Source organism: Heterodontus francisci, chromosome 10 (genome assembly GCF_036365525.1).
Source record: "Heterodontus francisci isolate sHetFra1 chromosome 10, sHetFra1.hap1, whole genome shotgun sequence".
Lineage (NCBI taxonomy): Eukaryota > Metazoa > Chordata > Chondrichthyes > Heterodontiformes > Heterodontidae > Heterodontus > Heterodontus francisci.
Genome location: NC_090380.1, coordinates 115,769,795 through 116,923,227, shown reverse-complemented (window position 1 = coordinate 116,923,227; position 1,153,433 = coordinate 115,769,795). Strand labels below are relative to the sequence as shown.

General features: G+C 45.7%; 3 protein-coding genes, 1 non-coding gene and 1 pseudogene across 10 annotated transcripts in view; 3 read left to right on the top strand and 2 right to left on the bottom strand.

The window, feature by feature from the left end:
• The window catches only part of robo1 (roundabout, axon guidance receptor, homolog 1 (Drosophila)), a 1,072,119-nt gene extending 777,547 nt beyond the window's left edge, over nucleotides 1-294,572 (top strand). Inside the window, exons 5-31 of the mRNA XM_068041298.1 lie at nucleotides 131,435-131,592; nucleotides 149,676-149,796; nucleotides 153,033-153,171; nucleotides 154,954-155,081; nucleotides 165,384-165,508; nucleotides 166,415-166,586; nucleotides 170,111-170,316; nucleotides 175,520-175,601; nucleotides 179,088-179,256; nucleotides 180,472-180,638; nucleotides 181,438-181,559; nucleotides 182,212-182,446; nucleotides 183,479-183,600; nucleotides 187,779-187,950; nucleotides 188,971-189,174; nucleotides 219,519-219,545; nucleotides 221,071-221,113; nucleotides 224,185-224,336; nucleotides 225,678-226,013; nucleotides 238,225-238,335; nucleotides 241,525-241,672; nucleotides 247,078-247,329; nucleotides 251,084-251,496; nucleotides 262,989-263,141; nucleotides 285,545-285,865; nucleotides 290,979-291,202; nucleotides 293,844-294,572. Coding sequence (XP_067897399.1) covers nucleotides 131,435-131,592; nucleotides 149,676-149,796; nucleotides 153,033-153,171; nucleotides 154,954-155,081; nucleotides 165,384-165,508; nucleotides 166,415-166,586; nucleotides 170,111-170,316; nucleotides 175,520-175,601; nucleotides 179,088-179,256; nucleotides 180,472-180,638; nucleotides 181,438-181,559; nucleotides 182,212-182,446; nucleotides 183,479-183,600; nucleotides 187,779-187,950; nucleotides 188,971-189,174; nucleotides 219,519-219,545; nucleotides 221,071-221,113; nucleotides 224,185-224,336; nucleotides 225,678-226,013; nucleotides 238,225-238,335; nucleotides 241,525-241,672; nucleotides 247,078-247,329; nucleotides 251,084-251,496; nucleotides 262,989-263,141; nucleotides 285,545-285,865; nucleotides 290,979-291,202; nucleotides 293,844-293,858 — 4,517 coding nt within the window. The 3' untranslated portion in view covers nucleotides 293,859-294,572. The remainder of the gene's footprint in view (nucleotides 1-131,434; nucleotides 131,593-149,675; nucleotides 149,797-153,032; nucleotides 153,172-154,953; nucleotides 155,082-165,383; nucleotides 165,509-166,414; nucleotides 166,587-170,110; nucleotides 170,317-175,519; nucleotides 175,602-179,087; nucleotides 179,257-180,471; nucleotides 180,639-181,437; nucleotides 181,560-182,211; nucleotides 182,447-183,478; nucleotides 183,601-187,778; nucleotides 187,951-188,970; nucleotides 189,175-219,518; nucleotides 219,546-221,070; nucleotides 221,114-224,184; nucleotides 224,337-225,677; nucleotides 226,014-238,224; nucleotides 238,336-241,524; nucleotides 241,673-247,077; nucleotides 247,330-251,083; nucleotides 251,497-262,988; nucleotides 263,142-285,544; nucleotides 285,866-290,978; nucleotides 291,203-293,843) is intronic.
• An 18,285-nt stretch (nucleotides 294,573-312,857) lies between these two features.
• On the top strand, nucleotides 312,858-323,852 carry LOC137374240 (primary cilium assembly protein FAM149B1-like; annotated as a pseudogene).
• Nucleotides 323,853-447,392: 123,540 nt separating this feature from the next.
• Nucleotides 447,393-1,091,878, bottom strand: robo2 (roundabout, axon guidance receptor, homolog 2 (Drosophila)). Of its 7 annotated transcripts, none has more exons than XM_068041290.1 (30): nucleotides 1,090,734-1,091,878; nucleotides 1,019,049-1,019,375; nucleotides 656,702-656,859; nucleotides 655,599-655,719; nucleotides 654,376-654,514; nucleotides 636,337-636,464; nucleotides 629,341-629,352; nucleotides 617,324-617,448; nucleotides 612,234-612,405; nucleotides 600,048-600,253; nucleotides 572,142-572,223; nucleotides 570,982-571,150; nucleotides 565,222-565,388; nucleotides 553,634-553,755; nucleotides 550,582-550,813; nucleotides 534,432-534,556; nucleotides 529,655-529,826; nucleotides 528,511-528,702; nucleotides 518,273-518,315; nucleotides 513,134-513,279; nucleotides 510,280-510,543; nucleotides 508,515-508,634; nucleotides 500,877-501,033; nucleotides 485,462-485,722; nucleotides 480,403-480,611; nucleotides 470,298-470,480; nucleotides 465,467-465,643; nucleotides 453,423-453,644; nucleotides 450,033-450,257; nucleotides 447,393-448,741 (listed from the first exon to the last, which is right to left on the bottom strand). In XM_068041290.1, coding segments are annotated over exons 1-30 (4,710 nt in total). In that variant the 5' UTR covers nucleotides 1,090,786-1,091,878; the 3' UTR covers nucleotides 447,393-448,739. The 7 variants fall into 7 exon arrangements, with proteins under 7 accessions (XP_067897391.1, XP_067897393.1, XP_067897394.1 ...); XM_068041292.1 differs by having other exon boundaries at nucleotides 510,280-510,540; XM_068041293.1 differs by having other exon boundaries at nucleotides 513,134-513,276.
• On the top strand, nucleotides 652,339-652,721 carry LOC137374276 (large ribosomal subunit protein eL36). Its single transcript, XM_068040074.1, has one exon. It carries the CDS (start codon nucleotides 652,365-652,367, stop codon nucleotides 652,680-652,682), a length of 318 nt encoding a protein of 105 aa, XP_067896175.1. The 5' UTR covers nucleotides 652,339-652,364; the 3' UTR covers nucleotides 652,683-652,721.
• LOC137374764 (U6 spliceosomal RNA) lies at nucleotides 1,064,939-1,065,041 on the bottom strand. The gene has a single exon (XR_010975901.1). It is a non-coding gene; the product is annotated as a U6 spliceosomal RNA (small nuclear RNA).
• Nucleotides 1,091,879-1,153,433: the final 61,555 nt, after the last annotated feature.

Sequence of the window (1,153,433 nt, the reverse complement as noted above, 5' to 3'; positions counted from 1 at the left end):
ACAGATTGCCATGAGGATTGACATGTCAGGTGACCAATGGATAACAGCATTGAAGGGGTGGGGAGGTGGGGAAATGGGAGGTCATCTGATAAAGCCTTCCAGATTACAGTCCAACAAGAACTGGCTGTCGGCTTAAGCGTTGGTCTGCACTGATTCAGCTGCATAATACTCCAAGCTTGTGGATCCAGCACTGGATGAGCAGAACTTTCGTCAACTCAATATTGGGAAGACCGAAGCCATTGTCACCTGTCCCCACCACAAGCTCCACCCCCTAACACCTAATTCCATCCTTCTCCCTGGCAACAGTCTGAGGATGAACCAGACCCTTTGCAACCTTGGTGTCACATCTGATCCTGAAATGAGCCTCTGACCTCATATCCGCAACATCACTAAGACCGCCTATTTCCACCTTCTTAGCCTCATCCGTCTCAGCTCATCTGCTGCTGAAACCCTCATCCATGCCTTTGCGATTTCTAGACTTGTCTATTCCAACGCACTCCCGGCTGGCCTCCCACATTCTTGAGGTCATCCGAAACTCTGCTGCCCTCGTCCAAGTTCCATTCACCCATCACCTCCTGTGCTCGCTGACCGACATTTGCTTCCGATTAAGCAACACCTCGATTTAAAAATTTTTGTTTTCAAATCCCTCCATGGCCTCATTCCTCCCTATATCTGTTACCTATTCCAACCCTACAACCCTCCAAGATACCTGCGCTCCTTTAATTCTGGCCTCTTGAGCATCCCTGATTTTAATCGCTCCACCATTGGTGCCTTCAGCTGCCTGGGCCCTAAGTTCTGGAATTCCCTCCCAAAATCTCTCCACCTCTGTACCTCATTTTCCTCCTTTAAGATGCTCCTTGAAATTTTGTTAGTGCTCCTGTGAAGAGCCTTGGATCATTTTATTACGTTAAAGGTGTTATATAAACAAATAAAATCCCATGGGATCCAGGGAAATGCAGCAAGGTGGATACAAAATTTACACAGTGGCTGGAAACAAAGGGTAATTGTTGACGGGTGCTTTTGTGACTGGAGGGCTGTTTCCAGTGGCGTTCCGCGGGGCTCAGTACTGGGTCCCCAGTTTTTTGTGGTATATATTAATGATTTGGATGTAAATGTAGGGGTCATGATCAAGAAGTTTGCAGATGACACAAAGATTGGCCGTGTGGTAGATAGGGAGGAGGATAGCTGTAGGCTGCAGGAAGATATTGATGGTCTGGTCAGATGAGCAGAAAAGTGGCAAATGGAATTCAACCCGGAGAAGTGTGGGGTGATGTATTTGGGGAGGTCAACCAAGACAAAGGAATACACGATTAATGGGAAAATACTGATAAGTGTAGAGGAAGTGAGGGACCTTGGAGTAAATGTCCACAGATCCCTGAAAGTAGCAGGACAGGTGGTTAAGAAGACATATGGAATCCTTTCCTTTATTAGCCGAGAATATAAGAGCAGGGAGGTTATGCTGGAACTGTATAACTCATTGGTTAGGCCACAACTTGAGTACTGTGTGCAGTTCTGCTCACCTAATTACAGAAAGGATGTAATTGCACTAGAGAGAGAGTACAGAAGAAATTTATGAGGATTTTGCCAGGACTGGAAAAATGCAGCTATCAGGAAAGATTAGATAGGTTGGGGTTATTCTCCTTGGAACAGAGAAGGCTGAGAGGAGATTTGATGGAAATGTACAAAATTTTAAGGGGCCTCGATAGAGTGGAGGTGAAAGGACTATTTGCCTTAGCAGAGAGGTCAGTGAATAGGGGGCATAGATTTAAAGTGATTGGTAGAAACATTAGAAGGGAGATGAGGAAAAATTATTTCACCCAGAGGGTGGTGGGGGGCTGGAACTCACTGCCTGAAAGGGTAGTTGAGGCAGAAACCTTCAACTCATTCAAAAGGAGTCTGTATATGTACCTCAAGTGTCGTAATCTGCAGGGCTATGGACCAAATGCTGGAAGGTGGGATTAGACTGGGTGGATCGTTATTCGGCCGACATAGACACGATGGGCCAAGTGGCCTCTTTCTGTGCCATAAACCTTCTATGATAAATACAAGTTGATATTGATTAGGGAGGTGATAATGAGATAGGGCTTCTACTTCTGACTTTATCGAGATTGCTGCTGTAAATGTACTTCTGTGGATGTCAAAATTGTATATGGCTGTATTAGGCTTCCGTAACCAACTGACATTCACTCAGCAGGTTTCCATGTAGTCCAGCTGTAGCTTATTGGGTAGTATTCTCACCTACGAGTCAGATGGTTTTTAGTTTCAAATCCCCCTCCAAAGGCATGAGCACATAATCCAGGTTGACACTCCCAGCGCAGTACTGAGGGAGTGCTGCAGTGTCAGAGGTGCCGTCTTTCAGATGAAATGTTGAACTGAGGCCCCACCTGCCTTCTCAGGTAGGTGTGAAAATTCCAGGACACCATTTTGAATAAGAGCAGGAGAGTTCTTCCATTGAGCTAATATATTTCTGTCAACCAACATTCTCAAAACCCATCACATTGGTGTTTGTGGGATCTTCCTGTGTGTAAATTAGCTGCCAGGTTTCCTACATTACAGCAGTGCCTGTACTTCAGAAGGGCCGAGTCGAAGAGACTTAGCAGTTGGCAGGAAAAAAGACAGAAGCGCAAAGGGGAGAGCCAACTGTGTAACAGCCCCGACAACCAATTTTATCTGCAGCACCTGTGGAAGAATCTGTCACTCTAGAATTGGTCTTTATAATCACTCCAGGCACTGCTCCACAAACCACTGACCACCTCCAGGCGCTTACCCATTGTCTCCCGAGACAAGGAAGCCGAAGAAGAAGAAGATACTTCAGAAAGTACTTGATTGGCTGAAAAGAGCTTTGGGACATTATAAAAGGTGCTATCGAAATACAATGCTTTCTTTCACACGTGTAGAAAAGGGAGATAGAAGGGAGTGTGGAATAGTAACCCAGGCAGCAAAAGTGGCCTCAGGCCAGGAGAGAGGGGGTTGCACAGAGCTCTGTGTCTCTGTGTTCAGTATGGGCTCGGTATGTTCCCAAAAAAGCATTTAATTAAAGGGGAAAGATTAACAATGGATGAGAACAAAGGCTGGCTGCTGATAGACAGCGATATGAAAGGGATTTGGTGATCCTTTGAATTCCAGAATATACAGCTAAAAAGCTAAACATTCCTTTTATTTACGCTGTCTAATAAACTCTGTCTGCATACCTATTGCTGCAATCTGGCCCTTGTTTGCTGGTTTAAGCTGCTTTGATGGGATAATTGCATGAACAGAGGTGAGAGATAGGGACTGCCAAAAGTGAAATTCTCTTGTTCTCTGTGGTTGAAAGCTGCATTGCTCAAATATTTCCCTATTATTTTGTCTTCAGACCAACACCGAGCTCATTCTCAGGTTTCCTTACAATAGCAGCACCAGCGTAAAGTAAAAACCCTCTCTCTCGCTCGCTCTCTTTCTTGCTCTCTCTCCCCTTTTATTTCCTTGTGTTCAATAGACATTTCAACCCAGCAGAGCTCAGCATTAATTATAGTTAAGAAGTTGTAAGTAATTAGTGGCTGCAGGGGCTCACAAGCCTGTCGTGAACAGAGAAACTGTTTGAACGTTGGGACTAATTGAAGGGAGGTTTAATTGGATTACCTGCACGTTCCCTCTTTGGCGAATGTGCATTTATTTTTCAATTGGTCCAATTTCCCGCCCCCTCCCCCTCATCCCCTTGTTGCTCTTCCTGCCCACTGTTGACTCTGTCTGGTTGCATGCCATGCTTTGTGTGAGCCTAGGCTGTGAGAGTTGGTCATGTGGGAGGGAAACAGAGATGATTTGACAGCTGAGTCCAGGCACGTCTTCACTCAACATCCAAAGACATGATCCTCCTGTGAGGGCATCGCTGGATGGCAGTCAGCAGTGGAGTTTTGTTAATTCCCATCCCTGTCTCCTCCCCGCAACCCCTCCCCAGATTCCAAGGCATATTAGGGAAAGAAGAAAAGAAAGCAAGTGAAAAAAAGATTATTTCTATAACACTTTTTACGACCCCAGGGCATCCCAAAGCACTTTACAGACAATGATGTACCGTTAAAGTGCAGTCACTGTTGCGAGGTAGGAAATGCAGGAGTGAATTGACACAGTCTCTGAGAAGATGGTGGTGTGCCTTAATCTTGAAATGCTTTTGTTACAACTTTTTGGCCACCTGACTGCAGTTAAGAGCCAACCATGTTGGTGTGGGGACTGGAATCACAGAGGACTAGACCGGGAAAGGACAGCAGGTGTCCTTCCCTAATGGGGCAGTTGGATTTTTTACCAAAATATGACACCTTTGTAGTTGCTTTTGCTGATAGTGGCTTTTTATTTCCAGAACTGAATTCAAGTTCTCAAAATGCCATAGTGGGGCGTGACCTCGTGTTCCCTGGATTACTAACTGGATTACTGCAGCTCTACCTTACTCCTAAACTAGGGTGACCTTTCCTTCTTCTAACTTTTGTTAGAGAACAAGAACATTTCAACAGGATGAAAATCAGGGGGTTCTGCTCCGCCAGATAACCACCCAGGCAGCGGATAGAAATTTACCCCCAGCTTTAATCAAAAACTCACAGCGAGACTGGCCGGGGGTGGGGTGGGGTGCGGTGGGGGGGGGCGGCAGGGGGTAGGTGGTAGGGGGAGTGTTGATGGGGCAGGGATGCTAGGATAGAGGGTGGCAGACTGATGAGCTGTTGGTAATTTTGCATCTTCACAAATGCAAAATGCTGGAAGGATTCGCAGTCTGATAGGGTGGCCGCCTTATTGTTTTCATATCTTAACACGCTTCCCTTGATGAACAGTGTGAAGGGAGTGGAAGGATTCACAGGCAGATTAACAGTCTGACAGGCCATGACTGGAACCGTCTTTATCCCAGCTGACAAGGTGGACCAGTCCTCTATGAAAAGGATTTTACAAAGCGTACAATTATGAAGCCATTTGGCACATCATGGCTGTGTTTTACAGGCTTCCGCAACCAGTACAATGAGGGTTGGGGGTTGGGTCACTCACACTCACACCCGCACTCGCACCCACACTCACACTCACACCCACACACACACTCACACTCACACTCACACCCACACACATTCACACCCACCTCCACACTCGCACTCACACTCGCACCCACACTCACACTCACACTCACACCCGCACTCGCACCCACACTCACACCCACACTCACACTCACACTCACACTCACACCCACACACATTCGCACCCACCTCCACACTCGCACTCACACTCGCACCCACACTCACACTCACACTCACACCCACACACACACACTCACACTCACACCCACACACATTCACACCCACCTCCACACTCAAACTCGCACCCACGCTCACACTCACACTCACACCCCCACACACACTCACACTCACACTCACACCCACACACATTCACACCCACCTCCACACTCGCACTCACACTCGCACCCACACTCACACCCACACTCACACTCACACTCACACACATTCACACCCGCCTCCACACTCGCACTCACACTCGCACTCACACTCGCACTCACACCCGCACTCGCACTCACACTCGCACCCACACTCACACCCACACCCACACTCGCACTCGCACTCACACTCACACTCGCACTCACACCCACACCCACACCCACACTCGCACTCACACCCGCACTCGCACTCACACCCACACCCACACTCACACTCGCACTCGCACTCGCACCCACACTCACACCCACACTCACACCCACACTCACATTCACACCCACACCCACCTCCACACCCACCTCCACACTCGCACCCGCACTCACACTCACACCCACACCCACACTCACACCCACACTCACACCCACACTCACACCCACACTCACACCCACACTCACACCCGCACTCACACCCGCACCCGCACCCACACTCACACTCGCACCCACACTCACATCCACACCCACACTCACACCCACACTCACACCCACACCCACACCCACACCCACACCCGCACCCGCACTCACACCCACACACACACTCACACTCACACTCACACCCACACACATTCACACCCACCTCCACACACACTCACACCCGCACTCGCACTCGCACTCGCACCCACACTCGCACTCGCACCCACACTCACACTCACACCCACAGTCGCACCCACACTCACACCCACACCCACACTCGCACTCGCACTCACACTCACACTCGCACTCACACCCACACCCACACCCACACTCGCACTCACACCCGCACTCGCACTCACACCCACACCCACACTCACACTCGCACTCGCACTCACACTCGCACCCACACTCACACCCACACTCACACCCACACTCACATTCACACCCACACCCACCTCCACACCCACCTCCACACTCGCACCCACACTCGCACTCGCACCCACACTCACACTCACACCCACACTCGCACCCACACTCGCACTCACACTCGCACCCATACTCGCACCCACACTCACATTCACACCCACACCTACCTCCACACTCGCACTCGCACTCGCACTCACACTCGCACCCACAATCACACCCACACTCACACCCTCACCCACACTCACACCCACACCCACACCCACACTCACACCCACACCCACACCCACACACACCCACACCCACACTCACACTCACACCCACACCCACACCCACACTCACACTCACACTCACACTCACACTCACACTCACACCCACACCCACTGGCTGTGAGGATTCTGCTATTCAGAGGCGCAGCTCGGGATTTTGGTCCTCAAGACTGTCTGGAGTGGGGTTCCAACCCTGTGCCTTCTTTTGCCTGTTTATTTCTGGGATGTGTTCGTCACTGGCTAGGCCAGCATTTATTGTCCATCCCTAATTGCCCTTGAGAAGGTGGTGGTGAGCCACTTTCTTGAATCGCTGTGGTGTAGGTACACCCACACTGCTGTTAGGAAGGGAGTTCCAAATTTTTCACCCAGTGACAGTGAAGGAACGGCGATATAGTTCCAAGTCAGGATGGTGTGTGGCTTGGAGGGGAACTTGCAGGTGGTGGTGTTCCCGTGCTTCTGTTGCCCTTGTCCTTCTAGCTGGTAGAGGTCACGGGTTTGGAAGGTGCTGTCGAAGGAGGCTTGGTGAGTTGCTGCAGTACATCTTGTAGATGGTACACACTGCTGCCACTATGCATCAGTGGTGGAGGGAGTGAATGTTTAAGGTGGTTGCTGTCAATGACAGCAAATACTGAGGTCAAAGGCTCGTTCCTGGCTCTGGAACATACTACACTTACAACTGGCCACACAAACATTGCAGAATAATGCTACGTACAGTTATTTTTAACCAACCGTAGCCCCTTTTATTCTTAACTAGACAATTATTTCAGGCTGCCAGTTGCATGAACATGTTGTCTTGCAAATGAGGTCAAAGGTGATGCTGACGTGCATCAATAAGCAGGCAGACGCTTTAAATAATTGTGTGTTTGGGGAGAAAGCAGCACTCCCCTGGGCTTCTTGTCAGCACCGACTCCCAGGGACCCTTTGGAAATTTAAATTATTCACGCCATTCATTTGCATAACACCCAGCTCTCCAAAGATGTTCCTAGGCACCAGATAATTATCCCCACAAGTCAGGAATAATTCGCAATGCAAACTCTTGTTGCTGAGGGAGGGGGGTCTGTGGGGGTGAGACTCAGAGGGAATCCAATATTTATAGCCTCCCGGCTGGTGCCAATCAGACTAGAGCCAGGGTTCTGAGTGACTCTGCTGTGACTTCCGTTGATCCTCAAGATTAAATCACAACTCTATATCTCCCATGTGCAGCGAAAAATTCAAATCACGTTGGGCAAATCAGTCCTACAGGCAAATAAAATCTGCACTTTTCGCCCACCCTACGGTATGATTCACCCCCTCCCCTCTTTCCTGGAGATGTGTTTGCATTGCACAAGTTGTGCTCGGCTTGTATTGCTCTTTGTGCAAGACAATGCTAGTGGGCTATTGGACTGCAGGCAGCACTGCGGGTAATCCTGATATGCATCTGGGCCTTGCTTGTGGGGTGTTTGCAATGCTGACAGGTTGCATTTATTACCTATTCTTAACTGCTCTAAGCACACTGACTCAGACACTTCAGAGCACATTAAGAGTCACGAAATGTAATAAAAACGTAGGAAATAGGAGCTGGAGTAGGCCATTTGGCCCTTCGCGCCTGCTCTGCTATTCACTAAGATCATGGCTGATCCTTGATCTCAACTCCACTTACCTGTCTGATCCCCATATCTCTTGATTCCCTTAGTATTCCAAAATCTATCTATCTCACTCTTGAATATGCTCCACAACTGAGCATCCACAGCTCTCTGGCTAGAGAATTCCAAAGATTCACAACCCTATGAGTGAAGAAATTTCTCCTCATCTCAGTCTGAAAAGGCCAATCATTTATTCTGAGACTGTGATCCCCACCATGGACTGATAAGTGGCAAGTAACATTCGCACTACACACAAGTGCCAGGCAATGACCATCTTCAACAAGAGAGAATCTAACCATCTTCCCTTAATGGCATGACCATTGCTGAATCCCTCACTATCAACATCCTGGGGGTTACCATTGACCAGAAACTGAACTGGACCAGCCACATAAATACTGTGGCTACAAGAGCAGGTCAGAGGCTGGAAATGCTGCGGCGAGTAACTCACCTCCTGTCTCCCCAAAGCCTGTCCACCATCTACAAGGCATATCAGGAGTGTGGGTGCAGCTCCAACAACATTCAGGAAACTGAGCACCATCCAGGACAAAGCAGCCCGCTTGATTGGCACCCCATCCGCCACCTTCAACATTCACTCCCTCCACCACCGATGCACAGTGGCAGCAGTGTGTACCATCTACAAGATGCACTGCAGCAACTCACCAAGGCTCCTTCGACAGCACATTCCGAACCCACGACCTCTACCACCTAGAAGGACAAGGGCAGCAGATGCATGGGAACACCACCACCTGCAAGTTCTCCTCCAAGTCACACATCATCCTGAGTTGGAAATATATCACCGTTCCTTTGCTGTCACTGGGTTAAGAGTCTGGAACTCCCTTCCTAACAGCACTGTGGGTGTACCTAACCCACATAGTCTGTAGTGGTTCAAGAAGGCAGCTCACCACCACCTTCTCAAGGGCAATTAGGGATGGGCAATAAATGCTGGCCTGGCCAGTGACGCCCACATTCCACGGAATGAATTTTTAAAAGTTTCCAGACTCTGCAGCTAGGGGAAACTGCCTCTCAGCATCTACCCTATCAAGCTCTCTAAATATTATACATTTGAATGAGATCATCTCTCATTCTCCTAAACTCTAGAGAATTCCACATGTAAGGCCGAATGCATGGCAGATGCAGTATAACGTGGATAAATGTGAGTTATCCACTTTGGTTGTAAAAACAGAAAGGCAGATTATTATCTGAATGGTGATAGATTGGGAAAGGGGGAGGTGCAACGAGACCTGGGTGTCCTTGTACACCAGTCACTGAAAGCAAGCATTCAGGTGCAGGAAGCAGATAGAAAAGCGAATGGTATGTTGGCCTTCATTGCAAGAGGATTCGAGTACAGGAGCAAGGATGTCTTACTGCAGTTATACAAGGCTTTGGTGAGACAACATCTGGAGTATTGTGTGCAGTTTTGGTCTCTTTATCTGAGGAATGATGTTCTTACCATAGAGGGAGTGCAAAGAAGATCTACTGGGCTGATTTCTGGGATGGCAGGATTGGCGTATGAGGAGAGATTGGGTCAACTATACTCACTAGAGTTTAGAAGAATGAGAGGGGATCTCATAGAAACCTATAAAATTCGAACAGGACTAGACAGGCTAGATGCAGGGAGGATGTTCCCGATGGCTGGAGAGTCCAGAACCAGGGGTCACAGTCTCAGGATACAGGGAATGCCGTTTAGAACCGAGATGAGGAGAAATTTCTTTACTCAGAGGCTGGTGAACTGTAGAATTCTCTACCGCAGAAGGCAGTGGAGGCCAAGTCATTAAATATATTCAAGAAGAAGATAGATATATTTCTTAATGCCAAAGGATCAAGGGATATGGGGAGAAAGCAGGAACAGGGTACTGAATTAGACAATCAGCCATGATCTTTTTTGAATGGTGGAGCAGGCCCGAAGGGCTGAACGGCCTACTCCTGCTCCTATTTTCTATATTTATATGTCTCTATGTTTACAACAGTGACTACACTTCAAAATGTACTTTATTGGCTGTGAAGTGCGTTGGGATGTCGTAAGGTCGTGAAAGATGCTATATAAATGCAATTTCTTTTTCTTTGACATTCCTCTGAGCAATGCACTGCAATGTCACACCTTTAAAGTGCAGTCACTGTGGGCAAAGGCAGTAGCCAATCAGTGCACAGCAGGTTCCCGGAACTATAAGATAAATTGTTAATCATTCTGTTTTTGATTGTGTTGGCTGAGGGATAAATTTTGGTCAAGACACAGTTGGCGATCTCTTCCTCTTCCCCGCCCCCAGTCGTGCCATGGGATTTAAGGTTACCACCCCTCTCGGATTGCCCTGGAGTCTACAGGAATCAAAGATTAATCTCCAGGGCAGCTGCTGCGAGTGTAAAACCACAGGGATATTGAAATATACAGTCTGTTTGCTTCCATTTTAATTGAACACTTTCTAAAATTTGTTTCATAGGTTGTGGGCATCGCTGGCAAGGCCAGCATTTGTTGCCCATCCCTAATTACCCTTATTAGTTAGAAACTATTGGGGATGGGGCAACGAAACGTAAGATTTGCAGTTCTGTAGAACCACAGTGGACCCAAGCCCGACCCGACCATAGTGCACTCACTGTACTTAGTACTATTGGATGCTCACTCGCTGACTGCGCAGACTCAGACTCTGTGGAGTACTGTGTGTGTCCGACTCAGACCCGGCCCGACCTGACCTGAGCCCGAAAGCCGGACCCGGAAGAGCGACCCGACCCCGATCCGACCCAAATCCGACACATGTCGTTGGGTCTCGTCGGGTCCCTTCGGGTTTGGGTCGGGTAGCAGGCCTTTAGTTGGAAGCACCTGATTGAGCAATACATAGTGTTCTACTTTTTCCAATAGGAATTGGGGAAGAGAAATATCTGGGCAATAGGATTGAAGGAGGGAGAAGAGCAGAGGAGACTATCCGTGACTGTTGACCTCCCCAGTCGTGAAAACATTCAAACTAATTTGAGTAATTTGCACCATCATCCCTCGGCAAAGGACAGTAACACAGAGAAACATTTTTACTGCGAGTCACAGTGAAATGCATTGCCGTGTTCCTGTGACCTTTTCTCCCTCATTTTTTGAGAACCATTTATTGTGATGTGTGAACACTCATTCCACGCTTGTTGGTAAGATGCTGTGATCTCGGACTGATATGCTGCTGGAATCGGTTTCCTGCAGAGTTACTAATGTATTCCTTGTTTGTTAATGTTTGCGTAAACCTGAGTGCATGTCTCCCCCTCCCCCTCCCCACTCTATCATTCCACACTCCAGTCCTGGGCCTACTGGTCGGAGGCTGGAGGCCTGGTTTCTGCTTTCGGGCTCAGTCCAAGGGGTTTATTGAAGAGGCAGGGAAAGGAAAGTGGCTCACGTGATCCCTGCTTGCTGCGTGTCTGACGGATTGGTGGAGATTTAAAGTTCCTTCACTGCGAGGAGGGAATTGGGGACAAAGATTGCAACTTGCCTCTCCACCAACCGCAGTGACTAGAGGTTGCCAACACTCCAGGATAGTCCTGACTTCTCCAGAAATGAAAGATTAATCTCCTTCACACTGCTACGAGCAAAACCCAGGGGAAAAAAATCATACAGGCATTAAAAGGAAAGGGTTTCTTTCAACACTTCTGTTTTATCAGTTTGTAATGGGGAGGGAGAGTGGGCAAAGGCTGCTTACACAATAATCAACAATCATCCAATTGGGAGGATAACAGGCTGTGCACTGCGTGATGGAACTGTTGGGCACTGATGGTGGTGCACGGGAGTGGCGGAGGTTAGGGGATGGGGCATTAGGAGGTGGCAGGTCATGTGATGAATCCTCCTGGAAATAGACCAGCAAAATTTACAATCCTTACCCTCAACTGTCTCATAGAATCAAATAGATTTACAGCACAGAAAGAGGCTATTTAGCCCATTGTGTTTGTGCCAGCCACATAATATCCACCTAGCCCGCAGGTTACGGTACTTCAAGTACATATCCCAGCACTTTTTAAATGCGATGAGGGTTTCTGCCTCCACCACCCTTTCAGGCAGTGAGTTCCAGATCCCCACCACCCTCTGGGTGAAAAATGTCCCCTCAAGTCCCCTCTAATCTTCCAACAATTACTTTAAATCTGTGTCCCCTGGTTATTGACCTCTCTGCTAACAGCACTGTGGGTGTACCTACACCACATGGACTGCCGCGGTTCAAGAAGGCAGCTCACCACCACCTTCTCAAGGGCAATTAGGGATGGGCAATAAATGCTGGCCTGGCCAGCGATGCCCACATCCCACAAATGAATAATAATTTTTAAAAATGGAGCTAGGTCCTTTCTATCCACTCTATTGAGGCCCATCATAATCTTATGCACTTCAATTAAATCTCCCATCAGCCTCCTCTGTTCCAAAGAAAACTACCTGAACTGCTCCAACCTGTCCTCATAACTAAAATTCTCCAGTCCCGCTAACATCCGAGTGAATGTGCTCTGTACCCTCTCTAATGTGATTGCATCCTCCGTAATGTGGTGAGCAGACTGTACTCAGTACTCTAGCTGTGGCCTAACTAGTGTTTATACAGTTCCAGAGTAACCACCAGCTCTCATCAATAAAGCAGTGTATCTTGCATGCCACCTTAATCCCCTTATCTACCTGTCCTGCTACCTTCAGGAATCTGTGACCCTGCATTCCAAGGTCCCTCGGCTCTGCTGCACTTCTCAGTATTCAGCCATTTAGGCACAGGGAATTGATACACACCCCACCACCACCAACACCACCCCCCCCACCCCCAAACCACCACCACCACCAACACCCCCAAACCCCCACCACCAACACCCCCCCCCCCCAAACCACCACCAACACCCCCAAACCCCCACCACCAACACCACCACAAACACCCCTCCAAACCCCCACCATCACAACCCCCACATCATCCCCCACACCACCCTCACTTGAAGAATGCTGTCTTCAAAACAATTGCTAAATTGATGATTTGCAGATTTTTGATTTGTACACTGTGGATTACATTGAGTTCCATTGAGACTAAGTTTAGCAACAGGGCGGCACAGTGGCGCAGTGGTTAGCACCACAGCCTCACAGCTCCAGGGACCCGGGTTCGATTCTGGGTCCTGCCTGTGTGGAGTTTGCAAGTTCTCCCTGTGACCGCGTGGGTTTTCGCCGGGTGCTCCGGTTTCCTCCCACAGCCAAAGACTTGCAGGTGATAGGTAAATTGGCCGTTGTAAATTGCCCCTAGTGTAGGTAGATGGGTGGGGATGTGGCAGGAATATGGGATTAGTGTAGGGTTAGTATAAATGGGTGATTGTTGGTCGGCACAGACTCGGTGGGCCGTAGGGCCTGTTTCAGTGCTGTATCTCTAAATAAAATAATAAAAAACAGGCTTTTCGGTCCACACGAGCCTCCTTCCACCTGTCTTCATCTCACCCAATCACAAAATCCTTCTCTTCCTTTCACCCTCATGTGTTTGTCCAGCTTCCCCTTAAATCTATCTATACCATTAACGAGTTCCACATTCTCACCACTCTCTGGGTAAAGATGTTTCTCCTGAATTCCCGATTGGATTTATTATTGTTTATCTTTTATTGATGACTTCTAGTTCTGGTCTCTCCCACAAGTGAAAACATCTTCTCTACATCTGCCCTATCGAACACCTTCATAATTTTAAAGACCTCTATCAGGTCACCTCCTTAACCTTCTCATTTCTAGAAGGAAGAGCTCAGCCTGTTCAATCTTTTCCTGATAAATATATCCTCAGTTCTAATGTCATTCTTGCAAATCTATTTTTGTTGCTTCTATATCCTTTTTATAATATGGAGACAGTAATGGGCTGGAGATTGTCTGGCCTGTCTGGGAGAGAGGGGTCTGTCTGTGTACAGGTGGAGGGGCTCCATTGGTGATCCTTTAATTACAGACCAGCTCTGTCCTAATAGACTGTTCATACAGGAAGCATTTGCGTGGCGCCAGGGTTATATTAATGTCTGAAAGGTTATAAGGGTCAGGACTGAATTCTATGGGGAGGTTTCAATGGTTCGGTCATGGTGAGTTATCTTTCCCCAGAGTATAGGAGAGACACATTTAGGAAGCTGTGTTGAAAGCCAAACATACCAGCAATAGAGACAGAAATCATCAAAACTTGAAGGAGGCCATTTGGCCCACCGGGCAAGTGCCTTCTCTTGGAAAGAGGTACCAATTAGCTCCACTCCTCTCTGCTCTTTCGACAGAGCCCTGCCCGTCAAGTACAATTGATGTAAGAATCCAAATTTTGAACATACCATAACGAGGGGCCATAAATATGAGATAGTCATTCATAAATCCAACAAGGAGTTCAGGAGAAACTTCTTTACTCAGCACGTGGTTAGATTGCGGAGCTTGAGCTCATTCAAAACTGCCCGTATCCCAACTCATACCAAGTCCTGTTCACCCTTCACCCCCTATGATTGCTGACCTACATTGGCTCCTACTCTGGCAATGTCTTTTCATCCTTATGTTCAAATCCTCCATGGCCTCTTCCCTTCCTATCTCTGGAATCACCTCCAGCCCTACAACCCTCCAGGATCTCTGCACTCCTCTAATTCTGGTCTCTTGCACATCCCTAATTTTCGTCACCTCACCACTGGAGGCCTTGCCTTTGGCTGCCTGGGCGCTAAGCTCTGGCATTCTTTCCCTAAACCTCCCCGCTCTTCACCTCTCTTTTTTTCTTTGATAATGTCCTTAAACTTTGTTTCTTTGACCAAATCTTTGGTCACCTGCCCTAATATCTCCTTATCTGGTTCGATGCCAGGTTTTGTCTGATGTTCCTGTGAAGATGTTTTATTGTGTTAAAGACTCTATATAAATGCAAATGGTATCATTGTTGTTAGATGAAGTAGGGTGGAAGGAGATTTGTGTGGACCATAAACACCAGCATAGACCAGTTGGGCCGAATGGCCTGTTTCTCTGCTGTAAATTCTACATAAGGTAGCAATAGAAAAATACAACTGTTCTAAGCCATCCTGCATTGGTGGGAAAAGAGGAACAAACAGCGAGGGATTACATAAGAATACAAGAGGTAGGAGCAGGAGTAGGCCATATGACCCCTTGAGCCTGCTCCACTGTTCAATAAGATCGTGGCTGATCTGCTACCTCAACTTCACCTTCCCGCGCTATCCCCATATCCCATAATTCCCTCAGTGCCCAAAAATCTATCGATCTCAGTCTTGAATATACTCAACGACTGAGCATCCACAGCTCTCTGGGATAGAGAAGAAATTTTTCCTCATCCCAGTCCCAAATGGCCGACCCTTTATCCTGAGACTGGGACCCCTCATTCCAGATGCCCAGTTCTAGACTCTTCAGCCAGGGGAAACTATCTCGCTCCCAATCTAGATCCGCAGTATGTGCATGATTCTCGGGAAGATCAGTGTCGGCTGTGTCACCCTCTCCATGGTTGCATAGTGTGGGTTTGGTTGAGGGGACCAAAGAGTGGGGCCAGTACCTCAGCGAGAGGCAGTAGCTTCTGGAGAAGGGAGTAGGGGGAACGGTTGGTGTGAATACATAAGGTAGCAATATGGCAGCGAGAGAGTTAAAAAAGTAACTTGTGAGAGCAGGAGTTGTGGTGTGGGTTGCCTGAGACATTGAATGTTGTCATTTCATTCAGCCCCAGCCCAGTGCGTGTGGGAGAGTGAATAACTCCTTATTAATGGCTTGTCAACACAGGATATTGCTTGTTTATGGAATGCACACTATTGGAAAGAGAAGCACATATTGCTCGAACATCCTGTTGTACATTGTTCTGAGGTTGTCTGCAGTGCTTCAGTCTCTCCTCTTCCCCTGTCTTGAGCCTTATTTCCTAAATTGCTTTGTATTCCATTATATAATGTGCTTTTCTGCAACCATTGGGCCAAAGGAATCATTCATAAGGTTGAGCACAAAATCCAGGTTGATGCTCCCAGTGAAGTGCTGAGAACGTGCTACACTGTCAGAGGCGCATCTTTCAGATGAGATGGTAAGCTGCTCTCTCAAGGCTCCCATGGCACTATTTCGAAGACGAGCAGGGGGGTTATCCCTGGTATCCTGGCCAACATTTATCCCTCAACCTACGTCTGGTCATTATCACGTTGCTATTTGTGGGATCTTGCTGTGCACAAATTGCTGCCACATTTCCTATATTACAACAGTGAATACACTTCAAAAGCAATTCCATTGGATGTAAAGCACTATGGGACATCATGAGGTCAAGAAGGCGCGATAGAAATGCAAGTTCATTCTTAGGAGTTAGGTCGCAAAACAGCCGTGATCTCATTGAATGGTGGAACAAGCTTGAGGGACCGAATGGCCTCCTGTTCCTGTGCTCCTGCGTCTTAGCAATTCTGTTTTGGACTTTCCATCCGGCGATGACTGAGATGGGTAACTAGGGATCCATTGACTGTGGATAGGGGGTGCAGAGGTGATGGAAAAGAAGACAGTGCCTGACATGAGTGTGTCTCTTGCCTCTGAGCCTAAGGGTGGTGATGGGTTTTAACATGCTCCAGGGGTCAAGTTTATCCTCAATCCCTCTCCCGAACCTGTTTGCTGCAATGGAAAGACATGCTGATAGGGTGAGATGAAGAGGGGTGGGAGGAGGCTCATGTGGAGTATAATAACCAACCGAGGCCAGTTGGACCGAATGGCCTGTTTCTGTGCTGTGAATTCTATATAAAAAAATCTACCGATCTCTGAACTCCAAAGCTGAACGTAGTTGTGGCCTGACCAAAGTTTTGGCTTTGCTTTCTTGCTGGACAAACTGGTACAACATGCAGCAGGACCACTGACATCAAGACTGTCCATTGAATAACTGAATCACACAAACCACAGTAGCTACAGGTTCAAGATCCAGCTGCACTGAGTTAGTTCACCTCAGCTAGGGGTGGACTCTCCAGGCATTGAAAATCAATGTCCAGGACACTGCTGTGAGCAAAACCCGGGAGGAATAAAAATCAGAGAGGATATTAAACAAAATTGTGCAACATTTTTATTTCCTTTGAGCACTTTCCTTTATTGGTAATAAAAATATTGGAGATAGGGGAGAAAAAAGGTCTGTTTTGACTGAGAGTCACGAATAATCCAATTGGTTAACAAAGAGTGTGCTCTATTTCCAATTGGTGGATGGTGGACAGTGCACCTGGAGGATGGACCATTGATGCGAGAATGGGGCTGTAGTGATTGGAGGTGGGAGGTCATGTGATGAAAGCTCCAGGAATAACCCCAACCAGAGTTGGTAACCCTTACTTCAGTTGAGGGAAGGGTTGGATTGGTGTAACTGGCTTTGATGACCTGGAATTGGGTGAGGGTTTGGATGGGAGGGTGGAAGGGGATGAGACGGAGTTAATTGCAGCAAAGACTATGTGTATTTTTACAGCAGAGATAGTGGGCACAATTTTGTTTGAAATCATTGCTTAGTATGAGAGATGTGAGTAACCTCCGCACCAATGACTGGACAGTGTCAGGCTGTTTTCCCTGTCCCTCCCCAACTAACAGCCTTATTCAAGCAGAGGATCTAACATGCAGCAGCTGAGATTTCTTTTACACAGATTTACATGTACTGTGTCTGACCTTTGACTGGCAAACACTATAGCAGGTTCAGATGCAAGCCTACTCTGGCAGCTCCCAGCTGCAGACATGGGTGATGTGAGATCTGAAAGTGCGGTTTAAGAAACTGTGCTTCATCGATCCCGGATACGGCAGCAAACTGTGCAAACAAACTGCAGGAATTAACAGTGTCCGCTTGAGAGGGTCTCATTTTAACGTCTCATCTGACAGCTGTATTTTAAATGTGTGTGTGTGACTGTGGGTGTGTGTGCATGTGTGTGTGTGAAAGTGTGAGAATGAGTGTGAGTATGTGTGACTATGTGTCATAGTGTGAGTGAGAGTGTATGAGCATATGTGTGACTGTGTTGTAGTGTGTGTGTGAGTGTATGTGTGAGTATGTGTGTGTATGTGTGACTGTGTCGTAGTGTGTGTGTATGTGTGACTGTGTGTCGTAGTGTAAGTGTGTGTATACGTGTGAGTGTATGTGTGAGGATGTGTGTGAGTGTGTGTATGTGTGACTGTGTCGTAGTGTGTGTGTGTATGAGTGTGAGGTTTAGGTTGCAATGACCTATCTAGTTGAACAGTTCTGCTGGCAGTCACTGCCAGGACTTGCACAGTAAGAATGACCAATTGGATGAGGTACTGGGTGGGGGGAGAGGACCCATACGAGAGGTGGGGGAGATTGTGGAAGGGTAAAAGAATGTTGGTTTAAGTTATTCTGGAGACAGACAAAAGATGCCCCAAAAAATGGCGGCGAGCATTTGTTTTGAAGCCAGCCAATCAAATGGCCTCTTTTGACACTGATCTAACTCGGTAGCTTCAACTGTGCGACCCACAGGGCAAAACCCAGACGGCAGCTGATGAGTGTCAACGGTGCAAGCTATCATTGGCTGCCCTTGGGCTATCTACAACAGCAATGGAAAATGTAACGGGCTGGCCTGGGGGACTGAGACTGATTGATTAACCAATGGATTTGAACACATACAATCCTTGACAGTTAATGTCGCTATTTCACAGACACACAAGCCCAACAACTAACTCGCCAACTGGAAACCTATAATTCTATGTGTCATCATTTCGACCCTCTATTCAACAACAACTTGCATTTATATAGCGCCTTTAACATAGTAAAAGGCATCACCCGACTGTTATCACCAAGTCATATAAGGTGATATTAAGACAGGTCAAAAAGGTAGGTTTTACGGAGTGTCTTAAAGGAGGAGAGAGAGGTGGAGGGGTTTTTTTTTGAGGGGGGAGGGAAATTCCAGTACTTAGGGCTGAAGGCATGTCCACCAGAAGCTGAATGATGAAAATCAGGGATGCACAAGAAGCCAAGAATTGGAGGAGCGGAGAGTCCTGGGAGAGTTGTCAGGCTCAAGGAGGTTACTGAGATAGCTGAAGGTGGAAACTGTTGCTGCATTAAGCTAGCTAGGCTGTAAGCTCTGCAATTCCTGCCCTAAACCTCTCCACAACCCTGTCCTCCTTTGAGATAGAGAAGTCAAGGATGGAGTTTGTGAGGAGGCAGTAGCTATGACAGGAGATTTGAAAGGGAGGGGGACAGTACCTGAGGAGAAGGAACCAACTACAGTGTCTGGTAGCATGGGATCATGGAAAAGAACTTGGGTACTGAGCAGTTTAGTGGAACTGGGGTTGAAAATAATAAGGACTTGCATTTCTATAGCGCCTATCACAACATCTGTGTGCCCCAAACTGCTTTGCAGGCAATGAAGTAGTTTTATAATATAGTCACTGTTGTAGGAAATGCTGCAGCCAATTTATGCACAGCAAGCTCCCACAAACAACAAAGTGATAATGACCAGATAATCAGTTTTTAGTGATGTTGATTGAGGGGTAAATATTGGCCCAGGACACGCGGGAGAACTCCCCTGCTCTTCTTCAAAATAGTGGGCATAGTATTGTACAGCGGGGTGTGTTTCAGAGTACAAGGGGGCACAGCATGGAGACTACAGTTTACTGAAATCCCATTAACAAAGCGAGCATGCAATCATGTCTTAAGAGGCTGTTAAATGACTGGCGATGTGACATTGCTCCTTTTAATCGTGTAATATTAGTTACTTGTGGAGATGTGCACCCTGGGGTGATTGAATGTGGTAATATATCCATCAAAAGCTGTCAGCTACGTTGGACAAGACTCTGTGTCACCTCCCCTTCCCCCTCACGAGCATATTAACCATGCTGAATTGTTTGAGAGGGTCCTATGTCAGTGAGCAGCCTTGAGGCTTCAGTTACAGCAGACATCCCAGCGTCCTGAAAGCAAATCTATTACCACATACTTTTCAAATGGAGTCACAATTCAAAACTGCCAGTGGCTTAAAAAGAAAGAAGAGATTTGCATTTCTGTAGCGCCGTTCATCCAGCTCTTTACAGCCAATGAAGTACTTTTGAAGTGCGGTCACTGTTGTAATGTAGGAAGCGCGGCATCCAATTTGTGCACAGCAAGATCCCACAAACAGCAATGGGATAATGACCAGATCATGTGGTTATTAATGATGTTGGTTGAGGGATGGATATTGTCCAGGACACTCCCCTGCTCTCCTTCAAAATAGTGGCTGTGGGACCTTTTGCATCCGCCTGGGAGGACAGACGGGACCTCTAAATTCCACTCAAAAGGGCTGGGGTGTGTTGACAGAGGTTGCAACATGTTCAAGATTGCCATTTCACGACCTTCTAACTCAGAGGCGAGAGTGCTACCCACTGAGCCACGACTGTTACTGAAGCAGCTTGTCTTTATGAGCATGTACTGTCCTGCTGCACTCAAGAAAAGCACATTTGTGACCTCCAGGAATTTGTAGGAGAGGCCAGTGTCCACGCTTGGGCCTGTAGGGTAACTGCAAGAAGATCGTAGTCCACCTTCAGACCACATACTGGAGTTGGGAGGAAAGGCTGTTTGACTGGTTGGGGTAGTTAGTCAGAGTTATACAGCACAGAAACAGGCCCTTCGGCCCATCGTGTCTCTGCTGGCCATCAAGCATCTAACTATTCTAATCCCATTTTCCAGCACTTGGCCCGTAGCCTTGTATGCTATGGCGTTTCAAGTGCTCATCTAAATACTTCTTAAATGTTGTGAGGGTTCCTGCCACTACCACCACTTCAGGCAGTGCGTTCCAGATTCCAACCGCCCTCTGGGTGAAAATTTTTTTCCTCAATTCCCCTCGAAACCTCCTGCCCCTTACCTTAAATCTATGCCCCCTGAATATTGACCCCTCTGCTAATGGAAAAAGTCTCTTCCTATCTAACCTAGCAATGCCCCACATAATTTTGTATACCTCAGTCATGTCCCCCCTCATCCTTCTCTGTTCTAAGGAAAACAACCCTGGCCTTTTCAGTCTCTCTTCATAGCTGAAATGCTCCAGCCCAGGCAACATCCTGGTATAAAAACAAGAAATGCTGGAATCACTCAGCAGGTCTGGCATCCAGGGTTCCCTGGACTTGTTGGTCCTACCCTTCACCTTAACGGGTACATGTTGGCTCTGAACTCTCACTATTTCCTCTTTGAATGCCTCCCACTGGCCTGATGTAGACTTTCCTACAAGTAGCTGCTCCCAGTCCACTTTGGCCAGATCCTGTTTCATCATATTGAAATCAGCCTTCCCCCAATCCAGTACCTTTATTTCTGGCCCGTCTTTGTCCTTTTCCATAACTACCTTAAATCTTTGTTATGGTCACTATCCCCGAAATGCTCCCTCGCTGACACTTCTACCACTTGTCCAGCTTCATTCCCCAGGATTAGGTCCAGTACTGCCCCTTCTCTTGTAGGACTTTCTACGTACTGGCTCAAAAAGCTCTCCTGTATGCATTTTAAGAGTTCCGCCCCCTTTAAGCCTCTTGCACTAAGACTATCCCAGTTGATATTAGGTAAGTTAAAATCCCTTACTATTATTACCCTATTATTTTTACAACTCTCTGAGATTTGCCTGCATATCTGCTCCTCTATCTCTCCCTGACTGTTTGGAGACCTGTAGTACACTCCCAGCCAAGTGATTGCCCCCCTTTTGTTCTTAAGTTCTACCCATAGGGCCTCATTTGAGGAACCTCCTAAGATATCAACCTTCCTTGCTGCAGTAATTGACTCCTTGATCAACAGTGCAATACCACCTCCTCTTTTATCCCCTCCCCTGTCACGCCTGAAGATTCCATACCCTGGAATATTGAGTTGCCAGTCCTGTCCCTCCCTCGGCCATGTCTCTGTGATAGCAATAATATCATAATCCCATGTGCTAATCATCACCCTCAATTCATCTGCCTTATTAATAAGACTCCTTGCATTAAAGTATATGCAATCCAGCCTTGCAGTTTTCACTTGTGCCTTAACAGGTCTATATTTGCTCTGCCTTCCAGACTGGCTCAGTTTCTCTTCTATATTTGACTGTGCATCACCCCCTACTGTACCTCCACTCTGTATCCCATCCCCCTGCCAAATTAGTTTAAATCCCCCCCAACAGCACTAGCAACCCTCCTAGCAAGGATGTTGGTCCCGTTCCAGTTCAGGTGCAACCCGTCTTGTACAGGTCCCACCTTTGCCAGAAACAGACCCAGTGATCCAGGAACCTAAAGCTCTCCCTCCTACACCATCTCCTCAGCCACGCATTTATCTGCTCTATCCTCCAAGTCCTATACTCAACAGCACATGGCATCGGGAGTAATCCAGAGATTACAGCCTTTGAAGTTCTGCTTTTTAATCTGCTACCTAGCTCCCGAAATTATTGTTGCAGGACCTCATCCCTCTTTCTACCTATGTTGTTGGTACCAATGTGTATCACGACCTCTGACTGCTCACCCTTCCCCTTCAGAATGCCCTGCAGCTGTTCCATAACATCCTTGACCCGAGCACCAGGGAGGCAACATACCATCCTTGAGTCACGTTTCACAGAATCACAGAATAATACAGTGCAGAAGAGGCCCTTCGGCCCATCGCATCTGCACCGATGCATTAAAGACACCTGACCTGTCTACCTAATCCCATTTGCCAGCACGGACCATAGCCTTGAATGTTATGACGTGCCAAGTGCTCATCCAGGTACTTTTTAAAGGATGTGAGGCAACCCGCCTCTACCACCCTCCCAGGCAGGGCATTCCAGACCGTCACCACCCTCTGGGTAAAAAAGTTCTTCCTCAAAGCTCCACAAATCCCACAGTAGCGCAGTGGTTAGCACCGCAGCCTCACAGCTCCAGGGACCCGGGTTCAATTCTGGGTACTGCCTGTGTGGAGTTTGCAAGTTCTCCCTGTGACCATGTGGGTTTTCGCCGGGCGCTCCGGTTTCCTCCCACTGCCAAAGACTTGCAGTTGATAGGTAAATTGGCCATTGTAAATTGCCCCTAGTGTAGGTAGGTGGTAGGGAATATGGGATTACTGTAGGGTTAGTATAAATGGGTGGTTGTTGGTCGGCACAGACTCGGTGGGCCGAAGGGCCTGTTTCAGTGCTGTATCTCTAAATAAAATTAAATAAACCTCCTGCCCCTCACCTTAAACTTGTGTCCCCTCGTAACTGACCCTTCAACTAAGGGTAACAGCTGCTCCCTATCCACCCTGTCCATGCCCCTCATAATCTTGTACACCTTGATCAGGTCACCCCTTAGTCTTCTCTGCTCCAGCAAAAACAACCCAAGCCTATCCAACCTCTCTTCATAGCTTAAATGTTCTATCCCAGGCAACATCCTGGTGAATCGCCTCTGCACCCCCTCCAATGCAATCACATCCTTCCTATAATGTAGCGACCAGAATTGCACACAGTACTCCAGCTGTGGCCTTACCAAAGTTCCATACAACTCCAACATGACCTCCTTGCTATTGTAATCTATGCCTCGATTGATAAAGGCAAGTGTCCCATATGCCTTTTTCACCACCCTATTAACCTGCCCTTCTGCCTTCAGAGATCTATGGACAAACATGCCAAGGTCCCTTTGTTCCTCAGAACTTCCCAGTGTCAGGCCATTCATTGAATACTTCCGTGTCACATTACTCCTTCCAAAGTGTATCACCTCACACTTTTCAGCGTTAAATTCCATCTGCCACTTTTCTGCCCATTTGACCATCCCGTCGATAATCTTCCTGTAACCTAAGACACTCAACCTCACTGTTAACCACTCGGCCAATCTTTGTGTCATCCGCGAACTTACTGATCCTACCCCCCACATAGTCATCTATGTCGTTTATATAAATGACAAACAATAGGGGGCCCAGCACAGATCCCTGTGGTACGCCACTGGACACTGGCTTCCAGTCACTAAAACAGCCGTCTGTCATCACTCTGTCTCCTACAGCTAAGCCAATTTTGAATCCACCTTGTATCCCATGTGCATTTGCTTTCTTGATAAGTCTCCCATGTGGGACCTTGTCAAAGGCTTTGCTGAAATCCATGTAAACTACATCAACTGCACTACCCTCATCTACACACCTGGTCACATGCTCAAAAAATTCAATCAAATTTGTTAGGCATGACCTCCCTCTGACAAAGCCATGCTGACTATTCCTAATCAAATTTTGCCTTTCCAAGTGGTGATAGATCCTCTCCTTCAGAATTTTCCCCAATAGTTTCCCTCCCACTGCTGTGAGACTCACTGGTCTGTAGTTCCCTGGCTTATCTCCACAACCTTTCTTAAATAGTGGGACCACATTAGCTGTTCTCCAGTCGTCTGGCACCTCCCCCGTGGCCAGAGAGGAATTAAAAATTAGGGTCAGAGCCCCTGCAATCTCCACCCTCGCCTCCCACAGCATCCTGGGCCACAAATCGTCCGGACCTGGAGATTTGTCCACTTTTAAGCCTCCCAAAACTTCCAATACCTTGTCACTCCCTATGACAATTTGCTCAAGAACCTCACAGTCTCTCTCTCTGCATTCCATATCTACATCCTCATTCTCTTGGGTGAAGACAGATGTGAAGTATTTGTTCAACACCCTACCATTGTCGCCACAGAAACGCCTATCTGCACCCCTTACGAGACAATCCCCTATCAGTACAGCTCTTCCACCCCTTTTCCTCCCCTGCTGTGCAGAAGAGCCCTCCATGGTGCCACGAACTTGGCTGTTGCAGCTTTCCCCTGGGAGGTCATCCCCCCCCAACAGTATCAAAAGCGGTATATCTGTTTGAGAGGGGGATGGCCACAGGGGACTCCTGCATTACCTGCCTGTGCCTACTACTCCGTCTGGTGGTCACCCATCTCTTTTCTGCCTGTGCAGCCATTACCTGCGGTGTGACCACCTCACTAAACATGCTATCCACTCCGTCCTCAGCATCGCGGATGCTCCACAGTGAATCCACCCGCAGCTGCAACTCCATAATGCGGGTAGCAGTAGCTGCAGATGGACACACTTCCTGCACACATGGTCGTCAGGGACACTGGAAGTGTCCCTGATTTCCCACATAGCGCAAGAGGAGCATATCACAGGGCTGAGCTCTCCTGTCATGACTTACCCTTAGATTAATTAGTTACTCCCTTAATTAAAAAATACTAATTACACTAGGGGCCTTGTTCCTTCTACCCACTACAATCTACAATCTCAAGTCCTTAATAAGTTACACTGAATTAAAAGGTTGGAGGCAGGATTTCATGTGATGAAACCTCCAGGAATACATCCAATCAGAGTTGGCGACTCCAGCTTTACTCACATTTTTGATTGTTACTTCTATCTTCACAAACCATCCCAAAGCCCTCAAGAGACGCAACAACTTAGATTTATACAGCACCTTAATAAAACATCCCAAGATTCTTCACAGGAACTTTGATCAGTTTACTGCCCTTCCCCCACCACTGTTGTGATTGAGAGATTTCAATCTCCTGCTGAGCCTGTGACTGACCACTGGTTATACCAATTTTTTCTGCTAGAGCCTATTCCTGCCAGCTCCATGAGGGGTCCTGGGGAGCCCTTGTCACAGGAGCCCTTGGAGCAGGCATTCAGCTACCCCTTCAAGAACACTCTGGTGCAAATCCACACGGCCTGCATCCGGGCTTGCCTGCTGGACATGCTGGTCATGTGTCCCCGTTCGTGTAACGGAGCATGGTCTCCAATCGTCTTGGCCATCCCTGCCGTGGGACATAGACTTTGCTTCGCTCGGACAGTGTGGTAGTCGGTGTGCAACGCCCACCCCACCTCAAAAGAACCCATGCACAGGAATCTTCCATCCCCTCAAAAGACCCACAACCCCGGAGTGGAAGAAATTCATCCTCGTTCCCGAGGGACTGCCAAAGAAGAAGAAGAAGATCAAACAAAATTTGACACCGAGCCAAATAAGGAGAGATTGGGTCAGATGAGCAAAGGCTTTGCTGCAGAGGTAGATTTTAAGGAGCTAAAGGAGGAGAGAGAGGTAGAGAGGTTTAGGGAGGAAATTCCAAAGCTTAGGCCTAGGCAGCTGAAGGCATGGCCAGCATTTATTGCTCTTGAGAAGGTGTTGGTGATCCACCTTCTTGAAATGCTGCAGTCCATGTGGTGTAGGTACAGCCACAGTGCTTTCTGTAGCAGTTTGATATAACTGAGTGGTTTACTACACCATTGCAGAGGGAAGTTAAGAGTTAACCACATTGCTGTGGGTCTGGAGTCACATGCAAGCCAGACCAGGTAAGGACGGCAGATTTCCTTCCCTCAAGGACATTAATGAACTAGATGGATTTTTAAGACAATTTGGTAGTTTTATGATCATTATTAATCAGACTAGCATTTTATTCCAGATTTACCAATTAAAATTCCCACAGCTCCGTGGTGGGATTTGAACTCATGTTTTTGGAGCATTAGTCTAGGCCTCTGGATTAATATTATCACTATGCTACCTTCCCCTTCTCTGCTGTAGAAGCATTAAACAAGATCCTTCTTAAAGACTATGCAGTTACTGTCCACACAATATGATCATCATAATTCCAGAATAATGTAGGGTGACGAGCAAACGAGGAAATCGATAGAATACACAACTAGGAACCTATAGGACAGAGAGCCAGCCAGAAAACTATAGGATGCAGAGACAGTCAGCAATCTATAGGGTAAATAGCCAGGCTGGAATCTACAGGATACAGAGCCCTGTGATCAATGATACCACAGAGGGACTCATTGATGTGACACTTTGCAGAAACCTTGAATTTATTATGCCCATTTCAGCCAGTACTTGGGAATGCGTGGGACTAGAAGAGATGATTAACATCCATCAGGCTAATCCCAAATTCCTGCCAATATCATATAGCTCCCGTACCCTTCAATCACTTCCCTCACTAGATAGCCATCAGATCTTTTTTCCTGTGCCTCCTAAGAGTGACTCCTACACAACACAGTTGAAAGCTAGCCTGGAGAATGAGTCTGGAGCACATCCTTCATTCAGGTAGTGCACCAACACTACAGTGTGAAGCTTTATTCAGCAAAGTTGCAGAGACAGTCTTAGAGGATGAATATTCCAAACGTTTCTGTTGCAGCTGGAGAAGTAGAGAATCTGTTCTGTCTGGCCCTGGAGTGAGAGTAAGGTGGTATTTGCTGTTGAATGGTCTAACAACGCAGCAGGATATGATACCATACAGCTGACATGTCTGAAAAGCCTAGGGCTTATCCACAGCGCGAGAATCATTTGAAGGAATGTAACATTAAATGTTCAAATGAAAGAAAGACTTGTATTTACATAGCGCCTTTCACAACCTCAGGACTGTTGTAATATAGGAACCATGGCAACTAATCTGTGCACAGCAAGCTTCCACAAACAACTGTGAGAAAAATGACCGGATAACCTATTTTTAGTGATGTTGATTGATAGATAAATTTTAGGACACCAGCGATAACTCTCCCTCGAATATTGGCCATGGGATCATTTATGTCCACCTGCAAAAGCAGCTGGGGCATTGATTCAATATTTCATCCAAGTGATGTCACCTCTGACAGTGCAGCAGTCCCTCAGTATTGCAATGGGACTGTCAGCTTAAATTGGTGCTCAAGTCTCTGAAGTGGGGCTTGAACACACAACCTTCTGACATCTTACTTGTAATCTCTTATCTGGGATCCATAAAGTCCATTCCCTTACCATTGATTCCATCCCCTTCCATTGTCATTGCCTGAGGCTGAACCAGACCATACGCAACCTTGATGCCTTCTTTGACCCTGTGTAAGAAACAGTTATATTATCGAAATTTGTGGTTGAGACTTGTGAGACTATCCAACCCAGGGGCATCGATAGTTCCTGAGGTGATGATCTGACCCCATAATCCTCTTTATCACAAAGAACTCCTACTTCGATAAAAATTTGAAACAAAGGAAGATCCAGGGCGTCGAGGAGAGAACACAAGTGGACATTGGGAATAGTGTTGGATTTCCCTAGCAGATACAGTCATAAGATACAGTGGTCTGAATGATCTTTTCCTGTGCTGTGAATTGCTTTGGAGAGTGGAGACACATTGTCAACGATCTAGTTTGGAGGGACCAGGGCCGTGTGTTGAACATCTAGAGGCAGTTTTCATGAAGCAACTGTTAATCAGGAAAGAGAAAAGAAAGGTTTGCATTTCTATAGCGTCTTTCATGACCTCAGGACATCCCAAAGTGCTTTACAAAGTCTTTGTGTCCTAAGAGCCAATTTGTACACAGCAAGGTCCCACAAACAGTAATACAATAATGACCAGATAATCCATTTTTAGTCATGAGGGGTAAGGGCTAAATGTTGGCCAGGGTACTGGGAATAGCTCCTCTGCTCATCCTCCAATAGCGGCCTTGGGATCTTTTGCATTCACCTGAGAAGGCAGATGTAGTCTTGGTTTCATATCCCATCCAAAGGTCAGCTCCGTTGACAGTGCAGCATTCTCTCAGGAATGGTACTGGGAGTGTCAGCCTGCATTATGGGGTGTGGAGTGAGACTTAAATTCACAACAAGGACCACAACCAGGGTTACACTACAGCTTGGGTGAGTTTTGTCAAAAGCCTTTGATTATCTAGGCCCTTGTTCATCACACGCCACTCCCGTCCCTCCCATTTCTCGACTTGGCCTTAACTCACATTGAAGCACCCAAGAACCCTCCAGTGCAAGACTACTTGTCTATGTGACATCACAGCCAGATGTTCTATTTTGATGCCCTATGGAACCCTCATCCAAATGTTCCTCAAGTGCTGACCAAGGATGAGCCTCGTCTTAAGCTTGACACTGGGGGACATACTAGTTCAACCAGACCCTTTCCATTTGGCTTCTACCTCGCCTTGGCAATGCAAAAATTCATTTGAAAGGGTCTTCATGGGATGCCACCATGAAACCAGCAAAGGTTACCTCCTGTTCTGTGAACTTAACTCCCTCCATCCCTTCGGTGTAAATGCATCACTGTCTGCAGTATTCAGACATGTTAATCAGGAGGATCCTAGTTTTGGCCCCTTGTTTGTATCGAAGGATTAGCTGATTTCAAGACAGGGTACTTTAATTTACTTCAGTTGGCTTGGGTTAGGGAGGGGTACAGATCAGTCAATATTGGACCACTTCCTTTCAAATTATATGGATATTCCAACATGGAAAGAGGCAGTTTGGCCCAGCCTGTCTGTGTTGGTGTTTATCCTCCACAATGAGCAGTGATTCTAATCCCAGGTGCCTCTTCATTCCTGCCTTTCCTGTTGACAGGATTTCTTCTTCAATCATTAACTCTTGTTGTACATTCCAAAGTCACACAACCCTCTGTGAGGAAAGAAACTCTCTTGCCTTCTGTCCTAAATCCCTTTTATGGTTATATCTGTGGCCCCTCATTTTAGACCCATCAACTATTGGAAACCATCTACGAGCAAAGGAACAGGAGAAGGTTATTCAGCCCCTCAAGCCTGTTTCGCTATTCAGTGACATCATGACTGATCTGTGACCTAACCCCTATATCCGCCTTTGCCCCGTATCCCTTCATACCTTTAGCTAACAAAAATCTATCAATCCCAGATTTAAAATTAACTATTGATCTAGCATCCATTTGTAGATGAGAGTTCTAAACTTCTACCACCCTTTGTGTACAGATGTGTTTCTTAATTTCACTCCTGAAAGGTCTGGCTCGAGTTTTTAGACTAGACCCCCTCGTCCTAGACTGCCCAACCGTGGAAATAATTTCTCCCAATTTATCTTATCTGTTCCTCTTAACATCTTGAAAATCTTCACTCTACTATAGCCCCATCCCTTCAAAACTTTAAACACCTCAATCAAATTCAGCCTACGGTTGGAAGTTGCATGTTCAGGGTTGGGTCGTGGTGCTGCTGCAGCCAAATAGCTCAGTACTGGGGGGCTTCTGGTACCTGTGGAGCAAAATCCCAGCAAGGAAGGAAGAAAGAGCTTGCATTTATATAGCACCTTTCATGACCTCTGGATTTCCCAAAGTGCCTATCGGTCAATTAAGTACTTTTTGTCACTGTTGTAATGCAGAGCGTTTGCACACAGTAAGCTCCCACAAACAGCAATGAGATAATATGCCTTTCAGGACGGGAGGAATTCTGAGGGTTAAGTTCTGTTGAGGGAATGTCTTTCATGTACAAACATCTCATTGAAGGTAGAATTTTTTTTTTCTCCTTCCCTGGGTTTAAAGCAAATGATACTGTGGTTTTGAGAATTCTTTCCAGGCTAGCTGCAGTGGGCTTTGAACTGGTTTTTCAGATAATGGCCGGCTCCCTCCCCATTGCCGAAGACCCCAACAGATGGAGCCAGCCGAGGAGATGAAAGCAATGTGTTTTGTGGGATCTGGGGATGTGCCGCAGATGGTGCAGCTGGCCAGAGATTTAGACAGCAAACAGCCTCAATATTGAGAAAGCAGCATTAACCCCCTACCCTGTCTGCTGAATATTCACCAGAAGAAACCCTCAGCTTAACGGGCATGGGAAATTAATTTAACAGCCACTAAGGCCTTGGATCATAAAACAGTGAGGGGACTGTTGCAGAGTGAGAAAAGCATTTTAAAGGAGTAAACTGCCCTAGGGCTTGGTTCATTTATGGTACAGCTATGGCTGTCATTTCCGTCACTGTAACCTCCCCCAGCCTTGCAACCCTCCAAAATCTCTCTACACCTCCAGTTGGCCTCTTGCACCTTCCTGATGCTCATCGCTCCACCATTGGCGGCAATGCTTTCAGTTGCCTGGGCCCTAAGCTCTGGAATTCCCTCCTTGAAGGAAATAAAATTGCAGGGCTACCGGGATCGAGCAGGGGAATGGGAATGACTGGATTGATCCACAGAGAGCCAGCATGGACTCGATGGGCTGAATGGCTTCGCTCTTTGCTGTAAATGACTCTCTGATTCCCGAGGCTAGGATTGGAGGAGTGCAGAGATCTTGGAGGGTTGTGTGGGCTGGAGAAGTTTACGGAGATAAAGAAGGACAAGGTCATGGAAGGGTTTGAACACGAGCATGAGAATTTTTAAACGGGCGCCTTGCCGGACCAGGACCTAATGGAGGTCAGCAAGGGCTGAAAACAGTTCCTTTGGCTAGAAAGTCTCTGTGGCAAATGCAAGGTTTCAGTGTGATTTGGACTGATAAAAGCTTTAAAAGCTCACGCCCTTCACTTCCACACAGACCTCACTTTCTGAGTTGGCGCTCAATGCAACAGCTCAATATTGTGCCTTCTTGCCTTGGGGCTGGAGTGAGAGGTTGAGCAGATCAATTGTGATATGGTTCAATTTTCTGAAAAGAAAATAAGGTCAGTGATTTATCGAAAAGGAAAACTCCCAATCTGCTCAGAATGCATTTTCAGAAAATGAAAGCAGATATTCTGATCTGAGAATGTGAAAATTTGCAGGGTGTTGATTGAGAGCCGTGTAGGACCCCTGATCTACAGTCTATCAGCAGAATTATTAATACAGTGCCTCCCAGCAGCTGGGAGTGAGGAGAGAGTGGGAACATGGAGGTTGGGAGAGTGGGAATAGCAAGGGTTAGTGTTATGGAGGCATCATGGCACAGAAAGAGGCCATTTGGCCCATCAAGTTCATGCTGGCTCTCTATTGAGCAATCCGATCAGACCCATTTCCCCACTCAATCTCCGTAGTCCTGCAAGTTTATTTCCTTCAAGTGCCCATCCAATTTCCTTCTCAAATCATTGATTGTCTCTGCTTCCACCACCCTCGTCGGCAGCGTGTTCTGAGAGAGAATTCTTAGACCCTAGGGGTGTGGGAATTCTTAGAATCTAGTGGAGTGGGAACACGCAAATAGCAGGAAGAGGAATATGCCAGGCCAGATTGACTTTGAGAAATTGAAGTCCTGTTTCCCGAGTGACATTACTTTTAATGGAGTCATTTCCAACAGACTCACAGACATTGTCATCGGTCGATGCAGTGTACTAAATGTTGGGTGCAATGTTCTCAATACCATTGATTAACAGTCTGATTTTACGTATAAGTTTTTCAAAATTTATTCTTTGGCTGTGGATGCTGCTGACAAGGCTGGCATTTATTGCCCATCCCGAATTGTCCTTGAGAAGGAGGAATGGCGATATGGTTTCAAGTCAGGATGGTATATAGCTTGGAGGGGAACTTGCAGGTGGTGATGTTCCCCTGCATCTGCTGCCCTTGTCCTTCTAGGTGGTAGAGGTTTGGAAGGTGATGTCGAAGGAGCCTTGACAAGTTGCTGCAGTGCATCTTGTAGATGGTACACACGAAAGGCCTGCTACCTGATCCGAACGCGACGGGACCCGATGACATGTGTCGGGTTCGGGTCGGGTCAGGACCATCTTCTGGATCCGGCTGTCAGGCTCGGGTCAAGCCGAGTCCAGGTCGGGCCGGGCCGGGCCGGGTCGGGCCGGACACACAGGGTAAGTGCTCTGCTGGTAAGTATTGAAATTAAAAAACTTACCTGAGCTGGGAGTCCGGGACGAAACTGAGTCTGCGCAGTGAGCGAGTGAAATCACTGTGACGTCATCACGCATGCCCTGCAGCTTCCTGGAGGTTCCGCGTCCGAAGGTAAGTCAAAGGATGGTCGGGTCGGGCTCCGGTTGCGTCGGGGCGGGCTCGGGTCGGGCTCGAGGCAAAATCGGAGGGACGGGTCAGGCTCGGGTCCACTGTGGTTCGGTCGGGTTCTTTTTTCCCAAAGTTATGAGCGGCATGGACAGAGTGGATAGTCAGAAGCTTTTTCCCAGGGGGGAAGAGTCAGTTACTAGGGGACATAGGTTTAAGGTGCGAGGGGCAAAGTTTAGAGGGGATGTGCGAGGCAAGTTCTTTACACAGAGGGTGGTGAATGCCTGGAACTTGCTGCCGGGGGAGGTGGTGGAAGTAGGTACGATAGCGACGTTTAAGAGACATCTTGACAAATACATGAATCGGAAGGGAATAGAGGGATATGGGCCCAGAAGTGCAGAAGGTGTTAGTTTAGGCAGGCATCAAGATCAGCGCAGGCTTGGAGGGCTGAATGGCCTGTTCCTGTGCTGTACTGTTCTTTGTTCTTTGTTCTTGTTCTGAGCAGGCCTTTAGTACACACTGCTGCCATTGTGCACTGATGATCAAGGATGGTTTTCAGGTCAGTAGCAGGGTTACTGACCAAGTGAACTGCTTTATCCTGGATGGTGCCAGGCTCCTTGAATGTTGTTGCAGCTTCATCATTGAGGAAAGTGGTGATTGTTCCATTGAACTCCTGACTCGAGCCAGTGTAGATAGTGGAGGCTTTCAGGGCTCTGGAGGTGATTCACTTGTCACAGAGCATCCAGCCTCTACCCAGCTCTTGAACGTTTACTGTCAGGGCTGCACCCTATCTGAGAAAGGCAGGCGGAGGATGCAAAGAGGTCATACTGGGAGAAGAAAATGCATTTTCTCTTCCTCAGACTCCTCAATGTGTTCCTTGCCTCACTTGATGAGTTGTCAATCTTGAACAATTCTCCTGCGGAGGCAGTTCTCCTGGCAGATGGAGGGAGTGAGGAAAAGCCAAGGCCTCGATTGGTCGGCTAGCATCCAGTTTTCAGCTTTGAGAGGTGCAGGATCAGGGTTAACTTCTCCTGCATATTGCTCAAGGTTTTGTGACCTGATGAGTCTTTATCAAAAACGTAAGAACATGAATAGGAGCGGGAGTAGGCCATTTGGCCCCTCGAGCCTGCTGCAATCAAGGCTGATTGTAGCCTGAACTCCACTTTCCTGCCTGCCCCGCAACCACCCCCCCCCCAATAACCCTTGACTCCCTTGTAGATCAAAAATCTGTCTAACTCGCCCTTGAATTTATTCAATAACCCACTGCTCTACGGGGAAAAGAATTCCAAAGATTAACAACCCGTTGAGAGAAGAAATTCCTCGTCATCTCTGTCTTAAAGGGGGACCTCTTATTTTGAAACTGTGTCCCCTAATTCTAGATTCCCCCACGGAACACTGGGGAGTGGTGTGGAGGTGAGGAGGGGTGGTAGTGATAGGGGAAATGTGAACTCAAATCTGAGTGTGGGGTTTGAGGAGAGAGAAATTGTTCAGCTGTATTATCAAACTCTCTGAGAGACTCCTACCAAATGTTAGCAGAATAATGAGGAGCTGCCCAATGTGAACACATCCTTTGACATAGCCAATTGTCCATGACTGATAATATCCTGTCAGGGATACTGTGACTCATTTAACCAGGAACATTGAGAATGAATCACTTCAGCCTCAGGGCCTTGGCCTAGTCTGTTTGTGATGTTCATCAGGCAACCTGTGTCTTCCTGGCTAGGAGAATGGATGTGGCCTGTAGCCTGTAGTTTGAAGTAGTGCATAGGGAGAGCTTTGATGTTTCACTGCATCACACTGAAAATGTATTCTTTTGTCATTTGTGGCTTGAAATGCTACAACTGAAGATTGCAGAGGGTCTTACATTTTACACCTTGTGATTTCACTTTCCTCCCCTCAGTCTAAATGCTGCCTTGCTTACTCATGTAATCCCGTAAACCTATGTTGCTCGCTGACCCACATTGTCTCCCAGTCCAGCAACATCTTGGTATTAAAATTCCAACCCTTCAATTTTAAAATTCCTATCCTTGTTTTGAAGTCACTCCACAGCCTCGTGCCTCTCTATCTCTGCAACCTCCTCCTGCCCTAAACCCTCAGATTTCTACCCTCCTTTAACTGTCTTGCACATCCCTGATTTTAATTACTCCACTATTGGCAGCTGTGCCGTCACCTGCCTCGGCCCTAAGCTCTGGAATTCCCTCCCTGCACCTCTCCGCCTCACTTTCCTCCTTTAAGCCTCTCCTTAAAACCTACCTCTTTGACCAAGCTTTTGGTCAACTGTCCTAATATCTCCTTCTGTGGCTCGGTTTTGTTTGCTAATGCTCCTATGAATCACCTTGGGGACGTTTTATTACGTTGCAGGTGCTATATAAATTCAAGTTGTTGGAGTTGTTGGATAATGCTCCTGTGAAGTGTCTTGTTTTTACTCCTTTTAAAGGAGCTATATAAATGCGGTTTGTTGTTATTGTTTCTCATGATTAGGCAGCCAGAATTGGACCTAGAACTTCAGATGGGCTCTGACCAATGCCTTAGACAGAAACAATGAAACCTGTTTTTAACCTGATTACAAATTACAGAGTTACTAGATTGAACATACGAACCTTGCAGGACAGCTGAAGAATAAACATCACCTGTTGTAAAACAGCGGCAGATCGAATCAGGAGGGTTCCAGCGTCAGCTGCCGGCTGGGGTAAGGGTTGTGGGGCCAGAACTCAGTGCTGTGTGGACGAGTTGAGAAAAATCAGTCGAGGGATGGATGCTCCTCGATTGTTATCCATTGAGCATGAACCTTTGGCCTTTGCATGAGGACGCAGTTGGGTTTAAGATGTTTCTCCATATTTCTGTAGGCTGCTGATGCTCACTAGCAAGGCTCAGAGTTTTGCAGAATGACTACATAGGCCGCAACTGCGTCGCAGCTGAAATCAACAGCTTCAGTGGGCAGAGGGAGACGCTGAAGGGAAGCCTAACAGCTGTCAATCTCCCCTATCCAATTCGCTTCTCCCAAATACATGCTTACTTTTCCCAGGATTTAATCACATGGTTCAGTAATGCCATCAGATATTGGTGTTACGACTCCATTACTATCCTAATTCACAGATGCATCTGATTGGAGAAGCTGGCGTTGCTGTCCTCAGAGTAGGGAAGGTTAAAGGGAGATTTGATAAAGGTGTTCAAAATCATGAAGGGATTTCAGAATTGTTACAGCACAGAAGGAGGCCATTCGGCCGCTCATGTCTGTGCTGGCTCTCCAAAGGAGCAACGTTGATAGCGTAGATAGGGAGAAAATGCTTCCAGTGGGAGGAGGGTTGGTAACCAGAGGACACAGATTTACGGTAATTGGCAAAAGAACCAGAGGGAGAGGAGGAAAAAAAATAATACGAAATGATGTGATCTGGAATGCGCTGCCTGAAAGGGCGGTGGAAGCAGATTCAATCCTAACTTTCAAAAGGGAACTGGATAAATATTTGAAGAGGAAAAAATTTGCAGGGATATGGGAAAAGAGCAGGGGAGTGGGATTAATTGGATAGTTATTTCAAAGATGGGCTGGATGAATGTCTTGTATAATTGTTTGATGTAGGGGATGCTAGATAAACACAAGAGGGAGAAAGGAATAGAAGGAGATGCTGATAAAGTGAGATGAAGTAAGGTGGGTGGCGGCACATGTGGAACATAATCCAGATGGGCTGAATGGTCTGTTTCTGTCCTGTATTATAGAATCATAGAATGGTTACAGCACAGAAGGAGGTAATTCCGCCATTTGTGTCCATGCCAGCTCTCTGAAAGAGCAACTCACCTAGTCCCACTCCCCCACCTTTTCCCCATAGCCCAGCAACCGTTTTCTCTTCAGATAATTATCCAATTCTCTTTTGAATGCCTCGATTGAATCTGCCTCCACCACACTTTCAGTCAGTGCATTCCAGATCCTAACCATTCTAACTTCTAAGTGCTAAGAGCTCAGAGCTAAGTGATGCTGCTTTCCATACCTCTCAAGGGTCTTGACTTTCACTGGTCACAATTCAAGTTTTATACGCCACATGCTTTAGCCACATTGGAACCTGACCGCCACTGAAGATCTTGTATCATCTGTTCACCTTGGCTCTTTACGAGGAGCCCTGCATGGGCTCAAACAGTGGGGGGAGGGGCGTCATCAATTCTTTTAATGAACGACTAGGGATTACCCATCTTGGGGGTGAGGGAGGGGGTAGCTGGGATTATAATGGCAACCAGACATACCTGATGATTAAAGTGCACAAGCAGCAATGAATTGTCTGTCAGGGTGACACACCAGGTCACTTTAATTGAGTTCCGCTACCCGGTTACTGTCTCCGATTGGAGATATTCGATCTATTTATATGGTCTTTAATGCCTCTGCCAAGACGCTGACCCATTGATCTTCAAAAATGTTGATCATTAATTGAAGGCCTGTGTCTGATGAAAGAGTGTTGGTCACCCTCAGCCTGTCAGCATGACAATGCTAACGACTGATGTATTGTACAACAATTTGCTTTAATGACCTAACGTGTTGAAAAGAGGGAAGGTTCTTAAATTGCCAGTGGGACAGGTTAAGAGTTTAGCAAAGAGATTGACTGGGTGTGAATTCATTTCGGACGATTATTGGCCATTAGGGACGATGACCACACAAACCGATCGAGCGTGTCCAATCGATACTGGAGGCCATCGTGAAATCGTCCAATCGATAATTATTAACACAAACCTACGCACCTGGGCCAGACCAGCTCATCTTAAAATTAACTGCTGTCATGTTACAGTGGGATTCCAGTTGCCTCCTCTTGCTGCTAAAGCGCTGACTCTCACTGGGATACAGGGTCAATGCTTGACACTGTTCTTCATGCCTGAGCCAAAACAGGGAGCGTTGGCTAAAGGAATAACAAGTGTCGGGGAGAATTCCTGACTTGCACCTTTCAGCAGGAACCCCCACCCCAGGGAGGGACACTGAGGCAAATTGTATCACCAACCACATCCATTCTCTTCAGGTCATAACTAAGCTCAGACTGGCGGATCAAATCTGAGGCCTTCCTGATTAGTAACGGGGGAGTGGCACTAGCTAACTTGCTGTTGCAGAGAGCTGGACTGTAATCGATGGGCCAAATGGTCTCCTTCTGTGCTGTAGCCATTCTATGACTCTTCTATGTATGGCTCAGCACTCAGTATCATGCTGAGGGTCCGCTGTGGCTCAGTAGGTTAAAACTCTTGCCTTTAAGCCAGAAGTTTATAGGCTTAAGTCTCACTTCAGAGCCTCCAACCCATAACACATGTTGATGCATCCAGGCTCAGCACTGAGGGAGGGCTGACAGAGGTACCGTCCTTCAGATGAGACGTTAAGAGGCCTTGTCTGCCCTCTGAGGTGGTTGTAAAAGATCCCATAGCCGCTATTGGAAGAAGCACAGGGGAGAATTGTCCTTGCTGATAAACAACATCACTAAAGATATGTTATCTGTTATCTGACCATTATCACATTGCTGTATATGGGATCTTGCTGTCTGTAAGTTAACTGCCATGTTTCCCAAATTGCAGCAGTGACTACATTTCAGGAAAAGGTATCCTATTGGCTGCAAAACATATTGGCACATCCTGAATTCATAAAAGGCGCTATCGCAATGCAAAGTCTTACTGAGAGAAGCCTTTACAATAATGAACTGGTGTCACAGAGTAAATCTTCCTTCCCCAACCAAACAAATCATGAGTTCTTCCTTCATTTTAAATAACCCGTTAATATTTTGAATAAGTCCAGGTGCTGTAGCTGACAATGTAACGGACATGCTGAAGGGTTTTGATCTGACTTATGCCAGGATAAGTGGCTGCCTTGAATCTCATTGGGCACGAGACCAATTGACTTGATGTATTTGTGTTTGGGGAGGGGGTGTGAGGTGAAGGGTTGCAATGTACATCGAGACAGAAACAAGCCTCTGCAAAGACCCAGGCTAAACCTAGTCCTCCTTTGATTTAGTGAGGGAGATAACAGTGGGATGTCTGGCTGGAGGCTGATTAATTCCAAAAGAATTGTCTGGATTGAGGAAGCGATTTGTAATACAGTAATTACTGTGTCTGTTGGAGGGGCCATGGGATTCTGGTCACTGTTAAGTGTTTTGGGAAATGCAGCTAGTTAACGTCTCCCAGTGCAGTTCAGGACAGTGTGTCATCAAACAATTAAATTGTGACTCATCCTCTTTCCCAAAGAACTGTGAACAGCGGATTCACACATCACACTCATTGCACCATTAGACTCACTGGGACTGAGGTGTTGAAGGGTTTGTACACTGGGGCTTCTTGCAAAAAGGGTTTGCTATTCCCACCCATGTTCCCTATAAGGGCTCACATCTTTCGCTATACAACACTGGGGTACAGTACTGGTGAGGACAGGTCTGTCACTGTATAACACTGGAGTACAGTACTGGTGGGACAGATCTGTCACTGTATAACACTGGGGTACAATACTTGTGGGTTATGGTCTGTCACTGTATAATACTGGAGTACATTACTGGTGAGGACAGTCACTGTATAACACTGGGGTACAGTACTGGTGGGACAGGTCTGTCACTGTATAAAACTGAGGTACAGTACTGGTGGGGACAGGTCTGTCACTGTATAAAACTGAGGTACAGTACTGGTGGGGACAGGTCTGTCGCTGTATAAAACTGAGGTACAGTACTGGTGGGGACAGGTCTGTCACTGTATAACACTGGGGTACAGTACTGGTGGGGACAGGTCTGTCACTGTATAACACTGGGGTACAGTACTGGTGAGGACAGGTCTGTCACTGTATAACACTGGGGTACAGTACTGGTAGGACAGGTCTGTCACTGTATAAAACGGAGGTACAGTACTGGTGGGGACAGGTCTGTCACTGTATAACACTGGGGTACAGTACTGGTAGGGACAGGTCTGTCACTGTGTAACACTGGGGTACAGTATTGGTGGGGACAGGTCTGTCACTGTATAACAGTGGGGTACAGTACTGGTGGGGACAGGTCTGTCACTGTATAACACTGGGGTACAGTATTGGTGGGGACAGGTCTGTCACTGTATAACACTGGGGTACAGTATTGGTGGGGACAGGTCTGTCACCGTATAACAGTGGGGTACAGTATTGGTGAGGACAGGTCTGTATAACACTGTATAACACTGAGGTACAGTACTGGTGGGGACAGGTCTGTCACTGTATAAAACTGAGGTACAGTACTGGTGGGGACAGGTCTGTCACTGTATAAAACTGAGGTACAGTACTGGTGGGGACAGGTCTGTCGCTGTATAAAACTGAGGTACAGTACTGGTGGGGACAGGTCTGTCACTGTATAACACTGGGGTACAGTACTGGTGGGGACAGGTCTGTCACTGTATAACACTGGGGTACAGTACTGGTGAGGACAGGTCTGTCACTGTATAACACTGGGGTACAGTACTGGTAGGACAGGTCTGTCACTGTATAAAACGGAGGTACAGTACTGGTGGGGACAGGTCTGTCACTGTATAACACTGGGGTACAGTACTGGTAGGGACAGGTCTGTCACTGTGTAACACTGGGGTACAGTATTGGTGGGGACAGGTCTGTCACTGTATAACAGTGGGGTACAGTACTGGTGGGGACAGGTCTGTCACCGTATAACACTGGGGTACAGTATTGGTGGGGACAGGTCTGTCACTGTATAACACTGGGGTACAGTATTGGTGGGGACAGGTCTGTCACCGTATAACACTGGGGTACAGTACTGGTGGGGACAGGTCTGTCACTGTATAACAGTGGGGTACAGTATTGGTGAGGACAGGTCTGTATAACACTGTATAACACTGAGGTACAGTACTGGTGGGGACAGGTCTGTCACTGTATAACAGTTGGGTACAGTATTGGTGGGGACAGGTCTGTCACTGTATAACACTGGGGTACAGTATTGGTGGGGACAGGTCTGTCACCGTATAACACTGGGGTACAGTATTGGTGGGGACAGGTCTGTCACTGTATAACAGTGGGGTACAGTATTGGTGGGGACAGGTCTGTCACTGTATAACACTGGGGTACAGTATTGGTGGGGACAGGTCTGTCACCGTATAACACTGGGGTACAGTACTGGTGGGGACAGGTCTGTCACTGTATAACAGTGGGGTACAGTATTGGTGAGGACAGGTCTGTATAACACTGGGATATAATATAATATGGAATAATGCAAGGTTATCCACTTTGTTAGAAGGAATAGATGTGCAGAGCATTTCTTAAATGGCAAGAGATTAGAAAGTGTAGATTACAAAATGATCTGGGTGTCACTGAAAGCTAATATGCAGGTGCAACAAGCAATTAAGAAGGTGAATGGTAAGTTAGCCTTTATCGCAAGAGGATTTGAGTGCAGGAGTAGTGAAGTCTTGCTTCAATTGTATAGAACCTTGCTTAGACCTGGAGTACTGTGTGCATTTTGATTCCCTTACCTTAGGAGGGATATTATTGCCATAGAGAGAGTGCAATGAAGGTTCACCAGACTTGTTCCCGTGATGGCAGTACTGTCCTTTGAAGAGAGATTGGGGAAACTGGGTGTGTTTTCTTTAGAGTTTCGAAGAATGAGAGGTGATCTCATTTAAATCTACAAAATACTTAAAGGGATAGACAGGGTAGATGCAGCTAAGATGTTTCCCCTGGTTGGAGAGTCTAGAACCAGGGGACACAATTTCAAAATAAGGGGGAAGCCACTTAGGACGATGAGGAGAAATTTCTTTACTCAGAGGGTTGTCAATCTGGAATTCTCTACCTCAGAGGGCTGTGGAAGCTCAGTCATTGAGTATGTTTAAAGCAGAGATTGACAGATTTCTAAATACCAATGACATAAAGGGAGATGGGGATAGTGTGGGGAAAAGGCATTGAAATGGATGATCAGCCATGATCGTATTGAATGGTGGGGCAGGCTCGAGGGGCCGAATAGCCTATGTTCTGATGTTGAGGACAGGTCTGTCACTGTATAAAACTGGGGTATGGTATTGCTTGATTTTAACCAGCATTTATCACTCAATCAATGTCATTTAATGACAGATTATCTTGGCCATACAATACTTTTTGTGGGAGCTTGCTGTGCATAAATTAGCTGCTGCCTTTTCTACATTATAACAGTGACTCTCCTTCAGGAGTACCACATCGTAAATTACTTTGGGACATCGTCAGGTTGTGAAAGGTGCCACACAGCAGCAAGTTGCATTTATATAGCACCTTTAACATAGCACACCGTCCCAAGAAGCTTCACAGAAGCATTAGCAAACAAAATTTAACACCGAGCCGCATAAATAGATATTAAATTTAAGTGACCAAAAGCTTAGTCAAACAGGTAGGTTTTAAGGAGCATCTTAAAGGAGGAGAGAGGTGACGAGGTGTCAGGAGGGAGTTCCAGAGCTTCGGGCCCAGGCAGCTGATGGCAGGAACGGAGGTGGTCAAGGTCTTTCGAAGTACTTCTAAAAAGGACGATCATTGTCAATTCTGACACTGAACTTATCAAAGACATGAGCCTGAACTCAGGATGTTTTTGTGTATTTAATTGCGAGGAACTAAAAACATTGCTAGGATCTGACCTATATGTTTATTAGGATGTCTTCAAGACAACCTCTGACATTTGACCCTGGCATCTTCACCCCGCCCCAATCCCTCCCTTGCGCTGACTTTTTTGTCATTTGCTATTTGCTTTCCCATGGCTGATCACCTGCCTTCATACATCATCCCTGGCAGTTTCAAATATGTCGAGGAGTAATTAGGGATTAGAATTCCTTGACCTTTCAGAGGATTCTTAGAACACAGAGGTCAAACAGGTCAATATTCTGGATAATTTTTCAGTGTGTCTGTTGGCCTTCACTCACCGTTCCTGCCGTTCAGAACCGAGGGTTTGTCACAGCAGAGCCTCAAAGTGCAGGCTGATACGCTGCCAGTGCCAGTCCTGAAGGACACAGGTGAGCAGCACCTTCCATCCTTGTGTCCCAACTATTGCTGAGGGGCTAGTGCTCTCACCTCAGCCTCAGTGGGTAATGGGTTCAAACCCCATTCCAGAGACTTGCGCACATAGTCCAATCTGAGAGCAGTCTGAGGGAGTGCTGCTCTGTCGGAGGGTCCGTCTTTGAGATGAGACATCAATCTGGGGCCCCACTTGCCCTCTCAGGTTAGATGTAAAAAATCCCACTGCCGCTATTTCAAAGGGGAGCAGGGGACTTTAACCCTGCCTCTGGTATCAGTCTCCTTCACTGAACGACTTTGATCTTTTGGGGTGAGCAGAGACTCTACGTTGTCCCTCCAGCCAGCCATGGCAAGTATGTCTAGACAGCGCTGTGAACTGTTATGTCTTTGCTCTCCTACTGAGCCTCGGTCAAAACCACGGGCAGTTCTGTGCATTAGTTGCTGACTGCTTGGAGCGGAAGGCAAAAATATGTCCCAAAGTTTTGAAAGCTATAGGTGAAAGGATTAACAAGCCCTCCGTTTCTCTGTAAAGTGAGCTCTCGCAAATCAAGGGAAGGGTTCAAAGATTGAACACCTTGCATCAGTGCAAGCAGCTGGTTGTGTGGAATGACACTGCAATCTCCTACATCCATTACAGCTCTGTTTAGACACCTGGAGACGGAGATGGGGGGAAGGGGGAAGGGTAATGGTCCTGTTTGGACATGCCGATTGGGGCCTCTGTGTGAGAAAACAGGTCTCTGAGTGCCAGCTATCTGCAGCTGAGATCCTGACCACAAAGCTGTTTCTGTGGAACTGCTTCTGGATCCAAAGTAACTTCACCTTGTGAACGTCGCAAACCCCAGTTATGTTTTTTTTCCCACTACACTTAGGGCACATTTACAGAACAAGCCCCTGAGGAAATTCCCATCCAATTATATTTTACTTGTCATATTCCAACATATTGAACTGAATGCCCAACAACAGCTTTTATACTTTCTGCATCAATATTATAATAAAGAAACCAAGCTGCCTTACAGTCTGACACTGGCCTCTTGAGAATCCCCAGTTTTCATCACTCTACCATTGGTGATCGTGCCTTCAGCAGCCTGGGCCCTGACTCTAGAATTCTCCCCCCCCCCCAAACCCCTCTCTCTTCCTTTATGCTGCTCTTTCAACCCCACCACCGACCAAACATTTAATCACTTGCTCCTCCTTTAGCTCAGTGACCCATGTCTCTGTGGAGTGCCTGGAAATATATATGTTCTACATTAAAGTTGTTTATATACATAAATGGTAAAAGGTGTTTCCACCCAACAAGCTCATTTTTTCAAACATCAGCTCCACCTTCTCCCCCATATCCCTCAATCCCATTTACCTACCTCCCCATATTCCTCAATCCCACCAACCCACCTTCTCTCCATATCCCTCAATCCCATTTACCCACCTCCCCATATCCCTCAAACCCTCCTACCCACCTTCTCTCCATATCCCTCAATCCCATTTACCTACCTCCCCATATTCCTCAATCCCACCAACCCACCTTCTCCCCATATCCCTCAATCCCATTTACCTACCTCCCCATATTCCTCAATCCCACCAACCCACCTTCTCCCCATATTCCTCAATCCCACCAACCCACCTTCTCTCCATATCCCTCAATCCCATTTACCCACCTCCCCATATCCCTCAAACCCTCCTACCCACCTTCTCTCCATATCCCTCAATCCCATTTACCCACCTCCACATATCCCTCAAACCCTCCTACCCACCTTCTCCCCATATCCCTCAATCCCATTTACCTACCTCCCCATATTCCTCAATCCCACCAACCCACCTTCTCCCCATATCCCTCAATCCCATTTACCCACCTCCACATATCCCTCAAACCCTCCTACCCACCTTCTCTCCATATCCCTCAATCCCATCTACCACTTTGTCTCTCACACCCGCCTATTCATCTCCATCAATTCCACTTAACTACCATCCATAATAGTGCTCACCTCCATTTATGATCATATCCTGAAGCCCACACATCCACCTTCTCATCATCATATCCCTTCTTGCTCTTAGAAATCCCATTTGCAGTGCCCGCTCCAATATCCCTTTTTGGTTACATGGTTTTAATTAATTCATGGGATGTGGGTGTCACTGTCTAGGCCAGCATTTATAGTCCATCCCTAATTGCCCTGGAGAAAGTGGTAGTGAGCCGCCTTCTTGAAGCGCTGGACTCCTTGTGGTGATGGTTATATTTTTACATAGCAGTTTGATACAAGTGAATAGCTTGCTAGGCCATTTCAGAGTCAACCACATTGCTGTGGGGCTGGAGTAACATGGAGATCAGACCAGGTAAGAACAGCAGATTTCCTTCCCTAAAGGACGTTAGTGAACCAGATGGGTTTTTACGGTAGTTAACCAGTAGTTATTTAGTCACCATTACTGAGATTAGCTTTTTATTCCAGATTTTTTAAATTAGCTGAATTTAAGTTCCTTAGCTACTGTGGGGGATTTGAACTCATGTCTCAAGTACAGGCATAAAAATGCTGGAAATACTCAGCAGGTCTGACAGCATCTGTGGAGAGAGAAACAGAGTTAACGTTTCAGTTTGATAACTTTTCATCAGAATTTGGATTATCAATCCAGGAACATAACCACTATGTTAACATACCCCTATAGACCATAACTCGGTGACCATTTGGGTACAACATTTTCTCCACTGACTGCTCATCTTTAACTTGTGAAGTCTTTGCGGTAATGAACAGTTTGCCTAGATGAATCTTGTATGGGAATCTCAGGTCACTGCCCAATCTCCACTTTTCTGAAGAAAGACCAACCTTGACATTGATAAGTAACAGTGCTCCCTCGGGTAAACCAATAGAATCTGGAAACCCGACTTCAGCAGCATGAAGGTTTTCTTTGTCAAGTAATACATCATAACCCAGCCCCCACTGTAATATTAGGTCACCCACAACACCCACCATTTGCTACTGAAAACTTTAATCCCAGTTGAGCATACAATGTTATTAAACTATCTGGATTGTAAGCCCCAACTTCACATTGATTTTAAAGGTTTGACCTCAAGGTTACGTCTGACCCCAAGGGATCTGTCCTGTTCCCAGGACTGTTGAAACTTAATTCAATCTCAGTCCAAGCTACAATTACCTGAAGGGCAATGGTATTGATCCTGAGGGTTTGACCTGCTGACCCAAAAGACCATTTCCATTCCCATTCCCAGGGGTGTGGAAATATATTTGATAGTGAAAAGTGGATTCCTATCTCTCACTGGAACAGCAAAGCCAAAAGCTTGTGTTCAGCTTCTGAAAGGGTTTTGCTACCTTTAAGATGTGGAATTAAAAAGGGCTTAGCTTCTCTTCTGCTAATTTTCTTCCTTTAGTCACTCTGGGAAGAGGTGTTAAGAGGTACAGATCACCCTTGCCCAACTTGACCGACTGCCCTTTCTTCCTATGTCAGCTAGATCGTGAGTGTTGGCAAGGTGTTTGGTCGAGGGTGGGGCATCACATTCAAGGCAGATCCTGCTCTCGCTCAACACATACCCACTTTTCTAAAGTTTGGTCAATTTGATCAGACAAAATTTGACATTGAGCCACATAAGGAGATGTTAGGACGGATGACCAAACACGGTCAAAGAAATAGGTTTTATGGAGGAGAGAGAGGTAGAGAGGATGAGAGGTTTAGGGAGGGAATTCCAGAGCTTATAGGGCCCAGGCAGCTGAAGGCAAGGCTGCCATAGTGGAGCTGAAGGAAATGGCATAGGTACAAGAGGCTAGAATTGGATGAGTGCAGAGATTGTGAAGGGTTGCAGAGATAGAGAGCGGTGAGACCATTAAAGAATAATAAGCACTAAAATTCACCAACACAATAAAACCTGGCTCGAGTGTAAAATTACAACCCAACCCGATCACAGTCAACCCGAACCCGGCCCGAGCCCGAGCCCGAGCCCTTTAGTTTTTTTTTGCACCAGACCCGACCTGACCCGACACGAATCTCCTTCATCTGATCCAGCAGCAGGCTATTCCTGCGGCTGGAGTTGTGGGGAATCCTGATCCTGTGACTTCCCGGAAGCAGTGTCCAGCCCGACCCGAGCCCGAATGCTGGACTCGGAATTTCGACCCGACCCGACCCGAACTCGACACGTGTAGTCGGGTCTAGTCGGGATCGGGCCGGGTAGCCAGGCTTTACAACACAAGCACATAAAAGTGTAAAACGTTACAAAAAATGCTTTAGGTAAAGGATGAATATGGCAATCCCCACACACGCCAGGACCAGATCCAGCTTGACAGATTATAGAAGCAGTGCAATATAACAACATATACACCCCAACCCAGCAACAATTTACATTGTCTTTAATGGAATAAAATGTCTCGAGACGCTTCACAGCAGCATTATCAAACAAAATTTAACACCGAGCCACTTAAAGAGATGTTAAAGCTTGGTCAAAGAGGTGAGTTTAAGGAGTGTCTTAAAGGAGGAAAGCGAGGGGGAGAGTCAGAGAGGTTTAGGGAGGGAATCCTAGAGCTTAGGGCCCAGGCAGCTGAAGGCTCGGCCACCAATGGTGGATTGATTAACATCATGGATGCTCAAGAGGCCAGAATTAGAGGAGTGCTGATATCTCAGAGGGTTTTGGGGCTGGAGGAGGTTACAGAGATAGGAAGGGGCGAAGCCGTGGAGGGATTTGAAAACAAGGATGAGAATTTTAAAATCAATATAGGTCAGTGAGCACAGGAGTGATGGGCGAAAGACATTCGGTGCGAGTTAGGACACGGGCAGCAGTATTTTGGATGACCTCATGTTTACGGAGGGTTGAATGTGGGAGACCAGCCAAGAGTGCACTGGAGTAATCAAGTCTGGAGGTAACAAAGGCATGAATGAGAATTTCATCAGAGAAGAGTTGAGGCAGTGACTGGGACAGACGATGTTACCGAGATCAAAATAGACGGACATCGCGAATATGCGGATATATGGCTGAAGCTCACCTCGGGGTCAAATGTGACACCCAGGTTATGAACAGTTTGGTTCAGCACCAGACAGTTTCTAGGGAGAGGGATGGAGTTGGTAGCTTGGGGATGAAGTTTCTGGCATGAAGTGAAGTCAATGCCTTCAGTCTTTCCAACATTTAATTGGAAAAATTTCTGATTAGCCAATGCTGCATGTCGGATAAGCAGTCTGATAATTTACTAACAGTGGAGGAGTTGAGAGAGGTAGATTGTGAAGGAATACAAGTAACTGCAGTATCTCATGAGGGGTTTGAACACAAGGATTAGAATTTTAAAATCAAGGCTTATCTGGGTCAGGAGGAAATACAGTTCACCTAGAAAGCCTTGCTTACGGACCAGGGTTTAATTGTTGCAGATCTCCTGATGGAGATTAACCTAAATCAGCACAGACCAAGCATTAAATAGTGCAATCTTCCTACTCCGGACTGTTGACTATCCTCTCAGCAGCTAGCAGAGTTCTGCAGTTTTCAGAGAACAATGTCAGCAATGTTTTCTGGCACCTGATGTTCTCGATTCACCTGAGCAGGAACATCAAAGGCAGTGAAGTGGTCAAGTCCCAGGGAGCTAGCAAAAAAGAATGTCAGGGAAATTCTTTCACCCAATGGCTCATTGAATTGTGGAATCAGTTGTCAGGAACGATGTTGAAGTGGACAATGAAGTAGATGTTGAATAAAATTCAATGTGTTTCTGGACGAAGAAGAGATTGAGGGGCATAGTGAGAAAGTGGGTAGGTGAGATTGAGGGATGTGGGGGGAAGGTGAGTAGGTGGGATTGAGGGATGTGGGGGGAAGGTGAGTAGGTGGGATTGAGGGATATGGGGAGAAGGTGGGATTGAGTGATATGGGGAGAAGGTGGAAAGGTCGGATTGAGGGATATGGGGAGAAGGTGGGTAGATGGGATTGAGGGATATGGGGAGAAGGTGGAAAGGTCGGATTGAGGGATATGGGGAGAAGGTGGGTAGATGGGATTGAGGGATATGGTGAGAAGGTGGGTAGGTCGGATTGAGGGATCTGGGGAGAAGGTGGGTAGGTTGGATTGAGGGATGTGGGGAGGTGGGTGGATGGGATTCAGGGATGTGGGGAGGTGGGTAGGTGGAATTGAGGGAAATGGGGAGGTGGGTGGGTGGGATTGAGGAATATGGGGAGAAGGTGGGTGGGTGGGATTGAGGGATATGGGGAGAAGGTGGGTAGGTGGGATTGAGGGAAATGGGGAGGTGGGAGGGTGGGATTGAGGGATATGGGGAGGTGGGAGGGTGGGATTGAGGGATATGGGAGGTGGGTAGGTGGAATTGATGGAAATGGGGAGGTGAGTGGGTGGGATTGAGGAAAATGGGGAGGTGGGTGGGTGGAATTGAGGGAAATGGGGAGGTGGGAGGGTGGGATTGAGGGATATGGGGAGGTGGGTTGGTGGAATTGAGGGAAATGGGGAGGTGGGAGGGTGGGATTGAGGGATATGGGGAGGTGGGTTGGTGGAATTGAGGGAAATGGGGAGGTGGGTGGGTGGGATTGAGGAATATGGGGAGAAGGTGGGTGGGTGGGATTGAGGGAAATGGGGAGGTGGGTGGGTGGGATTGAGGAGTATGGGGAGAAGGTGGGTGGGTGGGATTGAGGGATATGGGGAGGTGGGTGGGTGGGATTGAGGGAAATGGGAAGTAGGTAGGTCGGTGGGATTGAGGGATATGGGGAGGTGGGTAGGTGAGATTGAGGGATATGGGTGGAAGGTGGGTGGGTGGGATTGAGGGAAATGGGGACAAGGTGGGTGGGTGGGATTGAGGAAAATGGGGAGAAGGTGGGAGGATAGGATTGAGGGATATGGAGAGAAGCATGTTAGTGTGCCAATTGTAGACAAGTACAGGAAAAAGACTTCCTTTCATGAAGCACCTTTCATGATTACAGGAGGTCCCATTGTGCTTCACAGTCAATGATGTGTTTTTGCAGTGTGGTGACTGTTGTAATATAGAAAACATGGCTGCCAATTTTTGCTCAGCAAGCTCCCACAAACAACAATGTGATAATGGCCCGACAATCTGTTCTTATCGATTTTAGTTGAGGGCTAATATTGGCCAGGACACTGGGGAGAACTCTCTGCTCGGAAGTATTGCCGTGGGATCTTTGTATCCATGTGACAGGGCAGTAATCTTATTTGAATGATCAGGGTCTCGAAATTCCCTTCAGATTCTCCCACCCGCAACTCCCTTTGAGGAACAATGAGAAGATTCTAATGAGGGAGCGAGCTGAGCTGATTGCCTCTAACCTTAATTAAAAAGGACTAATTTTAACTGCTGGGGATGTCATTCTGGAACATGTCAACCATGCAAGATTGCCACAGAATTCATCCTCATTGGAGATGGATGATTGATATTCCCCGGGAGCCCAGCTCAAACCTCAGGGTACTGGCTCCACCATCAGATGCTAAAACCTAATCACCTCCTGAAAGAACCAAGTCTGTAATCTGCTTAAAGCAGGGAAAACAATGTGTTTTATTTTCCATGTATCATTCTGACATCTCGCCCTCTGCAGGTGGGAAATACCAAACCCCGGTCAAGCAATGGAATCTTTGTTTCGTAAGTTGTTCTCAGATGCTTGAGACTCTGGCACAGCTAACAATTATTGGAATCCCTTATGAGGGTGATGATGGCCTGATCCATGGACCACACTGTCCGTGTTTGGAAGGTGCTCTCAGGGTCGGGGAGTCCTCCATGAGACTGTTAATTACTGTGATGTCCTTGTCAAGTAAAAGAAAAAGCTGTCCTCTTGGCTTTTTGTCCCAGTTTTCTCTCCTGTACAATTTCCAGGGCTGACAGCCTAAGCTATTCAACTTCAGAGCACTTTGCAGCCAAGCCCTGTGCCTGAGCATTGAGTAATGTTGTGGTTATGTTATGGGGATAGTAATCCAGGGCATGGGAGTTCTTGTCCCACTGTGGTAGTTTGAGAATCTGAATTCTGTTTCAATAAAAATTGTAGAAGTGATCATGAAGCTGTTGATTGTTGTAAAAATTGAGCTGGTTCCCTAAAGTCCCTTCGGGAAGGAGAATTACTCAGTCTGGACTTACATGTGACTCCAGTCCGTCTCCAGCCTCTGTGATTGGCAGTTATTTGCCCAGAAGTGGCCTTTGTTTTGTTAAATTTTCTTGCAGCTCTTGCTTTTGACTTGTTTTAATAGTCTACAGGGGTCTGTTTTAAACGTCTGTGCTTCAGGAACGCTTGCAATATATAAAGAAAATAAAGGTTCGTCATAAAATCGAGAATTAAATGAGGTGAAACTGTGGTGGTGGCTCCAATCTCCAGGTTGTTTTAGTTGTTCGTTGATCTCCCATCGTGCTGCCTGAGCACAAGTCAATACCAAGCGTAGTCGTGATGAAGCAGACTTAGAGGTCAGGAGAATAATTGAACAACTTGCATTTATATAGTGCCTATAATGCAACAAAATATACCAAGGCACTTCGCAGGAATGTAAGTCTAAGAAAACCTGGCACTGAGCCTCATAAGGGGAAATTAGGACCGGTGGTAAATAAGCTTTTAAGCAGATTTTAAGGAGCATCTTCAAGGAGGAGAGAGAGAGAGGTGGAGCAGTTTCGGGAGGGAATTCCAGAGCTTTGGATCTTGGCAGCTGGGGGCACAGCCACCAGTGGTGGAGCGATGGAAATCGAGGAGGTACAAGAGGCCAGAGCTGGAGGAATGCAGAGATCTCGGAGGGTTGTAAGGGCCAGTGGAGAAATAAGGAGGTGGACCCAGAGCTTTCCAATTTCATCAAAGATACACCATTAGAAATAGAAACATATCCACGTATCAGAGCAAAAGCAAAACCTTACAAGAACAGAAAAAAGGGAACTGACCCAATAAAAGAATTGGGGGAGAGCACCAGTAAATGGGGAAATGGGGAGGGCACTGGGAAATGGGGAAATGGGGGAGACACTGAGAAATGGGGGTGCGCCAGGAAATGGGGGAGTGCACTGAGAAATGGGGAAATGGGGGAGTGCACCGGGAAATGGAGAAATGGTGAAATGGGGGAGTGCACTGGGAAATGGGGGAGGTGCACTGGGAAATGGGGAAATGGGGGGGTGCACTGGGAAATGGGGGGGTGCACTGGGAAATGGGGGAGTGCACCGGGAAATGAGGAAATGAGGGACTGCACCGGGAAATGGGGGAGTGCACCGGGAAATGGGGGGGTGCACTGGGAAATGGGGGAATGCACCGGGAAATGGGGAAATGGGGGAATGCACCGGGAAATGAGGAAATGAGGGACTGCACCGGGAAATGGGGAAATAAGGGAATGCACCGGGAAATGGGGGAGGCACCAGGAAGTGAGTGAGTGCACCAGGAAATGGGGGAGTGCACTGAGAAATGGGGAAATGAGGGAGTGCACCCGGAAATGGGGGAGACACTGGGAAATGGGGGAGTGCTCCGGGAAATGGAGAAATGGGGAAATGGGGGGGTGCACTGGGAAATGGGGGAGACACTGGGAAATGGGGGAGTGCACCGGGAAATGGAGAAATGGGGAAATGGGGGGGGTGCACTGGGAAATGGGGGAGTGCACCGGGAAATGGGGAAATGGGGGAGTGCACCGGGAAATGAGGAAATGAGGGACTGCACCGGGATTTGGGGGAGGCACCGGGAAGTGAGTGAGTGCACCAGGAAATGGGGGAGGCACCGGGAAATGGGGGAGTGCACCGGGAAATGGGGGAGACACTGGGAAATGGGGGTGCACTGGGAAATGGGGGAGTGCACTGAGGAATGGGGAAATGGGGGAGTGCACCAGGAAATGGGGGAGACACTGGGAAATGGGGGTGCACTGAGAAATGGGGAAATGGGGGAGTGCACCAGGAAATGGGGGAGGTGCCAAGAAATGGAGGTAGAAAGAGTGGTGAGAATATGAAACTTGCTGTCACGTGGTTGAAGTTAATAGCATGGCTGCATTTGGGGGATTTTGGATAGTACATGTTGTGGGGTTGGATGGGGTAAATAGAGTGGGGGAGAAAGCTTGTGGAGCATAAATACCAGATCTGCTGTGCTGTGTTGTAATTTCTATGCCATTCTAGGAGGGTACAGAAATGGGGTCGGGGCGAGGCCAGGGAGGGATTTGAAAACCAAGATGAAAATTGTAAAATCGAGGCATTCCCAGACCGGGAGCCAGTGTAGTTCAGCGAACACAGCGGGTGATGGATGTATTAGGAAACTGGAGAGGCACTGGAGAAGGTGCAAAAAATATTTACAAGAACCAGAACTGAGAGGTTATAACTATCAGGAAAGATTGAACAGGCTGGGGCTGTTTTCACTAGAAAAGAGAAGGTTGAGGGGTGACCTTATAGAGATCTTTAAAATTATGCAAGGGTTCAGTAGGTTAGATGCGGAGAAGATATTTCCATGTGCTGAAACAAAAACTAGGAGCCATAAATATAAGATAATCACTAATAAATCCAATGGGAAATTCAGGAGAAACTTCTTTACCTAGAGAGTGGTGAGAATGTGGAACTCACTACCACAGGTGAATAGTATAGATGCACTTAAGGGTAAAGCTGGATAAAACTCATGAGGGAGAAAGGAATAGAAGTATATGCTGATAGGGTGAGATGGAGTAGGATGGGAGGAGGCTTGGGTGGAGCATAAACCAGAACAGACTAGTTTGGCCGAATGGCCTTATTTTGTGCTGTGAATGCTATGTAATGTGGAAATCGGGACCTGTGATGTGATTAGGGCCTGATTGCACTTGTAGGACAGATGGATCTGAGCTTGCAGTTTCCTCCGACCCAGTCCACAGACGTTGGAACCTTAGAGACCCAGCTAAAGGTAAATGCCATTATTATTTGAGGACTTCACTCTGAGGCTGATCTTGTCCCGGCAGTAATAAGAAGAACCTTGACCCAGAGGTACTGAGGCCAACAATAGCACCCCAACTTTGGCCAGGACTTAGATTGACCAACACGAGTGGGTTATGGACATGGGACCATCCTGTCTGTGTGGCACTGGGAGTGAGCAATCTCATTCACCCTCTGTGTACACTGGAACCTAGTGGGCATGCTTAAAACCAGATTCCTGATTACTAATGCTAAGTTGTGCCATATGGTGGTCTCAAGGATCTCAATTACACAAGGGAGGAGAGAGAACATACGCATATATGAAATAGGAGCAGAAGTAGGCCATTCGGCCCCTCGGGCCTGCTCCGCCATTCAATAAGATCATGGCTGATCTGTTTGTTTCGAATTCCACACTCCCATCTACCCTCGATAATCTTTGATTCCCTTGCCTAACAAGAATCTATCTACCTCCGCTTTTAAAATATTCAATGACTCCACCTCCACCAGCTTCTGAGGCAGAGAGTTCCAAAGTCGCACAACCCTCAGAGAGAAAAGTGTCTTTCAGTAAGGTTTATATATCACCTGAGCTTTGTGATGTTAGATGAGCCTCCTTCTATCACGTCACTTCCTTTGTAATCAATCCTGGAGCATTAGTAATTACCAACATAGAGATTGTAAATCTGAGTGGTTGTCTCTCTCTGTCTCTTGATCTATGTGTCTCTTTCTTTGTCTGTCTTTCTGTCTATCTCTGGCTGTCTCTCTCTCTGTAATTCTTTGTCTCTCTCTGGGTCTCATCTCTCTCTCTCTCTCTCTCTTTCTCTCGCTCTCTGTGTCTATCTATCTATCTATCTATCTATCTAGCTATCTATCTATCTCTCTATCTGTCTCTGTCTTAGTCACTCGTTCTGTTTCTCTGTCTGTCTTAGTTTCTCTCCATCTCTTTTTCCCTTTTTCTCTCTCTCTGCTCTAGCCCTATGCCCTTCTCTCTTCCTTGCTGTGAGATTTGCTGCTGCACAATCGGAGCTGCCAGGATAACTGCTTGTGAGAGGAGTTTCCAGTTGTTCCTCACTAGCTCGTCTATGACTGAATGTTTTACAGCTTGGTGAGTACAGGAAATTATTGGCAGTTCCTGTTCAGCATTAAACTTGACAAATCATCTCTTCATTTTCTTACTCAGGAAAGGAAGATAAAATAGAGCAATAACATGCTGAGAGAGCTTTATTTGCTTCTATTTAAAGCAATACTGACCCGTAATTGAACCTAAAATATCCTAGCTGTTACTAAAATTCGATTCCATGTAAACCCAGGCTCAAAGAATCCTGGTTTAGTAGAACTGGAACAAGGGTTGGGAGAATAAATATTTACCTCCTGCAGCAAAGCACAAATAAACTATTGTCAGTTAGTGACTGAAGAGGAGTAAACCTGAGGATTGGGAGGATTTTAGAATTCAGCAAAGCAGGACCAAGAAATTGATCAAGAGAAATGGGATATGAGAGTAAACTGGCAACTAAACTAAAAACAGATTGCAAAAGCTTCCATAGGTATGTAAAAATGAAAAGGTTAGTGAGAGAAATGTGGGTACCTTAGAGACAGAGACAGATGAAATTATATTGGGGAATAAGAAAACGACATAGACAATGGGCACGGTGTGCGGGCAAAACCCAACACCGGTCATTTTGGGGGAGGTGGGTTCGGAGTCCGGCAAGGCTACCCGCCCCCCTGAGGTGGGCAGCCAATTACCCTCATTAAAAGCCTTGTTAACAATAGTTAAACGAGCCTGACTGAGATTTTCCACTCGGCCTCCAGTTTCCCGACACGACAGGGCGGGTTGGGGGGGGGGGGGTGCGGGGAGATTGTTCACTCATCAGCAGGCTAGGTTGCCAGCACTCCATACCGGCCTACAAGCCCTCCCTAAAATAAAAGCAAAATACTGCAGATGCTGGAAATCTGAAATAAAACCAGAAAGTGCTGGAAATACTCAGCAGGCCAGGCAGCGTCTGTGGAAAGAGAAACAGAATTAACGTTTCAGCTCTGTTCTGATGAAGGGTCATCATACCGGTGGTCTGATTGATTTTGTTTTTTAATTACATTTTTAAAAAGTTGGTGAGAGGGTGCTTCCATATTGAAGCACCCTCTTAGTTACTTACCCTTTACTGCAGCCAGCTGCTCCTCTCAAGCTGGAAGGCCTCTGATTGGCCCTCCATCCTCGAGAGCCCACCTGCCGTCCTTAATTGGACAGGGAACCTGTCTCTATGCCAATTAAGGGGGTTCCCCGGTCAAAATTCCAACAAGTGGCCCTGCGGGAGGGCGGGTTGGGGACCCGGAAATAGTCCCACTTTCTGTTTTCCACCCCCGATGCAAAATTTCAGCCCTTTGTATCTATCTGTCTTCATCGTACAAGACACAAAAAACATTCCAAAAATAAGGGGGAGCCAAGGGTCGAGTGAAAATGAGGGACTCAAGGATATTAGTATCAGTAATGAAATAGTACTGGAGAAAATAAATGGGAGTAAAAGTTAACATATCCCCTGGACCTGATGGCCTACATCCTAGGATTTTTAAAGAGGTGACTGCAGCGATAGTGGATGCATTGGTTTTGATCGTCCAGAGTTCCCTAGATTCTGTGACGGTCCCATTGGATTAAAAGGAATCAAAGTTAACTCCGCTATTCAAGAAAGGAGGAAGAGAGAAAACAAGGAACTACAGGCCAGTTTGTCTGACATCAGCCGTGGGGAAAATGCTAGAATCTATTATTGGGGATTAGGAATTAACAGGGCACTTAGAAAATCATTATATAAGGCAGAGTCAACACGGTTTTATGAAAGGGAAATCATATTTGCCGAATCTATTAAAAGTTTTTTGAAGTTGTTAATAACAGGGTAGATAAGGTAGAACCTGTGGATATAGTGTATTTGAGTTTTCAAAGACCATTCAATAAGGTGCTACAAAAGAGGTTATAACGCGAAATTAGGGTTTATGGGATTGAGGGTATGATGTTCCCACAAAGACGAGGAATAGGGCTCACAAATCAGACCCCCTTGAACGTCAAAGAGCATAACAAGTAAGATAAGGCAAAAAAAAAGCAAGCTTACGACGGCTGCCAATAGCTCAATACTGCAGAAAGCCTAGAATAGTATAGAAAGTGCAGGGGTGGAATTAAAATGGAAATTAGGACAGCAAAGAGAGGGCGTGAAAGAAAGCAGCATAAAGGAAAACCCAAAGATGTTTTATAAATACAAAAAGAGCAAGAGGATAACTCAAGGGTAGGTCTTTTTAGAAACCACAAGCAAGATGTTGGCATGGATCTTAATGAATATTTTGTATCTATTTTCACAAAAGAGGGGGACAAAGCAGACATTGTAGTTAAGGAGAAGGACAGTGAAATATTGGATAAGATAAACATATTGAGGGAGGAAATATTAAGGGGCTTAGCATCCTTGAAAGTGGATAAATCACCAGGCTCTGATGGAAATTTATCCCAGTCTGCTAAGGGAAGCAAGGGAAGAAATGACAGAGGTTCTGCCTATCATTTTCCAATATATCTGGCTACGGGTCAGAAGATTGTACTGTTGTTTAAGAAGGGAGGATGGCATAGCCCAAGTAATCACAGTCCGATTTCGGTGGTGGGCAAATTTAGGAAAAATTCTGAGAAACGGTATAAATCATCATTTGGTGAGGCATGAATTAATTAAGGACAGTTGGCATAGATTTGTTAAGGGACGCTCGTGACTGACTAACTTGATTGAATTTTTTGAGGTAACAAAGAGGATTGATGAGGGTAGATTTGATGTAGTCCACATGGATATTACCAAGGCTTTTGACAAGGTCCCACATGGCAGACTGATTGGTAAATTAAAAGCTCTTAGAATCCAAGGGAAAGTGGCAAGTTGGATCCAAAATTGACTCAGAGGCAGGAAGTAAAGAGTAATTGTCAACGGGTGTTTTAGTGACTGGAAGGCTGTTTCCAGTGTGGTTCTGTACTCAGGGCTCAGTACTGGGCTCCCTTGCTGTTCATGGTATATATCAATGATTTAGACTTAAATGTAAGGGGCATGATTCAGAAATTTGCAGATGATAGGAAAATTGGCCATGTGGTTGGTAGTGAGGAAGAAAGCTGTAGACTGCAGGAAGATATCAATGGACTAGTCAGGTGGGCAGAAAAGTGGCAAATGGAGTTCAATTCAGAGAAGTGTGAGGTAATGCATTTGGGAAAGGCTAGCAAGGCAAGGGAATAGACAATAACTGGTAGAATACTGAGAAGTGTAGAGGAACAGAGGGACCTTGGGGTGCTTGTCCACAGATCCCTGAAGGTAGGAAAGGTAGATAAGATAGGCATACGGAATACTTTGCTTTATTGACCGAGTCCTAGCATATAAGACAAAGAAGTTATGCCAGAACTATATAAAACACTAGTTAAGACACAGCTAGGGTACTATGTACAGTTCTGGTCACCACATTACAGGAGGGATGTGATCACACTGCAGAGAATACAAAGGAGATTTACGAGAATGTTGCCAGGAATGAAGAATTTTAGTTATGAGAACAGATTGGATAGGCTGGCATTGCTTTCCTTGGAACAGTTGAAGCTTGAGTGGAGTTTTAATTGAGGTGTATAAAATTATAAGCAGCCTGGATATAGTCGATAGGAAGGATCTATTTCCCTTAGCAGAGAGGTCAATAACTGAAGCATAGATATAAAGTAATCAGTAGAAGGATTAGAGGGGTTTGAAGAGTAGTTTTTTTTCACCCAAACAGTTCTGGGAATCTGGAACTCTCTGCCTGAAAGGATGGTAGAGGCAGAAATTTAAAAAGTAGTTGGATATGCACTAGAAGAACATGATGGGCTATAAATTTCTAAGTTTCTATATTTCTAATCTATTAGCATGGATTGAGGATTGGTTAACAATTAGAAAACAGAGAGCAGGAATAAAAGGGTAATTTTCGGGTTGGCAGACTGTAACAAGTGGGATACTGTAAGGATCAGTACTGGGGCCTTAGCTATTTACAATCTATATTAATGACTTATATGAGGGAAATGATTGTAACATATCCGAAATGAAAACAGAAAATTCTGAAAATACTCAGCAGGTCTGGCAGCATCTGTGCGGAGAGAAACAGTTAGCATTTCAGGTCAGTGACCCTTCATCAGAAGTGGGAAAAGTTAGAAATGTGATAGGTTTTCAGCAAGTGCAAAGTGGGAGGGGGGAGGAAGAAGAACAAAAAGGAAGGTCTGTGATGGTGGGGAGGGCAGGAGAGATTAAATGACAGAGGTTTCATGGTGCAAGGCCAAAAGGGAGTGGTAATGGGACAGGGAAAGAAACAAAAGATATGTCTCGAGGAGGTGTGATAGTGCAGGAAGGTCGAGTTGAGGTAGATCAGCCATGATCTTATTGGAGGTGGAACTGGCTTCAAAGCAGAACTGTCCTACTCCTGCTCCTATTTCTGATGTTCTTATATATAAGAACATATAAGATGATCCTTTATTCAAACACCAAGCAGAATAATTTCCTTGCTGTATAACACAGACTGTATCCTTTTCTGAACTGTAACTCAGCAAGCTGCAGACTACATTTAATATGACCTGGAAAATGAGACTAACCATTCCCCAAGGAGTTTTCCACGTAAATAGCAACTCTTTCTTTGGGCGGTGTAAGATGCCTCCAGTTGGTTTCTGTTGTGGCTGAAACTGTCCCCTGGAAGCCCTAATTCTTCTGACAAGAAACAGCCTGTCTGCCTCACTCCCTGAGCAACTGCACAGTCAGTAGACGAGACAGTGTCTACCTGGGCACGTATAACTAAACTTCTGACATACTCATACTTGCACATACACTTATCTGCACATGCTCACGAATGCACAACACACAAACACTCACAGTCACAGCTCACACATGCTTACATACACTCACACATAACACGCACTCAAACCCACATGTACACGTTCACAAAGACTCATAACGCGAACACTCTCACACGTGCACACGCGCGCACGCTTAATATTCTCAAACACACTCATAATAACACACTGTAACTCACACATCTGTGCGTAGAGGGCTGGAATAAACACACTGCTCCATCCCCATCCTCCTGTCCTTGGTGGCATTGATCCCGGTGACATAGGGCTTGACATTAGAGCAGAAGCTATGGCTAATTCTCCCTATCCATTTCGCAGGCTCACCGAGCTGGCGAATTGCAGCCAATAACCTTGGAATTCCTATCGAATGGGGTGAGAGGGGCAGAAAATAAAATCAGCTCGGGGCTCCTGGTCCTGATTACTGCTCGGTGGGTGCTTTAGGAAGGTGCGTGGGTGGTTTGACCCTCTCCGGCAGTCTCCCCCGCCCCCCACATCTAATATTCTGCCAGCCACTATGTGAGGCTTACACAGCTCAATAGCACCTGACTCCAGTGAGGAAGAGTCAGCACCTTCGGGGCATTACTCTGAGTTTTGCTATCTTCTTTGCTAAGCTTTTTAATCGTATAAATAATTTATAATTTCAAAATCATGAAGGACTTCGGTAGAGTAATTAAGGAGAAACTGTTGCCAGTGGGAGGAGGGTGGGTAACCAGAGAACATAGATTTAAGGTGTCATGCAGGCCCCCCACCTACCAAGAATGAGGCATATTAATTTTGTCATATGAACATTGATTTTAAACTTGTTGGGAATAAGAGAAGGCCTGTCACAAGGGCTGCCAGACACTTAGCTGAAAAACATTTGCATACTAACAGACAGTGCTTGTGGAGACAAAAGGACCATTCCTTGACACATTCAACCCACAATGGATTTTGATCACCAGACATTGAATGTATAAGGAAGAGCATTCCAGAGACTGCTAAAGTGATACAATCCACAAAAGCCAGGACTGCTAGTCACATGACTAACTGGCTGGTCGAGGGTTGAACTAGCCACAGAGTTTTTGAACTCAGAAAGACTGTTTGCTCCTGGAGTGAGACGACTTTCCTGTCTGCTCCCATCTCTTTCTCACAAGCCTCTGGACCAACTGACGACACATGAACCGCAAGAGAGAAAAGTCTCCTACATGGAACAAGGTTTAAGAAGAATACTGGGCCCCAACGAAAAGCAAGACCTACCTACAATCAAGGACTCTACAGCGAGCTCGAAGAACAGTATCTAAAGCCATCTTCAGATATTGCCTCAAACTTTTCCACTTTATTTCTTCTGCTCTTTTCTGTCTCTATCTGCATGTGTGTATTGGGAATGCATGCTAACATGGGCGCGTTGCATTTCCGTAGGTGTTAACCGTGAATTAGAGTTTAAGTTTAATAAAGTTCAACCTTTTTCTTTAAACCTAAGAAAACCTGTTTGACTAGTTTCTTTGCCTTATAATTGGAATTTAGTGAACAAGGATTCACTAAGGGGGAGCTAAAAAAAAACAGTGTGTTTAAAAGTAAACCCTGTTACGGTAACACCAGGTGAAGGCTGAGAGGAAACCCTAGACCCCTTTCTCACCTGGCCGTAACAAAGGTAATTGACAAAACAGCCAGAGGGCCGATGAGGAGAATTTTTTTTTTCACTCAGTGAGTTGCTGTTATCTGGAATGCACTACCTGACAAGGTAATGGAAGCAGATTTAATAATAATTTTCAAAAGAGAATTGGATAAAATATGTGAGAAGGAGAGGTTTGCAGGGCTATGGGGAAAGAGCAGGGGAATTGGGACTAACTGGAAATCTCTTTCAAAGAGCTAGCACAGGCAGCAGGGCTGAATGGCCTTCTTCGGCGCTGTATCATTCTACGAAACCACTATTTAATAAGCAGGGATGTGTTCTTGTGGAGTGTCCAAGGCTTTGTTGCAAACACGTTCCCTTGATCCAAGCATATGGAATCATAGAATAGTTATGGCACAGAAGGAGGTCATTCGCCTGTCATGTTCATGCCAGCTCTCTGCAAGAATGACTCACCTAGTCCCACTTCCCTGCCTTTTCCCTGTAGCCCTGCAAATTTTTTCTCTTCAGAAAATTATCCAATTTCCTTTTAAAAGCCACAATTGAACCTGCCTCCACCATACTCTCAGGCAGTGCATTCCAGATCCTAACCACTTAGGATGCATAAAAACACTTTTCCTCATGTTGCCTCTTTTTTTTTGCCAATCACCTTAAATCAGTGTCCTCTGATTCTTGACCCTTCCACCAATGGGAACAGTTTCTCCTATCCACTCTGTTTAGACCCCTCTTGATTTTGACCACCTCTATCAAATCACTTCTCAACCATATCTTATCTCAACAACTTCACCTTCTTCAATCTGTCCACATAACTGAAGTCCCTCAACCCTGGAACTATTCTCGTAAATCTTTTCTGCACTCTCTTCAATGCCTTCACATCTTTCCTAAAGTGTGGTGCCCAGAACTGGACACAATACTTCAGCTGAGGCTGAACCAGTATTTTATAAAGGTTCATCATAACTTCCTTGCTTTTGTGCTCTATGCCTCTGTTTATGAAGCCCAGGATCCCAGATGATTTATTGACAGCTTTCTCAACCTGCCCTGGCACCTGCAATGACCTGTGCACAGAAATCCCCAGGTCCCTCTGATCCTGCGTCCTCTTTCGAATTGTGTTCTTTATGTTAGATTGTCTCTCCTCATTCTTCCTTTCAAAATGTATCACATCACACATTAAATTTCATCTCCCACGTGTCTGCCCATTCCACCAGCCTGTCTATATCCAGCCCAGGTAACATCCTGGTGAATCTCCTCTGTACCCTCTCCAGTGCAATCACATCCTTCCTATAGTGTGGTGCCCAGAACTGTACACAGTACTCCAGCTGTGGCCTAACTAGCGTTTTATACAGCTCCATCATAACCTCCCTGCTCTTATAGTCTATGCCTTGGCTGATAAAGGCAAGTATCCCATATGCCTCCTAACCACCGTACCTACTTGTGCTGCTGCCTTCAGTGATCTATGGACAAGTACACCAAGGTCCCTCTGACTCTCTGTACTTCCTAGGGTCCTACCCTCCGTTGTGTATTCCCTTGCCTTGTTAGTCCTCCCAAAATGCATCAACTGACACTTCTCAGGATTAAATTCCATTTGCCTCTGCTCCGCCCATCTTACCAGCCCATCTATATCGTCCTGTAATCTAAGACTTTCCTCCTCACTATTTGCGACACCAATTTTTGTGTCATCTGCAAAATTACTTATCATACCTCCTATATATTTAATAGACAGATTTTTGTTCTCAGGGAATAAAGGGATGTGGGGAGCGGACAGAAAAGTGGAGTTGAGGCAGAAGATCAGCCATGATCATATTGAATGGGGCCGCAGGTTTGAGGGGCTGAATGGTCTACTCCTGCTCCTAATTCTTATGTTCCTACATTTATTAGTTAACTATGAGGTGGGGGAGCTATGAAATAGAGGCTCCTTGTGTTTGGCCTTGATTTTCTGTGATAGGCTTGCTAGTGATCATTGATAATATGTACGGGCATCAATTCTAATTTACAGTCTTTAACCGGAAGCAGTGCAGCTCCAATGCAATCAGAATTAGAATTAGAATATTACAGCGCAGTACAGGCCCTTCGGCCCTCGATGTTGCGCCGAGCTGTGAAACCATCTGACCTACACTATCATAGCCATAAAGGTTTACTCTGGGAAAGTAGTGTATTACCCTGTTGCATGGGTGGAGGGGTAGTGGTGGATGTGGAGGTTAAAGCAGTCTACATACATCACTTGAGTTCTGTGATAGCATTCTCACCTCTGAGTCAGGAGATCATGCGTTCAAAGCCAGGATCAGGATCTCTGGTCCCACTCCAGAGAGTTAGCACATAATCCAGGCTGACAGTTCCAGTGCAGTATTGAGGGAGTGCTGCGCTGCCAGACCTGCCATCTTTTAGAAGAGATATTCAACTGAGACCCTCATCTGCCCCTCTCAGGTGGACGTAAAAGATCCCACAGCACTATTTCGAAGAAGAGCAGGGGAGATACCCCCAGTATCCTCGGCCATTATTTATCACTCAACCACATCACCAAGAGACCAGATTGACTTGACTTGTAATACCACTTTAAGAACAAGTCATTGTTTTTAATGGCTTTAATAAGCTCTGATAAATTCTGTTCTGTCGCTGCTTCCAGTGCCGTTTTACTGAAATGTTTAGAGTTTGGCTGTTACTCTTGTTGTTGGGAGAGGTTTGATTGGAGACAGCAGGACTTGGGGAAATGCCATTCAGAGAGAATAGAGGAATTGTTCAGCTGCTCTGTGAAACTATGGAACTTTGGAATATTTGTTGCAAAAAGGAAATTGCACTGAAACAAGACTTTTGGCTTCATGTTTCACAGAGCCGTGCTCAACTATGGCAAATCAAGAGAGAACTGGGCACTTTATTATAAAACCTGAGCATGATAATTGACTGAGAGCGAGAGAGAAAAACAAAGACACTATTGTACTGGCACTCAAAAATCACAATTAGTGGTAAAAGTTAGGGTTTGCTCTGTGCGTGTATATGTGTGAGTGAATGTGTGCCTATGTGTGTATATGGGCACATACCAGTGTCCATCCAAGTGTGTGTATGTTTATGTATATGTCTGTGTGAGCACGTGTATGTTTGTGCGTGCATGGGAATGTTCATGTGGGTCTGTGCATGCGTGTGTATGTGTGTGCATGTCTGTATGTACCTGGACATGTGTGTGCATCTGTGTGCGCATATGTGCATCTTTCAGTTAACATGTGTGTGATTTAATCAACCCATCACCAATCTCTGTGATGTACAGACATCATCACAATCGGCAAAAATTAAAAGTCTTTTAATTTGCTTGTGGGGTGTTGGTGTCACTGACATTTATTGCCCATCCCTAATTGCCCTTGAGAAGGTGGTGGTGAGCTGCCTTCTTGAACCGCTGCAGTCCATGTGGGGTAGGTATACCCACAGTGCTGTTAGGGAGGGAGTTCCAGGGTTTTGACACAACAACAGGGTGGCGCAGTGGTTAGCACCGCAGCCTCACAGCTCCAGTGACCCGGGTTTGGTTCTGGGTACTGCCTGTGTGGAGTTTGCAAGTTCTCTCTGTGACCTGCGTGGGATTCCTCCGGGTGCTCTGGTTTCCTCCCACATGCCAAAGACTTGTGGGTTGATAGGTAAATTGGCCCTTGTAAATTGCCCCTAGTGTAGGTAGGTGGAATGAGAATTGAGGGAAGGTGGGGATGTGAGAGGGAAAATGGGATTAATGTAGGATTAGTATAAATGGGTGGTTGATGGTCAGTGTGGACTTGAGTGGGCCAAAGGGCCTGTTTCTCTCTCTGACAGTGAAGGAACGGTGATATAGTTCCAAGTCAGGATGGTGTGTGGCTTGGAGGGGAACTTGCAGGTGGTGGTGTTCCCATGAATCTGCTGCCCTTGACTAGTTGGTCGAGGTCACAGGAGAGGGAGTTGCTGTTTGTGTAACATAAGTTAATGTTCAAAATGGCTGTTGGGCCCAGGAGAGCATTCCATCCTTCAGGTGGTACAATTCTGCTGTCACTTTGAGGAGGTAGTGGTCAGTGGGTACCACTCTTGTCTCCTTGAGTCAGTAGGTTGCGGACTCGAGCTGTACCCCAGAAAAGGACTGCTCCTCAGTCAGTGTCGAGTTCGATAAGTGCGCAGGGACCAGAGGCTTTAATGTGAGCACACTCTCTCGGCCCAGCATATGGTGTGGCTGGGACAGTCTTTGGTTAAAGACAAGTTGCTGAATTTTACTGTGGGGTTTTGGGACCCTGGCACCGGGACCTAAAGCAGGTCCCAGGCCCACACTTGCCGACGGCGGGACTGGCTCAATGATTTTACCAGAGGCAGCTTCCTTTTGGCAGCCTGTGGGCCCGCCGCTAGTTGAGGGCAGCACGCAGGCTCCTGATGCTACCAGCCTAATCAGAGGGCCCACAGGAGAGGTGGGCACTGCTGAGGCAGGTCAGAAACCGCGGGGGTGCCTCAAGATGGAAGCACGCTCAGACAGGGAAGTAAAAAATTATGAAACGAACACAGGAAATCCCAGTTGGGGCCGCACAGGCTGCCTTTCCTGTCCGCGGGCCCCTCTGTGGGGCATGGAGCCACCGACGGCCGCCCTCCCCGGACCGATGCAGGGAGTCTGCCTCCATGAGGCTTCTCCAAACAGCCGGGGGTGGGGGGCTGGGAGTGGGGGGTGTCTGCTACGCCATTGGCAAAATGCCAATGACCCCGAAAATAGCCCCTAATTGACCCGTAATTATGGGTCTCCGTGGAGTGGGCAGCTGGTCCGCCTCGCAGGCCGCCACTGGGAAACCTCCCCAGTGGAGGGACTGTATCGGGGAGATATTCTGACGTGGATCCCTGCTATTTAACTGGCGTCCCCCCCCCCCCCCCCCCCCACCCCACCCTGTCTCCCGGAGGCTAGTAAAATTCAGCCCGAGCTTCAAAAACAAAATATTCAACTACATCCTTCGACCTCTGTCCCTTCCCACAAATGCAGTTATCTCTCCACCTCCTGTACCCTCACCTGCCTCCTTCTATCCCCTCACCCTCCTCCTCATATTTCCTCATATCCCTCACACCCTCCTCCTTATATCCTTCGCACCCTCCTCCTCATATCCCCTCACTGTCCTATCCTTCTCACCCTCTTCCTCATATTCTCCTCACCCTCCTCCTCCTATCGGTTTCACCCCTCCTCATATTCCCCTTACCCTCTTCATATTCCCCTCAGCCTCCTCCTCCTCCTATCCCTCTTACCTTCCTCCTCATATTCCTCTCAAACTCCTTGTCATATTCCCCTCAGCTTCCTCCTCATATCCCTCTTACCCTCCTCCTCAAAGTTCCCTCACTCTCCTCCTCCTAGCCCTCTCACCCCCTCCTCTTATCCACCTCACCCTTATCAGAACCACCACACCTCCTTATACTCCCCTCACCCTTACCATATCCTCCACCCCCTCCTCATATCCTCGCATCCACCTCACCCCTTCTTAATATCCTCATATCCCTCCCAGCTTCCACATATTCCCCTCATCCTGCTCCTCATATCCCCTCACCCTTGTCTTCATATTCCTTTTAACCTCTTGCCCCTATCCCCAACCTCCTCCTCATATTCACCGCACCCTCCTCTTCATTTCCCCCACCCTCCTCCTCATATTCCCTCACCCTCTTCCTCATATGGGGTCACATAAGGTAGAAGGTCCGATGTCCGTCTTCCTAATCTATTCTCCCAGCTGGGTCAGTGAGACGGGTGATGTAGGTGTGGAGGGTGGAGGGCACTAGGATGGACAGTGCTGGCCAACAGCATGTCCTCGCAAACCAACCGTGTGCGCGTTTTTCCTCCTAAGCCTGACTTAGCAAATCGGAGCCACAAAGAAATATAAACAGAGTAAGAACGGTAGAATGGTACCAGGAATGTGGGACTTCAGTTACATGGAGAGAGTGGAGAAACTGGGATTGTTCTCCTTGGAGCAGAGAAGTTTAAGGGGAGAATTAATTGAGGTGTTCAAAATCATAAATTGTTTTGATAGCATTCTTCTTCTTCTTCTTCTTTGGCCTCCTTGTCTCGGGAGACAATGGGTAAGTGCCTGGAGGTGGTCAGTGGTGTGTGGAGCAGCGCCTGGAGTGGCTATAAAGGCCAATTCTAGAGTGACACTCTTCCACAGGTGCTGCAGAAAAATCTGTTTGTCGGGGCTGTTACACAGTTGGCTCTCCCCTTGCGCCTCTGTCTTTTTTCCTGCCAACTGCTAAGTCTCTTCGACTCGCAACACTTTAGCCCCGCCTTTATGGCTGCCCACCAGCTCTGGCGAACACTGGCAACTGACTCCCACGACTTGTGATCAATGTCACAGGATTTCATGCCACATTTGCAGACGTCTTTAAAGCAGAGACATGGACGGCCGGTGGGTCTGATACCAGTGGCGAGCTCGCTGTACAATGTGTCTTTGGGGATCCTGCCATCTTCTATGCGGCTCACATAGCCAAGCCATCTCAAGCGCCGCTTACTCAGTAGTGTGTATAAGCTGGGGATGTTGGCCGCCTCGAGGACTTCTGTGTTGGAGATACGGTCCTGCCACCTGATGCCAAGGATTCTCCGGAGGCAGCGAAGATGGAATGAATTGAGACGTCGCTCTTGGCTGACATACGTTGTCCAGGACTCGCTGCCGTAGAGCAAGGTACTGAGGACACAGGCTTGATACACTCGGACTTTTGTGTTCCGTGTCAGTGCACCATTTTCCCACACTCTCTTGGCGAGTCTGGACATAGCAGTGGAAGCCTTTCCCATGCACTTGTTTATTTCTGCATCGAGAGACAGGTTACTGGTGATAGTTGAGCCTAGGTAGGTGAACTCTTGAACCACTTCCAGAGCGTGGTCGCCGATATTGATGGATGGAGCATTTCTGACGTCCTGTCCCACGATGTTCGTTTTCTTGAGGCTGATGGTTAGGCCAAATTCATTGCAGGCAGCCGCAAACCCTTTCGATGAGACTCTGCAGACACTCTTCAGTGTGAGTTGTTAAAGCAGCATCGTCAGCAAAGAGGAGTTCCCTGATGAGGACTTTCCGTACTTTGGTCTTCGCTCTTAGACGGGCCAGGTTGAACAATCTGCCACCTGATCTTGCGTGGAGGAAAATTCCTTCTTCTGAAGACTTGAACGCGTGTGAGAGCAGCAGGGAGAAGAAAATCCCAAACAGTGTATGTGCGAGAACACAGCCCTGTTTCACGCCACTCAGTATAGGAAAGGGGTCTGATGAGGCACCGCTATGCTGAATTGTGCCTTTCATATTGTCATGGAATGAGGTGATGATACTTAATAGCTTTGGTGGACATCCGATCTTTGCTAGTAGTCTGAAGAGACCATGTCTACTGACGAGGTCAAAGGCTTTGGTGAGATCAATGAAAACAACGTAGAGGGGCATCTCCTGTAGCTGACGAAGGGAGAACAGTATGTCAATGGTCGATCTCTCTGCACGAAAGCCACACTGTGCCTCAGGGTAGACGCGCTCAGCCAGCTTCTGGAGCCTGTTTAAAACGACTCGAGCGAAGACTTTCCCCACTATGCTGAGCAAGGAGATTCCACGGTAGTTGTTTCAGTCACCTCGGTCACCTTTGTTTTTATAGAGGGTGATGATATTGGCATCGCGTATGTCCAGTGGTACTGCTCCCTCATCCCAGCACAGGCATAGCAGTTCGTAGAGTGCTGAAAGTATAGCAGGCTTGGCACTCTTGATGATTTCAGGGGTAATGCAGTCCTTCCCAGGGGCTTTTCCGCTGGCTAGAGAATCAATGGCATCACTGAGTTCCGATTTTGTTGGCTGTACATCCAGCTCATCCATGACTGGCAGAGACTGGGCTGCATTGAGGGCAGTCTCAGTGACAACATTTTCCCTGGAGTACAGTTCCAGGTAGTCTTCCACCCAGCGGTCTATTTGCTTGTGTTGGTCAGTGATCGTGTCCCCTGATTTAGATTTGAGGGGGGATGATCTTCTTGATGGTTGGCCCAAAAGCTGTCTTCATGCCATCATACATTCATCTGATGTTTCCGGTGTCTGAGGCCATCTGAATATGACTGCATAGGTCTTGCCAGTAGTTATTTGCGCAGCGCCTGGCTGTTCTTTGTGCAGCGCTTCTGGCTGCTTTAAGTGCTACCGATGTTAACTCGCTGGGGGCTTTCTTGGAGTTCAACAGTGCAATGCGCTTAGCGGCTATGACAGGTTCCAGCTCCTCAAAGTGAGATTGAAACCAGTCTGCATTCTGCTTCACACATTTGCCATAGGTGGTCATTGCTGAGTCATAGATGGCATCTCTGATGTGGGCCCACTTGGTCTCTGCATCCCCTGTGGGAGAGTTTTGAAGGGCTTTTTCAAGTGAATTTAGAAATTTTTGTAACAGCTGTGGATAAGAAATTCTGCTCGTGTTGATGCGCGGGTGGCCCTTCTGCTTGGAGTGATGCAGCTTCATTGGTTTGAGTCTAACTTTGCTGCACACCAGGGAGTGGTCGGTGTCGCAGTCTGCACTATGGAAGCTGCGTGTGATTTGAACTGTTTAAAGAGGCTCACCTTGTGACGATGAGGTCCAGCTGGTGCCAACGACGTGATCTTGGGTGTCACCAAGAAACCTAGTTTAGTGTGAAAGGACAAGTTGGTGATGCAAAGGTTGTGATAGGTACACAACACCAGCAGTTTCTGTCCATTCTCATTCATCCTTCCAATGCCATAGCGCCCAAGGCAGGAGGGCCATGAGTCATGGTCGGCCCCAACCCTGGCATTAAAGTCCCCCAGCAGGAGCAGATGTTCGGTATTGGGGATGCTACTAATAGAGTAAATAAAGAAAAACTGTTTCCAGTGGATGGAGGGTCAGTAACCAGGGGACACATATTTAAAATAATTGGCAAAAGAAGCAAAGGGGGAAAATGAGAATTTATTTTCCACGCCGAGTTGTTATGATCTGGAATGCGCTGCCTGAAAAAATGGTGGAAGCAGATTCATTAGTAACTTTGAAAAGGGAATTGGAGAAAAGGAAAGTTTGTAGGGCTGTGGGGTAAGAGCAGGGGTGTGGGGATACTTGGGTAGCTCTGACAAAGAGCCAGCACAGGCAAGATAGGCCGAATGGCCTCCTCTGTCGTGTAAGGTCCTACAATCTAATGTCGTAAGTCACAATGTTAAGAGATCACAACCGTGGGAGACTGGATGACCTGGAGATTCAAAGATTTAAGAAAAGCCCACACACTGTTTCAACCACATACACAACCCGTTCAGAATTCGGATTTCTCTTTAATATTAAAAACTATATTTCCCAGCTGAGGTGAAATCTTTGTGAGACCTTTACATGGACACTGGCATCAAAGAGTTCCCCATGTCAGTGTTGCTCGTCAATGGAGGCATTCAGAGAGGGATGAGGAACGGTGAAGAATGCCCGGTGCTTTCTGCAGATTAAATTTGCTGCAATTCAGCCTGGGTTACTGACAATACGCTGGAACAAAGCCTTTGTGCAGACTCCTAATGGGGTGGAGACCAGTAGGAGTCTCTCATTTCTGTCCCTTTGTTCTCCAAATCCATGCTTCCCAAAGACATCCATCGTTTTCTGGTGCCGTATTTGCCAGGAAGTGAGAAAATGAGAGAGGCTATTCAGCCTGTCAAATTTGCTTTCCCATTCACTCAGATCATGGCTGTTCTGTTTCTTGACCCCATTTACTCACCTTTGCTCCATATCTCTTGATACCCCTTACCCAACAAACTCCACCCCCACACCCCTAACAAAGAGGAGTTGAGGTCATCCCATTTCTCAAGCTGAGATCCACCAAGTCAGCACACAACAGAAAAATAGAAAGAAGGAAAGGAAGAACTTGCATTTCTATAGCGCCTTTCACAATCTCAGGATGTCTCAAAGTGCTTTACAACCAATGAAGTACATTTTGGGAATTTATTTGTAATTCAGGAAATGCAGCAGCCAACTTGCACACTGCAAGAATATTGCGTGCAATTCTGGTCGCCACACTACCAGAAGGACGTGGAGGCTTTGGAGAGGGTACAGAGGAGGTTTACCAGGATGTTGCCTGGTCTGGAGGGAATTAGCTATGAGGAGAAGTTGGAAAAACTTGGATTGTTTTCACTGGAACGACGGAGGTGGAAGGGCGACATGATAGAGGTTTACAAAGTTATGAGCGGCATGGACAGAGTGGATAGTCAGAAGCTTTTTCCCAGGGTGGAAGAGTCAGTTACTAGGGGACATAGGTTTAAGGTGCGAGGGGCAAAGTTTAGAGGGGATGTGTGAGGCAAGTTCTTTACACAGAGGGTGGTGAGTGTCTGGAATTTGCTACCAGGGGAGGTGGTGGAAGCAGGTACGATAGCGACATTTAAGAGACATCTTGACAAATATATGAATAGGATGGGAAAAGAGGGATATGGGCCCCGGAAGTGCAGAAGGTTTTAGTTTAGGCAGGCATCAAGAGCGGCGCAGGCTTGGAGGGCCGAATGGCCTGTTCCTGTACTGTTCTTTGTTCTTTGCAAGGCCCTACGAAAAGCAATGTGATAATGGCCGGACAATATAAAGTGATGTTGGGTGAGGGATAGTGCGGCACTCCCTCATTGCTGCACCGGGAGTGTATGCCTAGATTATGTGCTCAAGTCCCTAGAGTTGGAATTCCCAAAATCAAACCTGGAAAACTCTTCATCTTCGTTGGCTCAACGTTATTTTTGCCTTTACCCACGAGGCCGGCGAGTCGAGACTGTGGCTCCCAGGGTGCATGCTGTTCTTGTCGGTGGATAAATCCTAAAAGCAATGTCACAAAAGTTGTTCATCAGCAATTTTAAAAACTTTTTTTTATTGTTCTCAGAATGTGGGCATCGCTGGCCAGGCCAGCATTTATTGCCCATCCCTAATTACCTTGAGAAGGTGGTGGTGAGCTGCCTTCTTGAACCGCTGCAGTCCATTTGGGGTAAGTACACCCACAGTGCTGTTAGGAAGGGAATTCCAGGATTTTGACCCAGACAGTGAAGGAATGGCGATATAGTTCCAAGTCAGGATGGTGCGTGAGTTGGAGGGGAATTGGAGATATGACAAATTAAAGGGAACGTTAATTTTGACTCACTAGGGTAAGTTCTGATCCCAAGGCGCAGCCTTGTTAACGAGGGCGCGAGTTGCAGAATAAGCTGGTGATCTGTGCTACTATCTGACGACTGGGAATCACATCTTACAAAATGTACCCTTATCAATGGCAACTTGCAATTATATAGTGCCTTTAACATCGTAAAACATCTCAAGGTGTTCACAGGAATGGTTATCAAAAAAAATTTGACACCGAGTCACACCAGAGACAGGAGGATAGGCGACCAAAAGATTGGCCAAAGAAGTAGGTTTAAGGATGTGTTCTAAAGGAGGATGGAGAGGCAGAGAGGTTTTAGGGATTGAATTCTAGAGCTTAGGGCCCAGGCAGCTGAAAGCACGGCTGCCAATGGTGGAGCGATTAAAATCAGGGATGATCAAGAATTGTAGGAGCTAGGGAGGGGCAAGTCCATGGGAGGGATTTGAACACAAGGATAAGAAATCAAATTGGAGGCGTCACCAGACTAGGAGCCAGTGTAGGTCAGTGAGCACAGTGGGTGATGTGTGAACAGGATTTGCTGTGAGTCAGGATATGGGCAGCAGAGTTTTGAATTAACTTAAGCTTAATGAACCACTAAAAGAAAAACAGCTACACTCCTGCACTAAGGATACTTCTGTCCAACAGAAACATATGTTGAATAAGGGAGGAGCTCGATCTATGGAATGTTCAGCCCTCACAAGGGTGAGGTTTGGTGGTAGACAAGCTGTATTTAGTGGATAATTCTAAAAAATGTACTGTTCTGATTGCTCCCTGTTACCTTGCAATGTTGATCTTGACTTAGAAATCCCGCACACAGGAAGCAGATGCTTAAAGAAAGAACTTGCATTTATATAGTGCCTTTCATGACCTCAGGACATCACAAAGCACTTTATAGTTAAATAAGTACTTTTGAAGCCACTTTTATAATATAGGAGACAAGGCAGCCAATTTATACACAGCAAGCTCCCACAAACTGCAATGTGACAATGACCAGATAATTTGTTTAAGTGATGTTGGTTGAGTGATAAATATTGGCCCAGGACACTGGGGAGAACTCCCTTGCTCTTTAAAATAGTGGCCATGGGATCTTTTACATCCACCCTGGAGAGCAGACTGGACGCCAGTTTAATGTCTCCCTTGGTAAATTGCTCTTTCAGAGAGCCAGCACAGACACGAAGGGCCAAACGGTCTCCTTCTGTTCTGTAACAATTCTGTGATTCAGAAGATGGTACCTCCAACAATGCAGCAGTCCCTCAATACTGACACTGGGAGTGTCAACTGAGATTTTGTGCTTATGACTCTAAAGTGGGTCTTGAACCCACAGCCTGGTGATACAGAGGTGAGAGTGCACTATCCACTGAGTCACAGCAATCCAGTGGCATACTCTTTCTTGGAGTAAAGGCTGGCTTTCTTATCTAGAGTTCACTGTACCGGCGGTTACTAAAGGGCTCAGCGCTCATTTTGAAAAGCGGAGGTTGACAGGGTCAAAAAAGTTAATGTTGAGACTGGAGGCCGACCTCTAATATCAGCACAATCAGATCCCATTTCTGAAAGAGTATTAATGTTGATTGGAGCGAGGTTTGGTATTTATCTTTCGCTCTGCTTTCCCACTGACAGATTCTTAAAACTTTGTGAAGAGAACGGCATGTCAAGGAGCTGTCACCACTACATAAACAGGAAAGCAAAGTGGTCGCTTGCTTTGCAGGCCCGTCTTTGTAAACAAGACTGCGATCTCAGCTCTCCAGGGGCCCGTGCTTTAGTTTGTAGCTGACAACCATTGTTTAGAGTAGAAAATCTAAATATGCCAATGCAATTCCAAACAGATGGTGGAGACTCGACTATGACATTTTAGTCAGCCTGCCTTTAAATTGGGGCCTTTCTGAAGTCTACCAGCTTTCCCCCTCACTTCTTTCCAACCTCTGACCCCCAGCATTATTTTTAGCACTCTTACCAATTTACTCATCGCTCAGGTTGCAGCTACACCTCAAAGCGGATTATATAAAGAGTTTGTGACAACACAGAGCTTCTGAGGGCCGAGGTTAGGCCTGGAGTTTTGGCTGCACCTCACAAATCTTTGACATGTAGCATGAATCATCAGCCTCATAAAATATTGGCACCAGGGTTGGAACAGTGACTTATGTTAGGTTGAAATGATTATTTTTATAATTCTGCCGAAACAGAGGTTCGGGATTGCCAACTGTGGTTTCATATATGCCTGGAGATTTCATCACATGACCACCTGGCTCCCACTGCCCCCAAACCCCACCTCCCCCCCCCACCCCAACTGTAATTTGCTCCCGAAAACAATCCCTTTCTCATAGTGTACTTCTCCATGGCCAATTGTGGAGTGAATAGACTGGATGATTCTCAGGTTCAGGCAAATCTTCCCACCTCCAATATTTTCTTTTTATAAATAATAAGCAAAAGTATTCAAAGAAATTTAAAAGCACACACACAATTGTTTTTAACATCCGGTTGAATTTACTCTCAGCGTCTGCTTGCAGTAGATTCTGGAGATTAATCTTTAATTCCTGGAGACTCCAGGGCCAACCTGGAGGGTTGGTGACCACCCCCCCCCCCCCATCCCCCACCCCTACTAGGCAGAGGTGAGGACATGGTATCTGTTGTTTTAAGCGGAGATGGAAAGTTAAGTGGTTTTCACCTTGTGCGCTTGAACAAGAAGTAGTTTTATCTCCAAGGAACGGAGAGGCGAGGGGCCTCTCCCGAGACTGACCACCCACCGGGTTTTCAAAACCAGACAAGTCTCATTTTGGACATTTCGCTCTCAGCTAATTGTGAAGTTTGTGAGACTACGGTTACCAAAGATGAGGATGTGCAGCCTGGGAAATCCTCCAATCAAAGCAGGCTGACTATCCACTGATTACCCCCTTCTCTCCCTTCTCTCTTTCGTCTCCCCCTTCCCTCGTCTCTCTCTCCTCTCCTCCCTCCCCTTCCCACACCCCCTTTCCACCCCCCTTTCTCTGTCTCCTCTCCCTTTCCCTTCCCACTCCTCCCTTCACTCCCCTCTTTCTTCCTCTTCTCTCTCCTTGTCGGTCCCTATTTCTTCCCCTTCTTCCCCACCCCTTGTCTCTCCCCCTCGCTCTCCGTGTAGGTAAAGACATCTTTATAGGGCTTTGGTGAGACCACATCTGGAGTAGAGTGTGCAGCTTTGGTCTCTTTACCGAAGGAAGGACATACGTGCCCTGGAGGGAGTGCAACAAAGGTTCACTAGACTGTTTCCTGGGATGAGGGGATTGTTCTATGAGGAGAGATTAAGTAGACTAGGCATACATTCCCTGGCGTTTAGAAGAATGAGAGATGATCTCATAAAAATGTACAACTTCCTTTAGAGGCTTGATAGGATAGATGCTGTAAGGCTGTTTCCCCGCATTGGGGAATTGAGAACTAAGGGTCAGTCTCAGGATAAAGGGTTGGCCAATTAGGGCTGAGATGAGGAGAGATTTCTTCATGCAGATGGTTGGAAATCTTGGAATTCTTTACCCCAGAGAGCTGTGGATGCTCAGTCATTGAGTATATTCAAGAAAGAGGTTGATAGATTTTTGGATATTAAAGGAATGTAGGGATATGGGAACAGCTCAAGAAGGTATAACTGAGGAAGTAGATCAGCCATGATCTTATTGAATGGTGGTGCAGGCTGGAGGGACTGTTTGGCTTGTTCCTGCTCCTGTTTCTTACGTTCTCTCCCCCTCTTCTCCCTTATGTATCCTGGGCCAATATTTTTTCCTTAACCAACATCACAAAAAAAAGATTATCTGGTCATTGTCATGGTCCTGCTTGTGGGATCTTGCTGTGCGCAGATTGGCTGATGCATTTCCCATATTGCAACAGCGACTGCCCTTCAAAAAGTGTGTCATGGCTATGTAGTGCTCTGGGATGTCCTGAGGTGTGAAAAAGGTACTATATAAATGCAAGTCTTTTTTTTAGTACGTGGTGTGTGAAGAGGAAAAGCACAGAGTTGAGTGTGTTTATAGATTGCCCTGCGTTACACATCATCAATAAGCAACTGATGTTCACTCAGTCATCAAGAGCCCCACACCAGGCATATCTGGCTGCACGGTGATCAGTGAGTGAACTTGCATTGGTGTAAGTGCAGATCAACCATTTGAGTTGTGCTTCAGCACGGAGGGAATGTATAAGGGGGTGGGGTAGCAGGCGACGTTTACAGAGTTTGTCATTGGCAGTTAATTGCATGTTTATTTGTAGCCACATTGAGAGAGGATTGGGCCCTCTGCAATTAATTCATAGTCAAGGTTGTCTGTAATCAGTTCTTGAGTATGTACACAGTGGGATGAGATTACTGCTTGGATTTGGTTGTCAGATCTCCTGTAACCTGCCCTGAATCAATTCTTCTGCTCCACAGAGTGGAAGGCCTTTAACCCTTTCCTGCCAATTCTACTGTCATCATCTTCCTTTCCGGCATCTGCCCTCTGCACCTCTCACAGTTTCCCATTTGCTGTGCTCTGTCCCGCCATCACCCGAGACTTCCTTTCAATCACTCGCTCCTTACCCCCAATTGCCTGCCTCACCACTCACTCATATCGTCAGCCCAACCTTACCCTCGCCAGTCTCGAACCAACTTTACATGCGCTGCAGAAAGCCCGTACGTGAGGAGCTATATGTAGAAGAATATAATGGCATCAGCCATGTTCAGTGGGTAGCACTCTAATCTGTCAGTCAGAACGCTTTGGGTTCAACCTCCACTCCAGAGACTGGAGCCCCAGAATCTGTGCTGATCCTTCTGGTGCAGTGCTGAGGGAGAGCTGTACTGTCAGAGGTGCTGTCTTTCAGATGAGCCGTCAGACTGAGGTGGACATAAACGATCCCACGGCACCATTTTTGGCAGCCCTCCCAGGTGTCCTGGCCAATATTTATCCCTCAATCAAAGTCAGTAAAAAAAATTCTTGACGTTTGTTTCATTGCTTTTTGTGGGAGCTTGCTGCGCGCAAATTGGCTGCTGCCTTTCCTACAGCAGTGTCGACATTCAAAAGTGCACTTTGGAATGTCCTGAGGTCAGGAAAGGCGCCATATAAATGCAGGTTTTTGGTTCTTAAAAGTATGTTCCCTCTGCTCTGTAAACCTCGGGGACACTCACTGTACATGAGGAACTGCATATAGTAATGGAAGAACGTTAAGGGATTTTAGGGTCAAAACTGTGAGATTCGATTCCTGATGCTGCAATGTGAGTGTGATGAAGACTCTCACAGAATGGCTCTTATAGAAAAACATAAAGCAAGCCCCGAGGCTCCGACAACAAAGTGTGTACATTTCTCCTGATGCTGCCATTTAACTACGCAAAGTCAAGAGGTGGAAGTGAGTGGAAGGGGGGGGGGGAGGTGGGTGGTGGGGGTGGTGCTGCTTCTGATCCTGTGTGTATGTGTGTGTGAAGTCACATCTGTTACAGTTTAAAAAGCATCTGGTGAGGACTGTGATGAGGAGAGGGAAGAGAGAAAGCGCTCATTTCTTTGAAAGGATGTTTAATTGCAATTTCTCCTTTTGCAGCCGATCTGAATCTCTCGTACTAACTGAATTTTCTGGTTTAATTACTCGCCAAGGCAGAGAACTGTCGGAGTCAGTCCTGTCCAAAAGACTAACAGTCAGTCATCAGGCTGAAATATGAGGCTTGTGATTAAACCGTGGAATGTTCAGCAACTGATGGCGCTGCAGGATCCAGTAAAAAATGTAATTTTTTCTCTTCCTCCAGTTTTCCCCTCCTTTCCAAAAGGTGCTGACACTCACTGGGATACAGTTCCTGAAGGTGCTGACTCTCACTGGGATACAGTTCCTGAAGGTGCTGATTCTCACTGAGATACAGTTCCTGAAGGTGCTGACTCTCACTGGGATACAGTTCCTGAAGGTGCTGACTCTCACTGAGATACAGTTCCTGAAGGTGCTGACTCTCACTGGGATATAGTTCCTGAAGGTGCTGATTCTCACTGAGATACAGTTCCTGAAGGTGCTGACTCTCACTGGGATACAGTTCCTGAAGGTGCTGACTCTCACTGAGATACAGTTCCTGAAGATGCTGACTCTGACTGGGATACAGTTCCTGAAGGTGCTGACTCTCACTGGAATACAGTTCCTGAAGGTGCTGACTCTCACTGGGATACAGTTCCTGAAGGTGCTGACTCTCACTGAGATATAGTTCCTGAAGGTGCTGATTCTCACTGGGATACAGTTCCAGAAGGTGCTGACTCTCACTGGGATACAGTTCCTGAAGGTGCTGACTCTCACTGGGATACAGTTCCTGAAGGTGCTGACTCTCACTGAGATACAGTTCCTGAAGATGCTGACTCTCACTGGGATACAGTTCCTGAAGGTGCTGACTCTCACTGAGATATAGTTCCTGAAGGTGCTGATTCTCACTGGGACACAGTTCCTGAAGGTGCTGACTCTCACTGAGATACAGTTCCTGAAGGTGCTGACTCTCACTGAGATATAGTTCCTGAAGGTGCTGATTCTCACTGGGATACAGTTCCTGAAGGTGCTGACTCTCACTGGGATACAGTTCCTGAAGGTGCTGACTCTCACTGAGATACAGTTCCTGAAGGTGCTGACTCTCACTGGGATACAGTTCCTGAAGGTGCTGATTCTCATTGAGATATAGTTCCTGAAGGTGCTGATTCTCACTGAGATACAGTTCCTGAAGGTGCTGACTCTCACTGAGATACAGTTCCTGAAGGTGCTGACTCTCACTGGGATACAGTTCCTGAAGGTGCTGACTCTCACTGAGATATAGTTCCTGAAGGTGCTGATTCTCATTGAGATATAGTTCCTGAAGGCGCTGATTCTCACTGAGATATAGTTCCTGAAGGTGCTGACTCTCACTGGGATACAGTTCCTGAAGGTGCTGACTCTCACTGAGATACAGTTCCTGAAGGTGCTGATTCTCACTGAGATATAGTTCCTGAAGGTGCTGATTCTCACTGAGATATAGTTCCTGAAGGTGCTGACTCTCACTGGGATACAGTTCCTGAAGGTGCTGACTCTCACTGGGATACAGTTCCTGAAGGTGCTGATTCTCACTGAGACACAGTTCCTGAAGGTGCTGACTCTCACTGGGATACAGTTCCTGAAGGTGCTGACACTCACTGGGATACAGTTCCTGAAGGTGCTGATTCTCACTGAGATACAGTTCCTGAAGGGGCTGACACTCACTGGGATACAGTTCCTGAAGGTGCTGACTCTCACTGGGATACAGTTCCTGAAGGTGCTGACACTCACTGGGATACAGTTCCTGAAGGTGCTGATTCTCACTGAGATACAGTTCCTGAAGGTGCTGATTCTCACTGAGATACAGTTCCTGAAGGTGCTGATTCTCATTGAGATATAGTTCCTGAAGGTGCTGATTCTCATTGAGATATAGTTCCTGAAGGTGCTGACTCTCACTGAGATATAGTTCCTGAAGGTGCTGATTCTCACTGAGATACAGTTCCTGAAGGTGCTGATTCTCACTGGGATACAGTTCCTGAAGGTGCTGACTCTCACTGGGATACAGTTCCTGAAGGTGCTGACTCTCACTGGGATACAGTTCCTGAAGGTGCTGATTCTCACTGAGATACAGTTCCTGAAGGTGCTGATTCTCATTGAGATATAGTTCCTGAAGGTGCTGATTCTCACTGAGATATAGTTCCTGAAGGTGCTGATTCTCACTGGGATACAGTTCCTGAAGGTGCTGACTCTCACTGGGATACAGTTCCTGAAGGTGCTGATTCTCACTGAGATACAGTTCCTGAAGGTGCTGATTCTCACTGAGATACAGTTCCTGAAGGTGCTGACTCTCACTGGGATACAGTTCCTGATGTTGCTGATTCTCACTGAGATACAGTTCCTGAAGGTGCTGATTCTCACTGAGATACAGTTCCTGAAGGTGCTGATTCTCACTGGGATACAGTTCCTGAAGGTGCTGATTCTCACTGAGATACAGTTCCTGTAGGTGCTGACTCTCACAGGGATATAGTTCCTGAAGGTGCTGATTCTCACTGAGATATAGTTCCTGAAGGTGCTGATTCTCACTAGGGTACAGTTCCTGATGTTGCTGATTCTCACTGAGATACAGTTCCTGAAGGTGCTGATTCTCATTGAGATATAGTTCCTGAAGGTGCTGATTCTCACTGAAATATAGTTCCTGAAGGTGCTGACTCTCACTGGGATACAGTTCCTGATGTTGCTGATTCTCACTGAGATACAGTTCCTGAAGGTGCTGATTCTCACTGAGATATAGTTCCTGAAGGTGCTGATTCTCACTGAGATACAGTTCCTGAAGGTGCTGATTCTCACTGAGATACAGTTCCTGAAGGTGCTGACTCTCACTGGGATACAGTTCCTGATGTTGCTGATTCTCACTGAGATACAGTTCCTGAAGGTGCTGATTCTCACTGAGATACAGTTCCTGAAGGTGCTGATTCTCACTGAGATACAGTTCCTGTAGGTGCTGACTCTCACAGGGATACAGTTCCTGAAGGTGCTGATTCTCACTGAGATACAGTTCCTGAAGGTGCTGATTCTCACTGAGATACAGTTCCTGAAGGTGCTGATTCTCACTGAGATACAGTTCCTGAAGGTGCTGACTCTCACTGGGATACAGTTCCTGATGTTGCTGATTCTCACTGAGATACAGTTCCTGAAGGTGCTGATTCTCACTGAGATACAGTTCCTGAAGGTGCTGATTCTCACTGAGATATAGTTCCTGAAGGTGCTGATTCTCACTGAGATATAGTTCCTGAAGGTGCTGACTCTCACTGGGATACAGTTCCTGAAGGTGCTGACTCTCACTGGGATACAGTTCCTGAAGGTGCTGATTCTCACTGAGATACAGTTCCTGAAGGTGCTGATTCTCACTGAGATACAGTTCCTGAAGGTGCTGATTCTCACTGAGATACAGTTCCTGAAGGTGCTGACTCTCACTGGGATACAGTTCCTGAAGGTGCTGATTCTCACTGAGATACAGTTCCTGAAGGTGCTGATTCTCATTGAGATATAGTTCCTGAAGGTGCTGATTCTCACTGAGATATAGTTCCTGAAGGTGCTGATTCTCACTGGGATACAGTTCCTGATGTTGCTGATTCTCACTGAGATACAGTTCCTGAAGGTGCTGATTCTCATTGAGATATAGTTCCTGAAGGTGCTGATTCTCACTGAAATATAGTTCCTGAAGGTGCTGACTCTCACTGGGATACAGTTCCTGAAGGTGCTGATTCTCACTGAGATATAGTTCCTGAAGGTGCTGATTCTCACTGAGATACAGTTCCTGAAGGTGCTGATTCTCACTGAGATACAGTTCCTGAAGGTGCTGACTCTCACTGGGATACAGTTCCTGATGTTGCTGATTCTCACTGAGATACAGTTCCTGAAGGTGCTGATTCTCACTGAGATACAGTTCCTGAAGGTGCTGATTCTCACTGAGATACAGTTCCTGTAGGTGCTGACTCTCACAGGGATACAGTTCCTGAAGGTGCTGATTCTCACTGAGATACAGTTCCTGAAGGTGCTGATTCTCACTGAGATACAGTTCCTGAAGGTGCTGATTCTCACTAAGATACAGTTCCTGAAGGTGCTGACTCTCACTGGGATACAGTTCCTGATGTTGCTGATTCTCACTGAGATACAGTTCCTGAAGGTGCTGATTCTCACTGAGATACAGTTCCTGAAGGTGCTGATTCTCACTGAGATATAGTTCCTGAAGGTGCTGATTCTCACTGAGATATAGTTCCTGAAGGTGCTGACTCTCACTGGGATACAGTTCCAGAAGGTGCTGACTCTCACTGGGATACAGTTCCTGAAGGTGCTGATTCTCACTGAGATACAGTTCCTGAAGGTGCTGATTCTCACTGAGATACAGTTCCTGAAGGTGCTGATTCTCACTGAGATACAGTTCCTGAAGGTGCTGATTCTCACTGAGATACAGTTCCTGAAGGTGCTGATTCTCACTGAGATATAGTTCCTGAAGGTGCTGATTCTCACTGAGATATAGTTCCTGAAGGTGCTGACTCTCACTGGGATACAGTTCCTGAAGGTGCTGACTCTCACTGGGATACAGTTCCTGAAGGTGCTGATTCTCACTGAGATACAGTTCCTGAAGGTGCTGATTCTCACTGAGATACAGTTCCTGAAGGTGCTGACTCTCACTGGGATACAGTTCCTGATGTTGCTGATTCTCACTGAGATGCAGTTCCTGAAGGTGCTGATTCTCACTGAGATACAGTTCCTGAAGGTGCTGACTCTCACTGGGATACAGTTCCTGATGTTGCTGATTCTCACTGAGATACAGTTCCTGAAGGTGCTGATTCTCACTGAGATACAGTTCCTGAAGGTGCTGATTCTCACTGAGATACAGTTCCTGTAGGTGCTGACTCTCACTGAGATACAGTTCCTGATGTTGCTGATTCTCACTGAGATGCAGTTCCTGAAGGTGCTGATTCTCACTGAGATACAGTTCCTGAAGGTGCTGACTCTCACTGGGATACAGTTCCTGATGTTGCTGATTCTCACTGAGATACAGTTCCTGAAGGTGCTGACTCTCACTGGGATACAGTTCCTGAAGGTGCTGACACTCACTGGGATACAGTTCCTGAAGGTGCTGATTCTCACTGAGATACAGTTCCTGAAGGTGCTGATTCTCACTGAGATACAGTTCCTGAAGGTGCTGATTCTCATTGAGATATAGTTCCTGAAGGTGCTGATTCTCATTGAGATATAGTTCCTGAAGGTGCTGACTCTCACTGAGATATAGTTCCTGAAGGTGCTGATTCTCACTGAGATACAGTTCCTGAAGGTGCTGATTCTCACTGGGATACAGTTCCTGAAGGTGCTGACTCTCACTGGGATACAGTTCCTGAAGGTGCTGACTCTCACTGGGATACAGTTCCTGAAGGTGCTGATTCTCACTGAGATACAGTTCCTGAAGGTGCTGATTCTCATTGAGATATAGTTCCTGAAGGTGCTGATTCTCACTGAGATATAGTTCCTGAAGGTGCTGATTCTCACTGGGATACAGTTCCTGAAGGTGCTGACTCTCACTGGGATACAGTTCCTGAAGGTGCTGATTCTCACTGAGATACAGTTCCTGAAGGTGCTGATTCTCACTGAGATACAGTTCCTGAAGGTGCTGACTCTCACTGGGATACAGTTCCTGATGTTGCTGATTCTCACTGAGATACAGTTCCTGAAGGTGCTGATTCTCACTGAGATACAGTTCCTGAAGGTGCTGATTCTCACTGGGATACAGTTCCTGAAGGTGCTGATTCTCACTGAGATACAGTTCCTGTAGGTGCTGACTCTCACAGGGATATAGTTCCTGAAGGTGCTGATTCTCACTGAGATATAGTTCCTGAAGGTGCTGATTCTCACTAGGGTACAGTTCCTGATGTTGCTGATTCTCACTGAGATACAGTTCCTGAAGGTGCTGATTCTCATTGAGATATAGTTCCTGAAGGTGCTGATTCTCACTGAAATATAGTTCCTGAAGGTGCTGACTCTCACTGGGATACAGTTCCTGATGTTGCTGATTCTCACTGAGATACAGTTCCTGAAGGTGCTGATTCTCACTGAGATATAGTTCCTGAAGGTGCTGATTCTCACTGAGATACAGTTCCTGAAGGTGCTGATTCTCACTGAGATACAGTTCCTGAAGGTGCTGACTCTCACTGGGATACAGTTCCTGATGTTGCTGATTCTCACTGAGATACAGTTCCTGAAGGTGCTGATTCTCACTGAGATACAGTTCCTGAAGGTGCTGATTCTCACTGAGATACAGTTCCTGTAGGTGCTGACTCTCACAGGGATACAGTTCCTGAAGGTGCTGATTCTCACTGAGATACAGTTCCTGAAGGTGCTGATTCTCACTGAGATACAGTTCCTGAAGGTGCTGATTCTCACTGAGATACAGTTCCTGAAGGTGCTGACTCTCACTGGGATACAGTTCCTGATGTTGCTGATTCTCACTGAGATACAGTTCCTGAAGGTGCTGATTCTCACTGAGATACAGTTCCTGAAGGTGCTGATTCTCACTGAGATATAGTTCCTGAAGGTGCTGATTCTCACTGAGATATAGTTCCTGAAGGTGCTGACTCTCACTGGGATACAGTTCCTGAAGGTGCTGACTCTCACTGGGATACAGTTCCTGAAGGTGCTGATTCTCACTGAGATACAGTTCCTGAAGGTGCTGATTCTCACTGAGATACAGTTCCTGAAGGTGCTGATTCTCACTGAGATACAGTTCCTGAAGGTGCTGACTCTCACTGGGATACAGTTCCTGAAGGTGCTGATTCTCACTGAGATACAGTTCCTGAAGGTGCTGATTCTCATTGAGATATAGTTCCTGAAGGTGCTGATTCTCACTGAGATATAGTTCCTGAAGGTGCTGATTCTCACTGGGATACAGTTCCTGATGTTGCTGATTCTCACTGAGATACAGTTCCTGAAGGTGCTGATTCTCATTGAGATATAGTTCCTGAAGGTGCTGATTCTCACTGAAATATAGTTCCTGAAGGTGCTGACTCTCACTGGGATACAGTTCCTGAAGGTGCTGATTCTCACTGAGATATAGTTCCTGAAGGTGCTGATTCTCACTGAGATACAGTTCCTGAAGGTGCTGATTCTCACTGAGATACAGTTCCTGAAGGTGCTGACTCTCACTGGGATACAGTTCCTGATGTTGCTGATTCTCACTGAGATACAGTTCCTGAAGGTGCTGATTCTCACTGAGATACAGTTCCTGAAGGTGCTGATTCTCACTGAGATACAGTTCCTGTAGGTGCTGACTCTCACAGGGATACAGTTCCTGAAGGTGCTGATTCTCACTGAGATACAGTTCCTGAAGGTGCTGATTCTCACTGAGATACAGTTCCTGAAGGTGCTGATTCTCACTAAGATACAGTTCCTGAAGGTGCTGACTCTCACTGGGATACAGTTCCTGATGTTGCTGATTCTCACTGAGATACAGTTCCTGAAGGTGCTGATTCTCACTGAGATACAGTTCCTGAAGGTGCTGATTCTCACTGAGATATAGTTCCTGAAGGTGCTGATTCTCACTGAGATATAGTTCCTGAAGGTGCTGACTCTCACTGGGATACAGTTCCAGAAGGTGCTGACTCTCACTGGGATACAGTTCCTGAAGGTGCTGATTCTCACTGAGATACAGTTCCTGAAGGTGCTGATTCTCACTGAGATACAGTTCCTGAAGGTGCTGATTCTCACTGAGATACAGTTCCTGAAGGTGCTGATTCTCACTGAGATACAGTTCCTGAAGGTGCTGATTCTCACTGAGATATAGTTCCTGAAGGTGCTGATTCTCACTGAGATATAGTTCCTGAAGGTGCTGACTCTCACTGGGATACAGTTCCTGAAGGTGCTGACTCTCACTGGGATACAGTTCCTGAAGGTGCTGATTCTCACTGAGATACAGTTCCTGAAGGTGCTGATTCTCACTGAGATACAGTTCCTGAAGGTGCTGACTCTCACTGGGATACAGTTCCTGATGTTGCTGATTCTCACTGAGATGCAGTTCCTGAAGGTGCTGATTCTCACTGAGATACAGTTCCTGAAGGTGCTGACTCTCACTGGGATACAGTTCCTGATGTTGCTGATTCTCACTGAGATACAGTTCCTGAAGGTGCTGATTCTCACTGAGATACAGTTCCTGAAGGTGCTGATTCTCACTGAGATACAGTTCCTGTAGGTGCTGACTCTCACTGAGATACAGTTCCTGATGTTGCTGATTCTCACTGAGATGCAGTTCCTGAAGGTGCTGATTCTCACTGAGATACAGTTCCTGAAGGTGCTGACTCTCACTGGGATACAGTTCCTGATGTTGCTGATTCTCACTGAGATACAGTTCCTGAAGGTGCTGACTCTCACTGGGATACAGTTCCTGATGTTGCTGATTCTCACTGAGATACAGTTCCTGAAGGTGCTGATTCTCACTGAGATATAGTTCCTGAAGGTGCTGATTCTCACTGAGATACAGTTCCTGAAGGTGCTGATTCTCACTGAGATACAGTTCCTGAAGGTGCTGACTCTCACTGGGATACAGTTCCTGATGTTGCTGATTCTCACTGAGATACAGTTCCTGAAGGTGCTGATTCTCACTGAGATACAGTTCCTGAAGGTGCTGATTCTCACTGAGATACAGTTCCTGTAGGTGCTGACTCTCACAGGGATACAGTTCCTGAAGGTGCTGATTCTCACTGAGATACAGTTCCTGAAGGTGCTGATTCTCACTGAGATACAGTTCCTGAAGGTGCTGATTCTCACTGAGATACAGTTCCTGAAGGTGCTGACTCTCACTGGGATACAGTTCCTGATGTTGCTGATTCTCACTGAGATACAGTTCCTGAAGGTGCTGATTCTCACTGAGATACAGTTCCTGAAGGTGCTGATTCTCACTGAGATATAGTTCCTGAAGGTGCTGATTCTCACTGAGATATAGTTCCTGAAGGTGCTGACTCTCACTGGGATACAGTTCCTGAAGGTGCTGACTCTCACTGGGATACAGTTCCTGAAGGTGCTGATTCTCACTGAGATACAGTTCCTGAAGGTGCTGATTCTCACTGAGATACAGTTCCTGAAGGTGCTGATTCTCACTGAGATACAGTTCCTGAAGGTGCTGACTCTCACTGGGATACAGTTCCTGAAGGTGCTGATTCTCACTGAGATACAGTTCCTGAAGGTGCTGATTCTCATTGAGATATAGTTCCTGAAGGTGCTGATTCTCACTGAGATATAGTTCCTGAAGGTGCTGATTCTCACTGGGATACAGTTCCTGATGTTGCTGATTCTCACTGAGATACAGTTCCTGAAGGTGCTGATTCTCATTGAGATATAGTTCCTGAAGGTGCTGATTCTCACTGAAATATAGTTCCTGAAGGTGCTGACTCTCACTGGGATACAGTTCCTGAAGGTGCTGATTCTCACTGAGATATAGTTCCTGAAGGTGCTGATTCTCACTGAGATACAGTTCCTGAAGGTGCTGATTCTCACTGAGATACAGTTCCTGAAGGTGCTGACTCTCACTGGGATACAGTTCCTGATGTTGCTGATTCTCACTGAGATACAGTTCCTGAAGGTGCTGATTCTCACTGAGATACAGTTCCTGAAGGTGCTGATTCTCACTGAGATACAGTTCCTGTAGGTGCTGACTCTCACAGGGATACAGTTCCTGAAGGTGCTGATTCTCACTGAGATACAGTTCCTGAAGGTGCTGATTCTCACTGAGATACAGTTCCTGAAGGTGCTGATTCTCACTGAGATACAGTTCCTGAAGGTGCTGACTCTCACTGGGATACAGTTCCTGATGTTGCTGATTCTCACTGAGATACAGTTCCTGAAGGTGCTGATTCTCACTGAGATACAGTTCCTGAAGGTGCTGATTCTCACTGAGATATAGTTCCTGAAGGTGCTGATTCTCACTGAGATATAGTTCCTGAAGGTGCTGACTCTCACTGGGATACAGTTCCAGAAGGTGCTGACTCTCACTGGGATACAGTTCCTGAAGGTGCTGATTCTCACTGAGATACAGTTCCTGAAGGTGCTGATTCTCACTGAGATACAGTTCCTGAAGGTGCTGATTCTCACTGAGATACAGTTCCTGAAGGTGCTGATTCTCACTGAGATACAGTTCCTGAAGGTGCTGATTCTCACTGAGATATAGTTCCTGAAGGTGCTGATTCTCACTGAGATATAGTTCCTGAAGGTGCTGACTCTCACTGGGATACAGTTCCTGAAGGTGCTGACTCTCACTGGGATACAGTTCCTGAAGGTGCTGATTCTCACTGAGATACAGTTCCTGAAGGTGCTGATTCTCACTGAGATACAGTTCCTGAAGGTGCTGACTCTCACTGGGATACAGTTCCTGATGTTGCTGATTCTCACTGAGATGCAGTTCCTGAAGGTGCTGATTCTCACTGAGATACAGTTCCTGAAGGTGCTGACTCTCACTGGGATACAGTTCCTGATGTTGCTGATTCTCACTGAGATACAGTTCCTGAAGGTGCTGATTCTCACTGAGATACAGTTCCTGAAGGTGCTGATTCTCACTGAGATACAGTTCCTGTAGGTGCTGACTCTCACAGGGATACAGTTCCTGAAGGTGCTGACTCTCACTGGGATACAGTACCTGATGTTGCTGATTCTCATTGAGATACAGTTCCTGAAGGTGCTGATTCTCACTGAGATACAGTTCCTGAAGGTGCTGACTCTCACTGGGATACAGTTCCTGATGTTGCTGATTCTCACTGAGATACAGTTCCTGAAGGTGCTGATTCTCACTGAGATACAGTTCCTGAAGGTGCTGATTCTCACTGAGATACAGTTCCTGTAGGTGCTGACTCTCACACGGATACAGTTCCTGAAGGTGCTGAATCTCACTGGGATACAGTTCCTGAAGGTGCTGACTCTCACTGAGATGTAGTTCCTGAAGGTGCTGACTCTCACAGGGATACAGTTCCTGAAGGCGCTGACTCTCACTGGGATACAGTTCCTGAAGGTGCTGAATCTCACTGGGATACAGTTCCTGAAGGTGCTGACTCTCACTGAGATATAGTTCCTGAAGGTGCTGACTCTCACTGGGATGCAGTTCCTGAAGGTGCTGAATCTCACTGGGATACAGTTCCTGAAGGTGCTGACTCTCACTGGGATATAGTTCCTGAAGGTGCTGACTCTCATTGAGATATAGTTCCTGAAGGTGCTGACTCTCACTGGGATACAGTTCCTGAAGGTGCTGACTCTCACTGGGATACAGTTCCTGAAGTTGCTGAATCTCACTGGGATTCAGTTCCTGAAGGTGCTGATTCTTACTGGGATTCAGTTCCTAAAGGTGCTGACTCTCACTGGGATACAGTTCCTGAAGTTGCTGAAACTCACTGGGATTCAGTTCCTGAAGGTGCTGACTCTCACTGGGATACAGTTCCTGAAGGTGCTGACACTCACTGGGATACAGTTCCTGAAGGTGCTGACTCTCACTGGGATACAGTTCCTGAAGGTGCTGACACTCACTGGGATACAGTTCCTGAAGGTGCTGACTCTCACTGGGATTCAGTTCCTGAAGGTGCTGACTCTCACTGAGATATAGTTCCTGAAGGTGCTGACTCTCACTGGGATACAGTTCCTGAAGGTGCTGACTCTCACTGGGATACAGTTCCTGAAGGTGCTGATTCTCACTGAGATACAGTTCCTGAAGGTGCTGACACTCACTGGGATACAGTTCCTGAAGGTGCTGACTCTCACTGGGATACAGTTCCTGAAGGTGCTGATTCTCACTGAGATATAGCTCCTGAAGGTGCTGATTCTCACTGAGATATAGTTCCTGAAGGTGCTGACACTCACTGGGATACAGTTCCTGAAGGTGCTGACTCTCACGGGGATACAGTTCCTGAAGGTGCTGATTCTCACTGAGATACAGTTCCTGAAGGTGCTGACACTCACTGGGATACAGTTCCTGAGGGTGCTGACTCTCACTGGGATACAGTTCCTGAAGGTGCTGACTCTCACTGGGATACAGTTCCTGAAGGTGCTGATTCTCACTGAGATACAGTTCCTGAAGGTGCTGACTCTCACTGGGATACAGTTCCTGAAGGTGCTGATTCTCACTGAGATACAGTTCCTGAAGGTGCTGACTCTCACTGGGATACAGTTCCTGAAGGTGCTGACACTCACTGGGATACAGTTCCTGAAGGTGCTGATTCTCACTGAGATACAGTTCCTGAAGGTGCTGACACTCACTGGGATACAGTTCCTGAAGGTGCTGACTCTCACTGGGATACAGTTCCTGAAGGTGCTGACACTCACTGGGATATAGTTCCTGAAGGTGCTGATTCTCACTGAGATATAGTTCCTGAAGGTGCTGACTCTCACTGAGATATAGTTCCTGAAGGTGCTGATTCTCACTGAGATATAGTTCCTGAAGGTGCTGACTCTCACTGGGATACAATTCCTGAAGGTGCTGACTCTCACTGGGATACAGTTCCTGAAGGTGCTGACACACACTGGGATACAGTTCCTGAAGGTGCTGATTCTCACTGGGATACAGTTCCTGATGTTGCTGATTCTCACTGAGATACAGTTCCTGAAGGTGCTGATTCTCACTGAGATACAGTTCCTGAAGGTGCTGATTCTCACTGAGATACAGTTCCTGTAGGTGCTGACTCTCACTGGGATACAGTTCCTGAAGGTGCTGACTCTCACTGGGATACAGTTCCTGAAGGTGCTGACTCTCACTGGGATACAGTTCCTGAAGTTGCTGAATCTCACTGGGATTCAGTTCCTGAAGGTGCTGATTCTTACTGGGATTCAGTTCCTGAAGGTGCTGACTCTCACTGGGATACAGTTCCTGAAGTTGCTGAATCTCACTGGGATTCAGTTCCTGAAGGTGCTGACTCTCACTGGGATACAGTTCCTGAAGGTGCTGAATCTCACTGGGATTCAGTTCCTGAAGGTGCTGACTCTCACTGAGATATAGTTCCTGAAGGTGCTGACTCTCACTGGGATACAGTTCCTGAAGGTGCTGACTCTCACTGAGATATAGTTCCTGAAGGTGCTGATTCTCACTGAGATATAGTTCCTGAAGGTGCTGATTCTCACTGAGATATAGTTCCTGAAGGTGCTGATTCTCACTGGGATACAGTTCCTGAAGGTGCTGAAACTCACTGGGATTCAGTTCCTGAAGGTGCTGAAACTCACTGGGATTCAGTTCCTGAAGGTGCTGACTCTCACTGGGATACAGTTCCTGAAGGTGCTGACACTCACTGGGATACAGTTCCTGAAGGTGCTGACTCTCACTGGGATACAGTTCCTGAAGGTGCTGACACTCACTGGGATACAGTTCCTGAAGGTGCTGACACTCACTGGGATTCAGTTCCTGAAGGTGCTGACTCTCACTGAGATATAGTTCCTGAAGGTGCTGACTCTCACTGGGATACAGTTCCTGAAGGTGCTGACTCTCACTGGGATACAGTTCCTGAAGGTGCTGATTCTCACTGAGATACAGTTCCTGAAGGTGCTGACACTCACTGGGATACAGTTCCTGAAGGTGCTGACTCTCACTGGGATACAGTTCCTGAAGGTGCTGATTCTCACTGAGATATAGTTCCTGAAGGTGCTGATTCTCACTGAGATATAGTTCCTGAAGGTGCTGACTCTCACTGGGATACAGTTCCTGAAGGTGCTGACTCTCACTGGGATACAGTTCCTGAAGGTGCTGATTCTCACTGAGATACAGTTCCTGAAGGTGCTGACACTCACTGGGATACAGTTCCTGAGGGTGCTGACTCTCACTGGGATACATTTCCTGAAGGTGCTGACTCTCACTGGGATGCAGTTCCTGAAGGTGCTGATTCTCACTGAGATACAGTTCCTGAAGGTGCTGACTCTCACTGGGATACAGTTCCTGAAGGTGCTGATTCTCACTGGGATACAGTTCCTGAAGGTGCTGATTCTCACTGAGATACAGTTCCTGAAGGTGCTGACACTCACTGGGATACAGTTGCTGAAGGTGCTGACTCTCACTGGGATACAGTTCCTGAAGGTGCTGACACTCACTGGGATACAGTTCCTGAAGGTGCTGATTCTCACTGAGATATAGTTCCTGAAGGTGCTGACTCTCACTGAGATATAGTTCCTGAAGGTGCTGATTCTCACTGAGATATAGTTCCTGAAGGTGCTGACTCTCACTGGGATACAGTTCCTGAATGTGCTGACTCTCACTGGGATACAGTTCCTGAAGGTGCTGATTCTCACTGAGATACAGTTCCTGAAGGTGCTGATTCTCATTGAGATATAGTTCCTGAAGGTGCTGACTCTCACTGGGATACAGTTCCTGAAGGTGCTGATTCTCACTGAGATACAGTTCCTGATGTTGCTGATTCTCACTGAGATACAGTTCCTGAAGGTGCTGATTCTCATTGAGATATAGTTCCTGAAGGTGCTGATTCTCACTGAAATATAGTTCCTGAAGGTGCTGACTCTCACTGGGATACAGTTCCTGATGTTGCTGATTCTCACTGAGATACAGTTCCTGAAGGTGCTGATTCTCACTGAGATATAGTTCCTGAAGGTGCTGATTCTCACTGAGATACAGTTCCTGAAGGTGCTGACTCTCACTGGGATACAGTTCCTGATGTTGCTGATTCTCACTGAGATACAGTTCCTGAAGGTGCTGATTCTCACTGAGATACAGTTCCTGAAGGTGCTGATTCTCACTGAGATACAGTTCCTGAAGGTGCTGACTCTCACAGGGATACAGTTCCTGAAGGTGCTGAATCTCACTGGGATACAGTTCCTGAAGGTGCTGACTCTCACTGAGATATAGTTCCTGAAGGTGCTGACTCTCACAGGGATACAGTTCCTGAAGGCGCTGACTCTCACTGGGATACAGTTCCTGAAGGTGCTGAATCTCACTGGGATACAGTTCCTGAAGGTGCTGACTCTCACTGAGATATAGTTCCTGAAGGTGCTGACTCTCACTGGGATGCAGTTCCTGAAGGTGCTGAATCTCACTGGGATACAGTTCCTGAAGGTGCTGACTCTCACTGGGATATAGTTCCTGAAGGTGCTGACTCTCATTGAGATATAGTTCCTGAAGGTGCTGACTCTCACTGGGATACATTTCCTGAAGGTGCTGACTCTCACTGGGATACAGTTCCTGAAGTTGCTGAATCTCACTGGGATTCAGTTCCTGAAGGTGCTGATTCTTACTGGGATTCAGTTCCTGAAGGTGCTGACTCTCACTGGGATACAGTTCCTGAAGTTGCTGAATCTCACTGGGATTCAGTTCCTGAAGGTGCTGACTCTCACTGGGATACAGTTCCTGAAGGTGCTGAATCTCACTGGGATTCAGTTCCTGAAGGTGCTGACTCTCACTGGGATACAGTTCCTGAAGGTGCTGACTCTCACTGAGATACAGTTCCTGATGTTGCTGATTCTCACTGGGATACAGTTCCTGAAGGTGCTGACTCTCACTGGGATACAGTTCCTGAAGGTGCTGACTCTCACTGAGATACAGTTCCTGATGTTGCTGATTCTCACTGGGATACAGTTCCTGAAGGTGCTGACTCTCACTGGGATACAGTTCCTGAAGGTGCTGACTCTCACTGAGATACAGTTCCTGAAGGTGCTGGCTCTCACTGGGATACAGTTCCTGAAGGTGCTGACTCTCACTGAGATACAGTTCCTGAAGGTGCTGGCTCTCACTGGGATACAGTTCCTGAAGGTGCTGAATCTCACTGGGATAGTTCCTGAAGGTGCTGACTCTCACTGAGATATAGTTCCTGAAGGTGCTGACTCTCACTGGGATACAGTTCCTGAAGGTGCTGAATCTCACTGGGATACAGTTCCTGAAGGTGCTGACTCTCACTGGGATACAGTTCCTGAAGGTGCTGACTCTCACTGGGATACAGTTCCTGAAGGTGCTGACTCTCACTGGGATACAGTACCTGAAGGTGCTGACTCTCACTCGGGTACAGTTCCTGAAGGTGCTGACTCTCACTGGGTTTCAGTTCCTGAAGGTGCTGACTCTCACTAGGTTACAGTTCCTGAAGGTGCTGACTCTCACTGGGATACAGTTCCTGAAGGTGCTGACTCTCACTGGGATACAGTTCCTGAAGGTGCTGACTCTCACTGGGATACAGTTCCTGAAGGTGCTGACTCTCACTAGGTTACAGTTCCTGAAGGTGCTGACTCTCACTGGGATACAGTTCCTGAAGGTGCTGACTCTCACTAGGTTACAGTTCCTGAAGGTGCTGACTCTCACTGGAATACAGTTCCTGAAGCTGCTGACTCTCACTGGGTTTCAGTTCCTGAAGGTGCTGACTCTCACTAGGGTACAGTTCCTGAAGGTGCTGACTCTCACTAGGGTACAGTTCCTGAAGGTGCTGACTCTCACTGGGATACAGTTCCTGATGTTGCTGATTCTCACTGAGGTACGGGTATCTTTTTTCATGCTTTCCTGGGACGTGGGCATCACTGGCAAGACAAGCATTTATTGCCCATCCCTAATTGCTCTTGAGAAGGTGGTAGTGAGTCACCTTGCTGATCCACTGCAGTCCATCTGGTGTTGGTGCACCCATCGTGCTGTTAGTGAGGGAGTTCCAGAATTTTGACCCAGCGATGATAACCGAACAACTGATATATTTCAGGATGGTCTGAGGCTTGGAGGGGAACGTGCACGTGGTGGTGTTCCCATGTGCCTGCTGCCCTTGTCCTTCTGGATGGTAGAGGTTGCAGGTTTGGGTTCAGCTTTCACGTGTATACTAATAACTCTCAGCTGTACCCTCCCCCATCTTCTGCCCTCCACAATGTATTCAAAAATCTGCTGTACGTATTCTATCCCACAAGCAACTTGCAATTATCCATCACCCCTGTCCTCACTGTGCTGCACTGGCTCAAAGTTCCCAAATGCCTCAACTTACAAATCCCTCCATGGCCTCGCCCCTCCCTATCTCCCCAACCTGATCCGTACAACCCTCCAAGATCTTGGCACTCCTCTAATTATGGCCTCCTGTGTATCCCTGATCTTCATCACTCCACCATTAGCCACCATGCCTTTAGCCGCATGTTCCCTGAACTCTGGAATTCCCTCCCTAAGCCTCTCCACCTCTGACTCTCTGCTACTTTAAGATGCTCTTTAAAACCTACCTCTTTGACCAAGCTTTTGGTCACCTGATCAAATATCTTCTTACACGGTTTGACTTCCATTTTCATTGGTACATTTTTTCTTCGATGAAAGAAAGACTACATTTATATCGCTCCTTTCACAGCCTCAGGAGGTCCAAAAGGCCTTTACAGCCAATGACGTATTTCTGAAGTGTAGTCAGTGTTATAATGTGGGAAGTGTGGCAGTCAGTTTACGCACAGCAAGCTCCCACAAACGGTAATGTGATGGTGACCAGATAATCTGTTTTTAGTGATGTTGATTGAGGGGGTAAATGATGACCAGGACACCAGGAAAAAAATTCCCTGCTCTTCTTCAAAATAGTGGCTGTGGGATCTTTTACATTTATCTGAGAGAGCAAACAGGGCATCTGTTTAATGTCTCATCCAAAAGACAGCACCTCTGACAGTGTACCACTCCCTCAGTACTGCACTGAGAGCGTCAGCTTTGATTTTGTGCTCAAGTCTCTAGAGTGGGGCTTAAAACCACGACATTCGAGACAAGAGAAAGCTGTCCACTGAGGCACGGCCAAGTCTTGAGGGCATTGTATAAATCTGCATCGTCCCGGACCTTCACACACTCGCATTGTCCAGTGGGAGGCGCTGGGGCGGTGGAAGTGGTCACTTGACAGTGATCAGGATGATTATAATTTCTCTATCACTAACCCAGGGGCATTCTGTCTCAGTGCAGGACAGGGGCGGCTCAGTGTCACACTAGGCAGTGAACTATATAACGGCAACATAAGTTACTGAACCTCACTGACCCCAATCTGGCACATCCAATCCCATCAATATCTAAATGAAAAAATTCCAGCATCAAAGCTTTTCAATCCTTTTGGGGCTCTATGGTAGGTCAAAAATGAGGCAGTCGGAGCGAGTGTGAGCACTGAAATGAGAACACTGGTCACATGCTAGACTTGTCACCAAATTAAATATTTGTTCAGTTGAGTATTAGTTCAGAGTAGACAATGAGAGCAGTGCTAATGGTTCCCAGTGATGGTTCCAGGTTTTAGTGTTGGTGGGACCAGGCGGCCAGGTTCCAGCGCCCTGGCAGGGGAGCCAATGATACAGAGGAAGGTCCCAGCACTCTGGCAGGGGAGCCAATGATACAGAGGAAGGTCCCAGGGCTGTGGTAGGGGAGCCAGTGATACAGAGGAAGGTCCCAGGGCTGTGGTAGGGGAGCCAGTGATACAGAGGAAGGTCCCAGCGCTGTGGCAGGGGAGCCAGTGATACAGAGGAAGGTCCCAGCGCTGTGGCAGGGGAGCCAGTGATACAGAGGAAGGTCCCAGCGCTGTAGCAGGGGAGCCAGTGATACAGAGGAAGGTCCCAGCGCTGTGGCAGGGGAGCCAGTGATATAGAGGGTCCCAGCGTTGTGGCAGGGGAGCCAGTGATACAGAGGGAGGTCCCAGCGCTGTGGCAGGGGAGCCAATGAGACAGAGGAAGGTCCCAGTGTTCTGGCAGGGGAGGCAGTGATACAGAGGAAGTCCCAGCACTCTGGCAGGGGAGCCAGTGAGACAGAGGAAGGTTCCAGCGCTCTGGCAGGGGAGCCAGTGAGACAGAGGAAGGTTCCAGTGCTGGCAGGGGAGCCAGTGATACAGAAGAAGGTCCCAGCGCTGTGGCAGGGGAGCCAGTGATACAGAGGGTCCCAGCATTGTGGCAGGGGAGCCAGTGATACAGGGGGAGGTCCCAGCGCTCTGGAAGGGGAGCCAATGAGACAGTGGAAGGTTCCAGCGCTCTGGCAGGGGAGCCAGTGAGTCAGAGGAAGGTCCTAGTGCTCTGGCAGGGGAGCCAGTGATACAGAGGAAGGTTCCATGTTTCTGTGAAGGATCGAACTGCGCCGTAACGCCCAGTGTGGGAAATAAGCTGAGGTTCCATTGGTATCTCCACACTGACATGCACCCTGATACTCACACACATACCAACACTGACACACACGGCAGCACAGACAGACAAGCACACACACTGACACACACACACACACTGACACACACGGCAGCACACTGACAGACAAGAACACACACACTAACATATATATACACACATCAACACACTGATACACACAGTGACTCACCAACACACTGAAAGAAAAGCACACGCTGACAGGCACACATTGATACATGCAGCAACACACTGATATACACACCCTAACACACTGACACAAACACACACACACACCACAGAAAACTGACACAAACACACTAAGCAGAGGAGTGAAAGAGAGAGGAGGGTAAGGAAAGATGTAGGGAAGTGGAGGGGTAAGGGAAGGCCAGAGGAGGGCAGGGGAAAGCAACGGGAGATGAGGGGGAGGGGTAGGGAAGCTGTGGGGAGGGAGTGGAGGAGGAGAAGAGGGAATAGAGGAGGATGAAAGAGATACTCAGGTTGAAATTGTCCTTCCAAAGCAGGGATTGACCTGAGGTGGGAGATTGGGATTAAACAGTCTCACCCCGATTCTCTGATCCATGTTCTCACCTGGCCTGGGACAGAGAACAAGTAACTTGTCTGTGCAAGGGGAGAGTGGGAGAAGAGAAACATTTACAGGAAAATAAAGCGAAGGAGAATTTAAAAGATATTGAAAAAGATATCAGTGATGTTTGAAAAGATATTCCATGGGAATGAGCACTGACAAACTCTCAAAACAGAAATGTGGAAAATTGCTGAGATAATTTCTTACAGACTTCATTAGTCTGTTGTGAGGGTGATTGCGAGCAGGCTGCTGGTGTGTTGTGTGGTCGGCCTACACGTGACCTTCAGATGTTTGACTCTCCATCACATGATCAAAGAAGGAAGAGGTTTGTTTCCATTGAGAATTTATCTGTTTGAATGAAGGAGAGGGTGAAGCACTCAAGGAGCTCTTTCTATTAAAGGGGTTCCTCTGGTGATGGTGAGACTCCCTCTATAAAAGGGGTCCCTGATGGTGAGACTCTCTCTATAAAAGGGGTCCCTGATGGTGAGACTTTCTCTATAAAAGGGGTCACTGATGGTGAGACTCTCTCTATAAAAGGGGTCCCTGATGGTGAGACTCTCTCTATAAAAGGGGTCCCTGATGGTGAGACTCTCTCTATAAAAGGGGTCCCTGATGGTGAGACTTTCTCTATAAAAGGGGTCTCTGATGGTGAGACTCTCTCTACAAAAGGGGTCCCCGTTGGTGAGACTATCATGGTGATATTCTCTGTTAAAGGGGTCCTAATGGTCGTTCAGTACTTCCTGGGAAAGTGAGGAACTATGAACTAACTGTGACATTTTTCTTTATCTGGGATCTTGTGATAATGCTTGTGTAGCTATCTTGTGCACTGTGAGTGGTGTGATTACTCACACAAACACACAGTATTGCCTGAGTATAGCAAGGGCTTCCTGGAAGCCAGTAGCCTGGAGACAATTGCATTGATGAACAGGAAATAATTGATGATTCTCAGTTCCACAGCACTTCCTGTGTGGGTGGGAGTTGGGGTTGGGGGTTTGGGTGGAGGTTAGAAAAGGGTGATTTTTAAAATATTTTGTTTTTGAGCAATGTATTGGAACCTGTGCTTAATCTTATTCTCTTAATAGTTGCCACCTTGCAGCTTATTTCTTAAACTGAAGACTACACCAAGTAATTGCTGCCAGTGACATGATGACCAAGGGAGGCTGTCATGAGAAGGAACACAGGAAACCCTGGCAATCCTTAACATGGCCCTTCTTCCGTGAGACTCTTCCTCTATCAACTTGTACAGTGTTGGAGGCATTGGAGAAGACAAAAAAAAAGGAAAGACAGGCTGGGGCTCGTCTGTCTAGAAAAGAGAAGACGAAGGGGTGACCCGATTGAGGTTTTCAAAGTTATGAAGGAGTTCTCCGATAGAGTAGATGTACAGAGAGAGTTTCTGCTTCTGGAGACCAAAACCAGGGACCATTAATATAATATCTTCTTTTCTTTGGCCTCCTTGTCTCGAGACAATGGGTAAGCGCCTGGAAGTGGTCAGTGATGTGTGGAGCAGCGCCTGGAGTGGCTATAAAGGCCAATTCTAGAGTGACAGACTCTTCCACAGGTGCTGCAGATAAAATTGGTTGTCAGGGCTGTTAAACAGTTGCCTCTCTCCTTGCGCCTCTGTCTTTTTTCCTGCCAACTGCTAAGTCTCTTCGACTCGCCACTCCTTAGCCCCACCTTTATGTCTGTCCGCCAGCTCTGGCGAACGCTGGCAACTGACTCCCACGACTTGTGATCAATGTCACAGGACTTCATGTCGCGTTTGCAGACGTCTTTAAAGCGGAGACGTGGAAGGCCAGTGGGTCTGATACCAGTGACGAGCCCGCTATACCATGTGTCCTTGGGGATCCTGCCATCTTCCATGCGGCTCACATGGCCAAGCCATCTCAAGCGCCGCTGACTCAGTAGGTTGTATATTCTGGGGATGTTGGCCGCCTCGAGGACTTCTGAGTTGGAGATACGGTCCTGCCACCTGATGCCAAGGATTCACCGGAGGCAGCGAAGATGGAATGAATTGTGACGTCACTCTTGGCTGACATACGTTGTCCAGGCCTCACTGCCGTAGAGCAAGGTACTGAGGATGCAGGCTTGATACATTCGGACTTTTGTGTTCCGTGTCAGTGTGCCATTTTCCCACGCTTTCTTGGCCAGTCTGGACATAGCAGTGGAAGCCTTTCCCATGCACTTATTGATTTCTGCATCGAGAGACAGGTTACTGGTGATAGTTGAGCCTAGGTAGATGAACTCTTGAACCACTTCCAGAGCGTGGTCGCCAATATTGATGGATGGAGCATTTCTGACAACCTGTCCCATGATGTTCGTTTTCTTGAGGCTGATGATTAGGTCAAATTCATTGCAGGCAGCCGCAAACCTGTCGATGAGTCTCTGCAGACACTTTTCAGTGTGAGATGTTAATGCAGCATCGTCAGCAAAGAGGAGTTCCCTGATAAGGACCTTCCGTACTTTCGTCTTTGCTCTTCGATGGGCAAAGGTGAACAACCTGCCATCTGATCTTGTGTGGAGGAAAATTCCTTCTTCTGAAGACTTGAACGCATGTGAGAGCAGCAGTGAGAAGACGATCCCAAACAGTGTATGTGCGAGAACACAGCCCTGTTTCACGCCACTCAGGATAGGAAATGGGTCTGATGAGGCGCCGCTATGCTGAATTGTGCCTTTCATATTGTCATGGAATGAGGTGATGATACTTAGTAGCTTTGGTGGACATCCGATCTTTTCTAGTAGTTTGAAGAGACCAAATCTGCTGACGAGGTCAAAGGCTTTGGTGAGATCAATGAAAGCAACGTAGAGGGGCATCTGTTGTTCGCGGCATTTCTCCTGTAGCTGTTGAAGGGAGAACAGCATGTCAATGGTGGATCTCTCTGCTCCAAAGCCACACTGTGCCTCAGGGTAGACATGCTCAGCCAGCTTCTGGAGCCTGTTTAAAACAACTCAAGCAAAGACTTTCCCCACTATGCTGAGCAGGGAGATTCCACGGTAGTTGTTGCAGTCACCGCGGTCACCCTTGATCTTATAGAGGGTGATGATATTGGCATCGCGCATGTCCTGTGGTACTGCTCCCTCATCCCAGCACAGGCAAAGCAGTTCATGTAGTGCTGAGAGTATAGCAGGCTTGGCACTCTTGATTAAGTCAGGGGTATTGCCTTCCTTCCCAGGGGCTTTTCCACTGGCTAGAGAATCAATGGCATCACTGAGTTCCGATTTTGTTGGCTGTTCGCCCAGCTCATCCATGACTGGCAGAGACTGGGCTGCATTGAGGGCAGTCTCAGTGACAACATTTTCCCTGGAGTACAGTTCTAGGTCGTGCTCAACCCAGCGGTCCATTTGCTTGCGTTGGTCAGTGATCGTGTCCCCTGATTTAGACTTGAGGGAGGGTGATCTTAATATAATATAGTCGCTACTAAATCCAGTAGAAAATTCAGGAGAAACTTCTTTACCCAGAGAGTGGTGAGAATGTGGACTCACTACCATAGGAAGTGGTGTAGATGAATAGCATAAATTCATTTTTGGATGAGATTAAGTCTATGGACGATGCAGAATTGGAAGCCAGTCAGGAATGTGTTGGAATAGGAAAGTCTAGAGGTAACAAAGGCATGTGATGTGGGTTCCAGCAGCAGATGAGCTGTGGCAGGGGCAGGAGGTAATGTTGATAGGATTAGATAAAGAGGGGTGGGATCAGAAATACTGGCATAGGCCAGTTGGATGAAATGGCCTCTCTCCGTGCAGTAAATTCAATGTAAATCTATGGAACAATTCAATCGTGACAACCTTTCCTTTAAGAGGGTGCAGCTATTGATGTCAGTTCTTGGGGTGCAGACATTGTGGATCTGTTTTATTTCGCAGCTGGAAACTCCGCAGAACCAAGACAAGAAAACCAGCACCCTTAAATACCTTAAAATTCTTATTGTACATTAATTCATTCAGGAGTGATTTACAGGTATGGTCAGGATATTTTTTAAGTGATCGGCCATAATCTGATTGAATGTCAGAACAGAATTGAGGAGCTGAAGGGCCTCCTCCTGTCCCTAACGTTCTCTGGCTGCAAGTTGGCTCTTTGCACATAGTTTCCAGTATGTTCACCCTTCAATTCCCTGAGCTTCTTCAAGGTCGAAAGAAAATGAAGGATTCAGTACAGTGTGAAGGCAAATTAGATTGGAGCCTTTGACCCGCTATCCCGTTTTATCCTTGATCAAATGCGTTTTTTTTTAGCAGATACATCATCACCTGCATGCATTGCAAGTGAGCCAAAGCACAGCTTAGAGAGTTGGCCTTCTCGATGTTTGACAATGCAGCAGATTTAAATTTTACCTTCAGTCTTTTCTCAGCCAGTCCACCTCCATCTGCTTCTCAAAGGGAGCACAGGGCTGGTTATTTGCAAACATATCGGGAGGCCATTGATCCGCACTCGGGCCAAGTCTGTCTAAAGTATTTGCAGCTGTTTTCAAAGTTAAAATCAACTACTGAACCTCACATCAGCACAGAGAAGTGTGCAGAAATCTTCTCAGCTGCATGTCATCATCATAATTATAACTGGTGCAGAACAGATCTGTGAAGTTCTGACCCTTCTTTGCTGGAAATTGGGAAAGATCAGAGATTGTCTGATGTTGCAGCAGTGACTTCACTTCAAAAAAATACTTTGTTGGCTGTAAAGCGCTTTGGCGCATTCTGAAGCCACGACAGCCATTATATAAATGAAAGTTCTTTTCTCTCGATATCCCTGTCTCCTCCAGTAATACTGTTGTACATAGCCCCTTACTTCAGGTGTGGCTCAGATGAGATGGTTTAACCAGGCAGGTAGTGATTTGGAGTTTTCCAATTTTCCAAGGATTGCCCTTATCTCACTGGGTAGTGCTGTGATGCCCATAGCCCAGGTTGACATGCCCAGTGCAATCACTGAGGGAGTGCTGCACTGTCGGAGGTACTGTTGTTTGATGAGATTTTAAATCAAGGCCCCACCTTCCCTAACATAAAAACAGAAAAATGCTAGAAATACTCAGCAGGTCAGGCAACATCTGCAGAAAGAGAAACAGAGTTAAAGTTTCAGGTTCACAACTGTTCATCAGAACTGGAAGAAGTTAGAGATGTAACAAGTTTTAAGCAAGTACAGAGTCAAGGAAAGGAGGGAGGGGAGGAAGGAACTAAAGGGAAGGCAGGGGAGATTAAATGAGAAAAGGGATGATGGTGCAAGGCAAAAGGAAATGGTAATGGAATAAGTAAAAAATAAGTTTTGGTCGATACCTGATCAAGCACAAGAAGGAAAACAGAAAGAAATGAAGGTGAAAAGGTGGATGTAAAAGATCCCCCAACACTATTTTGAAGAAGAGCAGGGGAGTTCTCTGCTGCTGTCTTGAGCGAATATATCTTAACACAAATAGTCAGGTCATGATCCCATTTCCATTTGTGGGATCTTCTTGTGTGCAAATGGCTTCCGCTTTTCCTACATTGTAACAGTGACTACACGGCACAAGTTATTCAGTGGCTGTGACGCTGTTTAGAATGTTCTGAGGTGGTAAAAACCACTGTATAAATGCAAGTGTTAGCATTTCCTCATTTTATGCACAAGTCCCTGAAGTAATACTTGAATCCACAACTTTCGGACTCTGAGGCAGCACCACTGCCCTTTGGACTGTAGCTGACACCCAGGCCAAGTCCTGAACTGGGGATTTTTCCAGCCCAGACGGTTCAGCTAGACTTTGTGGCACATTTATCCAGGAGGACATCAGTGGATGTTGCCAGAAGCGATGAGGCTTTTCCACAGGATCCTCCTGTGAAGAGGTCAGGGCGATCGAGTGGCCATGTTCAGTTTCAGTAACTGTGGGAACAAAGGCACTTGCCCCTCAGGAGGAGCTCTGTCAGCCCATCGTCTGTCTTTGCTAGAAGCAATCTGAAACCAATCCCACTGCTCCATGCTTTCCCCTCCGTCCTGTACCTTCATCTGCTTCAAGTGTTTGTAAACTCTTTGCTTGAAGGATGTCGCTGCCACTCACTGTAACAAACTATTTCAGGCTCCAGCAAGTCTTTGGGCGGGATTTTCCCAGCCCCAGGGTGGTGAGCCGGGAGGTGGGGAGGGGGGCATTCGCGGAAATACAGAGGGGAGTTGTGTCAGGACGGCTCCCCAACAAATTCCCGCTGCCGGGGAAGTTTCCCAGCAGCGTGACTGGATGATGCGGAGTGGCTGCCTGCTGAATGGAGGTGGGCAGCTAATTTAAATATTTAACAACCCTATTAGAGTTATTTCTTCAGGCTCACTGGCATTTTGCTGGTGGCGGAGCACCCCTGCCCCGCCCCCACCCCTCGCTGCGTGGGGAGGCCGCCAACTTCATGGATGTGGCATCCGCCAGTGAAGCTGGAGGCTCCATCCCTCAAACGGGAGTGGGGTGCACACAGAGAGGACAGGCTGCTCCCACAGCCACAATGGGTCACCCCTCCAAGAGGTGCCCTTTCGGTCCCTGACCTGCCTCAGCAGCACCCACCTCTCCCGCTGTGGCTGCCAAGGTTCTAGAGCTGCCAGCCCTCTGATTGGGTCTGGCAGCATTGGGAGCCCACCCATCCACTGTCCTTAAAATATTGCTGAGTCTGTCCTACTGCCGGAAAGTGTGAGCTTGGGACCCCCATTTTGTCCTGACGTCGGGGTCACAAAGCCCACCGTAGAATCCTGCCCTTTGTGTCAAAAGATATATTGGTTTTAAGAATGGTGCAAAGTTCGTACCTTCACACTGTGTCATTAGCTGGAAAGAACTTTGGGGCCTCCTGAGGCCTTGAAAGAAGAAGAACAACAACAGCAACAGCTTATATTTATATAGCGCCTTTAACATAACAAAATGTCCCAAAACGCTTCATTGGAATATTATAAAACAAAGTATGACACCGAGCCACAAAAGGAGATATTAGGTCAGGTGACCAAAAGCTTGGCCAGAGGTGGATTTTAAAGAGTGTCTTAAAGGAGGAAAGTGAAGTGCAGAGGCGGAGAGGTGTAGAGAGGGAATTCCAGAGCTTGGGGCCTAGGCAACTGAAGGCAAGGCCACCAATGGTGGAGCAATGAAAATCAGGGATGCTCAAGAGGCCAGAATTAGAGGAGAGCAGAGATCTCAGGGGGTTGTGGGGCTGGAGGAGATTATAGCGATAGGGAGGGACGAGGCCATGGAGGGGTTTGAAAACAAGGATGAGAATTTTAAAATCAAAACGTTGCTTGACCGGGAGCCAATGCAGGTCACCAAGGGGAGATGGTGACGTAGTGGTAATGTCACTGAACTCGTAATCCAGAGGCCCAGGCAGCTGGTGGAATTTAAATTCATTTCATTAATACGTTTAATTAATTAATCAAAAAAATCTGGCATTGAAAGCTAGTCTAATGATGACCATGAAACTATCATCGGTTGTCTTAGAAACCCATCTGGTTCACTAATATCCTTGTAGAGAAGGAAATCTGCCATCCTTACCTGGCCTGGCCTACATGTGACTCCAAACCCACAGCAATGACTTCTAACTGCACTCTGAAATGACCTAGCAAGCCACTCAGTTGTCAAGGGCAATTAGGGATGGGCAATAAATGCTGGCCTTGCCAGTGATGCCCACGTCCCATGAAAGAATAAAAACATAGGGGTGATGGGGAATGGGACTTGATGTGAGTTAAGACACGAGCAGTAGAGAAAGGTGCTTAAGAAATGCGTATTTTCTTTCTTTAAGCTGCAGTGGGGACCCACAATGAAGGAGACGGGAAGAATGGAGGGTGGAGGGAACAAGAAGGATTGTGCATGTGTGGGGAATTGAAGAGTTAATTATGCCTGAAAACACAAGCTTCTGGTTAAATACAATTTACACTGCAGAGTCTCTTAAGATCTGTTGATTCAACTGAAAGATCAGTTACTGCCCGACACTTGGCATCTTGCCCCTCACCTTCTCTGCTACTCGAGTGGAAGGTTAATCAGTGGCAGGACTGAAGTAATCTCTTGGACCCTGCACGTTGTACCGAACACAAAGACTCGCAGCTCCACGAATACGGATAAGGAAATGTCCGAGCGTGCGATCCAGAGAAATTCATGACATCATCTGTTTTATATGGGATATATACATTTCCTGGAGCTAAAATTAACAGAACGCTCCTGGGATCTGTCTGTAAAAACCTTCATTCAGCTTCGTGTTTCTTTTTCTCTCCTAACCCTTCCAGGCTGATGGTTGCCCTAGCTCTTCGATGGAAAAAACCTCCCACCCCCGATTTCTGATTCCAACCATCCGACAGCAGTGTCGATTGCTGTGGTACAGTACCTCACTTACCTCAACTAGGTTGCCATTCTTCAAGCGTGAGTGTCAGGAGACTAATCAAAATTCCGTACACATGCAGACACACACACCTATGCACATACTCACATTCATGTATACATGTGCTCACGCACACTTAACATGCATGCAAGGATATGGTGTTAAGGAAGATGAATGGAGTTAAGGTACAGATCAGGCATGATCCCATTCAATGGCAGAACAGGTTCAAGGGGCTGAATGGCTTTTTCCTGTCACTGTGTGCTGTTTCCACCTCTAATTGTCCTGTCCCCACTCTCCTGCCATTGGTCACCCTACATGTCCGTCCTCACACCTCACTGCTTTCCCACGGGTAATCGGAAAGCATACAGACACTCCGTTACCCGAATGGATGAATCTCCAATATTTTTTAAAAAGTGAAACTGTTCAAAAAAAATAAATAAATTGAACAAAACATTCTTTCTGACGCCCGGGTGACTTGTCACCTGGGAATTTGCTCGCAGTAGTGTCTGGGAGATTAATCTTTAATTCGTGAACACTCCAGGGCAAACCTTGAAGGGTTGGCAACTTTATCAGGAACAGGAATCCTTACTGCTTTCCCCTCCCCTGAACATGGGGGTACTGAGGGGTAATGAGTATTCTCCATCACTTGTCCCTCCTTGACTAAGAGCAGCCAATAGAGAGTAGGCCGGGAATGCAACTTGTTACTTTCCTGATCCATATGGCCCAGCTGCACATGGGATAAACTCGTTGATCCATCGGGGAGATGGCCATGCCTTTCTCAATCAAAATCTTTCAATCTTGCTATGTAGTTTGTGTGAAATAACACAACGTTAAGGCTGGGCTTTGTGAAAGAGTCTTGGTAACACTCAACGGAACCAAAACAAATCTATAAATTAAAACAAAAATCTGAAACAAACACAGAGGAGAATATTCACCACAGGCTCCCCAGCAACTGAAATAGAAGGAAGCAGTTAAATCCTTTCTTGAAACCCACCTCTTGGTCAGCTCTTCCTACTGTCTCCTCAGCTTCAATTCTTCCCCAATCATACTTCTGTGAAGTCCCCGGTCGTGATTTTCCACATTAAAGTCACTGCATAAATGCAAGTAGATCCCGACATGGATCTACGTTTGGCTGATCTCATCTGGTGGAGAGCACCAGTTGGACTCAGCGCCATTGGGTGAGAGAGGGTAAAGCCAGCCAGGAGGCTCTCTGCCTGCCCTGTTATATTTCTGCTGTGTTGCTGGATATTTTTATATATATCTGATTTATCTCAGAGCAATGCAAATATCACACTTGTGTTAAATCACCAACTGGTTTATTTACAATACTTTAAAATATCTCAGCACTTACAAGATTTCAGTACAATGCCTTCCTCAGAACAGTCTCTGTTTCTTTTAGTTTCATTTTCAACTCTTAAGTTCCACCCATAGGCTAAAGCAATCAAGCACAGAGAACACTGATCAATGAACAGACTAATAAAATCAAACCCAGATCAATCAAACACTACATGCCCCAAGAGCAACTCCTTTTGGAAAATCTATGCGTACCCGTGTGTGAGATTGTGTTCATGTTTGTATGTGTGTGTATATATGCATGTTTATTTGTGTGCGCGTTTGGCCACTTATGTGTATTTGGGTAGGTATTTGTGTTCTTTTTTTATTTATTCATACATAGGGTGTGGGCATCACTGGCAAGGCCAGCATTTGTAGCCCATCCCTAATTGCCCTTGAGCAGGTGGTGGTGAGCAGTCTTCTTGAACCTCTGCAGTCCATGTGGGGTAGGTACACACACAGTGCTGTTAGGGAGGGAGTTCCAGGATTTTGACCAAGCGACGGTGAAGGAAAGGTGATATAGTTCCAAGTCAAGATGGTGTGTGAAGGGGAATTTGCAGTTGGTGGTGTTCCCATGTATCTGCTGCCCTTTTCCTTCCAGGTGGTAGAGGTTGTGGGTTTGGAAGTTGCTGTCGAAGGAGATTTGACGAGTTGCTGTAGTGCATCTTGTAGATGGTGTACACTGCTGCCGCTGGGCATCGGTGGTGGAGGGAGTGAATGTTGAAGGTGGTAGATGGGGTGCCAGTCAAGTGGGCTGCTTTGTCCTGGATGGTGTTGAGTGTTTCTTGTGCTTCTTGAGTGTTGTTGGAGCTGCACCCATCCAGGCAAGTGTGGAGTATTCCATCACACTCCTGACTTGTGCCTTGTAGATAGTGGACAGGCTTTCGGGAGTCAGGAGGTGAGTTACTCGCTGCAGGATTCCTAGCCTCTGACCTGCTCTTGTAGCCACAGTATTTATGTGGCTGGTTCAGTTCAGTTTCTGGTCAATGGTAACCCCCAGGATGTTGATAGTGGGGTATTCAGCGATGGTAATGCCTTTGAATTTCAAGGGGAGATGGTTAGATTCTCTCTTGTTGGAGATGGTCATTGCCTGGCACTTGTGTGGCACGAATGTCATTTGCCCCTTATCACCCCAAGCCTGGATATTGTCCAGGTCTTGCTGCATTTCTACACGGACTGCTTCAGTATCTGAGGAGTCACGAATGGTGCTGAACGTTGTGCAATCATCAGCGAACATCCCCACTTCTGACCTTATGATGGAGGGAAGGTCATTGATGAAGCAGCTGAAGATGGTTGGGCCCAGGACACTAGGCCTACCCTGAGGAACTCCTGCAGTGATGTCCTGGGGCTGAGGTGATTGACCTCCAACAACCACAACCATCTTCCTTTGTGCAAGGTATGACTCCAACCCAGCGGAGAGTTTTTCCTCTGATTCCCATTGACTTCAATTTTGCTGGAGCTCTTTGATGCCATACTCAGTCAAATGCTACCTTGATGTCAAGGGCAGTCACTCTCACCTCAAGGTATGTGTGTTTTTGTGTGCTTATGCTTGTGTAAGTGTGCGTCCATGTGTGTGTCTGTGTGAGTGTGTGTGAGCAACATGTGTGTAGATGTCGTGCTTCAGTCCAATGTCCCTTCTAAGGTCAAATACTTTGCTCTCCATACTCTGACATTTAGGATGATCATTTAGGCAAGGTTGTGGGGATCAGCCAAGGCTGTTACATGGTTCTCCCCCCCACCCCCCCCCCCCCCACCCCACATAAAAAAAGAGAAAAAAAAAACAGGAATGCTATACATTTTTATTTTAATAATTATATTTGTTGTACATCAGCCAACAGCGACTGCTCAAAGACACAACCGAGCCAGGAACAAATGCCTTGTTGCAGATGAATTCTACTGCAATCAGCCAAAGGAAAACTCAATATGTTAAGTGATCAAAATGTTACATTTTAAGTACTCCACATTAATTGGCTCAACGTTGTCAATCTTGCTTAGGATGGCTAGTCTCGGTGATATCGCGCCTTTTGTGACCTCAGGACTTCCCAGTGTGCTTTATCACCAATGAAGTATTTTTGAAGTGCAGTCACAGTTGTAATATAGAAAACAGGGCAGCCAATTTGCACACAGCAAGCTCCCACAAACGGCAATGTGATAAATGACTCAGTCCTTTGTTTGTCATTACTTTACTTAAATATTTACCAGGATTCTGGAGAGAACTACTCTACTTTTCTTTGAATAGTGGCCTTGCGATCTGTTGCATCCACCTGAGAGGACAGGTGGAGCCTCAGATTACCGTTTCATCTGAAATACGTCACCTCTGACAGGGCAGCACTCCCTCACCCTAGCACTGGAACTGTCAGCCTGGATTGTGGGCTCGAGTTCCTGGAGTGAGGCTTGAACCCACAACTAGTGACTCAGAGGTAAGAGTGCCACTCACTGTCAGGAACAGAGACCACTCCAGATCATTACACAAGCAAAATGCTGCAGATACAGTAAATCGGAAATATAAACAGAAAATGCTGGAAGTGCTCAGCCGGACAGGCAGCTGTAGGGAGAGAAACCAGTTAACATTGGAGGTCAATGACTTTTTGTCGGTTCTGATGCAAGGTCATTGACCTGAAGCGTTAACTCTATGTCTCTCCAATAAAAAAAACACAAGTTGAGAGCAGACAGAATTGTGTAATATTGAACTGATAATAATCCCGCATTAATGTTTAGTGTGGCTCAGAGATTGGTGTAGAGTGTGTGCTGATAATTCTGTTTTTAGGAATGTAAGCCCATTGATACAATACAGGGCAGCTTAATAAGCACACTAGTTAGTGAAGAATGGAACAGCGTTTGGCAGAAGTTTATCGGAATTGGCAAGCACTAGCTTGAAGACTTTGTTAAATTGCAGCAAAACAGGGATCAGGGTAATTTGGAACTGGCTTGAGCTCAGTGTTGGAAAATTGTTTTGGCTTCGATCCAGGTAGTTTGGTTCCTGAAACGATTTTTTAAAAGTAATTAATTTGTTATCCAGATAAAGGGACAATGCAAAAGAATCTCACGTATTCATTCTGGTTTTCATACACCTGTAAGGAATTTGTGCCCCTCATTTTGTTGTATTTATTCATTTACGGAATGTGGGCATCGCTGGCCAGGCCAGCATTTATTGCCCATCCCTAGTTGCCCTTGAGAAGGTGGTGGTGAGCTGCTTTCTTGAACCATTGCAGTCCGTGTGGTGCAGGTAAACCCACAGTGCTGTTAGGAAGGGAGTTCCAGGATTTTGACCCAGCGACAGTGAAGGAACAGCGATATAGTTCCAAGTCAGGATGGTGTGTGACTTGGAGGGGAACTTGCAGGTGGTGATGTTCCCATGTATTTGCTGCCCTTGTCCTTCCAGTTGGTAGCGGTCGCGGGTTTGGAAGGTGCTGTCGAAGGAACCTTGGTGAGTTGCTGCATTGCATCTTGTGGATGGTACACACTGCTGCCATTGTGCGCGGGTGGTGGAGGGAGTGAATGTTTAAGGTGTTTTTGGAGTGCTAATTAAGTGGGCTGCTTTGTCCTGGATGGTGTTGAGCTTCTTGAGTGTTGTTGGAGCCACACTCATCCAGGCAAGTGGAGAGTATTCCATCACACTCCAGACTTGTGCCTTGTAGATGGTGGACAGTCAGGAAGTGAGTCACCTCATTGAAGTGTTTGGGTGCTGGTGAGGGTACTGATTCTTGATCTGTTGATCAGTTTTGCCCTGCTAGGCTATTTTTCCCTTGCATTAATAAGCTGATGACGGCAGCATAGGTGGTAACGCAGTCGCCCCGGGAGTGTGCAAGACTTGGGCCTATAAATATAAGATAGTCACTACTAAATCCAATCAGGCATTCAGGAGGAATGTCTTTACCCAGCCAGTAGTTGGAATGTGGAACTTGCTACTACATGGAGTGCATGAGGTGAGTTGCAGAGATGCATTTAAGAGGAAACTAGATAAGGAATAGAAGGATAGGGTGAGATGAAGGAGAGTTGGGGGAGGCTCACGTAGAGAATAAATCATGGCATAGACTAGTAATGCTGAATGGCTTGTTTCGGGCTGCACATCATAGGTAATTCTATGTCACTGGGCATACAGTGATCAAGGTGAAGCCCTGTACAGTTTGATCATTACCTTATCTGACTCGTTCTGTATAGATGACAGTTTCTCCCCTTTCACATGTAGAATTGGCAGTTTCTCAGGGACTGTTTTGGTTAACCTATGCTTGTGTTTCTTTTTAATCTGTAACAGGATCCCAGCAGTCTCACTCTTCAGGAGATAACATCAACATGACTACCTATGTAAGGCTCACAGTCATGAGATGACTGACTGCAGGATTTGCCAGTGTTTTCACACATATTCTTATCCCGTGTGCAGCGGAACCCTCTGATTGCACTTCTGAAGGTCTTGACTCTTTCTGGACTTTATTTCCACAGGTGTCAGACTCCCTCTGGCAGCCTTGTCCTGTTGGCCTGTCCTCATGTGTGAGGGGTCAGCGGGTTACTCAGCTGCGGCTGGACTTGATCTTGTCCTCATGCAATGTTCACCCAAGTGCTCAATCCAGCAGGGACCGTTGGATGTAGATCAGTGGCAGGAACCCTGGCTGATTTTTTTTTGCCTCATTCCCTAACCCGGAACTGAGGCAAGCTGTTAAATCCCAAATGCCATCTTAGCTGGAATCAATTAACTGAACAGAGACCAGGATCGAGGCTGTAGCTTTACTGATCTATAAGGACCGGGCAGTGCCTTTATCTACCGAGGCATTATGCCATTTTTCGAGTTTGTGCATCAATTCACTTCCTGATCTCCTGGAGAGGAACAGCCTGGTGTGATCCCAGTGAAGGACAGCACACAAGTTTGCCTATGCTAGGTGGAGTAATCTAACTAAGACGTTTAATTTGAGAGCCCAGAACAAGGGGGCATAACCACAAAATTAGAGCTCGGCTGTTGAGCGGTGATGTCACAAAACATTTCTTCACACAAAGGGTAGTGGAAATCTGGAACTCTCTCCCATAAAAAGCTGCTGAGGCTGGAGGTCAATGGAAGATTTCAAAACTGAGATTGATAGTTTTTTGTTGGGCAAAGACTATTAAGGGTTACAGAACCAAAGCAGTAGATGGAATGCAGATACAGCCGTGATCTGATTGAATGACAGAACAGGCTCGAGCAGCTGAGTGACCTTTTCCAATTCAGAGGACTGGCTGGTGTGCTGTGAAGTCACAGGTTGAGTTTGGTTCAGGCAGTTTGGATGGAATTCTCCTCACCGCAAACTGTTGACACTCAAAGGGAAATATTTTGGGACATCTTTAACCCACTTCATAATGGGCAGGTCAGAGCTCATCATTGAGTTACCAACCTGACTCAGAGGCCATTGGGAGATTGTTGTTGGAAATCCGTCTGGATTGAGGCAGAGATGACAAACTTCTTCAGAAAGGAGCAGGATAAATCCCCAGTTTCAAATTTAGGAAGAGCTGTGGACTGAGATGATCAAGTACTTTGTGGAACACGATAGTTCCTGTGAGGTTACTTGGTTGGAAACTCTGCTGCTTGTACCCTAACTTGCACCAAGTCCAATTCACCCATCGCTCCGCACTGTGCTCGCTGACCTACACTTTTTTGTTGTTTGTTTGTGGGATGTGGGCATCGTTGGCTAGGCTAGCACTTATTGCCCATTCCTAATGGCCCTGAACTGAGTGACTTGCTAGGCCATTTCAGAGGGCATTTAAGAGTCAACCACATTGCTGTGGGTCTGGAGTCACATGTAGGGCAGACCAGATAAGACACAGATTTCCTTCCCTAAAAGACATTATTGAACCAGATGGGTTTTTACCACAATCGACATAGTTTCATGGTCACCATTAGACAAGCTTTTTAATTTCTGATTCATTAATTGAATTCAAAGTTCACCATCTGCCGTGGTGGGATTCGAATCCATGTCCCCAGAGCATTAGCATTAACTGTCTCCTCCTGGTCTAGCAAGACCTCAATTTTACAATTCTTTTCATCATTTTCAAATCCTCTCATGGCCTCACCCCTCTCTATCTCTGTAACCTCCTCCAGCCTGACAAACCAGTGAGATCGCTGCACTTCTCCAATTCTGGCCTCTTGAGCATCCCCAATTTTAATCGCTCCACCATTAATGGCCACGCCTTCAGCTACCTAGGCCCCAAGCTCTGGAATTCTCTCCCTAAACCTTCCCAACTCTCTGCTTCTTTAATATGCTCCTGTCTCAGAGGGCAGACAAACTAAACCTTTGGTCACCTGTCCTAATATCCCCTCACGAGGCTCAGTGTCAAATTATGCTTTACTACATTATAGGTGCTATATAAATGAAAGTTGTTGTTGTGGGCATGGGTGCAGAGGGCAAGGCAGCAGGATCTGAATGATGAAAATGGGAGAGGTAGTGGTGTAGTAGTAATGTCACTGGACTAGTAATCCAGAGCCCAGGCTAATGCTCTGGGATATGGGTTCGAATCCCACCATCACAGATGGTGAAATTTGAATTCAATTAAAAAAAAATCTGGTATTTAAAAAAAAGCTAGTCTAATTGTGACCATGAAATCATTGTTGTAAAAACCCATCTGGTTCACTAATTGCCTTTAGGGAAGGAAATCTGCTGTCCTTACCTGGTCTGGCCTACATGTGACTCCAGACCCACAGCAATGTGGTTGACTCTTAAAAATGCCCTCTGAAAAAGCCGAGCAGTTCAAGGGCAATTAGGGGTGGGCAATAAATGCTGGCCTAGTCAGCGATATCCACATCCCGCAGAAAAATGAGTAAGAAAAAGGTAAGATAGATGAATACTCTCGAGATTTGCTTCATCAGCTTTGGTTTTTACTAAAGATTTACACCAACAATGGTTCTATGAGAGGGTAGAGACAGGGTGTCAGTCTGCCCTGTGAGACAGGACGTCTGTCTGCCCTCTATGATAGGGCTTCTGTCTGCTCTCTAAGACAGGGTATCTGTCTGTCCCCTGAGGCTGATTGTCTGTCTGCTGTCTCAATGTCTGTCTGCCCTTTGATGGGTCATCTGTCTAACTCGATGACTCATCTATCTGGCCTCTGGGAAGGGGCACCTCTCCACCTTCTCTGATAGGTCAGCCTGACCATTTTCTGAGGCTAGATTCCACGTGTCTGGAATGGGGCTCGAACCCACAACCTTCTGCCTGAGGAGGGGAGAGCACTACACACTCAGCCAGGGCTGGCACAAGATTGGGGAAAATCCAGGGACCGATTTAGGACTGTAGACGCAGTTGATTGCCACAATAATGCCATTTCTCCCAACAGAGGCAAAATATGTTAGTAAACTGAGTAACGCGATAAGTGAATATGTGTGAAAAATGCCGGTGATTGCACTGAATTAGTGTTAAATGGAAAACACTGGTAATTCCAACAGTGGTTTAATCTCCTTCTCGCAGTCATTGTATAATATGGATTGCTTAAATGTTACATTGCAGTGGCTCATTAACAGATACAATCCGTCTGAACTGCTTTTGAAGCCAATACAATTATCCCAGACACACATCACAGACACCGTTTTTTGTGTCTAATCTCTCACGTTTTTTACAGTCTCCCCCATCTCATGCTGTCACACAAGATCGACGTACATTCCACCTGCACATAAAGAAGGCTCTAATCTGTATAAAAACAGAAGTCTGTAGAAACAGGAAAAAGCCATTTAGCCCATGGAGTCCTGAACTGATTGATCCCACCTACCCATCGTCTCCCCATATCCCTCGATCCCACCTACCCATCACCTCCCCATATCCCTCAATCCCACCTCCCCATCATCTCCCCATATTCCTCAATCCCACCTCCCCATCATCTCCCCATATTCCTCAATCCCACTTCCCCATCATCTCCCCATATTCCTCAATCTCACCTACCCACTTTCTCCCCATATACCTCAAACTCACCTACCCACCTTCTCCCTATAACCCTCAAACTCACCTACACACCTTCTCCCCATATGCCTCAATCTCACCTACACACCTTCTCCCCATATCCCTCAATCTCACCTACCCACTTTCTCCCCATATACCTCAAACTCACCTACCCAACTTCTCCTCATATACCTTAAACTCACCTACCCACCTTCTCCCTATAACCCTCAAACTCACCTACACACCTTCTCCCCATATGCCTCAATCTCACCTACACACCTTCTCCCCATATCCCTCAAACTCACCTACCCAACCTCCCCATATCCCTCAAACTCACCTACCCACCTTCTCCGCTCGTCCCTCAATTCAACCTACCCACCTCCCCATATCCCTCGAACTCACCTACCCACCTTCTCCCCATATGCCTCAATCTCACCTACCCACCTTCTCCCCATATGCCTCAATCTCACCTACCCACCTTCTCCCCATATGCCTCAATCTCACCTACCCACCTTCTCCGCTTGTCCCTCAATTCAACCTACCCACCTCCCCATATCCCTCGAACTCACCTACCCACCTTCTCCCCATATCCCTCAATCTCACCTACCCACCTTCTCCCCATATGCCTCAATCTCACCTACCCACCTTCTCCCCATATCCCTCAAACTCACCTACACACCTTCCCCCCATATCCCTCAATCCCACCTACCCATTGTTACGACCAAGTGAGAAGAGGTCTAGGGGTTCCCTCTCAGCCTTTGCCTAGTTTAACCGTAACAGGTTTTAATTTTTAAACACTTTTTAGCTCCCCTTTATTTATTTATTTTTATCTATTTAGAGATACAGCACTGAAACAGGCCCTTCAGCCCACTGAGTCTGTGCTGACCAACAACCTCACATTTATACTAACCCTGCAACAATCCCATATTCCCTATCACTTACCTGCACTAGGGACAATTTACAATGGCCAATTTACCTATTAACCTGCAAGTCTTTGGCTGTGGGAGGAAACCGGAGCACCCGGAGAAAACCCGGGTTCATTTAGGGAATCCTTGTCCACTGCTCCAATAGTAAGGCAAATAAATCAAACCGTTTTCCTTAGATTTAAACAAGAAAGGTAGAAGTTTATTAATCTAAAACTCTAATCAGGTTAATGTCTATGAATTTGCGACGCAACCACGCTAGCATATATACACGATAAACACACACATGCAGATAGAGACAGAAAAAGTAGAAGTAATAAAGTGGAACAGTTTGAGGCAATATCTGGTAGTTACAGTCCTTTAAGTTCAATATGGATTCTTTGGTTGCCGGTAAGTCTTGCAATTCATTGGGGCCCAGTTCACGCTTCAACTTGTTCCGATGTAGGAATCTTTTCCCTCTTGAGGTTTATGTGTCTTCCGTGGGTCCAGTGGCTTGGGAGAAAGTGAGAGAGAGACAGCCAGGCGAGTGCTTGTTTCAGCTTCAGTTGCAAAACAGACTTCTGAAATCAAACTATCCTGTGGCTAGTTCAAAATAACCTGGACTAGCCAGGTAGTCATGTGACCAGCTGGTTTAACCAGTCCTGCTTCTGTGGATTGTATCATCTTAGCAGGGCCTGGAATGTGCTTCCTTACGCCTTCAATGTCTGGTGATCAAAATCCATTTGGATTAATTGGAGTAGGGAATAGCCCTTTGTCTCCACAAGCACTGTCTCTTAGTATGTAAATGTTCTTCCAGCCAAATGGTGATCTTCAAACCAGTCATTTCTTCATTCCAGCCACAGTTTAAAATCAATGTGCGTATGACAAAATTAATGTACCTCATTCTTGGCAGGTGGGGGTCTGCATGACACCACCTTTTCCCCATATCCCTCAAATTCATCTACCTGCCTTCTCCCCATATCCCTCCCCTGGCATGTGGAGGATGAGGCAAATTTAAGGATGAAAATGTAATTTCTTTTGACAAACTATGACGCTGAGATTTAAGAGAGTTAAAGGAAATCTGGAAGGTTGCAGGAGGAAGTTACAGAGATACGGAGGGGTGAAGCCATGGAGGAATTTGAACATAGGATGAGGATTTTAAAATTGAATTGCTAGACAGTGTAGGTCAGCGAGTGCAGGGGAGATGGGCAAATGGGACGGGGTGAGTTTGGATACAAGCAGCAGAGTTTTAGTTGAGGTCAAATTTACGGAGGGTGGACGTTGGGAGGGGAGCCTGGAGAGTGTTGCAATATTCAAATCTGGACTGCGGCCCCACGCTGTGGATGTCCTTCCTAAATCCCTTCACCTACAGGGGAGGCGGTGGCATACTGGTATTGTCACTGGACTAGTAACCCAGAGACCCAGGTATTGCTCTGGGGACATGGGTTCGAATCCCACCACAGCAGAAGGTGGAATTTGAATTCAATTAATAAAAATCTGGAATTTAAAGCTAGTCTAATGATGACCAGGAAACCATTGTCGATTGTTGTAAAAACCCATCTGGTTCACTAATGTCCTTTAGGGAAGGAAATCTGCTGTCCTTACCTGGTCTGGCCTACATGTGACTCCAGACCCACAGCAATGTGGTTGACTCTTACATGCCCTCGAAATGACCTAGCAAGCCACTCAGTTCAAGGGCAATTAGGGATGGGCATTAAATGCTGGCCTGGCCTGTGACGCCCACATCCCATGAAAGAATAAAAAATGAATAAAACCTATCTCCTTGAGGGCCCTCCTTAAAAACCCGCTTCTATCACCAAGGTTTTGGTCACTACTGTTGTGAGCCTCTCCATCTTAGTCTTGGTGTTCAAATATTGGTGATACTTTGTGAATTACCATGGGAATTTTCTCTGCATTAAATGTGCTGTAGAGATGTCAGTTGCTTTTGCTGCTGTTTCCTGAATGGTGGAGTGATGATTTGCTCTTGATAGAAGGATTAGCTATGAACCTTGATGGGAGTTTTCTATAGGCCCCCCAATAGCAGCAGGGAGGTGGAAGAGCAGATTGGGAAACAGATTTTGGAAAGGAGCAGAAGTCACAGGGTAGTAATTATGGGGGATTTCAACTTCCCAAATATTGATTGGCAACTCTTTAGATCGAATAGTTTGGATGGGGTAGTGTTTGTGCAGTATGTCCAGGAAGCTTTTCTGACTCAGTATGTAGACTGCCCGACCAGAGGGGAGGCAATATTGGATTTGGTACTAGGTAATGAACCAGGGCAAGTGATAGAGCTGTTGGTGGGCGAGCACTTTGGAGATAGTGATCACAATTCTGTAGCATTCACTGTGGTAATGGAGAGGGATAGGTATGTGCAACAGGGCAAGGTTTACAATTGGGGGAAGGGTAGATATGATGCTGTCAGGCAGGAACTGAGGAGCATAAGTTGGGAGCATATGCTGGCAGGGAAGGGCACGGTCGAAATGTGGAACTTTTTCAAGGAGCAGATAGTAGGGGCCATTGATAAGCATGTCCCTGTCAGACAGGGAAGGGATGGTCATGTGAGGGAACCGTGGTTGACAAGAGAGGTTGAGAGTCTTGTTAGGAAGAAGAAGGATGCGTATATAAAGTTGAGGAAAAAGGGCACAGGCATAGCTCTGGAGGGATACAAGATGGCCAGGAAGGATCTGAAGAAAGGGATTAGGAGAGCTAAGAGAGGGCATGAAAAATGCTTGGCGGGTAGGATAAAAGAAAACCCCAAGGCCTTTTACGCGTATGTCAGAAATATGAGGATGACTAGGGGGACCGTAGGTCCGGTCAAGGACAATAGCGGGAGACTGTGTGTTGAGCCGGAAGAGATAAGTGAGGTTTTGAATGAGTACTTCTCTTCGGTATTTACGAATGAGAAGGGGTGTATTACTGAAGAGGACGGTGGGAAGCAGACTGGTAAGCTCGAGGAAGTGCTCGTTAGGAGGGAAGATGTGTTGGGGTTTTTGAATAACTTGAAGATAGACAAGTCTCCCGGGCCTGACGGGGTATATCCAAGGATGTTATGGGAAGCAAGGGATGAAATTGCAGAGCCGCTGGCAATGATCTTTTCATCTTCTCTGCTGACGGGGGTGGTACCAGGTGATTGGAGGGTGGCAAATGTTGTGCCCCTGTTCAAGAAAGGGAATAGGAACAACCCTGGGAATTACAGGCCAGTTAGTCTTACTTCAGTGGTAGGCAAGTTGATGGAAAAGGTGCTGAGGGATAGGATTTCTGAGCATCTGGAAAGACACTGCTTGATTCGGGACAGTCAGCACGGTTTTGTGAGGGGTAGGTCTTGCCTCACAAGCCTGATTGAATTCTTTGAGCAGGTGACCAAGCAAGTGGATGAGGGTAAACCAGTGGATGTGGTGTACATGGATTTTAGTAAGGCATTTGATAAGGTCCCCCATGGTAGACTTATGGAGAAAGTCAGGAGGCATGGGATAGTGGGGAATGTGGCCAATTGGATTAAGAATTGGCTAACTGATAGAAGGCAGAGAGTGGTCTTAGATGGTAAATACTCAGCCTGGAGCCCAGTTACCAGTGGCGTGCCGCAGGGATCAGTTCTGGGTCCTCTCCTGTTTGTGATTTTTATTAACGACTTGGATGAGGAAGTCGAAGGGTGGGTCAGTAAATTTGCAGATGATACAAAGGTTGGTGGAGTTGTGGATACCGAGGAGGGCTATTGTCGTCTGCAAAGGGACTTGGATAGGTTGCAGTGCTGGGCTGAAAAGTGGCAGATGGAGTTTAACCCTGAAAAGTGTGAGGTCGTCCATTTTGGAAGGACAAACATGAATGCAAAATACTGGGTTAACGGTAGGGTTCTTGGGCATGTGGAGGAGCAGAGAGACCTTGGGGTCTATGTGCATAGATCATTGAAAGTTGCAACTCAAGTGGATAGGGCTGTGAAGAAGGCATATGGGGTGTTAGCGTTCATTAGCAGAGGGATTGAATTTAAGAGCCGTGAGGTGATGATGCAGCTGTACAGGACCTTGGTAAGGCCTCATTTGGAGTACTGTGTGCAGTTCTGGTCGCCTCATTTTAGGAAGGATGTGGAAGCCTTGGAGAGGGTGCAGAGGAGATTTACCAGGATGTTGCCTGGAATGGAGAATAAGTCTTACGAGGAAAGGCTGAACATTCTAGGCCTCTTCTCATTAGAAAGGAGAAGGATGAGGGGTGACATGATAGAGGTTTATAAGATGATCAGGGGAATAGATAGGGTAGACAGTCAGAAACTTTTTCCCCGGGTGGAGCAAAGCGTTACAAGGGGTCATAAATTTAAGGTGAAGGGTGGGAGATATAAGGGGGATGTCAGGGGAAGGTTCTTTACCCAGAGAGTGGTCGAGGCATGGAATGCCTTGCCCGGGGAAGTTGTTGAGTCAGAAACTTTAGGGACTTTCAAAAGGCTTTTGGATAGGTATATGGATAAAGGAGAATGATGGGGTATAGATTAAATTGTCCTTGACAGAGGACAAAGGATCGGCACAACATCGTGGGCCGAAGGGCCTGTTCTGTGCTGTATTTTTCTATGTTCTAACCTGGAATGATGCCACTTTAGCCTAAATCCTTTGACAGTGTATGCGTGACATCACCTCTGAGAAACTCTCAAAAAGCACAATCTCATTCCAACCTGGTGACAGATTTAAAAGCAATGTCGAGATGGTACAACCCGCGTTCAGCTTCTGCCTGATCTTGCTCAGTTCAAGAACAATTAACCATGAAATAAGCATTCATCATCATTTTTAAATTACATTAGGGAATTTCCGAAAACCAATGCATTTACAGCGCTGTAGAACTAAATCAACTGTCTGCCTGGATTATAAAGAACACTTCCTTAATAATAAACTAATTTCCCCGAGATTTCAGAGTGTAATTGATCCTGCCCAGTGTGGCACCAACCAAAGAGGACACAGGGTTCCAACCCCTGAACTGTGCTGAATGAGCCCATCTCAGGCAGCACAGAACTTGGGATACTAGAATTCGCCCTAGGGGTTGGGGTGGGACACAGGAAAAGATCATGATTCAGGAACACGGGGTCATAAATATAAGATAGTCACTAATAAATCCAATAGGGAATTAAGGAGAAACTTCTTTCCCCAGAGAGTGGTGAGAATGTAGAACTCACTACCATGGGGAGCATTTGAGATGAGTAGCATAGATACATGTAAAGGGGAGCTAGATACATACAAGAAGGAGAAAGAAATAGCAGGATATGCTGATGGGGTTTGATAAAGAAGGGTAGGAGGAGGCTCATGTGGAGCATGAACACTGGCATGGACCAGATGGGCCGAATGGCCTGTTTCTGTGCAGTATAGACTATGTAGTTCTATGTAATACTCTGTACAGCAATTGTCTCCTCTGACTTGTGTTCTACTGTGGTTTAACATCCTATTGGCTTTGTTAACTGCTAATGTACATAGGCTTTGGCCCCAATGAATTGTTTCTGCAGTTTTGTATATTGCTATCAGTGAACCTTTCCCCTTTCTCTCAATGGGATTTGTCATGGCCACTTCTCTTTATAACAATTTTAACTTGCTAATTCATTTTAGGTCACATTTGTTTTCTCTGTGTTTGCTGGTTTTCAGTGTGTACTTCATCTCTGTGCTTAGGACTATACCTTTAAAGGTGTTCCTCTTATCCTCTACTGGAGTATTGTTGAACCAACTCTATCAATCTGTTGGCTTCAGTGGTTGCTTTGTTTCAGTTTGAGGTTGCCCTTTTTAGAGTTAGGTCCCTGACTCTTGGTTTTACATAGTTAGACTCTTAGGTTATGTAAAGCTTGTATATTCTGTAGTTGCTGTCCAAGAGGGGATTCTATCAATTCCACATCCTGTACATTGTCTAAATAATTTATAAATACAAGGCCACTGTTGATTCTGTGACTCACTGTCTCATAAAAGTTCTTACATTACTGTTCCCAACTCATTCTAAAACAAAAGCAAAATACTGCAGATGCTGGAAATCTGAAATAAAAACAGAAAGTGCTGGAAATACTCAGCAGGTCTGGCAGCATCTGTGGAAAGAGAAGCAGAGCTAACGTTTCAGGTCTGTGACCTTTCATCAGAACTGGCAAAGGTTAGAAATGTAACAGGTTTTGAGCAAGTGAAGGGGAGAAATAAAATAAAATAGAAACAGGCCATTCGGCCCAACTGCCCCGTGCTGGTGTTTATGCTCCACACGAGCCTCCTCCCACCCCTCTTTATCTCACCCTTTCACCATGTCCTTCTATTCCTTTCTCCCTCATGTGTTTATCCAGCTTCCCCTTAAATCCATCCATACTATTCACTTCAACCACTCCCTGTGGTGTTGAGTTCCACATTCTCACCACTCTCTGGGTAAAAAAGTTTCTCCTGAATTCCCAATTGGATTTATTAGTGACATCTTATTTTTATGGCCCTTTGTTTTGTTTCCCCGACATCTACCCTGTCAAACCCTTTCAGTATTTTAAAGCTCTTTTATCAGTTCTCTTTTCAAGAGAAGAAAGCTCCAGCTCATTCAGTCTTTCTGTTTTTCCTGATTATTAGGTTAAAGGCATTTTGACAGCTGATGTTATTTTCTTAGTATCTGATTGTTTCACAGTGTAGTATAATGAAACAGAATGGAGAACAGGCAATTTTTTTAAATCCCCTGGCATGTCATTGGTTGCTTTTGACAGTAGCAACTCTTAACCAATCAAACATTTTATTGGAATATTTAAATCAGATTGATTTTGATTGGTTAAGTGTTTGCACTGTCAAAAGCAACCAGCCTGCAGTGCACCAATTAGAAAGTTCAGTTGTGAACCAACAATCAGGCAGACATTTGAGACCCAAAACAGTTATTGTGTCGAAAGATTTTTGAAAAAAATAAAGGAAAGCCTTAAATCTTGAGTATGAGCTCTTTGTAAAGTGAACACGAGAATGCTCGTGGCTGCATAATTCATTCAGCAATGTTGGTGCAAATGGGATTTTAATGAGAGTTAGCCCATTTATTTTAAACAAGTTAACGGCTGTGTTGAAATATCTGATGAATGTCACAAGTTGTATTCTCCAGGTTTAACTTTTCTCTTGTTCGGGATTGTGACACAGAGACTAAAAAGGAAATCGCTGTGGAAATATACAGCACCTTAATGAGCACCTTCACAAAGTACTTCATTTAAAGGCGCTATAGAAATGCAAGTCTTTCTTCTGTGGAAAGGGAAGATTCTTATAAGCAGTTACAAAGATTACAGGTGAAGTAAAAAAAAACGTTGCATTTCTAGAGCACCTTTCACGACTTCATGATGTCCCAAAATGCTTTAAAAGTCGTTGGGAGTATTTTTAAAGTATTGTAAAATGGGAAACACATCAGCCAATATGCACACAGCAGGATCCCACAAGCATCAGTAAGATAATGACCTGATTCTTTGTTTTTAGTGACATGGTTAATGACATGTAGAATAGAACAACAACTGTAATTTTACATTCAGGAGATTAAGCCAGATAATTCAGGAGGGGCAGAGTTGTACCACTGTGAGGCTTCCTTCCTGCATTGAGTCGTCATATATTCCATGGTCTGTTCTGGGTGACCACAGCCACACTCTGGGGGAAATTATAATTTTCCATTTGTGTATCGAGTGTCTGCACCTGCCCCTGGTTTGTCTGAGTGCAGTTGAGGATTTCCCCTGAGCCTCGCAGGAGATCCAAGAGATCTTTTGTGTTGGATCTTTCACCAGGTGTTTTTGTGTCTTCTTGTGGACTCCATTCAGCTTTCCAAATTTCAACCGCCTGCATAAAATCCAACCGGGAGTGAGCACGTGTAATGGAGCGGCAGTGACAGGTAACTTCACGCGGGATGCTCCTCCTGAATTATCTGGCTTAACCTCCTGAATGTAAAATCACGGTTGTTGTTCTATTGAACATGTAATCAGCATGAAGGAAGAGAAGGTGACAGACCACATCCTACACTCACCCGAGTCCAGCTCCTCGGCAGTTGAGGGTCACGTGACCCAGTAGCTGAGCCAGCGGGAAGAGGGCATCTTTACATCACGGGAGACCTCATCAGAGGTCATTGTTTAAGAACATGTTGGCGGACAATTTACCTCCAGTCCATTTCTATCAGGAATGAAAATGGCTGCCTGAAAAAGCTGCCGAACGTCTGAAGTGTCTCAAAATGTTGAACAGTTACCTGGCATTTAAGGATTGAGCAATTAGTGTCAGGCAAATTCCAGCACCGTCAATCCAGCAGTATAATTAAACAGCTTAAAACAGGTCAAACACTCTACACATCAACAAGTAACGGAGGGGGAGGAGGGAGAGGCACAATTAGCCAGATCTGACTCAAGTTTCCCAGGGCTGCAAGGGGAGGGGCGAAGGGGCAAAATTGCTTCAGTGGGTGGTGGGACCCAGGCCCACATCTTGTTAGCGTAAGCCAATGAAGTGGCTGATGCTGGGCCTGCCTTCCCGATTCAGGAGAGAGGCCTGACCCCGAGAGCTGGCACCAATTCGAGGGCCGGGAGCTCAGCAGCACCACCGCTACCGGTGGTCACGGTTGGGACTGCACCTGGAGGAGGAGGGCACATCGATGGCCATGTGCCCTCACAACCAGATAAATGCGTCCTGGGGGTGTGGGGGCGAGTCAAGCAGATCCCGATGAGGGCGAGGCCCATGGTTGCTAGGGGAAGGTGGCACTGTTCCCACCAGGCAGCCCCTCCACAGACCAAAGAATGCCTGAAAAGGAGGGAACCCCCCCCCACTACCCCACCCCTCCCCGGTGTCTGTTGAGAGACTGCCAGGGATTACCTTGCAATCTCCCCATGTAGTGGAGGGATCCCCAACCGCTAGTAAAATGTCAGAGGAGGCAGGAAAAGACCCTTAATTGGCCACTTAAGAGGCTCAATAGGATTCCGGAAGGTGGGCCATTTGCTGCCTTTCCCGCCACTGAGAAAATGGCATGGCAGTGGAAAGACAACGGGCAAGCCACCCGCCAGCTTTCCCCACCATTTTGCTGGCCTTTGCGCCTCCGAGCCCGTCCAAAAAGGCTAGTAAAATATAGCCCCCTGTGTCTCTATCTCTCAATCACCCTGTGTGTCTCTGTCTCACACTCCATTTCTCCCTTCCTCAGTCTCTCTGTATCACACTCATTCTGTATTTCTATCACCCTGTCTGTCTCTCTCACTCAGTGCATTTGTCTCTCTCCCTCATTCCCTGAGTATTTTACTCTGTGTGTGTCTCTCACTCTCCGTTTGTCCCAGAGTCACAGAGAGATACAGCACTGAAACAGGCCCTTCGGCCCACTGTCATCAACCGCCCATTTATACTAATACTACATTAATCCCATATTCCCTACCACTCTCCTACCACCTATCTGCACTAGGGACAATTTACAATGGCTAATTTACCTATCAACCTGTAAGTCTAGTGGGAGGAAACCAGAGCACCCGGCAGAAACCCATGCAGTCACAGGGAGAACTTGCAAACTCCACACAGGCAATACCTAGAACCGAACCCAGGTTGCTGGAGCTGTGAGGCTGCGGTGCTAACCACTGTGCCGCTGTGTGTGTCTCATTCTGTGTGCCTCTCTGTGTGTGTCTCTCACTCTGTGTGTCTCTCACTCTGTGTGTGTCTCATTCTGTGTCTCCCTCACTCTGTGTGTCTCTCACTCTGTGTATGTCTCTTACTCTGTGTGTCTCTCACTCTGTGTGTGTCTCATTCTGTGTCTCTCTCATTCTGTGTGTCTCTCACTCTGGTGTAAAATTTGTCTCTGTACAATGATACAGAATAGTCGATATTAGCTCAATCCTGTTTAAATATCTCTCTTGATTTCCACTGTTGATATTATCACATTACTGTTTGTGGGATCTTGATCGGCACAAATTGGTTGCTGCATTACCTACATTCCAACAGTGACCACACTACAGAAGTTATTTTCCTGCACCTTGTTGTGGAATTGTCCGCGACTCAATTAGCAAAGGGGTGGGGCTGTTAAAATGTCCATACTTGGTGCTTTACAAAGTCAGTGTGACACTAGACTGGGCTGGGTGAAGCTATTGTTAAAGGTGTTGTGGAGATTTGACTGTTCTTAAACTTGGCTGTCTCACTATCACAATCTTTGTGCACTTTTTCCTGCTCTAGTTTTGTCCTGCATTCAGAATCAGAAGGTTGAATACAATTATCCTGTGCTTGGCAGTGGTTAGCACCGCAGCCTCACAGCTCCAGCGACCTGGGTTCAGTTCTGGGTACTGCCTGTGCAGAGCTTGCAAATTCTCCCTGTGACCGCTTGGGTTTCTTCCGGGTGCTCCGGTTTCCTCCCACAGCAAAGACCTGTGGGTTGATAGGTAAACTGACCATTTTAAAAATTGCCCCTAGTGTAGGTAGGTGGTAGGAGTATTGAGGGAAGGTGGGGATATGAGAGGGAAAAATGGGATTAATGGAGGATTAGTGTAAATGGGTGGTTGATTGTCGGCGTGGACTTGTTGGGCCGAAGGGCCTGTTTCGGTATTGCATCTCTCTATGACACACTCACAGTTCTGTGTTACTCTGTATGTGATAGACTCTTAACACTAGAATACAGTACAGGTCTGTCACTGTATAGCATGGGGGTACAGTACTGGTAGGTACAGGTCTACGAGTGTTTAACATTGGTGTAGAGTGCTGGTGGGGACAGGTCTGTCACTGTATAACACTGGTGTATATACATTACTGGTGGGTACAGGTCTGTCACTGTATAATACTGGGGTACAGTACTGGTGGGGACAGTTCTGTCACTGTATAACACTGGGGTACAGTACTGGTGGGGACAGTTCTGTCACTGTATAACAGGGGTACAGTACTGGTATGTACAGGTCTGTCACTGTATAACACTGGGGTACAGTACTGGTATGTACCGTTCTGTCACTGTATAACACTGGGGTACAATACTGGTGGGGACAGTTCTGTCACTGTATAACACTGGGGTACAGTACTGGTGTTTACAGGTCTGTCACTGTACAACACTGGGGTACAGTACTGGTATGTACAGTTCTGTCACTGGATAACACTGGGGTACAGTACTGGTATGTACAGGTCTGTCACTATAACACTGGGGTACAGTACTGGTAGGTACAGGTCTGTCACGGTATAACACTGGGTACAGTACTGGTGGGACAGTTCTGTCACTGTATAACACTGGGGTACAGTACTGGTATGTACAGGTCTGTCACTGTATAACACTGGGGTACAATACTGGTGGGGACAGTTCTGTCACTGTATAACACTGGGGTACAGTACTGGTATGTACAGGTCTGTCACTGTATAACATTGGGGTACAGTAGTGGTATTTACAGTTCTGTCACTGTATAACACTGGGGTACAGTACTGGTATGTACAGGTCTGTCACTGTATAACACTGGGGTACAATACTGGTGGGGACAGTTCTGTCACTGTATAACACTGGGGTACAGTACTGGTATGTACAGGTCTGTCACTGTATAACATTGGGGTACAGTAGTGGTATTTACAGTTCTGTCACTGTATAACACTGGGGTACAGTACTGGTATGTACAGGTCCAACACTGTATATCACTGGGGTACAGTACTGGTATGTACAGGTCTGTCACTGTATAACACTGGGGTACAGTAATGGTGGCGACAGGTCTGTCACTGTATAACACTGGGGTACAGTACTGGTATTTACAGTTCTGTCACTGTATAACACTGGGGTACAGTACTGGTATGTACAGGTCTGTCACTGTATAACACTGGGGTACAGTACTGGTGTGTACAGGTCTGTCACTGTATAACACTGGGGTACAATACTGGTGGGGACAGTTCTGTCACTGTATAACACTGGGGTACAGTACTGGTGTTTACAGGTCTGTCACTGTATAACACTGGGGTACAGTACTGGTAGATACAGGTCTGTCACTGTATAACACTGGGGTACAGTACTGGTAGGTACAGGTCTGTCACTTTATAACACTGGGGTACAGTACTGGTAGATACAGGTCTGTCACTGTATAACACTGGGTACAGTACTGGTAGGTACAGGTCTGTCACTTTATAACACTGGGTACAGTACTGGTAGGTACAGGTCTGTCACTTTATAACACTGGGGTACAGTACTGGTAGATACAGGTCTGTCACTGTATAACACTGGGTACAGTACTGGTAGGTACAGGTCTGTCACTTTATAACACTGGGTACAGTACTGGTAGGTACAGGTCTGTCACTGTATAACACTGGGGTACAGTACTGGTAGGTACAGGTCTGTCACTGTATAACACTGGGGTACAGTACTGGTAGGTACAGGTCTGTCACTTTATAACACTGGGGTACAGTACTGGTAGGTACAGGTCTGTCACTGTGTAACACTGGAGTACAGTACTGGTAGATACAGGTCTGTCACTGTGTAACACTGGAGTACAGTACTGGTAGGTACAGGTCTGTCACTATATTACACTGGGGTACAGTACTGGTAGGTACAGGTCTGTCACTGTATAACACTGGGGTACAGTACTGGTACTTGGCATCAGGTGGCAGGACTATATCTCCAACACAGAAGTCCTTGAAGCGGCCAACACCCCCAGCTTATACACACTACTGAGTCAGCGGCGCTTGAGATGGCTTGGCCATGTGAGCCGCATGGAAGATGGCAGGATCCCCAAAGACACATTGTACAGCGAGCTCGCCACTGGTATCAGACCCACCGGCCGTCCATGTCTCCGTTATAAAGACGTCTGCAAACGCGACATGAAATCGTGTGACATTGATCACAAGTCGTGGGAGTCAGTTGCCAGCATTCGCCAGAGCTGGCGGGCAGCCATAAAGACAGGGCTAAATTGTGGCGAGTCGAAGAGACTTAGTAGTTGGCAGGAAAAAAGACAGAGGCGCAAGGGGAGAGCCAACTGTGCAACAGCCCCAACAAACAAATTTCTCTGCAGCACCTGTGGAAGAGCCTGTCACTCCAGAATTGGCCTTTATAGCCACTCCAGGCGCTGCTTCACAAACCACTGACCACCTTTAGGCGCGTATCCATTGTCTCTCGAGATAAGGAGGCCCAAAAGGACAGTACTGGTAGGTACAGGTCTGTCACTTTATAACACTGGTGTACAGTACTGGTGGGTACAGGTCTGTCACTTTATAACACAGGTGTACAGTACTGGTATGTACAGGTCTGTCACTTTATAACACTGGGTACAGTACTGGTGGGTACCGGTCTGTCACTTTATAACACTGGCGTACAGTACTGGTAGGTACAGGTCTGTCACTTTATAACACTGGGGTACAGTTTTGGTATGTACAGGTCTGTCACTGTATAACACTGGGTACAGTACTGGTAGGTACAGGTCTGTCACTTTATAACACTGGCGTACAGTACTGGTAGGTACAGGTCTGTCACTGTATAACACTGGGGTACAGTTTTGGTAGGTACAGGTGTGCCACTGTATAACACTGGGGTGCAGTACTGGTAGGTACAGGTCTGTCACTGTATAACACTGGGTACAGTACTGGTGGGTACAGGTCTGTCACTTTATAACACTGGGTACAGTACTGGTGGGTACCGGTCTGTCACTTTATAACACTGGCGTACAGTACTGGTAGGTACAGGTCTGTCACTGTATAACACTGGGGTACAGTACTGGTGGGTACAGGTCTGTCACTGTATAACACTGGGGTACAGTACTGGTAGGTACAGGTCTGTCACTTTTTAACACTGGGGTACAGTACTGGTAGGTACAGGTCTGTCACTTTATAACACTGGGTACAGTACTGGTAGGTACTGGTCTGTCACTTTATAACACTGGGGTACAGTACTGGTAGGTACAGGTCTGTCACTTTATAACACTGGCGTACAGTACTGGTAGGTACAGGTCTGTCACTGTATAACACTGGAGTACAGTACTGGTAGGTACAGGTCTGTCACTGTATAACACTGGGGTACAGTACTGGTGGGTACCGGTCTGTCACTTTATAACACTGGCGTACAGTACTGGTAGGTACAGGTCTGTCACTTTATAACACTGGGGTACAGTACTGGTAGGTACAGGTCTGTCACTTTATAACACTGGGGTACAGTACTGGTAGGTACAGGTCTGTCACTGTATAACACTGGGTACAGTACTGGTAGGTACAGGTCTGTCACTTTATAACACTGGGGTACAGTACTGGTAGGTACAGGTCTGTCACTGTATAACACTGGGTACAGTACTGGTAGGTACAGGTCTGTCACTTTATCACACTGGGGTACAGTACTGGTAGGCACAGGTCTGTCACTGTATAACACTGGGTACAGTACTGGTAGGTACAGGTCTGTCACTTTATCACACTGGGTACAGTACTGGTAGGCACAGGTCTGTCACTGTATAACACTGGGTACAGTACTGGTAGGTACAGGTCTGTCACTGTATAACACTGGGTACAGTACTGGTAGGTACAGGTCTGTCACTTTATCACACTGGGGTACAGTACTGGTAGGCACAGGTCTGTCACTGTATAACACTGGGTACAGTACTGGTAGGTACTGGTCTGTCACTTTATAACACTGGGGTACAGTACTGGTGGGTACCGGTCTGTCACTTTATAACACTGGCGTACAGTACTGGTAGGTACAGGTCTGTCACTTTATAACACTGGGGTACAGTACTGGTAGGTACAGGTCTGTCACTGTATAACACTGGGTACAGTACTGGTAGGTACAGGTCTGTCACTTTATAACACTGGGGTACAGTACTGGTAGGTACAGGTCTGTCACTGTATAACACTGGGTACAGTACTGGTAGGTACAGGTCTGTCACTTTATCACACTGGGGTACAGTACTGGTAGGCACAGGTCTGTCACTGTATAACACTGGGTACAGTACTGGTAGGTACAGGTCTGTCACTTTATCACACTGGGGTACAGTACTGGTAGGCACAGGTCTGTCACTGTATAACACTGGCGTACAGTACTGGTAGGTACAGGTCTGTCACTTTATAACACTGGGTACAGTACTGGTGGGGACAGGTCTGTCAATGTATAACACTAGGGTACAGTACTGGTAGGTACAGGTCTGTCACTGTATAACACTAGGGTACAGTACTGGTAGGTACAGGTCTGTCACTGTATAACACTAGGGTACAGTACTGGTAGGTACAGGTCTGTCACTGTATAACACTGGGGTACAGTACTGGTAGGTACAGGTCTGTCACTGTATAACACTGGGGTACAGTACTGGTAGGTACAGGTCTATCACTGTATAACACTGGGGTACAGTACTGGTGGGTACAGGTCTGTCACTGTATAACACTAGGGTACAGTACTGGTGGGGACAGGTCTGTCACTGTATAACACTGGGGTACAGTACTGGTAGGTACAGGTCTGTCACTGTATAACACTGGGGTACAGTACTGGTAGGTACAGGTCTATCACTGTATAACACTGGGGTACAGTACTGGTGGGTACAGGTCTGTCACTGTATAACACTGGGGTACAGTACTGGTGGGTACAGGTCTGTCACTGTATAACACTAGGGTACAGTACTGGTGGGGACAGGTCTGTCACTGTATAACACTGGGGTACAGTACTGGTGGGGACAGGTCTGTCACTGTATAACACTAGGGTACAGTACTGGTAGGTACAGGTCTGTCACTGTATAACACTGGGGTACAGTACTGGTAGGTACAGGTCTGTCACTGTATAACACTGGGGTACAGTACTGGTAGGTACAGGTCTGTCACTGTATAACACTGGGGTACAGTACTGGTAGGTACAGGTCTGTCACTGTATAACACTGGGGTACAGTACTGGTAGGTACAGGTCTGTCACTGTATAACACTGGGGTACAGTACTGGTAGGTACAGGTCTATCACTGTATAACACTGGGGTACAGTACTGGTGGGTACAGGTCTGTCACTGTATAACACTAGGGTACAGTACTGGTGGGGACAGGTCTGTCACTGTATAACACTGGGGTACAGTACTGGTGGGGACAGGTCTGTCACTGTATAACACTAGGGTACAGTACTGGTGGGGACAGGTCTGTCACTGTATAACACTGGGGTACAGTACTGGTAGGTACAGGTCTGTCACTGTATAACACTAGGGTACAGTACTGGTAGATGCACTGAATTAGCCTTGTAACAAGATGCTTAGTTAATGGTTCTCTTCTGTGCCCTCTTTTCAGTTCTCCGGGATGATTTCAGACAGAACCCTGTGGATGTTTTGGTAGCAGCTGGTGAACCCTCCGTCATGGAATGCCAACCTCCGCGCGGGCATCCGGAGCCAACCATTTCCTGGAAAAAGGACAGCACTCGTTTGGATGATAAAGATGAAAGGATCACGGTAAATCAGTGTGTCATTTGTGCTTGTAGTTTACTTCAGCTGATGACCTGTCACCTGCTTGTTAACTCAGTTACGAATTGGAAAGATATAGGGTCCAAAAGAGCTGACGAGAGAAATTGGGGCCTTCGAGCATAGATTAGCCATGAGAAAAATGTTATTTCCATGGAGGAGGAGATGAATCGCTGAAAGCTGTTTAGTTCATTTGGCAGGAAACTCACCTTTGACCAGAAATACCTGGGCTTGTACCCATTCCTGAGGCACTGAGGGTTGCTGTATTGTTGGATGGTGAATCCTCGAGTTAAGAGGTGGAATCAAGGCCCTGCCCAGTGTATCAGGTAGCTGTGAGTGCTTTCATGAAGGATTCAGCTGTGGATCGGTGTGGTAGCACTCTTGCCTCTGCATCAAAAGGTTACTTCAGAAACATTGAGCATGGAATCTAGTCTGATGCTCCAGGTACGGATAACCTGTTCTCTTAGTGATGTTGGATGAGGGAGAAATATTGTTATGAGACACGAGGGACAACTCCCCTGGAATAGCGCCATCGGATATTTTTATGCCCACCTGAGATGGCAGACAGGCCCTCGGTTTAATGCCTCATCTGAAAAGCACCTAAGATTAAATGGATTGGTAGAGTTCATTTTACAGTAGAAGGTACATAGTCTGTGAGAGGAGATTAAATGGGTGGGTCGAGTCTATATTTGGGTATTATGAACTCTGTGAAAATGTTTCCAATGGCTGAAGGGTTGATGACCAGAGGGAAAAGGTAATCAGCAAAAACAACTGAGGCAACGTGAGGAAACACATTTTTATGCAACGTGTGGTTAGGATTTGGAATGTGCTTCCTGATTGGATGGTGCATACAGATTCAACAAGAGCCTTCAAAAAAGAAATGGATAAATACGTGAGGGAGAAGAAATTGCAGGGAGATGGGGAAAGAGTGAGCTGTGGGACTCTTTTCAAACAGCCAGCATCGGCAGTAACTTCGAAAGAGCTGCCACCGGCTTGATGGGCCAAATGGCCTCCTTCTGTGTTGTACTGTTCCATGATCTGTTTTCTCTTCACTTGCTTTGTGGCAGTTGTTTACATAACTCATTCTACTTCAGTGCAAATCATCGAATGCCGGACTATGTCCAGACATTTCTGAGTGACGTGATAAGGAATTTAATAAATTTGCGCCTATCTTTCTGCTGTAAGAACAGAAGTAAAGGCTACCAGACAATTTGCCTTGAAGATAGTGCTATTCTTAGATGAATAATTTTCCATAAGAGCCGATATTTATTCCACCCTGCCCCAGCCTTACAGGAATTGTGCAGGCTTTTGGGGAGGCTGTTTTGATTGGTTCCTGATCTCGCGCTCTCACCATTTTGACTTCCCTGATTTCAGGTAATTCCATTGGTTAAAGAAAGTCTTGCATTTCTGTAGCGCCTTTCACAACAGTTGTCCCAAAGTGCTTTGCAGCCAATGAAGTTCTTTTCAAAGTGTAGTCATTGTAATAATGTAGGAAACGCAGCAGCCAAAATGCACACAGCAAGCTCCCACAAACAGCAATGTGATAATGACCAGATCTGTTTTTAATGATGTTGATCGACGAGTCAGGACTCCTGAGGTAACTCTCCCACCCTCCTTCCCAATAGAATCATTTTCCATCTACCTGAGAGAACAGACAGGGCCTTAGTTTAATGTCTCATGCAAAAGATGACATCGCAGCGCCCCCTCAGTAGTGGTGGCCTAGATTATGAGCTCAAGTCTCTCGAGTGGGACTTGACCCCATCACCTTCTGATTCCGAGGCAAGAGAGAGGGATTACCACTGAAGCATAGCTGGCACCTCTCATGTCCTGGTGATCTCACTAGGCCTGTGCAGTTTTGAACCAGCCAGTGAAAGTTGACAACAGCAAGGACACAGGCCTTGAGCTACCAACTGAATCATATTTATTTTAACTTTGTACATGTTCCAGGTATGCCAAGAGGAATTGATTGTTCTCCTGGATCCCACACAGTTACCTCAGATCTCCCCCACTCCTGGGCTTCCCCCACTACCTCCCCAGATCACCCACCCATCTCACCACCTTCCAAATCCTTACTTTGTGGGGGACCATTTCTGGGGCCATTGATGACCCCTCTCACCTGCAATGATAAAATTTCCATGCAAATTGGATTCAGGGAATGTAAATGGGAAGCAGGGGTTAGGGGCACACATCAGTCTCCAGGTAGTGGGGCTGGACAGATCTCCATTTTGAAACCCTCGCCCCTGATTTCTGTCCAAGCTATGATGAGCTGTTTTGACGCTCTGTGAGGAGTTTTGAGAATATAAAATTGGGAAAATAGAGGAATACAGTGGCATGGTGGGAAGTAGCAATTAGAGTGGGATGAAGCTCATGAGGAGCATAAACCAGATGGGTCAAATGGCCTGTTTCGGTGCTATAGATTCACAGGGAGGGGCAGTGGCATAGTGGTAATGTCATTGAAGTAGTAATCCAGAGGCTGAGGCTAATGGCAGCTGGTGGAATTTAAATTTAATTAATTGCCCAGCTTTATTTGAAATTTAAATCGGGCAGCTTGACTCTGATTAATCAAGGCATTGCTCTGAGGAATGAACCAACGAATGGCTGTCACTTACTTTGTTTAGCTGAAACAGGCGCAATGTTTGTACATGTTCTTTCTGTCTGCAAAGAACAGGGCCCTGCGTATTAATATATGAGCTTCCAGAATGCGCAAATGCGCCACATTGCGAGCCCTACTGACAATCTTAAATTGGTTGTCAGCCTAATTCTTAGCACACTGAGGATCATTTAGCAAATATCTCCATGGCAATGCCTCTACCAGTTAGAGTTCACTTGCCAACCAATCAGCACTCTCTTCTCATACAGTATAAAGTTGTTGTTTTCCCCTTACATTGGTATTCTTGTGGATTGTCCTGATGAGTGCAAGATGAAAAGCTTCGACAACGTGTCTCTATTTTCAGCAATACTCAAGTTCTGTACCACCAAATGACTATTTAAACTTAATTAATACATTGAATTGAAAGCCACTCTTGGTAATGGTGCCATGAAACTATCGTCGATTGTCATAAAATTCTATCTGGTTCACTGATGCCCTTTAGTGAAGGAAATCTGCTGCCTTTGCCCGTCTGGCCTCCTCGTGGTTGACTCTTAACTGTCCTCTGAAATGGCCTAGCAAGCCACTCAGTTCAAGGGCAATTAGGGATGGGCAACAAATGCTGGCCTTGCCAGCGACACCCACATTGCATGAAAAACTATTTTTAAAGAAGAAATCTTGTATGGAGATATGTATGCAACAGCAACTTGCACTTATATAGTGCCTTTAACAGAGTAAAACATCCCAAGACACTTCACAGGAGCATTAACAAACAAAATTTGACACTGAGCCATGTAAGGAGATATTAGGCCAGGTAACAAAAAGCTTGATCCAACAGGTAGCTTTTAAGGAGTGTCTTTAAGGTGGCGAGATAAGTGGAGAGGTTTAGGGAGGGAATCCGAGGATGTTATTTGTTATCCATAATGTAGAAGCTTTGTTCGAAAGATTTTCAGTGAATCAGCAAAAACATAGCCGCAGATCAGAAGCCAGCCCTGCGCTTGATAATAAAAAAATAAAGTGTAATTCCATTTGCGACAAAGCTGACATTCCTGGCATGGTAAAACAGTTCACTGCGGTAACCTATGTATGAAGGCGGAGAGCGTGGGTATGGTTCTTAATCAATACTTTGCATCTATTTTCACAAAAGAAGGGGATGATATAGACATTGCATTCGGAGAGGAGGAGTGTGAAATATTAGATGAAACTAACAAAGTGAGAGAGGAAGTATTTAGGAGATTAACATCTTTGAAAGTAGATAAATCCTCAGGCCCAGATGAAATGTATCATAGGCTGTTAGGGGAAGCAAAAGAAGAAATAACGGAGGCTTTTCCCATCATTTTCCAATTCTCTTTGGTAACAGGTGTGGTGCCAGATGACTGGAGGACAGCTACTGCTTGTTTAAAAAGTAATTACAGGCTAGTCAGCCTAATCTTAATGGGACGAAAAGTATTGGATAAAATTCTGAGGGACAAGATATATATCTTCATTTAGAAAGAAACAGATGAATCAAAGACAGTCAGCATGGATTTGTTAAGGGAAGGTCAGGTCGAACTTGATTGAGGAGGTATCAAGGAGGATCGGTTGAGGGTATTGCATTTGATGTAGTCCATTTGGATATTAGCAAGGCTTTAGCAAGTCCCAGATGGCAGACTGGTCATAAAAGTAAAAGCTCATGGGTTCCAAGGCAAAGTGGCTAGTTGGATCCTAAATTGGCTCAGAGACAAGAAGCAACGGGTAATGGTCGATGGGTGTTTTTGCAACTGGAGGGCTGTTTCCAGTGGGGTTCCGCTGGGCTCAGTACTGGGTCCTTTGCTTTTTGGGGTATATGTCAATGATTTTGACTTGAATGTAGGGTGCCTGATTGAGAAATTTGCAGTTGATATAAAAAGTTGCCATGTGGTTGATAATGTAGAAGAAAGCTAGGAATGCAGAAAGATATCAATGGACTGGTCAGGTGGGCAGAACTGTGGCAAATGGACCTTAATCTGGAGAAGTGTGAGGTAATGCATTTGGGAGAGGTTAACAAGGCAAGGGAATACACGGTTAATGATAGGATACTGAGGAGTGTAGAGCAATAGAGGGACCTTGGAGTACATGTCCACAGGTCGATAAGGTAGTCAAGAAGTCGTCCAGGATACTTGCCTCCATTATCTGGGGCATAGAATATAAGAGTTGGGAGGTTATCCTGGAACTGTATGAAACACGAGTTGGGCCACAGCTGGAGTACTGCATGCAGTTCTAGTCACCACACTACTGGAAAGATGTGATTGCACTAGAGACAGTACAGAGGAGATTTACGAGGATGTTGCTGGGACTGGAGAATTTTAGTTATGAGGGAAGATTGGGCAGGTTAGGGCTGTTTTCTTTGGAATAGAAGAGGCTGAGGTGAGACTTCCTTAAAATGTACAAAATTATTAAGGTTTTAGATAGAATGGATAGGAAGGACCATCCCCCCTTGGTTGAGGGGTTCCATAACCGGGGGACATAGATTTAGGGTAAGAGGTTTAGAGGAAATGTTTTCACCCAGAGGGTGGTGGGGGTCTGGAACTCACTGCCTGAATGGGTGGTAGAGGCAGAAACCCTCATCACATTTAAAAAGTGTTTGGATTTGCTCTTGAAATACCGTAACCTGCAAGGCTACGGACCAAGAGCTGGATAGCGGGATTAGGCTGGATGGCTACTTGTCGGCCAGCATGGACACGATGGGTTGAATGGCTTCCTTTCATACTGTAGCTTTTTATGATTCTATGATTGCTAAAGGCAATGTCGTAAAACATGAGTTAATTACACTCTCTCCGCTATTGTTCCTTTTGCCTGCAGTTTTTTGATGTGACTTTATTGCCTTGAGCAACAGTATCAATTATAATAATTAAATTGTTACCTAAAATTCTGGCTGTCCTGACCGCAACAATTACACCCTCGCCCTGTTCAAAGAAGAACAGGGGAGCTCTTCTGAAGTCCTGGCCAACATTCCTCCCACAAACAACGGCACCAAAAAAAATCGGGATTAACTAGTCATTAACTGCTCAAAAATATACGAACTTGCATTTCTATAGTGACTTCCCAACCTCAGGAAATCCCAAAGCATATTACAGCCAGTGATTCTTTTTGTAATGTAGTCAGTGTTGTGATGTAGGAAAGGCAGCAGCTGTGCACTTTCAACAAAAGAACATAAGAACTAGGAGCAGGAGTAGGCCATTCAGCCGCTCGAGCCTGCCCCGCCATTCAATACGATCATGGCTGATCTCATCTCGGCCTCAACTCCACTTTCCTGCCCGTTCTCCATAACCCTTCAACCCATTCTTTTGGGCCTCCTTATCTCGAGAGACAATGGATACGCGCCTGGAGGTGGTCAGTGGTTTGTGAAGCAGCGCCTGGAGTGGCTATAAAGGCCAATTCTGGAGTGACAGGCTCTTCCACAGGTGCTGCAGAGAAATTTGTTTGTTGGGGCTGTTGCACAGTTGGCTCTCCCCTTGCGCCTCTGTCTTTTTTCCTGCCAACTACTAAGTCTCTTCGACTCGCCACAATTTAGCCCTGTCTTTATGGCTGCCCGCCAGCTCTGGCGAATGCTGGCAACTGACTCCCACGACTTGTGATCAATGTCACACGATTTCATGTCACGTTTGCAGACGTCTTTATAACGGAGACATGGACGGCCGGTGGGTCTGATACCAGTGGCGAGCTCGCTGTACAATGTGTCTTTGGGGATCCTGCCATCTTCCATGCGGCTCACATGGCCAAGCCATCTCAAGCGCCGCTGACTCAGTAGTGTGTATAAGCTGGGGGTGTTGGCCGCTTCAAGGACTTCTGTGTTGGAGATATAGTCCTGCCACCTGATGCCAAGTATTCTCCGAAGGCAGCGAAGATGGAATGAATTGAGACGTCGCTCTTGGCTGGCATACGTTGTCCAGGCCTCGCTGCCGTAGAGCAAGGTACTGAGGACACAGGCCTGATACACTCGGACTTTTGTGTTCCGTGTCAGTGCGCCATTTTCCCACACTCTCTTGGCCAGTCTGGACATAGCAGTGGAAGCCTTACCCATGCGCTTGTTGATTTCTGCATCTAGAGACAGGTTACTGGTGATAGTTGAGCCTAGGTAGGTGAACTCTTGAACCACTTCCAGAGCGTGGTCGCCAATATTGATGGATGGAGCATTTCTGACATCCTGCCCCATGATGTTCGTTTTCTTGAGGATGATGGTTAGGCCAAATTCATTGCAGGCAGACGCAAACCTGTCGATGAGACTCTGCAGGCATTCTTCAGTGTGAGATGTTAAAGCAGCATCGTCAGCAAAGAGGAGTTCTCTGATGAGGACTTTCCGTACTTTGGACTTCGCTCTTAGACGGGCAAGGTTGAACAACCTGCCCCCTGATCTTGTGTGGAGGAACATTCCTTCTTCAGAGGATTTGAACGCATGTGAAAGCAGCAGGGAGAAGAAAATCCCAAAAAGTGTGGGTGCGAGAACACAGCCCTGTTTCACACCACTCAGGATAGGAAAGGGCTCTGATGAGGAGCCACCATGTTGAATTGTGCCTTTCATATTGTCATGGAATGAGGTGATGATACTTAGTAGCTTTGGTGGACATCCGATCTTTTCTAGTAGTCTGAAGAGACCACGTCTGCTGACGAGGTCAAAGGCTTTGGTGAGATCAATGAAAGCAATGTAGAGGTGCATCTGTTGTTCACGGCATTTCTCCTGTATCTGACGAAGGGAGAACAGCATGTCAATAGTCGATCTCTCTGCACGAAAGCCACACTGTGCCTCAGGGTAGACGCGCTCGGCCAGCTTCTGGAGCCTGTTCAGAGCGACTCGAGCAAAGACTTTCCCCACTATGCTGAGCAGGGAGATTCCACGGTAGTTGTTGCAGTCACCGCGGTCACCTTTGTTTTTATAGAGGGTGATGATGTTGGCATCGCGCATGTCCTGGGGTACTGCTCCCTTACTAATTAAAAATCTGTCTATCTCCTCATTTGGGACATCCTGAGCTGGGACAAGGCGCTATAGAAATGCAAATTACTTCCCTGCTTCTTTCTTCCCTTTTTCCCTTCTGTCTTTCTGGGCAGGGAGGGGAGAAATCACGCAATTAAAGCTTTGCTAATGTGTTGCTAATGTCATTCCTGCGGCTTGTCCATCTGGGAGAACAAAGCAGCTCTGTGCGAAGGTAGGGTGTCCACACCTGTGGCTTTTGATGTTCTCCCAGCCGTCCCTCCCACTCTCCTAATCACCTATTTCTGACAAAGCGTCGGCTGCCAAGACCTCTGTTGGAAGGGTTCTCCCTGACACCTGAAAACATCTCCTGCCTAAACATTAATACAGCAGCGCTCACCTGTCTCAGGAATGCTGAAACCTTTCTGCACCTTTAAAGGAATGGATTAATTTGATTTAAAACTCCCCCTCCCTGCTACACAAGAAAAGATAGAATTAATTATGTTTTCAGACTCCGCTGACGCTTGTGGGTGAGGGAGTTGGTTCAGGTTTTAACTGCTTTTGTTGACAGGCACTCAAAGGCTGATTACACAGCACTTTCAACTGATACAACAACTATGATCAAATAAAGGTGTTTCGCTCGTTCTGTACTGACGGCTCAGTAGGGAAACGGCACTGACTGAGCTTTATAAGCCAGGATGCCCTCAGTAAACAAAGAGCTTGCATTTCTGTAGCACCTTTCACAACCTCAGGACATCCCAAAGCACTTTACAGCCAATGAAGTACTGTTGAAAATGCAGTTACTGATTTACCACAAGGAAATGCTGCAGCCAATTTATGCACTGCAGGCTCCCACAAACAGCAACGAGACCAATGATGAGATAACCTGTACCTTTAGTGGTGTTGGTTGGGGGACAAATATTGGCCAGAGCACTAGGAGAGCTCCCCTGCTCTACGTTGAAGTACTGCCGTGGGATCTTTTATGTCCACCTGAGAGGGCAGAAGGGACTTCAGTTTGACATCTCATCAGAAAGACAGCACCCCTGACAGTGCAGCACTCCCTCAACTCTGACTCCAGGAGTATCAGTCAGGACTTTTGTGCTCAAGACGCAACAGTGCAACTTGAATCTACAACCTTCTGACTCAGAGGCAAGAGTGCTATCAACTGAGCCCCAGCTGACATTCAATACAGAGCAGAGGGTGTGCTGTGTTTTCAGAGGTGCTCTCATTCACATTCAACATCATACAGAGGCCTTGTCTGCCTTTCAGTTGGATGTAAAAGGTCCCATCAAATTATTCGAAGTAGGTTAGAGAGCTCTCCCAGCTTCCTCGTCATTATTCCTCGATTAACAGACACCACCGAACCCGACTAACTAGTGAATCTTCTCGCTGATGTTTCTGAGGTCTTTACCTTGTGACTCAACTCCAAAAACAATATTGGTGTTGAGATTTTGGGATGTGTTTTAGAACTGTGATTAGGCCCAAAACAAATGCCTCTTCTTTCTCATTCATTCACAGGATGCGGTTGTCATGGTCACCATTATTGAGACTACCTTTTAATTCCAGATTTATTTATCAAATCATTTCTACATTGGCTTTTATGGGATTTGAACTTATGCCTCTGGATTATTAGTCCAATAACTACTCTGCTACCATACCTGATGTGTCCTGACAAGTTGGATGCCAAGGATTGTGCAAGAACACATTGGTACGTCATGTCCAGTGTGTTGAGAAGGAACCATCAGATGCTTAAGGGTTGGGCGAAACCTGGCATCAGTTACAATGTAACCCAATGAGAAAGACTTACTTTTATTTAACACTAGAATCACTTCTCTTAGAAATGTCCAAAAGCACTTTGACATACAATGAATTGCTTTGTCATGCGTTGAGGTGATTGTTGTTACTTTGCCGAATAAAATAGAGCAAAGTCCCGCAGACAGAGACAGGAGGAGCAGTTAATCTACTTCAAGTGATGTTAATTTGATGGATGTGTTCGTGGCTGTGGTACAGGATTGGGAATTATGAGATGAGCTCACGTCTTCACCCGATGAGAGGTCATCTGGCAGAGTAAATCGAGCAGCCAATCTGGAAGCAGCTCAACTTAGATTCCAGTGGCCTGAAAGGATATAAAAGAAACTTGGGTGGGTTCTCTAACGGTCTGGCAATTCCCCAGATCAACTCCAAGTGGATATCATGAAAAAAATAATGAAAACGTTTATTTTTAACATTAATGTGAATTCTGGGATCTCTTTAGATTCATAAAATCATTGAATGATTACAGCCCAGAAGGAGGCAATTTGGCTCGTTGTGTCCTTGCTAACTGTCTGCAAGACCAATTCACCTTGTCTCGCACCCTCACCCTTTCCCTGTATCCCTGCAATTTTTTTTTTCTCTTCAGGTAATTATCCAATTCCTTTTTCAAAGCGATGATTGAATCCACACTCTCAGACAGTGCATTCCAGATCCTCACCACTCACTGTAAAAAAAAAGTTTTTCCTCATGTCTCCTATTGTTCTTTTGCCTTTCACCTTAAATCAGTGTCCTCTGGTTCTCGACCCCTCCACCAATGGGAATAGTTTCTCTCTATCTACTCTGTCCAGACCCCTCATGATTTTGAACACCTCTATCAAATCTCCTCTCAACCTTCTCTAAGGAGAACAGCCCCAGCTTCTCCAATCTATCCACGTAACTGAAGTTCCTCATCCCCAGAACCATTCTGTAAATCTTTTCTGCATCCTGTCTAAAACCTTCACATTCCTCCTAAAGTGTGGTGCCCAAAATTGGACACAGTATTTCAATTGAGACCAAAATAGTGTTTTATAAAGATTCCGTACGACCATACGAATTAGGAGCAGAAGTAGGCCATTCAGCCCATCAAGCCTGCTCCGCCATTTAATAAGATCATGGCTGATCTGTTTGTGTCTCCAATTCCACACTCCCATCTACCCCCAAGAACCTTTGATTCCCTTGCCTAACAAGAATCTATCTACCTCCGCCTTAAAAATATTCAATGCCCCGCCTCCACCACCTTCTTAGGCAGAGAGTTCCAAAGTTGCACAACCCTCTGAGAGAAAAAAATTTCTCCTCATCTCTGTCCTAAAAAGGTGACCCCTAATTTTAAAACAATGCCCCCTAGTTCTGGACTCATCCACTAGAGGAAACATCCTTTCCACATTAACCTTGTCAAAACCGTTCAGGATCTTATATACTTCAATCAAGTCTCCCCTCACCCTTCTAAACTCCAGTCAAAACAAGCCCAGTCTGTCCAACCTTTCCTCATAAGACAACCCGCTCATTCCAGGTATCAATCTAGTAAACCTCCCTGAACCGCCTCCAACGCATTCACATCCTTCCTTAAATAGGAGACCAAAACCGCACACAGTGTTCGAGATGTGGTCTCATCAATGCCCTGTATAACTGAAGCATAACATCCTTACTTTTCTTTTCAATTCCTCTCGTAATAAAGGATAGCATTCCATTAGCCTTCTTTATTACTTGCTGTACCTGTATACTATCTTTTTGTAGCTCATGCACCAGAACACCTAGATCCCTCTGCACTTCGGAATTCTGCAGTCATTCTCCATTTAAGTAATACTCAGCTTTTTTATTCTTCCTGCCAAAGTGAACAACTTCACATTTTCCCACATTGTACTCCATCTGCCAGATTTTTGCCCACTCACTCAACCTTTTTATATCAGTCTGCAACCTCTTTATGTCCTCTTCACAACATACTTTCCTACCTATCTTTGTGTTATCTGCAACTTTAGCTACCATGCCATCGCTCCCCTCATCTAAGTCATTGATATAAATTGTTAAAAGTTGAGGCCCTATCACAGACCCCTGCGGGACTCCACTCTTCATATCCTACCAATCAGTAAAGGACCCATTTATGCATACTCTCTGTTTTCTGCCAGCCAGCCAATCTTCTATCCATGCTAATATGTTACCCCCTACACCATGAACTCCTACATTACGCAATAACCATTTATGCAGCACCTTGTCAAATGCCTTCTGAAAATCTAAGTACAGCACGTCAACGGGCTCCCCTTTATCCACAGTGCATGTTACTCCTTCAAAGAACTCCAATAAATTGGTTAAATATGATTTCCTTTTCACAAAACCATGCTGACTATTCCCGATTACCTCGAGTTTTTCTAAATGGCCAGCTATAGCCTCCTTAATAATCGATTCTAACACCTTCCCCACGACAGATGTCAAGTTAACTCGCCTATAGTTACCTGTTTTCTGCCTCCCCACTTCTTGAATAGAGGGGTTATATTTGCTACTTTCCAGTCTGATGGAACCTTTCCAGAATGTAGCGAATTTTGAAAAATTAACACCAACGCATCTTTTACCTCATTAGCCACCTCTTTTAAGACCCTAGGATGAACCCATCAGGACCTGGGGACTTGTCAGCTCGCAGCTCCATCAGTTTGGTCAGTACTGCTTCCCTGCTGATTGTAATTTCACCAAGTTCCTCTCTTCCTTCCACCTCCTGGTTTAAAGCTATTACTTCCCTGACTTTGTACTCTATGCCTTGATTTATAAAGCCCAGGATCCTGTATGCCTTTGGCCTTTATAAATTGCCCATAGTATAGGTAGATGGTAGGGAAATATAGGGACAGGTGGGGATGTGATAGGAATATGGAATTAGTGTAGGATTAGTATAAATGGGTGGTTGATGGTTGGCACAGACTTGATGGGCCGAAGGGCCTGTTTCAGTGCTGTATCTATAAATAAATAACCACTTTCTCAAACTGCCTTGCCACTTTCAGCTATACCCCCAAGTACCTCTGCTTCTGCACCCTTTCAGAATTGTACCCTTTATTTTATATTGCCTCTTCTCATTCGTCCTACCAAAATGAATCACTTCACATTTCTCTGCATTAAATTTCATTTGCCACGTGCCCTTCCGTTCCAGCAGCCTGTCGATGTCCTTTCGAAGTCTGTCACTATCTACCTCACAGTTCACAATACTTCCAAGTTTTGTGTCATCTGCAAATTTTGAAATTGTGCTCTGTACACCCAAGTCTAGGCCATTAATATATGTCAAGAAAAGCACCTAACATCGACCCCTGGGGAACACCACTATAAACCTTTCAGTCCGAAAAACAACCGTTCGCCACTAATCTCTGTTTCCTGCCACTCAGCCAATTTCATATCCATGCTGCTCCTTTATTCCATGGGCTTTAGCTTAGCTGACAAATCTGTTATGTATCATTTTATCAAATGCCTTTTTGGAAGTCCATGTACACCACATCATCCATATTGCCCCCAACCTTTCTATTAGGTTATCAAAAAACTCAAGCAAGTTAGTCAAACATAATTTTCCTATAACAAACCTGTGCTGGCTTCCCTTAATTAATTCACAATTGTCCAGTTGGTTCATTAAGCAGGAGCCTGTTCTGAGACAAGCACATATGAGGTGATAGTACCCTTCTACTTCTGGACAGTTTGTAACAAATTGCAAAAAACTGGTTGGACACTAGAGAAAAAGAAAAGGCTTATTCGCGCTGATTGGCTTGGACTGAAAGCAGCTAATAAGGCTTTATAATTCAGAGAAGAAACTTGGCCTTTCAGAGAAACCCCCGAAGTCAACAAACCTGACTGCTTTACATCTGCATGGTTTGGTTGGAAAGAGGTCCTCACTATCGGTGACACATAACATGAATTTGAGCAACTAGCTCATGAGTCTCGCTGTTATAGCTGAGCGAGAAGGGAACTAATCATCTATATTCATTGATCACAGAACAAGTGAGGAAATAATTGGTGCTTTCTGAGGCTAAGGGTGAGCTGAATGGCTTTAAAAAAAAAGAAATAGGGCTTCTTGGAGGAAGCAACCTTTGACCTGTGACTTGCTCCCGAGACCAGACAGCCAGATAATGGTCTGTAATCATCTTAGGTCAGCACGTTTCAAATTAGCGGGGAAGTTGGTCTCTGGTGTGACCAGTTGTATCGTTGTTTAATTGCTTTGGGAGATTTATCACCTCTTGATGTCTTCTCACGTTCCAAACTGCAGCCTAGTTTGGACGTTTCACTTTTTTGGTGATGTCCAGAGCTTTTTGTTGATTGACTCCCAGTATTTGAACAGTTTATTTAAGAGGAGGAAAAGGTAATTATCCACAACAAACACATCACTTAGATTTAGATCAATCCCACCTACCCTCCTTCTCCCCATATCCCTCAATCCCATCTTCTCACCTTTTGATGAGATGCTAAACTGAATCTCAAGTGGGCATAAGAGATTCCTCGATACTTCTGTCTTCACTATAGAGGATACAAAATACATTCCAGTAAAAGCTGTAAATCAGGAGGTGGAAGGAAGAGAGGAACTTGGTGAAATTACAATCAGTGGGGAAGCGGTACTGAGCAAACTGATGGAGCTGCAGACTGACAAGTCCCCGGGTCCTATGGTCTTCATCCTTGGGTCTTAAAAGAGGTATTAGATTCATTAGTGTTAATTTTTCAAAATTCGCTAGATTCTGGAAAGGTTACATCAGACTGGAAAGTAGCAAATATAACCCCTCTATTCAAGAAGTGGGGGAGGCAGAGAACAGGCAACTATAGGCCAGTTAGCTTGACGTCTGTCATGGGGCAGGTGTTAGAATTGATCATTAAGGAGGCTATAGCTAGGCACTTAGAAAAAACTCAAGGTAACCGGGAATAGTCAGCATGGTTTTGTGAAAGGGAAATCATATTTAACTAATTTATTGGAGTTCTTTGAAGGAGTAACATGCGCTGTGGATAAAGGGGAGCCAATTAACGTACTGTACTTCGATTTCCAGAAGGCATTTGACAAGGTGCCACATAAAAGGTTATTGCGCAAAGTAGGAGCTCATGGTGTCGGGGGTAACATATTATCATGGATGGAAGATTGGCTGGCTGGCAGAAAACAGAGAGTATGCATAAATGGGTCCTTTTCTGATTGGCAGGATGTGATGAGTGGAGTCCCGTAGGGGTCTGTGCTGGGGCCTCAATATTTTACAATTTATATCAATGACTTAAATGAGGGGAGCGATGGCTTGGTAGCTAAATTTGCAGATGACACAAAGATAGGTCGGAAGGTATGTTGTGAAGAGGACATAAGGAGGTTGCAGCCCGATACGGTTGAGTGAGTGGGCAAAAATCTGGCAGATGGAGTATAATGTGGGAAAATATGAAGTTGTTCACTTTGGCAGGAAGAATAAAAAAGCAGAGTATTTCTTAAATGGAGAACGACTGCAAAGTGATCTAGGTGTTCTAGTGTATGAGTCACAAAAAGATAGTATGCAGGTACAGCAAGTAATAAAGAAGGCTAATGGAATGTGATTCTTTATTACAAGGGGAATTGAAAATAAAAGTAAGGATGTTATGCTTCATTTATACAGGGCATTGGTGAGACCACATCTCGAATACTGTGTGCAGTTTTGTTCTCCTTATTTAAGGAAGGATGTAAATGCGTTGGAGGCGGTTCAGAGGAGGTTTACTAGATTGATACCTAGAATGAGTGGGTTGTCTTATGAGGAAAGGTTGGACAGACTGGGCTTGTTTTCACTATAGTTTATAAGAGTGAGGGAGACATGATTGAAGTATATAAGATTCTGAATGGTCTTGACAAGGTGGATGTGGAGAGGGTGTTTCCTCTTGTGGGTGAGTCCAGAACTATGGGGCACTGTTTTAAAATTCAATGTGACTCCCGACAATGCAGCAGCCCGCCAACGTCATCAGAGCGCTCCAAGCTACAGTCATGCGCAAACGGTTTCCTGCGCTCAGTGAGATGCAGCCTACGTCTTGCCAGGACTAATTGGTGCATGCGCAGGAAAATGTATTCAGTGACTCGCTTCCCCCAACTGTCTGCTCTCCCCCCTCGGCCACTCGCTCCAGGCCTCAACGCTTTCTCTTCCTCCCCGCTGGCTGCTTCCCCCCCCTCGCTCCTTGCTTCCTCCCACCACCACCACTACCCCGCTCCCCAGCCGCTTGCTCCCCTCACTTAGCTTCCCCCACCCTGCTCTCCAGCCGCTCGCTCCCTGCTCCATCCGCTCGCTCTGGGCTGCACCGCTTTCCCTCCTCTTAGCTACTCGCTCCTACGTCTCCCCGTCACCCCTCGCAGCCTGCCTTGCTTCTTCTGGTGGTGCAATGGGGAATGAGCGAATGTGGGAGCAAGTGGCTGAGAGGAGGGAAATTGCGTGGTCTGGACCTAGTGCCTGGAGGGGTGGGGAAGCGTGGAGCGAGCGGCCAGAGAGCGGGGGTGTGGTGGGGGGGTGGGTGGGGAAGTGGGGAGCAAGCAGCCGGAGAGCGGGTGGGGGGGGTTGCGGTGGGAAGCCAGGAGCGGGGAACAATCAGCTGATGGGAGAGGAAGTGGGGGGTTGTGGTGAGGTCTGAAGCGAGTGGCTGAGGGAGGGGGGAAACGGCGAGGCTGTATCAAGTGTGAATGTGTGGATTGGGAGAAAGGGAGATTGCGTAAAGGAGGCGGGGGTGGGGCAGAAATTCACAGTTATTTCCTCCATAAACTTCACAGTGTAAATGTTGATGTTACTATCCCATAGAAAGTTGCTTTACTTTCCAAATTTCAATGGTAGTATCATACCAGAATTCTGTCTTTGTCAAAAATATCAAAAGAGTTGAGCAGGAGACATGTAAGAAATGATATAAATGAAGCAATGGCAGGAGGGAGCGGGGGACTATTGGGGGTGGGATGAAGGCAGTGATGGCAACCTTTGAGGGGATTTTCAGCTTGAAGTTTTTCTGTGATCCTGGCAGCTGCCTGAACATCATAGATAGTGACGTTTCAGTGGAAGAGGCTGCATGTGCTGGTACTGTGCCATCTAGTGGTTGTGTTGTCAGGAAACGCAACCCTTCAAATTCGGGGTTGCCCTTTTAGGACAAAGATGAGGTGAAATGTTTTCTCTCAGATGGTTGTGAGACTTTGGAACTCTCTCCTCAGAAGGTGGTGGAGGCGGTGTCACTGAATAATTTTAAGGTGGAGGTAGATAGATTCTTGTTTGGCCAGGGAATCAAAGATTATCGGGGGTAGATGGAATTTGAGACAGAAACAGATCAGCCATGATCTTATTGAATAGCGGAGCAGGCTGGAGGGGCCGAATGGCCTACTCCTGCTCCTAATTCGTATGTTCATATGTTCGTATTTCAAAGAAGAGCAGGGGAGCTCTCCCCCTGTCTTGGGGCCAGTATTAATTGCTCGACTGAATCACTAAAGCAATTTATCTGGGTCATTATCACATTGCTGTTTGTGGGAGCTTGCTGTGCGCAAACTGGCTGCCGTGTTTCCCTACATTACAACAGTGACTACACTTCAAAAATGCTTCATTGGCTGCAAAACACCTTGGGATGTCTTGAGGCTGTGAGTAGTGCTATATAAATGCAAGTCTTTGCTTCCATGAGATTTGAGCATCCACTTGAACAGGAAAATAAGAAACTGATGAAATGCTAATGACTTGGGTCAAAGCCACACACTCGAAGGTCTATGCTCCATTATCGTATGTGAGCACATGGGAGAAGATTTAAACAGTCAATAAAGCCCAGCGTCCCTTCCCCCACTCCCCCAGCCATCCACTCATACATAATTACTGAAAATGGTTCATTGGGAATGGTCTAGGGCATGAGAGCACCAACAGTTTTCAGGAAAAGGAGACCAGATTCAGAGAATTCAATTTCTTTTGAAGCCCTGAGGCGAGTTTATCTATTTAATGAAGATCATGCCCCTTTAAATCGAGGTTTCCTGGACTCTCTCTAAGTGCTGTCTGTTCAATTAAGCTCTCTTTGCCAACCAATTTTACACGGCAGGACGGCACTGCTGCCGAGCAAGACAGATGTAGCTTTCTGATTACATTGTGAATCCTAATAGTTTCAGGACACAAGGTCTGAGTTTAATTTCTGCATTCACAAGGAACAACCTCGCTCTCTGCGGCTGGGGAAAAAAGCAAACTGAATAGGAGATTATTTTTTGTAAACTTCCCTCAGCTCAACAATAAGACAACAGCAGCAACAATTTGCATCCATTACAGGGAGAGTGTTGAAACGCCCCCATGATGCTTCTGGGTCTGGGGGCTTCCGGAAGCAAGCAGGCAGTAGGAGGGCGTGTTAGGAGAGGTAGGCTGAGAACAACAACAACAACGTACATTTATTTAGCAGCTTTGAGGTAATAAAACATCCCAAGGAGCTTCAGAGGAGCGTTAAAAAGCAAAATGAGATGCTGAGCAACATAAGGTGATATGAGGTCATATGGTCAATAGCTTGGTCAAAGGAATAGTTTTAAAGAGCGTGTAAAAGGAGAAAAGTGAGGTGGAGAGGTTTAGGGAGGGAATTCCAGAGCTTGGGGCCCAGGCAGCTGAAGGCACGGCCACCAATGATGGAGTAATTAAAATCAGGGATGCTCAAGAGGCCAGAATTGGAGGAGTGCAGACATCTTGGAGGGCTGTGAGGCTGGAGGAGGTTACAGAGTTAGGGAGGGGCGAGGCCATGGAGGGATTTGAAAATAAGGATGAGTATTTTAAAACAGGTGCTTCTTGACCGGGAGCCAATGTTGGTCAGCTTTTTCATGTCTGTGTTAAACCCTGGCAGATCCGGGGAGGAAAGCTGATGATCACCAACACACGAAAGAGCGACGCGGGCAAGTACGTTTGCGTGGGCACCAACATGGTGGGCCAACGGGAGAGTGAAGTGGCGGAGCTGACGGTTCTGGGTGAGTGTGAGCGTCGCAGTGCGTGGATTGTGACGGGTGATACTGTGCAACATGACCGATCGTGTGTGGTGAGCGGCCCAGTGTCTGTGGAATTGTATCCAAACCAGGAAACAACACTTCAGAAGAGATGGGGGAGAGGGCGAGAGAAAATAGTTGATGATCAAGTTCCTTTAAAATGTGTCGGAGAAAGATGTGCAAAGGGATGTGGTCTATCATCATTCTCCATCCCAATCACAGAATGATAAAATATAGAACGAGCTAGCTAACTAGGGCCACTCCCCTGCTCTTTCCTGTATTTGATCATTACATATATACTGACAATCCTGTTTCCTCTGAGGTAAACTCATCAATCTGAAATATTAACCCTCTCCTTTCACTCTCCACATAAGCTCCCTGGCCTGCTACGTGTTTGCAGCAGCTGTTTCGTAAACATTAATTCTTGGGTGTGGGCATCGCCAGCATTTATTGCCCATCCCTAATTGCCCTTGAGAAGGTGGTGGTGAGCTGCCTGCTTGAACCACTGCAGTCCATATGAGGTAGGTACACCCACAGTGCTGTTAGAGAGGGAGTTCCAGGATATTGACCCAGCGACAGTGAAGGAACGGTGATATAGTTCCAAGTCAGGATAGTGTGTGGCTTGGACGGGAACTTGCAGTCAGTGGTGTTCCCATGCATCTGCTGCCCTTGTCCTTCTAGGTGGTCGAGGTCATGGGTTTGCTAGCTGCAAAGTAGCATGATGAACTGAGAGCCTTTCATTATCAAGAAAGGTAGAAGAGGCTGGGGCTCTTTTGTCTCGAAAAAGAGTAGGTAAAGGGTGACCTGATGGAGGTCTTTAAAATTATCAAGGGCTTCGATAGGGTCAACATAAAGAAGACATTTCTGCTTCTGGGGAGACCAAAACCAGGGACCACAAATATCAGGTAGTCACTGATAAATCCAACAGTGTATTCAAAAGAAACATCTTTACCCAGAGAGTGGTGAGAATGTGGATCATGTTACCACAGGGAGTAGTTGATGTCCTTAGCCAAGCTGTTCCAGTGCAGCTGCAACACTGGCATCTACCTGACAATGTGGAAAATTGCCCAGGTATGTCCGGTCCAAAGAAGCAGAATAAATCCAATCCAGCCAATTACCACCCCATCAGTCTACTCTCGATCATCAGCATGGTGTTGGAAGGGGTCATTGACAGAGCTATCAAGCAACACACACAGCAATAACCTGCTCGCTGATGATCAGTTTGAGTTCCACCAGGGCCACTCAGCTCCTGACCTAATTGCAGCCTTGGTCCAAACATGGACAAAAGAGCTGAACTCCAGAGGTGAAAGTGAGTGCCCTTGACATCAAGGAAGCATTTGACTGAGAGTGGCATCAAGGAGCCCGAGCAAAGTTGAAATCAATGGAAATCAGGGCGAAAGATCTGTACTTTTTTTAATTCACTCATGGGATGTGAGCATCATTGGCTAGGCTAGTATTTATTGCACATTCCTAACTGCCCTTGAACTGAGTGGCTTGCTAGGCCATTTCAGAGGGCATTTAAGAGTCAACTACATTGCTGTGGGTCTGGAATCAAATGTAGGCCAGACCAGGTAAGGACAGCAGATTTCCTTCCCTACAGAACGTTACTGAACCAGATGGATTTTTACAACAATCGACAATGGTTTCATAGTCACCATTAGACTGGCTTTTAATTCCAAATTTATTAATTGAATTCAAATTTCACCATCTGCCATGGAGGGATTCAAACCCATGTCCCCAGAAGACTAGCCTGGACCTCTGGTTTAATAATCCAGTGACATTACAACTATGTCTCCGCCTCCCCTGATTGCAGTCGTACGTAGCACAAAGGAAGATGGTTGTGGTTGTTGGAGGTCAATCATCTCAGCTCCAGGACATCACTGCAGGAGTTCCTCAGGATACAGTCCCAGGCCCAACCATCTTCAGCTGCTTCATCAATGACCATCCTTCAATCGTAAGGTCAGAAGTGGGGATATTCGCTGATGATTGCACAATGTTCACGACTCCTCAAATACTGAAGCAGCCCATGTCCATATGCAGCAAGACCTGGACAATATCCAGGTTTGGGCTGATAAGTGGCAAAAAATGTTCGCACCACACAAGTGCCAGGCAATGACCATCTCCAACAAGAGAGAATCTAACCATTTCCCCTTGACATTCAATGCCATTAACATCGCTGATTCCCCCACTATCAACATCCTGGGATTACTGTTGACCAGAAACTGAACCATATAAATAACATGGCTCCAAGAGCAGGTCAGAGGCTGGGAATTCTGCAGCAAGAACTCACCTCCTGACTCCCCACCTGTCCACCATCTACAAGGCACAAGTCAGGAGTGTGATGGAATACTCTCCATTTGCCTGGATGGGTGTAGTTCCAACAACACTCAAGAAGCTCGACACCATCCAGGACAAAGCAGCCCGCTTGATCAGCACCCCATCCACATCAAACATTCGCTCCCTCCTCCACCAGCGACACACAGGGGCAGCAGTGTGTACCATCTACAAGACACACTGCAGCAACTCACCACACCTCCTTAGACATCACTTTCCAAACCTGCGACCTCTACCACATAGTGGAACAAGGGCAGCAGATGCGTGGGAACACCACCACCTGCAAGTTCCCCTCCAAGTCACACACCATCCTGACTTGGAACTCTATCGCCGTTCCTTCATTGTTACTGGGTCAAAATCCTGGAACTCCCTTCCTAACAGCACTGTGGGTGTACCTACCCTTCACGGACTGCAGCGGTTCAAGGGCAATTAGTGATGGGCAGTAAATGCTTGTCTAGCCAGCGATGCCCACATCCCATGAGCAATTAACAAAAAGGCTGAAATTCGTTTAAGGGGAAGCTAGATAAATACATGAGGGAGAGGAAAAGAGGAAATGCTAAATCAGGTGAGATGAAGTAGGGTGGAAGGAGGATGCTGTAGATCATAAAACGCCAACATAGACCAGTTGGGCCGAATGGCCTCCTTCTATGGTGTAAATTCTATATAAATACCTCCATTCTGTATTGATTATTAGCTGCAGATTTCTTTGTTTCAGTACTAATGTAAACTGATTGAGCTGAAACATTAACCCTCACTGTTCTCTCTCTACGGAAGCTGCCTGACCTGTTGAGCATTTACAGTATGTTTTTGTTTTAATTTCTGATTCCCAGCACCTGTAGTGGATTTGGGGTTTTCATTCCCAAGGTCTCTTTCTTCTGTCTTCCTAGAGCGGCCTTCCTTTGTGAAGAAGCCGAGCAGTCAGGTCCTGCTGGTGGATGAGACGGTGGAGTTTAAGTGCGAGGCTCGAGGGGACCCGACTCCAACTGTGCACTGGAAGAAGGAGGATGGTATGCTGCCAAAAAGCAGGTACAGAGGCTCTGCTCGCATGGGTTTTGAGCACGCTGGGACTGACTGTGCAGCACTGACCACCGTGAAAGGAAGCATTTCATTTCTATAACACCAGTCACGACCTCAGGATGTCCGAAAGTGCTTTACAGCCAATTAATTACCTTTTGAAGTGTAGTCACTGTTGTGATGTAGGAAATGCAGCAGCCAATGAGCACGCAGCAAACTCCCAAAAACAGCAATGACGTAACTGACCAAATAATTTGTTAATCAATGATGTTGATTGAGGGATAAATATTGGCCACAGGATTCCAGGGAGAACTCCCCTACTCCCCTTCGAAATAGCAGCTGCAGGATATTTCTCTGCTCTATCCGAGAGAGCAAATGGGGCCTTGGTTTAACGTCACATACAGAAAAAATGGCACATACAGAAAACGGCACCTCCGCCAGTGCAGCACTCCCTCAACACTGACCCTCCGAAAGTGCGGCACTCCCTCAGTACTGACCCTCCCGACTGTGCAGCACTCCCTCAGTACTGACCCTCCGACAGTGCAGCACTCCCTCAGCACTGACCCTCCGACAGTGCAGCACTCCCTCGGTACTGACCCACCGACAGTGCAGCACTCCCTCAGTACTGACCCTCCGACAGTGCAGCACTCCCTCGGTACTGACCCACCGACAGTGCAGCACTCCCTCAGTACTGGGACTGCTAGCCTGGATCATGTGCTCAAGATTCTAGAGTGGGACTTGAATGCAATATCTTCTCAGTCAGATAGATGTTTGAGGACTGCCCACTGAGTCACAGCTGACATGGAATTCTGAATCCTCAGAGGCTTTTATTCAAATCAAAATGTGGAAGTGTTTTTTCCTGCTTTATGCCTCCTTCAGGAGATCACTTGGCTTCTGCGAGGGTGAAGGGCCAGAGCTGGCGGGTGGGTAGAAGCAGGGGAGAACAGTCTGCTACGGCCATGGTGGGTGGGGCAGGCTTGATAATTCAGCTGGTCTTTTCCTGCCCACCACCTTCTGTAGGAACCATGGAGATTTCCAACACAAGGTGGTGATTCGGTTGCCCCTGCCTGTGTACCCCTTCTAGCAGAGCTCTCCTTTTCGCCCTTCTCCCTGTTTGCTCCTTGTCTCAGTGGGTAGCAGTCTCACTACTGCGCCCCAAAGCTGTGGGATTCAAGTCTCACACCAGAGACTTGAGCACAAAATCTAGGCTAACAGTCCCAGCGCAATACTGAGCAAGTGCTGCAGTGTCAGGCATGCTGTCTTTCTGATGAGATGTTAAACCCAGGCCTGCTCTGTCCTCTCAGGTGGACGTATAAGATCCCATGACACTACGTTGAAGAGCAGGGTTGTTCTTCCTGGTTTCCTGGCCAATATTTCCATCAACCAACTTCACAAAAACAGATGATTTGGTCAATGTCACACTGCTGTATATGAGATCTTGCTGTCTGTTAATTGGTTGCTGTTTTTTTTACATTACAACAATGACTAAACTTCAAAAGTACTTTATTGGCTGTAAAATTCTATGGGACATCCTGAGGTTGTGACAGGCTCTATAGAGATGCAAGTTCTTCCTTTTTCTTACCCAAGAGGGGTGAGTTAATTCCCCGCACCCCCCCCCCCCCCCCCCCCGCCGACTCCTGTGGCTGATCTCTCCCTCCTATTCGCCCCCCCACCAAGTAGTTTATTCTTCTACATGAGGGGTGCTGTTGGATTGCAATGTGATGCATTGAATCTGTATGTGTCGGGGTGTTCGCTGGAGCCAATCTCTAGAATCTGTGTCAATCTGCTCCACAGGTCCGAGATCCAGGGGGGCAACACCTTGGTCATTCGACACGTCACTGCGGCCGATGTGGGGACCTACACCTGCGTCGCTGAGAACATAGTGGGGAAAGCCGAGGCATCAGTCACACTGACGGTGCATGGTGAGTGCTACACAACTCCTCAACCAATCATACTGAGAGAGGGGTAGAGAGGTGGGGAGACAGGGGGAAGCAAGGGAAAGAGAGAGGGATAGAGATAGCGAGAACAAAGGAGAGGGAAAGAGAGACAGAGAGCAAGAGGGAGAGAGACAGAGAACAAGGGATAGGGAGAGAGGGAGAGCAAGGGGGAAAGGGAGAGAGAGAACATGGCAGAGGGACAGAGAGAGAGCAAGGGGGAGAGGGAGAGACAGAGAAAGCAATGAGGAAAGGGAGAGACACAGAAGGAGAGCTATATAGGGAGATAGAGTGATGAAGGGATAGGGAGTGAGGGAGCGACAGAGAGATACAGAGAGGGAGTGAGTGAGAGGAAAAAAGAAGGGATGAGAGAGAGGGAGAGACAAAGAGACAGAGAGGAAAGGGAAGAGAGTGATATGGCACAGAGAGACAGATAGATCAAGTCACAGAGAATACATGAGAGACAGAAAGTGAGAGACAGTAAAAGAAATAGACAGAGAGATGGAGAGAGAGAGAGAGAGACACACACACTCATAGAAAGAGAGGGGGCAGGGCTGCTCTCTAAACTGTTTTAACCTTGATCCCTGTTATAAATACTGACAGTCTGGAGATTCTTATCAGAGGCAGCGTGAGCCTGGCTACATCCTTCTCCTCCTGCTGTCTTGTAATCAACTCCCTACTTATCACGATGCTAATCAGCTCTGATTGTAGGTGTGATCTTATTCAATAGCCATGCAGGACTCGGGATACTCTGTTCTATTCTTTCTGCCTGGGTTTGTGCACGTGTCTGCTTGTACATGTGTTTGTGTGCGTTTTTGTGTGCAGTCATCTATAAAGAGAAAAGAAAGACTTGCATTTCTGTAGCGCCTTTCACAACCACCAGACATCCCAAAGCACTTTACAGCCAATGAGGTACTTTGAAGTGCAGTCACTATTGAAAGATAGGAAAGACAGCAGTCAATTTGCACACAGCAAGATCCCACAAACAGCAATGTGATAACGACCAGATCATCTGTTTTGTGACGTTGATTGAGGGATAAATATTTGCCCCAGGACCCTGGGGATAACTCCCCTGCTCTTCTTTGAAGTAGTAGTGCCATGGGATCTTTTACATCCACCTGAGAGGACAGACGGGGCCTTAGTTTAACATCTCACCTGAAAGGTGGCACCTCTGACAGTGTAGCACTGGACTGTCTGCCTCAATTTTGGTGCTCAGCTCCTGGAGTGGGATTAAACCCACAATCTTCTGACTCAGAGGTGAGAGTGCGACTAACTGAGCCAGTACGTGTGTGTCTGTACACGTTTGTCTGTGTATGTGTGAATGTGTCTGTGTGTTTGTGGGTACATGTGTGCGTAGCGGTGTGTGTGTACCTTGTGTGTATATGTACACCTGCGCCGATGTGGGATATGCCACTAACACGAGCCCTTGGGCTCAGTGCCATGTTTAGAGAAGTGACCGTTTGAGTTGAGCCGTGTGAGACAGACACTCCCGCTGATGCACTGAATGCCACCCTTAAATGTGCTAATCCATACCCCCCCCTCCCCCACCCCCACCTCCACCTCCCCTCAGAGAGATGGGTCAGCAGCCCTGGTCATAGTTCTGCCTGCAACATTGGCTTGGGGCAGCCATGTGTGGTTGGCTTGTTGTATTCTGGGTGCAGGTTTAAAATGTTCGAGGTTAGACTAGCAATCGCAGGTTGTGAGTTCAAATCCCAACATAGAGAGTAATGAAACTGAATTCAGTCAATCCATTATCTTGCTAGAAAACATCCAGATTGTTGGAAAAACCCAACTAGTTGACTAATGTCGCACAAGGAAGACAACCTTTCCTCCCCTACATGTGCATACGTGTGACCTTTCATGCCTTTGTTACCTCCAGACTTGACTATTGCAGCACACTCCTGGCTCTGTAAACTTGAGGTCATCCAAAACCGTGCTGCTCATGTCTTAACTCATACCAAGTCCCGTTCCCCTATAACCCCTGTGCTCACTCACCGACATTGGCTTTCAGTGAAGCAATGCCTTGATTTTGAAATTCTCAACCTTGTTTTCAAATCCCTCCATGGCCTCACCCCTCCCTATCTCTGTAATCTCCTCCAGTCCCACAACCCTCCGAGATATCTGCGCTCCTTTAATTCTGGCCTCTTGAGCATCCCTGATTTTAATCATTCCATGATTGGCAATGATGCCTTCAGTTTCCTGGGCTGTAAGCTCTGGAATTCCCTCCCTAAACCTCTCTACCTCTCTCCCCTCCTTTAAAACCTTTCTCTTTGACCAAGGTTTTGCCCATCTGCCCTAATATCACATTATGTGGTTTGGTGTCTAATTTTGTTTCTTAATGCTCCTACGAAGCACCTTGGGATGTTTTATTATGTTAAAGGCACTATATAAATACCAGCTATTGCTGTTGTTGACTCCAGTCCTACGCTATGTGCTTGGCCCTTTGAAGCAGCCTAGCAAGTCAGTCAAATTTCTAAAATTCATTCATGGGATGTGGGTGTCGCTGGCTAGGCCAGCATTTATTGCCCATTCCCAATTGCCCCTGAGAAGGTGGTGGTAAGCTGCCTCCTTGAGCTGCTGTGTGGTGTAGGTACACCCACAGTGCTGTTAGGGAGAGAGTTCCAGAATTTTGTCCCAGCGATGATGATTGAACAGCCGATATATGTCCAAGTCAGGATGGTATGAGTGACTTGGAGGTGATGGTGTTCCCATGCACCTACTACCCTTGACCTTCCAGGTTGCTATAGGTCATGGGTTTAGGAGCTGCTGCCAAATAATTGTACTGGTACAGCAATTACTACACGGACTGCAGCAGTTCTGCAGCTCAAGGAGAAGGCCGACTACCACCTTCTCAGGTTATCAAGGGGACAGCTGATAAATGCTGGTCTTGCCAATGTTGCCCACATCCAAAAAAAAAATAACAACTTGCATTTATATAGTGCCTTTAACATAGTAAAACATCCCAGCAACAGTAATATTATCAAACAAAAATTGCCACTGAACCACATATAGTCAGGTGACCAAAAGCTTGGTCAAAGAGGTAAGGTTTCAAAAGTGTCTTAAAGAAGGAGAGAGAGAAGTGGAGAGGTTTAGGGAGGGAATTCCAGAGCTTTGGGCCTGACTGCTGCTTTTGTTGTTAAACTAGGCCCCAGTTTGCATCTCAAGTACTGAAAATGAGCCATTTGATTATTAGTTAGGCTTCACGGCCTACTTCCCTCCTCGGTCAGAGGAAAGCTGTCATGTTACGTAAAAATGTTTAATTCCCTTGCTGTTCCAGAGATTTATTTGTATGATTATTTATAGCTTCCTCTATTCCTCTCAAAGGAAATGAGACATAACAAAGTTTGACTGACTGATAACTTTGACCCTTGAGAATACACAAGGCTTTAGATCAAACCCGATAGGACTGAGGCACAAATACATAAACAATTCATTCCATTCCTGGGAGCTGACTTGAAAATATTCGCAATTTACCTTCACCACACCTTCTGTGGTGTTAGGTTCACGGTATCATAGCGTACATGTTGCCTCACTGAGAACAAATGGGCCTTGACTTAGAGGTCACCAGCTTCTCCACAAGTACTGGGAACACTGGTGCGGTGATTATGTTACTGGACTCGTCATCCAGATGCCTGCACTCATGATCCATTGAGTGTGATTCGCAGTTCGAGAATTTGGAATTCATTTAAATTCATCTTCAGCTCTCGTTTCAAGTCAGGTAGCTCTCCCTGGTAAAGAAGCAATGTTTAACGACTAACCAGGGTTACTGGGGTCTGCAGGAGGGTGATGTCCATCAATTCCCTTTTAAATGTTCTACTTGTGGAGGGGGCATGACAGAGTCATTGGAGAATCACTCAGTGTTAGTTTGCCTTCTATCTGGTAGTTGCATGATATAACAATAATGGAACTGTTGAATAATCCTAGCAATTAATCTCTACCAATTAATCTACAACAGACCCAGACATGAGGTGAGGAAAACCCCCGGTGATGGAGAGACTTGGGAACCATAGGTTCAAAGTCACCTGTTCCTCCCAAGCATTCACCACATCATCTCTCAAATCACTAACATGCTACATCCTAAAATATTATTTTCCGTGCAAAATCTCTTTAATGATGGCCACTAATCCCATTTTAACCATTCAGTTTCTTTCAAATGACAACCAGTGTCACTCTCAATTTGCATTCTTAAACTGCCCAAATTTGGATAGTGACTAAGTGTAACTGTGCATTGTGTTGTTCATTGCTATGTATGACAATGATGTTGATGTTTTCTTCTCAATGCATGAGGTGCCTTTTCTTTCCCCACCATTCTTTTTTTTTAACATTTATCCTTGAGCTCCTCTGTTATCCCAGTTACCTGTGAGCCATGAAAGATCCTGATCTCAGTCAGGATGGTTGCTGGGAGGACTGCAGGTGGTCACAATGCACCTGGGTTAGGAGGGGGAAAATCCCTGGAGCTCCTGCTGCATGGGGAGGTCAACTAATTCTTGGCATCTAAACTGAAACCTGCCTGGTTTGTGTGAGTCTGTCCCACACCTCATGGTATATACAAGCAGAGCCCAGGTTTAAATGTTGCAACGCATTACGTCCATGAGCCATTTCTGATATCATTACATTCAGTGCACGGAATTTAAAACATTAAAACAAAATGTAGAAAGACAGTGCAAAGATCCGATGCTAAAACCAATCAGCAATCTCCTCTTGCTACCCAACGTGCACCGAGCAGCACCCTTAGAAACTGCGGCTTCACAGAAAAAATGCACTGATGCAAACACAAAACACATGCACGTGCAAAAACAAAACACACACCAATCACAAAAACACACATGCATACACAAAACAGAGACACAAACACAAATCACATGCAAACGCACGCAAACACAAAACATACATGCAAACACCAAATATGTATTCTAACACAAAACATGCGTGCAAACACAAAACACACACTCACAAATCATGCTTGCAAATGCAAAACACACAAAAGCAAAGCACATATATGCACAAATGCAGAATACGCACATATGCACTAAGACTCACAAAGGCACACACACACACAATCTTCATACACAAGGAACACGCATACAAAGATGCACATACACAAACACAGAGCACACAAATACATAAAGATATAGACACCACACGCACATACAAAAAACATAAAGAACGAAAAACTTCTAAATTCATCAAACTACAATCATTAGGCCTGATGAATACAGCCAATTTATGCCTATTCTTCAATAACAATAAGATTGCAAGCCTTAAAACCAGGTTACAGAAACGAGCTGCATGTTTATCAGATTGCTGCAACGTCAGAAAGATGCTTGTATCAACTGTAGCTTTGCAGGACATGTTGCAGCTAGCCCAAAAAGACATTGATCAAAAGGCATTGAGGGCTCGTTATTCTAAGTGCTACAAACGGTGCGTGGCCAGTGAAAGAAAGGGCACCTCTGTCTCACAACCATTAAAGTTACCCTTTTGATTTTTTGTTTGATGTGCTCGTGCCACTTCTTGTTTGCCTAATTATATGTGTCCAAGCTCTAGCCTGTGAAAGCACTAGGGCCTCCGCACCCCTGACACTCTCAGCCCTATGAGGGCCGGGCAACCCAGTCCTGTGTGTAACCTTACACTGCTCAACTTGTGTTTGACATGACACAAAATTGGCTTGACATCAGCAAATAACTTGCCAACTCAACGCTATAAACGAAACAGAATCTAACTCAGAAGGAGCGCAAGCTGGCTGGGCATTTGAAATGGGAAAAAGGAATGCTTGGTGCAAAAAAAATCAATCAGAAAACTTTTTCAGGAATGATTGCAAGTTCCAATTGTGTTTTATACTGTCTCTCCCTCTCCTTCCTCACCCCCATCACCTCCCCCACTGCTCGATGCTACACACCACTCATGCCTCAAGGGTGGTGAGTCCCTCTAGGGTTACAGATTGGGAACAGGCCATCCAACCTGGTTGTCCTTCCTATCTGAGCCTGAAGGTTGAATCTTAGCAGGATGTTTGAGTGCAGAGGAACAGGAGGAGGCAATTCAGCTCCTCAAACCTGTTCTGCCTAATTAGATTATGATTGATCTTAGCTTCATCTTCCTGCCTTGGTTCTTTAACCCTTAACACCCTGACCCAACAAAAATTTATTAGTTACAGTTTTGAAATTTTTAATTGATCCCCAGCTTCAACAGTTTTTTGGGGGAGAGAGTTCCAGATTTCCCCTATCCTTTGTCCTTTTCATCACTTATGAATGGCCTGGCTCGAGTTTTAAGGTTATGCCCTCTTTATCTGGGCTCCCTCACACCAGAGGAAATAGTTTCTCTCAATCGACCCTATCAATTCTCTTAATCGTCTTAAACACCTCAATTAGATCACCTCTTAATCTTTGATACTCTAGGAAATACAAACCTAGTCTGTGCAACCTGTCCTCATAATGTAACTCTTAATCCTGGTATCATTCTGGTGAATCTGCACTTCACCCCCTCCTATATCCTTCCTGAGGTACAATGGCCAGAACAGAATGTAGATCTCTCTTGTTAAGGCTGCACATAAACTGATAGATGTGAATGGACTGTCTAGGTAGACTGTCCAGGGTACAGTGGTATTGTGTTTATGTTAGTAAAATATTTATTTAGAGATACAGCACTGAAACAGGCCCTTCAGCTCACCGAGTCTGTGCTGACCATCAGCCACCCATTTATACTAATCCTACATTAATCCTACCACATCCCCACCTTCCCAACCACCTACCTATACTAGGGACAATTTATAATGGGCGATTTACCTATCAACCTGCAAGTCTTTGGCTGTGGGAGGAAACCGGAGCACCCGGCGAAAACCCACGCGGTCATAGGGAGAACTTGCAAACTCCACACAGGCAGTACCCAAAATCGAACCCAGGTTGCTGGAGCTGTGAAGTTGCGGTGCTAACCACTGCGCCACTGTGCCGCCCCAACCAGGAAATATGAGTTTGAATCCCACATTTGAGAACTTGGAATTCTTAAATCAGTAAAAATGACCACAAAGCTGTCGTTAAGAAAAAAACAACTGCTTCACTGATGTCCCTTTAGGGAAGGAAATTTGCCTTCATTGTCCCATCTGGCCCTATGTAATGACTCCAGTCTTACAACATTGTGATTGACTCTGAATCAGCCTGCCAAAGCCACTCAGTTGTGTCACGTGACTACTAGTTCAAAAAGAAGGTCCACCACCACCTTCTTGAGCGGTTAGGAGATGAGTGATAAATGCTGCCCTTCCTAGCAAGAATGAAGAATATAAAATATCCGTCACGTATAAAGGTCGCGTGAAGTGGCTGGGCTCAGTCTTTTTACATTGTTGTTGATGCTGTTGCAATTCATCCTATTGTTTCATTTATTTATTTTTGTCTTTTGTTTTGTTCTAGTTGGGTCAGTTGGTAAGTTGAAATCTCATCTGCCATTCTCTGCACTTCATGCTGACGGGGACTCCCAGTCACAGTGTCACACTCATCCAAACCTTCCATCCTTCATCAACCAACCAACCTGCTTACATGGTTCTGTTGCTGCTGGCAACAGTGGGAAGCAACATGAAGTGTTTATTTTAGAAAAGTTCTGAGAGGGGAGTATGAGTAATGTTGAACGGAGAGATAAGGTAACAAACATATCTTACGTCACTGCAAAAAAAAAACACATTTCTCCACAGGTTTCAACACGGAATGAGGTAATTGAAGGTTTTAAACAAGACTTTGTAATTTTGAGTGGGCATGAGGTTCAATCTACAGAGAAGGAAGTTAGATGCTTCTTGAGTGGGATAAATTGTTAACTGACTTCACCCCGAGACAAAAAGAAAGCAAGAGCTTGCATTTATATCGCACCTTTCATGGCGTTCCAATGAGCTTTACCGCCAGTGAAGTACTTTTGAAGTATAGTCACTATCGTAATGTAGGAAACGCGGTAGCGGGTTTGTGCACAGCAAGCTCCCACAAGTAGCAATGAGCAAAATGACTCACTCGGTCATTTGTTTTTACTGATAATGGTTAAGGGATAAATATCGGCCCAGGATGCCAGGGTAGAACTCCCCTGTTCTTCTTCGAAATAGTGCCAATGGGATATTTTGCATCCATCTGAAAGGGCAGACGGGGCCTCAGATTAATGTCTGATCTGGAAGGTGGCACCTCTGACAGTGCAGCACTCCCTCCGTATTGCACTGGGGAGTGCCAGCCTAGATCTTTGTGCTTACGTCACTGGTGTGGGACTTTAATCTACAATCTTCTGTCTTTAAGGTAAGGGTGCTACCAACTGAGCTACAGCTGACACCATTCCAGGATGTTGGGTGAGGAACAGATCAGAGCTTGCCTCTGCTCTGCTCCCTTCCTAGGGCAAACCACACACACTCCCACTTGCTCACACACTCTTGAGGCCAGACTGTCAGTTCTTGTAGAATGGTACACACCACCAGTGACAAAAATTGAAGCAAAGGACCCAGTCTGGAATTAGATAAGGGCAGGAAGGCAATTTCTGGGGCCTTTTGAATGTGGATTGAAGTGGGAATTACAAATTAATCTGGTTTATTTCTGATCTGGTAGCTAGTTTGTTGTGGGCCCTATTTTCAATCACACCAAGTTCAGCCTAGTTCTAAAGCAAAATGGCGCCTGATCCCTATATCTGAAGAGTTAATTAATGAACTTCTTTAAGCAATTGGCCAAAGAACAACATGAAGAAAAACGTTTTTATGCAGTGAGTTGTTGTGATCTGGAATGTGCTGCCTGAAAGGGCACTGGAAGCAGATTCAATAGTAACTTTCAAAAGGGAATTGGAGAAATACTTGAAAAGCAAATATTTGCAGGGCTATGGGGTAAGAACAATGGAGTGGGACTGATTGATAGCTCTTTCAAGGAGACACGATGGGCTGAATTGCCTCCTTCTGTGCTGTATGATTCTTATATGGATAGCAGTTGTAGAAATATCCGCTTCAGTTGTGCTGATCAGTTATGGAGTGTTCTGTCTAACTCCAACCTGTGTTCTGCTATTCTGGGACTTCCTGAGGGTAAATGTTTTATACACAGAAATTTACTCCAGAGCGGAAGAGAGAGAGAGAGTGTGTGTGTGTTATTCATAGAATCATAGAATAGTACCGTACAGGAGGCCATTCGGTCCATCAATACTGTACTAGCTCTTTTGAAGAGCAATTGTGGTAGTCCCACTCCCCTGCTCTTTCCCCACAGCCCTGCAATTCTTCATATTTCGCGGACTTATACAATTCCCTTTTGAAGGCTGCTATTGATTCTGTATCCACCATTCCAGATCCTAAATACTCTCTGTGTAAAAAAAAAAAATTGCTCATGTCGTCTCTGATTCTTTTGCCAGTCACTTTAAATCTGTGTGCTCTAGTTATCGGCCCTTCAGTCATTGGAAATGTTTTCTCTTTATTTTCTCTATCCAAACCCTTCTTGATTTTAAACACCTCCATCACATCACCTCAGCCTTCGCTACTCTAAGGAGAAGAACCTCCGTTTTTCCAGTCTATCCACGTAACTGAAGTCCCTCATCCCTGGAACCATTCTCATGAATTGCTTCTGAATCTTCTGTAAAGCCTTTACGTCCTTCCTAAAGTGTGGTGTCCAGAAATGGACACAATACTCCAGCTGTGGCCGAACTAGTGACAGTCTTCCAATAAACGCTCGTCTGTTCCTGGTTGAATTAACATCCTGTCCTGTTCACAATTGTTGGGACCACCTCTGTTGAACCCACAGGATTACCATGCTTCTGTATCTCCCTCCTCAAGTATTTAGGATTCTGTGGTTTTGGCTGGCGAATTAACTTCTTTGCAAAAACAAAATTTTAAAACACCGGAACTTAGCACTGATGGAAATTAAATTGAAGGAAAGAAACAATGGAATTAACTGCGTAGCTTCAACATAATGTCGAGTGCAGTCAAACCGGCAAGTTTTTATTTAAATAGATGAGAAGAATTTTTTTTTAATGTGGCGAGTTGTTGTGATCTGGAATGTGCTGCCTGAAAGGGCAGTGGAAGCAGATTCAGTCGTAACTTTCAAAAGGGAATTGGAGAAAGACTTGAATGGGGAAATTTTTCAGGGCTTTGGGGAAAGAGTAGGGGGAGAGGGGCTAATAGGGTAGCTCTTTCAAAGAGCTAGCACAGGCACGATGGGCCAAATAGCCTCCTTTGGTACAGTATGATTAATTCAAAGAGCTAGCACAGGCACGATTGGTTGAGTGCTCTGCTGTCCTGTATCATTCTGTGTTGTAACCTTCGATGGCTCCTGTGGTAATCTTTTTGTTTCTTTTTGACCTCACCAGCTCCGCCGCAGTTTGCGGTGAAACCGCGGGACCAGATGGTGGCGGTTGGGCGGACGGTCACGTTCACGTGCGAGGCGACTGGGAGCCCTCAGCCGGCCATTTTCTGGCAGAGGGAGGGCAGCCAGGTGGGTGTGTGGCGGAGGTTTCCACGTTCTGGGGCGCGGCACACACGACTTCGAGCAGGTGTTGTCTATGCCTGGAACCGTCCAGTGATGAGTTGTGGTGGGAGGATAGAACGTGCGATGTTGACTCCATTTCCCACAGCTTGTTGACGGGACTGCCAGTTTTGCAACAAGGTTAAGGGCATTGAGAACTGGGGCGAGACAGCACTCATCATCTCACATCTGGGCGGGTCCTTATTGCCAGTGAAAATACTCAGGAAATAAATCATCTTCACTGATGGATCAGTAGGAAAATGCACCATGCCATCAGTAACTGAGACCAAGGGAAAGGTCGCAGGCTGCATCCTCTGTCAGAGCTGAGTTAGGTGGGAGATGGGGAAGCTACAAGGGAGCACACTGGACTGAGGTTTCCAATGCTCCTGAGTGTGTGAGCCCGTGTGATTGTACGTCTACACGTGCATATGTGTGTGAGTGACTGCATGCATGTGTTGGTATGGGTGTCTGCTCTCTTATGCCCATATCTGTGTGAGCCTATGTGTATCAGCATGCATGCATATGTGTTCACTTATTGCAGGTGCTTGTGAGCATGTGTGTAAATGCATGAATAAGGGTGAGTGCATGGTTGTGTTCATGTTTGTGTGCATACATAATTTCTGCTGAGTGACCCCTGTGGTCTTCTGATGTTCACTGTCTAGGTACACACATAAATGATTGTACTTATCAGTAAACACCCAGCAGAACTTTGCCTTTATCAGGATCAGATCCTCAAGGAAAGAGTGAGGAGAATTCACCAGGATTGAGGTGGAATAAATCTGCTCTATCTTAACAAGCTGCTTGGAGGGATGTTTCTGGTTCCCACACCCTTAACCTCTTGGTTTAATTGTATTCCTTGTGTTTTTTCTGTTTCAGAATCTGCTTTTCTCCTACCAGCCTCCGGAACCTGCTAGCAGATTCTCAGTGTCGCAGGTAGGAGACCTCACCATCACCAATGCCCAGAGATCTGATGTTGGTTACTACAGCTGTCAAGCACTCAACGTGGCTGGGAGTGTCATCATCAAAGTCTTCCTGGAAGTGACTGATGGTAAGTCACTGAGGTTTTTCCAGGGGCTTTAGGTTAAGAAAGGATTAGACCCAACAATCCATTACTGAATACTCTGCCGACAACAAACTTCCCCGGCTCTCAGCTCAGAGAGGAAGAAGCCATGTAGGAAGAGGAAGAGGCCATTCAGCCCTTTGAGTCTGTTCCGCCTTTTAATCAGATCATGGTTGCTCTGTATCTCAACTCCATTTCCTCCATAACTCTTAATACCATGATCCAAAGGAATTTGGGTAGGGATTCAAAGGATATGCTGATAGGGTGAGATGAAGTAAGGGTGGGAGGAAGCTCCTGTGGAGCATAAACACCAGCATAGTCCAGATGGATTGAATGGCCTGTTTCTGTGCTGTTAATTCTAGGTAAAAGCCCACCTTAGTCCCCTCCTTACCTGCCTTTTCATCTTCAGTAAGACGCAGACTCAGCTCCTCACATCGTAGATGCCAGGTGTGGCTCAGTGTGTAGTGTTCTCACTATTGAGATGGAAGATTATGGGTTCAGAGACTTGAGCACATGATCCAGTACTGAGGGAGTGCTGCACTGTCACAGGTGCTGTCTTTCAGATGAGATGTTAAACTGAGGCCCTGCCTCCTTTGTTAGGTGACTATAAAAGGTCCCAAAGCACAATTTTTTAGAGGAGCTCTCCCCATTGTCCTGGGATAATAGTTATCCCTCAACCAGTAAAACTAAATAATCAGGTTATTATGTTTGTGGGAGCTTGCTATGCACAAATTGGCTGCTGCATTTCCTTACATTACCACATTTAAAAGTACTTTATTAGCTGGGAAAGTGCTTTGGGACTTTGTTAAAGGTGCTCTAAATGCAAGTTCTTGCTTTCTTTGAAGCTGAAAGTTGTGAGTTCAAGCTGAGATTTGGGTCTGAGGGAGTACTGCATTGCCGAAGGTGCTGTCCTGAGATCTTTCAGCCTGTTCAGGTCAATGTTAAACAACTCTAATAGGAAGATAGTCACCTCTCATTCTGGAAGGACAATGGTATTAGTGTTTTGATAGAAGCATAGGAGCAGGAGTAGGCCACTCAGCCCCTCAAGCATGTTCTGCCAATCAAGTAATAACAAGCCAGTGCTGATGCTCCACAGGAGCCTCCTTATCATCTCACCCGATCAGCATATCCATCTATTCCTTTCTCCCTGATGTGTTTATCCAGCTTCCCCTTAAATGCTTCTATACTATTCACCTCAACCACTCCCTGTGGTAGTGAGTTCCACATTCTCACCACTCTCTGGGTAAAGAAGTTTTTCCTGAATTCCCTATTGGATTTATTCGTGATTATCTATCTTTATTTCCCTAGTTCTGGTCTTGCCCACAAGTGGAAATATTTTCCTCAACATCTACTCTATCAAACCTTTTCACATTCTTAAAACCCCTTGATGAAACAAGCTCAAGCCTGTGTTTTTTCATTCGTTCATGGGATGTGGGCATCGCTGGCAATTATTGCCCATCCCTAACTGCCCTTCTTGAATATAAGTGAGCGGCTTACGAGCAGGCTGTTAAGAATCAACCACATTGCTGTGGGGTCTGGAGTCACATAGCGGCCAGACCAGGTAAGGACGGCAGATTTCCTCCACTAAAGAGGCAGAATGAATCAGATGGGTTTTTGCATCAATTCAGTAGCTTCAAGGAGATCTGCATTTAATTATCTGGATTTAAATTCCCCATTCCTTGGTGGGATTTCAACTCATGTCTTATGGATCATTATTCTAGGCCTCTAGATTACCAGTCCAGTAACCTAACCACTAAGCTACCATATGCCAAGTTCAATCTTTGGTGATAGGTATAACCTCTCAGTTCTGGTATTATCCTTGCACATCATTTTTGCACCTTCTCCAATGCCTCTAACCAAGGCCCTATACAAGTTTAATATAACTTCTGACCAATGAGATCATGGCTGATCTGCATCTTACCTCCATCTACCCTCCTTGGCATTGCCCCCTCTTGATCTGCACTCCCCGACCAGAGGAAATAGTTTTTCTTTATCGATCCTATCAAATACTTCAATCATCTTGAACGGCTCTTAACATTTTATACTGGAGGAAATACAAGAATAACCTGTGTAACCTGTCCTCATAATTTAACCCATTGAGCCCTGGTATCTTTCTGGTGAATCAATGCTGCACCCGCTCCAAGCACACCTCCCTGAGGTGTGGTTCCCAGAACTTCACAGAGTTTCAGCGCAATTCGACCTGGCGTGTGTCAGCAGTATCTTTACGAGACTAATCCAGAACCAATCTCACTTTCCTGCTCCCTTCTTTCTCAGGAAGAGAGCGTATATTAACATTACCATCTTGACACAATGCATCCTGAGTGCTGTTGCAATGAGGTGATGTTTTTGGAATCTTAACCGAGATGCTTCCTCAAGCATTTAGGGTGGAAAGCAGGTGAGTGCTTGTTCATAACAGTAGGCTGTCAAAACACCTCTATCCTCCCCATGACGTCTTGCATTGGTGAACCAATTTCAGAGAGACCCGCAAGCCTGAAGGGTGGGCACCTGCGTGGTGGAAGCCCAGAGCAAGAGGTGATTCTGACTGTCTCCCAGCACCAGGATGGGTTACCTCCTGGCCTCCTGATCAGGGACTGATGTGGAACAGACCTATAACTCAGGGAAGAGAATGAAGAACAAGCTCGGAGCAGAGGGTTAGTGCAGGATAATGCAGTAGTCATCTTGGTCTGATTATGGCTCTGTGAAGTGCTTTGGAATGTTTTATCGATGTTAAATGCAAGTTGTTGTTGCCCATGTTGAGCTGGTATATTCTGGAACATTCTGTCCAGTGATATGCCTTCCTCTGAGAAAGAGTTCACTGCATACTGTTGTACTGAAGGGGTAGGCCTGATTGATCCTGGTAGGCCTCATTGATCTTGATAGGCCTCACTGATCCTAGGAGGCCTGACTTCCTGGTAGGCCTCACTGATCCCCGGAGGCCTCACTGTTCCTGGTAGGCTTCACTGTCCTAATAGGCCTGACTGTTCCTGGTAGGCCTGACCGTTTCCTGATAGGCCTGACTGTTTCCTGGTAGGTCTGACTGTCCCTGGTAGGCCTCACTGAACCTAATAGGCTTCACTGAACCTAATAAGCTTCACTGAACCTAATAGGCCTCACTGATCCTGGTAAGCCTCACTGTTTCTGGTAGGCCTGACTGATCCTGATAGGCCTGACTGATCCTGATAGACCTGACTGTTCCTGGTAGGTCTGTCTGATCTTGGTAGGCCTCACTGTTAAGGTCCCACTGCATCGATGCTGGTCTGTCTGTCTTTATTGTTTCCAGGTGAAGTGCAGCTGTGGGGCTGTTCATTATTAGTTCACAGTGTGGGGAGATTCTTCACCATATGTTTACATTTTCTCCTCCATTGATGCACCAGTTACAATTAGTCCTGTAATTAGAGGCCTGTCTATGCAATAGACGTTTGGCATTGCTCTTTGGAAGGTTTGTGAAAATTAAAAATAAATTGCTTCCATTTGTTCAAACTTTAATTGCTTCTTTCTTGTTTCTGTTACAGTGATTTCGGACAGGCCTCCTCCTGTCATTCGCCAGGGCCCTATCAATCAGACAGTTGCCGTGGACAGCACTGTGGCCCTTGGGTGCCTGGCCAGTGGCTCCCCGCCACCCACCATCCTCTGGAGGAAGGATGGGGTCTTGGTGTCCAGCCACGACTCACGGATAAAGCAACAGGAGACAGGAACCTTACAGATCCGTTATGCCAAGGTACGGAGAGCGTTCATCCCTCACGATCTCATTACTCATTCTGCTCTTCTGAATATTTTCCAAGGACCAGTTCCCCGCTGCTTGTTTCGGGTGTGATTTACCAGCTACACACACAGGATGATATACCACATTAATTAAATTAAAAATCATTTCATTCACTGTTTTAAAGGCAGCCAGAGAGAGGTCATGAAAGGTGCTATAGAAATAGAATCTCCCTTGTCCTTTCTTGCAAAAAGGAATTATTACGAGTTCCCTTGGACACTCAGGACTCGAGACAGTGAGTACAAGCACACTCAGAAAACTCGGAGGCTTAACAGCGACTTCATATTGATCTTACAATATGGTTCATGCTGAATTGACTTGCCATACATCACCAGCCTGCTCCAAAAGTCTGTCTGGATCCTGGCAGCCGAAAGTGCATCTGCTAAATGGCTTAGTGTTGTATCCTTGTATTCCCTCATCATTCCCTATGTTTCTTTCCTGAAGTCAGGGGTTAGATACAGAGTAAAGCTCCCTCTACACTGTCCCCCATCAAACACTCCCAGGGCAGGTACAGCATGGGTTAGATACAGAGTAAAGCTCCCTCTACACTGTCCCCCATCAAACACTCCCAGGGCAGGTACAGCATGGGTTAGATACAGAGTAAAGCCCATTCTGCACTATCCAGAAGGAAAAAAAAAACTGGGATAGATACAGAGTAAAGCTCCCTCTGCACCGTTCCATCAGACACTCCCAGGGCAGATACAGCATGGGTTAGATACAGAGTAAAGCCCATTCTGCACTATCCAGAAGGAAAAAAAAAACTGGGATAGATACAGAGTAAAGCTCCCTCTACACTGTCCCCATCAAACACTCCCAGGACAGGTACAGCCCGGGGTTAGATACAGAGTAAAGCTCCCTCTACACTGTCCCCATCAAACACTCCCAGGACAGGTACAGTACAGGGGTTAGATACAGAGTAAAGCTCCCTCTACACTGTCCCCATCAAACACTCCCAGGACAGGTACAGCATGGGGTTAGATACAGAGTAAAGCTCCCTCTACACTGTCCCCATCAAACACTCCCAGGACAGGTACAGCCCGGGGAAAAAAAAAGAAAAAAAAAAAAAACGGGGTTGGAGCAATTTAAGGAGCACTTCCTGTATGCACTCAGCTGAAGCAGCTGCACCGGTATAGGATGGTGGGAGCAGCAGCTGGAAAGGCGAGAACTGAGAATTACAACACAAGTGTGGAACTGATTCTACGTTTTGGAGTAAAGGACCTGCGAGTTATTTTGGAAGGTGCATGTTGGAGCACTGGTGAACTGTTTTTCTTGGACTGTTCAGAGAGGGAGGGGCATCAGACTATCCAGTGGTGGGGCTCAAAGATTCGATATGGGGACCCTGTATTTGCTTTTGTGTTTTTCCCCATCTTGCACAAAGGGGGCTCCCTCCCCACCTCAACTGTGCAGCTCTGGACAGCTGGAGCCGCCCGGGTGAAGAAACTCTTTGTAACAACAGCAGAAAGTGGAAAGAACCAGACGTCTCCAGCCGAGCCGGGCGAAGAACCCTCCCCTGACCAGAAGACTGGACTTTGTATTCTCTGCAGTAAGGTGCTTCAATCACCAATTGAAGAGAAACATCCTCGCAGCCTTTCTCTCCCTTCCACCACTCAGCTACCTATCCTCTCCTCTTCTTTTCCTTCCCACCCCATCTTCCTCTACTCCCACCGCACCCCCCCCCACCCTCATCATATCAGTTTAATTGTTAAAAACGACACTGTTTGCTTTATTTGTTAGGGGTAGGCGTGGCTTTTTGACTCCATGGCAAGTCTCTCTTCGCCAGTGGCGGGGTCTTCTTGAACAGCTGCTGCGGCTGCTGCAGTTGCAAGCATGGAGTCAAGTGCTACATCCACCCCAATATGTCAACAGAGACATGCGTGGAAGCAATGGCTGAGGTTGCCGGCCCCTCACCCATTGTTGTTGCCTCTAAAATGTATGGGAAGTCAGCATTTTTCCTGAAGACCGAGTGGGCGATTTCCTTGGCCCTGAGCAAGGGGCTCACCATGGGCGGGACCTTTCTGCCAGTGGACATCCTGGAGGCCACTGTGCACCGTCATTTTATCTGATGTCCTGCCCTTCATTCCTGGTGAGCTCCTCCTTCCTCATCTGCACCATCTGGGGGAGGTAAAGACGGGGCTCACCCCATCCCGCTCGGTCTTCGGGAAAACAGCTTCCGGCACGTGTACTCCTTCTGTCGCCAGCTCTCTATGCAGCTGACACGGGAGGAGGTTACAGAGGGCCAGTTTAATGTGGAGTTCCAGGGGAAGGCCTACCGTGTGTTCTGGACCTCGAACGGGGTGCGGTGCCATGCCTGTCAGAGGGTGGGGCATATTCGTCAGTGGCAGGTGGACTCCCTACTGGAGGAATTAACACATTTTACATGGAGTACCATGCACCTCCTCTGTCTGGGAGTCCACCTTAGCCCTGCTGAGGAAGCCTGGCCGGCAAACTGGCAGGAATTGGAAGCGAAAGTCACCACTCGGCTGGGGCGCTAGACAGGACTGCTCTGAGTGCGTTCCTCCAGGGGCCGAGCGCTGGTCATAAACCAACTGGTGGCCTCGATGCTGTGGTACTGGTTGGTCACTTTGGCCCCGCCCACTGCATTCACCACCAAGATCCAGAAGAAACTCGTCGATTTCTTCTGGGGCAAGAGGAAACACTGGGTCTCTGCCATGGTCCTGAGTCTCCCAATAGAGGAGGGCGGCCAGTCACTGGTGTGCGTCCGCACCCAGGCTTCGACTCTCCGTCTTCGGACCCTGCAGAGATACCTGTACGTTGACCTTCCTCCTAGATGGTGTGCGCTGGCGACGTATTTGTTCCGCCAGGGGCACTGCCTTCAAGACGACATGCAGCTCCCGGCGGAATCCACTAGCCGTGCCTCTCTGAGGGAGTTGCCTGTCTTTTACCGGGATCTATTCAGAGTCTGGAACATGGTCGCCTCCAGTCAGCGTGCTCCCCCACTGGTGGAGGAGAGCGCCTCGGATGTCCAGGCGGCCAGCTCTGGGGACGGACCAACGGGCGGAGGAGCAGCTGAAGCCGCCAGGACACCCCTCACTGCGGGTGATTTTTTTTTTTAGAGATACAGCACTGAAACAGGCCCTTCGGCCCACCGAGTCTGTGCCGACCATCAACCACCCACTTATACTAATCCTACCCTAATTCCATATTCCTACCACATCCCCACCTGTTCCTATATTTCCCTACCACCTACCTATACTAGGGGCAATTTATAATGGCCAATTAACCTATCACCCTGCAAGTCTTTGGCATGTGGGAGGAAACCGGAGCACCCGGAGGAAACCCACGCAGACACAGGGAGAACTTGCAAACTCCACACAGGCAGTACCCAGATTTGAACCCGGGTCGCTGGAGCTGTGAGGCTACGGTGCTAACCACTGCGCCACTGTGCCGCCCTCAAGGGGGCTCGGGAGTGCGGAGTGATCCCGGCCGAGCTGACCCCCTCTCGGCTGGAACTGCTCATCGGACCCAGGCCCCGAAACCCTCCTCGGGAGCCGGTCCCGCACAACCTGAACCAGCTCTTGGAAATGCCCTCAATACGGCATGGAGGGGTTTCCTGTATGGGCTGCTCCTGCACGCACTCCATTTCCTAGCCCTTGTCTGCCGCCGGGATACGACTTGGCAGTCCGTGTTGCCATCTGGCGGCGAGGGGAAACTCCGGCGGAGGTCTCTCTACGTGGGAGTCTTCCCCCTTTACATCGGGGACCTGGGGTGGAGGGTGCTGCACAGGGTAGTCCTGTGCAATCGACTTTTAAGTAGGTTCACGGACTCCCAGGCCACCTGCGGCCTGGACGAGTCTGTGTTCCATGTTTATATGGAGTGTGCGAGGTTGCAGGCCCTCTTTAAGTATTTAAAGGGGCTGCTCCTCAGCCCCACGCTGCTGATCTTTGGGCACCCGGTATGGGTGGGCCGGGAGGAGAATCTCCTCGTCTGTCTGCTCCTGGGCCTGCTCAAGGCTGCGGGCCGTCAGGGGGTGGGTCCACCCTGATTGCCTGCCCCTCTTCCGCAGTTACGTTCGTGCCCGGGTGTCCCTGGAGAAGGAGCATGTGGTGTCCTCTGGTTCACTTGATGCCTTCCGCGACCGGTGGGCACCACAGGGACTGGAGTGCACCATCGATGCTGAGAATGGTATTGTAATTTGAGTTTTGTTTTATTTATTTGTTTTTAATAAAGTTATTTATTTAAAATGTATATAAAGGGGGCCTGGGGAATAAAGACCTCCTCAAGCAAAATAAAAGGCCACCTTATATTAAAAAAATGGGGTTAGATACAGAGTAAAGGTTCCTCTACAAAAAGAGAGAAAAAGGAAAAAAAAACAAAAAAGACATAGGTTAGATACGGAATGAAGCCCCCTCTACGAAAAAAATGAACGCCCCCCCCCCTGCCACCAAAAAAAAGGGTAGATACAGAGTAAAGCTCCCTCTACAAAAAAAAGAGAACCCCCCCTCCCCTCCAATAAACAGGTTAGATACAGAGTAAAACTCCCTCTACACTATTCTGTCACCACCCTTGCTGCAGTGGAGATCAGTTAACTCAGGGTACACCTTCTGGGCTCAATGTCACGCAGGGCAGTGTATTTATTGCTCAGAATCTCCTGCATCAACTTGGTCTGCTCATTACCCGGGACATTATATGACTAGTTATCACACAATTTCAATGAAGAATGAATTTAATCATGAAATCACACAGCATAGTCGGGTACTATTCAGCTTACCATGCCTGTGCAAGCTTTCTTGTAGAGTTATCCAATTTTTCCCACTCCCCTGCTCTTTCCCCATAGCCCTGCAAAACGTTTCGATTTCAAGTTTTCATCTAATTCCATTTTGAAAGTTCCTTCCGAATTTGCTTCCACCGCCCTTTTAGGCAGCAAAAGCTCACAGTGTCAAAAAAAAAACTGCCCTCATCTCCCCCTCTTGTTCTTTTGCCAATTTTCCTGAATCAGTCTCCTCTGGTTATTGATTCTCACACCACTGGAAACTCTTTGGCCCTGCCAACTCAATCAAAATCCTTCATCATGAAAATGGATTCTCACACTCGTGTTACACAGCCCTGTAACTGCTTTGAGCTTTCAGAACGTTCATTTTCTGGTACAAACTCTGCCCAGCAGTTTATTTTTCACTCTCTCTCTACCTTCTCTGTCCATCAGCTGGGTGACTCTGGTCTCTATACGTGTATAGCCTCAACACCAAGTGGTGAAGCATCATGGAGTGCACGCATTGAAGTTCAAGGTAAGAAGCTCTTTTTATTCTATAAGCCCCTTTCTTGCTGAAAATGGAGGTGAGGGGGACTAGGCTTGGGATAGAAAGCCCTCCCATTTCAGTCAAACACTGTCCCATCAAACACTGCCAGGGCAGGTACAGCATGGGGTTAGATACAGAGTAAAGCTCACTCTACACTGTCCCATCAAACACTCCCAGGACAGGTACAGCACGAGGTTAGATACAGAGCGAAGCTCCCTCTACACTGTCCCATCAAACACTCCCAGGGCAGGTACAGCACGGGGTTAGATACAGAGTGAAGCTCCCTCTACACTGTCCCATCAAACACTCCCAGGGCAGGTACAGCACGGGGTTAGATACAGAGCGAAGCTCCCTCTACACTGTCCCATCAAACACTCCCAGGGCAGGTACAGCACGGGGTTAGATACAGAGTGAAGCTCCCTCTACACTGTCCCATCAAACACTCCCAGGGCAGGTACAACACGGGGTTAGATACAGTGAAGCTCCCTCTACACAATGAAAATGTTTGAAAAGATTTGCCTACTGCTCTGTGCAGAATTATCACAATTCCGCACCAGGCATCCTGTTGTCTCAATGCAATTGCTAATCACTATAAGGCCAGTTTTGTGTGTGGTGCCTAGAAAATTGACACCAGATAGCCTGGACCTTTTTAGGTCGAACTCTTACAGCCAGAGCTAGTTGCAAACCCAGATCAAAGTTGTGAAGGATCTAACTAGCGATGATATTGCTCCAAGTTAAACCAAATGTGCAGTACTGAAACAGGCCATTCAGCCCAACCAGTATATACTATACTCCACACAATATATTATATATTATATGTTTATACTTCACACAAGCCTCCTCCCACCCTACATCACCTCATTCTATCAACATATCCTTCTATTCCTTTCTCCCTCATGTTTATCTAGTTTCCCCTTAAATGCATCTATGTTGTTCCCCTTAACCAGTCCCTGCAGTAGCGAGTTCCACATTCTCACCACTCTCTGGGTAAAGAGGTTTCTCCTGAATTCCCTAGTGGATTACTTAGTGACTATCATGTTTATGGCCCCTAGTTTTGGTCTCCCCCACACGTGGAAACATCTTTTCTGTGTCTACCCTGGAAAATCCTTTCATTCTCGTAAAGACCTCTATTAGGCAACCCCTCGTTGTGTTTTAAATTGAGGATGAGTTATCCTGAATGTCCTCCTCCTGGGATCTGCCAGGTTTGGAAGTTGGGTGAGAGTTTCAAGGCTTGAACCATTGTTGGCAGTTGTGTTTTAAATATCAGAGGTCCATTCCTGATCTCATTGTCCCAACTCTTGGTAGTTGGGAAGCATCTGACAGCTACCCACTGCACACTTAGTGACAGTCTAAATTAGCAAGACCAGAATCAGAGCGATCGAAGTGGCATTTTGTTTGCTGGGGTTGTTTTGGCACTTTACTGTCAGGCAGAATATAACCTTCCTTTCCAATCACTTTGCCTCCCCTCCTGTGGCAATGATTCTCACTGGGGTACAGGGTCCACAGGCACTGAACATGCCTCCCCTGACCAGCTCAGTCTCCATATCTGAGCCTGGAATGGGTGTGTACAGCTAAACTCAAGTCTCGTCCATGCCTCCAACTCACACTGTCATGTTTCAGGAAAGGGAGTTACTGGATGGTGCTCAGGCTTGGGAATCCTGGCTGCTTTTTGTTCCCCACCTCTATCCCAGTGACCCTCAGGCCAACTGTGAAGTGATTCATTTTGGTAGGAAGAACGAGGAAAGGCAATATAAACTAAAAGACACAATTCTAAAAGGGTTGCAGGTACAGAGAGACCTGGGGGTATATGTGCACAAATCATTAAATGTGATAGGGCAGGTTGAGAGAGTGGTTAAAAAGGAATATCGGACCCTGGGCTTTATAAATAGGGACATAGAGTACAAAAGCAAGGAAGTTATGACTAACCTTTATAAAACATCGGTTTGGCCTCAACTGGAGTATGGTTTCCAATTCTGGACACCATACGTTAGGAAGGATGTAAAGTCTTTAGAGAGGGTGCAGAAAAGGCTTACAAGAATGGTGCCAGGGATGAGGAACTTCAGCGACATGGATAGTTGAAGACGGGAAGGTTGAGAGGAGATTTGATAGAGGTGTTTAAAATCATGAGGGGTCTGGACAGAGTAGATAGCGAGAAACTGTTCCCATTGGCTGAAGGATCCAGAACCAGAGGGCACCGATTTAAGGTGATTGACAAAAGAAACAACAGCGACATGGGGAAAAACTTTTTTCGCACTGAGTGGTTAGGATCTGGAATGCTGTGTCTGAGAGTGTGGTGGAGGCAGATTCAATCATAACCTTCAAAAGAGGACTGGATAATTACCTGGACAGAAAATATTTACAGGGCTAAAGAGAAAGGGCAGGAGAGTGGGATCAGCTGAGTAGCTCTTGCAGAGAGCGAGCACAGACACGATAGGCCAAATAGCCTCATTCTGTGCTGTAACCATTCTAAGATTCTATTCTATGATGGGGGCATTGCAGAAAATCGGCCGTTTATTTTTAACACTTTTGTTTATTCATTTGATACATATTCAGAATGGAGAAAAAAAATGGCTGTTTGCCAAGGATCAGCCAATCGGGTAACGGAGTCTGTTCGCTTTCCGATTGGGAAGATAGGGAGGCATTCTGGGAGATTAATGGCAAGAGTTTTGCGGGAGGGGTTGGAGGGTATTGTGGGACAGTTGGATGCGGGAAGTTATATGTTGAAACCTCCAGGAATATGTTCAACCACAGTTGGAAACCCTATTAACCACTCAAGCTGAGTTCAGCTGACAGGCAGGGGATCTAATCCGGATCGTCCTACTCTGTATAGTTTAGTTCCACATCTCGGGAAGGGGGAAGTGGAGAGACTGTGTACTTAATCTACTGAGGAGCCTTTTTGGGATGAACTGTGACAGTCAAAAGGAGAAAATGTTGGAAGAGAAGTGCAATTCAACTGACGGGACACGAACGTACCACACAAATGATGTTTAAAAAGTCCTGATTGGCTCTTGGTTCAACAAGACCTCAATTTTAAAATTTGCATCCCTCCATGGCCTCACCCCTCCCTATCTCTACAATCTCCTCCAGCCCTATAACCCTCTGAGATCTCTCTGCTGCTCCAATTCTGGCCTTTTGCACATCCCCCAATTTTAATCCCTGCACCATTGGGCTCGTGCCTTCAGCTGCCTGGACCCCAAGCTCTGGAATTCCTTCCCTGAACCTCTCCAGCTCTCTACCTCTCTCTCCTCCTTTAAGACGTTCCTTAAGTCTGACCCTTTTGACCAAGCTTTTGGTCCTCCTAATATCTCCTTATATGACTTGGTGTCAAATTTTCTTTGTTAATGCTCTTGTGAAGCACCTTGCGGGTATTTTACTATATTAAGGGTGCTATATAAATGCAAATTGCTGTTGGTTTTGATTTCTTTTATGTCCTCTTTCTCTTCCCTTGTCTTCCTCTGGGTGTCGGGACTCTAGAATTCGGAGCTCCAGTCTTGCCTCCTCGAGTAACAGATCCCAACCTGATCCCTGGTGTGCCATCTAAGCCAGAAGTGACAAACGTCAGCAAAAATGGGGTCACATTGAAATGGAGACCAAACATGATCGTTGGGGCCACACCAACATCCTACATCATCGAGGCCTTCAGGTCAGTCACGCATCTAGAGAAGTTTTTGCCCGCTTTATGACCTCCTCTGAAGTTGCTGGTTTTCCTTGGTGAACAGCTGCACAGGCAATAGCCCAATGCATGAACTTGCCCCAGTCTTCATGTCTGAGCCAGTGGCTGAGGGCATGGGGACCTGATTTCACTTGATGTTCAGTCATGGACTTTCCTGAAGAGGGAGACAAAAAAATCATAGGAGTCATTGTCTCCCCTGCCTCGTTCCCCAATGGGCTCATGATGCAATGGGTCCTTGGCCCACACTTGCTCCCGTACGACCATTGATAAATAAAGTGGTTTCTGTAATGCGGAGGATTGTGGGTATTGTAGCCACCATTACTGCCTGGTTGATCTATCAGGTGACCAACAGCAGGAGAATTGGGATGGGGCAGTTGCCGGCATTAGTGATGAAACCTCCCGGAATCCAACCGAGAGAGCAAACCCTCACCCACACACATACACAGACACACAGGGTGAGCAATTCCTCACCCGCACAGATCCAGACACCACCCCCCCCCCCCCCCCCCCACCCCCCACAAGCACATTAAAAAAAATTCTTTCATGGGATGTGAACGTCATTGGCATTTGCTGCCTATCCTTAATTGCCCTTGGCAACTGAGTGTCTTGCTAGGTCATTTCAGAGGGCAGTTAAGAGTCAGTCACATTGTTGTGGGTCTGGACCAGGTAAGGACAGCAGATTTCCTTCCCTGAAAGACATTAGTGAACCAGATAAGTTTTTGCAACAATCGATGATAGTTTCATGGCACCATTACCAAGACTAGCTTTCAATTCCAGATTTTTATTAGTTAATTGAATATAAATTCCACCAGCAGCCATGGTAGGATTTGAACCCATGCCCCCAGGATATTATCCCGGGCCTCTGGATTACTAGTTCAGGGACATGACCACTATGCCACCATCTCCCGTCTACACTACTTGACTTCCTCTCCTAAACCCCTGGGCCACTGAAGGCAGTTCCCGAGCTTCCATTACATCTCCCAGTGAGATTGGCCAACACAGCATAGGCCACAGACGGCACATGGGAATGTTATGGTCTGTACAATAATGATCTTTATTTGATGAGAAATGGGAAAGCCAAAGGATTTTCCAAGGGAAACAGGATCAGGGTGTTTCCGAGTGTTTTGCTTTTGCCTTGTGTCTGTGTGATTTTCCTTCTATCAATTCTTGTGACATTATTTACAGCCATGCAGCTGGCAGCAGCTGGCAAACAGTAGCAGACCGGGTGAAGACGGAAACATACCCCATCAAAAACCTCAGATCGAACTCTGTCTACCTGTTCCTTATTCGAGCAGTCAATGCTTATGGTCTCAGTGACCCCAGTCCGATATCAGACCCAGTAAAAACCCAAGGTGAGCCTTCCTCAACAGTTAAACCTGACGTCAAAGGGCGGGATAAAGGAATAGTGTTTCAGTCCCAGTGAGTTGCACACTTTACTCTGTATCTAACCTGTGCTGTACCTGCCCTGGGAGTGTTTGATGGGGCAGTGTAGAGGGAGTTTTACTCTGTATCTAACCCCGTTTTTTTTTTGTTAGATGGGGACAGTGTAGAGGGAGCTTTACTCTGTATCTAACCCCGTTTTTTTTTTGTTTGATGGGGACAGTGTAGAGGGAGCTTTACTCTGTATCTAACCCCGTGCTGTACCTGTCCTGGGAGTGTTTGATAGGGACAGTGTAGAGGGAGCTTTACTCTGTTTCTAACCCGTGCTGTACCTGTCCTGGGAGTGTTTGATAGGGACAGTGTAGAGGGAGCTTTACTCTGTCTCTAACCCGTGCTGTACCTGTCCTGGGAGTGTTTGATAGGGACAGTGTAGAGGGAGCTTTACTCTGTCTCTAACCCGTGCTGTACCTGTCCTGGGAGTGTTTGATGGGACAGTGTAGAGGGAGCTTTACTCTGTATCTAACCCATGCTGTACCTGTCCTGGGAGTGTTTGATGGGACAGTGTAGAGGGAGCTTTACTCTGTATCTATCCCATGTGGTACCTGCCTTGGGAGTGTTTAAATCTGGCACTGGATACAGCAAATTTCTGGTATATTCCATAATTTAGCTATTTGATGAGTGAAAATTAAGATTAAAAATAGTGGAAGGTTTTTTATTGAGGTTTGATGTCTGTTAACTGGAAACTAATGCATGGCTATTTAATTCTTGCAGATGTCCCACCCACTGGTCAAGGAGTTGACCATAGACAAGTGCAGCGAGAACTTGGTGAAGTGGTTGTCCATCTTCACAATCCCATCATCCTTTCTTCATCTTCCATCCAGATCCAGTGGACAGTAAGCAATGATCCATCGATTTTGTGCAGCTTTTTTTTTGAAGAGATCAGAAATTCGACTGATATTGGGTCCAGTGCGGCAGAAAGGGACAACGCTAGACCCATGCTCAATTCTCTGTTTTGTGCTGAGTTAACAAATCTCTGCCTGCTGGGTTCCTGGAGTCTTATCTGGACTCAGTTTCCTTGAGTTAGGGAGGGATGCAAGAAGAAATTTAGCCAGGAATTCAGGGAAGTCACATGATGTCCCAAATGCAACCACCTCTGCCCCATGACCCTGACTTTGTTTGGCTAATATATCAATTGATCAGTAATGGTGGCTGTAGTACCCACAAACCACTGCACTCCAGAAACCTCTCTATCCATTGAGTAGGACTGCTGGAAGCTGGGTGATTGAGGGTGGCCTCACCTGACAACACTCAATGTCCAGGCACACATGGGTACATGGAAAACCAGCCAGTGGAACCTTAAACCAGCAAGACTCAATGTCTTCAAGGAAGGAGACAAAAGTTGAGAGGACTCAACATCCCACTCACCCAGTCCAGACGTTGGTTTGACCTGTAAATCGCTGTGTGTCTCAGGGTAGATGAAGACCTCCCTATTTGCTGCTCTGCTTCTCTTTCCTCTTTGACCGCTCTCCTATCTTTCCTCCCTAGGTGGATCAGCAGTCACAGTATATCCAGGGATACAGGATACTCTACAGACCATCATTGCCGGACAATGGGCCAGACTCTGACTGGTCAGTCTTTGATGTGAGGTCAGCTACAGATCGCAGCGCCGTGGTCCCTAAACTACGGAAAGGCATGGGCTATGACATCAAAGTGCGGCCATTCTTCAATGAATTTCAGGGTGCAGACAGTGACGTGAAATACGCCAAGACCTTGGAAGAAGGTAAAACACGAAGTATGGCAACCTTTTATATTTTGTGACTTCATCCTGTGATTGCCAGCCATATTCTATTCCTGCTATTTTATTTGGTGATTCCCTATTTGGGCTTTACACTGCAAAGTCTTTTGCACAGTGGAGGCTCTCCTGCTTCTGTCATAAGATGCAGAATTTGAATCCTGCTCCAACACACAAGTAGAGACCAGAAGACCCACATTCAGCTCACCCAGTCGAATGTTTATAGTACAACAGTCAGTTGTGGCACCTCAGGAAGGATATATTAGATCTTGGAGAGAGCGTAGTACAGAGTCCCCAGAATGATAGAGGGGCTAAAAGGGTTACATTATGAGGACAGGTTGCACAGACTAAGCTTGTATTCCCATGAGTGTAGAAGATTATGGGGTGATCTAATTGCAGTGTTTAAGTTGATTAAAGGGTTCGACAGGGTAGATAGAGCAAAACTATTTCCTCTCATGCAGGGGAGTCCAGGGCAAGGGGGCAGAATCTTAAAATTGGAGCTAAGCCATACAGGGGTGATGTCAGGAAGCACTTCTTCACACAAAGAGGAGTAGAACTCTCGCCCCCAAAAAGCTGGGGATCAATTGATTTTGACCTCCTTCTGCGGCTTAAACTTTCGTTGATGCTACGAAAACATTAAAGCTGAGATTGATAGATTTTTGTTCGGTAAGGGTAAGAATATTAAGGATTATGGAATCTAGGCGGCTAGATGGAGTTAAGAGACAGATCAGCCACTGAATGGCGGAAGAACCCCGAGCTGCTGAATGTCCTCTTCGTGTTCCTTTGTTACTATCTTTACTCAATCCCATTTTGACCAGATGATTTTGCAGCAAGGCGTTACTGGATAGTGTATGGGTGAGTTAAAAAGTGTTTTGAAATGTGGAATAATTTTGTTTGTAAAAAGATCTTAATTGTAAAACCCATTACAGATAGGACAAAGGCAGGGATTTGTCTTTAAATCTGTATGTTGTTATCACGCACTAACACTGCCACTGGTTATTTTACCCTCTGACTGAACAGCCCCCAGTTCTCCACCCCAAAGGGTCACGGTAACGCTGAATGATGGGAATGGAACTGGCATCGTGGTTGCTTGGCAGCCACCCCCTGAAGACTCTCTAAATGGTGATCTCCAGGAGTATAAGGTAAGGTATGGCCTCTTGAGCACCCCCCATTTCCATCGCTGCATCATTGATGGCCGTTCCCGTCAGCTGCCTGGTTCCTAAGCTGTGGAATTCTCTCCATAAACCTCTCAGCCTCTCTACATCTCTCTCCTCATTTAAGACGTGCCTTAAAATCCAAGCTCAAGAGTCAATAGCCTTGAAATGGCTGTTTGCAATATTATCAGGTGGAGGCTTAATCTGCACATTTCCTCGGCTAACTATTTTAACACAGACGGACCCCGTTCACTTATCTTAAGCAGATAGCGTGCCTGTTAAATACTCACAAAGAAATCTCATGAGAAGGTGGTTAGCGCTCGGCAATGCTGCTTCTAGGCTTGTGCCTTGATTCAGGTTGTCTTCCTGCTGCTCAGTTCAGCCTTGCCAATGTCCTGGGGACCTTGGCTGAGTCACTCGCCTTGGGTTGAGAAACACAGCGTCACAGTGTGAAGCTCGATCTGTTGTCAGTGGAGATCTGTCCCCACCTGCTGGACCAGGCGAGAGTTGTAAGTGTTTACTGATGGGCCTTTGTCCTTGCACTCAGCACCACTGATTCAGCAGACTTGGACTCAATTGTCCGAGGTGGCGACAAGATAAACTTTCACAAATTAAATAAAATGAGCGAGTGGCTGCTGCAGTTTCTTTAACCCCTCGCTGTTTAGTCATCACTTAGACTGAAATGTTTTCTGATCAGGTGAAGGGTTTTCTGGCAGCAGGACGATTAGCCTCAGGAACAGTAGCCTAGCTTAGTCCGGGAGAGGGGATGGGGACCGGTCCTGGATTCCTGCTGAAGAGGATATTTTATAGAGGTGTTCAAAATCACAAGGGGTTTTGATAGAGTAGATAGGGAGAAATTGTTTGAACTGGCAGAAAGGTCAGCAACCAGGTTCTTTACACAGAGAGTGGTGGGTGCGTGGAATGCACTGCCAGCGGTGGTAGTAGAAGCAGATACATTAGGGGCATTTAAGCGACTCTTGGATAGGTACATGGATGATAGTAGAATGAAGGGTAGGTAGTTAGTTTGATCTTAGAGTAGGTTAAAGGTTCGGCACAACATCGTGGGCCGAAGGGCCTGTACTCTGCTGTACTGTTCTATGTTCTATGTTCAGAGGATGCAGATTTAAGGTGATTGGCACCAGAGGCAACATGAGGAAAATAACTTTTATATAATGAGTGGTGCGGATTTGGAATGCACTGCCTGATAGAGTGGGTGGATTCAGGTTCAAGAGCAACTTTCAGAAGGAAATTTGATAAAACTTGAGAAGGAAAACTTTGCAGGCTATGGGTAAGAGCTGGGAGTGAGACTCTTTTCAAAGAGCTAGCACAGGCAGGATGAGCTGAATGGCCACTTTCTGTGCTGCATGATTCATTAATTCTATGATTCCTGTTGCTGACTGCTTACCTGTTCCTGAGTCTGTGGGTCGGGCTTGGCTGAAATTATCTAAAGATCTTTTACAACAGCCCCTGTCTGGACTGGTAGATGAAGAAATGACTGCTTGGAGGTTGTTCTGTATCAGTGCACCATCAGGAAAGGGCAGGGAAGGGGACATTTAAAGATTGTCCTCTCAGAGGGTCAGTACTGAGGGAGTGCTGCACTGTCGGAGGGTCATTAATGAGGGAGAGCTGCAATGTCGGAGGGTCAGCACTGAGAGAGTGCTGCACTGTCGGAGGTTCAGTACTGAGGGAGCGTTGCACTGTCGGAGGAGCAGTACTGAGGGAGTGCTGCTCTGTCAGAGGAGCAGTACTGAGGGAGTGCTGCACTGTCGGAGGAGCAGTACTGAGGGAGTGTTGCTCTGTCAGAGGGTCAGTACTGAGGGGGCGCTGCACTGTCGGAGGAGCAGTACTGAGGGAGTGCTGCACTGTCGGAAGGTCAGGACTGAGGGGGCGCTGCACTGTCGGAGGAGCAGTACTGAGGGAGTGCTGCTCTGTCAGAGGAGCAGTACTGAGGGAGTGCTGCACTGTCGGAGGAGCAGTACTGAGGGAGTGTTGCTCTGTCAGAGGGTCAGTACTGAGGGGGCGCTGCACTGTCGGAGGAGCAGTACTGAGGGAGTGCTGCTCTGTCAGAGGAGCAGTACTGAGGGAGTGCTGCTCTGTCAGAGGGTCAGTACTGAGGGGGCGCTGCACTGTCGGAGGAGCAGTACTGAGGGAGTGCTGCTCTGTCAGAGGAGCAGTACTGAGGGAGTGCTGCACTGTCAGAGGGTCAGTACTGAGGGGGCGCTGCACTGTCGGAGGAGCAGTACTGAGGGAGTGCTGCTCTGTCAGAGGAGCAGTACTGAGGGAGTGCTGCACTGTCGGAGGAGCAGTACTGAGGGAGTGCTGCACTCAGAGGAGCAGTACTGAGGGAGTGCTTCACTGTCAGAGGAGCAGTACTGAGGGAGTGCTGCACTGTCAGAGGAGCAGTACTGAGGGAGTGCTGCACTGTCGGAGGAGCAGTACTGAGGGAGTGCTGCACAGTCGGGAGGGGCAGTACTGAGGGAGTGCTGCACAGTCGGAGGAGCAGTACTGAGGGAACGCTGCACTGTCAGGAGGGCAGTACTGAGGGAGTGCTGCACTGTCGGAGGAGCAGTACTGAGGGAGTGCTTCACTGTCAGAGGAGCAGTACTGAGGGAGTGCTGCACTTTCAGAGGGGCAGTACTGAGGGAGTGCTGCACTGTCGGAGGAGCAGTACTGAGGGAGTGCTGCACAGTCGGAGGGGCAGTACTGAGGGAACGCTGCACTGTCAGGAGGGCAGTACTGAGGGAGTGCTGCACTGTCGGAGGAGCAGTACTGAGGGAGTGCTGCTCTGTCAGAGGAGCAGTACTGAGGGAGTGCTTCACTGTCAGAGGAGCAGTACTGAGGGGGCGCTGCACTGTCAGAGGGGCAGTACTGAGGGAGTGCTGCACTGTCAGAGGGTCAGTACTGAGGGGGCGCTGCACTGTCGGAGGAGCAGTACTGAGGGAGTGCTGCACTTTCAGAGGGGCAGTACTGAGGGAGTGCTGCACTGTCGGAGGAGCAGTACTGAGGGAGTGCTGCACTGTCGGAGGAGCAGTACTGAGGGAGTGCTGCACTGTCAGAGGAGCAGTACTGAGGGAGTGCTGCACTTTCAGAGGGGCAGTACTGAGGGAGTGCTGCATTTTCAGAGGGGCAGTACTGAGGGAGTGCTGCACTGTCGGAGGAGCAGTACTGAGGGAGTGCTGCACTGTCGGAGGAGCAGTACTGAGGGAGTGCTGCACTTTCAGAGGGGCAGTACTGAGGGAGTGCTGCACTGTCGGAGGTTCAGTACTGAGGGAGCGTTGCACTGTCGGAGGAGCAGTACTGAGGGGGCGCTGCACTGTCGGAAGGTCAGTACTGAGGGGGCGCTGCACTGTCAGAGGGGCAGTACGAAGGGAGTGCTGCACTGTCAGAGGGTCAGTACTGAGGGGGCGCTGCACTGTCGGAGGAGCAGTACTGAGGGAGTGCTGCTCTGTCAGAGGAGCAGTACTGAGAGAGTGCTGCACTTTCAGAGGGGCAGTACTGAGGGAGTGCTGCACTGTTGGAGGTGCCATCTTTCAGATCTCAGGCTGTCTCAAAGTGCTTTCTTGCCAATAAAATGTAGGCACTGTTGTAATGTAGAGAAACACAACAACCAATTTGCACACAGAAAACTCTTACAAAAAGCAATGTGATAATGAGCAGATAATTTTTTTTTAGTGATGTTGCTCGAAGGATAAATATTGACCAGGACACTGGGGAGAACTCCCCTTCTCTTCTTCAAAATAGTGGCAGAGAATCTTTCACATCCACCTTGGGGGCCTCAGTTTAACGTCTCAGCTGAAAGGCAGCACCTCTGACAGTGCAGCGCTCCCTCAGTACTGCACAGAGACTGTCGGCTTGGATTATGTGCTCAAGGCTCTGGAGTGGGACTTGAACCTACAATCTGTGTGTTTGAAGAGGTGATATTGAGAGCTGAGGCACAGCTGACACAAACCCTTATTCTCATCATTGCCACCAGTAATGCGAGGATAATGCTGGGAGCTGAGGAGGGAAATGAGCCAGGGTTTACCAGGATTCATCACTGTCCTGTAATCCTTGGGGGAGGCGTGGGAGAGATGCAGAGGATTTGTTGGAAATGGCCTTCATGGTCGAATAGCTGACGCGCATGGGACCTGAAGCTGCCCTGATGCCTTTTTCTGTTTCCGCTCTAGGTCTGGTGCCTGGGCAATGAGAGCCGCTACCATATCAACAAGACGGTGGTGGGCACGGCACTCTCTGTGGTCATCCCATCCCTCACCCCTGGGGTCAGATATCGTGTGGAGGTGGCAGCCAGCAACAGAGCAGGTCACGGCGTCAAGAGTGAGGCTCAGTACATCCAGCTCGGTGAGTGGCTGTCAGGCCCAGATCTGGCGATAATCAGGCTGGTACCCGGGCTGACTGCAACCAGTTTTTGGGCTGAAACACAATGGGTTTTGGGTGGGTAAATGTGTTGGGCCAAACTCTCTCAGCTGCCTGTCTCTGTCAGGAACTGTCAGCTCTTCACTCCTGCCTCTGACTGGGATGATGTCCAAACTTCTTGGTGTTGAGGTCGGTTTATCTTTCCTGCCCTGTCTCTCGCCAACTCTGGAGCTCAGCAGCAGCTTGTTATGGGATCAGCATTGAAAGGAGATGTCCTCAAGCTGACACACTGACTCAGAAAGGAGGCTTCCCACAAATCTCAGCCCCTCTCTCTCCCTCTGTGTCTCTCTGTCTCTCTCACTGTCTCTCTCTGTCTCTCTCTCGCTATTTCTGTCTCTCTCTCTCTCTTTTCCTGGCTCTCTGTCACTCTTGTTTGTGCCCTTCAGTCTCTATCTCTCTGTCTATCTGTCTCTCTCTTTCTTGATCTCTCAGAATCTCTGTCTATCTCAGTCTGTCACTGCATTTCTCGATCCATGCTTCTCTCTCTCACCTCTTTCTATCTCTCAGTCTCTCTCTCTCTCTCCAGTCCTCTCTGCCTCTCCTGATGAAAGGTCATTGACCTGAAATGCTAACTCTGGCCTGAATTTTACGCCCTCCCCGGGAGAGGGCTGGGACGCGGTGGGTGGGGGGTTGGAGGGGGGGGTGGGGGGGGAGGCGTGAAGGCGTGAAATCTGGCAGGATGGTGGTGGTGCTGTGACCATCGCCTACCCACCTCCACTGGAAGTGGTGGCAACCTGCCCGCTCTTGGACCAATTGAAGCCAATGATTCATGTTGGAAGAGAACCTGCAGAAACGTGCTGTAATGCACCACCTAGTGTCCAGTGCCTGCAACTGCATCGTGACTGTTGACATAGAAAAAAAATCAGTTGGTTAAAAAAAAACGCACACTCAGTAAGGGAAACAAAAGCTTTCTCTGAACTCACTGCCGTATCTTTCTTTCTGCAGATTCCTTCGGGAGGCTGAGCCCAGAGCGGTCGGAGGACCAGGTCAGCCTGTCACAGCAGATCTCAGACGTGGTGAAAGAGCCAGCTTTCATCGCAGGAATCGGTGCTGCTTGTTGGATCATCCTGATGGTCTTCAGTATATGGCTGTACCGGCACAGGAAGAAACGTAGCGGCTTAACCAGCAGCTACGCTGGGATGAGGAAAGGTGCTGTGTTTTCATTTTCTGTATTTAACTAGCTGTAGTTGGAGCTTTACTTTGTTCTAGGAGTGTTTGATGGGACAGTGTAGAGGAAGCTTTACCCTGTATTTAACCACTGTAGTCCTTGGGGTGGAGGTGCATCCACAGTGCTGTTAGGAAGGGACTTTCCGAATCTTGACCCACCAACAGTGAAGGAACATTGGTATAGTTCCAAGTCAGGATGGTGTGTGTCTTGGAAGGGAACTTGCAGGTGGTGGTGTTCTCATTTATCTGCCGCTCTTGTCCTTCTAGGTGGTAGAGGTTGCGTGTAGGAGCCTCGGTGCTTTGCTGCAGTGAATTTTGTAGATGGTACACACTGCTGCCACTGTGCGTCAGAGGTGGAGGGAGTGAATGTTTAAGTTTGTGAATGGGCTAATCAGCAAATTAATACCTCTCATTGCTTTCAAAAACAAGCGAAGCCGAACTTTCTTCAGGAAGAGAAGGCTAAACCTACAAGAAGACACATTTGGGGTGGGTGGGAGTATAACAGGAGACTTACCCTCTAGTGGTATTGAACCCCTCAGGATGGGAGCATCTTAGGGAGACTAAGGGTCGGATTGTCTCTGTCCCTCCTTAAATCCAATGGGATCGAAATTAGTATATGTTGAATCAGTTTTCTCAGACATAAAATTGGCTCATTTTCACAAGGGGACAGTTGTTGATCCCAGTGTTAAATTTCTGGAGCCTATTGATCAGGTGTCCCAGGTGGGTGCCTGAAATAAGAACAACAGCCTGTTTAATTTCTGCGTTCACAAGCAGCAATCTCGCTTTCTGTGACTGGGGGAAAAGCAAATTGACTCCACAGGAATAGTGATGTACCCCCTGCCAACCTCCTGGCTCCAGTTACTCCCCTCCTCACCACACCCTGCTCCCCCACCTCTGACTTACCAGAGGGGCACTGCCAGTGAGGTGGGCAGCCCAACATCAGTCTCATTCCCTCAGGCAAATTAATTGACTCCTCGAAGCGTCTTAAAGACCTTGATTAGATCACCCCTTAATCTTCTATGCTTGCAGGAATACAAGCCTAGTCTGTGCAACCTGTCTTTTAATTGAACCATTTTAACCCTGGTATCACTCTGATAGAGCTTTGTTGCAGCCACTCTAAGGGCAATGCATCCTTCCTGAGATGTAGTGCCCAGAACTGAACGTGGTTCTCCAGATGGGGTTGGCCCAGTGCTCCATAAAGCTGTAACATACCTTCCACCCATTGTATTCAAGCCTTCTTGAGATAGAGGCCAATGTTCCATTAGTTTTTTGAAACTCTTTTTCATACTTGTGCACTAGCTTTTAGTGAATTCTGTACTTGGATCCCCTAAATCTCCTAGCTTCTCGCCATTTAGAAAATATTCTGATCTATCTTCTTTAGTTCAAACCCCACACTGTCTCCACATTGAACTCCATCTGCTAGTGTTTTGCTCAATCTATCCGTGTCCCTGTTGATACCCTCTTCAACATGATTCACTCAGCCACGAACATGTTGTCACAGCAAACTTTGATGTACATTTCCAATTCCTTCATTGGAATTATTTAAACAGCACCAAGTGTGAGACTAGAAAACATGCCCAGGCAAACTTTCACCCCACTATGTTTATTCTCCAATCCTGTCTGATTTTTCAGCCAGGTTTCTGTTAGCACGATGTAATCTATATCTTCCTGTACAACATAACTGCTGCTACCTCCCACCCCAGATTATTTCCCAAACTCAGTGCGGTAATACATGCACTTTATCATTCTTTTATTATTTAAATCCAATCCTTTCTCTTGAATTATTTTTTAATTGTATATTTACTCCATTCTCTTCTTGCTTTTACTGCTTTTATTTATTGGTCCTCTTCTTCCTCCACATGCCGTCTTCATGATGTAAATGATTTTTGACTTCCCTATTCAGTTTTACTCATTCATGAAGCTCTCTTCCTCGTCAGGTCTCCAGCATCCCGAGGGATTACTAGAGCCAGAACTCCGCAGAATAAAATCTTCGCCCCAAAGCTACCCATTTAGACACACATTGACTTTCCTAATCTTCCTGTCCTTTCCTATTGTCACACACATGTGAGAGTGTGTAGACGTGTGAGAGTGTGTATACATGTGAATGTGTGCATGAGTGTGTAACTGTGGGCTGGATTTTATCCCAGTGATGGTGGTCCCCCGTTGCAATTTATCAGTGAGCAGCCAATTAACTGCCCGCTGTCAGGGACACCGTCACTTTAAGGGACGAGCTTCCGTTTCCAGAGCTGCTGGCCAGTCGGAGGGCTGCCAGCTCTGCATTACCAGCAGCACCGCCGGGAGCGGTGGCCACTCAGTGACCCCGGGGCAAGTAAGTGGGGTCAGGATCATCGGGGCCAGTCAGGCAGGCCCAGGCGACAGGGTTGGGGGGTAGGTTTGTGTGGGTCGGGGGATGGGGGGGGGGAGGAATATTGCTGGGGGAGGAGTCCTCTATGGGCCATGGATGCCCCCAAAGGGGATCATCCACCCCACAAGGCTGCTAGGAGGCCATCAGGTCTCACCTGACAGTGTCTCCATGCAGCGACGGACCCTTCCGATGTTCTCTTAAGGGCTTCAATTGGCCTGGGACAGGAAAGCCATCCTCGGCCTCCCCTGCCCCGGGCAAAATGACAGGGGGTTCAGACAACATCAGGAATGGCACCCCTTGTCATTTTGTTTGTCCCTCGGCCTCCGTTTCCGTCTCCCACAGCAAGATAAAATCCTGCTCTATGTGAATGTGCGTTTGTGTATATCTGCAATATACATATATTTGTGTGTCTAGATTCATATATATTTGTGTGTGTATATACATATATGTGTGTGTGTATACATGTGTGTATATTTGTGTATATATGTGTATATATGTGTACATATATGAGTGTGTATTTGTGTATGTATATATAAATATGTATGTGTGTGCATATATATATTATATATATATATATATGAGTCGGTTTATGTATGTAAGAGTGTGTGTATATGTGTGAATATGTATATGTGTGTGAGTGTGAGGACAGGCTTGGGCTTGATTGTGAATCTCCCTGCAGTTGAATGCCCTACTGCCCTCGCCCCCTCACCCCCTCCCTCATCCACTTCATATCTTGAGCTGAAGAATAGCTACTTTATGGGCACTCTGAGGGGGGTGAGGAAAGAACATCTCGTTGGTTTAGTTTGACCTGTATCCATGTGAGTAATCCAGCTACACCCATCCTCAGCATGTGGGAGAGCCAGCGTGGGTTTATCTTACTTTCAGATATGTGTTATTAATCTGTTTCCTCAGTAAACTTCCTAGTCCCCGACACCTGTCTTTAAAAAGCTCCTTTCACGTTCCCATCAAATCACCAGTCGTTTATACCGAGCTATAGCTTTAAACAAGTGCTGTCCTCGCACACGCAACCTTTTGTTTCCAACTCTGATCGGAACAGAATCTTCTCTCTCCCCCGCCAAACTTCAGTACAAAAATCCTGGGTTTTTTTTCCCTTTCTGACATATTGTAACTATGGTTACCTTTTGCGTTCCTTAGATTACTTGTCAATGCATCAAAACAGACTCAAACGAAAGGTAAAGAAGGGACCTGGTTAACGAGGAATGCAGTGTAGCAGCTCGGTTAGTGAGAAGGGAACTAGGCTTCTGGCCTTTGAAGACCATGGGGATTACTGGGGCATTGGAGAGCTGCAAATGGAGCCAATGGCACAGAGGGGACGGGTTGGATTCAAAGAGCAGTGCCATGCTACAACAGATGGCACAGGAGTGGGATCAATAGGTGGGTCCAGGTTGGAGGAGCTGGTACAAGGTCCACAGAAGGGTTAAATTTCAGGGACAGTAACATGACAGAGCAGGTGGCACAGACTGCGTGCAACGAGTGGGTTTAAGCTGCAGTGCCATGGTATAATTGATGGCAGAGGCTGTGTGGAACGAGTGGGTTTAAGCTGCAGTGCCATGGTATAACTGATGGCACAGGCTTTTTCGAACGAGTGGGTTTAAGCTGCAGTGCCATGGTATAATTGATGGCAGAGGCTGTGTGGAACGAGTGGGTTTAAGCTGCAGTGCCATGGTATAATTGATGGCAGAGGCTGTGTGGAACGAGTGGGTTGAATGGGCCAAGTGCCCCCATTCTCATTTGCACATTCTGCAGATATTGACAGCACACCGATCCTCACTGAGAGATGTCAGTGGCAACTTGTACTGCAGCAATAATATATTACATCCGATCAGAAAGGTCATTGTGCGAACTATCGGAAATCTGCATCCGTCTGTTGGGCCATGGAATGACCAAGTGGTATCAACAGATTCTCCTTCACTCCGATCTTTAACTTCACATCCTTCATTTCTGTATCCCTCTTTCTCTTTTGCTGCTCAGAATTTTCAAGTGTTTCCTCCTTGTTTTTGTTAGCGAGAGGGTAATAGAGTATTCAGTAAACACAGACACTGATTTAATAGAGTATTCAGTAAACCCAGACCCTGATTTAATAGAGTATTCAGTAAACCCAGACACTGATTTAATAAAGTATTCAGTAAACCCAGACACTGATTTAATAGAGTATTCAGTAAACCCAGACACTGATTTAATAGAGTATTCAGTAAACCCAGACACTGATTTAATAGAGTATTCAGTAAACCCAGACACTGATTTAATAGAGTATTCAGTAAACCCGGGCCCTGATTTAATAGAGTATTCAGTAAACCCAGACACTGATTTAATAGAGTATTCAGTAAACCCGGGCCCTGATTTAATAGAGTATTCAGTAAACCCAGACACTGATTTAACAGAGTATTCCGTAAATACAGACATTGATTTAAACAGAGTATTCAGTAAACCCAGACGGTGATTTAATAGAGTATTCAGTAAACCCGAGCCCTGATTTAATAGAGTATTCAGTAAACCCAGACACTGATTTAATAGAGTATTCAGTAATCCCAGAGACTGATTTAATAGAGTATTCAGTAAACCCAGACCCTGATTTAATAGAGTATTCAGTAAACACGAGCCCTGATTTAACAGAGTATTCAGTAAACCCAGACCTTGATTTAATAGAGTATTCAGTAAACCCAGACCCTGATTTAAAAGAGTATTCAGTAAACCCAGACACTGATTTAATAGAGTATTCAGTAATCCCAGAGACTGATTTAATAGAGTATTCAGTAAACCCAGACCCTGATTTAATAGAGTATTCAGTAAACCCAGACACTGATTTAATAGAGTATTCAGTAATCCCAGAGACTGATATAATAGAGTATTCAGTAAACCCAGACACTGATTTAATAGAATATTCAGTAAACACAGACCCTGATTTAATAGAATATTCAGTAAACACAGACCCTGATTTAATAGTGTATTCAATAAACGCAGACCCTGATTTAATAGAGTATTCAGTAAACCCAGACCCTGATTTAATAAAGTATTCAGTAAACCCAAACCCTGATTTAATAGTGCATTCAGTAAACACAGACCCTGATTTAATAGAGTATTCAGTCAACCCAGACCCTGATTTAATAAAGTATTCAGTAAACCGACACTGATTTAATAGAGTATTCAGTAAACCCAAACCCTGATTTAATAGAGTATTCAGTAAACCCAGACACTGATTTAATAGAGTATTCAGTAAACACAGACCCTGATTTAATAGAGTATTCAGAAAACCCAGACCCTGATTTAATAGAGTATTCAGTAAACCCAGACACTGATTTAATAGAGTATTCAGTAAACCCAGACACTGATTTAATAGAGTATTCAGTAAACCCAGACACTGATTTAATAGAGTATTCAGTAAACCCAGACACTGATTTAATAGAGTATTCAGTAAACCCAGACACTGATTTAATAGAGTATTCAGTAAACTCGGGCCCTGATTTAATAGAGTATTCAGTAAACCCAGACACTGATTTAACAGAGTATTCCGTAAATACAGACATTGATTTAAACAGAGTATTCAGTAAACCCAGACGGTGATTTAATAGAGTATTCAGTAAACCCGAGCCCTGATTTAATAGACTATTCAGTAAACACAGAGACTGATTTAATACAGTATTCAGTAATCCCAGAGACTGATTTAATAGAGTATTCAGTAAACCCAGACCCTGATTTAATAGAGTATTCAGTAAACCCAGACACTGATTTAATAGAGTATTCAGTAATCCCAGAGACTGATTTAATAGAGTATTCAGTAAACCCAGACCCTGATTTAATAGAGTATTCAGTAAACACAGACCCTGATTTAATAGAGTATTCAGAAAACCCAGACCCTGATTTAATAGAGTATTCAGTAAACCCAGACACTGATTTAATAGAGTATTCAGTAAACCCAGACACTGATTTAATAGAGTATTCAGTAATCCCAGAGACTGATTTAATAGAGTATTCAGTAAACCCAGACCCTGATTTAATAGAGTATTCAGTAAACACGAGCCCTGATTTAATAGAGTATTCAGTAAACCCAGACACTGATTTAATAGAGTATTCAGTAAACACGAGCCCTGATTTAATAGAGTATTCAGTAAACCCAGACACTGATTTAATAGAGTATTCAGTAAACACAGACACTGATTTAATAGAGTATTCAGAAAACACAGACACTGATTTAATAGAGTATACAGTAAAACCAGACACTGATTTAATATTGTATTCAGTAAACCCAGACACTGATTTAATAGAGTATTCAGTAAACACAGACACTGATTTAACAGAGTATTCCTTAAATACAGACATTGATTTAACAGAGTATTCAGTAAACCCAGGCGGTGATTTAATAGAGTATTCAGTAAACGCAGACCCTGATTTAATAGAGTATTCAGTAAACACAGACACTGATTTAATAGAGTATTCAGTAAACCCGGGCCCTGATTTAATAGAGAATTCAGTAAACACAGACCCTGATTTAATAGAGTATTCAATAAATCCAGACACTGATTTAATAGAGTATTCAGAAAACCCAGACACTGATTTAATAGAGTATACAGTAAAACTAGATACTGATTTAATAGAGTATTCAGTAAACCCAGACACTGATTTAGTAGAGTATTCAGTAAACCCAGACACTGATTTAACAGAGTATTCCGTAAATACAGACATTGATTTAACAGAGTATTCAGTAAACCCGAGCCCTGATTCAATAGATTATTCAGTAAACACAGAGACTGATTTAATAGAGTATTCAGTAAACCCAGACCCTGATTTAACAGAGTATTCAGTAAACCCAGACCTTGATTTAATAGAGTAGTCAGTAAACCCAGACCTTGATTTAATAGAGTATTCAGTAAACCCAGACCCTGATTTAATAGCACATTCAGTAAACCCGAGCCCTGATGTAATAGAGTATTCAGTAAACACAGACCCTGATTTAATAGAGTATTCAGTAAACACAGACACTGATTTCGTAGAGTATTCAATAAACACAGAGACCTGATTTAATAGAGTATTCAGTAAACCCAAGCCCTGATTTAATAGAGTATTCAGTAACTCATGAACCTGATTTCATGAAGTATTCAGTAAACACAGACACTCATTTAATAGCGTATTCAGTGAATGGAGACTCAGGTTTAAAAGTGTATTCTGTAAACCCAGACACTGATTTAGTACTGTATTCAAAAAACGCAGATCCTGATTTCATAGAGTATTCAGTAAACACAGATGTTGATTTTATAGAGTATTCAGTAAATCCCGGCCGGGATTTCATAAAGTAGTCAGTAAACACAGAAACTGATTTAATAGAGTATTCAGTAAACACAGACACTGATTTAATAGAGTATTCAGTAAACCCGAGCCCTGATTTAATGGAGTATTCAGTGAATCATGACGCTGATTTCATAAAGTATTCAGGAAACACTGACACTGATTTATTGAGTATTAAGTAAACCCAGACCCTGATTTAATAGATTATTCAGTAAACCCGAGCCCTGATTTAATGGAGTATTCAATGAATGGAGATCCTGATTTCATAGATTATTCGGTAAACCCGAGCCCTGATTTCATAAAGTATTCAGTAAACACAGACACTGATTTAATAGAGTATTCAGTGAACACAGACTCTGATTTTATAGAGTATTCAGTAAACCCAGACACTGATTCAATAGCGCATTCAGTAAACACAGACCCTGATTTAATAGAGTATTCAGGAAACCCGAGCCCACATTTAATAGTATTCAGTAAACCCAGACACTGATTTAATAGAATATTCCGTAAAGCCGACCCCTGATTTAATCGAGTTTTCAGTAATCCAGACACTGATTTATTAGAGTATTCAGTAAACCCAGACACTGATTCAATAGCGCATTCAGTAAACACAGACCCTGATTTAATAGAGTATTCAGTAAAGCCGACCCCCGATTAATAGAGTATTCAGTAATCCAGACCCTGATTTAATAAAGTATTCAGTAAACCCAGACCCTGATTTAATAGAATATTCAGTAAACACAGACCCTGATTTAATAGAGTATTCAGTAAACACAGACACTGATTTCTTCGAGTATTCAGTAAACACGGACCCTGATTTAATAGAATATTCAGTAAACACGAACCCTGATATAATAGAGTATTCAGTAAATCCGAACACTGATTTAATAGAGTATTCAGTAAACCCATACCTTGATTTAATAGAGTATTCAGTAAACCCAGACACTGATTTAATAGAGTATTCAGTAAACCCAGACACTGATTTAACAGAGTATTCCTTAAATACAGACATTGATTTAACAGAGTATTCAGTAAACCCAGGCGGTGATTTAATAGAGTATTCAGTAAACGCAGACCCTGATTTAATAGAGTATTCAGTAAACACAGACACTGATTTAATAGAGTATTCAGTAAACCCGGGCCCTGATTTAATAGAGAATTCAGTAAACACAGACCCTGATTTAATAGAGTATTCAATAAATCCAGACACTGATTTAATAGAGTATTCAGAAAACCCAGACACTGATTTAATAGAGTATACAGTAAAACTAGATACTGATTTAATAGAGTATTCAGTAAACCCAGACACTGATTTAGTAGAGTATTCAGTAAACCCAGACACTGATTTAACAGAGTATTCCGTAAATACAGACATTGATTTAACAGAGTATTCAGTAAACCCGAGCCCTGATTCAATAGATTATTCAGTAAACACAGAGACTGATTTAATAGAGTATTCAGTAAACCCAGACCCTGATTTAACAGAGTATTCAGTAAACCCAGACCTTGATTTAATAGAGTAGTCAGTAAACCCAGACCTTGATTTAATAGAGTATTCAGTAAACCCAGACCCTGATTTAATAGCACATTCAGTAAACCCGAGCCCTGATGTAATAGAGTATTCAGTAAACACAGACCCTGATTTAATAGAGTATTCAGTAAACACAGACACTGATTTCGTAGAGTATTCAATAAACACAGAGACCTGATTTAATAGAGTATTCAGTAAACCCAAGCCCTGATTTAATAGAGTATTCAGTAACTCATGAACCTGATTTCATGAAGTATTCAGTAAACACAGACACTCATTTAATAGCGTATTCAGTGAATGGAGACTCAGGTTTAAAAGTGTATTCTGTAAACCCAGACACTGATTTAGTACTGTATTCAAAAAACGCAGATCCTGATTTCATAGAGTATTCAGTAAACACAGATGTTGATTTTATAGAGTATTCAGTAAATCCCGGCCGGGATTTCATAAAGTAGTCAGTAAACACAGAAACTGATTTAATAGAGTATTCAGTAAACACAGACACTGATTTAATAGAGTATTCAGTAAACCCGAGCCCTGATTTAATGGAGTATTCAGTGAATCATGACGCTGATTTCATAAAGTATTCAGGAAACACTGACACTGATTTATTGAGTATTAAGTAAACCCAGACCCTGATTTAATAGATTATTCAGTAAACCCGAGCCCTGATTTAATGGAGTATTCAATGAATGGAGACCCTGATTTCATAGATTATTCGGTAAACCCGAGCCCTGATTTCATAAAGTATTCAGTAAACACAGACACTGATTTAATAGAGTATTCAGTGAACACAGACTCTGATTTTATAGAGTATTCAGTAAACCCAGACACTGATTCAATAGCGCATTCAGTAAACACAGACCCTGATTTAATAGAGTATTCAGGAAACCCGAGCCCACATTTAATAGTATTCAGTAAACCCAGACACTGATTTAATAGAATATTCCGTAAAGCCGACCCCTGATTTAATCGAGTTTTCAGTAATCCAGACACTGATTTATTAGAGTATTCAGTAAACCCAGACACTGATTCAATAGCGCATTCAGTAAACACAGACCCTGATTTAATAGAGTATTCAGTAAAGCCGACCCCCGATTAATAGAGTATTCAGTAATCCAGACCCTGATTTAATAAAGTATTCAGTAAACCCAGACCCTGATTTAATAGAATATTCAGTAAACACAGACCCTGATTTAATAGAGTATTCAGTAAACACAGACACTGATTTCTTCGAGTATTCAGTAAACACGGACCCTGATTTAATAGAATATTCAGTAAACACGAACCCTGATATAATAGAGTATTCAGTAAATCCGAACACTGATTTAATAGAGTATTCAGTAAACCCATACCTTGATTTAATAGAGTATTCAGTAAACCCAGACACTGATTTAATAGAGTATTCAGTAAACCCAGACACTGATTCAATAGCGCATTCAGTAAACACAGACCCTGATTTAATAGAGTATTCAGTAAAGCCGACCCCCGATTAATAGAGTATTCAGTAATCCAGACCCTGATTTAATAAAGTATTCAGTAAACCCAGACCCTGATTTAATAGAATATTCAGTAAACACAGACCCTGATTTAATAGAGTATTCAGTAAACACAGACACTGATTTCTTCGAGTATTCAGAAAACCCAGACACTGATTTAATAGAGTATACAGTAAAACTAGATACTGATTTAATAGAGTGTTCAGTAAACCCAGACACTGATTTAGTAGAGTATTCAGTAAACCCAGACACTGATTTAACAGAGTATTCCGTAAATACAGACATTGATTTAACAGAGTATTCAGTAAACCCGAGCCCTGATTCAATAGATTATTCAGTAAACACAGAGACTGATTTAATAGAATATTCAGTAAACCCAGACCCTGATTTAACAGAGTATTCAGTAAACCCAGACCTTGATTTAATAGAGTAGTCAGTAAACCCAGACCTTGATTTAATAGAGTATTCAGTAAACCCAGACCCTGATTTAATAGCACATTCAGTAAACCCGAGCCCTGATGTAATAGAGTATTCAGTAAACACAGACCCTGATTTAATAGAGTATTCAGTAAACACAGACACTGATTTCATAGAGTATTCAATAAACACAGAGACCTGATTTAATAGAGTATTCAGTAACTCATGAACCTGATTTCATGAAGTATTCAGTAAACACAGACACTCATTTAATAGCGTATTCAGTGAATGGAGACTCAGGTTTAAAAGTGTATTCTGTAAACCCAGACACTGATTTAGTACTGTATTCAAAAAACGCAGATCCTGATTTCATAGAGTATTCAGTAAACACAGATGTTGATTTTATAGAGTATTCAGTAAATCCCGGCCGGGATTTCATAAAGTAGTCAGTAAACACAGAAACTGATTTAATAGAGTATTCAGTAAACACAGACACTGATTTAATAGAGTATTCAGTAAACCCGAGCCCTGATTTAATGGAGTATTCAGTGAATCATGACGCTGATTTCATAAAGTATTCAGGAAACACTGACACTGATTTATTGAGTATTAAGTAAACCCAGACCCTGATTTAATAGATTATTCAGTAAACCCGAGCCCTGATTTAATGGAGTATTCAATGAATGGAGACCCTGATTTCATAGATTATTCGGTAAACCCGAGCCCTGATTTCATAAAGTATTCAGTAAACACAGACACTGATTTAATAGAGTATTCAGTGAACACAGACTCTGATTTTATAGAGTATTCAGTAAACCCAGACACTGATTCAATAGCGCATTCAGTAAACACAGACCCTGAATTAATAGAGTATTCAGGAAACCCGAGCCCACATTTAATAGTATTCAGTAAACCCAGACACTGATTTAATAGAATATTCCGTAAAGCCGACCCCTGATTTAATCGAGTATTCAGTAATCCAGACACTGATTTATTAGAGTATTCAGTAAACCCAGACACTGATTCAATAGCGCATTCAGTAAACACAGACCCTGATTTAATAGAGTATTCAGTAAAGCCGACCCCCGATTAATAGAGTATTCAGTAATCCAGACCCTGATTTAATAAAGTATTCAGTAAACCCAGACCCTGATTTAATAGAATATTCAGTAAACACAGACCCTGATTTAATAGAGTATTCAGTAAACACAGACACTGATTTCTTCGAGTATTCAGTAAACACGGACCCTGATTTAATAGAATATTCAGTAAACACGAACCCTGATATAATAGAGTATTCAGTAAATCCGAACACTGATTTAATAGAGTATTCAGTAAACCCATACCTTGATTTAATAGAGTATTCAGTAAACCCAGACACTGATTTAATAGAGTATTCGATAAACACAGACACTGATTTAATAGAGTATTCAGTAAACGAAGATACTGATTTCATACAGTATTCAGTGAACACAGACTCTGATTTGATAGAGTATTCAGTAAACCCAGACACTGATTCAATATCGCATTCAGTAAACACAGACCCTGATTTAATAGAGTATTCAGGAAACCCGAGCCATGATTTAATAGAGTATTCAGTAAACACAGACACTGATTTAATAGAATATTCCATAAAAACAGACACTGATTTAATAGAATATTCCGTAAAGCCGACCCCTGATTTAATAGAATATTCAGTAAACACAGACACTGATTTAATAGAATATTCAGTAAACACGAACCCTGATATAATAGAGTATTCAGTAAACACAGACACTGATTTAATAGAGTATTCAGTAAACACAGACACTGATTTAATAGAATATTCCGTAAACCCAGACCCTGATTTAATAGAGTATTCAGTAAACACAGACCCTGATTTAAAAGAGTATTCAGTAAACACAGACAATGATTTCATAGAGTATTCAATAAACACAGAGACCTGATATAATAGAGTATTCAGTAAACCCAAGCCCTGATGTAAAAAAGTATTCAGTAAACACAGACCCTGATTTAATAGAGTACACAGTAAACACAGACCCTGATTTAATAGAGTACACAGTAAACACAGACAATGATTTCATAGAGTATTCAATAAGCACAGAGACCTGATATAATAGAGTATTCAGTAAACCCAAGCCCTGATGTAAAAAAGTATTCTGTAAACCCAAGCCCTGATTTAATAGAGTATTCAGTAAACCCAGACCCTGATTTAATAGAGTATTCAGTAAACCCAGACCTTGATTTAATAGAATATTCCATAAACCCAGACCCTGATTTAATAGAGTATTCAGTAAATCCGAACCCTGATTTAATAGAGTATTCAGTAAACCCATACCTTGATTTAATAGAGTATTCAGTAAACCCAGACACTGATTTAATAGAGTATTCAGTAAACACAGAGACTGATTTAATAGTGTATTCAGTAAAAGCGAGCCCTGATTTGATAGAGTATTCATTAAATCCGAACCCTGATTTAATAGAGTATTCAGTAAACCCAGACCCTGATTTAATAGAGTATTCAGTAAACCCAGACCCTGATTTAATAGAGTATTCAGTAAACACAGTCACTGATTTCTTCAAGTATTCAGGAAACACGAGCCCTGATTTAATAGAGTATTCAGTAAACCCAGACCCTGATTTAAAGGAGTATTCAGTAAACACAGACAATGATTTAATAGAATATTCAGTAAACACAGACTCTGATTTAATAGAGTATTCAGTCAACACGAACCCTGATTTAATAGAGTATTCAGAAAACCCAGACACTGATTCAATATCGCATTCAGTAAACACAGACCCTGATTTAATAGAGTATTCAGTAAACCCGGGCCCTGATTTAATAGAGAATTCAGTAAACACAGACCCTGATTTAATAGAGTATTCAATAAATCCAGACACTTATTTAATAGAGTATTCAGAAAACCCAGACACTGATTTAATAGAGTATACAGTAAAACTAGATACTGATTTAATAGAGTATTCAGTAAACCCAGACACTGATTTAGTAGAGTATTCAGTAAACCCAGACACTGATTTAACAGAGTATTCCGTAAATACAGACATTGATTTAACAGAGTATTCAGTAAACCCGAGCCCTGATTCAATAGATTATTCAGTAAACACAGAGACTGATTTAATAGAGTATTCAGTAAACCCAGACCCTGATTTAACAGAGTATTCAGTAAACCCAGACCTTGATTTAATAGAGTAGTCAGTAAACCCAGACCTTGATTTAATAGAGTATTCAGTAAACCCAGACCCTGATTTAATAGCACATTCAGTAAACCCGAGCCCTGATGTAATAGAGTATTCAGTAAACACAGGCACTGATTTCATAGAGTATTCAATAAACACAGAGACCTGATTTAATAGAGTATTCAGTAAACCCAAGCCCTGATTTAATAGAGTATTCAGTAACTCATGAACCTGATTTCATGAAGTATTCAGTAAACACAGACACTCATTTAATAGCGTATTCAGTGAATGGAGACTCAGGTTTAAAAGTGTATTCTGTAAACCCAGACACTGATTTAGTACTGTATTCAAAAAATGCAGATCCTGATTTCATAGAGTATTCAGTAAACACAGATGTTGATTTTATAGAGTATTCAGTAAATCCCGGCCGGGATTTCATAAAGTAGTCAGTAAACACAGAAACTGATTTAATAGAGTATTCAGTAAACACAGACACTGATTTAATAGAGTATTCAGTAAACCCGAGCCCTGATTTAATGGAGTATTCAGTGAATCATGACGCTGATTTCATAAAGTATTCAGGAAACACTGACACTGATTTATTGAGTATTAAGTAAACCCAGACCCTGATTTAATAGATTATTCAGTAAACCCGAGCCCTGATTTAATGGAGTATTCAATGAATGGAGACCCTGATTTCATAGATTATTCGGTAAACCCGAGCCCTGATTTCATAAAGTATTCAGTAAACACAGACACTGATTTAATAGAGTATTCAGTGAACACAGACTCTGATTTTATAGAGTATTCAGTAAACCCAGACACTGATTCAATAGCGCATTCAGTAAACACAGACCCTGATTTAATAGAGTATTCAGGAAACCCGAGCCCACATTTAATAGTATTCAGTAAACCCAGACACTGATTTAATAGAATATTCCGTAAAGCCGACCCCTGATTTAATCGAGTTTTCAGTAATTCAGACACTGATTTATTAGAGTATTCAGTAAACCCAGACACTGATTCAATAGCGCATTCAGTAAACACAGACCCTGATTTAATAGAGTATTCAGTAAAGCCGACCCCCGATTAATAGAGTATTCAGTAATCCAGACCCTGATTTAATAAAGTATTCAGTAAACCCAGACCCTGATTTAATAGAATATTCAGTAAACACAGACCCTGATTTAATAGAGTATTCAGTAAACACAGACACTGATTTCTTCGAGTATTCAGTAAACACGGACCCTGATTTAATAGAATATTCAGTAAACACGAACCCTGATATAATAGAGTATTCAGTAAATCCGAACACTGATTTAATAGAGTATTCAGTAAACCCATACCTTGATTTAATAGAGTATTCAGTAAACCCAGACACTGATTTAATAGAGTATTCGATAAACACAGACACTGATTTAATAGAGTATTCAGTAAACGAAGATACTGATTTCATACAGTATTCAGTGAACACAGACTCTGATTTGATAGAGTATTCAGTAAACCCAGACACTGATTCAATATCGCATTCAGTAAACACAGACCCTGATTTAATAGAGTATTCAGGAAACCCGAGCCATGATTTAATAGAGTATTCAGTAAACACAGACACTGATTTAATAGAATATTCCGTAAAGCCGACCCCTGATTTAATAGAATATTCAGTAAACACAGACACTGATTTAATAGAATATTCAGTAAACACGAACCCTGATATAATAGAGTATTCAGTAAATCCGAACACTGATTTAATAGAGTATTCAGTAAACCCATACCTTGATTTAATAGAGTATTCAGTAAACCCAGACACTGATTTAATAGAGTATTCGATAAACACAGACACTGATTTAATAGAGTATTCAGTAAACGAAGATACTGATTTCATACAGTATTCAGTGAACACAGACTCTGATTTGATAGAGTATTCAGTAAACCCAGACACTGATTCAATATCGCATTCAGTAAACACAGACACTGATTTAATAGAATATTCCGTAAACCCAGACCCTGATTTAATAGAGTATTCAGTAAACACAGACCCTGATTTAAAAGAGTATTCAGTAAACACAGACAATGATTTCATAGAGTATTCAATAAACACAGAGACCTGATATAATAGAGTATTCAGTAAACCCAAGCCCTGATGTAAAAAAGTATTCAGTAAACACAGACCCTGATTTAATAGAGTACACAGTAAACACAGACCCTGATTTAATAGAGTACACAGTAAACACAGACAATGATTTCATAGAGTATTCAATAAGCACAGAGACCTGATATAATAGAGTATTCAGTAAACCCAAGCCCTGATGTAAAAAAGTATTCTGTAAACCCAAGCCCTGATTTAATAGAGTATTCAGTAAACCCAGACCCTGATTTAATAGAGTATTCAGTAAACCCAGACCTTGATTTAATAGAATATTCCATAAACCCAGACCCTGATTTAATAGAGTATTCAGTAAATCCGAACCCTGATTTAATAGAGTATTCAGTAAACCCATACCTTGATTTAATAGAGTATTCAGTAAACCCAGACACTGATTTAATTGAGTATTCAGTAAACACAGAGACTGATTTAATAGTGTATTCAGTAAAAGCGAGCCCTGATTTGATAGAGTATTCATTAAATCCGAACCCTGATTTAATAGAGTATTCAGTAAACCCAGACCCTGATTTAATAGAGTATTCAGTAAACCCAGACCCTGATTTAATAGAGTATTCAGTAAACACAGTCACTGATTTCTTCGAGTATTCAGGAAACACGAGCCCTGATTTAATAGAGTATTCAGTAAACCCAGACCCTGATTTAAAGGAGTATTCAGTAAACACAGACAATGATTTAATAGAATATTCAGTAAACACAGACTCTGATTTAATAGAGTATTCAGTCAACACGAACCCTGATTTAATAGAGTATTCAGAAAACCCAGACACTGATTCAATATCGCATTCAGTAAACACAGACCCTGATTTAATAGAGTATTCAGAAAACCCAGACACTGATTGAAAAGAGTATTCGATAAACACAGACACTGATTTAATAGAATATTCAGTAAACGAAGATACTGATTTCATAAAGTATTCAGTGAACACAGACTCTAATTTTATAGAGTATTCAGTAAACCCAGACACTGATTCAATAGCGCATTCAGTAAACACAGACCCTGATTTAATAGCGTATTCAGGAAACCCGAGCCCTGATTTAATAGAGTATTCAGTAAACACAGACACTGATTTAATAGAATATTCCGTAAACCCAGACACTGATTTAATAGAATATTCAGTAAAGCCGACCCCTGATTTAATAGAGTATTCAGTAATCCAGACACTGATTTAATAGAGTATTCAGTAAACACAGACAATGATGTAATAGAATATTCAGTAAACACAGACCCTGATTTAATAGAGTATTCAGTAAACCCAGACCCTGATTTAATAGAGTATTCAGTAAAGCCGACCCCCGATTAATAGAGTATTCAGTAAACACAGACCCTGATTTAATAGAGTGTTCAGTAAACCCAGACCCTGATTTAATAGTGTGTTCAGTAAACCCAGACCCTGATTTAATAGAGTATTCAGTAAACCCAGACCCTGATTTAATAGAGTGTTCAGTAAACCCAGACCCTGATTTAATAGAGTATTCAGTAAACCCAGACCCTGATTTAATAGAGTGTTCAGTAAACCCAGACCCTGATTTAATAGAGTATTCAGTAAACACAGACACTGATTTAATAGAGTATTCAGTAAACACAGACACTGATAGTATTCAATAAACACAGAGACCTGATATAATAGAGTATTCAGTAAATCCGAACCCTGATTTAATAGAGTATTCAGTAAACCCATACCTTGATTTAATAGAGTGTTCAGTAAACACAGACCCTGATTAAATAGAGTATTCAGTAAACACAGACACTGATTTCTTCGAGTATTCAGGAAACACGAGCCCTGATTTAATAGAATATTCAGTAAACACAGACCCTGATTTAATAGAGTATTCAGTAAACACAGACACTGATAGTATTCAATAAACACAGAGACCTGATATAATAGAGTATTCAGTAAATCCGAACCCTGATTTAATAGAGTATTCAGTAAACCCATACCTTGATTTAATAGAGTATTCAGTAAACCCAGACACTGATTTAATAGAATATTCAGTAAACACGAACCCTGATATAATGGAGTATTCAGTAAATCCGAACCCTGATTTAATAGAGTATTCAGTAAACCCATACCTTGATTTAATAGAGTATTCAGTAAACCCAGACACTGATTTAATAGAGTATTCGATAAACCCAGATACTGATTTAATAGAGTATTCAGTAAACCCATACCTTGATTTAATAGAGTATTCAGTAAACCCAGACCCTGATTTAATAGAATATTCAGTAAACACGAACCCTGATATAATAGAGTATTCAGTAAATCCGAACCCTGATTTAATAGAGTATTCAGTAAACCCATACCTTGATTTAATAGAGTATTCAGTAAACCCAGACACTGATTTAATAGAGTATTCGATAAACCCAGACACTGATTTAATAGAGTATTCAGTAAACCCATACCTTGATTTAATAGAGTATTCAGTAAACCCAGACACTGATTTAATAGAGTATTCAATAAACACAGAGACTGATTTAATAGAGTATTCAGTAAACGAAGATACTGATTTAATAGAGTATTCAGTGAACACAGACTCTGATTTGATAGAATATTCCGTAAAGCCGACCCCTGATTTAATAGAGTATTCAATAAGCACAGAGACCTGATATAATCGAGTATTCAGTAAACCCAAGCCCTGATGTAAAAAAGTATTCAGTAAACCCAAGCCCTGATTTAATAGAATATTCCGTAAACCCAGACCTTGATTTAATAGAATATTCCGTAAACCCAGACCCTGATTTAATAGAGTATTCAGTAAATCCGAACCCTGATTTAATAGAATATTCCGTAAACCCAGACCCTGATTTAATAGAGTATTCAGTAAACCCATACCTTGATTTAATAGAGTATTCCTTAAACCCAGACCTTGATTTAATAGAATATTCCGTAAACCCAGACCCTGATTTAATAGAGTATTCAGTAAATCCGAACCCTGATTTAATAGAATATTCCGTAAACCCAGACCCTGATTTAATAGAGTATTCAGTAAACCCGAACCCTGATTTAATAGAGTATTCAGTAAACCCATACCTTGATTTAATAGAGTATTCCGTAAACCCAGACCTTGATTTAATAGAATATTCCGTAAACCCAGACCCTGATTTAATAGAGTATTCAGTAAATCCGAACCCTGATTTAATAGAGTATTCAGTAAACCCATACCTTGATTTAATAGAGTATTCAGTAAACCCAGACCCTGATTTAATAGAGTATTCAGTAAACCCAGACCCTGATTTAATAGAGTGTTCAGTAAACCCAGACCCTGATTTAATAGAGTATTCAGTAAACACAGACCCTGATTAAATAGAGTATTCAGTAAACACAGACACTGATTTCTTCGAGTATTCAGGAAACACGAGCCCTGATTTAATAGAATATTCAGTAAACACAGACCCTGATTTAATAGAGTATTCAGTAAACACAGACACTGATAGTATTCAATAAACACAGAGACCTGATATAATAGAGTATTCAGTAAATCCGAACCCTGATTTAATAGAGTATTCAGTAAACCCATACCTTGATTTAATAGAGTATTCAGTAAACCCAGACACTGATTTAATAGAATATTCAGTAAACACGAACCCTGATATAATGGAGTATTCAGTAAATCCGAACCCTGATTTAATAGAGTATTCAGTAAACCCATACCTTGATTTAATAGAGTATTCAGTAAACCCAGACACTGATTTAATAGAGTATTCGATAAACCCAGATACTGATTTAATAGAGTATTCAGTAAACCCATACCTTGATTTAATAGAGTATTCAGTAAACCCAGACCCTGATTTAATAGAATATTCAGTAAACACGAACCCTGATATAATAGAGTATTCAGTAAATCCGAACCCTGATTTAATAGAGTATTCAGTAAACCCATACCTTGATTTAATAGAGTATTCAGTAAACCCAGACACTGATTTAATAGAGTATTCGATAAACCCAGACACTGATTTAATAGAGTATTCAGTAAACCCATACCTTGATTTAATAGAGTATTCAGTAAACCCAGACACTGATTTAATAGAGTATTCAATAAACACAGAGACTGATTTAATAGAGTATTCAGTAAACGAAGATACTGATTTAATAGAGTATTCAGTGAACACAGACTCTGATTTGATAGAATATTCCGTAAAGCCGACCCCTGATTTAATAGAGTATTCAATAAGCACAGAGACCTGATATAATCGAGTATTCAGTAAACCCAAGCCCTGATGTAAAAAAGTATTCAGTAAACCCAAGCCCTGATTTAATAGAATATTCCGTAAACCCAGACCTTGATTTAATAGAATATTCCGTAAACCCAGACCCTGATTTAATAGAGTATTCAGTAAATCCGAACCCTGATTTAATAGAATATTCCGTAAACCCAGACCCTGATTTAATAGAGTATTCAGTAAACCCGAACCCTGATTTAATAGAGTATTCAGTAAACCCATACCTTGATTTAATAGAGTATTCCGTAAACCCAGACCTTGATTTAATAGAATATTCCGTAAACCCAGACCCTGATTTAATAGAGTATTCAGTAAACCCAGACCTTGATTTAATAGAATATTCCGTAAACCCAGACCCTGATTTAATAGAGTATTCAGTAAATCCGAACCCTGATTTAATAGAATATTCCGTAAACCCAGACCCTGATTTAATAGAGTATTCAGTAAACCCGAACCCTGATTTAATAGAGTATTCAGTAAACCCATACCTTGATTTAATAGAGTATTCCGTAAACCCAGACCTTGATTTAATAGAATATTCCGTAAACCCAGACCCTGATTTAATAGAGTATTCAGTAAATCCGAACCCTGATTTAATAGAGTATTCAGTAAACCCATACCTTGATTTAATAGAGTATTCAGTAAACCCAGACCCTGATTTAATAGAGTATTCAGTAAACCCAGACCCTGATTTAATAGAGTGTTCAGTAAACCCAGACCCTGATTTAATAGAGTATTCAGTAAACACAGACCCTGATTAAATAGAGTATTCAGTAAACACAGACACTGATTTCTTCGAGTATTCAGGAAACACGAGCCCTGATTTAATAGAATATTCAGTAAACACAGACCCTGATTTAATAGAGTATTCAGTAAACACAGACACTGATAGTATTCAATAAACACAGAGACCTGATATAATAGAGTATTCAGTAAATCCGAACCCTGATTTAATAGAGTATTCAGTAAACCCATACCTTGATTTAATAGAGTATTCAGTAAACCCAGACACTGATTTAATAGAATATTCAGTAAACACGAACCCTGATATAATGGAGTATTCAGTAAATCCGAACCCTGATTTAATAGAGTATTCAGTAAACCCATACCTTGATTTAATAGAGTATTCAGTAAACCCAGACACTGATTTAATAGAGTATTCGATAAACCCAGACACTGATTTAATAGAGTATTCAGTAAACCCATACCTTGATTTAATAGAGTATTCAGTAAACCCAGACCCTGATTTAATAGAATATTCAGTAAACACGAACCCTGATATAATAGAGTATTCAGTAAATCCGAACCCTGATTTAATAGAGTATTCAGTAAACCCATACCTTGATTTAATAGAGTATTCAGTAAACCCAGACACTGATTTAATAGAGTATTCGATAAACCCAGACACTGATTTAATAGAGTATTCAGTAAACCCATACCTTGATTTAATAGAGTATTCAGTAAACCCAGACACTGATTTAATAGAGTATTCAATAAACACAGAGACTGATTTAATAGAGTATTCAGTAAACGAAGATACTGATTTAATAGAGTATTCAGTGAACACAGACTCTGATTTGATAGAATATTCCGTAAAGCCGACCCCTGATTTAATAGAGTATTCAATAAGCACAGAGACCTGATATAATCGAGTATTCAGTAAACCCAAGCCCTGATGTAAAAAAGTATTCAGTAAACCCAAGCCCTGATTTAATAGAATATTCCGTAAACCCAGACCTTGATTTAATAGAATATTCCGTAAACCCAGACCCTGATTTAATAGAGTATTCAGTAAATCCGAACCCTGATTTAATAGAATATTCCGTAAACCCAGACCCTGATTTAATAGAGTATTCAGTAAACCCATACCTTGATTTAATAGAGTATTCCGTAAACCCAGACCTTGATTTAATAGAATATTCCGTAAACCCAGACCCTGATTTAATAGAGTATTCAGTAAACCCAGACCTTGATTTAATAGAATATTCCGTAAACCCAGACCCTGATTTAATAGAGTATTCAGTAAATCCGAACCCTGATTTAATAGAATATTCCGTAAACCCAGACCCTGATTTAATAGAGTATTCAGTAAACCCGAACCCTGATTTAATAGAGTATTCAGTAAACCCATACCTTGATTTAATAGAGTATTCCGTAAACCCAGACCTTGATTTAATAGAATATTCCGTAAACCCAGACCCTGATTTAATAGAGTATTCAGTAAATCCGAACCCTGATTTAATAGAGTATTCAGTAAACCCATACCTTGATTTAATAGAGTATTCAGTAAACCCAGACACTGATTTAATAGTGCATTCAGTAAAACCGAGCCCCAATTTGATAGAATATTCAGTAAACCCAGACCCTGATTTAATAGAGTATTCAGTAAACACAGACAATGATGTAATAGAATATTCAGTAAACATAGACCCTGATTTAATAGAGTATTCAGTAAATCCAGACACTGATTTCATGGAGCATTCAGTCAACACAGACTCTGATTTAATAGAGTATTCAGTAAATCCAGACCCTGATTTAATGGAGCATTCAGTAAACACAGACACTGATTTAATAGAGTATTCAGTAAACCCAGACCCTGATTTAATCGAGTATTCAGTCAACACAGACTCTGATTTAATAGAGTATTCAGTCAACCCAGACCCTGATTTAATAGAGTATTCAGTAAACATGGACACTGATTTAATCGAGTATTCAGTGATCACAGACTTTGATTTAATAGAGTATTCAGGCAACCCAGACCCTGATTTAATCGAGTATTCAGTCAACACAGACCCTGATTTAATAGAGTATTCAGTAAACACAGACTCTGATTTAATAGAGTATTCAGGCAACCCAGACCCTGATTTAATAGATTATTCAGTAAACTCAGACCCTGATTTGATAGAGTATTCAGTAAATCCGAGCCCCGATTCAATAGAGTATTGTGTAAATCCGAGCCCTGATTTAATAGAGTATTCAGTAAACCCAGCAGTAATTTATTGTATATCTTTCGATAACTCTTCTGTGCAACGTATCTGACACATCTCACACAAGTATGGAAGGCAGTCAGCAGAGTTGAACACCTAAATGTCCCAAATAAAAACAAGAAATGCTGGAATCACTCAGCAGGTCTGGCAGCATCTGTGGAAAGAGAAGCAGAGTTAACGTTTCGGATCAGTGACCCTTCTTCGGAACTGACAAATATTAGAATATTCAGTAAATCAAGACCCTGATTTCATAAAGTATTCAGTAAACACAGACCCTGATTTAATAGAGTATTCGGTAAACCCAGACCCTGATTTAACAGAGTATTAAGTAAACCCAGACCCTGATTTAATAGTGTATTCAGTGAACGCAGACACTGATTTCATAGAGCATTCAGTAAACACACGCACTGATTTAATAGAGTATTCAGTGAACACAGATACTGATTTAATAGGGTATTCAGAGAACACAGACCCTCGTTTAATAGAGTATTCAGTCAATACAGACACTGATTTAATAGAGTATTCAGTAAACACAGACACTGATTTAATAGTGTATTCAGTAAACGCAGACACTGATTTCATTGAGTATTCAGTAAACGCAGACCCTGATTTCAGAGTGTATTCAGTACACCCGAGCCCTGATTTAATCGAGTAATCAGTAAATGCTGACCCTGATTTAATAGTCTATTCAGTCAACACAAACACTGATTTAATAGTGTATTCAGTAAACACGGACCCTGAATTAGTAGAGTATTTAGTAAATGCAGACCCTGATTTCAGAGTGTATTCAGTACACCGAGTAATCAGTAAATGCTGACCCTGATTTAATAGTTTATTCAGTCAACACAAACACTGATTTAATAGTGTATTCAGTAAACACAGACCCTGATTTAATAGAGTATTCAGCAAACGCCGTCCCTGATTTCTTCGAGTATTCAGTAAACGCAGACACTGATTTAATAGAGTATTCAGTAAACCCAGACCCTGATTTAATAGAGAATTCAGTAAACCCAGACCCTGATTTAATGGAGCATTCAGTAAACACAGACACTTATTTAATAGAGTATTCAGTAAACCCAGACCCTGATTTAATAGAGTATTCAGTAAACCCAGACCCTGATTTAATCGAGTATTCAGTCAACACAGACACTGATTTAATAGAGTATTCAGTAAACCCGAGCCCTGATTTAATAGAGTATTCAGTAAACACAGACACTGATTTAATAGAGTATTCAGTAAACCCAGACACTGATTTAATAGAGTATTCAGTAAACCCAGACCCTGATTTAATCGAGTATTCAGTCAACACAGACTCTGATTTAATAGAGTATTCAGTCAACACAGACTCTGATTTAATCGAGTATTCAGTGATCACAGACTTTGATTTAATAGAGTATTCAGGCAACCCAGACCCTGATTTAATGGAGTATTCAGTAAACCCGAGCCCTGATTTAATAGAGTATTCAGTAAACCCAGACCCTGATTTAATGGAGCATTCAGTAAACCCGAGCCCTGATTTAATAGAGTATTCAGTAAACCCAGACCCTGATTTAATCGAGTATTCAGTCAACACAGACTCTGATTTAATAGAGTATTCAGTAAACACAGACCCTGATTTACTAGTTTATTCAGTGAATGGAGACTCTGATTTAATAGATTTTGCAGTAAACCCAGACCCTGATTTAATAGAGTATTCAGTGAACCCGGACCCTGATTAATAGAGCATTCAGTAAACACACACTGATTTAATAGAGTATTCAGTGAACAGAGACGCTGATTTAATAGAGTTTTCAGAGAACACAGTCCCTGATTTCATGGAGTATTCCTTGAACACTGACACTGTTTTAATAGATTATTCAGTAAACACGGACCCTGATTTCTTCGAGTATACAGCAAACGCCGTCCCTGATTTCTTCGAGTATTCAGTAAATGCAGACTCTGATTTTATAGAGTATTCAGTGACCACAGACACTGATTTAATAGAGTATTCAGTAAAAACAGACACTGATTTAACAGAGTATTCAGTGAACACAGACTCTGATTTAATAGAGTAGTCAGTGAACACAGACTCTGATTGACTCGAGTCTTCAGTGAATGGAGACTCTGATTTAATAGAATATACCATAAACCCAGACCCTGATTTAATAGAGTATTCAGTAAACACGGACCCTGAATTAATAGAGCATTCAGTAAACGCACACACTGATTTAATAGAGTATTCAGTAAACCCAGACCCTGATTTCATGGAGTAATCCTTGAACACAGACACTGTTTTAATAGAGTATTCTGTAAACACAGACACTGATTTAATAGAGTATTCCGTAAACGTAGTCCCTGATTTCAGAGTGTATTCAGTACACCCGAGCCCTGATTTAATCGAGTAATCAGTAAATGCTGACCCTGATTTAATAGAGTATTCAGTAAACCCACACCCTGATTTCATAAGAGTATTCAATGAACACAGACCCTGATTTAATAGAGTATTCAGTAAATGCAGACACTGATTTGATAGAGTATTCAGTGAACACAGACACTGATTTTATAGAATATTCAGTAAATCAAGACCCTGATTTCATAAAGTATTCAGTAAACACAGACACTGATTTCATAGAATATTCAGTGAGCACAGACTCTGATTTAATAGTGTATTTAGTAAACACAGACACTGATTTAATAGAGTATTCAGTGAACACAGACTCTGATTTACCAGAGTATTCAGTAAACACAGACCCTGATTTACCAGTTTATTCAGTGAATGGAGACTCTGATTTAATAGATTTTGCAGTAAACCCAGACCCTGATTTAATAGAGTATTCAGTGAACCCGGACCCTGATTAATAGAGCATTCAGTAAACACACACACTGATTTAATAGAGTATTCAGTGAACAGAGACGCTGATTTAATAGAGTTTTCAGAGAACACAGTCCCTGATTTCATGGAGTATTCCTTGAACACTGACACTGTTTTAATAGATTATTCAGTAAACACGGACCCTGATTTCTTCGAGTATACAGCAAACGCCGTCCCTGATTTCTTCGAGTATTCAGTAAATGCAGACTCTGATTTTATAGAGTATTCAGTGAACACAGACACTGATTTAATAGAGTATTCAGTAAAAACAGACACTGATTTAACAGAGTATTCAGTGAACACAGACTCTGATTTAATAGAGTAGTCAGTGAACACAGACTCTGATTGACTCGAGTCTTCAGTGAATGGAGACTCTGATTTAATAGAATATACCATAAACCCAGATCCTGATTTAATAGAGTATTCAGTAAACACGGACCCTGAATTAATAGAGCATTCAGTAAACGCACACACTGATTTAATAGAGTATTCAGTAAACCCAGACCCTGATTTCATGGAGTAATCCTTGAACACAGACACTGTTTTAATAGAGTATTCTGTAAACACAGACACTGATTTAATAGAGTATTCCGTAAACGTAGTCCCTGATTTCAGAGTGTATTCAGTACACCCGAGCCCTGATTTAATCGAGTAATCAGTAAATGCTGACCCTGATTTAATAGAGTATTCAGTAAACCCACACCCTGATTTCATAAGAGTATTCAATGAACACAGACCCTGATTTAATAGAGTATTCAGTAAATGCAGACACTGATTTGATAGAGTATTCAGTGAACACAGACACTGATTTTATAGAATATTCAGTAAATCAAGACCCTGATTTCATAAAGTATTCAGTAAACACAGACACTGATTTCATAGAATATTCAGTGAGCACAGACTCTGATTTAATAGTGTATTTAGTAAACACAGACACTGATTTAATAGAGTATTCAGTGAATACAGACTCTGATTTACCAGAGTATTCAGTAAACACAGACCCTGATTTACCAGTTTATTCAGTGAATGGAGACTCTGATTTAATAGATTTTGCAGTAAACCCAGACCCTGATTTAATAGAGTATTCAGTGAACCCGGACCCTGATTAATAGAGCATTCAGTAAACACACACACTGATTTAATAGAGTATTCAGTGAACAGAGACGCTGATTTAATAGAGTTTTCAGAGAACACAGTCCCTGATTTCATGGAGTATTCCTTGAACACTGACACTGTTTTAATAGATTATTCAGTAAACACGGACCCTGATTTCTTCGAGTATACAGCAAACGCCGTCCCTGATTTCTTCGAGTATTCAGTAAATGCAGACACTGATTTGATAGAGTATTCAGTGAACACAGACTCTGATTTTATAGAGTATTCAATAAACACAGTCCCTGATTTCATGGAGTAATCCTTGAACACAGACACTGTTTTAATAGAGTATTCAGTGAACACGGACCCTGATTTAATAGAGTATTCTGTAAACGCAGTCCCTGATTTCAGAGTGTATTCAGTACACCCGAGCCCTGATTTAATCGAGTAATCAGTAAATGCTGACCCTGATTTAATAGAGTATTCAGTAAACCCACACCCTGATTTCATAAGAGTATTCAATGAACACAGACCCTGATTTAATAGAGTATTCAGTAAATGCAGATACTGATTTTATAGAATATTCAGTAAATCAAGACCCTGATTTCATAAAGTATTCAGTAAACACAGACACTGATTTCATAGAATATTCAGTGAGAACAGACTCTGATTTAATAGAGTATTTAGTAAACACAGACACTGATTTAATAGAGTATTCAGTGAACACAGACTCTGGCTTAATAGAGTATTCAGTAAAAACAGACACTGATTTAACAGAGTATTCGGTAAACGCAGACACTGATTTACTCGAGTATTCAGTGAACACAGACTCTGATTTAATAAACACAGACTCTGATTGACTAGAGTCTTCAGTGAATGGAGACTCTGATTTAATAGAATATACCATAAACCCAGACCCTGATTTAATAGAGTATTCAATAAACACAGTCCCTGATTTCATGGAGTAATCCTTGAACACAGACACTGTTTTAATAGAGTATTCAGTAAACCCAGACCCTGAATTAATAGAGCATTCAGTAAACACAGTCCCTGATTTCATGGAGTAATCCTTGAACACAGACACTGTTTTAATAGAGTATTCAGTAAACACGGACCCTGATTTAATAGAGTATTCTGTAAACACAGACACTGATTTAATAGAGTATTCTGTAAACGCAGTCCCTGATTTCAGAGTGTATTCAGTACACCCGAGCCCTGATTTAATCGAGTATTCAGTAAATGCAGACACTGATTTGAAAGAGTATTCAGTGAACACAGACTCTGATTTTATCGAGTATTCAGTAAACACAGACACTGATTTCATAGAATATTCAGTGAGCACAGACTCTGATTTAATAGAGTATTTAGTAAACACAGACACTGATTTAATAGAGTATTCAGTGAACACAGACTCTGATTTACCAGAGTATTCAGTAAACACAGACCCTGATTTACTAGTTTATTCAGTGAATGGAGACTCTGATTTAATCGATTTTGCAGTAAACCCAGACCCTGATTTAATAGAGTATTCAGTAAACCCGGACCCTGATTTAATAGAGCATTCAGTAAACACACACACTGATTTAATAGAGTATTCAGTGAACAGAGACACTGATTTAATAGAGTTTTCAGAGAACACAGACCCTGATTTAATCGAGTTTTCAGTGAACACAGTCCCTGATTTCATGGAGTATTCCTTGAACACTGACACTGTTTTAATAGATTATTCAGTAAACTCAGACCCTGATTTGATAGAGTATTCAGTAAATCCGAGCCCCGATTCAATAGAGTATTGTGTAAATCCGAGCCCTGATTTAATAGAGTATTCAGTAAACCCAGCAGTAATTTATTGTATATCTTTCGATAACTCTTCTGTGCAACGTATCTGACACATCTCACACAAGTATGGAAGGCAGTAAGCAGAGTTGAACACCTAAATGTCCCAAATAAAAACAAGAAATGCTGGAATCACTCAGCAGGTCTGGCAGCATCTGTGGAAAGAGAAGCTGAGTTAACGTTTCGGATCAGTGACCCTTCTTCGGAACTGACAAATATTAGAATATTTGTCAGTTCCAAAGAAGGGTCACTGATCCGAAACGTTAACTCTGCTTCTCTTTCCACAGATGCTGCCAGACCTGCTGAGTGATTCCAGCATTTCTTGTTTTTATTTCAGATTTCCAGCATCCGCAGTATTTTGCTTTTACCTAAATGTCCCACGTGTCTGTTGACAAGGCAGCATTGGTTCAAACTAGGGAAGGGATTATTTCAAGATGTTCATCCCTCAGAGATGCTGGACGGGACTCCTGGGTATGTTCGGGTAGTGAGGGAGTAAACCCTGGAATCAGTTATTTTATTCAGTTTTGGGGCCTTTGAACAGCCCACGAGTTTCCACTCTGAACTGACTCTCCCAATCCAACTGTAACTGAACTATAGACCCACGATAAACTTGGAACTGAGAGTCTGCAGTTAGGATTGCAGACTTGATCGTGCACTCCCTAAAGCAGAGCTGGCAAATAAACAGATTAAGAAACAATTCAGGGCTTGAATGCTTGGGGAAGAGTGTAGTGAATGGGGAGGTTCCTAGATGGTTGCGTTCAACTTTCCTTTTCCACATCTACTTTGTGACAGTAATTTATGACTCTGCTGTTCTAGCTTCCTGTATTCTGATAACCCTCTGTTTTGCTTCTTTCTTTCAGTCCCCTCTTTCACATTCACACCAACAGGTAAATATTCCTGTTCGTTTAATATCTTCCTGCATGCGTGTGCTTTTGAATTATAATTGTGATTTACCATCTTAAATTCCTCAGAGTCTGTGTGACTTTTTAAATGATCTAACACCACCATTGGAACCTCTTTTAGTTTGGCCTTCATAATACTTCTTTATTTTTGGTTATTTATAAAAATATCTGTGGGATTCTCAGTTTGTTGTCAAACCCAAAACCTGTCTTTCCCACCAATATGAGGCCAAGCTGGTCAATGGAGTTCAGGTACATATCAGACATGATCAGATTAAATGGCGGAACAGGCCCGAGGGGCTGAATGGCCAACTCATAGATCCATGGTGCAAATGGAGGCCATTCAGCCCTTCGTGCCTGTGCCGGCTCTATGAAAGAGCTATCCAATTAGTTTCACTCTCTGTTCTTTCTCCAGCCTTACTCCTGTTCCTAAGTTCTCTGCCTTGTTTGAAACTCTCTCTTCCAGTCCCTTTCTGTCAGCTCATTGCACCTCAGTACCACTGTGTGGTACTGAGCATTACAGACCAGGAGGATCCCAGGCTGTTTACGGTAATGAAGAGTTTTGATAGGGTTGGTCTTTGTCTTGCTCAAACAGGATCCTTGCCAACTCATTCCTAGAGGTTCCACCACATGATATGGATGAACTGATTGAGAGTGACGACTGTCCATGTGTTCATTTTGGTCAGACATGGTCACTGGCCCATATATGGACTGTTCGGATATTGGGGACACTGGTCCTGGTACTGACTTTTAAAAACTCCTTCTTGGGATTCTGGAGTTTGACCCAGCAACAGTAAAGGAACGGCGATATAGTTCCAAGTCAGGATGGTGTGTGGCTTGAAGGGGAACTTGCAGGTGGTGGTGTTCCCATGCATCTGCTGCTCTTTTCCTTCTAGGTGGTAGAGGTCATGGGTTTAGAAGGTGCTGTCAAAGGAGCCTTGGTGAGTTGTTGGTGCAACTTGTAGATGGAACATACTGCTGCCACTGTGCATTGGTGATGGAGAGAGTGAATGTGAGGATGGTGGATGGGGTGCCAGTCAAGCAAGCTGCTTTGTCCTGGATGGTGTCGAGCTTCTTCAATGTTGTTGGAGCTGCACCCATTCAGGCAAATGGAGAGTATTCCATCACACCCCTGACTTGTGCCTTGTCGATGGTGGACAGGCTTTGGGGAGTCAGGAGATGAGTTACTCGCCGCAGAATTCCCAGCCTCTGACCTGCACTAGGAACGTTTATGTGGCTGGTCCATTTGAATGTGTTGATATTCGGGGGCTGGGTTTAAGGAGTGACCCGGCCTTTCTCTGGATGGACTCAGGTACGGTGGGTTTCTGGGAAGCAGGAAACAATCTGTAACAGCATGGTGAGGAGAGAGTATGGAAGCATTTCCTGAAAGCTTTTCCATGGGATCATCCTGAAAGCTTGGAACTGTTGGGGTTTATGGGGATGCTGGGCTGCTGCCTGCATTCATCTATTGCATGACTTATAACGGGAAATGTTTGTTTGTTTTTGATTACAGTGGCCTATCAGAGAGGGGGAGAAAGTGTAAGCAGCGGAGCGAGGTAAGCTGATTGGTTGTTGTTCAGACAGGAAGGGAAGAGGGCCCTGTCCAAAGTGGGTTGGCTGCTCACAGTCAGGAGAGGGGGAAAATCAACTGGGGTCCCATTGTAGTCACAACCCAGTGACTCCTGCTGCAGAGTGTGTGTGTGTGAGTGTGTGTGTGTGAGAGAGTGTGTCTGTGAGTGTGTGTGTGAGTGTGTCTGTGAGTGAGTGTGTGTGTGAGTGTGTCTGTGAGTGTGCCTATGTCCTCACTCTCCTGGATCAATATTCATCCCTCAACCAAAATTAGGAACAGTTTATCTGGCCATTGTCACATTGCTGTTTGTGGGAGCTTGCTGTGCGCAAAATGGCTGCTGTGTCTCCCACATTACAACAGTGACTACACTTCAAGAAGAACTTCATTGTCTGTGAAGAGTTTGAGACATTGTGAGATTCTGAAAGTTGCTGTAGAAGGGAGAGCTTCTTCAATCCTTACAATTCCACAAACACAGCTTTTCCCCTGGCACACCCGGCTTACCCAATTTGCACTTGAGGGGCCGGATCTTATTCTGCTCCCGACAGCAGGATTCCTGGGGGGAGTGGAGAGTGGGAAGGCGGAGAATCAGAGCGACAGCGGTTGTCACGGATCCCGACGCCGGGATTGCCGGTTCCGATTCTCCTGGGGGCGGGTTAGGCCGATGCCAGCCTTCCTGCCCAGGCGCCAATTGAGGCCACTTAAGGACCTCTTCCTGCCTCCACTGGGATCTTACCAGGAGCGGGTGGGGACCCTCCGCCACGCTGGAGAGAACACCTTGAAATACGAGGCACCCTCCTTGTGGTGAGGTGGGGGGGGGGGTGGCGGCGGGGGAGGGGAACTCTCCTCCGTGGGCAATTTGTGACCCACAGAGGACTACCACTGGGAACCAATTCACCCTCAGGAACCTCCCTCCTCCTGGACCGAAGTCTGTTATGGGAAGGGGATCCCACCTCCTTAAACTTGCGCCCCAAAAGACTGGAGGATCGCTCCAGGGGGCTGGAAAATGCAGAAACAGGGTCCCCCCTGCATTTTCAGCCCAACGCCGGGAGCCACGCCTCCTGCACAAAATCCAGCCAATGAGCTTTGAGCAGGTGTGAGCAGCTATTCAACTCTAAAGGGCATCACAGGCCCGCCCCCCAATCCCAGTTCTTCACTTAATGTTCCGCAGGGGTTGCAGTAGCTCCTCGATTACTGATTGGAAGTAGGAACTCCAGCTGTTTTTTTTTAACCTTCCACTCTGAAATTGCATTTAAATAGCGCACTTAACATAGCAAAGTGTCCCAAGGTACTTCACAGGTGTGTTATCAATAAAGACATTTCTGACACCAAGCCACACTAGGCAGTATTGAAATAGGTGACCAAAAGCTTGGTCAAAGAGGTAACTTTTAAGCAGCATCCTAAAGAACAAGAGAGAGAGAGAGGCGGAGAGGTTTAGGGAGGGAATTCCAGAGCTTAGGGCCCAGGCAGCTCATGGCATGGCGACAAATTTTTTTTTTATTCATTTGTGGGATGTGGGCGTCACAGGCTAGGCCAGCCCATCCCGAGATGCCCTTGAGAAGGTGGCGCTGAGCTGCCTTCTTGAACCGCTGCAGTCTTGTGGTGCGGGTACACCCACAGTGCTGTTAAGAAGGGATCCAGGATTTTGACCCAGCGACAGTGAAGGGACGGCGATATAGTTCCAAGTCAGGGTGGTGTGTGGCTTGGAGGGAAACTTGCAGGTGGTGGTGTTCCCATGTATTTGCTGCCCTTCTCCTTCTAGGTGGTAGAGGTCACGGGTTTGGAAGGTGCTGTCTAAGGAGCCTTGGTGAATTGCTGCAGTGCACCTTGTAGATGGTGCACACTGCTGCCACTGTGCGTCGGTGGTGGAGGGAGTGAATGTTTGTGGATGGTGTGCCAATCGAGTGGGCTGCTTTGTCCTGAATGGTGTCAAACATCTTGAGTTTTGTTGGAGCTGCACCCATCCAAGCAATGGAGAATATTCCATCACACTCGTGTGTCTTGTAGATGGTGGACAGGCTTTGGGGAAACAGGAGGTGAGTTACTCGCTGCAGAATTCCCAGCCTCTGACCTACTCTTGTAGTCACAGCATTTATGTGGCTGATCCAGTTCAGTTTCTGGTCAATGGTAACCCCCAGGATGTTGATAGTGGGGGATTCAGCGATGGTAATGCCATTGAACTTCAAGAGCAGATGGTTAGACTCTCTCTTGTTTGAGATGGTCATTGCCTGGCATTTGTGTGGTGCGAATGTTACTCACCACTTATCAGCCCAAGCCTGGATATTGTCCAGGTCTTGCTGCATTTCTACATAGGCTGCTTCAGTATCTGAGGAGTCGTGAATGGTGCTGAACATTGTGCAATCATCAGTGAACTTCCCACTTCTGACCTTATGATGGAGGGAAGCTCATTGATGAAGCAGCCGAAGATGGTTCGGTCTAGGACACTACCCTGAGGAACTCCTGCAGTGATGTTCTGGGACTGAGATGATTGACCTCCAACATCCACAACCATCTTGCTTTGTGCTAGGTATGACTCCAACCAGCGGAGAGTTTTCCCCCTGACTCCCACTGACTTCAGTTTTACTAGGTCTCCTTGATGCCATTCTCGGTTAAATGCTGCTTTGATGTCAAGGGCAGTCACTTTCACCTCACCAGTTAAAATCGGGGATGTGCAAGAGGCCAGAATTAGAGGAACGCAGCTATCTCGGAGGATTGTAGGGTTGGAGGAGATTACAGAGATAGGGAGGGACGAGGCCATGGAGAAATGTGGAAACACAGATGAAGATTTTAGAATTGAGGATTTAAAAATTTTGAAATTAAGTAGCAAGATTGGGTTCCTGACAGAAAATGGTCACTCAGCGTAGGCTGGGGGATTGGTGGTTGTTGCAGGAAGTTAGGGGAAGGAAGGAGGCAGAAATCGAATCCGGAACCTTCCTGATATGTTTTTCGTATTGAGTTGTTAAATCTGTTGCGTGTGACTCAGTAACGCAGTGGGCAATTGAGGTTGTTCACTTGCTTTTAATTTTTAATGAGTTTTATTTCATTTCCCTTCTGCACCAGACCAGGTTTACTAAACATTGGAGATTCAAACCAGCCTTGGCTAGCCGACACCTGGCCCAACACAGGAACCAATCACAATGACTGTAGCATCAACTGCTGCACCTCAACCAATGCCAACAGCGATAGCAACCTTACGACCTACAGCAGGCCAGGTGGGGCTCTTTCATTGGTTAATTTCCTTCCTAAAGGCCATGGATGCGCCTGGGGCTCAAACTGTTCGGGGATATCTTCATGAGATGGATCAATGGGACAGAGCCTCCTGGATCAGGGATCTCGCCTGATCCATTAGATTTGTTCCTGGGGTGAGAGAGTTTTCTAGTGCGGAGAGATTACATAGAATAGGCCTGTATTCTCCAGAATTTAGATGAATAAGAGGTGATCTCATTGAAGTGCATAACATTATTAGAGGGCTTTTTCTTATTCTTTCATGGGAAGTGGGTGTCACTGGCAAGGCCAGCATTTGTTGCCCATCCCTAATTGCCCTTGACAACTGAGTGACTTGCCAGGCCATTTCAGAGGGCAGTTAAGAGTCAACCACATTGCTGTGGGTCTGGAGTCACATGTAGGCCAGACCAGGTAAGGACGGCAGATTTCCTCCCCTAAAGGATATGAGTGAACAAGATGGATTTTTACAACAATCAATGATAGTTTCATGGCACCATTGAGGAGCCGAATGGACGAATACAGCTCCTACCTCTTATGTTCTTTGGAGAATGCTCCATGAGTTAGACCTTTCCCACCCTCACCCTTCAGCTTGTAAAATTTTTTGTGGTAACTTGGAAGTGTGAGCTGATAATGGCACGCATGGCAAGGCCAACAAGACATCTGGGACCTCAGTGAGCAACAGTGTATCTCCTTAACCAGTGAGATTTATAGGGTTGAGAAGGAAACCGAGAAATGATAGAGAAAGAAGGAGGGTGACTAAGAGTCAAATCAGGTACAGAAAGAGAAATAAAGAGAGCAAAAAAAAGGATTGGATTAAGCGAGGGAAAAAAGAAAAGTAGGAGCAGAAATCATAAGAATGTGCTACCTGCAGGAATGAGATTAAAATCCTAAAATTGTTTCCTTTTCTGGGCCAGAGGTGATGATTGGCATTCCATTAACAATGATCACATTGTTAACACAATAGTTGCACTGTTAATGACCAGATTTAACTCTCTGCAGCAAGTTTAATGGGCAACTAATGTGCAAATCCAGCAGGTTCTTAAAAATAATGGAGAGGGGAACAAAGAGATCTTGCGCAAAGCCTTAAAAGCAGGAAGGTGGAGAGTTAAGAGTGCAGAGAGAGCAGTTAGCTCTGTGCAGTTCCTAGTGGAACATGATTAACAGATGTGTTGGCATGTCTTTGGGAGCGGTGGCTTGACTGGGAATGGTAGGTGGTGTATCGGAGCCAGGAGATAGAGAATGGTGGGAAATGAAACTGAAAGAACATCGCACGCATTGCAAAGACTGACGTTTTCCTCTCTTGCCTCCACACTGTCTCTCCCTCCCAGCTGACTGCATAGCCAACTATAACAACCAACTGGAGAACAAACAGACTAACTTGATGCTGCCGGAGTCAACGGTCTATGGGGACATGGACCTGAGCAACAAGATCAACGAGATGAAGACCTTCAACAGCCCCAACCTGAAGGAGGGTCGCTGCCTGAACCAGACAGCACAACCCACCCCCTACGCCACCACACAGCTCATCCAGACCACACTGGGGAACAACATGAACAGTGGTGGAATGGAACTGAATGACAAGCATTGGAAACCGTCGCTACAGGCCAAGCAGGAAATAACCCCCATGCAGTACAACATCATGGAGCAAAATAAACTCAACAAAGGTAAATAAGGAAGAACTTATTGCATTGCTATAACGCCCATCGCTGCCTCAGGCATCCCAAAGCCCTCCTTTGATATGTGGCACACATAAAACACTCCTTTGATATGTGGCCACTGTTGTAACATGAAAGCCAATTTAGGCACAGCAAGCTCCCATAAATAAATAATGTGATAATAGCCCAGTTGGAGGTTAGATATTGGCTCAGGACACTGGCAAGATCTCCCCCTGCTCTTCTTCAAACGAGTGGACATGGGATCATTTTACATCCAGCCAAAGGGGCCTCAGTTTAACATCGCATTGTAAAGACAGCCCCTCCAACAATGCAGCACTGCCTCAGTACTGTACTGGAGTGTCAGCCTAGACTTTATGGTCAAGTCTCAGACAAGGGACTTAAACCCACAACCTTCTGACTCAAAGCCAAGAGTGCTATCAACTAAGCCATGGCAGAGGAGGAACATATTTGCACCTTGCTGGCAGGAGGATATCACTATAGCATCACGGTGAGGTTGGGAGAATGTGGGATACAAGCCTTGATACTGAGGTTGGGTTAAGGGGGAGGCACCTGTCAGAAAAGTGGGATCTGGGCATCACTGGCAAGGTGGACATTCCTTTCCCATCTCTAGTAGCCCTGGGAAGGTGGTGGTGGACCTTAGTCATGAACCCCTTATAGCAGATTGGATACAACTGAGTGCCTTTGCTGGGCTATTTCAGAGGGACATTTGAGAGTTACAGTGGGACTGGAGTCACATATCAACCCACACTCGGTAAGAATGGCAGGTTTCCATCCCTAAAGTACACCAATGAAGCAGTTGGGTTTTTAGGAAATTCTAACAGTTTCATGGTCATTTTTACTGATACCAGCCTTTTGATTTCTATAACATCACAACTTGTATCTATATAGCTTCTTTAACAGAATAAAACATCCCAAAACAATTCACAGTAATGTTATAAAGCAAAACTTGACACTGATCACATAACACAACATTCAGACAGGTGACCAAAAGCTTGGTCAAAGAGGTAGGTTTTAAGGAGTGTCGTAAAGGAGGAAACAGAGGTAGAGAGGCGGAGAGGTTTAGGGATGGAATTCCAGAGCTTAGGGCCCAGGCAGCTGATGTCACAGCTACCAATGACGGGATGATTAAAATTGGCGATGTGCAAGAGGCCGGAATTACATGAGCGCAGATATCTCAGAGAGTTGTGGGTCTGGAGGAGATTACAGAGATAGGGAGGTGTGAGGCCAGGGAGGCATTTGGAAACAAGGATGAGAATTTTAAAATTGAGGCATTGCTTAACTAGGAGCCAGTGTAGGCCACCAAGCACAAACGTGTTGGGTGAACGGGACTTGGTGTGCATTCGGATGTGGGCAGCAGAGTTTTGGATGTCCTCTAGTGTACGCAGAGAAGAACATGGGAGGTCAGCCAGGAGTGTGTTTGAATAGTCAAGTCCAGAGGTAATAAAGGCATGAATGAGGGTCTCAGCAGCAGATGGGTTGAGGTGGGGTGGAGTCGGGCAATGTTACGGAGGTGGAAACAGGCAGTCTTGGTGATGGCGTGGATATGTGGTCGGTAGCTCATCTCGGGGTCAAATATGGCACAAAGATTGTGAACAGACTGGTTCAATCTCAAACAGCTGCCAGGGGGAAGGATGGAGTAGGTGGCTAAGGAATGGAGTTTGTAGCCGGGACTGAAGGCAATGGCTTTGTTCTTCCCAATGTTTAATAGGAGAAAACTTCTGCTTATCTGTACTTACCTGAAAATTTAGAGACAGTGGATGAGTCAAGAGAGGTGGTGGTGAGGTAGAGCTGGGTATCTTCAGCATGCATATGAAAACAATGTTTTCGGATGATGTTGCTGAGGGGCAGCATGTAGATGAGAAATAGGAAGAGGCCAAGGATAGATCCTTGGGGGACACCAGAGGTAACGGTACTGGAGCAGGAAGAGAAGCCATTGCAAGTGAGTCTCTGGCTATGATTAGATAGTTAAGAATGGAACCAGGTGAGAGCAGTCCCACCCAGCTGGACAACAGTGGAGAGCCAGTGGAGGAGGATGGTGTGGTAAACCATGTCAAAGGCTGCAGACAGATTGAGAAGAAGGATGAGAGGGAAAAGTTTATCTTAGTCACTGTCACATAGGATGTAATTTGAGACTTTGATAAGAGCCATTTCCGTACTGTGGAGTTCTGGGAAGGCTGGAAATGGATTTGGGAGGCAACAACATGTTCAAGGACTTTGGGGAGGAAAGGGAGGTTGGAGATGGGTCGATAGTGTGCAAGGATGGAGGAGTCAAGGGTTGGCTTTGAGGACAGCAGTGATGTCGGTTGTTTTGAAGGAGAGAGGGAGAACACCTGAAGAGAGAGAACCATTAACAACATCGGTTAACATGAGGACCAGCAGGGGAGGTTGGGTGGTCAGGCGTTTAGTGAGTACAGGAGGTGGGTCTCATGGACAAGATGAGCTTGGAGAGGGCTTGATGAGCGATAAGAGAGAAACTAGAGAAAGATGCGAGTTAGGGCAGGGAGGAACTTTAGAGGAGGTTTGGCCAGGTGGGCTTGTAGAAGAGAGGGACACGGCAGAGGCAGCTGATTGGATCTTCCAATGCTCACACTTATTGTTGAAGATAAGGGTGGAGGGGACAGAGGAGAGGGGTTTAAGAAGACGGTTTGCAGTAGAGAAAAGAAGCAGGGAGTTTTCTTTGCATTCAAGAATGACCCTGGAATAATCAGTTTTAGCAGATGAGAGCAGGAGCCGATGGATCTTTATATGGTCTAGTCAGAGCCAGCAATGGATGGCTAAACCAATTGTCCACTGTATCCATTCAAGTCTGCGTCCCTTGGACTGAAGGGCGTGGAGATGAGGGCCATACCTTTACTCTGTATCTAACCCCATGCTATACCTGCCCTGGGAGTGTTTGATGAGAGAGTGTAAGGGAGTTTACTCTGTATCTAACCCCACGCTATACCTGCCCTGGGAGTGTTTGATGGGACAGTGTAAGGGAGTTTACTCTGTATCTAACCCCATGCTATACCTGCCCTGGGAGTGTTTGATGAGAGAGTGTAAGGGAGTTTACTCTGTATCTAACCCCATGCTATACCTGCCCTGGGAGTGTTTGATGAGAGAGTGTAAGGGAGTTTACTCTGTATCTAACCCCATGCTATACCTGCCCTGGGAGTGTTTGATGAGAGAGTGTAAGGGAGTTTACTCTGTATCTAACCCCATGCTATACCTGCCCTGGGAGTGTTTGATGAGAGAGTGTAAGGGAGTTTACTCTGTATCTAACCCCATGCTATACCTGCCCTGGGAGTGTTTGATGAGAGAGTGTAAGGGAGTTTACTCTGTATCTAACCCCATGCTATACCTGCCCTGGGAGTGTTTGATGAGAGAGTGTAAGGGAGTTTACTCTGTATCTAACCCCATGCTATACCTGCCCTGGGAGTGTTTGATGAGAGAGTGTAAGGGAGTTTACTCTGTATCTAACCCCATGCTATACCTGCCCTGGGAGTGTTTGATGGGAGAGTATAAGGGAGTTTACTCTGTATCTAACAGAATTACAGTATCCCAGAATTGTTACAATGCAGGAGGAGGCTGTTTGGCCCATTGTGTGTGCACCAGCTCTCCAAATGAGCATTTCACCTAATGCCATTCCCTTGCCTTCTCCACGTAACCCTGCACATTCTTCCTTTTCAGATAACAGTCTAATTCCCTTTTGAATGCCTCGATTGAACCTGCCTCCACCACACTCTCAGGCAGTGCATTCCAGATCCTAACCACTCGTTGCGTGAAGAAGTTTTTCCTCATGACACTTTAGCTTCTTTTGCCAAACATTTTAGATCTCTGCCCTCTCATTCTCAATCCTTTCATGAGTGGGAACAATTTTTCCCTATCCACTCTGTCCAAACCCCTCATGATTTTGAACACCTCTATCAAATCTCCACTCAGCCTTCTGTTCTCTCAGGAAAACAATCCCAACTTTTCCAATCTGTCTTCAGACCTGAAGTTCCTCATCCCTGGAACCATTCTCGTGAATCTTTTCTGTACTCTCTCCAATGCCTTCACATCTTTCCTAAAGTGTGGCGCTCAGAACTGGACGCAATACTCCAGCTGAGGCTGAACATGTGTCTTATACAAGTCCTTGCTCTTGTAATCTATGCCACTATTAATAAAGCTTTATTAACTGCTCTCTCCATCTGTCCTGCCACCTTCAATGATTTATAGGAACATAGGAACAGGAGTAGGCCTTTCAGCCCATCGAGCCTGCTCTGCCATTCAATAAGATCATGGCTGATCATCCACTTCAATGCCTTTTTCCTACACTATCCCCATATCCCTTTGTATCATTGGTATTTAGAAATCTGTCAATCTCGACTTTAAACATACTCAATGGCTGAGCTTCCACAGCCCTCTGGGGTAGAGAATTCCAAAGATTCACAACCCTCTTTGTAAAGAAATTTCTCCTCATCTCTGTCCTAAGTAGCTTCCCCCTTATTTTGAAATTGTGTTCCCTGGTTCCAGACTCCCCAACCAGGGGAAACATCTTACCTGCATCTACCCTGTCTATCCCTTTAAGTATTTTGTAGGTTTCAATGAGATCACCTCTCATTCTTCGAAACTCTAGAGAATACAGGCCCAATTTCCCCAATCTCTCTTCATAGGACAGTCCTGCCATCCCGGAAACAAGTCTGGTGAACCTTCATTGCACTCCCTCTATGGCAATAATATCCTTCCTAAGGTAAGGGGATCAAAACTGCACACAGTACTCCAGATGCGGTCTAACCAAGGTTCTATACAATTGAAGCAAGTCTTCACTACTCCTGTACTCAAATCCTCTTGTGATAAAGGCTAACATACCATTAGCCTTCTTAATTGCTTGTTGCACCTGCATGTTAGCTTTCACTGACTTATTGACAAGGACATCCTGATCCCTTTGTACATCTACACTTTCTAATCTCTTACCATTTAAAAAATACTCTGCACATTTATTCCTCCTACCAAAGTGGATAACCTCACATTTTTCCACATTATATTCCATTTACCACATTCTTGCCCACACACTAAGTCTGTCCAAATCCCCTCATGTACATATACCCCAGGTCCCTCTGCTCCTGCACCCCCTTTAGAATTGTACCCTTTATTCTATATTGTCTCTCCATGTTCTTCCTACCAAAATGAATGACTTCACATTTCTCCACATTGAACTTCATCTGCCACCTGTCTTCCCATTCCACCAACTTGTGTCCTTTTAAAGTTCTAAACTATCCTCCTCACAGTTCACAATTGTTCCAAGTTTCATATCATCCATTAATTTTGAAATTGTGCCCTGTACACCCAGATCATTAATATATATCAGGAAAAGCAAGGGTCCCAACACTGACCCCTGGTGAACTCCACTGCAAACCTTCCTCCAGCCCAAAGGGCATCCATGAACCACTACTCTTTGTTTCCAATCACTCAGCCAATTTCCTATCCATGTTGCTACCATCCCTTTTTATTTCATGAGCTATAATTTTGCTCACAGTCTGTTGTGTGGCACTGCATCAAACGCCTTCTGGAAGTCCATGTACACCACATCAACAGCATTGCCCTCATCAACCCTCTCTGTTACCTGTTCAAAAAACACCAGCAAGTTAATTAAACATGATTTTCTCTTAACAAATCCATGCTGGCTTCCCTTAATTAACCTGCATTTGTCCATGTGACTATTCATTTTGTCCCAAATTATTGTTTCTAGAAGTTTCCCCACCACTGAAGTTAAATGACTGGCTTGTAGTTGCTGGGCTTATCCTTACATCCTTTTTTGAACAAGGGTGTAACATTTGCAATTCTCCAGTCCTCTGACACCACTCCTGAGTCTAAAGAAGACTGGAAAATTATGGCCAGTGCCTCTGCAATTTCCACTCTCACTTCCTTGGATGCATCTCATCTGTCCCTGGTGTTTTATCAACTTTAAGTATAGATAGCCTATCTAATACCTCCTACTTAACAATTTTAAATCCTTCTAGTGCATTAATTACCTCCTCTTTCACTCTGGCCTGGGTAGCATCTTCTTCCTTGGTAAAGTCGGATGTTACGGCCAAGGTGGGAGGAGTGCACTGTCTTTTCTAGTTTCACTTCTCCACAGGTCACAACTTATATTTGAAATGTTTACCCAGTTACCGATGCAGTCAATCATATACTCTACTCTTCATCCCAGAATAAACTACACCAACCAGATTTCTTGAATAAACAACAAAATTAGTAGTCTATTATAAAACCAGACTTAAGCAGTAATGAAGCAAAGCATTAACACAGATTGAAATATGGCAGTTCCCTTTTAAAATCCCCCACGCATAAACTCACACACACACTGAAAAAAATACAGAAATTCTCTCTGCTAAGGTCTGTTACAAGAAAACGACAAAAAAAGAGAATACTATGGCCAATTACTTGCTAATTCTTGAAGAAAAAAAGAGATGTGGTAGGAAAGGAAGTCACCTGTCCCTTTTGGCATCCGGGTATATGGAGACGGATCACTGGGATCTTTTCAGAAGCAATTCATTCTGGAAATGTCAAGAAATCGTCTGGTAGGCTTACCAGGAGACAGGTGGCAATGGGGGTTTCAGCCAGCACACACTGCATTCTCTGAGAGAAGTGCAGGAGCTATGGATGTCTTTTTCCTTGGCAGGCAAAACACCAACTGTCTTCAAAAAAGTTCACGCCCGAACTGAACTGAAAACAATCCAAACTCCAAACAGAAAGTCAACCTCCTGACCTGCATAAACCTTGACATGTGGCTTCTCTGTAAACACCTCCTCTAAGTTCAAGGTTCCTGTTATTTATTTATCTTAAGGCAGGTGATCTCCAGTAGAGGTTGTTTTTAGCACTCCTTGATTCTGCCAGTAAGTGTTTTCAGTCAAGTGTCCTTTCAGTGACCCCAGTGAAAAAAACAAAGTCCAGCATTTCTTCAGGCTTCCAAATGAATCCATTTCCACAATTTAAATATGAGTCCCTAAAAACATATTTTAAAAAAATAGAAACACTTTCATAAACACAGGTGCAAAGTGTTCATTTAATACCTCAGCTATTCCCCCTTCCTCCATGTGTAAATCCCCTTTTGGTCCCAAATTGGCCCTACTCCACCATTTACCACCCTTTTACTATTTATATGCCTATAGAAGACTTTGGGATTCCCTTTTATGTTAGCTGCCAGTCTATTTCCTGACCGACTGCAGAGCACCCTGAGGAGGGAGGGTGAACAGCCAGCAGTCGTGGTCCACATTGGTACCAGTGACATAGGTAGGAAGAGGGATGCGGTCATGCAGAAAGAGTTTACTGAGCTAGGTAAGAAATTAGCAAGCAGGACCTCAAAAGTAATAATCTACGGATTACTTCCAGTGCCACATGCAAGTGAGTATAGAAATAGGAGGATAGTGCAGATGAACACGTGGCTGGAAAGATAGTGAAGGAGGGAGAGGTTTAGATTCCTGGTACACTGGGACCAGTTCAGGAGAAAATGGGACCTTTACAGGCCGGATGGGTTGCACTTGAACAGAGCTGGGGTGATTTGTTACTGCTATTGGGGAGGGTTTAAACTAACTTGGCAGGGGTGTGGGAACCAGGAGAAAATATCAGAGAGGAATACCAAAGTGCACAGAATATTGGGAGAGACAGATAGCACTAGAGAAGGGAATAGTAAGTTATTAGGTGGGGTCAGAGTAAGGAAGAAAGTGCCTGACATCTGTCATTAGCACACTTTTTCTTCTTCATCTTCATCTCTATCTCTTTTGTCACCCAGGGAGCTTTGGATTTATTTGTTCTACCTTTCCCCTTCAAGGGAATATACCTTGACTGTACCCGAACTATCTCTTCTTTGAAGGTGGCCCATTGTTCAGCTAATGTTTTTCCTGCCAAACTTTGATACCCATTTACTCGGCCCAGATCCATTCTTATCCCATTGAAGTTGGCTTTACCCCAGTTAATTATTCTTACTCTAGATGTTCTTTGTCCTTTTCCATAACCAACCTAAAACTTATGATAAAATGCTCACTGTCCCCTAAATGTTCTCCTACTGATATTTGATCCACTTGGCTCACCTAATTCCCAAGAACCAGGTCTAGCAGTGCCTCTCCTCCCATTGGACTGGAAAACGACTGCTGTAGAAAATTTTCCTGAACACGCTCCAGGAACTCTTTCCCCTCTATGCCCTTTACACTATTACTATTCCAGTCTATATTGGGATAATTAAAGTCCCCCATTATAACATAAGAACATAAGAAATGGGAGCTCGAGTAGGCCATTCAGCCCCTCAAGCCTGCCCCACCATTCAATAAGATCATGGCTGATCTGTCCCAGTCCTCAACTTCTCTTTCGGGTCTGCTGTGCCTAACCCTCGACTCCCCGAGGTTTCAAAAATCTATCTACTTCCTCCTTAAATACATTTAGTGATCTAGCCTCCTCAACTCTCTGGGGTAGAGAATTCCAGAGATTCGCCACCCTCTGAGAGAAGAAATTCCTTCGCATCTCAGTTTTAAATGTGTGACCCCTTATTCTGTAACTATGTCCCCTAGTTCGAGATTCCCCCACTGGTGGAAACATCTCAACATTTACCCTGTCGAGCCCCTTTAAAATCTTGTATGTTTCTATAAGATCACCTCTCATTCTTCTAAACTCCAATGAATAAAGGCCTAATCTGTTTAGCCTCTCTTGATAAGACAACCCCTTCATCCCAGGAATCAGCCTAGTGAACCTTTTCTGAACTGCCTCCAATGCTAGTAAATCCTTCTTTAAATATGGGGACCAAAACTGTACGCAGTACTCCAGGTGTGGCCTCACCAACACCCTGTACACTTGTGACAAGACTTCCCTATTTTTAAACTCTCACTCCCTAGCAATAAAAGCCAAAATTCCATTTGTCTTCCTAATTACTTGCTGCACCTGCATGCTAACTTTTTGTGTTTCATGCACAAGAATACCCAGATCTCTCTGTTCTGCAGTATTTTGTGGTCTTTCTCCATCTAAATAATAATCTGCCTTTTTATTCTTCCTACCAAAGTGGATTACCTCACACTTTCCCACATTGAACACCATCTGCTACGTTTTTGCCCACTCACTTAACCTATCTTTATCCCTTTGCAGATTCTTTGTGTCCTCATCACAATATGCCTTCCCACCTATTTTTGTAACGTCAGAAAATTTGGATGCACTACACTCTGTCCCTTCCTCTAAGTCATTAATATAGATAGTAAATAGCTGAGGCCCTAGGACCGATCCTTGTGACACCCCACTAGTTACGGCTTTCCAACCTGAAAAAGACCCATTGATCCCGACTGTCTGCCTTCTGTGTGTTAGCCAATCCTCAATCCATGCCAACACATTACCCCCAATACCCTGAGCAACTATTTTGTGCAATAACCTTTTATGTGGCACCTTATCGAACGCCTTCTGAAAATCCAAATGCACAACATCTACTGGTTCCCGTTTATCCACTCTGCTTGTTATATCCTCAAAGAACTCTAATAAATTTGTCAAACATGATTTCCCTTTCATGAAACCATGTTGACTCTGTTTGATTGTATTATGTTTTTCTAAATGTCCTGCTATTTCTTCCTTAATAATCAACTCAAGCATTTTCCCAATGACTGATGTTAAGCTAACTGGTTTATAGTTTCCTGCTTTCTGCCTCCCTCCTTTCTTGAATCGGGCCTCACATTAGTGGTTTTCCAATCCACTGGTACCCTACCAGAATCCAGTGAGTTTTGGTATATTATGACCAATGCCTCTACTATCTCTGCAGCCACTTCTTTTAAAACCCTTGGGTGCAGGCCATCAGGTCCTGGCGACTTGTCTGCCTTTGGTCCCATCAGTTTGTCCAGCACCTTTTCCCTCATGATAGAAATTGGTACAAGTTCCTCCCTCCCATTTACACCTTGTTCATCTATTATTGTTGGGATGTTTATAGTGTCCTCCACCGTGAAGACTGATACAAAATATTGGTTTAAATTATCTGCCATTTCCCTGTTATTAATTCCCCATTCTCATCCTCTAAGGGCCCCACACTTACTTCAGCTACTCTCTTCCTTTTAATATACCCATAGAAGCTCTTACTGTTTGTTTCTATATTTCTTGCCAATTTACTCTCATTATCAGTTTTCTCCCTCTTTATTAGTTTTTTAGTCATCCGCTGCTGGTTTCTAAAAGCTTCCCAATCCTCTGGCCTACTACTCGTTTTCGGGGCATTGTATGCCTTTGTTTTTGATTTGATACTCTCCTTAACTTCCTTTGTTATCCGCGGGTGGTTCATCGTTCTCTTCAAGTCCTTCCTTCTGACTGGAATAAATGTTTGCTGAGTGTTATGAAATATCTGCTTAAAAGTCTGCCACTGCTCATCTACCAACTTTCCCTTTAGTCTATTTTCCAACCCGCTTTAGACAACTCTTTTTTCATACCTCTGTAATTGCCTTTGTTTAAGTTGAAGACACTGGTTTGAGCCCCCAGTAGCCCACCTTCAAACTGAATTTGAAATTCTACCATATTATGAACGCTTCCCCCTAAAGGATCCTTACTACGAGATCTCTTATTAATCCTACCTCATTACACAATACCAAATCTAAAATAGCCTGTTCCCTGGTAGGTTCTGCAACATATTGTTCTAAGTAACAATCCCTGATGCACTCTCCAAATTTGTCTTCCATGCTGCCCTTGCCAATTTGATTTGTCCAGTCTATATGCAGATTAAAATCACCCATGATAATTGCAGTGCCCTTCTTACACGCCTCCATTATTTCCTGATTAATATCTTGTCCTACAGAGAGGCAACTCTTCGGAGGTCTATTGACCACTCCCACATCACTTCTTTCCCTTGCTATTCCTTATTTCCACCCAAACTGATTCTACATCACGATCCATATATCGTTACTTACAACTGCACTGATCCCTTCCTTTAATAGCAAAGCTAGACCACCTCCTTTTCCTTTCTGCCTATTCTTCCGGAACGTTGAATATCCTTGAATGTTTAGAATCTGGTCCTGGTCATCCTGCAACCACGTCTCAGTGATAGCTATCAAATCATATTCATTTATTTCTATCTGTGCCGTCAGCTCATCTTTCTTGTTACAAATGCTACGTGCATTCAGATAAAGAGCCTTAAGCTTTGACTTTTTACCATTTTTACCTACTCTGGTTTTAATTTCTGCTGTACTCTTGTGCTTGTATTCTCTGTCCCTTCCTGTCGTTATAACTACTCTATAATTCTTGCATCTCTCTGTAATTTCCTTGCAAATTTGTTCCTCTTCAGCCTTCCCACTAGTTGGTGGCCCATAGACTACACTGAGCAGTGTAATTGCACCTTTTTTGTTCCTTAAATCTAGCCAAATAGATTCTGTCATTGACCCCTCAGGAATATCTTCTCTCTCCAGCACTGCAATGCTCTCCTTAATCAATATCGCCAGTCCTCCCCCATTCTTCCTTTCCTATCTTTCCAGAACAGCTTGTATCCAGGAATATTTAACACCCTTCTTTGAGCCAGGTCTCTGTTATAGCCACAACATCATATTTCCACATGTCAATCTCTGCCTGCAACTTACCAATCTTATGAACAACACTCACTGCTTTCACATACATGCACATTAACCTGTGCTATACCTGCCCTGGTGGATTTTGATGGGACAGTAAGGAGGGAGCTTTACTCTGTATCTAACCCCGATTTTCTTTCCTTTTTTTTTCTTTTTTTTCTCTCTCCCTCTCCAGCAGCACCTCATTGAGGCACTCAACACTCAGGTTTCCCAATCAGAGAGCAGCCAACCCTGTTTTTTTTTCCAGTTGCAGCAACACAGGTGCAGCTGCTCCCCCTGATTGCAGGCAGGAAGTGCTTCCCAAATTGCCCAGCCAATCCCAGTGCTGTACCTGTCCTGGGAATGTTTGATGGGACAGTGTAGAGTGAGTTTTACTCTGTATCTAACCCCGAGCTGTACCTGCCCTGGGAGTGTTTGATGGGACAGTGTAGAGGGAGCTTTACTCCGTATCTAACCCCGTGCTGTACCTGTCCTGGGAGTATTTGATGGGACAGTGTAGAGGGAGCTTTACTCCGTAGCTAACCCCATGCTGTACCTGTCCTGGGAGTGTTTGATGGGACAGTGTCGAGGGAGCTTTACTCAGTATCTAACCCCATGCTGTACCTGTCCTGGGAGTGTTTGTCTGGACTGTGGGATCTGATTAATGCTCTTCCATCTTTGTTTCCTTCCAGATTATCGGCTCGCAGAAACGAACAGCATTCCCACAATTCCGTACAACCAGACGAGTGAGCACGGGACAAGTGGATCTTACAACAGCTCAGATCGAGGCAGCAACACGTCGGGTTAGTAAATGGTGTTACTTACCATATGCGGATAAGCAAATTTTCCAGAGGTGGCCAGGATTAGTAGGCTCTGTAATTCAAGTGTTGGGTTAGAATGGGGAACTTGCTACCACATGGAGCGGTTAAGATGAGCATCCTTTAATGGGAATAAAAACAAAATACTGCAATGGCTGGAAATCTGAAACACAAACAAGAAATGCTGGAAAAACTCAGCAGGTCTGGCAGCATCTGTGGAGAGAGAAGCAGAGTTAACGTTTCAGGTCTGTAACCTTTGCCAGTTCTGATGAAGGGTCACTGACCTGAAACATTAACTCTGCTTCTCTCTCCACAGATGCTGCCAGACCTGCTGAGTATTTCCAGCATTTCTTGTTTGTGTTTCAGCCTTTAACAGGAACCTGGATAAGTACATGAAAGAGAAATGTTACAAGGTTATGTGAGTCGGGTGAGATGAAGTAACAAAAGTGGAGAAGGCTTGTATGGAGCGTAAACGCCAGCAAAGGCTTATTGGGCTGAATGGCCTGTTTCTTTTTGTAAATTCTATTTAACTTAACACAGTACTCTACATTCCAAAGCCACAAGGTAAATCTACATAGAATTACACAATATTTACAGCACAGAAGCAGGTCATTCGGCCCAACTGGTCTATGCTGGTGTTCATGCTCCACATGAACCTCTTCCCACCCCTTTCCATGTAACCCTATCAACACATCCTTTCCCTCTCATGTACTTATCCAGCTTCCCCTTAAATGCATCTATACCAGGATTGTTCAACAGACAGCCCGCGGGCTAGGATCTGGCCCGTCAAAGGTTTCCGTCCAGTCCATGGATGTGAACTGTACCTGGCTGTTCCTTAAAGAAAGAGGGGCAGAGAGAGAGAAAGAGGGACAGAGAGAGAGAAAGAGGGACAGAGAGAGAAAGAGAGAGAGAGACCTATCCTCACCAGGGGTCCATTTCACAGATGATTGTCCTCTTCTTCCAGACTGGCTTTTTTAAAAATAGTGCTCAGTTTCACTGCGATAGGTGCTGACATCGGAAACAACGGTTTCCCAACTTTGGACAGATTCGGGGTCGTCTGGCGGGCTTTTAAAAAGAAAATTGGAACCCACTGGAAAACACCGAACCCGTCCAAAGTTGGGAAACCACTGTTCCCAATGTCAGCACCTGTCAGCTGGGAAACTGACAGCGCAATTTTAAAAAACACAGGGAAACCATCTGCTGAGCATTCCTACTCTGCAACTGGCAGAGAGAGAGAGAAAGGGCAGTAGAGAGAAAGAAAGGGGGACAGAGAGAGAGAGAGAAAGGGGACAGAGAGAGAGAGAGAAAGGGGGGCAGACAGAGAGAGAGAAAGGGGGACAGACGAGAGAGAGAGAGAGAGAGAGAGAAAGGGTGGCAGGGAGAAAGAAAAGGGAACATAGAGAGAGAGAGAGAGAGAGAAAGGGGACAGAGAGAGAGAGAGAAAGGGGACAGAGAGAGAGAGAGAAAGGGGGGCATAGAGAGAGAATGGAGGGCAGAGAGAGAAAAAGAAAGGGAGCAGAAAGAGAGAAAGGGGGCAGAGAGAGAGTAAGAAAGGGGGGGACAGAGAGAGAGAGAAAGGGGACAGACAGAGAGAGAAGGGGGCATTGAGAGAAAGGGGGGCATTGAGAGAAAGGGGGGCATTGAGAGAGAGAGGGTTAGAGAGAGAGAGAAAGTGGGGGACAGAGAGAGAGAGAAAGTGGGGGACAGAGAGAGAGAGAAAGTGGGGGACAGAGAGAGAGAGAAAGTGGGGGACAGAGAGAGAGAAAGTGGGGGACAGAGAGAGAGAAAGTGGGGGACAGAGAGAGAGAGAAAGTGGGGGACAGAGAGAGGTGGACAGAGAGGTAGCGAGGGCAGGACAAAGCGAGGGGGAGACAGAGACAGAGCGAGGGGAGGACAGAGAGAGAAAGCGGTGGGACAGAGAGGGGGACACAAAGAGCGTGGATGACACCGAGAGTGGGGAACACAGAGACGGGGGTCACAGGGAGAGAGAGAGAGATCAAGATCATTCCTGACAGATGGACTCCCTATCACTAAACAAGTGTGCAACAGACATTGACTACTTGTGCAAGCAAAAAAAAGCCAGGTATCTCACTAAATCAGTGTCCAATATAGTGACAAAAAAGTAAGTCAATAAATTAATCTTCTCATTTAAATCTTCACAAAAATGAACATTTGTTATTTTAATTAATCGTAAGATAAATTTTCAATGCCTTATCTTTCTGAAATTATCTCACCAGCACCCCATGTAAGTCAGAAATTGTAATGTGGTTTTCCCCCCCACGCCCATGCGACAAGTTGGACACCCCGATCGATGTTATTCACCTCAACCATTCCCTGTGGTAGTGAGTTCCACATTCTCTGGGCAAAGAGGTTTCTCCTGAATTCCCTTAGTTTGTCTCGTGTTTTCGGCTGTGGTTCAGTTAGTAGCACACTTACCTTTGAGGCAGAAAGTTGTGTGTTCCTCCCACTCCAGGGATGAGCCCATAATCTATGCTGGGGCCAGTACTGTGGGAAGGGCCATCTTTTGATGAGGTGTTAAATCGAGGGCCCCACCTGCCCTGTCAGGTGGATGAAAAAGATCCCATGACACTTTTTGGAAGAGCAGTGGAGTTCACCCCAGTGTCCAGGCTAACACTTATCCCTTAATCAACAAGCACACAAACATTCTCCCAGTGTGGGAGCTTGCTGTGTGCTAATTGGCTGCTGTATTTCCAACAGCAGTGACTACACTTCAAAAGCACTTAATTGACTGTAAAGTACTTTGGGACATTCTGAAGTTGTGAGAGGTGCTATATAAATGCAAGGTTCCCTTTTCTCTGGGTAAAGAAGTTACTCATGAATTCCCTATTGGATTTATTAATAACTGTCTTACATTAATGGACCACTCAGAGAGTCCATAAACCTACCCTGTTAAATCTTCTGATAATTTTCAAAATCTCAATCACCCCTCATCTTTCTCATTTTTAGATTGAGATCTAAATGCCTGAGAAACCACCATGCTGCTAATCCAGCTCTCTACTTTGCTCTGTCTCACTTTCCTTTGGAGTGAGTTTATTTGTTGGAATGTTACCATGCTGTACATCCTCAGGCCCCTTCCGTATTGAAGGACGTTGAATATTTTCGGCCAAATCCTCCCGCTGAAGATCACAATCTTTCTTCCTGTTCTTTGTCCAGGGAGCCAGGGTCACAAGAAGAACGTTCGAACTCCAAAGTTGCCCAAACAGGGTGGCATGAATTGGGCAGATCTCTTGCCACCACCTCCAGCTCACCCACCTCCCACAACATGCAATCCTGAAGAATACAGTCTCACCACAGAGGAAAGGTATGTAGATCTTTCCTGCTTCTATTTAGCACCCGAGGCTTTACCCCTCCCGCCCTGCAGGCACTGGCTCTCGTTGAGGCATGGGCTCCATGGGCTCCGAATGCTCCCAAGTGACACTTATTCCAGGCATGTTGGCAGTTCGCCTGTGATTAGTGTTGTTTGGGAAAACCACCATAGGTTGCGATGGAAAGTTCAAACCCCACTTCAGGGACTTGAGAACGTAATCCGTGCTGACGCTCCCACTGCCAGTACTGAGGGAGGCTGCACTGTCAGAGGTGGCATCTTTCAGATGCGATGTTAAACCAAGGCTTCCCTTCAGGTGGGTGTAAAAGATCCAAAGGCACTATTTCGAAGAAAAGCAGGGTCGTTCTCCCCAGTGTCCTGGCCAATAATTATCCCTCAACCAGCATCACAAAAATACATTATCTGGTCATTATCAAATGTTGAGGAGTTTGCTGTGCATAAATTGGCTTCTGTGTTTCTGGCATTACAGCAATGATTGCACTTCATTGGCTGTGAAGCACTTTGGGACCTCCTTCCCTCCCCTTAACTTAGCTGGACTGGTTTGGCTCTGTAGTGGAGTCACTGGATATCCAGCATTGTCTGCTTTGCAAGCGACTCAAATTATAATGTAGCAGTTAAATTGATGGCCTAATAATCCCGAGAGTTCAAAACCCAGCCACAGCAGATTAGGAATTTGAATGCAGGTTAAAAGGTAGATTATAGGTAGATGGGCTGTGAATAAGGAGCAAGGGAAATGTAGAATGAGGAAGATAGAGATTTGGAGGTGAAGAGAAAATGCACATTGATTCATTTGGAGGGGGATTTTATCTTGGCGATGGGGTTCTCGGCCACCACCTAAAATGTCAGCGAGAGCCCCACATCACCACCACTGGGGAAGGGCTGCTGCATTACATGCCAATTAGGCACTTAAATGGATAGTGCTCAGCATTCCACGGGATTAAGGACCCCGGCGAAGGAAGACTCATCTGCTGAGAGTTGTTGGCAAATCAGAGGCCGGCGATTCTTTAACTGAGAAGTGCCACTGCGCCTGTACCGGACTCAACAGAGGCGAGGGACCCAGGCCACAGGTGAGTCAGGGTGGGAGGCGTTTCCCAGGCTGGGGGTTCTGGGGGAGGGGATATGTAGCGGGGTTGGCAGCAAGGGCAGGAGGTTGGCTGTCAATGGGCCCACATCCTTCCTGATGCTAGGTGCCTCAATCAGGCCTTTTAGTGAGGGACCATCACACCCCCATTCCCCACCGGAGCTGGCAAGCAACCCACATGGATTTTCTTGGCGTGCTCCCTGTGCAGCGACATGCCTGCCAACCGCTGAGCTCATACTGGCGGTGGCAGGATGAGGCCCTTAATTGGGCATTAATTGGCCACTTAAGGGCCTCAATTGGCAGTGGAGAGGGAAGGCCGTCCATGGACCGTCCACTGTAGGTATACCCACAGTGCCGTTAGGAAGGGAGTTCCAGGATTTTGACCCAGTGACAGTGAAGGAACGGCGATATAGTTCCAGGTCAGGATGGTGTGTGGCTTGGAGGGGAACTTGCAGGTGGTGGTGTTCCCATGCATCTGCTGTCGTTGTCCTTCTAGGTGGTAGAGACCGCCGGTTTGGAACATATGTACATACGAATTAGGAGCAGGAGTAGGCCACTCGGACTTTCGAGCCTGCTCCGCTATTCAACAGGATCTGATTGTAACCTCAACTCTACATTCCCGCCTACTCCCAATAACCTATCACCCCCTTGCTCATCTACCTCTGCCTTAAAAATGTTCAAAGACTCTGCCTCCACCACTTTTTGAGGATGAGAATTCCAAAGACTCACAACCCTCTGAGAGAAACAATTTCTCCTCATTTCTGTCTTAAATGGGCGACCCCTTATTTTTAAACAGTGACCCCTAGTTCTAGATTCTCCCACGAGAGGAACCATCCTTTCTACATCCACCCTGTCAAGACCCCTCAGGATCTTATATATTTCAATCAAGTCACATCTTACTCTTCTAAATTCCAGCGGATACAAGCCGAGCCTGTCCAACCTTTCCTCGTTAGACAACCCGCCCATTCCAGGTATTAGTCGAGTAAACCTTCTTTGAACTGCTTCCAACGCATTTACATCCTTCCTTAAATAAGGAAACCAATACTGTACACAGTACTCCAGGAGTGGTCTCACCAATGCCCTGTATAACGGAAGCATAACTTTCATACTTTTGTATTCAATTCCCCTTGCAATAAATGATAACATTCTATTAGCTTTCCTAATTACTGCATACCTGCATACTAACTGCAAGCAGTTGATGTAGTCTACATGGACTTCAGTAAAGCTTTTTATAATGTCCTGCATGCGATATTGGTTAAGAAGGTAAGAGCCCATGGGATCCAGGGCAATTTGGCAAATTGGATCCAAAATTGGCTTTGTGGTAGGAGGCAGAGGGAGATGGTTGAGGGTTGTTTTTGCGAGTGGAAGCCTGTGACCAGTGGTGTACCACAGAGATCGGTGCTGGGACCCTTGCTGTTTGTAATGTACATTAATGATTTAGATGTGAATATAGGAGGTATGATCAGTAAGTTCGCAGATGACACGAAAATTGGTGGTGTCGTAAATAGTGAGGAGGAAAACCTTAGATTACAGGAAGGTATAGATGGGCTGGTAAGATGGGTGGAGTAGTGGCAAATAGAATTTAATCCTGAGAAGTGTGAGGTGATGCATTTTGAGAGGACTAACAAGGCAAGGGAATATACAATGGATGGTAGGATCCTAGGAAGTACAGAGGGTCAGAAGGACCTTGATGTACTTGTCCATAGATCACTGAAGGCAGCAGCACAGGTAGATAAGTTGGTTAGGAAGGCGTATGGGATACTTGCCTTTTTTAGCCGAGGAATAGAATATAAGAGCAGGGAGGTTATGATGGAGCTGTATAAAATGCTAGTTAGGCCACAGCTGGGGCGGCACAGTTCTGGGCACCACATTATAGGAAGGATGTGATTGCACTGGAGCGGGTGCAGAGGAGATTCACCAGGGTGTTGCCTGGGCTGGAGCATTTCAGCTATGAAGAGAGACTGAAAAGGCTAGGGTTGTTTTCCTTAGAGCAGAGAAGGCTGAGGGGGGACCTGATTGACGTATACAAAATTATGAGGGGCATTGATAGGTTAGATAGGAAGAAACTTTTTCCTTTAGCGGAGGGGTCAATAACTAGGGGGCATAGATTTAAGGTAAGGGGAAAGAGGTTTAGAGGGGATTTGAGGAAAATTTTTTTCACCTAGAGGGTGGTCGCAATCTGGAACACACTGCCTGAAGGGGTGGTAGAGGCAGGAACAACTCACAATGTTTAAGAAGTATTTAGATGAGCACTTGAAATGCCATAGCATACAAGGCTACGGGCAAAGTGCTGGGGCGGCACAGTGGCGCAGTGGTTAGCTCCAGCGACCCAGGTTCAATTCTGGGTACTGCCTGTGTGGAGTTTGCAAGTTCTCCCTGTGTCTGCGTGGGTTTCCTCCCACATGCCAAAGACTTGCAGGTTGATAGGTAAATTGGCCATTATAAATTGCCCCTAGTATAGGTAGGTGGTAGGGAAAATATAGGGACAGGTGGGGATGTGGTAGGAATATGGAATTAGTGTAGGATTAGTATAAATGGGTGGTTGATGGTCGGCACAGACTTGGTGGGCCGAAGGACCTGTTTCAGTGCTGTATCTCTAAACTAAACTAAACTAAACTAAAAACTAAACTAAATGGGATTAGAATAGATGGGTGCTTGATGGCCGGCACAGACACGATGGGCTGAATGCCTGTTTTGACTCTATAACTTTTTGCAATTCATGCACTAGGACACCCAGATCCCTCTGCATCTTGGAGCTCTGCAGTCTATTACCATTTAGATATATGCTTTTTTATTCTTCCTGCCATAGTGGACAATTTCTCATTTTCCCACATTTTACTCCATTTGCCAGATCTTTGTCCACTCACTTAACCTATCTATACCCCTTTGTAGCCTCCTCATGTCCTCTTTGCAACTTATTTTCCTATCTATCTTTGTGTCATCAGCAAATTTAGCAACCATACCTTTGGTCCTTTCATTTAAGTCAATTTTATAAATTGTAAAAATTTGAGGCCCCTGCACTGATCTCTGTGGCACACCACTCTACATCTTACCAACCAGAAAATGACCCACTTATGCCTACTCTCTGTTTCCTGTTAGCTAGCCAATCTTCTATCCATACCAATATGTTACCCCCTACACCATGAGCTTTTATTTTCCTCAATAACCTTTGATGTTCCACCTTATCAATGCCTTCTGGAAATCTAAGTCCAGTCCATCCACCAGTTCCCCATTATCCACAGCACATGTTACTTCTTCAAAGAACTTCAATAAATTGGTTAAACATGATTTCCCTTTCACAAAACCATGTCGATTCTGTCTGATTACCATGAATTTTTCTAAGTGCCCTGCTATAACGTCTTTAATAATAGCTTCTAACATTATCCCAATGCAGATGTTAAGCTAACTGTCCTGTAGTTTCCTGCTTTCTGTTTCCCTCCCTTTTTGAATAAAGGGGTTGCATTCGCTGTTTTCCAATCTAATGGAACCTGGAAGGCGCTGTCAAAGGAGGTGTGGTGAGTTGCTGCAGTGCATCCTGTATGTTGTACAGTTGCCACTGTGTGGTGGAGGGAGTGAATGTTGAAGGTGGTGCATGGGGTGCTGATCAAGCGGGCTGCTTTGTCCTGGATAATGTCGAGCTTCCTGCATGTGTTGGAGTTGCACCCATCCAGGCAAGTGAAGAGTATTCCATCACACTCCTGACTTGTGCCTTGTAGATGGTGGACAGACAGTGGGGAGTCAGGAGGTGAGTTACTCGCCACAGAATGCGCAGCCTCTGACCTGTTCTTGTAGTCACAGTATTTATATGGCGACTCCAGTTAAGTTTCTGGTTAATGGTAACCCCCAGGATGTTGATAGTGGGGGATTCAGCGATCGTAATGCCATTGAATGTCAAGGGAAAATGGTTAGATTCTCTCTTGTTTGAGATAGTCATTGCTTGGTACTTGTGTGGCGCGAACGTTACTTGCCACTTATCAGCCCGAGTCTGAATGTTGTTCAGGACTTGCTGTATGTAGGCACGGACTGCTTCAGTATCTGATGAGTCATAAATGGTGCTGAATTCTACATTATTTACAAAGCATTGTGCATTTCAAGCCAACAATGGGCAGCAGTCAAACAAGGGATTGAAGTCACTATAGCGGGCATTTTTAAAAGCTGCAGTAATGCGTGCTGTGCCTGCTCGGGTGAGGTTGGTGATTCCATGTTAAACTCAGACCTGAAGGCAACTTATGAACTGGGCTGAGACCATGCAAACTCTTTTCAGACAGTCTTGATATCTTGTTTTTTTTTTCTATTATAGTTATGATCGAGATGGTCTGTGTCCAGTGCCTCCTACCAGGATGTACCTGCAGCAGGATGAGCTAGAAGAGGAGGAGGAGGATGAACGAGGACCCACGCCACCAATCCGAGGGGCTGCCTCATCCCCGGCAGCTGTGTCTTACAGCCACCAGTCCACTGCTACCCTGACCCCCTCGCCACAGGAGGAGCTGATGCCCATGCTACAGGACAATCAGGAGAACCTGGCCCTCATCCAGGCTGGGAGTGACCGCAGGTAACTGGAACTGGGTAGTGGGGCTACATCGAGAGAGGTGTTTTACACACACACTCATCAATACACACACACATCAATACACACACACACATCAATACACACACACACACACACACACACATATCAATACCCTCACACACACACGCACACACACATGTCAATATCCTGTTATGACCAGGTGAGAAAAGACTCTCGGGGTCCCTCTCAGCCTCTGCCTGGTTTAACCGTAACAGTTTAATCTTAAAAACACTGTGTTTTTAGCTCTCCCTCTGTGAATCCTTGTTCACTGCTTTCCAATTGTAAGACAAAGAAATCAATCAGACAGGTTTTCTTAGATTTAAACAAGAAAGGTGGAAGTTTATTAATCTTAAACTCTAATTTGGTTAATGACTACGAATACGCAGCGCAACCACTCTAGTATGCACACGCAATAAACGCACACGCAGATAGAGAGAGGAGTAGAAAGAATAAAGGGGAAAGGTTTGAGGCAATATCTGGGTTCTATTTATGGTCCCTTGAGTTCGATGTGGAGTCTTTGGTTGCCAGTAAGTCTTGCCGTTTTGTTGGGGCCCAGTGCACGCTTTAACTTGTTTTGATGTCAGAGTCTTTTCTCTCTTGAGGTTTAAGTGACTTCAGTGGATCCGGAGATTAGTGAGAGAGAGAGAGCTAGTCAGGAGAGAGGCTCCCTTCTTCCAAGTTCAGTTGCAATATGCAGTCTGACCCAAGCTGTCCTGTGAGCAGTTCAAAACCAGACCTGGCAGCAGGTTAGTCATGTGACTCTTTTTTTTCACTAACTCCTGCGTTTGTGGATTCCAAAGCTCTCATGGGGTGGGGGATGGGTGGTGTAGTGCTGTCTCTTACACTGACAAGATGTGGATCACCATTGCCCAGACCAGTCTCTGTTAATTGAATCAGTGAGCAGTTCCCATTGTCTTTTCCTAGGCGACTGTCTCTTAGAATGCAGATTTTTTGCCAGCCGCTGCTGATCTCTTTAAACAAGCCATCTCTCCACTCCAACAACAGTTTAAATTTAATGTTCATGTGACATAATTAATTTGCCTCATTCTTGGCAGGTGGGGGTCTTCATGACACCTCCACACCCAGCAGAATTAAATGCGATTTGTTAAATGAACATTTCATTAAAAGCGACTAGAAAGAAGAGTAGGTAAAAGAAAACACACATGCATCTTTCTCATTCATTCATGAATCCTAAAAATTGCTACAGCTTGTCTTTTCTTGGTAGCAGTGCTGCTTTAAAATGTTCATTTTGGCATCCCAATAAACATGTGGGTTTTGGGAAAGTTTTTCAGTTTCTATATTTCCATGACTACTTCGGGTGTCTTTGTTCCTGTTGAGGTCTGCAGGGGGAGGGTTAGATTTAATTAGTCCTAGGTTGGAGTTCTGCTCATGGGCGGCGGCAGTGGGTGGAACCATTTGGAACCCTCTTTCAGTGCTTTGATGAGTCATGCAAGGGCTTTTCACCTTAGGGGATGGTTGGTTCCCTTTTTTCCTGACTGTGCAGGGGGATTCTACTGCACTCCCCTGTGGTACTTCGACTAGGTGAGGCATGACCCTCACAGTTTCTTTGCCCTCTGGAGGACTTTCTTTGTCTCTGCAGGTTCCTGTCAATGCTGTGAGCAACTCTGGTGGTGTGTCTCTGGTGTCTGCATTTACATAGGAGGATGTGGGGTCTAACTTTTCAAACATTTCGGGGTTGGCTGACCGGACAATAGGGGTTTTCATTTGGGATTCCTCCTGGACTTCCTTTAACCTGGCCTCTTTGTCCCTTTTCCCCATTTTGTTCTTGGCAGGGGTCCCTTACATTTTAGCAGCCCTCTGCTGGAGGGTCTTCCAAACACCGATACAGGACTTAGGGGTGCAGATTTCACTGTGGGTTGGTGTTTCCCCTCAACCTGGTACATGTGGTAACTCCAACAGTGCTCCACCACATCTTTATGGAGTTTTGGCCAGTCAAACTGCTGTCTTATGTGGTCTTTGGTCTTTCGTATACCAGCATCTACAGCCACTGTAGTCTCATGGGCCATTCTTAATATTTCTCTCTGGTACCTCTGCGGCACCACTAACTGGTGAACCACTGTCTACTCCTTGCTCTCAGGTCTGTGAGGAGAACTCCATTTCCTCATCAGTACCTCATTCTTTAAATAGTAGCAATCAGGGACTCTCTCTGCTTCACCTTCAGACTGGGCAACCTGTGCTAACTCTCGCAACACTGGATAGGCTCGCTGAGCCTCAGCTAGGGAAGATCCATTCAACTCATTCCCTGGGTCTTCTGACTTTCCAAAGAAAGTCTCAGACACACAGACCTCATGGTCATCTGCCTGCAGTGCCAATGCAGTCTCCTCTGGGGGAGCTAGTTTGATCATGGCTTCATTTACTACACATTCAGGGAACCTGCAGGGGACCGTCTCCTGCCACTACCCTGACTCTCTTCCATTACTGGGGAAGCTATCACCTTCACCCCTGCCAGATCATTACCTAGGAGCAGGTCAACCCGGTCCACAGGCAAACTAACCAGGTGCATGGCTATGCGCTAAATCGCCACCGTGAAACTCCCCCACCTACCTCCACCCAAAAACTCAGTTGCTAACTGACCGACACAGACAGGTTTGATCCCTGGTCTGTGCTGACTTAGCTGCTCTGAGACCAGTTTCCTGGAGAAATACTAAGTTTGGACACACCCGGCTAGGTAGGGAGCAATTGACACAAGATTCCTTTTCTAGACCAGTGCCTACCTGCTATAGGTGGCAACTGAGAACTCCCCATGGCTGAATAGCCTATGAACACTCAATAGTGCCTTGGCACAAAGGATTGGAATTTGGAGCAGACATTTGTGGGGACCTGGTTCCTGTATACTATCCCCACACCTCGATGAGAGAAAATTAGAGACCCAAAATACATCAATGGATTGGTGCTCACAGTCTGTTTAATAAAGTTACATAGAATTTACAGCACAAAAATGGGCCATTCGGCCCAACTAGTCCATATCAGTGTTTATGCTCCACACAAGTCTCCTCCCACCTTACTTCATCTCAACCTATCAGCATATTCTTCTATTCCTTTCTCCCTCACGTATTTATCTAGATTCATCTTAAATGTATCAATACTATTCACCTCAACCACTTCCTGGGGTAGGGAGTTCCACATTCTTACCACTCTCCAGGGAAAGAAGTTTCTCCTGAATTCCCCATTGGATTTAGTGACTATCTTATATTTATGAGCCCTAGTTGTGGACTCGCACACAATCGGTGTTGCAGTTCCAATACTTTGATTTCTTCCTTTCAGCAGTGACTCAGTGGATAGAACTGTCTCGCCTCTGATTCCGAAGGTCAATGGTTCAAGTCCCATGACTTGAGAGCATAATCCAGACTGACACTTTCAGTGCTGGTACTGAGGGAGTGCAGCACTCTTGGAGGTGCCATCTTTCAGATGAGACATTAAACTGGAGATAAATGAACCAATAGCCACTATTTCGAAGACGAGCACGGGAATTCTCCCTAGCCAATATTTATCCCTCATCCGCCATTGCTAAAACATATGATCTGGTCATTATTACATTGCTGTCTGTCTGATCTTGCTGTGTGCAAATTAGCTACTGCACTTTCCAACATTACTACAGTGACGACACTTCAAAAAGTAATTCATTGGTTGAAAAATGTTTTGGATGACCTGAGGCTGTGAATGGCACTATATAAATGCAAGTCTTTTCAGTACTAAAATTGTTATCTCTTCTCAGGCGCCATCCAATCAGCCCTCCCCCACCACCGAGGCCTGTCTCCCCCTCTCACACATACGGCTACATCTCAGGGCCGCTGGTCTCTGACATGGACACAGACGCCCCTGAGGAGGAGGGGGAAGAGGAGGAGGTTGAAGTGGCCAAGATGCACAGCCGCCGACTCCTGCTGCATGGCCTGGAGCAGACCCCCGCCTCCAGCGTGGGAGACCTGGAAAGTTCTGTCACCGGTTCCATGATCAACGGCTGGGGCTCAGCCTCGGAGGAGGATGCCAACACCTCGAGTGGGCGCTCCAGTGCCGTCAGCTCCTCTGACGGTTCCTTCTTCACCGACGCTGATTTCGCACACGCTGTTGCAGCAGCTGCTGAGTACGCGGGGCTCAAGGTAGCTCGACATCAAATGCAGGAGGCAACAGGTGCGTACAGCTCCTGTACACTGTCCCATCAAACACTCCCAAGACAGGTATAGCATGAGTTAGATACAGAGTGAAACTCCCCCTACACTGTCACCATCAAACACTTCCAGGGCAGTTACAGCACAGGGTTTTATATGAAAAAAGAAGGGTTAGAAGAAAAAAAAAGGGGAGAAAGTAAAAAAAAAAGATTCGATATGGAGTAAAGGTCCCCCAACACTGTCTCATCAACACTCCCACGGCAGACACAGTATGGGTTAGATACAGAGTAAAGCTCCCTCTACACTGTTCCCATCAAACACTCCCAGGGCAGGTACAGCATGGGGGTTAGATACAGAGTAAAGCTCCCTCTACACTGTCCCCATCAAACACTCCCTGGACAGGTACAGCACGGGGGTTAGATACAGAGTAAAGCTCCCTCTACACTGTCCCCATCAAACACTCCCAGGGCAAGTAAAACATAAAAGCTTGCAAGATTTGATAAATGTGTTCAAAAATTATGAGGTGTTTTGATGGAGTAACTAAGGAGGAACTGTTTCCACTAGCAGGAGGGTCGGTAAGCAGAGGGACACAGATTTCAAATAATTGGTAATTGAAGCAGTGAGAAGATGAGGGGATTTTGTTTTTTTTACACAGTGACTTGTTGTGATCTGGAAAAAAAAAGAAAAAGAAAAAAAAAAAAATGGGGGTTAGATACAGAGTAAAGCTCCCTCTACATTGTCCCCCATCAAACACTCCACGGGCTGATGACTCACCTAAGCTACTAAGTACAAAGGTACTTTTATCCCCTGGGCACGTGTTCTTGTTCAAAAGAAAAAAAAACAGATATGAGTAAAGCTACCTCTACACTGTCACCATCAAACACTCCCAGGGCAGGTACAGCACAAGGTTGGATACAGAGTAAAGCTCCCTCTACACTGTCACCATCAAACACTCCCAGGGCAGGTACACAAATCGAATTGCTGACACTCCTCTCATGACTCCCCATATATTTATATTTGGAGGATTTAACTTTTAGTAACCAGAATCTACACTCAGCTTGAGGTAAGTGCTTAATGACGCTTCATTCTCTTGTTGTGTGCCCCAGCATTGGTTTAATTTAACCTCATTAGTTTCATGATTAGTATTAAATATGCAAGCCTTGAACTAGCCAATCAGAGTCAAGGAATTTAACCTGGTGGAACTTGATTAGATGTGAACTGTCTGCATCTAATTAGTGACCTGTGATGAGCAATTTCTGCTGCTCGTTCCGTAAAAATGCTTATTAGACAGGTGGAGGAGAATCAGTGAGAGGCGACCCTAGAATTAATATCCAGAACATTTCAAATTCCATTAAAAATTAATACAGTGATAAAAGAATTTCCTTGTAATCAGTTCCAGAATGTAAAATATTATTGTAGCGATAAATTCATATTGTACATTTCGGTTAATCATTTGTTCTGTATTTTATTAACGTTGGCAAGCTCTTCGCTCAGTGTTGAATCCTCTGCCAGTGTTGCTTTTAAATTCATTCTTGGATGTGGGTGTCTGTGGCAGTATTGACATTTATTGCCCCTTCCTCCAGTTGCTATGATAGACAGAGGGCCGTTAAGAGGCACCCTCGTTAGTGTGGGGCTGGAGTCACATATCATAGACTCATCGAATGGTTACAGCACAAAGAAGGAGGCCGTTTGGCCCATCATGTCTGTGCTGGCTCTCTGAAAGAGCTATTCACCAAGTGCCTCACCACCGCCTTCTCCCCATAGCCTTGCACCTAGTCCTTTTCAGATAATAATCCGATTCCCTCTTGAATGCCCTAATTGAATCTGCCTCCACCACACTCTCAGGCAATGCATTCCAGATCCTAACCACTCGCTGCGTCAAAAGATTTTTCCTCGTGTCGCCATTGCTTCTTTTGCCAATTACCTTAAAACGGTGTCCTCTGGTTCTCGATCCCTCCACCAATGGAAACAGTTTCTCCCTATCTACTCTGTCCAGAGACCTCTTTATTTGGAACATCTCAATCAAATCTCTCAACCTTCTCTAAGGAGAACAGTCCCAACCTCTCCAACCTGTCCATGTAACTGAAGTTCCTCATCCCTGGAACCATTTGCTTGAATTTTTCCTGCAGTTTGGGAGGACTTAAACAACAGCAAGGGGCAGAAAACATTGGTGGGAGTTGTTTATAGGCCACCAAATAGCAGTGGTAATGTAAATCACAGTATAAATCAGGAAATTCGAGGAGCATGTAGCAAGGGTAATATGGGACTCATGGGAGCTTTCAATCTACATAAAGACTGGGTAAACCTAATTAGTATTAATGTTGTGGAGAACGAATTCTTGGAATGTATGTGAGATGGTCTTTTAGAGCAGTATGTTGAGGAACCAACTAGGGAATGGGGTACTTTAGATCTGGTATTGTGCAATGAAAAAGGGCTAATTAATAATATTGATGTAAAGGAGCCTTTAGGAAAGAATGATCATAATATGATAGAATTTTACATTAAGTTTCAAAGTGATATAGTTCAATCAGAAACTGGGGTCTTGTATCTAAGCAAAGGAAACTATGAAAGTATGAGGGGCAAATTGGCTATGGTGGTTTGGGAAATTACATTAAAGGGTGTGATGATAGACTGTAAAAGCTTCTATAGGTATGTAAAAGCAAATGTGGGTCCATTACACACGGAGTCAGGAGAATTTATAATGGGGAATAAGGAAATGGCAGAGAAACTAATTAAATACTTTGTGTCTGTCTTCACTGAGGAAAATACTAAAAATCTCCCAGAAATAATGGAGAATCTCGGGACTAGTGTAAATAAGGAACTGCAATATATTAATATTAGTTAAAAGAAAGTACTATAAAATTTAATTGGACTTGAAGGAAATAAATCCCCTGGACCTGATGATCTGCATCCCAGCGTGTTGAAAGAGGTGGCTATAGAAATAATAGATGCATTGGTGGTCATCTTTCAAAATTCTGTAGACTCTGGAATGGTTTCTGCAGTTTGGAAGGTGGTAATTGTAACCCCACTATTTAAGAAAGGAGGGAGAGAGAAAACGGAGAACTACAGACCTGTTATTCCAATATCAGTCATAGGGAAAACCCTAGAATCTAGCGTAAAGGATGTGATAACAGAACACTTAGAAAATAATGGTAGGGTTGGGAAGAGTCAACACGGATTTATGAAAGAGAAGTCATGTTTCACAAACCTGTTGGAGTTTTTTGAGGAACTAGCAGAATAGATCAGGGAAAACAAGTGGATGCGATATATTTAGATTTTCAGAAAGTTTTTGAAAAGGTCCCACAAAAGAAATTAGTGAACAAAATTAGAGCACATGGGATTGGGGGGAATATACTGGCATGGATTGAGGACTATTTACGGACAGAAAACAGAGAGTAGGAATAAACGGGTCATTATCAGGTTGGCAGGCTGTAACCAGTGGGGTACCAAGTGGTGTCTTTCTGTGCTGTAAATTTTCTATGATTCTATAATTCTATGATCAGGGCTTGGGCCCCAGCTAGTCACAATCTATATCAATGATTTGAATGTGGGAATTAAATGTAATATTTCCTAGTTTGCAGATGACACAAAACTAGGTGGAAGTGTGAGTTGTGAGGAGGATGCAAATATACTTCAAGGGGATTTGGAGAGGCTAAGCAAGTGGGCGAAAATTTGGCAGATGGAATACAATGTGGAGAAATGTGAGGCTATCCACTTTGGTAGGAAAAACAGAAGGCTGGGAAGTGTTGAGCTTCAAAGGGACTTGGGTGTCCTTGTTCATGAATCACTGAAAGCTAACATGCAGGTACAGCAAGCAATTAAGAAGGCAAATGGTTTGTTGGACTTCATTACAAAAGGATTTGAATATAGGAGTAAATATATCTTACTACATTTATATTGAGCCTTGGTGAGACCACACCTGGAGTATTGTGCACAGTTTTGGTCTCCTTACCTAAGGAAAGATATATTTGCCATAGAGGAAGTGCAACGAATGTTCACCAAACTAATTCCTGGGATGGAGGGATTGACCTATGAGGAAAGATTAAATAGACTGGGCCTTTATTCTCTGGAGCTTAGAAGAATGAGAGGTGGTCTCATTCAAACATACAAAATTCTTACAGGGCTCAACAGGGTTGATGCAGGAAGGATATTTTCCCTGGCTGGGGAGTCCTAGAACTAGGGAACACAGTCTCAGACTGAGGGACAGGCCATTTAGGACTGAGATGAGGAGGAATTTCTTCACTCAGAGGGTTGTGAATCTTTAGAATTCTCTGTCCCAGAGGGCTGTGGAGGCTCAATCATTGAGTATGTTCAAGACTGAGATCGATGGATTTCTACATATTAAAAACATCAAGGGTTACAGGGATAGTGCAGGAAAATGGTGTTGAAGTAGAAGATCAGCCATGATCTCATTGAATGGCACTGGATTGGCTCGAAGGGCTGAATGGCCTCGTCCGCTCCTATTTATTATGTTCTTATGTTGACTCTCTCTAATGCCTTCACATTCTTCGTAAAGTGTGGCGGCCAGAACTGGATGCAATGCCTCCAGTTGAGGCCAAACCAGTGCCTTATACAAGTTTAACATAACTTCTTCGCTTTTGTACTCTATGCCCCTATTAATGAAGCCTAGGATACTGTATGCTTTATTAAATGCGCTCTCAATCTGTCCTGCCACCTTCAATGATTTATGCACATATACACCCAGGTCCCTCCGCTCCTGCACCCCCTTTAGAATTGTACCCTTTATTCTGTATTGTCACTCTGCGTTCTTTCTACCAAAATGAATCACTTCACATTTCTCTGCATTAAATTTCATCCGCTACTTGTCCACACATTCCATCAGCAATGTCCTTCTGAAGTTTTACACTATCTTCACAGTGCACAATATTTACAAGTTTTGTATCGCACACTAATTTTGAAATTGTGCTCTGTACACCAAGGGCTAGATCATTGTTATATACCAGGAAAAGCAAGGGTCCAACACTGATCCCTGGAGAACTCCACTACAAACCTTCCTCCAGCCCGAAAAACATCCATTAGCCACTACGCTCTGTTTCCTGTCACTCAGCCAATTTCATATCCATGTTGCTACTGTCCCTTTTATTGCATGAGCTATAACTTGGCGCACAAGCCTGTTGTGTGGCACTTTATCAAATGCCTTTTGGAAGGTCATGTACATGACATCAACAGCATTACCCTCATCAAATCTCTCTGTTACCTCTTCACAAAAGCTCAAGCAAGTGTGCTAAACACCATTTTCCCTTAATAAATCCATACTGGCTTTCCTTAATTAACCCACATTTGTCCAAGTGACTGCTAATTTTGACCTGAATTATCATTTCTAGAAGCTTCCGCACCACCGAGGTTAAACTTACCCAGATTGGGTAAGGACGGCAGGTTTCCTTCCACTTGGGTTTGTATGACAATGCAACAGCTTCATCATCCACAAATCATTTTACTGATTTTTTTTTTTCAAACTGCTACAGTGGGATTTGAATTCATGTTCTCTGGATCATTAATCCAGTAATTTGACCACTACTCATGGTCTTTTCTCCATCCCGCATAGCCCCACCTCCCAGGTTTCATTAAAGTGGATCCCGTGCGGAAGGAAGTGTCTAAGGATGATGGGCGGGGCTTGCTGTTGTGAAACACTGGCACGGAAGGCGTAACAAAATTTATGACGGTGAAATAACTATCACTGTGGAAAAGGACCATTTATGAACATAGGAACGGGTCTATCTGGTCCTCTGCCCCCATCCAGCCTGTCCCACACAATGGTGGTACCTTGTCCATCATCGTCTCCAACCGCCCAAAGCCTCATGATATCCTGGGAGAGGTGAAAACACAAATAAAAACCCCAGGCCAATTTGGGGGAGAAAAATGTGGCAAATTCCTCTTTGACCCACCTCGTTCAGGAGATCATTCTGGCCCTGAATTCCCTTTTTTAAGAGTTGATGTCTGCACCAAGCTCTGGCTTGAAGGAATCCATGTTATGGATGAATCCATCCATCAAGGTGTGGAAAATCCAAGAATACATTGACTGTATTTCAGATAATGTGGGAGGGGTGAAGAAGCAGCGTAGGATCATCCTGTCCACAGCAGAACCTGAAGGGAAAACCAAAGAAAAACTCGAGGAACTTATACTCGCAATCAAGGGAATTCGAAACAATGCCTGAAGTAAGCTAAAATTCACAGAACAAAGCATTAAAGAGGAAGATAATAAGAACCAAGGTTCAGTAGATCTGGGAATATGGAAAACTCAGCGTTCGACTCGGTCCTGAAAGTTTACAAACGGGATCACTGAGGGAGCACTGCACTGTTGGAAAATATATTAAACCAAAGCCCTGTCTGCTCTCTCAGGTGGATCTAAAAGATCTCATGGTCACTCTTTCGAAGAACAGGGGTGTCCTAGGCCAATATTTATCCCTCAATCAACATCCCAAATACAGATTATCTGCTCTTCATCACGTTTCTGTTTGTGGGAGCTTGCTGTGCGTGAATTGGCTGCTGTGTTTCCTACATTGCAATAGTGATTACACTTTAACAAGTGCTTCATTGGCTGTAAAGTGCTTTTGAGAGTTCCTGAGGTCAGGAAAGGCGCTATAGAAATGCAAGTCTTTCGTTTTCTTTTGACTGAATACAAGAAGATTTAGATAGTAGTTAGGGAGCGCAGCAAAGGACAAATTCATTGCAGCTTGAGATCGCTGGGAGGACTCACGATGAACTGAAAAGTTCAAAGATATTGGAAAGTTGCAACCAGTCTAGAGGGCAGGATTTTGCCTCCTGGATCGGGAATCTGCATCAGAACCATTTTTGCGTCCCAATCCCTCACCGGGGGAGGGGGAGGTAGTCACAGCCTGCAATTTTCCCCGATGTCAGCTGCTAATTGGCTGGAGGGTGGGTTTTGCGCAAATTAGTGGCAGTGGGTGTGGGATGGAGGTGGGAAATGTAAAATGGGGTCTCAATTTAGAGGCTTGAGGGCAGCCATTACCATGGCAGCCGTTTTGATTCAGCATGCATGCTGCAGCTTAGCAGGAGGAGAGGCAGAGACCTGGCACCCAGGGCAGGGTTGTCCATGGTTCACAGGTGTAGCCCTTGAGGTGCTGTTGGAGGCAGTGAGTGAGAGGCGAGAGGTCTTGTTTCCAGAGGGTGGCTGGAGGAGACCACCCAGCCAAACAAAACAGGACCGGCTACAGGTGGCAAGCACTGTCAGCAGTCAAAGTGTCATCCTGAGGAACTGGGTGCAGTGCTGCAAGAGGCTTAATGATCCTCTCCGCTCTGGCAAGGTGATTGCAACACTAGACCCAGATGATGGACCTCCCGCTCTCCAGCCTCCAGGGTACACACCAGCTGAGTAGCCTGACGTTACAAGGTGCTCCTGGACATGGGAAATCTGTGTGCCCAGGGTAATTAATGACCCAGCATCCATAGCCAGCGCCCTAGTACTGAGGACCTGGCAGTACTGATACATGTATCTGGTCATTTAAATGAGCCGCTGGCATTGGTGAGGGAGGGCAGCGTTGCCTTATCTCTTTTTTTTTGTCCTTGCAGGAGAAGAGGGCACAGAATTCCTGGGAGAGGGAGGAGTTCTCCAGCTCACCATCATCACACTCATGGAGGAGGCAGTGATGGTAATCACTAGGGTGGCCCTGTATGACCAGGTGGGCGATGGAGAGATGGAAGTGCCTGGAGGGGAAGTGAAAGATATTGAATTTTGTAGATGAAGAGGATGAAGTGAGCACCTCCCCATCTGATAGCATGCCAGCGACTCAGCTGCATTGGGAAGCCTCAGCTCAGCAGAGTTCTCATGACCTCCTCCTTCTGTCTCCCCCAGGGTCACGCATGGAGGGGGAGCATGAAAGTGCAGCAGCATCACCTCTCAAGAATCCAAACCAGCAGTTCCAGCACCTTCACATGATTCAAGCACATTCTCCATCAGCACAGATACACGCACCGGTGGGTTCTGACGCAGGATTAGAAAGGGTTGCACTGGGTGAAGAGCACGGCACTGGTGAGCAGGAGGAAGTGAAGGAGGCAGAGGCAGCTGTGAGCAGACCCCTTGGAGGATGGAGGACAGACATAGCCTGCTCAGCTGGGTGGAGATGCAGGGCCCCAGGAGTCACAAGCAAGGCGGCTCTGCTTTGCCCAGCAGTGAGAGATGTGTTCCCACATGTCAGAGTTCCCTGAGGCAGTGCGGGGTCATGGGCAAAGAATGGAGGAGCCCATTCAGCTCATGTACACCACCATGGCTCAGGGCTTTGAAATCTCCTCCATTGAAAGAGTGGCCACCTCACAGAGAGCCATTTGGGGCAGTACTTGGAGTGGATGCAGGAACAGCAGGAATGCATGTCACATTCTGTGGCATGGACCGGTCAGTGGCACTAATAGCACAGAGAGGCATGGAGTGGATGCCAGTTACAGCCCAGCTGGTAGTCTCCTCCAGCCATTCGGAGTTCCATCCGAGGGCTGAGGCTGTCACTGAAGAGAATAAGGGTGCCACCTGTCACGGGGCACCATCATCATCATCATCATTGGCCTCCTTCGCCCCTCTAACTCAGGAACCATCTATTCAGCAGGGCTCTTTGATGGAGGCTGCCCCTGTATTAACACTTACTGGCACCTCCACAATGGAACGACTGCCACGGACATCTCAGCCACAAACAGACACACGCAAGCAGGCGTGTGAGGCCACAAGGGGAGCACTGCGTAGAAATGACTGAGCATGGAGGTCACTGTGTTGGGAAGAGCACTGAGTGGTTCACGGGGGTTTATTTCACCTGTAAGTGTGCACTTTGTGATTTATTGTTAACACTGTAAATGTTGAGACATGATCCCAGACGTGTGAGCTTCCCTTCTTTAATGGAAAGACTGGAAAAGAGGGATGATGTGGTGAAGGGAAGCCATGGTCTTTGAACAGGGACAGTGGGACCAATGGACAGATGTGCACCATGCATTGGAGGTAAGAGTGGATTTATTCAAAGTTGTGTTTTCAATGGAAGTGTTCTCACAGGAAGAGCAAAGTGAGTTCAAGAGTGTTCAGTCCAGCTGGATGAGAAGTGATCAGGTGAAACTTGCCTGGATCAGATGTGCCCTTGGTATTCACACCATCCTGATGAGAGGTTAGACTCCTGAGTTGGCCCCGGCCATCTCCCTGCACAGCCTGGGCACTGATCTGTTCTGCATCTTGCTCCTCCTCCTCCGACGATGACGAATGTTGTTGGTCTAGTGCCTCACCCTCTTCAAGGTCCACTCCTCTCTGCAGGGCCATGTTATGGACTGCACAGTAGATCACTACAGTCTGTGAGACCCTTGAAGGAGTGTACTACAGAACCCCACCTGACTGATCTAGGCACTGGAACCATATCTTCAGAAGCCCAATGGCCTGTTCAATGGTGATCCTTGTGAGCAGATGGCACCCCTGTGTCTCCGTCTTGGGGTCATGTAAAGGGGTGAGCAGCCATCTCTTCAAGGGATATTCCTTGTCCCCTAAAATCCATTTACAGAGTTTGGGTGGTGACATGAAGAGCTGTGGCCCCCTGGACTGCCAGAGAATATGAAGGCATCATGGCGGCTGCCAGGATAGTGAGTGAACGCATGCAGGAAGCTCTTGTTAAGGTCATAGACCAGCTGAACATTGAGGGATTGGAAGCCGTTCCTGTTGATCAATATCACTGGCCACTCACTCAGCACCTTGATGATGTCATGTACCTGCTGGAATCCAGTGATCGAGGTGAACCGCACTGTCCTTGGCGCCTGAGAAGACCCATCTGTTTGAAATTGTATGTACTGCCCTGCTCTCGCCAATGGGGCATCAGTAAGCTGCGAGATGCAATGGTGTGCTGCTGCTGCTGGCGAGAAGCTGCCAAGGCCCACTGCTGATTTTTGGAAGGAGACAGAGGTGAAGAAGTTCAAAGCCACAGTGACTTTGATAGCTACTGGCAGGGCATGACGAGCGTCACTGTGAGATCTGAGGTCTTCCTCAACGAGGGCACAAATCTCAGATACCATCTGGCTAGATAGGCGCAGTCCCCATGCAGCGTTGATGGCCTTGATGGAGATCAGCTCTGATCACAATGTTTACTGGCCACCTCTCCTGACACTTATGGCCTCACAGCTCTTGGCGGTCACGACCCCCTCCAGTCCCCCAGCATACACAGACCATTTTCTGTCCTAGCTCTGATCACCTAATGGCACTTGTGTGTTAATGGATGAGTGCTCCTTTTAACTGTGCACCCTTTAATGGGCCCACCTAATTGCATTGCATGGCCATGACTGTTTTGCCACCTCCTTCCACTCTGGCTGTTCCTGATCCATCATGTAAACTGTGCCTCCCCACAAACATTCCAAAGTAGCCCTTAATGAGCTGTTAACAAGATCAGTTGGCTTATTATTGTCGGATCCCACCTCCCCCCCACCCCCCCCCCCCCCCCCACCCACCCCTTAGCAAAATTGCCGGCGGTCCGAACGGCGACAGCAACTGGTATGCCAGCCGACGGCACAAATTTTTACATCCACCCACCTCCGGACTTGCCGCCATTGGGGCCTAAACATCCTGCCCATAGAATGGTTACGGCACGGAAGGAGACTATTCAAGCCATTGTGTCTATGCCAGTTCTCTGTAAGAGCTGCTCAGCCAGTGCCACGCCCTTACAATTTCCCTGTAGTCCTGCAGACATTTTCTCTTCAGGTAATTGTCCAATTTCCCTTCGAAAGCCACAATTGAATTTGCCTCCGTTACACTCTCAGGCAGTGCATTCCAGATCCTAACCACTCACTGCGTAAAATGCTTTTCCTCATTTCGCTTTTGGTTCTTTTGCCAATCACCTTAAATCCACGTCCTCCAGTTCTTGACATATTTATCGTAGCAGACTACTGTACCTAATATACATTTAGTGTCTAATTTCAGTAAGGCTGTGTGTCAGCCTTGGTTCAGTGGGTAGCAGTCTCACCTCTGAGTCAGAAGGTTGTGGGTTCAAGTCCCACTCCAAAGAGTTGAGCATAAAAGTCTAGGCTGACACTCCCAGTGCAGTCCTGAAGGAGCACTGCACTGCAGGAGGTGCCACCTTTCAGGTGTGATGTTAAACAAAGGCTCCACCTGCCCTCTCAGATTTCAACCAAGAGGCAATGCTAAACTAGCTCAGCTGCTCTTTCTGAGTAAGAGGCTCAGGTGTCTTTAAGTGTATAGGACTTGAGTTATGACATGTTGCTGGACACAGAAACAGAATGGACCAAGCTAGGGTGTTGAAAACTTGTAGGAGGAAAAGGTGGCTGAGGGAGTGAAGCACCCACAATTATGAGGCTTAGATAGAGAAAAAGACAGTGTGTTAGGCCTTGATTTCAACACAGTGGGAGAGGATGGGAGATTTGGAGGCAAGAGAGGAGAATGTTAAGAGGACCACTGAGAATTGATGGAAGAGAGAGACAAGAAAGGGTGTGATGGAGGTTTACTTGCTCAGTTAATTAATTTATGCCCATTGTAAAACTCATTTTTCTTCTTTCCCCTCTTTACCACAGGCCGTCGGCATTTCCCCTCATCACACTGTCCTCGACCCACGAGCCCTTTCTCCACTGACAGCAATGCAAGTGCCGCAGTGATGCAGAAAACCCGCCCAATAAAGAAACAGAAACAACAGGCAGGGCACGTGCGTCGAGAGATATTCACTGACGGTATGTGCAATGCATAGTAAAACCTTTTAACCCTCTATCAGGGCAGCAACAGAGAAGCCTCTCGCTAAAGTAATACCCTTAGTGCTGACATTGAGCATGTGACCCATTCTGCCAGACATGGCTTAACTCAGAGTTCCCAACAGACCAAACCGTTCCTCAGCATGTGACTCAGGATGCCTCCACACTGACCTGCAAGTACACATGATTAGTGACTCTCCAAAACATTCAATCAGCTACTGTTCAACGATCAAAACCAGATAATGGGGGAGGAATTGACACATGGATTGAGATTGAATGCTTAAACCTAATGTTTAGATGAGGAATTCTATGCAATTAGAGGGAATGCAAAGGCATCTCAACATTGGAATTCGGTACAATGGGAGTGAATGGGAAGGGGTTTGGGTCCATTGGGTTTCTGTACAATGGGAGTCAATGGGAAGGGGTTTGGATCCATTGAGATTGTGTACAATGAGACTGAATGGGAGGGGTTTGGGTCCATTGGGATTCTGTACAATGGAAGTGAATGGGAAGGGGTTTGGTCCATTGGGATTCTGTACAATGGGAGTCAATGGGAAGGTGTTTGGGTCCATTGAGCTTGTGTATAATAGGACTGAATGGGAGGGGTTTGGGTCCGTTGGGATTGTGTACAATCGGAGTGAATGGGAAGGGGTTTGGTGCATTGGGATTCTGTACAATGGGAGTTAATGGGAAGGGGTTTGGGTCCATTGAATTTGTGTATAATGGGACTGAATGGGAGGGGTTTGGGTCCATTGGAATTGTGTATAATGGGACTGAATGGGAGGGGTTTGGGTCCTTTGGGATTGTGTATAATGGGAGTTAATGGGAAGGGGTTTGGGTCCATTGGGATTCTGTACAATAGGAGTGAATGGGAAGGGGTTTGGTTCCATTGGGATTGTGTATAATGGGACTGAATGGGAAGGGGTTTGGTTCCATTGGGATTGTGTATAATGGGACTGAATGGGAAGGGGTTTGGGTCCATTGGGATTCTGTACAATAGGAGTGAATGGGAAGGGGTTTGTGTTCATTGGGATTCTGTACAATGGGAGTCAATCGCAAGGAGTTTGGGTCCATTGAGTTTGTGTATAATGGGACTGAATGGGAGGGGTTTGGGTCCGTTGGGATTGTGTACAATAGGAGTGAATGGGAAGGGGTTTAGTTCCATTGGGATTGTGTATAATGGGACTGAATGGGAGGGGTTTGGGTCCATTGGGATTGTGTACAATAGGAGTGAATGGGAAGGGGTTTGGTTCCATTGGGATTGTGTACAATAGGAGTGAATGGGAAGAGGTTTGGTTCCATTTGGATTGTGTGTAATGGGACAGAATGGGAGGGGTTTGGATCCATTGGGATTGTGTACAATAGGAGTGAATGGGAAGGGGTTTGGTTCCATTGGGATTGTGTACAATAGGAGTGAATGGGAAGAGGTTTGGTTCCATTTGGATTGTGTGTAATGGGACAGAATGGGAGGGGTTTGGATCCATTGGGATTGTGTACAATAGGAGTGAATGGGAAGGGGTTTGTGTTCATTGGGATTCTGTACAATGGGAATCAATCGGAAGGGGTTTGGGTCCATTGAGTTTGTGTATAATGGGACTGAATGGGAGGGGTTTGGGTCCATTGGGATTGTGTACAATAGGAGTGAATGGGAAGGGGTTTGGTTCCATTGGGATTGTGTACAATAGGAGTGAATGGGAAGAGGTTTGGTTCCATTTGGATTGTGTGTAATGGGACAGAATGGGAGGGGTTTGGATCCATTGGGATTGTGTACAATAGGAGTGAATGGGAAGGGGTTTGTGTTCATTGGGATTCTGTACAATGGGAATCAATCGGAAGGGGTTTGGTTCCATTGGGATTGTGTACAATAGGAGTGAATGGGAAGGGGTTTGGTTCCATTGGGATTGTGTATAATGGGACTGAATGGGAGGGGTTTGGGTCCGTTGGGATTGTGTACAATAGGAGTGAATGGGAAGGGGTTTGGTTCCATTGGGATTGTGTATAATGGGACTGAATGGGAGGGGTTTGGGTCCGTTGGGATTGTGTACAATAGGAGTGAATGGGAAGGGCTTTGTGTACAATGGGATTGTGTACAATAGGAGTGAATGGGAAGGGGTTTGTGTACAATGGGAGTCAATCGGAAGGGGTTTGGGTCCATTGAGTTTGTGTATAATGGGACTGAATGGGAGGGGTTTGGGTCCATTGGGATTGTGTACAATAGGAGTGAATGGGAAGGGGTTTGGTTCCATTGGGATTGTGTATAATGGGACTGAATGGGAAGGGGTTTGGTTCCATTGGGATTGTGTACAATAGGAGTGAATGGGAAGGGGTTTGGGTCCGTTGGGATTGTGTACAATAGGAGTGAATGGGAAGGGCTTTGTGTACAATGGGATTGTGTACAATAGGAGTGAATGGGAAGGGGTTTAGTTCCATTGGGATTGTGTATAATGGGACTGAATGGGAGGGGTTTGGGTCCATTGGGATTGTGTACAATAGGAGTGAATGGGAAGGGGTATGTGTTCATTGGGATTCTGTACAATGGGAATCAATCGGAAGGGGTTTGGGTCCATTGAGTTTGCGTATAATGGGACTGAATGGGAGGGGTTTGGGTCCGTTGGGATTGTGTACAATAGGAGTGAATGGGAAGGGGTTTGGTTCCGTTGGGATTGTGTATAATGGGACTGAATGGGAAGGGGTTTGGTTCCATTGGGATTGTGTACAATAGGAGTGAATGGGAAGGGGTTTGGTTCCATTGGGATTGTGCATAATGGGACTGAATGGGAGGGGTTTGGGTCCGTTGGGATTGTGTACAATAGGAGTGAATGGGAAGGGGTTTGTGTACAATGGGAGTCAATTGGAAGGGGTTTGGGTCCATTGAGTTTGTGTATAATGGGACTGAATGGGAGGGGTTTGGGTCCATTGGGATTGTGTACAATAGGAGTGAATGGGAAGGGGTTTGGTTCCATTGGGATTGTGTACAATAGGAGTGAATGGGAAGGGGTTTGTGTACAATGGGAGTCAATTGGAAGGGGTTTGGGTCCATTGAGTTTGTGTATAATGGGACTGAATGGGAGGGGTTTGGGTCCATTGGGATTGTGTACAATAGGAGTGAATGGGAGGGGTTTGGGTCCATTGGGATTGTGTACAATAGGACTGAATGGGAAGGGGTTTGGGTCCATTGGGATTGTGTACAATAGGAGTGAATGGGAAGAGGTTTGGTTCCATTTGGATTGTGTGTAATGGGACTGAATGGGAGGGGTTTGGGTCCATTGGGATTGTGTACAATAGGACTGAATGGGAGGGGTTTGGGTCCATTGGGATTGTGTACAATAGGAGTGAATGGGAGGGGTTTGGGTCCGTTGGTATTGTATATAATGGGACTGAATGGGAGGGGTTTGGGTCCATTGGGATTGTGTACAATAGGAGTGAATGGGAAGGGGTTTGGTTCCATTGGGATTGTGTATAATGGGACTGAATGGGAGGGGTTTGGGTCCATTGGGATTGTGTACAATAAGAGTGAATGGGAAGGGGTTTGTGTTCATTGGGATTCTGCACAATGGGAGTCAATCGGAAGGGGTTTGGTTCCATTGAGTTTGTGTATAATGGGACTGAATGGGAGGGGTTTGAGTCCGTCGGGATTGTGTACAATAGGAGTGAATGGGAAGGGGTTTGTGTACAATGGGAGTCAATCGGAAGGGGTTTGGGTCCATTGAGTTTGTGTATAATGGGACTGAATGGGAGGGGTTTGGGTCCATTGGGATTGTGTACAATAGGACTGAATGGGAGGGGTTTGGTTCCATTTGGATTGTGTACAATAGGAGTGAATGGGAAGGGGTTTGGTTCCATTGGGATTGTGTATAATGGGACTGAATGGGAGGGGTTTGGGTCCGTTGGGATTGTGTACAATAGGAGTGAATGGGAAGGGGTTTGGTTCCATTTGGATTGTGTACAATAGGAGTGAATGGGAAGGGGTTTGGTTCCATTGGGATTGTGTATAATGGGACTGAATGGGAGGGGTTTGGGTCCATTGGGATTGTGTACAATAGGAGTGAATGGGAAGGGGTTTGTGTTCATTGGAATTCTGTACAATGGGAGTCAATCGGAAGGGGTTTGGTTCCATTGGGATTGTGTATAATGGGACTGAATGGGAGGGGTTTGGGTCCATTGGGATTGTGTACAATAGGAGTGAATGGGAAGGGGTTTGTGTTCATTGGAATTCTGTACAATGGGAGTCAATCGGAAGGGGTTTGGTTCCATTGGGATTGTGTATAATGGGACTGAATGGGAGGTGTTTGGGTCCATTGGGATTGTGTACAATAGGAGTGAATGGGAAGGGGTTTGTGTTCATTGGAATTCTGTACAATGGGAGTCAATCGGAAGGGGTTTGTTCCATTGGGATTGTGTATAATGGGACTGAATGGGAAGTGCTTTGGTTCCTTGAAGGTACTCAGATTTTATCATTGACAGGGACATAACTGTTTGTGTTGATCAGGAAGCAGTGAGATTGATTGATTGTATCTGGGACATCATCATTTAATTCAAATTCAGGTTTTGTAGGTAATGAACAGAATTGACAAGAGTTGTTTGCGGTTTTGGATTCAAATTCCAGCAACACAGTAAGTCCGGTGGGTGCATTCTATTCGATGGAGATGAAAAGCAGACAATAAAACTGGGGTCAAGAGACAATTATAAAGGAAAGAAAGAACTTGCATTTTTCTCGCGGTTTCATGACCCCAGAGCTCTTCACGGCTAGTGAAGTACTTTTTTGGACTGTCTTAATGTAAGGAAATGCGGCAGCCGAATTATGTGCAGCAATGTCCCACAAACAGTGATGTGATAATTGGAAGATAATCTGTTTACTGTGATGTTGATTGAACAATAAACTTCCCTCCTTTTTCATTTGCCAATGAGAACTGATCCCTTCCCCATCCCTCTATCAGTAGAGGAGAAACGGGCCCACAACACCGGGTCACCTGTTTGTCTGCCTCTCTCTCTTCATTTTTGTTTCTCTTTACCTGTTTCTCTTATTCTTCTCTTCTGTTTTGTCAGTTTTTCTTTTTCTCTATGTCTGTTATGTTGCTCTTCATCTCTTTCTTTCTATCTTTGTGTTTCTGTGGCTCCCTGTGTGCTCTTCTCTTTTCATTCTCTTATTCTCTCTCTTTCTCCGTTTCTTTTGTTCTTTTCTATCTGTGTTGCTTTCTCTGCCTGTTTTTTTCACTCAGTTCCTCTCTGTCTTTATTTCTTTCTCTATTTTCTCTATTATTTTCTTTCTCTATTGCTTTCTTTCTCTGTTTCTCTGTCTCTGTTCATCTCTCTATATTTTTTTTTCCCTGTGTCTCTTTCTCTCTGTTGCTGATTTTACTCTCTATTTCTTTTCCTCTTTCTCTCCCTCTCTATCCTGGGACTCTGAGAAGCCTGATTGAGAAAATGCACTGAAGCGATATTTTGATTGATCATTAAATGACCACACCATACTAATACAACTCAATAATAAGAGAAATAGGGAAAGGATCAGTTCTCAATGGCAAATGAAAAAGGAGGGAAGTTACATTAAACCTATCTGGCACCTTGGTTAGATCACATTTGGAGTACTATGCACATTTCTGGTCTCCGTTACTAAAAGGTTACAGAGGTACTGAAAAGGTGCAAAGGGATTTACAAGGATGATATCAGAATTGAGAGGTTACAACTATTAGGAATGAGTGAACAAGTTGGGGCACTTTCTCTTAAAAAAAAAGAGAAGGCTGAGGGATGACCTAATAGAGGTCTTTAAAATAATGAAGGGCAGATACAGAGATGTTTCCACTTTGGCACATAGAAACAGGAGAAGGCCATTTAGTCCCTCAAGCCTGTTCTGCCATTTAATGAGATCATGCTGATCTGTAATCTATCCCCATTTACCCACCTTTGCCCTATATCCCTTAATACCTTTGGTTTACAAAAATCTATCAAACTCATTTTTAAAATTAATCGTTGATCCAGTTTCAATTGCCGTTTGTGGAAGAGAGTTCCAAACTTCTACCACCCTTTACCTGCAGAAGTGTTTCCTAATTTCACTCCTGAAAGATCTGGCTCTAATTTTTCGACTATGCCCCTTAGTCCAAGACTCCCCAACCAGCAGAAATACTTTTCCCCAATCTACTCTATCTGATCTCCTTAATATCTTGAAAACTTGGAACAAATCATCTCTTAACCTTCTAAATGATCGGGAAGACCAAAACTACGGAGTCATCAATATAAAATAGCCACTAATAAATCTAATAGGGAATTCAGGCGAAACCACTTTACCTTGAGAATGGATAGAATGTGGAACGTGCTACCACAGGGAGTGGTTGAGGTGAACAGTATAAATTCATTTCAGAGGAAGCGAGATAAATACATGAGGGAGAGATGAATACAAGGATATGTTATAGGATTAGATAAAGTAGGGTAGGAGGAGGCTCGTGTGGAACATAAATGCTAGCATAAACCATCTGGGCCAAATAGTCTGCTTCTGTGCTGTAAATTCTATGTAAGTATGAAAATATCTCTAAAATGTTGCTCAAAGGAGGAGGTGGATAAGAAAGGGGCTGTCTCACCACTCGGAATGCCTTGTGTGAGCATTAGGTACATAACAGAGGCTGCTGTCTCTCTCCAGTGCACGCAGAAATATCTCAAAAGCCTTCTGGAGTCAGATTGAACTGCGATATCCCCATTGGTTCTTTGATTACTGGGTGAATGCCAACATGACCCAGGTGCACAGCAGTCTTGGCCGGGACCCGATACAGTACAATATCAGATAGTGTTGAGAAAAAAAGGCAACACTTCAAATTAAAGGGTGAAGATAAGAGTCCCAGGCAAATTACTTTTGTGTGCCAAACAAAAAAATGAGGTATTGAATTTATTTTTTTCCCTTAGTCAACTGATAAGAAATTCCAGAGAGAAATGGCAGAAATGCAGCTTTAATCCTGGATAAGCATCTTCAATATCAATGTTTGGTTCGGCAATACCAGATGATGCACTTTATCTTTCTTGCTATGTCTGCTTTAATGTCTCTATTCTTCCCTAATTCTGTCTCAGTCTCTGCACATGTGTTTGTTTGTCTGTGTCTCTTTTTCAGTTTCTCTCTCAGTCTGACTGACTCTGTTTCTTTGTGTTTATGTATGGGGGCTTTTCTCGGCCTTTTGCTGTCTCTCCTTCAATGAATATGTCTGTCTCTCTGTTCCTTTGTCTCTTTCTCTCTTTCAGTGACCATTACTCTCCTCTCTTACTCTTTGCATTTCCCTGTTTCTCTTTCTTCCTCTTTTTTTATTTCCCAACAACTCTTGTTCTCTATCTCTCTCCACATCTCACTATATTATTCTGTGTTTTTCTGTTTTTGAGTCTCTATATCTGTCTCTGTCTTTGTCTGTGTCTCTCTCTATGTAAGTATCTTTATCAATGTCTGTGTCTCTCTGTCTACCCCTCTTTTGCTCTGCCTCTCTGTGTCTGTCTTTCTGATTGAATTTTACCAGTCCCAAGATGGCAGGTTTGGAGGCTGGACTGGGAGCAAAATTAGAGAATCTCATGGCGGGGAGCTGCCCTGACACATTCCCGCCTCCGAGCACTCTTGCTGGAAGTGGGGTCTGACTGGCACTGGCTACTCATACAGCAGTAGTGGGGAACTAATTAAGTTTCCACATGGAGGTAAATTGATGATGCCACTGGGATCTACCCAATGGCGGACCCCCCTGCTGAGGCCAAAGCCTGGCCATTGCCTTGAGGAGGCCTCCCAGTGCCAGGCTGGGGGTCATCGAAGCCTCCTTTAAACCCACCCCAGAGCTGTGTGTGCCAGCGGCTCACAGCTACTGCCACAGGCCATTCTGTGGAAAGGTATTTTTTACAATTTTATAATATTTCAGTTGGCATCTCCATCATGAGGTGACCTCACTTTCCCCTATCTACATCAACAATACCCACCTCTCCAAGTGGGGCTGCCGGCTGGACATCATTGTGGGCCCTTTGATTGGACCTTGCAGTTCCATGGTCCGCCCACCGTCCGTAATTGGATGTGGCCCCACAGAGGTGGTGACCTAATTGGCTGCCTCCAAGAAGATCGCAAGAGACATCCTGCCCCGGCATCGGGGTCCCTGCATCTCGGCAAATTCCAGCCCCTATCTCTGTACGTATGTCTCCATCTTTCCTCATGCCTCTTTCTCCCTCCCTCTGTCTCTCTTTTTCTGTCTCTCGCTTTACAACCATTCCGATGTTCCTCTCTTTTTCCCTGTTACTCCCTCTCTGCCTCCATCGCAATGTCTACATCTCACTGACTCCATCTGTATCCCTCGATCTCTTGGCAAATTGCTGGTACAGCAATGAAATCTGAAATTGGGTGATTATCAGTGGCAAGGGAATAGATTCCAACCCTTCCTAGCTCAGTATCTGACACAATGGATGAAAGTCACGTGAAGTTACAGTCCAATTTTTTTTTTGAAAGCTGAGCCCTTGGAGACCTCGCTAAATGGATTTTGGAGGTTGATACAGCATAAAACTGTGACAGCTCAGGCATTTTAATTGTCGGCTTTTACTACATATTAGTGTAATGTTAGCATTATTGTACAAAACATACCAGAGTAAGAGTATGCAGTCATAGTTCAGATGGGAGGTTATTGTTACATTATATGGAGTACCAGAGATAAAGTTACATAAATACCATGCAATCCACAGTCTACTTATAATCTAAAATTGCTTAATTTGAAACTGTAATTTAAATTTTTTAATGCTAAGTTCCCTTTTTATTGTGGTATGCAAGTTGTTTCATTTGAGTTATTGGATGATTTACATATTTTTATATACTATATCATTTTCCTCACAACATTTAAGAAGTATTTAGATGATCACTTGAAATGCCATAGCATACAGGACTACAGGCTGGAAAATGGGATTAGAATAGAACAAAGAACAAAGAACAAAGAAAATTACAGCACAGGAACAGGCCCTTCGGCCCTCCAAGCCTACGCCGATCCAAATCCTCTATCTAAACCTGTCGCCTATTTTCTAAGGGTCTGTATCTCTTTACTTCCTGCCCATTCATGTATCTGTCTGGATACATCTTAAAAGACGCCATCGTGCCCGCATCTACCACCTCCGCTGGCAAAGCGTTCCATGCACCCACCACCCTCTGCGTAAAGAAATTTCCACGCATATCCCCCCTAAACTTTTCCCCTTTCACTTTGAACTCGTGTCCCCTTGTAATTGAATCCCCCACTCTGGGGAAAAAGCTTCTTGCTATCCACTCTGTCTATACCTCTCATGATTTTGTACACCTCAATCAGGTCCCCCCTCAACCTCCGTCTTTCTAATGAAAATAATCCTAATCTACTCAACCTCTCTTCATAGCTAGCGCCCTCCATACCAGGCAACATCCTGGTGAACCTCCTCTGCACCCTCTCCAAAGCATCCACATCCTTTTGGTAATGTGGCGACCAGAACTGCACGCAGTATTCCAAATGTGGCCGAACCAAAGTCCTATACAACTGTAACATGACCTGCCAACTCTTGTACTCAATACCCCGTCCGATGAAGGAAAGCATGCCGTATGCCTTCTTGACCACTCTATTGACCTGGGTTGCCACCTTCAGGGAACAATGGACCTGAACACCCAAATCTCTCTCTACATCAATTTTCCCCAGGACTTTTCCATTTACTGTGTAGTTCACTCTTGAATTGGATCTTCCAAAATGCATCACCTCGCATTTGCTCTGATTGAACTCCATCTGCCATTTTTCTGCCCAACTCTCCAGTCTATCTATATTCTGCTGTATTCTCTGACAGTCCCCTTCAGTATCTGCTACTCCACCAATCTTAGTGTCGTCTGCAAACTTGCTAATCAGACCACCTATACTTTCCTCCAAATCATTTATGTATATCACAAACAACAGTGGTCCCAGCACGGATCCCTGTGGAACACCACTGGTCACACGTCTCCATTTTGAGAAACTCCCTTCCACTGCTACTCTCTGTCTCCTGTTGCCCAGCCAGTTCTTTATCCATCTAGAATAGATAGGTGCTTGATGGCCGGCACAGACACGATGGGCCGAAGGGCCTGTTTCTGTGCTGTATAGCTCTGTGACTCTATTTTAGTGCAAAAAAGGCTTTCAATTATGAAGGGTCACTTGCATATTGTTACGACCAGATGAGAAAGAGGTCTAGGGTTCCCTTTCAGCCTTCACCTGGTCTTACTGTAACAGGGTTTAATTTTAAACAGCCCATGTTTTTAGCTCCCCCTTGGTGAATCTTTGTTCACCGCTTTCCAATTATAAGGCAAAGAAACCGCACAAACAGGCTTTCTTAGGCTTAAAGAAAAAAAGTTGAAATTTATTAAACTTAAACTCTAATTTGGTTAATGCCTACGGATACACGACACACCCATGCTAGCATACATACACGATACACATGCAAATAGAGACAGAAAAGAGCAGAAGAAAAATAAAGTGGAAATGTCTGAGGCAATATCAAGAGTTTTTGTTGCAGTTCTTCAAGCTCACTGTAGAGTCCTTGATTGTAGGTCGATCTTGCTTTCCGTTGGGACCCAGTATTCTTTTGAAAACTTGTTCGCTTTAGGAGACTTTTCTTTCTTGGGGTTCATGTGCCTTCAGTGGATTCAGAGGCTTGTGAGAAGGAGATGGGAGCAGACAGGAGAGATCTTCTCAGTCCAGGAGCAAACAGACACTCTCTCAGAGTTCAAACTGTTCGTACAATTCAGAAAAATCCAGGTTGACCAGCAGGTTAGTCATGTGACTAACTGGTCTGATCAAGTCTTGGATTGTATCTCCTTAGCAGTCTCTGGAAGGCTCCTCTTACACACAATACCTGGTGATCAAGATCAATTGTGGGTTGAATATGTCAGGGAATGGTTCTTTGTCCTTCCAATCACTGTTTGTTAATATGCAAATGTCTTTTCCAGCCACAGCTGATCTGTTTAACAAGTCCTTTCTTCATTCCAGTAACAGTTTAAAATCAATGTTCATGATAAAATTAATGTGCCTCATTCTTGGCAGGTGGGGGCCTAGCATGACAATATTCATAGAAATTTACTGCCCAGAAGGAGCCAAACGGCCCATTCGGACATCTGACCTTTCAAGGAGTCCACATTGAATAAAGTTTGTATTTTAAAAGTTAGGAATATGATGTGTCCTTACTGGGCACGACACTATCCACTCTATCTAGGTCCCTATAATTTTATCACAGTGACTACTAACAACACAGAGCATGTGCAGAGCGACCACAGACGTCTTCAGTGTGTACGAACATTTACCAGCTTGCCAGTATAAATGCGCGTGTGCACGTGCTGATGTCACCACGCAATGGCGTCCTCACCCCTCAATAGCCGCGATCCCTGGCTCCATTCCCACTAACAGTACCCTGCTCCCTCATGCTATCCCTGCTTCAATCCTCGCTTTCAATTTCCCTCTCCATCCTGCCTCGCCACTGCCTTCCCTCAGCCACTTGCTTCCCACCTCACCATTTCCCCCCTCAGCCAGTCGCTCCCACCCTCGCCCTTCCACCCCTTCCCCCCCAGCTGCTCACTCCCGCCCTCGCCCTTCGCCCTCACCAGCTGCTTGCTGCAGGCCTCACCACTTCCCTCCTCTCGGCCATTCACTCCCGTCTTCGCCCTTTCTCCCTCGGCCACTTGCTTCCGGCCTTGCTGCTTCCTCCCCTCAGCTGATCAATCCTCGCCGCACTGCCCGAAGCTGGGGCGGGTGGGGGTGAGGAATGACTGTCCAAAGTGGCAGGACAGGAAGCAAGTGTCCGAGGGGTGCTGCCGGAGCGACACAGGAGTGAATGGTCAAGAGGAGGGAAGTGGCGAGATCTGGAGCGAGCGGCCGGGGGTGTGGGGAAGTGACGAGGACGGGAGTGATTGGCTGAGGGAAGGCAGCAGCGAGGCAGGGAGCGGGTGGCAAGCAGATGAGTGCATGAGAGAACGTCGAAGAGAAGCGCCATGACAGAAGGGAATGGGATACTGTTGAGGGTGGCATAGAGGCTGCGATCGCAGCCATTGAGGAGTCTGGGTTTAATTTGTTTTTTGTGACATATTGAGCAGTGCCATTTTTATGACTGGCAGCTGCCTGAGACATCGCAGGCAGTGATGCTTCACTCGATGAGGCTGCATTTGCACATGTGCCAGTACTGCGCTCCCTAGTGGTTGTGTTGTTAGCAAGCGCAGCCTAATTTTATACACTTCAAATAAATCTCCCCTCAGCCTCCACTGTTCCAAAGAAAATAACCCGAGCCTATCCAACCTTTCCTCATAGCTAAAATTCTCCATTCCTGGGAACAATTTCAAAATCCCCTCTGTACCCCTGGAGGATGACAGGCAGTGGTGTTCCCCAAGGATCAGTTCTGGGGCCATGGCTTTTTTTGGTATATATAAATGACTTGGATCTTGGAATACAGAGTAGAATTTCAAAATTTGCCAAGATACCAAACTAGGAGATGCGGCAAACAGTGAGCATGATATGAACCACCTGCAACACAACATAGATAGCCTAGCAGAATGGGCAGACAGGTGGCAGATGAGGTGATAAATTTTAGCAACAAGAATAGGGAGAGGCAATATATACTTAATGGCACAGTTGTAAAGAGTTTGCAGGAAAGAGGGACTGGGGGTGCATGTGCATCAATCTTTGAAAGTGGCAGGACATATTGAGAAAGTGGTTAGTAAAGCATATGGAATCTTGGGCTTCATAAATAGAGGCATTGAGTACAAAAGCAGGGACATTATGCTGAACCTTTATAAAGCCCAACTGGAGTATTGCATCCAGTCACGGTCATCACACTTCAGGAAGAATGTGAGGGTCCCTGAGAGGGTGCAGAGGAGATTTACCAGAATGGTTCCAGGGATGGGGGATTTTAGTTACAGGGTTAGGTTGGAAAAGCTGGGTTTGTTCTCCTTAGAACAAAGGAGATTGAGGGGAGATTTAACAGGTGTACAAGATTATGACAGGCTTAGATAAGTTAGACAAGGAAAAAATGGTACAAGGACTGGGGAAAAAGATTGAAGGTTTTCGGCAAGAGATGCAGAGGGAATGTGAGGAAGCACTTTTTTTTACGCAGCGGGTGGTAATGACCTGAAACTCGTTGCTCACAAGGGTGGTGGAACGGAAAATGATCAATGGCTTGCTGTGCATTAATAGGCTGCACATTTCCTACATTACAACCGTGACTGCACTTCAGAAGAACTATATTGGCTGTTAAACAAGACATAATGAGGTCATGGAATGCACGATAGAAATGCAAACCACTTTCGATTGCTGCAGTGTTCCAGTGAACATCAACGCAAGCTCGAGGAACAGCATCTCATCTACCGATTAGGCACACTACAGCCTGCCGGACTGAACATTGAGTTCAATAATTTCAGAGCATGACAGCCCCCCATTTTACTTTCATTTTTAGTTATTTTTTCTTCCTTTTTTTTACATTCTTTTTTACATTTTTTACAATCTTTTTTTTGCATTTATTTCATTTCATCTTAGTTTGTTCAGTTTGCTGACCCACTGTTTTTTTTTCAGGTTTGCACTTGCTGCTGTTCAATATTCAGTGTATTAACACCTAATCTGTACTAATGCTTTGTCTTTCTACACACCATTAACATATTGTTTGCCTTTGGTCCGTGTCCTTTAGGTCAGCTATGTGGCCTGGTCCAATCTCGACCTCCTTTGTTATCTCTTGCTCCACCCCCACCTCACCTACTTATAACCTGTGACTTTTCTAATATTTGTCAGTTCCGAAGAAGGGTCACTGACCCGAAACGTTAACTCTGCTTCTCTTTTCACAAATGCTGCCAGACCTGCTGAGTGATTCCAGCATTTCTTGTTTTTATTTCAGATTTCCAGCATCCGCAGTATTTTGCTTTTATCCGAGTATCTGTTATTCTATACATAAACCCCATGAGCCCATCGATTAAATTCCAGTCTGTAACTCACTCCTGGGTATCTGTTATTCTATATATAAACCACCTGAACATTTTGATTATATTCCAGCCTGTAACTCGCTCCCATGTGTCAGTTCTCTCTCTTTGGCTTCCTTGTTTCGAGAGACAATGGGTAAGCGCCGAGAGGTGGTCAGTGGTTTGTGAAGCCGCGCCTGGAGTGGCTATAAAGGCCAATTCTAGAGTGACAGACTCTTCCACTGGCACTGCAGATAAAATTGGTTGTCGAGGCTGTTACACAGTTGGCTCTCTCCTTGCACTTCTGTCTTTTTTCCTGCCAACTGCTAAGTCTCTTCGACTCGCCACACTTTAGCCCCGCCTTTATGGCTGTCCGCCAGCTCTGGCGATAACTGGAAACTGACTCCCACAACTTGTGGTCAATGTCACAGGACTTCATGTCGCGTTTGCAGATCTCTTTAAAGTGGAGACATGGACGGCTGCCTGGTCTGATACCAGTGGCGAGCTCGCTGTACAATGCGTCCTTGGGGATCCTGCCATCTTCCATGCGGCTCACATGGCCAAGCCATCTCAAGCGCTGCTGGCTCAGTAGGATGTATATGCTGAAAATGTTGGCTGCCTCGAGGACTTCTGTGTTGGAGATACGGTCCTGCCACCTGATGCCAAGGATTCGTCGGAGGCAGCGAAGATGGAATGAGTTGAGACGTCGCTCTTGGCTGACATACGTTGTCCAGGCCTCGCTGCTGTAGAGCAAGGTACTGAGGACACAGGCTTGAAACACTCGGACCCTTGTGTTCCGTGTCAGTGCGCCATTTTCCCACACTCTCTTGGCCAGTCTGGACATAGCAGTGGAAGCTTTTCCCATGCACTTGTTGATTTCTGCATCGAGAGACAGGTTACTTGTGATAGTGGAGTCCAGGTAGGTGAACTCTTGAACCACTTCCAGAGCGTGGTCGCCGATATTTATGGATGGAGCATTTCTGATGTCCTGTCCCATGATGTTCGTTTCCTTGAGGCTGATGGTCAGGACAAATTCATTGCAGGCAGCCGCAAACCTGTCGATGAGTCTCTGCAGACACTCTTCTGTGTGGGATGTTAAAGCAGCATCGTCAGCAAAGAGGAGTTCCCTGATGAGGACTTTCCGTACTTTGGTCTTCGCTCTAAGACAGGCAAGGTTGAACAACCTGCCACTTGATCTTGTGTGGAGGAAAATTCCTTCTTCTGAAGACTTGAACGCGTGTGAGAGCAGCAGGCAGAAGACGATCCCAAACAGTGTCGGTGCGAGAACACAGCCCTGTTTCACGCCACTCAGGATAGGAAAGGGGTCTGATGAGGCACCGCTATGCTGAATTGCGCCTTTCATATTGTGATTCATATTGAATGAGTCACTTTGGTGGACATCCGATCTTTTCTAGTATTCTGAAGAGACCACGTCTGCTGACGAAATCAAAAGCTTTGGTGAGATCTATGAAAGCAACGTTGAGGGGCATCCATAGTTTGCAGCATTTCTCCTGTAGCTGGCGAAGGGAGAACAGCATGTCAATGGTGGATCTCTCTGCTCGAAAGCTGCACTAAGCCTCAGGGTAGACACTCTCAGCCAGCTTCTGGAGTTTTGATCTCACTTTGAAGAGCTGGAACCTGTCACAGCGGCTAAGCGCGCTGCACTGTTGAACTACATAAAGCCCCCTGCGAGTTAACATCTATTGCATTTAAAGTAGCCAGAAGCGCTGCACAAAGAACAGCCGGGCGCTGTGCAAATGACTACTGGTGACACCTATTCGTATTCAGCTGGCCTGCGACACTGGAAACATCAGAGGAATGTATGATGGCATTAAGAGAGCTTTTGGGCCAACCATCAAGAAGATCATCCCCCTCAAGTCTAAATCAGGGGAAACAATCACTGACCAACACAAGCAAATGGACCACTGGGTGGAGCACTACCTAGAACTGTACTGCAGGGAAAATGTTGTCACTGAGACCGCCCTCAATGCAGCCAGTCATGGATGAGCTGGACGAACAGCCAACAAAATCGGATCTCAGTGATGCCATTGGCTCTCTAGCCAGTGGAAAAGCCCCTGGAAAGGACAGCATTACCCCTGAAATAATCAAGTATGCCAAGCCTGCTATACTTTGAGCACTACATGAACTCCTTTGCCTGTGCTGGGATGAGGGAGCAGTACCACAGGACATGCGCGATGCCAATATCATCACCCTCTATAAGAGCAAGGGTGACCGCGGTGACTGCAACAACTACCGTGGAATCTCCCTGCTCAGCATAGTGTGGAAAGTCTTCGCTCATGTTATCAGTTATTCTATATATAAGCCACCAGCCTGTAACTCATTCCCGGCTATAGAATCATAGAAAGTTTAAGGCACAGAAAGAGGCCACGGCCCATCGTGTCTGTGCCTGTGCCTGCAGAAAAATGATCCACCCAACCTTCCAGCATTTGGTCCGTAGCCCTGCAGATTATGGCACTTGAGGTGCATATCCAGACTCCTTTTCGATGACCTGAAACGTTAACTCTGCTTCTCTCTCTACAGATGCTGTCAGACCTGCTGAGTATTTTCAGCTTCCCTCAATTAGATTCCAGCCTGTAACTCACTCCTGGGTATCTGTTATTCTATTGAATAACCTTTCCAGCCTGTAATGTCACTGTACCTGTGGCAGTTCTTGTGGAATTATTCCAGTACCCGGATCACCCAATGTTTGGAGAGGAAATGATAAAACTGAAGGAATGAGGATGCGGTGGGGCAGGCGGAGTTCTAAATAATGAAAGCAAAGATTGCAATGAAGGGCAGGGGGAGTTCGAACCAGGTCCGAGGAACTTTAATGCGATTAATTTCCAGATAAAATCGCAACAGCAGTGGCCCTTAGGGTTAGGATTGGGTTGAGAGAACAGCAATAATCAAACAGAAGATTAAAATAGATCGGGGGTTTGTCTGCCTAAATCCCTGATATTAGGAAGTCATTGCCAGGGGTGATTATATAATGAAAAAGCTGACTCCGTGGCCGGGGAATGCAATGTGGTTTTGTCTGAGGTAAATTAGATTGAAAAAGAACAGGGTATTTAATTAGAGGTCAATACACTGGGTCAGCCTGAAATCCAGGTGTTTTGAATTAAACAGGATACAGGCATGAAGGCATAAATCCATTGGCTTCTTTGATGAATATTAAACGCTTCCTGTGGGATCGCACAATTATTCCTGAGAACCTCCATTATTTTTAATATTCTTCATTCCGTTAATGTTGCCAGTGCTCCCAGCTTCTTGCCTCTCCCATATGCGATGGCTCAATGAGACAATGCAGTGTCCAGTATAGAACTGAGCTTACATTTCTATAGCGCCTTCCACTAGCTCAGGACTTCCAAAGCACTTTACAGCAAATGACGTGCTTTTGAAGTGTAGTCACTGTTGTAATTTAGGAAACACAGCTGCTAACTTGTACCCAGCCAGCTCCCACAAACAGCAATGTGATAACGACTGGATAATCAGATTTAGTGATGTTGATTGAGTGATAAATATTGTCCCAAGACACCTGTTCTTTTAATAGCTCCTTGGGATCTTTTACATTCATCGGAAAGGGCAAACGGGGCCTCAGTTTAACATCAGGAAGACAGTACATCAGACAGTGCAGCACTTCCTCAGTACTGGCAGTACTGAAGCAGTCCATGTAGAAATGCAGCAAGACCTGGACAATATCCAGGGTTGGGCTGATAAGTGGAAAGTAACATTTGTGCCAAACAAGTGCTAGGCAATGACCATCTCCAACAAGAGAGAATCTAACCATCTCCCCTTGACATTCAATGACATTACCATTGCTGAATCACCCACTATCAACATCCTAGGGGTTACCATTGACCAGAAACTAAACTGGAGTAGCCATATAAATACCGTGGCTACAAGAGCAGGTCAGAGGCTAGGAATCCTGCGGCGAGTAACTCGCCTCCTGACTCCCCAAAGCCTGTCCACCATCTACAAGGCACAAGTCAGGAGTGTGATGGAATACTCCCCACTTGCCTGGATGGGTGCAACTCCAACAACACTCAAGAAGCTTGACATCATCCAGAACAAAGCAGCCCACTTGATTGGCACACCATCCACAAACATTTACTCCCTCCACCACCGATGCACAGTGGCAGCAGTGTGGACCATCTACAAGATGCTCTGCAGCACCTTCCAAACCCGCGACCTCTACCACCTCGAAGGACACGAGCAGCAGATGCATGGGAACATCACCACCTGCAAGTTCCCGTCCAAGTCAAACTCCATCCTGACTTGGAACTATATCGGCGTTCCTTCACTGTCGCTGGGTCAAAATCCTGGAACTCCCTTCCTAACAGCACTGTGGGTGTACCTACCTCACATGGACTGTAGCGGTTCAAGAAGGCAGCTCACCACCACCTTCTCAAGGGCAATTAGGGATGGGTAATAAATGCTGGCATAGCCAGTGACGCCCATATCCCATGAATGAATTTTTAAAAACTGGCACTCGTGTGTCAGCTTGGATTATGTGTTCAGGTCTCTGGAGTGGGACTTGAACACACAACCTTCTGACAGAAGATCAAAGAAGGTCCTCAGTCTGTGCCGCGTTGACTGATTACGTCAATGCAAGTTCTGTTGTTCCTGGGTGATCTGTACTGGAAAGTGTGTTTGTGCGTCTGTTCCTTCGGAGTCCACAAATGAAAACTGGACTGCTGCCACAGGATCCCCCCACACTCTGTGATCACAACCCTCACCCTTCACTTACCTTTCTGGCAGCTGCCTCGACTCGATCCTATAGAATGATGCAGCACAGAAGGAGACCTTTTAGCCCATCGTGCCTGTACTGGCTCTTTGAACAATCTATCCAATTAGTCCCACTCCCCTGCTCTTTCTCCAAAGCCCTGCAATTTTTTTTTTCCTTTTGCAGTATTTATCCAATTCCCTTTTGAAAGTTACAATTGAATCTGCTTCCAGCGCCCTTTCAGGCAGCACATTCCAGATCACAACTTTCTGCATAAAAAAGATTATCTTCACATCTCTAGCTCTTTTCAAGTTATCTTAAATCTATGACCTTTGTTTACTGACCCAGTTGCCAATGGAAACAGTTTCTCCTTATTTACTCGCCGACATTTACAATTTTGAGCTCACCAATTAAACCATCCTTTAAACTTCTCTCCTGTTAAGAGAATAATTCCAATAATAATAACAGGATGAGCTGAATGGCCTCCTTCTGTGCTGTAAGCATCTCTGGTTCTATGATTGGGATAATGTCATTTAGGAAGTAGTGGCAAAGCTATGCGTTCTCCTTCAGCTACTAACAGCTGGATTACAGCGTGCGCTTCCATCCTTGTTTTCAAATCCTTCTATAGCCTTGCCCTTCCCTATCTCTGTGATCTCCGCCAGCCCTACCAAAGAGGGAGCAGTTTTAGACTTCCAACAAGAGAGGGAGCAGTTTTTGACTTAGTTTTAGGAAATGAAGATGGGCAGGTGGAAGGAGTGGCAGTGGGAGAGCATTTTGCTAGAAGTGATCATAATTCGGTCAGTTTTAACATAATTATGGAAAAGGACAGAGATAGAACAGGAGTTAGAGTTCTCAATTGGGGCAAGGCCAATTTCACCAAACTGAGGAGTGATTAAGCGAAAGTGGACTGGAAACAGCTACTTGCAGGTAATTCAGTGTCAGAGCATTGAAAGGGAGATTCAAGGGGTTCAGAGTAAACATGCTCCACAAAGAAAAAGGGTTAGATGGCCAAATCTAGAGCCCCATGCATGTCAAGGAACCTACAGGGTAAGATAAGGCAGAAGAGGAAAGCTTATGTCCAACACCGAGAACACAATATTACAGAAATCCGAGAGTATAGAAAGTGGAAGGGTGAAATCAAACAGGAAATTAGGAAAGCAAAGAGAGGGCAAGCAAATCAAGGTGAACCCAAAGATGTTTTAATCAATACATTAAGAATAAGAGGATAACTAAGGAGAGAGTAGGGCTCATAAAAGACCAAAAAGATAATCTATGTGTAGGGGCAGAAGATGTTGCTATTGTTCTTAATGCATACTTTGCATCTATCTTCATAAAATAAGGGGGCAATGCAGATATTGTAGTTAAGGAAGAGGGGTGTGAAGTATTGGATGTGATAAGCATAGGGAGAGAGGAAGTATTAATGGGATTAGCGTCCTTGAAAGTTGGTAAATCATCAGGGCAAGATGAACTGTACTCCAGGCTGTTAAAAGGGGTGGCACAGTGGCGCAGTGGTTAGCACCCCAGTCTCACAGCTCCAGTGACCTGGGTTTGGTTCCGGGTACTGCCTGTGTGAAGTTTGCAAGTTCTCCCTGTGACCTGCGTGGGTTTCTGCCGGGTCCTCCAGTTTCCTCCCACAGCCAAAGACTTGCAGGTTGATAGGTAAATTGGCCATTGTAAAAAAATTGCCCCTAGTGTAGGTAGGTGGTAGGAGAATTGAGAGAAGGTGGGGATGAGGTAGGGAATATGGGATTAATGTAGGATTAGTATAAATGGTTGATGGTCGGCACAGACTCGGTGGGCCAAAGGGCCTGTTTCAGTGCTGTATCTCTCTCTTGAAAAAAAAAGAAGCAAGAGAGGAAATAGCAGAAGGTCTGACCATCATTTTCCAGTCCTCACTGGATACAGGTGTGGTGCTGGAGGATTGGAGGACTGCTAATGTTGTACCTCTGTTTAAAAAGGGAGCGAGGGATAGACTGAATAATTACAGGCCAGTCAGTCTAATCTCATCTGTGGGCAAATTATTGGAATCTATTCTGAGAGACAGGATAAATTGTCACTTAGAAAGGCACAGGTTGATCAAGGATAGGCAGCATGGATTTGTTAAGGGAACATCTTGTTTGACCAACTTTATCGAATGTTTTGAAATAGTAACAAGGAAGATAGATGAGGTTAGTGCAGTTGATATGGTCTACATGGATTTTAGCAAGACTTTTGACAAGGTTCCACATGGCAGACTAGTTAAAAAAAAAATCCCATGGGATCCGGGGAAATGCAGCAAAGTGGATACAAAATTGGCTCAGTGGCAGGAAACAAAGGGTAATTGTTGATGGGTGTTTTAGCAACTGGAGGGCCATTTCCAGTGGCGTTCTGCAGGGCTCAGTACTGGGTTCCCTGCTTTTTGTGGTATTTGTTAACGAGTTAGACATAAATGTAGGGGGCATGATCAAGAAGTTTGCAGATGACACAAAGATTGGCCGTGTGGTAGATAGCGAGGAGGATAGATGTAGGCTGCAGGAAGATATTGATGGTCTGGTCAGATGGACAGAAAAGTGGCAAATGGAATTCAACCCAGAGAAGTGTGAGGTGATGTATTTGGGGAGGTCAAACAAGGCAAAGGAATACACGATTAATGGGAAAATACTGCGAAATGTAGAGGAAGTGAATGTCCACAGATCCCTGAAGGTAGCAGGACAGGTTGATAAGGTGGTTAAGAAGGCATATGGAATCCCTTCTTTTATTAGCCGAGGTACAGAATACAAGAGCAAGGAGTTTATGCTGGAACTGTATAACTCATTGGTTAGGCCACAACTTGAGTACTGTGTGCAATTCTGGTCACCTCATTACAGAAAGGATGTAATTGCACTTGAGAGGGTAACAGAGGAGATTTACGATGATGTTGCCAGGACTGGAAAAATGCAGCTATGAGGAAAGGTTGGATAGCTGGGGTTGTTCTCCTTGGAACAGAGAAGTCTAAGGGGAAATCTGATTGAAATGTACAAAATTTTGAGGGGCCTGGATAGAGTGGAGGTGAAGGGTCTAGGTCAGTGACTAGGGGGCATAGGTTTAAAGTGATTGGTAGAAAAACTAGAGAGGAGATGAGGAAAGATTTTTTCACCCAGAGGGTGGTGGGGGTCTGGAACTCACTGCCTGAAAGGGTAGTTGAGGCAGAAACACTCCATTCATTCAAAAGGAGTCTGGATATGCACCTCAAGTGTCGTAATCTGCAGGGCTACGGACCAAATGCTGGAAGGTGGGATTAGAATAGGTGGATCGTTTTTCTGTCTGGCACAGACACAATGGGCCAAGTGGTCTCTTTCTGTGCCTTAAACATTCTATGATTCTAAGCCTCCACGATATCTGTGTTCCTCCAATTCTGGTCTCTTGCCCATCACTCAATTTTAATCGCTCCATCATTGGCAGCCGTGCTTCAGCTGCCTGGGCCCTAAACTCTGGACTTCCCTCCCTAAACCTCTCCCCCTTGCCACCTCTCTCTCCTCCTTTAAGACGCTCATAAAAACCTACCTCTTTGACCAAGCTTTTGGGCACCTGTCCTAATATCTCGCTATGTGGCCGTGTCCAGTTCTGTTTGATAACACTACTGTGCAGCACCTTGGGATGTTTTTACTACATTAAAGGCGCTATATAAATACAAGATGCTGTTGTTATCCAGGGCCTGGGAGCGAAGTAGGTGTGGGAGGGATTTTGAAACGTGAAAACTTAATGAAAAAATAAATTATTTTTATGTTTTTGCAACCTCAGAGCTGCCTCCGCCACCGATTCCCCCTCCCACCATCAAATCACCCACCTTCCAGGCAAAGAGCCACCTGGAGGCCTGGCCATCCATGGTACCAAAATCGCATGCAGTGGAGCAGAAAGTGGAGCGAGCCGGAGACAGAAAGACCAGCGGCTTCCGAGGAAGGGAAGGCACGGACGCCCGGCATCTTCCAGAAGGCCGCACGATCCTGGCAGATTGTCGAGACCTTCCGGATCATTGGCAGAATGAGATCCACGGCGCCAAACAGCGCCTGAGCAAGGCCAGCAAGCGGGAAAACTCCCAGCCAAAGGCTCGTCTTCCCCCAGGTAAGACGCCATAAATGGCCACTCTCCATGCCTGGAGGGTTTTGGCAGAATTCATATCCGGAGAAGAACCTTAAGGGAACTTTAAGAAAATGAAGTACTTTTTTGAAGCGTAGTTACTGTTGTAATACAAGGAAAGGGATGAGAGGAATATGGGCGCAGGGTGGGATAAGGTAATTAGAATTGCGAGATGTGGTCAGTGTGGAGTATGGACACCAACACAGACCATAGAACTACATAGAATATACAGCATAGAAACCAGCCTGTCTACACAACTGATCTGTGCTAGTGTTCTGCTCCACAACAGTCTCCTCCCATCCTGCTTCATCTCACCCTATCAACATATCTATTTTTTTTATTTAGAGATACAGCACTGAAACAGGCCCTTCAGCCCACCAAGTCTGTGCCGACCAACAACCACCCATTTATACTAACCCTACAGTAATCCCATATTCCCTACCACCAACCTACACTCGGGGCAATTTACAATGGCCAATTTACCTATCACCTGCAAGTCTTTGGCATGTGGGAGGAAACCGGAGTACCCGGCCAAAACCCACGCTGTCACAGGGAGAACTTGCAAACTCCACACAGGCAGTACCCAGAATCGAACCTGGGTCCCTGGAGCTGTGAGGCTGCAGTGCTAACCACTGCGCCACTGTGCCACCCTATCCTTCTATTCCTTTCTCCTTCATGTACTTATCTCGCTTCCCCTTAAATGCATCTATGCTATTTGCCTCAACACATTCTCAGCAATCTCTGGGTAAAGAAGTTTCTCCTGAATTCCCTATTGAATTTATTACTGACTAATATATATTATCCATGGTGGACACTACAGTTTCTCTCAGTGCCCCTGGACTGGTGAGGGAAATACTGCCAGTATTGTCACTTCCTAATTTTCTCACATTATTCCTGGGTTGTGGCCAACACTGGTAAATCCTGTTTGTTTATTGCCCTTCTCAAAGAGACAGCCACATGGTGCGAGACTGAAATGGTAGATTCCCTTCCCTGAAGGACATTAATGAATCTATTGGGTTTTACAATAACCCAACAGGTACCACTCTGGAGATGTGAGCACAAAATCTAGGTTCACATTCCCGATGCCAGTAATCAGCGGCGCTGTCAGAGGTGCCGTCTTTCAGGTGTGACGCTCCCATGACATTATTTCAAAGAAGAACAGAAGATTTCTTCCAGTGTCCTGGCCAACATTTATCCCTGTACTAACATCACTAAAGAAACAGATTATTTTGGTCATTATCACATTGCTGTTCGTGGGAGCTTGTTGTGCGCAAATTGGCTGCCACGTTTCCTACATGACAACAGTGACTGCACTTCAAAAAGTTCTTCATTGGCTGTATCAATTTTGATGGTCACTTTCCTGGTGCCAGGCCACAAATGACCAGTTTTATTGACTTCAGTTTCAATTGTCCCAGTGGGATTTGAACTCCCAACCTCAAGGTTCCTCGTTCACTGGGTACCTATGACTTCGGGCAAGAAATGCGGATTGTATTAGGGCAGAAGCAGGAGTGCTGTTGTGCCCATTTCTGTAGTTGAATAGCCTCCTGGCACTCGGGTGGAAATTTTAACTACCCTACCCCATGCTCCCCCACCACCACAATTGGACAGCTAAGGGTGAGGCTGTTCGAATACTGTTGCCTGCTCAGACACATTTTAGCACACCTGGTTTTTGAGGCATATGAGATTGGGTTTACCAACCCTCCAAGATTGTCCTGGACTCTCCAGGAGTTAAAGATGATTCCCTCGGACACTGCTGCGAGCAAACACCCAGGAGAAAAGAAAACCTAGTGGCATTAAAAGAAAATGTTATTTCACACTTTGTCTCAAAACTTGCATTGGAAAAGATTGAGCATCAGTGGGGAAAGGGCTGTTTGACTAGAAGTCAAAAATCATCCAATCATTCAAGGACTCTGTTCATTTCCAATTTTTTTTTTATTCATACAGGGGATGTGGGCGTCATTGGCCAGGCCAGCATTTATTGCCCATCCCTAATTGCCCTTGAGAAGGTGGTGGTGAGCTGCCTTCTTGAACCGCTGCAGTCCATGTGGGGTAGGTACACCCACAGTGCTGTTAGGAAGGGAGTTCCAGGATTTTGGAGGGGAACTTGCAGGTGGTGGTGTTCCCATGCATTTGCTGCCCTTGTCCTTCTAGTTGGTAGAGGTCGCGGGTTTGGAAGGTGCTGTCTAAGGAGCCTTGGTGCGTTGCTGCAGTGCATCTTGTAGATGGTACATACTGTTGCCACTGTGCGTCGGTGGTGGAGGGAGTGAAGGTTGTAGATGGGGTGCCAATCAAGCGGGCTGCTTTGTCCTGGATGGAGTTGAGCTTCTTGAGTGTTTAGATTTTAGATTTATTTTAGATTTAGAGATACAGCACTGAAACAGGCCCTTCGGCCCACCGAGTCTGTGCCAACCATTAGCCACCCATTTATACTAATCCTACACTAATCCCATATTCCTACCACATCCTCACCTGTCCCTATATTTCCCTACCACCTACCTATACTAGGGGCAATTTATAATGGCCAATTTACCTATCAACCTGCAAGTCTTTGGCATGTGGGAGGAAACCGGAGCACCCGGAGGAAACCCACGCAGACACAGGGAGAACTTGCAAACTCCACACAGGCAGTACCCAGAATTGAACCCGGGTCGCTGGAGCTGTGAGGCTGCGGTGCTAACCACTGCGCCACTGTGCCGTAGTTAGAGCTGCACCCATCCAGGCAAGTGGAGAGTATTCCATCACACTCCTGACTTGTGCCTTGTAGATGGTGGACAGGCTTTGGGGAGTTAGGAGGTGAGTTACTCGCTGCAGGATTCCTAGCCTCTGACCTGCTCTTGTAGCCCCAGTATTTATGTGGCTACTCCAGTTCAGTTTCTGACCAATGGTAGCCTCTTGGATGTTGATAGTGGGGTATTCAGCGATGGTAATGCCATTGAATGTCAAGGGGAGATGGTTAGATTCTCTCTTGTTGGAGATGGTCATTGCCTGGCACTTGTGTAGCACGAATGTTACTTGCCATTTATCAGCACAAGCCTGGATATTGTCCAAGTCTTGCTGCATATCTACACGGACTGCTTCAGTATCTGAGGAGTCATGAATGGTGTTGAAGATTGTGCAATCATCAGCGAACATCCCCACTTCTGACCTTATGATTGAAGGAAGGTAATTGATGAAGTAGCTGAAGATGGTTGGGCCTAGGACACTACTCTGAGGAACTGCTGCAGTGATGTCCTGGAGCTCAGATGATTGACCTCCAACAACCACAACCATCTTCCTTTGTGCTAGGTATGACTCCAACCAGCGGAGGGTTTTCCCCCTGATTCCCAGTGGATTGGCCATGGATTGTACATGTCTGGCATCATGAAGGTGGTTCCATTATTACATTTTATTTGAGGACTCATATTTAAAAGACTGTGAAAATGGTTCATTTGAAAGACTGAGGAGATGCCTGGATTTTTTTTAAAGGTTACTGAAAGGATGCTGGATTTTTTTTTTTAAACACTGCAAGAGACAATGCAGTGCTAAAATAAACGTAAGGAGCCTTGCTGGCTATTGGGGTTATTTACAGAGAAGTCACATGTCTGAGTATAAGGTTGTCAGGAATTTTGTCTTTCTGATTTGGGCGTGGACTTTTTGAATGCTCAATTGATGTGTATCCTGCTAAGAGAGAAGGCACCCAATTCATCCTTTTCCACCGGCTTTGGAAAATTTTCTGAGAACGCAGTGTGATAGCTGAAACCACTGATGCAGAACTTCTCCCTTAAAGCATACAAGATTACTCCTCGACATCTCCTGAACAGAACTGCTCCAGAAAGATCCCAGCGACAGCGGTCTACATGTACCCAGATGCCAGACCAAAGGGCCATCTGGAACGTTCCATATCTTATCCTTTTTCTTCAAGAATTGACAATAACTTGGCCAAAGTTTTTTTTTCAAAGTTTATCGCTGCAGAGCCACTTTTTACATTTTCTTTATTTTTCCTTTAACCGGTGTGTGTGTTAGGATATTTTTGCTAGGTTATTTTAAAAGGTAGATATTTATAATTTCATATTTCAACCTGTTTGTTAATAAGCTTTGCATCTATATTGAATAATCTTGTTTTATAATAAATCAACAATTTTGTTGTTTATTAAAGAAATCTGGTTGGTGGATTTTTATTCTGAAACTAATATAAAGTATTAGTCATTGGTCATATTAGTAACTGAGTAAAACATTTAAATATATGTTGTGACCAGTGGAGAAGTGAAACTAGAGAAAGACAGTGAATTCCTCCAACCTGGGTCATAACCTTGGGACCAATAGGGCGAGGGTAGGTGGGACCAATAGGGCGAGGGTAGGTGGGACCAATAGGGCGAGGGTAGGTGGGACTGATAGGACGAGGGTAGGGACAAGGCAGCTGGAAGTGGGAAACCTCCGAGAGTTCAACGACCCGGAATTGGCAACCCTACAACTCACCTGCGTCAGGTGGGAGCCTCGTGCATCTATGCAAATCAGGGTCCAATTACATCAACAGGACTCCTACCCAATTTCACGCAAAAGTGAGTGTAGTTCTGGCACAGGCTGATCCAATGGCTTAAACCTGGGAAGTCAGTCAAAATGCCCTTTTTGTGGCCAGGAGGAGCAAGCTCCAGAAGAAGTGTGTAGGCCATACCTACACAGACCCCCCTCACCCAGCACCCCCCCACCCCCTCACCCCCTCAATACCCCGGCTGCTGGAATGCCCTTTTATCCCAGCTCCCTCCCAGTCCTCGCACTTACCTTGGGCTCACAGGATGCCCACTGTGCAGCCCAGGTTTCTGCCACATCCAGCCCGATTCACAGACAAATTGGTCGGGCATTTGGCCAGTTTCATGTCGCTGAATTCCAGCATCTCACCAGGATGGTTTCCCACCCCGAGAGTACGGCGGCGGATGGGGGGCGTTAAAATTCGCACCCAGGGTGACATATGAAGACCATCCACCAATGGACTTAATCTGTTCACCTGTCCATCTCGATTCAATGCCATCAAGAGCTGAGAGAAGAACAGTGGGAGAGGAAAATTGTTAAGAGTCACCCAGGTATCCTCATTCCAACTCTTACCTCCATATGTGTCGTACAGGTGCAGCAGAGGACGTCCTTCCATACAGCCGGCCAACCTTCCCCTCTGCGCAGAATCCCAGGGATCCCAGCTCTTCCAGTTCCATGTCATCAAGAGGGTCTGGAGGTCGGAGGAGAGCAGAACAGGTCATGCCGGGCAGCAGCACAGGCCAATCCCGCAGGAACCCGTCAGATGCTGGTCTGCAAGAAATGGGAACGTACGAGTGTGAAGAAGATGATTTTGAGGTGAATGTCCCAGAATTATTGGTGCATGGGAGCTAAGGGAAGGGAGGTTGGGGGTTTGTGGCTGGGAGGTGGTGTGGAAGTGAGAGGTTGTGGGACCTGCGAACGTAGGGACTTGACAATGTCTCATGATAGATGTGGGAGACCATTTATTTTCTGATCCATCCAGAAAGTCTCTATATAACCCCCTTGGTGCAGGAGAAGGGCATTCGGCCCATTGTCTGTACTGGTTCTTTACAACAGCTCTCCAATCAGTTCCACTTCCACTCCCGCTGTTTCCTCATAGTCCTACAAATATTTCCCCCTTCACATATTTATCCAATCCCCTTTTGAAATTTACTATTGAATCTGCTTTCAGACAGTACATTCCAGATCACAGCTTAAAAAAAATCTCCCCACTTCACTTCTAGTTCTTTTTCTAATCATCTTAAATCTGTATCCTCTGGTTACTGACCCACAGTTTCTCCTTATTTACTCTTATCAAAACCGCTCAAAATTTTGGACAACTCTATTGCATCTCCCCTTAACCTACTCTGCTCTAAGGAATAAGGGAAGTCCAGCATTTATTGTTCATCTCTAATTACCCTTGAGAAGGTGACGATGTTTTCCAATCCCTCCATGGCCTCACCCCTCCCTATCTCTGTAACTTCCTCCAGCCCCACAGCCCTCTGCGATATCTGCACTCCTCTCATTCTGGCCTCTTGTACATCCATGATTTTAATCATGTCACCATTACTGGCTGCGCCTTCGATTGCCGAGACCCCAATGTGTAAGGTAAGTAGCTCCATTACTGACACAAGCTTTTTATTTCAGATTTATTTAATTAAATTTAAATTTCCCATCTGCCTTGGTGTTATTTGAACTCATGTTTGTTGATCGTTAACCCAGCAGCATAGCCACTAAGACAATACACTACGCAGGACAGCATACGAACATCTGAATTAGGAGCAGGAGTAGACCACTCGGCCCCTCGGGCCTGCTCCGCCATTCAATAAGATCATGGCTGATCTGATTGTAACCTCAACTGCATATTCCCGCCTACCATTGATAAGCTTCCACCCCCTTGCTTATCAAGAATCTGTCTACCTCTGCCTTAAAAATATTCAAAGACTCTGCTTCCACCGCCTTTTGAGGAAGAGAGTTCCAAAGACTCACGACCAGTACTGTACACAGTACTCCAGATGTGGTCTCACCAATGCCCTGTAAAGCTGAAGCATAACCTCCCTACTTCTGTATTCAATTCCCCTCGCAATAAACGATAACATTCTATTAACTTTCCTAATTACTTGCTGTACCTGTATACTAAACTTTTGCGATTCATGCACTAGGACACTCAGATCTCTCTGCATCTCAGAGCTCTGCAATCTCTCACCATTTAGATAATATGCTTCTTTTTTATTCTTCCGGCCAAAATGGACAATTTCACATTTTCCCACATTATACAACATTTGCCAGATCTTTGCCCACTCACTTAAGCTGTCTATATCCCTTTGTACCTCCTCTCTCCTCACTATCCTAGGCCCCAAACACTCCTTTCAGGTGAAGCAGCGATTTATTTGTACTTCTTTCAATTTAGTATATTGTATTCGCTGCTCACAATGTGGTCTCCTCTACACTGGGGAGACCAAACGCAGACTGGGTGACCGCTTTATGGAACACCTCCGCTCAGTCTGCAAGCATGACCCCGAGCTTCCGGTTGCTTGCCATTTCAACACTCCCCCCTGCTCTCGTGCTCACATCTCTGTCCTGGGATTGCTGCAGTGTTCCAGTGAACATCAATACAAGCTCGAGGAACAGCATTTCATTTACCGATTAGGGACAATTAATATAAAATAGTCACTAATAAATCCAGTAGGGAGTTCAGGAGAAACTTCTTTACCCAGAGAGCGGTGAGAATGTGGAACTCGCTGCCTAATGGAGTACTTGAGGTGAATAATATACATGCATTTCAGGGAAGCTAGATAGGTTTATGAGGCAGAAAGGAATAGATAGTTATGTCGATAGGGTGAGATGAAGAGGGGTGGGAGGGGGCTCATGTGGTGCATGAACACTGATATAAACCTATTGGGCTGAATGGACGGTTTCTGTGCTATGAATTTTATAGAATTCTATGTAATACTGTTTGAATTTGGTTCCCTGAAGGACATTAGTGAATTAGTTGTGTTTTTGCATTTTTCATGGTCATTTTTATCACAAATCATGTTTAATTCATTCATGGGATGCGGGCATCGTTGGCTAGGCCAGCATTTATTGCCCATTCCTAATTGCCCTTGAGAAGGTGGTGGTGAGCTGCCTTCTTGAACCACTGCAGTCCATTTAGGGTAGGTACACCCACAGTGCTGTTAGGAAGGGAGTTCCAGGATTTTGATGAAGGAACAGTTGATATGTTTCCAATTTGGGATGGTGTGTGACTTGGAGGGAGACTTGGAGGTAGTCTGTTCCCATGTGTCTGGTGCCCTTGTGCTTATAGTTAGGATGTGAGTTCATAATCAGATAATTAACTTTATCATTCAATACTATAACCACTTGACTACCGTACCTGGAGTGACACTGAGTAGGGGAGGGAGACAAGTGGATGATTAAAAAAAATCATGAGTGCGGTTTAAATGTTTGACCCATTTCCCATTATCCTTTCCGTTTGCAGGAAATTGAAAGCTGAAGAATGAAGCTTATGTCAAATGATTAACTCCGATTGGACTTTGGAGAGATCTGTAACAGTTTTTGTAAAACTCCCGCCCATGGATGATATTTGATGCCAGATATAATGTTTGGTGCAATGATAGACCATGTAAATTATAATTGTTTGCAACATGTTGATTGACCACGTCAGGTTTTTTTTTTGTTTTTAAATTTGACTTAATTTTTTTTCTTTTTGAGTGGGGTGGGGGAGGGGCAATCTTGGCTTTTGATTGTAATTTATGCCTGGACTTACCGTCACTCGATTCCGGCCAATTTTGTTTGTTTAAAAGAATTAGTAAAGAATTAGTTCCTTCAACATGGAAAACTGAAATGGGGTGATTTAAATTGTAAATATGTACTGGATTTTTTTCACACCCCATTCGTCCTCCAGCTTCCCATCAGTCCTGTTGTAAATAAGTAGTGTGTTAAACACCATCCTCCAAAGAATGGCCAACTTGGCAAAAAGCTGAATTTTTTTTTAATAATATATATAATTTTTTTGTCATTGTAATGCACTGTTCTAATTTTGTTTTTTTCTTGGTTTCAAAAGCACAATCACTAAACTTTTAATTTTGAAAGGAAAACCATTTTAGTGGTACTTATTAACCTCCTACATCTTTCTGGAGAATTGAGTGTGATGGAGGAGAGGGATAATAGAAAAAGGAATGTTTGAATTTTAACCGTTTTTTTTGGTGGGGGGGAACGAGGGAGGAAATGGGAATATTTTGTGGGGGGGGAGGGGGTGTCAACCGGGGAGGGGTGGGGAAGTCTCAGTACTTGCACAGACTCGAGTGAAAGAAGCAATTCTTCTGTTTGGTCTCTCTTGTAAGAGAAGGTTTCTGTTCAGGAGAGGACTCCAGACAAAATTTGTGGCTGTTTACATACAAGCAGACCAAGACCTTGATGTCTGTGTAAACTTCAATGAGGGCTTTTACTGCTGTGAGCCCGCTTTTAAAAAAACTCTTATATTTTCTTTGTTGATGTGACTTGCAGACATGTCTCCTGACTGACTGCTGCCCAGGGTGGTGTGGGAGAAGATGAGGAGAGACAGAGAGAGACACAGTAGCTGGGTGCTGGTTGGAAATAAGTCACTTAACAATTTAATCAACAGGGTACAGCATTTTTCTTTTGAGGGAAGGATCAGGTTACACCTGACACACATTAAAAAAAAAATCAGTTTTCAATCTCACATGACATGCCATCAGATCAAGGTTTAATAGTGGACTTTTAAGGAACCTGTTAACATGATTACCAATTAACATGATTACCAAAAGTGGTGCTGTATCATGCAAAGGGAATCAGCAAACCTGTCCACATTGTTTTGGTATTTTTTATGTAAGAGTTCTTTTCCGTAGTCATAAATTTACATATTCAGGATCAAATAATCCTAAACTTGTAATTTTCTTGCCACATTATTTATTAAAAATTGTCCTCAAAATCACAAACATACTTGGTGTTGTAATGCCTTTTATTCCCCCCCAAGAGAAATATTTCTCAAGTCTGTCCTTATTCCTTCGAATAAAAACTCTCCACAAGTTATCATTTTTTATTCATTCACAGGATATGGGCATCACTGGCTGGCCCAGTGTTTACTGCTCATCCCTAATTGAACCCCTGCAGTGCATGTGAGGTAGGAACACCCACAGTGCTGTTAGGAAGGGAGTTCCAGGATTTTGACCCAGCGACAGTGAAGGAACGGCGATATAGTTCCAAGTCAGGATGGTGTGTGACTTGGAGGGCAACTTGCAGGTGGTGGTGTTCCCGTACATCTGCTGCCCTTGTCCTTCTAGGTGGTAGAGGTCGCGGGTTTGGAAGGTGCTGTCGAAGGAGCCTTGGGGCATTGCTGCAGTGTAGATGGTACACACTACTGCCACTGTGCGTCGGTGGTGGAGGGAGTGAATGTTTGTGGATGGGGTGCTAATCAAGCAGGCTGCTTGGATGGTGTCAAGCTTTTTGAGTGTTGTTACAGCTGCACCCATCCAGGCAAGTGGAGAGTATTCCATCACATTGATGTGAAAGGGTCTTACTGCTTCTGTGGAGGGAACATAGAAAAAGGCCATTCAGCCCATCAAGCCTGTTCATTCAGTTAGATTATGGCTGATCTGTATTTTAACTCCATCTACCTGCCTTGGTTCTGTAACCCTTGATACTCTTATCTAACAAAAGATCTATCAATACAATGGCAAAATACTGCAGATGCTGGAAATCTAAAATAAAACCAGAAAATGCTGGAAATAATCAGCAAGTTAGGCAGCATCTGTGAATGGGTGAGGTGGGGAAGATGGGGCGGAAGCGGGTGATGCTGACACTCCTACTTCAATCCCCGATCTCTCCAAAATTGTGTGCCAGCTGATTGATTTATGGCCAATGGGCTGTGGTGGGGGTTGGGGGGGGGGCCTGCAATAACTGAGGTGGCTGTCACTTCATCAGCTGATGCCGCCAAATGTGTTAGTACCATCTTAAAGGACTGCCAGTACAGGAACGCAGCCGAAGGCCTCCTTCAGCCAACAGTGCAGCCCTGCCAGTGGGAGAGGCCAAGAGGTCCAGCTGCGAGCACTGTCATCTGGAGGTAGGCCAGTCTCTGTCTGTACACCCTTGCATGTCGGTGCAGGCTTGTAGTCCTCTCTGTGGGCTTCTGCTGCTTCCTCATGCCAAGGTTGCCCCTGCAGGTGGCTGTGAGGTTGCTGCTGTTCAGGGTTGCACTTCTCTCCCTCTTAGTTTCTCCTCCTCGCTGGATGACCTGCCTCCTGAGTGGACGATGCCCATGGAAGGTGGGCACTGCCGGTCTGATGACCACGCTGCCAGATGCTTCCTCCAAACACCCCACCACGCACCCTCTCAATGCATCCACCTGCCAGTAACCAGATGGCACTAAGGAGATTCGACCCCAAAGCCCTGGCACCTGAACTCTCCCTCCGAGACGCAAATTGCTCTGGCCATGTTGCCCCAGCCTCCCTGTGAAGGCTCACTGGAGGCTCACTGCCTCACTGCATGGTTACCAAATGCAGCAATAACCTCAGCTGCTGCCCCGTTGCTGTCCTGTAATACCTGTCAGGGCTCTGACATCCCGTGGTCCCCGTGCACTTGCTGGAAATTCAAGCAAGCCTGTAAAATATCATTCAATTGCAACTTTAATTGTTTTAACTACCTCTTAATTGCTGTTTTTTCCAAAAGTGCATGCCATTCACACCTGACTTGCCATCCGCCGCTGGTAAAATCTGCACCTGGCGTGATGGCATTGGAAGTCCATGTCGCCATCACCCCATGCGATTTTTCGGCGCCCTCCTCCCTCACCGCCACCAAGGCCATTCTCAAAGGGGCTAGAAAATCCTCGCCAACATTTCAGGTTGATGACTTTTGGTTAGAACTAAAATCGACCAATCTCTGAAATTTTCAGCTGACCCCCCCTCCCCCACCTATCCCTCAGCCTCAACAGTTCCAGATTTCCACAACCCTTTGTTTGAGGAAGTGATATCGCTCCTGAACGGCCTGGCTCTAATTTTAAGGTTATGCCCCCTTGATCTGGACTCCCCCAGCCAGAGGAAATGGTTTCTCTCTATCTACCCTATCAACTCCTTCACTCAATTAGATCACCCCTTAATCTACTATCTTCAAGGGAACACAAGTCTGGTCTATGCAATCTGTCCTCATAATCACATAATTTTACAGCACAGGTAGAAGCCATTTGGCCCATCATGACTGTGCTGGCTCTTTGAAAGAGCTGTTCAATTAGTCCCACTCCCCTGCTCTTTCCCCGCAACCCTGAAATCTTTTCCTTTACAAGTATTTATCCAATTCCCTTTTGAAAGTTACTATTGAATCTGCTTCCACCGCCCTTTCAGGCAGCACGTTCCAGATGATTACAAGAAAAAAAGTGTCTTTCTAATCTCCTCTCTGGTTCTTTTGCCAATCGCCTTAAATCTGTGTCCTCTGGCTATTCATCCTCCTGCCAGTGGAAACAGTTTCTCTTTATTTACTCTATCAAAACACTTCATGATTCTTGAAGACGTCTATTAAATTTCTGCTTATCCCTCACTACTCTATGGAGAACAATCCCAGCTTCTCCTCGTAACTGCAGTTCTTCATCCCTGGTACCATTCCAGTAATTCTCCTTTGCACCCTCTCCAAGGCCTATGACGTCCTTCCCAAGGTATTCCAGTTGAGATCCAGCCAGTAATTTGTTAACCCTTTCAAGCTCACTGTTGACAATTGACCTTTGTTTGGGTTGCTTTCTCTCCTGAGAGTCAGTCATGTGGAGTTGTAATTCAGGATTTACAGACCTGCTCCATTCAATGTTAGCTGATCACAGCTGAATGGGAGAAGGCAGTACAGCAAATGGCCAGCTACAGATGGAAAAAGAAATATAAGCCAGACTTCCTGCTGTTCATCGCCCTCTAGCATCAACGTGTAGCAACATTGGGTCAGGTCAGGGTCTAAACTTGGCTGTGAGATGTCCTTGCATTCGGACAGTCCGCCAAGACTCACACTGAAGAATGGCGTCTCTTTGGCCAGATTACCAGCCTCTGTGGAACTGTACCTCAGCATGAGTCCAAGCTGTCAGAAAAAGAGGACAGAAAACTGGAAAAGCAAGAACAATTCAGTTTTCTAAGTGTTTTGGTCTGCTGGAATGTGATCATAAATCTTGGACTCCAGTCAGTCTGGCTGGCATGATGGAAGCTAAAGATTTAAGTACTCGAAGCCAGCACTGAAACCTCAATTTTCATTAGATTTCTTTCATTAATAAAAACTTTGTGTTCTCTGCCACATTGCTGCCAGTGCAGTTACATTAACCAACTAACCTTTCCCCATTAAGCAAATAAAAGCAAATTAAGCAAATGGTGGATTTAGAGAATGAACACTTAACATAAAACCCATTCTGAGGTACTGCTTGTTTCAAGGAATTGTAAAGCTGCTGTTGTTTTGTTTCTCGTGTGTGTCAATCTTGTCTCATCTTTCATCTTCCACTTTCCCACAGTAGGGTCGCCAAAATAGCCCACCTTTTACAGCTGGCCTTAGTGAAGAACGAAATATAGAACCAGTTTTGGTTCATGTGTAGCAAACAGAAACTTTGATACCTGTGTGGGAATTGGGAATGCTAGCCTCATACTTTCATTGTGTGTGTGTTGTGTCCAAAAAGGAGGCAAATGCCACCAGAGAATCATACAACACAGAGCAGGCCATTCAGCACATCGAGACCATGCCTGCTCCACATGGAGCTACTCAGTCAGTCCCACTCCCCTGCTCCATCCCCTGCAAGTTTTTTTCATTCAATGGCCATTCAATTTCCTTTTGAAGTCATTGATTGTCTCCGCTTCCACCACCCTTGTGAGCAACGAGTTCCAGGTCATTACCACCCGCTGCACAGGAAAGTGCTTCCTCACATCCCCCCTGCATCTTTTGCCCAAAACCTTCAATCTGTGCCCCCTAATCCTTGCACTATTAGTTAATGGGAACAGCTTTTCCTTGTCTAACTTATCCAAGCCTGTCATAATCTTGTACACTTCTATTAAATCTCCCCTCAATCTCCTTTGTTCGAAGGAGAACAACACCAGCTTTTCCAAACTAAACTTGTAACTAAAATCCCTCATCCCTGGAACCATTCTGGTAAATCTCCTCTGCACCCTCTCAAGGACCCTCACATACTTCCTACAGTGTGGTGATCAGAACTGGACGCAATACTCCAGTTGGGGCCTAACCAGAGCTTTATAAAGGTTCAGCATAACTTCCCTGTTTATGTGCTCAATGCCTCTATTTATGAAGCCCAGGATCCCATGTACTTTACTAAACACCCACATGTCCTGCCACCTTCAAAGATCAATGCACATGCAACCCAAGGTCCCTCTATTCCTGCACACTCTTTAGAACTATGTCATTAAGCATACATTGCCTCTCTCTATTCCTTCTGCCAAAATGCATCACCTCAAACTTGTCAGTATTAAATTCCATCTGCCACCTCTCTGCCTATTCTGCTACCCTATCTATGTCCTGTTGCTGATGATTCATATCATCCTCACTGTTTGCTGCACCTCCAAGTTTAGTGTCATCGGCAAATTTTGAGATTCTACTCTTTATTCCAAGATCCAAGTCAATTATATACAGCAAAAACAGCAGTGTTCCTTGTTAATTTTATATCAATTGTTTAGTTATATGCAGGTGGAGTGTCTTAACTGGGGTCTTAATTGTGAACTGATAAGGAGACTTTGAAACTGGTGGAGGGTTTGAGTGAGAAGCTACATGTTTGTAATCCTTTTACTCTGTACAATAAATGTGAAACTGTGTAAAGATAAGCTCCAGCATCATCCTTCCACAACAAGCTTTCAGCACTGACCCTTGGGGAACACCACTGTCTACCATCCTCCCATCTGAAAAACATTCAAATACCATGACTCGTCGTTTTCTGTCTTTCAGCTAATTTTTAATCCAATAGACACTGAGCCTTTTATACATGAGCCTCAGTTTTGTTAACCAGATTTTTATGTGGTACCATATCAAATGCTTTCTTAAAATCGATAAGAACAACATTCACCGCATTCCATTTATCCAACCTTCTCTGTTACTTTATCAAAAAATTCAATTAGATTAGTCAAGCATGATCTGCCTTTTACAAATTTATGCTGGCTATCCTTAATTAACTCAACCCTCTCCAAGTATCTGTTGATATTTTCTCTGATTATTGTTTCTAAAACCTTACTGATGTTAAACCAACTGGCCTGTAGTTGCTAGGACTGTCCTTACACCCTTTCTTGAATAAGGGTGTCACATTTGCCACTCTCCAATCCTCTGACACCTCCCCATATCCAGGCAGATTATGACAAGCCGTTCTGTTATTTCCACCCCGACGTCCTTTAGAAACCTGGGATACAAACCGTCTGGACCAGGTGACTTTAAGCTTAGCCAGCCTTTTTAGTACCTCCCCCTCTCAATTTTTATCCTATCCATTGCCTCTACTCTCTCTGCTTCTGCCGATATTTTGTCAGATTCCACTTCCTTAGAGAACACTGATTCAAAGTACTCATTAAGTATTGCCCTGTGCCTCGAAGCATATATTATCCTCTTTGTCCCAAATAGCCCCACTCCACCTCCTGCTACCTGCTTACTACTAACATGCCAGTAGAAGATTTTTGGCTTCCCTTCTATTCTCATATTCTTTCTTTTCCTGTCTTATTTCTCTGCACCTCGCCTCTCAACTCATTTTATAAGGCTGGTTCTCACTTGACATTCATGATATACCCTCTTTTTTTGTTTCATCATAATCTCCATCTCCCACCTCATCCAAGGAAGCCCTGTTTTTAGTTCCCTTACCTTTCACCCTTGTTGGAATGTACCTAGCCTGTACTGGAAGCATCTCATCCTTGGAGATAACCCATTGTTCTGATACAACTCCTCTTGTCAGTCTTTGAGATTTCCAATTAGTTCCACTCCTCTGCTCTTTCTCCATTGCCCAGCACATTTTTCCTTTTTTAGGTATTTATCTCATTCCCTTTTTAAAGTTAATTTACAATATGGAAGGAGGCCATTCGGCCCATCGTGCCCATGCTGGCTGACAAGTAGCCATCCAGCTTAATCCCATTTTCCAACTCTTGGTTCGTACCCTTGTAGGTTACAGCACTTCAATTGCATAACCAAGTACTTTTCAAATGTGATGAGAGTTTATGCCTCTCCCACCCTTTCAGGCAGTGAGTTCCAAATCCCCACCACCCTCTGGGTGAAAAAATCCCCCTTAACTCCCCTTTAGAACTCCTATATCTTTATTTCTTGCCTTTAATCTATATCCTCTGGTTATGGATCCCTCAACTAAGGGGAAGGGCATCATAATCACTTGATCTAGACCCCACATAATTTTATACATTTTAGTTAGCTCTCCCCTCAGCCTTCTCTGTTCCAAAGAAAATAAGTCTAGCCTGTACAATCTTCCCTCATAACTAAAATTCTCCAGTCCAGGCAACATCCTTGTGAATCTCTTCTGTACCCTCTGTAGTGCAATCACATCTTTCCTACAGAGTGGTGACCAGAAATGTACACAGTACCCCGTCTGTGGCCTATCCAGTGTTTTATACAGTTCCAGCAGAACTTCCCTTCTCTTATATTCTATGCCTAGGCTAATAAAGGTAAGTGTCCCATATACCTTTTTGACTACTCATCTGCCTGTCCAGCCACCTTCAGTGATCTGTGGAGATGCACTCCAAGGTCCCTCTGTTTCTCTACACTTCTCGATATCCTACCAGTTATTGTGTATTCCCTTGCCTTTTAGTCTGCCCCAAATGCATTAGGAACATAAGAACAGAGGAGCAGGAGTAGGCCCTTCAGCCCATCAAGCCTGCCCCGCCATTCAGTATGATCATTGCTGATCATCTGCTTCGATGTCTTTTTCCTACACTAACCCCATATCCCTTTATGCCATTTGTATTTAGAAATCTGTCAATCTCTGCTTTAAACATACTCAATGACGAAGCTTCCACAGCTCTCCAGCGTAGAGAATTCCAAAGATTCAGAACAGATAAGTCCCCGGGGCCAGACGGGATATACCCAAGGATATTACGGGAAGCGAGGGAAGAGATTGCTGCGCCTTTGGCGATGATCTTTGCGTCTTCACTGTCCACTGGAGTAGTACCGGATGATTGGAGGGTGGCAAATATTGTTCCCTTGTTCAAGAAAGGGAATAGGGATAACCCTGGGAATTATAGACAAGTCAGTCTTACGTCGGTAGTGGGTAAATTATTGGCGAGGATTCTGAGAGACAGGATTTATGATTATTTGGAAAAGCATGGTTTGATTAGAGACAGTCAGCATGGCTTTGTAAGGGGCAGGTCATGCCTCACAAGCCTTATTGAATTCTTTGAAGATGTGACAAAACATATTGATGAAGGAAGAGCAGTGGATGTGGTGTATATGGATTTTAGCAAGGCGTTTGATAAGGTTCCCCATGGTAGGCTGATTCAGAAAGTAAGGAGGCATGGGATTCAGGGAAAGTTGGCTGTCTGGATACAAAATTGGCTGGCCCATAGAAGTCAGAGGGTGGTAGTAGATGGAAAGTATTCAGCATGGAGCTCGGTGACCAGTGTGTGTTCCACAAGGATCTGTTCTGGGACCTCTGCTCTTTGTGATTTTTATAAATGACTTGGATGAGGAAGTGGAAGGCTGGGTTAGCAAGTTTGCCGATGACACGAAGGTTGCTGGAGTTGTGGATAGTGTGGAAGGCTGTTGTAGGTTGCAACGGGACATTGACAGGATGCAGAGCTGGGCTGAGAAGTGGCAGATGGAGTTCAACCTGGAAAAGTGTGAAGTGATTCATTTTGGAAGGTCGAATTTGAATGCGGAATACTGGCTTAAAGACAGGATTCTTGGTAGTGTGGAGGAACAGAGGGATCTTGGGGTCCATGTCCATAGATCGCTCAAAGTTGCCACCCAAGTTGATAGGGTTGTTAAGAAGGCGTATGGTGTGTTGGCTTTCATTAACAGGGGGATTGAGTTTAAGAGCCGCGAGGTTATACTGCAGCTCTATAAGGCCCTGGTTCGACCACACTTGGAATATTGTGTTCAGTTCTGGTCGCCTCATTATAGGGAGGATGTGGAAGCTTTAGAGAGGGTGCAGAGGAGATTTACCAGGATGCTGCCTGGACTGGAGGGCATGTCCTACAATTAAAGATTGAGGGAGCTAGGGCTTTTCTCATTGGAGCGAAGAAGGATGAGAGGTGACTTGATAGAGGGGTACAAGATGATGAGAGGCATAGATAGAGTGGATAGCCAGAGACTTTTTCCCAGGGTGGAAAGGGTTATCACCAGGGGGCATAATTTTAAGGTGATTGGAGGAAGGTTTCAGGGAGATGTCAGAGGTAGGTTCTTTACACAGAGAGTGGTGGGTGCAGAAGCAGATACATTAGGGGCATTTAAGCGACTCTTGGATAGGTACATGGATGATAGTAGAATGAAGGGTAGGTAGTTAGTTTGATCTTAGAGTAGGTTAAAGGTTCGGCACAACATCGTGGGCCGAAGGGCCTGTACTGTGCTGTATTGTTCTATGTTCTATGTTCTTTAAAGAAATTTCTCCTCATCTCGGTCCTAAGTGGCTTCCCCCTTATTTTGAGATTGTGTCTCCTGGTTCTAGACTCCCCACCCAGGGGAAACGTATTACCTGCATCTACCCTGTTTATCCCTTTAAGTATTTTGTAGGTTTCAATGCGATCACCTCTCATTCTTCGAAACTCTAGAGAATACAGGCCCAGTTTCCCCAATTTCTCTTCATCGGACAGTCCCGCCATCCCAGGAACAAGTCTGGTGAACCTTTGTTGCACTCCCTCTATGGCAATAATGTCCTTCCTAAGGTAAGGGGACCAAAACTGCACTCCAAGTGCAGTCTAACCAAAGTTCTATACAATTGAAGTAAGATTTCACTACTCCTGTATTCAAATCCTCTTGTGATAAAGGCTAACATACTATTAGCCTTCCTAATTGCTTGCTGCACCTGCATGTTAGCTTTCAGTGACTTATTGACAAGGACAGCCAGACCCCTTTGTACATCTGCACTTTCTAATCGCTTACCATTTCAGAAATACTCTGCACATCTGTTCATCCTACCAAGGTGGATAACGTCACAGTTTTCCACATTATATTCCATCTGCCACATTCTTGCCCATTTACAAAGTCTGTCCAAATCCCCATGAAGCCAGTTTGTATCTTCCTCATAACACACATTCCCACCTAGTTTTGTGTCATCTGCGAACATGGAAATACTACATTTGGTCCCCAGATCCAAATCTTTGATATATATTGTGAACGGCTGGGGCCCAAGCATTGATCCTTGCGGTACCTACTAGTCACAGCCTGCCAACGCGAGAATGACCTGTTTATTCCTACTCTCTGCTTTCTGCCTGTTAACCAATCCTTAATCCATGCCAGTATATTACCACCTATCACATGTGCTTTAATTTTGCTAACCAACCTCCTGTGGGAGACTTTATCAAAAGCCTTCTCAAAATCCAAGTATACCACGTCCACCAACTCCCCTTTATCAATTCTGTTGGGAACATCCTCAAAGAACTCCAACAGGTTTGTCAAACATGATTTCCCATTCATAAATCCATGTTGACAATGCCCAATCAGATCATTATTGTCCAAGTGTCTATTTATCACATCCTTTAGAATAGATTCTCGCACTTTCCCAATGACTGATGTAAGGCTAACAGGTCTTTAATTCCCTATTTTCTCTCTCCCTCCCTTCTTAAATAGTGGGATGACATTTGCTACCTTCCAATCTGCAGGAACCGCTCCAGAATCGATCGAATTTTGGAAGATGGTCACCAATGCATCCATTATCTCCATAGCTATCTCTTTCAACACTCTGGGATGTAGAATATCAGGTTCTGGGGACTTATCAACCTTCAGCCCATTAATGTCTCCAATATAACCTTCTTACTAATAAAAATTTCCTTCAATTCCTCAATGCCCCTAATCCCTTGGATCCCTAATTTTGGGAGATTTCTTGTAGCTTCCTCAGTGAAGACAGACACAAAGTAATCATTTAGCTTCTCTGTCATTTCTCTATTCCCCACAGTGGTGCAATGGTTAGCACCACCGTCTCACAGCTCCAGTGACCCGGGTTTAATTCTGGGTACTGCCTGTGTGGAGTTTGCAAGTTCTCCCTGTAAACGTGTGGGTTTTCACTGGGTGCTCCGGTTTCCTCCCACAGCCAACGACTTGCAGATTGATAGTTAAATTGGCCATTATAAATTGCCCCTAGTATAGGTAGGGGAATTGAGGGAAGGTGGGGATGGGGTAGGAATATGGGATTGATTTAGGATTAGTATAATGGGTGTTTGATGGTCGGCACAGACTCGGTGGGCCGAAGGGCCTGTTTCAGTGCTGTATCTCTAAATAAAAAATTATAAATTCTCCTGACTCTGCCTGTAATGGGCCCACATTTTTCTTAGCCAAACATTTCCTTTTTACATAATAGTAAAAGCAAAATACTGGAGAGAGGCTGCCAGACCTGCTGAGTATTTCCAGCATTTCTTGTTTTTATTTCCTTTTTACATACCTGTAGAAGCTTTTACAGTCCACTTTTATACTTTTTGTTAGCTTACATTCATATTATATTCTCCCTTTCTTTATCAGTTTCTTTGTCCTCCTTTGCTGTATTCTAAAATCCTCCCAACCCTCTGGTTTACTACAATTTCAGGCAAATTTATAGGCCTTTTCTTTTAATCTTATACAATCCTTAACTTCCTTTGTTATCCATGGTTGACTGACTTTCCTTATGGGGTTTTTGTGCTTTGAGGGAATGTATAGTTGCTGTAAACTATGCAATATTTCTTTACAGACTATCCTTTGCCAATGTACCGTCATACCTTTTAATGTATTTTCCCAATCCACCTCAGCCAATTTGCCCCTCATACCTTCATAATTTCCTTTGTTCAAATTTAACACCCTGGCTTCAGATTGAACTACTTCACTTTCAAACATAATGTAAAATTCTATCATATTATGGTCACTCATCCCTAAAGGTTCTTTTGCAACAAGATTATTAATTAGCCCTTTCTCATTACTTAATACTAGATCTAAAATAGCCTGTTCACTAGTCGGTTCCTCAACATACTGCTCTGGAAAACCATCCCTAACACACTCCAGAAACTCATCCACCACAGCATTAGTGCTCATTAAGTTTACCCAGTCTATATGCAGATTGAAATCACCCATGATTACTGTATTACCCATGCCACAAGCTTCTCTAATCTCCTGATTAATGCCATGCCCCACACTACCACTACTGTTTTGGTGGCCTATAAACAACTCCTACCAATGTTTCCTGCCCCTTGCTGTTTCTTAGCTCCACCCAAACAGATTCCACATTTTGTTCTTCTGAACTGAGATCCTCCCTTACGAATGTACTGATCCCATCCCTTATTTTCAGGGCAACACCACCTCTTTTTCCTTTTTGCCTGTCCTTCCTAAATTTCAAATATCCTTGAATATTCAGTTCCCAGTCTTGGCCACATTTCCATAATGGCAATTAGATAATACCCATTTACCTCTATTTGGGCCGTTAAATCATCTACCTTGTTGTGAATGCCGCCCTTAAACTTGTCTTCTTGACATTCTGCATTCTAAGCCTAGTTGATACTCGCCTTTGTTTCACCTGCCTTCCAATGTTACTTGCTACTTTTCTGCGTCCTGTTACCAGCTTTATTTCCTTCCAATTTGAGCTATGCCTCAGGTTCCCATCACCCTGACAAGCTAGTTTAAACCCTCCCCAACAGCACTAGCAAATCTCTCTGCGAGGATATCAGGTCCAGTCCTGGTAAGGATTCTTTCACAGGATGTGAGTCTAGCTGGCTAGGCCAGCATTTATTGCCCATCCCTAATTGCCTTTGAGAAAATGGTATTGAGCTGCCTTCTTGAACTGCTGCAGTCCACATGGTGTAGGTACACCTGCAGTGCTGTTAGGAAGAGAGTTCCAGGATTTTGACCCAGCGATAGTGAAGGAACGGTGGCGATATAGGTCCATTACTTCACATTCTGCCAGATTGAACTTCATTTGCCAATGCTCCTGACTAGTCCATTGATATGCTATTGCAGTCTACACTTTCTTCTTTATCAATTACACGACCAATTTTTGTATTGTCTGCAAACTTCTTAACCAGACTCTCTACATTCAAGTCCAAAACATTGATATATACCACAAAAAGCAAGAGAGCGAGTACTGAGCCCTGTGGAACTCCACTGGAGACAGCCTGTCAGTCATAAGAACACCCATCAACCATTACCCTTTGCTTCCTGCCTCTGAGCCAATTTTGGATCCAACTTGCCACTTTGCCTTGGATTCTATGGGCTTTTACTTTTGTGACTAGTCTGCTATTGTTCTTATTTTTTCACAGGATGTGAGTGTCGTTGGCCAGGCCAGTATTTATTGCCTATTCCGAATTGCCCTTGAGAAGGTGGTGGTGAGCTTGCCTTCTTGAACTGCTGCACTCTACATGGTGTAGGTACACCCACAGTGCTGTTAGGAAGAGAGTTCCAGGATTTTGACTCAGCAACATTGAAGGAACGGCGATATAGTTCCAAATTAGGATGATGTGTGGCTTGGAGTGGTACTTGCAGGTGCTGGTGTTTCCATGCATTTGCTACCCTTGTCCTTCTAGGTGGTAGAGGTCACGGGTTTGGAAGGTGCTGTTGAAGGAGTCTTGGTGAGTTGCTACAGTGCATTTTGTAGATTGTGCACACTGCTGCCACAGTGCACTGGTGGCGGAGGGAGTGAATGTTGAAGGTGGTGGATGGGGTGCCAATCAAGCAGGCTGCTTTGTCTGGATGATGTTTAGCTGCTTTAGTGTTGTTGGAACTGCACCATCCAGGCAAGTGGCGAGTATTCCATCACACTCCGGACTTGTGGTGGACAGGCTTTGGGGAGTCAGGTGGTCAGTTACTCGCTGCAGAATTCCCAGCCTCTGACCTGTTCTTGTAGCCACAGTACTTATATGGCTGGTTCAGTTCAGTTTCTGGTCGATGGTAACCCTCAGGATGTTGATAGTAGGGGAATTCAGTGATGGCAATGCCATTGAATGTCAAGGAGAGATGGCTAGATTCCCTTTTATTGGAGATGGTCATTGCCTGACACTTGACATATGGTGTGGTGTGAATGTAACTTGCTACTTATCAGCCCAAGCCTGAATGCTTTCTAGGTCTTGTTGCATATGGACATAGACTGTTTCAGTATCTGAGGAGTCATGAATGATGCTGAACATTGTGCAGTCATCAATGAACATCCCTACTCTGATCTTATAATGGAGGGACGGTTCACCCATTGATGAAGCAGCTGAAGATGGTTGGGCTTGGACACTACCCTGAGAAACTCCTACTGTGATGTCCTGGGACTGAGATGATTGACCTCCAACAACCACAACCATCTTTCTTTGTGCTGGGTATGACTCCAACCAGCGGAGAGGTTTTCCCCTGACTCCCCTTGACTCCAGTTTTGCTAGGGCTCCTTGATGCCATACTCGGTCAAATGCTGCATTGATGTCAGGGCAGTTACTCTCACCTCACCTGTTCCTCTACGATCGCCAGGTAAGTCACATGTTCAGACATAGAGACTCTCTTGTTATTAAAAGAGTTGCTATGAGGAGGTCAAACCCCTTGCTGGTTTCCTTGAAATGACAGGCTTTCCTGTCCTTGTTTATAAATTCAGATTTTTGTAGGTGTCTCAATGTCCACTGAAAATTCCTTTCTCAGTTTTTAAAAACACACAGAATTCTAAGTTTTTAATAGCAAACAAAGCCTTGTAACACTTTCTATAACTTTACTGATGATCGAGAATGGACAGATGGGGCGGTAATTGATCGGTTTCGATTTGTCCTGCTTTTTGTGTACAGGACATACCCTGAGCAATTTTCCACATTGGCGGGCAGATGCCAATGTTGTAGCTGTTACTGGAACAGCTTGGCCAGGGGCACGGCTAGTTCTGGAGCACGTCTTCAGTACTATTGCTGGAATGTTGTCTGGGCCAATGGCCTTTGCTGTATCCAGTGTCTTCAGCCATTTCATGATATCACGTGGAGTGAATTGGATTGGCTGAAGACTGGTATCTGGGGACCTCAGGAGGAGGCTGAGATGAATCATCCACTTATCAAAAGCCTTGCAAAAATCCATACAGACTTCATCAAATGCACTAACCTCATCAACCCTCCTTGGTATCTCCTCAAAAAAGTCAATCATGTTAGTCAAACGTGACCTTCACTAAACAAATCCGTGTTGACTGTCTTTGATTCATCTGCATCTTTCTAAATGAAGATTCATCCTTTCCCTCAGAATTTTTTCCAATAATTTTCCCACCACTGAGGTTAGGCTGACTGGGCTCTTAATTACTTGGTCTATCCCTTTTTCCCTTTTCAAACAACAGTGCAATATTAGCTGTCCTCCAGTCCCCTAGCACCACACCTGTCACCAGAGGATTGGAAAATAATAGTCAGAACCTTTGCTAATATTTCTCTTGCTGCCCTTAACAGCCCAGGATGCATTTCATCTGGGCCTGGGGATTTATCCACTTTCAAAGATGTTAAACCTCTATGCTTCCTCTCTCACTTTGTTAATTTAATCTAATATTTCATACTCCTCTTCCCTGATTGCAATGTCTGTATATCCCTCTCTTTTGTGAAAACAGATGCAAAGTATTCATTAAGAACCATAACCACACCCTTTGCCTCCACAAACAGGTTATCCTATGGTCCCTAATTGGCCCTATTCTTTCTTTAGTTATCCTCCTGCTCTTTATGTATTTATAAAAAATCTTTGGATTTTCTTTGATTTGGTTTGACAATATTTTTTCATGCCCTCTCTTTGTTATCCTAATTTTCTTTTTAATTTCACCCATACACTTTTTATACTCCTACGTTTTCTGCAGTATTGAGCCCTCAGTATTTGTCATAATCTTCCCTTTTTTCTTTACCCTCTCTTTTAAGCCGAGGGCTCTGGATTTGTTAGTCCCATCCTTTTTCTTTAAGGGAACATACTTGCTCTGAACTCTCACAATCTCTTCCTTGAATGCTTCCCACTGATCTGGCACTGATTTACCTTCAAGTCACTGTTTCCAGTCCACTTTAGCTAAATTACATCTCAGCTTAGTAAAATTAGCTTTTCCCCAATTAATTTTTTTTATTCTTGGTCTATCTTTGCCCTTTTCCATAACCACCCTAAATTTAACTGAATTATGATCACTTCCATCAAAGTGCACCCCAACTGACACCCCTTCCACCTATCCAGTCTCATTCACTAAAACTAAGTTCAGAACCACACCCTCTCTTGCTGGGCTTCCTACATACTGGCTAAAAAAGTTCTTCTGAATGCATTTTAAGGATTCTGCTCCCTCTGTGCCTTTCACAGTGCCTATCCCAGTTAATAATCAGGTAGTTGAAATCCCCTTGTATTATTGCCTTATTGTTGTTGAGTTTCTCAGAGATGTGCTGACATATTTGCCCTTCTATCTCCCTCTGACTGTTTGGGAGACTATTGGACCTCATTTGATGATCCTTCTTCCATAGCATCCCTCCTCACAGTTATAATTTTTTCTTTAAGCAATATTGCAACCCCTTCTCCTTTTGTATCCGCCCCTCTATCTCGTCTGAAAACCCTGTAACCAGGAATGTTGAGCAGACATTTTCCTGCCTTTCTTTCAGCCGTGTCTCAATAATAGCTATAATATCATACTCCCACATGTCAATCTCAGCTCATCTGCCTTATTCCCTAGACTTATTGTATTGATGTGTATACCATATAGAACTCCCTTGTTTATTTTCTAGCCTATGTTTCCTCTGTATTCAAACATGCTTACTAATTTTCTGCCTTCATTTCCAACTTTTCTCTCCCTTCTGAACCCACTCTCAGGTTCCCACCCACCCCCCCCCCCCAGTCAAGCTAGTTTAAACGCTCCCCAACAGTACTAGCAAACCCCCCCGTGAGGATATTGGTCCTGTTGAGGTGCAAACCTTCCAGCTTGTACAAGTCCCACCTCCCTCAGAACTGGTTCCTATGCCTCAGGAATTTAAAGCCCTCCCTCCAGCACCACCTGCCAGCCATGTACTCACCAGCTTGATTTTCCTGTTTCTGCACTCACGAGCACATGGCATCAGGATTAATCTGAATATTACTACCTTTGATTTCCTGCTTTTCAATCTCTCTCCTAGCTCCCTAAACTCTACTGTCAGGAGAGAATCCCTCTTTCATTGTCATTGGTGCCGACATGGACCACAACCTCTGGCTATTCATCCTTCCCCTGCTCTGTGACATTCTTGACCCTGGCACCAGGGAGGCAACATACCATCCTGGAGTCACATTTGCAGAAGCACCTGTCTGTTCCCCTCACTATTGAATCTATTACCATTTTTGCTCTTCCACGCTTCTTCCTACCCCACTCCACCACCCCCCCCAACCCCCCCACCTCCCCGTGAAGCTGAGACTTGGCTCTGGTTGTACACTCCAATGGAACCATCCTCTCACCAGCATTCAGAACTGAATATCGATTGGAGAGCAAGATGCATTCATGGACCCCTGCCCTGCCTGCCTGGTCCTCCTTGTCCTTCTGGCGGTCACCCATTCCCTCTCTGCCAGCACATTTTTCAGCTACAGGATGACCACATCCAGAAACGCATTATCCACAACACTCTCAGCCTCGCAAATGCCCTGTAGTGATACTAGCTGCCACTCAAGGTCTGACATCTGGAGCTCGAGGTGCTCTAGCAACACTGCCTGCACATGTGGTTATCCAGGCCACAAGAAGCGTCAAGGATTTCCCACATGGCACAGGATGTGCATTCCACGGGGCTGAGATGCCCTGCCATGCCTTACTTTCTAGACTATTATCTAGAAACACTTACTAGCTACTCATCAGTTCTTGCTGTTTCTTGCTCACTCACTCAAATTACTCCTTGCTTTATAAAAGACCAGAACAACAACTCTTCCCTCACCGCGCCAAATTCCCCAAGTTAAGTACTCTGTCGAAGCAGTACTCCATCAAGCTGTACTCAGAGTTACTATTGAATCTGCTTCCACCATCACTTGGACAGTGCATTCCAGATCATGACAAGTCAATTCCTCTTGTCGCATCTGATTCTTTTTGACAATCATCTTAAATCTGTATCCTCTGGTTACTGACCCTCCTGCCACTGGAACAGTTTCACGATATTTGCTCTATCAAATCCCTCATGATTTTAAACACTACTATTAAATATCCCCTTAACCTTTACTGCTCTAAGAAGAAGAATTCCAACTCTTCCAGTCCCCCAAATCTGGTACCATTCTCGTAAATCTCCTCTGTATCCTCTCCATGGTCTTTTTCAAATATTTTGTATTGATCTTTACCAAGGAAGAAGTTGCAACCCAGACAATGGTGAAAGAGGAGGTAATTCAGACACTAGAAGCGTTTAAAATTGATCAGGAGGCGGTGTTGGATAGGCTGTCTGTAGTTAAAGTGGATAAGGCACCAGGACCGAATGAGATGCATCCAAGGATACTGAGGGAAATGACAGTGGAAATTGCAGAGGCACTGGCCATAATTTTTCAGCGTTCCGTAGATTCAGGGGTAGTGCTAGAGGTCTGGAGAATTGCAAATGTTACGCCCTTGTTCAAAAAAAGATTTAAAGATAAGTCCAGCAACTACAATGCAAAGAAAGTGACTTTACGCAGAAGATTGCCACATTTCCTGGGGAAAAGGATGAACAGGCAGAGAACGGTGTGATTGTTGCAGAAGGCTTTGTGGAGGAGTACCTGGCACTTCATCACAGACACCTGGAAGATGACTCCCGTGAGATAAGGTGGGTCTTGCTTTGCAATCTGGAAACTGGCTGGGGCTGCCTCCAGCCTCTCCAAGGCAATGCAGGAGGAATACAATCGTGGCAGAACTCTTTGATGAGGTGTGGCTGGAAGTCCTGGGCTGTATGGAGGAACTGATCCCTAAACACTGGGAAGGGTATGTTTTAGATGAAGAGAAGAGTATTGCCTCAGACGAAAGTGTAGGAATCGAACCTATGAATTTGTTCTTGCCTCTTAAACCACAGTTGTCACAAGTTCAAGCGCCAGCTTTCAGCTCATATTTAACAAAATCTCAGGGGGCAGTTCAGAGTCAACCACGTTGGTGTGGAACTGGAGTCACATGTAGGACAGACGAGGTTCCACAAGCACACATTGGAACAGTACAGGCCAAATAGTTTGCAGATCCAAGGATTTCCCTTCCATCAGAGAAACCCCCCCACTGCCTGGGAAGATTCAGGATCCAGATGAGAGATCTGTTCTGCAAACAACTGTCAAGCACCATCTCTTCAAACCGTTTTCGTGCAAACCATCTGCTGGAGCTTAGTGTTTCCTCTCTGCCCCACTCTATCCATTCTGCACGAAAACGCAATCCTCCTCGGACATTCCACCCAATACATTCCAGTTTATCCCACTCTCGAACTCCAGTTGGATCCTTGGATAAAGTGGTGCAGGGAATACGGCTACAGACAGCAAGTGATCACCTCTCTGCCCCAACTCTGCCTCTCAGACACAACGCTCTCCTTCCACCTATCGGCAGCACTGATATCGATCATTCAGCTGCAAAGTTTACTGCTCGACTGCAGTCTGATATTTCTTACCACCGGTTCTTCACAGCTCTGGAATATGCTCATCAGCCACATACTGGCAAAGGATCTGCGGGGCCAGTTATCCGGCCTCGCTCACCCTTCCGCAGTCACAGCTGGGAGCCGGGAAAGAAGTTCCACCGTGAGCTGGATGGTGACCAGGTGCGCAGCGTCAGCCTGGAGGATGCCGACATCGAGGAGGCCGTGCAGGCTGTGGGCTGGCCCACTCGCCAGGGTCATGACCCCCGCCGGACGCCTCCCCCCTCCCCTCTCGCACCACCTTCCCCCTCCCCCTCCCCCTCCCCCCCGCACCCCCTTTTCCCTACAAACCCTTCCCCGCACCCCCTCCCCCTCGCATCCCCTTCCCCCCTCTCCCTCCCCCCTCGCACCCCCTTCCCAACCCCCTCACATGCCTCCGCACCCCCTTCCCTCACACCCCCTCCCCCTGCCTCCTCACAACCCCCGCTCCCCCTTCCTCCCGCACCCCCTGCCTCCACCCCTCCCCCTCACACCCCCTCCCTCCTCGCAGCCCCTCCCCCCTTCCCTCTCCCTCCATGAAAGCGCACAGTTTATTTGTTAGGGCCCCAGCTCAAGGATAGGAGCTAACAACCCCACTGCCTTGTGGGCATCTCGGGAGAGACCAAGGCTAAGGGAGTAAACCCTAACAGAAAATCCGGAGCAGGACCCCTAAGGTCACCTTTGGCATATTTTCGCCAGTTTCTGCAGCCATACCGGTGCCTAACATCGTGCTTTGCACTCTTTTGGATCCCACGAGGAAGGCCGAGAGGGGGGTTTTGACGCTTGGGCAACCCGCAACATCTATACATTCTGCCTAGGCATGCGCATGGAGCGGTCACTCCATAGTCGCCTCACAACAACCAAAACAACATGGAAGGCAGCAGTTACTGGTTATAACTCCAGCTCAATTGGCGTAGAGATTGGGTGCCACGGGTTGCTTTTGTCAGTGGGAGAGGTCATCGCATCTCACTGGACAGCTACCGCCCGCCTCAAACCGGGCAGCCCCCGATCAGAAAGGTTCTGTCCCGCCACAGTCCACCTGCTTCAATGGGTGCTTGGAGCTTAGGGTCATAGCCCGACAAGTGGACTGTAACACCGCAACAAACAGCACGACAATAAAAGGAAAGAAGGTATCAGCCCTTCGTTTTGCAAGCTGGTAGGTCAAAACTATGTGCCCTGGCCTGTCGGAAGATCTTACACAAATCAACGACTCTCGGAAGACCGCCATCATTAACAACGAGCTCAGTAGACTCAATGTAGACACTGCAGCACTTCAGGAGACACGCCTCCCTGCGAGTGGATCTCGAAGAAAGCAAGACGACACCTTCTACTGGCAGGGTAGGGATCCTGAAGAACCAAGACAGCATGGAGCGGGCTTCGCTATCAGAAACTCTTTGCTCAGCATGATAGAGCCACCTTCAAATGGCTCGGAACGCATACTGTCCATCTGACTGCTCACCACCTCTGGTCCAGTACACCTACTCAGCATCTATGCTCCAACACTCTGCTCCCCACCTGAAGTTAAAGACCAGTTCTAAGAGGAACTCCATAATATCATTAGTCGCATTCCTAATACCGAACATCTGTTCCTGCTGGGGGACTTTAATGCCAGGGTTGGGGCCGACCATGACTCATGGCCCTCCTGCCTTGGGCACTATGGCATTGGAAGGATGAATGAGAATGGACAGAGACTGCTGGAGTTGTGTACCTATCATAACCTCTGCATCACCAACTCATTCTTTCCTACTAAACCCTGTCACCAGGTTTCTTGGAGGCACCCAAGATCACGTCATTGGCACCAGCTGGACCTCATCGTCACAAGGCGAGCCTCTTTAAACAGCGTTCAAATCACACGCAGCTTCCACAGTGCGGACTGCGACAACGACCACTCCCTGGTGTGCAGCAAAGTTAGACTTAAACCAAAGAAGCTACATCACTCCAAGCAGAAGGGCCGCCTGTGCATCACCGTGAACAGAATTTCTTATCCACAGCTGTTACATAAGTTTCTAAATTCACTTGAAAAAGCTCTTCAAAACACTCCTACAGGGGATGCAGAGGCCAAGTGGGCCCACATCAGAGATGCCATCTATGACTCAGCAATGACCACCTATGGCAAAAGTGTGAAGCAGAATGCAGACTGGTTTCAATCTCACTTTGAAGAGCTGGAACCTGTCATAGCTGCTAAGTGCACTGCACTGTTGAACGACAAGAAAGCCCCCAGCGAGTTAACATCCGTAGCACTTAAAGTAGCCAGAAGCACTGCACAAAGAACAGCCAGGCGCTGTTCAAATGATTACTGGCAACACCTATGCAGTCATATTCAGCTGGCCTCCGACACCGGAAACATCAGAGGAATGTATGATGGCATTAAGAGAGCTTTTGGGCCAACCATCAAGAAGATCGCCCCCCTCAAATCTAAATCAGGGGACACGATCACTGACCAACGCAAGCAAATGGACCGCTGGGTGGAGCACGACCTACAACTCCAGGGAAAATGTTGTCACTGAGACCGCCCTCAATGCAGCCCAGTCTCTGCCAGTCATGGATGAACTGGACGAACAGCCAACAAAATCGGAGCTCAGTAATGACATCGATTCTCTAGCCAGTGGAAAAGCCCCTGGAAAGGACGACATTAGCCCTGAAATAATCAAGAGTGCCAAGCCTGCTATACTCTCAGCGCTCCAAGAACTGCTTTGCCTGTGCTGGGATGAGGGAGCAGTACCACAGGACATGCGCGATGCCAATATCATCACCCTCTATAAGATCAAGGGTGACCGCGGTGACTGCAACAACTACCGTGGAATCTCCCTGCTCAGCATAGTGGGGAAAGTCTTCGCTCAAGTCGTTTTAAACAGACTCCAGAAACTGGCTGAGCGTGTCTACCCTGAGGCACAGTGCGGCTCTCGAGCAGAGAGATCCACCATTGACATGCTGTTCTCCCTTTGCCAGCCACAGGAGAAATGCCGTGAACAACAGATGCCCCTCTGTGTTGCTTTCATTGATCTCACCAAAGCCTTTGACCTCATCAGTAGACATGGTCTCTTCAGACTACTAGCAAAGATCGGATGTCCACCAAAGCTACTAAGTATCATCACCTCATTCCATGACAATATGAAAGGTACAATTCACATAGTGGTGCCTCATCAGACCCCTTTCCTATCCTGAGTGATGTGAAACAGGGCTGTGTTCTCGCACCTACACTGTTTGGAATCGTCTTCTCACTGCTGCTCTCACATGCGTTCAAGTCTTCAGAAGAAGGAATTTTCCTCCACACAAGATCAGATGGCAGGTTGTTCAACCTTGCCTGTCTAAGAGCAAAGACCAAAGTACGGAAAGTCCTCATCAGGGAACTCCTCTTTGCTGACGATGCTGCGTTAATATCTCACACTGAAGAGTGCCTGCAGAGTCTCATCGACAGGTTTGCGGCTGCCTGCAATGAATTTGTCCTAACCATTCAGTCTCAAGAAAACGAACATCATGGGACAGGACTTCAGAAATGCTCCATCCATCAATATCGGCGACCACGCTCTGGAGGTGGTTCAAGAGTTCACCTACCTGGGCTCCACTATCACCAGTAACCTGTCTCTCGATGCAGAAATCAACAAGCGCATGGGAAAGGCTTCCATTGCTATGTCCAGACTGGCCAAGAGAGTGTGGGAAAATGGCGCACTGACACGGAACACAAAAGTCCAAGTGTTTCAAGCCTGTGTCCTCAGTGCCTTGCTTTACGGCAGCGAGGCCTGGACAACGTATGTCAGCCAAGTGTGACGTCTCAACTCATTCCATCTTCGCTGCCTCCGGAGAATACTTGGCATCAGGTGGCAGGACCGTATCTCCAACGCAGATGTCCTCGAGACGGCCAACATTCCCAGCTTATACATCCTAATAAGCCAGCAGCGCTTGAGATGGCTTGGCCATGTGAGCCGCATGGAAGATGGCAGGATCCCCAAGGACACATTGTACAGCGAGCTTGCCACTGGTATCAGACCCACCAGCCGTCCATGTCTCCACTTTAAAGACATCTGCAAACAGGACATGAAGTCCTGTGACATTGATCACAAGTCGTGGGAGTCAGTTGCCAGTGATCGCCAGAGCTGGCGGGCAGCCATAAACACGGGGCTAAAGTGTGGCGAGTCAAAGAGACTTCGCAGTTGGCAGGAAAAAAGACAGAAGTGCAAGGGGAGAGCCAACTGTGTAACAGCCCCGACAACCAATTTTATCTGCAGCACCTGTGGAAGAGTCTGTCACTCTAGAATTGGCCTTTATAACCACTCCAGGCACTGCTTCACAAACCACTGACCACCTCGAGGCACTTACCCATTGTCTCTCGAGTCAAGGCGGCCAAAGAAGATTTGATACAGTGCCACACAAAAAGCTTGTGATCAGCAAAGATATAGCTCATGAAGTAAATGGGACAGTAGCAACATAGATACGGAAATGGTTCAGTGACAGAAAACAAAGAATAGTGGTTAATGAATGTTTTTTCGGGCTGGAGGAAGGTTTGTAGTGAAGTACCCCATGGGTCGGTGTTGGGACTCTTGCTTTTCCTGATATATATGTTAATGACATAGACCTTGGAGTACAGGGCACAATTTCAAAGTTTGCAGATGATACGAAACTTGGAAGCATTGTGAATTGTGAGGAGGATAGTGTAGAACTTCAAAAGGACATAGACAAGTTGGTGGAATGGGCAGACAGGTGGCAGATGAAGTTCAATGCGAAGACATGTGAAGTGATACATTTGGGTAGGAAGGACATGGAGAGACAATATAAAATAAAGGGGACAATTCTAAAGGGGGTGCAGGAGCAGAGGGACCTGGGTATATATGTACATAAGTCATTGAAGGTGGCAGGACAGGTTGAGAGTGCGGTTAATAAAGCATACAGTATCCGGGGCTTTATTAATAGGACTATAGAGTACAAGAGCAAGGAAATTATGTTGAATTTGTATAAGACACTAATTCAGCCTCAGCTGGAGTATGTGTCCAGTTCTGGGTGCCGCACTTTAGGGAGGATGTGAAGGTATTAGAGAGGGTGCAGAAAAGATTCATGAGAATGGTACAAGGGATTAGGAACTTCAGTTATGAAGATAGAGTGGAGAAGTTGGGACTGTTTTCCTTGGAGAAGAGAAGGCTGAGAGGTAATTTGATAGAGGCATTCAAAATCATGAGGGGTCTGGACAGAGTAGATAGGGACAAACTGTTGCCACTTGTGAAATGATTGAGAATTAGAGAGCACAGATTTAAAGTCATTGATAAAAGAAGCAAATGAGACATGAAGAAAAACTTTTTCACACAGTGAGTGATTAAGGTCTGGAATGCACTGAAGGGAGTTCCAGGATTTTGACCCAGCGACAGTGAAGGAACGACGATATAGTTCCAGGTCAGGATGGTGTGTGGCTTCGAGGGGAACTTGCAGGTGGTGGTGTTCCCATGCATTTGTTGCTCTTTTCCTTCTAAGTGGTAGAAGTCATGGGTTTGAAAGGTGCTGTCGAAGGAGGTATGCTGAGTTGCTGCAGTGCATCTTGTAGATGGTACACACTGCACATCAGTGGTAGAGGGAGTGAATATTGTGGATGGGGTGCCAATCAAGTGGACTGCTTTGTCCTGGATGGTGCCGAGCTTCTTGAGTGTTTTTGGAGCTGCACCCATCCAGGCAAGTGGAGAGTATTCCATCACACTCCTGACTAGTGCCTTGTAGATGGTGGACAGGCTTTGGGGAGTCAGGAGGTGAGTTACTCGCCGTAGAATTGCAGAATTCCCACACACACACACACACACACACACACATCTTTTAGGTCTGATGGTTTAAAAATGTCCTCTGTTTAACTTGCATTTCCCTGTGGTGAAGACTCGAATTGGTGCAGGCCTGTATTATTTTCTCTTGTCCACTGAAGAAAGACTTGGGAGGTTTGGAAAGACAGATGCACTGCTGCAGACTGCTTTTATTATATTCCAGCCAAGGTCATCCTAGTACAATTTCTCAGGCATAGAATTCAAGACACCCATCTGGAGTTCCAGTCTCTGCCTACTTGTAGTTTAAAGATGATGTTCTTAGGCAGGGTCTTGGTGGAGGCAGGTTCAATTGAAGCATTCAAAAGGGAATTGGACTGATATATGAAAAGGAAGAATGTGCAGGGCTACAGGGAGACGGTGGGGAATGGCACTAGGTGAAATGCTCATTTGGAGGGCTGGTGTAGACATAGATGTAAGTCTCTCTTCTTCTCCTTCTGGTTTTGTCTGCACAGAATGTCTCTAATTAAAGCTCCAGGTCAGAAACCTGGTGTCTGTCATGTGACCAGAGTGTCTTTCTCTCTCTCTCTCATTGTTCTCATAAATGGTGTCTGATGGTGAGGCCATTGTTAGACAATGGTGTCTGAGTGTCACTCATCTTCATTCTAGCTTGATAAAGTGGAATTTCTCCACACACATTCTCTTGAGTTTGAATTTGAAGTCACCGAGTCTGCAATGCCATTGTTAACCCAATTCGTTGGAATGAAGCAGCCATTAACACAGAATGGGTCATTTACATTTTAATGCCTTCTCCAAGGTTTGTCCAGTTATGAAAATTGGATCAGGGTTCTTGCAGTGTCTATGAATATTAGCAATACAGGATAAGGTCACCTGACCTCTCAACTCCATTTTGCTTTGGAGGAAAAGTGTCCACTTTGGGTTTGTTTCGTAAGTTCATTCTATAGTTCACAATTACTCCTCGCGTAAGCATGACACTGACCTCACTCGACGTCCATACAAAGGCACTTTCCAGCAGGGTAGTGATTGGAGCTGGGAATCTTTTTCTTCTCTCTTGTCCATTTCTAGGTCCCTGGCACTACACTTGCTGAGACCAGCCAACTCAATGTAGGCCAAGGATCGAAACGTGAAAAAATGTCCTGTATGGCTCAGTACCAAACCAGACAGAGCACTGAGCAAATTTAGTTATGGCGGGGGCCATACTTTGGAAACTGAACTGAACCAGCCACGTAAAGACCGTGGCAACAAAATCAGGTCAGAGACTGGGAATTCTGCAATTCTACGGCGAGTAACTCACCTCCTGATTCCCCAAAGCCTGTCCACCATCTACAAGGCACTAGTCAGGAGTGTGATGGAATACTCTCCACTTGCCTGGATGGGTGCAGCTCCAAAAACACTCAAGAAGCTCGGCACCATCCAGGACAAAGCAGTCCACTTGATTGGCACCCCATCCACAATATTCACTCCCTCTACCACTGATGTGCAGTGTGTACCATCTACAAGATGCACTGCAGCAACTCAGCATACCTCCTTCGACAGCACCTTTCAAACCCATGACTTCTACCACTTAGAAGGACAAGAGCAACGAATGCATGGGAACACCACCACCTGCAAGTTCCCCTCTAAGCCACACACCATCCTGACCTGGAACTATATCGTCGTTCCTTCACTGTCGCTGGGTCAAAATCCTGGAACTCCCTTCCTAACAACACTGTGGGTGTACTTACACCACATGGACTCAAGGAATGAGTTGAGATGAGCAAGCAATGCTCGCCAGGCCACGAGTGAATTAAAAAAATGTACAGCACTGCATTAGAGCTGAAGGTTTTTATGGTGCTAAGGGTCTTTGAAGATTATAGAACTTCCTGATGGTCATCAGGAGCTGGATTTTATCGTTTTTGGAAATCTATGGGTTCAAGTCCTGCCCCAAAAGTTAAACGAGGCAGGAATAATTTTCATTAAACCCTGAAGTCATTGTTCGAATGATTGTCTCTCCAAAGTTAACTTGCTAGACTATATGTGCCATAATATCACCATCAGGCAAAGCTGCCGGAGGTCAGATTGGGATTTGAAGGGGACTGAGTGATTGTGTCTGACTGGAGACATGCATTCGTACTCCTGAATTGCATCAATGGTGTATGAACACACTCCTTAGATTCAGACCTGCTGAAGTCAGTTTGATCAATTGTCTGTTATCATGGTAACAGATCTCTTGAACAAGATAGATAATATGTTAATGTATTAAACAAACAAAGTTTGGAGGTTACAAATGTGTTGATGCTCTTGGTGAAATTTGCCCAAAATTGGCGTGACCCACCAAAAAACTGAAAAATTTTAAACGCAAATTTGCATGATCTTTTGCAGCAGGTTCAAAAACATTGTACTGGAATCTGGCCCCGCCCATAAAACTGGCCACTCCCCCAAGGTGAATTAATCATCATTGTGAATTTCCACTAATCATGCTCATTTGAGAAGATTCCAAAATCTTTTGGACGCAGGGAGATGAATAGAAATGCTTTCAAGGCTTTTAAAGGTATTTTTTTCTTTAACATGTTAAGAAACTGACCCTGTATCTCAATACAACGAGCAAATGGTTCTGTACATTTTTGAAAAGGCATTTTCAGTCATTTAAAATGGGATTACTCACAATTGATGCTATGATGCAGTGATTAAAAATGCTTATTTTTTTGTGATAAACCTATTTCCAGCTGTATTAATCAAGCTGCGTTGTTACCAGTCTTAAATTATCAAGGAATATTTTTTTAAAGCAAATTTCTTAATGGAAAAACAAATTATGATTTAAATCGTTGCCTGATTACACTGGGTCATGGCAGATTTTGCATTTGGTGATATGCTAATGAGTTTGAGCAGAAACTCGAGGAAAAAAAAACGTTCTCAAAATGGGTGCAAATTTGGGCACAATTTCCACCCTGATTGCCAATTGTGCTCAGAGGAGAAACTTTACCCCCATATATCCTTAGGTTCGGAAGGAAATGAGCGAGGACATTTTCACAGAATGGAATCATAGAATGTTTACAGCACAGAAGGAGGCCATTCAGCCATCATGTCTGTGCTGGCTCGCTGCAAGAGCAACTCAGCTGGTCTCACTCCCCGCCCTTTCCCCGTAGCCCTGCAAATATTTTCCCTTCAGTTTCTTATCCAATCCCCTTCTGAAGGCCCTGACGGAATCAGTTTCCGCCACACTCTCAGACAATGCATTCCAGGTCCTAACCACTCACTGTGTAAAAAAAGTTTTTCTTCATGTCGCCTATGATTCTTTTGTCAATCATGTTAAATTGGTGTCCTCTGGTTCTGGATCCTTTCGTCAATGGGAACAGTTTCTAACTGCCTACTCTGTCCAGACCCCTCATGATTTTGAACACCTCTATGAAATCTCTTAATCTTCTCTTGTCTAAGAAGAACAACCCCAGCTTCCACAATCTATCCACATAGCTGAAGTTCCTCATCACTGGAACCATTCCCATAAATCTTTTCTGCACCCTCTCTAATGCCTTCACATCCTTACTAAAGTGTGGTGCCCAGAATTTTACACAATGCTCTAGCTGAGGCTGAATCATGTTGGCCAGGGGCTGCAAGAAGTACAGTCTGTTACAAACTGTTGCATAGCTCATGAACTGAAGTAACCCGAGCTCAGACACTGTTGAGCAGCTCATGAACTGAAGTAACCCGAGCTCAGACACTGTTGAGCAGCTCATGAACTGAAGTAACCTGAGCTCAGACACTGTTGAGCAGCTCATGAACTGAAGTAACCCGAGCTCAGACACTGTTGAGCAGCTCATGAACTGAAGTAACCTGAGCTCAGACACTGGCCTGTGCTGGTAAGAACCAGTTTGAACTAATTAATTTCTGTGAAAGACAAGGGAGAGATCACAGGAATAGAGCCTTATTTGGACACGGAGTGATACCGGGGTCTTTGAGCCTGGGCCAATAAGGAGAAAATACGAATGAGGTGAGCAGGCCTAAACCAACAGGAAAGAGATAGCACAGTTCGAAGAGATAAGAAAGAGAATAAGTATGGAGAATCTCGGGCATAGAGCCAACGAGAAACTCCAGAGACCAACCATCGCGGAAGTGGAAGACCCTGCATGAGCAACGCGGCAACGACGTAAAAGAGAAAGAGAACGGAACGCCTGGCCAGCGTCAGCTCTCCCCTTTTTCGGGTATTATCCTTTGTTTTCTGTGACTAGGTCAAGGAAAGGTCAGAGGAACCTAGTGGGTGTGCTTATCGATTCTAGTTAGCTTTGTTATTAACTGTATAACCCAGTTTGAGTTGCATGCTTTTGTCTAACCAAGTGTATAAGCCTTATTCTTACATTGTACAACAACGTGAATAAAGTAAATTGATAGTTAGAGAAAGGACTGAGTTTCCTCCTCTTTGTACTAAGCCATTAACCGTAGCCGGTGGATTAGGTGGAGGGTGGCTCTCCTGTAACCCGATATCCCAAACACCCAGCCTGAGCCTGAATTAAGAGGACTTAGTCTCACGTGACGGCCAGGATCAAGTGGGTGAAGGGAATAAAGGGGCCAAGGGGGAGTTGACTCCGCGCCACGGTTTACAAATTTAACAATGGTTCATCATAACTTGCTTATTGTTGAGTATTGACCAATGTCATCAAGGAATTATTGGACACTGATGATCTCCAAAGGACTGAAAGCTAGCAAACAGGGTAACAATACTTCAAAATGGGTGATAGATCTGATGCAGGGAGCTATGGGTTCATTAACCTAACCAGAATGGGTAAAGTAGTGGAACCTATTCTAATGAGTAGGCTGGAGTGCCTGCACAGTAATAACAATCAGAAGAAGTCAGCATTGATTTAAGCTCTGCCTAAGAAACCTACTTAACTTCACAGAGAACAATAAATAGGAATCCATATGATATACTTTTCAAAACGTTCCACATGAAAGACTTCCAATTAAACTAAAAGCCACTGGAATCCATGGGAGAGTATGTGAGTTGTTAAGAGGTTGGGCAAGAAGACAGGGGATTGAGAGTACCTATCAGAATGTAATGCCAGACTGGGGCAGGTGCTGAGTGGAGTCTTCACAGGGGCAATCAGTATTTGGATCCCTGTCATTTCTAACTTGCATAAATGATAAACAGCAAGTCAAATAAGAGATCAGTAGTGACATTGGATGCAACCAGAGATTTGTATTCAACTGCCGAGATTAAAAAAAAATGAGAAATTTTTGAGCAATAGCAGGTGGAGTTAAATTATCAGAACTAGGGACACAGGAGTGGTAATGGAATCATCACGCTGTTTGGAAACATAGGAACAGAGGACAACATTCAAACCCCCAGTCCTGTTCTACTATTGAATTAGATTACGGCAGATCTATATCTTAACTCCATCGACCTGTATTAGTTCCAGAACCCGTAATATTCTTGCTTAACAAAATCCCGATTTTGAAGTTTTTTATTGACCCCTAGTCTCAACAGCTTTTTGGGGGACAGAGTGCCAAATCTTCACTACTCTTTGTGTGAACAAGTGCTTCCTGAATGGTCTGGCTCTGATTTTAAGGTTATCCTCCTTGTTCTGGACTCCCCCAGTAGCGGAAATAGTTTCTCTTGATCCACACAATCAATTCCTTTAATCATCTTAAACACTGCAATTAGATCACCCCTTAATCTTCTACATTTGATGGAATAAAAGAAAGAATTTACATTTCTATAACATCTTTCATGACCTCCGGATATCCCAAAGCATTTACAGCTGACGAAAGCCTTTTTGAAGTGTAGTCATGTAGGAATCGTGGTATCCAATTTGTTAACAGCGGGCTGCCATGCACCAGATAATGATCAGATAATCAGATGCTGATTGAAGGATAAATATTGGCGAGGACATTGGGGAGAACGCCACTGTTCTTCAAATTAGTGGCTGTGAAATCATTTACATATATCTGAGAGAGCAGATGGGGCTTTGGTTTAACATCTAAACCCAGATACAGCACTTCCTTAGTATTGCACTGGATTGGCCGCCTTGTCCAAGAAGAGGGCCGGCAGCTCAGTTGTATTGGCAGTGCCACTGGGAGCAGTGGCCAGTGCCAGTACTGCAGAGGCCTCAGACCCAGGCCCAGCACTGGAACTCCGGAACACAGGTAAGTGAAGTGGGGTCGCTGGGGTCGGTCCGGAAGGCGCCGGTTAGGTGGGGTGGACCTGTACCTGAAGTGGTGTAACCGGCAAGGCTATGGACCAGCTGCTGAAAGGTGGGATTAGATTGGGTGGCTAGTTTTTTCAGCCGGCACAGACATGACGGGCTGAATGGCCTCCTTCTGTGCTGTAATCTTTCTATGGTTCTACTGTTCTATGGGTGAGAGGGTAGTCATGCAGTCCAGGGGGGTGGGGGGTCCAAGGAGCTGGAGGTTTTGCTGGCAGGGATCCTCCCTGGGTCACAGATTGCCCTTGGAGGAGGACCCTCCCCCGCCCCCACAAGCCAGCAGGGAGGGTGACACATTTTACAAGGCACCCTCCCCATGTGGTAGAGGTACCCCATCACCCCGCCACTGGTTAGATGCCAGTGGAGGCGGCAAGAGGCCCTTAAGTGGCCATCAATAGGACACTTAGGGCCTCAATAGGCCTCTGGGCGGGAAGGCTGTCTTTGGCCTATCCCACCCCAGGGAAAATCACTCAGTGACAGGATGGTGACGGGCTCTCAGCTCCCTGCCTCCTGTCGCAATTCGATGGGACCCCCCTGCACCCCGTCTCTGATCCTGCCTCAGGGGACCCATAAAATCCAGCCCAAGTGACCTTAGGAGATACTCAGACAGATGACCAAAAGCTTGGAGACAGAAGTCAGTTTTAAGGAACATCTTAAAGGAGGAAAGAGAGGTAGAGAGGCAGAGAGATTTAGGGAGGGAATTCTAGAGCTTAAATTCGAGATGGTGGAAGGCCCCCCCAGTTCAAAGGCAGGCTGTGTCCTCTGGTTATATTCCTGCAGTGAGTTCTGGGTCCATGATGATTGGCTTTAGGGCTTTAGCTTTGACCTTTATTGACCTCAGCAGTGCTTCAAAGTCATTCAAATAAGTTAAGGTGCAAGAAGAAAAACTATGAAGAGACAGGTCTAAAATTTTCCTTGCTCAATCAAAGCAAGAACAATAAGAAAGTGAGGAATTTTCAAACTGCAAATGTTAATCAGCTTCTACTCAACCAAACACAATCTTGGTGGTTTATTTAAAAAATAAACTGTCTGTGAGTCAGCACTTGTAACTCCATTATGCTTTGGCACAATGTGATTAGTGGTACTTTTTCTCCGAAACCACAGCATTCACAAACCTTTTGAAATAGTTAATGTCCTGTCATAAGGATTGATGGGGAGATTTCAAAAGAGGCAGACTTCAAAAAAGCAAGCCTCAAACTGCTTGAAATCATTTTCGTCAGTGTTTTCAAACATTTCTCTCTTTCGCCTCCCCCTCACCTTTTAACATCTGTAGTGGAATGGGCACAGATCACATTTCCTGCCTGGCCACCACCAAGCTAACTGTAAAATTCACACCCAGCAAATATGTGAGCAAATCTCCCTCTACACTGTCCCATCAAACACTCCCAGGAGAGATACAGCACGGGGTTAGATACAGAGTAAATCTCCCTCTACACTGTCCCCATCAAACACTCCCAGGACAGGTACAGCACGGGGTTAGATACAGAGTAAAGCTCCCTCTACACTGTCCCATCAAACACTCCCAGGGAAGGTACAGCACGGGGTTAGATACAGAGTAAAGCTCCCTCTACACTGTCCCATCAAACACTCCCAGGGAAGGTACAGCACGGGGTTAGATACAGAGTAAAGCTCCCTCTACACTGTCCCATCAAACACTCCCAGGGAAGGTACAGCACGGGGGTTAGATACAGAGTAAAGCTCCCTCTACACTGTCCCATCAAACACTCCCAGGGAAGGTACAGCACGGGGTTAGATACAGAGTAAAGCTCCCTCTACACTGTCCCATCAAACACTCCCAGGGAAGGTACAGCACGGGGGTTAGATACAGAGTAAAGCTCCCTCTACACTGTCCCCATCAAACACTCCCAGGACAGGTACAGCACGGGGTTAGATACGACTGGAGTGCATCATCGACGCCAAGAATGGCATTTTAATTTAAATGTTTGTTTATTTCTGTTTTTAATAAAGTTATTAAAAAAAAATAAAGAAGGCCTGAGCAATAAAGTCCCCCTCGACATGAAAAATATAAAAGGGGCCTGGGGTATAAAGGCCACCTTGAAAAAATAACGGGATTAGATACAGAATTAAAAAAAAGTTACAGTTGTATTGAAGAAAGCAGCGCAGCCAATTTGCAATGGCAAGATCCCACATAGAGCAATGAGATAAATGACAGTTAATCATGTTGATTGAGGGATAAATATCGGTCAGGACACTCCTATACTTCTTCAAATAGTAGCTGTAGGATCTTTTACATCCAACAAACAAGGCAAATGCAGCCTGAGTTTACTGTCTCAAACACAGAACGGCACCTCTGGCAGTGCAGCAGGACTTGAACCCATGATCTTCTGACTTAGAGGCAAAGGGCTGCCCATTGAGCCATGGGTGACCCTTTAGTTGCCTTCTTTTCCTCATCACTTGCAGATGAAGGGTTGTAGGGTTGTGTGTAATAAATCAGTGTGGGGGAAAATATTCGTACTGCTGAAGGTTAGCTGGTTTGGCAGCAGTATTCCATTATAAAAAAATTAATCAGCAATAAAATGATTGTATAATGTACCCTACATGATATCTCAATCTTACCACCAGTAATAATACTCATCAAACTTGCATCATTGCATGTTTGTAGGTTTTTCCACCCAACTGACCCACCTTTACCAAGAATTAATAAGTCTTATTGCTGCCTAAAGCAAATTCCAGTGGAAGTTAAATATGGCGAAGTTTGTGTTGCTGTAGATTGAGCCACTGTTTGAGGGGAGCTGTCAACACTGAGAGTTGTCGGGTCAGAGAGATTTATAATGAAGAAGTGAGACAGATTTTTTTGCAAACCCATTTAAACACCACAGAGCTGTTTTTGTTTTTCAAGCAAAATAAGGTCAGGTTTTATAAGGCAAAATGAGAAAAATTCACTCCGAGCGATTGTGTATTGACAGGCATGTGAATGAGCTGCGTTTCATTGAACAAAGACATTGGGGTAGATGGTGCCAGATAGTGTAAAACGGGCATTAGTGAATCGCAACACGTTTTACATCTCTTCCCATTTTTATTTGCATTGAAGTCAAATGGGGAAAGATGTAGAACAGGCTATGGATTAATTATTACTCATTTTGCACTCGTCCTCACTTTCCTCATTTAAGACACTCCTTAAAACCTACCTCTTTGACCAAGCTTTTGGTCATCTGACCTAATATCTTCTTTTGTGGCTCGGTGTCATGCATCATTTTATAATGCTTCTGTGGAGCACCTTGGGACATTTTATTATGTTAAAGGCACTATATAAATATAAGTTGTTAATCTGGGCTGACACTACAAGCGCACTGAAGGAGTTCTGCACTGTTGGAGGTGCTACCTTTCGGATAAGGTTAAACTGAAGCCCTGCCTGCTCTCTCAGGTGGGTGTAAAAGATCCCATAGCACTCTTTCAAAGTAGTGCAGTGGTGCCCTCACCAATATTTTTCTCTTAATCAATCACAATCATTGCTGTTGATGGGATCTTGCTGTGTAAGAAGGACTGCCACATTTCCCTATGTTACAACAGTGACTATACTTCAATCCATAGATGAAGTAATGTGTGAGGAAGCTCGTATGAAGCATAAATGCCAGCATCAACCACTTCAGCCGAATAAAATGCACATTGTGGTCAGATGATGTAGATTAGCAGGCCATCCAATATAGTTTGACTTTTCCAAGAGTTGTAAGTGGAATATCAATGTTCCATTAAAAAGTGAACAGCTGGATCAATTTATTACACAACAATGATTCTTATTGTTAATACTGTCCTGGACATAAAGGCAACTTTCCGCTACTTTGGTACCAAGGAGCCTGAGTAATGCTGAGGTCAATGGGGGTCAAAGGGATAATCTACCTCTGGCTGGAGTCATATCAGACATGAGGTTGTGGTTGTTGGAAGCCGATCATCTCAACTACAGGATCCCATTGTACGAATTCCTCAGAGCAGCTTCCGAGGCTTCAGCTGTTTCATTAATGACCACCCCTCTGTCATAGGTCAGAGGTAAGGCTGTTCGCTGATGAGTCCACAGTGGTCTGTTCCATTCCCAATTCCTCTGTTAATGAAGCAGTCCATGTCAGTCTACACCAGAACCTAGATAACATCCAGACCTGGGCTGACAAGTGGCAAGTAAGAGCTGTGCCATGCAAGTGTCAGGAATTCACCTTCTTGAGGAAAGAAAGCCCAGCCATCTCCTGTTGACCATCATCACCGAATTCCCCACCACTAACATTCTTGGAAGGTTGTGCTAACCAAAAGCTAAACTGGACCAGTCATGTCAGCTCTGTGGCTACAAGAGCAAGACAGATGCTAGGCACTCTATGAGAAGCTCACCAATTAACCCCCGAAAAGCCTCACCAGCATCTACGAGGCAACTACCCTTTTCAAAGCTTCAGACCCATGAAATTTGAAGAGGACGGAATAATGAGAGAGACATATAAACATAGATAAGGAGTAAATAAGGAGAAACTGTAGCCAGTGGCAGAAAGGTTGGTAACCAGAGAACACGGATGTAAGTTGATTGGCAAAAGAGCCAGAAGTGATATGAGGGAAAAAAGTTATCAGTGAGTTGTTGTGATCTGGAATGTGCTGCGTGAAAGGGCGGTGGAAGCAGATTCAATAGTAACTTTCAATAGGGGAATTGGAGAAATACTTGAAGTGGAAAAATCTGCAGGGCTATGGGGAAAGTGCAGCAGAGTGGAACTAATTGGATAGCTCTTTCAAAGAATAGGTACAGGCATGATGGACCGAATGGCTGCTGTCTATACCGTATCACTGTATGCTTCTGAGAAATAGGATGGCGATGCCTGAGTTCCAAGGGCTAGATTGCCTGGGTTTGTGGGCCACATGGCTTAAACTACTGAAGCATCCAATCTGCTGATGCTGGCTCTTATTTCGGGGCAGGTTATAGGGAATTAGCAAACCCTGATGTATGTTATAGCCCTCCAGTTTGATGCACAATTTGGGGAAGTTTTGTGCTGCAGCTCTGTCTTGATCAACTGGTGCTGCTGGACGCGGGGGCGTGTGAAGACTGTAGGTTTGTAATGGGCTTTGGAGGACAGACCACATTTGGCCAGGGCAGCACTTTGACAGGGTGAATTTAAAAGTCAATCTATCCCCTGATCTCGAGTACAATATCTAGGCTGGCACACCTGATGCCAATACTAATGGAGTACTTCACCGTCGGGGGTGCCATCTTTCAGATGAAACGTTGAACCATGGCCTGTCTTCCCTCTCAGGTTGATGTAAACGATCCCACAGTCACTATTTTGAAGAAGAGCAGGGGAGCTCCGCCCCAGCAACAACCCTAGTGTCCTGGCTAATATTTATCTCTAAATGATCACCATCACTTAAACAGATTGTCTGGTCATTATTTCATTACTGTTAGCCGGAGCTTGCTGTGCACAAATTAGCTGCCAAAGTTCCGACATTCCAACAGTAACTATACTTTAAAAAAGTTCTTCATTGCTGTGAAGCATTTTGGGATATAACAGGGCCGTGAAAGATGCTATATAAATGCAAATCTTTCTCTCCTTTTTTGACAGTGCTTGGTGATTATCATGTGCTGAGACAACAATAAACCTTTGTGCAGATTCAGCTGTACCTCCAGCTATATGAGCTCAGCATATTCAAAGAATAGTCATTGTCTGTCATATTAAAAGAGGCAATTAAAGAAATTATATCTGGTGAAAGATTAACAGCATTTGGGAAGACAGCAGTTTGTTAAAGAAGGGTGTTGGCTTTTCTGTAGGTGTAAATTCTGACAGAGACCTTTGTGTTTTGGAATCCTGGAGTGATATAGCTCATTTCCCTGTGTAGATAGTCATTTCCATTGCAAAAAGAAATCGACATTTTTACAAATCCAACTACAATTAGACAGATAAATATGGAACCTGAATGGCCCACCTCTAATTTTAAGATTAAGTCCTTTGGTTCTGAACTCCCCTCACCAGAGGAAATGGTTCCTCTCTTTCTACCCTATCAAATCACTTTATCAATTTAAACAGCTCAGGTAGTGGTGTTCCCATGCATCTGCTACCCTTGTCCTTCTAGGTAGTAGAAGTTATGTGTTTGGAAGGTGCTGTGGAAGGAGACTTGGCGAGTTGCTGCAGTTCATCTTGTAAATGGTTGGTATTGTCCTTGTAATTTAACCCGTAAGTCCTTGTGTAATTCTGGTGAATCTGTGCAGCATCTCCTCCAAGGCCAATATACTCTTTGTTACGAGCTCACAGGACAACAGTCTTCCTTGTACAGTGTCTTTATTGCACTGCCCTGTGATGGCTATCTGCAGTGAGTACCTCATGGTAGAGGTCACATGACTACAGCAAGTCAGGAGGCACATGAGTACAGTATTGCATTTCTATCCCAAACATCCCCCTTTTCATACACAAACAAAATTGCATGTATTATCATTTACACTGATAGTTGCCCAAGTTACTCACTATGCACACAACTGTTCTCATGCATTAGCAGTTCATTACTCTCATCAGTCTTTGCACGTGCATTGCACACAGAGGCCTGGATTTTAAGTGCCCACCGCCGATCTCATTAGCGGCTCATTTAAATAACCGGGACGGCCCACCTCTCTCGATCACATGGGGGGGGGATGGTGCACGGGCTGTCCGTCGCTGGCAATGGCGTCAGCTGTCTATGCGCAGGTGCTGGCACCATCTTTGAAGGGGAGCCAGCCCTGCCGCTATATTTACATTTGTAAAGATACACCCCCCTAATTTATCAAATAAGTTTCTAACGCCCCTTCCCCACCCCCAATGACAATTACCCTTACTATTTGCCCTCGCCCCGCCCCCAACCCCCCCCAAACACTTACATTTTAAATCTGACCTCCCACGTCCAGACTGCACAAAGTTTAAAGTTCAACCCTTCCCAGCATCTCCTATACCCTTTACGTTTATTTAACCCTGTTTCCCCCCATCCCGTACTGAAAATCTTAACTACCTCCCACCAACCCCTCCCCCCCCCCCCACTCACCACCTCCCCCCCCCACCAGTGTAACGCCGGCTTTCACCACTGCTACCAGAATCATCTTCTGGTAAAATCCAGACCATAGTCTTTAAATCCTGTCGGTTTCTTAATAGTGCACGTATGCTTTGTTCATCTGGATGATTTTCCTTCCCCGGTGAGTGTCATTCCCGTGGCACTTGTTGTTGCCGCAGTAACTGTTGCTCCATTTCCATTGTTAGGAATTTGTGGACCTCTGGGACTGATGGTTGATCTGTGGTCTGTGCCGATGGTGAGTTCACATCTTCCTGATCAGCTGCCTGCGGTGAGGAACAGCTTCTCCAGTTGTGCGGAAGTGCCTGCGGTAGTGACAGTATATCTGCTCGTTCACTTCCACAATCAAGGTGACAACTGCTGTACACTGGTCCCAAGTTGCCACTCGGGCTGACTCTTGTGAGTGTTGAAAGTTTGTTCCCTGACTGGCTCTCCAATGCTCAATTCTGGCAATTGTTTGGCAGTTTTGTCAAAGTGAAATTTGACTTTCAGCCGTTTCACCTTGATTTCTCAATACTTATGCCTGTTACTACTTCTGGCTTCTGTAGCTTTTTTGCTATTGGAAGAGTAGTTCGGGTGCAGCGTGGCCAGCCCTGCCCCTATATTTAAATTTGTAAAGATATACCCCCCTAATTTATCAAATAAGTTTCTAACGCCCCTTCCCCACCCCCAGTGACAATTACCCTTACTCTTTGCCCTTAACCCCCCCGCCCCACCCCACCCCCCCCAAACACTTACCTTTTAAATATGACCTCCTACGCCCAGACTGTCTAATACAATCCTGTCTTTAATTAGATCATTCAGTTGTGCAATTCACAGGATTCTGTGAGCTGTGTTAATGAAGTCACATATTGATCAATGGGACTCTTTTTCACCTTGGGCCCTAATATTGAACACATACTGTTTATAAGTTACGTTCACTTGGGGTTCAAAGTGTGTCTTCAAGGCTTTCAAATTTCTGCAACTCCTCCAAGTTTGGTATCATCAGCAAATTTTGAAATTCTACTCTGTATTCCCAGATCTAAGTCATTTTTCTATAGCAAAAGAAGCAGTGGTCCTAGCACTGATCCTTGGGGAACACCACTGTCTACCATCCTCAAGTCTGAAAAATTTACCACAACTTGATTTTTTCTGTCCTTGAGTCAATTTTTCAAATCTAATTGGACACTGGCCCTCCTATTCCATGAGCCTCAATAGTGTTAACCAGCCTTTTATGTGGCACTTTGTCGAACGCTTTCTTAAAATCTATAAGGACAATGTCCACCCCATTCCCTTCATCAACCTTCTCTGTAACTTCTTGATCAAAAGGGTTTTGATAGGTTAAACATAGGAAAGATGTTTCCACTTGAGAGGGAGGCAAAACTAGGACCATAAATCTAAGATAAACACTAATAAAACCAGCAGTGCACTCAGGAGAAACTTCTTTAGCCAGAGAATGGTGAGAATGTGGAACTCACTACCACAGGGAAAGGTTGAAACAATTAGCACAGATGTATTTAAGGAAAAGTTAGACATGATGGAGAAAGGAATGGAAAGATGTGTTGATAGGGTGAGATGAAGTAGGGTGGGAGGAGGCTCATGTGGAGTATAAACACCAGCATTGACAGTTGGGCCGAATGGCCTGCTTCTGTGCTGTAAAGTTCTAGGTTTTTCAGTGTAAATGAACACAAATAGAATTTTGGGATTTAGACCCAGTTCAGTGGCATGCAAGTCTACATTTGGGGATATTGAGGTTTATAACCAAGAAAGAACTTGGACTTATATAGCACATTCACAACTTCAGGCTGCCCCAAAGTGCCTTACAGCCAATAAAGTACTTTTGAATATAGTCACAGTTGTAATGTAAGGGACCCAGCAGCTGATTTGTGCACAGCATGATCCCACCAAACAGTGCTGTAAATGACCAGATAATCTGTTTTAGCTGTAGGCTGAGGAACAAATTTTGGGCCAGGACACTGAGGAGAACTCCTCGGCTCACCTTGGCTAAAGTTCCACATGATCGTTCACATCTACCTAAGAGGGCGGGCACATCCTCGGATTAACGACTCATCCGAAAAATTGGCCAGACCTGCGTTGTAATTCTGCACGTAACCTTAGTCACTGCACTTCAGAAAACATGTACAAAGTGTAGAACAGAGCAACACCAAATGAAAAGGACACGAGGATGGGGACAGATGAAAGAAGCTGCGGATAGGGGATTATAAAACTGATGGTATCGCATCTGAGTTGCATTACACACCCCCGGCTGATATTCCATTCCATTGATTTCAATAGAACTGACGACAGGCAAGTCTTACAACAGGCGGAAAAAGCGAATCCTCCTGATTTATATTCTCCTGCACCTCCGCCCCCTCACCCCAAACCCCCCCGACCCCCATGCCATCCAATTTCACCTGCGCTGTGCCTACAACAACAACTGTTCTGGGACACTTTGTCAAGACATTGCCAACACTCAAACATTTATAAAGAAAAAAAGACTCGCATTTATAAAGCACTTTTTATGACCACCAAACACCTCAAAGGGCTTTACAGCCAATGAAGTGCTTTTTTTGAAGTGTAATGCAGGAAACACAGCAGCCACTATACACACAGCAAATATCTACAAACAGCATTCTGATAATGACCACATAATCGGTTTTTGTGATGTTAATTGAGGGATAAATATCAACCCGGACACCGGGGAGAACTCCAATTCTCTGAGGGCTTCGCCTAAGAAGTGTAAATCCTGTGCAAATCCACCTTATTGGCCACCTTACACGAGTCACCAGGAGAAAAGGTCATGGGTATTTTACCAAGGGTCGCCCTTGATCTGGACAATGAATGGGCAGAAGACACAAGACAGGCGAACCAGCACCAGCTGCCACAGGAGGGAGAGACAGGAGGGTAAGGAAGGTCAGAGGGACTCCTCCCCTGCCTTCAGATACAGTACACCCTTCCTCCTCTGGACCTCTTCCACCAGCACCTCTGATACCTCTCGCTCGGTCCCTGAGCATCCTGCAACATGCCACTGTGTACCAGTCAGCACAGTCCACACCTTCAGTGGAAGTGGGTGCGAGGAGCCCACATATACCGCTCCATGAAAATTGCATCGAATCAGCACTTGGGTGCTAAACCTGCCGGTGTCTGATTTAGCAACTCCAGGCAAGTTCAAATTGTAGCAATGATCAATTAGGGTCAAAATTGTGTGTTAAGTCTGGACTTTCAAACAGGCACCTTATTAACACTGCACTCATTTAATATAAAACAAAATCAGCAAGTGCTGGAAATACTCAGCAGGTCAGGCAGCATCTGTGGAGAGAGAAACAAAGTTAACGTTTCAGGTCAATGACCTTTCATCAGAACTGGCAAAGGTTAGAGATGTAATAGGTTTCGAGCAAAGGAAAGGGGGAAGAAGAACAAAAGAGAAGGTCCTTGATAGGGCAGAGGGCAGGAGAGACCAAATAACAAAAATATCATGGAATAAAAGTCAAAGGGAGTGCTAGTAGTTGTAGTAAAGAGAGAGTGTTAATGGTAGAATAATGAACAGTTCTGACCAAAAGCAAAAACGTAAAAACAAGGTTAAGACCGGCACCTGGTTAAAAGAAAAATTCAAAATGGGATTCATGGTCTGAAATTGTTGAACTTGATGTTGAGTCCAGAAGGCTGTTAAGTGACTAATTGGAAGATGAGGTGCTGTTCCTTGAGTTTGCATTGAGCTTCACTGGAACACTGCAGCAGGTTGAGGACAGAAATGTGGGCGTGAGAACAGGTTGGTGAATTAAAATGGCAAGCAACCGGAAGTTCGGGGTCATGCTAGCAGACTGAGTGCAAGCTCGAGGAACAGCACCTCAAGGTTTTCCATTTTACATCCCAGCACGGATCTAACACCACTATTTATTTAGATTTTAAGACAGTCTGACTCATCCTTGTGACTCTTCTATATGCCTCATGCTGTGGTTGTTTTGGAATCATTATCACATGATAAGACCTGCATGCCTGACTCACTGAATTTTCGAAAGAATATATCCAAAGAACTTACCTTTCTATCTAAAGAAATAAAGAACTTGCATTTCTATAGCGCATTTAAAGGCCTCAAGACATCCCAAAGTGCTTTACAGCCAATGAAGTATCTTTGAAGAACAGTCTGTATTGAAATGTAGGAGAAGCTGCAGCCAATTCGCACACAGCAAGCTCCCACAAACAGCAATGCGATACATAACCAGATAATCTGTTTTGGGATGTTGGTTGAGTGATAAATATTGGCCCAGGGCACCGGGGAGAACTCCCTGTCTCTTCTTCGGAAGAGTGCCTTGGGATCTTTTATGTCTACCTGAGAGGGCTGACGGAGGCCTTGGTTTAACATCTCATTTGAAAGGCGCCACTTCAGACAGTGCAGCACTCCCTCAGTACTGCACTGGGAGTGTCAGCCTGGATTTGAATTGAGTGAGGCAAAAGAGGATCACCATGGGTCTATGGCACTCATTCACCAGCATCTATGAGGGGAGACAGAGAGGTGGGACAACTGGGGAAAAAGGAGCATTAATTTCATTTAAGAAAAACTTTGACAGGAAATTTTTCCACTTGAAATGTATGATAATAAACCAAATTATGAGCAACTTCCTGTCTGTAGGCCTCCACTTTAATAAGGTACTATATCAAACTGGATATCTTTCAGCCTCTGTCATCAGCTTACACAGTCTGAGTTAGACAGGTCACTATCCGGTTACTGGAACAATGCAACAAGGCTTTTGGAGTTCTTAGTAATTTAGACATCAGGCTGACATCTAGGGCCCCTGAGGGGAGTCCCTGAAACAGTCCAGACTGATAGTAGTCAATAAAGCTGAATTCTTTCGCATAATTTTTTTTTTGCAGAAAAAGGCAAGGAGTATAGCAATAACCTGACGTCAACACTGGCTTTTTTCTGCTATTTTTCAGAATCTTACATACAGCACAGAAGGAGGCCATTCGGTCCATCAAACCTGTGCTAGCTCTTTGAAAGAGCTATCCAATTATCCCACGCCCTCCTCTTTCCCCCATAGCCTTGCAAATTTTTCCTTTTCAAATAATTATCCAATTTGCTTTTGAAAGTTACTATTGACTCTGCATCCACCAGTTTTTCAAGGCATTGCATCCCAGATTATAACAAAAACACAACCTTCCCTCATCTCTCAGCTGGTACTTTGACAATTATCTTACATCTATGTCCTCTGGTTACCAACCCTCCTGCCACTGGAAACAGTTTCTCTTTCCTTACTCGATCAAAACACTTCATGATTTTGAACATTTCCATTAAATCTCTCCTTATCCTCTTGTCATACAGGCCCTCACCTGTCAAGAATAAGACACATATTTCGCCACATGAACATTAAAATTTAAAATTGTTGCTGGGAAGAAAAGAGGGCCTATCACACGGAATTGCCAAGCCCTTGACCAGAAAGATATTTGCATAGTAACAGACAGAACTTGGAAAGGACAAAGGGGTCACTTCCTGACACATTCAATCCACAATGGACTTTTGATTACCAGATGTTGAGGGTGGAGGGGCTTGCATTCCAGGTTAACTGCTAAGATGGCCAAATACACAGACAGACGTGGTCAGACCAGTTTAGTCACATGACTAACTGGCTGTTGGAGTTTCTTGAATTTGAACTTGCCCCAGAGAATTTGAACTCAGAAAGCTGTTTGCTCCTGGACTGAAAAGATATCTCTCCTGTCTGCTCCCTTCTTTTTCTCATGGAACTGAGGACCCATTGAAGACACATGAATCCCAAGAGAGAAAAGGCGCCTACAGTGAACAAGGTTTAAGAAGAATACTGGGCCCCAATGAAAAGCAAGAACTACTGACAAAAGGACTACAATGAGCTCAAAGCACAGTAACAAGAAACTCTTCTGATATTGCCTTAAACCTCTCCACTACTTTTCTTCTGCTCCTTTCTGTCTCTATTTGCATATGCCTATCGTGTATGCATGCTAGCATGGGACATGGCGTGTATCCATAGGCGTTAACCGAATTAGAGTTTAAGTTTAAGTTTTAATACATTTCACTTTTCTTCTTTAAACCTAAGAAAGCCTGTTTATGCTAATTTCTTTGCCTTATAATTGGAAAGCGGTGAACAAGGATTCACCAAGGGGAAGCTCAAACACAGCGTGTTTAAATTAAATCCTGTAACAATAAGAAGGCTGAGAAAAACCCCTGGACACCTTTCTCACCTGGTCATCACAGAAATTTGGGTGCTAGCGTCCGGAATTTTACCCACAGTCAAACGAGAGAAATTGGAAGTGGGAAGCCAGATTGTTCCCAAACAAAAAAGAGCAAGATTAATACAAGTTTTGTTGTGGTTGTGTGTGATTGAATACTAACATGTCTGCAACTGAGGCGAATAGCTCTCCAAGCCAGGGTGAAGTAACTTGGGATATGTTAAAATCACTGTCTATGGAGGAGTTGAGGAAAATGGCTGATCAGTGTGGGATCACTGTATGTGGCAAGCTAGGGAGTCTGAATTCCCAAGACTAGTGGCTAACCATTTTACCCTTGAATCTGAAGAAGCAGAAGCAGTGTTAGAAGCAGACCCAGACAGGGTACTGCTAGCAAAGATACAATTGGAACAAAAGAAACTTGAATTAGAAGACAGGGAAAGAGAAAGAGAGAGACAGGAGAGGGAGAAAGAGAGGGTCTTCCAGAAGGAACGTGAAGAGAATGAAAGGCAAGAGAGAGAAAGAGAAAGAATATTCCAGAAAGAATGCGAAGAAAGAGAGCTCAAGTGGCTTCAGTTAACTAGGGGTCAACAGAGTAACCCCAGTGAAAGCATGGCCTATATGGTGGAGCAGAATTCAGGCCTGGGTACAAAATTGCTAAAACTCACTCAATTAAATCCAAAATTCAATGAGGAAGATGTGGAAACATTTTTTGTGACTTTTTGAGAAACAGGCAAGACAGCTAAAATGGCCAGATGAGACCTGGTCTCTTTTAATACAAAGCAAGCTAACTGGAAAAGCCCACGAGGTTTATTCCTTGTTGCCAGTTGAGCGTTCATCAAATTATGAACTGACCAAAAATGCTATCCTTGGGGCATATGAATTAGTACCCGAAGCCTATCGCTATAAGTTCAGAACCCTCAAAAAGCAAACTAATCAAACTTATCTGGAGTTTGAAAGAAGTAAGCAACTGGCGTTTGACCAGTGGCTGAGGGCTCTTAAAGTACAGCTCAGCTATGAGATTCTCAGAGAAGTAATTCTGTTAGAGGAATTTGAACATTCTCTCCCAGTCTCAACAAAGACCCATGTAGAGGAGCAGCGGGTTCAGGGAGCCTGGCAAGCGGCCATTCTGGCCGATGAGTTTCCTTTAATTTAGAAGTCGGTTTCCCAGGAAAGAACCTTTCCTAATCACCCCCACAAATCCGAAAAGGACAAAGGGTGGGAAGGTGATCTCCGCCCAGGCAGTCCTGGGAGAGAAAGGAAAGCAGGAGACACAGGGGGCCTTCCTCCAGTCCAAAAGGAAGGTGCTGTGAGCAAGAGTGAGACCCGGAGACCTTTTAGTTTAGTTATACAGCACTGAAACAGGCCCTTCGGCCCACCGAGTCTGTGCCGACCATCAACCACCCATTTATACTAATCCTACACTAATCCCATATTCCTACCACATCTCCACCTGTCCCTATATTTTCCCTACCACCTACCTATACTAGGGGCAATTTCTAATGGCCAATTTACCTATCAACCTGCAAGTCTTTGGCATGTGGGAGGAAACCGGAGCACCCGGAGGAAACCCACGCAAACACAGGGAGAACTTGCAAACTCCACACAGGCAGTACCCGGAATTGAACCCGGGTCGCTGGAGCTGTGAGGCTGCGGTGCTAACCACTGCGCCACTGTACCGCCCTGTGTGCTTCCATTGTAATAAAGCATGACATTTAAAAGTTGACTGCTGGAAACAAAAGGGAAAACCGGTAGGGTTCATCAGGGCACACCCGCTCAGTGAAGACGGGGATGTGATGTAAAGCACAGCAGAACAAGCTGTGGCTTTAACTGCAGTAAGAGTGCAACCCAGGAAGCTTACTACGGCCAGTGCAGGAAAAGTTAATAACCTATCAGGGTTTTGTGCCTGAAGGGAAAGTAACCCCATACCCCTTGAGTGGGGCAAGCAAGCCTGTGGATGGGGTTGACCTGCTCCAAGGTAATGATCTGGTGGGGGTGAAGGTGATAGCCCCCCCAGTATGAAAGAAAGATCGCAGGAGGTCAGAGAGACAGGGCAGTGGCAGGCGACAGTCCCCTGCAGAGCCCCTGAATGTGTAGTGGAGCAGGCCATGATCAAACCAGCTCCCCCAGAGGAGACTACATTTGCACTGCAGGCAGATGACCAGGAGGTCTGCTTGTCCGAAACTTTCTCTGGAAAATTAGGAGACCCAGGGAATGAATGAAATGTATTTTCCCTAGCTGAGGCTCAATGAACTGGCGCAGTATTGCAAGAGTTAGCACAGGCTGCCCAGTCTGAAAGTGAAGCAGAGGAAGTTCCTGATTGCTGCTATTTAAAGAATGAGGTACTGATGAGGAAGTGGAGTTCTCCTCACAGACCTGAGGGCAAGGAGTGGACAGTGGTTCACCAGTTAGTGGCGCCACAGAGGTACCGGAGAGAAATATTAAGAAGGGCCCACGAGACTACAGTGGCTGTACATGCCGGTGTACAAAAGACCAAAGCCCGCATAAGACAGCAGTTTGACTGGCCAAAACTCCATAAAGATGTGGTGGAGTACGGCAGGAGTTGCCTCAAGTACCAGGTTGAGGGGAAATCCCAACCTACACTGAAACCTGCACCCTAACTCCTGTACCAGTGTTAGGAGGACCTTCCAGCAGAGGCCTGGGGAACCGTAGGGGACCCCCGCAGAGGACAAAAGCACGCAGCTGGCAAAATTTGAGAAAGAGAAGGGGTAAAAGTGACCAAGAGGGCAGGGAAAAGGAAGTCCGGGAGGAATCCTGAATGAAAACCCCTATTGTCTGGTCACCCTGAAAAATTTGAAAAGTTAGACCCCACATCCTCCTCTGTAAATGCAGACTCCAGAATGCCCCTAACAACCCCTCTGCCCTCCAATTCTCTTTCTCTAATGCTGCAAGAAGACACAGCAGCCTAGTCCTTGCTTGTTATCAATGGCTCTGTCACTAGTGCTCTTACCTCTGAGTCAGAAGATTGTGGGTTCAAGTCCCACTCCAGAGACTTAAGCACATAAACCACATTGACAGTCTTGGTGCCAGCACTGAGGGAGTGCTGCACTGCCGGAGGTGCCGTCTTTCAGAGGAGGCATTAAACTGAGGACCTGCCTGCCCCTCATATAGGAAAACATTCCAAAGCCACGATTCCAAAGGAGATCTGGGGCGTTGTCCTGAACAATATTCATCATTTAAAAAACTTGGTCATTTATCACATTGCTGTGTGCTGCTGCGTTTCCCTCCAATACAACAGTGACTACACTTCAAATGTATTTAATTGGTTGAAAAACAGATTGGGGCATCCTGAGATTGTGAAAGGTGTTATATGAATGCAAGCCCTTTCATGTTTTTCTTTCTTTTAGAACACACTGCACTTTCCACAAGTAGTGAGGCTGACGGTTTGAGGTGTGGGGAACTGGAAGCACAACAACCTACAGGTAAGAAAGAGACTAAGTTGATCCAGACAGAATTGAGCATTCTTTTCTCTGAAGGTCGGTTGACATCTGATGAATGTCAAAACACACGCTTAAGCATCTAATGGATAGGAAACGGCAGGATTCAAAGCTATAAGCATAGCTGTGTGGCCAATGTCTTAGCAAGTTGCTCTGTGCAGTCTCCCACCCACCCAATGAACTGATTAATTCACAGTTAATGTGAGTGCCATTTACCCACTCTCCATTACGTCAAGGAGATACCGATCAAGGGAGATGTGGAAACACACATTGCTCAAAGCACTGAGCCAAGTGCACTTCAAGCCACACTGAAAGGAGACTTTAATTAAAGAACTGGAGAACTGACCGAGCTTTATTCTGTGTTGCATGAATGGGGCAAACTTTTGCATTTCGTGATTTTTTAAATGTTTATTTAGCAATACCAGAAGGTAGCATCTGTCAAAGTGGATCCTTAGCCAAGGAAGATGGGCATTCTTATAGCACCTTATCATGATTCGATTATAAAATTCTCCTCCCTGTTTTCAAATCACTCCATGGCCTTGCCCCTCCCTATCTCTGTAATCTCCTCCAGTCGAACAACTGTTGTGCTGTACTGTGTTTTCTTTGCAAGCCATGTGCTGAATGTATCTCTCAAAATAGTGTCTCTCCTTATATACGTATGATGATGTCATCAGTTGCATCAGTGGCCTGGTCTCTTAAAGGTATGGTTTCTTAAAGGTGAAGTCAACATGACACTTTATTACCTCCTTCTTTTAAATTTAAACTTCCACCCTCTACTTTAAAAATTAACAATTACTCTGTAGCTACTTAATCACGCACAATTATATCAAAGTGACTTCTGACAAAGCAGAACATGTGCAGTGCGATCATGGACATCATCAGTGTGTGCGAACATTTGCCAGTTGCCAGTATGAATTTGCGCATGCACACGTATGACGTCACCACATAATGACGTCCTCACCCCTCAATAGCCGTCTCCATTCACCCAAACAGTACCCGCTCCCTCCCACCATCCCTGCTTCAAGTACTACTTCACCCAGCTTGACCACTCGATCCCCGCCACACCACTGCCTTCCCTCAGCCACTCACTTACTCCCCCCCCCCGCCCCCAACCGCTTCCCCCCCTCAGCTACTCACTCCCGCCCCACCGACCACTTTCCCTGCTCGGCCATTCACTCCAGGCCTCCCGCTTCCCCCCTCTCAGCCACTCACTCCTGCCCTCACTACTTTCCGCCCCCCCCCACCCCCCCTACCAGCTGCGTCCCCCTTTGGCCGCCGCTTCTACCTCTCAGCCCCTCGTTCCAGGCCTCGCCGCTGCTCCCACCACCCCCCCCCACCCCCCGGCCAATCATTCCCCGCCGCACCGCCCGAAGAGGCAAGGTGGGCCGCGAGGGGTGACAGGGGCGATGTGGGGCTGAGTGGCTGGAAACCGGGTTGTGGCTGGTGGGGGGAGAAGGGAGCGAGCTGCCGGAAATGGGGGGAACGGCAAGGCCGGCAGCAAATGGCTAAGGGAAGGCAGTGGGGAATGAGCGGCGAGAAGATGGGTACAGGATGGAGCGGCGAAGAGAAGCGCGATGGCAGGAGGGAGGGGTGTTGGGGGTGGGATGGAGGTGGCGATGACAACCATTGAGGTGATTTTCGAGTTGAACTTGTTTTCTGTGATAAATTGAGCAGCACCATCTTTATTACTGGCAGCTGCCTGAGACATCGCAGTCAGTGAAATTTCAGTGGAAGAGGCTGCAGTTGCGCATGTGCGTGTACTGCGCCACCTAGTGGTTGCATTGTCAGCAAACGCAGCCTTAAAATTATTTTGAACAAAACTCAGTTGGACTGACGTTTGAAACTTGGAAGGGAGAGGTTTCAGGCATATCGCCCTCAATACCAGACTTTTTTATTCTATTCTCTGTGGATCTTGCAGTATCGATCTCGGCTGTGCTTGATTCGGCTGAGCTGCTTCTTGAGTTGTTGCAGGTGTGAAGTCTTCAAAGTCACCTTCGTCCTTTTCTTCGGTAATTGTTTGAGCATTGACTCTTTTGAAGAAGGTTATGTTTCTCTTCACAACATTGTTTCCTCTCTTCTCTATGATCATGCTGCCTTTTCTCTGAAATATCATAAACCTCCTTGTGTCAAATGGTGAGCTAATTTTCGACATTTAATCTTGGAAAACCAGGTCTTTGTCTCCTTTTATTACGCTATCTTTTGCATGCATCCATCGGTCTGCATGTATCTTTATCCTCTGTTTTTGGCTCTTCTCTCTATCTCTCAAGGTTTTCATTGAGTGCGTGTAGGGTTGTATAGGTGTGAATTTTGGCAGCAGATACTTCTTCAGGATTTCTTCTGTTATCAGGTAGTTCTGTCCTCTGATGATGCTGATCATGAACAGCTTCAATTTGCTGGCAGTTTCGGAACTTAGCAGATTTCCCTTGCTTGAGTCTATAATATGGAACTCAATCGGAAATGTGGTTGCACGGGAGGATTTGACAGTGACTTGTCTCATCCCTAGAACCAGTACAAGACACTAGTTCGGCTTCAGCTGGAGTACTGTGTCCAGTTCTGGTTGCCACACTGTAGGAAAGACGCGAGGGCATTGGAGAGAGTACAGAAAGATTCACGAGAATGGTTCCAGGGATGAAGAACTTCAGTTATGAAGATAGATTGTTTTCCTCAGAGAAAAGAAGGCTGAGAGGTGATTTGATTGAGGTATTAAAAATCATGGGGTGTCTGGACAGAGTAGATAGAGAGAAACTGTTCCCACTCGTGAAAGGATCGAGAACGAGAAGGCACAGATTTAAAGTATTTGGTAAGAGAAGCAAAAGCGACATGAGGACAAACTTCTTCACACAGAGAGGTTAAGATCTGGAATACGCTGCCTGGGAGTGTGGTGGAGGCAGGTTCAATTGAAGCATTCAAAAGGGAATTAAACTGTTATATGAAAAGGAAGAATGTGCAGGGTTTCAGGGAGAAGGCGGGGGAATGGAACTGAGTGAATTGCTCTTTCAGAGAGCTGGTAGCGGACATTATGGGCCGAATGGCCTCCTTCTGCACTGTAACAATTCTATAATTCTGTGATTCAGTAGTAGTGTATCGGATATGTAGAAGATTTTAGATATCGACTTGTCCAATTGCAATTTCTGTTTTCTCTGTAACTTGTGGAATGTTGGGGCATCCATTATGTTGACTGTCGCTCCTGAGTCAATTACTGCAGAGATTGAATTGCTTATGAATATATCGCACATGGGCAGGCATCAGTACTTGTGGTGCAAACAACAAAAATCTTCTCTTGTGCTGCGAATATGTAATCTTCCTTCCGGCATTCAACTCTATTAATTGTCTGCCAACTTGAAAATGCCCCATTTATGCCCACTTGTTGCTTGCTGTCTGTTAACCAATCATCTATCCATGTTAATTAATATATTACCCCCAACTCCATGAGCCCGTATCTTGAGAATTAACCTTTTGTATGGTACCTTTTCGAATGCCTTTTGGAAATCCAGGTATACTACATCGACTAGTTCCCCTTTATCTACCCTACTAGTTACATCCTCAAAAAACTCGAATAAATTTGTCAAACAGGATTTCCCTTTCGTAAAAACCATGTTGCCTTGATCTAACCATACTGTGCTTTTCAAAGTGCAAAGTCAAACACACTCTAATACCACCATATCACCCAGTAACGAATGGTGCTGCAGAAAGAAGTATACAGATTGTGAAGAGGTCCTTGCAGAAGTATTTAAGGGTGACAGCAGTTTCCATGTTTCTCTTTGACACAGGCTAGACAATCTTCTGTTCTCTTACAGAATAACCCCACAGTCGACAGCAGGTTCTCACCTTACGAGTTAGTGTTTAAACACACTCCTAGGACAAGGCTTAATTTGCTTAAGGCTGATGCCAATAGCAAAGTAAGAGAAAAGCAAGATAGAGTGAAGACGAGTCATGATACATGAGGCATGAAAGTTAGAGAGTTCAGTGCTGGTCAGAAGGTCATGGTGAAAAACCACCGAGATGATAAGGAGAAGTATATGTTTGAAGTTGTGGAAAAAGACTAGGTGTATTCACATATCTAGGGGGGAATTGCAGAGAGACTCTGTCAGTGTCATGTAGATCATTTGCTTGAAAGAGGAAACCTGGCAAAGGGACAGCATGAAAAACCTCCGATAGCCCAAATTCCTATAATCCCAAGTTAAAGTCAGATGGCAGGTCAAAAAAACTGGGGCAATCCCGCCTCAGTCACTTGGAGACCCCCCAGAATGATTCTATGGCACCGGACCAATTAACAGCTCAGCATCGGGATCCTTGTCCCTTTAAAGATGGGGATCCCACCTTCAAGAGCTGCCAGTCAGTCACATGGCTGGCAGCTCAGTAGTATCAGCAGCGCCAGTGGAAGCGGTGGCCACTGCCGGTACCGCAAGAGGCCTTGGACCCAGGCCCAGTGCTGGAGCCCAGATCCGAGGTAAGTGGACAGGGTTGCCGGAGCCAGTTTGGCAGGCCCCGGTAAGGGGTGGTGGGGGTGAGGGGGGAGAATGGGAGTTTTGTGCAGGGAAAGAGTGGTTCCAGGAAGTGCAGGTTTTCCTAGCGGGGAGCCTCTGTGGACCATAGATTGCCCACAGAGGAGGGCATGCCCCCAAGTCTGCAGGGTGGTCAGCTCGTTTTACTGGGCAACCTTCCCACGTGGTGGAGGCCTGCCCCTTCATTTGTTAATAAGCCACTTAAGGGCCTCAGTTGGCCTCTGGGTAGGAAGGCCATCTTCGACATAACCCTACCCCCAACAAAATTACATCGCGACAGGGAGGCAACAGGCCCTCCACCACCACCTCCCCCACCCCCCCCCCCCCCCCCAATATCCTGTCGCAATTCTATGGACACCCCCGTTCCAAACCCATCAGAGGGTGGGGGGCCCCATAACATCCAGCCCATAGAATGACTTAGTGAAATACACTACAATTATCAAACAAAATTTGACACCAAGCCACATGAGGACATATTAGGCAGATGACCGAAAGCTTGGTCAAAGAGGTAGATTTTAAGGAGTGTCTTAAAGGAGGAAAGCAAGGCAGAGAGGGGTAGGGAGCTTGGGGCCAAGGCAACTGAAAACATTCTGATATCTGAATATGGTGCCCAACAGGTGGTGTCTATTCACTTGTCTAAACCCTGGGGTTATCCTGCTTCTCAATAGCCCAATAACACACATTAATTATCTCTCACCTTTGGGTGTGTATTTGCTGAAATTTTCCCAGCTGCATACGTCTTTTAACAGTATAGTCCTGTCTGCTTTCTTCCGACCACACGATTAGGAGGATTCTCACCACACACATTTGGAGTCGATCCTCCCTATCTCTGTAACCACCTCCAATCCTATAACCCTCTGAGGTCTCTGTGCTCCTCCAGTCTGGCATCTTGCATGCCTGTGATTTTCATCTTTCCACCAGTGGTGGCTGGCCTTCAGCTGCCTAGGCCCCCAGTTCTGGAATACCCTCCCTAAACCTCTTCCTCTTTCTACCTCTCTCTCCTCCTTTAAGATGCTCCTTAAAACCTACCTCTTTGACTAAGCTTTTGGACACCTGGCCAAATATCTCCTTATGTGGCTCAGTGTCAAATTATTACATCTTATTACGTTAAATTTGCCATATAAATGCAACTTGTTGTCTTTTTATTCTGAGGATGGTGACTCTCTGTAGGTGTCAGTTACCAGGTAGTACTGTATTTATTTAGCTCTTCACCATAATGCTGGACTGTGGAGATCAATCAGGAATGGGAACCAAGCTCCCTTCCTCCTCCACATCCTCTCCCCCACTTCAGCAACATTGAGACCATGTGTAGGCCCCATGTTCTACCTTGGATGTAGGGCTGACACGGTTTACCTGGAGTCTCCAGGAATTAACCACTAACTGCTGTATGCAAAACCAGGGGGGAGAAAAATAAGAGCTTTAAAAAAAACTTGAATTTTTTTTTCTTTGAATGCTATTATATGAACAGGAGGAGGCCATACAGCCCCTTGGGTCTTTCACCATTCAATTGGATATGTAACTTAACTTTTTCCACCTGCCATATGTTAGAATGATAGGCTCTCTGCAAGAGCAACTCAACTAGTCCCACTCCCTGCCCTTTCCTCACAGCCCTGCAAATATTTGCTCTTCAGATAATTGTCCAATTGAAAGCCACGATTGAATCTGCCTCCACCACACTCTCAGACAATGCATTCCAGATCCTAACCACTCACTGTGTAAAAAATGTTTTTCTTCATGTCGCCTATGATTCTTTTGCCAATTACTTTATATCGGTGTCTTCTGTTTCTCGACCTTTCAGCCAATGGGAACAGTTTCTCCCTATCTACCCTGTTCAGACCTCTCATGATTTTGAACACCTCTATCAAATCACTCATCAACCTTCTGTTCTCTAAGCTTCTCCATTCTATCCTCATAGCTGAAGTCCCTCATCCCTGAAACTAATCTTGTAAATCCTTTCTGCACCCTCTCTAAAGTCTTCACAGCCTTTCTAAAGTGTGGTGCCTAGAATTGGACACAATACTCCAAGTGAGGCTAAACAATCGTTTTATAAAAGTTAATCAAAACGTCCTTACTTTCACACTCTATGCCACTGATAAGCCCAGGATCCTGTATGCCTTTTTAATCACTTTCTCAGTCTGCCTTGCCACCTTCATCAATTTGTGCACCCATACCCCAGGTCTTTCTGTTCCTGAACACCCTTTAGAATTGTGACCTTTATTTTTATTGTCTTTCCTCAATCTTCCTACCAAAATGTATCACTTCACACTTCTTTTCATTAAATTTCATCTGCCACGTGTCTGCCCATTCCCCAGCCTGTCTATGTCCTCTTGAAGCTTATCACTATCCTCCTCACAGTTCACAATACTTCCAATCTTTGTGTCATCTGCAAATTTTGATATTGTTCCCTGCAAACCCAATATATATCAAGAAAAGTTGTGGTCCATTCCCAACCCCTGGGGAACCCCACTGTATATCTTCCTCCAGTCCGATAAACAATTGTTCACCACTACTCTCTGATTCCTGCCACTCACCTAACTTTATATCCATGCTGCCCCTTCCATTTAATTCCATGAGCTTCAACTTTGCTGACAACCTTCTTATCTGGTACTTTATCAAACATCTTTTGGAAGTCCATGGACACCACAACAATTGCATTACCCTCATCGACCCTCTCTGTTACCTCATCAAAAAACTCAATCAAGTTAGTTAAACATGATTTGCCTTGAACAAATCTATACTGGCTTTCCTTAATCAATCCGCCCTTGTCCAACTGACTGTTAATTTTGTCCCGAATTATCGTTTCTAAAAGCTTTCCCACCACTGAGGTTAAACTCTGTAGTTGCTGGGCTTATCCCTACATCCTTTTTTGATCAAGGGTGTAGCATTTGCAATTCTCCAGTCCTCTGGCACTTCCCCTGTATCTAAGGAAGCTTGGAAGATTATAGTGCCTCTGCAAATTTTCACCCTTACTTCCCTCAGTATCCTTAGATGCATCTGATCTGCTCCTGATGACTGATCAACTTTAAATCCAGCCAGCTTTTCTAATGCCTTCACTTTATCAATTTTTAGCCCTTCCAGGGTCTCAACTACCTCCTCTTTCATTATGACTTCGGCAGCGTCTTCTTCCTTGGTAAAGACGGAAGAAAAAAACTCATTTAATACCTCAACCACGCCCACTGCCTCAAAGCTTAAATCCGCTTTTTAGTCTCAAATTGGCCCCACACCTCCTCTTACTACTCTTTCACTAATCATATGCCTATAGAAGACTTTTAGATTCCCTTTTATGTTAGCTGCCAGTCTCTTCTCATATTCTCTCTTTGCCTCTCTTATTTCCTTTTTTACTTCCCCTCTGAACTATCTATATTCAGCCTGGTTCTCATTTGTATTATCAACCTTACATCTGTCATATGCCCACGTTTTCTGCTTCATCTTACTCTCTATCTCTTTCATCATCCAGGGAGCTCTGGCTTTGGTTGCTCGAACTTTCCCCCTCATGGGAATGTACCTCAACTGGACCCAAGCTATCTCCTCTTTAAAGGCAGCCCATGTCAGTTACAGTTTTCCCTGACGATCTTTGATTTCAATTTTCCCAAGATGGATTCATTCTCACCCCACCTCCAATTAATTATTTTTACTCTGGATTGCTCCTTTTCCATAGCTAACCTAAACATTATGATACTATGATCATTGTCCCCTAAAAGTTCCCCTACTGACACTTGATCCATTTGACCCGCCTCATTTCCCAGAACCAGATCCAGCAATGCCTCCTTCCTCGTTGGGCTGGAAACATACTGATCTAGAAAATTCTTCTGAACATACTTTGGAAACTCTTCCCTCCTCTTTGCCTTTCACATGACTACTATTCCAGTATATATTAGGATAATTGCATTTCCCCATTATATAGTTTTTGCACCTCTCTGTGGTATCCATGCAAATTTGCTCCCCTATATCTTTCCCATGATTTGGTGGCCTATAACATACACCCAGTAGTGGAATGCTATCTTTATTGCTTCTTAATTCTAACCAAATAGATTCTACCCTTGACCCCTCCTTATTAGGTGTAAAAATATTGGACATGAGGAACAAAGGCTGTTTGACTGACATCCATTTGGGTAACAGGGAGCCTGTTTGCTTTCCTATTGGCTGTGGAAGGCAGGCACCACGAGAAGGGTCATGTTGGGTGACCAATGGCAGGAGCAAGGAGGTAGGGCAGTTAAAGAGGGGAGATCACAAGATGAAACCTTCAGGAATACCACCAACTAGAGTTGATAATCCTACCTGGACGAAACTAGTGAACTCAGGAAAAGCTTGTTAGTTAAACCTGGGACTATTCCGATCTGTAACACACTGGGTGTAGGGGGAAGGGGAGGGGGTATTGTCCAACCAATGGAGGGATAAATAAAAGCAAAATATTGCAGATGCTGGAAATCTGAAATAAAACCAAAAAAGTGCTGGAAAAACTCAGCAGGTCTGGCAGCATCTGTGGAAAGAGAAGCAGAGTTTCAGGTCAGTGACCTTTCATCAGAACTGGCAAAGGTTAGAAATGTAATAGGTTTTAAAAGGCATAGGTAGGGCAAAAGATAACAAAAGAGAAGGTGTTGTTAGGACAGAAGGTCACAGAGAGTAACTGATCAGAAGATCATGGAGCAAAGGCAAAGGGTGTGTTAATGGTGTGGTGAAAGACAAAGCATTAGTGCAGTGAGGGTATTAAATGATAGAATAAAGAACAGTCCTGGCCAAAAGCACAAACATGAAAATAAAACAGTGGGCGGGCACATGGTAAGAAAATGAATGATGAAACAAACTAAAATTTAAAAAAATCAAAAATAAAGAAGAAAAAAATAAAAATAAAAAAGTTGGGGGGGGTGGGGGCCAGTCATGAAATTATTGAACTCAATGTTCAGACCGGCAGGCTGTCGTGTGCCTAATCGGTAATGAAATGCTGTCCCTCGAACTTGCGTTGATCTTCACTGGAACACTGCAGCAATCCCAGGACAGAGATGTGGGCCTGAGAGCAGGTGGTCTATGTTGAAATGACCAGCAACTGGAAGCTCGGGGTCATGTTTTCAGACTGAGCGAAGATGTTCTGCAAAACGGTCACCCAGTCTGCGTTTGGTCTCCCCACTATAGAGGAGACCACATTGTGAGCATCGAATACAGTATACTAAATTGAAAGAAGTACAAGTAAATCACTGCTTCACCTGAAAGGAGTGTTTGGGGCCTTGGATGGTGAGGAGAGAGGAGCTAAAAGGGCAGGTATTACACTTCCTGTGATTGGATGGGAAGGTGTTGTGGGAAGGAGCCGAGGTGTCGGGGGTAATGGAGAAGTGGACCAGGGTGCCGCAGAGGGAGTGATTCCTTCCGAATGCTGACAGGGAAGATGCGTTTGATAATGGCATCATGCTAGAGGTGGTGGAAATGGTGGAGGATGATCCTTTGGATATGGAGGCTGATGGGGTGGAAATTGAGGACAAGGGGAGCCCTGTTGCAGTTCTGTGAGGGAGAGAAAGGGGTGAGGACAGAAGTGTGGGAAATGGGCCAGTCACGGTTGAGGGCCCTGTCAACCACAGTGGGGGGGGGAATCCTCAGTTGAGGAAAAAGGAGGTCATATCAGAAGCACTGTCATGGAAGGTAGCATCATCAGAGCATATGCGTCGGAGACAGAGAAACTGGGAGAATGGAATGGAGTCCTTACAGGAGGCAGGGTGTGAAGGAGTGTAGTCGAGGTAGCTGTGGGAGTCGGTAGGCTTATAATGAATATTAGTAGACAGCCTATCCCCAGAGATGGAGACAGAAAAGTCAAGGAAGGGAAGGGACATGTCAGAGATGGACCATGTAAAGGTGAGAGAAGGATGGAAATTGGTAGCAGAGTTGAAAAAGTTTTCCAGTTCGGGGCGGGAGCAGGAAATGACACGGATGCAGTCATCAATGTACCACAAAAAGAGTTGGGGGAGGGGGCCTGAGTAGGACTGGAACAAGGAATGTTCAACATATCCCACAAAAAGACAGACATAACTAGCACCCATGCGGGTACCCAAAGCAACACCTTTTACTTGAAGGAAGTGAGTGGAGTTGAAGGAGAAGTTGTTCAATGTGAGAACAAGTTCAGCTAGGTGGAGGAGGGTAGTGGTGGATGGGGACTGGTTGGGCCTCTGTTCAAGGAAGAAGCGGTGAGCCCTCAAACCATCCTGGTGGGGGATGGAGGTGCAGAGAGAATGGACGTCTACAGTGAAGAGGAGGCAATTAGGGCCAGGAAACTGGAAATTGTGAAAATGACGTAGGGAGTCAGAAGAGTCACAGATAGAGTCATAGAGTCGTACAGCATAGAAACAGGCCCTTCGGCCCACTACATCCATGCCGACCATAATGCCTATCTATACTAATCCCACCTGCCTGCATTAATTCCATATCCCTCTATGCCTTGCTCATTCAAGTACCTGTCCAGATGCCTCTTAAATGTTGCTACTGTTCCTGCCTGCACCACCTCCTCCGGCAGCTCATTCCAGATACCCACTATTCTTTGTGTGAAAAAATTGCCCCTTTGATCCCCTTTAAACCTCCTCCCTCTCACCTTAAATCTATGCCCTCTAGTTTTAGTTACCCCTACCATGGGAAACAGACTCTAGCTATCTACCCTATCTATGCCTCTCATAATTTTATATACCTCTATTATGTCCCCTCTCAGCCTCTTTCGCTCCAGGGAAAACAGACCCAGCCTATCCAATCTCTCTTTATAACTCAAGCCCTCCAAACCAGGCAACATCCTTGTGAATCTTTTCTGCACCCTCTCTAGCTTAATCACATCTTCCCTGTAGTGCGGCGACCAGAATTGCACACAGTACTCCAAATGCGGCCTAACCAACGTTATGTACAACTGTAACATGACGTCCCAACTCTTGTACTCAATGCCTCGGCCGATGAAGGCAAGCATGCTATACGCCTTCTTCACCATCCTGTCTACCTGTGTTGCCACTTTCAGGGAACTATGTACTTGCACCCCAAGGTCACTCTGCTCAACAACACTCCCCAGGGCCCTGCCATTCACTGTACATGTCCTTCCCTGGTTTAACTTCCCAAAATGCATCACTTCACGCCTGTCTGCGTTAAATTCTATTTGCCACTCCCTTGCCCACTTTCCCAGTTGATCTATATCCTGTTGTAACCTTAGACAATCTTCATTGTCCACTATACCACCAATTTTGGTGCCATCTGCAAACTTATTAATCATGCCCCTTACATTCACATCCAAGTCATTAATATATATGACAAACAACAGAGGGACCAGCACTGATCCCTGCGGCACACCACTGGTCACCAGCCTCCAATCTGAAAAACAACCCTCCACTACCACCCTCCGCCTCCTATTACCAAGCCAATTTTGTATCCAATTTGCTCGCTCACCCTGGATCCCATATGTTCTAACCTTCTGGACCAGCCTACCATGCGGGACCTTGTCAAAGGCCTTGCTAAAGTCCATGTGGATAACGTCCATCGCCCTGCCCTCATCAATCCTCTTGGTCACCTCCTCGAAAAACTCAATCAAATTCGTGAGACATGATTTCCCACACACAAAGCCATGCTGACTATCCCTAATCAGACCATGCCTTTCCAAATGCATATAAACCCTGTCTCTCAGAATCCCTTCCAATAACTATCCCACCACTGATGTAAGGCTCACTGGCCTGTAGTTCCCTGGCTTATCCCTGCTGCCTTCTCAAATAGAGGCACAACATTAGCTATCCTCCAGTCTTCCGGTACCTCACCCATGGCTAACGATGATACAAAAATCTCTGCCAGGGCCCCAGCAATCTCCTCCCTTGCTTCCCATAGCAACCTAGGATACACCTGGTCAGGCCCTGGGGATTTATCCACCTTAATGCGCTTCAAAACCTCCAACACCTCCTCCTTTGTAATGTTGATACACTCCAGGATATCGGTGTTCCCTCCCTTGAACTCACTAGCTTCCATGACCTTCTCCACGGTAAATACGGATGAGAAATATTCATTTAAGACCTCGCCCATTTCTCGTGGCTCCACACATAGATTGCCACACTGATCCTTAAGGGGACCTACTCTCTCCCTAGATACCCTTTTACTCTTAATATACTTATAGAATCTTTTAGGATTCTCCTTTATCTTATCTGCCAGGGAAATCTCATGGCCCCTTTTAGCCCTCCTAATTTCCTCCTTCAGTGTAGTCCTACATCCCCTATACTCCTTAAGGGACTTGCTTGATCCCAGCTGCCTATACCTGACATATGCCTCCTTCTTTGCCCTGACCAGACCCTCAATATCCCTTGTCAACTAAGGTTCCCTAAACTTGCCAGCCTTGCCCTTCCATCTAACAGGAACATGCCGGCCCTGAATTCTTCCTATCTCACTTTTAAAAGCCTCCCACTTGCCAGATGTCCCTTTACCTGTAAACAGCCTCTCCCATCAACTTTTGAGAGTTCCTGTCTGATGCCATCGAAATTAGCCTTCTCCGAATTTAGGAATTCAACCTGAGGACCAGTCCTATCCTTTTCCATAACTATCTTGAAGCTATGGTCACTGGTCCCAAAGTGCTCCCCCACTGACACAGCAACCACCTGCCCATCCTCATTTCCTAAGAGGGGGTCGAGTGTAGCCCCTTGTCTAGTAGGGCCATCCATATAGTGCTTCAGAAAACTATCCTGGCAGACTTAACAAATTCTTCCCCATCTGATCCCTTAGCACTAAGGCAGTTCCAGTCAATATTTGGGAAGTTAAAATCACCTACTATTACAACCCTATAATTCCTACACCTATCTGTGATTTCCCTACATCTATGCTCCTCCACTTCCCTCTGAATATTGGGGGGCCTATAGTATAATCCCATCAAAGTGATCACCCCTTTCTTATTTCTAAGTTCTACCCATATGGCCTCGCTGGACATTCCCCCCAGGATATACTCTCTAAGTACTGCCATGATGTCCTCCCTAATCAATAGTGTAACTCCCCCTCCTCTCTTACCTCCACCTCTGTCACGCCGGAAGGATCGGTACCCTGGAACATTGAGCTGCCAGTCCTGCCCATCCCTCAACTACGTTTCGGTAATAGCTATAATATCACAATCCCATGGACCGATCCATGCCATGAGTTCATCTGCCTTACCTGTAAGGCTTCTTGCATTAAAGTAAATGCAGTTTAGCCTATCAGACCTTCCGTGTTCCCTGTCCTGCCCCTGCCCGGCCTGCCTACTGGACTTGCTTGCTTTAACGTCTACATTTGCCTCAACTATCTCATCGGAGAGACTACTACTTTGGGTCCCACCCCCCCGCAAGACGAGTTTAAACCCTCCCGAGTAGTACTAGCAAACCTCCCCGCAAGGATATTGGTCCCCTCCAGTTCAGATGCAACCCGTCCTTCTTGTACAGGTCACCTCTGCACCAGAAGAGATCCCAATGATCCAAGTAGCTGAAGCCCTCCCGCCTACACCAGCTCTTCAGCCACGCATTCATTTGCCTTATCCTCTTATTCCTATCCTCACTAGCATGTGGCACAGGGAGTAATCCTGAGATTACAATCCTAGAGGTTCTGCCTTTTAACCTTCTGCCTAACTCCCTATATTCACTTTGCAGGACTTCATCTCTCTTCCTGGCTATGTCTGTGGGAAAAGACTGGACCAGGGGAGAAAAGATAGAGTCAGGATAGGAAGAAATATGTTCAGTGGGGCAGGAACAGGCTGAAACAATGGGTCTGCCAGGACAGTCCTGTTTGTGGATTTTAGAAAGGAGGTAGAAGTGGGATGTCCGGGGTTGTGGGACTGTAAGGTTGGAAGCTGTAGAGGGAAGATCTCCAGAGGAGATGAGGTCAGTGACAGTCCTGGAGACAGTAGTTTGATGTTCGGTGATGGGGTCATGGTCCAGGGGGAGGTAGGAAGAAGTGTCTGAGAGTTTGCGCTCAGCCTCTGCAAGTTAGAAGTCGGTATGCCAGACAACAACAGCACCACCCTTGTCTGCAGGTTCGATCCCAATGTCGGGTTAGACCTGAGAAAACGGAATGCAGCAATGAAAAGATCGAGAGTGACTAAGAGGCCAGGGGGAGGGGTCCAGGTAGAGGGAGAATGCTGGAGGCGGGTGAACAGGTCTGCTGGTCGGGGGGAGGACTCCTGGTCAAAACAATGAGCCCAGAGGCGAAGGCGACGGAAGAAGAGCTCAGTGTCATGCCGAGCGAAAAATTCATTGAGGTGGGGGCGTAAGGGGATAAAACTGAGTCCTTGGCTGAGTACAGAACGTTCAGCATCAGAGAGGGGAAGGTCAGAGGGTATAGTGAATACACGGCAAGGGGTCAGATCAGAAGGGGTGGGGTCAGAGGGAAGTGAAGGGGAAGAAGGATATGGAGGGGCATTAGTCCCCGTCAGCTGCTGGAGCTTGCATTCCATAACACCTGAAAGAGAGAAAAAAAAGTTTTTTGTTAATGCGTCGGATAAGACGAAGGATGAAATGAAACTGTGGAGTAGAACAGCTTTGAGATAAGGTGAGCAGTGCTTCTGGAGAGAGAGGTCCAGTGTGTACATGTGGCGGCGCATAGCACTGAGTGTGGCTCTCAGGATGCGGTGAGAACAGCAGGCCGAGGAACGTTATATTTCTTGGAGATACCGGTGATCCTGGGTGGATTCAAAACAGGAAGGGTGAAACTTCAATTGGAATCCACTTGGAATAAATCAGAGCCAGAGACAGTCACTGAGGAAGGAGATGTGGCTGTGAAAACGAATTTTGGTAGACACTTTATCAAATACCAGGAGGGAAATAGAAAGCAATGAAGGTGAACAAGATAAAAGAGACAAACGGAAATCATTGGAAAGCGCCAACTTCGGGTTTTGGAACAGAATAGTGCACAAGAGCCTAAAGCCACCCAGAGTCTTTCATTTTTAAGTTGATTCTAAGTGGTTTTTTGCTACTTTTAGTGGTTTTCTTTGACACAACACACTCTGTAATCTCTCAGGGTGGAAACTGAATTTTAACCTTTAGCAGAAGGAATTTCAAGGTATTGTGTAATGTTTTGGCAAGAGCTGAGTCATTGAAGATTGAAACTTTTTAAAATTCCCAGCTCCTGGGAGTCCCAGAAAACCAGCTTCTTCATATCTCTCTCGCGTCAGCTTGACAGACGCTCTCACAGGCACACAAAGCACCTATAGTTTATGTACAGCTCGCATAATTAATTGCACCTTTTGAGGCCAGACACAGACCCCTATTGACTTTCCAGAGAGACCTGTTTCTCTAGGCTTCAATCCAACACAAACCATTAAGAGGAGAGTTGAGCTAATTTAAGTAAAGTGAACAAATCTACTTGCCCTGTATGAAATATTACCTGTTATAGAATCACAGAATGATGAATCACAGTTAGAAGCCATTCAGCCCATCATACCTGCACTAGCTCTATGTGCTAGCCATGGCTGTGGGTCACACTCTTATCCTTGGTTCTGAGGCACTAGTTTGTGGGTTCGGCTCCCACTCCAGGATTTGAGCATAAAAAGTTAGGCTGACACTCCAGTGTAGTAATGAGGAAGCACTGCACTGTAATAGGTGTCATTAAATGGTATGAGCCATTAAATCAAGGCCCCATCTGCTCTGTCAGATGAATGTAAAAGAACCCATGGCCGCTATTTTGAAGAAAAGCAGAGAGTTATCCCAGGGGTCCTGGCCATTATTTATCCCCCAATCAGTATCACTAAAATAGAAATCATTATCACATTACTGTTTGTAGGATTTGCTGTGTGCAAGTTGACTACTGTGTTCCTCACATTACAGCTGTGTCTACACTTCAACAGTACTTTATTGGTTGTAAAGTGCTTTGGGAGGTCCTGAGGTTGTGAAACATACTATAGAAATGCGAATGTGAGTTAATCCCATTCGCCTGTCCTTCCCCATATTCCTGCAAATTTGCCCTCTTGAAGTATTTGTCCAATTCCCCTCCTGAAAGTTATGATTGAATCTGCTTCCACTGCCCTTACAGGTTGCACGTTCCAGATCACAATGAAGTGCTGCATTTAAAAAAAAAAATTCTTCTCATCTCCCCCTCTGGTTCTGTTGAATTTTAAGTTTGGATCCTCTGGTTACCTGATCTCTTGCCAGTGGAATTAATAAAAGAAATTTAAAAATACCAATCGAAAAATGATTATATTTATTTTCTTGGCAATGGGAGAGCATCATGTTGGCACAGAACTCGATGGGCTGAATGGCACCCCTCTGTGTTATTCTATTTTATGAGTCTATGATTAATACTCAGAGAAGAGATGAATGTAATGATCTACATTACTCTATTGCTCCCCACTTCTTTAATGATGTTCTCAATGCTGTTGTATGCCTGTGGTGAGGTAAAATATTCTTTAATTGCCTTTCCACCCCTCAGTTTTCTTGCCTTCTACCCACTTTTCGTCTCTTTATTTAAAGAAGGATATAGTTGCATTGGATCTTGGAACACAGAGTAGAATTTCAAAATTTGCTGATGATATCAAACTTGGAGGTGAGACAAACAGTGAGGATGATATGAACCGCTTACAACAGGACATAGATAGGCAGGCAGAATAGGCAGAGAGGTGGCAGATGGAATTTAATACAGAGAAGTCTGAGGTGATGCATTTCGGCAGAAGGGATAGGTGAGGCAATAGAGACTTACTGGTGCAGTTCTAAAGAGTTTGCAGGAACAGAGGGACCTGAGGCTGCATGTGGATCGATCTTTGAAGGTGGCAGGACATATTGAGAGAGTGGTTAGCAAAGCATATATGATCTTGGGCTTCATAAATAGAGGCATTGAGTACAAAAGCAGAGAAGCTATGCAGAACTTTTACAAAGCTCTGGTTAGGCCCCAACTGGAGTATTGTGTCCAGTTCTGGTCACCACACTTCAGGAAGGATGTGAGGGTCCTTGAGAGGGTACAGAGGAGATTTACCAGAATGGTTCCAGGGATGGAGGATTTATTTACAAGGTTAGGTTGGAAAAGCTGGGTTTGTTCTCCTTGGAGCAAAGGGGATTGAGGGGAGATTTGATGGAGGTATACAAGATTATGACAGGCTTAGATAAGTTAGACAAAGAAAAACTGTTCCCATTAAATGATGGTACAAGGACTAGGGGACACAGATTGCAGGTTTTGGGCAAGAGGTGCAAGGGGAATATGAGGAAGAACTTTTTTACTTAGCGAGTGGTATTGACCTGGAACTCGCTGCCCACAAGGGTGGTGGAAGCGGAGACAATCAATGACTTCAAAAGGAAATTGGGGATTTGAAGGAAATAAACTTGCAGGGCTATGGGGTTCAAGTGGGGAAGTGGGACTGATTGGATTGCTCCGTGGAGAGCTGACATGTACTTGATGGACCGAATGGCCTCCTTCTATGTGTAAATGACTATGATGCTATGACTGCACGGAGGCAGTACAGCAAAGGTTCACTAAATTGGTTCCTGGGATAAGGAGGTTGTCCTATGTTGAGAGGCTGAGTAAATTGGGTCTAATATTCACTGGAGTTTAGGAGAATGAGAGGTGATCTCATTGAAACGTGCATGATTCCTAAGGAGCTTGACAGGGTAAATACTGAGAGGTTTTTTCTCCTAGCTATGGAATCTAGAACGTGGGTGCACTGATTCAGGATAAGGGGCTAATCATTTAGGACTGAGATGAGGAGAAATTACATCACTCAAAGGGTTGTGAATCTTTGGAATTCTCTACCCCAAAGGGTTATGGATGCTCCATCAGTGAATATATTTAAGACTGAGATGGACAGATTTTCAGTCTCTCAGGGAATCAGGGATATGGGGAGCAGGTGGAAAAGTGGAATTGAGGAAGATCAGCCATGATCGTATTGAATGGCGGAGCAATATGGTCTACTCCTGCTCCTATTTCTGATGTTCTTTTTTCTCCTGAATGTACAGACTCTTGCTGGGGCAATATATGAAAATGTCATACTGGAAAAGACCAACTGATCCATCTCGACTGTCCCATGCAGTCACGATTGCCTTATGCATCACCACGGCAGTCCCAACCCACTAGGGTCTATGGAATTGTCTGGAAGAAGAAAGAAAAACCTGAAGAATTCTTTCACCAACCCTCCACCCTTCAATAAAGTGATCAAAACGAGTCCAGGAGACCATTAGCCATGACTTGTACTACTTGATAGCTACCTGATAGGAGAATTCAGGAGAAACCTGTTTCCCCAGGGATTAGTGAGAATGTGGAACTCGCTACCACAAGGAGGCAAATAGTATAGATGCATTTAAGTGGAAGTTAGAGAAGTTCTTGAGGGGGAACGGACTAAAAGGATGTGCTGATAGGATGAGATGAAGAGGGGTGGGAGGAGGGTTGTGTGAAGCATAAACGCCGGCCTGGACCAGTTGGGCCGAATGGCCTGTATCTGTGCTTTAAACACTTAGTAATACTTTGTAACACTTCTTGTAGGCCGTGATTTCCACCCCAGCCCAGAAAATTCCGACTCCCTCTTGAAGGTGTACCGTGAATCAGAACAAGCCAAGAGCTTATTCCATAGATGTTATAGCCTCTCCCACTCCCATGATAGGGGGCATTCTTCATGGGCAAATCTAGACTGTGGATGTTTTTGGGCAATACTTCCTTTTGAGGGGCTTCTTAGCTCGGCCTGATTCTGTTCTCGCACATTTTGACTTTGGGCAGTAGGCGAGCAAAATATATCATAGATTGGAAATGAGCTGGAATACTGTGTCCAATTCTGGGGTGGCACACTTTAGGAAAGATGTCAAAGCCTTGGAGTGGGTGCAGAGGAGGTTTACTAGAATGATACCAGAGATGAGGGACTTTGGTTATGTGGAGAGACTGGAGAAGCTGGGATTATTCTGCTGTGTTGATAGACTAAATAGGGAGAAACTGTTTCCAGTGGCAGAAGGGTCAGTAACCAGACAACACAGAGTTAAGGTCATTGGTAAAAGAACCAGAGAGGAGATGAGCAGATTATTTTACACAGTGAGTTGTTGTGATCTGGAATGAACTGTCTGAAAGGGCAGTGGAAGCAGATTCAATAGTAACTTTCAGAAGGGAATTCAATAAATACTTGATGGAATAAAAACAATAAATGCTGGAAATACTCAGCAGGTCTGGCAGCATCTGTGGAGAGAGAAGCAGAGTTAACGTTTCAGGTCAGTGACCCTTCATCAGAACCTTTGCCAGTTCTGATGAAGGGTCACTGACCTGAAACACAAATTTTGCTTCTCTCTCCACAGATACTGCCAAACCTGCTGAGTATTTCTCGCATTTCTTATTTTTATTTCAGATTTCCAGCATCTGCAGTATTTTGCTAATACTTGATGGGAGATATTTGCAAGGCGATGGGGAAACAGAGTAATTGGATAGCTTTTCGAAAGAGACAGCACCGACATCTTGGGTCGAATGGCCTCCTTCTGTAATTCTATATTGGATCAGTCATCCATTGACTTCAGTGGGAATGAAAATTGGGAGAGGTTTATGGAGGCAGTTGGTTTGATGGTGCCTGTTTTACCCTGTTAAAATTAAAGTGCTCCCAATAACTTCCCAGAGGGGTGGGGGGTGTGAGGGGTCAGGGGTGGTGGAGGTTGGTGGTTGCCTTGAGGTAGTCACTCAGCAACAATCAGTACTGGAAAACCTGACCACCATCCCTAACCCAGGAGCGCTCAGCATTATTCCTTCAATCAACAAAGCTACATTTATATAGCATCGTCACCAGAGTAAACCATCTCAAGGTGCTTCACAGGAACGTAATCAGCTAAAAATTGACACTGAGCCAAAGAATGGGATATGAAGACACATGAAAAAAACCTTGGTCAAAGAGGTAGGCTTTAAAGATTGTCTTAAAGAGGTGGAGAGGTTTAAGGAAGGGAATTCCAGAGTGTAAGGCTTAGACTTACTGCTGACATTGCCTTTTTTTCCAGTCTGTTCCTGCATTCCATGGCTCCTGTAGTCGCAGCTTAACTTGAAGTAGTGCTTGAGATTAACCCTTCACATTTTATTCTGTTAACTCCACTGTTGGGTCCCCTTTTATTAATTTCCAATCGTTCTTTTCTCAGATAAATAACAGAGAGTACAAAAACTAATTGGAGAGCTCTGCTGAAGAGCCAGCATTGGCAGGATGGGCAGACTGGCCTCCTTCTGAACTGTGAAAAGAGATTACCAGAAATGCTCCAGTTTCATCAAGCACAAGGCCCCACCGTGGAGAATTTTTTTGATTCCCTGCTGGGAAATTACACAAACAGCACATCTTAATCAAAGACTTCATTCTCTGGCTCCTTTTTTTTAAATTTCATGACTTAAAACCGGATGTTTTTGACCCTGAGACCTCTCAGACTTATTTGGCAGAATCAGTCGACAATTTGAGCTGTGAGGCGTTGTCTGTGCTGGATGTTAAGGGCAAGAATTCCCAGCTGTTGCCGTCGAGACACACTGTTCCTTTATGTGGTCACTCGAGAGCTTCCAGACTGTGAGAGGTTAGGAGTAAGGTGATTCCAAGCTGTGAGGGGTGCCCCCTGGCAATGTTTTGCCAGCCTTGCCAGACTACAAAATAATCTAGCGTTTCAGTTCCTTTAAAGGAATACCTTGGAAACGGGTTCCCATTTACTGGGGACTTGAACATACCACTTGGGCTGACACTCCCAGTGACAGTACTGAGGGAGTGCTGCACTGTCAGGGGATCAGTACTGAGGGAGTGTTCATTGTTGGTGGAGGGGTAGTACAGAGGGAGTGCTGCACTGCCAGAGGATCAGTACTGAGGGAGTGCTGCACTGTTGGAGCGTCAGTACTGAGGGAATGCTGCATTGTCAGAGGATCAATACTGAGGGAATGCTGCACTGTCAGAGGATCAGTACTGAGGGAATGTTGCACTGATGGAGAGTCAGTACTCAGGGAATGCTGCACTGTTGGACGTGCAGTACTGAGGGAGCATTGCACTGTCAGAGAGGAATTATGAAGGACTGCGTACTGTCTTTCAGATGAGGCCTTAAACTGAGGGCCAGATTGCTCTCACAGGTGGATGTTAGAGATCCCGTGGCCACTACTGGAAGAAAAGTAAAGGAGCTCTTTCAATATGCAAATAATATTCATTTCTCAACTGACACCAATATAAAAATAGATTATCTGGTCATTATCACACTGGTGTTTGTGGGAGCTTGCTGTGCACAAATTGGCTGTCATATTTCCTACATTACGACAGTGACTACACTTCAAAAAAAGTATATTATTGCCATTTTGGGAGGCCCTAAATATGTGAATGTGGAAAGAAGAACGAAAGAAAGTAAGAACTTGCATTTTGATAGTTTTTATAGTTTGATTTATCTGCCACATTATTCCTAGATGAAGCTGCCCCTTTAAGAGGACACAATGTTATCATAAGCCAGCTGTTTGATCTCACCACACAGCCCCAGTCAGAAACATTACAAAATCTGCATGGTATTTGTGATTGGTAATTCAGAAAATCCTGCCAGCTTCTTGCTAACATTGGTGCAGGTCGTATTAAGAATTGCACTGCGTTTCTGAAAACAAGATCTCAAGATTTCTTTAACTAATTTGGCTGCTCGGACTGTAACAATGAGTTCAGTTCCTCTAGTCAGCGAGGGTGTCAGAAATCCACACAACCTCAGTACCAGTTCAATCCAGTTCCATTCAACAACTTGGAATTACTGTACATAGAGTTTACAGCACAGAAAGAGGCCATTCAGTCCAACTGATCAGTGCTGGTGTTTATACTCCACACTATACTCCTCCCATTCCTCTTCATCTCACCCTATCAGAATATTCTTCTATTCCTTTCTCCCTCATTTATCTAGCTTCCCCCTAAATCCATCTACACTATTCACCTCACTCACATCATGCAGTAGTGAGTTCCACATTCTCACCACTCTCTGAATAAAGAAGTTTCTCCTGAATTCCCTATTGGATTTATTCATGACTATCGTATATTTATGACCCCTAGTTCTGACCTCCCCACAAGTGGAAACATTTTCTCCATGACTACCCTATTGAAGCCCTTCATAATTTTAAAGGTCAGCTATCAGTCTTCTCTTTTCCAGAGAAAAAGTCAACCTGCTCAGTCTTTCCTAATAGTTATATCCTCGCAGTTCTGGTATCATCCTTGTAAATTGCATTTGCACTTTCTCCAGTCCCTCTATATTCTTTTTACAATATAGAGATCCAAACTCTGCACAGTACTCCAAGTGTGGTCTAAGCAAGATTCGATAAAGTTTCACTTATGAACATATGGACAAGGAGGGACCGATGAGGACTCTTTGGTCCATCCAGCCTGTCCCACTCATCTCCGATGCCTTGTGTTTTACAATATATATGTCCTTTACCAACCTGAGACCATGTGATCTCCTGGGAGAAGCAAAGAACAGCTAAAAACCCAAGGCTAATTTGGCAGGAAGAAATAAGATAATTCCCCTCCGAACGCCTTAGCAATTGAAACTAGTCGAGAAGATCACTGAGTAGTTTTAGATAATAAAATAAAATAGAAGATACTGGAACTATTCAGCATGTCAGGGATTATCTGTGCAGAGAGAAACAGAGTTAATGTTTCAGGTCGATGACTTTTCTTCAGAACTGGAAGATCGTCGAATGTTTATCGCACAGAAGGAGACCATTCAGCCCGTCGTCTCCATGCTGGCTCTCTGCAAGAGCAACTCACCTAGTTCCACCCCCGCCTTTTCCCTGTCGTCCTGCAAATTTTTTCTCTTCAGCTAATTGTCCAACACCCTTTTGAAAGCTATAATTGAATCTGCTTCCACCACACTCTCAGCCAGTGCATTCCAGATCCTAACCACTCGTTGCTTGAAAAGGTTTTTCCTAATGTCGCCTCTGGTTCATTTGCCAAACACCTTAAATCAGTGCCCTCTGGTTCTCGACTCTTCCGCCAGTGGGAACGGTTCTCTTTATCTACTCTGTCCAGACCCCTCGTGATCTTGAACACCTCTATCAAATCTCCTCTCACCCTTCTCTTCTCCAAGGAAAATAGACCCAGCTTCTCCAATCTATGCACATAACTGAAGTTCCTTACCCTTGGAACCATTCTCATGAATCTTTTTTGCACCCTTTCTAATGCCTTCACATCCTTCCTCAGTTATGGTGCACAAAATTGAACACAATACTCCAGTTGAGGCCGAACTTGTGTTTTATAAAGGTTCACCATAACTTCCTTGTTTTTGTACTCTATGCCTCTATTTATAAAGCCCAGGATCTCGTATGCTTTATTTACAGTTTTCTCAACTGGACCTGCAAACTTCGATGATTTGTGCACATATACCCCCAGGTCCCTCTGCTCCTGCACCCACTTTAGAATTATACTCTTTAATTTATATTGCCTCTCCTCATTCTTCCTACCAAAATCAATCATTTCATACTTCTCTGCATTAAATTCCACCTGCCACTTGTCCGCCAATCTGTCTATGTCCTCTTGAAGTCTATCACTATCCTCCTCACAGTTACAATATTTCCATGCTTTGTGTCATCTGCACGTTTTAAAATTGTGCCCTGTACACCCAAGTCTAGGTCATTAATACAGATCAGGTCTGACCACCAACCCCTGGGGAATTCCACAATATGCCTTCCTCCAGTCTGAAAAACAACTGTCCACCACTACCATCTGCTTCCTGTCACTCAGCCAATTTCATATCCATGCTGCTACTGTCCCTTTTATTCCATGGGCTCTAACTTTGCTGACAAGTCTATTATGTGGCACTTTATCAAGTGCATTTGGAAGCCCATGTACACCACATCAACTACACTACCCTCATCAACCTTCTCTGTTAACTCATCACAAAACTCAAGCAAGTTAATTAAACACGATTTTCCCTTAACAACTCTGTGCTGAATTTCCTTAATTCATCCACATTTATCCAAGTGTACACCATCAGAGTGCCTTGCAGTTGTTCCGTGACATTTTGGACACACGCACCAGGGAGGCAACATACCATCCTGCATTATGTCTGCGGCTGCAGAAATGCCCATCTGCACCCCTAACGATAGAATCCCCTATCACGGTTGTTTTCCCAATCTTCCTGCTGCTCTCCCCCCACCCCCCCACCCCCCACCCCTGTACAGCTGAGTCAGTCGTGGTTCTGTGGACTTGGCTCTGGCTGCACTCCCCATAGGAACCATCACTCTCACCAGTATGCTGGTTGTAGAGTGAGATGCACTCTGGGAACTCGTCCACGACCTGCCTGGTCTTTCTTGACTACCTGGCAGTCATCCATTCCCTCCCTACCTACATTCCCTTAAGGTATGGAGTGAGCACATCCAGAAACAAGCTATCCATGAAATTCTCATCCTCACGGATGCACCTCTGTGATACCCAGCTGTAAGCTCTAAAACCCAGAGCTCTAACTGCTCTAGCTGACGACACCTCCTCCACATATGGACACAAGAAACATCTTGGAGTTCTCACATGAAGCAGGACGTGCACTCCATGGGACTGAGATGCCTTGCCATGCCTCTATTTATTAGAATATTAACTGACTTAACCAAAGTAAACTTAAGACTTAAATAAATACACACTCATGAACTACTCACCAATCAAAAACTTCCCTTGTGCTGATGTCACTTTATTTTATAGGGAGTTAACTTAACTGTTTTACTGACTTGTAGTTTTATTAATTAGTTTAACTAGTTAAGATATTAATTTAGTACAGTATTTTGTAGTTTCCCAGTCCTAATTTAAGCCACTGCCGATGTTTAGGGGGAGAAAACGTCATACTCAACTACAGCAAAAACAGAAAGTGCTGGAAATACTCAGCAGGTCCGGAGAACCTGCAGAGACCGAAGCAGAGTTAACGTTTCAGGTTGTGACTTTTCATCAGAACTGGCAAAGGTTAGAAACTTAATAGATTTTGAGCAAGTGAAAGAGGTGACAGCGGAAAAAGAACAAAAGGGAAGGTCTGTGATGGGGTGGAGGGTAGGAGAGATTAAATGACAAAAAGTTTCATGGTACAAAGCCAAGTAAAGAAACAAAAGATGTTTCTGGATGAGGAGTAAATAGCAGAATAGCAAAGTAAAGGGATTATGGAGTGGAGTGGTTAGATTAGATTAGAGATACAGCACTGAAACAGGCCCTTCGGCCCACCGAGTCTGTGCCGAACATCAACCACCCATTTATACTAATCCTACACTAATCCCATATTCCTACCAAACATCCCCACCTGTCCCTATATTTCCCTACCACCTACCTACACTAGTGACAATTTATAATGGCCAATTTACCTATCAACCTGCAAGTCTTTTGGCTTGTGGGAGGAAACCGGAGCACCCGGAGAAAACCCACGCAGACACAGGGAGAACTTGCAAACTCCACACAGGCAGTACCCGGAATCGAACCCGGGTCCCTGGAGCTGTGAGGCTGCGGTGCTAACCACTGCGCCACTGTGCCGCCCTTTGTATTGTCACTGGACTAGTGACCCAGAGACCCAGGGTATTGCTCTGGGGACATGGGTTCAGATCACACCATGGTAGATGGTGGAATTTGAATTCAATTAATAAAAATCTGGAATTAAAAAGCTAGTCTAATGATGGCCATGAAACCATTTTCGATTGTTCTAAAAAGTCATCTGGTTCACTAATGTCCTTTAGGGAAGGAAATCTGCTGTCCTTACCTGGTCTGGCCTACATGTGACTCCAGACCCACAGCAATGTGGTTGACTCTTACATGCCCTCTGAAATGGCCTAGCAAGCCACTCAATTGTATCTAACTGCAACAAAGTCAATAAGGAATGAAACCCGACAGACCACCCGGCATCGACCTTGGCAACGGAAACGACAACGGCAAACCCAGCCCTGTCGACCCTGCAAAGTCCTCCTTACTAACATCTGGGGACTAGTTCCAAAGTTGGGAGACCTGTCCCACAGACTAGTCAAGCAACAGCCTGACATGCTCACGGAATCATACCTGACAGACAATGTCCCAGACACTGCCATCACCATCCCCGGGTATGCCTGTCTCACCGGCAGGGCAGACCCAGCAGAGGTGGTGGCACAGTGGTATACAGTTGGGAGGGAATTGTCCTGGGAGTCCTCAACATTGACTCCAGAAGCCTCGTGGCATCAGATCAAACATGGGCAAGGAAACCTCCTGCTGATTACCACCTACTGCCCCCTCAGCTGATGAATCAATACTCCTCCATGTTGAACACCACTTGGAGGAAGCACTGAGGGTGGCAAGGGCACAGAATGTACTCTGGGTGTGAGACTTCAATGTCCATCGCCAAGAGTGGCTCCTTGGCACCACTGCTGACCGAGCTGGCCGAGTACTAAAGGACATAGCTGCTAGACTGGGTCTGCGGCAGCTGGTGAGGGAACCAACAAGAGGGAAAAACCTACTTGACCTTGTCCTCACCAATCCGCCTGCTGCAGATGCATTTGTCCATGACAGTATTGGTAGGAGTGACCACCGCACAGTCCTTATGGAGACAAAGTCCTGTCTTCACATTTAGAACACCCTCTATTGTGTTGTGTGGCACTATCACCGTGCTAAATGAGATCGATTTCAAACAGATCTAGCAATGCAAAACCGGGCATCCATGAGGGACTGTGGGCCCTCAGCAGCAGCAGAATTGTACTCAACCACAATCTGTAACCTCATGGCCCGGCATATCCCCCACTCTACCGTTACCATCAAGCCGGAGGACCAACCCTGGTTCCAGGAAGAGTGCAGGTGGGCATGCCAGGAGCAGCACCAGGCATACATCAAAATGAGGTGTCAACCTTGTGAAGCTACAACCCAGGACTACTTGCATGCCAAACAGCATAAGCAGCATGCAATAGACAGAGCTAATCGATCCCATAACCAACGGATCAGATCTAAGCTCTGCAATCCTGCCACATCCAGTCATGAATGGTGGGGGACAATTAAACAACTAACTGGAGGAGGTGGCTCCACAAATATCCCCATCCTCAATGATTGGGGAGCCCAGCACATCAGTGCAAAAGATAAGGCTGAAGCATTTGCAACAATCTTCAGCCAGAAATGCCGAGCTGATGATCCATCTCGGTCTCCTCCTGAAGTCCCCAACATCACAGATGCCAGACTTCAGCCAATTCGATTCACTCCACGTGATATCAAGAAACAACTGAAGGCACTGGATGCTGCAAAGGCTATGGGCCCTGACCACATTCCGGCAATAGTACTGAAGACCTATGCTCCCAAACTTGTCGCACCCCTAACCAAGCTGTTCCAGTACAGTTACAACACTAGCATCTAGCTGGCAATGTGGAAAATTGCCCAGCTATGTCCTATACACAAAAAGCAGGACAAGTCCAACCCGGCCAATTACCGCCCCATCAGTCTACGCTCAATCATCAGTAAAGTGATGGAAGGTGTCGTCAACAGTGCTATCAAGCAGCACTTGCTTAGCAATAACCTGCTCAGTGACGCTCAGTTTGGGTTCCGCCAGGGCCACTCAGCTCCAGACCTCATTACAGCCTTGGTTCAAACATGTACTCAAGAGCTGAACTCAAGACGTGAGGTGAGAGTGACTGCCCTTGACACCAAGGCAGCATTTGACTGAGTCTGGCATCAAGGATCCTTAGCAAAACTGTAGTCAATGGGAATCAGGGGGAAAACCCTCCGCTGGCTGGAGTCTTACCTAGTACAAGGGAAGATGGTTGTTGGAGGTCAATCATCTCAGCTCCATGACATCACTGCAGGAGTTCCTCAGGATAGTGTCCTAGGTCCAACCATCAATGACCTTCCTTCAATCATAAGGTCAGAAGTGGGATGCTCGCTGATGATTGCACAATGTTCAGCACCATTCGCAACTCCTCAGATACTGAAGCAGTCCGTGTAGAAATGCAGCAAGACCTGGACAGTATCCAGACTTGGGCTGATAAGTGGCAAGTAACGTTCACGCCACACAAGTACCAGGCAATGACCATCTCCAACAAGAGAGAATCTAACCATCTCCCCTTGACATTCAATGGCATTACGATCACTGAATCCCCCGCTATCCATATCCTGGTGGTTACCATTGACCAGAAACTGGAGTAGCCAAATAAATACTGTGGCTACAAGAGCAGGTCAGAGGCTTGGAATCTTGCGGTGACTAACTCACCTCCTGACTCTCCAAAGCCTGTCCACCATCTACAATGCACAAGTCAGGAGTGTGATGGAATACTCTCCACTTTCCTGGATGGGTGCAGCTCCAACAACACTCAAGAAGCTTGACACCATCCAGGAAAAAGCAGCCCACTTGATTGGCAGCCCATGCACGAACATTCACTCCCTCCACCTCCGACACACAGTGGCAGCAGTGTGTACCATCTACAAGATGCACTGCAGCAATGCACCAAGACTCCTTCGACAGCACCTTCCAAACCCGCGACCTCTACCAACTAGAAGGACAAGGGCAGCAAATACATGGGAACACCACCAACTGCAAGATCCCCTCCAAGTCACACAGCATCCTGACTTGGAACTATATCGCCGTTCCTTCACTGTCGCTGGGTCAAAATCCTGGAACTCCCTTCCGAACAGCACTGTTGGTGTACCTACCCCACATGGACTGCAGTGGTTCAAGAAGGCAGCTCACCACCACCTTCTCAAGGGCATTTAGGGATGGGCAATAAATGCTGGCCCAGCCAGCGACTCCCACATCCCATGAATGAATTAAAAAAAAGAAACAAGGTGGGGGGAGGGGGGGGGGAGAAATGAACACAAAAAAACAGCAAAAAAAAAGAAAACATTGGAGGCAGAGGTTTTGATCTAAAATTATTAAACACAGTATTGAGTCCGGAAGGTTGTAAAGTGCCCAGTCGAAAGATGAAGTGCTGTTCCTCAAGCTTGCATGGAGCTTCATTAGAACACCATAGCAGGCCAAGGAGAGAAAGGTCAGAGTGGGAGCACCGTGGAGAATTGAAACGACAAGTGACAGGAAGCTCAGGATCATGCTTGCGGACTGAACGGAGGTGTTCCGCAAAGCGTCACCCAGTCTGCCTTTAGTCTCCCCAGTGCAGAGGAGACCACATCATGAGCAGCGAATACAGTATATTAAATTGAAAAAAGTACAAGTTTAATCACTGTAACACATAGACGGTGTGTTTGGGGCCCTGGACTGTGGGAAGGGAGGAGGTAAAAAGTATGGCACTTACATGAAAAAGTGTCAGAGGAAAAGGGGGAGGTATTGGATTGACTGAGGAGTGGAACAGGGTTTTGCAGAGAGAACGGTCCCTTTGAAATGCTGAAAGGGAGGGGAGGGGAAGATGAGTTTGGTAATGGTGGAGGATGATCCTTTGAATACAGAGGCTGGTGGGGTGGAAGGTGAGGACAAAGGGAACCCTATCACGGTTCAGGGAAGAGAAGGGGTGAGAGCAGACTGGGTGACCACTTTGTGGATCCGTCCACAACTCTGACCCTGAGCCTCCTGTCACTCGCCATTTCAATTCTCCACCGTGTTCCCACTCTGACCTTTCTGTCTTTGGCCCACTACGGTGTTCCAGTGAAGTTCAACACAAGCACGGGGAACAACACCTCAACTTTCGACTGGGCACTTTACAGCCTTTGGACTCAACATTGAGTTCAACAATTTTTGATCATAACCTCTGCCAACGTTTTTTCTCTTTTTGTGTTTTTTTTTTGCTGTTTTTTTTCCCCTCCCATCACCCCATTTCTTTCTTAAACCCTTTACTTTGTGATTGGACGACTGCTATTCTGCCAATTACACCTTAGCCAGACACATCTTTTGTTTCTTTCCTTGGCTTTGTACCATGAAACTTCTGGCATTTAATCTCTCCTGCCCTCCACCCTATCACAGACCTTCCCTTTTGTTCTTCTTGCCTCTCTCCCCCTTTCATTTGCTCAAAACCTATTCGATTTCTAAGCTTTATCAGTTCTGATGAAAGGTTACAGACCTGAAACGTTAACTCTGTTTCTCTCTCCACAGATACTGCTAGACTTGCTGAGTATTTCCAGCATTTTTTGATTTTGGTTTTGTTTCAGATTTCCGGCATCTGCAATTTTTTGCTTGTTTATTAATACTCTGCTACCTGTTGTCCTGTGATGTAATTTCTTGATTTTTTTTTTGTTGATTTGTTCTGGTAGTGCTGTCTCTCTTTCTCTCTCTCTCTCTCTCTCATTTATCCTCATTGTGCTCTCGGACCTTATGCTGTTCTTGCAGTGATCTCTCTCCTAAGAGGGGAATTTGCAGGTGACGGTGTTCCTGTGCACCTACTGGTCGTGTTCTCTGAGCTGGTAGAAGTCACATGTTTGGATGGGGATTGAGGGGTATGGGGAGAGGGTGGATAGGTGGGATTGAGGGATATGGGGAGAGGGTGGGTAGGTGGGATTGAGGGATCTGGGGAGAGGGTGGGTAGGTGGGCTTGAGGGATATGGGGAGAAGGTGGGTAGGTGGGGTTGACAGATATGGGGAGAAGGTGGGTAGGTGGGATTGAGGGATATGGGAGGTGGGTAAGTGGGATTGAGGGATCTGGGGAGAGGGTGGGTAGGTGGGCTTGAGGGATATGGGGAGAAGGTGGGTAGGTGGGGTTGACAGATATGGGGAGAAGGTGGGTAGGTGGGATTGAGGGATATGGGAGGTGGGTAAGTGGGATTGAGGGCTATGGGGAGAGGGTGGGTAGGTGGGCTTGAGGGATCTGGGGAGAGGGTGGGCTTGAGGGATATGGGGAGAAGGTGGGTAGCTGGAACTGAGGGATATGGGGAGAAGGTGGGTAGGTGGGGTTGAAGGATATGGGGAGAAGGTGGGTAGGTGGGATTGAGGGATATGGGAGGTGGGTAAGTGGGATTGAGGGCTATGGGGAAAAGGTGGGTAGGTGGGATTAAGGGATATGGGGAACAGGTGGGTAGGTGGGATTGAGGGATATGGGGAGAAGGTGGGTAGGTGGGATTGAGGGATATGGGAGGTGGGTAAGTAGGATTGAGGGATATGGGGAAAAGGTGGATAGGTGGGTTTGAGGAATATGGGGAGAAGTTGGGGAGGGGGATTGAGGGATATGGGAAACAGGTGGGTCGGTGAGATTGAGGGATATGGGGAGGTGAGGTTGTAGTATCATGATGGCCTTCACGTCCTTTTCCTGTTCCCAATAATTCCTATGTCCTTTCTGGATTGTATGATTCACTTAAAGACTTTACTTACCAGTTGAGTTATGGGCTTTGCTACCCCTCCTGTTTCTAGCACTCGGACACAGTGTCTGGCACAGAAGGCAATATCTTATATTGCAACATGACATTGTGAGCACTATAAAATTTAGATTGATCATTTTATTTATTACAAAGTAAATCTGTCAAAACCCAAACAGTAATTAACAACTGGAAATAATTTGTGAAGGATGAGCTCGAAAAACAATTTGTCCGTCATTCCAAATCCCTGCCATCTGTCAGAAGAGGTCTCCAGACAGATCTGCCTGCAGAGTGTCCAGCTGTTTGAGTCAATGACAGGAACAACTGGATGAGTATTAAAGGTGCATTCAGGCATTATTTATATGGCTAAGAGAAAATGCATGTTCTAAAATAAAAAGAAAAACTTGCATTTATGTCGCATCTTAAATAACCTCGGGATGTCTCAAACGATTCACAACCAATGAGCTATTGTCTTGAAGTGTAGTTGCAAGTGGAAAATGTGACAGCTAATTTCTGGAGAGCAAGCTCCCAGGAACAAGGCCAGCATTTATTGCCCATCTCTAATTGCTCCTGAGAAATGGGTGGTGAACCACCTTCGTGAATCCAACTGCGTTGCTTACTGGGCCATTTTCGAGGGCAATTGAGACTCAACTGCATCACTGTACACCTGGGATCACATAGAGACCAGACTTCCTTCCCTAAAGGGGATTAGTGAATAAGATGCATTTTTATGACAAAGCACTAGTTTCACAGTCACCATTACTGAGACAAGTTTTTTTTTTAAATCTAAAATTTATTAATTAAACTCTCCAACTGCCATGGTGGAATTTGAACTCACAGCTGGGAAATTAGTTGAATTACTAGGCTTGTAACGTAATCGCTACACTCCCATGCCCCTGCATACTGCTAAGGGAGTGAGTAAGGATCTTGGTTTAATATCTCATCTGAAAGACGGCACCTCTAACACTCCCTCAGTACTGCACTGGGAGTCTGCCTAGATTTTGTGCTCAAGTTACTAGGCACTTCACAAACATAAATTTGACACCGAGCCACAAACAGAACAGGTGACCAAAAGTTTGGTTAAAGTGGTAGGTTTTGAGGATCATCTTAAACAAGGAAATAGAGATAGAGAAACAGCGAAGTTTAGGAGGGAATTCCAAAGCTTCGGACCTAGGCATGACAGACAAGGTGGTGCAATGAAAATCGCGGACGCTCAAGGAGCCAGAATTGGAGGAGCGCAGAGATCTCGGAGTAAAGTTCTTGCTGTGTGTTCCATTTTACCAACAGTGGTTAAACAGCAAAGTAATGCATTGGTTGTGAAGCACTTTCCGACATCCTGAAAATGTGCAATATCAACGTACAAGTTCATTCTTCGCCTCCATTTCAACATTGACTGAACTTCAAAGACCAAGTCCTTCTTCGATTGTGAAGCACTTTGAGAAAACCTGGGGCTGTGAAATAGGCTATATAAGTGCAAATTTGTTCTTTCACTTCCTCTTTCTCTCTTTCTTTACTTCCACACTTCTTTTCCTTCTTTCCATCTCTCTTTTTTCTTTCTACCTTTCTCTCTCTTTTATCCTTTCCTTCCTTCTCTCTATTGCCTTTCTTTTCTCTCTATTTCATTACGTCTTTTTTTCCTGCTCCTTCTTTCATTCCTACATTCCTTCCAGCTCTCTCTTCTTTCTTTGTTTCCCTCTCTTCCTGCTTTTCTTTTCCTTCTTTTCATTTTCTTTCTTCCTTCCTTCACTCTTTCTCTCATTCCCTTTTTGTTTCATTCTCTTTCTCGCTGTCTTTCTTTCTGAAATGTGTTAAGAAAACAAATTAAAATTATGCTGCTGAAAGACAGTTTTCCATGTGGGAGGCTTGGGTAAAATTCAAAGTCTGTCTCAGATATTGCTCAGGTATCATCACCTGCACCAGCTCCTGAAACCCGCGTGTGTTAAATATTGTTTCATAAAATGTAGTAATAATTCCAGCATATCATCCTGTTCCTGAAAGGTGTAAACCAGGTCCAAGAAGGATATGATTTTAAAAGCCGAGGGCTTTCCTTCCCCCATCTGTTGCGACTGGGATTTTGTCTGTAATCTTTGCCAAATCTAATGTAATACATAATGAAACCCAGGGAATCCCATGATTTATGCTTCCTCGTTTTGATAGCTCTATGACAAACGACTTAGTTTATGAAAATAATCACTGAACTATGCTTTAAAGAACAGTAGCAAAAGGAACGATTCACTCCCGTCTAGTACTGTACGACCTGTGTGCGTCTCATTAATAGTTCCTGTTCATGTATAGTATACAGCGGGTAAAAGGGCATGATTCACTTCTGTCTGGTACTGTAATGTAGCAGGATGGTCACACTGTCTCCTCATCAACTGCTGTGAACAAGCACTTCCTCAGAGTGTGATGCAGCTTCTGCTTCATCGGACATTCTCCTCAGTGTACGCACCTCCATGCTAGTAGTTGGCAATGGCGGAGAACAGCACTAGGCTGGGGCAGTTTTTAGCGCCAGAAGTCCCTTTGAGGATTGAGCAGTGTCTTTGGCGGGCTCGGGCGTGGTGCCAGAGAGCCATGGGCAGCAGGCAGAAGTATGTGCAGGAGAAGAAAGAACCAGAGGGAGCAGCCTAGGGTCTGCATAAATGATTGGGAAACAGTGCTGGCAAGGTGGAATTGGGATGTGCATCGAGCTACCAAGGGCCATGGAGGACTAGCTAGGGAGTACGGAAACTCCAGAGATCAAGAAGCCCGGAGATGCTGAAGAGGCCTTTGGTGATCCGGACATCAAGGTAATCTGTGGCTCACAGGTTCAAGTGGAACTAGCAACAGGAGGCCGACAAGCACACCTGCTTTGTTCTTGCGGTGCTTCAAATACAGTATTTAAGTCCTTGTAAAGAGTGGGGATAAGAGGTCAAGAGAGAAAGGTGCAAGATCACAAACCTGCACTCCTGCTGAAGTGAGGCATTCCTGCATCCCATTGTTTAATATACAAGTGCAACACTACAGATTCAAAACAAACAGTTTAACTCTCAACGGTTCTCCTGCCTCAGTGTGGTGGGCAACAGTCGTCCACTGTAATGAGTGTGTTTCTTTAAGATAAGTTTTCCCTTCATGAGTGTACTTTCATGTTTGGTGCCAGTGGAATAAAGAGACACTGAGCTAGAACCTTCACATGTTCAGTGTGATTTTTCCTCTGTTTGCAGTAAGTTCCAAGTGTATCTAACTGTCAGCTTCTGCATTTGTACAGTATACTCGATAGACTTGGGTATATAATCGAGGCTGACCACTCCCAGTGCAGTACTGAGGGAGCACTGCACTGTCAGAGATGCCATCTTTCAGATGTGACATTAAGCCAAGGCCCTGTCTGCCCTCTCAGGTGAACATAAAAGACTCCACAGCACTATATCGCCAGCAATATTTATCCATTAACCATCATTAAAACTGCTGAGTTGGTCCTTATTTTGGCAATATTTTGAAGGAGAGTAGGGAAATTCTCCTCAATCAATATCACGAAAAATAGATTATCTGGTCATCATGTTGCTGCTATTTATGGAATCTTGCTGCACGCAAATTGGCTGCCGCATTTCCTACGTTTTTACTACATTTCAAAGTACTTCATTGGCTGTAAAGTGTTTTGGGACATCCTAAGGTCGTGAAAAATGCTTTATAGATGCAGGTCTTTTCTTTCTTATACACAGTGGGATAAGTGCCCTGACAGTGAAGCTTCCTCTTTTAAAAAGAATCTGATGATGAGATCCCTTATAGTAAGACTGACCCGACTGAGCTATACATCACCATTCCTTCACTGTCACTGGGTCAAAATCCTGGAACTCCCTCCCGAACAGCACTGTGGGTGTACCTACCCCAAATGGACTGCAGCGGTTCAAGAAGGCAGCTCACCACCACCTTCTCAAGGGCAATTAGGGATGGGCAATAAATGCTGGCCTGGCCAGCGTCGCCCACATCCCATGAACGAAAAAAAAAACAGAATGACGGAATGTTTATAAAGCCGTTTTCAAATGGAAATAAATGTAATTTAATCTTGTAATTCGAGCAGGGGATAGTGAAAGCATTTTGTGCAGATTGTCGCCGGTTAATTTATTCCAGGGAAGAGAGTTATTTAATTCTTGTGCTTGTTGCGGGAACCCTTTATCTTTCCTCCTCTAAAATATTGTCCACGTTAATTGAAGGAAAATCAAATCCAAGATATTTCAAAACTCCATGCAGCTCATCAGACCAAAAGAAATCAGTAATTAGAATTTTTATTCAATATATTTTCCACCTCTATTCCTGCCTCTATCAACTTGCTTAGATACACTGAAGTTATGTCAACACAAGTGGAATCAAAATCCAGACAATGGCGTGCACAACCTTCGCTTGCTCCTTTCATTCAGGGGCTGCACTACTCAAGATCTGAATCTTGCTCCAGCAAATTCGAGCCAGAGACCTTCCCTGTCTCTCTTCCATTTTCTTCATAAGATACCGATACCGACGAAACCGATGCCGGATTTATTGGTGATCGCCTGAAAGATGAAGGAGCGAGGTCGCTGCTCCCGAGCCGATGGGAAACTCAGTTGTCCGTCCAGAGTGTCAAGTGTGAATGCGAGCGGATCGCTAAGAGAGCAAGACTACACCTTCTTCTGGCAGGGTAGGGATCCTGAAGAACCAAGACAGCATGGAGTGGGCTTCGCCATCAGAAACACTTTGCTCAGCATGATAGAGCCACCCTCAAATGGCTCGGAACGCATACTGTCCATCCGACTGCTCACCACCTCTGGTCCAGTACACCTACTCAGCATCGATGCTCCAACACTCTGCTTCCCACCTGAAGATAAAAACCAGTTCTACGAGGAACTCCATAATATCATTAGTAGCATCCCCAATACCGAACACCTGTTCCTGCTGGGGGACTTTAATGCCAGGGTTAGGGCCGACCATGACTCATGGCCCTCCTGCCTTGGGCGCTATGCCATTGGAAGGATGAATGAGAATGGACAGAGACTGCTGGAGTTGTGTACCTATCATAACCTCTGCATCACCAACTCGTTCTTTCACACTAAACCCTGTCACCAGGTTTCATGGAGGCACCCAAGATCATGTCGTTGGCACCAGCTGGTCCTCATCATCACAAGGCGAGCTGCCTTAAACAGTGTTCAAATCACACACAGCTTCCACAGTGCAGACTGCGACACCGCCCACTCCCTGGTGTGCAGCAAGGTTAGACTCAAACCAAAGCATCACTCCAAGCAGAAGGGCCGCCGTGCATCAACACTAACAGAATTTCTCATACACAACTGTTACATAAGTTTCTAAATTCACTGGAAAAAGCCCTACAAAACACTCCTGCAGGGGATGCAGAGACCAAGTGGGCCCACATCAGAGGCGCCATCTATGACTCAGCAATGACCACCTATGGCAAAAGTGCGAAGAGAAATGCAGACTGGTTTCAATCTCACTTTGAAGAGCTGGAACCTGTCATAGCCGCTAAGCGCATTGCACTGCTGAACTACAAGAAAGCCCCCAGCGAGTTCACATCCATAGAGCTTAAAGCAGCCAGAAGCGCTGCACAAAGAACAGCCAGGCGCTGCGCAAATGACTACTGGCAACACCTATGCAGTCATATTCAGCTGGCCTCTGACACCGGAAACATCAGAGGAATGTATGATGGCATTAAGAGAGCTTTTGGGCCAACCATCAAGAAGATCGCCCCCCTCAAATCTAAATCAGGGGACACAATCACTGACCAACACAATCAAATGGACCGCTGCGTGGAGCACTACCTAGAACTGTACTCCAGGGAGAATGTTGTCACTGATACCACCCTCAATGCAGCCCAGTCTCTGCCAGTCATGGATGAGCTGGACGTACAGCCAACAAAATCGGAACTCAGTGATGCCATTGATTCTCTAGCCAGCAGAAAAGCCCCTGGGAAGGACTGCATTACCCCTGAAATCATCAAGAGTGCCAAGCCTGCTATACTTTCAGCACTGTACGAACTGCTTTGCCTGTGCTGGGATGAGGGAGCAGTACCACAGGACATGCGCAATGTCAATATCATCACCTTTTATAAGAACAAGGGTGACCGCGGTGACTGTAACAATTACCGTAGAATCTCCCTGCTCAGCATAGTGGGGAAAGTCTTCGCTTGAGTCGCTTTAAACAGGCTCCAGAAGCTGCCTGAGAGTGTCTACCCTGAGCCACAGGGTGACTTTTGAGCAGTGAGATCTCCCTTCGCCAGCTACAGGAGAAATGCCGTGAACAACAGATGCCCCTCTACGTTGCTTTCAATGATCTCACCAAAGACTTTGACCTCATCAGCAGACGTGGTCTCTTCAGACTACTAGAAAAGATCGGATGTCCACCAAAGCTACTAAGTATCATCACCTCATTCCATGACAATATGAAAGGCACAATTCAGCATAGCGGTGCCTCATCAGACCCCTTTCCTATCCTGAGTGGCGTGAAACAGGGCTGTGTTCTCGCACCCACACTTTTTGGGATCTTCTTCTCCCTGCTGCTCTTACATGCGTTCAAGTCTTCAGAAGAAGGAATTTTCCTCCACACAAGATCAGGTGGCAGGTTGTTCAAACTTGCCCATCACAGAGCGAAGACCACAGAATGGAAAGTCCTCATCAGGGAACTCCTCATTGCTGACGATGCTGCATTAACATTTCACACAGACGAGTGTCTGCAGAGACTCATCGACAGGATTGCGGCTGCCTGCAACGAATTTGGCCTAACCATCAGCCTCAAGAAAATGAACATCATGGGACAGGACGTCAGAAATGCTCCATCCATCAATATCGGTGACCACGCTCTGGAAGTGGTTCAAGAGTTCACCTACCTCGGCTGAACTATCACCAGTAACCTGTCTCTCGATGCAGAAATAACAAGCGCATGGGAAAGGCTTCCACTGCTATGTCCAGACTGGCCAAGAGAGTGTGGGAAAATGGCACACCGACACGGAACACAAAAGACTGAGTGTATCAAGCCTGTGTCCTCAGTACCTTGCTCTACGGCACCGAGGCCTGGACAACGTATGTCAGCCAAGAGCGACGTCTCAATACATTCCATCTTCGCTGCCTCCGGAGAATCCTTGGCATCAGGTGGCCGCACCGTATCTCCAAAACAGAAGTCCTCAATGCGGCCAACATCCCCAGTTTATACACCCTACTGAGTCAGCGGCACTCGAGATGACTTGGCCATGTGAGCCGAATGGAAGATGGCAGGATCCCCAAGGACACATTGTACATCGAGCTCGTCACTGGTATCAGACGCATCGGCCGTCCATGTCTCCACTTTAAAGATGTCTGCAAACGCGACATGAAGTCCTGTGACATTGATCACAAGTCGTGGGAGTCAGTTGCCAGTGATCGCCAGAGCTGGCGGACAGCTATAAAGGCGGGGCTAAAGTGTGGCGAGTCGAAGAGACTTCGCAGTTGGTCGGAAAAAAGACAGAAGCGCAAGGGGAGAGCCAACTGTGTAACAGCCCCAACAACCAATTTTATCTGCAGCACCTGTGGAAGAGTCTGTCACTCTGGAATTGGCCTTTATAGCCACTCCAGGCGCTTACCCATTGTCTCTCAAGACAAGGAGGCCAAAGATATTTTCCACCATATATTGCAAAGTGTTCAGGATGTGTGCTGATTATCAGGACCTCCCTTGGTGTTTGTTTGTTATCCTGTGTAATAAGTGACGGCCTAACAAATTCACGGCTGTGAAAAATGCGTCACGGACTGTGAAATCCCAGGTTCTCCATTAAATCTCCGCGTAATCGGCCATTTTGCAAACTTTGTGCATTTTATTGATTGATACAAGACTCACCTCACTGCTTGGTAGATGAGGGAGGGCTTCCTCTGCAGTTTTGAGAGAAGCAGTTGCAAACATAGCAGATAAGTGAGGATGATAGAATGAGCAAATCAAAAACGGCCACAACAATTGCAGAAGAAGTTGGAAGCCAAATTCGGCATGCCGATGGTGGAATACTGTTTTGTACAAGCTGTAATGTTTCATTGGATCACACCCGGTGGGCAAATGTTCAGTGCCACTTCGAGTCCGGAAGCCCTCGCAGTAGAAAGAGAGCATCTGACGCCGCACTGGTGGAAAACGAACACGCAAAAAAAACAAGCAATGATTTCATCTCTTTTTAAGAAGTCTACAGGGAATTCAGAAAATCAGCAATGGAAATTGTGGATGCTTTTGCAAATGCCAACATACCATTGGAAAAACTTGATCACCCGAAGCTGCAGGTATTCATTCACCATGATGTTCAAAATGGTGGTTGCTTGCCAAGCGCAAATAAACTGCAACAGGACAACCTACTGAAGGTTTTTGCTACACATTGTGAGGAGATGAAGTCTCAGATTAATTCTGAGACTTTCAAATACTAACTTCAGTGAATAAAAAATGTGACCTGTTTATAGTCTGCTTTTTACAATAGTTTTTGAGTATACAATAAATGCCATTTGAAACCAGAAACCTCCCTTGTCTTTTTTTTTGTCTTAAATAGATTATTTTCATGGTTTGTGGCAACACTTTGAAACTTACGATGAAATACCTGAAACCGTGAAATTCACGATTCTTGAAATGCCGAGACTGTGAAATTTGTAAAAATTTGTCCATGAATTTGGTAGGGCCCTCGTAATAACCCTGCACTGCATTGACTAGACAAGCTGCAATTGTTCTCCTTAGAGCAAAGAAGGTTAAGGAGAGATTTACTCAAGTTATTGAAACATATGAAGGGATTTCATAGAGTAAATAAAAAAAGTCTTGCATTTATATAGTGCATTTCACGACCACCAGATGTCTCAAAGCGACTTACAGCCAATGAACTACTTTTTGAAGTGTTGTAATGTAGGAAACATGGCAGCCAATTTGTGCACAGCAAGCTCCCACAAACAGCAATATGATAATGACCTGTTTTTGCAGTATTGTTTGAGGGATAAAGATTGGGAGAACCCCACAGCTCTTCTTCAAAATATTACCATGGGATCTTTTACATCCAGCTGAGTCAGCAGATGGTGCCTTAGTTTATTGTCTCATCCGCAAGACGGCACCTCCAACATTGCAGCACTCCCTCAGTACTGCACTGAAGTGTCAGCGTAGATTATTGTGCTCAAGCCCCGCAGTGGAACTTAAATTTGGAATGTTGTGACTGAGAGGAAAAGTCCTACCAACTGAGCCATGAAGTTGTGGGTAGCATATTTGGCATCATTAAGGGCCTACTGTCGATGCTAATGATAAGACTCCATGCAGGCTCCACCTCTTTGAGGCCAAAACACATTCCATGAATGGAGGCAGCCTCCATGGCCATGATTGCAAGATGGCCGCAGCTGCAGGCCACCCTCTGGAGGGGCTCCACCTCCACAGTAACGGTCTGGCAGCTGTGGCCAGCTTTACTTTTGCTTGTTCAAAGAGTCATCAGAGGGTGCCTGCATTTTGTGGCGCCCTCTCTCTCCCACATACATTGGTAGCTCCCACTTCTGACGATGGCTCTGCTGATCTCTCAGGGCTCGAGGACCTCCTATTGGCCCTCCCATCCTTGGCAGCCCACCTGACGTCCTTAATTAAATGGCGAGCATGCTTCCTGGCCACTAATTGGTTAGCTCATAAAAAGTCGCGTCAGGCACCGACGAAATGCGAGGTCGGTCCCTGGAAATGCACCCAACGTCCGGGACCCGACCCCAGAACTAAAATCCAGCCCATGGTATCAGCTGTGACTCAGTGGGTAGCCCTCTTACCTCCATGTTAGAATATTGTGTCCCACTCTATCTAAAGACTGCAGCACAAAATTCAGGCTGACACCGCCAGTGTAGTGCTGAGGGAGTGCAGCACTGTCAGAGATGCTGGCCGGAATTTTACGCCGGCCCAGCGAGCCGGTTGGTGGCGGGGGGGTGATGTAAAATTGAGTGGGAGGTTCCCGAGACCTTCCTGACCCACTCCCGCATCCGCCCCACTTTACATGGGCCGGAGGGCGGGCAAGAAACGGGCTGCCTGCCCCAGGACAATCAAGGCCCTTAAGTGGCCTTCTTCCACCTCCACGGGGATTTTACCCATGGCAAGTGGGTGTCCGGGAGACACGAAAGGCTGCCCAGTGAAAGCTGGCAGCCTCTCAGCGCACGGCGGGGGTGGGGGGGGTGGTACACGGACAAATGGGCACGGGGTGCCCGATTGAGAGCTGCTCCAGCTTCCCCAACCACCCCACAGGACCCAAGATGCCCCACTTCCCCCCAAACGACCATCCTTGCCTCGCTGGGGCACAATCGATTAGCCCGCTGAGTCAAACCCAAACTTACCTGGACTCCTGGCTCCACGTCCCAGGCAGGGCTGCAGTCCCAGCAGTGGCCACTATTCCTGGTGGCGCTGCTGGGACAAAGAGCTGCCGGCCCAATGATTGACCAGCAGCTAAATGAGGCGGGACTTCCTCCCTCAAGCGGGTAGCAGTCCCGCCTCGGAACAATTAAAGCCCGGGGACCCGTAAAGTGCAGGTCGGCTCCCCGGGCCGGACGGAAATGGGTTCCGACCGACTTTTACGTCAATGGCCAGCTCCCATCCACCCAGTGTAAAATCCAGCCCACTGTCTTTTGAATGAGACATTAAACCGAGGCCCTGACTACCCTCTCAGGTGTGTGGAAAAGATCCTATGGCAGTATTTTGAAAAAGAGCAGGGGAGTTCTCGCTGGTGTCCTGGGGCCAATATAATCCCTTAAGCAACATCAATAAAAAAAAGTTAACATAGGAAGTAAGCCATTAACCTCTTGAGCCTGTTCCACTGATTGGGTCATGATCATAAAAGCAAAATACGGCGGATTCTGGAAATCTGAAATAAAAACAGAAAGTGCTGGAAAAACTCAGCAGGTCTGGCAGCATCTGTGGAGAGAGAAGCAGAGTTAAGAACTGGCAGATGTTAGAAATGTGAAAAATTTTAAGCAAGTTATGCGGGGGTGGGGCAAGAGATAACAAAGGAGGTGTTGATAGGACAAGGTCACAGAGAATAACTGACCAGACTGAGGGGAGGCGGTGGTGTATTTGTATTGTCACTGGACATAGCAGAAGGTGGAATTTGAATTCAATTAATAAATCTGCAATTAAAAAGCTAGTCTAATGATGGCCATGAAACCATTGTCGATTGTTGTAATCCCATCTGATTCACTAATGTCCTTTAGGGAAGGAAATCTGCTGTCCTTACCTGGTCTGGCCTACATGTGACTCCAGACCCACAGCAATGTGGTTAACTCTTACATGCCCTCTGAAATGGCCTAGCAAGCCACTCAGTTGTACCTAACTGCTACAAAGTCAATAAAAAGAAATGAAACCAGACGGACCACCCAGCATCGACCGAGGCACCGGAAACGACAACAGCAAACCCAGCCCTGTCGACCCTGCAAAGTCCTCCTGACTAACATTTGGGGGCTTGTGCCAAAGTTGGGAGAGCTGTCCCACAGACTAGTCAAGCAGCAGCCTGACATAGTCATACTCACGGAATCATACCTTACAGACAATGTCCCAGACACTGCCATCACCATCCCCAGGTATGTCCTGTCCCACTGGCAGGACAGACCCAGCAGAGGTGGTGGCACAGTGGTATACAGTAGGGAGGGAGTTGCTCTGAGCGTCCCCAACATCGACTCTGGAACCCATAAAGTCTCATGGCATCAGGTCAAACATGGCGAGGGAACCTCCTACTGATTACCACCTACCACCCTCCCTCAGATGATGAGTCAGTAGTCCTCCATGTTGAACACCACTTGGAGGAAGCACTGAGAGTGCCAAGGGCACAAAATGTACTCTGGGTAGGGGACTTCAATGTCCATCGCCAAGTGTGGCTTGGTAGAACCACTGCTGGCCGAGTCCTAAAGGACATTTCTGCTAGACTGGGTATGCGGCAGGTGGTGAGGGAACCAACAAGAGGGGAAAACATACTTGACCTCGTCCTCACCAATCTGCCTGCCGCAGATGCATCTGTCCATGACTGTATTGGTAGGAGTGACCACCGCACAGTCCTTGTGGAGATGAGGTTCCACCTTCACATTGAGGATACCCTCCATTGTGTTGTGGGGCACTAACACCACGCTAAATGGGATAGATTTCTAACAGATCCAGCAATGCAAAACTGGGCATCCATGAGGCGCTGTGGGCCATCAGCAGCAGCAGAATTGTACTCAACCACAATCTGTAACCTCATGGCCCGGCATATCCCCCGCTCTACCATTACCATCAAGCTGGGGGACCAACCCTGGTTCAATGATGAGTGCGGGAGGGCATGCCAGGAGCAGCACCAGGCATACCTCAAAATGAAGTATCAACCTGGTGAAGCTACAACAAAGGATAATCTGCATGCCAAACTGTGTAAGCAGCATGCGATAGACAGAGCTAAGCGATCCCATAACCAATGGATCAGATCTAAGCTCTGCAGTCCTGCCACATCCAGCCGTGAATAGTGGTGGACAATTAAACAACTAACTGGAGGAGGTGGCTCCACAAATATCCCCATCCTCAATGATGGGTGAGCCCAGCACATCAGTGCAAAAGATAAGGATGAAGCATTTGCAACAATCTTCAGCCAGAAGTACCGAGTTGATGATCCATCTCGGCCCCCTTCTGAAGTCCCCAGCATTACAGATGCCAGACTTCAGCCAATTCGATTCACTCCGCGTGATAGGGCGGTACAGTGGCGCAGTGGTTAGCACCGCAGCCTCACAGCTCCAGCGACCCGGGTTCAATTCTGGGCACTGCCTGTGTGGAGTTTGCAAGTTCTCCCTGTGTCTGCGTGGGTTTCCTCCGGGTGCTCCGGTTTCCTCCCACATGCCAAAGACTTGCAGGTTGATAGGTTAATTGGTCATTAGCAATTGTCCCTAGTATAGGTCGGTGGTAGGGAAATATAGGGACAGGTGGGGATGTGGTAGGAATATGGGATTAGTGTAGGATTACTATAAAATGGGTGGTTGATGGTCGGCACAGACTCGGTGGGCCGAAGGGCCTGTTTCAGTGCTGTATCTCTAAACTAAACTAAACTAAACTAAACATATCAAGAAACGACTGAAGGCACTGGATACTGCAAAAGCTATGGGCCCTGACAATATTCCGGCAATAGTACTGAAGACCTGTGCTCCAGAACTTGCCGCGCCCCTAGCCAAGCTGTTCCAGTATAGCTACAACACTTGCATCTACACGGCAATGTGGAAAATTGCCCAGGTATATCCTGTGCACAAAAAGTAAGACAAGTCCAACCCGGCCAATTACCGCCCCATCAGTCTACTCTCAATCATCAGAAAGTGATGGAAGGTGTCATCAACAGTGCCATCAAGCAGCACTTGCTTAGCAATAACCTGCTCAGTGATGATCAGTTTGGGTTCCACCAAGGCCATTCAGCTCCTGACCTCATTACAGCCTTGGATCAAACATGGACAAAAGAACTGAACTCAAGAGGTGAGGTGAGAGTGACTGCCCTTGACATCAAGGCAGCATTTGACCGAGTCTGGCATCAAGGAGCCTTCGCAAAACTGAAGTCAATGGGAATCGGGGGAAAATCGGCACAAAGGAAGATGGTTGTGGTTGTTGGAGGTCAATCATCTGAGCTCCAGGACATCACTGCAGGAGTTCCTGAGGGTAGTGTCCCAGGCCCAACCATCTTCAGCTGCTTAATCAATGACCTTCCTTCAATCATAAGGTGAGAAGTGGGGATGTTTGCTGATGATTGCACAATGTTCAGCACCATTCGTGACTCCTCAGCTACTGAAGCAGTCCGTGTAGAAATGCAGCAAGACCTGGACAATATCCAGGCTTGGGCTGATAAGTGGCAAGTGACATTCGCGCCACACAAGTGCCAGGCAATGACCATCTCCAACAAGAGAGAATCTAACCATCTCCCCTTGACATTCAACGGCATTACCATCACTGAATCCCACACTATCAACATCCTGGGGGCTGCCATTGACCAGAAACTGAACTAGACTAGCCATATAAATACCGTGGCTACAAGAGCTGGTCAGAGGCTAGGAATCCTGAGACGAGTAACTCATCTCCTGACTTCCCAAAGCCTGTCTACAATCTCCAAGGCATAAAGTCAGGAGTATGATGGAATACTCTCCACTTGCCTGGATGGGTGCAGCTCCAACAACACTCAAGAAGCTTGACACCATCCAGGACAAAGCAGCCCTCTTGATTGGCACCCCATCCACAAACCTTCACTCTCTCCACCATCGACGCACAGTGGCAGCAGTGTGTACCATCTACAAGATGCACTGCAACAATGCACCAAGGCTCCTTAGACAGCACCTTCCAAACCTGCGACCTCTACCAACTAGAAGGACAAGGGCAGAAAATGCACGGGAACACCACCACCTGCAAGTTCCCCTCCAAGTCACACACCATCCTGACTTGGAACTATATCGCTGTTCCTTCACTGTCGCTGGGTCAAAATCCTGGAACTCCCTTCCTAACAGCACTGTGGGTATACCTACCTCAAATGGACTGCAGCGGTTCAAGAAGGCAGCTCACCACCACCTTCTCAAAGGCAATTAGGGATGGGCTTTAAATGCTGGCCTGGCCAGTGACGCCCACATCCCTTGAATGAATAAAAAAAAAGGTCATGGAGCAAAGGCAAACAATATGTTAATGGTGTGCTGAAAGACAAAGCATTAGTACAGCTAGAGTGTTAATGGATTGAAAACTGTACAGCCACAAGCACAAACATGAAAAGAAACAGTGGGTAGGCACAGTAGAAACAACCTGAACAAACTAAAATAAAATAAACAAAAAATAAAAGAAAAAAGAAAAACTAACTAAAGATAAAGTAAAATGGGGGGCCCGTCATGCTCTGAAATTATTCAACTCAATGTTCAGTCCGGCAGGCACCTAATTGGGTGCCTAATCGGTAAATGAGATGCTGTTCCTCGAGCTTGCATTGATGTTCACTGGAACACTGCAGCAATCCCAGGACAGAGATGTGAGCATGAGAGCAGGGGGAACGTGTTGAAATGACCAGCAACCGGAAGCTCAGGGGCCTGCTTGCCGACTGAGCGGAGGTGTTCTGCAAAGCGGTCACCCAGTCTGCGTTTGATCTCCCCAGTGTAGAGGAGACCACACTGTGAGCAGCGAATACAGTATACTACATTGAAAGAAGTACAAGTAAATCGCTGCTTCTCCTGAAAGGAATGTTTGGGGCCTGGGATAGTGAGGATAGAGGAGGTAAACGGGCAGGTATTGCACCTCCTGCGATTGCAGGGGAAGGTGCCATGGGTAGGGGACGAGGTGGTGGGGGTAATGGAGGAATGGACAAGGGTGTCACGGAGGCAATGATCCCTTCGGAATGCTGACAGGGGAGGGGAAGGGAAGATGCGTTTGGTGGTGGCATCACGCTGGAGGTGACGGAAATAGCAGAGGATGATCCTCTGGATATAGAGGCTGGTGGGGTGGAAATTGAGGACAAGGGGAACCCGGTTCTGGGAGGGAGGGGAAGGGGTGAGGGTAGAGGTGCGGGAAGTGGGCTGGACACCATTGAGGGCCCTGTCAACCACAGTGGGGGGGAATCTTCGGTTGAGGAAAAAGGAAGACATATCAGAAACGCTGTCATGGAAGGTAGCATCATCAGAGCAGTAGCGTTGGAGATGGCGAAACTGGGAGAATGGAATGGAGTCCTTACAGGAGGTAGAGTGTGAGGAAGTGTAGTCGAGGTAACTGTGGGAGTCGTTGGGCTTATAATGGATATTAGTAGACAGCCTATCCCCAGAGATGAAGACAGAGAAGTCGAGGAAGGGAAGGGAAGTGTCGGAGATGGACCATGTGAAGGTGAGAGAAGGGTGGAAATTGGAAGCAAAGTTGATAAAGTTTTCCAGTTCGGGGCGGGAGCAGGAAACGGCACCGATACAGTCATCAATGTACTGGAAAAAGAGTTGGGGGAGGGGGCCTGAGTAGGACTGGAACAAGGAATTTTTGACATATCCCACAAAAAGACAGGCATAACGAGCACCCATGCGGGTACCCATAGCAACACCTTTTACTTGAAGGAAGCAAGTGGAGTTGAAGGAGAAGTTGTTCAATGTGAGAACAAGTTCAGCTAGGCAGAGGAGGGTGGTGGTGGATGGGGACTGGTTGGGCCTTTGCTCAAGGAAGAAGCAGAGAGTCCTCAAACCATCCTGTTGGGGGATGGAGGTGTAAAGAGTTTGGATGTCCACAGTGAAGAGGAGGCGGTCATTATCACATTGGTATTTGTGGGAGCTTGCTGCGCACAAATTGGCTGTCAGGTTTCCTACATTACAACAGTGACTACACTTCAAAAAGTACTTCATTGTCTGTGAATCCTTTTGGTACACCAGTGATGGTGTAAATTCAAGTCCTTTTTCTCTTCCTCTCCTGAAGGCGCTGACTGCTATTGACAGATGGTACAAGAGTTTGTCAGATCCTCCAGCAACTCAAACATAGGACCATTCTCCTTGGGCTATCCTAAGCAGCCATTCTCAATCATTAGAGGCATTGGGATTCAGCCCAATCCAGTCTCTCCAAACACATGCTTTTTCCAGCAGAGGAGTCACTGGCTAGAGCTCAGAAGGGGAGTTGTAGATGATTTCTCTTGCCTTTCCATCCTCCTCATCCGGGGTGTTTAATCCAATGTCGAATTCAGGAGAAACGACTTTACCCGGAGAGTGGTGAGAAGCTGGAACTCGCTACCACAGGGAGTATTTGAGGTGAAGAATATAGATGCATTTAAGGGGAAGCTGGATAAACACTTGAGGGAGAAAAGAATAGAAGAATATGTTGATCGGGTGGGATGCAGTACGATGGGAGGACACTTGTGTGAAGCATGGACCAGTTGGTCCGAAAGGCCTGTTTCTATGGTGATTCTTTGTAACTATGCTGAGGTGAATTGCAATGCTCCTAATGATGAAATTAGATGAGAATTCCTCATCGTCTTGTTCCCTCCCAAGTCCCGAATTTCCTGTTTTGCCCTGTGTCCTTGCCCCACTCCTGCATTTACCCACTGTTAGGAACGCTGGGCTTTGTATTATGATTATGTTTTAAAAATTGTAACCTTTAAAAGTTTAGGATGGAGTCCGGCAGGTCAGCTGACCTCACATTCACTCTGCTAAGACAAATCAAAGTCTATTTTTTGAAAAGCAGAGACTGCAGGGGTAACACCTGAAGAAGAATGGGTTTCACTCTCCCAGACTTTCCGATCGTAAACGAGGAATCGGTGATTCTGAAGATGCAAATGTACCAGGCAGCTGTTAACACCTGGAAATAAAGGAAGGCCCAGGTAGCTCTGTGAATCACACACACAGAATCACACAGAATTGTTACAGTGCAGAAGGAGGCCATTCGGCCCATTGCGTCCACACTGTCTCTCTGAAAGAGCAATTCCCTCAGTCCCATTCCCCTACCTTCTCCCCGTAACCCTGCACCTTCTTCCTTTTCATATAACTGTCTAATTCCCTTTTGAATGCTTCAATTGAACCTGTCTCCACCACATTCTCAGGCAGTGCATTCCAGACCTTAACCGCTCGCTGCATGAAAAAGCTTTTCCTCATGTCACTTTTGCTTCTTTTACCAAATACTTTAAATCTGTGCCCTCTCGTTCTCGATTCTTTCTGGTGAAACCAGAACTCTGGACTTTGCATATTGGAACAGGACAATAAGCTATTGACTTTTTAGTCCGGATAAATTTAACAGATTTTCTGAAGGCTGTAAGAGAAGAAACCAGTGGTTGAGGCCTCAAGGTAGGCTATATGAAGTGAACCCAACGGTTGCAGCCGAGAGAGAGAGAGGGAGAGAGAGAGGGGGCATCTGCTCTTAGAAGTCTAACACAGCGAAAGACTGCGAAAGCTTGAACCTGTTTTGAAAGTCAAAGCTTGTGGAGAAGTAAAAGACCAGCAGGATTACCAGGAAATGCCTTAGTCACGGAGGTCCAGGTCAGAAGTGCTCGGAGAAGTGAGCAAAGGAGACATTGGGCTTTATATCACAGATTTTAACATTAAGGGTCTCACTGAGGTTGTAACACCACAGCCAGTGAGCTTCCAACTGAGGGTGAAGTGACCCCAACACAGATCAATGGGCACAGTTGGGTACAGATGAGGAAGAATATTTGCTTTTAAAATTGTTCCCTTTCTTGGCGATTAGCTGATACCAAGCTTGCAGTCTCTGGGCATTGCCAGCAATACATCTACTGCCCATCGCCAGTTTCCCTTGAGAAGGTTGTGGTTGGCCTGTTTGTTTGACCAGTCTGATACATCTGACTTGTTAGGTCAATTCAGCAGGCATTTGTGGTCTGGAGTCACATAAAGGCCCAGACCGGATATGGATGGCAGGTTTCCTTCCCTAAAGGCACGTTAATGAACCAGTTGGGTTTTTATAGCAACCTGACAGCTTCATGGCCACTCCTACTGATACCAGCATTTTATTTAGGGGAGGCAGTGGTGTAGTGGTAATGTCACTGGACTAGTAACTTGGGGACCCAGACTATTGTTCTGGGGACATGGGTTTGAATCCCACCATAACAGACGGTGAAATTTGAATTTAGTTATTCTGGGAATTAAAAAGCTAGACTAATGGTGACCGTGAAACCATTGTCAATTGTAAAAACCAATCTGGTTCACTGATGCCCTTTAGGGAAGGAAATCTGCCATTGTTACCTGGTCTGGCCTACATGTGACTCCAGACCCACAGAAATGTGGTTGTTAGAAAATAGCCCACAAAGCCACTCAGTTCAACAGCAATAAATGCTGGCCTAGCCAGCGACATCTACATCACACAAATGAATTTTAAAAATTCCAGAGTTTTAAAAATGAATTCAAATTCTAAAAGCTACCACTAGTCTAGCAAATTAACCATGACACCACTATACTCATACTCTGGTAAAGGTTAACACCAGCAGCAGACAAAGGGTGGGGAGATGAAAAGTCTAGCCCCTTCCTCTCTCCACCGCACCTCCCGCCCCCTCAGAAAATAACCCTCTTCATTCAGAAATGTTCTTTAGAAAGGTTAAGGGGAGATTTAATAGAGGTATTCAAAGTAATGAAGGGTCTGGATAGAGTAAATAAGGAGAAACTGTTTCCACTGGTATGAGGTTCAGTAACCAGAGGACACGGATTTCAGATAATTGGCAAACGTACCAGATGAGGAGAATTTTCTTTCATGGCGAGTTGCTGTGATCTGGAATGCGCTGTTGGAAGGGCGGTGAAAGCAGATTCAATAATAACTTTCAAAAGGGAATTGGAGAAATACTTGAAGGGGAAAATTTTGCAGAGCTATGGGGGAAAGGCAGGAGCATGGGACTAATTGGATAGCGCTTTTGAAGAGGCAGCGCAGGGACGATGGGCTGAATGGCCTCCTTCTGTGCTGTAAATGAGAGTCGATGAACCATAAAGAACTGATGTATTATTTTTTGTTTGTTTTTGTTCCAAGGCAAATCTTTTTTTAAAGAAGTGCGCAATCAGAAATACAATCTCTTACGTTCATGGACATGTCAAGACTGACAGTAAGTTCCAGCCCAGAGCTCTGATGAAGCTATTAATCCTTTCTTTGTTGAGTAACTGCAGATCTCTCCCTAATGGAATGGTACCGAGACATGTTGAGACTTGTACAGTTCACAGACCAGTCGGGAGAGCGTAGGAAGTGAAAAGGGGCAGTTGAAGGAATGAAGTTGCCTGTTCCAGGTATCTCTGAGGTGTTTTGTTAATTGGGTTTTCCTGCAATTGGACCAAATGAAAGTCAAATTACTGGAAGTGCTCCCAGCCTTAACTTAATCATTATCAGTCCATTGTGGAAAATGTGAAGTATGTGAAGTTACCATTTAACTCACCGTGTAACTAGATTGCTTTCTTTCTTTTCTTTAGTGTGAGTTCTACATCCACTGTAGCTCATTTGATTAAAATAATGGCTGGTACGTGTTGTATGATTGCCTTTAAGAATGATGTCTCTTTACGATCTTAGTATGCTAATGAGCTAAGTACCAGGATGTAGTCATGTGACACCAAGCCTTAGTCACTCTGCAACTGTAACACCCAGACAAAGAACAAAGAACAGTACAGCACAGGAACAGGCCATTCGGCCCTCCAAGCCTGCGCCGATCTTGATGCCTGCCTAAACTAAAACCTTCTGCACTTCCGGGGTCCGTATCCCTCTATTCCCATCCTATTCATGTATTTGTCAAGATGCCTCTTAAACGTCTCTATGGTACCTGCTTCCACCACCTCCCCCGGCAACAAGTTCCAGGCACTCACCACCCTCTGTGTAAAGAACTTGCCTCACACATCCCCTCTAAACGTTGCCCCTCTCACCTTAAACCTATGTCCCCTAGTAACTGACTCTTCCACCCTGGGAAAAAGCTTCTGACTATCCACTCTGTCCATGCCGCTTATAACTTTGTAAACCTCTATCATGTCGCCCCTCCACCTCCGTCGTTCCAGTGAAAACAATCCGAGTTTATCCAACCTCTCCTCATAGCTAATGCCCTCCAGACCAGGCAGCATCCTGGTAAACCTCTTCTGTACCCTCTCCAAAGCCTCCACGTCCTTCTGGTAGTGTGGCGACCAGAATTGTACGCAATATTCTAAGTGTGGCCTAACTAAACTTCTGTACAGCTGCAGCATGACTTGCCTATTTTTATACTCTATGCCCCGACCGATGAAGGCAAGCATGCCGTATGTCTTCTTGACTACCTTATCCACCTGCATTGCCACTTCGGGTGACCTGTGGACCTGTACGCCCAGATCTCTCTGCCTGTCAATACTCCTAAGGGTTCTGCCATTTACTGTATACTTCCCACCTGTATTAGACCTTCCAAAATGCATTACCTCACATTTGTCCGAATTAAACTCCATCTGCCATTTCTCCCCTCAAGTCTCCAACCGATCTATATCCTGCTGTATCCTCTGACAATCCTCATCACTGTCCGCAACTCCACCAACCTTTGTGTCGTCCGCAAACTTACCAATCAGACCAGCTACATTTTCTTCCAAATCATTTATATATACTACAAACAGCAAAGGTCCCAGCACTGATCCCTACGGAACACCACTAGTCACATCCCTCCATTCAGAAAAGCACCCTTCCACTGCTACCCTCTGTCTTCTATGACCGAGCCAGTTCTGTATCCATCTTGCCAGCTCCCCTCTGATCCCGTGTGACTTCATCTTTTGTACCAGTCTGCCATGAGGGACCTTGTCAAAGGCTTTACTGAAGTCCATATAGACAACATCCACTGCCCTTCCTTCATCAATCATCTGTAAATAGTTTGCTCTGTACTTTATATAGCTGTTTAGCAGCAATAATCCTGTTTGAGATCTTCAGCATAACTGGACTCCAAGCATCTCATCTCTGTTGCATCAGTCATGTCATGGAATTGTTTCTTTTGTCTCCTCTGATTAAAAACAGTGTGTGCCTTCAAGACTCTGTTTAAAAACAGTATGCTTTTAAAAACTAAGAGGCACAGTGTGCCAGCAGCTGCACCTGTTCCTAGGCCACAGCAGGAAAGTGAAGTGGTCACATGGCATACTGCAACTTGTAACTGTGTGTAAAAACCAGCTAAAACCAGTTTTTTGAGAGACACCAGTGAAGCGTGCTTGCCATGAAAGAAGAGAATTCTCTCAGCAGAAATTCTACAATGAGCTACAGGCTGTGTTAATTGCCTAAGAAGAAAAACAACCCCTTTTGAAGAGAACATTGGTATTGCTGGAGGTAGCAAAATTCCTTTTTTCTTCCAATCTACGAGTCTTTGCTTCAAGAGTGACTCTCTCTTGACTGATTGTGTTTCTGGAATTTGCAGTAAAGTTTCGACTGAGATCTATCAATTTTAAAATCCAAATAATAGAGCTGTCATTATACCCCATGTTTAAAGAACTGTGTGATGCCTGCTGCAACTGAAGTGCTTTGCCTATCAAGTAAAGACTGTTCATCAAATCCGCGTGGAGACTTCAAGTGGCATCTGATTATTTTTTACACTAGGAAAGAAACAGCTAATTATTTTTCTAAACACAACTTTTAAAACCGGTTAACCATTGATGTTTGAGTGTGAATGAAGGAGTTAGGTAAAAATAAGAAGTTATAAGACATAAATTTATCTTAATAGTGTTAAGATTTAGTTTATTAATAAATAGTTAATTTGTTGTTGTCTAAATATACCTGGTTTGTTCTGTTTTATTCTGGGGGTTAATGAAGTGTTTAATTTGGCTGTTTTCCAATTGGGTGGGAAAACTAATAATAATATGCTGTAACTTGTAGAGTAATGGGACTGAATTGACAGTGCATTGCTCCCGCCTCGATCATAACAGACAACATAAAGAACTCATTCCAATAGGATACTGAAATATTCATTCTTGGGATGTGGGCCTCGTTGGCAAGGCCGGCATGTATTGCCCATCCCCTAGTTGTCCTGAGAGGGTGATGATAGGCCTTCTTCTTAAACCAGCAGTGGTTTGATACAACTGAGTACCTTGTTACGCCCACTGCGGAAGACAGATAAGAGTCAACCACATTGATGTGGGACCTAAGTCACCTACAGGCCAAGACTGAGTAAGGACATCAGGTTTCCTTCCCTAACGAGACATTAGAGAACCAGATGGGTTTTTAACAACAATCGGACAGCTTCATGGTCACTTTTACCGATAAAAGTAAATTCAAATTCTCAATCTGCCATGGTAGGATCACATTCTCTGGATTACAAGTCCAACACTATTGTACATGTAGCACATTTCATTCAGGGTTCTGGTATAGGGGTGGTTTTAACAGACTAATAGAAATCTCAGTACAGTGGAGTCCATTTGGGCCATCAAACTTGTACTAATTCCACTCTAGTGTTATCTCCTCTAAAGAAAGATAGACTTGAATTTCTATAGCATCTTACAACCTCAGGATGTCCCAAAGCACTGTGCAGTCAACAAAGTTCAGTCACTGAATTATTGTAGTAAACTCAGCAGTCAATTTGAACGCAGCAAGCTCCCACAAACACAAATGAGATAAATGACCAGCTCAACTGCTATTTTAGTGATATTGGTTTCGGAATAAATTTTGGCCAAGAACACTGGGGAAGAATTCCCTTCCTTTTCTTTGAAATAGTGGCCATGGGATCTTTTACATCCATCTGAGATGGCAGGAAGGTTTGCTATTGCTGTTGGGGGTGGTTTAAACTAGTTTGGCAGGGGGATGGGAACCTGAGGGCAGTTTCAGATAGGACAATTTCAGGGCAGGGAATGAGAGGCAGAAAATTAGTGAGTGACTCTGAAAGTCAGAAGAAGCAAAGGTTTAAAAAGTGTGCAGCTCAAGAATTTGGCAGTGTTAAAAGGTATTTATTTAAATACAAAAAGTATAGTAAGTAAAGCCGATGAGCTGAGAGCACAGATAGACACATGGCAACACAATATCGTTGTTATAACGGAAACTTGGTTTAACGAGGGGCAAGAATGGCAGCTCAATGTCCCTGGATAATAGTTTTCAGGTGGGATAGCCAGGGGGTTAAAAAAGGAGGGGGTGTAGCATTATTAGTTAAGGAAACAATAACATCTTTGACGAGGGATGATGTGCTAAATGAATCATCAAACAAGGCTATATGGGTGGTGATCAGAAATAACAAAGGGGCAGCTACACTACTAGGAGTGTATTATAGACCCCCAAATGGGAGATAGAAGAACAAGTATGTAGGCAAATATCTGAGTGCAAAAACAATAGGACAATAATAGTTGGTGATTTCAACAACCCGAATATCAACAGGGATACAAACAATGTGAAGGGCACAGAGGGCACAAAATTCTTGAACTGCATTCAAGAGAACATTTTTAGCCAGCACGTAACAAGCCCAGTGAGAGGGGGCACAATTCTGGATTTAGTCTTCGGTAGTGAAGCTGGGCAATTGGATGAAGTAGCAGTGGGTGACCATTTTGGAGATAGCAACTATAATACAGTTAGTTTTAATATAATCATGGAAAAGGACAAAGATAAAACAGGAGTAAAAGTTCTAAGTTGGGGGAAGGCAAATTTTACAGAATTTAGAGGTGATCTGGTGAAAGTCGACTGGATACAGCTACTTGAAGGAAAACCAGTGGGAGGCTGGTCAGTCTGACCTCGGCGGTGGATAAATTATTAGAATCAATTCTGAGGGACAGGATAAACTGCCACTTAGAAAGGCACAGATTAATCAGGGATAGTCAGCTTGGATTTGTTAAGGGAAGGTCATGTCTTACTAACTTGATTGAGGTTTTTGAGGAAGTAACAAGGAGGATTGATGAGGGTAGTGCAGTGGATGTTGTGTACATGGATTTTAGTAAGGCTTTTGGCAAGGTCCCACATGGCAACCTTGTCAGAAAAATGAAAGCCCATGGGATACAGGGGAATGTGGCAGGTTGGATCCAAAATTGGCTCAGTGACAGGAAGCAAAGGGTAGTAGTCGATGGATGTTTTTGCGAATGGAAAGCGGTTTCCAGTGGCATTCCACAGGGCTCAGTGTTGGGTCCCTTGCTGTTTGTGGTACATATTAATGATCTCGATTTAAGTGAGGGAGGCATGATTGGGAGATTTGCTGATGACACAAAAATTGTCCATGTAGTTGATAGTGAGGAGGATAGCCATAGACTCCAAAATGATATCAATGGTTTGTTTGAGTGGGCGGAAAAGTGGCAAATGGAACTCAATCCAGAGAAGTGTCAGGTAATGCATTAGGGGAGGGCAAATAAAGCAAGGGAATACACAATAAATGGGAGGATATTGAGAGGGGTAGAAGAAGTGAAAGACCTTGGAGTGCATGTCCACAGGTCCCTGTAGGTGGCAGGACAGGTAGATAAAGTGGTGAAGAAGGCATCTGGAATGCTTTCCTTTATTGGCTGAGCTATAGATTACTAAAGCAGGGATGTAATACTGGAACTGTATAAAATGCTGGTTAGGCCACAGCTGGAGTATTGCGTACAGTTCTGTTCATAAACATTACAGAAAGGACATAATTGCTCTGGAGACAGTACAGAGGAGATTTACAAGAATGTTGCCAGGGCTTGAAAGTTGCAGCTATGAGGAAAGATTGGATCAGCTAGGGTTGTTTTCCTTAGAACAGATGACACTGAGGGGTGTCTTAATAGAGCTGTACAAAATTATGAGGGGCCTAGGTAGAGTAGACAGGAAGGACCCTGTTTCCCCAAGCGGAGAGGTCAATTACTGGGGGAGGGGCACAGATTTAAGGGGATTGGTAGAGGATTAGAGGGGACATGAGTAAAAACATTTTCACCCAGAGGGTTGTGGGTGTCTGGAATTCACTGCCAGGATGTGTGTTGGAGGCAGAAACCCTCAATTCATTTAAAAGGTACCTGGACATGCACCTGAAGTGTTGTAACCTGCAAGGCTACGGACCAGGTGCTGGAAGGTGGGATTAGATTGGGCGGCTAGATTTCTCGGCCGGCACAGAAATGATGGGCTGAATGGCCTCCTTCTGTGCTGTAATTCGTCTATGGTTCTATGGTTCTAACTGGTTCACTAATGCCTTTCAGGGAAGGGAACCTGCCATCATTAACTGGTCTGGTGACTCCAGCTGTGTACTATGCAGCATAAGGGTTTGAAAGGGTTAATCTTGAAAGAGTGTAAAGAATACCTCCTACCATGATGATGTAAGAGATTACATGTGAGAGAGACTTGAAGATAGATGCAGGGTGGCTTTAGAGGTCTCACACAGACTGGTGTGAAGCTGTAGATAGTTGTAATGTAATAAATGTTAATGTTCTAATTATTCCATACTAAAGGATCTCTCTAAACTAGACTAACTAAGGTGGTAGCTACCAAACAAACATACAACCTACAATAGCACCAATTCTTAATGTCTTCATACAACAAGGGCTGGGCATTATATTAAGCTTTATCAGTGTTAGTCCCATTACAAGAACAATTGTTTAAAGAAAAATAACAGAAAATAACTTTGGAAAGAATAACCTTGACTTGTTTTCACACAAAAGCAACAACAACTTGCATTTATATAGTGACTTTATTGTAGTAAAATGTCCAAGGCCCTTTGTAATCAAAGAAAATATGACACCGAGCCACATAAGGAGATATTAGATCAGATGACCAAAAGCTTGGTCAAAGAGGTAGGTTTTAGGGAGTGTCTTAAAGGAGGAAAGCAAGCTGGAGCGGCAGAGAGGTTTAGGGAGGGAATTCCAGAGCTTAGGGCCCAGGCATTTGAAGGTAAGGCCATTAATGATGGAGCGATTAAAATCAACGATGCTCAAGAGGCCAGAATTGGTGGAGTGCAGAGATTTCAGAAGGTTATAGGGATGGAGGAGATAACAGAGATAGGAAGGGGTGAGGCCAATGGTGAGATTTTTTTAAATCAAGGTGCTGCTGGACTGGGAGCCAATCTAGGTCAGTGAGCACAGGAGTGACGGGTGAATGGGACTTGGTACTGTTACGACCAGGTGAAAAAGGGGTCTAGGGGTTCCTTCTCAGCCTTTGCCTGGTTGAACCATGACAGGATTTAATTTTTAAAACACCGTGTTTTTAGCTTCCCCTCAGTGAATCCAGTTTCACTGCTTTCCAATTGTAAGGCCAAGCAATCAATCAGGCAGGTTTTCTTAGATTTAAACATGAAAGGTGGAAGTTTGTTAATCTTAAACTCTAATCAGGTTAGCGACTACGAATACGCAACGCGACCACTCTGGTATGCATACGTGATAAACACACACGCAGATAGAGACAGAAAAAGTAGTAAGAATAAAGGGGGAAAGTTTGAGGCAATATCTGGGTTTCTATTTACTGTCCTCTGAGTTCGATGTGGAGTCTTTGGTTGCTGGTAAGTCTTGCTGTTTCATTGGAGCCCAGTGCACGCTTTAAACTTGTTTCAATGTCGGAATCTTTTCTCTCTTGAGGTTTAAGTGACTTCAGTGGATCCGGAGATTAGTGAAAGAGAGACAGCCGGACAGGAGAGAGGCTCCTGTTCCAAGTTCAGTTGCAATCTGCTGTCTCTGTCTTCAAACTGTCCTGTGAGCACAATTCAAAACTCCAAGTTGCCCAGCAAGTTCATCATGTGACTAATCCCTTATTTGGGAACAACAGCTCCTGCAGTTTGTGGATTTCAAAGCTCTCGGTGGGCGGGTGTAGTGCTGTCTCTTATACCGACAAGATGTGGATCGCCATTGCCCAGACCAATCTCTGTTAATTGAATCAGTGAGCAATTCTTTTGTCTCTCCTAGCACTGTCTCTTAGTATGCAAATGTTTTTCCAGCCATTGCTGATCTCTTTAGACTTCACTCCAGCAACAGTTTAAAATTAATGTTCATGTGATGAAATGAACATGCCTCTTCTTGGCAAGTTGGGGTCTTCATGACAGTACGAGTTAGGACATGGGGAGCAGAGTTTTGGATGAGTTCAAGTTTATAAAAGGTGGAGGATGGGAGGCCAGCCAGGAGAGTGATGGAATTGTTGAGTTTAGAGGTAGCATAGGCATGGATGAGGGTTTCAGCAGCAGATGGGCTGAGACACAGGCAGGGTTAAAGTGATGTTACGGATGTGGAAGTAAGCAGTCTTAGTGATGGTGCGGATGTGGTTGATGGTTTTCCAGCCAAAGATACCTGATAGCTTTGCCTTTTTAATTTCCTGATGCCTTATCAGTGCAGCTGAACACATGGGAGTAATTGGTTTGTCTAACTATAGGAATGGAGATTCACACTCCCTCTGCACCCCCCCCCCCCTTTTCCCCTGGTATTATCCAATTATCCAAGTGCATTGAATATAAAAGGTAATCACAAGTTCTATTACTCATTTCCAACTCTTTTGTGTCATTAACCAGTAATTTGTCATTGAAATCTCCAGAGATTCTGAGTATATTAGCCGTCTCACACATGTAATATTAAAAGGCATTAGTTGATCCACAATGGCTCCCCACCCCAAAAGTATCCAATTTTTCTTTTCAGATCGATGACCTTGCATCAGAACTCTGATGAAAGATCATCAAGCTGAAACCGTAACTCTGTTTCTCTCTCCACAGATGCTGCCTGACCTGTCGAGTATTTCCAGAATTTTCTGTTTTTATTTCAAAATTCCAGTGTCTGCAGTATTTAGCTTTTGTCTCCAAATTTTCTTCTCTGCTTAAGATGGTGGGATGTATTTTTGTCCTTTGGCTGGAGCTGAAAGTGAGATCCTGATGTTGTGGTTCTTTGAATACTGTAGATGTCAGTAAGCACGGAGAGTTGCCAATATACTATAAGCTCAGGTCAACTCACATAATCATGCATCATTGAAGGAGGCCATTCGGCCCATTGTGCCTGTGCTGGCTCTTTGTAAGATCTATCCAATTAGTCCCACTTCCCTGCTCTTTCTCCATAGCCTTGCAAATTTTTCCCCTTCAAGTAACTATCCAATTCTCGTTTGTTAATTATGGAATCTGCTTCCACCACCTTCTCAGATACTGCATTCCCAATTGCTACATAAAACATTTCTCATCATCAAAATCTTGTTTGACCAACCTTATTGAATTTTTTGAGAGTAGACAATGGTAATGCAGGAGATGTAATTTATCTGGATTTTCAAAAGGCCTTCGATAAGGTGCTCCATAATAGGCTAATGAATAAGGTCAGAGATTTTGGAGTCAGGGGACAGGTGGCAGAATGGATTGCTAGTTGGCTTCAAGACAAAAAGCAGTGAATGGGAGTAAAGGGTAGTTACTCAGAGTGGCAGAAGGTGGGAGGTGGTGTTCCACAAGGATCAGTACTGGGACCACTGCTGTTCACAATTTACATTCACAATTTAGACTTTGGAATCAAAACGCAATTTCTAAATTTGTGGATGAGACAGATTGAGGGGGGTGGGGGGGATAGTCAATACTGAGGAGAACGGCAACAAATTAGAGGAGGATATCAATAAACTTGCAAGTGAAGTTCAACACAGATAAATGTGAGGGAGTACATTTTGGTAGAAAGAAAACATGGAGGTCACTAATTTAAAAAAAAGCTAGTCTAATGATGACCATGAAACCATTGTCGATTGTTATAAAAACCCATCTGGTTCACTAATGTCCTTTAGGGAAGGAAATCTGCTGTCCTTACCTGGTCTGGCCTACATGTGACTCCAGACCCACAGCAATGTGGTTGACTCTTAAAATGCCCTCTGAAATGGCCTAGCAAGCCACTCAGTTTCTCAAGGGCAATTAGGGATGGGCAACAAATGCTGGCCTAGCCAGTGACGCCCACATCCCACAAACAAATAAAAAAAAATTACTTGGAAGGTGTAAGTCTCGGTGGGGTAGAGGAACAAAGGAATCTCGGAGTACAAATACACCAATAACTAAAAGTTGTGCCATGGGTTAGTAATGCCATAAAAAAGCAAACTGAGAACTAGGCTTTATTTCTAGAAGGATAGAATTGAAAAGTAGGGAAGTTATGCTAAAGCTGTATCGAACCTTGGTTAGACTACACTTGGAGTACTGCATGCAGTTCTGGTTGCCATATCATAAAAAGGATATGGAGGCACTGGAGGTGGTGCAGAGAAGATTTACAGGGATGGTACCAGAAGTGCGAGGGCGTATATATCAGGAAAGGATGAACAGACTGGTTCCTTTTCTCCTAAAAAGAAAGGCTGAGGGGTGACCCAAATTATGAAAGGTTTTGATAGAGTGGATACAGAGAGAATGTTTCCACTTGTGGGGAAGAGCATAACTGGAGGCCATCAATATATATCAATATAAAATATTCACCAAGAAATCCAATAGGGAATTCAGAAGAAACTTCTTTACCCAAAGAGTGGTGAGAATGTGGAACTCACTACCATAGGGTGTGGTTGAAGCAAATAGTATAGACACATTTAAGGGGAAGGCGGGTCAATGGATTTAAGCTACAGATCAGCCAGGATCTATTTGAATGGTAGAGCAGGCTGGAGGGGCTGAATGGCCTTCCCCTGTTCCTATGTAGTTTATTTATGACTAGTGTCACTCAATTTAACCCACTGCACATCCCAACTTTCCCCTGTGAGTCTTTGCTGTACCTCTACGTTTTACAATTTCAAATAAAATTGTTGCATCTACAGTAGATCAATCCCTCTCTGGGTTACTATCTTCGAGAACCCGGCAGAATACATATTCGAAGGAGGACTTTGCATTACACGGTGGGAAGGTTTGACGTGTCTTATGTAGTTGTGTGAGGCCTTCAAACAAGGCTCGTTACCTTGGGATTTGTGAAATCTTATGCAAATGAAAACATTTTTAAAAAAAAATATTTATCCCCAGACTTTGAAGTAACGTGTGTCATGCGTTCTTTTTGTTATCTTACGTAGCACAATGAAGTACGTGGATTCCAATTCCTTGAAGATCTCAAACAGGTTTATTCACAGCTCAAGGTCAAGGACTTGTTGGTGGAGGAGTACTTGGCCACATGGCAGTACCTGTCTTTTATGGCTCGTTGTGGTGCTGGTTGTTTCTGGATAGCAGAGGTGAAGGCATCGTTGTGCTGTTGCTGGGTTTCCAGACTGCACCGTTTGATGCTGGTCAGAGTCTGTGAGCGGGTTCCAGTCCTTGGCGATTTCCCCTTGGCAATGCTTCCCACTGCCAGCCTTTGCTTCTCAATTGTTACAACGTCACTCTTCTTCTGAGTCACGTGAGCGCGAGGAAACACTGCCTGGTGACAAAGAACTTTCACCATCTGAATTTGGATCTTCATTCTCTTGGTGTGGCATCTCTGAGAAGGGGCTGATACTCTTCAAACTAATACCGCTGCAGTCTTGGATTGACTTAATATGGGTATCCTTGGTCTTTTCTTTTTTTTTAGTATCCTTGGTCTTTTCTGCTGTAATGGGTACCTTGGTGGCCTCGTGGATGGTCACAATGTTGAGATCCATCCACGCTGGTAGCCCTGCCACTGCTGGTCCGCTTGTGTCTGCCAGGTAAAATATTTGTGGTTTCCATGTTGACTTGTCATAGCTGCATTGTATTGTTAGTGTGCCACTGCAAGGGATGGGTGACCCGTTGTATGCAGTTAACTTCGCAGTTGTTGGTTGTATCATTAATTTCCAATGACCCCGGTACACATCCTTCAGGATTCGGACTGGTAGGATATTTGCACTAGCTCCGGTGTCAGTCTTAGCCCTGAGTGTATGTTTGCCAGCTTTCTTTGGGCACATGATATTGATATTAGCAAAAGTTTCCAGTTATTTGACTTCATCAACATGATGTGTCAGGTGCATAATGTGAAGCACCTGTTTGTCTTCTGACTGAGAATCACTCCACTCTGAGCCTTATCTCGGGTTTATTTCCCTGTGGACTTCGTGTATCGGCTTTCATTTACGCAGGTCTCTAGCGCTCTCCTTACTGCTGTTGCCCTGTTGCTGCACCTGTCTGCTGTTGGCTCATGCCCTACCATGGATTCTGGCTGTGTCTTTGCAGCCAGAATTCTTGCATTGGTGGGCCCAGTGTCCTTTTGCACTGCACGCCTTGCACGGGTCTCAAAATGCAGGCCAATTTCGCCGTGAGTGGAACAAACTGCACTTACCACACAACTTGCTTGCTCTTTTCGATCTGGTTATGGTGTCAATATTGTTGGTCACACCTAGTGCTTGCAGGTGCTGTTGTCCAACTACAAGGCTTCATACTTCCTGCCATCTTCCAGCAGTGCATCAATGCTGTGACCTTTCTTTTTCCCTGAGAGGTCTTTCTGAAATGCTTCAATCGATGTTGATATAATCACCAACTCCATTATTTGGTCTGACAGCTCAGCTTCTGAGAAATTGTGTTCATTGCCCTTGCTATGGTATCTACTGGTGCACTGGTCTATTGATTCCTCTGGCTGTTGCTTGTAGGACATGAATTCCAAGTGGTGAATCATGAAATTCACTCCTAAACGGAGCTGATCTTTCAGCACTTTCCATATCTCTATGAGATCTTTCTGGTCTTCTTCAGATAATCCACAGGTATTGATTCTGTGCAATTCCTCATTCCAATTGTTATCATTATTTTTACAACTTGTTTTTCTGGTTCTACAATTACTTGGTCTGTAAAGCATAACTGCATTCTTTTTTTGAACAGTTTGAACTTGGATAGGATATCCAAGGCTTTCCAGTACATGCTGGGAAAACTAGTATCCATCTTTCTGCTGTTCTTTTGCTTTAAAACTTGCTTTAAGACCTGATTGTGTGATTCTGTATGACTTTCCCTTTAAAAATTTCTCTGTTCTTTAGATTGGCCAGTTTGATTGACAGGAGCAGCATGTCTGTTTATCTAACTTACAGCACTCTAGTCTGTCTGTTTATACAGTTGAGAAATAAGTATTTGAAGTGTTTTTTAAAAACTAGGGTTTGTTTATTCAGCTGTTCAAGAGGAAATTCTTCATGCCTGAGTGGTTTTATGAGTTTTTTTTAACTTCGGCTGAGTGAGGGAATGCTCTGCAGCGTTGGAGTTATTCAATGGGTTTCTATTTATAGCTTTAGTTGCGAGCTGTGTGAATGGAGGATTCCTGCGCTTTTTGCTGTTGGACGCCTCCTGTAATGGCACTAACCGGGGGGAGGAATCAGGTCTTCCCCACATTTTTTACCATCCCTGGGAGCCTTTGAGGAACAAAAAAAATCAATCTTTTAAGGACTTCAAGGCTTCTCTTTTTATTACTGGGATCCCGCACACTGACTCACTCGCTCACAGTGATTGATTTGCAGCCTGTCATTCAGCTCTGTCTTCTACAGCTGGAGGTGAGGTTTTCTTTTACACTGTCTGGGCCCTTATATTTTAACTTTCTTTAGTTTGGTTGTTGGTAGTTTTTAAAGCTGTTTTCATGTGATTTTCAATCTTGGAGTGTGTCTTCTCACGACAGCTGCCATCAGGTAATGAGAAGCTTTTTATGCTGTCTGATGCAACATAAATGAGATGTGTGAAGTTCAGTTGATTGAAGATCTCAAACAAGTTTATCAACAGCTAAGAGGTATATACTGTGCAGAGCTATCTATTTACAGGTCTTGCCTCTTGATGTTCTCGTTACAGAGAGAGAGACTGGCATGTAGTCACATGACTGCATCCTGGCACTTAGCTCATTAGCATACTAAGATCGTAAAGGGACATTACTGTTAAAGGCAATCACGCGACACTTCAAAGCTTTTTTTTTAAACCAGGATCCCTCGACCGTCGGCGTAATGACTCACCCGATCACAGGAATGTATTTGCAGGCTGTCGTTCAGTGCTTTGTCTCCTGCAGCAAGAGGTAAGTTTTTCTTTTTCCACTCTTTGGGCCAGTATTTCTTTTACTCTTTTCAGGCATTTTTTAAAAGTTTCTTCACTGGTTTGCTGTTTTCGCCCGTGGTCTTCAAAGTTATAGCATATTTTTTCACCACCGCTGCCACCACGTCATGCATTTTTTGTGTTATCTTATGTAACACAACACAACTTTTCAATGCAAATTTTGAAGAAAGAACTTGTATTTATATAACACTTTTCACAATCTCAGGCTCGAAGGGCCAAATGGCCTACTCTTGCTCCTGTTTCTTATGTTCTTAAGATGTTCCAAAGCGCTTTCGAACCAATTAAGTAATTTGTGAAGTGTGGTCACTGCTGTAATGTAGGGAACACATGAAGGACCCAGTTCCTTCACTGTCGCAGGGTGAAAATCCTGGAACTCCCATTGTAACAGCACTTTGGGTGTACCTACACCACATGGACTACAGCAGTTCAAGAAGGTGACTCACTACCACCTTCTCAAGGGCAATTAGGGACGGACAATAAATGCTGGCCTTGCCATCTCATAAACGAATAAACAGCAGCCAATTTACGCACAGCAAGATCCCACAAACAGCAAAGTGATAATGACCAGATAATCTGTTTTCGTGATGAGAAGGTCATTGACCTGAAGTGTTAACTCTGCTTCTCTCTCCACAGATGCTGCCTGACCAGCTGAGTATTTCCAACACTTTCTGTTTTTATTTCAGATTCCCAGCATCTGCAGCATTTTGCTTTTGTTTCTTTGTGATGTTGATTGAGGGATAAATATTGGCCAGGTCACTGGGGAGAACTCCTCCGCTATTCTTCAAAATAATGTTATGGGATCCTTTACGTCTACATGAGAGGGCAGACAGAGCCTCAGTTTAACATTTCATCTGAAAGTCGGCACCTCTGACTGTGCAGCGCTCCCTCAGTACTGGCAATGGAAGTGTCAATCTGGATTATGGGCTGAAGTCTCTGGAGTTGGGTGGGGAGTGACTCACTCTTGAACTTCAGTCCTGATGGTAGAATCTTTTATCCTGGCACATTAAGGTGAAGCTTTATCCGCTTGGTTTGCTATAATTTTCCACTACATCTGTGATACTATATTGGATCTTGCCAAGCAAAACATTGAGGCTTAAGCAGTTGGCCCAGGCTCAGTTCAACCAACCTGCCTGAGCTTGACTGATGTTCTCAGCCTTATTCACACGACTTCTCCCTGAGAATTTAAAGCAGTGCCAAAATTCATGATGTGGAAGCAGAGGCATCTATCTGCAGTCTTTGTCGTACAATTACTTCCCTCTCTCCCTTCCCCATTTCTTGTTTCTTTTTTTGATTTCATCCTCTCACTCTGTTTCTGATAGCTGCTTCCCCTCTCTATTCCCCTTCTCCTGTTCTCTCTCTCACTCTCCTGCTTTCTCTCACTCTCTCTCTTCTTTTCTCTCTCTCTATTCCCCTTCTCCTGTTCTCTCTCTCTCTCTCCTGCTTTCTCTCTCTCCCTCTCCTGTTTTATTTGGCTCTCTCTTTCTCACCTGTTTTCTCTCACTCTCTCTCTTCTTTTCTCTCTCTCTATTCCCCCTCTCTTGTTCTCTCTCCCTCTACTGTTCTATCTTTACTCTGATTGCCAGGATGTGACTGGTGGTATCTTGTCAGGAACTGTGTTGGGACCTCACCAATCATTGCGTTTATTAATTACTTAGATGATGGAATAGAAATTCACATATCCAAATTTGCCAGTGAAACAAAGACATGCATTGTAAATAATATAGATGGGAGTATAAAATCACATAGAGATGTTAATAGAGGAAACGAATGGGCAAAACTGTGGCAAATGGATTTCAATGTAGGGAAATGGGAGGTCATCCTCTTTGGAAGTAACAAAAATAGAACAGGGTACTTTCTAAATGGGGAAAAGCTAGAGACAGTGGACGTCCAAAGAGACTTTGGGGTCCAGGTACACAGATTATAAAATGTCATGAACAGGTACAGAAAATAATCAAAAAGGCTCATGAAATTCTGGCCTTTATATCTAGAGGACTCGAATACAAGGAGTTTGAAGTCATGCTTCAGCTGTAAAAATAAAACCCTGGTTAGACCGCATCTGGAGTTACTGTGAGCAGTTCTGGGCCCCACACCTTAGGAGGGATATATTGGCCTTGGAGGGAGTGCAGTGTAGATTTACCAGAATGATATTTGGACTCCAAGCATTAGGTTATGAGGAACGATTACACATAATAGGGTTGTGTTCCCTAGAATTTAGAAGATTAAAGTTTTCCAGATATTATGGGGAACAGATAAGGTAGATAGAGGAAACTATTTCTGTTGTCTGGAGTCTAGGACTAGGGGGCAGAGCCTAAACATTAGAGCCAGATCGTTCAGGAGTGATATTAGGAAACACTTCCACACACAAAGGGTGGTAGAAGTTTGGAAATCTCTTCCACAAATGGCAACTGATGCTCGATCAATTATTAATTAAAAAATGAGATTGATAGAATTCTATTAACCAAAGATATTAAGGGATGTAGGGAAAAGGTGGGTACATGGAGTTAGGTCACAGATCATCTTTGATCTCATTGAATGGTGGAGCAGACTCAAGGGGCTAAATGGCCTCCTCCTCTTCCTATGTTCCTCTCTCTCTCCTGTTTTCTCTCTTTCTCCCCCTTTCCTATTCTCTCTCTCTCACCCTCTACTGTTCTCTCTCTCTATTCTCCCTCTCCTGCTCTCACTCAGTTTCTATCTCTCCATCTCTCTCTCTTGTCTGTTTCCCCCTCTCTCCCTCTATCTCTCTATCTCACCCTACACCTTTGCTGAGGCTTCCTTTTTTGATCTTTTATTATTCAGACCTACTCGTTTATTTACTTTTTCACTTTTTCCTGTAACAATATGAAGCATCTTTAGGATTTTCCTGGTGACTATACAGCAAGGCAATAACAAAACACAAGAAATCGTTTCCCATCAGCCCCTGGATATTGCTGCAGGATTTCTTCAGAGTAGTGTCCTAGGCCCACCCATGGTCAGCTGTTTCATCAATGACCTTCCCTCCATCATACGGTCGGAAGTGGGATTGTTCACTGATGATTGCACAACTAAGAGAGTCTAACCACTTTTCTTCACATTCAATGGCATTATCATCACTGAGTTCCCATCATCAACATCCTAGGGATTACCATTGACCAGAAACTTAACTGGACCAACCATATAAATACTGTGACTACAAGAGTAGGTCACAAGTTAGGAATTCTGCAGCGTGTACCTCACCTCCTGACTCACCACAGCCTTTCCACAATCTACAAGGCAGAAGTCTCAAGGGCAATTAGGGATGGCCAATAAATGCTAGTGTTACGACCAGATGCAAAATGTGTCTAGGGGTCTGTTACTATCTTTACCTGGTCTTATTGTAACAGGGTTTACCTTTAAACACAATGTGTTTTGAGCTCCCCCTTTGTGAATCCTTGTTTGCAGCTTTCCAATTATGAGACAAAGAAACCAATTCACACAGGTTTTCTGAGGTTTAAAGAAGAAAGATGAAATGTTATTAAAACTTAACTTAAACTCTAATATGGTTAACGCCTACAGATATACAACGCACCCACGCTTGCATGCACACGCGATACACATATGCCAATAGGGACAGAAAAGAGAAGAAAAATAAAATGGACAGGTTTGAGGCAATTACAGAAGAGTTTCTTGTTTACTGTGCTGTGTTTCCAGCTCGCCGTTGAATCCTCGATTGTAGACAGCTCTTACTTTTCATTGGGGCCCAGTATTCTTCTTAACCCTTGTTCACTGTAGGAGATTTTTCTCCCTTTGAGGTTCACGTGTCTTCAATGGTTTCCGAAGCTGGTGAGAGTGAGATGAGAGCAGACAGGAGAGAGATGTTCTCAAACCAGGAGCCAGGAGCTTTCTGATTTCAAACAGTGTTTTCTCCAATTTAAACCTCTCAGTTCAAACCTCTGCAACAGCCAGTTAGTCATGTGACTAAAACTGGTCTAACCACTTCTTCTGTGTATTGGGGAAGCAACAACTGAGTTCCAATTGTTCCAACACTGCCTGTTACTATGCAAATGTCTTTCCAGTCAGGGGCTTGCAATTTTAAGTTTTAATGGTCATGCGGTGAAATAATGTGTGTCTCAGTCTTGGCAGGTTGGCAGTCTCAGCCTGACACTAACCTTGCCAGCAATGCCCACATCCTATGAGCAAATTAAAGAAAAGCCAGGAATGTGATAGAGTGCAGCTCCAACAACACTCAGGAAGATCAACACCATCCAGGACAAAGCAGCTAGCTTGATTGGCACCTCATCCACCAGCTTAAACATTCAATCCTCCCACCACTGATGCACAATGACGGCAGTGTGTACCATCCACAAAATGCAACTCATCAAGATTCCCTTGACAGCATCTTCCAAAACGCAACCTCTACCATCTAGATGAATGAAGGCAGAAGACGCACGGTAACACCACCATCTGCAAGTTCCCCTCCAAGTCACACACCATTCTGACTTGGAAATATATCTGTCATTCTTTCATCATCGCTCAGTCAAAATCCTGGAACTGCCTAAAATCCAGTACTGTGGCTGTACCTACACCACAAGGAATGCAATAGTTCAATAGGGAAGCTTACCACCAAATTCCTTAGGGAAACTTGAGAATAGCAATAAATACCAGCCTTGCCAGTAATGCCCACATTTCGAGAATGAGTCATGAAATCAGGAAATGTTATAAAACCGAAGGTGGCCATTTGGGCAATTGTGCTTGTATCAGCTCTTTGAAAGAGTGATCAAATTCTTCTCACTTAGTGAGGCAATATATACTTCATAGTGCAGTTCTAAAGAGTGTACAGGAATAGAGGGACCTGGGGGTTCATAAGCATCGATCTTTGAAGGTGGCAGGACATATTAAGGGAGTGGTTTAGCAAAGCATATGGGATCTTGGGCTTCATAAACAGACACATAGGGCTGAATTTTATGAGGCCTCTGGCGTCAGGGGTCGTGGCGAGGGGGGGGTGCCTGGAAAATTCTTCCGGTGAGGTCCGCCATGACCCCAATGTCGAGAAGGCCCCACCGCATTTTACCAGCTGCGACGAGGCCTCGGTGCGGCCCCGCACCTGCCCCCCGTCACTTAGCGGCAGGGCCTTCGTTTACATTTTAAAATGAAGTAAAATAAAGGCAAATTAACTTACCTTGTCCCGGCAGCTGTCCCACGCCGATATTCCAGCTGCTGGCTGCAACTCACGTGCCTTTGGAACTCTGGTCGGAATTTCGAAGAATGATACTGGTAGGGAAGGGGAAGGAGTGAACATTTCAGTGTGGGGGGAAAACCACTCCGATTGTTTGCGGGAATGGTGGAAAGAGGTTTAGGGTCAAAGGGAATAAAGTTCGGGGGAGAAAGGTCGTGAGTGAAAACTCACTTTTTGGTGGGGGGTAGGCCAAAAAGTCAATTCATTGGGGGAGTGGGAGAGGGGATTGGAAATGTTAATAACATTTTATTTCAATTTTGTAACAATCCTGTCTCTTTAAACATTTAAATTGCACTGAAGGGCTTGAAGCCCTTTAAAAATGGCACTGGTGCCTGCACGGTGGCGCTGGATGCCATTGCTGGGGATGGACAGGTCGCCCCCTCTACATCATCAGGGATGACCACTCCGCCCCTCCCCCCCCCCCCCCCACAATTAAATGAGTCCTTACGTGAAATATTGCGGGGGCTCAGCGACGCCTGAAGGCTCGTCCAGTCGTGAATGGTCGTGGACAATTAGACAACTAACTGGAGGAGGTGGCTCCACAAATATCCCCATCCTCAATGATGGGGGAGCCCAGCACATCAGTGCAAAAGATAAGGCTGAAGCATTTGTAACAATCTTCAGCCAGAAGTACCAAGTTGATAATCCATCTCGGCGCCCTCCTGAAGTCCCCAGCAATACAGATGCCAGACTTCAGCCAATTCGATTCACTCCGCGTGATATCAAGAAACGACTGAAGGCACTGGATACTGCAAAGGCTATGGTTCCTGACAATATTCCGGCAATAGTACTGAAGACCTGTGCTCCAGAACATGCCGCACCCCTCGTCAAGCTGTTCCAGTACAGCAACAACACTGGCATCTACCCGGCAATGTGAAAAATTGCCCAGGTATGTCCTGTACACAAAAATCAGAACAAATCCAACCCGGCCAACTACCGCTTTCATTGATCTCACCAAAGCCTTTGACCTCGTCAGCAGACGTGGTCTCTTCAGACTACTAGAAAAGATTGGATGCCCACCAAAGCTACCAAGTATCATCACCTCATTCCATGACAATATGAAAGGCACAATTCAACATGGTGGCTCCTCATCAGACCCCTTTCCTATCCTGAGTGGCGTGAAACAGGGCTGTGTTCTCGCACCCACACTTTTTGGGATTTTCTTCTCCCTGCTGCTTTCACATGCGTTCAAGTCCTCTGAAGAAGGAATTTTCCTCCACACAAGATCAGGGGGCAGGTTGTTCAACCTTGCCCGTCTAAGAGCGAAGTCCAAAGTATGGAAAGTCCTCAACAGGGAACTCCTCTTTGCTGACGATGCTGCTTTAACATCTCACACTGAAGAGTGCCTGCAGAGTCTCATCGACAGGTTTGCGGCTGCCTGCAATGAATTTGGCCTAACCATCAGCCTCAAGAAAACGAACATCATGGGGCAGGACGTCAGAAATGCTCCATCCATCAATATTGGCGACCACGCTCTGGAAGTGGTTCTAGAGTTCATCTACCTAGGCTCAACTATCACCAGTAACCTGTCTCGAGATGCAGAAATCAACAAGCGCATGGGAAAGGCTTCCACTGCTTTGTCCAGACTGGCCAAGAGAGTGTGGGAAAATGGCACACTGACACGGAACACAAAAGTCCGAGTGTATCAGGCCTGTGTCCTCAGTACCTTGCTCTATGGCAGCGAGGCCTGGACAACGTATGTCAGCCGAGAGCGACGTCTCAATTCATTCCATCTTCGCAGCCTCTGGAGAATACTTGGCATCAGGTGGTAGGACCGTATCTCCAACACAGAAGTCCTCGAGGCGGCCAACATCCCCAGCTTATACACACTACTGAGTCAGCGGCGCTTGAGATGACTTGGCCATGTGAGCCGCATGGAAGATGGCAGGATCCCCAAAGACACATTGTACAACAAGCTCGCCACTGGTATCAGACCCACCGGCCGTCCATGTCTCCGCTTTAAAGACGTCTGCAAACGCGACATGAAATCCTGTGACATTGATCACAAGTCGTGGGAGTCAGTTGCCAGCGTTCGCCAGAGCTGGCGGGCAGCCATAAAAACGGGGCTGAAGTGTGGCGAGTCGAAGAGACTTAGTAGTTGGCAGGAAAAAAGACAGAGGCGCAAGGGGAGAGCCAACTGTGTAACAGCCCCGACAAACAAATTTCTCCACAGCACCTGTAGAAGAACCTGTCACGCTAGAATTGGCCTTTATAGCCACTCCAGGTGCTGCTCCACAAACCACTGACCACCTCCAGGCGCTTACCCATTGCCTCCTGAGACAAGGAGGCCAAAGAAGAAGAGAAGATATTGTTAACGCACATGTCCTGTGGTACTGCTCCCTCGTCCCAGCACAGGCATAGCAGTTCATGTAGTGCTGAAAGTATAGCAGGCTTGGCACTCTTGATTATTTCAGGGGTAATGCCGTCCTTCCCAGGGGCTTTTCCGCTGACTAGAGAATCAATGGCATCACTGAGTTCCGATTTTGTTGGCTGTACGTCCAGCTCATCCATGACTGGTAGAGACTGGGCTGCATTGAGGGTGGTCTCAGTGACAATATTTTCCCTGCAGTACAGTTCTAGGTCGTGCTCTACCCAGCGGTCCATTTGCTTACGTTGGTCAGTGATTGTGTCCCCTGATTTAGATTTGAAGGGGGGGGGGGGCGATCTTCTTGATGGTTGGTCCAAAAGCTCTCTTAATGCCATCACACAATCCTCTGATGTTTCCGGTGTCAGAGGCCAGCTGAATATGACTGCATAGGTGTTGCCAGTAGTCATTTGCGCAGCGCCTGGCTGTTCTTTGTGTAGCGCTTCTGGCTACTTTAAGTACTATGGATATTAACTCGCTGGGGGCTTTCTTGTAGTTCAACAGTGCAGTGCGCTTAGCGGCTATGACAGGTTCCAGCTCTTCAAAGTGAGATTGAAACCAGTCTGCATTCCGCTTCACACGTTTGCCATAGGTGGTCATGAAATACTTACTGTATCAAAAACCCTTCATGTTTTTGAACACCTCTGTCAAATCTCCCCTTAACCATCACTGGTCTGAGGAGAACAATCCCAGCTTCTCCAGTTTCCCCACGTAACTGAAGTCCCACATTCCTCACCTCCTTTGCACCCTCTCCAAGGCCTTGACATCCTGCCTAAAGTGTAGTGCCCAGAATTGAACACAATATTCCCAGCTGGGGCCGAACCAGCAATTTATAAGCATCTAGAATGAATATTTTTTTCAATCTGTGCAAAGTTAAAGAAAGTATTATTATTAACCAACGTGATGGGCTAAGTGGCCTCTTTCTGTGCCATAAACTTTCTGTGATTTCTATGATTTCCATCATAATAGAATATTGATGTGCCTCTGTTGGAATTCCCCTGAGAGTTCGGTACTAAAGAATTGGCAAACTAATTTGTGTGTTTGTGGACTCAAATCAAAATCTCACTGAGGGACGACAAAAATCCTTTGTCTTTGCAGGAAGAATAGATTCTGCATCCTTCGCACATTCAGTTTAGCTGCGTGACTGAGAGAGTTACCAGAGGGGTGAGGCTGTGGATGCTCAGTGCTAAAACAGCCTCTTCATAAAGGTTTAATTTTCCTTTCAACAGACCCAAACTGAATCCAGAAGATAATTTCCCCCTATGGAGTCGGTAAGTGTGGAAGGAACTCCTGTCAAAGCTCATTAATTAATTGCTTTTAAAAGGGTTGGATGAATTCATGAAGGGTTTAAATACAGTGAGGATGAACAGAGGGAATCGCTCATCTTCTCCATGAAATGCAATAGTTTCTTAATATCTCAAGTGACATCGGGTCATGCAGGGTGGGGTGATGTTATATCGACGATTCTGAGAGGGCTTGACAGGGTAGATGCTGAGAGGTTGTTTTCCCCGGCTGGAGAGCCAAGAACTGGGGGGTCATAGTTTCCGAATACGTGTTTGGCCGTTTAGGGCTGAGATGAGAAATTTCCTCACTCAGAGGGTTGTGAATCATTGGAATTCTCTGCCCCAGAGAACTGTGGATGCTCAGTCTTTGAGTATATTCAAGACTGAGATTGATAGATTTTTGGGGGCGCTAAGGGTAGTAAGGTATACGGGATAGGACATGATCTTGTTAAATGGTGCACCAGATTCGAGGGCCTTGTGGTCTACTCCAGCTCCTATTTCTTATGTTCTGGTGTTCTTAAGAGATTCCTGAGTATGGTAAGGATCAGGCAATAAAATCAGAAGGGTTTTCCTTCCTTGGAATCTTTCCTGCAGTTACTTATCTCCTTCAGAATGTAAAGGAAGGACTTGCCTTCATATTCCCCACTTCAGGCACCAACTTGCACACAGCAAGGTCCCAAAAAGAGCTTTAAACCACTCCTTAAAACCTACTACTTTGACCAAGCTTTTGGTCACCTGTCCAAACACCTCCTCATGCAGCTCGGTGTCAAATTTTGTTTGATAATTACTCCTGTGAAGTGCCTGGGGATGTTTCAGTATGTTAAAGGAACTATATAAATGCAAGCTTTTGTTGCTGAATGTCCACCTGGTATGGGAGACCAGAATGGACACCTATTCCAGAATGTCTGCAGGAGAGGACATGATACAATAGGCCAAAAGAAGAGATTAATCTATCCCCACTTGGAACCTGTTTGCACAAAGCCCAATCATTCTCAAAGTGTGTTGCATAACTCTTAAACACTGCTGTTGATGGAAGGATTATAATATTTGACGACCCTTTTATTAACTGAACAAAGTCTCCTTGTTTTTATTTTTTGATCCAATGTTTCAACAGATAAGTTAACGTTTACTGAGTTCTCATTTATCTTGTCTTTTCAACAGCAGTGATAAAATGCTGGAAAGAGTTTTTTTTCATCCTCCTCCAAAATGATTAATTGTTCTGTGAAATTCTGGCAAACCCAATGAAAACCATTTTACATTGCAGTTTTCGAGTTTGTGACTGTGACCAAGGAGCTTGGCACCTGTTCACTGGGATATGATAAGGATTATTCCTGCGTCTGCCATTGGAATTGTACAAAATATGTGCAGGAACATTGCCCCATTTCCTCCCATCAGACTGTAATTTTTTTAAAGTCTTCCCACGTCTCCTAATATCTCACAGTAATTTGTAAACAATGAATTATTCTCCTTTTTGAAGTACAGCCACTGATTTTTTGGAGCACACTACAGCAATCATTTTACACACAGCAGATTCTGACAGTCATGATTCAAATCAGTCGCTCTCACTCATTTGATCTCTCTGTCTCTCTCTATCTCCCTTTTTGTCTTTTTCTGTGTCTCTATCCCTCTCTGTCTCTCTCTTTTTCTCTCCCTCTATAATCTCCCTTTCTCTCTGTCTCTATACCTCTCTTTCGCTGTATCTCTGTCTCTCTCTGTCTTTCTGACTAACTGTTTGTGTCTCTCACATACACTGTCACACTCTCACTCTCCGTCTCTCGTTCTCTTTCTCTTCGTCTCTCCTTCCCTTCGTCTCTCCTTCCCTCTGTCTCTCTGTCTGTCACGGTCTAGTTGTCTATCTCTCTTTCTCTTTCCGTCTGTCTCTCCCTGTCTGTCTGTCTCTGACTCTCTGACGGTCACTGTCTAACTCCCTCTGCTGTCTCTCTCTGTCTTTCTCTGTCTCTCAGTCTCTCACTGTCTATCTCCTTCTGTCTGTCTATCTCTCTTTGTCTCTCTCTGTCTCATTCTGTCTCTCTCTTTTCCTCTCTCTCAACATATTCTTGGTACTATTGATTGAAACTACCTTGAACTCATATCAAGTAAGGCCCTCAGAGCCAGTTATCAACTTGAATCTTATTCTTGGATCTTGGACTGTCATTAAGCCAATCGTGCTTTGCTCGTAGAGGGGGGAGAAAGACAAGAATTGCTATGGTTGCTGGTTAATTAATTTGTCAAGTTTTCCTCTTTTCAGTGTCTCTAGTGAAATTATAAATGCATTCTCAGAGAATGTGAAGTTTTGTTAGATATAGGAACACAGAAAATTACAGTTAAACATCTCTACACATAGTGTCTTATTGAATGGAACAAGAAAAATGCAGGATCCATCACTCCTGTTAGAAACAGCTTAAAGTGGTTCATGTACAATGAACGTACAATGAGTTAGTGTAAAGAGCTTGGCTCAGTGAATTGCCTGTCACGTTTCTTTATATTACAACAGTGATGACACTTCAAAATGTTTCATGGGCTGTAAATGGCTTTGGAATATCCTGAGATATAAAGTGTCATTATATTAAATACAATGTCTTTCTAAAGTATGATCACAGTGTTCATGTTGGCAAAGGCGTCAGCCATCTTGCACACAGCAAGATCCCACAAATAACAATGAAGTGGATGACCTGTTAATTTGTTGATGTTGAATCAGGGATTTTAACAACTCAACACTCTTTCAACACTCTCCTAGTGTGCCAACCTAAATTGTCAGCTCAAGTTTGCTTGCAATAGCTCTTTGAAAGGGCTGACACAGGTATAATGAGCTGAATGGCCTCCTGCGGTGCTGTATGATTCGGTGGTAGGGTTTGAATCCCCCATCTTCTGATCAGAGAAAGTGCTACCATCTGAGCTTAGCTCAGTCTTTGACACCTGAACCTTGCTATCTCTTGATGGCACCTGCAGCTGAAACTCATATACAACCACCATTTCGCAGATAATAGCAGGCGATCATACTCAAGGAAGTCTAATCAAATTAGCAGGAAGCCATACTCATGCTGCATTACTTCTGTAATGTTCCACTTTGCTATAACTGGAGTCCCAAACGACTATGAACAGATGGGATCCTGTGTGAACAAACCCTTCATCTTATTCCCAGGACAGCACTGGAAGTTGTAAAGCAAATGCTTGATCTTCCTTTCTCTCTTTCCATATATTTATGCTTCTCTCTCTGTCTTTGTCCATCATTCCCTCCATCTCTATCTCTCTGTTTCTTTCTCTCACTCTCCATTCCTCTCCCACCATCTTTATCTCTCAGTCTCGCTCTCTTTGTCTCTCACTCTTCTCGTCTTTCTCTTTTTCTCTCTCTCTCTCTCACTATCTTTCACTCTCTGCGATGAATTTTACTTCAAGAAAGAAAGCCCTACTGCTGGGACTGAAAGCAAGACCCAAGCCTGCGTGGGTGGACGGCAGGACTGCAGAGGCAGATTTTACTGGCAGCAGTCAATTAAGAGGCTGTTGCCCAGACAACGAACTAATTGAGGATGGCGGACCACCTCTCCGAGCTACTGGCCCAATCAGAGGGACAGCAGTTCAGCAGCCTTGGCAGCAACACCAGACTGCTGCTGGGGCTGCAGGGAGAAGGAAACAGCGCCTCCATGTTGAAGTGCCCCAAAGGGCGGGTAAGAAATTCTTTTTAAGTGTCAGGACCAGGAACCGGCAATCGGAAGGGCGAAACCTCCAGCAGCGAAGTTGGAGCCATGGGGGCGGCCATTACCTTTGGGCGGCCCCTCCATGGGTCATAGAGTGGCCAGAAAGGAAGTCCACCCGCACTCCCCCCCCCCCGGAAATCCACTGGGAAGGCACCTCATTGGCGGTCTCCCCATGCAGCAGGGGGTCTTTGCAACGCTGGCAAAATGTCAGCGGGGCACAAAGTGGTAGTTAATTGGCCTCCAATAAGCGGACAGCCGCACCACTAATGTTCCTATTTCCGGGAATATCCCGTGGCATTGGGAAGACGTTGGTCCTCCCCCCCCCGATGCCTCCCACCACACCCCCGCCACCCCCCCCACCCCAACTCAACCCATCTGAAGAGGGCTGGTAAAAATACTGCCTCTGGCTCTTTCTGTGTTTCTCTCTCCTTATGTGCATATAAAAGAAGGGTGATGGTGATAATAACATGTCAAGAGAATTGTACCTTTTGTTGCTCTTGTGTTTCTCCCTCCAGAGTGATGGAGTCGATGGGGTGTATTGATTAATGCGATAGAAATTGTAAGGAAAGTGGGTGCATGGGGTGCATTACCTGGAACAGCCAGTCAGTGATGAGAAGAATATTGATAGCAGCACAGCCGCCCTTAAGTAAGTGAAGCCAAGGAGAAAGGTAGGAGGGTGTGGTGGGGGGTGGGAGAGGTTTTGTGGAAGTGCTAGGAGGCTAGGTCGGAGTGAGCAGCCCCCATTGTCATTCGATGTTAATAATGGTCTATCCCACAGTCTGGCTCTCCTGAGTGTGATGACACCAGCTGCCTCAGGGTAATCAATCCTGTAGTGAGGGTTTAAAACATGCATTAGCCCCCTTAATTGCACAGGCCTCATGCTTGTTTCAGGCCCTGGACATGTATTTTTCTTACCTCCACCAATATGGTGGGCAGTGCACATCCTGGCAGCCATATTGGCGGCTTAGTAGTCCAGTTAACGCCTGAACAATTGGCAAATTTTACTGGTCATTCTGCTCATACAGCCAGAGAGTGGGAGATGATGTGACGATGTGCGGCTCAAAGGGTCACGTTACAAGGACTTCTTGTACAGTCTAAGCTGGTATTCCTTTGAGTGCAGAAGATTAAAAGGTGATCTAATTGAGATGTTTAAGATGATTAAAGGAATCGATAAGTTAGATAAACAGAAACGATTTCCTCTGGTGTGGGGGCGGGGGGTGGGGGGTGGAGTCCGGAGCAAGGGAACATAACCTTAAAATTAGAGCTGGATGATATCAGGAGACACTTCTTCACAAAAAAGGGTGGTGGAAATCTGGAACTCTCTCCCCCAAAAAGCCTTTGAGGCGGGGTGCGGGGTGTGGTCAATGGAAAATTTCAAAACTGAGATTGATCGATTTTATTGGGTAAGGGGATTAAGGGAGATGGAACCAAAGCAGGTGGGTGGAGTTGAGATACTGAACAGCCACGATCTTACTGAATGACGGAACAGACTAACGAGTCTCTCCTTGTTCTGATGAGTCTTTATTTTGACACAATGAAGATGCAGGGAAGAGGAAGAGTGTATGGGATGAGCAATGACAGTGTAGGAGGAACAAGAGAGGAAAGTTCTAAGCGGCACTGAGCGTAGCAGCAGCAATCAAACAGAGAGAGATTTTGTTTAAGTACAATGGCACAGAGGAGCGATTAGAGACTCAAAGTACCTTACAGTTGTAAGGAGAGAACCTCTTGTACCATCATAACATGGCTGAATATATGTAAAATCTAGGACAGATGCAGGCATAAAGGTGACATAATTGCCCCATTATTCATTTGTCAAGATATGCTCAAATTCTTTTCATGCAATGATAGTGCTCTGGAGAAAATTGGCAGGATTTTATATCAATTGATGGGCTATTCCTGTAATAGAAGTGATAGAGTGCTGGATACTCCAGAGATGCACAATCACGAGCAGCCAATTGGAGGCTCCTCTGATGACTAACGGGGAAAATGCTCCTCCCATTTGGTACTGAGCCCCACAGAAACAACAGCAGCAATTTCCCTTTCTGTAGCACATTTTGACACGTTGAAGGAGTTTCACGGTTCAATATCAGACCTGAACAGGACCAGAGAGAAGTGAAGGGAGGTGGCTGAAGGCAAGGAGTCTTTTGGGGAGCTTCTTTTAGGTGAGCTGCGGGAGGGGGGTGGGGGTGGGAGTGGAGACTTAGAAGGCAGTGGGGTTTAAGGATGGAGTTCTAGAGTGTGGGATCGTGATGGGTGAAGGGACAGACACTGATCGTAGAATAGAAGAAGGGGGAAAATACATAGGACACCATTCAGCCCCTTAAGCCTGTTCTGCCATTTAATGAGATGATGCCTGATTTGTATCTTAACTCCATCCACCTGCCTTGGCTCCATATCCCATAATTCCCTTGGCCATCAAAAATCTATCAATCTCAGATTTAAAATTATTAATTGCACTAGCATCTACTGCTTTTTGAAGAAGCAAGTTCCACACTTAGGAACATGGGAAATTGGAGCAGGAGTAGGCCATTCGGCCCCTCGAGCCTGCTCTGCCATTCAACTAGATCATGGCTGATCTTTTACTTCAACACCATTTTCCCACACTATCCCCATATCCCTTGATACCTTTAATATATAGAAATCTATCAATTTCTGTCTTGAACATATGCAATGACTGAACCTCCACAGCCCTCTGGGGTAGAGAATTCCAAAGATTCACCACCCTCTAAGTGACGAAATTCCTCCTCACCTCAGTCCTAAATGGCCTCTTATTCTGAGACTGTGTCCCCTGGTTCTAGACCCCCAGCCAGGGTAAACATCCTTCCTGCATCAACCCTGTCGAGCCCTGTAAGAATTATGTACGCTTCAACGACATCACCTCTCATTCTTCTAAACTCTACAGAATACAGGCCCCATCTCTTCAATCTCCCCTCTTAGGACAATCCCAGGGATCAGTCTGGTGAACCTTTGTTGCACCCCGTCAATGGCAAGTATATCTTTCCTTAGGTAAGGAGACCAAAACTGTACACAATACTCCAGGTGCAATCTTATCGAGGCTCTATACATTTTCTCCTGTACTCAAATCCTCTTGCAATAAGGCCACCATATCATTTGCCTTCCTAATTTCTTGCTGCACCTGCATGTTAGCTTTCAGTGACTTATGAACAAGGACACCCTTTGGACATCAACACTTCCCAATCTCTCACCATTTAAGAAATACTCTGCATTTCTGTTTTTCCTACCAAAGTGGATAACTTCACATTTTTCCACATTATATTCTATCTGCCATGTTCTTGCCAACTCACTTAGCCAGTCTAAATCCCCTTGAAGCCTTTTTGCATCTTCCTCACAACTCACATTCCCACCTAGTTTTGTGTCATCAGCAAACTTGGAAATATTACATTTAGTCCCCACATCCAAATCATTGATGCGGATTGTGAACAGCTGGGGCCCAGGCACTGATCCTTGAGGTACCCCACTAGTAACAGCCTGCCAACCTGAGAATGACCCATTTAGTCCTACTCTCTGTTTACTGTCTGTTAATCAATTCTCAATCCATGCCAGTATATTACCCCCAATCCCATGTGCTCACATCCCATGTTGACTCTGTCCAATCCTACCATTATTTTCTAAGTGTCCAGTTATCATATTCTTTATAAGAGATTGTAGCATTTTCCCTACTACTGATGTCAGGCTAACAGGTCTGCAGTTCCCTGTTTTCTCATTCCCTCCTTTCTTACCTTTCTTAATACTACCCTTTGTGTGAAGAAGTGTTTCCTAACTTCTCTCCTGAATGGCCAGGCTCTGATCTCCAGATAATGTCCCCTTGTTCTTGATTCCCCCACCAAAGGAAATTTGGTGCATTTTGGCTTTTGGCTACACAGGTGGATTAGTGAACAGGCATCTACCGAACCCTACAGAGCCGGTGTCCATCCAGTTCAATCCCTGGATGGAACTGCAACAACAATTTGCACTTATATAGTGCCTTTAAACTAGTAGCACTTTCCAATGCTCATCACAGGAGCAATTATCAAATATATTTATCCACCTCTCCACCTCTGTTTCTTCCTTTAAGTTGCTTTTACCAAGCTTTTGCTCACCTGCCCTAATATCATCTTAAGTGGCTCGGTGTCAAATTTTGCTTGATAATGCTGCTGTGAATCACCCTACAACGTTTTTCTGCATTTAAGGTGCTATATAGGTACTGGTTTTTGTGGATAAAATGTGACGCCATGCTGCAGAAGGAGATATTTGGACAGATGACCAAAAAGGGGTCGTCAAAAGGGTAGGTTTTGAGCAGCCTCCTATGGAGGAAAGAGAAGAGAGTGGCAGGGAGGTTTAGGGAGAGAGTTCCAGAGTTTAGGGACTTGGCAGCAGAAAACATGGCTACTGATGAGGTGGGTGGTAGTGAAGGAAGAGGTCGGAGGCAAGGGGAATGCAGAGTTCTCGGAGGGTTGCATCATAACAGAATGAGGTTCCAGAGATAGTTTAGGCTCACACTAAGCTGAGAAACGGGAGATAGAATTGCAACTCCAGCAATAGGGAAAGGAAGCAACAGGCAGATTAGGGGAACGTTTTTTACATGGAGAGTTGTTATAATCTGGAATGCACTGCCTGAAAGGGTGTTGGAAGCAGATGCAATAGTAACTTTCAAAGGGGACCTGGACAAGCACCTGAAGAGAAGACATTTGCAGGGCAGTGGAGTGGGGCTAGCTCAGTGGCCCTTGCAGAGAGCTGGCACGGACATGCTGGGCTGAATGGCCTCATTCTGTGCTGTAACCATTCTATAATTCAATGAAATACTGAAGGTGGTAAACGTTACAGGGCTATGGGGAAAGAGCAATGTGGGAGTGGGACTAATTAGATAGCTCTTTCAAAGAGCCGGCACAGGAACGATGGGCCGAATAGCCTGCTTTTGAACTGTAAGATTCTATGAGGAGAAACAGCCTGAAGCTATTAAAAAAAGGCTAAAGAAGAAGGAAAGGTGCTTAATGTTGGGAAACAATTTTGTGAGTTGTGTTCTCCCTGCGCTTATCTTTTCATGTTTTGGGGGAATTTCACACAAAGGAGAGGCAATGCAAATGAGGCAGCGCCTTGACAACTGGCTACCATTCTTTGACACAGATGATGAATGACTGAAAAAAGCGAAAGACAAACTCGTCTGCGCTGCAGGGAGAATAAAAGCACAGGATCAGCATCCGAGGGAGAGATGGAGCAATGCTTTGTCTAATTAATGCTGCTTGTTCCCCACTAATCCAGACATCTAGTCATGTGGGAAAAGTGTGGATGTGAGAGCTGGTGCCAGGGTTCCTGAAGCAATGAATCTCTCCCAGCTTTCATTGTGTTTCCTGTGCTGTGAGGATGGGTCCAGAGATTAAGAAACCACCTTGATCAGAATTAAGCTGCTACAGTGCAGAAACCACAGCTGGAACATGATTTCTACCCTATGCCAATATTTCATGCGTAATTATAAGTATGCTGAGACCTATTTAAAATACTTTCCTATTAATAGCCCCGCCAACTCATTGTGCATAACACATAGGGTGTGAGGCTGGTCTTTAGGTAGTAGAGTGTAACAGGCAATAGCAAATCAGCAGCTCATTTTATACCCGTTCAGATTTTTTTCTCTTTTGACTTCACTGTCATGTTAAACTTGCTGCCCTTTGGCTATTGCTCCTTTTGCACTCAAGAAGCTTGTCATCATCCAGAATAAAGCAGCCCACTTATTCAACACCCCGTCCACCACTTCAAACATTCACTCCCTCCACCACCGACGCACAGTGGCAGCAGTGTGTACCATCCACAAGATGCGTTGCAGTAGCACACCAAGGCCCCTTTGTCAGCACCTTCCAAACCCACGACCTCTACCACCTAGAGGAACAAGGGCAGTAGATGCATGGGAACACCACCACCTGGAAGTTCCACTCCAAGTCACACACCATCCGGACTTTTTTATTCTTTCGTGGTATGTAGGGATCGCTTGCAAGGCCAGCATTTGTTGCCCATCCCTAATTACCTTAGACAACTGAATGTCTTCCTGAGCCATTTCAGAGGGCAGTTGAGTCAACCACATTGTCTGTAGTGGCATGTATGCCAGACCAGGTAAGGATGACAGATTCCCTTCCCTAAAGGGCATTAGTGACAATCAATGATAGCTTCATGGCAACATTACCTGAGACTAGCTTGCAATTCCAGATTATTATTAATCGATTGAATTTAAATTCCACCAGCTGCCATGGTGGGATTTGAACCCATGTCCCCAGAGCATTAGCCCGAGACTCTAGATTACTAGTTCAGTGACATTACCACTATGCGACCTTCTCCCCCTTGGAACAATATTGCCGTTCCTTCACAGTCACTGGGTCAAAATCCTGGAACTCTCTCCCTAACAGCACTGTGGGTATACCTATACCATATGGACTGCTGCAGTTCCACCTTCTCAAGGGAAATTAGGATGGGCAATAAATACTGGCCTTGCCAGTGACATCCTGTATCCTGTGAGTGAATAAATAAATAATAAAAGAAATTCCCATGTGGCCTCCGCAATAGGACATGGGGGGTGTTAAAAGAGCAGGTGACAACCTCAATGATATATTTATCTCCAGTTCTCTTGCCTCTTCTCTCAAAGGCTGGTCCTTCTCTAGAGTACCTTTCCAAAAGCTGGCACTCTCTAAAATTTATGTGTGTGAGCTTAGAAACTAAATAGCATTAGCAGGTTATTCGTTGATGGGATTCTGAGCCTTTTACATCCAAGGACAAAGCTTTACAAAGGTTCAATCACCAGCCTTCAGGTACAAAAACGCTCTTTAGCCCAGGGATACTGAGGGCCATCATACAGCCCCAAATGCTGCCCCAGATAGGATCACCACCTCAGCACAAGTCTGGTGGTCAGAACTGGAACTTCCGTTGTAGGACTCAGCTATTGACTGTGTGGAAAAATTATCAACTGAGCCATTGTTGTTTTTTTAATGGTCTTATCTCTCTCTCACTCTCTCTCTCTCTCTCTCTCTGTGTCCCAGACATCAGTAGACCACAGTGTAAGTGGTCCAGTTTCAGTTGAAAGATTTCGATAGCGCCATTCACAAACTGAGCTAGGTAAGAAATTAGCAAGCAAAACCTCAAAAGTAGTAATCCCCAGATTACTCCCAGTGCCACGCGCAGGTGAGCACAGGAATAGGAGGATAAGACAGATGAATGTGTGGCTGGAAAGATGGTGCAGGAGGGAGGGCTTCAGATTCCTGGGACATTGGGACCGGCTCTGGGGGAGATGGGACCTGTACAGGATGGATGGTTTGCACCTGAACAGAGCCGGGACTGAGTTCCTTGCGGGACGTTTTGCTAATGCCGTTGGAAAGAGTTTAAACTAGTTTCGTAAGAGGATGGGGACCTGAGGGTAGACTCAGTTGGGACAAAATCAGAAATGAAAATGGAAGGCAGCAAATTAGTGGATGAGTCTGAAAGGCAGAGGAAACAAAGGTAAGAAAATTAAAAAAGAGTTTGGCAGTGCTCAAGGGTATCTATTTCAATGCAAAGAGTATAGCAAATAAAGCAGATGAGCTGAAGGCACAGATAGACACGTGGCAGTGTGATATCATAGCGATTACAGAAACATGGCTTAAGGAGGGACAGGAATGGCAGCTCAACGTTCCTGGTTACAGGGTATACAGACGCAATAGGGAGGGGGATAATAAAGGAGGGGGAGTGGCAAGTTTGGTCAAAGAAACTATTACAGCTGTGAGGAGGGATGATATATTTGAAGGTTCATCAAATGGGGCCATATCAATTGAGCTAAGGAACAAAAGGGCAATCACACTGCTGGGAGTGTATTATCGACCTCCAAACAGTCAGAGGGAGATAGAAGAGCAGATATGTAGGCAAATCTCTGAGAAGTGCATGAACAATAGGGCAGTAATAGTAGGGGATTTTAATTACCCCAATATTAACTGGGATAGTTTTAGTGTGAAAGGAATTGAGGGAGCAGAATTCTGGAGGTGCATTCAGGAGAACTTTTTTGGCCAGTATGTAGCAAGTCCAACAAGAGAGGGCGCAGTTTTAGACTTAGTTTTAGGAAATGAAGATGGGCAGGTGGAAGGAGTGGCAGTGGGAGAGCATTTTGGTGGTAGTGATCATAATTCAGTCAGCTTTAACGTAATTATGGAAAAGGACAGAGATAGAACAGGAGTTAGAGTTCTCAATTGGGGCAAGGCCAATTTTACTAAACTGAGGAGAGATTTAGCGAAAGTGGACTGGAAACAGCTACTTGAAGGTAAATCAGTGTCAGAACAGTGGGAGGCATTCAAAGGGGAGATTCAAGGAGCTCAGGGTAAACATGTTCCCACAAATAAAAAGGATGGGACGGCCAAATCTATAGCCCATGGATGTCAAGGACCCTATAGGGTAAGATAAGACGGAAAAGGAAAGCTTATTTCTGATACCAAGAACTCAATACTACAGAAAGCCGAGAGGAGTATAGAAAGTGGAGGGGTGAAATCAAAAAGGAAATTAGGAAAGCAAAGGGAGGGCATGAAAGAATATTGACAAGCAGAATCAAGATGAACCCAAAGATGTTTTAATCAATACAGTAAGATTAAGTGGATAACTAAGGAATGAGTAGGGCCCAAAAAAGACCAAAAAGATAACCTGTGTGTAGGGGCGGAAGATATTGGTATGGTTCTTAATGAATGCTATGCATCTGTCTTCACAAAAGAGGGGACGATGCAGATATTGTAGTTAAGGAAGAGGAGTGTGAAGTATTGGATGTGATAAACATAGGGAGAGAGGAAGTATTCATGTAATTAGCATCCTTGAAAGTGGATAAGTCACCAGGGCCAGATGAAATGTACCCCAGGCTGTTAAAAGATGCCAGGGAGGAAATAGCAGAAGGTCTGACCATCATTTTCCAGTCCTCACTGGATACAGGTGTAGTGCCAGAGGATTGGAGAACTGCTAACATTGTACCTTTGTTTAAAAAGGGAGCGAAGGATAGACCGAATAATTACAGGCCAGTCAGTCTAACCTCAGTAGTGGGCAAATTATTGGAATCAATTCTGAGATAGGAGAAATTGTCACTTAGAAGTGCATGAATTAAACAAGGGTAGTCAGCATGGATTTGTTAAGGGAAGATCGTGTCTGACTAACATGATTCAATTTTTTGAAGTAACAAGGTGGATTGATGAGGGCAGTTGGTGTGGCTTTTGACAAGGTCCCACATGGCAGACTGGTTAAAAAAATAAAAGACCATGGGATCCAGGGGAATGTAGCAAGCTGGATACAAAATTGGCTCAGTGGCATGAAACAAAGGGTAATTGTTGGCGGGTGTTTTTGCGACTGGAGGGCTGCTCCCAGTGGCATTCTGCAGGGCTCAATACTAGTCCCCTGCTTTTTGTGGTCTATATTAACAATTTGGACATAAATGTAGGGGGCATGATCAAGAACAAGACACAAAGATTGGCCGTGTGGTAGATAGTGAGGAGGATAGCTGAAGACTGCAGGAAAATATCAATGGGCTGGTTAGGTGGCCAGAAAAATGGCAAATGGAAATCAACCTGGAGAAGTGTGAGGTGATACATTTGGGGAGGTCAAACAAGGCAAAAGAATACACAATTAATGGGAGAATACTGAGAGGTGTAGAGGAAGTGAGGGGGGACCTTGGAGTGAATGTCCACAGATCCCTGATGGTAGCAGGACAGATCAGTAAGGTGGTTAAGAAGGCATATGGAAGCCTTCCTTTATTAACTGAGGTATAGAATATAAGAGCAGGGAGGTTATGCTGGAATTGTATGAATCATTAGTTAGGCCAGACCTTGAATACTGTGTGCAGTTCTGATCACCTCATTACAGAAAGGATGTAATTGCACTAGAGAGGGTACGGAGGAGATTTACGAGGATGTTGCCAGGACTGGAAAAATGCAGCTATGAGGAAAAATTGGATAGGCTGGTGTTCTTCTTGGAACCGAGGAGGCTGAGGGGAGATTCGATTGAGATGTACAAACTTATGAGGGGCCTGGGATAGAGTGGATGAGAAGGACCTATTTACCTTGGCAGAGAGGTCAGTGACTCGAGGGCATAGATTTAAAGTGATTGATAGAAAGAATAGAGGGGAGATGAGGAAATGTTTTTTCACCCAGAGGGTGGTGGGGGTCGAGAACTCACTGCCTGAAAGGGTAGTAGAGGCAGAAACCCTCAACTCATTCATAAGGTGGCTGGATATGCACCTCAAGTGCTGTAACCTGCAGGGCTACAGACCAGGTACTGGAAAGTGGGATTAGACTGAGTAGCTCATTGTTTGGCCAGTGCAGACACAATGGGCCAAGTGGCCTCTTTCTGTGCCATAAACATCTCTATGACTCTATGATTTTATAACTGAGGAAGTCCCAAAGTGCTTTACAGCCAACAACGTACTTCTGATGCAGGAAATACAACAGCTAATTTATGCACAGCAAGATCCCACAACATACCAATTTGATAAATGATTTAATCTTCTTTTTCAGTGATTTCAACTGAGCAGCAAGTGCTGACCAGGAAGAATTCACCTTCTCGTTGAATGATGCCTGTGGGATCTTTTATGTTCACCTGAGAGAGCCAATGGGAACTCTGTTTAGTATCCTTATCCAAGACACAGTAGTTACAACAGTTCCCCACACTGTTAGCCTAGCTTATGGGCTCAAGTCTCTGGAGTAGGACTCGAACCCACACTTGTCTGAGTCAGAGGTGAGAGTGCCACTCACTGAGCCACAGCACAGTCTTTGGATTGTAAAAGCATGTATACTGTAGGAGAGTTGAGAAGGAGATTAAGTCAATGGAGATAATGAGTTTCAATAAATGAAAGATGGCCAAGGCTGGTAGATGAAGTTACAGATCAGCCGTGATCTAATGCAATGGCGTAACAGGCTCGAGGGGTTGAATGGCCTCCTCCTTACACTTTGTTCCTAAGAGTGGAGCTAGCAGAACTGAGGAAGGGTGGGAGGAACTGAAAACTGGTGATGTCTCTTTACCTTATAGAGGAGGAAGCAATTTCATTCACCACAGGTTATTCCGCAATGCACTGAGACACCTCCATTAGCTCAATGAGCTTATCCAGTAGGTTATTGAGCCAAACAACAAACAACTTGCATTTATATAGTACCTTTAACATGGTGTAACATCCCAAGGTATTCACAGGAACGTTATCGAATGAAATTTGACATTGAGTCACCATAAATAAAGATTAGGACAGGTGACCAAAAATGTGGTCAAGGTCATAAGTATTAAGCAGTGTTGTAAAGGAGGAGAGAGAGGTGGAGAGGTTTCGGGAGGAAATTCCAGAGCTTAGGACCTCAGCAGCTGAAGGCACGGCCACCAATTTTAGCACGATGCAAATCTGGGTTGCACAAAAGGCCAGAATTGGAGGAGCACAGAGACCTCAAAGAGTTCAGTGCTGGAGGAGATTACAGAGGTAGGGGGGTGTGAGGCCATGAAGGGATTTGAGAACAAGGACGAGAATTTTAAAATTGAGACATTGCCAAACTGGGTGCCAATGCAGGCCAGCGAGCACAGAGGTGATGGGTGAACGGGACCTGATCAACAATGTCTTACCTTCAATCTCCACTCTTGGCTGATCTCAGCCAGGTCAATGGAGTCATAGAGTTATACAGCACAGAAACAGGCCCTTCAGCCCATTGTGTCCGTGCCAGCCATCAAGCACCTTTCTACTCTAATCCCATTTTCCAGCATTTGGCCCGTAGCCTTGTATTCTATGGAGTTTCAAGAACTCATCTAAATACTTCTTAAATGTTGTGAGGGTTCCTGCCTCTACCACCCCTTTCAGATTCCAACCACCATCTAGGTGAAATTCTTTTTCCACAAATCCCCTCTAAACCTCCTGCCCCCTTACCTTAAATCTATGCCCCCTAGCTATTGACCCCTCCGCTAAGGGAAAAAGTTACTTCCTATCTATCCTATCAATGCCCCTCAAAATTTTTGTACCTCAATCAGGTCCCTCCTCAGCCTTCTCTGCTCTAAGAGAACCAACCCTAGCCTATCCTGTCTCTCTTCATAGCTGAAATGCTCCAGCCCAGGCAACATCCTGGTGAACCTCCTGTGCACCCTCTCCAGTGCAATCACATCCTTCCTATAGTGTGCTGCCCAGAACTGTACACAGTACTCCAGCTGTGATCTAACTAGCATTTTATACAGCTCCATCATAACTTCCCTGCTCTTATATTCTATGCTTCGGCTAATAAAGGCTAGTATCCCTTATGCCTTCCTAACCGCCTTATCTACCTGTGCTGCTGCCTTCAGTGATCTATGGACAAGTACACCAAGGTCCCTCTGACCCTCTGTACTTCCTAGGGTCCTACCATCTATTGTATATTCCCTTGCCTTGTTAGTCCTCCCAAAATACATCACCTCACACTTCTCAGGATTAAATTTCATTTGCCACTGTTCTGCCCATCTTACCAGCCTATCTGTATCATCCTGTAATCTAAAGGTTTTCCTCCTCACTATTTTCGACACCACCAATTTTCATGTCATCTGCGAACTTACTGATCATACTTCCTATATTCATGTCTAAATCATTAATGTGCACTACAAATAGTTGTGGTTTTTGCATCTGACCTTGAGGCCCTGGGTTAGGGAAAGGATGTATCGGGCTCCAGATTGCTATGCTTTCATCCTGTTTGCCAGTGTTGTACCAGATTAGGGCAAGACCAGGACAAATTAGCACCCATGTGAAGAGATGGAGACTTTAATTGGCACAAAGGAAATGTCCAACGCCTTGGGATTCCATCACATTAATGGATCAGGTTATTAAAAGAGGTGGAATGGAGGGAACTGATGAAGAAAGGAAGGTTGGAGCATAGGAACATACGAAATAGGAGCAAGAGCAGGCCCTCCTCAGCCTGCTGTCCCAGTCAATAAGATCATGGCTGATCTGATCTTGGCCTCAACTCCCCTTTCCTGCCCCTATAACCCTTGACTCCCCGATAGTTCAAAAATCTGTCTAGCTCAGCCTTGAAAATACTCAATCATACTAAAGCATCCACAGCTTTCTGGGGTAGAGAATTCCAAAGATTCACAATCCTCTGAGAGAAGAAATTCTTCCTCATTTCTGTCTTAAGATGGATTCAGACCTACCCTAGAAACCCAACTAGAGTGAAATGAATTTTCCCATGTGACTGATGACTAACTCTGAGCACAGGATAATAGTTCCCACCTGATGAAGTGTTTCTTTTGCAGTTCTGTGGATTGACAAAAATGATGTTACAGTGGATTGTAGAGCTGTAATCTGCCTCAGGGTAGCATTACCAGGCAGCAGATCACAGTTTAAGTAGTCATTTGTGTGAATGTTCTGAGGCAGTCTATGATAGTAATCATTTACTCAGGCTCCAAATCATCAAAAGGCCACTCTTCTAGTGACTGAACCATCTGCACCTACAATAAAAAGAACTTGCATTTCTACAGCGCCTTTCATGATCTCAGGATGCCCCAAGGTGCTTTACAGTCAATGAAGCACTTTTTCTTTTGAAGAGCAGTCTATGCTGTAATGTCGGGAAATGTAGCAGCCAAATTGTGCACAGCAAGATCCCACAAACAGCAATGTGATAAATGACAAGATAGTCTGTCTTAATGATGTTGGTTGAGGAATAAATATGCCACGTGATTTACTAGACTGATACCAGGAATGAGAGGTTATAGTTGTGAAGAAAGGATGGAAGAATTGGGAATTTTTCACTGGAGTAAAGAAGGGTAAGGAATACTCTAATAAATGGTTTGAATATTAGGAAAGATTTTTAGAGGGTCAGTAGTGACTGATTGCCTCCAATGCCTGATAACTCCCCAACTAAGGGGCACAGGTTCATTATCAATCAAAGGACAAGGACAAGGCTAAAATGAATGGTTATTCGACCTGGGTTGCTGTAACACAAGGGGCTACTGAATAATATTGAAAAGGAAGAATATAAACAGAGCAATGGCAGGCAGATGGGACTGGAGTAGACAGTGCCAGGTGAAGAAGTAGCACAAGCACAATGGACCAAATGGACTCCTTCTGTGCTGTAAATTCTATGACTTAAACTTCAGCTGAGCAGGTGACAGGTCAGCTGCCAAGGACATGTGGTCTGGAATTCCCTTCCTAAACCTCTCTACCCCTCTCTCCTCCTTTTAAATGCTCTTTAAAACCTACCTCTTTGACCAAGCTTTTGGTCACCTGTCCGAATATCTCTAACTGTGGCTTGATGTTAAATTTTGTTTGATTTATGCTCCTGTGAAGTTCCTTGGGATGTTTTTTGATATGTTAAAGGTGCTATATAAATGCAAGTTGTTGTAGGTGGTTCGTCTCAGTGTTCTGGATTCGGAAGGGATAAACTCAGTCAGGGTTCCTGCTCCTGATTGCAATGTTAGTTCAAAGTGCACATGTGAAATGTTGAGAGGGACAGGATTGGGCTCAGAATGCCATCTGTGACAGAACAGCCTGCCAATCCTCAGCTGGCAGAATTACCCAGCACCAGGTTCAAAACAATAGTTAGATGATTGTGATTGACGCTGTCCAGGTGTGAGTCTTTAAAATAAACTGGTTGATGCTTGTTGTGAAGTAAAGCAGAGAGGAATTGCCAAACCCCCTCGGAACCCTCTTGACTGAGCTCACTCAGAACCATGGAGTCTAGCCCATGGTAGTCATAATCACTGCCGTCCCCTGGTTGCAATCTGTCCTCAGAGTTTAATTACTGCTGAATGTTTGAGCAAATGGGAACTTATTTCATTGCATCCCCAGGAATATGGAAGGGGAAGAAGTATTTTAATTGAGGTTTTTAGGGTGTTGAAAGGAATTGATAGGGTAGATAGAGAGAAACTTTTACCCACTGATGGGGGAGTTTAGGACAAGGGGACATAACCTTAAAATCAGAGCCAGGCCATTCAGGAGAGAAGTCAGGAAACACTTCATGAAAACAGTGGTAGAAGTGTGGAACTCTCACAATTAATAATTTTAAATCTGAGAGCGATAGATTTTTGCTTGCCAAGGATATTAAGGGATTTAGAAACAAGGCAGTTGGATGGAGTTCAGATACAGATCAGCATGATCTCACTGAATGCTGGAACAGGCTTGAGGGGCTGAATGGCCTACTCCTGTTCCTATGTTCCTTTATTCCGATTGAACTGCAAAGTTCGGTTTTTTTTTGTTGATGCATTGATGAAGATTAATTGGCACGAGAGTGAACAGTGAACAAAGGAGCAATTAGCCTCAAAGTTTCTTTTGAAAGGAGAAAGGATTGACAAGAAAAGGTGACATTGGGACTCTCATTTCGAATTCTAACACAAGCACAGACACACACAGAGACGAGCTGTGCGTTGTGTTCCCATCTCTCAATCGTGTTCCCATTTACTACGATAACCTGGCAAATGTTTAAATCTCTTTCTTCTTTTAGGCCCTTTTATGAAAATACCATTAATTCTTTCAGTCACATGCAGCCTGGCGTTCAACTGATAACAGAACTGACATTATTCAGCCTTGGGAGGTGACGAGTCATCAAACATTCTTCGAAAGCTGTCTTTAATCTTCAACACACTTCCTTCCCCCTCATGACATTTAAAATTTATGTAAAGAAGTAAAGAAAAGCTCGAGAAGACCTTTGCAGGGAAGATTCCGATTTGGAACACCAGGAGGCCATTCAGCCCTTCGAGCCTGTTCCGCCATTCAGTTAGATCACGGCTGGTCTGTATCTCAATTCCATCCATCCGGCTACGTTTCACATGCCTTAATACCCTGACCTAACAAAGATCTATCAATTGCAGTTTTGAAATTTTCCAGTGATCCCAAGCCTCAACAGATTTTGGGGGAGAGAGTTCCAGATTCCCACTCCCCTTTATGTGAAGAAGTGCTTCCTGACATCACCCTGAATGGCCTGGCTCTAATTTTAAGGTTATTCTCTCTTGATCTGGACTCCCCACCAGAGGAAATGCTTTCTCTCTATCTACCTTATAGAATCCTTTAACCATCTTAAACACCTCAATTGGATCACCCCTTAATCTTCTATACTCAAGGGAATACAAGCCTAGTCTGTGCACTCTCCTCATAGTTTAACCAGAGAGAGAGAGTGGGCTCTCTTTTCCACAAGACAATTGTCCAAAAGTAAAAATGACACCTCCTACCCATTCCATACACCCTTCTGCCCAATCTCCTCTCCCCCCACTTCCCTCTTCCCTCTCTCCCTTTCCCCTATCGACTCCCACTCCCCACTTCCCTCTCCCTTCTCCCTTTCCGCTCACCATTCCCATTCCCATGGCCCCCTCCCTCTCCATATTCTCTCCTCTCCCCCACCTCCTTCCCACTTCCCTGCCTCACCCTTTACTCCCCTTCCAACACGTCCCACCCTCCAATCCTCCCACTTCCCACTCTGTGAGAGTTTATGCTCCTTGTGAGCCTCCTCCTATCGGTCACAGAACCTGTTCCAGCTCCCTTATTTTATTCAAAAGCAAAACACTGTGGCTGTTGAAAATCTGAAATAAAAACAGAAAATGTTGGAAATTCTCAGCAGGTCAGGCAGCATCTATGCAGAGAAAAACAGAGTTAACGTTTCAGACTGATGACTTTTCGTCAGTCGTTATTTTATTCTGCTGTCTTTTCTTCCTCGTCCAGCTGGGTGGGACTGCTCTCATATGATTCTAATCCCCCAAGATCTCCCAAAGATCTAACCTCGGCCCCCTCCTATTTCTCAGCTACGTGATGCCCCTTAGCAACATCATCTGAAAGCACAGCGTTAGTTTTCCCACGTACACTGACTATACCCAGCTCTACCTCACCACCACCTCTCTCGACTCCTCAACTGTCGTTAAATTATCAGACGGCTTATCTGACATTCATTATTGAATGAACAGAAATTTTATCCAATTAAATGTTGGGAAGACTGAAGCCGTTGTTTTCGGTCCCTGCCCCAAACTCCGTTCCCTAGCTACCAACCCGATCCTTCTCCCTAGCAACAATCTGAGATTAATCGCATTTGACCCCGAGATGCGCTTCCAAACTCAAATTCGTGCCATCATTAAGACCCCTCTATTTCCACCTCATAACATCGTCTGACTTCACCCCTGCCTCAGCCCATCTGCTGCTGAAGCCCACATTCATGCCTTTGCTACCTCTAGATTTGACTATTCCATAAACTTGAGATCATCCAAAACTCTACTGTCCATGTAAAACTCCACCGTCCTTTTCACCTACTGTCCCTTTGTTCACTGACCTACATTGGTACCCAGTTCAACAATGCTTCCATTTTAAAATTCTCATCCTTGTTTTCAAATCCCTCCATGTCCTCACCCCTTCCTATCTCTGTAACATCCTCCAGTCTCACAACCCTCTGAGATATCTGCACTCGTCTAATTCTAGCATCCCCAATTTTAATTGTTCCAACCCCACACCCCCCCTACACGGCCCCCAGCCCCCCACAGTACCTTATCCATTCAGCCATTCTTCACGTTGAAACCTGAATAGTGGATCAGTAGGGGAGGGGCGATAGACAGAGGGGCATCATAGTTGTTCCTGATTCCTTATCTATTGTCTAAAAAATAAAGACCTGCATTCATATAGCATTACTCACGACCATCCAATGAAGTATGTTTCAAAGTGTAGTCTCTGTTGTAAGGCAACTCATTTGTGTTGTATGATCACTTCAAGAGTGATATTCCTTTAAGAACTCAGTATGCTAACGAGCTAAGTATCAGGACATAGTCATGTAGAGAAGAAGCAATGGTCACACTGCAACCCTAGACAAAGTCTGTACATAGTTTGCTCTGTATACTAGTTTAGCTGTTAATAAACCTGTTAGAGATCTTCAAGGCACCAGCATCCACATATCTCATTGTGTTGCTTAAGATAACACAAAGAACACATGACAATTTGTGCACAGTCAGTTCCCACACAGAGCAGTGAAATTTTGACCAGATAAATCTGTTTTTATTTAGTCATGTTGATTGAGGGATAAGTATTGGCTGGCATACCCTGGAGAGCTTCCCCTGCTCCTCTTGAAAATAGTGACTGTGGGATTTTTTACTTCTACCTGATAGAGCAGATATGTTCTTGGTTTCATGTTTCATTTGAAAAACAGCACCGTTGACTGTGCAGCACTCCCTGGGAGCAACAGGCTGGATTTTTGTGCTTAAGTGTTTGTACTGGGGTTTGAAACCCACAAACGTTTGGCTCTGAGAGCACTACCCAAAGTGCCACTGCTGACTCCATACACAGAGTTTCCAATCATTGATTCACCGCATGAGTGAGAACCTCTGAGTCCTATTCTTCTTCCTTAAAAATGTGAGGTTATCCACTTTGGTAGGAGGAATAGATGTGCAGAGTATTTCTTAAATGATAAGAGATTAGAACGTGTAGATGTACAAAAGGATCTGGCTGTCCTTGTCAATAAGCCACTGAAAGCTAGTATGCAGGTAGAGCAAGCAATTAGGAAAGCGAATGGTATGCTATCCTTTATCGCAAGTGGATTTGAGTACAGGAGTAGTGAAGTCTTGCTTCAATTGTATAGAATCTTGGTTACATCGCACCTGGAGTACTGTGTGCAGTTTTGGTCCCCTTGCCTTAGGAAGGATATTATTGCCATAGAGGGAGTGCAACAAAGGTTCACCAGACTTGTTTCCAGGATGTCAGGACTGTCCTATGAAGAGAGATTGGGGAAACTGGGCCTGTATTCTCTAGAGTTTCGAAGAATGGGAGATGATCTCATTGAAACCTACAAAATACTTAAAGCGATAGACAGGGTAGATGCAGGGAAGATGTTTCCCCTGGGTGGGGAGTCTAGAACCAGGGGACACAATTTCAAAATAAGGGGGAAGCCACTTAGGACTGAGAGGAGGAGAAATTTCTTCACTCAGAGGTTTATGAATCTTTGGAATTCTCTATTCCAGAGAGCTGTGCATGCTTAGTTAACAAGCATATTCAAGACTGAGATCGATAGATATTTGGAGTCTCAGGGAATCAAGGGATATGGGGTTTAGGCGGGGTGAGTGGATTTTCTATGCATGATCTTATTGAATAGCCCGCAGGCTCAAGTCTTGTGCCATACTCTTACTCCTGATTCTTAGGTTCTTTTGAGATACTAACACATCACAGGGATTGAACTTAAGATCTTTTCATGATGTCAATGTCACTGGCAAGGCTGGTATTTATTGCCCATTCTTAGCTGCCATACAAAGGTGATGGTGAACCTTCTTCTTGAACGACTATAGTGTGATGGTTTAGATACATCTGAGGGGCTCGCTAGGCCATTTCAGAGGGCAGTAAGGAGACAATAACTATTGGCGTGGAATTGGAGTGTAGACTTACACTGAGAGATTGGTGAACTAGTTTTTTTTTTTACACAGAACTACATTGTATTTATAGCACAGAAACAGGCCATACAGCCCAACTGGTCCGCAATGTTGTTTACGCTCCACATGAGCCTCCTCCACCCTTCTTCATCTTACTCTATTTTTATGACAAACATCAGCTTCACTTTTACTGACAGCTGTTTTTTTTTTTAATTTCCAGAATTTCTGTTTTGAAACTGAATTCAAATTCTCAAATGATGTGAATTTGAGCTCACCCTGTCAGAACGACGAGTCCAAGGTCTCTGAAAAACTAGTCCAGCAATTTAACTACTGCAGCACAGTGCCCATTGCATGAACCAATACCACACTGAAAAAGTGGGGGATTTCTAATGTGCAGCCAAACAGGTGTTCTGTCGATAACTAGCCTCATCTGAGCCAAAGCAGAGGTTAAACCCATTACAAGCGCAATTTATAAAAAAACACACAAGGAGTGGTCTGTTCCACTCAGTCACGATCCCCCTCCCCTGCATTCCGTCACTCGATACCTTGTACAGCTCCTCACCCTGCGAGGTGACAGGAAAAAGAGAAATGCTCTGGGAAAAAAATGGGTCGAAAGAAGAGAGGAAATGTTGAAATATTTATGGTTAGGGGTAGCTAGTTCTTACAAACTGAGTGATGAGGGTTTCCCCTTTCCATGAATCGTTCAATTGTACTGCCCTGCCAAGCACTTACATTAGGTTGTTTTTTGCAAATATATGGTGAACTGTATTAGATCAGCTGATTATTTAACAGAATTCAGAATACTGCCTGGGCAATTTTCAAAAGTGCAAAACCATCTCCAAAAGTTTCAGTTCTTGACTCAGAATCTTTTTGAAAAAAACCTAACTCAAACTACGTTCATCATATGCATTCTTTAGATTTAGATTTAAGGATTTCAAGGTCTCTGCTTTCCTTTCCCCATTCTCCTGAGGTACTCTCTCTCCTTGTGAGAGTGTGCTGGTGTAGAGATTATGTTACTGGACTAATAATCCAGAGGTCTGGAACTAAGAGTTTGAAATCTCACCATGATTGTTTGACGATTTGTAATTCAGTTTAAAAAAGCCAGGAATAAAAAGTTAGTCTCAGTAAAAGTGAGAACGAAGCTGTCAGATTGTTGTAAAATTCCAACAATGCCTTGGTGAAGGAAACCTAATGTCCTTTGTAGCATTTATGTAAACTTTTGCATAGATGTATTCTCTATGTACTGTACAAGTACAGGAGTTGACAGTGAAACACACACCAGGCCAGTGAGTCTAACATCAATGGTTGGGAAACTATTGGGAAAAATTCTGAGGGACAGGATTAATCTCCCACTTGGAGAGGCAGGGATTAATCAGGGAGAGTCAGCATGGCTTTGTCAGGGGAAGATCCTGTCTGACTAACTTGATTGAATTTTTTGATGAGGTAACTAGATGTGTAGATGAGGGTAAAGCAGTTGATGTAGTCTACATGGACTTCAGTAAGGTTTTTGATAAGTCCCGCATGGGAGATTGGTTAAGCAGGGAAGAGTTCATGGGATCCAGAGCAATTTGGCAAATTGGATCCAAAATTGGTTTAGTGGCAGGAGGCAGAGGGTGATGATCAAAGGTTGTTTGTGGAAGCCTGTGATGAGTTGTGTACTGCAGGGATTGGTGCTAGGACCCTTGCTGTTTGTAGTGCACATTACTAATTTAGACATTGATATAGGAGATATGATCAGTAAGTTTGCAGATGACATGAAAATTGGTGGTGTCGTAAATAGTGAGGAGGAAAGCCTTAGATTACAGGACAATATAGATTGGCTGGTAAAATGGGTGGAGCAGTGGCAAATGGAATTTAATCCTGAGAAGTATGAGATGATGCATTTTGGGAGGACTAACAAGGCAAGAGAATATACAATGGATGGTAGGACCCTAGGAAGTACAGAAAGTCAGAAGGACCTTGGTGCACTTGTCCATAGATCACTGAAGGCAGCAGCACAGGTAGATAAGGTGGTTAGGAAGGCATATGGAATACTTGCCTTTATTAGCCAAAGCATAGAATATAAGAGCAGGGAAGTTATGATGGAGCTGTATAAAATGCTAGCTAGGCCACAGCTGGAGTACTGTGTACAGTTCTGGTTGCCACACTGTAGAAAGGATGTGATTGCATTGGAGAGGGTGCAGAGGAGATTCACCAGCATGTTGCCTGGGCTGGAGCATTTCAGCTATGAGGAGAGACTGGATAGGCTAGAGTTGTTTCCTTGGAGCAGAGAAGTCTGAGGAAGGACCTGATTGAGGTATACAAAATTATGAGGGACATTGATAGGATAGATAGGAAGAAACTTTTCCCCTTAGCGGAGGGGTCAATAACCAGGGGGCATAGATTTAAGGTAAGGAGCTGGAGGTTTAGAGCGGATTTGAGGAAATAAAATTTCACCCAGAGGATGGTTGGAATCTGGAACACACTGCCTGAAGGGGTGCAGAGGCAGGAACCCTCACAACATTTAAGAAGTATTTAGATGAGCACTTGAAACACCATAGCATACAGGGCTATGGGCCAAGTGCTGGAAAATGGGATCAGGATTGGTGCTTAATGGCTGGCACAGACACAATGGGCCGAAGGGCCTGTTTCTGTGCTGTATAACTCTATGACTCTATGACAGTGGGCCATACAGTAACTGACAAAAGTAAATCGTTCCCTTTCACCTACTGTGCACTGTACATGTACAGGCACTGGGGCGAATTTTACAGACCCCCCGACGTCGGGGGCCATGGCAGGAGTGGCCAGAAAATGCCTCCGGGAGAGGCCCGCCACGGACCTCGACGCCGGGAAGGCCTGGCCCAACATTGCTGGTGGCGGCAAGGCCTTGTGGTGCCCCACCACCACCCCCCACCACCACTTGGTGACAAGCCCAATATAAATATTTAAATTAATTGAAATAAACTAATTAAATACCTTCTCAATCCCGCAGTCTGTGCGATATTGTCGCTGGTGGCCGGCACTCCCGAGCCCTCGGATCCCTGGATTGGAAGAACACTAGTGGGGAGGGGGGAGCAGGTAAGTTTCTCAGTGCAGGAGTGGGGGAACGGAGTCAGAGTCATTTCATTGGTGTAGGGGATGGCGGGAAGGTTTATTGTGTAAAGTTTATGAACTTCGGGGAGGGTGAGGGTCAGGTCCACAAGGTAAGGGTTTTGGAGGGGGAGAGGGCAAGCGATTAATTCTATGGTTATTTGGGTGTGGGAGAGGGTCAGGATCAATTTATTTAATTTTTGAAATCAAACTATCTTGAAGCCCTTTAAAAATGGCGTCAGCGCCTACGCAAAGGCAGCTGACGCCATTGCCGGGGACGGACAGCCCTCCATGTCATCGGGGTGGGCAGTCTGCCCCGGCCATTTAAATGAGCCACAGCACTTAATATCGCGGCAGCTCCGCAATGTGCGGAGCGGGCTGCCATTGTTTTCATGGGCCATGCAGTACCTGATGGTTATGATTCATTCCCTTTTACCCAGTGCACTGAACTTGGCCTGATTTAGATGGGAGTTCCTCCTCCTGTTACCAATAATAACTTTTATTTTGATTGTGGGTGTACCTACACCAGATGTACTGCAGCAGTTCAAGAAGGTGGCTCACCACCACCTTCTCAAGGGCAATTAGGGATTGGCAATAAATGTTGGCTTTGTCACACCTCATGAACCAACAAAAAAAGCCTTTATGGAGCAACATTCTGCAGATCTTTCCCACAATTACAGAAAAGAGCACTGTGTTCGTCCTCAGTCAAGGACAATTTTAAAGCTTATTCCAAAACAAGTTACAATGAAGCATGTTACTTTTTTCTGACAAGTTATAGATTATAATCAAATGTTGCCTGAAACACTAAAATATATGTCTTTAATTTCACTGTTACCTTAATGTTGTTTACACTGCACGATGAGATCATAGGCTCAATCCTTTCATTATTTGTTCAATTTATGAGCTCATATATGCTGAAGACTTGCACAAGAGATTCTCTCTATTCTTTGTTCTGTAAGTGAGTGGGCAAAAATCTGGCAGATGGAGTATAATGTGTGGGAAAATGCAAAGTTGTCCATTTTGGCAGGAAGAATAAAAAAGAAGCATATTATCTAAATGGTGAGACATTGCGGAACTCTGAGATGCAGAGGGATCTGGGTGTCCTAGTGCATGAATCGCAAAAGGTTAGTATGCAGGTACAAAGAACAAAAGAACAAAGATAATTACAGCACAGGAACAGGCCCTTCGGCCCTCCAAGCCTGCGCCGATCCAGATCCTCTCTCTAAACATGTCGCCTATTTTCTAAGGTTCTGTATCTCTTTTCTTCCTGCCCATTCATGTATCTGTCTAGATACATCTTAAAAGACTCCATCGTGCCCGCATCTACCACCTCCGCTGGCAATGCGTTCCAGGTGCCCACCACCATCTGCGTAAAGAACTTTCCACGCATATCCCCCCTAAACTTTTCCCCTTTCACTTTGAACTCGTGTCCTCTAGTAATTGAAACCCCCACTCTGGGAAAAAGCCTCTTGCTATCCACCCTGTCTATACCTCTCATGATTTTGGACACCTCAATCAGGTCCCCCCTCAACCTCCGTCTTTCTAATGAAAATAATCCTAATCTACTCAACCTCTCTTCATAGCTAGCGCCCTCCATACCAGGCAACATCCTGGTGAACCTCCTCTGCACCCTCTCCAAAGCATCCACATCCTTTTGATAATGTGGCGACCAGAACTGTACGCAGTATTCCAAATGTGGCCGAACCAAAGTCCTATACAACTGTAACATGACCTGCCAACTCTTGTACTCAATGCCCCGTCCGATGAAGGAAAGCATGCCGTATGCCTTCTTGACCACTCTATTTACCTGCGTTGCCACCTTCAGGGAACAGTGGACCTGAACACCCAAATCTCTCTGGACATCAATTTTCCCCAGGACTTTTCCATTCACTGTATAGTTCACTCTTGAATTGGATCTTCCAAAATGCATCACCTCGCATTTGCCCTGATTGAACTCCATCTGCCATTTCTCTGCCCAACTCTCCAATCTATCTATATTCTGCTGTATTCTCTGACAGTCCCCTTCACTATCTGCTACTCCACCAATCTTAGTGTCGTCTGCAAACTTGCTAATCAGTCCACCTATACTTTCTTCCAAATCATTAATGTATATCACAAACAACAGTGGTCCCAGCACGGATCCCTGTGGAACACCACTGGTCACACGTCTCCATTTTGAGAAACTCCCTTCTACTGCTACTCTCTGTCTCCTGTTGCCCAGCCAGTTCTTTATCCATCTAGCTAGTGCAGCACGTAATTAGGAAAGCTGATAGAATGTTATCATTTATTGTGAGGGAAATTGAATCCAAAAGTAGGGAGGTTATGCTTCGGCTATACAGGGCATTGGTGAGACCACATCTGGAATACTGTGTACAGTATTGGTCTGTTTATTTAAAGAAGGATGTAAATGCGTTGGAGGCAGTTCAGAGAAGGTTTACTGGACTGATACCTGGAATGGGCGGGTTGTCTCATGAGGAAAGATTGGACAGGCTAGGCTTGTATCCGCTGGAATTTAGAAGAGTAAGAGGTGACTTGATTGAAACATATTGGATCCTGAGGGGTCTTGACAGGGTGGATGTGGAAAGGATGTTTCCCCTTGTGGAAGAATCTAGAACCAGGGGTCACTGTTTAAAAATAGTTTATTATTTATGACAGAGATGAGGAGAATTTTTTCTCTCAGAGGGTTGTAAGTCTTTGGAATTCTCTTCCTCAAAAGGCGGTGGAAGCAGAGTCTTTGAATATTTTTAAGGCAGAGGTAGATAGATTCTTGATAAGCAAGGGGGTGGAAGGTTATCGGCGATAGGTGGAAATGTGGAGTAATCAGTGCAGCCATGAACTTACTGAATGGCGAACCAGGCTCGAGGGGCCGAGTGGCCTACTCCTGTCCCTAATTTGTATGTTTGTACATTCATATGTTCGTAACAGGCCAGGAGTGCAGCCTATTTCTGTGGGCCCAATACTCATAGTGAACCCTCTCTGTGGAAGCCCCGTGGCCTTGACACTCTTAAGGCATGTCTGGCAGCAGGCCATAATGAAGCCTGGCTGGATAGACCTCATTCTGTTTTACCTTTCAGCTTGGAAAACATTTTTTTCATACATTGTGCATGGTTCTGGTCTTCATGTTATAAAATAAATGATATAGAGGCTCTAAAAAAATGTGAATTATTTTGTCCAAGAATACCAGAACTGAGTGGTTATACCGATTAAAACAGGCTGAATAGAGAAGGCTGGTGGGGTGGGGGGGAGACCTGATAGAGGTCTCTAAAATTATGAAGGGGTTGGACAGGGTAGGTGTCGAAAAGATGTTTCCATTTGTGACAGAGAGCAAAACTAGGGTCATAAAAGTAAGATAGTCATTAATAAATCCAATAAGGAATTCAGGAGAAACTTCTTTACCCAGAGAATAGTGAGAATGTGGAACTCACTACTGCAAGGAATAGTTGAAATGAATAGTTGATGCATTTAAGGGGAAGCGAGATAAACATAGATTTGGAATTTACAGGACAGAAACAGGCCATTTAGCCTAATTGCTCTATGCTGGTGTTCATGCTCAACAACAGCCTCCGTTCACCCGACTATAGGCAGTATATAAAATCTTTCTTCATCCCTCCTGCCCTCCCTCCTCATAATTTGACCCTCTGAGCCCTGGCATCATTCTGGTAATTGCACCTCCTCCAAGACCAATATACCCTTCCTGAGGTGCAGTGCCCAGAACTGAATGCAATTACTCCAGGTGGGGGTCTAACCAAGGCTCTGTACAACTGAAGCAAAACTTCCTCGACTTTGTAATCCAGCCTCCTTGAGATAAAGGCCAACATTCCACTAGCCATTTTTCTTAAAGTACCTTCGCCTAAGAACGAATGGACATGTTGATATAGGAGAAAGATACACCGAGGAGGATTAGCCATTAACATTTGCTTCTGTCCACATTGGTACAAAGAGTCACAGAAAAGTTGACAGGAAATAATCTTGTGGGGTTGCAGTAGAATTGTCTTACTTTGCAAGTCGACATAAAATACATGAGACACAGTCCAATTTTGTTTTTCAGAAATTGTGTTTGGTGTATGTGGAGGGCTGAGGAGGAGAGGGGACAGGTGGTATTTTATTTTACAGACCACGACAGCTATAAACTGTAAAGTTTTCAGATAAACACACGCAAGTGGAGCTGGCACACCCAGTGCAGTACTGAGGGAGTGCTGCACTGTTGAAGGTGACGTCTTTCGGTTGAGGCATTAAACCAAGGCCCCTTCTGCCCTCTCAGTTAGATGTGAAAGTTCCCATGGCACTATTTTGAAGAGGAGCAGGGGAACTTCCCTCAGGCTTTCTGACCAACATTTATACCTCGACCAACATTGTGAAAAAAAAATTAACTGGTCATTATTTCACAGCTGCTTGTGGGCTCTTGCTGTGCACAAATTGACTGCTGCGTTTCTTACATTATAGCAGTGACTACACTTCAAAAAAGTACTTCATTGGCTATAAAGCGCTTTGGGACATCCTGAGGCCGTGAAAGGCGCTATCTCAATGCAGTTTTTTTTAAATAAAGGAGACCAGCTACAGAAATGTGATAAAGTGGGAACTTTCCCTTTCAAACAGCTTTTCCTATCAGAGAGGCAAAGCAGCTAGCAACAGTAAAAATATAAACATTTCACTAAAAATGTTATATTAAGGTGTCAGCTTTCGCGCCTCTGGCAGGTGTTGACTGGGTTTACAGTTCGTGTGCACTACAATGCAGTATCTCCCCTCGGAGGGGTGGGCTTGTGGCATTTCTTCATGTACGAACCCAGGTCAGTGAGTGCCGGCAGGCTATTGACAAAGGTAGGTTCACATTCCCTAAGCTCTGGAATTCCCTCCCTAAACCGCTTTGCTTCTTTCTCTTCCTTTAAGACGTTCCTTAAGACATTTGACCAATCTTTTGCTCACCGGTCCTAATATCACATGTGGTTAATTACACATTTTGTTTGATAATGCTCTTGTGAAGTGCCTTGGAACATTTTACTACATTAACGGCACTATATAAATGCCAGTTTGTTGTTGACAAACAAATTGGCGTGGCGGGGATCTGAGAAGTCGGTGAGTGCGAGGCTGTAGAGACTGCTAGAATACTGCGGAGTGTGAGGTCCCAGTTATGACAGACAGGCAGAGATCAGTTTCTTTCGCATAAAAACATCAAAACTTTAATCGATATTCTATAGACCCATGAACAACTTTCCGTAATACTGACACACACTTTATTTTAATGTTAACAGCATAAGCAAGGCTAGAGACCTTGTTTTAGGATTAATTTTTAAGACTATATTTGACATCAAGCATCCTTTCAAAGTCTTCTCGGTCAGTAGCTGTGATTTAGGATCTCAGTCACACATCCTCAGAGCATTAACGTGATAAATCTTTATACAGTTGAGAGTGGGGGAGGTTAGGAAAGTTTCTTTATATTAAAAAGGGCAATGTTTTAAACAGCTACACGGGGGCAAGGGGAAGTTGGGGGAGGAGCTTCCTCTGGTCGCAGGGCGACTTCTCCGACTTGGCTGGAGATGCTAACTGTGGTGGATTCTCTTTGTGGTGTCTCCGATGTTGCTGTCACACAATGACACAGGGGGAATATCTTCCCGCGATGATGTCTGACACATTCAGCCGTTATTATGCCCTTCTTGCACCCATTAGAAAAAGGTCACAAAACCTTGAATGTAATCTGGGAACTTCCAGTAGATTCTTTTTCTTCCCCCTACACACACACACACACACACACACACCCATAACACGTATGAACACAGAGGCTCATGCACACACGCATGTACTCACGCACACCACACGTCCATGCACGTGCGCTGCCACACACACAGGGAACAAAATCCCCCCTTTTTCACGATTCAATTGATTTTAATCTTTCTATTTCTTCATTGTTGTCGGGACTTTAAGGGTTTGTGCTTATCACTAAGAAAAAATATCAGTGCAAACTTCAAGAACAGAATATTAAACAAAAAAAAGTGATACAGTAATAACCTTAAAAAAACATTTTTTTGTGGGTTTTTTTTCCGTTTTTAATGGCATCTTTGCCTAGTCAATTCACATATAGTACAACAGACCAATAAAAAAAGAACAGACAGTACAAGTTGAAAAGTCAAAAAAACAAGGTGAGCTTTGTATAGCAATGCAACAGAAATTATTTACACAAGAAATCCCTTTCTCTCGGACTGTGACGGCTACATTTCTATTCTCTTTTTGAATTCTTCCCTGTCAAGTTTCTATTTTTTTAGTGGGGGGGGGGGGGGGGGGGGGTGTGGGGGTGGGGGGTTAAGGGAGGGAGGGGGTGATGGGGTTATGTGGGTGAATTGAGGGCGAGCAGGGTGACAGAAGGGATGAGAAGCAATGTATTGAAGAATTATGATGGGGATACACATGTGGCTGTGGTATCTTGGACTTTACATCACATTTACAGGTTCTGTCATAATACATTAAATAAGGAGGAGGTTCATTGCACCATTTAAGTGTCATCGTATCTGTGAGGCCAGGCTCGCTCCGCAGAATCTCAGGACATGTCTCTTCATCACTCTGCAGAAAGAGAAACAAGGAGAGTAAAATCTGAGCAAGTTAGTATCTTATAGCGTAGAAAAAGTGAGTCCGTTCAGCCCATCATCCTTGTGCCTGCTCTTTGAAAGAGCTACTCCATCAGTCACACTCCCTCTTGCTCATTCCCCATAGCCCTGCATTTTTTTTTTCCTTTGCAAGTATACATCCAATTCCCTTTTGAAAGTTACTATTCTTATCCGTGTCTACATATCCCTTTATCGCCTCACCCCTCGCTATCTCTGTAAGGACAGCAGGGGAGTTCTCCCCAGGGTCCTGGACCATGATTTATCCCTCAATCAACATCACTAATATAATTATCCAGTCATTATCACGTTGCTGTTTGTGGGAGCTAGCTGTGTGCAAATTGGCTGCCGCACTTCCGACATTACGACAGTGACTACACTTTAAAAGTATTTCACTGGCTGTCTAGCACACCTGAGTTCATAAATGGCACTGAATAAATGCAAGCTCTTTCCTGCTTTTAACCTCCTCCAGTCCTGTAACCTTTCTGTGCTCCTCCAGTTCTGGCCCCTTGCACATCCCCCAGTTTTTACCACTCCACCATCAGCGGCCGTGCCTTCAGCTGCCTGGGCCCAAAGCTCGGGAATTTCTTCCCTAAACCTCTCCCCCATTCTACCTCTCTCCCCTCCTTTAAGATGCTCCTTAAAACATACCTCTTTGACCAAGTTTTGATCACCTGTCCTAATATCTCCTTATGTGGTTTGGTGTCAAATTTTGTCCAATAAGGTTCCTGCGAAGCGCCTTCTGACATTTTACTATGTTGAAGGTGCTATATAAATGCAAGTTGTTGTTGGTGTTGGTATTGAATCTGCTTCCACCACCCTTGCAGGCAATGCATTCCACATCGTAACAACTCGCTGCATGAATAAAATTCTCTTCCCATCACCTCCAGTTCTTTTGTCAATAACCTTAAATCTGTGTCCTGCCAGTGGAAACCGCTGCTCCTTGTTGACTCTATCAAAATCCGACACGATTTTGAACACCTCTATTAAATCTCTGCTGGAAGGGGAACAACCCTAGCTTCTCCAGTCTCCCCATGTAACTGAATTCCTTCGTTCCTGCTACCATTCTGTGAAATCCCCTCTGCTCCTCTCCAAGGCCTTGACATCCTTCCAAAAAGTTTAGTGTCCACAACTGGACATAATACTTCACCAGAAGCCCATCGAGTAATTTGTAAAACATTTAGCAAGTTACATTTTCCTTTTTTAAAAATCTGAAAGCCTTTCTACTTTCCAGCGGCCCAGATACTTACATACATCCCCTAAAAACTGCCCTTGACCACAAGATCCCATATATCCTACATCTGGAAGGTCACTAATGTTCCGCTGGTGACTTGCGATTCCCGGACCTCCTCGCGAGGGCACACCTTTCCTGGGTCCAGTTGATCCCTTTGATGAGGCTGTACCAGATGAGCTGTGACCACTCAGGTGGCCTGGTGATGGAAAACTAGGCTTGCTGTACGGTATGAGGATTTCGTCTGGAAAACACCGAAAAAATTTATAATCACAATTAGTGCATCTCATGGTAAGTTCAGGTGTTACTTAATTTTATACTTGAGAGGAATGTTAGACCATGTCGCCTGTGGCTGAGATGCTTGTGGGTTCAATTCCCACTCCAGATATTTCAGCACAAAATTCAGACTAACATTCGCGTGCTGAAATGAGGGAGTGCTGTATTGTTGGAGCTGCCATCGTTTGATGTGACATTAAACAAGGCTCTGTCTACCATCTCAGATGGGCATAAAAAATCCCAGGGTGCTATCTGAACAGGAACAGGGGAGTTCTCTCAGTATCATGGGCAATATTTATCCGTCAACCAACAGCACCTAAAACAGATTATCTGGTCATGATCACATTGCTGTTTTTGAGAGCTTGCTGTGCGAATTGGCTGCTGCATTTCTGACACTGCAACAGTAACTTCACTTCCAAAATTGGGTTTAATGTGCTTTGTGAAGTCCAGAGATTGTGAAAGGTGCTTTTACAAAGGTAAGACTTCCTTGAAAAGTACAGCTTTATTCAGCTGTTTAAGATGGATTTTAGATAGATAAATTCAGTATAGAGTAAATCTCCTCCTACACTGTTACATCAAACACTCTCAGGACAGGTACACCACAGAAGGGGTTGGGCCGGGAGGAGGATCTCCTCGTCGGTCTGCTCCTGGGCCTGGCCAAAGTGGCAATTCACAGGTCCAGGCTGCGGGCCGTCGGGGGGGGGGTCCGTCCTCCCCGATTGCCTGCCCCTCTTCCGCGGTTACGTTCGCGCCCGGGTGTCCCTGGAGAAGGAGCATGTGGTGTCCGCCGGTACGCTTGAGGCCTTCTGCGACCGGTGGGCACCGCAGGGACTGGAGTCATTGGCGCCGAGAATGGCATTTTAATTTGAGTTTTTTGATTATTTATCTGGTGTTAATAAAGTTATTTTAAAATTGTAAATATGTATATAAAGGGGGCCTGAGGAATAAATGCCCCCTCGACATGAAAAATATAAAAGGGGCCTGGGGTATAAAGGCCACTTTAAAAAAAAAAAAATGGGGTTAGATACAGAGTAAAGCTCCCTCTACACTGTCCCCATGAAACATTCCCAGGGCAGGTACAGCACAATATAAAGGCTACATGTGTTATGAAGCATGATTCAGTAAAATCTAAGTAGTTTTAGACAAAAAAAGAAGGAAAACAAAACACTGAAACATGTGGTTGTATTTGTAGACCTAGAGTGTTTCATTAAAATATCAAATAACTTTGTGAATGTATGTGATGTGCAGTCAGGCAATATTACGTTCCTTTCTTCTCAATTTGCAAATTAAAATTTATAATGAATGTTACAAAAAAAAAAAAAAAACGGGGTTAGAGGCACCTCAGATGCTGGTCATGAGAAGATCTTGTACATTGATCTGTTGTACTATTCCTTGATGTATAGTAGTTACAAAATAAAGTGTAAAAACTCAAAAAAAAACAGGGTTAGATACAGAGTAAAGCTCCCTCTACACTATCCCCATCAAACACTCCCAGGACAGGTTCAGCCACGGGGTTAAATACAGAATAAAGCTCTCTCTACACTTCTAGGGCATTTGAGATAAAATCAGAATTAAGAATGAACCCTGAGCATCTCAAATGATCAGTTGAAAAAAAAACAGGGTTAGATACAGAGTAAAGCTCCCTCTACACTGTCCCCATCAAACACTCCCAGGACAGGTACAGCACGGGGTTAGATACAGAGTAAAGCTCCCTCTACACTGTCCCCATCAAACACTCCCAGGGAGGTAGAGTAAAGCTCAACCTGAGAAGAGCATTTTACAATGCATCATGTGACCTTTGTTATGAACACTAGACTTTGTAGCATGATTACGATTTAAAAAGCTGCAATTTTAATGTAGTTTAAGATGGAATCAGGGAAGTCACATGACCTCACATCAACTCTGCTTAAAGATAAGACAGGAATCTTGATTACCAGAACAACAAAGGACCCAGATCAAAGACCTTTTTGAAAAGCAGAGACTGCAGGAGTATAACACCTGAAGAACAATAGGTTTCAACCTCCTAGACTATCAATCATAAACAAGGAGAACGTACATGTGAATTTCCATTGCTAACACCGAGAAACAATGGAACCCCAGGTGGCTTGGCTGTAGCCAGACTTGTGGACTTTGCATATTGGAATTGACAAATGGCTATTGACTTCTGAAACCAGATAAATTCAACAGATTCTCAGAGGGCAAGCAGGTTGTAAGGAAGACTAGGAGAAGACCAGCAGTGGCAGCCTTACAGAGGAAAGAGAGAAAGGGAACACCTGCTCTCAGAAGACTGATACAGTGAAAGGTTGTGAAGATTTGAAACAGTTTCGAAAGTTGAGGTCCGCAGAGAAGTAAAAGGCCAACGGAATCACCTTATTCATGGATATCCGGGTCGAAAGTGTTCAGAAGAACTGAGTGGAGAGGACACTGACTTTGAGAAAGGTCTGGAAGATCCAACCCATTGCAGCTCGAGGGAGTTTGGGACTTTTAGCTGCAAAGATTCTGCCATCAACAAGAACTGTGTGACGTATAAGTGTGGTGTGAGATTTTTAAGTGAAGAATATACCTTTCTCTGTAATTAGGGGTATCAGCTACTTACAAAACACTACTTACTTAAAGGGGACATTTTTTTCATTTTGTTGTTGTAATAAGTCTTAAAATGTGAAATCTTACTGTGCAGTTCATTAATTTGGTCTGGGTAGTTCATATCTCGTGTCTCAATGTTAACAGTCTCACTGAGGTCATAACACCTTTCCCACAGAAACATCCTGTGGCCTTGCTGCTGACGTTGCCAATTTAACGCCAAATGCTACTAAATTAGGGTTTGTTTTTCAGTTGCGAGCCTATCTATACTCAGAACGGAGTTGCGAGTGGCCTCACTCATTTCATGTCAGACTCCCTAAAATCAACAAATAGCAGAGTGCTGTCAGCTCAGGCTGGAACAAGTTTGACTAAAGTTTATTTCTTGAGATGACCCAGTGAAGAGGTTTAGCCTGCTCAGTCGACCCCTGGAAGTTGTAAAGACAAAAGGAAAATGTGCAGAAGTGTAACATCCACATGGCCTTCCCAGTGCACAACCTCCATGAAAACTGTTCAGCTGAAGGTTGATAGGAAATCCTACACTGCCCACTCATACCTGACCCAAGTGTTGGCTTGTGTTGGAGCTTGTTGCGTGAGTCTTCTTGATGCACGTGATCTAGAGATGTCTTGGCCAGATCTTCCATGGAATTCGTGTTCTCTTCTAGGCAGGGCAGCTGCTGTCTCTCTAGAGAACCCACCATGCCCACTCCTTTTGGTGCTTGCCCCGATTGGAGCTTTGAACCCTGGCATGGTGGAGGGTCAGGTGGTGGAGGCAGGTCTTAGCGAAAGAAAAGGGAAAGAAGCAAGTCAAATGTAAGTACGAGAGACTGGGATAACTTGTTAACCTGTTTTTCCTTTTATGTTTAGCTCTTCGTGATCAAGCTGAGGGCATCAGTGGTGGGGATTGGCGTCCATCACCCCTGCTCCCTTGTTGCACCCAGTGTGAAGTATCAAGCACTCCCAAGTTGGGAATAAAGCACAGTTGGAACACTAGATGCACTCCTCACTGTACTGTCTCAACAAGCCGCCTTAACACACCTGGGAATCTGGAAACCCCATCACTTCTAAGCTCCCCCCACAAACCACAGTGGTTCCGTCATTGTCGCCGGGTCAAAATCCTTGAACTTCCTACCAAACAGCACTGTGGCTGCACCTTCACCAAGCAGGACTGCAGCGGTTCAAGAAGGCAGCACACCACCACCTTCTCAAAGAGCAACGAGAGACAGGCGATAAATGCCAGCCTAGCCAGTGATGTCTGCATCCCGCAAATGAGTCTAACAGAAAAAGAACCTCGGAAAAGCACTCACTTGGAGTAAATTTGGAACAGATATGAAGAGGTACTCTATTGAAAGAGTGTGGAATGTTTGGAATAATCTGTCCTATTTTGATTGGGATGCGATGATTTTCCATCTCTGTGCTTTAGGTTGGGAAGGCCTCAAATCCCTGTAGTGCCTGTGGGGAATTTGGGCATGTGCTTCAACAACAACAACAACAACAACTTGCAGTTATATAGCACCTTTAACAAAGTAAAATGTCCCAAGGCGCTCCACAGAAGCATTATCAAATAAAATTTGACACAGAACCACATAAGGAGATATTAGGACAGATGACCAAAAACTTGATCAAATAGGTACTTTTTAAGGAGCATCTTAAATGAGCAAATCAAGATAGAGAGGAAGGGAGGTTTAGGGAGGGAATTCCAGAGCTTAGGGCCCAGGCAACTGAAGGCACGGCCGCCAATAGTGCAACAAATAAAATCAGTGATGTTCAAGAGTCCAGAATTGGAGAAGGTTCACACAATTTGTTTGACATTAAAGTTTGTGGTTGGAATTTCCGATTCCATTAGATTGAAGTTGGAAACTGAGCCTTTGCTCAGTCAGTACTGCTCTGAGGAAGAATGTTGTCAGTTCAAGCCTTATTCCAGGAGTGGAGGGAGTGGAGGTTGCAGGAGGTGGGCACCTCATTTTATTAGAGGATTGTGGATGCCCAAGCCACTACAGACGCAGCTCTATCGCCTGTCTCTGCCATGCTGCTAGAAAATCTGGAACCTCCCTACCATCAGGTGGCACAGAACCCCTGCTTCCCCCATAGCCCATGGAACTGGACAACCCCTATCCTCCCCAGACCACGATGTGAGGGGCTTGGTCTAAAAGAGGATAGAAGACTTGCATTTCTATAGTGCCTTTCACAACGTCGTCACCCTAAAGCTTTTTACAGTGAAAGAATACTTTTGAAGTGCAGTCACTGTTGTAATGTCGGGAAACGTGGCAGCCAATTTGTGCACAGCAAGCTCCCACAAACAGCAATGTTGTAATCATCAGATGGTTGTTTTTTAGTGATGTTGGTTGAGGGATAAATATTTGTCCAGGACACTGGGAAGAACTCCCCTGCTCTCTTTCTAACTGACATGGGGGTGGTTGTTGGGGGTGGTGAGGCGATGGAGGGACGTGTAGACAAGGATGAGAATAGTACTGTGATGTTGGTTGAGGGATAAATATTGGCCAGGGCACTGGAAGACAGAAGAGGGGAAGAGAACATAAGATCATAAGAAGTAAGAGCAGGAGTAGATCAAACTACTCACAATAGGATAATGTTGACCCAGGTTACTGGGGAGAATTCCCCTGCTCTTTTTCAAAATAGCTGCCACGGGATCTTTTACACCCACCTGAGAGGATAGATGAATTTTCAGCTTGATAATGAAGAAGAAGGCTGTAGACTACAGGACGGTATCAATGGACTAGTGAGGTGGGTGAAACTGTGGTAAAGGGAGTTCAATCGGTAACATTTGAGGGAGATTTAAAAAGAGCGGCACATGTGCGAGGTTCAGAGCTCAGTGGTTAGCATGGTTATACGTGGGGTCACCCTGTTGCTTAAGGGTCTGCAGGCAGAGAGGGAATGGGTGACTGCCTGGAAGTCAAGGAGGACCAGGTAGGTGTGCTGGAATCCCCGGAGAGCATCTTACTCTCTAATCAGTATTCTAGTTCCTGTGGAAAGTACAGCCAGAGTCAAGTCCATGGCACCACGGCTGGCTCAGCTGTTCAAGGGAGGGGCAGGAGGAAGATTGGGAAAGCGACAGTGATAGGGAATTCTATAGTTAGGGCAAAAGACAGGCATTTGAGCAGCTGGGGGCATGCCCCCCCTGGTGCATTCACACCACACAAGTGCCAGGCGATAAAAACAGAAAGCGTCGGAAATACGCAGCAGGTCTGGCAGCAACTGTGGAGAGAGAAGCAGAGTTACCGTTTCACGTCTTTGGCCTTTCATCAGAACTGGCAAAGGTTAGAAAAGAATTAGATTTTAGGCAAGTGAAGAGGTGGCGGTGGGGGGGGGGGAGGTGGGGGTGCAGGGCTGGTGGGGAAGAGAACAAAAGGGAAAGTGTGTGATAGGGCAGAGGGCAGGAGGGATTAAATAACAAAGCTGTCATGGGACAAAGGCAAAGAGAGTGTTAATGCTTGTGGTGAAAAAACAGACATTAGTCCAGACGGAGTGTGAGTGGCAAAGTAATGAGCAGCTCTGTCCAGAGAGAGTGTGGTCCAGGCAATCACCATCTCAAACAAGAGAGAATCTAACCATCTCCCCTTGATGTTCAATGGCATTACCATCACTGAATCCCCCCACTATCAACATCCTGGGGGTTACCATTGACCAGAAACTGAACCGGACCAGCCACATAAATACTGTGGCTACAACAGCAGGTCAGAGGCTAGGAATTCTGCTGAGTAATTTGGCGAGTACCTCACCTCCTGTCTCCCCAATGCCTGTCTACCATCTACAAGGGACAAGTCAGTTTGGGTTCCGCCAGGGCCACTCAGCTCCTGACCTCATTATAGCCTTGGTTCAAACATGGACAAAGGAGCTGAACTCAAGAGGTGAGGTGAGAGTGACTGCCCTTGGCATCAAAACAGCATTTGACCAAGTGTGGCATCAAGAAACCCTAGCAAAACTGGAGTCAATGCGAATCAGGGGGAAAACGCTCTGCTGGTTAGAATCATACCTAGCGCAAAGGAAGATGGTTGTGGTTGTTGGAGGTCAATCAGCTCAGCTCCAGGACATCACTGCAGGAGTTCCTCAGGGTAGTGTCCTAGGTCCAACCATCAATGACCTTCCTTCAATCATAAGGTCAGAAGTGGGGATGTTTGCTGATGATTGCACAATGTTCAGCACCATTCGCGACTCCTCAGATATTGAAGCAGTCCGTGTAGAAATGCAGCAAGACTTGGACAATATCCAGGCTTGGGCTGATAAGTGGCAAGTAACATTCACGCCACACAAGTGCCAGGCAATGGCCATCTCTAACAAGAGAGAATCTAACCATCTCTCCTTGACATTCAATGGCATTACGATCGCTGAATCCCCCATTATCAACATCCTGGGGTCAGAGGCTAGGAATCCTGTGGCGAGTAACTCACCTCCTGACTCCCCAAAGCCTGTCCACCATCTACAAGACACAAGTCAGGGGTTTGATGAAATACTCTCCACTTGCCTGAATGGATGCAGCTCCAACAACACTCAAGAAGCTCGACACCATCCAGGATAAAGCAGCCCGCTTGATTGGCACCCCATCCACAACATTAACTTCTTCACGACCGCGCACAGTGGCAGCAGTGTGCACTATCTACAAGATGCACTGCAACAACGTACCAAGGCTACTCAGGCAGCACTTTCCAAACCCGAGTCATCTACCATCTAGAAGGACAGGGGCATCAGCTGTGTGGGAACACCACCACCTGCAAGTTCCCCTCCAAGCCACACACCATCCTGACTTGTAACTTTATCGCCATTCCTTCACTGTCGCTGGGTCAAAATCCTGAAGCTCCCTTCCTAACAGCACTGTGGGTGTACCTACCCCACATGGACTGCACCTCTTCTCATGGGCAATTAGGGATGGGCAATAAATGCTGGCCTAGCCAGTGACGCCCACATCCCATGAACGAATATGAATAAAAAAAACGGGTCCAGATGTCACTGAGCGGCTGCAGAGCACTTTGGGGGCAGGGGGAGAAGGGTGAACAGTCAGAGGTCATGGTCCATATCACTACCAATAACATAGGCAGAAAGAGGGATGATGTACTGCAGGCAGAGTTTAGGGAGCTAGGAAAGAAACTAGCAAGCCATGTGCTAGTGAAAATAGAAATAGGAAGATAGAGCAGATGAATGTGTGGCTGGAGAGATGGTGCAGGTGGGAGCACTTTAGATTTATTTATTTAGAGATACAGTACTGAAACAGGCCCTTTGGTCCACTGAGTCTGTGCTGACCATCAACCACCCATTTATACTAATCCTACATTAATCCCCTATTCCTACCACATCCCCAAACCACCTACCTATACTACGGGCAATTTATAATGGCCAATTTACCTATCAACCTACAAGTCTTTGGTTGTGGGAGGAAACCGGAGCACCTGGCGAAAACTCACGCAGTCACAGGATGAACTTGCAAACTCCACACAGACAGTACCCAGAATTGAACTCGAGTCGCTTGAGCTGTGAGGCTGTGGTGCTAACCACTGTGCCACTGTGCTGCTCCTCTCCAGGCCATTTGGACTGATTCTTGGGGAGATGGGACCTGTACATCCAGATGGGTCGCACGTGAACGGAAACAGGGACCAATGTCCTTGCAGGGCTGTTTGCTCATGCTATTGGGGAGTGTTTAAATTAACTTGGCAGGAGTTAATATTAACAAGAAAAACAAGATGCACGGAGAATTGGGAGAGACAGATAGCAACACAGTAGGAAATAGCAAGGTATTATGTGGGGTCAGAGTAAGAGGGAAAACAATAAGGTCTAAATTAGGTTTACTGTGCATGTATGTGAATGCATGGAGTGTGGTAAATAAGGTTGGTGAGCTGCAGGTGCAGATAGCCACATGGGAATATGATGTTGTGGCAGTAACGGAGACCTGGTTCAAAAAAGGATTGGACTAGTTACTAAATATTCCTGGACACAAGATGTTCAGGAAAGATAAGAATGGAAGGAACGGAAGAGGTGTAGCAGTATTAAGGAGAACATTACAGTGCTGGAGAGAGGATGTTTTCGAGGGGTCAAGGACAGAATCTCTTTGGTTAAAGCTAAGAAACAATAGAGGTGCCATTACACTACTGGGTGTATTCTATAGGCCACCAACTAGAGGGAAAAAATCTAGAGGAACTAATTGCAAGGAAATTACAGAGAGATGCAAGAATTACAGAATAGTTATAATGGGGGACCAATATAGACTCCTATAGTAATAGTGTAAAGGGCAGAGGAGGAAAGAGTTTCCGAAGTGTGTTCAGGAGAATTTTCCAGATCCGTATGTTTCCAGCCCAACAAGGAAGGAGGCGTTGCTGGATCTGGTTCTGGGGAATAAGGGAGGACAAGTGGATCAAGTGTCAGTTGGGAACATTTAGGAGACAGCGATCATGATATCATAAGGTTTAGATGAGCTATGGAAAAGGACAAAGAGCAATCCAGAGTAAAAATAATTAATTGGGGGAGGGCCAATTTCAATGTGGTGAGAGTAGATCTCGCCCAGGTAAATTAAAATCAAAGATTGACAGTCAAAACTCTAACAGAACAATGAACTGCCATTAGTTCAGATACAGTTGAGTTACATCGCCATCAGGGAGAAAGATAGGACAAACAATCCGGAGTTCCCTGGATGACGACAGTGACAGACAGTAAGATGAAGCAGAAAAAAGATGCGGATGACACACATCAAGTGGAAAATACAACTGTAAACCAGGCGGAATGTAGAAAGTTCAGAGGGGTAAGTGGAAAAATAAGAGAAGGAAAGAGGGAGTATGAGAAGAGACTAGCAACTAACATAAAAGGGAATCCAAAAGTCTTCTCTCGGCATAGATATAGTAAAAGGGTGGCAAAGGAAGAGTGAGGCTGATTAGGGATCAAAAAGGGGATTTGTGCATGGAGGCAAGGGGCATTGCTGAGATAAATAAAATGAGTACTCTGCATAGGTCTTTACCCAGGAATAAAATGCTGCCCAAGTCATAGTGACAGAGGGCTAAAAATTGATAAAGGAGAGGTATTAGGTAAGCTGGCTGTAGTTAAAAGTTGGTAAGTCACCAGGACTGCATGAGATGCATCCTTACTGAGGGAAATAAGGGTGGAAATCATTGAGGCACTGGTCATAATCTTCCAATCCTCCTTAGATGCAGGGGTGGTGGCAGAGGACTAGAGAATTGAAAATGTTACACCATTATTCAAAAAAGGATGTAAACTTACGCTCAGGGAACTACAGGCTTGTAGGTTTAACTTCGGTGGCGGGAAAGCTTTTAGAAACGATAATTCAGCACAAAATTAACAGTCATTTGGACAAATGTAGATTAATTAAGGAAAGCCAGCATGGAATTATGAAGGGTAAATTGTTTTTAACTAAAATAAAAGCAAAGTACTGCAGATGCTGGAAACCTGAAATAAAAACATGAAGTGCTGGAAATATTCAGCAGGTCAGGCAGCATCTGTGGAGAGAGAAGCAGAGTTAATATTTCAGATCTGTGACCTTTCATCAGAACTGGCAAAGGTTAGAAAAGTATGAAGTTTTAAGCAAGTGAAGGGTGGGGAAGAGAACAAATGGGAAGGTCTGCGATAAGGCAAAGAGCAGGAGAGATTAAATAACAAAGATGTAATGGGACAAAGGCAAAGAGTGTGGTAGTAGTGATGGTGAAAGACAAAGCATTAGTCTAGACAGCGTGTTAATGGCAGAATAAGGAACAGCTCTGTCCAAAAGTACATGAAAAACCAAGTTTAAGGCAGGCACATGGTTAAAAAATAAAATAAAATAAGTTAAAAACAAAAAAATATATAAAAAAGGCAGTCATGCTCTGAAATTGTTGAACTCAGTATTGAGTCCAGAAGGCTGCAGAGTGTCTGATCGAAAGATGAGGTGCTGCTCCTCGAGCATGCGTTGATGTTCACTGGAACACTGCAGCAGACCGAGGACAGAAGTGTGGACATGAGAGTAGGGGGGTGAATTGAAATGGCCAGCAACTGGAAGCTCGGGATCACGCTTTCGGACTGAGCGGAGGTGTTCCGCAAAACGGTCACTCAATCTACATTTAGAGGTGACCGTATTGTGAGCAGTGAATACAGTATACTAAATTGAAGGAAGTGCAAATAAATTGCTGCTTCACCTGGAAGGAGTGGTTGGGGCAAAGGATAGTGAGGAGAGAGGAGGTAAAAGGGCAGGTATTACACCTCCTGCGATTGCATGGGAAGGTGTCGTGGGAAGGGGATGAGGTGTCGAGGGTGATGGAGGAGTGGACCAGGGTGTTGCGGAGGGAACAATCCCCTCTGAATGCTGGCAGGGGAGGGGAAGGGGAGATTAAATTGATGGGGATAGTGTAAAGGGAGCTTTACTCTGTATCTAACCCATGTTATGCGCGACCTGGGAGTATTTGTTGCGACAGTGTGTAGGGAGATGTACAGGCAATGCTGGAAATACTCAGCAGGTCTGGCATCATCTGTTGAAAGAGAAACAGAGTTAATGTTTCAGATCATTGACATTTCGTGAGAACTGAAAATCATTAGAGATGGAACAGGTTTTGAGTGAGTACAGAGGGCAGGGAAATGAGGGGAGAGCAGGAAAGAACAAAAGGGAAGAATTATGATTGGGTGGAAGGCTGGAGAGATTAAATGACAAAAGGGATGATGGTGCAAAGCAAAAGGAGATGGTAATGGGACAAGTAAAGAAGCAAAAGAATGGAGCAGAGGAGGTGTAAATGGTAACAGCAGAATCATCACCAACAGCTGCCGTCCAAAGAAATGGGAACAGTGGTTATTACCTGAAATTGTTAAACTCAATGTTGAGCTTGGAAGGCTGTAAAGTGCCTAATCAAAAGATTTGGTGCTGTCTCTCAAGCTTATGTTGAGTTTTATAGGACAGTGTAGGAGGCTGAGGACAGAGTGGGAGTGCAGCAGAGAATTAAAGCAGCAAGTGAAAGTGGCTTGGGAGTCATGCCTGTGGACTGAATGGAGGTGTTCAGCAAAGTGATCACCCAATTTATGTTTGATAGCCTCAATGTCATAGAGTCCTACAGCACTGAAATAGGCCCTTCGGCCCACTGAGTCCACACTGACCATCAACCACCCATTTATACTAATCCTATTTCCCTCTCAAATCCCCACCTTCCCTCAATTCTCCTACCACCTATCTACACTAGGGGCAATTTACACTGGCCAATTTACCTATCAACCTGCAAGTCTTTGGCATGTGGAAGGAAACCAGAGCACCCGGCAGAAACCCACACAGTCACAGGGACAACTTGCAAACTCTGCACAGGCAGTACCCAGAACCGAACCCAGGTCGCTGGAGCTATGAGGCTGCAGTGTTAAACGCTGTGCCACTGTGCTGCCTATGTGGAGAAGATCACATCGTAAGCAATGAATACAGTATATTAAATTGAAAGAAGTGCAAGGAAATCACTGTTTCACCTGGAAGGAGTGTTTGGGGCCCTGATGGTGGGTCGGGAGGAGCTGACAGGGAGGCTGTTGTAGTTCCTGCAGTTGCATGGAAAGATGTCATGGGAAGGGAGGTGGTGACTGAGGAGTGTACCAGGGTATTGCAGAGGAGACGGTCTCTTCGGAATGCTGAAAGGGGCAGGCAGAGGTGGATGTGTTTGGTGGTAGCATCACACTGCAGGCAGTGTGAATGGGGAAGGATGATCTGGTTTCTCTCTCCAGAGATGCTGCTTGCATGACTGGAAGAATAATTGCAGCATTTTCTGTTTATATTTCAGATTTCCAGCACCTGAAGTATACTGAGGTGCCCTATCTGACATGGCAGTGCTTGATACTGTCACCGAGCTGCCTCAAATGAAAATGGTTTCTTAAGCTCTCCAGGATATCTTGAGAACGTGATAAGGTACCGAAACAGTAGAAGCTCTTCCTTTCCCCCAGCACTGGCATCTTTCTCCTCAATGAATGCCAAACTGTGGAAAAACACGAGTCACAAGATGGTGTGAGTCACCAGGCACACTATGGCAGTCAGCTACAGTCACTCCACTGAAATTACGAGAGACAGCGAATTCCGAAGGACAGCTGGTGCCAGTGTTAAGGTGAAGAGAATGTAGCCAGATTTCCAGCAAGACCTAAGTAGATGTTTACTCGAATGCTCCAAAACGACAGCTGCGCATTTTCAGCATGGCTTGTTTTTACAGCTTTGCTCAATTATGGCTCCTCATTCTCTTGGCTGCTGTTTGAATCTATGTTTGTACGGGAATACTGTCACAACATAACTTCCCATCAAATCCAGCTGATAAATCCTGTCCCTAAATTATTGCTGCATATATATTTAAAGGGGGAGATGCTCCGGAGTATGCGTTGCCTACAGATGTGGTATCTTGATGTCTCAAGGCAATGCATACACTGTTGATTATTACTGTTACACAGAGTAGCAACTATCAAAGTACAATCCCTAAGCCATGTTGGCTTGGCTCACTCTAATGAGGAGCCACTGCATGGACCTGGTATTATACAGTGACAGACCACCAATACTGTAACCCAGTATTATACAGTGACAGACCTGTACCCACCAGTACTGTACTCCAGGGTTATACAGTGACAACCCTGTACCTACCAGTACTGTACCCCAGTGCTATACAGTGACAGGGCTGTCCTCACCACCACCGCACTCCAGTGTTATACAGTGACAGATCCGTACCTACCGGTACTGTACCCCAGTGTTATGCCTGTACCTACCAGTACTGTACCCACCGGTATTTTACTGTGAGGTTACACTGCAGAAAATGGTTTCTGCATACATAGCCCAAATTTGGAAGAATACAATCTATAACTTTATTAGGACTTTCAATCTCCTCCCCACCACTTCTGAAATGTAACATATCCCTGACTGTAGGTTCTATGCTGTAATTATCAATTTGGCTCACTGCTGCACTGTCTTAGGGTCAGTACTGAGGGAGCGCTGCTCTGTTGGAGGGAGAGTACTGAGGGAGTGCTGCACTGTCAAAGGGGCAGTACTGTGGGAGTGTGGCACTGTTGGAGAGGCAGTACAGAGAGAGTGCAACATTATCAGACGGACAGTACTGAGGGAGTGCTGCACTGTCGGAGGTGCTATATTACATACAAACACACAAATGTACGAGGTAGGAGCAGGAGTAGGCCACTCGGCCCCTCGAGCCTGCTCCACCATTCAATAAGATCATGGCTGATCTGATTGTAACCTCAACTCCACATTCCCGCCTACCCCCGATAACCTTTCACCCCCTTGCTTATCAAGAATCTGTTGACTTCTGCCTTAAAAATATTCAAAGACTCTGCTTCCACTGCCTTTTGAGGAAGAGAGTTCCAAAGACTCACGACCCACTGAGAGAAAAAAATTCTCCTCATCTCTGTTTTAAATGGGAGACCCTTTATTTTTAAACAGTGACCCCTAGTTCTAGATTCTCCCACAGGGGGAAACATCCTTTCCACATCCACCCTGTCAAGATCCCTCAGGATCTTATATGTTTCAATCAAGTCACCTCTTACTCTTCTAAATTCCAAGCAGATACAAACTTAGCCTGTCCAACCTTTCCTCGTAAGACAGCCCGCCCATTCCAGGTATTAGTCTAGTAAACCTTCTGTGAACTGCTTCCAACACATTTACATCCTTCCTTTAATTAGGAGACCAGTACTGTACAGAGTACTCCAGATGTGGTCTCACCAATGCCCTGTATAACTGAAGCATAACCTCCCTACTTCTATATTCAATTCCCCTCACAATAAACAATAACATTCTATTAGCTTTCCTAATTACTTGCTGTACCTGCATACTAACCCTTTGTGATTCATGCACTAGGACACCCAGATCCCTCTGCATCTCAGAGCTCTGCAATCTCTCCCCATTTAGATGACATGCTTCTTTTTTATTCTTCCTGCCAAAATGGACAATTTCACATTTTCCCACATTATACTCCATTTGCCAGATCTTTGCCCACTCCCTTAACCTATCTATATCCCTTTGAAGCCCCCTTATGTCCTCTTCACAACATACTTTCCTACCTGTCTCTGTGTCATCACTTGTATCATCATTTGCATTTCAGATGAGGTTTTGTTCTGGTCTTTGATGTGGACAGTGAGGCTCTCATGGAAGGTGGAATCATTTAAAATTCTCACCCTCGCATTAAAATCCCTCCATGGCCTTGCTCCTCCCTATCTCAGTCACCACCTCCAGCCCGACACCCCTCTGAGATTTCATTGATCCCCTAATTACAGCCTCTTGCATATCCCTAATTTCTTTCTCTCCACCATTGGCGGCCGTGCCTTCAGCTGCCTGGCAGCTAAGCTCTGGAATTCCCTCCCTAAACCTCTCTATCTCTCTTTCCTCCCTTAAGATGCTCCTTAAAAGCTACCACTCTGACCAAGCTTTTGGTCAACTGTCCTAATGCCTCCTTTAAGTGGCTCAATGTCAAATTTGACTGAATTATGCACCTGTCAGGGGCCTTGGGAAGTTTTCCGAAATCAAAGGCGCTATATAAATGCAATTTCTTTTGTTGATAATAGGCGATCTGTGCAAGGACACTTCTAGTGCCCGTCTTCACCCAAAGTGACCTTCGTCCAATCTGTTTGCTTTCCTCACAGTGGATCATGGCTGGACGTGGAACTTACCATCTGCTGCTGCCTCCCTGCGGTGGGGCGCCAATGGCTGCTCCAGTCGGCCCCCTGCTGGCTTGTGTTTTTTGGAAGGTCTGGATCTCTGGCACTGACTGTTGGCCACACTCACGCTACCGTTGCTGGAGAAGGGACTGCTGGGCTGGAGTCTCTGCGAAGAGGAATATCCTTTACCTGTTGGCACAAGATAATCCCAGAGGGGAAAAAAAAACAGTTGAAGACACATTGTCATTGAGCGAAACCTTTATAAAGCACTTGATAAGGCTCAGCTGGAATATTTCGGTCAATTCTGGGCACCGCACTTTCGGAAGGATGTCCACACCACGGAGAAGGTGCGAAGGAAATTTACTAGAATGGTACCAGGGATGAGGGACTTCAGTTATGTGGAGAGACTAGAGAAGCTGGGGTTGTTCTCCTTAGTGCAGAGAAGCTTAAGGGAAGATTTAATAGAAATGTTCAAAATCATGAAGCGTTTTGATAGAGTAAATAAGGATAAACTCTTTCCACTGGCAGGAGGGCCGGTAACCAGAGGACATAAATTTAAGGTGATCGGCAAAAGAACCAGAGCTGGCATGAGAAAACAAATTTTATGCGGTGAGTTGTTGTGATCTGGAGTGCACTGTCTGAAAGAGCGGTGTAAGCAAATTCAATAGTAACAACTTTCAAAAGGGAATAAATACTTGAAGGGTGAATATTCACGGGGGTGTTGAGAAAAAGCAGTGGAGTGGGAACTAATTGGATAGCTCTGTCAAAGAGCTGGCACATGCATGGTGGACACTGCAGGAACTCACTGACGCTCCCTCCATGTGCTACCTTTCCCATCCATTCCTGATGAATTGGGCTCCATACTGCACACACACTCACCCCAATCTAATGGAACTTCCAAAATTCCTGGCAACGATTCACCTCCACCATCCCAGTAAAGCTCAGTCTGCCACCCTTTTGTTATGTCCAAAATCGGGCATGAAATAAGCATAAGGGGAGTGAGGAGGGGCAAAGGGTTGCCACTCAAGAGTTTGAGATGTGTTTCTGTTGTTGATGGAAATTCATTGATAAAACCATAACAATTTAACAGCTCTACACCGTGAGACTCAGAACAACAAATGGTTCTTAGACTCTGAAACCTCTTTGGCATCCAGACTGCCTTCTAGAAACTCTCATATTCACCGTCCTAAAACTGCACTGCCCATTTCTAAAGCATTTGAGATGGAGTCAATCCTGCTTGGCCCTATTACATCCAAGCCAACAGTTTTCAATGACAGGTCATGTCAATGAGAACATTACATAGATTTTCTGTTTTTTAATTATGAAAGTATTTACAGTGGGAGGTTATTAGAATATAAGTAAAGCAGATGTTTTTACATTCAATGCATTGTAAATCATATAATGTGGCAACATTCTCAGGCTGAGTCCCATCTGGTAAGATAAGAGCTATAAGAATTAGGGCAAAATATTTATTGAAGACTCCCACTGTCAACGGGACTCAGATATACCCTTGGAGTCACCTCAGCGATGAAAGAGAGTGAAGAGAGAGAGAAGGGACAGCAGCTGACTGGAGACAGGACAAGCTCGAGTGTGAAGAGGCTAGCAAAACAATCTGGAGAGCCCAATGTCCAGAGTCATCAGTATTAGAGGTAGGGAAAGCACCAAACACACACCCAAATGGACATGAGACTTGAAGCATATCTCCAAACAAGCCATCAAGCATGAAATTGAAACATCCCTGAGGCACACTGTAATTATCGCAGTCACTAGTAGATTGATGACCTAAATAGTACTCAGTGGTGTCACTTACTTAATCTTCAATTCCAATTCCATCCTGCTGAGCTGAAATTCCCATTGATTCCAATGGAATAACTTGAAATAAAGCGTCTGATGTCCCTCAGTTGAATTGATCCAATAGCATTGTCTCTTTGAAATGAAGGATAGCCAAAACTTTCCTAACATGCAATGCATTTGTCTGATGTTTTGCTTTTCCCTCGAATTGATCCCATTAAATGATCTTCATCTTGGTGTGCAGTTGATCAAATCATCAAGGTGAAACATTCCCCCTCCCCATTGCCAGACTCTTTCTAAATTATTTTCAGTCAAAATTATGATTCAGGGAGTTTCTGCTGGTCTATGAATGGCTGCCAGAGAGTATTGGGAGCAAGACCCTACAATCATTTAAGAAACAACTGGGGCCGAACAATGGTGGGAGTTTCTCAATGGATAGATCAGGATGAGTCACAAATTTCTTCTAAATTCCTTACTGGATTTATTTCTGGCTATCTTATATTTATGGCCCCTTGTTTTGGTCTCCCCCTCAAGTGGAAATATATTCTTTATGTTTAACCCATCGAACCTTTTCATAATCCTCAAGGCCTCTATCAGCTCACTCCCAGTCTTCTCTTTTGTAGAGAACTGATCCCCTGACTGTTCAGCCTTTCCTACAGCCCAACAGACTGCAGTCACTCACCACCTCAGCTGAGAAATGGGCATTTGGATGACTTATTGGTGGGGAGGAGAGAGTAAGGAGGGGAGGGGAGAGCATGAGAGGGGAGGAGAGAGCAGGGGGGGAGGGGAGGAGAGAGCAGGGGAGGAGGGGGAAGGGAAGGGGGAAGAGCAGTCGAGGGGAGCGTGGAGAGCAGTGAGGGGAAGGGTGGGCATGGAGGGGAGGGGACGTGAAGCAAGGAGGGGAGGGCAGGTGAGGGGAGAAGATGGGAGAGGAGAGGGGAGAGGAGGGCAGGGAGAGGAGGAGAAGATAGGGGAGGAAGGAGAGGAGTGGACTGGACATGAGGGGAGGAGGGGAAAGCAGGTGATGGGAGGAGAGGGGACGGGAAGGAAGGGGTGGAGAGGGGAGGGGAAGGAAGGGGTGGAGTGGGGAGGGGAAGGAAGGGGTGGAGAGGGGAGTGGAGGGCAGATGAGGGGAGGGGAGGAGAGGTGAGGGGAGGAAGGGGAAGAAGGTGAGAGGAGGGACGGAGAGCTAGACTCAAAAGCAGTCTTAATGGAGGCGAGGAGCAGGAATGGCGAGTGCTGAGGGGTGGAGGGGGGGAGGGCAGTTCCTGGGGAAGTGGTGTTTTATGGGGCATGTGAAATAGTTGTCAGTGTTAACCAATTAGATAGTCCCAGCGGATGAACCAAGTTGTCTCATTCAGAAAATCATTTGATTGCTATGATCAGGAATGCACTTTCTGAAAGTACAGTGGAACCAGATATAGTTGTAACTTTTAAAGGGAACTGGATTTTTTCTTTTAATTATTCATGGGATGTGGGCGTCGCTGGCTAGGCCGACATTTATCCCTCATCCCTAATTGCCCTTGAGAAGGTGTGGTGGTGAGCCGCCTTCTTGAACCACTGCAGTCCAAGTAGTGAAAGTACACGCACAATGCTGATAGGGAGGCAAGGGAAAAAATATATGCAGTTAATAAATTTGCAGGTCTATGAGGTAAGACTAATTGGATAGCTGGACCAGACACGATCAGCTGAATGTCCTCCTTCTGTGCTATAAGATTCGATGCATCGATAAGAAGAAATAAGCAGGGCACAAAGCAGGCATTGATAAAACATGGAATCACATTCACCAATGTTGCTAACATCAATCACACTGCCAAACAAAGGCGAGGGGCCACTTGACCGTGGGGGTGTCAGGGGCTGGTGCGGGTGGGATCATGGTGGGGAAGGAGGAGGGAAAATAGGGTCGTCGCCAGGTTTTTCAGATCAGCAGTGGCAAGGGACCGACCGGGCTGCCTTACAACCCTCTGAGATCTCTGTGCTTCCCCAGTTCTTGGCCTCTTGTGAATCCCCCCACTTCCTTCGCTCCACCATTTCTGTCCATGCCTTCAGCTATCTGGGCCCTAAGCTCTGGAATTCCCTCTCCAGCTCTCTACCTCTCTCTCCTCCTTTAAAGCACTTCTTAAAACCCTTTGACCAAGCTTTGATCAGGCCCTTGTCCTAATATCTCCTCATGTGGCTCAGTGACAAATTTTGTTTGATAATCACTCCTGTGAAGTGCCTTGGGAATGTGAAAGATGTAATACAAGTTATTGTTGTGTTTGGAGACAGGTGACTGGGGAGAAAACAGAGAGAACCATCATCCTCAGCGACATAAAAACTGCAGGTATGATCCCGCGATGAGTGAAATGTTGTCTGGTTTTGGCTTCAATCATTGCTGAATTGACTCATTTCAAACTGAAGGAGGTGGTGATGAGGGAACGAGGGCAGTGAGGAGGTGCAACAATTAGTTTCGGCATCCTTGGGAGGAGGAGGAATGGGAAAGGGAGGATAAATCCACCGGGATTCCTGCTCCTGAGTGCTCTCCGATGAGCTCTGCTACAAAGTGTGCATGTTGATTGCAGAGAACGGGTGACAATTGAATCAGTTGTGATGTTTCTCAAGGTCAAATATCCCACTGACAGTCACTATTTGGGCTCTCCCGAGGAGCCGGTGCCACAGCAAGTCTCAGCACCCCCTGAGAGAGAAAGCTGGAGAGAGTATTAAAGATGCAAAGCCAACCAGGAACGATGGTCTGAGGGGTACCAAAGACAGCAGTGAATGTGACACATTACGAGTACAACAGGAAGTAAGGAGCAAAAGACCATGCTTTAGAGAATTCGCACTGGAGTTGATTTAAATTCACAAGAGTACAAGATGAAAGAGAGGTAATCAAAGCCCACAGCCAGCATCCCAAGCCATGCATGTGAAAACCCATTAGAAACAGAGTCTTACACATGTCCCAGATTAGTATCTGAGGCCGGAGAGAGTGAAAGAGGGAGAGAGAGGCCAAACCAAAGCCTCAGTGAAGCGTGCTAAGTCTTCCCTTGGCAACGAAGCAGCTTTGGGTACAAACCTGTCCTCATTAAGCTGGTGCCTTCCATCTTGAAGCCAGCCCTGTCTGCTGCAGTGGCCAGAGCCTGGGCAAAATCGCCATCGGTGAAGATGGAGTCGGAGGAGGAGCTAGCCGCACTAGACCGCCGGCTAGACATATTACGCTCCTCCTCTGAGGCTGAACCCCATCCGTTAATCATTGAACCTGGAAACAAAGGCAGGTCAGGTTGATAAGACACATCGAAGCAACATCTCAGGTTGAAATAAAAAGCAAATGGGATTCTCGGCTTTATAAACAGTACAAAAGCAAGGACGGTTTGCTAAACCTTTAGAGAACACTTGTTCAGCCCCAGCTAGAGTATTGCATCCAATTCTGGGAACCACACTTTAGGATGGATATCAAGGTCTCAAAGAGGGTGTAGAAGAGATTTAGCAGAATGGTACCAGGGATGAGAGACTTCAGTTATGTAGAGGGACTAAAGAAGCTGAGATTGTCTCCTTGGAGCAGAGAAGGTTAAGAGGAAATTTAATAGACGTGTTCAAAATAATGAATGGTTTTGGCAGAGTGAATAAAGAGAAACTGTTTCCAGTGGCAGAAGGGTTGGTAATGAGAGGACACAGATTTAAGGTAATTTGCAAAAGAACCAGAGGTGAAATGAGACCAGCAAGTTACTGTGATCTGGAATGTGCTGCCTGAAAGGGCGGTACAAGCAGATTCGACAGTAACTTTCAACTTGAAGGGGTAAATTTTGCAGGGCTATGGGGAAACAGCAGTGGGGAGTTGGGCTAATTGGGCAGCCCCTTCAAAGAAGGAACAGCCAAATGTTCGTCCTTCTCTAGCATTCAATGATTCTATGAAAAGACAAACCAAGACCCATGTAGTATACTGTATTAAACTGGCTGATTGTACTGTAATATTGAGCATTTTGTATACTGCCCTCTCTGCTGGGAGGTATAAATAAAAGTTCCAACATGGCTGCTCCCAGTTAAGACCTCATGTTAGTTTTACTTGGTAAATACACAGCAACCTACCCCTTTCCAGTCTGCACCTGTCCACCCATACCCCCTCCTCTCAAAATAAACAATGCCTCCAGTCTTCTTCAGGGCTTCAAGATATCCAAGAGCAACTCAAAAGACTTGAACAGCTATCATGGAAATGAGATGCCTGACAGCAGAATCAGGATGGAGAGGTCAGCGCTGAGCGGAAGAGCTCAGAAGATTACATTCTTAATGCTCAAGGATTCTTTGAACAGCTTTAGATTAGAACTTGAATGCTTGTCAGAACTTAGCAATTGAAAGGTGCCCTCAGATGTGAGATTCTAGTCCTCTATCCATCCCACCTGACCCTTCCACTCTACTACATGAGGAACCTAAATAATGAATATCTTCTTTCAGATACAGAACGGGACAGTAGGAAGGATAAGGGATAGCTTGTGATGTGACTGCTTGTTTCACCGCTGATGAAAATGCATTGAAAATTGGAATGTTTCCAAATCATGGGACGCAGGTAATTGGAAAACTTCCACTTCCCCTTTAAGAAAAGGAAGCTTTACCTAGCTGGCTTACATAGTTACAAACTCAGCTTACCATCCCCCTGCTCAAAACCCACCCAGAGTTCAGAGTGGGATGAGAAAGAGCATGAGGCAGGAAGGAAGACAGAATGATAGGAAGAAGGAAAGAGAGAAGAAAATACCTGCATTTATATCCTGTTCTTCACAGCCTCAGGATATCTCCAATCACTTCATAGCCAATGAACAGTTACCACTGTTGTAGGAACTTCAGCAGCCAATTTTCGCACAGCAAGATCCCAAAAATGAGATAAATGTCCAGATCATGCGCTTATGGTAAAGGGATACCTGAACCTCTTTGAACAGCGCCATATCTGAACAGGCAGATAGGGGCCTCTGTTTAACGTCTCATAGGAAAGGTGGCACCTCCGGCAGTGCAGCATCCCCTCTGCACCGGCACTGGGCGTGTCGGCCTAGGTTATAAGCACACACTTAAGGGGGAAGGGCAGGGGTATTGCACCCAGAGGTTTACTGACATTGAAGTGAACGTGCTACCCATGGGGGAGAGTGAGTTTGGCTGTGCCTTCAGTGGCATTGAACCAATTTGAAATTCGTCTGTCTCCCAACTTCTGAAGACAGTTTAAGGTAATGAGAACTGTTTGTGTGCCATTGCCCTGCAGGACCCTGAGGTTCAGAAGGATTAAAGTCTACCCTTTGACAATGTGATTTTTTTTTTTTGCCTTTGCTCCACTCTGCTGACTCTCTCTTCCCCCACTGCCCCGCAGAAAAAAGGCTGAAGTTCATGAACTCCAGACAGGAAAATAATACAAACACCATGGTGGGGGGGGGGGGGGGGGGTGCGTGGGGGAAGGGGGTCCTGGCAGCACAGTGAGCTAATAGATGCAAGGAATGTAATGGGCATTGACAGGTCACGGGACATTGGATTTTGCCTAACAGCAGAACGCTGTGCAATGTGCTAATTTTTTTGACAGATTGTGAGTGCGGGGGAGGGGGGTGTGGTACAGGGGGTGTGGGTTTAAAATGAGGCAAGTGGGGTGCGTCAAGAAAAAGAGAGAATTGAGTGAGGTGGGGTCTGCTGGGGAGGTCATAAGTCAGGGGTTAAAGGTTGCAGGGGCAAGATCCTAACCTTGAAACGAAAGAAGACAGTGTTTGGAAATGAAAACAGCGAGGGTAGCCCGTTAGCAAAACAAAAGGGCTTTGGTTCGTTTCACAATTCCAGCCGCACATTAACATATATCGTTAAAATATATAATGAAAATAGAAAGAAAATGACTTAATTGGACTAGAATGTAGTACAGAAATAACAGTGAAATCTAAGCCCTGTGAAATCATTACTGCCTGCTGCACAATGTCAAATAATGTGCTGCAGAATTGCTTTGGGGAATTTAATTTAAAACAAAAACCCAATATGACATTGGCTACCTGGTCTGAAAAAATACATATCAAACTTCAAATAGATCAAGCACTCATACACAAGGCATGACACAAATACTGGTGAGCGACTGTTCTTTCAAATTATATACTTCTTTCCCGGGCGCTGAACTTCTCCTGTTTCAAAGCTAACTTCTGGTATTTCAATTTACACTGCTGGGGATTCTGACGGGATCAGATGTATGATGGGAAGGACACTTTCAACTCCAGGACAAGAGCGAATGCCGGCTGGACATAGTGGGATGGACTGAGTGGGGGTTGCACCCAATTTTGCACAATTTCAGGCAGATTGGGCTAGATTTGGCTGTAATGTTTAGCATCAGTTAGACTTGTTTGTTTGCATTTATATTTTAACATTTTTGGGCTGATCCCGGCACAGTGAGGGGGAAACCGTGAATCTGGGACCTGAGCAAACAGGGTAAGCAACTGTGTACCTCCTTAACCAATCAGATTAAATGACCGTAACAATAACCTCGCAAGGGCGAAGAAGGAAGTGTAAATTAAATGGGTGAATTCAGGTGCAGAAAGATAATCCAATCTCTCTTTCCTTCTCTTTATTTAAGAGAGAGAGAGAAAAAGAGGCAAAAAAAGGAAAGTTAAAAAAATTTGACATTTTTAAAATCTCCAACAATGATTAATACTTGAAGGAATGAGGTTCCACATATATAGCAGTTAATTTTCAGTGCCAAAGAGGTAGTTTGGCAGTAATTAATACTTATTATGTTAAAAGGGTACTCGTGCTCAAAAAGACAAGACTTAACTTTCAGTGGCAAGTTTAGTTCGTATCTGCCATGCAAGTACAGCTTCACCTATTCAATGCATTTCAATGGTGTGGCAAGACACTGTTTTGCGCAAAGCTAGCAATGCAACTCGGACAACAGCTTTTGGACATTTCATAACTGTGGTCCCGCCCCTCGCCTGAATTTGCCGTGGCATTTACCCTTAAATAATGGTAAACACCATTTACCACACAGCAAATCTGGCCCATTGTTAAACTGAGAGCCCGTCTGCCCTCTTGAAGAAGAGCAGGGGAGTTCTCCCCAGTGTCCTCAACAACATTTATCCCTCAACCAACAACAGATTAACTGGTCATTTATCTCGTTGCTGTTTGTGGGATCTTGCGGTGGATCAGGAAATTTGCTGCTGCATTTCCCTACATTATCACAGAATCACAGAATAATACAGTGCAGAAGAGGCCCTTCGGCCCATCGAGTCGGCACCGATGCATTAAAGACACCTGACCTGTCTACCTAATCCCATTTGCCAGCACTTGGCCCATAGTCTTGAATGTTATGACGTGCCAAGTGCTCATGCAGGTACTTTTTAAAGGATGTGAGGCAACCCGCCTCTACCACCCTCTCAGGCAGTGACTACACTGCTAAGGCTGCTTCATTGGCTGTGAAGCACTTTGGGACATCCTGAGGTCACGAAAGTCTCCATATAATTGCAAGTCTTTTTTTCTTTTATTCCATTGGAGTGCCAGTCGGTTCTTGATATAATGTACCTATTTTATAGCCAGTACAATGTCCTGCCCTTTAAAGGTTACAAGTGGAAATTTAGGGCTGGCATCCCTGTCCGATATTCCAGGTAAAATGTGTTAAGCTCTGTGCCCTGAGTGGTAATTCACAACCTCTAGTCTCTGACAACCTCAAATATATCCAAACTTTGAATATGCAATCAACACAAATTCAGCCACTTTGATCTGGGCTATTGATCACTGGCCAGTCACACCTGCTGCACATGGACATTGAGTAAGGATGGGATCAGAGTTGGCCCTCTGCACAACCTTTTGCAGAAAGAGGTTTCTCCTGCTCCCTGTCCTAAATCACTTCTCATTAATCTATATCCCCTCATTCCACACCCCTCAACTAATGCAAATTCTTTCTTTAGTAGCGGTATGAAGGCCAATAATCAAACACCTACTGTTGCCCAACTGTACCTTGGGGAGGGTGTAGAGGAGATTAACTAGAATGGAAACTGGGATGAGGAACTTCAATTATGTGGACTCGAAAAACTGGGATAGGTCTCCCTAGAGCAATGAGGGTTAAGGGGAAATTTAAAAGAGGTGTTAAAAATCATGAGGGGTTTTGATATTGTAAATAAGGAGAAAGTGTTTCCAGTGGCAGGAGAGTTTGTAACCAGAAGACACAGATTTAAGATAATCGGCAAAAGAACCAGAGAGGGGTTGATGAGGAGAATTTATTTTTACACAGTTGTTGTCGTCTGGAATGCGCTGCCTGAAAGGGCAGTGGAAGATTCAATAGTAACTTTCAAAAGGCAATTGGAGAAATACTTAAATAGGAAAACTTTTCAGGGCTATCGAGAAAGAGCAAGAGGTATAGGGTTAATTGGACAGCTCTGCCAAAGAGCAAAAACATGCATGGTGGGCCAAATGGTCTTCTTTTGTGCTCTATGATTCTATGAACTGAGATTAGCCATAACTAGAACAGATGATGGATTGAACTTGCAGCTTTTTGGTCCCGTTCGTTCAGTCACATTAGCTCTTCAAAACTGAACACTCAGGAGAGCTTATTGGGTCTTGAAGCTGTTATCTCCAATCAAGGCATTTGCATATACATTGAAATTAATTCCGTTCACAACAGGAGGACCTTAAGTAGGATATTAAACGTTTTCTGCAAACAGCACCAGAACAATAAAATGCTAGGATAATACAGTATCTCACTGAGGCTGGATCATATCTTTGATAGTAAAATTAATTTATGATCACTCATCAATTTTTTCCAGGCACCTATTCATGCTAAAAGTATTATGATCCATGAATGTGCATTCCCAGATCCATTATCCAACAGGGAGCGAGCACATCTACCATTATGAATCGGCTAATTGCCGTATTAACATTTTTATGAGATAAAATGGGGCCTCTATGTCTTCCTTAACAAGCGCGTAATATTTGCGCAGATCCTTTAGTCTGACGGCTGTGAACCAACGCGCATTGTGACTCCAAAGACTTTGGACTGAGAATGTTTTCATAGGGAAGGATGACACTGCATGACTCTGAACTATGGAAGACTTTAGGCCAGATGGTCTGCCTCATCAGACTCAGTGTTCAGGAAACCACAGCCCTTAACTCACCCAGGCATCCCTTTACTTGGTTTTAACAACGCTTCAGAACCAAGATTCAGATCATCTAATCATCACTGTTAGTTACAGATCCATACATTTAGAAATACAGAGTAAAGCTCCCTCTACACCGTCTCATCAAACACTCCCAGGGCAGGTACAGCACAGGTTACGAACATATGAACATATGAATTAGGAGCAGGAGTAGGCCACTCGGCCCTTCGAGCCTGCTCTGCCATTCAATAAGATCATGGCTGAACTGATTACTCCACATTTACACCTACCCCCGATAACCTTTCACCCCCTTGCTTAACAAGAATCTATCTACCTCTGCCTTAAAAATATTCAAAGACTCTGCTTCCACCACCATTTGACGAAGAGAATTCCAAAGACTCATGACCCTCTGAGAGAAAAAAATTCTCCTCATCTCTGTCTTATTTAGTTTAGAGATACAACACTGAAACAGGCCCTTCGGCCCACCGAGTCTGTGCCGACCATCAACCACCCATTTATACTAATCCTACACTAATTCCATATTCCTACCACAGCCCCATCTGTCCCTATATCTCCCTACCACCTACCTATACTACGGGCAATTTATAATGGCCAATTAACCTATCAACCAGCAAGTCTTTGGCATGTGGGAGGAAACCGGAGCACCCGGAGGAAACCCACGCAGACACAGGGAGAAGTTGCAAACTCCACACAGGCAGTACCCAGAATTGAACCCGGGTGGCTGGAGCTGTGAGGCTGCGGTGCTAACCACGGCACCACTGTGCCGCCCTTAAATGGACGACCCCTTATTTTTAAACAGTGACCCCTTGTTCTAGATTCTCCGACAAGGGGAAACATCCTTTCCACATCCACACTGTCAAGACCCCTCAGGACCTTATATGTTTCAATCAAGTCGCCTCTTACTCTTCTAAATTCCAGCGGATACAAGCCTAGCCTGCCCAACCTTTCCTTGTAAGACAGCCCGCCCATTCCAGGTATTAGTCTAGTAAACCTTCTCTGTACTGCCTCCAACTCATTTACATCCTTCCTTAAATAAGGAGACCAGTACTGTACACATTACTCCAGATGTGGTCGCACCAATGCCTTGTATAACTGAAGCATAACCTCCCTACTTTTGTATTCAATTCCCGTCATGATAAACGATAACATTCTGTTAGCTTTCCTAATTACGTGCTGCATCTGCATACTAACCTTTTGCGATTCATGCACTAGCACACCCAGATCCCTCTGCATCTCAGAGCTCTGCTATCTCTCACCATTTAGATAATATGCTTCTTTTTTATTCTTCCTGCCAAAGTGAACAATTTCACACTTTCCCACATTATACTCCATTTGCCAGGTCTTTACCCACTCACGTAACCTATCTATATCCTTTTGTAGCCCCCTTATGTCCTCTTCACAAGTTACTTTCCCACATATCTTTGTGCCATCAGCAAATTTAGCAACCATACCTTCGGTCCCTTTATCTAAGTCATTTATATAAATTGTTAGAAGTTGAGGCCCCAGCACAGATCTTGCCAACCAGAAATAGACCCATTTACACCTACTCTCTGTTTCCTGTTAGCCAGCCAATCTTCTATCCATGTCAATATGTTACCCCCTACACCATGAGCTTTTATTTTCTGCAATAACCTTTGATGTGCCACCTTATCAAATGCCTTCTGGAAATCTAAGTACAATCCATTAGATACAGAGGAAAGCTCCCTCTACACTGTCCCCATCAAACACTCCCAGGACAGGTACAACACGGGGTTAGATACAGAGTAAAGCTCCCTCTACATTGTCCCATCAAACACTCCCAGGACAGGTACAGGATGGGGTTCGATACAGAGTAAAGCTCCCTCAAAAGAAACACAGAAATGCTGGAATCCAGAGCAGGCCCATTAATGCCTGAAAAGATAAAAGTCTAATTGAAGATATTCCATGCTGTCCTTGCTTCAGATACTGTCTGACCAACTGTGGAATTCCAGCATTAACGGGTTTGATTTTGTCATATGGTTACTCAGTATTGGAGAAAAACTTTACAAGGATTGGGTTCTGCAAACCTGGAAGCTGCTGGGAGGGTTATTGGGGTGGGGGTATGGAGGGTGTGGGCAGTAGCAATGAGATGCATAGTGTCAAATTGAAGAGGGAATGGAATAGATGTATTGCTGATCATGGGGCGAAGGGATACAGGGCATAGGACTTGTTGAACTCTGGATCTCGGAGAATCGTGTCTTCAAGTCCTATACAATCCTGCGTGCCTATACAGGTGATATAGAACCTGCCTCACATTCTTTGAAGCTATAGACAATGGAATATTCTCAATTGAGAGTCACTGGGCAGCAGATCTTCTACTGAGCCTTGGGCAAGTTGCTACAGGCCAAAGATCCATTGGGCAGATTCAGGATACACAGCGCTAAATGGAAATCTACCCCTCACATGATTTCACGTTCAGTTATTTGTGGCAGTGGCATCAAGGAACCTATGCTTGGTGTCCAGGCTACAAAGCATGCACTCATCCATCTTCACCCAGTTAGACGGTGGCCTACACCTTCTGATGTAGTGAAGGTGGAGGGTGGAGAAGGTGGAGGGCATTGCTTCCAGATACTTCCCTGAAAACCACTCTTCAGGTGGCCTGAATGGTCATCACCTCCAGAATCAGACAGGGCTGCTGTCAGTGCCAATAGTGAAAAAGACCCTGAAAAATCAGACTAGCCCGATTCTGTCCCCCTCACCTTTGCCAGTGCCAAAACAGCTTGAGAATTAGATTAAGAGATTGTTATCTCCACACTCGATTATTCCAATGCTCTCCTGACAGTCCTCCCACCTGTCACCCTTTGTAAATTTGAGTTCATCAAAAACTCTGCTACCCTCATCCTAACCCACACCAGGTACTGGTTATCCATGACCCCTGTGTCTGCTGGCCCACTTTCATCCCCCCATTCTGGCAATGCCTTGATTTCAAAATTCTTATCCTCATGTTCAAATCCCTCCATAGTCTCACCCCTCCCTATCTCTGTAACCTCCTCCAGCCCTACAATCCTGTGAGTTCTTCCAACTCTGGCCTCTTGCGCATCCCTGATTTTAATCGCTCTACCATTGGTGGCCGTGCCTTCAGCTGCCTGGACCCCAACCTCTGGAATTCCCTTCACCCCAAACCTCTTTGCCTCTCTAAGACTCTCCTAAAACCACCACTTTGGCCAAGCTTTTGGTCATCCTAATGTCTCCCATGTGGTTTGGTGCCATTTGTTTCTGATCACACTCCTGCAAAGCACCTTGGGACTTTTTACTGCATTAAAGGTGCTCTATAAATGCAAGTTGTTGTTGTGTGGAGTCTTGATTTCAAGCTGACAAGCATGTGGCAGGGAGGAAGGGTGTGCAGAACAGCAAGGTTTATGTGTCATCTATATCCTGCAGTCATCCCAAATCGTTGACAGCCGTTGTAATAGTTTTGTCACAATTTCAGATATTTGAAAGAATGATTTATTGATAGTTGGAAGAGTCAGTCTTTAGTTGCCCGCATTTTCTCTAGATTCCCATCACTGTTTGTCACTGAGCATTTTGAACAGAAAACCAATTTTCTCACAGCAAGGTATCACAAAACAGAATGAGATAAATGATCAGATTATCTGTTGGAGTGACATTGGTTGATGGATAAGTTGGATTGGCCAGGCCACTGGGGATAACTCCCCTGTTGTCCTTCCAGATAATACTATGGCATCAATTACATCCATGTGAAAGGGTAGGCAGGGCCTCAGTTTAATATCGCATCTCAGAGATGGCACCGCAGACAGTGCAGCACTCCCTCAGTATTACATTAAACTGTCAGCCTGGATTTTGTGCTCAATTGATTTTGCAGTGGGTTTTGAACCTTCTAACTCAATAGCAAGCTGCACCACAGCTCAAGAGATAATAACTAGTTAGAGAGATAGAGAATGATGAAGAGATAGATAGACATACATCTCATTATTTACTGAATCAATAAAGGGTTCATGACAATCCAAAGCTTCTGAAGGTCTCTGTGATCTCCTGGATGCCCAGCCAATTTGACAATGGGCTGAGTCTTCTCCCCTACACAGTCCTGCTTACCTGTCACCGAGCTATCTAGGTTATCGAGACTGGAGCCTGGGGTGTGCACTATTCCCCGCAGAGGTCTGGCCAGCTCCAAAGCCTCTTCGTCCTCCTCTTCCTCCTCTTCATCGGGCAAATCCGTCTCTATGTCTGAAATTAGTGCTCCGGAGATGTAGCCTAGGGGAAGAGCCGGGGCCTGAGGAGGGAGAGAGCTGCCCTGCATCTGCCTGCATTGAGAAAAAAAAGCACAAAGTCATTTTAAGGATGAGCAAAAGCATCTCTGCAAAAACCCAAATCTCCCTCAAACACGGTTCATGTTATTTCCTGTCTTTTAAAAATAATTTTTGATGATATATCGTCTCAGTTTCGGAATTGCTACTTGCCGAGGATGGAACTTGACAGTCAGGTTTTGAAAAAGCAATCAGGACATTTCCAAACTGGGCATCTAAAAACCTCCTCCTTCTTCCTCCCTTCCCTCTGTGGGACCGAGCGTCTCCTGCACTAGTTTCATTACCTAAGGGAGTCACAGAGGACTTTTCCCCATTTTTCCCCCTCAATTGGCCAACGTTTTATTTCTGTCTGTTTTTCCATCTCTCCCAGGAGATCATGTGGCCTTTGGGTGGAGTGCCTGTTTTTGTGATGCATAAGACATTGTAGTTGTGTGGGACAGTCTGGAAGGTCCAGAACCTCTATTGCTGTCGACATTATTTGCACAGTTCATGTTGTGGTGGCACTGACATCAATAAATCATCAAAGTCTGCTATTCACGCCCATGTGGCTTTGTATACAGTTAAAAGTAATGACCCTACAATCAGGGCATGGCCTGGAATGAGCTCACTGTACTAGCAATCTCTCCAGTTTCCACCCTTCCTCTTTGGAAGGTGCGGACCATCGCAGAGAGGCAGTTACCTGCCCCACATCCCCCCCGTGTGGCCATTTTTCACGAATCAGTCTAGACAGCGTGACTATGAATTCCCTCGAGTGGAGGGTTCTGCCGAACATCCCACTGTAACTCTGACACCAGTCCAGCAGAACCTTCCGGAAAACCGTAGGCGGCTAGGGTTACACTGGGTACTAGGATTGCCGACCCTCCAGGATTATCCTGGAGTCTTGAGACATTGAAGATGAAATCCAGGACACTGCTACAAGCAGTGCTACAAGAAAATGAAAAATGAAATGGGAAATTAATCAAAATAGTTTTTTTTTATTATTTTCTTTGAACTCTTTTGAAAGTATGTGAGACGAGGGAAAAGGCTGTTTCACTAACACTCGAGAGTGGAAACGGTAGCATAGTGGTTATGTATCTAGACTAGTAATTCAAATCCCACCATTTTATCTCAGCAATTTAAATTCAGTTAACTAAATAAATCTAGAAAAAAAAATCTGGCATCAATAATAGTGAGCATGAAATGACTACAGTGGTGCAAAAACCTATCTGGTTTCCTTATGGCCTTTTAGGGAAGAAAATCTTCTGTTCCTACCTGGTCTGGCCTATATGTGACTCCAGACCCACGGCAATATGATTGACTCTGAAATTTCCATGCAAGGCAATCAGATGTGAAGAAGGGGACTCATCAACACCTTCTCAAGGACAATTAGGGATAGGCCATGAACACTGGCCTTGCCAGTGATGCCCACATTCCATGAGAGAATTTTAAAATATATCTATCATTGGATGTCAAAGAGTCTGTTTCCTTTCTAATTGGTCATGGGAAAGCAGTGACACCTGAAGGATGGGCCAATCGGTGGGGAGTGGGGGGAGGGGTGTGGGGAGGGGATTGGAGGTAATGCAATGAAACTTCCAGGAATCTATCCAACCAGAGTTAGCAACTGTACTGGGTCTTTAATTCCTGGAGACTCCAGGAAAATCCTGGAGAAGTAGGCAACCCTGCCTGCTGTCTCTGGGACAACCTAACCCCCCCCCCCCCTTGTAAGGAGTGGAACTTTTCCGTCTGTCCTATACAAGCTCAATGATATTGGGAGGGGAGCCCACTGGGAAGTGGGGGGGGGGGGGGGGGGGGGGAGTGGGGCTCGTGGTGCAGGAGCAAGAGCTGCAGGAGTTCCCATTTGCCCAGCTCAGCCAGGACCTACTGTCAGGGAGATGAAACAATTAGTCTCCAGTTTGGATGAGGAGTCAGTCCCACTGAAGGGGTGTCCAGGCGGGGGTGAGATTCTTGGCAGACAGTAGTGCCCCCATAAAAACCTCAATACAATGGAGCAAAAAGATATCTAGTGGCACAAATCCCACATCTTTAAAATCAAGACTGCAGGTGAAAATATCCATTGCAAAGCATGTATCCATTTTATATATAAGGGCAAGAGTATATATATATATATATATATATATATATATCTATATCTATATATATATATATATAGAGTACTGAATCAAGGAGGTGATTGTAAATCCGTATAATTAACCCTAGATTGTGCCAATTTAGATGCCTTATTATTGGAAAAATCTTGGTGCTAGAGATAAAAGGATATAGTTATTGCAGGAAAATTTGCAGGGCTATCAGGAAAAATGTAGGACTGATTGGATATCTCTTTCAAAGAGGCAGCTCTGGCACTATGGAGTGAATGACCTCCTTCTGCGTAGTACGATAATATGATAATTGCTACTTCTGCTGCAGGGAGTAAGAGAACACAAAGTAGGCCATTAATGGGCCTAGCAGTTTAAAAAGCCTCACTCTACAGACACAGGCCATTGGGCAGTAACAACATTGGTTCTACTCCACAAGCAGTAATTTGGTTTTCAGATAAATGCTAGTAAAATTTGATCTGTGCAAACTAAAGATTATAGTGCACAAAAAGATATAATTGCAGGCAGCAATGCTGGGTAATCAGAATTACCAACTTAATGGTCTGCATTAGTGAATTAAAGTCTGCACAATTGAGATCCTCGCCTCAGATCAGCCACGTTTTGTTACACTCCCTGGACTCAGGCAGTCAATTAAACTTCACGCTCCTTCCCTGTTCTGTGTTAATCAGTTTAAGTTATTATATATTCTACTACTTCAGAGAAGAGCAGGAGAGTTCTTCCCTGGGCCAATATTTATCTCTCAGCTAAAAACAGATGATCTGCACATTTGTCACATTGTTCTTTGTGGGATCTTGCCGTGCTCTAATTGGCTGCTGCATTTCCCTACATCATACCAACAGACACAATACTTCAAAAAAATACTTAATTGGCTATAAAGCATCTTGGGGCACGCTGAGGTCATGAAAGTGGCTATATAATTGCAAACCTTTTTTTTTTTAACTATACTGCACATCAGGGTGAGGGGCGTGAGTGCTCATAAACAGAGCACATTTCCACATCAGGCATCTGAGTCCCGGGTTTAAATCCCCAGAGGGAACTGCACAGCCCGGAGACTGAGGCAGAGGCACAAAACCACTAGTCTTCCGCTGTCTGAGACTCCAGAGATTTAAGCTCCAACCTACGAGATAGCGAAGGGTTTGGAAATACGATACCCAAGATGGGTAAAAGGAATCTAGATATGGATCAGCTATGATCTAATAGAATGGGAGAAACAGGCTCGAGGTGCTGAATGGCCTACTCAATTCTATTCTCCTATTCCACACACAAGATTGTGAGGACATGGGATGCCACATCAGAAATAGAAACGGAAGCAGAATTCACAATAGACCTTTCAAGGGAACGGGATAAATATTTGAAAGAAAATGGTTGAAAAGGTCCATAGGAGGAGATGGGATTTAGCAGATAGCTTTTCAGGGAGCCAGCACAGGTACGATGGACTGAATGGCCTCCATATTTGCTAGAAAATTCGACAATTCAAACCCAGTCTCAGCATGCAGACGAAAGAATAATTCAGTATTTAGGAGTGCAGCTCAAAATCAGGTACACATCTTTAGGGGTTCAATCTACCAGCAGATATCAACATGGGCAAAGAAATGTCACGGCTTGTGTCTCATGGAAATACAGCAAGGGGGAGGTCGTTGAACCCATCATGCCTGTACTCATTCTTCACTGGATCTGTCTACTCTATTCCAATTTCTCTGCCCTTCTCCAGTACACCAGAACCATAGATGTTTCCTGCACAGAACGTGGCCATTCAGCTCATCGTGGCTGCATTACCCTTTACTAAAGTGATTGAAAACTCATCTCACTGCTCTTCCCTCTCCTCCAAATATCAATCCAGTTACCCACCCCCCGCCCCCCCCACACTTTGTGGAGGAGTTCAAAACTAGGGGCAATCAATATAAGATCATCACTGATAAATCCAATAGGGAATTCAGGAGAAACTGCTTTACTCAGAGAGTGGTAAGAATGTGGAACTCACTACTACAGGGAGTGGTTGAGATGAACAGTATAGATGGATTTAAGGGGAAGCTGGATAAACACATGAGTGAGAAAGGAATAGAAGGATATGCTGATAGGGTGAGATGAAGTAGGGTGGGAGGAGGTTCATGTGCAGAATAAACACTGAAATGAACAAGATGGGCCGAATGGCCTGTTTCTGTGCTGTGCATTCTGTGCAATTCTATAACCAAGTAATCCAGAGATCGAGAGTTCAAATGTCACCCGGGCAGTTTCAGAATTTGAATTCAGTTCAAAAAATAAGGGAATTAAAAGCTGGTGCCAGTAAATGTGATCATGAAGCTGTCGGATTGTCGTAAGAAATGTCTCTCTCGGGAAGGAAACCTGGCGCCCTTATCCGGTCTGGGCCTATATGTGACTCCAGTCACATATGTGGTTAACACTCAACTGCTCTCTGAAGTGGCCACTTAGTTGTATCAAATTCCGCCGCCTTCTCAGGGCAGTTAGGGATGGGCAATAAATTCTGGCCTTGCCAGCGACACCCATATCCGGAGAAGGAATAAAAAAAGGTATTACCTGTCATTTGCTACTTGGCATCGCTGGGCACTAGGCAACCAGAGATGACATAGGGTCGCGGGGGTAGGGGCGAACCTAAAAATTAATGGTTTGTCTAGCCTGGGAGAATTAAAAATTGCTAGAAGGCCCACTATCTCATCACCAACTAGAGGATGGGCAATGAATGTTGGCCCTGCCAGCGGCTCAGAGAATGTTCCCTTCAGAATGTTCCAAGCTTACCATGCTTGTCTCGATATGTCGAAGTGGTAGGCCCTGCTTATCTCGTCCAGATGGGCCTGGAGCATAGGCTGCATCTCTTCACGGGGCGAGGGGGTGAGGGTGGCGGTGGACTGCTGGCCAAAGGAGATGGCAGGTGAGGAGGCCACTCCACGGACTGGGGGTGTTGGGACGCGATCCTCCTCTTCCTCCAGCTCATCCTCCATGCCCTGGTGCAGGTAGCTCTTCACCGGTGGCGGTGGGCACCAGCCATCGCTGTCATAGCTGCGATCAATGTGGAGCGGGGGAAGAAACAGAACAATTCGTTACTACTAAAGATAGCCAATTACAACAACAACTTGCATTTATGTAGCACCCTTAATGTAATAAAAATGCCCCAAAGCACATCACAGGAGCGTATCAACCAAAATTTGACACTGAACCATTTAAACATATATTAGGAGAAGTGATCGAAAGCTTGGTCAAAGAGGTAGGTTTTAAGAAACATCTTGAAGCTCTTATTAATCTGTGCTGTTACGTTTAGTCATTTGTTTATCTTTACACTGAGATCCTCCTGTACCTAGTCTACCTCATTGAGACTCTCTTTCCCAGGAGTATGTGGCCCCCTATTCATCCTACCCAAATTTAATGCTTCACACTTGTCCATATTGAAATTAATTTTCCAATTTTTGCCACATTCTGCAAATTTGATAACGTATTTCAGCATTTTCTGTTTCGATTTCCGATTTCCAGAATCTGCAGTATTTCAGTTTTAACACTTCAACCCTGCCCTTGTTGAATATTCTCCAGTTAAGTAATTAAAATTTACAAGCTGGGAGAATCCTAATTTATTTAACTATGTGTGAAGGCGAGATGACATTGCAGGATGGAGTATAACTGCAGCATTATCAGAATGAATAAAGGCTGACCACCTCCCCCTCCGTCCCCGGCTAACCCCTTCACACATCCCGAATATTAAATAGCCTTTTGTCAGTGACCCCCCCTATACACGTTGCTGCCAAGGTTAAAGACAAATACATTTTGGATAATTGATTAATTGGAAGAATGTTTCCCCTTATGGGTGAGAGAGAACTGGGGGACACAATTTAAAAATAAGGGGTCTCCCATTTAAGACAGAGATGAGGAGAAATTTTTCTCTCAGTGGGTCATTAGTCTATGGAATTCTCTTCCCCAGAGCAGAGGTCATTGATCTTATCAAATGGCGGAGCAGGCTCAAGGGTCTGAATGGCCTACTCCTGCTCCTAATTCATATGTTTGCATGTTTGTTCATATGAAGTGAAAATCAACAGTGTTTTCATTCAATTATCAAGTGTTCTTTTTTCATTGCGAAGGAATGGAACTGTCAGGACGCTTACTGCTGTGACTTTCTTTAATAGGAAAGCATGTGTCATAGAATCTACAGCACAGGAGGAGGCCATTCGGCCCATTGTAGCTGTGCCAGTTCTTTGAAAGAGCTATCCAATTCGCCCACTTCCCCCTGCTCTTTCCCACTAGCCCTGCAACGTTCTCCCTCTTCAAGTATTTATCCAATTTCATTTTGAAAGTTACTATAGAGTCTGCTTCCACCGCCCGTTCAGGCAGCGCATTCCAGACTCGATGTTCAGAACAACTCGTTGCATTAAAAAAATGTTCATCTCCCTTTTTGGCTCTTTTGCCAATTGTCTCAAAGCTGTGTCATCTGCTGAATGACCCTCCTCACAGAATCACAGAATTGCGACAGCACAGAAGGAGGCCATTCAGCCCATTGTGTCTGCACTGGCTCTCCAAAGGAGCAATTCACTTCGTGCCACTCACCCGCTTTCTCCCTGTAGCCCTTCCTTGTTAAATAACAATCCAATTTCTGCTTGAATGCCTCGATTGAATCTGCCTCCACCACACTCTCAGGCAGTGCATTCCAGATCCTAACCACTCACTGCGTGAAAACGTTTTCCTCATGTCACCACTGCTTCTTTCACCAACTACTTAGATCTGTGCCCTCTTGTTCTTGATCCTTCCATCAATGGGAACAGTTTTTCACCATCTACTCTGACTAGACTGCACATGATTTTGAACACCACTATCAAATCTCCTCTCAACCTCTCTTCCAGAGAAAAACAGTCCCAACTTCTCCAATCTATCCATGTAACTGAAGTTCCTCATCCCTGGAACCATTCTCGTGAAATGTTTCTGCATTCTCTCTTAACCCTACACATCTTTTCTAAAGTGTGGCGCCCAGAGCTAGACACAATACTCCAGTTGAGGCCAAACTTGTGCTCTATACAAGTTTAACATAACTTCCTTGGCTTTTGTACTCTATGCCCTTATTAATACAGCCTAGGGTACTGTATATCCTATTGACTGCTCTCTCAACCTGTCCTGCCACCTTCAATGATTTATGCACATATACACCCAGGTCCCTCTGCTCCTGCACCCCCTTTAGAATTGTACCATTTATTTGAGATTGTCTCTCCACATTCTTCCTACCAAAATGAATCACTTCACACTTCTCGACATTAAATTTCATCTGCCGCTTGTCCGCCCATTCCACCAACTTGTCTATCATCAGCGAACATCCCCACTTTTGATTTTTTTTTTTTATTCGTTCGTGTGATGTGAGAGTCGCAGGCTAGGCCAGCATTTATTGCCCATCCCTATTTGACCTTGAGTTTCAGAGGGCAATTAAGAGTCAACCACATTGCTGTGGATCTGGAGTCACATGTAGGCCAGACCAGGTAAGAACAGCAGATTTCCTTCCTGAAAGGACATTAGTGACCCAGATGGGTTTTTACAACAATCGGCAATGGTTTCATGGTCACCATTAGACTAGCTTTTTAATTTAAATTCCAGTTTTATTAATTGAGTTCAAATTTCACCATCTGCCATGGTGGGATTCACACCCAGTCCCCAGAACACTAGACAGGGCCTCTGGGCTACTAGTCCAGTGACATTACCACTACGCCACCATGATGGAGGATAGGTCATTGCTGAAACAGCTGAAGATGGTTGTGCCTAGGACACTACCCTGAGGAACTCCTGCAGCGGTGATCTCCTGGGGCTGAGATGATTCGCCTCCAACAACCACAACCATCTTTCTTTGTGCTAGATATGACTCCAACCAGCGGAGAGTTTTCCCCCGATTCCCATTGACTCCAGTTTTGCGAAGGTTCCTTGATGTCATACTCGGTCAAAAGCTGCTTGAGGTCAAGGGTAGTCACTGGCAACTTACCTCTTGAATTCACCTCTTTTATCCATGGAGACATACTGTAATGAAGTCTGGTGCCAAGTGGCCTTGGCGGAACCTAAACTGAGCATCAGTGAGCAAGTTATTTATGTATAAGTGCTGCTTGATAGCATGTTGATGATACCCTCCATCACTTTGTTGATGATCGAGAGTACACTTATGTACGGTAATTGGCTGGATCGGATTTGTCCTGCTTTTTGTGGACAGGACATAACTGGGCAATTTTCCACATTGTCAAGCAGATGCCAGTGTTGTAGCTGTACTGAAAAAGCTGGGCTAGGGGTGCAGATAGTTCTGGAGCAAAAGTCTTCAGGACTACAGACAGGATGTTGTCAGGATCCATAGGCTTTGCTGTATCCAGTGCCTTCAGCCATTTCTTGATATCACACGGAGTGAATCGAATTGACTGAAGACTAGTATCTGTGACACGGGGGACCTCAGAAGGAGAGCACTTGGCACTTCTGGCTGAAAATGGTTGTAAATGCTTCAGCCTTGTCTTTTGCACTGATGTGCTGGGCTCCCCCATCATTGAGGATGGGGATGTTTGTGGAGTCTGCACTTCCGGTTAATTGTTTAATTGTCCACCACCATTCGTGACTGGATGTGACAGGACTGCCGAGCTTTGAGCAGATCCAATGGTTGTGGGATTGCTTTGCTCTGTCTATCACTGTTTAGCATGCATGCAGACCTGGGTTGTAGTTTCACCAGGTTGGCACCTCATTTTGAGCTATGCCTGGTGCTGCTCCTGGCATGCCCTCCTGCACTCTGCATTGAACCAGGGCTGCCCCCACAACCCCCGGCTTGATGTTAATGGTAGAGTGAGGGATATGCTGGGCCATGAGGTTACAGATTGTGGTTGAATACAATTCTGCTGCTGCCGGCCTACAGCGCCTCATGGATGCCCAGTTTTGAGCTGAGAGATCTGTTCTGAATCTATCCCATTTAGCATGGTGATGCTGTCTTGCAACACGATGGACGTATTGTCAGAGTGAAGACGGGACTTCATTTCCACAAGGACTGTACAGCGTTTACACTTATCAATACTGTCATGGACAGAAGCATCTGTGACAGGTAGATTGGTGAGGATAAGGGGATATTTCAGAATACACAGAATAAATACATTCCAACGAAAATGAAAAATTCCAAGGGGAGAACCCACCATCCGTGGTGAACTAAAAAAGTTAAAGAAAGTATCAAATTTAAAGAAAAAGCATAAAATTGCACAAAGGTGGGTGGCAGGTCAGAAGATTGGACAGAATATAAAAAGCAGCAAAGAACAATTATAAGATTAAAAGGAGCGGAAAGTTAGAGTACGAGAGAAAATTGGCGAGAAATATAAAGACAGATAGTAAGAATTTCTATAGATATTTAAAAAAGAAGAGTTAACAAAGTGAGCACTGGTCCTATAGAAAGTGAGTCTGAGGAATTTATAATGGAAAATAAGGAGATGGCAGACGAATTGAACAGATTTTTTTGCATCGATCTTCACCATAGAAGGTACGAGTCAGATCCCATAAATAGCTGTAAATCAGGAAATGGAAGGGAGGGAGGAACTCCAGGAAATTACAATCACCAGGGAAGTGGTACCGAACAAATTGTTGGAGCTGCGTGCTGACAGGTCCCCGGGTCCCGATGGATTTCATCCTAGGTGTTAAAAGAAGTGGCGAGTGAGATAGTTGATGCGTTGGTTTTGAGTTTACAAAATTCCTTAGATTCGGGGAAGGTTCTATTAGATTGGAAAAAAGCGAATGTAACTCCTTTATTCAAAAAGGGAGACAGAAAGCCAGAAACTACAGGCTAGTTAGCTTAACATCTGTCATCAGGAAAATGTTAGAAGCTATTATTAAAGACGTTATAGCAGGGCACTTGGAAACATTCAAGATAATCAGGCAGAGTCAACATGGTTTTGTGAAAGGGAAATCATATTTAATCAATTTATTGGAGTTCTTTGAGGGAGTTACATGTGCTGCGGATAAAGGGGAAGGGGTGGATGTATTGTACTTAGATTTCCAGAAGGCATTTGATAAGGTGCCACATCAAACATTATTGCAGAAAATGAAAGTTCATGGTGTAGGGGGTAACATTGATAGAAGATTGATTATCTAACAGGAGACAGAGAGTAGGTATAAATGGGTCATTTTCTGGTTGGCAAGATGTAACGAGTGGTGTGCCACAGGGATCTGTGCTGGAGCCTCAACTTTTTACAATTTATATAAATCACTTGGATGAAGGGACCGAAGGTATGGTTGCTAAATTTGCTGATGACACAAAGATAGGCAAGAAAGTAACTTGTGATGAGGACATAAGGAGGCTACAAAGGGATTATAAATAGGTTAAGTCAGTGGGCAAAGACCTGGGAAATGGAGTGTAATGTGGGAAAATGTGAAAGTGTCCATTTTGACAGGAAGAATAAAAAAGAAGCATATTATCTAAATGGTGATAGATTGCAGAGCTCTGAGATGCAGAGGGATCTGGGTGTGCTAGTGCATGAATCCAAAAGGATAGTATGCAGGTACAGCAAGTAATTAGGAAAGTTAACAGAATTTTATCGTTTATCACGAGGGGACTTGAGTACAAAAGTAGGGAGGTTATGCTTCAGTTATACAGGGCATTGGTGAGACCACAGGCTGGATTTTAAAGCCCCTCCTCTGTTGGGAGCGTTGACAGGGGGACAATGAAGATCAGTGCGGCGGAGGCCCGCCACTGGTTCCAATGGTGCCAGGCCCCATGCCGTTCCCAATGGCGGTGGCGAAGCCTCGTGGCGGCTGCCCCGCCACTCGGCGATGAGACCCCCATTTCAATATGTAAACTAATTTACACACCTGGTTTAATGAGGGTCCTGTCACTTCCTTAGTCACCACACCGCTCTTCATTTGGAGGGCTGATAATGCCATACCTTCGAATCCCCATTCGGGGAAACGTGGCGCGATACTGGTGGGGTGTGGGGGGAGGAGGAGTTTTTTCTCTGTGCGGGGGCGGGGTGAGTGGGGTAACATTGTTGCGGATTGGTTGGGGAGGTGATGGGAAGGGGTGAAGGGCAAAGGTGCCGAACCTTGGAGGGGGGAAAGGTCAAATTCTTAATAAACAAACTCTCGGGGGAGAAAAAGGGCAGGAATGTTTTGAGATGCCAATGGGTGGGTGGTAGGGGGGTTTGGGAAATTAATTTAAAGGTAATTTATTTCTGCTTTTTGGTAATTCAACTGACCCAGCCCTTTAATTTTTAAATGTCCATTAAAGGCTGTAAGCCCTTTAAAAATGGCTCCGGCACCTGCGCATTGGCACTGGACGCTGTTGTCTGTAGCGGCTCGCCCGCCCTCTCCACATTATTGCAGGTGCCGCGGCCATGCAAGTGAGCCGCCACGGTTGAAATCACGGCGGCTCTGAGATGCGGTTTCCGTGTGAGCAGGGCGTATTTTTTTACATCCACCGCCTACTTTGGTGGCGGATTCTTAAAGTGCAACCCCACATCTGGAGTACTGTGTCTAGTATTGGGCTCCTTATTTAAGGAAGGATGTAAATGCATTGAAAGCAATTCAGAGAAGGTTTACTAGACTAATACCTGGAATGGGCAGGTTATCTTACGAGGAAAGATTGGACAGGCTCGGCTTGTATCCGCTGGAGTTTAGAAGAGTAAGAGGCGACTTGATTAAAACAGATAAGATCCTGAGGGGTATTGACAGGGTGGATGTGGAAAGGATGTTTCCTCTTGAGGGAGAATCTAGAACTAGGGGTCACTGTTTAAAAATAAGGGGTCGCCCATTTAAGACAGGAACAAGTATTATTTCCTCTCAGAGGATTGAGAGTCTTTGGAATTCTATTCCTAAAAAGGTGGTAGAAGCAGCATCTTTGAATATTTTTAAGGCAGAGGTAGATAGATTCTTGATAAGCAAGGGGGTGAACGGTTCATGGGGGTAGGTGGGAATGTGGAGTTGAGGTTACAATCTGATCATCTTATTGAATGGCGGAACAGGCTTGAGAGGCCGAGTGGCCTACTCCTACTCCTAACCTGTATGTTCGTATGCTTGTTTGACAAGGTCAAGTAGGTATTTCCCTCTTGTTGGTTCTCTCACCACCTGCCGCAGATCCAATCTGGCAGCTAAGTCCTTTAAGACTCGGCCAGCTCAGTCAGTAGTGGTGCTACTGAGCCACTCTTGGTGATGGACATTGAAGTTCCCCACCCGGAGTAGATTCTGTGCCCTTGCTAGACTCACTGTTTCTTCCAGTTGGTGTTCAACATGGAGAAGCACTGATCTGTTAGCCAAGGGGCGGCAATAGGTGTTAATCAGCAGGAGGTTTCCTTGCCTGCGTTTGACCTGATGCCATGAGACTTCAAAGGTCTGGAGTCAATATTGAGGACTCCCGGAGCCACTCCCTGCCGACTGTATACCACTGTGCCGCCACCTCTGCCGATGGGACAGGATGGTGATGGAGGAATCTGGGACGTTGGCTGTGAGTATGACTACGTCAGGCTGCAGTTTGACTAGTCTGTGGGACAGCTCTCCTGACTTTGGCACAAGCCCCCAGATGTTAGTAAGGAGGACTTTGCAGAGTCGACAGGGCTGGGTTTGCCGTTGCCATTTCCAGTGCCTATGTCGACGCCGGGTGGTCATTCCAATTTTATTCTTATTAGGCTTTTCTGTCGCAGTTTGGTACAACTGAGTGGCTTGCTGAGCCATTTCAGAGGGCAGTTACAAATCAACCATATTTATGTGGGTCTAGAGCTACATGGAGGCCAGACTGGGTGAGGCTGGCAGATTTCCTTCCCTAAAGATCATTAGTCCCCTCAGCCTCCTGCGTTCAAAAAGAAAACAACTCTAGCCTATCGCATCTTCCCTCACAGCTAAAATTCTCATTTCCTGGTAACACCCTTGTGAATCTCCTCTGTACCCTTTCGAGTGAGATCACATCCTTCCTGTAATGCAGTGACTAGAACTGTACGCAGTACTCTAGCTGTGATCTAGTTAGTGCTTTATTCAGTTCTAGCACAACCTCCCTGCTTTTATATCCTATGCCTCGGTTAATAATGGTGGTGAAGTGGCCCAGATATGATCCTGGCTCATGTGCTGAGCTTCCAGCAGAAAACCAACTCTTCCATCTCTAACCCCTTCACACATTTCTGTGCAGACCATACATCTCCCTCACTGGAAGCTTGGCTGGAGTGGGACATCTTGCAGTGTGCCACGTCAATTCGACCTTTTCCATCACCCTTCAGCTTAAAAAAAGTTAAGTGTTCTATCGTGCTGGAAGTGCAAGCTGATAACCATGTGATGAGGGCAATAGGGCATCTGATAAAGAATTAGGATAGGTTTGTCGGCTGTGATGAAGTCGGATGGCTGGAGGCTCATGTGGAACATAAACACTGGCATGGACCATTTGAACTGAATGGCCTGTTTCTGTTCCGTAAACTCTTCATAACTCCATCTATTTATTGGTGGACAACGGAACCAACAATTTATCTCCTTATCCAATAAGATTTAAGGTTTGAGAAAGAAACAGAGGAATGACAGAGAAGGAAATTGGGTGAATGAGAGTCAAATCAGGGACAAAGAGAGAAAGAGACAGAAAGATTGGAATAAGGAAGAGACAGAAAGAGCAGAAAGGAAAGTTTAAAAAAAATTTAAATACTTAGAATTTAAAATTTTACAAATATTTAGCAACAATTTACTACCTGTAGGAATGACACTCCACAGAGTCGATTGCTCCCTTTCTGGGCTGGAGAGGTTGACTGGCATTGCAAGAACACAAAGCACCTCATTAAAAGTGTCCTTCGCCTGTTAAGTACCAGCCCTAACCTTCTGCAAGGAGTTGCATTCATTTTAACAGCGCAAAAGCTAATGGGCGGCACAGTGACGCAGTGGTTAGCACCGCAGCCTCACAGCTCCAGCGACCCGGGTTCAATTCTGGGTACTGCCTGTGTGGAGTTTGCAAGTTCTCCCTGTGTCTGCATGGGTTTCCTCCGGGTGCTCCGGTTTCCTCCCACAGCCAAAAGACTTGCAGGTTGATAGGTAAATTGGCCATTATAAATTGCCCCTAGTATAGGTAGGTGATAGGGGAATATAGGGACAGGTGAGGATGTGGTAGGAATATGGGATTAGTGTAGGATTAGTATAAATGGGTGGTTAATGGTCGACACAGACTCGGTGGGCCGAAGGGCCTGTTTCAGTGCTGTATCTCTAAATCAAAATCAAAAATCAAAAGCAGCAATTTCTTGACACTGATGGGGAGGTCAAGGGTGAGCTGCTGTTTTTGTGAGGGTAACGGTGAAGTAGAGCAAATTATTTTGCAACTTGTGGTGATTCACAACTCATGCCATACCTCTCTCTGAACAGAAATGGCTGGGCTACTTTACACACTTATAACGCCATGTGCCGTTAAAATTGCTGCTATTTTCCCAGCAAATTCTGGGCCTGTCTGTTCCATCCCTACTATATTAATAGTCTTCACCTCGTTGAGTGTAAAAACAAGGAGGAAAGAGAGAAGACACACATGGTAATCATTTATCCTTGGCTCCTGCCCTCAGGTTGAGAAACGTATCTTTATTTTTGTGTGTTTGGAACCCCTGTGTGATCCAACAAAGGATTTCACATTAGTGGGAAATCAAAAGGTCCCTAATTTACTTAATTACAAAAAGGAAGAATTTGCAGTCCTTTGTTTGCCTTTTTTTTGGAGAAGAAGAGGTGGGACAACTAATTAATTAACCTTAGCCATACAAGTCACAGCGTGGTCAGCCTTTGGAGAAGGCGAAGATGTGGATATTTGAAAGAATAAACAGGATAAAGATTTGAGGTGGGAGGTGTGCCCAGTCTGGCAGGCACTCTTTGCCAATAGCTCTGATTGCATTAGCCCCTTAATAACTGGAGTTGCCAGGGCAACTAATATAATGTTGCACAGTTATATAAAGAACACATTACAGTGTAGGGACTTGAAGCAACACACAAAACTGCTGGTAGGGCAGATTACACTGAATTGCATATAAATTTGGCCCACAAACTTGCTTAAACTTTAATAGCTCCAGCACAATATCGTCCTTTTTGCCCAGGAGCATACTGGATCAGACTGGGCCAAATCAGTCACTGGTGTTCTGCTAACCCGGTAATAAAGCATGAGCATTGTTATGCCCTGTTAACAGTGGTGACAATTTATGAAGTTAACCTGATCCATTCCTAGGGCAGGTACAGCACGGATTGGCTACAGAGTAAAGCTCCCTCTACACTGTCCCATCAAACACTCCCAGGGCAGGGACAGCACGGGTTAGATATAGAGTAAAGCTCCCTCTACACTGTCCCATCAAACACTCCCAGGGCAGGGACAGCACGGGTTAGATATAGAGTAAAGCTCCCTCTACACTGTCCCATCAAACACTCCCAGGACAGGTACAGCATGAGGTAAGATACAAACTCTGCTTCCACCACCTTTTGAGGAAGAGAATTCCAAAGAACCACGACCCTCTGAGAGAAAGAAATTCTCCTCATCTTTGTCTTAAATGTGCGACCCCTTATTTTAAACAATGACCCCATAGTTCTAGATTCTCCCACAAGAGGAAACATCCTTCCCACACACCCCCTGTCAAGGTCCCTCAGCATCCGATATGTTTCAATCAAGTTGCCTCTTACTCTTCTAAATTCCAGGGGATACAAGCCTAGCCTGTCCAACCTTTCCTCATAAGACTTCACACCCATTCTAGGTATTAGTCTAGTAAACCTTCTCTGAACTGCTTCCAACGCATTTACCTATTTCCTTAAATAAGGAGACCAATACTGTACACAGTACTCCAGATGTGGTCTCACCAATACCCTGTTAACTGAAGTATAACCTCCCTACTTTTGTATTCAATTCCCCTCGCAATAAATGATAATATTCTATAAGCTTTCCTAATTACTTGCTGTACCTGCATACTAACCTTTTGCGATTCATGCACTAGGACGCCCAGATCCCTCTGCATCTCAGAGCTATGCAATCTCTCACCATTTAGATAAATTATATAATTTAGATAATTTTTTATTCTTCCTGTCAAAATTTCACATTTTCCCACATTATACTCCATTTCCCAGATCTTTGCCCACTCACTTAACCCATCTATAATCCCTTTGTAGCCTCCTTATGTCCTCTTCACAACTTACTTTCCCACATATCTTTGTGTCATCAGCAAATTTAGCAACCATACCTTCGGTCCCTTCATCTAAGTCATTTATATAAATTGTAAAAAGTTGAGGCCCCAACACTGATCCCTGTGGCACACCACTCATTACATCTTGCCAACCAGAAAATGCCCCATTTATGCCTACTCTCTGTTTCTGGTTAGATAGCCAATCTTCTATCCATGCCAACATGTTACCCCCTACACCATGAGCTTTTATTTTCCGCAATAACCTTTGATGTGGCACCTTATTAAATGCCTCTTGAAATCTAAGTACAGTACATCTACGGTTCCCCTTTATCCACAGCACATGTTACTTCTTCAAAGAACTCCAATAAATTATTTCCCTTTCACAAAACCATGTTGACTCTGCCTGATTACCTTGAATTTTTCCAACTGCCCTGCTATAACGCCTTTAATAATAGCTTCTAACATTTTCCCAATGACAGATGTTAGGATAACTGGCCTGTAGTTTCCTGCTTTCTGTCTCACTTCCTTTTTGAATAAAGGCATTATATTCACTATTTTCCAATCCAATGGAACCTTCCAAGAATCTGGGGAATTTTGGAAAATTAAAACCAGTCCATCAACTATCTCACTAGCCTAGGATGAAGTCTATCTGGACCCAGGGACCTGTCAGCCCACAGCTCCAACAATTTGCTCATAACCACTTCCCTGGTGATAGTAATTTCCTGGAGTTCCTCCCTCCCTTCCATTTCCTTATTTACAGCTATTTCTGGGATGTTATTTGTATCCTCAATGATGAAGACCGATGCAAAATACCTGTTCAATTCATCTGCCATCTCCTTATTTTTCCTTATTAATTCTCTGGACTCACTTTCTATAAGACCAACGCTCACTTTGTTAACTCTTTCCTTTTTAAAATATCTATAGAAACTCTTATTATCTGTCTTTATATTTCTCACCAGCTTTCTCTCATACTCTAATTTTTCTGTCCTTATTAATCTTTGTCATTCTTTGCTGTTTTTTATATTCTGTCCAATCTTCTGACTTTCCACCCATCTTTGCACACATATGCTTTTTCTATAAGTTTGATACTATCTTTAACGTTTTTAGTTAACCACGGATGGTGGGTCCTCCCCTTGAAATTTTTCATTCTCATTGGAATGTATCTGTTCTGTGTATTCTGAAATATCCCTTTAAATGTCTGCCACTGCATCTCTATTGACCTATCCCTTAACCTGATTTGCTAGTTCACTTCTGCTAGCTCTGCTTTCATGCCTTTATAATTGCCCTCTTTAAGTTTAAAATACTAGTCTTGGACCCACTCTTCTGTCCCTCAAACTGAATGTAAAATTCAATCATATTATAATCGGTGCTCCCTGGGGGCGCCTTCACTATGAGGTCATTAATTACTCCTATCTCATTGATCTCGTTGCACAATACCAGGTCTAGTATAGCCTGCTCTCTGGTTGGCTTCAGAACTTGCCGTTCTAAGAAACTATCCCAAAAACATTCTATGAACTCATCTAGACTACCTTTGCCCATCTGATTTTTCCAGTCTATAAGCAGATTAAAATTCCCCCATGATTATCGCTGTACCTTTCTGACAAGCACCCATTATTTCTTCCTTTATACCCCATCCTACCATGTGGTCATTATTAGGGGGCCTGTACACCACTCCCACAATTCTCTTCTCAACCCAAACCGCTTCAACATCCTGGTTTCCTGAACTTATGTCATCCCTCTCTATTATGCTAATACAATCATAAATTATGAGAGCTCCCCCTTCACCTTGTCCTAGATTCCTGTCCTTCCTAAATGTCATGTACCCTTCAATATTCAGGTCTCAATCTATGTCATCCTGCAGCCATGTCTCCGTAATGGCCATCAGATCATATTTATTTATTTCTATTTATTCTATCAGTTCATCTGTTTTGTATTACATGTTGCGTGCGTTCAGATACAGAGCCTTTAGTTTGGTCCTTTTGTTATTTTTGTAACCTCTAGCCTTGTCTGCTGATTTACTCTTAGATTTATACTCACTGTCCTTTCCTGTTATGGTCTGTTTATCATTTCCCATATTAATACCTTTCTCTCTTGCCTTGTTTCTATTCTTTGATTTATCACATCTTCCTAAATTTGATCCCATGCCCCCACTATTTAGTTTAAAACCCTCACTACTTCCCTAGTTATGTGACTCACTAGAACACTGGTCCCAGCACAGTTCAGGTGTAGACCGTCCCAATGGTACAGACCACACTTTCCCCAGTACTGGTGCCAGTGCCCCACGAACCGGAACCCATTTCTACCACACCAGTCTTTGAGCCACGCTTTCATTTCTTTAATATTATTTGCCCTACTCCAATTTGTACATGGCTCAGGTAACAATCCAGAGATTATTACTTTGAGGCTCTGCTTCTTAATTTGGTGCCTAGCTCCTGATACTGACTATGTAGAACCTCTTTCCTTGTCCGGCCTATGTCGTTGGTACCTACATGGACCACGATGACTGGCTCCTCCCCTCCCACTGTAAGTTTCTCTCCAGCCCTGAGCAGATGTCCCGAACCCTGGCACCAGCAGGCAACACAGCCTTCTGGACTCTCGCTCCCTGCTGTAGAGAACAGTGTCAATGCCCCTCACTATTCTGTCCCCTACAACCACTACGTTCCTTTTTGCTGGCCCCACTTGAATGGCTTCCTGTACCATGGTGCATTGGTCTGTCTGCTCATCCACACTCACTCTTGTCCATACAAGCTGCAAGCACCTCAAACTTGTTCCTCAATTGCAAGGGCTGAGGCTCCTCCACTTGCACCTTCTCGATCCCCTTACCTGCCTGACTCGCAGTCACACCCTCCTGTTCCTAACCACTGACCAAAACAGATGACCTGATCCTAAGGGACATGACTACCTTCTGGGACAAAGTCTCCAGGTAACTTTCCCCCTCCCTGATGCATCACAGTGTCTGCAGCTCGGCCTCCAGCTCAATAACTCTGAGCTGAAGCTCCTCAAGCCGCAGACACTTAGAACAGACGTGGTTACCATGAATTGCCATTCAGGAGCTCCCACATACTGCCGCGCAACACATCACCTGTTCTGCCATCTTTATCATGTTAATTTAATTACATTTATTTTTTCTTAATTAATTTATAGTTCCCCTCCTTACCAAACTCCTTTCTTTTCGCTCTGTGCCCTCCAGTAGACTCAGTCTGCCCAACTTACATGGCAGCCAGGGTCTTGGTTTAATGTCCCACCCAAAAGACAGCACCTCTGGCAGCGTGGCACTCCCTCAGTAATGCATTGGGAGTGTCAGCCTGGATGATGCAGTCAACCCTTTGAGTTCGGCTTCAGTCCACAACCATTCTGTTGCCAACTGAGCAGCACTGTCACTTACTGTAACACTGACTGCTGCTGCTGCTGCAAGGCTTTTTTATTGGTGTGGCAGAAGAAATGAGATTGGACGAAAGCAGCAGCTGCTACACTAATGTCCCTGGAAGTCAAGGCTTGTAGATAGTTAAGTTGGAGAATCTTCATTGCATTCAGGAGAGGCAAAGAAGATGTTTATTTATAAAGGGAGAGAGGCCACAGCTCACACAGCACCGGGCTTTTAATCCAACCAGCAAATTCACTTTCTGTATCAATAGCAGCTGGGAGACATCATTGACTGAACACAAACGAGGCCTTGAATGGCACTCTCCAACCTTGTGACCTGGCCAATATTTATCCCTCAATCAACACTAACAAAATTATCTGGTCATTATCACATTGCTGTCTGTGGGATCTTGCTGTGTGCAATTTGGTTGCCATTTTTTCTACATTACAACAGCGATGGTACTTCAAAAAGTACTCCATTGGCTGTAAAGAACTTTGGGGACATCCTGGGGTTGTGATAGGTGCCATGTAAAATGCAAGTTTTTGCTTTTTTTAACACTCCCAACCGACTAGCAAAAGGAGTCGTCATGCACTGCTGACTGCGTTGGACCTGGCAAGTGCCTCGATGACACAAGGCCTAATTCTCGATAAGAGTCAACTGATCTTCACCCAGTGTGGAGTGAAATTCAAAGCAGCTTGAGGGGAGAAATGTTAAAAAATAATCTTACCCATTCTCATGGTGGTCCATGATGTAGTGGTCTAGCTCTGTGCCGGGCAGCGGCTGCACTGGCGGAGGTGGCAGCGGCACATTGGACCAGTTGGAGCCCGTGTTCTTATGAGGCTTAATGCTGCTTTTATTTTTCTTTTTCTTCCCACCTTTGCCACCTGCAAGCGTCAGGAGACGTTACGTCACTCTCCAGTGAAGTGATACAGTGAGGAAATTTGTTCAGAGATAAAACAAGGAGAGAGGCTACACTCCAGGTGGGCTGAATAATCTTTTCACAAAGTATTTACAGCACAGTAACAGGCCACTTGGCCAATGCCAGTGTTGATGCTCTACACGAGCCTCCTTCCACCCCGCTTCATCTAAACCAATCAGCAGATCCTTCTATTCCTTTCACCCTAATGTACTTATCCAGCTACCCCTTAAATGCATCTATACTATTCACCTCAACCACTCCCTGTGGTAGTAAATTCCACATTTTTCCCACTCTTTGGGTAAAGAAGTTTCTCCTTAATTCTCTATTGGATGTATTAGTGACTATCTTATATTAATGGCCCACTTGTCTCACAAGTGGAAGCATTTTCTCTACGTCTACCCTTTCATAAAGTTGAAGGTCATCCTTAGTCTTCGCTTTTCCTTGCTCCAGCCTGTTCATTCTTTTGTTTTTATCACTACATGGTTTTCTTTCCATTAGCCTGTTACTTTTTGTGGGTTTCTCTTCCTGGCTGCCCTACTCCTCAAGGTCCTGGATCAGACTGGGCTACAGTTCCATCGGTTCCTTACCTCATCCAAGCAGGAGACTGGTCAGCGTTGGTGAGCTAAGCAACAGCAGGAGGAGATCACGCCAAGCTCCGATCTTGCTAATTGCCTACTTGACTCACTCCTGAATCTTGGGGTGGGGGAGGTGGGGGGCAGGGGGTGGTGGTGCATGGTGGCCATGAAGCAATACCCCAGTGAGAGTCGACACCATCAGAAGAGGAGGGAGTAAAGAACATGAACTTGCACTCTGTCAAATCAGAATGAATGAATCACTCTGCAGGGAAAAGAGGCTGATCTTCTCTGAACGGTCCCTGTTTTATCCAGTGGTGACTGCCTTCTTCAGCATTGTCATCATACCCTGTACAGTTTAACTTTTAATATAAGCTGCCACAAATTCCTTTCTATTTAAATCAGAGTTCAAATAAAAGAAGAAAGGCTATCTTGTAGGTAAGTGAGTTTTTGGAGCCCAGTCTTATGCCAAGTACCATGCTATGAGCAATTGCGTAAAATGGGTGAGAGTGAATCTGCAGCCTGTCGGAGGGAGGGTAAATGATTGGTTCTGAGTGGAGTGAACAGCCCATCAAGGCATCTAGAGGTGAGTTTTGTTGAGGAGATTGTGGTGTTTTGAAAATTGGATTGTGCATTTTGTTCACTTGAGGCCGCTGTACACACACATGAGCTAGCAAAGGGAAAGTGAAAGTAAAAAGAGAATAAAGAAGAATCCATTGTTTCAACAGCAAGCTGTCTCTGTCATATCTCTTACTAAACTCAGCTAAACCTCACTCCAGTCCCAAGAACATTACAGAGATGAGTCAGGAAGTGGCAGAGGTGTAATGAGGGAGGGTCTGTATGTGACGAAAGGATTTGGCTGGAAGGAAGGCGAGGTAGCGACATTGTTAATCATGGCCAAGGAGACACAAAGATAATCATGAGCTCTGGATGTTGAAGGTGAGGGTAGAGAGGACAGAGGAAAGGGGTGGTGGTTAGCTTTATTTTTATTCATTCCAGGGATGTGGGCATCACTGGCTGGGCCAGCATTTATTACCCATCCCTAATTGCCCTTGAGAAGGTGGTGGTGAGCTGCCTACTTGAACCGCTGCAGTCCATGTGGGGTAGGTACACCTACAGTGCTGTTAGGAAGAAAGTTCCAGGATTTTGACCCAGCGACAATGAAGGAACAGCAATATAGTTCCAAGTCAGGATGTTGTGTGGCTTGGAGGGGAACTTGCAGGTGGTGATGTTCCCATGCGACTGCTGCCCTTGTCCTTTTAGATGGTGGAAGTTGCGGGTTGGGAAGGTTCTGTCTAAGGAGTCTTGGTGCATTGCTGCAGTGCATCTTGCGGATGGTACATACTGCTGCCACTGTGCGTTGGCGGTGGAGGGAGTGAATGTTTGTAGATGGGGTGTAACCAAGAGGGCTGCTTTGTCCTGGATGGTGTCGAGCTTCTTGAGTGCTGTTGGAGCTGCACCCACCCAGGCAAGTGGAGAGTATTCCATCACACTCCCGACTTGTGTCTTGGTGGACAGGCTTTGGGGAGTCAGGAGGTGAGTTACCCGCCTCAGGATTCCAAGGCAGGAATTTTACGCCACCCCAGCGGGTCGGATGGTGGCATGGGGGCGGCGTAAAATTGAGTGGCAGGCTCCAGGAGGCCTAACCGCCCCGGTTCCACCTCTGACCAAGTTTATGGAGGTCCGGCGGGGGGGGGGGGGGGGGGGGTGAGAAGCGGCCCGCCCGCCCGAGGCCAATCAAGACCTTTAAGTGGCCACTTAACGGCCCTTGCCTGCCTCCACATGTATTTTACCTTTGGCAAGCGGGTGTGCTGGGGACGTGAAAGGCCGCCCAGCAATAGCTGCCAGCCGTTCGCACCCCGGGGGGGGGGCCTGGTAATCGGGCACAGGGTGCCCAATTGAGGGCCGCTGATTGACTGGCAGCTCACTGAGGCAGGACCTCCTCCCTCAAGCGGGTGGAAGTCCCGCCTCGGGCCAATTAAAGCCTGGGGATTCGTAAAACACGGGAAAGATCCCCAGGCTGGGCGGGAGTGGGATCGGCACCGACATTTACGTCGGAGTCCAGCTCCTCTCCGCCTAACGTAAAATTCCGGCCTCAGCCTCTGACCTGCTCTTGTAGCCACAGTATTTATATGGCTACTCCAGTAACCCGCAGAATGTTGATAGTGGGGAATTCAGTGATCATATTGCCATTGAATGTCAAGGGGAGATGATTTGATTCTCTCTTATTGGAGATGGTCATTGCCTGGCATTTGTGTGGCGTGAATGTTACTTGCCACTTATCAGCCCAAGCCTAGATATTGTCCAGGTCTTGCTGCATTTCTACACGGACTGCTTCAGTATCTGAGGAGTCGCGAATGGTGCTGAACATTGTGTAAAATGAGGCAAACATCCCCACTTCTTACCTTATGATTGAAAGAAGGTCATTGATGAAGCAAAGAACAAAGAACAAAGAAAATCACTGCACAGGAACAGGCCCTTCGGCCCTCCAAGCCTGCGCCGATCCAAATCCTCTATCTAAACCTGTCGCCTATTTTCTAAGGGTCTGTATCTCTTTACTTCCTGCCCATTCATGTATCTGTCTAGATACATCTTAAAAGACGCTATCGTGCCCGCGTCTACCACCTCCGCTGGCAATGCGTTCCAGGCACCCACCACCCTCTGCGTAAAGAACTTTCCACGCATATCCCCCCTAAACTTTTCCCCTTTCACTTTGAACTCGTGTCCCCTTGTAATTGAATCCCCCACTCTGGGAAAAAGCTTCTTGCTATCCAACCTGTCTATACCTCTCATGATTTTGTACACCTCAGCTGAAGCTGAAGTTGAAGCAGCTGAAGATGGTTGGACACTACCCTGAGGAACCCCTGCAGTGATGTCCTGGAACTGAGATGATTGACCTCCAGCAACCGCAAACATCTTCCTTTGCGCTAGTTACGACTCCAACCAGCGGAGAGTTTTCCCCCTGATTCCCATTGACTCCAGTTTTGCTAGGGCACCTTGATGCCATACTTGGTCAAATGCTGCCTTGATGTCAAGGGCAGTCACTCTCACCTGCTCTTTTTGTCCATGTTTGCACCAAAGCTGTAGAGGAAAGATTTGTCCTTTCCCCCACTCCTCGAATAAACCTGAAGCAGCAGACTGTGCTGAAGACTGTCATGCACAGTAACACTAAACATGCTCAAGCCAATTTTGCCGATGTAATGTCAAGGCTGGACTTGCTACAGGCAACCCCAGATTGACGGCCCTCTGATTTGAGATTGTGAAGGTAAGGACTGCACCAAAGGAACAGGTGGGGTGGGAGACAGTGAAGGATTCATGGCAAGGTTGCTGAGGGAAGAGATGAGACCACTGTTAATCAGACCCACTGCAGCTCAGGTGTTGTGACAGGCAGAAGGCTAGGAACAAAGAAGTTGAGAGTTTGAGAGTGAGGAAATTAAGAAAGGAGTTTCTTACCTGGGCTGGGTAGCAAGGACGGGGTAGGAGCAATGCTGGGGATGTGCACTGTGAGGGAGAGGAATAAGTGGTAAGAGATAGCCTTATTAATCAAGATGTCAGGAGAGAAGTAGCCACAACAACAGCTTGCATTTATATAGCAGCTTTAATGTGCTGAAACATCACAAGGTGCCTGGCAGGAGCGTTATCAGCCAAACTTTGACACTAAGTCACATTAGGAGATATTTGGGAAGTGACCAAAAGTTTGGTCAAAGAGGTGGGTTTTAAGGAGAGTCTGAAAGGTGGGGGGAGAGGTAGAGAGACAGGGAGGTTTAAGGAGGGAATTCCAGAGCTAAGAGCCCAGGCAGCTGAAGGCGTAACCGCCAATGATGGAAATAGGCCAGAATTAGAGGTGCGCAGGTATCTCAGAGGATTGTGGGGTTGGAGGAGATTAAAGAGTTAGGGAGGAGGGATTTGAAAATAAGGATGAGAATTTTATTAACATTATATTGCTGGACCGGGAGCCAACATGGGTCAATGAGCACAGGGGTGATCGGTGAAACAGACTTGGTGCAAGTTAAGATACAGGCAGCTGAGTTTTGGATGAGCCTGAGTTTACAGATTACGCAATATAGGAAGCCAGTCAGGAGAGAATCAAAACAGTCTACAAGAGAAAACTGGCAGCATGATTAACAAATGGAAACTATTAATGTAGGCTGGCATTTGCTTGAGTGTAGACGATTAAGGGGTGACCTAATTGGGGTGCTTAAGATGATTGAAAGATTCCACAGGAGAGTTAGAAATTATTTCCTCTGGTGAGGGGAGTCCAGGACAACAGGGGCATAGTCTTAGAATTAGAGCCAGGGGTGATGTCGGGAAGCACCTCTTCACACAAAGGGTAGTGGAAATCTGGAACTCTCTCCTCCGAAAGGCTGTTGAGGCTGGGGGTCAAGTGAAAATTTCAAAACTAAGATGGACAGATTTTTGTTTGGCAAAGGGTATTCAAGGGTTAAGGAACCAAGGTGGATAGATGGAGTTATGATACAGATCAGACATGATCAAACTGAATCAAGCTCGAGGGGCTGAATGGCCTCCTCCTGTTCCTACGTAAACAAAGCTGAGCGGGATCTGAAATAGCTGTGGATTTGCTATGGACTGTATGGTGCTACCACTGAAGAGTTAGAATGAGAGAAAGGGGAGGAAGGAAACAGGGGATATCAAAAACACCACAAACTCTGGAAATCTGAATCAATAAACAGAAAATGGCAGAAGCACTCAGCCAGTCAGGAAGCATCTGTAGAGGAACAGATAGGTTGACGTTTCAGGCGAAACGAGTTTTGACAAAGTGACCCACCCGAAACATTAACTTGTCTGTTTTCTCTCTCTCTCTCTCTCTCTGCGCAGATGCTGCCTGAGTGTTTCCAGTATTCTCTGGGTTTTTTTTTTCCATTTCGTGAAACAGGTTGAGATGGTCGGAAGAGAAGGAGACGCCAACAGGGGAATGGGGAATGGTCCAGGTGTGACTTGTCAATCAGAGAAACACATACCTGTGATGTGTGACTTGCACAGAATAAGTGATAGAAAGCAATGTGTGTTTGGGGTGGTGGGATATGTTGGGGATACTGATGAGAGAAGGAATCACCGTGAGGGAATGATGTCTATGTCAGTGCCAGGAATTGGGAACAATTTGCTCGTTGCACACAGCAAGTAATTTATATGACAAATGGTGGCACGCTTCACAAAATGTTGCACGCTAACCCTTCCTCTTCCAGGGAACTGTCGCTAGGTGTGAAAATGTTACATGTTACAAAACTTTGCTGCTTCAGACACCCAGAATTCACTTCAAATAATCCCATTGCAGCTACAATATGGATTGCATGCGGAATAAAGCTGCATCTATGCTATTCCAACAAGCACACCCAGGTTAGGTAAAACACGCATTGCATGCAGACTAAAGCTCCCTCTACATTGCGTAATCAAACTCCCAGGACAGTTACAGCATAGGGTTAAATACAGAGTCAAGCTCCTTCTACACTGTCCCATCAAATACTCCCAGGGCAGGTACCGCACGGGTTAGATACAGAGTAAAGATCCCTCTACACTGTCCCCATCAAACACTCCCAGGACAGGTACCGCACGGGTTAGATACAGAGTAAAGATCCCTCTACACTGTTCCTACTATGTGCTGTTCACCCAATCTCAGAAGCATGCTCCCTACTGTTTCAGCGTGACATGTTTCCAAACTCTAAGCTGCAAATTCTCTGCGGGTTTAGGAGTTGGGGATAAAACTCATTATTATTATAAAATTTGATTTTATTTTTATTACATTTTATAAATTTGTTCAAAAAAATTCTGAGGTAACAACATTGTTTAAGCAGTGGACATATGAATTTGTAAAAACTTTGGAATGCCTTACTTCCCCAAACTTCCGTTTCCCCTACACTCTATAGGCTTTCAGAACTAAAGCTTGCTGTCACTTAAATACTAGATGCTTCCAAACCATCTCTCATTCTTATCATGCTCTTTGGATAGGGGAAGTTAGGTGGAGGTGATGGTAGATGATACCAACAGGGCTGCCTTTATTGCCCATCCCTGGGCTTTTTTGCTTTGTGGCACTTACTTTACAATTGAAACGCTTGCTTCATCACTTCACAGAGGCAGCTTATAGTCAACAACATGGTGTGGCACTGAAGCCACATGGAGGACCAGTCCGGATAAGGACAGCAGGTTCCCTTCCCTGAAGGATATTAATGGACCATAAGAACATGAGAAATAGCAGCTGGAGTAGGCCAGACAGCCACTCGATCCTGCTCCGCCACTCAATAAGATCATGGCTAAACCTCTACCTCAACTCCTCTGATCTGCCCAATCCCCTTAGCTCTTTGATTCTCTTAGTGTCTCAAAATCTACCAATCTCCGTCTTGAATATACCCAATGACTGAGCATCCACAGCTCTCTGGGGCTGAGAATTCCAAAGATTCACAACCCTCTGGGTGAAGAAATTTCACCTCATCTCAGTCCGAAATGGCTAACATCTTATCCTGAGACTGTCCCTGCATTCTAGATTCTCCAGCCAGGGGAAACAGCCTCTCAGTGTCTACCCTGTCAAACCCTCTAAGCATTTTATAGGTTTAAATGAGATCACCACATTTTAGGGATGGGCTATTCCAAAAAGTTCTTTTTTGGCGACAAAGTGGCTTGGGCTGTTCTGAGGTGGCCTTCAAGCAAGGGAGTGTCCTGAATCTTAGGCTTTCACCAAGTTTTCTCAATGTAAAATACATCAATCTTTCCAGCATAATATCTACTTGGAAGTCCCACTTCTTGGACAACAGCAAGGAAAGTGCACAAGGAATAGTTTGTCATACCTTGAAACATGCTCAATAACTCAATGACAGACCTGCTTACGATGGGGCAGAGGGTGGTGTTAGTTTTGAGGACAAACCTGAGAGACTTCTTTCAGAGCTGTTGTGGGAGCTTGAGGTGCTGAAGTCCTCAGAATGGTTGTGAGGCATTCTGTTAGACAATCCCTCAGCCAATCGGTAGTCAGGGATGAAAAGCAGGGCTAAAGGTCAAAGGGTAAAAGTCACAGTGGCATCAGGTGTTTTAGCTCACGGCACAAGCACATGCAAGGACATGCAGTTAATGCAGATGCTGCGAAGGTTTCGAGGGAAAAAATATCAAGTGCTCACAAGGTTGAAAAGTGAATGTCACCATTGATGGCCATTGTTTCTGCATTCAGTTACATTTTAAGGTTATTTGAAGGCATTCAGCAACGCAACAAGCCACCCTGTAAGTCTATTTTCACTGGGGGAATATTCCGCTTTGATCATTACAGTCTTGGCACCAGAAGTGTTTCCGGGCTGAAGTCTTTAATATTCCACCCTCCATATATCTGAGCTCACGTAAAACTCTGCTGCCCGTGTCCTTACTTGCACCAAGTCCTGATCGCCCATCACCTCCATGTGCTAGCTGACCTGCATTGGCAATGCCTCTTTTAAAAAATTCTCATCCTTGTTTTCAAATCCTTCCGTGGCCTTGCCCCTCCCTATCTCTGTGATCTCCTCCAGCCCCACAACCCTCCGAGATCTGTGTCCCTACAATTCTGGTCTCTTGCACTTCCACAACTGTAATCACTTCACCAACTGGCGGCCGTGCCTCCAGCTACCCGGGCCCTAAGCTCTGGAATTCCCTCCCTACACCGCTCTACCGTCTTTCCTCCCTTAATTATTATTTTATGTCAAGGTCATCTGGCTTGAAGAAGTTGCTGAATCAAACCGTGTGAGGAGGCTGAATTTCTTACTGAATTACAGTAGGAAATAAATCTCAGGTGCAGGACAATCCCTATTAATGTTAAAATGAGTTGCATTACATAGAATGGGGAGAAGGTGGGTAGGTGAGGTTGAGGAATATGGGGAGAAGGTGGGTAGGTGGGATTGAGGGATATGGGGAGAAGGTGGGTAGGTGGGATTGAGGGATATGGGGAGAAGGTGGATAGGTGGAATTGAGGGATATGGGAAGAAGGTGGGTAGGTGGGATTGAGGGATATGGGGAGAAGGTGGGTAGGTGGAATTGAGGGATATGGGGAGAAGGTGGGTAGGTGGGATTGAGGGATATGAGGAGAAGGTGGGTAGGTGGGATTGAGGGATATGGGGAGAAGGTGGGTAGGCGGGATTGATGGATATGGGGAGAAGGTGGGTAGGCGGGATTGATGGATATGGGGAGAAGGTCGGTAGATGGGTTTGAGGGATATGGGGAGAAGGTGGTTAGACGGGGTTGAGGGATATGGGGAGAAGGTCGGTAGATGGGTTTGAGGGATATGGGGAGAAGGTCGGTAGATGGGTTTGAGGGATATGGGGAGAAGATGGTTAGACGGGGTTGAGGGATATGGGGAGAAGGTCGGTAGATGGGTTTGAGGGATATGGGGAGAAGGTGGGCGATTCATCTAAATGCAGTCTCAAGTTCACATATTCCATTGAATTCTCAAAATATTTTCCAACTCTCAAGATTCAAACATAAAGCGAAAGGATGCTAAAGTCCAATTAGAAATCTTTTGAATATATTGTTTTATTTTCAAACAGGTAATACCAAGGCCCCGATGGTGACACTCCCTCTTATGTACAGTTACAGGCTTTTTGTTCTTCTGTTAAACAAACCAGCGTGCACAGCCAGTGTGAACTTACCCCAGGCAGTACCATCCTCTCACTCACCGTTATTAAACTTGTTCTGGTCTGGCAGTGAATAGCCACATCCGGTCAAGTCTGGCTTCGGTTGGATGGAGGTCTTCCACTGAGGGTCAGGGAGGTCAACGGCCAGCTCTTGGATACTGCTGGAATGCAGGAGCTGTGTGGTGGCATAAGGGGTGGTTTGCGTCATCTGTCCTGGGCTGTTAAAGCTGGTCTTTGTGGTGACGTCGATGCTGCTGTAAATGGCGCTGTCGGACAGCATAGTGCCCGACTTCTCACCCTGACCTACTGTGGCACATGGGCGGGGATGAGAACAAGACAGAGAACACAGAGAGAGAAAGAGCGTGAGAGAAATGAAAAACTAGTCAGTAACCTGTAGGAAAGTCTATAAACAACCACACATCCAACATGAAAAATAAATGTGTCATCCTGAATGTAAGTATTTTGGGACAGATGTAATCCACGAACTAACAGAGGGAAGATGATATACAGCCAACGCCGTGTGGTCTCCATCTGTGATATGCTGAATGCCCTTCACAATCTACTGAGTAAATCCATTCTTTATGTATAAAAACAACACAGAAAATGCTGCAATGGCATAACAGGATGTTCAGTAGCTGGCCTCAGTTTAAAATTGTCATCCTCCTGTTCAAATCACCCTCCATGGCCTCACTATCCCACAAATACCGCCCCCTCCCCCCCCCCCCCCCCTCCCCACCCCCCACAAAAAAAACTCTTCCAACTCTACAACCCTCTGAGACCTCTGCATTCCTCCAATTCTGGCCTCTTGAACAGTCCTGATTGATGCCCGTGCCTTCAGCTGCCTGGGCCCGAAGCTCTAGAATTCCTTTCCTAAAGCTCTCCACTTCTCTACCTCACTTTCCTCCTTTAAGACATTCCTTGAAACCTACCACTCTGTCTAAGCTTTAGATCACCTGTCCCAGTGTCTCCCTACATGGCTCGGTGTCTCCTTTCTGTCCAAAGCTCAGCTGTGAAGTACCTTGGGACGTTTTATTACTTTAAAGACACTAGATAAATGAAACACGGAAGAAACACTTTGAATGTAGCAAAACATCCCAAGGAGAGGAGTATAACCAGGCTGCCAATCAGCTACCATCTATTTTGTGATTTCTTCATTGTCCCTATATCTCCCATTTATTGATATTCCTCCATGCAGCTCTCCACTAAATATTCCTCCCTTGTTCCTCTTAAGCTGCCAGTCCCCTGTCCTGCATTTTCCTCCTTTCAACCTCAATTCATTGCACCACCTGCTCCTCTAACTGAATCCCCCAGGACCTCTGAACCATGGAACACCTCCCCTCTCCCTCAGTCTTTCCCCTTTCCTCCGACAATCGACAGATCCTTAAAACCCAAACTTCTCATCGCCTATCCGTCAGGTGTCAATTCGTCTCCTGTTTTCTCCTACATTTTTCACCCTGGGTGCTATCCTGTACCAAGGTCCTTCACCTGCATAAATTAAAACAGCAATGTGACTAAATCCCTGACTAAGGTCACGGTGGTGGTGAGAAGGGAGGGAGAATTAATAAAACAATTCCTCTCATGTTTCAGGATTTGATCTATCGTTTCTTTGATTTTTCTTTTCCATTTCAGCCAGTTTCAAAAATGTGAACAATGACAGGATGAAGTCCTGCTCCCCTATCCAGCTTGTCCCATACCAATGGCGATACCTTGTGTATCACAATATATCCACTCTCCACCCCACCAAAACTATGTGACCTCCAGAGAGGTGAAAAAACAAATAAAATCAACTTAGGAACATAAGGAATAGGAGCAGGAACACGCTAAAAAAGCACCTCCCCCACCCACTCCTGCCCTTCAATAAGATCATGGCTGAACTTCCACATCAATCCACTTCCCTTCCCAATACCCTTACTGCCCTGTCGCTCTCAGTCTTGAATATACTCAATAACCGAGCATCCACAGCTCTCTGGGGTAGAGAATTCCAAAGATTCACAACCCTCTGAGCGAAGAAATTTCTCCTCATCTCAGTCCAAAATGGCCGAACCCTTATTCTGAGCCTGTGACCCTTGGTTCTAGACTCTCCAACTTTTGGGCAAAAGAAATCTGGGGAAATTCCTCTCCGACCCATCCTGGCGATTGGAAATAGTCGCGGAGATCACTCTGGTCCTGAACTATCTCTTAGCGATATCCACCTCAAGCAGAAACAGGTCTTGCTCTCGTTTTAAGGAATTTAACAAATGAGCATCCATTGCATGAGCCAGCAAGCTGCTCCAGAGAGTCATTATTCTCTGGATAAAAAAACACCTACTGACACCTAACCTAGGCCTGGTCTTACACGACTTAAAATTGTGACCCCTGGTCCTCCTTAACCTATTTAATTGGAACAAATTGTCAACTTGAACACAATCTGTTCCCTTCATCATCTAATATACCTCAATCAGATCAAGACTACACTTCTCTCAAGTGTGGAGTCCCAGCTTTTTAAGCCTATCTCAATAACTAAGATGCAGAGTTCAATTTCTGTAACTGTTGCTGTCGTAACTACGCACAAGAATCAAATATCTTCACTTTGTCATTATCTGTAATCCCCATATTCCTTGATTCCCTTAGTGTCCTATCACTCTCAGTCTTGAATATATTCATCAACTGAGCATCCAGTCCACTGGAGTAGAGAATTCCAAAGACTCACAACCCTCTGAGTTGAAACATTTCTCTGTATCTCAGTCCTAAATGGCCGACCCCTTATCCCGAGACTATGAGCCCTTGCAATCAGAAATTTTGCATTTTCAATTCTCTTTGCTTATCCAAATGGAAACCGGTTCTCCACCCGTTTGGAATTTGCCAATAACACTGGAGGCACTAAGAAGCAACACAGATCCTTAGCAAAGTGACTCACCTGCTCGATTGAAGTTTCCCATTCCTCCAAGGTCTCCAAGGTCAGTGGGCCCATTGCTGCTCCCATTAACAGGCAGGCTGGTGGTAGGCCAGGAGTCTGCCAGCCAGGGATAACTCGAGTCACCCGGATTTAACAGGCCCGGTCTGCTGCGATTTGAGAAAGTGGCAAATTGAAAGAAAAAGAAACTCCACAGATTTAACATTTCCAACCTCTCGGCCTGCTGAGAGGTCGTTCGGTCAGTTTAACAGGGCTGCAATTCAAAGAAGGTCTACAATTCTCAATGAGAGCTTCTGCCTCTTGCCAGATTCCACCAGCGAGCCTTAATCTTGGGAGTGCGGCACCTTAATGGCCCATTCACACCCCCATTTCCCATAGGTCCTTTCAGTTGGATACCTCAGCGACAAGAGTGATTCAGGCTGGAGATTCAATAAACTGAGCAAACTGGGCTCCCCCATTTTCATCACCCCACCATTGGCAGCCCTGCCTTCAGTTGCCTTGGCCCTAAGTTCTGGAATTCCTTCCCTAAACATTTCCACCTCTCTCTCCTCATTTAAGACACTCCTTAAAACTTAGGTCTTTGACCAAGCTTTTGGTCACCGATCCTAATATCTCCTTATATGGCTCAGCATCAAACTTTGCTTGTTAATTGCTCCTATGAAGCATCTTGGGATGTTTTTATCACATTAAAGGCACTGTATTAAGAGAAGTTGTTGTTGTCCTGCATGCAGCGAATTTTGAGGACCAAACTGTTCTTAAAGGTACTGCTGGGCACTGCTCAGAAAATGGTCCAGGCTGTATCGAATTGTTTTATCTTGGAGGTAGAGCAGGTTGAACGGGGAGAGCTGCTATACAGTTTCATTAGGTGTACAAATCCTTGTGTTACTCCACCATCTTCCACACTCCCCCCTCCACACCACCATCCCACCCACCCCACCACCCCCGCCCCCGGCCAGGCTCAGTGGATGATTTAAGCATCTGGTATGGAATGGCCCAATACAGACCAGAAATGACCCAGGCTCCATCTGTGTCACATTCGGTGCTCAATTAGCTGATCTCAGTTTTGGATGTTATTGTTGTCCTTAGTGTCCTGCGTTAGAGCAGTGAGCAACCATCAGGGTTACTGCTCCCCCAAATGCTCCAGTGACTCCTGTTGGAAAGGGTGTGCACACATTGGCGTGAAGTCAGGGCAGGAGGAGGCTCAGTGGCATTACCGAGCTAGGTGTGACTAAGTGGGTAACACTCTCATCTCTAAGTCAGTTCATTATAGGTTCAAATCTCACTCCAGACACTTGAGCACAAAATCCAGGCTGACAATGTTAGTACTGAGGGAGTGCTGCCCTGTTAGAGGTGCTCTCTTTCAGATGGGACACATGGAGGTGCGATGTCCCGGCCAATATTTATCCCAATGCCACTAAAAACAAGTTTTCTGATCATTTATTTCAACGCTGTTTATGGGAGCTGACATTTTCCCTACATTACAACAGTGACTACACATCACAAAGTACATTATTGGCTGTAAGGCACTTTGGAACATCCTGAGGTCATAAAAGGTGCTAAGAAATGCAAATTCTTCCTTACTGCTTTATACTCCACAAGCCTCAAATATCGTGATGACACTTAAATGTGAAGAAATGGCCACTTAGATGCAGTCCAATTGAATTGTACTACAGTGAAGGTTGGTGCTTTCAGGAGTGGAGGCCAGAAAAACTGGCAACGTGAAAAGGAATCACTTGCATTTATATAACGACTTTCCCCACCTCAGGACATCCCAAAGTGCTCTACAAACAATGCCGTCCTTTTTGTGCTGAGGCCAATTGCAACACCAACGCTACTAACTCAGCACGGGTCAGGGATCGAACCCGGGATCCTCCTGTGCACTTCAAGCATTGATTCTGTTGACGATGATCCGCACCTTCCAGTCACAGGCGGATGAGCTAAGTGACTTTCCTTTGTCGCAATATTACCTATCAACTTGCACCCAACTGCCCCCCCCAACCAGCGCAAAAGCACGCCAGAGCAAATGGCAACTCTGTGAAAAGAGCAGCCCAGGATTCCTCCCAGTTCACAACCTTTCCAAAAACTCCCAATTTATCTGTGCTATCTCAACAAGAGCTTGCATTTATATAGCGCCTTTAATGTAGTAAAATGCTGCAAAAGTGCTTCACAGGAGCATTATCAGACAAAAACTGTACATTGAACCACATGTGGAGATATTCGGACAGGTGACCAAACGCTTGGTCAAAGAGGTAGATTTTAAGAAACGTCTTAAAGGTGGAAAAAGAGAGAGGTTTAGGGAAGGAATTGCATAATTTAGGGCCCAGGCTGGTGAAGGCACGGCCGCCAATGATGGAGCAATGGAAATTGGGAATGATATGTAATGGGAAGACATTAACAATGGGCATTCGGACTGCAGTGTTCCATTGCACTATGCCGAGTGGCAGTCAGCCAGCTCCCCTTGAGATCTTTAAGGCAGTTCCTGGGAATCACTTCATCAATCTGAATCGACTGTCTCCGCACTATAGCAACTGCACACGACTAATTTGCAACCAATCCATCATCTATGAGTCATTTACTCTGTGATCGATTAAGTGTAATTGGGGAGTCAAGGCAATTTGGAGGCAGCCAATGAGAAGTGGCAATCTCAAGCATCTTTGTTTACTAATGTCTAATTAATGCAGCCAATATCTATCCAACAAATGAACACGAGCCATTTTGTCTTTGTCACTAATTTTTTTCCCCCTGACATATGGAAAGTATTAAACATCTCGACAGGTTTGGCTCAGACCCGACTAGACCCATCTTCCTCAATCATTAAATGGTTTCCACACTGCAATGGAAACAAGATCCTTTTCAAAATTCTCTCCATTTTGCTCCTGACTATTACTAACGGAACAGAATAATACAGGTGCTCTCTCCATGTGCGTGGGCAGACTGAGCCAGGGCTATTCCACTATGAGCTGCGGCACTGCAGCCAGGTTTCACCCCTCGATAGTGCGGCCCTGTCACTGTGTGACTGACCGACCCCTCGATAGTGCGGCCCTGTCACTGTGTGACCGACCCCTCGATAGTGCGGCCCTGTCACTGTGTGACTGACCGACCCCTCGATAGTGCGGCCCTGTCACTGTGTGACTGACTGACCCCTCGATAGTGCGGCCCTGTCACTGTGTGACTGACCGACCCCTCGATAGTGCGGCCCTGTCACTGTGTGACTGACTGACCCCTCGATAGTGCGGCCCTGTCACTGTGTGACTGACTGACACCTCGATAGTGCGGCCCTGTCACTGTGTCACTGACTGACCCCTCGATAGTGCGGCCCTGTCACTGTGTGACTGACTGACCCCTCGATAGTGCAGCCCTGTCACTGTGTGACTGACTGACCCCTCGATAGTGCGGCCCTGTCACTGTGTGACCGACCCCTCGATAGTGCGGCCCTGTCACTGTGTGACTGACCGACCCCTCGATAGTGCGGCCCTGTCACTGTGTGACTGACCCCTCGATAGTGCAGCCCTGTCACTGTGTGACTGACCGACCCCTCGATAGTGCGGCCCTGTCACTGTGTGACCGACCCCTCGATAGTGCAGCCCTGTCACTGTGTGACTGACTGACCCCTCGATAGTGCGGCCCTGTCACTGTGTGACTGACTGACCCCTCGATAGTGCGGCCCTGTCACTGTGTGACTGACTGACCCCTCGATAGTGCGGCCCTGTCACTGTGTGACTGACCCCTCGATAGTGCGGCCTTGTCACTGTGTGACCGACCCCTCGATAGTGCAGACCTGTCACTGTGTGACTGACTGACCCCTCGATAGTGCGGCCCTGTCACTGTGTGACCGACCCCTCGATAGTGCAGCCCTGTCACTGTGTGACTGACTGACCCCTCGATAGTGCGGCCCTGTCACTGTGTGACCGACCCCTCGATAGTGCGGCCCTGTCACTGTGTGACCGACCCCTCCAGAGTGCAGCCCTGTCACTGTGTGACTGACTGACCCGTCGATAGTGCAGCCCTGTCACTGTGTGACCGACCCCTCGATAGTGCAGCCCTATCACTGTGTGACTGACTGACCCCTCGATAGTGCGGCCCTGTCACTGTGTGACTGACCCCTCGATAGTGCGGCCCTGTCACTGTGTGACTGACCCCTCGATAGTGCGGCCCTGTCACTGTGTGACTGACCCCTCGATAGTGCAGCCCTGTCACTGTGTGACTGACTGACCCCTCGATAGTGCGGCCCTGTCACTGTGTGACTGACCCCTCGATAGTGCGGCCCTGTCACTGTGTGACTGACCCCTCGATAGTGCGGCCCTGTCACTGTGTGACTGACCCCTCGATAGTGCAGCCCTGTCACTGTGTGACTGACTGACCCCTCGATAGTGCGGCCCTGTCACTGTGTGACTGACTGACCCCTCGATAGTGCGGCCCTGTCACTGTGTGACCGACCCCTCGATAGTGCGGCCCTGTCACTGTGTGCCCGACCCCTCGATAGTGCGGCCCTGTCACTGTGTGCCCGACCCCTCGATAGTGCAGCCCTGTCACTGTGTGACTGACTGACCCCTCAATAGTGCGGCCCTGTCACTGTGTGACCGACCCCTCGATAGTGCAGCCCTGTCACTGTGTGACTGACTGACCGCTCGATAGTGCAGCCCTGTCACTGTGTGACTGACCCCTCGATAGTGCGGCCTGTCACTGTGTGACCGACCCCTCGATAGTGCGGCCCTGTCACTGTGTGACTGACTGACCCCTCGATAGTGCGGCCCGGTCACTGTGTGACTGACTGACCCCTCGATAGTGCGGCCCTGTCACTGTGTGATCGACCCCTCGATAGTGCGGCCCTGTCACTGTGTGACTGACTGACCCCTCGATAGTGCAGCCCTGTCACTGTGTGACTGACTGACCCCTCGATAGTGCAGCCCTGTCACTGTGTGACCGACCCCTCGATAGTGCGGCCCTGTCACTGTGTGACTGACCCCTCGATAGTGCGGCCCTGTCACTGTGTGACCCCTCGATAGTTTCAGCATAACATACAGGCAGTGTATAATATATAGGAAATCATAAGCATTAGAAATATGGTTTCAAAACGTGTAATATCAATGAGTTATAGTCTGATATTGAGACACTCAAGATCTGTGCTTTAGTTTATCCTACCTTCCATTACTCATTATTCCTCCATCGACACGTTGGAAGGTTACTTCATTTTTCCCGCAGGATAGAAAAAGAAACAAGAGAAAAAAAATTGACACTCAGTTATAAAATGCTTCAGCAAGTCATTTCACACAAAGAGGAAGACGGATATTACGAGCATCTTCAGTTTTCCCTTACCCCATCCATCAGCTCGAAAATAAGACCTCTCCTTCGTGTGAGTGTGTGTGCGTGTCTGTGTTGGGATTTACTTCACAATATTCATTATCTGTGCCAAGGTCCCACTAAAGCTGCGGGAGATGTTCACGTCCAGTTAATCTATTGGTTAGAATGTTAGCCAGGATTTTTTCAAAATTATGCCCTTGGGTTTTAGAACCCACCTCAACAAGTAGACAAAATTTCAGCTCATTGAAAGGACGGCACCTCCAATAGTGCAGCACTTCCTCGGTGCTGCAGTGGACTGGCAGTCTGGGAATGCTCTCAACTCACTAGGGTGGGACTCAAATCGACATTCCTTTGACCGAGATGTAGGAGGGCTACTAACTGAGCCAAGCAGACGCATAAAGTCTGGAGTCTTCTTCCAGAGACTTGAGCACAAAGTCCCGGTTGACACTCCAGTGCATTACTGAGGAAGTGCTACACTGTCAGAGATGCCGGCTTTCTTGAGATGTTAAACCTCATCTGCTCTCTCTGGTGAACTTTAAAGATCCCATGGCGCCACTGGAAGAAGAGTTGGGGGGTTCGTCGCCGTGTTCTGGCCAGTATTTATCCCTCAACCAACATCACAAAAGTACAAATCATCTGCTCATTATCACATTGCTGTTTGTGGGAGCTTGCTGTGCTCAAACTGGCTGCCGGGTTTCCGACATTACAACAGTGATTACACAACAAAACTATTTCATTGGCTGTGAAGCTCTTTGGGACGTCCTGTGGTCCTGAAGGGCATTGTATAAATGCAAGTCTTTTTTTAGTTTAAGACCATCATATTTTTTCTTTATTTTAGTGAGTCAGTCTGGCCTGTCAAGGTGCAATATATGGGCATGTCTAATGGTGACTTCAGTGTAATGTCACTGTGCCAACACTAAAACAAGGCTCATATCAGAAGAGGGAGCTATTCGTCGCCTTTGCAGACACAGCAAAATTAGGGTTTGGAGTGCTAATTCAGGCCCAGGCTTTAGAATGCTGAGCTAGGCCTAGGACCTTTGGTGCTTTACAAATACAAAACATTAACAAGAGATAAAAAGGTCATTTTCGTATTTTATGTCCCTTGACTGCCTGAAGTTCTTTTTAAATTATATCCCTGTAAATGTTCTCAACATTTTATTTCAGAAAAAAAAAGCTCAATAAATGTTTAATAATTGAAGTAAAAGTTATTTTGAGGATGATTTGGACTGGGGTGATCCTAAATTGGCTCCCCCAGATTTCTGTTACGAATAGGCAGTATTGAGGCTACGACCAGGCAGCACAGAAACAGGCCATTCGGCCCAACTGCTCCATGCTGGTGTTTATGCTCCTCATGAGCCTCCTCCCACCCCTCTTCATCTCACTCCATCAATATATCCTTCTATTCCTTTCTCCCTCGTGTGCTTATCTCATTTCCCCTTAAAGCCATTCTATACTATTCACCTCAACTATTCCCTTTGGTAGCAAGTTCCCACCATCCTCTGGATAAAGAAGTTTCTCCTGAATTCCCTATTGGATTTATTATCCTATATGACATCTAATATCAAGAGAAAGAACTGACAAAGGAGAGGGACTGCGATAATAACTGGGTTGGTGTTTAATAACACTGCACAAGCCTGTTTACTTGAAACATTTATTCTAACCTCAAGATTCTCAACACTGTAAATCTCTTTAAAAGGTAGATGTTATTTGGAGAAACATGCTTCAGGCCAAGAAAAAGAAATATAAAAAAAAGGAGTTTTTATTTGGGTTTATCTTGTACTTATTAAGGTGAGGGTTTTCTGTAGTGGGCAAAGTAACACATTCCATTTGACTCAACAATTGTCACTCCCAGGACAGGTACAGCACGGGTTACATATGGAGTAAAGTTTCTGTGCTCAAGAGAATACAACTCTGAGCTATGCTCATAATTTTAAAAAAAGAAAAAAAATGGGTTAGATGCAGAGTAAAGCTCCCTCCACACTGTCCCCATCAAACACTCCCAGGACAGGTACAGATTAACATTTCTTGTAAACTGCCTCAATTTTAATTTTGCTTAATCCCTACTCCAGTATCTTTTGTACTGTCTCTGAATGAAGTTTCCAATTTCATCCCAAATCAGAAGCAATAAAATAAGATAAGATAGAGACTGATCTGTCAAACTGACTTCCTTGTTTTGTTATGAAAGCCCAGAAAAAAAAACAGGTTAGATACAGAATAAAGCTCCCTCTACACTGTCCCCATGAAACACTCCCAGGACAGGTACAGCACTGGGATTGGCTGGGCAATTTGGGAAGCACTTCCTGCCTGCAATCAGGGGGAGCAGCTGCACCTGTGTTGCTGCAACTGGAGAGGAGACAGCTGAGTGGAGTAACTGGAGAGGAGACAACTAAGTGGAGTAACTGCAAGTGGTGACTGTAGAGTGGAGGCAGCTGTGGAACTGTTGCACTTTTTCAAGACTAAGAAGACCAGCACCGAGTCTCCTCTCATCCCCATGCCGACGACGGATCCTCCATCACGGATCCGGAGGGAATGGGCTTCCTGGTCCGTACTTATTACAGTGCGTTGTTCTCTCCAGATCCGTCCAATGAGGACGCGCGCAGAGTTTTGTGGGAGGACCTGCCGCAAATCAGCCCGGAGGGCGCCGAAGGATTGGAGGCTCCGCTCCCGTTGGCGGAGCTGACTGGCGCCCTCCACCAGCTCTCGAGGGGCAAATCCCCAGGGCTGGATGGGTTGACCGTGGAGTTCCTCAGGGCATTCCTGGGGGAAAGCCTGGTGACCGGGGAGATGCCCCTCTTGTGGCGCAGGGCAGTCATTGTCCTGCTGCCGAACAGGGGCGATCTCCGCCTGCTTAAAAACTGGCGACCGGTCTCCCTCCTCAGCACGGATTATAAGATCTTTGCCCGGGCTATGTCTACCCGCCTGGGCTCCGTGCTGGCCCACATGATCCACCCCGACCAATCCTACATGGTCCCGGGCCTGTCCATCCAGGACAACATCCACCTGGTCCGGGACCTGATCCATCTTTCCCAGAGGACTGGTCAGTCGGTCGCCTTTCTCTCCCTCGATCAGGAGAAGGCGTTCGACAGGGTGGATCACGAATACCTTTTCGGGACTCGCCGTGCTTTCGGACTCGGGCTGTATTTCATGACCCGGGTCCGACTTTTGTATGCCACCGCAGAGTGTCTAGTCAAAGTTAACGTGTCCTTGACGGCGCCCCTTCGCTTTGGGAGAGGAGTGCGTCAGGGATGCCCCATGTCCGGCCATGTGCCTGCTTCGCAGGAGGTTGACAGGATTGGCTCTGCGTGAGCTGGCCATGCGGGTCGTCCTCTCGGCTTACGCCGACGACGTGCTCCTCGCGGTCACAGATCCCGTTGACTTGCGGAGGATGCGCGACTGCCAGCAGACCTTTTCTGCCGCGTCCTCCGCGAGGATCAATTGGGAGAAATGTTCCGGTCTCCTGGTGGGTCAATGGCAGGTGGACTCCCTGCCGGAAGAGATGACACCATTTGCGTGGAGCACCACGCACCTCCTCTATCTGGGAGTCCACCTTAGCCCTGCCGAGGAAGCCTGTCCGGCAAACTGGCAGGAGTTGGAGGCGAAAGTCACCGCTCGACTGGGGCGCTGGACGGGACTGCTCCGAGTGCTTTCCTACAGGGACCGAGCGCTGGTCATAAACCAACTGGTGGCCTCGATGCTGTGGTACTGGTTGGTCACTTTGGCCTCGCCCCCTGCATTTGCCACCAAGATTCAGAAGAAACTCGTCGATTTCTTCTGGGGCAAGATGAAACACTGGGTCTCTGCCGCGGTCCTGAGTCTCCCGATCGAGGAGGGCGGCCAGTCGCTGGTGTGTGTCCGCACCGAGGCTGCGACTCTCCGCCTTCGGACCCTGCAGAGATACCTGTATGTCGAGTATCCTCCCAGATGGTGTCTGCTGGCGACGTATTTTTTCCACCAGTGTCACTGCCTTCAAGATGACACTCAGCTCCCGGCGGAGACCGTTAGCCGCGCCTCTCTGAGGGAGTTCCCTGTCTTTTACCGGGATCTATTCCAAGTCTGGAACATGGTTGCCTCCAGTCAGGGCGCTCCCCCGCCAGCGGAGGTGAGTGCCTCGGCTGTCCGGGCGGCCGACTCCGGGGACGGACCGGCGGGCGGAGGAGTAGCCGAAGCCCCCGGGACGCCCCTCACTGCGGGTGGCGAGGGGGCTCGGGAGAGCGGAACGCTCCCGGCTGAGCTGACCCCCGCTCAGCTGGAACTGCTCATCGGACCCAGGCCCTGAACCCGTCCTCGGGAGCCGGTCCCGCACAACCCGAGCCGCCTCTAGGAAATGCCCTCCGTGCCATTCCAATCGGCGCGGAGCGGTTTCCTGTACGGGCTGCTCCTGCACACTCTCCACTTCCTCGCCCTCGTCAGCCGGCCGGACACGCCCTGGCGGTCCATGGTTCCATCTGGCGGTGAGGGGAAACCCCGATGGACGTCTCTCTACGCGGGAGTTCTCCCCTTTACATCGGGGACCCGATGGAGGGTGTTGCACAGGGCAGTCCCGTGCAATAGACTTTTAAGTAGGTTCACGGACTCCCAGGCCACCTGTACTTTCTGCGGCCTGGACGAGTCCGTGTTCCCTGTATATATGGAGTGTGCGAGGTTGCAGCCCCTGTTTGAGTATTTGAAGGGGCTGCTCCTCAAGTTCTGGCTGAACTTCAGTCCCACGCTCCTGATCTTTGGGCACCCATTGAGGAGGGGCGTGGGCTGGAAGGAGGATCTCCTTGTCGGTCTGCTCCTGGGCCTGGCCAAGGTGGCAATTCACAGGTCCAGGCTGCGGGCCGTCGGGGGGTCCGTCCTCCTCGACTGCCTGCCCCTCTTCCGCGGTTACGTTCGCGCCCGGGTGTCCCTGGAGAAGGAGCATGCGGTGTCCGCCGGTACGCTGGAGGCCTCCGCGACCGGGGACTGGAGTGCATTGTCGACGCTGAGAATGGCATTTTAATTTGAGTTTTTTGTTTATTTGATTTTAATAAAGTTATTTTTTTAAATAAGTATATAAAGGGGGCCTGAGAAATAAAGGCCCCCTCGACATGAAAAAAAACGGGGGTTAGATACAGAGTAAAGTTCCCTCTACACTGTCCCCATCAAACATTCCCAGGACAGGTACAGTGCAGGTTAGATTGGAAAGTAGACTGTGAGGGGACAGAAACACTGAGAAAAGAAGTGATTCTTGTTTGAAGATGTCATTGATTTAAATTCTGTTTTGATAGAGGAGGGGATGCAGTGATTGTCTCATCCTTAGCTGGGACGTAAATTCATTCTGACAATAATTTAAAACAAGCTGCTGTCTCACCGCCTTCTGATTAAGGCTACTGCCAACTCCTATTCATATCCCAAAGGTTCCGTCTACTAAGTGGCTGCTGTTCATTGCCTTGGAGCAAAAATTCGCTGATGGGTATAAAGTACAGAATGCAGCTACCTCTTAAAAGCAAAGTTTCTTTTATTATAAACGTTGATTCTCGCCATTCGGAGAAACTAGAGAAATACCCGGACTTATTGTCGTGTCCTGGCCAGATTATCTGTCGGATAAATCAGAACTGTGGATTCATTTATTGAGCGTTCGCCTCAGAGAGATAAGGGAGGTAGCAGAAATAAATACATCAGATCTTCACAGGAGCCTGTGAATGATTTACATTTAGTTTAGGAAAAGATTTCGCATGCACGTGCTGGCATTTGAACAGGCTCACTGAGTTTTCTGAAGCTATGTTGTGTTAATCCTTGTGAACATAAGAATAGGAGGAGGCCATTCAGCCCCTCAAGCCTGCTCTGCCATTCATGGTCATGTCCTTAACTCCATTTAGGAGCCACTGCTTGATATCCTTTGACATTCTTATCCAACAAAAAAAATCTATCAAGCTTAGTTTTCAAAACTACGATTGAACTCCTGTATTCACAGCCTTTCAGAGTCAGGAGAGAGTTCCAGATTTTTATGACCCTATGTGTGAAATAAGTGATTGCGAATTTCACTTCTGAAAGGTCTATCTCTAATTTTACTCCCATGTTCTGGATTCGACCAAAATGATGATAGAATTTTCCTGCCCCTGGGATACACCTGAGAATGCAGCCGGGACCTCGGTTTGACATCTCACCTGAAAGACAGCACCTATTACATGGATTTTACAGCACACAACAGGCCATTCGTCCCAACTTGTCGATGCCAGTGTTTATCTTTCACACTCCTACCCTACTTCATCTCACCCTAACAGCAGATGCCTCTATTCCTATCTCCCTCATGTGCTTATCCAGCTTCCCCTTAAATACATCTATTCACCTCAACTACTCCATGCAGTAGTGAGTTCCACATTCTCACCATGCTCTGGGTAAAGAAGTTTCTCCTGAATTTCCCATCGGATTTATCTGCTCTGACAGTGCAGCACTGCCTCAATCCTACCTGAGTAAGAGAACCAGGTCTCACAGCCCGACTCCTCCCTGCAGAGCAGCAGACACATTGCACACACAATCTGACCAACATTGCACACCGTGCAGAGAGAGATCTCCACTCCCCCGATTAGGAGGAATGTCGATGGCTGCCATCGAACTATTTTAACAACAGACTTAGACGCTGCTGAATCAGCATCTGAGTCAGGTGGAAACGGGCTTCACCCTGGTCATTGCTGAGTTAGCCAAGCTCAGGAAGCTATAAGATTTGGCCAGGCCCACTGACCTCCTTTGCTGGGAAGCGCGGAGATGTGTGCATGGGACATCCTGCCCGGGCAGCGTGGGGTTGGTGCTGAGTCCTCCACTGTCACCACTCGCTGTTCAAAATCACACAGCTAAAACTTGGGTGAGTTACTGGAAGGCGAATGAGATTTGTACAGCCCAACCTACCAGCAAGAAGGCAGGAGAACAGAGCGACAGAGCAAAGGAACGTAAATAGAATAAACAGACCAGGGCAAAGATAGTCTATAGTACTTTAAACCTGATGGTTTAGGAGGCTATATAGAAATCAGGAAGCATTATTTCAAACAAAGTGGAGTGAAAATATGGAACTCTCGCCCCCAAAATGTGCCAGGAGTCATTTGGAGCTTTCAAGACTGAGATGGGTAGATTCTAGTCAGGCAAAGGCCATGAGCAGATATGGAGCAAAAGTGAGTTAATGGAGTTGAGGGGCAGATCAGCAATGATCCGATTGAATGGCAGATAGAACAGGCTTGAGGGGCTGAATGGCCTCCAGCTCTTCCAATGATGTCAGTCACTGATACTTCGGGAGTTACACTTCAAGGGCCCATCAATAATGTGCTTACAAAGTAGCTGACCAGAATGGTTTTGCTTTCCACAGCCTTGCTGTGGCTATGCATTTGTCCTCTTGCTTTGGTCTCGATTGACAAGACACCCAGCCACTCATTACCCCCTTCCATTCCCATCTCACCACTAGAAAGCGGGCTCTGGTCTGCCTTACCTCTCCCCCACAAACGAAGGCAGGTGCCATCGCTTTGTGTGGCAGGGGCACAACGTTTCAAAAACTGACTCCCAAACGTAAAGCTAGACTTCAGGGGCAAAAGGAAACATTGATGTGCACGGAGAGAAGGCTCGCTGGGTGATATAACAATGTGGTCCTTCTTCTCCCCATCCTGCCCTGACTGGTGAGGCCCCTCCCCACCTCTCCCCTCGCAGGGTGAGGGGAGGAGTGCGGAAGGTGAAGGTAACGGGGAGCATGCGGGGAACACAAGCCGCTTGTTATCTCATTCCATTACGACGGCATGCAAGAGACGGACAAACGGACAGTACCTGCCGGGGTGAAGGTGAAAGACTGGACTGCAATAAAGAACAAAAAGACAGAAAAAGATCGTGAGTCACAAACAAAAAGAAAAGAAGCAACCAATCGCCAGGCACTATCTTCTGCAGGCACGTCGTCATTGGTGACTGGCTTCCAGCAGCTATCCAATCATTAGTAAGTCACATAAAAAAGAAAACAAACAAACCAATCAGAGGTGCCAGTGAGGAGTCTGCAGTTTACAAAGTGCTAGCGAAGGGTTAGTTCAGAGAAAGAGAAAGCAGGAATAAGGACTGTACAATAAACTCAGCTAACGAGTCTGGTGGGTCTCCCATTCTGGCAATACCTCAAAGAAGACAGGCCACAGACCAAAACAGGGACTCAACATCTATATGAATGGATCCCACACTGAGTACTACATGCAGTGACTGAGAGATTCCTTTTCAGTATCATCACTTTTTAAATTCCAAAGTCAACATAAAATTCCAATTCAGCAGAGGCAGATAGACAGAGACAGACAAGAGACAGACAAGCAGAGACGGACAAACAAAGATAGACATTGACTGTAGCAGGAAAAATTACAGCACGTGCGTTCAAAAGTAAGTACAACTCTACGCCTTGAAACTCCGAGTGCTGTCTCAGCCTACAGTGCATATCAAGCACCCAAACACAGAGAAACAACAGGCATCAAACACCCCAACATGCAGACAACAGGCCTCAAAGCCTGTCCACAATCTACAAGGCACAAGTCAGGTCTGTGATGGAAAACTCGCCACTTGCCTGGATGGGTGCAGCTCCAACAACATTCAAGAAGTTCAACATCATCCAGGACAAAGCAGCCCCGCTTGATTGGCACCCCATCTACAAACATTCACTCCCTTCACCACCGAAGCACAGTGGCAGCGATGTGTACCATCTATAAAACGCACTGCAGCAACGCACCAAGGCTCCTTCGACAGCACGTTCCAAACCTGCGACCTCTTCCACCTGGAAGAACAAGGGCAGCAGATGCATGGGAACACCACCACCTGCAAGTTCCCCTCCAAGTCACACACCATCCTGACTTGGAACTATATCGCCGTTACTTCACTGTCGCTGGGTCAAAATCCTGGAACTCCCTTCCTAACAACACTGTGGGTGTACCTACCCCACATCGACTGCAGCGGTTTAAGAAGGCATCACCACCACCTTCTCAAGGGCAATTAGGGATGGGCAATAAATGCTGGCTGTGCCGGTGATGCTCACATGAATGAACAAAAAAAAACCACAACGCAGAGACGCCAGGAAGCACAATGTGAAATTATTCTCTCCTAATTTCCTTTGCCAACTTTCTCTCCTTATTCTGCACCTTCTCTGCTAAAGACACTCACTTCTGGTGGGCCACAATTCCATAACATCTGGCAGCAGTCCTCAGAACTTCCACCCGCCCTGAAAAATCTTTGTCCAGCCCAAACTTCCACTACTCCCCACCACCCATTTCCCCCACCCACCAGAACCTCCACCAGGGACCACCCCAAGTGTGAGTCAAGAGCTTGGCAGCCTCTCCGCCACAGTTAGCTGTCTGATCCTGTCCGTGAACGATGACCATACTCAGCACTTTGCAGCCTGACAGGGATCAAGATCTGCAACCATGGCTGATTTCCCTTCCCCCACTGACTCACTAGCCTAGGGTTCCTCAAACCAAATGAAGCACCACAATAGAATGACCCAGCTGTTAACTCAACACAGGTTGGGGATCAAACTGTACAACAACATCAACAGGAACTCAATGATCTTCTATCCTGAGATATAGGTAGTTTAACATAGCACCCACTGATATGGAATGATGTTCCTTTTGCTGGCACAGTCTGGCAATGTCTTCTCCTATTCCTGCACCTCTGTAAGGATTAAGGAAGACTCTGCTTGTATTGTGTAAAATCAGATGGGAGTTGGAGGCCTGCTTTCAAAAGGCAGTAAATTTGCACATTTGCAACCTGACTGGTTAGTGCAAGCACAGAGTTACGAGATGGGTTGGCTTGCTTACTCATGAATGAGGGAAGGAGTGTTCACTTTCACCTCCATGGTAACGTGATGCTGTCGTTCACCCATCCTTTACAGGACCCAGGCAATTTTCATCCTGTGGAAATCAATGTGATAAAAACCGCGCGGCCAATGAAGGCAGCAATGACCCCCCAGACTCGCCAGAGTATGTAGCCTGGCTGCTTGCTTTCGCTCTCAGCCGTGTTTGCGTTCCTGAATTGTGTTCCTCATAAAAATGACCAAGCTTTCCCCAGGCCCCGGAGATTGGCGTTTCCCCATGTGTCTGTGCTCCTCCCCCTCCGCTCACCTGCGTAGTTGCTGAGCCCCTTCCTCTTCTTCCTCCGCCAGTACAGCCAGATGCTGAAGCCCATCAGAATAACCCAGCATGCTCCCCCAATCCCTGCGATAAAGGCTGGCTGCTTCACTACATCCGTAATCTGCTCTGTGATGCTGTTGTTGCTCCTGGGCCCAGTCATGAAGATGTCGTCACCGCGACTCCCTGCGGAAAGAACATCTCCTCTCGTTTTACAAACATTTTCAGTTGGGAATTTAAAAAACAACTATTTCAATGTAACCATTTATACCCGGGCATTTCAGTGACATACGGGTATGACGGAAAAAACGGTCTGTCTGCCAACATATTATCTTGTTTATCACAACAAGGAGTCTGGTGTGGCATTTAACTCCATGACCCTGGGGAACAACATTTGGAGGGAAGAAACCAAAGGGATTGCTGTTGTTTTTTTATTTTCACACTCTTGGAGAAGGATGTGAAGGAGTGGAAAAATACGTAGGCTCATTGAGAGTCTGACAAGCATATACAGGGCTTTGCAGTAGAAAGGTGTTATGGGATTCCACAATCCATACAATATATTATATATGTATGATATAATGGTTGGGGGGAACCACCAAAGCCATGGGCTGCAAATACTATTCCAGCAGCCGGCAGCTGCTAAACGTGCAGCAATTAAATTCTGGAATACGCAAGAGGTGAGACTTGATAGACAGATTTTTGGTCTCTCAGGGAATCAAGGTATATGGGAAGCAGGTGGGAATGTGGAGTTGAGGCAGAAGATCAGCTGTGATCATATTGAAAGGCGGAGCAGGCTCGACGGGCCGTATGGTCTACTCCAGCTCCTATGTCTTACGATCGTAACTGGAGGATTACGGATATCTTGGAGGTTTGCAGGGCTGGAGGATTTTACAGTGATAGTCAGGAGCGAGACCATGGAGGAACTTGAAAACAAGAGTTCGAATTTTAAAATTGAGGCATTGCTGGGGCAGGAGCCAACGTAGGTGAGCAAGGATGATGGGTGAACGGGCCTTGGTGCGAGTTAGGATACGGGCAGCAAGAGTTTTGGATGAGCTCCAGTTTATGGAGTTCACAACGAAAGGCGAAAGATGTGTACTGTAGCCTAGGTGGAGGAATGGCTGGTCAGAATGGAACTTACCAATGATGATGAGCTGAGGCTCACTCTTCACACCGACCCCGGCACCTGTGCTCGCAGCCACCTGCACTCGGTACTGGACACCGGGGAGCAGGCCACCAATCACCACCGATCGAATGGCAGCATCCACCGTTTTGTTGATGTGAAACCGGGTGGCATTGCCCAGGCACCAGATCTGTCAGTAAGCACAGGAGGGAAAGGAAAGAGTGGAAGGTCACAAGAGAAATCAATGCAATGAGTTCCTCTGGTTGCTAGGTGTCACAACATCACTGTATGAAACAAGGATGAGATAAGACAATGGGACGTAACTAACCCATTGCTTAACTAGCGATTATGCTACTGGACTGGTAATCCAGAGGCTTGGACTAGTAACTCAGTTCCAGTTTGGTCTAGAGAACAAGACCAGTTTGAGAATTTGAATTCATTTTAAAAAGAAAATCTGGAAATAAAAAGCTGGTATCAGTAAAAGTGACCCTGCATCTGTCAGATTGTCATAAAATCCTAATTGGTTCATTCATAGAAATGTTACAGCACAGAAAGAGGCCGTTCGGCCCATCGAGTCCATGCCAGCTCTCTGCAAGAGCAACTAAGCTGACCTCACTCCCTGGCCTTTTCCCCATACCCCTGCAAATCTTTTCACTTCACATTCTTATCCAATTCCCTTTTGAATGCCACTATAGGGTTTTCCTCATGTCGCCTTTGGTTCTTTTGCCAATCACCTTAAATCACTGTCCTCTGGTTCTCGACCCTTCCACCAATGTGAACAGTTTTTCTCTATCTACTCTGGTCAGACCCCTCATGATTTTGAACATCTCTATCAAATCTCCTCTCAACCTTCACTTCTCTACAGAGAATAACCCCAGCTTCTCCAATCTATCCACATAACTGAAACCCCTCATCCCTGGAAGCATTCACGTAAATCTTTTCTGCAACCTCTCTTAATGCCTTCACATCCTTCCTAAAGTGTGGTGCAGAATCGGACAAAATACTCCAGTTGAGGCTGAACCTGTGTTTTATAAAGGTACATCATAACTTCCCTTTAGAGAAGGAAACTTGCTGTCCTTACCAAGTCTTGCATACACGTGACTCCAGTCCCACATCATCATGATTGATTCTTAACTTCCCTCTAATGTGGGCCTAGCAATTAAACCTTGGGCAACCAGAGATAGACATTAAACAGTGGCCCTGCCAGTGACACCCACATCAGAAGGACACAGTTTAAAAAGACGGTCCTCCCAACAGCTGGTAACGGCTGCCCATCATAGAGGTTAAAAAAACAGAGAGGAAAAACAAGTGGTGACAAATGCTGGGAAGTCAAGTCCAACTCCCTAAATCAATCGTGCAATGTGCATTATATTGTGGTGACTCATAATACAGCATCAGACGGGTTTAAATAAACATTTGCTCCACTCATCCACACACACATTGAAACACATGTTTACCCGAAAGAGGCAATCTTCACAGACACGCTTTGCTGTTGTTATGGGTAATTGTTCTTGTAGAAAGATCGGTTGGAAAGTTGATGTGACTGTTGACTCAGTGGGCGGGTATGGAGTGGGGTGCGGGTGATGAGAGCGAGCTCTCCAGTTTATCCTGGTTCCAGGGCAATGATTAATGACTGTTGTTGCTTTGATAATACACTTCACTGGGGCTGCTGATCACCAGCCAATGGAACCTACAGCAGGCACTGGGTCACCTCAGTTGCATATGCAACAGTCCGAATGCCTGTTATAGTCGACCAGTCGGGATGCCCGAAAATTCACCTTTGCCCATGTGGCGGCTTCTGTAACAAGGATGCATTTTTGAGTGCAGGAATTTGTACTCAAAATTGCCCCTTATTGCCCCTGTATCCTGCCAGAGAACGGATACAATGAAGGCCCATTGCTACCTCATTGTGTTCATTGGAGTTGCACTGATGGTCTTTGACAGTCCTAATTAATCCCCAATTTGTTGTTTAATTAAAAACAAATCATTGGCACAGTGGGTTAGACACTGGTTTCTTATCTGTGTGCCATTTGATTGCAGACCGGGTCAGGTTCAACTGCTCTACAACTCCGAAAGCTCTCTGAATTTTCATTCAACGAGGTAAAGGATGAGACAGGAAAAAAATGCCACTCTGTTCATCATGCATTGTGGAGTTTGCATTAAGGCACATTAATGCGACAGTGTAAAGGGAGCTTTAATCTGTATCTAACCCCGTGCTGTACCTGTCCTGGGAGTGTTTGATGGGGACAGTGTAGAAAGAGCATTATTCTGTATCTAACCCCGTGCTGTACCCGCCCTGGGAGTGGTTGATGGGACAGTGTAGAGGGAACTGTACTCTGTATCTAACCCTGTGCTGTCCCTGTCCTGGGAGTGTTTGATGGGGACAGTGTAGAAAGAGCTTTATTCTGTATCTAACCCCGTGCTGTACCCGCCCTGGGAGTGGTTGATGGGACAGTGTAGAGGGAACTGTACTCTGTATCTAACCCATGCTACACCTGCCCCGGGTCATTTGAAAAGAGCACTCCATTCCCCAGCACTAACTTTCCTCAGATAAGCACAATAAAATAGTGACAAACAACAAACTCAAAGAAAAACAGTTTGTTCAGCATCTTGTGGGCAAGAAAAGCTGAGGTTTTGCTTAATTAGCCATTACATGGATCTCAAAGACTGCTGCTGATTAATGGAGTGATCAACACTGGCTCCCTTAGAGAACGAGATATGGTGCATTAGTCTGAATCCTACAAAATGCGACTGAAATAGACAACTGTGCGATAGCTGAAACAATGCAGTACACTGTAAACCATCACATCTACACAATCTGTACAATATTTTAAATTCATTCATGAGATATGAGTGTCGCTGGCAAGGCCAGCATTAGTTGCCCATCCCTAATTCCTCTTGAGAAGGTGGTGTTGAGCCCCCTTCTTGAACACTCTCAGTGCTGTTAGGGAAGGAGTTCTATGATTTTGACTCAGCAACAGTGAAGGAACGGCGATATAGTTCCAAGTCAGGATGGTGTGTGGCTTGGAGGGGAACTTGCATGTGGTGGCGTTCCCATGCATCTGCTGCTCTTGTCCCTCTAGGTGGTAGAAGTTGTGGATTTGGAAGGTGCTGTCTAAGGAGCCTTGGTGAGTTGCTGCAGTGCATCTTGCAGATGGTACACACTGTGCGTCGGTGGTGGAGGGAGTGAATATTTGTAGATGGGGTGCCAATCAAGCGGGCTGCTTCGTCCTGGATGATGTCGAGCTTCTTGAGTGTTGTTGGAGCTCCATCCATCCAGGCAGTGGAGAGTATTCCATCACACTCCTGACTTGTGTCTTGAGGATAGTGGACAGGCTTTGAAGAGTCAGAATTCCCAATCTCTGTCCTGCCCTTGTAGCCACTGTATTTATGTGGCTGGACCAGTTAAGTTTCTAGCCAATGGCAACTCCCAGGATGTTGATAGTGGGGGATTCAGCGATGGTCATACCATTGCATGTCAAGTGGAGATGGTTAGATTCTCTCTTATTGGAGATGGCCATTGCCTGGCATTTGTGTGGAGTGACTGTTACTTGTCACTTATCAGCCCAAGCCTTAATGTTATCCAGGTCTTGCTGCATATGGACACGGACTGCTTCAGTATCTGAGGAGTCACGAATGGTAGTGAACATAGTGCAATCATCAGTGAGGATCTCCATTTCTGACCTTATGATGGAGGGAAGGTCATTGATGAAGCAGCTGAAGATGGTTGGGCCAAGGACACTGCCCTGAGGAACCCCTGCATTGATGTCCTGGAGCTAAGATGATTGACTTCCAACAACCACAACTATCTTCCTTTGTGCTAGGTATGACTCCAACCAGTAGAGCGGTTCCCCCGATTCCCATTGGCTCCAGTTTTGCTCGGGCTCCTTGATGCCATACTCGGGTCAAATACTGTCTTGATGTCAAGGGCAGTCACTCTCACCTCATATCTGGAATTCAGCTCCTTTGTCCATGTTTGGACCAAGGCTATAATGAGGTCAGGCCCTGGCGGAATCCAAACTGAGTGTCGATGAGCAGGTTATTTCTGACTAAGTGCCACTTGATAGCATTGTCGACGACACCTTCCATCACTTTGCTGGTGACTCAAAGTAGGCTGATAAGGCGGTAATTGGTCGGATATGATTTATCCTGCTTTTTGTGAACATAACTGGGCAATTTTCCACATTGGTGGGTAGATTCCACTTTGAACATCACACCTACCCACTGTATATTACGTCACACCTTCACACTATACCTATACATGCCTCAGTGCAGATAGGTGCACTTCAAGAATCACATACATCCGGTTTACTCCCCAATCTGTGCTCACTTGGTTGGTGTCAGCTAGAACAGGCACTGGGGTGTGACCATTCACTTCATGCCACCATGATTAGGGAAGAAGTGGGTTGGAGGGGATAGCCTGGTTCCCCCTTTAATTACTCCCTAGTGTCTGTGCTTTGAACATTGGGAGGTGGAGATGGGTTGGCTGTGAAGCCCTCCATAGGTGGATACCTTGCCATCACTCTCCACCTAATCTCACATGTGAAGAATGTGTGTTGGAGGCAAGGTTGGAGAGTTGAGGATATTTACACTCCAGTCTTCAGTGGAGTTACAGAGCGAAACTTAACGTAGTAAGGTGTGAGGAACATTGTATCTTCAATGTACCACCTGAACTAAGACACCTGACCGAGTCTCCAAGAGCCCTGGGTTGCATTCGGAGACTGACCTGTGGCCCACTGCCCCTCCCACCCCTGCTCCCCCAGTGCTGGCCCGCTCCCTGAGGACAGTAGCTTACCTTGTACTCCTGGATGATGCCATTCTGCTGCTCAGCAGGTGGAGGGTCCCAGGAGACACTGATGCTGGTGCTGTTGTGGTTCCCAACCATGAGGACAGTCACAGACTGTGGTGGAGCACTCGGAGCTGCATGGGAATAGATAGCACAAGCGGAAGGAAGCCATTAATACAACTCGCAGCTCGTACATTCTGTTTAAGCAGAGAGATATGCGAACCCCAGATTTGCACCCCTCCACCCCCCCCCACCACCTCCTCATAAATAACTGATAGAAATGGCCATTTCACAAATAGCTCCCTCGTATTTAAACATCATTTCACATGTTACATGCTTTGAAGGCTGCCTCAGCTTATCTGCTGCTAAAGCTATGCTTTCACCACCTCCAGACTCAACTATTCCGATACTTTCCAGGCCAGCCTTCCAACCTGGACCCTTCATACACTTCAGCTCATCCAAAACTCTGCTGTCCCATGTCCCAACTCACACCAAATCCTGCTAACCCATCACGCCTGTGCTCACTGACCAACACTGGCTTCTGGTCTGGCAAGGCCTCCATTTTAAAAGTCTCATCCTTAACATAGTAAAATTTCCCAGGAGCGGATATCAAACAGAATTTAACACTGTTCACATAAGAAGATATTATGTCGGGTAACCAAAAGCTCAGTCAAAGAAGTAGGTTTTAAGGAATATCTTAAACAAGGAGAGAGGGGTAGAGAGGTTTACCGAGGGAATTCCAGAGCTTAAAGTCTAGGCAGCTGAAGGCATGTTCTTCAGTGGTCGAGCAATGAAAATCAGAGATGCAAAGGAGAGCAGAATTGGAGGAGCACAGAGATCTCGGAGGTTTGTAGGGCTGATGGTGGTTACAGAGATAGGGAGGGGTGAAGCCATAGAGGGATTTGAACAGGACGATAGGCGGCACAGTGGCGCAGTGGTTAGCACCGCAGCCTCACAGCTCCAGTGACCCGGGTTCAGTTCTGGGTACTGCCTGTGTGGAGTTTGCAAGTTCTCCCTGTGTCTGCGTGGGTTTCCGCCGGGTGCTCCGGTTTCCTCCCACAACCAAAAGACTTGCAGGTTGGTAGGTAAATTGGCCATTATAAATTGCCCCTAGTATAGGTAGGTGGTAGGGGAATATAGGGACGGATGTGGTAGGAATATGGGATTAGTGTAGGATTAGTATAAATGGTTGGTTAATAGTCGGCACAGACTCGGTGGGCCGAAGGGCCTGTTTCAGTGCTGTATCTCTAAATCTAAATCTAAATCTAAATTTTAAAATTGAGGCATTGCTGGACTGGGTGCCAATGTCGGTAAGGACAGCACAGGGTGAGCTGAACTTAGGACAGACTAAAAGTAGGAGCCACCCAGTGGTCTAAGAGTCTCCCTAACACCCACTTGCAGATGAAGAATGGGAGAGGTATTGACACATAGCCAATGGCTAGGAAACCACGCAGGAAGAAGCAACATCTTTCAAGAGCATGGAGGGGTAAGAGAATTCGGAGAAATCTGTGGGTGGGGGTGGGGTAATGTGTAGGGGTGGAGAGGGAGGAAGAGGTAAAATAAAAAAGCACTTTGCTCAGAGGGATGACTTTATGCTCCCAGCCGGGATCCCCGCCCTGTGCCAGTGTCATCTCATTCCCAGCATGATAGAAAATTCTCTATTATTCATCCAAGTGATGATTAGCTCCATTTTTTTTGCAGGATCCATTTCTGATGCTGTCCAGCCTCCTTCACCATGACCTCCACATCCTCGCTGGCTGAGAACGAGCAATCGTAAATCCCGAGATTTTATTAGGAAAAAGCAAGGACGTTGAGTTCCTTCACTCGGTTCCTGTGATAGTTTGCTGATCAATTTGCCCATGTGCATTCAGTAGGCATGAGGATGTCTTAATGGGAGGTGCAGAGGAAGGTTTGGGGGGCAGGAGGGGGAGATAGAGGGTTAAATTGCAGCAACAGTGCTTAATGTCCTAATGAGCAATAACATTCGGTACAGGTTTCATTCCATGCACTGTAAAGTGAAAGCTGTAAAGTACTCTTAATGGGATTGTGTAGAGAGCATCAATAAAAGACTGGATTGATTACTGGCAGACCGCACTTCAAGAGTGTTAAACAGGGTCATTCGTATTTTGTGATGGGGGAGGGGGAGAACTGAAATGACTTGATTACGCAGTAATTGAGTGTTCATTCTTTTTGCGTTTGGCACCATTTGTTGTACTTATTAACAACTATACTTTCGCTTTTTTGTTTTAAAATTAAATGTGGACCCAACAAGTTAGTTGGCACAGTATATATTGTAGATGGGAAGAGACCGTTGCAAAGGGACACCGATAGATTAAGTGAGCAGGGGAAACCATAGCAGGTGCAGTTCAACATGGGAAAGTGTGAAGTCATCCACTTTGGACCTAAGGAAAATAGATCAGAATATTCTCTAAATGGTCAACAGTTAGTTGCTGTGGAGGAGCAGAGAGATTTCGGGATCCAAGTATAGGAATCACTAAAAGCTAGTGGGCAAGTCTGAAAAATAATTTAAAAGGCTAAAGGGATATTTGCCTTTATCGCAAGGGAGCTGGAGTAAAAATGTTAGTTCTGCTTCCGTTATCCAAAACTCTGGGTAGATCACATCTGGAATAACTGCGTTCAGTTCTGAGCACTGCACCACAGGAAGGATATTCTGACCTCGGAAGGAGTGCAACACAGGTTCGCAGAATGATACCAGGACCAAAAGGGTTAAATTATGAGGAGGGGTTGCACAAACTAGGCTTGTATTCCCTTGAGTATTGAAGATTAAGGGGTGTTCTAATCGAGGAGTTTAAGGTGATGAATGGCTTTGATAGAGTTGATAAAGAGAAACTATTGGTGGGGGGAGTCTGGAACAAGGGGGCGTAACCTTAAAATCAGAGCCAGGCCATTCAGGGGTGATGTCAGGAAACACTTCTTCACACAAAAGGGGAGTGTAAATCTGGAACTCTCCCCCCCGAAAAGCTGTTGAGGCTGGGGGTCAATGGAAAATTTCAAAATTGAGAATGATAGATTGTTGTTAAGCAAAAGATATTAAGAGAAATGAAACCAAGCTGGGTAGATGGAGCTAAGGGTCACAGTTTAAAAATAAGGGGTCGCCCCTTTAAGACAGAGATGAGGAGAAATCTTTTCACTCAGAGGGTCGTGAGTCTTTGGAACTCTCTTCCTCAAAAGACGGTGGAAGCAGAGTCTTTGAATATTTTTAAGGCAGAGGTAGATAGATTCTTGATAAGCAAGGGGGTGAAAGGTTATTGGGGGTCGGCAGGAATGTGGAGTTGAGGTTACAATCAGATCAGCCATGATCTTATTGAATGACAGAGCAGGCTCAAAGGGCTGTCTGGCCTCCTCCTGTTCTTTTGTCCGACAACAGATGTCAACCTTTATCATTTTCGAAAGAGTAGGGGACAAAAGTAGCAAACCATGTTATGGACTAGGCCTATCGCAATGGGCATGAGGAATAGCCACTTGGATTAGTTGTCAAGGTGTGCATTCACTGCCCTGAACAAAGGAAAATCAATGGGCATAATACTTCAATATTTCATCTATTAATGTTGACAGTGATGAAAACACTTAAAGCACTGCTGTCTCTCTAGTGTTACTAGGTAAAAATTTGGAACAAAAACAAGAAATGCTGGAATCACTCAGCAGGTCTGGCAGCATCTGTGGAAAGAGAAGCAGAGTTAACGTTTCGGGTCAGTGACCCTTCTTCGGAATCCTGGCATCATCATTCCCTCCCAATCGCCTGCTCTACACACTCTTCCACTTCCCTGCTTCTGCACTGGGTTAAACTGTCTCCTGCTCTAAGTCATTTCTCCCCTCCAACTCCCTCAACCTTCCATTTTTTCCTCCATGCGACGGACTTTGGAAACCCAAGTTAGTTGTCATCTCACCACCACCTTTTTTTGAACTCTTTCATGGGAAACTGAAAGGCCAGCATTTGTTGCTCATCTTTAATTGCCCTTGAACCGAGTGGCTTGCGAGACCATTTCACAGTCAACCACATTACTGTGGGTCTGGAGTCACATGTATACCAGACCAGGTAAGGACAGCAGACTTCCTTCCCGAAAGGACATTAGTGAACCAGATGATAGTTTCACGGCACCATTACTGAGACTGGCTTTCAATTCCAGATTTTTTATTATTAATTAATTGAACTTTTCATGAATTAATTGTATTTAAATTCCACCAGTTGCCATGGTGGGATTTGAACCCATGTCCCCAGAGCATTAGCCTGGGCCTCTGGATTACTAGTTCAGTGGCATTACCACTATGCTGCCATCTTCCACCTGACTTAGTTTCAATTCCCTTAATACCCTTACCTAACAAAAATGTAATCAATCTCAGTTTTGACATTTTCAATTGACACCTCAGCCTCAACTGCTTTTTGACAGTTCCAGATTTCCACTACCCTTTGTATGAAGAAGTGCTTCCTGACGTCACCCCTGAATGGCTGGTTAAGCCTCCACCCCTCCAACAGAGAGAGGAGAGATGGTGAGGGGATGGCAGGGGAGGAGAGAAATGGCAAAAGGAGAGAAAGAGACAAAAAAAGAGGAAAGGTAAAGAAAGGCGGGAGACGGAGCGAGAAGGAGACAGTCTCTCTATCTACCTTGTCAAATTCTTTATTCATCTTAAACACCTCAATCAGATCACACCCGCTAATCTTCTATACTCAAGGTCACATCCTCATAATCTAACAGTTTTAGGGTGGATATTTCACAAGCACTGGGTTCCTTCTGCTGCCTCAACCAAGTAGCTGTTCCTCATGTATGAGGCTAGGCAGTGAGTATTGACCTACCATAACATCACACGGAGATACGAGGATGATCCTAGTCCTCCATCACCCAAAAACTGGACAGTAATTAATCATAATAATGACAACAATTATTGCATTTATATAACTCCTTTAACATAGTAAAATATCCCAAGGTGCTTCACAGGACCATTATCAAAATCAACTGAGACTGAGCCACAAAAGGAGATATTAGGACAGATGACCAAAAGCTTAGTCAAAGGGGTAGGTTCTAAGGTGCGTCTTAAAGGAGGAAAGAGAGGTAGAGAGGCAGAGAGGTTTAAGAAGGGAATTCCAGAGCTTAGGGTCCAGGCAACTGAAGGCATGGCCGCCAATGGTGGAGCGATTAAATTTGAAAATGTGCAAATGGCCAGAAGTGGAGGAGTGTGGATTTCACAGTGGTTTGTCAGGCTGGAGGAGGTTACAGAGATAGGGAGGAGTGAGGTGTGGAGGGATTGAAAACAAGGCTGCGCATATTAAAATTGAGGTATTGCCAGACCGGGAGCCAATGTAGATCAGCGAGCGCCAGAGATGATTCTTTTCCCCATCTCCCTAGCTTAGGAATGTTGACATCGTTTGGGGTACACAGGAAACTTTGGAACAGCAGCAGACCATTCATCTCTTCAGCATGTTCCATCAATCTATTAGATCATGGCTGATCTGTGCCTCAACTCCCTTTAGCCACTGTTGACCCATAACCCTTGACATCCTTATCTAACCAAAGTTGTTCTCAGTGGCCCTTGTGGATTGGAAGCAAAAAGTCCAACAGCACTCCCTCTCCTTGACAGAGGAATATAGGAAAAGGAGGTGGACACTGAACCCCTCAAGCCTATTCTGTCAATTTATTAGATTATGACTGATCTGTACACCACTCCATTTACTTGCTTTTACTCTCTATCCCTTGATAACCTCATCTCACAAAAATCTAACAATCCCAACCTTAAAAGCTCCAATTGTCTCCCAATCTTCACAGCTTTCTGGGGAAAAGAGTTCTAGATTTCCACTTGTCTTTGTGTGAAGAAGTGCTTCCCGATGTTGCGGGTATATGGCCACAACCTAATTTTAAAATTGCTCTGAATTCTCCCTCTTGATGAGTACACCACAGGTGAGGGACTGAACTTGGGACCGCCACAGTCTGTAACACTCTGTTACGATAAACTCGTATAGAATCTTAGTAAGACCACACTTGGAGTACTGTGTGCAGTTCTGGTCTCAATATAATGGAAAGGATATAGAGATACTGGAGAAGGTGCAAAAACAATAACAGGGACGAGAACTGAGAGGTTATAATTATCAGGAATGATTGAACAAGCCGAGGCTCTTTTCTCTAGAAAAGCAGCTGAGAGGTAACCAGATAGAGGTTGGGTCAATATTCTGAAGGGGTTCGGTAAGGTAGACGTAGAGAAAATGGTTCCACTTGTGGGAAGCCCAGAACTAGGGACCACAAATATAAGATAATCACTAATAAATCCAATAGGGAACTCAGGAGAAACTTCTTTATCCAGAGACTGGTGAGAATGTGGAACTTGCTACCACAAGGAGTAGTTGAGGTGAATAGAATAGATGTGTTTCAGGGGAAGCTGGATAAACACACGAGGGAAAAAAGAATAGAAGGTTATGCTGATGGGATGAGATGAAGTAGAGTGGGAGGAGGCTTGTGTGGGGCAGAAACACCGTCATGGACCAGTTTGGCTGGATGGCCTGTTTCTGTGCTGTAAAATCCATGTAATATGTAATACTGTCAGAAGAGCATTGGTGACTGCACTCAAATGGGGACGCATTGAGAAAAAGTAACTTGGCTTTGGCTGTGAAACTGTTTTCTCATTTCCCCCACTGCTGGTGTGAAGAGAAAAAGTCACGGCTGAACCCTGACAGGTCAATTATTCCACTGCTCAGCTCCTTCCCAGGGACATGCTGTGAAAACAAACGTTGTTGCAGATCTCAGGAGCGCAGCCACATAGAAACTCCATTTGTTATTTTTCAGGCAAGGCCAAAGGGCTGGAGATAAACGTATTGTTGGAATGTGATAAATTGTTTGCTGTATAAAGGAAAGTAATGGAACTGAGAATACGGATATATTCATATAGAGAGCTCTGGGCCAACACAGAGTAGAGAGATGGTAGGGGAAGGAGAGAAATGGCAAGAGGAGAGAAAGAGACAAAAAAAGAGGGAAGGAAAATAAAGGCTAGACATGGAGAGGGAAGGAGACACTGAAAAATGACAGGAATAAGAGAGGGGCAGTGAAAGGGGAGATGTGGAAAAAGAAAGACTGAGTGAAGGAGAGACAGAGAGAGAGAGGGAAGGAGAGAGACAGAGAAGAAAGGAGATACACAGAGAGACTGAGAGAATGAAAGAGACAGAGAGGGAAGGAGAGAGACAGAGGGAAGGAGAGAGACAGAGAGGGAAGGAGAGACACAGACAGTCAGAAAGGGAAGGAGAGAGACAGAGAGAACGGGAGGGAAGAAGAGAGACAGACAGTCAGAAAGTGAAGGAGAGAGACAGAGAGGGAAGGAGAGAGATGAAAGGGAAGAGAAAAGGAGGTGGGAGGAAGAGGGATAACAGCTGAAAGGAGTGAGAGATGAAATGAGAAGGGGAAGGTGATAGAGAAAGAGAACTAGAGAGAGAATAATTGAGTGCAAACTGCATAACTCACTTTTATGAAAGGGTTGAGGCGAGGTCAATTATTGACAGAGCCATTTTTTAAACTCTCTCAGCAATAAATAGAGTTGCTATGGAGGTGAACTCGGAAGGGTAGAAAAATGTGCAACACTCTTTATCCAGATCAAAATACAGAAGATGGCAATGCAGACTCTGGGCTCTCAGATGGAAAACAATGTTCACAGCACTATGTCAACTGATTTCTCACACGGCTGTGTTACCAAGGACTGAATGTGTAAGCTGGCAAACATTATACCCCTGACCAGCTGGTACACACTATACCTGCCATCAGCAGGTACTCACTATAACTGCTATCAGTGGGTATACACGATACATGCTATATGTAGGTACACAGTGTTCCTGCTATTAGCAGGTACACACTATACCCCTCACCAGCTGGTATATAGTACACAGTCACCGATGGATATACCCTGTTATCTATCACCTTTCGATATATCCTATACCAGCCATCAGTAGGTACACACTCTATCTGCCAACAGCCTTAATATACATCATTGTGTAAAAAAGAGGCTATTGGCATGTATAAAATATACCGGCTAGTGAGAGGTATATGGTATGCCAACTGATGATAGGTACAGAGTATACTAGCTGTTGCATGCCTTGGATTTCCAAACCGCGAAGTAAAACATCTGGATCATGCCTCATTTGCCTGCAGCTTGATCTGCATGGTCTAACCATTGCTTCATGATTCAATTCATCTTCTATCCTACTCTTTTCAATCATGCTCATGTCTTTGACTCTGGGTCTCGAAACTTCCCTTAGCTTTCTCAATCATAACCCTTTTATCAAATGACTGTGAGGGGGGGGGGTAGCAGGGTGGTGGGAGGGGAGGGGTGGGCAGGGTATTGGAGAGGAGGAAGGAATGGGCAGGGGTGTAGGAAGTGCCCAGTCATGATGCTCTAACCATTACGTTGTTGGTGGGGCGGGGGGGGCAGGCATGAAAGACCAACTGTTGTTTTCCTGACTGTCAATTTTGTTTCTTCATATATGGTCACTTGTAGTACAGAACCTTGCTGAAAAAGAGACATGCTGTCGAAGCTTTTCATCTTGCACTCATCAGGACAGACGCAAGAATGCCACATTTCTTAACACACTCTGTTCGACAGTAATAGAGAACCCATTAATGGATTTCTCTGCTGTCTACCGCAAGCCTACCTTCACTGATCAATATATGAGTTGTGATTCCTACAGCTCCACACCCTAAAAGATTGGGCTTATTGGCAACCTCATAAATAGGGCCCGAGCCATTTGCTCATCATGCAATCTTGACACCGAAATAGGGCGCATCAAAGCTATTCTGTGGGATAATGGTTACCCTGATCAGATCATTGCCCATTGTGTATCTCGCATACTCGTGAATGAGCCTAAGGTTGGCACCTGTGGATCTACCTCAAATTACCCTGGAAGTGTAAGGTATCCCAAAAATTTGAGCAACAGGTGAAGCTAGCTGTTTCACTCTGCTACTATGCAGCAGCAACACAAGTGGTATTTTCTACCAACAGGATGCTGCCATCAAACCAAAAAATCGTTCTGCCTACCACACAAATGAGTAACGTGGTATATGAATTACAGTGCCGGTGCGATGCGGGCCATATGTCCTAATGACTGGCGGATTGTATCAAACAGCACGTCCCTTCGGTTGTTCACAATAGGCAGAGTACTGACTGTACTCAACCAGTTTGTACTTCATAAATTCAGAACACAATGTCTAACATTAAATGTGATTCCGCAATTGGACAGCACTTACTGAACAATCCAGAGTGTACTAAGAATTACACTAACAACCAATTTAAGATGATCAGTTGGGCTCACTTACGCTTGCTGTCGGCATCCTTCCATCTAGCGAATGATGACGGACATACAGCAAACAATCCAATTAACTGGGGTGTCGTCTCTTGGTGCACCTTCACTTATGGCTCTGAAGGCTAATCCTTGAGAGGCCGGTTCTGCCACAAGTGCTGCATGTGAAGCTGCCAAGTGACGCTGTGAGTTGTTGTTTTTGATGTTGGTGCCTGTTGCCAAGCTGCTGTAGTGACTGGTCATCGTGGTAGTGCACACCAGTCCACAGGCTGTGTCACCATTTCCCTCTTTCGCCAGCCAGTGACTCCCAAGTGTGATAGTCAACATTTTGGGCCTTCATGTCACACTTGCAAGCTTTGGAAGCCCCACTGGTCATCTCACCCCGGCTACCTCACCACACAGAAGGTCCTTGGGTATGTGACCATCTTCCATCCTGCGGACATGTCTGATCTGCCGAAGCCGCCTCTGTGTGATTAGGATTCTGATTGGGAGCTCTGCCTTTGACTGCCACATTCGTGATTTGGTCCTGCCAGGAAATACCCATAATATGCCACAGATGTTATTGAGCTTCTTTTCCTGGTAGCTGTAAGTCACTCATGTTTCACAGCCATACAGCAAGGTGCTGAGAACACAGGCCTGATAAACCATCAGCTTGGTCCTAAGGGTCAGCTTGATATTATCCCATGCTCATTTCGCAAGTCAGCCAAAGGTGGTAGTTGCTTTCCCTATGCATGTATCAAGGTCTGCATCGAGGGACAGGTTGTCTGTCACTGTGAACCCAAGGTAGCAGAATTTGCTAACCACTTCCAGTGGGGGTTATTTAGTGTGATCGGGGAAGAGATGCAACATCTTGTCCCATGACCACGGTTTTCTTGACACTTATGGTCAAGGAGAACAAGTTACAGGCACAGAAGAGACAGTCCATGAGTCTTTGTAATTGAGTTTCTGTGTGAGTTCTCTGATCAGGATGTGATGTGTTTTTGTCTTTGATTTCAGCCTTGATAGATTGTAGAGCTTGCCATCTGACCTAGTGTGCAAGTAGACTCCTTCCACATCCACAGGAAGGTGACGGTCAGGTGCATGGAGAAGAAGCTAGAAGCTACATATATTCATACACAGGGACCTGTCCTCTGCAGGCAAAAGCAACACGTCCAGGCTTTGTGCCTCGTTTGAATTAAACAAAAGCGTGGGGGACAGTGCATTCTACATGGAACGCCTTGACCAGAGTCCACTTGCCAACCAATCCACACCCTTTTCTCATGCAGTATAAATTGTTGCTCCCTTTAACATTTGTCACTCTTGCTTCTGTCCTGATAAGTGCAAGACAAAAAGCTTTGAAAGCATGCCTTTTTTTCAGCAATCTCCATATCTCCTCTGCAGCCAAATATCCTGCTAACACTTATTCCCTAGGCTCACACAATGAGGTCTGGGGGTGAGGCCAAGCAAGGCAAGTGGTATTTGTGGAACTGTAAACCAAGCAAGAGTTAGCACCTTCAGATGAGGAAGGAGAGACCCTGGAGAAAATGATCCAATCAGCTCTTGAAGCTGCCAAAGACTTTTCACATTCATAATGGATACAACGGCCCAGAACTTTGTAAAAAAAATGTGTGTAAAAGGCACTTGCTGTCACCAGCAACTTCTGGTGAGGCAGAGATATCTTGTGTTTCTCTCTCTTAATCCAAACTTTCCTGCTCCTTTCCTCTTTTTCGGTACTGATCAAACTAATTCACCCCATTTTCTTCTCCATCATCCCTCTGTTTCTGTCTCAATCCTTCAATCTCATTGGTGAAGGAAATAAACCATTGGTCATGTCATTCACAGAGATCCCCGATGTCCCATTGCCCTCACTGTATTTGTTATCAGGAACCATTCCAATAAGTTACAAAATAATTTTTAAGATGAAGGGTGCAGGAACAAATCTAACTCATGGCACACAGAGCGAGATGTGCCAGCAGCACTGGGTGATGTTTTCCTTGAGATAATCTGAGGCTATTGATTATCGAAAGAGTTCATCTGGGTGTGAGTGAAGAGGCTCAATCATTGCTGTACAGTTAGCCCCTCGCTATTAGCGAGCATTTAACATGACATTCTGCTAGCTACTGAGTGTTGCTGGGCTCTGTGCAGGATTTTTGCAAAGCCTCTGTGTGTTCCGACATGCAGAGACTCTATAAATATATCCTCAAAATGATTGATGGTGCATTTCTGCACAGTGGGACCTGCACTCTTACATATTCAGTCACCAGAAAGTTTATGCTTTTTTTTAAATGTCAGTCTTGTTCTTGTCAAGGTGAGGAATGTTAGTGCTGGATAATGAATACCATTCCATTTTAGCCAACTAATAGGAGAATCAAACAGTCCTCGGCCAAGAACAGTGCAGGATTGGTACACAGTTAACCATTATCTACACTGTCCCATTAAACACTCCCAGGGCAGGTAAAGCATAGGTTAGATACAGAGTAAATCTCCCTCTACACTGTCCTATTAAACACTCCCAGGGCAGATACAGCACAGGCTAGATACAGAGTAAAGCTCCCTCTACACTGTCCCCACCAAACACTCCCAGGGCAGGTACTGCATGCGTTAGATATACAGTATAACATTCCAAGGTGCTTCAAAGAGAGTAGAGGGAAAAAAAATAGATTAAGGGTGTAAAGGACTGAATAAGGAGCTATGGTGTGACATCATCCAGTGCAGTGGGGTTACACAGCAAGAACTCTGCACCATTTCTATTGATCACTCCACTGCCCTTGTGCTATAAGACTGACATCATCTTGGATGAGTGCTAACTTGACTTGACTTAATTTGGGTTGACATTAGGGAGCCCAACGCTCTTGTGTTCAGCTCTCTGCATTGACTCTATACCCTGAGCACCGTCTCTATCCCCTTCCCCAGCACACTCTATCAGACGGAACCACAACATTCATAACCTTGGTGTAATATTCAACCTTGAGCTGAGTGCTAAGCCCCACCTCCCCCACAATACTATCAATCACCAAGAAGGATCATTGCCACATCTGGAACATCACATGTCTCCAGCCCTCCCCTCAGTGCCTCCGCAGCTGAAACCCATATTCATGCAGCTGACATCTCTAGGCTTTACGCCAATAGTGTCCTTGCTGGGTACCCATCCTCCAGTTTCCATGAACACCACTGACAAAACCCATCTGCCTATCGCACACTTGGTCCCACTCACCCATACTGCGGCTTCAACAACCTTCATTACACACCCCCACCCCCAGAAAACCTTCAGTTTAAAAATCTAGTACTCATCTACATCCCACCCTACCATATTCCCTTCAGCTCAACTCACATTCTATATCCCCCCAGCTTGCCTTTTCTCCACCCCATCATCCTCAACATTGGAGCTTCAAGTAATTTAACACTTCTCTCTGAAACTCTCTCCTTAAGACTACTGTCTTTCCACCTTCAGAATCTTCCTCAAAACCCATCAATCCAACCAAGCTTTTGGCCGACCCTCCTAATCTCTTTTGTTCTGGCTGAGCGTCCATTTTTTTCCCCTGGCTCCTTCTGGTAAGTAATTAGGAACTTTTTTTTGCTATATCTGTTAAAGGAAATATATCAATATGTTGTTGCACAGATGCAGAATAGAGGACCAAGGATCTTTGGGGGAATCTGGAGGTGAAAAGAGGGGGCAGGAAGTGAAAACATTGCAGTCTGGTTTGGGTCACGTGGGAATGGACCTGTGCAAGGCAGCCCCACAGAACTGAACAGTGGAGCAGAGGTGACAGAAGAGGATGGGGTCATTGATGGTACTAAATCCCTCGGAGACGTCGAAGAGAGTAAAAAGGGACATCATACTGTGGCCATGGAGATCCCATTCATAACTCTGGTCAGGATGGTGGAAGGCAATCGTAAAGGATTCAAACAGTGGGCCTATATAGACAGGAAGGACCCTGTTTCCGCTAGCGGAGAGGTCAATTACCAGGGCGCACAGATTTAAGGTGACTGGTAGAGGATTAGAGAGGACATGAGGAAATACTTTTTCACCCAGAGGGTGGTGGGTGTCTGGAATTCACTGCCAGGATCGGTGGTGGAGGCAGAATCCCTCAACTCATTTAAAAGGTACCTGGACATACACCTGAAGTGCTGTAACCTGCAAGGCTATGGACCAAGTGCTGGAAAGTGGGATTAGATTGGACGACTAGTTTTCTCGGCCAGCATGGACACGATGGGCTGAATGGCCTCCTTCTCTGCCGTAATTTTTCTATGGTTCTATGGGCTTTGCGGGGAAATGAATATGGAGCTGGATGTCAAAGGAGACCCTTATAAAGGTATGGGAGCTTCGCGAGCCTTTTGGATAGAGTGGGGTTGTGGTTATGTTATTAGACTAGTAATCCAAAGGCCTGAATCCAGTTCAAATCCCACCATGGGCAGTTTCAGAATTTTAATTCAGTTTAAAATGATCTGGAACAAAAAAGCTGCTCTCAGTAACAGTGCCCATCAAGCTGTTGTATTGTCAGATGAAGCCAACCAGTTCACTAACACCCCTTTAGAGAAGGAAACCTGCCATTCTTACCCAATCTAGGCCTATATGTGACTCCAGGCCCACACCCTACATGGTGGACATTTAACCGCTCTCTGAAATGGCTGACAAGCCAGTCAGCTTCAAGAGGAAGGCTCACCTCCACCTCCTCAAGGGGTAACCAGGGATGGGTAATAAATTCCAGCCTTGTCGGCGACCTACATCCTGAAAATGAATAAAAAACTAAGATGGAGGAGTTCTGGGTTCATGCTCTGGCAGTCGCTGAGCTAACTGACCTCAACCGAGGTGAAACTTAGAATGATAGACTTCGCCTCAACATACTTGGGCAGAGGAGGGAAAATCAGACAGGATTCCCACTGACTCCTGGTGGAAAATGCATGTGTGCGGACATCAGGACAACAGGATGGGATGCTCGGCTGTGAGGCCCAGATCAGCTCTGCATCCAGCTAACAGAGAAGAGGAGAAAAGGCGAGGGAAATAAAAACAGTGGGTTGGAGCTTGCTGGAAATATAACCATGTGTTAATGGCATACGCTGTTATGAATGCACAAATCATCCAGCAGGTTCAGGGGATGAAAAGATATGCCAGTTCTGATGAAAGGTCATTGACCTGAATCATAAACTCTGTTTTTCACTCCACAGATGCTGCCTGACCTGCTGAGCATTTATGGCACTTTCCGTTTTTGTTTCAGAACTTTCTGGTCTGTTTACACTGTTACGAAAGTGCTTCCATTTAAAAAATTTTTTTTTGAGGACTTGTGTTAAAACTCAAAAGATTCCATGGATGTTTTATTTTACCTAGTTCACCGAAAGGACACTTGAGAGGCTTTTTGAAAACCACCTGTGCTGGACGTCATGTGCTTTGGGCTCAGTAAACAACAGAACCCTTGGTGACTTGGGGAAAAATGGTTACAGAGAAGCCACATGTCAAGATTTATGGAGGTCAGGAGGACGACTCTCTGTCTGGGGTTTGGACATTGTTTTCAGTTTAGTTGGGTGTGAACTGTTTCAAGACAGTTGGCGTTCTTCTGCCGAGGAATAAAGAAACCACCCAGCTCATCTCCTTCTCTACCTCTTTTGAGGAAATCCTGCAAAGATCCAGTGTGGGAGAGCTAAAGTTCCAGGTGCTGCATAGCTCCTGATAAACTGAAAAAAAATCCTGCAATTCAAGAGTGTGCTGGTGGAAACCCTGTTGCTACATTTCTCCGAGAAAGCCTACCAGAATGATTCTCGACATCTCCAGAACGGATTGCCTCTGAAAGGATCCCAGTGACCAGTCTCCGTATAATCTGAACGCCAGGCCAAAAAAGGGACAACAGACATCCTTCCATATCTTCTCTTTTTTTTCATCAAGAATTCACAAGTATTTGGCCAAAGTAGGTTTTTTTTTTGTCTTTTTTTTGTAACAGATCTCTGCAGAGAGAACTTCTGTGTTTTTTCCAGTGTTTGTGTGAGTGTAATTGGGGAATTTAAAAAAAAGGAACTTTCAAATTTCAATCTGTATGTTAATGCTTTGCTTTGTTACTGGTTAAGTCATGTTTCATAATAAACTGATCATTTTGTTGTGTATTGAAGAAACCTGGTTGGTGTATTTTATTCTGGGATAAGAAAAATAGAGTATATGATTGGCTGTGTCGGTAACCAGGTAAACATTTAAATATATGTTGTGACCTGCGGAGAAGTGGAACTAGAAAAGACAGTGCACTCTTCCCACCTCGACCGTAACAACACGGTTTCGCGCCCTCAGTCACCCCGTTAGTTTTAAGAACTTGCTAGATTTGCATATAATTGTTTGTTAAACTGACCTCAGAAAGTTATAGGGTTGTAATTTATAGAGTAAGTACCCTTTTAATGATGTGGTAACTATTAATGAAATGCCAATTAACCTCTCAGATCCAGAGAGGAACTAACTTAAGCAGTGGAGTCTCACTCCTTCACAATAATCAATTGTTGTCAGAGATTTTAACATTTGAAATTTCTGTCTCTTTTTTCCTCTCTCTCCCATAATCCAATATTTCTTTTCCTCTCTTTATTTCTCTTTCTGTACCGGATTTGACTCAAATTCATGCAATTTCCATCCCTGTCATTCCTTTGCTTCTTTCTCAATCCTTAAATCTCATTGGTTGAGGAGATAAATTGTTGGTCCTGTCATTCACTGAGGTCCCAGATGCCTCGTTGCCCTCATCATGCGGTCATCAGCTCACACTTCCGCCAAGTTACGGAGCAAAAAAAAAAATGAGAGCTGAAGGGAACATAAAAAGAGTTTAACTAAAGGGCATGGCATAAGATGCCCCACTCCAAAAAAGATCCAGCCGGATATAGTTTCCATAAAACATTGAAAAGGTAAATACGACACTTCTCACAACCCACCTTCCTCATTTGTGCGCGCAGTTTTTGATTCGCTGTCGATCCCCTGAAACTCATTGAAATAAGGCCGGACTTTCATCTCGTAGGTGACACCCTTCTTCAGATTATTAAGGACTGCGCTCCGCTCGGTTGGCACTTTGACTTCCATTACTTGCCAGGACGAAGGGCTCGGGAGACTGGAGATTTGCCGGTACATCACTCGGTAACCCTGGATGAACTGTGATTGGCGGTCGACCTGTGTGGAACCAAGAGACAAGGCTGGTAGTTTCTAAAACCCGGAAGTATTTGTCCATCCCCTCCAAATGCAATGATACACATCGGAAGGAACGATCAGGAGAGATAGTATAAACTTTAAAGGCAGTACAGGAACAGAGAGACCTGGGGGCATGTGAATACATAACTCTGCAGGTGACAGGACAAGTTTCTGAGGCTGTTAAAAAGAAAGCATACGGGATCTTGGCTTTATAAACTGAGGCACAGAGTGCAAAACCAAGGTAGTCATAAAACACTTGGTTAGACCTCAGCTAGAGCATTGTGCCCAATTCTGGGCACCAGCCTTTAGAAAGGATGGCAAAGACTGGGCATTACTTATGAAAGGAAAAGGAAAGATTTGCCGGGAGAAAGAGCAGGGAGGAGTGGGGCTAACTGAATAGCTCTTTCAGAGATGGATCGAATGGCCTCCTTCCGTACTGTAAGATTCTTTTGCTTCGATGATTATAATTCCAGACCACAGCAGATTGGGCTCAAACTGTATCATTCTCAAAGGAGATGTGACCTCATTTTAACTTGAATTACTGGAAATTAGGAGTTCCGGAAGTTATCGAATGATACAGCAACAGGAGGCCAATCGGCCTCACATGTGTCTGCCAGCTCTTTGATAGAGCTATTAGCCCCACTCTCGGTGCTCTCTCCCCATATAGCTATGCAATTTCTTTCCCTTCAACTAGTTATCCAATTCCCTTTTGGAAGTTACATCTGCTTCCACCGCCCTTTCAGGCAGTGCATTCTAGATCACAACAACTCGCTGTGTTAAAAAAAATCCCATCTCCCCTCTGGATCTTTTGCCAATGATCTGTCCTCGTCCCACTGGAAAAAGTTTCACCTTATTTACTCTATCAAAACCCCACATGATTCTGAACACCTCTATCAAATCTCTCCTTTACTTTCTCTGCTCTAAGGTGATTCCCAGCTTCTCCATTCTCTCCATATGACAGAAATCCCTTATCCCTGGTACAATTTCAGTCTGGCATGCTGACCTCAGTGTTTCATACTCTGATCCACAATCCTTTCAAGTGAAACCCTGGAACAGAAGCTTGGAAAATCTACTCTCTAGTGCTTGCATTGGATCCTCACATCAGATACAGCTGAATTAAAGCTGTTTCGTTGTCACTTCAAGCACCCTTGCAATATGAATCTCCGGGAACATGATCTTAAGAACAACAAGTTCCATCTAACACAATGAGATCCATCAACCTCTCTCCATGTTTGTACTTCACATCAATCTGAAGGTAACGACACCGGCATGGACCTGATGGGCCAAATGGTCTCCTTCCGTATCGTAAATGACTCTTGAAAAAAAAGACTCTAGGACGATCTACCTTGATAGCTCTCCCCAAACAGGAATAGACTCTGTCCCTTATATTAATACAACAATGGCTGGCACTCCTTTTAACTTTCCTATCATCTTCCTCTTCCAGCCTATATTGATCCTCACTGAGTTGAGATAATGCATCTTCACAATCCTACTCTAGAGAAAGAAAGAAGCATGTCCTCATTGAGCAAGACCTGGACAACATTCAGGCTTAGCCTGATAAGTGGCAAGTAACATCTGTGTCATACAAGTGCAAGGCAATGAACATCTCCAACAAGAGAGAATCTAACCATCTCCCCTTCATGTTCAATGGTATCGCCATCACTGAATCCCCCACCATCAACATCCTGTGGGTCACCATTGACCAGAAACGTAACTGGACCAGACACATAAATGCTGTGGCTGCAAGAACAGGTCAGAGGCTGGGAATTCTGTGGCAAGTAACTCACCTCCTGTCTCCCCAAAGGCTGTACACTTTCAACAAGGCACAAGTCAGGAGTGCGCTGGAATACTCTCCACTTGCCTGGATGAGTGCAGCTCCAACTACACTCAAGAAGCTCAACCCCATCCAGGACAAAGCAGCCCGCTTGATTGGCACCCCATCCACAACCTTAAGCAGTCACTCCCTTCACCACTGGCGCACAGTGGCAGCAGTGTGTACCATCTACAAGATGCACTGCAGCAACTCACTAAGCCTCCTGCAACAGCACCTTCCAAACCCACGACCTGTACCTGCAAGTTCCCCTCCAAGCCACACACCATCCTGACTTGGAACAATATCGCCGTTCCTTCACAGTCGCTGGGTCAAAATCCTGGAACTCCCTTCCTAACAGCACTGTGGGTGTACCTACACCCCAAGGACTGCAGCGGTTCAAGAAGGCAGCTCACCACCACCTTCTCAAGGACAATTAGGGATGAGTAATAAATGCTGGTCTTGGCAGTGATGCCCACATCCCAATTACACATAGTGCTACTCACATCCTTCAGACATCCCAGAACTTTTCACAACCAAAATAGCACAGTCACTTTTCTAATTTAGGTAAACACAACGGCCAATTTGCACACAGAATGGTCCCACACACTGCAATGTAAAAGTGACCAGATCATCTATTTTATGATGTTGGTTGGGGGAATAAATATTGCTCAGGGCACCAGGGAGAACTCCCCTGCTCTTTATGGCACCACTAACATCCACCTGAGAGGGCAGACAGAGTCTTGGTGTAATGTCTCATTCGAAACATGGCACTCCCAACAATGCAGCACTCGCTTAATTCTGCACTCGGCGTCTCAGCCTGGATTTTGTATTCAAAGTCTCTGGAGTGGGACTTGCAGCCAAAACGCTCAGACTCAGATGCAGGTGTGCCACCCACAGAGTCACGCTTCACACCTAATGAGTAAATACCGCTCGGTGAGAGTGGGAGATTTCCTTACAGGACAATATCAGTAAAATGATCAGCTGCTTACCGTCCACGTGACTTGTATGCTTGATGGCGTGAGGACAAGCGGGTTGTGTAGACGTAAGATAACTTCGCCAAGCTCCCGCTGTACTTGCCTGTGATCCACACCTTGTGCTGGTGGGCTGATATCTGTGAAAAAAAAGTAAGATTTGACAATTTGAGATTTGAGACAAAAAAGAAAATGCAGCAACTGTGATTAAAGAGTCAATGCCCTTTAGTCGGAGCTGATGATTTGAGACACTTCACTGGGATTCCATGACATTCCTCTTCAGCAGCATCCAAAGGAATCGGAACACAATCTGCCTTCACTCTCAACTGTTATTCATATACTTTACAGAATCCTTCCACAAGCTTCTTTCAAGGGTCTAGTCGTTAAAGACATGAATCAGTCCCGGATGAGATTATAGAGTCCACAGCATCCATGATTTCCTTTCACCATCTGGGCAGATGTCTGGGACCTTTACTTAGTATTTAACCCTTGCTGTACCTGCCCTGCGAGTGTTTGATGGGACAGTGGTGAGGGAGCTTTACTCTGTATCTAACATGTGCTGTGCCTGCCCTGGCAGTATTTGATGGAGCATCCCTCAACTTAAACTTATAAAAAATTTCTTCTGAATTTTTTTCTCTCAACAAAGAAACACGGAACTCGTCAGAACAAATATTCCAGAAAGACAGACTCTGGCCCTTCTCAATGGCTTATATTTTACAGAGCTCAGCAGTTGAACAGATTCAGGAAATGAAAGTAAAAGCAATGTATGTCATGTGAAGGAGCGCCAAGGATAATAAACAGAGCTTCTGTCAATAACACTCAGAGTCCAACCGTGACAAACCCTTAAGTGTTCATTAAAGCTTTCGCTAATGTATTGTTGTCCGGGTCTGTGAACATGTATTGTGAATCTGCACCAATTATTTGTTTATTTTGTTTAGTTTCATTCTCAGTGCAATCTTACCCAGTGAACATCTTCTCACTTTTGTCACTTAATCGTAAACTCTCAATGGCCTATTCTGAATGCAGTTCTGGTCTCTCTTATTTCTCCTGCTTCCCTCTCCCATCGATCGCACCAGTCTAGCAAGGCTGACATTTATTGCTTATTCCTAACTGCCCTTGGGAAGTTGGTGTTGGGCTGCCTTTTTGACTTGCTGCAGTCCCTGTGGTCAAAGACAACAGTAATGTGGCCCTGATCACTGGGTGGAGGGTTGTATGGAATGACGGTCTTCTTCCAGCAACACCCTCCTTCCAACTTCTGAACAATGTACAAGCAACGGCCTTTGTCTGATTGGTGATCACCCTCTTGTCTCCAATCTCTCCATCACAATCTTTCTCCTCCCTCTCACAATTTTATCATTCTTTTATCCTCTGAACATCTTCCCCCAGTTTCATCACTCCACCATTGGTAGCTGCCTGGGCCCTAAGCTCTGGAATTCCCTCCGTAAACTTCTCCACCTCTCTTTCCTCCTTTTAAGACATTCTTCCTTGACTAACCTGTCCTAATATCTTTGGTATGGCTTGTAGTCAATATTTATGATGACAGATCTGTCAAGCACTTTGGCACATTCTTTTATGTTAATGACAACACTCTCGTGCAAGCTTTTGCATAAAATCACATAGAACCACATAGAATGTACAGCACAGAAACAGGCCATTTGGGCCAACCAGTCCATGCTAGCTTTGATGCCCCACATAAGTCCCTGCTTATCCTTCCTCATCTAACTCTATCAGTATAACCCTCTATTTCCTTCTCCCTCATAATGCTTATCAATCTTCCGCTGAAATACATCTAAACTATTTGCCTCGACCACTTCCTGTGGTAGCAATTTCCACATTCTCACTACTCTCTGGGTAAAAGAAGCTTCTTCTGAACTCCCTTTTTGATCTATTGGTGACTATTTTATAATGATGGCCTCTAGTTTAGTTCTTCCCCATAAGTGGACCAATCTGTGTCTACTCTATCAAAACCCTTCATAATTTTAAAGGCCATTATCGGGTCACCCCCTCAGCCCTCTCCTTTCAAGAAACAAAGAGACCCAACCTGTTCATCCCTTCCTGATGGGTCCTGGCATCATCCTTGTGAATCTTTTCTGCACTCTCTCCAGTGCCTCTACATTTCCCGATAACATGGTGACGAAAACTGCATACTGCACTCTTAGTGTGATTCAACAAAGGTTCAACACAGGTCAAGCAAAACCTCTCTACTTTCCAACTCTATCCCTTTAGAAATAATCCCTAAATTAAGTTGCTGTTGCTGTTCCTGCTAAGCTCCCAATCCCTCCTCCTACTCACTCTTCCTTCTCCCTCTTCCCTCAACCAACATCATTAAAAATTGATTATTTGATCAATATCACACTGCTGTTTGTGAGAGCTTGCTGTGCACAAACTGGCTGCCTCATTTCCCTCCATTAAAACAGTGACTACACTTTGAACGCACTTCATTGGATGTTAAGTGTTTTGGAATATATTAAGGTCATGAAAGGTGTTATAGAAATGCAAGTCTTCATTTCTATGCATCCTTGCTATGTTAAAATCAAGATTTATCATCTCCCCCTGTCTCATTCTCTCGCAAAACTGGGGAACTCCGAAGTCTTCTCTCCTGACTGGAATCTTCTAACACCGAAGCTTGGCATCATCTAACTACTTCCTGTTCATCAGCTCTCCTACTCTTCACAGCTTTGTAGGGTCCTGCCCTATGGGCCTGGGGACTTTTCACTTGGGCTTCTCAACAGAAGAATATTTCCTATTCTTACATGGAAAAAAAGCTCGTCCAATGGTGACCATGAAAGCATTGTTGATTGTTGTAAATACCCATCTGCTTAAATGATGCCCTTTCAGGAAGGAAATCTACTGTCCTTACCTGGTCTGGCCTACATATGACTCCAGACCCACAGCAATGTGGTTGACTCTTAGAAGTCCTCTGAAATGGCCTAGCACATTACTCAGTTCAAGGGCAATTTGGGATGGGCAATAAATGCCTAGCCAGCAACACCCACAGTCCATGAACAAATAACCAAAAAAGCACTGCGCCACTGTCTCCTGGGATTTGGAAGTGCACTGTCTCCATGGGATTACCCATGGTCCGATTTGGCGAGTGACATAAAATGAGGACAATTGCCATAGCATAGCATGCTAGCATGCCACAGGAAACACACTGATATGAAAGGTGAGTTGCTGCCTTTCCGGTATCGCTGCAGGTCTAAACCTCCTCATTTGCTACCTGACTTTCAATTACTTTTTTTGGAGAAACAGATAGACAAGTACTAGGAAGGAAGAGAGGAGATAGAGGATGGAACAGCGGGGCTAAAAGGAGCAGCAGTGACTCAAGAAAACAGCGAGAATAAAAGGAGCAGCATTGATCCAAGAAAACACAGCGAAGATAAAAGGAAAATCAGAGACCTGAGAACACAGCGAGAATAAAAGGAAAAGCAGAGACTCGAGAACACAGTGAGGATAAAAGGAAAAGCAGAGACTCGAGAACACAGCGAGAATAAAAGGAAAAGCAGAGACTCGAGAACACAGTGAGGATAAACAGAAAAACAGAGACTCCAGAACACAGCGAGGATAAAAGGAACATCAGAGACTCGAGAACACAGCGAGAATAAAAGGAAAAGCAGAGACTCGAGAACACAGTGAGAATAAAAGGAAAAGTAGAGACTCGAGAACACAGTGAGGATAAAAGGAACATCAGAGACTCGGGAACACAGTGAGGATAACAGGAATAGCAGAGACTTGACAACAGAGCAAGGATAAAAGGAAAAGCAGAGACTCAAGAACACAGTGAGGATAAACGGAAAAGCAGAGACTCAAGAACGCAGTGAGGATAAAAGGAACATCAGAGACTTGAGAACACAATGAGGATAAAAGGAAAAGCAGAGACTCGAGAACACAGCAAGAATAAAAGGAAAAGCAGAGAGTCGAGAACACAGTGAGGATAAAAGGAACATTAGAGACTCGGGAACACAGCGAGGATAAAAGGAAAAGCAGAGACTTGAGAACACAGTGAGAATAAAAGGAAAAGCAGAGACTCGAGAACACAGCGAAGATAAAAGGAACATCAGAGACTCGAGAACACAGTGAGGATAAAAGGAAAAGCAGAGACTCGAGAACACAGTGAGGATAACAGGAAAAGCAGAGACTCGAGAACACAGTGAGGATAACAGGAAAAGCAGAGACTCAAGAACACAGTGAGGATAAAAGGAACATCAGAGACTCGAGAACACAGTGAGGATAAAAGGAAAAGCAGAGACTCAAGAACACAGCGAGAATAAAAGGAAAAGCAGAGACTCAATAACACAGTGAGGATAAAAGGAAAAGCAGAGACCCGAGAACACAGTGAGAATAAAAGGAAAAGCAGAGACTCGAGAACACAGTGAGAATAAAAGGAAAAGCAGAGACTCGACAACACAGTGAGGATAAAAGAAACATCAGAGACTCGAGAACACAGTGAGAATAAAAGGAAAAGCAGAGACTCGAGAACACAGTGAGGATAAAAGGAAAAGCAGAGACTCGAGAACACAGTGAGAATAAAAGGAAAAGCAGAGACTCGAGAACACAGCGAGAATAAAAGGAAAAGCAGAGACTCGAGAACACAGCGAGAATAAAAGGAAAAGCAGAGACTCGAGAACACAGTGAGGATAAAAGGAACATCAGAGACTCGGGAACAGAGTGAGGATAAAAGGAAAAGCAGAGACTCGAGAACACAGTGAGGATAAAAGGAAAAGCAGAGACTCGAGAACACAGCGAGAATAAAAGGAAAAGCAGAGACTCGAGAACACTGTGAGAATAAAAGGAAAAGTAGAGACTCGAGAACACAGTGAGGACAAAAGGAACATCAGAGACTCGCGAACACAGTGAGGATAACAGGAAAAGCAGAGACTTGACAACAGAGCGAGGATAAAAGGAAAAGCAGAGACTCAAGAACACAGTGAGGATAAACGGAAAAGCAGAGACTCAAGAACGCTGTGAGGATAAAAGGAACATCAGAGACTTGAGAACACAGTGAGGATAAAAGGAAAAGCAGAGACTCGAGAACACAGCAAGAATAAAAGGAAAAGCAGAGAGTCGAGAACACAGTGAGGATAAAAGGAACATTAGAGACTCGGGAACACAGCGAGGATAAAAGGAAAAGCAGAGACTCGGGAACACAGTGAGAATAAAAGGAAAAGCAGAGACTCGAGAACACAGCGAGGATAAAAGGAACATCAGAGACTCGAGAACACAGTGAGGATAAAAGGAAAAGCACAGACTCGAGAACACAGTGAGGATAACAGGAAAAGCAGAGACTCGAGAACACAGTGAGGATAACAGGAAAAGCAGAGACTCGAGAACACTGTGAGGATAAAAGGAACATCAGAGACTCGAGAACACAGTGAGGATAAAAGGAAAAGCAGAGACTCAAGAACACAGCGAGAATAAAAGGAAAAGCAGAGACTCAATAACACAGTGAGGATAAAAGGAAAAGCAGAGACCCGAGAACACAGTGAGAATAAAAGGAAAAGCAGAGACTCGAGAACACAGTGAGAATAAAAGGAAAAGCAGAGACTCGAGAACACAGTGAGGATAAAAGGAAAAGCAGAGACTCGAGAACACAGTGAGAATAAATGGAAAAGCAGAGACTCGAGAACACAGCGAGAATAAAAGGAAAAGCAGAGACTCGAGAACACAGCGAGAATAAAAGGAAAAGCAGAGACTCAAGAACACTGTGAGGATAAAAGGAAAAGCAGAGACTCGAGAACACAGTGAGGATAAAAGGAAAAGCAGAGACTCAAGAACATAGCGAGAATAAAAGGAAAAGCAGAGACTCGACAACACAATGAGGATAAAAGGAATATCAGAGACTCGAGAACACAGTGAGAATAAAAGGAAAAGCAGAGACTCGAGAACACAGTGAGGATAAAAGGAAAAGCAGAGACTCGAGAACACAGTGAGAATAAATGGAAAAGCAGAGACTCGAGAACACAGCGAGAATAAAAGGAAAAGCAGAGACTCGAGAACACAGCGAGAATAAAAGGAAAAGCAGAGACTCAAGAACACTGTGAGGATAAAAGGAAAAGCAGAGACTCGAGAACACAGTGAGGATAAAAGGAAAAGCAGAGACTCAAGAACATAGCGAGAATAAAAGGAAAAGCAGAGATTCGGGAACACAGTGAGGATAACAGGAAAAGCAGAGACTCGACAACACAGCGAGGATAAAAGGAAAAGCAGAGACTCGAGAACACAGTGAGGATAAAAGGAAAAGCAGAGACTCGAGAACACAGTGAGGATAAAAGGAAAAGCAGCGACTCGAGAACACAGCGAGAATAAAAGGAAAAGCAGAGACTCGAGAACACAGCGAGAATAAAAGGAAAAGCAGAGACTCGAGAACACAGCGAGAATAAAAGGAAAAGCAGAGACTCAAGAACACTGTGAGGATAAAAGGAAAAGCAGAGACTCGAGAACACAGTGAGGATAAAAGGAAAAGCAGAGACTCAAGAACATAGCGAGAATAAAAGGAAAAGCAGAGATTCGGGAACACAGTGAGGATAACAGGAAAAGCAGAGACTCGACAACACAGCGAGGATAAAAGGAAAAGCAGAGACTCGAGAACACAGTGAGGATAAAAGGAACATCAGAGACTCGAGAACAGTGAGGATAAAAGGAAAAGCAGAGACTTGAGAACAAAGTGAGGATAAAAGGAAAAGCAGAGACTCGAGAACACAGTGAGGATAAACAGAAAAACAGAGACTCCAGAACACAGCGAGGATAAAAGGAAAAGCAGAGACTCGAGAACACAGCGAGGATAAAAGGAAAAGCAGAGACTCGAGAACACAGTGAGAATAAAAGGAAAAGCAGAGACTCGAGAACACAGTGAGGATAAAAGGAAAAGCAGAGACTCGAGAACACAGTGAGGATAAAAGGAACATCAGAGACTCGAGAACACAGTGAGAATAAAAGGAAAAGCAGAGACTCGAGAACACAGTGAGGATAAAAGGAAAAGCAGAGACTCGAGAACACAGCGAGGATAAAAGGAAAAGCAGAGACTCGAGAACACAGTGAGAATAAAAGGAAAAGCAGAGACTCGAGAACACAGTGAGGATAAAAGGAACATCAGAGACTCGACAACACAGTGAGGTTAAACAGAAAAACAGAGACTCCAGAACACAGTGAGGATAAAAGGAAAAGCAGAGACTCGAGAACACAGTGAGGATAAAAGGAAAAGCAGAGACTTGAGAACAAAGTGAGGATAAAAGGAAAAGCAGAGACTCGAGAACACAGTGAGGATAAAACTAAAAGCAGAGACTCGAGAACACAGTGAGGATAAAAGGAAAAGCAGAGAATTGAGACCAAAGTGAGGATAAAAGGATAAGCAGAGATTCGAGAACACAACGAGGATAGAAGGAGCAATAATGACTCAAGAATGCAGCGAAGATAAACGGAAAAGCAGAGAAGAGAACAGAGTGAGGAAAAAAGGAACAGCAGAGACTCGAGAACACAATTTATATTCTAATATATACAGGTATGGCAGGGCAACCCAGTACTGTGGAATGCACATCTTGTTCCATGTGGGAACTCCAGGTCACTTTTCATGACCTGGCTTGGACAACTACATGCGCAGGAAGTATCATTAGCTCCAGTAGATCGAGCTGGAGGTTTCAGAACACAAATCATTGAAGGTGGCAGACCAGGTTGAGACAGTGGTTAGTAAGGCATACGTGATCCTGGGCTTTATAAACAGAAGTACAGAGCACAAAAGGAAGGAAGTTATAGGGAATCTTAAAAAAACACTGGTTCAACCTCAACTGGAGTATTGTGTCCAATTCTGGGAACCACACTTTAGGAAAGATGTGAAGACGTTGGAGAGGGTGCAGAAAAGATTCACAAGAACAGTTCCAGGGATTAGGGACTTCAGTTATGTGGACAGAATGGAGAAGCTGGGCTGTTGTCCTCAGAGAAGAGAAGGTTGAGAAGAGATTTGATGGAGGTGTTCAAAATTATGAGGGGTCTGGACAGAGTAGATAGAGAGAAACTGTTCCCATTGGCAGAAAGGTTGAGAATTAGAGGACACCAATTTAAGGTGATTGGCAGAAGAACCAAAGGCAAGATGAGGAAAAACCTTTTTATGCAGTGAGTGGTTAGGATCTGGAAATGCACTGCCTGAGCGTGTGGGGGAGGCAGATTCAAGCGTGGATTTCAAAAGGGAATTGGATAATTATCTGAAGAGAAAAAATTGCAGGGAGGTGGGGAAAAGGTGGGGGATTGGACCAGCGGAGTTGTTCTTGCAGAGAGCTGGCATAGACATGATGGGCCGAATGGCCTTCTGTGCTGTAACCATTCCACGATTCCATGAAATACTAATTCACATTACGTGTCACTGGGGAGCTGCTGTTTTTCTTCAGTTTACTCTGCATGCAGCAGGAAGCGGTCTGCTGCCAGATTAAATAATGACTCTTTTCCTTCGCTATAATTCATGGCAAAACAGCAACCATCAATGAATTTGCAGACCGTGATGTTTCTGACAACTGCAGGGAGCTGGATATTAGGACTCGGATCAAGCCTCATTTAATTATGCAAATGAATGTAATTGGAATCAAGTGTTTTAATTAATTACTCATAAATGAACAGCTTCTGCCTTGCATTATTTCTCTGCCCCTCTGTCTTGCTTTCTGGATCTCTGTCTCATTCCACCTCTGTCGCTGACCATCTCCATCTTTACCCTGTGCTCCCTTTCTCTCACCATGTCTCTCTTTATTCCGTTGCCTGGCTGATTGTTTCTCTGATGCTCTCATTCTCTCTGTCACTGTTTCTTATGGTCATTCGCTTGCTCTTTTTCTCTGTCTCTCACTCTCTGCCTTTGGCTCTCTGTTCATTCTGACTGCCTACGTCTTTTTGTCTCCCTGACACTGTCCGTCCATCTCTGTTGTTTTGGTGCTCTGCCGTCTTTCTCTTCTTGTTTCTGACTGTATCTTTGTCACTCTGTCTGTCTATCTCTGTTGCTTTGTTGCTTTTATTTTTCTTCGTGGTCCTATCTGATGCTCTCTGTTTATCTGACTCTTTCTCTCTGCTTGTTTCTTTAATGTTCCCTTTCTCTCCACATTTTTCTCTTGCTTTCTGTCACTGAATCTAATTTTGCAGGTGGTAGAATAATTTTCCTCCCCTCCCTGCCCCCTGAAGGTCCACAGGTGCTAAATACCCCCACTAAGTGACCAAGTGAGACTCGACTGAGTAAGTTTGACCACAACAGTCATCACTGCTCAGTCTAATACTGACCTGCCCTAATCCCTACACAAATGTAGTTTTTAGTTGCTAAGAGTTTAGTTGGAGAAAAAAACGATTTTCATTTAGATAACACCTTTCATAACCTCAGGGTGTTCCGAAGCACTTTACATAAATATTGCACTGTTGAAGTGAAGGAAACACAGGAGCCAATTTGCGCACAGCAAGCTCCCACAAACAACAATGTGATAAATGGCCAGATCACCTGTTTAATGATGTGGATTGAAGGTAAGTATTGGTCCAGGACACTGGGGACAACTCACCTGCTCTTCTTTCCTGAGGTCATTAGGTCCTGAATGGTGCTATATAAATGCAAGTCTTTCTTTCTTTGAAGCTCCTGGGCAGTGACATACTGAGGGAAAAGTAACCAGAAAAAAAAAAACTGAACTCTGCCCCCACCTTCGCCCTTGGAAAGTTTTGCATATGAGAATGGGGTCGGGCGATGCCCTCAACAGTTGAACTGCCGGTTCACAACTCACTCTCTGAGCTGGAATGTGAAGGACAAGCGAAGCAATACAAACAGACTGACACTTAAAGAGGTAAGAACAAAGGCACAGCTGTTTAAAGAGGAGTTACAACCTAATTTGGACTCAGGTAATTAGAAGAGACACGCTTTGCTTTTAATTTCGATTCAGAATGGGCTTAGCTCTCTGTTTGCAGACATCCACACTCTAAACATGCCACATGACATTTCATTGACACACAGGTGCCTGCCTCTGATTCTGCAGCATGCCTATCATTCTGGCTACAACTCTCTTAAGCTGCTGTGTAAATGGTAGCTCCTCGGAGGCCAGTCACTTGGGATACAGTCAGGATGTGAATCTGCACTTGGCTGATGTGTGGAAGGGACAGTGCTAATGACAAACTAATGGGAGCCAAGACACTCTCTCTCGGAATTTCAGAGAATCTTACAGCACATAAGGTGGCCATTCGGCCCACCTGCCTGTGCTGGCTCTTTGAAAGAGCTATCCAATTAGTCCCACTCTCCCTCTGCTCTTTCCCCATAGCCCTGCAATTCTGTTTTCATTTCAAGTATTTAATCAATTCCCTTTTCAGTGTGACTACTCAATCTACTTCCACTGCCCTTTCAGGCAGCGCATTCCAGATCACAGCAACGCGCTGTGTAAAATAATTCTTCTCATCATCCCTCTTGATTCTTTTACCAATTATCTTACATCTGTGTCCTCTGGTTACTGACTCTCTAGCCAATGGAAACTGTTTCTCCTTAATTACTCCATTTCCCCTCTGTTTGTCTTTTTGCTAATTTCAACTCTTCCCACACTGACATGTTACAATGACAGACTTACTTTTTTTTCTTACCCTGCTCAAATCTGGAAGGTGCTGACTCCTCCTGAGGTCCCAGGAACATTACCAGCTCCCCTGTACTACCCCCAGTCAGCCAATCTTCATACATCAGTGGGCAGTTTTTCCATGCAGTCCATCATAGGAGGCCATTCAGCCCCTCGAGCCTGTTCCACCATTCATTTAGGTAATGGCTAATCTGTGTCTTAACTCCATCTACCTGCCTTGGTTCCATATCCCCCAACACCCTTCCCCAACAAAAATGTATCAATCTCAGTGTTGAAATTTTCAATTGACCCCCAAGCCTCAGCAGCTTTTTGGGGGAGAGAGTTCCAGATTCCCACTACCCTTTGTGTCAGGAAGTGCTTCCTGACATCACCCCTGAATAGCCCGGCTCTAATTTTAAATTTACGCCCCTTTGTTCTGGATTCCTCCCGCTAGAGCAAATAGTTTATTTTGATTGAGTCTATCAAATCCTTTAACAATCTTAAACACCTCAATAATGTCACCCCTCGATCTTCTATACTCAAGGTAATACAAGGCTAGTCTATGTGATCTGTCCTCATAATTTAACCCTATTAGTCTCACTATCATTCTGGTGAATCTGCACTGCAGCCCCTTCAAGGCCTGAGCTGCAGTGCCCAGAACTGAACGCAGTTATGCCAGCTGGGGACTGTCCAGAGTTCTATCCAGGTGTAACGTTACATCCACACCTTTGTATTCCAGCCCTCCTGAGATAAAGGCCACATTTCATTAACATTTTTCATTATTCATTTTAATTGTTGGCATTGCATCTTACTCCAACCCTAGCCTTTGCACATTCCCTCTCAAACAAGGGGGCAATGGATAATGATGAACAGAGGAACCTTGCCTGATTTTTTTCTACCTAACCCAGGGACGTTGAGTCTAATCTTTGCACAACATTTACTGCCACACTTGGGGTCAGCACTAATTCAACACAGCCTAGTAATGCACACAGGACCTTCTGAGATCTGTACCATTGAATACGAAGGTGTGTTTACAAAACTCCAAGATAGCGATGCTCTTACCTTGAGTCCGCACAGGGTCAGTCATCTGGCTGGGGTCACTGACTCCCTGAGCGTTGACAGCACGTACCATGAAGAGGTAGATAGTGTTAGGCCTCAGTCCCCTTACAGTGAACAAAGTGTTCTTCACGTGGTCGGCCACTGTTTGCCAGCTGTTACTCACAGATTGGCTGAAGAAAAATATGGAAATAGTAATTGTTACTTCACTGCTGTTTTGGAGTTCCTTCCCCCAATTCCTCACTCCCACCATTGGCCGTGTTGCCTTCAGCCACCTTTTGAAAGTTACCACGGAATCTGCTAATCATCTGATCATCAAATTCTCATCACCTCTCCACTCCGGTTTGTATTCCCTTGAATCTAGAACATTAAGGGGTGATCTAGTTGAGATGTTTAAGAAGGATATGATGGTGTCAAGAGAGAGAAAAACTATTTCCTCTGGTGGGATGGGGGGAGTCCAGACCAAGGGGGCACCACCTTAATATTAGAGCCAGGCTGTTCAGGGCTGATGTCAGGATGCATTTCATCACACAAAGGGTCGTGGAAATCTGGAACTCCGCCCCAAAAACTGGCTGAGACGCTTGGGATTGGGGAAGGTTGGTGTCAATTGAAAACTTCAAAAGTGAAATTTACAGATTTTTGTCAGGCAAAAGGGTATTCAGGGTGGAACCAAGGCAGGTAGTTAGAGTTAAGATAAAGATCAGTCATGATCAAATCAGGATGAAGTAACTACTTGGCCTCCTTCTGTTCCTATTTCAATGGTTATTTTGCCAATTAACATTAAATCTGTCTTTTCTAGCTACCCACTGTCCTATCAGTGGTACGAGTTTCACAGTTAACTCCCTTGGAGCTCTCAGTGTTCACCTCTATACGTGGCTATATGTTGCCATCCTTTCCTTCCGTGCCACGAAATCCTCTCTTCTGATGTTTAGCTTCCCCTGATTCTAATAGTGGGTGCATTTTTAGCCCAAACTTCAAGTTAAGTGTTAGTTTAAACAGCCTCTGTCTGATGGTTCAAACTCCATCCCCTGCCTGTAAATTGTGAGCTCTGGTAAAGATCTTGATAAGACCTGGATGTGGATTTTCTCTCAAATTCCTGGCCTCACTGGACATCAGGATCATGTTTCTATGCTGGATGACACTGGAAAAAAATGTAAGACCCTGCTTCCATCTAATAATGTGCTGCCTTTTTTTCTCTGATCTGTGAGTTGTAGAAAAGATCTGGAAAAATGTGGATTGAGATCTTCTTTCAAACTTGACTTCAAATTCCTGGGCTTCTCTCGACATCAAGAAGACACTTCTGCTCTGGACTACACTAGTTATACCGTAAGACCCAACTTCTGTCTTTGATTTGTTGCTCTTTTGTGATATTTGTGGGGCGCCCAAAGCTCCGCTTCAAGGATGCTTGCAAGTGTGACATAAAGGCCCTAAATGTTGACTATCGCACCTGGGAGTCACGGGCTGGCGAAAGAGGGAAATGGCGACACATCCTGTGGACTGGTGTACACTACCATGATGATCAGTTGCTACAGCAGCTTGGCAACAGATGCCAACATCAAAAACAACAACACACAGAGTCACTTGGCAGCTTCGCGTGCAGCACTTGTGGCAGAACCAGCCTCTCAAGCATTGGCCTTCACAGCCATTAACAAAGGTGCAGCAAGAGAAAATGGATTATTTGCAGCGTGTCCATCACCTTTCATAGATGGAAGGATACCAACTAATTGATATTTAAAGTAACTTTGATCATTTTACTGCCCTTCCCCCACCACTGCTGTAATTGAGAGACCTCAATTTCCTGCTGAGAGTGTGACTGGCCACTGGTTATACTGGTTTTTCTGCTTCAACCTGTTGCTGGCCAGAAATTCACTCGCCTGTGCTGAGTTCACACCGCAGCAACCAACAGTCATCTCAGATTGACCACCTGAGGACGTAGTGGCTGGAGGGTTTGGGGACGGAGGTGGAAACCTGGAGACTGGAAGCGGAAAATTGGAGATGCTCCCTTCGCACACCTGGAGGACAAGATCACTCCTACGTTTGTGCTGATCTGGGCCCTGCCGGTTGGTGCCTTCAGTATTCACAACAACATCAAGAGCTCATGGCTGAGGGAGTAAACCCAACAAAATATGGAGTAGAGTCCCATTAGGCATTTGGTGTTCCCTTCCGGCAACTCCTGCAACTGAATAAGCCCCAGACGTATCGGCTTTTGTCTTTCCGCTGGACACCAGCCCATGAGGTCCAGAGAGGGTCACAGATGCTAGGCAAGTAAAACCGTGCCTAGGTTACACAGCAAACAAAGAAAGGCTATGCTACTTTATCACACTCCCTTAACGCTTTGAACATCTCTATTAAATTTTCCTATTAACCTTCTCTGTTCGAAGGAAAACAATCCCAGCTTCTGCAGTCTCTCTATATAACTGAGTCCCTCATTGGTTGCAGCAGTTTAGAAACAGAGACCAGGAACAAAAAGCAAACATATGGCTTAATCTGTTAATACAATTACCTCACGCTTAATCTGTTAATACAATTAGCTCATGCATAATGAGCTCTGGGACAATAATTCCTGAACACAAAATATATTTTACCAGAGAACCCTGTGTCTCCCGGTCGCCTGGCAACCGAGCCCGTTGCCGTTGAGGACATGTTACAGGGGTGCGAACACAGCTGACCCAGGCATTAAATATACTGTTCTAGAGCCACAGCAATTGTGTCTTTTCTAAACTTCACATTTGGTCTCCAATCCTGTCCATGTTCTGCTGGTCCACCCAGATATCTGGAGCTCACTGGAATGTGACCAAGTGGCAATGCCAAGAGGCCTGAATACTGGGCCGCTCCGGGTCCAGCAACCTCTTGAATATAAAGGTTATTAGATCAAGGCAAGTTGTTTTTGTTCCGGGGTGATGTCAGGAAGCATTTCTTCACACAAAGATTCGTGGAAATCTTGAACTCTCTCCCCCAAAAAGCTGTTGAGACTGCGGCCAGGTGAGAAGGGGTCTAGGGGTTCCCTCTCAGCCTTTGCCTGGTTTAATCGTAATTTTTAATAACACCGTGTTTTCAGCTCCCCCTCAGTGAATCCTTGGTCACTGCTTTTCAATTGCAAGGCAAAGAAATCAACTCAAACAGGTTTTCTGAGATTTAAACAAGAAAGGTGGAAGTTTATTAATCTTAAATTCTAATCTAATTAACGACTACGAATACGTGACATGACCACGCTAGCATGCATTTGCGTTAAACACACACGCAGATAGAGACAGAAAAAGTAGAAAGAATAAAGGAGAAAAGTTTGAGGCAATATCTGGTGATTATTTACGGTCCTTTGAGTTTGATATGGAGTCTTTGGTTGCCGGTAGGTCTTGCTGTTCGTTGGGGCCCAGTCCACGCTTTAACTTGTTTTGATGTAGGAGTCTTTTCTCTCGAGGTTTACGTGTCTTCAGTGGGTCTGGAGGCTTGTATGAAAGCGAGAGAGAGAGCCAGCCAGGAGAGAGGCTGTCTTGTTCCAGGTTCAGTTACAATCTGCAGTCTGAATTCAAACTGTCCCATGTCCAGTTCAAAAAACCTGGACCAGCAGGTTAGTCATGTGACCCGCTGGCTTAACCACTCGTGCGTTTGTGGATTCCAAAGCTCCCGGTGGGGACAGGGTGTAGTGCTGTCTCTTGTCCCAACAAGATATGGATCACCATTCCCTGGCCCAATCTCTGTTAATCGAATCAGTGAGCAATTCTTTTGTCTCTCCAAGCACTGTCTCTTAGTATGCAACATCCAGCCAAGTGTCTGGTGATCTCTTGTAAAACAAGCCATTTCTTCACTCCAGCAACAGTTTAAAATTAATGTTCATATGATGAAATTAATATGCCTCATTCTTGGCAGGGGGGGGGGTCTTTATGACAAGGGTTATGGAACCAAGGTGGGTAGATAGAGGTAAGGTACAGATTAACTATGATCTAATACAATTGTAGAACAGGCTTGAGGGGCTGAATGGCCTCCTCCTGTTGATAATGTTACTATGCCATCAGTTTGAACCCACGGAACTCTGAATAACTGAGCAGAAAATAAATAAATAAACTCGAGGAAATTCATCAAAATTAAAGCCACTGTTAATTTGCTCCAGAAAGTGACAGAATTGATGAAGACTATTTTCACTGTAGTGCAATAGGCTACAGGTTTAATGGAGTCATAGAAACCTGTGGTGCAGGAGGCCATTTGGCCCATCGTGCCAGCGCTGGCTCTTTGAAAGAACATTTGTGTTTCGTCCCACACCCCCGCTTTCTGTTCGCAACCCTGTAAGTTCCTCATCTTCAGGAACCTGTCCATCTCCCTTTTAAGATTATTTACTGAATCAGTTTTTACCACCTTTTCAAGTTGAGGGTTCCAGATCCCGACAGCTCTCTGAGTGAAAAAGAATCTCCTAATCGCCCCTCTAGATCTTCTGTCAACGGTTTAAAATCTGCCACTCCGGGTTATTGACCCACTCGCCAGACGGAATAGTTTTTCTCTAACTGCTCGATAAAGACCAATTGCTCCATGCAATGAGTCTGAACATTCACGAAGGCCCGAATGGGCTCCTTCTGTGCTGAAAACTCTCTGATTCATCCTGACATGGAAGTAGGATCTTTGACTTACATAGTCCCCTTCACAACCTCAGGACATCCAAAAGCCCCTTACATAGTCCCCTTCACAACCTCAGGACATCCAAAAGCCCCTTACAGCTCATGAAGCGCTTTTTGTGAAGAGCAATCACTGTTGTAACGTAGGAAACACAGCAACCAGTTTGTGCACAGCAAGATCCCACAAACAGCAATGTGATATTGACCAGATATTCTGGTTTTTAGTGATGTTGGTTGAAGGATAAATGTTGGCTAGGACACTAGGCAAAGGTCCTCTGCAAAACAGTACCATTGTTATCTTTCACACCCATTGGAGAGAGCAGACAGGATTTCAGTTTAATGCCACTTATGAAAGTCAACACCTGCAACAGTGCAGCACTCCCTCAGTACTGGCACTGGGAGAGTCAGCCTTAGATTATTGCATTGAAGTGTCTGGAGTGAGGCTTGAACCCATGACTTTCCTGACACAGAGGTCAGAGTGCTAATCATTGAGCCACCGCTAAAATATTGTGTATGTGACTTGGCTTTCTCCCTCCCAACCCCTCATGGAGCTGTATAAAACGCTAGCTAGGCCACAGCTGGAGTACTGTGTGCAGTTCTGGGCACCACACTATAGGAAGGATGTGATTGCACTGGAGAGGGTGCAGAGGAGATTCACTAGGATGTTGCCTGGGCTGGAGCATTTCAGCTATGAAGAGAGACTGGAAAGGCTGGGGTTGTTTTCCTTGGAGCAGAGAAGGCTGAGGGGGGACATGATTGAGGTGTACAAGGTTATGAGGGGCACTGATAGGTTAGATAGGAAGAAACTTTTTCCCTTAGTGGAGGGGCCAAGAACCAGGAAGCATAGATTTAGCGTAAGGGGCAGGAAGTCTAGGGGGGATTTGAGGAAAACTTATTTCACCTAGTGGGTGGTTGGAATCTGGAACGCACTGCCTGAAGAGGTGGTAAAGGCAGGAACCCTCACAACATTTAAAAAGTATTTAGATGAGCACTTGAAATGCCATAGCATACAAGACTATGGGCCAAGTGCGGGAAAATGGGACTAGGATAGTTGGGTGCTGGCTGGCCGGCACAGACACGATGGGCCGAAGGGCCTGTTTCTGTGCTGTATAACTCAATGACTCTATGAGACAAGTAATGCTGATTCTTCTCCCTCACAAACCTGAAGGCCTCAATGACATACGACGTGACTGGTGAAGATCCAACGTGGTTTCCCGCCAACCAGGAGAGGGTGACGCTGTTCTTCGTGACATCAGCAACTTGAGGTTTGGAAGGCGGCCCCGGCAGAGCGTCCATGTCCAACTTGACGTTGACAGTTGCTGCGCCTGATTCTGCAAAAAAAAAGTTTGTTTAAGGGACAGCTCAGATTCTGATCTGGCGAGTGTCCATCAACCAGCAGCTTGACCCCTGATTCTCCAACCACCTAGAGCTCATCACCCACCTTCTGACCATCCAACAACCCACAGCTTATCCTCCGATCCCCTGAACCCTCAGCTTGACCCTTTGGCAATCCACTGACATACAGCAAAACAAAACTTACATTTCCACAGTGTTTTTCACAACTGCCGGACATCTCAAAGCACTTTACAGCCAATGAATTACTTTTTGAAGTGTAGTCACTGCTGCAATGTAGGAAACACAGCAGCCAATTTGAGCACAGCAAGCTCCCACAAACAGCAATATGTTAATGACCCGATAATCTGCTTTTGTGATGTTGATTGAGGTATAAATATTGGCCAGGACACTAGGGTTAACTCCCCTGCTCTTCTTTGAAATAGTGCCATGGGATCTTTAACATCCACCTCAGAAGGAAGATTCAACATTTTCAGTTTAATGTCTCATTTCAAAGACAGCACCTCCAACACTGCAGCACTCACTCATTCCTGTACTGGAGTGTGAGCCTTAATTTTTAAGCCGAAGTCCTGAAGAGAGATTTGAACCCACCACCTTCTGAGTCAGAAGTGATTGTGCAACTAACTGAACCACAGTTAACAAAAAGCTTAACGCAGAACTCGAACACTCCAGCAAACCACAGTTCATCTTCCAACCTCCATTATCCTTCAGCTGCTCCCCCAACCCCTGCCTCTTTCTGCCAAAACCTTCTTACCTGCCATTGTCTCCTTCAGTCTTCCCTGCCACATACAACCTCCAGGTTTTCAAAACCAAAGATTAGCTCGACTTGCTTCACCTCCTTTCCTATACCTTTCAACATAAATGTCCTTCCCTCCAGGCCTCAGCTTCTCCAGAAAAGGAAAGGGTGGAAATAAAAGTATGGAGGAATAATTCTATGTCGAACAATAAGAGCCAATATTGAAAAAATACCTCGCACTTCCAAAAACGCACTCCAGGAAGTTTCTCCACTTGAGCTTGTGGCAACACATGTATAGATTCCAGAGTCTGTGACCTAGGATTAAGACAAGGAAGCAAATTAAACTTTTTTTTTTAGAGATACAGCACTGAAACAGGCCCTTCGGCCCACCACGATATTTGACCCCTCACACACTCAGGAACTAAATACTTTTGTTTAAAACTATCTGAGGTCTGTTGAGTGGTAAAAAGTTGAAGCCACCCACACCACTTTCCATCTGTCTGTAACAAGGTGAACAGATAGGGTCGATAGAGAGAAACTATTTCCATTGGTTGGGGAGTCTAGGTCTAGGCAACATTGTCTAAAAATTAGAACCAAAATTTTCAGGAGCGAAATGAGGAAACATTTCTACACACAAAGTTTGGAACTCTCTTCCACAATCAGCAATTGATGCTGGATCAATTGTTAAATTTAAATCTGTGATTGATAGATTTTTGTTAACCGAAGGTATTAAGTTAGATGAGGCAAAGGCGTGTATATGGAGTTAGGTCACAGATCAGCCCTGATCTCATTGAATGGTACAAGGAGCTGAAGAGGCTAAAGAGCCTCCTCCTTTCACTATATTCCTATGAATGTGAGCATCACTAGCTAGATCAGCATTTATTGCCCATCCCTAATTGCCCTTGAGAAGGTGGTGGTGGGCTGCCTTCTTGAACCACTGCAGTCCAGGTGGGGTAGGTACACCCACAGTGCTGTTAGGAAGAAAGTTCCAGGATTTTGACCCAGCGACAGTGAAGAGACGGCAGTATAGTTCCGAGTCAGGATGGTCTGTAGTTGGAAGGGGAACTTGCAGGTGGTGGTGTTCCCATGCATCTGCTGCTCTTGTCCTTCTAGGTGGTAGAGGTCGTGTGTTTGAGGGTTTTTGCCGAAGGAACCTTGGTGAGTTGCTGCAGCACATCAACTGAACTGCTTCCATATCTACTCCTCCATCTCACTCCATCAAGGACAGACAGACACAAATTGATAATTGGAAAATAGGAGTAGGCCATTAAGTTCTTTGAGACTATTCCACTGTTCAGTTAGAGCATGGATCATTTATACCTCAACCTGATTTACCTCCTTCGGCTTCATATTCTCATTGAAACTTAGAAAATTCTTACAATGTGTGACAGGGTGGATGTAGACAGGATGTTTCCCCTGGCTGGTGAGTCTAGAACCAGGTGACACAATCTCAGAATATGGGGTAGGCCATTTAAGACTGAGATGAGGAGGAATTTCTTCACTCAGAAGGTGGTGAATCTTTGAAATTCTCCGTCGCAGACAGCTGTGGAAGCTCAATCATTGAGCATGTTCAAGACCGAAATCCATGGATATCTGGATACTAATGACATCAAGGAATATGGGGATAGCGCAAGAAAATGGCATTGAGGTAGATGATCAGCCATAATCTAATTGAATGGCGGAGCAGGCTTGATGGGCTGAATGGCCTACTCCTGCTCCTATGTTCCTGAACATCCTTACACAAAACTATCAATCCCTGTTTGGAATTTTCAATTGACCCCCACCCCCCAGTCTTAACAGCTTTTTGAGGGAGAGAGTTCCAGATTTCCACTACCCTTTGTGCGAAGACATGCTTCCTGACATCACCCCTGAGCAGTTTATACCACTCTTCTTCTGGACTCCACCACCAGCACAAATAATTTCTCTCTATCTAGGGGAATGGTCACATAGTGGTTATGTTACTGGACTAGAGACCTAGATTAATTGTCTGGAAAATGACATTCAAATTACATCACCGAACCTGGGGAATTTAAATTCAGATAATTAATAAGTCTGAAATAAAAAGCTATTCTCAGTAATGGTGACCAGATTGTTGCAAAAACCAATCTGGTTCACTAATGTCCTTTGGGAAGGAAATCTGCCTGGTCTGGCCTAGATGTAACTTCAGGCCTACAGCAATGTGGTTGATTCTTGACTTAAAGAAATAAATGACTTGTATTTATATAGCACCTTTCACAACTACCGGATGTCTCAAAGCACTTTACAGCCAATGAAAGACTGTTTCAAGTGTAGTCACTGTTGTAATGCAGGGAATGTGGCAGCCAGTATGTACACAGCAACCTCCCACAAACAGCAATGTGATAATGGCCAGATAATCTGTTTTTGTAATGTTGATTAACAGATAAATATTGACCAGAACACCAGGGAAAACTCCCCTCCTCTCCTTCGAAATACTGCCATAGGATCATTTACATCCACCAGAGCAAGCAGATGGGACACTCAGTTTAATGCCTTATCAGAGAGATGGCACCTCCAACAGTGCAGCACTCCGTCTGTACTGCACTGGAATGTCAGCCTTCATTTTTGTGTTTAGGCCCCAGAGTGGGACACGAACCCGAAACTCTGTGACTCAGAAGCAAAAGTGTTACCAGCTGAGCTGATATGAACTGCCCTGTAACGGTCTACCAAATTACTCCGTTGTATCAAAATGCTACGAAAACATTGAGTAAGAATAACACTACACTGACCACCCGGCATCAACCTAGGCACCAGAAACCACAAAGGCACACTCTGTCCAGTTGACCCTGCAGAGTCCTCCTCACTAACATCTGCAGACGTGGGCCAAAATTGGGAGAGCTGTCCCACAGGCGAGTCAAGCAGCAGCCTGACATATTCATACTCACTGAATCGTACTTTACAGACCATGTCCCAGACTCCTCCATCATCATTCCTGGATATGTCCTGTCCGAGGCAGGACAGACCCACCAGAGGTGGTGGCACAGTGGTATACAGTTGGGAGGGAGTTGTCCTGGGAGTCCTCAATATCAATTCCAGACCCCATGAAGTCTCATGGCATCAGGTCAAACATGGGCAAGGAAACCTCCTGCTGATTACCATCTACCACCCCCCCCCACCTCAGCTGATGAGTCAGTACTCCTCCATGTTGAACACCACTTGGAAGAAGCACTGAGGGTAGCAAGGGCACAGAATGTACTCTGGGTGGGGGACTTCAATGTCCATTACCAAGAGTAGCTCGGTAGCACCACTACTGACCGAGCTGGCCGAGTCCTGAAGGACATACCTGCCAGACTGAGCCTGTGGCAGGTGGTGAGGGAACTAACAAGAGGAAAAAGCTCTGCTGTCTTGCCATATCCAGTTATGAATGGTGCTGATCAATTAAACATCTAATGGGAAGAGGAAGCTCCACGGCATACCCATCCTCAATAATGGGGGAGCCCAGCACCTGAGTGAAAAAGTCAAGGCTGAAGTATTTGCAACCATCTTCAGCCAGAAGTGCAGAGTGGATGATCCATCTTGGCCTCATCCTGACGTCCCCAGCATCACAGATGCCAGTCATCAGCCAATCCGATTCACTCCATGTGATATCAAGAAATGGCTGAACGCATTGGATACTGCAAAGGCTATGAGTCCTGACAACATTCCGGCCATAGTACTGAAGACCTGTGCTCCAGAATTAGCCATGCTCCTAGCCAAGCTGTTTCAGTGCAGTTACAACATTGACATTTACATAACAATGTGGAAAACTGCCCAGGTATGTCCTGTCCACAAAAAGCAGAACAAATCCAATTCGGCCAATTACCAGCGCACCCCACCCCCCTGTTACAGGAGTTCCTGAGGGTAGTGTCCTAGGCCCAACCATCTACAGCTGCTTAATAAATGACCTTCCCTTCATCATAAGGTCAAAAGTGGGGATGTTCGCTGATGATTGCACAGTATTCAGTACTACTCAAGACTCCTCAGATACTGAAGCAGTCCATGCCCGCATGCAGCGACCTGGACAACATTCAGGCTTGGGCTGATAAGTGGCAAGTAATACTCATGCCACACATGTGCCAGGCAATGACCATCTCCAACAAGAGAGAATCTAACCATCTCCTCTTGACATTCAATGGCATTACCATCGCTGAATCCCCCACTATCAACATCCTGGGGGGTTACCAGAAACCGAACTGGAGTAGCCATATAAATACTGTGGCTACAAGAGCAGGTAAGGTAATTCACGTCCTGACTCCCCAAAGCCTGTCCACCATCTACAAGGCACAAGTCAGGAGTGTGATGGAATACTCTCCACTTGCCTGCATGGGTGCAGCTCCAAGAAGCTCAGTACTATCCAGGACAAAGCAGCCCGCATGATTGGCACCCCATCTATCACCTTCAACATTCACCCTCCACCACCGATGCACATGATGGCTGTGTGTACCATCTACAAGATGCACTGCAGCAACTCGTTGATGATGGTAATGCCATTCAATGCCAAGACCTCTTCAATAACATCTTCCAAACCCATGACCTCTACTGCCTAGAAGGATAACCACCTACAAATTCCCCTCCAAGTCACACTCCATCCTGACTTGGAACTACATCACCCATCATTTGCTGTCCTGGGTCAAAAAGCTGGAACTTAGTCCCTCACTCACATGGACTGCAGCGGTTCAAGAAGGCAGCTCACCACCACCTTCTCAAGGGCCATTAGGAATGGGCAATAAATGCCGGCCTGGCCAGTGATGCTCACATTCTGTGAATGAATAAATAAAAATCCTGGCTAAGACCAGGACAGCTCTTGTTAAAACGAATGGAGATTCTTTCCACTGGGGGCTGGATCAGGAACTCTAAGTCCGAGATTTTCCATGGTGAGTTGCCTGGAACTCGCTGCCTGCAAGGATGGTGGAAGCAGATTCAATAGTAACTTTCAAAAAGAGAACTGGATAAATACTTGAAAAGGAAAGGGCAGGGGAGTGGGGTTAAATGGATACCTCCTTCAAAGAGCTGGCACAGCATGATGGGCTGAATGGCCTTCATTCTTTGCTGTACCATTCTACACTGCTAAGTAGAAAGCGCAGGCATCTGTGCTGTAGCTCCATCCCCCTCCGAGGGGCCTCTGATGGCAGCCCACTGTCCCAGGCAAAGTTTTGTTTGAGCTTGGCTGGCTGCTGACTTTAATTGCTGCTCTCAGGGGCTGACCCGGTTAAAGCAGGACGTTCAAGCGATGAGTTTAATCCAGCTCCAACAGCAGAAACACATTAACCCCTCTGACCTGTGCATGCCTTACAACATGACAAGAAAGACTAAATTGTTTACCTAAAGCAATGCTGACATTAATTTTTCAATAAATTCTATTTTGTCCTAAGGCGATTTATAATTAATTTATGTTGGACAACATTCCAGGACCTGAGGACAGACTTTCTTTCTCATGATTTGTCTTCACCACATCTTTCACAATCACTTATTCTGAGTCTTTTACATCAGCTGTTGGCATGACAGGTCTTCATTTTATATCTCACCCTGTCTTGATAACCAATGATGTACTGAGTTCCAACACAAGAGATCAAAGTCTGCTATTCTGATCAGGGCTGAAAAACCAAACTCATAGAGGGAACTGTCATTGGTCTGTAGAAGAGAATTCTCAAGCACAGGAAAGGTCCAACTTCAACCTTTTAGATACATAAAAATCCTTCTCCCCATATCTCTCAATCCCATCTACCCGTCAGATAGTGATACAGTGAGGGGTGTAGAATAGAGTCATACAGAAGAGGAGGCCATTCAGCCCCACATGCTTGTGCCAGCTCTTTGAAAGGCTGTTCAATTTAGTCCCACACCCCTCATTTTTCCCATAACTCTGCGAATTAGTCCTCTTCCAGTACATGTCCAATTGCCTCTTGAAGGTTCCTATGGAAACAACTTTCACCACCCTTTTGGGTAGATCTTAACAACCCTCTGCATGAAGAAACCTCTCCTCATTTCCTCTCTAGTTCTTTTGCCACATATTTTAAATCTATGATCACTGGTTACCAACCCATTCACCAGAGGAAACAGTTTCTCCTTACTCACTCTATCAATACCCCTCATAATCTTGAACTTCAGTTAATCTCCCCTTTCCCTTCTCTACTGTAAAGAGACCAACCCCAGCTTCTTCAGTCTCTTTAAATAATGTTGTTACATTAGAGTGTTACAGTGAGGGGTGTGAGGTATATCAGTTATAGTTAGGGGTGTGCGGTATATCAGTGTTACAGTGAGGGGTGTGCGGTATATCAGTGTTACAGTGAGGGGTGTGGGGTATATCAGTGTTACAGTGAGGGGTGTGAGGTATATCAGTGTTACAGTGAAGGGTGTGAGGTATATCAGTGTTACAATGAGGGGCGTGGGATATATCAGTGTTACAGTGAGGCGTGTGAGACATACTGGAATGTTACGGTGAAGGGTATGGAGTACATCAGAGTGCTACACTGAGGGGTGTGTGGTATATGCTGGAGTGTTACAGTGAGGGGTGTGGGTTATATCAGAGTGTTACAGTGAGGGGTGTGGGTTATATCAGAGTGTTACAGTGAGGGGTGTGGGTTATATCAGAGTGTTACAGTGAGGAGTGTGGGGTATATCAGAGTGTTACAGTGAGGGGTGTGGGTTATATCAGAGTGTTACAGTGAGGGGTGTGGGTTATATCCAAGTGTTACAGTGAGGGGTGTGGGGTATATCAGAGTGTTACAGTGAGGGGTGTGGGTTATATCAAAGTGTTACAGTGAGGGGTGTGGGTTATATCAGAGTGTTACAGTGAGGGGTGTGGGTTATATCAGAGTGTTACAGTGAGGGGTGTGGGTTATATCCAAGTGTTACAGTGAGGGGTGTGGGTTATATCAGAGTGTTACAGTGAGGGGCGTGGGTTATATCAAAGTGTTACAGTGAGGGGTGTGGGTTATATCAGAGTGTTACAGTGAGGGGTGTGGGTTATATCCAAGTGTTACAGTGAGGGGTGTGGGTTATATCAGAGTGTGACAGTGAGGGGCGTGGGTTATATCAGAGTGTTACAGTGAGGGGTGTGGGTTATATCAAAGTGTTACAGTGAGGGGTGTGGGTTATATCCAAGTGTTACAGTGAGGGGTGTGGGTTATATCAGAGTGTTACAGTGAGGGGCGTGGGTTATATCAGAGTGTTACAGTGAGGGGTGTGGGTTATATCAAAGTGTTACAGTGAGGGGTGTGGGTTATATCAGAGTGTTACAGTGAGGGGTGTGGGTTATATCCAAGTGTTACAGTGAGGGGTGTGGGTTATATCAAAGTTTTACAGTGAGGGGCGTGGGTTATATCAAAGTGTTACAGTGAGGGGTGTGGGGTATATCAGAGTGTTACAGTGAGGGGTGTGGGTTATATCCAAGTGTTACAGTGAGGGGTGTGGGTTATATCAGAGTGTTACAGTGAGGGGTGTGGGTTATATCCAAGTGTTACAGTGAGGGGTGTGGGTTATATCAAAGTTTTACAGTGAGGGGCGTGGGTTATATCCAAGTATTACAGTGAGGGGTGTGGGTTATATCAGAGTGTTACAGTGAGGGGCGTGGGTTATATCAAAGTGTTACAGTGAGGGGTGTGGGTTATATCAGAGTGTTACAGTGAGGGGTGTGGGTTATATCAGAGTGTTACAGTGAGGGGCGTGGGTTATATCAAAGTGTTACAGTGAGGGGTGTGGGTTATATCCAAGTGTTACAGTGAGGGGTGTGGGTTATATCAGAGTGTTACAGTGAGGGGCGTGGGTTATATCAGAGTGTTACAGTGAGGGGTGTGGGTTATATCAAAGTGTTACAGTGAGGGGTGTGGGTTATATCAGAGTGTTACAGTGAGGGGTGTGGGTTATATCCAAGTGTTATAGTGAGGGGTGTGGGTTATATCAAAGTTTTACAGTGAGGGGCGTGGGTTATATCAAAGTGTTACAGTGAGGGGTGTGGGGTATATCAGAGTGTTACAGTGAGGGGTGTGGGTTATATCCAAGTGTTACAATGAGGGGTGTGGGTTATATCCAAGTGTTACAGTGAGGGGTGTGGGTTATATCAGAGTGTTACAGTGAGGGGTGTGGGTTATATCCAAGTGTTACAGTGAGGGGTGTGGGTTATATCAGAGTGTTACAGTGAGGGACGTGGGTTATATCAGAGTGTTACAGTGAGGGGTGTGGGTTATATCAAAGTGTTACAGTGAGGGGTGTGGGTTATATCAGAGTGTTACAGTGAGGGGTGTGGGTTATATCCAAGTGTTACAGTGAGGGGTGTGGGTTATATCAAAGTTTTACAGTGAGGGGCGTGGGTTATATCAAAGTGTTACAGTGAGGGGTGTGGGGTATATCAGAGTGTTACAGTGAGGGGTGTGGGGTATATCAGAGTGTTACAGTGAGGGGTGTGGGTTATATCCAAGTGTTACAGTGAGGGGTGTGGGTTATATCAAAGTGTTACAGTGAGGGGTGTGGGTTATATCAAAGTGTTACAGTGAGGGGTGTGGGGTATATCAGAGTGTTACAGTGAGGGGTGTGGGTTATATCCAAGTGTTACAGTGAGGGGTGTGGGGTATATCAAAGTGTTACAGTGAGGGGCGTGGGTTATATCAAAGTGTTACAGTGAGGGGCGTGGGGTATATCAGAGTGTTACAGTGAGGGGTGTGGGTTATATCAAAGTGTTACAGTGAGGGGTGTGGGTTATATCAGAGTGTTACAGTGAGGGGTGTGGGTTATATCAAAGTGTTACAGTGAGGGGTGTGGGTTATATCAGAGTGTTACAGTGAGGGGTGTGGGTTATATCAAAGTGTTACAGTGAGGGGTGTGGGATATATCAGAGTGTTACAGTGAGGGGTGTGGGTTATATCAAAGTGTTACAGTGAGGGGTGTGGGTTATATCAAAGTGTTACAGTGAGGGGTGTGGGTTATATCAAAGTGTTACAGTGAGGGGTGTGGGTTATATCAAAGGGTTACAGTGAGGGGTGTGGATTTTATCAGAGTGTTACATTAAGGGGTGTGGGGTATCTCAGAGAGTGTTACAGTCAGATGTGTAGGGTATATTAAACTGAGGGGCGTGGGTCATTTGGGGCTAGTTACTGTTTTCCAGTCATTACTTCCATTCATATAAGACTCTACAACTCCTGTGAGCTCATTGAGGCAATGACTGTTTTCCATGTAAAATAAAATGTGATAAATACTTCATAATTTTCTCAGAAATAACAATACCAGATTTAGTCGTTTGGTAGTAAAAAACTTGAGTATTGCTGAAAATAGAGACATGTTGAAGCTTTTCATCTTGCACTCATCAGGACAATCCGCAAGAATACTAATGTAAGGGAAAACAATGACTTTATACAGTATGAGAAGAGCATGCTGATTAGTTAGGAAGTGAACTCTGATTGGTAGAGGCGTTGCCATGGAGACATGCACCCGGTTACGGTAGCTGACAGTTAACTGCCTTCTGCTATTCGTAACGGGCAAGGTACAGGCCATACCTAACCATCCCGTGTTTGCAAAACTCAAAACACAGTATCCAACATTAGATGTGATTCTGCAATTGGACAACATTTGCTAAATGATCCTCAGTGTTCTAAGAATTACGCTGACAACCAATTTAAGATTGTCAGTAGGGCTCGCAGTGAGGCATATTTGTGCATACTGGAAGCTACATATATTAATACACAGGGCCCTGGTCTTTGCAGACGGAAAGAACATGTACAAACATTGCACCTGTTCCAGCTAAACAAAATAAGTGACAGCCATTCACTGGTTCATTCCTCAGGGCAATGCCTTGACCAATCAGAGTCAAGCTGCCTGGCTTAAGTTTCAAACAAAGCTTGACAGTTAACTGTCAGTCACCGTAAACTGGTGCACATCTCCATGACAATGCCTCTACCAATCAGAGTTCACTTGCCAACCAATCAGCACTCTCTTCTCATACAGTATAAAGTCGTTGTTTTCCCCTACATTGGTATTCTTGCGGATTGTCCTTTTGAGTGCAAGACGAAAAGCTTCCACAACATGTCTCTATTTTCAGCAATACTCAAATACCAGATTTTGGAGCAGGAATTCAGCCCTTCGCACATGACTAATTTACCAGTGGGTGAGTTTACTTTTCTTTCTTCAAACACGTATATTTGGACATTGTTTGATGCACAAATGAATCGTTCACCAAAGTGATTTAGAAGAGGCACAAGTGGAACCTATTGACCAAGAACGGCACCTGTCCAAGGTCTTGAGATTTGCAAGGGAAGGAAGGTATACTTTGGAGAAAAAGTAAGAGATATACGGGCAAGAGATTGGGCGAAGGCTGTACGTGAAACAAGAATGCAATTGAACAGCATTTCCCACTTGCATACCTGTTCTACATCAAATCTTCTCAATCAGGTCTCTCAGGAGGATCTTTATAGGGTTCGCACACTGTCTGGTGTGGTACTGTGCCATGCAGACAAGATAAGAACAGGAGTCGGCCATTCAACCACTCGAGCCTGTCCTGCCATTCAATTAAATCATGGCTGATCTGCACCTTAATTCCATCTAACTGGCTTGGTTACATAACCTTTAATACCCTCACCTGACAAGAATCTATCAATGTCAGTTTTGAAATCTTCAATGTACCCCCAGACGCAACAGCATTTTGGGGGAGAGAGTTCCAGATTTCCACTACCCTTTGTGTGAAGAAGTGTTTCCTGACATCACCCCTGAATGTCCCCTTTTTCTGGACTCCCCATACCAGAAGAAGTAGTTTCTCTCTACCCTATCAATCCTCTAATCGTCTTGAACACCTCAATTAGATCATCCCTTAATCTTCTATACTTGAGCAATACAAGGCAAGTTTATGCAACTGGTCCTCATAAGCCCTGATATAATTCTAGTGAATCTGCACTGCACCCCCTCCAAGGCCAATATATCCTTCCTGAGGTGTGGGGCACAGAATTGAATGCAATACTTCAGATAGGGCCTAACCAGAGTGTGATACAATTGTAACATAACGTCCACTCCTTTGACATAATAACTGTTATATTATTTCTTGCACCTGCCAACTAGCTGTTAGTGATTTCTAGCAGTTTCAGGTGGAAACCAATAAGAGGTTTTCTGGAATTGTGTCTGTTTAGGTCTAAGTATGAGCCAGAGCAAAGGGAGTTTTTCACTTAGAGGGGGCCAGTGTACGTTTGGAGGCTGGTAGGTTGAGACAGGTGAGGCACCAACCCTCCTAAAAGTGCAGGTGGGGCCTCAACTCAGGGCGACCAGGCTGAAGTGGAGCTAGATTGTGGCCTCCCTTGGCCTGCTCTTGGAGGCAGCTACCTGCGGTTGCCAAGTCTGACTGGTCGCTGTAGTATAAGGGTCTGAAAGAGTTAATCTTGTGAGAGTGTAAAGAATACCTCCTCCTATGATGGTTTAAGAGATCACATTTGAGAGACACTCAAGAACAGATGTAGCATGGCTTTTGGAGGAGTCACATGGGCTAGTGTGGAGTGTAAACAGTTATAATGTAATAAAGGTTACTATTTAACTACTACAGACTAAGAATCTCTCTGGCTAGATTAAATAAGGTGGCAGCGTACCAAACTAACACATAACATGGTGATCTTCAGTGGGATCAAAAACAACAAAAGTTCTTACCATCCTACAGCCAGAAGAAAAATTTGAAGCCACTAGGTGAAAAGGCCTGACCTGGAGAAAAGTGCCAGAAACTGCAGATTTGGAGAAGAGGCTGAGAGAAGCTCCATAGAAGGGAAGCGTGTTTGCCTGCAAATCAATTCCATCCATCGGATGAGTTACAGCGCTGACGAGGAATCGTGTTAAAAGCCTTTGAAGGGCTTAAAAGTAATTTTCTGAAGGCACCATGCGAGAGTAAAAAAAAGGGGGACAGCCCAATCCTTCTCACGTGCTTAATATGAGGGCAAAGAGCAGGAAACCCCCAAAAAGCGCACAAACTGCTAAATACGTGGGAAACCCCTGAACACAGCAGGGACACTCCATTAATATCAGGGAGTTGAGGGCTATGAGGAGCTGGCATGAAAGAGGAGTTGAGGTCTGGGGCAGATCAACCATAATCTTATTGAATGGTGGGGCAGGCTGAGGGGCCGAATGGCCTACTCCTGCTCCTATTTATTATTTTCTTATGTAACACTCCATTAAAGCAAGCTAACTGGAAAAAAGTTTTTTAAAGGGTGGCACAGTGGCACAGTGGTGAGCACCACAGCCTCACAGCTCCAGCGACCCGGATTCAATTCTGGGTACTGCCTGTGTGGAGTTTGCAAGTTCTCCCTGTGACCATGTGGGTTTTCGCCGGGTGCTCTGGTTTCCTCCCACAGCCAAAGACTTGTAGATTGATAGGTAAATTGGCCATTATAAATTGCCCCTAGTATAGGTAGGTGGTAGGGAATTGTGGGAAGGTGGGGATGTGGTAGGAATATGGGATTAGTATAAATGGGTGGTTGATGGTTAGCACAGACTCAGTGGGCTGAAGGGCCTGTTTCAGTGCTGTATCTCTGAATAAACACTTAAAAAAAAGTCTATAAAATAAAGCAATATGGATCAAACATTGGGAATGCTGGAGAGTTGCCAAAGTCAAGAGAGACCCAATCAGGTTCAAAACTGGGTACTGTGGAAATAAAGGTTTCTCAGATACAGAATTGCAGCTACGTTAGACAGCCAGTCTGAAGCAGAGCAATCAAATAGAGTGTTATATTCTATTGGGGCTATAACAGATGATGTTATTGCCAGACAAGGTCTTAATGAGGTATCTTCCAAATTCAATGAAGTTTTAAAAGCTTTTGATTCTTATTTCAACTTGCAGAGTACTAAGATTTTAGAAAGAGCAAGATTCAACAAAAGGGTCCATAAACTGGGCGAAACAGTCGATGCTTTTATCAATGACCTTTACAGACTAGCTGAAGAATGTGAGTATGGAGACCTTAAAGAAGAATTGATAAGAGATCATATTGTTCTGGGTGTTGCTGATGAATCCATATCAGATCTTTTACAATCTAAAGAAGACCTCACCCTGGATAAAGCTATTCAGCTAGTGAGGCAAGCTGAAGTCCGAAAGAACAAAAGAGCAATCTTGTGAGGGGAAGAAAAACCTTTGTTCAGATAACCTCCTGCCATGTTCAGTTCCTTTACCAGACGGCTGAAAAGAGGCACCAGGAGAAAAGATATATGGTGGTGGGGTAGTGGTGGAAGTGAGATGGGGTGTGGTGGGGAGCAAAAGACACAATTGAACCCTGCCAGCCATGTGGCGTCACAAGTACCCCCAGGCGTGAAAAATGTCCTGCAAATACAGCCGAATGCTTTTATGGCAGAAAAATAGGGCATTTCAGTAAAATATGCCAAAATAAAATCTCAACTACCTCAAAAAGCATTTAAGAATAGAGTGGTTAATGAAGTTAAACAACCTCCTGCTGGAAAGCAATCAGAACATTTTCTTGGCGAGATCAATGATCTGAACCAGGCACTTTGGTCTGCAGATATTTATGTCAACAGACATATTACTAATTTTAAACTCCACACCGGAGCAAGTGTAATGATCTTATCAGACAAAGAGTCGTGGTTATCCACACACTTTCTGCAACCAACAGAAACTCATTACATGGCCCAGGAGTGGTTGAACTTGAAGTAAAGGGGAAGTTGGGCAACACTCCAATACAAGGGAAAACAAATATTAGAAACACTGTATGTCCTAAGAAATTAGGAGTTTTCACTCTTAAGTAGAAGAGCTTGCATTGACCTTCAACTTATAGAGAAAGTAGAAGAAGTTAGACAACAAGAATCCAGGAGTCACTTTCAAGAGGAATTCCTGAAATTGTTTACTGGTCTAGGGAGATTGAGCCAGGGCACAGGGAGAGCCCCCCCCCCCCCACCTCAAACTGAGCACTGCGGAGAGTCCAGACTCCGCCAGAGAGCCCGCCCAATGGAGAAAGAACCCGCACAACATAGCACATCCCGCCTGTCACCCAAAGACCACCAGAACGAGAAAGAGAAATACAGCAAGTTCCTGCAGGAGTTCTGCATGGACAGAGAACGCGGGAAAAAGCAAGTCCAACAAATTCGTCCGCCAATATTGTGAGCAAGGTTGTCCATAACCGAGTCCCAAGGGTAAAAGGATGAAACTCTTCTTCAAATACAGGAGACACTTTACTATAGTGGATGATTTGCTGGTGTTTCACGACAGACTTATGATTCCAGAGTCACTCAGAGTAGATATCTTGAAGAAAATACAGAAGGGTCATACGGGCATAACTAAATGTAGAGCATGGGCACAGGTGTCTGTGTGGTGGCCAAGGATATCAAAGAACTGATTTTGAATTGTAACATATGTGTAGTTCACAGACAGGATCAGAGAGAATCTCTAATTTCGACCTAATTCCCAACTAGACCGTGGGAACAGTTAGCGATGAATTTATTCTTCTTTGATGGAAGATCCAATCTAATTATAGTCAATTACGTCTCAAGATGGATCGAGGTTAAACGGATGTACACAACAATAACAGAGGCAGTCATCAGAGTTTTACAAGAAGTTTTCATAGCACATGGTATACCTGATCAGATAGTATCCGATAATGGACCACAATTTGCAAACAATTACTTCACACACTTTGCTGAAAAATGTGGATTTGTACATCAAACAAGCTCCTCTAGGTATCCACAATCTAATGGAGAAGCTGAACGAGCAGTCAGAACTATTAAAGCAATGTTGAAGAAAAATCAAGATTTCCAATTCACACTTCCTAACACAGAATGGGGAGAAAATTCCGAATGCAACTTCCAATTCTACCCAAGAAATTACTTCCAGGGTTACAAAGCAAGGATTATCAGAGAGTACAAGACAAAGAAAAGTCTTATCAAAAGAAACAAGCTCATAATAATAGCAGAAAATAACATACCAGACGCCAACCGCAGTTGTCAGCAGGGCAAAAGTTATGGGTACGAGACCAAAACAGAGAAGGAGCAAATCTCCAGAAAGAGGGGAATCAACAGCGATCTTATCTACTAAGAAGTTCAGAAGGTACCATAAGAAGAAATAGAAGGAATCTTATTCCTTTACAGCAAAGAAGTCAATCGGTCACACATTTAGACGAATCATACATCGAGCCAGAATATTCAGAAAGCACCGAATACTACAAAGCTTAATGAAGGCCACCCACGTCAAGACATAAGAGATCAGAGAAAAACTATCAATCTTCCATATCTGATGACAACAAGATCAAGGAGAGTTGTGAACCCTCCTGACAGATTGAATCTAAGAAGTCACAGACTTGGGAAGAGATGGGGTAGTATGTAAATTAAAAAGTGAATGTATGTAAAGATATATTTGGATAAAGACTTGGGGAAGATCTGAAAGGGTTAATCTTGAGAGAGTGTAAAGAATACCTCCTACCATGATGATGTAAGCGATCACATGTGAGAGACACTCAAACAGATGCAGCATGGCTTTTGCAGGAGTTACACGGGGCAGTGTGGAGTGTAAATAGTTACAATGTAATAAAGATTAGTGTTTAACTATTACAGACTAAGAATCTCTCTGGCTAGATTAAATAAGGTGATAGCGTACCAAACCAACATATAACAGACACATTCCTGGAGGTTTCATGGCATGACCTTCTGCCTCCGACTGTCCCACCCTCCCACAGTCCTCCAGCTTTGGTTGCCCAACATGTCCATCTTCACAGTGTCCCACCTTCCCACAGCCAATTGGAAAGCCAACAGGCTCTTTGTTGCCTGATTGGATGATCCTTCAGTGTCAGGCGAACAGCCTTTACTTTTCCATCAGCAGCATTTTCATAACAATTAAATAAATATTTTTTTTCCATATCGCTATGATTTTTTTTCACCAGGAATTTTCTCCCTGCTGTGTCCTGGAGATTACTCTGCAATTCCTGGAGACTCAGGGTTGCCAACCCACCATAATTGCCCAGGAGTCTCCAGTCACTGAGGATAAATCTCCAGGACATGGCTGCAAGCAAAACTCACAGGGGATGAAAAAAATGTTTTTTTAATTGTCTTTGAAATTCCTGTTAGGTATAAGAATATTGGAGATCGGAACCAAGCCTGTTTGACTGACAGACAAGAAGTTCCCAAACAGGTAAAAAAAATGTCTGTTTGCTTTTTGATTGGCCATGGGAAGGCGGGACACCATGAGAATGGACATGTCGGGTAGTCAACAGCAGGAGTGCAGGGGCGGGACAATTGAAGGCGGGAGGTCATGTGGTGAAACTTCCAGGAATATGCCCAAGAGTTGGCAACCCTCTGGAAACTCAAGGGAATCCTGGAGGGTTGGCAAGCCTACCTCCATTTGACCCCATGAACATCAGTGGGAATGAGGGGTCCACTTACCTTCCAGGAGCGGACCTGTGGGGAGAACGCCAAGAGCGGAGCCGATAAATTGAGCCCGAGGATCGAGGTCCAGTCACTTACCTTCCAGGAGCAGGGTGGGCAGGAGTCCAGGTGTGCCAGAGTTTGAAAACAAAGTGAGCAATGATGTCTGAGGAAAGCTGCAAGGTGATTGGTTGGTGAGTAACTGCTGTTGGGGAATAACTCTAAGTAGCTGGGTAAGTAACTAAAAGCAAAGGGAACGGTCTTCAGTTGTCCTCCTGTGCAATGTGGGAAGTTAGGGACACTTCCAATGTCCAGAGCGAACACATGTGCAGGAAGTGTCTCCAGCTGCAGCTATTCGAAATACACGTTTTGGATCTGAAGCGGCAGCTGGAGACACTGTGCAGCATCCGTTAGACTGAGATCATCGTGGATAGCACGTACAGGGACATGGTCACACCGCAGGTAAAGACTGCTCAGACAGAAAGGAAATGGGTGACCACCAGGCAGAGTAGAAGAATTAGGCAGGTAGTGCAAGAGTCTCCTGGGTCCATCTCCCTAACTAACATATTTTCCACTTTGGCTACTGTTGGAGGAGATAGCTTCTCAGGGGAATGCAGCAAGAGCCAAGTCTGTGTCACCATGGGTGGCTCAGCTGCACAGGAGGGGTGGAAAAGGAGTGAAAGAGCTATAGTGATAGGGGATTCTATCGTAAGGGGTACAGATAGGCATTCCTGTGGCCACAAATGTGACTCCAGGATGGTATGTTGCCTCCCTGGTGCTAGGGTCAAGGATGTCACGGAAGGGCTGCAGGATATTCGGAAGGGGGAGGGTGAACAGTCAGAGGTCGTGGTACACATTGGTACCAACAACATAGGTAGAAAGAGGGATGAGGTCCTGCAACAAGAATTTAGGGAGCTAGGTAGCAGATTGAAAAGCAGGACCTCAAAGGTTGTAATCTCTGGATTACTCCCGGTGCCACGAGTTTAGGAATAGGAGGATAGAGCAGATGAATGCGTGGCTGAGGAGGTGGTGCAGGAGGGAGGGCTTTAGTTTCCTGGATCATTGGGTCTGTTTCTGGCAAAGGTGGGACCTGGACAAGTTGGACGGGTTGCACCTGAAACGGAACGGGACCAACATCTTGCTGGGAGGTTTGCTAGTGCTGTTGGGGGGGTTTAAACTAATTTGACACGGGGGGTGGGATACAGAGTGGAGTCACAGTAGGGGGTGATGCACAATCAAATATAAAAGAGAAACTGAGTAAGTCTGGAAGGCAGAGCAAATATAGACCTTTTAAGGCACAAGTGAAAAATGCAAGGCTGGATTGCATCTATTTTAATGCAAGGAGTCTTACTAGTAAGGCAGATGAATTGAGGGCGATGATTAGCACAAGGGATTATGATATTATTGCTATCACAGAGACATGGTTGAGGGAGGGGCAGGATTGGCAGCTCAATATTCCAGGGTATAGAATCTACAGGCGAATCAGGGGAGGGAGTAAAAGAGGAGGTGGCATTGCACTGTTGATCAAGGAGTCAATTACTGCAGTAAGGAGGGCTGACATCTTGGAAGGTTATTCAAATGAGGCCATATGGGTAGAACTTAAAAACAAAAAGGGGGCAATCACTTGGCTGGGAGTGCACTACAGGCCTCCAAACAGTCAGGGAGAGATAGAGGAGCAGATACGTAGGAAAATCTCAGAAGTGTAAAAATAATAGGGTAATAATAGTGGGGGATTTCAATTTCCCAATATCAACTGGGATAGTCTTAGTGTTTTTGTCTTTGCGGACGATGCTGCGTTAACATCCCACACAGATGAGTATCTGTAGAGACTCATCGACAGGATTGCGGCTGCCTGCAATGAATTTGACCTAACCATCAACCTCAAGAAAATGAACATCATGGGACAGGACATCAGAAATGCTCCATCCATCAATATCGGTGACCACGCTCTGGAAGTGGTTCAAGAGATCACCTGCCCAGGCACCACACATGTGCCAGGCAATGACCATCTCCAACAAGAGAGAATCTAACCATCTCCCCTTGACATTCAATGGCATTACCATTGCTGAATCCCACTCTATCAACATCCTAGGGGCTACCATTGACCAGAAACTGAACTGGAGTAGCCATATAAATACCGTGGCTACAAAAGCAGGTCAAAGGCTAGGAATCCTACGGTGAGTAACTCACCTCCTGACTCCCCAAAGCCTGTCCACCATCTACAAGGCACAAGTCAGGAGTGTGATGGAATACTCTCCACTTGCCTGGATGGGTGCAGCTCCAACAACATTCAAGAAGCTCGACGCCATCCAGGACAAAGCAGCCCGCTTGATTGGCACCCCATCCACAAATATTCACTCCCTCCACCACCGACGCACAGTGGCAGCAGTGTGTACCATCTACAAGATGCAATGAAAGAATGCACCAAGGCTCCTTTGACAGCACCTTCCAAACCCACGACCCCTATCAACTAAATAGACAAGGGCAGAAAATGCATGGGAACACCACCACCTGCAAGTTCCCCTCCAAGCCACACACCATCCTGACTTGGAACTATATCGCCGTTCCTTCACTGTCGCTGGGTCAAAATCCTGGAACTCCCTTCCTAACAGCACTGTGAGTGTACCTGCCCGACATGGACTGCAGCGGTTCAAGAAGGCAGCTCACCACCACCTTCTCAAGGGCAGTTAGGGATGGGTAATAAATGCTGGCCTGGCCAGCGACGCCCACATCCCATGAATGAACAAAAAAAAGGCTCAACTATCACCAGTAACCTGTCTCTCAATGCAGAAATCAACAAGCGCGTGGGAAAGGCGTCCGCTGCTAAGTCCAGACTGGCCAAGAGGGTGTGGGTAAATGGCACACTGACACGGAACACAAAAGTCCGAGTGTTTCAAGCCTGTGTCCTCAGTACCTTGCTCTACGGCAGCGAGGCCTGGACAACATATGTCAGCCAAGAGCAACATCTCAACTCATTCCATCTTCGCTGTTTTAGAGAATCCATGGCATCAGGTGGCAGGACTGTATCTCCAATGCAGAAGTCCTCGAGGCAGCCAATATCCCCAGCATATGCACCCTACTGAGCCAGTGGCGCTTGAGATGGCTTGGCCATGTGAGCCACATGGAAGATGGCAGGATCCCCAAGGACACATCGTACAGTGAGCTCGTCACTGGTATCAGGCCCACCGGCCGTCAATGTCTCCACTTTAAAGACGTCTGCAAACGCGACATGAAGTCCTGTGACATTGACCACAAGTTGTAGGAGTCAGTTGCCAGTGATCGCCAGAGCTGGCGGACAGCCGTAAAGGCGGGGCTAAAGAGTGGCAAATCGAAGAGACTTAGCAGTTGGCAGGAAAAAGACAGATGTGCAAGGAGAGAGCCAGCTGTGTAACAGCCCCGACAACCAATTTTATCTGTCGTGCCTGTGGAAGAGTCTGTCACTCTGGAATTAGCCTTTATAGCCACTCCAGGCGCTGCTCCACAAACCACTGACCACCTCTAGGTGCTTACCCATTGTCTCTCGAGACAAGGAAGAAGACGAAGAAGAAGACGAAGACGAAGAAGAAGAAGAAGTAGTGCAAAAGACTTAAAGGGGGTGGAATTCTTAAAATGCATACAGGACAGCTTTTTGAGCCAATATGTAGAAAGTCCCACAAGAGAAGGGGCAGTACTGGACGTAAACCTATGGAATGAAGCCTGACAAGTGGTAGAAGTGTCAGTGGGGGAGCATTTCAGGGATAGTGACCAAAACTATGTAATATTTAAGGTAGTTATAGAAAAGGACAACGATGGGCCAGAAATAAAGGTACTGAATTGGGGGAAGGCTGATTTCAATATGATAAAACAGGATCTGGCCAAAGTGGACTGGGAGCAGCTACTTGTAGGAAAGTCTACATCAGACCAGTGGGAGTCATTCAAAGAGGAAATTGTGAGAGTTCAGAGCCAACATGTACCCGTTAAGGTGAAGGGTAGGACCAACAAGTCCAGGGAACCCTGGATGTCAAGGGCTATAGAGGATTGGATCAGGAAACAAAAGGAGGCTTATGGCAGATTCAGAGCACTGAAAACAGCGGAGGCACTAGAGGAGTATAGAAAGTGTAGGTGGGTACTTAGAAAAGTAATTAGGAGAACAAAGAGGGGACATGAAAAAATACTGGCTGGCAAGTTAAAGGAAAATCCTAAGGCATTTTATAAGTATATTAAGGACAAGAGGATAACCAGGGAAGTGTTCACTATGGAGAAGGACGATGTAGGTGTAGAGATCAGGGAGGGGGATTGAGATATACTTGAACATATTAGCATTGAAAGGGAGGAAGTATTAGCTGTTTAAGTGGGCTTAAAAGTGGATAAATCCCCAGGCCCAGATGAGATGTATCCCAGGCTGTTATCTGAGGCAAGGGAGGTGATAGCAGGGGCTCTGACACAAATTTTCACATCCTCTCTGGCCACAGGAGAGGTACCTGAGGATTGGAGGACAACGAATGTGGTACCATTATTCAAGAAGGGTAGCAGGGATAAACCAGGTAATTATAGGCCCGTGAGTCTAACATCAGTGGTTGGGAAACTATTGGAAAAAATTCTGAGGGGCAGGATAAATCTCCACTTCGAGAGGCAGGATTAATCAGAGATAGTCAGCATGGCTTTGTTAGGGGGAGATCATGTCTAACTAACTTGATTGAATTTTTCAAGGCAGTGACGAGATGTGTAGATGAGGGTAAAGCAATTGATGTAGTCAACATGGACTTCAGTAAGGCTTTTGCTAACGTCCCACATGGGAGATTGCTTAAGAAGGTAAGAGCCCATGGGATCCAGAGCAATTTGGCAAATTGGATCCAAAATTGGCTTAGTGGCAGGAAACAGCGGGTGACGGTCGAGGGTTGTTATTGCGAGTGGAAATCTGTGACCAGTGGTGCACCGCAGAGATCGGTGCTGGGACCCTTGCTGTTTGTAGTGTGCATTAATGATTTAAACATGAATATAGGAGGTATGAACAGTAAGTTTGCAGGTGACACAAAAATTGGTGGTGTTGTAAATAGTGAGGAGGAAAGCCTCAGATTACAGGATGATATAGATGGGTTGGGAAGATGGGTGGAGCAGTGGCAAATGGAATTTAATCCTGAGAAGTGTGAGGTAATGCATTTTGGGAGGCCTAACAAGGCAAGGGAATATACAATGGATGGTAGGACCCTAGGAAGTACAGAGGGTCAGAGGGACCTTGGTGTACTTGTCCATAGATCACTGAAGGCAGTAGCACAGGTAGATAAGGTGGTTAGGATACTTACAGGCATATGGGATACTTGCCTTTATGAGCCGAGGCATAGAATATAAGAGCAGGGAGGTTATGAGGTGATGGTGCAGCTCTTCTTGATAGTTATAAGCTCACAGTTCTGGTATCATACTTGCAAATCTTTTTTGCATTTGCTCCAGTGCCACCATATCCGATTCTTTTTTAAATCCTGCCGTGACTGGCTCACTATAGGCCTGAAAAATGCCTTTGATTTAGTGAAAGAGAGGTGCATGAAATTATGGAAACATTTAGAACAGCAGCACACTATCAAAGTTCCTCTCATGTGATCCTTTCAATAAGCCAAGTTTGGGTCGGAACAGACAATATTCCAGGTCCAACACCAAACTTTTGACTGTAATGGTCCACCAGGAAATGAACCTTCTCAGCACAGATGCCAATAGAGTAGAGATAGTCACTAATACATATTAAATTGGGACAATTTAATTGTTTCAATTTAGTATACTGTATTCGTTGCTCATGATGTGGTCTCCTCAACATTGGGGAGACCAAACGCAGATTGGATGACCGCTTTGCGGAACACCTCTGCTCAGTCCGCAAGCATGACCCCAAGCTTCCGGTTGCTGGCCATTTCAACACACCCCACTGCTCTCATGCTCACATCTCTGTCCTGGGATTGCTGCAGTGTTCCAGTGAACATCAACGCAAGCTCAAGGAACAGCTCCTCATTTACCCATTCGGCACAATACAGCCTGCCGGACTGAACATTGAGTTCAATAATTTCAGAGCATGACGGGCCCCCCACCTTTTTATTTTTAGTTATTTTTTTCTTTTTTCTTTGTTTATTTTATTTTAGTTTGTTTCTACAGTGCCTACCCACTGTTTTTTTCATGTTTTTGCTTTGGGCCAGGGCTGTTCATTTTTCTGTCAATTCACACCCTCTCTGCACTAATGCTTTGTCTTTCACCACATCATTAACATACCGTTTGCCTTTGCTCCATGCCCTTCTGGTCAGTTAGTCTCTTCAATCTTGTCCTATCAACACTTTCTCTTTTGTTATCTCTTGCCCCACCCCCGCTTTACTTGCTTAAAACCTATTACATTTCAAACGTTTGCCAGTTCTGATGAAGGGTCACTGATCTGAAATGTTAACTCTGCTTCTCTCTCTATAGACACTGCCAGACCTGCTGAGTATTTCCAGCATTTCTTGCTCTTCATTCAGATTTCCAGCATCTGCAGTATTTTGTTTTTATATTAAATTGGGAGACTGACTCAAGGATCAACCACAAACTAAAATGTCACACATGTACAGCTAAGGACTCTGCAGAGATTGGGACCTATGAGTGTTTGATGGGGACAGTGTAGAGGGAGCTTTACTCTGTATCTAACCCCTTTTTTTTCTCATGTCCAGCAATGAGTTCCTTTTTGATGTTTGTGACAGGGGTATATTGATGGCACAGTATAGAGAGAGTTTTACTCTGTATCTAATCCATAGTGTACCTGCTCAGGGAGTGTTTGATGGGGACAGTGTAGAGGGAGCTTTACTCTGTATCTAACCCCGTACTGTACCTGCCCTGGGAGTATTTGATGGGGGACAGTGTAGAGGGAGCTTTACTCTGTATCTAACCTGTCCTGTACCTGCCCTGGGAGTGTTTGATGGGGACAGTGTAGAGGGAGCTTTACTCTGTATCTAACCCCGTACTGTACCTGCCCTGGGAGTGTTTGATGGGGACAGTGTAGAGGGAGCTTTACTCTGTATCTAACCCCGTACTGTACCTGCCCTGGGAGTGTTTGATGGTACAGTGTAGAGGGAGCTTTACTCTGTATCTAACCCCGTACTGTACCTGCCCTGGGAGTGTTTGATGGTACAGTGTAGAGGGAGCTTTCCTCTGTATCTAACCCAGGGTTGTCCAACATACAGTCTGCGGGTCAGCATCCGGCCCCTCAAAGGTTTCTATCTGACCCGCGGATATATTTCAGAGATGAGAAATTTCCCATTATCTTCTTCTTCCAGACCGGCTTTTTAAAAAGATCACAAGTCAGTTTCACAGCTGACAGTTGCTGACATCGGAAACAGCAGTTTCCCAACTTTAGACAGACTCAGGGTTTTCCGGCAGGCTTTTCAAAAAAATTTCAGAACTCGCTGGAAAACCCCAAATCTGTCACGAGTTGGAAAACCTCTGTTCCTGATGTCAGCACTTTTCAGCTGTGAAACTGACTCATGATCTTTTTTAAAAAACTGACCAACCACAAAGCTGCTGTGCTGAGTGCTCCCGCTCCCTGCAATTATCAGAGAGGAAGAGAGAGAGAGAGGGACAGTGAGAGAGAGAGAGAGAGAATTACACAGAGAGAGAGAGGGACAGTGAGAGAGAGAGAGAGAGAGAGAATTACACAGAGAGAGAGAGGGACAGAGAGAGAGAGACAAAGAGAGAGAATTACACAGAGAGAGGGCCAGAGATACGGCCAGGGAGAGAGTGAGAGAGGCAGACAAAGTCAGAGATAGAGAAAATTACACAGAGAGAGAGGGATTGAGAGCGAAAGGGACACAGAGAGAGGGACGGAGAGAGAGGGGGGGGGACAGAGATAGGGACAGGGAGAGAGTGAGAGAGGCGGATAAAGACAGAGAGAGAAAAATTACAGAGAGAGGCATAGAGAGTGAAAGGGATACAAAGAGAGGGACAGAGAGAGAAGGACAGAGAGAGAAGGACAGAGAGGGGGGTGGACAGAAGAGAGAGCAGGGGCAGAGAGAGAGAAGGACAGAGAAAGAGGGGGGAACAGAGAGAGGGAAACGCAGAGAGAGAGAGAGAAGGGGGGGCATAAAGAGAGAGGGGGGGGTACAGAGCAGGGGGGAGACAGAGAGACAGAAAAACAGAGGGGGCAGAGAGAGAGTGCATAGAGAGAAAAATAGGGGAAGAAAGAGCAGGGGGAGAGAGAGAGGACAGGGGGACCAAGAGAAAAAGAGTGGGGGACAGAGAGTGATCAAGATCACTGCTGACAGATGGACATCTATTCTGAATACTCCACATCACTACAAGAAGTGTGCGGGCAAACATTGACTACTTGTGCAAGCCAAAAAATGCCAGGGATCTCACTGAATCAGTATCCAACATAGTGATGAGAAAGTAAGTCAATAAATTAATCTTCTTATTTAAAGCTTCTTCACAAAAATGCACATTTGTTATTGTTTTGATTAATAGTAAGATACATTTTTAATGCCTTTATCTTTCCGAAATTGTCTCACCTGCCCTCTGTGTAAGACAAAAATTGTAATGTGGCCCCGCCCCCCGCAAAGATGACAAACAAGGGGAGGTGGTGGCATAGTGGTAATGTCACTAGTCTGGTAACCCAGAGCCCCAGGCGCAATGATCTGTGGCACGGGTTCAAATCCCAGCACGTCAAATGGTGGAATTTGAATTCAATTAATAAATCTGGAATTCAAAAGCTAGTCTAGTGGCGATCATAAACCATTGTTGATGGTTGTAAAAACCCATCTGGTTCACTAATGTCCTTCAGGAGAGGAAATCTGCTGTTCTTACCTGGACTGGCCTACAAGTGACTCCAGGCCAACAGCAAGGTGGTTGACTCTGAAACGACCGAGCAAGCCACTCAGTTGTATCAAGCGCTACAAAGCCTACGAAAAGGAATGAAACCGGATGGACCACCCGCATCAACCTAGGCACTGGAAATGACAACGGCAAACCCAGGCCTGTCGACCCTGCAAAGTCCTCCTTACTAACAGCTGGAGGTCTTGTGCCAAAGTTGGGAGAGCTGTCCCACAGACTAGTCAAGCAACAGCCTGACACAGTCATACTCACGGAACCATACCTTGCATGCACTGTCCCAGATAACACCATCACTGGGTGTATCCTGTCCCACCAGCAGGACAGACCGAGCAGAGGTGGCTGCACAGTGGTATACAGTCGGGAGGGAGTTGCCCTGGGAGTCCTCATGTAGTCTCATGGCATCAGGTCAAACATGGGCAAAGAAACCTCCTGCTAATCACCACCTACTGCACCCCCTCAGCTGATGAATCAGTACTCCTCCATGTTGAACAGCACTTGGAGGAAGCACTGAGGGTGGCAAGGGTGCAGAATGTAGTCTGGGTGGGAACTTCAATGTCCATCAGCAAGAGTGGCTCGGTAACACCACTACTGACTGAGCTGGCTGAGTCCTGAAGGACATAGCTGGATCTGTGGCAAGTGGTGAGGAGCCTGTCGTAGATGCATCTGTCCATGACAGTACTGGTAGGAATGACTACCGTATAGTCCAAGTGGAGACAAAGTCCTGACTTTACATTGAGGATAGCCACCATCGTGTTGTGTGGCACAAAAACCATTGCAAATGGGATAAATTCTGAACAAATCTAGCAAGTCAAAACTGGGCAGCCATGAGGCGCTGTAGGCCATCAGCAGAATTGTATTCAACCACAACTTGTAACCTCATGGCTCGGCATATCCTCCACTCTAACATTACCATCATGTCGGGGGACCAACCCTGGTTCAATGAATTGTGCAAGAGGGCATGCCAGGAGCAGCACCAGGCGTACCTCAAAATGAGGTGTGAACCTGGTGAAGCTACAACACAGGACTACTTGCATGCTAAACAGTGGAATCAGCATGCAATAGACAGAGCTAAGCGATCCCACAACCAATTGATCAGATCTAAGCTCTGCAGTCCTGCCACATCCAATCATGAATGCTGGTGGACAATTAAACAACTAACAGGAGGAGGAGGCTCCACAAACACGCTCATTCTCAATGATGGGGGAACCCAGCACATCAGTGCAAAAGACAAGGCTGAAGCATTTGCATTCATCTTCAGCCAGAACTACCAAGTGGATGATCTATCTCGGCCTCCTCCTGAGGTCCCCAACGTCGCAGATGCCAGTCTTCAGCCAATCTGATTGACTCCACGTGATATCAAGAAACGGCTGAAGGCACTGGATACTGCAAAGGTTATGGGCCCTGACAACATTCCGGCAATAGCACTGTGCTCGAGAACTAGCTGCGCCCCGAGCCAAGCTACAACACTGGCATCTACCTGGCAATGTGGAAAATCGCCCAGGTATGTCCTGTGCACAAAAACCTGGACAAATCCAACCAGGTTAATTACTGCCCCATCAGGCTACTCCCGATCATCAACAAAATAATGAAAGGGGTTTTCGACAATGCTATCAAATGGCACTTGTTCAGCAATAACCTGCTCACTAACACTCAGTTTGGGTTGTGCCAGGGCCACTCAGCTCCTGACCTCATTACAGCCTTGGTCCAAACATGGACAAAAGAGCTGAACACAACATGTGAGGTGGGAGTGACTGCCCTTGACATCAAGGCTGCATTTGACAGAGTGTGACATCAAGGAGCCTGAGCAAAATTGGAGTCAATAGGAATCAGGGGGAAAACTCTCCACTGGTTGGAGTCATACCTAGTACGTTGTGGTTGTGGTTGTTGGAAGTCAATCATCGCAGTCGCAGGACATCACTGCAGGAGTTCCCCAGGGTAGTGTGCTCGGCCTTCAGCTGTTTCATCAGTGACCTTCCCCCCATCATAAAGTCAGAGGTGGGGATGTTCACTGATGATTGCACAATGTTCATCACCATTCGCAACTCCTCAGATACTGAAGCAGCCCGTGTTCCTATGCAGCAAGACCTGGACAATGTCTAAGTTTGGGCTGATAAGCGGTAAGTAACATTTGTGCCAGACAATGACTATCTCAAACTAGAGAGAATCTAACCATCTCCCCCTAACGTTCAATGGCATTACGATCACTGAATCCCCCTCTATCAACATCCCAGGGGTCACCATTGACCAGAAACTGAACTGAACCAGCCACATAAATGCTGTGGCTACAAGAGCAGGTCAAAGGCTAGGAATTCTGTGGCAAGTAACTCACCTCCTGACTCCCCAGTGACTGTCCACCATCAACAAGGCACAAGTCAAGAGTGTGATGGAATGCTCTCCACTTGCCTGGATGGGTGCAGCTCCAACTACACTCAGGTAGCTCGACACCATCCAGGACAAAAAAGCCCGCTTGATTGGCACCCCATTCACCACCTTCAACATTCACTCCCTCCACCACCGACACACAGTTGCAGCGGTGTGTTCCAAGATGCACTGCAGCCACTCACTAAGTCTCCTTTGGCAGTGCCTTCCAAACCCGTGACCTCTACCACCTTGAAGAACAAGGGCAGCAGGTGCAATGGAACACAACCACCTGCAAGTTACCCTCCAAGTCACACACCATCCTGACATGGAACTATATCGCCATTCCTTCACTGTCGCTGGGGCAAAATCCTGAACCCCCTTTCTAACAGCACTGTGGGTGTACCTCCACCCCATGGACTGCAGCAGTTCAAGAAGGCAGCTCACCACCATCTTCTTAAGGGCAATTAGGAATGGGCAAAAAATGTTGGCCTAGCCAGCGACGCCCACATCCCCTGAACGAATTTTTAAAAAGCTGATCTAACCAATGCTGTACCTGCCCTGCGAGTGTTTGATGGGACAATATAGCAGGAGCTTTCGTTTGTATCTAACCCTGTACTGTGCCTGTCCTGGGAGTGTTTGATGAGTGTTAAGGGAGCACCTACCCGTAAGTTTTTAATTTGCAGACTTCCCAGTTCCTGGAGTGACATTCGAGTGTCCTTTCCAAGGAGACTGACCCCATCCTTCAGCCAGCTGATAGTGGGGATGGGGTCTCCGGTGGCCTGGCATTTCAGCAAAGTGGTCCTGTCCACACCCAGGGTCTGATTGGCTGGTCCCTGGCGGATGATGGGAGGCGGCCTGTCTGTCAGAACTGTTGAGAAACAGAGTAAAAAAGGATAGGGAACGTCAAGAAGTTTCTTCATGCAACGCCAAGCCAAGAAGCAGAAATTTCAACATTCATTAAAATTCAAGAATCATACAGGATCTACAGAGCAGAAGATGCCCCATTCAGCACTTCTCTATTCTGGTGTTTGTGTGTTACACGAGCCTCCTCCCACCTCTCTTCATCTCACCCTATCAACATATTCTTCTATTCCTTTCTCCTCATGTGTTCCCTTAAATACATCTATACTATTCACCGCAACAACTCCCTTGGGTAGCGAGTTCCACATTCTCACCACTCTCTGGGGAAAGAAGTTTCTCCAGAATTTCTGATTGGATTTATTAGCGACAATCTTATATTGATGACCTCCTCGACAAGTGAAAACAATTTCTCTACATCTGTTGAAACCTTCAGTCTTCTCTTTGCCAGAGAACAGGGCCCCAGCCAGTTCAGTCTTTCCTGATAGTTATAACCTCACCGCTCCGGCATCATCCATTTAAATCTATTTCCAGGGCCACAATATGTTTTTTACAATATGGAGTTTACAGTACTCCAAGTGTGGATTCGATACAGGTTTAACCTGTTTTTTTTCTATGATATAGAAATACATGGAAGCTACCCATCTGGCTAAACCAGTCCCTGTCATTCACCCTCCGAATGAACAATTGGTTCTACTGATATTTACCCACCTTACTCGATAATCTCTTCAACCCCATTCCTTCATCCACCGATCCAATCTAATTTTCAAGCTTGACACAGTTTCTGTCTCGGCCACAAACCCAGGATGTAAATCCCACAACCTCACAACTCAGTGTGGAGGATTCCCCTGCTCCCTGCATCTATCATTCTCTCTACAACTTAATTCTCTCCTCCCCCTCATTCTCTGTTCTCCCTCCCATTTTCTCTCTCCCCCTCTCATTCTCCCTCTCCCCCTCTCATTCTCTGTCTCCCCCTCTCATTCTCCCTCTCCCCCTCTCATTCTCCCTCTCCCCCTCTCATTCTCCCCCTCCCCCTCCCATTCTCCCCGTCCCCCTTTCATTTTCCCTCTCATTCTCCCCCTCCCCCTCTCATTCTCCCTCTCCCCCTCTCATTCTCCCTCTCCCCCTCTCACTCTGTCTCTCTCTCATTCTCCCTCTCTCCCTCTCATTCTCTGTCTCCCCCTCTCATTCTCTCTCTCCCCCTCTCATTCTCTGTCTCTCCTCTCATTCTCCCTCTCTCCCTCTCATTCTCTGTCTCCCCCTCTCATTATCTCTCTCCCCCTCTCATTCTCTGTCTCCCCTCTCATTCTCCGCCTCCCCCTCTCATTCTCCCTCTCCCCCTCTCATTCTCCCCCTCCCCCTCCCATTCTCCCCGTCCCCCTTTCATTCTCCCTCATTCTCCCCCTCCCCCTCTCATTCTCCCTGTCCCCCTCTCATTCTCCCTCTCCCCTTCTCACTCTGTCTCTCTCTCATTCTCCCTCTCTCCCTCTCATTCTCTCTCTCCCCTTCTCATTCTCTCTCTCCCCCTCTCATTCTCTGTCTCTCCTCTCATTCTCCTTCTCTCCCTCTCATTCTCTGTCTCCCCCTCTCATTATCTCTCTCCCCCTCTCATTCTCTGTCTCCCCTCTCATTCTCCCTCTCTCCCTCGCATTCTCCCCCTCCCCCTCCCATTCTCCCTGTCCCCCTTTCATTCTCCCTCATTCTCCCCCTCCCCCTCTCATTCTCCCTGTCCCCCTCTCATTCTCCCTGTCCCCCTCTCATTCTCCCTCTCTCCCCCTCTCATTCCTCTCTCCCTCTCCCATTCTCCCTCTCCCTCTCCCATTCTCCCTCTCCCCCTTTCATTCTCTGTCTCCCCCTCTCATTCTCTGTCTCCCCCTCTCATTCTCCGTCTCCCCCTCTCATTCTCCCTCTCCCCCTCTCATTCTCCCTCTCCCCCTCTCATTCTCCCTCTCCCCCTCTCACTCTCCCTCTCCCCCTCATTCTCTCAACCCCCTCTCATTCTCCCCCTCCCCCTCTCATTCTCCCCCTCCCCCTCTCATTCTCCCTGTCCCCCTCTCACTCTGTCTCCCTCTCATTCTCCCTCTCTCCCTCTCATTCTCTGTCTCCCCCTCTCATTGTCTCCCCCTCTCATTCTCTGTCTCCCCTCATTCTCCCTCTCCCCCTCTGATTCTCTGGCTCCCCCTCTCATTCTCCCTCTCTCCCTTTCATTCTCTGTCTCCCTCTCATTCTCCCTCTCCCCTCCCAGTCTCTGTCTCCACTCTCATTCTCCCTCTCCCCCTCTGATTCTCTGGCTCCCCCTCTCATTCTCCATCTCCCCCTCTCATTCTCCCTCTTCCCCTCTCATTCTCTGTCTCCCCCTCTCATTCTCCCTCTCCCCCTCTCATTCTCTGTCTCCCCCTCTCATGCTCCACCTCTCATTCTCTGTCTCCCCCTCTCATTCTCTCTCTCCCCCTCTCATGCTCCCTCTCTCCTTCTCCCTCTCCCCTCTCATTCTCCCTGTTCCCCTCGCATTCCATCTCCCCCCTTCATTCTCTCCTCACTTCAGATTCTCTTTCCCTCCCTCATTCTCTGTCTCCCCCTCTCATTCTCTCTCTCCCCTACTGTATTTCTGACTATTCTGGTTGTTTTTCTGTTACTGATTGATTCACTGACCAGTAGAAACATCCTTTCAGTATTCACCTTCTCATAATTCTGAACTGATCGATTAGATTCCTATTTAATTGTCTCAGTTGCAGTGTAAGGAGTTCTGCTTATTAAATAGTCATGGTCAGGAACACAGTGCCTGAAAGGGCAGTGGAAGCAGATTTAATTTTGAAAAGGGAATTGGGATAAAAACTTGAAAAGGAATTTTAAAAATCAGTGCTATGGGGAGAGGGTGGGGAGTTGGATTAATTGGAGAGCTCTTTCAAAGAGCCAGCACGAGCATGATGGGCCGAATGGCCTCCTTCTGTGCTGTAAGATTCTGTGATCTAGTGAAACATGATGCTATTCATCCATTTCCCAGGAATGGCCATCATTTACCTCAGTGTTATTATTAATGGAAGTCTGGTAGAAAGTATATAATCTAAATAAATACACCGACAGGTCTGTTGAATGAAGTGGGATAATGGAATGTTCCAGAATCTACGGCAGTGCTGATGACAGAAAAATACAGCTTGCTTTTGGACATTGGGGTCGAAGGTTAAAAGAACACTTAAAGTTCCCAGTGATCTGTGAAATCCTCTCAGACCGAGTCACATAAATCTTTATGAAATGCTTCTCTCATCTGCCATCCAACTCAATATATTAAAATAGATTATAAACCAAAATCCCTGCTGATCATTTTAGCGCCCAGACACTTAACACATTTATGGGACAGTTGTCTGTCCCTCTATTAACCATAGCTAGGTGACAGCCGTGGCTCAGGGGGGAGCACTCTCTCTGAGTCACATGGTTGTAGCTTCAATCTCCACGAAAGAGGCTTGAGCATATTAGCCAGGCTGACACTCCTCGTGCAGTACTGAGGGAGTGCTGTACTGTCAGAGATGATGTCTTTCGGATTTGATGTTAAACCGAGGGCCCTGTCTGCCTGCTCAGGTGGATGAGAAAGATCCCACGACCACGATTGGAAGAGGAGCAGGGCATTGCTCCCCGGTATCTTGGCCAATATTTACCTTTCTGTCAACATCACTGAAAACAGATGATCTGGTCATTTATCAGAGTTGCTATTTGAGGGAGCTTGCTGTGTGCAAATTGGCTGCTGCGTTTCCTACATTATAACAGTGACTACTCTTCAAAAGTATCCCATTGGCAGTAAAGGGCTTTGAGATGTTCAAAAGTCATGAAAGATGCCGTCGAGATGCGAGCCTTTCTTTCTAATGGGTTAACACGTCTGTTAAATATTGGCAACAGGAATTTTACAGATTTACTTCTTTTGAAGTGATTGAATATTCCGGAGTCTTAATTGTGGTACGTGCAGTGTGTAACTGGGTACAAGGCCCAGTCTTGACAGCCCAGTCCCTTCTGAGCATCCATGATTCTTTCATGGCCTCCTTCTGTGCTGTACTGACTCTATGACTTTACCTTCTCTGCTCTAAGGTGAACAATTGAGCTTCTCCAGTCTCTCCACATAATTGAATTCCCTCATCCCTGGTGCCATTCTGGTAACTCTGCACTCCACCCTCTCCAACGCCTTGACATCTTTCCTAAAGTGTGGTGCCCAGAACTGGACACAATATTCCAACTGGGACCTAAGCAGTGGTTTATAATCAAAGGTTTTATCTAAACTATGTTATTGTGTCATTTAAAAATTCTTCACACGCTGGAAGAGACTGGACAACAATTGTACTTGTCAAGAATTTGAGGTGAAGGCCCAAGGCTTTGTAGTGCAGGATATTGCCATGGTTGACAAGAGAAATTGAGGTAAATATGATCTCTCATTGCCAGTTTGAAGGCCGTTATCAATGCAGACACAGAGGTAAATGGGATAATTGAAGCGAGTCTTGCAACAACGGAACAGACAGAGGCCAAGAACGAGTCCTTGAACATAAGAGACAGGAATTTTCTCATTACCAATCCTCTTTGAACATGAGGCCTTTACAGGGCCCCTCAGTCCATCACTAAACTGTCAGCAGGTGTGACTATTAAGAGTGCCCTGTCCTCTCCGCCAATATTTGTCTCTCTCTCTCTCTCCTATTTATTCCATTCACGGTCGGTGCAGTGAATCACACAGCCTTGTGGACAGATATTAAAAAATACTGCCTCGCCGTTCATTCTAAATGACCTTTTAATCTACATGTAAATTCGAATCGGATGAAAATGCATCACTTTGTCAACTCGTAGAGGTCACAGCCTGGAGGTTAGTTTACAAATCCTTCCTGAGAAGCTATTTCTATTGCCTTCAAAAAAAACAACTATAGGGTAAAATTGGGTGAAGAAAACAATTCTTATTCCTGTCATAGAACTTGAGGGAGGCCTTTTTTAAAAAGACAAATTTGGTGGGGTCTGGGGGTAGCTCATTGAATTCACCTCACACACAAAAAAGGTAGAGTCTGTGTTCGAGCAATTTCCGCCTGCCATTTTTTGACGGATTTCTTTCCTCGTAAACCCTGATTGCTTATCATCTGACACATTGTGTAAACTTTTAGTTGTCAAGCCAAGGGGTCCTCTGAGGCCTACAGAGCAGGCTTTCAGCATCGACCTCTCCTCCCCCACCTCCAACACACACACACACGCACATATATATAAAATATATATATATATATGACAGAAGAGACACTGCATTATCCCACTGATTAAACCTACAGTCGGGTACAGCTAGACTGGCATCAGTGCCCTTGGGCATCTCATTCAACTGAAACCTAAATAGTGAGGGTCAGAAATATATTCAACTGTGTGGGTATGGAGGAGAGGAGGCAGCATACACACACACACACACAACACAATCATGCACACACATTGGCGCACACACACACACTCACACACAGGCCCACACACACAATGCACATACAAAGGCCCATACTCATACACTCCCACTCACAGACATACTCTTACACACTCACACAGACAGAGGCGCACACACACATAGACACACACACACACTTGCATGCATGCAAACACAAATACGCACACAAACACACACACATGTTCATGCGCACACACATGCCTTGAGTGCATACAGAAACATACAAACAAGCATTCATGCTCGACTACATTTTGTGTGGGACAGGCTGGATGGTTCAGAGGGCTTTTTCCATCTGTCATTGTTTACATGTTCATAACTTGCAGTAAGAATTGGGGACCAACAAAGGGTGTGGATTTCACTTGATTCACTCCCTCTGAGACCCAGAGAGAGCAGCAGCAATTTGTGGCCCCTCTGCAATTGCCCCAGCCTAGGTAAGCTAACCTGGGAGCTTCCTGGTCTACGTGATTCAGCAACTCATCTCCTCAGCAGCTCAGCCTCTCAGGATGCGGGGAGAGAGCAGTGAGACACCCATCATACACATTCCACGAGCCCCACCCCCACATTCACTGCAATCCAAAAACAAAATTGAAGTTTAGATGCCTCTGTGTGCAGAAGAGATAAAAAGCAGCATTATGTATAAAGGCTTCTGCACTGGCTCAAACCAGTCTGATCGTCAGGTAATCCCGTTGTATATGATTTCCAAGTACTGGAAGCCCTTCTAATCAAGTAGCACTTGTAACAGCTTAGATTAAAAAGCAAGGAGACAGCGCTCCAAACAAATCCTCAGCTAAGAATGTCTTAATGACTGGGTTTAGGCTGCACTTACTGCCTCCTCTGAAGCAATCTATTAGCTGCAGCTAATAGGATAAAAAGGGCATTGAGAACCAAGATTGTAAACTGTGAGGGAGGAGATTAACATTTATCTGAATCTGTCAATCTCCCACAGCCCCACCCCACTCTTACTTAGAAAGATGAGAAAAAGAACTTGCATTCTATAGGAATGCAAAAAGGAAGGGATTAGTGAAAGTAAACATTGGTCTCTTACAGGCAGCGACAAGTGAAATTATAATGGGGAATAAGGAAATGGCAGACACATTAAACAAGTATTTTGCATCTGTCTTCCCAGTGAAGGCACTAAAAGATATCAGAATTAGTGGGGAACCAAGGATCTAATGAGAGTGAGGAAGGTACAGATATTATCATTAGTAAAGAACTAGTACTGCAGAAATTAATGAGACTAAAAACCAACAAATCCCTTGGACCTGATGGCCTACATCCTAGGATTTTAAAAGAGGTGACTGCAGCGATAGTGGATGTATTGGTTTTGATCTTCCAGAGTTCCCTAGATTCTGTAACGGAAGGAAGCAAAGTTAACCCCGTTATTCAAGAAAGGAGGAAGAGAGAAAACAAGGAACTATAGGCCAGTAAGCACGACACCAGCAGTAGGGAAAATCTTAGAATCTTATGGACATGGGTTGCAGGGCACTTAGGAAATCATTATATGATTAGGCAGAGTCAACACGGATTTATAAAAGGGAAATTGTTTTTGACAAATTATTCGGATTTTTTTGAGGATTTAACTAGTATGATAGATATGGGGTACCAGTGGATGGATTTTCAAAAAGTATTCGATACTGTGGGCGGCACAGTGGCGCAGTGGTTAGCACCGCAGCCTCACAGCTCCAGCGACCCAGGTTCAATTCTGGGTACTGCCTGTGTGGAGTTTGCAAGTTCTCCCTGTGTCTGCGTGGGTTTCCGCCGGGTGCTCCGGTTTCCTCCCACAGCCAAAAGACTTGCAGGTTGATAGGTAAATTGGCCATTATAAGTTGCCCCTAGTATAGGTAGGTGGTAGGGGAATATAGGGACAGGTGAGGAATATGGGATTAGTGTAGGAATAGTATAAATGGGTGGTTAATGGTCGGCACAGACTCGGTGGGCCGAAGGGCCTATTTCAGTGCTGTATCTCTAAATCTAAATCTAAGGTGCCACACAAGTCAATTATTACACAAAATTAGGGATCATTGGACTGAGGGTAATATATTAGCATGGATCAATGATTGAATAATGGATGGAAAACAGGGTGTTGGAATAAACAGGACATTTTTGGGTTGGCAGGCTGAAACTAGTGGGGTACCACAAGGATCAGTACTTGGGCCTCAGCTGTTTACAATCTATATTAATGACTTAGATGAGGGGAGTGAGAGAAACGTATCTGAGTTTGCTGATGATTGATAGTGAGATGGGAAAGTAAGCAGTGAGGAGGACACAAAGAGGTTGAAAAGGGATATAGGCAGGTGAAATGAGTGGGTAAGAGCAAGATAGAAGGAATATAATGTGGAGAAATGTGAAGTTTTCCACTTTTGTAGGAAAAAATAAAAAAGTACAATATTTTTTAAATGCTGTGAGTGGAAAATGTTGGTGTTCAGAGGGAGCTGGGTGTCCTTGTACATGAATCACAGAAAGTTAACAGCAAACAATTAGGTATGTTAGGTTTTATTACAAAATGAAGTCTCACTGCAATTACCTAGGGCCTTGTGAGACCACACCTGAAGTACTGAATACAGTTTTGGTCTCCTTACCTAAGAAAGGCATACTTGCCTTAAAGGAGGTGCAATGAGGGTACACTAGAATGACTCCTGGGATAAGGGGATTGTCCTACAAGGAGAGATTCAGTAGACTAGACCTAAATTCCCTGGAGTTTATAAGAATGAGAGATGATCTCATTGAAACGTATAAAATTCTTAAGGGGCTTGACAGGGTAGATGCTGAGAAAATGTTTCCACTGGCTGGGGACTCTAGAACATGGTGTCACAGCCTTTATAATAAGGGATTGGCCATTTAGGACTGAGCTGAGGAGAAATGATATCATTCAAAGGGTTGTGAACCTTTGGAATTCTCTTTCCCAGGGTGCAGTGGATGCTCAGTTTTTGAGTATATTCAAGGCAGAGGTGGATAGATTTTTGGATACCAAGGGATGTAAGGGATATGGGGATAGTGGAAAATGGAGTTGAGGTAGGAGATCAGCCGCAATCTTATTGAATGGCAGAGCAGGCTCGAAGGGGCTGAACGGCCTCCCGCTGCTCTCATTTCATTTGTTCCTATGTTCTTATTTATATGCCTTTCACAAGTTGTTCCAAAGCGCTTTACAGCCAATGAAGTACTTTTTGAAGTGTAGTCACCGTTGTAATGTAGGAAATGTGACAGCCAATCTGTGCACAGCAAGATCCCACAAACAGCAATGTGATAAATGACTGAATAATCTGTTTTATTAGGTAGAGAGATAAATATTAGCCAGAAACAACTCTTCCTCTCCACCAATCTCTCCTCCTTTCAGGTGTTCCTTAAAACCTACCAATGTGACCAAGCTTCTGGTCACCTGTCCTAATAGGTAGCCAGGTATCAATTGTTGATCGATAATCATTCCTGTGAAAAGCTTTGGGATATTTTACTATGTTAAAGGCGCTATATAAATTCAAGTTGCTGTTTTGTAGATTATGGCTGATCTGTATCTTAACTCCATCTAGCCACCTTGGTTCCGAAACCCTTAATACACTTTGCCTAACAAAAATCTATCATCTCAGTTTCGAAATTTTGATGCTCTCTCAACAGTTTTTTTTTAAGAGAGAAAGTTCCAGATTTCCGCTACCCTTTGTGTGAAGAAGTGCTTCCCGACATCATCCCTGAATGGTCTAGCTTTGATTTTAGATTAATGTGCAGGAGACATTGTTTGTCCAGCACTTTGGGTAGTACGGAACCCATCTCCCCTCGCCAATGTAAACAGCTTCATTTAGGTCTACAGTCACAAATCCCTCATATATTCCAGCGTACTCATGCTTGCACATTTAAACAACAGTTTGTTTGTCTAGGACTCTCCCATATCCTTTCAATCTCTCAGCTTGCACATTCTTCTGTCCTTTTAATATGCTGCCATTTGTCTTGTCGAGGTGATCATCTCACAATCTTCTATTAAGCAAAACTAATTTAGTGTTGCCAACCCTCCAGGATTGCCCCGAAGTCTCCAGGAATGAAAGATTAATCTCCAGGACAACTACAACCAATGGGAGATAGATTGCAGGGGCAATAAAAACTGTTCTTTTTTCCATCTTGTTTAGATGCGCCTGCTTATTAATTATAAAAATATTGGAGATGGGAAAAATAGGGCTTAGGGCATTTCTTGTTATCAGTCCCAATCATTCTTCTCGACTGACCCAATGCCGCATTATCCTTTGTGACCTGGCTTACCTTTAAATTATGGCACTTGCTTTACCTTTTCTGTGCTGTTTACCATCTCTATAAAATGCTGTCCCAGATTCTCTGGTTAGACCACATAACTCAGTCTTCTGGAGTTGGATTTCCTCCCAATTTCTTTACAATTTGTTTAAGATCTTGCCAGAAACAGCGAGTGTTTACAATATCGCAGAGATCAGGGAAAAAAACCTTCTCCCTCTCAGTCCTGTAACCATTTTTTGTCAGATCACAAGATATGGAAGGCCGATTGGCCACTCATGACTCATCCTCCAAAATGAACCTACAGATCCCTCATCACAGACTGCATCTCTTTCTTAAATGACCCCAGGGTTGCCTCGGCTACCCTAACAAATCCCGTTCCCCATCACTCCTATGCTTGATGACCTACATTGGCTCCTGGTCTACCAACATCTTGATTTTAAAATTCTCATCCGTATTTTCAATTCCCTCCATGACCTCAGCCTTCCCGATCTCTGTAATCTCCTCCAGCCCCATTACCCTCCGAGATATCTGTGCTCCTTTAATTCTGGCTTCTTGTAAATCCACTACTTCTTTCATTCCACATACATACTTAACTGCTCATGCAGACACACACTCACACATACAGATACATACAGATACTCACATACAAATACACAGATATACACACTCACACAGCTATACACACATACATACGAATACACACACATACATATATACACACACACAGAGATGCACACACATACTCACATACAAATACACACATATACAAGCACACACTCACACATGTTCATGTACGCAAACACATTCTGCTAAGGCCCTAAGCCTGGAATTCCCTCCCTGAACCTCTCTGCCTCTCTAACTCTCTCTCTCTTCCTTTCTGGCACCCGTTTAAACCTACCTCTTTGACCAAACTTATTGTCACCTGTCACAGTATCGCCTTATGCAGTTCAGTGTCAAATTTAGTTTGATAATCACTCCTATGAAATGCCTCGGGATGTTTTTACTACATTAAAGATGCTAAATAGAAGCATTGACAGTTACAGCACAGAAGGAGGCCATTCAGTCTGTCAGGCCAGTGTTTGCCCTTTGAAGAAGCAGTCATGCATTGTCCATAACTCTGTAAGTGCCTCATCCTCAAGTTCCTTTTAAAATTATTTATGGAATCAGCTTCAACCACTTTTTCAGTAGAGCATTCCAGGGTGCATGATCTTTGAAGGTGGCAGGACGTATTGAGAGAGTAGATAGCAAAACATATGGGATCTTAGGCTTCATAAATAGAGGTATAGAGTACAAAAGCAGGGAAGTTATGCTAAACCTTCATAAAGCTCTGGTTTTGCCTCAATGAGAGTATTGCGTCCAGTTCTGGTCACCATACTTTAGGAAGGATGTGAGGGTCCTTGAGAGGGTGCAGAGGAGATTTACCAGAATGGTTCCAGGGATGAGGGATTTTAGTTACAAGGTTAGGCTGGAAAAGCTGAGGTTGTTCTCAGTGAAGCAAATGAGATTGAGGGGAGATTTGATGTAGGTGTACAAAATTATGACAGGCTTAGCTAAGTTAGACAAGGAAAAACTGATCGCATTAACTGATGGCACAAGAACTAGGGGACACAGATTGAAGGTTTTGGGCAAGAAATGCAGGGGGAATGTGAAGAAGAACTTTTTATGCAGCGAGTGGTAATGACCTGGAACTCACTGCTCAGGGATAGTGGAAGTGGAGACAATCAATGACGTTAAATGAAAACGGGATGGGCACTTGCAGGAAATAAACTCACAGGGTGACAGGGATGGAGTGGGGGAGTGGGACTGATTGGATTGCTCCATGGAGAGCCAGAAGGGGCTCGATGGGCCAAATAGCCTCCTTCTGTACTGTAAATGACTCTTATGATCCCCGAAACAATTTTGAAAACAATTTTTCTTCATTTCCGTTCTTGGTTTTTTATCAATGATTATAAATCCATGACCTCTGGATATTGACCCTCTCACTAGAGGGAATATTTTGTCTCTGTCTGCTCTATAAAAATCTCTCATATTCTCAAAAAACTCAATTAGGTCACCTCTTAACCTTCTCTGTTCCAAGGAGAACAGTCCCTAACTTTTCCAAACTTTCCTCATAACTGAAGTTCTGCTTCTCTGATAACCTTCTTTCTAAGTGCAAGTTGTTGTCCACTCTGTCTGCTGACTGCTCTTTATGTGAAGAGGAGCTGATTGATAATCAGTTCCACAATTTGTGGCCCCTATCCCCCACCCTCGGTTTGAACCTGTGACCCTTTGCCTAATTTTTATGGTTGAGTTTGGTTTTGGAAACCTCCTTCCTTACCGTCCGTGACCTCCAGTTGAGCCTTGGCGAGGATACTTCCCGCCACGGTCAAGGCTTGACAGATGTAGTAGCCAGCGTCAGACCTCTGGATGTTGGTGATGGTGAGGTCCCCAGTGGGGGAGACAGCAAATCTACTGGATGGCTGTGGAGGCTGATTGGGAAACAGTAGGTTCTGGAAGTGAAACACAGCAGAAAATCCAATGAAATTAACTTGTAACTAACACCACTCACACACTCAATGAGGGAGCTCTGCCTTTAAGATCATAAAAACATAATAGAAGCTGGAGTAGGCCATTTGGCCCATTGAGTCTGCTCCGCCATTCAATACAATCATGGCTGACCTACTGCAACTTCACCTTCCCGCATTATCCCCATATCCCATAATTCCCTTAGTACCCAAAAATCTATCGACCTCTGTCTTGAATATACTCAACAACTGAGCATCCACAGCAATCTGGGGTAGAGAATTCCAAAGATTCACAACCTTTTCAGTGAAGAAATGTCTCCTGATCTCAGTCCTGAATTGCCGATCCCTTATTCTGAGGCTGTGACCCCTAGCTCAAGATTCCCCAGGCAGGGGAAACATTTTCTCAGCAGCTACCCCGTTAAGCCCCTTAAGAATTTTTTTTGTTTCAATTAGTTTGCTTCTCATTATTCTAAACTCCATTAACATTAAAGTCAAGTATTAAAATGGGATTGAGACAGTGTCTCTGTGAGCTATTTCACAGTTCAGGAATTACTGAGCAGGAAAGAAAAATGCTTGTATTTCTACAGTGCTTATCATGACCACAGGATGTCCCAAAGTGCTTAACATCCAATGACATCCCATGTATTTTCAAAGGGTAGCATCCGATCAGGCAACTCTGGTTTCAATGGGCAGCACTATCACCTCTACGTTAGAAGGCTGTTATCTCAACTCTCACTCTAGAGACTTGAGCGCATATTAGAGGCTGAAATGCCAAGTGCACTTCGAGGGAGGTGCCATCTTTTGGATGAGACATTAAACTGAGACCCTGAATGCTCTCTCTGGTGGATGTAAATGATTCCCTGACACGATTATAAGAAGAGCAGGTGTCCTGGCTAATATTTATCACTCAGCCAACATCACTGAAATATGTGTTCCGATTATCATTGCTGCTTGTGGGATCTTGCTGTGCGCAAATGGGCTGCTGCATCTCCTTACACCGGTGACTGCACTGCTAAAAGTGCTTGCTTGGCTATAAGGCACTTTGGGATGTCCTGAGGTTGCGAAAGGTGCTATAGAAATGCAAGTTCTTTCTTTCAATGTAAAGTTTGAATCCCATTGATTCGCAGGTTTCCCAAGTTCGAACAGACCTCAGTGACTCTGGGTTAGTCCACCGATGAGGCAATGGCGCTAAGAGTAGTCATTGCAAATGCTCATGCTACACAAACTTCAACAACAAGTATTTATATAGCACCTTTAATGCTGTAATATATCTCAACGTACTTCACAGGACCGTTATCAAACAAATTTTGACGCCGAGCTACATAAGGACATATTCGGGCAAATGCTCAAAAGCTTAGTCAAAGAGGTTGATTTTAAAGAGCCTCTTACAGGAGGAGAGAGAGTTGGAGAGGTTTAGGGAGTGAATTCCAGAGCTTAGGGCCCAGGCAGCTGAAAGAACGGCCGCCAGTGGTGGAGCGATGAAAATCGGGGATGCACAAGCAGTCAGAATCGGAACGCTAAGATTGTAGGGATGGAGGGGATTACAGAGATGGAGGGGGGGGGGAACACCATGGAGGAATTTGAAAGCAAAGATGAGAATTTTAAAACTGATGCAATCTGAATTGCCTGGGATTTGAGGGCCAGAATAGACAAGGCCGCAGTGGGGGCTGAATATAACGCTGGTCCCAAGACAAATGATGTTCAATGGCCCAGGGTGTCTATCCGCGTTCCTGTTATGTCCTAAGACTTTCATCCACTTTCACAGGAGGGCATGGTGGAAAATTAACACTTTTCAATTAGACAGTCTGCAATTTTTTCACTCCCCTAAATTATGTCACCGCTTAATTAAGAGGTGTATACTTTTATTAGCCAATGATGAATTGTCCACTCTCATAGATTCAAGGATAATGCCATTAGCCCTTTTGCAGCTAACAAATGATGCCTCTTATGGGTTCTACAAATTATGCTTAACCTTGCATTATTTGATGGTATAGTTATCAGCTCACCCTCCATTAACTGGTTGCAAACTACTCTCAGCACACAGTGTCCACACTCCATCTATTATGATTACATCCTCGCAATTAAAGCTGCCTGGCTGCATGAATAATGCTTGATGTTCTTAAAAGGGCAATGGCGGGGCTTGAGGGATAACATCTGTCGGAACTAGACAGCTTGTTAAGGTGTGTGCAGGCAACCGCTTTGACCAAGCTTTTGGTCATCTGGCCTCACGTCTCCTAATGTGGCTCAGTGTCAAATTTAGTTTGATAATCGTTCCTGTGAAACATTCCTTGAAATGTTTTATGATGTGAAAGGTGCTATATAAATGCAAGGTGCTGCTGTTGCTGTTGTTGAGGGAAGGAGGGAAAGATTCATGCCAGTTGACTTTATTCCCCATTCATAAACTACTCTATCATAAGAACCAGTGCTGCTGCTACCAGAATGGTGTCAGCTGTGTCTCAGTGGGTAGCACTCTTGCCTCTGACATTAGTAGGTTGTGGGGTTCAATTCCCACTACAGAGACTAAATGCAAAATCCAGGCTGATGCTCCTAGTACAGGACAGCAGTCTTTTAGATGAGACGTTAACCTGAGGCCCACTCAGGTGGATGTAAAAGATCCCACAGTGCTATTTTAGAAGAATGGGGCAGTTCACTCTAGCGTCTTTGGCAATATTTATCCCACAGCCAGCATTATTAAGAGGCAGATTATCTGGTCAATATCGCACTGCTGCTTTTGGAATCTTGCTGTGTGCAAATTGCCTGCCACTTTTCCCAGTGACTACACTTCAAAAGTCCTTGACTGGCTGTAAAGCGCTTTGAGGTGCCCTGATGTTATGAAAGGCGCTATAGAAATGCAAGTTCTCGCCTTCTTCCATTGATCATTCTACTTCCCTGTTCCGTGCGTGATGGACAGAATGGTGGATAAGATTAAACCAATTTGGTGAAACTTTCCCCAGAGGATGTATGCACAGCCAGCATGGAGCACTGAAGTTACATGGCCAGGGGCCAAGTTTCCCAATCTCAGGGGTGGCGAGCCATGCGGAGGACTACAATGGGCTTTGGCGTCACTGGACTAGAAAGGGTGAAAGATCAGCCAGGGCTCCCCTCCGCTTGGCCCACTTTTCAATACAAGGGTGCAGAGGTTAAATAAGGGCAGGATTGCGCATAGCTGTGGTGCCGCTTCCATGGTGGAATAGCCTGCTCACAGTATACACTCCAGCATGTCATGTGACTTCTTGGGTGTGGTATCGGAAGGCAGTCAGTATCCAAGCAATAAACACCACTCTCAGCACAGGAATAAAAGATTGTGTTCAATCAAAATGGACCCTTTCTCCCACCATAAGCAATAATCTCATAGCTTCTCACAGCACAGGAGGAGGCCATTCAGCCCATTGTGCCTGTACTGGCTCTTTTGTAGAGCTACCCAATTAGTCCCACTCCCCTGTTCTTTCCCCATAGCCCTGCATTTTTTTCCTTTTCAAGTATTTATCCAACTCCCTTTTGAAAGTTACTATTGAATCTGCTTCCACTGCCCTTTCAGGCAGCACATTCCAGATCGCAACAACTCGCTGCGTAATAAATATTCTCCTCATCTCCCCCTTTGGCTCTTTTATCTTAAACCTGTGTCCTCTAGTTACTGATCCTCCTGCTAATGGAAACAGTTTCTCCTTATTTATCCGATCAAAACTCTTCAAGATTTATCTTTTTCAAAGGAACAAACAAAAAGGCTCTTCACATTTCTGCTGTAGAAAAATAATCTTTGGGCATCTTACCTCTTGTGTCCAGATCTTACAGGATGATTAAAATATGTACAAACATAAGATTTATAGAGCACTGGATCCTGCCAGAGACACAACAGGGGCAGATGCAACTGTATTGATGAACTTCACTTAGGATAGCCTGGTACACTGGGAATGACAAGGGTCTCTAGTACTTTAACCCTGATGATTTGGCCTGTATTTTCTCTTCTTAGAGTGACCCAAAGTGTTTCACAGCCAATGAAGCACTATTCAAATTCAGCCACTGTCGCAATGTAGGAAAAGATGCAACCAACTTGGGCACAGCAAGCCCCCACAAACAGCAGCGTGATATAAGACTAGATAATCTGTTTTTAGTGACTTCAGTTGAGGGACAAATATTGGTCCAGGACATCGGGGAGAACTCACCTACACTTCCTTGAAATAATGGCTGTGGGATCTTTTACATCCACCCGAAAGGCTAGATGAAGCCTCGGTTTAAGGCCTCATTCGAAAGACAGCACCTCCAACTGTACAGCACTCCCTCAGTATTGCCACCAGTCTAATATCCCCTATGTGCTTGGTGTCACATTCTGTCTGATAACACTCCTGTAAAGTGCCTTAGGTCATTTTACTTAAGAACATAAAAAATAGGAGCAGGAGTAGGCCGTACAGCCCATCGAGCATTCTCCACCATTCGATAAGATCATGATTGATTTTCTGTATCAATTCCACCTTCCCGTTCTATTCTCATATCCCTTGATTCCCTGAGTGACCAAAAATCTTGAATATACTCGATGACAGAGCATCCATACATAGTCCTCTGCAGTAGAGAATTCCAAAGATTCACAACCCTCTGAGTGAAAAAATTTATCTCAGTCCTACATGGCCAATCCCTAATCCTGAGACCTTTCCCCGTTTAGTTCTAGACTCTCCAGTCAGAGGAAACAGACTCTCAGCATCTACCCTGACAAGCCCTCTAAGAATTTTATATGCTTCAATGAGGTCACCTCTCATTCTTCTAAACTCCAAAGAATATCGTCCCAATCTACTCAATCTCTCCTCACAGGTAAATCACCTGATTCCAGGAATCAATCTGACTATGTTAAAGGTCGTATATAAATGCAAGTTATTGTTGTTAATGGGTCAGACAGTTGGAAGGCTCTTACCTGGCTGCCCTCTTTCTGCCAGAAGACCGCTGGCTGAGGATTTCCTTTCGTTTCACAGGGGAAGGTGGCTGTACGTCCCTGAGCCACAATCTGATCTCTCGGCCTCACGACGAACTGAGGGGCAGCTGGTGGGGTGCCAACCAGATGACATGTCAGAGAGCAGAGAAGAGGGTGAATGTGTTTGGTGAAAGCTTTCCGCAATGGACACGCAGAAAGAAGAACCAAAGCAGGAGGAGTCACCTCCCCTTTAACACACGGTGGTTTATACTCACGCACTCCGCTTTCTCTCCTTTCTGTACAGCGAATTATTAACGTGTGATTTTATGCGCAGTTGTCCCATTTTCCAATTCTTTATCCACCCCACATCCCCGCCCTACAGCCCCACCCCCGCCTCCTAGTATTGACAAATCCTCTTTACCCCCCCCTTCCCCACACCCCCAACCCCACATTCCTTGCGCATGTGGCTGTTCCCTACATTGAGCAGAGATCCCATGGTGAGATCAGACACCTGTCTTCATACAGCACCAAACTCGTTCTGACATCGAATACTGATCAGGAGCAGGAACCCTGACTAACTTCCCCTTTCTCTATCTCAGCAGCCACAGGGCATCAGCAGCAGGAACCCTGGCTGATTACCTTCTCTTGCTAATCCAGCCGCCACAGGACAGTGATCAGGAGCAGGAACCCTGGCTGATTTCCCCTCTCTCTAACCCAGGGGTCACCGGACAGTGATCAGGAGCAGGAACCCTGGCTGATTTCCCCTCTCTCTAACCCAGGGGTCACCGGACAGTGATCAGGAGCAGGAACCCTGGCTGATTTCCCCTCTCTCTAACCCAGGGGTCATTGGACAGTGATCAGAAGCAGGAGCCCTGGCTGATTTCCCTTCTCTCTAACCCAGGGGTCACCGGACAGTGATCAGGAGCAGGAACCCTGGCTGATTTCCCTTCTCTCTAACCCAGGGGTCACCGGACAGTGATCAGGAGCAGGAACCCTGGCTGATTTCCCTTCTCTCTAACCCAGGGGTCACTGGACAGTGATCAGGAGGAGGAACCCTGGCTGATTTCCCTTCTCTCTAACCCAGGGGTCACCGGACAGTGGTCAGGAGCAGGAACCCTGGCTGATTTCCCTTCTCTCTAACCCAGGGGTCACTGGACAGTGATCAGGAGGAGGAACCCTGGCTGATTTCCCTTCTCTCTAACCCAGGGGTCACCGGACAGTGGTCAGGAGCAGGAACCCTGGCTGATTTCCCTTCTCTCTAACCCAGGGGTCACCGGACAGTAATCAGGAGCAGGAACCCTGGCTGATTTCCCTTCTCTCTAACCCAGGGGTCACCGGACAGTGATCAGGAGCAGGAACCCTGGCTGATTTCCCTTCTCTCTAACCCAGGGGTCACCGGACAGTGATCAGGAGCAGGAACCCTGGCTGATTTCCCTTCTCTCTAACCCAGGGGTCACCGGACAGTAATCAGGAGCAGGAACCCTGGCTGATTTCCCTTCTCTCCAACCCAGGGGTCACCGGACAGGGATCAGGAGCAGGAACCCTGGCTGATTTCCTTCTTTAATCTCAGAGTTTGCTACAGTCAGTTACAGATAATGCTCCTTTAACATCCTTTGTTTATCTTTCAGTTTGTTCAGTCAATGTCGGTGATAATATCGGGCTGATGTGGCTGAAAGCATCTCCTCAAACTAACACAACATGAGGGCTGGATTACCATCAGCAGAAACATATGAACTCAGGGCACCTCTGTCACTGCTCTTACATCTGTGTGAGACTGTTAACCCATCATGCTCAGATCCTCAGTGTCTACCAGTGAACACCATTTAACATACAGTATATCTCATGAAAATAACTATAGACTTATCTAAAATTCATCATGTTTATCAGAACTATAGGAATTGCATTTGTGGCAAAACTCCCTCTATAAAAGGGGTCTCTGATGGTGAGACTCTCTCTACAAAAGGGGTCCCTGATGGTGAGACTCTCTCTATAAAAGGGGTCTCTGATGGTGAGACTCTCTCTGTAAAAGGGGTCTCTGATGGTGAGACTCTCTATAAAAGGGGTCCCTGATGGTGAGACTCTCTCTATAAAAGGGGTCCCTGATGGTGAGACTCTCTATAAAAGGGGTCTCTGATGGTGAGACTTTCTATAAAAGGGGTCCCTGATGGTGAGACTCTCTCTATAAAAGGGGTCCCTGATGGTGAGACTCTCTCTATAAAAGGGGTCTCTGATGGTGACACTCTCTCTATAAAAGGGGTCCCTGATGGTGAGACTCTCTCTGTAAAAGGGGTCCCTGATGGTGAGACTCTCAATAAAAGGGGTCCCTGATGGTGAGACTCTCTCTGTAAAAGGGGTCCTGATGGTGAGACTCTCTCTATAAAAGGGGTCTCTGATGGTGAGACTCTCTGTAAAAGGGGTCCCCTGATGGTGACTCTCTGTAAAAGGGGTCCCTGATGGTGACACTCTCTATAAAAGGGGTCTCTGATGGTGAGACTCTCTCTATAAAAGGGTCCCTGATGGTGAGACTCTCTCTATAAAAGGGGTCTCTGATGGTGAGACTCTCTCTATAAAAGGGGTCTCTGATGGTGAGACTCTCTCTATAAAAGGGTCCCTGATGGTGAGACTCTCTCTGTAAAAGGGTCCCTGATGGTGAGAGTCTCTCTCTAAAAGGGTCCCTGATGGTGAGACTCTCTCTATAAAAGGGTCCCTGATGGTGAGAGTCTCTCTCTAAAAGGGTCCCTGATGGTGAGACTCTCTCTATAAAAGGGGTCCCTGATGGTGAGACTCTCTCTATAAAAGGGGTTACTGATGGTGAGACTCTCTCTATAAAAGGGGTCTCTGATGGTGAGACTCTCTCTATAAAAGGGGTCCCTGATGGTGAGACTCTCTCTATAAAAGGGGTCCCTGATGGTGAGACTCTCTCTATAAAAGGGGTCTCTGATGGTGAGACTCTCTGTAAAAGGGGTCCCTGATGGTGACACTCTCTATAAAAGGGGTCTCTGATGGTGAGACTCTCTCTATAAAAGGGTCCCTGATGGTGAGACTCTCTCTATAAAAGGGGTCTCTGATGGTGAGACTCTCTCTATAAAAGGGTCCCTGATGGTGAGACTCTCTCTATAAAAGGGTCCCTGATGGTGAGTCTCTCTCTAAAAGGGTCCCTGATGGTGAGACTCTCTCTATAAAAGGGGTCCCTGATGGTGACACTCTCTCTATAAAAGGGGTCCCTGATGGTGAGACTCTCTCTATAAAAGGGTCCCTGATGGTGAGACTCTCTCTATAAAAGGGGTTACTGATGGTGAGACTCTCTCTGTAAAAGGGGTTACTGATGGTGAGACTCTCTCTCCGATCTATCAATGATCAATAAATGGACCATTAGATGTAGGTCCTTTGATTTATGTGTACAGAATAATGACAATAAAAGAGCAGAAATCTCGCCAAGACCTGGAAAAAAGATTGGATTACAACATCGAAAAATTCAAAGCACAAATTGGTCCCAGTCCACATCCCCAACATTCATGCCAAGTCACCCACTGATTCTGTTAATGTTATCAAAACAAGATAGTTAAACACAATCTAAAATAATCTGCAGGGCGCAGCATGCATGGGCAAGGCTGATAAAACACACACACAGAGCCACGCAGAAGCATCTGAATTAAGCTCAGTGATAGCTGAAGCCAAGCAAGCAGAGGGGGAGAGAGGAAGAGGGAGGAATTAAAGGTGGGGTGGCCTGGGACATTTTAGCAGATCAGCAGATAAAGGGGTCTGTTAGATTCTTACCACGAATTGCTAAATTAGCTTGAATTTCTGGCAAATGATGCCACATTCAGCGAGAGTGAAGTTTACGTTATGCTAAAATAGAACAAGGTGCTGTGAGTAACAGCAGGGTTGGGAGTGACTGGAAATACATGAAGTGAGCTTTGAGGAGAGGGACTTTGGGGCACACAAGATGTTAACACATTCCATGTTCACCTTTATTTCCAGAGCAGCGAAAGCAGAGCAACAAATAGCCATGAGGCACCAAATACCAAAGAGCCCGCATTTTATTTCTCACTTGTACTTTCACCTGTTTTTTCTCACCCTTACCCTCCTTAGCTCTTCCTCATCCTGCCCCTCACTGTGTGCTAAATCTCACTGTGGGGCAGTTGCATCAACACTTCACTCGAATTGCAACTTAGATGGTTCATGTTGGCACAATATTGTTCCATTGGAGACATGGCATGCACGGATGCACACGCACACGTGTGCACACACACAGATATACATACATAATCCCAATAGCCTTCACTCCACCACAAGTGCCTTCAGCTGCCTGGGTCCTAAGCTCCGGAATTCCCTCTCTAAGCTTCTTTACCTCTCTATCTCTCTCTCCTCCTTTAAGATGCGCATTAAAACCAACCTCTTTGGCCAGCTTTTTGCTCATCTATCCCCTTTGATTCAGTGTCACTTTTATATCTGATAATGCTCCTGTGAAGCCTCTTGGGACATTTTACTACAATAAGCCTCGCCCCTTCCTATCTGTAATCTCCTCCAACCCCACAACTCTCCGAGATCTTTGCACTCCTCAAATTCTGGCCTCTTGAGAATTCTCGATTTTAATCGCTCCACTATTGGTGGCCATACCTTCAGCTGCCTGGGTCCTCAGCTCTGGAATACCCTCCCTAAATCTTTCTGCCTCCCCACCTCACTTTCCTCCTTTACCACGCTCCTTAAGGTTTTGGTCACCGATCTAATATCTCCTTATGTGGCTTCATATTTTGCTTTATAATGCTCCTGTGAAGTGCATTGGGACATTTTATGACGTCAGAGGCACTATATAAATATAAGTTATTGTTGTTAAAAGCACTATATAAATGCAAGTTGTTGTTGCATACACACTTGCTCTCCAGCAAGAGTGACTGGACTGAGCCGGGGAGTAGAAATCCTTATCCCGGACTGAGATCAACATAGAAAAGCTCAAATAAATAAAGTAAGTAGAAGGTTTTGCCTCCAATGCCATCCTGTCCTCACTGCTGTACAGTTCCTCAGCTTGCCCTCTGTGTAATCGTTCTTTAAATAGGGAGGTGTTGCAGGGTGGCACGTGGTTTTGTTTTTTCGGGGAGGAGGCGAACAAACAGTCCCGTTGTTAGAAGACCACCCCATGACCTTTGCTTGACCTCCGCAGCAGGAAACCTGCACAGTTTTGGTCACTAGGAATGCATGTGAGCCACGTGCTAGGTCTCACTGGCCGTTCTCGTCCTGCGAAATAGTCATCCTGGCACCGTGATACCAAGCTCCTCTGTCCATGGTGGCCTCAACACCAAGATGCTAACTTCTTTCACAAGGCTGCATAGTAATTAGGAATGAGAGAGGCCATTTGGCCCATTCTCTTTACCCACCCAGAAAGACCTTAAAGCTCCTCCATTGAAATGTCTGGTTGTTACTTAAATGATACCAAAGGTTTTGCCTCCATCACGCTATCCAAAGTCTAGCCAAAGTGTTGATCACTGTGTGAATAAGAATTTCCTGATAACCGTCCCATATTTGCATTTTACCAGTTTGAGAGTGTCCTACTCTCACAGTCTCATTTAAAGTAATATTCCGGGTTTATCCTTTTCTTTTCCTTAACACCTCTATAAAATCAGCTCCAAGACTCCTCTTTCCCTGCTGACAGACCAAAATCTCTGCACTCCCTCCTGACAACAACTTGCATTTATATAGCGCCTTTAATGTAGCGAAATGTTCCAAGGCACGTCACAGGAGCGCTATCAAACAAAACTTGACACCGAGCCACATAGGGAGATATTTGGACAGGTGACCACAAGCTTGGTCAAAATGGTAGGTTTTAAGAAGCAGCTTAAAGCAGAAGAGGTGGCGAGGGGGAGAGGGTTAGGGAGGGAATTCCAGAGCTTAGGACCCAGGCAGCTGAAGGCATGGCTGCCAATGGCGGAGCAATTAAAATCGGGGATGCTCAAGAGGGAAGAATTGCAGGAGTGCAGAGATCTCGGAGGGTTGTAGAGATGGAGGCTGTCTTCATGTTCCAGATCCAAGTGGCCATCCTTCGTGAATGTAGTTGGTAGGATATTCAACTGCAGTGGACTTCACAGATCCTGGCTTCAGCCAATATCCAGAGGCTTGCAAACTCTCCCGCATGAATCAGAAGCGGGAAAACCCTGGCCAATATATTCCCCTCCGCTTCACCCCACATCTCCACATCCCCAAACCCCCCACTCCACCACCTTAATCAGGAAGCTTAGGCCAAGAGAAGTGGGCCTTCCAGCAATTTCCCCGCTGGGATCGAATGACTGAGTTTAGAAGGGAGACGGAATGTGGGACTCTCCAGGTCTGTATGACAACAAGGAGAGTTTGATCTGTGACCTGGCTTAGAGATTGATGTATATTTATACAACAACACAAGAGATATTGGATGGGATAGAGGGGAACAATTGTCTCTTTGAACCTCCAATGTGTTTTTTTTTTAAATAGCCGCGTGGCTTTTTATGATTTGAGACTTTAATGATTTATTGAAGTCGTTTTCACTTCAGTGGAAATGGATTATCAAGAGTGATATTTAATTCATGATGGAATGCATATGCCTGAGGCAGAAGCATGTTTTTTTAAGAAATAATTTCTTGAAGCCTTTCCCTATCATGTTTTATTCAGTGAGTTAAAGCAATTATAGTGAGGAGGCAATCCGTTTGAATCCTCAAAATCCTCAAGAGCACTGTGACTCCACCTGTGTCTGACTGGAATCAGGTAGTGCAAAAGTGCCGAAGCAACTGCAGAAATTACAGAGCTGTACCAACTTAGTCTTTAAATATAGCACACCGTCCCCAGCCTCAGGATTATAAATTGCTCCCCATCATTGCCAGCCATGGCTGAGTGGGTCACACTCTTGTCGCTGTGCCGCAAAGCTGTGGATTTGAATCCCAGTCCTGAGACATCAGCAAAAAAAAAAACTAGGCTGACATTCCCGATGCAGTACTGGGGGAGTGCTGCACTGTGCAAGGTGCCAACTTTCAGATGGGATATTAAAACCAAGGCCCCGTCTGGTCTCTTGGGTGGATGTCAAAGGCTTCATGACACTATTTCAAAGAATTATGGAATAGTTCTTCCCGGTGTCCTGGTCAATATGTATTGCTCAACCAACATCATTAATGACCAGATAATCTGTTTTTAATCGCATTGCTGTTTGTGGGATCTTGCTGTGCACAGGCTGGCTGTTATGCTTTCTACATTACAACAGTGACTACACTTCAAAAAGTACCTCATTGTCTGTAAAGCGCTTTGGGACATCCTAGGGTTGTGCAAGGCACTATATAAAACGTGTAAGTTTCTTTGGGGAAGCCGGGGCCAGACAGGCAGGCCGCGGTGAGTGAGGGTGGGGGGGGGGGGGGGGGGGAGGGGTTTGTTAAGGCAGGGCTGCCACCTTGGGCGTGGAGGTGGCCATTTCTGTCGGGGGGTGGGGGGAGGGGGGTGGTGGAAGTGGGGGGCAGCTCCTCTGTGAGCCATGGAGTGCCCATTAAGGATGTCCACCCCAGGAAACCGCTGGGAGGCTGCCACGATTATATGGCATCCTCCCCACACAGTGACGCTCTCTCCGGACACAGGCAAAATGGCTGCGGGGGCAGGAAGTGGCCTTATTTGGGTCATTAAGTGGCTCTATTGGCTGCCTTGTGGGCAGCCACGCTGCTAAGGTTCCAGCCGCTGGCAATATGCCATAGCGGCATCAAGATGTCGAGCTCCCCTCCCAACACCATCCCCCACCATATTGCCAGCCCTCCCACATCCCAGTCCATGACCATAGGGCAATTGCAATTCAGCCCTGCAGCTCAGAGCTGTGTTGGTCTGTGTGTCTCAATTCTTACTGGGTGCTGAATCTGCCAATTGTTCCTTTGTGGCGAACCAACACTAACAGCCATTGCCATCAAAGATAATTTGCCTTTTCAATATAAACTCTTATTGTCTTCACTAGAAGCAGGAACTCTGCACCAAATATAGAAAATTATTCCTTCGCTCTCAGTTACAGAACAATAATTATTTGCAACTTAATGAACTGTAAACTGATCACACATTTCCAGCTCCTCAATGTGAGTGTGTTAGCACTGGGAATGCCACACTTTCCATTTCAAATACACATTCTCAGCAGAAAACACTCCCAGGGCAGGTACAGCACGGGGCTGAGGAATAAAGGCCCCCTCGACATGAAATATATAAAAGGGGCCTGGGGTATAAAGGCCACCTAAAAAAATAACAAAAAAAACAAAAAAAAACGGGGTTAGATACAGAGTAAAGCTCCCGCTACACTGTCCCATCAAACACTCCCAGGACAGGTACAGCATGGATGAGCTAATGGACACAAGCTAAACTGTCAGTGTCCAAACTCATTTTATTTAGACCTTCATCCTCTCAGTCTTGACTAGCTTTGAACCCACTGTGCCATCTCAGTCCCTGGATAACTATTGCTTTGTATTTTTACAATGGATTTCATTTAGAGGAACAACTGGTGTCAATTCTCATCCCAAGTGATGGGTCATGCAAGTTATTTTGGAATTCTCTATTGATGGCAGTGTGCCATGACACATAACAGGTGCTGTGGCCCTACCCCTCCCTACCTCTGTAACCCCCCTCCAGCCCCACAACCCTCTGAAATCTCTGCAATCCTCCATCCTGGCCTCTCGTGCATCCCCTATTTAATCGCTCCACCATTGGTGGCCATGCCTTCAGCTGCCTGAGCTCTGGAATTCTCTCCCTAAACTTCGCCTCCTCTCTACCTCTCTCTCTCCTCCTTTAAGACCCTCCATAAAACCTACCTCTTTGGCCAAGCTTTGGTTACCTGTCTTAATATCTCCTCGCATCGCTCAGCATCAAGTTTTGTTTGATAACGCTCCCGTGAAGCACTTTGGGGCATTTTACTAGGCTAAAGATGCTATATAAATGTAAGTTGTTGTTGTTGACCTCTAATCAGTATGGCTTCCAGCGCCAGATTAAAATCATTCTGCAGCCAATCAACATTCCAATCACCTTGCTTATGTGCTCAGTTCCACTATTTCCCCGCCACGCAATCTGTCTAAAATCTCTCCCGCTGACGTAACACAGGCAGCCGAGAAAGTTTTGGAATCGCAGCCGGGCTGTGTGGGGTTTTTTTTCTATCTTCAACTTTCCAGCGAAAAAATAAAGCAGCAAGATTGGAAGCATAAGGAGCAGACAGGGAAAGCAACATCCACTTCAAGCAAAGCCCCACATGAGACTGAAAGCCCGTCAGACTCGACATTGCAAGTGAGAAAATACACTCGCCTTTTCTTAAATTTTCGCCTTTGCCCTCTTGCATCACTCCCCCCTACACACCCCCTCTACTGGTTGCCCCTCTCCTGAAGGTACTAACTCGTGGGCAGCAGGTACTCCCCAGAATCTCACCCCAGGGGTCATTCATCATGTGGGGGCCAAGACAGTGACCATTCGCAGAATACGTGAACGTGGGCTACTTTGTAGTGTGACGCACTGCGTAGTGATGAGGAGCAAGAACTCTGATTCTATCCAGCCCAGGCTCACTGGGAGCAACTGTACCGACTGAGATCCATCTAACTCAGCACAGACTAGAGAGAGGGACATGCTGGCTGCTGGTTCTATCCAGCGCGTTTTCATGTGTTGTTCAAACTCTGCTGTCTCTGTGTGGGTGTTTGTGATCATGTGTGCATATATGTCTGCATATGTATGTCTGGACACATGTGAATGTCTCTGCCTGTATGAGTGTAGGCCTATGACTGTATGTGAATGTCTATTCACATATGTCTTAGTGAATTTATGAGTGATTGCATATGTGTGTAAGTATGGGTGTGAGTTTGAGTGAGTGTGTAAGCATGTTTGCACGTGAGTATGGGTATGTGTAACTGCAGATGTGTGTGTGTGTGTGTGTCTGAGTGAGAGTCAGTCAGTGTGAGTGTGTGTCTCTAAGTGAGTGTGTGTCTGAGTGTGCATGTGTGAGTGTGTAAGCATGTGTGCACCTGAGTGTGCATGTGTGTATTTGTGTCTGAATGAGTGTATGTCTCAATGAGTGAGTAAGAGTGTGTCTGAGTGAGTGTATGACTGAGTAAGTGAGTGTGTGTGAGGATATGAGTGTGTGAATGTGTATGTGTCTGTATGAATTTGTGTGCGTCTGAGAGTGTGTGTGTGCATGTGAGTGTGAGCATGTGTCTGAATGAGTGTATGTCTGAGAGAGTGTGTGTAAGCATGAGCGTGTGTGTGGGTGTGAGTGTGTAAATGTGCATGTGTGTGTGTGGCTGTGTGAGTTAGTGAGTGCGTGTGTCTGTGTGTGTGAGTGTGAGCATTTGTGTGGGTGTGAGTGTGTGAATGTGTGTGTGTGAGTGCGTCTGCGTGAGCATTTGTGTGTGGGTGTGTGAGTGTGTCAGTGCGTGGGTTTGTGGGTATGAGTTTGTCCGTGTGGGTGTGAGTGTGTGAATGTGTGTGTGTGAGCGTGTGATTGTGAGTGTGTGTCTGTGTTGTGAGTGTGAGTATTTGTGTGGATGTGAGTGTGTCTGTGTGAATTTGTCTGTGTGAATGTGTCTGTGTGAGTTTGTGTTGAGTCTGTGTGAGTTTTTGTGAATATGTCTGAGTATGTCTGTGTGAGTGTGTCTGTGTGCATTTGTGTGAGTGTGTCTGTGTGAGTGTGTCTGTGTGTGTGTCTGTATGATTGTGTGTGAGTGTGACTGTGTTTGTGTGAATGTGTCTGTGAGTATGTCTGTGTGAGTGTGTCTGTGTGAGTGAATCTGTGTGCATTTGTGTGAGTGTGTCTGTGTGAGTGTGGCTGCGTGTGTTTGTGTGAATGTGTCTGCATGAGTGTGTGAGTGTGTCTGTGTGTGTGTTTGTGTGAGTTTGCGTGAGTCTGTCTGTGTGTGTGTCTGTGTGAGTTTGTATGAGTGTGTCTGTGTGTGAGTGTGTTTGTGTGAGTGTGTCTGCGTGAGTGTGTGAGTGTGTTTGTGTGAGTGTGTCTGCGTGAGTGTGTGTGTGTTTGTGTGAGTGTGAGTGTGTCTGCATGAGTGTGTGAGTGTGTCTGCGTGAGTATGTGAGTGTGTTTGTGTGTGTGTGTCTGTGTGAGTGTGTTTGTGTGTGTGTCTGTGTGTGTGTCTGTGTGTGTGTCTGTGTGAGTGTGTCTGCGTGAGTGTGTGTGTCTGCGTGAGTGTGTGTGTGTCTGTGTGAGTGTTTGTGTGAGTGTGTCTGTGTCTGTGTGGGTTTGTGTGAGTATGTCTGTGTGAGTGGCTGTGTGTGTCTGTGTGCGCGTGTGTGTCTGTGTGCGCGTGTGTGTCTGTGTGCGCGTGTGTGTCTGTGTGAGTGTGACTGTGTGTGTTTGTGTGCGCGTGTGTCTGTGTGTGTTTGTGTGAATGTGTGTGTCTGTGTCTGTGTGAGTGTCTGTGTGAGTTTGTATGAGTGTGTCTGTGTTTGTGTGTGTGTCTGCGTGAGTGTGTCTGTGTGAGTATGTCTGTGTGAGTGTCTGTGTGTGTCTGTCTGTGTGCGTGTGTGTGTGTGTCTGTGCGAGTGGGTCTGTGCGAGTGTGTCTGTGGGTGTTTGTGTGAATGTGTGTGTGAGTGTGTCTGTTGAGTGTCTGTGTGAGCATCTGTATCTGAGTGTGTCTCAGTGTGTGGTCCACGTTATAAATCAGGTGCCTTCAGGCAACCCGATAAACCATCAAACACTTCACACCAGAAAAAAATCAAATCTGTCCATTTTCTTTCAAATACCTTCAAGTGAGATCAATGTAATTGTCAGTGGAATTCACTGAGTCAGGCTTTGGAGGGTTTGTTATAAAAGGAAAGTTCCAGCTGCTGTCTCAACACAGTATGGTATTACTGTGATGTCATTCATTGGAGACTCTAATCCCTCTTGGTGGGGAGAGGGGGCACTGTGTATTGCTCACATTGCATTCTGCATTACCACCCCCCCCCCCAACAAATTAGACAACGTAGGTGAACATAATGAAGAGAGGCTGATAGCTGAACAGTTTACAGCGTTTACAGTCATGCTATATGAAAGGAGTGATGATTACTTACCGACAGGGTATGCTGGAGACAGGATACAATGGAGTGGGTGAAGATAACAAAGGATTTGACAATTTTTTTTTACGGAGGAAAAAAAATAGAGAAATTATGAAGTTAGAATGAATGAAGCCTTCGATGTTTACACACAGGGTGGATTATTTTATCAACAAACTCAACACCCTCAGATATTAATAGGCTAGGAGCCAGAAATCACTGCTGGATAAGTACACCCCTTTTTAAAGAGCTGAAGCTGCCTATTTTGCCGAGGGATATGGGGAGAAGGTGGGTAGATGGGATTGAGGGTATGGGGAGAAGGTTGGTAGGTGGGATTGAGGAATATGGGGAGAAGGTTGGTAGGTGGGATTGAGGGATATGGGGAGAAGGTTGGTAGGTGAGATTCAGGGATATGGGGAGAAGGTTGGTAGGTGGGACTGAGGGATATGGGGAGAAGGTGGGTAGGTGCGATTGAGGAATATGGGGAGAAGGTTGGTAGGTGGGATTGAGGGATATGGGGAGAAGGTGGGTAGGTGCGATTGAGGAATATGGGGAGAAGGTTGGTAGGTGGGATTGAGGGATATGGGGAGAAAGTGGGTAGGTGGGGTTGAGGGATCTGGGGAGGAGGTGGGTAGGTGGGGTTGAGGGATATGGGGAGAAGGTTGGTCAGTGGGGTTGAAGGATATGGGGAGAAGGTTGGTAGGTGGGATTGAGGAATATGGGGAGAAGGTTGGTAGGTGGGATTGACGGATATGGGGAGAAGGTGGGTAGGTGGGATTGAGGGATATGGGGAGAAGGTTGGTCGGTGGGGTTGAAGGATATGGGGAGAAGGTTGGTAGGTGGGATTGAGGAATATGGGGAGAAGGTTGGTAGGTGGGATTGAGGGATATGGGGAGAAGGTGGGTAGGTGGGATTGAGGGATATGGGGAGAAGGTGGGTAGGTGGGGCTGAGGGATCTGGGGAGGAGGTGGGTAGGTGGGGTTGAGGGATATGGGGAGAAGGTTGGTAGGTGGGATTGAGGGATATGGGGAGAAGGTGGGTAGGTGGGGTTGAGGGATCTGGGGAGGAGGTGGGTAGGTGGGGTTGAAGAATATGAGGAGAAGGATGGTAGGTGGGATTGAGGAATATGGGGAGAAGGTTGGTAGGTGGGGTTGAGGAATATGGGGAGAAGGTTGGTAGGTGGGATTGAGGGATATGGGGAGAAGGTGGGTAGGTGGGGTTGAGGAATATGGGGAGAAGGTTTGTAGGTGGGATTGAGGAATATGGGGAGAAGGTTGGTAGGTGGGGTTGAGGAATATGGGGAGGTTTGTAGGTGGGATTGAGGGATATGGGGAAAAGGTGGGTAGGTGGGGTTGAGGGACATGAGGAGAAGGTGGGTCGATGGAATTGAGGGATTAGGCCTTTGCTTGCTCTTGAATATTATATTCTGGGCAGTGAAGGACCATGTGGACTGGCTAAGACTTGAGCAGTTGAGTGTGAATGACACAATTATAAAGGACAATCAATGTATCTCCACGAATCGTAGGTAAAATATTACAACCATTGCATTTCAGGAAAGGGTTTAAAACAAAAACAAAAATAGTCATTTGATGACCAACCACAATATTCAGCAAAATAAATGTAACATTTCACATCTTAAACATCGATTGCTACAGAATAGAATTCAGGAGAACGAGATGAATTCACACTCATTACTTCCAATGGGAGACAGGATCTCTCAACATGATTGAGGTTCAGGGAGTGTGAATATCGGTTAGTAACTCACTCCCAGAGCTCCCCCAGGGTAAGTGAGAATCCGCCTATATATCTCATTGTGCTGTCTCATGGGAAGTGATTGCATCAAACGTGATAATGGTGAACTATTGAAGAACACATTCTGGGAAATTAGCAGATCGATACTTGGATTAGGAGTTTCCTGGGGTTTCTCCCACCTTGGTATTGTAAGTCCAGCAGAGGTCAGGCAGAAATTCCGCTGTTCCCACTGGTAAACAGAAATTCAGCTCAAACACAACTCACAGAATGGAAACAATGCATACCTGAAAAGAAAATATTTGCAGGGTTATGGGGCGAGAACAGGAGCTGTGCAGGATGGCTGGAGAGGGTAGGAGGACAAATGGGATTAATTAGTATAAAGGAAAATACCATGCCAGAGGAGCTTCAGTTATGCGGAGAGAATGGCCAAGCTAGGACTGTTTTCCTCAGAAGGTTAAGGAGGAGATTTAATGGAGATGTTAAAATAATTGGGGGGTTTTGATCGAGTAGATAAGGAGAAATTGTTTCTGCTGGCGGGAGGGTCAATAACCAGAGATCACAGCTTTAAGGTAATTGGCAAAAGAATTGGGGGAATTGTGGATTTTTTTTTTACACAGTGAGTTGTTGTGATCTGGAATGCGCTGCCTGAAAGGGCGGTGGAAACAGATTCAACAGGGAATTGGGTAAAAATTTGAAAAGGAGAAATTTTCCAGAGCTATGGAGAAAAGCAGGTGGGACAAAGAGTGGGAATAGACAGGACGGACTGAATGAACCCCTTCTGTGCTGTTTGATTCCGTGAATTCTAAAGGACGGGTAAAGTCTGCTAGGAGACAAGTTCCAGGTTACAAATTGAGGGGCGTCCTCTAAATGTCACTCACTGACAATGAAAAAAGGAAGGTAAGTAGCAATTATAAACACAGGGGAAATCCAGGAGCAGTCTGAAATTATATTAAATAAGAAGACGATTATTTTAGAATACAACAGCTGGCAGAAACAGCTGGTCCAGGCTCTCCAGGAAGATGAGACCATTTGGAAAAGTTAAATGATTCCATTAGTAACGTACACAGCGAGTGGGCCTGGTGATTATAGTTGAGGATGGAAAGTGGTGGCAGGGAGAGATATGTGGATACATCAAACCCCTTCCGAATATCCATATGGGATACAGGAAGCCCTCTCCACCATCCCAATGTTCTCCTGAATGCAACGCCGATCTAACTGCCCAAACAATGACTTGAGGAACTGATTCTCCGATGATCCAAAGATGCTCAAAAGGGAGAAAGCAAAGTGAATTATTCCACTGCCACGAGTTTGACCAGGTTCTGATGTCTGACCCCCCCCATCAAATGCACATTGGGAGAGGTCAGAATGGGGAAGGGGAGCGAGCGTGATAATTTCATTCATGGTGCACAGAGGGCATGAAAGATTATGATAGAAATGCTGTTTTGCTGATCTCTCCTTCACCCACTTTTTCCTCCTCCTCTTCTGACTCCTTGCTGGAATCTGGTCTTGAGGGCGATGGATCCCATTCAATACCACGGCCAAGAGGCCACTACTCATGCATGACAGCTTGGACAAGGTGGGCTGCTTGACTAGGGAGGACCTCACATCCCAGTCTGAGATTACCCTTGCCCTGATAAGCAGCAAGATTTCTGGCTGCTTTCCCACTTGAGCTGAGATCGAGGATCAAAAGCTGCTGGGGGGACAGTCCCTCTCCTGGTCTGAGTTGCTCCGAATCTCGTTCGCGACTCAGTGCGTCTTTTTAATATATCTTTGAATGCTCAGCTGTGGACTGGTAACTGTACCTCCAAGAAGTCTCATGCGCTGCTTATCTAGACTGAAAGGGCAGGTCGAGGGTCAAGGACTTAGGGGCGGAGAGAAAGGTGCAATCAGAATCCCGAAAGATTGCAATCGGTACTGAACCCATTCCATTGTCCAGTTAGGCAAAGAACTGAATAGGTTGGCAAAATATCAGAGCTTCCAGAATCCCAGAGAGAGGGATATTGCACAAGCATGTTGGTGAGCAAGAAGGGTTTTGATCGAGTAGACAGATGAAACTGTTTCCATTGGCAAGAGGGCCAGTGACCAGAAGACACTGATTTTGGTAAAAGAATCAGAGAGGGAGATAAGGGAACATCGTTTTTGACACATTGAGTTATGTCTAGAATGCGCTGCCTGAAAGGGCGGTGGAAGCAGATTCAATAATAACTTTCAAAAGGGAATTGGAGAATTACTTGAAAAGGAAAAAAAAAGTCGGGCTATGGGGTAAGAGTAGGGGAGTGGGACCAATTTGATAGCTCTTCCACAGAATTGACACAGTCACGATGGGCTGAATGGTCTCTTCTGTGTAGTAAGATTCTATTATTCTACATCGAGCTTTTATACACTAGTGCCCGCACTGTAATTCTAGGGCTGCAGTTCCCCACAGTGACACAGCTAATTTATGAACCAAGTTATCCTGTTACACGGACCAGGAACCAGAGTCTGATCCCCAGTGAAAATCCAGAAATCCAGGGTCCACGTGCACAGATTACAGGGGAATGCAATATAAAAGTAGGGAAGCTTTGCTACAGTTGTACAGGGCGTTGGAGAGACAACATCTCGAGTACTGTGTACAGTTTTGGCTTCCTTACTTAAGAAAGAATATAATTGCATCAGAAGCAGTTCAGAGAAGGTTGACGAGACTGATTCCTGGGATGAAGGGGTTATCATATGAGGAAAGGTTGAGCAGGTTGGACCTATATCCATTGGAGTTTAGAAGAATGAAAGGTGATCTTATTGAAACACATAAGATCCGAAGGGGACTTGACAGGGTGGATGCTGAGAGGATGTTTCCCCTTATGAAAAAGACTAGAACTAGGGGGCATGGTTTAAAAATAAAGGGTCTCCCATTTAAGATGGAGATGTGGAGAAATGATTTTTTCTCAGAGGGTTGTTAGTCTGTGGAATTCTCTTTCCAGAGAGCAGTGGAGGCAAGGTCATTGAATATTTTTACAGCTGAGTTAGATAGATTCTTGATTAACAAGGGAGTCAAAGGTTATAGTGGGTAGACAAGAAAGTAGAGATGAGACCACTATCAGATCAGCCATAATCTTATCAAATGGCAGAGCAGGCTCGAGGGGCCGAATGGCCTACTCCTCCTCCTAATTTGTATGTTCGTATTTTTGTATCATTAAAATGTCTTGGAGAGGTACAATAAAGGAATCAAAATAACTAATGGAATGCTGGCCTTTATATCTGGAGGACTAGAATACAAGGGGGTAGAGGTCCTGCTTCAGCTGTACAAAGCCCTGGTTAGATCACACCTGGATTTACTGTGAGCAGTTCTGGGCACCACACCTAGGAAGGATATATTGGTCTTGGAGGAAACACATTGTAGATTTACCAGAAAGATACCTGGATTCCAAGGATTAAATTACGAGGTGCAATTAAACAAACCAGGGTTGTATTCCCTAGAATTTACAATATGAAGGGGTAACTTGATCAAAGTTTTCAAGATATTAAGGGAACAGATAGAGTAGACAGGGAGAAACTATTTCTGCTGGTTGAGGCGTCTAGAACTAGGGGACACAGACTAAAAATTAGAGCCAGAGTTTTACAGAGTGAAATTAGGAGAAATTAAGTGGTAGAAGTTTGGAAAACTCATCCATAGATAGCAGTAAATTTTTTTTAGATTAGATTAGATTAGATTAGAGATACAGCACTGAAACAGGCCCTTCGGCCCACCGAGTCTGTGCCGAACATCAACCACCCATTTATCCTAATCCTACACTAATCCCATATTCCTACCAAATATCCCCACCTGTCCCTATATTTCCCTACCACCTAACTATACTAGTGACAATTTATAATGGCCAATTTACCTGTCAACCTGCAAGTCTTTTGGCTTGTGGGAGGAAACCGGAGCACCCGGAGAAAACCCACGCAGACACAGGGAGATTCAGCATTTCAGATAACACTCTTTAGAACTTAGGTCAATAATTTCAAACTTACATTACGTTTAACTGCTACACCCATGCAGGGAGCAATATGTACAGAATTGAGAACAAATGATAGATCAATTGTTAATTCAACTCTGAGATTGATAGATTTCTGTTAACCAAAGGTATTAAGGGATGTGGGGCAAAGGCAGGTAAATGGAGTTAGATTGCAGGTCAGCCATGATCTCATTGACAGGCAGAAAAGGCTTAAGTCAAGGGACTGACTGGTCTCCTGTCCCGATGTTCTCTGGCTTCAGTCTGAGATTATCAGTAAAGAAATCCGGAATCAAATCCTGTCAGGTGTGCACTGCTGAGTTTTTAAGTACAGCTGTAAGCAGTGGAGTTCCAGGAAGGTTATTCATTCTGGTCACAGGCGAGCAACACTTTTCTCAATTCAAATTCACATGGAATTTGCCTCCTCCCAGGGAGCCTTGAGCTCCCTCTAACTGTCAGCTGAGGTACAGCCAGCCTTCCATCCTCCTCTCTTTAAATCAAAGAATCTTTACAGCATAGAGAGAGACTATTTGGTTTATCATAATTGTACCAACTCTTTGAAAGAGCTGGCAAAGTTAGTCAAACACCCCAGCTTTCTCCCCACAACCCTGTGAATTAGGCCTCTGCAAGTATTTGTCCAACTGCCTTTTAAAAGTTCCAATGGAATCGGCTCCAGTGCGCTCCAGATCTTAACAACCATCTGTGTGAAAAAAATTCTCCTCAGTCCCCTTCAGATCTTCTATCAATTGATTTAAATCGTAACCTCTGGCTTATGATCCATTTGCCGAAGGTAACAGTTCCAGGAATGGAAGATTAATCCACAGGACACTGCGGCAAGTGATGTGAGAAAGAAAATCATTGAGGGAATTAATAAAATTGTTTTTTTTTGTATTCATTTTCTTTGATTAATTACTGAAGTTGTGAGAGATGGGGTGTGAGGGGGGAGGGGGGGGGGGGTTGGTGTACAAGGGTTGTTTAACTGAGAGTCAAGAATCATCCAATTGGGTAATGAGGAGTCTCCATGCTTTCTGATTGATGCGGAAAGGCAGTGTGTCATCAAGTTGGATGTGACTGGTGACCAATGGCGGGATTGTATGTGTGGGGTGCTTCAACATAGTAGTTGGGGGTAGGAGTCACATGGCAAAACCTCTAGGAATACCTCCAACCAGAGTTGACAAGCCGACCCTCACCAAAGGAGCAGCACACAGAGTGGAGATAGACTCCCAACATGAACGCACAGGTGGGGGCGTGCTCCAGGAGGTGAAAAAGCGTGGCGATGCCGCTTGCTTACCTCGTACGGTCAGAGTGGCGGTGGCTTCAACCATGCCCACGCGGTTTTCTCCGACACAAGTGAAGGTCCCCTCGTCAGCGTTGCTCACCCTCTTGATGCGCAGAGTGTTGTCTTCCTTAATGTCATATCTAAGGGAACAGAGGTGGGAGAGAGATCCATCGTGAGATGACGTTTTTTGTTTCTTCATCGGCCTCTCCCCTTATCTCAGGGGACAGAATCTTTCCCGCTGTCAGAGCTAGCCATGGTAATTTAGTGACTCAGTGGATAATACTCTTGCCTCTGAGTCAGACAGTTGGGGCCTGAAATCCCACTCCAGAGCCTTGAGCACATAATGCAGGCTGGAACTTCAGTGCAGTACAAGGGGAGTGCTGCACTGTCAGAGGTGCTGTCTTTTGGGTGAAATATTAAACCAAGGTCCCTTCTGACCTTTAAGATAAAAGTAAAAGATCCCATGGCACTACACAGGAGTTTTCCCCAGTATCTTGGCCAATATTTATCCTTCAATCAACAACACAAAAACAGATTATCTGGTCATTACTGCATTATGAACATTGGAACAGGAGGAGGCAATTTAGCCCCTTGAGCCTGTTCCGTAATTCAATGAGATCATGGCTGATCTGTGATCTATCTCCATATACTCTCCTTTCTTTTCCTCATATATGTTCAGCTAACTAAAGTCTATCAATCTCAGATGTAAAATTAATAATTGATCTCGCATCAAATGTTGAAGAGAGTTCCAAAACTTCTACCATCTTCTGTGTGTAGAAGCGATTCCTAATTTCATTCCTGAAAGGTCTGGCTCTAATTTTCAGACTGTGCACTCTAGACCCAAACTCCCCAAATCATAGAAATAGTTTCTCCCAATCTTACTCTAACTGTTCCCCTTACTATCTTGAAAGCTTTGATCAAATAACCCCTTAACCTTCTAAATTCCACGGAATGCAACATTAGTATGTTTAATCTCTCCTCGCAGCTTGACATTTGGAGTCCATGCATCATTCCATTAAATTTATGCTGCACTCCCTCCAAGACCTAAGGTGTGGTGCCCAGAACTGCTCACAGTAACTCCAGGTGTGGTCTAATCAGGGCTTTGTATAGCTGTAGCATGACTTCTACCTCCTTGTATTCTATTCCTCTGGATATAAAGGCCAGCGTTCCATTGACCTTTTGATTACTTTCTGTACTTGCTCATGACATTTAAATGATCTGTGTAGCTGGACCCCAGTCTCTTTGAACCATCACTATTTTCAGCTTTCCACCATTTGGTAAGTACCCTGTTTTATCCTTTTTAGGTCCATTTCCCTCCACAGAAATCCATTTGCCGCGGTTTTGTCCATTCACTTAGTTTAGTTTAGTTTAGAGATACAGCACTGAAACAGGCCCTTCGGCCCACCGAGTCTGTGCCGACCATCAACCACCCATTTATACTAATCCTACACTAATCCCATATTCCTATCACATCCCCACCTGTCCCTATATATTTCCCTACCACCTACCTATACTAGGGGGCAATTTATAATGGCCAATTAGCCTATCAACCTGCAAGCCTTTGGCATGTGGGAGGAAACCGGAGCACCCGGAGGAAACCCACGCAGACACAGGGAGAACTTGCGAACTCCGCACAGGCAGTACCTGGAATTGAACCCGGGTCGCTGGAGCTGTGAGGCTGCGGTGCTAACCACTGCGCCACTGTGCCGCCCACTTAATCTATCAATATCTCTTTGTAGTTTTATGCTTCCATCTACACTGCTGACAATGCCGCCTATCATTATGTCATGGTCAAATCTGGAGATGCAGCCTTCTATCCCATCATCTCAGTCATGAGTAAATACAGTGAATTTAGTTGAGCCCAACATAGAGTACTGTCTGTGGGATCTTGCTGTGTGTAAATGGGCTGCCGTATTTCCGACATTACAATAGTGACTACACTTCAAAAGTACTTCATTGGCTGTGAAATTTTTTGGGACGTTCTGAGGTCAAAAAGGCACCATATAAATGCAAGTCTTTCATTTTCTTCAGAGCCGGGCATGAAGGGAACACCAATCAAGAACCTCGGTGAATGCCTCAATTTGTGCGCCCATGAATACCCTCCTTTGGCCAGAAGCACTAAAGAGGAAAAACATCTGTGTTTTTTTTTAAATATGAAGGGGGAGAAAAAAGAAAGAATTGCATTTCGATAGCACCTTTCACAACCTCAGGATGTCCCAAAGCACTTTACAGCCAATGAGGTGCATTTGAAGTGTAGTCACTGATGTAATGTAGGAATCACAACAGTCAATTTGCACACAGCAAGATCCCACAAACAGCAATGTGATAAATGATGAGATAATCTGTTTTATTTCGTGATGTTGTTTGAGGAATAAATATTGGCCCAGGCTATCAGGAGAATTCCCCTGCTCTTCTTCAAATCATGGCCGTGGGAACTTTTACACCGACCTGAGAGGACAGACAGGTCCTCAGTTTAATGTGCGGCACCTCCAACAGTGCAGCACTCCCTCAGTACTGCACTGGGAATGCCAGCCTGGATTATGGGGCTCAAGTCCCTGGAATGGGGCAGAAACACTCTGACCCGACTGTAAGACCCACTGAGTGACAGTTGACACCTGATAAGACTTCATTGCAATCATAGTACAGTAGTATGTGGTAGTCACAGCCTGATCCTGCCTTTACCTCAACACACACACACTTTTCCTGCAGAAATCTCTGGCTAGCGATCAGGAGCTAGAATCCTCCTTTTCCCCATTTCCTTGGGATGTGGACATTGCTGCCATGGCCAGCATTTATTGCAAATCCCTAGCTGACCTAAGAAAGTGGCGGTGGGCCTTCTTCAAGCAGGTTTGCTCTAACACGTATTCACTATACCCTCTGACCTCCCCCTCTCTGACGCTGAACGTTCTGTACTCAGCAAAGGACTCAGTTTTATCCCCTTACGCCCCCACCTCAATGAATTTCGTGCTTGGCATGACGTTGAGCTCTTCTTCCATCGCCTCCACCTCCGGGCTCACTTCTTTGACCAGGAGTCCTCCCCCCGATCAGTAGACCCATTCACCCGCCTCCAGCATTGTCCCTCGACCGGGATCCCTCCCTCTGGCCTCTTACCCACTCTTGATCTTTTAATTGAAAACTGTCGGTGAGACATTGGTCATCTCAATTTCTCTGTCCCCCTCACTCACTCTAACCTGTCCCCCTCTGAACTTGCCGCACTCCGTTCTCTCAGGTCTAACCCCGACATGGTCATCAAACCTGCAGGCAAGGGTGGTGCTATTGTTGTCTGGTGCATAAACCTCTATCTTGCAGAGGCTCAGCGCCAACTCTCAGACACTTCTTCCTACTTCCCCTGGACCATGACCCCCACCACCGAACATCAAGCGACTGTCCACAGAATTGTCACTGACCTCATTTCCTCTGGAGATCTTCCCTCTACAGCTTCCACCCTCATATTCCTGCAACCCCAGGCAGCCTGCTTCTACCTCCTTCACAAAATCCACAAACAGGACTGTCACAGCAGACCCATTGTGTCAGCCTGCTCCTGCCCAACTGAACTTATTTCTTCCTATCTTGACTCCATCTTTTCTCCGCTGGTCCAGTCTCTTCCCAACTACATCCATGACTCTTCTGACGCCCTAAGTCATTTTGACAATTTCCAGTTTCCTGGCCCCAACCGCCTCCTCTTCACTGTGGACGTCCAATCTCTCTACACCTCCATCCCCCACCAGGACGGTTTGAGGGCTCTCCACTTCTTCCTTGAGCAGAGGCCCAACCAGTCCCCATCCACCACCACCCTCCTCCGCCTGGCTGAACTTGTTCTTACATTGAACAACTTCTCCTTCAACTCCACTCACTTCCTTCAAGTAAAAGGTGTTGCTATGGGTAACCACATGGGCCCTAGTTATGCCTGTCTTTTTGTGGGATATGTCGAACATTCCTTGTTCCAGTCCTACTCAGGCCCCCTCCCCCAACTCTTTTTCCGGTAAATTAATGACTGTATCGGTGCCGTTTCCTGCTCCCGTCCTGAACTGGAAAACTTTATCAACTTTGCTCCTAATTTCTACCCTTCTCTCACCTTTACATGGTCCATCTCCGACACTTCCCTTCCCTTCCTTGACTTCTCTGTCTCCATCTCTGGGGATAGGCTGTCTACTAATATTCATTATAAGCCCACCATCTCCCACAGCTACCTCGACTACACTTCTTCACACCCTGCTTCCTGTAAGGACTCCATTACTTTCTCCCAGTTTCTCCGTCTCCGACGCATCTGCTCTGATGATGCTACCTTCCACGACAGTGCTTCCGATATGTCTTCCTTTTTCCCCAACCGAGGATTCCCCCCCACTGTGGTTGACAGGGTACCTCAACTGTGTCTGGCCCATTTCCCGCACCTCTACCCTCACCCCTTCCCCTCCTTCCCAGAACCGCCACAGGGTTCCCCTTGTCCTCACTTTCCACCCCACCGGCCTCCATATCCAAAGGATCATCCTCCACCATTTCCGCCACCACTAGCGTGATGTAACTACCAAAGGCAGCTTCCCCTCCCTTCACCTGTCAGTATTCCGAAGGGATCGTTCCCTCCGCGACATCCTGGTCCAGTCCTCCATTACCCCCACCACCTCATCCCCTTCCCACGGCACCTTCTGCTGCAAGTGCAGGAGGTGTAATACCTGCCCATTTACCTCCTTCTCCTCACTATCCAAGGCCCCAAACACTCCTTTCAGGTGAAACACTTCTTTCAATGTAGTATACTGTATTCGCTGATCATAATGTGGTCTCCTCTACATTGGGGAGATCAAACAGAGACTGGATGACCGCTTTGCGGAACACCTCCACTCAGTCCAAAAGCATGACCCCGAGCTTCCGGTTGCTGGCCATTTTAACACTCCCCCCCGCTCTCATGCCCACATCTCTGTCCTGGGATTGCTGCAGTGTTCAATATCAACGCAAGCTCGAGGAACAGCATCTCATTTACCGATTAGGCACACTACAGCCTGCCGGACTGAACACTGAGTTCAATCATTTCAGAGCATGACGGGCCCCCCATTTTACTTTTATCTTTAGTTATTTTTTCTTTTTTCTTTTCTTTTTTGTGTTTATTTTATTTTAGTTTGTTCAGTTTGCCTACCCACTGTTTTTTTCATGTTTGTGCTTGTGGCTGTTCAGTTTTCAGTCCATTAACACCCTATCTGTACTAATGCTTTGTCTTTCAGCACACCATTAACATAATGTTTGCCTTTGCTCCATGACCTTCTGGTCAGCTATTCTATGACCTTGTCCTATCAACACCTTCTCTTTTGTTATCTCTTGCCCCACCCCACTTTATATGCTTAAAATTTTTTACATTTCTAATATTTTCCAGTTCTGAAGAAGGGTCACTGAACTGAAACGTTAACTCTGCCTCTCTCTTCATAGATGCTGCCAGACCTGCTGAGTTTTTCCAGCACTTTCTGTTTTTTATTTCCGACTTCCAGCATCCGCAGTATTTTGCTTTTATTGCTCTAACTGAGGGCCTTGTTAGGCCCATTCAGAGGGTAGTTAAGAGTCAACCACCTTGGTGTGGGACTGGAGTCACATATAGGTCCTGACCGGGTGAGCACAGCAGCTTTCCTTCCCTAAAGGGATATTAGTGAACTGATGCATTTTTATGACAATCTGACAGCTTCACAGTCATTTTGATTGACACCAGCTTTTTATTTCCAGATTTTTCTTAAGCACTGAATTCAAATTCTCAAAGTGTCATTGCTGGGTTTTGAACTCATGTTCTCTGGATTAATAGTCCAGTAATTCTGGAGGTACTGAGACCACTTGTAGCACACCAACTGTTCCCTGGCTAAGCTAACTCAGTATTGACCGTACCTCAAAGCCAGAATTTCCTGCTTGACTCAGTGCTAAGTTAAGGGTTGGACATGTCCAGGACTGATGTCAGGAATGACTTCAGCACACAAGGACAGCAGCAACAACAACCGCTTGCATTTATATAGCACCTTTAACATAATTAAAAGTTCTAAGATGCTTCACAGGAACGTTATCAAATACAATTTGAAACAGAGGCACCAAATGTAAATAATAGGACAGGCAACCTAAGGCTTAGTCAAAAGGGTAGGTTTTCAGGAGTGTGTCAAAGAAGGAGAGGGAGGTAGAAAGTGGGAGACGTTTAGGGAGGGAATTCCTGAATTTGAGGCCCAGGCCACCAATGGTGGAGTGATTAAAAATCAGGAATGCAGAAGAGGCCAGAAATGTGGGAATGCAGAAATCCCGGAGGGCTGTGGGGCTGAAAGAAGTCACAGAGACAGGGAGAGGATTTGAACACAAGGATGAGAATTTTAAAATCAAGGTTTTGCTGGACTGGAAGGCAATGTAAGTCAGCAAGCACAGGAACTGATGGGTGAACGGGACTTGGTGTGGGACAGGATATGGGCAGCAGAGTTTTGAATGACCTCAAGTTTACATTGGGAGGTCAGCCAGAAGAGCAGAGAGTGATCAATACTTGGAATGTATTGGGCAGGGCAGAGTTAGTGCTCATGAGGCAGTTTGGCACAGGGCTGGGGAGTGCAGTAGGAAATTGATGGGCTGAACAGCCTCTCAATCTGTATTGAGACCAGTGCTACCTTTACTCATCTTTTCAAATTTCATAAATCGTTTTCGGTCTGCCAATTACAAATACAACTGCTGCATTTTGAAATCAGCATGCGTAGAATAAGGATTTATTCTGCAATAAATACTCTCCACTGCAATAAATGTAAACTTCCTACAATATTTGCTCTTTAGTTTAAAATGGTGAGAAGAATTCACTTGCAAAAGATCAACACTGTTGCAGAATTGTTCACGATGTAAGCCGTTATAAAAAGATATATTGTAAAGATCATCAGACATTAGGATTCAAATCCTAATACAAGCCAGGATGATTTTTGTTTCATGAAAAGCTGAGTGCGTGTCTGAGAGGATCATTATTGTATTGTGTGATTAATGTTGCTTTCACAGTGCAGTGATGACAGTCTCTGTGGGTTGGGTATGTTTTGCAATATCTAATATGGCCAGGGAAGAAAGCGAGAAAAGGAAACTGCAAAGCAAATATTTTTTCTCCTCCCCCACTCCCTCTCTCACTGAAAGAAAAGACTTGAATTTCTATAGCACCTTTCACAGCCACAAGAAGACCCAAAGCACTTTACAGCTAATGAGGTACTTCAAAAGTGTCTGCACTGTTGTAATTTCGAAAATGCGGCAGCCAATTTGTACACAGCAAGCTCCCACAAACATCAATGAGATAATGACTGGATAATCTGTTTTATATGTTGGTTCAAAGATAAATATTGACCAGGATACCAGACAGAAGTCCACTGCTCCCCTTCAAAATAGCAGCCGTGGGATCCTCCATATCTACCTGAGAGGGGAGACGGGTACCTCAGTTTAATGCCTCAAGAAAAAGACTTTAATGTATTATGGTAGCATTACCTATCGTCAAGAATTAAGATTTATTTTAAAACCAGTATGAGAGAGACTGCACACAAGCTGGCAGCCTCAGCGCACAAGGCCCACTTTCCCCCCTTCAAAATGAATAAACCTACACGTTGAACTCTGGGAGCTGGGTTCAAATTCAGCTCAAGGTGAGATCTCGTGCAAAGACACAACACCAACATTTCGAGAGGGTTGAGGTGTGTGCAAGCAACTGCTGACAGACACACATGAGGAACAGAAAAAAAAACATGAGCAGCTAAGAAACAGTGCTTAATCAGTGGCTTTCTGTCTGATTGACAAAGTGCTGAGCTTGCTGTGTAGATGCTGGAGTGTAATTACAGGACAGGAGGAAAATTGCAGATCAGGTGAAATGCATAAAAAAAAAGTTTGACACAGTCTCTGCTGAAATTACAGGCATCTCTGCTCCCACCTTTGAGGCTGACAGTGTGAAATATTACTCAATTAACCCTTCGAGGACTGGAGCAGCAGAGTGCAACCTGTCATGTCGAAGGATAATTGGACATTTGTAATGTTCAACGGAGGTGACATTGAATGGAGCTGTGTGAGCTTGGACGATGAGATATTTGATTGTGGAAGGAAGATCACAGCCGATTCTATGTAAACATTTCATGTAATGATACCTCATCCTGCCCTCATTGGAATAACCCCACCCCTGGGGATGATGATTGTCTCCCTGTCCCCCCAAAAATTATCATTTTAATCCTGCCCCAACTGACAAACTTTGGACATAGGTAGGAGCAGCAGTAGCTGCATAGTTCATTCAATAAAGATCATGGTTGATCTCGTACCTCAGATCCACTTTCGCACTCTATCCTCATATCCCATGTGTGGTATATGTAATAGCTGAGCATTTTGTTATGCTGCCCTCTCTGCTAGAGAGCTGTAAATAAAGTTGGACAATGGCTGCTTGCACTGAGACTTCATGTTAGACTAACTCAGTGAATACACAACAAAAAGATGGTGCCGAGATGGAACTGATTTTTTTTTTTCACATTCATTTAAGAGATTGCAGTCTGAAAAATATTGTGACACACTTTTTGGAACTCCCAAAGGCAATTTTGAGGCAGTTTGGGTGATTTGAATAATTGCTCCGAATGTGTCTGTAGCAAGGTATGTAATTGAAAAAATGGCGCTGAAGACACATTTTGGGACAATGGGAGAATTCGACCCTAACAAAGAGGACTGGTGTAATTATGAACGAAGGTTACACATTTGGCCAATAAAATGGAGGATGAGGATAAAGTGAATGCTTTCCTCAGCATGATGGGGCCAGATGCTTTTGAGGTTGTGTTTAACCGATGTTGTCTGCGAGACCCCAGGACTTTGGACTATTCTGAAGTTAATGAGATTCTGGACTCATGGCCAACTAAGAATGAACTTGCACTGAGAGTTACATTCTATGGAAGGAAGCAGTTGCCAAGTGAGTCCATTGCACATAATATTCTTGAATTAAAGAAACTTGTCTCTGGTTATGGTGCGAACTTAGATGTCATCCTGAGACATGTTCATTGGAGGTGTAAAGAACAGTAAAATGCAGGCCAAACTTTTGAGTAAAGGCAATAAGCTGACATGGAAGGAGGTCTGCGACGAGGCCACAGCCAAATAGAGACATGCAAATAGAGACAGAAAAGACCAGAACAGGTCTGAATGAAAGGTCACAGACCTGAAACGTTAACTCTGTTTCTCTCTCCACAGATGCTGCCTGACCTGCTGAGTATTTCCACAACTTTTTCTGTTTTTATTTCAGATTTCCAGCATCTGCAGTATTTTGCTTTTATTGCATACTGCCCTCGCTGCTGCCCTGTCTGTTGGGGAGGTATAAATAAAGTTGGACCTCACTGTGAGACCTCATGTTAGACTAACTCAGTGAATACACAACACAGTGATTCCCAGTGCACAAGAATCTATCAACCTCAGTCTTGAATATACTCAACGGTTGAGCATCCACAGCTCTCTGGGGTAGAGATTTCCAAAGATTCACAATCCTCTAAGTGGAGGAATTTCTTCTCATCTCTGTCCTAAATGGCCAATGCCTTATCCTGCTGCCTATGGAAACATCTACCCTGTCAAGTCGTTGAAGAATTTTATACATTTTAGTGAGATCAGCTAACTCAGCAGGCAGGAAACTTGCCAAATTCCCCATGTAGATCGACACCTACTTTTCCTGACTTGTCTGATCTTCTCTTCTGTCCTAAGGAGGTCAAGGCCTTGGAGAAGGTGGATTGACTAGAACAACACCAGGGATGAGGGAATTCAGTTACAAGAAGAGACTTAGAGAAACTGCCGTTGTTCTTCTTAGAGCAGAGAAGGTTAAGGGGAGATTTAATAGAGGTGTTCAAAATTATGTAGGATTTTGATGGTGTAAATAAGGAGAAACTATTTCCATTGGCATGAGGGTTGGCAACCAGAGAACACAGATTTAAGGTGATTGGCAAGAGAACTGGAGGGAGATGAGGAGAATTTTTTTTTATGCAACGGGTTGTGCGCTGCCTGAAAGGGCGGTGGAAGCAGATTCAATAGTAATTTTTAAAAGGGAATTGGAGAAATACTTGAAGGGGAAAAATGTGCAAGGTTGTTGGGAATGAGCAGGGGAGTGGGACTAACTGGATTGCTCAAGAGTAGAAATTAGGCTCCACCACACCTGTTCCAGCACCTCAGTAACAGGTTTAATAACTGGAAGGCACTTTAGGGAAAATGCACGGGATTTGTCCAGATTCTGAGCAGAGCCATTTAGAAAACTGTTTGTCTTTGCTCACACACTGGCGCCGGATGGATTTTAACACTGAGCTAGCTCTCTTCTCATTCCAGCACACAGTGCTTACTTTATTGGATGTTTTGGCTGCGCCAGAGGTTGGTGAGAAGAGGTTGTAATTTGATTACAGTATGAATTTATCATGGTTAGCCAGCTGTTCGGAGCTGTGCACAATCTGCTCTCGCCATGCCATAAGCACTGCCCAAAAAACTCTTTCCAACACGACCTGCACATCATTACTCGATCAAGGCTGCATTCAAAAAACCCCACCCAACGCTGAATTATCTCTCTGTATGTATCTTATCTGTATCTGCGCCTGTCCGTTTGCCTATGCTCATGTGTGTATGCACACGTACTTGAGTGTGCAACTGCATATATGTGTGAATGTGTGCGTGCTTGTGTGCATCATGCATGCGTTATTGTGCAAGTGTTTGCATGCATGTGCCGGCGAGTGTGTTTAAGCATGTGTGTGTGTGTATATACGTCTGTGAATGTATGCATGTGCTTGCACATGTGTGCATGCATATGCCAAGTGTGTTCAAGTGTGCGTACTTGTGTGTGTGTGTGTGTGTGTGTGTGTGTGTGTGTGTGTATGTTTGTGCGTGTGTGTGCATGTTCCTGTGCATATGCACGCCTACATATGTGTGCATGTGCTTCTCTGTGTGTCTGTGTGCACACTTATGTGTGTGCACACGTGTGTGTATGGGTGTGGGTGAGTTTATGTATATGTATGCTCCTCTCTCGATTTAATTGAACCCACTTGCAGCTGGCAACAAGACGCTCAGGAGAATGAGACCCACCTTTGCGTGCCAAGGTACAAAAACACCCTCAGTGGTTTGCGGCATCCTACAAACCAAATCACTGAAGCATTATTTTTGAGTTGTGCAATTCAGCACAAGTGATTGCAGTGTTTTTACTGGAGGCGAATGGTTCAGGTTGATGCTCTGCCCTCTGTCTCACCCCTCAGAGCTGCAGAGGCCCGGTGTACCGACTTGCACAGACTAATTACTATTCTCAAAAGCTGCCACAAAGAAACTCCTTATTCATACTGTGCACTTGCACAGATGCCTGCAGCACTTTAACATACTTCCTGGTCTATAATGTGCTCAGCTTCCTCCAGAGATTGGAGAAGAAGGGCTGGCTTTCAGGAATTCTCTTGAGTGCCTCAGCCTCTGAATGCTCTTGTTCTGGGTCCATTTCGGAGTTACGCAGAGCAGGAAGGTCTGAAGTTTGATTCCCAGCCTTCCTGCACCCACTAGCCGAGGGACGAAAGGTTGGAAAACCTCCCTGATGGACACAAGTCATAATCCAACTCGCCCGCATTGCACACTATGGCCGAGCTGCCAACCAAAACGCACTGTCCAACATATGGACTAAGTTTCCCTTGCAGTGCTTCATCACACCGTGGTGAAGTAAAGCAGCTGTCGTCAGGTGGGCAGGTGTTACTTTAGCACACAGCATGATCCAACAAGTCACAAGCTGAAAATTTGTTTTCGGTGCTGTTGGGTAGGTTGGAGGGTTAGCACGTCAGGGAATCAAACTCCCAACAAGCCTCAGCATCTTTTGGAAAAGAAACCAAGTGCAGCTCCTCAACTATTGTGTTTAGGCATCACAGCGCATCCTCAGCCATTCCAAATCCCTTCGCGTCAGTAGATTGCCACCAGCTCACTCACTCAAAAATTGTAGGACGTATGTGAGGCTTGAATTGAATGGATAAATATTTTTCATCCAATGTTCATTAACATAATAAACTGGGATGATGCCTTCAAGAGAATGGTGCGGAGATATACTGGAATGATACCGGGGATGAGGCACTCAGTTGCGTCCTAAGACTGGACAAACTGGGGGTTTTCCCCTTAGTCCAGAAAACGTTAAGATGAGATTTAATAGAGGAGTTCAAATTATGAATGATTATGAGAGAGTAAATAAGGAGAAACTATTTCCACTGGCAGGAGGGTCAGTAACCAGAGGACACAGATTTAAGGGAATTGGCAAAAAACCCAGAGGTGATGTTTTTTACACAGTGAGTTGTTGTGATCTGGATTGTGCTGCCTGAAAGGGTGGTGGAAGCAGATTCAACAGTAACTTTCAAAAGGCAATTGGATAAATACTTGAAGAGGAAAAATTTGGAGGGCTATGGGTAACGGTCAAAGGGGAGTGGGATAGCTCTTTCAAAGAGCCAGCACAGGCACAATGGGCTGAATGGCCTCCCTCTGCACAGTTTCATTCCATAATGGAGGACAGGAAAAGGTAATGTTTCTCCCGGGGTAATTCTTTCTTAAACATTTGCCTTCGGTTTGCAGGTGCTAATTCTTGTTTTGGTAATGGGTTCAACAGGCATCTTGCTCCCACAGGTCCAAGTGGCCTTTCTCCATTGTGCGAGTGGAACCAGTGAGAGACAGTGGGCTACCTGACTACGTAAGGCATCACGGAAGTGGCCGATTCTGCCCCACTGCCCGATGTGACACACATATGCGCACGGATATTGGATGGCGATCAGGAACGGGAATCCTGGCTGATTTATCTTCCCCCTCTAACTCGGGAGCACTGAGGATCAATTATCACACTCTGAACACTGGGTCAGCATTGACCTGGGGGGTGCATGGTGGGGTGTGGTGTCGGGGAGACAGAGGCTGGGGTCCTTCCTAGTCAGTACGGCTCACTGAGCCTGCTAACCTACTGGAGTGGGGAAGAAGTCTTTCTAAGCTCATAGAGGAGTCTGCAAAGGGTTAAGTGGCATTCTTGTGTTTGAAAAGTATTAGCTCATGTGGGACAGAATCATTTACCATCAATTTAAAAACATGAGATGTTGCTGCTCAACACTTGGGGAAAAATGAGAATTTGTTTTGCCACAGGGCACTTGTGTATGCTAACTTAAATCTACAAAGTGAGTTCCAAAGTAAGACTCCCTTTGTATTTCAATACTCTCCCAAAATTACAATGCAATTATAGAAATACAAATAACGTCCACATTGAGTAAAGCTAATTGCCATTGCAGTGTCAGAGGAAATGATTCACTCCCGTCTGATAATGAACAGCCCATCTCAGTCTTAGTGTTAGCTCCTGCACATTTTTTTTATTTTTTCTTGGGATGTGAGCGTCGCTGGCCAGGCCAGCATTTACTGCCCATCCCTGATTGCCCTTTTGAAGGTGGTGGTAAGCTGCCTTCTTGAACTGCTGCAGTCCTTGGCGTGTAAGTACACCAACAGTGCTGTTAGGAGTGCCAGGATTTTGACCCAGCGACAGTGAAGGAATGGTGATATAGTTCCAAGTCAGGATGGTGTGTGAGGAGAACTTGCAGGTGGTGGTGTTCCCATGCATCTGCTGCACTTGTGCATCTAGGTGATAGAGGTCGCGGGTTTGGAAGATGTTGTCGAAGGAGCCTTGGTGAGTTGCTGCAGTGCATCTTGTAGATGGTACACACTGCTGCCACTGTGTGCCAATGTGGAGGGAGTGAATGTTTCTGGTGGTGGATGGGGTGCCGATTAGCGGACTGTTTGACTTGGATAGTGTTGAGCTTCTTGAGTGTGTTAGAGTTGCACTCATCCAGGCAACTGGAGAGTATTCCAAGACACTCCTGACTTGGGCCTTGTAGATGGTGGACAGGCACTGGGGGGAAAGGAGATGAGTTACTCACTGCAAATTCCCAACCTCTGAACTATCCTTGCAGCCACAGTATTTATGTGGCTGGTCCAGTTCAGATTCTGGTCAATGGTAACCCCTAGGATGGTGATAGTGGGGGATTCAACGATGATAATGCTATTGAACATCAAGGGGAGATGGTTAGATTCTCTCTTCATGGAGATGGTCGTTGCCTGGCACTCATGTGGCGCAAATATTACTTGCCACTTATCAGCCCAAGCCTGAACGTTGTCCAGGTCTTGTTGCATCTGGACGGGGGCTGCTTTAGTATCTGAGGAGCTGCAAATGGTACTGAAAACTGCAATCATCAGCAAACATCCCCACTTCTGACCTTATGATGGAGGGAAGGTCATTGATGAAGCAGCTGAAGATGGTTGGGTCTCGGACACGACCCTGAGGAATGCCTGCAGCGATGTCCTGGGGCTGAGATGATTGACCTCCAACAACCACAACTATCTTCCTTTGTAATAGGTATGACTGCAAAGAGCAGAGAGTTTCCTCCTGAGTCCCATTGACTCCAGTTTTGCTAGGGCTCCTTGGTGCTACACTCAGTCAAATGCTGCCTTGATGTCAAAGGCAGCTACTTTCACCTAACCTCTAGAATTCAGCTCTTCTGTCCATGTTTGGACCAAGGCTATAATGAGGTCTGAAGCCGAGTGGCCCTGGCGGAACCCAGTGAGCAGGTTATTACTATGTAAGTGTCGCTTGATAACATAGTCGATGAAACTTGCCATCCCTTTGCTGACAATTGAGAGCAGACTGATGGAGCAGTAATTGGCCGGATTGGATTTGTCCTGCTTTTTGTGGACAGGGCATACCTCCATACTGTCAGGTAGATGCCAGTGTTGGAGCAGTACTGGAACAGCTTGGCTAGGGGAGCAGCCAGCTCTGGAGCACAGGACTTAAGTACCATTGCCAGAATGGTGTCAGGACCCATAGCCTTTGCAGTATCTGGAGTATGTCCAGCCGTTTCTTGATATCATGGGAGTCCAGTGTAAATGGGAACGATTCACTCCTGTCTGGTAAGGCCCATATCTGTCTCAGTGTCAGCTCCTGTACATGTACAGCGTATAATGGGTAAAATGAAACGATTCAGTTCCATCTGGATTCGGCAAGGTGGAATTCTGCTCCTAGCCACTTTGTTGAAAAGTTCTTAGGTCGGATGAGGAGTTTACAGCTGTGACGACCTACACAGCGATTAGCTGGCCAGCTGTCACCATCCGGGGTGCATGAGGAGTGACCAGTTAGACACAGTAGCAGAAGGTGGATAGAGACTGCAGCGCGGTACAGCAGCACGAGCGAGCAGATTCAGTTCTGGTGCTGAAAAGCATCTGATTTTAAAACCCCTCTCTAACACCAAAATGATTCAGCGGCAGGACGAGTGAGTTGTAAGGGCACGTGCTTTAACTCAGATCTGCACTGAGCTAATCTGGCAATTTAAAATTTCAGGATAAGAAAGCTTCAGTGAACTTACGACCCTCATACTCCTGCCGTTGCCGATGTCTGCCATTTCAAAGCTGCCAGCACACTTGGAATCTAAACACTGCCGCATTATCAGAAACTTTGCTACATTCCTCATTCACTTATTGTACATCATGGTGGTTACTGGCACAGCTTCCTGCTACCTTTCTGAGCTGCAGGATTATCTGCAATCTAACATCTTGCTTCAGCAGAAACAACCAGCAGTGTGCTTAATCTAACATTCTCTTCAAAGTTACAAGTTTCTTTCAAATTCAAAGGATCATCTTCCCCTTCAATCTCAGCTGTCCTTTTACTCATGAATTTTTCGCTTATCAAGATTTAGGATGTTGGTATTATCATCCAATCAAACACAGGTACAGCACGGGGGTTAGATCCAGAGTGAAGCTCCCTCTACATTGTCCCCATCAAATACTCCCAGGACAAGTACAGCACAGGGTTAGATACAGAGTAAAGCTCCCTCTACACTGTCCCCATCAAATACTCCCAGGACAGGTACAGTACGGGGTTAGATACAGAGTAAAGCTCCCTCTACACTGTCCCCATCAAATACTCCCAGGACAGGTACAGCACGGGGTTAGATACAGAGTACAGCTCCCTCTACATTGTCCCCATCAAACACTCCCAGGGCAGGTACAGCATGGAGTTAGATATCGACCTTCCGGTCGCGACGCCATAATCGAGAAAAATGGCAATCAGGTATCCTATGGCAGTTGGCCTGCGCAAAGGTCATCCTGTTACCAAGAATGAGACCAGCCCAAGGCAGTGCCGTAGAAGAGGGCGCCTGACCAAGCACACCAAGTTTGTCAGAGATCTGATCCGTGAGGTCTGTGGTTTTGCTCCCTATGAAAGGCGTGCAATGGAATTGTTGAAGGTCTCTAAAGACAAGCGTGCACTCAAATTCATCAAAAAGAGAGTTGGTACGCACATCCGTGCCAAGAGGAAGAGAGAAGAACTCAGCAATGTGCTGGCAGCAATGAGAAAGGCAGCTGCGAAGAAAGATTAATCTGTACAAAGTTGCTACCATTAAAGTTATTTTAAAGTTTAAAAAAAAAAAAAAAAAAATGGAGTTAGATACAGAGTAAAGCTCCCTCTACATTGTCCCATCAAACACTCCCAGGACAGGTACAGCACAGGGTTAGATACAGAGTAAAGCTCCCTCTACACTGTCCCCATCAAATACTCCCAGGGCAGGTACAGCACGGGGTTAGATACAGAGTAAAGCTCCCTCTACACTGTCCAATCAAACACTCCCAGGACAGGTACAGAACGGGAATAAAAAAAAAGAAAAAAACAAAAAAAACGGGGTTAGATACCGCCTCCAGTCAGGGCGCTCCCCTGTCGGCGGAGGAGAGCAGCTCAGCTGTCCGGGCGGCTGGCTCCAGGGATGGACCAACGGGCGGAGGAGTAGCCGAAGCCCCCGGGATGCCCCTCACTACGGGTGGCGAGGGGTCTTGGGGCTGCGGAGCATTTTCGTCCGAGCTGACCCCCACTCGGCCGGAACTGCTCATTGGACCCAGGCCCCGAAACCCTCCTCCGGAGCCGGTCCCTCACAACCCGAGCCGCCTCTCGGAAATGCCCTCCATGCCATTCCAATCGTAGTGAAGGGGTTTCCTGTACGGGCTGCTCCTGCACACTCTCCACTTCCTCGCCCTCATCAGCCGTCCGGACACACCCTGGCGGTCCGCGTTGCCATCTGGAGGCGAGGGGAAACCCCGATGGAGGTCTCTCTATGCGGGAGTCTTCCCCCTTTACATCGGGGACCTGGGGTGGAGAGTGTTGCACAGAGCAGTCCCGTGCGCTAGACTTTTAAGTAGGTTCACGGACTCCCAGGCCGCCTGTACTTTCTGCGGCCTGGACGAGTCCGTGTTCCACATATATACGGAGTGTGCGAGGTTGCAGCCCCTCTTTGAGTATCTGAAGGGGCTGCTCCTCAAGTTCTGGCTGCACTTCAGCCCCACGCTCCTGATCTTTGGGCACATGATGCGGAGAGGCATGGGCCGGGAGGAGGATCACCTCGTTGGTCTGCTCCTGGGCCTGGCCAAGGTGGCAATTCACAGGTCCAGGCTGCGGGCCATCGGGGACTCTATCCTCCCTGATTGCCTGCCCCTCTTCCGAGGTTACGTTTGCGCCTGGGTGTTCCTGGAGAAGGAGCATGCGGCATCCGCCGACACGCTTGAGGACTTCCGCGACTGGTGGGCACCGCAGGGGCTGGAGTGCATCATTGACGCCGAGAATGGCATTTTGATTTGAGGTTTTGTTTTATTTATCTGTTCTTTAATAAAGTTATTTTAAAATGTATATAAAGGGGGCCTGGAAAATGAAGGCCCCCTCGACATAAAATACGTAAAAGGGGCCTGGGGTATATGGGCCACCTTAAAAAAAAGGAAAAACAAAGAAAGAAAATAAAATGGGTTAAATACAGAGTAAAGCTCCCTGCGCACTGTCCCATCAAACACTCCTAGGGCAGGTACAGATGGGGTTAGATGCAGAGTAAATCTCCCTTTACACTGTCCCATTTTAGGGATGATTTTGAGGGGATAGTTTTGGGCCACTGTGATGTTTGTGATTAACTGACTATGTAATCATTGCTGATCGATCTCAACTTCAGTTAATTGAATGATTAGTGAGTCCTCAGAGACAACCATTTCAAACTTGGTGAGCGAACAAGAGATTTCCCCTCAGTTGAATCCACGAACCTGCCCCTGGCGACGTCCGTGTCGTCCTTTCTCCAGCGCACCGTGGGTTGAGGGTCTCCCTGCACCTGGCACCGAAACTCTACTGCCTCGTCCTCCAGCACCACCTGGTTAATGGGTCTTCTGATGAAAACGGGACGTTCTGGCAACCAGCAGTATTAAATACAAAAAGACAAAAACAGACAAGTCGGTTGTGAATCAAGCGCAGAATTGGAGGTGAGTCAGTTACCAGTAATTTGCTACTTGACTGCCTTGCAGTCACGGAGAATGCCCCTGATAATTAACTTCTTTTATGAAGAGATTAACATGATTCGAATCACCTGCACCATTTGCTTACACTGTTTAATCTCCCACAAGGGGAATCCGCTTTTGCGCTGAAATGGAGCACATTACTCATACACCCGCCCTTGCATCTATTAGCTATTTACGACCTTCAACCCTTTGCCACTGAAGTCACAATTCTGCCTTGTTTCTCTATCTTTAATCACAATCAATAGCAACGACTGGAGGCTCAGACTGTTCCAAGGAGAGCAAGAAGTCCAAGGAAGTTGTACAACATTAACTCGCCAGAGGGGATACCTGGAAGAGCAAGACTCCCATTTGATTACATAGAATTTACAGGCTACTTGACCCAACTGGTCCATGCCGGTGTTTATACTCCACACCAGCCTCCTTTCACCCTATTGCATTTCACCCTATCAGCATATCCTTCTATTTCTTTCTCCCTCGTGTGTTTATCTGGCTTGCCCTTAAATCCCATCTATTCACTTCAACTGCTCCCTGTGGCAGTGAGTTCCACATTCTCACCACTCTCTGGATGAAGAAGTTTCTCCTGAATTCCCCATTGCATTTATTAGTAACCATCCCTAGTTTTGGTCTCTCCCATAAGTAGAGACATCTTCTGTATCTCTGTCCTATCCAACCCCTCATTAATTTTAAAGACCTATATTAGGTCATCCCTCAATCCCAGTGGAAATGGAATGGTTGGGTGCTGGGATGGAGGTAACTTGTTGGTTTGGTGCGTGCGGGTAGGTCAGATAGGATGAGCCAAATGGCAGTCCTCAAAGCCTCCATCTTGCTCTCAATCCTTGCCAATGTAGGAAACGGTTACCCAAGTGTCTCAGCTTATGTTTCTGGGAGAAAACCCAAACCAGTCTCCCAATAGAAAAAGGAGATGAAACTTGTTTAAGAAAATGTTTAGGTTTATTTAACAAAGGTGAACTTACCAAACACAGTCAATTCTGCAGGATCACTATCCCTCTCACCCACCATATTAGTCCCAACACAGATGTACATGCCAGCATCACTCCTCTTGGTATTCGAAATCATCAGTTTGCCTCCCCGCATCTAAGTGGCAAAAGAGAAATACAACAAATGGATAAAGGATGAGGCCTTTCATCTGACACGATTGCAATTCTCTTTCTGTTTTCTCCCTCGTTCATTCCTAGCCGTTTATCATACAGATGTAACAGTGTGGTACCGGGGATGAGAGATTTCAGTTACACGGAGAGGCTGGAGAAGCATGGATTGTTCTTCAAGGAGCAGTGAAAGGGAAGGGGAGATTTCATAGAGGCATTCAAAATCCTGGGAGGTTTTGCAAATGGCTGCGTTTGCTGACAACGCAACCACCAGGTGGCGCTGCACAAGTACATGCACAAATGCAGCCTGTTTCACCGAAACGTTCAGGCAGCTGCCAGGATTTTGTTTTAATTTCTTTTGTTTGTTAAGGTGAAGAGAGCAGGGATTGGAACCCCACCCATTTTAAGCAACCTTTATCATTATCAAACACTTGCAGGGCAGGTATAACACGGGTTAGATACAGAGCAAATCCTCTACACTGTCCCATCAAACATTCCCAAGACAGGTACAGTATGGCTTAGATACAGAGTAAAGCTCCCTCTACACTGTCCCATCAAACATTCCCAAGACGGGTACAGTATGGGTTAGATACAGAGTAAAGCTCCCTCTACTCTGCTCCAACAGCGTGTCTCAATCCTAAATTCAAAAGATGCCCCCTACTGTCCCAGTGTGACTGTTTTTTTCCATTTCCCAGACTAACCATCCTGTACTTTCTCTGGGTCAGATTGTCAATTAGGCTGAACTAAGGACAGTTTTGTGCTTTGGGCCTTTGCCCATCAGGAACTGGGTTAAAACAGTCCAAAACCATTTCACAAAGGCCGACAGGAGAAATGATCACCTTGTCAATCTGATTTGGAAGGCCAGTGTCAAATCCACCCAGTTTCCTCCCTTTTTAGAAACCCCACACAGCCCATGCTGAATTCTCTGGTTGTAACCATTGAGAGAGAGAAAACACTAATGAGATACGCACCGTTATTCTGTCATCGCGATCGTTAATGGCGACCTTGTCTTTCTTCCAGAAGATGGTTGGCTCTGGATGCCCACGGGGTGGTTGGCATTCCATGATGGCAGGTTCACCCGCAGCGACCACGACATCAGTGGGGTTTTGTCGGAAGTCATCTCGGAGCACTGCAAGCAAGATAGGCAGAGATGGTAAGAGCAGGAGAACAAGCTCAATGAGGAATAGCGTCAGTGATCAAGTAGAATATAAGGGCTGGATATCTGATCAACAAGAGGAGGCTATTCCGTCCCTCCGGCCATTTCCACAATTCTATTAGATGATGGATAATCTGTGCTTTGACTCGATTTGTGTGTCCTTGCGCAATATCTCTCAATAGACTTTATCTGAAGGCAGGAAGCATTTCTTCACACAAAGGGTAGTGGAAATCTGGAAATGTCTCCCCCAAAAAGCTGTCAAAACTGAGTTAGATAGATTTTTGTTAGGCAAAAGGACGTTAAGGGTCATGGAACCAAGAGAGTAGATGGAGATAAGATACGGATCTCAACAATGGCAGAACAGACTCAAATGAATGAATGGCCTACTCCTGTTCCTATTTTGGTAATAAAAATCTATCCATCAGTTTTGATATGTTCAATTGACCCCCAACACAACAGCTATCTGTGGGAGAGAGTTCCAGATTTCCACTACCCCTTGTCCCGGCCAACAGCTATAGTTTTTTAGTTTTAGTTTTAGAGATACAGCACTGAAACAGGCCCTTCGGCCCACCGAGTCTGTGCCGACCATCAACCACCCATTTATACTAATCCTACACTAATCCCATATCCCTACCACGTCCCCACCTGTCCCTATATTTCCCTACCACCTACCTATACAAGGGGCAATTTATAATGGCCAATTAACCTATCAACCTGCAAGTCTTTGGCATGTGGGAGGAAACTGGAGCACCCGGAGGAAACCCACGCAGACACAGGGAGAACTTGCAAACTCCACACAGGCAGTACCCAGAATTGAACCCGGGTCGCTGGAGCTGTGAGGCTGCGGTGCTAACCACTGCGTCACTGCACAACGAGTACAGATTATTTGGTGTTCCTGACAACACCCCTGAATGGTCCAGCTCTAATTTTAAGATTATGTTCCATAGTTCTGGATTCTCCTACCAGAGAAAATAATTTCTCTCTATCTACCCTATCAAATTCTGTTATCACTTTAAAGCCATTGATTTGATCACCCTCAATCTCCTAAAGTCAAGGGAATAAAATCCAACTTCACGTTAAAAAAAAACGCTGAATATATAGAGCCGCCCAGCATTTCCTCCTTCCCAATCTCCTCGAGTAACTTCGGAGGAAGATTGGAGCAAATCCCAGGGAAATGGTGTAAGTGGCTGTCTAATCCATTTCTCTGGGCTTTCTGCCAAAGTTTCATCAAGGTTATGGTTACGGTTACAGCAGAGCATCGGGACAAGGTCCCTGAAACCAATAGCTGGCCACCTCACAGAGAAAGACAGGGTCAAAGGTCCAGGAGGGGACCCTTCAACAAGATCTCATCCTTGGCGGTTACCATTGACCAGAAACTGAACTGGCTCAGCGATATAAATACGGTGGTTACTAGAGCAGGTCAGCAGCTGGGAGTTCTGCGGTGAGTAACTCACCTCCTGACTCCCCAAAGCCTGTCCACCTTCTACAAGGCACAAATCAGGAGTGTGATGGAATACTCTCCACACTGCCTGGATGGGTGCAGCTCCAACAATGTTCAAGAAGCTCGAAACCATCCAGGACAAGGCAGCTCACTTGATTGGCACCCCGATCACCACTGACGCACAGTGGCAGCAGTGTGTACCATCTGCAAGATGCACTGCTGCAACGCACCAAGGCTCCTTTGACAGCACCTTCCAAACCCGTGACCTCTACCACCTAGAAAGACAAGGGCAGCAAATACATGGAAACACCACCACCTGCAAGTTCCCCTCCAAGCCACACACCATCCTGACTTGGAACTATATCGCCGTTCCTTCACTATCGCTGGGTCAAAATCCTGGAACTCCCTTCCTAACAGCACTGTGGGTGTACTTACACCCTAAGGATTGCAGCGGTTCAAGAAGGCAGCTCACCATCACCTTCTCAAGCGCAATTAAGGATGGGCATCAATTCTAGCCTAGCCAGTGATGCTCATATCCCATGAAAGAATTTTTAAAAGTACCTGGACCATTGGAAGTCCGATGCAGTCTGATGTGCATTTCCATCACCCTCGACTTTTGTCAAATATCAGTGATTTGTTGCCTAAGCATGCTTGCATCACCTTCTCTCAACAAGATAACTTTCTACCAATGTCCCGGCCAACAGCTATAGTTCACTGCACAACGAGTACAGATTATTTGGTCATTATCACATTGCTGTTTGTGGACGCTTGCTGTGCACATACTGATAGCTGCATTTCCTACATTAAAATTCTTTCTTCCTTTCTCTTTCTTCCGATATTTTCTTTGCTAACACTCCCTGCTCCAACACACCCATACGTACAGCACAGGGTTATATACAGAGTGAAACTCCCTCTGCACTGTCCCATCAAACACTCCCAGGACAGGTACAGCACAGGTTAGAAACAGAGTGTATCAGAAAAAAAGAGAAAAAATGGGTTAGATACAGAGTAAAGATGCCTCTCTCATCTTCCAACCATTTTCTTTTAGCCTAGCACTGTAAGAGTGCGCCTACTATTCTCAACACCCTATAGCTAGCCACACTGAGATTCCAAATTTTAGTTCATACAACTACTTTTGGAGAATTACTTCATAGGGTGCTAAATAATGATCGTTGATTGCATCCAATCTCTAGCATTCTTGCTGGGGAAGAAAACTTTAATTGCATTTAAAACAGACTTGTTAAAACAAGCTTGGCCTAAGTTACACGTCAGTCAACTAAATGGTGCCTTACACATCAAATATAGTCCTGGCATTGCAGCCTGTTGTTTGGTGATTAGTTTTATTTAGACCACAGAAGTTACAAAGACAGTGAAATATAAAGTTATATTTTCTCTGGGTCTAATCAGAAATTCACGGTCAAGCCAATTTCCTACAATGGTCCTTATTCTTTAAAGAGATGATGTCATCCATCCAACTCACATTGCTGCAATAAGGCTTAACCATGATCAACTACAGACATGAATTGTTGTTACTGTACAATCAGTACCCTACATACACGTCAACCTTCATCTACAACTGGAATTAAGACAATTTCATTCTCAATAAGCTACTTTGTAGATCAATTCTAAGTTAATCAGTGATATGAAACCTCTCCCAAGTTGGATAGTCAGTGTCAGGTTCAGGTACAATACAAGTTAGTTGAAGGGTAAAGTTCCACACTGTCCAATCAAACACTCCCAGGGCAGGCACAGCACGGGTTAGGTACAGAGTAAAGCTCCCTCTACACTGTCCCCATCAAACACTCCCAGGACAGGTACAGTACGGGGTTAGATACAGAGTAAAGCTCCCCCTACACTGTCCCCATCAAACATTCCCAGGACAGGTACAGTACGGGGGTTAGATACAGAGTAAAGCTCCCTCTACAACGTCCCCATCAAACACTCCCAGGACAGGTACAGTACGGGGGTTAGATACAGTGTAAAGCTCCCTCTACACTTTCCCCATCAAACACTCCCAGGACAGGTACAGTACGGGGGTTAGATACAGAGTAAAGCTCCCTCTACACTGTCCCCATCAAACACTCCCAGGACAGGTACAGTACGGGGGTTAGATACAGAGTAAAGCTCCCTCTACACTTTCCCCATCAAACACTCCCAGGACAGGTACAGTACGGGGGTTAGATACAGAGTAAAGCTCCCTCTACACTGTCCCCATCAAACAAAAAAAAAAAAACGGGGTTAGATACAGAGTAAAGCTCCCTCTACACTGTCCCATCAAACACTCCCAGGGCAGGTACAGCACCCTCTGTTACTGATAAAACTTGACGGATGTTAATCCAACTCCTTCACACTGTCACAAAAAGAAAAAAAAGAAAACAAAAAAAAAAAACGGGGTTAGATACAGAGTAAAGCTCCCTCTACACTGTCCCCATCAAACACTCCCCAGGACAGGTACAGCACGGGGGTTAGATACAGAGTAAAGCTAAAAAAAAAACAGAGTTAGATACAGAGTAAAGCTCCCACTACACTAAAAAAAAATTTAAAAAACAGGTTAGATACAGAGTAAAGCTCCCTCTACACGGTAATGTGTGTTTGTATATGTATGTGTGTATTTATGTGTGTATGTGTGCATGCATGTGTATATATGTGTTTCTTTGTATGTATGGGTTCCTCCAGTTTATTAAATTCATGTGACGCTGTTAGCCCTTTCAAGTTGACTCCTGCCCTTCAGAAGGATCTTTTGTTTGTTTGAATGTTATCTTGCTCTCTGTGAATGGTGACCAAACCCTGGTGGCCAGCAGTGGATTCCTGAACTGTTCATCAGGTAACAATGCAGTAATGCTGGTGAAACAGATGAACAGAGAAATGTAAACTGCAGTTGTTCGCACATTTGTTTTAAACCCTAGTTGCACGCTGTGAAGCAAATCCTGGCCCTCTGCCAGACCATCGCGTTAGGGTTGCCAACTGTGGTTGAATGTATTCCTGGAGGTTTCATCACATGACCTCCTGCCTGTAACCATTCCGCCCTCATGGACCAGCCATTGTTTGCCTGACTCATCAATCCCCATGGATCCCTGCCTTGCCATGGCCAATCACTCTTTGATTCTTGATAATCAGTCAAACAAGCTTTTATCCCTACTCCATATTTTTACAATCATAGAATCTTACAGTATAGAATGAGGCCAGCCCCTCATTCCTGTGCAGGCTCTTCTATAGAGCTGTCCTATTTAGTCCCACACCCTAGCTTTTTCCCAATAGCCCCATAAATTAGTCCTCTTCAAGTATATATCCAATTGTCTTCTTAAAGTTGCTCTGGAATCTGCTTCCACCAGACGGAGTGTTCCTGATCTTAACAGCCCTCTTTGTGAAAAAATGCCTCTTCATTTCCCCACAACTTCTTTGCCAATTATTTTAAATCTATAACCTCCAGTTAGTGACTGACTCACTTATCAGGGAAAATGATTTCTCCCCATCATGCTCTATCAAAACCCCTCATGGCTTTGAAAATGTCTATTAGGTCTCCCCTTTATAACTGCAGCGTCAGCAGCCCTAGCAAGCCATGCCAAGGTGAATTTAATCTTCGCTGTATCTACACTGTCACCGCTGCCTTGTGTTTATTTTAAAGGCTGTTAAACTTAATTATCAATGGTACATTACAGGGAATTAACGTCTGTGAATGAGTTGAAATGCAATCCGCCAAATTGCTGCTCACTGAACGGGATCCAGAGCAGCAATTGGACAGAATCAAGAAAGGGATTATTGGTTTTTTGAGGTTGAAATCTCCTCTTCCAAAGCATGGTGGTGAGCAGGCACTCAGAAATCACAAAGGATTCAGCGAGCTGGTGGGCTACAGTTTCCCCAAGGTTCTAATAGGGCCATTAGCCAGTGTGGATTAATTAGTAAAGTCAAGAATTAGACACAAGGACATTTGCAATGGTTGGGGAGAGAGGGAATGGAGGAGGCCAGAGGTGTGACACAGACTGTCTAATGGGCGACTTAAGTTTCCTTCTCCAGCCTTCCAAGCAAGACAGAACAAGTTCTACTGCGACTATCAACTGGTTATGATCAATGATTAACTGACTAGTAATTGCTCCCCTAATGGAAACTAGGGTAGGTTGCCGAATGTATAATTTTAGAAAAATAGGCCTTCAGTTTTCCTGCAACTAATAAATAATTCGACTGATGTGTGGCCACAGCAGTCACATAATGTAAGCTGGAGGCTCCAGCTTGTTTAATGGAAGTCCAGGACCAATACAAATTCTGCGCTGTGTGTCAGCATCAGATACAGATACAACCTCAAAAAGACACACCCTCACGATCATAAATTCATGGAATCATACAGCACAGGAGAGGCCATTTGGCCTATCGAGCCTGTGCTGCCTCTTTGAAAGCTTCACCACTGGAGGCATCTCAGCATCTGGCTTCCAAATCCAAATCACGCACGCTACTGAGTAATAGTTAAATTGATGAGGATCTTTGATAGAGCAGATAGGGAGAAACTGTTTCCAGTAGCAGGAGATCCCATGACCAGAGGACACAGATTTAGGATCTGGCAAAAGAAGCAGAGAGAAGATTCTTTTACGCAGTGAGTTGCTGCGATCTGGAATGTTCTGCCTGAAAGGGGGGGTGGAAGCAGATTCAATAATAGCTTTCAAAAGGGAAATTCAATAAATACTTGAAAAGGAAAAATTTGCAGGGCTATGGGGAAAGATGCAGGGAGTGGGACTAATTGGACTGCTCTTTCAGAGCAGCTGGCATAGGTATGATGGGCCGAATGTCCTCTGTCCCTGTTGAATGGTTCTAACGATGGAGCAACACAGAGGCAGCAACTCTTTTCTTTCCCAGAAACAGGCAAGCGATGGCCGGCTGTTTAAGGTGATACTCCTGTCAGCAGAGGGAGTCCGAGAGATTGCCCGGAATGGGTACCGCGATCGGATGCCCTTCAGTGCCGCAAGAGCTTTCCCTGTTTGCTGCTGTTGGATCCAGTGATCTGGAAAGGGCCGCCTGAGCACATCAGCGGTCGGCCTATAACGGCACCCAGCTGTGGTCTTATTCTGGGATTGCTTGTGCTGATGCAGAATAACACAGCAAACAACAATTACCTCCCAGCCCGTCTTCCACCAGCCACTTTCCTTCATAAAAACAAAATATAATGAAAGCACAGCTTTTAATCCACGTTAATTCTTTCCTCACATTATTATAGAGAGGATGAAAAACTTTGACCAATTTTCTAGTGAAAATAGATTGCTGCGTTTCCGTGCCAAACTTTCCTCTCTTCTCTTACATATCAGATACAGTGGCAACAATAACTTGCCTTTAAAGTAGTAAATTTTCCCAAGGTGCTAAACAGCAGTATTACCAAACAAAAAAATAACACTGAGCCACACAAGCAGATATTAGGACAGGTGACCAAAAGCTTGATCAAAGAGGTAGGTTTAAAGGAGCATTTTAAAGGCTGAAAGTGAGCAGAGAGGTGGTGAGGTTTAGGGAGGGAATTCCAGAACTTGGGGTCCAGTCAGCTAAAGGCATGGCCGCCAATGGTGGAGTAATTAAAATTGAGGATGCACAAGAGGACAGAATTGGAGGACAACAGATATCTCAGAGGGCTGTGAGACTGGAGGAGATTACAGAGATAGGGAGGGGCGAGGCCATGGAAGGATTTGAAAACAAGGATGACAGTCTTAAAATCGAGGCGTTACTGCATCAGGAGCCAATGTACGTCAGCCAGCACAGGGGTGATGGAGTGTAGAAGAATGAGAGGTGATCTTATTGAAACATTTAAAATCCTGAGGGGACTTGACAGGGTGGATGCTGAGAGGATGTTCCCCCTCGTGGGAGAGACTAGAATTAGTGAATGTAAGACAGTGTGTGAGTGACAGTGAGTGTGAGACAGTGAGTGCGAGGTAGTGAGTGTAAGACAGTGACAGTGAACATGAGACAGTGACAGTGAACGTGAGACAGTGAGTGTGAGATTATGAGTGTGAGAGAGTGAGTGCAAGATAGTGAGTGTGAGACAGTGAGTGTGAGACAGTGAGTGTCAGACCGTGAGTGTGAGATAGTGAGTGTGAGACAATGAGTATGAGACAATGAGTATGAGACAGTGAGTGTGAGACAGTGAATGTGAGACATTGACTGTGAGACAGTGTGTGTGAAACAGAGTGTAAGACCGTGATTGTGAGACAGTGAGCATGAGACAGTGAGTGTCAGTTACTGAGTGACAGTCAATGTGAGACAGTGAGTGTGAGACAGTGAATGTGAGATGGTGAATGACAGTGAGTGTGAGAGTGAGCATGAGATGGTGAGTGTGAGACAGTAAGTGTGAGACAGTGAGTGTGAGATGGTGAGTGACAGTGAGTGTGAGACAATGAGTGTGAAATGGTGAATGACCGTGAGCATGAGATGGTGAGTGTGAGACAGTGAGAGTGAGACAGCGAGTGTGAGATGGTGAGTGACAGTGAGTGTGAAACAGTGAGTGACAGTGAGTGTGAGACAATGAGTGTGAGATGGTGAATGACCGTGAGCATGAGATGGTGAGTGTGAGACAGTGAGAGTGAGACAGCGAGTGTGAGATGGTGAGTGACAGTGAGTGTGAAACAGTGAGTGACAGTAATTGTGAGACAATGAATGTGAGATGGTGAATGACTGTGAGCGAGAGATGGTGAGCATGAGATTGTGAGTGTGAGACAGTGAGTGTGGGACAGCGAGTGTGAGATGGTGAGTGACAGTGAGTGTGATACAGTGAGTTTCTGTGAGCGTGAGACAGTGAGTGTGAGATAATGAGTGACAGTGAGTGAGACCATGAGTGTGAAATGATGAGTGTAATTCTGCGATTGTGAGACGGTGAGCATGAGACAGTGAATGTGAGATAGTGAGTGAGAGTGAATGTGAGACAGTGAGGGTGAGACAGTGAATGTAAGACAGTGTGTGAGTGAGTGAGTGACAGTGAGTGCGAGGTAGTGAGTGTAAGACAGTGACAGTGAACATGAGACAGTGACAGTGAACGTGAGACAGTGAGTGTGAGATCATGAGTGTGAGAGAGTGAGTGCAAGGTGGTGAGTGTGAGACAGTGAGTGTGAGACAGTGAGTGTGAGACATTGACTGTGAGACAGTGTGTGTGAAACAGTGAGTGTAAGACCGTGATTTTGAGACAGTCAGCATGAGACAGTGAGTGTCAGTTACTGAGTGACAGTGAATGTGAGATAGTGAGTGTGAGACAGTGAGTATGAGATTGTGAGTGAAAGTGAATGTGAGACAGTGAGTGAGACAGTGAGTGAGTGAAAGTGAGTGCAAGACAGTGAGTGTGCAACACTGCCTGGATGCAGTTTGTGGAATTATTGCAGGCTGAAACAGTAAGTCAAGAAATTGAGCTTGCTGGTGATGAGGGACGGCGAGAGTATTGATGACTATGCAGGAACAGTAGGAACACTGTGGCAACGGAAAGAAGTAGTCTTAGTTCTGCATTGACTGCAGAGCAAGAAATTGTCTTCAAGGACCTTCACCTAAAAAAAAACCTTCCCATGTGCTTCCCTCTCTGTCATCGCTACTCACCTCTGACTGGAATTCACTCCTTCCCGGAAATTCTGGAAGTCCTCATCTCCCTTAGTCCGAGCTTTCTCAGACACTCAATAAACGTTCAGAACGCAATCTTGCTTTCAACCTGACCACAGCCTTTGGCTCTGCCTTGCAGTGTCACCTCTTGTTATCAATCTTACTTGAATCCTGGGCCACAAACCCTTTATCTGGTTTCCTCAATAAAAAATAAATACATTTAAAAACCACTGTCTCGCCATGAAGCCACACATGACACAATGGTTCTTAAATTAAACCCATATATCAGATCATATCATCACTGTCAAATATATTATTCACAAATTTAATGATATAAGTATTCGGAGATATATAAGCCAGAGTCGAAATCTCCTTCTGTTTTAGCTGAGAATTGGTGAGGCTCTGAATCCCGAAATGTTACTGGTCATTTTACCCACAGGGACCTTACAGCTAGTAACGCATGGTGTGTTATTATACAATAGATACAGGAGTGCTGGTGTCCATCAGCAGGGATTAGGAAAGGGACAAGTACTACTTGTTGTGCTCAGACTGCAGTTTCTGCCTTCAGCCCATAGGATGCCAGAGTTGGTGGAAATAACAGTCCAGGGGCAGTATCTGTTGTGATGCTGCTCCCCCCATTCTTGGGTCAGAGGAAGATCAGGCTCCCCATCTCACCCGATATAAGTTGTCAGATTTGTCTCCGTGTGTTTCATTTTTGCCGCTGAGTCAGAAAGTTGTGGGATCAAGTCCCACTCCAGAGACTAGAGCACAAGATTTAGGCTGACTCTCCAGTGCAGTACTGAGGGAGTGCTGCACTGTCAGGATGTGCTGTCTTTCAGATGAGACATTCAACCGAGACCACGTTTGCCCTCTCAGGTGGATGTAAAAGATCCCATGGCCCTATTTCAAAGAAGAGCAGAGGAGTTTTCCCTGGTCTCCTGGACCAATATTTACCCCCAATCAACATCACAAAAACAGATTATCTGGTCATTATCACATTGCTGTTTGTGGGAGCTTGCTGTGCGCAAATTGGCTGCCACATTTCCGAAATTACAACAGTGACGACACTTCAAAAAGTACTTCCTGAAGAATGTCCTCTTACTTGAGATACCAGGGGTGCACGTTGAAGCAGAAACGAGGCAGTACCTTCTGCGGGAGAGGGGTGAGAGGGAGAAACGGAAATCAAATAGGTCAGATCACTTCTCCTCTTCGTTGCATAAAGGGTTAATAACCCAGCGATCGTTTTTTTTTTTGGATATTAGATGAATTAGGAAAAGTGCAGGCAGGCACGACACCTGTTGCAAATGTCAGATAAGGGCCAAAAAGCAAGAAGGAGACTGGCCTCACAGCAACTGGCACCTGCTAAACTAGGCCTGAATTCAAGCCTGGGCATCTAGTGACCATTAATGCAGACAGCAACAGCTTGGAGAGGAAAGAGGTGTGGTCCCTGCTCTTCACCCTCCCCCTTCTCCCACAGAGACTGGTTAACGAGTTGTTCGTTGGAATCGCATAAGAAATAAAAATGGGGTTATTGTTAAATTACCTTAACCCGTTACCAACCTATCACTTGTCTAATCCTGAGCCTCCAGCCTGCCAGCTCCCTTACAGAATATTAAAGAAAAAGAAACCTCTATCTATGTAGGATTTACATTTACATGATGATCACAAATAACCATCTGTCTCCTTCTACATTTTCAATCTGCCCCTCGGTCCCTGGGGCCTAAGGATAGTCAGACAGTTAAGCCTGGAAGTACTGCTCACAGGCCTGCCACTATCCCACACATAATTGCAATCTTATCCCACCCAGCAACCAGACTTTCTTCAAAGACACCAAGCCTCTGAGGAGGCCTGCAATGTGGTATTAAGGCTCTTTCCCCAGCAAATGGCACTAAATTTCTGCTATAAAAATCCTCGGAAAGCATCTGCTGGCTCCCACTGCAGAGATACCAGCAGAAATTACTAAATATTAATGCAACACACTGTCTGAAATCCGACAGATATGTGATTTATAAAAAAAAGGGTTTCTGCCACTGTGAATCACAAAGGGACTAGTTTCAATCCTTGCCATTGTTTATTTCTGTCAACATAATTTACTGTGGAAGAACACAGGCTATGGAGCACTCAAAATCCAGGAAATATAGGTTTGAGATGAGCACAGATATGGTAGAGGGAGCTTTACTCTGTATCTAACCCCGTTTTTTTTTTTTCTTTTTTTTTCTTTTTGCTGTACCTGTCCTGGGAGTGTTTGATGGGACAGTGTAGAGGGAGCTTTACTCTGTATCTAACCACGTGCTGTACCTGTCCTGGGAGTGTTTGATGGGGACAGTGTAGAGGGAGCTTTACTCTGTATCTAACCACGTGCTGTACCTGTCCTGGGAGTGTTTGATGGGGACAGTGTAGAGGGAGCTTTACTCTGTATCTAACCCCGTGCTGTACCTGTCCTGGGAGTATTTGATGGGGACAGTGTAGAGGGAGCTTTACTCTGTATCTAACCCCGTGCTGTACCTGTCCTGGGAGTATTTGATGGGGACAGTGTAGAGGGAGCTTTACTCTGTATCTGCCTTCGGAGAATACTTGGCATCAGGTGGCAGGACTATATCTCCAACACAGAAGTCCTTGAAGCGGCCAACACCCCCAGCTTATACACACTACTGAGTCAGCGGCGCTTGAGATGGCTTGGCCATGTGAGCCGCATGGAAGATGGCAGGATCCCCAAAGACACATTGTACAGCGAGCTCGCCACTGGTATCAGACCCACCGGCCGTCCATGTCTCCGTTATAAAGACGTGTGCAAACGCGACATGAAATCGTGTGACATTGATCACAAGTCGTGGGAGTCAGTTGCCAGCATTCGCCAGAGCTGGCGGGCAGCCATAAAGACAGGGCTAAATTGTGGCGAGTCGAAGAGACTTAGTAGTTGGCAGGAAAAAAGACAGAGGCGCAAGGGGAGAGCCAACTGTGCAACAGCCCCAACAAACAAATTTCTCTGCAGCACCTGTGGAAGAGCCTGTCACTCCAGAATTGGCCTTTATAGCCACTCCAGGCGCTGCTTCACAAACCACTGACCACCTCCAGGCGCGTATCCATTGTCTCTCGAGATAAGGAGGCCCAAAAGAACCCCGTACTGTACCTGCCCTGGGAGTGTTTGATGGGGACAGTGTAGAGGGAGCTTTACTCTGTATCTAACCCCGTACTGTACCTGTCCTGGGAGTGTTTGATGGGGACAGTGTAGAGGGAGCTTTACTCTGTATCTAACCCCGTTTTTAAAAAAAAAAAAAAATAACTTTATTAAAACCAGATAAATAAACAAAAAACTCAAATTAAAATGCCATTCTCGGCGTCGACGATGCACTCCAGTCCCTGCGGTGCCCACCGGTCGCGGAAGGCCTCAAGCGTTCCGGCGGACACCGCATGCTCCTTTTCCAGGGACACCCGGGCGCGAACGTAACCGCGGAAGAGGGGCAGGCAATCGGGGAGGACGGACCCCCCGACGGCCCGCAACCTGGACCTGTGAATTGCCACCTTGGCCAGGCCCAGGAGCAGACCGACGAGGAGATCCTCCTCCCGGCCCAAGCCCCTCCGCACCGGGTGCCCAAAGATCAGGAGCGTGGGACTGAAGTGCAGCCAGAATTTGAGGAGCAGCCCCTTCAGATACTCAAATAGGGGCTGCAACCTCGCACACTCCGTATATATGTGGAACACGGACTCGTCCAGGCCGCAGAAAGTACAGCTGGCCTGGGAGTCCGTGAACCTACTTAAAAGCCTATTGCACGGGACTGCTCTGTGCAGCACCCTCCACCCCAGGTCCCCGATGTAAAGGGGGAAGACTCCCGCGTAGAGAGACCTCCATCGGGGTTTCCCCTCGCCGCCAGATGGCAACGCGGACCGCCAGGGCGTGTCCGGCCGGCTGACGAGGGCGAGGAAGTGGAGAGTGTGCAGGAGCAGCCCGTACAGGAAACCCCTCCGCGCCGATTGGAATGGCACGGAGGGCATTTCCGAGAGGCGACTCGGGTTGTGCGGGACCGGCTCCCGAGGAGGGTTTCGGGGCCTGGGTCCGATGAGCAGTTCCGGCCGAGCGGGGGACAGCTCGGCCGGGATCGCTCCGCACTCCTGAGCCCCCTCGCCACCCGCAGTGAGGGACGTCCCGGGGGTTTCGGCTACTCCTCCGCCCGCCGGACCGTCCCCGGAGTCGGCCGCCCGGACAGCCGAGGCGCTCTCCTCCGCCGGCGGGGGAGCGCCCTGACTGGAGGCGACCATGTTCCAGACTCGGAAAAGATCCCGGTAAAAGACAGGCAACTCCCTCAGAGAGGCGCAGCTAACGGACTCCACCGGGAGCTGCATGTCGTCTTGAAGGCAGTGACACTGGCGGAAAAAATACGTCGCCAGCGCACACCATCTGGGAGGACGCTCGACGTACAGGTATCTCTGCAGGGTCCGAAGGCGGAGAGTCGCAGCCTGGGTGCGGACGCACACCAGCGACTGACCGCCCTCCTCGATCGGGAGACTCAGGACCGCGGCAGAGACCCAGTGTTTCCTCTTGCCCCAGAAGAAATCGACGAGTTTCTTCTGGATCTTGGTGGCAAATACAGGGGGCGGGGCCAAAGTGACCAACCGGTACCACAACATGGAGGCCACCAGTTGGTTTATGACCAACGCTCGGCCCCTGTAGGAAAGCACTCGGAGCAGTCCTGTCCAGCGCCCCAGCCGAGCGGTGACTTTCGCCTCCAACTCCTGCCAGTTTGCCGGCCAGGCTTCCTCAGCGGGGCTAAGGTGGACTCCCAGATAGAGGAGGTGCGTGGTGCTCCACGCAAAAGGTGTCATCTCCTCCGGCAGGGAGTCCACCCGCCACTGACCAACCAGGAGTCCGGAACATTTCTCCCAATTGATCCTCGCGGAGGACGCGGCAGAAAAGGTCTGCTGGCAGTCGCGCATCCTCCGCAAGTCAACGGGATCTGTGATTGCGAGGAGCACGTCGTCGGCGTAAGCCGAGAGGACGACCCGCATGGCCGGATCGCGCAGAGCCAATCCCGTCAACCTCCTGCGAAGCAGGCACAGGAAGGGCTCCACGCAGATGGTATACAATTGGCCGGACATGGGGCACCCCTGACGCACTCCTCTCCCAAAGCGAAGGGGCGCCGTCAAGGACCCGTTAACTTTGACTAGACACTCTGCGGCGGCGTATAAAAGTCGGACCCGGGCCACAAAATGCGGCCCGAGTCCGAAAGCGCGCAGAGTCTCGAAAAGGTAATCGTGATCCACCCTGTCGAACGCCTTCTCCTGATCGAGGGAGAGAAAGGCGACCGACTGACCAGTCCTCTGGGAAAGATGGATCAGGTCCCGGACCAGGTGGATGTTGTCCTGGATGGACCGGCCCGGGACCGTGTAGGACTGGTCGGGGTGGATCATGTGGGCCAGCACGGAGCCCAGGCGGGTAGACATAGCCCGGGCAAAGATCTTATAATCCGTGCTGAGGAGGGAGACCGGACGCCAGTTTTTAAGCAGGCGGAGATCGCCCCTCTTCGGCAGCAGGACGATGACCACCCTGCGCCACAAGAGGGGCATCTCCCCGGTCGCCAGGCTTTCCCCCAGGACCCGCGCGTAATCGTCCCCCAGGACGTCCCAGAACGCCCTGAGGAACTCCACGGTCAACCCATCCAGCCCTGGGGATTTGCCCCTCGAGAGCTGGTGGAGGGCGCCAGTCAGCTCCGCCAACGTGAGCGGAGCCTCCAATCCTACGGCGCCCTCCGGGCTGACCTGCGGCAGGTCCTCCCACAAAACTCTGCGCGCATCCTCGCTGGACGGATCCGGAGAGAACAACGCACTGTAATAAGTCCGGACCAGGAGGCCCATTCCCTCCGCATCCGTGATGGAGGATCCGTCGTCGGCCAGCAGCTCGACGAGCTGCTTACGGACCCCCCGCCATTTTTCCAGCGAGTAGAAGAAGGGAGAGGCGCGGTCCAAATCTTCCAGGATCTGGATCCGCGACCTCACGTACGCGCCTCGGGACCCTATGAGCTGCAGGTCCCTCAGCGCGCCCTTCTTCTCTTTGTACGCCTGCCACAGAGCCGGGTCCACGACGGCATGACCGAGGCGGGACTCCAAGTCGAGCACCTCCCTCTCAAGGCGCCCGATCTCGGCTTCCCGCCTCTTGGTCGACCCCTTCGCGTACTCCTGACAGAAGACGCGGATGTGAGTCTTGCCCACATCCCACCATAGCCTCAAGGAGGGGAAGCCCCCCTGCTTCCTTCTCCAGTCGGCCCAGAATCGACAGAACGAGTCCCGAAATCGCACGTCCTCCAGCAGCCAGTTGTTAAAGTGCCAGTACGCGGACCCCGCCCGCGTGCGGAGCGGAGTGAACTCCGGCCACACCAAGCGGTGGTCCGAGCACGGCACCAGCCGCATGGAGGCCGCCGAAACGCGGGAGACGTACGCCTGCGAAATGTAGAGGCGGTCGATTCGCGACCCCCCTCCTCCAGACCTCCACGTGAAGGCGCTGGAGTCGGGATGGAGATTCCGCCAGACTGGCACCAAGTTAAGGGAGCTGATCAGTCCCCTCAACTTCTCCACCGACGCTTGGCCGCGCTGGGGACCGGAGCGATCCCCCACCTCGAGGGTGCAGTTAAAATCCCCCCCGAGGATGATGCACTCGCCGCTATCGATGGAGCTCAAGAGAGCGGACACTTCTTCAAAGAAGCGCGCTTGCAACGCGCCGGGCCTGGGCGCGTACACGTTCACAAAGTGGAACGGCACGCTATCCAGGCGAACGGCGAGTTGGAGCAAGCGGCCCGGCACGAGCTCCTTGACCCCCAAGATCTCCGGCTGAAAAGTCGGGGCCAACAAGATAGCCACCCCACTAGAAATAGGGGTGAGGTGACTCATGTAGACCCCACCCTGCCACTCCAGGAGCCAGGTGGCTTCGTCTCCCGGAACGGTGTGGGTTTCCTGCAGAAAGCTCACCGCGTATCTCCCTTCCCTAAGGACTGAGAGATTGTGAAATCTGCGGTGAGCCCCTCTGCTGCCGTTGATGTTGAGGCTGGCTATGGTTATCTTCATGTCAAAGGTACTTAAAACCCGTCACCAACAGCTCACTGTGAGGAGGGAGTGGAAGTGCACCTGGCCCTCCACTCCCCCAGCAACCCATTGAGGAACACATTAAAACGGCGCCTCTCAACCAGTTTCATGTCCGCGCGCTTGCCCGCTATCTTAAGGGCGGCACGGACGGACTGGATGACCAGCGCCAGATTCGACCAACGGTCGAGGGCCAGCTGAACTTTATTGCGGCAACCCCTGCAAGCCGCGAGGAAATCCCGGAGTTCCGCCGTGGGGATGAGAGGAGATTCGGTGGGAGGCACGAGGGACTCCACCACCTCACTGGCGATGGAATCAAGATCATCCTCCGTGCCCCGCACCGAATCCCCATCCTCCTCCGGGTCGTCACCGCCAGCGGCCGACACATCTACCACACACTGTGGGGCGGACGTCCCGGCCGCGCCAGCTGGTCCCGCCTCCGTCACGATCCCACCCCCAGGATCGATGGCGGAGGAGTCCTCTCTGTGAAATTGTGAAACTGGAGCCTGTAGGCACCAGCGGTTCAGGACCCCCCTCCACCTCCGTCCCCAGGGCAATGAGTGGTCCAGGGGAGACAGAAGTTCCCGACTCCGGGAAACCAGCCGGAGCCGAGACTGGAGGCGGAGGGAGGAGGCTATCTCCCGCTCCGCCAGCACCCACAGGCCCAGCAGATGGGGCAGCATTCTCAGTTATAACTGGGTCGGGTGTCTCCTGGTTGGTGGTGGACTCCGGCTGGGAGGCCCGACCCTCTGGGGCCTCGCCCTCCCCTTCATTCAGGACACCCGACCCAGTCGCAGTGGCAGAATGGGCGGCTTCCCCAGGCTCCCCCACCACAAGCAGGGCCCCACTTACTCCTTCAGGAGGGGCCTCATGTACCGGGGCCATCCCCTCCCCTCCATCCTGAGGAATAGGGAGCACCTGCCCGGACTTTGCAGCCTTGGTGGTGGCGGTAGGGGAAACCTGGGGACCCGAAACAGGAGACAGTTCCCCTCCAACAGATGGGCCCTGCGCCTCAGGGCCCCTTGTTACCTCTGTGGAGGGGTGCCTTCTCCTCTTTTTCCCAGTTGTGTGCGGAGGCTCAGAGACCTCCATATCATCAGAGGCCTCCACCTCCACACTCTCCTTTTTTTTATTCACCCTGGGCCTGAGCCCAGCCCTGGGGCAAGTTGACTTCCCGAGATCGGGCCTTGGGCTGAGCTCAGGCTCGGGTAGTGTCATGATATCCAGGGGACGCGCCTCTCGATGTTTATTTCTCCTCCGCGCCTTCCTTCCACTTGGACGGTCACCCCCCTCCCTGCCGGAGGCCGTGAAAACCACAGCCTCCGGTACCGACTGAATGGTATCTGGTGGTGGTGTAGTGGGGGTGGGAGGAGGTGCAGCGTCGCCACCCTGGGCCGCTGAGTTGGAGTTGGCAGCCGGGAGGTTGGGGCAGTTCTTACGAACATGCCCCACCCCCTTACAGACATGGCACCGCACCCCGTCCAAGGTCCAGAAGACGCGGTAGGCCGTCCCCTGGAATTCTACATTGAAGTGGCCCTCTGTCACCTCCTCCCGCGCCAGCTGCATGAATAACTGGCGGCGGAAGGAGTACACGTGTCGGAGGCTGTTCTCCCGAAGACCGAGCGGGACTGGGGTGAGCCCCGTCTTTACCTCCCCCAGATGGTGCAGGTGGGGAAGGAGGAGCTCACCAGGGATGAAGGGTGGGACATTGGATAAAATGAGCCTTTGCGCAGTGGCCTCCAGGGGGTCCACTGGCAGAAAGGTCCCGCCCACGGTGAGCCCCTTGCTCAGAGCCAGGGACACCGCCCGCTCGGTCTTCAGGAAAAACACTGCCTTCCCGTACATTTTAGAGGCTGCAACAATGGCCGAAGGGCCGACAACCTCGGCCATTGCTTTCACGCATGCCTCTATAGTCATGTTCGGGTGGACGTAGCTCTTGACCCCATGCTTTGATGTTAATAAAGCAAACGGTGACGGGGCAACAGGTGCAGCTGCAGCAGCCGCAGCAGCATATGAACGGGAAGGCCCCGCCACCGGCGAAGAGGGGCTTGCCATGGGGTCTAAGAGCTACGTCCACCCCCAAGAAACCCCGTGCTGTACCTGTCCTGGGAGTGTTTGATGGGGACAGTGTAGAGGGAGCTTTACTCTGTATCTAACCCCGTGCTGTACCTGTCCTGGGAGTGTTTGATGGGGACAGTGTAGAGGGAGCTTTACTCTGTATCTAACCCCGTGCTGTACCTGCCCTGGGAGTGTTTGATGGGGGACAGTGTAGAGGGAGCTTTACTCTGTATCTAACCCTGTGCTGTACCTGTCCTGGGAGTGTTTGATGGGGACAGTGTAGAGGGAGCTTTACTCTGTATCTAACCCCGTGCTGTACCTGTCCTGGGAGTGTTTGATGGGGACAGTGTAGAGGGAGCTTTACTCTGTATCTAACCCCGTGCTGTACCTGTCCTGGGAGTATTTGATGGGGACAGTGTAGAGGGAGCTTTACTCTGTATCTAACCTTTGGTGCATTGCTCTGGAAGTGATTGTTGCAGATATTCCCATCACTCACAGCCTTCAATGCCTGAACACATAATTCACGTACACAAAAGAATGTTCATTTAGTTCAATTATTTGCCAGTTGTCTACAGAGCCAGGACTCTCCTGAGCGATCAAGTTCTATATTTATCACAATCAGATATCAGCTGTTGCTCAGTTGGTAGCACTCTCACCTCTGAGAAAGAACATTGTGCGCTGAGGTCCCACTCCAGTGGCCTGAGCACAAAATCTAGGCTGACACTCCAATGCAGGACTGAGGGGGCACTGCACTGTCGCAGGTGCCACCTTTCAAATGAGATATTAATCAGAGGCCCTGTCTACCTCTTAGATGGATGGCACTATTTCGAAGAAGAGCAGGGTAGTTCTCCCTGGTGGCCTGGCCAATATTCGTCTCTCAAGCAACATCACTAAAGGAGATTATCTGATGATTATCTCAATGCTGCTTATGGGAGCTTGCTGTGCACAAATTGGCTGCTATGTTTCCTACATTACAATAGTGGCTACACTTCAAAGGTATTTTATTGGCTGTAAAGCACTTTGGGGAGTCTGGAATATTTGAAAGACGCTTTCTCAATGCAATTTCGTTCTTTCAATTTCTCCCTTCAACCAGAACCATTAAAGCAAATGAACCAGTCATTCACCTTGATTGTGGTATATGGGGCTTTGCTGCATCCAGCATTTGCTCAGACCGCTACAGTCACACATTGCAAGTGAATCTTTCAATTAAATATTAGGAAGACTGAAGCCACCGGTTTTGCCCCTAGCTCAAAACTCCATTCCCTGGCTAACGACGCCATTCCTCTCCCTGGCAACAGTCGGAGATGAAGCCAGTCTGTTCGTAATCTTGGTGTCGCATTTGACCCCGAGATGAGCTTCCAACCTCATATTCATGGCCATCACTCAGACCGCCTATTTGCATCTCCATAATATTGCCCAACTTCACCCCTGTCTCAGCTCATCTCTGCTGAAACCCATTCATGCCTTCGTCACCTTTAGACTTAACTATTCCAACACACTCCTAGATGCTCTCCCATATTCTAACCTCTGTAAACTTGAGGTCATCCAAAACTCTGCTGCCTGTGTCTTAATTCGCACCAAATCCCATTCTCCTATCACCCCTGTGCTCACTGACCTACATTGGCTCCCAGTCAAGCAACGTCTTAATTTTAAAATTCCCATCCTTGTTTTCAAATCCCTCCATGGCCTCGCCCCCTCCCTATCTCTATAATCTCCTCCAACCCCACAACCCTCCGAGATATCTGCTCTCCTCAAATCCTGGCCTCTTGCGTATCCCTAATTTTAATCGCTCCACCATTGGTGACCGAGCCTTCAGTTGCCTAGGCCCCAAGCTCTGGAATACCCTCCTGGGCGGCACAGTGGTGCAGTGGTTAGCACCGCAGCCTCACAGCTCCAGCGACCCGGGTTCAATTCTGGGTACTGCCTGTGTGGAGTTTGCAAGTTCTCCCTGTGTCTGCGTGGGTTTCCTCCGGGTGCTCTGGTTTCCTCCCACAAGCCAAAAGACTTTCAGGTTGGTAGGTAAATTGGCCATTATAAATTGCCCCTAGTATAGGTAGGTGGTAGGGGAATATAGGGACAGGTGGGGATGTGGTAGGAATATGGAATTCGTGTAGGATTAGTATAACATGGGTGGTTGATGGTCGGCACAGACTCGGTGGGCCGAAGGGCCTGTTTCAGTGCTGTATCTCTAAATAAAATAAATAAAACCTCTCTGCCTCTCCACCTCACTTTCCTCCTTTAAGACACTCCTTAAAACCTACCTCTTTGATGAAGCTTTAGCATATCTGACCTAATATCTCCTTAAGTAGCTTGGTGTTATACTTTGTTTTATAATGCCCCTATAAACAGCCTTGAGATGTTTTATTATGTTAAAGGCACTATATATCAATATAAGTTGCTGTTGTTGAGTCCTGTACAATTTCATTGAACCAAGAATTGGAAACTTGGAAACCCCAAAATGTCAAGTATAACAAAAATCGAACGGGTAAATATATTTAGTATTGAGAACAGTTGAATGACTCCCTTGTGCAAGCGGATTTTCTGTATAGTTAACACATACTAAATCTCCAACGGACAGCAAAGTGCTGTGATATACAGCCGGGTGGATTAATAATGGCACATGAAAGGGATCCTATAAGTATTCCAAAAGTGTGAGTTTATTGATGGGTTCTGTCGAGAGGAATCTCTCTTTGAGTTTTTCTTACTCTTTCATTCTGCCTTTCTCTACTCTGTTGCACTGTCTGTGCCCATCGACCGCCATTCCTTAGCAACTCAATCTTCACTCTCAAAATACCTCCAACTTACTGTGAACAAGAGAGTAAATCAAGTGTGGAAGTTGTGCTTAACCTTTCTAAATCACTGGTTGGGACTCTGCTGGAAGATTGTGTCCAATTCTGGCTGCCATGCTTTAAGCAGAGAGGATGCAAAGGAGATTTATTAGATTGGCACACGGGATGAGGGACTTCAGTTATGTGGAGAGACTGGAGAAGCTGGGATTGTTCCCCTTACAGCGAGAGAAGATTAAGAGGAGATTTAATAGAGATGTTCAAAATTCTGAGTGGATGTAATAGAAGAAATAATGAGAAAATGAAGATACAACTTTAAGATAATTGGTAAAAGAACCAGATGGGAAATGAAGAGCATATTTTTTTACGCAGCAAGCTGTTATGATCTAGAATGTGCTGCCTGAAAGGGCATAGATTCAATAGCAACTGGGAATTGGACAAATAATTGAAAAGGAAATATTTGCAAGGCTGTGCGGAAAGAGCAGGGGAGTGGGACTAATTGGACAGCTCTTTCAAAGAACCAGCACAGGCACGATGGGCCAAATGGCCTCCTCCTGTGCTATAAGATTCTTTTCATGCTCCTATGTTCTCACGGGACCTATCTTTAAGTTGTTACATCATAACATTGTAATTTGCCACTGTTTGTTTACCTGTTCCGAGCAATTCAGCAGCTTATAAAATGTGTCCAAAGGCTCACCCGCAAGCAACAACTTGTATTTATTTAACACTTTTAACATAGTAAAACACTTCACAGGAGTGAGTACCAAACAAAATTTGACACTGAGCCATGTAAGGAGATATTAGGACAGGCGGCCAAAAGCTTTGTCAAAGAGGTAGGTATTAAGGTGCGTCTTAAAAGAGAGAGAGGTAGAGAGACAGAGAGGTTTAGCGAGGGAATTTCAGAGCTTAGGGCCTCGGTAGCTGAAGACCTGGCCGCCAATGGTCGAGCGAAGGATGCACAAGAGGCCCGAACTGGAGGAGCACAGAGAGCTTGAGGGGTTGTTGGACTGGTGGAGTTTACAGAGATATGGAGGGTTGAGGCCATGGAGAGATTTGAACACGAGGATGTAGACTTCAAAATTGAGCTGTTGGCGGACCGAAAGCCAATGTAAGTCAGTGAGCACAGGGGTGGGGTGATGGGTGAGTGGGATCTCAAAATCTGCGCATGGAGAACGAGGGAAACTGAGAGCCTTGTCAATAGTTCTGGAAAGGACAGCCAAGCTGATGAATCAAGAGCGAGGATGTCATCGAGGAATGGATCGCAATTAACAACTATGTGCAGATTACTTGTGTCAGCATCTTGCATATCTCACAGCTGTCATCAGAGCATGCTCATCTGAATAATGGATAAGCGAGCAGAGTTACTGAAAAATTAATATCATGTTTACACTGGCTGGAGGTGACAGGAAGATGAATGGCACTCATAAGGGCCAGGCTGGAGGAGGGCAGTAATCCTGAAGAGACAGCGACAGGCTCCAGCTGCCCTCCTTCCTGCGATGAAAGTAATGTCACAAGTGACGTTCAGTTCCGCGGTCACTTCACTGCCCCTCCTGCACTGTTCCCCCGCAGCTATTCTTCACCAGTACACTCAGACTGTGGCTATCAGCAGGGGCTATTCGACTGCAGGAGGCTAAAAGAAAGAAAGTCTCCCATCTCTACCGTGCCTTTCATGCAAAAGGCACTTTACAGCCAATGAAGTACCTCTGAAGTATAGTCACTGCTGTAACGTGGGAAACACAGCAACCAAATTGTACACAGCAAGCTCCCATAAACATCAATGTAATGCTGTCCAGGTAATCTGTTTTTAGTGATGCTGGTTCAGGGATAAACATTGGCCAGGACACTGGGGAGAACTCCACTGCTTTTCATCCAGTGCTCCAATGGAGTTTTTCACCTGTGCATGAGAGAACATATGGGACCACAGTTTAACGACTCACCGAAAAGATAGCACCTTCAACAGCGCAGCACTCCCTCAGTACTGCACTGGAGAGTCAGCCTAAATTACCCACAGAAGTTTCTGAAGTGGATCTTGAACACACAACCATCTGAGTTAGTGGCTAAAACGCTCGTCACTGAGCCACAGCTCCACACACACACAAACTTACCCGTAGGAGTCACGGGGTGGTGGCCAGGTTTGGGACCCTCAGCTGATTATTTTGCCCTTATCCCATGACAATGGAACTGATTATATCTCCCCAACTCAACCCCACACCCCCCCCACACCCCTCCCCTGCCCAGCTGGCATTGAAACCAGCAGCTGCTGTGTGATTGCCTGAGTCAGAAGGCTGTGGTTTCAAGTCCCAATCCAGAGCCTTGGGCCCAGAATCTAGGCTGACCCTCCCACTGCCAGTACTGAGGGAGTGCTTCACTGTCAAAGGCTCTGTCTTTCAGGTGAGCTGTTAAACCAGGGGCCCTGTGTGTTCTCTCTGACAGGTGGATGTAAATGATCCCACAGCCACTATTGGAAGAAGAGCAGAGTGAGTTTTCCTTGGTGTCCTGGCCCAATGTTTATCCCTCAGCCAACAGATTAACTGGTCATTCTGCTCACTGCTGTTTTGCTGGATCTTGCTGTGCACAAATTAGTTGTCACTTTTCCTACAAAATCCACAGTGACCGCACTTCATCATTGGCTGTGAAGCACTTTGGGACATCCTTGAGGAGGTGAAAGGTGCTATATGAATGCAAGTTCATTCTTATTTCTTCCTTTCTGTGTCAAGGAAAGACCAATTTTACGAAACTCAGATGTGATTTAGCAAATGTGGACTCAAAACAGCTACTTGAAGGTAAATCAATGGCAGAGCTGTGCGAGTTGTACAAGATGCACTACAGCAACTCACCAAGCCTCCTTCGACAGCACCTTCCAAACCCGCGACCTCTACCACCCAGAAGGACAAGGGCAGCAGATGCATGGGAACACCACCACCTGCAAGTTCCCCTCCAAGCCACACACAATCCTGACTTGGAACTGTATCGCCATTCCTTCACTGTCACTGGATCGAAATCCTGGAACTCCCTTCCTTACAGCACTGTGGATGACCATAACTCACACGGACTGCAGTGGTTCAAGAAAGCAGCTCACCACCACCTTCTCGAGGACAATTAGGGATGGGCAATAAATGCTGGCCTAGCCAACGATGCCTACATCCCACAAATGAATAAAGCAAAGATATACAATGAGGGGATTTTTTGACATTCATGGAATGTGAGCGTCACTGGCAAGACGAGCGCCCCCATTACGGTTATGTCCTGTGTCTTAAAATCCATCCCATAATAATTGTCTGATATTTACTGCCGAACTGAAATGGATCTGAAGCAGTTGCATAGCACAATGTGCCTAAATCTACTGCAAAACTGCTCCACATTGGCAATCCAGCTCAGTAGTCAGAAGATGATTTGGTGTGTAAGATGCTCAACTGAAATTGGGGCAGTGTAGAAGGAGCTTTACTCTGAAACTAAGCCTGTTGTTTTTCTTTTTTTTGTATCTACTCCATGCCATACCTGTGGGACCAGAGCAACAAAACTGCTCCTGGACCGACAATCAATTCAGAGGACTTTGGGTGGTTAGTGTCTTTTATGAGGACCTACTTTTGGGGCAGAGTAGAAGGAGCTTTACTCTGTATCTAACCCGTGTTGTATCTGTCCTGGGAGTGTTTGATGGGACAGTGTAGAGGGAGCTTTACTCTGTATCTAACCCGTGTTGTATCTGTCCTGGGAGTGTTTGATGGGACTGTGTAGAGGGAGCTTTACTCTGTATCTAACCCTGTGCCCTACCTGCCCTGGGAGTGTTTGATGGGACAGTGTAGAGGGAGCTTTACTCTGTATCTAACCCCGTGTTGTATCTGTCCTGGGAGTGTTTGATGGGACAGTGTAGAGGGAGCTTTACTCTGTATCTAACCCCGTGTTGTATCTGTCCTGGGAGTGTTTGATGGGACAGTGTATTTTTTTTTTATTTAGAGATACAGCACTGAAACAGGCCCTTCGGCCCACTGAGTCTGTGCTGACCATCAACCACCCATTTATACTAATCCTACATTAATCCCATTTTCCTACCACATCCCCACCTTCCCTCACTTCCCCTACCACCTACCTACACTAGGGGCAATTTACAATGACCAATTTACCTAACAACCTGCAAGTCTTTGGCTGTGGGAGGAAACCGGAGCACCCGATGAAAACCCACGCAGTCACAGGGAGAACTTGCAAATTCCACACAGGTAGTATCCAGAATTGAACTCGGGTCGCTGGAGCTGTGAGGCTGCAGTGCTAACCACTGCACCGCCCACTGTAGAAGGAGCTTTACTCTGTATCTAACCCCGTGCTGTACCTGTCCTGGGAGTGTTTGATGCTGGTCCTGGGGGGGTGGCTGAAATGGGAAACTCACCCCACCCTGTAGGGTATAAAGCTCACAAGGAAATGAACACACACTCTACCTTGCTTCCCACTCATCCTCAACCACACATTCTCGACCTTGGAGAAGCAGGGATGTCACTATTGCCTGCCTATGCCAATAGGAGTCAATGCCTTCAAGAGAAGAGGGGAGATCACTGAAGGGTAAAATTTCGATTCCATTCAACATATTATGGGGTGACACTGCCTCACCAGAACAAGCCACACCAACTGGCATTGAGTATCAGGATACAGTGGGCGTACTCATCTCATTGTCTCAGATGCTTGGCGAAGCAGCCTTGGTAAACTGTTGAGCACTGGGTCCGTTTCTAGATGCCAAGAAACATGGGAGCTATTCAACCACTCGAGGTGGTGCAGGGAGGAGCCATGAGGCTTGTACAGTAGTTTGAGTTATGGGAAATGACTGGAGAGCCTTAGGCTGCACTACCTGGTGAGGAGGTATCTATGATGTAAATGTATAGCTGGACCTTTGATTGCTACATGTTGATGTGGCTCCATGGATAGTACCCTTTTGCCTCAGAGTCAGAAGATTGTGGGTTCAAGTCCCATGCCAGAGACCTGAGTACAAAGTCAGCCTGATGCTTCCAGAGCAGTACTGAGGAACTGTTGGAGGTGGGTGCCATCTTTAAGATGAGATATTAAACTAAAGCCTTGTTTGCCCTTTCAGGTGGACAGAAAATATCACATTGCTGTTACTTTGAAGAAGAGCAGGGGAGTTTTCCATGGTACCCTGAGCTAGTATTTATCCATCAACCAACAGCACTGAAAAGAGATTATCTGGTTGTTAATCTCATTGCTGTTTGTGGGAGCTTGCTGTGCGCATAATGGCTGCTGAGTTTCCTGCGTTACAACAGTGACTACATTTCCAAAGCACTAAATTGGCTGTGAAGCACTTTGGGACATGCTAAGATAGTGAAAGGTGCTATATAAATGCAATTCTCTCTTTAATTGAGTAATGTTAACCAGGAATATTACTTTAAATTAAAATGTGGGGTGCAGGGTTAAACTAGTAAAAGGTAAATTTAGGACTCAGATCAGGAAGCTCGTCCTCACAGACAGAGGATCAGTGTGTGGATTAAACTCCCAAATGGAGGAGATGAAAACACTCCAATCATTTCACAAGCAATTGGATAAAATATGAGGTGGGGGGAAATGGATTTACATTAATCACATCGCAAAGTACTTGATGTACAATCAGTTAATTATCTTGTGACATAAAACAATCGATCTTGACTTGCAACTTTGTCTGTAAGTATTCATTAATTTTGGTCAGTATTGCTTTATTAGTTTCATTCTTTGTGAATGGAGCACACAGTTTGTGTTACTGTTGGGATATGGGAAGACACCTTAATGCCCTGTTTATATTAACAGGTCCCAGAAAAGCAGTTAACCTGATTTGTCCATGTAGAATGAGTGCTAACCGCAATCCACCCTCTGACTCCTCATCCTAACCCACTCTCTGAAACTAAACCTTCTGCCCCTTTAATGAATTCTGCTGGTTGCTGTTTAACAATCCCATCAGCAGCCTTATTATAGCCGAGCTCATAAATCAGACACGTCAGAGCCCAGGCAAAATCAGCAAGAGCTCGGCTCCTCCTGTAGTGTTGATTCTGAGCTTCATACAGACTGAATACTCTCTCCGTACCGTACCCGCAGCCTCTCCCTGTCCCCAGCTCCTTAATTTAACTTCCTGCCCCCAGAGACCCTGGTTCTACAGGTGTTGGTAGCTCTCCTGATACCTCATCAGATGTGGCCATTCTTCACATATCAGCCCAGAGAGTGGCAGAGGCTAATTCATCCATTGGGGCCTCACCACCCAACCCGATTATGACGTACACACGTGCATGCATGCTCACACGGGTGCATGTACACACGTACGCACATACATGCCACAGCTCACACAAACGTACATGCATGCAGTTCACACACAGACAAATGTGGAGGCGCTCACAGACACACATGCACACACACGCATGCACACAGCTCACACGTACGTGCACAAATGCACATGTATGCATACATACACACTGCTCACACGCACACACAGACACATATGCACGCACGCACACATACACACGTACAATACGAACACAAACATACACACCATTCCAATACTGATTCATGATTTGATTCTCTGAATGGTGATGAATGTTTTGGAGAACTGCTGTCTTTTGCTAATTTGTGAACAGGTAAAGAATGAAATGGGAGCCATGATCATAATGAATGGCGGATGAGGATCGAAGGGCCGAATGGCCTACTCCTGCTCCTATTTTCTATGTATATGTTTCTATGGAAGGATGATCTTGTGTCAATAATCAGAATGTTCCACATTTCTCCAAGTCCTGATACTTCTGCACCTTTTCTAAACTAACTGTGTCTGAGTTCTCCCAGCAAAACACAGCTGAGGTAACTCCAACTTCTGATGATGCCGTTGAGCCGGTGATATCGGATCAATCATCCAGATTCCAGCTGGCTCAGTTTCCTTTCCAGCATTTCAATGGAGTGAGTCTCACCCCACTTCACTCTGGTCAAACTTTAACCTGGATTACACAGTAACTGCAGTGTCAGGACAAAGTAGAACAATTACTCACTAACCCCTACAGGTTGGTCTGAGGGAAATTCTTTTTTTCAATAAATGCATTTACTGCTTCACTCCAAATTACACAGAGAATCTCTTCGGAACAACTGGTCACTTCACTTCCAGCAAACTGTCAGTTTTTGGTCAAGCCTGAAAGGACTCATCACTGGGCAGTATCTGACAGCCTGTTTCTCAATGTCAATGTGTGTGTCTGTGTGTGTGAGTGTGTATCTGTGTGTGTGTGAGTGTGTATCTGTGTGTGTGTGTGTCTGTGTGTGTGTGAGTCTGTGGGTGTGAGTCTGTGGGTGTGTGTCTGTGTGTGTGAGTGTGTATCTGTGTCTGTGTGTGTGTGTGAGTGTGTGGGTGTGTGTGTGTTGTCTGTGTGTGTGTGTGAGTGTGTATCTGTGTGTGTGTGTGGGTGTGTCAATGTGTGTGAGTGGTGAGTGTGTGTGTGTGAGTGGTGTGTGTGTGTGTGTGTGAGTGGTGAGTGTGTGTGTGAGAGTGGTGAGTGTGAGTGTGTGTGTGTGTGTGTGTGTGAGAGTGATGTGTGGGTGTATGAGTGGTGGGTGTGTGTGTGTGAGAGTGGTGTGTGTGTGTGTGTGTGTGTGAGAGAGTGGTGAGTGTGAGTGTGTGTGTGCGAGTGATGTGTGGGTGTATGAGTGGTGGGTGTATGAGTGGTGGATGTGTGTGAGTGGTGTGTGTGTGTGAGAGTGGTGTGTGTGTGTGAGAGTGGTGTGTGTGTGTGTGTGAAGGTGGTGAGTGTATGTGTGTGTGAGTGTGTGTCAGAATGATGTGTGCGCGTGTGAGTGTGAGTGGTGTGTGTGTGTGTGAGAGAGTGGTGAGTGTGTGTGTGTGCGCGTGTGTGAGAGTGGTGTATGTGTGTGTGTGAGTGGTGTGTGTGTGTGTGTGAGTGGTGTGTGTGTGTGTGTATGTGAGAGTGGTGTGTGTGTGAGTGGTGTGTGTGTGTGTGTATGTGTGTGAGTGTGAGTGATGTGTGAGAGTGGTGTGTGTGTGTGTGTGTGTGTGAGAGTGGTGAGTGTGTGTGTGTGAGAGTGGTGAGTGTGTGTGTGTGAGAGTGGTGTGTGTGTGTGTGAGAGTGGTGTGTGTGAGTGGTGTGTGTGTATGTGAAAGTGGTGTGTATGTGAGAGTGGTGTGTGTGTATGAGTGGTGTGTGTGTATGTGAGTGGTGTGTGTGTGAGAGTGGTGTGTGTGTGAGAGTGGTGTGTGTGTGTGTGTGTGTATGTGAAAGTGGTGTGTATGTGAGAGTGGTGTGTGTGTGTGAGTGGTGTGTATGAGTGGTGTGTGTGTGTGTGTGTGTGTGAGAGTGGTGTGTGTGTGTGTATGTGAGAGTGGTGTGTGTGTGTGTGTGAGTGGTGTGTGTGTTTATGAGAGTGGTGTGTGTGTGTGTGTGAGAGAGTGGTGTGTGTGCGTGAGTGGTGTGTGTGTGTGTGTGTGTGTGTGAGTGGTGTGTGTGTGTATGAGAGTGATGTGTGTGTGTATGAGAGTGGTGTGTCTGTGTGTGAGAGTGTGGTGAGTGTGTGTGTATGTGAGAGTGGTGTGTGTGTGAGAGTGGTGTGTGTGTGTGTGTGTGTATGTGAGAGTGGTGTGTGTGTGTGAGTGGTGTGTGTGTGTGTGTGAGTGGTGTGTGTGTGTGTGTGAGTGGTGTGTGTGTGTGTGTGTGAGTGGTGTGTGTGTGAGAGTGGTGTGTGTGTGAGAGTGGTGTGTGTGTATGAGTGGTGTGTGTGTATGTGAGTGGTGTGTGTGTGAGAGTGGTGTGTGTGTGAGAGTGGTGTGTGTGTGTGTGTGTGTATGTGAAAGTGGTGTGTATGTGAGAGTGGTGTGTGTGTGTGAGTGGTGTGTATGAGTGGTGTGTGTGTGAGAGTGGTGTGTGTGTGTGTATGTGAGAGTGGTGTGTGTGTGTGTGTGTGTGAGAGTGGTGTGTGTGTTTATGAGAGTGGTGTGTGTGTGTGTGTGTGAGAGTGGTGTGTGTGTGTGAGTGGTGTGTGTGTGAGTGGTGTGTGTGTGTGTGTGAGTGGTGTGTGTGTGTATGAGAGTGATGTGTGTGTGTATGAGAGTGGTGTGTCTGTGTGTGAGAGTGTGGTGAGTGTGTGTGTATGTGAGAGTGGTGTGTGTGTGAGAGTGGTGTGTGTGTGTGTGTGTGTGTGTGTGTGAGAGAGTGGTGTGTGTGTGTGTGTGAGTGGTGTGTGTGTGGGTGTGAGTGGTGTGTGTGTGTGTGTGTGAGTGGTGTGTGTGTGTGTGTGTGAGTGCGTGTGTGTGTGTGTGTGAGTGGTGTGTGTGTGTATGAGAGTGATGTGTGTGTGTATGAGAGTGGTGTGTGTGTATGTGTGAGTGGTGTGTGTGTGAGAGTGTGTGTGTGTGTGTGTGTGTGTGTGAGAGAGTGGTGTGTGTGTGTATGAGAGTGATGTGTGTGTGTGTGAGAGTGATGTGTGTGTGTGTGTGTGAGAGTGGTGGGTGTGTGTGTGTGTGAGAATGATGTGTGTGTGTGTGAGAGTGGTGTATGTGTGAGAGAGTGGTGTGTGTGTGTATGAGAGTGATGTGTGTGTGTGTGAGTGGTGTGTGTGTATGTGTGAGTGGTGTGTGTGTGTATGAGAATGATGTGTGTGTGTGTGTGTGTGTGTATGAGAATGATGTGTGTGTGTGAGAGTGGTGTGTGTGTGTGTGTGTGTGTGAGAGTGATGTATGTGTGTGAGAGAGTGATGTGTGTGTGTGAGAGTGGTGTGTGTGTACGAGAGTGATGTGTGTGTGTGTGTGTGTGAGTGGTGGGTGTGTGTGTGTGTGTGAGAGAGTGATGTATGTGTATGTGAGTGATGTGTGTGTGAGTGTGATGTATGTGTATGTGAGTGATGTGTGTGTGTGTACGAGAGTGATGTGTGTGTGTGTGTGTGAGTGGTGGGTGTGTGTAGGAGAGTGATGTGTGTATGTGTGTGAGAGAGTGATGTGTGTGTATGTGACTGATGTGTGTGTGTGTGAGTGGTGGGTGTGTGTAGGAGAGTGATGTGTGTGTGTGTGAGAGTGATGTGTGTGTGTATGTGTGTGAGAGAGTGATGTGTGTGTATGAGAGTGATGTGTGTGTGTGTGTGACAGTGATGTGTGTGTGTGTGAGAGTGATGTGTGTGTATGAGAGTGATGTGTGTGTGTGAGAGTGATGTGTGTGTATGAGAGTGATGTGTGTGTGTGAAAGTGGTGTGTGTGTGAGAGTGATGTGTGTGTGAGAGTGATGTGTGTGTGTGAGAGTGATGTGTGTGTGTGAGAGTGATGTGTGTGTGTGAGTGATGTGTGTGTATGAGAGTGATGTGTGTGTGTGAGAGTGATGTGTGTGTGAGAGTGATGTGTGTGTGTGAGAGTGATGTGTGTGTGTGAAAGTGGTGTGTGTGTGTGTGTGCGCGCGCAACAGCAAGAGCAAAAATAACTCATTACTGAGCAGCCTCTGCTTGACCCTTCAGGCCTGTCCCGGAGTCTCCAGGAATTAAAGATTAATCTCCTTCAGCTTCGACCAAATGTAGTGAGAAAATTCATAGGGAATTCTCTACATGAATATTAAATGGTGTATCAGCTTTCTCTTGTCATCCGTTCCAAACATTGCTGGAGACTATGTAGTTTGACCAGTGTTTGAAATGACAAGGCAGGGTGTTTCTGTCTTACAATCATCTAACTGGTGTATCAGTGTTGTGAATTACAATCCTGCCCTGTGCTATTGGGCAGTGAAGCAGTGCTGACCAATGAAACATAACTCAAGAGTACAAAAGTAGGAAAGTTATGATGAATCTTTATAAAACACTGTGTCGGCCTCAACTGGAGTATTGTGTCCACTTCTGAGCACCGCACTTTACAGAGGGTGCAGAAAAGATTCACGAGAATCGTTCCAGGAATGAGGGATTTCAGTTACACGGATAGGTTGGAGAAGCTGGGCCTGTTCTCCTCAGGGAAGTGAAATTTGAGAGGAGATTTGATAGAGCTGTTCAAAATCATGAGGGGTCTGGACAGATAAATAGAGAGTAACTGTTCCCATTGGTGGAAGGGTCAAGGACCAGAGGACACTGATTTAAGGTGAATGGCAAAAGAACCAACAGCGACACGAGGAAAAATGTATTTACGCAGCGAGTAGTTAGGATCTGGAATGCACTGCCTAAGAGTGTGGTGAAGGCAGATTCAACCAGGGCTTTCAAAAGGGAATTAGTTAAGCACACGAGGAGAAAAAGGCATGCAAGGTTACTGGGAATAAGGCAGGGGAGTGGGATCAGCTGATTTGCTCTCACAGAGAGATGGCACAGACACGACGGACAGAATGTCCCTCTGTGATGTAATCATCCTATGAGTCTATGCCGGCAAAAGGGTCTAATTAGGAGCCTGCTTGCAGATTCCCTGCTATTAAATTGTATATATTTTTTTAACTTGCTGAAGTCTTGCCTTTGGATTCAACCAAAAACTACAATTAACTTCTAATGAACAACTCCTCTCGCCAAATTCAATTTGTGTTAATCCTTCAGTTTACAGTTCTTTATTCCCAATTACAACATTAGTTGGAAAACTCATTAAAACACACACTGGGCCCTTAATAGTTTCATTATATAGATACATAGCAGTGACAATACTGTGCTCCTGCTGAAGTTAAAAAAAATGTATTTGCATACTGATGATGTTCACACTCAATTTCTTTCTTCCTTAATAATTAAAATACATCTGAATTAAACAGTAAGTGATTTCTAAAAAAAGGAAGACCCACTGAGTTGTTTTCCTCCTCTCTTTGCTAAGCTGGGGATATCAAGTGATATCAATTGTTTACCAATTTATAAAAAGCAATTGTGCAGCAACTTACATTTATTGATATAATAAAACATCACAAAGCATTTTGCATGAATAGAATCAGAAAAATATTGGCACTGAGTCACGTAAGGAGATATTAGGGCAAATGACCTACAGCTTGTTCAAAGAGATAGAGGAGTGTCTTAAAGGAGGTTGGAGAGGTAGAGAGGTTGAGGGAGGGAATTCCAGAGCTTAGGCCGCTGAAGGCATGCTGCCAATGGTGGAGCAATTAAAATTGGGGATGATCAAGAGGACAGAATTGGAAAAGCGCAGAGATCTCAGTAGGTTACAGGGTTGGCGCAGATTACAGAGATAGGGAGGGGCGAGGACTTGGAGGTGTTGCCGGACCAGGAGCCAATATCTTCAACCTTTGGTCTAAATGCATCCTAGGCCAATGACATACAATGACTTCTCCCTGTTGCTTCCTCCCCATACATACACATATAGTGCACATATACCCACATACACAAAAACAGCATTTAAACACACACACACACACACACAGATACACACATAAACACAATACCTTGTTGATGCAGCCAGATGAATCCCTTGCACAGTCCCCAAGCCTTTCTGTCTTTAATGGACCCCGTGCTGGGCAATGCCCTGAACTGCTCAAGCATGGTAAATGCCACAACCTGGAGCACTGGGTCCAGCACACATTACAGCTGAAAGGACTAATCAAGGAAGTGTAATCTTCACAGAGTGCCAACAGGATCATAGTGAGACAGGAAGCTACAAATACCCATCTCAAGTGACCAGTAAATCTTATTAAAGCTTAACGACAAATGGTGTGTAATTATAAACTATGCAGAAAGTGGGCAGGTGGACTTGTATTATTATATCACCATCATCTTTGTAGGCGAGGCCCAGAGGCTTCACCATGAGAATGCCCATTTCTAAATCCGTCAGCATTGTGAAAATTACTTTTTAATGTACAATCAAGAACGATAAAGGCTCATTGGAGAGCAGCATCATCTACTGCACAAACAGCTGATCCACTTGTGCATCAAATATCCCACATGTTTCAGTCCAAAAGAATGTACTCCCTCAAAATCGCATCTACAGCCAGAATCTTCCCAGCGGCGGGCAAAGGAAGTGGCCCCCAGCCCACAGCCCCCAGCCCGCGCCGACCGCATGTCACGTCCGGTGCCTCATTTGAATGGACAGGGCGGCCTGCCCCACCCCCGATAACGTGGAGGGGGCGGCAGCCCGTCCACCTCCGGTAATGGTGCCAGCTGCCTGTGTGCAGGCGCTGATGCTATTTTTAAAGAGGTTTGAGCCATTCTGGCATATTTAAAGCTTTGAAGCAAGATTTGTAAATACAATAACACAGTATTTCTGGCTCTCTCTCACCCCCCTCTCCCCCACCCTCCCCCCCCATCAATAACCATTAAATTTATTACTTGCCCTCTCCACCCAAAACACCTACCTGGTTCACCTGACCTTCCACCCCCTCAAATTGTGTAAACTCTAAACTTTACCCTTTCCCACCATCCCCTTCACCAATGAGAATAAGTTACCAACACACACCCACCCCAACCCTTACCCCAACCCCGTGCGCAGAAGAAATTACCTGCTGCCCCCTCCCAACCAGTATGGCGCCTCGTTACCCCCGACGGGGATCCGAAAGCGTGGGAGTGCCAGCCAGCGGCACAAAGATCGCACCGGGATACAAGGTGGCGGCGTGATTACCATTAATGCAGGTATGTAAATTTATTTCCATATTTAATTGGAGGGCCCGTCACCAAGCAGTGGGGGGCGGGGCCAAGCAGCCTCTCCATCTCTGTGAGGATCAGGCCGGGCCCTCACAGCGTCTGGGTCGGCGAGGGGCGTCATCCGGGATGGATCTTCAGGCCCCCCCGCCGCCACGGACCCCATCGCCTGGGGGGGTACTAAATTCAGCCCTATGACTCTGCATGTGGGTGCACAAGTGTGTGCGTTTTCTGTGCTTGTGTGTGGATGCTGTGTTTGTGTTTGCGTCTGTATGTGTGTGTATGCCGTGGTTGTGTCTGTGTCGATCTGTATATGCATGTCTGTGTATATGTGTGTGTGTGTGTGTGTGTGTTAGTTTGTGTGTATCTGTGACTGGGTGTGTTAGTGTGTGTGCTTGTGTATATGTATCTGTATATATGTGTGTGTGAGTGTCTGTTGTGTTCATGTGTGTGTTGTCTGCGTTTATATGTCTGTATGTGCGTGTCTGCATATTATTGTACAGCCTTGGCAATGAGTTGAAGATTGTTCAAGTCTCTATCTGACCTCTTTAATTAAGCTCTCTGTTGGACACTGTGAACTTGTTCAGCCATCCCAGCATGCCATCGTTCTGTATTAGCGGAAGACATAATGTATTTGCATAATGAAAGAACATTTCTGAAGCAATTGTTTCTGCAGCACCTCATTAAAAAAGAGAAAAACTAAAAGATTGTTCCAGTTTACTGGAAAAACATATTCAAGTCCAACACAATCAGTTTCAGTAGCACCCCAAGGCCCTCTAATGGCAGTCATTCCTCTCGCAAGGAGAAACGTCTCCCTGCGGAGTCCTAGCTGAGGCATGAGTCCCACTAACAGCCACTCTGGCTCCTCACCCTACATGGCTTCCTAGACATGATAGTGAGGGCTATTCCATGAGAGAGAGAGAGAGAGAGAGAGACAGAGACAGAGAGATAGCTGGAGAGGGATAGAGAAAGACACAGGTAGAGAGAAACACACAGAGAGCGCAAAGAGACCACAAAGAGAGAGAAAGCAAGAGGGAGAGACAGAGTGAGAAAGACAAAAAGAGATGAATACAGAAAAAGGCAGGAAGAGAGAGAGAGATACAGAGAAAAGGGAAAGAAAGGCTAGAGACAGTGACAATGGGAGGGAGATACAGAGAGACAGAGACAGCTAAAACCCCTGCCTCTTTGAAAATCACAGCTCCAGAACTTCTTACAGTTAATTCATAATGACAAGTCATCAATTAAATGGGAAGGGCTTCCTGTGGCTCTTTGTATGCAGGGTCCACTGGATCCCAACAATTAGGGTCCTCATCACTTCTGGAGGATTGCAATTGCACACAGTGCTCTGTATCTCTCCTGAGGTAGGCTGCCTCTTTAACCTAAGCTTTGGTTTGTGTCCAGGTTTGTTGTGGTTGTGTCTCTCAGTTCTCTCTCTCTACATCCCATCATATCTTAATACACTTGATGACATCCAGCTCTACCTCACCAGCACCTCTCCAGACTCTTCCACTGTCACTAAATTGTCAAACTGTTTGTCTAACATCCAGTATGGATGAGCAAAAATATCCTTCAATTAAATATTGGGAAGACTGAAGCCATTGTTTTCAGTCCCCGCTCCAAACTCCATTCCGTTGCCACTGATTCCATCCCTCTCCCTGGCAATAGTGTGAGACTAAACTGGTTCGCTACCTCGGTGTGATATTCGATCATGAGATGAGCTTCCAATCTCATATTCGCACCATCACTAAAACCGTCTATTTCCACCTCCATAACATTGCCCGACTTTGCCCCTCTCTCAGCTCATTTGCTGCTGAAACCCTCATTCATTACCTCGAGACTTGACTATCCGAGCGTACTCCTGGCTGCTCTCCTACTTGAACTTAAGGTCATCCAAAACTCTGCTGCCTGTATCCTAACTCGTACCAAATCCAGTTCCCCTATCACCACTGTATTCACTGACCTCCATTGGTTCCCGGTTAAACAATACAGATATCTGTGCTCCTCTAATTCTGGCCTCTTCAGCATCCCTGATTTTCATTACTCCACCATTGGCGGCCGTGCCTTCAGCTGCCGAGGCCCCAAGCTCTGGAATTCCCCCCTACACCTCTCCACCTCACATTCCTCCTTTTATCACACTTCTTAAAACCTACCTTTTGGCCAAACATTGGGCCATCAGACCTAATATCACTTTGTGTGGCTTGGTGTCAAATGTTGTTTTATAACGCTCCTGTGAAGCAGCTTGGCATGTTTTATTATGTTAAAGCCACTATATAAATACAAGCTGTTGCCAAACAAAAATCTTCCAATCTTAGTTTTGAAATTTTCAATTGACCCCCCAGCCTCGGCAGCTTTTTTGTGGGAGAGAGTTCCAGATTTCCACTACCCTTTGTGTGAACAGCCTGGCTCTAATTTTAAGATTATGCTCCCTTGTTCTAGGCTTCCCCCCACCAGAGGAAATAATTTCTCTTGATCTACCCTATCGAATTCTTGAATCATCTTAAACACCTCAATTAGATCACCCCTCAATCTCTTCCACCCGAGGGAATACAAGCCTAATCTGTGCAACCTGTCCCCATAATTTAACCCCTTTTAGCTCGGTATCATTCTGGTGAATCTGTGCCGCGCCCCCTCAGAGGCCAATATTAACCTCCTGAGGTGCGGTGCCCAATCCTTAGCAAAATGGTAACTGTTTACAACATAACTAAGCTGCCCCAGCACCTTGCTCACAGGTCTGGTTTATGGCACAGAAAGGTACCTGAACAACTCCTGAAAAGAATCATGTGGGATTTTTTTTTGATTCCTTGTAAGACAGCGCAGGTGTACAAATGAAAAGAGATATTGTGAAAATTCCAGCAGCATGAAATTGTGCCTTTAAAATGCTGTGAGCTTGATCCTTAAAGCACAGTTGGGGATGAGCTGGGAGTCTCTCTCAAAGAAATCCATCAAACCTCTGGCTTTTCCAATATCCCCTAGAGTTAATATCATTCCTGGTTTTAACACAATCTAAAACAAAAATTCACAGGGATCATCTCACTGCTTCTGTAAGGTGCTGCACCCTGTCACTGAGTCAACAGAAGCATATAACCACAATTTGTTTTCATCCTCTCTGATACAGGTGTGGTACCGGAGGACTGGAATACAGCTCACCTTTTTAAAAAGGGAGGCAGGGATAGACCAAGTAATTACAGCCAAGTCAGCCTAACCTCGGTGGTGGGAAAGTTACTGGAAAAAACTCTGAGGAAGAGTATGTTGTCATTAAGAGAGGCATAGATTAATCAAGGAAAGCCAGCAATGATTTGTTAAGGGCAGGTCATGTCTGACTACCATGATTACATTTTTTGAGGAGGCAACAAAGAAGGCTCTACGCGGGTACCGCATTTGATGTAGTCTATGCGGATTTTAGAAAGGCTTTGATAAGGTCCCACATTAGACTGGTCACAAAAGTAGAAGCCCATGGGATTTAAGGCAAAGTGGCAAGTTGGATCCAAAATTAGCTCAGTGGCAAGAAGCAAAGAGTCATGGTCGATGGGTGTTTTTGTGACTGGAAGGCTGTTTCCAGTGGGATTCCACAGAGCTCAGTATCAATTCCCTTGATTTTTGTGGTATATGTCAATGATTTAGACATAAACGCATGGGGTGTGATTAATAATACATGACACAAAACTGACTTTATTTTAATTTGTTTCATGTGATGTGGGCATCGATGGCTAGGCCAGCATTTGCTGCCCATCCCTAATTGCTCTTGACAAGGTGGTGGTGAGCTGCCTTCTTGAACCGCTGCAGTTCATCTGGTACAGGTACACCCACAGTGAAGTTAGGGAGGGAGTTCCAGGATTTTGATCCAGCGACAGTGAAGGAATGGCGATACATTTTCAAGTTAGGATAGTGTGGAGGGGGTCTTGCAGATGGTGGTGATCCCATGCATCTGCTGCCCTTGTTCCAGGAGGAAGAGGTCGCGGGTTTGGAAGGTGCTGTAAAAGGAGTCTTGGTGAGTTGCTGCAGTGCATCTTGTAGATGGTACACGCTGCTGCCACTGTGCGTCGGTGGTGGAGGGAGTGAATGTTTGAGGATGGGGTGCCAATCAAGCGAGCTGCTTTGTCCTGGATGGTGTCGAGTTTCTTGAGTGTTGTTGGAGCTGCACCCATCCAGGCAAGTGGAGAGTATTCCATCACACTCCTGACTTGTGCCTTGTAGATGGTGGACAGGCTTTGGGGAGACAGGAAGTGAGTTACTCGCCGCAGGATTCCTAGCCTCTGACCTGCTCTTGTAGCCACGGTATTTATATGGCTACTCCAGTTCAGTTTCTAGTCAATAGTAACCTCCAGGATGTTGATAGTGGGGGATTCAGTGATGGTAATGCTATTGAATGTCAAGGGAAGATGGTTAGATTTTCTCTTGTTGGAGATGGTCATTGCCTGGCATCTGTGCGGCACGAATGTTACTTGCCACTTATCAGCCCAAGCCTGATTGTTGTCCAGTTCTTGCTGCATATATTGTATCTGAAGAATTGTGAATGGTATTGAACATCATACAATCATCAGCTAGCATCCCCACTTCTGACCTTATGATGGAGGGAAGGTGTTGATGAAGCAGCTGAAAATGGTTGGGCCTAGGACACTGCCCTGAGGAACTCCTGCAGTGATGTCCAGGGGCTGAGAGGATTCACCTCCAACAACTACAACCTGTGCTAGATATGACCCCAACCAACAGAGAGTTTTCTCCCGATTCACATTGACTTCAATCTAGCTAAGGCTCAGTGATGCCAAACTCGGACAAATGCAGCCTTGATGTCAAGGGCAGTCACTCTCACCTCTCCTCTTGAGTTCAGCTCTTTTGTCCATGTTTGGACCAAGGCTATAATGAGAACAGGAGTCGAGGGGTCCTGGCCCAATCCAAACTGCGCATTAGTGAGCAGGTTGTTGCTGTTTAAATGTTGTTTGATAGCACTGTCGCCGACCCCTTCCATTACTTTGTTGATGACCGAGAGTAGACTGGTGGGACAGTAATTGGCCGGATTGGATTTGTCATGCTTTTTTGTGGACAGAACATACCTGGGCAATTTTCCACATTGTCGAGTAGATGTCAGTGTTGTAGCTACACTGGAACAACTTGGCTAGGGGCACTTGTGGTTGGTAGTGAGGAGGAAATCTGTAGACTGCAGGAAGATATCAATGGACTGGTCAGGTGGGCAAAAAAATGGCAAATGGAATTCAATCCAGAGAAATGTGAGGCATTTGTGAGGGCAAACAAGGCAAGGGAATACACAATAAATGGTAGGATACTGAGAAGAGTAGAGGAACAGAGATACCTTGGAGTGCAAGTCCACGGTTCCCTAAAGATAACAGGACAGATGATTAAGAAGGCATACTGGATATTTTCCTTTATCAGTTGATGCATAGAGTATAAGAGCAGGGAGGTTATATTAGAACTGTATAAAACACTAATTAGAGTACTGAGTACAGTTCTGGTCACCGCATTACAGGAAGGATGTGATCGGACCAGAGAGGATACAGAGGAGATTTACGAGGATGTTGTCAGGAATGGGGATTTTTAACTATGAGGGAAGATTAGGTAGGTTGGAATTGCTTTCTTTGGAATAGAGGAGGATGAGGGGAGATTTAATTTAGGGGTAGAAAATCATGAGGGGCCTAGATAGAGTGGATAAGAAGAACCCATTTCCCTTAGCAGAGAGGTCAATAACCAGGGAACATAGATTTAAAGTAACTAGTAGAAGGATTGGGGTGAGTTGAGGAGTAGTTTTTTCACCCAGAGTGTGGTGGGGATCTGGAACTCACTTCCTGAAAGGCTGGTAGAGGCAGAAATACCCATAGCATTTAAAAATCACTGAGATATGCACTTGAAGAGCTGTAATCTACAAGGCTGCAGACCAAGAGCTGGAAAGTGGCATTAAGCTGAATGGATATTGTTTGCCTGGCACAGAGACAATGGGCCAAATGGCCTTCTTCTGAGCAGTAAATTTCTATGATTCTATGCAGTTATTTATTCTGAGCAATATTGCACTCCAGAGACTCGAGTATATAATCCAGGCCAACACTCCGAGTCCCAGTGCCAGTACTGAGGGAGTGCAGCACTGTTGCATGTGTCGTCTTTCAGCTGAGACGTTAAACCAAGGCCCCCGTCTGCCCTCTCAGCTGGATGGCAGAGATCCCATGGCCGCTATTGGAAGAAGAGCAGGGGAGGTTTCAACACCAACAACTTATATTTAAATAGCGTTTTAATGTCATCGAACATCCCAATGTTACAGGACCATTATAAAACAAAGTATGAGATACCGAGACACAAAAGGAGATATTAGATTAGATGACCAAAAGCTTGGTCACAGAGGTAGATTTTAAGGAATATCTTAAAGGAGGAAAGCGAGGTAGAGAGGCGGAGAGGTTTGGGGAGGGAATTCCAGAGCTTGGGGCCCAGGGAGCTGAAGGCACAGCCACCAATGGTGGAGCGATTAAAATCAGGGATGCACAACAGGCCAGAATTAGAGGAATGCAGATATCTCAGAGGGTTGTGGGGCTAGAGGAGATTATCGAGATAAGGAGGGGACGAAGGCATGGAGAGATTTGAAAACAAGGATGAGAATTTTAAATTCAATATGTTGCTTTACCGGGAGCCAATGCAGGTCAAGCACAGGGGTGAGAGGGGAATGGGACTTGGTGCGAGTTAAGATACGGGCAGCAGAGTTTTGAATGACCTCAAGTTTACAGAGTGTAGAATGTGGGAGACCAGCCAGGAGTGCATTGAAATAGTGAAGTCTAGAGGTAACGAAGGCATAAATGAGTGTTTCAGCAGCAGATGAGCTTAGACAGGGACGAAGTCAGGCGATGTAACAGAGTTGGAAATAGGCGATCTTAGTGATGGGCAATGTTCCCTGTAAGCTGTGGATAGGGGTCGTGGATGGTGGGGCACGGCTGCGCAGAAATCCTGAACATACCACACAGGGAACAAAAACAACACGCACATAACTAGTATCCCTTTAAGATGCACGCATGCAACAAGCCGGTCGCGCACAGCAAAGAGAAATTAGAGGGAAAATTGTTCTTGGGCCAATATATCCTCCTCACTCAAAATCATTAAAAAAGGTGATTTTAACATTACCACATGGCTATTTATGGGAGCTTGCTGTGCATAAATTGGCTGCCACCTTTCCTACTAGTCCAAGACTAGTATTTTAAACTTAAATAAGGGAAATTATGAGGGCATGAAAGCAGAGCTAGCTAAACTGAACTGGCAAATTAGGTTAAGGGATAGGTCAATAGAGATGCAGTGGCAGACATTTAAGGGGACATTTCAGAATACACAGAATAGATACATTTCAACAAGAAACAAAAATTCCAAGGGTGGTACCTGCCATCCGAGGTTAACTCAAACAGTATCAAACTTAAAGAAAAAGCATATAATTGCGCAAAGATGGGAGGCACGTCAGAAGATTGGAGAGAATATAAAAAAAAGCAAAGAATGACTAAAAGATTGATAAGGAAGGTAAAATTAGAGTAAGAGTTTCTATAGATATTTAAAAAGAAAAGTTAACAAAGTGGGCGTTGGTCCTATAGAAAGTGAGTCTGGGGAATTAATTATGGATAATAAGGAGATGGCAGATGAATTGAACAGGTATTTTGCATCAGTCTTCACTATTGAGGATACAAGTAACATCTCAGTATTAGCTGTAAGTCAGGAAATGGAAGGGAAGGAGGAACTCAAGAAAATTACAATCACCAGGGTAGTGGTACTGAACAAATTATTGGAGCTGCGGGCTGACAAGTTCCCGGGTCCTGATGGACTTCATCCTAGGGTGTTAAAAGAAGTGGCTAGTGAGATAGTTGATGCGTTAGTTTTAATTTTCCAAAATTCCCTAGATTTGGGGAAGGTTCCATTAGATTGGAAAATAGTAAATGTAATTCCTCTATTCAAAAAGGGAGGGAGACAGAAAGCAGGAAACTACAGGCCAGTTAGCTTAACATTGTCTTAGGGAAAATGTTAGAAGCTATTATTAAAGACGTTCTAGCAGGGCATTTAGAAAAATTCAAGGTAATCGGGCAGAGTCAACATGGTTTTGTGAAAGGGAAATCGTGTTTAACCAATTTATTGGGGTTCTTTGAGGGAGTTACATGTGCTGTGGATAAAGGGGAACTGGTGGATGTATTGTACTTAGATTTCCAGAAGGCATTTGATAAGGTGCCACATCAAATCTTATTGAGGAATGTTATAGTTCATGGTGTAGGGGGTAACATATTGGCATGGATAGAAGATTGGCTAGTTAACAAGAAACAGAGAGTAGGCATAAATGGGTCATTTTTTGGTTGGCAAGATGTAACAAGTGGTGTGCCACAGTGATCTGTGCTGGGGCCTCAAATTTATATAAATGAATTAGATGAAGGGACCGAAGGTATGGTTGTTAAATTTGTTGATGACACAAAGATAGGAAAGTAATTTGTGAAGAGGACATAAGGAGACTACAAAGGGATATAGATAGGTTAAGTGAGTGGGCAAAGATCTGGAAAATGGAGTATAATGTAAGAATGTGTGAAATTGTCCACTTTGGTAGGAAGAATAAAAAAGAAGCATATTATCTAATTGGTGAGAGATTGCAGAGCTCTGAGATGCAGAGGGATCTGGGTGTCCTAGTGCATGAATCGCAAAAAGGTTAGTATGCAGGTGCAGCATCTAATTAGGAAAGCTAATGGCATGTTATCGTTTATCGCGAGGGGAATTAAATACAAAAGTAGGGAGGTTATGCTTCAGCTATACCAAATTTAGAGTACTGTGTACAGTATTGGTCTCCTTATTTCAGGAAGGATGTAAATGCGTTGGAGGCAGTTCAGAGAAGATTTCCTGGACTAATACCTGGAATGGGCAGGCCGTCTTACAAGGATAGATTGGACAGGCTCGGCTTGTATCCGCTGGAATTTAGAAAAGTAAGAGGCAACTTGATTGAAACATATAAGATTCTGAGGGGTCTTGACAGGGTGGATGTGGAAAGGTTATTTCCCCTTGTGGGAGAATCTAGAACTAAGGGTCAGTGTTTAAAAATAAGGGGTCGCCCATTTAAGACAGAGATGAGGAGAAATTTTTTCTCTCAGAAAGTCGTGAGTCTTTGGAATTCTCTTCCTCAAAAGGCAGTGGAAGCAGAGTTTTTGAATATTTTTAAGGCAGAGGTAGATAGATTCTTGATAAGCAAGGGGGTGAAAGGTTATTGGGGGTAGGTGGAAATGTGGAGTAATCAGTTCAGCCATGAACTTATTGAATGGCAGAACAGGCTCGAAGGGCCGAATGGCCTACTCCTGCTCCTAATTTGTATGTTCGTACATTACAACAGTGACCACAGTTTAAAGTACTTCATTGGCTGTAAAGTGCTTCGGGATATCCTGAGGTCAGGAAAGGTGATACAAAAACACAAGGTTTTTTTTTTCTTTTCTGTGCAGTCTCCAGTAAATCACCTGTTTTGTTACAACGCCCTGGCACAGAACATTCACAGGAAGGATCTTCAGTGCATCAAGCAAAATGAAACTGGGCCTGGGTAGACTTGTTGCTGCGATAATAAAGCTGTACTATAAAGTGGGAGCATTGGGTTGTGACAGTAACATGACTATGAATGTTAATAGCTTGTTGAAGAGAAGCAAGAAGGTGTAACTGAGGAGATGGAATAGATCTTAACGCACAGGGAACAATAATTATCCCCAATGTTAGCAAATCTCACTGAGCAAAGCAAAGACGCACTTCTTAACACAGAGGGTAGTGGAAATCTGGAACCTTTTCTACCCTAAAGGCTGTTCAGACTGGAGGTCAATTGACACTTTTCAAAACCGATTAATAGATTTTTGTTAGGAAAATGGCATGAAAGGTTACAGAACCAAGGCGGGTAGACAGAGTTAAGATACAAATCAGTCACTGAATGGTGAAACAGGCGTGATGGTCTGAATGGTCTGTTCCTGTCCTTATGTTTCCTTTGTTACCGGATTTGAAAGCTCTAGGCTGGTAGAAATCAATGTGCGTTAAGCTGCGTGATTTCATGGAGTGGATTGTACATGTTTCTGTGATTCTAACCTTTCGAATCAGGGTTCTTTTCTATACAGGGAATGGGGGCCAAAATAATGCAGGGTCCAGCGATCAGTTCAGGTGGAAGATCAATGAGATAACTCTGTTGAAAAATAAGACAAAGATCTCAGAGAAGAGTTGCTTGGAATTAACTTGGTGGGTAGTTGATCTACTTAGAATCCCAGAGTTGTTACAGTGCAGAAGCAGGCCATTCGGCCCATCGTGTCTGCACTCTGTGATATTGCGTCAAGCCGATCAGGAAGATCAAAATTTCTACCCCTGGTGTGAACTGAGATAAGAACATAAGAACTAGGTGCAGGAGTAGGCAATTCAGCCCCTCGAGCCTGCTCTGCCATTCAATACGATCAACTCTACTTTCCTGCCCATTCTCCATAACCCTTCAACCCATTTCTAGTTAAAAATCTGTCTATTTCCTTCTTAAATTTACTCAATGTCCTGGCATCCACAGCACTCTGGGGTAGTGAACTGCACAGACTCAAGACCCTTTGAGAGAAGTAATTTCTCCGCATCTCTGTTTTAAATCTGCTACCCCTTATCCTAAAACTATGACCTCTTGTTCTAGATTGCCCCACATGAGGAAACATCCTCTCTATGTCTACTTTGTCAATCCCCTTAATCATCTTATATACCTCAATTAGATCTCCTCTCATTCTTCTAAACTCCAGAGAGTAAACGCCTAAACTGCTCAATTTCTCTTCATAAGTCAAGCCCCCCATCTCTGGAATCAATCTAGTGAACCTCCTCTGAACTGCCTCCAATGCAACTACATCCTTCCTCAAGTAAGGGGACCAAAAATGTACGCACTACTCCAGGTGCGGTCTCACTAATGCCTTGTACAGTTGCAGCAACACTTCCCTACTTTTATATTCTATTCCTTTAGCAATAAATGCCAAAATTCCATTTGCCTTCCTTATTACCAGCTGTACCTGCAAACTAGCTTTCTGCGATTCATGCACGAGGACACCCAGATCCCTCTGCACCGAAGCACTCTGAAGTTTCTCTCCATTTAGATAATAATTTGCCTTTCTATTCTTCTGACCAAAATGGATAACCTCACACTTATCCACGTTAAAATCTATCTGCCAAATTTTGGCCCATTCACCTAACCTATCCATAACCATTTGTAGATTTCTTATTTCTTTATTGCAACTTACTGTCCCAACTATTTTAGTGTCATCTGCAAATTTGACTATTGTACCTTCTATCCCTGCATCCAAGTCATTAATATAGATTGTAAGTAGTTGGGGGCCGAGGATCGAACCCTGTGGCACCCCACTAGTTACATCTTGCCAACCGGGAAAAGACCCATTTATCCCGTCTCTGTTTTCTGTTGGTTAGTCAGTCCTCTATCCAAGCTAATATATTACCCCTAACCCCATGTGAACTTACCTTGTGTATTAACCTTTAATATAGCCAATCACAGCAGTTGGGTGGGTGGAGGGGAGAGCTATAGTTTCTCTCCGTGCACTCTGGTGATGGGGGGGCGGGATGGTGTCGGGGTGACGGGGGCACAGTGCGAGGTGGAATCATGCAACATTCCCTTTCCTGAAAATTGGAACAGGAGGAGGTCATTCAGCCCCTCTACCTTTTCCACCATTTAATCAGATCATGGCTGATCGGCACCTCAACTCCACCTCCTTGTCTTAGCTCCATATATCTTTTCCCAGCAAAAAAAACAATGAATCTGAGTCTTGGGGTCTAAAAGGTAACTTTTAATGTGACTATGGGATGAATACGCTTTATAAACAGTATGCAGCTTGTTGAGAAACATATACCACATATTTACCAAAACAAGTCAGAATGCTAACATCCACCCTAGTTAGAAAAAACCTTTCATTTCACTGTGCAATAAAATAATAATTAGAAAAATAAATCAAACCATCTTTTTTCTTCAATTTGAATGCCATGTACGTCATGAGGCAGACCTACTTTCGAGATTCCGGGGGTAATTTTTTTTTCAGGATAATTCAGCTTAATCCAAACCAGGACCAATGCGCAACAAAGAGGAAGGTATTTAGATGTTGGACATCTGGATTAGATGAGCTCATTTATTGCGGTTCGCTATGGTCTGTTACACTGTTCCATGTTACACAATTTCCTTACGATTTCATAGAAGGTTTACTGAACTAATACCTGGAATGGGCGGGACGCCTTATGAGGAAAGATTGGACAGGCTCGGTTTGTATCCGCTGGAGTTTAGAAAAGTAAGAGGCGACTTGATTGAAACATATAAGATTTTGTGAGACCTTAACAGGGTGGATGTGGAAAGGATGTTTCCTCTTGAGGGAGAATCTAGAACTAGGGGTCACTGTTTAAAAATAAGGGGTCGCCCATTTAAGACAGAGATAAGGAGAAACTTTTTCTCTCAGAGAGTCGTGAGTCTTTGGACCTCTCTTCCTCAAAAGGCAGTGGAAGCAGAGTCTATGAATATTTTTAAGGCAGAGGTAGATAGATTCTTGATAAGGAAGGGGGTGGAAGGTTATCAGGAGTAGGCAGGAATATGCAGTCAAAGTTACAATCAGATCAGTCGTGATCACATTGAATAGTGGAGCAGGCCGACTCCAACTCCTGCTCCTAATTCGTATGTTTGTATGTATACAAATCCCACTCCAGAGACTTCAGCCCATAATCTAGGCTGACACTGCAGTGCAGAACTGAGAGAGTGTTGCACCGTTGGAGATGCCATCTTTTTGATGAAATGTTAAACCAAGGCCCAATCTGCCCTCTCAGGTGGATATCAAAGATCCTGCAGCACTATTTCAAAGAAGAGCAGGTGAGTTCTTCCCAGTGTCCTAACCAATACTTGTTCCCGAACTAACATCACTAAAGCACAGATTATCTTTTTAATTTATTCATTCATGTGGTTATTGTCCATCCCTAATTGCTCTTGAGAAGGAGGTGGTGAGCTGCCTTTTTGAACCGCTACAGTCCATGTGGGGTAGGTATACCCACAGTGCTGTTAGGAAGGGAGTTCCAGGATTTTGACCCAGCGACAGTGAAGGAACGGTGATATAGTTCCAAGTCAGGATGGTGTGTGGCTTGGAGGGGAACTTGCAGGTGGTGGTATTCCCATGCATTTGCTGCCCTTGTCCTTTTAGGTGGTAGAGGTTGCGGGTTTGGAAGGTGCTGTCTAAGGAGCCTTGGTGCGTTGCTGCAGTGCATCTTGCAGATGGGACACACTGATGCCACTGTGCACCAGTGGTGTAGGGAATGAATGTTGAAGGTGGTAGATGGGATCAAGTGGGCTGCTTTGTCCTGGATGGTGGTGAGTGGATAGTTTGGTCATTATCATATTGCTAATGGTGGGGAGCTTGCTGTGTACAAAATGTCTGCCGTGTTTCCTACATTGCAACAGTGACTACACTTCAAAAATTACTTGCTTGGTTGTAAAATATTTTGGGATATCCTGCAGTTGTGAAAGGCGCTATATAAATGCAAGATCTTTCTTTATCTTTTTACTATGTTAACCTATGTTTCATTCTGTCACAATGTGTATCACAGTTGGAAATGAATAACTTAACAGCTGTGAAATTAAGCCATATGAGAGATCATTTGCAAGTATTAAACTAGTTTATTATGACACATTTCTTCAAAGGTGATAAACCACTTAGAATAAATGGGATAATACCTGGTTCAAAAGGAAAGCAGTAGGAAACGTAAGAAATAGGAAAAGTAGCAGGTTAAAATGTCCCTTGAGCCTGCTGTAACGTTCAATACAATCACATCTGATCTACTACCTCAACTCCACCTTCCCGCCCTATCCCCATATCCCTTGATTCCCTTAGAGTCCAAAAATACATTGATCTCTTTCTTGAATATACTCAATGACTAAGCATCCACAGCTCTCTGGGGTAGAGAATTCCAAAGATTCACAACCCCCAGAGTGAAGACATTTCTCCTCATACTCGTCCGAAAAGGCCGACTTTTATCCTGAGACTATACCTGCTAATTCTAGACTCTCCAGCCAGAGGAAACAGCCTCTCCGCATCTACCCTATCAAGTTGTCTCAGAATCTTATATTTTTCTTATATGTAAGCACTCTGATAAAACAGCAGCGTTTACGAAAGGGGATGCCCTACTGATGGGATGTCACAGCAACGCAGCTTAATGCTGTTTCTTCTGGGTGGTTGGTGTGATTCTGTGTGGGAGACAGGACTGTCTGAGCTTGATGAGGTGGACTGAGGCTGGGCACAGATTTCAAGGTTTGGGAGTAATAAACCTGTGTCGTTACAGGGAGGGAGCGAAATAAGAGAATGACATCAAATAGAGAGGGAGAGGATTCACGGTGCTTTTCAATGCAACTGCCTTTCCGAGATATGGGCCAAAACCCCGCATTCCACTTCATCACTCTCACAGTATAATACAAATACAGCTGAAATTCTCTCCTCATAGTGTCAGCCGCGGCTCAGCAGTTAGAAAGAAAGAAAGATTTGAATTTATAAAGCACCTTTCGCGATCACGGGACATCCCAAAATGCACTCTCGCGACTGAGCCAGAAGGTTGCGCGTTCAAGACCCACGTCAGGGATTTGATATCTAATGTTGGCTGACGCTCCCAGTTCAGCACTGAAAAAACAGAGATTAAACCAAAAGCCCACCTGTCCTCCAAGGTGGATTTAGAAAGATCCCGCTGCTCTATTCGTGAATTTAAAATTCTCATCATTGTGTTCAAATCCCTCCATGGCTTTGCCCCTCCCTCCCTCTGTAACTGCCTCTCCTCGAGATATCTGTGCTCCTCCAATTCTGGCCTCTTGTGTATCCCTGATATTAATCATTCCACCATTGGCGGCTGTACCTTCAACCTGGTGGGTCCTAAGCTCTGGAATTCCCTCCCTACACCTCTCCGCCTCTTTACCCCTCTCACCTCCTTTAAGATGCTCCTTAAAACCTACTACTTTGACCAAGCTTTTGGTCACCTGTCCTAAGTGGCTCAATGTAACATTTTTGTGACTCCAGTCCAAGGGGTTTTTAACGTTACTAAGGTCTGATACACCAAAGGGTGTCAGATCCCGAGGTCGGGATCTGCTTAGGACCTGAAGTTTCGTTTCAAAGCTGATAAAACTAACTGAAAACCTGAATGAATTATGTATGACTGCTTTGGGATGGAGAATTAATTGGAACAAACTAGACAGCATTGTTAAAAAAAAACCAGCTGTTTGGATCTGCTGTTTCAAGGTCAGTGTTCCTCAATCACAGAAGGCTGTGGAGGCTCAGTCGTTGAGTAGGTTCAAGACTGAGATCGATAGATTTCGACATATTAAAAACATCCAGGGGTACGGGGATAGCGCAGGAAAATGGTGTCGAAGTAGAAGATCAGCCATGATCTCACTGAATGGCGGAGCGGGCTTGAAGGGCTGAATGGCCTACTCCTGCTTCTATTTCTTATCTTCTTATGTTCTTCTGTTCTCTTGTAGAAATTTCCAGATGATAGGTTTGAAACCAAATGGACAACAATTAGCAGAGTTATGGGGAAAGAGAAGGGAATGGCACTGATTGGATAGCTCTTTCAAAGAGCAAGCACAGGGACGATGGGCTGAAGGATCTTCTTCTATGCTGTATGATTCTATGATTCTATATCCCAAATGGGTATTAAAGCTCATATCTGTTTCCACCTCCCCCAGTATATAAATTTGGTATTGGCTCAACAACTACCATAACATGGAAATGGTTGGGTTTGGCTCTCGTGTTCCCTCTCCCCATGGGTATCACTGCTTAGACTCACTCACAGGGACATAGGATCATAGGAATAGGGGAAGGTCATACACCTGAAACTTTAGCTCTGTTTCTCCCTCCCTGGATGCTGCTAGACCTGCTGAGTATTTCCAGCACTCTCTGTTTTCCTGCAAGGGAGTACAAGACAAGTTTATGCAACCTGTCCTCAACTTAACCCTTTAAACCCTAGAGAATTCTGACGAATCAGCACTGTGTCCCAACCTAAGGACAATATGCCCTTCCTGAGTTGTGGAGGCCAGAACTGAATGCAATGCTCCAGATGGGGTTTGACCAGGACTCTGAACAACTAAAGCATTGCTTCCTCCATTTTTATATTCCAATCTCAAGGAGCTAGCTGCCTTTAATACCATACTGTCATCACCCATTGAACTAAACATGCAGGAACACACCTGAATGCAAAGATGAAGGTTTCAATTTCTGCATTTCAAAGGGAACTTCTGTCATCACCTTATGATTTGGATGACTTCCAGACATAAAGTAGGTGAGACCTACCCATCTGACTTGTAGCTCAGTGCATTCCAAAGCTAACTTTGCTTAATTGCCTGAATTTGTCTAATCGTGTGTTAATATTTTAATTTCTTTTTAACTTAGGGGTTGCACCAAAGCTCCTGGAATCTCAGGAATTAAAACTTAATCTCTGGGACACTGCCGGAGAGAAATCCTGGAGAAAAATCTTTGAAAAAAGGTGCTTTTTCCCATTTTCTTTGAATCCTTTTGTTTATTAATTATAAAATATTGGGACTAGGTGGGGGGGGGGGGGGAGAAAGTGTGTTTGACACAATCAAGAATCATCCAATCAGGTAACGAAGGGTCTGTTCGCTTTCCGACTGGCCGTGGCAAGGCGGAGCACCGCGAGGATGGGCAGCCAATGACGGGGCAGTTGGAGGTCATATGATGAAACCTCCTGGGTTCTGTCCAAGCATTGTCGGCAACCCTGTATCAATCCTTTGCTTAACACTCCTTCTTGTTGAGGTCGTCTTGCCAAAGTAACTCTTGGTTGATTGAGATTTATTCTCCTGCTGCCCTATTGGAGCACCCACCATGGGCAACATTGTCAGAATCCCTTTAGGAATATGAGCCAAATTCTCTCCGTAAACTCCTTCCCTTACTACCTCTCCCTTCTCCACCAACCCACCATCTTAATCATTGTTTGCTCTCATCTAATTCCCCATTCCAAAATAATGCTCCGAATTTGCCCCACTGAAGTCCTGCTATCAGCTTCTCCCCTCTCATTTCTTCCTTCTTCATATCTCTCTTCCATTTACTTTGGCCCTTTCGCTGCCTCCACTTCCCCCTCTTCTCCCCTTCCCCTGTCCCCTTACCCACTGCTCAAACACAGGCGGGTGGTATGGGCTTCAAGGTCTGAGTTCCTTACTCACAGGACTTCAATCTCACCCTCCATTCTCCATCTGTGTGTCAAACCCACATCCTTCCACGTTGCACACAATCACATCATCAACATAGATGTCTCTATATTAATGCCGTGACTGTTGCTATCTTGATTTCTCTTCAATAAAACCCTCTATCAAAATGACTCTCACAATTTAACCCCTTTAAAGTGACTAAAGGATTCAATAGGGTAGATAGAAAGAAACTATTTCCTCTGGTGTTGGGAGGAATGCAGAACAAGAAGGAAAACCTTAAATTTAGAGCAAGGTCATTGAGGTTGAACTCAGAAAACACTTCTTCACACAAAGGGGAGTGGAAATTTGGAATTCTTTCCCCCAAAAAACTGTTGGGGCTGGGGGTCAATGGAATATTTCAAAACTGAGATTGATAGACTTTTGTGGGGTAAGGGTTGCAGAACCAAGACGGGTAGATGGAGTTAAGATATAGATCAGCCATGATCCAAATGAATGGCAAAACAGGCTCGAGCAGCTGAATGACGTCCTCCTGTTCCGATGTTCCTTCCTATACGTTTAGAGGCATAGTTTGCTGTTGCTTTTTCCAATGTTTTATCACACCATTAGTTATGAAGTGACTCACCTATCTTTACATCTTGTATTTATCTCCCCCCCCCCTCTCCTGAAGGTGCTGATTCCTGCTGAGGTACCCCACGGAAAGAATTAGTGTACTGAACACATCACTGAACTAGTAATCCAGAGAACGTGAATATCAATCTCACCATGCCAGTTTGAGAATTTGAATTCAGTTTTAAAAATTTGGAAATAGCAAGTTATCCATAAAAAGTGAACATGAATCCGTTGTACAAAGTTAACTGGTTCACTAATGTCCCTTTTCAGAAGGAAACCTGGCTTGCGTATCTGGTCTGAGCTTAGTCCTGACTCCAGTCCCACACCAGCGTGAAATACTCTCCACTACCCTCTCTACTGAGTCCAGCAAGCCACTCAGTTGGATCAAATTGCTTTCAAGACAAAGGCCCACCATCATCTTCTCGGGGCAAATAGAGGATGGGTAATAAATACCAGTAACGCCCACATCCCAAGAATGAATGAGCCTGCAATGATCTGGAATTTCACCTCAGCAGAGAATCTTCCCGTGTGAGCTCAGACAGTGAGTGCCAACAAAATCTTCACCTGAGGGGGTGAAATTGGAGGGTGGGGGAGCCGCGACTGAGGTCAATCCTGCTTCACTTTAAATAACCATGAACAACAATAAGAAACCTGGTTGATTTCCTTCCACCTTCTCTCCAGTCTGGCAATAATAAGGCCTGAACTGCTACTGCCCCGACTCAGAGATCAGGGATCAAACCTTCGCGCTCTGCCTGCCTCAGAACTGCACCAGATGGTGCGTTCACTCCAGAACTTCAAAACAAAATACTTTATTTTAAATATGTTCGAAAAGAACAGAGACCTGCCAAAATAAAGAACAGACTGTCGGTCTAGTTTACCTCTGAGGTAAGCTCTTAAGCCAATTTTTAATGTCATCCACAGGCTTCGTGATGCGGAGACAGATGGAGAGGGACAGCTTGAAATCCATTCAAGTTATAAATATCCTCCGGCAAAACGTGAATAGCCTGAATTTCGCTTTGCCTATAAAATATTCAGCCACACTTACAATATTACCCCAGCTCACAACCATCCAGCCTGAGACATAGAGGGTATTGTTTCTGTATTTTTGGCTTGTTTCTTCCTATTCCACTGAACGGAGGCCAACCTTGTACGAATTCTTTTGGCAGCCGTTGAGCCTACTGGCCAAATATTATCCTTGGTCTGAAAGAATGTTTTGGTATGCGTCTTGGAGGAATGATTCCATGCCAAACACAGCCTGTTCACCGTGCGTAATGTTAGCCTCTAGGTTCAGGATAGTTGCTCACAGAGCAGCTCCAGATTTTTTTTTAAGCCCGCTTTTGACAAGTAGCAGTTGTTCAACTCAAAATACTGATGCACAGCCGACACTCTTGGCCCTGGTTGCAAAATTCCCTCTTGTGCCAAGGCTCTTAGCTCACTCTGCTTTTCCGCACTGGTACAGTGGGCTTGCTGTTAGGTGACCTTACATGTGGCCTATCAGAAACATAGAAAGATTTATGGCATAGAAGGAGGACATTCAGTCCATCGTGTCCATGCCGGCTGATAAAGAGCTATCCAGTGGACGCCCACCTTCTAACTCTTGGTCCATAGCTCTGTAAATTATGGCACCTCGCGTGCACAGCCAAGTATTAACTGTAATGCTTAAGACACTGCTCGAAAGAAGGAAGGGCTTATATTTCTGTAATGGCCTCAGGACATTCCATAGTGCTCCACATCCGATGAAGTACTTTTTGAAGTGCACACAGCAAGATCCCACAAACAGCAATGTGACATTGACTAGAACATTTGTTTTTAGGTGTTGGTGAGGGATAAATATTGGCCAGGACACCGGGGGAGAACTCCCCTTCTCATCTTCAAAATAGTGACACAGGATCTTTCACATCCACCTGAGAGGGCAGTCAGGGCCTCGGTTTAACATTTCATCTGCAAGACAGCACCTCTGACATTGCAGCACCCACTCAGTAATAGACCGCTACCCACCAGTACTGGACCCATGTTATACAGTGACAGACCTGTACCCACCAGTACTGTACCCCAGTGTTACACAATGACAGACCTGTACCCACCAGTACTGTACTCCAGTATTACACAGTGACAGACCTGCATCAACCAGTACTGTACCCATGTTATACAGTGACAGACCTGCACCAACCAGTACTGTACCCCAGTGTTACACAGTGACAGACCTGCATCAACCAGTACTGTACCCCAGTATTACACAGTGACAGACCTGTACCCACCAGTACTGTACCCCAGTGTTACAGAGTGACAGACCTCTCCCCACCAGTACTGTACTCCAGTGTTACACAGCGACAGACCTCTCCGCACCAGTACTGTACCCCAGTGTTATACAGTGACAGACATGTACCCACCCGTACTGTACCCCAGTGTTACAGTGACAGACATGTACCCACCAGTACTGTACCCCAGTGTCATACAGTGACAGACCTGTACCCACCAGTACTGTAGCCCAGTGTTACACAGTGAAAGACCTGTCCCCACAAATACTGTACCCCAGCATTACACAGCGACAGACATGACCCACCAGTACTGTACCCCAGTGTTACACAGCGACAGACCTGTCCCCACCAGTACTGTACTCCAGTGTTACACAGTGACAGACATGTACCCACCCGTACTGTACCCCAGTATTACACAGTGACAGACCTGTACCCACCAGTACTGGACTCCAGTGTTACAGAGTGACAGAAATGAACCCACCAGTACTGTACACATGTTATACAGTGACAGACCTGCACCAACCAGTACTGTACCCCAGTGTTACACGGTGACAGGCCTGCACCCATCAGTACTATACTCCAGTGTTACAGAGTGACAGACATGTACCCATCAGTACTGTACCCATGTTATACAGTGACAGACCTGTACCAACCTGTACTGTACCCCAGTGTAACACAGTGACAGACCTGTACCCACCAGTGCTGTACTCCAGTGTTACAGAGTGACAGACATGTACCCATCAGTACTGTACCCATGTTATACAGTGACAGACCTGCACCAACCAGTACTGTACCCCAGTGTTACACAGTGACAGACCTGCATCAACCAGGACTGTACCCCAGTATTACACAGTGACAGACCTGTACCCACCAGTACTGTACTCCAGTATTACATAGTGACAGACCTGTCCCCACCAGTACTGTACCCCAGTGTTATACAGCGACAGACCTGTCCCCACCAGTACTGTACTCCAGTGTTATACAGCGACAGACCTGTCCCCACCAGTACTGTACCCCAGTGTTATACGGCGACAGACCTGCCCCACCAGTACTGTACCCCAGTGTTACACAGTGAAAGACCTGTCCCCACAAATACTGTACCCCAGTGTTATACAGCGACAGACATGTCCCCACCAGTACTGTACCCTCGTGTTACACAGCGACAGACCTGTCCCCACTAGTACTGTACTCCAGTGTTACACAGTGACAGACATGTACCCACCCGTACTGTATCCCAGTGTTACAGAGTGACAGACATGTACCCACGAGTACGGTACCCCAGTGTTACACAGTGACAGACATATACCCATCAGTACTGTACCCCAGTGTCACACAGCGACAGACCTGCCCCACCAGTACTGTACCCCAGTGTTACACAGTGACAGACCTGTCCCCACAAATACTATACCCCAGTGTTATCCAGCGACAGACATGCCCCCACCAGTACTGTACCCCAGTGTTACACAGTGACAGACATGTACCCACCCGTACTGTACCCCAGTGTTGCACAGTGACAGACATGTACCCACCCGTACTGTACTCCAGTGTTACACAGTGACAGGCATGTACCCACCCGTACTGTACCCCAGTGTTACAGTGACAGACATGTACCCACCAGTACTGTACCCCAGTGTCATACAGTGACAGACATGTACCCACCCGTACTGTACTCCAGTGTTGTACAGTGATAGACCGGTCCTCACCAGTACTGTACTCCAGTGTTATACAGTGACAGACCGGTCCTCACCAGTACTGTAACCCAGTGTTATACAGCGACAGACCTGTCCTCACCAGTACCCTGCTCCAGTGTTATACAGCGACAGACCTGTCCTCACCAGTACTGCACCCCAGTGTTATACAGCGACAGACCTGTCCTCACCAGTACTGTACTCCAGTGTTGTACAGTGATAGACCGGTCCTCACCAGTACTGTACTCCAGTGTTATACAGTGACAGACCTGTCCTCACCAGTACTGCACCCCAGTGTTATACAGCGACAGACCTGTCCTCACCAGTACTGTACTCCAGTGTTGTACAGTGATAGACCGGTCCTCACCAGTACTGTACTCCAGTGTTATACAGCGACAGACCTGTCCTCACCAGTACTGTACCCCAGTGTTACACAGCTACAGACCTGTCCCCACCAGTCCTGTACTCCAGTGTTACACAGTGACAGACATGTACCCACCCATACTGTACTCCAGTGTTACACAGTGACAGACCTGTACCCACCAGTACTGTACCCATGTTATACAGTGACAGACCTGCACCTACCAGTACTGTACTCCAGTGTTACAGAGTGACGGACATGTACCCATCAATACTGTACCCATGTTATACAGTGACAGACCTGCACCAACCAGTACTGTACCCCAGTGTTACACAGTGACAGACCTGTACCCACCAGTACTGTACTCCAGTGTTACAGAGTGACAGACCTCTCCCCACCAGTACTGTACTCCAGTGTTACACAGCGACAGACCTCTCCCCACCAGTACTGTACCCCAGTGTTATACAGCGACAGACCTGCCCCACCAGTACTGTACCCCAGTGTTATACAGTGACAGACATGTACCCACCCGTACTGTACCCCAGTGTTACAGTGACAGACCTGTCCCCACAAATACTGTACTCCAGTGTTACAGAGTGACAGACATGTACCCACCGGTACTGTAGCCATGTTATACAGTGACAGACCTGCACCAACTAGTACTGTACCCCAGTGTTACAGAGTGACAGACCTGTACCCACCAGTACTGTACTCCAGTATTACACAGTGACAGACCTGTCCCCACCAGTACTGTACCCCAGTGTTACACAGTGACAGACCTGTCCCCACAAATACTGTACCCCAGTGCTATACAGCGACAGACATGCCCCCACCAGTACTGTACCCCAGTGTTACACAGTGACAGACATGTACCCACCAGTACTGTACTCCAGTGCTACACAGTGACAGACATGTACCCACCCGTACTGTACCCCAGTGTTACACTTTGACAGACATGTACCCACCCGTACTGTACTCCAGTGTTACACAGTGACAGACATGTACCCACCAGGACTGTCCCCCAGTGTTATACAGCGACAGACCTGTCCCCACCAGTACTGTAACCCAGTGTTATACATCGACAGACCTGTCCTCACCAGTACTGTACTCCAATATTATACAGTGAAAGACACGTCCTCACCAGTACTGTACTCCAGTGTTATACAGCGACAGACCTGTCCTCACCTGTACTGCACCCCAGTGTTATACAGCGACAGACCTGTCCTCACCAGTACTGTACTCCAGTGTTGTACAGCGACAGACCTGTCCTCACCAGTACTGTACTCCAGTGTTGTACAGTGATAGACCTGTCCTCACCAGTACTGTACTCCAGTGTTGTACAGCGACAGACGTGTCCTCACCAGTACTGCACCCCAGTGTTATACAGCAACAAACCTGTCCTCACCAGTACTGTACTCCAGTGTTATACAGTGACAGACCTGTCCTGTACTGTACAGTACTGTATCCCAGGGTCATACAGTGACAGACCTATCCTCACCAGTACTGTATTCCAGTGTCATACAGTTCAAACTGCCTCATCAGGCATCGCCTAAGTTTAGGGGAACAGAATATAGACGTCTGGCTAGTTTTCACAGTCCCAGCAACTCACCACCACCTTCTCAAGGACAATTAGAGATGGGCAATAAATGCTGGCCTAGCCAGCGACGCCCACATCCCATAAACGAATATAAAAAATGTCTGTGCCACACTGCTGTCCTGGCCCAGGTGATGAGTAAAGTTGTTGGAAATCAATCTTTTCATATCATCTGCCCTCTGGTGCTGAATTTTTTTGGTGAAGGATTAGACCTGGTTGAAATCTTTTTGATAACAATGCCGTGCTGTTTATTTTATTGGCAGTATAATTGTGAACTTAATTGAGGTTTAGAAATTCAATCCCTCGCTTTAATTGGATGTGTGTTGCTGTCAGTATGTTGGTTCATTGTGGCTGAACACATTCACACTGAAGCGAGAGTGAGAGAGGGAACAGGAGAAAGAGAGAGGGGGGGAAAGATAGGGCAAAGAGAAAGACAATGAGAGAAGAAAGAGGGCATGTGAGAGAGAGTGAGGGAGGGAGGCAGTGAAGGGCAAAGAGGGAGGTAGAGTGAGGGAGAGAGAGATGGAGAAGGAAACAAAGAGTGAGAAAGAGAAGGAAAGGGACATGGAGAGACAGCATGAGAGGGAGAGGAGGTAGGAAGAGAGAGAGACAGGGAGGCATGGAAATGGAGAAAAAAAGAGATGGATGAGCGAGAGAGGAGTAAAAGATAGAGAAATGGAGAGTGAGGGAGACTGAGAGTCTGGTAACTAATGGCATTGCTCTCTATTAGCAGTACTATTTGATGTTTTATGTGGCTGAGGCAAGGAATTATTAATTACTAATCCCACGGAGAATCCCTCCTGATCTGCAGGGTTAATGTCACTGAGTGTGAGTTCCCTCTCTGCACTTTTTCACAGGCTACAAATTGTTTGATGTGAGGTGCAGTAAAGGGCTCTCTTTATCAGGAGAGCTGGTCACGATGATGCACTGGGTGATGAAAACCATCATTGATGCACAGTTCCTCAATGAGCTTGCTTCTTGTCAATTCTCTCCCCTTACTTATGGGAGCACTCGGCTACACTGGTCCAGTGGAACTACACTAAGGTTTGGGCACCTCACCTCAGCGCCCATTCTTCACCCATTGAGGCAAGGCAGTGAGTGGCAGTCGGCTATTAAACTGCAGGGGGCAGCCACGTTGAACTCCGAAACTGTACGTACTCAAGACCACAGGCGCACAGGAGTCACTGGGTAGCGAGAATGTGTGTTAAATCCTGTGTCATTGCACTCCCTCCATCGCTTTCATTAGGGAAGGTAACAGGCTGGGTAACAGGAGGGGCATCTAGGGATGGGCAATTAAAATCAACCTTATCAGCGATGACCACATCCCGAGAAAGAATTAATAAATCTTAACTTCCCTCTTCTAAGTTTGATTCCATGTCCTCTTGGGACAGTGTTTGTGTTTCTGTCAAACTATGTATTTGAGGAGAGTTTAACTGTACCTCTCACAGTGTTGTAAACCCTGATGAATGCAGTGGAACTAATTGGCTATCTCTTTCAGAGAGCCAAGCACAGACATGATGGGCCGAATGACCTCCTTCAGTGTTGTACGACTCCATGAGGATGTCTCCTGAACTTTCATTGTGTGTTAAGTTCAGGTATTGTATCCTGCCATGATGTCTGACCAAGACACATCCTCATCCAGGCTCAAAAACCCCTTTACAGAGAATATGTGTATCCTGCTTTGCTTTATTCACCCTTCCACTCACTCCCAGTCTTGGAACAAGGGGAAGACTCTCGCTGAGAATACTGTGCTTCACAGCTCCCGCCCACACTCCCACACATCACCCAAGTGGCCGGGCTCTCCGCGTTTGATGCACTCAACTCAGCCTGACCTTGCACCTTCCAGCAGAGACCCATGGATTCAGGAGGCAGGTGAGCCCAATGCCAGCCCAAGTAAGGCTGCTGTTACCAAAGCTGAGATCTCAGCATATGCCGGAGATCAAGCCTGGGACTTTCCTCAGTCTGTACAGTGACTACCACACCAGGTAGCGACAACAAACAACAACTTGCATTAATGTAGCACCTGTAATGTAGTAAAAACACCCCAAGAAACTTTACAAGAGCATTATCAGACAATAATTCCACTCCGAAACACAGAAGGAAATATTAGGACACATGACCAAAACCTTGGTCAAAGAGGTAGGTTTTAAGAAGTGCCTTAAAAGAGAGAGAGAGGTCATGAGGTTTAGGGAGGGAATTCCAGAGTTCAGGGCATAGGCAGCTGAAGGCGCGACCACCAGTGATGGAATGACTAAAATCCAGGATGAATAAGGGTCCAGGATTGGGGAGTGCAGATATCTCGTAGGGTTGTGGGGCTGGAGGAGATTACAGAATAATTCAAGCATGGATTTGATGTGCTCTATGGCAAAGGGGAGTGTCAATGACACTGGGGCCCATCACAGAGCCATGTGATTAATGATTGTCCTGTTAGCGACCATTGCTTGAGTAACATACCCCATTTCTATTTGTGCTGTCACCTCTCACACTGTCATGGTTAGAAGACAGATCTGTGCTAATTATTGGCTCCCATTTCCACCTCACAGTGTGCTTATTTTTTTTATATCTTTTCCCAATTAATGCAAGCGCTTGTTGGCCTTATGTGAATGAGGCACAGTGGCTTCATCACTAATCTTAGCTAGCGGGGATGTCCTGAAAACCGACCCCAAATGTTTGTGACTCGAACTCAGTTATCTCAGCAGGCACAGCCACCGTCTGGTGACTCCTGCCTACCTCCCCTCTCCGCACAGCCTAGTCAGTGTCAGTAGACTATTTACCATGAAAACGTACAGAATGGCAAAATCCAATCCCCTCCAGAAACACACGCATGCTCACATATGCACACCCCTGCTCACCCGCTTATACATACATGACTATACATCCAAATACATATACATTCATTTATGTACTCACAGATATACTCACACATAGCTACACACATACACATGTTGTTCATACATCTACACACGGCTACACACATGTTCACACACGTACATACACAGCTCACACACATAGACGCCCACATACACACATGCTTACACGCACTCATACTCACTCACACACACACTCATGCTGACAGTCACTTGCACACATGCACACACACTCACAATCACTCATACACACACACAGACACACACACACTCACAATAACTCATACACACACACGCACTCACACATACTGTTATGATCCTGTAGTTTTTTTTCCAGGAAGTATGCGGTGTGCCTTTAAGGCTGGAAAAGGATCAGTACTGCTTTAAGGCAACCAGCTCTAGGGACTATGATTCAAAGAGTGGATTCTGGTTGCCCCGGGATACAGCCACTCAGGACCAAGGACACAAGTTACAACGTTGCCGACTGAGTTTGAAACTAGCTAAAAAAACTGGTTTTTGAGAGACAGTTAACAGACACAGACAGACAGGTGGACTAGCACGAACAGAACAGAGATCTCTGATAATTTAAACTGAAGGAAGGGAAGTTAGACTGTGACAATCTTTTATCCCTCAAAAATTCTAAAGCCAAATTGATTCATTAAAAAGAGTTTGCAAGTTGTTAATTGCTGCATTCATCTCTGAAAAAGAAAAGCATCACTTCAACTGCTGAACTAGACTACGAACTGTTCTACTGTTGAAGAACCTTTTTTCCTCCCAATGGACGGCTGTGAGAACTTCTAGCAAACTTGGACTGTTCCACATTGGAAGATTCCACGTTGGAAGATTCCACTTCGGCAGCAGCTTAAATCTGCAAGGATACTAATTTTTTCGATTGTAAATGTTATTTATGTCTTAGTAGTGTTAAAGATATTAATTTTTTGATTAAACAGTTAAATTGTTGATCTGAAGACACCTGGTTTGGTTAGCTTCATTCGGGGGTTAATAGATGGTACAATTTGGCTGGGTCTTTCTTTAATTTGCAAAGTTTAAAATGATATGTTCGGCGATCTGTGGAGGGGGCGAGACTGAATCAACAGTGCGTTTCTCCCACCACAATCAGAATTAAGTATTTTGATTGGGGGCTTTGTCTTGGTCGGTCATAACACACACTCTCCAATAGAGACACACACATGCACTCACATACAGACACACTCACTACACGCACTCACACATACATTCACACTCTCATACTCAATCACACCCACACACACACTTTCATATGCTCACACATACTCACACTCACTCACCCACGCACTCACACCCACACACACACACATGCACCTATGCACACACAAATATACACATGCACTCACACACAGACAAACTCACATATACATGCACTCACGCTCATACACACTCATGCACTTGCATGTGCAATCAAACGCATGCACTCACACACGTGTACACACAGTTGTACACTCACATAAATACACCCACATTCCAGCAGAAAATCACCAGATATCAGTCACGAGGGGTCCCTATGTGATTGTTAGCCCCCACTCTGCTCCTTCCTGCCCCAGAGTAACCCCATGCTCTCCCATAGTCTGCAACCAGTCTACTTACTTTCCTATAAATAATAAAAATAAGGATCTCTTCCCTAGATAGCCACAGTTTTGCAATTGATTTACTTTATGTGGGTTGTATAAGAAAGGGTAGCCAAGTCTTAACTACATCTTGTACCTTATATTTAGACAGTCCATGAATTTCCACAGTAATGACCCCAGCCCACTCTAATTTTGATTAGCAGAGCCATGCACCATGAATTATTGTAAAATTTTTTCCTTTAAATAAAATTATTATTGAGCCTCGTCCCCCCAGAGAGAGTTTAAAAAAGCACAAAAAGATGATTTCCCTTTTTTATAATAAAAAATCCAATTTTAAAGTAATTAAGGAACAGTGCGCTCAACTGGACCAGTCCCTCTGGTCTCTGCGCTCTCCTTATCTCCCCAGGGTGAGGTAACTCACTGCGGAGTCTCTGCTCGGGTATAATAGTGTGCCTTGAAACCGGGGTGGTGGGTGAAGGTTTTCGGGAGTGGGGCGGGGGGGGGGGGGGAGGGATTAATTTACCTCTTTTAACTGTTCCAGTAGTTGGAGATGACGTCCCTCAGATGAGACCTCACACCATCTGCCCTCTCAGGTGAACAGGAAAGCTCTCACAGCCACTATTTAGCAGAACAGCAGATCAGTCCCGGCCAATATATACATTCCTCAACCAACGTCACTAAGAAAAGATTATCTGGTCAATGACTCATTGCTGTTTGTGGGAGCTTGCTGTGCACAAATTGGCTGCCATGTTTCCTACATTACAACAGTGACTATACATCAACAACAACTTATATTTATATAGCACCTTTAATATAATAAAACACAGAAAGGCGCTTCACAGGATCGCAATGAAGCAAAATTAGACACTGAGCCACATAAAGAGATATTAGGACAGATGGCCAATAGCTTGGTCAACGAGGTAGGTTTTAGTGAGTGTCTTAAAGGAAGGAAGTACTTTAAAGCGCTTTGGGATATCCTGAGATCATGAAAGGTGCCACAGAAATGTAAGTCCTTTTTTATTCAATGAAAGGTGGCTAGCAACATAGAAACAGGAGTAGACCATTCAGCCCCTCGATCCTGTTCCACTATTCAATCTGATCATGGCTGATCTGTGTCTTAACTCCATCCACTGGCTTTGGCTCTATATCTTTTTATACCCTTTATCTCACTAAAATCCATCACTCGCAGATTTAAAACTATTATTTGAGCTGGCATTCAAACAAGGCAGTCAAAGGGTATCAGGGACAGGCAGGAAAGTGGAGTTGAGTCCACAAACAGATCAGCCTGCTCCTAGTTCGTATGTTTGTATGGCATCTACTGCTTTTTTGTGGGACAGACTTCCACACTTCTACACTTTCTCTGTGCAGCAGTGCTTCCAAACCTCTCTCCAAACTGGCCTTTCTACGTATTCACAGTACAATGACAGCATATGTTGACGTATCAGTACAGAATGAATTCAACAAAGACACTAACCCCTCTACTTAAAAGCTAGTGAAGCCTTCCTTAAAATAGCGGGCAGAGGAATTTCACGCAAAAATGTTGGCGCATTTCCTGCTCTTTTCTCACGCAGCAATTTGCCAAAATTAGTGTTTCATCTCTGCGTCCGATTCACATTTTATCTTTTATCATTTAAAAGAAATGCATGCTATTCTTATGTGTGCCTTAATGTCTGGTTGTGGTTTTGTTTTGATGGAAAATGAGATGTGAAGACAAGAAAAAGATATAAAAATAAGAGAGGGGCAGAAAGACACTGAAGAGGGAGGTCTTGCAATTGTGACACATTGATTTGTAACTGTTTCTGAAATACAATCTCATTTGATCAATGGGGCATTAGTCAACCTCAAAAATGAGTACTTATTCCATCTCCCTAATTTCCAGTGAAGCAGTTTAGTACTATTGATCTGTTCAAAAAAATGGAAAATAAATTCAAGTGGAGCAGTAAGATGACTGAAGGAATGATGTATTGATGCTAGCTGACAATGCTTTGTCTACAGATCAATAGTGATGTTCAAGATGGACCAGTTAAGAATAAACTAGGGTCACAACAGGTCAGGGTAAGCTCAGGCCAGCACAGATTTTCAGAGGAGTTGAAATAAACTTATCAATGGTTAGGTCTGAGGGCATGGTTACAGGAACCGATGTCATTCTAAATTACTCATTTTCCTTCAATGCTTTAACGCTTTATATCCTATATGCATCGGCAGCCATTTCCTGTCCCTATTTGGTCTACTGGGTCTCTGCTATGCTTCAGTGGGTGGCACTCTCGCCTCTCAATAGAAAGTCGTGGGTTCAAGCCCCACTCCAAATACTTGAGCACAAAATCCAGGCTGGCACTCCCATTGCAGTGCTGAGGAAGTGCTGCACTGTCGGAGGGTCAGTACTGAGGGAGGGCTGCACTGTCGGAGGGTCAGTACTGAGGGAGGGCTGCACTGTCGGAGGGTCAGTACTGAGGGAGCACTGCACTGTCGGAGGGTCAATACTGAAGGAGTGTTGCACTGTCGGAGGGTCAGTACTGAGGGAGGGCTGCACTGTCGGAGGATCAGTACTGAGGGAGGGCTGCACTGTCGAAGGGGCAGTACTGAGGGAGCACTGCACTGTCGGAGGGTCAATACTGAAGGAGTGTTGCACTATTGAAGGATCAGTACTGAAGGAGTGCTGCGCTGTTGGAGGATCAGTACTGAGGGAGTGCTGCACAGTTAGAGAGGCAGTACTGAGGGAATGCTGCACTGTCGGAAGGTCAGTACTGAGGGAGTGCTGCACTGTTGAAGGATCAGTACTGAAGGAGTGCTGCGCTGTTGGAGGGTCAGTACTGAGGGAGTGCTACACGGTTAGAGAGGCAGTACTGAGGGAATGCTGCACTGTCGGAGGGTCAGTACTGAGGGAGTGCTGCACTGTTGAAGGATCAGTACTGAAGGAGTGCTGCGCTGTTGGAGGGTCAGTACTGAGGGAGTGCTACACAGTTAGAGAGGCAGTACTGAGGGAATGCTGCACTGTCGGAGGGTCAGTACTGAGGGAGTGCTGCACTGTTGGAGGGTCAGTACTGAGTGAGTGCTACACAGTTAGAGAGGCAGTACTGAGGGAATGCTGCACTGTCGGAGGGTCAGTACTGAGGGAGTGCTGCACTGTTGAAGGATCAGTACTGAAGGAGTGCTGCGCTGTTGGAGGGTCAGTACTGAGGGAGTGCTACACAGTTAGAGAGGCAGTACTGAGGGAATGCTGCACTGTCGGAGGGTCAGTACTGAGGGAGTGCTGCACTGTTTGAGGGTCAGTACTGAGTGAGTGCTACACAGTTAGAGAGGCAGTACTGAGGGAATGCTGCACTGTCGGAGGGTCAGTACTGAAGGAGTGCTGCGCTGTTGGAGGGTCAGTACTGAGGGAGTGCTACACAGTTAGAGAGGCAGTACTGAGGGAATGCTGCACTGTCGGAGGGTCAGTACTGAGGGAGTGCTGCACTGTTGAAGGATCAGTACTGAAGGAGTGCTGCGCTGTTGGAGGGTCAGTACTGAGGGAGTGCTACACAGTTAGAGAGGCAGTACTGAGGGAATGCTGCACTGTCGGAGGGTCAGTACTGAGGGAGTGCTGCACTGTTGGAGGGTCAGTACTGAGTGAGTGCTACACAGTTAGAGAGGCAGTACTGAGGGAATGCTGCACTGTCGGAGGGTCAGTACTGAGGGAGTGCTGCACTGTTGAAGGATCAGTACTGAAGGAGTGCTGCGCTGTTGGAGGGTCAGTACTGAGGGAGTGCTACACAGTTAGAGAGGCAGTACTGAGGGAATGCTGCACTGTCGGAGGGTCAGTACTGAGGGAGTGCTGCACTGTTGAAGGATCAGTACTGAAGGAGTGCTGCGCTGTTGGAGGGTCAGTACTGAGGGAGTGCTACACAGTTAGAGAGGCAGTACTGAGGGAATGCTGCACTGTCGGAGGGTCAGTACTGAGGGAATGCTGCAATGTCAGAGGGTCAGTACTGAGGGAGTGCTGCACTGTCGAAAGTGTCATCTTTCAAATGAGATGTTAAACCAAGACTCAGTCAACCCTCTCAGTTGGATGTAAACGATGCCACAGCACTATTTCATGACCAATATTTATTCCTTAATCATCTTCAAAACAGATCATTTGATTATTATTTTGGGACTATTTTGCAAAAGAGCAGGGAGTTCACCCCAGTGCCCTGGTCAATATTTATCCCTCAATCAATGTCACAAAAAAAAGATTACTTGGTCATTATCACTTTGCTGTTTGTGGGATCTTGCTGTGCACAAATTGGCCGCTGTGTTTCCCACATTGCAACAGTCCCTACACTTCAAAAATACTCCACTGGCTAAAAAGTGATTTTGGACGTTCTGAGATCATGAAAAGTGCGGGAGAGATACAAGTCTCTCTTTACTTGTTGCCAAGATAGATCAAGAGGAAACTACCATTCTGAGCCAATCGCAGGATCACAAGAAGTCTGAAGCTGGTCCCCCTGCAGTCTGATCTCCCTTGATAATCTCAATGCTACCATCCTGCCATTACAGTGCCCAGTTCTTTCATAAATAGGTCCAGACTCCTGCCCTCTTCCACCCTTCCTCGTAACTCCTTCCCAGCTTTTGATTTCCTCCCCACTATTGAAAGAAATGCTCCCTGATGTCTGGCCTTCAGGAGAAGTGGGTAGGGGGAGAAATCACGAAGGGGGGAGGGCCAGAAAAGTAGGGGAGGGAGAGGGGAGTGGGCTGGGCAATGGTCTTCCAACTAGGCATTGTACTTCTTTACGCAGTTCATTTGCATGGTAGGATGCAGCCAACTCTGATGTGATGAAATCTCTTGGAATGCATCCAATGACCTCCTGCCTCCAACTGACCCGGCCCCACACTCCCGCCATTGGTTGCCCAAGACATCCATCCTCATGACGTCCCACCTTCCCACAGCCAATTGGAAAGTGAAAAGTTTTATTGTTATCCGATTGGACCATTCTTGACAGGTGGTCAAATCACCTTTTCTTTTCCACCTCTAATATTTATAATAATGAATAAATAGAATTATTCAAAGAGTTTCGAAAAATGAGAGGTGATCCCATTGAAACCTACAAAATACTTAAAGGGATGGACAAAGTAGATGCAGGTAAGATGTTTCCTCTGGTTGGGGAGTCTAGAACCAGGGGACACAATTTCAAAATAAGGGGGAAGCCACTTAGGACAGAGATGAGGAGAAATTTCTTTACTCAGAGGGTTGTGAATCTTTGGAATTCTCTACCCCAGAGAGCTGTGGAAGCTCAGTCATTGGGTATGTTTAAAGCAGAGATTGACAGATTTCTAAATACAAATGATATAAAGGGATATGGGGATAGTGTAGGAAAAAGGCATTGAAGTGGATGATCAGCCATGATCGTATTGAATGGCGGAGCAGGTTCAGTGGGCTGAATGGCCTACTCCTGTTCCTATGTTCCTACGTATCAATGGTGGGGTGAAGGGAGTGGGGGATGTGCAGGAGGCAAGAATTGAAAGAAGGCAGGCAGCTAGGACAGTTGTAGGTTGCAGCAACGAGGTGGGGGGTGGGGGGGGGGGGTGGCGGGGAGGCCAGGGAGAGATTTGAACAGGAGGATGAGAATTTTTAATATGAGGTGATGGTTCCGCATTTTTAACTTGCATCCTTTGGGACTGCACAACATGTCTTTTTCAACATTGTCAGATCTCTTGGTGATCTTCAATTTGATCATTTCTATTTTTCCCTAAGTGCTCCTTTGAGCATAAAACTTTGGCTGATGTCAGCAATGGCCAATATCCTTTTACCATTCTGTTGCCTCCCTTGGAAATTCCACCAATCTTTCACAGTGATCTTTCGAACACAGCAAGATACTCCACTGCTTGTAAAAGGCAATCAAAACTCTTTTGACGACTGCTTGCAGTGCACAGTTACACAAGCATTTCACCACAACTCTGAGTGGTGGAGAGCAAGAGTCAGAGAAAAACAGGGAGAGATAGAAAGAGAGATAGAGAAAGAAAGAGAGAGGGAGAAACAGAGACACACAGAGGCAGAGAAATAGAGACAGAAAGAAAGAGAGACAGAGAGAAATAGATAAAGTCAGACAAAGACAAAGAGGCAGACCGGCAGATAGAGAGATATGGACAGAGAGAGACAGAGTTAGAGAAAGGGAATAGAGAAAGACAGGCAGAGAAAGAGGAAAATAGTGACAGAGGGACAGAAAAAGATAGAATGAGAAGGAAACAGAGAGACAGAGATGGAGTGACAGCAACAGAGAGAGAAAGACAGAGGGATAGAAAGACAGAGACAGAGATAGAGAAAGGGGGAGAGAGAAAAAGGGAGAGAGGAGAGAAAAGGAAGACAGAGAAGTAGATGTGGCAAGCAGCAAAATTATTTTCATTACAACAGCCGAAATGATGGAGGATGGTTGAGGAAGTTGAGAAGAGATTTTGAGTTGATCTAATTGAAAATTACACAGATAATTGATACAATTGATTTAAGCAAATTGTTCCATTCCAGAGAGTTGAACAACAGTAATGAGAAAACTTGGAGTCACAAAGGAAGCTGTGTTGTGTAACAAGTTACTGCAGAAAGACATTGAAACTGACAAAGCAGTGAGGGTCAGAGGAGAATTTGGTGGATTTCTGCAAAGAGATGGGATTCAAGGATACGATGAGAAGGTGGGATTGAGGGATATGGGGAGGTGAGTGGTGGGATTGAGGGATATGGGGAGAAGGTGAGTGGTGGGATTGAGGGATATGGGGAGAAGGTGAGTGGTGGGATTGAGGGATATGGGGAGAAGGTGGGTAGGTGGGATTGAGGGATATGGGGAGAAGGTGAGTAGGTAGGGTTGAGGGATATGGGGAGAAGGTGAGTAGGTGGGTTGAGGGATATGGGGAGAAGATGGGTAGGTGGGGTTGAGAGATATGGGCAGAGGGTGGGTTGGTGTGATTGAGGGATATGGGGAGGTGAGTGGTGGGATTGAGGGATATGGGGAGAAGGTGGGTAGGTGGGTTGAGGGATATGGGGAGAAGGTGGGTAGGTGGGATTGAGGGATATGGGGAGAAGGTGAGTGGTGGGATTGAGGGATATGGGGAGAAGGTGAGTAGGTGGGTTGAGGGATATGGGGAGAAGGTGAGTAGGTGGGATTGAGGGATATGGGGAGAAGGTGGGTAGGTGGGTTGAGGGATATGGGGAGAAGGTGGGTAGGTGGGATTGAGGGATATGGGGAGAAGGTGGGTAGGTGGGATTGAGGGATATGGGGAGAAGGTGGGTAGGTGGGATTGAGGGATATGGGGAGAAGGTGGGTAGGTGGGATTGAGGGATATGGATCAGTGATGCAACATCTATCTAAGAAGTCAGGCTTTTTGAATCTAATGGCTTTTCTTCTCTATGTTTTGCCATATGCCATATTTTGTTTTTCATGCTCCTATGAAACACCTTGGTAAGTTTTATTACATTGAAGACACTATATAAATAAAAGTTGTTGCTGTATATTTCTGAAACTTCTTTCATTGCTCACCTTCCTAGCTCGCTCCAAGCCCCACTCACCCACCACCCCACTGCTCGCTGACTTACATTGGTTCCCAGTCAAGCAACACCTTGAATTTAAAATTCTCAATTTTGTTTTCAAATCCCTCCACGGCCTCACCCCTCCCTATCTCTGTAATCTCCTCCAGGCCCAAAACCCTCCGAGATATCTGCGCTCCTCTAATTCTGGTCTCTTGAGCATCCCTGATTTTAATCACTCCACTATTGGCGACCGTACTTTCAGTTTCCTAGGCTCTAAGCTCTGGAATTTCCTCCCTAAACCTTTCCGCCTCTCTATTTCATTTTCCACCTTTAAAACGCTCCTTAAAACCTACCTCTTTGACCAAGCTTTTGGCCATCTGCCCTCATATCGCCTTATGTGGCTCAGTGTCAAATTTTGTTTCATTGCACTCCTGTTAAGTGCCTTGAAACTTTTTATTACATTAAAGGTGTTACATAAATACAGATTGTTGTTTTGAGATACTTTATAAGCTTCAAGAAAAGTCCAAGCTGTCAGCATTTAAGGAAAGCTCATACATTTATACAAGGCCTTATCCACATCTCCCAGAAACCTCTTAAAGTGCTTCCTCTCCAATGAATTATTTGACTGTTTCTGTTCTCTCGACTCCATGCCCTGAGGGAACAATGGTCTCATTACTTTAATTTCCTATTCCTTACTACTTTGATATTCAATCTTCCAAGAAAGCCTGAGGAATAGGAATTCAGTATTAAACACTGCACTGATTTCCTATTTCTCCCTCCCAGATTGTTTTCCGCCTCTCCCAATAAATGCTGGACTCTCGCTGGGTTGAAGTGACACCCGCCTTCGGTATCTCTGAGAAGAAAATGCATTTATATAGCACCTTTGATGACCTCAGGATGTCCCAAAGTGCTTTACAGCCAATTAAGCACATTAGCCACTGTTTTAATGTAGGAAATGCAGCAGCCAATTTATGTGCAGCAGAGTCCCCTAAACAAAAATATGATAAATAACCAGATCCTCTGTGATGTTAGTTGAGGGATAAATGTTGGTCTAGGATATGAGGGAGAACTCCCCAGCTATTCTTTGCAATAGTGACTGCGACACCTTTTACATCCACTTGAGAAGGAAGATGGGAACAAAAGACAGGGCCTCCAAAAGTGACACTCCCTCAGTACTGCACTGTGAGTGGCCGTTTAGATTTTGTGCTTAACTCTCTGGAGAGAGACTTGAACCAAGAACTTTCTGACTGAGGCAAGAGTGCTGCCCATTGAGGCATGGCTGATACCTTGCCCATGCTCAATCCAGTCCCCTATCCACCCTCCACAGGCAGAAGCTTCCCAAGAAGTAAGAGGGTGGAGCAGTGGATGATGATAAGGAGTGGGAATCCTGGCGATTTTCAGGTCTGTCACCTTGAACTACTGAGGCCAGCTGCAATCAGCTAGCTCAACAATGATTAAGGGTGACCTGGGACCTTGTGATGTGTTTGGTAATTGTCCATCCTTCGAAAACAGCTAACAGCGCTCGAGACTTTTTCTAATCTATTAGAAATAGAGGCAAATGCTTAATTAGGTTGCTGGCCAATTACACAGACAATGGACTAATAATTGGATTTGAGTGGAGCATTTTCTAAAAAAAAATTAACTAAAAGCTTCTCTGGGTCCCAATGTCCACTGGTTAAAGTGTTGATTGCAATATTGATGATTCCTTGGGTGCTTTTCAAACCACAACATCTAGAGTGCTGAGTTAGATGGTTAATAAGTTAGCATGGTTAAATGGGACACTGATAAATAGAGCTCATTTTTTGGTAGGCTTTGTTTTCCCACTCAAAACTCTCATGATCAGACACTATGGTCTGTTCAGTTTTATTCAGTGACCTTTGACCCTTCTTCAAGTAGCCCTGATTCTTGTCGCTCCTGCTATCAGTTCAGAGAACTGGGATGTTGCTTGTTCGAGTGCACTGATGAGACTGCTGGAGGGCCAGCATTTCAGCGAGTTGCACTTTGAGAATGCCGTTGTCAAAAGATTTGCATTTACATAGCGCCTTTCAGGCTCTCAGGATATCCCAAAGTGCTTTACAGCCAATTAAGTACTTGTTGAAGGCAAGACACTGTTGCAATGCAATTGTCAATTTGTGCACAGCAATGAGATAATGACTAGATAATTTGTTTTGTTGTTGGTTGCCAGCGACACCCACGCTTCAAGAATGAATAAAAATAAACAAGTATTGGCCGGGACACCAGGAAGAACTCTTCTTTGAACAATGGCCGTGGGATCTTTTACATCCACCTGCGAGGGCAGACAGGTCCTGAGCTTAACATCTCATCCAAAAGACAGCACCTGTGACATGGTATGAGAAGTGCAATGTTTAACTGAAGTCACCAATAATTGACTGATCAATCAATAACATTCTATTTTCAATCTCTAGCTTCATGACACTGTCACGCCCTGCTTTGCAAAGACCTTGCAGACAAAACCTCTTCTTTAGATTAAGCTGATGTTGACTTCCTTCCACTCCTGCAGACACTGAGCTGAAGCACCTAAATTCAGCCACCGTACACAATCTCCTGTACCCGTCTTTCCCAGCCACTCAAAGTCTGTAGAACCCCTCCTTGCATTGGCCTTCCCTTCCTCCTACAGTATACAGGCCTTTAAAACCCTAAGCTTTGTGTCACTTGGTTGTTGGACCCTGATTTTCCCCTCACCTTCTCTTTTATCCTTTTCAGCCCTGGTACCGTGGAGTTTGGAATTTCATTTAAGATTTCCCAGTGAGGTAAGAATATATGAATACTAACCACAAGTTCTATCTCTGTAATCTCCTCCAGCCCCACAACCCTCCAGGATATCTGTGCTCATCTAATTTTGGCCTCCTGTGTATCCTTGATTTAAATCGCTCCACCATTGGCTGCCTGGGCCCTAAGCTCTGGAATACCATCCCTAAACCTCTCCACCTCACTTTCCTCCTTTAAGACACTCCTTAAAACCTACCTCTTTGACCTTGCTTTTGGCCATCTGACCTAAGCTCGGTGTCATACTTTTTTTTTAATAATGTTTCTGTGAAGCACAGTGGGACATTTTATTACATCAAAGGTGCTATATAAATATAAGTTGTTATTCTGTGATCTAACCAGCAAACTGTTGCCCCTTTGCCTCACATCAATGACCTTGAGTGTGCAATAACATTAATAAGGCAATACTGTTAATATACTGTCAGACACTCCAATGATACTGCGACGGAAGAGGATAAAGCCATCAATTATCATTGTAGTCAATATTTTCAACATAAATCTAGCTCCGTTTATTTGTGGGTGTATGTTTGGGTGTGTCACTTGTTAAATAGATGTATGCCGCTTAAATCAAAAATGCAAAGCATTTATCTGTCTGCATATACCAATTAATGTAGGTTGTGGTCAGTGTGGTCTCCTGGGCTAGTTTTGATCTGTATCGAAACCATGCTGTACCTGTCCTGTGAGTGTTTGATGGGACAGTGTAGAGAGAGCTTTACTCTGTACCTAACCCCGTGCTGTATTTGCCCTGGGAGTCTTTGATAGGAAATGTACAGGGAGCTTTACTCTGTATCTAACTTGGTAGAATCTGGGGCTGGTTTGACTTTTTCAAATTTAAGTCATTACCTTACTTTAAGAATAGATATCATTCATGATGCTCCTTGGTTGACCCAAAGCAGAGGTGCTTGAGTTGGGTGAGAAGCATCACAGCCCAAGCTGATTCCAACCCATCACCCGTACAAAATGCATTAGAAGAACAAGAGAAGATATCCCCTCACCTGAGCCAATGTCCGGCTCCTCTTGTTGATGAGAGCACGACAGTGGAACAATGAAGTTGGGAGGTCTCCTCAACCTCTTTGGCCTTATTTCCTTGGAGTTGTACAGATCCAGACCCAGTTATACCCATTTTGAAAACCCTTGAAAATCCCAGAGCAACGAATTGGAGAATCTAAGCCTTCTAAAGGAGAAAATTTACATTTTTACAGCACCCATCATAATCTCATGGCTTCCCAAAGCACCTTACAGCCAATGAAGTACTTTATTTGAAGTGCAGTCACTGCTGTAAGGTAGAAAACACAGCAGCCAAATGCAACAGCAAGATCGTACAAATAGTAATGTGTTAATAACCAGATATCTGTTTTCGGGATGTTTATTGAGGAATTATATATTGGCCAGAACTCCCCTGCTCTTCTTCCAATATTGCCATGGGATCTTTTACATCCACCTGAGAGGGCTGATGGGGTCTCAGTTTAATGTCTCATCTGAAAGACAGCATCTCCAACAGCTCAGCACTCTCACAGCACTGCACTGGGGCATGTATCTGAAGCAGAGTATCTACCTCAGAAGTGAGAGTGCTGCCAGCCAAGCCATGCTAGTACGACCCCAGAGCTTGCTACCTGTGATTCACTTTCTCCAGTTCTTACATTTAGCAATCTGTTTTCAAAAAGAAAATCTCTTTGCAAAGGGCTACTGTATATTTTTGTCTGCTGATTTTTACCATGGCAACAAGCCATTTTTGTTTGTCTTGTCTTCTATTTTCTCCTCGTCCTTGGTACGTTCAGAGATGCACAGGAAGACTTTGCTGAGTTACAGCAGAAATTCTTGTTAGGATAAAAGAGACGCAGAACAAACAGGAATCCTTTCAAACCGACAGACAACGAAGAAAAATCCACTTAAAACTCACAATGCACCATGCAAGAACTCGGCCTTGACACCTGGAGGCATCAGTAGACTGACAGAAGGGAAAAGGTCGGGGAGGCGGGGTGGGGGTTGGGCAGGGAGGTCGTAGGGCAGCAGGCCGGCAAGGGATTAGTCTTAATTACCTCGTGTTTCACTCTTAATTAAGCTAGTAATACAGAAGGTAAACTCTACAGGACCTGTAAAGAAAGGCTTCAGGCCACTGGGAAGGTGGCTGAATTTCCAGTGTTTATCTGTGCTAATCCCACTTCTTAAAACATGCTAAGCCTTTCTGAAGACAGCCCCCAACTGTTGTTAGATGCATTGTCCTGCAGCCAGAACCTTTGATAAGTATATGACTGAAACAGTAGGGGCCAGGATATTGATCTTCCTAAGTGTAGATAATCACAGAGTCAGAATGGAAAGGCGCAAGAGATCAAAAGCCCCCTACACCATTCTTGCTGTATCCTAAGTCGCACCAGCTCCTGTTCACTCATCACCACTGTGCTCATTGACCTACATTCCCACTCACCTCCCCCCCCCCACCCCCATCCTATCCCCCCAGATCCTGCAAGACCTCAATTTAAAATTCTCATCCTTGTTTTCAAATCCCTCCATGGCCTCGCCCCTCCCTATCTCTGTAATCTCCCCCAACCCCACAACCCTTTGAGATCTCTGCACTCCTCCAATTCTGGCCTCTTGTGCATCGTTTTAATCACTCCACCATTGGTGGCCATGTTTTCAGCTTCCTGGGCCCTAAACTCTGGAATTCCCCCCCCCCCCCCCTCCCTAAACCTCTCCACCTCTCTCTCCTCATTTAAGTTACTCCTTAGAATCTACCTCTTTGACCAAGCTTTTGTCCTAATATCTCCTCATATGACTCAGTGTCAGGTTTTGCTTGTTGACATTCCTGTGAAGCCTCTCGGGACATCTTACTATGCTAAAGGTGCTATATAAAGTTTTTGTAATCATACAATAATTCTGCAGTGCAGGTAGTTGTTCCATGTACAATGTATGTATAATTAGCATGCACAGTGCACATACATGTTACATATGCAATATATGTATGCATTACACATGCACTGTATGTACATTAGAATTGCAGCAAAGCATCAGTCTTGCCTCACTATCCCACATTTTACAAAGTCAACAATTTCCCTCTTGTGTCAACATCTAGACCTCTGTGTTTGACACTGGTCACTGGGCGTGAAACTCAACATCGATGGAGATGCAAAGCAGATTGGCCTTCTGATGCAACCCTCCGCCCGATCTCTAATGCAAAAGCAATTCAGGAGTGTAATTCTTTGGAATATAGAGACAAGAGTAAGCCAGTCAGCCCCTCATATCTGATCCGTCATTCTATTAAGTGCACCGTTTTGACAATGTTTCTGAGAGATGTAATAAGGTGTTGTATCATTGATGGTTTTTTACATTGTCGGAGAGTATTAGAGATTGTTAAAATGGTAATATATAAATGCACTGCACAACAGTTAGGCTGAGGGCACAGTTAAAGTTTTAACATCCATCAAGATTTGGTATTATAAAATAATATTATCGACCCTTTCCATATGTTTGCCCCTGATCTGCATTACTTATTCATTTCACTCTCACCTTCTCTTCTTCCCTTTTGTGAATTTTATTTTCTTTTGCCATCTACAATGGGCAGAATAATGGGGAAATCCAGAAATTGCAGTCAGTGAGTCTACATCCCTCTTTAGGGCCTGCTGTAGAGGTTCCCATAGACTGCAATCTCTATCGCAATCTTGAATTGATGAGAACATCCACTCTAATGCTGTTAGTCTCACTATAGAAACCCTGGAAGAAGTTACACCTTATTCAATGAGGCATAATTGGGTTTTTAACGATATACTAACTTCATAATTACTGCTAAACAGCCTCACTGACCCTGAAAAGCTCATTTTATATTTGCAGAATGTCAAATTACTCCATGATGAAAAATTCCGCATATTTTTTAAAACATATCTTTTCTTGTTTTTAAAAATGTTTATCTTTATTTTAGCTTCTATTCTTAATGCAGTCATACAGTTATTACACTATCTTAAAATTTAAATTAAAAGTGAATGATTTTAAGTGCTTTTAACTTCCTGGTTTGCTGTATACTAATGCTTCAAATTTGCTACCTGCTTGCTGACATCACTGCTGCGGCACTCCAAGAGATCCTCTTAATTTGGCGGCAGATTTAAACCGCTGTGGGAAAGGGTAAATTCCCGCCACAGAGATTACTCGATCTTTGCGGGCAGCTTCCTTCCAGGTCAGAAGTGAGTGCCCCTGCTTCATCGCTGATGGCAAAATCCAGTCCATTATCTCAGCACACTCCCAGACACAGCCTGAGGTTTAGGCTTTTGTTTTTAAGTCAGGGGCTCTAATATGACACTAAATACTGCGGATGCTGGAAATCTGAAATAAAAACAGAAAGTGCTGGAAATCCTCAGCAGGTCTGGCAGCATCTGTGGAGAGAGAAGCAGAGTTAACGTTTCATGTCAGTTCTGATGAAAGGTCACCGATCTGAAACGTTAACTCTGCTTCTCTCTCCACAGATGCTGCCAGACCTGCTGAGGATTTCCAGCACTTTCTGCTTTTATCTCCAATTTAACAGAATGCTTGAAGTTTTCAAGACTTGAGATGATAGATTTTCCATTAAGCAAAGGGGTATGGAGTGACATGGAGCAAAGGAGGGTAAGATGGGGTTCAAGTACAGATCAGCCTTGATCTGACTGAATGGCGGAACAGGCTCAAGGGGCTGAATGGCCTCCTCTTCTTCCCATAGCTGCATCTTGGAGAACAGCCCTAAACTGTTGCAGTGCCGAGCAAGCAGTTGCAACAAAACTCCCGAGAAGGTGGTGACACACCTGCACCAATGCATGAGGATTGTAATGTGATAGAAACCACATCACTACAAACAGACTATCTGGCCATTTAATCCATTGCTGTTTGTGGGGTCTTTTTGTGCGCAAATTGGTTGCAGCGTTTTCCTAATTTGTGATCATGTCTCCTCTTCAATTGGCTGTGAAGGTCATTGCGAATTCATGAGGTTCTGAAAGGGGTAATTGAAATGCAACTCCTTTCTTTTCTAATAATGAAATAAATAAATCGGCTCATCCTTCCATAGGACAATAGCTCTTAATACATCAATATTTAACATGTACTTGACAGGAACTCAATTTAGCGTCGAATTCTTTCACTGTGCAATGCTCCCTCAATACTGTACTAAAAGCGCCATTAGTTTTTGCCCCCAAGTCCCCTGCAGTGGGCATGACCCCTCCCCTCCCATCCAAATGACCAATTACACGATGTCTCCACTGCTCTGCCCCCACAACTGGTCTAGCCAACATCATATTCCCATGGTCAATTGGAAAATGAGCAGACTCTTCATGAAAGCAATGCGATGATTCTTAACTCTCAAACAGCTTTTTCCCTCCATTTCCTTTTTCTTTAACGAACATATTAAGAAAAATGATTAAAAAACACACACACACAAACACACAGGCAATGTTTTCAATGCTCCTAAGGTTTTTCTCTCAGGGATTTGTTCAATTATTCTTCAATATTTGGAGACTCCTGGACAATGCTGCAGGATTGGCAACCCAACTGGACAGTGATGCCCTTACACAGTCACCAAACCCTCATCTAATGCCTGTGTGTTACACAATATCTCCCTGGCTAAAAGGCTTACGCACATAAAACTGTTCTCTAATATGAGTCAGTACCTAATACATGACAGTGTCACCTGTAGACTTGACTGTTCCAATGCTCCCCTGTCCAGCCTCTAATCTTCCACCTTATATATACTTGAGCTGATCCAAAACTCTGCAGTCCACATTCAAACTCACACCAAGTCCCATTCACTTATCACCCCTATGCTCACTGACCAAAATTTGCTCCTGGTCCAGCAAAGTCTCAATTAAAAAATTCTCACCTTTGTTTTCAACTCACAACTCTGGAACCACCTCCAGCCTACAATCCTCTGAATTCTTTGCTTTCCTCTAATTCTGGCCTCTTAAGCATCCCTGATTTTAATCGCTCCACCATTGGTGGCTGTGCCATCAGTTGCCTGAGACCCAAGCTCTGGAATTTGCTTCCTAAACCTCTCCACCCCTCCACCTCTCTCTCTCCTCCATTAAAACCTACCTCTTTGACCAAACGTTTGATCACCTGCCCGAGTATCTCTTTACGTGGTTCGGTGCTGAATAATGTTTGATTACACTCCTGTGAAATGCCTTGGGACATTTTATTATGTAATGTACAAATGCAAGTTCTTGTTGATGATTAGGTAGAAAACCGGAGAGCAGATAATTAAAAACAAAAGCACCACTTCAAGTTGCTCTTTCTACCCAATGGCATACTAAAGAGACCCGACCCGAGCCCGACAGAACCCCATCTGACCCTGAGCCCGACCCGGCCCGAGTCTTTCCATTTTTTCCCACGCCCGACCCGGCCAGACCCGGGTTAACCTACCTTCCGTTTTTCACTTTGTTCCTTACCTGCACAAGCTTGAAATAACTGTAACAAAACCACCTTTAAAGTCCAAAAAGTAAATTAACATTAAAGTCACTTACCTGAGGTGGAGAGAGAGCGTGTCCAATCTGACCCGGCCCGAGCCCGAATGCCAGACCCGAAAGTGCAACCCCACCCAACCCGGACCCGACACATATCATCGGGTCCCATCAGGTTCGGGTCGGGTAGCAGGCCTTTACTAAGCACATTTGCTTGCACTCCAACACCAAGACGTGATGAAGACAAATGCACAGCATTTGATTGGTGTCAGGATTTTCTCCAAATTGGAAAATGCAGGACATCCATCCTAATTGGCTGAAGACAGCACACTTCAGTAATTGGTCTGCAGCAGAGAGAAAGCTATCCCAATGAGGTCAAAGGGCAGGGTTAAAAGGATATAGTGTTGATGTTACCTCTGACATTTGGTTATCTTTTCTAACTGTTGTACAGGACGTAGTGCCTCAGTGATTGGCTTCAGTCATTTAAAAAAACCAAAGCGTTCACTATCTTCCATCTAATCTCGTTTCAAAATAATTTCCCTCAATTTAGTCTTGGTCTTCTGTAACAGTCGAGAAAAACTGATAGATGTTGGGAGTCAGTCGTGCCCCAGTTAACAGCCACACTATTACTGCAGCTTAAAGGATGATTGTACTGTATCAATTATCAATGGTAACCATTGCAAAGTGACCTTAGTCATGTCCTGCCATTGCTCCTTGCTTGATGAGGCAAATGGCTGGTGCCTCCCTGATCATCCTAGTGGCTAAAGGCACTTCCCAATAAAAAACAAGAAGGCCTAGCATTTCTATAGCACCTTTCACAATCTCAGGACATCCCAAAGTGCTTTACAGCAAATGAAAGACTTTCGAAGTGCAGTCACTCTTCTAAACGTAGGAAACGTGGCAGCCTAATTGGACACAGTAACATCCCACTAACAACAATGTGTTGATATGTTTTAAAAATGCTTAAGGGTTAAATATTGGCCAGGAGTCCAGGGAGAACTCTCCTGCTCTTCTTTTTTATTCGCTCATGGGAATGTGGGCGTCGCTGGCTAGGCCAGGCTTTATTGTCCATTCCTAATTGCCCTCGAGAAGGGGTGGTGAGCTTCCTTCTTGAACCGCAGCAGTCCTTATGGGGTAGGTACACCCATAATACTGTTAGGAAGGGAGTTCCAGGATTTTGACCCAGCGACAGTGAAGGAATGCTGATATAGTTCCAGGTCAGGATGGTGTGTGGCTTGGAGGGGAACTTGCAGGTGGTGGTGTTCCCATGCAGCTGCTGCTCTTGTCCTTCTAGGTGGTAGAGGTCGTGGGTTTGGAAGGTGCTGTCGAAGGAAGCTTGGTGAGTTGCTGCAGTGCATCATGTAGATGGTACACACTGCTGCCACTCTGCGTTGGTGGTGGAGGGAGTGAATGTTTGTAGATGGGGTGCCAATCAAGCGGGCTGCTTTGTCCTGGATGGTGTCGAGCTTCTTGAGTGTTGTTGGAGCTGCACCCATCCAGGCAAGTAGACAGTATGCCATCACACTACTGACTTGTGCCTTGGAAATGGTAGACAGGCATTGGGGGGGGTCAGGAGGTGAGTTACTCGCCACAGAATTCCCAACCCATGACCTGTTCGTGTAGCCACAGTTTTTATACGGCTGGTCCAGTTCAGTTTCTAGTCAATGGTAACCCTAAGGATGTTGATAATAGGGGATCCAGTGATGGTAATGCCATTGAGCATTCAGGGGGGATGGTTAGATTCTCGCTTGTTTGAGATGGACATTGCCTGGCACTTGTGTGGCACGAATGCTACTTGCAACTTATCAGCCCAAGCCTGGATGTTGTCCAGGTCTTGCTGCATCCGGACACCGACTGCTTCAGTATCTGAGGAGTTGCGAATGGTGCTGGACATTGAACATCCCCACTTCTGACCTTCTGTTGGAGGGAAGGTCATGAAGCAGCTGAAGATGGTTGGGCCTGGGACATAATCCTGTGGAACTCCTGCAGTGATGTCCTGGGACTGAGACGATTGACCTCCAACAACCACAACCATCTTCCTTTGTGCTCGGTATAACTGCAATCAGTGGACAGTTTTCACCCGATTCCCATTGACTTCAGTTTTGCTAGGGCTCCTTGATGCCATACTCAGTCAGATGCTGCCTTGATGTCAAGGGCAGTTACTCTCACCTCACCTCTGGAGTTCAGCTCTTTTGTCCATTTTTGGACAAAGGCTGTAATGAGGTCAGGAGCTGAGTGGCCCCGGCAGAACCCAAACTGAGCGTCACTGAGCAGGTTATTGCTGAGCAAGTGCCATTTGATAGCACTGTCGATGATCTCTTCCTCTAAACATTGCCATGGGATTTATCATGTCCACCTGAAGAGGGCAGACTGAGTCTCGGTGGACCACTGATCCAATAACACAGAAGTCAGAGTGCTACCCACTGAGCCCTGAATGACAATAGGGATCTGCACCATACTAACTGGGATGAATCCCAAAACTCCATTAGATTCCAGTCTGTAACTCACTCCCGGGTATCTGTTATTCTATATATAAACCACCCAAACCCTTCAATTAGATTCCAGTCTGTAACTCATTCCTGGGTATCTGTTATTCCATATATAAACCACCCAAACCCTTCAATTAGATTCCAGTCTGTAACTCATTCCTGGGTATCTGTTATTCCATATATAAACCACCCAAACCCTTCAATTAGATTCCAGTCTGTAACTCACTCCTGGGTATCTGGTATTCTATAGATAAACCACCCGAACCCTTCGATTAGATTCCAGCCTGTAACTCACTCCTGGGTATCTGGTATTCTATATATAAACCACCCAAACCCCTCGATTAGATTCCAGTCCGTAACTCTATCCCGGGTATCAGGTATTCTATATATAAACCACTCAAACCCTTCAATTAGATTCCAGTCTGTAACTCATTCCTGGGTATCTGTTATTCCATATATAAACCACCCAAACCCTTCAATTAGATTCCAGTCCGTAACTCACTCCTGGGTATCTGGTATTCTATATATAAACCAACCGAACCCTTCGATTAGATTCCAGCCTGTAACTCACTCCTGGGTATCTGGTATTCTATATATAAACCACCCAAACCCCTCGATTAGATTCCAGTCCGTAACTCTATCCCGGGTATCAGGTATTCTATATATAAACCACTCAAACCCTTCAATTAGATTCCAGTCTGTAACTCACTCCCTGGTATCTGTTATTCTATATATAAACCACTCAAACCCTTCAATTAGATTCCAGTCCGTAACTCACACCCGGGTATCTGGTATTCTATATATAAACCACTCAAACCCTTCAATTAGATTCCAGTCTGTAACTCACTCCCTGGTATCTGTTATTCTATATATAAACCACCCAAACCCTTCAATTAGATTCCAGTCTGTAACTCTATCCCGGGTATCTGGTATTCTATATATAAACAACCCAAACCCTTCAATTAGATTCCAGTCTGTAACTCATTCCCAGGTATCTGTTATTCTATATATATACCACCCAAACCCTTCAATTAGATTCCAGTCTGTAACTCTATCCCGGGTATCTGGTATTCTATATATAAACCACCCAAACCCTTCAATTAGATTCCAGTCTGTAACTCACTCCCTGGTATCTGTTATTCTATATATAAACCACTCAAACCCTTCAATTAGATTCCAGTCCGTAACTCACACCCGGGTATCTGGTATTCTATATATAAACCACTCAAACCCTTCAATTAGATTCCAGTCTGTAACTCACTCCCTGGTATCTGTTATTCTATATATAAACCACCCAAACCCTTCAATTAGATTCCAGTCTGTAACTCACTCCCGGGTATCTATTAGTCTATATATAAACCACCTGAACCCTTTGATTAGATTCCAGTCTGTAACTCACTCCCAGGTATCTGTTATTCTATATATAAACCACCTGAACACCTCAATTAGATTCCAGCCTGTAACTCACTCCTGGGGACCTGTTATTCTATATATAAACCACCCGAACCCCTCAATTAGATTCCAGTCTGTAACTTACTCCCGGGTATCTGTTATTCTATATATAAACCACCTGAACACCTCAATTAGATTCCAGCCTGGAACTCACTCCTGGGTACCTGTTATTCTATATATAAACCACCCGAACCCCTCAATTAGATTCCAGTCTGTAACTTACTCCCGGGTATCTGTTATTCTATATATAAACCACCCAAACCCCTCAATTAGGTTCCAGTCTGTAACTCACTCCCGGGTATCTGTGATTCTATATATAAACCACCCGAACCCCTCGATTAGATTCCAGTCTGTAACTCACTCCTGGGTACCTGTTATTCTATATATAAACCACCCGAACCCCTCGATTAGATTCCAGTCTGTAACTCACTCCCGGGTATCTGTGATTCTATATATAAACCACCCGAACCCCTCGATTAGATTCCAGTCTGTAACTCACTCCTGGGTACCTGTTATTCTATATATAAACCACCCGAACCCCTCGATTAGATTCCAGTCTGTAACTCACTCCTGGGTACCTGTTATTCTATATATAAACCACCCGAACCGCTCAATTAGATTCCAGCCTGGAACTCACTCCTGGGTACCTGTTATTCTATATATAAACCACCCGAACCCCTCAATTAGATTCCAGTCTGTAACTTACTCCCGGGTATCTGTTATTCTATATATAAACCACCCAAACCCCTCAATTAGGTTCCAGTCTGTAACTCACTCCCGGGTATCTGTGATTCTATATATAAACCACCCGAACCCCTCGATTAGATTCCAGTCTGTAACTCACTCCTGGGTACCTGTTATTCTATATATAAACCACCCGAACCCCTCGATTAGATTCCAGTCTGTAACTCACTCCCGGGTATCTGTGATTCTATATATAAACCACCCGAACCCCTCGATTAGATTCCAGTCTGTAACTCACTCCTGGGTACCTGTTATTCTATATATAAACCACCCGAACCCCTCGATTAGATTCCAGTCTGTAACTCACTCCTGGGTACCTGTTATTCTATATATAAACCACCCGAACCGCTCAATTAGATTCCAGTCTGTAACTCACTCCCGGGTATCTGTGATTCTATATATAAACCACCCGACCCTCTCGATTAGATTCCAGTCTGCAACTCACTCCCGGGTATCTGTTATTCTATATATAAACCACCTGAACCCCTTGATTAGATTCCAGTCTGTAACTCACTCCTGGGTACCTGTTATTCTATATATAAACCACCCGAACCCCTCAATTAGATTCCAGTCTGTAACTCACTCCTGGGTATCTGTTATTCCATATATGAACCACCCGAACCCCTCCATTAGATTCCAGTCTGTAACTCACTCCCGGGTATCTGTTATTCTATATATAAACCACCCGAACCCCTCGATTAGATTCCAGTCTGGAACTCACTCCTGGGTAACTGTTATTCTATATATAAACCACCCGAACCCCTCGATTAGATTCCAGTCTGTAACTCACTCCCGGGTATCTGTTATTCTCTATATAAACCACCCGAACCCCTCGATTAGATTCCAGTCTGTAACTCACTCCCGGGTATCTGTTATTCTATATATAATCCACCTGCACCCCTCGATTAGATTCCAGTCTGTAACTCACTCCCGGGTATCTGTTATTCTATATATAAACCACCCGAACCCCTCGATTAGATTCCAGTCTTTAACTCACTCCTGGGTATCTGTTATTCTATATATAAACCACCCAAACCCCTCGATTAGATTCCAGTCTGTAACTCACTCCTGGGTACCTGATATTCTATATATAAACCACCCAAACCCCTCGATTAGATTCCAGTCTGTAACTCACTCCCGGGTATCTGTTATTCGTTATATAAACCACCCGAACCCCTCGATTAGATTCCAGTCTGTAACTCACTCCTGGGTATCTGGTATTCTATATATAAACCACCCAAACCCCTCAATTAGATTCCAGTCTGTAACTCTATCCCGGGTATTAGGTATTCTATATATAAACCACTCAAACCCTTCAATTAGATTCCAGTCTGTAACTCTATCCCGGGTATCTGGTATTCTATATATAAACGACTCAAACCCTTCAATTGGATTCCAGTCTGTAACTCACTCCCTGGTATCTGTTATTCTATATATAAACCACCCAAACCCTTCAATTAGATTCCAGTCTGTAACTCATTCCCGGGTATCTGTTATTCTATATATAAACCACCCAAACCCTTCAATTAGATTCCAGTCTGTAACTCACTCCCGGGTATCTGTTATTCTATGTAGAAACCACCCGAACCCCTCGATTAGATTCCAGTCTGTAACTCACTCCCGGGTATCTGTTATTCTATATATAAACCACCCGAACCCCTCGATTAGATTCCAGTCTGTAACTCATTCCCGGGTATCGGTTATTCTATATATAATCCACCTGCACCCCTCGATTAGATTCCAGTCTGTAACTCACTCCCGGGTATCTGTTATTCTATATATAAACCACCCGAACCCCTCGATTAGATTCCAGTCTGTAACTCACTCCCGGGTATCTGTTATTCTATATATAAACCACCCGAACCCCTCGATTAGATTCCAGTCTGTAACTCACTCCTGGGTACCTGTTATTCTATATATAAACCACCCAAACCCCTCAATTAGATTCCAGTCTGTAACTCACTCCCTAGTATCTGTTATTCGTTAAATAAACCACCTGAACACCTCAATTAGATTCCAGCCTGTAACTCACTCCTGGGTACCTGTTATTCAATATATAAACCACCCGAACCGCTCAATTAGATTCCAGTCTGTAACTCACTCCTGGGTAACTGTTATTCTATATATAAACCACCCGAACCCCTCAATTAGATTCCAGTCTGTAACTCACTCCCGGGTATCTGTTATTCTATATATAAACCACCCGAACCCCTCGATTAGATTCCAGTCTGTAACTTACTCCCGGGTATCTGTTATTCTATAGATAAACACCCGAACCCCTCGATTAGATTCCAGTCTGTGACTTACTCCCGGGTATCAGTTATTCTATATATAAACACCCGAACCCCTCGATTAGATTCCAGTCTGTAACTCACTCCCGGGTATCTGTTATTCTATATATAAACCACCCGAACCCCTCGATTAGATTCCAGTCTGTAACTCACTCCTGGGTACCTGTTATTCTATATATAAACCACCCGAACACCTCGATTAGATTCCAATCTGAAACTCACTCCCGGGTATCTGTGATTCTATATATAAACCACCCAAACCCCTCGATTAGATTCCAATCTGTAACTCACTCCTGGGTAACTGTTATTCTATATATAAACCACCCGAACCCCTCGATTAGATTCCAGTCTGTAACTCACTCCTGGGTACCTGTTATTCTATGTATAAACCACCCGAACCCCTCGATTAGATTCCAGTCTGTAACTCACTCCTGGGTACCTGTTATTCTATATATAAACCACCCGAACCCCTCGATTAGATTCCAGTCTGTAACTCACTCCCGGGTATTTGTGATTCTATATATAAACCACCCGAACCCCTCGATTAGATTCCAGACTGTAACTCACTCCCGGGTATCTGTTATTCTATATATAAACCACCCGAACCCCTCAATTAGATTCCAGTCTGTAACTCACTCCTGGGTATCTGTTATTCTATATATAAACCACCCGAACCCCTCGATTAGATTCCAGTCTGTAACTCACTCCCGGGTATCTGTTATTCTATAGATAAACCACCCGAACCCTTCGATTAGATTCCAGCCTGTAACTCACTCCTGGGTATCTGGTATTCTATATATAAACCACCCAAACCCCTCGATTAGATTCCAGTCCGTAACTCTATCCCGGGTATCAGGTATTCTATATATAAACCACTCAAACCCTTCAATTAGATTCCAGTCTGTAACTCACTCCCTGGTATCTGTTATTCTATATATAAACCACCCAAACCCTTCAATTAGATTCCAGTCTGTAACTCACTCCTGGGTATCTGGTATTCTATATATAAACCACCCAAACCCCTCGATTAGATTCCAGTCCGTAACTCTATCCCGGGTATCAGGTATTCTATATATAAACCACTCAAACCCTTCAATTAGATTCCAGTCTGTAACTCACTCCCTGGTATCTGTTATTCTATATATAAACCACCCAAACCCTTCAATTAGATTCCAGTCCGTAACTCACTCCTGGGTATCTGGTATTCTATATATAAACCAACCGAACCCTTCGATTAGATTCCAGCCTGTAACTCACTCCTGGGTATCTGGTATTCTATATATAAACCACCCAAACCCCTCGATTAGATTCCAGTCCGTAACTCTATCCCGGGTATCAGGTATTCTATATATAAACCACTCAAACCCTTCAATTAGATTCCAGTCTGTAACTCACTCCCTGGTATCTGTTATTCTATATATAAACCACCCAAACCCTTCAATTAGATTCCAGTCCGTAACTCACTCCTGGGTATCTGGTATTCTATATATAAACCAACCGAACCCTTCGATTAGATTCCAGCCTGTAACTCACTCCTGGGTATCTGGTATTCTATATATAAACCACCCAAACCCCTCGATTAGATTCCAGTCCGTAACTCTATCCCGGGTATCAGGTATTCTATATATAAACCACTCAAACCCTTCAATTAGATTCCAGTCTGTAACTCACTCCCTGGTATCTGTTATTCTATATATAAACCACCCAAACCCTTCAATTAGATTCCAGTCCGTAACTCACTCCCGGGTATCTGGTATTCTATATATAAACCACTCAAACCCTTCAATTAGATTCCAGTCTGTAACTCACTCCCTGGTATCTGTTATTCTATATATAAACCACCCAAACCCTTCAATTAGATTCCAGTCTGTAACTCATTCCCGGGTATCTGTTATTCTATATATAAACCACCCAAACCCTTCAATTAGATTCCAGTCTGTAACTCACTCCTGGGTATCTGTTATTCTATATATAAACCACCTGAACACCTCAATTAGATTCCAGCCTGTAACTCACTCCTGGGTACCTGTTATTCTATATATAAACCACCCGAACCCCTCAATTAGATTCCAGTCTGTAACTTACTCCCGGGTATCTGTTATTCTATATATAAACCACCTGAACACCTCAATTAGATTCCAGTCTGTAACTCACTCCCGGGTATCTGTTATTCTATATATAAACCACCTGAACACCTCAATTAGATTCCAGCCTGTAACTCACTCCTGGGTACCTGTTATTCTATATATAAACCACCCGAACCCCTCAATTAGATTCCAGTCTGTAACTTACTCCCGGGTATCTGTTATTCTATATATAAACCACCTGAACACCTCAATTAGATTCCAGTCTGTAACTCACTCCCGGGTATCTGTTATTCTATATATAAACCACCTGAACACCTCAATTAGATTCCAGCCTGTAACTCACTCCTGGGTACCTGTTATTCTATATATAAACCACCCGAACCCCTCAATTAGATTCCAGCCTGTAACTCACTCCTGGGTACCTGTTATTCAATATATAAACCACCCGAACCGCTCAATTAGATTCCAGTCTGTAACTCACTCCTGGGTAACTGTTATTCTATATATAAACCACCCGAACCCCTCAATTAGATTCCAGTCTGTAACTCACTCCCGGGTATCTGTTATTCTATATATAAACCACCCGAACCCCTCGATTAGATTCCAGTCTGTAACTTACTCCCGGGTATCTGTTATTCTATAGATAAACACCCGAACCCCTCGATTAGATTCCAGTCTGTGACTTACTCCCGGGTATCAGTTATTCTATATATAAACACCCGAACCCCCCGATTAGATTCCAGTCTGTAACTCACTCCCGGGTATCTGTTATTCTATATATAAACCACCCGAACCCCTCGATTAGATTCCAGTCTGTAACTCACTCCTGGGTACCTGTTATTCTATATATAAACCACCCGAACACCTCGATTAGATTCCAATCTGAAACTCACTCCCGGGTATCTGTGATTCTATATATAAACCACCCAAACCCCTCGATTAGATTCCAATCTGTAACTCACTCCTGGGTAACTGTTATTCTATATATAAACCACCCGAACCCCTCGATTAGATTCCAGTCTGTAACTCACTCCTGGGTACCTGTTATTCTATGTATAAACCACCCGAACCCCTCGATTAGATTCCAGTCTGTAACTCACTCCTGGGTACCTGTTATTCTATATATAAACCACCCGAACCCCTCGATTAGATTCCAGTCTGTAACTCACTCCCGGGTATTTGTGATTCTATATATAAACCACCCGAACCCCTCGATTAGATTCCAGACTGTAACTCACTCCCGGGTATCTGTTATTCTATATATAAACCACCCGAACCCCTCAATTAGATTCCAGTCTGTAACTCACTCCTGGGTATCTGTTATTCTATATATAAACCACCCGAACCCCTCGATTAGATTCCAGTCTGTAACTCACTCCCGGGTATCTGTTATTCTATAGATAAACCACCCGAACCCTTCGATTAGATTCCAGCCTGTAACTCACTCCTGGGTATCTGGTATTCTATATATAAACCACCCAAACCCCTCGATTAGATTCCAGTCCGTAACTCTATCCCGGGTATCAGGTATTCTATATATAAACCACTCAAACCCTTCAATTAGATTCCAGTCTGTAACTCACTCCCTGGTATCTGTTATTCTATATATAAACCACCCAAACCCTTCAATTAGATTCCAGTCTGTAACTCACTCCTGGGTATCTGGTATTCTATATATAAACCACCCAAACCCCTCGATTAGATTCCAGTCCGTAACTCTATCCCGGGTATCAGGTATTCTATATATAAACCACTCAAACCCTTCAATTAGATTCCAGTCTGTAACTCACTCCCTGGTATCTGTTATTCTATATATAAACCACCCAAACCCTTCAATTAGATTCCAGTCCGTAACTCACTCCTGGGTATCTGGTATTCTATATATAAACCAACCGAACCCTTCGATTAGATTCCAGCCTGTAACTCACTCCTGGGTATCTGGTATTCTATATATAAACCACCCAAACCCCTCGATTAGATTCCAGTCCGTAACTCTATCCCGGGTATCAGGTATTCTATATATAAACCACTCAAACCCTTCAATTAGATTCCAGTCTGTAACTCACTCCCTGGTATCTGTTATTCTATATATAAACCACCCAAACCCTTCAATTAGATTCCAGTCCGTAACTCACTCCTGGGTATCTGGTATTCTATATATAAACCAACCGAACCCTTCGATTAGATTCCAGCCTGTAACTCACTCCTGGGTATCTGGTATTCTATATATAAACCACCCAAACCCCTCGATTAGATTCCAGTCCGTAACTCTATCCCGGGTATCAGGTATTCTATATATAAACCACTCAAACCCTTCAATTAGATTCCAGTCTGTAACTCACTCCCTGGTATCTGTTATTCTATATATAAACCACCCAAACCCTTCAATTAGATTCCAGTCCGTAACTCACTCCCGGGTATCTGGTATTCTATATATAAACCACTCAAACCCTTCAATTAGATTCCAGTCTGTAACTCACTCCCTGGTATCTGTTATTCTATATATAAACCACCCAAACCCTTCAATTAGATTCCAGTCTGTAACTCATTCCCGGGTATCTGTTATTCTATATATAAACCACCCAAACCCTTCAATTAGATTCCAGTCTGTAACTCACTCCTGGGTATCTGTTATTCTATATATAAACCACCTGAACACCTCAATTAGATTCCAGCCTGTAACTCACTCCTGGGTACCTGTTATTCTATATATAAACCACCCGAACCCCTCAATTAGATTCCAGTCTGTAACTTACTCCCGGGTATCTGTTATTCTATATATAAACCACCTGAACACCTCAATTAGATTCCAGTCTGTAACTCACTCCCGGGTATCTGTTATTCTATATATAAACCACCTGAACACCTCAATTAGATTCCAGCCTGTAACTCACTCCTGGGTACCTGTTATTCTATATATAAACCACCCGAACCCCTCAATTAGATTCCAGTCTGTAACTTACTCCCGGGTATCTGTTATTCTATATATAAACCACCTGAACACCTCAATTAGATTCCAGTCTGTAACTCACTCCCGGGTATCTGTTATTCTATATATAAACCACCTGAACACCTCAATTAGATTCCAGCCTGTAACTCACTCCTGGGTACCTGTTATTCTATATATAAACCACCCGAACCCCTCAATTAGATTCCAGTCTGTAACTTACTCCCGGGTATCTGTTATTCTATATATAAACCACCTGAACACCTCAATTAGATTCCAGTCTGTAACTCACTCCCGGGTATCTGTTATTCTATATATAAACCACCTGAACACCTCAATTAGATTCCAGCCTGTAACTCACTCCTGGGTACCTGTTATTCTATGTATAAACCACCCGAACCCCTCAATTAGATTCCAGTCTGTAACTTACTCCCGGGTATCTGTTATTCTATATATAAACCACCCAAACCCCTCAATTAGGTTCCAGTCTGTAACTCACTCCTGGGTACCTGTTATTCTACATATAAACCACCCGAACCCCTCGATTAGATTCCAATCTGTAACTCACTCCCGGGTATCTGGTATTCTATATATAAACCACCCGAACCCCTCGATTAGATTCCAGTCTGTAACTCACTCCTGGGTACCTGTTATTCTATATATAAACCACCCGAACCCCTCGATTAGATTCCAGTCTGTAACTTACTCCCGGGTATCTATTAGTCTATATATAAACCACCTGAACCCTTTGATTAGATTCCAGTCTGTAACTCACTCCCAGGTATCTGTTATTCTATATATAAACCACCTGAACACCTCAATTAGATTCCAGCCTGTAACTCACTCCTGGGTACCTGTTATTCTATATATAAACCACCCGAACCCCTCAATTAGATTCCAGTCTGTAACTTACTCCCGGGTATCTGTTATTCTATATATAAACCACCTGAACACCTCAATTAGATTCCAGTCTGTAACTCACTCCCGGGTATCTGTTATTCTATATATAAACCACCTGAACACCTCAATTAGATTCCAGCCTGTAACTCACTCCTGGGTACCTGTTATTCTATGTATAAACCACCCAAACCCCTCAATTAGATTCCAGTCTGTAACTTACTCCCGGGTATCTGTTATTCTATATATAAACCACCCAAACCCCTCAATTAGGTTCCAGTCTGTAACTCACTCCTGGGTACCTGTTATTCTACATATAAACCACCCGAACCCCTCGATTAGATTCCAATCTGTAACTCACTCCCGGGTATCTGTGATTCTATATATAAACCACCCGAACCCCTCGATTAGATTCCAGTCTGTAACTCACTCCTGGGTACCTGTTATTCTATATATAAACCACCCGAACCCCTCGATTAGATTCCAGTCTGTAACTTACTCCCGGGTATCTGTTATTCTATATATAAACCACCTGAACACCTCAATTAGATTCCAGTCTGTAACTCACTCCCGGGTATCTGTTATTCTATATATAAACCACCTGAACACCTCAATTAGATTCCAGCCTGTAACTCACTCCTGGGTACCTGTTATTCTATATATAAACCACCCGAACCCCTCAATTAGATTCCAGTCTGTAACTTACTCCCGGGTATCTGTTATTCTATATATAAACCACCCAAACCCCTCAATTAGGTTCCAGTCTGTAACTCACTCCTGGGTACCTGTTATTCTACATATAAACCACCCGAACCCCTCGATTAGATTCCAATCTGTAACTCACTCCCGGGTATCTGTGATTCTATATATAAACCACCCGAACCCCTCGATTAGATTCCAGTCTGTAACTCACTCCTGGGTACCTGTTATTCTATATATAAACCACCCGAACCCCTCGATTAGATTCCAGTCTGTAACTCACTCCTGGGTACCTGTTATTCTATATATAAACCACCCGAACCGCTCAATTAGATTCCAGTCTGTAACTCACTCCCGGGTATCTGTGATTCTATATATAAACCACCCGAACCCCTCGATTAGATTCCAGTCTGTAACTCACTCCTGGGTACCTGTTATTCTATATATAAACCACCCGAACCCCTCGATTAGATTCCAGTCTGTAACTCACTCCTGGGTACCTGTTATTCTATATATAAACCACCCGAACCGCTCAATTAGATTCCAGTCTGTAACTCACTCCCGGGAATCTGTGATTCTATATATAAACCACCCGACCCTCTCGATTAGATTCCAGTCTGCAACTCACTCCCGGGTATCTGTTATTCTATATATAAACCACCTGAACCCCTTGATTAGATTCCAGTCTGTAACTCACTCCTGGGTACCTGTTATTCTATATATAAACCACCCGAACCCCTCAATTAGATTCCAGTCTGTAACTCACTCCTGGGTATCTGTTATTCTATATATAAACCACCCGAACCCCTCCATTAGATTCCAGTCTGTAACTCACTTCCGGGTATCTGTTATTCTATATATAAACCACCCGAACCCCTCGATTAGATTCCAGTCTGTAACTCACTCCTGGGTAACTGTTATTCTATATATAAACCACCCGAACCCCTCGATTAGATTCCAGTCTGTAACTCACTCCCGGGTATCTGTTATTCTCTATATAAACCACCCGAACCCCTCGATTAGATTCCAGTCTGTAACTCACTCCCGGGTATCTGTTATTCTATATATAATCCACCTGCACCCCTCGATTAGATTCCAGTCTGTAACTCACTCCCGGGTATCTGTTATTCTCTATATAAACCACCCGAACCACCTGATTAAATTCCAGCCTGTAACTCACTCCCGGGTATCGGTTATTCTATATATAATCCACCTGCACCCCTCGATTAGATTCCAGTCTGTAACTCACTCCCGGGTATCTGTTATTCTATATATAAACCACCCGAACCCCTCGATTAGATTCCAGTCTTTAACTCACTCCTGGGTATCTGTTATTCTATATATAAACCACCCAAACCCCTCGATTAGATTCCAGTCTGTAACTCACTCCTGGGTACCTGTTATTCTATATATAAACCACCCGAACCCCTCGATTAGATTCCAGTCTGTAACTCACTCCCGGGTATCTGTTATTCGTTATATAAACCACCTGAACACCTCAATTAGATTCCAGCCTGTAACTCACTCCCGGGTATCTGGTATTCTATATATAAACCACCCGAACCCCTCGATTAGATTCCAGTCTGTAACTCACTCCTGGGTATATGGTATTCTATATATAAACCACCCAAACCCCTCAATTAGATTCCAGTCTGTAACTCACTCCCAGGTATCTGGTATTCTATATCTAAACCACCCGAACCCCTCGATTAGATTCCAGTCTGTAACTCACTCCTGGGTATCTGGTATTCTATATATAAACCACCCAAACCCCTCAATTAGATTCCAGTCTGTAACTCTATCCCGGGTATTAGGTATTCTATATATAAACCACTCAAACCCTTCAATTAGATTCCAGTCTGTAACTCTATCCCGGGTATCTGGTATTCTATATATAAACGACTCAAACCCTTCAATTGGATTCCAGTCTGTAACTCACTCCCTGGTATCTGTTATTCTATATATAAACCACCCAAACCCTTCAATTAGATTCCAGTCTGTAACTCATTCCCGGGTATCTGTTATTCTATATATAAACCACCCGAACCCCTCGATTAGATTCCAGTCTGTAACTCACTCCCGGGTAACTGTTATTCTTTATATAAACCACCCGAACCCCTCGATTAGATTCCAGTCTGTAACTCACTCCCGGGTATCTGTTATTCTATGTAGAAACCACCCGAACCCCTCGATTAGATTCCAGTCTGTAACTCACTCCCGGGTGTCTGTTATTCTATATATAAACCACCCGAACCCCTCGATTAGATTCCAGTCTGTAACTCATTCCCGGGTATCGGTTATTCTATATATAATCCACCTGCACCCCTCGATTAGATTCCAGTCTGTAACTCACTCCCGGGTATCTGTTATTCTATATATAAACCACCCGAACCCCTCGATTAGATTCCAGTCTGTAACTCACTCCCGGGTATCTGTTATTCTATATATAAACCACCCGAACCCCTCGATTAGATTCCAGTCTGTAACTCACTCCTGGGTACCTGTTATTCTATATATAAACCACCCAAACCCCTCAATTAGATTCCAGTCTGTAACTCACTCCCTAGTATCTGTTATTCGTTATATAAACCACCTGAACACCTCAATTAGATTCCAGCCTGTAACTCACTCCTGGGTACCTGTTATTCTATATATAATCCACCCGAACCCCTCGATTAGATTCCAGTCTGTAACTCACTCCTGGGTAACTGTTATTCTATATATAAACCACCCGAACCCCTCAATTAGATTCCAGTCTGTAACTCACTCCCGGGTATCTGTTATTCTATATATAAACCACCCGAACCCCTCGATTAGATTCCAGTCTGTAACTTACTCCCGGGTATCTGTTATTCTATAGATAAACACCCGAACCCCTCGATTAGATTCCAGTCTGTGACTTACTCCCGGGTATCAGTTATTCTATATATAAACACCCGAACCCCTCGATTAGATTCCAGTCTGTAACTCACTCCCGGGTATCTGTTATTCTATATATAAACCACCCGAACCCCTCGATTAGATTCCAGTCTGTAACTCACTCCTGGGTACCTGTTATTCTATATATAAACCACCCGAACTCCTCGATTAGATTCCAATCTGTAACTCACTCCCGGGTATCTGTGATTCTATATATAAACCACCCAAACCCCTCGATTAGATTCCAATCTGTAACTCACTCCTGGGTAACTGTTATTCTTTTTATAAACCACCCGAACCCCTCGATTAGATTCCAGTCTGTAACTCACTCCTGGGTACCTGTTATTCTATGTATAAACCACCCGAACCCCTCGATTAGATTCCAGTCTGTAACTCACTCCTGGGTATCTGTTATTCTATATATAAACCACCCGAACCCCTCGATTAGATTCCAGTCTGTAACTCACTCCCGGGTATCTGTTATTCTATATATAAACCACCCGAACCCCTCGATTAGATTCCAGTCTGTAACTCACACCCGGGTATCTGTTATTCTATATATAAACCACCCGAACCCCTCGATTAGATTCCAGTCTGTAACTCACTCCCGGGTATCTGGTATTCTATATATAAACCACCCGAACCCCTCGATTAGATTCCAGTCTGTAACTCACTCCCGGGTATCTGGTATTCTATATATAAACCACCCGAACCCCTCGATTAGATTCCAGTCTGTAACTCACTCCCGGGTATCTGGTATTCTATATATAAACCACCCGAACCCCTCGATTAGATTCCAGTCTGTAACTCACTCTCGGGTATCTGTTATTCTATATATAAACCACCCGAACCCCTCGATTAGATTCCAGTCTGTAACTCACTCCTGGGTACCTGTTATCTATATATAAACCACCCGAACCCCTCAATTAGATTCCAGTCTGTAACTCACTCCTGGGTATCTGTTATTCTATATATAAACCACCCGAACCCCTCGATTAGATTCCAGTCTGTAACTCACTCCTGGGTACTTGTTATTCTATATATAAACCACCCGAACCCCTCGATTAGATTCCAGTCTGTAACTCACTCCTGGGTACCTGTTATCTATATATAAACCACCCGAACCCCTCAATTAGATTCCAGTCTGTAACTCACTCCTGGGTATCTGTTATTCTATATATAAACCACCCGAACCCCTCGATTAGATTCCAGTCTGTAACTCACTCCTGGGTATCTGTTATTCTATATATAAACCACCCGAACCCCTCGATTAGATTCCAGTCTGTAACTCACTCCCGGGTATCTGTTATTCTATATATAAACCACCCGAACCACCCGATTAAATTCCAGTCTGTAACTCACTCCCGGGTATCTGTTATTCTATATATAAACCACCCGAACCCCTCAATTAGATTCCAGTCTGTAACTCACTCCCGGGTATCTGTTATTCTATATATAAACCACCCGAACCACCCGATTAAATTCCAGCCTGTATAACCGCTCTTCTATATTCAGCCAATGAAGTACTTTTTGAAGTGTGTTCACTGCTGTAATGTAGGAATTGTTGCAGCCAATTTGTGCACAGCAAGCTCCCACCAAGAGCAATGTGCTAATGGCCAGATAATCTGTTTTTACAATGTTGATTGAAGGATAAATATTGGGCAGGACAGATACAAACCATCAACTTTTTAACCACCCAATCCCATATCGCTCTGTGAGTCACTTCCTTTGGTGTTAAGATCCTCAGTACTGAGTCTACTTCGAGACCTCTTTTCATTTCACTCCTGTCTTGGCTGTGAATCTGTCGTCCTCACTGAGCCATGATGCCTATGTTGCTTGTTATTTACTATTCCCATCCTGGAGTCACAGTAACTATGATAGATCAGCCACCAAATGGGTTAATAAAAACATAACAAGGCCTTTTCACCTGCTCAAAGGCAAGAGAAGTAAGTGACAAGATGAATAGGATCATCTCTCCACAATAATATATATACTGACACTAATTTGAATGATTGCCGCATCATATTTTTCACACGCTGACATTATTTTTACCGTACGTGTGTTTCTCCCCTCTTCCTGTGAAGTTCTATCTCTGTACTGATTTAATTCTCTCTTTGGTGATCAGTGCTGGAGACTGAGGGCCACACCGGTAACCTCCGATACATCATGCAAGTTACTACTTGATCTGCTCTTGGTGACATTGGTTGAGTGAGGAACTTTGGCCAAGGTGAATGTGAGAAATCCCTGTTTTGCCCAGCATACATAGAATTACTTGAATTTTACAGCACAGCAACAGGTCACACAACCCAACAGGTGCATGCTGGCATTTACACTCCACATGAGCCTCCTCCCACCCCTCTTCATCTCATCCTATCTCACTAGCCACTACTCCTTTCTTCTTCATGTATTCATCTAGCTTCCCTTCAAATGTACCTATGATATTTGCCTCAACTGTGGTATTTAACAGAAGTCTTTGACACCTGATCGAGGTGTTTTAAAATTATGAAGGCTTGATAGGGTAGATGTGGAGATGTTTCCACTTTTGGGTGAGACCAGAACTAGAGGACATCAATGTAAGATAGTCATTAATAAATCCAATAGGGAAATCCAGGAGAAACCTCTTTATCCAGAGAGTGGAGTGAATGTGGAACTCACTACCACAGGGAGTAGTTGAGATGAATAGCGTAGATGCATTTAAGGGGAAGCTGGACAAACAGACGAGGGAGAAAGAAATAGAAGGATATACTGAAAGGGTGAGATGAAGTAAAACAGGAGGAAGCACATGTGCAACATAAACACTGGCATGGACCAGTCAGGCTGAATGGCCTGTGTCTGTGGTGGCAGATGAATTGAACAGGTATTTTACATCAGTCTTCACCATAGAGAATACAAGTAACATCCCAGAATTAGCTGTAAATCAGGAAATGGAAGGGAGGGAGGAACTCAAGAAAATTACAATCATCAAGGATGTGGTACGGAGCAAATTGTTGGAGCTGCGGGCTGACAAATCCCCAGGTCCTGATAGACTTCATCCTAGGGTCTTAAAAGAAGTGGCTAGTGAGATAGTTGATTTATTAGTGACTATCTTATATTTATGGCTACTAGTTTTGGTCACCCCCAATAGTGGAAATATCCTGCCTACATCTACTTCATCATTTTAAAGACTACTATCAAGGCACTCCTCAGCCTTCTGTTTTTTTAGAGAAAACAGCCCTAGCCTGTTCAGTCTTTCCTGATAGGTATAACCTCCCAGTTCTGGAATCATCCTAGTAAATCTTTCTTCCACCTTCTCAAGTGTCTATATCTCCTCTGAAAGTGGATGCAAACCCACAACCTTCTGACTCAGAAGCATGAATTCTACCACTGCAGCCTCGCTTGCAGATTCACACGTGAAGAATGACCACTTGGTTTGAGATCCTAGAGGGTTGGTATTACCTGTGAAATTCCCTTCAGAAAAAAAAATCAGACAGGGAGAAGAAAAAAATTAAACCAAAGAGATTAGTTATAATTTTCTCTCGGTGTTTTAGAAAAAATATATAACACTCGGCTCGTAAAAACTTGTATTTGAGCTGTTTACAAATTTGTCAAAGGTCCATTAATGAAGGATACTGCAGTCGGCAGTTGCATGGATGGATCATAAAACTATGCTTCACATCATGTTATGAAATGAAGAAAGATAAATCAAGGTCTCCTAAAAGAAATATGGAAGTGTGGAGCCCAATTCATTAATCGCCCTCTCCAACAGCCACGCTCTGCACATTGTCAGTGCCGTCTCTTCTTCCTTTGAGAAATGGCCCTAAGAAGCTCCTGACACCCATCAACTTCACAGTAAAATCGCTGCAGAGAAATAGAAGTGGATAGGAGGGAATACACATCCAAGTCAAACTAGATTTGTTGTCTTAAATCCCCATCAGGGAGAGGGGCTTGTCAGAGGGAGCGGATGGGGGCGGGGGTGGTGCATTGTGGGGAACGAAGACAGAGAGAGAAAGTTGTGGTTCAAACTTGTACATCTCCCACTTGATGTCATGCTCAGAAAAGGATTAACTCCCTCTCGAAACAGGTTCAACATAAACCCTACGATTGAAATGTAAGAGTGATAATGTGTGGTGAAGATTTGGTCTATTTCCCCCCTCTCTCTCAATCTATTTTTCTCTCTTTTGCTCTCTCTATCTCTCTCACTCTCTTTCTCCCCCTGTCTCTCACTTTCTCTCTCTGTTCCTCCTTCTCTATCTCTCCCTCGCTATCTCTAAGTTAGTTTTTGTCTCTCTATTTTGGTATCTCTCTCTCTCCTCCACTTTATCTCTCCATACCTCTCTCTCAATCTCTTGATCTCTCTCTATCTGTCTCTATCCCTTTCTCTGAATATTATTACTTGAGGCAATGGACAGAAATTAGGGTGGGATTTTAGAACATTCAAAACCCACTCACATACACAAAGTTAAAATCAGGGCCTAAGAATCCAAAACACAACTCAAACCCAAAACAATATTAAACAGACACCATAATTCTTCTTTGTTTCTGATGAGAAAAAGGAATAGTTTCATTTCCCAATGAAGACTACAGATATCATTGAATCTGATTCATTTTCGAACTTTGTGGCTTCTCTGCCTCGACCACCAAAGACTTGGGATCAATAAGACAAAAATGATAGCTACCAATGTTGACCCATGCTTCACAGTCACCTCTCCCCCCTCCGTCCTATCACAATCCTTCCTTCTTGTCCTTCTACCACCAACAACCACCACGACGCCCCCCACCCCCCCCCAACTCTTTCAATTGCTAAAAGCCTATTACATTTCTAACTTTTGCCAGTTCTGATGAAGGGTCACAGACATGAAAGTTAACTCTGTTTCTCTCGACACAGATGCTGCCAGACCTGATGAGTATTTCTGGCACTTTCTGTTCTCATTGGAGAAGTTGGGACTGTTTTCCTTGGAGAAGAGAAAGCTGAGAGGAGATTTGATAGAGGTATTCACATCATGATGTGTCTGGACAAAGTAGATAGGGAGAAACTGTTCCCACTCGTGAAAGGATTGAAAAGGAGAGGGCACAGATTTAAGGTGATTGGCAAAAGTAGGAAAACGTTCTTCACGCAGTGAGTGTTTAGGATCTGGAATGCACTGTCTGAAAGTGTGGTGGAGGCAGGTTCAGTGAGTGTTTAGGATCTGGAATGCACTGTCTGAGAGTGTGGTGGAGGCAGGTTCAGTGTGTGTTTAGGATCTGGGATGCACTGTCTGAGAGGGTGGTGGAGGCAGGTTCAGTGAGCGTTTAGGATCTGGGATGCACTGTCTGAGAGTGTGGTGGAGGCAGGTTCAGTGAGTGTTTAGGATCTGGAATGCACTGTCTGAGAGTGTGGTGGAGGCAGGTTCAGTGAGTGTTTAGGATCTGGAATGCACTGTCGGAGAGTGTGGTGGAGTGGGGTTCAGTGAGTGTTTAGGATCTGGAATGCACTGTCTGAGAGTGTGGTGGAGGCAGGTTCAGTGAGTGTTTAGGATCTGGAATGCACTGTCTGAGAGTGTGGTGGAGGCAGGTTCAGTGAGTGTTTAGGATCTGGAATGCACTGTCTGAGAGTGTGGTGGAGGCAGGTTCAGTGAGTGTTTAGGATCTGGAATGCACTGTCTGAGAGTGTGGTGGAGGCAGGTTCAGTCAGTGTTTAGGATCTGGAATGCACTGTCTGAGAGTGTGGTGGAGGCAGGTTCAGTCAGTGTTTAGGATCTGGAATGCACTGTCTGAGAGTGTGGTGGAGGTAGAATCAATTGAAGCATTCAAAATACTGTTATCTGAAAAGGAAGAATGTGCAGGGTTACGGGGAGAAGTCGGGGGAGTGGCACTCGGTGAATAGCTCATTTGGAGAACAGGCACAGACACGATGGGCTGAATGGCCTCCTTCTGTGCTGTAACAAATCTGTGATACTGTGTTAAAGGCACTATATAAATGCAAGTTGTTACTTGTGAATTCAGAAGACCAAGTCAAGGGTAGCAGTGCAGGGCACAACTTCCAGTGGAGACGTTTGAATGCAGCTCAAGCCTCAAGCTCACTAGCAATGAGAAGAACTTGCATTGATATAGTGACTTTCATGATCTCAGGATGTTCCAAAGGCCTTTACTTAATCCAGGCTGACACTCACAGTGCAGGACCGAGAGAGTGCTGCCATCTTTTGGATGAGTTGTGAAACTGCCCTCTCATGTGGACAGAGAAGGTCCCACCTCACCTCTATTTCGAAGAAGAGCAGGGGGATTCTCTCTGGTTCTCGGGGCCAACCTGTACCCCTCAACCAACATCAATATAACCAATTATCTGGTCATTATCACAGTGCTGTAAGTGGGATCTTGCTGTGTGCAAATTGATTGCCACGTTTCCTATGCTACAACAGTTAATACATTTCAAAAGTATTTCATTGCAAGTTGTTGTTTTTGTTACATTCATATAGCACCTTTAGTAAAAAGTCCAAAGGCACTTCACAGGAACGTTATCAAATAAAATTTGTCACTGTGCCACAAAAGGAGATGTGAGGACAGGCGACAAAAGCTTGGGCAAGGAAGTACGTTTTAAAGAGGGGAGAGAGGTGGAGTGGTTTAGGGATGGAATTCCAGAGCTTGGGGCCTCGGCCGCTGGAGGCATGGCCGTCAATGTTGGAGCGATGGAAATCGGGGGATACGCAAGAGGCCAGAATTGGAAGAGCACAGCGATCTCAGAGGGTTGCAGGACAGAAAGAGATTGCAGAGAAAGGGACGCCTGAGGTTGTGAAAAGTGCTATATAATTGTGAACTGCTTCTTTTTGTTCTGTTCAAATGTGACAATCAACAGGCAAAGGTCTTAGTTGTTGTGTAGAGTTGCGATGTGTGCTCGGTACATCGGCTAAGATGTTACCAACAGCCTTGTGAATGTATGGAACGTTGGCACCCCAAGGTGTAGCCGGTGTACAGGCAAACTGACTTACTACACTGACTCTCCCCAAACTGTAACATAAAGGAGCATTATTATTTTTCTCTGGAGTGAATGGGAGGGAAATGGCATGTTCGTAACTGCATCGAAGAGTTAATTTCGACCACCTCCTCCCCCTATCCCCACCCCCACCCCCACCACCAACGAATCAATGACTGGATATAATGAATTTCTATCTGTACCACTCCCAGACATCAAGATATTAGGACAGTGGGACATCACAGAGCCACAGTGAACAGGAACACATATCAGAATACTTTGGCTTTCGACTGAAAGGAGAAATCACTTGGAGAATAATTAATTATTCATTTCCAACAGCAGTTCCCAGCAGTGGAAAAATCAGCAGGGATCACACACCAGAGAATCACCAGTTTATCAGTTATCTTTTCTTTGTTTCCCTGAGTGTCTCCACATTGCAGTCAAAACTCTGCTGACCGTGTCCTTACCCGTTCACTCATCACCCCTTCTGCTCATGACCTACATTGGCTCCCAATGCGGCAATGCCACCCCCCCCCCCCCCCCCACTCTAATCTCTGCAACCTCCTGCAGCCCTACAACCCTCCGAGATCTCTGTGCTCCTCCAATTCTGACCTCTCGTGCACCCTCCACTTCCTTTGCTCCACCACTGGGGGCTGTGCCTGAAGCTCTGGAATTCCCTCCCTAAACCTTTCTGCCTTTCCAACTCTCTCCTCCTCCTTTAAGTCCTAATATCTCCTCTTCTTAAAACACAGGCATTACTGCTCCCAACCAAAGAAAAAAGAACAGTACAACACAGGAACAGGCCATTTGGCCCTCCAAGCCTGTGCCGATCTTGATGCCTGCCTAAACTAAAACCTTCTGCACTTCCGGGGACCGTATCCCTCTATTCCCATCCTATTCATGTATTTGTCAAGATGCCTCTTAAACGTCTCTATCGTACCTGCTTCCACCACCTCCCCTGGCAGCAAGTTCCAGGCACTCACCACCCTCTGTGTAAAGAACTTGCCTCGCACATCCCCTCTAAACTTTGCCCCTCGCACCTTAAACCTATGTCCCCTAGTAACTGACTCTTCCACCCTGGGAAAAAGCTTCTGACTATCCACTCTGTCCATGCCGCTCATAACTTTGTAAACCTCTATCAGGTCACCCCTCCACCTCCGTCGTTTCAGTGAAAACAATCCGAGTTTATCCAACCTCTTCTCATAGCTAATGCCCTCCAGACCAGGCAACATCCTGGTAAACCTCCTCTGTACCCTCTCCAAAGCCTCCACGTCCTTCTGGTAGTGTGGCGACCAGAATTGCACCCTGGTGGAAGCTTTACCAATGCCTCTTACATAGATGAACAGCATACAGTATAGAGTGATCGCAGATCCCAGTTTCCCAAGCCTTCAGCTGTCTGTCACAACCTGTCTTGTTACCTCTCTATTTTATTGATCCCACAATAGCCAGCTATATCTGAACTTTCCTCACTTTTCCCCCCTAAACTGCCAATCCCTAAACTCCCAATCAGCTGTGTTGAAATCAAAGTCTCCAATGACTGCTGGGAAGTCAAGGAGTCAAAGGTTATGACAGCAAAGCAGAGTTGAGGCCAATATCAGATCAGCCATGATCTGATTGAATTATGGTCTGCTCTTGCTCCCATTATGTTCTTATGTTCTTATATGGCAGAATGAATATTTGATGCATTCATCCATCACTCTGTAACATCGCCCAACTTTGCCCCAGCCTCACCTCATCTGCTGCTGAAGCCTTCATGCCTTTGCTACCTCTAGACTTGACTATTCCAATGCACTCCTAGCTGGTCTCCCACATTCTATCCTCCGTCAACTTGAGCTCATCCCAAACTCTGCGGCTTGTGCCCTTACTCGCACCAAGTCACATTCACTCATCACGACTGTGCTCACTGACCTACATTGCCTTCCAGTTAAGCAAAGCCTTGCTTTTAAAACTCTCATCCTTTTATCAAATCCCTCCATGGTCTCGCCCCTCTCTTTCTCTCTGTAACCTCCTCCAGCCCTACAACCCTCAGAGTTCTCTGCATTCCAGCAATTGTGCATCCCCGATTTTAAGTGTTCCACTAATGGTGCCTGTGCCTTGAGATGCCTCAAACCTAAGCTCTGGAATTCCCTCCCTAAATCTCTCCGCCTCTTTCACCTCGCTTTCTTCCTTGAAACTTACCTCTTTGACGAAACTTTTAGGCAGTTGTCCTAATATCTCCTTATGTGACTCAGTGTCAAATATTTGTTTAATGCTCCTGTGAAGCACCTCGGGACATTTTACTGCATGAAGGTGCTATACAAATAAAAGATATTGTTGCATTCATATGACATTCGTGGTATGCCATTGCTCACTATTGTAGTGGAGGCATTGATCCATGTAAAGTAAATGGACTATAATAACAGACAATGGAATGCCATACAAACACATTAAGTATTCATTCGGTAATATCACCCGCAGTGATTTTTAGGTTCACAGCAAGTTCCCACAAACACTAATGAGATAATCATCAGATAATCTCTTTTTAGTGGTGATTGAGGGATAAATATTGGCTAGGACACCGGGGAGAACTCCCCTGCTCCTCTTCAAAAAAGTAACCGTGGGATTTTTTTTAACATCCACCCGAGGGGGACGATGAGGCCTCAGTTCAATGTCTCATTCAAAAGCTGGCATCTCTGATGGCACAGTGTTACCTCAGTACTGGCACTGGGAGTGCACAGCCTGGATTATGGGGCTAAGATCTTTGCACTGGGGCTTCAAACCACAACCATCTGAGTCAGAGTGAGCGACAGTGCTCAGCCACGAGCCATGACTGACATCATTGATGCTCTTTACCCAAACTGATATGTGAAGAATGGACTGCAGAATGAGATTGCAGTGAGATGCCTGAATGGCCTGGAACTATAACAGAGCAAGACTGCAGAAGAGAAATAGAGATAAATTCAGAACTTCACTAGATGATGAAGATAGCTTGTAAACAGATGTGAAAAACCTAAATAAAAATACCCTCTTAAACCAAAAGGCAGGAAAATAATTAAGTTACAATTTGTTGGGCCCATTTTAAAAAAAAAAATCTTTTGTGGTTTCTCTGCCGTTGTGTTCCACCCTAAACTTAATTTTCCCCATTATCATGAATTTCAATCAGCTCTGCCCTTTTCACAAGTGATTGATCATTTCATTTCTGCCTCTTTTTCAGTCAACTGATCCCAATCCCTCTGTTAAACATGCGTCATCCATCACAGGCAAAACAGAGGCTTTTTCTTTACGTAATTCTGCATTGCTTTTAAAGAAACAAATTAAAGTTCCAGTAATGTTTCTGTCACATATGAATAAATGTTTTTTCAAAATATGCAGAGCAAAAAGAACATGCCTTACTTTTATTAAAATTCATTTGCGGGGAAGTGGACGCCGCTGGCAAGGCCAGCATTTACTGCCTATCCCCTAATCGCCCTTGAGGAGGTGGTGGTAGACCTTCATTCTGAGCTGCTACAGTCCGTGTGCTGTATACATATTATATTTATGTAATTCTTTATCACATCTTTCAGAAGCATCCCAAAGTGCTCCTCATCCAATCACTTATTTTGAGGTGCAAACACAGCAGCCATGTTGCACACAGCAAGATCCCCCAAGCAGCTATGAGATGAATTTGATTTTTTTTTTTTTGGTGGTGTTGGTTAAGTGAGGAATGTTGGCCAAGACACCAGAAGAACTCACTGCTGTTTGTGTCACCGAATCTTCAGCAGTAACAGACTGTATTTATATAGTGCTCTTAACGTAGTAAAACATCCCAAGGTGCTTCACAGGAGTGTAATCAGACAGAGGATTAGACACCGAGCCACATAAGGAGATATTAGTTCAGGTGACAAAAAGCTTGGTGAAAGAGGTAGGTTTTAAGGAGTGTCTTAAAGGAGGAGAGAGAGGAGGTGTGGCTAGACCAGACGCCAGTGGAGGTCTGTGAGCAGACCGTGTGTCAACGGGACTTGGTGCGCGTTAGGACATGGCAGGAGAGTTTTGGATCACCTCAAATTTTCAGAGGGTACAAAGGTGGGAGGCCGGCCAGGAGAGCACTCGAATAGTTGAGTCTGGAGGTAACAAAGGTACGGATGTGGGTTTCAGCAGCAGATGAGCTGAGGCAGAAGCAGAGATGGGAGAGATTCATTGTACCAACTCCTGCTCTAACTCATTCTTTCACAGGACCTCAACACTGTGGAATTCCTCCCTTCCCTCAGTCTCTCGATCCTCTTAGAATCTACTGATTTCAAGATTCGAAGTTTGGTATCACCTAATCTTATTTCCCAATTACCACATCATCTGGTGTACTCTCTCTAACCTTGCTGATGTCCTGACTTCAACTGAGGTTTCCCTGGTTGAAAGAAACTGAAAAAGTAACACAAATAAGCAGAAATGCTGCATGCCTCATTTAAAATACTGGAGGGTGTCTTTTCATTCTTTCGGGATAATTAGTAAGCCTCTGTCAGAGTCTTCCTTCTTACATTCCGCAGCTGCACTGCAAGAACTATCCAATTATTTAATTCTCTTTGTGTCATTTATTTATGCACTGTCAGCACAGTACATATAGCAAGAACAATGAGAATCTGCCAGAGGATTAATCCACAAATACATCAGCATTAAACTGAAAGACAGTTTAGTTTGAGAACCAAACTGGTGGGTTGGGCAGCACTGAGTCATTGCCCTCCACAACCAGAACAGCCCTCAGATGTTTCGCCTTTGGGCATCATAACTGCTGGGAGAGATATGGAAGGAAAGTGCAATCCAAGAGGTATCTTGTCAGGATGCTCTGAAGTTGGGGAGAGAGGTACCACCATAATGGGGTTTAAGGCAGGTGTCCCAAGTGTGGTGAAGCTGGATGAAGGTTTGGAAACCCGTGGCAGAGTGCAGAGGAGGGCGGATTTACATTTCTATAGCACCTTTCTCAACTTCAGGACATCCCAAAGCATTTTGCATCCAATGGCGTACTATTAAGTGCAGTCACTGCTGTAATTAGGCAATGCAGCAGCCAGTTTGTGCACAGCAAGCTCCCACAAACAACAATGTAATAATGACCAGATAACCTGTTTTCAGTGATGTTGGTTGAGGGGGTGACTATTCGCCAGGGAACCGGGGAGAACCCCCCCCACCACCCCCCGCTCTTCCTCAAACAGTGACCATGGGATCTTTCAAAGCTGCCTAAGAGGTTCGACAGAGCCTCAGTTTAACATCTCATCTGAAAGATAGCACCTCTGACAGTGCCTCAGTACTGCAATGGAAGTGTCAGCCTAAGTTATACGATCAAGTCTCTGGAGTGGGATTTAATACCATGACTTACTGACTCGGAGGCGCAACTGCTACCATTGAGCATCAGCTGACACAAGAAAGCAGAGCATGTGGGTGGGTTTGTAGGATTGACGAGCTTGCAAAGCCAGGAAGGAATGAGACCATGGATTTATTTGAAAACAAGGACAACAGATTCTTTTAATTCACACATTAAGGGGCAGGGAGCCATTGAAATGGCATGATGGTGGTGGTGGATGGTGTGAGGAAAGGAGCTCTGCATGACTTGGAGTTTATATGAGGTGGATCCAAAGACACTAGTGGGGAGAAATTGGAAATGTCAATACATAGAAGTGATAAAAACGTTAAGAAAGTTGACAGAGGGAAACCAGGGAATTATAGACCAGTTAGCCTAACATCTGTTGTCGGGAAATTGAGGATGGTAATTATAATTAAGCATGGTTAAAAGCTAGAAACAATAGAGGTCCAGAAAATACTTGGGGTCCAGTACATAGATCATTGAAATGTCTTGAACAAAAAAAAATCAAAAATGCTAATGAAATACTGGTCTTTATATCTGGAGGACTAGACTACAAGGGGCTAGACATCATACTTCAGCTACACAAAGCCCTGGTTAGACCACACCTGTAGTATTGTGAGCAGTTCCACACTTTAGGAAGGATATATTGGCCTTGGAGGGAGTGCAGTGTAGATTTACTTGACTGATATCTGGTCTCCAAGGGTTAAATTCAAGGAGAGATTAAACAAACTAGGGTTGTATTCCCTATCATTTAGAAGGTTAAAGCATGATTTGATTGAAATTTTCAAGATATGAAGGGGAGCACATAGGGTAGATTGGGAGAAACTATTTTCACTATTAGTGGAGTCAAGGACGAGGGAGCATAATGCAAAAAATTGAATCAGACCTTACAGTGAATTTAGGAAATGTTTCTTCACACAGAAGGTGGTAAGGTTTGGAACTCTCTTCCAGAAATGGCAATTGATGCTAGATCAATTGTTAATTTTAAATCTGAGATTGATAGCCAGGATCTCATTGAATAGCAGAACATGCTTGAGAGACTAAATAGTTTACTCCTGTTCCTCTGTGAATTGTCCCGTTGGGCAGACGCAGCATGGGTTCATGAAGGGCAGGTCATGCTTGACAAATCTTTTGGAATTCTATGATGACATTACGAGCAAGGTGGACAATGGGGACCCAGTGGATGTGGTGTACCTAGATTTCCAAAAGGCCTTCGACAAGGTGCCGCACAAGAGGCTGCTGCATAAGATAAGGATGCATGGCGTCAGGGGTAAAGTATTAGCATGGATAGAGGATTGGTTGACTAACAAGAAGCAGAGAGTGGGGACAAATGAGTGCTATTCTGGTTGGCAATCAGTCACTAGTGTGCCTCAGGGATCGGTGTTGGGACCGCAATTATTTACAATTTATATAGATGATTTGGAGTTGGGGACCACGTGTAGGGTGTCAAAGTTTGCATATGACACTAAGATGAGTGGCAGAGCAAAGTGTGCAGATGACTGTGAAACTTTGCAAAGGAACATAGATACATTGAGTGAGTGGGCAAAGGTCTGGCAGATGGAATACAATGTTAATAAATGTGAAGTCATTCATTTCGGTAGGAGTAACAGGAAAAAGGATTATTACTTGAATGGTAAAAAGTTGCAGCATGCTGCTATGCAGAGGGACCTAGGTGTCCTTGTGCATGAATCGCAGAAGGTTGGTCTGCAGGTACAGCAAGTAATTAGGAAGGCAAATGGAATTTTGTCCTTCATTGCTAAAGGGATTGAGTTTAAAAGCAGAGAGGTTATGTTGCAGCTGTATAAGGTACTGGTGAGGCCGCACCTGGAGTACTGTGTGCAGTTTTGGTCTCCTTACTTGAGAAAGGATATACTGGCACTGGAGAGGGTGCAGAGGAGGTTCACTAGGTTGATTCTGGGAGTTGAGGGGGTTGGCTTATGAGGAGAGACTGAGTAGATTGGGATTATATTCATTGGAGTTCAGAAGAATGAGGGGGGATCTTATAGAAACATATAAAATCATGAAGGGAATAGATAAGATACAAGTAGAGAGGATGTTTCCACTGGCAGGTGAAGCTAGGACAAGAGGGCATAGCCTCAAGATTAGAGGGAGCAGATTTAGGACTGAATTAAGTAGGAACATCTTCACCCAGAGGGTTGTTAATCTATGGAATTCCTTGCCCAGTGAAGTAGTTGACGCTTCTTCAGTAAACGTTTTTAAAGCTAAGGTAGATATCTTTTTGAACAATAAAGGAATTAAGGGAGCGCTGGTAAGTGGATCTGAGTCCACGAAAAGATCAGCCATGATCTTATTGAATGGCAGAGCAGGCTCGAGGGGCCGGACGGCCTACTCCTGCTCCTAGTTCTTATGATCTTATGTTTCAGCAGCGTAGGGAGTAATTTAGGGCAAAGATTGGACCTGGAAGTAGGTGTTCTTGGTCATGGACTGGGAGGTTGAAACCCATCAGGGATGAACAAGATGGGTTTGTTCGTGTCACGAAGTTCATTCACAGGCAGCAGGGCAATAGTTGTGGAGTGAAGAGTAGCAATGATGAGGTGAAACTTGCTATAACAGACATCTGTACAGAAAGTGATCCTAAGGGACAACATGAAGATGAGGAACTGGATCAAGACTTGAGGAATACTGGAAGTGCCGACACAAAAAAAAAAAGCATTGGAAGAGTCATGCTGCCTGGATCTATGGGGATGGGTGTGACTGAGGCAATGAGGGTACACTGTGATGGAAATGGATCACAGAGAAGATCTGGTAGTCCACTGAGTTGGAGGCCTCGATAGAGGTCATAGAGTATGGGAAGGGATAAGCCACTATAGTCATAGTTATACTGAGATGATGACTCAAACCAGCTCAGTCTTAGTTCAGCTGCCAAGTGTGGGTTCAAGCACCAGTACGAGCCCATAATCGAGGTCGGCATCTGGTGCAGTCCTGGGGGAGTCAGAGTTTCCACTTGTTCTGACACATTAGACTAATTTCCAATCTATTGGTTCAGATGGATGTTGACTTGACTATACCAATGCTCTCCTGGCTGACGTCTCATCTCCCACCCTCCATAAAACGAAGCTTATATCCTAACTTCCGCCAAGTCCCATCCACCCATCACTCTCTGTGTTCACTGACCTACACTGGCATCAACGCCTCAAATTTAAAAATTCCATCCTCGTGCTCAAATCCCGACATGGCCTCTCCTCCCACTTATCTCTGGCACCTCTTTCAGCCCTCCAGGATCTCTCTGCTCAACATCAAGTTTTGTTTGATAACACTCCTGTGAAGCACCTCAGGACATCTGACTGCATTAAAGGTGCTATATAAATGCAAGTTGTCATTGTTGCTGATTTCAACACATTGAGGATGAAGGGAGGTGGAATACTATGCAGGCCATGGGAATGGGGAGTTTAGGAGGAACAGAAGAGTCAAGTTTAGAGGAGAACTAATCATAGAACAGTCGAGGTGTAGGAAAAGTTGCAACAGAAAGACAGCCAGACAGAGAATCAAAGTCCCAGAAGACAGCTGGATCATTTATCAGATTATGAGCTTTTTACCATAGGGTGAAGGGACAGGGGTCCAACCTGGGCATTTCCTGCTGAGCTTATTGACTAGGTAAAGATGGCTGACTCTGAGAGTGGGCAGGAATGTACAATCCTTGTTTAGAGACACAGCAGAGCCTAGAGAGGGCCCAGTGCTTCTGATTGTATGCCAAAATGCAGTAATAAATAATAACAATAACTTTGGAGACTTCTTTTAAAACAATATCACCATGGCATGAAAATATGCAGCCTCTTTGATATGATTCCCACCCAGAAGTCTGGAGAATATCCGTTCTTCCCTCCCTCCAGTTTTCTTTCCTTTTCTCTCTCTACTCCTGAAAGTGTCAACATGCAAACCCCAGCCTCACTCTGGACAAACGAGCTTTGATTAGTCGCACTATTTCAAACAACAACTTGCAATTACATAACACCTTTAGAATCATAGAATGGTTACAACAACTATAATTTATATTTATCTAGCACCCTTACTGTAATAAAACGTCCCACTGCACTTCATAGGAGCATTATAAAACAAAATATGAGCCACATAAGGAGATATTGGGTCAGACAACCAAACTCTTGGCCAAAAAGGTAGGTTTAAAAGGAGTGTCTTAAAGGAGGAAAGTGAGGTGGAGAGGCGTAGGGAGGGTATTTCAGAGCTTGGGGCCTAGGCAACTGAAGGCGAGGCTGACAATGGGGAAGCAATTAAAATCAGGGATGCTTAAGAGGTCAGAATTAGAAGAGCGCAGATATCTCAAAGGATTGTGGAGCTGCAGAAGATTACAGAGATAGGGAGGACTGAGGTCATCGAGGGATTTGAAAGCTAGGAAGACAATTTTAAAATCAATACGTTGCTTGACCGGGAGCCAATGTAGGTCAGTGAGCACAGGGGTGATAGAGGAGCGGGTCTTTGTGCGAGTTAAGATACAGGCAGCAGAGTTTTGCATGACCTTCAGTTTATGGAGAGTAGAATGTGGGAGACCAGCAAGGACAAACCCTGCAAATTTTTGCTATTCAGATAATTATCCAATTCCCTTTTGAAAGCAATGATTGACCCTGCTTCCATCACACTCTCAGGCACTGCATTCTGGTTCTTAACTACTCGCTACATAAAACTGTTTTGCCTCATGTCATCTTTGGTTCTTTTGCCATAATATAGGTAAAAGACCCAAGGTTTTCACAGGAGTGTAAATCAGACAACAAATCCCACAGAAAGTGATATTAGGGTAGTTGACAAATGCATGGTCAGAGAGCTAGGGTTTAAGGAGGGTGCTAAAGAAAGAGAGAAGGGGGAGAAGTTTAAGGAGGGAATTCCAGAGCTCACAGTCCAGAAAGTTGAAGGAATGGCCACCAACAGCGGGCAAAAAGAGTGAGGGATGCACAAGAGGCCAGAATGGGAGCAACGCAGCATCTTGGACGGTTGTAGGGCTGGAAGAGGTTAGAGAGATAGGGAGGGGATGAAGCCATGGATGGATTTGAACGCGAGGATGAGAATGTTAATGTTGAGGCATTGCCATGTTGGTCAATGAGCGCAAGGGTAATGGGAGAACAGGACTTTGTGCAAGGATGGATTCAATTCTATCCCCATTTCTTACTGAGGCAAAGAGGAACACAAAGAGAAACCATCACCTACAAGTCACATACAGTGTTTGACCAACTAGGCAGTTGGAGTTTAAAAATAGGGACGTCTTGTTACAATTGTACAGGGTGTTGGTGAGGCCGGGAGTACTGTGTACAGTTTTGGTCCCTGTATTTAAAAAAAGGATATACAGGCTGATTCCTGGGATGAAGGGGTTGCCTTATCAAGAACGGCTAAACAAGTTAGGCCTTTGTTCATTAGTTTAGAAGAATGAGGGATGATCTTATAGAAATGTACAAGATTCTGAGGGGGCTTGACAGGGTAGATGTTGAGAAGATGTTTCCACTAGTGGGGGAATCTCGAACTAGGGGACATAGTTACAGAATAAGGAGACACTCATTTAAAACTGAGATGCGAAGGAATTTCTTCTCTCCAAGGGTAGTGAACGTCTGGAATTCTCTACCTCAGAGAGTTGTGGAGGCTAGATCACTGAAAGTATTTAAAGAGGAGGTAGACAGATTTTTGAAATATTGGGGAGTTGAGGGCAATGAGGAGCTGGCAGGAAAGAGGAGTTGAGGTCTGGGGCAGATCAGCCATGATCTTATTGAATGGCAGGGCAGGCTTGAGGGGCCGAATGGCCCACACCTGCTCCTATTTCTTATGTTCTTATGTAACTGGGGGTCCTGGGGCTGGGGGTGGGGGGAGTCAAAACTCAAGATGTTGGCGACTTGCTGGGGCCTGCAGCCTGAGCCAGGAACCGCACAGGCTCGCAGACTAGACTTGAAGATCGAAGAAGACAGATTGGTGAGCGGGTGAGAGGTTCCTGGGAGTGAAATGGAGGCAGTTCTCCAAAGCTACAAAGACTGAGCGCAAACTAATTGGGGATTCATGACATCTCCCTCCCGTCTACCCACCACAGCTGGCCTCACATGGGTTGGAGCTTCATTCCGGAAAAAAGAATCTCACTGCACTCGACAAGTACGCAATCAGACCTGCTCGCCCTGGAACAAGTGAGGAGGATTGGTCCGGGACAGATCAGAGATTGAGACGAGCTAGTCACACACACTATACTGACTTTATTATACTGGAATTCTCTACCTACCAATGAAGAAGTGCTATCGCCACGAGGACTGTGGAGTGGTCTAGCAAGTTATTCATTTGCTTCAAATTGCTACAGCATTGTGGGAGGACCTTCACCACCTGCAGTAGTGGTTCATGTAGAAGACACACCAGCACCTCCTCAAGTGGCAACTGGGCAGCGGGCAATGAATGTCAGCCTTGCCAGTGATGCTCACATGTATACAGAGCAAGATAAAATTTTCAGACTGCCGTGGTTTGGATCTGAACCCAAGTTCTCGGGATGGATTTGAACTCACTCTCAGGATTACTTGTCCATCACAAAATAAAAAGTAAACATTTTAGGGTGATGCTTAAGTTTCATTCGTCGGCTTAACCAAGGTGGGGGGCAGGGGGTGGAGGAGGGGCATCATGACTGCTCTCATTTGCTTTGACACTCATTCAGTGATCAAGAGTTAGCTGATAATTTGATTTTTCTTCACCTCCCACCCGAATCCAGGGCCTCCCCAATCCTCCTCCGTCGCCTCCAATGTGAGCAGCAGTTTCCTGATGGCTGTAATCAGTTGGACTGGTATTTTTTTCTCCATTCTTCCTAACTACAAAAAAACTGCACTGAGGGTTGTAGGGTTATGCAAATAACCAGTCGTGCACTCACCTGCCATTTCTCTAACACTGAAAACGCAACCTTAACGTGTTAAAATCAGGGCTATTGTAACTTGAAAAGGAAGTTTGTTGACATAGCTGTGGAAGGGAAAGAAAAAAGATTCTTGAAAGCTTTACCTGCTGTTGGAAGCCGTGTGTGCGTGTGTGTGTGAGAATGTGTGAGTGTGTGAGTGTGTGTGTGTGAATGTGAGTGTGTGTGTGAATGTGAGTGTGTGTGTGAATGTGTGAGTGTATTTGTGAGTGTGTGCGTGCATACATGTGTAAGTGTGAGTCTCTGTGTGGGTGTGTGGTTGTGTGAGTCTCTGTGTGTGTTTGAGTGTGTGTGTGAATGTGTGAGTGTATTTGTGAGTGTGTGCGTGCATACATGTGTAAGTGTGAGTCTGTGTGCGAGTGTGTGTGTGACAGTATTTAAATGAATGTGCGTGTGTCTGTGAGTTTGGCTGTGTGTGTGTGTATATGAATGTATGTGTGTGTGTGTGTGAGTCTGTGTGTAAGTGTGTACGCTAGTGTGTGTGTCGCTACTTAAACTGAGATAATAATGTGGTACCAGGACTTACAATACTGTACATTTCCTTCCTTTCTTGGTTTCAAAACTTGCTATATGTCACTGAAGGGAAGACAGACCATACATTGTGTGTTCCTTCTATCCTGATGCCAGTGAGTGGCTATTTCCAGCTCCTGCTGGAGTATTAACGAAAGGGGCCCAACATTTGTGTGAATGACCATTGACAACACTATGTCAACCAATACACTGAAGTAACAGTCCACAGATTCTATTTAAACAGCGCACTACAACAAGCAGTCTACAAAGTCTATTTAAACACTGAACTACAGCAAAATGTCTACAGACTCTATTTAAACAGTGCACTATAGCACACAGTCGAGAATATATTTAAACAGCGCACTACGGCAACCTGTTTACAGGGTCTATTCAAATAGCACACTACAGCAGTCTACAGAGTCTACTTAAACAACGCATTACAGCACACAGTCTACAGAGTCTATTTAAAAACCACACTATAGCAAACAGTCTACAGAGGTCATTTAAAAAGCACACTATGGCACACAGTCTACAGAGTCTATTTAAACACTGATCTACAGCAAACAGTCTACAGTCTATTTAAACAGCACACTACAGCAATCTATAGAATCTATTTTGAGTGCACTATAGCAAACAGTCTACTGAGTCTATTTAAACAATGCACTATGGCAAACAGTCTACAGTCTATTTAAACAGTACACTACAGCACACAGACTGCAGCATCTATTTAAATAGTGAACTACGGCAAGTAGTCTCCAGAGTCTATTTAAACAGTACAGTACAACAAACAGTCCACAGAGTCTATTTAAACAACGCACTATGGCAAACAGTTTACAGAGTCTATTTAAACAGCGAACTACAGTAAACAACCTACAGAGACTATTTAAACAGCAAACTACAGCAAATAGTCTACAAAGTGTCTTTTAAACAGCGAACGACAGCAGTCTACAGACTGTATTTAAACAGTGAACTACGGCAATCTATTAAGTCTATTTAAATGGAGTCTCCACCAACTACAGCAAACAGAACTCATGAGTGAACCTGCTGCAATATCTCCTGATAATAGCAAGGTGTTTTCTGCAGCAAAAATGCAGTGAGTGGAGGATCGTTACAGAATACAAATGTGCATAAAATTAATCCCAGTCACTTACAGCAGTGCAGTCTCCAGACAAGAATGACAGAATTATCCAATCATTTCCATTCTGGCAGGGAACAGTGGTGACACTATTTTTTTATGTCAGTGTTCCTTGTGAAAGGAAATCGATGCATCCCATAGCTCTCTCCCTCCATTACCGAGATACAGACCTCACAGAGTCCAGGATGGTTTTCCTTCAACCTCTAATCCCTCCGTACAGTAATCATCCACCAATACCAGGCGTGTTATGCCTTTATATCTCAACGCAATAGATAAAAAAGAAAGACCTTGCATGTGCAGTCATTGTTGTAATGTAGGAAACGTGGCAGGAAATTTTCACATAGCAAGATCCCACAAAAAGTAATGTGATAATCTGCTTTAGTGATGTTGATTGGGAGGCAAATATTGGCCAGGACACCAGGGAGAACTCCCTTGCCCAACTTGGATAGTGCCATGAGGTCTTATAGGCCCATCTGAGAGGGTAGATGCAGCCTCAGTTTAATGCGTCATCTGAAAGACTGCACCTCCAACTGTGCAGCACCCCCTCAGTATTGCAGTAGGAGTGTCAATCTTGATTTTACTGTGCGCAAATTGGCTTACAACAGCAGCTACACTTCAAAAAGTGTTTTATTGTCTGTAAAACACTTTGGGACATCCTGAGGTCGTGAAAGATGCTAAAGCAATGCAAGTTGCTTCTTTTCTGACTGAAGCCATTAACTCAGCGCAGTTTGGAGATTGGATCCCGGGACACTCCTGGAAGGAATTTTGTGGTTTCCTGAATAACTGACTCCAACCTGAAGATTTCTCCCAGACCAAGCAAGGACTGCTCATTTCCAATCGGCATCAGTTTACAACACTGACCTTTTTATTTGCCTCCGAGGCTTCTGCATGACATCTGGACACAAGCAGGGAGTCATGTAACATTCGCAGTCACTGGGTATCGCTCATTTCTAACCATCCCAGTCACAGAAATGCAAAAAGAGCACTAAAAGGTCGCTGCTTCCGTTCCTCTTGGTCTGCTTTTCAGCCTGCAAACACCTCGCCATTTTCTGTCTAATGCTGGCGAACCCATTTTCCAGACTGTTGGGGTTGAACTGAAAGATGAAATCAGTTCAGCAGCAACCTCCCAGTACAAGAAAAAACACTCACACATGTTTTCCCAAAATGCAAGCACAGATGGCAGAGAGAAAATCCTTCAAGACAGGTGTGAAGTAATGGGCCGATCAGCTCTGCTCCAACAATCTGCCTGCAACAAACAGGTGTTAGGCCCCTCATTAACGTAAGCAAGAAGCCTCATGCCTGAAAAGCGTCAGAGGCCTTTATGACTTTTTTCAGGAGTCCTTGGGGCACAGGCTACAGTGCTATAAGATTGGCATTTTGCCCGCATTTTCTCTCCATAAAACAGGCACGGTGGCCCATTTCAACCCTTTCATTCTTAAAGTGTGAAATGAGACGTTCAAACATCAGCCAATCATTAAACAAAGTTGGGGCATCAAACTCGACCCTGTCCTTCACAGAGCATCACAATCTGGCAGTCGAGAACGATATCACGGTCAGATTATTTTCCCTCCCTTGTTCAAGGTACTATGTTTAATCAGTAGCTAAACAATGGAGCTGAGCTTGGCGCTACAGGTAGAACTCCCGCCTCTTGAGTTTGAAGGTTATGGGTTTCAGTCCCATTCCAAAGACTTCTGCACATAATCCAGGCTGACATTTCCAGTGCTGATGCTGAGGGGATGGTGCTGCATTTCAGATGAACCATTAAACCAAAGGCCCTGTCCGTCTTTTCGAGTGGATGTAAAAGATCCCACAGCCACCAATTTGAAGAAGAGTTTAGGAGTTTGCCTTCACTTTCTGGTCAACATATCTCCCCCAACCAAATTCAGACTTAGTAATCGATTGCTGTTTATCAGATCATGCTGTAAACAAATTGGCTGAATTTTTTTTCTTACATAACAGCACTTTGAAAATAATTAATTAGCTAGGAAGTACTTTGGGATGTTGTCAAATTATGATAAGTTTCTATATAAATACATAGCTGGCACAGATATAATGGGCCGAAGGGCCTGTTTCTTTGCTATATAACTCTATGACTCTAACCTTAGGAAAATTCAGAGTTACACATTGCCCTTACCTAGCCAGATATCAGTGAAGTTGCTGTAAATATTTGAACAGTTAACCCTTTCATCTTATTTTTCTGGTTGAATATTGCAGTGTCCTCGTTATGTGTGGTATAGTCGCGTAGTGGTTAAGTTATTACACTATTAATCAAGGGATATGAACTAAAGATGGAGAGGGCATAAGTTCAAGTCCTGGTGTGGAATTTAATTTCAGTTAACTCCATAAATCTGGAGTAAATAGCTAATTTCAGTAATGGTGAGCATGTGACTACTTGATTGTTATGAAAACTCATCTGGCTCACTAATGTCCTTTAGGGAAGGAAATCTCCTGACCTGGTCTGGCCTACATGTGGCTCCAGACCCACAGCAATGTGACTGCCTCTGACCTGGCCTAGCAAGCTGCTCAGTTTTATTCAAGAAGGCAGCTCATCACCACCTTCTCAGGGGTAATTAGAGATGGGTAACAAATGCTGGACTTGCCAATGACACCCATGTCCCTTGAATGAATTTTTAAAAATAGTCCGATGACAAAACCTCACAGATCGTAGAAACATCTTAAGCATGGATTTTGACAATTGCAATTACAGCTGAGACAAGAACCATCATGAAAGATTAGTGGGAATCAAAGAGGTTCTGGGTGGCAGCAAGAAACCCATGTCTCATCAAATTTTAATTACCGTTTTTTATATAAGAGTAATAAGTGGTCTCCTCAATCTGCGCAAAGAAATGTCCGAAGAAAAGAAGCCTGTGCCTCTCCCTAGTCAATGATTGTGAATGCATTGACATCGGTGAAGCCAACAGGAGTAATATAGCAATCAATATATCTTCCATTAGTGGTGATGGGCTGTTTAACTACCTGGGTCTGTGATCCCTCATCCATGTTAAATTGCTGGCCGACTGCTCAATATGACTGCGTGAAGTCCCGACTCGGGGCTAAATTTAAGCTTGGTTTCCTATGAGCAGTGTTGCTCATTAATTTCACTGTCGATTTTCACAGTCCTAAACCATGTTTTGCCCGAGGGGGCTCCCTCAAAAGGCTCTGACACAAGCATGGAATGGCAGTATGTGCGACTGCCTCCAATGCTCGAAGCTGGAAAGCTCCCAGTTCCCATCATGCCATTGGAACTGCTCATTCTCCGATGTTATGGAAAGGCCCCTTTTTTACTCTCCTGCTCTTCAGGCAAAGAGACTAGCACAAAATCTCAGAGCCCCCAGAATGTCTTACAAGTGGAACGACAGCCACTTGGGTGAGGGAAAAGGTGACTCACACATCCTGACAACAAGGTCGTAATCCTGATGCTTGCTACCTAACAGCTGTGGCTCACTGGGTAGCACTCTTGCCTCTGAGTCACAAAGCTGTGGGTTCAAGCCCCACTCCTGAGGCTTAAGCACAAAAATCTACACTGGCACTCCCAGGGAGGGAGTGCTACATTATCTGAGGGGCTGTCTTTCAGATGAGAAATGAAACCAAAGTCCTGTTTGCCTTCTCCACTGGATGATTCCATGGAGCTATTTTTGAAGAATAGGGCAGTTCTCCCTTGTATCCTGGTCAATATTCACCTCTTAATCAACGTCACCAGCACTAGGTGAGCACCTTCACCGCATGACCGTAAGTTCTGGGATTCCCTCTCTAAATCTCTCCATCTCTCTCCCTCTCTGCCCTCCTTTAAGACACTCCTTAAAACCTACCTCTGACCAAGCTTCTGGCTACCTGTCTTAACGTCTCCTTCTTTGGCTCATTATACCCTCATTCTGTCTCATTATTCTCCTCTGAAGCACCTTGGGATGTTTTACTATATTAAAGGCACTACCTAAGTCAAGCTGTTGCTGTTTGAAGACAATATCTCACAAAGAGCAATGAGTTCTCCCACTGTCCTGACCAACAATTCTCCCTGAACCAATGCCACCAAAAAAAGAAATCTCTTGGCTGTTTCTGGGATCTTGCTGTGCACAGATTGACTGCAGTGTTTGCATTGCAAAATAACAGATCAGATGTGAAGCGTTTTGGAATGTTTCTGAAAGATGTGATAAAAGTGTTACATAAATATATCATGTGGGAGCTCTGTAATCACACAAACTGCAGCAGTTCGAGAAGCAGGGCCCACCACCACCTTCTCAAGGGTGACTAGGGGATCTGCAGTAAAAGCCAGACTCCCATATTCTGAGAATGATATTTTATCAGGTTAGCCCCTAGACGAGGGATGGAGGGAAGGAGCTGGCATGAAATTAAACATATTCTGAACAAGTTAATCAACATCTCTCCACTTTTCCCTACAGAAAAGAAAGAAAGACTCAACATTGATATAGCACCTTTCACAACCGCAGGATGACCCAAAGATGCCAATGAAGTGTAATCACTGTTGTAACTCAGGAAATGTGGCAGTCAATCTGTCCACAGCAAGCTCCCACAAAGAGAAATATGATAATGATAAAGTCATTGAATCGTAGAGATTTATGGCACAGAAGGAGACCATTCAGTCCATCATACCACTACTAGAAAGAGCTATCTAGCCTCATCCCAATTTCCAGCTCATAGTCCGCAGCCCTGCAGGTTATGGTACCTCAAATGAATATCCAAGTATTTTTTTAAATGCAATAAGGTTTTGTCTCTCCCACCATTTCAGGCAGTGAGTTCCAGATCCCCACCATGCTCTGGGTGAAAAATCTCCCCCTGAATCCCCTCTAACCCTTCTGCTAATTACTTTAAATCTATGATCCCTGGTTTTTAATCCTATGTCCTATCTATCACCGCAATGAAATCTCCCCTCAGCCTCCTCTGTTCCAAAGAAAATAACCCCAATCTTTCTTCATAGCTAAAATTCTCCAGTTCTGGCAACATTCTCGTAAATCTCTATACCCTCTCTAGTGCAATCTCATCCTTCCTGTACTGTGATGCCCAGAACTGTATGTATTCTATACAGTTCTAGCATAACCTCCCTGCTCTTACATTCTATGCCTCAGCTAGTAAAGGAAATGATCCTGTATGTCTTCTTAACCACCTTATCTACCTGTCCTGCTACCTTCAGGGATCTGTGGACATGCACTTCAAGGTCCCTCTGTTGCTCGATACTTCTCAGTATCCTACCATTTATTGTGTATTCCCTTGCCTTGTTTGCCCTCCCCAAATGCATTACCTCACACTTCTCCAGATTGAACACTATTTGCCACAGTTCTGCCCACCTGACCAGTCCATTGATATCGTCCTGTAGTCTACAGCTTTCAACATTATCAACCACACGGCCAATTTTCCTATCATCTGAAAACTTCTTAATCATGCTGCCTACATTTAAGCCTAAATCATTGATGCAAATCGTGAAAAGCAGGGAATTTAGTACTGAGCCCTGCAGAACTCCACTGGAAACAGCCTTCAAATCCCAAAAACACCCATCGACCACACCCATTAACCTTTGCTTCCTGCCACTTAGCCAATTTTGGATCCAACTTGTTGATTTCTCTTGGAGCCCATGAACTTTTACTTTTCTGGTCATTCTGCCTTGCTAGAATCCATGCAGACTGCATCAAATGCTCTATTGTCATCGACCCTCCTTGTTATCTCCTCAAAAAAGTTTTAATCATATTAGTCAGACACAACCTTGTCCAAACAAATCCATGCTGACTGTTTTTGATTAATCTGTACCTCTCTTAATAATGCTTAATTCTGTCCCTCAGAATGTTTTCCAATAACATTTGAAGTTCTCCTGCAACATACCTGTAGCCAGAGTGGATTAGGAAATGATGGTCCGACCCTCCACTATTTCCTCTCCTGCTTCTCTTAACAGCCTACATATTTCTGTGTTTTTTAGTGATGTTGGTGGAGGGATGAATATTAGGCCGAGGACACTGGGGGAGAATTCCCCCTGCTCTTCTTCCAAATAGTGGTCATGGGATCTTTCACATCCACCCGAAAGGACAGACGGTCGGGGATGAGTGGTGCTCGATTTGGTATCTCATACAAAACACTTTGTTCAGCTATTGAAACATTAAAAAAACCCAGAAATATCATTATTGCAGCATTGTGGGGTGTGGGAAGTGGGGACAAGCTGCTGAGGCGGGGAGAGAGCGAAGGTTGGGAGGGATAAAAGAAATAATAATTTTCTGCTAACAACCTTGAAAAAAGAATTCTGGAGGCTATTACAGGAAATGTATTGAAACAATGCCGAATGTTTGGCATGGGGCTAACAGTGGAGATCAGTGAACAAACAGCAGTGCCTTTCCTCAATGAAACTGGAGGTGGAAGAAACAAGCATGGCCGTGTCTCAACAGCTGTGGGTAGGAAGCAAAAAAAGGCTGTAATTAGGGGCTTGGTGTTAAGACTGTCACAACCAGGCGACGTGAATGAAATCTCGATCAGAGTATTGACAGTTCCAGGCCACACTGATTCCAAAGCCAGGGGATCAAACATTAAATGTATAAAAGTAAAAAAAAAGCCCCAGGGAACAAAGATTTTATTCTGAAACCTTTAAGGAGCAAACTGCTCTAAAACACCTTGGTGCTGTTAATTACAGGGCTGCTGATGTGTTCTATTGATACAGCAATCACTGCCTATTATACAGAGAGGGACTGAAAGTCATATCAAATTACTCCAACACCATTTTGAAGGAAAAATGAACGTCTTGCATTTATATAGCACCTTTCATGAGCTCAGGGCATTCCAAAGTGCTTTACAGCCAATGAAATACTTTTTGAAGTGTAGTTCCTGTTGTAATGTGGGAAACACAGCAGTCAATTTGCACACAGCAAGATCCCACTGAGAGCAATGAAGAAATGCCTGGTCAATCCTGTTTGTAGTGACGTTGGATGAGGTCGTGAAAGATGCTTTAGAAATGCATTTATTTCTCTCTCCTTTTTCCTTTCTTTCTTTAACTTTCTCCCTCTTTCTGTCCTCCCTTCCTTTTTTCTATCGCTTTCCTTTTCTCATGTTTCTTGCTCTCTTTCTTTTTCTCTCCTTTCTTCTGTCATTTCCTTTCTTTCTCTCTTTTTCTTTCTTGCTTTCCCATTCTATATTGCAGTATCTGCAAGCATGATTCACTGGCCAAAGTTCGCTCCACCTCACAGAACAGTTTTCTGCTAGCCTCTTCTCCAAATATGTCAATGTGTTTATTTTATCCAACTTAAAATGATCTGCTCTCCCTTTGCTGATTGTCGGGTGACATCTGCTGCACCCTGTGGCCCTTGAACCTACTTGAAGTCAACACTGACAGCTACAAAGGATGAACTGAGGGGGGCGGAGAGAGAAGGGGCTTCACTTCCCGCTGTCGTCGTGGCTTCTGCCTCGTGTTGCTAATCAATTAGGCATGTCTCATTGTCTAAGCCTGTTGTTTGATGGGCAACCCTTGAGCTTTCAAGCTCCCCCTCACCACTTTCTTGTTTCTTGTCTCTATTTTATCAATGTTACTGTGGTCAGATCTCCTCTGAACTATCCTCTCCTATTCCTTTCTTTTTTGCTCCTTCTGAGTGCCAAATCTCCCCTTGCCATCCCACACGCTCTTCCTCTTCTTTGCCCCCTCAATGTGTTGTAATCAAGACTCATCGTTTGCTCAAACTCATGCTCTCCCAGGACCTCAAAGGTGTGCAACTCTTTGGTCGGGAGTTCCCTCAGAACTGCTCCCGTCCATCCCGCCTAGGTGGGAAGTACGATGAAACCTCTGGGGGTGCTGGGTTATGCCTCACTTCTGGTGAAGTATGGCTGATAGGGGAGGTACAGCAGCTCCATGGAACCTCTTGGCCTGTATCTTACACAAGTTCAAAGTCAGAAAGGATTTATATTAACATAGCATCTTCAGCAACCTCACCAGGTCCCAAAGCGCTTCACGGCCAATGGTGTAAATCTTGAAGTGTTCACTGTTGTAATGTAGGGAAACCAGTCAACTAATTTGCACACAGCAAGATCCCACAAACAGCAATGACATAAATGACTAGATCACCTGTTGTAGTGATGTGGGTTGCAACATTAATGGTAGCTGAGGCTACCAATAAATGTTTTTATTCTGTTCAGTTTGAAAGCAAAGCTAGAGAGATAGGGGCAAAAAGACAAAACATGGAATGTATAGTCTGGTCCAAACCATAGAGAACAGGAAGATCCCAGCACTGATCCCCAGTCTGTGTTGAGTTACTTAATCTGAGAGGTGGCAGAAGCTTAGGGCATAGTCATCAATGCTAGGGCAAAGGGAGGGTAGAATGCTTATAATTTCAAAGCCAATATGTGCACAGCAAACTCCCACAAACAGCAATGAGATAAATGGCCAGATAATCTCAGTGAAGCAGTTGGGAGTTTAAGACAATCGGACAGCTCCTTACTACTGATACTATACTTATCCTGTTCAGCTATGAGCCAAGAGGTAACAGAATGCTTCGGAACAGTACAACAGAAAGTGCCCTAAATGGAGAGGGCAGTTCAACTGTTACTTGATTGACAGCCAAGTCATATCACAGTAATCCAAAGTCATATTAAAGGAACTTCTTTAACTTGCATACACCGCCTGACTGAATTGCATATTTGGTTGGATTTATATCAAATTTCAGCATCAGAACCAACAGAGATCCCCTTCAGTCAGATTTTATTTCATAAATTGCCCGACTCAATAGAAAATAAATGATTCCCTTCAACGAAAGCAAAATAGCCTTCGCCATTCGGAATCTCTTCCTTCTTCGCTGAGGATTATATTCCAACGAAGCCATCAGATAAACTTTTTGGCACAGTATTTGTTTTTAAATTGGAAAATGGGTTAAATCCGGTTGTTGGTTTTCCCAGGGTCGGTTCTGCAGTTTTGCAAGCCCGTGCAGGAAATTTTCAGCAGCAACAATGCACAATCACTGTTGCCACCAGGATCCAGAATCGCTCCCTGCTTCTGCTTCAGGTTGGTGATTTACATAGAATTTACAGCACAGAATCAGGCCATTCGGCCCAACTGGTCTGCGCTGGTGTTTATGCTCCACACGAGCCTCCTCCCATCCTACTTCATCTCACTTTATCAGTATATCTTTCTATTCCTTTCTCCCTCATTTATTTATCCAGCTTTCCCTTAAATACATATTAGATTAGATTAGATTAGATTAGAGATACAGCACTGAAACAGGCCCTTCGGCCCACCGAGTCTGTGCCGACCATCAACCACCCATTTATACTAATCCTACACTAATCCCATATTCCTATCAAACATCCCCACCTGTCCCTATATTTCCCTACCACCTACCTATACTAGTGACAATTTATAATGGCCAATTTACCTATCAACCTGCAAGTCTTTTGGCTTGTGGGAGGAAACCGGAGCACCCGGAGAAAACCCACGCAGACACAGGGAGAACTTGCAAACTCCACACAGGCAGTACCCAGAATCGAACCCGGGTCCCTGGAGCTGTGAGGCTGCAGTGCTAACCACTGCGCCACTGTGCCGCTATTCACCTTAACTACCCCATGTGGTAGCAAGGGGGGGGGGTGGGGGGAGGTGGTTCAGGCGAGACTCTGGAACTCAAGGATGAGAATTTTAAGTTTGCAGTGTTAGCAGACCAGGAGCCAGTGTAGGTCAGCGAGCACAGGGGTGATGGAGCTGGGATATGGCAGGTAAGTGCAGTTGAGATAGAAGTTAAGCAATGATCTCATTGAATGGTGGAGCAGGCTCAATGGGTAGGGCCTACTCCTATTACTTACTAGCTACATCTACAGCAATAAAAGCATGGATTGCTCTGCCACTGGACAATGATTTGCTCTCCTGTTCCTCCAGCAGCTTAAATTCAAGTGTAGAGGCCTAAAATCCCTGGCCTGTTGAGCCCAATATAATTCCGGAGTGATGTGTCCTTGGATGAGTACAGAGTTGACACGTGCGCTTACTGAATGTGTAAATGGGAAGTGAGGTGTTGTGTGCACTGTTGATTCCCTGGTGCCCATCAGTCTATTGCGCTCAGTGTCCAGCTGTTGGCTGCTTGTCCAATCACAGCAGGCTCAGGGCAAGGAGTGGCAAGTGAGTAGGCCCCCGGGGAGGGGTAGGGAGGGGACAGGAGGCATATACAGAGCGACTGAGCAATCTCAGCCTCTGCTCACACACCCAGGTGCTAAATCAATTAATGAACTGCAGCCGGCCTGCTCCAACAAGCATGGCTATTATGTTCAGAAGCCATGTGTATCAAAGCAGCATTTACATGCCTCTTACAATCAAACCTTATATCAGGTTAACCCTTCTGATGGCAGAGGGAGCCACAACAATGAGATGTACATATGCTGCTCAATTTTAGAACGTTAAGAGGCAATTCTTGCTGCTTTCCATTTAGCCTTGGGGAGTGCATCTAACGGGGCTGATGGAAAGCATGAAAGCTTTTCCTGCCTTTCACTGGTTGCCTTTGGAGGCCAACAGCAGCTGATGGCAGCGTAGAGGGCACGTCAGTGGGATGGTTGCAGCCCTTGAATACATTCCTCACCTCAATCAAAACTCTGCACACTGCCTCCTCTTCTGACCGCGTGTTTGATTGTCAACATTGAAACCTAATAACCCTCGAATGCCCTGCCTCCTGCTATTCTACTTTCAGGATGAGGCCCAGAATAACATCCAGTGCTTCTTAATTCAAGTAATTGGGGCTTTTCAGAAAGGTAGCCTTCCTACCTGCACCCGTTTTGCAGCATTGCTACTGAACTAAAATTACAAACAGTGCAGGTGGTACCAGAGAGTAAAACAACACAAACTGCATTTATATAGCGCTTGTAATGTAGTAGATCATCTCAAGGCAATTCATAGGAGCATTATCAAACAAAATTTGACACCGAAACACATGAGGAGATATTAGGACAGGTAAACAAAAGCTTGGTCAAAGAGGTAGGTTTGAGGGAGCATCTTAAAGGAGGAGAGAGGGGTAGAGAGGCGGAGAGGTTCAGGAAGGGAATTCCAGAGGTTAGAAGCTAAAACAGCTGGAGGCCATTAAGGGTCAACCTGATATAAAGTTTGATTACAAAGGAGCATGTAAATGCTGCTCAAATTCACACAGCTTCTGAAAATAATAGCCATGCTCATTATAACAAACCAGCTACTGTCAATGGCAATGAAAATCAGGGATATGCTGTAGGTCAGATTTGGAGGAGTGCAGAGATCTGGGAAGGCTGCAGGGGATTCAGAGCTAGTTATGGGAAAGGCCATGGTAGAATTTGAACAAAAGGATGAGAATTTTATCTGTGAAGCAGTTGTGGTCAATGGTTTGATTGATCTGGGTTTGACTGTATTAGTCTGTCCACTGATCAGTGTTCATTGTGCTTGATTACTTAAGCCGAGTGTTTTGAAACTGTAACTAAAAGAGAGGCTGGAATGTTCGAGTAAATACAAGAGTGTTCTGAGAAAAACATTGGCTGAAATTTTACTGTGCCCAATAGGAGTAGGCTGGTGGTGGTGGTGGGGGCATAAAATTGAGTGGGGGGGGGCGTTGCCATTCCCGAAGCCTTCCCATCCCTGCTGCAATTTTACGAGCTGCGGTAGCAGCAACAGGTATTTTACCAGCGGCCGGCGGGCACCTTAGGCCCCACAGAAGGCTGCTAGGTACAACCTGGCGGCCTCCTTGCGGGCTGAGGTGGGGGGGATGCCCCACCTGATCGGGCAGCCTGTGCCCCACAGAGGGACCCCCAAGAATCCCCAACTGCTCCCACTGCAATAAAGCTTCCCCCGTTCCCAACCAACCACTGCATTGCCTTGCCGGGGCCCAGCCGATTGTCCTCGGCGAGACCCCAAAACTTAACAGTCTTAATGCCCACAATCAAGCTGTTGGCTGGGTGCAGTTCCAACAGTGGCCATCACTCCCAGTGGCACTGCTGTGACTGAGAGCTAGCTCCCACTGATTGGCCGGTAGTTCCATTAGGCAGGCCTTCCTGCCTCAGAGAGGTGGAGGTCCTGCCCAGGCCAATTAAGGGCCTGGGGAGCGAAAAATCCCGGTGTGACTCCCCAGGCCTGGCAGAGGCGGGCTCGCCCCCGACATTTTGGCCTAATGTAAAATTCTGGCTATTGTACTAAAATCTTGGAAGTGCTGAGATATTTTAAAGTACAGTGACGAAAACCACACCGACCAAAAATGGGGCATATTAATTTTGTCATACGAAACATTTTGAACTGTTACTGGATTTGAAATAACTTGTTTAAAGAGACCAGAGCAGTGGCTGAAAACATGGCTGTACATTTGCACTCTAAAGGAAAGTGGCTGGAAACATGGCTGCACATTTGCATTCTAAAAGACAGGTGAATAAGAGAGACAATGGAACTGCTCCCTGATTCAATTAACCAGATGGATTTTGATCAAGAGACATTGAATGTATAAAAGGCCAGCATTCCACCCCCTCCACTGAGAGTGTCTGTCAAGCTTGGGGGAAAACCCACAAACCTTGCTGGGCAGGTTGTTCCAAATAAGGAGCTAGTCACATGACTAACCTGATGACCAAGTTGAAGTTTTTTGAATTGTGCCCCACAGAAAGAGAAGGGACTGCAACTGAACTTGAAGAAGAGAGCACTTATCTCTATCTCTCTCCCTCTCTCTCACGCAAGCACCAGGGACCCACGGAAATAACTCAAGCCTCAAGAGAGAAGAATCCTGCAGCCTTCTGGTACTAGCTAAATAAGTGAAAGTGTGCACTGGACCCCAGCGAGAACTGCAAGACTTAACTGCAATCAAAGGCTTTACATCAAATCCCAAAACGAATAACTGAGCTCGATAGTACTTCAAACCTCTCCTCTTTAACTCTTTCTCCCCCTCTGTCTCTATTAGCATGCATGTTTATCGCGTATGCATGCTAAAGTGGTCGTGTTGCGTATTTTTAGTAGTTTTAACTGAATTAGATTTTTAAGGTGAATAAACTTACACCTTTCTTGTTTAAATCTAAGAAAACCTGTTTGGTTGATTTCTGACTCATCGAAAGGATTGCGGCTGCCTGCAACGTCATGGGACAGGACGTCAGAAATGCTCCATCCATCAATATTGGTGACCACCCTCTGGAAGTGGTTCAAGAGTTCACCTACCTAGGCTCAACTATCACCAGTAACCTGTCTCTCGATGCAGAAATCAACAAGCGCTTCCACTGCTATGTCCAGACTGGCCAAGAGAGTGTGGGAAAATGGCGCACTGACACGGAACACAAAAGTCGGAGTGTATCATGCCTGTGTCCTCAGTACCTTGCTCTACGGCAGCGAGGCCTGGACAACGTATGTCAGCCAAGAGCGACGTCTCAATTCATTCCATCTTCGCTGCCTCTGGAGAATCCTTGGCATCAGGTGGCAGGACCGTATCTCCAACACAGAAGTCCTCGAGGCGGCCAACATCCCCAGCATATACACCCTACTGACCCAGCGGCGCTTGAGATGGCTTGGCCATGTGAGCCGCATGGAAGATGGCAGGATCCCCAAGGACACATTGTACAGCAAGCTTGTCACTGGTATCAGACCCACTGGCCGTCCATGTCTCCGCTTTAAAGACGTCTGCAAACATGACATGAAGTCCTGTGACATTAATCACAAGTCGTGGGAGTCAGTTGCCAGTGATCGCCAGAGCTGGCGGACAGCCATAAAGGCGGGGCTAAAGTATGGTGAGTCAAAGAGACTTAGCAGTTGGCAGGAAAAAAGACAGAAGCGCAAGGGGAGAGCCAACTGTGCAACAGCCCTGACAACCAATTGTATCTGCAGCACCTGTGGAAGAGTCTGTCACTCTAGAATTGGCCTTTATAGCCACTCCAGGCGCTGTTTCACAAACCACTGACCACCTCCAGGCGCTTACCCATTGTCTCTCGAGACAAGGAGGCCAAAGAAGAAGAAGAAGAAAATTAGAGGACAGTGAACCAGGATTCACTGAGGGGAAGCTAAAAACTCGCCGTTTTAAAAATTAAACCCTGTTACGACCATACCAGGAATAGGCTGAGAAGGGCACCCTAGACCCCGTCCTCACGTGGTCGTAACAGTACTGTAAACAAACTAATTGATTTAGAAGTAGTGTCATATCTGCATTTCTCTGAGATAAATCAGATAGATAAAATATCCAGCAAACAGGCGAAAACATAACAGAGGCATGGCCGGACTGAGAGCCAATTTAGGTCAGTGAGCAAACGGTGTGATTAATTTTCAATGAGTTCCTGTTCATGGAGTGTACAAAGTGGGAGGCTGTCTAGGAGACTGTTGCAATTGTCGTATCTGGAGGTAACAAAAGTTAACAAAAGTATGGATGAGGGTTTCAGCAGCAGAGGCAGAGGCAGAGACAGGCGGTGTTACAGAGGCAGAGACAGGAGGTGTTACAGAGGCAGAGACAGGAAATGTTACAGAGGCAGAGACAGGCGGTGTTACAGAGGCAGAGACAGGAGGTGTTACAGAGGCAGAGACAGGAAATGTTACAGAGGCAGAGACAGGCAGTGTTACAGAGACAGAGACAGGAGGTGTTACAGAGGCAGAGACAGGAAATGTTACAGAGGCAGAGACAGGCGGTGTTACAGAGGCAGAGACAGGCAGTGTTACAGAGGCAGAGACAGGAGGTGTTACAGAGGCAGAGACAGGAAATGTTACAGAGGCAGAGACAGGCAGTGTTACAGAGACAGAGACAGGAGGTGTTACAGAGGCAGAGACAGGAAATGTTACAGAGGCAGAGACAGGCGGTGTTACAGAGGCAGAGACAGGCAGTGTTACAGAGGCAGAGACAGGAGGTGTTACAGAGGCAGAGACAGGAAATGTTACAGAGGCAGAGACAGGAAATGTTACAGAGGCAGAGACAGGCAGTGTTACAGAGGCAGAGACAGGCGATGTGACAGAGGCACAGACGGGCAGTGTGACCGAGGCAGAGACAGGAGGTGTTACAGAGGCAGAGACAGGAAATGTTACAGAGGCAGAGACAGGCAGTGTTACAGAGGCAGAGACAGGCGATGTGACAGAGGCACAGACGGGCAGTGTGACCGAGGCAGAGACAGGCAGTGTTACAGAGGCAGAGACAGGCGATGTTACTCAGGCAGAGGCAAAGATAGGCATGTTACAGAGGCAGGGACAGGTGATGTTACAGAGGCAGAGCCAGGCAGTGTTACAAAGGCAGAAACAGGCAGTGTTACAGAGGTGGAAATAGGTGGTCTTGGTGATGGAGCAGATACGTGTTCGGACCATTGAGTGTTACAGTGAGATTTGTTTTGTAGAGAGTGTTACAGTGAGCGGTGTGTTATAGCGAGTGTTGCAGTGAGGTTGTGTTATAGAGAGTGTTACAGGGAGGATGTGTTACAGAGAGTGTTACAGTGAGAGTGTGTTTGAGAGTGTGTTGCAGTGAGGGGGTGTTATAGAGTGTTACAGTAAGGGTGTGTTATAGGGAATGTTACAGTGAGAATGCGTTGTAGAGAGTGTTACAGTGAAGGGTGTGTTATAGCGAGTGTTACAGTGAGGGGTGTGTTGTCGAGAGTGTTACAGTGAGGGATGTGTTGTAGAGAGTGTTACAGTGAGGGGTGTGTTGTAGAGAGTGTTACAGTGAGGGGTGTGTTGTAGAGAGTGTTACAGTGAAGGGTGTGTTGCAGAGAGTGTTACAGTGAGGGGTGTGTTGTAGAGAGTGTTACAGTGAGGGGTGTGTTGTAGAGAGTGTTACAGTGAGAATGCGTTGCAGAGAGTGTTACAGGGAAGGGTGTGTTATAGACAGTGTTACAGTGAAGAGTGTATTATAGAGGGTGCTACAGTGAGATTTGTGTTATAGACAGTGTTACAGTGAAGGGTGTGTTGTAGAGAGTGTTACAGTGAGGGGTGTGTTGTAGAGAGTGTTACAGTGAAGGGTGTGTTGCAGAGAGTGTTACAGTGAGGGGTGTGTTGTGGAGAGTGTTACAGTGAGGGGTGAGTTGTCGAGAGTGTTACAGTGAGGGATGTGTTGTAGAGAGTGTTACAGTGAGGGGTGTGTTGTAGAGAGTGTTACAGTGAGGGGTGTGTTGTAGAGAGTGTTACAGTGAAGGGTGTGTTGCAGAGAGTGTTACAGTGAGGGGTGTGTTGTAGAGAGTGTTACAGTGAGGGGTGTGTTGTAGAGAGTGTTACAGTGAGAATGCGTTGCAGAGAGTGTTACAGGGAAGGGTGTGTTATAGACAGTGTTACAGTGAAGAGTGTATTATAGAGGGTGCTACAGTGAGATTTGTGTTATAGACAGTGTTACAGTGAAGGGTGTGTTGTAGAGAGTGTTACAGTGAGGGGTGTGTTGTAGAGAGTGTTACAGTGAAGGGTGTGTTGCAGAGAGTGTTACAGTGAGGGGTGTGTTGTGGAGAGTGTTACAGTGAGGGGTGAGTTGTAGAGAGTGTTACAGTGAGGGGTGAGAAGTAGAGAGTGTTACAGTGAAGGGTGTGATGTAGAGAGTGTTACAGTGAAGGGTGTGTTGCAGAGAGTGTTACAGTGAGGGATGTGTTGAAGAGAGTGTTACAGTGAGGGGTGTGTTGTGGAGAGTGTTACAGTGAGGGGTGTGTTGTAGAGAGTGTTACAGTGAGGGATGTGTTGTAGCGAGTGTTACAGTGAGGGGTGTGTTGTAGAGAGTGTTACAGTGAGGGGTGTGATGTAGAGAGTGTTACAGTGAAGGGTGTGATGTAGAGAGTGTTACAGTGAAGGGTGTGCTGTAGAGAGTGTTACAGTGAAGGGTGTGATGTAGAGAGTGTTACAGTGAAGGGTGTGCTGTAGAGAGTGTTACAGTGAGGGGTGTGATGTCGAGAGTATTACAGTGAGGGGTGTGATGTAGAGAGTGTTACAGTGAGGGGTGTGTTGTAGAGAGCGTTACAGTGAGGGGTGTGATGTAGAGAGTGTTACAGTGAAGGGTGTGTTGTGGAGAGTGTTACAGTGAGGGGTGTGATGTAGAGAGTAATACAGTGAGGGGTGTGATGTAGAGAGTGTTACAGTGAGGGGTGTGTTGTAGAGAGTGTTACAGTGAGGGGTGTGATGTAGAGAGTGTTACAGTGAGGGGTGTGATGTAGAGAGTGTTACAGTGAAGGGTGTGTTGTGGAGAGTGTTACAGTGAGGGGTGTGATGTAGAGAGTAATACAGTGAGGGGTGTGATGTAGAGAGTGTTACAGTGAGGGGTGTGTTGTAGAGAGTGTTACAGTGAGGGGTGTGATGTAGAGAGTATTACAGTGAGGGGTGTGATGTAGAGAGTGTTACAGTGAGGGGTGTGTTGTAGAGAGTGTTACAGTGAGGGGTGTGATGTAGAGAGTGTTACAGTGAGGGGTGTGATGTAGAGAGTGTTACAGTGAAGGGTGTGATGTAGAGAGTGTTACAGTGAAGGGTGTGTTGTAGAGAGTGTTACAGTGAGGGATGTGTTGTAGAGAGTGTTACAGTGAGGGGTGTGTTGTAGAGTGAGAGATGTTGAACTGAGGCCCGCTCTGCCCGCTCAGGTAGATGTAAAAGATCCCATGGCACTATTTTGAAGATGGGAATGCGCATTCTCACTGGTGTTCTGGCCAATATTTATCTCTCAATCAACATCAGCAAAAACTGATTATCTCGTTATCATCACATTGCTGTTGTGGAAGATTGCCGTGTGCAAATTGGTCACCAAATTTCCCACATTACAACAGTGACAGTACATCAAAAGTATTTCATGGGCTGTAAAGTGCTTTGGACCATCCTGTGGTCGCTGCATGAATGCAAGTCTTTCTTTATGAGGCTATGTTTGAAAAAACTTGAATACCTCAACATTAAAACAGGGACAATGAGATGCAAGTTCATAAAATAGGAACAGAAGGAGGCCATTCAGCCCTTTGAGCCTGTTCCGACATTCAATGAGATCATGGCTGAACTGTGTCTTAACTCCATCCACCTGACTTGGCTTCATATTCCTTTATAGCTTATTGTCTAGCAAAAGTGATGGCAAACGGTATCGAAAGGTTAGATCTGCAAGATGAGAGGAGGGCAAGTGGTTCACAGGATTAAACTGAAAAAAAGCAAATTTGATACCAAGGTCAGGATGTTCTCATTGACCATGGCACAGAATTGATAATTACACAGGGTTGTGGAGGCGCAAAGCTTGGAATCAAAGAATCGTACAGCACAGAGGAGGCCACTGATTGTAAAAGTTTCTATAGGTATGTGAAGAGAAAAATATTGGTGAAGACAAATGTAGGTCCCTTACAGTCAGAAACAGGGGATTTATTATGGTGAAAAAAGAAATGGCTGACCAACTAAATGCATACTTTGGTTCTGTCTTCACAAAGGAGGACACCATATCATACCAGAAATGTTGGGCAACACAGGGTTTAGTGAGAGAGGAACTGAAGGAAATCAGTATTAGTAGAGAAATGGTGTTGGGGAAATTGATGGGATTGAAGGCCAATAAATCCCCAGGGCCTGATAATCTACATCCCAGAGTACTGAAGGAAGTGGCCCTAGAAATAGTGGATGCATTGGTGGTCATCTTCCAAGATTCTATAGACTCTGGATCTGTTCCCACAGATTGGAGGGTAGCTAATGTAACCCCACTATTTAAAAAGGGAGGTAGAGAGAAAGCAGGGAAGTATAGACCAATCAGTCTGAAGTCAGTTGTGGGGAAAATTCTGGAGTCCATTATCAAAGATTTTATAGCAGAGCACTTGGAGAACAGTGGTAGAATCGGACAGAGTCAACATGGATTTACAAAAGGGAACTAGTAGAGTTGATGAGGGGGAGCCAGTGGATGTGGTTTATTTGGACTTTCAGAAGGCTTTTGACAAAGTCCCACATAAGAGATTAACATGTAAAATTAAAGCGCATGGGATTGGGGGTAGTGTATTGCGATGGATAGAAAATTGGTTGGCAGACTGAAAACAAAGAGTAGGACTAAACGGGTCTTTTTCCGAATGGCAGGCAGTGACTAATGGGGTACCGCAGGGATCAGTGCTAGGACCCCAGCTATTCACAATATATAATTAATCATTTAGATGAGGGAACTAAATGTAATATCTCCAAATTTACAGATGACACATAACTGGGTGGGAGGGTGAGTTGTGAGGAGGATGCAGAGAGGCTTCAGGGTGATTTGGACAGGTTGAGTGAGTGGGCTAATGCATGGCAGGTGCAGTGTCATGTGGATAAATGTGAGGTTATCCACTTTGGTAGCAAAACCAGGAAGGCAGGTTATTATCTGAACGGCTATAAACTGAGAGAGGGGAATATGCAACGAGACCTGGGTGTTCTCGTACACCAGTCGCTGAAGGTAAGCATGCAGGTGCAACAGGTGGTAAAAAAGGCAAATGGTATGTTGGCCTTCATAGCAAGAGGATTCGAGTACAGGAACAGGGATGTCTTGCTACAATTATACAGGGCTTTGGTGAGGCCACTCCTGGAATATTGTGTGCAGTTTTTGTCTCCTTATCTGAGGAAGGATGTTCTTGCTATAGAGGGAGTGCAGCGAAGGTTTACCAGACTGATTCCTGGGATGGCGGGACTGACGTATGGGGAGAGACTGAGTCAGTTAGGATTATATTCACTGGAGTTCAGAAGAGTGAGGGGGGATCTCATGGAAACCTATAAAAATCTAACAGGACATGACAGGGTAGATGCAGGAAGGATGTTCCCAATGGTGGGGGAGTCCAGAACCAGGGGTCATAGTCTAAGGATACGGGGTAAACCTTTCAGGACTGAGATGAGGAGAAATTTCTTCACCCAGAGAGTGGTGAGCCTGTGGAATTCACTACCACAGAAAGCAGTTGAGGCCAAAACATTGTGTGTTTTCAAGAAGGAGTTAGATATAGCTCTTGGGGCGAAAGGGATCAAAGGATATGGGGGGAAAGCGGGAACAGGTTACTGAGTTGAATGATCAGCCATGATCATAATGATTGGTGGAGCAGGCTCGAAGGGCTGAATGGCCTACTCCTGCTCCTATTTTCTATGTTTCTATTTGGCCCATCATATCTGTGCCAGCTCTTTGAAAGAGCTATCCAATCAGTCCCACTCCCCTTTTCATTTCCCATAGCCCTGCAAATTTTTCCTTTTCAAGTATTTATTGAATTCTCCTTTTGAAAGTTATTATTGAATCTGCTTCCACCTCCCTCACAGGCAGCACATTCCAGGTCACAACAACTCGCTGTATAAAAAAAAATTCACCTCCCATCTGGTTCTTTTCCCAATCACCTTCAATATGTGTATTTTGGTTACTGACCCACTTGCCAGTGGAAACAGTTTCTCTCTATCTACTCTATAAAAACCACTGAAGAAACAGTTTGGAGTCTGTGACAGAGGGGGGAATGAGGTGGGGTCAGTTGGTGAAACAGTGGGGGTGAGTCTGAACAGAATGAACATCCTGAAACACGGGGGTCACAGTCCCAGAATAAGGGGTCAGCTATTTTAGGACAGAGATGAGGACTCAAAGGGTTGTGGATCTTTGGAATTCTCTACCCCAGAGAGCTGTGGATGCTCAGTCGTTGAGTCTATTCAAGACTGAGATCAATAGATTTTTGGTTCCTAAGAAAATTAAGGGACATGGGGATAGTGATGGAAGGTGCAGGTGTAATAGAAGATCAGCCACGATTTTGCTGAAGGGAGGAGCAGGCTTGAGGGGCCGAATAGCCTGGTCTGGTTCCTCTTTCTTATGTTCCTATGTTCTTTGGACTCGAGTTGAATTCTCAGATGGTCAGAGCATTGCCGGACAGTAGAGACTTAGCAACTCCAGCTCATTGGCAGATCCAGCATCTACTCATTACATGTGAAAGAGATCCAGTGTCTGATTGCAGTGTCATGCCTGTTTAAGCACTGTTTGTGTAAACACACAGTTCACTTGTATTTGTAAAAGAAGTTAAATGATTTAAGCCATCTGCAAGACAGTAAAAATTCGACAGCAGAATCCAATTAGCCATCTGGTGCTTTTCGTTTCGAGATGTTCTGAGCCTTTTCTGAACAAAAGACACATTTACTTTTACTGTTTTCGCTGCCTCTGATTTAATCGCTTAACTACACATTATGAGATGCTTAATAGAATTCTCCTGCAAAGAAACGATTTCTGGTACTGTCCCCCAAACAGGATTTGTATCACATCAGCAAGCACTTTGGAAGGCTTGAGAATAAATGATCAGCTGCCCAGTCTCCGAGATCTCTGCGTTCCTTCCATTCTGTTCCTTCAGCATCCCCGATTTTAATCGCTCTATCATTGGCGGCCATGGCTTCAGCTGCCTGGATACTAAGCTCTGGAATTCCCTTCCGAAACCTCTCCGCCTCTTTCTCTCCATTTGAAAGACTCTTGTAATCTACCTGTATGACCAAGCTTTTTGTCACCTGTCCTAATATTTCCTTACCCACTGTTTTTTTCAGGTTGTTTTTCTTCAGGTTTGCACTTGCTGATGTTCTATATTCAGTATATTCACACCTAATCTGTACTAATGCTTTGTCTTTCAAAACACCATTAACATATTGTTTGCCTTTGCTCCGTGACCTTTTGGTCAGCTATGTGGCCTGGTCCAATCTGCACCTTCTCCTTTGTTATCTCTTGCCCAACCCCCACCTCACTTGTTTATAATCTGTGACTTTTCTAATATTTGTCAGTTCCGAAGAAGGGTCACTGACCCGAAACGTTAACTCTGCTTCTCTTTCCACAGATGCTGCCAGACCTGCTGAGTGAATCCAGCATTTCTTGTTTTTGTTTCTAATATTTCCTTATGTCGCTTGGTATAGTGCTGATAACACTCCTGACAAATGCCTTGGGATGTTTAATCACATTAAGAGTGCAATATAAATGCAAGTTCTTGTTGTTATATGGTTTTACAGACAATGAGGTTAATGTTAAGCTAACCCACCGGTAGGGAAGTGGTCGAGCTTGGGTTGGACATCCCATTAACTCCTGGAGAATAAAATCAGATGGGGAGGAAATCGGGGGGGGGGTACATTCGGGGGCGGGGCAAGTAAATTGGATGGGGAATAAATTGAGTGGGTGTAAATCTGGGGGAGGAGAGTAAATGTTTTGGTCACTGCGATCCCCAATGAACCAGAAATGATGGTGCATTTCGCCTCTGGGAGCACAAACAGCCGAAAGGGACGGAGCTCTTCTTCCGTTGTCTTCACCTCCGGGCTCACTTCTTTGACCAGGAATACCCCCCCTGCCCCCACCAGCAGACCAATTCACCTGCCTCCAGTATTCTCCCTCCACCAGGACCCCTCCCTCTGGCCTCTTACCCCATTCTTGAACTTTTCACTGAAAACTGTCAGTGAGACATCGGCTATCTCAATTTCTCTGCTCTCCTCACTCACTCTAACCCGTCTCCCTCTGAACTTGCCGCACTCCATTCTCTCAGGTCCAACCCCGACATTGTGAACAAACCTGCAAAGTTGGTGCTGTTGTTATCTGGCGTACTGACCTCTACCTTGCAGAGGCTGAGCACCAACTCTCAGACACTTCTTTCTCCTTCCCACTGGACCATGACCCCACCACCGAACATCAAGCTACTGTCTCCAGGACTGTTATTGACTTCATCTCCTCTGGAGATCTTCCCTCTACAGCTTCCAACCTCATATTCCCGCAACACTGGACAGCCCGCTTCTACCTCCTTCCCAAAATCCACAAACAGGACTGTCCCAGGAGATCCATTGTTTCAGCCTGTTCCTGTCGCAATGAACATATTTGCTCCTATCTTGACTCTATCTTTTCTCCCCGGTCCAATCTCTCTGCACCTCCATCCCCCACCAGGATGGTTTGAGGGCTCTCTGCTTCTTCCTTGAACAGAGGCCCAACCAGTCCCCATCCACCACCACCCTCCTCTGCCTGGCTGAACTTGTTCTCACATTGAATAACTTCCTCCTTCAACTCTACTCACTTCTTCCAAATAAAAGGTGTTGCTATGGGTACCCGCATGGGTCCTAGTTTTGTCTGTCTTTTTGTGGGATATGTTGAACATTCCTCGTTCCAGTCCTACTCAGGCCCCCTCCTCCAACTCTTTTTCCGGTACATTGATGACTGTATCGGTGCCGTTTCCTGCTCCCGCCCTGAACTGGAAAACTTCAACTTTGCTTCCAATTTCCACCCATCTCTCACCTTCACATGGTTCCTCTCCGACACTTCCCTTCCTTGACTTCTCTGTCTCCATCTCTGGGGATAGGCTGTTCACTGGTATTATAAGCCCACCGACTCCCACAGCTACCTTGACTACAGCTCCTCACACCCTGCCTCCTGTTAAGGACGCCATTCCATTCTCCCAGTTTCTCCGTCTCCGACACATCTGCTCTGATGATGCTACCTTCCACAACAGTGCCTCTGATATGTCTTCCATTTTCCTCAACCGAGGATTTCCCCCCCCACACCCCTACTGTGGTTGACAGGGCCCTCGACCGTCTCCGGCCCATTGCCCATACTTCTGCCCTCACCCCTTCCCCTCTCTCCCAGAACCACGACAGGGTTCCCCTTGTCCTCACTTTCTACCCCATCAGCCTCCGCATCCAAAGGATCATCCTCCACCATTTCCATCATCTTCAGCGCGATACCACTACCAAACACATCTTCCCCTCCCCTTCCTATCAGCATTCTGAAGGGACCGTTCACTCCGCGACACCCTGGTCCACTCCTCCAATACCCCCGATACCTCGTCCCATTCGCATGGCAGCTTCCCATGCAATCGCAGGAGGTGTAATACCTGCCCTTTACCTCCTCTCTCCTAATCCTCCAAGGCCCCAGACACTCCTTCCATGTGAAGCAGTGATTTACTTGTACTTCTTTCAATTTAGTACACTGCATTTGCTGATCACAGTGCGGTCTCCACTGTATTGGGGAGACCAAACACAGATTGGGTTACCGCTTTGCAGAGCACCTCTGCTCGGTCAGCAAGCAAGATCCCAAGCTTCCAGTTGCTTGCCATTTTAATTCACCACCTTGTTCTCATGCCCACATTTCTGTCCTCAGCCTTCTGCAGTGTTCCAGTGAACATCAACACAAGCTCGAGCAAAGCACCTCATCTTCCGATTGGGCACTCTACAGACCTCTGGACTCAATATTGAGTTCAATAATTTCAGAGCATGAGCCCCATTATATTTTGTTCATTTTTTATTTTTATTTTATTTCTTTATCATATTTTTATATATGTTTTCTTTTTTTTAAATTATTTTTTAGCACATGCTAGTCATACTTATTTTTCCTGTTTTTGATTTCGGACAGAGCTGTTCATTATTCTGCCATTATCACTCTCACTGGTCTCATGTTTTGTCTTTCACTACTGGTTCCCCTTTATCCACCCTGCTTATTACATCCTCAAAGAACTCTAATAAATTTGTCAAACACGACTTCCCTTTCACAAAACCATGTTGACTCTGTCTGACTGAATTACGATTTTCTAAATGTCCTTCTACTACTTCCTTAATAATGGATTCCTGCATTTTCCCAATGACAGATGTTAGGCTAACTGGCCGATAGTTTCCTTCTTTCTGTTTCTCTCCTTTCCTGAATAGAGGTATTTGCGGTTTTCCAATCCACTGGGACCTTTCCAGAATCTTGGGAATTTTGGAAGATTATAAACAATATACCATGTACAAGATGCTCTGCAGCAACTCGCCAAGGCTCCTTCCACAGCACCTTCCGAATCCGCAACCTCTACCATCTAGAAGGACAAGGGCAGCCGTTGCATGGGAACACCACCACCTGCAAATTCCCCTCCAACACACATGACCCTGACTTGGAACTATCTCGCCATTCCTTCACTGACACTAGATCAAAATCCTGGAACTCTCCCCCCAGCAGCACCATCTCGATTTCCAGAAAATTTGATTTGCTTGCGAATAGAACCAGACAAACGCGTCCTGATGTGACATGTCTTCAGCAATCGGGCAGTTGTCTACCGTTCAGCACACCCACCGAGCGTTCCCATGTCAATCCAGACGCGACTCTTTTCCGCTTTCCTGTGATCTAATTAGTGAAACTATGCCTGGCTGCAGGACAAGAGTGAGACTGTGAACTTTGAACTCAAAGAGGCAGGCAGCACTGCCCAGGGAGAGGTCAAACTGAATACTCACAAACTGTCCTTTCCCCAGCTTCAGAAATTGAAATGAACTTAGTCTGACATTGGATATGGCCTGTGGGAAATCAGAATATTCAACCTAACCCTGTAATTACTCAGTAACTCCTAATACTAGCTGGAATGAATATTTCTCAAGGGATTAGTTTGCAGTGAAAAACCTTTGTGACTGTTATAATCTCTACTAGATGGTCGTTTTATTTCACAGGGACTGGAAGCTTCAATGAATTTGAATATTCACTCCACCAGTTGTGGTTGTGCCTTCATTGCGCAGGCTCTAAAGCTCTGGGACTAACTCCCCTAAACTCTCCACCTCTCTCCATTCTCATAAGAGTTTCTTTGACCAAACTTTGGGTCATCTGCCCTTACATCTGCTTCCGTTTTAAATTTTGTTTGATACTGCTGCTGTGAAGCACCTCGGAACATTACTTTACTCTGTTACAGGTGCTATTTTCATGCAAGTAGCTGTTCTTGCCTGAAATTACGCTTCATCCTGGTCTGTAGTCAAGCTGAACACATCACAAACTTCTGCTCAACAACATTCTTGAGCTCACACCTGTTCAAAAGGAAGCCCCCTTACAATCAAAACTGCTAATGCAAGCTCTGGCACTAGATGATGCAATGGGTTAGGCACTGACTTTCATCTCTGCGAACCGACGTTTAAAACCAGACCCAACTCCCAGGATGCTGAGCAACACAGCATCACATGGGAAAAGAGTCAATCCAGTTCTCATTGAGCATGGGCCTTCATCAAAATGTTGCCTCAAATTTCACACCAAGTGGTGGAAAGTTGGAATTCTCACTCGAGAGGCTGCAGCAGCAAGGACATTCGGAAAACTTTCACAATTGGGTCAGTGGCACATTGTTGGGACAGTGTAGAGAGAGCTTTATTCTGTATCTAACCCTTTTTTAAATTTCTTTTTTTGAAGGTGGCCTTTATACCCCAGGCCCCTTTTATATATTTTTGTCAAAGGGGCCTTTATTCCTCAGGCCCCTGTATCTAACCTGGTTTTTTTTTTTTTTTAGGGAGCTTTACTCTGTATCTAACCTCCGTTTTTTTTTTTAAACAAGGTGACCTTTATACCCCAGGCCCCTTTTATATTTTTCACATCGAGGGGGCCTTTATCCCTCAGGCCCCCTTTATGTACATATTTACAGTTTTAAAATAACTTTATTAAAACAGATAAATAAACAAAAAACTCAAATTAAAATGCCATTCTCGGCGTCGACGATGCACTCCAGTCCCTGCGGTGCCCACCGGTCGCGGAAGGCCTCAAGCGTACCGGCGGACACCGCATGCTCCTTTTCCAGGGACACCCGGGCGCGAACGTAACCGCGGAAGAGGGGCAGGCAATCAGGGAGGACGGAACCCCCGACGGCCCGCAACCTGGACCTGTGAATTGCCACCTTGGCCAGGCCCAGGAGCAGACCGACGAGGAGATCCTCCTCCCGGCCCAAGCCCCTCTGCACCGGGTGCCCAAAGATCAGGAGCGTGGGACTGAAGTGCAGCCAGAATTTGAGGAGCAGCCCCTTCAGATACTCAAATAGGGGCTGCAACCTCGCACACTCCGTATAAATGTGGAACACGGACTCGTCCAGGCCGCAGAAAGTACAGGTGGCCTGGGAGTCCGTGAACCTACTTAAAAGCCTATTGCACGGGACTGCTCTGTGCAGCACCCTCCACCCCAGGTCCCCGATGTAAAGGGGGAAGACTCCCGCGTAGAGAGACCTCCATCGGGGTTTCCCCTCGCCGCCAGATGGCAACGCGGACCGCCAGGGCGTGTCCGGCCGGCTGACGAGGGCGAGGAAGTGGAAAGTGTGCAGGAGCAGCCCGTACAGGAAACCCCTCCGCGCCGATTGGAATGGCACGGAGGGCATTCCCGAGAGGCGGCTCGGGTTGTGCGGGACCGGCTCCCGAGGAGGGTTTCGGGGCCTGGGTCCGATGAGCAGTTCCGGCCCAGCGGGGGTCAGCTCGGCCGGGATCGCTCCGCACTCCCGAGCCCCCTCGCCACCCACAGTGAGGGGCGTCCCGGGGGTTTCAGTTACTCCTCCGCCCGCCGGACCGTCCCCGGAGTCGGCCGCCCGGACAGCCGAGGCGCTCTCCTCCGCCGGCGGGGGAGCGCCCTGACTGGAGGCGACCATGTTCCAGACTCGGAAAAGATCCCGGTAAAAGACAGGCAACTCCCTCAGAGAGGCGCGGCTAACGGACTCCACCGGGAGCTGCGTGTCGTCTTGAAGGCAGTGACACTGGCGGAAAAAATACGTCGCCAGCGCACACCATCTGGGAGGACGCTCGACGTACAGGTATCTCTGCAGGGTCCGAAGGCGGAGAGTCGCAGCCTGGGTGCGGACGCACACCAGCGACTGACCGCCCTCCTCGATCGGGAGACTCAGGACCGCGGCAGAGACCCAGTGTTTCCTCTTGCCCCAGAAGAAATCGACGAGTTTCTTCTGGATCTTGGTGGCAAATACAGGGGGCGGGGCCAAAGTGACCAACCGGTACCACAGCATGGAGGCCACCAGTTGGTTTATGACCAACGCTCGGCCCCTGTAGGAAAGCACTCGGAGCAGTCCTGTCCAGCGCCCCAGCCGAGCGGTGACTTTCGCCTCCAACTCCTGCCAGTTTGCCGGCCAGGCTTCCTCAGCGGGGCTAAGGTGGACTCCCAGATAGAGGAGGTGCGTGGTGCTCCACGCAAAAGGTGTCATCTCCTCCGGCAGGGAATCCACCCGCCACTGACCAACCAGGAGTCCGGAACATTTCTCCCAATTGATCCTCGCGGAGGACGCGGCAGAAAAGGTCTGCTGGCAGTCGCGCATCCTCCGCGAGTCAACGGGATCTGTGATTGCGAGGAGCACGTCGACGGCGTAAGCCGAGAGGACGACCCGCATGGCCGGCTCGCGCAGAGCCAATCCCGTCAACCTCCTGCGAAGCAGGCACAGGAAGGGCTCCACGCAGATGGTATACAATTGGCCGGACATGGGGCACCCCTGACGCACTCCTCTCCCAAATCGAAGGGGCGCCGTCAAGGACCCGTTAACTTTGACTAGACACTCTGCGGCGGCGTATAAAAGTCGGACCCGGGCCACGAAATGCGGCCCGAGTCCGAAAGCGCGCAGAGTCCCGAAAAGGTAATCGTGATCCACCCTGTCGAACGCCTTCTCCTGATCGAGGGAGAGAAAGGCGACCGACTGACCAGTCCTCTGGGAAAGATGGATCAGGTCCCGGACCAGGTGGATGTTGTCCTGGATGGACCGGCCCGGGACCGTGTAGGACTGGTCGGGGTGGATCATGTGGGCCAGCACGGAGCCCAGGCGGGTAGACATAGCCCGGGCAAAGATCTTATAATCCGTGCTGAGGAGGGAGACCGGACGCCAGTTTTTAAGCAGGCGGAGATCGCCCCTCTTCGGCAGCAGGACGATGACCGCCCTGCGCCACGAGAGGGGCATCTCCCCGGTCGCCAGGCTTTCCCCCAGGACCCGCGCGTAATCGTCCCCCAGGACGTCCCAGAACGCCCTGAGGAACTCCACGGTCAACCCATCCAGCCCTGGGGATTTGCCCCTCGAGAGCTGGTGGAGGGCGCCAGTCAGCTCCGCCAACGTGAGCGGAGCCTCCAATCCTTCGGCGCCCTCCGGGCTGACCTGCGGCAGGTCCTCCCACAAAACTCTGCGCGCATCCTCGCTGGACGGATCCGGAGAGAACAACGCACTGTAATACGTCCGGACCAGGAGGCCCATTCCCTCCGGATCCGTGATGGAGGATCCGTCGTCGGCCAGCAGCTCGACAAGCTGCTTACGGACCCCCCGCCATTTTTCCAGCGAGTAGAAGAAGGGTGAGGCGCGGTCCAAATCTTCCAGGATCTGGATCCGCGACCTCACGTACGCGCCTCGGGACCCTATGAGCTGCAGGTTCCTCAGCGCGCCCTTCTTCTCTTTGTACGCCTGCCACAGGGCCGGGTCCGCGACGGCATGACCGAGGCGGGATTCCAAGTCGAGCACCTCCCTCTCAAGGCGCCCGACCTCGGCTTCCCGCCTCTTGGTCGACCCCTTCGCGTACTCCTGACAGAAGACGCGGATGTGAGTCTTGCCCACATCCCACCATAGCCTCAAGGAGGGGAAGCCCCCCTGCTTCCTTCTCCAGTCGGCCCAGAATCGACAGAACGAGTCCCGAAATCGCACGTCCTCCAGCAGCCGGTTGTTAAAGTGCCAGTACGCGGACCCCGCCCGCGTGCGGAGCGGAGTGAACTCCACCCACACCAGGCGGTGGTCCGAGCACGGCACCAGCCGCATGGAGGCCGCCGAAACGCGGGAGACGTACGCCTGCGAAATGTAGAGGCGGTCGATTCGCGACCCCCCTCCTCCAGACCTCCACGTGAAGGCGCTGGAGTCAGGATGGAGATTCCGCCAGACGTCCACCAAGTTAAGGGAGCTGATCAGTCCCCTCAACTTCTCCACCGACGCTTGGCCGCGCTGGGGACCGGAGCGATCCCCCACCTCGAGGGTGCAGTTAAAATCCCCCCCGAGGATGATGCACTCGCCGCTGTCGATGGAGCTCAAGAGAGCGGACACTTCTTCAAAGAAGCGCGCTTGCAAAGCGCCGGGCCTGGGCGCGTACACGTTCACAAAGTGGAGCGGCACGCTACCCAGGCGAACGGCGAGGTGGAGCAAGCGGCCCGGCACTAGCTCCTTGACCCCCAAGATCTCCGGCTGAAAAGTCGGGGCCAACAAGATAGCCACCCCACTAGAAATAGGGGTGAGGTGACTCATGTAGACCCCACCCTGCCACTCCAGGAGCCAGGTGGCTTCGTCTCCCGGAACGGTGTGGGTTTCCTGCAGAAAGCTCACCGCGTATCTCCCTTCCCTAAGGACTGAGAGATTGTGAAATCTGCGGTGAGCCCCTCTGCTGCCGTTGATGTTGAGGCTGGCTATGGTTATCTTCATGTCAAAGGTACGTAAAACCCGTCACCAACAGCTCACTGTGAGGAGGGAGTGGAAGTGCACCTGGCCCTCCACTCCCCCAGCAACCCATTGAGGAACACATTAAAACGGCGCCTCTCAACCAGTTTCACGTCCGCGCGCTTGCCCGCTATCTTAAGGGCGGCACGGACGGACTGGATGATCAGCGCCAGATTCGACCAACGGTCGAGGGCCAGCTGAACTTTATTGCGGCAACCTCTGCAAGCCGCGAGGAAATCCCGGAGTTCCGCCGTGGGGATGAGAGGAGATTCGGTGGGAGGCACGAGGGACTCCACCACCTCACTGGCGATGGAATCAAGATCATCCTCCGTGCCCCGCACCGAATCCCCATCCTCCTCCGGGTCGTCACCGCCAGCGGCCGACACATCCACCACACACTGTGGGGCGGACGTCCCGGCCGCGCCAGCTGGTCCCGCCTCCGTCACGATCCCACCCCCAGGATCGATGGCGGAGGAGTCCTCTCTGGGTTCTATTGTGAAACTGGAGCCTGTAGGCACCAGCGGTTCAGGACCCCCCTCCACCTCCATCCCCAGGCCAATGACTGGTCCAGGGGAGACAGAAGTTCCCGACTCCGGGAAACCAGCCGGAGCCGAGACTGGAGGCGGCGAGAGGAGGCCATCTCCCGCTCCGCCAGCACCCACAGGCCCAGCAGATGGGGCAGCATTCTCAGTTATAACTGGGTCGGGTGTCTCCTGGTTGGTGGTGGACTCCGGCTGGGAGGCCCGACCCTCTGGGGCCTCGCCCTCCCCTTCATTCAGGACACCCGACCCAGTAGCAGTGGCGGAATGGGCGGTTTCCCCAGGCTCCCCCACCACAAGCAGGGCCCCACTTACTCCTTCAGGAGGGGCCTCACGTACCGGGGCCATCCCCTCCCCTCCATCCTGAGGAATAGGGAGCACCTGCCCGGACTTTGCAGCCTTGGTGGTGGCGGTAGGGGGCACCTGAGGACCAGAAACAGGAGGCAGCTCCCCTCCAACAGATGGGCCCTGCACCTCAGGGCCCTGTGTTATTTCTGTGGAGGGGTGCCTTCTCCTCTTTTTCGCACTTGGGCGCGGAGACTCAGAGACCTCCATGTCATCAGAGGCCTCCGCCTCCGCACCCTTTTTTCCTTTTTTAGTCACCCTGGGCCTGAGCCCAGCCCTGGGACAGGTGGATTCCATGGGAATGGGCTTTGGGCTGAGCTCAGGCTCGGGTTGAGTCAAAGTGTCCAGGGGACGCGCCTCACGATGTTTCTTTTTTCCCCGCGTCTTCCTTCCGCTCGGACGGACGCTCCCCTCCCCGCCAGAGGCTGTGAAAACCACAGCCTCCGGAACCGACTGAGCGGTGTCTGTTGGATGTGCGGGGGGAGTGGGAGGAGGTGCTGTGGAACCACTCTGGGCCGCCGAGGTGGAGCTGGCGGCCGGGATGTTGGGGCAGTTCTTCCGAACATGCCCCACCCCCTTGCAGACGTGGCACCGCGCCCCGTCCGAGGTCCAAAAGACGCGGTAGGCCGTCCCCTGGAACTCCACATTAAATTGGCCCTCCGTGTCCTCCTCCCGCGCCAGCTGCATAAATAACTGGCGGCGGAAGGAGTAGACATGTTGGAGGCTGTGCTCCCGAAGACCAAGCCGGACTGGGGTGATCCCCGACCTCACCTCCCCCAGATGGTGCAGGTGGGGGAGGAGGAGCTCACTGGGAATGAAGGGTGGGACGTTGGACAACATTATCCGATGCGCAGTGGCCCCCAGAGGGTCCACTGGCAGGAAGGTCCCCCCCACAGTGAGCCCTTTACTCAGGGCCAGGGACACCGCCCGCTCGGTCTTCAAAAAGAACACAGCCTTCCCATACATCTTTGAGGCCGCAACAATGGCCGAGGGGCCGACAACCACGGCCATTGCCTTAACGCAGGCCTCAATAGACATGTTGGGGTGGGGATAGCTCTTCACCCCATGGCTGCATGTCAATAATTTAAAGGGTGACGGGGCCACGTGGGCAGCCACAGAAGCTGCAGCTGCGTAGGTAGTAGAGGGCCCCGCCACCGGTGATGAAGGGCTTGCCATGGGTCCAAGAGCTAAACCCACCCCAAATTGTGGACTTGCACACTAAATAACAGATTCACAGAAAAATTTGAAAAGACAAACAAACAAACAACAGGTTAGTGGAGAGGCTGAGGTAATAGAGGAGAGGCAAAGGCAGGCTGGAAGGGATGACTTGCTTTCTGGAGGTGGTGCTCACAGTACACTTAAAACAAACAGTCTTTGAAGTTGGTCTTCCGGTCTTCTGGTTGGGGGAGTCGTCTTCACCTGGGTCAGCTGAAGCTGCCCAGGCACTATCTATCCCCTTCCGTCTGTTTAGCTGGGCAGCTTCAGCTGACCCAGGCTTGGCAATTGGGGTGGGGAGGGAGCTTTCCTGTGTGCTTTTGCAGCAGCACAGATTCCTGTTGAATTGGCAGCCCCACCCCTTGTTGTTCCAGCCACTTGTTCCTCCCCCAACAGTCCAAAGTAAATTACTGGTGTTCAGCACCCACCTCCAGACAAAGCCTTGTTTCCAACAAAAAAAAGAATGTCACTTTCTTCTCTTTTAAAGGTGATTGTTGTTGGAGTTTTCCTCTGCTTGTTTGTAGAAGCTCTCCCTTGCTCAGTGTAGCTCCTCTCTCCACCTCTGCAACCTCCAACTGCCACCAGCACTCTCAGCTGTACCTCGTTGATGCACTCAGGCTCCCAAATCAGTGGGCAGCCAATCCCAGTGCTGTACCTGTCCTGGGAGTGTTCGATGGGACAGTGTAGAGTGAGTTTTACACTGTAACTAACCTGTTTTTTTTTCTTCTTTTTTCTCTTGGTCAGAGCAAACACAGTCACTTTGTCACTGACAGTAAAATCTGGGTCAGTGTAGAGGGAGCTTTACTCTGTATCTAACCCATTTTGTTTTGTAGAGGGAACTTTATTGTGCATCTAACCCGTTTTTTTTTCTTCTTTTTTTTTATGTCGAGGGGGCCTTTATTGCTCAGGCCCCCTTTATATACATAATTATATTTTTAAAATAACTTTATTAAAAACAGAAATAAACAAAAACTCAAATTAAAATGCCATTCTCGGCGTCGACAATGCACTCCAGTCCCTGCGGTGCCCACTGGTCGCGGAAGGCCTCAAGCGTACCGGCGGACACCGCATGCTCCTTCTCCAGGGACACCCGGACGCGAACATAACCGCGGAAGAGGGGCAGGCAATCGGGGAGGACGGACCCCCCGACGGCCCGCAACCTGGACCTGTGAATTGCCACCTTGGCCAGACCCAGGAGCAGACCGACGAGGAGATCCTCCTCCTGGCCCATGCCCCTCCGCTCCGGGTGCCCAAAGATCAGGAGCGTGGGACTGAGGTGCAGCCAGAACTTGAGGAGCAGCCCCTTCAGATACTCAAAGAGGGGCTGCAATCTCACATACTCCGTATATATGTGGAACACGGACCCGTCCAGGCTGCAGAAAGTACAGGTGGCCTGGGAGTCCGTGAACCTACTTAAAAGCCTATTGCACGGGACTGCTCTGTGCTACACCCTCCACCCCAGGTCCTCGATGTAAAGGGGGAAGACTCCTGCGTAGAGAGACCTCCATCGGGGTTTCCCCTCGCCGCCAGATGGCAACGCGGACCGCCAGGGCGTGTCCGGCTGGCTGACAAGGGCGAGGAAGTGGAGAGTGTGCAGGAGCAGCCCGTACAGGATACCCCTCCGCGCTGATTGGAATGGCACGGAGGGCATTTCCGAGAGGCGGCTCGGGTTGTGCGGGACCGGCCTCCGAGGAGGGTTTCAGGGCCTGGGTCCGATGAGCAGTTCCAGCCGAGCGGGGGTCAGCTCGGCCGGGATCGCTCCGCACTCCCGAACCCCCTCGCCACCCACAGTGAAGGGCGTCCCGGGGGTTTCGGCTACTCCTCCGCCCGCCGGACCGTCCCCAGAGTCGGCCACCCGGACAGCCGAGACGCTCTCCTCCGCCGGTGGGGGAGCACCCTGACTGGAGGCGACCATGTTCCAGACTCGGAATAGATCCCGGAAAAAGACAGGCAACTCCCTCAGAGAGGCGCGGCTAACGGACTCCACCGGAAGCTGCGTGTCGCCTTGAAGGCAGTGACACTGCCGGAATAGATACGTCGCCAGCGCACACCATCTGGGAGGACGCTCAACGTACAGGTATCTCTGCAGGGTCCGAAGGCGGAGAGTCGCAGCCTGGGTGCGGACACACACCAGCGACTGGCCACCCTCCTCAATCGGGAGACTCAGGACTGTGGCAGAGACCCAGTGTTTCCTCCTGCCCCAGAAGAAATCGACGAGTTTCTTCTGGATCTTGTTGCCGAATGCAGGGGGCGGGGCCAAAGTGACCAACCGGTACCACAACATGGAGGCCACCAGTTGGTTTATGACCAGCGCTTGGCCCCTGTAGGAAAGCACTCGGAGCAGTCCTGTCCAGCGCCCCAGCCGAGCGGTGACTTTCGCCTCCAACACCTGCCAGTTTGCCGGCCAGGCTTCCTCAGCGGGGCTAAGGTGGACTCCCAGATAGAGGTTGTGCGTGGTGCACCACGCAAAATGTGTCATCTCCTCTGGCAGGGAGTCCACCCGTTGTATCTAACCCATTTTGTACCTGCCCTGGGAGTGTTTGATGGAACAGTGTAGAGGGAGCTTTACTCTGTATCTAACCCCGTGCTGTCCCTGTCCTGGGAGTGTTTGATGGGGACAGTGGAGAGAGAGCTTTACTCTGTATCTAACCCGTGCTGTACCTGCCCTGGGAGTGTTTGATGGGGACAGTGTAGAGGGAGCTTTACTCGACATGATATCTGCACTCCTCAGTACACTTATACAATATTGCATCTATTCCCTGGCTCCAAGCTCCCTCTCTCTGATGAACATGATTTTTTTATAATCACCCTGAAGGAAATAGAGGCACACTGATGAAGGCCAATTTACTCAGACTCATTTCAGGGAATTAATCTCCATGGATTGAAACTGGTTGAGATCCAGGTTTTAACTATCTGCAGATTACATAATGAATGATTTATCCGATGAATATATAAATATATATAAAGGCACAATTCAACATGGTGGCTCTTCATCAGACCCCTTTCCTATCCTGAGTGGCGTGAAACAGGGCTGTGTTCTCGCACCCACACTTTTTGGGATTTTCTTCTCCCTGCTGCTTTCACATGCGTTCAAGTCCTCAGAAGAAGGAATTTTCCTCTACACAAGATCAGGGGGCAGGTTGTTCAACCTTGCCCGTCTAAGAGCGAAGTCCAAAGTACGGAAAGTCCTCATCAGGGAACTCCTCTTTGCTGACGATGCTGCTTTAACATCTCACACTGAAGAGTGCCTGCAGAGTCTCATCGACAGGTTTGCGGCTGCCTGCAATGAATTTGGCCTTACCATCAGCCTCAAGAAAACGAACATCATGGGGCAGGACGTCAGAAATGCTCCATCCATCAATATTGGCGACCCCGCTCTAGAAGTGGTTCAAGAGTTCACCTACCTAGGCTCAACTATCACCGGTAACCTGTCTCGAGATGCAGAAATCAACAAGCGCATGGGAAAGGCTTCCACTGCTATGTCCAGACTGGCCAAGAGAGTGTGGGAAAATGGCGCACTGACACGGAACACAAAAGTCCGAGTGTATCAAGCCTGTGTCCTCAGTACCTTGCTCTATGGCAGCGAGGCCTGGACAACGTATGCCAGCCAAGAGAGACGTCTCAATTCATTCCATCTTCGCTGCCTCCGGAGAATACTTGGCATCAGGTGGCAGGACCGTATCTCCAACACAGAAGTCCTCGAGGCGGCCAACATCCCCAGCTTGTACACACTACTGAGTCAGCGGCGCTTGAGATGGCTTGGCCATGTGAGCCGCTTGGAAGATGGCAGGATCCCCAAAGACACATTGTACAGCGAGCTCGCCACTGGTATCAGACCCACCGGCCGTCCACGTCTCCGCTTTAAAGACATCTGCAAACGCGACATGAAATCCTGTGACATTGATCACAAGTCGTGGGAGTCAGTTGCCAGCGTTCACCAGAGCTGGCGGGCAGCCATAAAGACGGGGCTAAAATGTGGCGAGTCGAAGAGACTTAGTAGTTGGCAGGAAAAAAGACAGAGGCGCAAGGGGAGAGCCAACTGTGCAACAGCCCCGACAAACAAATTTCTCTGCGGCACCTGTGGAAGAGCCTGTCACTCTAGAGTTGGCCTTTATAGCCACTCCAGGCGCTGCTTCACAAACCACTGACCACCTCCAGGCGCGTATCCATTGTCTCTCGAGATAAGGAGGCCCAAAAGAAAAACATGTCAAAAGCTTCCTGGTTGCAAGAAGGTCAAAGGCAGCCAGTTAGTCACAGGCTACACTTCATAAGAATACACTCGATGTGTGTGTGTTGCACCTGGATTTTTCCCCTCAAGTTTATCAGGTTTTACCCAGACGGTAATTCAAAGATCGAACTCAGACCAGAAACTAAAGTGTTGCATCGGATTACAATCTACAAGACACAGCAACAGAAATCTCTCCCATTGTCCAACACTGCCTCACCTGTGTGTGCGACTTCACAGCCCTGGTTTCCCATCAGTTACTTGCTTGTACTGCAGTGTGAGACTTGGCCTTCAGATTGTGTGACCTATACCCATTCCATCGACAACAACAACTTATATTTACGTAGCGCCTTTAACGTACTGAAACGTCCCAAGGAACCTCACAGGAGCATTATCAAACAAAGTTTGACACTGAACCCTGTAAAGAGCTATTAAGACGGGTGACCGAGAGCTCAGTCAATGAGGTCGGTTTTAAGGAGCATTTTAAGGAGGAGAGCGAGGTGGAGAGGTTTATAAAGAGAATTCCAGAGCTTAGGGCTCAGGCAGCTGAAGGCACGGCCGGCTATAGTGGAGTGAAGAAAGTGGGAGACACGCACGAAGCTTTGTTAAGTGTTATTGTCTCCTTACCCTAATTAACCTTGATTTTTCACCTTGATTACTTTGCATGGTAGATTCTAACAAACATTTACCACTCTGAGTAAAGATGTATTTCACGATATCAACTCCAAATTTACTCTTCAATTGTTCTCAAAACCAACTCTCCTGACTTACTGCAGAGTAATAATCTGAGTTTTACCAATTAATATTTTATGTCTTTTATATCCGTTCTCAGATGTGAGTGTTGCTGACATGCATGTCATTTATTGCCCTGAGAAGATGGTGATAGGCCTTTTTCTTGGACCACCGGAGTCTGCGTGTTATTCTTTGCAGTGGTTTCATCCAACTGAGTAGCTTGCTAGACCACTCAGAGCAGCAGTTAAGAGTCAATCACGTTGGCTGAGGGACTGGAGGCACATATAGGCCCAGGCCAGGATAAAGATGACAGGTTGCCTTCCTCAAAGGGACACCGGTGAAGCGGTTGGCTTTTCCTATCTCAGTGGGATCTCCCTTCAGCAACTTCACCCTGGACTGTAGCGCTCAAAATTGTCAAAAGATTTCCTTACAACCTGGGCCTCGTCTTGTTCTTTAGGCTTTCTGAAAAACCTGGTGTGAAAGGAAGACGCTTAAAACTCAAAGAACAGGATCATTGCGGATGAGTGGCCTTAGCAGACTGTGGTTTTCCTATTTGTTCTTATTTAAGTTGAGTAACTCATTCTGCGGATGTGAGTTTGAATAACTGTGTGAGTACCAGTGGTTCATTGATTGGTGTTATCTGTTTCCCAGATTTCAGAGAAGACAAAGCACAATTTACATATCTATAAATATATTACATATTGGAAAGCAAAGTTGCTTCAGTAAAAAGCCAATATCTCTCTAATCGATGCTTGATGAGATAGCACAAATCTCACTCTAATAACACTATAGAGGTGGTAACCCTCACAACAGCTGATCCATTTCCATCTCCCTCCCCTTTGCCGCCATGCATGAGTCTAATGACAAACTTGGAGTGTCAATTGGGGAGCAATTCATAATCATGAATTATTACTTGAAGTCTGACCTACACCAGACCTCGCTAACCCAGTTTTCTCCCCCCTTCAATTCCCGTTTATCATGCCTGAACTCAGACAGTGACCGTCGATTGGCTATTCCACTGTGAAAGTCATCACAACCAACCTGACCCTTCCCTCAACCACTGTCTATGTAGGCGCACTTTCCGCCAAACGGCATTCGCTATTGATCAGCAGCCAGTTCTCTCCAACAACAACTTGCATTTATACAGCATGTTTAACTTCACAAAACTCTCAAAGAGCTTCACAGGAATTTTATCACACAATACGTGACACTCAGCTACATAAGGAGATATCAGGGCCAAAAGCTTGGTCAAAGATCTAGGTTTTAAGAAGCATCTTAAAGGAGGAGAGAAAGCTCGAGAGGTTTAGGGAGGGATATCCAGAGTTTTGGGCCTAGGCAGCTGAAGGCATGGCCACCAATGGAGAGGCAATTAAAATTGGGGATGCTCAAGAGACCGGAATTGGAGAAGTGTGGAGATCTCTGCTTTCAAGAGCAACTGAGGTCCCCAGTAGGATCCATTTCATTTGAGATCAGCTGAAACCAGCACGGACCAGAGACTGAACCTGGGGCCTGGCTTAGTGTGCCTCAATTACAAACCAGGGGCAGAGCATTCCCATCGTTTAAATGAAACTAATTATTATTAAATGACCACAGGGTCACTGACCCAGGGAACAGCAGAAACCACACATGGCAATTAGCTCTGTATCAACACTGTGTCTCTTCCTGTACTATGTACACTTGGCCAGAAACCCACAAGCAACAATATTTCAAGTTTAATTGGGATATTCCGCTCCAGTAGTTATATAATAAAAATTATACAGTACCCACAGAATAACTCCCGGTATTTATTCTAAAAGATTTTCCATGGTGTTGCTCACAATGCAATCAGAATAACCACAAGTTATAGAATCACAGAATACCACAGCACAGAAGAAGGACATTCGGCCCATCGACTCTGTGTTTGTGCTTTCGAAGAGTGATCAAGTTTGTCCATTCATACTGAGCCTTTAATGGGGGGGAACATCCCAAGATGCCTCACAGAGGTGGTTTGGTAACAAAAAAGGTGTTCTCGTAAAGTGGGATGTGATGTCGTGACAATGATCAAGCGTCAGAAAGTGTGAAGAAGTAAAGTGTTATCAGAAATAAGTGTGACAATTGTTCGAAGTGTGAGCTGCATAAAATTTGCTCATTTGGTAGCATTCTCACCTTTGAATAAGAAAGTTATGGGTCCTAGTCCCACTCCAGAGACATGAGCAGAAAATCTCGGCTGACGCTCCGAGTGCAGTACTGAGAAAGTGCTACACTGTCGGAAGTACCTTCTTTTGGACGAGGCATGAAGCTGAGGCCCATCTGCCCTCTCAGGTGGGTGTAAAAGATGCCATGGCCACTATTTCAAAGAAGGGTAGGTGAGTTCTCCCCAGTCTCTTGGTCAATATTTATCCCTCAACTAGTATCATTAAAACAGATTATCTGATCATTATCAAATTGCTGCCTATGGGAGCTTGCTGTGCACAAATTGGCTGCCATGTTTACAAAAGCAAACACCTGCAAAATATTTCAATGTCTGTGAAGCTTCAGGAGATCCTCGGGATGTGAAAGGCAATGTTCTTTCTTTTGTTTAAACATATAATTAAGGAATTTTATGTCGGAAAGATCTGTTTACCAAGGATGCTTATTACAGGGGATTAAAACAACTGCAGCAAATGGTCAAAATATAAACAATCTTTACCAGCGCATCATGGATGCAGCTTCATTTCCAGCTCATTACAGCAAGCACTCAGGCATCATTTTCAGGAGGTTTCAGTGCACCGTGCGCTTGCTGCTGCTGTGGAGCTGGCCAAATGCACTGTGTCAGGAGGAACAAAGTCTATGACCAGGTACACCAGCTCTGAGTGAATCTCCGCAACGCACTGAAAAAAAAACAAACCCAACTGCAGAACTGGATGAGACCAGCAAACTCAACAGACACTGGGATGGATCCAACATTTTTAAAAGGTTGCACAGATCATTGCTTTCTGGAGCAATTCTTGCACAAAGCGCAGCTCAGGAAATTCCATCGTCTTGTCTCGCTGTTTTCTGCACATTTGGGAAGTCACAAGTTCAGCAGATTATTGTCAGACGATATGGAACAATGTAGAAGGAGCTTTACTCTGTATCTAACCTACGCTGCACTTCATCTGGGAGTGTTCAATGGGGCTCAGGTCTGACGTCCCCACCAATCGACAATCACTGTGAAGGGGCCATGCAGTTGGGTGAGATACTGGAGGGCAATTGGTGCTAGCGGAGCAGAATTCTAGTGATGGGAGAGGAAAGGGGGGAGGCCAAAAGAGCACCAATTATACACCACAAATCTGTCACACAATGATAACTAACATCACTGACCTCTAACCGGTCCTAGTAGTCCATCCAGCAGATGGTGCTGCCCATTGATGCACCTCGCGAGAACTAAATTGATTTAATTGGGAGGAAAAAGGATCAATATTGATTCACTTTCGGGAAACTGGGAAGAAAAGACTGAGGATGAAAGTAAAAAGAATGGATTGGTCCAATCAATGTGTTAATTGGAGTGGGTCCCTTCAAACCCCTGTGTGCTGGCAGAGTTAGTTTTCAGCAAAGGCTCGGGCCATTTTCAAGGTGGCTGATATGTTTCTGCGAGGATTGTTTGGGTTTTATATCATTATATTCTGCGCTGTTCTAATTCTAAAATTCATTCCCCACTCTGATTCTCCTCCCTGATCTCCCCCCTCCCTCCTACCCTTCCACCTTCAACTTCTTGTGTAACCCCGACTAACAACAACAGAAGAGGCTTTTCAAAGAGTCTGAAGTGAACACAAAATATTCACCCCCACCTGTCCCGAGGATATTTGTATTCTAGCCAACTCCCATTTCCCAGATATTCACAGTGAACTTTCAAGGTATTTGGTGTCTTTCTCTCTCCATATTAATGTTTCCGGTGAGTGATTTAGCATGAATTAAGAGTCTGTGATGTTCCCTGACAGCTCTAAGATATGAAATAACAAGGCTATGGCGTCATTGCCTTTAAATCAAGCCCAAAGACCCCCTTGGCACTTGACACTACAACAAGCTTGTTACCCACCATGCGACTGTCAGCCCAGTCAACACTCGCAGAAGCTTGTCAAGGCACAGGCAGCATCTGCCTTAATGACTGCGGCCACTGTCGAAAATCATAAAGCTCATCACTCCTTCACCCCAGCCCAAGCCGCAAGGATAACATGTGCTGTGATAGATACGAGGACACCTTCAACTGCAAAAAAAAATGGCTGTTGGCCTGAAAAGCTTTCTGGCCCTTTGCAAGTGAACACTCCACCTTATCATTGCGTGCCCGGCAGTAATCCCTCATCAATCTCTGCCTTCTTTCATTAAATCCTTTCCTCCCCCGCATCTCTGTCGCAGCCCCAGGACCCTATGGTTTTCAGTGAAGTCAGCCAGCTCTGCCATCAATAATAACTGAATGTATGCCCATTTGCTGTTGAACTTTTGCACTTCCAAGTGTACCAGCCCACGCTCCAACTCTACTGCCCCATATCCTGATTCACACCAAGTCCTATTCACCCATCACTCCCTGTGCTGACTAACCTATAATAGGCTCCCTGTTAACCAACGCCTTGATTTTTAAATTCCCACTTGTGTTTTCAAATCCCTCCACAGCCTCGCCTCTCCCTATCTCTGTAATCTCCAGACCAACAACCCTCTGAGATCCCTGCGCCCATGTAGTTCTAGCCTTTTGAGCATCCTCTATTTCCAGCATTTCACCAATGGTGGCTGTGTCTTCAGTTGCCTTGGCCCTGAGCTCTGGAATTCCCTCACTAAACCTCTCCGCCACCTCGCTTTCCTCCCTTTAAGATGCTCCTTGAAAACTACCCCTCAGACTAAGCTTTCCATCACCTGCCCAACATGACCTTATGTGTCTCAGTGTCAAATATTATTTGATAACACACCTGTGAGGTGTCTCAAGACATTTTTTTTCTCATTTCAAGTTTCTCAAAAGGCCAGAACTACATGAGCACAGGGATCTCAGAGGGTTGTTGGGCTGGAGATTACAGAGATAGGGAGAGGCGAGCCTGCAGAGGGATTTGAAAACACGAGTGAGAATTTTAAAACCAAGGCATTGGTTAACCAGAAGCCAATCTAGGTCAGTGAGCACAGGGAGTGATGTGTGAACGGGACTTGGTGTGAGTCAGGATATGGGGCAGCGGAGTTGCAGAATGGGCTGCTTCACTTGGAAGTGCAAAAGTTCAACAGCATAATGGGCACACATTCAGCTATTTTGTCGATGGCATGTTGTTGTCTAGTCTCACACATCCACTCCTTCCGCCAATGTGGCACCAATACGAACTGTATGCAGGAGACACTGCAGTGACTCACTGAACTTGCACTGACAGCACATCTCAGTCCTGCAACCTGTCCCAGAGAAGGACAACAGCAACAGTATCAAAGGAACACAGTCACTTTCAACTCACACGCCATCTTGACTGGGGTATGTAGCCATCACCGGGTGGCAATCCTGGAATTCCATGTGGAATGCTATCATCAGCTGTTGTTTAGGGGTAGCACTCTTGCCTCTGAGTGAAGAGGTTGTGGGTTCAATTCTCCTTACAAAGACTTGAGCACAGAATTGTAGCCTGACACTCCAGTGCAGTACTGAGGATTGCTGCACTGTCAGAGGTGCTATCTTTCAAATGAGATGTTAAACTGAGGCCCATTTACTCTCTCTGATGGGTGTAAAGGATCCTGTAGCATTGTTCGAAGAACAGCAAGAGAATTTTACTTGGTTTCCTGACCAATGTTTATCCCGAAATCGCTAAAAAAAGATCTGGTCATTCTCAAATTGCTGTTTTGTGGGAGCTTGCTGTGTGCAAATTAGTTGCCATATTGCCTATATTACAGCAATGACCACACTTCAAAAACATTTCATTGGCTGTAAAGTGCTTTGGGACGTCCTGAGGTCATGAAAGCCACGATAGAAATGCTAAAGATTTTCTTCCTTTCACACGGTTCATGAAGAATGCCCTTGACCACCTTCTCGGGGCAGCGTGGGCTAGGCAATAAATAGGTCCCTGCCAACATCACTCATATCCCATGACCAAGCTAAACAAAAAATGAGCGTGTGTCTGCAATGCTTTGAGGGCATTTGACAACAGCACCCTTGCAAAAAGCAAATAAGGACACAACAAAATGAAGAAAAATAGAGGCCACAGTATTCTCGGCCAGTTTGTGCCAATGCACTGCTCTGGTGTGTTACTGAGTCACACAGATTAGGAGATGCCAGGTTCAATTCTTGCTCTGTGCCGAGTCAGTTAACTTAGTTAGGGTACTAGCTGGCTTTCCTTATTTGGGCTTAAGCACATTCATATGTTCCATATTCTATTTTAAGAATTGAGATTTCAGTTTGTGGTGTAAACCCACATTTAGAGTACAGTGGAGGTCTGATATAAGAAAGGATATAGAGGTTACACCAATCAGGAAAGATGGAATATGCTGGGGCTTTATCCACAAGAGGAGAAGGCCGAAAGTTGACATGATAGAGGTCTTTAAGATTAGGAAGGAGTTCAGTAGGGTAGAGAAGATGTTTCCACATGTGGGCCAATGCAAAATTAGGGGTCTTAAATAAAAGATAGTCACTGATAAATTCAATAGGAAATTCAGGACAATTTCTCTGTAGTTCGAATGTGGAATTTGCTAACACAAGGCATAGTTGAGGTCAATAGCAAAGATGACATTAAGGGATGTTCAATAAACAGATGAGGGAGAAAGGAATAAAAGATTATGATGTCAAAGTCGGGTAGGAAATAGGAGGAGCAGGAACACCAGCATGGACCAGTTGGGCCCAATGGCCTGAATTTTGTGCTATAAATTTGATGTAATTCCATTCAAGAACTGATACTATTCCAAAATGCGGAGATAAAGCTATTCCCTCTTGTTGGGGAGTCAGTGATGAGGAGGTTATCGATTTAATATCACCACTCAGGGAGAGAATGAGAGAAAATCCTTTACCCTGAGTGTCATTCATGCATGGAATGTTTTGTCAGAGAGACTGATCAAGGCAGAGACCATTTGAAGCAGAGGAAGATATATGGCTCTGTGGGAAGAGCAGGGCAGCTGGACTAGTTTCAGGATTTTTTTATTCGTTCATGGGATGTGTGCGTCGCTGGCTGGGCAAACATTTATTGCCCATCCCTAATTGCCCATGAGAAGGTGGTGGTGAGCTGCCTTCTTGAACCGTTGTAGTCCATGTGGGGTAGGTACAGCAACAGTGCTGTTAGGAAGGGAGTTCCAGGATTTTGACCCAGCGACAGTGAAGGAACAGCGATATAGTTCCAAGTCAGGATGGTGCGTGGCTTGGAGGGGAACCTGCAGGTGGTGGTGTTCTCGTGTCTGCTGCCCTTGTCCTTCTAGGTGGTCGAGGTCACGGGTTTGGAAGGTGCTGTCAAAAGAGCCTTGGTGCGTTGCTGCAGTGCATCTTGTAGATGGTACACACTGCTGCCACTGTGCTTTGGTAGTGGAGGCAGTGAATGTTTGAGGATGGGGTGACAATCAAGTGGGCTGCTTTGTCCTGGATGGTGTCAAGCTTCTTGAGTGTTGTTGGAGCTGCACCATCCAGCCAAGTGGACAGTATTCCATCACACTCCTGGCTTGTGCCTTGTAGATGGTGGACATGCTTCTGTCCTGCTCTTGTAGCCACTGTACTAATATGGCTAGTCTAGTTCAGTTTCTGGTCAATGGTAACCCCTAGGATGTTGATAGTGGGGGATTCAGCGATGGTAATGCCATTGAATGTCAAGGGGAGATGGTTAGATTCTCTCTTCTTGGAGCTGGTCATTGGCTGGCACTTGTGTGGCGTGAATGTTACTTGCTACTTATCAGCCCAAGCCTAGATATTGTCCGGGTCTTGCTGCATTTCTACACGGACTGCTTCAGTATCTGAAGATTCGCAAATGGCGATGAACATTGTGCAATCATCAGCGAACATCCCCACTTCTGACCTTATGATTGAAGGAAAGTAATTGATGAAGCAGCTGAAGATGGTTGGGCCTAGGACACTACTCTGAGGAACTCCTGCAGTGATGTCCTGGAGCTCAGATGATTGACGTCCAACAACTACAACCATCTTCCTTTGCGCTAGGTATGACTCCAACCAGTGGAGAGTTTTTCCCCTAATTCACATTGACTCCAGTTTTACTAAGGCTCCTTCATGCCGTACTCAGTCAAATGCTGCCTTGATGTCAAGGGCAGTCACTCTCACCTCACCTCTTGAGTTCAGCTCTTTTGTCCATGTTTGAACCAAGGCTGTAATGAGGTCAGGAGCTGAGTGGCCCTGGCGGAACCCAAATTGAGCATCACTGAGCAGGTTATTGCTCAGTAAGTGCCGCTTGATGGTTCTGTTGATGACACCTTCCATCACTTTACTGATGATTGAGAGTAGACTGATGGGGCGGTAATTGGCCGGGTTGGACTTGTCCTGCTTTTTGTGCACAGGACATGACTGAGCAATTTTCTACGCTGCCAGGCAGATGCCAGTGTTGTAGCTGTACTGGAACAGCTTTGCTAGGGGTGCGGCAAGTTCTGGAGCACAGGTCTTCAGCACTATTGCCAGAATGTTGTCAGGGCCAATAGCTTTTGCAGTATCCAGTGCCTTCAGGCATTTCTTGATATCACACGGAGTGAATCGGATTGGCTGAAGACTGACATCTTGATGCTGGTGACTTCAGGAGGAGGCCGAGATGGATCATCAACTCGGCACTTCTGGCTGAAGATTGTTACAAATGCTTCACCCTTATCTTTCGCACTGATGTGCTGGGCTCCCCCATCATTGAGGGTGGGGATATTTGTGGAGCCACCTCCTCCAGTTATTCGTTTAATTGTACACCACCATTCATGGCTGGATGTGGCAGAAATGCAGAGCTTAGATCTGATCCGCTAGTTATGGGATTGCTTAGCTCTATCACATGCTGCTTGTGCTGTTTGGCATGAAAGTAGTCCTGAGTTATAGCTTCACCAGGTTGACACCTCATTTTGAGATTTGCCTGGTGCTGCTCCTGGAATGCCCTCCTGCACTCTTCATTGAACCAGGGTTGGGCCCCTGGCTTGATGGTAATGGTAGAGTGGAAGATATGCCAGGACATGAGGTTACAGATTGTGATTGAGTACAATTTTGCAGCTGCTGATGGCCCACAGCGCCTCATGGATGCCCAGTTTTGCATTGCTAGATCTGTTCGAAACCTATCCCATTTAGCACGGTGGTAGTGTCAGACAACACGTTGGAGGGTATCCTCAATGTGAAGATGGGACTTTGTCTCCACAAGGACTGTGCAGTGGTCACTCCTACCAGTACTGTCATGGACAGATGCATCTGCAGCAGGTAGATTGGTGAGGACAAGGTCAAGTATATTTTTCCCCCACCACCTGCCGCAGACCCAGTCTAACAGCTATGTCCTTCAGGAGTTATCCAGCTCGGTCAGTAGTGATGCTACCGAGCCACTCTTGGTGATGGACATTGAAGTCCCCAACCCAGAGTACATTCTGTGCCCTTGCCACCCTCAGTGCTTCCTCCAAGTGGTGATCAATATGGGGGGGTACTGATTCATCAGCGGAGGGAGGGGCAGTAGGTGGTAATCAGCAGGAGGTTTCCTTGCCCATGTTTGACCTGATCCCATGACACTCTCACCCTCTAATCAATCCACATACACACACTCTCACCCTCTAATCAATCCACACACACACACTCTCAACCTCTGCTGGGTCTGTCTGCCAGTGGGACAGGACATACCCAGGGATGGCGGTGTCTGGGACATTGTGTATAAGGTATGATTCGGTGAGTATGACTATATCAGGCTGTTGCTTGGCCTGTCTGTGGGATGGCTCTCGTAACTTTGGAACAAGCCTCCAGATGTTAGTAAGGAGCACTTTGCAGGGTCGACAGGGCTGGGTTTTCCGTTGTCATTTCTGGTACCTAGGTCGATGCCGGCAGGTGCATCCAGTTTCATTCCTTTTTGACTGCGTAGCGGTTAGACACAAATTAGTGGCTTGCTAGGCCATTTCAGAGGGCTGTGAAGAGTCAACCTGTGAGTCTGGAGTCACTTGTAAGCCAGTCAGGTTAGGACGGCAGATTTCCTTCCCTAAAGGACATTAGTGAATCTCATGGGTTTTTAAAACATCGACAATGTTTCATGGCCATCATTAGACTAGTTTTTTAATTCCAGATTCTTATTAATTGAATTCAAATTCTACCTTCTGCTGTGGTGGGATGCAAACCCATGTCCCCAGAGCAATACCCTGGGCTTTGGATTACTAGTCCAGTGATATTACCACTACGCCACCGCCTCCCCCAAACAGCGCCTCTCACAAAGAGCCAGCACAGACACCGATGGGCTGAATGGCTTCTTTATGTGCTGTGGTTCTACATTGATAGCAAACACAGAAGGTCTAATTTGGAAGTGTTTAGACGCTTATTCATCCAACCAATAGATTGGCTATTTGCATGTCCCACTTTCCTTTATAGACAATCCTTGTTTTCACCCTCCCTTCATCACAATTGAGACAATATGTAATACTACATCCCTCTTAGAAGTGATATTTGCGGACTCCTGACTACCAAAGCAATTAGTGTTTCTCATGGGGGTGGGGGATGGGGTGGTGAGTGCATGGGAATCTGCCTCCCTTCCACCTGCTAGCAGAGAAACGGCAGGAAGAACAGAGTCTTCTGTCCCCCGCCTGCCCCCGCCCCCAAGAGAGGCTTTGAGACACTGCCATCTGTCTCAGTCCTAGCATTCCCCCATGCCCGCTCTGTTACCCCGGGAGACGCAGGCAGGAAAGGCCATCGCTGCTAATGAGTGCTGGGGAAAAGCTGGACCCTTGATCTGTGCTTACAAATTGCACATTCTGAACGCGTTCTGCAACAAACCGCAACTCCCCTCCTCTCCAACTCCCTCCCTTCCCCCCTCAACCCTTGACAAAGCTTTGAGTCTGTCAGAGAACAAGCAGCTATTTCACTTCATGTAGAGCAATTGGCCCCATCGGTGACTCGTTTGAGACGCATTATAAAACACCTTAGACCTTGCGTCTAGTTAAAAGTGATGGCTTGACGTATTGTATCAACTCGCTGGAATCTCCACTCTGCTCTGTCTTGGCTTCAATTACTGTGCACACACAACCACCTGTGTCGGTATAGTGAGAGATAAAGTTTTAATCTTTGAGCTCTGCAGTGAACTCTGACCCCCAAAAGGTCGCCTTTTCACTGTGCAGTTTACACCAGCAGGTCAAGGTTCTCCGTACAGCTGGGAAGACTCAAATTTTAACAACACGCTTTGCTCCAAATCCCTGTTGCCCCATTTGTGCGCAAGGCCAATTTATCTTCATGTTGCTCAGACACCGAGCTGTCTGGAAAATTACTGAGCTCTTTATTCCGCCATCATTCATTTACACGGCACGGTTAGGGCCTCCTTCTTGCCATTACCTGTGCCCCTGTGCAAAAAAGCACCAGCTTCACAATCTGACCCTCACGTCAAAATGTGCATTCTCTCACTCATCTAGAAATTTCTACAGGCAGCATCAGTGGGCAATATTTAACATGTGATGAAGGGACAGTCGGGATGGTGTGTCCGACTTGGAGGAGTAACTTGGAGGTGATGGTGCTCCCCATGCATCTGATGTCCTCGTCCTGGTGGCAGAAGTTTTTGTAAAAATAAAACAAACTTGTAAAGAAAGGGGATCAGCTTGTTTTGTGTGGTGATCAGCTCTTCTGTATCTTTGTAGTTTACAGCAATTTGATCTGCTCAATTAACACTCTTGTGAAGCAGCTTGGGACATTTTTACTAGATTAACGATGCTACATAAATGCAAGCTGTTGTTGATCTGCATCTCTCTCTGAGGGGGCAGTGGGTGACAGAGACAAGGGGGTCAGGTGTTATCATGCACAGACAGGGAAAGTGAAGTTGAGGCAACATTCGTATCAGCCAAGACGGAGCAGGCTCGAGGGGCCGAACAGCCTCCTCCTGCTCCTAATTCATATGTTTGTATCTTTGTATGTAAATAACAAACTGTGATTGTAGCCCACAGTTCAGGCGCTTTCTAAAAGAAAGACTTTCATTTCTATAGCACCTTACACGACCACTGGATAGCACAATGTGCTTCACAGCCAATGAAGTACTTTGCAAAGTGTAGCCACTGCTGCAATGTGGGAAATGCATCAGCCAATTTGCGCACAGCAAGCTCCCACAAACAGTAATGTGACAATGATCAGCACATCTGTTTTAGTGGTGCTGGTTGAGGTGTAAGTATTGTCCAGTGTACCAGGGAGGGTTCCTCTGCTCTTCTTCAAAATAGCGTCAGCTGAGCCAAATTGAAGTGAGTTCTATTCAAGTGTAGCATTTCCCCCACTTCTTCACATCTCGACAGCACCTTTCAAACCCGTGACCTCTACCACCTAGAAGGACAAGGACAGCAGATGCATGGGAACACCACCAACTGCAAGTTCCCCTCCAATTACACACCATCCTAACTTGGAACTATAACACCATTCCTTCATCATTACTGGGTCAAAATCCTGGAAATCCCTTCCTAAATGCACTGTGGGTGTATCTACACCAGATGGACTGCAGCGTTTCAGGAAGGCAGCTCACCACCACCTTCTCAAGGGCAATTAGGGATGGGCAATAAATGCTGGCCCGGCCAGTAATGTTCACACCCTGAGACTAATTTTTTTTTAACGTCAGCCAGTGTTCTAACTATCAAGTGACTTCCACTGTGTTCTTGGGAATATGAGGGCATCAGGAGGGGTCAGGACCACACTCAGTGCCTGCTTGGTAAAACAGACCTCAGGCACTCCTGTGTGAGGTACGGCTACAGAGGTGAGATACACGAGGTGGGCAGATCCTGTACCCTGGCAGCTCAGAGCAGAGGTACGGGGCTGGGAGGGGAGGAGGGAGGTGTGAATGGAGGGGAGAGGAATAAAATTGGGAAAGAAAATAACATTTCAGCAGAAGAGGAAATTGCAAAAGGATAAATCTTTTTCAGACACGGCTTTCCTGATTTCCTGCTGGGGGAAAGGCGGGCATTTCAGCAGGTGGCAAAGATTCTGTGCTCCATTCCAACAAGTGACAGAGGCTGTCGGGGGAGGGGGGAGCGTTACTGATGCTGGTGTAACATGTGCCTGAATCTGAAATGCTTTTATACACAGTAGTGACAGACAACACTCCTGGGTCCCATTATACTGCCCACATTCTGCCGACACGACACAATGAGACAGAGGGGATTACCTTTATGGAGTTCTGATTGCCCCTCATTTTCTTGTTATCTGGCTATCAGCCAGCCCTGGTGATTTGACTGTCTGTGCTGTGCCTTAGCGTGGGCTCTGCCCTTGAGGGTGTTAAGACCTTGTTGTGAGATTGTTAAACTTGTATCAAACCTTGGTTATACCACCTTTGGAGTACGAAACACCATTCTGGTCTCCGTAATACTAAAGGTGTATACAGAAGGTGCAAAAATGATTTGCGAGGATGATAACAGAACTGAAAGGCCACAACTATCTGGAAAGACTGACCAGACAAGAGAAGGCTGGGGATGGGATAAACTTAGAGAAAATGTTTCCACTCATGGGGGGTGTCCAAAACTTGGTGCTAAAACTAAAGTCATCACTAATGAACCCAATAGGGAAATTCAGGAGAAACTTCTTTACCCAGAGAGTGATGAGAATGTGGAACTCGCTACCACAGGGAGTAGTTGAGGTGAACAGCAGAGAGGTATTTAAGAGTAAGTCAGATAAACACAAGAGGGAGAAAGGAATAGCAGGATATGCTGATCGGGTGAGATGAACAGTGGTGGGAGGAGGCTCATGTAGAACACAACCATGAAGAGACCAGTTGTGGGGGAGTGGCCTGTTTTTGTGCTGCAAATTCTATGTAATTGAAGATGCTGGTGGCTAGAAAGGTGTAATCTACAACCGGGGGTGTTTCTCTTGAAACATCAGATCTGGGATTTGCCTTTTAATGTCCCACTAATAGGCAATTACACGCAAGCCCCAATTACACTAGGGCTTAAAATTGTTCATGTGCAATTGGCCTGAAACCAGAATGAAGTCGATATTTATGTATGTAGAAGCTGCTTATGCTGATCAAAGTTCTGATGGGTTTGAGTCATGGCTGCTGATTAAACGACTGATTTAGAAGTCCTCCAAAGCCTCGGTTAATTAGTCTACAACCAGTGCAATACTGAGCCATACTGTCTAGGGTATCTGCTGTGGCTCAGTGGATAGCACTTTTGCCTCTGAATCAGAAGGTTGTGTGCTCAAGACCCACTCCAGAGACTTGAGCACAAAATCCAGGCTGGCCTGTCCAATGCGGTACTGCGGGAATGTTGCACAAATGGAGGTGCTGTGTCACAGGTTTCCTTTTCCCTGCATTTTCAACTCAACCCTCCTCTCCTGAATACTCTGACTGGATAAGTTCCCACAGCCACAGATTGACCCTCTCTCAATACTTTGGAGTATAAACCTGGAAAGTGGCGTTCCTGACAATATGGAGTTCCTATTCATCTGGTTGGTCGGAGTGGGGAAAGGTGGGTTGGAATCTGTCCTCACCCGAGACCGGAGATGCCTGCTTTCCAAATCATCCACAGGAATGGAAAACCATCCCTGATGCATGGGGAAAACTTGCATTTATATAGCACTTTTAACATAGTAAAAACATCCCAAAGTGCTTCATGGGAGTGTCGCTGAACACAATTTGACACTGAGCCACATAAGAAGATATTAGGACAGATGACCAAAAGCTTGGCAAAGATGTAAGCTTTAAGGAGCATCTTAGAGGAGGAGGAGAGTGGTGGAGAGGTTTATGGAGGAAATTCCAGAGTGCAGGGCCTCTGCAGCTTAAGGACCGGCCGCCAATGATGGAGCGATTCAAATTGGAGATGCCCAAGATGCCAGAATTGAAATAGTGCAGATATCTCAGAGGGTTATAGGGCTGGAGGAGATTACAGAGATAGGGAGGGGCGAGGACATGGAGGGATTTGAAAACAAGGATGATAATTGTTAAATTGAGGCATTTGTAGGAACATAGGAACAGGAGGAAGTCATTCAGTCCTTTAGGGCCTACTCCACCACTCAGTTAGATCACAGCTAATCTGTACTTTAATCTCATTTACTGATCTTTGCTCCATACCCCTGGATACCCTGACCCAGAAAAATACAGCCACCTTAGTCTTGAAAGCTCCAACTGACCCCAGCATCCACAGTTTTTTGGGGGAGGGAGTTCCAAGGTTTCCATTTTGTCTGAAAAAGTGCTCCAGATTTCACTCCTGAATGACCCGATTTGCAACTTCAGCTCCTGTCCCACTATCGAGAAGGCGGGGATGGTGGGGAGAGAGATGAATTGGAGGAAAACGAAGACAGTGATGGAGAAACCTTACACCAAGAAGGAATGATAAATGAGTAGATTGCATGCATAAATTAAGCAGCGATCAGCCAATTAGTGCTTCTGAAGTAAGGTAGCAAGTTACTATGCAATCCTTGTGAGTGGGGTCAGATTCATCAGGACCATATTGTCTTGCCGTTGAATTGAGCCCCAGGGAGCTACTTTGCCCAGGCACTTCCTCATGGCTTGGTCCCCCTAGGGGAGACACAAGCTGTTGGCAACAAACGAGCTGGTTATAGGGCAAGGTTGCATGAAATCTGAGAGCCTCTTAGCTCTGGGAACTCATCTCTTTCAATGTAGGGAAGCTCAGTCTGTGAGGTTCAGCTCTACAGCTCTTCACTAGGGCTGTTTGTGGCGGCTGGTTATTTGTCCCTTCTCCCAGTTTCGTTCCCTCCAACCCCTCTGTGCTCCTCTAGCTCTGGCCTTTTACGCATCCCTGATTTCCATTGTTGTCCTTGCCTTTAGCTGCCTGGGCCCTAAGCTCTGTAATTCCCTCCCTAAACCTCCCCATCTCTCCTCCTTTAAGATTCTCCTTAAAACCTATCTCTTTAATGAAGTTTTTGGTCATATGTTCTAATATTTCCTTATGTGGCTTGGTGTCAAATTATGTCTGAGAGCACCTTGGGACTTTTTACTCTGTTATAGGCTCTCCACAAATGCAAACTGCTGTTGTGATTTAGGCCCGAGTTAAAATTGGTCCTTACATGTGTCGAATATATTTACCGCGAAATCACTAAAATGCTCGTCATCCAACGAGAGATTGAATAGTTGTGCTTTAGGCTATAACAACTTACTGAAAAATTTCAACAAATTTATTGGTAACTGTCGGAGGAGCAGGCGTGTTAGATTGAAGCCCATTGTTGACTCTATTGTGCCATTTTACACCATGCAGTGTGTCCTGTACCTTTTAGGTGTAATTACAGGTGATACAGACTGTCTGTGATCTTTACCTTATGTTGGCTGCCAGTGTTAGGTAATTAAGGTTTGTGGCACAATAGTAATTAGCAGGCCTGGTGTTCTGTTCTCCCAGCATATGACAACCATGGGCCATACACCCCTCTGAGAACAAGACAGATGAGCAGCCTCCCAACACTGCTTCTTTGAATAATAGAACTTGCTTCATCTCTCTCCTCCGTGATCTCATTTTTTTTTCTCTTTTCTTCACATAACTCCCATCTGGTTGGCCTCCTTCACTAGCTCCCCCCAAACCCCATCTGCAGATGTCACATGTGGCCTGCCTCGCACTATCCAGAGATTTAAAGAGCACAGGAAGGGAGCAGGGTCCTGCCGACTAGACGGAGCTTGTCAGGCTCCGTACAACTAGCCCTGTCACATTGTTTCTGCGCCACAAAAGAAACCTATTCAATACATGCGCATATTCATTATTTCTGCTCAGGGAAAGGCTGGGAGCAATGGGTTGGGGGGTGTCTGGTGGTGATGGAGGAGGGAATAAAGACACCAACACAAGGTTGTCTTCAGCCACAAAACCTCTTTTTTCTTTGCCTCAAGGCTCCATTCTGTCCGTTCCTAAAAGCCTATATTTATCAGCAACTGTTGGCTTGAGAAAGAGAGAGGGAGAGAAAGCTACAAAAACACACATCGCCCAGGGATGTCGGAGCCACATAAAGGGCCAGCATCATAAGAAAAGCAACTCAAGAAATTATTTCATGGGATCTGCTATTTGTTCCCCAGTCTGCCAACTTACAGGTTCAAACATATAACAATTTGCAGTTATGTCGCACCTTTAATGCAGAAAAACATCCCAAAACCAATTCACATGAACCTTATCAGACAAAATTTGATACTGAGCCACATAAGGAGCTATTAGGACTGGTGATTAAAAGCTTGTTCAGAGAGATAGATTTTAAGAAGCATCATAATGGAGGACAGGCTGAGAGGTTTAGGAAGGCAAGTCGAGAGATTAGGGCCAGGCAGCTGAAGGCATGGCCGCCAATGGTGGAGAAATGAAATTGAGGAGGCACAGGAGGCCAGAATTGGAGGAACTCAGAAATTTCGGGGGATTATTGAGCTGAAGGAAGTTGCAGAGTTAGGGAAGGGGAAAGGCTATGGAGGGATTTGAATAAAGAAAGAAGGACTTGCATTTACACAGAGCTTTTCACAACCTCAGGATGTACTAAAGCTCTTCACAGTCTATGAAGTACTTGTGAAGTGTAGTCACTGTTGTAATGTAGGCAGCCAATTTGTGTACGCAAGCTTCCACAAACAGCAATGTGGTAATGAGCAGATAATCTGTTCTGATGATTTTGATTGAGGAATAAAGATTGGCCAGGACACTAGGGAGAATTCCCATTGCTTCTCTTCGAATATCGCCATGGGTTCCATCGACCTGAGAGGGCAGACAAGAGCTCAGCTTAATGGCGCCTCCAAAAGACAGCACCTCTAACAGTGCAGCACTCCCTCAATACTGATTTACACCTTGTCTGATTATCTTTTCTGCAAGTAGATCTTCGGTCTTTCCCAACAATGCTGCCTAGCTATGACCTCGGAAGATTAATCCCAGTTGTACCACAGAATCATGGAATGATACAGCACAGAAAGAGGCCATTTGGTCCATGCTGCTTGTGCTGGCTCTTTGAAAGAGCTATCCAATTAATCCCACTCCCCTGCTCTTTCCCCAAAGCCCTGCAAATATTTCCCCTTCACATTCTTATCCAATTTCCTTTTGAAAGTTACGATTGAATCTGCTTCCACTGCACTTTCAGGCAGTGTATTCCAGATCACAACAACTCACTGTGTAAAAATGTTTTTGTTCCTTCATCTCCTGCTCTGGTTCTTTTTCTAACAAAGACAGACTTGCATTTCTATAGTGCCTTTCACGATCTCAGAACATCCCATTGCACTTTGCAACCAATGAAGTGTAGTCATTGTTGTAATATCGGACCTGCCCCTCTGAAGTGGTCTAGCAAGCCAGTCAATTGCATCAAACTAGGGATAGACAAGAAATGCCAACCATGGCAAAGGCAGACACCTGCTGCGAATGAATAAGAGAAAGTGGGAGACAGCGCCTTCAGGGGACCGAGAGAGAAGAGGGGGTGCAATTTAGAATAAAAGCATGGCGTAGAATAGAATATTGCAATGAATATTTTGATCTGTAGTTACAGTTTGTTTCTGAGGGCATGGCTTTCCACAACTCCACTTTCTCAGATAATTTTTGTCATTTTTTTTTGTTCTATTCTCATGGGACTGTCAAAAGTCCCACAGATGCACTCATTTCAACTGTGTTAAATGGGTCTGATGATCTGATGGGTGAAAGTTAACAGCTCAAAATTATCCATAATTCTGCATAATTGGCAGCAAATTGGCGATGTCACGAACAGAGGTGACAAGGATGGCTGCCGTAGGAAATGGGAAAATGTCACACTGGTCGGCCCCAGCTGGAGTACCGTGTCCATTCCATGATAGCCTGATTCAATGAAAACCACCACATTACTGGATTCCATAGGAGAGGCTTCCATGCACGCCAGACGCCTACCTGTAATTTCATAGAATCATGCAGCACAGAAAGAGGCCATTCAGCCGATGGTGTCTGCGTCAGCCCTTTGAAAGAGATATCTAATTCGTCCCTCTCCCCTTGGTCTTTCCCACAGCCCTGCAAATATTGCATTATTTTCAAGTAATTTATTCAATTCCCTTTTGAAAGTTAACATTGAATCTGTTTCCACCGTCCTGTCACACAGAGCGTTCCAGATCACAACAACTCGCTTGGTAAAAAAACAAATCTTATTTAATCTCTTGCTCTTTTGCTAATCATCTTAAATCTGTGTCCTCTGCTTACTGACTGTCCTGCCAGTGGAAAGAGTTTCCCTCTATCTCAGAGTCATACATAGAGTCTTTTACGGCACAGAAGAAGGCCATTCAGCCCATCGAGTCCATGACGGTTCTCCTCGGACCAATCAAAATATACTCTTCATAATTTCGAAGTGTTTGATAGACAATCTCAGTGCCCATTCCTCCTATTTGGAGCATCAGTCAGAAGGGCATCCGAATGCAGGGCATCTAAGCCAAAGGCTGACCTGTATTCATCTGATGCCTAGTACATTCTTGGATCAATTGTTAGGAGGTGTGTAGGTTTGAGCTGGGTTGACTTTATTCTGATTCAGTGTGGGGGGAGGGGGGGGAGGGCGTCAGTAGATACTGATCCATAACAGGAACCCTGGCTCATTTGCTCCCCCTCTCCCCTGACCCTTCCCTTGATCTTCATTACTGAGGCTGAGATCAGCAAACTCCACCCAGACCATGAACTGAATGAGGGACAGTCTAATCTCAGTGCTACCCTAGATGGTGACCTTAACATCATGGATCATCAGGGGAGCAGACCAGTCCCCGTCATGTCAACCATAAGAGGCCTCCAATATCATTTTTTAATGCCTCATGCTCCCCTTGTGTGCAAAAGCTCATTATACCATGTCCTCTAACAAGACTGTGTAAGGCAAGTTTAAACAACAAAAATTTGCACCTATACCGCACCTGTAACACAGTAGGATGCCCAAAGATGCTTAACAGGAGCTTTAATAAACAACATTTGACACCAAGCCACATGAAAAGATCTTAGAAGTGACCAAAAGCTTGATTAAAGAGGTAGATTTTTTTTAGGAATGTCTGAAATGAGGAGAGAAAGGCTGAGAGATTTAGGGAGGGAATTCCAGAGCTTAGGGACCAGGCAGCTGAGGGCACGGCCTCCAAGGTGGAGCGATGAAAATTAAGGGTGAGGTGATCTAGAGGCCAGAACTGGATGAGTGCAGAGATTTCAGAGGGTTGCAGGGCTGGAGCACATTACAGAGATAGGGAGGGAGGGAGCAAGCTGATTTGAACACAAGGATAAGAATTTTAAAACTGAAGCATAGCTGGACTGGGAGGCAGTGTAGGTCAGCAAGTACAAGGTATGACGTGTGAACGGGACTTGGCTGTTAGGAAACAAGGTAAATTTAAATTAAACACCTTGCACCTAGGGTTTCCAACTCTGATTGGACGTAACCCTGGAGGTCTCATTGCATGACCTTCCACCTCCAACCCGGTCAAGCAGCCTTTTGCCCAATCTCCAATATTTTGCGGTAGAAGGTGCTAGGAGTTTGGAACTCTCTTTAGCAAAGAGCAATTGATGCTAGATCAATTGCTAATTTTAAATCTCAGATTAACAGAATTTTGTTAACCAAAAGTATTAGGGGGCATGGAGCAAATGTAGTTCGGTCACAGATCAGCTATGATCTCACTGAATGGCGGAACAGACTCGAGGGATTAATTGGCCTCCTTCTGTTCCGATGCTTTAGAACTAATATACCAAAGTGTGCAAAGAAAATGGAAGAATAACACACAGTGTCTTTTAATGTCCTACCAAGTGTTTATCCTGAGTTTTGATTGCAGCAGGATCTGCGGGCATTAATCTTTAATTCCTGGAAGGGCTGGCAATCCTACTCATAAAGAAGTGAGGCAAAGTTGTTGGATAGAACAAGACCCAAATACATCTGTAGCCACTCTGGCTGAAAATATCCACACACCAATTACATAGAACTACATCGGGTCCACAGCACAATAACAGGCCATTCGGCCCAACTGGTCGATCCTAGTGTTTATGCTCCTCCCACCCATCTTCATCTCACCTTATCAGCATATACTTCTATTCTTTTCTCCCTCATGTGCCGATCTAGTTTCTCCTTAATTGCACCTATATTATGAGTGGCCCCTAGTTTTGGACAAGTGGAAACATCTTCTCTACATTTCTCTATCAATCGAAACCCTTCACAATGTTAAAGGCCTCTAGTGGGCCACCCCTCAGCCTCTCTTTTCCAGAGAAATGAAAGGCCTGGTAGACGGCGCAGAAAGTTTTATGTGTACCTCAGTGTAAAGGGTGGGAGAGATGGCTGGCCTCAGTGCTGGCTTTATTGAACAGCACTAAAACCCAGTGGCAGACTTAGGGAAAATCCATGGCTCTTGATTCTCTGGACAAGGGTTTTGAAAATCTAGCATTGGCTAGTGTCCCTCATCTTCCAAATGTGAGAGAGAGAGAGAGAAGGGGGGAAAGTCTTGGATGGTCTGATCAAGCAAAGTACCCCTGAGTGAAACAGCGGCACTCGGAAAATTGTACTGATTGATTCCACACGTAATGACACCACCAGACCCAAGGCAGATCTTTGCATACAAAGACACAATGGGACAAGCTGACTTGTTGCAGGCTTGACCTTGCAATGTAGGCCCTAGAGCAAAAAAAAAGGACTCTTTGAATTTCTGCCTTCTATTCATATCCTAGTTTTAAAGCAGCCAGTTCTTTTCTTCTGTTCTCCATTCACTCAACTCCCTGCTACAAATTGCCCCTCTTTCCACTTTGTTTTTCCAAATCCCATCTTCCACCACACTCCTCTCATGAAATTGTAGAATCTCATAACACACAAGGAGGCCATTCCGCCTATCGTGCCTTTTCTGGCTCTTAGTTCAATTAGTTCAAATCCCCTGCTCTTTCCCACATAGATCTTTTTCCCTTTAAGTATTTATCCAGTTCCCTTTTGAAAGTTACTATTGAATCTGTTCCCATCACACTTTCAGGCAGCGCATTCCAGATCACAACAACTACTGCATAAAAAAAGGGTCTCCTCTTCTCCTTTCTGGTTCTTTTTTCAATTACCTTAAATCTGTGTCCTCTGGTTACCCACCCTCCTGCCGGTGAAAACAGATCCTCTTATTGTATCAAGCCTGTATTAGATTGCCTCTGAACATGCTCTGCTCCTAGGAAAGCAACCCCAGTTTCTCCAGTCTCTCCACCCAACTGAAACCCCTCTTCCTTGGTATCATTCTATAAAATCTCTTCCGCACCCTATCCAAGGCCTTGATATCATTCCTAAAGACTGGTGCCCAGAATTAGCTGAGGGGTAACCAGCGATTTATAAAGGTCAGGTGACAAACAGCTTGGTCAAAGATGTAGTTTATTTCAAGACCCTTCATAATTTGGAACACCTCAATTTAATTTCCCTTTAACCTTCTCTGCTCTAAGGAGGACAATCCCATTTTCTCCAGTCTCTCCATAAATCCCTCACCCCAGTACCATTCTAGTAAGTGTCCCCTTCACCCTCTGATTATACTAGATTCTATCTTGTGTTTGCCTACCCCGTACCTACCCCATCCCAACTAGCCCGCTAATCCTTCAGCCTTTATCCAGAAATCCATTTAACAAATAAAGCCAGTAAGTTATTATCCTCATTCATCTTCTACTCTCTCTCACTCGTTTTCCTTATTTCTCTCTTCCCTCCATGGCCTCGTCCTCCCTAACTCTATAACCTCCTCCAGCCCGACAACCGTCCGAGATCTCTAGGCTCCACCAATTCTGGCCTCTGGGGCATCCCCGATCTTAATTGCTCCACCATTGGCGGCCGTGTCTTCAGATGCCTGGGCCCGAAACTTTGGAATTCCTTCCCACTCCATCTCACTTCCTCCCTCTGCTCCTTTACAAAGGCTCTTAAAATCTAAAACCCAGGGAGGGAATGTCAGAGCTTAGGGCCCAGGTGCCTGAAAGCACGGCCACTAATGGTAGACCAAAGGAAATCAGGAATGTGCAAGGAAAGAATTGGAGGAGCCCAGAGATTTTGAAGGGCTGTGGAGCTGGAGGTTACAGAGACAGGGAGTGGTGAGGCCATGAAAGGATTTGAATACAAGTATGAGAATTTTTAGATCGAAGCGTTGCTGGACCAAAAGCCAATGTGGGGTAGTGAGCACAGTGAGTGATGAGTGAACAGGACTTGGTGCAAGTTAGCATACAGGCAATAGAGTTTTGGATGAGCTGAAGGTGACAGAAGATGGGAGGCAAGCTAGGAGGGCAGTGGAACAGTCTGAATGTAACAAAGGCGTGGATGGGCTTTGCAGCAGCAGATTGGTAGAGAGGGGCGATGTTACAGAGGTGAAAACAAGCTCTGATGATCCTCACAACCCCAATTCTTTGTGTGTAGAGAGTGTTGGCAAGATATGGGCGGCACAGTGGCGCAGTGGTTAGCACCGCAGCCTCACAGCTCCAGCGACCCGGGTTCAATTCTGGGTACTGCCTGTGTGGAGTTTGCAAGTTCTCCCTGTGTCTGCGTGGGTTTTCGCCGGGTGCTCCGGTTTCCTCCCACAAGCCAAAAGACTTGCAGGATGATAGGTAAATTGACCATTATAAATTGCCCCTAGTATAGGTAGGTGGTAGGGAAATATAGGGACAGGTGGGGATGTGGTAGGGATATAGGATTAGTATAAATGGGTGGTTGATGGTCGGCACAGACTCGGTGGGCCGAAGGGCCTGTTTCAGTGCTGTATCTCTAAATAAATAAATAAAATATTCAATTGTGGAGAGGGCATCACAGCCAAATCTGATTCCAATCTCAGATCCGATCCTGATCCTAAGCTCAATCAGAATCCAGATCCCGAGCCCAGTCCCGATCTCTATCCAGATGCCCATCCACATTCCATATGCAATCCTAATTTCAATGCCCTTCTTACCCAGTATCCACATGTCCATGTCCACCAGGGGCCTTGCGTAGTAATTTGGAGGTGGGATGGGGCAGCAAAGAGGTCCATCAAAGCCTCAAAATCTTTCCAAAGTATGAGACTAAATGACTGCTGGCCATGGCTCCATGGGTAACACTCTCATCTGTGAGTCAGAAAGTTGTGGGTTGAAGGCCCATTCAGGGCACTTTAGCACAAAATACAAGCTGACATTCCAGTACAGTCCTGATGGAGTGCTGCACTGTCTGAAGTCCTATCTTTCAGAGGAGATGTTAAACCAAGGTCCCTGTTGCCCTCTAAGGTGGACATAAAGATCCCATGTCCACTATTTTGAAGAAGAGCAGGGGAGTTCTCCCTGGTGTCCTGGCCCAATATTTATCTCTGAACCAACAGAGGATCTGGTCATTATCGCATTGCTATCTGTGGGAGCTTGCTGTGCACAGATTGGCTGCCGCATTTCCTGTATTACAATCGTGACTGCACTTGAAGAAATAATTTATTGGTGCTGAATCACTTTGGGACATCCTGAGGTACTGAAAGGCGTTCTAGAATTGCAAGTTTTTTCGTACTTTGCGAATCCAGCCTGATCATCAACTGTTGTGTTTGACCTTATTTCTAAATAGACCTGAAAGCTGATAAATCTGCGGGCTTTAATTCTTTCCTTGCAGAGGCTGGATCAAATTTTATTTTAAATAGTTTTTTTTTTAAATACAGCGTGCGACAGCTGTAATTGCATTTAATTTGAAGCCTAGGTATTGTCAGAACTGAGCCTGTGATCCTGCGGGAAAAAAAGTGCACACTGAGCTCTGCCACAATCCGAGAGACAGGAAATTAAGTAGTACCCCTTTGTGAGTTATTAAAGGCCAGATTTATTGGCACACTTACTGATTCTCTAGTGCAACATGTTCTGACCAAGAGACAGAGGGGGAAAAAAAGCTGGATGGTGCTTAGAGAATGAGAGGAAGACAGCACAATGCAGCAATTGCCTTGGGGGGCTTTGATACAATATGGCCCTACTGTCAAAGGTCAGAACCCTTGCACAAATTGGATACACTCTACATAGCCATCTAGATCAATAAATTACCATCCTATTCTGTAGCAGCCATTAGTATGACCGGCCTGAGGTAAATTCTTGTCAATAAGTGCTACGCCTTCCAACCCACAAAAGGTGCGAGTCTAATTAGGAACGTTCAGCACTCGGTAACCTCTGCTCAATCATAATAGCCTCTTTCTCATTGCGTGACTTCGAAAGCTAATTACTGCAAGTATTGTGTAGCGGGCCCTGTGCTTATTCACATTTGTAAAGTCTGTTTCCAGGATTGGAGATGTTGCTGGGTCCCCGTGCTGATGCTGAGGTGGTTCCAGTGAGCTCTGAACCAGACGCGGTCGCTGTTCCATAATGAATGGCATGTAAAAAGTTGCTGAGAATGAAAGGAACCGGTGCTATGTAAATGTGCATTCTAAATATAACCTGTAATGAATGGCAAGTGTACTAAGACACCTCATGTACTGTATTGAAAGAAACTAATCTGTATTGCACTTTATGTAATGTCAAAGTTGAATACAAGTTTTATGAATAAAGTATATTTTTGGAACAAAAAGGGCACTACAATCAGGCTTATCGCCCCTGGACCAGGGAGGGAGATTCCAGCTAGTGCCTCCACTCCCAAGCCTCACACAGTCATTCCTGTTGGAAAGCCACAAGCAGACATGACTGATGGCCTTCCACAACCACAAGCCATATTCACACAATGTGATGATTCATTCCCTCATCCAAAACAAAAGCACCCCCAACAGGACAGCACTCCCTCAGCACTGCAAACATAGATTACAAGCTCATGTCTCTGGACTAGGACTTGAACCCACAACCTACCCAATCCAGAAACAAGGTGAGATGGTTATCCACAGCTAACATCCAAGGGGCAATGGTAGCATAGTGGGAATGCCACTGGACTAGTAATCCAAAGGCCCAGGCTAATGCCCTGGGGACATGGGTTCAAGTCCCACCATGGCAGCTGGTGGAATTTAAATTCAATTAATTAATAAACATTTGAAATAGTGCCATGAAACTATCATCGATTGTCATAAAAATCCTTCTCGTGCACTAATGTCCTTTAGGGAAGGAAATGTGCTGTCCTTACCTGGTTTGGCCTATATGTGACTTCAGACCCACAGCGATGTGGTTGACTCTTAAATGCTCTGTGAAATGGCCTAGCAAGACACTCAGTTGTCAAGGGTAATTAGAGACAGGCAACAAATACCAGCCACATACCATAAAAGAATAAAAAAAAGTGACCAAAGATGTAGGTTTCAATGGAGCATCTGAGAGGGAGAGGATTCAAGAGGGAATTTCTGAACGTAATAGTTAAAGGCTTTGAAAAGAGAACGGGAGAAAACTGGGCATAAAAATCTTAATATCTAGCCTTCTGTCAAGAATGCTACAGCAAGGGCCACAAAGTTAATGAACAGTCTGAAAGAATTGTAAAGAGCCTATCTCACTTTTTCATAAGATGTTCTCAAAATGTCGGCTGTCAAGAAATTGCAGTTAAGGCAGGTAAAATTATTGAATACCTTAGCAAGATGTAATCGCAGGCCACAAATGTTACCATCTGTTATGAGACAAGTTCCCCAGATCCTCGATGTTTAATTAAGAGCTCAGGCCCATCGCACCAGATCATTCTTGTGAAACCAAACGACATTTATCAGCTGTTATTCCTGTTGATTCGCTCAATGTAATGTGCTGTACGCACATGTTCACACACAAATACATGTACGCACACACCCAAGCAACCACGCACGCACTAACGCACATATGCACAAATACACACACGCACTAATATACACAAACAGAAACACGAGTATTAATGCACATGCACACATACACATACATATACACGCACACATTAACACACACGCATTCACAAATGTGCACATATGTCAGTGGCGGCGGTGGCTGTCCCTCGATTCGAGGATGACCTCTACTAAAGGTTGCGGGTTTCTGCCAGGGCTCTTCAGGTGACTGAACAGGCCGATTCTCGACCCCACAGATCTTCGGGCACATGGGGCAGGACGTCCCACGAGGTAGTGGGATCCAGAGTGCAGGATTTGCTTCCTTTTCTTTTTTCTTTGCTGCCGTTCTGCCTCGTAGTTAAGGAGTTTGGATTCAAAGCATGATACAGCTTGTTGAAGAAGTTGTCACCATATTGAACAATTGGTAGCAAGCTCCTCCTAGTCATCAGTGTCAATGATGTCGCACACAAGCATATGCTAACACACACACACTAACACAGGCGTGCTAACACACAAACACATGCACATACTAACATACACACAGATACACAAACGGCCATACACACACATGCTCATACACATGCACTCATATGTACATACATTCATGCATGTTAATAATATACACACATAATTACATGCACACACTAACATAAACACACGTGCGGATACAAGTTGCACTGACAGAGAAAGTTAAGAATTCAAGCTCTGTTCTCAGGATTTGAGCCCAGCCGAAGCTGATGCTCCATTACGGCACTGAGCAAGTTCTCCTCTGCACTGTTAGGGTCATGGTCCTTTAAAGGGAATGATAAACTAAGACCTCCTTTCCTTGATCAGTGTCTTAAATGGATGCTGAAGATTGCATATTGGTATGAAGAGTAAAGGAGTGCTCCCGGGTATCCTGAGCAACATTCCTCTCTCAACCCCCAAAAATAACAGATTAGCCTGTCATTTGCCTCAGCGCTGTTTGTGGAATCGTACTGGTGCAGAAACTGCTGCTGTGTTTACCCACCTAACAACACCTACAGCTACTCCAAGCAGTAATTCACTGTGCGAATGGGCTTTAAGATGCTCAATCTGAAGAGAGGTTTGACCCAACTCAAATAAATGAGGCAGACAACAAACTGCAGGCACAGGTCCCTTGTGACTTTAATGGAGATGTTCTCTACATTGTGTATTTTTAAATCATTCAGGAGTGTCACTAGTGGAAACACTGCATGGAACTTCATGGCCATCGCTGTGTGGGGAAAGTCAGCATGTCCCCAGATCTGGACCTTTGAAGATTATGTCTTGTCAAACAGCCGTGAGGGAAGACACCAGTCAGGATTTTCTTCCTCAGCAGAGCTGAACTCCACCACCAGGGCACTTTGCCTGCAGTGTGCAAAAGAAAGAAAGAACTTCCATTTATATAGCGCTTTTGACAACCTCAGGACGTCCTAAAGGATTTCACATCCAAAGAGGTACTTTTTTCAAGTGCAGCCACTGTTGTAGTGCAGGATACGCAGCAGCCAATTTACGCACAGCAAGATCCACAAACAGCAATGTGATTGATGACCAGATCATCTGTTTTGTAGTGGCATTTACTTGATGGATAAGTATTGATTGGGACAATGGGGAGAATTCCCCTGTTCTTCTTCAAAATAGTGGCCATGGGATCTTTTTATGCCCAACTAAGAGGGCCTCGGTTTAACACCTCATCAGAAAGATGGCAACTCTGACAGTGCAGCACTCTCTCAGTAGTGCGCTGGGACTGTTGACCTAAATTATGGGTTTAAATCCCTGGAGTGGAATTTGAACCCATGAACTTCTGACTCTGAGAGTGCTAACAACACAGAATCACTCAGGTCAACTGCAGCAACTCACCAAGATTACTTCGACAGTACCTCCCTCTCCTGTGGCCTCTACCATCAAAAAGGACAAGAGTAGCATCTCCTCCAAGATCCCCTCCTAGTCACAGAGTATCCATGACTCAGAAATATAATAAACAGTGAGGAGGATAGTAACAGACTTCAGGAGATGGCAAGACAAGTTGAGAATGCTGTTAAAAAGGCATACAGGATCTTTGCTGTTATTTATAGAGGAATAGCATATAAAAGCAAGAAAGTTATGCCAAACATTTATAAACCACTGGTTAGGCCCTAGCTGGAGTATTGGGCTCGATTTTATTCAGACAGCGGGCCGGAAGGTGGGGCAGATCCCGCCTCAGCCCACCATCTGACCCTCGTTACTATTCTATGACAGGCAGCGAGGGTGTGGGTTTGGGGGGGAAGGCAGTCATCACCACCGGGAGGGGCCCTGGATTGGCCCCAAAGAATGGATCCCCCGACCCCGCTAGGAGGCTACCAGACTTTACCTGGCAGCGTCTCCCTGTGGCGGCAGGCCCCTCTGCCTTCAGAAAAATTGAGATGGAGGCCAGAAGGCCATCCTTGGCATTCCTCGTCTCGGACAAAATGGCACGGGCCTGGGCGACATCAGGAACTGCACCCCCTGCCACTTTGTTTGCATCCCCACCTCCATGCTTGCCTCCAAGGGCAGAACAAAATCTTCCCCATTGTGTCCAATACTGGGCACCAGAGTTTAGGAAGTATGTCAGGGCCTTGGAGAGGGTGCAGAGGAGGTTTATTAGAACAGTAACAGGGATGAGGGACTTCAGTTATGTAGGCTAACCGGAGAAAATAGGGTTGTTCTCCCTTGGAGATGATGCAGAGAATGTTAAAGGGAGATTTAATAGAGGTGTTCAACATGATGGAGTAAATAAGGAGAAACTGTTTCCAGTTGCAGAATGTTTGGTAACCAGAGGACACAGATTTAAGGTGATTGGCAAAAGAATCAGATACGACAAGAGGGAGTGAGTTGTTGTGATCTGAAACGCATTGCCTGAAAATATGATGGAAGCAGATTCAATAGTAATTTTCAAAAGAAAATTGGATAAATACTTGAATGGGGAAAATGTGCAGGGATATGGGTTAAGAGCAGGGAGTGAGACTAATTGAATAGCTCTTTCAAAGAGGTGGTACAGGCAAAATGGGCTGAATGGCCTCCTTCTGTGCTGTATCATTTATGATATTGCCGTTCCTTCACCATTGCTGGGACATAATTGTGGAACTCCTTACCTAACAGCACTATGGGTGTACCTATACCACACCAGGGATGAAATATAAATGTCGGTGATGCCCGCATCCCGTGAACAAATAAAAATAAAATTGGGGAACTCGGGTATGTTCTGGCTGTTCACCGCAGTGCTTGAAATTTTATGGACTAGCACAATGAATTTCCCAATACTTGCTCCCAAAGTGCACCAGGAGCAGAAATACCCATCCACAGGGTCCGAAAGACCAGCTTCCAGTCAATGACTGCAGTGAAAGTGCTTGGAAGCTGGTAGTGTTTCTTTTTAAGTTCGTTCTTGAGATGTCTGCATTGCTGGCAAGACTGGCACCATGCTTTCCCTATCTTCTCCTTGAGAAGGTGGTGGTGAGCCGCCTTCTTGAACCACTCCAGTCCATGTGCTGCAGGTACACCCAGAGCGCTGTTAGAGAGGGAGTTCCAGGATCTTGATCCAGCAACTGTTAAGGAATGGTGATATAGTTCCAAGTCAGGACGGTGTGTGACTTGGAGGGGAACATGCAGGTGGTGGTGTTCCCTTGCATCTACTGCCCTGGTCATTCTAGGTGGTAGAGGTTGTGGGTTTGGAAGGTGCTGTCGCAGAAGCCTGGGTGAGTGGCTGTGGTGTTTGCTGATGATCGTACTGCAGTACACCAGTGGTGGTAGGACTGAAGATTGTGAATGGGCTGCTTTGTCCTGATTGGTACAAATGTAGGCACTTCAACAGCAGACTTGCTGACTGAAGACAAATTAGATTTTTTTTATTATTGGGAAATGACATAAACACCACTGTCACGAAACACTGACAACCTGATAGTCCCAAAATCAATGTTTACTCATTTTAAGGTAACAATTGAGTACCACCTGCTTTAGTTACTAATAATCATCTTGTCATGGCAAATCATAGGTTATGGTAACTCAAGGACTTTAGATTCCCATTTTAACTCTTATTCTGATCTATATTTTCCTTGAGGGAGAGGCTCAAACCCTTCCTGAAGTAATAGCTAACGGAGAGGTCAACTCTTGAACTAAAACCTTTGACCTCTGCTACTTAGTACTAAGCAATCCTGGTACCTGCATACTACATCAAGTACCTCTGTGCTGTCAATAAGGAATGGAGATCCATTTGCAATCTCTGCACTCCTCCAACTCTGGACATTTTTTATCTCCCCCACTTACTTCACTTTGCTATTGGCGGCCGTGCCTTCAGCTGCCTGGGCCCTAAACTCTGGAATTCCCTCCCTAAACCTCTCCACCTCTCTCTCCTCTTCTAAGGCATTCCTTAAAACCTATCTCTTTGACCACCTGTCCTAATATATCCAAATGCGGCTCAGTGGCAAATTTCATCTGATAATCGCTCCTACGATATGCATTGGGACGTTTTACCAAGTTAACAGTGCCAGGTCGCTCTATGCCGGACATGAGAGGATGTACTACAAGCAGTCTCACTTTCTATTGCAGTCGCAGTGTCAGTCAGGAAGACAGACAGACAGACAGACAGACAGAGACAGAGAGAGATTGTGAGGGTGATGCGTTAGCAAGTGTGCGGACACTGGGTGTGGACGGATCTTACTCTGGAGCAGATGGCCTGGCTGATCCATTTATCCTTCCTTTGCCCAGGGGCGCACAGACCAATAGTGGTCAAAATCCGCTAATGGACTTCGTGCTTGCAATGGGAGCTGGGGCCTTCTGGCCAAGTCTGCCCTAGCTCAGGAACACAAAATGATCCATCGTGGAGTCGTTTTATCCAGAGAATGGGACATGAAAGGTTTTCCTTTCCGTTTTTGTGTCTATCCTTCCCCAGGATCAGTGCCTGTTCTGTTCTGTTCACTCCCAACCGAATCCTCCACTTCCAGCCTGAGGGCTGTTGAGTTTTCTACTCAGGGACTTGTGGGGGGATGCCCTTTGACTCTTGGAATTAAATATTTAACATTTTTGTCAGCCGATATTTTGAGAAGTGTTCATTCATTTGAAAAGCATGTCAAAATTCATTGCAAAGCAATCCCTAATAGCAGTGAAAGATATCTGCACTGACCCAGTCTCTGCTCCGTACACACTCCCACTCCTCAGCTTCCCCTTAGGGAGGGCGTCCCTTGACATCATTACCATTTTGACAACCTCAAGGGTCTTTCATGGTGAAATGAAGTAAAATTAGGGTCTTAATAGAGGGACCACTCATGCTTAAATGCAGTAATCTAGTTCCAAGACCTTCAGTATTAACCCAGCTACAATCGCACTCTGCTGATCATGAAAGACCTATGACTGATTAAAAAATTAATGGAATCAAAGGAGTAGTTATAGAGAGTAAAAATCATTTAATATTTAAGGGGTGGGGGACGGGTGGGTAGAATTGCTTGATTTGAATGTCTGGCTGTGACAGAATCACAAAATGCTTCCCCAGTGCTGAAACCTCCACTCCAGCAAGAAGGCTGTGTCAGTGTGAGGGGAGTGAATGCACAGCCGAGTTCCCCACTATAATGTTAATGGTTGTATTATTACTCAGACAACGAGACAATTGGACAATCAGGGACTTTTATTTTTGTTTAATAGGAACATTGGAACAATGAGCAGGCCATTCAGCCCATCAAACCTGCTCCACTATTTAATACGATCATGTCTGATCATCTACTTCAATGCCTTTTCCCCACACTAACCCCATATCCCCTTATGTCATTGGTATTTAGAAATCTGTCAATTTCTGATTTCTGGGGCGGCACAGTGGCGCAGTGGTTAGCACCGCAGCCTCACAGCTCCAGCGACTCGGGTTCAATTCTGGGTACTGCCTGTGTGGAGTTTGCAAGTTCTCCCTGTGTCTGCGTGGGTTTCCTCTGTGTGCTCTGGTTTCCACCCATAGCCAAAAGACTTGCAGGTTGATAGGTAAATTGGCCATTATAAATTGCCCCTAGTATAGGTAGGGTAATATAGGGACAGGTGGGGATGTGGTAGGAATATGGAATTGGTGTCAGATTAGTATAAATGGGTGGTTAATGGTCGGCACAGACTTGGTGGGCCGAAGGGCCTGTTTCAGTGCTGTATCTCTAAATCTAAAAAAATCTAAACATATTGAGCTTCCATAGCCCTCTGGGGTAGAGAATTCCAAAGATTCACAACACTCTGAGTAAGAAATTTCTCCTCATCTCTGTCCTAAGTGGCTTTTTCCTTATTTTGAAATTGTGTCCCCTGGTTCTAGACTCCCCAACCAGGGGAAACATCTTAGCTGCATCTACCCTGTCTATCCCTTTAAGTATTTTGAGATCACCTCTCATTCTTTGAAACTACAAAAACAAAAAAAAAAGAATACAGGCCCAGTTTCCCCAATCTCTCTTCATAGGACAGTCCCACCATCCCAGGAACAAGTCTGGTGAACCTTCGTTGCACTCCCTCGATGGCAATAATATCCTTCCTAAGGTAAGGGGACCAAAACTGCACATAGTACTCCAGTTGTGGTCTAACCAAGGTTCTCTACAATTGAAATAAAAACAAGAAATGCTGGAACCACTCAGCAGGTCTGGCAGCATCTGTGGAAAGAGAAGCAGAGTTAACGTTTCGGGTCAGTGACCCTTCTTCGGAACTCTACAATTGAAGCAAGACTTCACTACTCCTGTACTCAAATCCTCTTGCTATAAAGGCTAACATACATTGCCTTCCTGATTGCTTGCTGCACCTGCATGTTAGCTTTCAGTGACTTATTGACGAGGACACCCAGGTCCCTTTGTACATCTACACTTTCTAATCTCTACCACTTAAGAAATACTCTGCACATCTATTCCTCCTACCAAAGTGGATAACCTCCTATTTTTCCACATTATATTCCATATGCCGTGTACTTGCCCACTCACTAAGTCTGTCCAAATCCCCTTCAAGCTGCTTTACATATTCCTCACAACACACATTCCCAACTAGTTTTGTGTCATCTGCGAATTTGGAAATATTACATTTGGCCCGACATCCAAATCATTGATATATATTGTGAACAGCTGGGGCCCAAGTACTGATCCTTGCGGTACCCCACTAGTCAAAGCCTGCTAACGCAAGAATGACCCATTTATTCCTGGTCTGATGTCAGTGGAACGCATACCCCAGTGAGAGCCAGAACCTTCAGGAACTGTCCCCCAGTGAGAGTCAGCACCTTCAGGAACTGTACCCCAGTGAGAGTCAACACCTTCAGGAACTGCAAAGGCTATGGGCCCTGACAATATTCCGGCAATAGTACTGAAGACCCGTGATCCAGAACTTGCCGCACCACTAGCCAAGCTGTTGCAGTCCAGCTACAACACTGGCATCTACCATGCAATGTGGAAAATTGCCCAGGTATGTCCTGTACACAAAAGGCAGGACAAGTCCAACCCCGCCAATTACCGCCCCATCAGTCGACTCTCAGTCATCAGTAAAGTGATGAAAGGTGTCATCAACAGTGCCATCAAGCGGCACTTGCTTAGCAATAACCTGCTCACTGACGCTCAGTTTGGGTTCCGCCAGGGCCACTCAGCTCCTGACCTCATTACAGCCTTGGTTCAAACAAGGAGAAAAGAGCAGAACTCAAGAGGTGAGGTGAGAGTGACTGCCCTTGACATCTAGGCAGAATTTGACCGAGTATGGCATCAAGGAGCCCTAGCAAAACTGAGGTCAATGGGAATCAGGGGGAAAACTCGCCGTTGGTTGGAGTCATACCGAGCGCAAAGGAAGATGGTTGTGGTTGTTGGAGGTCAAATCATCTCAGCTCCAGGACATCACTGCAGGAGTTCCTCAGAGTAGTGTCCTCGGCCCAACCATCTTCAGCTGCTTCATCAATGGCCTTCTTTCAATCATAAGGTCAGAAGTGGGGATGTTCGCTGATGATTGCACAATGTTCAGCACCATTCACGACCGTTCAGATACTGAAGCAGTCTGTGTAGAAAGACCTGGACAATATCCAGACTTGGGCTGATAAGTGGCAAGTAACATTCGCGCCACACAAGTGCCAGGCAATGACCATCTCCAACAAGAAAAAATCTAACCATCTCCCCTTACTGAATCTCCCATCACTGAATCCCCCACTATCAACATCCTAGGGGCTACCACTGACCAGAAACTGAACTGGAGTAGTCATATAAATACCATGGCTACAAGAGCAGGTCAGAGGCTAGGAATTCTGCGGCGAGTAACTCACCTCCTGACTCCCCAAAGCCTGTCCACCATCTACAAGGCACAAGTCAGGAGTGTGATGGAATACTCTCCACTTGCCTGGATGGGTGCAGCTCCAACAACACTCAAGAAGCTCGACACCATCCAGGACAAAGCAGCCCGCTTGATTGTCACCCCGTTTGCAAACACTGACACCGTCCACCACCGACGCACAGTGGCAGCAGTGTGTACCATCTACAAGATGCACTGCAGCAATGCACCAAGGCTCCTTAGACAGAAACTTCCAAACCCGTGACCTCTACCAACTAGAAGGACAAGGACAGCAAATACATGGGAACACCACCACCTGCAAGTTCCCCTCCAAGTCACACACAATCCTGACTTGGAACTATATCGCCGTTCCTTCACTGTCACTGGGTTAAGAGTCTGGAACACTCTTCCTAACAGCACTGTGGGTGTACCTACCCCACATGTATTGCAGCGGTTCAAGAAGGCAGCTCACCACCACCTTCTCAAGGGCAATTAGGGATGGGCAATAAATGCTGGCCTGGCCAGTGCCGCCCACATCCCATGAATGAATAAAAATAACTATCTCAATAAGAGTCAGCACCTTTAGGAACTGTCCCCCAGTAAGAGTCAGCACCTTCAGGAACTGTATTCCAGTGAGAGTCAGCACCTTCAGGAACTGTATTCCAGTGAGAGTCAGCACCTTCAGGAACTGTATTCCAGTGAGAGTCAGCACCTTCAGGAACTGTATTCCAGTGAGAGTCAGCACCTTCAGGAACTGTATCCCAGTGAGAGTCAGCATCTTCTAGAACTGTATCCCAGTGAGAGTCAGCACCTTCAGGAACTGTATCCCAGTGAGAGTCAGCATCTTCTAGAATTGTATCCCAGTGAGAGTCAGCACCTTTAGGTTCTGTATCCCCGTGAGAGTCAGCATCTTCGAGAACTGTATCCCAGTGAGAGTCAGCACCTTTAGGTTCTGTATCCCAGTGAGAGTCAGCACCTTCAGGAACTGTATCCCAGTGAGAGTCAGCACCTTTAGGTTCTGTATCCCCGTGAGAGTCAGCACCTTCAGCAACTGTTCCCCAGTCAGAGTCAGCACCTTCAGGAACTGTATCCCAGTGAGAGTCAGCATCTTCGAGAACTGTATCCCAGTGAGAGTCAGTACCTTTAGGTTCTGTATCCCCGTGAGAGTCAGCATCTTCTAGAACTGTATCCCAGCGAGAGTCAGCACCTTCAGGAACTGTATCTCAGTGAGAGTCAGCACCTTCAGGAACTGTATCCCAGTGAGAGTCAGCACCTTTAGGAACTGTATCCCATTGAGAGTCAGCACCTTTAGGTTCTGTATCCCAGTGAGAGTCAGCACCTTCAGGAACTGTATCCCAGTGAGAGTCAGCACCTTCAGGAACTGTATCCCAATGAGAGTCAGCACCTTCAGGGGGTGGGAGGGAAGTCAGCAAAAAGATACCCAGCTATTCTACCCGCTGATAGATTTGGACTCTGCACATTGAGACCCATCAGCAATCCTCAGAGATCCGCATGTCAGAGTTTATGCAGAGCAATAATGTCAAAGGGACAAGCAATTCTGTCAGAGGCGCTCAGGATAACAGCCACAACTTGGAGAAATGTCATCATGCATATCGACAGAGACATATGAGTGGTGTTAAAAGGTTAAAGGCGACTTATTGCATGTTTCTGTATTCACAGGTCAAGTAGAGGCCAAACCAAGACATATGCAATGACCAATGTAAATCTCAGACCTACCGGCTCATAAACTGTCCCTTCACATCACATAAAACCAAACAACTTCCCAACAGTGCTTAAATACTTCATAAATATGTGTGCGTGTATATATATATATTTTATATATATATATCTGTCTGTGTATCTGTGAGTGTGTATGTATACATCTGTCTGTGTGTGCAAGTCCGTATGTGTGTGTCTAGTTGTGTGTGTATTTGACACCCATCTGTGTGTATCCACCTGTGTATGTGTGTTTGTCTGACTGTGTCTGTGTGTGTCTGAGTGTGTTTGTGCGTACATCTGTCTGACTCTGTGTGTGTCTTTTTGTATGCCTGTGTCCGTCCAACTGTGTGCCCTTTTTTGTGTGTATATCTGTCTGACTGCGTGTGTGTCTGCCTGTATCTGTGAATGTGTGTATGTTTGTGTCTGTCTGTGTGTCTGTTTGACTGTAGCTGTGTGTATCTGTGTGCATGTGTGTGAGTGTGTGTGTTTGTGTCTGTCTGTCTGACTGTATCTGTGTCTCTCTGTCTTTCTGTCCGTGAGTGTGTGTAAATGCACCTCTCCACAACCACATTCTGGATCTCAGTGATGTGTCTGTTACATTAAGGAGACACTAAAAGCTGGAATTGAGTGCAGATATTGCTATTATTGAAGAGTTAACAGAATGCAGGACTCCTTCTGTAGAGTTTGAAGAGCTTGGCTTGATGATTCTAAACAGACGTTATTGATGACATCCAAGCAGCCTTGCAAGTTCGCAAATGAGACAAAACTGCGCGGGACCTGAAGCGTTACAATCTGGAGTGAGCTCGTAATCAATACAGCTCTTTATTTTCAACAGAAGCATCAACGAGATCAGAAGTATCAACACGAGGGAGGAAAAGCTTAAAAAGAGTGCTCACAGCTCCTCTGAACCTCACACAGTAACTCTTTGTCGCAGCAGGAAACGAACCAATCAGTGCCAAAAACTGAAGGCTCATGTGAATCAACTGGCAAAGAATTGGGGGGGGGGAGGGGTGCGAGGGGGTGGGGGGAGGTGGCGGGAGGTGCAGGGGTTTGGTGCCAAAAAAAAAACAATTTATTTTATTCCAGTTTTCTCCTGTCATCTCCTTATGATGTTTGTTCGCACTGGGCTGTGGATTCATGGATGCAGGGCACTTTCCAGTAATCCTGCTATTCCACATCAACAGGCTGCATAACTAACCTAACACAATCATGCAGTGGGGTGGGGGCGAGGGAGGGAAGCGAAGGACAGTGATCAGGAGTGGGGTCTCCAGATTTTTTCCCCCTTCTCTGGTACGGGATTGTTTGGGGGTGGGGGGGGGGGTGCGGCGCGGAGCTGGTGCTGACACAAACTGCAACAGCTCAGTGAAGCCCTAAGCCCAGCCTGGGGATTGAATCGAGAAACTCCATTTTGCATCAACCACTGTGCAGTGACTGGTCACCTGGAACTCAGGGTTGCCAACCCCTCCAGGATTGCCCTGGAGTCTCCAGGAATTAAAGATAAATCACCAGGAACAGCTGCAGCACACAAAAAAAACCTGGGGGATAAAAAAAATCATAAGGAGGGTTTTGTTTTGTTTCATTTTTTTAGCACTGTCATTTACTATTCATGAAAATATTGGTGATGGGAAAAGCAAAGGCTGTTTCACTGACAGTCAACAATCATCCAGTCAGGGTAATGGAAAGTCTATCCACTGTCGAATGGGCATGGGGAAGGCAGGGCATCACGAGAATGAACGTGTTGGCTGACAAATGCTTGGGGGCGCAGGGTAGTTCAAGGCGGGAAGGCTCCTTCGACAGCACCTTCCCAACCCGTTACCTCTACCACCTAGAAGGACAAGGGCAGCAGATGCATGGGAACACCACCACCTGCAAGTTCCCCTCCAAGTCACACACCATCCTGACTTGGAACTATGTCGCCGTTCCCTCACTGTCACTGGGTCAAAATCCTGGAACTCCCTTCCTAACAGCACTGTGGGTGTACCTATCCCACATGGACTGCAGCGGTTCAAGAAGGCAGCTCACCACCACCTTCTCGAGGGCAATTAGGGATGGGCAATAAATGCTGGCCTAGCCAGCTTCCAGCCCGAGTGGAAGGGTTAAAGAAATCCTTTTGAAAATAACTCATTGCATGCAAAGCGCTTTGGGATATCCCGAGGACATAAAGAGGTTTATAAATTCAATTTCTTTCTTGGCTGCCCTTCACCGTGAATTGTTGTTATTTTCTTTATTTTCAGGTATTTAGTTCCCTTCTTCTGGGATTGGCAGGTCACAGGCCAGTCTATAGGAGCAGGACGGCAGTGAGGCAGGAAGGACAGAGTGATTCGGACAATAGTCCCTTCGAGAGCACACCGATCGGGAGGCGTGCTCCGAGAAAACGGCGTGGCTCGCACCAAAACCGAGGGCTGAAATCCAAGAGGTATCAGGCAGCCGTGGGTTAGAGTCTTCAGGAGCTGGAGCTGAGAATTGATGCCTTCAGAGTTCAATAAAACCGTGTCGCTCCCGACCAATCGATATCGAGAAATGTGTGGTGGTCGCACGTCCTAACATTTTTATACCTCATTGTGCTTTCACACCAACCCTGGCCATGGCCGTTAGCAATCCCCCCACACAGCACTCCACCCCCAGTCCATGGGGAAATATAGCTTAATATTACATTTGTGCAGTAGAGTCTACATTTTTTATTTATTGAAAAGCAGTCTAGCGTGAAAGAGTGAAGGCCCAACCTCAGAATTACCTGACCCAGCACTGATACACTCAGAATCACCCAGGGAATCACACATAATAACAAAACTGAACAAGGCACAGAATGGTACTGGGTAGGCCTGGATCCACATCCTGGGCCTACTGTACTGTGTCGCATTGTGATTACTCGGTGCTCCTACGTAGGGAGAACAAAATATATTGTATTTGTGTACATTCGCTCAGGGGAAATAGTCACAAGATGTAGAAGTGGTCACAAGAACACAAAGAACAGGGGCAGGAGTAGACCACATGGCCCATTGAGCCTGCTCCGCCATTCAAAGCAATCTTGGCTGATCTTGGGCTTCAATTCCACTTTCCCACCTGTTCCCCATACACCTTGATTCCCTGACAGACCAAAAATCTGTCAATCCCAGCCTTAAATGTATTCAACGATGGAGCATCCACAACCCTCTGGGGTAGAGAATTCCAAAGATTCACAACCCTTTGAGTGAAGTAATTTCTCCTCATCACAGTCTTAAATGATGGTCCTCTTATCCCGGTCTTGCTACAGACCCAGAGGACAGCGAGTTCTGATTCCCTGAGACTGTGTTGTGCCGACTGATCACAGGTGGAGGCACCAAGGGCTAAAAGCACAAATTTAGCTAAAGCTTTGTGGCAGATCACTTTCCAGAAACTCTTTGCATGCCAGGAGAGGACAGGTGAAACCTCGGAGGAGGAGGAGGGTGTGTGCTTGGGGAGGACGTGTGAGCTCCGGAGATGACAGATGTGAGCTCAGGAGAGGAAGGTATGCACTCGAGGGAACAGGTGTGAGTGCAGGAGAGGACAGGTGTGAGCTTGGGCAGGGCAGATGTGAAAGTGGGAAAAGACAGGTGTGTGCTAGGGGAGGATAGATGTGAGCTAGGGGAGGGCAGGTGTGAGCTCGGGGAGGATAGGTGTGAGCTCGGGAAGGACAGGTGTGAGCTCGGGAAGGACAGGTGTGAGCTCGGGGAGGACAGGTGTGAACTCAGGAGAGGAAGATATGCAATCGGTGGAACAGGTGTGAGTACAGGAGAGGGCAGGTGTGTACTCAGGAAGGACAGGTGTGAGTGCGAGAGAAGACAGGTGTGTACTCGAGGGAACAGGTCTGAGTTGCTGTTTGTGAGATCTTGCTGTGCTCAAATTGGCTGCTGCGTTTCTTACATTATAACAGTCATACAAAAGAGCTTCATTTGTTGGTGAAACGCTTTAGGACATACTGAGTTTGTGAAAGGCACTATAGAAATGCATTCATTCACCTATTTCTTAAGTTCCTACATTGCTTGCTCCATCTGGCAGCTTTCTAAATACTGAGAAGGCAAATACTGTTCATAATCCTGCAGTAAATTTCCTTTTAATATTGGGGGACAATTAGAGATTTCAAGAAGCATTTTGTGAGATATTTTGCTGGATAAGGGTTACTGCGGGAGAATGGAGCAGCTGAGGTACAGAATGGCCATGATCTATTGGAATGGTGGAACAACCTGAGGGGCTGAATGGCCTCTTCCTGTTCCCAATGCTCTCGTGCTCCTATAAAGGGATGAAAACTGAAAACAGCACATTTTGAAGAATTAATAAACCTTCAATTCCTGAATCATTCTATTTTGATGCTACTGATAATGACTAATGTACTGACAACCAGTCATAGTTCAGGGACAGCCCAGGACTGGAATAAACACTATTTATTATAAAGACACTATTTATTATAAAATGTAAGAGATCACAGAGAGTGATTTCCAGTGTGTAATCTAATCTGAGGAGCTCAAAGCACTCAAATTTCACTCTCTCAGTTTATAAAGATCTAAACCCTCCCTTTGATTGGATTACAGTCTTCAACTCACTAAGAGTGGTCGCATTCTCCATCTCTCTGCACGCCTTATGACCATCCCATGGGGGCAGTCAAAGTGAGGACATGGTGTTGTAATGGTTGGAGAATTTTTACCCATGCATCCTTCCTGTAAAACCACATTTGGAGTACTGAGCACAGTTCTGGTCTCCAAATCGTAGAAAGGGTTGATGTAGAGGCAGCAGAGTAAGCGCAACAAAGATTTACAAGGATAAATCCAGAACTGAGAGGTTATAACTATCAGGAAAGGCAGAACAGGCTGGGACTCTTTTCTGTAGAAAATACAAGGCTGAAGGTTGACCTGACAGAGGTCTTTAAAACTATAAAAGGGTTCATTGGGATAGACATAGAGAAAATGTTTCGATTCGGGAACACCAAAACCAGGGAGCATAAATATATGATAGACACTAATAAATCCAATAGGGAATTCAGGAGAAACTTTACCCAGAGAATGGTGAGAATGTGGAACTCACTGCCACAAGAAATGGTTGAGGTGAATAACATAGATGCAGTTAAGGGGAAGCTAGATAAACACATGTGAGAGAAAGGAATAGCAGGATATGCTGATAGGGTGAGATGATGTAGGGTGGGAGGAGACTCATGTGGAGCATAAACACCAGCATAGACCAGTTGGGCCGAATGGCCTGTTTCTGTGCTATAAATGCTATGTATTTTAGTCACATGTCCACAAGATAATCCAAGGTAAAATCACCACTCACTTTCCTGTACTGTGTAAAGGTCTCACATTGTAACATTCTGATATCTGGCCAAACCATGTCCAGGACCCGCCTGCACGCACAGATAAACAACAACAATAACTTGTATTTATATGGTGTTTTTAATGTAGTAATCAATATCCCAATGTCCTTCACAGAAGCGTTATCAAACAAAACTTGACACTGAGCCACATAAGGAGATATTCGGACAGGTGACCATAAGCTTGGTCAAAGAGGTAGGTTTTAAGGAGCGTCTTAAAGGAGGAAAGCAAGGTGGAGAGATAGAGAGGATTAGGGAGGGAATTCCAGGCAGCTGAAGGCATGGCCAACCAATGAACGATTGATTAATATTGTGAATGTGCAAGAGGCCAGAATTAGAGGAACGCAGGATATCTCAGAGGGTTGTGGGGCTGGAGGAGATTACAGAGATAGGGAGGAACGAGGCCATGGAGGGATTTGAAAACAAGGATGAGAATTTTTAAATTAACAACTTGTATTTATATGGTGCCTTCAACATGGTAAAAAGTCCCAAGATGCTTCACAGGAGCGTTATCAGACAATACTGAGCCAAAGAAGAAGATATTAGGAAAGGGCACCAAACGCTTGGACAAAGAGGTCGGTTTTTAGGAAGTTTTGCAAGTTCTTCTGTTTCTTTTTAACAGTCCAAGCTTCTAGATTCCTAGGCTAGTAACATATTCACAACTGACTGTATCAATCTCCTCTGCAAACCATACCATGGGATCTTTAACCCAAGCAGTATAACTAATGTGACCTTTCAAGACTGTAGCAGCTTAGAAAGGAGATACAGGTTCTGAATGATTGAATGTTCTGTGGTATCTCCACCATTCCTGCACTCGGGATAACAACGTATAACCATGAACGCACAATCCAAGCCAGGAAACCAGTCACAACTCCATGCAAAATTATCTCATTCAAATGGCACCTTCCCATGAAATTTCCAGGATTCTTTAGGCAGCTTATCTGCTCCGCAACATTATGCCCCAGGACTGTTACCATGGGAATTCGCAGTCTATATAAACCGCACTTTGATACGCATTTGTTCTGCAGCTTTTATTTTATGGAACTGCTCCTTGCTCCTGACTGTGAAGACATGGCAAGGAGAGAGTGCTAAGGCACATCAGCACACTCAATTTATCGCAATGGCCCAAATTGCAGTGCAGAAGTGCACCTTTTAAAATGATCATGCAATGATACCACATACTGGCTGCTATTCAGCCTATCAAAGCCTGTGCCAGCTCTTTAAAAGAGCTATCCAATTAGACTCTGCTCTTTCCCCCATAACTTTAGAAATTCTACAATTTAATGATCTCTGAATATATATAGGCCACAACTTAAATACCAAACATGGCTCATTTCGAAATTTCCCTATCCGATTCCCTCCTTTAAGTCCCTGACCTGTCCTGGGATTCAGGTCAATAGGCAATTAAGCCACGCTTTTCCAACCTTGCCCAAGCATCCTTCGGGTGCAAGCCAAGATGGTGAGTGTCGGCGGGTTATTCAACCATGGCGGACTCGGGGATAAGCCTAGTACATTCCTCACCTGATGTCATCGGCAGTCAATGGATCGGAATTGTCAAGGACTCGACAAGGTTATTAAACTCCGTCTGGAAATCTTATCTGAAAACAGTCACATTACGTCGCTGTTTGTGGGAGCTTGCTGTGCAGAAATTGGCTGCCCTGTTACCCTGCATTACAACAGTGACTACATTTCAAAATGTACGTCATGGGCTGTAAGGCACTTTGGCACATCGTGAGGTGTGAACGACAATATATAAATGCTAGTTCTTTTCTTTACTGATCAGATTTGGCACAGGCATGATGGGCCGAGTGGCCTGCCTCTAAGTAGAGCTGAGTTCCTCTACAGGCATTGCAACTCCACAGGCAGCGTTACTGTTGCTCATGAAAACGTAATAAAAACAGTAAAAAAGATCAGGGTTACAGATCGGCCTTTGCAGGGATTACCTGTGATGTTGCAATGGTACATCTTTAAAAATGCAAAAGTAATGCTTTAAGTTGCACAGAGCTCTGGTTAGACCCCATCTAGAGAACTGCATTCAGTCCAGGCACCACACCTCAGGAAGAATATACTGGCCTTGGAAGGGGTGCAGTGCAGATTCACCAGAATGATACCGGGATTAAAAGGGTTAAATTATGAGGGCAGGTTACATAGATTAGGCTGGTTTTCCCTTGAGTGTCGGAGATCAAGGGGTGATCTAATTGAGATGTTTAGAATGATTAAAGGAGTTGATAGTAGATAGAGAGAAACTATTTCCTCTGGTGCTGGGAGTCCAGAACAAGGGGACAAACCTTAAAATTACAGCTTTGGTGATGTCAGGAAGCACTTCTTCACACAAAGGGTAGGGGAAAACTGGAACTCTCTCCCCCAAGAAGCTGTTGATGCTGGGGGTCAATTGAAGCTTTCAAGTTTGAGATTGATAGATTTTTATTGGTCAGGAGGTCAAGCTTGATCTCTAATTTAATGACGGAACAGGCTTGAGTGGCTGAATGGCCCTCTCCTGTTCCTACAACATGTGGAAGAATGCATTGGTTTAGCAGTCAGGATTCCCATTCCTCACCATGAGGCAAAGATTTACTGCAAACCTGCTCACCTCCTGGTGAAGACAGGATTGGGGATGGTGAGGAGAGGAGCTCGGCTGTGATACCCCCATCCTCCCCAGCCCGACCTCACAGTTGAGTGGCTTGTCTATGCTCACCGCCTCAGCCTGAGGTACTGGAGGGTGAGTGGCATGCTTTGCAGCATGCTTCGGTCCATTGAGGAGTGGGGAGCTGGGGGGGGGGGGGGGGTGGGGGAACAGCTGAATAGGTCATCAGCACACATGAAGAATGAGGAGGCAGTGTTGGATAGAATGGCTCAGAGGAAGGATGATCTAAAACCAAAATACAAATCCACAATTGGAAACAGGTGGGACTTGCTGCTGAAGAGCATTGCCAACACTCACTCATTCACACTGTCCAGCTTGGGCTCTTCAAATGGCATATGGAGCTTAAATGTTTATGAAGTCTGACAGCATATTGTTCATTCAACAGAATTAATCCGCTTCTCCATTATAGAAGCAGCGATTTTCCATAATGCAGATTACAGAATTCGACTGCAACTAGCTGAGGGCAATAAACTCCGCTTATAATTGCTTCACTCAACACACACTTATCCTCCTCTTTGCTGAATCGTAAGATGGATGGTTTAGTTTTACATGCTTTGAACTCACCTTCCTACGCTCCTGCCCCCCCTCATCCCAATTTCCAGCCATCCTTTGCATCATAGCATTTGAATTCAGTTTCAAGAAAAAGTCTGACAGTTAAAAAGCTGGTCTCAGTAAAAGTGACCATGAAGCTGTCGGATTGTTATAAAGAAAACCCAACTTCTGTGAAGGAAACCTTCCATCCTCACCCAGTCTGAGCCTATAGGTGACTCCAGTCCAATAGGGATGATCTGTATCTTAACTCCATCTACCCGACTTGATTTCATAACCCTTAATACCTTTACCTAACAAAAATCCGTCAATATCAATTTTGACATTTTCTATTGATTCCTTTTGCATGAAGAGGTATTTTCTGACATCACCCCAGAATGATCGAGCTCTAATTTTAAGGTTTTACACCCTTTTTTCAGATTCCCCACCACCAAAGGAAAGAGTTTCTCTCGATCTACTTATCAAATTCTTTAGGTATTTTAACCACCTCAATTAAATTACCCCTTAATCTGCCATTCTCAAGGGAAGACAAGCAGCCTATCCTCATAATTTAATCCTTTTAACCCAGTATCATACTGGTGAATAAAAGGAAAATACTGCAGATGCTGGAAATCTGAAAAAAAAACAAGAAATGCGGGAAATACTCAGCAGGTCTGGCAGCATCTGTGGAGAGAGAAGCAGAGTTAACGTTTCAGGTCAGTGACCCTTCATCATACTGATGAATCTGCACTGCACCTCCTCCAGGATTAAAAATATCCTTACGGGGGAAAATTATCAGCTGGGTTAAATGCTCAGAGCTACAGCATAGTAAGCAGTAAGGGGTTAACTCAGTGGCTCACTCTCACATCTGAGTCATAAGGTTTTGGTTTCAAGTCCCACTCTGGCTGGCACTCTGGTGCAGTACTAAGGAGGTGCTGTCTTTTGGGTGCGATGCTGACTGAGGATGCATCTGCTCTCTCAGGTGGACATAAAAGAACCCACGGCACTATTTTTGAAGAAGAGCAGGGGAGCTGTTCCCGGTGCCCTGGTCAACATTTATCTCTCAAACACCATCACAAAAGCAGATGATCTGGTCATTATCAGATTCGTGCTTGTGGGATCTTTCTGTGCGCAAGTTGGCTGCTACATTTCCTACATTACAACAGGGACTACACTTCAAAAGTACCTCATTGGCTGTGAAGCACTTTGAGATGTCCAGTGGTTGCGAAAGGCGCTATAAAATGCAAGTCTTTCATTCATCTTCAGGAAAGGAAGGGAAGTATTTGACAGAAGTGCAGCAGCACAGTGGCTAAGCGTTCCGGGTTGGCTGCTGTCTCCCTCACTGCCAACTTATTTATCCAATCATCTCAGTCACTTCCAAGGTCCCATCCTATTTCCTTGTTCGGATATTGGCTGAGGTTCAGAGCCATCAATTGCCATCTCCTCCCCTTTAAACACAGTTAACCAAAACAGCTCGCAGCGCTGAGCCTTAGTACAGTTTCATAAACAGTTTGAAAGAGACAGATGGCAGTTATTATGCTCCTCAGTTCAAGACTTCAAAAGCACTGCAACTCAAAACAATCTCCCCATTTGAATTTTTTTTATTCTTTCGGGGGATGTGGGCGTCACTGGCTGGGATAGCATTTATTGCCCATTCCTAATTGCCCTTGAGAAGGTGGTGGTGAGTTGCCTTCTTGAACCGCTACAGTCCACCTGGGGTAAGTACACCCACAGTGCTGTTTGGAAGGGAGTTTCAGGACTTTGACCCAACGACAGTGACGGAACGGCGATATAGTTCCAAGCCAGGATGGCATGTGACTTGGAGGGGAACTTGCAGGTGGTGATGTTCCCATGCATCTGCTGCTCTTGTCCTTCGAGGTGGTAGAGGTCGCGGGTTTGGTTGGCAAATCCATCATTTTGTGTTGGTTGAGCCTGTGCATCATTCAGGCTTAGGGGTAGCTCAGCCAAGATGTATATGTACACTCTTCAACTATCACACACACCAGCGTCACACACCAGAAGTTACACTCCAAATGTTAATGCCATGTGTCATATTCCAGAAGTCACGCATCACATATCACACTCCATACGTCACACGCCAGACGTCACATGCCAGATGTCACACAGCAGACATCACACACTAGAGGCAACATATCAGAGTTCCACTCCAAGTGCTAATGCCATGGTTTGCATCCCAGTTATTACACTGTAGACATCATAGACTGGACCAGGTTATACATGCAAACATTACTGACAAATAACTGAACAAAAGGCAATCACTGACCTGGAACCCCGAAATTTACAAGCACTTCCCAATCTGCAAAGGTGGCAATTTAACTCTAAGTGACCCACAGGAGGATTTGCTTAACAATAAACAGACTTTGTTGTCTTAAAGAGACACACATCCATGCTTGAGCAAAAGCATGATGCATTGCACATAATACTCCAGTCCACATAAAGGCCGAGTGCATCCAATATTAATTTCAAAAACTGCAAAACCAACATATGTAGAAACAGAATTACAAGATAAAGAAAGGCATTCGGCCCATTCAATTGGATCCTTCATGAATACCATGCATTACGAGATTGCGCTGTTTCTTAAATGGGACTCAGTTTCCTGGCCTCAGCCCCCACTTCAAGAAAACCTTCTCCCAGTTCTTGATTTCCTCTTTAGGTAAAGGACTATCTTCTGGCATCCATCCTAAACTTCTGCCCTGCTTAATATTTACCCCTCAATGAATATCAAGTTTATCTGGTCATGATCACATTACTGTCCATGGGATCTTGCTCTGCGCAATTTGGGCTGCCATGTTTCCCTACATTACAACAGTGACGACACTTCAAAAAGGACTTCATTCATTGTGAAATGCCTTGGGACATGCTATATAAATGCCTTTTCGATCTTACTTTAAACTTGCCCTTCATCACCCTGACACTGTGTGCTGGAGTATCTGAGAGTATTGCCCCAGCATTACTTCCACTGTCCTCTCCATGGACTCCAAGATAAGATCATGGCTGGTTCAATGATCTTCTACCTCAACTGCACTTTCCCAACCTATCCCCATACCCTTGATTCCTTTAGTATCCAAAAATCTATCAACCTTAGTCTTGAATATTCTCAATGACTGAGCATCCACAGTGCTCTGGGATAGAGAATTCCAAAGATCCACAACCCTCTGAGTGAAGAAATTTCTCCTCCTCTCTGTCTGAAATGATTGACTCCTTATCCTGAGACTGTGAGCCCCTCGTTTTCTCAGCATCTACCCTGGCAAGCCCCTTAAGAATTTTATATGTTTCAATAAGATCACCTCTCATTTTTCTAAACGCCAAAGAATGAAGGGTCAGGTATGTTCAGCCCTGTCCAGACAGAAATCAGATGTGGTGGAATCATTGGGAGTCCCCTAAAATTAGCAGATCCCTGTTTGAAAATCAACTTGTGATTTTGTACAACTCATTGGTGCACATGAGAGAGAGAGAATGAGTGAGAGAGTGAGCAAGGGAGAGAGCGAGACAGAGAGAGAGCGAGAGAGAGAGATTGCGGTCAGATAACTATAAATGCCGCTCACGTAGGATAATGTGCTGGGAATGCCTTCTTTTTGAAAATTAAGACATTAATGGAGTTTGAATGCTCAATGTTCGTGTTATTAGCTGGCAATATCCCCTAATGAAAAAAATTAAATTAGCAGCCAATTTTCACTGATGTGTCGCGAGGATGGAAAATACACACTGTGTCAACTTTCATTACATAAAACACTGGGACTCGTTGCAATCCAGGAAATAAATTCTCCGTACAAGATGACTAAGACGTGAATTCCCTGAGTAAGTATTCACATGCTGCTCCTGACTGTTTCCCGCGACATTGTTAATTATCAATGCAAACAGGGCACGTCTTGTTGCTTTCAGTCGGCTGCACTCCAGCACCTGACCTACCCTCTGGGTTTCACCGAATCGCAGGTCCTTCTTGCCTGTTTTGGACTCAGTGGAGTGCTGATTGCAGTTTCTGACTGGTGTCTGCTCGAGGTGTCACCTTATTAAGCAGCGCAGCTTCCTAAACAGAATATAAAAACCCCTCCAATCCCCTCCCACGTGGTGTAGATTGCAATCAAGAGTGGGAATACTGGGTAATTTGCCCTTCCCCAGCTCAGGAGTACTGAATCAAATTGATGCATCCCGAATACTGAGTTTAACACACCTCAACATGAAACAGGCTCAAATTTAGGCCCCTCCGGTTCCATGTGGTTGAGTAGCACATGGGCCCTGACATACTAGGTAATCAGAAGTGCCGGGAGTGCGTCTTGAACAGTGTTGGGAGTTTGGTGAGTTGAGGGAATCTTAATCTCTTTCTAAAAATCGAACTGTTTGTATTTAACTTTGATCATTTAACTGAAAGTTACTGCTTAAATTCTGAATTTCATTCAGGGGCCTAAGCAGGGATATACAAGCTATCCACTGGAGAGCAGATGTAGTTAGTTAATTAAGGAAAGTCGCTTGAACTGGTTTTTCTGTACCTGAAGCTCAGTTAATCTCTATGTTTCAGAACATGTAAATACAGGCATCTCATTGCGATTTGAACAGAGTGCTGGGAGTTCGGTGAGTTGAGGGAGTTGGGGTTTTTAGCTTTTTCTAACCTTTCACCCTGTAGGATTTGGTTCTTACTCTACTACAGGGGAAGAAGCTAGCTGTTTGTTGAGTATCAGCTAAGTAAGATCAGTAAGATTACAGTCTATTCCTAAGGTTTAAAATAGTCCAGGAACTGGTAGAAAGGTTCATAAAATAAATAAGAAAGGAAAATAAATAATTGAATAAAATAATTAATTAGTTAATTAAAACACATTAAGGATGGCAGGACAGGTGATGTGTAATGGCTGCAGCATGTGGGAGCTCCTGGGTGCCAGTGTGATCCAGGGCAAACACGTAGGCAGTAAGTGTTTGCGGTTCGAGGAGCTTTGGTTCAGAATCATTGAGCTAGAGGCCAAGCTGCAGGCACTGCGACACATCAGGGAGAGGGAAAGTTACCTGGACACTGTACCAGGAGACAGTCAATGGTACTGTACTTAGATTTCCAGAGGGCATTTGATAAGGTGCCACATCAAAGGTTATTGCAGAAAATAAAAGCTCATGGTACAGGGGTAACATTTTGGCATGGATAGAAAATTGGCTAGCTAACAGGAAACAGACAGCAGGCATAAATGGGTCATTTTCTGGTTGGCAATATGTAACGAATGATGTGTAACAGAGATCTGTGCTGGGGCCTCAACTTTTTACAATTTTTATAAATGACTTAGATGAAGGGATCGAAGGTCTGGTTGCTAGATTTGCTGATGACACAAAGATAGGTAGGAAAGTAACTTGTGAAGAGGACACAGGAGGCTACAAAAGGAGATAGATAGGTTACTTGAGTGGGCAAGACCTGGCAAATGGAGTATAATGTGGGAAAATGTGAAATTGTCCATTTTGGACGTAAGAAGAGAAAAAAAGCATATTATCTAAATGGTGAGAGATTGCAGAGCTCTGAGATGCAGAGGGATCTGGGAGTCCTAGTGCCTGAATCGCAAAAGGTTAGTATGCAGGTACAGCAAGTAATTACGAAAGCTTATAGAATATTATCATTTATTGCGAGGGGAATTGAATACAAAAGTAGGGAGGTTATGCTTCAGTTATACAGGGCATTGGTGAGACCACATCTGGAGTACTGTGTACAGTATTGGTCTCCTTATTTAAGGAAGGATGTAAATGCATTGGAAGCAGTTCAGAGAAGGCTTACTAGACTAATATCTGGACTAGGCAGTTTGTCTTATGAGGAAAAGTTGGAGAGGCTAGGCTTGTATCCGCTGGAGTTTAGAAGAGTAAAAGGCGACTTGATGGAAACATATAGGATCCTGAGGGGTCTTGACAGGGGGTGTGTGGAAAGGATGTTTCCCCTTGTGGGAGAATCTAGAACTAGGGATCACTATTTAAAAATAAGGGGTCGCCCATTTCTCTTATAGGGTCATGAGTCTTTGGGGAACTCTCTTCCTCAAAAGGCAGTGGAAGCAGAATCGTTAAATATTTTTAAGGCAGAGGTAAATAGATTCTTGAATAAGGGGGTGAAAGGTTATCGGGCGTAGGCGAGAATGTGGAGGTTACAATCCGATCAGGCATGATCTTATTGAACGGTGGACCAGGCAGAGGGGCCGAGTGGCCGACTCCTGTTCCTAGTTCGTATGTTTGTAGGTTAATTGAGAGGAAAGCTAGCTACATGTACTATCTGTTCACAATACATTGGGCCAGTCTCTTCCATGGGACTCAATGGCTGTGGAACCAGAGCAACGAAACTGTTCCTGGATCAACAATCAATTCAAAGAGGGCTTTGGGTGGTTCTGAAGAAGGGTCACTGACCTGAAACGTTAACTCTGCTTCTCTCTCCACAGGTGCTGCCAGACCTACTGAGTATTTACAGCATTTCTTGTTTTTATTTCAGATTTCCAGCATCTGCAGTGTTTTGCTTTTATTTGGGTGGTTAGTGTCTTTTATGAGGACCTACTTTTGGGACAGTGTAAAAGGAGCTTTGCTTCGTATCTAACCCGTGCTGTACCTGCCCTGGGAATGTTTGATGGGGACAGTGTCGAGGGATCTTTACTCTCTATCTAACCCTGTGCTGTACCTGTCCTGTTGGGATAGTGTACAGCAATAGGAAGGCAGAGTAAAGTAGGAATGTATTCAGACTGAAAGCAGGATTTTAGACTGCTGTAAGTGACAATGACTTTCGGGACACACAAATCCAATGATGAAAAGCTGACTGAAATCCAGTATTTGGAGTTTGCCAACATGAGTGTTGCAAGTCACAACCTTTTCACAATCAATACGGTAAGCATTTACTCATACACAGCTCTCACTCAATTACATCTCACGCTATTTGACAACTGCAGTTGATAACCTGTGAGGATTCTTCACTGGCTAGAGATAGCTATTATTTATTTATGTTACAGTCCGCATTAAGCAGCGATGCATGGACAGGAATGGAGGGAGTCTGAACTGCTTTCCATGCCTGCCAACGATGCTCTGCAATGAGGAGGGGACGGGGAGTTTGCAAGAAGCAGCCTGAAAGGGTGCGAGTTGAGGGAGGGAGCTTCATTTGTTTCTCTGCCCTATTCTGCCCTTCTCCCCTAAAGGTGCTGACACTTGCTGGGAAAGAGTTCCAGGGGCACCTGCCATTGTATTCACCTCAGTGGCAAATTTCCATATGTGAGCCCAGGCGTGAGTGCCAATGGGCTATTCAGCTATGGGAACATCACAGACCAGCCAAATCTTGTTTTTGCCTGGCCTGCGTGTGTGCATAGACACACACACACATAATGTCTCAAATTTAAAGTTCTCATTCCTGTGTTAAAACCCTCCATGGCCTCCCCCACCGTTCGAGTTCCTACAACCTCCGCCAGCCCTACAACCCTCTGAGATCTCTGTGTTCCTCCAATCCTGGCTTTTTGCACAGCCCAGATTTCCTTTGCCCCACCATTGATGGCCGTGCCTTCAGCTGCCTGGGCCCTAAACTCTGGAATTTCCTCCTTAAACCTCAATACCTCTCCAGGGCAAAGATAGGACAGCAAGTGAATTTCCTGCTCAATGATACATCCTGGTGTGTGCTGACTGAGCAATCTGCTCCTCCAGAGATATATGAGGCAGCTGAAACCACCAATGGGGGCAGGCGGCTGGGGGGGTGAAGTTCTGGGCATGTCCCACTGGACATGCTTTCATGCCCATTGATTTGGCTAATTGCACCATTCAGTAATGAATTAGAGACCCCTCAAGTGGAAACTTGCCTTCAGCACATAGACCTATATCATGTCCTTGAATTTCTGTCCCCTCACTAAATCCTCTAATTCTGCACAGATTTCCATTGCAGAAACTGAACTGGACCAGCCATATAAATGCTGTGGCTACAAGAGTGGGTCAGAGGCTGGGAATTCTGTGGCGAGTAACTCACCTCCTGACTCCCCAAAGCCTGTCCACCATCTACAAGGCACAAGTCAGGAGTGTGATGGAACATTGCCCACTTGCCTGGATGAGTGCAGCGCCAACACACTCAAGAAGCTCGACACCATCCAAGACATACAGAGCGCTAATTGGCACCCCATCCACTACCTTAAACATTCACTCCCTCCACACTGGCACACAGTGGCAGCAGTGTGTACCATCTACAAGATGCACTGCAGCACTCACCAAGGCTCCTTCGACAGCACCTTCCAAACCTGCGACCTCTACCACCTAGAAGGACACGGGCAGCAGATGCATGGGAACACCACCACCTGCAAGTTCCCCTCCAAGCCACATGCCATCCTAACTTGGAACTATATCACCGTTCCTTCATTGTCGCTGGGTCAAAATCCTGGAACTCCCTCCCTAACAGCACTGTGTGTTAGAGGCCTGCAGGGTCTTCAGGGTCCGGCCTTCGGGCTCGGGTCGGTCCGAGTCCGGGTCGTGCTCAGGTCAGGTCGGGCCGGACATACACGGTAAGTGCTCTGCCAGTAGGTATTAAAAATAAAAAAACTTACCTGAGCTGGGAGTCCGGGCCAAAACTGAGTCTGCGCAGTGAGTGAGTGACATCACTGTGACGTCATCACGCATGCTCTGCAGCTTCGTGCAGCTTCCCAGTCGGAGGGTAAGTAAAGGGATGGTCAGGTCGGGCTCGGGGTCGGGTCGGGTCGGGCTCGGGTCGGGGCAAAATCAGAGGGACTCCGGCCAGTTTGGGCTCGGGTCTGCTGTGGTTCGGTCAGGTTCGGGTCGGGTTCTTTTTTCCTGACCTGAGCAGGTCTCTACTGTGGGTGTGCCAACACCAGTTGGACTGCAACGGTTCAAGAAGGAGGCTCACCACCACCTTCTCAAGGGCAATTAGGAGTGGGCAATAAATGCTGGCTTAGCCAGCGACGGCCACATCACAAAAATGCATTTTTAAAAAACTGCTGTTGAACAATCAGAGACGCTGGACCCTTTGGATGAGATGCTATGTTTTCTGGTGGCTGGTATTTCTTCTCTGAATAACCATGAAAAGAAACTCCAGATTAACCGATCACTAGTCTCCTTGCTGTTTGTCACAACTGAGGGTGCGAGAACTGGCTGCTGTATTCCTCAACATAACACGAGTCATTGATGGTGTAAAGCTACTCATTATACACAACCTGCTTTGCACATGATACCTGATGAGGTACAAGTCCCTCCTTTTAGACGCTTTCAAAACGAGAAAACTGCAGAGCATACAAAGAGCAGGAGGCCATTCAGCTCCTCAAGCCCGGTCCGCCATTCAGTTAGATCATGGCCGAACTGTATCTTAACTCTATCTACCCGCCTTGGTTCTGCATACCCTTTGCCTAACAAAGATCTATTAAACTGATTTTTGAAATTTTCACTTGATCCCCAGCCTCGATATCTTTCCGGAGGGAGAGGGTTCCAGATTTCCACTACCCTTTGTGTGAAGAAGTGCTTCCTGACATCACTGCTGTATGGCTGAGCTCTAATTTTTAAGGTTATGCTCTCTTGTACTGGAACCCCCCCCCCCCACCCCGCAGTTTTCCTACTGAGAGGAGCCTTCATCTAAAGTCATTAAGCAGATAAGATATTGAAAATTAGCACAAAAGTTGAGAATCAGCAAAAAGAATGTGCACAACGTTTACTCCTTCATCTATAGAATATTTAAATACACAGATGTTACAACACAGAAACAGGCCATTCAGCCCATCCAGTCCATTTCAGCGTTTACCCTTCACATGAGTCCTAATCATATTTATTCATCCTGTTCCCTATACTCCTTCAACCCCTTTTCCTTGATCCAATCCGATCGTGAATGTTGACATAGAATCAAAGAACGATACAGCACAGAAAGAGGCCATTCAGTCCATCGTGTCTGTGCTGGCTCTTTGAAACATCTATCCAATTAGTCCCACTTCTCTGCCCTTTCCCCCTATCTCTGCAATTTTTTTCTTTTTAAACATAAATGACTTCACCACTACCCCAGAACTGAATTCCACAATCTCACAACTCTGTGTGTGTGTGTGTGTTCATGTGTGTGTTCGTGTGTGTGTGTGTGTGTGCGTGCGCGTGCGTAAAGAAGCTAAGACTGTAGGAGGGAGGGGAAGACCAAGGGAGTGGAGGTATTCCTGGGACAGGATGAGCTGGTGCAGTAGACGGTACGATGAGTCTCAATTTCGATGTGGTGAGGATGGAGGGAGGGTAGTGCTGGTATTGCCAACATTTCAGGTCACACTGGTGTTCCTGGTCCCACAGCCAGTGAGAAAATCCAATCCAGCTGCACCTTCCAGATGTACAGAAAGTATATCATTCACATATAATGGTGGGGAACATGAAATACTGTGCTATTGCCGCAGGGCCCAGTCGGGTATTTGGATGGGTGTGGAACATGTACAAACACACTCACACCTGGTGTACAAAAGCTGTACACTTCCTCAGGATCAATAACTTTCCATACTGATCTGACTACCAGTGAGGGCTCCAGCTTTGAACCCTGGTTTGTATTAGAAACAGAAAAAATAAACTGGCATTTACATAGTGCCCTTCATGTCCCAAAGCTCTTTACAATCAATGAAGTACTGTTAAAGTAGCCATTGTTGTAATAACGACGCTGTAGGGGAAAGCAGCAGCCAACTTCTGCATGGCAAGATTCCACAAACAGCAATGATGTAAATGATCAATTTTAGTGATGTTGGTTGAGGGATAAATATCGACCAGGACACAGGAAATAACTCCCCTGCTCTTCTTCAGAATAGTGGTCAGGTGATCTTTGACGTCCACTTGACTGGGGAACCAGGCCCTCAGTTTAAAGTCTCGTCCAAAAGACTGCACCTCTGACAGTGCAGCACTCCCTCAGTCCGGGAGGATTAGTCTAGCTTACAGCTCTGGAGTGGGATGACTCCACAACCTTTGGACTTTGAAGTGAGAACCACAGCAAACCACATCCTCAATAGGTGTTGGCAGTGGTGAAGCTAGTGGGGTCAGGGGGTCACAACCCCCTAATCATTTTGAACAGGTAAGCCTAGAGGTTACAAAAATAATAAAAGGACAAAACTAAAAACTGTATATCTGAATGCACGGAGCATTCAAAACAAAACAGATGAACTGAGAGCGCAAATAGAAATATGTAAGTATGATCTGATAGCCATTACAGAGACATGGCTGCAGGATGACATAGATTGGGACCTGAATATTGAAGGGTACATGGCATTTAGGAAGGACAGGAAGATAGGAAAAGGTGGAGAGGTAGCTCTCATAATTAATGATGGTATTAGCGTGATAGAGAGGGATGACCTAAGTTTAGGAGACCAGGATGTAGAAGCTGTTTGGGTAGATTAGATTAGATTAGAGATACAGCACTGAAACAGGCCCTTCGGCCCACCGAGCCTGTGCCGAACATCAACCACCCATTTATACTAATCCTACACTAATCCCATATTGCTACCAAACATCCCCACCTGTCCCTATATTTCCCTACCACCTACCTACACTAGTGACAATTTATAATGGCCAATTTACCTATCAACCTGCAAGTCTTTTGGCTTGTGGGAGGAAACCGGAGCACCCGGAGAAAACCCACGCAGACACAGGGAGAACTTGCAAACTCCACACAGGCAGTACCTGGAATCGAACCCGGGTCCCTGGAGCTGTGAGGCTGCGGTGCTAACCACTGCGCCACTGTGGTAGAGATGAGAAATCATAAAGGCAAGAAGTCACATGTGGGAGTGATGTACAGGCCACCTAACATTAACCACACTGGAGGATGGGGTAAAAAGGAAGAAATAATGGCAGCTTGTCAGAAAGGTACAGTGATAATTATAGGGGATTTTAACTTACATATAGACTGGAAAAAATCAGATGGGCAGAGGTAGCCTAGATGAGGAGTACATAGAATATTTTTGGGATAATTTCTTGGAACAATGCATTCTGGAGCCAACCAGAGAGCAGGCTATACTAGACCTGGTATTGTGTAACGAGATAGATTAATTAATGACCTCATAGTTAAGGCGCCCCTAGGTAGCAGCGATCATAATAGGATTGAATATTACATTCAGTTTGAGGGAGAGAAGAGTGGGTCCAAAACTAGTATTTTAAACTTAAATAAAGTGAACTGGCAAATCAGGTTAAGGGATATGTCAATAGAGGTGCAGTGGCAGGCACTTAAGGGGATATTTCAGAGTCGAAAAATTCCAAGGGTGGGGCCCACCATCTGTGGTTAACTAAAACAGTTAAAGTATCAAACTTAAAGAAAAAGACTATAATTGCATATAGATGGGAGGCAGGTCAGAAGATGGGACAGAATATAAAAACAGCAAAGAATGACCAAAAAAAGGAAGATAAAATTAGAGTACGAGAGAAAGCTAGCTAGAAATATAAAGACAGATAGTGAGAGTTTTATAGATATAGATATTTTAAAAAGAGTTAACAAAGTGAGCATTGGTCCTATAGAAAGTAAATCTGGCGAATTAATAATGAATAATAAGGAGATGGCAGAGGAATTGAACAGATATTTTGCATCGGTCTTCACTATTGAGGATACAAGTAACATCCCAGTATTAGCTGTAAGTCAGGAAATGGAAGGGAGGGAGGAACTCAAGAAAATTACAATCACTAGGGAAGTGGTACTGAACAAATTGTTGGAGCTGAGAGCTGACAAGTCCCCAGGTCCTGATGGACTTCATCCTAGGTGTTAAAAGAAGTGAGATAGTTGATGCGTTAGTTTTAATTTTCCAAAATTCTCTAAATTCGGGGAAGGTTCCATTAGATTTGAAAATAGCGAATGTAACTCCTTTATTCAAAAAGGGTGGGAGACAGATAGCAGGAAACTGCAAGCCAGTTAGCTTAACATCAGTCTTAGGGAAAATGTTAGAAGCTATTATTAAAGACGTTATAGCAGGGTATTTAAAAAAATTCAAGATAATCAGGCAGAGTCAGTGTGGTTTTGTAAAAGGGAAATCATGTTTAACCAATTTATTGGAGTTCTTTGAGGGAGTTAAATGTACTGATTTCCAGAAGGCATTTGATAAAGTGCCACATCAAAGGTTATTGCGGAAAATAAAAGCTCATGGTGTAGGGCGTAACATATTGGCATGGATAGAAGATTGGCTGGCTACCGGGAAACAGAGAGTAGGCATAAATGGGTCATTTTCTGGTTGGCAAGATGTAACGAGTGGTGTGCCACAGGGATCTGTGCTGGGGCCTCAATTTTTTACAATTTATGTAAATGACTTAGATGAAGGGACCAAAGGTAGGGTTGCTAAATTTTCCGATGACACAAAGATAGGTAGGAACGTAACTAGCGAAGAGGACATAAGGGGGCTACAAAGGGATATAGGTAGGTTAAGTGAGTGGGCAAAGACCTGGCAAATGGTGTATAATGTGGGAATGTTTTGAAGTTGGCCAATGCGACTTTGGAGGATCACCTCCGTTTCGCTCCCAGAAATGTATCTCTTGCCCATCTTACTCCGGAATGCCTGTTGTACTGTTACCGGTTCAGCCTCCCGGACTAGGGTAAGGCAGCATTCCCTAATTCCCAGTTGGGCCATTTCCTGCTAAGTCAGCCAAACTTTGAGTTCAAAACTCGTCAAACAATCCCCAGTCAGCTGAGCTGCACCACGTGATCCTGCAGCATTATAATTTGCCCCTCAACAGCTCAGGGTAAGGATAGGGAAAGGGCTACGAATACCAGCATGGTGGGGGCACAGGGGAGGGGGGAGGGCAGTTACCCCTTGATCACTGATTGGTGCCCCCAGCTGGAAAACAACCACACCGTCTGCGTGCCAGATTGAGCTTAGCTGTGATGCACCCCACAGAGGAATGTCCCTTCCTGCTTGTACAGAGGAAGGGCAGCCACTTATGGACAATATATCAGAGGGAGCCCTTCAGGAGAGACCAGAGTTAAAAAAATCCAACTGGATTCTGCCAACTTGGACATTTTCTAAGAAGTTTCTCCCAATGCCTTGGCAAGTTTTACTACATTAAAGTCCTATATAAATACAAGCTGTTGTAGATGAAACAAAATGCAATCTTTCACGAAATAAAGTGACTTTAATTTCCTTTTCCTTTTAATTCAAAGGGCCTAAGTAGAATGTCTACATCATTCATCAATTGATTTTTTTTTTTGTTTCCCTCAAGACTCCATCTTAAAAGCTGAAATGAAAACTAATTGCCTAGCGCTACAAGTCCCCAGGATCTGGTGTGAGCCTGCGCATGTTTTTTGTGTTAGTGTGTTTTTGTGTCTCTGTGTGCGAGTGTGTGCGTGCTTTTGTGTGTTTATGTGTGCATGTCTTTGTGTGAGTGTTTGTGTGTGTAGATATTTGTGTGTGTGAGTTTGTGAGAGTCTGTATGTGAGTTAGTGTGTGTGTGAGTGTGAATGAGCGTGTGTGTATGAGAGTGTGTGTGTCAGTGTGAGAGTGTATGTGTTAGTCTGTGAGTGTGTGTGTGTGAGTCTGTGAGTGAGAGTGTATGTGAGTGTGTGTGAGTCTGTATGTGAGTTAGTGTGTGTGAGTGTGAATGAGTGTGTGTGTATGAGAGTGTGTGTGTCAGTGTGAGAGTGTATGTGTTAGTCTGTGAGTGTGTGTGTGTATGAATGAGTGTGTGTGAGTGAGAGTGTATGTGAGTGTGTGTGAGTCTGTATGTGAGTTAGTGTGAATGAGTGTGTTTGTATGAGAGTGTGTGTGTCAGTGTGAGAGTGTATGTGTTAGTCTGTGAGTGTGTGTGTGTGAGAGTGTATGTGCATGAGTGCGTGCATGTGTGTGTATGAGTGTGTGCGTGTGTGTGGATGAGAGTGTGAGTGTATGTGTGTGTCTGTGAGTGAGTGAGTGTGTGTGTGTGCGCATGTGTGTGTGGATGAGAGTGTGTGTGTGTGCATATGAGAGGGGGAAAAACTGGTTGATTTTCCTTGTTCCCAAATTCAACTGGCAATTTAAACCAAGTTCAGTTCCTGTAGCTCTCAGCCCAGCTAATCAGTGAGCTCAGCACCGGAGGTGAGAAAGGGTCTAATCTAAACCTAACCTGCTGCTGAATGGCAAGTAAAATTGGGCAGGGCATAAACGATTGTCCCAATCCCGACAATTTCCTGCTGTGTGGGTTGGGCCAAAACTACCCCCAAGCACCCCCCCTCAGAAATCGAAGCTGTCCCACCTCTCTCCTGCCCATCCCACATCCTGCCCCTTTACCCCTCCTGTTTTTGGCAGTCCTGCCTTCCAGTGCAGTACTGAGGGAGTTCTGCACAGTTGGAGGTGCCGTCTTTCAGACAAGACATTAAACTGAGGTCCCCGTAAGCATCTTAGGTGGATGTAAAAGACCCCATGGTCATATTACGAAGAAGAAAAAGGGAGTTCTCCCTGGTATCCTGGGGCCAATATCTATCCCTCAACCAATGTAATTAAAACAGATTATCTGATTATTATCACATTGCTGTTTGTGGGATCTTGCTGTGCACAAATTGGCTGCTACATTTCCTGCATTACAACAGTGACTACACTTCAAAAGTTCTTCACTGGCTGTAAATCATTTTGGGATATCGTGTGAGGTGCTATATAAATGCAAGTCCTTCTTTTAGGAAGCATACACCCTGGTCTGGGACCACAGTCTGTTATTTCACCGTTGACTCTCTCACCCACTGTCCCCACAGAGAGATGCAGAACAAGAACAACACCTTGCATTTATATAGCACCTTTAATGTAGTAATAATGTCCCAAGGTGCTTCACAAGAGTGTTAACCGAGCAGATCAAATTGCTGAAAACTGCAAAGGTGGAGAGGTGCTGATCAACACACAAAACAAGCTGAGTCTATCTCTTTTTATTCTTTTAAGCCATAAACTAGTAAAAATACTGATGATCAGTAATTTCACAGCTAGCTGGTTTCTCAATTTGCTCCTTGATCTTGATTTGTACCTTCTCCGGTGTGGCTTGGAAATCAGCTGATCAGTGAGATCACAGATACAGGTTTTGATGAGTGGATTGATTTTCTTTTCATTGCAGCAGTGACTGTTGGGATCGTGACAACAGGAAAAGTAGCTTTACTTCAGTCCGGGAAAATGTGAGAATATATATTGTGGAGAAAGGCCACTTTACACCATAAACTCAGCACCAGTCAGGACTCTGTGCAAGGGCTTTACAGTATGCTTATACTGTATGACAGTATGTCTCAATAACAGTGCAGAGTGGGTAAAAGGAAATGATTCACTCCTGTCTGGTACTGCATTGCCCTTATGTGTATCTTACTGTCAGCTCCTGTACAATTCGAGAGGAACGATTCACTCATGTCAGTTACTGTACAGCCTGTGCGTGTCTCAGTATCAGCTCTTGTACATATACAGTACACAGCAGGTAAAAGGGAATGATTCACTCCCGTCTAATACTGTCCAGCCCGTGTGTGTCTCAGCTCCTGTATACTTGCAGTACATACGAACATACGAATTAGGAGCAGGAGTAGGCCACTCGGCCCTTCGAGCCTGCTCAACCATTCAATAAATTCATGAACTGATTACTCCACATTTACACCTACCTCCGATAAGCTTCCACCCCCTTGCTTAGCAAGAATCTATCTACCTCTGCCTTAAAAATATTCAAAGACTCTGCTTCCACTGCCTTTTGAGGAAGAGAATTCCAAACTCACGACCCTCTGAGAGAAAAAAATTCTCCCCATCTCTGTCTTAAATGGGCGAGCCCTTATTTTTAAACAGTGACCCCGAGTTCTAGATTCTCCCACAAAGGGAAACATCCTTTCCACATCCACCCTGTCAAGATCCCTCAGGATCTTAGCTAAAGAGGCAACATGGGAAACTTGTTTGCTTGCTATCACATTGTGTTTTTTTTAATAAAAGGACAAAGGTGCATTGCAATCTTGGTATCCCACAAGAGTCTGGATTGAGGGGCCCCAGGGAATGCAGACTGCATTGGGCCTCCTGATTAACTCCAGCTCCCTCGATGTTTGGAATGTGCCATGATACTGAGGTTCACTCTTTAACAGGATAAGATGCTGGATGGTGGGTCATTATTTAAGTCGACGTTATCTCTGACACTTTGTACAGGCTTTGTTCAGTCACTGTCAGAAGACTTCTATCTACACATGATTATTTACATATTTTTCCCTGCACAGTTTCATAAAATATGACATTTTATGATGATGAAATATTATTAAATATAATTGGGAAAAACAGGCAGGAATGGAGAATTGCATTCCCTACTTATCGCCATGGACTGCCCGTCAACATGAAATTCATCCCTCTATCCTCCTCTCCCTGCTTCACACTGAATCCTGTGATAACTGCATAGTAAGGTGCCTCAAAGGGATCAGAACTAAAGCCAATCTTGGGTTTGGTACTGGGTCTTTTAGAGAGGGACAACCTGTGATTTGATCCCCAATCTATGCAGAGTCAGCTGATCCCAGTCAGGGTGGGAGGAGAGACGCTGGAGTTAGCCTCACTTTGTGCTGGAGTTAGCCTCACTGTGTGCTGGAGTTAGCCTCACTGTGTGCTGGAGTTAGCCTCACTGTGTGCTGGAGTTAGCCTCACTGTGTGCTGGAGTTAGCTTCACTGTGTGTTGGCGTTAGCTTCACTGTGTGCTGGAGTTAGCTTCACTGTGTTGGAGTTAGCTTCATTGTGTGCTGGAGTTAGCCTCACTTTGTACTGGAGTTAGCCTCACTGTGTGCTGGAGTTAGCCTCACTGTGTGCTGGAGTTAGCTTCACTGTGTTGGAGTTAGCTTCATTGTGTGCTGGAGTTAGCCTCACTGTGTGCTGGAGTTAGCTTCACTGTGTTGGAGTTAGCTTCATTGTGTGCTGGAGTTAGCCTCACTTTGTACTGGAGTTAGCCTCACTGTGTGCTGGAGTTAGCCTCACTGTGTGCTGGAGTTAGCTTCACTGTGTGTTGGGGTTAGCTTCACTGTGTGCTGGAGTTAGCCTCACTTTGTACTGGAGTTAGCCTCACTGTGTGCTGGAGTTAGCCTCACTGTGTGCTGGAGTTAGCTTCACTGTGTATTGGGGTTAGCTTCACTGTGTGCTGTAGGTAGCCTCACTTTGTGCTGGAGTTAGCCTCACTGTGTGCTGGGGTTAGCTTCACTGTGTGCTGTAGGTAGCCTCACTTTGTGCTGGAGTTAGCCTCATTGTGTGCTGGGGTGAACTTTACCATGTCCTGGAGTTTGCCTCACTATGTGCCAGAGTTTGCCTCACTGTATGCTGGAGTTAGCCTCATTGTATGCTGGGGTGAACTTCACTGTGTGCTGGAGTTTGCCTTACTGTGTGCTGGAGTTAGCCTCGCTGTGTGCTGGAGTTAGCCTCATTGTATGCTGGGGTGAACTTCACTGTGTGCTGGAGTTTGCCTTACTGTGTGCTGGAGTGGGCCTCACTTTGTACTGGAGTTAGCCTCACTGTGTGCTGGAGTTAGCCTCACTGTGTGCTGGAGTTAGCTTCACTGTGTGTTGGAGTTAGCTTCACTGTGTGCTGGAGTTAGCCTCACTTTGTACTGGAGTTAGCCTCACTTTGTACTGGAGTTAGCCTCACTGTGTGCTGGAGTTAGCCTCACTGTGTGCTGGAGTTAGCTTCACTGTGTGTTGGGGTTAGCTTCACTGTGTGCTGGAGTTAGCCTCACTTTGTACTGGAGTTAGCCTCACTGTGTGCTGGAGTTAGCCTCACTGTGTGTTGTGCTGGCGTTAGCTTCACTGTGTGCTGGAGTTATCCTCGCTGTGTGCTGGCGTTAGCTTCACTGTGTGCTGATGTTAGCCTCACTGTGTGCTGGAGTTATCCTCACTGTGTGCTGATGTTAACCTCACTGTGTGCTGGAGTTAGCCTCACTGTGTGCTGATGTTAGCCTCACTGTGTGCTGGAGTTATCCTCACTGTGTGCTGATGTTATCCTTGCTGTGTGCTGGCGTTAGCCTCACTGTGTGCTGATGTTAGCCTCACTGTGTGCTGGAGTTATCCTCACTGTGTGCTGATGTTATCCTCACTGTGTGCTGATGTTATCCTCACTGTGTGCTGATGTTAGCCTCACTGTGTGCTGGAGTTATCCTCACTGTGTGCTGATGTTATCCTCACTGTGTGCTGATGTTATCCTCACTGTGTGCTGGAGTTATCCTCACTGTGTGCTGGCGTTAGCTTCACTGTGTGCTGGTGTTATCCTCACTGTGTGCTGATGTTATCCTCACTGTGTGCTGATGTTATCCTCACTGTGTGCTGATGTTAGCCTCACTGTGTGCTGGAGTTATCCTCACTGTGTGCTGATGTTATCCTCACTGTGTGCTGGAGTTATCCTCACTGTGTGCTGGAGTTATCCTCACTGTGTGCTGGAGTTTGCCTCACTGTCCATTGGTTAAATATATAGAGGTTATGTCATGAAAGATGCTATAGAAATGTAAGTTCTTTTCTTTTCTTTCTTTATGTGTTGGGCTTGACTGTGATGGGAACATAGGAACAGGAGAAGGCCATTTGTCCCTTGAGCCTGTTCTGCCATTCAATGAGATCATGGTTGATCTATGACCATACTCCATACACAAGCCTTTGTCCCAAATCCCTTAACACCTTTGGTTAAAAAAAAATCGATCAACCTCAGTTTTAAAGTGAACAATGGATCCACCATCAATTGCTGTTTGTGGAAGAGAATGCCAAACTTCTACCACCCTTCATCTGTACAAGTGTTTCCAAATTTCATCCCAACTTTCAGACTATGCACCCAGTCCTCGACACCCCGACTAGCGGAAATGGTTTCTTCTAATCTCCCTTATTGTTCCCCTTAATATGTGGAAGACTTCAATTATGTTACCCACTAATCTTCTAAATTCCAGGGAACACCACACTGATTTGTTTAATATCTCCTCTTAGTTTAACCACTGGAATCCAGGTATCATTCTGGTAAATCTACATTGCGCTACCTCCAAGGCCAATATATCCTTCCAAAGGTGTGGTGCCCGAAACTGCTCACAATACTCCCAATGTGCTCTAGCCAGAGCTTTGTATAGCTGAAGCATAACTTCCACCCCTCGTATTCTAGTCCTCTGGTTTGAAAGGCCAGCATTCCATTAATCTTTTTGATTTTTCTTTATTTGTTTGTGGGATGTGGGCGTCACTGGCAAGTCCAGCATGTATTGCCCATCCCTAACTGCTCTTGAACTGAGTGGCTTGCTAGGCCATTTCAGAGTCAACCACATTGCTGTGTGTTGGGAGTCACACGTAGGCCAGAATAACTAAGGATAGCAGATTTCCTTCCCGAAAGAACATCAGTGAATAATTGACAATGGTTGGATGGTTACCATTAGACTAGCTTTTAATTCCAGATTTTTATTAATTGAATTCAAACGTCACCACCTGCCACGGTGGGATTCAAATCCAAGTCCCCTGAGCTTTAGCCTGAGCCACTGGATTGCTGGTCCAGTGACATTACCACTATGCCACTGCCTCCCCCTGCTTGTTGTAGCACCTTAATCTGTGTCCCTGGACTCCCTCGGTTGCATAGCTTCCTGACGCTGACTGCTCAGCCTTACCAATGAAGAATGGCTATTCACGTGGCGATACTGCACCCAGAAGCAAACTGTGAAACCAGTGGAACTGTACCCCAGCAAGGATCGAGCACCTTCAGGACAGAAGGGGACAGGCAGAATGTGTGTTTTTTTTTTAAGAAAGACATGAAATACTTTTAGAGACTAGGAGCAGGAATTATTTCAGTTTTGACTTCCCACCTCTTCGAAGCATTGTGTCTAACGTTTATTTTTTCTCACTCAGACAGCAGCTTTGGAATTGACTGCACAAGGAAGTCAGAAAGTTCAGAATAATTCTGCAAGGAGTAACAGTCAGTTCTGGCGAAATGCCCACTGAAGTTTCCGCTCCTGTTCTCACTAAACACCCAGTCCCCTGGCCTGCACACTCTTCTCCCGCCATCTGTGAAGTTTCCCTCAGTTGCAAGGATTGTTGAGTCTCACCTCCCAGCCTTACAAAGTCCTATGATTTTTCTCCTGGGTATTGTTTACAGCTATGTCCAGGATCTTAATTCCTGGAGACTCCAGGACAAGCCTGGACTGTTGCCAAACTCCAACTCTAAATTTGAGACCACCTCCCACTGTGTTGAAATCAGGACTCATCGCACTGTCTCCCCCTCTAACTCATTCTCTCCCAGGACTTCTTGCCGATTGCCAACTCTAGGTGGATAGATTCCTGGAAGTTCACATGACCTATCACCTCCAGCTGCCTCACCTGGTCAAACTGCCTTTTTCCCATATTTTTATAACTAATAAACAAGTGTGTTCAATGAGGAAAAGCACACAGTTTTTTAAACCCCCTCTCCCCAACCCCCACCAGATAATTCTTTCGGGTGTTGCCGATAACAGAGCCTAGGAGATTGATCCTCAATTCTGGTGACTCCAGACAATCCTAGAGGGTTCGACCTCCAGCTGGAAATTGTGGCAGGCCTCATCTCCCGTCAACCTCCCCATGCAGGCTACAGCCAAGCTCGACAGCGCCTCACCTTTCACCCTCCTGAGCTGCCTTGCCTCGTCCTCCCTCTGATTCTCAGTGCTGCCCTCCATTAGCAGCCTCTCACACTGCAGTTGTCCACAAAAGAAACACTTTGGGGAAACTGGTCTTCGCCAATAGTGTGAATTCAGGCCGCCTGCTTTGGTCCTGAGTTTACCACATTGACTAACCTTGTGGCCCCTCCAGTATAGAAGATACTAAGTGAGGTACAGAGGATGATTAAAGGATTCGATAGGGTAGATAGAGAGAAACTATTTCCTCTGATGGGGGGAGTCCAGAACAAGAGGAAATAACCTTTAAATTAGATCCAGCTCATTCAGGGGAGATGTCAGGAAGCACTTCTTCACAGAAAGGGTAGTGGAAATCTGGAACGCTCTCCTCCAAAGAGCTGTTAAGGCTGTTGGGGGCGGGCGGGGGGGGGGGGGTCAAGTGAAAATTTCAAAACTGTGATTGAAGGATTTTTGTTGAGCAAGCTATGAAGAGTAACAAAATCAAGGTGGGTAAATGCAGTTAAGATACAGATCAGCCATGAATGACAGAACAGGCGGGAGGGGCTGAATGGCCTCATCCCACGTTCCAATTTTGTTTTTATTGACCGATTTTACCCCACCACCAGCTGTGCATGATTTAAAAAATAAATCACCTATTTCCTGGAGGCTTTCAGGAGGTGGCAGTATGGAGGTGTGCGAGGGTGGGGGAGGTCTCGACAAAGCAGTTTAATTGCATTTGTTTTCTAATGGAGTTTGCCATCTGCATTCCCATGCAAGCAGAGGCCACTGGTGCTTAATGAGACCTGCCCACAAGTCTGCTCTTTCCACATTAACGCTCCCACAGTCCTCTCAGCAAGCTGCCTGCTCGTGCTTTAACTGCACATTATTACCTTTCCTCAGTCCTCATTTCCAGGAGCTCGTCATACCCTCTTAACTGCAGATGATGCCTGCTCACTGGAATCAATACGACTGAGCCACCTCATAATGGGCTGCATTAATGATGAAGAATCTGCTCGTCAGCTTAAAGTTGGAGAGGCATTCATCACTCCCAGGGCCTGCCAATCGCTCCATCGCCCGCTTTCGCTGGACAGTTCCCCCCAACACTACCCTCACCCCCAGGTGATGTACCTCCCCCCTACCCCTTGTCCTCTCAGCTGGAGGGGGCGGGGGGGAAAAGAAGGCAGGGTTCTCTCCCTTCAACCCCCAGCCTCCCTGCTGAGGAATCACCCCTCCCCCACAACTTATCTTTACCTATCCTGTGTCAAGTGCCCTTCTTGCGGCCAAGATAAACATTGACTCCCCCCCACACAACGCACGGCACCCTCAGTGCAATTATGTGAACACTTAAAGTGACATTATTGTGCTCAGTTCTGGCCTCCCCACAAAGGATACCGAAGCACGGGACAGAGTGTAAAAAACGAATTCCAGGGATGAAACCAAAAATGAGAAGTTACAGCGATCAGGACAGACTGAACTGACTGCAGCCCTTTTTCTCTAGAAAAGAGGTGGCTGAGGGGTGACCTGATAGAGGTCTTTAAAATGACGAAAGGGTTTGATAGAGAAGTTTTTTCCACTTGTGGGAGAGACCAAAACTAGGAACCATAAATATAAGATAATCACTAATAAATCCAATAAGGGATTCGAGAAACTTCTTTACCCAGAGAGTGGTGAGAATGTGGAACTCGCTACCACAGGGAGTGGTTGAGGTGAACAGCAAAGAGGTATTTAAGAGGAAGTCAGATAAACACAAGAGGGAGAAAGGAATAGCAGGATATGCTGATAGGGTGAGATGAAGTAAATAGAGTGGGAGGAGCATAAACACCAGCATAGACCAGTTGGGCCGAATGGCCTGTTTCTGTAAATTCAAAGGTGGATGTCAAACATAACAGCCTAAATGAATCCACCACAAATGTAATGGCTTCCTTAAAATTTAAAATTTTGCTGTGGCAAAATGGTCTTAAAGACCATTCCCTCCTCGATGCCATGAGACCATTGTGAGAAATTCCAAAGCTCGTTATGTAGTGGACACCAAGTTAGCGCCTTCATAAAACCTGAACTGCATGCAAACAAGCAGGATTTTGTCAATGCTATCCTTCGCACAGTGTCTCTTCAGGGCTAGAAGTGCTACTTACAACTGCAGCACAAGCTATTGATGCAGTCTGTGTCCTCTGAGATAGGGAGAGGCCAAGGGAACTATAAACTGCAGTTCCAAAAATTGGACGCTGTATTGGTTACTGGTTTTGGTAAACCTCTAGCAACTACAACATCAAGAATATCTTCCTTTTCATCATTGTCATCAACAGAATTATCAATAACAACTCATATTCATATTACCTAGAATTCTATAAAATTTTACAGCACAGAAACAGGCCATTCGGCCCAACTGGTCCATGCTGGTGTTTATGCTTCAAGAGTCTCCCCCTACCCTACTTCATCACCCTGACAGCATATCTTTCTATTCCTTTCTCCCTCATGTGTTTATCCAGCTTCCCTTTAAATGCACCTATACTATTCACCTCAACCGCTTCACATAGTAGCAAATTCCACATTCTTACCCGAATTCCCTATTGGAGTTATTAGCGACGAGCATATAATTATGGCCGCCACAAGTGGAAACATTTTCTCTATGTCAACCCTATTGACATCTTCATAATCTTAAAGTCCTCAATCAGGTCACCAAAAGAGCCCTAGCCTGTTCAGCCTTTGTTCTTGGGTAGAACCTCTCAGTTCTGGTATCATCCTTCTAAATCTTTCTTTGTACTTTCTCCAGTGCCTCTATGGCCTTTTTGTAATATGGAGATCAAAATTGTGCACAGTACTCTAAGGATCCTTCATATAGAATGACATTCCCAGATGCTTCACAGATCTATAAGGAGATAAAGGGGGAGGAAAGAGTTGGAAAATTCATCTCGCTCTCCTGCCTCTTATCAACATCTGGGAGGTGTACTATTGCCAATTAAATAACACTAGCACTGCCCACAATGTATGTGCCTAATTGGGGGATAACCACCTGATAGTACTGCCTGGGCTGCAGCTGCATAGGACATTACTGTCCTTGAATACCTCACCCAAGTGGGCACTGTCTCCCAGCACACATCGCAAGATAGCGAGTAACATTCCTCTCTAGCCCAAGGGCACTAAGAGACAACTGGAGAGCAGACACACACAGGGTCTGTCACATCACACACACACACACACACACACACACACACACACACACACACACACACACACACACACACACACACACACACACACACACACGGTCTGACACTCTTACGCATGCACAGGGTTTGATACACACCCATGCATACAGGGTCTGACACTTACACAGACAAACAAACACACATACACACACACCCTTGCCACTCCCACAGGATATTCCTGCGAGTTTCGGGATCCCGACGTTGGGACCAAATGTATGTCCCGAGCTGGCATTCTGTCAGAGCGAGACCAGCTCAGCGATATTCCTGGAGGCAGCCTCCTAATTGGTCGCCTCCGCACTTGCTGTCCAATTACGGACTGCGGGCGGGAGGGCGGGCTCCTGATGCTGCTCGGCCAATCAGAGGGCTGGCAGCTCTCGAACCTCGGCAGCCCCAGTGGGAAAGGGAGACGCTGCTGAAATAGGGAGGAGACCTTGGGCACACCTCAAAATGGAGGCACTATCGGAGGGGGTAAAATTAAATTTACTAATCAGAAACCCCTCCAGATGGTTCATTGGTGCCGCGGGAATGGCCTTTCCTGGCCCCGGCCCCTTCTTTGGGGTTGGAGCCTTTGGTTTTCAGGGACCCCACCCACCCCCTGCCCTGACTGCTGCAGGAAGGCTGCCTCCATTGAGCTGGTGGCCTCTGCATGTAGCAGGGGGCCATTCCACTGCTGGCAGAACGCCACCAAGCAAGTAAAGTCACCCTAATTTGCACTTTAAATATATAATGCTTGCTGGGGGCAGGGAGCCATCCCAACTTGGCTCCCCCCTATATTCCTGGCACCACCACCACACCCCTCCCCACACCACCTCCCCCCCCCCCCCCCCCCCACCCCCCAGCCCTCAACTGACCTCCAATCCCATCTCTACGGGGCCGGGAAAATTCTGCCTACAGGGTCTGACACTACTGCACGCATACAGATCCTGACTCTCACCCAATTAGAACAAAGGAAAATAATTACGACAGGAAATGGAACCATTTTCATTATTCTGAGAATTCTGTTGAACCCTCAATCGCTCCTGCATTGCATGGTTCGAAATGTAAATGACAACCAGAAATCAAAATGAGGAAAATTACAGATAATAAAAGCCAAGGAAGAGTGTCCGCCCCCTCGAGCTCACTGTAACCTCGCCAAGAACTCCTCAACATGTACACAATAGAAAAAAGTCACTTATGAGGCAACAGCTTCCTCTTAATTAAGAAGTACAGCAATAATCGGTCGCTGGAAATAGCACTTTGCAGCTGTTTCCAGCACCACAATGGACAGGATTATAAATGGGCTGCCTGGCCGGCTGCAGGAAGAACATTATCAGCAGTTCTGAATTGTAAACTCCAGCTAATGGCCAGTATTTCAGTCTACTCATGGCAAGTGGGTATCCGTGTCTGATGCCTCCCCTTAATTACATTGACCTACAGAATGTTATCCTGGATAAAATTTCTAAAAACAGGAAGAAGGAAGGGAGTAAGCAACCACTGCCTACCCCAGCCTCCCCAACCCCCTGCAGCTCCCCTACCCACCTTCTCCCCTCCTTGTTGGTGTATGTTTCTGGGAAAGGGCTGCTAAATTTCCCGTGGCATCAGTCGAAGGAAAACAAAAGGAGATTCTTGCTGTTCTGAGGTGTCTTTCACACTCTCAGGACATCCCAAAGCACGTTACAGCCAATGAAGTACCTTATGAAGTGTAGTCACTGCTCTAATGTAGCGAACACAGCAGTCAATTTATGCACAGCAAGATCCCGCAAACACTAATGTGATGATCAGAATTTGGTGATGTTGGTTGAGGGATAAATATTAGCCAAGAGTAAACTCGCCCGCGCTTCTTTGAAATAACAACAGCAGGAACGTCTATGTCCGCCTGAGAGAGAAAACAGGGCTTCAGTTTAGCATCTCGTCCAAGGATGACACCTTAAACAGTGCAGCATTCCCTCAGTACTGCAGTACTAACACAAAGGCAAGAATGCTACCCATTGAGCCACAAGTGCATGGTCTGTGTGGGGAAATATCCTGCCAACATTCACTAGCCTGAGGATGAGTCCATTTAGTTTGAGGGAGCGAAGCCAACAAGTTGATTTGAAATAAAGGAAGAGGAGAGAAGCTAATTGTGATGGGTGGTGACTATGGGGGGCTTAAAATTAAATCAAGCAAATGAAGGTGATTGACAAAAGCACCAGAAGGGAGATGAAGAAAAAAAAAATTCACGGTGGATAGAGAGAGGGAAATTAAATAAAACCTATTTGGGAGATGACACAAAGCAGAAATGAAAAACAAAGGATTTGTTTGGAAATGCTGAGAATCCCAGTATACTGGCTGCTCTTTGATAAGCCATTTCTGCTACTATAGCATTTTGTTCTGTTGGATTACAGAGACAGGAGGAATTCCAGTGTGACATCCTTTAACAGAATGCACACCGTCACACTGCTCTCTGGAATGAGCGGCTCCAGCTGGCCTGGGTGAGGACAACTGAAGCCTGACAACTGAGAGAAAGAGCTTTGAGAAGCAGAGAATTCACATTCAGCGCAGGTATGTGGACAGGTGATAAGACTCCCCAGGCAAATCAATACAAATAAATAAAAGCTCCCAAATCTCTTCTCTGAGTGAGAAAATTGGGCTTTCTCTCTCTCTGTATCTCTCACTCTATCTCCCTAACCCTTTCTCTCTTTCTCTGTCTCTCCCTCCATCGTACAATTTCTCTTTCTGTCTTGCTATCTCTCACTCCCTGTCTGTCTTTCCCTCGGTCTCTATCTACCTCTCTTTCTCTATGTATCCTTCTCTCTCTCTGTTTCTTGCCCGCTGATATAATCATACTCACGAAATTATACCTTGCAGACAATGTCCCAGACACTGCAATTACTATCCTGTCCCACCGGCAGGACAGACCCAGCAGAGGTGGCGGCACAGTGGTCTACAGTAAGGAGGGAGTTGCCCTGGGAGTCCTCAACATCGACTCCCGACCCCATGAAGTCTCATGGCATCAGGTCAAACATGGGCAAGGTAACCTCCTACTGATTACCACCTACCGCCCTCCCTCAGCTGATGAGTCAGTACTCCTCCATGTTGAACACCATTTGGAGGAACCACTGAGGGTGGCAAGGGCACAAAATGTACTCTGGGTGGGGGACTTCAATGTCCATCACCAAGAGTGGCTTGGTAGCACCACTACTGACCGAGCTGGATGACTCCTGAAGGACATAGCTGCTAGACTGGGTCTGCGGCAGGTGGTGGGGGAACCAACACAAGGGAAAAACATACTTGATCTTGTCCTCACCAATCTGCCTGCTGCAGATGCTTCTGTCCATGACTGTATTGGTAGGAATGACCACTGCACAGTCCTTGTGGAGACGAAGACCCGCCTTCACATTGAGGATACCGTCCATCGTGTTGTGTGACACTACCACCGTGCTAAATGGGGTAGATTTTGAACAGATCTAGCAATGCAAAACTGGGCATCCATGAGGCGCTGTGGGCCATCAGCAGCAGCAGAATTGTACTCAACCACAATCTGTAACCTCATGGCCCGGCATATCCCCGACTCTACCATTACCATCAAGCCAGGAGACCAACCCTGGTTCAATGAAGAGTGTAGGAGGGCATGCCAGGAGCAGCACCAGGCATACCTCAAAATGAGGTGTCAACCTGGTGAAGCTACAACCCGGGACTACTTGCATGCCAAACTGCATAAGCAGCATGCAATAGACAGAGGTAAGCGATCCCATAACCAACGGATCAGATCCAAGCTCTGCAGTCCTGCCACATCCAGTCGTGAATGGTGGTGGACAATTAAACAACTAACTGGAGGAGGTGGCTCCACAAATATCCCCATCCTCAATGATGGGGGAGCCCAACACATCAGTGCGAAAGATAAGGCTGAAGCATTTGCAACAATCTTCAGCCAGAAGTGCCGAGTTGATGATCCATCTCGGCCTCCTCCTGAAGTCCCCAGCATCACAGATGCCAGACTTCAGCCAATTCGATTCACTCCGCGTGATATCAAGAAATGACTGAAGGCACTGGATACTGCAAAGGCTATGGGTCCTGACAATATTCCGGCAATAGTACTGAAGACCTGTGCTCCAGAACTTGCCGCACCCCTTGCCAAGCTGTTCCAGTACAGCTACAACACTGGCATCTACCCGGCAATGTGGAAAATTGCCCAGGTATGTCCTGTACACAAAAAGCAGGATAAGTCCAACCCGGCCAATTACCGGACCATCAGTCTACTCTCAATCATCAGTAAAGTGATGGAAGGTGTCATCAACAGTGCCATCAAGCAGCATTTGCTTAGCAATAACCTGCTTGGTGATGCTCAGTTTGGGTTCTGTCAGGGCCACTCAGCCCCTGACCTCATTACAGCCTTGGTTCAAACATGGACGAAAGAGCTGAACTCCAGAGGTGAGGTGAGAATGACTGCCCTTGACATCAAGGCAGCATTTGACCGAGTATGGCATCAAGGAGCCCGAGCAAAACTGGAGTCAATGGGAATCAGGGGGAAAACTCTCTGCTGGTTGGAGTCATACCTCGCGCAAAGGAAGATGATTGTGGTTGTTGGAGGTCAATCATCTGAGCTCCAGGACATCACTGCAGGAGTTCCTCAGGGTAGTGTCCTAGGCCCAACCATCTTCAGCTGCTTCATCAATGACCTTCCTTCAATCATAAGGTCAGAAATGGGGATGTTCGCTGATGATTGCACAATGTTCAGCACCATTCGCAACTCCTCAGATACTGAAGCAGTCCGCGTAGAAATGCAGCAAGACCTGGACAATATCCAGGCTTGGGCTGATAATTGGCAAGTAACATTTGCGCCACACAAGTGCCAGGCAATGACCATCTCCAACAAGAGAGAATCTAACCATCTCCATTCAATGGCATTACCATTGCTGAATCCCCCACTATCAACATCCTAGGGGCAACCATTGACCAGAAACTGAACTGCAGTAGTCATATAAATACCGTGGCTAGAAGGTCAGGTGAGAGGCTAGGAATCCTGTGGTGAGTAACTCACCTCCTGACTCCCAAAGCCTGTCCACCATCTACAAGGCACAAGTCAGGAGTGTGATGGAATACGCTCCACTTGCCTGGATGGGTGCAGCTCCAACAACACTCAAGAACCTCGACACCATCCAGAACAAAGCAGCCCGCTTGATTGGCACACCATCCACAAACATTCAGTCCCTCCACCTCCGACGCACAGTGGCAGCAGTGTGTACCATCTACAAGACGCACTGCAGCAACGCACCAAGGCTCCTTAGACAGCACCTTCAAAACCCGCAACGTCTACCACCTCGAAGGACAAGAGCAGCAGATGCATGAAAACATCACCACCTGCAAGTTCCCCTCCAAGTCATCCTGACTTGGAACTATATCGCCGTTCCTTCACTGTTGCTGGGTCAAAATCCTGGAACTCCCTTCCTAACAGCACTGTGGGTGTACCTACCTCACATGGACTGCAGCGGTTCAAGAAGGCAGCTCACCACCACCTTTTCAAGGGCAATTAGGGATGGGCAATAAATGCTGGCATAGCCAGTGAGGCCCACATCCCATGAATGAATTAAAAAAAATCTCTATATATCTCTTTCTCACACTGTCGCCCTCCTCAACTCTTTCTCTCGCTGTCTCTCCCTCTCTTTCTCTCTCACACTGTCCCTGTCTTACGCTCTCTAACTCTCCATTTCTCGCTCTTTATCTCCCTCTGTCTCTCCCTATTTCTTTCCCTGTCTCCCTCTCTCTCTTGCTGTGCCTCTCTCTCCCACTGCCTCTCTCTTCCTCTCATTCCGTGTTTGCCTCTTTCTCTTCCCATCTCTCCGTCTGCCTCCCAATCTCTCAGTCTCTCCCTCTCTCTATTATTGTCTCCCTCTGTCTCTTTGTCCCTCTCCTGCATTCTCTCTTGCTCTCTGTCTGTCTTCCTCTCTCTCTAGCTTCCCCTACCTCTTTCTCTTTGCCTGTCTGTCTCTCTCAAGTTATTTATTCTCCCTCACTCTCTTTCTTTCTGCCTCTCTATCTGGCCCAATTCCAAACAGTAAATTAAGGTGTCAATTTCAATGCAGCATGGAATTGAGATTGATTTTATTTATTTCGAGATACAGCACTGAAACAGGCCCTTCGGCCCACCGAATCTATGCCGACCATCAACCACCCATTTATACTAATCCTACATTAATCCCATATTCTTAACACATCCCCACAATTCCCCTACCTATACTAGGGGCAATTTATAATGGCCAATTTACTTATCAACCTGCAAATCTTTGGCTGTGGGAGGAAACCAGAGCACCCGGCGAAAACCCATGCAGTCACAGGAGAACTTGCAAACGCCACACAGGCAGTACCCAGAACTGAACCCGGGTTGCTGGAGCTGTGAGGCTGCGGTGCTAACCACTGCGCCGCTGTGTTGCCCAAACATCATACATCGTATGTAGAGTTGCCAAGTCTGGTTAGACATCATCACACGGCCACCCACCTCCAACTGCCCCACCCAGTCAAGTAGACTTTTCCCTCCATCTTCAATATTTTAAAAAATAATTAACAAAAGTGTTCAAAAAAGATGAGTGAAACACAATATTTTCTGATGACTTCTGATTTTTGTCCTGGCTGTTGCTCGTGACAGTGTCTAGGAGATGAATCTTTAATTCCTGGAGACTCCAGAACCATCTTGGAGGCTTGACAACCGTAATGGGGCCTTGAAATTTCATTAGAACATAGATAGAACATAGAAAAATACAGCACAGAACAGGCCCTTCGGCCCACGATGTTGTGCCGATCCTTTGTCCTCTGTCAAGGACAATTTAATCTATACCCCATCATTCTCCTTTATCCATATACCTATCTAAAAGCCGTTTGAAAGTCCCTAAAGTTTCTGACTCAACAACTTCCCCAGGCAAGGCATTCCATGCCCCGACCACTCTCTGGGTAAAGAACCTTCCCCTGACATCCCCCTTATATCTCCCACCCTTCACTTTAAATTTATGACCCCTTGTAACGCTTTGCTCCACCCGGGGAAAAAGTTTCTGACTGTCTACCCTATCTATTCCCCTGATCATTGATATAATTTCCTCACATTGTTACTTATCTAATTAAAAATAACACCGCTTTTACAGGCGCAGAAACCCCTTCAAATCTGGCTTTGAAGTGTACATCAACAAACAACAACTTATATTTATATATAGCACCTTTAGTGCAATAAAACATCCCATGACCCTTAATGGGAGCATTACAAAGCAAAGTATAACACCGAGGCACATAAGGAGATATTAGGGCAGATGGCCAAAAGCTTGAGCAAAGAGGAAGGTTTTAAATGCATCTTAAAGGAGACAAGTGAGAGGCTGAGAGGTTTAGGGAGGGAATTCCACAGCTTGGGACCAAAGCAACTGAAAGCATGGCCACAAATGATGGAGTGATTGAAAACAGCAATGCTCAAGAGGACAAAAGTGGAAAAGTGCAGATGTCTCGGAGGGTTGTGGGGCTGGAGGAGATTACAGAAATAGGGAGGGACAAGGCCATGGAGGGGGCTGAAAACAATGATGAGAATTTTACAATTGTGGCGTTGCTTGACCAGGAGCCAGTGTAGGTCAGTGAGCACAGGGTGATAGGGAATAGGGACTTGGTGCAAGTTAAGATACGGCCAGCAGAGTTTTGGATGACCTTATGGAGAGTCGAACGTGGGAGAGCAGCCATGAGTGCACTGGAATAATCAAGTCTAGAGGTAACAAAGTCATGACTGAGGGTTTCAGCAGCAGATGAGCTGAGACAGGGGCAAGTTGGGTGATGTTACGGAGGCGGAAATAGACGGTTTTAGTGATGGCATGAATATGAGGTCAGAAGCTGATTGTGGTGTCAAATATGATACCAAGGTTGTGGACAGACTGGTTCTACACTTCATTCATAAAAAGAAACTCTCAGTATCGAGCCGTTAGTGATTCCAAAAGGTGGAATTAAAATGAGAAGCTATCGACCAAGATTTTTTTGATGTTACACATTGTCCATAGTACAAAAACAGGCCGTCTGGCCCAAATGGTCTATGCAGGTGTCAACGCACCACATGAGCCTCCTCCCACTACTCTTCATCTAACTCCATCAACATATCCTTCCACCCCTTTCTTTGTCATAAGCTTATCTAGCTTCCCCTTAAATTCATCTATGCCATTTACCTCAACTGCTCCTTGTGGTAGCAAGTTCCACATTCTCATCACTCTCTGGGTAAAGAGGTTTCTCCTGAATTCCCTATTGGATTTATGAATGACTATCTTATGTTTATGGCCTCCTAGTTCAGGTCTCCCCCACAAGTGGAGTGGAGTTGTGTTGGTTTCCACAGCTGCTTTGACATCCCGTAAGTACTTCATAGCCAAGGAAGTACTGCACTGAAGTGTAGTCACTGTTGTAATGTAGGAACACAGCAGCAATTTGTGCACAGTAAGATCCCAAGAACAACAGCGAGATGAATGAGCCGATAATATTTTTATTGATACTGGTTGAGCAATCAATATTGATGCCGGCCGACAAGACAAGAGAGAACTCCCTTGCTCTTGCTCAAAATAGCAGCTGCAAGGTCTTTGACATCCACCTAACAAGGCAGAGAGGCCTCAGTTTAACACCTCATCTGAAAGACTGCACCTCTGATAGCATAGTACTCCCTCAGTACTGCACTGGGAGTGTCAGCCAAGACGGTACGCTCGAGGAGCTGGAATGGGGGTTGAACTCACGGACCTTCCAATTGCAAAGCTCAAGGACTCTGGGTCAGCTCGATCAGCAGAGACCGTGATTGAACCCAACATCTTTTGATTTGTAGGACCCGCTTACCCTGCCTCTGTTAGTGTCAGAGTAAAAGAGGGATCCAGTGTCTTACAACAACAACAAATAAAACAACAAAAACTTACGTTTATACATCACCTTTAAGGTAGCAAAAAAAATGTCCCAGGACTCTTCAAAGGAGCATTATCAGACAAAGCAGGTTGTTTGAGTTAATATTCCAGGTCGCTAACCTGCCGAAAGGTCATCGACCTGAAACATTAACTCTGCTTCTCTCTCCACAGATGCTGCCTGACCTTCTGAGTATTTCCAGAATTTTCTGTTTTTATTTCAGATTTCCAGCATCCGCAGTATTTTGTTTTCTTAAAACAGATGCTCTGGTCGGTTATCACATTGCTGTTTGTGGGATCTTACTGTGCGCAAGTCCGCTGCTGCGTTTGCTACATTACAAAAGTGACTATACTTCAAAAACTGCTTTATTGGCTGTAAAGTACTTTGGGACATCCTGAGACACTAGGGAATGCAAGTCTCTCTTTTCTCTATACTTGCGGAGGCTATTTAAGGAGGAGCTTCTCACTAAAGTCCTGTTCCCTTCCCCTGTGAGATTCCTTAGTCTCAGGTGCTACAGTATTCCTCTGACAGTGGATCTATAACCCACAGCAGATGAGTCAACTGGGCTTGTTGCAAAAGGACCAAGTGTGTTCCCCTGGGAACACATGCCAACCACTCCTTAAAGACCATCCACCATCACCTTTGACAAGGCAAATGTTTACCTCTTCCCCTTGACTGATAAGCATTTGCAAAGCAAGTAATGAATTACTGATTGATCATTGAAGCATTCTCTGATAATCTCTTGAGCAACTTTAATAGACTGTGGGAGTTAGGAAACAAGGCAGAGCAAACAGGAGAGATAGTGAAGGTTGAGTGTAAACAGTCTTGATAGACAAACAGCTTTGTATACTGATAATGAAAATCACAGGGTCTAGCAAATGATGTCTAGGGGAAGAAAATGTGGCTGAAAGTCAATCCCCATGAGAACTCGATTTTAAAATTCTCATGGCTGTGTTCAAATCCTACCACAGCCTCACACCTCCCTATCTCTGTAACCTCCTCCAGCCATACAACCCTCCAAGGCCTTGGTGCTCCTCCAATTCTGGTCTCTTGCGCATCCTCAAGTCTCATTGCTCCACCATTGGTGACCTTGCCTTCAGTTGCCTGAGCCCTAAGCTCTGGAATTCTCTCTCTAAACCTCTCCACCTCCCAGACACTACATAAAACCTAACTCTTTGACCAAGCTTTTGGTCACCTGTCCCAATATCTCCTTATGCGTCTTGGTGCCAAATTTTAGAGTCATAGAGAGAGACAGCACTGAAACAGGCCCTTCGGCCCTTTGAGTCTGTGCCAACCATCAACCACCCATTTATACTAATCCTACATTAATCCCATATTCCCTACCACATCCTCACTAAATACCTACACTAGGAGAAATTTACAATGGCCAACTTATCTATAAACCTGCAAGTCTTTAGCTGTGGGAGGAAACCAGAGCACCTGGCAGAAACCCACGCGGTCACAGGGAGAACTTGCAAACTCCACACAGGCAGCACCCAGAACCGAACCCGAGTCGCTGGAGCTGTGAGGTTACGGTGCTAACCAATGCACCACCCAATAATTTTATCGATAATCACTTCTGTAAAATGCCTCGGGATGAAATGCAAGTTATTGTAATTGTGTAGTGCTTTATCACATCTCTCATAAAGCTTTTACATACTTTATGTGGTTATGGGACTGTATGTTCTGAGCACAGCAATATCCCACAATCAGTGATGTCACAAATGCCAGGTTAAGCTGTATTTTGTGTGGGAAAGGTTATGAGAGGAATATTGGCCCCAAGACATTGGGGAGATCTCCCCTGTCCTTCTCCCAATAGTTGCCATGGGACTTTAACACCCACCCGAACAGGTAGACAGGGCCATGGGATAAACGTCTCATCGGAAGGATGCAAGTAAAATGTACAAAAGATATTTTGTATGTTGTCATTGCATTTCTGTTCTCCTGTTTTCTCCCATTTTCTTGCACCGCTCCTTCCCTACAGCCGTATGGGAGAAGACGGGCACGTATTGATATGGAGAGGGCCACCACAGTCGAATAGCCGCTCATTGGGACAGCTGCATGCGCCCAATGGAACCGTCCCCAGACAGGAGATGGGGGGAGACGTGAAAGGATAAATTAGCATCACAAATATAAAAATGCCAACACCTTACTGTAACAATCCTTGAACAATGTAATTACTGAGATAAATCACAGACATGATTCGAGGGAAAATGCTTTTATTTTATGTGGCGTTTTTTTCCTCTAAAGCTGGAGTAATATTCCAGGCACATTCTGAGGAAAGTGTTGCCCTCCTGAAGGGGCTGTTAACAGAAAATGAAAAACATAAATTGTCGGGCCCGCTGAATTAAGTAAAGACCGCACACCACATATAACATAAATGCTATCTTACCCGCTGTAAACCTGCATGAATTAGGCCCACGAAGGATAATTAAAACCACTTTCTATTTTTTATCCAATGTAGGCAATATCCTGAGGACATTTATGAATCCATAAAAAAGACAGAATGGCAGGTGCTAAACTTAACTGAGGTAATAAAGTATTTACAGTAAGACGCTATAGCACTTTCATCTCTCACTGTTTAACGATGCCAGTTACTGGTTTAACCCGTGCCCTGCTAAATAAGCACCAGCTCCATACAATTAGTCAAAAAGCGCTGTGGTCAACAGTTTCCTAATCACTTCCCCGTCCATATTTTATGTCCAATTGCCTGCTTCTTTAGAGGAGGAGTGCGTCTCTGACAAGAGCGTTTTTGAAAGGGTCAACTTCAAAAACGTCACAGGGATTGGAAACTGGTCAACCTTGTGTCCAGATTGGCCTTGTACGATTTTCAGTTTGCCTCTAACAGACGTTAGGCCCTTCGTCCATGCTGACAAGGGGCCCAACACCTCTCGATCACCTCCGAGAGACTGGGAGTGCCTGAGGCATTGGGCCTGCTCTGTTTAGGCTTCCCAGGCAAGCATGTGGCTTAGCAAGCAGCTAAAAAGAAGGAAATGACTTGCATTTATATAGTACCTTTCACAACCTCAGAGCATCCCAAAGCACTTTACAACCAAAGTTGTTGTCATGTAGAAAGCACAGCAACCAATTTATGCACAACAAGCTCCCACAAGCACTAATGTGATAAAGACCAGATAATTTATTTTTTGTGATGTTGGTAGATATCGGCCTAGAACACTGGAGAGAACTCCTCTGCTCTTCTTCAAAATAGTGGCTGTGGAATCTTTTACATCAACCTGAAAGGGCAGACAGAGCCTCAGTTTAACCTCTCATCTGAAAGACAGCACTCACTCTGACAGTGCAGCACTCCCTCAGTACTGCCCCTCTGACAGTGCAGCACTCCCTCAGTACTGCCCCTCCATCAGTGCAGTGCTCCCTCAGTACTGACTTCCTGACAGTGCAGCACTCCCTCAGTACTGATCCTCTGACAGTACAGAGCTCCCTCAGTACTGACCCTCTGACAGTGCAGAGATCCCTCAGTACTGACCCTCTGTGCAGGGCTCCCTCAGTACTGACCCTCTGATAGTGCAGAGATCCCTCAGTACTGACCCTCTGACAGTGCAGAGATCCCTCAGACTGACCCTCTGACAGTGCAGCACTCCCTCACACTGACCCTCTGACAGTGCAGCACTCCCTCACACTGACCCTCTGACAGTGCAGCACTCCCTCAGTACTGACCCTCTGACAGTGCAGACTTACATGCTGGTGTCTGGAATGGAACTTGAACTCACGGCACTTATCTCATTGCTGTTTGTGGGAGCTTGCTGTGTGCAAGCTGGCTGCTATGTTTCCTACGTTACAACAACAGTGTTTCTAAAAGCATTGCATTAGCTGCAAAGTGCTTTGGGGTGTCCTGAGGTTGTGAAAGCCCCTGTAGAATTGAAAGTTCTGTCTTTGCAGAGCGTGTGGTTGAACATTTGGCAGTAAGTTGGAGAGATGTTACAGGAGGGCATGATCGAAAACTGTTGAGGCGAGGATAGATAGGCACAGGGAGACAGAGAGCTTTCAAGTGAGGGCTCCAGACTGCAGTTCAGAGAGGCTGAAAGTCCTGTAACTTAATGGCAGAATGGAGTGGAGGTGGGTGGGGTAGGAATGGGAGGAGGGGAAAGGGCAGAATTTTCGAGGTTGGGTGGGAGGAGGTCTCGGAGGAATTTGGAGGCAAGTGGGAAGGTTCCTGGGAAAGACACACAATCCTTATAAATCAACCTTTTGAAACCTAAGCACCTCATCTGTCCAGCCAAGCTCAAAGACAAAAGCTGTTTTTAAAAGTTATTCTCTAATCTGTATGATTGAATGCTGTAATTACGGAAAGACTGAGATGCAGGAAGCATTGTGTGTGTGTGTGTGTGTGTTTTATTTCATTTTCTTGATAATTACACTGTCCAGTGACAGGAATACCCAGAACACTCTCTTGCAATGACGGGTTTATTTTCTTCCAACAGTCAGTAGCATACTTTGTAAAACAGCAGATGAGAGATGACAAGCTCTCTGCAGCTACAAACCCACCAAGTACCTCACAGCGAGGAAAATCTACACATTCTTCGTGCAGCCCTCCCTATCTCCACAACCTCTTCCAGCCTCACAATCCTCTCAGATCCCTGCGCTTCTCCAATTCTGGCATCTTGAGCATCCCCCGATTTTAATCGCTCCACCATTCGCGGCTATGTCAGGGTCCGAAGCTCTGGAATTCCCTCCCTAAACCTCTCTGACTCCTCCTTTAAGGCGTTCCTTACAATCTATCTTTTGACCAAGCTTTTGGTTACTTGACCTAATATCTCATTTGTCTTGGTGTTAAATTTTGTTTGATAATATTCCTGTGAAGTGCTTTGGGATGTTTTACTATTGTAAAGGTGCTATATAAATGGAAATTGTTGTTGTTGAGTCTGTTTGATGGCTCTTGCTGGAACAGGGAGTTTATAAAAGCTCTGTCAGTCAGGATGGCTCCATTGCCTTTAATGCAATTTTTAAACATTTCTAATTTCATTTTCAGAGAGAGATTTCTGTAAGTTTGAGACAACAAGGAGTTGCATTTATATAGTGCCTATAGGAGGAGGTTATTGAGATGGGGGGAGGGGGCAATGCCTTGAAAACAAGGCTGAGAAATTTAAAATCCAGCCGTTGCTGGACTAGGAGCCAATGAGCCAGGTCAGCCAGCACAGTGGGTGAACAGAACCTGGGTGCCAGTTCGGATACGGGCAGCAGTGTTTTGCTTGAGCTGAAGTTTATGGAAGGTGGAAGATGGGAGGCCAGCCTGGAAAGTGTTGGAATAGTCGAGTCTGGAGGTAATGAGGGCATGGATGAGGGTTTCAGCAGCCAGTGAGCTGAGGTGGTGCAGAGATGGGTGAAACCAGTGACATTGGCAAGATCTGTACTCACTGAAAACTGTTCTTCTAACATGTGATAAAATCACCTTTCCTTAGCACACTTAAGTAGATGCCTTAACACGTTGCCTTGTGTGATCTTAAGGAGGATGGTCCTAGGTTCAGTGTCTATTAAGAAAGGGGTTCTGGGGCACTCAATTCTCATAATCACACATTGGAACGTGATGCAACAAATCTCTCGGCAATCATTAGAAAATAAAAACATATAAAATTGGAGCAGGAGTAGGCCGAACAGCCTCTCAAGTCTGCTCCGCCATTCAATAAGATCATGGCTGACCTTCTACCTCAACTTCACTTTCCTACCTAATCCCCTGATTTCCTTCGTGTTCAAAAATCTACTGATCTCAGTCTTGAATACACTCAACAACTGAGCATCCACACCTCTCTGGGGTAGAGAATTCCAAAGGTTCACAGGATGAAACGGTTCGTCATCTCAGTCCGAAACGGCCAAGCCCTTATCCTATAATTATGGTCCCTAGCTCGAGTAACTAAACTCGTGTTCTGAAGTACAAAATCACCAAGTCTCCAGAGCTCCAATACTGAGCAGTTTATTAGTTTGTTATCACACATTGTGCTTGTGTTCTGCCGAACAGATGGCTATTCCCAGCTCCAAGCTTTTCAAAAGAAATATTTATGTAATGAGTCATTTCAGATCAGCTTTTATTTTGTTTCCACCCTGGAATTCTGCCCCTCTTTGCTCTCCTGATGAGAGCGTGAGGGTAGTGGGGGTAGGGTGTGGGGGAGGTGTAGGGATACAGATTCAAATGTGCCGAGGGTCCTCTATTAATCTTAGGCTGAGGCAGAGATTGCATCTTATAAAAAGTCAGCAACTTACCAGTTAACATCGACATAGTTAATGGGATCTCCTGTTGTGGTAAAAGGACAATCTGTCTTGGTTGTGGGATAAATATTGGCCCCTGGACACTTGGAAAAATGCCCCTGCTCCTCTTCAGAAGAGTAGCCATGAGATCTTTTATATCCACCTGAGCAAGCAGACAGAGCCTCCATGTATCATTTCATCTAAAAGATGGCACCTCCATTGCTGCACTGTGAGTGTCAGCTGGAATATGGGCCTCCCATGTTTGGGGGTGGGACTTGAACCCACATCCTTCTTACTTGGAAAGGAGAGAGTGAGACCCCCTGTGCCACCTTAACATTCACATGGCACAGGCCAAGGCTGGAGCTCTTTTGTCTGCTTTAGGCAAGGAGAGAGAATGCCAACTCTGAACAACTCCCCGATCCTCCTGGAGTAAACTGGATATTAGCCCTTTCCGATAAACAGCTGCGAAAGGATTGACTGACTGATCCTTGCCAAAGTATCCGTGAGCAATCAGCTTCCATTAGGAATAGGATCCTACCTTTAGCTAATCAATTGCACACTGACATCACACTCATTAGGACAGCAGCAGCTCAGCTCATGAAGGCCAGCTGAAACACTAAGGGCTAAAGCAACACTTACTGTTGCATCCAAAGACTTGCATTGGTATAATGCATATTACAACTTCAAGATGTACCAAAGCGCTTTACAGCAAATGAAGTGCTTTAGAAGCATAGTTGCTGTCATAACATAAGAAACAAGGCAACCAATTTATACACTGCAAGATCCTCAAACAGTGATGTGATAAATGACGTCAGGAATAAACACTCTTAGTAACCAGATCTTTCCTGCATAATATTCAAAATCTTTAATTATATATTCAAATATAAAAAGAATAATACCTTTCACATCCCCAGGATCTCCCAAAGCTGTACCTACAATGAAATATTTTGAAGGTGTTTTCTAGTGTAAACAATGAGAACTAATTTGTACACAGCAAGTGCCTACAAACAAGATAATAACCAGGTAATGTGTTTTTAATAATGTTGGTTGAGGGATAAATATTGGCCACGAGACCAGGGAGAATTCCCTGTTCTTCTTTGTAATTATGGCTGTGGGATCTTTTACTCCCCCGAGAGGGCAGACGGGGCCTCGATTTAACCTCTCATCCGAAAGACGGCACCTCCGACAGTGCAGCACTCCCTCAGTACTGCAATGCAGTGTCAGCCTGGATTTTTCTGCTCGAGTCTCTGGAGTTTTATTTTAACCCACAACCTTCTGACCCAGAGGCGAGAGTCCTACCCAATGAACCATGGCTGACATTGTTATGTATCTTAGACAGCAAGGAATTAGTTACCGACTAGATATTAGATCAGTCACTATCCTTTTCTCAATCACTCCACTCTGCCCAATTTTAGTGTTACAGTTCCGATAGTACAGATTACCTGGTCATTATCTTATTGCTGTTTGTGAGAGCTTGGAGTGAGTGTTTCCTAAATTACAACAGTGCCTACACTCCAAAAGTGCTTCATTGGCTGTGAAGCACGTTGGGATGTCCTGTGGTCATGGAAGGCATCTTCTTAGATGTTAGTAGAGGGTGCTACATTAGCCTCAGTGTCCCTAGGTTACAGAAGTGGATGAAAAGCACAAGCTCTTAATTATTATCCATTGAATCCTTCTTCCATTGGAAAGCGGGTGTTGGGAGAGGGCGAGATTGGGCCCAGCGGTTGGCAATCGAATGACTTGCAGATATTCTCCGTCTTCAGATTCAACTATTCCAACGCTCTCCTGGCTGGCCTCCCATCTTACAGACTCCATAAACTTCAGCTCATTCAAAACTCTGCTGACCGTATCTTAACACAGCAAGTCGCATTCACCATCCTCCCTTTGTTCACTCACCTATACTGGCTCCCCATTCAATAATGGCTTGACTTTAAAAGTCTCATCACTGTTTTCAAATCCCTCAATGGTCTCACCACCCCCACCACCCCCCCCAACCCCCCCAGCCCATCCCCCCTCACTATCTATGTAACCTCTTCCAACCTCTACAACCCTCTGAGATCTTCGCACTCCTCAAATTCCGGCCTCTTGCGCATCCCCCATTTTAATTGCTCCACCACTGGCAGCTGTGCCTTCAGCTGCTTGGGCCCTAAACTCTGGAATTCCCTCCTTAAAACTCTCCACCTCTCGCTCCTCTTCTAAGTTAGTCTTTTAAAGTTACCTCTTTGACCAAGTTGTGGATCAGTGTCAGATTTTGTCAGATTGCACTCCTGTGTGGATACCCTTGGGATGTTTTACTGCATTAAAGGTACCATGTTCTTGAAAATTGTTCTTGCTGTCTAGGCTCAGTGGGGTCAGAAGGAGAAGGCCAGCATTGGGGAACCAGTACCTTCAGCAGTAGAGAGAAAAAAGGCAAACCAGAGTCCTCATACAAGGGTTGATTTTTATAGAAAAAATGCTCAAGATGTATTGACACTAAGGATGCTGACTTGGTTTGCCATAGGGCTAGAGTTAAAATCCATTTTTAATGTACACATAGCACTTTGTATATTCTTGCTTCTATCTTAAAAGGTGGTTTTAATGAAAATCTGGGGCTAAATCTCTGTGCTGCCCTTCCTTTCATTAACCGTGTGAGATGCAAAGTCATTCCAAAGGACCTCTGAACCACACAGAACATAAGCCCCTGCCTGTTTTGAGTTAACTGAGTTTCGCTGGAGTTCCTGCTTTTGCTCACTGTACAGAAACCTCCATTGGAAGGACACAACAGGGTTCATAGTCCTGGTCACTGTCTGGGGACCCCTACTAAAAACTGCGTGCTGGGATTGACTGTTGGCTGAGATTAGAATTGGTTGTGCACTGATAAGAATGGAATTGGGATTGGCTATGGAGTGGGTATCTCTGTCAGCTGTTGTGCCCTCCAGAACCACTTGAGTGAGGCAGAAGAGAGCGACTGGCTCCCATGGATGGAGAGAATGTGAAGGGAGAACATGAAGGAGCAAGTGGAGCAATCACGGATACAGCACGACGCAGAGCTGGGCTCCTGTCTCGTCATCACAGTATTGATCCCAGCTACAATGTAGATTATGGAACAGCCTTGGTGCTCCAGATCTAAGCAGAGCCATGCTGACTTGTTATTAAGAATGTGAATAATTCATGCAATTAAATCAATAGGAAAGTTTATATTTACTATCGGAGTGTAGTTGCCAGAATCTGCTGAAGGCTGATTGATTGGTATGCCTGCTATCGGACAGATTGGTCACTAAGTGATTGATTGCTTCAAAAAAATGTAGAGAAAGAAAGGCTTAAAGAAAGGTTTTTTTTTCGGTGTGGTGAGTTGTGGAGTCGACATATTGTGATACACAAGACATGGCAGTTTTGTGGTACTGGCTGGATGGACCAAAGATTCTTTTGCTGTCTGATACTCTTCGTATGTTTACGGGATGAAAAAGATCCCACGGTGCTATTTCAAAGAAGAACAGGGCAGTTCTCCCTGAGGTCCTGGCCAATATTTATCCCTCACGAAAGCAGATTATCGTGTCATTTATCACACTGCCATTTGTGGGACCTTGCTGTGCACAAATTGGCTGCTGTGTTTCCTACTTTACAACAGTGGCTGCACTTCAAAAAGTACTTCATTGGCTGTAAAGCACTTTGGGATGTCCGAAGGTAATGGAAGGTGCTATATAAATGCAAGTCTTGCTCCAAGCTCCTCCCTCCTCTTCACAAAGCACACTGGGACATGTACCTGCATTAAAACTGCTTTATAAATGCAAATTGTAGCTGATGATGGAATGGATAAATGTAAACTAAATTTTAAAAATTCAGAAATCCATTGAGGGAAAAACAAATGGTTCCGTCCCATTGGCTAATAAACTGGATTAAATCAGCATCTTAATGGCAAATAATTAGTTCGTTATCACAGGATCGAGTTATTTCATTAAAACTGATCGACTACACGCCCATTGCTGTTCATTACCTGCTCAATTTGAATCATTAATCTACACATCATAGAACCTGCACGACAGGGAGATGAAAATCAAATCTGTCATTTCCAACCTCTTGTGTAACATTTTTTTACCCAGTGGGCAGAGAGAGAGGGAGAAAGAGTAACAGGTACAAGATAAAGACATGGGAAAATTGAGAGATGGATTAAAGGAAGTCAAGAGCAATAGACATAAAGAGAGATAAATAGAGAGAGGGAGATAAAGATAAAAGGAGAGAGCTATTGAAAGAGAAACAGAGATGGGCACAGAAAGAGAGAAAAAGGCGCCACAGAGAAATGGGAAAGGATAGATAGAGAGAGATAGGAAAGGACAAGAAGAGAGACTGAGATAGAAAGAGAGATCACGATGGAAGGGATAACTCTGAGTTGTCCTAATCACAGGGCTCAGACACTGCAGTCCTGAGTCTATGAATCGCCCTCCCTATGAAAGTGGCTGTTTGCTGGAAACATGAGATTGGGAAAATACCTCAAGAGAGAGAAAGAGTGAGAGGCAAATACCTCGAGAAAGAGTGAGAGGCAAATAAAGAGAGAACGAGAGATAGATTAAAAAGAGTGATAAGAAGACACATTTATTTTGATTACGTCAACCATAAGTAGATGTATGCCACCAAAGGCACACTTTGAGTACCAATGATGAGGACGGACACTACAATGAGGTGGAGAAGAGAGGCGTTTCTGTAAAGCAGGCTTTAAGAGTAACAATCTCTTGGAACTGAGTAGCAATATCATCTAGATAAAGAATGACAAGGGTTAGTGAGTGAAATACAGCCAGCCAGAGATAAGAGAAAGGAAGAGATTCAGAGGCAAACAGAAAGTGTAAGTCTTGAGGAGAAACTTCGAACATGACAGAGAGAGAGACAAGACAGGGAAGTGGGAACAGAAAGGGTGTGTGATGGAAAGAGACAGAAAGACAAAAAAACAGAGAAATAAGTAGGCAGAGGTTGAAAGACTGGGAGATAGAAAAAAGTGAGAGAAGTGAGACAAAGATAAATTAAAGAGAGGGTGAAAAGTTTTTTTATTTGTTCGTGCGATTTGGGCGTCGCTGGTTAGGCCAGTATTTATTGCCCATTCCTAATTGCCCTTGAGAAGGTGGTGGTGAGCTGCCTTCTTGAACTACTGCAGTTCTTGGGGTGTAGGTACACCCACAGTGCTGTCAGGAAGGGAGTTCCAGGATTTTGACCCAGTGACAGTGATGGAACAGCGATATAGTTCCAAGTTAGGATGGTGTGTGGCTTGGAGGGGAACTTGCAGGTGGTGGTGTTCCCATGCATCTGCTGCCCACGTCCTTCTAGGTGGTAAAGGTCGTGGATTTGGAAGGTGCTGTCGAAGGAGCCTTGGTGAGTTGCTGCAGTGCAATGTCAAGGGAAGATGGTTAGATTCTCTCATGTTGGAGATGGTCATTGCCTGGCACTTGTGTGGCACGAATGTACTTGCCACTTACCAGCCCAAGCCTGGATTTGTCCAGGTGTTGCTGCATATGGACATATGGACATGGGCTGCTTCATTATCTGAGGAGTTGCGAATGGTGCTGAACATCGTACAATCAACGAACATCCCCACCTCTGACCTTATGATGGAGGGAAGGTCATTGATGAAGCAGCTGAAGATAGTTGGGCCTAGGACACTACCCTGAGGAACTCCTACAGTGATGTCCTGAGCCTGAAAGTAACAGAGAGGGAATGCAATGATAGAACTAAATAAGAGAGAGTAAAAAGTGCGAAAATTAGCATGGTAGTAAAGGAGATAAAAAAGGGACAGATAATAAGGAGAAGGTTATATATCAGAATTATAAATGCTTGGAGGGAGAAAAAGATTGCAGCGCTATGGGGGAAGAGTGGGGGAGTGGGACTAATTGGATTGTGTTTTCAAAGAGCCAGCACAGGTACAATGGGTTGAAGGGCCTCCTTTCTGTGCTGTAAGATTCAATAACTCTCCACAGACTCTCCTGTTTAACGTCCCTTTAATTCTGACGGAAGATATTTTGACTTTTTTTTCTCCAATTTAAATGACAAATACAAACAGCTAAAAGCAAATACCTCAACAATCTGATTGGGAAAAAATAAAAAGCTATCAGCAAGATTCATGTAATATGGGGAAAGTTTGATGTGAGAGAGCATCCTCTTCAATTGTCTTCCCTTTTGTTTGGTGCTGTACGCATTAGCATGTGGCCTTGGAATCAAAGCTGCTGTAAATCACATGTGCTGACACTGCTTAAAAATCTCTGAGGTCAGGAATAGCATGGGCCGACATCAATACTGTAGGAGATAGCTACAGATCCCCTTCCTTCTCTAATCCACCTGCCTAATGCTCCCAGCGAGCCTTGGCTGCAATCACTGATACATCAAGCGGGCAGTCCAAACTAGGGAAAGGTTTTCTGCTACCACTTGCAACTGTCCGCTTGACAGAAACGTGCTCAAGGAGCAGCTCGGTTCAGTGCACCTCTCAAATCCACTCTCTGTACCTCATCCCAGCCAGTCTCTCCGAAGCCAGCAATCGGTTTAACCCTCTCCTTCAGCTTTCCTTCCAGTAAAGAAGTAAACAACAACAGCAGCAGAACAAAACAGCTAGCTGCTTGTGATTCTAATACAGCATTCGTGGGATTGTGCGGTGAGGAGGCTATGCGGGGAGGGGGCTGTGCAGTGAGAGGGCTTTGCGGGGAGGGGGCTGTGCATGGAGAGTTTTGTCCGGGAAAAGAGCTGTGCAGTGAGTGCATTGTGTTTAGCTCAGGGTTAGTATGCAGGTACAACGCGTAATTAGGAAAGCTAATAGAATGTTATCATTTATCATGAGGGGAATTGAATACAAAAGTAGGGAGGTTATGCTTCAGCTATATAGGGCATTGGTGAGACCACATCTGGAGTACTGTGTACAGTGCTGGTCTCCTTATTTAAGGAAGGATGTAAATGCGCTGAAGGCAGTACAGAGAAGGTTTATTAGATTAATACCTGGAATGGGCGGGCTTTCCTACAAGGAAAGATGAGACAGGCTAGGCTTGTATCTGCTGGAATTTAGAAGAGTAAGAGGCGACTTGATTGAAACATATAAGATCCTGAGGGGTCTTGACAGGGCGGATGTGGAAAGGATGTTTTTGTTTGTGAGTCTTTGGAACTCTCTTCCTCAAAAGGCAGTAGAAGCAGAGTCTTTGAATATTTTTAAGGCAGAGGTAGATAGATTCTTGATAAGCAAGGGGGTGGAAGCTTATTGGGGGTAGGTGGAAGTGTGGAGTAATCAGTTCAGCCATGAAGTTATTGAATGGCTGAGTGGCCTACTCCTGCTCATAATTCGCATGTTCGTATACCAGTTAGATTACCAGCAGAATAAATTGAGCAAAATGGCCTCTTTTCCTTCTGTATTATCTGTGCAATATTAGGAAGCTGTGTAGCCCATCATCTGACAACAGACTTGGTAAGTATCTTTACTAATAAATTCAAGATACTGCCAGACAGGTCCTTTATAAACATAGCGCTCTGAATAGCAATCTCACTCTGAGGAAAGAGTTTGAATATAAATGCAGTAATCCTCTCTGTGGGTACTGTGCCGTGCCATTGTATCTGTGCTGCCTGGAGGCAGCTTTCTCATTCTCAGCCTCAACATTTTCTGTGGGTAGGTAACTCTCCCTGATTGTCCAGTTGAGTTGTCCGTTTTATATATATATAAATTCAGCCAGAAGCCCCTCCCCACAACAGTATCATATTACCACATGCGAGGCATCTAGTGCCCATTTCAGGCAGGTTCTATGGATTGTTGAGAACCATCCCACGCATTTTTCAACTTCTACCCCGGAGTGTCCAAAAGGGAACCCATTTCATCCACTGCTGTCTGTCCAGAACAAAATACGATCAGAGTATTGCCTCTCCGTCAGTTGCAGCAGATAGTGGTTGTCCACAGTTGTGTTTAGATTTGCTGGTCTGTAACAGAGTCACAGTGTCTCTATGGCACAGAAGGAGGCCATTCGGCCCACTGAGTCCATGTTGGACAGACTGGTTTTGTCCCTGGGTACATACTATCGCGAAAGTTTTTATTTTCACATGGCCAGATTGTCAGCCTCCCAATTTCTGAACAGGAAATTCCCAATTTCCATCGCTCCACCATTGACAGCCGAGCCTTCAGCAGCCGAGGCTCTGAGCTCTGGAATTCCCTCCCTAAACCTTGCTCCCTGCTGCTCTCTCTTCCTTCAAGACACTCTTTAAAACGTACCTCGCTGATTCAGCTTTTGATCAGCTGTCCTAATGTCTCTTTATGTGGCTCGGTGTCAAATGTTGTCTGAATACACTCCTGTGAAGTGCATTGGGATGTTTTGCTACGTTAAAGCTGCTATGTAGATGCAAGTTGTTACTACTGTTGTTGCACAACACGACTGCTTGTTCCATTTTTAATGAGATTCGGCTCTCGCAGCCTGGAGAGACGGAGGGAGAGACAGAGAGTGAGCTCATCCTGGGACACTCGGATGCTTAAAAGCACCAAATGTGTCCGGACCAATTAGCCAGGGACTGAGTTCAATCAGGGGAACAATCATTCGGTTTGACAGATTAGAAGAGAGAAAAACAACACATGAAAACTCCTGGGCCCCAAGATTGGCTCAGACGCTGTATATAAAAATAACAGCATAAAAAACAAAACTTGGAACGGTGAAAATCATAAATAAAAAGCAAAGGAAGTGCTGCATCTGATAGGACAGTGATTCCGAGCTGACCCTGTCTCAGTGCTGTACCGATCAAAGGTCTCACTCAAACCCTCCATTTCTCCACTTTCTCACAGATGCCGATGAACCTGCTCTGCTTTTCTGGCATTTCCCGTTTTGTTTTAAGAAACAAATAAGGACAAGGTTCAATCCCCAGTCTATGTGTGTATGTCTGTATATATGTGTGTGTGTGTATCTGTATATACCTGTGTGTGTGTGTATCTCTGTGCCTGTATATACCTGTGTGTGTGTGTGTATCTCTGTGCCTGTATATACCTGTGTGTGTATCGGTGTGTCTGTTTACATCTGTGTGTGTGTGTGTGTGTGTGTGTGAGTGTATCGGTGTGTCTGTTTATATCTGTGTGTGTGTGTGTATCTGTGTGTCTGTATCTTTGTGTGTGTGTATCTGTGTGTCTGTATATACCTGTGTGTGTGTGTGCGTGCGTATCGGTGTGTCTGTTTATATCTGTGTGTGTGTGTGTAGTGGTGTGTCTGTATATACCTGTGTGTGTGTGTATCTGTATATATCTGTGTGTCTGTATATATCTGTGTGTAGCGGTGTCTGTGTATATACCTGTGTATGTGTATCAGTGTGTCTGTGTATACCTGTGTGTGTGTGTATCTGTATATATCTGTATGTCTGTATATATCTGTGTGCATCAGTGTCTGTGTATATACCTGTGTGTGTGTATCAGTGTATCTGTATATATCTGTCTGCGTGTGTGTCTTTACATATCTGTGTGTGTGTGTATCTGTGTGTGTGTATATACCTGTGTGTATGTGTGTCTGTATATATATGTGTGTGTGTGTGTATCTGTGTGGTTGTATATACCTGAGTGTGTGTATCTGTGTGTCTGTATATATCTGTGTGTAGCGGTGTCTGTGTATATACCTGTGTATGTGTATCAGTGTGTCTGTATATACCTGTGTGTGTGTGTATCTGTATATATCTGTGTGTCTGTATATATCTGTGTGTGTGTGTATCTGTGTATCTTAGATTCCTGGACCACCGGGACCGTTTCTGGGGAAGGTGGGACCTGTACAAGTGGGACTGTCTACATCTGAACCAGAGGGGACCAACATTCTTGCTGGCGGGTTTGCTAGTGCTTTTGGGAGGAGTTTAAACTAATTTGGCAGGGGGAGGGGACGCAGACTCCTAGCAGAATAGGGACACAGCTAAACACAGGAAAGTGAACAAGTCAGAGGGAATACAGCAGAAGTAAGTTTCAAGGGAGTAAGACCAGGATGGATGGCCTCTACTTTAATGCCAGGAGTATTACAGGTAAAACGGATGAGTTAAGGGCAAGGATTGATACGTGGAATTGTGATATAGTAGCCATCACGGAGACATGGTTGAGGGAGGGGCAGGATTGGCAGCTCAGTATCCCGGGATATAGAATCTTCAGGCGAGACAGAGGAGGGGGTAAAAGAGGAGGGGGCATTGCAATATCAGTTAAGGAGTCAGTTACTGCAGTAAGGAGAGATGATATCTTGGAGGGGCATCAAATGAAGATTTATGGGTAGAGTTTAGGAATAAAACAGGGACAGCCACATTGCTAGGTGTTTATTATAGACCCCCAGATAGTCAGCGGGAAATTGAGGAGAAAATATGTGCACAATTCGCAGAGGTGTGTAAAAATAATAATAGGGTAATTATATTAGGTGATTTCAACTTTCCCAACATTAATACGGATAGTCATCGTGTTAAGGGCTTAGATGGAGTGGAGTTCCTCAAATGTATACAGGAGAACTTTTTAGCTCAATATGTAGAGAATCCAACAAGGGAGGGTGCAGTGCTGGACCTATTTCCGGAGAATGAAGCCATACAGGTGGTTGATGTGTTGGTGGGGCAGCATTTTGGTGATAGCGACCACAACATGGTACAATTTAAGCTTGTTATAGAGAAAGAAATAGACAAGTTGCAAAAAAAGGTTTTGGATTGGGGGAGAGCGAATTTTAGTAAAATAAGGCAGGAACTGGCCAAGGTAGACTGGAAAGAGTTACTTGTCGGGAAATCTACAGAAGAGCAGTGGGGGGCATTCAAAAAGGAAATGGGGAAGGTACAGGCCCAACATGTTCCCTCTAGGGTAATAGGTAGGAGCAACAAGCCCAGAGAACCATGGATGACCAGAAACATTCAGGGTACAATGAGTAGGAAAAGAGAGGCTTTTTCAAATACAAGGAGAGCAAATCAATGGAAGCATTAGTGGAGTACAGAAAGTGTAGGATGGAGCTTAAGAAAGCAATTAGGAGAGCAAAGAGGGGATATGAGAAAGCTCTGGCTGGTAAAAGTAGGGAAAATCCCAAGATAAGTATATCAATGGGAAGAGGATAACCAGGGAAAGAGTAGGACCCATTAGGGACCAAGGAGGAAATCTGTGGGTGGATCCAGAAGACATTGGTCGGGTGTTGAACATTCATCTTCACCCAAGAGAATGAGGATGTAGATATGGAACTCAGAGAGAGAGACTGTGAGGTTCTTGAGAAAATTGTCATTGGGAGTGACAAGGTATTGGAGGTTTTGGCAGGCTTAAAAGTGGACAAATCTCCAGGTCCGGACGATTCGTGTCCCAGGATGCTGTGGGAGGCGGGGGTGGAGATTGCAGGGGTTCTGACCCTAATTTTTTTTAGTTTTTTTTTAGAGATACAGCACTGAAACAGGCCCTTCGGCCCACCGAGTCTGTGTCGACCATTAACCACCCATTTATACTAATCCTACACTAATTCCATATTCCTATCACATCCCCACCTGTCCCTATATTTCCCTACCACGTACCTATACTAGGGGCAATTGCTAATGGCCAATTTACCTATCAACCTGCAAGTCTTTGGCATGTGGGAGGAAACCGGAGTACCCGGAGGAAACCCACGCAGACACAGGGAGAACTTGCAAACTCCACACAGGCAGTACCCAGAATTGAACCCGGGTCGCTGGAGCTGTGAGGCTGCGGTGCTAACCACTGCGCCACTGTGCCGCCCAATTCCTCTCTGGCCACAGGGGAGGTGCCAGAGGACTGGAGAACAGCTAATGTGGTCCCACTATTTAAGAAAGGTTGTAGAGATAAGCCAGGGAACTACAGACCAGTGAGTCTCACATCAGTGGTAGGAAAACTATTGGAGAAAATTCTGAAGGAGAGAATCTATCACCACTTGGAGAGGCAAAATTTGATTAGGAATAGTCAGCATGGCTTTGTCAGAGGGAGGTCATGTCTAACAAATTTGATTGAATTTTTTGAGCATGTGACCAGGTGTGTAGATGAGGGTAATGCAGTTGATGTAGTTTACATGGATTTCAGCAAAGCCTTTGACAAGGTCCCACATGGGAGACTTATCAAGAAAGCAAATGCACATGGGATACAAGGTAACTTGATAAGGTGGATTCAAAATTGGCTTAGCTGTAGGAGACAGAGTGATGACAGACGGCTGTTTTAGTGACTGGAAGCCAGTGTCCAGTGGCGTACCACAGGGATCTGTGCTGGGTCCCCTATTGTTTGTCATTTATTTAAACGACATAGATGACTATGTGGGGGGTAGGATCAGTAAGTTCGCGGATGACACAAAGATTGACCGAGTGGTTAACAGTGAGGTTGAGTGCCTTGGGTTACAGGAAGATATAGACGGGATGGTCAAATGGGCAGAAAGGTGGCAGATGGAATTTAACCCTGAAATGTGTGAGGTGATACACTTTGGAAGGAGTAATGTGACACGGAAGTATTCAATGAATGGCCTGACACTGGGAAGTTCCGAGGAACAAAGGGACCTTGGCGTGTTTGTCCATAGATCTCTGAAGGTAGAAGGGCAGGTTAATAGGGTGGTGAAAAAGGCATATGGGACACTTGCCTTTATCAATCGAGGCATAGATTACAAAAGCAGGGAGGTCATGTTGGAGTTGTACAGAACTTTGGTAAGGCCACAGCTGGAGTATTGTGTGCAATTCTGGTCGCCACATTATCGGAAGGATGTGATTATACTGGAGGGGGTGCAGAGGCGATTCACCAGGATGGTGCCTGGGATGGAACATTTAAGCTATGAAGAGAGATTGGATTGGCTTGGGTTGTTTTCACTGGAGCAGAGAAGACTGAGGGGTGACCTGATCGAGGTGTACAAGATTATGAGGGGCATGGACAGGGTGGATAGGGAGCAGCTGTTCCCCTTAGTTGAAGGGTCAGTTACGAGGGGACACAAGTTTAAGGTGAGGGGCAGGAGGTTTAAGGGGGATTTGAGGAAGAACTTTTTTACCCAGAGGGTGGTGACGCTCAGGAATGCACTGCCTGGGAGGGTGGTAGAGGCGGGTTGCCTCACATCCTTTAAAAAGTACCTGGATGAGCACTTGGCACGTCATAACATTCAAGGCTATGGGCCAAGTGCTGGCAAATGGGATTAGGTAGACAGGTCAGGTGTCTTTAATGCATCGGTGCAGACTCGATGGGCCAAAGGGCCTCTTCTGCACTGTATTATTCTGTGATTCTGTGTGTGTATGCCTCTGTTTATATCTGTGTGTGTGTGTGTGTGTATATATGTGTGTGTATCTGTGTGTCTGTATATATCTGTGTGTGTGTGTATCGGTTGTGTGTCTGAATATATCTGTGTGTACGTGTGTGTGTATCTGTATATACTTGTGTGTGTGTGTGTGTGTGTGTGTGTGTGTGTGTATGTACCTGTGCGTGTGTGTGTATGTACCTGTGTGTGTGTGTGTACCTGTGTGTGTGTGTGTGTGTGCGTGTGTCTGTCTGTATATATCTATGTGTGTGTGTGCGTGCGTGTGTGTATGAGTGTCTGTATTATTCTGTGCATGTGTGTGTCGCTGTGTATCTGTATATATCTGTGTGTGTGTGTATCTATGCGTCTGTACATATCTGTGTGTGTGTATGTGTGTCTGTGTATATCTGTGTGTGTGTACCTGTGCGTCTGTATCTATCTGTGTGTGTGTACCTGTGCATCTGTATATATCTGTGTGTGTGTATGTGTGTGTGTATATATCTGTGTGTGTGTATCTATGCATCTGTATATATCTGTGTGTGTGCATGTGTCTGTGTATATCTGTGTGTGTGTACCTGTGCGTCTGTATATATCTGTGTGTGTGTATGTGTGTCTGTATGTATCTGTGTGTGTATCTGTGTTTTTTTAAATTCATTCACGGGATGTGGGCATCGCTGGCCAGGCCAGCATTTATTGCCCATCCTTAATTGCCCTTGAGAAGGTGGTGGCCTTCTTGAACTGCTGCAGTCCATGTGGGGTAGGTGCACCCTTGGTGCTGTTAGGAAGGGAGTTCCAGGATTTTGACCCAGTGACAGTATAGTTTCAAGTCAGGATGGTGTGTGACTAGGGGGGATCTTGCAGATGGTGGTGTTCCCATGCATTTGCTGCCCTTGTCCTTCTAGTTGTAGAGGTCATGGGTTAAGGTGCTGTCTAAGAAGCCTTGGTGCGTTGCTGCACTGCATCTTGTAGATGGTACACACTGCTGCCACTGTGCGTCGGTGGTGGAGGGAGTGAATGTTTGTTGATAAGGTGCCTCTGAGTATGTGTGTGTATGTGTGTGTGTGTGTGTCTGTGTATATCTCTGTGCATCTGTGCATATCAGTGTCTGTATCTGTGTGTGTATACCTGTGTCTGGTCTGTGTGTAGCTGTGTCTGTGTGTTTCTGTCTGTGTGTCTCTGTGTATGTGTGTCTGTGGGCTGAATTTTACCTGCGCGTCTACATCAGGGGTCATGGTGGTGGGGGGGGGCCTTTAAAATACTTGCGGGAGTGGCTCGCCATGACCCAGATGCTGAGAAGACACATGCCACATTTTACTGGTGGCAGTGAGGCCTTGGTGCGGCTCCCCCACCGCCAATGGACGTGGACGTCATTTAAATATTAAAATTAATTGATATAAGATGCTAATCAACTTAGCTGTTCCCGCCGGCCATCCCACGCTGATTTTACGGCCGCCAGCCGCAACTCGCGCACCTTTGGAACTCTAATTTTTGCTAAGGGCTCTAAGCCCTTTAAAAATGGCGGTGGCGCCTGCGCAGTGGCACCCGATGCCATGGCCGGGTACGGAGAGGCTGCCCCCTCCACATCATCGGGGGAGGCCGCTCCGACCCCTCCATTTAAATGAGTCCTCGCACGAACTATCGCAGGGGCTCAGCGGCAGCGCTTCCATGTCGTAAGGCGGCCGAATTCAAAGCGTGCAATGTGTGGCGCACTAATTAAATTCAGCCCCGTGTGTGTGCATCTGTGTATATCTGTGTGAGTGTGTCTGTGTGTGTGTAAGCATGTGTGTTTGTGCATGTGTGTTGATGTGTGTGTATGAGTGTGTGTCTGTGTATCTATGTGTGTGTGTGTGTTAACAAGTGAAAACCAAACCATATACAATAAGTTTAGAGGGGAGATGGTGAAGAGGAAAATAAGACTGGCAAAGAGAATATGAGAATCAAATGGCAGTCAACATAAAAGGGAACCCAAAGATCTTCTCCCGGCATGTAAATAGTCAGTGCGTAGGAAGAGGTGGAGTGGGACCTATTAGGGACAAAGAAGGTAATATATGCTTAGAGGCGCAGGGCAAGGCTAATAATCTTCCCTGGATACGGGAGAGGAGGATTGGAGAGTGGCAAATGTGACACCCTTATTCAAGAAAGGGTGTAAAGACAGTCCTAGCAACTACCAGCTAGTTAGCTTAACAGCAGTGGTGGATAAGGTTTTAGAAACACAATCAGAGAAAATACCAACGGACACCTGGAGAGGTTTGAGTTAATTAAGGATAGCCAGTATGGATTTGTAAAAGGCAGATCAACCACATAAAAGGTTGTTTTAAAAAAATGAAGCTCGTGGAATAGGAGGGTCAGTGTCCAATTGGATAAAAATAATGGCTTAAGGACAGAAAACAGCGTGTCATGGAAAATGGTTGTTCTTCAGGCTGAAGGATGGTAGACAGTGGTGTTCCCCAAGGGTCAGTGCTGGGACCACTGCCTTTTTGCTATATATAAACGACTTGGATCTTGGAATTCAGAGCAGTATCTCAAAATTTGCAGATGACAGCAGTCTTGGAGGTGTGGCAAACAGTGAGGATGATATGAACCACTTATAACAGGACATAGATAGGCTAGCAGAATGGGCAGACAGGTGACAGATGGAATTTAGTACAGACAAGTGTGAGGTGATGCATTTTGACAGAAGGAATAGGGAGAGAAAATGTATACTTAGTGGCAGAGTTCTATGTGCACAGATCTTTGAAGGTGGCAGGACATATTGAGAGAGTAAGCATATGAGATCTTGGGCTCATTAATAGAGCATAGAGTACAAAAACAGGGATAGTATGCTGAACCTTTATAAAGCTCTGGTTAGGCCCCAACTGGAGTATTGCGTCCAGTTCTGGTCACCACATTTCAGGAAGGATGTGAGGGTCCTTGAGAGGGTGCAGAGGAGATTTACCAGAATGGTTCCAGGGATGGGGGATTTTAGTTACAATATTAGATTGGAAAAGCTGGGGTTGTTCTCCTTAGAACAAAAGAGATTGAGGGGAGATTTAATGGAAGTGTACAAGATTATGACAGGCTTGGATAAGTTAGACAAGGAAAAACTGTTTCCATTAACAGATGGTACAAGGACGCGGTTTTGGGCAAGAGATGCAGGGGAGTATGTGGAAGAACTTTTTTTTACACAGCAGGTAGTAATGACCTGGAACTCGCTGCGCACAAGGGTGGTGGAAGCGGAGACAATCACTGACTACAAGAGGAAGTTGGATGGCCACCTGAGAGAAATAGACTTGCAGGGCTACGGGGATCGCGTGTGGGTGTGGAACTGAGAGCATAACTCCGTGGAGAGCCGGCATGAACTCAATAGGCCAAATGGCTTCCTTCTGTGCCATAAATAACTGTGACTCTATCTGTGTGTGTCTCTGTATATTTGTGTGTGTCTGTATGCGTGTGTGTAAGTGTGTCTGTGCGTGTGAGTTATTTTGGATGAGGAAAGATTGGAGCTCAGCTGTGATGTCACCTATGGTCAAATAGTTTATTGATGTTTAGACACAAAACAAAGATTAGAACATGGCACTAGGTTAGTTACAATTTCCTATGAAGAAAAAAAAGAAGGAAACTTGCATTTCAATCGCATCTTTCATGACATCAAGACATTCCAGAGAACTTACAGCCAATGAAATATTTTTGAAGTGTCGTCATTGTTCTAATGTAGGAAGATTGACTGCCCTTGAAATCAAGGCAGCATTTGACCAAGTATGGCATCAATGAGCCCCAGGGGGAAAACTCTCCGCTGGCTGGACTCATACCTAGCACAAAGGAAGATGGTTATGGTTGTTGGAGGTCAATCATCTCAGTCCCAGGGCATCACTGCAAGAGTTCCTCAGGATAGGCCCAACCATCTTCAGCTGCTTCATTAATGACCTTCCCTCCATCATAAGGTCAGAAGTGGGGATGTTCGCTGATGATTGCACAATGTTCAGTATCATTTGCAACTTCTCAGATACTGAAGCAGTCTGTGTCCATATGCAGCAAGACCTGGGCAATATCCAAGCTTGGGCTAATAAATAGCAATCACACCACACAAGTGTCAGGCAATGACCATCTCCACCAAGAAAGAATCCAACCATCTCCCCTTGACATTCAATGGCATTACCATCGCTGAATTCCCTATCATCAACACCCTGGGGTTATCATTGACCAGAAACTTAACTAAACCAGCCATATAAAAATTGTGGCTACAAGAGCAGGTCAGAGGCTAGGAATTTTGTGGCGAGTAACTCACCTCCTGACTCCCCAAAGCCTATCCACCATCTACAAGGCACAAGTCAGGAGTGTGATGGGTGCAGCTCCAATAACACTGAAGAAGCTTGATACCATCCAAGATAAAGCAACCCACTTGATTGGCACCCCATCCACCACCTTCAACATTCACACCCTCCACCACTGACGCACAGTGGCAGCAGTGTGCACCATCTACAAGATGCACTGCAGCAATGCACCAAGGCTCCCTCGACAGCATCTTCCAAATTCGTGACCTCTACCATCTAGAAGCACAAGGGCAGCAGATGCATGGGGACACCACCACCCGCAAGGACCCCTGTAATTCGCACACCATCCTGACGTGGAACGATATCACCGCTCCTTCACTGTCACTGGGTCAAAATCCTGGAACTCCCTTCCTAAATGCACTGTGGGTGTACCTACACCCCAAGGAATGCAGCGGTTCAAGAAGGCAGCTCACCACCACCTTCTCAAGGGCAATTAGGAATGGGCAATAAATTCTGGCCTAGCATCCCACATTCAACGACTGAATAAAAAAAAGTAACAGGCCATTTGGCCCAACTGGTCTATGCTGGTGTTTATGATCCACACGAACCTCCCCCCTCCCTACTTCATCTCATCGTATCACCATGTCCTTCTATTCCTTTCACCCTCATATGTTTATCCTTAAACACATCTATTCTATTTGCCTCAACTACATTCTAACCATTCTCTGGGTAAAGAAATTTCTCCTGAATTCCTTCTTAGATTTATTAGTGACTACTTATATTGATGGCCCCTAGTTTTGAAGTTTGGGGAACACAGCAACCAATTTACATTACAAAAAGTGACTACTACACTTCAAAAAAGTACTTCATTGGCTGCAAAGTGCCTTGGCATATCCGTAAAAATGCAAGTTCTTTCTTTCCTTCAGGAGGGAGGTGGGAGTAAGACAGGGAAAGTAGAACAAGAGGCTGTTGTCCGCTGACACTCAGAGGCAGTCCTGCGAGCCAAGAACACATCATTAATATGCAAGAACTGTTTCGGGCAATTGAGGACAACCTGTTCAATGAAAAGGACAACTTGAGAACTTAAATTCACCAGAGTGTTTCTCACTTCAGCCAAATTTACCCACAAGTGTGCACATCATTCAAAGTGGAGTGTGTTGAGAGAGTGAGATTTAATTGGCAGCCTGGGAGCAGAGCCCAGTTCCTTTTGTAGAACTGACTTATTGTACGTTATTCCTGCAGAGGTTTAACAACAAAACTTTTCACTTTGGCTTTGTGTGCCCGATGCTGCGTGGGACTTCTTGCTCTGTACAAATGCAACAGTGGCACTAAAGAGATAACTTTCAGATTCGCTGCTGCCTCTGTGGGAACCAGCTACCACCTTTTAGCCATGATGGAAACATGGAGAGAGTGTCAGTTGTGACTCAGTGGGTAGCATTCTCACCTCTTCAGTCAGTAAGCTGTGTTATGAGTTCAAAAAAGAAAAAGTGCATGACTGGCCTTTTTCTGTTATTATTTTATTTGATTTTATTTTCTAATCATGGGCCTTCAACTTGGTTTTTCATGTTTGTGCTTTTGGACAGAACTGTTCATTATTCTACCATTAACACTCTCTCTGGGTTAATGCTTTGTCTTTCACTACAAGCATTAACACTCTCTTTGCCTTTGACATCATGGTCATTTAATCTCTTCTACCCTCTGCCCTATCACACACCTTCCCTTTTTTTATTTTTTTTTATTTATTTATTTTATTTATTTAGAGATACAGCACGGAAACAGGCCCTTCGGCCCACCGAGTCTGTGCTGACCAACAACCACCCATTTATACTAACCCTACAGTAATCCCATATTCCCTACCACCTACCTACACTAGGGGCAATTTACAATGGCCAATTTACCTATCAACCTGCAAGTCTTTGGCTGTGGGAGGAAACCAGAGCACCCGGCGAAAACCCACGCGGTCACAGGGAGAACTTGCAAACTCCGCACAGACAGCACCCAGAATCGAACCCGGGTCCCTGGAGCTGCAGTGCTAACCACTGCGCCATTGTGCCACCCACCAACCCCACCCCACTTGCTTAAAACCTAATTCTTTTCTAACTTTTGCCAGTTCTGATGAATGTTCACAGACCTGAAATATTAACTCTGCTTCTCTCTCTACAGATGCTGCCTGACCTGCTGAGTATTTCCAGCACTTTCTGTTTTTATTTCAGATTTCCAGCATCTGCAGTATTTTGCTTTTATTGTAAAAGAAATACTTGCATTTATATAGCACTTTTCACAACCACCGTCTCAAAGCCCTTTACAGCCAATGAAGTACTTTTTGAAATGTGAACAGAAAATGCCAGAAATATTCAGTAGGTCTGTCAGCATCTGTGGAGAGACACAGAAGTAACGTTTCAGGTCTGCGACTCTTCATCAGAACTTGCTGAAGTATAGTCACTATTGTCATGCAGGAAACACAGCAAACTCCCACAAACAGCAAAGTGGTAATGGCTAGGTAGTGTCTTTTTGTGATGTTGACTGAGGGATAAATATTGGCCAGGACACCAGGAATAACTCCTCATCCTACTTTGAAATTGTGCTTAGGGGATCTTTTATATCCACCCAAGCAAGAAGACAGGGCCTCGGTTTAACATCTTAACTGAGAGACAGCACCTCTGACAGTGCAGTACACCCTCAATACTGCACTGGAGTGTTAGCCTTGATATTTGCACTCGAGACCTGGAGTGGGACTTGAACACAAAACCTTGCACTTCAGAGACAAGAGTGCTACAGCAGATGAGTTCAAGCAGTCCCTCCAGAGTCTTGAGCACATGATCCAGGCTAGCATTCCCAGTGCAGCTCTGACACAGTGCTGCAATGTTGGCGGTGCCAACTTTCAGGTGAGACATTAAACTGAGGCCCCACCTGTTTATTCATTATAAAAATACCGGAGATACAGGAATGTTTGACAATCCAGAATCAACCAATCGGGTAATGAAGGGTGTCTTTGCTTTCTGATTGGCCATGGGGATGGAAGGGCGTCACGGCAATGGCCAATGGAGGGAGTGTGGGGGGAAGGAGGGAGGGGCGCAGTTGAGGCAGGAGGTCACGTGACAAAAACTCTACGAACATGTCCAACCAGAGTTGGTAGCCTTACCCAAAAAAGGAGGCTTCGCAGGCCCCTTAGTGACTGAAAAACAGGCATTACTCAGCCAAACATCTAGGCCTGTGAACCTAGGTATCCTTTGCTTGCCACACTGTAAAATAACTCATTACATGCAAAGTGCTTCAAGGAATTGCTGAGAGATGTTGTAAGGCACTTGTATTACCACAGGCCTATTTTTATTCTGCTCTCTCTCCTCTTTCCATCCCACCATCAAAAGCAAGGTGAAAAGCAAGGTCAACCATTCCAAATACATTTTAATTAATAATTAAGTCAGCACACTTTTCTGATCAATCTATCACAATCCTGTACAGTCACTTTATCCTCCCTCTCTCGGGGTCGGATGGTAGATGGTATAAGCTCTCCAAACACACATACACGCCTCGTCTGTGCCATTCATTGCCGTCTTTTGGTGATAACATTCCCCTTGCTCCGAAAGCTGCCAAAAACCTGTGATCTGACACACAGTGAATGATAAACTGTGCGCCCTTTAAAATCTCATTTACAGGATGCTTTCATTAGAGCCCTCAATTGATAACCATGCGTCGGGAAATTTGCATTCTCATTAGGGTCGCCCGTTCATCGGTTGTTAATATTATTTTCATGCAAATACAGTGAGAGCAGGATAAATTAAGATGGCATTTGCATTTATTTTCGCTAGCCGAACCTTACAAGGCAGAAGGAGGCTATTTGGCCCATCATGCGTGTGCCAGCTCTTTGGAAGAGCTTTGCAAATAGTCCTGCTCTACCCCCATAGCCCTGCTAATCTTTCCTTTTCAAAGTTCCCTTTTGGAAGTTACTATTGAATCTGCTTCAGGGAGTGGATTCCAGATCACAACAACTCACTGTGTAAAGAAATTCTCCTCATCTTCCTCTCTGATTCTCACTGCTGATTATTATGAATCTGTGTCCTCTAGTTTTCTGTCATGATCTCTTTCCTTTGCAGCTGCAACTGGGAATAATTATCCATCTGGAACCTGTTAATGAATTCCTGGGACTCATTCCCGGCCCCCCAGGAAAGCAGAGCTCTAATTGTTTGAACTAGGAACGACCCAAGGTCCATCCAGAGTCTGGGTGGAGGTAACTGATTTCTGTCGGCGTTCTTTCTCATTATCTTAAATGTGCTGTCTGCGTTCTAACTCACAGCAAGTCCAGTTCACCTCTTGCCCCTGTGCTCGCTGACCAACATTGGCTCCTGGTTAAACAATGCATCAGTTTTAAAATTCTCATCTTTGTTTTCAAATCCCGCCATGGCCTCGCCTCTCCCTATCTCTGTAATCTCCTCCAATCACTCAAACCTCCGAGATTTCTGTGCTCCTCTTACTCCGGCTTCATGTGCATCCCGGATTTTCATCACTCCCCCACTGGTGACTGTGCCTTCAGCTGCCTGGGCCCCAAGGTCTGGAATGTCCTCCCTAAACCTCTCCGCCTCTACCTCTCTTTCCTTCTTCAAGACGCTCCTTAAAACATACCTCTATGACCAAGCTTTTGTCCTAATATCTTCTTATGTGGCTCAGTGACAAATTTTGTTAAATTTATGCTCCTGTGAAGTGCCTTGGAACTATGTTAAAGGCATGACATAAATGCAAGGGTGGAAGGGGGAGGAGGGATGCTACAGTTGGTCTTAAGGTTCCTGTACTTGGGAAAGAGAGAAAAATAAATCAGCCAAGGTTCCTGCTTGCTGATTGATATCTAACAATCCCTGCCAGAAAATGTATATGTGCAAATGCTGGGGTGAGAAGAGAATCAGCTTTGCTGTGGTTCCTGCACCCTCCAGTCCTGCCTGGCATATAAAGAATGGGAGCGTGCCCAACTTCCACTCCTGCATAGCCCACAATCTCCCCCAGTTAAATGCTAGGAAGACCCAAAGCCATTGCCTTTGGTCTCCCACCATAAACTTCACACCCAAACCTTCGATTCCATCCCCTTCCTCGGCCACTCTTTGCAAACTCGCCATGCTATTCGTCCCTGAGCTGAGAATCCGACCCTGTGGTCGCTCCGTGACAAAGACTGCGTATGTCCATCTCTGTAACATCCCCCGTCTCCAGCCGAGCTTTAGCCTAGCTGCTGCTAAAACTCTCAGCCATGCCGTTGTCCGGACTCAATGATTCCAATACTCTCATGGCCAGCCTCCCATCTTGCATCCTCCATAGACTTCAGCTCATCTAAATTAGCCCATAAACTAAATCGCACCAAGACCAATTCACCCAGCAAACCCTATTGTTTGCTGACTGACATTGGCTCCTGGTCCAGTAACGCCTCAAACTTAAAACCCTCATGCTTATGCTGAAAGCCTTCCATGACCTCACCCCTCCTTATCTTTGGAACTCTGTGCTTCTCCAATTCTGACCTCTTGTGCATCCCGCACTTCCTTCACTCCACCACTGTGCCTTGAGGCGTCTGGGCCCTCGGTTCTGTAATTCCCTCCCTGACCCTCTCCTCCTCGCTCTCCTCCTTTAAGACTACCTCTTTGGCCAAGCTGTTAGTCAAATACCTCCTTCATTGGTTCATTATCAATTTGTGTCCGTTTAAGCCTCTGTGAAGCACCTTCAGACATTTCCCTATGTTGAAGGTGCTATACAAATGGTAGGTGTTGATTCTGTGCTTGTCAACTAAAGTACTGAAGGGCTTGCAGATCCAGCAGATACCAGCACTTTTAGGAGAGGAGAATGGTATGGTGGGAAGCTTGGACAGTGCAAGGTGAAAAGAGATGAGTGGGGTGGGGTAGTCCCTCTATTTGGCCGTCTTCAAGGACATGCTGGGCACTAATTACATGCACGAGTACAATTGTACATCATATTGGGTTTGATCATACACTCACTGCCAAAGTGGCAGCAAACAAAATTAAGACAACAGATTATTTACAATACAGGAGCGATAAGTGGCGTTCGACAGCTGTTTCATACATCTGTTCCTTTGAAATAAATCTAGATTTTCCCCCTGCACTGTTTTCCATCATTATTGTTCTGCCCACCCATTGGTTTCCAAGATAACTTGCATAGCCCCCTAATTTTGCCACCTTACAGAAGAATCTTGGTTTTGTTTTATATATAAAAAAGCAAGTCATTCTTCATTAGTTCTTGTCCTTACTGCCTATAACGAGCCTGTCGTCACTGGTATTAATTTCTCATTCTTTAATTGATTTTACAGCAGTATTCATCCATCATAAAGCTGTTCAATAAGTCTGGGTGCCGCAGCCTTGTCATCTACGAAGGCCTTCAATTATATCACACAGCCTGCCTATTACACAGCCGTTCCCCTTGTGAAAAAAAAATCCCACTATTTCAGAGCCCCTGCTAGCAATCCATTTTTTAACTCTTCACAAATCTCCGTCAGCTGCAAGCAAAGGCCAATGAAAGAGAAAGTGCTATAGGTGAACAGAAGCCTAACATGGGACAAAAGCTTGAATTTATAAAATGACTTTCACAATCGCAAGACATTTCAAAGCGTAATGAAATACCTTTAGATATTGAGGGAAAACACATTCCACAACAGACCTTCAGTAAAACACTCACTGTGAGACTCTCTATAACACACCCTCGCTGGATCACTCTCGAAATGCATCCTCAATGTAACACTCTCTCTAAAACACCCCTCACTGTACCACTCTCAATAACACAACCTCATTGGAAGATTCTCAGTAATACACTCTCACTGCAACACTCTCTATAACACCCTCACTGTAACACTCTCCATAACACCCTCACTGCAACACTCTCTCGAACAAACCCTCACTGTAACACTCTCTCGAACAAACCCTCACTGTAACACTCTCTAGAACACACTCTCACTGTAACACTCTCTATAACACACCCTCACTGTAACACTCTCGATAACACACCCTCACTGTAACGCTCTCTATAACGCACCCTTACTTTAACACACTCGATAACGCACCCTCACTGTAACACTCTCGAAAACACACACTCACCGTAACACTCTCTATAACACACTCTCAAATTAACACCCTCACTTTAACACACTCTATAACGCACCCTCACTGCAACACTCTCGATAACACACTCTCACTGTAACACTCTCTATAACGCAACCTCACTGTAACACTCTCTATAACGCACCCTCACTGTAACACTCTCGATAACACACGCTCACTGTAACACTCTCGATAACACACCCTCACTGTAACACTCTCTATAACGCACCCTCACTGTAACACTCTCTATAACACAACCTCACTGTAACACTCTCTATAACGCACCCTCACCGTAACACTCTCTGTAACACACTCTCAAATTAACACTCTCACTGTAACACTCTCTATCACGCACCCTCACTTTAACACACTCTATAACACACCCTCACTGGAACACTCTCTATAACACAACCTCACTGTAACACTCTCGATAACACAAACTCACTGTAACACTCACGATAACACACCCTCACTTTAACACACTCTATAACACACTCTCACCGCAACACTCTCGAATACGCACCCTCACCGGAACACTCTCGATTACGCACCCTCACCGTAACACTCTCGATTACGCACCCTCACTGGAACACTCTCTATAACGCACCCTCACTGTAACGCTCTCGATAACGCACCCTCACTGTAACGCTCTCTATAACGCACCCTCACTGTAACACTCTCTATAACACACCCTCACTGGAACACTCTCTATAACACAACCTCACTGTAACACTCTCTATAACGCACCCTCACTGTAACACTCTCTATAACGCACCCTCACTGTAACACTCTCTATAACACACCCTCACTGGAACACTCTCTATAACACAACCTCACTGTAACACTCTCTATAACGCACCCTCACTGTAACACTCTCTATAACACAACCTCACTGTAACACTCTCGATAACACAAACTCACTGTAACACTCACGATAACACACCCTCACTTTAACACACTCTATAACACACTCTCACCGTAACACTCTCGAATACGCACCCTCACCGCAACACTCTCGAATACGCACCCTCACCGTAACACTCTCGATTACGCACCCTCACTGGAACACTCTCTATAACACAAACTCACTGTAACACTCTCTATAACACAAACTCACTGTAACACTCTCTATAACACAACCTCACTTTAACACACTCTATAACACACTCTGACCGTAACACTCTCGAATACGCACCCTCACCGCAACACTCTCGATTACGCACCCTCACTGGAACACTCTCTATAACACACCCTCACTGAAACACTCTCTATAACACACCCTCACTGAAACACTGTCGATAACACACCCTCACGGTAACACTCTCGATAACACACCCTCACTGTAACGCTCTCTATAACGCACGCTCACCTTAACACACTCTATAACGCACCCTCACTGTAACACTCTCGAAAACACACATTCACTGTAACACTCTCTATAACACACTCTCAAAGTAACACTGTCACTGTAACACTCTCTATAACGCACCCTCACCGTAACACTCTCTATAACGCATCCTCACTGTAACACTCTCTATAACACACCCTCACCGTAACACTCTCTATAACGCATCCTCACTTTAACACACTCTATGACGCACCCTCACTGTAACACTCTCGAAAACACACACTCACCGTAACACTCTCTACAACACACTCTCAAAGTCACACTGTCACTGTAACACTCTCTATAACGCACCCTCACCGGAACACTCTCGAAAAACACAACCTGACTGTAACACCCTCTGAAACAAATCTCACTGTAACACTCTCTATAACACAACATCAATGTAACACTGTCTGTAACACACCCTCACCGTAACACTCTCAATAACACACCATCACTGTAACATACTTTATAACACACTCTCATGCAACACTCTCAATAACACACCCTCGCTGTAACACTCTCTATAACACACCCTCTCTGTAACCCTCTCTGTAATACGCCCTCACTGTAACACTCTCTAGAACACGCCCTCGCTGTAACACTCTCTATAACACACTCTTCACAGTAACACTCTCTATCACGCACCCTCACTGTAACACACTCTATAACACACTCTCACCGTAACACTCTCGATTACGCACCCTCACTGGAACACTCTCGATAACGCACCCTCACTGTAACACTCTCTATCACGCACCCTCACTTTAACACACTCTATAACACACTCTCACCGTAACACTCTCGATTACGCACCCTCACTGGAACACTCTCTATAACACAACCTCACTGTAACGCTCTCGATAACACAACCTCACTGTAACACTCTCTATAACGCACCCTCACTGTAACCCTCTCTATAACACAACCTCACTGTAACGCTCTCGATAACACAACCTCACTGTAACACTCTCTATAACGCACCCTCACTGTAACCCTCTCTATAACACAACCTCACTGTAACCCTCTCTATAACACAACCTCACTGTAACGCTCTCGATAACACACCCTCACTTTAACACACTCTATAACACACTCTCACCGTAACACACTCGAATACGCACCCTCACCGCAACACTCTCGAATATGCACTCTCACCGTAACACTCTCGATTACGCACCCTCACTGGAACACACTCTATAACGCACCCTCACTGTAACACTGTCGATAACACACCCTCACGGTAACACTCTCGATAACACGCCCTCACTGTAACACTCTCTATAACACACCCTCACTGTAACACTCTCGATAACACAACCTCACTGTAACACTCTCTATAACACAAACTCACTGTAACACTCTCTATAACGCACCCTCACTGTAACACTCTCTATAACGCACCCTCACTGTAACACTCTCGAAAACACACACTCACTGTAACACTCTCTATAACACACCCTCACTGTAACACTCTCTATAACGCACCCTCACTGTAACACTCTCTATAACACAACCTCACTGTAACACTCTCTATCACGCACCCTCACTTTAACACACTCTATAACACACTCTCACCGTAACACTCTCGAATACGCACCCTCACCGTAACACTCTCGATTACGCACCCTCACTGTAACACTCTCGAATACGCACCCTCACCGTAACACTCTCGATTACGCACCCTCACTGTAACACTCTCGATAACGCACCCTCACTGTAACACTCTCTATAACGCACCCTCACTGTAACACTCTCGAAAACACACACTCACAGTAACACTCTCTATAACGCACCCTCACTGTAACACTCTCTATAACGCACCCTCACTGTAACACTCTCTATAACACAACCTCACTGTAACACTCTCTATCACGCACCCTCACTTTAACACACTCTATAACACACTCTCACCGTAACACTCTCGAATACGCACCCTCACTGTAACACTCTCGAATACGCACCCTCACCGTAACACTCTCGATTACGCACCCTCACTGTAACACTCTCGATAACGCACCCTCACTGTAACACTCTCTATAACGCACCCTCACTGTAACACTCTCTATAACACAACCTCACTGTAACACTCTCTATAACACAACCTCACTGGAACACTCTCTATAACACACCCTCACTGTAACACTCTCTATAACACAACCTCACTGTAACACACTCTATAACACAACCTCACTGTAACACACTCTATAACACACTCTCACCGTAACACTCTCGAATATGCACCCTCACCGTAACACTCTCGATTACGCACCCTCACTGCAACACTCTCGAATATGCACCCTCACTGGAACACTCTCTGTAACACACCCTCACTGTAACACTCTCTATAACACACCCTCACTGAAACACTGTCGATAACACACCCTCACGGTAACACTCTCGATAACACACCCTCACTGTAACGCTCTCTATAACGCACGCTCACCTTAACACACTCTATAACGCACCCTCACTGTAACACTCTCGAAAACACACATTCACCGTAACACTCTCTATAACACACTCTCAAAGTAACACTCTCACTGTAACACTCTCGATAACACACCCTCACAGTAACACTCTCGATAACAAACGCTCACTGTAACACTCTCTATAACGCACCCTCACTGTCACACTCTCTATAACGCACCCTCACTATAACACTCTCTATAACACACCCTCACAGTAACACTCTCGTAACACACCCTCACTGTAACGCTCTCTATAACGCACCCTCACTTTAACACACTCTATGACGCACCCGCACTGCAACACTCTCGAAAACACACATTCACCGTAACACTCTCTATAACACACTCTCAAAGTAACACTCTCACTGTAACACTCTCTATAACACACCCTCACCGGAACGCTCTCTATAACGCACCCTCACTTTAACACACTCTATGACGCACCCTCACTGTAACACTCTCGAAAACACACACTCACCGTAACACTCTCTATAACACACTCTCAAAGTAACACTCTCCCTGTAACACTCTCGAAAACACACACTCACCGTAACACTCTCTATAACACACTCTCAAAGTAACACTCTCCCTGTAACACTCTCTATAACGCACCCTCACCGTAACACTCTCTATAACACAACCTCACTGTAACACTCTCTATCACACACTCTTCACAGTAACACTCTCGATAACACACCCTCACTGTAACACTCTCGATAACACACCCTCACCGTAACACTCTCTATAACGCACCCTCACCGTAACACTCTCTATAACACAACCTCACTGTAACACTCTCTATCACACACTCTTCACAGTAACACTCTCGATAACACACCCTCACTGTAACACTCTCTATAACGCACCCTCACCGTAACACTCTCTATAACACAACCTCACTGTAACACTCTCTATCACACACTCTTCACAGTAACACTCTCGATAACACACCCTCACAGTAACACTCTCGATAACACACCCTCACTGTAACACTCTCGATAACACACCCTCACCGTAACACTGTCTATAACACGCCCTCACTGTAACACTCTCTACAACACACTCTTCACAGTAACTCTCTCTATAACACACCCTCACTGTAACACTCTCTATAACACGCCCTCACCGTAACTCTCCCCATAACACAGTCTTCACCGTAACACTCTCTATAACACACCCTCACTGTAACACTCTCTATAACACAACCTCACTGTAACACTCTCTATAACACACCCTCACTGTAACACTCTCTATAACACAACCTCACTGTAACACTCTCTATAACACAACCTCACTGGTACATTCTCTGTCACACAACCTCATTCTAACAGTCTCAGTAACACACTCTCACTGTCACACTCTCTATAACACACTCTCACTGTAACACTCTTGATAACACAACCTCACTGGATCATTCACTGTAACACACTCTCACCGTAACACTCTCTATAACACACCCTCAACGTAACACTCTCGATAACGCAGCCTCACTGTAACACTCTCTATAACACAACCTCACTGTAACACTCTCTATAACACACTCTTCACTGCAACACTCTCGATAACACAACCTCACTGGTACATTCTCTGTCACACAACCTCATTCTAACAGTCTCAGTAACACACTCTCACTGTAACACTCTTGATAACACAACCTCACTGGAACATTCTCTGTAACACACTCTCACCGTAACACTCTCTATAACACACCCTCAACGTAACACTCTCGATAACGCAGCCTCACTGTAACACTCTTGATAACGCACCCTCACCGTAACACTCTCGATAACACCTCACTGGAACATTCTCTGTAACACAACCTCACTGTAACACTCTCAGTAACACACCCTCACTGTAACACTCTCTATAACACACCCTCGCTGTAACACTCCCTCTCTGTAACCCTCTCTATAACACGCCCTCACTGTAACACTCTCTATAACACAACATCAATGTAACACTCTCTATAACACACCCTCTCTGTAACCCTCTCTATAACACGCCCTCACTGTAACACTCTCTATAACACAACCTGACTGTAACACCCTCTAAAACAAACCTCACTGTAACACTCTCTATAACAGAACCTGACTGTAACACCCTCTAAAACAAACCTCACTGTAACACTCTCTATAACACAACATCAATGTAACACTCTCTGTAACACACCCTCACTGTAACATTCTTTATAACACACTCTCATGCAACACTCTCTATAACACACCCTCGCTGTAACACTCTCTATAACACACCCTCTCTGTAACCCTCTCTATAACACACACTCACTGTAACACTCTCTATAACACACTCTCACAGAAACACTCTCGATAACACACACTCACTGTAACACTCTCGTAACACACCCTCACTGTAACGCTCTCTATAACGCACCCTCACTTTAACACACTCTATGACGCACCCGCACTGTAACACTCTCGAAAACACACATTCACCGTAACACTCTCTATAACACACTCTCAAAGTAACACTCTCACTGTAACACTCTCTATAACACACCCTCTCTGTAACACTCTCTATAACACACACTCACTGCAACACTCTCTATAACACACTCTCACAGTAACACTCTCGATAACACACCCTCACAGTAACACTCTCTATAACACGCCCTCACCGTAACTCTCTCCATAACACAGTCTTCACCGTAACACTCTCTATAACACACTCTTCACTGTAACACTCTCGAAAACACACACTCACCGTAACACTCTCTATAACACACTCTCAAAGTAACACCCTCAACGGAACGCTCTCGATAACGCACGCTCACCTTAACACACTCTATAACGCACCCTCACTGTAACACTCTCGAAAACACACATTCACCGTAACACTCTCTATAACACACTCTCAAAGTAACACTCTCACTGTAACACTCTCGATAACACACCCTCACCGTAACACTCTCTATAACACGCCCTCACAGTAACACTCTCGATAACAAACGCTCACTGTAACGCTCTCTATAACGCACCCTCACTTTAACACACTCTATGACGCACCCTCACTGTAACACTCTCGAAAACACACACTCACCGTAACACTCTCTATAACACACTCTCAAAGTAACACTCTCCCTGTAACACTCTCTATAACGCATCCTCACTTTAACACTCTCGAAAACACACACTCACCGTAACACTCTCTATAACACACTCTCAAAGTAACACTCTCCCTGTAACACTCTCTATAACGCACCCTCACCGTAACACTCTCTATAACACACTCTCAAAGTAACACTCTCCCTGTAACACTCTCTATAACGCACCCTCACCGTAACACTCTCTATAACACACTCTCAAAGTAACACTCTCCCTGTAACACTCTCTATAACACACCCTCACAGTAACACTCTCGTAACACACCCTCACTGTAACGCTCTCTATAACGCACCCTCACTTTAACACACTCTATGACGCACCCGCACTGTAACACTCTCGAAAACACACATTCACCGTAACACTCTCTATAACACACTCTCAAAGTAACACTCTCACTGTAACACTCTCTATAACACACCCTCACCGGAACGCTCTCTATAACGCACCCTCACTTTAACACACTCTATGACGCACCCTCACTGTAACACTCTCGAAAACACACACTCACCGTAACACTCTCTATAACACACTCTCAAAGTAACACTCTCCCTGTAACACTCTCTATAACGCATCCTCACTTTAACACTCTCGAAAACACACACTCACCGTAACACTCTCTATAACACACTCTCAAAGTAACACCCTCACTGTCACACTCTCTATAACGCAACCTCACTGTAACACTCTCTATAACACACTCTTCACTGCAACACTCTCGATAACACAACCTCACTGGTACATTCTCTGTCACACAACCTCATTCTAACAGTCTCAGTAACACACTCTCACTGTCACACTCTCTATAACACACACTCACTGTAACACTCTCAATAACACACCCTCACTGTAACACTCTCTATAACACACCCTCTCTGTAACCCTCTCTATAACACGCCCTCACTGTAACACTCTCTATAACACAACCTGACTGTAACACCCTCTAAAACAAACCTCACTGTAACACTCTCTATAACACAACCTGACTGTAACACCCTCTAAAACAAACCTCACTGTAACACTCTCTATAACACAACATCAATGTAACACTCTCTGTAACACACCCTCACTGTAACATTCTTTATAACACACTCTCATGCAACACTCTCTATAACACACCCTCACCGTAACACTCTCAATAACACACCCTCACTGTAACACTCTCTATAACACACCCTCTCTGTAACCCTCTCTATAACACGCCCTCACTGTAACACTCTCTATAACACAACCTGACTGTAACACCCTCTAAAACAAACCTCACTGTAACACTCTCTATAACACAACCTGACTGTAACACCCTCTAAAACAAACCTCACTGTAACACTCTCTATAACACAACATCAATGTAACACTCTCTGTAACACACCCTCACTGTAACATTCTTTATAACACACTCTCATGCAACACTCTTTGTAACACACCCTCACTGTAACATTCTTTATAACACACTCTCATGCAACACTCTCTATAACATACCCTCGCTGTAACACTCTCTATTAACACACACTCACTGTAACACTCTCTCTAACGCACCCTCGCTCTAACACTCTCTATAACACAACCTCACTGTAACACTCTTTATAACACACCCTCACTGTAACACTCTCTCTAACGCACCCTCGCTCTAACACTCTCTGTAACACGCCCTCATTATAACACTCTCTGTAACACCCTCAATGTTGCACACTCTATAACACACTCCCACTGTTACACTCTCTATAACACAACCTCACTGTAACACTCTCTGTAACACCCTCAATGTTGCACACTCTATAACATACTCCCACTGTTACACTCTCTATAACACAACCTCACTGTAACACTCTCTGTAACACCCTCAATGTTGCACACTCTCTAACACACTCCCACTGTTACACTCTCCATAACACAACCTCACTGTAACACTCTCTGTAACACCCTCAATGTTGCACACTCTATAACACACTCCCACTGTTACACTCTCTATAACACAGCCTCACTGTAACACTCTCTGTAACACACCCTCACTGTAACACTCTTTATAACACAGCCTCACTGTAACACTCTCTCTGACGCACCCTCGCTCTAACACTCTCTATAACACGCCCTCATTGTAACACTCTCCTTAACACACTGTCACCATAACACTCTCTATAACACAGCCTCACTGTAACACTCTCTGTAACACCCTCAATGTTGCACACTCTATAACACACTCCCACTGTTACAGTGAGGCTGTGTTATAAAGAGTGTAACAGTGGGAGTGTGTTATAGAGTGTGCAACATTGAGGGTGTTACAGAGAGTGTTATGGTGACAGTGTGTTAAGGAGAGTGTTACAATGAGGGCGTGTTATAGAGAGTGTTAGAGCGAGGGTGCGTTAGAGAGAGTGTTACAGTGAGGCTGTGTTATAAAGAGTGTAACACTCTCTCTAACGCACCCTCGCTCTAACACTCTCTATAACACCCTCAATGTTGCACACTCTATAACACACTCCCACTGTTACACTCTCTATAACACAGGCTCACTGTAACACTCTCTGCAACACACCCTCACCGTAAAACTCTCAATAACACATCCTCACTTTAACCCTCTCTATAACACACCCTCTCTGTAACCCTCTCTATAACACGCCCTCACTGTAACACTCTCAAGAACACAACCTGACTGTAACACCCTCTAAAACAAACCTCACTGTAACACTCTCTATAACACAACCTGACTGTAACACCCTCTAAAACAAACCTCACTGTAACACTCTCTATAACACAACATCAATGTAACAGTCTCAATAACACACCCTCACTGTAACATTCTTTATAAAACACTCTCATGCAACACTCTCTATAACACACCCTCGCTGTAACACTCTCTATAACACACCCTCACTGTAACACTCTCTATAACACACTCTCACAGTAACACTCTCGATAACACACCCTCTCTGTAACCCTCTCTATAACACACACTCACTGTAACACTCTCTATAACACACTCTCACTGTAACACTCTCGATAACACACCCTCACAGTAACACTCTCTATAACACGCCCTCACCGTAACTCTCTCCATAACACAGTCTTCACCGTAACACTCTCTATAACACACTCTTCACTGTAACACTCTCGATAACACAACCTCACTGGTACATTCTCTGTCACACAACCTCATTCTAACAGTCTCAGTAACACACTCTCACTGTCACACTCTCTATAACACACTCTCACTGTAACACTCTCTCTAACACACCCTCACCGTAACACTCTCTAGAACACACTCTCACTGAAACACTCTCGATAACACAACCTCACCGTAACACCCTCTAAAACAAACCTCACTGTAACATTCTCTATAACACACCCTCAGCGTAACGCTCTTGATAACGCAGCCTCACCGTAACACTCTCGATAACACACCCTCGCTCTAACACTCTCTATAACACGCCCTCATTGTAACACTCTCCTTAACACACTGTCACCATAACACTCTCTATAACACAACCTCACTGTAACACTCTCTGTAACACCCTCAATGTTGCACACTCTATAACACACTCCCACTGTTACACTCTCTATAACACAACCTCACTGTAACACTCTCTGTAACACCCTCAATGTTGCACACTCTATAACACACTCCCACTGTTACACTCTCTATAACACAACCTCACTGTAACACTCTCTGTAACACCCTCAATGTTGCACACTCTATAACACACTCCCACTGTTACACTCTCTATAACACGCCCTCATTGTAACACTCTCCTTAACACACTGTCACCATAACACTCTCTATAACACAACCTCACTGTAACACTCTCTGTAACACCCTCAATGTTGCACACTCTATAACACACTCCCACTGTTACACTCTCTATAACACAGCCTCACTGTAACACTCTCTGTAACACACCCTCACTGTAACACTCTTTATAACACAGCCTCACTGTAACACTCTCTCTAACGCACCCTCGCTCTAACACTCTCTATAACACGCCCTCATTGTAACACTCTCCTTAACACACTGTCACCATAACACTCTCTATAACACAGCCTCACTGTAACACTCTCTGTAACACCCTCAATGTTGCACACTCTATAACACACTCCCACTATTACAGTGAGGCTGTGTTATAAAGAGTGTAACAGTGGGAGTGTGTTATAGAGTGTGCAACATTGAGGGTGTTACAGAGAGTGTTACAGTGAGGTTGTGTTATAGAGAGTGTTACAGTGAGCCTGTGTTATAGAGAGTGTAACAGTGGGAGTGTGTTATAGAGCGTGCAACATTGAGGGTGTTACAGAGAGTGTTATGGTGACAGTGTGTTAAGGAGAGTGTTACAATGAGGGCGTGTTATAGAGAGTGTTAGAGCGAGGGTGCGTTAGAGAGAGTGTTACAGTGAGGCTGTGTTATAAAGAGTGTAACACTCTCTCTAACGCTCCCTCGCTCTAACACTCTCTATAACACCCTCAATGTTGCACACTCTATAACACACTCCCACTGTTACACTCTCTATAACACAGGCTCACTGTAACACTCTCTATAACACAACCTCACTGTAACACTCTCTGTAACACCCTCAATGTTGCACACTCTATAACACACTCCCACTGTTACACTCTCTATAACACAGGCTCACTGTAACACTCTCTGTAACACACCCTCACCGTAACACTCTCTAAAACACACCCTCACTGAAACACTCATTATAAAACACTCTCATGCAACACTCTCTATAACACACCCTCGCTGTAACACTCTCTATAACACACCCTCTCTGTAACCCTCTCTATAACACACCCTCACTGTAACACTCTCTATAACACACTCTCACAGTAACACTCTCGATAACACACCCTCTCTGTAACCCTCTCTATAACACACACTCACTGTAACACTCTCTATAACACACTCTCACTGTAACACTCTCGATAACACACCCTCACAGTAACACTCTCTATAACACGCCCTCACCGTAACTCTCTCCATAACACAGTCTTCACCGTAACACTCTCTATAACACACTCTTCACTGTAACACTCTCGATAACACAACCTCACTGGTACATTCTCTGTCACACAACCTCATTCTAACAGTCTCAGTAACACACTCTCACTGTCACACTCTCTATAACACACTCTCACTGTAACACTCTCTCTTACACACCCTCACCGTAACACTCTCGATAACACAACCTCACTGGTACATTCTCTGTCACACAACCTCATTCTAACAGTCTCAGTAACACACTCTCACTGTCACACTCTCTATAACACAACCTCACTGTAACACTCTCTGTAACACCCTCAATGTTGCACACTCTATAACACACTCCCACTGTTACACTCTCTATAACACAACCTCACTGTAACACTCTCTGTAACACCCTCAATGTTGCACACTCTCTAACACACTCCCACTGTTACACTCTCCATAACACAACCTCACTGTAACACGCCCTCTCTGTAACACCCTCAATGTTGCACACTCTATAACACACTCCCACTGTTACACTCTCTATAACACAGCCTCACTGTAACACTCTCTGTAACACACCCTCACTGTAACACTCTTTATAACACAGCCTCACTGTAACACTCTCTCTGACGCACCCTCGCTCTAACACTCTCTATAACACGCCCTCATTGTAACACTCTCCTTAACACACTGTCACCATAACACTCTCTATAACACAGCCTCACTGTAACACTCTCTGTAACACCCTCAATGTTGCACACTCTATAACACACTCCCACTGTTACAGTGAGGCTGTGTTATAAAGAGTGTAACAGTGGGAGTGTGTTATAGAGTGTGCAACATTGAGGGTGTTACAGAGAGTGTTATGGTGACAGTGTGTTAAGGAGAGTGTTACAATGAGGGCGTGTTATAGAGAGTGTTAGAGCGAGGGTGCGTTAGAGAGAGTGTTACAGTGAGGCTGTGTTATAAAGAGTGTAACACTCTCTCTAACGCACCCTCGCTCTAACACTCTCTATAACACCCTCAATGTTGCACACTCTATAACACACTCCCACTGTTACACTCTCTATAACACAGGCTCACTGTAACACTCTCTGCAACACACCCTCACCGTAAAACTCTCAATAACACATCCTCACTTTAACACTCTCTATAACACACCCTCTCTGTAACCCTCTCTATAACACGCCCTCACTGTAACACTCTCAAGAACACAACCTGACTGTAACACCCTCTAAAACAAACCTCACTGTAACACTCTCTATAACACAACCTGACTGTAACACCCTCTAAAACAAACCTCACTGTAACACTCTCTATAACACAACATCAATGTAACACTCTCAATAACACACCCTCACTGTAACATTCTTTATAAAACACTCTCATGCAACACTCTCTATAACACACCCTCGCTGTAACACTCTCTATAACACACCCTCTCTGTAACCCTCTCTATAACACACCCTCACTGTAACACTCTCTATAACACACTCTCACAGTAACACTCTCGATAACACACCCTCTCTGTAACCCTCTCTATAACACACACTCACTGTAACACTCTCTATAACACACTCTCACTGTAACACTCTCGATAACACACCCTCACAGTAACACTCTCTATAACACGCCCTCACCGTAACTCTCTCCATAACACAGTCTTCACCGTAACACTCTCTATAACACACTCTTCACTGTAACACTCTCGATAACACAACCTCACTGGTACATTCTCTGTCACACAACCTCATTCTAACAGTCTCAGTAACACACTCTCACTGTCACACTCTCTATAACACACTCTCACTGTAACACTCTCTCTAACACACCCTCACCGTAACACTCTCTAGAACACACTCTCACTGAAACACTCTCGATAACACAACCTCACCGTAACACCCTCTAAAACAAACCTCACTGTCACATTCTCTATAACACACCCTCAGCGTAACGCTCTTGATAACGCAGCCTCACCGTAACACTCTCGATAACACACCCTCACCGTAACACTCTCGATAACACACCCTCACATTCTCACTCTCTATAACACACCCTCACATTAATACTCTGAATAACACACCCTCACTGTAACACTCTCTCTAACGCACCCTCGCTCTAACACTCTCTATAACACGCCCTCATTGTAACACTCTCCTTAACACACTGTCACCATAACACTCTCTATAACACAACCTCACTGTAACACTCTCTGTAACACCCTCAATGTTGCACACTCTATAACACACTCCCACTGTTACACTCTCTATAACACAACCTCACTGTAACACTCTCTGTAACACCCTCAATGTTGCACACTCTATAACACACTCCCACTGTTACACTCTCTATAACACAACCTCACTGTAACACTCTCTGTAACACCCTCAATGTTGCACACTCTATAACACACTCCCACTGTTACACTCTCTATAACACGCCCTCATTGTAACACTCTCCTTAACACACTGTCACCATAACACTCTCTATAACACAACCTCACTGTAACACTCTCTGTAACACCCTCAATGTTGCACACTCTATAACACACTCCCACTGTTACACTCTCTATAACACAGCCTCACTGTAACACTCTCTGTAACACACCCTCACTGTAACACTCTTTATAACACAGCCTCACTGTAACACTCTCTCTAACGCACCCTCGCTCTAACACTCTCTATAACACGCCCTCATTGTAACACTCTCCTTAACACACTGTCACCATAACACTCTCTATAACACAGCCTCACTGTAACACTCTCTGTAACACCCTCAATGTTGCACACTCTATAACACACTCCCACTATTACAGTGAGGCTGTGTTATAAAGAGTGTAACAGTGGGAGTGTGTTATAGAGTGTGCAACATTGAGGGTGTTACAGAGAGTGTTACAGTGAGGTTGTGTTATAGAGAGTGTTACAGTGAGCCTGTGTTATAGAGAGTGTAACAGTGGGAGTGTGTTATAGAGCGTGCAACATTGAGGGTGTTACAGAGAGTGTTATGGTGACAGTGTGTTAAGGAGAGTGTTACAATGAGGGCGTGTTATAGAGAGTGTTAGAGCGAGGGTGCGTTAGAGAGAGTGTTACAGTGAGGCTGTGTTATAAAGAGTGTAACACTCTCTCTAACGCACCCTCGCTCTAACACTCTCTATAACACCCTCAATGTTGCACACTCTATAACACACTCCCACTGTTACACTCTCTATAACACAGGCTCACTGTAACACTCTCTATAACACAACCTCACTGTAACACTCTCTGTAACACCCTCAATGTTGCACACTCTATAACACACTCCCACTGTTACACTCTCTATAACACAGGCTCACTGTAACACTCTCTGTAACACACCCTCACCGTAACACTCTCTAAAACACACCCTCACTGAAACACTCATTATAAAACACTCTCATGCAACACTCTCTATAACACACCCTCGCTGTAACACTCTCTATAACACACCCTCTCTGTAACCCTCTCTATAACACACCCTCACTGTAACACTCTCTATAACACACTCTCACAGTAACACTCTCGATAACACACCCTCTCTGTAACCCTCTCTATAACACACACTCACTGTAACACTCTCTATAACACACTCTCACTGTAACACTCTCGATAACACACCCTCACAGTAACACTCTCTATAACACGCCCTCACCGTAACTCTCTCCATAACACAGTCTTCACCGTAACACTCTCTATAACACACTCTTCACTGTAACACTCTCGATAACACAACCTCACTGGTACATTCTCTGTCACACAACCTCATTCTAACAGTCTCAGTAACACACTCTCACTGTCACACTCTCTATAACACACTCTCACTGTAACACTCTCTCTTACACACCCTCACCGTAACACTCTCTAGAACACACTCTCACTGAAACACTCTCGATAACACAACCTCACCGTAACACCCTCTAAAACAAACCTCACTGTCACACTCTCTATAACACACCCTCAGCGTAACGCTCTTGATAACGCAGCCTCACCGTAACACTCTCGATAACACACCCTCACCGTAACACTCTCGATAACACACCCTCACATTCTCACTCTCTATAACACACCCTCACATTAATACTCTGAATAACACACCCTCACTGTAACACTCTCTCTAACGCACCCTCGCTCTAACACTCTCTATAACACGCCCTCATTGTAACACTCTCCTTAACACACTGTCACCATAACACTCTCTATAACACAACCTCACTGTAACACTCTCTGTAACACCCTCAATGTTGCACACTCTATAACACACTCCCACTGTTACACTCTCTATAACACAACCTCACTGTAACACTCTCTGTAACACCCTCAATGTTGCACACTCTATAACACACTCCCACTGTTACACTCTCTATAACACAACCTCACTGTAACACTCTCTGTAACACCCTCAATGTTGCACACTCTATAACACACTCCCACTGTTCCACTCTCTATAACACGCCCTCATTGTAACACTCTCCTTAACACACTGTCACCATAACACTCTCTATAACACAACCTCACTGTAACACTCTCTGTAACACCCTCAATGTTGCACACTCTATAACACACTCCCACTGTTACACTCTCTATAACACAGCCTCACTGTAACACTCTCTGTAACACACCCTCACTGTAACACTCTTTATAACACAGCCTCACTGTAACACTCTCTCTAACGCACCCTCGCTCTAACACTCTCTATAACACGCCCTCATTGTAACACTCTCCTTAACACACTGTCACCATAACACTCTCTATAACACAGCCTCACTGTAACACTCTCTGTAACACCCTCAATGTTGCACACTCTATAACACACTCCCACTATTACAGTGAGGCTGTGTTATAAAGAGTGTAACAGTGGGAGTGTGTTATAGAGTGTGCAACATTGAGGGTGTTACAGAGAGTGTTACAGTGAGGTTGTGTTATAGAGAGTGTTACAGTGAGCCTGTGTTATAGAGAGTGTAACAGTGGGAGTGTGTTATAGAGCGTGCAACATTGAGGGTGTTACAGAGAGTGTTATGGTGACAGTGTGTTAAGGAGAGTGTTACAATGAGGGCGTGTTATAGAGAGTGTTAGAGCGAGGGTGCGTTAGAGAGAGTGTTACAGTGAGGCTGTGTTATAAAGAGTGTAACACTCTCTCTAACGCACCCTCGCTCTAACACTCTCTATAACACCCTCAATGTTGCACACTCTATAACACACTCCCACTGTTACACTCTCTATAACACAGGCTCACTGTAACACTCTCTATAACACAACCTCACTGTAACACTCTCTGTAACACCCTCAATGTTGCACACTCTATAACACACTCCCACTGTTACACTCTCTATAACACAGGCTCACTGTAACACTCTCTGTAACACACCCTCACCGTAACACTCTCTAAAACACACCCTCACTGAAACACTCATTATAAAACACTCTCATGCAACACTCTCTATAACACACCCTCGCTGTAACACTCTCTATAACACACCCTCTCTGTAACCCTCTCTATAACACACCCTCACTGTAACACTCTCTATAACACACTCTCACAGTAACACTCTCGATAACACACCCTCACAGTAACACTCTCTATAACACGCCCTCACCGTAACTCTCTCCATAACACAGTCTTCACCGTAACACTCTCTATAACACACTCTTCACTGTAACACTCTCGATAACACAACCTCACTGGTACATTCTCTGTCACACAACCTCATTCTAACAGTCTCAGTAACACACTCTCACTGTCACACTCTCTATAACACACTCTCACTGTAACACTCTCTCTAACACACCCTCACCATAACACTCTCTAGAACACACTCTCACTGAAACACTCTCTATAACACAACCTCACCGTAACACCCTCTAAAACAAACGTCACTGTAACATTCTCTATAACACACCCTCAGCGTAACGCTCTTGATAACGCAGCCTCACCGTAACACTCTCGATAACACACCCTCACCGTAACACTCTCGATAACACACCCTCACATTCTCACTCTCTATAACACACCCTCACATTAATACTCTGAATAACACACCCTCACTGTAACACTCTCTCTAACGCACCCTCGCTCTAACACTCTCTATAACACGCCCTCATTGTAACACTCTCCTTAACACACTGTCACCATAACACTCCCTATAACACAACCTCACTGTAACACTCTCTGTAACACCCTCAATGTTGCACACTCTATAACACACTCCCACTGTTACACTCTCTATAACACAACCTCACTGTAACACTCTCTGTAACACCCTCAATGTTGCACACTCTATAACACACTCCCACTGTTACACTCTCTATAACACGCCCTCATTGTAACACTCTCCTTAACACACTGTCACCATAACACTCTCTATAACACAACCTCACTGTAACACTCTCTGTAACACCCTCAATGTTGCACACTCTATAACACACCCTCACATTAATACTCTGAATAACACACCCTCACTGTAACACTCTCTCTAACGCACCCTCGCTCTAACACTCTCTATAACACGCCCTCATTGTAACACTCTCCTTAACACACTGTCACCATAACACTCCCTATAACACAACCTCACTGTAACACTCTCTGTAACACCCTCAATGTTGCACACTCTATAACACACTCCCACTGTTACACTCTCTATAACACAACCTCACTGTAACACTCTCTGTAACACCCTCAATGTTGCACACTCTATAACACACTCCCACTGTTACACTCTCTATAACACGCCCTCATTGTAACACTCTCCTTAACACACTGTCACCATAACACTCTCTATAACACAACCTCACTGTAACACTCTCTGTAACACCCTCAATGTTGCACACTCTATAACACACCCTCACTGTAACACTCTTTATAACACAGCCTCACTGTAACACTCTCTCTAACGCACCCTCGCTCTAACACTCTCTATAACACGCCCTCATTGTAACACTCTCCTTAACACACTGTCACCATAACACTCTCTATAACACAGCCTCACTGTAACACTCTCTGTAACACCCTCAATGTTGCACACTCTATAACACACTCCCACTATTACAGTGAGGCTGTGTTATAAAGAGTGTAACAGTGGGAGTGTGTTATAGAGTGTGCAACATTGAGGGTGTTACAGAGAGTGTTACAGTGAGGTTGTGTTATAGAGAGTGTTACAGTGAGCCTGTGTTATAGAGAGTGTAACAGTGGGAGTGTGTTATAGAGCGTGCAACATTGAGGGTGTTACAGAGAGTGTTATGGTGACAGTGTGTTAAGGAGAGTGTTACAATGAGGGCGTGTTATAGAGAGTGTTAGAGCGAGGGTGCGTTAGAGAGAGTGTTACAGTGAGGCTGTGTTATAAAGAGTATAACACTCTCTCTAACGCACCCAAGCTCTAACACTCTCTATAACACCCTCAATGTTGCACACTCTATAACACACTCCCACTGTTACACTCTCTATAACACAGGCTCACTGTAACACTCTCTATAACACAACCTCACTGTAACACTCTCTGTAACACCCTCAATGTTGCACACTCTATAACACACTCCCACTGTTACACTCTCTATAACACAGGTTCACTGTAACACTCTCTGTAACACACCCTCACCGTAACACTCTCTAAAACACACCCTCACTGAAACACTCATTATAACACACCCTCAACGTAACACTCTTGATAACGCAGCCTCACCGTAACACTCTCGATAACACACCCTCACCGTAACACTCTCGATAACACGCCCTCATTGTAACACTCTCCTTAACACACTATCACCATAACACTCTCTATAACACAACCTCACTGTAACACTCTCTGTAACACCCTCAATGTTGCACATTCTATAACACACTCCCACTGTTACACTCTCTATAACACAGCCTCACTGTAACACTCTCTGTAACACACCCTCACAGTAACACTCTCTGTATCACACCCTCACCGTAACACTCTCGATAACGCAGCCTCACCGTAACACTCTTGATAACACCTCACTGGAACATTCTCTGTAACACAACCTCACTGTAACACTCTCAGTAACACACCCTCACCGTAACACTCTCGATAACACCTCACTGGAACATTCTCTGTAACACAACCTCACTGTAACACTCTCAGTAACACACCCTCACTGTAACACTCTCTAGAACACACTCTCACCGTAACATTCTCCATAACACAACCTCACTGGAAGACTCTCTATAACACAACCTCACTGTAACACTTTCTATAATACACCCTCACCGTAACACTCTCTATAACACAACCTGACTGTAACACCCTCTAAAACAAACCTCACTGTAACATTCTTTATAACACACTCTCATGCAACACTCTCTATAACACACCCTCGCTGTAACACTCTGAATAACACACCCTCACCGTAACACTCTATCACACATTCTCACTGTAACACTCTCCTTAACACACTGTCACCGTAACCCTCTCTATAACACACCCTCTCTGTAACACTCTCGATAACACACCCGAACTGTAACACACTCTGTAACACACACCCTCACTGTAACAGTCTCTCCAACACACTGTCACCTTCGTCGAGTGCAGCAGCTATACACTGAAGGGATGTAAAGATCGTTAAGCCTAAGCACAGGTAGTTAATTTTACTCTACTTCTGCCGAGGACCACTCCAGTGAGAGTTTCCCGATGGTTCCACTTTGGGCACTTGTTATGGGACACTATGCAATAAAATTATGCTAATACTATTTAATTGTATTGGAAGGAATAAGTACAATATTATTGGAAACTCAATTACTGTGACCATTTTAGCTTGAAGCTACATTTCCTTGGCAACATCTGCTTCTAAAACGTATTAAAAATGACCATTTTATTGAAAATGTATTTCACCACCATTGTTTGTGTATAATTCAGTCAGTGAGGTGCACAGGGAGTCAGGGCTGTGTTTGGCCCAGGATCTTATTAAGAAGTGCAATGAAATTAAAACCTGCATGTTTGCTGTTGCCTAGATTAAGAATGTCATTCTGTGAGTACCTCAAGCAATGTTGCGACCCGTAACTTCCATCCCGCTGCTTTTGTTGCTACCTGAGCCCTAAGCACTGGATTTCCCTCGCTACACCTCTCTGGCTCTCCGCCTCTCTGCTCTTTTAAGGCACTCCTTACAAGCTACCTTTTTGACCAAGTTTTCATTCACTTGCCCTAATATCTCCTTCTGTGGCTCAGTGTCAAATTTCTCTTTGATAATCACTCCTATGAAGCACCTTGTGATGTTGTACTACATTAAAGGTGTTATTTTAATGCAAGTTAAGCTATGAAGAGAGACTGGATAGGCTAGGGTTATTTTCCTTAGAGCAGAGAAGGCTGAGGGGGGACCGGATTGAGGTATACAAAATTATGAAAGGCATAGATCGGGTAGATAGGAAGAAACTTTTTCCCTTAGTGGAGATGCCAATAACCAGGGGGCATAGATTTAAGGTAAGGGGCAGGAGGTTTAGAGGGGATTTGAGGAAACTTTTTTTCACCTCGATGGTGGTTGGAATCTGGAACACACTGCCTGAAGGAGTGGTAGTGGCAGGAACCCTCACAACATTTAAGAAGTATATAGAGGAGCACTTGAAATGCCATAGCGTGCAAGGCTACGGGCCACATGCTGGAAAATGGGATTAGAATAGATAGGTGTTTGATGGCCAGCATGGACAGGATGGGCCGAAGGGCCTGTTTCTGTGCTGTATATGACTCTCTGACTCTAAGTTATTGTTGCTGCTGTTGCTGGAAGTGAGCAGGTCTCCAAGTGAATTCTGCCAACCCTGGTTGGATCTATTCCTGGAGGTTTCATTACTATCCACTGACTCACCTCTACAGGTGCCAGCATTGGCTTGAGTTTGTGAGAGTTGGGGAAATTCAGCCAGGGTCCCCGTTTCTACCCGTTACCCTGTAGATGGTGCACGTAGTTGGATGTCGAGTGAGGACAGGATCGGCATTTATGTCAGCTGTGGTTGGAACCTGGCTGGCACCCAATGTCATGGATCATGTGTGAGGAATGAACTATTGTTGGGAGATGGTGGCATACTGATAATGTCACTGGACTAATATTCCAGAGGCCCAGATTAATGCAATGGGAACTTGGAATTTAAAGTGAATTAACTAATAAAACTCTGGAATTGAAAGCTAGTCTCAGTAATGGTGCCATGAAACGATCACCGATTGGCGCTAAAAACCCACCTGGTTCATTTATGTCCTTTAGGGAAGGAAATCGGCTGTTCTTACCTGGTCTGGCCGACATGTGACTCCAGATCCACAGCAATGTGGTTGACTCTTAACTGCCCTCTGAAATGGCCTAGCAAGCCACTCAGCTGTCAAGGGCAATCAGGGGTGGGCAACAAATGCTGGCCTTGCCAGCGATGCCCACATCCCAGGAAAGAATTTTTAAAAATTGGTTAGGTTATTGGAGGGCGACAGTCCTCGGTATAGCCACCCCTTACTAAGAAGAGAAGGGGAGGTAATTAGAGCCAAAAAATAAGCAGTGAGAAGAGAGACTATATTTTCTGAGAAGACATTTATATGGAACAGAAGGAGGCCATTCAGCCCCTCGAGCCTGTTCCTCCATTCTATTAGATCATGGCTGATCTGTATCTTAACTCCATCTACCTGCCTTGCTTCTGAAACCCTAAATACCCTTACCTACCAAAAATCCATCACTCAGTTTTGAAATTTTCCATTGACCCCAGCCTCCACAGTTTTTTGGGGGAGATATTTCCACTTCCCTTTGTGTGAAGTGCTTCCTAACATCACCCCTGAATGGGTAAGCTCTAATTTTAAGGTTATGACACCATTGTCCTGGACTCCCCCCACCAGAGCAAATAGTTCATCTACCCCTATCAACTACTGTAATCATCTTAAACATCTCATTTAGATCACCTCGATATCTTTCATTTCACTGGCAGCACACAGCAGGGACTCCTGTCAATGAGACAAGTGCAACAGAGGAATCTTGAACACAGAAGGAAAAGGAGAGACGACTTTCAGTCCAAAAGGAAAAGACTCGACGAACAAGATAAATCTCAGCCAGTAAATCTTGCTGAGTAGTCACCATCTTTTCACAACGCCGTCTTAAGAATAATTGGCATCTCTGAAGAGGTTATTGCTGGAAGATTCCGTTGAGATTTACTGCAAGATATTAATATTCAGCAGCAAAGGGGACTTTTCTGGACACCAGCAGTATCTTCAGTCCCGCAAAGTCTATCATCTTTCAGTTGGGTCTTTGCTTTACCTACCTGCATTGTCTTGCCTCTTTGTGTTGCATTTAATGGTGGCAGCAGGGGTCTCACCAGCGGATCTGAAAACGGGCAGCGAAGCCACTTCAGTGGTCAGTGGGACCAAGGGCAGCACCTTGTCAGCGGCAGCCAACTAATTGCCTATTAAGGATGGCCGCCTGCCCCCAAGAACTGCTGGCCCAATCAGAGGGTCAGCAGCTCAGCAGCGCCACTGGCAGCGATGGCCATTGCTGGGGCTGCATCTGGAGGTGGAGGGCACATCAATGGATGTGCTCCCTCACAACCAGGTAAGTCAGGTCTCGGGTACCAAGGCCGGCCAGGTAGGCCCACGAGGATGGGGTGGGGGGTGTTTGGTGAGGCAAGGTGGCACCGTTGCCACAGGGGTGGCCATTGCTACCGGGGAGCTTAAAGAATGGTCAAAAAGGAGGGCTCCCACCGCCCCCCCACCCCGCCAGTCCCCCCAGAGCCCATCGGGAGGCCACCAAGATTTACCTGGCATCTTCCCATTTGGCAGAAGACTCACCCACAGGTAAAATGCCTTCAGAGATGGGAAGAAGCCCTAAATTGGCCACTTAAGTGGCTTAGTTGGGTTCTGGGTGGGAGGTCCATCCTCCACCTTTCTCACCGCTGCCAAGATGGCAGACACTCCAACTCTGCCTTCCCGCGCCATCTTGCCAGCCTTCCCACCTCCCAGCCTGTCCCCAAGGGGCTGGTAAAATCCAGTCCAAATGCCCCATCACCCCCTGCCTCCTGTTTGCACACAGTAGTCCCATGGATAATGACTGACTTCCACCTTTCCCACCCTGGCACAGACTTACAATCACAAGCAGCATTTACAGGTTCATGGCTAAGCCTGTGCAGTTGCTGGTCCCACAATGTACCTGAAAGAACTATTTGTTTTAAGAAATATTCACATTTATGCTGCCCCTTTTACAAGCTCAGGACACCCCAAAACACTTTACAGCCAATAAACATATTGGCCAACCATCCTCATATCTCCTTCTGTGGCTCGGTATCTAATTTTGCTTCATAAGGCTTCTGTAAAGCACCGTGCAGTGTTTTATTATGTTAAAGGCGCTATATAAATATAAGTTGTTGTTGATGATGTATAGTCACTGTTGCAATGTAGGGAACAGGGAAGCCAATTTGAACACAGCAAGATCCCACAAACAGCAATGTAACAAATCACCAGATCATCTGTTTTTTTTCATGATGCTGCTTGAGGGATAAATATTGACACTGGGGGAATTTCCCCGCTGTTTTTTGAATAGCAGTTGTGGGATCTTTTACATCCACCTGAGATTACAACTTCAAAAATAATGGGGGTGAGGTCAGCGGGGTGGTTGATGGGCACCTGGGGAACAGAGGAGTCGGGGTCAAGGAGCAAGGAGTCAGGAAAGGAATGGCAACAATCGCAGAAGACTCTGATAATTAGACTGGATGAAACCAGAGACATTGATCCATGGCTTCGACCACTGTGAACACACCAATTGAAGAGAGAAGAGGCAGATTCCCTTGAGTAGAATTTAACAGTGGAGAACAAATGCTACTTTCATAGAATCACTAGGACAAAACAACAGACACATGCACACAAGCACATGGGAACACACTGTGGACACATCCACACAACAGTCACCCTACATACGGAAACATACACACACATGCAAGCATGCCCACAAAGCACAAGTGTATACAGATGTGCAGGTAGATGCTAAAAGCCACACATATGCATGCACACACATAACCACAACAACAACTTGCATTTAGATAGTGCTTTTCATCCTGCAAAACATCCCAAGGCACCTCACAGGAGCGTTATCAAACAAAATTTGATACCGAGTCACATAAGGAGATATTAGGACAGGCAGCCAAAAGCTAGGTCAAAGAGGTAGGTTTTCAGGAGTATCGGAAAAGAAGAGAGGGAGATAGAGAGGCAGAGAGGTTTTGGGAGGGAACTCAAGAGCTTAGGACCCAGACAGCTGAAGGTATGGCCACCAAAGGTGGCACGATGGAAATGGAGGTTGCTCAAGAGGCCAGAATTGGATATCTCCGAGGCTTGGAGGGTTGGAGATTACAGAGATAGGAAGGGGATGAGGTCATGGAGGGATTTGATGAGAATTTTAAAATTGAGGCATTGTCGGACTCGGAGCCAATATAGGCCTGTTGACACAGCTGTGAAAGTTAGGCTACAGACAGCGGAATTGTGGATCAGCTCACGGTTACAGAGGATGGACGACGGTCAGCTGACTAGGGGAGTATTGGAAGTGCCGAATGTGAGGTGCGAGGCCACACACACACACGCACACACACGCGCACACATAGCTGGCAATAATACTTCTGACACCAGGTTAGATTTGATCCCCATCAGTGCAAATTTCTTTCCCCCTTTGAAAAGCTGTGCCCATTTCTTTTTCTGAGTGAAACAAGGCATGTCAGAGGCAAAGCTTCCTGTCATGTCCTCCACTTCTTACGTTCTTAATCTAAAGATTCCCTCTGTGCTCAACGCAAATGGAAACAAGTTCATTTTTCAGCACCTTGGATAGTTGTGTCACTAATACACATGCATTTTCCACCAAAAGACGTTTTAACTAGGAGCTGTCACATCACTCATTGCCACATGAGCTGGTTACAGTTCCTTATCTGCCGCTTTGAATTAATTCCTGCTCGTCCAACCCCAGCAGGGCCTCATGGAGAAACTTCAAATCAATTCTGTCTGACATGGTGAAAAAAATATGGATATTTCTTTCATTTGACATTCATTTTTATGCATTTCAGTTTTCTATCTTTCCTCTTCTGAAAGGGCTATCTCCCAGAGTTCAGTTCGAAAGCTTCATGGTCACTCCCCACCTTATAATTTGTCTCGATTAAGCAAAAGATTAACTTCTAACTTGACAAGTAGGAATTAGGAGTCACTGAATGCTAAAAAAAAATCAGCCAAAGACCATACTTCTGAAAATTTTCGTGGGAGCTGGGCATCACTGGCAAGGCCACCATTTATTGCCCATCCCTAATTGCCTTTGAGAAGATAGTAGTGCTCCTTCTTGAACTACTACAGTCCATATGGTGAAGGAACACCCAGGTTGGTGCTCAGTCAGGAAGCCCAGGGTATTGACCCAACCACAGAAACATAGAAAATAGGAGCAGGAGTAGGCTATTCAGCCCTTCGAGCCTGCTCCGCCATTCATTATAATCATGGCTGATCATCCAACTCAGTAACATGTTGCCGCTTTCTCCCCATACCCTTTGATCCCTTTAGACCCAAGAACTAAACCTAACTCCTTCTTGAAAACATACAATGTTTTGGCCTCAACTGCTTGCTGTGGTAGTGAATTCCACAGGCTCACCACTCTCTGGGTGAAGTAATTTCTCCTCATCTCAGTCCTGAAAGGTTTACCCCGCATCCTTAGACTATGACCCCTGGTTCTGGACACCCCCACCATCGGGAACATCCTTCCTGCATCTACCCTGTCAAGTCCTGTTAGAATTTTATAGGTTTCTAGGAGATCCCCCTCACTCTTCTGAACTCCAGCGAATATAATCCTAACCGACTTAATCTCTCCTCATACGTCAGTCCCGCCATCCTAGGAATCAGTCTGGTAAACCTTCGCTGCACTCCCTCTATAGCAAGAACATCCTTCCTCAGATAAGGAGACCAAAACTGCACACAATATTCCAGGAGTGGCCTCACCAAGTCCCTGTATAATTGCAGCAAGACATCCCTGCTCCTGTACTCGAATCCTCTCGCTATGAAGGCCAACATACCATTTGCCTTTTTTACCGCCTGTTGGACCTGCATGCTTACCTTCAGCGACTGGTGTATGAGAACACCCAGGTCTCGTTGCATATTCCCCTCTCTCAGTTTATAGCCTTTCAGATAATAACCTGCCTTCCTGTTTTTGCGAACAAAGTGGATAACCTCACATTTATCCACATTATACTGCATCTGCCATGCATTAGCCCACTCACTCAACTTGTCCAAATCACCCTGAAGCCTCTCTGCATCCTCCTCACAACTCACCCTCCCACCCAATTTTGTGTCATCTGCAAATTTGGAGATATTACATTTAGTTGCCTCATCTAAATCATTAATGTATATTGTGAATAGCTGGGGTCCTAGCACCGATCCCTGCGGTACCCCACGAGTCACTGCCTGCCATTTGGAAAAAGACCCATTTATCCCTACTCTTTGTTTCCTGTCCGCCAACCAATTTTCTATCCATTGCAATACACTACCCCTAATCCCATGATGAAGCAATGGCCAGTATATTGTCCGGGTGACTTGGAGAGGAGAATGTCCCTTCCATTCTCTGTGCATGTGTTGGCCGGAGATGTTGGCAGGCGTGGCATTTGGCCTTGTTATGCTTCTCTAGCCCCAGCCCTGTACTATGGAAGCCTTTTGAGAATCCTTGATCCTTTCCTCATTCCTAAACCTCATCCCAATTCCTCAATACCTGATCCCAGTACTTCAACAACTTATTGACTGTGGAGGCATAACCACTTGGACACATGGCAGCTGGCTTCCTTTCTGATGGCACCTCCTTGCTCTCAGTGGCATCTATTGAAACCAGCTGACAAGGAGGCCTCCCACAACATTGGCATTCGGTCATTTTATGCTCCAGTGTTGGCCCAGCAACAACTACACCATGCATTTATATAGCGCCTTTAACTTAGTAAAACATTCCAATGCGCTTCACTGGAGTGCAATCAAACAAAAATTTATTACTGAGTGACATAAGGAGATATTAGGACAGGTAATCAACTCCTTGGTTTAATAAATAGGTGTTAAGCAGCATCTTAAAGGTGCAGAGAGGCATGGGGAGGAAATTCCAGAGCTCAGTGTCTATGTAACTGACAAGGTTACTAATGGTGCAACAACGGGAAATGGCTGCAAAAGAGGCCAGAATTAGAGCAGTGCAGACATCTTGGCGGGTTGTAGGGCTGGAGGAGTTTACAGAGATAAGGAGGGGCGAGGCCACAGAGAGATTTGTAAACGAGGACAAGACTATCAATAGAACTATGAAGTTGCAGGAGACAGAAAAGCACTGTGATTGATAACTGGTTACACTTTGGTCTGAGCAAGGCATTACAATATCTAGTCAGTCGACTTATCGTTCTTTTTATTGTCTGCCCTTTGACTCAAACTGCACCCCTTATCCCTGCCTAACCCTTCCTTATACATACAGATATTTGTAGACAAGAGGAGCCAAGAAGGGATGCAATGCTACAAATGTGAAGCTAAACACCCTCAGCCAAGAGAAGTAAATCTTCTAGAGAAATGTACAAGCTTCTAGTGACCCACAGGAATATATAGCTCCTTGCAACCAAGATCGATTACTGATAAATTTATCACCTTACAGGTAGAAAACCATAAAAAATAAGCTTCAATTCTCCATCCCTTCTGCAGGCGAAACTAAGGTTGAGTAAACTCAGTGAGTACTGGAAAGCTAATCTTGACTGGAGGTAGAAAAGGTTTGCCAAGTATTATTGTCCACAGAGATGCAGCCTGTCATCACAATAAACCTTAATGGCATTCAAAAGAATGAGCATGTATTACCGATCAAGCTGCTGGGATGTGTTTTGTGTAGAAAAGCCAGTCTTTAGGTTTTGCTAAGATAGCAAATCTGGACAACTGCAAGGTCTGCACAGTAATTGACAACCGAGGATAAATCAGCACAGAGACAATGGGCTGCAAATCACTTCTTTGTGCTCATCAAGGTGAGAGTTGTCAGTGCTGTGGAAAACACGATACGTTCCATTATCAGGCAACCATTGCCAGTATCAAACACTCCCAGGGCAGGTACAGCACAGTAGATACAGAGAAAAAAAATGGGATTAGAAACAGAGTAAAGCTCCCTCTACACTGTCCCCATCAAACACTCCCAGGACAGGTACAACACGGGGTTAGATACAGAGTAAAGCTCCCTCTAAAAGAGAAGGGTTAGATACAGAGTAAAGCTCCCTCTGCACTGTCCCATCAAACACTCCCAGGGCAGGTACAGCACAGATTAGATGCAGAGTAAAGCTTCTCTACAATGCCCAACTTACTGTCTGAATACCAACCTCATAAATTTGTTCCCTACTATACTAGTGTGAATCTTTCCTTGGTTGACAATCACTGTCAAATTAGGGCCACATGTCGATGGATCTGAATAGAAGTACATTGAGGCTGTCCAAACTGAATTGACCCAGGCCCCTAATAGTGGAGACTTTAATCACTTCTCTCTCAGCTGCATTTTAACTCAGATTCATCATCTCACATTCCCAACCACACATACATACATAACTCCATTAGCTTCCAGCCTGTAACTCACTCCTGGGTATCTGTTATTCTATATATAAACCACCTGAACCCTCGATTAGATTCCAGTCTGTAATTCACTCCCAGGTATCTGCTATTCTATATATAAACCGCCCAAACCCCTCAATTAGATTCCAGCCTGTAACTCACTCCCGGGTATCTGTTATTCTATATATAAACCACCTGAACCCTCGATTAGATTCCAGTCTGTAATTCACTCCCAGGTATCTGCTATTCTATATATAAACCGCCCAAACCCCTCAATTAGATTCCAGTCTGTAACTCATTCCTGGGTATCTGTTATTCTATATATAAACCACCCGAGCCCCTCGATTAGATTCCAGTCTGTAACTCACTCCCGGGTATCAATTATTCTATATATAAACCACCCGAGCCCCTCGATTAGATTCCAGTCTGTAACTCACTCCCAGGTATCTGTTATTCTATATATAAACCACCCAAACCCCTCAATTAGATTCCAGTCTGTAACTCACTCCCAGGTATCTGTTATTCTATATATAAACCACCCGAACCCCTCGATTAGATTCCAGTCTGTAACTCACTCCCAGGTATCTGTTATTCTATATATAAACCACCCGAACCCCTCGATTAGATTCCAGTCTGTAACTCACTCCCAGGTATCTGTTATTCTATATATAAACCACCCAAACCCCTCAATTAGATTCCAGTCTGTAACTCACTCCCAGGTATCTGTTATTCTATATATAAACCACCCAAACCCCTCAATTAGATTCCAGTCTGTAACTCATTCCTGGGTATCTTTTTCTATAAACAGACCCCCTGACCATCCGTAACTCACGCTCAGTTACGTCACTTTCCCGTGCTGGTTGAAGTCTGAATCACTCACCAATCTGCAAGAAGTAGCAAGCTCCCTCAAATGTTTTGTACTTAAACTGTACAAATAATTAAAACTAATTGACACCAGATTATCTGTGTTGGAGGAACTAACTGACAGGCGCATGGTACAAATCAGGAACAGATCCAGCGCATCAAATGTGTGTAAATACAAGAATCGAACAGCGAGCTTCAGAAAATAATTAATCCAGCAAATGCCAGGGCAGTGCAAGTTCGATCAGCTTCTCATTGATTCCAGCAAGGACCAATTTCATGATGCTCCTTTGTTTGTTTGTTCTCAGTTGGATACGACCGAAGTAAATCAGTTAATCGCAGGACATCCTGCTTGACCTCCGGCATTAGACTGAGGACTGTTCTTCCACCATATTGGAAGTATTGAGAACTGTGAGGAGGCGAGTGATAGATTTTCAAGAGGACATAGAGAGGCTGGTGGAATGGGCGGACACATGCCAGATGAAATTTAATGCAGAGAAGTGTGAAATGATACATTTTGGTAGGATGAACGAGGAGAAGCAAGATAACATAAAGGAAACAATTCGAAAGAGGGTGCAGGAGCAGAGGGACCTGGGGGTATATGGGCACAAATCATTGAAGGTTGCAGGACAGGTTGATAAAGTGGTTAATAAAGCATGCAGGATCCTGGGCTTTACAAAAAGAGACATAGAGTACAAAAGCAGGAAGCTATGATAAACCTGTATGAAACACTGGTTCAGCCTCAACTGGAGTACATTGTCCAATTTGGGCACCACACTTCAAGAAGGATGTGAAGGCTTTAGAGATTTTTAAGAATGGTTCCAGGGATGAGGAACTTCAGTTACATGGATAGACTGGAGAAGCTGGGGCTGTTCTCTTTGAAGAAGAGGAAGTTGAGAGGAGATTTGATAGAGGTGTTCAAAATCATGACGGTTCTGGACACAGTAGATAAAGAGAAACTGTTCCCATTGGCTGAATAGTGAAGAACCAGAGGACTTCATTTAAAGGTGATTAGCTAAAGAACGAAAGGTGGTATGAGGGGCGCAGTGGGGCAGCACAGTGGTGCAGTGGTTAGCACCGCAGCCTCACAGCTCCAGCGACCCGGGTTCCATTCTGGGTACTGCCTGTGCGGAGTTTGCAAATTCTCCCTGTGACCGCGTGGGTTTTCACCAGGTGCTCTGGTTTCCTCCCACAGCCAAAGACTTGCAGGTTGATAGGTAAATTGACCATTATAAATTGCCTCTACTATAGGTAGGTGGTAGGGGAATTGAGGAAAGGTGGGGATGTGAGAGGGTAATGGGATTAATGTAGGATTAGTATAAATGGGTGGTTGATGGTCGGCATAGACTCGAAGGGCCTGTTTCGGTGCTGTATCTCTAAATAAATGAGGAAAATCTTTTTTACGCAGCGAGTGGTTAGGATCTGGAATACACTGCCTGAGAGTGTGGTGAAGACAGATTCAATCGTGGCTTTCAAAAGGGAACTGGATAATTATCGGGAGAAAAACTTTGCAGGGCTAGAGGGAAAGGGCGGGAGAGTGGGATTGGCTGAGCTGCTCTTGCAGAGAGATGGCACGGACACAATGGGCCGAATGGCCTCCTTCTGTGCTGTAACCATTCTATGATTCTAACTTTAGAGCTGGTTTAGCTCAGTGGGTAGCACTGAGTCAGAAGCCCTCACTCCAGGGGCTTGCAAGTGTGACGTTAGCCATAGCACTCGCGCTGCCAGTACCAAAGGGGTGCCACACTGTCAGTGAGACATTAAACCAAGGACCATCTCTCAGGTTGCTGCGAAGGATCCCATGGCCCACTATGTAACAATGGACGTAGAGTATCCTGACCAACATTTCTCCCTCACCCAAGCCCACCAAAATAATTCATCTGTCCCCCTGATGTATGTGGGATCTTGCTGTGCGTAAAATTGGCTACCACCTATTTTATTGGCCATGAAGTGCCTTCGGACATTGTAAGGATGTGAAATGCTCTATATATGTGCAAGTTCTTTATTTTGTTTTATGCCTGGTGTTATGCCCAGTCCTGAAGGCACCAACTCCTTGCTGAGCTTAAGGTTCAAAGGTTGCACCCATTCCACCTACCACATCCATTGCCTGAGTTGCTCATACATTGGTTGTCGGCAAGATAGTCAAACAAGGACTGCATCACAGTCTAGTCCCACCCTGCACATGCCTGACACCGGCTTACACATGCAGTTTCCAACAGCGGTCACTGGATAGTGATCAGGAATGAGAATCCTGGCTGATATTCCACTTCCAGCAGAGATTGAAATCAATACTGGTACCCCACCCCCCCACACAACCCATCCTCAAATACTGTATCACAAAAAATCAGTGAAATAGCAAAACCCTAAACCTCTATTGTAGGGCAGTCTGGAAGTTCGCTCTGTCTCTAGTCCTGCACTGTAGGACAGTCCGGAAGTTAGTTCCGTCTCTAGTCCTGCACTGTAGGACAGTCCGGAAGTTAGTTCTGTCTCCAGTCCTGCACTGTAGGACAGTCCGGAAGCTAGTTCTGTCTCTAGTCCTGCACTGTAGGACAGTCTGGAAGCTCGCTCTGTCTCTAGTCCTGCACTGTAGGACAGTCCGGAAGCTCGCTCTGTCTCCAGTCCTGCACTGTAGGACAGTCCGGAAGTTAGTTCCGTCTCTAGTCCTGCACTGTAGGACAGTCCGGAAGTTAGTTCTGTCTCCAGTCCTGCACTGTAGGACAGTCCGGAAGCTAGTTCTGTCTCTAGTCCTGCACTGTAGGACAGTCTGGAAGCTCGCTCTGTCTCTAGTCCTGCACTGTAGGACAGTCCGGAAGCTAGTTCTGTCTCTAGTCCTGCACTGTAGGACAGTCTGGAAGCTCGCTCTGTCTCCAGTCCTGCACTGTAGGACAGTCCGGAAGCTAGTTCTGTCTCTATTCCTGCACAGTAGAACAGTCTGGAACTTAGCTCCGTCTCCAGTCCTGCACTTCAGTACAGTCCGGAAGTTCGCTCTGTCTCTAGTCCTGCACTGTACGACAGTCCGGAAGCTAGTTCCGTCTATATTCCTGCACTGTAGGACAGTCAGGAGGTTCTATCTGTCTCTAGTCCTGCACTGTAGGGCAGTCCGGAAGCTAGTTCCATCTCTACTCCTGCACCGTAGGACGGTCCGGAAGCTAGTTCCGTCTATATTCCTGCACTGTAGGACAGTCAGGAGGTTCTATCTGTCTCTATTCCTGCACTGTAGGGCAGTCCGGAAGCTAGTGGTGTCTCTATTCCTGCACTGTAGGACAGTCTGGAACTTAGCTCCGTCTCTATTCCTGCACTGTAGGACAGTCTGGAGGTTAGCTCCGTCTCTATTCCTGCACTGTAGGACAGTCTGGAACTTAGCTCCGTCTCTATTCCTGCACTGTAGGACAGTCTGGAACTTAGCTCCGTCTCTATTCCTGCACTGTAGGACAGTCTGGAACTTAGCTCCGTCTCTATTCCTGCACTGTAGGACAGTCTGGAACTTAGCTCCGTCTCTATTCCTGCACTGTAGGACAGTCTGGAACTTAGCTCCGTCTCTATTCCTGCACTGTAGGACAGTCTGGAACTTAGCTCTGTCTCTATTCCTGCACTGTAGGACAGTCTGGAAGTTAGTTCTGTCTCTATTCCTGCACTGTAGGACTGTCTGGAAGTTAGTTCTGTCTCTATTCCTGCACTGTAGGACAGTCTGGAACTTAGCTCCGTCTCTATTCCTGCACTGTCGGACAGTCTGGAACTTAGCTCCGTCTCTATTCCTGCACTGTAGGACAGTCTGGAAGTTCGCTCCGTCTCTATTCCTGCACTGTAGGACAGTCTGGAACTTAGCTCCGTCTCTATTCCTGCACTGTAGGACAGTCTGGAAGTTAGTTCCGTCTCTAGTCCTGCACTGTCGGACAGTCTGGAACTTAGCTCCGTCTCTATTCCTGCACTGTAGGACAGTCTGGAAGTTCGCTCCGTCTCTATTCCTGCACTGTAGGACAGTCTGGAACTTAGCTCCGTCTCTATTCCTGCACTGTAGGACAGTCTGGAAGTTCGCTCCGTCTCTATTCCTGCACTGCAGGACAGTCTGGAAGTTCGCTCCGTCTCTAGTCCTGCACTGTAGGACAGTCTGGAAGTTCGCTCCGTCTCTATTCCTGCACTGTAGGACAGTCTGGAAGTTAGTTCTGTCTCCAGTCCTGCACTGTAGGACAGTCTGGAAGTTAGTTCCGTCTCTATTCCTGCACTGTAGGACAGTCTGGAAGTTAGTTCCGTCCCTATTCCTGCACTGTAGGACAGTCTGGAAGTTAGTTCTGTCTCCAGTCCTGCACTGTAGGACAGTCTGGAAGTTAGTTCTGTCTCCAGTCCTGCACTGTAGGACAGTCTGGAAGTTAGTTCCGTCTCTATTCCTGCACTGTAGGACAGTCTGGAAGTTAGTTCTGTCTCCAGTCCTGCACTGTAGGACAGTCTGGAAGTTAGTTCCGTCTCTATTCCTGCACTGTAGGACAGTCCGGAAGTTAGTTCCGTCTCTATTCCTGCACTGTAGGACAGTCTGGAGGTTAGTTCCGTCTCTATTCCTGCACTGTAGGACAGTCTGGAACTTAGCTCCGTCTCTATTCCTGCACTGTAGGACAGTCTGGAAGTTAGTTCCGTCCCTATTCCTGCACTGTAGGACAGTCTGGAAGTTAGTTCCGTCCCTATTCCTGCACTGTAGGACAGTCTGGAACTTAGCTCCGTCTCTATTCCTGCACTGTAGGACAGTCTGGAAGTTAGTTCCGTCTCTATTCCTGCACTGTAGGACAGTCTGGAGGTTAGTTCCGTCTCTATTCCTGCACTGTAGGACAGTCTGGAACTTAGCTCCGTCTCTATTCCTGCACTGTAGGACAGTCTGGAAGTTAGTTCTGTCTCTAGTCCTGCACTGTAGGACAGTCTGGAAGTTAGTTCTGTCTCTAGTCCTGCACTGTAGGACAGTCTGGAAGTTAGTTCTGTCTCTAGTCCTGCACTGTAGGACAGTCTGGAAGTTAGTTCTGTCTCTAGTCCTGCACTGTAGGGCAGTCCGGAAGTTAGTTCCGTCTCCATTCCTGCACTGTAGGACAGTCTGGAACTTAGCTCCGTCTCTATTCCTGCACTGTAGGACAGTCTGGAAGTTAGTTCTGTCTCTAGTCCTGCACTGTAGGACAGTCTGGAAGTTAGTTCTGTCTCTAGTCCTGCACTGTAGGACAGTCTGGAAGTTAGTTCCGTCTCTATTCCTGCACTGTAGGACAGTCTGGAAGTTAGTTCCGTCTCCATTCCTGCACTGCAGGACAGTCTGGAAGTTAGTTCTGTCCCTATTCCTGCACTGTAGGACAGTCTGGAACTTAGCTCCGTCTCTATTCCTGCACTGTAGGACAGTCTGGAAGTTAGTTCTGTCTCCATTCCTGCACTGTAGGACAGTCTGGAAGTTAGTTCCGTCTCTAGTCCTGCACTGTAGGACAGTCTGGAAGTTAGTTCCGTCTCTATTCCTGCACTGTAGGACAGTCTGGAAGTTAGTTCTGTCTCCATTCCTGCACTGTAGGACAGTCTGGAAGTTAGTTCCGTCTCTAGTCCTGCACTGTAGGACAGTCTGGAAGTTAGTTCTGTCTCCATTCCTGCACTGTAGGACAGTCTGGAACTTAGCTCCGTCTCTATTCCTGCACTGTAGGACAGTCTGGAAGTTAGTTCTGTCTCCATTCCTGCACTGTAGGACAGTCTGGAAGTTAGTTCCGTCTCTAGTCCTGCACTGTAGGACAGTCTGGAAGTTAGTTCCGTCCCTATTCCTGCACTGTAGGACAGTCTGGAAGTTAGTTCTGTCTCTAGTCCTGCACTGTAGGACAGTCTGGAAGTTAGTTCCGTCTCTATTCCTGCACTGTAGGACAGTCTGGAAGTTAGTTCCGTCTCCATTCCTGCACTGCAGGACAGTCTGGAAGTTAGTTCTGTCCCTATTCCTGCACTGTAGGACAGTCTGGAACTTAGCTCCGTCTCTATTCCTGCACTGTAGGACAGTCTGGAAGTTAGTTCTGTCTCCATTCCTGCACTGTAGGACAGTCTGGAAGTTAGTTCCGTCTCTAGTCCTGCACTGTAGGACAGTCTGGAAGTTAGTTCCGTCTCTAGTCCTGCACTGTAGGACAGTCTGGAAGTTAGTTCCGTCCCTATTCCTGCACTGTAGGACAGTCTGGAAGTTAGTTCCGTCCCTATTCCTGCACTGTAGGACAGTCTGGAAGTTAGTTCCGTCTCTAGTCCTGCACTGTAGGACAGTCTGGAAGTTAGTTCTGTCTCTAGTCCTGCACTGTAGGACAGTCTGGAAGTTAGTTCTGTCTCCAGTCCTGCACTGTAGGACAGTCTGGAGGTTAGTTCTGTCTCTAGTCCTGCACTGTAGGACAGTCTGGAGGTTAGTTCTGTCTCTAGTCCTGCACTGTAGGACAGTCTGGAAGTTAGTTCTGTCTCTAGTCCTGCACTGTAGGACAGTCTGGAAGTTAGTTCTGTCTCTATTCCTGCACTGTAGGACAGTCTGGAAGTTAGTTCTGTCTCTAGTCCTGCACTGTAGGACAGTCTGGAAGTTAGTTCTGTCTCTAGTCCTGCACTGTAGGACAGTCTGGAAGTTAGTTCTGTCTCTAGTCATGCACTGTAGGACAGTCTGGAGGTTAGTTCTGTCTCTAGTCCTGCACTGTAGGACAGTCTGGAGGTTAGTTCTGTCTCTAGTCCTGCACTGTAGGACAGTCTGCAGGTTAGTTCTGTCTCTAGTCCTGCACTGTAGGACAGTCTGGAAGTTAGTTCTGTCTCTAGTCCTGCACTGTAGGACAGTCTGGAAGCGAGTTCCGTCTCTAGTCCTGTGAAATAAGACGAGTGTTTTGCTACCGCCTTGCTAATGGCCATCTTTAATTTGTGCCATGCTGGTGGCCATTTTGGACACCTCTCAGGAGACAGTTGGATGTTGATCACTAAATTGGTCCTTTTCCTCCCCGCTATTGAATTCCGTTCAATCTCAGTTAAGTGTCTGTCATCACTCTGCCATTGTCTGCTTTTTTTTTAAATTCTCCCTCATCGATTGTTTTTGTGTTAATGCCTCTGCAGTTTTACGTCCCCTCCCACTCCTAGTCTGACATTCCCCAGGCTGTTTCCTAGACTGCACTTTAACCAGCTGCTCAGGAATGCATTGGAAGCACTCTGGGCCCAGGTTTCCTCATCACAACCCCACTTCCCTGCCCTTGCAATTCCTTCCTGCTACTCTTCATCACCCTCCCCTTACCTGGGGGTGATCTGGCTGAAATCAGGAACTTACTGTGTGTTCAACAATGTGCCCGACACCCAACTAGCACCAACTACTCTGTGACAAAGTCCCTCAGTACATCAGCCTTTCGTTTCACAGCTATCAGTTGTGAGTCAGTGGGTAACTCTCTTGCATTTCAGTAAGGAGTTTGTGGGTTCAAATTTCCTTCTCGAGACAGAAGACCGTATTCCAGGCCAACACTCTCAGTGCCAATGCTGAGGGAGTGCTGCACTCTTTCAGGTGCTGTCATTCATATGAGATGTTAAACTGAGGCCTAGTCTGCTCTCTCAGGTGGGTGCAAAAGGCCCCAACACAGTATTGGTAAAAGAACAGAGGCATTCTCCCTGGGTCAGTGTTTATCCTGCAAACTGCATCTCTGAAAAACAGCTTGTCTGATCCTCCAACTCACTGCTAATGGTGGAAGCTTGCTGTGCACAAATTGGCTCCTGTGTTTCCTACATTACAACAGTGACACTTTCACAATGCTGCATTGGCTGTGAAACGCTTTGGACCATCCTAGGTAGTGAAAAGCGCTGCAGAAATGTGTGCTGTTTCTTTGATGTCAGAACACGGCCTAGTCTGCTTTTGCTTCAAACCCATCCTGACTCCCAATGTGGGCTGATAACTCAGGTGTAGCGTTGTAGCCAAGAGAGTGTGGGAAAATGGCGCACTGACACGGAACACAAAAGTCCGAGTGTATCAAGCCTGTGTCCTCAGTACCTTGCTCTACGGCAGCAAGGCCTGGACGATGTATATCAGCTAAGAGCGATGTCTCAATTCATTCCATCTTCGCAGCCTCTGGAGAATACTTGGCATCAGGTGGCAGGACCGTATCTCCAACACAGAAGTCCTTGAGGCAGCCAACATCCCCAGTATATACATCCTACTGAGCCAACGACGCTTGAGATGGCTTGGCCATGTGAGCCGCATGGAAGATGGCAGGATCCCCAAGGATGCATTGTACAGTAAGCTCGTCACTGGTATTAGACCCACCGGCCGTCCATGTCTCCGCTTTAAAGACGTCTGCAAACGCGACATGAAGTCCTGTGACATTGATCACAAGTCATGGGAGTCAGTTCCCAGCGATCGCCAGAGCTGGCGGGCAGCTATAAAGGCGGGGCTAAAGTGTGGCGGGTCGAAGAGACTTCGCAGTTGGCAGGAAAAAAGACAGAAGCGCAAGGAGAGAGCCAACTGTGTAACAGCCCCAACAACCAATTTTATCCGCAGCACCTATGGAAGAATCCGTCACTCTAGAATTGGCCTTTATAGCCACTCCAGGCGCTGCTCCACAAACCACTGACCACCTCCAGGTGCTTACCCATTGTCCCTCGAGACAAGGAGGCCAAAGAAAGAAAGCGTTGTAGTATTTTGAAATTGCAATTGCATTGTGTACTCTAGAGACCGCTGTAGGACATACATGCTAGCAAAATGAAAGTGAAATTAAAACAGAATAAAAAGAGAAGCTTTTGTGTTCACCTGCTCCAGTCCTTTTCTCTCTGTCTTTCCCTCATATCCTATCCTAAGCTCAGCTAAACTCCACTCAAGTCCCGAGGGCATCGTAACAGGAATGCCACTGTCAAAATTCAACAGGTACGGAGTGAAGGTGCGTGCCGAGCTCTGAGATGAAATACCTGCTAACTAGCGCATGTGAAAAAAACACTACCTCACCTCCCAGTCATTTACTTAATTTATTCGGTGCTTTATTATAAATGCTCAGCGGGGAACATGCGGAATACAGAATTTATTCACTCCAGAGGAAAGCCTTTTATGAGTGCTGAATAAATATGCGGAATAAATACAGTACTCCATCGTTCCCTGCTGAATACTCCCTATTAATTAGCCATTTATATCTCCCGTTAGTTGTCCTTCTGTCTGTTTTGCTTTCACAGAATCCAGTTTATTTTGAGTGCACACCACTTTTTTTACACTCCTCTCCAACAGTGTTGAGTCCTGTTTAATCATCACAGCCTCTGCTCGCAGACCTATATTGGCTCCCATGCCTTGATTTTAAAATTCTAAAAAAACTTATACTCAATTCCCTCCATGGCCTTTTGCCCTCCCAATCTCAGTAACCTCCTCCAGTCTGTACAACCCTTTAAGATCTCTGTGCCCCTCCAATTCAAGCCTCTTGCCCCTCCAAGATTTTCAACGTCCCACCACTGGCGGCCTTGTTTTCAGCCACCGAGGTCCGAAACTCTGTTATTTCCTCCTTAATCTGCCTCTGCACCACTCCCTCCTCCTTTAAGAAGCCCCTTAAAAAACTACCTCTTTGACCAAGTTTCAGTCACCTGTCTTAATAGTTCCTTCTTTGGCTTGGTGTCACTTTTATTTGCACTCCTCTGAAGTACCTCGGGGAGCTTTACTATGTTAAAGGTGTTACATAAATGCAACAAAACAACATAAAACATCAGACCAGATTTTCACTTGTTTCTGTTTCTTTCACCTCTTAGGATCTTCACATGGCCTTTATTTTGATCAGCTAGTCATTTCATTCCGAAACCTCGCACCACACACAATACTTCAACTCTCCTCTCCCCCTCTCCCCTATCAGATCTGTGACCACATCGAATCCCTCATCTCGCCCAACACCTGTGCACACAGCCATCAGGAACTGGGAGAAACCGGTCTGCCAATTCCTCACATTTGTTCCTTCGAACTGACCCTTCCACCTGGCACCTCGCTTTTCCTGCCACCCTCCGCGTTCCGCTATTTCCTGCAGATGAGCTGCATGTGGGATGTTGACGGGGAAACATTTACAGGGCTCTGGGGAAAGAATGGGGTGGGCAGGGGAGGCGGAGGAACTAGCTGGATAACTCTTTCCCAAAGAGCCGCCACAGGCACGATGGGCCAAATGGCCTCCTTCTGTTCTGTCTCATTGTACGAGGGGGACTGCTAGTTCCTTTTTTCCGCTGCGCAAAATGAAATTCCTACGGTTGCCTTTCCTTTCCTTGACCTTCTGCACTGGTCCATGTTAACAATTTACAGGAGAAAATGTTCAAAGAGAATTGCATTTGCACGCTGCGTGCTTTAGTGTATCAGTCAAAGACAGTAATGATAGACTCTGAGTGTGCTGGTGCTCCTGCAGAGTAAAAGCAGGGTCATGCGGAGGCCATCGTTATAAGCACTCTCTCTGATTTTTTTTTGCTGTTTTTGCAGCAGGGAATCTGGATGAAGCCTCACAGTTCCAGTCCACTGCATTTCCTTGCTATTCATATGGAGGGGCATGGTTCACCGGGCAGCTTTATCGCCCGCCTAGGATGGACTTCTCCCGCTGGGTACGCTCCCTCTCGGCTCCAGCAGGATTAACAGTCAACAATTCCGTGACGCCATCTCTCCGAAGCTTGAGGGGGTAAAGTGAGGAAAGGAAATAGTATCCTGAGCTTTGAAGAGAGTAGCAAAGGAGTGCGGGGTGAGGTGGCAGGGGGAGTAATTTAAAGGATAACCTTCACGGAGAATACAAAGGAGATAATAGAGCAGAACAGGAGGAGATGGTGTGTTGATGTCTGTTAATGTATTTTTATTTAGATGCGTGTATATATGTTTTTGTGTATGTGTGTATACATGTGTGTATGTGTGTGCTTGTGCGTCTGTGTGTGAGTGTGGGAGGGTGTGTATGAGAATACATGTGTAAGTGTGTGAATGAGTCTGTAATGTCTGTGTGTATCTATGTGTTTGCGTCTGTGTGTGTTTGTGTATGTGTGTGCGCCTGAATGTGTAAGTGTGTGAATGAGTGTGTAATGTGTTTGTATCTGTGTGCGTGTGAATGCACGAGTGTGTGTGAGTGCATGAATGTGCGTGTAACATGTGTGCATCTGTGTCTGTGTGTTTGTGTGTGTGTGGCGGGGGGGGTGTATTTGTATGTATGTTTGTCAGGCACCAGATTAAGAAAAGAATGCTTTCATCATAGTGAAGGAAATGCTTTCGAAGAAAGATAGGAACAGGAAGAGGCCATTCAGCCCCTCGACCCTGTTCCTCCATTCAATTAAATCAAGACCGTATTTGTGGTCATACGTTTGTGTATATGTCAATATGTTTGTGTGTGCCCAGAGTTGTGTCTGTGTGTAAGTATATGTATATGCTTGAGTATGTGTGGGCATATATGTGTATTGTATTTGAGTGAGTGAATGAGTGAACATATATGAATGAGTGAATATATGCAAATAAATGTCCATATATGAGTGAATGAGGATGTGGATGTGCAAATGAGTGTAGGTGTCAGTTGAGAAATAAATATTGGCCAGGCCACTGGGGAGTATTCCCAGCACTTCTTTGAAATAGTGGCTGTTGGATCTTTTACATGTTTGTCTGTCTGTTTGTGTGTGTCTGTGTGTGTGTGGTGTTTGTGTTTGTGTGTGTGTGGTGTTTGTGTGTGTCTGTGTGTGTGTGGTGTTTGTGTGTTTGTGTGTGTGGTGTTTGTGTGTGTGTCTGTTGAAGAGGGCAGACAGGGCCTCAGTTTAACATCTCCTCTGAAAGATGGCACCTCTGACAGTGCAGTAGTCCCTCAGTTCAGCACTGGGAGAGTCAGCTTGGGTGATGTAATTAAGTCAGGTAATTGAAATTGAGGTACAGCTCAGTCTATTCTAATAAAAGGGGCTGAATGGCCTCTATTCTTAGAATGAACACGAGGCCTTCTTTCACTCTGGCGAAAGCATTCTCTTCTTACTCGGGTGCCATGACTGCTCAGGTAAGGCAGTAATGTATTGCAACAGATCACACTGCAGAGTGAGAAACTGATGGCAATCATCAATAGTTTCTGCCAGGAACCAGAAATACTCTTCAATCTTAGCAGGCGTGAGCAGTGAGGCCATTAGTGAAGACAATGGAACTGGATCTGGGGCATAATGAATAGATATATCAGGCCTTATGTGTAATATATTGCTTTATTCCTTAACTGCTAAGGGGTCAATAGACAATATATTAATGAGCACCTACCCAGCATTGTCTGGTGTTCTTGGCATATCATGTTAGCTCTTTAAAACTATTCGATATCATGCACAAAGAAATTAAATTATGAGAAGCAATTAAATCTTTTGTCTTCAATCTCTCCCTCGCCCGTCATGACATTTATTTTTGTTTCTTCTTATTTTATCAATAATACTGTGATCAGTTCTTCTCTAAGGGTTTCCTTGTTCCTCCTCAGGTCTACATACCAACCCCTAAACACTTGCTGCATACACAAATTATCTGTCTGTTATCACATTGCTGTTCATGGGAATTTGTGCAAATTGGCTGCCGTAATTCCTACATTGCAACAGGTGATTACACTTTGAAAGTATTTCATTGGCTGTGAAGTGCTTTGGGACATCCTAAGGTCGTAATAGAAATGTAAGTCTTTCTTTTACCTCTTGCAATCTCTTGTTTCTCTAAAATCTATAGACTTTTCAAAGCCAAACTCGGGGTCATCAATCCCGAGCAACTGGCAATGCCCACATCGTGCTGTCTCATGCTCTCAAGTTGCTCGACACTGTGCAAAGAAGCATAGAAATATAATTTAAAAACTATGCTTTATACACACTCAGAATTCATAAATGAAGTTGGCTGACCTCAGCTGATTGGATCGCTACCATTGACCCAAAGAAACCTCGGCTAAAGAAAGGATGATTTGCATTCTCATAGCGCCTTTCATGTTCTCAGGACATCACAAAGCACTTTACAGCCAATTAAATAGAATCGTACACAACAGAAGATGGCCATTCGGCCCATTGTGCTCGTGCCAGCTTTTGAAAGAGCTATCCAATTAGTCCCACTGCTCTGCTTTTTCCACGTAGCACATTTTCCCTTTTCAAGTATTCACCCAATTCCATTTTGAAAGTTACTGTTGAATCTGCTTCCACTGCCCTTTCGGCAGCACATTCCAGATCACAACAACTCGCTGCATTAAAAAAAATTCTCCACCTCCCCTCTGGTTCTTTTAATATTCTTAAACCTGTGACCTCTTGTTACTGACCGCCCCCCGCACACACACCCCCCCCCCAACTCACCGCCAATGGAAATAGATTCTCCTTATTTACTCTATCAAAACCTCCCAGTATTTTGAACCCCTCTGTTAAATCTCCTCTTAACTTTCTCCACTCTAAGGTGAACAATCCCAACTTCTCCAGTCTCTCCACATAACTGAAGTCACTCATCGCTGGTAACATTCTGGTGAATCTCCTCTGCACCCTCTCTCTAAGAGGTTGACATCCTTCTTAAAGCGTGATGCCCAGGATTGGACACAAGGCAACCAAGGCCCCTGATTATTAACCAGTGATGTTGGCCTGGATAGGGAAGTGTCTGCCTGTGAATGGAAGGTAGGATTGGGACTGGTTGAGTCAGGCCCTAGCCCTTTCAGTAATGGAGAAATGAGGCAAAAAAAAGTGATTAAATCAAAGCTGCTTTGCAATACAAATAATTCTGGGGAGGGGGGGGGGAAACGAAGGGAGGTGAAGGGTTAAACTCCCAATGATGCGATTAAGCGACTCAGATCCCTTTGCAGAGAGTTCTGTCGCTCTGTGTCCATCTGTCGCTGCTTATTTCCGGCATTAATTAGAGCCTCCCAGTCAATGGGACAGAAAGCTGGACGCTGACATCAGATTAGTCACGCAGTGATGGCCAATCCATTTTGCCTGCCCCTCTCTAACTCTCTAACAAGTTCAAGCCTGCTCATTTGCTCAGCTGGTATGAGATGGGGGAAGGGGAAGCAGTGAGAACGAAACGATGAGACAGAAGGCATTCTGTGTGCAGACCACTGTCTCCTCAACCATAACGACATTCCTGAGCAGATTGTCGCAAAAACTCAACTAGTTCACCAACGTTCTTTAGGGAAATCTGCTGTACTTACCTGGTCTGGCCTATGTGACTCCAGTCCCACAGCAATGTGGTTGACTCTTAACTACCCTCTGAAATGGCCTAGCAAGACACTCAGTTGTATCAAACCTCTCCAAAGGACTGGCTCATCACCATCTTCTTCAGGGCGCTTTGGGATGGGCAATAAATGCCTTACCAGCGATGTCCACATCCCATGAATGAATAAAAATATTCATAGAATTACATCGAGTCTACAGCAGAGAAACAGGTTATTCAGCCCAACTGGTCTATGCTGATATTTATGCTCCACATGAGGCTCCTTCCACCCCGCTTCATCTCACCCTATCAGCATATCCTTCCATTCCTTTTTCCCTCATGTGTTTATCTAGATTCCCTTAATTGCAACTATGCTATTGGCCTCAACCATTCACTGTGGTAGCGAGTGCCACATTCTCACCAATCTCTGGGTAAAGAGGATTCTCCTGAATTTCTGATTAGATTAATTAGCGACTATCTTATATTGATGACCCCTAGTTTTGGTCTCGCCATAACAGGAAGTATCTTCTGTACCCAATCAAACCCTTTCATAATTTTCAAGACCTCTATCAGGTCACCCTTCAGCCTTCTCTCTTCTAGAGCAAAAAGACTCGGCCTGTCCAAACTTTCTTGATAGGTGTAACCTCTTAGTTCTGGTATCATTCTGGTAAATCTAGTAAAGTGATAGGGGAAGGCCATGCAGGGACTTGAACACAAGGATGAAGAGTCCCCAACCCAGACTCATACTAAATCATCTTGCTCTGCTGTGTCACTTAGCCGTCTGTGAGCCAACAATCTAAAGTTCAGATGTCTACCTCGTGCTGTCCTAACTTCCCCCAACACCCAGCCCCTCTCTCACTCTCAAGGACATTGGCAAGCAGTAGTTTTTCTATTTCCTGTGTCTTTCAGACCCTCTGAACCTGGGAGCTCATGCATAGGCAAAGAGGTATGGCAGGCAGAGGGAGCAGGGAGGGAGAGTGAGGGGCCAAGGAGGCACGAGAAACACATGTATCTCTCTCATGATTGGTCATCATCAATGCAGAGGAACAAGTGTAGACAATGGGGGAGGTCAGCTGGGATGGAGGGAGGGAGGGAGGGGGTGGGGGGGGGGGGAACGTCTGTGGGAGAGGAGTTCTTGCTTTTTTATCTTCCTTTCAGCTCTCCAGCTCCAGTGACTCAGGTAGTCTGATGTCTCCACACAAAGCCCCCTTGTCCCCACCACCACCTTCCCTCGTAGCTGACAAAGGACATCACAAGAATCAGTGGCTCGTTTCGCTGGTCCTCTCATAACTGGGCAGGGTGGGAGGGGACTAGGGGGTTACCAACCCTCCAGGATTGGCCTGAAGCCTCCAGGAATTGTGGATTAATTTCCCGGACTCTGCTGTGAGCAAAACCCTGGAGAAAACTCAGAGGAAGCATTAAGTCAAAATTGTGTGTTTTTCTCATTATACTTGAGCGCTTTCATTTATTAGTTAGAAAAATATCAGGGGTGGGGAGGTGGTGACAGTAAAAAAAGGGCTGTTTGAAACACAGCCAAGTTACTCCAATTGGGTAATAAACAGTCTTTTGCTTTTCCAATTGGCTGTAGGTAAACAATGGTACCCGGAGGATGGACCAATGATGGGTGTGGGGGCAGGATGCCGTGAGGCAGGATGTCATATGACAAAACCTCCAGGATTATCCCCCACCAGAGATAGCGACCCCTGTGACACTCTTTAACAATCCAAGCTTATTTCACTGAGCTAGCATTGGCCCCATGTCCCTGTATATTATTAAAATAAAAGCAAAATACTGCAGACACTGGAAATCTGAAATAAAAACAAGAAATGCTGGAAATACTCAGCAGGTCTGGCAGCATCTGTGCAGAGAGAAGCAGAGTTAACGTTTCAGGTCAGTGACTTTTCAGTTCTTACCTGCACAAGCTTAAAACAACTGTAGCAAAACCACCTTTAAAGTCCAAAAAGTAAATTCACATTAAAGTCACTTATTTGAGGTGGTGATGGACAGTGTCTGATCCGGCCTGACCTGACCCGAGCCCGAATGCCGGACCCGGAAGTGCGAACCGACCCGATCCGAACTCGACATAGGTCGTCAGGACCCGGTCGGGTAGCAGGCCTTTACCTTCAATAGCACCTTCCAAACCCACAACCTCAGCCACCTAGAAGGACAAGGGCAGCAGACACACATGGGAACACCACCACCTACAAGTTCCCCTCCAAGCCACACACCATCCTGACTTGGAAAGATATCAGCTGATCCTTCATCATCGCTGGGTCAAACTCCTGGAACTCCCTTCCTAACAGCACTGTGGGTCTATCTACACCAAATGAACTGCAGCGGTTCAAGAAAGCAGCTCACCACCACCTTCTCAAGGGCAATTAGGGATTGGGCAATAAATGCTGGCCTGGCCAGTGACGCCCACATCCTGAGATTTAATTATATATACATAAATAAGCAAAGCTGGCAATGGCGTTAGTGACCAACAACCCATCTGGGGTGGGGTCACTGAACAATGATAATGAGCAAAAACCGCAGCTGATTTCACCCCCACCTACCTCACTGCACTCCCGACCCGCTGGCTGAACTATAGCTTTTTGACCGCTGAGCCTAACTAATACCAGCGCCACCTGCATAGATCAGTGATGGAAACTTGGCCATCGGGGCACTGAACTATGAGGCAGGGATTGCCAACTCTGATTGGAGGGATGCCTGGAGCTCTCATCACATGATCTTCCTCCAACCGCGCCGCCCGGTCAAACGGCCTTTTTCTCCCATCTGGAATTTTTTTTCTAACTAATAAACAAAAATGCTCAATGTCATGAGGAAGAGGACACCATTATTTTAACCCACCCTATGATTTGTTTTTCTCCTGGGTTTTGCTTGCAGCATTTGTCCCAGATTTCTGGATACTCCAGGATCCTGGTGGGGTTGGCAACCCAGCTACAAGGGAGGCGAGAAATGACATATTCTGCCAATTGATTAACGTCGTGACATTATGACAGCTTAAAATCCCAAGTCGTTTTAACTTTATGGGAAAATTTACGATCTCAATTGACTGATTCTCGGTCAAGCTCCTGCCAGTGTCTTCTGCAAAGCATGATGTCATTCAAGACAGGTTCATGTGGAAAGGCGTATGGGTCGGGGGAGGGCGGGGGGGGTGGTGGTGGGGGGGTTAGAGAGCAGAGAGTGCGGAATGCTGCATTATTTTTGCAATAAAATGAGAGATGCAGATTCATGATTCTGACCTTGTCAACGCTGGCTTTTAATATCCATTAACTGTCAGCATAGGCGTCACTGCCAAGGTTTGTCATCCTCACTATTTGATATTCCACAAAAGCTTATGTCCCTTCCATCAATGCAAGGTAAAAACAGTACAGGCAAGGAATTTACACTGAACCTTGAACAGAAATCACCAGTTAGGCATCAGGAGGAGAACTATGTTCATTTCTCAGCTCCACACTTTAAGATGCCAAGGCCTTGGTGAAGGTGCAGAGGACATTTATGAGAATGGGACTCACGGATACGGGGCTTCAGTTTTGTGGAGAGACTGGAGAAGCTGCAATTGTTCTCCTTCGAGCGGCATAGGTAAGGGGGAGATTTACCAGAGGGCGTTCAAAATCATGGGGAGGTTTTGTTGGAGTAAATAAGGAGAAACTGCAGTGGCAGGAGGGTCAGTAACCATATGACACAGATTTTAAGGTAATTGGCAGAAGACATAGTTGAGAAGACTTTTTTTTAGACAGCGAGTTCTTGGGATCTGGAATGCGCTGACTGAAAGGGCAGTGGAAGCAGATTCAATAGTAATTTTCTAAAAGGGAATTGGATAAATATTGAAAAGTAAAATTTTACAGAGTTATGGGGCAGAAGAGCACATGAGCGGGACAAATTGGATATCTCTTTCAAAGAGCCAGCTCAGGCACAATGAGCCGAATGGCCTCCCTCTATACTGTTCCATCAAACACTCCCAGGGCAGGTGCAGCATGGGTTAGATACAGAGTAAACCTCCCTCTACACTGTCCCATCAAACACTCCCAGGGCAGGTACAGCATGGGTTAGATACAGAGTAAACCTCCCTCTACACTGTCCCATCAAACACTCCCAGGGCAGGTACAGCATGGGTTAGATACAGAGTAAAGCTCCCTCTACACTGTCCCCCATCAAACACTCCCCAGGACAGGTACAGCACTGGGGTTGGCTGCCCACTGATTTGGGAGCCTGAGTGCATCAACGAGGTGCAGCTGAGAGTGCTGGTGGCAGTTGGAGGTTGCAGAGGTGGAGAGAGGAGCTACACTGAGCAAGGGAGAGCTTCTACAAACAAGCAGAGGAAAACTCCAACAACAATCACCTTTAAAAGAGAAGAAAGTGACATTCTTTTTTTTGTTGGAAACAAGGCTTTGTCTGGAGGTGGGTGCTGAACACCAGTAATTTACTTTGGACTGTTGGGGGAGGAACAAGTGGCTGGAACAACAAGGGGTGGGGCTGCCAATTCAACAGGAGTCTGTGCTGCTGCAAAAGCACACAGGGAAGCTCCCTCCCCACCCCAATTGCCAAGCCTGGGTCAGCTGAAGCTGCCCAGCTAAACAGACGGAAGGGGATAGATAGTGCCTGGGCAGCTTCAGCTGACCCAGGTGAAGACGACTCCCCCAACCAGAAGACCGGAAGACCAACTTCAAAGACTGTTTGTTTTAAGTGTACTGTGAGCACCACCTCCAGAAAGCAAGTCATCCCTTCCAGCCTGCCTTTGCCTCTCCTCTCTTACCTCAGCCTCTCCACTAACCTGTTGTTTGTTTGTTTGTCTTTTCAAATCTTTCTGTGAATCTGTTATTTAGTGTGCAAGTCCACAATTTGGGGTGGGTTTAGCTCTTGGACCCATGGCAAGCCCTTCATCACCGGTGGCGGGGCCCTCTACTACCTACGCAGCTGCAGCTTCTGTGGCTGCCCACGTGGCCCCGTCACCCTTTAAATTATTGACATGCAGCCATGGGGTGAAGAGCTATCCCCACCCCAACATGTCTATTGAGGCCTGCGTTAAGGCAATGGCCGTGGTTGTCGGCCCCTCGGCCATTGTTGCGGCCTCAAAGATGTATGGGAAGGCTGTGTTCTTTTTGAAGACCGAGCGGGCGGTGTCCCTGGCCCTGAGTAAAGGGCTCACTGTGGGGGGGACCTTCCTGCCAGTGGACCCTCTGGGGGCCACTGCGCATCGGATAATGTTGTCCAACGTCCCACCCTTCATTCCCAGTGAGCTCCTCCTCCCCCACCTGCACCATCTGGGGGAGGTGAGGTCGGGGATCACCCCAGTCCGGCTTGGTCTTCGGGAGCACAGCCTCCAACATGTCTACTCCTTCCGCCGCCAGTTATTTATGCAGCTGGCGCGGGAAGAGGACACGGAGGGCCAATTTAATGTGGAGTTCCAGGGGACGGCCTACCGCGTCTTTTGGACCTCGGACGGGGCGCGGTGCCACGTCTGCAAGGGGGTGGGGCATGTTCGGAAGAACTGCCCCAACCTCCCGGCCGCCAGCTCCACCTCGGCGGCCCAGAGTGGTTCCACAGCACCTCCTCCCACTCCCCCCGCACATCCAACAGACACCGCTCAGTCGGTTCCGGAGGCTGTGGTTTTCACAGCCTCTGGCGGGGAGGGGAGCGTCCGTCCGAGCGGAAGGAAGACGCGGGGAAAAAAGAAACATCGTGAGGCGCGTCCCCTGGACACTTTGACTCAACCCGAGCCTGAGCTCAGCCCAAAGCCCATTCCCATGGAATCCACCTGTCCCAGGGCTGGGCTCGGGCCCAGGGTGACGAAAAAAGGAAAAAAGGGTGCGGAGGCGGAGGCCTCTGATGACATGGAGGTCTCTGAGTCTCCGCGCCCAAGTGCGAAAAAGAGGAGAAGGCACCCCTCCACAGAAATAACACAGGGCCCTGAGGTGCAGGGCCCATCTGTTGGAGGGGAGCTGCCTCCTGTTTCTGGTCCTCAGGTGCCCCCTACCGCCACCACCAAGGCTGCAAAGTCCGGGCAGGTGCTCCCTATTCCTCAGGATGGAGGGGAGGGGATGGCCCCGGTACGTGAGGCCCCTCCTGAAGGAGTAAGTGGGGCCCTGCTTGTGGTGGGGGAGCCTGGGGAAACCGCCCATTCCGCCACTGCTACTGGGTCGGGTGTCCTGAATGAAGGGGAGGGCGAGGCCCCAGAGGGCCGGGCCTCCCAGCCGGAGTCCACCACCAACCAGGAGACACCCGACCCAGTTATAACTGAGAATGCTGCCCCATCTGCTGGGCCTGTGGGTGCTGGCGGAGCGGGAGATGGCCTCCTCTCGCCGCCTCCAGTCTCGGCTCCGGCTGGTTTCCCGGAGTCGGGAACTTCTGTCTCCCCTGGACCAGTCATTGGCCTGGGGATGGAGGTGGAGGGGGGTCCTGAACCGCTGGTGCCTACAGGCTCCAGTTTCACAATAGAACCCAGAGAGGACTCCTCCGCCATCGATCCTGGGGGTGGGATCGTGACGGAGGCGGGACCAGCTGGCGCGGCCGGGACGTCCGCCCCACAGTGTGTGGTGGATGTGTCGGCCGCTGGCGGTGACGACCCGGAGGAGGATGGGGATTCGGTGCGGGGCACGGAGGATGATCTTGATTCCATCGCCAGTGAGGTGGTGGAGTCCCTCGTGCCTCCCACCGAATCTCCTCTCATCCCCACGGCGGAACTCCGGGATTTCCTCGCGGCTTGCAGAGGTTGCCGCAATAAAGTTCAGCTGGCCCTCGACCGTTGGTCGAATCTGGCGCTGATCATCCAGTCCGTCCGTGCCGCCCTTAAGATAGCGGGCAAGCGCGCGGACGTGAAACTGGTTGAGAGGCGCAGTTTTAATGTGTTCCTCAATGGGTTGCTGGGGGAGTGGAGGGCCAGGTGCACTTCCACTCCCTCCTCACAGTGAGCTGTTGGTGACGGGTTTTACGTACCTTTGACATGAAGATAACCATAGCCAGCCTCAACATCAACGGCAGCAGAGGGGCTCACCGCAGATTTCACAATCTCTCAGTCCTTAGGGAAGGGAGATACGCGGTGAGCTTTCTGCAGGAAACCCACACCGTTCCGGGAGACGAAGCCACCTGGCTCCTGGAGTGGCAGGGTGGGGTCTACATGAGTCACCTCACCCCTATTTCTAGTGGGGTGGCTATCTTGTTGGCCCCGACTTTTCAGCCGGAGATCTTGGGGGTCAAGGAGCTAGTGCCGGGCCGCTTGCTCCACCTCGCCGTTCGCCTGGGTAGCGTGCCGCTCCACTTTGTGAACGTGTACGCGCCCAGGCCCGGCGCTTTGCAAGCGCGCTTCTTTGAAGAAGTGTCCGCTCTCTTGAGCTCCATCGATAGCGGCGAGTGCATCATCCTCGGGGGGGATTTTAACTGCACCCTCGAGGTGGGGGATCGCTCCGGTCCCCAGCGCGGCCAAGCGTCGGTGGAGAAGTTGAGGGGACTGATCAGCTCCCTTAACTTGGTGGACGTCTGGCGGAATCTCCATCCCGACTCCAGCGCCTTCACGTGGAGGTCTGGAGGAGGGGGGTCGCGAATCGACCGCCTCTACATTTCGCAGGCGTACGTCTCCCGTGTCTCGGCGGCCTCCATGCGGCTGGTGCCGTGCTCGGACCACCGCCTGGTGTGGGCGGAGTTCACTCCGCTCCGCACGCGGGCGGGGTCCGCGTACTGGCACTTTAACAACCGGCTGCTGGAGGACGTGCGATTTCGGGACTCGTTCTGTCGATTCTGGGCCGACTGGAGAAGGAAGCAGGGGGGCTTCCCCTCCTTGAGGCTATGGTGGGATGTGGGCAAGACTCACATCCGCGTCTTCTGTCAGGAGTACGCGAAGGGGTCGACCAAGAGGCGGGAAGCCGAGGTCGGGCGCCTTGAGAGGGAGGTGCTCGACTTGGAATCCCGCCTCGGTCATGCCGTCGCGGACCCGGCCCTGTGGCAGGCGTACAAAGAGAAGAAGGGCGCGCTGAGGAACCTGCAGCTCATAGGGTCCCGAGGCGCGTACGTGAGGTCGCGGATCCAGATCCTGGAAGATTTGGACCGCGCCTCACCCTTCTTCTACTCGCTGGAAAAATGGCGGGGGGTCCGTAAGCAGCTCGTCGAGCTGCTGGCCGACGACGGATCCTCCATCGCGGATCCGGAGAGAATGGGCCTCCTGGTCCGGACGTATTACAGTGCGTTGTTCTCTCCGGATCCGTCCAGCGAGGATGCGCGCAGAGTTTTGTGGGAGGACCTGCCGCAGGTCAGCCCGGAGGGCGCCGAAGGATTGGAGGCTCCGCTCACGTTGGCGGAGCTGACTGGCGCCCTCCACCAGCTCTCGAGGGGCAAATCCCCAGGGCTGGATGGGTTGACCGTGGAGTTCCTCAGGGCGTTCTGGGACGTCCTGGGGGACGATTACGCGCGGGTCCTGGGGGAAAGCCTGGCGACCGGGGAGATGCCCCTCTCGTGGCGCAGGGCGGTCATCGTCCTGCTGCCGAAGAGGGGCGATCTCCGCCTGCTTAAAAACTGGCGTCCGGTCTCCCTCCTCAGCACGGATTATAAGATCTTTGCCCGGGATATGTCTACCCGCCTGGGCTCCGTGCTGGCCCACATGATCCACCCCGACCAGTCCTACACGGTCCCAGGCCGGTCCATCCAGGACAACATCCACCTGGTCCGGGACCTGATCCATCTTTCCCAGAGGACTGGTCAGTCGGTCGCCTTTCTCTCCCTCGATCAGGAGAAGGCGTTCGACAGGGTGGATCACGATTACCTTTTCGGGACTCTGCGCGCTTTCGGACTCGGGCCGCATTTTGTGGCCCGGGTCCGACTTTTATACGCCGCCGCAGAGTGTCTAGTCAAAGTTAACGGGTCCTTGACGGCACCCCTTCGATTTGGGAGAGGAGTGCGTCAGGGGTGCCCCATGTCCGGCCAATTGTATACCATCTGCGTGGAGCCCTTCCTGTGCCTGCTTCGCAGGAGGTTGACGGGATTGGCTCTGCGCGAGCCGGCCATGCGGGTCGTCCTCTCGGCTTACGCCGACGACGTGCTCCTCGCAATCACAGATCCCGTTGACTTGCGGAGGATGCGCGACTGCCAGCAGACCTTTTCTGCCGCGTCCTCCGCGAGGATCAATTGGGAGAAATGTTCCGGACTCCTGGTTGGTCAGTGGCGGGTGGACTCCCTGCCGGAGGAGATGACACCTTTTGCGTGGAGCACCACGCACCTCCTCTATCTGGGAGTCCACCTTAGCCCCACTGAGGAAGCCTGGCCGGCAAACTGGCAGGAGTTGGAGGCGAAAGTCACCGCTCGGCTGGGGCGCTGGACAGGACTGCTCCGAGTGCTTTCCTACAGGGGCCGAGCGTTGGTCATAAACCAACTGGTGGCCTCCATGCTGTGGTACCGGTTGGTCACTTTGGCCCCGCCCCCTGTATTTGCCACCAAGATCCAGAAGAAACTCGTCGATTTCTTCTGGGGCAAGAGGAAACACTGGGTCTCTGCCGCGGTCCTGAGTCTCCCGATCGAGGAGGGCGGTCAGTCGCTGGTGTGCGTCCGCACCCAGGCTGCGACTCTCCGCCTTCGGACCCTGCAGAGATACCTGTACGTCGAGCGTCCTCCCAGATGGTGTGCGCTGGCGACGTATTTTTTCCGCCAGTGTCACTGCCTTCAAGACGACACGCAGCTCCCGGTGGAGTCCGTTAGCCGCGCCTCTCTGAGGGAGTTGCCTGTCTTTTACCGGGATCTTTTCCGAGTCTGGAACATGGTCGCCTCCAGTCAGGGCGCTCCCCCGCCGGCGGAGGAGAGCGCCTCGGCTGTCCGGGCGGCCGACTCCGGGGACGGTCCGGCGGGCGGAGGAGTAGCCGAAACCCCCGGGACGCCCCTCACTGCGGGTGGCGAGGGGGCTCGGGAGTGCGGAGCGATCCCGGCCGAGCCGACCCCCGCTCGGCCGGAACTGCTCATCGGACCCAGGCCCCGAAACCCTCCTCGGGAGCCGGTCCCGCACAACCCGAGCCGCCTCTCGGAAATGCCCTCCGTGCCATTCCAATCGGCGCGGAGGGGTTTCCTGTACGGGCTGCTCCTGCACACTCTCCACTTCCTCGCCCTCGTCAGCCGGCCGGACACGCCCTGGCGGTCCGCGTTGCCATCTGGCGGCGAGGGGAAACCCCGATGGAGGTCTCTCTACGCGGGAGTCTTCCCCCTTTACATCGGGGACCTGGGGTGGAGGGTGCTGCACAGAGCAGTCCCGTGCAATAGGCTTTTAAGTAGGTTCACGGACTCCCAGGCCAGCTGTACTTTCTGCGGCCTGGACGAGTCCGTGTTCCACATTTATATGGAGTGTGCGAGGTTGCAGCCCCTATTTGAGTATCTGAAGGGGCTGCTCCTCAAATTCTGGCTGCACTTCAGTCCCACGCTCCTGATCTTTGGGCACCCGGTGCGGAGGGGCTTGGGCCGGGAGGAGGATCTCCTCGTCGGTCTGCTCCTGGGCCTGGCCAAGGTGGCAATTCACAGGTCCAGGTTGCGGGCCGTCGGGGGTTCCGTCCTCCCCGATTGCCTGCCCCTCTTCCGCGGTTACGTTCGCGCCCGGGTGTCCCTGGAAAAGGAGCATGCGGTGTCCGCCGGTACGCTTGAGGCCTTCCGCGACCGGTGGGCACCGCAGGGACTGGAGTGCATCGTCGACGCCGAGAATGGCATTTTAATTTGAGTTTTTTGTTTATTTATCTGTTTTAATAAAGTTATTTTAAAACTGTAAATATGTATATAAAGGGGGCCTGAGGGATAAAGGCCCCCTCGATGTGAAAAATATAAAAGGGGCCTGGGGTATAAAGGTCACCTTGTAAAAAAAAAAAAAAACAGGGTTAGATACAGAAAAAAAAAAAAAAACGGGGTTAGATACAGAGTAAAGCTCCCTCTACAAAAAAAAAACTGGGTTTGATCCAGAAAAAAAAAATGGGAAAAAAAAAAAAAATGGGTTCGATACAGAGTAAAGCTCCCTCTACACTGTCCCATCAAACACTCCCAGGTACAGCACAGGTTAGATACAAGTATTTGAAGGGGCTGCTCATGTTCTGGCTGCACTTCAGTCCCACGCTCCTGATCTTTGAGCACCCGGTGCGGAGGGGAGTGTGCCGGGAGGAGGATGTCCTCGTCGGTCTGCTCCTGGGCCTGGCCAAGGTGGCAATTCACAGGTTCAGGTTGCGGGCCGTCAGGGGGTCCGTCCTCCCTGATTGCCTGCCCCTCTTCCGCGGTTACGTTCGCGCCCGGGTGTCCCTGGAGAAGGAGCATGCGGTGCCCACCGGTACGCATGAGGCCTTCCGCGACCGGTGGGCACCGCATGGACTGGAGTGCATCGTCGACGCCGAGAATGGCATTTTAATTTGAGTTTTTGTTTATTTATCTGGTTTTAATAAAGTTATTTTAAATCTGTAAATATGTATATAATGGGGGCCTGAGGAATAAAGGCCCCCTCAACGTGAAAAAAGGGGCCTGGGGTATAAAGGCCACCTTGGAAAAAAAAAGAAAAAAAAAATGGGTTAGATACAGAGTAAAGCTCCCTCTACACTGTCCCATCAAACACTCCCAGGTACAGCACAGGTTAGATCCAAGTATTTGAAGGGGCTGCTCCTCAAGATCTGGCTGCACTTCAGTCCCACGCTCCTGGTCTTTGGGCACCCGATGCGGAGGGGCGTTGGCCAAGAGGAGGATCTCCTCATCGGTCTGCTCCTGGGCCTGGCCAAGGTGGCAATTCACAGGTCCGGGCTGTGGACCGTCGGGGGGGGGGGTGGGGGGGGGGTTCGTCCGCCCTGATTGCCTGCCCCTCTTCCATGGTTACGTTCGTGCCCGGGTGTCCCTGGAGAAGGAGCATGCGGTATCCACCGGTACGCTTGAGGCCTTCCGCGACTGGTGGGCACCGCAGGAACTGGAGAGCATCATTCAGGCCGAGAATGCCATTTTAATTTGAGTTTTATTTTCTTTATTTGATTTTAATAAAGTTATTTTATAAAATGTATAAAAAGGGTGCCTGAGGAATAAAGGCCCCCTCGACATAACATATATAAAAGGGGTCTGGGGTATAAAGGCCACCTAAAAAAAAACAGGGTTAGATACAGAGTAAAGCTCCCTCTACCCCGCCCATAAATAAAATTATGAACATGATATAATCTGCAAAGTGAATATAAATCGAGGAGAGAATTTTCTTTGCATGATTAGTGAAACACTGGAAGAAAAGTTTCCTTAAAGTCTAGTCAAATATGGGGCATGATACACCTGATGTGTCGTTAGTTTAGTTGGTTAGTGCAGCCATGATTATTCCTCCATTACTTTAATTTCTTGTCTGGGGATTTTTTTTGTGATGGAGGGTTGGGGGGGCTGTAGTGAGGATTTTTCTGGCAAACACACAGGTGGTTTGCTACCGCTTTTATTCATTATGATAATGCGGGGATTCCTGATGTGCAATTTATGGATTTATGACTGGGAGTCAACGAGCTTGAATGCAGCCTGCATGTGCATCTTTGATAAGGTTCTAATTGGATGGTGGTGACCTTTTTGGAATGTAATTCAAGGGAGAAAGATTAAAAAGCGCAGCACAAAGTGACAGGTTGGGGGTGGGGAGCATCGGGGGGACAGTAACATATGAAGTCAGCAGCGCTGGTGAGCGAGAGATGTTGGTGATGATGAATTGGAGGCCAGGCTCGATTGAATTTAATGCTGCTTTCCAGCTTCTCATGGGGTAGCAACCAGATGGATGGTGAATGCAAATATTGGAGGTGCTTGCCACAGATAAATTCTCCACCTCCAAACCACCCACCCTCCTCCTCCTCCTCCTAGCTTTACCCTGTGGGCATGTGGAGAGAAGGAGCAAGGACAGTGTCTCCCTGTCGCTGGGTAATGTACTGAGATTCCCACTCATCATATACCACATGGCCTGCATTCCTGCCATGCCTTCCCCTCCCCTCATGCTGTCTTCATTCAGTGGTGGTCAATCCTTTCCTGATATTGTATTCATAATTAATTATTTACAACGCCCGCTCTGGTCGAGGACTTTATCTGCTCTTTTCTTTTCTTTTCTGTTGGCTTTCGTTGGAAGAGCGGTCGGTTAGCAGAGAGAGGAGGCGAGCAATAGTCTGACTTTTGCAATCCTGTCTCTGGCAAATGCGCTTCTTGTCCACTGACCGTGGAGCTGCAAGTGGGGAAGTCATGAAGGGTGGGTACCTTATCCCAGAGCACTCTCCTCATGTTTGAGCGTTGGTCGGTCATTCTTCTATCCAAGTGCTTGACATGCAAGGTCAGCAAATCATAGAATCTTACAGCACAGAAAGAGGCCATTCAGCCCATCATTCTCATGGCAGCTCTCTGAGCCTTGCATATGAAAAATGGCTAATTGGACAAAAATGAAAGAACTTGCATTTCCATAGCACCTTTCACAGCCTCAGGACATCCTAAAGCATTTTACTGCAAATGAAGTACTTTTAAAGTGGGGTCACCGTTGGAAAGTATGAAACACAGCAGCTAATTTGTCCACAGCAAGCTCCCACAAACAGTAATCTGCTAATGGCAAGTAGTCTGCTTTTTTAGTGACATTGGCTGAGAGATAAATTTTGGCCCAGGACATTGGGGAGAACTCCCCCTGTTCTTGTTCGAAATAGTGACTGTGGGATCTCGACCTCCACCCAATAGGACAGATGGGGGCCTCGGTTTATCGCCTCATCCGAAAGACGGCACCTCCGACAGTCCAGCACTCCCTCAGTACTGGCACTGTGAGTGTCAGCCTACTAGATTATGTGTTCAAGTTTCAAGATGTCAGAGGGTTGTTTAGATCTGTGCCCTGTGTGAGAGTTAGTGCCTTCAGACACTAGAGGAAGAAAATTGGAGAGGAATTTGATAAATAAAACACTAATCACTGCCTTGCAACTATGCCATTGGGGGTCTATTAGCCTGAATGTGTACAGTATAGAATCTAGCGTGCCTTGTACAAGAGAAATCAGGTTTACTGCACAAAGAGATTGACATGGTTAATCCATCACTCGAGACTCGAAGTGTTCTGTCAGGACCATTACAAGCCCAGGAATTTGTTATAAATTGGTGAGACAAGGATGCTAGCGGCCGTACAGCATTTTCTTTTCATGGATCCAGGCTGTTCGTTCTCAAAAATATTTTGTTTAAGCATCACGATGAGACAACTGGTGAAACACATGATTCCACAGCCTGGAGCTTTGGGAAGACCATGAGTCAGAGGGCAAACAAGGGACAATTCAGAAAGAAAACAAGCAACAACTCCTATTTATGTAGCTCCTTTAATGCAGTAAATAATCCCAGGGTGCTTTACAGGAGCGATTATCAAAGCAAATTTGACACTGAGCCACATAAGGAGATAATAGGAAGGTGACCATAAACAGGATCAAAGAGGTAGGTTGAAAGGAGTGTCTTAAAGGAGGAGAGAGAGGGGCGGAGAGGTTTAGGGAGGGAATTCGAGAGCTTAGGGCCCAGGCAGCTGAAGGCACTGCCGCTAATGGAGGAGCGGCTAAAATCATTTGATGAGTGATTATAATCGGGGATATGCAAGAGGATCGAACTGGAGGAGCGCAGAGATCTCGGAGGGTTGAGGGGCTGGGGGAGATTACAGGGATAGGGAGGGGCGAGACCATGGAAGGATATGAAAACAAGGATGAGAATTTTTAAATCGAGGCGTTGCTGGACTGGGAGCCAATGTCAACGAGCACAGGGAAAATGGGTGAACAGAAATTGGTGTGTTAGGATACAGACAGCAGAGATTTTTGGAGGAGCTGAAAGTTCCAAAGGGGGCAAGATGGGAGACCAGTGTTGGAGTGTGTGTTGGAATAGTTGAGGCTGAAGGTAACAAAGGCATGGATGAGGATTTCAGCAGATGAGCTGTGGCAGGGGGCAGAGTCGGGCGTCAGGAAACAATTCAGATGAAGGACCCGTCACCAGATTTAGGGGTTGGCAAACCCTTCCAGGATTGTTCTGGGGTCTCTAGGAATTAAAGATTAAGCTCCAGGATGCAGCTGCGAGCAAAACATGCGAGAGAATTCATTAAAAAAAATTATTCCTTTTCATCATTTTCTTTAAACACTTTTAATTATTCATCATCAAAATATTGGAGATGGGGGAAGAAATGGCTATTCGACTAGGTGAGGTGGCTGGAAGCTGTCGACTGCGCAATGAAACCTCAAGGAATGTGTCCCATCAAAGTTGGCGACCCTACAATCAGATGTCTGCAAAGGGTTACATTGCCTGAAACATGAACCAATCTCTCTTCCTGTTGTATACTTTTGGGTCTGTTTCCGATTCCTGATCTTCTTGTTTAGGAGTTGCCAACCCTCCAGGATTGCCCTGGAGTCTCCAGGAATTGAAGAATGACTTCCCCAGATGCTGGTCCGGGCAGCACCCAGGAAAAAAATCACCTGGGCGCTGAAAAAATGGTGTTTATTTTTCATTTCCTTTAAATGAATTAGTTTATTAGTTAGAAAAGTATGGATAGAGGGGACTGAAAAGGTCCTTTGACTGACAGTCGAGAATCATCCAATTGGATAATGAAAAGTCTGTTTGCTTTCCGACTGGCCAAGGTGGGGTGCCGCGGCAATGGATATGCCAGGTGATCAATGGCAGGAGCGTGGTCGGAGATGGGTGTGTCATGTGACGTTGTCTCCAGGAATACGAGCAACCAGAGTCGACAACCCTACCCGTATCCTGGGATTTGCATCATGCTTAGTTCCCTGTTTCACAGCACACACGCCTTCTTAACTTAAGTGTGGCACAGGTCCTGTCAACAGCCCAGGAAAGAGGCAAGGCTTTCCTGGCTGCTGTTGCTGCTGACAGCGGTGTCACCTCGAGGCCAGGCCTTGACATTTGAGGCTGACAGGCACTGCCTGGCTGGTAAATTGATTGACCTTTTCTTGGTACCTTATCAAAGCCAGTGAGAGAAAAGAACCGTTTCGAGCAGCTGCTGTCGTCTGATTGTCAGTGGGGAACAACAATGCAGGGACCATGTTCACCAGCAAAAGTGTAGGCAATTGAGTCATGTCTACTACTGTACAATTCATGTACATTTCAGTATCAGCTCCTGTACATGTTTAATACATACATGGTAAGAGGGGATATTTCACTCCCATCTGGTACTGTACGGCCTGTGTCTCAGCATCAGCTCCTGTACACATAGAGTCTACACAAGTTGATGACTCCTGATGACTCCTGTCTACTCCACTCCGTGTGGTGGGTCATTCTGTCCTCACTCCTAAGTACCAGTATCTCCACTCTAATCTTTCCTTTACATTATAAATCTTGCCATGGTCAGTTCTGAACTTTCCTCTCTAGTTGTTTCTAAGTCCCGGTTCCCCTCATCCTCCTCCTTGTATCCTACATTGAAAGCAAGACTCAATGCATCGCCTCCCCTTCTAACTCCTTCTCCCCCTCATGGAGGAATAGCCTGCAGACAGTCTCTGCTTCACTGCCATCCTGGTCAAATAGCCTGTCCATCTAAGATCACACATAAAGAATGGCCTTCGGAGCAAGGTACCCAACCCAGATCCCACCAGCAAATAGGACAAGCGACAAAAGAATGAGAAGGGGGAGAGGGGGACAACAAGTTCAAAAGGAGGTCCTGAGAGTCCCTCCCGTTTATTAAAAGCACACTACACAATCACAGGAGGAGTTCTGCAGCTTTAATAAATCCATTACGTTCCATCCTTCCTCTGGCCTAGTTCACGATGCGTGACAACTTTCCGTCCAGCTTTGTCTGCCTTAAATCATAATTTATTAATACAGGTGCAATTATAAAATGACGGCAGCTTACTTTCACGTGTTTAAGGGAGCCAGCCCGATTGTAGGGAGTGTGTAATTGCGTCGCGAGGCTGCCAAGATCCATCAAAGTCGCTCCAGTTCCTGAGCTGTCAAGACTGCTGACACTGACTGCAGTTAATGACAAGCCCTCGTCTCCGGACTGCCTACTCAGACGCATCAGAACAAATGGGCAGTGGCAGTGAGGAGGCCGAAGCAAAGGCAGAGATAACATATTTATCACAGTGGCGGAGCAAAATCAATTTCTCTTAATCGAGCAAAGTGACGTTTTAAGCTTTATGAGGCTCGGCTGCCAGGCTGTTCTGACTTGATTATGTGAGGAGGTAGATTACTCAGCCAATGGTTTCGGGCTGAGGGTATTTTTCCTCTCTCTTCACTCTTTTATTTATTTCTGTTATTAAATTACTATCTCATGAGGCCAAACTGCCGGCAGCTTGTCCAGCGAACTGGGCGGAGCTGTCCACCAGACTATGTCTTTCGGACAAGATGTTAAACTGCGGCCCCGCATGCCCTCTCGGGGGTAACGTAAAAGATCACATTTCCGTTTGTGGGAGCTTGCTGTGCGCAAATTGACTGCTGTGTTTCCCGACATTACGACACTTCGAAAGTACTTAATTGGCTGCAAAGCGCTTTGTGATACCCTGAACAGCAATGAGATAAATGACCAGAGCATCTGTTTTTAGTGATTTTGGTTGAGGCATAAATATTGGCCAGGACACTTGGGGAGAACTCTCCTGCTTCTTTGAAATAGTGGCTGTGGGATCTTTGACATCAACCAGTTTAACGTCTCATCCAAAACACGGCACCTCTGACAGTGCAGCACTCCCTCAGTGCTGGCACCTGGAGTGTCAGCCTAGATTATGGGTTTAAATCTGTGGAATGCCACCGCATTCTGACATTCTGCCTCCAAGGTGTCAGTGCTCCCCACTGAGTCATGGTTAAAACATTAACTCTGCTTTTACAGGTGAGATCCATATCTCTGTGCCTGATGACATGCAGCCATTAGTTGTTAAGCTTTCATCAGCTAATTTCTAGGGGCTCCAGGACAAACCTGGAGGGGTTGGCAACCGTAAATAACGCAGATTGCTTTTCAGAACCAGTTACAGAAGGCAGGGGAGGGGAGTCATTTTACTGTATTTCTCAGTATAAGGGGGTGGTTATGTCTGTGTTTTAGGAGAGCTGTCAGACTAAAAATGATGGGAGCACAAAAGAATCTCAAATGCAATGGGACACTTCACCTTAAGGGCCTGGTAACAATCAGCACTTAATGTTCAACAAGAACTTAATGTTCCCAACTGTAACTTGAGCATTGTCTGTTAATAAGGGTGTAATCAATTGCTTTAAATAATTAAAAGCATTTAAGAGAAGACACCTTTAATCATGAGCTTGTGACATTGGAGGAAAGTTGTGTCTACGTTGGTGACCGTCTGATCATGTTGACAGTCAGCACCTGTTAATCAGCTGAAACGTGGGGCGTTGGCTACTTTTGCTGCTTAGGTTTACAGATTGGGAAGGTCCAAGCTCTGTGCTCAAGCAGAATAGGCACAAGGATGCTACCGTGTTAGGGAAGGGGAGGGAAGGGGTGGGAAGGGGAGGGAAGGGGTGGGACGGGATGGGGGGGGCGGGGCAATCATGGGGGAAAATACTGTCAAAGTTCCCACTCTTGATCGCTGTCATTTGAACTCTCCCTGACTCCATCCTCCGACCCCCCACCAACTCTGTAAAGCAGTAGAGAAACAAGGCAGCCAATTTGTACCCAGCAAGCTCCCACAAACAGCAATGTGATAAATGATCAGATAATCTGATTTTTGGGTGTTGGTTGAAGGTTGAGTATTGGAAGAGGACATCGGTAAGAAGTCTTGTTCAAAATAACAGCCACAGTAGCTTTTACCTTTACCTAAAAGGACAAACAGGGCCTCAGTTCAGCTAGCATCTCTTCTGAAAGATAGCAGCTCTGACAGTGCAGCACTCCCTCAGTACTGCACTAGGAGTATCAGCCGTTTGTGCTGGAGTGGAGTTTGAATCAGCAGCTTTCTAACTGAGTGCCGAGGCTGCTACTCACTGAACCACGGGACAGCCACATGGAAACGACTAACTGTTTGCCTATTAATTTCCAAGCTAAAACCTACAGCTGAGTAATAAGGTTTTGTAATAACTCACTAGGTGCTTTGACTGAAGTGCTCGAATTGTGTAATGGAAGCAACTTATACATCAATACATTTGTAAATGTCTCATGATCAACACTTACTGCAAATTAACAGATGTTAAACAACATTAGTATATTTACATGCAATAAGGCAACTTCCTATTGAAGGGCAGATGATTATTAAAGTGTTATTAAACAAGTGATTTCTTTGCTGAAGTGAAGACACACAACTCATTCCATTTATCTCCTCTCCTAAAATTATCGAGAAATAATTGAAGAGACTAATAGAATGATGGCCTTTATCTCAAGACAGCTGGAATACAAAGGGTTGGAAGTTATGTTACAGTTGTATAAAGCTCTGGTTGGACCCCATCTGGAGCACTCCATTCAGTTCTGGGCACCGCTCCGCAAGACGGATATATTGGCCATGGATGGGAAACAGCACAGATTCACTGGAATGATATCGGGGCTAAAATGGTTACATTAGGAGGGCAAGTTGCATAGACTAGGCTTGTATACTGTTGAGATTAGAATAATGGGTGATGTAACTGAGGAGTTTGATATTAATTGCATATTAACTGTGTTTAGTTATATGCAGGTGGGCATTAAATGGTGATTCATTTGAATCCCTACAAATAGACACAGATAGAAACTGCAGGGGTTGGGTTAGGAGGTGTCTGCTTGTAATGTGTAACACTGTAAATAAATATAAAATTGTATAAAGTTTGGCTCCAATTCTATCCTTCACCAATTGGATTTCTGCAATAGAACATTTAAAATGATTCAATAAGTTGATAGGGCAGATAAAGAGAAACTATTTCATCTGGTGGTGAGGTGGGGGGGGGGGAGGGGATGTTGGGGGGCGTCTAGAACATATTAGAGCTAGGCCATTCAGGAACATAGAAATATAGGAAATAGGATCAGATTGGAGTCATACCTAGAACAAAGGAAGATGGTTGTTGGAGGTCAATCACTGCAGGGGTTCCTCAGGGTAGTGCCCTAGGCCCAACCATCTTCAGCTGCTTCAACAGCCTTCCCCCCATCATAAGGTCAGAAGTGGGGATGTTTGCTGATGATTGCACAATGTTCAGCACCATTCATGACTCCTCAGATACTAAAGCAGCTCATGTCCAGATGCAGCAAAACCTGGACAACATTCAGGCTTGGGCTGATAAGTAGCAGGTAACAGTCGCACCACACAAGTGCCAGGCTAATGCTTATCTCAAACAAGAGAGAATCTAAACATCTTCCCTTGAGGTTCAATGGCATTACCATCGCTGAATCCCCCACTATCAAAATCATGGGAGCTACCATTGACCAGCAGCTGAACTGGTCCAGCCACATAAATACTGTGGCTACAAGTCAGAGGCTAGGAATTCTGCGGTGAGTAATTCACCTCCTGACTACCCAAAGCCTGTCCACCATCTGCAAGGCACAAGTCAGGAGTGTGATGGAATACTCTCCACTTGCCTGGATGGGTGCAGCTTCAACAACATTCAAGAAGCTCGACACCATCCAGGACAAAGCAGCCCGCTTGATTGCCACCCCATCTACAAACATTCACTCCCTCCACCACCGACACACAGTGGCAGTAGTGTGTATCATTTACTCACCAAGGCTCCTTGGACAGCACCTTCCAAACCCGCAACCTCTACCACCTGGAAGGACAAAGGCAGTCGTTGCATGGGAACGCCACCACCTGTATATTCCCCTCCAAGTCACACACCATCCTGACTTGGAACTATATCACCGTTCCTTCATTGTCACTGGATCAAAATCCTGGAACTCCCTTCCTAACAGCACTGTGGGTATACCTACCCCACATGGACTGCAGCGGTTCAAGAAGGCAGCTCACCACCACCTTCTCAAGGGCAATTAGGGATGGGCAATAAATGCTGGCATAGCCAGCGATGCCCACATCCCATGAATGAATAATTCAAAAAGAGTAGGCTATTTTTTAGGGGACCAGTTCCACACACACCAGGGGCCGGATTTTATGCAGCCGACGGGGGTTCTGATGCCGGGCCCAAAAGGTGAGGGGAACCCCGCCTTGGCATTTGCGGGGCAGCCAGCTGCATCTTACAGCGCTCAGGCAATTAACTGCCCGGTGCCAGGTTCCCTGTCCCTTTAAGGGCTACTGGTCAATCAGAGGGCTGGCAGCTCAGCAGTCCCAGCAGCACCACTGGGATTGGTGGCCACTGCTGGGACTGCAGCAGTCACTTGAAGAAGAGCAGTACTGGAGCCCGGCCAGGCTCGACAGTGCCACTCAGGCAGGCCTTGGCAAGGGAGGGTGGGCTCCTGAGGGCAGGTGGGTGGGTAATACCACAGGGGCAGACTTTGCCGCCGGGGGCCCACTGTGGGTCATAGATTGCCCACGGAGGAGGGCCCGCCCTCCAAGTGCAGTAAACTTCCAGCTGTGCGAGGAATAGGCTCTTAGGTAGCCATTAATTAGCTACTTATGGGCAATGGCCACCTAAGGGCCTCAAATGGTTTCTGGGCGGGAAGGTTTGCCTCCCCTGCCCGACTAAATTCGAAGACGTCAGGAAGGTGATCGGCACTCCAACCCCACCATCCCATGTAATTTTATGGGCGCCCCGCCTCCATTCCCATCCCTAGGGAGCTCCTAAATTTCAGCCCCTGGTGCCCCTTTGTAGCTGCGCTATGTAGCTATTCTACATCTGTGAACCTAAACAGTGAGTGATTGTGGACTATTTGACCAGAGGAGCATCACAGCCAAGTCCAATTCTATTTTTACCTTTCTTTGCCACTTTCCAATCAGGTTCCATAGACACTGAGGAAGAGTGAGGGTATCTTGAACGATTTCCAACCTTTGTAACCCAGGGGAACTGAGACCCAATGGCTGTCCTGCTCTAAGATTAACTAAATCAGAAGATCAAACATGGGACCTTCCTAGTTTGCACTGCTCAGTAACACGACACGCAATGCATTCACACACCGAGGCACTGAGAGACAAGCATCTATTCCCTACTCTGCTTGGTGCTACTTCCAAGAAACCTGGATCGTTTGACTATTTGACCCTGAGATGAGGTTCCAACCTCCACCCTCTCTATCACCAAGACCATCTACTTCTACATCTGTAATATCGTCGTCTTCACCCCTGCCTCAGTTCATCTGCTGCTGACAACCTTATCCAAGCCTTTGTTACCTCCGGACTCGACTATGCCATCACTGTTTCAGCCAGTCTCCCATCTTCCACCCTCCCTAAACTTGAGCTTATCCAAAACTCTGCTCTCTGGATCCTAACTTGCACCAAGTCCCATTCACCCAACACCCTGTACTCATCACCCATCACCCTGTACTCACTGACCTACACTGCCTCCTGATCAAGCAACACCTCGATTTTAAAATTCTCATCCTTGCTTTCAAATCCCTCTGTGGCCTTGCCCCTCCCTATCTCTGTAATCTCCATCTGCCCCTCAATTCTCCGAGATATCGGCATTCCTCTAATGCTGGCCTCTTGCTCATCCCCGATTTTAATCGCTCCATCATTGGTGCTGTGCCTTCAGCTGCCTGGGCCCCAAGCTCTGGAATTCCCTCCCTGAACCTTTCTGCCTCTCTTTTCTGATTTAAGTCGCTTCTCAAATTCTCCCTCTTTGACGAGGTTTTTGCTCATCTGTCCTAATATCTCTTGATGTGGCTCAGTGTCAGATTTTGTTTGATAATCGCTCCTGTGAAAAGCTTTGGGATGTTTTACAACATTAAAGGTGCCATTTAAGTGCAAGTTATTATTGTTGATTTTGGTTAACACTTCATCGTTCCAGTAACACACTCACCATTATTTTACAAATGAAAGGAAAGTCTAGATAATCTAAGATAGAAAGGTTAAATGCTGGAAGTACACAGCAGGTCCTGGCCATCAGCTCAGGAAGAACGTAAACCAGGATTAAGTGTTTGAGTTCAGCATCTGATGACTTTGTCCCAAAACAAGTCTTCCCTTGTTTTGTCGGATGAACTGTCTAAAAGCAATGAGATCTCCCAGTGTTCTCCCTCCACAAACACAACCAAACAGGTGAACTCATAATTCAGCTCATTGCTGTTTGTGGGATCCTACTGTGTGTAATATGGCTGCCAAGTTTGCCTATGACTTTCTTATTTTCTCTTTTGGTCTCCCTTTTGTTCAATCCTTCTCTTTTTGTCTTTTCCTTTATCTGTCTTTCTTTTCTCCCTTCCTTTCCTTTTTTCTTTCCTCCGCTTTCTCCCTTCTCTTTTTCCTTTCTCCTCCTTTCTTTCTCACTCCTTCCCTTGGTGTTTTTTTATCGGTCCTCCAATTCCTTTCGTTCTCTCTAGCTTTTTCCTTTTGTGAATGATGCTGGGATTTTCCCTTCTGCCTGTTTTCATACTTACACACAATGCTTAATCTTTCCACTGTCAGTGAGGGGGCAAATCACATCACTGCGCTGATAGAGGGGAATTTTTTTCCATTCTGTGTGGAGAGGTGTCTACTCGTAAAAAAGCAATTGCAAGAACAATGGCTATTAATGCTAATAGATTATAACTCCTGCCTCAGGCTGCGTTCCTAAGATTAAAAAAAATCCAACCTCACAGATCAGCTAATAATCTTAAAGCTGTGACATCCCAGAGGACGGACAGAGAATTAACAGTCTCAGTTATTAATTCCCTTCAGTGGTTTTAAAGTCATATAGAAAGCAATAACAGCACATACAGTGTGTCTGTCACAAATAACCCGCTAACTACTAAATGGATTGCCATCAATCTTTAAATGAGTGCATAACTTTATTAGCAAGATATTTCTCATCTAATTATATTATATAAGGAAGAACATTCATTTGCACTGTCATGTGTGGGGTCAGGTCAAGACTGGTGAGGTAGAATAATTTAATTTTCCACTTTTGAACAGCATGCCCCTCAAACAACCAATGCTCACTGCCTCACCACTATCCAAGTGCCAGAGTATTTAGCACCAAGACAAACAGATTTTCATTGTACACATGGAGGTGAGAGACATCAGTGCTGAAGACTGAAACACTCCGCATTTCAGGCAACAAGTGTCACCATCAACACTCCCAGGGTGGGTACAGCACGGGGTTAGATACAGAGTAAAGCTCCCTCTACACTGTCCTATCAAATACTCCCAGGACAGATACAGCACAGGGTAAGATACAGAGTTAAGCTCCCTCTACGCTGTCCTCATGGTGAGGTATGAGCTGTCGGCCTCCCCTGAGCTGGTTGATTTTCCAGCCTGGTCAAATGAATGGAGTTACTGACATCGAGGGACTGGGTTTCTTGTTCCAGTTCTACGTTTCCAACCTCTCTCTCCCACTGCCCCCCCCAAAAAAAACGGGTTAGATACAGAGTAAAGCTCTCGCTACACTGTCACCTTGGGCGAGACCCTTCTGCCAGTGGACCCCCTGGAGACCACTGCACAATGGGTCATTTTGTCAAATGTCCCGCCCTTCATTCCTAGTGAGCTCCTCCTTCCCCACCTGCACCATCTGGGGGAGGTAAAGGCAGAGCTCACCCCAGTCCCGCTCGGTCTTCGGGAGAACAGCCTCTAGCATGTATACTCCTTCCGCTGCCAGCTCTTCTGCAGTTGCTGCAGGAGGAGGTTACGGAGGGCCAGTTTAATGTGGAGTTCTACTGTGTCTTCTGGACCTTGGACGGGGTGCCATGCCAAGCCTGCAAGGGGGTGGGGCATGTTCGGATGAGCTGCTCCAACCTCCGGTCTGCCAACTCCACCTCGGCAGCCCAGGGTGGCGCCATTGCACTGCCCCCTACTCCTCCGACACCTACAGCAATCACCGCTCAGGCAGTTCCGGAGGCCGTGGTTTTCAGGGTGGAAGGCATGGTGCAGATCGAAACACCCAAAGGCGTGCCCCCTGGACACAACCGGAGAACTGGAGGATGAGCTTAGCCCTAGGCCCAATCCAGGGGAGCTCACGTGCACCGCGGCTGAGCATGGGCCCAAGGAATCTGGGCAAGGGGGTGCGGGGGCAGAAGCAGAGGCTTATATAGAGATGGAGGTCTCTGAGCCTCCGTGCCCCTCCTGGAATACGAGTAAGAGGAGCCCCCTCCTCTGAAGAGGGCCGGGAGTTGCAGGACCCACCTCCTAATGCGGGTCATCGGGCTTCCCACACCACCAACACCATTGGGGCCTCGAGCCCTACACTGTCCCTCAGGATGGAGTGGGGAAAGCCCTTGTAAATTTGGTAACTCCCAATGACAAGGGAGAGGGCTCACCTGTGGACCCCATGGGAGAGGTCTCTCCCTTTGGCCGATGGGTTGGGTGTACTGGGTGGGGGCGAGTCCTTTGAGGGCCAACCCTCCTAGCAGCCTGATGCTGCCACCCAGGATGTACCCGACCCTGAGGCCAATTTGCATAATTCCCCGTGTGCTGAATCTGTGGGCGCTGGCAGAGCGGGAGATGGCCTCTTCTCTCTGCCTCCGGTCTCAGCTCCGGCTGGATTTCCAGAGTCAGGAACTTCTATCTCCCCTGGGCTGCTCACTGGCCTGGGGACGGAGGTGGAGGGGGTTCCTGTGCCGCCGGCGCCCATAGGTACCAGTCAAGTAGATGAACCCAGAAAGGACTCCCCCCGCCATTGATCCTGGGGGGTGAGATCGCGATGGAGGTGGGACTAGCTGGCGCGGCCGGGACTTCCGCGCCCACAGTGTGTGGTGGGTGTGTCAGCCACTAGCAGTGCCAACCCGGAGGAGGATGGGGACTCGGTGTGGGGCATGGAGGACGACCTTGAATCCATCGCCAGTGCGACGGTGGACTCCCTCATGCCTCCCAATGAGTCTCCTCTCATCCCAACTGCGGAACTCCGGGACTTCCTCAGAGCGTTCTGGGACATCCTGGGGCGGGGGGGCGAGTGGGGGGGGGCGATTACACGCGGGTCCTGGGGGAAAGCCTGGCTATCGGGGAGAGGCCCCTCTTGAGGCGCAGGGTGGGCCTGGGCTCCGTGCTGGATGATCGGATAGAATGTCCAGGGCGTGTGAGAGGAGGTTAAATGGGTGGGATAGAGAGTACAGCATCTGGGGGAAAACGTGGGGCTGATGGGCGAAATGTCCTTTTCTCATTTCATGCTTTTTTTCCATGTTTTCAAGTCATTCTGTTTTGAAATCGTTTGAAGAGGGACAAGTTATATTGGACAGGAGATGCAGTGCGGCCCCTCCAGAACCGAGGGGAGTATTTCTCCCAGGAGGGGAGGACGGGCAACCGATGGACATGGCGGATAGTATGCCACAACCAGAAAGGAATGTCGCTGCTTATGAGCATCGCAACAAAAGAAGCAAAAAAAAAGTACATCATTTCGATGTCTGCCTGCGAGCGTTTTATCTTTTGCATAAATTGAGCTGAAACAGTTTGAAAAGCTCACAGAGTTTTGAGTGTACAAAGTGATTTATTCCAAGTTGAAATGAAGCCTTGAAAATACGCTCTGGATCAGTTTGGTGAGTTTAATGTTTCATTACAATCGCAGTCAATGATTGAATGTGTTGTGTGCTTTGGAGCAACGGAAGGCCCTCAGAACTAGGGCCTAATTTGAAAGTTTAAGATTAAAAACATGCCACTTAGCAAATGTCATGGATCAACAATAATGTGCTGTGAGAAAGGAAACAGAATACATTACAAGAGTGGAGAACATCGTCAGCTTTGCTAATGGCCTCACAATGTATGTGATACCGAGCTGTGCAGTCCTCGTGGCCTTCAGTCTCCATCTCCAGCCCTCACCACCATCCTAACTTAGCCCCATGCCAGTGACTGCCCCTTGATGCGCTGGGAAGACCTGCATGCTCCTGTGACATTGAGAGCTAAGCTGGTGGAAGTAGAACTCCTGATAGGACCACCCAAGCCAGACGGGTTGAAAAGTTGGAGTCAGACGAAACAAAAGCAACAACTTGCATTTATATAGCATTTTTAACGTAAGAACTTAAGAAATAGGAACAAGAGTAGGCCATACAGCCCACAAACCAGCTCCGCCATTCGGTGTGATCATGACTGATCTTCTCACTCAGCTCCATTTTCCCACCCTAAACTCACAACTCTTGATTCCCTTCGTGCCCAAAAATCTATCAATCTCCGTCTTGAATACACTCAAAGACTGAGCATCCACTGCTCTCTGGGATAGAGAATTCCCAAAGATTCACAATCCTCTGAGTGAAGAAATTTCTCTTCATCCCAGTCCTCAATGGCTGGCCTCTTATCCTGAGACTGTGACCCCTGGCCCCAGTTCTAGACTCTACAGCCAGGGGAAACAGCCTCTCAGCCTCCCCCTTGCCAACCCTCGAAGCAGTTCATACATTTCAATGAGATTACCTCTTATTCCTCTGAAGTCCAGAGTCTATAGGCCCACTCTACTCAAACTCTCCTCATTGGACTGTCCTCTCATCTCAGGAATCAATCTAGTGACGCCTTGTGGCACCTTCTCTCAGCACAGTATATCCTTCCTTAGGTCAAGAGCTGTGCAAAATAGCAAAACATCCCTAGGCGTTTCACAGGAGCGTGATCAAACAAAATTTGACACCGAGCCACATCAGGTGATATTAAGACAGGTGACCAAAAGCTTGGACAAAGAGGTAGGTTTTAAGCAGTACCTTGAAGGAGGGGAGAAAGGTAGGAAAGTTTAGCGAGGGGATTACAGAGCTTAGGGCGTCGGTAGCTGAAGGCGCGGCCGCCAATGTTGGATCGATGGAAATCGGGTCCAGGGGTTGGAAGTCAGACTGAGAACCTGGCTATGTGAAAACAAAAACTTTCTCTACAGACAAATACCCAGGGACAACAGGAGTCTCTTACAGACTGGCAAATCTAAACATCAACCACGAGGAGAACCACGATCTGCTGGAAGTGGGAGAGAGATGATACTCCGAGCCCAGATCAGTATTTTTCTCTAGACAGACAGCAATGGAAGAAATGTGATGCTGCATGGGCCACTAGGCACTGCAGACTCTTGGGCAGAACAAAGAATAAAGAACAGTACAGCACAGGAGCAGGCCATTCGGCCCTCCAAGCCTGCACCGATCTTGATGCCTTCCGAAACTAAAACCTTCTGCACTTCCGGGGCCCATATCCCTCTATTCCCATCCTATTCATGTATTTGTCAAGATGCCTCTTAAACGTTGCTATCGTATCTGCTTCCATCACCTCCCCTGGCAGCAAGTTCCAGGCACTCACCACCCTCTGTGTAAAAAAACTTGCCTCGAACCTTAAACCTATGTTCCCTAGTAACTGACTCTGCCACCCTGGGAAAAAGCTTCTGACTATCCACTCTGTCCATGCCGCTCATAACTTTGTAAACCTCTATCATGTCGCCCCTCCACCTCCGTCGTTCCAGTGAAAACAATCCGAGTTTTTCCAACCTCTCCTCATAGCTAATGCCCTCCAGACCAGGCAATATCCTGGTAAACCTCCTCTATACCCTCTCCAAAGCCTCCACGTCCTTCTGGTAGTGTGGCGACCAGAATTGCACGCAATATTCTAAGTGTGGCCTAACTAAGGTTCTGTGCAGCTGCAGCATGACTTGCCAATTTTCATACTTTATGCCCCGACCGATGAAGGCAAGCATGCCGTATGCCTTCTTTCGCCCAGACAGGGCCTGAAAAATGCCCTGGACGATTTTCAACAATCCATGGAGTCTGCCTAAAAAAAGTTTTAGGTATGTCCTAGCTAATAAGTTGTTGACATTGTTGTCGGGGGTGAGGGGTGGGGGGTGGTGGCAGAGAGGAAGCCGTGGGGGAGAGGGGCAGGTAACAACTTATATACAGCAGCGATGCAGTCAGCAGTCGACAACCTGCTGGGTGAGGCATCAAGGATTTACTAGGCTGGGCAAGTTGAAGTCTTCAGGATGGGACAAGGGGAGGTTGGCAAGAGCAAATAAATATGGCGGCTCTGCAGGGTCACTCAGAGTGCCTTAAATATGAGGCAGCAACTAGAGTTTCTAAAACCCTTGAAAGAATCAGAAAAGACTCCCATGATAAAAGTGGAAACCTTAGTAAACTGTTAAAAACATACCGAGACAAAATGTCTCCCCTGTGTGTACAACAATTTGCTTGAAACTTAAGATGTGCTGGGCGAGTAGGCCACAGGCTTTTTGTTCCTATCATCACATTATCCAGGACATTACTCAGGGTGTAGCTGATGGGGGAGGGAGTAGTTGGGGTGAGGGGGGAGTGCCAAAATCACCATTAGTCTTTATTTTGTTGTTTTAAGTTAATACCTTTAATCATGAACCAAGTATGAAGGTGAGAACTGCCCTCCCTTACCCTTCCCCCAATGGCAGGAACCCACGATTTTAATAGAGACTGATATAAGAGGAGAGAGCAACTGTGCTAATGGTTCATTGTGTTGATACTGGCGAGGCTGCATTCATTGCCTAGCTCCCCTTGTGCTTCATAACTGAGTAGCTACAAAAGCCACTTCAGAGGGTACAAAGAGCTAAAATCATGGTGATGGGGCTGGTTGAGTGAGAAATAGCAGCCCGGGACATGAGGAAGAACTCCCCAAAATAGTGGCAATGGGATTTCATGCCTCCACCTGAGAGGGCAGACGGGACCTCAGGTTCAACGTCTCATCTGAAAGACGACACCTCAGACAGTGCAGCACTCCTTCAGTACTGACCCTCCGACAGTGCAGCTCTTCCTCAGTACTGCCCCTCGGACAGCACATCTCTTCCTCAGTACAGCCCCTCCGACAGTGCAGAAACCCCTCAGTACAGCCCCTCCGACAGTGCAACAGTCCCTCAGTAACCAGACTGTAAAGGCCTGCTCAGGTCACGAAAACAAAACCAGACCCGAACCCGACGGAACCACAGCGGACCTGAGCCCGACCTGGCCCGAGTCCCTCTATTTTTTCCCACACCCGACCTGACCCGACCCGACCACCGGAATGTTCCCTTTACCTGCCTTGCGACTCCCAATCTGCAGGAAGCTGCAGCGTGAGCGTGATGACGTCATAGAGATGCTCACTCACTCACTGCGCAGACTCAGAGTTTCCCTCCTTGACATCCCGAACTCCCTGCTCAGGTAAGTTTTTTACTTTTAACACTTCTTGCTGTGTGTGTCCGACCCGGACCCGGAACCGACCCGAGCCCGAAAGCCGGGCTTGGAACAGCGACCTGACCCGAACCAGACACATTGTCGGGTCCCATCGGGTTCGGGTCGGGTAACAGGCCTTGACTAGACTATAGGTTTGAGTTTCAAATGAAGACAGTGATACGTCTGAATTCATTGTTCTTTTAGATGCTGTGCCTTTTTGTTGTTATTTCTGAGCCCAGTCCACTCCCACCCCATTGATACCTGCCACAGTGTGTGTGTGTGTCTTCCGCTTAGACACCCCATCTCTCCCTAACCAACAACATATTTGATTACTTCCTAATTACCTTTAATACCACAATCTTCAGCAGGCTATGGGGGCTCATAGTGCTGAGAAGGAATTTGTTAATAAAAACAAGTCCAGACTGCAGGCAATGGCGATAATAATAATGCATTGGATGTAACATGGCCCTGGGCTACTGAACTGAAAGAGGAGAGAGAGCAAGCGAGAGAGAATGAGCGCAACAGAACAAAATTACTCCACTTTCATGTCTCATTTCTTAGCTGTCAGAAATGACTCAGAGACACAATACCACTGATTTGCTGTGCTGTTGAATTGCCAAGTCACTGGCAGAAAGAAATGGCTTTAATATACTTAGCTGGGTCCCCGAGTTACCAAAGGACCGCCTTATCTCCTGAGATAGTTTGAATGCTGAAGTGGTACATTAAGCTTCTTAAAAATATATACATATAAACGGGTACAAATTATGGACTACAATCTGTTTCAACAGACCTAGAGGGGCTTTGGAGGAAAGAGATTTAAGACGGACATCATGTTACATTAAAGGAGGATTGTCCAAAAATTAACAGCTCAGTTTAAGATCCATGTCCTTTACGCTGATAAAACTGCAAACTGCTGGCAGGCTGCAACAAAAGCTGATTGTAACAAATTCTAGTTTCCATCGCTCCCCACCCCCCCCCCCAAACACCACCACCAAAGCCAACAATATCAGTTTCCACACACCAGAGGAAACGATATATCCAGACAGACAGAACGAGAGACACCGCTCACATTACATCTTTACTGCATGCAGCTGTTGGGGACATTTCACCTTTGGTTGGTTTTTGATTGCGACAAACGGAATGCTGGTCCAGGTCCACCCTCACTATGCTCACAGTTACTAGGAGCTGGGACAAATTCCAGGCAGGGTTTATCTTTTGCTCCCGCTTTCTCTTCCTTTACTTCACCGTAATGTCCATGTCTCAAAGCACAGACTTGTGCTTCCCTGTAAAATGCCGGAGTTGGATGCTTCAGTTTTAAGTACAGATGACCCTGAGGTGAGCTTCCAATCCCAACATCCACCTCCATAACCTCACCTGCCTCAAATGAGTTGTTTTGTTGCATAAAAAGATGCTACAAGTTGTTGTTGTCTCCACTTCATCTGCAGCTGTAACTCTTATTAATGCCCGTGTTACCTACCTAGGCTCAACTATCACCAGTAACCTGCAGAATTAAACAAGCGCATGGGAAAGGATTCCACTGCTCTGTCCAGACTGGCCAAGAGAGTGTGGGAAAATGGCGCACTGACACGGAACACAAAAGTCCGAGTGTATCAAGCCTGTGTCCTCAGTACCTTGCTCTATGGCAGCGAGGCCTGGACAACGTATGTCAGCCAAGAGCGACGTCTCAATTCATTCCATCTTCACTGCCTCCGGAGAATCCTTGGCATCAGGTGGCAGGACCGTATCTCCAACACAGAAGTCCTCGAGGTGGCCAACATCCCCAGCTTATACTCACTACTGAGTCAGCGGAGCTTGAGATGGCTTGGCCATGTGAGCCGCATGGAAGATGGGAGGATCCCCAAAGACACATTGTACAGCGAGCTCGCCACTGGTATCAGACCCATCGGCCGTCCATGTCTCCGCTTTAAAGACGTCTGCAAATGTGACATGAAGTCCTGTGACGTTGATCACAAGTCGTGGGAGTCAGTTGCCTGCGATCGCCAGAGCTGGCGGGCAGCCATAAAGGCGGGGCTAAAGTGTGGCGGGTCGAATAGACTTAGCAGTTGGCAGGAAAAAAGACAGAAGTGCAAGGAGAGAGCCAACTGTGTAACAACCCCAACAAACAAATTTTTCTGCAGCACCTATGGAAGAGTCTGTCACTCTAGAATTGGCCTTTATAGCCACTCCAGGCGCTGCTCCACAAACCACTGACCACCTCCAGGCGCTTAACCATTGTCTCTGGAGACAAGGAGGCCAAAGAAGAAGAAGAAGACCTCCAGACTCAACTATTCCAGTGCTCTCCTGGCTGGTCTCCCACCTTCCACCCTTTAAAAACTTGAGCTCATCCAAAATTCTGCTGCCTGTATCTCTAACTGGCAACAAGTCCCATTCCCCTATCACCCCTGTGCTCTCTGACCGACATTGGCTCCCGGTCAAGCAACATCTTGATGTTAAAATTCTCATCCTTGTTTTCAAACCTATCCATAGCCTCGTCCCTCCTTATCTCTCCAACCTTCTCCAGTCTTACAACCCTCCCAGATATCTGCGTCCACCCAATTTATGCCTCTTGTGCTTCCCCTCTCGCTTCATTGGCGGCCGTGCCTTCAGCTGGCTGGGTCCTAAGCTCTGGGATTCCCTCCCATCTCTCTCTGTCTCTCTCTCTCGCCTTCTTTAAGATACTCCTTAAAGTCTCTATAATTTCTGCCTAATATCTCCTTATGTGACTGAGTATCAACCTTTGCCTAATTTACACACTAGTGAAGGTCCATTTTGCGACATTGAAGGCGCTATATAAATGCAGGTCTTTTTATTTGTTTGTGGGATATGGGCGTCGTTGGCTCGGCCAGCATTTATTTCCCATCCCTAATTGCCCTTGAGAAGGTGGTGGTGAGCTGCCTTCTTGAACCGCTGCAGTCAATGTGGTGTAGGTACACCGACAGTGCTGTTAGGAAGGGAGTTCCAGGATTTTGACCCAGTGACAGTGAAGGAACATTGATACAGTTCCAAGTCAGGATGGTGTGTGGCTTGGAAGGGAACTTGCAGGTGGTGGTGTTCCAATGCAACTGCTACCCTTGTCCCTCTAGGTAGTAGAGGTCACGTGTTTGGAAGGTACTGTCTAAGGACCCTTGGTGAATTGCTGCAGTGCATCTCGTAGATGGTACACACTGCTGCCACTGTGCATCAGTGGTGGAGAGAGTGAATGTTTGTAGATGGGGTGCCAATCAAGCGGGCTGCTTTGTCCTGGATGGTGTCGAGCTTCTTGAGTGTTTTTGGAGCTGCACCCATCCAGGCAAGTGGAGAGTATTCCATCACACTCCTGACGTCTGCCTTGTAGATGGTGGACAGGGAGACAGGAGGATAGTTACTCGCTGCAGAATGTCCAGCCTCTGACCTGCTCTTGTAGCCATAGTATTTATGTGGTTGGTCCAGTTCAGTTTCTGGTCAATGGTGACCCCCAGGATGTTAATAGTGGGGGATTGAACAATAGTATTTTTGTTGGAACTGTCTATCTGAATGAAAGTGCTGCGATTTGGCTACAATTCACCCTGCCATGCCCGCGTGAGGAATACCCATGGATGTGGGTAGTATTGGCAAGGCTGGCATTTAATGCCTATTCCTAGCTACTCCTTGTGAAGGTCATGGTGGGCTGTCATCTTGAACTGTTGCAGCCCCGTGTGGTGACGGTGCTCCCATAGCGCTGTTTGGAAAGGAGCTCCAGGATTGTGAACCAGCGACAATGAAGAAATGGTCAATGTATTCCAAGTCAGGATGGTGTGTGATTTGCAGGGAGTTTGGAGGGAACTTGGAGGTGGTGGTGTTCCCATGCACCCGCTGCCCTTGGCCTTCGAGGTGGCAGAGGTCATGGGTCTGGGAGGTGCTGTTGGAGGTGTTTTTGAACACATGATGAATAACAATTTGGTGGAGATAGTAGGGAGGGGGAATTACCCTGACAAGAGTTGACCCCATCATCAGAGGAGGAGAGGTCCACACAAAGTGGTAGATGAAAGAAAGAAAAACTTTCACCACCTCAGGATGTCCCTGAGAGCTTTCCAGCCAATTATGTACTCTTTGAAGTGTAGTCACTGTTGTAACGAATGAAATGCTGCAGCCAATCTGCGCACAGCAAGCTCCCGCAAACAGCAATGTGATAATGGCCAGATAATCTCCTTTGGTGATATTGCTTGAGGGATAAATATTGGTCAAGGACACCGGGGAGAACTCCCCTGCTCTCCTTCGAAATAATGCCATGGGATCTTTGACATCTACCTGAGAGGGCATTGGTTTAATGTTCCATCCGAAAGATGCACCTCTGACAGTGCAGCACTCCCTCAGTGCTACACTGGGAGCATCAGCCTGGATGATGTGTTCATGTCTCTGGAGTGGAGCTTGAACACATGAGCTGCTGACAGGTTCTAAAGGCTGAAAGCATCACACTGACTAATGGAGCTCGTATTCCCTGCAACAGATGTGAAACGTGGAATGTTTTCTTCCTTCTCGGTTGGCTTTTTAAATGAGATGGCACAGAAACAGGCCTTCCATTCTCCTCTGGCACTTATTTTCAAACTCTGGAAGCCTGAGCTGCCAAAGCAGTGGCTTGGCAAACACAGCTCCCTCCTCCTGCTGCAGGGAGGTCATTGCTAAAACATGTTTGTGCTGTAAGAAAACAAACTTACTGGTTTAAACTCAGTGTAAAATTGAATCCTTCCGTTAGTCGGCCTTGTGCCGCAGTCAGCCGTGCTTTCTAATCCCGGCATGTACCTATTGCTTTTGTAAAGGATGCTAAACCGAGGCTCACAACTACCTGCTCAGATCCCACTGCTTTGGCCAATTTTCCACAGAAGAACAGGGGGAGTTCTCCCCAGTGTCCGAGTTCAATATTTATCCCTCAGCCGGCATCATTAACGAAAAAAGGTGATCTGGTCATTTTCCTCACTGATATTCGTGGGATCTCGCTGTGCGCAAATCGGCTGTCACTTCTCCCACATTACAACAGTGATTGCACTCCGAACAAAAATGGCTTCACTGGCTGTGAACGGCTTTGGGAAGTCCTGAGGCACAATATAAATGTAAGTTTTTTCATATCTAAAAACAAGAAATGCTGGAACCACTCAGCAGGTTTGGCAGCATCTGTGAAAAGAGAAGCAGAGTTAACGTTTCGGGTCAGTGACCCTTCTTCGGTTCCGAAGCGTTAACTCTGCTTCTCTTTCCACAGATGCTGCCAGACCTGCTGAGTGGTTCCAGCATGTCTTGTTTTTATTTCAGATTTCCAGCATCCGCAGTATTTTGCTTTTATTATTATGTAAGTTTTTCATTCTCTTTTTGTTGGTTTCTGAAGTGTGAAGTGTTTCACTCCCCTACACTGGCACTGCTCATTTGGGATAAGCATAACATACACAAAGAAACAATCTCCCTAAAGTTCAGTCCATGCTACAACGGTAACAACAGCATTTTTGCATTTTCTAATGCAGTAAAAATGGCCCAAGGCACTTCACAGGAGCGACAATCAAATAAAATTCAACACCAAACCACATAGGGAGACATTAGGTACGGTGACCAAAAGCTTGGTCAACGATATAGGTTTTAAGAAACTTCTTAAAAAAGCAGAGAGGGGGAGGCAATAAGGCTTAGGGAAAGAATTGCAAAGCTTAGGACCGAGTCAGCTGAAGGCAAGGCTGCCAGTGGTGGGGTGATGGAAATGAAGGAGGTGCAAGAGTCTAGAACAGGAGGAGGGCAGAGATCTCGCAGCGTAGGGCTGGAGGAGATTACAGAGATAGGGAGGGAGTGGAGCCATGGAGGAATTTGAAAATAAGGATGAGAATTTTAAACATGCCGAGCTCCAATAAACTTCTGGGTAGTAAGAGACTTTATCAACGAGCCACGACGTATGACTGAGCGAACTTGACTGCAGGGCCCCAATTACAAAGCCAATTCGGAGATCTCACAGGCTCCATGTGGGCTGTGATTATCAAGGTGGCTGAGCGTGTCATTGGCTGGCTAAATGTCTTCCCAGAATTTCAGGAGATGGACTGCTCTCAGAGCAAAGGTCAAGGTTTAGATGTGAAATCCATTGGTAACTTTCTCAGCATTTCCAAGGCTGTGATGCAGTGAACTGCATAAATAGACGTTAAGCCCTGCTGGTCAGGTCATTAAGAAATGGCACATGGGGTAGAAATGTTATTCTGCTGGTCATTTGTGACCATCTCCCATTAAGTCCTGACAACTGGAACAAGCAGCTCCTTTCCCATACACAGCTTATCAAAAAATGCTGGGGATACACACCAGGTTCATCAGTGTCTTTGAGACAGAAAGGACAGATTAAATGTCTCAGTGTCTGCCGTGCCTCAGTGGACAGTACTGTCTTGCTGAAGGCCGCTGAAGGTCACTGAAGGTCATGGGTCCAAGTCCCACTTAAGGGACACGAGTACAAGATTCAGGCTGACGCCCCCATTTGCAGTACTGAGGGAGTGCTATGCTGTCAGAAGTGCCGTCTTTTGGATGAGACGTCAAACCAAGGCCCCTTCTGTAAAAGATTCCACGGCCACCATCTCATAAGGAGGGCAAGGGGGGTTCTCCCCAGTGTCCTGGAAACATTTATCCCTCGACCAAAATCACTAAATTAAACAATCACCATTGTCAGGATGCTGATTGTGGGATCTTGCTGTGTACAAATTGTCAGTCGTGTTTCTGACATTATAACAGTGTCTAAACTGTTTATAGAGTGTTTTGTGACATCCTGAGGTCGTGAAAGGCGCTATATAAATGCAAGTTATTTTTGTCTTTCCCTGCGAAATGAGACAACTGCCTTACTGTATTCAAATGTTCAAATGGTTTTGAAAAGCTTTTGGTATTGGTGCACTGTGTATTTCAAAAGCTGCTCCACACATTAATACTGTGCACTGAAAACAATTCACCTTTGGGTTCAATTCAAATGTCAACAATTTGCATTTATATAGCAACTTTAATTTAGTAAAAGGTCCCAAGGCACATCACAGGAATGTTATCAAACAAAATTTGACACTGAGCCACAGAAGGAGATGTTAGGACAGGCGATCAGAAGCCTGGACAAACAGCTAGGTTTTAATGAGCATCTTAAGAGAGGAGAGGTAGAGGTGCATGGAGGTTGACGGAGGGAATTGCAAAGCTTAGGACCCAGACAGCTGAAGGCATGGCCGTCAATGTTGAGCAATGGAAATCGGGGACATGCAAGAGGCCAGAATTGGAGGAGCACACATATGTCACCATCCTCCCGCCATTTGTGATGTCTCAGTGGGTTTATCCATTAATTTGCTGAGCCCCACAGACCAGGAAGGTTATTGTTGAATCCTTGAGCCAATTAGCCCCATCGCTCCTTGACTGGGGAGGCGGAGTGAAGGAGCGACGTCGCTGCTATTGTCTATCCTCATCTGGTCTAATGACCCTTGCCGGAAAGTAAAGTCTTGACATCAGGTGAGGGGGTGGGTGGGTTGATCTGTGATCTCCCCTATTAACGCACTGTCAAATACTAATGCCTAAAGATAATGGTCATGTGAGACGGGTAGCAGTGAAAGAGAAGCCAGTGTCAATCTGTAAGTTAGGCACCAGAGAGGGAAGTCGACGTTGAAAGTGAGAGAGCAAAAGGAGAGAAAACTAGCTCAAAGAAACCACAAACAGATGCAAAAACCTGCCCATTCTACACAGCACAGAAACAACTGTCTTCTGTCTTCAAAGCCAGCTGTTTGCCCTTCTTAAATGGATGTCTCACTCTGCCACTACCTCTGCTTCTCAGCTATGACTGAGAGCCCCTTGAACTTCTTTATTCACACCTGCTTAATCCTGTTCTCAGACATTGAGCCTGTGGGGCAACAAAGATGAATGAAGGGAGCTGAGGCTGTTGGAGAAGTGGAGGGGGAGGGGAGGGGAGAAACAGGGGTCAAAGGGTCAACGTGCCACTGGATCTCATTAACTGCATCAGTCACCACCACGGTCACCTCAGCTCAGAAGCTAGGTTATATGAAAGAAATCTCAAATAATCAGCAAGCTTTATACTCATTGGAGGTTAGAGTAAAGAAATTACTTGCATTTAGATGATCTTTCACCACCTCAGGATATCCCAAAGCACTTTACAACCAATAAAATACTTTTTGAAATGTAGTCACTGTTGCAAGGTAAAAACGTGGCTGCTAATTTGCACATAGCAAGATCCCACAAACAGCAATGTGATAATGACCAGATCATCTGTTTTTTGGTGATGTTAGTCGAGGGATAAATGTTTACCCAGGGTACCGGGGAGAACTCCCCATCTCTTCTTGGAAACAGTGGCTGTGGGATCTTTTTATGCCCACCTGAACATTAGTTTAGATTAAAGGCACATTGTCCGATATTTTGAACTAACATCGGAATGTTCTTCCTCAACCAGAAAGGGATTGCCACATGGAGTGGATGCCCAGAAGAGTAGTGGAGGCAAATGCCCCGGATTCCGTTAAGAACCAATTAGACACGAACTCATTGTCTCTCTCTCACCCGTTATTATTTTGCTATATTGGGACATCCTTCCTAAAGCTAAGATCAATTAACTCAGCAGAGGCCAGGGATGGAGCCTTGAATGTTCAGATCTCTCCACTTTGTACACCACACGGACTGCTGCGGTTTAAGAAAATTGCCTATCACCACCTTCTCAAAGGGCAACTAGGAATGGGCAATAAAACGAAGCTCACATCCTGAGTATAAAGAAAAATTACTTGGTCTGCTCAAGAGGTTGTCAGGGTAACATGATGACCATCCTAGAGAGACATTATCACCATAAAGGAAGTTATTCCCAGAGTTTGGGGTTCATTCCTCATAAACTCTGACTAATTAAACATTTTTCTCCGCATCAAAATAAAACCAGTTTTTAATTTACCCCTTAAATTGCTTATGATTAAAAGAAGATTGAATTTCAGGGGTGAGGGAAGATGAGGTCACACACTTCTGTGAAGTTACTCACTTCCAACTGCACATTGTGGCTTACAACAAGTCATGTGTTGAAAGATTTACGGATTATCGGTACATGTCTCACTATGCACTTGCTGCTTGCCGATTAATGACCATTCGTGATGACCTAGTTATCAGTTAACTGGATTAAGAGGGGCGTCTGGGTGCAAGCTTCACACAAAAGGCAGCAAAAAAAAAAGCCTCGATTGCCCATCACTTCCAGCAGTGCTGAAACACAATGAAACACACGTCATGGCAATTGTCACTCCCTGGGGTTTTATTGTGTGAGTACAGAGGGTTCAGACAGAAGGGAAAGGAAACGAGCAGAAAAACATTCACAGCGATCAGAAAGAGGAGAGAAAGCGAGTAATCAATAAAAGGTCAACAGAACAAAGGGACAGGAGGAGGCCATTCGGCCCTACGAGTATATTCCACCATTCAATAAGACCATGGTTAAGCTCCAGCTTAAATCCATCCACCCGCCTTTGTTTCATAACATGTAACGTTTTATGCAGCCATGGGCTAGATCGTTCTGTTCCTGAGTTCGGCCCCAGGAGAGAGGAAGATCAAATGGAGAGGTTACATTTACAAAGGTGCACTCCTCCAGGATGCAATATGGCCACGAGCAGGATCGGGGAAATTACTAATTCCCATTATACCACACGGTTCAACCACGGAGTGTGGGAGAACGAGTGGAAATGGACCTGGAGCTGCCCTCCACACTGGATAACTTTTACACTGAAACAGGTAACAGGTAACAGGGCCTTACAGCCCCTTGAGCCAGTTCCACACTTGCTGTGGTTCCATAACCCTTAATACTGTTTGCCTCACAAAATCTATCAATCTCAGATTTGAAATGTTCAAATGACCTGCAGCCTCAACAGCTTTTTGGGGGAGAGAGTTGCAGATTCCCACTACCATTTGTTTGAAGTGCTTCCTGAAATCACCCCTAGCTCCAATGTGAAGATTACGCCCCCTTGTTCTGGATTCGCCGCACCAGAAGAAATAGTTTCCATCCATTCGACCAAATCCTTTATTCACCTCAATTAACCACCACCCCCCAATCTTCTACATTCACAGATAAAAGTCTAGTCAATGCAACCTGGCTTCATAATTGAACCCTTTTCGCCCCAATATCATTCAGTGAATCTTCATTGCACCCGCTCCAAGGCGAATATATCCTTCCTGAACTGCAGTGCCCTGAACCGAAAGCAGCACTCTAGATGGGGCCAAACCAGAGCTTTATATAAGAACATAACTTCCCCCCACTTTGTATTCCAGCCCCCTTGAGATAAAGGCCAATATTTCATTAGCCTTTTAAATTATTTTTGTACATGTCCACTGGCTTTCAGTGAAAGCTTTCAAAAGAGCTTGAAAATTACTGTTTGCAAATAATCCCAACAAACACCTCATTTATCCATTGATTTTTAAGCACAATTTTTTTTAGGAACAGCCTTAGGTCCTACTTTTATTGACATTCCCGCTCTCCATCAAATGTCAGTGTTTCATATTTCTTGGAGATTGCAGTGATATTTAGAGATATTCCCCAAACAATCAGTGTCTGGCGATGTGGTAACGAAGGCAACTGATTTAATCCAGACCAGTGTTCCCCAATATGTTCACTGTTAGCCACATGTGGCTAATTGAGAATCCAGATGTGGATAATTGCAATCCTGATTAGTAAATAATAAATGAGTAATAAGACACTGTCATTGGCCACGTGATCTCAATACTCATATTCACACGGCATGTGAACGTTATCATTTCACCAGTTAATGCACAGAAAGGTTAAGATGAAAAGTAGAGCGCACGGGTATATCTTTGACCACAGTGAAGGTTTCATTCCCTTAGTTACTGAATTGTGGGAGGAGTTTATTCATGAAATTTACACACGAGCCATGTACCTGTGTTGTGTCTGAGTTGTTTTCTACTAAGGTTAGTGTGTGAGGCTAAAACAGTGTCACTGTAGTTTCACCTAGGGCTAGGAACATAGGAGCAGGAGTAGGCCATTCAGCCCATCAAGCCAGCTCCGCCATTCAATACGATCGTGGCTGATCATCCACTTCAATGCCTTTTTCCCACACTATCCCCATATCCCGTTATGTCATTGGTATTTAGAAATCTGTCAAACATACTCAATGACTGAGCTTCCACAGCCCTCTGGGGTAGAAAATTCTAAATATTAACAACCCTCTGAGTGAAGAAATATCTCTTCATCTTGGTCCTTAGTGGCTTCCCCCGTATTTTGAAATTGTGTCCCCTGGTTCCAGACTCCCCAACCACAGGAAACATCTTAGCTGCATCTACCCTGTCTATCCCTTTAAGTATTTTGTAGGTTTCAATGAGATCACCTCTCATTCTTCGATACTCTAGACAATACAGGCCCAGTTTCCCCAATCTTTCTTCATAGGACAGTTCTGCCATCCCGGGAACAAGTCTGATGAATCTTCGTTGCACTCCCTCTATGGCAATAATATCCTTCCTAAAGTAAGGAGACTAAAACTGCACACAGTACTCCAGATGCAGTCTAACCAAGGTTCTATACAATTGCTAGTCAGCAATTTCTATTGAACAATACTGATCCAGACAGCACAAGGTGGACAGTTGATGTGGGAAGAAAGTGGGCTAGATGCAATCTGTAAGCAAAGGTTCAGTTACTGACCTAAACCTTCACTAATTTATTTCCTTTTCATTCAAGCTTTGATTTTGCCAAAGCTTAAAAATAGTTGAGAATATGAATGTTACATGCTCAAGAAACACAACACTTTTGGAAACATCAAAACCATCTTCTCCCCTTTGTCCCTCAATCCCAACTACTCACCTTCTCCCCATATCCCTCAATCCCACCTACCCCCCACCTTCTCCCCATATCCCTCAATGCAACCTGCCCACCTTCTCCCCATATCCCTCAATCCCACCTACCCCCCACCTTCTCCCCATATCCCTCAATGCAACCTGCCCACCTTCTCCCCATATCCCTCAATCTCACGTCTCCACATTCTCAGCATATCTCTCAAACCCATGGCTACCTTTTCAAAGAACAAAGAACAGTACAGCACAGGAACAGGCCATTCGGCCGTCCAAGCCTGTGTCGATCTTGATGCCTGTCTGAACTAAAACCTTCTGCACTTCCAGGGACCGTATCCCTCTATTCCCATCCTATTCATGTATTTGTCAAGATGCCTCTTAAATGTCGTTATCGTACCTGCTTCCACCACCTCCCCCGGCTGCAAGTTCCAGGCACTCACCACCCTCTGTGTAAAGAACTTGCCTCGCACATCCCCTCTAAACTTTGCTCCTCGCACCTTAAACCTACGTCCCCTGGTAACTGACTCTTCCACCCTGGGAAAAAGCTTCTGACGATCCACTTTGTCCATGCCACTCATAACTTTGTAAAATTCTATCAGGTCACCCCTCCACCTCCGTTGTTCCAGTGAAAACAATCCGAGTTTATCCAATCTCTCCTCATAGCTAATACCCTCCAGACCAGGCAACATCCTGGTAAACCTCTTCTGTACCATCTCCAAAGCCTCTACATCCTTCTGGTAGTGTGGCGACCAGAATTGTATGTAATATTCGTGGTCTAACTAACTAAAGAAGAGCAGGGGATTTCTGGCCAATGATGCAGAAAAACTGGAGAGGGAGGGTGACAGGGGGGAACGGGGATGAAATCTGATTTCAGAGCAATGAGATAAGCAGACAAGCAGTGCAAACATAGATACCTTCAGACTTTTTAATACCTCAGGTTGAGATGTTACTCTTTGCTATAACCTGAGTCAGTCTGTGGTGTATGACATTGCATAAGCCAGATAAATTCATGAGGGGAAGAGTGCACTTGTAACATAATTCAGGGACATCGAGATGACATACCCACTGGAAATCATGCAGGGATGTTTTTCCCTTTCACAGCAAGAGGGGCCGGAGAAAGAGAAGTCATATTCACTGAAAGTTGAGGAATTCCATCTGCTTTGTGGCCTCAATTTAAGATGGCTTCTTCTCAGTTACTTTAGCCCATCAAATAAGCACCAGAGAACTAACGAAGTTTGGTCCATAGAAACCACAGAAAAGGTACGGCACAGAAAGAAGCCATTCAGCCCATTGTGTCTGTGCCGGCTGAAAAAACTAGCTGCCCAATCTAATCCCACCTTCCAGCACCTGGTCCATAGCCTTGCAGGTTACAGCATTTCAGGTGCGTGTACAGGTACCTTTTAAATGAGTTGAGGGTTTTTGCCTCCACCACCGATCCTGACAGTGAATTCCAGACACCCTCTGGGTGAAAAAGTTCTTCCTCATGTCCCCTCTAATCCTCCTACAATCACCTTAAATCTGTGCTCCCTGGTAACTGACCTCTCCGCTAGGGGAAACAGGTCCTTCCTGTCTACTCTGTCAAGGCCCCTCATAATTTTGTACACCTCAATTAAGTCACCCCTCAGCCTTCTCTGTTCTAAGGAAAACAACCTTAGCCTATCTAATCTTTCCTCATAGCTGCAATTTTCAAGCCCTGGCAACATTCTTGTAAATCTCCTCTGTACTGTCTCCAGTGCAATTATGTCCTTCCTGTAATGTGGTGACCTGAACTGTACGCAATACTCCAACTGTGGTCCAACCAGCATTTTATACCATTCCATCATTACATCCCTGCTTTTGTACTAAAGCCTGGCTACCCGACCAAACTCGACTATGTGTCGGGTTTAGGTCGGGTCTGTATTCTTTGCCCAGCATTCGGGCTCAGGTCAGGTCGGGCTGGACTGTACTGTTTTGTCTCGTATTCTTTTCGTTTTAATCTACGATTTTTATCTGTTCCAATAATATGTTTGTTATTTTCGGGTCAGGTCAGGCATTAAAAAAAAATTAAAGGACTCAGGCCCGGGTGGGGTTTGGGTTGGCTGTTGTCTTGTCGGGCCCGGGTCGGGTTTTAACTTTATACCCGAGCCAGGCTTTATCTTGTATTCTATACCTCGGCCAATAAAGGAAAGCGTTTCCACTGGAAACTGCCTTCCATGTGCAAAAACATCCGTCGACCATTACCCTTTGTTTCCTGTCACTGAGCCAATTTTGGATCCAACTTGCCACATTCCCCTGTATCCCATGGGCTTTTAGTTTTCTGACCAGTCTGCCATGTGGGACCTTGTCAAATGCTTTACAAAAATCCATGTACACAACATCCACTGCACTATCCTCATCAATCCTCCTTGATACTGCCTCAAAAAATTCAATTAAATTAGTAAGACACGGCCTACCCTTAACAAATCCATGCTGACTATCCCTGATTAATCCATGCCTTTCTAAGTGCTAGTTTTTCCTATCTCTCAGGATTGTTTCTAATAATTTGTCCACCATTGAGTCAGACCGACCGGCCTATAATTATTTGGTCTATCCCTCGCACCCTTTTTAAACAATGGTACAACGTTTGCAGACCTCCAGTCCTCTGATACCTCACCTGTATCCAGTAAGGATTTGAAGATGATCCTCAGAGCATCTGCTATTTTCTCCCTGGCTTCCTTTAACAGCCTGAGATACAATCCATCTGGCCCTGGTGATTTATCCATTTTCAAGGATCTCAGACCCTCGAGTACTTCCTCTCTCATTATGCTTATTGTATCTAATATTTCACACTCCTCCTCTTTAACTACAATGTCTGCATCATCCCTCTCCTTTGTGAAGACAGAGACAAAGTACTCATTAAGAACCCTGCCCACATCTTCTGCATCCATGCAGAGGTTTTCTTGTACATCTCTGATAGGCCCTACCCTTTCCTTCGTTATCCTCTTGCTCTTAATGTGCTGATAAAACATCTTTGGGTTTCCCTTGATTTTACCTGCCAATATTTTTTCATATCCTCTCTTTGCTTTCCTAATTTCCTTTTTTACTTCACCTCTGCACTTTCTATACTCCTCTAGGCTTTCTAAAGTAATAGGTTTTTTGTGACTGTCATAAGCTTTCTTTTTCTGCTTTATCTTACCCTGTATGCCTCTAGCGAACGAGGGGGCTCTAGATTTGGCAGTACCACCCTTTATCTTTTTGGGATCATGTCTACACTATGCCTGTAGAATCTCACTTTTGAATGCCTCCAACTGGTTTGCCACTGATTTTCCTTCAAGGAGCTGTATCCAGTCCACTTTCGCCAGATCACCTCTCAGCTTCGTAAAATTTGCATTCCCTCAATTTAGAACTTTTACTCCTGTACGATCCTTGTCCTTTTCCTGAATAATGCTAAATCTAACTGTATTATGGTCACTATCTCCAAAATGATCACCCACTGCTACTTCATCCACTTGCCCCACTTCATTTCTTAAGACTAAATCCAGAATTGTGCCTCCTCTCATTGGGCTTGTTACGTGCTAACTAAAAAAGTTCTCTTGAATGCAGTTCAAGAATTTTGTGCCCTCTGTGCCCTTCACATTGTTTGTATCTCAGTTGATATTGGGGTAGTGGAAATCCCGAACTATTATTGCCCTATAGTTTTTGCACTCAGAAATTTGCTGACATGTTTGTTCTTCTCCCTCTCACTATTTGGGGCTTTATAGTACACCCCTAGCTGTCCCTTTTTTATTTCTGAGCTTAACTCATGGCCTCATTTGATGATTCATTTAGCATATCATCCCTCCTCACAGCTGTAAAAGATTATTTAACCAATAATGCTAAACCGGCTCCTTTCCCCCCCGCTTCCCCTCTCTATCCTGCCTGAAAACTATATCCAGGGATGTTGAGCTGCCATTTTTGCCCCTCTTTAAGCCAAGTTTCCGTTATAGCAATGATATTGTGTGCCCTCAGCTCATCAGCTTTATTTGCTATACTCCTGACATTGAAATAAATATCTTTTAACACTGCCAAATTCCTGTGCTTTTTAACCTTTGCTTCTTCTGTCTTTCAGAGTCATTCGCTAATTTTCTGCCTCCTGTTCCCTGCTCTGAATTTGTCCTATCTGAGACTGCTCTCAGGTTCCCATCCCCCTGCCAATCTAGTTTAAACCATCCCCAACAGCACTAGCAAACCTTCCTGCATGGATATTCGTCCCAGTCCTGAACAGGTATAGTCCTCTCATCTGACAGGGAAAGGAACAGTTCATTACCAGACAAGCTGTACAGCCTCTCTCTCCTTTATTTTCAATTGGTCTTTTTTGGCTTTAGAAGAGGAGGAAAGCTGATCGGTTTGTTACCTGCCCTTTGACCCGTGATCCTCCTCCCCCCCCACCCCCCCAGTCTCTTAACCACTGTAGCCTTCAACACCTCATTTGATCCTTCAGCTAGTGCAGCAGATGCAAGGAATAATCTAGGGACTGCATCAATTTTTCATGAGCTTTCATTGAAGTCCAAATGCCCGCAATACCACCCCCCCCCCCACCCCCACCACCACCCTGCCCAACCTCTCCTCACCCCTCCACCACTTCTCACCATCACCCCTCTCTCCCGCTACACCTCCCCCTTCCTGACCCCTCCTGCCACCAACCACTAAGTCGATAGATCAAGCTGCTGTCCACATATTTAACACCTGGGGCTATATCTTGGTCCCCGAGGGTGTCAAGTGACTCAGGAGAGATCAGAGGCAGGCTCGGCCTCCTTGCGGAGCCCACATGTCCCTTCTGTTCCTTGAAAGTGTTGGCGCCACAACTGCCTGGCTAGCTCACCTCCCCTCTCCTGAAATATAATCCTCGCTCCCATTTCAGCGAACATGATCTGCTCCAACTCCCAGCAGAGGTCCATCCACTTAACAAGTTCAGTAAGAGTCAATCCTCCATTGAGCCAGGGATTCTGTTTGTATTTTCATTAGGGGGTGAAAAATAAACTCAATTTATCGATCTGAGGGCCTAGAATGTTCTTCACAAACATACCATCTCTTAAAGGGGCCACACTGTTCTGGGATGTTATGGTGAGAGAAACTCTCCCATTTGGATCCTTGGCTGATGTCAACTGGTGCAGTATAATTGGCTCAGCACCTCTGCATTACAGAGCTGAAAATACTCAGCCAAGGTTCCTTCCTGATCGCTAATGAGTACCGACCACACCCGCATCCTTGCCAATCCCAACTGTATCTCTAGCATACAATCCAACCCTTTGTATTACAGTCTACTTTAGAGAATGCCTAACATTCTATTAATGGTCCAATTATTCTTTGCAGCACGCTTGCCTCTCAGTCACAGAATTTGTGAGCTTGAGTCCCACTCTAAACACTTACATTGAAATAAATGGGGCGGCACAGTGGCGCAGTGGTTAGCACCGTAGCCTTACAGCTCCAGCGACTCGGGTTCGATTCTGGGTACTGCCTGTGCGGAGTTTGCAAGTTCTCCCTGTGACCGTGTGGGTTTCCTCCGGGTGCTCCGGTTTCCTCCCACCTCCAAAAGACTTGCAGGTTGATAGGTAAATTGGCCATTGTAAATTGCCCCTAGTGTAGGTAGGTGGTAGGAGAATTGTGGAGAATATGGGGTTAGTGTAGGGTTAGTATAAATGGGTGGTTGTTGGTCGGCACAGGCTCGGTGGGCCGAAGGGCCTGTTTCAGTGCTGTATCTCTAAAATAAAAATAAAACTTGAGCGCTAGTTCCAGCCTGACACTCCCAGTGCAGTACTGAGGGAGTGCTGTACTGTTGGAGGCGCTGCCTTTCAAATGAGACATCAAACCGAGACCCCGTCTGCCCTCCCATTTCAAAGAAAAGCAGGACAGTCCTCCCTGAGGTCCTGGGCCAATATTTCTTCCTCAACCAACATCACAAAACACAGATTATCTGATCATTATCTCATTGCTGTTTTGTGGGAGCTTGCTGCGTGCAAATTGGCTGCAGAGTTTCCTACATTACAAGTGACTGCTATTTAATGGCTGTATTTTGTGGCACCAACGGGGCTCCCAACACTGGCGCTGAAAGGCGGGGGAATCCCACCTTCAAGAGCTGCTGACCAATCACAGGGCTGACAGCTCGGCGGTATCGACAGCAACAATGGGAGTGGTGGCCACTGCCGGTGCTACAGAGGCCTTTGATCCAGGCCCAGTGCTGGAGACCCAGACCTCAGGTAAGTGAGGCGGGGTCACCAGGGCCATTCCGGAAGGCCCTAGCAAGGTGGGGCGATGGGAGGTTGGGCGTGTAGTGCAGGAGGAGGGGAGTTCCAGGGAGGTAGAGTTTTTTTCTGGCGAGGGTTGGGACACAGATTGCCCACAGAGGAGGGTCTCCTCACCCCAAGCCCACAGGGAAGGTGCCTTGTATTACTGGACGCTTTCCCCGCATGGCAGAGGCACCCCCACCCCCCATTGCTGGTTAAATTCCAGCGGTGGGGGTGAAGAGGCCTTTAGTGGCTGTTAATAGGCCATTTCAGGGCGTCAATTGGCCTCGAGGTGGGAAGGCTGTCGTCGGCCTATCCGTCCCTCAACGAAATTGTTTTGCGATGGGGCGGCGACGGGCCCTCCGTGCTGCCACCAAACCCCCCCCCCCGCCTCCCGTCGTAATTTTATGTGCCAGCCTGCCTCCGACCTCACCTCAGGGGAACCCATAAAATACAGCCCTAAAAATGCTTCATTAAAGCGTTTTGGAAAGTCCTGAGGTTGTGGGAGGCATTATTTTATTTTAATGCATCTCTTGTGCTGAATTAATGGGCCACCCTTAAAAACAACTCAGTAATCTCAGTAGCTATAGTTGAAAACAACATGCAGAGGAAGGCCTCACCAAGACAGACATCAAAACATTAGTGCATTCATTGAACAATTGCAAGCAGACATGGTTTCCAAGATCAGGAAGGGAACTTAATCTCGAGACGTTGTTCGCTGAGGTGAACGGTTCAAACCCCGGGGATACATATGTTGACCCATTTGTGTTCTCCAGCTATGCTGAGTGACTGGCTGCTTTTCGAGCATTTTTTGTTTTTATTTATAATGAGCAAGAAGGGAGGTCACTCAAAGGTTAACAGATCTGTGACATAAGTTACCAGGGAATGACATTAAAGCAGACTATAGAAATGGGATCACGAGATAATTAGATGGATTTCTGGAGAGAGATGAGAAATACATGGTGGGTAGGTGGGATTGAAGGATATGGGCAGAAGGTGGGAGGTGGGATTGAGGGATACGGGGAGAAGGTGGGAGGTGGGATTGAGGGATATGGGGAGAAGGTGGGTAGGTGGGATTGAGGGATACGGGGAGAAGGTGGGTAGGCAGGATTGAGGGATATGAGGAGAAGGTGGGTAGGCGGGATTGAGGGATACGGGGAGAAGGTGGGTAGGCGGGATTGAAGGATATGGGGAGAAGGTGGGTAGGCGGGATTGAGGGATACGGGGAGAAGGTGGGTAGGCAGGATTGAGGGATATGAGGAGAAGGTGGGTAGGTGGGATTGAGGGATATGGGGAGAAGTTTGCAGATGACACAAAGCTGGGCGGAAATTTGAGCTGTGAGGAAGATACAAAGAGGCTCCAATGTGATTTGGATAAGTTGAGTGAGTGGGCAAATGCATGACAGATGCAGTATAATGTGGATAAGTGTGAAATTATACACTTTGGTTGTAAAAACAGAAAGGCAGATTATTATCTGAATGGTGATAGATTGGGAAAGGGGGAGGTGCAACGAGACCTGGGTGGCCTTGTACACCAGTCGCTGAAAGCAAGCATCAGGTGCAGCAAGCAGTTAGGAAAGCGAATGGTATGTTGGCCTTCATTGCAAGAGGGTTTGAGTACAGGAGCAAGGATGTGTTACTGCAGTTATACAGGGCCTTGGTGAGACCACATCTGGAGTATTGTGTGCAGTTTTGGTCTCCTTATCTGAGGAAGGATGTCCTTGCAATGAAGGGAGTGCAAAGAAGATTTACTAGGCTGATTCCTGGCATGGCAGGATTGACGTATGAGGAGAGATTGGGTCGACTAGGCCTATATTCACTACAGTTTAGAAGAATGAGAGGGGATCTCATAGAAACCTATAAAATTCTTAACAGGACGAGACAAGCTAGATGCAGGAAGGATGATCCCGATGGCTGGGGAGTCCAGAACCAGGGTCACAGTCTCAGGATATGGGGTATGCCATTTAGAACCGAGATGAAGAGGAATTTCTTCACTGAGAGGGTGATGAACCTATGGAATTCTCTACTGCAAAAGGCAGTGGAGGTCAAGTTATTAAATATATTCAAGAAGGAGACTGATATATTTCTTAATGCCAAAGGGATAAAGGGATATGGGGAGAAAGCAGGAACAGGGTACTGAATTAGACTATCAGCCATGATCTTTTTTGAATGGCGGAGCAGGCCTGATGGGCCGAACGGCCTACTGCTCCTATTTTCGATGTTTCTATGAGAAGGTGGGTAGGTGGGATTGAGGAATATTGGGAGAAGGTGGGTAGGTGGGATAGAGGGATATTGGGAGAAGGTGAGTAGGTGGGATAGAGGGATATTGGGAGAGGTGGGTCGGTGGGATTGAGGGATATTGGGAGAAGGTGGGTAGGTGGGATTGAGGGATATTGGGAGAAGGTGGGTAGGTGGGATAGAGGGATAGTGGGAGAAGGTGGGTAGGTGGGATTGAGGGATATTGGGAGAGGTGGGTCGGTGGGATAGAGGGATATTGGGAGAGGTGGGTCGGTGGGATTGAGGGATATTGGGAGAAGGTGGGTAGGTGGGATTGAGGGATATTGGGAGAAGGTGGGTAGGTGGGATAGAGGGATAGTGGGAGAAGGTGGGTAGGTGGGATTGAGGGATATTGGGAGAAGGTGAGTAGGTGGGATAGAGGGATATTGGGAGAGGTGGGTAGGTGGGATAGAGGGATATTGGGAGAGGTGGGTCGGTGGGATAGAGGGATATTGGGAGAAGGTGGGTAGGTGGGATTGAGGGATATTGGGAGAAGGTGGGTAGGTGGGATAGAGGGATATTGGGAGAAGGTGAGTAGGTGGGATAGAGGGATATTGGGAGAGGTGGGTTGGTGGGATAGAGGGATATTGGGAGAAGGTGGGTAGGTGGGATTGAGGGATATTGGGAGAAGGTGGGTAGGTGGGATTGAGGGATATTGGGAGAAGGTGGGTAGGTGGGATAGAGGGATAGTGGGAGAAGGTGGGTAGGTGGGATTGAGGGATATTGGGAGAAGGTGGGTAGGTGGGATTGAGGGATATTGGGAGAAGGTGGATGAATGACAGTGCTCTATGTAAAAGTGAAGGATCCAAGCAACTATCATTTTATCTTTTAGAAGAATTGACCTTCTCTGCACCATCAATTGTTGAAAGAGATTGTTCCAATCTTTTTCTTTCTGTGATCATCTTACAGCGGAAGCTAATCATTGCTGGTTATGTGAACTCGGTCTGATACAGTTCACAGTTACTTCGAGTTTAATTCTCCCAAATTATATGGCAGCCGTCTCTCAGAAACATCCCAGAGTTCCTCACATGTAACAAAATGCTACGAAGCACGGAGAGTGTCGGCAGCCATTTTGAACACAGCAAGATCCCAGGACCAGCAATGAGGTTTAGTCTGCTTTTAGTGAGCACACTGGGAGAGAGCCGCATGCTCTTCAAACAGAACCCACAAGATCGTTCACATCCACCACTTATAGCACAGAGGCACCACCTATCTTTGAGCAGGCAAGGAACCACAGAGAAAACTTTAGTATTCGGAACCCTTCCCCAACACAAACAAAAAGCAGAGAATATTTGATCAGCTGTGGCCACAAAAAAAAACATAAACTGAGAAGGCAGTGTCAGGTTGGATGCTGAGTTGTTTTAAGAGCTGAGAGGTCTCTGGCTTTTAAATCTCAGATTTCACTGGTCCCTCTGATTGCATTTACCAAGTCCCAGAGCTGAGACCCACTCTTATTATTTTTGCAATTTTTCCCCTTATTGGACTTGGTTCAAGCCTGACCTCCCACCAGCTGCAGCAGCTTCACATCGAACCCCAGTCTGACCCACAGGAAACCCGAGATTTATTGAAAATTGCTGTAGAAAACATCAGTGTAAGTTGAATTGGATATTGGGGTCATGGGAGTGCGGGGATTTGGGGGAGAAGGGGGACCAGAGGTGAAGAAAACTATTCTCCACCAGATAGAAAGAGTAAAGTGATTGGAGGGTGCGACTCTATTAATCTGCAATCAGACTGGTCAAGCAGAGAGCAGATTTTATGTGAGAACGAGGACAGAACAAAAGCTACATGCCTAGCAACACATGGAGGCAATTCAGCCCCTCGAGCTGTTGCTGCCATTCAATAAGATGGTGGTTGATCAGTACCTCAGCACCATTTAACTGTCTTTGTTCCATAATCCCTTCGTTTAACAAGAAACTCCACCTCAGGTTTGAAATCAGCAACTGACCCCCAGCATCAACAGCTTTTTGTGGGAGAGCGTTCCAGATTTCCACTCCCCTTTGTGTGAAGAAGTGCTTCCTGACATCACCCCTGAACAGCCTGGCTCGACTTTTAATTGTTCTGGACTCCTCCCACCACAAGAAATAGTTTCTCTCGATTTACCCTATCAAATCCTTTCAATCATCTTAAACATCTCACTTAAATCACCCCATAATCTTCAACACACTCCTAAGACCCCCTGTAAATACAGACTCACTCCCAGAGTCCCCTGTAAATACAGACTCACTCCCAGAGTCCCCTGTAAATACAGACACACACCCAGAGACCCCCTGGAAATACAGACACACTCCCAGAGACCCCCTGGAAATACAGACACACTCCCAGAGATCCCCTGTAAATACAGACACACTCCCAGAGACCCCTGTAAATACAGACACACACCCAGAGACCCCCTGGAAATACAGACACACTCCCAGAGACCCCCTGGAAATACAGACACACTCCCAGAGACCCCTGTAAATACAGACACACTCCCAGACATCCCCTGGAAATACAGACACACACCCAGAGACCCCCTGGAAATACAGACACACTCCCAGAGACCCCTGTAAATACAGACACACTCCCAGAGACCCCTGTAAATACAGACTTACTCCCAGAGACCCCCTGGAAATACAGACACACTCCCAGAGACCCCTGTAAATACAGACACACACCCAGAGACCCTCTGGAAATACAGACACACTCCCAGAGACCCCTGTAAATACAGACACACTCCCAGAGATCCCCTGGAAATACAGACACACACCCAGAGACCCCCTGGAAATACAGACTCACTCCCAGAGACCCCCTGGAAATACAGACACACTCCCAGAGACCCCTGTAAATACAGACTCACTCCCAGAGACCCCCTGGAAATACAGACACACTCCCAGAGACCCCTGTAAATACAGACTCACTCCCAGAGACCCCCTGGAAATACAGACACACACCCAGAGACCCCTGTAAATACAGACTCACTCCCAGAGACCCCCTGGAAATACAGACACACTCCCAGAGACCCCTGTAAATACAGACACACTCCCAGAGATCCCCTGTAAATACAGACTCACTCCCAGAGACCCCCTGTAAATACAGACACACACCCAGAGACCCCTGTAAATACCGACACACTCCCAGAGACCCCTGTAAATACCGATACACTCCCAGAGTCCCCTGTAAATACAGACACACTCCCAGAGACCCCCTGTAAATACAGACTCACTCCCAGAGACCCCCTATAAATACAGACACACTCCCAGAGACCCCTGTAAATACCGACACACTCCCAGAGACCCCTTGGAAATACCGACACACTCCCAGAGACCCCTGTAAATACAGACACACTCCCAGAGACCCCTGTAAATACAGACACACTCCCAGAGACCCCTGTAAATACCGACACACTCCCAGAGACCCCTTGGAAATACCGACACACTCCCAGAGACCCCTGTAAATACAGACACACTCCCAGAGACCCCTGTAAATACAGACACACTCCCAGAGACCCCTGTAAAAAGAGACGCCCTCCCAGTGTGTCCCTTCAAATATTGCCTCACTCCTTGCGATGCCTGTAATATTGACTCTCTCCAAGGAACTCCTTCCTCTAACATCCATAAGACAGCACAATCTACCCACAGGAGAACCACTGCAGAAAGACTTTCTGCCCCTTTAATTAGCATACAGCCTCAGAAACAGACTGCCTTATCTGGGTGACGGGGGTCACAACCACCGGCAAAAGCGCCAGCAAGAGCCTCACATCGACTCCTCCGGGTAAGGCCCACCGGATCAAGTGCCGATTAGGCACTTAAGTAAACAGCGGCAGGCCTTCCCCAGGATCAAGGACTCTGAGGATGAGAGTTGTCGGCGAATCAGAGGCTGGCAACTCTTCAACTGAGCAGTGCCACTCCGGAGGAGGTAACTGCTACCAGTACTGGACTTACCCGAGGCCCAGGACCATCGAGGGACCCAGGCCAGAGGTGAGTCAGGGCAGTCGGGGTTTCACGGGGTGGGGGCCGCGAGGGACCGAGGGGGCTCGGCAGCATGGGCAGGTGGTGGCTCTCAGCGGCAACCCCCCACCCTCCCACTTCCCCATGCCGGGTCGCTCATTCAGGTACTAAGTGCCTTTTAACGAGGGATTTCCCCCTCCCACAACCCCCACCACCCTGCAGCTGGCAAGCAACCTGCACAGATTTCCCTGGTGTGCTGCCCGTGTGGCAACAAGCCTGCCCACTGTTGGGCTAATTCCAGCGGTGGTGGGTTGAGGCCCTTAACTGAGCTTTAATTACCTACTTAAGGGCCTGTTTACAGGCCTTCCCGCCCTGGTCTTAATTTGGGTGGAGGTGGGAAGGTGGCTGAGATCCCCCCTGCCACCATCCCACCCGATTATATGCTCTCCCCACCTCCAAACCTGCTGCGGGGAAGAATATAAAGCTCCCCCCCAAGAAGCTAGCAGGCCAATAGATACTGTAAAATGTGCAAACCCCATAGTGTTCACGGGCCTCCCACAAACTTTGACACACAACCTGGTACCCCCTAAGCCACAGTGTGTCTGTGCAGCAATGAGACTTCTTCCATATTTGAGGTAACCTGTTTGGAGATTATAACAGGGTTGAATGTCTAATGTAAATGGCACCAAGGGAAACACAGGGGCAACAATCTCCGGCGTGATCAGTAAACAACACAGGGCAAGAATGCGAGTAGGACGGTACTTACAGGCCACCTCCAGCGACGCGTTGTGGCTGACAGCCTCTCCCAGGTAGTTCCTGGCCACGCAGACGTAGCTTCCCTCGTCGGGTTTACTCCTCCGCCCGTGCACGATGCGCAGGAAGAACAAGGAGCCACTGGGCAGCAGCATGCGGTGGGAGCGGGGGTCATCCTTGTCCGTCTCCACCCGCTCCCCATCCTTGTACCACTCAACAGTGGGGCTCGGCCTTCCCTCGGCCTTGCAGTTCAGAGTGGCCGGCTCCCCCTTGGACACGATCAGATCGGAGGGATGTTCCGCAATCCGGGGTGGGAAATCCTCCTGCCGAAGACGGGATCCTGAGAGAGAGAGAGAGAGAGAGAGCGAGAGAATTTTATTATGTGATACAGGCCATCCAGTTTTTAGGCTTATATTAAAATGTGTCAAATTTCTTTTGGAACTTGGTTCAACCACACATGGAGCACTGTGAACAGTTCAGGTCACCACAGGATAAAAATGATCTCGAAGGACTGGGGAGAATGCAAACAAATTTACTAGAATGTTACCAAAACTGGGAGGTTATACTGATCAGGAAAATTCAGCAAGCTAGGGAACTTTTCTCTAGAAAAGGGAAGGCTGAGGGTGACCTGATAGAGGTCTTTAAGATTAGCCAAGTGTACAACAGAATAGAAAGAGAGATGATTTCAGTTGTCAGGCAGACCGAAACCAGAGGACATAAATGTAAGATCGTCGCTAATAAAGCCAAAGGGAATTCAGGAGAAACTTCTTTCCGCAGAGAGTGGTGAGAATGTGGAATTTGCTACCACAGGGAGTCGTTAAGGTGAATAGCATAGTTGCCTTAAGGGAAAGCTAGATAAACACGTCTGGGAAGATGGAATAGAAGGACATGCTGATAGGCTGAGATGAGGAAGGGTTGGCAGGAGACTCACGTGGAGCATAAACACCAGCATGGATCAGATGGGCTGAACAGCTGGTTTCTGTGCTGTAAATACTATGCAACTATGCAATGCAGAAAATGCAGCAGCTAATCACTCAGGAAATAAAATGGAGATGTGTGTGTGTGTGTGCGGGGTGGGGGGGGGGGGGGGGCGGCGGCTGGGGGCTTCACGTCTGCGACCTCTCACACACAGTTTTTGGAGCACAATGATGCTTTCACGGGATGGTGAGAGAGAAGGGCAGAACTTCCCCATTTTTAGAATTATCCAAAAGCTTTGGAAGTAACTACTGAGACCTCGGCAAACACAGTGGCCATTTAGATTCTTGAGAGGTGGGCCACACTGGCAAACCAGTATTCATTACACATTCTGAAGAGTATTAAGAGCTCATCGTAGTGGTGCAGAACTGGAGTCACATGTAGGGTCAGACCAAGTAAGGACAACAGCTACCTTTCCCTGGAGGACATGAGTGAGCCAGTTGAGTTTTTATGACAATTTTCATGGTCACGCTGCACAGATTACCAGATGAATTGAATTTAATTGCTGAATTTGCCACAGTGGGATTTGAACTCTTGATCTCCAGACTGGTACCATAACCTCCAGGTTAGCATACTCCGAATGAGATGAACCATCAGTTAGTCTGTTTCTTGGTAGTTCTGACTGGGGAGTAGAGGGAGGGAAGAGGAATTTTCCCCAGGACACTTTGATCATCGAATCGTTAATGTCCACTAGACATTATCTCATCTGTAAACATTGGCTTAAATAGGGTATGGCAGTGTTATGGTAATGATACTGAAAACTAAATCCAGAGAATATGAATTCAAATCTGACCATGACAGTTTAAGAATTTGAATTCAGTTTTTAAAGGAAATGGAAATAAAAAAGCTGGTGTCAATAAAAGTGATGATGAAGCTGTCAGATTGTCATTTAAAAAAAAAAGAACAATTGATTCATTAATGTCCCATGTGAAGGAAATGCTACCCTTACCCTGTCTGGGCCGATATGTACCAGGCCCACACCAACATGGTTGACTCTCAACAGCCTTCTGAAGTTAGCCAGCAAGCCAGACTTCAGGGCAACTAAGGATGGGTAATAAATTCCAGTCTTGCCAGCAATGCCCACATATTACATCCCATAACACAGCACTCCCTCAGTTATAGAGTCATAGTCATAGAGTCATCGAGGGATACAGCACTGAAACAGGCCCTTCGGCCCACCGAGTCTGTGCTGACCATCAACCACCCATTTATACTAATCCTACATGAATCCCATATTCCCTACCACATCCCCATCCGGTACTGGAGTGCTTCACGGAATTATCTGATCTCACATTACTCTCAACAGTCCTCTGAAGAGGCCCATCAAACCACTGCTTCAAGAACAACAGCTTGCATTTATATGGAGCCTTTCATGTAGCAAAATGCCGCAAAGTGCTTCACAACAGCATCACCAAACAAAATTTGAAACCGAGCCACACAAGAAGATATTAGAATAGGCAACCAAAAGCTTGGCCAAAAGAAGTAGGTTTTGAAGGTTAAAGGAGGAGAGCGCTGTTTAGGGAGGGAATTCTAGAGCTTACGGCTGAGGCAGCCGAAGGCGCGACCGCTAACGGTGCAGCGATTAAAATCGGGAATGCACAAGAAGCTAGAATTGGGGGAGTGTGGAGATCCCGGAGATTGTGGGGCTGGAGGAAATTACACAGATAGGGAAAGGCGAGGCCATGGAGGGATTTGAACACTAGGATGAGAATTTTAAAGTCGAGGTGTTGCTTAAAGATGTGCCAGTGTAGGTCAGTGAGCACAGGCGTGATCGGTGAATGGGACTAGTTGCAAGTCATGATTTGGACAAATATAAAACAAATACGAGTGACACCTCACTGCTGCATGGCACTGGGATCTTTCTGTACAGCTAGATCTAAACTTCTCAAAACAATTAACTGTAAGAACAGTTCAGTCGAGACAGTTATCTTTACTCCTCTTCTTCCCAATTTATCATCAGACCACCAGTGGGCCATTCAACCAGGGAGAGAATCACAGTCAATCCCAAACCTTTCCACGTACACATGCTTTCCAGCAAGGGGGAGCAAATTACAGGGAGTCACTAGATGGAGGCGATAAGTGTGAACATTTCCTGAGATCAGTTAACACAGCACAGACAAGGGATTGAACCCCAGTCTTTACAGGCCAGTAACACGTATCAGGCATGGCTCAGCAGGTAGCCTCTCAGTCAGAAGATCCACTTGAGGGATTTGAGCACATGATTCAAGCTGGCACACCTAGTGAAGTACTGAGGGAGTGCTGCACTGTCAGAGGGTCAGTACTGAGGGAGTGCTGCACTGTCAGAGGGTCAGTACTGAGGGAGTGCTGCACTGTCAGAGGGTCAGTACTGAGGGAGTGCTGCACTGTCAGAGGGTCAGTACTGAGGGAGTGCTGCACTGTCAGAGGGTCAGGACTGAGGGAGTGCTGCACTGTCAGAAGGTCAGTACTGAGGGAGTGCTGCACTGTCAGAGGGTCAGTACTGAGGGAGTGCTGCACTGTCAGAGGATCAGTACTGAGGGAGTGCTGCACTGTCAGAGGGTCAGTACTGAGGGAGTGCTGCACTGTCAGAGGGTCAGTACTGAGTAAGTGCTGCAATGTCAGAGGGGCAGTACTGAGTGAGTGCTGCACTGTCAGTGGATTAGGACTGAGGAAGTGCTGCACTGTTGGAGGGGCAGTTCTGAGGGAGTGCTGCACTGTTGGATGGGCAGTTCTGTGGGAGTGCTGCATTGTTGGAAGATCAGTACTGAGGGAGTGTGGCATTGTCAGAGGGTCAGGACTAAGGGAATGGTGCATTATTGGAGGGTCAGTACTGAGGGAGTGCTGCACTGTCACAAAGGCAGCACATCGGGAGTGCTCTACTGTTGGAAATGCCATTTTTCGTTAGAGACATTAAAATCAAGGCCATCGTATATGGATGTACAAGATCCAACAGCCACTACGTGCAGAAGTTCTCCCTGGTGTCATGGATTATCATTTATCCCTGAAACAACATCACTAATAGAACAGATTATGTAATGTAATGTAACAGTGCTGACTGGAGGAGCTTCCTGTGCACAAACTGACTGCTATGTTTCCTACATAACAAGTGTCTACACTTCAGAAAAATACCGGCTGTAAAGTACTTTGGGACATCATGAGGTTGTGAAAGGTGCTAGAGAAATGCAAGTCTTTCTTACTTATAGGGCAATGCACATACAAACTGAGATCTGATAACCGTCCCTGCAACATATTCTTTGACTGCTTTTTTAAGAAGTCCCAAGTGCAGCATTTTAAACAGCGATGCCAGATTTTAAACAACTCCAACCTCTGTCTAAATCAGGTTCCATCGATACCAGTGTCCCAGAAAAGCACTCGTAAATGCATTGAGCAAGGGAGAAAGCTATGCACAATTCAAGGTTGGTATCCTTCTATTTGTGAAAGATGATGAACACGCAGCAAACAATCCATTTAACTGGGGTGTCTTCTCTTGCTGCACCTTTGCTGATGGCTGTGAAGACCAATCCTTGAGAGACTGGTGCTCCACGTGAAGCTGCCAAATGACGCTGTGAGTTGTTGTTTTTGACATTGGCGCCTGTTGCCAAGCTGCTGTAGCAACTGGTCATCGTGGTAGTGCACACCAGTCCACAGGATGTGTCTCCATTTCCCTCTTTCGTCAGCCAGTGACTCCCAGGTGCGATAGTCAACATTTAGGGCCTTCATGTCACACTTGCAAGCATCCTTGAAGTGGAGCTTTGGGCACCCCACTGGTCATCTGGTCCCGGCTAACCTCACCATTCAGAAGGTCCTTGGGTATGCAACTGTCTTCCATCCTGAGGATGTGTCCAATCCACCCAGGCGCCTCTGTTTGATTAGTGCCAACACACTTGGGAGCTCTGCCTTTGAGAGGACTGCCACATGCGTGATTTTGTCCTGTCAGGATATACCCATAATGCACCGTGGACAGCGAAGACGGAAATTATTCAGTTTCTTTTCCTGGTAGCTGTAAGCTGCCTATGTTTTACAGACAGACGGAAAGGCCTTATAAACCATCAGCTTGGTCCGAAGGGTCAGTGTTATCCCATGCGTGTTTCATGAGTTGGTCAAAAGTGGTAGCTGCTTTCCTTATGCATGTATCAAGCTCTGCATCAAGGGACAGATTGTCTATCACCGTGGACCCAAGGAAGTAGAATTTGTTAACCACTTCCAGTGGGGTGTTATTTAGTGTGATCAGGGGTGGAGATGCAACATATTGTCCCATGACCACAGTTTTCTTGAGGCTTAAAGTCAAGTTACAGGCACGGGAGAGACAGTCCATGAGTCTTTGTAGCTGAGTTTCTGCGAGAGTGACTAGCACAGCATCATCAGCGAAGAGGCGTTCTCTAATCAGGGCACGACGTGTTTTTGTCTTCGCTTTCAGCCTCAATAGATTGTAGAGCTTGCTGTCTGACCTAGTGTGCAAGTAGACTCCTTCCATATCTGCAGGGAAGGCAAAGGTCAGGAGCATGGAGAAGAAGATGCCAAACAGAGTGAGGCCAGGACACAACCCTGTTTCACTCCACTCTTCACTCCGAAACTGTCGGAAATGGAACCATCAAACTGTAGAGTGCAGTGAATGTTGTCATGGAAGGAATGGATGAGACTGAGAAGCTTAGCAAAATCTTGTAGAGCCCTGTTCTGCTGATGGTGTCGAATGCTATAGTGAGATCTACAAAAGTAAGGTAAAGGGGTATACTCTGTTCCCTACACTTATCTTGTAGCTGGAGAAGATCACATCCACAGTAGATCTGCTGACACAGAAACCACACCTGCGCTTCCAGGTACACTCGGTCTGCAAGCAAATGGAGTCTTTTACGTACGACTCTAGCAAAGATCTTCCCCTTGACGCTAAGAAGTGAGATGCCCCTGTAGTTGCTGCAATCTCCTCGGTCACCTTTGTTTTTGTATAAGTGTGATGATTTTGGCTGGGATTCCGACCTTGCCGGATGTGCTTCTGCTCGCTCAGTGGTCTATGGCCTTCTCGAGCTCCAGTGATGAGGGCTCTTCATCTAACTCATCTAGGAAAGGGAAATCATGTTTAACCAATTTATTGGAGTTCTTTGAAGGAGTCACATGCACTGTGGATAAAGGGGAGCCCGTTGACGTACTGTACTTGGATTTCCAGAAGGCATTTGACAAGGTGCCACATAAAAGGTTATTGCGCAAAGTAGGAGCGCATGGTGTAGGGGATAACATATTAGCATGGATAGAAGATTGGCTGTATGGCAGAAAACAGAGAGTATGCATAAATGGGTCCTTTTCTGATTGGCAGGACGTGTGGAGTCCCGCAGGGGTCTGTGCTGGGGCCTCAAATGTTTACAATTTGTATCAATGACTTAGATGAGGGGAGCGATGGCGTGGTGGTTAAATTTACAGATGACACAAAGATAGGTAGGAAAGTATGTTGTGAAGAGGACATAAGGAGGTTGCAGACTGATATAGATAGGTTGAGTGAGTGGGCAAAAATCTGGCAGATGGAGTACAATGTGGGAAAATGTGAAGTTGTTCACTTTGGCAGGAAAAATAAAAAAGCACAGTATTACATAAACAGGGAACGACTGCAGAATTCCGAGGTACAGAGGGATCTAGGTGTTCTGGTGCATGAGTCACAAAAAGATAGTATGCAGGTACAGCAAGTAATAAAGAAGGCTAATGGAATGCGATTCTTTATTACGCGAGGAATTGAAAATAAAGGTAAGGATGTTATGCTTCAGTTGTATGGGGCATTGGTGAGACCACATCTCGAATACTGTGTACAGTTTTGGTCTCCGTTTTTAAGGAAGGATGTGAATGTGTTGGAGGCGGTTCAGAGGAGGTTTACTAGATTGATACCTGGAATGAGCGGGTTGTCTTATGAAGAAATGTGGACAGACTGGGCTTGTTTTCACTGGAGTTTAGCAGAGTGAGGGGAGACTTGATAGAAGTATATAAGATCCTGAACGGTCTTGACAAGGCGGATGTGGAAAGGATTTTTTTCTCTTGCGGTTGAGTTCTGAACAAGGGGGCACTGTTTTAAAATTAGGGGCCACCCTTTTAGGACAGAGACAAGGAGAAATTTTTTCTCTCAGAGGGTTTTACGACTTTGAAATTCTCTGCCTCAGAAGGTGGTGGAGGTGGGGTCATTGAATATTTTTAAGGCGGAGGTGGACAGATTCTTGTTCGGCAAGGGATTCAAAGATTATTGGGGGTAGATGGGAGCGTGGAACTCGTGACAGAAACAGATCAGTCATGATCTTATTGAATGGCAGAGCAGGCTCGACGAGCTGAATGGCCTACTTCTGCTCCTAACTTGTACGGTCATATGGTCGTATGGTAGGAAGTTGCGGGAGAGCATCGAGCGCAGACTGGGTGATGTCCGACTCACAGCAGTATAACTCACAATAGTGTTCAGTCTAGTGGGACATCTGTTTACTTCTGTCAGTGAATACTTCACCATCTGCCGACTTCAGGGGAGCAACTTTGGTGATGGCAGGGCCAAACGCCCTCTTGATTCCTTCGTACATATCTCATAGATTTCCTTTGTCACATGCAGTTTGGATGTTTGACAAACTGATCCAGTGTTTGCGCAGTACTCCCTCTCCTTTGCATGGTTGTCTTGGCTACTTTCAGCTCATGCAGTGTCTTAGCTGTTGGGTTTAGGTTGTGCATCATATAGGCTTTGTTTTTTGCATCAATGATGGATATCATCTCAGCCTTTACCAAATGATGCTTCTGCTGTTTCATAGATGATTGAACTTAGTGACTTCCAAGCTTCATCAATGCCGGCATCGGTGTTTCCCGTTAGGGTTTTGGTGGGTAACAAGCGTTCTAGTGACAGTGTGAAATGCTGGTATTTGACATCACTGCTTGTGCAAGCGATGTTGATGTGTGGCACGCTGTCGTGTTTGGAGCTCTGGAACTTTCAGAGGTTCACCTTCACTCTGCCGCTGATAAGAGAGTGGTCGATATCACAATCTGTGCTATGGTAGGTGCGGGTGTGAATAACACTGGGCAGATCGCACCTCCTCGTGATGACTCGGTCTAGTTGGTGCCAATGACCAGACCTTGGGTGACGCCATGATGCCTTGTGGCGATGTCTACCCAGGAAGAAGGTGTCAGTGATGCAGAGTTCATTCAAGGCACAAAGCTTAAGATGTTGTTGTCTATTTTCATTGATCTTACTCCAACCCATGACGACCAAGGCACGTTGGCCATGAATCACTGTCTGCCTCAACACGTGCGTTGAAATCACCCAGGCTGCAGCCTCTTGCCAGTTGGGATGTTCCTCAGAGCGTCATCTGGGGAGTGATAGAAATGCTCTTTATCTGAGATGCTGGCGTTCAGAGTTGGTGTGTAGACATATACAATGTTGACTGTGCCCCCATTGGATGATAACCACAGGGAGATGAGGTGCTCCGAGGTTGCTACTGGTGGTTTGATTGGTTTCTTGTACAGCGGCAATGTCGACACCAAAGCTTGTATATCTCATGGTAAATCAGGGTTGTCTTGCGTGCACTAACTATGTACAATGACCTCACTGCATTCACCTCATTTACTAAGTGATTCAGCTCTGGCAACGATTATATGAAAGCACCCTTATATCTGCTGCAGCTTGTACCTGCAAACTCAACCCTTCCAACTGGTTTTAATTGGTCTCAAGAACACCAAATTAAAGGGAGACTGATCTTCACAGAGTGACTGCCAGAAATTGTGGTTTGTGGAACTATTGCTGATGTCCCCCCTCCTCCCTTCCTCCTAATCCCCAGAACATCCGACTGGAATTTCTCAGACACAGTCCTCTGTGTTCCCCTGTACAAATAGTGTTGTTCAGCGATTCTGAACTTCCTGCACAACCATTCTGCACCCAAATAAAATAGTGTTTCAGGACGTGTTGTGTTAGTTTAGCTTGGGGCTAAATGTATGGTCGAAATAGACCAGACAGGCCCAGTTCATTGAACCTTACAGCACTGAAGGCAGCCATTCGGCCCATAGTGTGTGTGCTGGCTCACTGTAAGAGCTATCTAATCAGCCCAACTCCTCCCTCTGTTCTTTCCCCATTGCCCTAGAAAGGTTCTCCCCTTCAGTCCATGGTGTGTGCAGAGTTTTTTTGCTCTATGTTCGGGTGTCACAGTCAAATTCCATCTACTCACCAACAAATCCATTCACAGCCTCACTGCAACAAGCCTCCTTCCTCCTTCGGTCCCAGCTCACATACCTCTGCTTTTCAGCGTCAGAACTGCTGCGTATCCACAGACACCTCCCTCTGACACCCTGGTGTCAAAAGCTTCAAGTATCAAGGCCCAGAGCTCTGGTACTCTCCCCCTAATCCCATTCCCCTCTCCTCAAAAACCTCCTCAGAACCTAATGCTTTGTCTTCCACTTCAAAAAAGATCTTTCACCTTTCACAAACTCAAGACATTCCACAGCCAATGAAGTAATTTTTGAAGTGGAGTCATTGTTGTACTGTAGGGAAATGCAATTTACACGCAGCAAGCTCCCACACGTAGCAATGTGATAATGGCCAGATAATCTGTTTTTCAGTGATGTTGGTTAACGAGTGAATACTAGCCCAGGACACCAATGAGAACTCCCTTATTCTTTTTCGAAATAGTGGCATGAGATCTTGGTTTAACATCTCATCCAAAAGATGATTAAGAAGCTGGTCAGCTCAGTGACCCCGACTGAAAAAGTGTCCGTGTGGATATCAGATGAAGACAAGATTACGTGAGGTGAAGACTGGGTTTGCAAATGACTCCCCTGCAAGGCTGAATATCCTACCAAGCCCAGAGATCTAGAGTGGAAAAACATTTGAAGTAGCAGAAGATACAAGACAAGAGAGTGAATTGTTCTAACAGAGAGACAGCACAGACCTGACAGGCCGAATGGCCATCTCATGTACTGCAACCTTCTATATGAAGATTGGTGACTCGGATGAAGTACCAGAAGACTTGAATGCACCCTCAGAATCCCATTTCAGATCATTTGGGAGAAGAGATGAGAATGTTAGAGTGGGGAGAGAGAGAGGATATACTAATAAAGAACATTTGAGGTCACGCTGTGTGTAACAGCACAGCAGGCAAACAATAGCAAACCATTCATTGGATATTCAATATTCTATTCCACCTGCTCATTTCATTCAGAATAGACAAACACTCAATGCTTCTTCAAATAAATTTGAAACTATGAGAGGCTTTGAATTGAACTCAGTGTGGGTTAAGCAGCTTGATCAGGTAAGTGCCGCCTAGTCATCACATGGAGTCTCGGAAAATCTATTTGGGTAATTTTAAGACATATTTTTGCATGCTGATTTAATTGACACCGGGGAAACGAGTCATAGTGCAGAAGTCAATCTGCCTCACTGAATATAAAGTAGAGGCGGTGGGTTAGGACAGGGGAATATTGCTGATAAAAAGGATGATTCAGCATACAGTAAATGAAACCAAGTAAGGCTATCTCTTCTCGGCTTAAAGAACATAATAGGAACATACGGTAGGCTATATGGTTCTTCGAGCCTGCTCCACCATTCAGTCAGATCTGAGCTGATTTACTGCAACTCCACCTTCCCGCACTATCCCCATACCCCTTGATTCCCTCAGTGCCCTGAAATCTATGGATCTCAACCTTGAATATACTCAACAACTGAGCATCCACATCTCTCTGGGATAGAGCATTCCAAAGATTCACAACCCTCTGAGAGAAGAACTTTCTCCTCATCTAAGTCCGAAATAGCCAACCCTTTATCCTGTGATGATCACAGAATCACAGAATTATCCTATGACCCTCAATTCGAAACTTCCAGCCAAGGAAACAGCCTCTCTGCATTGCCCTGTCAGGCCCTCTAAGAATTTTATACGTTTCAATGTGATCACCTCTCATGCTTCTAAACTCCATTCTACTCAATCTCACCTCATCGGATTACTCTCTTATCCCAGGAATAAATCTAATGAACCTTGTTGCACCGCCTCTAAGGCAAGTATATACTTCCTTAGGTACGGAGACCAAAACTGTACACGGTACTCCAGGTGTGATCGAATCAAAGCCCTATATAATTGCAGCAAGACTTCCTTACCCTTATACCCCAAGCCCCTTGCAATGAGGCCTCTAGTTACGTTGTATCTAAGAGTCTTTCTTTCCCATCCAACCCTTCCTCTTTTTTTCTCATCATCTTTAAGCTATCCATCTCCACTCCTGCCCCTTTCCTGAGACTTTGTTTTCCAACTGGGAGAGGCAGAGCACAGTATCAGCCCAAAGCCTTTCTATGACCAGGCCATAGATTGATGATGTACAGGGGACCTGACCACTGGCATCACAAGTGATGGCCTGGGAGGGGCTCCACTGATCCATACTGGGAGAAGGCCCCAGTTCGATCCTTGGTCCAAGTTGGGCTCGTTGATCTCAGCTGGGACAGTCAGAGGGCAATAGGGAGCAAGCTTGGTCCTGACCGCTGAGGGATATGGGATGGTCAAGGGCTATGGGATCGTCGAGGGGTATGAGATGGCTTGGCAATTCGGGATGGTAGCGTGTTATGGAATGGCCGATCATTACGGGATTGTCCAGGGTTATGGGGCAGTTGAGTATTATGGGATGGTCAAGCATTATAGGATGGTTTGGGGTATATAGTTAACCATTATGGGATAAATAAGCAGATAAGAAATAGGAGCAGGAGTAGACCATATGGCCTGTCGAGCCTGCTCCACCATTCAATATGACCATGGCTGATCTTCGGCTTCAACTCCATTTTCCTGCCTACTCCCCATATCCCTTGATTCCCAAGAGACCAAAAATCTGTTTCTCTCAACCTTAAATATAGTCAATGATGAAGCATCCACAACACTCTGGGGTAGAGAATTCCAAAGAATCAAATTTCTCCTCTTCTCAGTCCTAAATGATCAGTCCCTCAACTTGAGACTGTGTCCCCATGTTCTGATTCCCCAGCCAGAGAAAACAATCTCTCAGTGCCTACACTATCAAGCCCCTTCAGAATCTTGTATGTTTCAATGAGATCACATCTCATTTTTCTAAACTCCAGAGATTATAGACCCAATTTACTCAGCCTCTCATCCCAGGGACCAATCGACTGAACCTTTGCTGTATATCCTTCTTTAAATATGGAAATTAAAACTGCGCACAGTACTCTAAGTGTGGTCTCACCAAAGCCCTGTACAATTGTAGCAAGACCTCTTTATCGCCTGTAATCCAATCCCCTTGTAATAAAGGCCAACATGCAGTTTGCCTTCCTGATTGCTTGCTGTAACTGAATGCTAACTTTCTGTATTCCTTGTACAAGTACACCGAGGTACCCTCTGAACATCAATATTTACAAGTTTCATGCCTTTTTAAAAATATTCTGCTTTTCCATTTACTATCGAAGTGAATATCCTCACACTTCCCCACATTATAGTCCATCTGTCATCTTGTTGCCCACTCACTTAACCTGTCTATATCTCTTTGCAGCCTCTTTGTGTCCTCCTCACAGCTTACATTCCCACCTAGCTTTCTATCGTCAGCAAACGTAGATACATTACTCTCTGACTCTTCGTCTAAATCATTAATATAGATTGTAAATAGCTGAGGCCCCAGCACTGATCCTTGCGGCACTCCACTAGTTACAGCCTGCCAACTTGAAAATGCCCCATTTATCGCTACCCTTTGCTTCCTGTCCATTAACCAATCCACTATCCATGCTAATATATTGCTCCAAACTCCATGAGCCCTTATCTTGCATATTAACCCTTTGTGTGGCACCTTATCGAATGCCTTTTGGAAATCCAAGAATCTATTGGTTCCCCTTTTTCTACCTTGCTAACTACATCCTCAGAAAACTCTAATACATTTGTCAAACACAATTTTCCTTTCGCAAAACCATGTTGACTTTGTTTGATCATACTATGATTTTCTGAGTGCATTGTTAAGACATCCTTAATAATAGATTCCAGCATTTTCCCGATGACTGATGTCAGGCTAACTGGTCTGTAGTTCCCTGTTTTCCCTCTCCCTCCTTTTCTGAATAGTGGTGTCGCATTTGCTAACTTCCAATCTGCTGGGACCATTCCAGAATCTAGTGAATTTTAGAAAATCAAAACCACTGCATCCACTATCTCTGCAGCTACCTCTTTTAAAACCCGAGGATGTAGGCCATCAGTTCCTGGGGATTTGTCAGATTTTAGTCCCAATAATTTTTCTCTGCTGATATTAATTACCTTAATTTTCTCACTCTTTTTAGCCCTTAGGTTACCCTCTATTTCTGGATATGTAATTTATGGTTGAGATGGTTATGGGATAGTTAAGCATTATGGGATGATCGAGGGTTATGGGTAAATAAATAAACTTTGAAATCATATTGTTGGCATGTTAGCTGCAAGCCAGCATTTTTTTAAAAAGAGACTTCATCATGTTAAATAAATATTTGAAATTGAAAGACATAATTAATATTAAACTCCCATTTAACCTGCTGCTTGCCCTTTTACATATTAAAACTTGATTTGTATGCCATATATGTGAGCAAAGCGCAGAGTTCCAAAGACTGTCACCTTCAATTTTTTATCCACTGCTCATCGTGTACCTAGAAACATCCAAGTAAAGGTCCTTCCTCACAATCGTTTGTCAATCATACCCTTCTGCATTTGATCTTATGCTTCCAAAGGTTTATTCTTTTACCTTAAATATCATCTTGCAAAAGCCACTGATAGCCTCCCCTGAATTAATTTCTTCAATGACACTCTATTATAACCTGATAGCGAGCTGATGAATTGCCACCGATCTCTGTGTCAATGTTATTCTTGTGACCTACAGCTGAGGAGAGAATGGCCCTCTTTCCCTGTGGGGAACAGCTAGCCCACCTCCCCCTTGCCGTTATGGCTGAGATTGGGAAGCAGTTGTGGTGAACCTTGAGTGTTCACACATCGTGTACCAGAGAACGTCCAAATCCAGGTGTGCCAAAGGTGCACGACTTAGGATTCTGGACATTGTCTGAGATGTTACCTCATTGCATTTAATTACACAAGAGACAGGAAGGGACAGCCTTCTCATCTCACCTAGTTAATCAACAATAACTTGCATTTATATAGCACCTTTGATGTGGGAAAACATCCTAAGGCATGTCACTGGAGCATTATCATAGAAACATAGAAAATAGGAGCAGGAGTAGGCCATTCGGCCTACCGTTATCTCCCATCCTATCCCATCTCCTGAACAGATAGATGGGGCTTCAGTTTAGCATCTTATCTGAAAGATGGCACCTCCAACCAACAATGTTGCACTTCCTCAGCACTGCACTGGAGTGTCATCCAGCAGGAATGGCAAAGGGTTGCAAAAATCTTCCTTCGATTGCTACATTCTGAATACATCCAAAGAGTGGTTGAAATGGGTTGGGTCTTGCCATGGTGGATGCATTTCTCCAGCAATTACACAGAATTTACATTGAATTTACAGAACAGAAACGGGCCATTTGGCCCAACAGGTTTATGCCAGTGTTTATGCTCCACATGAGCCTACTCCCATCCCTCTTCATCTCACTCTATCAACAGATCCTTCTATTCCTTTCTCCCTCATGTGATTATCTAACTTCCCCTTAAATGCATCTATGTCATTCACATCAAATACTCCATGTGGTAGCGAGTTCCACATTCTCACTACTTTCTGAATAAAGGTGTTTCTCCTGAATTCCCTGTTGGATTTATTAGTGACTATCTTATATTGATGACCCTTCTCCAGTGCCTCCATATCCTTTTTATAATATGGAGACCGAACTGATCATCGTACTCCATGAACTAACCAAGGTTCTACACAAGTTTAACATAACTTCTCTGTTTTTCAATTCTATCCCTCTAGAAACAAACCCTAGTGCTTGGTTTGCTTTTGTTATGGACTTATTAACCTGCCGTGCTACTTTTAGTGATTTGTGTATCTGTACCCCCTTTGCTTTTCTATCCCATTTAGACTCTTATTTTCCAAGGGGTATGTGGCCTCCTTACATAAGTTAATGAATGAAGTGCTCTGACAAATGGACTGTGAAAGTGATGTACTATGTATCCACAACTTTCCAGATGAACTATCAAAGGGGCATTAACTCTTATCTCATTGACACATTGGGTCAGTCTGTAATCCAGTACCCTTGGTAAGGAAAATACACAAATTGTTGTGACTGAATTTGATTTATATCAATCTAATTTCTTTTAATCCAATTTGTTTTCCAATCTATCACCTTCTGATCATTTCCATCTCAAGCCTCCATCTGGTAAAAATTTTCTCTGTGAAAATTAGCAAGAGCAGATGTCAGCACAATGACACTCCTTGGTTCGATGGCTAATTGTATTTCAGTAGGAGCCGCGGAGAATGGGTCTGGATTGAGTACGTGACTTGCAATGGTGCTCTGTTTGTTACAGACATCGTGATGCAGGGTCGTTGTGTTGTCTGCCTATAATCGGCTGACTTGCATTGCAGTGAAGAGAGTTCAACTTTCACAGCAGTTAGGACCTCAAGGAGCCACCCTCTCCATTGTTAGTCCGGCAACAGGAGCTGTATACTTGTCAAATAATCAGTCCACCGTTATCTCTCACCCTACCCCATCTCCAAACCCCACTCCCTTCATACATCCATCCCTTTCTCTGAGTCTTTCAGTCTGTTTGATACTCTCTGATTGTCTTTAAAAACAGATATTAACATCTGAAAAAAATAAAACTTTTCAAAAATGTAAGGAACTAAAACTGGTTAGGAATACAGGAACAGGAGGAGGCCATTCAGCCCATGGAGCCTGTTACACAGGAACAGGAGGAGGCCATTCAGCCCATCGAGCATGTTACACAGGAACAGGAGGAGGCCATTCAGCCCCTCGAGCCTGTTACACGGGAACAGGAGGAGGCCATTCAGTCCCTCAAGCCTTTTCTGCCATTCTATTAGATCACTGAAGCTGTTTTCCGTTTGGTGAAATTTTACATGCTGTTTATTACTCTTCCTCCTCCTCTGTCCTCCCTCCATTCTCTCTCCTCTCCCCAATCCGCTTTCTCCCTTCAATTAGATTGCTGACCTCTCTTAAAGGGGCACACCTCAGGGGTTTTCCTAAGTGGAAATTCTTCAAATCTGAATTTGGATATTGAGTTCAGGCTCAAAGGGGCTGAATGGCCTTCTCCTGCTCCTAATTTGTATAAGTACCACATGCATCTGTGTTCCTCATGGCCATTTTTCATGTCTGAACCTTGACATGAACCAGCTATTTGACAATGGTGTGCATTTTGTACAACCACAAAAAACAGGACAAATTCAATCTGGCTAAACAGTCTACTCTCGATTGTCAGCAAGGTGCTGTAAGGTGTCATTGACAGTGTCATCAAGCATCACTGACTTGCCAATAACCTGCTCACTGACCCTCAGTTTGGGTTCCACCAGGGCCACTCAGCTCCTGACCTCATTACAGCCTTGGTCCAAATATGGGCAAAAGAGCTGAACTCCAGAGGTGAGCTGACAGTGACTGCCCTTGACATCAAGGCAGCATTTGACCAAGTATGGTATCAAGGAGCCCTAGCAAAACTGGATTCAATAGGAATCAGGGGGAAAATTCTCCGCTGGTTGGAGTCATACCCAGCACAAAGGAAGATGGTTGTAGTTGTTGGAGGTCAATCATTTCAGTTCCAGGACATCACTGCAGGGGTTCCTGAGGGTAGTGTCCTAGACCCAACCATCTTCAGCTGCTTTATCAATGACCTTCCTTCAATCACACAGTCAGAGACTGGGCATAGGTATAACTGTGTACTGGGCAGAAACACAAGAAGATTTACCCTCTCACTGGCTCAGTATTACTTCTGCTTACATCAGTTGATTAAACACAGACTGGGGACTCAAACTGAGGCCTTTCTGGTCTGTGTGGCTCAGGAACTTTACCCATGAGGCCATTTGCAGAGGCTTTGGTAGCTCCCAGGATGAGGGACTTTGGTTATGTGGAGAGACTGGAGAAGCTGGATTTGTTATCCTTAGAGCAGAAAAGCATTAATAGGAGATTTGATGGGAGCTGTTCAAAAATTCTAGGCGAATTTTAAGCTGGGTGGGAGGTCGCGCCCACTGGCCAAAAAGTCGGGGGCAAGCCCACCTCCACCAGGCCTGGAAGACATGCTGTGATTTTACATGGCCCAGGTCCTTAATTGGCCTCGGGTGGACCTCAAACGTCCTCTGAGGCAGGACCACCCGCCTTCAAGAGCTCCAGGAGTGGTGGCCACTGCTGGGACTGCAGCCAGGGAAAGGAGCAAGAGGGACGCTGGCCCCGGAAGAAAGGTAAGTTTGTCGGGCCTCACTGGGGACAATCAACTGGGCCCCAGTGAGGCAAGGGGTGGTTGGGGGGGGGAGGGGGAGGTCGGCTGGGCAAGGGGGGGGGTGGTGTAGTTCAGTGGGGGCCGTGGTGGGGGCCCTCCGTGGGCCACAGGGTGCCGATCAAGAGGGCTACCGCCAGCCAGCAAGGAGGCCACCAGGTTTTACTCGGCAGCCTCCTGGAGTGGCAGCGGGAGGAGGCCCTTAAGTGGCAGTTAATTGGCCACTTTAGGGCCTTAATTGGCCTGGGGTGGGCTGGCCATTTGTCACTGCTGCCGCCACTCGTAAAATTGCAGCGGGAGCAGGAAATCGATGGGAAAGGCACCGCCCGCCTCCCACACAATTTTACTCCACACCCCGCCTCCAACCTGGTCCTGCATGGGGGTGGGGGTGGGGCTGTAAAATTCCAGCCGATGAGGGGATTTGGCAGAGTATAAAGAACAAAAGAACAAAGATAATTACAGCACAGGAACAGGCCCTTCGGCCCTCCAAGCCTGCGCCGATCCAGATCCTCTCTCTAAACATGTCGCCTATTTTCTAAGCTTCTGTATCTCTTTTCTTCCTGCCCATTCATGTATCTGTCCAGATACATCTTAAAAGACTCCATCGTGCCCGCATCTACCACCTCCGCTGGCAATGCGTTCCAGGTGCCCACCACCCTCTGCGTAAAGAACTTTCCACGCATATCCCCCCTAAACTGTTTCCAGTGGCAGGAGGGTCAATAAACAGGGGGCACAGATTTAAGATAATTGGGAAAGGAACCAAAGGGGGAGATGAGGAGAATTTTTTTTATTGCACAGCGAGTTGCTGTGATCCGGGAAGCGCTGCCTGAAAGGGCAGTGGGAGCAGATTCAAATGTAACTTTCAAAAGAGAACTGGATAAATACTTGAAAAGGAAAAAAAAATTGCAAGACTATGGGGAAAGAGTAGGGGAGTGGGACTAATTGGAGAGCTCTTTCAAAGAGCTGGCAGCACAGGCACGATGGGCCGAATGGCCTCCTTCTGCACTGAAAGAATCTTTGATTGCATGATTTAGGTTTGTCTGTGCTGTTTGTTCATTACGCAGGCCCCAGCTTTAATTGGATCTTTTCCCTGCTGTCATGAAAGGCGGTTTTCTTCATTCAAAATACAGTTAAAAAATAGCTGATGTTTTATTCTGAGAATTGCAGTAACACAGAGCAACATTTCAGAGTAAACACTGCAATTTTATTGTACAGATATGGTAACCCATTTATTATGGATTTTCCAAATGATTGAATCCATTTCCAATTAGAGGATATAGAACAGGCCTTGTTCAATGTCACAACAGCCAGTGTCATGTCCGATTGGTCACAATGGCAGCTAAGGCTGCAACGCCCTGGCTGGACCACATCTGGAGCACTTTGTATTGTTCTGGGCACTGCACCTTAGAAAGAATATACCAGCCTTGGAAGAAGAACAAGGCGGATTCGCCAGAATGTTTGCAAGGCTCCAAGGTTTAGATTATAAAGTAAGATTACATAAATATGGGCTTGTATTCCCTGGAAGGTTAAGAAGGTTTGAAGTTTTTTCGGATTTTGAAAGGAAGTGAAAGGCTAGATAGAGAGAAACATTTTCTGCTGCTTGCAGCAGGCTAGGACCGGGAGACAAAGCCTTAAAATCAGAGCCAGGGCACTCAGGAGAGAAGTTAGGGAACACTTTTTCATGGAAAGGGTGGTAAAAGTGTGGAATTCTCTTCCACAAAAAGCAGTAGATGCGAACTCAATTAATCAATTTAAAACTGAGAGTAATAGCTTTTTATTAGGCAAGGCTATTAAAGGATTGGGAGCAAAAGCATGTGGATGGAGTTAGGATACAAATCAGTTATAGTCTCACTGAATGATGGAACAGGCTTGACGGGCTGAATGGCCTCCTCCTGTTCCAATGTTCCCAATGCCGAAATCCTAAACCTGCATTTATCGCCGAATTATCACAAATCTTTTCACATTTAGTGTAAGTGTGATGCAAACTTCGGACTCATCTCCTGATTCCAGCCAAACTTTGGGCCTCTCTGCTGTTTCCCCCATCTCACTCTCTCCCCACCTCACCAATCCAGGGGTAGAATAGTAGCCCTTCCCACCGCACCACCTCCACATCTGAGATCAGCACAGACTTATCATAGCTCAGAAACATCTCAAAGAGCTTCACATGCGACCCACTACTTTGACGCAAAACCACTGTTGCACAACAGCAAGTGTGCACACAGCAAGATCCCACGGCGGCAGTGAGTTGCGTCCATGACCTGCTTTCTTACTGATGATTGAAGGATGAAGATTGAAGCGCAAGAGAATGACCCTGCTTTCCTTCGAAAGGTGCTGTGGATCTTTTGGTACCCACCTGAACAGGTAGACAGGTTTTCATTTAGCACCTCCAAAACTCAGTGGCACTGCAGTGTCATCCAAAAGGGTTGCAAAAATCTTCCTTTGATTTCTACATTGTGAGTACATCCAAAGAGTGGTTGAAATGGGTCCTGCCACGGTGTATGCATTTCTCCAGCAATTGTACAGAATTAACAGAAGAAACAGGCCATTCGGCCCAACTGCCCCAAGCAGGTGTTTATGCTCTACACAGGCCTCCTCCCTATTTCACTTCACCTTATCAGCATATCCTTCTATTTCTTTCCCCCTCATATGCTTATCTACCTTCCCCTTAAATGCACCTATGTTATTCACCCAAACCACTCCTTGTGGTAGTGAGTTCCACATTCTCCCCACTCTCTGGGTAAAGAAGTTTCTCCTCAATTCTCTGCTGGATTTATTGGTGACTACCCTATATTTGCCCTGGAACTTGATCAACAGCCCGGTTTCAATTAGGTTTGCATCAGAAGTGAAGCATCATCAGTCCTCAACTGTTCCTCCAACCTCCTCCTGTGTCAATCTTGCTTCAGTAGTAGCACTCGTGCCTCTGAGTCAAACACTCAAAGGTTCAAGCCCCACTCTAACAGCCTAACCTAGGCTGATACATCGGGCTGGGTTTAATGGCTCCCCTCGGAGACCGGCTAGGAGGCGTGGGGGCCTGTAGAATTGCAATGGGAGGTGGGGCGCAGAGGACCCGTCACCTTCCCATCGCACCACAATTAAGTTGTGGGTGGGATAGGGCAACAACGGCCTTCCTGCTCCGAGGCCAATTGCTGCCCTTAACAGGCCTATTATCATTCACTTATGGGCCTCTTCTGGCCACCACTGGCATTAAGCCAGCAGTAGTTGGCGGAGTGGGGGGGGGGGCAGGTGGAGGGGTTGGGGGTAGGGGGGCCCTCTGCTATGCAGGGAGGTCACCCAGTAAAACAAGGCAACGCTCTATGGGCTTGGTGTGGGAGCTCTCCTCCGTGGGAAATCTGTGGTCCATGGAATGCCCATGGCAGAAAACAACCCACCTTCCTGAACCCCCCGCCCGGCATTCAGCGTCCACCCTCCCTCTCCCAATTGCTGGGCCTGCCAGACTGGCCCCGGAAACCCTGCTTCATTTACCTGGGGTCCAGGTCTCCAGCGCTGGGCCTGATCCAGGGCCTCCTGCAGTACCAGCAGTGGCCACTGCTCCCAGTGTCACTGCCGATACTACTGAGCTGCCAGCCCTGTGACTGGCCGGGAGGAGGGATCACTGTTTTTAAAGGGGTGGGGATCTTGGTGCTGGGCTGTTAATTGCCCAGGCACCATTAAATAGAGCCAGGGGGGCTCTGAATGGCCAAGGCGGTTTCCCACTGCCTTTTCGGCCTGGTGCCAGGAGCCCTGCCGGCTCCACTAAATCCAGCCCATCCATTGCAGCACTGAGAGAGTGCTGCATTGTCAGAAGTGCAGGATTTCAGGTGAAATGTTAAGCCGAGGGCCCTGTCTGCTCTCTCAGGTGGACGTAAGAGATTCCACGGTCACAATTCGAAGACAGCAGGGGGGTTCTCCCCAGTGCCCTGGGCCTATATTTATCATTCGACCAACATCACTAAAACTGTGTATCAGATCACTTATCTCATTGCTGTTTCTAGGACCTACCTGTGTGCAAACTGGCTGCTGCATTTTCCTACATTACAACAGTGCAACTGAAATGCATTTCATAACGGTGAAGTGCTTTGCGATATTCTGAGGTTGTGAACAGTGCCACACTATACATCTTTCTTTGCCAATCCAAGTTAGGTAAGAATGAATTCTGCATGAAAAGCCACAGTTGTTAGAAGGAACTAGCACTGCAGAACGTGTTAATGAAATTATTGCAGATAAGATTCGACAGCACAACCTCCCTTGCCATGTTTGTTCAATTAAATCTGCGATCACATAGAGCATTTAAGATGAAGGTTATACAAATGGAGAGGGGCTCTCAGGTAAGTGTTCGGGGCTTAGAAATTGTATTCTATTCCAATAAGAGTTTTGCAATCCTTTCAGATTTGCAGTGTTTGATATGACACCATGGAGACACAATCACAGGTTTCCAGGACTGGGAATTCTCAGCTGATGTACAGCCCCTATTTTTAGAAGCCAACTACACCATGCAGCAATTGATATAATTATACGTTACAGTTACAGTATTGTCATTTATACATTTTCTAAACCAAACACTTCTAGAAAAGGGAGAAAAGCCTAATGATAGCTCCTGCTTACAGGAATACAAGTTAACCCTGTTTTTCTCTCTTCACAGATGCTGCCTGACCTGCTGAGCATTTCCAGCATTTTCTGTTTTTGTTTCAGAAGAGTGAGTTGTGATGGTACAGTTCAAGAGATAAACTTTTTCCCTCCCAACCCCAGAGATTAGAAGCAGAGGCCTTAAGTGCAGGAGAAAACTAAATGTGGCTCTGTAGGTTCAAGGCCTACTGCAGGTCTCGAGTCCAGTCTCAATACTACAAAATAGAGGCACTGGAGGAAGTGCAAAAAGGATTTACAAGAATGATAACAGAACTGACCAGATGAGCAAGAATTACATACAGAATTACAGAGGATATGCAGCCATTCGGCCCAACAAGCCTGTGCAGGTATTTATACTCCACATGAGCCTCCATCCATTCTGCTTCAGCCTTTCAATTCCCTTTTCCCTCATGTATTCATCCAGTTGAAGGACTAACCTCAGAAAAGCCACCATTACCTCTCTGCAGCCAAGGAAAATGAATTAAATTGTTTGGATCACTGCACTGAGAAAAGAACACAATCACCCTTTAGTACACTACTGTAGAGAGTCTGTCTGATCCACTCTCTCAAACATTATCAGCAATCTGACCTTATGCGCCCAAATTGATTGTTTTTCAATTGAAACTCCACATGGAGATCCATGTGTTATTCTCCATGGACTGTTCAACAGTTCAGGCTCTTAATTGTCCTGTTAACCCTTCCTTTCATCTCCCGATTCTAGAGTATTCCCATTCTCAGCTGAAAAAACACCAATGCTGTATTCTTTTATTAAATACATGATACTTTAAAACAGTTAATGCCAAAGTGCCCAGTAATGTGACAGCAAGTGGCAGTCTCCCGAGAAGCCAGTAAGAGTTTACAGTACAGATAACTTGCATTCATGTAGTGCCTTTAACCTATTACACTCCAGAAGTGCTTTTACACAGAAATGACAGCATAGAAGCAGGCCATTCAGCCAAACTGGTCTGTGCCAGAGTTAATGCTCTACACGAGCCTCCTTTTTCTTACTCTTTCACGGAATGTGAGTGTCACTGGCTAGACCAGCATTTATTGCCCATCCCTAATTGCCCTTGAGAAGGTGGTGGTGATGCCTTCTTGAACCACTGCAGTCCATGTGGGGTAGGTACACCCACAGTGTTGTTAGGAAGGGAGTTCCAGGATTTGACCCAACGACAGTGAAGTATTCCGTCACATTCCTGACTTGCGCCTTGACGATGGTGTGCAGGCTTTGGGGAATCAGGAGGTGAGTTGCTCGCTGCAGAATTCCCAGCCTCTGACCAGCTCTTATAGCCATGGTATTTATATGACTACTCCAGTTCAGTTTCTGGTCAATGGTAACCTCCAGGATGTTGATAGTGGAGGATTCAGTGATGGGAATGCCATTGAATGTCAAGAGGAGATGGTTAGATTCTCTCTTGTTGGAGATGGTCATTGTCTGGCACTTGTGTGGTGCGAATGTAACTTGCCCCTTATCAACCCAAGCCTGAATGTTGTCCAGATCTTGCTGTATACGGGCACAGACTGCTTCAGATCTGAGGAGTTGCGAATGTTGCTGAGCATTGTGCAATCATCAGCAAACATCTCCACTTCTGAACTTATGCTGGAGGGAAGGTCATTGATGAAGCAGCTGAAGATGGTTGGGTCTAGGATACTACCCCGATGAACTCCTGCAGTGACGTCCTGGGACTGAGATGATTGACCTCCAACAACCACAACCATCTTCCTTTGTTCTAGGTATGACTCCAACCAGCAGAGATTTTTCCCCCTGATTCCCATTGACTCCAGTTTTGCTGGGCTCCTTAATACCATACTCGGTCAAATGCTGCCTTGATATCAAGGGCAGTCATTCTCACCTCACCTCTGGAGTTCAGCTCTTTTGCCCATGTTTAGACCAAGGCTGTAATGAGGTCAGGAGCTGAGTGGCCCTGGTGAAACCCAAACTGAGCGTCAGTGAGCAGGTTATTGCTGAGTAAGTGCCACTTGATTGCACTGTTGACAAACCCTTCCATCACCTTACTGATGATCGAGAGTAGACTGATAGGGCGGTAATTGGCTGGTTGGATTTGTTTTTGTGTACAGGACATACCTGGGCAATTTTCCACATTGTTGGGTAGATGCCAGTGTTGTAGCTGTACTGGAACAGCTTGGCTAGGGGTGCGGCTAGTTCTGGAGCACAAGTCATTGCCGGACTGTTGTCAGGGCCTTTGCAGTATCCAGTGCCTTCAGCCGATTCTTGATATCACGTGGAGTGAACCAAATTGGCTGAAGACTGGCATCTGTGATGCTGGGGATCTAGGAGGTGGCCGAGATGGATCATCAACTCAGCACGTCTAGCTGAAGATGGATGCAAATGCTTCAGCCTTGTCTTTTGCACTGATGTGCTGGGCTCCCCCGTAGAGGATGGGGATGTTTGTGAAGCCTCCTCCTCCTCCTGTCAGTTGTTTAATTGTCCACCACCATTCATGACAGGATGTGGCAGGACTGCAGAGCTTAGATCTGATCCCTTGTTTGTTTACCTATATCGCATGCTGCTTCCACTGTTTGGCACGCATGTAGTCCTGTGTTGTAGCTTCATCAGGTTAACACCTCATTTGAAGTGTGCCTGGTGCTGCTCCTGGCATGCACTCCTGCACTCTTCATTGAACCAGGGTTGTTCACTCGGCTTGATGGTAATGGTAGAGTGGGGGATATGCCGGGCCATTAGATTACAGATCCTCCCACCCTACTTCATTTAACCCTATCAGTATATCCTTCTATTGCTTTCTTCCTTGTGTGTTTATCCAGCTTCCCCTTAAATGTATCCATGCTATTCACCACAACTGCTCCTTGTGGTAGTGAGTTCCACATTCTCACCACTCTCTGGGTAAAGAAGTTTCTCCTGAATTCCCTATTGGATGTATTAGAGACTATCTTATATTTATGGTCTCCCCCATAAGTGGGAACATCTTCTCTACATCTACCCTCTCAAATCCTTTCATAATCTTAAAGACCGAAATTAGATCTTTGATAAAGAGAGCCCCAGGTTGTTTAATGCTTCTTGATAAGTATAACCTCACAGTTCTGGTATCATTCTGGCAAAAAACATGCACTTCCTCCAATGCCTCTATATCCTTTTTATAACATGGAGACCAGAAATTTTCTCTACATCTACCCTATCAAATCCAGAAATCTTCATGGTACTCCAGGTGTGGTCTAACCAATGTTCTGTACAAGTTTAACAAAATCACAGAACTGTTACAGCACAGAAGGAGGCCATTCAGTCCATCGTGTCTGCACCAGCTCTCCAAAAGAGCAGTTCCCTCAGTTCCATTCCCCGCCTTTTCTCTGTAACCCTGCACATTCTTCCTTTTGATATAACAGTCTAATTCCCTTTTGAATGCTTCAATTGAACCTGCCTCCATCACACTCTCAGGCAGTGCATTCCAGACCTTAATCACTCACTGCGTGAAAATCTTTTTCCTCATGTCGCTTTTGCTTCTCTTACCGATTACTTTAAATCTGTGCCCTCTCGATCCTTTCACGAGTGGAAACAGTTTCTCCCTATCTACCCTGTCTAGACCTTTCATGATTTTGAATACCTCTATCAAATTACCTCTCAGCCTTCTCTTCTCCAAGGAAAACAGTCCTAACTTCTCCAATCAGTTTTCATAAGTGAAATTACTCATCCCTGGAACCATTCTCGTGATTCTTTTCTGTACTCTCTCCAATGCCCTCACACCTTTCTTAAAATGTGGCGCCCAGCACTGGACATATATACTCCAGCTGAGGCCAAACTAATGTCTTACATAAGTTCAACATAACTTCCTTGCTCTTGTACGCTATGCCCCTATCAATAAAGCCCAGGATACTGTATGCTTTATTAACCACTCTCTCAACCTGTCCTGCCACCTTCAATGACTTATGCACATATACACCCAGGTACCTCTGCTCCTGCACCCACTTTAGAATTGTACCTTTTATTTTAAATTGTCTCTCCATGTTCTTCCTACCAAAATGAACCACTTCACATTCCTCTGCATTGAACTTCATCTGCCACCAACTGCCCATCCACCAATTTGTCTACGTCCTTTTGCAGTTCTACACCATCCTCCTCACAGTTCACAGCGCTTCCAAGTTTCATATCATCCACAAACTTTGAAATTGTGCCCTTTACGCCAAGTTCTAGGTCATTGATATATATCTGGAAAAGCAAAGATCCCAAAACTGACCCCTAGGGAACTCCACTACAAACCTTCCCCTAGCCCGAAAAACATCCATTAACCATTGCTCTTTGTTTCCTGTCACTCAGCCAATTCACGTATCCATGTTAACTTTGCTCACAAGTCTGTTGTGTGGCACTGTATCGAACGCCTTTTGAAAGTCCTTGTGCACGACATCAACCTAATTTTCCTGTTTTTCAATTCTTTACCACTAGAAATGAACCCCAGTGCTTTGTTTGCTTTTTATGGCTATTTTACCCACATCACTTTCTGTGATTTGTATATCAGTATGCCAGCTCCTTCTGCTCTTCCACCCCATTTTGACACTTATTTTCCTAGGAATATGTTACCAATCATAATTTGACAAGGAACTCCAGAAGGAGATATTAGGACCTGTGACCAAAAGCTTTGTCAAATGGTTTTAAGGAATGGGTAAAAGGATAACAGGGAGGTACAGAGGTAAAAAGGTTTAGGGAGAGAATGCCAGATTCTCGAGCCCAGGCGGCCAGTGATGGAAATCGGGGATGCTCAAGTGGCTGGAATTTGAGGAGCTCAGATAATGCAAAGACGAGGAAAGTAAACACAAAAGTACAAAGACTTACCTACCAGTTTCTGACATGTAACTCATCCACCTGCTCAGAAAAGCAAGTTAAAATCATAGCCCGCTGAATTATTGTGGGCTGTTGATGGGCCAGTACCACAAGTAATTTTCCATGCTCACCCACCCGGTTCCTGACAAGCAGGCAGGGCTAAAATTGCTAAAACAGTTTCACTGTCACTGGGGTGCTCAAGGGTGTTCAAATCACAGTCTAGAGACTCCAACATAAAATCCAAGGTGACACTCCAGTGCAGTACTGAGGGAGTGCTGCACTGTCAGAGGTGCTGCCTTTTAGATGAAATGTTAAATCAAGGCCCATCTGCCCTCATCCCTCAACCAACATTATGAAAAACACAAATGTTCTGGTCATGATCCTATTGCTGTTTGTGGGAGCTTGCTTTGTGCAAATTGGCAGCTGCTTTTTGCTACATCACGACAATGACTACACTTCAAAAATATCTGGTTGGATGTAAAGCACTTTGGGTTGTCCTGTTACCATAAAAGGCGCTATACAAATGCAAATTACTTTCTTCTTTCCATTGAAAAATGCTGATGTTTTGGGAGGAGTGGGGGCAGAGGTGGGGGGAGGTGGCAAGTGCAGTTGAAGATGACAGTCAGGAGTAAGGATAGAGAGGAAATGTGATTGATTTGGTAGGAGACAAAAAGAGCAAGCACGCATGATAAATCCAGAAGAGAACCAGGAAGCTGTTTCATTATTCATTATATCCTGACAGTAAGGGAAAGCAGTTCTATCACGATAAATGAGAATTGCAAAGCTCCGTACTGTAACATGGGATTCACTCAGCCTTCTCAATGAAAATGCTAATTCATGATGATTAATCCCTTGTTCTTTTCTGTCAACACGAATATTAAACAACTTTCTCTCTCATGTCATTGTATGCTTGTAACTCCTTTGTTTAAGCCCTTTTCTTGGGAATACACCTACCAGACCTGACATTTTACATGACTGATTAGGAAGCTTTGGCAGTTGCAGCTACCTTGTGAGAAGGTTCCGGCTGTTTCATATGAAATGGAAGCTCCCTGATTTTAACTCAGGGTGAACTAGCCCGTGGTGGGAGGGCCCGGGAGATTTTAACCCCACCTCAGTCAGGGTACCAGTCTGAATCCATTGTGCGCAAGGGCACGTTGGCGGGATATTAATGCTAAGGCAGCCAGGACCAAGGGAATGATCCCCGCCACTCAAGCAGAGGTGATCTTGTGGGGAAGTGGGGGGGGGGGGGGGGAACGGGTGGTGTTGGTGGGTGGTGGGAACGGTGTAGTAGTGGTAGCGGGGAGGGTGGGGGATCACGAGGAGTAGAGGAGGTGAAGGGCAGGGAGGTTCGGCCTTGGGAAGCCTCACCACAACAGTCCTGGAGGCCCCTTGAACTGTTCACTTGGCAGGAGCGGGGAGGACAAGCTGGGGGGGTGGGGGTGGGGGGGGGTAGATGGCATAGCTTTCGTTTTGGGTAACATACAATCCTGAGTTCGGCAGTAGACTCATATCAGCAGAGCATCTGAAAGACATGCATAGTTCACATTTTTTTGGAAACAGTCTTTAATATGCTATCAGCCCATTTCAACAGGAAGTGATATTATCACACAGGCCCGGCTTATTTTGACAACACATGGTGTGGGATGAGGGAGAGCTGTTCTGTAGCCAGGAGGGATTATAGCGCAACGAGCAAAACTAGGAGGCCTCTCATGACATCATTAACTCCAAGAAGAAAGCTTAACTGGTTTATAACTGCCCCCTGAATCGTGAGATTAGATTGCTGCCTTTTAGCTGTGTGGTGACATGTGCACGTGTTTTTTTTCTCTCACTGTAACATATACTTTGTGTTGTTTAGTCTCATGACCCAGAGCAAAATCGTCCGTACATATTTTGAGGCCTCGTTCCTCCCAGTCTTTTGACGGTGATTAACTTGTTGCCTGGTGATTCAGAATCTTGCTGTTCTTACCCACGCTGGCCTGTATGTGACTCCAGACTCTTAAATGCTCTCCACCTTAGTAAGCCACTCAGTTGAGATCAAAATTGCTTAACGACGAGGCCCATCTCCCCCTGTCCAGGCCAGCATTTCAAATTCTCCACCTCTACCTTTAAGACTCTCATTAAAACCTACCTCTTCGATTCAGCTTTAGGTCATACGTCCTAATATATCCTTATGCGACACAATCAGTGTCAAGTTTTGCCTGATCACTCTCCCGTCAAGCACTTTAGGAAGTCTTTACTACCTTAAAGGTGCTGTATAAATGCAAGTTGTTGTTATTGTCCATCTCTAGTTACCTGGAGAAGGCGATGATGCGACTGAGTCATTTGCCAGGCTGGTTCAGAGGGCAGTTAAGAGTCAGCCACTTTGGTGCAGTACTGGAGTCACCTGTAGGTAAGGCCGGCAGGTTTCCTTCTCTAAAGGATGCTAGTCGGGTTATTACGACAATCTGACAATTTCGCTGTCAGTTGTACTGAGGCCAGCTTTTAACTTCCAGATTTTTGAAACTGAACTAGAATTCTCAAATTGCCATCAGAGAGAGATCTGAGCTCACATTCTCTAGATTACTAGTCCCGTAACAGAACCAGTACATTAGCACATCCTGTGAAAAGCAAATGCATGTAGACATTGGTCTAAAATAGAAATGGACTTGATAGGAATGTCCCTTCCCAGGAGGAATAACCTGCCTTTGTTACCTCGTGAGTTGACCATTGCAACACTCTCCTGCCCAGCCTCTCACCTTCCCCTGTACATAAACTTAAGCTCATCCAAAACTCTGCTGCCCATATCCGAATCTGTGTGTAAATGTAAGTGTTATTGTTGTTGGCACACTGCAGCGGCTCACACACAGACAATGGCCACTTTGGTTAGGTACAAGGGTTAGGGACTTTATACTTGAGAGGGAGTCAGTGTCTTCAGAAGAGGAGTGAAGAGAACTGATGAGAACCAAAAAAAATGCAAGCAGCAATTCAGGCTGACCGCAGAGAAAAATGCAACCGATAAACTCATTCCCCAATGGAAACCAGCTCTACAAATCATTAGATTTTCCTTAATCTCTCATTGCATCACAAATATTCTCACAATGGAGGGCCATAGTGGCCTTTGCTCAGGATGTTCTCTCTTGGGGTTATGCTAACTCCTCATACATTTTTATCTGTGTTGAGAGTTTCTAGTTCAGCTACCCCCTGGCTCCCTCCTCTCCATAGTCTGCAGTCTCCCAGGTTTTCAATGGTATGCGACGAGAGAAATCGAAAGAGGTCAAAATTGTTCCCTGGGGACACGCACTTTCAAATTCAGGCGGAATGAGACATAACCAAATATCAAAACACCGGGAAAAGGAGCGCCACTGAAGGTAATGAGATAGCAGAAGGGTTCTGGCTCAATTACTCTTGTGTATTCATCCGCTTTTGCGGAGCTCAGTGCAGCACTATCAGCGCAAGCTGAATGGGCCCTAAGCTCTGAAATTCCCTCCCTAAACCCTTTTTTCCCTTTACGATGCTTCTTAAAATCTACCTCTTTGACCAAGCTTTTAGTCACCTGTCCTAATATCGCCTTATATGACTCGGTGTCAAATTTGATCTGATAATGCAGCTATGAAGTGCCTTGGGACGTTACTATGTGCTATATAATTGCAAGTTGTTGTTGCAGGATTTGAGGCTATAGTCTCGGCTGACACTTCAGTGCCATACTGAGGGAGTGCTGCAATGTCAGAGGTGCTGTTTTTCCATTTCAGGTGTTAAACTGAGTATTGTCTACCTGTTTAGCTGATTTAGATGGGTGTTAGTACATCCTCCAGCACTTTGGGGAAGAGAGAGAGCAGGAGGGTTCTCCTGGTCTTCACCAACATTTGTCCTAAAATCAACATCACTAAAATATAACACTACAGTTTGTGGGAGCTGGCTGTATTTAATAAACAGACAATGTAATTCATGTGATACACTTGGGTCACATACTTTTATTCATTCTTGGGCATCACTGGCACTGCTGATATTTATTGTCCATCACTAGTTGTGTTCAAGCATTAGCGCTGAACTTTCCCATTACCATTTTGTACCTGCAGCCCCTTTGTCCTCTAGCTTGAAATACAGACTTGGAATTAACTACTCATGAGTTCTGATGAAAGATTGACTCGAAACATTGGGCAGAATTTATCCTGGTGGCGCGGGGTCTCAATGTGTGGAAAATGCGACGCCAATATCCCCATTCTTAATTCAGTCTTAGGTGGACAGCAGTGGGCCTTCCACGGGATCAAGGACCCCATCCCCGGAAGACCCGCCCTTGGAGAGCCACCGGCCAATCAGATGCTGGTAGCTACAGCGCCACCATGGAGGTGGTGGCTGCTGCTGTAGCTGCACCTACCAGAGGCCAAGGAGCTGCCTCTCAACAGGCTCCCCCTTCCCGATGTCTGGTCCCTCCTAAAGGCACTGCCCCTTTGAACAAGGGACTCCCCCCCGACCCCCCCATCCCGCCCCCAGGAAAATCACTTGGCGATTGGCCCTTCGCCCCCGCCATCCATCGCGATTCTTTGGGCAGCCCCGCCTCCAACCCTGACTCGGGGAGCCCATAGAATCCAACCCCATATGGTGTGAACCGTATGTTTCATCTGTATTCATGTCGAGCGTGTACAGTAATTTACAGTCTGCATTGCTAAAACATACACACAGGATACTGCTATGTCCCTGATTTTCCTTGCAGGTGCAATTGCAGGGGGGGATTGAAATCCCTGAGCGCCAGTGGACCTCTATTACTGGCCAGAGGGCCAATTCATTGTTCGTTGACTCACTGGCTGTTGCCATGTGCAGGTCCACTGTGTTGAGGGACAGCTCCGGTGGTACATCTCCCCTGGCGAACACCCCTCTCTCGCTGAGGAAACTCAGAGCTGTCAAAGGTAACAACTTACAAACACTTTTTAAATTGCAAATTTCTGCAGTAGATGTTCCATGTTCCTGATCTATTTTTTTTAAATACGTCTTGAATGTACCTTTCTACTACATTTTGAGTAGGTCTCAATGAGTCACCGCTTAATTTTTTTCTCTCTGTTTCCCCTTCTCAGAATGTTTCCACTAATACCTACAAACGAAGGGGCTGGGTGAGGAGGCTATCTAACAAGAGCTTGTGAGATTCAACGGCTACGTAACTGAGAAGATCCAGGATCTCAATAAGAAGCCAATAGTGCAATGAATTTGTGGAGACATGTATTTCAGCTTTCACAGTAACACTTGTTCAGCTTTACTCAAACTTGTATTCTCAGAGAGTTTTATCTGGACAAATGCAGAATTCAGATTCTGTTAGAATTGTTATATCACACCCATACTACACCGAATGAACACCATGATATAGTACACTGCTGTACACCGAATGAACATCATGATACAGTACACTGCTGTACACCGAATGAACATAATAGATAACTGTATTAACGTAATGGATTATATCACCAGTTCAAACGGTTCCAAAGAACAAGAACAGTACAGCACAGGAACAGGCCATTCGGCCCTCCAAGCCTGCGCCGATCTTGATGCCTGCCTAAACAAACACCTTCTGCACTTCCGGGGCCCATATCCCTCTATTCCCTTCCTATTCATATATTTGTCAAGATGTCTCTTAGACGTCGCTATCGTATCTGCTTCCACCACCTCCCCTGGCAGCAAGTTCCAGGCACTCACCACCCTCTGTGTAAAAAACTTGCCTCGCACATCCCCTCTAAACTTGCCCCTTGCACCTTAAACCTATGTCCCCTAGTAACTGACTCGTCCACCCTGGGAAAAAGCTTCTGACTATCCACTCTGTCCATTCCGCTCATAACTTTGTAAACCTCCATCATGTCGCCCCTCCACCTCCGTCGTTCCAGTGAAAACAATCCGAGTTTTTCCAACTGCTCCTCATAGCTAATACCCTCCAGACCAGGCAACATCCTGGTAAACCTCCTCTGTACCCTCTCCAAAGCCTCTACGTCCTTCTAGTAGTGTGGAGACCAGAATTGCACGCAATATTCTAAGTGTGGCCTAACTGAGGTTCTGTACAGCTGCAACATCACTTGCCAATTTTTATACTCTATGCCCCGACCGATGAAGGCAAGCATGCCGTATGCCTTCTTGACTACCTTATCCACCTGCGTTGCCACTTTCAGTGACCTGTGGACCTGTACGCCCAGATCTCTCTGCCTGTCAATACTCCTAAGGGTTCTGCCATTTACTGTATACCTCCCACCTGCATTAGACCTTCCAAACTGCATTACCTCACATTTGTCCGGATTAAACTCCATCTGCCTTTTCTCTGCCCAAGTCTCCAACCGATCTATATCCTGCTGTATTCTCTGACAATCCTCATCATTATCCGCAACTCCACCAACCTTTGTGTCGTCCGCAAACTTACTAATCAGACCAGCTACATTTTCCTCCAAATCATTTATATGTACTACAAACAGCAAAGGTCCCAGCACTGATCCCTGCGGAACACCACTAGTCACATTCCAACTGGGATATTCAACTGGTCTAGCTGCTGGGACCAGTCCAACTGGTAAATACCACCTGAACTGGTAAAAATCACAATCTCAACTGGTACATGCCTGCAGTTCAAGTGGTAAAAATCACATGCTCATGCACAAAGATGCTAGCCCGTTGGGGGAAAAAAGGACTAACTCTGCACAAGCAGTGGAGAGAGGGATTAGACAAACACGCTCAGCATTCATATCTCAAACTGGATAAATCAATGTGTTGTGGTTAGGTAGGATCTCCAACCCTCCAGGATTACCCTGCAGTCTCCAGGAATTAAATACTAATCTCCAGGACACTGCTGCAAGCAGAACCCAAAAATAAAATCATCAGGACATTCAAAAATGTGGGAATTTTGGCATTTTCACACTTATGCTTATTAATGATAAAAATATTGGGGGGGGGTCTGCTTGATTAACGGGCAAGAATCATCTAATCAGGTAGCAAAGAGCCTATTTGCTTTCCAATTATCATGGGTAGCTGGAGCACTGTGAGGATGGACACGTCTGGAGACCAATGACAGAAGTGTGGGGGTGGGGCTGTTGGAGGTCATGTGATGAAAACTCCAGGAGTACGTCCAACCAAAGTTGGCAACCCTATAGTTAGGGGATGTTAAGCTTAGATATTAAAATGCCACAGGTTATAAGGGGGCAGCTAATTACATGGCATATGAGAATGTGCTAACTGTCTGCTTCGAACATTGGCACAATGTAATTGACATTCATTGCAATCACACTAATAAGGAAGGAAATGGCCAATAATAACTCTCCAGCTGCAGCTTTGAAGCCTGACATGTCATCCCACCCCAACTGTCATTACAATTGGTTAGACACTGCCCCTTCAGTCCTGGGACTCAGTCCAACCCCAGCCCTGACTGACGGCATTATTGTTAGTTTTAAAGGTCTCTCACAGCTCTCTGAGGCTCAAACAATCTCAAATGCACCAAACCCCCTCTAGTTTGGCACCAATTTGACAATCTCTGGCATCTGATTTGTAAGTGTTTGATGGGACAGTGTAGAGGGAGTTTTACTCTGTATCTAACCCATGCTGTGCCTGCCCTGGGAGTGTTTGATGGCAGAGTGGGTGCTATGAATGAGAAGGTCTTCCATTATGCACCAATAACATCCCTCACATTGGTGAGCATAAAATTCAGAATACACACAAAAATAAAATGTTTTGGAGCGGTCCCAAATGTTCCACACCTTGATGGGAGGGTCCCATCAGCTGGTGAAAATGCATACCTGGACAACAATACCTATCATTACAGATTCTTGTTGTTATTGTACCAGCAGCTGGGAATCTCGGAGTCCTGACACAATTTGCAAATCACATCTCTCTAGGCCTCTCAAGTTCACTGGAGTCCTCAGGTAAAATGGAGACCTACTCCGCAATTTGGAGATTACTGGCTGGCTTGCTGTTTGAAGCTATGCCTCACAAGAAAAAGAGACTGCCTTCCTTAAAATCAGCTGTCACAGGATAAATTGTCACCAACCATTTGGAATAGAAAACCAGGCATTTTGCAATCCATATGAGAATTCTTTGCCACCACAGAATCATCTGCGCTTCGTCTAAAAATAGGGCTGTGGGTTTACAACGTCTCCAGCACGACACAAGATGTTTCATCCAAAGGAGATGGCAAGGACAGCTCAGAATCAATATCTATCTTACAGTCCCAGCATCTCAAAATTCCCACCCCCTCTATCCACTGTCTTGCAGCGTATGATAGTGGAACAGCCTAGTAATCTGGAGAATGTGGGAGTTCTCCCCAGTGATCTGGCCAATATTGATCCCACAACCAACATCACTAAAAAAACAGATTATCTGATTATTTATCTGATTGCTGTTTCTGGGACCTTTTTGTGCGCAAATTGGCTGCCGCATTTTCCTCTGTTACAACACTCCAAAAGTACTTAATTGGTTGTGAAGCACTCTGGGACATCCTGAGGATGTTAAAGGTGCTATATAAATGCAAGTACTTTATTTAAACTGTCTCGAGTCTTGGTATTGCTCGAGTGCCCCCATGCCTGAGCTTAGAAAGAGCCAATCGAGTTCTACACTAGGTGGGCAAAATGTAAACAATTGTACAGCCCTTCAGCTCTCCCTTTACAGTTCTTAATTCTGTTCTTGAAAAACAAAATCCTGGAGCCTTGGCTCATAATTTTCAGGAGAGAAGGGGAAATGAGGGAGCGAAGGATAATTTTAAGCCGTGCCCTTCAACCCTCAACACGGATTGGTGACAGGAAGGACCGATTTCTTACAAGGCCTCTGCTGGTGGCCTGCAACACCCCTTGCCGCTCTTCCCCGGATATTGGGATTGTCACGCGTCCAGGATTGCCCTGGTGTCTCGAGGAATTAAACATCATTCTCCAGGACATCACCGAGGAGAAAAATCATCGGGGCAATAAAAATGAATTTATAATGTATTTTATTTGAACATATTTGTTCACTAGTTATAAAAAAAATTGGACAAAGGAAGGGAAAAGACAGTTTGACTGACATTCAAGAAGCATCCAATCAGGTAAATGAAGTGTCCGGTGGCTTTTCGATTGGCCAAGGGAAGGCAGAGCAATGCAAAGATGGGCGTGTGCGGTGACCAATGGCGGGAGAGTGCAGGGAGGAGAGGGGTGGGATGATTGGAGGCAGGATGTTGTCTGGTGTAACCTCCAGATAGACAACCAGCCCAGCCAGAGGTGGCAAACCCACCCTTACACTCAGCCCACAGAGGTGAGCAAATGACTCCTGCGCTCGAGCTGGTAATGAGAGAGCAATCCCTGATCTCACTCCACTCGTCAGTTGCAGTCGTTCGTCAGCCAGCAGCGGAAAAAGATAACTGATAGAATTGTGACATTGAGCCTCCAGCCTTGTGGAAGGGGTTGTCGTTTCTGTTGGTGTTTATCTGCATTGTGATTACATTCTGTTGACAGCCGGTTGCTTGGAGATAGCAAAGGGCTCCACTGCCAGCTCAAAGCAGCTGATGCAAAAAAATACAAAAATAAAATTTAAAAAAAATACTCTCTGAGAGTAGGTGAAAAGAACTGCTGAAAAAGCACTGGCAGATGACAATGAAGATAGCCAACCCTCAGCAAAACAACAAAAGGAATTTTTATGAATAGCAGTTAAAATTCTGCATCTTTCATCAGCAGATAGCAGGAGTTGCTCTATGGTTACCTGTCTGTGCAAGTTAGTTTACATCACGCTATTACACATCTGCAGGGTTTGACTGGATTGGAGCAGCGTCTATCTCTCTCCTCCACAAGGGTTGCTCTGCGAAGACAGCTTTGGAGATTTGAAACTTCTCATCCCTGCCGAAGCCTGTGATTTACTAAAGGGTCCTGTGATTTCAGCTGTGCCAGCCCTGAGGTCTGGAATTCCCTCCCTAAATCTCTTAGCCTCTCTCTCCTCCTTTAAGATGCTCATTCAAACCTACCCCTCTTTGACAAAGCTTTAATCATCTATCCTAATATCTCCTCCTTTGGCTTAGCATCAACTTTTTCTTATCTAATTACTGTCATGCACGGAAGGAGCCGTGATGAAATAAACAATGCAATGGAAGAATTATGAATTAAAAAGTCAACTGTTCAACAAAACAACACGAACATGGACACTTGTACCTCAATCAAAATGGAATAGCAGTCACATGACTCCTCCTGTACTGGAGATAAACAAACCTGTCTGCAAAGATGGAACTCGTTAACCTTGTCTGAAATAGCTCTGGGGCGAACCCCTTTGAAATTGAAAAGAGTACCATTGCATATTGATGACCCCTGCCGACATGAACTAACTAACAAAGGGTTCTCTGACTCAGCCCAAACCAAAATGAATAGGTCTGAATTAGCACTGTGTCAACAGAATAGTCCCCATTCAGACATCAATCGACAGCCATGGTTATCTTATTCTGATCCATTGTGTAGTCACACCAGGGGAGAAGGCCACATGTCACCTAACAGAAACTCTAATGTGATAGATTTTTACCTTAAAAAGGTATCCCTCTGGAAAGAGAGGGGGAGATCAACCCAACACCTCAGAAATCCAGTCCAGCCAAAGGCTGTGCAACAGATCCAGCCAAGCAAGAAGAACCCTGCTGAACAACAACTAGAACAGTGACGACAGCAGAGACATCACAAAGTAACGTTGAGACTCTCCATCTGTGAAGGTAATAAAATCCACAACACCAGCTTTGTGCTGAGTTGTAACCTATAACACCTCAACAAGTTCAAAACTACAAAGAACCAGGCCTTTAAAAAAGACTTTCCTCCTAAGAAGATGCAGCAGGTTTACTGTAAACCATGAACACTTACCTCACTTTGGACTTTAAACTACATCCTACTGTTTTCTCTCTATCTATTCTTGTCTATGTGTGTGGGGGTGAATGTGTGTGTGGGTGAGGCTGCAACCATTTTGGGAATTGTGTAAAATAAATAGTTTTTTTTTGAACCTACGAGAAAACCTGTCATTTGGCTGTTTATTTGACCTGAAAGTCACTCAGGGTAACGCATTATTTTAACAAAACACAACTGTGGTCAGTTGGGAAGTGAACAGTGGGAACCACTCACACCCCTTTCCATCTGTCCGTAACATTATCCTGCCGGGATGTCAAAGGCACTATATAAATGCAAGTTGTTGTTGCTGTTCCTTTAATGACTCTGTTGCTTGATTAGTGATGCAATAAGAGTTAGAGGTATGGGAAAATACAAGGAAAAGCAAATTGCTGAATAGGTGATGTCTCTATTTCAGCCTCTTTCACTCTCTCTCGCGCTCACCATCCCAAATGTTCCTGTCTTTCTCTATTTTATCAACTCTATTATAGTCAGTATTCCACTGAACCTCCCTTTCTTGTCCCTCTTAAGCTCTCAATCCCCCTTTTGACATACTCTTCTTCTGGTTAATCCCCTCCAGTCCCACAACCCTACGAGATATCTGCGCTCCTCTAATTCTGGCCTTTTGAACATGGTGGATTTTAATCACTCCACTGGGCCTTCAGTTGCGTAGGCCTTCAAAATTGGAATTTCCTCTCTAAACCTCTCTGCCTTGCTTTCCTATTTTAAGACATTCCTTCACATCTATCTCTTTGACCCAACACTTGAAACCCTAACCTAATATCTCATGTGGCTCGGTGTCAAATTTTGTTTTATAATGCTCCTGTGAAGCACCTTGGGATGTTTTATGATATCAAAGGTGTGATGAAAATATAAGTTGTTGTTGTTCTCTGCATCCTTACTGTGTTAAAATCAAGACTCATTGTACCGTCTCCTACTGACCTTTCCCATGACCTCAAAACTGTGGAACTCCTCAACTCCTACAATTTACAGGATGTTAAAAACTCAAACCGGTGTCGCATAACCTTATCTCGGCTCTTAGACCTTCCAAACTTGCTGGAGCCATACACCATGAGCCTTGGCTTACCACCTCACAACGAAACATTTATGGACCTTGTTTAAAATTCCCTGTCAGCTGTATGCCAAACTCCTTCAATTTCCCATCCAGGCACAAAAAACAATAACTTGAAATTATATCGCACCTTTAACATTGTAACACATCCCAACGAGCTTCATAGCAGCATTATCAGACACAATTAGATACCGAGTCGCATAAAGAGATGTTAGGACAGGTGACCAAACGCTTAGTCAAAGAGGTAGGTTTTAAGCAGCATTTTGAAGGGGGATGGAGAGAGGTAGAGAGGAAGAAAGGTTTAGGAAGGGAATTCCAGAGCTTGGGGCCTAGAGAGCTGAAAGCAAGGCAATGATAGGTGAACAGGACTCAATGCATTTTAGGAGACAGGCAGCAAAGTTTTGGATGAGCTCAAAATAATGGAGCAAACATCGACTACTTTGACTTCAATAATCACGTGCGGTTTCATTAAATTATAATGGCTGGCAAGGGTTAGCAACTGCTTATCGAAAAGGTTGTGGATGGGCGTGTAGGAACTGGATAGGCTAAACACTGGTCTTTCACCCCTGAATCCTGGGTTCAAATCCAGCCCTGAGAAACTGGATGAATATCTTCTCTGTCTGCTGGCTGTAGGGGCCCCTGGGTGAAATGTGTTTGAGCTGAGGCAATCTAATTCATAGTGAGCAGCTACTCATAACACAAAACTGCCCCTAATAGGCATCATCATTCAACAACATCACCTTTCATTTATATAGTGCTAGTGCCTTTAACGTAGTAAAAGACAGGCCAGAGGATGGTTGGAATGGGAGAGTGGGGGTAAGTGATTGTCCCAATGGCGCAGTAGGAGTTATTCTCCTAGGATTGGGGTTGGAGGCCAGTGTTGGGACAGAATGAAGAATATTTGCTCAACATCTGGTTTGTGTTACATCTGATCTGGGGATGCTTGATGCTGATAGTGGCCTCCAAAGGGAATGGCGCAGAGCTTTTGACAGTCATAAATTCATAAAATCAGAAGACCCATATGGAAGCATAGCCCACTGCAGCTCATCTGTCCAGAAAAACCAACAGCTACTCCATCCACGGCCCGCCATATCAGCATTATTACACTATAAGCTGATAATATCCACATAGCAATGAATTTCCGAGTTTTTCACTGTCAACAAATATATGCACTGCTGTAAAAATTCAATATCTTTCTGCTTCCATATTTTGCGGCACCTTGAAAATAAAACTGCATAACTCAGTGGCTTAACAATCAGCTCAAGTAGGTTTGCCACTGTGTGTTGAGATTGCAATGGTTACTGTTCACTGAGTTTAAAGCTGTAATCTGATCTCTGATATAAGCTCAACTTTAGTTTTCTAAAGCAGTCTTTCTGCTCCTGTAATTCTCCACATTTATAGAAACTGTAGCAGGTAAGGAACACCTTGTCATACAATTTCTGATGGCTTGGCAAGTTCATTCAGTGTGCAGCTGAGGTCCACTGATGAGGTCGAGTTCCCAAGCCTGATCTTGAGGCTGTATAGCTGGAGCAGCAGTTGAAGTGCAGATTTAAGGCTCAGTAACCCTTGTCCGAGAGATAGTGCAGTGAGGGATCTGGTTTCTGATCACTATCAAACTGTCGGGCGAATCCTACGTGTGCGCATGTGCGTGCGGTGAGGCGTTCCATGACAGAATAGTGTGCCAACACTAACTGCCCAGATCTGCAGTTCAAAAAATAGCAAAGTGGAAACAAGCCACGGCAAAATGATGGAACTTGCATCTATATAGCACCTTTCATGACCTCCTGGTGTCCTAAAGTGCTTTACAGTCAATGAAACACTTAGTTGAAGTGTAGTCACTGCTATACAGAAATGAATGTTAGCAAAGGTGGGGTGGGTTAGAAGAGTCATAGAATCATTGAATCTTACAGCACAGATGGAGGCCATTCAGCCCCTCATGCCTCTGCCGACTCTTTGAATGACCTGGTGGTGCATTGTAGGGAAATGTGGCTGCTAATTTGTGCACAGCAAGGTCTCACAAACAGCAATGTGATGAATGGCCATATCGTCTGTTTTAGTGATGCTGCTTAAAGGGACAGGAAGGGAGGGGGTGGAATTTAGAGGGTGAGGGAGGAAATCAAACAGACTCAAGATTATTTTGGCTCTCCGGGAAGAGTGATATTGGTGAGATTCTCGCCAGGAGGAGCTCCAACGCGAGGGAGCTCAACAACTAGGGTACAAGAAGGGTACAAGAAAGCCAAGGGACAATTCAGTGGTGCTGCTACTGCACAGGGATGTGCTAAATCGACCTTTCTCATACAGGCTGCTCCAGCAACACAAATACACCAGCTGCCCTGATAACGTCACCAGCACGGACCAAGTTCAAAAAAAAAGCAGGCAGGAAAATACCAAAAGGAACTGAAAGTAAAAGAAAAATCAGGAATAACAACTGAATTTTCTGGAAATAACCAGCAGGTGAGTCAACCTCTGACAGAGAAAAAAGTAAAGAAAGAAAGGACTTGCCTTTGAATTTCCTCTTTCACAATCTTAGGACATCCCAAAACATTTTATGAAGTATTTTTGAAGTGTAGTCATTGTTCTAATGGAGAAAATGCAGCAGGCTATTTGCACACAGCAAGATCCTACTAACAGCAATGAGTTAATGACAAGATAATCTGTTTTTTTAAGTGATGTCGGTTGAGGGATAAATGTTGCCCAGGATACTGGGAAGAACTCCCCTGCTCTTCTTTGAAATAGTGGCAATGGGATCTTACATATCCACTGGAGAGGGCACTCAGGGCCTCGGTTTAACGCCTCACCCGAAAGACGGCACCTCCGACAGTGCAGCACCCCCTCAGTACTGGCCTGAGAATGTCAACAACAGTAACCACAAAAACTTAGGTTTATATAGCGCATGTAACGTAGTAAATTTCCCAAGGCTCTCAACGACAGCAATTATAATAAAAACATTTTTGACATTTCTTTGACACTGAGCCAATGAAGGAAAAATCAAAAAAGATGACTGAAAGCTGGGTCAAGGAGATAGGTTTTTCGGAGAGGTGGAGAAGTGGAGAGGTTTAGGGAGGGAATTCTAGAGCTTAGGGCCCAGGCAGCTGAAGACACAGCGCCAATGGTGGAGTGATTAAAATTGGGGATGCGCAAGAGGTGAAAATTGGAGGAGAGCAGATATCTTAAAGGCTTGTAGGGCTGGAAGAGGTTACACCGATAGGGAGGGGGTGAGGCCATGGAGGGATTGGAAATAAGGATAAGAATTTTAAAATTGAGGCATTGTTGGAAGGAGAGCCAGAGAAGGTCAGCAAGGATAAGGTAAATTAGATTTGGAGCGAGTTAAGATACGGGCAGCAGAGCTTTGGGTGAACACAAATTGATGCAGAGTGGAAGATGGGAAACTGACCAGGAGAGCATTGGAATAGTCAAGGTACAAAGGCATGGATTAGGTTTCTGCAGCAGATGAGCTGAGTGTGTACTGGAGTGGAGCGATTTAACAGAGGTGGAAGTAAGCAGTCTTGTTGATGATGTGGATACGTGGGTGGAAACTCAGCTTGGGGTCAAACAGAACACGGAAGCTGCGAATGCTGTCAGCCTGGATTACGTATGCTCTCCACTGAGCCACAGCTGACAACTAGTCTGATTACAAAAATAAAAAGTGCTGGAAATACTCAGCAGGTCTGGCAGCATCTGTGGAGAGAGAAGCAGAGTTAACGTTTCAGGTCTGTGACCTTTCATCAGAACCAGTCTGATTAACTTGGACTGCTTTTGAAAACAGGATCTCAAACCTGCGGAACTGCTGATATCCTTCTGTCTGCTTTGTAGAGTGGGTAAAGGTAAAGGAATGGAGCTGAGAGGACAGATCCAATAGAGGCACAATGGACCAATTAGCCTCCTTCTGTACTATAAGATTCCAAAATCTAAGAAGTTGAATTGACAGCAGGGTCAACGTGAATCAGTTTTGTTTTTTTTTGACATGTTTGGCTTAGTAGTTTGGGAAGAATGTTCTACAGGATAGTGTTACCAGTATACCATGTCACTTTCATATATTAAATTATTTTCTGAAGGGACTGACTATTCTGTCGATAATGCTTTTCTGTGGGGATTATTAACTCCTCTCAGTGCCAGTGCAGAGTGGGTTAATGTGGAAGAGAAAACGTACTGGCATTGCATTACAGGCACGTGAGCAGGCCAATTACACTGTATTTCTTTTTTCTAAATTACCCGTATCATTCTCTGGGAAGAGGTGGATTGCTTACTGACTGTAGACTTTAGATGAAACACTACACCAGCCTGGAGAGAGCCGTCTGAATGGGGAGGTGTCACAGTTTCTCCAGATGCCTAGTCCTCTCTTTTCCCTCTCTCCCTCTCTCTTGCACACGCACACTCCCCTCTGCCCACTGCTGACCTGACTTATACCTCCTCACGTTAACATAATGGGAACAGGAAGAGGTTGTGAACAAGGGGAGAAACTGGGAGAGAGTAGTTGGCAGTTCAGAGCTATTTTGCAAACCAGCTTGATCTCTCTAGATACAGTATGTAAACATTTATCCTCTTTTATAGAAAAATAGGAACTAATACTTTTCCTTTTTTTGTTTCTCGTTAACTCTCTTTTTCCTCTTCATTTTTATTCTAATTGGCTCCTCCCTACTTCCTCCAACACTCTGCTTCCATCCTCTCTCGCTCCCTCCTCTCCTCTCTCTACTTTCCCTCCTCTGTCTCTCCCACTCCTTCCTTTGTCTCTCCTCTTTCCCTTCGTTGCCTCCTATTTTCCTCTTCTCCTCTCCCATCTCTCCGTCCCTCCCCTCAAGCTCCTTAACTCCCTTAACTTATCATGAAACCACAACGGAGGGTGTTCCTGCTCCACACGGCCTGGGATTGTGGGGAATATTTGAACAGGAGGAGGCTATTCAGCCCCTTGAGCCTGTTCCGCCATTCCATTAGATCAGGGCTGATCTGTACCTCAACTCCATTTACCTGAATTTGCTCCATATCCCTTGATACCTTCACCCAACCAAAATCTCTCGAACTCAGTCTTGAAAATTTCAATTGATTCCCTGCATTCACAAATTTCCACTATTCTTTGTGTGAAGAAATGATTTTACCCTGAACGGCCGAGCTTCGGAGAAACAGGTTCTCTGTATCTGCCTACCCCATCAAATCCTTCAGTCATTCTAAATACTTCAATTAGATCACCCCAAAAGCTTCAAAACTCAAGGGGATACAAGCAAAGTTGATGAGATGAGACCATTGATAATGAATCTGTGAGTCACAACACTGGCATTTTACATACATTGGATATCAAAGCTATCATTGTAACCCTCTATTCCCTTCTCCCTCATATGCTTGTCCAACTTCCCCTTAAATGTATCTATACAATTCGCTTCAACCACTCCCTGTGCTAGCAAGTTCCACATTCTCACCACTCTTTGGGTAAAGAAGGTTCTTCTGAATTCCCTATTGGATTTCTTGGTGAATATTTTATATTGATATATATTGATGGCCTCCAGTTATGCTCTTCCCCACAAGTGGAAATATTCTCTCTGTATCCACTCTATCAAAACCTTTCAGAATTTTAAAGGCCTCTGTTAAGTCACACCTCAACCTTCATTTGTCAAGAGAAGAAACTCAGCCTGTTCATCCTTTCAAGATATGTTTTAGTTTAGTTTAGAGATACAGCACTGAAACAGGCCCTTCGGCCCACCGAGTCTGTGCCGACCATCAACCACCCATTTATACTAATCCCATATTCCTACCACATCCCCACCTGTCCCTATATTTCCCTACCACCTACCTATACTGGGGGCAATTTATAATGGCCAATTTACCTACCAACCTGCAAGTCTTTTGGCTGTGGGAGGAAACCAGAGCACCCGGAGAAAACCCACGCAGGCACAGGGAGAACTTGCAAACTCCACACAGGCAGTACCCCATGTATTTCTGGCATCAGCCATGCAAATCTTCTCTGCACCATCTCCAGTGATTTGGGGTGTGGTCTAACCAAGGTTCGATACAGCTTCCAGCATAACATGTCAATGGGCTGTCATTTTAGTTTTCTTTTTAAAGGGAAGGGAAAGGCTTGTGGCAGTTCAGACAATAAGCTTCGGATATTGGAGTTCAGGCAGCTCTTTGACAAGTCTGAAGTCACGGGTGCCCATTCTGGTCGAATAAAGACACTCCTCCATCAGTAACATCAATGAAATGGCCCAGCAGAAAGGCAGAGCTAACCTGAGCCTATGGCGGTCAGGAAATTACTGCTTAACAAGTTGTTGAACAATAACATGTTGTTTTCTAAATAAAATCATAAGATATTCCAGCTTGGGGTGCCAAATCTGATTGGCCGCATCACATGAAGTTTTATCACATGACCTTTCACTTCCTACTGCCTCCCCCCCCACCCCCCCGCAATATTTGCGGAATTGATCACCCACATCAATTTTAACTCTGCCCCACCCCACACTCCCGCCATTTGTCGCCCAATACATCCATCCTTGTGGCACCCTATATTTGTCATCGATCAACTGGACATGCATAAAAAAATTATTTAAATATAAAACACTGTATTTATCAATAGAGAAGAGAGAGGGGGAGAAAGCAGGGGCAAGAGAAAGGAGGGGAAGCGAGAGGAAGGAGGTATAGAGAGAGGCGGAGAGATAGTCAGAAAGGGAGAGGGAGAGCAAGAGAAGGAATGGGGGAGAGGCAAAGAGAAAGGGAGAGAGAAAAAGCCAGGGCGAGAAAGAGACAGAGAGGGAAAGTGATAGAGGAACAGATAGGGAGACAGATAGACAGGGGCAGAGAAAGAGAGAGGTCAGAGTTTAAACTGAAAAGCAAAGGCTGAAGCCAAAATATAAAACTACTGGAAAACCTCTCTGTTTCTGGTGGCTGTCAGCCGACATTTGGAGGCATTTGACTGCCAAAATAAATCCCATTATCTTACACCCTCCAGAAACACTGCTCAAGCCCCAACTTTATTTGTAGCTACCGTGACCTTTTGTAAAGACAGAAAATAGGATCGTGATATATTTGCAATTTAAAAGTTGCCGTGTCTCGGTTTGGTAAACTCATTATATCATGCAGGTTGTCTGGAACCGTACAGTATTGTCTGAACTCGACAGCAAAGACAGAGCTGTATCTAACTCGTGTTGTACCTACCCTGGGAGTGTTTGATGGAGACAGTGTAGAGAAAGCTTTACTCTGTATCTAACCCGAGTTGTACCTGCCCTAGAAGTGTTTGATGGGACAGTGTAGAGGGAGTTTTACTCTGTATCTAACCCTCTTTTTTCTTTTTTTGTTACCTGTCCTGGGAGTGTTTAATGGGGTCAGTGTAGAGGTAGCTTTACTCTGAATCTACCCCCTTTTTTTTTTATGTAACGCTTCACGAATTTGCGTGTCATCCTTGCGCAGGGGCCATGCTAATCTTCTCTGTATCGTTCCAATTTTAGTATATGTGATGCCCCCTTGCTGTAGCTGTCCTGGAAGTGTTTCATGGAACAGTGCAGAGGGAGCTTTACTCTGTATCTAACGCCATTTTTTTTTGCTGTATCTGCCTTGGGAGTGTTTGATGGGACAGTGTAGAGGGTGGAGCGATTTTGACAGGGGTAGGGGGATTGCCCATCAATGATGGTGTGAAGGGGACAGGCAGCCAGATGTAGCCAGCCTCATTGGAGTGTTGGGGTGCAAGTGGGCACCCGGTCATGAAGTAGGCTGCTGAGGTAGGGAGTTGTGATCTTGTCACCGGATGGTGAGGATAAAGGACTTGAAACCGTAACAAGCTGTGAGAGAGGAGCTGGTGTGAGATGAGAACAGTTTGAATGGGATCGTAGACTGTACTTCACTTGGTTAAATGAAAGTGGAGATTGAGATGACTTCAACTGAAGGGAATATTGTTCTTGGAAGACTCCAATTATTAAAGAAACTCATTTTGAAAAGAGATGTTGCTCAGTATAAAAGTTATTTTTGGCACTGTATCATTTACATCTACTCCACAATATGGCCAGCCAAGACGAAAGCCACTATTCACCTGTCTCCCTTGGGTCCTAATGTATATTTTGTTTGATGGGATCATGGTTTATTTCTGTGGAGTTATGTTATAGGAGCTGATTTTTTTCACCTGTAATTTCCCTCCCTTTACTGTTCTTTCCCCTTCTGGCTGTTGACTTGAGCAGGGCTACTGTCCCAACAGGAGCATCTGGTCCACAGTGCATCATCTGATCGGCCATTCTTAATGTGTGGCTCAAGGCAAAGGCAGTGTACCTCAACCGAGAAAGGAAGAACTTGCAATGTCAAGTCGTCCCAAAGCCAATGAAGTGTAGTTGCTGTTGTAATATAGTAAACGTGGCAGCCAATTGGCACACAGCAGGATCTCACAAACAGCAATGTGATAATGACTGGGGGGGTGTTGGGGGGGGGGGGGGGGGTGAATAATCTGTTTTAGTCACGTTGCTTGAGTGCTACTGTCCAGGACACCAGGGAGAATTTCCATACTCCTCTTCGAAATAATGGCCGTGGCAGCTTTTATGTCCATCTGAACAAGCAAACGGGTTTAACATCTCAGCTGAAAGATGGCACCTCCGACAAGGCGGCACTCCCTCAGTACTGGCACCAGGAAGTGTCAGCCTGGATTTTTGTGTTCAAGTCTCTGGAGTGGAACATGAACCCACGACCTTCTGATTCAAGAATGCTCCCAATCTGCCCACTCTGTCATAAACCTGTTTGTCTGCAAAGGACTTTTACAACCAACCCTTTCTGCATGCCCTCACCTGACACCAACAAGCCTGCACACACCAGGAATAACAAAACCCTGGCTGGTTTTTCCCCATTCCCCTCAAGCCCAGAGCCATGAGGCCACTGCAGGACCCAAACTGCTGCTCCAGCTGAAATCAGCAGATTCAGCACTAGCCAAGAATCTGGCAAGAATGGATCTGTTGTACAATGGACAGCGACCTTTTACCCTTTCCCTGTTCTTCAAACTGCTGGACAGGCTAACTCAGCACCAACTTAAGAAACAGCACAGTTGCCTGAAAGTAAAGGCGTGCAATACATTGAACAATTGGGATGACCTCAAAATCAAGAGAGGCCGACAATTCAAAACTCCAAGTGGAGGGCCTGCATCTTGCTACCATTCAGAGCTCGGCAGTAATTTAAAAAGAAAATGCTCAATACTGGATTCCTTTAGCAAGCCAGATTCAAACAAGTGTGAGGTTTCTTTCCACTGCACTTCACCCTCTTAAAAAACAGAAGGTATTAATCATTCAGTTTTAAAAGTGGCCTATTCAGACAGCCTGACATTGCTCGTAATTTGGCTCTATGAATAACAGTCCAACCCATGTTTTGTCTTTCTCAGTGGAGTCTCGGTTGCACGACCTTTATAGTGAAAGGACTTCACAGGACATTTTGAAAAGGGGCCTTGAAAGGAACAAACTAAAACAAAAAGGGATTCAACAACAGTGAAGACGAGGAAAGAAGGGGAGGGGAGGAGGGGGTGAAGAAGGGGAGGGGAGGAGGGGGTGAGTTGATGGGGGAAGGAGGGGGTGGGGTGACAAGGGGAGGAAAGAGACAGAGGTAAACACAAAACAGTAAATTTGAACTGAGGCGGATGATTCATTGCTGACGCTGTGTTTTGCCCTGAGCATCTACCTCAATTCTCCTCACTGCACAGTCATTCACATGGTAAGTCCAGTCAACCCTGCTCACTTAGCAACAGAGCATCATTTAGGAGAAAGACAGAGGGAGCTTGTATCGATTAAGAAACAAAGTCCTTCCTTCTTCCTGATTTCTTAAGGGCTCTCAGTGAATCAGTGGTAATAATCAAAAGCTTTTAACTGACTCCAAAACAACACAACAGGTTGATACTGTTCATTTGTTTACACAAGCTGGAGAATTCAGAATGGAATCAAAACCATGAAGGGGTAAGTGAGAATCAAAATGATTTGTATCTATAAAGTGCCTTGTCACATCTTTAAGTGCCTTTTGCACATAGAATTACTTTGAAATGTATTGACGTAAGCTGACATGACAGCTATTTTTGACACAGCAAGATCCCATAAACAGCAACAAGATGAGTGACCAGTATATCGGTGTTTTAATGATGTGGTTTGAGGAAGAAATATCAGCCAGGACACCGTGAAGAACCTCCCGCTCTACATCGAAACACTCCCATGGGATTCACAACATCCATCAGAACAGGCAGACGGTGCAACCTAAAGATTATCACCATCAACATCCCAGGGGTTACCAATGACCAGAAATTAACTGGACCAGCCATTCAAGTACAGTAGCTACAACAGCAAGTCAGAGGCTGTGAATTCTGTGGCGAGTAACTCACCTCCTGACTCCCCAAAGCCTGTCCGCCATCTGCAAGGCACAAGTCAGGAGTGTGATGGAATACTCTCAACTTGCCTGGATGGGTACAGCTCCAACAACACTTAAGAAGCTCAACACCATCAAGCAGTCCGCTTGTTTAGAACCCCATCCACCACCTTACGCATTCACTCCCTCCACCACCAACGCACAGTGGCAGCAGTGTGTATCATCTACAAGATGCACTGCAGCAACTTGCCAAGTGTCCTTCCAAACATTCCAAACCTGTAACCTCTACTAACTAGAAGGACAAGGGCAGCAGACGCATGGGAACACCACCACCTGCAAGTTGTCCTCCAAGCCACACACCATCCTGACTTGGAATTATATCGCCGTTCCTTCACTGTCACTGGATCAAAACCCTGGAACTCCCTCCCTAACAGCACTGTGGGTGTATGTACGCTACTTGGACTGCAGTGGTTCAAGAAGGCAATTCACCACCATCTTCTCAAGGGCAATTAGGGATGGGCAATAGATGCTAGGTTGCCAGCGATACCCACATCCCAAGATCAAATTTAAAAAAAACGTCCTACAAAATAGACTGATACTTTGGCCTCAATGGTAGTATCCCTCATCTCTGTCACTCTCACACTCTCTGTGTCACACTCTCTGTGTCACACTCTCTGTGTAACTCATACTTCAGAGTCTGAAGGTCCATTCTAGACAGTCTGGCGAGCCAAGATTGCAGCTCTGGCTCTGAATTCTTGGGATCCGTGAGGCCGGTAGGTTTGGATGTCCAGCCACCTCTAATCATATGGGTTACGGGAGCGCATAAAACCCCTCCCGCTGTACAAGAGTAGACCCACCTATCAGCTGGGATAAAGACGGTTACTGTCATGGAAGGAGTCATGGCCTGTCAGACTGTTAATCACTCTGTAAATCCTTCCACTCCCTTCATACTGTTCATCAAGAGTGTTAAGATACGAAAACAACAAGAACATCACTCTGCCAAACTACAACTCCCTCCAGCACTTCACACTCTTTTCCAAAGGGAAAGGAGCAAATATACAAACAACTTTTTCAAGGAGACTGCCAGCCCAAATTATAAACTGAAACCCTCATTGAACTTCATAGACTCCAGACTCAGGGATGAGAGAGCCAACTGAGCTATGGAGTAAAAGCAGTCAATTTATAAAGTTGCACAATTTAAACCCCTCCCAAAAATAGAAGAAAACATGACACTAATGACACAAAAGAGATGAATTATTTTAAGGCATAGTTTGGGATTTTATATTGACATGCGCTGCTTAGATCTTGTGAGATTCAATCTAATTGGGTCCAAATGGAATTCTAGTGTTTCAGCAGAGGCAATGATGGATCTGGGAGAGTCTCTTTCCTCGAAGGCCCAATTGTAACAGGGAACTGTTCAGTCAATTGAAATTCTCATCTTAATAAGTACACAGCCCCTGTGAGTAATTAATCTCAGAATGGCAGAGAAAATGTCCAATCCAATTTGAGTTATGGAAAGGTTCACATCCAGCATCTCTTGCAGTTTATAGGAAAACAGAAGCACTGAATTCAAAACTTCATAGAGATAGGTGTATGAGATCAAGAGATTTTCTCTGTCTCTCCCAAACCTCTCTTCCCCCACTCAATCTCACTTCTGATTCAGAACATTCTGGGTTCAAGTCCCACTCCAAAGGTGTGAACACATAATCCAGGCTGATGCTGCCAGTGCAGTGCTGAGGGAGCGCTGCACTGTTGGATGCTATGTCTTTCAGATGAGATGTCAAATCTACACAATCTCAGGTTCTCGACATTCTCTCAGGTGATGTTAAAAATCCCCATGGTATTATTTGAAACAGAGCAGGTGGGTTCTCCCTAGCATCCTGGTCAACATTTAGCCCTCAAATATCACGACTATTAAAAATATTAGCGGGTCATTTTCAACTGGCTGTTTGTGGGAGCTTGCTGTGTGCAAATTGACTCTCATATTTCCTATGTGACAACAGAAACCACACTTAAAAAGTACTTCATTGGCTGTAAAGCACTTTGGGATGTCGTGAGGTCATGAAAGGTTCTATAGAAATGCAAGACTTTATTTCTCTTTCTCTCTCTGACTTTCATTCTCTCTCTCTCTCTCTCTCTCTCATCAGAGGCAGTCCTGATTGCTGCTAGAGCACACACATTTAATACCCTGGTGTCCTATGAGAGAGTACCCTGCCGAAATTCAGACAGACATGACGGCTGGTCCTCGGGCCGAGGTACTTGGGATCTGTAAATCTGCACTCCAGCAAGAGTCAACATGGGAAGGAATTGGAGAGTAAAGTGAAAGAGAGAAGTGAGAAAAGAATGCGCACAAAATTAGCATCTGCCTTACAAGTGAGCGGAGTGTTAGCACCAACAGGCCTGATTTATAACACCACATCAAAGAGACTGAAAGAGTTATTATCAATTCTGCACTGTCTGTGAAGTACAGAAAGACACATTAGTATAGTCCAGCAATCCCTCCCTCATCAGCTTCAGGATGCCAAGACACAAATTAAGGTGACAGCAGGGCGTCAGAGCAAGTTAATGGCAGCCCCGGAGCTGGCTGATTGCTGGGCAATGTGTCATTAAGCAGCTCCTCTAAAGTAATCTGAACTCTTTAACACTTTTGTGGAAGTGCTCCCAGGAGAAGGAGGGCCATGTCTGGTTCCAGTGATGAATGTTCGTCGCAATGACAGATGTTGGCTGCAAATGGGAGCCAACGCCCTCCACTTGTAACTAAATTTAGGAGATTTGAAAGAGCTTCCAGCCTCAGATAATGGTCCAAACCTTCAGAGCTATTCTGCAAGTTACAAACGAGACTAACCAAGTAACTGTGCACGCTGACTTCTGGTCCAGGAATGACTTGTTTCTAAAATTCTCATCCTCACGTTCAAAACCCTCCATGGCCTCACCCCTCTCTTTCTCTGTAACCTACCCCAGCCCTACAACCTTCTGAGATCTCTGCACTCCTCTAATTCTGGCCTCTTCCGCACCCCAAATTTAATTGCCCCACCATTGGTGGCAGTGCTTTCAGCTGCCTGGGCCCTAAGCATGGAATTTCCTCCCTAAACATCTCTGCCTCTCTCTCCTCCTTTAAGATGCTCCTTAAATCCTACCTCCTTGACCAAGTTCCTGTCCTAATATTTTTTTTATGTGGGGCAGTGTCAAATGTTATTTGGTAACACTCCTGTTGAAGCACCTTGGGACGTTTCACGACATTAAAAGCGCTATATAAGTACAAGTTGTTGTCGTCACAAATGTCCTCTTCTCACATTATATTCTTCCTTTCCTTCCTGTTTCTCCCCACCCAAGCATTCTTCATGTGTGAGCCTAGACAATGACTGGCTATTTGATCATGGGAGGGGGAATCAGCATGACTGAACCCAATCATGTCCTCTCCCAATGTCCATATAAAAGAACCTTCCAAACCATCCAGAGCAGTAACCCTACCTGATTTTTTGAAACTTCTCCCTAAATCAAGAGTGCTGGGCCAATGGGACTCTCTAACCCATGCCATGGCTGGAGTCCAACTGATTCAGCAGAGTCTAGAGATTGAAATAGGGACCTTGCTACTATGAATGGCTCAGGAACTCATTGACTGCACCAGCGGAGTCATTTGAAGAGCTTCAAGAAGCAAACTGAAACTCAACTTACAATAAACGAGCGAGAAAGAGCCTTATGGAAATTCACCCCCAAAGATCAGCCATGGGCAGCTCACTTGCCTCTGAATCAGTGACTTCAAGTCCCACTGCAGAGACTTGCACACAGAATCTAAGGTGACATTCCCCAGTGGCAGTACTGAGGGAGTGCTGCACTGTTGGAGGTGTCATCTTTCAGATGAGACTTTAAACCAAGACCCTGTCCAACCTCTCATAAGAGATCCCATGGCCACTAATTTAAAGAATGGTAGAGGTGTTCTGGCCAATGTACGAGGCTAATATTTATCTCTCAGCCAATGTCACTAAAACAGATGATCGGGTCATTATCACATTGCTGTTTGTGGGAGCTTGCTGTGTACCATTTGGCTGCCACGTTTCCTACAGTACAACTGCCTCATTGGCTGTGAAGTGCTTTGGGATGCCTTTTGGTTGTGAAAGGTGCTATATAAATGCACGCTCTTTCTCACCTGTCTTTATTTCCAACCTCAGTGTTGTCATGCACTATGACCCTTCACCCAGCTTCCCAAAAACATAAAAATCTTTGAGCAGTAGACGACAGCATGATCTCTACCTGTCAGTGTGTGTTCAGTCTCCACCCATTGATTTCTAGGCTAAATATCAGCAGACTCGGCAACCCTAAAGTCCCTCCCTGCATCAGAGGCTAAGGCCACGAGAGTGCAACTATGTGTCTTCCTCGGAGAAATGGGCTTCATAAAACATTCGCCTGGCTTTAATTTCATGCCTGTCCATTTCTGTGTCACTTTGCATTAAACATGAAAGCAACCTTCACGATGAGTTAGTTTTGGTGACAGAAGAGATTTCTGAATTGTAGGCTCATGATAAAAAAAAGGCCTGATTTACTGTAGGCTCCACTTCATAAATGTTTCTTTTTACATAGAATTACATAGAGTTTACAGCAGAGAAACAGGCCCAACTGGTTTGTACCAGTGTTAAGAAGAATGAGCAGTGATCTCACTGAAACGCATAAAATTGGCTTGACAGGGTAGATGCTGACAGGCTGTTTCCACTGGCTGGAGAGTGTAGAACTAGGGGTCAAAGTCTCAGGATAAGGGGTCAGCCATTTAGAATTAAGACTGGGAGAAATTTCTTCACTAGTGTGTTATGAATCTTTGGAATTCTCTACCCCAGGGAGCTGTGGATAATCATTCATTGAAAATATTCAATTGAGGGATAGGATGGGAAAGTGGAGTTGAGATCGAAGATCGGTTATGATCTTGAGGATTGCTGAAAATAGAGACATGCTGTGGAAGCTTTTCATCTTGCACTCATCAGGACAATACATAAGAATAACCAATGTAAGGGAAAACGACGACTTATACCACATGAGAAGAGAGTGCTGATGGGTTGGCAAGTGATCTCCTATTGGCAGAGGCGTTGCCTTGGAGAATGCACCAGTTTATAGTGATTGACAGTTAACTGCCAAGCTTTGCTTGAAATTTAAACCAGGCAGCTTGACTCTGATTGGTCAAGGCATTGCCCTGAGGAATGAACCAGCGAATGGCTATCACTTATTTTGCTTGGCAATCGTGTTAGAGTTTTCTGAGGATGTAAATAGCAGAATGGATAAGGGGGAAACCAGTGGATGTGTGTATTTGTATTTTCAGAAGGCTTTTGATAAGGTCCCACTCAAGAGGTTAGAAAGTAATATTAGGGCACATGGCATTGGGGGGTAATATACTGGCATGAAATGAGAATTGGTTAATCGACAGAAAACAGAGAGTAGGAGTAAACTCAGGTTGGCAGGCTGTGACTAGTGGGGTACTGCAAGGATCAGAGCTTGGGCCCCAGCTATTCAGAAACTATATCAATGATTTGGATGTGGGGACCAAATGCAATATTTTCAAGTTTGTGAATGACACAAAACTAGGAGGAATGTGAGTTGTGAGGAGGATGCAAGGAGGCTTCAAGGGGATTTAGACAGGCTAAGTGAGTGGAGAAGAACATGGCAGATGGAATGTAATGTGGCAAAACGTGAAGTTATTCACTTTGGTAGGCAAATGGTATGTTGGTCTTTATTGTGTTATGAGATTACTTCTTTTTTTTAAAAATATGTTCTGGGCAATGATTCATCTGGAATTTCATAGAAGCTGAACTTTGTGGCTTTTTTTACCAGATGGTTGAGACTGAGTGGAACTGTAAACAGTTACTGGAAGGCATCTGTTTTCAAATAAAAAGCTAGCAGGGGTTGTTTGGGTTGCAGGAATGTTTGAAGAGAGGTGATAGGCCAAGATTTATAGAGATCATGAGACTCGACTTCTGGAAAAGTTTTAGTTTCATTTTGTTGGTGTTTGGCCTAAAACAGAAGAAGTTTGCTTATTGACCTGCTAGGGGACTACCAGCCCATCTTTCTCTTGAAAAGGAATCCTGCATCAAGAGTGTTCCTGTTTCCTCCTGTAGTTGAAGAAAGCCTGCACGATTAAAGAACTTGCATGTCAAATGTGTGGAACTGAAACCTTTGTTGCTGCATTTCTGCTTTAAGACCTGACTGAAGTCTTCTGTAGCTGCATCTCTTGGAAGCCTACCCAAAGTGATCATCAACATCGCCTGGTAGAACTGTTCCAGGAAGATCCCATTGACAGCTGTCTATTCGCCTTTGGGACACCTCACCAAAGCAAAGAACTTCCTTCTATACATTCTTTTCAGCTGAAGCGTTTTTTAAAAATTCCTTCTATTTCTTTGTAACAGCTGTAAACAATACTCCCTTTTATTTTTCCCCCTGTTAACCGGTTGTGTGTGTGTGTGTGTGTGTGTGCGTGCGTGCGGGCTAGATTAAATAAGGAGCTTTAATATTTCAATTTGTGTGTATGTTTTACTTCATGATTGGTGAAAACTTGGTTTATAATAAACTGATAATTTTGTTGTTTATTAAAGAAATGTGGGTGGTGTGTTTTATTCTGAGGAAAAATAGAGTATATGATTGACTGTTTCGATAAGTAGGAAAATTTAAATATATGCTATGACCCTTGGAGAAGTGAGACTGAATTAACAATGCACTCCTCCCGCCTCAGTCGTAACAATTGCAAGAGGATTTGAGTACAGGAATAAAGAAGTCTTGCTGCAATTGTATAAAGCCTTGGTGAGACCTGGAGTATTGTGTACAGTTTTGGTCTCCTTACCTAAGGAAGGATATACTTGCCATAGAGGGAATGCAATGAAGGTTCACCAGACTAATTCCTGGGATGGCGGGATTGTCTTATGTGGAGAGATTGAGGAAACTGGACCTGTATTCTCTAGAGTTTTGAAGAATAAGAGATGATTTTATTGAAGCATACAAAATCCTTACAGGGCTCAGCAGGGTAGATGCAGGAAGGATGTTTCCCCTGGCCTTGGGGTGGGGGTGGGGGGGGAGGTCTAGAACCAATCTAGAACACAATCTCAGAGGTAGACCATTTAGGACTGAGATTAGGAAGGATTTTACTCAGAGGGTGGTGAATCTTTGAAATTCTCTACCCCAGAGGGCTGTGGTGCTCAGTCATCGAGTCATTCAAGACAGAGATGGATAGATTTCTAGATAGTAAAGATATCAAGGGATATGGGGATAGTGCAGGAAAATGGCGATGAAGTACAAGGTCAGCCATGATCTGGATGAATGGCGGAGCTGGCTCGAGGGGCCGAATGGCCTCCTCTCGCTCCTTTTTCCTATCTTCCTATGTTCAATCACTGGTGTGGAGAAAATGTCACACTCACCCAATAGGAATATAGGAACAGGAGAAGGTCATCTAGCCCCTCAATTCCACCATGCAATGCGATCGTGGCTGATCTGTGACCTAACTCCATACACCCGCCTTCGCCCCATATACCTTACTACTGTTGGCTAATAAAAATCTATCAATCTCAGAGTTAAAATGAACAATTGATCCAACAACAATTGCTGTTTACGGAAGAGAGTTCCAAACTACTACCACCCTTTCTGTGTAGAAGTGTCTCCTAATATCACTCCTGTAAGATCTGTCTCTAATTTTTAGACAATGCTCGATAGTACTGGACTCCTGAGCTAGTTGAAATAGTTTCTCCCAATCTACCCTATCTGTACCCCTTAATATCCTGAAAACTGATCAAATTACACCTAAACCTTCTAGATTTCAGGGCATACAACTCTCATTTGTTTAATCTCTCTTTGTAAGTGAACTCTTGGAGTCTAGGTATCATTCTGGTAAATCTACACGCCACACTCTTTAAGGCCAATATATCCTTCCGAAGATGTGGTGCCCAGAACTGCTCACAGTACTCTAGGTGATCTAACCAGGACTTTGTATAATTGAAGCATGACTTCTATCCACTTGTATTCTAGTCCTTTCGATTTAAAGACCAGCATTTCATGAGTTTCTTTGATTATTTTCTGCACCTGTTCATGACATTTTTATGGTCTGTGTACCTGGACCCTCAGGTCTCTTTGGGCTTCCACTGTTTCCAGCTTTTCACCATTTAGAAAGTACCTTGTTCTATCCTTTTAAGGTCCAAACTGGATGACCTCACATTTGCCTACATTAAAATCCATTTGCCGCACTTTTACTCTGTATCTAACCCTGTGCTGTTCCTGCCCTGGGAGTGTTTGATGGGGACAGTGTAGAGGGAGCTTTACTCTGTATCTAACCCCGTTTTTTTTTTTCTTTTGTAGAGGGAGCTTTACTCTGTATCTAACCTCGTGTTGTTCCTGCCCTGGGAGTGTTTGATGGGACAGTGTAGAGGGAGCTTTAATCTGTATCTAACCCCGTGCTGTACCTGCCCTGGGAGTGTTTGATGGGACAGTGTAGAGGGAGCTTTAATCTGTATCTAACCCCGTGCTGTACCTGCCCTGGGAGTGTTTGATGGGACAGTGCATGCCTGAGGTAGGAAGATATTCCATTGTGAACCACTAACATCGCTGACATTGGTGAGCATTAAGGTCAGAATGTAAAAACAGTGATTTAAATTTCAAGGAAAAGCAGCTGGTTTCTGTGATGAGGCCCAATTCACGACTCCAGCTTAACACTGAAGCGATGTTGAAAATTCCGCCCCCACCCCCCCCAGACAGCGCCCCAACTCTCTGAAGACCCTGAAGGTCTCAAATTAGATGCTTTGAGGGACCACCCTCACAGACTCTACAGCACCCTCATCACAGCCTCCAGCAAGTTTCCTAAATGACCCCAGAATTTGTTGATTGCACACACCCTCTCCCCGCACCCCACACCCCCCCCCCCCCCACCCCCACCCCCGTCCCCCGGAATTCCATTCCATGTATTGCTCACTCTCTGTATGAAGGAACTCTTCCTACGTCTTGCCTAAATGTCACATCTGCTGCTTTGACTCTGTGTCCACTTGTCTCACTAGAGGAATGTTATGGTGACATGAAGGGGGAGCAGTGCAGATTCATCAGAATGGTGCTGAGGCTAAAGGACTTAGAATTACAAAGACAGGTCGAATAGATGAGCCTCGTATTCCCTAGGAGATTAAGGGGTGATTGAATTGAGGTGTTCAAGATGATTAAAGGCATTGATGGAATAGATAAGAAGGAAACTATTTCCTTTGGTGTGGGGAGCCCAGGACGAGGGGGCATCATCTTAAAATTGGAGCCAGGCCATTCAGGGGTGACGTCAGGAAGCACTTCTTTACACAAAGGGTAGTGGAAATCTGGATCTTTCCCAAAAAGCTGTTGAGGCTGGGGGGGTCAATTGAAAATTTCAAAATTGAGATTGATAGATTTTTTGATAGCCAAAGGGTATTAAGAGTTACAGAACCAAAGCGGTAGATGGAATTAAGATACAGATCAGCTATGATCTGACTGGCGGAACTGGCTTGAGGGGTTAACTCACCTCCTCCTGCTCCTCTGTGTGGGTATATATATATATATATATATATCTTGCTGTTGCACGAGCAAGCAGCACAAACAACAGAGGCCATATGGAAAGAAACAGGGCTCATATTGTACAGTGTGCAGGTCTGCTGTGTAACAGATTAAATTAAAACATTTCATATGGCAATCAATTTAGACCCATTCCTGCACAAACTGTGTTTTTAAAAATTTGCTTGAAATATTTATTTTGCCACATTAGGGCTTGGATCTGATACAATCAGATCAATTTCAAGCTCACAGTGAAATAATATGGATTATTTTTCTCTAGTTAAAATGTCATATTTGAATAAATCAATTCTTGGTTTAAGCAGGAACCGCACATTTCAATGATTCTGACTAGGCTGGACAATGCTTCAATCTGCTTTTAGAAGGACAAAACAGCTCCTTTGATTTTGAAAATTGTGCTTTGTGCTTTTATTCCCTGCAAAGGCAATCTGACTCAGATTCAATGGGTTGCACGGCATCACCCGTGGCTCAGATGATAGCTCTCTGTCTCTCTCTGAGTCAGAAGGTTGTAGGTTTGAGTTCCATTTCAGAAATCTGAGCCCAAAAACTAGGCTGACACTCGCACTACAGTACTGAGGGATTGCAGCACTGTTGGGAGGTGCTGCTCTCTTGGATGAGATGTTAATCTGAGACCCCTGCTTCTCAGGTGGCTGTGAAAAATCCTACAGCACTATTTTGAAGAAGAGCAGAGGAGTTCTCCCCAGTGTCCTCGCCAATATTTATCCCTCAACCAACATCACTGAAAACAAATTATCTGGTCATTATCACACTTCTATTTGTTGGAGCTTGCTGTGTACAAATTGGTTAAGTCATTACAACAATGACTACACTTCAAAAGTATCTCAGTGGCCATAAAGTGCTTTGGGGAATTCTGAGGATATGAAAGGCGCTATAGAAATGCTAAGCTTGTGCTCATTCTGACTTGCTTGGTGTGATAAATGCACCTCCCAATGTGATTTAAGCCCTCCAGCACATGACACTTCCGGGTGAGCTGATCTAGGGGTTACAGCTGGGGGGCAACAACTGGTCTCAGCACTCCAGGGCAAGGGAGTGAGGCAATCGGCTGGGATTCCTGCTTCTTATCACCGTCTGAAGATTTGAGAGTATGTGTGAACGAGACAGAGAGCAAAGGAGTCACTTATGGATGTCAGGTGGGCACACCTTCATCACACCTGGACAATATCCAGGCTTGGGCTGATATGTGCCAAGTAACATTCGCACCACACAAGTGCCAGGCAATGACCATCTCCAACAAGAGAGAATCTAAACATCTCCCCTTGACATTCAAGGGCATTACAATCGCTGAAACCCCCACTATCAACATCCTGGGGGTCACCATTGACCAGAAACTGAACTGGAGTAGCCATATAAATACCGTGGCTACAAGAGCAGGTCAGAGGCTAGGAATCCTGCAGCGAGTAACTCACCTCCTGACTCCCCAAAGCTTGTCCAGCATCGACAAGTCAAGAGTGTGATGGAATACTCTCCACTTGCCTGAATGGGTGCAACTCTCCAAAAACACTCAAGAAGCTCGACACCATCCAGAACAAAGCAGCTAGCTTGATTGGCACCCCATCTACCAGCATTCACTCCCTCCACCACCAATGCATAGTGGCAGCAGTGTGTACCATCTACAAAATACACTGCAGCATCGCACCAAGACTCCTTTGACAGCACCTTCCAAACCCACGACCTCTACCACCTAGAAGGAAAAGGGCAGCAGATGCATGGGAACACCACCACCTGCAAGTTCCCGTCCAAGCCACACACCATCCTGACTTGGAACAATATCGCCATTCGTTCACTGTCGCTGGGTCAAAATCCTGGAACTCCCTTCCTATACAGAGGAACAGGAGGAGGCGAGTTTGCCCCTCGAGCCAGTTCCGCCATTCAGATCATAGCTGTGGGTGTACTTACTCCACATGGACTGCAGTGGTTCAAGAAGGCAGCTCACTACCACCTTCTCAAGGGCAATTAGGGATGGGCAATAAATGCTGGCCTAGCCAGTGACACTCACATCCCATGAATGAATTAAAAAAACACAGACTGTAGCAGTTCAAGAAAAAGGACCACCACTATTTCTCCTCTCCCATTCCAGGCCCTTTCCTCTCCTTCCAATTTTCCCCCACTCCTCTCCCCTCTCCTCCCCATTCCTTTCCTCCTAAGGAGGACGAGGATGGGCACTACCCCAAGAAATGACTATTAAAAAACACATTTCCCTCCACTGTCATGCCCACTATGGTCAAGCAGTCTGACAACACATTAGATGGCTCACACATGAAGAACAGCTGTATGAGGTGAGATTGGTTGGCATCTGTGGAGCCATGGTGCAGAGCAGAGTGGAGGAGAACATAGGAGAGGAGAGGAGAGGAGTGGGGGGAAAGGAGAGGAGAGGAGAGGAGTGGGGGGAAAGGAGAGGAGTGGGGGGAAAGGAGAGGAGTGGGGGGAAAGGAGAGGAGAGGGGGGAAAGGAGAGGAGAGGAGTGGGGGGAAAGGAGCGGAGAGGAGAGGAGTGGGGGGAAAGGAGAGGAGAGGAGTGGGGGGAAAGGAGAGGAGAGGAGTGGGGGGAAAGGAGAGGAGAGGAGAGGAGTGGGGGGAAAGGAGAGGAGAGGAGAGGAGTGGGGGGAAAGGAGAGGAGAGGAGGGAAAGGAGAGGAGAGGAGGGAAAGGAGAGGAGAGGAGGGAAAGGAGAGGAGAGGAGGGAAAGGAGAGGAGAGGAGGGAAAGGAGAGGAGAGAAAGGAGAGCAGAGGAGAGGAGGGAAAGGAGAGGCGAGGAGAGGAGTGGAGGGAAAGGAGAGGAGAGGAGAGGAGAGGAGGGAAAGGAGAGGAGAGGAGGGAAAGGAGAGGAGAGAAAGGAGAGCAGAGGAGAGGAAGGAAAGGAGAGGCGAGGAAAGGAGTGGAGGGAAAGGCGAGGAGAGGAGTGGAGGGAAAGAGAAGCGAGGAGAGGAGTGGAGGGAAAGGAGAGGCGAGGAGAGGCGAGGAGAGGAGTGGAGGGAAAGGAGAGGCGAGGAGAGGAGTGGAGGGAAAGGAGAGGCGAGGCGAGGAGAGGAGTGGAGGGAAAGGAGAGGCAAGGAGAGGAGTGGAGGGAAAGGAGAGGAGAGGAGTGGGGGAAAGGAGAGGAGAGGAGTGGGTGAAAGGAGAGGAGACGAGTGGGTGAAAGGAGAGGAGAGGAGAGGAGTGGGGGAAAGGAGAGGCGAGAAGAGGAGTGGAGGGAAAGGAGAGGAGAGGAGTGGGGGAAAGGAGAGGAGAGGAGTGGGGGGAACGGAGAGGAGTGGAGTGGGTGAAAGGAGAGGAGAGGAGTGGGTGAAAGGAGAGGAGAGGAGTGGGTGAAAGGAGAGGAGAGGAGTGGGTGAAAGGAGAGGAGAGGAGAGGAGTGGGGGAAAGGAGAGGCGAGAAGAGGAGTGGAGGGAAAGGAGAGGAGAGGAGTGGGAGAAAGGAGAGGAGAGGAGTGGGAGAAAGGAGAGGAGAGGAGTGGAGTGGGAGAAAGGAGAGGAGAGGAGAGGAGTGGGAGAAAGGAGAGGAGAGGAGTGGGAGAAAGGAGAGGAGAGGAATGGGAGAAAGGAGAGGAGAGGAGTGGGAGAAAGGAGAGGAGTGGAGTGGGGGAAAGGAGAGGCGAGAAGAGGAGTGGGTGAAAGGAGAGGAGAGGGAGGAGTGGGGGAAAGGAGAGGCGAGGAGAGGAGTGGGGGAAAGGAGAGGCGAGGAGAGGAGTGGAGGGAAAGGAGAGGCGAGGAGAGGAGTGGAAGGAAAGGAGAGGCGAGGAGAGGAGGGAAAGGAGAGGCGAGGAGAGGAGTGGAGGGAAAGGAGAGGCGAGGAGAGGTGGAGGGAAAGGAGAGGCGAGGAGTGGAGGGAAAGGAGAGGAGAGGAGAGGAGTGGGTGAAAGGAGAGGAGAGGAGTGGGGGAAAGGAGAGGCGAGGAGGGAAAGGAGAGGAGAGGAGTGGGAGAAAGGAGAGGAGAGGAGTGGGAGAAAGGAGAGGAGAGGAGTGGAGTGGGAGAAAGGAGAGGAGAGGAGAGGAGTGGGAGAAAGGAGAGGAGAGGAGTGGGAGAAAGGAGAGGAGAGGAGTGGGAGAAAGGAGAGGAGAGGAGTGGAGTGGGGGAAAGGAGAGGAGAGGAGTGGAGTGGGGGAAAGGAGAGGAGAGGAGTGGAGTGGGGGAAAGGAGAGGCGAGAAGAGGAGTGGGTGAAAGGAGAGGAGAGGAGAGGAGTGGGGGAAAGGAGAGGCGAGGAGAGGAGTGGAGGGAAAGGAGAGGCGAGGAGAGGAGTGGAGGGAAAGGAGAGGCGAGGAGAGGAGTGGAGGGAAAGGAGAGGCGAGGAGAGGAGTGGAGGGAAAGGAGAGGCGAGGAGAGGAGTGGAGCGAAAGGAGAGGCGAGGAGAGGAGTGGAGGGAAAGGAGAGGCGAGGAGAGGAGTGGAGGGAAAGGAGAGGCGAGGAGAGGAGTGGAGGGAAAGGAGAGGCGAGGAGAGGAGTTGAGGGAAAGGAGGCGAGGAGAGGAGTGGAGGGAAAGGAGAGGTGAGGAGAGGAGTGGAGGGAAAGGAGAGGAGAGGATGAGTGGGGGGAAAGGAGAGGAGAGGATGAGTGGGGGGAAAGGAGAGGAGAGGAGAGGAGTGGGGGAAAAGGAGAGGAGAGGAGAGGAGTGGGGGGAAAGGAGAGGAGAGGAGAGGAGTGGGGGGAAAGGAGAGGTGAGGAGAGGAGTGGGGGGAAAGGAGAGGTGAGGAGAGGAGTGGGAGGAAAGGAGAGGCAAGGAGAGGAGTGGGGGGAAAGGAGAGGCAAGGAGAGGAATGGAGGGAAAGGAGAGGCGAGGAGAGGAGTGGAGGGAAAGGAGAGGCGAGGAGAGGAGTTGAGGGAAAGGAGGCGAGGAGAGGAGTTGAGGGAAAGGAGAGGCGAGGAGAGGAGTGGAGGGAAAGGAGAGGCGAGGAGAGGAGTGGAGGGAAAGGAGAGGAGAGGATGAGTGGGGGGAAAGGAGAGGAGAGGAGAGGAGTGGGGGAAAAGGAGAGGAGAGGAGAGGAGTGGGGGGAAAGGAGAGGAGAGGAGAGGAGTGGGGGGAAAGGAGACGAGAGGAGAGGAGTGGGGGGAAAGGAGAGGAGTGGGGGGAAAGGAGAGGAGTGGGGGGAAAGGAGAGGAGAGGGGGGAAAGGAGAGGAGAGGGGGGAAAGGAGAGGAGAGGAGTGGGGGGAAAGGAGAGGAGAGGAGAGGAGTGGGGGGAAAGGAGAGGAGAGGAGAGGAGTGGGGGGAAAGGAGAGGAGAGGAGAGGAGTGGGGGGAAAGGAGAGGAGAGGAGAGGAGTGGGGGGAAAGGAGAGGAGAGGAGAGGAGTGGGGGGAAAGGAGAGGTGAGGAGAGGAGTGGGGGGAAAGGAGAGGTGAGGAGAGGAGTGGGAGGAAAGGAGAGGAGTGGGGGGAAAGGAGAGACAAGGAGAGGAGTGGGGGGAAAGGAGAGGTGAGGAGAGGAGTGGGGGGAAAGGAGAGGTGAGGAGAGGAGTGGGGGGAAAAGGAGAGGTGAGGAGAGGAGTGGGGGGAAAAGGAGAGGTGAGGAGAGGAGTGGGGGGAAAGGAGAGGTGAGGAGAGGAATGGGGGGAAAGGAGAGGCAAGGAGAGGAGTGGGGGGGAATGAAAGGATTGGAGGGAGAGGAGTGGAGTGGGCAGGGGAAGAGAGGAGAGGAGTGTTGAGAGGGAAGGTGAGGTGACGGAAGAGGGCAGAGGAGAGAGGGAGGAGAAAGGGGAGGATTGGTCACAAGAGGAGAGGGATGGGAGGAAGGGTGGGGAAGAAAATTGGAGTTGAAGAAACCTGTCCTGGATTAACATTGTGTTGGTGCTTCAAACGTCCTTTCAGTGTGCTGGCCAGGCACATTTCAGCGGCAGAAATCTGGCCTCCAGTGGCGAGCTGAGAGCTCTACCCCTATAAGAAAGCTGCTTAAAAAAGAAAGCACAGCAAGAAAATGAGACCAGAGGAGAGTGATGGGGAATGATCGGTCCGCTTTGTTATAGTGGTACTCTGAACTATCATTAAGCCATTGACATGAAGAGCCCTGACACAAGCCGCCCTCCTCAGCACTCATTTCGCTTGCTCCTACATTTCCATTTTGCACTCAATACTGTAATTTCTTATATAAATAGCTGCATTTTGGAACCAGAGACTGAAAGCATCATAAATGCCTCAGGAAAATTATAATACTTCAACAGAACCCAATAGCTCCCTATTCACGTAGTATATGGAAAGGAATGTGATGTTCATTCCCTTTTTTTCAATCTTGCTATAGATCTCTGCAATTTCTGTTACATATTTTACAATATCAATGAACATATTTGAAACATTTCATCCCCCATGCCCACCTCACAACACCCACCACCCCCCCCCCCCCCACCCTCTGCGTAGCCCTCTCCCCTCCGAGTCAAAAGGTCACATGTTCAAGTCCCACTCCAGATACTTGAGCCCATAATCCAGGCTGACACTCCTAGTGCCAGTACTGAGGGAGTGCCGCGCTATCAGAGGTGCTGCCGCCTTTCGAATGAGATGTTAAACCAAGGTCCCAACCGTCTTCTCCGGTGGACGAACAGATCCCATGGCTACTATTCGAGAAAGAGCAAGGGAGCTCTCCCCGGTCTCCTGGGCCAATATTTAACCCTCAAACAACATCACTAAAAAGAAAGGATGATCTGGTCATGACCATACAGCGTGTTCTTGCTGTGCACAAATTGGCTCCTACATGGCAACGGTGACCAAGCTTCAGAAGTACTTCAATGGCTGCAGAGTGGTTTGAGATGTCCTGAGATCAAGAAAGGTGCTACAGAAATACAAATTAATTATTCCTTTCTACTGCACCACTCCTCCCCTTCCCCACCCCCGCCACCAACCCATAATGGCCGCTTAGATGGTCAATAATGTTCAGGAGGGGGTGCCAGCAAGTGATCGCCAGTCTGTGTGGAATCAGCTGGGGCATCGGTGAGGGCACGGCAACTGGCCTCAATACCAACAGCTGATGGAGGGCACCTCAGAATTCCAGTGCCTGGTCACCACTGTGATGAAGACCAAAGGGCATTCGAAGGCCAATTAAAGTGGGGGGGGGGGCGGCGGGGCGGCTGAAGAGTATGGTTAAGGTGCTGGCTGCAGTATTGGACTATCAAGACGAGATGGTGATTTTCACTCCACCATGGCAAGTTGTGCAACTGACCTCAATAAAGCTGTTATCAGTAAAAGTGACAATGAAGCTGTGGATTGTGGTAAAAACCCAACTGATTCACTAATGTCCCTGTAGGGAAGGAAAGCTGCTGTACCTACCCAATCTGAGCCTATATGTGACTCCGGTCCTGCATTACTTTTTTAACTCTCAACTGCCCTCTGAAGTAAGCTCAGTTATTAAAAATATAACAGTTTCGAAAAGGCAGGGGTGCCACCACTGCCTTTACATTGGAAGGCCACCACATAACACAACTCTGCATGAACAAACTATGTATCTTGAAGTCTGATTTTCCCACCTCCTCATCTTGCAGGCACCGACCGCTCACTGAGGAACCATTCTCCAGTACAATAGCCAAGAGAAAAGGAGAACTTTCATTTCTATAGTGTCTTTCACAACCTCAGGAGTGCTTTACAGCCAATGATGTACTTTTAAAGTGCAGTCACTTGTTGCAATGTTGGAAACACAGCAGCCGATTTACGCACAGCAAGGTCTCGCAAACAGCAATGTGATAATGACCAGATGTTGGTTCAGGGATAAATATTGGCCTAGGGACACCAGAGAGAACTGTTTCTCCTTTGAAATCGTGCTGTGGGATCTTTTATAACCCCACTACCACCCAAGGGGGCAGGCAGGGCCTCGGCTTAACATCGCATCGAAAAGATGGCATCTCTGACAGTGCAGCACTGCCTCAGGACTGCACTGGGAGTGTCAGCCTCAACTGTGTGTTCAAGTATCTGGAGTGGGATGGAACGCACAACCTTCTGATCCACAGACAGGTATGTGACCCACTGAGGCGATGGGGGAAGCAGACAGCTGTTTGTGTTAAGCAAGCTGTGGTCCAGATGTTGCTCTATAATTAGGTGCTTCGCTCCTGATGAAACAAAGGCTTGTTCAACCTGATGTAGCAAAGAAGGAATCATTCTGATTGTCAGACGGATAGGGGGGAGGGATGTGGTTGTGGGGGGGGGTGGTGGTGGGGAGAAATGCTTCGTTGCCCCTTCATATCCCATGGTGTAACTTTACATAAAGGTGACGCATAAGCAACCAAGAAAGGGTGATCCGTAAAAGACAGAATAAATTATGTCGTTTTCTTGTCAGGTTTTTTGGCCAGCTAGTTAATTGCATTTGTTGCGTACATCTACAAACAATCCAGTACATTAATTACATTCTGTAACACAGAACCCGCTCAGATTTGTGCTGTCAGTTTCACTGAGCTGGTTAATTGCATTCACTCTTGGCTGTCTCTATCCCTCAGTATGTTCCTTTTGTATATATTAATGAATAATTAAATCTATAGAAAGTACAGTTAGTGTTCCTGCTTTCACTACTCATAACCAAGGTATGATCGACATCTAAATATTAAATAAAGCATGATGAATGATCCAATGATAGGACATCATCTTCAGCCTCCAATCTCTCTGCACAGTGCAACCGAGGCCCAGCACCCCGCCCACCCCACTGTCTATTTTATCAATACTACGAAGGAGAAAGACTTGCATTTATATAGCACCTTTCACCACCACAGGATGTCCCAAAGCACTTACACCCAATAACGTCCTTTAAAGTGTAGTTACTGTCGTAACATAAGGAAAGTGGAACACCGATTTGTGCATCGCAAGCTCCCACAATCAGCAACGAGAAAAACCACCAGATCAGCAGTTTTAGCGATGTTGGTTAAGGGATAACTACTGGCCAGATCTCCCCAGCTCTTCTTCGAATAGTGGACATGGGATCATTAATGCTCACCCACAGGGCCTCGGTTTATTGTATCATCAAAAGCCAGCACCTCCGGTAGTGCAGCACTCCCTCGGCACTGCACTGAGGAGTGTTGGCCTGGATTCTGCATCAGGAAGTGGAGCCTTCCAACTCACAGGCCAGCACTGTCACCTAAAAATTTTTTTCTGAGTTCCAAATTCTCCTGATCTACTCATGGCTTCCTCCTCCCCACCATCTCACTGTGCTGAGATCAAAAAGGGACAATTTTATACCCCCTCCCCCACTGGTAGTACTGACATCATATAACTTCCAAGAAGATGTTGCATAGGTTTGTTTGTCACAGTGCCATGAGGTTTGAAATATATTCCAATAATGCAATTTTCTAGTATATTCCAATTCTGATTTAACAAAAAAGAACAAATTCTTTTGTCTCTTTCCCTTGTCCAGTGGTTCAATAATAAACTGTCACACTTTTGAAGTATGATACAAGACAATGCTGGTTATTAGACAGGAGCTGCCTCTCCGACTGAGCATCCAACATCTTCCTCTCCATCTCACCTTTCTTATTTCTCTATTTTATTGACTATGTTCACTGCATCTCTGAACTTTCTTCTATAGTCCCTCCTAAGCTCGCGATTTCCCCTGCCATCCTACACACTCATCCTCCTCACCACAGCCTCAGTGTGTTGAAGCTGTGTTTCATTATGGGTATGGTAGTGTAGTGGCTCTGTTACTGGACTCAGAAAATAATTCACAGAAAGTGAGTTTAAATCCCACCAGTGCTGTTTGAGAATTTGAATTCAGTTATAAATCTTGGAAATAATCATTTGCTGTTTAATTCCCAACTGGTTCAGTGATGTGCCTTCTGGGAAGGAAATCTGCTGTCCTTACCCAGTCTGGGCCTATATGTGACTCCGGTCCCACACCAATGTGTTTGACTCTGACCTACGCCTCTGAAAAGACACTCAGTTGTATCAGTCCTGCAGTGGTTCAAGAAGATGTCCCACAACCACCTTTACAAAGCGACTACAGGATGGGCAATAAATGCTGGCCTTGCCAGTGATGCTCACATCCCATGAATGAATTCTAAAGAAAAATTCAGGACACATCACGCCGTCTCCTAAGCCAACATATTCTTTCCCGGGATTGCAAACATTTGAAACCCCTCGCCTCCATCAGTCTTCTTTAGCACCCTTTAAAAGTGAAAGCCCATTGGCTCCAACATCAAGGGAAAATAAAAAGACGAGGTAAGTCCATAATTAGTGCCTACGCCTCATGTAACCATTATTTCCTCATTGACTTTGTGTTTTATTTTCCCATTTGAACTTTGGTCCAGTGTCCAATGGACCTTGGTTTCCCCAATTAAAAAGGAAATGACATGAGCAGAACCTGTTACACAATGGGCACACAAGAGACTGTTTGAAGGCTACCATTCTGAGGGCTCCTGAAATTAATGAGTTGAAACCTCCTAGTTGATCATATCTGTGAAAGGGGAGAGGGGGCTGGTGGTTAGGGGGAAAAGGGCTGCTGTACTGAGAGAGTCTGGAATACAGTCATACAAAGCACATTCACACAAGTGACACTGTCTATATATCACCCATTCACGTAAAGTGTTACAGTGATCGACACATTCCAGGAGGGAGAAGGAGACAGACGGAGGGGAAGTGGAAGAGGGGAAAGGGAGAGGAAGGACAGATGAGAAGGGGGAAAGGGGAGGGGAAAGAAAAAGGAGGGGCAGGATAGGAGGACGGAAGAGAATGGGAGATGGAAACAGGCAATGTCAAAAATACTGGTTTAATCACTTCACTGATTGAATTTAAGCACAATCACAATGTATAGTTTTCAGTGTCAGACTAGATAAACCAGACTCAGCTATCAAATGTATCGGTATGGTTGCAGTCCCTCAACTTTCAGTGGATTGATTGATGTTGCCTGCCCTCTTCAGACATCAGTATAGACTCACTGCATGAGCAGACGACAAAGGGATTATTTTCCTCTTTGCAACATTAACTAATTCAAAATGGGTTAAGGCCTGAGTTAACATACCATGGGTAGGAATTTCTGTTGATGCATTAACAGGTGCACTGAGAAATCACAGAGATGGAATCAAACCTGCAAAAGCATTTTTTGTCAAATAGAACTTTTTTTTTGCTGTCTTTTATGTCAGCTGCCCTGTGATGTGCAGATGTGTTATTTGGGTCTACAATCAACAGTAAAACAAACAACAGACTGAGCTAGTGTCCAACTCTCTAACCTGTTCCCCACCCTCATGCAGATGATTAATCACAGTTGTTAGTATTGGATCTCACCTACTTGTCTCCCCCATTCCTCCCTCCCATTCCTCTCCTATTCCTCTCTTCTCATCCTGCATTCCCTCCTCTCCCCTTCAACACGTCCAATCTCTCCTACTTTCCTTCCCTGCCCTCTCTTTACCCTTCTCCTCTCTCTCCTTCCCCTCCTTCTCCTTTTCCCACCTCCCCTTCCCCTCCCTTTCTTCCCTCCCTGACTGATTCAAGTCTTTGAACAGATTTGACATAACTGGGATATGTAAATGAGAAGAGCTGGGAAACTATACCCTCTTACGAATTAACAGATATGTGCAGATGTGAACTACACTCTACTGATAATTTCAAATCCCTTTTTTGCATTAAAAAGGTATGAATTAGCCAAACATTTAAATAAGAGTGTAAGTGAAAGTGGGGAGTGGCGGGGGTGGGTGGGGGGGGGGGGGGGCGGTGTTAAAAAGATGAATATTCAGCTAATATGAATGATTTGAATTAGAAGACTATTCGAACTGCTTTAAGCTGATCCCATCAAGTTGACCATTTTGAATAGGTTCTTACAGAGCTTCATTCTGACATTGCAGGGTCCCCAATACAGAGTCTCTTTAACTCAATGACCTGAGCATTCAAGGACCTGCTGTTAAATGGAAAGATTTGGGTGAATGGATTGGGTTACAGTTCAAACTCATTCAACTCCAGATCAGGCTGGACTTGGGAGAGAGGGAGGGACAGGAAAAAGGATTGGAGGAGGGAGGGGAAGAAGGGTTGGAGAGAGGGAGAGAGGGAGGCAGGGAAAGAGGACAGCAAAGAATGGAGGATGGAAAGGGAGGAAGGGTTAGAGAGAAGAGGAGGGACAGAGAGGGAGGGGAGGAAGGAAAGAAGAGAGGAAAGGAGGGAGAGGAGGAAAGGTTGGTGGGAGGGAGGTGGATGGAGGGAGGGTATGGAGGTAGAGAGAGAGGAGAAAGATTTGGAGGGAGAGAAGGGACTAAGGGATGGAGGGAAGGGAGGAAGGGAGGGGAGGGGAGGGAACGTTGGGGGGAACAAAACGCTGATCAGAAAATCATGGACGAGTTGACATGAAGTAATGTGAAATGGGCAAGAATTCGCAATGAAGAATGTCTACTGAACTTTGTCCGTTCTTCCCAATCTCCCAGCAGACACCCTGGGGAGCTGGCACAGATTGCTCCAGCTTTAGGTGGTGTTACTGTTAGTGAGATTGGATTTTGGATGAGGATCCTGGATGCCTGTCTGACCTGATGGAAATTCTGGAGCATCTCAGGGACTGGTCCCACCTCCTATCAGCGCCTCACATCATCTCCCTATCGATCCACTCGAGATTTACACACTCTCTCTCTCCCAGTCATCAGCATAATCTCAACAACCATTGAGTCCCAGAACCCGTCCTCCTCACCAAAGGAAATCTAACAATATTGTTCAAAACCTGCGCTTCATCCACTTAGATACATGCAGTGAAAGACTGCCCACTGGCTCCGTCAGATGAGGGAGTCACCCACCGGTGAATATTGTACATTATATAAGCAGAAAAATTACCCCAGTTCTCAAGAGGTCCCGCTTCACTTAAATACATCTTTCTAAAGATGATCAAATGCTGATGGACCTGGTTTGATTTAAGTATATTAAAGAATAAATGCATAATATTAAAAGCTTCTCTGATTGAGTCGAGATGAACATGATTTGAAGAACACACTCTTAAATCCCGAACTCAACCAACTGCACCCCTAACCTCAAAAACCCCAGAGACTGGAACCCCCTGTATACACACTATATAAACTGCTTCAAAGCTAAACTGCCCCCCGTGGGTACATGAAGCAGTGTTTTGTTGGAAAAAAAATCTACTCTGTGAGGAATCCTGAAATTCCTGCCTCAAGCTGCACCTTTAAAGTTTGCACGTTTGAAGGGCGAATTCATGCGGTTTAAGCATCTGTGACACAGTGATATATATATTTAAAACAAGTATCTGCTTTTCCATCCTCGCAATAATTCCCCCCACCCATAGCTCAAACTTGTCGGCAATGCACCATTCTCAAGGTTGAATATCAGGCTCCAGCCCGCTGCCAGGCTGTAAAATTGCTAGCTTTTCACAGCAGCGCAATTCCTCTATGTTTGACTTTGCGGAGACTTACCATAAACTTGGGAGAATAATCCACAGGCAACGAGATAAGTCAGCAAAGCCATCCTGGTATCACTGGGACACTGGCGTGCGTCGGATTGCGAAGCAACTTCCCAAAGCGAGAGAGAGAGTGAGGAATAACCCCGATACAAAATAAAAATTATATCATTTGCTGAAAGCTGTGAGGATGAATGAGGAGAGGAAGCGGCGGCGGCAGCAAGTTAGAATAGTTCCCCTGGCGATTTAAGAGAGGCAGTTTGATCTTCAGTGTGCTCACAGCCGGTTTTTGTTGCCTGGGACTCGGAATAAATCAATCAGCGAGACCCCTGGGCAAAGCTTCAAGACACTCAACTTTCTGGCCAGCTCTGAAGAGTGCAGGTTAGCAGCACAGATTCACGATGCCGATTTGGAATCCTTGGCTTTGGTCTTTGGATGTCCAAATTTTTTTTAAAAACACACACATAGAGAGACACAAGACGCCTTGGGTGTGGTGTGCCCTCTCCCCACCGTCAGATCCTTGGTGCCTGATAGTCATCAGAGTTTAACTGAGATCAATGAGGGTCTATTTGGAACCTGTGCCTTCTGGTTCCTTATAGCAAACGCTTCAGAATAATCCGGTTACATTCCTCCTCTGTGTGTGTGTCAGTGTGTGTGCAGACTTTTGTCTAGATGCTGGAAGCCCTGTGTTAGTTACACTGATGTGTGTGTGTGTGTGTCTATCTGTTTCTGCTTCAGTCCAGTACACACACACACACACACACTGATCTGCAATGAAGGAGCATCGAGTCTCAGCTCTGAAATGGCACATGCACAGGGAGGGAGAGAGAGAGAGAGAGAGAGAATTCTACACACAACTTGGGAAATGAAAGGGGTGGAGAAAGAGTGCGAAAAAGGGAAGGATTGGAATCAACCATTCAACCAAAAAAAAAGAGAGAAACTGCTAGAGAGGCAAGATTCAGTCTGGCAGCTAGACAAATACTGTTTAAGGCTCATTTACAGATCCGCCAGTAAAGAAACGATTGTCTCCTTTCTGAAATTAAAAAAAAAACTCCGAATGCTCAATTTTGGCAGATTCTGCTCCCTCTCCCTCTCTCATTCCTCCAGTTTAACAGACGCTGGCGAGACTGCAGTTTGCAGAGACAGTTCGCTTCCCATCTGGGCTTGTGCTAAAGTGCTCGCACGTTGTATATAGAAGCAGTTTAAATACTTTTAAACAATGTTTCCATAACCAATCAGTCATCGTTTAAACTCCAAACATGTCAGGGTGCATTTAGACAAATCAAAAACAGCATTTCTCTTCCCCCTGCTCTATATAAAGTTCGCTACGCGGGTGAAACAAATCATTTGTTGCTAATTTTTTTATTTGTTTTACACTGTGCATCCATCAGGGATGAGGAAAATGTGGCTTACAGAATTCCATGTATTTAACACAGTTCTGTAGGAATTGGCTGCTACGATTCCTGGAATTTTCACTCATTATCTTTTGCTTCTTTCTGATGGGGCGGGCGGGGGGGAGGTGAAGCGGAGCCAAAGGATTGTAATCAGACTGAACTTATGAGTTTTTGCCGGAGATAAGATACACCGGGAGATAACGGTAACGAAAAGTCAGATAAATGCCCCTTTTATTTCAGCTTGTGGAGATTTCCTGACAGAAAGGGAGAGGTTAGAAAGAGGCTGGTCAACTGGGGAGCACTGAATGGGGGCTGCACATCAGCGACCTATCCTGCAAGTTATGTGATGGTCTGTCTGATTGAGTACATCCCTCTCTGTGTCTTTCACACACAATTTGCTGTTAGGTTAATGAGAGAGGTAACAGAGAGAGAGGGGGAGAGAGAGAGAATGAGTTTGTTCAATTAACAAGGTCTCTGGCGCCTCCTAGTGATTGTACAAACTCCCTCACACACACAAACAGACAGAACTAAAGGGCTTCTGAAAACACAGCAAGAAATTCTACACAACCACCAACAATCCCTCTGAAAAAAAATCTCAATAAAAATTATCCCCGCAATATTTCGTTCAGTTTTTATTTTATCGGTTTTCTAAAACAAATTTAAGTAAATAACTTACACCTTTCACCTTCCCAAAGCACTTTCGAGGACTTTTTGAAACAGCACTGTCGTAATATAGTAAACCCAGCAGCCAATTTGCTCACAGCAAGCTCGTGCCAACAGCAATGATGTAAATGACCAGCACTTCTTTATCCCCAGTGATGTTGATTGAAGGATCAATATTGGTCCAGGACAGCAGGGCGGGGGCGGGGGCAGGGGTAAGTTTGTAATCTTTTACATCCATCTGAGAGGGTAAATAGGACCTTGAGCGAAACATCTCATCCAAAAGACAGCAGCACCAACAGTGCAGCACTCCCTCAGTACTGCACTGGAGTGTCAGCTTGGATCATGTGCTCAAGTCTCTACAGGGGGACTTAGTCTTGAACTGAGGATTCTCACTGAACCCCAGATGACACATTGAAATGGTTCCATTCTGAGCTAATAAGGTGGGCAGGGGATCAGAGGATATGTCTCTGGTCTTCGAGTACTCAGGAGAGAGCTTGAAACCCATTGTGGAGAATTTTCTCAGGAATTCCCCCACTCATCTGAACCCTAGGCAGAAGTGCCACGGAAAATCCTGAAAAATGGTGCGTAATACACCCCCAGTAGCTTGTCCAATGTCCCCAGTTAGTAAGGGCATCATACTCATGTGGCACTGAGGTTTATAGGTCATCCAGAGTTCAGGGTCAATCCCCAGTTTGTAGTGAGTCACGATAGGGCCAGTGACGGCAGCACTAAAATTCGAGGCGAGGCGGCGAGAGCTAAGTTAAAAATATTCATGGCTCCCCACTCTTAATCACCATCCAAGATTCCTGCTGGAACAATGCATGTGTGAGTATGCACATGTGTATGTATGTGTGCTTGGAAGCATGCATGTGCCACATGTGAGCATGCATATATGAGCATGTGTGAGTGAGTGTGCACGTTACAATATGTGGTGTGTGTGTGCTTGGACAATGGGTAAGGCCGATGAAGCTCTATCAGCCTCCTGACACGCACTCCCTGGGGTCACGGGAGATGGGTCAGTCGGGCAAGGTACTGGTAAGTGGAGCCTGTAACCAGGCAACAGCCAACACCTTGCATGTAGGAGGGGAAGAAGGAAGACGAAGAAATGGATGTGAAAGGAGAAGACCAAGAATTTACAGTGTTACCAGCCTGTGGTACATTAACATGTAGCCATCCACAGATGACACCAACAACTACTTGCATTTATATAGCGCCTTTGACATAGAATTATGTCCCAAGGTGTTTCACAGAAGTGCTATGTATCAAAATTTGACACTGAACCCCATGTGGACATATTAGCTTGGTCGTAGAGATAGGTTTTAAGATAAATGCCTCCTTTATTTAAGGTTGTGGAGATTTTCCTGCTGAAAGGGAGATGCTGGAAAGAGCTGCTTAGCACTCTCTCCACTGCAGACTGGATGGGACTAGTACTCGGGGCACTGAATGTTTTAAGGACCATCTTAAAGGTCGAGAGTGAAAGATGGAGAAGTTTAGGGAGTGAATTCCAGAGCTTAGGACCTTGGCAGCTGAAATAGTCACCAACAGTGGAGCGACTAAAATTGGGGATATGCAAGAGGCTAGAATTGGAGGAGTGCAGATATCTTGAAGGGTTGTCGGGCTGAAGGAGGTTACAGAGATAGAGAGAGGTGAGGCCATGGAGGAATTTGAACCCAAAGATGAAAATGTTAAAATCAAGCCATTGCTTGACCGTGAGCCAGTGTGGGTCAGTGAGCACAGGGGTGACGGGTGAACGTGACTTGGTGCAAGTTAGAATATGGGTAGCAGAGTATTGGGTGATCCAGAGTTACTGAGAGTAAAACTAGGGAGGTCGGCGAGGAGTGTGGTGTAATAGTGGAATAGTGCAGTCTGGAGGTAACAAAGGCATGGATGAGGGCTTCAACCGCAGATGAGCTGATACAGGGGGAAGTTAGACAATGTTATAGAGGTGGAATTAGGTGGTCTTAGTGATAGTGACGTTAGACTGAGGTGTGGTGTGAAGCTGTCATTGATAATAATAAAAGCTTAGACTGCTAAAGATGTTGGACTTCAGATCAGCCACATCTGATCAATCAATATCCTTCATGGAAACAGATGGCGGAAACCTACAAATCTTTACTTGAATCTATATTGATTTTTTAGAGTCACAAATGAAATTGAATTCTTCATTCTCAGGATGTGGGTGTCACTGGCATGGCTGACATTTAATATAGAGTAATAGAGTTATACAGCACAGAAACAGGCCCTTCGGCCCATTATGTCTGTGCCGGCCATACAGCACCCAACTATTCTAATCCCATATTCCTGCACTTGGCCCCTAGTCCTGTATGCTATGGCGTTTCAAGTGCTCATCTAAATACTTCTTAAATGTTGTGAGGGTTCCTGCCTCCACCACCTCTTCAGGCAGTGCGTTCCAGATTCCAACCACCCTCTGGGTGAAAAAATGTTTCCTCAAACCTCCCCTAAAACTCCTGCCCCTTACCCTAAATCTATGCCCCCTGGTTCTTGGCCCCTCCGCTAAGGGAAAAAGTTTCTTCCTATCTAACCTATCAATGCCCCTCATAATCTTGTACACCTTGATCATGTCCCCCCTCAGTCTTCTCTGCTCCAAGGAAAACAACCCTAGCCTTTTCAGTCTCTCTCCATTCTTAATTGCCCTGAACTGAGTGGCTTGCTGGACCACTTCGGAGGGGAGTTATGAGTTAACCACGCTGGTGTGAGACTGGAGTCACATACAGGCCCAGACCGGGTAAGAACAGCAGGGTTCCTTCCCTGAACACACAATGGTGAACGAGTTGGGTTTTTTATGCCAATCTAGCAGCTTCACGGCCACTTTTACTGAAACCAGCTCTAAATTTCCACAATTTATAAACTCAATTCAAATTGTCAAACTGCTGTGGTGCAATTTGAACTCACGTTCTCTGTGGACTTTGGGTTCCAAGTCCAGTAACACACTACCGTACTCGTATTTATTGTGATTGGGGGAAGGGGAAGCAATTATTCCCATAAGGTGTTGGACTCAGGTACGTTCGATGATTGCCTTCACCCTCTTTGAGCCCTCATTCAAATGGCTATTCCTCATCTGCAAGTCCCACTTCTATAGCAGCTAATTTTAATTCCCACTGCTTTGTGGAAATCAGGCGGAAACTTCAGTCATCTAAGCCTGAAGCTCCAGAATTTCCTCTTGAAACCTTTCCATCTCACTGTTCTCCTTTAAGATGCTCCTTATAACCTATCGTTTTGATCTAGATTTTGGCTATTTGTCCTAAGATCTTTGTATCTGGTTCGGCATCAAATTCTGACTGATAACGGTCTTTTGAAGTGTCATGGGACATTTTTTTAAAAAGGAAAGACTTCCATTTATATAGAACCTTTCACGACCTCAGGATGTCCCAGTATGCTTTACAGCCAAATAGACAGTTTTGAACTGCAATCACTGTTGTAATGAGAGAAACACAACAAACTCCCACAAACTGCAATGTGATAATAACCAGATCATCTGTTGGTTTTAAGTGATGTTGATTGAAAGATAAATATTGTTTAGGACACTGGGGAGAACACCCCTGCACTACAAAATGGTGCCATCTCATTCAAAAGACTGCACCTCTGACAGTGCAGCACTCCCTTGGCACTACACTGCAGTGTCAGCTGAGATTTTTCTGTTTAATTCTCTGGAGTGGTACTTGAACTTACGATCTTCTAACACAGAGACAAGAGTGTTACACACTGAGGCACAGGTGCGAAAGGCACTATGCAAGAGCTTCTAACCTCATATCCTTTTCATTAAGTAGACCGCCTCTTTCCATCTCTGTAATAATGCCTGTCTCCTCACCTGCCTAAACCTAGATGCTGCTGGAACTCTAGTTTGTGCTTTTGTTGGGGACTATTCTAACACTCCCCTAGCTAGCACCTTCCATAAAACTCTGCTGTCCGTATATGTGCTCTCTGACCTACACTGGCTCCTGGACCACTATTGCCTCACATTTTAAAATTCTCATTCTTCTTTTCAACTCCCTCCATGGCCTTGCCTCTTCCGATCACTGAAATCTCCTCCACCCCCACAATCTTCCAAGACCTCTTCACTCCTCCAATTCTGGCCTAGCATATCCCTGATTTTCATTTCTCCACCTTTGGTAGCCATGCCTTCATTTGCCAAGGCCCTAAGCTCTGGAATTCCCTCTCTAAACCTCTTTGTTTCTCTCTCTTTCCTACTTTAAGTCGCTCCTTAAAACCTAACTCTTTGACCAAGCTTTTGGTCACCTGTTCTAATATCTCCTTAGGTGACTTGGTGTCAAGTTTTGCTTTCTATTGCTCCTGTGAAGCACCTTGGAACCTTTCACTGGATTAAAGGTGCTATATAAATGCAAGTTGATGTTGTTGGAATAGAAGTTGAGACCCAAGTGGAACATTAAACACCTATTTCCTGCTCCACGATTATTTAAACACTGTTGCGTTCTCCACTGGTTAAGGCTGCACAATGTTGCTTCAACTGTTACTCTGTGAGATTCCCTTCCTAGTAGTAGCTGGTGCCTTCACAGCAGAGGCAGTGTGATGGCAGATTCTTGCTGTGGCTCATTGGATAACACTTTGTGTTATTCCTGAGTCAGAAGACTGTAGGTTCAAGACTTCAATGCAAACTCCAGGCTGATGCTCCCTGTGTAGTACTGAGTGTTGGAGGTGGTGTCCTGCAGATAAACTGAGGCCCATTCTGCTCTCTCTGGTAGTTGGAAAAGATCCCACAGTGACTATTTTGAAGAGCAGGGGCGTTCTTCTCAGTGTCTTGGGCTGATATCTACCCCTCAACTAACATCAATAAAAGCGAGATTAGCTGGTCATTATTATATTGCTGTGTGTGGGAGCTTGCTGTGCACAAACTGACTGCTGCAGTTCCTGCATTGCAACACTTCAAAATTACTTGATTGGCTGTAAAGTGCTTTGAGATATCCTGAGGTTGTGAAATGTGCTATAGAAATGCAAGTGCTTTCTTGAATAGAACATTTGCTTTAAGCATCTAATTCATATCTTTTTTCAATATTTTACACAGTGATATCAGGAACAAAAGGAGCAGTGTACTGTAACTTTAAAATGTAGCCCCATTAATGTTCCTTATTGCATCTGCCAGCTGGTTTTGTGGTTTTTATTAAGCGCCCTCTTCGAATAATGAGCGCTCAATGCATGTATCATTCATGTGAATTCTGCAACCCTCCTTGTTACAGAGCCATAATTGTCTGGAAAGGGCGGGGTGGGGGGTTTAAAGGATTACATTTTTTTGTTCATTCAAAAGCACTGCATTTCCATTCACAGATGTGTGCTGAGATTCAACCTGAAAAGACTCTCCCTCTCCCCTTAATGGGATCAAATTCTCATCCTCCTTTTCAAACCCCTCCATAGCCTTGCAACCCAACCCCCTCCCTATCTCTAAATCTCCTCTAGCCCTACAACCATCCAAGAACTCTGCGCTCCACCAATTCTGGCCTCTTGTGCGTCCCTGCTTTTAACATTTGGCGGCTGTGCCTTCATCTGCCTCGGTTCTAAGCTCTGAATTTCCTCCCTAAATCTCTCCACCTCTTTCTTTCTTTCTTACCTATCTCTCTTTCCTCTGTTAAGACACTCCTTAAAACCTACCACTTTGACAAAACCTGTTCTGATGTCTCCTTCTGTACAGAAGCATAATAGTTACCCTGAGCTATGAGTTCAAATCCCACTATGGCATTTGGGGAATTTAAATCGAATTAATTAAATCAATCTGAAATTTTTTTAAAAACTAGCATCAAGAATGATGCATAAAGCTACCAGATTGTTGTAAAACCCCAACTGGTTCACTAATGTCCTTTAGGGAAGGAAATCTGACATCTTTTCCTGGCCTACAAGTGACTCCAGACCCATAGCAATGTGGTTGACTCTGAACTGCCCTCCGAAATGGCCTAGCAAGCCACTCAGTTATACAAAACTACTCACCACACAGACCTCGATGATACAAAAAGGTGGAACATACTCCAGGACAGTTAGGGATGGGCAATAAATGCTGGCCTTGCCAGTGACACCCATATCCCGTGAATGAATAATTTAAAAAAAATTGTGTGACACAGTGTCAAATTATGTTTGATAACACACTTGTGAAGCACCTTTGGACGTTTTACTATGTTAAGGATGCTATATAAATGCAGGTTGTTGTTGTTAGTGCAATGTGCTGTGGCCTCAGTTTAGTCCCTCTAGCCAGGATGGCAGAAGGGGTGCTTTTACTGTTGCATCTCCCTTCCTCCTTTCCTAGCTGGTGTGTGTGCGTTTGGCTATCCTTCATGCATGGAGCTGGAGAGTGAGTGTCAGCTATTCAACAGTGGGAGCCCACCCATCCCTGTCCTTCTCTGGGAAAAGAAAGCAAATTTCTATAGCACCTTTCCCGACCTCAGGAGGTTCCAGAGTGCTTTACAGCCAGTGAAATACTTTGGAGGGCAGCGACATAGGAGAACGTCCAGCTCTTCATCAAATATCAAAACTCCAAGCACATTTACTGTGTCCGTTATGGTTCAGTGGGTAGCACTCCTGCCTGTGGCCCAGAAGATTGCTTCTTCAAGTCCCACTTTAAAGACTTGCGTACAAAAATCCAGGCTAACACTCCAATGTCGTATTGAGGGAGAGCTGCTGTTGGAGGTGTGACCTTTCAGGTGTGATGTTAAACTGAGAGCTCTCCGTGCTAACAGCTGGATATAAAAGATTCCTAGGGCGCTATTTTGAAGACGAGCAGGGGAGTTCTTCCCCATTGCCCTGGCCAATATTTATCCCTCAATCACAAAAACAAAATCACATTATTGTATTCTTGTATGCAAATTGACTGCTGCATTTCCCACATTACAACCGTAACTACACTTAGAAAGGAAGTCCTTCATTGACTGTAAACTGCTTTGGGGTGTCCTGTGGCCTTGAAAAGGTGCAAAAAGTGTTGTGGGATCTTTAACATCTGTCTGAAGCTGGCCTTAGTTAAATGTCTCATCCGATAGACACCTCCAACAATGCAGCCCCAACTACGACACAGATGCATTGACTGGTTTATGAACTCAAGTCTCTGGGTTGGGGCTTGAACCCACAATCTTTTGACTTGGAGGCTAAAGAGAGACTGTTTGAGCCAAGCTAAAAGCGGTTAAGGAGAAGCCTTTTATTCTGCTCAAAGAAGGAGACCATTCAGCCTCTCATGTCTGTGCCAGCTCTCTGCAAGAGAAACTCACCTAGTCCCATACCCCTGCCTTTTCCTCATAGCCCTGCAAATTATTTCTCTTCAGATAATTATCCAGTTCGCTTTAGAAGGCCTTGATTGAATCCGCCTTCACCACACTCTCAGGCAATGCACTCTGGATTCTAAACACTCGCTGCGTAAAAATGTTTTTCCTCATGCCGCTGTTGCTTCTTTTGCCAACCACCTTAAATCGGTGTCTTCTGGTTCTGGATCCCTCCACCAATGGGAGCAGTTTCTCCCTATTGACTCTGTCCAGACCCCTTGTGACTTTGCTCTTTCCCTGTTGCACATGGCAATATGTAGACTTTAGGACAAAAGAACGATTTCGCAATCCTCCCATCCGCCTGACAGCCCTGCTTTCAGAAGTTTTATCTAAAGAGTGAATTGGACTAATCTGCTGCCTATAGTCACATGCCTCTGACAGCCCAAACACACACAAATATCCAGCTGGTTTGTTTTTAAATTGATGAAAGGAAAGCAAGACTGACAAAGAGTTCATTGAGAAAAAGCACTTAAGTATTTAATATTTGCAACTCAGTATGAAACGCTGGCAGTTTCCCCTCCCCGACCCCAGAATAAGCCCCAGAGGCAAATCTTTTGCTCACTGCCATTTAAGGTGTAAGGATGGGTGGCTCCTTGATCAAAGAACAATGAAGATTTAGCCTGGTTTGGAATTACAGGATGATGAAGCCTCTTTCTTGCACTATTCAAGGTGTCAGCTGTGGTTTAGTGAATAGCACTTGTGTCTCTTGCAGAAGGTGTTGAGTTTAAATCCCACTCCCTGAATTTAGGCACAAAATTCCTGGTCAACACTCCAGTGTAGAAATAAGGGAGTGTTGGATGGTGCTGCATTTTGGATGAGATGTTTAAACCAAGGCCCTGTCTGCTCTCTCAGGTGGACATGAAAGATGCCATGGTATTTATTACTTCAGAAAAGATCAGAGATGTCCTGGCTAATCGTTATCCCACAACCAACTAAAAGCAGAGTATCTAATCATTATCACATTGCAGTTTGTGGGAGCTTACTGTGCACAAATTAGTTGCTGTGTTTCCTACATTACCACAGTGACTGCAATTTAAAAAGTGCTTGATTGGTTTAAAGCGTTTTGGGACATCCTGAGATTGTGAAAGGTGTTATTTTCTTTTTTCTATTCCTCTAGTGAACAGATATCTCATCATGCTCCAATAATCTCTGCACGCTCACAGTTAATGGCCAGCACTGGTCCCTGATCCTATTGAATCTATCAGCACTTTGGAAATCCCGCATCCAGCACACATTTTCCGTAAAATGTCACATTTACTTCCTGTAACGCTTTCCCCGTCACACTTTTTTCACACACTCTTACTGTGTCGAATAAAGGATATCCTCCGACTTACCGTGAGAAACACAGGGGGAGATCTGTCAGTGTTTCAAAAAGGATGCCTAAACTGTGCATTATTTATTGGAACCCTACTCACACACCCTCTTTCCACCATCTCAGGAAGTAGCCTTACAATTCTGAGCATGACATAGCACGGAATATAAATTCAGTGCAGTGTGCAGTGTCCAACCTGCTTTACAAACTGTGATGACCCTCCTTTCGCCCTTCCTTGTGTTGATTTAGGGGAGATTTAACCCCTTTGGTGACCTCAACATTTATATTCGAACTATTGGAACAGCTCTATACATAGACAAAAATAAATATCCAAGTACCAAACTCTCTCGTGGGCAAGAACGAAGTGCTGTAGAAAGAGCACCACCTAATTAATTATGGAGTATATAACTCACTCAGTCATTGAGTACTCTCTATGTAACGTGTAACAAGCATGCTATTTTTTTTATATTTCTTTTTCACTTTTTCTTTCTATCAGGTCCTGCTCACATCTGCCAAAACTGCTCACTATTCCACAATCATCCTGGAATACAAAGATAACCCCAAGCTTCTTTTCTCTACTATAAACCGTTTTCTTAAACCCCTCTCCTCTGTCTCCTCACCTAAATATCATATTTGACCAGAGATCAGAATCCGACAGCATTACTAAGACCGCTTATTTCCAGCCTCATAGCATCGTCTGACTCCACCCCTACTTCAGCTCATGTGCTGCTGAAACCCTCATCCATGCCTTTATTGATTAGACTTGACTATTACAGCGCACTCCTGGCTGACCTCCCACATTGTACCCTCTGTAAACTTGAGGTCATCCAAAACTCTGCTGCCTGTGTCCTAACTCTCACCAAATCTCGTTCCCCTATCACCCCTGTGCTTGCTGACCTACATTGGTTCCCGGTCAAGCAACACCTTGATTTGAGAATTGCCATCCTTGTTTTCAAATCCCTCCATGGTCATGCCCCTCCCTATCTTATAACCTCCAGCCCCACAATCCTCTGAGATATCTGCACTCCTCTAACTCTGGCAGCTCGAGCACCCCATTTTTTAACTGCTGCATCATTAGTGGCTGTGCCTTCAGCTAACATGGCCTTAAGCTCTGGAATTCCCCCCATGAACCTCTCCACTTCTCTTTCCTTCCTTAAGACCCTCTTAAAAACCTACCCACATCTGCCTAATTATCTCTTCATTTGCGTGGTGTCAAAGTTTGCTTTATAATGTTCCTATGAAGCATCTTGGGATGCCTATTACGTTAAAGGTGCTATATAAATACAAGTTTTTGTTGCTGTTGTTGACTAAACATCCAACAACAAGCTGCATTTATATAACCGCGTTAATAACATAAAAGTGTCCCAGGGCATTTCACAGGAGCTTTGACTGACCAAATTTGGCATTGAGCCATATTACGAGTTATCAAGGCAGGTGACCAAAAGACTTGTTCGAGCAGTAGATTTTAAGGAGCATCTTAACGCGGAATACAGATGTAGGGAATCGGAGAGCTTTAGGGAGAAATTCCAGTGCTTAGGGTCTAGGCAGCTGGTGACACGGCCGCCAATGGTGGAGCAAAGGAAATTGGGAATGCACGGGAGGCCAGAATTGGAGGAACACAGAGATCTCGGAGCACTGCAAGGCTGGAGGAGGTTCCAGAGATTGGGAGGGGAGAGGTCATGATGGGATTTGGACACAAGGGTGAGGTTCAAAGTTGGAAAATGGACTCTTGGTTCACAAAGGGGCAACTGTCAGGCATTACCTGAGAAGGACCCAACCCCTTCAGGAGAATAGCAGTCAAGGAAATTGGTCGCAACTCCCTCTGACCCAAGAAAACTTTATGAGCGTGAATGGAAATTCACGAAGAAATGAGGGTTATACAACTGCCACAAAGGGGCTCTGACCCCATAACAACCTCGCAATGTAAAATACAGAGACTAGCTTTATTGTTAATATGTTAACATTTAACACCTGATGCTTCAAATCCAAACTAATGACCCATTTTCAACCAGTAATATTTAACTAGCAGTTTAAATATAACCCCCCTCAGCTCCTAATGGTACATACTTAAACTAAAAGCCGACATGAATTAACATGTCAAAAGCTTGTTGTATCATGAACCGTATTATGTTGACATCTAACAACACTGAACAGGCAGAAAAGGGCTTGTTTTAAATCCAGCACCTTACTGCACCCTCAGGGCATCCCAAAGCACTTAACAACCAATGAATTACTTTTGAAGTGCAGCCACGGTAATTAGGTTCCCAATCTATGCACAGCAAGCTCCCACAGACAGAAAATGAGCTAAGTAGTCTCTTTGTGGTGGTGTTGCTGAGCAATTGCCCAGGATATCTGGAGAACTCTTCTCTTCAAAAAGTGTAATGGGACCTGTAAGGTCCACCTAAACTAGTTCCTTTAATGTAGGAAAACAACATGTTGCATTTATATAGCACCTTTAACATAGTAAAATATCCTCCAGCGCTTCACAGAAGAGTAATCATACAACACTTGACAGTCACAGAAGGAGATATTCAGGCGGGTGACAAAAAACTTGGTCAAAGGTAGGTCATAAAGAAGTAGAAACATGGATAGAAACATAGAAAATAGGAGCAGGAGTAGGCCATTCGGACCTTCAAGCCTGCTCTGCCATTCAGTATGGTCATGGCTGATCATCTAACTCAGTAACCTGTTCCCGTTTTCGCCCCATACCCTTTGATCCCTTTAGACCCAAGAGCTATATCTAACTCCTTCTTGAAAACATACAATGTTTTGGCCTCAACTGCTTTCCGTGGTAGCGAATTCCACAGGCTCACCACTCTCTGGGTGAAGAAATTTCTCCTCATCTCAGTCCTGAAAGGTTTACCCCGTATCCTTAGACTATGACCTCTGGTTCTGGACTCCCCCACCATCGGGAACATCCTTCCTGCATCTACCCTGTCAAGTCCTGCTTGAATTTTATAGGTTTCTATGAGATCCCCCCTCACTCTTCTGAACTCCAGCGAATATAATCCTAACTGATTCAATCTCTCCTCATACGTCAGTCCCGCCATCCCAGGAATCAGTCTGGTAAACCTTTGCTGCACTCCCTCTATAGCCAGAACATCCTTCCTCAGATAAGGAGGCCAAAACTGCACACAATATTCCAGGTGTGGCCTCACCAAGGCCCTGTATAATTGCAGCAAGACATCCCTGCTCCTGTACGCGAATCCTCTCGCTATGAAGTCCAACATACCATTTGCCTTTTTTACCGCCTGTTGCACCTGCATGCTTACCTTCAGCGACTGGTGTACGAGAACACCCAGGTCTCGTTGCATATTCCCCTCTCTCAGTTTATAGCTGTTCAGATAATAATCTGCCTTCTTGTTTTTGCTACCAAAGTGGATAACCTCACATTTATCCACATTATACTGTGTCTGCCATGCAATTGCCCACTCACTCAACTTGTCCAAATCACCCTGAAGCCTCTCTGCATCCTCCTCACAACTCACCCTCCCACCCAGTTTTGTGTCATCTGCAAATTTGGAGATATTGCATTTAGTTCCCTCATCTAAATCATTAATATATATTGTGAATAGCTGGGGTCCTAGCACCGATCCCTGCGGTACCCCACTAGTCACTGCCTGCCATTCGGAAAAAGACCCATTTATCCCTACTTTTTGTTTCCTTTTCGTTTCTCTTTGTCGAGAAAGGTCGAGAGGCAGAGAAGTTTAGGGAGGAAATTCCAGAGCTCAGAGCCTAGGGATGGCCACCAATAACGGGGTTCAGGAATTGGGGAAGTGCAAGAGGCTAGGATTGGGAAAGCGCAGAGACCTCAGTGGGTTGTAGGGCTGGATGAGGTTGCAGAGATAGGGAGGACATGGAGGGATTTGGAAACAAGGATGAAACTTTTAAAATCAAGGTGTTGTCAGACTGAAAGCCAATGTAAGTCAGTGAGTACAGGCAGTAATGGGTAAACAGGACTTGGAGCCAGTTAGGATATGGGCAGCAAACATCCCAAGGTGCTTCAAGGGGCTTAATCAGGCAACAATTGCACCCGAGCCAGGGGTAGGCAGGAAAGTGGAGTTGTGTCCGCAAACAGAGCAGCCATGATCTTATAGAATGGCGAAGCAGGCTTGAGGAGCCGAATAGCCTACTCCTGCTCCTAGTTCGTATGTATGTATTTATGTAAGAGGGTAATAGGACAGGTGGCCAAAAACTTGGTCAAAGTGCTTGGTTTTAAGCGGTGACTTAAAGGAGGATCGAGGAGGAGGCAGAGAGGTTAATGGAATGAAATTTCAGAGCTTCGGGCCTAGCCAGTTGAAGATGCAGCCACCAGTGATAGGGCGAAGGGAGTGCAGATGTGCAAGAGGCCAGATTTAGAGGAAGGCAGGGGTCTCCGAGTGCCTCCTTCAAAAGACAGAACCTCTGACCGTGCAGCGCTCCCTCACAGCTGCACAGGAGCATCAAGCTTATTTAATGTGCTCAAGCCCTGGAGTGACGTTCCCACCAACAACCTAAATAAATGCTAGCAGACCACACGTGGCATTCCTCAGTGTGAGTCAGAGGGCAAGATCAGAGGGTGGTGAGAGATTGGCAGCGTGGAGAGTGGAGAAGTGATTTTGGATTGGTTCCTGAGTCATCTGAGCCAATTAGATTGAGTCGATCGTAGAATCATAGAATGACAAAGCACAAACGGAGAATTGGGAATAAAACCTAATATTCAAACCGTTAGAAAGTACAGGAAAAAATAAGTAATTTACGAGTGGTCTGGAATGCACGTCTGATAGTGTGGTGGGTACAGGTTCAATAGTAACCTTCAGAAGGGAATTGGATAAATACTTGAAGGACAAAAGGTGGCATGGATATAGGGAAAGAGCAGGAGAGTGGGACTGATTGGATAGCTCTTCAAAAGAGCCAGCACAGACTTGAAGAGCCGAATGGCTTCCTTCTGTTTTGTACCATTCTTTGATTCCATGAACCTGACGATATAAAAATTGTGCATTAGGGCCAATGGAATGGGGGAGTTAAAACCACCAAAGGTTTTCTCCCCTTTCCTCGTTCCTTTTAATTAATATAACGAAGCCCTCCATCTGTTCTACATCCTGCCCTGAACTGTTTGCTTGGATCTGACGTCTACACAAACAGCTCTATAAATCCCACACGAGCTGATGCTCATTAACTGGGAGAGTTACAGTCCTCATTACAGCTCCATCTAAGCGCATTCTTTACCACTAGAATGATTTCATCCATTTTTATTAAGTCTGCTCAAAAAGGAAATAAGAGTTACTGACAAGACTTCTGCCAGTATAATTCTTAAGCTTGCTGTGTACACATGCAATACAGTACACCCTTGTTCCACAGATGGAACCAAGTTAATCCCATGCAATGGAACCATGCTCAAATTGATCTTTGCCTCCTCAGATGATAGAAAGTTAAACAAAAATTGGCTTGCATCATTTCTGATTCTTTCCCCGCTCAATCACATTACTTTTTGTCCTTTTGTTTAAGCCTTCCCATTTGCTTTCTCCACTCTGCATCTGGAGGTGCTCAGCCTTGATGTGATCCAGGTTCAACAGAGTGCTGACTGCCCCCCACTACCCAACCCAAGCAGTCTATCTTCCTATATAATAAAAGCAAAATACTGCGGATGCTGGAAATCTGAAACAAAAACAAGAAATGCTGGATTCACTCAGCAGGTCTGGCAGCATCTGTGGAAAGAGAAGCAGAGTTAACGTTTCGGGTCAGTGACCCTGCTTGTCCACGTCCTAACTCGCACCAAGTACCGTTCACCCATCACCCCTTGTGCTTGCTGACTTACATTGGCTCCCGGTCCAACCTCGTTTTTAAAATTCTTGTCATTTTAATTCTCCACCGTGCTCACACTCTGACATTTCTGTCTTTGGCCTGCAACAGTACTCTAATGAAGCTCAATGCAAGCTCAAGGAACAGCACCTCATCTTTCAACTGGGCACTTTACAGCCTTCTGGACTCAACAATGAGTTCAATAATTTTAGATCATAACCTCTGCCCACAATTTTTCTTTTCTCATGCTTTTTTTGCTGTTATTTTTGCACCCCCCCCCGCCCACCCTCCAGATCCATGCCATTTCTTTCTTAATCTTTTGTGTTTGGACGACTGTTATTCTGCCATTTACACCTCATCCATCTCTTTTGTGTCTTTACTTGGCTTTGTACCAAGAAACTTTTGTCATTTAATCTCTCCTGCCCTTCACTCTATCTCAGACCTTCCTTTTTGTTCTTCTTCCCCTCTCTCGCCTTTCACTTGATCAAAACCTTTCTAACCTTTGCCAGTTCTGATGAAGGGTCACAGACAGACCTGAACGTTAACTGTGTTTTTCTCTCCACAGATACTCCCAGACCTGCTGAGTATTTCCAGTATGTTTTGTTTTTGTTTAAAATTCTCATCCTTGTTTTCAAATTCTCCATGGCCTTGCCCCTCCCTATCTCTGTAATCTCCTCCAGCCTCACAACCCTCTGAGATATTAGCACTTCTCCAATACTGATCTTTTGCACATCCTTGAATTTCATTGCTGTACCAATTGGTGGCCGTACCTTCAGCTGCCTGGGCCCTAAGCTCTGAAATTCCCTCCCTAAACCTCTTCTCTCTACCTCACTATGCTCCTTAAAATCTACCTCTTTGACCAAGCTTTTGGTCACCTGTTATAATATCTCCTCATGTGGCTTGGTTTCAATTTTTAATTGATAATGCTCCTGTGAAGCACCTGGGGGATTTTTTTATTTCAAAGGTGCTATATAAATAGAAGTTGTTGTTGGTGTAGAGAAGGGAGTGATGTATGTGCTGAGCTTCCCAGTCCTGTGCATTTTTTTTTAAACATTTGTGGAATGTGGGCATCGCTGGCCAGGCCAGCATTTGTTGCCCATCCCTAACTGCCCTTCAATTGAGTGGCTGGCTTGGCCATTTCAGAGGGCAGTGAAGAGTCAACCACATTGCTGTTGGTCTGGAGTCACATGTAGGCGAGACCAGGTAAGGCTGGCCGATTTCCTTTCCGAAAGGACATTAGTGAACCAGGCGGGTTTTTACAACAATCGACAATGGTTTGATGGTCACCATTAGACTGGCTTTTAATTCCAGATTTATTAATTGAATTCAAACTTCACCATCTACCATGGTGGGATTCGAACCCATGTCTCCAGAGCATTAGCATGGGCTGTGAATTACAAGTCCAGTGACATTACCACCATTTTCCAGTGACTCCCTGAGAGGGTGCATGGTGTAGTGTTGTAGAATTTTGAAATTGCAATTGCATTGTGCATTGTCTACTCTAGAGAGCACTGTAGAACACACATACTATCAAAGAGAAAGTGAAACCAACACAGAATAAAACGACAAGCCTTTATGTTCAGCTGCTGCAGTCTTTGTTTCTCTGTCTTTGCTTCATATCCGATACTAAACTCAGCTAAACCTCACTCAAGTCTCGACCACATCACATGGTAAACAGAAAAAGGATGAAAAAAAAGGACTACTTTCACAGGCGGCATTTTAACTTGGTGACTGTGTTAGGGACACACAGGAAGGTAGTACAGCATATACTCACACAATGATCTCCAAAATTACCATCCAATCAAAAGAAAATACAATCTTGGATCACTTCTGAAAGGAGCGCAATCCCAGATCCTTTATCACTGCATTGCTGATCACTACAGCATTGTCTATGCTAAAAAAACACCCTTTGATGTACATTCAGAGGCATCATTCATATCCCCACATTGGCAAATGTGGCTGCAACGTTTCAAAGGCACGATGGCAGGTTTTTCAATCATAGATAACTCAAGGAAAAGGCCTTACTTCTACATGATGGAGGTGAAGAATTAGCAAATATCTTTGAGACATTTATGCCTGAGCAAAATGACTACAGCTCAGCAAAAAATGCACTGACAACCTACTTTATGCCCAAAAATCATTTTCTCTGATGCACTAAGCAAGGAGCAAATGAGACAATTGACCAATATTGCACACCTTTAGGCAACTGAAACCAAACATTACTTCAGTGATGCTGAACATGTCGAACAGGAAATCAAAACACAAATACTCAAAAGGATGTTTCTCCAGTCAACTATGCCAAAAAGCACTCAAGAAAGACAGAAAGCTGTCAAAGCTGCTGGAGTTAGGAAGATCACTATTGTTTTCAGAGTCCAGAGCTACTGATGTTGAGGATGCTAACAGTAACTAGCACAGTCCAATCTCAACTCCTGTAAACATTATTAATCACTCATGTGCCAGGAAACCACCTGCAAAGCAACAACAGCTGCCTCACAAACAGAGCTTTTAAAAAAAATTCTTTCATAGATGTGGGTATCACTGGCAAGGCCAGCATTTGTTGCCCATCCCTAATTGCCCTTGAACTGAGTGAACATTTCAGAGGGCAATTAAGAGTCAACCACATTGCTGTGGGTCTGGAGTCAAATGTAGGACAGACCAGGTAAGGACAGCAGGTTTCCTTCCCTAAAGGACATGAGTGAACCAGATGGGACTCATCCAAAGAATGTTTTCACTGTGGCTATGCTTTCCCACACTGGACAGAGTGTCCTGCTACTGGTAAACAGTGTAAAGCCTGCAGAAAACCCAACCACTTTGCTCGTGTTTGTCGCTCATCAGCAAAATCCCCCACTAAGACCAATACCAACAGAACGGTGTCACGTATGCGTACCATAGCAAAAAGGGCGACAGAATGTAGCCAAAGTAATGGCAGATGACCCTGAACATACTTTTGTCCTCTGTGTCAGACATAGAAAACAGCCACATGTGACAGTGACCATTGCCTGCTCAGACGTAGCTGCTCTCATAGACACAGGAGCTTCTGTCAGTCTCATGAGAGACAAAACTTCAAGATTGTCCCATTCTCTGCAAACCGGGTAATATGAAAATTTTCCCTTACAACACTGAAAATCCTCAGAACCTCTGAAACATCAGTCTCAATCAAAGACAACAGAATGAAAGCTCTCTTCCAGAAGCAGGGCGAAGAGGAGCGAAGCGGACCTGTAGGGAGAACGCCAAGAGTGGAGCCTATGAATTGAACTGGAGGATCGAGGCCCAGTCTCTTACCTTCCGGGAGCGGGGCGAAGAGGAGCGAAGCGGACCTGTAGGGAGAATGCTGAGAGTGGAGCCTATGAATCGAACTGGAGGATCGAGGCCCAGTCTCTTACCTAACGGGAGCGGGGCGGCGCGGAGAGGAGAGGAGTGGAGTGGACCTGTGGGGAGAACGCCGAGAGTGGAGCCGATGAATCGAACTGGAGGATCGAGGCCCAGTCTCTTGCCTTCCGGGAGCGGCGCGGAGAGGAGAGGAGTGGAGTGGACCCGTGGGGAGAACGCCGAGAGCGGAGCCTATAAATCGAGCCCGAGGATCAAGGCCCAGCCTCTTGCCTTCCGGGAGCAGAGCGGACCTGTGGGGAGAACGCCGAGAGCGGAGACTACAAATCGAGCCCAAGGATCGAGGCTCAGTCTTTTACCTTCCGGGAGCGGGGCGGAGAGGAGCTCTTCCAGCGCGCCGGAGTTTTGAAAAAAAGGGAAAAAAAGCCAACATTGACATCACAGGAGAGCTGCAAGGTGATTGGTTGGTGAGTCACTGCAGATAGGGAATAGCTCTAAATAGCTGGGTAAGTATCTCAGGTAAGAAAATTTTATAAGTTTAAAGTTTATTTCAAATATAGTAAGTAGTTTTTTTTTAGGGAGTTCTGTAGTAACGGGGACCAGGGAAGAAGGGCCCTACAGTAACTGATATTATTGGACACAGTGGTGCAGTGGTTAGCACCACAGCTCCAGCGACCCGGGTTCAATTCTGGGTACTGCCTGTGTGGAGTTTGCAAGTTCTCCCTGTGTCTGCGTGGGTTTCCTCCGGGTGCTCTGGTTTCCTCCCACAGCCAAAAGACTTGCAGGTTGATAGGTAAATTGGCCATTATAAATTGCCCCTAGTATAGGTAGGTGGTAGGGGAATATAGGGACAGGTGAGGATGTGGTAGGAATATGGGATTAGTGTAGGATTAGGATAAATGGGTGGTTAATGGTCGGCACAGACTCGGTGGGCCGAAGGGCCTGTTTCAGTGCTGTATCTCCAAATAAATAAATAAGATCTTCCAGAAGGTTTAATTTAATTTAAAGGGTTAAGTCATGGCATGAGAGCTCAAAGCCGTGGTGTGCTCCATGTCGGAAGCCGGGAACAATTCCAGAGCCCGGGACCAGCATGTGTGCAGGAAGTGTGTCCCGCTGCAGTTCCTGGAAGCCCGAGTTTCGTAGCTGGAGCGGCAGCTGGGGACACTGTGGAGCATCCATGAGGCGGAGAGTATCGTGGATAGCACGTATAGAGAGGTGGTCACACTGTAGGCTCAGACTCCACAGGCAGGAGGGGAATGGGTGACCACCAGGCAGAGCAAGAGGACTAGGCAGGCAGTTCAGGAATCTCCTGTGGTTATTCCCCTGAAAAACAGATATGCTGCTTTGGATACTGTTGGGGGGGATGGCCTCTCAGGGGAAAGCAGCAACAGCCCAATTCATTGCACCATGGTTGGCTCTGCTGCACAGGGGAGGAGTAAAAAGTGTGGGAATGCAATAGTTATAGGGGATTCAATTGTAAGGGGAATAGATAGGTGTTTCTGTGGTCGCAAAAGAGACTCCAGGATGGTATGTTGCCTCCCTGGTGCGAGGGTCAAGGATGTCTCAGAGCGGTTACAGGACATTCTGAAGGGGGATGGTGAACAGCCAGTGGTCGTGGTACACATTGGTACAAACGACATAGGTTAAAAAAAAGGATGAGGTCCGAAAAGCAGAATATAGGGAGTTTGGAGGTAAGTTGAAAAGTAGGACCTCAAAGGTAGTGATATCAGGATTACTACCAGTGCCGTGTGCTAGTCAGAGTAGAAATAGCAGGAGATATTGGATGAATATGTGGCTGAAGAGATGGTGTGAGGGGGAAGGTTTTAGATTCCTGGGACATTGGGACCAGTTCTTGGGGAGGTGGGACCAAAACAAACTGGACGGGTTACACCTGGGCAGGACCGGGACTGATGTCCTAGAGAAAGTATTTGCTAGAGTGGTTGGGGAGGGTTTAAACTAAAATGGCAGGGGGATGGGAACCTTTGCGAGGAGTCAGAGGAGGGGGATCAAAGACAAGAACAAAAGACAGTAAGGGGAATAAGAAAAGTGATAGGCAGAGAAATCAAGGGCCAGAATCAAACAGGGCCACAGTGAAAAATACTGGGAAGAGGACAACTAATGTTAAAAAGACAAACCTTAAGGCTTTGTGCCTTAATGTGCGGAGCATTCGCAATAAAGTGCATGAATTAATCACGCAAATAGATGTAAACGGGTATGATGTAGTCAGGATAATGGAGACATGGCTGCAAGGTGACCAGGGATTGGAAATGAACATCCAGGGATATTAAGTATTTTTTTTTAGAGATACAGCACTGAAACAGGCCCTTTTGGCCCACCAAGTCTGTGCCGACCAACAACCACCCATTTATACTAACCCTACAGTAATCCCATATTCCCTACCACCTACCTACACTAGGGGCAATTTACAACAGCCAATTTACCTATCACCTGCAAGTCTTTGGCTGTGGGAGGAAACCGGAGCACCTGGCGAAAACCCACGCAGTCACAGGGAGAACTTGCAAACTCTGCACAGGCAGTACCCAGAATTGAACTGTGGAGCTGTGAGGATGCGGTGCTAACCACTGCGCCACTGTGTCGCCCTATTTAGGAAGGACAGACAAAAAGCAAAAGGCAGTGGAGTTGCATTGCTGGTTAAAGAGGAAATTAACGCAATAGTGAGGAAAGATATTAGCTCTGATGATGTGGAATCTGTATGGGTACAGCTGAGAAACACTAAGGGGCAAAAAACATTAGTGGGGGTTGTATATAGACCCCCAAACTGGAGTGGTGATGTTGGGAATGACATTAAACAGGAAATTAGAGATGCATGCGATAAAGGCATATCTGTAATTCTGGGTGTCTTTAATCTGCATATCGATTGTGCAAATCAAATTCGTCACAATACCGTGGAGGAGGAATTCTTGGACTGTCTACGGGATGGTTTTCTGGATCAATACGTTGAGGAACCAACTAGAGAACAGGCCATCCTAGACTGGGTATTGTGTAATGAGAGAGGAATAATTGACAATCTAGTGGTGCGAGACCCCTTGAGGATGAGCGACCATAATATGAGAATTGTTCATCAAGATGGAGAGTGACATAGTTGATTCTGAGACGAGGGTCCTGAATCATAGTAAAGGAAACTACGAAGTTATGAGGCGCGAGTTGGCCATGATGGATTGGGAAACGTTACTTAAAGGGATGACGGTGGATAGGCAATGGCAAACGTTTAAAGAACGCATGGATGAACTGCAACAATTGTTTATTCCAGTCTGGCGCAAAAGTGAAACGGGAAAAGTAGCCAAACCATGGCTTACAAGGGAAATTAGAGATAGCATTAGATCCAAGGAAGAGGCATATAAGTTTGCCAGGAAAAACAACAGACCTGAGGATTGGGAGCAGTTTAGAATTCAGCAAAGGAGGACCAAGGGATTGATTAAGAAGGGGAAAATAGAGTACGAGAGCAAGCTTGCGGGGAACATAAAAACTGACTGTAAAAGTTTCTATAGGTATGTGAAGAGAAAAAGATTGGTGAAGACAAATGTTGGTCCCTTACAGTCAGAAACAGGGGAATTTATTATGGGGAACAAAGAAATGGCTGACCAACTAATTGCATACTTTGGTTCTGTCTTCACAAAGGAGGACACAAATATCATACCAGAAATGTTGGGTAACACAGGGCTTAGTGAGAGAGAGGAACTGAAAGAAATCAGTATTAGTAGAGAAATGGTGTTGGGGAAATTGATGGGATTGAAGGCTGATAAGTCCCCAGGGCCTGATGGTATGCATCCCAGAGTACTCAAGGAAGTGGCCAAGAAATAGTGGATGCATTGGTGGTCATCTTCCAAGATTCTGTAGACCCTGGAACAGTTCCTACAGATTGGAGGGTAGCTAATGTAACTCCACTATTTAAAAAGGGAGGTAGAGAGAAAGCAGGGAATTATAGACCAGTCGTTGGTAGTGGGGAAAACTCTAGAGTCCATGATCAAAGATTTTATAGCAGAGCACTTAAAGAACAGTGGTAGAATCGGGCAGAGTTAGCATAGATTTACGAAAGGGAAATCATGCTTGACAAATCTACTAGAATTCTTCGAGGATGTAACTAGTAGAGTTGATGAGGGGGAACCAGTGGTTGTAGTTTATTTGGACTTTCAGAAGGCTTTCAACAAAGTCCCATATAAGAGATTAGCATGTAAAATGAAAGCGCATGGGATTGGGGGTAGTGTATTGCGGTGGATAGAAAATTGGTTGGCGGACAGGAAACAGAGAGTAGGGATAAATGGGTCTTTTTCCAAATGGCAGGCAGTGACTAATGGGGTACCGCAGCGGTCGGTGCTAGGACCCCTGCTATTCACAATATATATTAATGATTTAGATGAGGGAACTAAATGTAATATCTCCAAATTTGCAGATGACACATAACTGGGTGGGAGGGTGAGTTGTGAGGAGGATGCAGAGAGGCTTCAGGGTGATTTGGACAAGTTGAGTGAGTGGGCAAATGCATGGCAGATGCAGTATAATGTGGATAAATGTGAGGTTATCCACTTTGGTAGCAAAAACAGGAAGGCAGATTATTATCTGAACAGCTATAAACTGAGAGAGGGGAATATGCGGCGAGACCAGGGTGTTCTCGTACACCAGTTGCTGAAGGTAAGCATGCAGGTGCAACAGGTGGTAAAAAAGGCAAATGGTATGTTGGCCTTCATAGCGAGAGGATTCGAGTACAGAAGCAGGGATGTCTTGCTGCAATTATACAGGGCCTTGGTGAGGCCACACCTGGAATATTGTGTGCAGTTTTGGTCTCCTTATCTGAGGAAGGATGTTCTTGCTATAGAGGGAGTGCAGTGAAGGTTTACCACACTGATTCCTGGGATGGCAGGACTGACATATGAGGAGAGATTAGAGTCAGTTAGGATTATATTCGCTGGAGTTCAGAAGAGTGAGGGGGGGATCTCGTAGAAACCTATAAAATTCTAACAGGACTTGACAGGGTAGATGCAGGAAGGATGTTCCCAATGGTGGGGGAGTCCAGAACCAGGGGTCATAGTTTAAGGATACGGGGTAAACCTTTCAGGACTGAGATGAGGAGAAATTTCTTCACCCAGAGAGTGGTGAGCCTGTGGAATTCGCTACCACAGAAAGCAGTTGAGGCCAAAACATTGAATGTTTTCAAAAAGGAGTTAGATATAGCTCTTGGGTCTAAAGGGATCAAAGGGTATGGGGGGAAAGCGGGAACAGGCTACTGAGTTGGATGATCAGCCATGATCATAATTAATGGCGGAGCAGGCTTGAAGGGTCGAATGGCCTACTCCCACTCCTATTTTCTATGTTTCTATTCTATGTCATATCTGGAGAATGTGACATGCTTATCAGTTTCCACACAGCAACAGATCCACAGATGATTGCAGTCACATACACGGCTCCTTCGCATAACAAAAGTATTCTCAAACTGTATGCTGATCGCTTCACTAGTATCGGCAAGCTGAAAGGTGTTACATGCAAGCTGCATGTAGACTCTAATTTGCCTCCTGTTGCGCATCAATGGCGACAAATACATTTCATGTCAGGAAACTGACAGAGAAGGAACTTCAACTTCCACTCAACCTAGACATTATTGAGAAAGTTGGGGATGAGTCTACTGCTTGGGTCTCACCCATATAAGTCAGCAAGAAAGCCAAGAGTGAGAACCAGATTAGAATCTGTGTTGATATGCGATCACCAAACCAAGTCATACAAGAAGAAAGACACTTGACACCACTTGATATCATCGAGAAAGTGAATGGTGCTAAACATTTCGCTAAACTTGGCCTCGATGCAGGATCCCATCAAATCGAGCTGGCAGAAAAATTGAGATATCTTCTGTGGAGAGAGAAGCAGAGTTAACGTTTCAGGTCTGTAACCTTTCATCAGAATGGATGAATGTTCTGATGAAAGGTCACAGATCTGAAACATTAACTCTGCTTCTCTCGCCACAGATGCTGCCTGACCTGCCGAGTATTTCCATCACCTCCTGTTTTCATTTCAGATTTCCAGCATCCACAGTATCTTGCTTTTATTATAATTGAGATATCTTACTATATTCTCTACTCGTATTGGCTCAACTTTGGAGTCAATTCAGCGGCTGAGGTATTTCAGCATTTGATTAAATCTGCAGTTCAAGGATTTGAAGGTACGCTGAACATTAGTGATGACATGCTCAGCTATAGCTGCACCGAAAAGGAAATCAAGACACTCCTACGTGCATGCCTACAACATTTCAGAGAATGTAACCGCACCTTGAATAAAGACAAGTGCTTGTACAATGAAAGCTGGATTGAATTCTTCAGTTATACATTCAGTTGTGAAAGAGTATCACCAGATCCACGGAAAGTTGCAACAGATCCATTGCAAAAGCTGCAGGTCCTACAAACGTACAGGAAGTCTGGAGTCTGCTAGGACTCATCATGTCCTGTAGTCACTTCATTCCTGATCTCACTACACTATCTGCCCCCCACCATGTGATCTGACAAAAGAGGCCACCAATTGGGAGTGGACTAAATCAGATAAACAAGTGTTACACCAGATCAAACAACGTTTGTCAGCAAGTTGCACAAATGCCTATTTTGACCCTGAGAAAACCACCCAGCTAGTTGTGGATGCAAACTCAGTTGGTTTAGGTGCAGTTCTCATGCAGAAAGACAAACCAGGTAACCCATCAATCATTGCAATGGCAAGCAGATCATTAATGCCTGTAAAGCAATGTTATGCATAGAGAGAGAAGCGCTCTCAATCACATGGGGTATCTTACACTTTCATCTCTGCTTATATGGAAGTGAGTTTAATAAACGATCATAGACCACTAGTTATTCTGTTCAACAATCCACATAGCAAACCACCCACTCGAATAGAACTTTGGAAAGTCAAAGTACAAGAGTACGTGTTCCTTGTTGACTATCAGCCAGGCAAGCTCAACCAAGCGGACTATCTTTTGCGACATCCGTTGCCGACAGTCAGTCCTACTACTCATGAGGAAAAGGTTGTCAAACATCAGAACAATGTAAGCATAAATGCAGTGCTAAAGTCACTAAAACAAGCTGACATCAAAGCAGCAACAAAACAAGATGAGGCTTTGCAATTAAGTATGAAGGCTATGGAAACACAAAATTGGAAAGACGTAATTGAGCAAGAGCCTCCAGACAAAGCGCTCACACATTACAAGGTCTTCACAATGTTTGAAATGAGCTCACCGTTAATAACCACATCTGATCTCATATTATGCAACAACTGTATTGTCATTCCATGCTCATTGAGGGAATGTGTTATCGATATAGCACATGATGGACACCAGGGAATAGTCAAGACCAAAAGCTCCTTAGGGAAAAGGTATGGTTCCCAGGAATTGACTGCATGGCAGAGCACAAAATCAATCAGTGTTTGTTATGTCAATCAACCACAATGTCAAACCTTCATGATCCTCTCAAGATGTCCGAAGAACCTCCAGAACCATGGATTGAAGTCAGTGTTGATTTCACAGATTTGCCCTCAGGTGAACACCTGCTTGTTGTCACTGACGACTGCAACAGATTCCTGATCGTGGAATTAGTTATGTCAACTTCAACAAAAACTGTTATCCCAAAGCTTCAGCAGATCTTCGCTTTGTTTGGAATCCCTCAAACAGTAAGAACTGACAATGGACCCCCATTCACAAACAAGCTCGGGTTCACTCATAGAAAAATCACACCCATTGGCCAAGAGCTAATAGAGAAGTCGAGAGATTTATGTGAACCTTGAAAAGAGAAATATGCAGAGCTACAGCTGAGAACAAGTCATGGAAGCAAGAGCTACTTCACTTTCTTCGTAATTACAGAGCGATTCCTCAATTCAACTACTGGACAACCTCCAGCTACTCTCATCTTTGCACATCCTATGCACATACGTCTATGAGCTACCCTGCGGAGCTAATGATCAACATGTACCCGAACGCAATCGAGAACAGGATCGAATGAAAGAAAATGCAGAGCAAACATGAAATTTACAGATACTCCGCTTAAGCCAGGTAATAAAGGACTCATGAAATGTGACGGTCATATTGGAAAACAAACAACCTCTTATGACGTCCAACCATTTATTGTGACCAACACAAAAGGATCAATGATCACTGCTAAGCGTGGTTCACAAATCATCACAAGAAACGCGTCATTCTTTAAAGCACTGAAAACACCACTTATAAAAATTGAATCCGATTCTGACATCGACACCTCAGAGGAAGAACATGAGTCAAATCAGACTACATCTGATGTCAGATGATATCCTACTCATGAGAGAAATGCCCAACATACTTAAGTGACTGTTATGAGATGAACTATTTATGTTTAAGTTTATTATTTACAATTTTTAAAACTAACAATAGAAACATACTATGTCTCTCATTCACTAAGAAGGGGAGGGATGTAGTGTGTTGTAGTGTTTTGAAATTGCAATTGCATTATGTACGCTAGAGGCTACTGTAGAACACACATGTTAGCAAACAGAAAGTGAAACTAAGACGGAATAAAAAGAGAAGCCTTTTATATTAAGCTGCTGCAGTCTTCGTCGCTCTCTCTTTTTGCTTCATATCCAATACTAAACTCAGCTAAACATCACTCAAGTCCCGAGGACAACACAGATGGGACCTCAGTTTAAGGTCTCATCGAAAAGATATCACCTCCAATGGTGCAGCACTCCCTCAGTACTGCACCGGAAGTGCATTCCTGGATTATTGTGCTAGAATCTCTGGAGTGGGACTTAAACCCACAACGTTCTGACTCAGAGTGGGGGTTGCCACCCACTGAGCCACAGCTGTAGGGAATTGGCCCACTGTCAATCACTGACCTGGGGCTCAAACACCATGTGTAGCCACTTGGGTTGTGAGCGTTCCTTGGAGCCTAAGGCATTGGAGCCACTAGCTCCAGCACTGACTGACTTGCAGCTTCAGGAGAGGAGGGTGACAAATGGGGGAGACAAGGAGGGGATGGTGATGGTATGGTGGGAAGGTTGATTGGTAAACTGTCTTTCCAGCTCCTTCACAACAGTGATTGGCATTTTCATGCCTGACAAAGACACTCACACAGCGATCTCTTTTTGGTTGCTGTGCTGGGTCGCTGTGAGTTCTGTTTGCGCATTGATTTCCACTTGCCGTTCAATTAAAGTTTAATGCAAGGTGAAGCCCCACAGCGTGTTACACTTGCTGCTGCTCCCGTCTGCAACACCAAGCAGATAATAGGGACCATGTTACCCATTAAAGGAGTTGCTGTTTCCTTATATTCTCAGATCCATAGATTTGTTCGCCTGTCACACAGAAAATAAATGCTGTGTCCGACTGACACCTATGTCTTTTATTTAGTTAACTGATTTGTCGGAACAGTCTGATACCACGGAGGGAGAGGAATAGAGAGAGTGTGTTTCACAGCAAGTGCACATTATGTAATATGTTTTAGATTAGATTAGATTAGAGATACAGCACTGAAACAGGCCCTTCAGCCCACCGAGTCTGTGCCGAACATCAACCACCCATTTATACTAATCCTACACTAATCCCATATTCCTACCAAACATCCCCACCTGTCCCTATATTTCCCTACCACCTACCTACACTAGTGACAATTTATAATGGCCAATTTACCTATCAACCTGCAAGTCTTTTAGCTTGTGGGAGGAAACCGGAGCACCCGGAGAAAACCCACGCAGACACAGGGAGAACTTGCAAACTCCACACAGGCAGTACCTGGAATCGAACCCGGGTCCCTGGAGCTGTGAGGCTGCGGTGCTAACCATTGCGCCACTGTGCAGTCTAACATACAGCAGCACAGGTCATTTAAAGCCATCTGCCAGTGTCAGCTAGTCTGTTAGGCTCACAAGATCCGGGATTCCAGTACATAATCTAGACTGGTACTCCACTGCAGTACTGAGGGAGTGCTGCACTGTTGGAGGTGCTGTCTTTCAGACGAGATGTTAAACCGAGGACCTCTGCCCTCACAGTTGGACATGCATGACCCTATGGAATTATTTTGAAGAAAAGCAGGGGCGTTCTCCCTGGTGTCCTGGGCCAATATTTATCTCCCAATCAACATCACAAAAAAAAAGATTATCTGGTCAATATCATATTGCTGTTTGTGCGATCTTGTGCACAAATTGGCTGCCGCATTTCCCTACATGTGAACATTGACTACACTTCTAAAGTACTTTATTGGCTGTAAAGTGCTTTCGGACAGCCTGAGATCATCTCAATTTCTCCATTATCCACCCCAATCCTCAAGAATAATCCTTAAAATGCTCCTTAAAACCTACCTCTTTGACCAAATCATAGAGTCATTTATAATTAGTCGTTTGGTAGTACAGAACTTGAGATTTGCTGAAAACAGGGACATGCTGTCGAAGCTTTTCGTCTTGCACTCATCAGGACGATACGCAAGAATAACCAATGTAAGGGAAAACAACAACTTGTACTGCATGAGAAGGGAATGCTGACTGGTTGGGAAGTGAACTGGTTCATTCCTCAGGCAATGCCTTGACCAATCAGAGTCAAGCTGCCTGGTTTAAATTTCAAACAAAGCTTGGCAGTTAACTGTCAATCACCGTAAACTGGTGCACTCTCCAGGCCTCTTCCAATCAGAGTTCACTTGCCAACCAATCAGCACTCTCTTCTCATGCAGTATACATTGTTGTTTTCCCTTACATTGACTATTCTTGTGTATTGTCCTGATGAGTGCAAGATGAAAAGCTTCGACAACATGTCTCTATTTTCAGCAATTCTAGAGTCATTTATGGAACAGAAGGAGGCCATTTGGCCCATCAAGTCTATGCTGGCTCTCCACAGAGCTATTCAGTCAGTCCCACTCCCCTGCTTGATCCCCATAGTCCTGCAAGTTTATCTCCTTTTGAAATCATTGATTGTCTCCGCTTCCATCACCCTTGTGGGCAGTGAGTTCCAGGTCATTACCACTCGCTGTGTAAAAAAGTCCTTCCTGCATCTCTTGCCCAAAACCTTCAATCTGTGTCCCCTAGTCCTTGTACCATTAGTTAATGGGAACAGTCTTTCCTTGTCTAACTTATCTAAGCCTGTCATAATCTTGTACACTTATATTAAATGTGCCCAGATTTCTCCTGTGTTGCTCAGTGTCAAATTTTGTTTCATAACTCTCCTGTGAAATGACTTGAGGCTTTTTGCCCCATCAACGGCGCTATATAAATGTAAATTGTTGTAGTTGCTAATAGTATTTCCAGCCTGTACGAAGAATGGGGACTTCAGGTATTAGCTCCCGTGGAACTGTGCGCTGGCAGTATCAAGTGATTGAAAGGAAGAAAAGAATACAAAGGCAGACAAAACTTCCCTTCTCAACATTAAACATATTTTAATTCAATAGGAAATATCAAACTTAGAGAAGTCATTCATTCTTAAATTACTAGATACACACAGATATATATATATATAAAATAAAGGCACTCAAATTACACAAATAGTTCTGCTTTCCTAATATTCCTGCCTTTGAATGTTTCATTTCCCTCAAGTTTGAGCTGGTACTGGAATAATTTATGAGACAAAACTGAGATCTGTTGGTTTGGGCAATCATTGATTAATGAAGTCATCATATTGCGCAAGTCATCACAGTTAGCCTGACAGTCCATTGCCAGCCTGGGACCCTAGCATTTGGCTCCATTTGGAACACAGTGTTCTGTAGTGAGTGATGCTCTTGTGATATGATGTTGTCAGGCACTCCGTGTGACCAGTTACACATATCAACAGATTATTAATGATTTTCTTTTTCTATGGTGTCAGGATTTTAAATGGGTTTGACTGAGAACAATCCCGACCCACTCTTACAATGCAATGTATTTCTCCAGAAGTGATGCTAAATTAGATCTGATGGTTTGACAATGTAATTTGCTTTTAAAAGGTAATTCAGTATTCTGTCTGAATATTTCATATGGCTCTGCACATTCCAATTCAGCAGACAATATTGTCCTCGGGCAGTATGTACTGTAGCACTCCAATAACCTATGGCACCTGTATGCATCACAGCAGAATGTGACATTAGCTTGGGAAATGAATGCTGATCTCAAGTTGATTCAGTTCTCAGCTTTAGGAAAAATTGAAAACTAGAGAATGCTTAGTAGCAAGATAGTGACGAACCATAGCCACTTCAATCAAAGTTCAGATTGTATAATTCACACAGTGCATACACCTCAGGTAAAAGGTCCTGACTATATAACCACACAAAATGCATACAAAATGTTATGACTGTACAATCCATTCTTTACACAACAGGCAAGATCCCAAATGTAGCATCGCTACAGTACACAGCTAGTCAAATCTGACAATCTGTATTTTCATGATGGACCACAGATTTCTGTGTGGAATATTGAGCCTAGCAGATCTCATCACCTGTCCCTGCTCAGTTCTCACTGAGGTGACCTGCATGAGGGGAACATCATTCAAAAAAAAAGATGCTCTGGTCATTAGTCACATTGCCGTTTGTGGGATCCTGCCGTGCTTGAATTGGCTGCCATTTTTCATGCATTGTAACAGTGACTACACTTCAAAAAGTATCTCATTGGCTTTGGGACGTCCTGAGGTCTTGGAATGCGCTATATAAATACAAATCTTCCTTTCATTTGACACTGGACTACAGAGGAAGAGGGATTAGCTAGGGCTCCTGCTCCTTACCATGATAGTGACCTCTGTAGATAAGCAACCACTGGTTGCAAAGCATGCTGGGATGTCTCGAGGATGTGAAAGGCACTATATAAATACAGGTCCCTTCCTTCTTTAAACTCCACAGAAGGACCAGCTTAAAAATGAGTTTGATTTTGAGTGAGGGGCTGTTCTAATGTAATAAAATACTGCAGACACCGGCCTATCAGGTTCACATGTCACAGGCTGATATTAATGACTGTGGGCTTCATTACACTCAAAGTATTTAGAAAATATTGTTCGTTTTTGACCCAAAGATAGTAAAATACCTTGAAGACCAGTTCTGGAGAAATCCCCTTTCCTCTGGGGCCTTGCAAATCCTACATTCATAAATCAAAACTTCAAATGTAGATGTGAACCAGTGAACACAAAAAAATTCTCAGGCTTCTTAGCAAACGTCTATATTAATTATGGAAAAAAAACTTGGGCATTTCATCCTTGCAAGCAGCTTTACATAAAATTACATTACACATAATGTACAACTATTCAGCCCAACTAGTTCATACCGGGGGTTAATGCTCCACATGAGACTCCTCCCCCCCACCTCTTCATCTCACCCTGTAACCTTCTATTCCTTTCTCCCTCATATGTTTATCTAGCTTATCTTTAAATGTATCTATTCGCCTCAACTACTGCTTGTGATAGCGAGTTCCACATTTTCACCACTCTCTGGGTGAAGAATTTTCTCCTGAATTCCCTATTGGATTTGTTAGTCACTATCTTTTATTGATGGCCCTTGTTTAAGTCTCCCCTCAGTAGTAGAAGCATCTTCTCTACATCTACCCTATCAAAATATTTTAGAATCATAAAGGCCTGTTGGGCCACCCCTCAGCCTCCTCTTTTCTAGGGAAAAGACCCCCAGCCTGTTCAAACTTTCCAGATAGTTCGAACCTCTTGGTTCGAGTATTATCCTTGTAAGATTGCAGTACCAGTGTCAGCCGTGACTCAGTTGGTAGCACTCTTGCCTCTGCGTTATAAGGCTGTGGTTTCAAGTTCTACTCCAAATATTTAAGCACAAAAATCTCCATTGACACTTCCAGTGCAGTAGTGAGGGAGTACTGCACTGTCATAGAAGCTGTCTTTGGATGCGATGTTAAACAAAGGCCCTGTCTGCTCTCTCAGGTGGACATAAAAGATCCCATGGCACTATTTTGAAGAAGAGCAGGGGAGTTATCCCTGGTGTCCTGGCCAATATTTACCCCTTAACCAACATCATTGGTCATTATCACATTGCTCTTGGTGGGAGTTTTCTGTGCGCAAATTGTCTGCTGTGTTTCCTACATTACAACAGTGACTACACTTCAAAAATACTTCATTGGCTGTAAAGTGCTTTGGGACATCCTGAGGTTATGAAAGGTGCTATATAAATGCAAGTCTTTCTTTTAACTTTTCTGCCCCTTCTCCACTACATCCACCCACCATTTTATAATATGGAGTCCAGAACTGTGCACAGCACTCCAAGTGTGGTTGGACCAAGGCGCTATACAAGCTTAAGTTCCAGTCATTCAAAATTAAACAAAAAACACAACCGACATGACAATGAAATGTCTCTGAATGTTCTGGGATGTTTACTGTCGGTTCATGATCAGGACCAGTTGGGTCCTTCAGTCAGTTGATTTCAAGCTCATTTTCTGAATTCTGCCTGCAGGATTTCCCCAGCAGTGGATACTTCGACGTGACGTTCCGGAACGTGGCGGGATGCATCAAGTTCCTGAAGGCGTTCAAGGAGAAAGGGGACCGGGCGCCACTGTCGATCCTCACAGCGGAGCCGCTCTTCACGCTTCCGTCACAACGGGACCGGGTGGTGACGATTCACCTCTACAACCCCCATGTTCCGGTGGTGGATGTACTCACCTTTCTCGCCAGGTACGTCGAGGTGGCCAGCAGCAGCACTGATGTCAAGGACCCCTTTGGGATTTGGACCAGCAAGCGGCAGGTCAAGGTGACCTTGAAGGTAGATCCCAGTGGAGCCATCATCCACCCTCCCTCCAGCTTCGCTATCGGGGGAAGTCGAGGCTTCTTGGTCTACGCTAGGCAGCCCAGAGTTTGCCGCACCTGTGGCAAATCTGGTCATATGGCAGCCAACTGCAGCACGGTTGTTTGCAAGAACTGCAAGGAGGAAGGCCATCAGATCAAGGACTGTAAGCAGACTAAGTGTTGCAACTTGTGTGGCGCGGCAGGCCATCTCTACAAGACCTGCCCCAAACGTTGCCTCAGCTATGCTCAGGCGGCAAGGTCCAAGGATAGGCCGGGAGAAGGTTCGACGAAGGCGTCCGCTGTTCGAAAGGAGATCAGCAACCTTCTCCGCAGTGAGGAACTTCAACCTGAGAAGGAAGGGGAGGCAGCTGAAACCAACGACCCAGCACCTACCCAGCGCCCGGAAACCCCTCCTCCACAGACAGAATCAATGGAGGAGGAGGCAGCAGATGGACAAACAGGTCAGTGGCAAGTGGTCCAGAGGAAAACCACAAAGAAAAAACATCCCGAAGCCACCACCCAAACCAGTGGCAAGAGGAGGCTCTCTTCTGAATCAGACTGCAACAACTGCTCTTCACTGGACGGGGAAATGCTGGAACGACAGCCCCTTCAAAAGAGGCGGCAGAACTCCGAGATGGATGATAAAGCATCCCAGCCCCCGGGCACTGGAAGCTGTGATGGGCCCGGCGTGGCCCAACCCCAATGCCCCACACGTAACGACGTGGCCAACGCATCTCAGCTCCGGGACACCGGGAGCAAAGACACGTCTGGCGCACCTGAGCTCCGGGAGAGCGGGAGCTGTGATGTTTTCGAGGAGGAACAGATGGAAACAGCTGAGGACAACCCAATCCTCTCTGCCTACAAGACCCCCCCGATGTCACCCGAGCGGCACAAACCCTGCATGAAAAATCAGGAGGGGTTTCTGAGCCCAACCAACGTGAAACTGCTTGCGCATACGATGGGTATGCAGGAACATCCCGAAGGGGAAGGACTGGGACTAGCGAGGACAAATGGTATGGGAAGCAACAACTAATTTTTAGTAAAAAATGGGTGTAAGAATTGCTTCCATAAATGTGCGTAGCATTAAATCTACTACGCGATGTGTTTCAACCTTGGATTACCTTGCCAAGGTCAAAGCTGACCTACTGTTTCTGCAGGAGTGTGGAATACCACACCTCAGCACCTACAGGCAGTGGTCACGATGGTGGTCCCACGGGCCATCGATCTGGTCGGGGGGTAATGACTGCCGTTCCTCCGGCCTGGGTATTCTGCTGCGGGGAGGTAACTTCACCATCTCCGAAGTTAAGGAGGTGGTGGGCGGTCGCCTCCTCGTAGCAGACGTGATGTACAACAACGCTCCGCTCCGGTTGATCAACGTGTACGCCCCGGTACAACGCAGCGAGCAGCTGACCGTCTTCCAGCAGCTCCCACTGCTGCTGGCGACGTCCAGGCCGGTCATCCTAGGCGGTGACTTCAACTGCATCATCGATGCGGTTGGACGATCCGGCAGTGACGACAGCAAACTGGACGCTACGTCCAGATTCCTAATAGAAACAGTTAAAGATGCCAAACTGCACGACGTCTTCAGCAAACCTGCAGACGGAGCGCAGCGCAGATACACATGGTCAAGATCGGACGGGTCTGCCCGTTCCAGGATTGACTTCCTGTTTGTGTCCCGTGCGGTCACGGTCGGATCCATCGACGTCAAGCCGGTGTTCTTCTACGACCACTGCCTCTTACTGGCCAACTGTCACTTACAGGACGACCAGCGGGTTGGCAGAGGGACGTGGAAGCTCAATGCGACCCTGCTGACCCCAGAGAACGTTGAGGAACTCAAAAGGGATTACAAAGGTTGGAGGACCGTGAAACCCCTCTTTGAGTCTCCAGTTCACTGGTGGGAAGCGATTAAGGAGAACATCAAGAGGTTCTTCATCCACAAAGGTGTTCAGAAGTCGAGAGAGAGACAGAGGGAACTGTCACGATTCCAGAAAATTATGCAAAATCTACTCCGGTTGCAGTCAATGGGGGTCGAGGTCAAGGAGGACCTCCAAGAGGTGAAGAGCCAGCAGGCCTCGCTCATTGCCAAGGAGGCCTCCAAGATCATCTTCCGGTCCAGAGTCCGCTCCATCGAGCAGGATGAGACGTGCTCGCGTTACTTCTTCCAAAAGGTACACAGAGAGAGCTCTGTTATCAGCAGCCTGAAGGAAGAAGATGGCTCGGTAACGTCTTCGCAGTCCGACATACTAAGGATCAGCAAATCCTTTTATGCTGGGCTGTATGACGCGAAGCCCACAGACAGCAGAGCCTCCCAGTCCTTCCTGTCATCTATCACAGAGGTCTTAGATGACAGCAGGAGGGAGAGACTGGACAAGCCGCTAACTCTGGACGAGCTGACAAAGGCCGTCGAGTCTTTCCAGACGAGTAAAACTCCCGGGAGCGACAGCTTACAGGTCGAGTTGTACTCGGCCCTGTGGGACTGGGTCGGCCCGGACCTGCTGGAAGTATACGAGAGTATGCTCCTGGCCGGCAGCATGTCAGAATCCATGAGAAAAGGCATCATCACCCTCATTTACAAGCAGAAGGGGGAGAGGGCAGAAATCAGAAATTGGCGGCCCATCTCACGGCTTAATGTTGATTACAAGATTCTGTCCAAAGTCATAGCCAGTCGAGTCAAGTCTGCTCTGGAGCTGGTGATTCACCCCGATCAGACCTGTACTGTACCCGGCAGGAAGATCTCTGATAGTCTCGCGCTACTCAGGGATACGATCGCCTACGTACGGGACAGGAGGACACCTGCCTCATCAGCCTGGACCAGGAGAAGGCTTTTGACAGGATATCGCACACCTACATGATGGACGTGCTTTCCAAAATGGGGTTTGGGGAGGGAATCTGCAATTGGATCCAACTGCTCTACACAAACATCAGTAGCGCAGTCTCAATCAACGGGTGGGATTCTGAAAGTTTCCCGATCAAATCTGGAGTCAGACAGGGCTGTCCTCTGTCCCCGGTCTTGTTTGTTTGCTGTATTGAACCCTTTGCTGAGTCTATTAGGAAGGATGCGAGCATAAGAGGGGTGACAATCCCAGGCAGCGGAGGCACTCAGGTCAAAACCTCCCTGTACATGGATGACGTCGCCGTCTTCTGCTCGGATCCGCTGTCCGTGCGCAGACTGATGAGCATCTGCGACCAGTTCGAACTGGCCTCGGGAGCCAAAGTTAACCACGGCAAGAGCAAGGCCATGTTCTTTGGCAACTGGGCTGACCGATCCTTTGTCCCCTTCACCGTCAGGTCAGATTACCTGAAGGTGCTGGGGATATGGTTCGGAAGCGCCGGGGCGTGTACCAAAACATGGGAAGAGCGAGTAGCCAAGGTACTACAAAAGTTGGGCATGTGGGGGCAGCGATCTCTCTCCATTGTGGGTAAGAACCTGGTCATCAGGTGCGAGGCGCTCACATTGTTGCTCTACGTGGCGCAGGTCTGGCCCATACCCCACTCCTGCGCCGTGGCAGTCACCCGAGCCATTTTCCGCTTCGTCTGGGGATCTAAAATGGACCGGGTCCGGAGGGACACGATGTTCAAATCTCTGGACAAGGGCGGGAAAAATGTACCCAACGTGGCCCTCATCCTGATGACCACCTTCGTGTGCGGCTGCATCAAGCTGTGTGTAGATCCCCAGTACGCAAACTCCAAGTGTCACTACGTGCTGAGGTTCTATCTGTCCCCGGTGTTGCGAAGGATGGGCCTGGTCACATTGCCGCGGAACGCTCCGTGCAGTTGGGCGGTGCCGTACCACCTATCCTTCGTGGAGCAGTTTCTGCGGGAAAACACCTTTGACCACCGGTCCATCAGGCAGTGGTCTGCACGGAGTGTCCTCAGGGCCCTACGGGAAAAGGAAATGGTGGATCCTGTCGGATGGTTCTCCGAGCAGACCGTCAAAGTCATTTGGCGGAATGCCTCATCACCAAAAGTTTCAAACAAGCACCAAGACGAGGCTTGGCTGGTGGTGAGAAGGGCCCTCCCCGTCAGATCCTTCATGCACACCCGAAGTCTCGCCCCCTCCGCACAATGCCCCCGCGTTGGCTGTGGTGGGGAAGAGACGGTCGCCCACCTCCTCCTGGAATGTGCCTTTGCAAAGCAGGTGTGGAAAGAAATGCAGTGGTTTTTGTCAAGGTTCATCCCAAGCAGCTCTGTAACACAGGAGTCTGTGCTCTACGGGCTGTTCCCAGGGACGCACACCGAGACAAACATCAACTGCTGCTGGAGGACTATCAATTCGGTGAAAGACGCCCTTTGGTCTGCCCGAAACTTGCTGGTCTTCCAGCGCAAAGAGTTGTCCACCACCGAATGTTGCAGACTGGCACATTCCAAGGTCCAGGACTACGTGCTGAGGGACACACTAAAGCTTGGGGCAGCCGCAGCAAAGGCTCAATGGGGAAAGACCACAGTGTAAGGTTCCCCCACCAAGCTGGACTGAGGGGCTGGATCCATGGGAAACCCCTCGAACTGTATCGTTAATATTCTCAATTGCTGTAAATGTAAAACTGTAATTGACATGACAATTGTGAAACAGAAGGGTTGGGAAGAAACTCATGACAGTATTGAAGGAAACTGATCTCCCTTGCAATGTTTGTATTTTTTGGTGCTGTTTGGAAACTGTTTGGCAATGTCATTTTTACAGATTTTTATGAATAAAGTATATTTTGGAAAAAAAAAAAAATTCTGAATTGTTAGGGGGCAAAGATCAGTGTCTGTACTGTGTCGGCTGAATTAAGCTATAAAAGCCAGATCTGGGAGGTGACCGAAGTGTATGAATAACAGATTATTGGCTAAGATATCACAATATGATGAATGGATTGTGCATGAGAGGTCAGGAAGGGCAGTGAAAATCTGGAATTCTCTCCCCCAAAAGGCTGTGGATGCTCTCATGACTGAGATCAATAGGTTTATGTGAGGTGAGGGGATCAAAGGAAATCGAGTTAAGACAGGTAAATGGAGTTAAGGAGTAATGGAGTACAGATCAGCTATGATCTCATTGAATGGTGGAACAGGCTCAAAGGGACTGAATGGGCTCCTCCTGTGCCTAATATCCCTGTCGGGCTGCTGCTGTCTCTTGGTGCTGGGATACTGGAACAACTGAGCATTGAAACCATATTATATCAGTGGAGTGAATGGCTCGGTTTGATTCCATCTATCGATCTCAGTCCTGAAGGCTTTGATTGACACCTCCCTCACCCCACCCCCACCAGCATTCACAGTCTAATGAGGAAGAAGGTTGCAGATTTCCAGTAGCCTTTGTGTGGAAAAGTGCTTCCTGATTGTGTTCCTGAATGCCCCAGCTTTCATTTCAAGACGATGTCCCCTTGTTATTTATTTATTTAGAGATACAGCACTGAAACAGGCCCTTCGGCCCACCAAGTCTGTGTCGACCATCAACCACCCATTTATACTAATCCTACACTGATCCCATATCCCTACCACATCCCCACCTGTCCCTATATTCCCCTACCACCTACCTATACTAGGGGCAATTTATAATGGCCAATTTACCTGTCAACCTGCAAGTCTTTGGCGGTGGGAGGAAACCGGAGCACCCGGAGAAAACCCACGCAGACACAGGGAGAACTTGCAAACTCCACACAGGCAGTACCCAGAATTGAACCTGGGTCGCTGGAGCTGTGAGGCTGCGGTGCTAACCACTGCGCCACTGTGCCGCCCTGTGTTCTCGATTCCCCACCAGAGGAAATAGCTTCTCCATATTTACCCTATTGAATCCTATGATCACATCACCCTTCAACCTTCCATACTCAAGGGAATACAAGCCTAGTTTATGATACTAACTTGAATAAGAAGGTGTCTGTCTAGACTTAACTATTCCAACACTCCCCAAGATGTTCTCCCATCTTCAACAAACTTGAACTCATCCAAACTTTTTCTGCATGTATCCTAACTCACACTAAGTGACAATAACCCCTGCGCTCACTGATAGAGTGTGGCCCATATTTCTATCTTAGCTCAAATGATCCCAACCATTCAGTGTTACAACCAGGTGAGAAAGAGGTCTAGGGTTCCCTTTCAGTCTTTACCTGGTCTTACCATAACAGGGTTTACTTCTTAACACACTGTTTTTAGCTCCCCCTTGATGAATCCTTGTTCACCACTTTCCAATTATAAGGCAAAGAAACCAGCACAAACAGTTTTATAGAGAGATACAGCACTGAAACAGGCCCCTCGGCCCACCAAGTCTGTGCCGACCAACAACCACCCATTTATACTAATCCTACATTAACCCCATATTCCCTACCACATCCCCACCTTCCCTTAATTCTCCTACCACATATCTACACTAGGGGCAATTTACAATGGCCAATTTACCTTGCAACCTGCAAGTCATTGGCTGTGGGAGGAAACCAGAGCACCCAGCAGAAACCCATGCGGTCACAGGGAGAACTTGCAAACTCTGCATAGGCAGTACCCAGAATTGAACCCGGGTCGCTGGAGCTGTGAGGCTGCAGCGCTAACCACTGCACCACTGTGCCACCTTTCTAAGGTTGAAATTTATTAAACATAAACTCTAATTCGGTTAATGCCTATGGATACACAACGCACCCACGCTAGCATGCATACGTGATACACACATGCAAATAGAGACAGAAAAGAGCAGAAGAAAAAATAAAGTGGAAAAGTTTGAGGCAATATCTGAACAGCTTTTGTTACGGTTCTTCAAGCTCACTGTTGCGTCCTTGATTGTAGGTAAATCCTGCTTTTCGTTGGGGCCCAGTATTCTTCTTAAATTTTGTTCGCTGTAGGAGACTTTTCTCTCTTGATGTGTCTTCAATGGATTCAGAGGCTTGTCAGAAAGAGATGGGAGCAGACAGGAGAGATCTTCTCAGTCCAGGAGCAAACAGTCTTTCTCAGTTCAATCTCTCTGTGGCTCATTCAAAAGACCCTGGAGCAACCAGTTAATCATGTGACCAGCTGGTCTAACCAGTCCTGGATTGTATCACCTTAACAGTCTCTGGAATGCACCTCTTACACACAATACCTGGTGATCCTGGTGATCAATACCTGTCTGTTAATATGCAAATGTCTTTTCCAGCCACGGCTGATTTGTTTAACAAGTCATTTTCTCGGTCCAGTAACAGTTTAAAATCAATATTCATGACAAAATTAATGTGTCTCATTCTTGGCAGTTGGGGGCCTAGCATGACAACAGCCTTTCGAAGGAAAGAGTTCCAGGGATATGGAGCGAAGGCAGCTAAATGGAGTTGAGATACTGATTAGGGTCATAGAGTTATACAGCACAGAAACAGGCCCTTCGGCCCATCCTGTCTGTGCCGGCCATCAAGCACCTATCTATTCTAATCCCATTTTCCAGCACTTGGCCCATAGCTTTGTATGCTATGGCGTTTCAAGTGCTCATCTAAATACTTCTTAAATGTTGTGAGAGTTCCTGCCTCTGCCACCTCTTCAGGCTGCGTGTTCCAGATTCCAACTACCCTCTGGGTGAAAAAATTGTTCCTCAAATCCCCTCTAAACCTTCTGCCCCTTACCTTAAATCCATGCCCCTGGTTATTGACAACTCCGCTAAGGGGAAAAGGGTCTAGCCCATCTATCTATCTAGCTCAATCTTAAAAGCTTAAATTGATACCCAACATCTAGCATCCCCTGGCCTGGCAATGCCTCGATTTTAAAGTTATCATCCTTCTTTTCAAATCCTTCCATGGCCTATCCCCATCTCTATCTTTGTAACCTACTCCAGCTTACAATCTTCTGAGATCTCTGTGTTCCTCCAATTCTGGCCTCTTGCGCATACCCGATTTTAATCACTCCACCACTGGTGGCCATGCCTTCAGCTGCCTTGGCCCTAAGCTCTAGAATTCCCTCCCTAAACCTCTCTATTTCTCTCTCCTCCTTTAAGACGGTCCTCAAAACCTACCTCTTTAACCAAGCTCTTGATCACCTGTCTTGATATCTCCTTATGTGACTCAGCGTCGAATTTTGTTTGATAATGCTCTTGTGAAGCACCTTGGGATGTTTTTGCTCCATTAACTGTGCTATATAAATGCAAGTTATGGTTATTAAACAGTCTCTGTTGCAGATTGAATAGACTACGAATTGCAACGTTATATAAAGCTTGCAAGCCAGAAAAAGTTATCCTTGGTTATCATGGAGACCCGAACTCAATTTATTGGACAGACACTTACCTAAGGATCCAGGTGTGTTTTTTGATAACAAGAGCAGAGGTCTGAAGTGAGACAATGGCTTCATCCCAAATGACAAAGCTATAGCTTCATGTCACTTGCCAAGGTGCCTGCTCCTTTAACTGGCTGATGCACCATCAGGAAATGTACCAAATGGCTTGGCTCAGCTTATTAAAAAGAAATTGTGAAGCCACGGTATTTATTACTGACTTGATTTACCATATTTATTAGTGCTAAAGGTGTCTACATGATTTAATTCAGCCACTTTGGGAGCACCCTGTGCTAATGGTGATACAGTATGTCATGACACAAATTAGCACCTGCTCATAACCAGTGTTGTTCAATTCATCCATCTCCACTGATTCTGTACGGATGAATCTAATATGTTTCCTTTCATCTTTATTTATCCTCAACAAGATCTGACTGAGCAATTTGCTGGCATGTCACATTCTGTCAGTCTTACTGTGACAGCATTCTGTATTCACTCATTTTTAATTCACAATGCATCATCACTCCAGTAATTCAGGGGCATGAAGTCAGGTAACTGTTGCAATGCAGAGATGGACCTGCATTTATATATAGCACATCTTCAAATCATTTCAAAGTGCTCTAGAATAATAACAGCAACAACTTATATTTATATAGCATCCTTAATGTAGCAAAAACATCCCAAGGCACTTCACAGGGGCGTTATCAATTCTGACACTGAGCCACATAAGGAGATATGAAGACAGGTGACCCAAAAGCTTTGTCAAAGAGGTAGGTTTTTAAGGAATGTCTTCAAGGAGGAGAGAGAGGTGGAGAGGTTTACAGAGGGAATTCCAGAGCCAGCACAGCCGCCAATGGTGGAGCGATGGAATCAAGGACGCTCAAGAGGCCAGAATTGGACAGGTGCAAAGATCTCAGAGGGTTGCGGGGGCTGGAAGAGGCAACAGAGATAGGGATGGGCGTGGTCATGGTGGGATTTGAACATGAGGATTACAAATTGGAGGAGCTACCGCACAGGTAGCTCGAGGGTGATGGCTGAACAGGACTTGGTGCGAGTTGGGACACGGGGCAGGGGAGTTTTGGATGAATGTAAGTTTACATTCGGAAATGGAAGATACAAGCAAACAAAGCAACCAATCTACACCAGGAATGCATACAAACAGTCTTTGGCTGAATGGCAGTGCTGGCTGGGGGAACAATGTGGCTCAGGACACTGGGAGAAGAGTCTCTGAAAACTGGCATTCGGATCTTCAACATCCACTTGCACAGTCAATAGCTCTTCAAAATGTCAGCAATGCAGCACCCCTTCAGTACTGCAGTGAAGTGTCAGCCTGGAATAATGGCTAATGTCCCTGCAGCAGGACCAAACCAGAGTTAGGAATTGCAACCAAATGTCCCAAACTGTTGCCTTAAAAGTGCACAGTATAATCTGGCAATAATGAACAATTTCATTCGGAGAAGTCACTGCCTAGCTGGCATGCGTAATGGGAAGATGATGGGACAACAAAGGATCTGCGTCTAACCAATGCTCTATTTGCCCTGGGAGTGTTTGATGGGTCAGTGTAGAGGGAGCTTTACTCTGTATCTAACCCGTGCTGTACCTGTCCTGGGAGTGTTTGATGGGACACAGGGCTGCCTGAAATGACACATTGTCCAATATAAAGCACCAAGGTCCCTCACCTTGAAAAGCAGAACAGAAGTATATTTAGATGCTTGGTAGTACAGAAATTGAGTATTGCTGAAAAAAGAGACATGCTGTTGAAACTTTTTGTCTTGCGCTTACCAGGACAGACGCAAGAATGCCAAATTTTAAAGGGAGCAACAATTTGAACTGCATGAGAAAAGGGTGCTTCGTTGGGACGTATGGCCTACGTACCTGGTATCGCACCGGCACTGGAATTCAAATACCACATTAACTCATTTGTGCGGTCGGCAGAACGTTTATTTGGCTTGACGGCAGCATCATGTTAGTGGAAAATACCACTTGTGTTGTTACTGCATAGTAACAGTGTGAAATGGCTAGCTTCACCTATTGCTCAAATTTTTGATATATTTCCAAGATAATCTGAGGTGAACTGGGTACTTTTCAGGTCTAAAGGCCTTAGGCCCATTCATGAGTATGCGAGGTACACAATGAGCAACGATCTGATCGAGGTAGACATTATCTTAAGCTTGCACAGTGAGCAAATGACTTGGGCCCTACTTACAAGATTGCTGATAAGGCCAACCTTATAGCGTGTGTAGTTGTAGGAATCCCAACCCGGATATTGACCAGCGAAGGTAGGCTTGCGGTTGACAGTCCAGGTACGATGCAGGTACGCATCCCGTACATCCCAATGACTGGCAGATGGTATCAAACAGCACGTCCCTTCGGCTGTTCACCATAGGTAGAGTACTGACCGTACGCAACCAGCCCGTACTTACAAAACTCAGAACACAATGTCTAACGATAGATGTGACTCTGTGATTGCACAGCACTTACTCAGAATTACACTAACAACCAATTTAAGATTATCGGTCGGGCTCGCCATGTGGTTCACTTACTCTTGCTAGAAGCTACATATATTCATACCCAGGGACCTGTCCTCTGCAGGAAAAAGGAACATGACCAGGTTTTGCGCCTTATTTGAATTAAATAAAAGTGTAGGGGGACAATAGTTTCCTGATATATTCTCCATGGCAATGCCTCAACCAATCAGAGTCGACCTGCCAACCAATTTTGCAGTATAAATTGTTGCTCCCTTTGAAATTTGCCATTTTTGCGTCTGTCCTGATGAGTACAAGACGAAAAGCTTTGATAGCATGTCTCTTTTTTCAGAAGTATATTTGGAAAGAAGCAGCACATGAAGACTGAAGTACAAAATACTGGTTTTGTTTTTGTTTCATTTAAAATGAGCAAGAGAATTAGAAGAAAGCTCCCACCTCCTGTCGGGCAGAGATAATTCCCTCGATCTAAGCTCAATATGGTTTATAGAAAAATACTCTTCTCTTCTTTCAAATGATTCCAGTTCAAAATGATTATTCAAATATCTGGATTCATCAGTGATGGACAGGGCTGTGGAAATTCAGCTCTGAGAATCAAAGGCTGATAAATCTCCAGAATCTGAGCAAGGATAGACAGCAGGAAGCCCAGGTTTCTGTGTCTATATTTGTCTCTGCTATACATGGAGAGAATGCTAATGAAGATGTATAAAAAGGGGGCCAGTTTAGCTGATCTTGGCATTCTTTGGTCATGCAGAGCTAATCCAGGCCAACTGTATAGAGCGTATAAATTAGAAGATTTCTCTCTGCACCCCATTCTTTAAAAGTACTGACTCAATTCCAACCATCTGTCCTTCAGCCCAGCCGACATTTTGCCTGTGTGGGAAGGGGAAATAACTGAACATCGTCACGCCTATTTTTGAGGGCATCAAACCAACATTGGGAAGGAGAGAGGGAGAAATCTCAGGTTGCAACCTCCCCTGAAAGCGAGCCGGCTGCCAAACTGGAAGCCAAATATTTCCATGCATTAAGGGGCAGAGCAGGTGTAAATCAGAGTCGCGAGGCTGGCTGTAGGTGATCGATCAACAGTGATCAGCAAATTGTGTTTGTGAGGTGCATGTTCTGCCCAGTTGTTCCACAGCTTTTGAAGGTCATTTGTTTGAGTCTTGCTCTAAAGATTTAAGCCCATAATCTAAACTGACCCTCCGAGTGCAGCACTGAGGGAGTGCTGCACTGTCAGAGGTGCCACCTTTTGGTTGTGACACTAAACCAAGGCACCATCTGTCCGCCCATGTGCCATGATCCCGTGGCACGCTTTCCAAGAAGAGCAGGCAAGTCCACCTTAGTGTCCTGGCCAATATTTATCCCTTAATCAACATTACTAAAAACAGATGAGCTGGACATCATCACATTTTTGTATGTGGGATCTTGTTGTGCACAGATTAGCTGCCATATTTCACTACATTGCAACAGTGACTACACTTCAAACATACTCCATTGGCTGTAAAGGGCTTTGGGACGTCCTGGGGTGGTGAAAGGTGCTATAGAAATGCCAGCTCCTTTGTTCTTTATCTTTATAACCAGCTATATAAAGGGGCCACTCTGGCATGGGCTAAATTCCTCCCCCAAAGCGCAGGCCAGCTATTTGACTGTGTGGGCTGTTGGCATCAGCACCCACACACGTCGAACTCCCTACACTGGATAGCAGTCACGGGAGGGATGTCCGCTCCCACTCCCTGCTCATCCTGACTGTGCATAGCAATTGACCCCACAGTGAAAACACGCCCCACTCAAGCACACAACTCAGACAGACTGAAACCCATTTCTTATCCCAAAATATGATATAGAACCCCTGGCATAAACAGGAGCACAATTAAGTCTTTTCTGAAGCTCAGCCCTTTGCCAAGTTGCACCCGGGAGACGGCGACATCTTTGACTTAGGTTTCCTTTTGAGAAACGGAATGGTGTTTTGTGTTTCCAGTCGAAGCTTGACGGTGCTAGCCCTCAGTGCAGGAATGAATGGGCTGAGGTTAAAATATGTCAGCACCCTGCTGGTTTAGTGTGAGGTTGCCGGTTCTGTCTTAAACTTGAGCTCCTGAGAATCCTGGGGCTGCTCAATTTGGTTTTATCCAGTGTGTTTGAAATGGATCCATGGATGGGGGAGTGTTTGAGGGGGTGGGGGAGGGAGGCTAAGGAGAGAGAGGGAGAGAGAGAGAGAGAGAGAGAGAGAGACAGCTCTGACATTGTGACATGCGCTGCAATGTGACCACATTCCTCCTTCACAGGGCTGGTTTGTATCTTTTGATGTACAGCACATCACCATCTGTTGTGTGAGTGAACGTGTGGGCGAGGGAAGGGAAGGGAGTGCAGTCTCCTTAATGGATATGCGAGTTTAGTAACATCTGGCATGGAATATTTTAAAGAAAGGTTACTCGCCAGAGTTCATGCATTGTGGCTGGAGGGTGGGCAGATGCTTCAATAATAATGTTGGCTTTTAAACTGACTTGGTATCTTGTATTTGCAAGTTTGGGATGCACCATGAGTCTTCTTGATAAATTACCATAGTGTTATGAATATATGGAACTGGCTTAAGAGAGAGGAACAGGAGGGCTTTTCAGTTGGTGTTCATGACAGACTGAAATGGGAGGAGATGTCAGCAACCCTCCGTGGGTAGTTTTAGTCTTAGGCCCGATAAACAGTCAAGTTGGTGTGGGAATGAAAGACTGCTTTTCTGGAATGTTCTCTCTGATAACGTTAAATTCTAGGAGGAGAACCTGGGGCTGAATTTTGTCGGGGAGGCAGAGGCCCCAACGACAGGCCCGAAAACCGGGGGTCAACCCCGCCTCGGCTGCTTCTGGGACCCCCCAGCCGCATCTTGGGCCCATAAAGCAACTAATTAGTTGCTGGCAGGGATCCCGTCCCTTTAAGAGACGAGAGCCCACCTCAGACAGCTGCTGGTCAATTGGTGAGCCTTGCTTTTCAGTCTCAGCTGCACCAGCAGGTGCGGTGGCCACTGCTGGGACTGCACTTAGCTGAGAGGATGCAGCGATGGACACCACTCTCACAACAAGGTGAATGGAGTCGGGGGTCACCGGGGCCAGTCAGGCAGGCCTCAGCAAAGGAGTTGTGGGGAGTTGGTGAGGGTGGCCAGGGTGTTGCCACGGGAACAGTCATTGTGTACTTCCATGGCTCCCCTGCTGTGCCCACAAGGAGCCACTAGGGTTCACCAGATGGTCTTGCCACTCTGTGGAGGGCCCGCCTGGCGTTGGTAAAATGCCAGCGTGGTGGGAAGAGGCCCTTAAGTGGCATAATTAGCTTCAAGGTGGGAGGGCCATCCTCCATCTTCCCTGCTGCAAGTAAAATGCCATGGCAGTGGGAAGGTGACAGACACTCCACCCCCAGCCCCTCTCTGAACTCCCAGCCTGTCCCTAGAGGGCTGGTAAAATCCAGCCCCTGGAATACAATTGCTACAAGATGCTTGCTCGAAAAAGGGGGCCTCTAGTGTTCAATGAACAACATACAAGTTAACAAAAGAAAAATTTGCATTTAAATAGCACCTTTCATGACTTCATAACATCCTAATGCACTTTAGAGCCATTGAAGTACTTTTTAATAAGTAGTCACTCTTGTGGAAACAATACACGTTAGTTAGTTTCCTGGACAGAGGTGTCCGCATACAGTGGCACCACTATTCTCGGCCAGAATGGAGATGATTGAGCAATTTCCCCGTCAATCACTCCTGGAGACTGCACTGTTGTAAATGGCTGTGGACGGATTTAAACACATTGTTTACGTTTATAACTATCCTCCATTCACTGCATTTTTGCTGGTGAAATAACCTTGCCTTGTTTTAATTGGGAGACTGTGCTGTAGTTTCAGTCATGAGTTCTGTTTGGTGTAGTTCATAAGTACCCTTTTTAAATAGACTCTGTGGACTGTTTGCTGTAGTTCCTACAAGCTGTTTTGCCATAGACACTGACAAATGAACTGGTTTCTTGTAAAACAGACTATTTGCTGTGAGTCTTGCCATAAGTCCCGCCCTGTCTCCATCTCATTGGCTGACACAGTGATGCCAATAGACACTTTGAACAGAAGTACTGGTGGCTCCGCTCCCCATGGCTCAATTAGTAAATGGGCTACTTGGCAGGAAGGTTCAACGGCTGATTTCTAATCTGTTCTGATTTAGTTTATCTCTCTCCTTGCGAAACAACAAGACTACAGTTATAGCTCTTGGATTAAGGAGGAGTAAAAAAAAACTATCAGTCAGAGATCCCACTCCTAATTTCTATCCAGGGGCTTGTCCAGGAAAGTGACAAGGTCGAGTGAGACTGGGCTCTGATTCTTTTCACAGTCAAACAACCTGCCAACAGCAACTTGCACTTATATAGTGTCTTTAATACAGGAGAAACCTCCCAAGATGCTTCACAGGACCGTCATCAGACACAATTTGACAGCAAAGCACATAAGGAGATAATTCGGACAGGTAACCAAAAAAGCTTGAACCAAGGTAGCTTTTAAAGGGTCATCTTGACACCTGGCAACATGAAGCCTGACTGCCAAAATATGGTATCACTGACCACCTCCCCACCATCCCTCCAACACCCACCACCAGCCAGGGTGTGTCAGCGGCTATAGAAAAGGAGGAGAGAAAATCAAAGCAAGAAAAGTCACATAAAGGAGAGTCAGGGAGAGGGTCGACTGGATATGATGGAGATGCAGAGGAAGGAAGTGCAGCCTAAACCAATTAAAGCACACTATAATTAGTAGTTGCAAAGAGTTCTGTTCTTAGAATAAACATGCCTGAGGAAGTCACGGCACAAAACCGTGTCAGATAATGTCACTGAGGCACAGGTTTCAGTAGGCTCATTACATTATTTTGAAAGTATAGACTTTAGCACAGCAATAAGAGATAAATACATGGTGTGCTTCGAAATACTTCACAAAATCTCATCAAACACTTCCTAGGGGAGCCACATGCTTCGAGCTATAACAGACTGTTATTACTAGTGGTCTGTCTATTTTCTTGCATGTTGCTCGGCTGTCCCTTGACCCAATCAGAAGATGCAATCCAATTTGGTTTATTTTGGAGTGGGCACATGTGCTGAAACGAAAAAAGAATAAAATGTTTTGTAGAACTCCCCAAGATCCAACAGGAATCCATTAACTTAGGGAGTGCTGGTCTTTGGCAAAACAAGGTCAAGGGAATCTAACTTATTGGCAAATGTAGGTTTCTTTGCGATCAGCATGACAAGCACCAATGCATCGAAAATACCAACGGCAACTGCTCACTGATCACAATGAATGACAATTTGATGACACTTGGACAGAATCACCAAGACCCTCAGCTGACCAGCTCCATTTAACCACTTTCATGCCATGCAGCTTCTAGACATTTTAGAATCAGCCAATGCCTAAACAAATGCCCGCTTGATACACTGTTGTGAATTCTATGCTCAGGGTGGGGGCCGTCAGTGCTGGGAAAGGAGTGAAGCACGTTCCAGTTCAGGTAGCTCAGTGCTCGCATCCAACATACCCAGGGTGAGTGCAGCACGGGGTTAGATACGGTCCGGCGGAGGAGTAGCCGAAACCCCCGGGACGCCCCTCACTGCGGGTGGCGAGGGGGCTCGGGAGTGCGGAGCGATCCCGGCCGAGCTGACCCCCGCTCGGCCGGAACTGCTCATCGGACCCAGGCCCCGAAACCCTCCTCGGGAGCCGGTCCCGCACAACCCGAGCCGCCTCTCGGAAATGCCCTCCGTGCCATTCCAATCGGCGCGGAGGGGTTTCCTGTACGGGCTGCTCCTGCACACTCTCCACTTCCTCGCCCTCGTCAGCCGGCCGGACACGCCCTGGCGGTCCGCGTTGCCATCTGGCGGCGAGGGGAAACCCCGATGGAGGTCTCTCTACGCGGGAGTCTTCCCCCTTTACATCGGGGACCTGGGGTGGAGGGTGCTGCACAGAGCAGTCCCGTGCAATAGGCTTTTAAGTAGGTTCACGGACTCCCAGGCCAGCTGTACTTTCTGCGGCCTGGACGAGTCCGTGTTCCACGTTTATATGGAGTGTGCGAGGTTGCAGCCCCTATTTGAGTATCTGAAGGGGCTGCTCCTCAAATTCTGGCTGCACTTCAGTCCCACGCTCCTGATCTTTGGGCACCCGGTGCGGAGGGGCTTGGGCCGGGAGGAGGATCTCCTCGTCGGTCTGCTCCTGGGCCTGGCCAAGGTGGCAATTCACAGGTCCAGGTTGCGGGCCGTCGGGGGGTCCGTCCTCCCCGATTGCCTGCCCCTCTTCCGCGGTTACGTTCGCGCCCGGGTGTCCCTGGAAAAGGAGCATGCGGTGTCCGCCGGTACGCTTGAGGCCTTCCGCGACCGGTGGGCACTGCAGGGACTGGAGTGCATCGTCGACGCCGAGAATGGCATTTTAATTTGAGTTTTTTTGTTTATTTATCTGGTTTTAATAAAGTTATTTTAAAAATATAAGTGTGTATATAAAGGGGGCCTGAGGAATAAAGGCCCCCTCGACATAAAAAATGTATAAAGGGGGCCTGAGGAATAAAGGCCCCCTCGACATAAAATATATAAAAGGGGCCTGGGGTATAAAGGTCACCTTAAAAAAAAAAACGGGGTTAGATACAGAGTAAAGCTCCCTCTACACTGTCCCCATCAAACACTCCCAGGGCAGGTACAGCATGGGGTTAGATACAGAGTAAAGCTCCCTCTACACTGTCCCCATCAAACACTCCCAGGGCAGGTACAGCACGGGGTTCGATACAGAGTAAAGCTCCCTCTACACTGTTCGAATCAAACACTCCCAGGGCAGGTACAGCACGGGGTTAGATACAGAGTAAAGCTCTCTCTACACTGTCCCCATCAAACACTCCCAAGGCAGGTACAGCACGGGTTTAGATACAGAGTAAAGCTCCCTCCACACTGTCCCCATCAAACACTCCCAAGGCAGGTACAGCACGGGTTTAGATACAGAGTAAAGCTCCCTTTACGCTGTCCCATCAAGTATTCCCTGGTAAAATATAGAACACGTTGCATACTGAGCTAAACACTGACAGCAGGGATTAGATGCAGAACAAAGAAAAAGATTTATATTTGTGTGGCATCTTTCACAAGTGCTTTACACCCACTGAAGTACGTTTGTAGTATCGTCACTATTTTAATGTAGGAAACACGGCAGCAAATCTGCACACAGCAAGATCCCACAAATAGGAATGAGATAATTATCTGATATTTTGTTTGAATGATGGTTGGTTGAGGGATAAATAGTTGGAAGGACACCAGCTAGAACTCTCATGTCCTTCTTCAAAATAGGATCGTCTGATTTTTTGTGCCCATCTGAGAGAGCAGACGGGGCCTCGGTTTAATGCCTCACTCGAAGGACAGCACTTCCAAAAGTGCAACACTCCATCAGCACTGCGTTAGGAGCATCAAGCTAATTTTGTGCTCAAGTCTCTGGAGTGGGATTTAAACCCACAACCTTCTGACCCAGAAGCCTGTGTGCTCCGCACTGAGCCACAACATGACGCACTATTCGTCCTAGTTTTGAATATTTTAATTGACACTCCCTGGCAGCGTCCACAGCCGACTGCAACAGGTGTCCACGACCATTTGTGTGAAAATGTGCTTTCTGATTTCAGTCTCTTCCATTCCGAGATACCTGCTGGGAGGTGCCCAAGAAGGTGTTGCATTACACTCAGCTGACATTCCCTTCACCAAGCTCGGATGCCTTCTGATTGGCATCTAGTACGAGGGAGGAAGCTCGACGGTGCTGGCCTATGTGAGAATTGCTTGCTGAGAGGCCTCACAGTCTAATACCAGCTGAGTGACAGATTTGGAGATGTGAAATGACAGTGCTCCCTGGAGCTACATAAAAAGAAAAACAATGAACTTCAAAACTTCTCTACAGAATGAATGCGAAAGGTGTGCATGCTTATTTGTGTGTGTGTATATACATGTGTGTGTGTGTACATGTGTGTGCGTGTATATGTATGTGTGCGTATACATGTGTGTGTGTATATTTATACATATGTGTGCGTTTATGTGTGTGTATATATACATGTGTGTGTGTTCACATGTGTGTGTGTGTGCGTGTGTGTATACATGTGCATGTATGTGTAAACATGTGTGTGTGTGCATGCAATTGGGGGGGCAGGTTTGGGACAGCACAGTGAATGCATCCCCCTCATATGCTATTTCCTGGAGTTACATCTTTAAAAATGTCAGTTCAAAATATTGGCCGTGACACTCTTGCCTCTAGTACCACTACAGAGACTAGAGCACATAATCCAAACTGACACTCCAAGTGCAGGACTGAGGGAGTGCTGCACTTTTGGAGATGCCGGGCAGAATTGTTCGGAGGCGGTAGAAGTCCCGCCACTGGGGCCAAAAGCGGGGTGGGGGAGGGGGGGTGTGAGTGGGGTGTACAATCCTGCTTCGATAGGGGTGGAACCTGGGCTGCATTTTGCTAGAGGTAGCCAATTAAGTGGCTGCCGTCAGGGGCTGGCTTCCTTTTAAGGTCAGTGGCCCACCCCCCACAAGAGCTGCTGCTCCAATCAGCGCCACCGTTAGCGCTGGTCATTGCTGGGGCTGCAGCTGGAGGATGAGGGCACATTGATGACCATGTGCCCTCAAAGTCAGGTAGGTGGGGTCTGGGGGCACCAGGGCCGGTCAGGCAGGGCCCAGCAAGGGGGTAGGAAGTCGCTGAGGGCAGGTGGGGCCATTGCCATGGGAGCGGCCATTGCCAGCAATTAAGTGCCCAATAAAAGTAGGGCCCCCCCCCCCCCACTCCACAGCCTGCTGAGAAGCCTTCAAGGTTTACCTGGCTGTCTCCCCATGTGATGGTGCCCAACCTCCCCCTCTACCCCAACCCCCCACCTCCCCCTACCCCTGTTGCTGGCAAAATGCTAGAAAAGCCATGAAGAGGCCCTTAAGTGGCCACTTAAGTGGCTCAATTGGACTCCCGGCAAGTCTGGCACCTTTTCTGGCAAAATGGCATGGCTGCGGGAAAGCATCAGGCAACACCCCGCGGCACCCCCACCCCAACCACCCGGCACCTTCTCACGCCATTTTGCCAGTCTTCCTGCCTCCCAACCCATTGCCAATGGGCCTGGGCAATTCTGTCTGCCCTCTTTTGGATGCGACATTAAACTAAGGCCCTGTCTGTCCTCTCAGGCAAACTTAAAAGACTCCACAACTCTATTTGTGTCATGGTACCTGAATGGTAGATTGTAAACTGAACGGATCTTGTTTGTTTTACATCTAACTCTTATAAAATGTCAAATAGGAAGACACAGGTGTCCTTAGTCAAAGTGTAATTAACCAAAGTGCCCCCTTTTAGAGGCACACAAACAATAAACTGCAAATGATAAAAAATAGGAAACTGATCAAATTAAAGCATAAGGTAGCTCTTGGTGCTGACTACGTCCTCCAGTCTCACTCTGCTCAAGACCCACTCCAGGACTTGAGCACAAAGATCTTGGCTGACATTCCAGTGCACTACCGCGGGAGTGCTGCACTGTCAGAGGCACCGTCTTTCGGATTAGACATTAAACTGAGACGCCGTCTGCCCTCTCAGGTGGATGTAAAAGATTCCAGGCCACTATGTCAAAGAAGAGCAGGGGAGTTATCCTCAGTGTCCTGGCCAATATTTATTCCTCAATGAACATCACAAAAACACACTGGACATTACTGCGTTGTGGGAGCCTGCTATGCACAAATTAGCTGCTACGTTTCCTATACTTCAAAAGTACTGAATTGGCTGTAGCGCACTTTGGGACATCCTGTGGTCGTGAGTGGTGCTATATAAATGCAAGTCTCTGTTTTTCCAGTCCTTATAGTGCCTACAGGTCATGACAGGCCTAGAGCGTATGTTGGACACAGTGTGCTCTCCCTCTCTCTCTCCAGGGAGACCCAGATGGGGACATAGCCACTGAAGAGAGGCAGGCAGTTGAATCTAGCGATTTCTCTGTGCCTATGTTCCAAAGGTTCTGAGCATGTTAGAGCAGGGAATCATGAGATGAGTTTGACTGCAACACAGTAGAGATGTAGAGAGGTGGAAGACCCTGTGGGAAGAAGAATTTGGATTTTTGGAGAACTGGGAAAGGAAAGTTCAGAGGAAAAGGGTATTATTCAAGAAGGGTAGCAGGGATAGACCAGGATAGACAGGCCAGTGAGTCTAACATCAGTGGTTGGGAAACTATTGGAAAATATTCTAAGGGACAGGATTAATCTCTACTTGGAGAGGCAGGGATTAATCAGGAATAGTCAGCACGGCTTTGTCAGGGGGAGATCGTGTCCAACTAATTTGATTGAATTTTTCAAGGAGGTGACTAGATGTGCAGTTGAGGGTAAAGCAGTCGATGTAGTCTACATGGACTTCAGTAAGGATTTTGATAAGGTCCTGCATGGGAGATTGGTTAAGAAGGTAAGAGCCCATGGGATCCAGGGAAATTTGGCAAATTGGATCCAAAATTAGCTTAGTGCAGGAGGCAGAGGGTGATGGTCACGGGTTGTTTTTGCGATTGGAAGCCTATGACCAGTGGTGTACCGCAGGGATTGGTGCTGGGACTCTTGCTGTTTGTAATGTACATTAATGATTTGAACGTGAATATAGGAAGTATGATAAGTAAGTTCGCAGATGACACGAAGATTGGTGGTGTTGTAAATAGTGAGGAGGAAAGCCTTAGATTACAGGCTGATATAGACGGGCTGGTAAGACGGGTGGAGCTGTGGCAAATGGAATTTAATCCTGAGAAGTGTGAGGTGATGCATTTTGGGACGACTAACAAGGCAAGGGAGCATACAATGGATGGTAGGACCCTAGGAAGTACAGAGTGTCAGAGGGACCTTGGTGTACTTGTCCAAAGATCATTGAAGGCCGCAACACAGGTAGATAAGGTGGTGAGGTAGGCATATGGGATACTTGCCTTTTTCAGCCAAGGCATAGAATATAAGATCAGGGAGGTTGTGATGGAGCTGTATAAAACACTAGTTGAGCCACTGCTGGAATACTGTGTACAGTTCTGGGCACCACACCATAGGAAGGATGTGATTGCACTGGAGCGGGTGCAGAGGAGATTCACCAGGATGTTGCCTGGGCTGGAGCATTTCAGCTATGAAGAGAGACTGAAAAGGCGAGGGTGGTGTTCCTTAGAACAGAGGAGGATGAGGGGGCACATGATTGAGGAAAACAAAATTATGAGGGGCATTGATAGGTTAGATAGGAAGAAACTTTTTCCCTTAGCGGAGGGGTCAATAACCAGGGGGCATAGATTTAAGGTAAGGGGCATGAGGTTTAGAGGGGATTTGTGGGAAAAAAGTTTCACCCAGAGGGTGGTTGGAATCTGGAATGCACTGTCTGAACGGGTGGTAGAGGCAGGAACCCAACATTTAAGAAGTATTTAGTTGAGCACTTGAAATGCCATAGCATACAAGGCTACGGGCCACGTGCTGGAGAATGGGACTAGAATAGTTTGGTGCTTGATGGCCGGCACAGACACGATGGGCCAAAAGGGCCTGTTTCTGTGCTGTATAACTCTATGACTCTATGAGAACGGACTACAATCGGACCGATAAAAGAGAAAGGGAGACAAGGAAGGTTGCAAGAAAGAAAGCGGTTGGCAGATGTGACAAGAAGCTTTCATTCACCTAAAAATGGATGATGTTGGTAACAGGGATGAGGGATCATGTGAACCAATTGGAGAAGTTGTGACTGTTCTCCTTAGAACAGAGAAGGTTAAAGGGGAGATTTAATTGACGTGGACAAATCGTGAAAGATTTTGATAGAGTAAATAAGGATAAACAGTTTCTACTGGCAGGAGGATACAGATGTAAAACACAGTAATGCGAAAAATAACAAGAGGGAGAATTGAGGAGAAATTTTTTATACGCAGAGAGTTATTGTATTATGGAATATGCTGCCTGAAAGGGTGGTGGAAGCAGATTCAATAGTAACTTTCAAAAGGGAGCTGGATAAATATTTGAAGGGGAACATTTTGCAGGGCTATGGGGAAAGAGCAGGGGGGCAAGTGTGGCTAATTGGATAGCTCTTTCAAAGAGACAATAAAGGCACAATGGGCTGAATGGCCTCCTTCTGTGCTGTGACACCCAACAATATGGTGCAAATGTGCAAAAACTGGGCAGTTCGAAATTCTTTCAAAAAGCAAAGTTCTCTTTTTAAAGCATTTAGAAATTAGTTATACAACACAGGCTGTCAGAAGCTGATTATATGATTTATGTTGTCCAAACCAGCAAAAAATACAGTCGCAAAAAGAATTAAATCAGGTCCTGTGAAAAACTGCAACAAGAAAATAAAAGCAAATGAGCCGAAAAATAATCAGCCTGATTACCTTGTAATTTGTTAAAGCGTGGGCTGTGCAGAATTTCTCACCATCATCTTTTAAAAAATATTTTCTCAACCATAATAAAATGTTGCAATTTCACTTTTGGCATTTTGTTGTTTAGCTTTTTCACGCTCAGATGTTAGTGTGAGAGAATGGAACACTCAATGACCATCTCCAACAAGAGAGAATCTAACCATTTCCCCTTGACATTCAAAGAACAAAGAACAAAGAAAATTACAGCACAGGAACAGGCCCTTCGGCCCTCCAAGCCTGCGCCGATCCAGATCCTCTATCTAAACATGTCGCCTATTTTCTAAGGGTCTGTATCTCTTTTCTTCCTGCCCACTCATGTATCTGTCTAGATACATCTTAAAAGACGCTATCGTGCCCGCGTCTACCACCTCCGCTGGCAACACGTTCCAGGCACCCACCACCCTCTGCGTAAAGAACTTTCCACGCATATCCCCCCTAAACTTTTCCCCTCTCACTTTGAACTCGTGACCCTGAGTAATTGAATCCCCCACTCTGGGAAAAAGCTTCTTGCTATCCACCCTGTCTATACCTCTCATGATTTTGTACACCTCAATCAGGTCCCCCCTCAACCTCCGTCTTTCTAATGAAAATAATCCTAATCTCCTCAACCTCTCTTCATAGCTAGTGCCCTCCATACCAGGCAACATCCTGGTGAACCTCCTCTGCACCCTCTCCAAAGCATCAACATCCTTTTGGTAATGTGGCGACCAGAATTGCACGCAGTATTCCAAATGTGGCCGAACCAAAGTCCTATACAACTGTAACATGACCTTCCAACTCTTGTACTCATTACCCCATCCGATGAAGGAAAGCATGCCGTATGCCTTCTTGACCACTCTATTGACCTGCGTTGCCACCTTCAGGGAACAATGGACCTGAACACCCAAATCTCTCTGTACATCAATTTTCCCCAGGACTTTTCCATTTACTGCATAGTTCACTCTTGAATTGGATCTTCCAAAATGCATCACCTCGCATTTGCCCTGATTGAACTCCATCTGCCATTTCTCTGCCCAACTTTCCAAACTATCTATATTCTGCTGTATTCTCTGACAGTCCCCTTCACTATCTGCTACTCCACCAATCTTAGTGTCGTCTGCAAACTTGCTAATCAGACCACCTATACTTTCCTCCAAATCATTTATGTATATCACAAACAACAGTGGTCTCAGCACGGATCCCTGTGTAACACCACTGGTCACACGTCTCCATTTTGAGAAACTCCCTTCCACTGCTACTCTCTGTCTCCTGTTGCCCAGTCAGTTCTTTATCCATTTAGCTAGTACACCCTGGATCCCATGCGACTTCACTTTCTCCATCAGCCTACCATGGGGAACCTTATCAAACGCCTTACTGAAGTCCATGTATATGACATCTACATCCCTTCCCTCATCAATCAACTTTGTCACTTCCTCAAAGAATTCTATTAAGTTGGTAAGACATGACCTTCCCTGCACAAAACCATGTTGCCTATCACTGATAAGCCCATTTTCTTCCAAATGGGAATAGATCCTATCCCTCAGTATCTTCTCCAGCAGCTTCCCTACCACTGACGTCAGGCTCACCGGTCTATAATTACCTGGATTTTCCTTGCTACCCTTCTTAAACAAGGGGACAACATTAGCAATTCTCCAGTCCTCCGGGACCTCACCCGTGTTTAAGGATGCTGCAAAGATATCTGTTAAGGCCCCAGCTATTTCCTCTCTCGTTTCCCTCAGTAACCTGGGATAGATCCCATCCGGACCTGGCGACTTGTCCACCTTAATGCCTTTTAGAATACCCAACACTTCCTCCCTCCTTATGCCGACTTGACCCAGAGTAATCAAACATCTGTTCCTAACCTCAACATCCGTCATGTCCCTCTCCTCGGTGAATACCGATGCAAAGTACTCGTTTAGAATCTCACCCATTTTCCCTGACTCCACGCATAACTTTCCTCCTTTGTCCTTGAGTGGGCCAATCCTTTCTCTTGTTACCCTCTTGCTCCTTATATATGAATAAAAGGCTTTGGGATTTTCCTTAACCCTGTTTGCTAAAGATATTTCATGATCCCTTTTAGCCCTCTTAATTCCTCATTTCAGATTGTTCCTACATTCCCGATATTCTTTCAAAGCTTCGTCTTTCTTCAGCCTTCTAGACCTTATGTATGCTTCCTTTTTCCTCTTAGCTAGTCTCACAATTTCACCTGTCATCCATGGTTCCCTAATCTTGCCATTTCTATCCCTCATTTTCACAGGAACATGTCTCTCCTGCATGCTAATCAACATGAATGGCATTACCATCGCTGAATCCCCCACTATCAACATCCTAAGGGTTACCATTGACCAGAAACTGAACTGGAGGAGCCATATAAATACCGTGGCCACAAGAGTGGGTCAGAGGCGTGATTAGAGATACAGCACTGAAACAGGCCCAGTGCTGTAGGAATCCTGCGGCGAGTAACTCACCTCCTGACTCCCCAAAGCCTGTCCACCATCTACAAGGCACAAGTCAGGAGTGTGATGGAATGCTCTCCACTTGCCTGGATGGGTGCAGCTCCAACAACACTCAAGAAGCTCGACACCATCCAGGACAAAGCTGCCCGCTTGATTGGCACCCCATCTACAAACATTCACTCCCTCCACCACCGACGCACAGTGGCAGCAGTGTGTACCATCTACAAGATGCATTGCAACAATGCACCAAGGCTCCTTAGACAGCACCTTCCAAACCCGTGACCTCTATCAACTAGAAGGACAAGGGCAGAAAATGCATGGGAACACCACCACCTGCAAGTTCCCCTCCAAGGCACACACCATCCTGACTTGGAACTATATTGCCGTTCCTTCACTGTTGCTGGGTCAAAATCCTGGAACTCCCTTCCTAACGGCACTGTGGGTGTACCTACCTCACGTGGACTGCAGCGGTTCAAGAAGGCAGCTCACCACCACCTTCTCAAGGGTAATTAGGGATGGGCAATAAATGCTGGCATAGCTAGTGAGGCGCACATCCCATGAATGAATAAAAAAACCCTCCCATTATCACATATTAAGTGAGAGTATGAAACACCCTCAGCAAGGGTTATATACAGAGTAAACTCCCTCTACACTGTCCCATAAAACACTCTCAGGACAGGTACAGAAAAAAATCGGGGTTAGATACAGAGTAAAGCTCGCTCTACACTGTCCCCATCAAACACTCCCAGGCCAGGTAGAGAAAAAAATTGGGGTTAGATACAGAATAAACTCCCTCCACAATGTCTTCATCAAACACTCCCAGGACAGGTACAGCATGGGTTAGATACAGAGTAAAGCTCCCTCTACGCTGTCCCATCAAACACTCACAAAGGTTGGCGCTCCAGTCTCCCCATGCTGAGACTGTCTGCAGCGAAGGTCTGAACACTGCACTGTCTGACTTAGAGATCGCAATGCACCACTGAGTCATTACGGTCATTCAGCCCATCGAGTCCATGCCGGGATACCAGCCACTTCAGAATGGCAGATGCTCAACAGCTCAACACAGTACACACTTTATGGACTATAACTGGTAGGATTAATTACAGCCAGTTACAGACCACAAATAGGACACATATTAAATGAGTTGATAACACTATGTTGTGTTTTCAGACGGTTATGCTACTAGGATGAGTTGAAGAGGGGTGGAGAAGAGTCATGTGGAGCATAAACACTGGCATGGATCAGTTGGGGCAAATAGCCTGTTGTTTTGTTGTGCTGTGTAACTATGTTATGTTCTATGTAACTAACAATATTGAATACTTGTTAAATCATGTTTTGTTTCTTAATCATTGATTCTATCTTCTTTTCTGGCCTCTCATAGTAAATCCATGCATTGATGTACACAGAGATAAATGGAACATAGCAGAACTCAGAATGACCCCCAAACTGTTTGAAACTACAATGTTTAACTGCTTCATTCTTTTATCGTTGAACTTAACATTAGGTCGATGGAAATAATAAGCAATGCTACCTCCAGATATTTGGAATAACGGTGCTATTATCCATGTGTGAAGCTCGGCAAAACTCATACAATCCAAATGAGAGCAACACGAAAGCTTGTCCACAAAGGTTCAAATACCAGTAACAAGTCTCAACCAACAAGATCGTTCCCTTTGATCTTTTGCATCAACAGACTCCATCTGCTCTTTAAGTATGAGTCAAAATAATGGTCCCTCTGTTGCTCCAAGTTGTTGTCCATGGACGATGTTTAACATGATTGAGGTATTTGATAAAGGATAGAGAATGACTGTTTCCTCTGGTGGGGGGAGTCCAGAACAAAGGGGGCATTACCTTAAAATCAGAGCCAGGCCATTCAGGGGTGATTTCAGGAAGAACTTCTTCACACAAAGGGTAGTGGAAATCTGGAACTCTCTGCCCCAAAAAACTGTTGAGGTTGGGGGTCAATTGAAAATGTCAAAATTGAGATTGATAGCTTTTTGGTAGATTAAGAGTTACAGAACCATGGCAAGTAGATGGAGTTCAAATACAGATCAGCCAGGATCTACCTGAAGAGTAGAACAGGCTCGACGAGCTGAATGGCCTCTTCCTGTTCCTGTGTTCCTCAGGGAGTAGGAAAAGGACTGAAGATATATTTGTGCAGATGAATGAACATTCTTGCTGATTGTTGGGAATCAGGGAGTCCTTCTCTCTTGGAAGACTGAATGGGTGTGTGGAGTTACCATCATAACTGCCTGCAAGAAGAGTAGGTAGGATAGTTTGGAAAGCCATCTTGCATCCCATGCTGCCTCATATACTCAAGACTTCTGTGATCAACTCCAGGTTACCCTCTCCCAAGGGCACTATTCCACATAGACTGGAACTTCGCGATATTAATGAAGAAATAAGTAACATGTCCCAATGACATTCCTTGGTCTGCTATAAAGGCAGAAGTGTTAACCTACTAAAAATAAATGGGTTAGCATCTGACTTAAAATATTGGATCAAGGAATGTCAGATAATTACACTCATTCATGAGTTGTGACTAAGATTTGGAGAATGCAGATGAGCTGCAGGCTAGGGTTTTGTTGTTATATCTGACTGATATCTATCTGGTAGCTCATCAAGTATGAAGCTCATCCAGCATGTCCTGAGTTATACAGCCTGGCTGCGAAGCGCAGTCTGTTTTCCAGAAGTGTGCATGCACCAAGGAATTCTGCTCCTCAGGCAGCTATGTTCAAATGTGGGAAAGATTGCACATAGGACCACAAACATTCTCATTATATTCAAAACATTCTGCAGTA

Coding starts and splice junctions, on each gene's coding strand:
- LOC137374276 (XM_068040074.1), top strand. CDS start 652,365: ATGGCAATCAGGTATCCTATGGCAGTTGGCCTGCGCAAAGGTCATCCT.
- robo2 (XM_068041290.1), bottom strand. CDS start 1,090,785: ATGGCTTTGCTGACTTATCTCGTTGCCTGTGGATTATTCTCCCAAGTT. Junction 636,465..654,375: donor ACGGACGTCGCCAGGGGCAG/GTTCGTGGATTC, acceptor CTGTTCCCTTAG/ATATGACATTAAGGAAGACA. Junction 550,814..553,633: donor GCATACAAGTCACGTGGACG/GTAAGCAGCTGA, acceptor GGTTCCACACAG/GTCGACCGCCAATCACAGTT.